The 1,080,945-nt window shown below is 46.7% G+C and overlaps 8 protein-coding genes and 1 long non-coding RNA gene across 12 annotated transcripts; 6 read left to right on the forward strand and 3 right to left on the reverse strand.

Moving 5' to 3' along the window:
* Positions 1 to 943: 943 nt before the first annotated feature.
* Positions 944 to 15,670, forward strand: LOC137143852 (uncharacterized). Of its 2 annotated transcripts, none has more exons than XR_010917280.1 (4): positions 944 to 1,367; positions 2,349 to 2,511; positions 6,630 to 6,691; positions 15,461 to 15,670. It is a non-coding gene; the product is annotated as an uncharacterized lncRNA (long non-coding RNA). The 2 variants fall into 2 exon arrangements; XR_010917279.1 differs by lacking the exon at positions 15,461 to 15,670 and adding an exon at positions 9,540 to 9,952.
* A 60,270-nt stretch (positions 15,671 to 75,940) lies between these two features.
* Positions 75,941 to 93,129, reverse strand: CUNH1orf94 (chromosome unknown C1orf94 homolog). The gene is made up of 6 exons (XM_067533770.1): positions 92,864 to 93,129; positions 83,058 to 83,725; positions 81,617 to 81,786; positions 79,756 to 79,830; positions 77,369 to 77,553; positions 75,941 to 76,016 (listed from the first exon to the last, which is right to left on the reverse strand). The coding sequence occupies exons 1-6, from the start codon at positions 93,127 to 93,129 to the stop codon at positions 75,941 to 75,943; spliced, it is 1,440 nt and encodes a 479-aa protein (XP_067389871.1).
* A 4,931-nt stretch (positions 93,130 to 98,060) lies between these two features.
* CSMD2 (CUB and Sushi multiple domains 2) lies at positions 98,061 to 593,108 on the forward strand. Its single transcript, XM_067533952.1, has 70 exons — positions 98,061 to 98,217; positions 138,686 to 138,902; positions 174,946 to 175,058; positions 235,494 to 235,688; positions 251,430 to 251,637; positions 336,200 to 336,312; positions 350,011 to 350,088; positions 359,690 to 359,777; positions 360,972 to 361,096; positions 368,581 to 368,702; positions 378,056 to 378,159; positions 382,311 to 382,423; positions 397,486 to 397,668; positions 408,723 to 409,049; positions 413,226 to 413,420; positions 416,163 to 416,301; positions 418,408 to 418,595; positions 419,668 to 419,856; positions 420,978 to 421,094; positions 428,868 to 429,083; positions 432,386 to 432,574; positions 436,177 to 436,346; positions 439,865 to 440,021; positions 440,746 to 440,937; positions 443,707 to 443,833; positions 454,444 to 454,646; positions 458,120 to 458,311; positions 463,314 to 463,452; positions 465,099 to 465,286; positions 479,831 to 480,025; positions 480,849 to 480,965; positions 483,748 to 483,861; positions 484,409 to 484,504; positions 487,070 to 487,273; positions 487,928 to 488,052; positions 493,080 to 493,176; positions 494,698 to 494,802; positions 502,385 to 502,503; positions 502,631 to 502,700; positions 507,569 to 507,685; positions 508,404 to 508,613; positions 511,155 to 511,343; positions 515,367 to 515,544; positions 516,808 to 516,953; positions 523,258 to 523,338; positions 524,473 to 524,586; positions 526,483 to 526,671; positions 527,663 to 527,809; positions 530,479 to 530,667; positions 539,568 to 539,753; positions 540,637 to 540,831; positions 542,394 to 542,567; positions 543,024 to 543,197; positions 548,133 to 548,306; positions 549,836 to 550,024; positions 553,853 to 554,026; positions 557,362 to 557,544; positions 567,934 to 568,110; positions 568,950 to 569,129; positions 571,852 to 572,025; positions 574,308 to 574,481; positions 579,002 to 579,075; positions 581,086 to 581,197; positions 584,471 to 584,650; positions 585,305 to 585,370; positions 587,375 to 587,536; positions 588,266 to 588,378; positions 590,090 to 590,177; positions 590,994 to 591,132; positions 592,949 to 593,108. The coding sequence occupies exons 1-70, from the start codon at positions 98,061 to 98,063 to the stop codon at positions 593,106 to 593,108; spliced, it is 10,794 nt and encodes a 3,597-aa protein (XP_067390053.1).
* Positions 593,109 to 725,625: 132,517 nt separating this feature from the next.
* Positions 725,626 to 767,490, reverse strand: COL9A2 (collagen type IX alpha 2 chain). The gene is made up of 32 exons (XM_067533726.1): positions 767,419 to 767,490; positions 764,675 to 764,749; positions 761,483 to 761,518; positions 761,329 to 761,391; positions 757,068 to 757,121; positions 756,172 to 756,207; positions 755,152 to 755,175; positions 754,297 to 754,350; positions 753,245 to 753,298; positions 752,254 to 752,301; positions 750,824 to 750,880; positions 750,050 to 750,103; positions 749,254 to 749,307; positions 746,594 to 746,647; positions 746,064 to 746,117; positions 745,213 to 745,266; positions 743,762 to 743,815; positions 742,989 to 743,042; positions 742,165 to 742,218; positions 740,682 to 740,726; positions 739,890 to 739,943; positions 739,117 to 739,170; positions 738,535 to 738,588; positions 735,791 to 735,862; positions 733,730 to 733,765; positions 732,687 to 732,731; positions 731,401 to 731,433; positions 730,230 to 730,376; positions 728,469 to 728,523; positions 728,166 to 728,354; positions 727,531 to 727,608; positions 725,626 to 726,522 (listed from the first exon to the last, which is right to left on the reverse strand). The coding sequence occupies exons 1-32, from the start codon at positions 767,488 to 767,490 to the stop codon at positions 726,317 to 726,319; spliced, it is 2,073 nt and encodes a 690-aa protein (XP_067389827.1). The 3' UTR covers positions 725,626 to 726,316.
* A 7,244-nt stretch (positions 767,491 to 774,734) lies between these two features.
* Positions 774,735 to 806,354, forward strand: SMAP2 (small ArfGAP2). Its single transcript, XM_067533686.1, has 10 exons — positions 774,735 to 775,243; positions 795,156 to 795,289; positions 796,550 to 796,635; positions 798,495 to 798,573; positions 799,149 to 799,235; positions 799,766 to 799,847; positions 802,098 to 802,207; positions 802,342 to 802,507; positions 803,845 to 804,164; positions 805,177 to 806,354. Exons 1-10 carry the CDS (start codon positions 775,141 to 775,143, stop codon positions 805,300 to 805,302), a joined length of 1,293 nt encoding a protein of 430 aa, XP_067389787.1. The 5' UTR covers positions 774,735 to 775,140; the 3' UTR covers positions 805,303 to 806,354.
* Positions 806,355 to 816,407: 10,053 nt separating this feature from the next.
* Positions 816,408 to 850,090, reverse strand: RIMS3 (regulating synaptic membrane exocytosis 3). The gene is made up of 7 exons (XM_067533762.1): positions 849,940 to 850,090; positions 834,913 to 835,179; positions 822,173 to 822,314; positions 821,072 to 821,184; positions 818,611 to 818,712; positions 817,708 to 817,847; positions 816,408 to 816,620 (listed from the first exon to the last, which is right to left on the reverse strand). The coding sequence occupies exons 2-7, from the start codon at positions 835,124 to 835,126 to the stop codon at positions 816,408 to 816,410; spliced, it is 924 nt and encodes a 307-aa protein (XP_067389863.1). The 5' UTR covers positions 835,127 to 835,179; positions 849,940 to 850,090.
* Positions 850,091 to 873,414: 23,324 nt separating this feature from the next.
* NFYC (nuclear transcription factor Y subunit gamma) lies at positions 873,415 to 927,397 on the forward strand. Of its 3 annotated transcripts, none has more exons than XM_067533994.1 (10): positions 873,415 to 873,592; positions 902,182 to 902,294; positions 906,014 to 906,085; positions 908,261 to 908,374; positions 911,726 to 911,821; positions 917,654 to 917,827; positions 920,087 to 920,245; positions 922,898 to 923,005; positions 925,284 to 925,343; positions 926,526 to 927,397. In XM_067533994.1, exons 2-10 carry the CDS (start codon positions 902,190 to 902,192, stop codon positions 926,643 to 926,645), a joined length of 1,008 nt encoding a protein of 335 aa, XP_067390095.1. In that variant the 5' UTR covers positions 873,415 to 873,592; positions 902,182 to 902,189; the 3' UTR covers positions 926,646 to 927,397. The 3 variants fall into 3 exon arrangements, with proteins under 3 accessions (XP_067390095.1, XP_067390094.1, XP_067390093.1); XM_067533993.1 differs by lacking the exon at positions 873,415 to 873,592 and adding an exon at positions 880,436 to 880,704; XM_067533992.1 differs by lacking the exon at positions 873,415 to 873,592 and adding an exon at positions 880,896 to 881,135.
* An 18,930-nt stretch (positions 927,398 to 946,327) lies between these two features.
* Positions 946,328 to 1,020,753, forward strand: KCNQ4 (potassium voltage-gated channel subfamily Q member 4). Its single transcript, XM_067533796.1, has 14 exons — positions 946,328 to 947,179; positions 985,420 to 985,510; positions 988,063 to 988,189; positions 989,421 to 989,596; positions 990,455 to 990,580; positions 990,688 to 990,798; positions 991,504 to 991,599; positions 993,741 to 993,829; positions 998,820 to 998,975; positions 1,011,087 to 1,011,304; positions 1,011,851 to 1,011,953; positions 1,014,805 to 1,014,936; positions 1,016,424 to 1,016,559; positions 1,017,276 to 1,020,753. Exons 1-14 carry the CDS (start codon positions 946,878 to 946,880, stop codon positions 1,017,492 to 1,017,494), a joined length of 2,082 nt encoding a protein of 693 aa, XP_067389897.1. The 5' UTR covers positions 946,328 to 946,877; the 3' UTR covers positions 1,017,495 to 1,020,753.
* Positions 1,020,754 to 1,034,428: 13,675 nt separating this feature from the next.
* TINAGL1 (tubulointerstitial nephritis antigen like 1) lies at positions 1,034,429 to 1,055,874 on the forward strand. Its single transcript, XM_067533755.1, has 12 exons — positions 1,034,429 to 1,034,560; positions 1,037,517 to 1,037,842; positions 1,040,492 to 1,040,555; positions 1,044,541 to 1,044,633; positions 1,045,863 to 1,045,977; positions 1,048,254 to 1,048,377; positions 1,048,790 to 1,048,940; positions 1,049,545 to 1,049,734; positions 1,049,879 to 1,049,924; positions 1,050,798 to 1,050,921; positions 1,053,019 to 1,053,058; positions 1,053,640 to 1,055,874. The coding sequence occupies exons 2-12, from the start codon at positions 1,037,539 to 1,037,541 to the stop codon at positions 1,053,781 to 1,053,783; spliced, it is 1,395 nt and encodes a 464-aa protein (XP_067389856.1). The 5' UTR covers positions 1,034,429 to 1,034,560; positions 1,037,517 to 1,037,538; the 3' UTR covers positions 1,053,784 to 1,055,874.
* Positions 1,055,875 to 1,080,945: the final 25,071 nt, after the last annotated feature.

The following is a 1,080,945-nucleotide window of genomic DNA, read 5'->3' on the forward strand; positions in this document are numbered from 1 at the left end:
TATAATGACAAATTAGTTTGCACAGCCCCGCACGCTGTACAACCCTACCATGAAACACCAACATGCACAGCTCAGCTCAGCACAAACAGGCAACGGGACAGCAACAAAAAGGTACTCAAGCCAATCAGAGTCAGTGCTACAATAAAGAACAAGTATTCCCAGCCAAGCCCCCAGGTGCAATCACATGCCAACAAAGCCATGCGTGCACTGTGGAAAAATGAATTTAATTGGAGAAGTCGATTTCAGTTTGAAGCTGACAATGGGTTATTACAAATAATAGTGAGAGGAAAAGAATATATTTGGAAAATTCCAGAGAAACAGCCAAATAGCCCTTATAGAGGCAAGTTGTGAAATAGCAGAGAGATAAGGTACAGAAAAATGAGGACTAGGATGAGTGGGGGCAGGGAGGTACAAAAGAGCTCAAAAGTACATTTTCAAGGACTCAGTATTCACAATTGGGTGCAGATTTTCAAAAGAACTTGTCTGCCATTTAGGGTTCAAAATAAGGACCACATTGTGGAACGCTCAGCACCCGGCCTTGTGATGCTTCCCAACAGATTTTCCAGAGGGCTCTGCACCCAAACCTACTTGGCTCTTTTTAAAATGAGGCCATTTGTTCCAGTGACCAAATGGGAGCTCTTCTGAAAATGTGGCCCCAATTGTCGGTTCTTTCAAATATCCAGGCTATTACAGGGCAGGCTGGCCCTTTAAAAGAGTTGGACTCAGCTTCACAGGTTCCTTGTCAGGATCCTCTGCAGGTGTTAGGCACTGATGCAGATAAATGGGAGTCTGCATTTACAGTGAGAGGGGTTTTTCATGTCAGTCAGATAGACAGGTCTGACAGGAGCCTGAGAAAATGTCACACAGAAGACCTGGATTATGTGAAAGCACTATTGACCCTAGCTCAGTGTTGAGGAACCTGTAGTGTAGGGGAAAGATTTGTTTTGATTTCAGTTAACAATTCATCCATGATGTTTTAATTAACGAGATTCCATGAAATGGGGAAGGGGGATTGACTCATAAGAATCTGAGTGAAGGTTTTGAGAATCAAGTGAAGGGGAAACAGTTGCAGCAGCACGGTCTGATGCTGGTTGCATGAACACCTATTACACCAGCTATTTGTTCATTGGCTTTCAAGGCTTTTCAGGCCTTTCCAGAGCCATAACATATTAGAGAGAAGAACTCCCTTAGCTAAACCTGCTGTTGCTTTTCTGATTGCTGCTAACACTCCTGCTGTTCCTGAGCGGCTTAGCTAGAAGCAAACCTGAGTGAAGGTTTCTAGTTTCAAAAACAAGTTGTGGGAGGAAATTGGAGTCCCACCATTTGTTCAGCATTGTAAATGAAGTCATCTGTGAAGCCCGACAAGTGTAAGTGGCTTCCATGAGAAGTTTGTCAGTACTGTACAGTACCATTGAGGTTTTGATCTTGTACAACTGGATGGGTAGCCTATTTGCAAAACTATTGATTCATGGGACCTCCTTCTAGTTCTAAATTGTATGGGCTAGCTGACTCTACAGGTCTTTTTAGGCTCCCACCGGTCGTTGCCTGTCCCAGCAGTACCTGTATGATGGTGTGGAGCTATTTCTGTTGTCTCATCCTGGTGGACAAAGCAGGTGGAGCCTACTAGTTCTTTTCAGGAAGAAAAAAGGCTTAAAGCTTTTCTGAAGCAAGAGAAAGCTTTAGAGAAAAACAGGAAGGAACCCTGATTCGCTCACTCCAAAGGGAGTTTGGGGAATATGTACACTCCTGTCCTAGGTCTATTATTTTAAAGACCACAGGAATGAGGGAGAGGGTGAGTTGGGGGCATTGTGTACCTGTGGTGTTATAAGCAGGGGTTGGAACCAAAGTGGTGGGGCTGACTCTCAAACCTTCTGCTCAATTCCAAAGGAGTTCGCACTTTGGGGGGTTGCTTTTGACCATCTTTGCTTTTTAGGTTTGCCCCTGAGTAGCCTGTTTAGTCTCTCCCGTGGCTACAGAGGGCCAGGCTATCACTCACCTGTGCCTACAGCTCTAGTAGCAAACACCTTCCTCCCTGTTGGATTACTTCTGGAAAACGCCAGCTCCTAAATCCCGTTTGTTAGCCTTTACTGCATGAGGGAATTGCCTTGGGATAATAAAGAAGACTTGTCGTAACAGTTTGTCAGCTTTTAACTTTACTACTTTCATATTCTCCTACTCCCAAACCTCTCATTTCCAATAATGGAGCTTTTTAATGAGATGTCAGAAGCAAACAGCCCACATTTCTGCCAAGGTTATCATCGGGGTGCCAGGAGTCCACTAACCTGCTCTTTCTAATTCACTTTACACATTTATCTTGTTTCCCCTCTAACACTACTTTCCCTTTGCAGGTATGTTTTTGCTTCTCATGCTTTAAAGGAGCAAGGAGGAGGATGTGTTATGATGCATAAACCTGTTTAAGAAACCCAAGAAACAGCACATGAAATTTACCAGGATTAGCATCCTGATCCAAGCCAGAAAGTTGGACTGCATTCATCAATAGTTTTAATCAAGGTATCTAGTTATTTTCTGTTGCTGAATGTGTTTTAAATGAAGATGAGCAAAGAGTGCAGGAAAACTGTAGAGATTTGCTTAAATCCAAAATGCATTTTTATTGTAATATGTTTGTGAACCATATTGTTCAATTTATAGTGGTATTTAGAGGTTGCAATGTGCTAGGCATTGTACATATACATAAGTGATAATCCCTGCCCCAAACAGCTTAGCAGGCAAAACACAAAGAGTGGGAGGAAAATCACTCATAAGAGCAGTGAAATGTGTTAAGCAAAGTCACAGAGGTCAGTGACAGAGATGGGAATGTAATTCCAGTTTCCTGCATCTTGGTCTGGTCTGTGGTCCAGTGGATCATGTCACCTCTCTTGGGTTTGTTTGCTGAGAGTGTTCAAACTCTTCAGCGTTACTAGCATGAATACCCACTAAATACAAATTCTAGATGTGAGGGCTCAGACATTCACCAAATGGGAAATTTGGAATAGTCTATTCAATTGAAACAGGAAATTAAGTCATCCAACCAGGGAACAGAAACATCACATGACTCAGAGTCCTAGAGCTTAAGGAGAGCTGGGACCCTTGCAGTCATCTACAGGCTGGGTAAGTGACCAACACAGCTCCAATTTTGAAAGACAAACCAGAATTGTCAACCCCAAATGTTCAAAAATCAAGTCAGGCTCACCAAAAATCATGAGATTGGCTTTAAAATCATGAGATTATGTTAAAATAATAGTTTTGGTGTTCTTTGTATTTGCCTTCTACTTTTTGAGCCAATAGGATGCACTGGGGTCATATTTTGAAGATTTCTCTACAGTCACGACGGCTAGAAACTTACTTTTTCTTTAAGAATGAAGGCTGAAATCATCACGTATCCACTTGACTCAAGGAGCTGATTGACTTGATTCAAATGTTGCCTGGTAGGATGGAGCTTCTAGCTTCTCTCCAGCCACCCCCAACCCCAATTCGAATGGATTAATTCTGTGTCCCCTACAGCCCCACATCATCCTCTCCGCCAACCCAGCTACTAATGATGCACCATCTCAGCTCCCACAACTGCCAGTCCCACAGCCCAGCAATTATGCACCCTCCTCCCCAATATTAATTCTGCCCTCCACTACCCCCACATCTTCCCAAATCCCATCCCCAACTTTAACTCTGCCCCTTAGTCCTCAGCACACCTCTGCTGCTCCTGCAGCTCCAGGGGCTGTTCACTGCCTCAACCAGGCTTACAGGGATGCTGCTGTAATGGAGTCCCCTTCTCCCCCTTCCCAAGTCCAGAGGTGGAGAGAGGACAACTGCATGGGTTCCTTCCCCTATTCTCCCCCTTCCTAGCCCTACAGCTGGGATGGAAAAGGGGAGTGGGGAGGACCAGAGAGTGGACTGTTCCCATTGGGGTTGAAGCAGAGACACTCTGAGCTGCTGGGCTCTTTCTGCCCCCTCCCTGAGAATGGTGTCAGTTGCTCCCTCTTCCCCTCCACCCCAGAAATTCCTCTCAGTACCTTAGCTGTTTCTGCAGCAGCTCATATTGGCTACCTTAGCCTAGAAAGGTAGGGAATCAGCCAATCACGGGAGGGGGGCTTCCCCCTGGGCAAAGCTAAAAATTGCATAAGGGATGGAGCTTCTCCTGCAATCTGTTTTTAATAAACTAACAGACATAACGATGGACTATGCAAAACATGTCAGGTCCTGGCAATGATAGATCATCTCCCATGGAACTGTAAAGACTGTGCCAGTGAAAGGAGATATTTATGTGGAAAACTCAGCTTCCTTAGAGCAGCCAACGTTTCTTTGCAACACCTGTCCAGAATACAAGGAAATGAGGCCCAATTATAAAAGCTCTTCTGCAGTTCTTTCGGAGTACTGGGAAACATGACAGACTTTCAGTTGTAACCTGTCTATGAAGTCCAGTGCCTGGCAGCCAAAGGTTCAGGAAGCAAGTCTGCTGTGCCGCAAAACCCAAGAAGAAGTTTCTCCTTTCATTGGAAACTAGTCGGTCCAGCAGGGGCCAAAATACTTGGTAGCGACCCTGGATACTGGGGAACTGCATGAGGGGAACTGGAGGATAAGGTGGGGGGCATGACCTGGACTGGCGAGAGACCAGAGGCTCAGGATTGCAAGCCCAGGGCAATGGCTGGGACACAAACAGCAAAGCCTCAGCATGTAAAATTGGCATCTTAGCATGACGTTCATTGAAGATATTAGTCTTATCACCCTGCCTGCCTGCTTCATATCTTATTTCTAATGAACCAAAGAGGCTTTCCTACTATTCCTATTATTCCATGGCCTTACCGAAAGCTCTAGAGTTGTATTCATTTTATAAACTGGAAATGCTAAAACAAAATAAAACTCTTCATAAAGTATAAAAATTAACACATTTAAAATGATTTAATAAAACACTATTTACTTAGGTACTTTACCTGGCCTTCATCACAGTAGCATGTGAACATTTCATGCTCATTAATTAATTTATTCTCTCCACACCTCTGAGAGGTAGGGAAGCATCATCATATCTTTTATAAATGGGGAAACAGAGGCGTAGAGTTTGTGCAATCGGGACTAACACCTCATAGGAAAGCTGTGACAGGGTCAGAAATTTACACTTGCGTCGCCTAAACCCTAGCTGAGTGCCTTAACTACAAGACCATCCTGCCTGTGTAGGCTGTCCCGTTGAGCTTTTTATTTTGTATTTTAATGCAATCATGTGTGAAATCCACCCTTCGCAAGTGAGAGGTTTTTCTTTCTTTTGCATGTTGTAATAATAACATTATACGTATACTACAGAGAAAGTGCTAGCTGTACAGTAATTGGATCTATTGTAACTCTGAGTCAAACAAGTGAACGTACCAATTACTGTCAAGCTTTATTCCACACTGGTGATCAAGTTAAACTCGCCAGCACAAACGCAGACAAAGGTGTGTTTAACACCAGCCATAAAGAGAAAACAGAAACAGTTCTCTGCATAAACCTTGCACAAAGTCTGAGCCTGCAGAAGTTGCAATAGAAGCAACTTACTGTGCAAAGCAGAAGGAAATTAAAAACAAATAGATGCCATCTGGTTACAGAAACCTAATTAAATCCCCATCGGTCTTAATATCAAGCCCCTCAAGACAGGACGTTTTGTTTGTTGCAGAGTTAGAGAATGTGTTTAGATGACAGAAATTTGTGGGTAATAACAGCTATGTAGCCAATTCTAGGTGAAGGTGGTGGTACAAGTTTAACTCTGGGCTGGTTCCATAAGGAGGAAAAGGTCCCAAAAATGTACACTATGGGTAGGGGCTGCCTTCTTTAATGCAGAAAGTACAAGCCATGGAAATTACAACTACTAGCATTCATGATGCTCCATTTTCCACTGCATTAACATGGTGCACTGAATGCAGGACCAGAGTCTCAGTGGATATCCATGTTGGAGATCTGGTCCACCGTTGCTAAGCCACACTGAAAATTAGGTCCATGTTTCTGGGGAGTTGCCATCTTCCTTGCCCTCAGCTGGGCAAAGTGTGGACAAGTGTGTAAAGCACTTAGCACCATGTGGCCACTATCCTTGACTGCAGCTTTTACAACCCAAAGGGAAAGATGGTCTTGCAGTTAAGGCACTGGGAAGGGACTTAGAAGTTTTGGGTTCAAATTCTAGCTCTTCCATGTACTTCTTCTGTGATTTTGGCCAGGTGTCTCACTCTCCCTGTAGCACCATTCCTTTCTCAGTAAAATGGGGCTAATAATGCTTCCTTTTCTCTACTTTTTGTCCATTTAGATCATAAGCTCTTTGGGGCAGGTACTGTACCTTCCTGTGTATTTGGACAGCACCTAGCACAATAGGGCTCTGAGCTCAGTTAGTGCTGCTAGACCCTGCACTAATGCAAATAATAGTAATATAAGATACAGGAAACCTACTCAGCTACCCACTGGATGTAAATATTGTTTTGAAGTCAGAGACTAAAGAAGAAGGAGAGAGAAATGTCCCTCCTGCCCCATTGCCAATAAAAGTTTTTGAGCAAAAGCATTTACTTAACATGTGTATTTTAAGTACACGGACAGGTGCAGCTGGTTAATATTTTTTTAACTATCTAGAGAGTGAAGCATTTCCAATGTACAATAATGATGGTAATAATTTGCACTTTCAGCTATGGCACTCAAAGCACTTTGGAAACAGTGAATTAATCCTCACAACCCCCCTGTGACATAGGTAAGTGTTATTATCCCCATTTTACATTATACACAGAAATTTCTGCTGTGGCTGAGCGCTAAGGGGAAATGAGTAGGCAAGATTTAAAAAAAAAAAAAAAAAAATTATTATCCTTTTAAGCCTCAACATTAAGTGATTGGAGCCTCCCTCAAAACCAATCTCAGAACAGGAGACCAAAAAAAAAACCAGGCCCCCATTCTGGCTTGTATTCTTGCTCCTTTGTGAAACTCCTGTAGCATAAAAGACACTGGAAAGCTGCTGCAGTATTGCCTATCCCAAATGGTAAAAAATCCTGAATTACACCCCCTCACCCAAGAAATCATGAGACTGGCTAAAAAATAATCACTAGATTTAAAAAAATAAATAAATGTTGGTTTCTTGTTATCTTGCCTTCTCATTTTTGCGCTTTTAGGGATCTGAGCTCTTCTCCGCAGCCATGTTGGCTAGAAACTCCCCTTTTTCAATGCAAGCTGAGATTCTGATGTAATTGCCTGATTACAGGACCTGGGGCTTTAAAAAAAACCCAGTATTTTGAGACATGCAATAAAAATGCCAGAGCTGACAACACTGCGACTGGATCTCTCCATTCAAGCCATTCCCTGGTTCAGGAAGTTTGTCCAGGTGGCATGGGGCCAGAAAAGCAGCTCTGCTCTGCCATCCATATGACTTTTCGCACAAGGAGGAATGGTGGGGCTGGGGAATGGGGGTGGCCGAGTGCACTGTGCTCTATCTATTCTAGGCCACCGAAACGTGCTCCATTTATGTTCCTAGGAAAATGGAGACATATAGAATTCAAAGTATAGCAGAATTCCAGGGCATTTTTTTGGCTGTGATCCTGCAGGTGCTTTGTGCCAGATTTCCTAAGAGCTCAGCTCCCTAAATGAAGCAGACATATTTCCACAGGTGCTCAGCACCCAACTGATCCCAGAAAGATCTTGTTGCAGTGTGGGGAAAATCCAGCCACTTAATGAGAGTCTGCCTAGGTACTACTCAGCCTAAGCATTTATGTGGCCACCATCATTATATCATCTGTGGGCCCTGATTCAGCAGCAAAGCATTACACACTTGCTCAAGTTCATTCCTTTTCAGCAGAGTGCACATCCTTAACTTGAAAACTCATCTCACTGAAGTCAATGGAACTTAAGCACATGCTTCAAGTTAAGCATCTGTTTCTGTGCATTGCCAAAAAGATGGTTTGCTGAATCAGGCTCATACTTAACTGTGCGCAGGATGGAGGTCAGTAGGCTTTATTTTTAGCAACTGGTGGCTACAGAAGGTATCCAATCGACATCCTTTGGAACTTTTCTTTCTACAGCTTAGTTTTCCCCCTCCTTTCCCCCCACTGCTCAGTCTGCCTTTCTTTTTCATATTGCACACCACTTCAGCTGTGCCTGTCCTAGAAACACTCAATATGTGATGCAGCAGTAAAGACTAGCAACGATTGCGTCACTTTCACTTGTCAGTGGGTTACAGTAACCTTCCTAATTTAAGTTCATCCAGCTGGAAATGTATGTAATGGATGTGAACTTGAAAAAATATATGTGCTCGGGGCTTTTCCCTCCCTCCCATCTCCCTCCAGCGCAGTTTGTGCCTCCGCCAATCATGCGGGCTTGGTTAAGCTACCGATCTATTATCACCTTCCATTTCCTGCATCTGCTCAAGCAAGACTTCCGCCAGGAGGGAAGTTAGATATGAAGAGAGTGTAAAATATATGTATCTATATATTCCTGGTTGGCATTGGTACCTAAAAATGAAATTGCAGTAAGAGAAACAAAACCAAAAAAAAAGTAATCCTATATTATTTTCAATTACAATTGAGATTCTGCTTGGTTCATCGCTCACCTTGCTGGCTTTCTGGGAGGGATGGAGGGACTAAAACACCTCCAGTTTTATGTGTATTCGTCTCATTTCATTCACAGCCTCTTCTTCCGACAAGCAGATCTGGGTTTTGAAGGGGCAGCACATCCAGCGGGTGTGTGTGCTTTGTTTAGGAGACTGCTGGTGTGCTAGGCCTACTCAGGTCAGCCTCAGGGCTTGAACCTAGGACCTCAGAGCATGACTCTCAGGATATGTCTACACTGCAATTAAAAACCTGCTGCTGGCCCATGCCTGCTGACTCAGACTTGCAGGGCTGTTTGATTGCCATGTAGACATTCAGACTCGGACTGTAGTCCAAGGTTTTGGGACCCCCTTGCAGGGCCCTAGAGCCCAGGCTCCTACCTGAGCCCAAATTTCTACACCACAATTAAACAGCTCCTTAGCCTGTGTCAATTGCAATAGAGACATATCCTCAGAGTTTCCAGCCATAGGATCAGTCCTTTTAGTTCAAAGGTGGTAGCAGACTCAAAGAAACGTATTCTTGACCCCCTCACCCTCCAAAGGAGTCACAAGTCACTGTTGTTATTATTTACACGTGTTATGGTACCAACTAAGCTCCTGCCCCTTTGTGCTAGGAGCTGTGCAGACAGGCACATAGGGAGACACAGCCCCCTGTTCCAAAGGGCTTACAATTTAATGAAAGCCCCAAATGCTGCTGCACTATGGAAATGCAAAGCAGATAATTAAAAAGCCAATATGAAACAATGATTGTTATTTATATTATGGTAGTAGCTGCAGCTGAGCTGAGGCTCTGTTGCATTAGGTGCTGTGCAAATTTAGATTTTGAAAAAATAATAAAAGTTACCTGTCCACGGTACCCTCACTTAATTAATCAGAACATACATGTAAACTCCAGCAGCAGTGAAATCAGTTTCATAGGAGCTTGGCCAGCTAGCCACCTAGCCCCATCATCTTCTGGGAGACACACCTTCAGCTTTCTCCAGAGACTCTCGATTGTTGTCTTTTGCAGCATGCCCTGAAAGACACCAAAGTCAGGCTATTTCGGGCCAAAGGAGGAGAGCAAGTTCAGAGTCCTGGAGCCCACGCAGAGGATGGCCACCCACTGCCCCCTCTCTTTTAAAATGAGGGGATCCAACTCAAATGCACCTGCTGAGGCAGGATGGGACAAGGAGGCTGGTCCCAGGCCATTAAGGGCTTTTTACATCTTAAGACTAAATGATGTGCCCAAGGTCACAAAGGGAATCTGTTAACTGAACCCAGTACAGACCACAAGACCATCCTTCCTCCCCAAAGAAGGCTTTAATTTACTCCCTGATACTAGCCTTTCCCCCTTTATTTTCATGTCACTTGCTCACGCACATGCCCTTCCAAATGCACATGTGGGTGCATGTGTGAAACCCACCTTTGTCATCAAAAGGCAACTGCAGGATGAGAAATGCGTGAACTCCTTCCCATCCCCTTCCCAGGCCTCCCACCATGACCCCACCAGAAGAACACCAGCTTGATGTGATCTGAACAAGTACCAGGCTGCCAGCAGCTGCCCTTTTCATTCAATCAGCAGCAAATGGTCCAATGTACATACATACCGGCAGCAGGGAGAGGGCCGGAGAGAACTCATGAAATCCAATCAAAAGCGGTGTCAGCCTCAAGCTGACACAGACATCCATTATTCACACAGGCTTTGATTCTCCGTTCAATCCCAAAATCCAGAGATGTCTCTGCCTCATAAGTAGGCCCTAATCTCCAAAGCTCCATGACTGAAGGTTTTTGTAATCCTAATATCTATAATGCTTTTGTACTTTCTAAACTGTGCTGAAAGCAGCCACTTGGTTATCAATCTCCTCTAGCCAGGTGCTTTCTCTCTCCCTCATCCATCCCTGTGTTTCTCTCCCTCACCCTGATTCAGGTTAGCATGCATGTAATTTAAAGTCATGGTTAGAGTTAAACATGGGTTCTCCTGATTCGGGGCTAAAGGTATGTCCATGTTGGAGCTGAAGCTGCCATTTCCATCTTGGCTAGATGGACACACAAGCTTTGAACGGGCTAGCACGCTAAAACGGGCAGCGGTGCAGGCAGCAGGATGGTTTAGCTACTCCAAGTCCGACGATGCCCAAGACCCCAGGTATGCACATAATGGCTAGACCATCCCACCGCCCAAACAGCCACGGCTACATTGTTGTTTTTAGCACGCTAATTCAATCAAAGCTAGAGTGACTCTGGCTACCCGAGCTGGAAATTACACCGCCAGCTCCAGCGTAGAAGTGCCCTGAGTCTCTGTCCATTAGCTTCACTTCCTGCTACCCAGTCCCTGGGTAGTCACTGACACTCATGCAAAGCGACTGTCAAACATTACCGCCTCCGATGGGTAATATATCACAGCCGCTTTGCACAAGGGTGTAATAACAGGATTGATTCTCCACTAAGTTTGCTTTCCGCTGCTTCTGCTTAGGCAATGCAGAGTGAACTTAAACCAGCCGGAGCATCACTCCTGCGCAGAGGAAACCTCCACTGGTGTCAAGTCGGAAGAGGCTGTTTAGCTATCTGGCATGTCAGCAGCCTAGGCCAGGGATATTTTCTTCCTGTTAACTAAGGGTTTTTTGCCTTTTCTATTGTACAGTAACTTGTATTGCAATTTATGGCGCCTGTACATTGCCAGGACGTACAGTGGGGTATAGCAGGGGGAGAATCTCGCCTAAGGGCCTGGGAACTGAAATTAGGGCAAAATCCAGTGTAGACAAGGCCTCCAATTCCCTCTTCCTGTCCTAGTTCTGCTTCACTTGAGGAAAAACTGCACTAACGGGCAGGATATGGCAATGTCTGTCCTTTGGGACTCCCACTTATGCTCCCTTGATCTGGCTGACGATACAATATTGACTGCAATAACAGAGGGAAAAATCTACAGCTGAGAATCAAGTCCCACGTGGGCCAAGCGGCATCAGTTAGATGTAAAATCAGCCCAAGGCTGGGGAAGTCAGGAGTGACGCAGACAGCCACATCAAATTCTATTCCGAGACCTATTGGGAGAGAGGCAGAAATCCCACCCACTGGAGCTGGACTGAGACAGCCTTTATATCCAGCCTTCCCCAAACTGGTGACAAAATGACTCATTGAAAAATTCCCGAGCTGTAATAATAATAATAATAGGAGACCAGACTCCTGTGTTCTGTTCCTGGTTCTGACACTGATTCCCTGTGACCTTGGTTGCGTTACCTGACCCCTTTCTATGCTTCAGATTCACCATGCTGTCTCGCAATAATACATTCAATAAAACGAAAGACCAGACAGTTTGGCTAAGGGTTTCACATTGCCTAGTGATTTCTTTGGGTGATTTGATTGCAAGGAGCCCAACTTGAGATGCCATAAAGGGGTCTGATTTTTCAGAGGCCAGGTGCTGAAAATCAGCCCCCTTTAAGGTGTCGCAAATCAGGCATTCCAAAATTAAGGCACCCCCAAATGCCCCAGTCAGATTTGAAAATCTCGGCCTATGATTCTTTGCTCCCATCTTTGCCCATGCCTTGGCAAAAAGTGTCTCAAAAGAGAGCAGGAAGAATCATGTGTGTTTCAAGGCTCTATTTTTAACTTTTTTTTTGCAAGAAAATAAAATAAAAAATAGAAGAATAAAGGGGGGGAGGGAGAGCATACACAGCAGCTGTGCGGTGTCAACTTTGCTCTGTATGCCAGAGCCCTAATGGAAGCTGACAAGAAAAGATGTAATGAGTTTGACAGCCAGTGTTTGAAAAATATAAGTTATGTCAAGTGGCCTCACAGTTTCAGGAAAGTGGAGAATGAAAGGAGCGGTGAGGCTAGGAAAAGCAGAATGTTAAAAAGTGCAGGGTGTCGTGTGTACAGCATTGGCAATAAGGAACTTTCAACTGCAATCAGTAATGACATGAAGAACCATCCAGCATGGCTGTTCGGCTGACCCAGCGAGGCTCAAAACAATCAATGGTGCTTTGGCTTGGTTAGGATCTGACCCGATGTGTTGCCTTCTGTGATTATCAGCGTGTGCATCAAAAGCCTCCACAGTTCTTCCTTACGATAAGCTGCAGCCCTGTGAATGGAGGGTGAGCAGAATATGTAAAAACCAGTTACAGAACATATTGGGGCTATGTACATACAGGCATCAGTAGGATCTGAACGTCCACTTTTTTTACCCAGTATGCAGGCTCTTCCTGCTTGAGGTAAGGGATACATTTCCTAGGACCAGGTAGTAGTAAATAGCAGGCTCTTGTAGTCACTAGGTTTGGCCACTAGAGCCACCCATGGTCTTTCTTTTTCTCACACACTTCTCTTTCTTTCTAAGATCCAGCTCCTTTGACATTAACATGAAGCTTAATGTTAATTTGGGAACTGGATTAGGTCTTAACGCAGTAAGTTGACACCTCCCCACGTAGAAGAGCTATAGCTGACAGGGGCGAGGCATCTTGCTGGGGCTGAGCTATGGACTAACCCTGACCATACAAATACAGACAGCAAAATTCAGACAGAAGTAACACGATGGAGAAAGAGACTAAACAGGATAAGTAAAAATAGAGAGACAAGGTGGGCGAGATTATGTCTTTTATTGGATCAATGTCCGCTAGTGAAAGAGAGAAGCTTTCGAGCTTACACAGCTTGTCTCTCTCACCCACAGAAGTTAGTCCAATAAAAGATATCACCTCACCCACCTTGACTCTCTAATATCCTGGGACCAACATGAATGCAACAACCCAGCACATAAAAAATAGACAACCAAGAGGCTGTAAAATTCAGTGGATTCTATTTATAATTCTTGTAAACTTCTGGACAAGGTCCATAATGTTGTATATCTATCCCAATGGAACCTCTGATCCTTTTGACATTTGTCCATCATGTCGCTGTTTTGACTTGATCAGTCTATAAATACCTACATATGGAGAAGATTTCTGAAGCTGGAAGGTTCTTTAATCTAGCAGAGAATGGCATGGTATGATCTACTGCTTGGAAGGCAAAGCTAGACAAATTCAAACTGGAAATAAGGTGGAAATTTGAAATAGTGAGGGTAATTCATCTCAGAAACAGCTTCTCAAGGGATGGGATGGATCCTTGAAGTCTTTACATCAAGATTGAATGTCTCTCTAAAATATCTGCTCTAGTTGAACCAGAAGTTTTGGCCTTGATGCAGCAGTTACTTGGTGAAATTCTCTGGCCTATGTTATGCAGGAGGTCAGATCAGATGATCACAGTGGTCTCTTCGATTAATCAAAACTAGAGACTTTGGTCTGTGACTTCACAAAAGCCCCACTGTTTGAAGCACCCAGCAAACAACTTGTTTCCAACATATGAAATGGGAATTATATGTGTAGAAATCTCTCTTCTAAGACCCATTTCACACTGGAATCAGACCATTTTATCCTGATAAAGGATCAGTCTTTGCTATCTTTTGTGAGAAGTTCTTTGAATCCACCCAAGGTGGCTCAGAACTGTTATAAAACCATAGAATCGTAGGACTGAAAGGGATCCAAAGAGGTCTTCTAGTCCAGTCCCCTGCACTCAAGGCAGGACCAAGCATTATCTAGACCATCCCTGAGAGGTGTCTGTTCAACCTGCTCTTAAAAACATCCAGTGACATAAATTCCAAAACCTCCCTATGCAATTTATTCCAGTGCTTAACTACTCTGACAGTTAGGAAGTTTTTCCTAATATCCACCCTAAACTGCCCTTGCCGCAATTTAAGCCTATTTAAGGTTAAGGAGAACAATGTTTTTCTTTATCCTCCTTGTAACAACCGTTTATGCTCTTGAAAACTGTTATCATGTCCCCCCTCAGCCTTCTCTTCTTCAGACTAAACAAACTCAATTTTTTCAATCTTCCCTTATAAGTCATGTTTTCTAGACCTTTAATCATCTTTGTTGTTCTTCTCAGGACTTTCTCCAATTTGTTCACATGCTCAAGTCAAGGTAATGAGAATCATCTACTGAACAGTATGGCTAAGCCAGCTTTCAGTTGTTCACATACTGGTCAGGAAAACATTGCTAGGACTCTGCTAGCAACAACCACATTTAAACACTGCTGTAGTTAGCATGGGTCTGTTCTGGACAGCAGTGTAAGTAAAAATGCTAAATTCCTATTCAGTGGATCAGTTCTTTGTTCTTTGAAGATTGTGGTAATAATAGTGATTCCCAAATGTTGGAAACAAGTTTCTTACATCCATTAATGTAAAAATCCCCAGAGTTGAGGTTAGCAAATAGTAGGTGATTTTTGTCCCCGTGATGATTAACTGACGGAATTAACACAACTTTGCTCAGAGCAATTTAGTCCTACAATAATGCGACATTAGACCAAACAAACCCAACAACTCCCTGCTTAAATAAAGCTATGCAAGTTGAACACAAGCAATTTACAGCCCCAGTTGTACTCAAGTTATATTTGATTATATCTCAGATAGCAACAAAATTACAAACCAATTTTGTAGTGTAGCAGCTGTACAACTTGTTTGCAGTGTTGAGATGGCAGGTCATACTAGGACATGAATGGAAGGTCTTCACTTGCAAAAGATATTTTCAGGCACACTTTAGAGTGATAATTTTGAAAGATGTTAGATTGAAAGCTTTCCTTTACATGTATAGCATGATGGGCTGAATGCTGCTTCTTAAAGCAGGGCAGCTTATTTGATAGTCCAAGAAACCAGCCTCTCAGAAATATACAGGCTTGTTGAAAAACCTAGGAGTAATTGCTTATCTTAAGCTAAGCACTATGTTACCATAAACCAGATCGGATAAATAAATAAAACACTGTTCAAATTCAGCTCCCACATTGTTGATTAAACCATATGACACTTTACCTCAGGATCAAGTCATTGCAGAAGGAAGGCAGCATTTACAAAAGCTCGGGTGAGTTTGATTTAGGGAAGGAATAAGTTGGAAGCAGTAAAACTCAGCACTAAAATATCTCCTTTTTTCTCTTAAAAAGAGGGTTTTTTTCAGGATTAAAATGGACGAGAGGAATCAACGCCAATTTCACACCAGCCCAGGGAATATTTCAAAGAAGAGTGTTTCCACAAGCTAATTGGTGGCCATTATCGTGAAATTAAAAGGCAGAAGAAGCAGGAGCAATTCAGCCTTATCTTCTTTTTTTAATATGATTATTTTCCAAGTGACGTCTTGATTTCTGAATAATTCCACTGGCCCAATTCTATGCGCTATCTGCTGGTTCCTCTGCTGCCACTGCACATCTCTGATCATGTAGGAGCTTAACATGGGAAGGTCCAAAGGTGCTAATAATGACAGTGGTGACATGGAACTGTGATGGAAGATTCCACAGGTAATCCAGCAATGCAATAGGGTGTCAGTCTCTTGGGAGATGCCAGGGACAATAAATACCTCACAGGGAGGTGAAACTATTTGGTGTTTCCATTGTACATTTACAGTGCAATTCACTTAGGTTAACAGCTCCCCCAAACAACCGCCCTGGTGCTCACCTGTCAGCATGCTGGGCATTGTCTGCTGGACTCCCTCACACAAGGAGTCTTCTTGACTTAGATGAAACGATTCGTGCAAGCAAGGCAAGCAGGATTTTGGCCCGTCTGTGGTTGGTTTATTGAAGATGATGCTCCAATGAGATGCCAAGAGGTGGCAGCACTTCAGGACAGAGTCTGGCTTCCTCTGTCTTTGTATAGGGTCTGTTCCAGTGGGGCCCTAAGGACTCCTACAACATCAGCATTAATGATAATTGTATACTGTGGCCTAGTGGCTAAAGCCCTGGTTAGGGACTCTGAAGATATAAATTCTCCTCCCAGCTGTGCTGCTGAGCGAGCTTGGGCAAGTGTCCGTGTCTCAGTCTCCCCATTTGTCCAATGAGGATTGTGATATTAACCTCCTGAGTAAAGCTCTTTAAGATCTGCTGATGAAAAGTGGTATATAAGGGCTAGGTAATTTACAGTTGTCCAATGGCCAAACAGTAGTAGACATTGGTGCAGGAGCCATTTTTTCTATGTTTGTACAGCCCCTAGCACAGGCGGGTCCTGGTCCATTGCCATAATGAAGACAATCAGCAATAAGTTGCAGCAGCTCAGATTCTATTGTTAGAGAAATCCATGACAGATGCAGAAGGTAGTGCGATTTATTCATTCAAACTATATACATGTCCTATGGACACTCTGTACATAAATCCTGCTCTGCTTTAACAGAGATGGCCAGAACAGCGCAAAAGAAATGCCAGATATCTCAGTGGAGTCACCACTGCCCCAGCTGTGTTGCTGCACCTCTCTGATTCCAGCCATGGTAGAACACTCTGTGCCCTTTGGAACATCTTGTTGCCCTCTCAGGCCAAGCCCCTTGGCTCTTCATCAAGGATTACTCTAGTCCAAAGTTTCCTCCATAGCACTACAGATAAGCCTCTCCAGCAGCTGTCCCTTCCCGTTGCTCACCTCTCCTGCATGCAGAAACTGGATGGAGCACATATATATTCCATGTGATGTTTTGGTGCCAGCACGTGCCCTTCAGAAGGTTCAGTCTTTAATTTTGGCTGCTTATTCAAAACCTCTTGAATGCAAAACCAGGATGGACATTTCATGGACACAGGCATTCTTTGTGAGATTCCTGTTCACCCTTTGTTATAGCACCAGAACATTCAATGACACCGAAATTTAAAACTGGCACAAGGAAATACCTTTTGACAGGAGGAGCAATTAGTCTGTGGAACTCATTGCCATACTATATCATTGAGGTCAAGAGCATTGCAAGAATCCAAAAAAGAACAGGAAGGGAAAATGAGTTTTCCTTTAGCACAGGTGGTAGAAGATACATAGACATTAAGGCCAGAATGATAATTAAGAGAATCTAGACCAACGCTTTGCATCATGCAGGCTATACAATTTCACCTTTGTCATTCCTGAGTTTGATCCTCTCTCATGACCACGTCTATACGTGTATGAAGTCACAGCTCATTACACATGTGCAATTGATCCGGGCACCTAACTCCCTTAAGTGCCTTTGCAAATTCCAGCTGTGGCCTCCAGAAAGTTAAGTGATAGATCTTTGGCTGTTTCTAAGTTTGGAATGTAAACAGTCTCTCTTACACTAGCAACACATCAGCAATAAACTCTACTGTGTCATTTTGTTACAGATCACACAAATTGCAGGGGTCCATCATGTTTTAAAGGCCAATTCTTGAAGTGGATTTATTCATTCCAAACCATTCAAAACCAAAGCCGCCCAGAAGCCCAAAACATCACAGCTGTTTGTTTACAGCGCAGCTCTGACATGGATTGACACTCTTACAAACACTGTCAAAGAGAACAATTTGTTACTCATCTGTAAGAATCCCAAGGAAGCTCTGTTTATTGAAACATAACTTCTTCCCTTTACATATTGTAGCTGAGAAAGTGAAATGAATCAGCTCCCATATGTAACTTCCTCTTATTGTTGCCAGTGCTAATGGTGTGTGCAGGGAACTGTACTGCACAATTAGGTGTATTATGGGAGAGTTTTATACCTCTCCAATGCAGCATCAGCATTGGCCACCGGATACTGGACTAAAGGGACCATTAGTCTATTCTGGTATGGCAGCGCCTCTGGGATGATTGTTCATTACTGAATTCTTATTAGCAGTGACAGGCAGATCTCTTAAAAGTGCTTGATTGGTGATTATGAAGGATGCCAGTCATTTTCTGCTCAGATGTAACTCCCTCCCACACAGATCTGGTGATAGCTTGCTGTTTACAGCTGCAAATTATTGACATCCTAAATGTTGAATCATGAGACTGAGATTAAAAGAAAAGATTCCTGCCTCATTTCTAGCTCCCTCCACTCCTGTTCTCTCCCCACCCCCTTTCTTTGTGCACCTTATTTTGGGTATGTGTCATGCACGGTAGACTCAGAGGGATGAAAGCTATGGCAACAGGAGTTGTGTATCTAATTCTTGATGCAGTGTGCTAAAAATGTACTGCACAACATCACATTTGCTATTCAGAGTGGTCGGGAGGATACAAGCAGGGCTGTTCATATTTTTTTAGTTGAAACTGAACTTGGAAAAAGTACTGACTGGCCCATACAAGGTGGGAGAAATGAATGGCTTAGGGACCTGGTTACAGAGCTTTTCGTGTCTAAGTCACTGCTTCCACCCCCTGTGTAGGTTGGTACGTCATTAGCTGCGTGAATATTGCAAACCATATTCACTCAGCTCTTTAAAATAAACTCAGTGTGGTTCTGTTCATCTGACAACCACCACCTTGATTATCACACAGGGGACTGAACGAGGGCCCTCCAGCGCCAAAAGGCGCAAGCTGCTACACTTGAGGTTAAGACCCAGCCCTTCAAAGTGAAAGCTGTAACAGACTCCTGTACTCTGTGGATTGGGCACAGCGGGAGGCCTGTGACACCCACCCACCCACCACCAGGTAACTCATACCCCCCCTTCGGGTTCATAATTCGATTGTAAGCAATGAAAGGGAAAGACCGTGTCATCCTATGTGTTTTTACCACACCCTGCACAATGAAACCCTGATCCTGAGTCAGGCCTCAAGGCACTGCCATGATATAAATAATAAGTTTCCTCAAATGTTAATCTACCAGACTGGCAGGAATATTGTGGGAATGGCAAACTTTAATTGAATATTATTCATATTGTTTATTATCTGTGTTATGGTAGGACCTAGAAACATAAATGGAGATTGGGGCCCCGCTGTGCTACGTGCTGTACAAACATGCAGTAAGAGACAGTCCTTGCCCTGAAGAGTTTGCAGTCTAAGGGTCTGATTTTCACAGGTGCTGAGGATGAGTGGAGCCCATAGATTTTTAATAGCTCCAGAATAGGGACTTATAATGGGATCTAAAGCCTTTTTTTTCTAGGTCAGTGGTTCAAACCTAGTTTAGACTGGTTACAAATGAATGGCATTGCAACCTGAAAGCTAGTAGATGTGCAATGAATTTGGTGGGTCTCAGTGCACTTATTAGTGGGCAGGTATGCATATCACCTCCATTTCTGTTTATTCCAGCCCCGTCAGTAAAGATGAACTAGCATGGAAAGCTACTGCCCTTAGAGATGCTCTTTCCACATCAAGGCTAAGGCACAGTGGTCCTGATCCAAAGCCTTTTGAAATTAATAGACGAACTCCCATTGACTTTGAAGGGCTGTGGATCAGGGTGGCATAGGGGAAGTTTGCCTCACTGCTGCCTTTTCTGGGCATCAAATACTTGACTTTGCTGAAATCCAGCACAGAATTCGTATATCTCTCCCTCCCTTCACAGCCATAAATAGAATGATCAGGCTTTAGCAAGAGCCAGATTGTAGCAGATTTGTGTGGGCTGGAGTTAAATTTGGGTCTAAACTAAAGAACATTCCTTTGTAATTAAGAATGGATTTGAGAGAGAGAGAGAGAGAGAGTCATTAGGCAGGAAATTAACTGGACTAATCAGATGATGAAAAGAGAGAATGTAAAAACATTAAAAAAAGGAGACACTGAGATTAGATGCCAGTAAACAGAGAAAAGGAGGAGGAAAAGACCCCCCAGAGAAAGGCAAAGGGGACCCAAGGAGATGGTGGCGTTCAACACAGGAGCTTAACAGTGAGAGCGGGATCCACAAAGCTACTTAGGCTCCAAAACCCCAGGCTGAGACACCTAAATCTAGGGTATTGGTGCCCAAGTCCTATTTTGGCTCCACCACGATCCATAAAATTCCCGCTGAACACTATAGGTGCCTAAACTCTCTCGGCACCTAAATCTTGCAGCGAAAGATTCCACAGGCGCCTATGCCCTTGCCTACCAGATCAGGTCCCATTTAAAACCCAAGGGGCTGGGGGGAGCATTGACACCCATCTTATAGCACTCTCTCTCTCTCTCTCCCAGACCCAATGTCTATGGATAAATACTCAAACAGTCATTGGGCCCCAGGAGGAGAGAGAATGCCAGAAAGCACACAAATGGTTCAGTAGTCCAGTGATTGGGCACCCACCTCAGAGCTGGGAGATTCTGGATCCAGTCCCGCTCCAACTGCTCTTTCATTGTGTCTCCACAGTGGAACAGCTCCAACCAAAGAGACTGAGGGAGCCCTGTGCCAGAATGTCCCATAGCTCAGTGGTTCGAGCACTCGCCTGAGACATGGGTGACTCCGATTTAAATCCTTTCCACTGCCTCTGGAGGAGAAGGGGGAATTGAAGCTGGGTCTCCCCCATCCCAGGCAAGCACTCGAACCACTGGTCTAAAAGTTCTAAGCTGTCACCCCTCTGCCTCCAGCCATCTTGCAAGGAACCTAACTCATTCTGTCCAGAAGCAGCCAAGGCACCTGACTCCAGGCAGCCAAGGCTGAGGTTCTGTCCCACGTTAACTGGTTTACTCTTGGCAAGCTGGAGCAGCAGAGGTTGGCACCGACCTAGCAAAATACCTAGGCCACGTCCTCAGCTGGTCTCAGAGTGTTCCACTCCCGCTTCACTGAAGACAGTGGATACATGCTGATTGACTCCAGCTCCATGGGCAGAAGTCAGTGGAGCTATAATGATTCACACCCGCTGAGGCTCTGCCCCAGTGTTTTAAATTCTCCCTGGAAGCAGGAGAATAACGAAGGGCAGCAGTCTTGGTGACAGCAGAACTTCTAAAGGGACTGTTTGGCCGATCCGTCTCTGAACCAGGTAACGTGAAGTGCACAAATCTACAGGAGATGTTCTGTGAGAGAGGGTGTCTCTCTCTGACAAGATCCTGGTGTTTCCTGCTGCCGGCCCCCTCAGGAAGCTGAACATGCAGAAGCAGCGTAAAATGAAAAAGCAGCGGGGAAGAGGTTAACTAAACATTTTCACATGCTTGGGAAAGTGTTGGGTTTAGCTTTCGTTGGCATGACAGTTCACACGGGGGTTATTTTAATCAAATCAGTTTGCCCGTCTCCTACAAGTGGCTCTGCATGTACCTATACTCCAGACAGGTCAGATCCAACACCTTGGCTCTCATTGCTCACAATCTTTGGCGTATTTGAAATCGGGATTGGACTTTATGGGCCAGATCCTCAGATGATGTAAACTGGCATAGTGGGACACTATCCTCATGGGTGTATCATCACCAGTGAAGAGTGAACCTAGAACCTCAGGTTCCAAAAGTCCCATCTCTGTTAGGCCTACGCCACACTTAAGATTTAGATCACCTATAGCTACATCACTCAGGGGTGTAAATTTTCATAGCCATACCTCTGCTGACCTCACCCCTAGAGTAGATGTGGCTAGACCTATGGAAGAATGTTTCCATTGACCAAGCTACCCTCCTCAGGGAGGTGGGTTACCTATAGCAATGGAAAAGCTCCTTCCATTGCTATACGAAGTGTCTACAGTATAGTGCAGAGGCAGAATAGCTACAATGCTGTAGACATGCTGTTGTAGCATCCAGATGTAGACAGGGCCTTGGCCAATACTGCAGCAAGTTCATTAATCTCTACCTATGGCCCAGCCAGCAGGACAGAGTGCCATGCTGAGTGGACATGGGTTATAATAGCTCCAGTGAAGCAAATTGAGTGTTGCCAATTTACCCCAGCTGAGGAGATATTCCCTTCTCTTTTTCCTGGAGCCCATCACTAATTTATATGGCTGTGTTAGTACTGAGCCATACAAATGGCATGTTTTCCCTCCTGCTAACGGTTGGAAGGAGTGGCTTGCTTATCAAAGATGTTTCATGACTGCATGCTAAGCACAACATATTTATGATCCAAGAACAGACATAGAATGAGTGACAAAACATCTAGCTACCAAAGGGTAAAATCACACCATTCATTGTACTCTGCATATTCGTGCTTATCAGGTACAGATTCCGTTGTCTGAGTCCTCCTGCTAGTCAGTAAGAGTTCACCAGCTCTGACTGGGAAGTATCCTTGTTTCTTTTCTCCATGGCTCTTGAACTGCATCCAGGGACAGCTCATGTGATTGGATTACAGAATCATTAGTACACGCACACCAGGGTGCCCTCTCCAAACAAGGACCTCGAGCGTTAATAAGTAAAGTAAACAGTAAAAGATTCAACTCAGAGCCATTGGATCTCCTAATAACTGAAACCTTTCAGAGTCAACATTTGCCATCCAAACAATCCACTAAATCCGGCACATACCATTTTTTAAAAATCTATTTGACTAACCGGAGACCATTGTTATTGATTTCATGCCCCAGCTCATCAAAAAATGGCACTGGAGAGTTAAACAAAACTCCATAGAAAGCACACCTGGTATTTTCCCAACCTACTTGGCAAGGGGAAATCCAGAGAAAGATTGCAGCTCACAGAGGGTTAATGTATTTTTATTTTTTAAACCACAAAATAAAAGGGGAAAGCATCAAATAATGATTAAAAAACAGACCAGACTTTTCTAAATCCATTGTGACTAAAATGGGGTCAATGTAATGCCCTGGGAACATGTTGACCAGGAGATTGAATCAATCATAGGGTAAATCAGCATTTAGGGCAGTGTACAGAGCATTGCACATCCAGCTAGCATGTGTATAAATAGCAGGGTAGCCAGTGAGGCACTGCTGAGGTGAGTAGAGTAGAAACATGACAGAACCCCATTACCCTACACAGCTGTCTGCACATCCAAGTAGTGCTGCCCACGATATGATGCTATTTTTAGCAGTGTAGTGTCCCTGCTGCCTCTCCATCGCCACAGTCTTTCCCAGCGGTCTTTTCTGCAGTGGGGAAAGGCTGTTGGAGTCTTTTCTCAGTGTCTTCCACCTGCCAGAGCCTTTCATTGCTGCTCTGCGTGTGGATGCAGCATGCCTGTCATTGCGGCATGTAGATACACGTACCCTACATATCACTGCAAGTATAGACAAGGCCAAAGACGAAACTCCCCTCCAGCTCCAGAAAATCCATCCCTTGTTTTGTGCTGAGCCCAGTGCATCTTGAGACAGGGCATTGGAAGGGAGGGCTCAGTCACGCACCATTAAAGCCAATGAGAGTTTCATGCCATAGACATAAGCTCTAAATCAATGGTGAGTGGATACCATTCACCCACACATGGCACATCTTGCTCATGGCTTTACAGGTACAAAGGGTTCCCTGGCAATTGAACTGACACAAAACAGAAGCCACTAAACATCATTTAGTGGAAAAGTCTTGGCCATTCCAAATATGGGCTGGATTTGAACCAGCCAACTTGAGGTGAAATTCTCTAACCCATCATCCCTCGATAGCATGACTGAACTCCAGTCTGTGATGGAGATTGGGAACAGAGAGAGAAAGTTAGTGCTTTTCACTTTAAATAAGATTTTTTTTTTCAAAATAAATATTGAAATTCACTGCATGGCTTATTCCACTTAGAGAACTTTGTAGGAAAAATATAAGCATAAGATGGAATGCCTGATGGGCGTTTTATTTTGCATATTGATATGAAAATAAGATGGTTCATAAGGCCGTAGGTAGAATCTCGCTTTATTAAGGTTTCAGCCAAACACTATCATATATAGCTCTGGCAACCTGTAATTCTGGCAATGAGATGTATCCAGCAGATGCTCTGTTTCTGCACAGTATAGTTTGTTATTCTTACTTTTCTCTATACAGATTACATCTATCATTATTATTTATCTGAATTCCAGTAATGCCTATAATATGCAAGGTGCTGCAAGCACACACACACATTGAAAGACTCAAGGTGAGTTTTTTCAAAAGTGCGTAATAGACATGGGAGCACATGTCCCATGGAATGTCAAAAGCTTGGATTTTCAAAGGGGCTTAAGGGATTTAGATGCCCAAATAACTTCACTTTTCAATGAAATCTTTGTGCTCCTGAATCACTGAGCCGCTTGAAAAATCTCACATTCTACAAATCAAATAATTCTCAATCTAAGGTTGGGATTTTCAAAGCATTATAGGGGATTTAGACACATATGTTCCATTAATTGAATGACAAATGTGTCTAAATCTACTAAACCACTTTGGAAAATCTCAGCCTAAAGGCCTGAGCCAAAGCCCATTGAAGATAAAGGAACCACTCCCATTGACTTCAATGGGCCTTGGATCAGATCCTCAGAAGCCATGTGACTTACAAAGGTTGAGGAAGAGGGAGGCAGTAAAGCATGTACATATTTTGTATATGTGAACATTTTTACATACATTGGGCCAAAATCTTAATTCAGTTACACAGGTGCAAATCCAGAATAACTCTTTGGACCTCAGCGGGAGTTGCTGGATCCTTATTGTTTTCAAAATCAGACTTAGGTGTCTAAATAAGGACAGAGGAGCCAACATTTGGACACCTGTCTATGAGAAGCTAGCTCTGCCTCAAACACTCCCACAGTCACCCTCCCCTAAAGGGCCCGGCTACCCAATCTTCCTAGCCTCACTGTATCCCCAAAACAGGCCCAGCTTTTCCCAGGCTTTGTTGGCTCAGCAGAGATGCATGAAGCAAGAGAGCTTTGCATCTCCTTTCAGCTGAGAAGTGCTGAGAAAGGAGGGATGAGCCTATGGAGAAATTAATAATAATTAAGAAAGGATCTGTCTTGTATTTCTGGGTTTGTCTGAATTACATGACGGCTGCCAGATGGTTTCCGAGTGAAGGTTACGATGACCTGTGATGCTCAGAACAGTTAAGTTCCTGGCTACTCTTCTGTCCCTGTTTCAGATGGTAGCAGTTTTCAACATCTAAGGTGCCCAGGCTGGCAGCCCCAGCATGGTGGTCTCTAGATAGCCCTGGTTTGCAGATGGGCCACACCACTGTAGTATCTGAGCACCTGACAACTTTAATGTATTTATCTTCACCATGCCCCTGTGAGGTAGGGCAGTGGTATTATTCCCCTTATTACAGATGAGAACAGAGATTGAGTGACTCACTCAAGGTCACACAAGAAGTCTGTGATAGGGTGTGAGGAGAGGGGGGGTTGGCTCTGAAATTGGGAAGTCTATGTTCTTCAGGAGGACCATCTTTCAAGATCCAATTTTGATGTGTTTCATTTAAAAGAATTATGTCTGAATTGATGTTAGCGTCTGGAGTCTGTGACAGTCACAGTGACAAACTGACATGTAATAAATAAAAAACTGCTCTGCTAGAAGCACCCAGATTTGGCAGCTTCTTTCTAATCTCCTATTTTAATCAAGGGGGCCAAGTTTAGATGAGAATCTGAACTTTCCCATGCTCCTGCATTTCCGCTTTGGGTTTGTGACTCTATAGTGACAATTAAAAAAACTTCACAGGAGCCTTTCCATTTTTTTTAATGGCAATTTGGAGTCAGATCATATAAAACATTAGGCACTCAAATGCACCTGCAATTGTTTTTAGCACAAATTTTGGAGGTTCATGCATTTAGCTCTGCAAGTCCCTGACTCAGTTCCCTGTGTCAGCCAAGATGGTGGCCATCACACTTACACCAGGGGCTTTTGCACCAGCATAGGTACACTGATGTTCTTGCATTGATACAAACTCCTAGTGTCGAAGCACTGCACCGGCGTAAAAAGGAGATTGCACTACAGTTTGATTATTTGCAAGAGACTCTTTGCACCTGTGCAGCTAAATCGGTATAGACAAGCCAATGTGTAGACAAGCCCTTAGATGCAGGTGTCTCAGGAGTGGTGTCACTTAATATATTTTTGGACTTGTTTATATGGTGCAATTGTCCAGTAATCCTGTAATAGCTTCCAGTGTAGACACTCTAGTTTAGAATAATGTGACTTAGCTTATTTGACAATAGCTGTTCCAGTCACTTCTCCATGTTCACAGGCCCTAAAATACATTAAGCCAGATCACCTTCATTTGATGGCTGAGAAATGCCACTTGTCATAGAGAACTCTGTACATTTCACAGCTTCTATGTGGTGTGAAATGCTTCTCTCTTTCTGTGAATTTCCAGGTAACCAGACTGAGCTGAGCAAAATGGGTTGACTTTCTCTGTAATGGATGTTCCTCTTGTTAGACAGAGGACGTCCCTGTGACTGAGATGTTTTGTATCTCAGTGGACCTGGCTGTGCATCAATAGAAAATAGAAGTGTTAAATATATAAACCAGCCTCTTTTTTTCTCTAATGTATGCTGGGCCCAGGAGATTCTATCCAAAGACCCATCACATTAATGTTAAAAATATATATAATATATTTGTATCTGAAGATTAGCTAGCAGAATAGTTAAATCTAATGTAACAAGACACATTCAATGCAGAAAACAAGAACAAATCCAGACATGGAAGTTCAGAACTGGGAATATATGAGGTATCCTAAGTTTTACCTCATTCGGCTTTTGAGCATGCACATTGGGGCACTCATTATGTTTCTCCATATACTAAAAGCAGCCATGTACTTGCAGTCTAAAGAACATTTACTTAGACTGAGTGAAATAAAACTACACATAGTAAGAGAAGTGAAATCTTACTGACAAAAAGTTCTAAAGAAGAACAGGGAAGTATTATTATTATTTATTCATTACTTAGATTGTAAGCTCTTTGAGGCAGAGTGTGTCTCTTTAAATGGATTAGCACAATGCCTAGCACAATGGGCCTTTGATCTGGACTGTGGCTCCCTGACAGTAATGCCAGTGAGGTTATAATATGGTGATAATATGTTTAGAATGAGCTGCCCTGAAACATAGAGTTGTGGGAAAGGATACCTAGGTTTAAAGACAGAGAGACGAACGAGATCTAATGGGGAAAGAAGTCATTTGATTTTCAGGTTTCTGAGTGAAGGTGACAGGAAGAGTGGAAAGTTCAGTGATAATATATTTTTAAAATTGCTCTTCCCTCCTCCTAGGCATAATTTTAATTTAAATGTAATAAAAACTGAAAAGGAAAAATTAAGACGCTGAAAGCAGAGAAGCAGCCTGTCTGGAGACATCTGCAAAATAGTTTTACTCCCAAGCAAACCTAAAGAAACTGTGGGTGGGTGGTTTTTTTTTTATTGTCAAAAATAATATTGCCTCCAATTTATACGGTGCCTTTTTCAGCCAAATCCTTTTCATAGATTACTTCCCAAACGGCACAGAGGTTGATTTATTTTTAAACTCTGTTCTCGTGACCCTTTTTCTCCCAGCAGCGCAGCATCCTTTCATCATGGCAGCAGGTTATTGAGAGCTGAGCATGAGGTTATATTTTAAATAGGTGCCTGTCTGGCTACACCAGGGTATAGTGAGAGCATGATTTTTTGCCAGCCTTGATCCTTCTGTGTGTCAGACTGCTTCCCCTCTGTGCTTCAATGTACATGGAGCCCTTTGGGAGACTTCCTACCTGCAGTTTTGTTCCCACTGGGCCAAACGCATTCCCTGGTGTAATGGCAAGATGGAGTTACACTCGATGAATTGGGCTGTTTTTGCTCTGGACACACTCTGCAGCAGCGGCCACTCTTTTTCACTGTCTGACCTTTCCCTTCTGATACCTTTGTGCAACCTTCCTCCACCCACAGCACAAACAGGTGTTGACAGATGTTTTCTGTACATTCCCCATTTACAGTCTGTCTTGTGCAGTCACTTCAGTAGAGGAGAAATCTTCCCAAGGGGCCCATGGATTCAACTTCCTCTGGCCTCCCCTAGAGGCAACAAAAATAAAATGATCTGGTTGTTTCCTTCAATGAAAGATTAAAATAAAGGAGCATTCATTTCCTATCTGTATTCTTTAATCTTTGCAGGAGGCAGCAGGAGTCTTGCAAAGTTTTTGGCTGCTATGACACCTGGTACATCAACAAGTCCTTTCATCTGAGGGTCTGAAAGTGCTTTGCAAAGGTTAATCAGCAGTGTTACCACCAATATGATGGGTGGAGCAGGAAATGAGGCACAAAGTCTGCAAGCTCACATGCAGATCCCATTGATTTCAGACGGAGCTGTATGCATGTCTGTATCTAATGGCAGCTTTAGGCCTGGAGAATTTAAATGACTAGGTCGAGGTTTTTGATGTGAAGGTGGCTGTTTTGCAGAAATCTCTTTAATGATTCAGATGGTTTTTAATGTGACAGGATGCCTGAGGGTTCTGGACTAGGGATGTAGAGCTATTTTGCTGACTTGCCAAATCTGCCAGATCGAGTGGGACTCTTTAGCTCCAGTGTAGGGATATCATTCCACACATACTAAAGGATCTCCTTTATGGAGAACTTGTGGATGCTACAAGCTCTGGGGCCGACTTAGGCTCAGGTTCAAGGATGTTTGCAAGATGGATTTGAAAGTTTTCAACATCGATACTGTAAGCTGGGAAGATGCAACTAAAGGCTATGCTGCCCCAGGGAGTTGAAGAGGCAGGAGGGAGATGGTTAAGAGACAAAAGTGAAGAAAGCAAAAAGGAAAGCCCAGTAATGTGCCAGCTTCATGTTCCAGCCCTGTGTTCCACACCTGCATTATCTGTCAGCGGTTACTCTGTGTCAGACTTGACTTAGTCACCCATGGTGCTGCAGCGCGACACACAGTAACTGAACTGCTCTGACACTTACTCCATCGACTTTTGAGACAGACAATTGCCATAAGGGATGTGAAAGGGTTGAGAGAACTCCAAAGGCAGAGGGAACAAGGGGAAAGAATAAGCCAAAGGCATGTTATTTATGTTAACTATTATTATGAATAGAGCAGTAGTGCCTTAGGAGGCCCCTCTATGCTAGGTGCTCCTTCAACGCACGGGGAGAGACAGTGTCATGCGCAAAGAGCTTACATTTTCACTAGAGCAGAGGCAGCAGGGGAACGATATGCCCAAGGTCAGACAGGTCTGTGGCAGAACCAGGAGTAGAATCCAAGCCTTCTGGCTCCCAGTCCAGTACCAGATGCACTGCACCACACTACCACAATAAATGGTGGCAATTACCATAAAGGCAGACCCTGAAAAGACTATCCAATGTGTTACTGCATTGGGGCAGAGGGGGAAAGCTCTGTATTACAGTGAAATAGCCCAGTCTAACCTTGCTTTTTGGTAGCGTTTACTTGATCCCACTTACAAAAACCAAAACAAGCTAGGAGCAGAAGCAACCTGCTCCTGATTTCTGGGGATTTATATCAGGCTGAGTCACGGATGTCTGCCAATTGCACTGACAATCTGTTGTCTCTTAGGTATCACTGTTGTATCTCCCAGCCCCCTGCTGAGACAGTAGTATGGCTGAACAATAACTAACTATACTACAAAGACAGAATGGGGAGAACTATGTGAAATTAACCTGAAGGGCCTGATTCTCCTCCCACTCACATCTGTTTTACACCAGCGGGGGGGAAAACACCACTTTATTCTGGATTTAAATGACTGCGAGGGAGAACAGAATAAGGCCTGACCTCCACTCACAGGAGCTGAGAAATCCACTCTCCAGGCTTTCATGCCTTCCAGGAACCCACCCCTTTATACTATGTCTCCTGGTAATTGTCTGATAAAGGAGGCTGGGCAGCAGGGTTGTGCTGAGGGACACCTTTTGTGCCATATGGGCTTGTGTCATGTCATGTGAGACGTGTTACCGGTGGGATTTTAGCCTTTGGCTTGTACTGTTGGTTGGGTGCGGGGTACACCTTCACTCTCCTGTCCTTAAATGTCCCTTGTGTGTGGGCTATTAAACAGCTGCCACATTCCACCGTAGAGGTGGCTGCATTTCTATGGTGAAAGGAAGTGATTTCTGTTGGGCACTTCCTCGGATGGGAAGCACAGCAGGGAAGATTGTCAGACCCCTTTTTGTTATTTTTACTTTACCAGTGTCTTAATTTGTTTAAACCTTAGGAAAGTAACCAATTCTTGGGGTGCATAATGAACCCCCCCACTTTATGTCCCCAGGCAAGAAAATAACAGACAAGGGACAGGAGAATGAGGAAGCTTTGAGGTTCACCTTGCTGGGTTTTCAGGTCCTCGTTGCAGAAGGACACAGAGTAAGGAATGACTATTGCCTCCAACCACATGGGTTCTGGGCCTGGGTAGGGCAGGGGACACCTAGATGCAGAGAGGCAGGGACTACCAGGTGGGCAGGCTGCCCCTCTGTGTTGCTTCACTCTCCATTCAGGAACAGGGCTGCCATTGACCAGTGACTCCAGATTTACACTGATAGTTTGCACTCTTGTGGCACCTGCAGGTCTGTAAGAGTTGCTGCCCTTATGGTGTAGACAGATTCCCAGCCCAGGTTGATAAAATTGTGGTAGTGGGGCTTGCGTTAGCGCACTGAAAATAGCTGCACATTTCCCCTGGTGTAGGAGGCTCTTCCCCCAGAGGGCCCTGATGAAGAGGGTGTTTCAGGGTGTAGCAGAGTGGGTTTTTTACACTTGCAATTCAGGTGGCCTGATGGCTGCCTTAACCGGCAGGAAGAACTCCAATGAGCCATCCATCTGCAGCCCCAGAATTAGGCTGGGGCAAGTCACCTCCCTGCTGTCCCTGCACTGAGCTCTGTACCAGCCAGAGATGAATCCAGGCCAAGGAGGACGGATTCTCCTTTTGCTTATTCCTGGCTTTCGCAGGTTTGACTCCACAGGCCTCGGTGGAGTTACTCCTGATTTACAAGGGTGTGTGCGAGATATGAATCGGGCCTCTGCTGTTTGCATGCACATCTGCAGGGATGGATTTAGGGGTAGGTGACCCAGGAGACCACATGGGGTACTGGGCTTGGGGACGTTGGGCTTGGGGGGCTGTTTTTGTTGTTAGAAAATAGAATGTTTGAAGTAAAATGTTTCAGGTATTCTGTATGTGGATTCATTTTTCACTAACCTCCTAGAATGTTCTAGATCTTTCTAGAATCTCATGGAATCTTCCAGACTTTCTGAGAACTATATTTTCTTCAAGCTTCCTAGATTTACAGATCCTAGCGTGCAATTTTATTGTCTTATATGACAGGGATAGATCATGCATGCAAATCATGCATCAAAGTCATGAAATGGGCTACAAATGCAATAAAAAATCAGGTATTCAAAAGTTTAACAAATCTCAGCTCTACGAGCAGCTTGCGTGTGCAGCTGTGGTGGAAATCTTGCAGGAGCAGGCTTTCCGGTGTGGTTTTTATGCCTCTGGTCACAACCTGTAAGTACTGATTCTGCACATCCATATCCCCTTGAAACTGGAAATGAGCGGTGAGGAATGCTACAGAACCTTACAATGGGTCTGAACCAAAATCCCAAATCCATTCCCCTTCCCCCACAAATGTTACAGGATGTTGTGGGACCAGCCTAGCTCTAAACATCAACCTACACAGTCTTAGATATAAACACTTGTTCTATTTTCCCCTCCACTTAAAAAACCACAGAAGCAAGTGGGTAGGTAATCAGAGGGGGGATGGTCTGTCATTAGATGCCTGGAAAGGGACTCAGGAAATGTGTTGCTCTCCCACAATTTTCCTTTATTACCTTGGGCAAGTCACTCAGTCTCTCTGTGCCTGAATTCCCCATCTGTAAAATGAGGATAGTACCGTAATCCTCTTTTTATGTGCCTCCCCCTTTAAATTACAAACTCTTTGGGGATAGGGACTGTCTGCCACTGTGTGTTTGTACAGCACCTAGCACAATGAGGCCCCAGTCTCAGAGCCTCTGGTTAATGCCATATTATAAGTCATCATAATAATTGGGTTCCTCTATTACAGCAGAGTTCACTAGGCAGAGGTAGCCTAGTATCAGAGCAAGGTGCTGCTGGAATGATAGAAGATGAGCTAACAGAGCACAGTGCCTCCACTAATGAACTGTTTTGCTTCCTGCACATTTTAGGTATCCCCCAAAATGAATCAAAAGGCACAGATAGGAGTGCCAGGTGCAGCGGATCCCCTGTCAACTCAGGCTGGCACAGCTGGCATTGCTCACCTCAGAACTGGTGTTGGAACATCTTTCAGTGCCCCAAACAGGTGGGTTTTTGAAGGGATTGTATTTGTGTGTGTCCACTGGCTGTTGCTAAGGTATTAAAAAGCTGGGTGACAGAGCCAGCTGTAAGATGAAAGGAAAAACAAGGCACAGTGCTGGGCAGGGAAAATCCACCTTGACCAGCAAAATCATTCTGTAAGCTGTAAGATTGCCTATGTTCATTTTAATGCTCAACAATGGTTTTTAAATATGTCACTTCCCTTGGCACCTATGTATATTTCAGATTGCACCCGATGGGCATGATTCAACATTGCCTTGTGGCCCTCTGTATGCCAGCTAAGTGGGTGCAAAGGGGATGTAGGGTAAGACCGCCAGGAATGCTCCTGAACAGCCCCAGATGGCAGGGGAATTCTGGGATGAGCCTGGAGTGGAGAAGAGGCAAGGTCGAGACAAAAGAGGAAGGGGCATGGCTGCAGAAAACTTGCATCCTTGCCATTCTGTGCCCTAGCAAAGCTCGATAGGAGACATCGCTGCAGGGTCACCCAAACGGGCCTTGGTGGTTATACCAGCTCCCATGGTCCCTCAAGAGGGGATGCACAAGCTACCTTACCTTTGTGGGATTGGATTCATTCCTACAATGAGGATTGTCTTCTGGTACCTCTCCCCTCTCTCTGACTTTAATGGATGCATTCAGGTTAATGCCCTTGATATATTACTACAGAGACAGATGCACCAGGCTGGAATGAGCATTGTTATTCTTCAAAGAGAATTGGTTTAATTGCAGAAATGGGTTGGTGTTGAGGGGTTTTATGGAAGGAAACGTGGGGGACTTTTTGTTTTGGTCTTTTTCCCCCCCGTTGCCTTTTCAGTTCATTTTCCTGTTTTGTCTCAAACAATAAACTGATCAATGAGCATCTGCCTTTGGCTCATCAAGCTAATTGCAGCAAGTGAAGTGAAGTTACTGAAAGTCTGAACTGTTATGGAAATTACATTGGAGAAGAAAAAAGGGCTGGATTGGGGAGGTGGGGAAGCAAAGATGGTTGCTTTCTGTGCAAGCTGCTGGGGTGATTAGGAGGAGCATGAAGATAACCTTTGAGCAAAGTAGTCTCGTGGGAGTACAGCAAACAGAGAGCAGGCAATAGAATAGCTAGAGATCTTTCACAGACTAAAGAAAAAGCTGGAGTTTTCAAGAACCATTTGAAATCAATTATACCAGGCAGGGTCACTCACATTTTCTCATTGCGTAGCTCCCCCCGGAAGTAGCAAAACACATTTATCCTCTGTTAGCCCTTAATATAAATCTTTCTTAAATAGGAAGTGTTGTGTAGTTAGTAGAAACCGGGTTATTTGGAACCCAACTGTGTCTGTGCTTCTTAAATCTCTGGGACCAGGGCATGGCCAAGTTACATAAACACACTGCTGCCCTGGTAGGGTCTGGTGACTTGTGCAGCAAAAGACAGGGAGGCCAACTAGGGAGCCAACTGTTTAAAGGCATATTATCCAATTTTGATATGCTACAGAAAATAAGTGAGGTCTCCCTCTAGAACCGTTTGTTGGGAAGAGGAGTAGGGCGACCAGATGTCCTGATATTGTCTTATATAGGCTACCTATTGCCCCTTCCCGTCCCAATTTTTCACAATTTCTATCTGGTCAACCTAAAGAGGAGATCATGAATAGGGAGTGCATTTTGACTAGAGATTGACAATGAATCAAGAGCTCCTGGGGCTTTGGGGGAAGTTTGGATTCAGACCTTATTGACTGTAAGCGCTTTGCAGCAGGGGCTGTCTTTCCCGGGGTGTTTGTACAATGCTTAGCCCAATGAAGCCCTGATCTTCTATAATATTACTATTAATGGTACTATAATATAAATAATAGATTATGAAGATCTGGATCCATATTTTGGGTCCTCAGTGTGCAATGGGCTGGATCAGAGCCCTGAATTTCAATGTAACAGCTATTGCCATAGGTCATCAGCTGGGACTGAATCCAGGACCTTGAGCACCAAAGCACAGACTCTGTTAAATGAAATAAAAGAGCAGCTCCATTCACTGGCAGTAGTTGTAGACTGTTACCCTCTGTTCAGACTAGCAGGTAGCAAGGGATGCAACACGCTTCTCAAACATATTACATGAGCACCCCTGAAACCCTGGGAAAGTTCCTGTCTAGATCCAAGTTTTGTTTTTTATCACTAAAAGAACATATTAAATATGCAGATAAGGCTCTGTCGGCATAAGTTACATGGCTCATCACTTCTGCTACATAAGACAGGGTAGGTCAATCTTGAGGTCACAGCATGGAGCTTGGACACCTGACTTCTATTCCCAGCTCTGCCACAACTTCACTGTGACCTGGAGCAAAGTGTTCATTCTTTCTGTGCCTCAGTTTCCCATCTGTAGACTAGGGATGATAATCCTTCCCTACTTCACAGGAGGGTTGTAAGGGTGTATCCATTGAAGACTGTGATGTGCTTAGAGGCTATTTTGTTGGGAGGGCCATATAAGAACCTAGATAGATGTGCAGTTGCAGGACTGTTAGATATGCACAGTGTTCAGCCCATCATTTCAAAACTATTCTGTCTGCTGTGTGTTGCGCTGAAAGACAGTAGTCGTATCAAACTGACCAGTTCAGTTAGACTAGACAAATGTATTTAAACCCTCAATTTTTATATTAGGATTAAATGGCAATAGGGAATAATACCAGAATTCTGCAGCTTAAAGGCATAAGCGATGTTCTCACGTTCAGGACAGATGTAGGGAGCCAGGGACTTCTGGAAAATCATTCATGGTTTAATTTTGAAAATAAGAAAGGCCCTTCTTTGTAATGGCCTGGGGACTATATTTGACAGACTGCATCAAGCTCTCACTGAAGGTTCATCTGTAGGTATATCTAGGTTCACCAGATCTTTAAATGAGCAAAGGATTAGAAAGTCTGATTTACTCTAATGCAGGAGAGGCCAAAAGATCTGGGATAGGTTATGAATTTTGATAGATTGGCCTATTCATTTGAGCTAAGTGTGGCATAAGAATAAAAAAAGAAGGAAACTGCACTCTTTGGAATCTAGAGTGGATTAAATGGTAGGGTTTTGAAATGAACAAATGTACTTATGTAACCTAATGTACATACACTGTTAAGTGCATAAATCTGCTCTGGATTTGTAATTGTGCAATGTCTTTGACGCTAATTTATATAGAGTCCCAGGGCAATCACCCTACTTATATTTATAATAAAGTTTTGTTTTTCCAATGGCTCTGAAGTGCATTTAGGTCAGCTAGTGAATCTTTCTTTTCCACTAAATTTGTAGGTCAGGGTATGAGACTCACAAGCCCCTAATCACAGAAGCTGAGGGCCCCAGTTACCTCATCTGGTGAATATGTGTTTCTATCTTGGTTTGTAGATGGGACCAAAGCATGATTTAAATGTGTCCCTGAATCAATCTAAAAATCCTGGGGGCAATTCATGTTCTCAGCCTGATTTGGGGGCATGGTTAAAATAAAGTTCAATTCTATTCATAAGACCAGTTCATGTTTTCATGGTGCTGAGCACATTCATTTTGTTCCTGATCTCTGCAAACACAGTAGCTTTCTGCAGTCTCACTGGAAAGTGACGTACTGTTGGAAGGAAGAAATGAATAATTGGTTACTCCTTCTCTGGGAGCGTGCCACATCCATTAGCAACATACATGCTAAAAGTGGTTGGAGAACATGGGGGAGGTTCCTAATAAAACATTGATCTTTTCAGCAAATATTTGAGTTCTAAAACATGCATAAGAACATAAGAATGGCCATCCTGGGTCAGACCAATTGTCCATCTAGCCCAGTATCCTGTCTTCCAACAGTTACTGGTGCCAGGTGCTTCCAAGGGAATGAACAGAACTGGCCACTTTATCAAGTGATCTACCCCATTCAGCCAAAAACTGAAATAATTCCATTCAGAAATGTGTCTGGTGTCTCATGGGATTTGTAGTTTAGGTGACTCATGCTCCCATTCTTCTCTATAAACTGGACTCCCTGGTCAGACTACATCTCTCATTATGCAACACGGTCTCCCTTCTTGGAGAGGGAAGACAGTGCATCAAGGGAGTTCTTGCTTTTGATTCATCATGGGAGATCTAGTCTGACCAGGGAAACAGGCCTATATAGGTGGATGGGAACATGATACAGCTGAAGTACAACTTCCATGAGGTATTGCAGCAGCCTAGCCAAATAATATTTTGGGAGAATGTTTTTTGATGAAAAATATAAATTTTCCATGGAAAACATACACTTTTCAGACAAACTTTTGTTTAATCTAGAACCCAATTTTCTGTTAAAAAACTGTTTCAACAAAAAATTTTCATCCAACCCTAATCTGGAGTTACCAGTGTCATTTCTTGGCTAAAGCCAATATTCCATGCTGCCTTTCAGATAATTTCTGGGAGTGAAGACTCTTTGCATTAGTATGTGGATGCCCTCAGAAGGCAAAAGTTTATGTGGGAGTTGCGGCCTTGGTCTGTGAATCCTCCTTTCTTCCCATCATTTGTTCTATCCTTAGATGGATGAGCTTTTTAAGTATATTTGAAGGTTATGACAGACACCTGTAAACAGACAGATATTGATAAAAATGTGTCTGGGAACCAGATAGCTGCCTTCTTGAAATCCAATTACTGCTGATGGCGACCAGCCCAGCACTACCAGCAAAATGAATTAAACCAAACAGGGATGGGGTGCCCTTAGAGAGAACATGATAACACCCTTATTTTCCTTTCTTTTGCACTGGTGCAACTCCACTGGAGTTAACGGAGTTCCTCCCGATTTACACCAGACAGCAAGAGAAGAAAATCAGGCCGTATGTCTGCTTATAGGTTTGCTGTGCGCCTATTGTACCAAGAGTAGCAGCTGAATAGCACTGAGGCCAGTAGCTGAACGTGCAAGTCTTGCCAGCTTCTCCACTCTCCTTCCAGGATGCTTGCTTCAAGAGAGACAGTTTAGCATGAAAGATTCCAATTTTTCGCTGCACTACAAACCATTTTGAAAAATGTACTGGGCAAAGCAGAGTAGACATTAATGAGGTTCATGAAGATCTTATTTTTAAATCAGATCCCGTGCATCTGGGATAGAAACACACAATCCAAGATTTTCAAAGGGGTAGTGATCCTTGTGTTTAGTATCCAACTCAAGACATCTTTAAAAGGGCCAGATGTGCACAGGGCAGGTGCTCAGCACTTTCTGGAAGTCAGGCCCCATGAAGGCTTCTTCGCTTGGACACCCAAAAATGAAATCCTCTTAAATCAGTTGTCTCTTTTGAAACTCTTGGCCAACATACCAAACTTTCCACTGGGCAAATGTTCCCAATGAGGCTCACTTTGCATAGATTTGGACCATGACAATGGAAATTTGGAATTTACCTGGTTTTATTTCGCCCAGTCCAGTCTATGAATTTCTTACCACTGCAATATCTATGTAGATGCCACATGCACAAGTTAATATTCCATTGGCTCCATCTGAGGAGACAATTCTCCATCACTTGCTTGTCCGTAAGCTCAAGAGGACTGATGTCACCTTGGCTATGTCTATGCTACGAGTTAGGGCTCTGATTCCCCAGCTTGCATATGCACACTTACGGTAGCTCAATGAGAGCAAGCACGAGTATAATATTCCCAGAGCAGCCCAGCTAGCAGTAGCAGCCATACCCACAGGGTCTGTATTCAGTGTGGCTGAGCCGTGCTAGTGCTGCCACCATGGCTGCTATACTCACACTTGTATTCACACTAGCACTCCTTGAGCTGGAGCAGGTATGTGTACACATGCTGGGAATCACACCGCTGGCCCATAGGGTAAGCGAAAGCCTGAGCATCCTTTGGAGACTCTGCAGCCATTGTCATAGTTAGGAAGGGTTTGTGCAGAGAGATGGTTCATAGGTGAGCTCATCCTGATCTTCATGTTTTAATGTAAGCTCGAAATATGGTAATAGTAGAAAACAACAGAATTCTGTAAAATGGTTGGAGTAGCAGAGCCAAATGAAATTAAGAGGCCTTAGGAAAAGAGAGTGAAGCTAGGTTGTCCAGTTGCTTGGAACAGGACAGGAAGGAGAGCTTTGTGGTTAAGGCATGTTACTGTAGGCTCAAGTGATCTGGCTTCTCAGATCTGCCACAAACACCTTGGCCACATCATTTAGTCTAATTCAATGCCTCAGGCCCCTGCCACCCCTGTAGAGTAATGCTTTTCTTATCTGTCTTGCCTGTTTAGATTGTAAATTCCCATAGACAGGGACTGTGATGAGCAGTGTCTAGCACAATGATGCCTTTAGGAACTTTTGTAATACAGATAATGATAACAAAGCCTACCTACACCTCAGATTTGTACGGTGTTTAGCTAGCATTATTGCCTGGGTGCATACTTCCATCACCACAGGATGTTAATGCATCTAACTTCCCATTGTTTCCTTGGCTGATGTGCAGAATGACTTTGCCATTTCACGTCAGCTGGGGAGATAACGTGTTTCATCTCTATGTTTGGAATAACTCATTAACGTAATATCCTTTTGGAAGATAGGAAAACATCTTAAAAGGATGCTATCCTGGCCTCATTCATCACTGAAAATAACTTGGTGACACTGCAGACAGAAGAAATGCTTACAGTTTGATGTCCATTATTGTACGCACCTAAAAATAATCATAAGAACATGCTCTTGAGAACAAAGCACTCCTAACTTCAGGGAATATGTAACCATTAACAACTGAATTCTCTTACCCATTGACCCCCTCTGTGTGCTCCTCAAAGCTTGTGAATGTAATAGCTGTGATTGGTGTTAGGGAAAATAAAACTAAATAACTTCGTTTGTTGGTAGTGCTTGGAAAAACCAAGAAAGGTAACAATCTTTTTTCAGGAAAACATGAAACAAAAGCACCTCAGAATTTTTTTTTTAACCTTCAGTATTTGTCAAGACTGAAGTGGAAGCTGTGGTTCTAATTCAACTTGCAAGTTGACTTTTCTAGTGAGGGGAAAGAATATTACACATGGAGAAATGGTGGTATGATAAAGCTCTGTAGCCAAGGTTGAAGTACAGAGCAGAGTAGGATGAGAGTAGTATTCAGATGCAAGCATGGCTTTCAGAGAAGAAGCCAAAATGAGGAGAGGCCATTCCCAATCAAACTTCACCTGAATCTCTCTTATTCCCTCTTATGAGCTTGTGTTCCATGCAGGTGCTTGGTTTTTATCTTCATTCTGTCAATAAAAACCCAGCTCGCTTGTGGCAAGCAGGGGATTAATGCAGATTTTAAGGACTATATTTAGAAGTAATTTAGCTATCAGTCAAAGGGGAGGGGAGATATAAAATGCTTATTTACATCAACTGCATGTTCTAGTGATAGAGATATTTATTTACCCTAACTAGGTCTCATCCCATCACGCCTTTAGACCTTAAACAAAAAATTGTCTCCTGAGCAGCAAAGATAAAAGGAAGTTGAATTGTGGGGAAGGGAAGAGCAGGGAGGCAGGTAGCTGGCTGGCTAACGAGACAAACCACTAAAGTTGGATTGATAGCGCAAGAGCAAGTGATACAGACCATGATAAGCAGAAATACAGAGGGAGAGGAGACAGCTGGGTGACAATATTTTTATCTCATGTTTTTGATGATGCAGGTGTTCAGTGTAGGGTTTTTTGTTTTTTTTTAAAGTTTGCTTCCAAAACAAATGATGAAAGCACCCACTAGAAGTTACATTTATCTTATCATTACTAATTAAAAGAACAAAGGGGGTTTATTAGTTGAATCGATGATCTTTATTTTGTAAGGGTGCAGTGTTGATGGTTACCCTTTTTGACCCAAATGACAAGCCAAAAGCAGGTCTCGCAGGTTGTTCCCACTGGGAGGAGAAATTGATCATGGTGTTCGCTACCTACAAGGCCATCTTCTTTATTTACAAAGAATGTACAAAGTCCCAGTTCCCTGAATGCAGGAGGAACCAAACATCAGGAGGCAGTTTCCTTGGTCACAGCACCAAACCCATTGTGCTGGGCACTGTACATACACATAGTAAGAGATGATCCTTGCCATGAAGCGCTTACAGTTTACATTGACAAGACAGGTGGGAGAATGGAACTATTATTACTCCCTTTTTCCAGATGAGTTGAGGCACAGAGAGAGATGAAGCGATTTCCCTATGGTCACAAAAGAAATATGTGGCACAGCGAGAAATCCAACCCAGATCTCTTGAGTCCCACTCCCATGCCAGAACCTCCTTTAATACAGAGGTGGGGCTGCCACACTGGAAAGCCATATCTGGGAATCAATTCTGAACTTTCCATATCTAGGAGAGATTCTTAGAGCACTTCTTAGAGCCATGTATTCTGAGAGCCATTTGCACTGCTGTGGCTTGTCAATTCCTGGGTACTTTGTCCTGCTGGCAAAGAACAAAGGACTAGAGATGAAGGATGATTTAGGGGTTAAGATACAGGACTGGGACTCAAGATTCTCTCTGCTACAGACTCTTTGTGGGACTTTGGGTAAATCCCCAAATCCCTGTTTTTCTCAAATCTCCATCTTTAAAATGGGGGGGAGGGGCAGTAATTGACAATATTTCCTTTCTCTCACGACTTGTCTGTCCTGTCTGTTTAGACTGTGAGTTCTTTGGAGCAGGGATTGTCTCTAACTGTTTCCCTAGAATAGAATACAATCCAGGGGGAAACGGAAGGCAGAACTCAGAATGGGAGTGAGTGAAATCCACTGGGATAATATCTCCAAGGGATTTGGGACATTTGGGGATCACAGCTCTATCTATTTGAGTGTGGTAATGTGGTAAGTGTCGGTGTGCAAAAGTGCATGGATTTTGTTACACACAAGTGGGCCTTAACCCTTTGGATATATGTCCAACTGCCATCTTGACCTCCACCTAAAAGTCTTAAATGATTGCTCCCTCCCCCACTTCTTGTATTTCCCGAGGAGAGATTTCATTTCAGATTGCACTGCCAGATCTTCACACATTTTAGGGGCATTTATAAAATGGAATTACCAGAAACAATCATTGTAATGACATAGAGGGCAAGGGGAAGGAAATTAATTGCAAAGCTGTAATTCAGCTGAGGGAGGATATAAACCATGAGAGGGAAGTTTGAACAGTTTAGCAGTAATGATGTGCACTTCTCATAGTACTTTTCATCCAAGGATCTAAATACACTTGTCAAATGTTAATTCCCTGGAGTTCACAATCCTTTTGTCAGGTAGGTTTTAGTAGATCTTTCTTACAGATGAGGAAACTGAGGCACAGAGAGGGAAAATGAGGTATCTAAGACCATACAGCATATTAGTGTCATAGCTGGGAACAGAACCCATGAGTCCTGACTCTAATCCTTGTGCTCAGTGGAGAATAATCCTTTTAATTTTATTGCAACTCTTCCATATTCAGAAAATAAAATGAAAAGACTTGCCTAAGGCCACTCAGAAAGTTTGTAGCACAGCCAGGAATTGAACCCAGATTGCCTAGCATTTAGGTTATTGCCTTCACTGACTTCTTTTGGTCTGCATCCATTTATACCTGCTGAGAAGGTGGCCCACTATCTGTAACACAGTCTATTGAACACCTCTAGATAATTTAATATGGAGCTGGTTGGGGTGGGGGAAGAATTGGGTGGTGCCACGAGACCAAAGAACATTACTCATTCCAAGACAGGGGTTCATGTCTCCCACAGTATTCTTATCAGCAAGTTAAAGAAGTATAGGTTGGATGAATGGTCTATAAAATGGATAGAGAACTGACTAGATCCTCGGGCTCAACGGGTAGTGATCAATGGCTTCATGTCTAGCTGGCAGCCGGTCACAAGTGGAGTGCCCCAGGGGTTGGTCCTGGGGCTGGTTTTGTTCAACATCTTCATTAATGATCTGGAGGATGGGGTAGTTTGCACCCTCAGCAGGTCTGCAGATGACACTAAGCTAGGGGGAGTGGTAGATACCCTGGAAGGTAGGGATAGGATTCAAAGAGACCTAGACAAATTGGAGGATTGGGCCAAAAGAAATCTGATGAGGTTCAACAAGGACAAGTGCAGAGTCCTCCACTTAGAACGGAAAAATCCCATGCACAGCTACAGACTGGGGACCGACAAGCTAGGCAGCAGATCTGCAGAAAAGGACCTGGGGGTTACAGTGGATAAGAAGTTGGATATGAGTCAGCAGTGTGCCCGGGTTGCCAAGAAGGTTAATAGCATATTGGGCTGCATTAATAGGAGCATTGCCAGCAGATCGCAGGAAGTGATTATTCCCCTCTATTCGGCATTGGTGAGGCCGCATTTGGAGTATTGTGTCCAGTTTTGGGCCCCCCCACGACAAAAAGGATGTGGACAAGTTGGAGAGAGTCCAGCGGAGGGCAACAAAAATTATTAGGGGGCGGGAGCACAAGACTTATGAGGAGAGGCTGAGGGAACTAGGTTTATTTAGTCTGCAAAAGAGAAGAATGAAGGGGGATTTGATAGCAGCCTTTAACTACCTGAAAGGGGGTTCCAGGGAGGATGGAGCTAGGCTGTTCTCAATGGTAGTAGATGACAGAACAAGGAGCAATGGTCTCAAGTTGCAGTGGGGGAGGTCTAGGTTGGATATTAAGAAAAAGTTTTTCACTAGGAGGGTGGTGAAGCACTGGAATGGGTTACCTAGGGAGATGGTGGAATCTCCATCTTTAGAGGTTTTTAAGCTGCAGCCTGACAAAGCCCTGACTGGGGTGATTTAGCTGAGGTTAGTCCTGCTTTGAGCAGGGGGTTGGACTAGATGACCTCCTGAGGTCTCTGCCAACTCTAATATTCAATGATTCTATGATTCTATGTTTATTACAGTGAGTGCTGGGGAGGGCTGATTCCTACAATTAATTGCAAAATTTTTCTGTAGATGTAAGCTGTTGATTAATGACAGTTAGTAATTAAGACCACAGAAAAAAGGTCGAACGCGAAGAACGATACCCAATAAAAGTCACTTTCCCAAAAGTCATGTCAAAATTATTGCCGGGGAGCAGCTTTTTTAAATAAATAAATAAAATAAAATAAAACAGAGGCAACTGATGATGAGCTGTCTGACTTATGTAAATGCTCAGGTATCTACGGGGTTTGACCTTTCTGCAGATGCAATTTAGCATTCAAGACACTGCTGTCCTGCTGCCAAAGTCAAATTAGATGCTTGCTAGTGCAATTGATAGTTGCTATCCGATCTGCTTTGAGAACAGTACAGCAGGTAGGCAGAGCTGTTTGCTACAAGAACGGGAAGCCACATCTGAAATACAAAGAACTTGAAGGGGTTTGAATCAATTTCTGATTAACAGCACACTTTATATATGTATTTATGGGCCTGATTCTCAGTGATACTCTCTATTCCCTTTATGCTACTCTAGTACTGCAAAATGGCTTAGGTGGAAATGGCTTTCTGGGGGCAATCCCCTCATCCCATCCTGGCTGGTTTCGTAATAGCATAAGGCTGTCTTCCAGCCCTACTCCCAGCCTCCAGGACAAAGGGCAGATTGAGGGGGTGGCCACATAGCACAGTAATACAGCTCTTCTCTGCTTCCCAGGGCCCATAGGGAGTCAGGAGAATCAGAACACAAGTTAGAGCAGCCTGGAAGCTGTTCTAACATATGCCAGAGGCTGGGGAGGCCTCAGAACAGGTGCAACAGGGTTTCCCTGCCTCCGCACAAGGAAGCAATAGCAGAGAATGAGCCCCCGGGTGTTGTGAAATGGTTGGCTGAATGTTCTGCACAGATGGGCTAATCCAACCCCTCTCCCCACCCCGGAGATTATTGGGAGTCTGTCCATTTACTTCTGTGGAGTGTGGATCAGGCCCCCAAAAGTCCCCTATTCCTTCCATTTACAAACTCCCTCAGATCCATGTAAGGAATAAAATAAAATTCTCTTGTCCACAGGAAGGTCTCAGTTGCAGCTGTTTGCTGCTCTAGTTCCCAAAGCACCATGTTGAGGGGCCAGGCAGCAAAGCTGATCATGTTCAGGCAAGTCTTGATCCAAACAGCTGCATCAGTTTCCCTTCATGGCAAAGCAATGCCTGTAATAGCAGGTGGGAGTGACTTTCTGGAGGAGAACCTGCTCTTTCTGGCCCTCCTTTGACCACAACATCTGAATGCCTCCACCAGGAAAGCTTGTCTTTGGAGCTAGCGGTTGCATAGCTGATTTGCCATCGCTTTCCTTAGTGGGCCTGATGAGCTGCTATGCTAAGGCTCTTTTCCTCTGCTCTGCCAGGGGTCTTAATGTGGTTGGAAACTCCTTAGACAATGGGTCTCCCTCGCTGGAGCAGCACTGGCTCAAGACTTCTGCACCATCTCTGTTCCCAACTTCCATGCAGAGGGACTGGCACAAGCTCCGTGCACCACTCCAGTCCCACTCTGCTTGGTTAAGTGAAACTTAAGTGCTACATAGCCTGTCTGCACTAGCCCTTCTGTGCATCGGTGAAATTCCTCCTGGATGCATAGGAAACGTCCACTGGAAATGTAGTACCAGATTCTCCATGGCCTGGCACACCTTGCTTAGCTACTGACGCCTGTGGAAAGTGGGCTGCAAAATTTTATCGCCACTAGTGTCAGTGAGTGGAGGTTTCTTGTTTGGTCTATTCTACAATCTCTTTCTCTTTGGCAGTGATTAACACCGATTTTTTTGTGTGCCAGATAAGATTAACGCATGGGGACTGATTCTCCAGCGCTCTGCAACTGACATTGACTGGCACTCCTGTGCAAAGAGATGTACAAGTGACTAAGAAGCAGTGGAAAAATCATGCTCTGTATTTTCCTTCTCCCTTACACTGCAAAAGGCTACATGTGACCAGATTCCACTCTCACTTACATCACTGTGAATCAACTTCATTGGAATCGCTTTGGATTTACACTGGTAACTGAGAGCAAAATCTGGCCCTATTTCTCTCCTTCTGCTGCCCCAAACCCCTTTGTTTATTGCCAGAAGCCAAATTCTCATCAGGTGTAAACTGATGTCACTCCTGTGCTCTACACCTTGTGAAGTCATTACCTTCAATGGAACTGTGCCAGTTTACACCAGCAGAGAATTTGGCAGCAGGTATTTTGTTATGTTCAATTCCTTCACTTCTCTGAACTTTTTTTTCCCTTCTGTCCCAGCTTCCAAATCAGGTGCTTTTATGCACTTTGAATCTGGCTAAGAGCACTCGAAATGGATCCAGCTGTGCCTCTTTTGCTCTTTAATGGTTCAATTCAAACACAGGTTTTGTAGTTTATGCTTCGTTATTTTTTTCCCCATTGTGTGACCATTTGTAAACTGAAGATGAATTGTACAATCTATTCTTCCTGAGCTTAAGGAGAGGACAAACCTTGGAGGATGATTTGGAAACTTCATTCTTTCAATTTGACAAAAACGTTTATTTTGTTCGAGTGGCTTTTACAAATTGACATCTGACCACTTATTGCTGCTGGCTTCATGTAACTGAGTCCCGAGCTTGTGCAGCATGGTACATTTCATTCACTGGCGAGCAGACCCTGCAGAAGAGGGCTCCCAGGCAGGCATACAGCTGGTACAGTGTCTCTTCACCGGTTCCCCAGGGTATGGTGAGCCAGGGGAGGGAGGAAGTCTGTCAAGAGAACACTGCACTTCATTTGTTCTCAGCCACCAGTCACCCCAAGAGGTCATGGGTAGTGTGAGCATAAATTAGGAACATCCCTTAAGTTGCTATAACATATACCATGTGACTGAACTCATTCCTGAGTGGCCCCAAAATACAGGACGGCTAAGGTGGCGTAAAGCCATCTCCATTTCTGTGCTCTGGGCAGAAATGCAGCAGCAGATCACAGTGTCTGTTGTTCCCCAATGAACTCTCACATTTTTTAACCCTGGTTTTGGTGATTTGCTTCAGTTCTGGACAAATTTTGGAGTAAAAAAACCCCAATTGTGTTGATTTTCATGAACCATAGCTGTTAAGGCACCACGTCTCTAGCTGACTTTAAATATTTAAATAGTTTAGTCATCATCAATATTTAACTGTTTAAAAATGGGACTTTCACATTAGGGAAGCATTTCTAATCTACCAGGCTTGAAAGTATAAATCGTTTTCACCTTTCACACATTCTTCACCGTGTTTCCCCCTTGCAATCTATTTAAAAAGCCTCTTGTTCAAACCTTTATTTTTCTCCCTGGAGATTTATGGAAGGCAAATAAATAGGAAATAAACATTGAGTTGAATTATAATACTTTTTTTTTTTAAAAAAAGGTAAGCTGAAATGGTTTACGTTAGAGCGCAACATTAAAAAGCAAAAAGTTCCTGTGCAAAGGAGCAGGTAGAGGCTTGTTTGTGCATTCATATTTCTGTATAGTTATATTCATATTGTTTATGTGTTTATGTTTAGTAAGCTGTTAATATTTTTGATGCATCACTGATGTGCACACAGCTGTACATGGCCTCTGCCCCCAATAAACTTATAATTTAGGGATAGTTGGTGGCTCTGGGTTAGTAAGAGAAAGAGTCAGCGTACTTTGCACTTCTACAAAGTAAACCCAGATCTCTGGGGGCTAAATTTCAGTTTGGAAGACTAGGGTTTGTATGTGCAGGTCTATTTACTTAGCTTCTTAAAAGGCCCCCATTACCATAGTATCTGAACAATCTTTAATTTATTTATTCTCACTATCCACCTGTGAGGTAGGGCAGTCCTTTATCCCTATTTTTCAGATGGGGAACTGAGGCATAGACAAACTAAATGACTTGTCACACAGGAAGTCTGTGACACAGCTTGGAATGGGGTCTCCCAACTCCCAAGATATTACACTAACCACTGGACCATCCTTCCTCTGCTGGTTTGCTGAGGCAGCATGTGCCTCAGTTTTGACATCTGCAAGAGGAGACATGACTTGCGTCAGGATATGACTTGCCCAGTGAAATGTTGCCAACTCCCACTATTTCTGTCATGAGTTATGATAACTGGTGCTCTTTTGAAAACTTCCAACTCCTGGAGTCATATGATTATACGAAACTGGGAAGGGGATCCAGAAGTCTGAGTTCCTGGTGCTCTGCTTTAGCCACACTCTTTCTCTAGCACATAGGGAAAGAGACTTCAATATCTCCCTTTCCTTCATGAATTCAGCAGTCTTAAAGGATACACACTCTTTGTAAATGCAGTATATGCGATAACACACTGTGTTCTTAGAAGAATGTGCTAATTTGTCTCTCCTGACAAAAAGCTATTAAACTATACAGGCAAGATTCTCTTCGTCTTACCCTGGAGGCTTTGTCCATAGAGCCGAGGAGCAGGTAAAATATTTTCACTTATTAAAAACAAATGTCTGAAAACAGCATTATCTCACCTTCTCTCTGGGGGGATCCATACAATGCAGAGGAAAATAAACAGCTAGCCCAACTGGAAAAAATAAATACACTTTTTTTTTTGCTTGTTTATTCTGTCGGCCAGCAGTTGCCTCTCTAGGAGTGTATTTAATTTGCAATATATACTCCAGCATAGCAACATCCACTCATGTTTCTGGATGACTGAACCCTTATTTACTGATAAAATATCTAAAAAGATATATATCTTCCTCCCATAGGCTGAGCAGCCTCTTTGGAACAAGGCCTGTAGACCTGAAAAGGTGATACACAGGCTTGGACACTGATCAGTCTGAAGTGTGTTAAGAGGAAAAATGTTATGACACTGGATCAGTACTTCAGGAGACCAGTGTTTGGTTCCAAGCTTTGCAACAAATTCCATGTGTGAGCAAATCACTTTATCTCTATGACCTTTGGTTTCTCACCTGTAAAATGGGGATGACAATGCATTGTATGTCCTGGCTCTTTAGATTGCAGGCTCCTGGGCCTGGACTGTCCCTCATTATGTGTATGTGTGGCACTTAGCACAATGGGATCCTGGTTTAGGATCTTTAGGTGCTACTATAACACAATAACACATAATAGTTGTCTTGAGTAAGACTAGTCTTGGTGCTGGGAAATGGTTATACATGGGTCTGGGTAGAGGAAGATGGCAGGAGAGTTTTGTGTCTAGCTTATTCTCTGATTAGAGTCAATTTTGGGGGCACAGTTGCTCCCTGGGAACCTAGCACTGGTATTGGTTTGAGGTTTCTGAAAGAGGGGATTGCCCCGCATCTGTGTTCCAGGGCTGGTGTATATGTGTAAATAAAGCAAGTTATGCTTAGAATACATCCAGACTCCGGGGCACTGATTTCTTCTCCACTGACAAGCTGAACAGCAAGGCCTTGAAATGCTGCCAGTGCTTAGCAGAGGGTGACACCTTTGGATTTCCCCCCTCTTTGAGGGTCTTAACTATATTCCCCACCTGAGGTTAAACGGAACTCAGAGGTTAAACAAGCACTAAACCTACAATTAAAAAAAAATTAAAACAAGTTTAAAACCATCCAAAAATTCTTTGTCCCAGGGACTTGCACGAATCCGACTCAGCACTAGCACTAGCTGAAACCACTGAAAAATTAGAATGCACCAGACGTTTTCTTTTTATTTGTAATAAATGAAAATCCGTGTATGAGCCTGGCCCTGAGTTGCTTAACAACAAGCTCTGAGTGGTATTCTCTGTCCCCCAGGCCTGCTGGAACTGGAGAGAAAGGAAGAGGGGACACCACAAAAATCAGAGAGGGCTTGAAGGGCCTGGTTATTGGAAACTGTTAAGGGAAAGCAGAATCATTAAAGGGAGCTTTAGACAACGTCTGAAGCTGTAATATAGAACTCATTGGAATGTTTGCTCTAGGGATCTGTCTTCTACTGCTCCCTATTTATCAACCACGGCTACTAGTAATGAGTGAAAGGATACATTCTGGCAAACTCTTGGAAAGATACGTAATAGACACAGGATCAGGCCCCATGTGTAAATAGCAAGAGCAGAGTTAGGCTCTGATCCTGCAATGAATACTGAATGGGCAGGCCCTGAATCCCCAAAGCATCCCATCCAAGTCAGTAGCACTCCATGAAGGTGCAGGGGTCTGTCCACATGGAGCTCAATGCAGGATGGGAGCTGTAATCAGGGAATATATAGCTGGAAGGGAACTCAGGAGGTCACTTAGTACACCTTCTGTCCTGCGCCAAGGCAGGATCAAGTAAACCTAAACCATCCCTGACAGGTGTTGTCTAACCTGTTCTTTAAAATCTCTAGTGACGGGGATTCCACAAGTTCCCTTGGAATCTTGTTCCAGTGCTCAACTAGTCTGAGAGTTAGAAAGTTTTTCTTAATATCTAACCTAAATCTCCCTTGCTTCAGATTAACCATTACTTCTTGTCCTACCTTCATCCACATCTTTCTTAAAGTGTGGCACCCAGAACTGGACAAAGTATTTCAGCTAAGGCCTCACCAATGCCGAATGGAATGGGACGATTACCTCCCATGTCTTACATATGACACTCCTGTTAATACACCCCAGAATGATGTTAGCCTTTTTTCGCAATCGAATCACATTGTTGACTTGTATTCAATTTGTGATTCACTATAACCTCCAGATCCTTTTCAGCAGTACCATCACCTAGCAAGTTATTCCCATTTTGTAGTTGTGCATTTGATTTTTTTCTTCCTGAGTGTAATACTTTGCCATAGTCTTTACTGAATTGAATCCTGCTGATTTCAGACCAATTCTCCAATCATCCTTTATGCGGTACAAACTGATTGTTTAATAATTTGTTCCAGTATCTTTCCATGTATCCAAGTTAGGCTGACTGGTTTATAATTCCCTAGGTCCTATTTGTGCTCCTTATTAAAGATAGATACTATGTTTGCCCAGTACTTTGGGAATTCAGCTGTCCTCCATGAGTCCTCAGAGATAATCACTAACAGTTTAAAGAGTGCTTCAATTGGGATGACAGGCAAGAGCACAACCTATGCGCCTGACTCCCTCACCCTCGATTCCAGAGCCCTGTAGTCGCTACTGATCTACTGAGGGTCATTCCTGGCAGCATCTTCAGTGCCCGCGTGGATGAGCAGAGTGGGATAGTGGTCAGAGGGGCGGAGGATTTGAGTGAGGGGTGGAGCACTGTCTACTGCCCTGCAGCCCGTCTCCTCCCTATTGAGCAGCTGATTCTCCTTCCTCCTCTAGCGCCATTGTAGTCATCTGTAGTTGTCTCCATGTGCTGATGAAGACCTCATGCTCCTGGATGCTATGCAGAAAAGCCACCTCCTCCTGCAGTTCTCTTACCTGCTTCTTTAGGGACTGCACAAACAGATACCTCTCACGCTGGATGGTTCCTGCCACCTGGCTTTCTGTGGCAGGGATGTCTAAAGGAATGTTCTCTTCTTGCTGCTAGGTGCCTGTGTGTGTGTGTGTGTGTGTGTGTGTGTGTGCTGGGGGGAGGGGTCAGGAATTACTTGTCACTGAGATTCAAAAGCAACAATGTCTCTGAATCTTTTGAGATAACGTCCCATGAAAATTCAAGCTGTGGAGAGCTCCCAGAGCAAATGCTGGTGAAAAGCAAACTTCACACTCGGATAGACACAGGGAACAAACTGCAAATTTGATTGTGACGATCGCAGCTTGTGTTGCGGTGGTTAGTTACATAAGTCATCCATTCAAGGGAGAGAACCAATACCATGTGACCTGGGCAGGTCCCCAGGGCAGTATGAATATTTAGCAATTGAAGCTGATCTGGACGCCATGAACTACTGGTGGAAGAGAATCACAATTCTGCAGAGCAACTAAGTTAAAAAAAATTTTGATCAATTTGCAAATGATTTGTAAGCAGAACATGAGAGGAAACCTGTTAAATGATTCCCTGTAAATTATTCACCTAGCTCTAATAACGAGAGGGTAAATCACCCCTATACAAAGGGGCTAGCGCAAATGATTATGCATCATTTAAGTCCCACTTAAGCCCTATTTTTAGGATTTAAGTGTTGTACGGTCCTTGTGGTATCTTTCGGAATCGGGTGAATTTTGCCCTGATGAGTAAGAATTATCTGCTAGGGGACTGTGCATAACAGCTATTGCTGACTCACGTAATATACATACCCAAATGTTTCTCATGCTCTGTAATGCACCTTCACAGCTCCTCTCATAGCTCCTCCATTCTCATGCTAGCTGCAAGCTTCTTATCATGCAATCAGAGAATCATAGGACTGAAAGGGACCTCGAGAGGTCATCTAGTCCAGTCCCCTGCTGCACTCAAGGCAGGACTAAGTATTATCTAGACCATTCCTGACAGGCGTTTGTCCAACACGCTCTTAAAGATCTCCAATGATGGAGATTCCACAACCTCCATAGGCAATTTATTTCAGTGTTTAACTACCCTGACAGTTAGAAAGCTTTTCCTAATGTCCAACTTAAACTGCCCTTGCTGCAATTTAAGCCCACTGCTTCTTGTCCTATCCTCTTCTCCCTCCTCCTTGTAACCACCTTTTATGTACTTTACATGACTTATCATGTCCCTTCCCAGTCGTCTCTTCTGCAGATTAAACAAACCCAATTTTTTCAATCCTCCCTCATAGCTCAGGTTTTCTAAACTTTTAATCATTTTTGTTGCTCTTCTTTGAACTTTCTCTAGTTTGTCCACGTCTTTCCTGAAATATGGTGCCCAGAACTGGACACAGTACTCCAGCTGAGGCCTAATCAGCACGGACTAGAGTGGAAGAATTACTTCTCATGTCTTGCTTACAACATTCCTGATAATACATCCCAGAATGATGTACACCTATGTGCAGTACCATCCAAAATTTGCCCCTTCTCTGTATAAAGCCAAAACGTAATCTGATGAACGTTTGACATTTTTCTCCCCATGTCAATTATGAGTGTATAAAGAATGACAGTTTGCTTCAAATTGTCTTTCTTACCGTCAAGCAATTATCTCTTTGATGTGAGCTGTCATTCACAGTGTGGCAATAACTGATTTTGTGTGTTTCTTACAGATTTTCAGCTGAATTATTTGCAAAACAGAATGACACACAAAAAATATCATTGTCTACCCTCAATGCTGTTCTTTTCTTACCTCATTTTCTTAGAGAAATGGCACTGGGTCTTGAAAACTGAGAAAGAGATTTATTTGAAAATAGCCTGTCAAAGGACAGTGCTAAAATTATGATGATATAAATCCCTCACTGGTGTTACTGATATTATTAATTGTTTGTACTGCAGTATTGCTAAAGGTCCCAGTGGGGATCAGGGCTCTGTCATGCTAGGTGCTGAACACACAGATAGGAGGGCGTAGCTCCTGTGACAAGAGAGCTAAGAGGATTTTTTTTTCAGTTATTCACAAAGTGGCCCTGACTTCTGCAAATGTTATTTGGAATTATTTGCCAAATAGTTTAAATGAATTATTTCCAGACCATGAGGTAGGATTTCCCAAAGTGCCTGAATGATTTAGGAGCACAAGACATAGTGAAAGTTAATAGGACTTGAGTTCCTAAAGTCACATAGGTGCTTCTGAAAATCTTGCCCTGTGTTTTATTCAACAAGGCCCTTATTCAGCAAAGTAACTGAGAATGTGCTTAACTCCTGTTGAATGAAGCACATGCTTAAGTACTTTGTTGAACAAGGGCCCAATTGCTTCGGCTGTTGGTGGGCTATAGTATAGTATCTAGTTCACATGGTATTACCTCTGACACCTGATGGGACTACGAAACACTTAACACAATAAAAATTGTCAAATTACACACTGGCTGGTACAAATGTATAATCCTAATCCACCAACTGGTGAAACAGGATTTGGGAACTCTTTTCATTAATTGCCCTGTAGTGTCTAATCACTCACAGACAATGAATTGTGAGTGGATCCATCAGAGTGATCAGGGCTTAGAGCTTTTATTCATGAAAATATTTGTCTTTTTGTTTTGGTTTACTATCCAACCAGCTTTGTCGGATAGTGCAGTCATAAAAACCACGCTCACTTTCTAGATCTCAGGCAACTGCAAGGATGCTGTGTTTGGATTCCCCTGTCTGCAGAGGTTTGGTTTAATATATATATATTTTTTTGTTTTAACAAAACTATATTATTTGACAATTGAGAAAAATTGGAAACTCTTTAGGTCAGCCCCTCAGCTGGTGTTAATCGTGGTAGCTATATTCACCCCAGTGGCATTGCACCGATTTACATCAGCTGAGGAGCTGGCCCTATGTTCATTGAATTTGGCTGGTCCTTGATGAAACTAAAGGTTGGGCCTAAACTCAGTTAACAAACATCCATTTAAATATTGAAAAGCCTGATTTTTTTTTTCAGGGAGGCTGAGCACCTACCTGCAACTTTAGTTGACCTCAGTGGGTGCTGCAGCTGCTCAGCACTTCTATATGTTTTATGAAGCACAGCTATTCAGTAATGCGACCCAATGGATATGACACTTCACCAGGACTCTGGTGACCTGAGGTAAAATCCTGGTCCCTTTGAAATGAATGTCAAAGCTCCCATTGACTTCAACGGAGCCAGGGTTTCACCCCTGGGTTCCATTCCAACATCTCTCTAGTCCCGTTACATGGCCTCGAACAAGTGATTTCACCTCTGTTTCGGTTTACCCTTTGTCTCGCTTGTCTATTTAGATTGTAAGCCCTTGTCTTTAGGACAGGCACTGCCTCGCTTTCTGTGGCTGTATGCACCTAGCTCAAGGGGTCCTCTGCTATGGGGCTGGTGGATGCTCTGAATAATAATAACCTGGGCACTATAGGCATCTGTCACTAATCAACATGCAGTTCAAAAGTCAGATTTTAATCCAAGCCCTTTCAGTGGAAGTGATAAATTGTGCAGTCTATGTTCCATTTGAACAAATTTGTCACCCATTGCTTAGGAGACAGAGTATAAATTGGGTAATGCCTACCTGATGGGGAAAGGGTAAGTACAGCTAGGCACGGGTGCCATGGCAATACACTGCAACTAGAAATCGCTATATATGTTTACCATAATTTCCCAGAAATTTAAGGGAGAATTATTGGTGTTCTCTTACTGGAAGTCATGCATTAAATTGGCATCTTAATGGCTACAACTGATAATTTTGCTTCTAAAACTGATTTAGCAGAAAACTGGCTTTTTTCAAGTTAAACTATCAAATTCGAATGTATGGAGCCCAGTAATACATCTCCCTTCCCAAATTAGGCAGTGGATTGGCTTGTCTTCAGTGCATCATCCAAAACAAATCAGGGAAAGAACTAAAGATTTTATGTTAATAATTTAGACTTTTGTTTAAACATTTATCAGTAGAAATGAACAGCCCTATATGAACAAAAGTGATTGCTTAAGTTAATATTGGAGTCTGTCTGAGGGCTGTAAAAAGAAGAGTGATAGAAAAGTAATAGGAAAATATACAGCTGGTTATTAAACTTGAGGCTATGGAGTAGAGAGAATGCATAATGAGACAAAGAAATCGTGGATCCTAGCCGCAACATTCAAATCCTATAATAGATAAGCTCAAATACTGAAGTCCTTTGTTCTGATACACCACTGGCCTTCACCTTTGCACTGGTGTACAGTGAGTGTAGAATGGAAAGTGGATGTCAAATGCTGCATAATCAGAGTGGTCGTGTTTTAAACACAATTTGCATTCACTCTGTGCTGGTTTAAAGGTGCACACCAGGGGCCTGTTTTTCTGCTGCCCCTTATACCTGGGGTCAGAACTACACCCTTGGAAAGTGAGTTTTTATTAGCTTTTGCTCCCACTTTGCATGTAAATGATAATACAAAGGACAGAGCAATGGGGAATCAGGCCCAAGATGGAGAACAATGGTGGATCAGGCCTCTGGATGTTTTGCTGGAGGTAAGAATTGCAAATCTTTACTCCTCCAAGTAGTCACATTGCCCTCAGTAGGACTGGGTGGCTGAGTAATGGCTGTTTGAATGTATAAGGGTTTGTAGGATCAGGAACTTGTCCATGAAGAGGTTAAGAGTAGGCAGAACAGAACCCATCAGTCCAAAGATTATTGGGTCTGCTTTACCACCACCAAGTAACTTGTATCACAATTTACATGGGTGTGAAATGCTGCCACTCTGATTTACATCCACAATGCTTGGTATAAATGAAAACAGAAGGTGCCAGGCAGTTGGGAAGCTGGCACTAGGAGGAAGATTTTGGGTGGGATCTCTTAGAAAAAGACATGTGTTTGTTCGTTTAGGAGACACTCCTGCTTCCATGACTGGACTAAATTCAACTCACAATATTAGGGGAGCAAAAATTGCTCAAGTCAAAAAATTCTTCAATCACCCACAGTTTATTTTGTAAATTGAGAACTGGAATGTTTGTGAAAGTGAAGCAAGGGGTAGCAATAGCAGAGAAGTCATTAAAAAAGAGCTTGCATAAAGTGACATGCTATTTACAGAACTTGGTTCCTATGGTTAATAGAGTAATTCATGAAATCATTCAATAAACCCAGCTGCATCTTCTGCTGTGTCAAAGTGACATTGAAGCACATAAATAAGGTGCAACAGAATATACCTTGGAAATTCAATAATATTTGATAGAGTTGCATTTATTTTAGTTTTTTTTAAATAAGATGCTAAATCCATGCTGGGGAGAAGGGAAAGAGTGGGGGCAATGTCATGAAAGTAAGACCTTCCAGCTATTAAAATTGTATTTAGGCAAGACCAAATGAACTGGGACTAAGTGTTTTTATTTAACATCTTCCTGTTTATCATATATAACGCATTAAAATTTAGAGCACCATTTACATTATCTGCTCCAAGATCATTCTTGATCAGTGATATTACCAACTGCCACGAATTCATTGCGAGTCTCCTAATAGCTTCCCCCCCCCCCCCTTAAAGTCCCAGCTGCTGGATTCATCAGGATCTCAACTCTCCTTTTAAAACCAGAAGCTTCTATCCCCATGATAGCGGAGAAAAGCTGGAAAATGTGAAGTGAGTGCAGAAACCAAAAGGCAAATAAATAACCCACCAAATTCATCTTTTTAAAAAAAACCCCAAAAAAACAACTCATTATTTTTAAGCCAATTCCATGGCTTTTGGAGAGTCTCGATCTTGATTTGTGAATGGCTGGGACTGGCAATACTGTATCAGTTATCCAAGATGTGTTTTGGAAAGCCTTATTCCTATTATAAAATTGTTAGCTCTTGCTGTTAAAATTCTGCTTCAGGCATCCATTGCTGACTATAGGGCCTGGTCTACAAAAGCCCTGGGTTATCTGCAAATCTTTTCAGTGCAGACAAAACCTAGGTGAAGACTGTAGGTGGTGCATGGTGATTTGCCTGGGCATTTCTTAAAGCCACTTTTTGAAAAGTGCTTCTCCGTGTTATGCTGTGGTCACTAGGCTATTCCATGAAGTCTTCTTGCAGCTGGTGCTTTGGAACCCCCCTACTGGAAAGTGTGCACTCCACGGTTCTGGAAAGAGCCCTGCATGGATGCTTCATGTCAAAGGGCTAGCTTGCCTAATTAAGGACTGCAGATGGCACACCCAACTGGGGAAGAAGGTGAATTAATTTTACTCTTGTTGTTTTCACATGTTTGAATGAGGCAAAGCTTCCATAAGCGGCCCTTACCTGCCCATGAGAGAGCCCATTAGTGAACAATGCAAGGTGAGTTTCAAAAGTGCCTAAGAACTCTTTAGCTTTGACTTTCAATGGGTCTTGTGCTCCTAACCCCCAGAGGCACTTCTGAAATCCCCTGTTCAGATAGCAGGTAGTCACTCTCCTCCCATCTATTGCTGACTCCCCCTCACATGCCTCAATCATATATCCATACCTCTTTGTGTAATGCCAGACTCCATGATGACTACATCCCAGCAGCTAATAGTGGCTCAGGGAATTATAATTAGCCTCTGCTTATGGAGAATGACCATCACCCATTGTAATGAGGTGAAATTCACTGCCTGGAAACCTAAGCACCTCTTGCATCCCACTTAAGACCACAAATTAGAGTTTAAGTGGTTGCAAAGGCTCTGGGATAGCAGGGGGTGAATGTTCCTCATAGCCCCAATGGGGCTGTCTGTAAATTACAGAACAGATTAGGGGGTGGGGAGTGTCCTTAATGTTGCGTATTTGTTTCAGTGTTACGAAGTGTTACAAGGGGCAGACAGGTCTTGAAAATCACCCCAAAATGTGTGATGTAATTTATGGACAGCCCCAATTCTACTAACATCTACCCAACGTTTAGCTTCACACCCGAGACCAGTCCCAGTAAAGGCAGCAGGACGAGGCATATTTATCAAGGTAAACATGTGCATAGGACTTTGAACAATCGGGCCTTGATGAGGAGAAAATATTTCTAATGCATTTCCTACATTCACATGTATTTGGCTCTGGCCAAATACCATTTCCAGTGTCCTGATATTTAGCCAAATACTAAAATTAGACACTCGGCAAATTGCCTGGTTTGGTTGTTTGTGTCTCAATCTGCTTGTCATTCACCAGTCATGCACTTTTGATGCTCTTTGAGCAACACGGTGGAACCTTTTTTTTTCTTTGATTTCCCAGTTTGCTTGGCCCACTCTCTAACAGTTCTATATTTGCACTTTTTAAAAAGGGAACTAGAGTTTGTTCTAGCCACAACGTCTTTATTTCCTCGTCCTTGTAACAGATGTTAAGCAATTAAAAAACATGGCAGAAGAACATATTTATAGAAATGAAAGGAATTAAGAAAAAAACCTTCTGAATATTATATTTCATAATAAAATGAAGTCAGCAGCATGCAAATGGTGGAATATAGCAGCAATGAGTAGGCATTTATGATTCCCATACTCCAATAAGCAAGATATCTTATTGAAGGAGAGAAACAACTGTGCACACACCAGAGTTCTCAGCTCTGTTCTTTTCAGCCAGTGTACATGAGAGCAGAGTGTCCCCACTTGGAAGAGAACTATTGAACTGAATAGGAAGTGGAGTCAGCGATGCTCCACAGAAATTAAATAAAGTGAGATGGTGTCATATCAAAATGTGTCCTACACCAAAATAAGCCTGTCCCAGCCTCTTAATTTCCAGCAGTGCAAGCTTTGCTTGCATATTTGGCAGGTATGGGGAACCCCCAAAGTGTTATACTTATGAAATAAACAGCAGGATCTTATTTAGGGGACAAGGCAATATGCCGTGTTTATTATGAATACAGAAAATATTTTTAGAAAGCAACTGCCTACATAAACACACACACACACATAGTTCTGCCGGAGGGATATAATAATCAGCCTCTGTGTTGCTCGAGCCGAGTCACTGGCCAGGTGAATCAGACACGAGGATGGAGCCAGGTTCTGTCAGTCGTGACACGATACTCCTTGGAGCTTGCAGAATGAAGCCAAAGTCCTTATTTCTTCACCCCATTTGTATAGTTATCCATCCCCATTTGGGTCTATGGATTTCGCCATGTCAGGTTGCTTTTCGTTTCATGCAGTCATCAATTACATTTGATGTTGCAAGTGTGACAGCTTTCTATTCCTGTCCCACACTTCATCTTGTTCCTGTCCTTGGATGTTAACTCCTCGGTGTTACGGGGTTATCTTGATCTTCGGCCATCTGGGTTGTAAAAGTTCTTTAAAATTAGCACCTTCTTTCCCTCCTGCTCTTGGAGACTGAAAACCACTGCCTCCTCATCTTCTTATCTTTTGCAGACTAAAATTGCATTCACTCCTCAATCACACAAACTAACTTCTTTTAAAACAATTACATTCTTGTTTCATCTAGCTAATACCTGGTAAAATTTGATGCATATATCACAGTGGAACCCTTATACCACTATAACAACATTAATACAGGTCTTAATTCCACTAACACTTTTACCGTGAGCCTTATTTACCATTATTGCCTTGTGATTTACATACCAACCGCATTCCTGGTACGCATTAGACACTTACAAATTACAACAACAAAGTTTCAGGATGTTCCCAAACATTCATCCATGGATCCTAACAAACAGGGCCCCAATGTGTCATAATGTGCTAAATCACAGAATGTTTAGGCAGGATGTTTGGCAGAATGTCCCCATACATTTTAGCAGTCAGTTACTGTTTGTGGCGCCTGGGGTGGCATAAATAACAATCAATGTGTCCTGAACACGCTTATCTACAGAACATACTACTTTTCTTTCGCAGGGTGAGTATTAACCCCGTTTATTCATATACACAGTCCAGGCCTACAAAAGTGCCCCTGTGTACAGAACCAGCTGAAAGAGGGCACCTTTTGACGACGAAGGGGAGCCCATCCAGATAGATATCTACTACTGCATTTTCAATCCTGGCACTGAGACAGGCACATTATGATGAGTCTACACGTCTCAAAATGTGCTCAGCTTTAGGCCTAGCCTCCTCTCTGTATCCCGCCTGCATAGACTGAGGGTCACTTGTGGCTGTTCTCTGTAAAGCACTCTGCAGACACTAGCTCTTCTTCACACCACCTTGTGAAGTCAGTATTGTCCCTGTTCTGCAGCTCAACAAAAGGAGACAGAGGAATTAAGTGGCTTGTCCAAGCCAACATAGGAAGACTATATCGGAAGTGGGCTCAGCACCTAGAATATCTCAGCTCCTGGTCCTAAATTTAAGCCGCAGGGTCTCTCTAATGCTCATCTATGGCACAATCCTCAGACCAGAGGCAACGCCTGGAGGGCGGCACATGGGGTCACGTGGCCCTCCTGAGTTGCTGTGTGACTTGTACTGAGCATGCTCACACAGACTGAGCATGCTCAGTAACATCTACTGAAGGCACTGCCCTCACTCGGCCGCCCTTCCCCACTATCGACAGGTACTGGTCATCTCTGCCTCAGACTGGAAAAGGGTAAAATACTCTCTGTCATTCGGCTGCTTTGAAACAAAAGTAGAAATCTTGCTTTATTCTCTCTTGCCTTTCCTGGCTAGCACTGACTTGCTGGCACCCCACGGGTATTGGTATCGTATGAATCCTACAGAGAAAGGTTCTTTATAGCCCAAATCACTGCTCATGTATCTAAACTGACTTCATAGGCAGCAGAAAGCATGGCATTTTAATTCCACACAGGTTAAAAATCAAATGCCCCATTTCCGAGGTGGGGGTGAACGGGACCCAAGACTGCTCTAAAACAAAACATCACTAATGAGAACAGGTCACGTGTATTATCCTCTCAACTTTGCTGTTCACCAACCTCCTGCTCCTCTGTCATCTTCCCCCACCCACACTCACTTCCCTATTACAAGATTTATTTAGGTCACAGATGGCACAAAATACATAAAAGCAATAAGTCACCAGAGCCCAGCTTCCATCACAGGATCTTTCTGTCTTATCGGTCATGCTCCTTCTCCTCAGTTGCACAGATGGAGAAGACCCTGACAGTAAATCATTGGAGTTCATCTCCACCATTCTGCGAGAGAGCTGATGGGTCAAAGTGATAGCATACAAGGCCCTATCACTGTGTGACAGTGATGGATTACTGGCAGGCGCTGATGAAGAGATGGTTACTAAGTTCCTATAATTTCTAATCAATGTAAGGAGTTGGCAAACATTTCCCCCGTCCCTCCCAGGCAATTTTACTTAAAATATAGAGAGGATTATTCCATGTGATAGAGTAGCTCCTAAAACCATAGTCAGGGTCCTGTCATGTGAGGTGTTACACAGACATAGAACCCAAGACAGTCCCTATGCCAAAGATCTTACCATTTTGGTTTCAGACAGGATGTTACAAGTATGTGATATAAACAAAAAGAGAAACCATGGGCTAGTGGATCAGCCACTAACCGTGAGACAGGAATCCGAGGTCCTATTCCCAGCTTGGCCTCTGGCTTATTGCATGATGTTGAGTAGGCATAGAGAGGCTATTTCCCTACATCTTTCATCTGTCTTGTGTGTTTAGATTGTAAGCTCTCTGGGGGCAGGCACTGTCTCCTATTACGTTTACATGGTACCTAGCTCAGTAGAGCTGCTAGGAGCTACTGCCATATAAACTGAACTGTTGTCATGCAGCCGCAGGCAAAACGACACAGAAAACCGAGTTGTTGCCTGCTTCTGGATGCTGAATGCCCCATAGTGTTTCTGGCATTCCAAGGGAAATCATGGCTTGTTGACACAAACATTTGGTTTGTGGTAAACAGTGGTGTGAATCTGCTGCGCACTAAGTGTCTGTGTGGCTCCTGCTGATGCACGTTAACAAATTGTTAGAGTATGTTGATCTTGTCCCGAGCTCACTAACAAACCATTAATGCGTGACAGTAGGGTCCACATGGACATTTAGTGTGGGATAGATTTACATACCCATTAGCTGAGAACTAAGTGTTTGTGTATACAAGCCTCATACTTTGTCTGCTCTGCAGTCAGAGGTGTGACTGAAGCACATGTAGACATACCTGAATCAGCTTTCATTTAGCTAACTTGAAGAACAATAGCTGCAAAGTTCCAGAGGGGTAGCCGTGTTAGTCTGTATACAGCACAAACAATTTGGTGCCCTGGCTTGACTGCTGCTATTATTATTCAAGCTAGCTAGATCAAAACTAGCTCAGCTATGGCCCATGTCTTGCAGGCACACCTCTGATTACAATAGAGACACAGTCTTAAACCCAGTGTCCTGGACAAATTCCAATATGGGTACTCCATGAACTCTGGAACTTGCCTTCTTCTTGCTTATTCTGCAGCAATGCTTCTGCTATACCAATGGAACATGTGGTGACCTAAAGTGAATGGCATGTAGATTCATAGATTACAGGTCTTGTGTCCTCTAGCATAACACAGACCATAGGACTTCCCCAAACTAATTCCTGATTGAACTAAAGCAGATCTTTTCGAACCACATCCAATCTTGATTTAATAATTTCCAGCAATGGAGAATTCAACACAGCCCTAGTAAGTTGTATGAGTGGGAGAATGCTGCTATTCTGCTCCTCTTCCTGCAATGGACAAACATCAGGGATCTAGGGGAGAAATTGCATGGATCAAGCATCTAGGGTGACCTTTACAAACATACATCACTAAACAAGTAAAAACTCTCCAAAGAGTGCATTGAAAATAAATTACTTTATTAAACCACCAGCAGGAGGGAAAGGGGTGAAAAACCAGATAAACAAAACTTTATATACTTACAAAACAATTTTATAGTCCCCTTAAATAACCTGTATGTCTCTGCAAAGCACTTACTACGGATAGAAACTAACATTTCTCTACTCTGCATGGCCAAAGGATGGACAGTAAATATTAAGCAGGATTAACTTTGCATAGTATCTAGCAGAACAGCCTTGCCAACTGCATCTGAGGAAGTGGGCTGAAGCCCACGAAAGCTTATGCCTGCTGAAATTAAATTGGTTAGTCTTTAAGGTGCTACAGAACTCTTGTTGTTTTTGCTGTATACAGACTAACACGGCTACCCCTCTGGAACTTGTTCGTATAGGTTCCTTGAGCCTCCCTAAATCAGAGGAAGCCAAACCAGTTTAGAGCTCACTTTCTGGTGTGCAACAAATACATCTCCCCCAGGAACTGAACTCCCCCTACAGGCCCAGTCTGGTAATGTTGGGCAGACAAGGATTTAAAAATAAGAAACACTTGATTTTTTTTTTCATAGCACTAAGATGAATTCCTGTCTCAAATAAAAGCGCAGTTAAATGGTGGAAAACCACACATCTGCTGAGGATGATATATTTGAGAATGATTATATCTTGGGTTATTGTAAGAACATTTATTTTTGCCCATTTGGCTTTTGAAGAAAATTAAACTGATCTACAACCAGTGAATAAATGCTTGTATTGCGGTTCCTGATATTTGTAACTAGAATTGAATGAATAATTTCTAATGATTCATTAGGAAAATCAATAAGGCAACAAGCACCAAGCTCTTCAACTCAACAGTACTGCCAACAATGTTGTACGGCAGTGAAACATGGGCGCTGACGAAGATAGAGGAGCAGCAACTGCCTGTCACGGGGCAGACGATGGAGAAGAAGAATTCTAGGGATTTCAATCCACGCCCAAATCCCCAATGAAGTGATCAGACTGCAGAGTGGACTGCAGGACGTTGTTGTTGAAAGCAGATACAATACAATGTGATGGGATGGGCATATAACTAGGCTCACTGACAATCAGTGGGCTGCAGCTGTCACTGAGTGGTACCCACAGGGATTGAAACGTCCACTCAGCAGACCTCCAAGGAGATGGAAAGACTTTTTCATGAAAAGGCAGGGCTGCACATGCAGAAGGAAGGCCAGGATAAGAGAATAATGGAAGACATGTTGTGATCGGCGCAGGCAACCCCAGAGTGCTGAAGGACCAATCAATCAAGGTGATCAAGGAGATTCATTTTTTCTGTTTGCAAATTGTCCACATGCAGTTTGCAAAATTCCTGTATTTCTTTATTTTTTGAAATTATGAGTGAGCTTTCTTCTACCAGTGATTCTTTGTCTCTGGAAATCATGCAGACTGTGAATATTCTATCAGCACTATCAACACTGTATTGCAGACTCTTATACATAGTGCAATAACACCAAGAAGAGCCAACCATGAGCAAGGCCCTGTTGTGCTGGACCTGGTATCAATGTAAAGTTAAAGTCAGTCTTTGCTCTAAACAACTTACAATGTATGCAGAGACAAGATGTGTCGGGTACATATAGAATATGAGAAAGTTTTGGGGAGGAAAAATTCAAGATTCATGGTTATGGAAACATCCATCTATTGGCTAAGTTCTGGTTTCTTTCTTTTTCTTATTTGTTAAGATGTTTGTAGCCTATAAACTTAAATAACTTGCCTTGGTGCAATTTTGGAATGGTATGTCTGACTGCAATTTTCACAGCACCCCATTGACTATGTACATAGGTGATCAGTCACAAAATAGAAACTGCACCACATGGCTTATTCAGCTGGCAAACACAGAGCAAACTGGAATTCGTGTAGGTGAATATTAAAGCATTTGAGTTTGAAACCCATTCTACGCCATTTTTCATGAGGGGAAGCGTAACTGCTTCATTGCTTGTGGAAAGGGAACATGGAAGAATTGCAAATACGATCAGTCAAGAATTGGTGTAGACTGTCTCCTGAAGTTTGCTCAGCTCTGGTAGATACCTCTCTCTTCCCAGTAGACGTGATCTGAACTCTAAGGTGAGAGTGGAGCACAAATTCAATGAGACACTTAATTACTGGTTAAGTCCTCTTTTTTGCATAAGCATCCAGCAAAAATTAACTGAGAGGCACATTGGTAAAAGGTGAATATGTAGATGGAATTAGATTTTCATATCAACACATCAAATACAATCCCGGACATCTGTCTCTCGCTTCTGAATCTGGGTAATGACTAGTGACAATATTCTCTATATCTCAATCACAGAAATAGATTTAGCTGCAGAATCTGGTAGACTGTTCTCTTTTCTCCTCCAGTGCAATTACACTTACTGATTGATAAATACCTACTTTGTGCATAGGCTAGTCCCAAGGGGCAGCTAACAGTACAATACACTTATTACCTGTGGCTATCACGGGAAGATAGAGTGTTAAGAGGTTAATGTATAAAGCACAGCTAAGAGACTGAAAGAATTAAAGGTGTGGAAGCACACTTCCGATGTATCAACATAAATAAATGAGCTGCTCCCAACTTATATGATTTATTGTTCATGACACTTTAAAGTGTGATAAAAATTCTTGTTTTAAAATAGCTGGGGCATGAAGTGCTGGAAACGACTGCACAATGGACCTTACTGTCTCATAGGTGTAAATCAGAAGTGACTCCATTGAAATCAATGGGGTTAACCTGGTGTAAACCAGTATGAGAAGAAAATGAGGCTTGATAGTGTCTAATGGGGATAGTGTCTTATGGGGATAATGTTTTATGGGGAGGCATAATTTATTGTGCATGCTATCTCCTCCCTAAATCATTCAATTTCCCTTCTCTTGGTATAGAGCTGGTGGGCTTTGGTGGTAGGTGGACGTGGACCCAATCTTCCTATTTTCTCCTTATTGCTGCCCCAAAAATAGCTGCAAAGGAAACTATTTTATTGCTTCATTATAGTGACTTTTACATTGCAATGATCCCAAAGCACTTTTCAAACTCCATAGAGAGGACTGGCAGCTGTGGGGTGGAGCATGTCAGTTGTTTAATAGCACATAGCAACACTGTATGAGAATTTAGGATAGGACCTAGTGGACAGTGGTGCTGGAGCAATTTTTATAATGGGGGTGCTGAAGGCAGAAACCATGGATTTGGGTTGTTATTACTACTTCAAGCCAGAGGGTGTGGCAGTCCTCCAGCATCCCTTGTTCCAGCCTCCCCATTAAAACTCCTAATGTCTTATTTTAGTGTTTTCTTTCTTGTAAAATGAATTTTGCAGAATATTAGTGGGTTCCTGTAAATTAGACACTCCCTTCCTTCAGGAAGAAGGGATTTTAAGTGAACAAGTCTGTATTTCAGCAGAAGATAAATGCTCTCAAGTTAGCAGCCCTAACTTTTGCAGAAAGTGCCTTGATTTCCTTGGTTCTGACTTCAGTTTTCCATGTTATCAAGAGGCTTCTTCTCTTTATTAGGGCTCTGTAGTAAAGCGAGCCTGACCTACAGCAGCCCCTTGTGGTGTTTTTAGACCAAAAGGTTCTGCCAGTTTATTGCACTACACACCTTCTCATTTGGGCTCCTCTGTTCTGACATGGGAGCTGAACTGTGGATCACAAGATCTTTGATTTGAGCACAGGTTTTAAAAAAAGTTACATTGGAAAATCAAACAGTGTTGTTGATGTAACAGAGCCCTCAGTTACTTAGCAACTTCTTTGAGGGGAGACCCCCCAGGATCGGGGAGAATTTAGACCTGCCTTGCTGCTCTTGTTATCACTTATTATGAATGTTGCTTTTGCAGTGTCTTCTAGCACTATCCTAGTGATGCCCATGCCCAGAGGGAAGAAAGTCAGCTATTGAATCATCAACACCACATGTGGATTTTCCTTGGCGGTCTCCCATCCCAAACACTAACGAGACTCAACTCCAATTGACTTGTGGGCTATGCTGAATTCATAGCTTGTGGTAGTCTGGCTTCAAGGCACATGCTGAATATTGTAATTCCTTGACACTGCATTCCGGGAGGGAGAATAATTACAATAGAAAAATGAGGGAACAGCAGGATCAGGGTAAATATTGGTTTAAAGTAAGGGGTGTTTCTTGAAATGACAGGCAGGTGAGAGGTGGATGGTAGCCAAAGACTACAAGAACATGGTTGGGGAAGAGAGGCGAGAGAGCTTCACAGGAACTCTCAATAACACGCAGGGAAGACAAAAGTTTCATACAAATAATTGTTACAAAAATCTGCTGATCGTCTTGACAAACACAATATCCCCATCCTGCTGGGCTTTCTTCCATAATAGGACTTGTAGTGGGGTAGGCGGCTTTGAGCCATTCCTGCATTCCCTCAGTCCCTGGGGACTGCGGAGGGCTGCTTCACCTCCTGGAACAAGTCAGAGTAGCTTCACTACATCAGCTGGATATTGGCAGAGAGGAGAAGTGTTCTGGCCATGTCCCCTCCTCATTTCACCATGGTGTCTAAACAAGTAGCTCTGCCAGTGTTACATTACACAGATTCCAGCCCACTCTCGGAATCCCCAGCTGGCCAGCTGTGACATTGTTCTGGGACCATGCACCAACAATGCAGCACATAGGTGACACAATGGGGTGAAGAATCTGGACCAATGAGTGTATCTAATATTACTGTAACATGCCAACTGTCTTTTTGTATTCCTCTAGTGTAGCGTATGACTATGTAATACATCTGAGACTCTGCTACTGTTTCCAAACTAATGGACTTGATCCTTTAGATCAAAGAGTAGAGGTTCATGTTTTTAGATATACAGAGAAAAACTTTTATCTTTGGTTTTTCTCCACCCAAATGAAGTAGCATCTAATGTCAGCAACAGTATAAACCTTTTGGCCTGGCATAACCTTATTCTGCATCAGTGACAATGAATCTGTTTTATTTTTTTAAAATAGCAATTTTATACAGTAGGGAACCTTTTAATTCTCCCCTCTCAGCTACATATACAAATATAACAGATAGGCAGAAATTCGTTATTAAAGCTATCTATTTTTCTTGGCATTCCAGTAATTTAATAAACTGCTCGAGCTCTGCTATTGCACTTTATGACATCATGAGAATAAAACCCATCCTTTGATTAATAGCCATTCAATCAATCCCTCCCTCCCTACATGTTCTCTTAAGTGTAATGGATTTGGGAGCTGTGCAAGCTAATTAAAAAAAAAGTTTGCTTTGGACAGTAGGGTTAACCATTGACTTTGCAAAATTGCAGTAGTGGCAACATGATGCATTGGGGGCAATTTCAGGCCGTTAAGAGGTGCAGGAAGGGGGTGGGGAATTGTTTCACACCAGTTGGTGAATATGGTTATCTCACCAAAGTAACATTGCAACAAATCTATGGAAACTTCAGACTTCTCAGTTGTCACTATGCTGCACAGCTTGCCCACTTTGACTCACACAGAAGTAACAAGAATAGAACTCAGACCTTCTGGATACTCCCAAAAGCATGGGGATTCCCATCACAAGAGGTAATAGAAACTCACCCTCAGGTAAAAGCAGTATAGGGCATATGAAACACAATGGAACAAGAACCACAGCACGGTGAGAGAGGTGGAGAAATTCTGCAGATATATATTTAGAAGTGAAACTGCATCAGTGGTAGCAATGATAGAAAATGTTAGGTGAGAAGGCTGCTGTGGGCAAAGCTATTAACACTGCAACTGGCTATGGCCTGTTAAGAGCTGGACTCGTGAAGGTATTTGCAGTGCATAACAACAATTTTATTAAACTTACAGGCTTCTGACCAACGATGCATACTCCTATGTGCCAGAAGATAGTGTTCATTGTATAAACGATGTATATACTCTTTATATAGAACTCCTGTAACACAATGCAGGTACCAGCCATACTGTTTACTCCTCAGTTGCGGTGGTGGTGATGGAGAAGGCTGGAACAAAGGTGAATTGTACTTTGGGGTGATTGTATGCTATAGTGATACCAGCAGGATGATACTGGCAGAATCTCTCTGCAAATCCAGCCACAGAGTCTCCATTTCAATTGTCTTCCGTCCGTGTTGAATTAGAAGTGATAAAAACCTCAGAGGAACATTAATCTTGCGAGGTTCTTGGATGAAGTCCTGTAACCTCAGAGAATTACCTGGGTATGTTTTTAAGGAGACAGAGAGGGTGGAGACAGACAGCAGGGTTAACATTCTCTGCCAGACCTGGTGTTTCTTTCTGGAATGAGGTTTACCAACCTTGAGATAATCAAAGGAAGGTTTGCAACTGTAACCCATGTGCTTGCATTGCAGCAATTAGTGGTGTAAATGGGGGGAAAACTGGAAAGGTTATAATGTTTCTTGGTTTTGAGGGACTCTGCTTGCAGACTTGGCAGAGTCAGGCAGGGTGAAACTCTGACAGGGCCAAAACCATCCAAAAATTGGATGTGGAGAGCACTAGGCATGTTCATTATCTGTTTGAAGTTACTTAGGTGATTTCCATTATGGGCAAGCAGCCTGGCAAGATTCGGAGTCACTCTCTGAGCATGGGACCAATGGGAACTCAAGGGGAGGGGGCAGAGTTTATAAATAGGAAGAGTGGGCACCACTGGAGAATTCAGTAGTGGAGCAGCACGAGGACCAGAAGCTTCTGTTGCACATATTGTGTTCCAGAGACTTTGGCAATTGGGTTGGTTTACATTGCAGGCTCCCTCACCCACTGGAGAAGAGGAGAACTAGAATTTGCTTCAGGCTGTGCAAGTGGCAGACTGAGGCTGCAAAGATGCAAGGGGAGTTTGAAGGAGTGTGTGAGGCGAGCAGTCATTCCGCAACTTTAAAGAGCTGGCATACCCTCTAGAGGGTTTGGGCACCACTCCACAGAGACTGAGAAGGGTAAACCCTCCCAGAGAAGAGACCAAAGGGAGTGTGTGTAAGTACATGCTGTGGTGGGGTAGAGTAATTCCCACACACACTCACCAGTCAAGAAGGGGTTAAAGAACCTCTGTGGTCACAATCAGCCCCAAGCCACCACACCTGTAGGCTTCTTAGGCCTGGGTTTTCAGAAGGGCACTCTGAAGCAAACAGAGCTCGAGCTCTCAGATCAGGGTCCTGGGTTATGTGCTGAGGAAAGGCTGAAACGTGTTGCCAGCTCGAGTTTTCGGAGAGAAAGTGATAGGCTGATTTGTTTCTTTTGTTCCAGTCCCCAGAACTTATTCTTGGCCATGAACCCCGCAGGATGGCAGGAGTTGAGACTTGCCGAAAGATTGCTTCACCTCCTTCGAGTGAGGGAGACTTCTGGCCCCCCGGTAGGCTGTGGAACTACTGCCATTTCATTTGGACTGTTTTATACCTATCAAGAAGGGAGGATGGCCTCGCGAAGAGGTACAGATGCACGGCTCTGCCCCAGGACCAGACCACAGGACTGAGAAGGATGTCTGGGGTAAGCCTGCTTTCATCCCAAAGGGGCCACCATGAGACATAACCTTCAACAGTGTGTACATTTTATGTTGCTTTTGGGCTTGTGGTAATGGGAAGTACAAAAAATTGGGGACAGCTCCCTGAAAGTGTTACCTTAAAACCGTTCTTGACAACAGTCACAATTGTTCCATGAGTTAAAAGTAAACAGTTATGCATTTGTATAGAGAGATTTAGTGTCACTTTTGTTCTCTGAGTTTTAATTCTGTATAAAACATGTATAGATATATAAAGTGAACAGACTAAACTGTGGTCTGTAACACAGCAGAGAGGGAAGCTAAGGTACAGGAAAGCGGAAAGATATAACTAACGTTAGCAAAGTGCTTTCCCCAAGTCTGTTCCATTGTGGTAGCTCATGTGCCCTTCTCTGTACACCAGTCTTCTGAAAAGCTGCATAAACCTTCCTGAAACTTCAGCATGTGTTGAGAATAGATAGTGGGGAGTAACAGACCAAGATGGCTGGTAAGGAAAGAAGCAATTAGCCCTTCCTTGGAGACTGACCTATCTTTAAGAGAGTGGCTCTCTTTGGTTAAAAAAGAACACAGCCAGGGGTTTAGAGAATAGACACTTGTGGTGGAATATCAGAGTTTAATTGCCCTTTTAGGCCTTGTCTATGCTACAGTTACAACTGTGAAAGGGAATCCACTTATGATGTGGTTGTGAAAGGATCAGTGTTATAGCATGATTGATTGATTGCCTTCATGTGGTTATAACTTGACTTGGGCTGCTTCTAAAAACCAAAATAGTGCCCTAACATAGTTAGGACATGTCGATACTGGAACTAGGTTCCCTAACTAGGCAATACTTGCAGTGCAAGGACCATGAAAGATGTGAAGGAAGAGGGCCCTATCCTTTCTGGTGATGTGTTTCTGTTTAAAAGAGGGACTTGTTTCACATGTTCCATGGAGCCAGATTGGAAGCTCATCACAGCAGGGATGTTGGGTGGAATCTTACCTCATTGAAGTCAATGCGAGTGAATGGCCTGACTCCCAATGACTTTAATGAGGCTAGGATTTTACCCCTGTTCTCTTTACATTCTGTAAACCACTGAGTTGAGTCCACAGTCCTACACAGACAGTAATAAACAATGCCTTGTGATGTTGGATTAAGGGAAAAAAGCATGGATAAAGAATTCCTCCTTAAGGAAGTGAAATACCTAAGCCGCAAACAGTAAACATAAATAGACTTCTGTTTAACAAGGGGGCTCTTTTCAGACTATACTATGTTTTTAGGCGCTGCACAGGGAAGAGAGAAACAAAGCAATACTGTGGCAGTTGTGCCCTTCGCCCCAGCAAGGAAAGTCAGTGAGGTGGCATATGTAATCGATCACATTTACTGTGGGGCTGGGTTCATGCCCTGACCAGAACCCTAAAGCCAAATACCCTGAGCTTTGGCTCCACACCAAATTCATGGCTTTTGGATAATCACTCTCTTCGTGATCTGAGTGTGTCAGATGTGTGGGATACACTGGACTTGCTACAAAGAAGGAGATGTGGCTTGTTAGAGCAGGGCACTGGAGGGTTGGGCCTCCTGGGTTCTTGTCCTGGATTTTCCACTCAATGTGCACCACCCACTTCATCTCTGTGATGCAGTTTCCCTGCTCAGAAAAGTGGGTGCAAGAATCCTTGCCTCCTCTGCAGGGGCGCTGTGGGACTTCTTGTCTGTGCATTGAGATTGTTGGATGAAAGGTGCCAATTGTTAATAATAATCCGGGCCTTTGGCTATCTGGAAGAGGAAAGGATGTTAACTCTATCAAAGGTTCTTATATGGCACCAACTACTGTAGTATCTGAGCCCCTCACAGCCTTTAATGTATTTATCCTCCCAACACCCTGATGTAGGTCAATGCTAATATCCCCATTTTACAGATGGGGAATTGAGGCTCCGAGATAAAGGCCCACATCCTCAAAGGTATTAGCACCTAACTCCCATTGAAATAATCCCATTAGTGGTAAGCACCTAAGTACCTTTGAGGATCTGGGCCTAACTGACTCACCAAAGGTCATACAGGAAGCCTGTGGCAGAACAGGGACTTGAAGCCGGATTTCCCAAGCTCTAACCGCTGGACCAGCCTTCATGTCTGGTTCCCTTTTGCTACCATGCCTCAGTTAAATGTTTATATGCCACAGAGTGCTGTAGAAAATAACCAGCAGTTTTGCTAAATACACAGTCTATTCTTAGTCTATCTTTCAAGTTGACAGATGAGGATTTTTATTGCCTACTATTACTTAATGAACTCTTCTGTGGCAAATGTAATTCAATATAGCTTCTGATTCCTAGTTTGTCATCAGTCCTTTACTAAGGAAGAAAAATGTAATAAGACTTGATGATGCTTTCATCTTGTTACATTAATTGGGTTAGGAATATTAGAGAAAAACCTCTCAGTGGGTTTAAAGACTGGAGAACCCTACAATGTATTGTAATTCGAGGGAAGTGCAAGTTGACTGACCTGAACCCTTTTTGAAAAAGATTTGGCTGATTTTTATTTTGTTCCATTCAAGCTTTTTGCTCACATTTTCAGTCCTTGGTTTTGGCTAGAGCTGAACGTGCAAATACTAGAAGGATAGTGAATGAGAGGGATATTCTGACTTGGCTGGGACTAAGTGATGATAAAAATCTCATAAGATTTTTTTTTTGTCTGCCAACTGTTGGATATGAGCACCTGATTATTATGGGAATCAGATCTCCTGAACTTTCCAAGTTATTCCCGTCCCATAATCAAAACTTAGTAGCTATAATTGTGATATATGGAATAATCCTTTCAAATTGCAACACAGAATGGGAGGAAATATGGGGCAACACCCTGGGACTTGAAAGTCTAGCTTCCATTTCTTGCTTTGTCACAGGCTTGCTTGTGATTTTTATCTTAATGTTACCCATTGGGAAAATGAGGCACATCACAATTAAGTTAATTACTGAGCCTCAGTTTCCCCATCTGTAAAATGGGGGTAATAACACTTAACAATTTCTCAGGCGTGTTGAGGTTTCATTATAGAGCTAGCTGGGAATTTTTTATTTTATTTTTTTTGACAAATGAAAATTTTTGCCTGAGCAACCTTAATTCAGCTCCCTTGTGCAGTTGATTATGAAACAGTCTTTAATTACATGATCACATACTATTTTTTTCCCATGAGAGCCCACCTCATTCATCGCACAGAGCAGACCTGTGCTGGGGACGAGTCAGGGCTGTGTAGGGAAGGAGGCTGTTGTCTGTAGGTCCCTTTCATTTGATGCAGAAGTTGGAAGGTGTGTAGTGAATGCAGCAGGGGGATTTCAGGGAAAAGAAAGGACAACCTTATGGTTTAGGCAGCGGAATACTGCCCTTGAGAACCAGATTCTATCCTGGCTTTTGCCACCCACAGAGTTCTTGTGTGGTGCTGGGCAGGTCACTTAAACCAGACTTTGTGTGTTCATCATTTTCTGGGTGCCTGACTAGAGAACCTGGGGTTTGCCTGGCAGATGAGCACTCACATTTTCAGCTGAAGTCAATAGATGTGCTTTGAACATATAAAGGGCTGTACAATGCTAAGTATACCAACAAATCAGGTCATGGGAGCTCAGATTGGGCATCCAAAATTAGTGGGGCCCCATCTTTACAACAGAGACGATATCACCCCCTCACCATAAAGAGATTTGATTAAGATAAATTCATTAATGTTTGCTAAGGAGGCAGGACCTACAGTGATAAGTGCTATCAAAAAGCTCATGAGGAAATGATTCATTCTGTCTTCAGAGCAGGGTTTGAATGCTGTGCAGTAAATACACTGAACACTCAGAATAAAACAAAATATCGAATCATTAATTGAGCATCATCTATCCTGTGCACTGAACGAGGCTGGGATGCTGCGGAAAGAGTATTTGATGGTGGAATTAAAGACTGTGTTATTGATGGATAATTATTATTGGTTGAGGAATAAATCAGAAGTTTGGACCACTTGTAGAGATTAATGATGCTAGACCACTTTTATCAAGAGTACCATAAGGGCAGTAACCTTGGTGTCCTGGCTAAATTCCAACTGGAATAACTGCATTCTTCTCACTTAAATTGCCTTTGAAGTATCAAATGGGTTCTTCCTTCATCTCCTAAACCATTGTGTAATGTTAATGTGGCTGGTTAAACAGCTGCTATGTTCCATTCCAAAAGTGGGTGAAATGATCCCTATATGTAGCCTATATATCGATGTGTAGAGTGCTCTAAGTCTTAAACGAAAGATGCTATAGAAATTGTCACTGACACCAATGAGAGGGCAACATATGGCCCTTAGCTTTGATTATTTTTTTCCCAGCTGCCTTGGCATTCCTTTAACAATATTTCAGCTTGCGTTGCATTATCAAGCTGTCACTTTACTCACAAGCCACACATAGTGAAGGACATTGATACTTCACAAAAACACTGGAGGTTCTTAATTGTTGGCCTAATTGTGTCTGGTAGAGGTTTTGCCTACGGTTTGGCTGGTGGGGAAAGAAGGGCTAATGGATCCCTCCTGCCATAGCATGGATTTCTTATAATAAATTGTCCTCAGTAGAATCCATCGTCTGTACAACCTGAAATAAAATGCTGACCGTGTGGAGAAAAAGAAAGGGTAGGTTAATAGTATGTTTGAAATGTCATCTGAAGGATTGCTGTGAGATTAGATGTCAAGTGTAGCCAATGTGGACGATACAACTTTGAAATCACTTATGCCTTCCTCATCTGAAGCCTGTAAAATAGGGCAGGGGGGAAATCACACGGAGCACATTGTGTGTTGTAAAGGGAAGGGAGGTTTGAATGTCTTTCCCAACACAGCTTTGTTGAGCCGTCTACCCAGGAGTTACTGTTGTCTGGCTTTGGAGCCAGATCCTGCAAGATTCTGAGCATCCTGTACCGGATCCAAAGCCTTTTAAACCAAGTGTATTCAGGGCTGAGCCAAGGCACTTTGGAAGATATTGGGCATCTTGGCATTGTCTTCCAAAGTGCTTTGGATTAGGCCCTGAGAGAGGGGCTGCAAATCCTTAACTCTCCTTGAATTTAATTTGGGTTGATAGTGCTCTGCACCTTGCAGGGAACAGGTCTTGAAAACGCATAGGCTATCTCTTTTGTCCCAGACGTATGAAGGAAGAAATCAGGTTTGTTTGGTTTGAAATGAACGTGTTACTCTCCCCATATGTGCACTTAATAATGCTCCAACATGAGACAAGACTTTGCCTGGGAATTATACAGCCATCATAGTCTGGGCTTAGTTTGACACCCCATTCCACTGTGATTATGTTCTTGATAATCCTTTCCCTCATTGATCAGCAGAATGTATGGCTTGCACAAAGCCCTGTTATTTTATCATTTGTATTGCAGTAGCACCTAGAAGATTTTCTCATAGATCAGGACCCCATTGTTCAGGTGCTATACAAACACAGAGCAGAAATGAGGTCCCTGCCCCATACAGTTTACAATCTCAGGTTTTATCTACCCAGGAAATTATACTGGTATAATTACTCTGCTATATTTAGACTCCTCATGTGGATGGTCTTATTCTAGACTAGAGTGGTTTTTTCTGGTTTAGCTAAAACTGCTTCAAAAGTAACATGAGCTAAATCAAAAAAAGGCACTTATACTGGAATAGGTGTCCACATAGGGAGTTATATCAGTCTAACCATAGTTAGTCTGAATTCACACTTCACCATATACTGGTATAACTCCCTATGTAGACAAGCCCTAAGTAAAAACCCACTGAAGGTAGTGCACAGGCAGACTGCTACATTATTGGTTGCAGGACCTTACAATTGCAGATTATAAACTGTTTTCAACAGAGACTTTCTTAACTGATTTTTTTTTTAAGGCCAGAGGTGACCGATGGTCACCTAGTCTGACCTCCTGCATAACAGGTCACAGAATTCCATCCAGTCCTTACTGCATCTAATCCAACAACTTGTTGTTGAACTAGAATAGAAAGATATCCATCATAGTTGTCTGTAGAGTGCTTACCACCCTGAGGCTGTTTTAACGATATAGTGTCAAGCAGAAGCTATGTTGCAAGGGCAAAAGCTCATTATTAAATGTTAGAGCCTGAAACTCAGAATTAAATAAAGGTAACATAGTAAAATAAGTTACTTCAGACGGGCATTCTGGTTTGCTTGTCTTTGATTCAAAAAGTTAGATAAGTATCACAGTTCCAGATATAAGACACAAGCATTTCACCCACACAGTCAAGCCACGTAGCTACTGCGTGCCTCTGTGTTAATCTCACTTTGAATACATGACTCAAGTTATCACCTCTGAAATTTGTGGCCATGATCCTTTTTCTATCAGCCATCTTTATTACAACAAAGTTCAATTTTAAGCAACTCAGACATTTGTCATAAATAAAACATTTTTTATTATTTCTCTCCATCTTACAAAAAAAAAATCTCATTTGCTTCCACTAAACAAAACTCTCTTCTTTCAGATGAATTGTTGTGTAGCTGTTTCTTAACACATAAGTCATGTAGGCTCATTCTAGACAGAAATCTTCGCTATGGGAAATACAGAATAAGTCCTTATTTGACTTCAGTGACTCCAAACGATGCATCAAAAAGTTAGATGATCTAAAAGTTTATACCACTCCCATTGGAAGAGAAATATGGGTTAGTCCTCACAGATCCACCAAGTGTAGAACTAAACCTGAAAAACATTCAAATTAAATCCAGTTTCATTATGATTTCCTCCACAGTATTTTTCACCTTTCTTTTTGAGCTTGTTGTTTGTAAAAGGTTTGATATCTTGATTGAGGGCCAGATTTTTAAAGGTATTTAGAAGTCTAAAGATGCAGCTAGGTGCTTTTGAAAATCCCATCTGCACACCTTTAAAATACCTAAATACCTTAAATAAATCTAGCCCTAAGTGCCATAGGCCTTGTATAGACACTAGTCTCTTCCCCCTAAACTTTCCCACTGTTGTTACAAACACTTGGTCCTCCAGCATTTTAATCATCATGTCTAGGGGTACGTCTATACTGCAAATTAATGTGAAATGTAGCTGGTAGACGTACCATTATTGCTGGGATCCATAAATTCTACAAAAAATGGAAATGGAAAACATTTAGATTGACCACCTATTGAAAAATGGGGAGAATTATTTCACAAAAGTTTTCTCTAATTTTGTCCTATTTCTTCCCTACTGCCCAAATTTAAAGATTGAAAATGTTGTCATGATTTTAAAAATATCCTAGAAATCAAAAAACTTCCACTTCCACTTTAATGTTTTGTCATTCTGTTGATGGATGTAGCTGTGTAACCATAAACATTTTGTTTCCTGAGTAGCAACCCTCTAAATTTCTAAGTCTGTCTGTTTGTAGGAACAGCTGTCATTTTTGCAAGGCAGGGCTGGATGCTGCATGTTGCAGAAGGGAGAGACACATTCTGTGCTCACTACTTTCCCTTCAGTTAAACTAAGCCATTCAGGCTCAAGGTGATTGGTTTTGTGTATGGAAGACAACTCATCTCAAAACAAGCAATGAAGGGATGGAACTGACTGGACGGGGGGAAGACTTTAGATAGAACAGTTTTCAATTGGATAATATAGTTTTGTTGAAATCAAAACACTTTGCCGGAACATGACAATTTTCACAATGCTTTTGATGGAAAAGTGTTGAAATCATTTTGATTTTTTGTTTTGTTTTGTTGTAGATTTGATTTTGACATTCATTTTATTTGTTTGGACTCGTATTTTCTATAATATTTTATAATGTTCCAACCTTACAGAAATTAATCAATTGAACATTATCACCACAAAATATTTCTATGTTTCTGAATCAAAGGGTTTGGTTTTTTTTTTGGAAATTCTGTTCTGTTGTAAATTTTGACTTTTTGTTCTGATTTGAAATTAGAAGCAATTTGGAATGTCAGAAATTCCCACTGGAGAGAAATTCCCTTTTCCAGCTAGCTCCCATCAGTAGCTCCATGTGGCTTTACTGTAACTCACCACACCCTCCCGTGCCGTGCTGAGAACTAGACCACACATCAGTGTGGACGTACCCATATGAATGAGAAAAATGATACTGCGGCCCATCGCCCGCCATTGCTGGTGGATCACGTACGCTGCTAGATGGTTTGGACGGGTTCCTCTGCTGGTATGAATAACCAGGCTGGACCACAGGAATATAGTTCAATAAAGGGGTGTAAGGTGACCGGAAAATCTGCTGTGGATTGTATGGAGTTACCTGCAGAGGGTAAAGAAACAAAGAGCATGAAGTTGGTGAAATAAAACCTTACAGACTAATCTGCCAATTGGAACTAGAAATGGATGAAGTATTTCAATTTTTGAAATTTTGATATTTCAAAATTCAAAAATTATACTTAAAAGGGAAAAATATTCCATGACATTTTTGCACAGAAATTCTCCCTTATTTTTTTTTAATGACTGGGTCTGATTGGAATTTTGTTTTTTGTTGTTTAGTCAGTGAAATTTCTAACTTGGATAAAAGAGAGAAAATTTTTGGAAAAATATTGTATTTCCTCCTCCAAATCACTATTTTTGACCATCTGAATTAAAACTTCTATTCCTACTGATGTCAAAGAGGTTGAAAGCATACTCAACACCTCCCAAAATCTAAGTCTCAAGAAGCTTAAGACCTTGTGACAATCAGTTGTAACTAGAACAACAGATTATCTTGTGTTGCTTCCTAAGGAAGCCTTGTAAATGACAGAAAACATGTCAAGAATATCAAACCTGAGAAGGGCTCCTCATCCTAATAGCTATTCATCATGCAAAGAAATCGTGGTATCATTCAGATCTGACTCAATGCACTCAGCATAATAAAAATGCTTCTTGGCCATGTCTCCATTTGGAAAGAGAGTTTCAGTGCTGTCTGCAATGTAGGGTATGCCCAGCTTTTCAATTTTGATCCTATGGATTTTCCCTTCACCCCACCTTCCTGTAGATCAAAAATGGAAGAGGAAAAAGCTGATGTGTCTGAGTGCTGTGTGGGTCGCATCTTGCCAGATAAACTTCCTTATCTTGGAGAGAATGCCCAGAAGGGATTGGCTAATTTACTGGCTACAAGGGACCCGTCTGTCTGTTCAGAGAAAGGCCCACAAGTCGGTAACTTGGTTCATTTTCAAACAAAGGTACCATCCACCTTTTTTTAAAGTCTTGTCAGATCTTTTGAAGGAAAAGATGGAAGAAGCAAGCAGAGTCAAAGCATTGTACAGGCTTTCCAGCAAAGAGATGTGTGTGTCCACTGAAGGGTAAATTACCTCTTGGGCAATCCCCTTAGTTCCGCTAGCTTTGCTCATGTGGTGTGGGGCACTGCATCCTGTTTTCCTCCCCTATAGCAGAGCTGGGGTGTAGAACAGTGAGATAGCCACTCCATAGTCTTTAGGCTGCAGTAATGACCATGACCCACCCTATGTATAGATGAGAATTTAGGTTATTGGAGCCACATAGTCCTGACTCAAGGCTATTCCCAAATGACCTTCTGTGCCATCTAGATTATTATTATTATTATTTATTATTATTAACAGTTTTACAGCAGAACCTAAGAGCCCCATCTGAAATCAGGGCCTGCTCATGCTAGATGCTGTGCAGTTACAGAGGAAAAGACAGTCCCGGGCCAAAGAACTTGCAATCTAAATAGACAAGACAGGCAAAGTATGGGAGGAGACACAGGAAAATGTATCCAGGCTTACAAAGCAGAGCTGGGCTGGGCTGAGCACTCAGCTCCTATCCACTAGACCATGCTGCTACACAGCTTTTGGTAACATTTCTGTAGAATATGGTCATACGTCCTTTCCAACTTCCCCTTTCGTTCCCTCCCACCAGGATAATACTGTGGGTGGACACTGCAAACCTGTCCAGGACTACTACTCTTTCAAAGTGATGTCAATTTAGTTCTTTCCCTAACTGATGTTTTAGCTCCCCTCACCCCCAGTTGAGAAACCATCTGACCAGAAGAGCTGCAGTGACATGCATGAGATCAGCTCAGTTGAGGCTCTCCTCGTGACATCTCAAGCCACTCCAGCTCTCTGAGGTGCCTCATACTGTCATAGCTTATCTCGCTGCAGCTCATCCATTGTTCTCCTCCTCATTCATAAATTACCTCGCAATAGAAATGCACATTTCATGATGCTGATTGTACCATTCTTTAAAAATAAAAAAAGCACTTTCCTAAGTTAACGCTAAATGGAGCGTATAAAATTGGATATTTTGGTTAGAGCTTGGGGCCAGGCCCTCCACTAACGTAAGCTGATGTAACTCCATAGAGTTATGCTGATTTACACCATCTGAGGATCTGGCCCTCAAATCATTTTTTGCAAAGCTACTAACGTCAATTATGCCACATGACAAACAGCTCCGTCTAATCTGCTGTGCTTAGCATCTGCGTACTGCAAATGAAAGCATATTTATAACCATTTAGACACACCTGTCTTGAATAGCATCCTAGGGGAGGATGTAAAGTCTGCTGGTATGGGATCCGTGCTCTCTGTTGATACAAGCCCTGTTAAAAATACATAAAACATGACTTTAAAACAGTCTGACTTGGTCTTATTATGACTGTGAAATACTGTGCTTGGCCTTTTCAAGGGCATGCTATTTGTTCAAGGGAGTAGAGTTCAGCTGAATTCAGTTACTGTCTTTGGCCAGGGTTCTCCTCTCTGACTCCCCAAATCTAGGTCTCTTCTCTACATTACAGATCTCTGCTTTAGGTTCTGCATTCTCCAGCCTGTTTTGCAATGAACTCAACTTCCTGTTGACCTTGATGAGAGAAGAATTAATTGTGGGTGCAGAAGGGCTGTAAGCTGTCGTTGTACCCTCCCACATCAAGCAGCTGGTGAATGCCCATGATTACAATGATTACAAAATGATAGGCTGGGTTGAGGCCAGTCAAAGCACCAAGTTGTAAGGATGAGATTTTCAAAGTGGTCAAGGGAGTTCGGTGTTCAAATCCCACTGAAATTGAATTGGGTACCTAATTGCCTCTTGAACATCCTAGCCCAATTCTTACTGACTTTCAGTGGGAGATGGGCACCTAACTCATCTAGACAGCTTTGAAAATATCACCTTAAATTTGTAGCTGCATGCCCAAGTCAGCAAGGTAACAGGCACATCTTTCTGCTCTGGGTGATGTAGCATCTATAGAATGGTTGACTGATGCCCATGTCTCATATGAAAGTGCTGCTATGCAGCAAAACTGTTTGGTGCAGAGAAAGAGAGCTGGGTGCAATCCAGGCTCTTTCCTTTTTTGCTCAGAAGGAAATAATTAGACATGGAGAGCTCTTGAGAGGAAAATGAGACTGGTCTGTGTGAAAAGACCAGAGGGATGATAAGACTCAGCCATGGGGCTAGGGTGGGATCTGGAGTTGTAACAGAGAGTGAGCTGGGGATGAGTAAAATGCAGAGATAAGATCGGTGGAAGGTGGGACGTGACTGAAGAAACTATTTCACAGGTTAAGTGAAAGAAGAAGAATAGTGGATACTTTTGACCTTTATCTCCAAGCCTCAGTTTCCCATCATAATTCCTTCCCCACCCCAACCCCAGATCTTCTAGGGATGTTGTGAAAATAAATCCATTCATGTTTGTGAAGCTCCTAGATACTATAATGATGAGCACAATCGAAAAGCCCATGAGGAAATTCATAATTCTGGCTTCAGACTTGGGCAGTGTGTGCAGTAAATAAGGCCTGGGGCCACCCAGAGAGTGAGGAGAAGAGCAGCTATTCAACATCTGGCTATTGAGTGAGCACTGTCCCTTCTGTTCATTCACTGAGGCAGGGATCCTCTGGAAACAATAGTCAGTGATCATGGAATTAAAGAGTGTATCATCATGTGTACACACAAAGGAGGCTAAATTAAGGCTGTGCAGGCAACCATCATTTTGGCATCCTTCTCTGTAAATGTGGTGATGGCAGGAAAAATCCATTTGGGGACTTTAGCAAATGAAAATGGGAAACTGGGGCAAACCTAAGAATGAAAACAGGTACAGAGCAGGGTAGGTCATGACTCACTAGGTCTCATAAATTCAAACCCCTCCCGGAGTCCCAGTGAAGCACGAACGTCCCTGATGCACTGGGCCACTTGTTCTTTTTATGTTTTGTTTGCCACTCAGAGTTATCACTTTTTTTTGACACACTCGGAATTGGTTAGCTGCCCGGTTCCTTTCAGATCCTTCAAATGGTAGAAAGCAAAAAGTAGGTTTTGAAGCAGTGGGGATGGCAACCACATGCTTGCCAGACTTAGATCTGACAATGCCGAACAAGAAAGGTGCATATTTATTTTTATATTACCTGAAACTGTGGAAAATTTGAATGGTTTGGAAAGACGGGGGGTGGAGGATAGTTAAGACTGAGCCACACTGGCTGGTTTAAGGATGTGGTTGTTGAAGTGGTAGCAAAACGCGGGGTGAAAACATTCCCATTATATTTCAGGTTGTTCTTATCTGATGTTGCAGTAGTTACTGTAAAACAAAAGATGGTTCAACACATTATTAAATAGACATGCTGGGCTTCTCTTTCCTCATGCGAATCAGTCTAACTGAAAAGGGTGTGCTTTGCTCACAAATAAAATTTACTTAAGATCTTAGCTATTTCCACTGGCTACAATCTTCCAGTATTGAGACCCAAATTCAACAATTAGCACTTTAAATTCTCTAATTAGTGGGACAATTCCCCCAGTTCCAACAGGACTTGGAATTAAATTCAACAGTCTGAGTCAAAGTATGAATGAAATAGTTCAGCTAGAGTAAGAATGGAACCAGACCCTTTGCACCACATTTAAAACCCTCTTTAAGGTTAGGAAAAAACTGACTAGCTTTTAGTTTGTGTAAATTTTCTATCATCTCTGCCACCGTTGAAACACACCTAGACCAAGATTTTTCAGAATGGACTAGTAATGTTGAGTGCCCATCCTGAGACATCTTATAGGGACTTTCAGAAGATGAGTGCTCAGTACTTTCTGAAAAATCTGGCCCCTTTAAGGTCTCGCAAGTTGGGCCCTCAACAAATTATGGCACCCAAAATACTTTTGCTAATTCTAGAAAATCTTGGGCCATAGGGGCCAATTCTACCTCCACAAAGTGTGAGATAATGCATTATGGGGCCGATCAATGCCCATTGCTCTCAGTGAAAAGACTTCTATTGTTTTCACTTGGCGGTGAACGAAGCTCTGTCAGTATTTATCCTATAACCTTGATCATCTCAATTTAGCCTATCATGAAAATTGTACCCTTGCTAATACAGAAATATTGCAAGTACCTCTTTCCTTATTTGTGACCAGGCTGGCATTGAGTAATGCAGATATAAAGGCAGTTCCATACAGACTTTCAAGCTAGCTTCTTTAAAAAGTTACCAGTCATATCCGCCAGTCCCTGGGTTCTCAATATTAGGGTCACAACCAGCCTGCGTGTCCCATATTGTTAAATGGGAGAAGGTGGTGCATAGATCCCAGGTGGACGAGAGGGGGACGCTGGGAGTTGGTCCTGGTATGAAACTGATGAAAAGGTTGAGAACCATTTGTCCCCTATAGCAGGCTTTGGAATGACATCATTATATATCCATCATAGCAATGAATGCCAGACCTGTTGTCTATGGCTGCCTGCAATAGCACGGGACTGGACTTGATCCAGGAGGTCCCTTCCCATTCTAGATCAGCTGCATTTTAACCATCTCCTGCTTCACTTTATTCCCCCCACCAATCAGTCTCAGATTATGTTTCCCAAACACCCCAGACCTGTGTTCTGAAGTCCCTCGGTGACCGAGTCGGGATGAGGTTTTGAGCAGATCTTGGCAAACACTGGGAGCTGCTTCTTCTGCCCTGTAGCTTGACTTTCTGTTGTCGTGGAAGTTGCAGGCACCACTGTGCTCTCCTTGTGGGTGGGGGAACTCAGCATGTTATTTTGTAGGTAGTCCTTGGTCAGCCTGGTTTCCTCCACCACCATCTGGCTATCTGGAGCTTTTGCAACCTCTGTGTGTTTCAGGGGACACTGTACCAGTAATTTACTGATCTCCATGTTAGAAGCCACTGTGTTACCGCTACCATTGTCCATCCCTCTAGCATTCTTGTAGGTGCATTTTGCAGGGCGCAAAATCCCAGTGATGGTGGATTTTGTAGAAAGCTGAGCATCACAGAGAGATCTTAGTTTCATCTCCCTCTCTTTGCTTCCCATCATTGCTCTGTACATGCTTTCCACTGCTTCTGTTTCATCTAGCAACTGGTCCCTATCGGAAAGCAAAATAAGGCTGTTGTTTGAAGAAGCCTGATTTAAAGTAGAGGCAGTTTTTTTGCTTCCTTCTAAACCTTGCATTTCTGTCTCACTAATGTTCTCCTGTGTAAGGCTCAAGTATTCCTGTTCCACCAGAAGGGAAATTTCATCTTTGACACAGTTCTGTTCCAACAATCTACATGAAAGAGAAAAATCTAACATGGTTAATGCACATTTAACAAGGAATAACTGCTGACAACTTGGATGAAACTTGGTTGTGAGAGTGCAAAGAATTATTATGAGAGATTCGCTTAAAAAGTAAGTTCTGGGTCTACAAATATGTTTCTGCTGCAAAATGAAATCCAAGCCTTGTCTACACTAGGAAAATGACTCCCTGTTGACATGGGGCATATGAACTAGTGCCAAGCCTGCCATGCTTGAGGCCAGTGTTGCGTTCAGCTGTAAAGTCAGCGTGAAGTGATGGAGACAGCTAGAAGCATGGCTGAGAGCTTTTTTTTAAAATATCACCCAGGGTAATCATCACTGGGAATGTCTGTTACCATCCAATTCAAGTCCTCAGCCATTTTTTACATATGTGACTGTATGGATTATGGCCACGTGGCATCAGAGTATCAGCTAGTAATACTAATGTCTCTAGAATTCCAGAGAGACCACATGGATGAGGTCATGTCTGCCAGTCGGTCCTATAGCCTATTATCCACCAGACCATCTTTCCTACCTTTGGCCATTTAGGGGACCAATACCTATTGATTAGCTCCTTTGCAGAGGGAGTCAAACTAGTGATCAAACAAATGTTTGGGGATAGGTTAGAGGTCAGTGAAGGCACAGTTGGATGTGGTCCTTTAGTGCAGCTTGCAATGAGATTGGCTACAATGTGTGAGACTAGTTGACGTTTTGAGCACAGAACCCTGAGTCTGAAGTCTAATGAGAATACACAAGCCCCTGCCGCACGCAATACAAATCACCAGCTAGGTGAAAAATGCTGACTGGGGGATATATGCTGAGTGGATGAGTAGGTGATGGTAGAAGCCTTCCGAGAGAGGTTTTGGGAAGGGCCAGGTGGAAGGATTGGGTTTATCTTTCTTGATTGATGTTGAACCATGTTTCTCTGTGAAGAATAAATGCACCTTTGGGGAAAAGAAAGGGAATACTGCTAGCGGTGGAAGCTTAGTTGCTGCAAACACCTGGGTGAGTTGGCCTGCCGCTGCCTTATATGAGTGGGGAAGCTGAAGCTGAAGCCAGTTGTGATGGTGGGGTTTGATTTTGTTGTAGGTCCTGATCCTGCAAAAACGCATGCTTCACTTTGCTTTGGCTGGACAGACCTATGGACATCAATGGGACTATTGATAAGTTTAATTGAAAGTTAAGCATGGGCCTGTTTGCTGGGTTGAATTTGGGGGTGACCTTAGAAACTGCAGTGATGGCACTCTATGGAAAAACCTCTAGGACAGAATAGAAGCTCCTTTTTTTATGTGACACCCTGATGGGTGTTTCACCTTGAGCTTTGACACACAAGATCATTTAGAAATCTAATGGGCCTGATTCCTCATTGCCTTGCATCTTGTGTAGCCACTCACACCAGTGCAAAGCGAATGTGAAATGCTCTTAAGTCACAATGGTAATATTTTACATCACTTCTTCCCCAGTGTGCTGTGTTATGTATTTGTTTTGTGGAAGCTCCTAGAAGCCCCAGTCGTTGGCCAGGACCCCAAAGTGCTAGGAGCTGTACAAAAACGGGACAAAAAGACAGTCCCTGCCCCACAGAGCTTGCAATCTATTGATGGCATATGGTGCAGGACTGTGGTGAAATGGACACGTCTATGATCAGAAATTTTCTTTCCAGGAACTTTGGGAAGATCCATAATTCAAATGCGGTTGCCTGCTCAAAATACTCCTGTCTTCTGCTGATTTACTTGTGATGAGGGACCCAGTTTGCTCACTTATTACCAAATGTGATTAGTAATTTAATGCAATAGCTGGTTATCCTTACTGGCTTGGGGGATAGGATGGCCAGTGTTATAAACCTGTCCATATAAATAGCTTGCCAAAATTCTTAATCGTCAATTATAAATTTATCTAATTATGTCTGATTATGGAATCACTCTGTAATTAATACAGTTTTTAAACTACCTGGCTCTTCCCTTCCTAAAATAAAGAAACCAAGAAACTTCAGTGAAATACTGTGGGAATGAGAGAAACAACTGGTTAGTTTTTTGGGTGTTTTTTTTTTTTTTTTTTTTTTGAGGGTGGGAGGGATATAACCCTCCTTCCCACCTCTGACTTCCACTGCAGTTCAACACTACCGTTGCAGTACAGATTAGGGCCCTATCCTGCAACCATGTACACATGTGGTTTTACTCATGTAAGTAGAGCCATTGATATCAGTGGGGCTACTCATGTGAGTAAAGATAAGCATCTGCATAAAAGTTTGGTGTATCAAGTACCCTGACCACATCCAGTCTTGTAGTCAACCCAGTTATCCCAGAATGCCTTGGGAGAATAGTGAAGGGTCAGTTGGCACAATCCCCATCACACCTGGTGCACAGATGGGCCCATCAGAGAATTCCATCCTGATGCTTTTTGAGAATCTAGGCGATACAATGTTCTGGGGAGCCTTTGATAAACACAGGAAACCAAACCTCAGGAAGGAAAGGAAATTTAGGAAAGAGGGGAATAAAGATCTGTTGGTGGTGAGGCTGTTGGAGGCACAAAAACCAATCATATCCATGTCTGGGAAAAGGGAAAGTAAAAAACACAACATGGAATCATTGCTGGTACAGCTTGCAGATGACACACAAATTGGTGAAGTGGTAAATAATGGGATCACTCACACATGTGCTTTATACAGCTTAAATGTAAGGTTGAACTTCTAAGAAGCCAAGAATATAGGCCACATTTATTAGGATGGGGGAAGGGGGGGCTGTATTTCGTAAAACGGTGACTCAGAAAAGCACTTAAGGGTCATGATGGCTAACCAACTGAACCTGAGCTCCCGCACATTGCACTGGGAGAACAAAGCAGATGTGTTCCTTGGATGTATTAGCAGGGGAATACTGAGTAGAAGCAGGCAAGTATTAAAACTACTCTATACGGTACATTAGTGAGACCATTACTGGAATACTGGTGCCAGTTCTGGGGACCTGGGGTCGACACTTCAAAAAAGATGTCAGCAAATTAGAAAGGATTAAAACCTACAAATATGATTCAAGGTCTGGAAATCCTGCCTTACAGTGAGCAACTAAAGAAGTTCACTGTATCTAGTTTATCCAAGAGAAGGTTAAGAGGTGACTCCATCATAGTCGGGGGGTGTGTGTGTGTGTGTGTGTGTGTGTGTGTGTGTGTGTGTGTGTGTGAGATTTCTGATAGTAGGGGCCTCTTTATTGTAGCAGACAAAGGCATAACAAGTTCCTGTGGGTGAAAACTGCTGAGAAACACATTCAGACTAGAAATAAGCTTCATATTTTTAACAGTGAGACTAAATGACCATGTGAACAATTTACATAAGGGTGTGGTTGATTCTTCGTCATGTGAAGTCTTTAAATCAAGATTGTGGTGTTCTAAAAGAGATGCTCCAGTTCTCCCAGAAGTTATGGGGCTTGATGCAGAGATGGTGAAAATCTCTGGCCTATGTTATATAGGAGGTCCGACTAGATGATCAGAATAGTCCCATCTGGCATTAAAATCTATGGATCTTTGTTGCTCTATATGATTTATCAGTATTGCTGCTTCCAAACAAAACTTTCCCTTCATTTTATCTATTTCAAACATTCTTCCTATAGCACAACAGTTCTCAGAGCCGAACTAACGCAAACAGAGAAGGAAAGTTTTACACCCAGATTTTAGAAGTAGGGAAGGACTCGAAATGTATTGCAGACCAGTGGATAGGGCACTGGACTAGGAGTCAGTCCAGTTCTGTTCCCAATTCTCCACTGACCCGCTCTGTGACTTTAGGACAGTCATTTTGCCACATTGCTTCAGTCTCTTCATCTATAAATTGAAGAGGGCGATGCTTCGATCTGTGGTTGAAGAGTTTGTGTAAGAGTTAGGTATTGTAAAGGGAGAGTACTGTATAGATGGGGCAGCATAAAGGACCAAGCAAACACCATGTACCAGCACTGAGAGCTGAAGTGGTGAAAAGCGACACAAACGGGAGGGGAAACAACACTCGTTGGAAAATTCAGAGTTATAAAATGCTACCAAGACTTTCCCTCTACTCCTGTATGACCCATTCATCAATCCATACCCAATCAGCTGTAAAGAAATGCAGAGACGCAGGCAAATCTGTGATATCAGATGAGCGCCTCTAAGTTATGACTGTAGTATGTAGTGTTTTCAATAATGCTTTGCATTTCTATGCCTTTCATCCAACAAGTTTGAGTTATAGCACAAACATTAAACCCCACAACACATGGCTAAGGAATTGTTTCAATCATATCTGAAATGCAGCCACTTCTGGGATAGGAAATGCAATTCCTGTTCAACAGCACACAGCAACATTACAGAAAAGCTTAGGGCTGGAAGTGAAGACTGCCATACTCACCTGCAGTTGCAGAAAAAATAGAGGAAGACAAATTGTGAGTATGTGGGTTTCAATTTTCATACTAGCCTTAAGAACCCTAGTCATTCAGAAAGGTCCACAGAGTCTTAAATGGTCATCAGTGGTCAGGGCCTCCAACATTACAGAAGTCCTTGACACCATGCTGGGATGTTGGGTTAGGTATTGAGTGAGGCCCTAAATCTGAAAACATATGTGCTTAACTTTGCACAAATGAGCAGTCGTTTACTCCAATAGGATTCCCCTTTGTACAATTAAGCATGTATGTTTGCAGGATAACACTCTTTGAGGGAAAACTGCCACCTAACCATCTGAGCTCTGAGCAGCAAACAGGATAGGATGCCTGTTTTTTGTGGAATGTAAGGCTCTGTGCATCTGAGCATGTGTATACACGCAGTGTGCATGGGCTACTTGCCTTCAGCCCCAGCTTAACAGCACTTGCACAGTATACCATTCACTCAGTTGTTCAGTGTACATAACCCAGAAAAAAAGGCAGAGTCGGTATGATCTGCCTGAATCTAACTACACTGAAAAATTGTTATTGCTAGATGATGAAACAAACATGAATCTCTACTGCAGTGTTTCAGGCCTCCTCTCAAAATGATGGTAAGGCCCATCCAAAAATGTGAGTTGTCACACACAAGAGCATATAGGAAGAAGGAAATGTCACATTAGTTTCACTGCTTAAACTGATTCAAATTTGGACATCCATGAAACAAAGAACAGAAGAGTGCATGTGTACTCCACTGTTGTCTACAGAATTAGAATCGCTCAACCATTTGTTATGGAGCCTATATGGCTAATAGATGCTGCTGCTTTTGCTCAAGTGGTGGGGAGCCTGTGCTTCAGGGGGTTGGAGAAGATATGAGTTCTATCTGTGCTGCTGCTGTTCTGTTCCAGGTGAATGTGGTACCACTGTGAAGTGAGATGGCCACAGGTTACTGTTAATGCTAAAATACAAAAAGTTAGAAAATGACCACCTGCGGATACCCCATTGAGAGACGTAAAATAACCTAGAGCCTGAGGCAAACACACAGCAGCGTCCCTTCAAGCCACCGAGGGTAGGAATGTTGATCTCAGCAGGGCCTCTGAGGGGTTGGGAATGGAGGTTGGACTGGACAGAGACCGTAGTGACCCAAAAGCAGAAAATGGAGAGAATCAAGGAACCGTCAGTGGGGAAAGCTCACATGACAAAAGGAATGTGTGCGTCAGGGAGGAGAAAGAAGAAATCCTTTGGGGGAGAGAAGGGTCCCCTGCTAGCATTGTGTACTACCTACTGGGGTGTATAGATATAACTGTCTGAGGCAGCGTTATCTAGTAGCTACAGCGAGGGACTGGATGTCAGGAGACCTGGGCTCTATTCCCAGCTTGGTCACTGGCCTGCTGTGAGAACTTGTCTGTGCAGTGCCCTGTAGAATAGGGCTCTGAGATCAGCTGGGCCCCCAGGGTGCTGAGGTAATACAAATAAGAATAAGGAGACTTGGACACAATGCAATTGTCCATGCTGCAATATAGTCCTAAGTTGTAGTGTAGCATCTGTAAAGTGGGATAAGCTTTTGTTTTTCCTTTTGTAGTACCCGAAGGGCACCTATAACCGTAATGTCCGAGCACCTCACTATCTTTTAATGTATGTATTATCACAACATCCCTATGAGGCAGCGCAGTGCTGTTACCCCTATTTTACAGAGGGGGAACTGAGGCACAAAGATATGCAGGCCCCTTTGAGGATCTGGAACTAAATGATTTGTCCAAGTTCTGTCGCTGAGAAGGGGCTTGAAAACGAGTCCCCCAAGTCCTAGACTAGGCCCCTAACCACTGAACCATCTTTTCTCTCTGCCTCATGGGTTTAGATTGTAAACACTTCAAGGTAGTGAACTGTCTGCTAGACGTGTGTTAAAACTAGCCAAATGGGGCCCTGATCTCAGTTAGGTCCACTAGGCGTGATCACAATATGAATAAAACGTAAGGGAGGCCCTGGATGTTCCCAGTGACTTGTCATCCTCCTAGGTCTAAATATTCCAGTAACAAAGCCAGGACGGTGAAACTGTTTGTTCAAAAGATTCCAGATGCATTTAAAATGAACTTAGCAGTGATTTGCATAAGTCAATATTTTAAAATAATTAAAGATTGCTAAACGAAGCAAGGTCACCAGGAGTAATCTTGGCTGCTGGTGTTGTTGCGGATGACGAATCAGGCAATACCTTTGTTGGCAGTCAGCATATACGGTGAAGTTTTTATAAAATGTCTCTGAGGAGAGCAGCGAGAGTCTTGTGGCACTTTAAAGACTAACACATTTATTTGGGCATAAGCTTTCGTGTCGGATGCACGAAATGGAAACTTCAGTTCGGTAGGTCTATAGACACATGCAAGGATGGGTGAATTACATCACAGTAAGGAAGGCAAGTGTTAACGAGGTAAACTCAATCAGGGTGGATGAGGCCATTCACAACAGTTGCTGAGAAGGTGTGAATGTCAAAAGAAGGAACATTATTTTTTGTAGTGGGCTAGCCACCCCCAGTCCCTATTCAGACCTCGTCTGATTGTGTCAAGTTTGCATACGAGTTTCAGCTCTTCAGTTTCACGCTGGAGTTTGTTTTTGAAGTTTTTTTTGTTGAAGTATGGCAACTTTCAAGTCTGTTACTGAGTGTCCAGGCAGATTGAAGTGCTCTCCAACTGGTTTTTGAATGTTTCCATTCCTGATGTCTGATTTGGGTCCATTTATTCTTTTGCTTAGAGACAGCCTGGTTTGGCCAATGTACATGGCAGAGGGGAATTGTTGGCACATGATGGCATATGTCCCATTAGTAGATGTGCAGGTGAACGAGCTCCTGATGGTGTAGCTGATGTGGTTAGGACCTGTGATGGTATCACTTGAGTAGATATACGGGCAGAGTTGGCAACGGGGTCTGTTGCAAGGATGAGGAGAATGGATCTCCTGGCAGTTGGATAAGGACACTTATACTTCCAGGATAAATGGTCAAAATATGGTCTGGGATAGAATCCTGCTTGCTGCCCTCATTCGAGCAGCAACACTGATTTTGAAGAGATTACTTACAACAGCTCTTGGCATTTGGTCAACAATAACCAAAACCTATCTGAAGGCAGTTCAGTTCTTACTTGTATAGATGCCCAGGTCAGGGCCCCATTGTGCTAGGTGCTGTACAGACAGAGTGAGAGACAGCCCCTGTCCTAAACAGACAAGACAAAGGCTGTAAGGGGAATGGGAGAGGTGACTTTCTCGAGGCCACCTTGCAGCTTAGTGATAGAGGTGTCACTCAAACCCAGCTCTCCTGAATCCTAGGCTTAGAGCGCCTTGTCGACTGGACCTCACTGCATGGAAAATGAATTTGATGGGTCTCGGTCCAGTTTTTGTTTGTTCGGGTGTCCCCATCAGAAGCTGCACCACATCACCAGTGCTCTTGTGCGCAGTCGCACAGCACAGATACAAAAGGAAGAGAGCATATGGAACTACCCTCTGGTCTCCCCCCTAGACACGATAGCTTTTGGGCAGCTATGGAGTGCATTGGCAAGGAATAATTTTAGGCTGGCTGCCCTTGCAGAACCTATTAAATTCACTGCTAATAAACAAAAATATGGTGCTTTAAGGGTCAATTTCACTTTGTTAGTAGCAGTTAGTTCAATTCTGTTCTGCGTAGACTCTTGTGCAGCCCTTCTCACCACAATATCTGAGCACTTTCCACTAGTGCATTAACTGATGTGATGAACATCTGGCTCATAAAGACGATTGGGTCTGCGTTCTCCTTCACTTACCCCTGTGCTCTGGAGACTGACTTAGATGGGGTTGCTCCTGATTCGCACAGTTGCAAGAGGAGAATTGAGCCTGATTGACTCTTTGTGTGTTTTGAAGTCCTCCTTTAAGATTTTAGGACAGTACACTTAGCATGGATGAGGCACTGGATTGGAACTCAGGACTCCTGGGTTCTATTCCTGGATGCATATCACTGATACAGTGTTTGGCCTTGGTTAAATCCCTTCCCTTCAGTCTCAGTTTCCCCATCTGTATAATAGGAGCAATGATACTAACTCTCCTTTTATAAAGCACTTTGAGCTCTACTGTTACTTATTTACTGCATCAAAGCAGGCTGGGCCAGGTCTGTGCAATTGTTACTGGTGTATCGCGTTTTTGCTTTAAGACTAGGACAGTTGCCAACCTCTGCTAATTAATTGCTGGTTTTGCAAATTTTACCATCCCCCCCCCCACACCCTGCTCTGCTTCAGGAGCATACTATAAATACTTCCCTTTTAAATTTGAAAATTGTACCTCCTTCCCTCCCTATAACTTACCCCATGGAGAGAGACTTGGCAGAAAAAAGTTCTCTGCCAAATTCAGCTTTCCTTTGTAAAGATCAGCTGTTTACAGTATAACATTTTAATTTTCTGCTTTGCTGTTTTGAATGCTGCTTTTGCTTCTTACTGTAAATATTTTGATGTGCTCTCTTTTTAAAAAGAAAAAGCTGCTGTGGGGGACTGAATGCGGCAGCTGCTTCGCATCACAAGACGTCTTGCATAGGAAAATGAATGTGTGGTGGGAAGAGATCATTTTGCCCTCTGGGTTGGTGCCGTGAAAATAAACAACCCCAGCATCTCACTTCAGCCAGTTTGAGAGATTGCCTAGTCTGTTTGTACATAGGTTCCCAAGGCTACGATAGGGCAGAAAGGACGTAAAAGAGGGAGGGGGGTGAGTTTCCACCTGAAATTGGTCGGTGATCTCCTCTCTGACATTTTGAGAACACTCACTCTTTCGGGAAGTGGCTGATCTCTCCTCTGAGGGGTTCTGATGACAGGACTGGGTGACAGGTAGGCTGCAAGAGTGGTGATGTTGACATAGGCTGGAGCTCTTCAGAGAGACCTTGAACCCGTTTCCAGATCTCATGACAGGCTTTGTCCAAGCTGTCTTGAGGAGTGTTGTGGTGGATCCAGATGTGCCTGGGGAAAGGTCCTAAAGGAAATGGGCCTTTGGGGCTTATCGTCGGACCCTGGAGCCCACTCCCCCCTGTGAGCATCTTTCAGTCTCTTCCCACCCAGGGATCAAAAGGCAAATTTTAAAAATAAAAAGTGTTTTTGTGGGTACAGAATGGAATGAAAAGCAACAAACCATGGTAACTTGGTAACCATAGAACTCCTGTGGCCTGGCAACTGGTATGAAGGATAACAACTGGAGATGGTCTGTAGGGATCCCAGCAGCACCCGAAGGAGGAAGTGGAAGAGGAAGACATGTCCTCCCAAGCAAGGCTGAGAGCAGCCTCTGAGATCAGTCTCCATGGAATCGTCACCTTTTCCAGACTCCATGTGTTCTCGGGTCCATGCATGAACCCTGCCTTCCTTCATCTGTTCCTTGTATTTGAAGTACCCATGTGAGGAGGGGAGGGGTTACTCCACTGACGGCGAGGGGGCTCCCCTCAGCCCTGTGTCCCTTTTCCTGCCCCATGTCAGGTCCCCTCCTTATCTTTCTCATGGAGATAAACTGAAGCAAAGAGACTGGAGGACTTATTTGGGAGAGGGTATGAGTGTGTGGGACTGAGAGCAGAGAGATATGGATCTTTTGTCTTGCTGTTTACCTTTTTCTCCGATTTAAGGAACAGGAGCACAGCTAGCCAAGTCTCTCATTCTGCAGATGAGCTCAAGACACAGTTTCAGAACTTGCCAGCCTTTTGGGTTTCTGGATTTGGGATTTTGCTTTGGAACTATTTTTTTTTTAATGTTCCCTCTGAAGCATTGGACACTGGCCACTAACTGATGCAAGATACTGGGCTATATAGCATGATCTGGTACAGCAATTCCTGCTGCAGTGTGCTGACTTGTGCATGTCACCATTGCCTTTTGCTGGTCCTACCTTGTGAATGCCACCCATCAGCTGGGTGCATGCTTCCCAGTGCAGGGAGTGGCGAGACCCTGGCAGAGCAGAATCCTTAATATTGCTACGGCTAATGAAGATTCTTATTGCTTCTGGCTTCCTGACTTTTGTAGCAGAAGCTCCCAAGTCCTATTCCTGCTGATACTTAAGGCCATGAGGTGAAAGAATCATTAACCTATGTCGAAGCTGTCTGTGGACGGGTTTGTCAGCTCTGGTTAAAACACATTTCTGTGTGGGGAGAGCCGTGGAATCTGAATGGGAAGACGGAAGCCAGCACAAGCCAAACTTCAGAAGCCCTGGTTAGAGCTGCAAAAATTCATTTGGCAGTTGAGGCCAAAGACCCTATGTTTGTGTGTGCAACGTGTGTCTGACTGTGCAAAAACAAAAAAAAAAAGGCAGACAAAAGTCAAATTTTCATATGTAAAAGTGCTTTTGTCCATCTCATCTGGAGGTGCAACACTTGTGCATGGATTTATTTTTTTTAACGACTGCAGCTGTGGCACCTTCCTTTGAAAACTTAGCTCCATGTGTAGTCTCCCTTGAACTAATATAAAAAGTTGACTTTTCTATAATGCATGTACAAAGCCACAGGGATGGTAGTTCCTGTATAAACAGAGAGATTATTCTATGTATGCGGTTGTTAGCTAATACTTTATGCCCAGATAAATACTGCTTTTTTCAGTCATAGCAACCATGTTTGGTTAACAAAGTAAATGTTGGGATTTATTTTATTTATCCTAACACCTTTCATATCTCTGTGGAGACTTGCTAATTGTGCGGCTTTTTATCTGGGAGAAACATTCTAAGACTCACCAGCCTGGATGAATTCTAGGGGACTCCTCATTCATAGCCCTCGTGACTGTATATGTGGGTTGGAGTGTTGTCGAGCCGTAGTAGGGGACTTGGTGTCAGAAGTCCTACATGTTCCCAGTTTTGTCACCAGTTCCCTTTGTGACCTTGGGCAAGTCCTTTCTCCTTCCTGCCTCTCTGTTTCCCGATCTGTAAAATTGAGCGAATACTTCCTAACTCCAGACAATCATTGTGTGGACTAAGTGAGGCCAGCTCTGCGCTGCAGACCTATACTGGTGTAACTATGTTGCTCAGGGGTGAGAAGAATCCACACCCCTGAGTGACATAGTTATACTGACCTAACCCCCAGTGTAGACAGCACCGTGTCGAAGGGAGAAGCTCTCCTTTCGGCATAGTAGAGTCTTCACTAAAGTGCCACAGTGGTGCAGCTGCACTGCTGTATGTGAAGACAAGCCTTAATATTTGTAAACCATGCCAAGATTCTTGGCTTAAAGACATCCAGACATGTTACATTTTATTATTTTGTTTTGGGGTGGAGGGAATTACAGGAGTAACATACATTGCTTTGGCTCTCTGTAGTGGTGGGGAAATGGTAGATGGCGATATCAGAGGTGTTTGCATGTCAGAATCAGGCAGATATTGAGCCTCAGGTCTGACTGTGGATGGCAGTGTGGAGCAAAAATTCCCTGCTCCTAGCCTAGTGGGTGGTTAGAAAGGCAAAAATCCTGTCTCTAGTCTACTATGGAGGTAATTTAGCAAGTCCATTAATAGTGTAGTGGGGAGATTAAGAGCAGAGTTAGTCAGAAAGCACAAACACTCTTTCAAATCAGGGACAAGCAAAAGTACCACTGAGAACCCTGGTAGTTTTATGCCACAAAACAACTTGTCATGCCCGTTACCAAATATATGCACATCTTTTAAAAGAGATGGAGATCCTGAGCCCAGCAACGCTAGAGGAAGAATTAAAAAAAAAAGAAGTTGACTGGAAAAAGATATGATTTTACCAATCAGAAATAAAGTGGGATTATATCTCCTCAATGACTTTATTATGCCTGCATATTGTTCTTGATCCCTTGCTAGTCTTTGTCTCATCCTATAGCCTTTATGCAGAAACCAAGTCACATATTCAGCTGAATGCAATGTCAGAGGGTGGGGGGGGGGGGGGGGAATTCTTTGCGAGGAGAAAGGGAGGTATGGAGCTGGCAGTGGAGTACCCTGCTCTCTGATCCTTTTCTATTTGGCTCTATGCCTTTTAACAATAAGGTCTATTGGAATAGGACAGTGCAGTTTAAACAGACATAAAGCAACTCTTTCATGTAACAGCCCTGGTTGCTTTGGCTCTTGGCATCGGTTCCCGATGTAGGCAGTGGAGGGATTGAAAAGCGGAGGGGACCGAGAGCAAGTGAGTGAGAGAAAGGATTGATTCGGGGTTGGAGGGAGAGATTTGCAAACCCTGTGTATGAATTGTTTTCTAGCTGTCAGATGAGCTCATTCACGGCAACCGTAACAAGTCTGAAGAAGGGGGTTTTGCAGCAAGAAACTGCAGCAAATGCAAAAACGTGGGGGGATGGGTGGCTCGTTCAAAAACACACCCTCTCCTGTCACTTTATAGGCAAGGCAAGAGAGGAAGGGTTCGCAGCTAATTCTGGAGCAGCCGCCCTGTCACTGGCACCTAGATTGGTCTGCAAAGTCCCGCGGTGCCTGCGGCCGCTCCCCCCATGTGTTGCAGCTCTGGGGGAGGTTGCATGGAGAAAATCAGCAGCAGCAGCCCTTCCTCTTTCGCAGTGGTGCATGTTCTGGATGCCAAGGGAATGTGAAAGCCTCAGACTTGCGGTGTGTGTGTGTGTGTGTGTGTGTGTCCTCCCTTCTCTCTGCCTTCCCCATGCACCCCCTTCTCCGCATCTAGGAGGAGCCCACATCGGAACCCCCAGAAAACCGGGGTGTCTTGTGGGTGCGGGCGTAGCATTAAAGCCCGAAGGGACTGAGCTTAAAATAGTATTAATGACAAAAACGGGGGGCGAGGGGGGAGATTTGTGGGGGTTTTAGTGTCTGGTGTGGCGCGTAGGAGCCCCGAGATGATTTTCCTGTTGGTGGATCTGGACGTCATCGCAAAGCTAATGAAGGGCCTGAACGTGGCTTGCTTCTTTCTGTTTTTGGCATTGCATCGCCTGCAACCCGGAGGGGCAGACGGGCTAGTCCGTGCACACAGCCCAGGCCGCCCTCCTGCCAGCTCCGCAGAGGGGCAGCGGCGGCAACCCTGGAAAGAAACGTGCGATGATTTGGGAAGGGGTGACGCAAAACTCCCCCCGCGCCCGGCCAATCTCCGAAACATCCCCCCCCACCCGACACACACACACACACAACCAGCCCCGCTTGACACAACCGAAGCCGGTCCCAGGAACGCGTGCTGCTGGGGAAAGTAACCATTGCAAATCTAGGCGCTTTGTCTGGGGGAACTCCCCCCCCCCCCCCCCGCCCGTGCAATCCCTGCTGTGTGTAACACAATTTCCTTGAGCATAAAAAGTGTCAGGATCGTCACGTTGTTTAGACCCCCCAAAAGACGGGGGCGGGGGGGGGGGGGGGATGGTGGCTGATGCGTGCAGCATTTTTTCTAGCAGACAGGCTCAGGCGAGGCGAGCTGGAGGGGCGATCCGGTATTCCGCGGGCTCTGTGGGAACTGTCCCTGTGCTATAAAGGAGGAGAAACCTGGGGTGGGTATTACAATGCACCTGACACAGCCTAGGTGGTGTCTTGTTTCTGGGAGGATGGGGAGGGGGGTTGGGGCTGGTGGAATACAAATCTGTAATCAGATTTACACCCAGATATGATATTAACCCCCCGCCCCGAATTACAAGTGTCCCCTTTCCCAGGATTGAAGAGAGAAGAGAACAAGGAAGTGGAAGTGATTAGTCACCTGGAGGATGATGATGATGATGATCAAAAAGTGTAATTCCCTAGGAACCTGCGGCTAATCCTGAAAAGCCGGATCCAAGATAGTCATTTTTTTAAGTGGGGGGAAAAAAGAAAAGGTGGGGGGGAGAAAAAGAGCCAGCCCTCCTCTCCCCAAGCCAGAGTGAGAGTTGGTTCATTCCAGCTGCAGAAGCTCAGAGCCTTCCATGCATTGGGATTTTTTCTGAGCTAAAATACTAATAATAATTAATAATCCTGACCTCTCCCCCCCCCCCTGTCGTCCTCCTCTCCCTCCAGACGATCCGAGGACTATCCCCATTGTAAAGGGGAGAGGAAAACAAAACCCCGCAGCCCCTGGACATGCAACCTTCTTTGGGATGGGACAGGACAGGATGCAGCTGCGGCTTTAGAAGGAATTGGGGGAAATTGGGGATCTTTGCGCTCATGACGGTGGAAGTGAGCTACTGGAGCCGGATTCTGCTGCTCTACCTGGGGCTGTTGGCTGCATCAGCAACCGGTGAGTGGAATGGAGGATGCTGCAACTTTGGGAGTATTTTCTCTCTTCCCCCCCCCCTTGCTGCTCGATTCAGGAACCTCATTTAATTCTCTCGCATCTGGGGGGTCGTGTTTGTGTGGGGGGGGAGGGGGAGTGGGGTATTGGGGGGGGGGGGGGGAGAAGATCCTCCTTTATAGACCATACAGAGATCATGTTTGTTGCTGTGTATCTCCATAGGAAAATAAAGTTTGCAGGTATATCCTATGGGAGCAACAGTTTTACAGACTGGGTTCATAGGACGTGTTTTGTTTCTTATTTTACTTCAGAGGATCAGATCAGTCTGTCCATTTGCTGACCCACATGCAAGAGGACCAAGACAAATGCCATCACTTTTTTATGTGTGCATCTTAGTTCATTATTCTCTACCCCAGTGTTTGCCTACAGCCTATAAAATAGATTCAGGGACTTCTTACTCATATGCAGATGGAAGCGCTTTAAAGGTCCCTTCTTCCTTTCTTCCTCAAACATTTCAGATTGATGTGCTTTAAAGCATTATCTATTTGGCCTTAGCATTATATAGATGTATTTTTTAAGCCAAATATGTAGTTATAAACTTAGGAAAGGTCAAAAGAGAGAAAATGAGGTTTAACCTCCCTCCCCCCCAGACTTCTGAAACTGCCTCTGCAGCATATTCAAACCAAAGGTTTCAAAAGGATTTGAAACTGAAGTTTATTTCTGCTGTGGTGTTTAGGGTCTGGCTTGGTGTAATAGAGAGAAGGAGGGTGAAGAAAAACATTTGCTCTTTTCTTCCTTTAACACTGAGAGGTTCCCAGTTTCCGAATGTTTCTAAATAAGGTTTGTCTGGATATGCCTCATGCAACATGGCCAAAAGACTCCGTGGGGGTGGGGGTATAAAGCTGCTGCTTTTGGTTTTTTTGCTAAACTTTATGTTGTATCTGAAATGCAACACAGATTTTATTATGTAAAACAGACTTCCTCCAAGGAGACTCAGAATGACCATCAGCACCTTATACTCCTGAGGTTTCTTGAAATGTATCTCACGGAGCTCTACCAGTTAGGGTAGGAGGAAATCAATTCACCGGGAGTAAATATTTATTACACATAATATATTTAGATAACTTCCTGATTTTTTTTTCTCCCCTCCGCAAAAGCATTAGTTCTGTCTAAGGACAGAGCAACTACCCCACTAGCTCCTTGCTGTTTGGCTGGGATGAGTGGAGTGCTGGATAGATACCTACATGAGTGATTTATTATTTCAGGGGTTTACAGTTCTCTTTTTCTCTCTCCCCTTCCATCCCCCCTATTCCCCCGCATTGCTGTCTTTGACTGGCTCATGCTAGGCCTTTTTAGTTTTCTTTCAGTGCCTGGCTGTTCTGCATGTAATGCTTCTTGGCAACACAGCTCCCTTCTTTTTTTCCCCCTTAATTTTTGCTTAATTTAAAATGATACCTATCCAGGGTCCTTTGCCGTTAGGCTGTTAATTGATTTGTAACCCCTTCTTATTGTACTCGCATGCCAGGGCTGCACGAGCTCTCCAGAGGTCTTTCATTGTTTTAGCTGCATTAGGACCATAAGACAATTATCTGGGTGTGGGTTTTTTTGGTTTTGTTTTTCCCTGCACATCACCTCTTCTTCATGAGATTCTGAACAGCCTTTCTGTCAAGAAAAGGGATCCTGGGATGAGAAACATAGAGCTAGTTAAGAGCGACGCTGTAACTGTGCCCATTGGATGAAGGTACTCATCCAATGCAGTCCTCCGATCTGATATTTTCAGGTTAGCTTAGGGTTGGACTTGCCGTTCCTAATAATAAACCTCTATAGGACCATGTCCTCAACATGCTATCTCTTCGGCTTAGCCTTTTTTCTTGGGGTTGTGTGTGGGTAGCAATAACCACGAGTTCCCATAGTGTGGCACTAGAGCTGTATATATAAAACTATCAGTTAGTAGTTCTAGCCTATCTCAAAAAAGAACATAAGCCAAAAAAGAAAAATTGAGAACTCCTACTAGTATTGCATTAACCTTATTGTAGCTAATTATTCAGAGCTGTCAATATTCCTATAGCCTGATACAGTTCTTGGGGGTGAGGGGAAATGGCAGTTTGCTGCAGATGATCTCTACAGATGCATCTGTTTCTCAGGAAATTACAAGCATGATCAGTTGTCCTAATCGTGTGCAAGGAACTGAACCAACTGTAGATAAAGCTGTCCTCTTTTTATAAGGTAGGGGACATGTATTTTTCTTCAAAGAATAATACATTTCTTACACAATTGTGGAATTTTAGGTGCAGAAATCACCTGGCAAAGTTTGTTGTCTGCTTCCAGAAGATACTGATTTTACTTGCCAGCTCGCCACCACTCGCAATACACAGCTAGTCAGAGACCGGGCATATGTAATAGTTTTGAAGTTTTTCTTACCCATCAAAGGCATGTACTTGTAATGATTTTTTCACCCTCTGTTATCTGTGCATCGTTAATGAAAGATGCCTCTGAGATGGATTTGGGGTGCAGAGGATGGATAATGTGTATAGACTGACACACAGAGCATATTAAAAAACAGCTGTTATAATGGAGGTCATTTGTACCATTCTAGTTAAGACTGTGTTTTGGTGATTAATTTCCTATTTATGATTGGATTATACAAAGATGCACTGGGTTGGAAGTTGGCCTAGACAACTTAAGCCCAGGGTAACCTTCTTTTTTCCTGATTGAAAATAGTTTTTGGCTGACTTCTTTCTTAAAAAGTGGGGCAGGGGAAGGGAAGTTGTGTTCTAATTTTGGGCTGCTCTATGGCGCACAAATAATTCATTTTATTAATCCCCCCCCCTTTAAAAAAAAAAAAAAAAGTCAGAATGTGGACTAGTCCCTGGTTCCTGTACTCTTGCTTAGCAGTCCTTTCCTTACGGGTGGAGTAGCCTCACAGATAGCCTTGAGACTCCGTGTAAGGATGGCCCGATGTTTCGACAAGGTAGGCGTGGGAATGAATAGCAACTGGCATGATGAGATCAGACAGAACATTTTAAAAGAAGTTTCTTTCATCGGATATGCCGGCGCCTCATTCAGCAATGGTCTGGGATGCTGTCTCTTGCAACAGGAGTCCTGCTAACAACCATGGTGCAACGGAGGTAGTTTAAGGCTAGACGTAGCCTTTAAACAATTTCCTATGTAACTGTAATGAATTCCCTGCTCTCCCCTTACTCATGGTGGAGGGGAAGGAGTAATTTATTGCAGCCTTTTACTGGATGCAGGTTATTTCCTCCTTCTTGTTGGGACAACTCTCGCTCGTGTGTAGACAGCAGGCAGAATACGGGTGTCAGCCAATCCCTGCGCCTCCTTACATTCTTCCAGCCCACCTGCTTGCAGGAGTGGGGGAAAACCAGGTGTGTGGCCTTTTCTCTTTCTTCCCACCCCCCTCCCCTCCAGCTGCCCCATGGGAGCAGGAGGGGCTGGAACAATTTGTATAGTGGAGGTGCTGAGAGCCATGGAACCAAACTGTAAACCCTGTATAGAATGGAAACCACTTCAAGCCAGCACCCCTAGTTCCAGCACCTAGGCATGGGAGTGCAGTCTGAGCCCTGACTCCTCCTTCCCATGCTAGACACTTGCACTGTCTGGTCCTTCCTGTCTGCATGGGCTGTAATAAACTTGCTTCATCCTTGTCTCCATCCATGCGCTGTTCATGCCCTTCAATTTCCTGTCAAATGATCGGGTTCGGACCCAATATCTCAAAGCAGAATTTTTGGTGGAAAATCCTCTTGGCTTGGCCTTGTTTTGTGCTGGGAAACTGAGAGGTAGGAATGAGCCTTGCAAGCAGAGAGAGTGGGAGCTGCAATAGGAGCTTGGGAATGTATTAGGCTGGGAGAAGTAATGATCCCCCTGGGGATATCTCTGTCTCATTGGCAGCAGAGGAGCAGCTCCCGCTGTCCAGGTAAGTAGCCTGAAGGGAACCTTTCTGAGCCAGCTCTGCACATGGCTCTTGGGAGAGAACTGATGGAGTGCAACGGCCTGGAATCTGGGGGATGTATCAGCCCGGCTCAGAGCAGACTCCATTAGCTGCTGTTACTGAAGCAACTGGACCAGGATGCTGGTGCAGAGTTGCACGCACTTTTCCATAGGGAGTTGCACAGATCCTTTTCAAGTATGCACCGTTAGTGGCTATGTCTGGGGAGAAATGTTCCTTGAATGGTCCCTATCCATCCTGAAGCTTTTGCTTTCTTTGCATTTTGGGGATTGGGATGGGAGTGGGAGATAACATAGTGCAGTCGCCTTGCCATTAGACTATGATTCGGGGGATCTGGGAGCTATTCCATTCTCTGCCACTGACTTGCTGGGTGACCTTGGTTAAGTCACTTCCCTTCTTCCTTGCCTACTTAGATTATGAACCCTCCAGGGGAGGGTCTGTCTCTTACTATATGTTTGTGCAACACCTTGTGCAATTGGCTCAGGCCACTCCGCATTACTCAAATACAAATAATGATGTAGCTGTTGAAATCTCAGACCTTAAATCCTTCCTTACCAAGTTATCTGTAGTTCCCCAAATATCTCCTGGTGAAATTGTTTTTTTTTTTTTTTTTGCTGGTTGAACCGTCTCCCAGCTGCAGTGCTACAGAGGTAGGTGTCAGAGCAACTAATCTGGAGTGGCCAGCTTCCAATTGTCTAGTAGCTTCTCTCCGAAGGAGACACATATTAAAATGGGTGCAGGGAACATGATCCAGGCAATCTGCCATGAATCCCAGTAGCTGTACTCACTGCCAAGTTGATTCAGTTATGAGACTATCACTGAGCAATTTGGCAGAATCCTTTGTACTATACCTGCTTTAGAAGGAAACCTTTTTTCCTTGCAATGCAAAAATGGCTAGTCCAGTTGCTGGAAGAGGGGCAAGTAGCTTTCTGTCTGTTCTCCACCTTCACCTGCGTTCATGGCAGCTGCAGACCCTGTGACGCACGCTTTTGCTTTCTGCCTGCTTCTGTTGCTTGAGAAGCCCATTGTCTATGAAATGTAGAATTTCTTGGATTTTGTCAGCGTCACCACAACTTTTGGTTACGTGCAGGATTGTCTGTTGAAAATGAGGCCACGAACCTTGGCAATTTGTTCATACCCGTTCTGCACGTCTATAAATGAACTAACGAGCGGCCAGTCTGCAGTATCCATCATCTGAACTTCTTCAGGCCAGTCTTGCGCCCCAACTCATTGTCCTGATTGCTCATGGGATGTATTGCAGTAATGCCTCGTAGCCCCAGTCACGGACCACGAGCCCATTGTGCTAGGTACTGTATGAACTCAGAACAAAATGACAGTCCCTGCTGCAAAGAGTTGACAGTGTAACTTATGCATTCTGTTGGGCACCAGAAGGACAAAGGGGTGTGTGGTTTGGTCCTCTGGATGGTTGCTACTGCAGCAGCAGCCATATGATAATAGATAGAGAGTAAGTGAAGGGTGACTAGGTTGGGCCGTAAATCTTGTTTGTTATTTTTTGAGGTAGTGCCTAGTGGTCCCAGTCAGTTATCGGGGCCCCACCATGATGGGCATCATCCGTGCACATGATGAAAAGACAGTTTTGGTTTTTAATCCTCAGGAGAGGGTGAGCATGTGGCGATGCGAGGGGGAAGGAGAGTTTCCATAAATATGTGACTCACTACTGGGGTTTCTTCCATGACCCAAAGATCTGATGCTACAGGTGCTCTGGTCTCCTCTCCACTCCCCTCACCAAGGAAAAATAAATTCTAAACTCTTTTCTCTGACCTAGAGTGAAAACTGGGCCTACTTGTCGTCTTGTTGAAGCAGGCTTGACACACAGATCAGCTTCAGCTTTGTTTCCCTAATGTCTGTTTCAGAGCCCCAGCCCTGTGCAAGGTGGTTGGCAACAAAAATGAGGGTATTGGCCTAACTGAAGCGTCGGATTTCTCTGAAGAAAGGTGCCGTGGAGGAGAATACAGGGGCTCTTGGACTTTCAGATGCCTCATTCATTTTCCTGAAAAGAGAGGCTGGTCTTGCACCACCGAAGTCAATGGGAATGTTGTCATTGACTTCAGCGGGAGCAGGGGCAGGTCCTGTAAGACGTGGAAGTACAAGGCCGGTTATCTATCAATGATTGTAACTGGGATAACACTACAGATGGCTTGCTCTGAGTTGCTACTTGTTTTTAAGCTGGTTGTCATCAAAAGCATAGGCAAAATCTTTCTGTTTTAAGATTTTATCATGCTGCTCATTACCATAGTATCCGTGCCTGTAAAAAAAAAAAAAATCAATCCCATTCTTGAATGCTTTAATTACCCACAAAGCCCTTCTGTCATTAAAGCGAGCGAGTGCAAGCTTAGAGGGATGTATGTCGAGCATTGGCAGGCCTTGATAGTTTAGAGTAGTGATTATTTGTAAAATAAACGTGAGTTTTTAGAAGGAATCTAAAACCTCCTGCTTCAAGTCCTAAACCATGGTGGTCGGGAGGAAATTGTCCCTGAAGGCAGGTTATCCCTTCACGGAAGGGGTTCTTGTACCTCCCTCTGAAGCAGTTAGTTGGAGACAGGATCCTGGCTTAGATGATCTGTTGCAGTGTGATAATTCTTATGTTGGTATGGAGAAAGTAGATAAAAAACTCAATGTGGCATCGCAGTTGTTAGTTGATAATGGTCAGAGGTATGCTGGGAAGAGTCAGGTGGTCTAACCTCATTTAGCTTTGGTCATATAAAATACGCCCTGTGGAGATTCCCAGCTGTCCCTATAAAGAACTTTGTGAGATCTGACTGAAGGATGGCATTTGAGAGTCTCATCTCTGAGTTTCTTTCAGTTGAAGGCAGGTCCTTAATAGCATTTTCCATGGTGGAGCCCTAGTGTGAAATAAGCAAGTGCTGTCTGCTGGTTAGACTGGGGACTCCTGATTCCAAGATTCTGTTCCATCTCTGCAGCTGATCTGGGGGAGAGAATTCTCCTGTCTGACTTCCATTTACGCACCGGTACAGTGGGTGGGATAATGCCTACGCTACAATTGAGCTGTGGGGTATAATTGTGTATGAAGTGCTTTAAGACCTTTCGAGGGAAGGTGCTATACAAGTGCAGAGTTTTATAGCAACAGCACATAAGACTTGAACAAAGTCTTGCTAACCTGCCTTTGTATGAAGAATATCCCGAGCCAGTGTGCCAAAGTCATCTTGCACTGGCTTCAGTGCAATTATACCAAGGTTGTATTTTATCCAGTAGGTTTAATAGGGTGGCTTTTTGTCTGTCCTTCACATTGGTAGCTACTTGGCCCAGCAATACCTTGAATGATCCAAGGTTTAAAATGCATCCCCATGTGCAATTACAAAGCACACAGCCCCCACAGGGTACGATCAGACTCAAAGCTATAACCTTTAATTTACCAGTTGCGCTCTTATTCTTAACTAACAATGATCCTATATTCATTGAATCTGTCAGTTCAGCACTCAGTTCGCTTGTCAGAGATAATATTATCACTCTTCAGGCAGAAGGGGGAGTCCATTTTTCCACGGGCAGTCTCTGACTGATGAAGATGTGTGACAGGAGGTTAGCAGGATCAACAGATAGCTAAGAATTAAAAGCAGGACAACTTTTTGGTCCACCCATTGGAATCCTGGCTACAAAAAAGCAGTGATGACCTTATCAAACCTGCACATTAATTGGGTTTTTATATTCTAGCTCTATAGCTTAATGAAGGCTGTGTATTGCTATTTGTAGATGCAGTGTAAATACAAAATGTATTTATTGGTCTTCCCTCTCTTTCAAGGAAGTGAGGAATACAGCAATATGTGCTCAAAGTGTTTGACTTCTTAAGATTACAGAGCAGAGCCTACATCATAAGGCTCTTCTAATACCATCAAACCTCTTGGTAGCCCCTTTGGGAGAAGATACATATCTGAAACCAAGTGACTCTCATGTTCCTTATTCTGTCCCTTCCACCCTCTGTTTCACCCTTTAATCTTAATTAGTGAGTATATTCAGGGTTTACGAAAATGATGAAAAGTGTTGGTGCCATCTCCTTCCCTGCCAGTGTTGACATCCCTCTTAAAGACCAATTTCTACTATGCTGCTTTGTTTGAAACAAGGTGATTCGTGTAAATGGCCAGTTGTTCCCTTTTCTCCTAACTTTTGTCCTTAGGCTGTGAGCTCCTTAGGCCAGGAACCGTCCCTTCTGGAGTGTTTTGAAAGCACTTCGTGGGTGCTGTAATAATCATAATAGCAATGGCTAGAGTCAGGCCTTCTTTAGTCAATGACATGCAAGTTTCCCTGTTCTCCGTTCTGATTTACAACCTTGGTATTCCACTCCTGTGCAGCCCTATTCATGCATCTTGATCCTGACTTGCAGCACACCACAGGAGATGAAGCTAAATAAGGGCTGCCTCCTGCAGAAGTGTATTTCTGGGGAGTAAAGGAGGTTTCCTTGTACTTTTTAATAAGCACCAACGTACAGAGACCATAATTTGACCCTTCAGTGTTTTATTATTATGGTGACACCTAGAGGCCCAACCGAAATCAGGGCCCTGTTGTGCAAGGTGCTGTACATACACCTAGTAAAAGACAGCCTCCACCCCAAAAAGCTTACAATCTAATAGACAAGATACAGAGGGTAGGAGAAAGAAAGATTATTCTCAGTATCTTACAGATGGGGAATGTAGACTCAGAAAGACTGACTTGCCCAAGGCTGAGCAGAGATGCTTTGTCAGATCTGGAAATTGAACCCAAGTCTTGAGAGTCCCTGTCTGTTGTCTTAACTGGAAGATCATCATCCTCTGATTTGTCAATGAAAGCATTTCTCTGTGTGGTGTATGCGTAACATGTACTGGCTGCCTTGGTGGTGGCTTTGTGTGCGCATAGTTGATGTCTTTGGGGCCCCTGTCAGTGTGGTATCTGAAGTCTTGCTCTGGCACCTGATGTGCCTGCATTGTTTATATGGAAACCAGGATACGGTGATTTAAAAAAAATAGTTAATAGTAGCCCCCCCTTGTTGTTGTATTTACACTGTGCTACTTGGAATGAAGTATGACCCAATTATGGAAATCAGTGTACTTTGCTTACAATAAACACAATGCAATGCAGTAATCTGCAAAAATATATACTCCAGCCATGCAATGCAGACTAATTTGATAGTGGTTAATGTGTAACTGGGAAAATCCCATTGATTAAAGAAATCAAATTAACTCTGTTTCAGTCTCTTTGCTTGCTGCCATGGACACAGCCAGCCAGAATGGGGATATTATATTGCAGTGAGCCCAAGTGTGCAACTTTATTTTTTACACCTCCCTTGAGTAGAAGTGGAACAGAGGGTTTTTAATACGTCACTTCACAGTAGACTAAGTACAATGTTCTTCAGATATGTTTAGATTCAGCTGCATGTCCCCATTTTCCTGATGATGGGAATAATCGACTGTCTTTATGAAACATAGGTTTTCTTGGTGTGATAATGAACTAACTAGGGTGTGTGCACAGTCAGCAGAGGGTGGTAGTGTAGACACAGACCTGCACCACTTTGTCATAAGCCCAACAGTGCTAACAACCAGAGGAGATGCTCCATTAGGCCACATGCTTCTGGAGCAGGAGGATATGATTTTTGTCTCTGTGGTTGGGAGGTTCTGAATGGCCATGGCTTTATAACATAGTGATGACTGTAAAGTACTAGGGAGCTGGGTGTCTGTTACGAAAAATGGTACAACAATGGCTGGTGTAGCACAGATTTCTGGGAAGCCAGTGTTGGAGGAAGAGGTGGAAAATTGCCTCTTTTCCACTCCTACAAACACATGCAAAGTACACTATGTTATTATTTATATCCTGGTATTATCCAGAAAACCCCAATTAGGATCAGGGGCTTCACTGTACTGGGTGCTTATAATGTAGTAAGAGACAGTACCTGTTCCGAAGGAACTTACAGTCTAAGACAATATGCAACAAATGGATGGAGTGTGGGAGGATGACTGAGATGGGATCATGTAATGACAGACAGGCTGCATGCACAATTTGCAGGATTCTGAGTCAATGTTTTTTCAAGGGTATAAACATTCAAGATGGATTAATGGTAGCAGTAACCCCAGCTGGCCACTCACACATGGTGGTCATGGCAGACAGTAGAGTGGTACCGGAGAGAAGTCACAAACTAGTTCCCGAAGTGCAGTATATGGACTGATCTATCAATGGTGGTCCAGGAAGACCTAGCTGGTCACATGGTCCTGGCTGCTGCTCCTTGTTTCCAGCTGCCAAATTGCATTAAAAGAAGTTAACAATGCCTTAAATTCTTAACACGGGGGGGGGGCAGATAAAACAACAATGAATATCAAGTATAGATGTCTTTATCCAGAACATTTTTAAAATAAAAGAAAGGGAGAAGGTTGGTGCATTGGCTGTTTCTTGTACTAGTTCTCTGAACTGTCTGTTTTATCCTAATGAAATTTCTTTATTTGGATTTCCCTAACCTATCTTTAAAGCCATGGATTTCTTCTAGTATAAATTGTACAGCTGTCTCTCACACTGACAAGATAGGGACTAAGAGACAAGGTAGGTGAGATAATATCTTTTATTGGACCAAATTCTGTTGGTGGAAGGTACAAGCTTTCAAGCTAAATTGATCTCTTCTTGCCAGACCGGGTCAGACCAGTGAACAATTTAGACTGCTAATCTGTCTCTGACAGTGGCATTGTTCCAGAGAAAGGTACAGGAAAACAGGAAGTTTTGAATAAATTGCACACGGAAGAAAGATAGTCCTCTTAGATGTTTTAGTCTGGTACTTGCTACAGACTTTCTGTATAACCTTGGGCCAGTCACTTAGTCTCACTTCCCCATCTGTAAAATGGGGATAACCGCATTAGTGAAATTCTCAAACGAATTAGGCTTTTGAAATGATTCTCAAATTTATTCTGCCAGCTGTTCTTCAGCTGGTTTGCAAAGCTTGATGCAGATACTCATAATTAAAAATTTGCAGTGTTGATCGGTCACACGAGTTGTACTCTTGTTTCTGTTCCCTGAATGGACAAAGCGAATTATGGCTCTTGCAATTTAATACACAATTTGAGCCTCACTTTTAGTGACTGTGTAAAGTGGAGGTTTTCTGTTTACTTGTAAAGCTCAAATGCTGCAATATTTGCAGAAAGCAAACCCGAAAGGGTTGTAAATGGAATCAAGTCAAAATTTGATTACTGTCCCAACACACATTTGCAGGTGAGATTTTACATGTTTTTGCCTGACTCTTTATACATTTGTACATTATACTCTAGTGCCTTTTGCTGGAATATCTCAAGGCACTTCATAATTATCCTATGCACTTTAAGATAGGGGAGAAAATAAGACAATTGTAACAGATTAACGGAGTGCTCTTAAAAGGTGGAATTGGAACTTGTCAAGGACAAGAATATTTATAGATCAGGGATCTGGATTATGGTCACTGCAGTGGCAGGATATTGATAGGGAAGATGGTCCCGTGGTTAGTACACTATCCTACTCTGTAGGATACCGGGATTCAATTCCCGTGTAGGCTTGGTCAAATCACTCTACCATCTCTGTGACTCAGTTCCCCATTTGTAAAATGGGGATTACATCACTTAAAGATTGTGAAGCACCATTACTACATAATGTCCATACTGAGTCAGACCAATGGTCCATCTAGCCTAATATCCTGTCTTCCGATTGTGGCCAATGCCAGGTGCTTCAGAGGAAATGAAGAGCACAGGGCAATTATTGAGTGATCCATTCCCTGTCATCCAGTCCCAGCATCTGGCAATCAGGCTTAGGGATACTCAGAACATGCATCCCTGACCATCTTAGGTCCACCAATGGCTGTTGGCCATCTTCCATGAACTTATCAAATTATTTTTTGCACCCAGTTATAATTGTAATGGGAGCTAGATAGGTACCATAGATATGTAGGGGAAGTTTTCCCTCATTTAGAAATAAATGAAGGTTTAGAAACTGTATTTTTATTAAGTTGGTGGTGGAAAATACAAGAATGTTTCAAAGTAAGATAGAATTAAGATTGATTTGGCATAAACCACTACTTCTGTGGATACAGAAACTAGAGGGTTTTGTGTTGGAGATTACTGCAGAAATCCACAGTTGTGTATTGAGGCTGCTTTTTTAAGAATTAATTTTATTTTGTTTTTTATATTTTTGCACAGGATCACCACAAAAGGTTGTATCTTTCTGGTGTGGAAAGACACTCAATGTAAAACCATTGCACAGTTTCTTAGGCTATGTCTACACTGACAGCGGCAAATTCGCCACCATCAGATCGACTTATCTGAATCGATTGAGCGGTCAGTGAAGACCCGCTCAGTCGATCCAGAAATTGATGTATTAAGACCACCTCCTCAAGTGGCGTAGTGCATTGAAGATGGCATGCAGAACAGGAGCACGGAAGTTGACGGGAGTTACGCAAGGTTTTTGCGTAGTTTGCGTAACTCCAGTCAAGTGCTGCCAAATCTCTGAGGTAAGTGTAGACCAAGCCCTTAGACTTGGTTACACTTCCCCAACCTCCTCTTTTGTTAGCCATGTGCAAAAGTGTTCCCAGACTTAAGAGATCTAATCACTTATAATGAGAACTCTTTGTTAATGCTCTCCTAGTTGAAATTAACACTTGATTTTGGTTTTAAGAGTCTCTGAGGAAAGCTCGTCCTAACATTTTGAAAATATAAGTGAGTAGGTGGGCCTCATTCTGTTCTCTCCCTGGCCTGTTTATGTCTCTGAAACTCCATTGCCTTCAGTGGAATTAAGCCTGGCTTACATTGCTGAATGACAGAGGAGAATCAGGCCCACTGTTAGAATGAAGCTTGATCTGACATTTGATAAGTTAAAGCCAAGTTGTAGATACAGAAAAGTGGAAAACTCATTTCTACACTAACAAAGGCACAATTCAGTGTTCCTTTCCCGTTTGATATACTGAATAATGCTATCAAGAAAAATATATTTCCTTCCTTTTTGAGAACCGACAGCATTTTTAAAGATGTTGCTCACGTCCTACAGCGTATTGATTGTCTCCCTATTGTTTTTCTTGTATCCATTATACAAAGGTTAGACTCTGATTGTGGACCCTGGACATTTGTCAGCAGCCATTTGGGAATATTTTCATGAAGGTTAAGCATCTTTCAGAGAAAGATGTAACGTTAATAATAAAATAGTGTCACCTCCTGAAATGCTCAGCTTTGGAGACATGGAGAAGCTGTGCCTGATGGTAATGTTTTATTTTTAATCAGATGTTTAAAATGTTACAACCAAGGGACAGCTTCTGAAGAGACTTAAGGACCAGAGCAGTCCCGTTACTTACATGTTTAAACCTCTGCAGAATTAGGCCCTAACTTTGCAGCCAAGATTAACGTTATATTTTCTGCTAATGGAGTACACCAAAGCTGTACCACCACAAAAGTAGATGAATAGTAAATAGAACTTGCTTTTAACAGTGGAATGTAAATGGCTGTCATCTGCAGAATGCTTCCAGCTGGTCTGTTAAAGAAAACGAGCGACATAGTTTTAAAAATGAAAGGAGACTAGGGTTGGGACATAGTGGTAGGGAGCTAGTTGAGAGAGTAGAATAGCTGGAGAGAATAAGTGATTGACAACTTTTCAAGTCGGTGGTAAACTGAGAGCGTTGTCATTGGTCTGTGGAGTCTGTTCCTTCTAGATCGTTTGGTTCTGTCGCAGGTCAATAGCGTCAGAAAACAATTCTTGTCCTGAAGGCTGCATGAAATGAGTAGGTGCTCTCAGATCAGTTTGTAAGAGACTGGGGTTCACATCACACTTGACACTAAAGCTTTGTCTGTACTTTGTCACCTTAACATTTCATAGTAGCAACCTTTTAACCCCTTGGTTACCTAGATCTGCTTTGAGCTGGGTTAGGCAACAAGGCAGTCCAAATGTCAGTCAACGCTATGGAAGGCGAAGAGCTATTTAAGCTAAAGGGCAAGGTTGGCAAAATAATAGATATAAACTGGCCTTAAATAAACTTAGGTTGGAAATTAGAAGAAGGTTTCTAATCATCAGAGGAGAGAGGTTCTGGAATGGCCTTCCACTAGGAGTAGTGGGAACCACCAACCCAACTGGTCTTAAGATAAGTTTGTAAATCGGATTATATGATGGGGTTGCCTGTCATCGCTGAAGACTGGATTTGATGACTCAGGAGGTCCTTTCCGGTCCTAAGTTCCTATGATACTAAGGTAATGGGGTCCTTAGCAGTACCTTAGATAGTCCATCTCTCAATGAGCACTTGGTGTCAGAGCCAAATGTCGTTGATGTCTCTCCGTTGACTTCAGTGGCTTTTGAATGAAGCCCTTGTGCTCTCATCATTTGGAAAAAGAGCAGCAGTGTATTTGACAAAGAAGCCAAGGAGACCCAGCTACCTTCCCTCAATCCTTACATTGTCCTGGTGTGGGACAGAATCTTGTGCAGTCCGTGTTGCTCTGGCTGTGTGGATGAATAGCGAAATCAGTTCCCATCCTGCGGTCTCCATGTGAAGAGTGAGTCTATTTCAGAGGATTTTAAGTGAGCAAGGAGTAATGTTTTACAGAAGGGTCTGGCATTTGTTCCTGCTAATCACTGTGACAGTGTTAAAGTAGAGAACAAATTATAGTCGTCCCCCCCCCCCCCCCCCCCCCCCCCCCCCCCTGGGAATATCAAACTCAGGGATATTTTTCTTTGCAGGAGCACAGGTAGAAAATGAGACTATAAAAATAATATAAAGTTCACCCTTTGTTAGCTTTCAATCGAATAGTTATGTAAATTCAAAAAGAGAATTATTGATCTGCTTTTTGGATTGAGAACTAGGATTAAATAGAATGTGTCTAAGGAGGAAAATGAGGCTTTAAATGATCTAAGGAGTAGGAAAAATAAAGCTATAAAGCTGGTAATAGTGGTGGAAATGGATTCCAAGACTTTTTATTTAGATCTAAATGTAAGTCACAAACCAGCAAGCACAACACATGTACTTACACTTCACACATGTGAATAGCCCATTGAAATCAATGGGAATACTTGGGTGTAACATTTTCAAGATGAGCAACTAAAGTGAGAATTTTCCAAAAAAGGATCTACTGACTCCAATGTGCTAAAAAGAAGTCCATTTTTCAGAGCCTCAGTAAGTTAAGAAAAAATAAATTTGAACAGAAGGGCATTTATGGTTAGAGCAGAGCTAATAGTTTTGCAATGAAGAATTCAAATTTTACTTTGTGTGACTCATTCATGAAGAGACTGTGGAAATTCTCAAATAATAATTTCAAACGCCAAATTAAATAAATGTATTTTGCAAACCGTTCTTAGCCCATTTGCAAAAAGTTTGTTGCAGACACTCTCAATTCAAAATATTGTACTGTGCTGATTAGCCGCACAAGTCATATGCTCTTGTTTCTGTTCCCTGACTGGACAGAGTGAATTGTAAATTTTGGAATTTAATATACAAGTTGAGAGTCACTTTCAGTGACTATTTGATGTGGACGTTTCCTATTTGCTCGTAAAACTCCAGTGCCGGAATATTCTCAGAAAGCAAACACAAAAGGGGTCTGAATAGAATTTGGACATCATTTGATTAATATCTCAAATATTTGCAGGCAATATTTTCCACTGTTTGCTTGTCTCTAGGTAATCCAGATGACTTTGTATTGTAATAATTAGCATTCATGTACTTATAGCCGTGCCTTTTGTGGGAAGATCTCAAAGCACTTCATAAATGTCCCATGTACTTTTGTATAGACGAGAAAACAAGAAAACTGCAACAGAGAATAACTGAGTGTTTTTAAGAGAGTGGTATTTGAGCTTGCCAAGGAAAATGATTTTGTACATCAAGGAACTGGGTACTGGTCACTGGCAAAAGCAGTCCAGTAATCGGGGCGCTAGCCTAGATGTCTAGGAGACCTGTGTTCAAGTTCCTGCTTTGCCACAGACTTCCTGTGTGATCTTGGGTGAGTCACTTACTCTCTTTGTGCCTCAGTTTCCCATCTGTTAAATGAGGATAACAGCACTATCTTCCCTCACAGGGGAGTTGTGAGGATAAATAACTGAAGATTGTGTGATGCTCAGGTACTACAGTAACTATCTGTAAATGTATCTAAGACAGATGGTGGACATGCAAGACTAATGCTTTGGAAATGGTAAATCCTATATAGACATGGAAACAATCAGATTAAACATCTGTGTAGCAGGGACATCTACCAGAGATTGAGACTTTGGATCAGAACAATGTCTGCAACTCCTTCTGAACTCAGGTCAGACACATTTCTAAATAAGAATGTATTCCCAAGATGATGATCTCTCTGTACACAGTTCCCCATCTATAAAATGGTGATAATAGTGCTTTCCTGCCTCTCAGAAGATAAAACATTTTTGAGAACATCAAAGTGATGGATTCTGTTCCCAGCTCTGCCACTGGTCTGCTGGATGACCTTGGACAAGTCACTTCACCTCTCTGTACCTCAATTTCCCCATCTATAAAATGGGTGTAGTGACACTGAACTCCTTTGTAAACTGCTTTGAGCTCTGCTATTGAAAAGTGTGACATAAGACATAGGTGGTATTTATTATTCTGGAGGCCAGATATGTAACTAGATGGGCAGGTGAAACTAAGTCAGAGTTCCATTGCCCCTGACCTCGAAAGTTCATTGAACTTTGTAGATGGACACTTTGCTTCATAGTTAATAGAGATGAATGAAATCACAACTAGCTTAAACTTAACTAGCTTAACTTAAATCTGTCCCCCCAGGGTGATGTTAGTTTGGTTTTAAAAAAATGTGTAAAGACTAAGCAAGAATTAGAATCTAATATGAGGCAATCTGTAAATTAGCATTTTTCTGTGATTTGTGAGATGGTTCAAAATTAAATCCTGTATTTCCCATTTTCTATATTTCTTTTCCGACAAATGAAGGACTCCCACCAGCCGAGATGAGAGTGACTTTATATGTTTGAATATGACGTATAAGCCATTTAAATGCAAATATCCTTCTACCGCAAAATAATTGAAATGCAAATAGAAAAGTTTGTTTTGGGGATAATAATTACTGCCTTATGAGGCTGAATAAAAATTCTGCCTCCATGAGTGGAGTCAGTTTGTGGGAGTTTGTGCAAACCTTTCCGTTTTTAATTTTTATGGAGCTCAGCTCTGAGTTTTGCTTTCTGTCTCAAATTGAAATGCGTCCCAAAATTCAAGGCAAAACATGTCTGGAATCAGATTATATTATTTTAATTAAAATATTTGTATTACAGAAGTGCTTCAAAGCCCCCACCTAGATCAGGACCCTAGTGTGCTACATGCTGCATAGTTCCTGCCCCAAAGAACTTTAATCTAAATAGACAAAATGGACAAAGGGTGGTGTCCTCGTCTGCATTTTACAGATGAAAGAAGAGTGAATTTTTCAAAAGCTCCTAAGACTAGCAGTGAGACTTTAGCCTTGTAGGTGCCAAATTGACAAGGGTGTTTAGAGGCCTAAAGATGCCTAGTGGGAAATACAAAACCACATAAACAGGCTTTGGTGAAAAATTCTGGCACTTCTGCAAATCCTACTTGGCACTTAAATGCCTTTGTAAATCTGTCCCTAAGTTCCAAAATCATTTTTAGAAATAGGATTTAGTGTCCTAATTCACTTAGGCACTTTTGAAAATCACTCTAAAGGTCTCACCAGGAGTGTAGCAGAGCAAGAATTGAACCCAAATCTTCTGAATTCTAGGCTAGTGCCTTAGCCACAAGACTGTCTGTCTTTCATCTCTTAGGCTAGCTTCTGATTTTTGCATAAAAAAGGTGTGAACCTATGGGTCTGGATTCATCACCATTGTACTATCACAAGGTGGGATGTAGGAACTTTCTGCCAATTTTGGCCCAGTTCTAAATGCAAGACATGGAGGAAATGCCAAAGGAAGCAGATGACTCTTGCATTCCATTGGAGGATAACCAGGAACCATTGAAAAAACATTCAGGAAATCACAGAGAAAATCCAATGAGGATCTGAGTAACACTGGAGACAGCATGGGAAGAATATGCATTAATTGGTTAATGCTTGTAAAGTGCTTTGAAGATGAAAATGGCTATATAAGTACTTGATATTATTATTATTATGCTGACAGTGGTTATGTAGGAAGGAGTCATGGAGTTAAGGGAGCAGTCGGAATTGATTAAGAGACAATTATGAAAGAGTTTTTGAAGGGAGAAAATTACATCCCTTGAGAAGAGGCCATTTGGGCAGAATATTGGGATAACTGCTTTGCTTGTCAGTAGTTAAGCTAATAACTTGGAGTGAGTGACCTTTTTCCCTGTATGTGAATTGTCCCTACAAAGTTCACAATTTCTTCAATAATTATTTGAAGAAATAATTTTGAACTGTAGCTAATTTGCGAATTGTTGGCTGAGTGTTCGATTTGTTGCAAATATTCAGAAGCCAACTCCTATTGGCTTGTTTTGTTTGGGTATGTGGGTCACATTGTGATTTTTTTTTCTTGATTGGATGAAGCGAACTCTTGAAAATGGAGTATTTACTAAGGGGGATAGAAAAACAGAACTTTTCATCAGAAGTGTTTTGAAAGCTTTAGACAAAATAGGTAGTTCTGACCCACTTTAGCTTTTTTTTTTTTTTTTTATAAGCTTTATAATTTGATTTTCAATAATAATTGCTTAAGATTGGCTGCCCATGAGCATTCCTGCAAGATGAATGTTGTAGTAAATGAGTTTATGCAAAGCAAACTCAGGAGGCACTAACAGACCAACTATATTTTATTTGCTGCAAGCTTTTTGGAGTCTTCACTCAGCTGTCACTGTGCGTGGTGAACCTCAGAAGGCTCAAAGGTTGGGCTCAGAGGAGCATTCTAGTGTTCAGATGCTTTTCTGCACTTTATCTGAGCAGTCTGAATTAGTTGCCTCTGCAACCTCATGAGGGCTTCCTACTGGGCTAGAAACAGTGAGAACATCCTTTTTCATGGAGATTTTAGCACCTGCTCATGTTACGTTCTGTAGTTAGGCCAGAACATCACCATCATCTTAGCTTAATTCTGCTGCATTCTAGGAAGTTCTGTCCAATAGTAAGGGTTTTAATTCCAAATAGGATAGTGTTTGTGTCTCATTTGCACTCCTATAAGTGATGACTGGCAATGGTGTGAAACTCTCACTTTGCACTGATGGAAAAAACTGCACAAGATATGCAGGGCAACAGAGAATCAGGTCCACTGTGGTGTTATCTCTACACTCACTGCTCTGTACTGGATGAAATGAGAAATGCCCAGGCAGGTGGCTTAGGCTTCCCACTTCTCATAGCTGAAAATGATCCTCCTTTTAATTCAGATGGAAATGGCTCATGATTCTGGAACAGGAGCATCTAGTTAAAGAGCTTTAAGGTTTTACCTGTCCAGCAGGAGGTGTCCTGCCGCATAGGGTCAGCATCATTGAATTTCTCTCTCTCTCTTTAAGGTGCTACAGGACTCTTGTTGTTTTTGCTGTATACAGACTAACACGGCTACCCCTCTGGAACTTCTCTCTCTTTGTGTATATTATGTGTGTGAAAAACAAAAATGCTTCTTTGCAACAGGACACGTGGGAGTTTGAGGACAGTAAGTGCTGTTGCTGTTGCTGCAGTGAAGTGGGGAAACTTACACAACCGCTAGATTTGTTACAATATTACAGATATGCCCAAACCAAAGCCCTGCATCAGCGTGCCTCAAGATCAAAATCTAGGTCCAATTTTTGTGGCTCAGGCCCATTGCTGGAAGAGTCATGCCTGCTCTGGGCTGTCACTGTCTCTTTTCTTTCTCGCTTGGCTTCCTGCAATGGCCGAGTGCCCTGCGGTGCAGCAAAAAGCAATCTGTGTTGCTGAATACCGATGGCATGAATTCTGCAAAGGAAGAGGGGGAACAGCATTATCTGTGACACTCAGTAAACCTGTCTAGTGTAAGGTCATTTTCATACTGAGTTTCCAAACTGGTGGCTAGTTGTTTGGTATTACACACATTTAAAAAAAAAATATTTTTTTATCTTTGATTACTTTTTAAACCGCCAAGTCATTTTTTTAAATAGCCAGCTCTGTGATGGAACCGCAGTTAAGCAATTGCATGTGTGCCTTTGCCTAGCAACCATGCCTAGCAACGTCACAGCATCTCAGAGAACCCAACATTAGGGACTGAGCTGCTGGCTCTCAAGGAGCTGGTTAGAATGGTAATTTGCGATGAAAGATACAAGGGCCTCTCCTTATGAGCAGGGAAAGCCTTGTTTCTAGTTCCTTGACCTTCAGGCTTCCTTGAATGCCTGCAGGCAGCTTTTTGACACTGTCCCTCAGCAGATGAGACAGGATGAGAACAACTCAGGGGTTAGACCGTCACAAAATGTTCCTTGGTGCTGTTTTAAAAACAGGACCAAAATTTAGCAGGAGTGCTGTGTGCAAACCCTGAGGGCTGGTCATCTCATCGTTTTTCTTCTGGTAGATTCCACAGAACTTCTTCTCCATCTGTAAAAACCCCTTGCCTCTGGATGAAAGAGCTTGTCTGTCTATTTAGATTTCTTTGGTTATCAGCTAACAGGAGACCTTTTTATTAAGAGCATAGCATGCCCTCATGTTAAGAGAACTTTTTGCAGCCTGGTGCGATTGTTCTGAAGAGAGACAAATGTTAACTTTTTGGAATGCTGGACACCAGCTCGGCTACGCTCAAAAATTGAATCACTATCACAGTATACTGGTATAGTTAAAGTGGTACAGTCCCCCAGTGCAAATGCAGTTATACCGTGTAGCTTATTCCCATATGGGATGAGGAATAAATTATACCAGAATAAGATCCCATTACTCATATAACTGCACCCAATTATAGGGGTGCTAGGGGTTGTACCTGTATAGCTATATTGGTAAAAAAAAAATCACACGCCTAACAATCACAGTTATGCCAGCACAAAAACAATATGTGGATCAGGCTATAGCCAGAGAGGGGCAGAGCTTTCGGGCTTGGTTCTGCCCTGCCTCACACTTTGTGTTGTCATTTAAATCAGTACCAAGTGCATGTAAAATGCTACCAGATCAGCTGTGGAGCGCGGGGGGGGGGGGAGGAGAAAGTCCATGTGTGACTGAGAAAATGTGTCTGCATAGATTAGGCAAATAGGTCACTTAGAACCTGTTAGAGAACATGTTTTAAATTAATCCATTTTTATTTCAGTAACAATCACATCCTGAACCAAAATAGATGTACCACTATAAAATCTGGGTGTAGAACAGTTCTGAGACTCATCTGACTGTCCGCTAAATGTGTTAACATCCAGTTACAAAAATGACTGGAATAGAGAGAGTCGGCTGTTTTCCAGAGTAACCTTGCTCTGGAGGGAGGATGGGGGAGAACAGCTGTTAGTAGACTCTGGGAAAGAAATGGAGCATTGGTTTGCTTTGCCAATGCTTAGGAAGTCACAGAGTTCAGGTTATCTGTGAAGAAGAGAATTTCTGGTTAGATTTTGAGCAGTTATCTTCTTTCTGCAGGCTTTGCTCGCTATTCAGGAGTCAAGGCCCCATTGTACCATGCACTGTACAAATGCATAACACAGAGACTGTCCCTGCTGTAGCGAGTTCACAATCTAGAATGTAGCCAATAAGTAACAGGTGACCAAAGAGACAAGTGTGGGGGAGATTAGCGAAAGGTGCATTTCGTTCTTCATTGCCCTGCACTTTGCACAGCCATTTACACCAGTGCAAAGTGAGGGTGCAGTAAATGATACTAAAGGAGAGAGGTACCATTTAAAACTTGCTTCAAGGGGTGTAAATGGCTTCACAGAGTGCAGGACAATGGAGAATTGGGCCCGGAGATGCGTCTGCATTAGTTAACAGGCCAGATCTACGCTACAGACTTCTGCCAGCATAGCTATGTCAGTCGGGGTGTGAAGAGGTGGGATCCTTGACTGGCATAGCTATGTTGGCAGAAGTCCCTAGCGTCGATGCAACTATGCCAGCAAAGCTGCAATTCCTCTCGTATAGCTTATTTCACTTGTGGATGGTATATTTACTGTATTGGTACAAAGCACAGCCTTGCTGGTATAGCTGCATCCGCACTAGGGATGCTCTTCCTTTACTAGTGTGGTCATTCACGGTGATAATTGCAGGCCTAATGCAGTTGTAATATAGGCTAAGTTCTTCGAAGTATGGAGTGCATTCTGAACTGCTGCTGCTTCTCCCTAGAGGTTGGGGCCAGTGTCTTAACTCTTGGGCCTTTTCTATACTTGGAAAGTAAGTGTATTTTTAACACCTGCTAAGATCCGAGGAGAGACAAGGCAAGTTGTGATGTCAGCTGGTCAAAGACAGGTTTACCTTTCCCAACTAACGTGTTAACACTGCCTTTTTTCCCTCTAATGGAGACAAGGCCTTGGAGGCTTGTCCACAGGGAACTGAAGCTCTGAAACCTTTCACACCTGCCAGTTAACAACCTGGATTCTGCACTAGTGGGGCTGATGGAACCCACAGCTCTGCAAACACAGCTTCTGTCTATACTAGGTGCTGAGTGGTATTTTAAAGCACGTTCAATAATGTGTTAACATCCTGTTACCACTCAACACCCAGCGTAGACAGGGTCTGACACCTTTTAATAATGTGTTAACTGGTCCTGGTCTACTCTAGATGGGAAACCCAAGGACTCAGTCAGAGCCGTGGGGAGTCTGCTCTACGTTAGTTGCTCTGGTTTTTAAAAACATGCTAATCAACACATCTTAGCTAAATGCATTTTAAAGGCGCACTTGTATTCCCAGCTGAGGCAAGACCACGGTAATTTGTGAAGATCAGAGCTAGAACTGATGGTGCCCTATGTAAGCTCAGATAGAGTTTGTACCAGACAGAGGTACTGAGCCTTCAGTACTGCGGCAGCAGGAGATATCACATGAACACTTGAGTAGTATGGGGGGGAGAAGCAAGGAGACTGAGGAAACTAAACTAAATGGGCTGGCTTAGCCTGTATAATGAAAGCCCTCTGCTGGCACCAAGCGCCGGGTGGCGGGGTATGCATCAGATGTGTGGATCTTAAAAATGGACATGGCTCCCTGGAGAGAGGAAAACTTGTCTCTCTTGCAAACTGTGACTACATCGGTAGCATAAGGCTACCTGCCTATCACTTCACAGGGCTTCTCCCTCTCTTGTCACCTGTAGGGCAAGTGATCTAGCAGGTTGAGCAGGGGACAAAGGAGCAAGGAGCGCCTGTGTTCTCATCCTCTTTCTGCTGTGAAGTTTGTAAAAGCAGTCTTGGGCCACTCGTGCAGCCTCTGTTGCCTATCTGTAAATTGGGGACAGCATTTAGCCACCTCAGAGGAGGGTGTTGGTGTTTAATTCCTTAATGGCTGTACAACACTTTGCAAGTGGAAAGTGCTAGAGAAGTTCTGAGTCTGATTAACCCTTTGGAAACTGACGGAAATTGCATCTATCCTCCAAGGCAGTCATTTCACCTGAAGTTTGGAGAACGTTCAAGGTACAAATGTATTTCGAACTCCTTCTAGTCTAGGAGGCATCAGCTGACCCTCATTGTCCTCTAGTTTTCAACTCCATGATGTTTCGGCTGTAACAGCTTATCATGAATTTTGGGCCAGCTTCTGCCTTTGGGTCCACACATACACCTGGTCTCATTGCTGCTCTCGCTGAATGCACTACCAAGGTGGAACTGAACTCGATATGATTTTCAAGACAGAACCACAACTCCATTTTTGTTTCCTTCGCCCCACTCCCTGAAATTCTCACCAAGGGTTGTGGAAGCAGAAACTACGTAGAAGTTTTCAAAGGTTTTTGAGTGTCCTGTTGACTGGCTGTCAGTCATCCCAGCAGTGCAGATGATCTTGTGGAGCAAGGATTGGGGCATGTCTGCCCTGTGGTGTGCGGGGGTTTCCCCTGGTTACACCCACTGGTGTTCAGGACCCAATCCCTTGCATAGACATAGCTCTGCTTTTGGATATGCATGGTAATTGTTGCATGGCATTTAGTGGGAAACCCGTGATTTGTACTAGTGCAGCTCACTCTGCTTTCAGACTGGTGCAGTGGTGCAAAGCACTGGATGACAGTGGCTTGCCTTGCTTACGCCTGGGCACTGCATAAGCTCAGCTCTGTTTTGAAGCTGGGGTGAACTGTGGTACATCCAGCCTTGCTGACAGTTGCCAAGCATCCATAAACTCTGAGTCTTTGTTCCATTTGATGTGAAGAATCAAGTTGCTTTTTTCCCCCTCTGCATAGAGCATCACCGTTCTGAGGCGTGGACATGGCTCTAGGGTCTTTTTTGTGGGCACCTTGCTGTCTAGCAGGTCTCTGCGAGCACAAACATTCAGGCAGTTGTGTACATGCAGCCTAGCGTGGTTGCTTGAGGGCAAGGTTCCCAGCGGAGGAAGATGTATCTGGCCCTCCTCCTTAGCCTACCTTTCAGGAGATATAAGTCAGCTTGCTGCATGCCGTGGTCCTGTGAACCAGCCAAGAAAAAGGATAGGGCAGAGAAGAAAGCAAATGAGAATGGGTTTGGGGAGATGGAGAGACATTGTCGCGTCCCCACCCATTCTGGCCCTTGCATTAGGTTCCCACCAAGCAAGCTTTTCTTGCCAGGCCAATTCAGTATGTGCAGATCAATAGAGCGGAGAGGCAATCTCTCCTTATGCAGGATGGGCAGAGTGGGCAGAGCTCATTTCTTTACCTTCAGGTGCAATTTTGTATGTGTGTTTGTTGGGAGCCTCCCAAATGATGTGATCAGTATGGCCTCTGTCCCCTGCCCCTGTGTTCTCAGGTGACGTGTAGAACGGAGATCTGGTCACCATCCCAGCGCATTCTCTGTAATGGAGGTTGGGGAGGGTGCACCCTGGGGTTCTGAGGTATGTCTACACTGCTGGCCCGGGGCAGTTGACTCAGGCTTGCGGGGCTTGGGCTGCGGGCCTATAAAATTGCAATGGAGATGTTTGGGCTCAGGCTGGAGCCCAGGTTCTAGGACCCTTCCCCCTCACTGGGCCCCAGAGCCTGCACCCCAGCTTGAGCCCAGATGTCTACACTGTAATTTTATTGCCCCGCGAGCCTGGGTCAGCTCACAAAGGCCAGCCCCGGGTTTTACGGCAGTGTCGACACACCACTCGTGCGCCGGCCAAATTCCAACGGTGGTGATTATAGCCTGCCTCCTCACACTCACCCTGCAACATCAGCTAAATAAAGTCATCTTCATTTCATGCCCTAAACTGGTTCCTAAGGTTGTTTAAGGGATACTCCCTCCTGCCCCAATGCAGGAAGCAGTGGAATGAGAGAGTGTGAGTGTGTGTGTGTGTTTGTACATATACATTTGAGATAGCAAAGCTAGAGTGCAATATCCTTTGAGTTGGAGATGCCCTGTATAAATATAGAGGGAAATAGGTATTTATTTGATACCGCAATAAACCTGGATTTCTTAGTGTTTTCTTCGGTATTACTTGGATTACCAAGCTTGTACCAGCAAAAATCTTCTTTTGATCCTTCTTAGAGCCAACTGCACTCCTGTTGTATTCATCTCCATATTATCATAATCCATAAACTTGTGTAGCTCTGGCCACCCAATCAGAGAGACTCATGGATTGTTGGTTTTGGGGGATCACTATGGTAGTCTAGACTCACCACCTGCATAGCAGAGGGCATAGAATTTCCCCCAGTCATTCTTAGCCGTAATGGAGTTAATGAATATACTGCACATGCCCTGTGTGTAGAGTCATTATTAGAACAGCAATGAAATCCTCCATAAAAGATCCGCCAGATGCTATTACAGTATCGCGCACTGGAAGCAAAACTAAGCCGGTTCCTTCCCTCTGTTTGTACTTTACAAACGCTAACGTATGTGTGGGAAGAAACTAACCTGGCTTTGACATCTGTCCCCATAACCTGAAGAAGTCCTCTGCATGCTGATGTGCTGTGGCACAGAACAACCCGTGTGTGACGCGCGTTCCCTCTTGGAGGAAGCTGGGTGCGAGAACAGGCACAAGCGGTGTTGTGCATCGTCATAGTAACGGTAGCTGAGGTTCTCTCACTTTGTGCTGTGCCCTCCTGCAAAGGCTGTTCTGTTCTGTCGGCTACTATCAAAAAACAAAAACAAAAAACTCTCTTTATTCGGATGACTGTCAATATGTCGTCCGTTCCCCCCCCTCCCCGAGCCACCCAATATCTTCTCATCAGTATGCAGAGGGGAACATTCAAGCCTGTCTGTGTGTGCCTTGTGCTCTGTGTGTACACACACGCACTCGTACAGACTGTGGAGAGAGGATTGTGGAACGATCGCTTTCTGAAAGTGGAATTGTCGCTTTTTTCCTGTCAGGGCCCAATCCTGCAGGGTGCCAGCTTCCTCCTGCTCTGACATGGGTGGGAGACCAGTGCACTCAGAGTGGCCCTTGATCCTGTGCACATGGAACGTTGCTCAGTCTTAAAGTTCACATTCTGTTACTGAGATACTCTTGTCTCCGCCTCAGAGTGCTCCTAAGACGCCTCTCGTGACGTGTCTTATGGCAGTGCCTAGACTGAGGCAGCAGCTGAGATCAGTGTCCCCGTTGTGCTAGGTGCTGTACAAACACCTGGTGAGAAACAGCCCCTGTTCCAAAGAGCCTACACTATACATAGAGAAGACAAGCAAACAGATGGGGAGCTGAGGTACAGAGAAGTTAAGTGACTCACCGGAGGTCACACATCTTTCCATTCCCAGCTCTGCTACAAAGTTTCCAGAGTGCCACTCCTCCTTCAACCACAAAGCCATCCATTCCTGCTTGTCTTGCTTACAATATTAATTAGCTTCGTTCTTTCCACGTAGTGTATTTTCCCTTAGTTTTTTATTTATTTTTCTTCCTCTAGACTTCGTATTCGCTGGGCAAATTCTCAACTTTTATAGATATGTCCTGTTTAATTTTCCTCTTGGATCCATCTATGCCACAAGCCTTCCTTCGGCAGCATTGATGCAGGTGGAAGCACTCCTGCCTTTGAAACCCTCAGATAACAGAGATTCCTCCCATGGGAATCTATCTAGTCTTTCCACAATGTCTTGATGTTTCTGTAAAGTCAAGCAGTGACTTGGACAGGGGTTGCTGGGGGGAGAAAAACTTGACAGAAGAATAAAAAGATTTTATCTGCTGGGCTTTGGGAGTCATGATATTTCAGAGAAATGTTAGTATTTGATGTAATTTTATTTTTAGTTACTTAATGTCTAGACATCGTCACTTCCTGGGTGCTTAAAACCGCCTTCTCCCTGCAGCTCAGGTTTCCCTTGCATCTAATTCCACCCCAGCATCAGAACAGCTGAGGGACTGCTCTGATTTACACCAATGGAAAGTCAGCATACGTGAGTCCCCACTCCTGCTGCCAGCTTTCTCCTGGGTGTGCTAGGAGGGGACAGTATCTTGGATGCCTCTTGAATTGTTACTTCTTATGTGGCAGTATTAATGATGAGGCCCTGGATTTGATCTGACAATCCAGAACTGACCTTTCCTCAGGCCTGTCTGAGCGTGGTGTTGATGCATGAGAAAGACCTGCCTGCTTGGCCTGAATGATGCATATAACCTGTGCCCAAGACAGAGAACGCCAAATCTCCAGCAAAGAGGCCTGGTGAGCCACTACCATTAGGGGTCTCAGTTTTATCAGGCACCATGCTTGCGGACATAATGCTTACAAGACAAGAGGGTGTCTGCAGTGTCCAGAGTTGCAGTAGAGAGCTGGTTGTTATGTACATGCAGATTCCATCAGTGCTGTCTTCCTTCCATCTATGAGAATGGGGAGGGAAGTGGATTTCTCACTTTTTCCAGCCTGCTGGGCGCGCGTTATCTTCCTTTCCTAGCAAACACTATCACCTCTTTGTGACTGAGCAAATAGCTGCCATTTGTTTAACTTACAAGTATTTGTTATCCTATTATGTTTCAGTGACTCCCTGCACTGGGTAACATAACCACAGTGGAAGGTACAAATAGAGGACCAAATGCTTGCTTACCCCAGTGTAAGTCCATTGACTGCAATGGAGTTACTTTAGATTTACACCAGTTTGACAGGGAGCAAAATTTAGCCATTGGCCTGCTAATGATCCATCACATTAACATCTTGGTGGCTCACTGAAATATTTTTCCTCCATTCAGTAAACTAAGTCCATGTCTACACTTACAAGCTAACAGCGGCCCGCGTGTAGCCATGTTATGCCAACGGGAGACTGTCTCCCACTGACCGTGCTGTGCACATGAGGAAAAGCAAAAGCTAGCAAAAGTTATGTCACGACAAAAGTTTTTCCGACATAAGTGCTAGTGTAGACATGGCCTCAGAGGAGCTTTCTTCTTCTTTAATTTCTTGCGATCTTTGGTTCCTTCTCATTGAATCAATGGACTGACCTTACTACAATTATAACATTTAGGTTTGACTCAGATTCCAGCTGTGCCAGGTACACAATTTTTTGTTGTTGTTTCAAGAGAAGGTTTTACAGAAATGTTCAGCATTGCATGCAGTGGACTATCCGAAAGCTTTGCCTTATTTGCAGTTTAGACGGAAAAGTCATTTGAGCACAGAAGATGGATGAAAGCCATTTTTCCTGTGCTTCAGTGCAGATCCCTCTTTATTTAGAAATAGGTTTAATTTTGCTTATTTTGTGCTTGGAAAAAGTGTGCACGTTAGCAAAATTAGCCACCCAGAAACCAGTCGCTTTTCGAGTTTGTGATGGAACGTGAAATCCTGAGTAGTTTTGCATTTCATTGGCAATATTTCAAACTCCAGTAGGACACAGCTACCGAGAGGGCTGTACGCGTCCCAGTGCAGCTGTCTTCAATGAGTACTGAGTGTGTGCAACCCTGGTGATCGTAGGCCCAGATCCTGCAATGAGCTCCCTGTGAGCATGCGTGAATCTCCACTGAAGCTCTGCATCTGCCCAGGTTGGGCACTTAGGGCCTAGTCCAAAGCCCGTTGGGCGTCTTTCATTGGGATTTGGATCAGGCCCAGAGTTTGGATAAGCATCCAAAAAACAAGAGAGCAGATCATCAAGGGTGTAAATTGTCATAGGACGTTTGGAACTAGGGACCATTTACACCAGCTGAGGATATGCCTCTATATCTAAACTAACTAAGCCTTGAGCCTGAAAGATCAAGATGGAAACCTGTCCGTAGGCTTTCTGGTGAGACTTCCAGTGCTTTTTTGCATCCATTCATGCCTGGGGAAAAAACATCCAGAGCAAACTGCCTTCTTGGTGCACCTTCTGGGGCTTCAGGTTCAAGGCAGAATGAGGACATGTAGGAAAGTTTTATCTGTTCCTCTCCTTCAATCAAACTTCTGGAGCTCCCAAAGTTCAGTTCAAGGTTTTGGGTAATGTTTAGGAGAGGGTTCATTTTTTAATCCAATTGCGTTTGCCTCGTTCCTGTGATAAACCTCCGTGACAAGTGGATTTCCAGTGGAAATACAACATTGGGTTAAATTTAGATCCATATGTGAACTGCTGCAGAGTTTTGGGACTGTTCTGGATCTGTTGTTTGTGACTTGGGCTCCTCTTTAGACTTGGCTGTTGGCTCTGGTGATGCGTGATTTTTGCAATAGGCACAGAAAACACAGTGGAGGCTCATCTGAATGACAAACAGTAATTAGTACATCTCTGGGCATATTGGGTAAGTATTTATTTTCCCTTTGCACCTGCTGCATGGTTTGGGGCGGAGGGTGGGGGGGACTCTGTCCTCGGGAGAGTTGCCAGTTAGCTCCTCCATTTACATTTTTTGGCATATACAAAATTAGTCATGTATGTTGACTATTAGCCCATTCCTCTATATATGAGGTAGCCCTTTCCACCAGTCACTAGCCAAGGTCTATATATAACGGTACGTGCCTTGGATTAGGCGACAGAAGTGATCTGCTGTAATACTGAGAGAATCTCTTCCCTCTCCTCTAATTACATCATGCATTTATTGAACATAAAATCATTTGAAGTAAATGTGCTGGTCATCAAAGGTATCAGGCAAGCAGCACCAGAGAGTAAAGTCTGCTGCCAATTTACAGAACAAATGCGGCCTGGGTAGCAAGAGTGAAAGCTAACTCCGCCCAACCCTGACCTGCTGCTGCTAGCATGCCTCACTCCTTGCTCCACTAGATGAATTCATTGCATGGAAGAGTTAATTCCACCACCGGTGCCTCTTGAATCCTTGGCTTCTATGCTGTGACTGTCAGGAAGGGAGGCCAGGTAGTCCCAACCGTGGTGGGTTTTTTGAGAAGCCGATATTTAAGAAATTGGTTGGAGACCCTCCATCCCTAAACTCACGTCGTAGAGATCACCAATGCAGCCTCCTATGATGATGGAGGAGGTGGGAGGAAAATTGTTATTTTGAACCTCTGAGGATAGGACAAGACAAAATGGTCTTAAATTGCAGCAAGGGCAGTTTAGGTTGGACATTAGAGAAAACTTCCTAACTATCGGGGTAGTTAAGCACTGGAATAAATTGCCTAGGGATGTTGTGGAATCTCCATCATTGGAGATTTTTAAGAGCAGGTTAGACAAACACCTCTCAGGGATGGTCTAGATAATGCTTGGTCCTGCCATAAGTGCAGGGGACTGGACTAGATGACCTTTAGAGGTTCCTTCCAGTCCTGTGATTCTATGATTTTCAGCTCATTCCCTGCAATGAATTCCACATGGGCTTCTCACAGGAAGTCTCCTTTGCCATAAATGGGGTTTGACTTGGGACTCATTGCAGGATTGGGGCCTCGCCTTATTGAATTTGAACTGATAGCTATTGCTGTTCAATTTTTTTTTTCCGAAAACTTTTTTTTCTTGTGGGGATGGATCTAAATTTTCCAATTATTTTCAGTTAAAAACAAAACACTTATCTCATTTATTTTTTTCCCCCCTCCCCTTTTCTTTCTCCTGTCCTAGTGGGAAAAAAGAAAGGAGAGAGGAGGGGGGGAAAGCCTGTGGAGGAATTTAGAAGGAAACAATTTTTTTTTCATTTCATTCCAAATATTTTCCAGAAAATATAACATTTTTTCAACCAGTTGTACTGTATACATATAATTATGTGCTGCGATTTAGAGGCATTGCAGAATACTGAGATATTTATTTCCTTTGTGTTTTCTTTCACTGGCCAGACCTTTCTGAGAATTGTTTTTCTAGGGCAAGAAATGTTTCTGTAATCTCGACAGAGTTCTGATCTTGAAACTGATGTTGATTAAAGCCACTCAGAAGACCTTTCTCTTTGTCTGCGTGCCTGAGAAGAGACCAGTTTAATGCAAGAAACTCGATAGGATAATGAAATTACTGATGAATAGCTTGCTCCTGCAGTTACTTTCATAGCAGGCAGCGCTGCAGGGAATTAGTACGCTGGCAGAGAAATGCTGTCCCTACCCATTGGAGTGATGAAAAGATGAGCACCTGAACTCTTCATAGAACAACTGTCCGTGAAACATTACAAACCTCATCAATTATTTGTTTGTAAAAATGGGGTTTATGCACTCAAGCGTTCCGATTGGCTAATTGTGGGCTGAGCAACTAAGGTGCAGCAGTCACCGCGGGTGACACCATCAAACCAAACTGACTTCTCTTGAGGCAGCGGTTTTGGAGTGACTTTGTTATTTAATCAACTTTATTTAAAAAAATAAATAAATAATCTGATGGTTTTTGTATAATTGCAGGAAGGCACATTTGAGTGTGCAAAGTTAACCCACAGCAGCATTGTAGTGGCTTTGGGGGATTGGGAATGGTTTGGCCTAGTCTATGAATTGTATATTAATTACATTGATTACTTAAGAATTCCCAGTTATCACTCTGAGGTTTGACAGGTTCTTGTCCCGAGAGCAGGCCCAGCGTTATTAAAATTACTATTCAGTTGGGAACTCTGATGTGCACAGCTGCAACACTCATACTTTAGGAACCCTTCTGTGTTTGTAATAGTTTATTAATACATTTAGCAATATCACAAACACTCCAACCCAACCAGGTAGATAGAGATAATAGAGAATGTACATCTGAACATCCATGTACTCACACCACCTCTTGCAGAATGACCTGAAATGTTAGCTACCATCTTCCTTATCACCATTACCTTCCTCATTGTCACCAGTGGCCATCATCCTGGCACCTGTCAAGGGCTACATCTTTCTCTCCTCCTGCCCACAGGCTAGGGTACAACTTTTATAATAAGTTATGCTGACGCCACTATGTCTAATGCATATTCACTGAGGGTTTCTCCCATCTTCTTTATTTGTATTTCCTCCCCTACTAATGTTGGGGTGCCCTTCTCGTATAGCAGTTAGCATACGACTTGAGGTCTATGAACTCTGGCACTGAAGCCAGTGTTACAGGGTACAGGCTGGTAGGTTTCTTGCATTACTGCTGAATAAAATCACTGCTAAAACTAGCTCTATGGGCTACAATGGGCAAAGGAGACTTTCGCTTCTGGGTTACTGACTTAGATATGGTCTGGATTGGTAGAGATGGAACATTCAAGTTCCTCGCCCTTATCTACCAGGCCCTCAGTCCTACCTATATCTCTGCTCCCCCCTCCTCTAACTCTTCATGCTTTCCCCATTCATCAGTAAGTTTTGTATTGTGGTAGCGCCCAGTAGCCCCAGTCATGGACCAGGACCTTATTGTGCGAGGAGCTGGACAAATACAGAACAAAAAGATGGTCTGTGTGCCCCCAGAGAGCTTATAATCTCAGTAGTTCATTACAAATTAAGTCCTGGTTCTAATGGTTATGATCAGTTATTCTGGCACTTGTGCATCTTGATTCATGAAAATCAAAGGCACGAGAGAGTGTATTTATGGTGGAAGAAAAATCCAAACTCTTATGAATCTCGGTGAAATAACTGCTTTCAGTGGAGGCTGAAGACTTCGTGCAAGGGAGAGATCTTATTTTATCTGCATAAAACCTCATTCTTCCATCTTTATCAACCAATGGCAAAGTATTGCCCTTTATCTTTTCATCTCCTGCCCCCTACTTTTCTGTTTGGGAAGTCTGTAGAACTGAATGCTTAATCTGGCTGCTGCATCAGTGCCCACGTGGGACAGATCTCTCAGGTAGTAGCAAGTCTCTAAACACCTGGGTTCCATCCTCAAGGTCCAGGCAGTGCTAAGTGAGACTGCAAGCAATGATTCTGAGCGTGAATGAAAGACTGGTGGGATAGATGGAAAGTAATGTCTTTCTCCAGGATACTCCCCGGGAGCTCAGTTAACATCTGCGAGAGCTGGTTTGATTTACAGTATTGCTGCATCCATGGTGGCCGTCTAGTCTGAAACCTCTCACCACTGCAGGTGCTACATTGTCATTTCCATTGGGCCAGGCATTGGAGTGCATCCCCCAGGATGCAGGCAAAGCAATGTGCTCCCTGTGTTTGTGTTCTTCTCCGTGTGCAGAGAGAGGTGTGTGCTGAGCATCTGAGATGGCAGTCTTCCGCTCAGTGTATGTTCTCCTCTATGCTGCTGGACTTTGATTAACAGTTTCATAGTAAAATGGAACCTCTCTGCATTATTTATTACCAGGCTTTGCTTATGAGGCTGTAAGTTAAGTTAAGGTGGATGCAGAAAGTTGAAAGTTTACTAAAAAGAGACTTAAATAAGAGCATTGTGCTTGTGCTCTGTGTGTGTATACATGTCGACAAAAGTCATGTATATACTGATTCCAGTGTTTTGTGTGCAAGTAACATTAATTACTGATAAACTGTTCAAACCAATAATATGTGAAAAGAGCCAGCTTGGAAAATATTTTACCTCTTTTTAGTATTTATTTGTTTAATTTGACCCTTTAAAGGAACCCAAGAGTTTTGGGTTACTTTAAAGACGTTGACTTGGCAAACCCTGTTTGTGTGAGTGACTTTGAGTAGTAACATGGGTGGTAGACCCAATAAGTAAAGTAACTCACCTATCGTTGCATGCGTGTATATACCTACCTCACTGAAGTTTCCACTTCATGCATCTGACGAAGTGGGTTTCTGCCCACGAAAGCTTATGCCCTAATAAATGTGTTAGTCTTTAAGGTGCCAGAGGACTCTTGTTGTTTTCCAGTGAGTAAAGTTACTCAGGATCAGCGTTGGCAGCATCTGGCCCATCTTTGTATGTCTGTGTGAAGGTGAAGTGTTCAGAATGGTGGCTCTTGTTTCACTTGAGTGTCTTTTTTTTTTTTTTGAAGTTCACCCATTTTATTGAACAGTAAAGAACAATATCAGAGAATAACATGAGTGTAAATAACAATAGCTAAGGAAAATCTAAAGATTAAATGCTTACTGCAATGAGGAGAAAAGCTGGCTATATATCCTCCATAGATCATATTGCTGAGTGAGAGTCAATGCATATGATTTGATTTTTGTCCTTTTTAAAATTGTGCTCTTGCCGTACTTCAATATTGCTAAATTAGCTTTTGGTTCTGCTGAGGCATTAAGTGCCTCAGCTTGTGTTATGAGAAACTGCAGAAATAAATTTTGCTTTCCTCCCTCTGCCATATACTTGGCCTGATCCTCAGCTACTGTAAATCAGCATAGTTAATAGTTGCATTGATTTACATTAGCTGAGGATCTGGCCCAGTAAATTTAAGCTCTACGAAGAGGCTGGAAGACAATAAAATATTGGAAATTGCATTTTCCGCTTCATAATGGCTCTCTCCACACTGGTAATGTCAGGTGTGGGCCGTGTCTCTGATTTTAGCTTGATCTGACAGCTAGGAGATGTGTAATGACAGTGTTGGGACATGTAGGTCGTCTGACTCGACTATGCTGCCTAAACACTGAGCTGAGGGGAAAAAACCCCATATGCTGAAGAGTCAAGTTTATTGAAAGGGTGCTTCCAGGTGGGTTTGCCCCTCAAGGTAGTCTTTGTTTATTTAAAAAAAAATTAAAGATTGCAATATCAATTAAAGATCTTAATTTCTCTCTCTTCATTTTTAAATGTAATAAATGGTTTGTTCATTTGTTTTCAGTTGAAACCTTCTTCTGCAATGACCATAATTCTACAACGCCTTACTTTGAGTGTTACTAACATGGTTCAGAATATGGGAACCTAATTGTGGTCCAGAATACTGTGGCCAACAATAATTGGTACCAGATACTTCAGGGGAAGGTGCAACTATGGAATTGCTTGCTTATGGGGAGGTTACCTCCTAAGTCCTGTTAGTTTGGTTTATGCCATGAAGCATGGGTTTTATAATTTAAAAAAAAAAAATTCTCTCTAATGTAACTCTGGAAGTTCTCTGTCTATTTAAATGGCCAGTCATATTTTGAAACCTGCTAAGCTCTTGGCTCCAGTGACAACCTGTGCAGTCAATTCTACAGACTGTGTGTATGTGTGATTTGTATGTAGTATTTCTCAGTATTGACTTTAAATGTGCTTCTTTTTCAGTCATGTTGGAATCAATGGAGTTGCTCATTAAAGTGCTAGTTAATATGATGAGACAGCACAGAATCAGGCCTGGTGTTTGTAACCCAATTGTTGCATGCTTTTGCAGGTGCAAAACAGCCAGACAGTGAAACCAAATGCTCTGTTCATGTTGTTCAAGCTCATTGTAGTGGACAACATAAGTCAGAATTAAATGGTGATGAGTAAAGTAGACTTTTCAGATTTTTTTCAATTTCAGCTGATGATATTAATACCAATCGTAGTTTCTCTGCATAGGTAAGAATCCTGCCATCTTCACGGATTTCTTTTTTTTTTTAACTTAGTCCTTGCTCCTAAGAGATGAGACTCTATCTTTTCATCATATGGTGCCTGGCAGAATGTGGCTTCTTGTCTGTTGATGCTACCACAATAAAATCAAATGAAGTCCTTTAATAAAATGCATGTAACAGAACACTTTCCAGAATTGAAAATGGCAGCTTCCATAGGAAGAACATGAGTGGAAGCGGCTCTTTTCTTGTTGACCTGCATCTCAAAACAGGTCACGAACACACAAACGTGTGTATGCTGATGTGATTCCTGGAGCTACAGCACTAACATGAAGCTCCATTGAGCGGTGGTATTAGAAGTTGGAAATAGAGTACATAAATATTTACACTGCCACAGAGGGCTGGCTGGCAGATGACATCCAATCTGTTAGCTTTATGTATTTACCCTTTTTCATTCACTGTTGTGGCTCTTGAATTAGGAGTGACAAAGTGTAATAGGAAATGTTTAAAAATACAAGCCAGTTCCTCACAAAAGACCACAGTTTTGGAACGGATCTAATCCTCCCTGCTTCAGAGCTTATACCAACCTCTGACTAATGGGGGTCAGGAGGGAAATTCCTGGGATAGGCTGCCCAATATCTTCAAGGTTTCTTGCACCTTTCTCTTAATCATCTCCCACTGGCCACTGTCAGAGACAAGATACACTCCTCTGATTCACTCTGGCACTTCCTACGTTCTAATGTATGTTCTGGGGGGAGGAGTGACAATCTCATTTAGAACCTCTGGGATGGGGAAAGCAAGTCAGAGCCATTACTGAAACATTGCTCTCCATTCAGAGTTGCTTTCGTAGTGCATGGCTGCATCTGACTCTTCCTAGCACAGACTGCAGTGATGTTTGTTACATCAAGTAAAATGCAAGCAACCAGGGTAACATATGACACTTGTGGTTTACGTGGCTGTGCACAGGCTTATAGAGTGGGTTTGATCATTACTTATGCCAGGCAGCAGTTGAGCACCAGGTAGCTGCTCAGGCCATGAGGCATTTGTCAAGTGGAGTCTAGATGTTACAAAGCCTGGACGGCACAGGTCTAGCTCAGATTCAGGATGCTGCAAATGCTAATGGCTGGTTCTGTGTACAGGGTAAAATGTAATTGATTACTATGCACATTGTAGTAGTTTGTTTTTTTTTAAATTGCTTCTGCCTAAGTGTTCGTGTTTATCCCTGAGTTGTACTTCCTACAGACAGGGGAGAGAAGTCAGACCCTCTTTCTCCAAAAGCACAGACTTGATCTGTGTTTAGCTAATGGCAGATCTGTTAAGTGTAGGGGACATGACACGAGTTGAGTGATCACAGTGCCATCCAGTAGAGGGCAATGGTGAACCCACACATGCCATCAAATTCATCTTGGTAGTTGGCACATTGTAGATGTACCATCATGGCTAAGCCTACGTCAATATGTGATCACCTGATTTTTAAGGGTTTATATCCTGAGAAATGGTGGGGGGGAACCTCTAACGTCTTACTTTTTATCATTTTTAATTTGGAGGGGGGGAGGGTTGGGTTGGGTTTTTGGGGTTGGATTGTGTCATTTAGACAGTTCCCTGAGTAGGGGATGGTGCAGACAAGAGGGTGGGAACAATTTTTATGGTGGAAGTGCTGAGAGCCATTAAACCACACTGTAAACCCTATATAAAATGGAAACCACTTCACCAGCACCCCTAGTTCAAGCACCGATAGGTGCAGAGCTTCAGAGGGAGTATCCCTCCCTCAAGCCCTCCCAAAGCATTGTGGGACTGTGCAGACTTGCACCACCCTTTCACCTGCTCCCCATGTCATGCCTTGCCAGCTCTGCACTGCTTCTGTGGTGATGTGCACTCAGGGGAGCACCAGGAGGGAGCTTTCCCTGGGTTCAGGTACATCCTTTTCCCTTGCACGGGACATGTGCTCCTGTTTCCCCCGAGGCCTCAAGTTTGCACAAGAATGTGTGGATTTCTGCTTGTGCACACGCGCCGGCAGACAGAGTCAAGAAGGCCCATTGACAGCACAGCCATTAGGGATCTCAGGGGATTAGTGTGGTTTTCACTAAAACATACATTCCTTTGTATTTACTGTTGCCCCTGGGCCATAAGAATAAAGAGAATTGTTACCATGGATCTTCAATGGAGAAAAGCAATGTTTGATAGTCTTGTAACATAGACTTTAGCTTAGGTCTTGGTGATCAAACTCGGAATGAACGAACTCAGACCTGAAACCAGATTATTGGGTATGAATAAAACCTCTTGTGGCTCCTTGATCTGTTTCCCATGGCTGCCAGCTGTTCGCATCAGCCTCCAATATAAACAAAGTTCCTGACTCTTTCTGATGAAGTATATATTGCCTTATAGATTGTCAACTTTTGAGAAATTAATTTTTGCTTCCAATAAGCAGTTTTCTGTGAGCTGTGTCCATAAGAACTGAAAGTTCATCTTGGTCCAGAATCATGAATGTGGAATTATTTCAGTAAATTATAGAACTGTATTAGGTTTTTGGTGGTGTTTGTGTTTCTTCAGCTAATATCTGTTTGAGAGGATGGATATAGGTTTTTTATAGCCACTGTTGTTTGTTCATTGCTTTAATCTTGTTTGCCCTTCAGATGACCTTTTGAAATGTTTGGAACAGTGGGTCTCTGACCTTGAATATGCTTAGTTAGCATGATATGTAGCAGCATCAACAGTTTCTATACCAGCAACAATTACATAGCTACAGCCTCTTTAATTTACGAATTTCCCCATATCGTTCAGATGACATTTACTCATGATTAAAATTAAAAGTGTTCTGTAGAGAAAATTATATATCCACACTTTTCCTGCTGTGTGAAGGAAAGGGAATATGACAAGTGGTTAAGGAGGGGAACTGAGAGACAGGGTGGCTTATGAATCTCCATGTGTGGACTTGTGCTCAGTTTATCCATTTGTAAAAAAAAAAGGTTAGTGTTGCCTGCTTCTCAGAGTCAGATATTCACCCCTGCTCAGAATAACATCACCAGGTTTATGCATCACGTAAGCCAAGTCCACAAACAAGTGCAATTTAAGTGTGCATGGGGCTGAATTTCATTGACAGGTGTGAACAGATGTCCTGATTTTATAGGGACAGTTCCAATATTCGGGGCTTTTTCTTATATGGGCGCCTATTGCCCCCCACCTCCTGTCCCGATTTTTCACAATTGCTATCTGGTCACCCTACTCACAGGAATTGTATGTGTGCACTAAGATTGATGTTTACAAAGCAAACCTAGCCACAAATGCTAGGTGCTGTGGAAAGGCAAAGTTCTATATTTATCTTTGTTAATAAGTTATATGCATGGGCAGATTTACTCCATTGCTCTGGATTATAAGGCCGCCCTAAATCTTATTCAGATAATAAACCACATACAAAAATATTCCCTTTCTGGTAAATCTGAATGACTGCTGCAGTTCCGTAAAGATAGGAGCTGCATCTTGCAGGAACAGAACAAGTTCTACTAAGTGTTTTGGCTCCAAGGTAGGCCCATCGAATTATAACTGGCTTTAATTAATGCTACAATCATTTTTTACCTGTGACTGGTTGGCACTCAGATGTGTAAATAACTTTACTGCTTTTGAAAACAGCAATGAGAAATCAAAGCTGTAACTTCCTGTATGAGCCATTTCAGTTTGATAGCCTCAGTAATCAGCATAAATAAGGGTAAACAAACCAGCTTCTGGGGGAGAAGCCAGACTTGCTTTGTAGAGCTCAGCAATCTCAATGAGCAGTGATCAGTCACTCAACTTGATCACAGATAACAAGGTCACACACTGCGTTCCCTGCAAAGGGTGTTGCTGGCATTCAGTTCTGGTGTAAACAGGACTCCACTTTAACAGTGACTCCAGTTTAAAACCAGCAGGAGTTGTATCTCTTTATACCAGGGGTGAATTTGCCTTACTGGGCTTGTCTTCGCTGCACCAGTTAGTCTTACTGAGAGTGACTACATTATGAAATAACACTGGAGCTACACAGAAGGATAAGACTAGTGGCTGATGAGTTGTCAATCAAGCTGCCGCATCCCACTGCATTTATAACAAGCATCAGCTACACTGGAGCTTCAGCCTGTACCACTGATGGGCCAGCTAGCTCCAGTTTAAAATGCTACTTAACTCAAGTGAGAGACTTGTGTGTGTGGACAGGAATGGGAGCAAAACTTGAGTTCTACCTCAAGCTAGCCCTGCCGTGAGGACAAGTTCTGTGTTTCAGGACGCTTTAGCTTTAAATAAAAGAGTTTGCAAGTTTTAAAGTCACACCAAAAGGGAAAGTGAATTAGACTAAGGAGAATTTCCATGTCGCACAACCTTCGTTTCCTCGTACATTGATCGAGGCTTCTAGGCATTAATGCAATAATACTAATAAAAGAAAATAGTCTGCTTTGCCAACCACCTTTACAGCCGACCTACTCCTAAGGGCATATCCACAGTGCAGTCACTGCAGCTGTGCCGCTGTAGTACTGTAGTGTAGACACTTCACTCAGCAACTGAAGGTTTTTTTCCCATTGATGTAGGTAATCCCCGCACGTACACAAACACTCTGCTGCACCTCCCTGGCAGTAGCTAGGTCGATAGAATAATTTTTCCGTTGACTAACCCCATCTATGTGGGGGGCTTAGGTTGGTTTAAGTATGGCACCCAGGTATGTGAATGTTTCTCACTCCGAACGATGTAGCTAGGTCGAGATAAATTTTAAGTATAGTCCAGGCCTCAATCAGGGCAAAACCAATCTGCCTCCTGATGACTCAGGCTTGTTTGATGACCTGTACGTGAGGAATGCCGCTCTAATGGTGTAACTGTATTTCTAACTTTAACAAAAATCATTCTCCAACAAGTTTTTGAAACTGAGCAGCCTACATATAGGAAATCAGCATTATATGTGGTGTTCAATACCTGTCTTAATAGTGGTGGACGTGTAGAATTGTAAAGTGTACTACAATAATATGTTTGTCTTTTCTCTTGCCAGCCCAGAACTGCAGCTACGTCTTTCAAGGCCCAAACGGGACTATACAGAGTCCAGGATTTCCATATGGATATCCAAATTATGCAAACTGCACATGGACAATCACTGCTGAGGAGCAGAACAGGATACAGCTCGTGTTCCAGTCCTTCGCCTTAGAGGAAGATTTTGATGTGTTATCCGTCTATGATGGACTGCCTCAGCAGGGGAATCTGAGAACAAGGTACAGTGTACACTATAATTGGTGGCATTTATAAACGTTTGGTTTCTGCCACTGGGATTAAAACACTTAGGTTGGAGGCTTGCGTTGCACTGAACGAGGAGCTCATTTTTGAGAGAGATTCTCTTAGCTGTTTTGATTTCTTATGTTTGATAAGGTCCTAAATATTGCTGAGTGTGCCCAAAAGTCGTGATTTGTCAATATATTTGTTCTAGGCCTCTGGAGAATTTAATGTAGAAAATGGAGCTAGATGAGAGAAGGTCTGATGTGAGGAAGATCTTCTCTCAAACTCAAAGCTTTACTGTTTTGGAGAGACAGAGGATGGCCTTGTGGCTAAGGCATTAGACTAGGACTCAGGAGAGCTGGGGTTAATTCCTGGCTGTGCCATAGACTGCCTGTGTGGCCTTGGGTAAATCACTTAATCTCTGTGCCTCAATTTACCCCGTTTGTACACCAGGGATAATAGTCTATCGATTCTGTAATATTTGTAAATTGTAAACTCTTAGGGGGCAAGGACCATCACATATAATGTGTATGTATGATGCCTAGTGCAATAGGGCACTTTTCTCAATTGAGAGCTCTAGGTGCTCTCATAACATTACGAATAACAAGTTAAATAGAGAGATGCTATTAGTTAAAAGTGTGTGTGAGACACACACACACACACACACGTTGGCTGGACTTCAGAGATGCGACTCTGAATAGGTTGTTGATAGGTTCAAAGGCTTATGATTTCAGTTTTTAACCAATAAAACTGCATTTTAGTGTTGGCATCGCATGATGAATTCTGTGACACGAAGTGGCTGCTTTGTGTAGAACTTGGACTAAAGACTGTGATCTTGACGGGGAGGATGTTAAAAGATTTTTTTTTTTTTTTTAATTTCATTTTGCGCCACTTGTTCACTGTGTGACTTAGGACACGTCCCTTGACCTCTTGGTGTCTCAGCTAACCCAACTGGAAAATCAGGGTAAAGAAGCAGAAATGTTAAAGAAAACACATTGTTGTATATAATGGAATTCAGTTGGGTGGATAAAATATGTCTTCACCTTGCAGCTGTCCTAGAGAACTGTCTTGATTATGGGATTTCATCATTTAATCAAGAGGCATGATATTACTTTTACTTGATATTACATTTGCTCTCTGGGAGTCGGTGGGAGGTTCTGCTGAAAGTGAAAATCCATAAATGGGCTTAGATTGGAGGTAGGAGTCATGATGGAATGAATCAGTAAGGTTACTGTAGATAGATCACAACCAGGTATTCCCAACTGCTAATTTCTACCAAGTGCAATATGACTCCAAACAGAATGATGAGGAAATCTAAGTGCAAGCCATCAATGCTAACAAACCTATGGGATTCACCGTGCTTCGATACTATGGTGATAAGGGTTGTACGGGTACCTGGACTGACAGATATCATTAGAAGGTGGGCAAAATTCCCTATTAAAAATGTGATGCATTCAAATTTTAAGCATTTTTTTGAATTTCAGTTTGAATTTACAGAAGTTTGTTTGTTTGTTTTTTGTTTGTTTTTTGTTTGTTTGTTTGTTTTGAATGAGCAGACTTTCTATGATTTTGCTGAGCACTAGGAATATTTTGTGTGATGCGTGGCACATTTTTACTTAAATGGTTCAGTTTTGAGTGGGAAATAATCTCTGTATTGTAAAGAAAAAGAAAATCACAATTTAATTCAAATGATGAAAAAATAATGTTCTTATTGGAAATCAGCCCTGCAAGCTCATTTTGGGATCTGAGACACTGATGGGGTCTTCCCTTCTCATGCATCATCACTGATCACTCAAGCCCCAGTTGAGATGTGTTCTAGTATAGGTAGGATGTATTGCCAACTGCAAAACAAAAAGTGAGTGTGAATGTCACCCTCCAGGTTTTAGTTGTCCTTTTTATTCACATGTACAATTGTGGAGCCATCCAAAATAAAACTTTGAAGTCAGCACAGTGGGCATTCAACGTGAAATTTTAGAAAGCATCAAAAGGGTTTAGGAGCACAAGTCCCACTGAAAGTCCTAAATAACTTAGGTCCATCTTGAAATTGCCCCCTGGTTAGTTTCAGAATAGCTCTTAAAATCAGAACTCGCTGTTTAGCATCTCAATCTCTGTTCAGCTAATATTTTGCACATCAACTTTTCCTTATTAAACTTTGCAGCTGTTGCTTGCGCTCGGTTTTCTTCTTTTTCTAGGCTATCAATTGTATGTTTTTCCTTGGTCTGCTTTCCAAAGGTACTCCTCCATTCATTATCTAAGTGCCATGCTAGGAGATGGATAACTGTACATCATTTATCAAAGTTCATGATACCATTAAGATGGCCAAAATAAGCAATAGGAGAGTGCAATAGGAGGAAAAAAAAGTGCTTCTATGAAGAGACTGTATCTGTTCCGTTCGACACGCTGGTGGCCATCAGTAAAATAGTGAACAGATGGGCAATAATCTTCTCTTTTGTTCCTCCTGGTCTTCATTTGATTTTGATATGCAAAGAATCCCTTTCAAATGGAAGGAGTTATATTCTTTCTCTCAGTAGGCCAAATTCTGTGCTTGGTTGGCTGTGCATAGCTGCTTTCAAAGTCAACACAAATCAGATAAGTGGGAATAGTGGTTAAATGGGGGGATTGGATGAATGTGTTTGTATTGTTGTACCCATGTAGTGACACTGGCTTGTTTAGTGTGTCATTCTTCGCTCAACTTCTTGGTGCGGAAGAATGAGCTCGATGGAAATTAATGTATTCCCTATTGGTGAAATTCACCCTTGTGCAGGAGGAACTTTACAAAGACCTACTATAGCATTTAATCTTTGTATTACCAAGAATTTCCCCCCTCCCTTTCTGCTGTGGGGCTTCGTGTGTCACAACTAGGTGAATTTCTGAGAGGGAATTAGTAATTCTATTCTTTGTGTTTGCAAATACCTGATTGTGTTGTGGTTTCATATGGTATGAAAGTTTCTTAATACAATAAGAGTAAACTTCATTCACTGAGACACATGCTAATAAACTGCTTTACTGGACACTGGGGAGTTTGTATCTTGTGTTTGTGACAAGGGCATGAGTATAAATGCATCTCAGTGCTTTCTTAATTTAGACATCCAGAGCTGCTGTTGTCCTTAGATATCACAATTTTTCCTTGATTGCTATCAGCAGAGCTGACTTTTTTTTTTTTTTGGGGGGGGGGGGGGCAGGCATGAGTTCTTATTTACTCGTGCAGCATCTTGTGAACATGACCTTCTCAGATTCCTCTATCTCCCAACACCATACGTATCTCCAATGCGCATCGTCCGAGGGAATATGGAAATAGAATCTCCTCCTTCCTTGGATCTAGGCGATGGTGATAACAAGAGATCACTTTCTTCCCTGACCAGAGCGAGAGGGTGCATGTTTTCAATAATTCAGATTAAAGCTCCAGATTTTCCCTCAGATGCTATGTGGGTAGCTCCCATTGGCTTCAGAGAGACTCTGTCTGTGCATCATCAGGCCAGACAAAACTCCTCCATTCTGAGTAATAACTTGGAGCTATTTATGGGGCTGAAGTAATCCAAGGGAACTGAGGGCATTTAGTGCTTCCTAGGAACTGTTCCTCTGTGTGTGGCATTCCCAGGCTGGGACTTTCTCTTTTGTTGCAGTGTTTTCAGTGCATCCATCTGCATAACATTTTCTAAAGAATTTTCACTAATGCTAATAATTTACAATGAATATCCAAATTGAAGAGTCTAAAACTGGGCATCAGAGTCCCTTATTTTAAGTCTCAGATGGCACTCTGCTACCTAGAGCATATAAGTGTCCCATTAGATGGCCATTGTACGAAGCTACACGTGGAAGTTGAGCCAACAGGGAGAAATCAGTGTAAGTAGCCTTGGCAAGCTGGTTAATGGACCGCCTATTATTTGACGACAGACAAAAATTGTCAAATCTACCAGCAAGAATGCCTGTTGTATTAATCTATATGGACAAGGTGGGCTAAAGGGCTTAACATAACTCAGTTACTATTTAACATTAAACAGTGTTAAACAAGGTACGAGGTTTGCTATATAGAGACTATAGCTGGTTTAATCTTTTGGTGAATGTACTCTTAATTATTTTAATGTGTTTATATTAAACAGTTAAAGTATTAAAGGAGGCTTTTTTTTAAAAAAGAGAGTTTTTAGAAAGAAGAATTCCCTTGTCTGACTTTTTTTGTTTTGTTTTGTTTTTTGTGGGAAAGAGAAGTTACTTACGTGAGCTGGGTTGGAGCTGTTGTTGCTGTTTGGTTTGGTTTTTATTTTAGATGACGTCTAGGATTTAGCAGGAGCCAATGAAGGTGGCAGTGTCAGTTGGGTCCCTTTTTTTGGCCTGGTATGGTTAGGACAACTTTTAGGATTAGGACAAAGAAGGCCCATGGTTTTCGGAGACACGGTGCATGGCAGCTATGATGGCAAAACTTGCTTTAGGAGTTGGGGTTTTTTAAAAAAAAATGTTAAAGGGCTTTAAATGGAGAGTGAGGGTCAGAACAGCTTATTTTTATTATTTTGTGTACTTACTAGGCATACTTTGTGCTATATTAGTTTTGGTTTGAGTTTTGGTTTAATATTTTCTTAAGCATGATTTTGATATAATTTTTGAATTATACTAGGAGGCTTTTTGGTTCGGATTAATTTAGTTTGTGCTTTTTGTATTTTATTATAGGTTAATGTGATATTTTATTAACTTAAATGTATTATTTATAACTTGGGTAAATTTGTAGCCTTAATTATAATAATTTTTAATGGATCAATTCCACCTAGGATTGGACATTTGTTCATAAAATTATAATTATAAAGAAAAACTGTATTTTAGTTTAAACATTTAAAGGAAAAGAGAAAAAAGTATTTGGTTATATTAAGACTTGTACATTTTTTATTTTAAAACTGGGATTTATAAATTTATTTGACTAGATGTTATAAAAATGACCTAGTCTTATTAAACTCTAAAATCTTAAGAATTTGCATCTGATTTATTTGTCGCTAAAACAAAATTTAAAACTGCTTTTGTTGTATGTTTGTAAGATGTTTAAACACAAATTGGCTTTTGTTATTCTTGGTTGTATGCTTACGATGGGTAAAGATGGATTTTTTTTTCTGCTTATGCAGTTGATGTTACAAGTACAGATTTATGAAAATTGTATAGTAGTAACAATAGTGGTTAGGATTACTTTCTTGGAGAAAAAACTTTAGCTTTGATGGTATTTTTACCTAAATGTGTTGCTTCCAAGCAACAAAATTGTCTTTTTGAAATTATTCTTGCATTAATGAGCTATTTGCAACACTTAAAGGTGATAAGAATTTGCAGGTATTTTTAGTTTGACAGACCTTGCTGTTGTATCACTAACATTTGTCAGGACAATGTGGTTGTGGTTGTGGGGATTTAACTTGCAACACTCGCCCTGTGCTGTCTTACATGCATAGAACAACGATAAAAAACATTGACATTGACAACAAAACAGGAAAAATACATTGTGAAAACAAGGAAAAAAGAATTAAAAAAACACAAACATTTTAAAGACCTTGATGCTGCCCCAGCCCTTGCTTTTGGTGATTTTGAGATTTAATTCACAGTTAACTGCAGTAACATCCCTGAATTAAACTGGTATTTTGTTAACAAGAGGGCTACCAAACATGACATTATTTTAGTAAAAGTCTGCTTCAACAACTTAATCTTAACAATTTGCAATATTTTATTTTACCACTTCGGCTTTTTTAAAAGTTTCACTTATATTTCAAATATTTTAACTATTGTTCATTCTTTTATCTTTCATAAAAGGTTAAAATAATTTTAATAGTATGTCTGCCATGGCACTAAGCAGGCTAATGTCTCTGTATACCAAACCACTAACCTTGTTTAGCACTTATGGCCCATATATTCCATCTAAATTTATACACCTTGGCAAACAAGCAGTTGTTTACAATGTTTTTTAAAACAAAAGTTTGTTTTAAAATTCGGAAATGTATTGAACTGGTATAAAAGAAGCATGCAAAGCAAACCATTAACAGTTTTCCTTACAAAAAGAGGGTCAGCAATTATTTTACTGTTAATTATTTTAAAAAGGGTTTCTTTCTTTTCACGTTAAGGATTGTAGCTCCTGTTTCTCTCTGAGGCGAAGCCTACTGGAGACCAGAAAGTCTTATTATTTTTTGTTACTGTTTTTACTGTTCAATAAATTAGTGCTTTAAAATATTTGACCATTTTTAACATGATTTGACAATATTTGGCTGGTCCAACTGACCAAGTAGTTTTGGTCCCGTCAAATGCCCAGTGGCCTTTGAGAGAGAACTGGGTAGCAGATAACATAGCTTGTACTAAGGTACAATTAAGAGCAGAGGATTTAGTGTATAAACTGGCGTGAATTAACCTAGCTTAGCTGATTGACTTCAGAAGAAATACATTGATTTATACTAGCTGCAGATCTGGTCCGATGGCTGTAGCATTAGTAGAGATGGGTTCAAACTGTACAGTTGATACCATACTCGATGTCTGAACTTCCCAAAGTCTAGGGGTGCTTGATTCTTGGGTTTGTTTCAGGTCCTTCCTTTTAGTGTTCCTGCTTCTAGGACCCCACTGTTACATGGATCAGAAGGTTCTTTGGTTCCATGTTACCATGATAGATTTTGCTTGGTTCATTAGTTGCAAGACTTGCCATTAAAATGAAAGCTGCTCCCATTTTCCTTAGGGCTGGAGAATGAAGGTCCACACTTGGTCATATATCGAGAGCTGCTTCTTAAGAGGACAGTTTTAATTTAAAGTTGCCACAGTATTTGTCCTACAGCAGCGTCGGCCCAGCTTAGATCAAGGCCTTTTTGTGAAGTGCCCAGCACAAACACGTAGTAAGGAGAAGGGGAAACCTGCAAGGAGAGAAGTGACTTGCCCAAGGTCCTATAGTAGTGACCGTGCCATCTACTGGCCACCTTGGTGTTGATGAAGTGGCACCATATCACTCTGGGGTGAGGAATGCATTGTCTTCTGTGGTTGGAAAGTGCCTAGTCTAATGTGGGTGCAACTGCAACCTAGACAATGATGATGATAGTAAGTGAAAAATCTGTTGTTAGAGAACACGGGCTACTTTCAATACTTCCTTTAATATCGGTTCAAGCAATCATAAAAACATTGTTTCTGTTTAAACATTAAACATTACCTTTAAATATTTAAACAGAAACATTTTCTTCTGATTGTTCAACCAGTAAAAGCAACTTGCCAAGAGGTCTTTTAAGGAAAGCTGCAACGCTCATGTTAGTGTACTTTATTTTTAATAGGCTACTGTGATAAGTGTACTTTGAATAAATTTATACATATTCCAGGATTGAATCCATATGTTGCTGTTGTCTTTATCTAGACTACGGTAGTGTATGGAGGCTGCAATTTAGATCAGGGGCCTGTAGTGCTTGGTGCTGTACTAATTCTTAGTAAGAGACAATGTCATTATTTTGTAGTACCAGATTTTACACTCTAAATAGACTAGAACAAAGAGTGTGAGAGGGAAGACAGGAACCGAGAAGGGAGAATTCTTCTGGAAGATTATCATGGTTCTTTGTCAGGAGATTCCAGCCAAGGTGTGGAGCCCCATTGTGCTAGGCGCTGTATAAATACATAGTATGAACCAGTGTTGGGTTGAATAATTTACAATCTAAGCCAAGGATGAGAGGGGAAATTGAGGTACAGAGAAGGAAAGTGATTTGCCCAAAGCCACACAACTCAGTGATTGAACCAGGAATAAAACCAATATCACCAGACTCCCAGTCCAGCACCCTAGTCAATAAACTGTGCTTCTTCCTAGAGCAAGTTAATTATGTTGAGCAGAGTTCCAAGACCCAATACCATGTGGATATATCGTTAGGCAGTAAAAGAATAGAACACTACTCTGTGCTTTTATATACCTACCTAGAAGATCATTAAGGGCTATGAAGATATTAATGATTTGAGACTTGAACATCCTCTGATGTGTCGTGATAAATTGTGGACCCACTGAGCATTTGTCTTCACTGCATTATCATCTTGAGTTAAATCCTCTCAAGTTACCTAGCTCAGAGAGAGCGTTCACACTGCAAAACACCGGAGCAGGATGGAGTTCTTGTATTAGCAGCACAGAGTAGTTGCTGGTAATGATCATTGTCTGCCTTAGCATTTCCTGTAGTCCCCACCACCATTGTATCTAAGCCTTCTGTATGCCAGCTAGCTCTGTGGTGAGGTCATTAGCAGCCTTCATGAGACTTGTGTTCTGCTCCTAGAGAATGCTCCCAGATGGGAATCGCTCACTGCTGCATCGTGAGTTGTGTTTTCCCAAGATGAAGATTATTCCCTTTGTTCGTTTTTTTTTTTTTTAATTTTAAAAATGTTTCTTTAAAAAAGCACCATCGCACATTTTTAACGGTTGAGTCACTATTTATTTTAGTCAGCGAGCTTCTTTTATTCCTTTAGCAGAAATGGCAATTTACAAAAGCCAGCTGGTGAGTGTTTGGGGTCATAGTTGGCGAGATTCAATTTCTAGCACAAGAGAGAGAGCGGGTAGGAATAATGCTTAGCACTTATGTGGAGCTTTTCATCAGGAGGTTTTGGAAGGTTTGTGGAAGAGTAGAAGCCTAGCATACTGCATAATCTCCATTGACAGAGAGGGAAATGTGGCACAGAGAGGCCGTGACTCACCAAAGGCAGCGTGGTGAGTCATTGGCAAGTGAGAATAAAACCCAAGTCTTCTGATTCACAGCCTTGTGTTCTAGCTGCCAGATAAAGAGGAGGTAGCCAGGAGTTAATCCTGCTCCTGTTGGAGTCCATGGCAAAAGTTCCTTTGACTTTAATAGTGTGAGATATGGACTTGAAGGAAAATCCTTGAATTCTTCCGCACAGTCGTTTGTAGGTATTGGCCACAGTTTGCACCAATATCAACACTTTTCTCACCAAAAATTAATGGCTCTTCTCCACAAAGAATAAATTTTGAGCAGTACAACAAGCCATGGAAAACCCATCTCCCATAACAGAAGTGCAGGCAGAATGTGTAGGTTAGACACTGCCGAGTAAGAATTAGAGCCTGAGACAGGAGTCCTGAGTTTTGTTCCTGCCTCAGGAACGGATTAGCTCTCTGACCTTGGGCAAGTCACTTAACCTCAGTTTTCCCATCTGTAAAATGCCTTTTGTAATACTTAGAGGGACTTAACTGTGGTTTACAAAGTGCCTGGAGAGAAGGTATAAAGGAGAATTATTTGCTGGGGTATGAAAATATGTAACCGGTGCAAAATGGAGAGAATTTGCAGCCATGAGTCTTAATTTCTTTTCTTGAAGTCAGGAAAAGTGTGGGGGAAGGAGGCAGGGAGAAGGGGAAAGAGGGAGAACCTTCTGAACTCAGTTAATTTGTAGGACAGTGCAGTTTTTGTATCTGATTCTAAGGCATGACCTTCAAAGTTTCTGAAACCGGGCACCTCTTCATTCGGTGTATTTCCCTTTTATCAGAATTAATGACTATCTACATGAAGTGATACAACCATACTAGATCACTGAAGGTACAATGACTTTGGGGAGTGATATTACTAGAGATATGAAATAGAAAATTGACAACTTTTCAGTGCCCATTGACTTAAATTCATTACTTCTGCTGTCTTGTGAAGAGTGGTGAGTCTTCTCAATAGACTGCTCAGAATTGGTATTCATTGCATGGGGAGAGCAACTGCAAACATTTGATCCTTTTTGTAAACAAAAAATGGAATTGTCTGGTTTAAATTTTATGAGTATTTGGAAAACAAAAAAGATTTTGCTAGTGAAAGGGAGAGCAGGGGGGAAGCTTCTCTTCAATCCTTACCCCTCTGTTGACTACTTCTCTGCTATGCCCGCATGTTGTTACATTGAAATCAAAGGACAGGACTGTCTATCATGTTGCATATGGCTGATCTGATTTTTTTTTTCTTTGATTGGCACCTTGTTGTAGTTAGTTGTACTGTGCAAGTGTAAAATGCTGCCATTCTATTTATTATTGTTGTTATCCCAGCACGTAGCAGCTCCAACTGAGAACAGGGCTCCATTGTGCTAGGCAATGTACAGATGCATAGTGAGACAGCACCAGTCCCCAGAAGCCCATAATCTGCATAGAGCAGACAAATAAAGGATTAAAGGGGTACAAGAGAGGAAATGACTTGCCTAAGGTCAAACAGCAGATCAGTGGCAGAACAGAAATAGAACCTAGCTCTTTACCTTCATAGTCTAGGGCCTGTCTCAGGGACCACACTGCCACAGGTCTGATTTGCCAGCATTTTCCATCCACTGTGCACAGGTATAAATGGCTACGCAATGTGAAAAGCAGTGGAGAATCAGCTTCAGCAATGCAGCGTTCCTGGATGTACCTGCGTAGGCAGGGACAAGATGGATTTTTGATTTTTCCAGTACATCTTTTCAGTTGCTGATTTCTCAATCTAATTTCTGTCTCTACTCAGGGGGAGAGAGACTACAGATAGCAGCTTCCAGTTCATCATACTTGCTGTCTGTGGCTGTGAAGAGTCTTAGCTGAGTTTAAAGACACACAAATATTTTTGTTTTGTTTTGTTTTTTGTTTTATTAACTGCATGTGGCCTGGGAAAGAAGCTTCAGCGATCCTCCTGGAAAGCTAACCAGGGGGAAAGGCATGTCCTCTCCCCTGCCAGGTTGCTAATGGCAGGCATAGAGTTGCTTTTGCTCATTTTGAATCCTTTTGTGGCAATAAAGCTGGCCTTGAGACAAGGGGCCTTGGGATGAACTGAGGCTAAGAACGTAAGAATTGCCAGACCGACTCAGGGTTCAGTCTAGCCCGGTGTCCGGTATCTCACAGTGACCAGCATCAGCTGTATAAGGGGGGGAGGGGAGGAGGGGTGTTAAAAATCCGATAGTAGGGAGATGTAGGATAATCTAACTCTCACTCTGATCTTCAATAGTTGGAGATTGGCTTAAACCTTGGAAGCATGACGTTTAATATCCCTTTCAAAAGGTTTTATTTTACCTCCCTGGCTGGTGTATTTGTCTGCACAAGTTGCTGCCTATGCCGTACCTCTTCTGTGGCTAGAAGGAAGAACTTCACTTTCCCACGCGGTCAGTCGTATCTTCTGCCAGTAGTAAATTCACAACAACATCAAAAGGAAAATGAGCCCAGCTCTTTGGACCTTCTCAAAGGTTTGCTTTGTATTTGGGGTGCAGGGTCAGTTCGGCTCTCATCATGCCAGGCTAGGTTTATTTTTTTGCTGGTTGTTAAGCCACAGAGCGTCAGGCACTTAGCTTTGTGGCAAGGATTTTATATTTTTGCTGCAGTTCCATCCTCTCCATGCCAGACTTTGGCTCGTGCCGACTGGCGAACTGTGACTGAGTGGAAAACTCATTGTTTCTGGATCACAGAGAAACAGCTTTTCAGAAGCAGGGTTTCTGTCAAGTCCTAGAGAACAATGACATTTACCTTCAAGCAATATTAATGTGTGATACCTATAGCAGTCTGTACATTCTCTTCCTCTGAAGGTCTGTTCTGCCAGCCCCTGAGCTGACATAACATGAAGGGTTACATGCAGTGATTGACAGCAGAGTATTGACTTCATCTTTAGGGTTTGTTTTAACCAAGGCTTCAGAAATTCAGCACAATCTCTCCAGAACTGATCCCTAAATCCAAGTGCAAGATCCCTACTTGTGTGAGTGATGTGGATAAATCTTGCCAGGTTCCTCACCAGACAAGATGTATAACATCTGTACTTGGGCTCACTGTCAAGTGTTTTTTTTTTTTCCTGTCGGCACTCACATGGAAAAGGGGCAGATGCATGCCAAAAAGAAGACCAATATGGATGCTGTCCTCTAAATTGGGCTTGGTAAATTGGGGATCTGAATTTTATCTTCTCAGCTAAAAGAAGTACTTGGTTAACAAGGTCCTATAAGCAAATATATTGGTCTAAGGTCCTTCTGTCTCATGGAGCATTGGAGAAGAGTCTTTGCTTGACTTCAGTTCTTTTATTTAAAAAGTGCAAAGAGATGTAGCGAGTCAGCGGACATGACCTGGATGAACTCTGCTCAGACACATGCTCTAAGAACCACCTTCATCATGGTCTCACATATATAATACCCTAGAAATTTAGCATTTTTTGCAATTGCATCACATAGTTGACTCATATTCAGTTTGTGATCCACTATAACCCCTAGATCCTTTTCAGCAGCACTATCACTTAGCCAGTTATTTCTCGTTTTGTAGTTATGCATTTAATTTTTTTTTGCTTCCTAAGTGTAGTATTTTGCACTAGTCTTTTATTGAATTTCATCTTGTTGATTTCAGAACAATTTGTCATTTTGAATTCCAATCCTGTCCTCCAAAGTGCTAGCGACCCCTGCTCTCTCAGTATCAGCCACAGATTTTATCAACATATTCTCTGTTCCATTATTCAAGCAATGAAAATATTGAATGAAACCAGACCCAGGACATACACGTGCAGGACCTCACATCTTCCCTCACCCCTGCCCCCAGCCGTTTGACAGTGAGCCATTGATAATTACTTTTTGAGTACAGTCTTTTTCAACCAGTTTTGCACCCACTTTACAATAATTTCATCTATTCCACATTTCTTTCATTTATTTATGAGAAAAACGTGGGACTGTGTCAAAAGCCTTACTAAAATCAAGATATATCATGTTTGCTGCTTCTCCTCTTACACTAGGCAGTAACCCTGTCAGAGAAGGAAATTAGATTGGTTTGATTTGATTTATTGACAAATCCATGTTGACTATTACTTTTAACTCTATTATCTTCCAGTTGCTTATGAATTGTTTGGTTTTCTTTCCATAGTTTGGTCCAATATCTTTCCAGGTATCAAAGAAATTGGATCGTCTCACCAGAATAGCCTTTGGATTTAAGATCCAATAAGCATGCAGGTTTGAACCCCACATGTCACAGATTCTCTTTTTCAAGCACAAGTTCTTGGGCACATTACTATTCATTATAGGGCAGGGAAGAATAATTTCCTCCACTGCAGGAATTCCTGGGTGAAATTCTAAGGTCTCTGGTATGCAGAGTTCAGATTAGGTTATGACAGTGGTCCCTTCTGGTTTTAAAATCCAGGGGTGAAATCCTGAAGTCAATGGGAAGAATTTTGGGAGCCAGTTTTTCCCTAGAGCATCAGACAAAGAGATGCCTTTTTATCAAGCAGACACACAACAACCTTATTTTGCTCCTATCTTTTTCTTGTGCACAAACATATTTACTGTGGCCGACACAACAGAGAGAGGGGAATTGTTTGAAAATGGAGATACTCCCACGCCAGTCAAATATTTATGGAGCAAGACTGTCCTAGCAAGCAAATCCGCATTTGTTGTGCAGATTTGTACTGTCTATACATATTTATATGTGTTATCAACCGCTGTTTATCGCTACTGGATAGCATTCTTTTGTCTTAATCCTACTTCTGCAGTTAATGGCCTGTGCGTTCGCTTTCTATCAAGCTCAGAAACCGAGTAAACACATATTTCTCAATTTTGCTTCTAATCGCCCAAATGCCAGCCTATCACGGAAACTTGCCATGTACATGAGGAACAGAATGTTATTTTGAAATGAAACCTGTCCTGTTGAGCCATTGTCTGCTGGCTGCTGATTACAATTGCCTGAGTGAGTCTCGTCTTTCTTCTTCCACCTTCCGTAACACATTTGTGGCACGCAGATGATGGGGTAAATTTTTCCGGCTGCACACCGCTGAAACACAAATGGAGGTAATGAAGGAGATTAGCCTTGACCATCTGCATCTCTGGTTGGTTTCACTCGTCTACAAGAACCCTTTCTCTAAGCAGCTCCTTGCCTATCAATGGGCCAAGTTATTCATCAAAATTAATCTACACCACCTCCTTATTCTGTATTAAATCCCTCTTTAAAATTTCCTTCTTCTGTGATGATGGCTAGAGATCGCTCCCATCTGACGCTGGCTAGGCTGGCTCCTTTAGGACTGCTAATGTATACAAACACACACATACATCTTCATTGACACTTGTCCTTCCCAACATAACCCATTTGTCTGTTTATCCACCTATTATGTCTCAGCATGGCCTTAGATCAGGAGCTATCTGGGGCACCATGTTTTTTTACATGTTTATACAGTGGGCATCATGGAAAAATGTCTGAGCAGGTGACAAGCCATCACTGAGGAACTTTGTGTGAGAGAATCCTGTTTTACAGTTACCTTGTCTTCCACTCCTTTTTGCCTTCCCCCCTGCCCATCCCAATTTGTTTAGTCTACCTATTGCATCTGAGACTGTAAAGGCTTTGCACCAGGCATGGTCTTTTTAATAAGTATTTGTACAGCACCTGCTCCTGGGAGCACCTTGATTCTCACTGCAGTCCTTCAGTGTTACTGCCATGCTAATTCCTAAGTGTCTTTTGGGAGAAGGTGGTGGCGTGGCGAGTTGTGATTGGGGTAGCACCCTGCACAAAGGTGGCAGTGTGGAGAAAGGCACCGAGGCAGAAGTGGGGGAAGGAAGCAAATGGGAGCATCAAGGTTGGCTTCCTTGGTTGGGCAGAAGGTCTGGAGGAGGGCGTGTTGTGGACACGATCCTGAGATTGGTGGTGTTGATAGCTAAGCTCCCTACTGGCTTCCCTGGTGCAGCGTCAAACCCTGTGAGCCAAGTTCTAAGGCACTATTCTTTTTGTTGACATTGGGCTGTCAGTTAAAAAACACTTGGGTCCTTCCCTGATTTTGCCTCTGGAGCAGATGATTGAAGGTTGTATTAAAATGTCATTTCCCAGCTGTCTCCCAAGGAAGGTCTTCCTGTGCTCTCTCAGCTGCGCTTTTGTCAGCAGAGGTGAGCAGATATGGATATCATGTGCTGCCAGTTAGCATCTCCCCTCTCCTCCCCCTGCTTTGTTTCTATGTCATCCCTGAAAAAAATAATCCTGTGTCTGTTCAGAGCTCTCACTTTGGGCTCCATGTGGCTTCTCCCAGTTCTGATCCTGAGATGCACTGGACCCTCTGGGGGGGAAAGAAATTTGAACGTCTTCTCTTAATTGCTCTTTGCCTACTCTTTCAGGGCTTTCTGTTGTGCTGTTTATATCACTCAGCATGTCCTTTGGGCTTCCTTCCAGCTACTAGGTTACCCAGAAAGCTAGCTATCTCCCTTCCTCTGTCCCCAAGCCAGCAAATTGCTTGAGTACATGCCGCACTTTAAATGCATGTGCAGTCCCATTGGCTTGAACCAAGTGGGGCTGCTCACGTGATTGAACTGAGACCTGTGCTTAAGTGTGTGGCTGATCGGGGGGGCCTTAATCTCTCATCTTTGCTGTCATTTTCATTCCTTCTTCCAGGCTACCTGCTACACCTGGAACTCCTTCCCTACCCTCTGTACAGTTCACCTGTTCTGTGCCATGCAAAAAAGCAAATAAAAATGCTGCCTTCCAACCTGTTGTGTGGTGGTTGGGATTTTTTTTGGGGGGAGGGAGAAGATTTAGGCTAGAACTTGCATCTTGGTCTCCATTGTTAGGTGTTCGTGAAGGGAACGTAGCTTCTTAGGATACCAACCCTGGTGTATTATTCGTCTTTTCAGTCTGCTCCCTTTGTAGTGCTAGGAAGTTAGCAGTGACTTGCTTATCTGTCATGACACAGAAGTCAGACATGAGCTCGTGCGTCAGTGATGGCTAGGTCTGGCAAATAATTAAGTGCTGCTTTGCCGAATATCCAGTCCCTGGCCATTCTGATGTTGGTGTGGCTTATGGCAAGTGTCATCCCTTAACAGTATGTATTGTCCTGCTGTTTTCAGAAGTGGACTGAGCACTGTGGATATAAACTAAATAAAATGCAGGAGGTGCTGATTCCTAAGCCAAAAACTTAAATGCACCAGCAGCGGAAAAGACGTTAGGCACCGGAATTACTGGGATAGGAGTAGGAAATTATTAGCGAAAAGTTGTATGATGAGCAGCTGGATTGACCTTTTGCATGGAAACAGAAGCAGAGTCCCTGAAATACCTGGAGACCAGATTTTCATAGTGTTTGCCCAGTGTCAAATTGCTCGTGCGTATGTGCACCAGTGGATGGAATCCGAGCTGTGTAGCGGTGTGTGTCATAGACTCATTATGACTGATGACGATTCTCCTTTAGCTTTGGTGGCAGGGGCTATGATTTTGGAGCAGGAGGATGCAAAGTTCTATTCCTGCTAACTCTGTGACTTTACAAGTGGCCCTCATTGTTACATCCATGATGTTCTATGGCATGCTCCAACCCTCCTTTCTGCACGCCGTTTTCTCTTACCAAATAACTGTCTCCCAACACTAGTTGTGGATGATTGGTGTAGGAGGGGGTAATTTGGGCAGGCTGGCATCCCTAGGGGAGCATGATTAAAGTCCTAGTCTGTGCGTGGTATAAGTTCGGTGTGGATGGAGGACTGGAGGGTATGTACTGCTATGTATTAGGCTTAACGTGCTTCTGTTGTGGTTGTGTGCTATATGCATGGCAACCACAACTGTTTTCCAGGAAAGGTCTTTGTCAATTCATTGATGCTTATTTTATTTGGGCAGCTGGGCAGCCCATCTTTATTAAACAGGCAACCTTCATTTCAGTGCCATTCCAGGTGTCACAGAGGGAAATGCAGGCTAATTTGGGCAAATCAAAAATAAAGGCGCTTTTAGGACAGAAAATGGTTGTAAATGAAACCATTATAAAACCATTAAGTAGAAATGGAAAGAAAAAAATAGACACAAAGAATGTTAAATTGACACTTACCCCAAACTGCTTTCAATTGTTGATCAGAATGATTTAAAAATATATATACTGTATGTAGCTGAACCAGTGTTTAAAAAAGAGAGAGAAAAAAACCCAACCCCAACATTTGCACCACTGCCCGGAAGGGAATAATATTCTCTTCTGACATTATTGATTGCACAGTGCATATTCTCCTGACAAGAAACATAATTAACCATTCTGTCATGCCCGCTAGATGGTACAGGCTGACAGAATCTTTTCAAATTGACATTTTGTTGCTGCAGAAAAGAAAATAGCCCCACACATAATAAAAAAGACCTTTTTGCTTTGTGCACTATACACACTTAATTGAATACATGCTAGTTACGACATGGAGTTGCCTGGTTCTTCTGATTAGTGTGTACAGTTATTGCAGTCTGACCCCAGATCTCCTCACTCAATCTTCCACCTCAGACCACTTAACCTTTCCTGACACAGATGAAGGCTGAGAAATCCTTCAGTGCTCTCTCTTCTCCAGATACCACATTATGGAAAGGCACCTATTTGACTTATGCTGCCTTTGCATCACTGGGCCGTTTACTTGATTTAGGGTCCCTGGGAATAGCTTGTATGTTTCTAGTAATGCCTCTTAATTCACTATTCTTTTCACAAAATGCCTAGCTATTGAAAGTGGAGTCGGGTAACTCGCTGGGTGTATCTCTGGGTAGGTACTCATCCTATGTCATATAGATCCGGTGATGGCCCGAAGGAGCCCTCTCTACAGGTCATCATAAAAGTAACGCTCCCATCCAGGGGTTGCAAAGTGCTTCCCAAACATTAATTAAGTCTCCTCAAAGTCCTGTGAGGTGTGTGTGGTTAGTATCGCCATCCCCATTTGACAGACAGAGGAAGCTGAGATAGGTTGACTAAAGTGTCTAAAGCCCCTGAGCAGATCGATGGCAAATCTGGGAAAGTAACTATGGAGTTATGACTCCCAAGTCTGTGCGACAAGCCGAACCCATGATACCTCCCAGATGGGCAAACTTAAATGGGGTTGAGGACATGAAGTTTCTGTTTGCGAGGTTTGGGATTTTGGTGTTCAAATTTTTGTCGTTTTGATGGAAACCCCCCAAAAATTCAATGCAATGGCAGTTTTTGTGTTAACTTTTTAATTAAATGGAAATCTTATTTTTGTTGGGGAGTGGGGGAAAAGGAAGAGTCAACAAAGAATTTTCAACCAGATCTCATGATTTTGGGAATCTCAACTTTTAGGAGCATAATTAGAGGCAACTGTAACGAGACTTGATTTTTAGATGTTTTCTGAAATTCCAAGCCCTCTTTAAGGAGCATCAAGTTGGGTAGCCAGACATGCTAAAGCACCTAAAGTCACTGGCCACCATTGAAAATATTGGCCTGCATTACTTACAAGTAATTCATATCAATCCAATCTTCCTGTAGGTCCTTGGTTTTGGCACAAAGTGGATTAAATGATGGATTTTTTTATTTCACTCAATTTTTCCTAATACTTTGGTTGCTCTACCGCTAACAATATAATTTATTTTCATTCCACTTCATTTTCTTTCATCCACTTGCAGATAGTAAGTGACTTGTATAACCAGAAGTAAATTTTACCCCCACAAATATTATTGACACAGAATTTGTTTCAATTTGTATATTTCACTGGACATTTTACTTTGTTCTTTTTCAAACCTCAGGTAGTCTTATATGCTAATTGAGTTCTTTCAAGTTCTCTGCCGTTAATTGTTCTGATTCATAGCTTTTGATTCACAATATTTGGTGACATAACTTATTTTATGGCTGTCACGCTGGCTGGATGGGGGGCATTTATTATATTATTTATGTCAAAATCATAATAATTCATATAAGATATGCCATGTCAGGTACTGTTAGAAAGGCTATAATGCACCAAGTAAGATGATAATGTTTATGTTCATGTGTTATGTGTGTAATGGAAGTTATGGATATGGTTGATATATCTGTATTTCAAATTGTGCTGTGTCTGGGTGACACCCCAGACAGGATGGCTGCAGCACTAGTCTGCTTAATGGCCCATTAAAGAAATTCACAGGTACAAAGGGCCCAGGGGGAGAAGCGTCTCCAGGACTTACTCATGTGACTCTGGACTCCATCTTATTCCTGTAAATTTCCACAAGCAGCATGGCAAGGCCAAAGAACATAAAAGGCAGCTGCATCACATCCATTTTGTCTTCAGTCACCAGTCTTCAGTCTTCACTTACCTCTGGACCAACTCATCTACAACTGAACTGAACTGAAGCTGTGAAACAAAGGACTGAGACCCATCCAGGTCCTGGATGTACACCAGAGGGATTATACAAACCTGCAAACTCCACAATTCTGCTAGAAACCTGATATATATGGACTTTCAAATCAATTATATGTGTCTGATTGCTTTAATTATTTAACATTTCCCTTATAGTTTGTTTCTTTTTTTTAATAATAAACCTTTAGTTTTAGTTACTAATGGATTGGCTGGCAGCATGGTATTTTGGGTAAGATCCAAACTTATATTGATCTGGTACTGTGGCTGACCCTTTGGAGTTTGGAGAACCGTTTTGGTAAAAAGCATAGAGTTTTAAATAATTGATCTCTTTACTGGACCTAGTGGCTGATTGGGAGCCAGAGACTGAGATGCAGTAAAGGGGGCTGTGTATGTTTTTATTTTGGCTTCTTGGTAACCAGTGTGGGGAATCAGAAGCACTGTTTGTGGCTGGTTGGGAAGTCTGACTTCAGTGTCACCCGCCAGTGTTGGGGGAATCTGCTCTCCTTTTGCAGCTTACTCTGACCTTGGCATTTTCAGGTGGCTACCCTAGGCACGGACGGGTCACAATGGCATTATCATACCTTAGGCAAGCTGATTACTGCATAGAGCAGTTAGTTAGAGGATTTCTGCAATAAGTGGGGAACTGTGTAGAAGTATAAAAAATTAAGAATCGGTCAGGGGATAATATTTTGGTTTTCACTTTCTGAGGTCTTAAGGATCTGACTTTGGCTTGAATTCTGTCTGAATGATACCATTACCTCCCCCGCCCTGCATTTGTCTTGTCTATTTCGTCTGTTATCGCTTTGGGCCAGCAAGAGTTCACCACTGTGTGTTTGTACAGTACCTAGCACCATGGGTCCTGGTTCTTGTTTGGCCCTTACACACTGCTGTAATAAATACAATTAATAATACTGAAAAAGTCAGGGATATCAGATAAATAGTTCCATTTCTAGTCCGTCTCCTTTTTCTGGGGTTATGTGATACTGGAGAATAACCGGAGCAATGCTATGCATTCATACTGTGCCGTTTGACAGGAAGGCTGGTTTTGTAGCTGAAGTACTAGACTAGGATTCTGGGTTCAATTCCTGGCACTGTCAGACTTGCTTTGCGATCCTGGGCTAGGGTGTGTCTGCACTGCAGCTGAGAGCATGCCTCCCAGCCCAGGTAGGCACTCATGCTAACTCACTAAAAAGAGCAGCGTGGATGTTGCGGCCGGGCCAGCGATGTGGCCTAGCTGTCAAGTCCAAGCCTGCCCAGTCCTCTGGGTCTAAGTTCAGGTGGCAAGCCTAAGCCACTACCCATGCTAACGTCCGCACCAGTTGCGAAGCCAGGTTTTGAGCAGTGGTGGAGCCAGTGGGGGCAATGGGTCATTGGGGGTGTCACCTTCAGTTCTGCCCATTGACTTGAAAGGGAGCTGTACATATAACCAAAAGCTGCTGGGTTGCGGAGGTGGGGAGGGAGTTGTCGTCCCCCTCCCCGCACCCCCTCCCCCCCCCCCCCCCCCCGCCCAGCCCTGTTAGCTCCACCACTGGTCCACAAGACTATTTTTTTAGCAAGCTAGCTCGAAGCAGAGCTAGTGTGAATCTATCAACCCAGGCCTTCAGTCACACTCACGGCTGCAGCGTAGCCACATATCCTTAATTGCTCAGTGCCTCAGTACTCCATTGGTAGAATGGATGCTTACTTTTTCCCACTCTTTGTCTGCATGGTCTATTTAAATTGTAGGCTTGCAAAGGTTATCTCTTTCTATGTGATTGTATAGCACCTAGCATAACGGAGCCCTGATCTCAGATGGAGTCTAGTTTAGGCATTATGGTAATACTACCCACCAATAAAATCATTTAATATATATTCAATGATATTTATTGTTCAGTGCTGTATGGTTTTGAGTTTGCATTGTTTTTGAGAACTTCTTTCTCATTCACTTGGGCTCACCTCTGAATTTCATTTTGAACTGAGCCAGAAAATGGGCTGAGACTACCACATTTCTGGGCTTTCCTTGATTTCCGTCCAAATTTGTGTAGGTATGCTCAAAAGTCAGCTCCAGTTCACTAAAAGTCTTGTGAAATGTGGTTTCCCTGTTGCATTTGTAACACACCTTGAAACAAAAGACATTGCTGCCAAAGTTTGACAGAGATCTACTTCCATCTACCCAACTCCACAAGAAAGCAGAGGCAAAATGAACATGGAAGAGAAATGAGATTAAAAATATGAGTCCATAGAATTTGTACTCAGACGGTTATATGGCGTAAAAATCAGATTTATTGAGATTTGATGCTCAGCGTCTGATGTTTATAGATTTGAGAGATGTGAAGCCCTAATATATCTGGTGTGGATGTGCTGACCTGACTAGCAGGGATTCACCCAAAACCCATTTTAAATGAGCACGTAAATCCATCCACCGTGCAATTTATGACCCCTGCGGCTGTTCCTAGAGATTTTGTTAGTTAATGAAGCCTTTGTCCGTGTTAGACAGGTGAGCAAAAGACTCATTTTTGGCTTCATGAGTTATGCTCAATAAAGAGAAGAGAAGAAAGTGAAGAAGATTTCTGCATCGTATCAGCATGGGCTCTGAATGCATAGTCCAGTTTAGATTGAGCAGTGTGTGTAAAGCCTTAAAATGGGATTTCCCAAAGAGCCCAAGGGATTTAGATGCTCCACTCATTAAAATTCAATTCCCTTATTTTTCTTTGAAAATTTCAGCCTTCGTGCAGATAGCAGCTTGCTCAGCCCCAATTTAAAAAAAAGCATGCTATCACACCACCCACTTATCCAAAACATGCACTGTGTTTCCATTCTGAAATTTGGTTCATAAAGATTACAAGGCATATAATCACATAAACCCTGCCAGACAATCATTTAAGCAACTGCACTTGTTACGTCAAAGAAATTGCATGGGTCAGCTCAGTCGTGGTAATTTTCTAGTATTAGGTACAGTATCCATCAGCAATACAAGAAGAAGGATATCATTCCAAGGCTTGAAGAACTCGTGCATTTAATGGCCTAGCATTTAGGGTGGGAGAGGACATTAAGGGCTAGGGAGCTCTGCTTGTTTGCAACAGCTGAGGATCTGTTCCTGTGATCCTCAGATGTATTTAACACCTGATCCTAAGGTCCACGGGATCCTTTTCATTTATTTCAGTGGGCTGTGGATCTGACCCATGGCGCATTTTAGTCTCTTGTGGAAGATCTTCCAAGTCATGTTGCTAAATGTGTCTGCACACACCTTACAAAACAAGCAGCATAAGCTACCTTATTTTTGATTTCAGATAGATTTAATGAATGCTGCAATTGCTGCTTGTAGTTAAGCAAGGTGGACTTAAGAGTGGTACTGTGTGAGGAGGAACTAATGTGAGATCTTCTTACTTAATAGAAAGTATCTTTTTTACTTAGCATCTGGCACTAGCACAAAGTTAGGTGATAGCCCCACAGGATTAAGTTTAATTGCTGAACAAGTATAGAATGGACATCAGTGGTGCAGGTCTCTGCTGTATTCTCCCTGAAGTTTGTCTCAATTCTTACTGGCCCATTCAGTTCTTGGCATTCCCTCTGATGCTGCTCACAGCGGTGCTAATTGTCATGGTGGGATTTTTAAAAATGTGACTATCCATCCTCTCAGAACTGTCCAGAAAACACAATGAATTTCCCAGAGGCTGCTGAGAAACCAACTGCAGGTGACAACCAGAACTGGATGAAATATTTTGAATGTTCAAAATGTTGATGAAATTGATTTGAAAATTGAAAATTTTGTTGGCAATTTTTTCCTGGTTTATTTTTTTTAAGACCATGTCTAATTCTTTCCCAGGTAGCTGGCTGGTGGGTCTTGCCCATAAGTGGTCACCATATTTGGGGTCGGGATGGAATTTCCCTCCTGGTCAGATTGGTAGAGACCCTGGGGGTTTTTTTTTTTTTGCCTTCCTCTGCAGAATGGGGCACGGCTCACCTGCAGGTTTAAACTAGTGTAAATGGTGGATTCTCTGTAACTCAAAGTCTTAAAATCATGAGTTGGGGACTTCAGTAACTCAGCCAGAGGTTGGGGGCGGGGGGTGTGATGTTCTGTGGCCTGCAATGTGCAGGAGGTCAGACTAGATGATCATGGTGATCCCTTCTGGTCTATGAGTCTATGATATCTTTAGTGACTAACAAACCCTGGTTGGATTTGAACTGATGAAGCATGAGCCAAGGGTTCCATTTATTATAGCTGCTCCCGTGAGCCATTGTGTCCCCCCCATATAGATTAATCATTGCCTTTTCTTTGAAGAGCTGATATTTTCTACAGTGAAAAAAATGCTATAGTGCTGCCTAAAGGAGGCAGGTATGTGGGGAAACTCTATTTCTTGTGCTGACCCGTGTGTCTGATCTGTCTTGAGGACTCATTGAAATGATGTTGCAATGTAATTTTGGCATTGGAAAAGACCTTCGCCATCTACAACACGACACAGTAGTTAAAGTGGAGAGGGGGTACGAAGTTGTTCATATTAAGGAGAAAGCTATATCTGCTATAGAACCTGATTTTTAGGAAAATATCCCTATTCATGAGTGATGCTTAAGTGCATGCTTTATTTTAAGCATATGCTTAAGATGCAGTGAAGTCCATTGAGACTGAAGCGTGTGCTTAGGGATTTCCTGATTCAAGGCTGTAATAGGTTGACCCATCTAGTGGAAACCTGATCTAAAAGGAGGTTCTCTTCCCCCCCTAGCCCCCCGAAGGAAAAAAACCCAACCCCACATGATTAACAAGAATAAGAGCTGTTTCCGGCAGTGGGAAACCTGGATGCTATGTCTCTGGTGGAGAAAGTAATTGGTTGCGGTGCTGAAAATATGCTACAGCTTTGTTACGTAACAGTTTAGTGCAGAGTGCAGAGCTCGCTGGAGAGGAGTGGTTAGCTTACAAGCCCATCCAGACTATAACAAGATCTCAAAAGGTAATGTAATTACAGCACTCAAAATAGACACAGTCATAGGCAGGGTACTTCTGATTTTTCAAGAGCACTTTAGGTATCATGTTTTAAAATTATGGCCAGGAACTCATTCATCATCATGATCTCTTCTCTTCACCTCTTGAGGTAGGTAAGTATTTAGATCCATTTACAGATAGGGAAACTGAGGCAGGGAGAGGTTTGCCTAAGGTCAATAAGCAAGAGAATTGGGAATGAAATCCAGAGTCCATATTACCCGTTACCTACTAGACCACATTGTTCTTCTATCTGTTGAACTGTTCTGGCATCAAATCCCCTTTGATCTGTTCAAACTGATCAAACGTTTGTGGTGAACTTTTGTAGACCAAGCAGCTTTCTCTTGTCTTGTTATATGTGGTATTGTAAAAACAGAGTGCAACTTTTCTACTGGCAAAGATTGATTATGGAGGGAGTGAGTCTAAGGGACAGAGAAAGATGGTGGGAGTTTTAATGCTCATTGCTGTCCTCTTAAGAAAAATATATAGCAATCAAATTCAGAGCGAGCAGTGACTGAATGGATGCTTTTATTTTAAAACAACTTAATTATCAACCAGCTAGGCAGACGGAAGGATTGTAAAGTGTCATGGAATAAAATAGGATACTTGGCGCTGGCTGGCCTCAGAGTAGACTTGAGTTGTGCTCTGAAGTATGAACAGTAAATGTACAAGGAACTGTTGGTGGTGTTTGCTTGCAACATGCACATGATTGAAGGTGTTTGTTCAGGGATCTATTTGTAGCTTGACTCGAAAATAAAAGCAGCTTGATTTTGATCATAAATCATTCCAATGAGCTAAGTTAATCAGCATTCATCGCCACCCTTCTTGTGATGCATTCTCTTTTGGGCCGAATGTGCATCTTGTGGGCAGAATTAAAAAATAAATCAAACTAGGGACTAAAGCTATATCTACACAGCCCGCAGCAGTGAGCCTCCTAGCCTGGGTTGACAGAGTCAGTCTATCTTAGGGTTTTATCAACCGCCCATCGCTGTAGTATCTGAGCACCTTCCAAGTCAGATCAATAGCAATAGCAAATTCCCTAGTGGCCCCCATGGAATCCCTGTGGAATCTAGGGCCAGTAAATTAATTTCTCTGCATGTCAGTTCCCCACTTATAAAACAGGGATGTTAATTTTTCCCTTTTCCTATTCTTTGTCTCTTTAGATAGTAACTTCTTTGGGACAAGGAATGTTTTTTAGTGTGTGTATTTACAGTGCCTAGCCCAATGGGCCTCTGACCTTGGTGGGAGCCTGCGGGTGGTACTCTAATATAGATAATGGGCATGGAGAGTGGGCTGATCTTATGTCTTAATAGTTGGTCCCTGTGTGCTTGAGGAGAGGCACAACGGCAGGGCAGACTTGCACTGATTCTATTAAGGTAGATTTCGGTTGTTTGGATGGAGAACTCCAGTCTTCAGAGTGGTTGTTCTTAAGTGTTTGTCAAAACTATGCTCTGTGCTGTGTTTAAGCCTCCTCTCATAACACCTCCTCCCCGCAAAAGTCCCAAAACAATTTGGTTGCCTTGAATACGCAACAGTCTCAAGCTTTGATCTGTCATGGTGCTGAGCACTTTGGCCCTGATCCTTCAAAGAACTTAAACATGTAAACACATGAGCAGCTTCACTGAAGTGGATTGGACAATTCATCTGCGTAAAGCCAAGCATGCGCGTAAGTGCTTTGCATGATTCAAGCTCTGCACCTTGCAAGATAGAGCCCTGAAAACACTTTCTCCTGCACCAAGTTCTCTTAAAAACCCAATGAAAACAATGTGCTAGCCATTTCACTTGTTAAACTTTGGGTTCTTTTCATGGATTTAATTTGTTTTAGCGATAAGAAGATGGGGGATTCATTTAATCATGAGAACGTGGAACAAAAGCCATTGCACGAAGACAAATAGCCTCCAAAACTTGAACTGAAACTGTGCCTTTGGATGTCATTACAATATCATTTTAAGTTGGTTGAGTTTTCTTAGCCCGGAGTACTGTTCCTGCCTCGCAGCTACTCAAAATTAAAGGACACTATCTAAATAAGTGCTGGTGAGTCTTGCCTTACAGTCAGTGCTGGTTTTTAAATGTTCTGAGATATGGCACATGGCAGCTTTGTCCTCAGTTTATACACAGCTCATTTTCTTTGCTGATTAATAAGGGCATTTAAAATATCAATTATGGTTCTGCCAATATAAGAAAAGTCAAACTAGCATTTCTCACTGTAATTTCTTGTTGTATTAAAAATTAAAGTAACAGGAGGAGGGGGAAATAAATTTGAGGGCAGAGCTGTTGAAAAAGCAGTAGGTGTATGTGTTAAATACATGCAATGGAGCTGCTGGCTCCTTAGGTAGATACCTTTCCTCAACCCTGGCTGAACAAAAGGTAAAGGATCAAGCCATTTGAAGGGGGCTGTTACCCAGTTATCATGCGCCCAGTAGAGGGCTTCTTAATTCCAAAACAGGTGGAAAAAGAAGCTGTATCCAGAGATCAGGATGGGACCAGAGGTGAGAGAGAATCAAAGCAAGCCCTCTGGGAGTGGACTGCAGTAGGAGGGACTGGAAAGCAGAGATGCACCATTTGCTGGCATTAACTGCTGTGGGAGGATAGAGGTCGAGGCCTGCCGGCAGATGGTGGTGTGTAGAGGATCCCAATGAGACACAGTGACCTCTATACCCCTGTAGTGGGCTGCCCTGAGGGACTGGGCTAGGAATTGTTGGCTTGAGCCTTATGATAACTATTGGAGTTCTTGTGCCTTGGGCACTTGTGCCCTTTATATTACCAGCCCCCCTAGTAAAGGAATATTTGAGATGTGGGAATGTCTGTGGGCTTAGCGTTGCACACAAAGCATGCTCCTAAACATCTAGAAGGAGGCATATGCCCCACACCACTGGCAGCTACATCCGGTACTCGATTTGGGTGCAGTGTGTGACGTATGCATTGATAAAATTCATCTCCCTAAGGTTAACCAATGCCCCCACCTGAGCGTGCAGGCCCTGTACTGCTGGAGGTGCTGTCTTTCATGGATGTAATGCAACCCAGGTCCCTGCCAATTGAGGTCATGACACGTTTATGTATGCAAGAGGAGGGGCTGTCAGCCTAGCCAAATTCCAGTTCGCGGGATTGTTTTCTACCTACTTCAAGTTCACTGTGGAGTTTAAGCGGATAGTATAGTCTTCACTTCTTCCTGTACAGCTCTGTGTGAAGCTAAAAAAGCTGCTGTGTTTCATTCAGGAGATGATTGTATTTCAGCAACGGGCGAAGGGTCTGCTTCATAATAAGGCTTGGTAGAATTCAATGTTGATTTTTTAATAATTTTGATGGGTAATATCAGTGTGTATTTTAAGCTTTTTTATTGTTATGTATTTAAATTTGCAGTTGCACAAAATTATGGGTTTTAAGCATTTTTTCAATGATTTAAATTTTCACAGGGGTGGGAAATTATGGGGGGATCAGACAATTATTTAATTACAGTAGATGTTGAGATTCAAAAAGTCACAAATTTTCAGTATCACATGTCAAAATATACAAAGTAAATATCCTTAGATGGATCTCTAATAGGTTCTCAAGTAGCATTTTTTTACTTTGTCTGTCTGTAAGTTTTGGTTAATATCAATGGAAATATTTTTGTTAGCTTCTGTGTGTACAGTGAAAATGATGGTTTTTTACTGATTAAAAAATCTAATCCTTCCGTTTTCAGTTATAATACAGGTCCAAATCCCAAGAGGATCTGGGATTTGGCCACTGTAAAAAGATAAGATATTACTTTGACTACCAAGATGTTTTCTCCATAAACTACCTCACCCTTCAGAACACACCATTGCCTGTGTGTGTAAGGAAAACCAACCCCTACTTATAAAATCGAAGGTGAGATGGATTGACAGATACATTTCCTTCTCCCTGTTGTATCTACTCCTCCTGTTTCTTCATGGCATACTCCCCAAAGCAGCCTTGAGGAGATCTGTGAGCAATCATTGCCTTTCATATCTGGGGTTGTTTCGCGGAATCCTGATGCTGCTTTTATTTTTCAAACATGCTGTGGGATATTTTTGAAGATGTCACGTGCACACCAGCCGAAGTACAAGGTTTGCTCATACATACTGAAAAGAGCGTAGATGGAGGAGGCGAGAGGTGTCCGTTAGCTAGGCAAGTTCCTTGGTATTCCTTTGACAGTCCATCAAATCAATGGTATTTCTATCATCTCTGCATGATCTTTGCACCAGGGCTGGTGTTAACAGCTGCTCTGGTGAGCAGCCCCAGCTGTTTTGTTGAGGAGCCAGGCTTTGATCTAATGACTCCTTTCTCTGCCAAGACAGTGCAACTTCTCCAAAGTCACTTGAGAAGATGCCTTTAGGCTTATCAGCTTTTGCAGAACTGGAGATGCTCCCTCACGTTTCTCTATCAGATGTGCCTTTTGGTAGCAGCACTAGATGAATGTGCTGCATCCTTGGGAGCCCCTCTTCTCGTTTTCTCTTGCAGTCCTACTGTGGAAAGATGGACTTGCAGCTCATAAGAGGTCAGGGGGCTCCTGTCCCATCTCTGCCACAGATTCCCTGTGTGATCTTCGCCATATCAGTTTGCATCTTTGTGCTTCACTTTTGTGAACTGGGGCTAATTGCACTTACCTACGTCAAAGATGGATTGTGAGGCTAAATTAACTAATGCTTGCAAAACTGTTTGATATCCTCGGTTGTAAGACATTCTATAACTGCCAAGTATTAAGGAATTATAAACACACTAATCTTTCCCCTGGCTTTTTCCAGTTTCAATCTGTGCTGCCATGTCAGTAGCATTTCATCCCTTCTCTGTATCTTCATCACATTCTGCATGTATCTAAAATGACCTTGTACTGGTGCGTTTGAAAGGGTTTTAACATATTCCTTAGTGCTCACCACACTCTTGTGAAGTAGATATTACCCTGGTTTCACAGATGTGGAAACTGAACCACGCGGAGATTGTGAGTTGCCCCCAGGTCACACAGTGAGTCAATGATAAAGGTGGCAAAGAATCCAGGAGTCCTGATTCTCAGTCCCTCTGCTCTAAAGGCGGAAAACATGGTGCTGGTGGAGGAGAAATAGTATGGGCTAAAATGTCCTCTCTTAGGCACCAGCTCTGAAAGGTACATAAGACTACATCAGAGTGTAAGCACGTGTGTAATCCCATTGAAATCAATGAGACTACTTGACGTTAGATGTGTGCTTATGTACCTTGTTGAGTCAGGCCTGTAGGAGCTACTCCAGAGCCTACGGACATCAACAGGGGTCTTTCTGCTGACGTCAGTTGGCTCTGGATCAGTCCTGTACTTTGTGTGTTTAAATTTCAAATATCTTTACTTTAGGTTGGCTTCTGTTCATATCAGTTGTGAGACAGCTTTGCACCAGAAGAAAGAACTCAGAGGTTAATTAATATTCAGACGTTATTTTACAAACATCCCAAACCACCTTTCTTGCTTCACGGTGCTGTTTTTAACATAGCTCCCTTCCAACTGACTCAGCTTGAGTTTTGTCATAGGATAATACATCAGACAAGAAAATCAGTTTGGCCCTCCTGGCATCACTCCTATTACCTGTATATGGTTAGAAGTAAGAGAGCGGTTAATTTGATGAGAAATTCTCTTTAATAGGTGCCTTTAAAGTGCGTGCAGGAAAAAAAAAATCACTGAAGTGTGATGTGGTGTAATTTAATGCTGGGTTAAATGATGCAGTCCAATAGTTTTTCATTAGAGGTGTGCATAGAGGTTCTGAGGCATTTCTGTAACATTTGTGCTGGAGAGGCTGTTGGATTGCCAGCTGCAATAACATTTTTGGTTGCAGCCCAAGCTGATGGTTGGGCATCTTACCAGAAAAAGGAATGTGTGCAGTTTTAATTATGGCACCCGTGTTCCAAAATGGAGTCCACGTCATGTTATATGACACAGTTAGATTTGATACACTGGAATAGAATCGCATGCAAAGTGGGGAGACAAACACATTTAAAGGGTTGAGATGAGGGCTGTGGTCGGGCCCAGAGGAGCAAGGGTAAAACTTTGACTTGTGCAGATGACAGAGATTCTTTGAGGGCCACTGTGAAACTGTAGAATAAACTCCCTCAGCAGCTCAGAGCCTGCCCCCACTTTTCCAGCCTCACCACTTTGCTCTCACTTTGACTTCGCTGTTGCTAATATGCTAATAGCACAGTGTATAGATAATATCCAAGTGCGTCCTAGTGGATAGCGTGCTGGACTTGGACCTCCAAAGATCAGGGTTCACACATACCCTTTCTATGTCCCTTTTGCCCTTACTAGGGAAATGATGCATCGGGGCCTGTGGTCAGGCTGTCGAGAGAACTGTAGTTCTGTGTGTTAAGAATCCAGTACACAATTAACTTGGGAACTAGGAGAGCAGTTGACCAAAGCCTAGGAAAGGGAGCTCATATAACATGAATAAGGTAGGGTGTGAGTTTAGACTCTAACCCAATGGTTCTCAGCCCCATGGGATGCTTGCAGCCCAATCAGCACACAACTGTGGTCCATGTGAAATCCTCAGGGCCATGCAGGTAGTATATATATTGTGTGGATGCAGCCCACACAACACACACTGGGTAAATAGGTTGAGAATCAGTGCTCTAATCTGTTATCTGGGTCTTGTTATGCAAAGAAGAGCACCCTCCAGGGACGTTATTCAGTGCACTGTGGCTGAGTGGGGAAAGACATGTATTGGTGAGTGCAGGTAGCTCTGAAACTGGGGCACCTTTTAGTTTTCTGTGCACTGCTCCTTTTACGTTTTCAGGCACATTCTCCCAGAGTTCAGGCCCCGTTTTGTTCTCAGTGTCATTGGAACATGTTCCAGAGGAGACACACGTGCTGTGGTCTTTGGCTTTGAGATTTTACTTCTATTCTTTCCTGGTGTTGTTTGCACTTCAATCTTCAAATAGAAGCCATTCAGATTGAAAGCACGTGGCTGCCCCTGGTATGTGGGGAAAAAATACAACCATTGGGCCAAGTCCTTATGACTCTTGCTCATTTTATATTGGTCCTTATTCAAGCAGAACTCCCAGTGAATCCACTGTGTGTGTTGCCTGAATGAAAACTGAAGGAGCACCCCAGTAATTGATCCATAGTGAATTCAGTGACCATGAATATCTCTTCAATATAAAGTGGAAAGAGAATCCCAAACTGCTTCATTACAGTTAAAGTAATTTTTCCCCTCTGCTTATAGTGAAGTTTTAATCTGATTAAAGTTCCTCTCCATTCCAAAACAGATCCTATTCTAATTATCCACTGCAGTGTTTATCACCTCCCAGAGAGAATACCATCTCTGCTCTGGCTAAGGAGAAGAGAAGTTCCAACTGAAGAAAACTCGGAACTTCTGGTTTGGCCACAGCTGATTCCAGGGGGGATGGAAAAATGCCAGTCTTATTTAATATAGCAATGTACACTGGAGTAACTGGATCTCCTTGCAGCTGTCATTTCAGGTAGTGGGGAGGCTCGTGGGGTGAAGAGTGGAAGGATCTCTTGCCAGCTGCATCCTATCCTTTTATAGTGAAAAGCTGCTGATAGTGGTTTTAAAAAAAAACCTAAACTTCCCTCTGAGCAGCTCTTGTTTTGTAAGGATGTGTGAATGGTAACCTTAATGAGGGTGTGTGGGTGTTGAAGAGTATTTCTCAGTAGTGGTTCCTAGTGCAATGCGTTCCAGTTGCTAGCAAATACGTTTTATTGACGTAATAGGTCTGACTGTAGTATCTATCAAGTGGTTGAATCTGATATGTACGTGCATGTGGAACAAAGAACGATGGGCTAAACTTTTAAGTTACCTAGGAAATATTTTCACAGACACAGAAAGGTGCATGAAGTAGGCATTGGTGATGCAAAATGGCAAATGCATTTGCAGATAGGTACAATATTTGTGTGCTCAAAGACATCTATTGCAGAAAGCAAACCTGTGCCATCCTGGTGGTGTATTAAGTGACCTAATAGATCCTTTCCTTCCGTCCTTTGATTCCAGGGATTATCACACAAATAATTGCATGTTTTTGCAGGGCGGCTGTGCTTTCTAGAGAGCAGAACTAGGAGCTGGGAAGCAGCAGTTGAGTGTTTTGTCCCTGCCTTGTCACTGAATTGCCTTGTGAACTTGGATATGTCATTTCACCTCTTTGTTTTCTCATTTGTAAAATAGAGATACCAGACAAATATGTGGCATGATTTGTTTAGTGGTACTGAGAACCCATAACTCCCAGTGAGGATTAAGTGATGTGCCTAGGGTCTCACACTGCATTGATAGCAGAGTTGGGAACAGAACCTAGGTTCTCCTGAGTCCTAGTCCAGTGCCTTAGGCCCTGGCGGTTTTTTCACCTTTCTCTGTAGCATGGGGCACAGGTCACTTGCTGGTAGAGTCTCTGTGCCTTGAAGTCTTTAAATCATTATTTGAGGACTTCAGTAACTCAGTCTTAGGTTAGGGATCTATTACAGGAGTGGGTGGGTGAAGTTCTGTGGCCTGCGTTGTGCAGGAAGTCAGAATAGATGATCATAATGGTCCCTTCTGACCTTATAGTCTATGTACAAGCCAGTCCTTCCCTTCTGAGCCCCTGCTTCAGGAAAGTCCTTCAGCACATGCTTAAGGCCATCCTTATTCTGGACAGCGCTTAAATCTCACGGTCTCCAGTGGGACTTAAATGCTTGCTTAAAGAAAAGCAGGTGTTGAAGTGCTGCCCTGAAATGGGGTGTAAAGCTGCAAGCTATGGTCATCCAAGCATGCTTGGATTATGTACTTGAGCCCATGCTCAAGGGTTTTAACAGCCTTTTCTCTTATCTCTGTCAGAGGGAAACCCCATCCAAGCAGCAGAGCCACGATATTCCTGTACCAGTGTGATTCTGGGAAACCAGAAAGGTTCTGTGCCTATAAGAATACAGAATGCCCCTTAGTGTCGTAGTACCCCTCGATGTGCTTTTATTTTCCGTCTTTGGCTTTGTGAAATGTTGGCCATTCATTCTCAGGCCAGCATTTATGCATCTGCAATCTGAAAACTCCATGTGCTGCAGGGGACTTGGCACTGTCTGGAAGCTGCTGTGTGCTCTGCACCATCATTATCAGAAGTAATAATAGCAGAAGCTTGTTGGGGGAAGTCCAGTGGTCATTTGGTGTATTTACAGGGGTTGATTAGAGATTTGCAATGCACAGTGGTGGGTTTATCTAATGCCTTTATATGTGTTAGTTCATTTTAGTGCTGAACAGATGTATAAATAGTTCTGCCTACGGTGGTATGAGATCCAAAATCACCCCTGTCTGTCCAGTCATCTGTGTGAAATGAGCTTCTAGGTGTCAGTCTCTTTCGTGATGTCCGTATTCCCTTGTTTGATACCATGGTAGTTGCAATCAGCTGAAGCACTTGTCTGAATGACTCATCCTTTGTGTGTGTAACAAGAGAGGATTGGTGAGCTGGCATTCTCAGCAAAGTGTGTTCAACTCTGCCACCCAGCTCTGATAGTAACCAGAGTTTTTGACCCTCAGGGGACAATGTTTTCCTAAGCTTTCCCTCAGAAAGTGGGACAAATGTGGTCAGAGAATGGGAGAAAAGGGAGTCTTTATTTGTTGTGTGTTGCGGGGCCTTTTGTGGACATTGTGTTGATCCCTAGTTGTGGACCCTCAAGATTAGAGACGTACTAGGGCAGTGAGGTAAGGGGTAATCTTCTTTAGTTCAGGTTGTACAGATCTGTTTTGGAGATAAAGATGCAGAGTTCTAGTCCCTGTTTTGAAGGTACTATAATGCCTATCTGTCTTTGTGGTGGGGGTTGTGCAATTATCTGTCATCTGCAACATGTGGTTTCATTAAAATTGTTCCACATTTCTGTATGCACCTTTATTTTTAAAAAAGTGCCTGGAGGTTTTAATAAGCATGTCTAATTAAATCTAAAAATAGCCACCACACTCTTCTACCCATCTGTATGCGGTCAAAGGATACAAACCCTTTAAAATAATCAGAACTTGATTTTTTAATTAAACAGAAATATTGTCATGTCACTTAAAATCCTGCAGACAATGGATTTTATTTTTCATCTGTGCCCTTCACTATTTCATAGGTTGGCTCTGAATATCCCTTCAAAGTTTCTTAAAATATCATCTCTACTGTAAATGTGGATGTTCTCATGATCTGTATCAATACTGAATTATTTTTTAAACCTGCTCAGTTCTTGGCCTTGATACCCTGTGGCAAGGAGTTTCATAGGTTAAATTGCTCCTTCTTACACACGTTTTACAGCAGTCAGATTTTTCTGAGTGTTATCAGGCAGAAGGGATTGTATTTGAATTTGTCTTTAGGAATGGCAGGCAAGAATTTAACATTAGAGTGGCTGAGAAACATTTCTTTCCTTCTGTAAATCTATTCTGTACATCATTTTAGCCAAGTGCAAGGGAATGGATAATAAATGATAAAACTGTCATTGTTTGTCAGAAATGTACATTAGCTGTTCTCAGGCTGTTTCAATATAATATCTGGGATCCTATAATGCCAGTTAAATTAACAATTTACCTTGTAACTCAGAGAGACTCAGTCTGTCCAAAACAAAGCAAAACAAAAGTAATTAAGCTGAGGACATAATGTTGTGCAATGTTATGTTGTTCTTGCACCCATCTTCTTTATACAATTATCACCTGTCTCTTGTGTGGAGTGTTTCTCATGGGGTGGCAGCATGGTCTAGTGAATAGATCACTGGACTAGGGCTCAGGAGACCTGGGTTCTGTCTCTGCTACTGATGACCTGCTGGGTGAGTCTGGGCAAGTCACTGCCATGCTGTGCCTCAGTTTCCCCATATGTAAAATCAGGATAAAGTGTTTTGAGATGTATTGACAAAAAGTGCTGTATGAAAGATAGGTATTATTATTGTTATTTGCAGAAGCACTCTGTCTCACTCCAATTTTCCCTTATAATCAGACTGTAACCTCCTCCACACCCTCATGTATCGCACATGGGAACTTTGCAAGGAATTAGTCATCTAAAGACTTTGAAAGTTCTGTTCTAAGGCATTTACCGCAACCCACTGGATCCACGAGATTTGGATTCAATCTCAACTCTTCCTCTGATATTATGCATTATGTTGGGCAAGCTGCTTCCCCCAAATGTAAAATGGGGATAATAATGCTGGACTCCTTTAGAAAGCACTTTGAGAGCTGCTGATGACCAGCAAGAGACAGCTGTTACGTCTTTATCGGCTCAGGCCAGAGAGCATTCCTTCTGGGAGCTCTGTTGCCTTAAGAACACCAGGCTCCTAGTTCAAGCTTTGTCTATGGTAAATATCCAGCATAAATGGTTGATTTAAATTCAGCCACTCTGATGGACTTAGTTAATTCGCAATGTCCATTTTATTGCCTCTCATCCTCTGCTATCGTAGATTGAGAGTCCAATTTAATATTTGCATTAAACAGTAGGCACTTACCTAGTGTCTTTTCTCCAAGGATCTTGAAGCACATTATAAATATTAATGAATGAAGCCTTGGGAATTGGAGAAGTTTGAGTGTCATTGCCAATCCATGGGTGGTGGAAACATTCATAGGAGGCTAAGTGACTTGCTTCATGTCACAGAGCTAGGCAGAAAAAGAACCAGGAATGAGAATTTGGGAATTCTGACTCTGGCCTCTAGACTACACTCCTTGGAGTACGTGGGGAAAGAGCATATGACCATTACAAATCTAAACAAGTGTGTTTCGGTACTGGGGTGACGGTTGATTTTGAAATATCTCAAGCAGATAAATAGATGACTTAGGTTCCTCGTACCCTCTAGAAGGTGTGATACTTTTTCTTTCATGTCATGAAGCTGTCACCAATGAACAAAATGGTAAATGTAAAATCTGACCAGAAGTACACAGAATGGCCATTCATATAGATAACGAAGGAATTGGTGACAGCCATTGTAACCAGCAGTATGTGTGTAAGAGCCCCCACTCGGTGCCCAATGCACAGAGCATGTCATTCTGTTGCAGCCCTAGTTAAATAGTCTTGGCTCTCAAACTGTAGAAGCTCCTGCTTTTAGGTCTAGAAGTCCCCGGTTCAATCCCTGGTGTGTTGACCAGGATGGCAGCCATCACACCATAACTGTGGGTACAAGCTTTTCTAGATCTGCTGACTTGTCCTGTATATGCCAGATGGGCAAGTGAAGGTTGCCGTATAACCTTTCTCTTGGTGTCTTTCAGGTTAACAGGTTTCCAGCTGCCTGGTCCTATCGTGAGTACTGGAGTTGTGTTATCTTTATGGCTTGTAAGCGATTATGCTGTCAGTGCCCAAGGCTTCCAGGCAAACTATGAAGGTAGGTCCACCCCGTTCAATTTGTCTTACTTCTCCAAACGCTGCATGAGGGACTAATGCATACTCTGCATTACTCTCCATACTCTGCATGAGTAGAGCTGGTTGCAAGTGTGGAAAAAACGTGAACATTCTTTTTGGGGAAAAAAAATCATCACAAATTTGCGTTTTTCCTACCAGCTGTACTCAAAATGTTTCTTTTCAAAAAAATACTGTGTAAAGAAGAGCAGATCACTGCTTTGGGATTGAACGACAATGTAGAATTTTAGCTCTGGGATCCTCAGGGCCATAGAGAATGTAACTTTCTTTCTGGCCAATGGGGCTCAGGAATATGAGGGAATGGGGAATGCAGTGCTGCATGTAGAAGGTGGTCCTTAAAAGTTCAGGGATTTGCTTATTGTTTAGTGTGCTTTTTCTTAAAAAAACAAACAAACCCTAATATGTTTTAAATCTTTTGCTGGACATTCCTTTTAGGTGGGGTAAAATGTTCTGTATTATCCAGGTTCAAAATTGTGGATGTAGCCTGTCCAGCTACAAAAATGCTTGGATCTCAATAACTGGTTCCCTGTAGATGGGATCAAACAATAATTAACTGTGTTAATGAAAAGTCTTTACAAAGACTAGAGCATAGTTATTATGTGCGTGGTCTAGGTGGGCCCAAGAAAACCTAACTCATTATAATATGCTCAGGACAGTATTGCATATAAGCACATTTAGCCCCAAGTGTTCTCTTGAGCCATATAAATGTTGAATTCTTCTTAAGATCCTGCTAAGCTCTTATATTTAATGATACCATGTGGCAATGAGTTAATCATGCCATACATGAAACCCAATAGATTGCTTAGTGTAGATGGGGCTCTAGTCTATGATCCCTTTTAAGCTAAAAACATTAGTCAAGTTACGGGATCTCAGTTAAAGACACTGATCTTTGGTTAAAATGTGGCTCAGTCTTGATATGTAGATTGCACTGAGTCATTTTTAGCAGCAATTCTGAGTGATGCTATAGCATCAGGGCATTGGTGGGACCACCGCACGGTTTGGGACAGAGTTAAAACAGTTCAGCTCAGTGCAAGACCGTACCATGTTGCATTCATGTAGCAAACAAGTAGTTCTGACACAGTTGATTAGGCAGTGTAGATGGGCCTTTTATCCATCTTTTATAGTGTGGCCCTAACATCCCTCTTGAGGAGGGGGAAATTCCACGTCCTTATGTAAAAACCTTGCTAGAACCCAGCTAATAACAACAGCATCCAATAAAGATGGTGGTAGGCAGCATGGTTTTACTCCATTTGAGGACAAAACCTAATTCTGCATGCTCCTGGTTTTGGAGTGCTGTTTTTAGTTTTCACTCATGTATGTGTTCAGATTGTAAGAGAACTAGCCAGTGACAGCTTCTTGCGTCTTGCTGCAGGAGCCTGGTTTCTGTGATCCTTCTCTCTTTGCTTAGGCAGCTCCAAAGAAGGTTATCTCAGCAATTGCCCCTCCTTCTTGCAAAAACACCCTTTGTTTCAGAAAAGGGGTTAACCCAAAATGCTGCCTAGCTCGGTCTCCTGCCTTTTTCCTTAGTGGCATTTTTAAACAATGTTGACCTTTCTCCCTCCAGCAGTGCAAGAATGACTCAAAGAACCAAAGCATAGAGAGTAGCACTCAACTGTAGGACTAATCAAAATGTACCATGGAAATAAACCATCCAACGTATTTACACAGGGAAGCTACAAGGGTTTGTGTCCTCCAAATGTCACATGGTTCTCCCATCGTGTGGGCAGAAAGGAAGTGTTTGAGCAGCCCACTTTGTGTGCCTGCTGTTAAAAAAAAAGTGTCCTAATGGAAATGAGCTGCAGCAGCTCCATTGGATGTCACTACAGTAGCATTTGGAGAGAACATGAATCATGAGAGGGAGTGCAAAAAAACAAAAAACCACAAAACCCCTCAAACCAAGCTGTTCGCTGCTGTTGTGAGGATCTGGAAAACAAGGGAGAATTCTCCTCCAAGACTCATAATTATGTGGGTTACAGTCATGCATAGAAACTCCAACTGAGATCAGAGGCTTGTGCTTGGCACTGTACAAATGCATAATATAGAATCATAGAAATGAAGGGCTGGAAGGGACCTTGAGTGATCATCTAGTCCATCCCCCCGTTGGTTTTGGGGGAACCCTGGGAAGAGCTGCTCAGAACTTTGAGAATTAGAGATTTTGATACTTTTTCAGAAAATATTCCCAAAAAAATTTGAGAAATTTTCACCCTTTTTCTACAGACCAAGACTTGAGAATGAGGTGGCTCACCTTTGGTTATGGTTTTTACTGCAAACATTTTTGCACAACCCTATCTCCAGAGCTTCTTGCTGAGTCTTTCTGTTAGAATCAACATGCTGGGAATGTCAAAAGAATGAAGATCACTTCTCTGCTCCCCTTATGTTTGAACATTACTGGGGATGGAGAGCTGCTAATAGGTTTTTATTTTAAGATTTAGCTGGCCACTTAAACAAGATAAAATATATATAATTTCCATTTTTATAAGGCTATTTCCTCCTTGTCTGTCTTCTCGTACCTTTCTTCCTGATCACTAGTTTTATATTTCTTTGTTACAGTTGGTAAGCTTGTATAGATGCTTGATCCAGGATTGTTTTGCACCTACATATATTTTAAATTATTTCAGAGATGTTTGACTGGAGACAAGACCATTTTATTTTTAATCCAGCTGGGTTTTCATAGTCTTTGAATTAATCAGACATATGAAATTTTGTGGGGATACCACGCAGGAGGGACACTGGGACTAACTGAAAATGTTTCAGGGCTTTTTGCCTCTGGAGGCCAAGATTCAGATCTTGGTTCAGGCGACAAAAAAAAAAAAAAAGAGTTGTAAGGTCTCTCTCTAAGTCGGTGTTGATGCACATTGCAAAACTGCGATGTATTTTGGTACCCCTGGCCATCTCTGCTCATGGGAGATCAAGGCTTATAGCCCTAGGGGGCTGAGTGGGATAAGGGACCGTGACTTGGAATAGTAGGCTGAGGATGAATAAAATCATGGAGAAAATGAATAAGAAGGTGTTATTTACTCCTTCACATAACATAAGAACGAAGGGTCACCCAATGAAATTAACAGGCAGCAGGTTTAAAATAAACATAAGGAAGTACTTCTTCACATAACACATTGTCAGCCTGTTGAACTTGTTGCCGGGGATATTTGAAGGCCAAAAGTATTACTGTGTTCAAAAAAGAATTGGATGAGTTCCTGGAGGACAGTTCCATCAATGGCTATTTGCCAAGATGGTCAGGGATGCAACCCCATGCTCTAGGTGACCTGAAATCTCTGACTGCTGGAAACTGGTTGACAGGCAATGGATCACTTGACTAATTGCCCTGTTCTGTTTGCTCCCTCTGAAGCATCTGACATTGGCTACTGTCGGAAGACAGGGCACTGGGCTAGATGGACCATCGATCTGACCCAGTATGATCATTCTTATGATTGAAGGGCATCAGTAGATGTCTGAGCAGCCCAGGGATTGGAATAGAGTGGGGAAGGGAGGCTGGTTGTAGGTAGGATTGAAGTGCATTAGTAGAACAGTGTGTGAGGAGCCTCGTGCTGGAATAGCCTGTGGTGCAGCAGATCAAGATTGAAGTGCGTTGATGTACGGGGACTGTGCACTAATGCCTGTCTCTAGCTACCATTATTTTTTCATGTCCTTTTATAGCCACAATATTTCCATTGCATATAGATTATTTTAACTGTACATGTCTAGGGGAGGGAACCCAATGAAGGGGTCCATTTCCTACCGCTGATAAATCCAGTGGGACCAGCATATAATATTCACGTTATGCAAATTTAGTTTTAACTTCGGTTTCTAACTAAAATTAGAAACATTTTCTTTGCAATATTGGCAACTGGAAACACAAATGTGCCCTCTCCAGTCTGCACTTTGAATTGCTTAGGAATACTTTTTTTTAAACTTAGGCACATTAAACTTAATGAGAATTGGGTGCCCAGTTCCCCAGGATGGCTTTGAAAACTGTTTGCCCAATGTCATAGAGAAATTCTGTGGCAAGGTTTGTAATTGACTCCATGTCTCCTGAGTCCTAGGCAAGTCCTTAACCACAAGATCATTCTCTCTTTTGGTGGCTGTGCCTCTGCCCACGAACAAATGGAGTTCAGGGAAAGCCAAATACCTGTCCTTGGAACTTCCATTTTGCCCTGAACAGCTGAGAATGTCTTCCAAAAATTGCAGCAACCTGATTTTCTAGGCTGCAATTAACCTGCTTTCAAACTCTTTTAGTGTTGTTTGTTGACTGAGCAGGCAAAATCATCAACATTCAAGAGGTTTTCTGGGACTGAGATGTGGACTTTAGTTTACAGCAGGTATTTCACTGTGGGCTCAACTCCGTAAGAAATGCACTGCTCACCCTCACTGCTGTTTGCCTTCTGCATGAATTCTCTATTTGCTGCCGTATGTAAAGACTCAGTTCATTACATACATGAGGCATGTTGTTTATTCCAGTGGTTTCACGTCTGCAATCTTCATTCTAGTTATTCTGGTTGCTGGTTACTAATTGTTTTATCATTAATAATAATAATGGTACTACAGAAAAAAATATGGCCAGCATTGTAAACCAGCATGTTTTGACTGCAGTGGTTTCATTAATAGAATGGGTCTGGAGTAATATTTAAATACAATGTGCAACCTTCAGTGAAACAAAACGTATCTTGTATTTGCTACAATTGAGTGTGTTCGCTCCAGTTGTTGTGTGACAATGGTGTGCTCTGCAGATGTATGAAACATTCCTCCCCCTCCCCCCCAACACATACACACACACACACACACACACACACACTTTTCCTTTCAAAGCTGCGTCATCCATTCCTGTGTCATCCACTCCTATGGATTATTTTAGTTATGAGGTTGCTTGATTTGATGGCTATATTTCAAGGAAGGAAATGTGAGGCATTCAACACAAGCAGGTGAAACATCTGTAACATACAAACAACAGCTTTTTCAGTAGTTTTTATTTTCGTGGAATCATAGAAAGTATAGAAGGAAAAAGGAAAAGCCCCCGTCAGGTCCATCTAGTCCATCTCCCTGTAAATAAAAGGCTATTACCATAACTGGCCCAATCCCAAAGCATTGCAGTCCCAGGATTGCTTTCCTAGGTTACTGCCTGGTCTATAACAACTCCCTGCAATGCAGTTTGGTCTCTTTTATAAGACCTTCCCAGCAAGTCTTTCTGGGACAGGCTTATTAATTTTAGCAGAGACATGCGAGTGCAGCTCTAAAGTGTCCATTTTGCAACTGGCAATTCCTGACTGCCTTCCTCTCCCTTGCAACCGATAAGTTCCTGTTAGGTTTCCCCTTTCCTATTGCTGAAGAAATGACACATCTTGCATTTCCCTGCAGTGCAAGATTGTATCTGGCCATCTTCCACCTGGGAGACTATTACACAGCCTTGTGTGATTTTTTAAAAATTTATTTATTTTTAAAATCATCATCTCATCAAATGTATAGACATAAAATATATCAGGGATAATAAGCACCTTTTGCTCTGTTCTAGGGACCTCGTGAGGATTACATGGTGTATTTATTTTTCTAACTGTGCAACAAGCCCAAATTTTAAACTTTCCCATGTTTTCAACAATGTTGAAATATTTAAGGGTATCTTATTTATATTACAATATCAATATTTTCCTTATTAAAAGGTGGATGGGTGGACTAGATGATCTCCAAAGCATTTTCTGTATGGCTTTTGACAAAGAAGAATGAGAAACTGCAATGTTTTTGGAAAGTTTGGTAAAGATCCTAATCAGCCATTGGAAAAAAAGAAAAGAAAAAAAGAAAAAAGGTTTAACTATACAGGCATGCACTGTCTCGTTGCATTTTTTGAAAGTTACAGCAGAATTTTGTCTTTTAAATAAAACAGCTGATTCCTGCTGGGGTTATAGCTACATAATAAGAGTAGGACAACATTTCTGCTCAGAAGCTACTTCAGACTCTAGGGCTGTGCCTTTACTGCTGAACGACACATGGGGTTTTTTGCATCGAGTTGGTTATCTGAATATAAAATTCCAGTGAAGAGAGGGTGCTGTAGATTTTATCTTGATGTGGCTAGTTGGAGGTAAACCCAAGGTGAGGGGGGATAATGCTGACCTTGTCTAGATAGATCAAGGCAAAAGCTGTCTGTTTTATCTCCATTTGAGTTTTACATTGAAATCGTTACCTCCCAATTAGCTATCTCAATATAAAAAAGTCAAGGTGTTCTGCTTTGTTTTGGTTTTTTTATCAGTGAAGAGAGTGGGACGAGGGGACAGTCTCTTTGGAAAGAAAACAACCCAAGAAACCTTGGGGCAACGAGTTGGTGTTGTTTTGCAGTGTCAAGGTCTTCGTCCATACGTGCTTATGCCACTGCTTGTCTGAGCTGCAGTGTTCACTGCCTGTCTCAGCCTGGCTGGGATTAAGGCTGCTCACATTTTTGGATTGGAATTGGAAATAAGGGCCTGGGGCTTGGAGGTGCTGGGATATGAGGGATGTGCGGGACTCACCTGGCCACAGGGTGGCAGTGTTCCTTCACAGACCTGTTGGTGAAGCACAGTCAACGTGAAGTGTGACAGCAGCAGATTCAGGTGCCTGGCTCTCCAGTCCCTGCGTCACTCGCTGCTCTCCAGTTCCTCAAGCAGCAGCAGGTAAATCATCTGGGCTGGATTTTGCACTGCTCCTCAGAGGGGTAGCAAGGAGCAGCTGGCACAGAGGTAGCATGCCACTTAGCTCCTGGTGTGCTGCGAGAGCGAATGCAGCCCCTGATGTAAGTTTAGAGCAGTCCTGCATTGGTCTCTCATAGCATCCTTAACAATGAGCTCTCTTGTCGTGATCACTGCTTTGGACTTACCCCCAGTCTGCCTTCTGCCACAGCTGTGGCCAGGCATGTCTCCTATGCTAATGGCTATTAGGCAGGGCAAGGCAGAGCCACTTGCTTTTGCCCTACTCTGCTTCTGCACGGGAGTAATTCTCCCCCCACGCATTGTAGCACAATACAATGTAGAGGTTTTGACTTGGCAAAATCCCATGAGTGGAGTTTTGTTTTGTAATAAATAAACCCCAAATCATGGGTGTTCAGGATCCAGGCACTATTTTTATCCATATATCCTCAAGTTCTTGAAGAGTGGGATAAATAGTACCTGATGAGGTCCGTCTCCCTATTCCCAATCTGCACGGCCAGCTCCAGATCATGGATATAAAGAGAGCAAAGTGAAGATGAGCCACTAGAAGAGATCACTGTTTGCTGTGTGAATGAGCTGTAAGACAGTGTCTGATGGTTGAGCATGGAGCCATAGATTTCCTGGGTCCCTCTGAGATTTTATATGTAGCCTAGATCTAAGGTTTACTGCCCAAGGATAGGTATTGCCTGAAGTTTATATAGATATGTATAGCTTGGCTAAATTGTGGCTGGAAGGGAAGGGAAGGGAAGGGCCAGATTTCCAAGCACTCAGCAGCCATGTTTGTAGCCAAATTTACAAGAGAGCTCAGCACCGATGTGATGAGTTCTTTGTCTGCAAGTTTTGGTGCCTTAGATGGGTGCAGAACTCAGGTAAAAATCTGGCCTCAGTTTTGGGCCCTGAGCACTTTTGAAAATTCTGGCCTTTGCTGATGTGTATTTCAAAGATATAAACACCAGGGTAGGAGAGTATTTATTTCAGGTGGCACTGATTAGGGGAGAATGTAATTAGTCAGTGCCTCTACTCACATGCTTTGCTGAATCAAGGGCTAGATAACATTGTATTTTTACCCCTTTTATAATGTTCTATAGTTCAGAGATTCTCTGTGATGCAGAACAATTTGAGATAAAGCTAATGTTTTAATAAATAGGAAAGCTTTTTTTTAAAAAAAATTAATTTTCTCAAAGCAAAACCTGAAATAATGGAGGGTGCTTTTAAAAAAATCAAATGCAGAAGCATCCGAGCAGCCACCACTGAGATACCAAAGATCCAGAATAAGTGACTGAGTTTATCTCCTGAGGAAAGAAAAATAAACCACTCAAAATCCAGCCCTCACCACCAAATGAGAGAGAGAATTCATGTTTCAATTAAAACTTAATCCTGAAAGGTAATATAGGAACGCCCACTAACACTTCGGCTGCACATCTTTCTCAGTGAAATACTATTTGGATTATTGTTAATTCAGAGCAAAGAAGGAGATAACTATGTTTTTGATGAAAGGGAACATGTTGCTGTAGTTCTGTTTCAGTTCATTGATAATCTACGACACAGTGAATAGCTTGTGGCGCAACAATTCATGTTTAAAGACAGAAGAGTGCATGAGAGTCCTTGCTGTAAATGGCTCTTTTATGATCTGCTATCAAAGCATGCTTATTATTCGCCCTCTTTTTTAAACAATCTCTGGGAAATGCAAAAAAACTAATTGGAATATTAAAATTGGAACAAAACACTTCTCAGCAATTTTATTTTTGAAAGGGGGAAATTAATTTTATAGGAAGAGCAAGTGCAAAGATGGATGCATCAAAAAGGATGTTAAAAATATATTCTGGTTACTTTATTGTCTCTTCTGGCTTGTTCCCTTGGAAAATGCATGAATTGACATCATTGTATCCAGCTCTTCATATTATTTAACACTGATATTGTTGTAACACCTAAAGGCCACACCAGATTGGGTCCCATTGTGTTAGGTGCTGTACAATGTTGTCTAACATAAGATATGTTTTATTGATCTACTTACCATGGTATTTATGCTAGAAAACAATAGACCTTGTATATTTGTTTAAAAAAAATACTTTTATTTCCCTCTGTTTCAAAATATTTCTATAGGGCCAAATTCTGCCACCCTGATTCTCACTGAGCCATAATTACATTGAATTCAAGGGCACTACAGTAAAGATGTCAGAATATAGCTGATAATGTCTTCCACTTTAAAAACACTTTACAGACATAAATTCGCTAATCTGTACAAGAGCCCATTTTGTAAATGATTTAATGATAGGAAAAGTGAAGTGCTGAGAGTTTGTCACTTGCCCAAAGCCAGAGGTGAGTTTGGTGTGAGAGGTGGGATAGGAATTCAGGAACCCCGGACTCCCATACTGCTAGATCATGGCATATTTTTCTCTCTCAGCTCATGCTTTTCTACCTTCTTTACTTTCACTTGCCTAATTGCTACATCTCTGTTTTTTCCTCTTTTCTCCCTTCCCATCTTCATTTGTTTTCTTTCCTTTTGGTTTGCATCTCAGGTCCTCCTTGTCTCACCTATTTTTCATCAGTTTCCATTCTTCCTGGCTTTTTTCTGTTTCCTAGTCTCCCCCTTCTTTTGCGGTGGTTGTATTTTTAATGCTGGATACATTATTTTAAGCATCGTTAAGTGCAAGGAGAAGCCCTTTCTAATTGCACTGTCTTTTTAATTGTTTAGCTGTGTGAATATAGAGCTGGATAAAAGTAGAAATGTTGTCCTCCCTGGAGACTAAGCTACCTTTCTGTGCAGCACAAGTACAGCACACGCAGATGCAGTGAGAGATTCCCCAGTGCATGTGTGTGCACACCTATAAAATATAGGCTAAATTCCATTCCAAACCGATTCGGACAAGATTTAGAATTGTGCAGATAGTGCATAGTTGGTTTTGTCTGGTGCTGCATATTACTGACTGCTACTACTTTTGGTCCACAGGGATTTTCAACATTTGGTTGTGAAGATGAGCTGAACTTGCATTAGCTTTCTTTTGTATGCAACCCAGTGCACCAGTTTTGGATGCTCTCTATTCCATATTTTTTATTATGTTCCCATTAATCTCAGCTGATGTTTCATATTGTTTTCCTTTTGCTAAATGTATTGTTTGCAGCAGTCTTTTCTGATACATGTTGGGTTTTTTTTCTTTCCTGGAATGAACATTAATAGTATCACATATGGAACTTTTCTGAGCCCATTTCCCCAGGAGTTATTCCGTCCTCTACATTGATCCTTTCTAACCTCTGTCAGCCTCTCCAAACTCCTTTTTGTGTCTCTTGTTAAGACTGGTGCTTTTGGAATGTTATGCAAACAAATGCCCTGAAACTGGAAGAAAGAAGGTTTATTCTGGAATTCAAAGTTTTCCAAACACACAATGCTCCATGCAAAGAAAAGATGGACATCTGCTGGTGCTTTCACTTTACCAATCAATACTTTGAGCAGAATCCCACACACAGTTATTACCAGGCATATTGCTTACTTAGTCCATTAACCTTAATGAGATTAGCCATAATAATAACTGCTGTAAGCCTGGTTTTTCAGAGATGCTGATCACCCATAACTTCCACTGCATACTATTGGCGTTATGCAAATATTGCTGCTAAAGATAATGCTGGCAAGGATGGATGCTTGTTTGGTTAAGGTGCTAGATTAGGGCTTGAGATCTGGCTCCAGTTCCTGCTGCTGACAAACATTTTCTGTGACCTTGAGTAAGTCATTCAGTCTCTGCTCCCAGTTCCCCATCTGTAAAATAGGGCCATCAATATTTCCCTGCCTTACAGGGGTGTTGTGAAGATAAATGCATTAGTGTTTGAGAAGCACTTGGATACTAGGGTATACAGGTATGAAGGAGATCAAATAGAATACTTGAAGTATTCCTGTTTGGCATGCACATCATGTGAAAATAAAAGAATACAAGTAATAATAGAAGTAATGTATGTTTACATAACACAATTAAGTCTGCAACATTTTTAGACACTAATTCAACTTTTCTTACACCGCCATCGCTAGGTATTATCCCCATTTTATAGAGAGGAAAATTAAGCACATAGCTGACTAACACAGTGTAAATCAATGGCAAATCCATGGAACAGAATTCTTGATTCTTTCTGCTCTTCAATGAGAGGTGTAACATGTTAGATATTTAACAGCAATGCAACAGATTAGGATTGGCCATGACAACCACTGTATCTTATTGCAACTGCAAGGAGAATTAAGTAGGCACATTTATAAATAACCCACTATTATGGGTATCTACAATATGAAATTAATTATAATCAGTGCTACAGCATGCCTGATGAATACATAGTAAGTTGGTATTTAAAATAAATTGGCCGAGTCTTTTACAGTAAGTGGAAAATGGGTATGAATTCCACATCCGATCCTCAATAATACCAGCAGTTCATCATGAGCTGAGGGTGTTTTGGTTTTAAGTGTATTAAAGTGGGTGTAAAATGAAACTGCATTATAATTTATAAACCGCTAACTTTTGTCTGCGTTGTCATTAGTGTTAGGTGCATGAAGAGCAATGGAGGGCCTTCACGGAATGCTATGAATGCTCACTCTTCGTCTGTGAATAAAGATAGAGCATTGCTAAAAAACCCTACTGAGCTGAGCTTAATAAAACTTTAATATTGCTTTGCAGTTCTGTATGGTGCCTTCTGTCTGAGGCTCTCAAAGTGCACAGCAAATTCTAACTAAGTTGTCAGGTGCTGAGCGTCCTTCATAAAACTTGCTTCTGTCCAGACATGTGGGTTGATAATTCTATAGGAAGGTAAAAATTCTTTGACAGCTAATAGTGATTGGACAACTTTGTAAAGGGTTCTAATACTGCAGGGTGCTGAGACTGAACCCAGTGGGAGTTCAGGGTACTGAGGAAAAGAGTGGGCTCAAGGTTTGACTTTGGGATTTTGGCTGAGGTATGTGAGTGAAAGTTCAGGCACTTAACTGGGCACTTACATTCTCCAGCTCCTCTGTTCTGCAGGAATGGGCTGGAAATCTCTCACCGTTGTAAGCTTTGTGGAGACGGCATGGTCAAAGAGTTAAAGCTCAGGAACAGGGGTCGGCAGACATGGGTTCTGCTCCTGGCTCTGGCACTAGCTGGCCCGATGACCTTGTGCAGGTCACTTTGCTTCTTGCATCCTCCATGCTCATATTTGTACCTCCACTTACCTAGAATTTACTTCACTCTCCTCCTTAGCGCCCTTATGCTTCTATTCTTGAGTAGCACTGTATTATTATTTAGAGGCTCCAAATGAGATCAGAGTCCCATTGTGCTGCACATACATATACCTCAGAGAGTTTGCAATCTAAAGACAGAATGGAAAAATTGTGTATTCCCATTTTATAGGTAGGGGATTGGTCAATTTCACTGCCCCCCAGCCTGGCGCACCCACCCCACACAGGGAAAATCTGGGTGGCCTAGGTGATGCCATTGCAAGGGTGACCCCCAACTTGTCTCCCCCCACCTACAGTTGGTAGCCATGCCTTCCCCTCTCCCAAGCTATGGTTTGTTGGCTGGGGGAAGGGCTCTCTCCCTCCTGCCCCACACAGGCCCAGAGCAGTGGGGCTGGGAGTGAAGGCAAAAGAAGAATTAAAAAAACAAAACAAAACAGGGGGTTGGACTAGATACCTCCTGAGGTCTCTTCCAACCCAAATCCTCTATGATTCTATAAATTGAGGGACAGAATCTCTAAAAGACTTTACCCAAGGAGTTTTTGCCAGATTTGGGAATTGAAATTGAGTTTTAAGTGCCATGCAAATGCCTTAGCTGCAAGACCAACTTTCCTCTCTCTGGTGACACATACTTTTACTTAGAAGGTTCAACGCTATAATCCTACACATTAGAATTTGTTGAGGATACTTCCTTCTAGACTTGTCCTGTCGGGGGTTGGGGAGGGGAACACATACAGCTCTTTCTACAAGAAAATGTCTAAATCTTTCTAGGAATGTTATATGCATCTTAAGCCATTTTAAGTGAAGGCAAGGTCCTCATGGAAGCAAAGTCCGGTCAGCCACGAAGCCTAGGGTATGTACAATGCCATTAACACGGGATCCTTGGCACAACTCGGTAAGCAATAGGATTTAACAGTAGGTGAAGATTTCCTTTTCCGAGACATCATGTTTGATTACAGCTGAGACAAATTTGATAGCTGCAAAACACTAAGTGCCTGATTGAAAAGAAACAATTATGCCTAGAAGAACACTGCTTATTTTAAGAAATTAGAAACGTTTAAATACAGAGAGAAATAGCCCCAAGTAAATGCTACTGTTTGCATCCTTAATAAATACCCTCCTCTTTCTCATGTACAAATATCTCATTCATCACAGTGCTTGTTTGTAGACCTAGACGTGCATATTTAGATAATAAAATAAAAGGTTCTAGTCCCTTCTTCCCATCTATTTAAACTAAACTGAACTGGGGCTCCTGGTTTCTATTTGCTGCTCTCCAGCTGATACATTATTACGATGAACAAGTCACTCCACTTGCATGCCTCAATTTCCCCATCTGTCAAATGAGTGGAACAACCATACTTACCTCCCTCAAGGGATTCAAATTGAATAAATTGTTTTGATTTTATCTTTGAAAATTCGCTAGTCAAGGTTTTTCTAAAAGCCAACACTGGCTGCCCCAACCCTTCTCTAATTATGATTAAAGTGCATGTCTTCTCTGAAAAATGACTTTGTACAAATGGCATAGTAAGGTACCTTGCTTGAACGTGTGAATCCACATCTGGGGCAAAATTTTCAAAAGCACCAAAATCCCATTTTTAAAAGTGACTTAGAACTTAGGTTCTTAAGTGCCTATTGACTTTTGAAAATGGGACCTAAACCCATAAGTAACTTAAGAATTTTTTAAAAATTGACTATAATCTACTCAGATCATAAGTAAACTGAGTTATTTCTGGTTCATGCCTTAGGCACAATAAATATTCTTCATTAATAATAACTTGGCTTGTATATAGTCTTTTCATCAGTAGATTTCAAAGTGCTTTACAAAGACGGTCAGTATAATTCTCCCCATATATTACATATGGGGAAACTAAGGCACAGACAGGGAAGTGACTTACTCAAGGTCATCAAGCTAGTCAGAGGCAGGAATAGAACCAGATCTGCTGCATCTAAGTCCAGTTCTCTAGTCACTCAGCCCTAATGTCTCACATGAGAACTTAGCACTTAAAATCCAGCTGTGATCTCATTGTATCTTACATGTTAAGTAGGGTCATACTAGGGTCAGTAGGTGGAAGGGGGACCTTCTTAGGGAAAGCCCTTGATGTTGATGGAAGTAGTTATAGTGATTCAGCAGATGGCACTGAGTCAGTGGCATTAACTCTGAAGTCTAGAGATGCTCATGGTAAATATTGCTTTAAACAAAATGATCAGCGGTGAATTTAAGCACACACATTCAGCTTGTGCGCTCTTCTCAGCATCCCTGACTGCCTCTCATCTGTCCCCAGATTCAAAAGACCCAAGTGTCTCCTACACTGCTGCCAAACCTCCATCTTCAGTCCTAGCCACTTGTATGGCCGTGAGAAATCTGCTGCCCTGCTGAAAACATGGGAATATCATTAAGTACATTTAATTAAATATAAAAATGTTAACGTGGGGTTTGCTGTGCTCCATTGCATTATTCTTTTTCCTGTTTAATGCATTAAAAGCTGTAATTAAATGAATCTGAAAAATTTCCCATCTGCCACACCAGAGTGTTGCAGAATCTAGGGACCTTGCTGCAGAACTTAGGTCCAGCTTGCTGAAAAAGACCTAGTCTTGTGTGTATATATATATAAAAAGGTGAGGGTGGGATGGGTCACAATTCTTGTGATCCCATGGCAACTGCCAGCCAACGGTGGTCCATCCTTGGTTAAGGCAGCTGTGATTGGTTGATTCCTGGCATTCCTTACAAGTGCTGGGTTATGCTGGGGGGGCCCCCAAGAAACAGCCCATAATAAGAGTAGGAACTGCACAAAGATGCTGCAACAGCACATGATTAAAGCTGCTCAGGAATTTTTCAACTATGTTGTTTTTTCATTTGGAAAATGCCAATTTGTCAAAACCAAAACTTACTATGGAAATGCGTTGGTTTCCACAAAACTTTCTTAGGGACAGGATTACATTTTTGGGGGGAAGAGGAGATGGGGGTTGAGAGAGAGAGAGTGACCCACCTGCCCCTGAATAGCCAGTGGGTTAGGGCACTCACCTGAGATGATCCCAAGCTCAGTTCCTTAGCATGCCTGATTTGCAGCAGTGACTTGAGCCTCTCTCCTACATCTCAGGCAAGTGACCTGACCCGGGACTGTTGGCTGTTCTAGGATCACACACCCACACCACCACAGACCGCGCGCACACTTTTTTCATGAAACAATTTGCAAGGTCTTGGTTTGATTCAGATACAGAAAGAAAAGTGTTTCCAAAACTGCGACATACTTCGAGAAATGGCATTTTTGTTTTTCAACCACCCCTCCATGTAGCATTCAGGCCAGCCTTCTTCCTGCTTTATATTCTGGTCCGCTGCCAGGTAAAGGAAATAAAGTATTTTGGGATGACAGGTGGAAATCATACATTAGAAAATAAATGCATGTTGTTTTTCTCTAGCTGCGGTGCAACATAAAATACAGTGAACCAGTACAGACTTCCCTATGGTTCATTTCCTCTTCAGCGTCTGTGTTTTCGTGTTGTGGTTGCTGACTCTTTTCTGTTCTTTAGCTTGGCTTCCAACCCATTCAATCCTATTCAGATGATCTCTTGCTTTGTCCATAACTTGGATGCCAGGGGCCTACTTTTCAATTGTCCAGCACCTCCTGCCGTCATTGGCCCCAGCGCAAAGTCAGTACCACGACCATTTGGATGCAGTCGTCTTTTACGTTGTAACGATTGTAAAAGGTGCAGCGTGATACAGTACCAGCCTCTTGAATTCTGATATGAATACATGCACAACAAGCTTTTAGAGGAGTCAATGATGATAACATCTGCTGCATTGATTCCGCCATTGTAACCTGTGTAGAGCATTCGAACCGCCTAAGGAGATGCACGTGACTGTCCTGCCCTAAATGTATTGTCCTGACACCTCTTACTTTCTGATAGTCTCTAAACCCCACTGTGCCTCAAACCCTTTCTAATATCACTACCGTAATGGGGTTTTATGGCCCTGGGTTACACTGGATTGCAGTGGACCACATTCCAGTTCACAAAAGATAAGAGAACTGATGGATTTTAAAAAAACCCAACCAAAATAACCCAATAAATAGTTATTTCTGAAGGTAAACATGCCTGTGCCCAAACGCTCCTTGAGCACCGCAATGCACATGGACTAAAAGGCATAATTAATCTTAAAGGGCATCGTGCCAAAAATGAAGAGCAGGAGTAAGAAAGCGTCATTGTCCCTCATTGACCAATGTCACTAGCATTCCTGCCCACCAGGAGGCAATAAACAAACTCTGTGAATTGAAGGGGAGACAGAAGATGCTTGAGACTTGCCTGAGAGGGTGGCCAATGCGTGCTGTATGCTGGTAGATAGTGGCGGGGGGGATAGTATTCCGCAGCAGCAGGCCTTTCCCTCCCCCCACTCTATACCACCATCTCTGAAACAATTTGGTGTGATTGAGGAACCTGTTTGCAAGAGGCACAGTAACAATTGGGGTATTGCAAGGCAGGAGCTAATTAGCAGAGCAGTGGGGAAAATCGTTTTCATTTATGTCTTCATGCACTGGCCTTGACACCAATCTCTCCCTTTCCTGAGAACTAAAATTTGCTCCAATAATCCAGTTTTATTACAGTTATTGTGAACATTCAGGGGATTCTCTTATTTGTAGTTAAGCTGTGATCTTCCAGGCTTGGTTTTAAGAAATCTATTTGGTTTATGGCTCTATATATCCCTCTCTGGCAGTTTTAAAATCAGGATAGGATGTTTTTCCCCCAAAAGACCTGCTCTAGTTCAAACAGGAATTAATTCAGGGAAGTCCCAGGACCTGTGTTAAACGGGAGGTCAGACTAGATGATCATAGTGGTCCCTTTTGGCTTTATAATCTATGAATATACAAGGGACAAAAGTTTTAACTTTGAAATATTTAAAAATTCCCTAGCTAAGGACAATTTTAGTCTCTATCTATGTTGGAGTAATTTAAATCCACACAATCACCATTCAAATCCTAAAAGATTTGCTTATCTGCTTTCCTGTTAATTTTCAGCTCCCAACCCTTTTCCAAGACCTTCCTGACCACATTTACCTCCATTCTGTTTTTCTCTAGAGATATTCAGTATATTCTGATTATATTTCTGTTGCTAAAATGCCACACTTTATTCAAAGAAATTAAGATTTTCTTTTGCATATTGTACACATACTACATGCATCAGTATCTGTTCCTCACTTAGGGGGCATTGAGATTTGCAGTTATACTGGGGATTTAATCCCCTCTGTTTTGGTAGGAGAATGAATGTGCATCAGTTTGAAAGGGAAAGACTGAATTTCCAAGACAAATTAGATGAGAACCTGTTGAGTAGTTAGAGGCAGTCAAAAATGACCCCTTTATTACATTTAAGACTCAGTCTCCCAGCTCTTTAGTAACTCCCTCCAGCTAACAAATGACTGTGTTCATGAGATCAGAGTACATGCGGGTTGACTATGCTTGAACTCTTTCTTAGACGCTCTGCCACTTAATGGCAATGCCCTAATTATTACATTTGGGGAAAAAAGTGTTTTACACATTTCTTCCTGTTTGGTTCTGTAATTTTAGGGCTCTCAGTATAATTATGCACATATAGTGCTACCGGTGCCATGCAAAGCTAGGTAACTATGCAACCAACGACCATATATTTTAATTTCTTTCTTGGTTATAAATTAATGGTATTTGGGTTACATGAAACACAGTGTTACAAAATAAGCAGCACAGCAATGCAATGTTGTCAATAACATTGAGTGACAGGCTTGCTTTACACAGTCTATCAGAAAGAGAAGTCATTGTAAAATGAGGTTGAAAACCTATCAATGGATTAAGTCTGCTGTCAGTTAATTAACTTAAGTGGTGTTTTCTACCTAACCTCTAAAAATGTAGTTTGGCAAAATGTTTGCATACCATATGGTCTTAGTTTCTCTCATCACTGCTTTTGAAATGTATCCAGATTATCTCAGCTGTATGGTTCTTTCCCTTTCTATCATCTGCTGTTTACAAGATGCAATTTTTATGCAATGTACCATGTGCACATTGGGAACTAACAATGATTTCTCACAGTCAAGCGTTCTGTGTAGCCACACGCATGTTTGGAAACTCGAAAAGAGAAATAGTAAGTCAATTGGTTGGTCAAAGTCAGCCAGCTGGGCTGTGTATTCCAAACTGGCCTTACTTCCTGCCAAATCTTGGTGTTAAACTCTACTGCTGCCCAACTGCAGACTGCTGTTGGCCAATTCTAACCCTGGAAGGCTAGGAGGACTCTTATGTACATTGTAGTCGTCAACAGGTACGTGAATAGATGAACATCTTGTGTATTAGTTGTCAAGTTAAAGATGCAAGAGCTACTGAAACTGATAGCAGGGTAAAATATGGTTCTCTGATGAGTCCCACAAAAACCTATTCACCTGAGAGAGAGAGAGAGAGAGATTTCCCTTGCATTTTCACTGTAGATAGGGCACTGGTCATGGAATAAAATTGTTTCGCTCTGTGTGTGCATGTACGTGTGGTTGAACAGCTTTTGCATTTAGTATTTTCCTGTTATGATGGGGCAGTCCAGAAAACATAGTCGGAGACCTGGGTGGAAGAAAACTGACTGGAGTAGAGGTCTGCAAGTAATTAAAACACGTAAAACTTTTTTAAAAAAGAAAACATGCAGTATCTAAGCTTGACTTGCAAATCTTAGTTTGCTATATTTCTTCATTATTGGTGAATTCCCCCATCTCCCTACACTTGTATCCTCTGTGAGCTGCACTGAGTGTAACAGGTGCGCATCAAGGGAAGGAAGCAAACCAGTTAGCAGAGGCACATCAGTCACCAGAAGGAAAGGAATGACAAATTGGTAAGACAGTGGTGAGTTCAATCATTTCTCTCAGCCCTGGCAAGAAAGCGTAGGTGCTTTGGCATCTGATACTTGCAGGAAATGTCCAATGCATTTGCTGAAGTAAAGTCATACACATAAGCCAGGCTTTAGCCCCTTGTGCCATTACAAGCGTGCCAGGACTTCAAGTAGTCAGGGACTAGTAAAGTAAAAATAGCTAGATGTGGACATTTCAAAGCATCTGCCACTCAAAGAAACAACAGTAAGTAGCTGCAGTGGCTTTGTGTTCCCATATGGGTTTGATTCGTGACTAGAAGTGCTCAACCTGTTATGAATATGTGGTTTCCCCGCTGTGGATATGGGCAACGTTTAGGTGTGAGTAACTACTGATGCATAGAACTGAAATTCTCTCTCTCAAGGGATAAGATGCAGTCTTGCTGTAGGTAATGAGAGCTTCTCTTCATTGTTACAAGGTCAAGTGGCTTACGTGGATGGTGCTGACTGTAGCATTGGCTTAAATGGGTGAGCTCTGGGACCTGGTGATTCATATAGGCTGGCTCTGAATAAGAGAATGTACCTTCAAACTTCTACTTCAATCAATCATCCTGTCATCATTTACGTCTCCCATCAGACCTATGTGAGCTCGGTGATCATGAAGGCAGCATGTAGAATAACAATACTGGGTCTGATCCTCAGCCAGTGTAAATCATAGACTATTAGGGTTGGAAGGGACCTCAGTGAAGCTCTGTAACTTCAGTGGAGCTCAGTTGTTCTACAGCATTGAGGATGTGACCTATTATATGTTTGATCTTTTTTATTTTAGTTATTATTATACACTCACCATTCCAAGGCATTTGAAGCACTCACCTACTAGGCTGAGCATGGTATAAGAACCTATGTAGAGGAGACTAGAATCTCTGCATAAAAGCAATTAAAATGCTAAGAATAAATACAAATCCATGTCTCATATAAAATATGAAACTTGCCATCCCTCTGAAATAGGCTTCTAGGACCTGACGCAAAGGTTATGGAGTTCCATGGCAGTATTTGAAAAAGGTTTTGGAGCTGATCCTTAAATTCTGTTGGAAAATTATCTTAAATCCAGGGACCGTCACAAATTTGGGAGGAAGGGCAGGGCATGGCAGACTGCAGATCTGAGGCTTCAGAGCCAAACAAGCTTACGGTAACCTTGCAGATGGGACACTTTACACTCTGTGCCTATCAGCTCTTGTAAGCCAAGTAGGGTCAGCATGGTCTGTATTTGGATGGGAGGCTCCAAAGAAGAGCTCACTAATGCAAGTTGGGAGGTTGGTATGATTAGAAAGGAGCTCAGGCCTAGTTTTGTATCATGTTGCTTGTCCGTTGTTAGGACTGTCGTGCAGTTTTAAACTACATCCCTTGTTCTTGAGAAGCCAGCGGTTATCACCACTGGGATGCTAAAACAGTACTGTAGAAGAATCTGTGTTGTGACAAGGTGAATGGCCTATGGACACTGCTCTGTAAGTGATCTGCGTTGTCTGGGATATCAGTGCAGACTAAGTGCACTTATGCTGAAAGACTGAAGCCATGAAAGAGAGGGATGGAGGCTTTGTGGCTGGTATATATTGCTCCAGGTGTGTTACTAGCCTCTTCAGCTGCTAACCAAATGGAGGGTGTGGAATGATCTCATTCATTGAATGTAGCAGTAGCTGAGCTTGGGGTACCAGAAGCATATACCCAGGAGTGGGTTTTTTCCAGTTGTCATTACCATCTCTCCCGCCGCCGCCCCCCCCCCCCCCCCCCCCAAATGCAGTTAGCCTTCCTTTCCAGCTTGGAACAATTTCCAGGTGACCCCGTCATGAAGCACCTCCTACTTCTTTTTCTCAAGCCATACAAAAGATTTTTATTACTTAAATGAACTCCCAGCAAGTCTGGCTTAATATACTACTAATTGATTGGAAGACTTGAAAGCAGTAAAGCTAATTAGCACGTGCTGTATCTGCTAGAAAAAGCAGGGTACAGATATCTACCTTTGTTAGTGCAACACCAAATGCTGAGGATTGAGGACTGGGGACTATTAAGTGGATTGTACTGGAATGTGATTTGCATATGCAAATGAAATTAATCAGATGCAGGACAGCAGGAATAATAATGAATTGTGACTAGGAACCAGTATTAAGCATTTGAGCAAACAGCAAATGATGCTTTCTCAGCAGCAATCCATGGACGGTCTGCAGTCCAAAAGGTCACCATGTTGCTTTCTCTACAGCCTGTCTGACGTGTTGTTGGTCAGCCCCACATAAAAGGCAAATGCCAGCAGGGAGAGCTGAAGATGGTGTGGGAATTTGCCTAGTTTTAACGAGTCACCCTGCAGGCTCTATTGCTATTTACATTACCGGAACACCTGGAGACCCCAACTGAGATCAGAGTCCCATTGTGCTAGTGACCTAGTAGTGACCCAAAGAGCTTGTGGCCTGTATAGACAGACAACTGGATATAATTTTTCCTGTTTTGCATATGGAGAACTAAGGTACATAGACATTAAATGTCTTGCCCAAGGTCACACAGGAAGCCTGCAGCTGAGCTGGGAATTGAAACTCTGCATGGGGAGCCCAGGACAGGAATAGCAGGGGGCAATGAAGCTCCGAATTGAGGAGGATGAGGAACCCAGGACTAAAGCAGCAGGGGGCTGCAGGTCAAGGCTGACATGCATTAGAAGAGGTGCATGGAGGCTCATGCATGAAATAAGAGGGGGCTGTTGACTTCCATTTCATATTTGGTTTTGTACTTGAGATGTGTTGGTTAGACTTGTGTGCAGAGTGCAGTTTTAGCTTTGTGGGGGGTGTTGCAGTTCAGGACCTTGAAGTCTTTACAGAGCTTTCAAAGGAAATCTTGCAAAGGACCGCCGATCTCAGCGCCTCCCTCTAGTCAGTGCTTTTGATACCTCCATGATTCTCTTTCTCTCTCTCTCCCTGTCTCTCTCTCTCTCTCTCTCTCTCTCTTTCTTTTCTTTCAGGTATGATAAAGAGCTGCATTCTTTTCAAGCAGGGAATCGATTTGCAGAACATGTAGTTGTTAGATGCGTTTGGTTTTTGTTCCAGCACTCATTTCCATAAAAAGTCACCACTAATGAGCTGCGAGAAAATTGCAGCTTTTCTGCCAAGCCAATATGGTTAAAAGGCTTGCCCGTCTTTCATTACCATTTGATCCTTCTCCATGCACAGTGCAGTCAAACAGGTACAACCGCGGCAATTAGAAAAGGAAGGTAAGATGCATATGTTGACATCTCAGATCTTTGAAAAATCTCCCTTGATTCCATGAAGCTGTACTCTTGTTTTTATTTTAATTTTTTTAATCTCCATATGCTGGGTCCCTGGTTATATCTCATCAGTGGAACCAGGCAACGAGAATTAGAAACTGCTTTTCAAAGCCTGTGGAGTTTCTTTTCATAGTTAGAATTGGCTGATTTTTCTTCTAATTATAGCCAGTGTTGAAAAATTTTAAAAGTCCTTTTATGTCACTTTATCTCTGAAATTGACACAGGTTGAGAAATAAACAAAGAATATTGTGGCTTATTCAAAAAATATCTTAGGAGATGAAAGTTCTTCAATAGTGATTTTTTTTCTTTCCTTCTCTGTATGAAGTTAGGAAATTTAATGTAGTGCAATGGTAGTGGGGCTGGATTTTGCGGAGAGAGGAATGCAGCCCCTTTAAAACAAGCTGTTTATAAGACATGGAATTTGCTTCCTAATATCTAAATGTATGTCTTTCCCAAGTTCTATTAAACATATTCTGAGCTACATTCTCTGTTTGTGCAAATCAACGTAGCTGTATTGAAGTCAATGGATCCCTGCTGACTTACAGCAGTTGAGGATCTGTCCCTCTATTTTTTTTCCAGGGGTAGTGGGTCCAGGAGGGGCAGAGGGGCTAGTGCTCCATCAGTGGAAATATTGGGGGGTTCCCCCCTTTTAAACTCTCTCACACCCAGAGGGGAAGGGGAGCAGAGGTGAGAGCAGAACCTATAGGGGCTGCAGTGGCCATCACAGGGCCCAGTAGCAGGCTGGGGAGCAGGGAGTGAGACCAAGAGGCACTGGGGTGCCTGCCGAAGCACCTGGGATCAGGCTGGGGAGTGGGTCCCCAAGCAGGTAAGAATCCCAGGACCCTGCTTTGCAGCCAGGAGCTAAATCCAAAGCAGACTGAAGAGTTAGAAAGTGGGTGATTGGGAAACAAAATGGCCGATGAAATTCAGTGTTGATAAATACGGAGTAATGCATGGAAAACATAATCCCAACTATACATACAAAATGATGGGATCTAAATTAACTGTTACCACTCAAGACCGAGATCTCGGAGTCATTGTGGAGAGTTCTCCGAAAACATCTGTTCAATGTGCAGTAGCTTGAATATGCATGGAGTTCTGGTCGCCCCATCTTGAAAAAAGATATATTGGAAAAGGTTTAGAGAAGGGCAACAAAAATGATTAGGGGTATGGAACAGATTCCATATGAAGAGAGATTAAAAAGACTGGGACAGTTCAGCTTGGAAAGAGATGATTAAGGGGAGATATGATAGAGGTCTATAAAACTGAGCCACAGTGAAATGAAGGATAAAATTTTCAGACATGCCCAAGTAACTTGGAAGCCTTGGTACCATTTTAAAAAGTAATTTAGGAACCTGTTCAGCCTCATTGAAATTTGGAATATTCAAGCCCAGATCGTTATCCATGCACTCTAGACCATCCTTCCATTCCTCTAAGGAATGTTTGTTATAAGAACGACCCCTCTTGGGCTTCCCATTTATTACTTTTCCCCAAATATCTCACTCTTGCTTCAATACTTATTTATGTGCCTAAATCTGGATCTAAAATCTAACTCTAGGCTCCGTCCTGCTCCTCTGGTGAGCAGATGGATACCTGAGTGATTAATCGTGCAATGCGCATCATGCAAAGAGGGACCGGTTGGGGCGTGAGGCGTGCTTCTTAAGTGGCCTGCCCTGAAGTGGGGCTCTCGTTGCTGACCAGAATACGTGGGCAGCACTTGCTAGTTTGCAGGGAGATTGTTCATATAGATGCCCGCAGCTGGGAGTAATGAAGGGGAGACCCTATCCCATGAAATCCGCTGACCTGAGCTGATTGGATCTAAGCCCCTGTGAGACATCTTGTCTCAATCTGCTCAAATCCGCCTGGCCTGTGGATGGTAATTCCTTTCTCTCTTCTTCTACCTGTGGCATTTCTTTTCTGTTTTAAGATTAAAATGTCATCTGCCCAAGTAGTACCTGACTATAAAGAAGTAAATAACTACAAACCAGTTTGCTGGAGTCTGTTTTACAAACAGAAGCCACCGCTCTATTTTGCTTTGTGTGCACGCTAGGGTGACACACCCTTTGCTTTATTTGAGTTTATGGTGATTACTTTGAATGAAGGGAAAGGGTAAAAATCCTCCAGTGATTGATTGAATCAGCCTGGGATCTAGAGAGCCAGAGGGAACCATGGGGGAAGCTGCTGGATGCAGACTTACCTAAAGAATCTCCTTTACAGCAGAGTCTGTGTTGGTCACTCCTCTGAGAGGCCTGGTCAGGAAGTGACCTTGATTGTTAGTTTGCTGAGTCTTAGATGGGGATGGAGAAATATTATTGATTTTAAGAGGCAAATGGAAGTTGCTTCATCTATCTCACTGGGACGTTCCTTAAAGAGAGAAAAATCACAACTGAAACGTGGTAGAAATCACTGCAGAGGAGGAACTGGGAATGGGAATGGAAAAATCTTTCCATGTTGAGAAATTAATTTTAAAACTTTAATATATGAAATAAGTGGTGGGTTTTTTTTTTTTAATAATTTTTAAAAATCTGTTGGTTTTAATGGTTAAAAAACATTGACCAAAATTTTCACAAATGTGGGCCCTTAAAGTTAGGTACCTAAATACATATCACTGCCATGCTCTCAGCCCTAGAGTCCCCAACAGAGACTGGGGCTAAGCAGACTACTAGATGCATCCCTTTCAGCTTGCAGGGGTGAAAATGCAGTATGCAGTTAATGATGACTCAAGGCTAGTCTTGGCTTAGACTTGCACAGTCTGGGTTCAGTTCCTGGCTCAGCCAGACTTCCTGTCTGACCGTGGTTAAGTCACTTAAAAACTAGGGGTTTAAAAGCATTATTGGAGTTAAGAATTGTAGGCCTCTTTGGAAATCCTAACTTTAATCTCATGGGGCCTATTCAAAGCCCATGGGAAGCTTTTTCGCTTTAGATCAGGAATTGTGACTTAGTTCCCCATCTGTGAAACAGGAATAAAATACTTCTCTATCTCACGAGGACATATTCTTAGTAACGGCTGTGAGGTGCTCTGATACTCTGGTGATGTAGGCTGGATAAATTCCTTGGTGTGAGACATAGATAGGGGTGGTAGAAAAGCATATAAGAAGTCTGGAAAGTTTCCAAGTGCTGCATAAACTCCCAGAAGTTTGGATCCTTCTTGAATTTTTTTAAAGTTCATGTGTAGGCCATGGTTCTGTTGATTTAAAAAGACTGTACACATTTTTCAGGCTCCCCTCTCCCCAAACGCGAACACATCGAGAAACAGTCCTTTCACATCTTAACTCGCCCAGTCCCCACAAGACCCACAGCTTCTGTCCCATGTCCAGGCAGCCTGGGACACCAGGCAGCCTGTCAATGCCTAGGGATGATGAGTCGTGAGCAAAGTTTTTTAGGTGAACGTGTGTGTGTGTGTGTGAGACACCCTTATTTGCTGTCAGAGCCTTGCGAATTGTGCTGAATGGGGAGTTCACGTTGAGACTGAAGTGCCTGGAACCTGTTCAGTGTTCCCTCGAGGGACCAGATGTAGCACACACGTGCTCAGGTGAAAACGCATTTGTAGCATAGGCTTTATGCACAGAGTATTTGATTTTTCTGGGGGCCTCATGTTTTGGGTTTTTTTCTTTTGATGCCCAACTTTGAGACACCTTGGGCCTAACTAATTCTGAAAATTAGGCCCAAAGTATTTTAACTTGAGCACGCAAAAGGCAGAGTCCTCCTTTGAAAAAATGAGTTTAAGTGAGAGGCAGCATGCCCCAGTGGGTAGGCCACTCGGTTGGGATCTAGGGGACCTGACTTCAAATCCCAGCTCAGCCACTCCCCTGTTGTGTGAACTCTGAAAAGTCTGTTTCCCCTCCCATCCTTTGTACAGACTGAGAGGTCTTTGCAGTGAGGACTAGTCTCTTGGCGTGTGTTTGTACACTGCCTGCCATGTAGGAGCCCTGATACTGTTTGGAGCCTCTGATGTTCTGTAATGTAACACTGCTTGGTTGGTCACTCAGCAAGTTGGCACCAGAGTGGGAAAAGCACCCAGTTCTCCTGATTCCCAGTCATGCACTTTCACCACTGGGATGTTCCTCCTTGTAGCAGAAGGGGAAGAGTCAGAAGCTACACCAGAAGATGGTGCAAAAAGATCTGAGTGTGTACGTGCGATTAGTGATTTATGTATAAAATGTAAATGACCGTCTGACCACTCCTATATACGGTATACCTTTCCTTTTAGGTTTTGATCACCTCAAGTGGAATGAAACCATCTTAATTTAAATTAAATGACTATTTAATTAGCTTTATCTCCACTTCCAGAAGTGAGTTCACATGCTGCATGTTTATCTGGGTGTCTGATTACTGTGCGTTCTTACCTTGAATACTATTTTGATTAAGAATGCAGTATGATTAGGTGTCAGCCATTTATGATAAAATATTGGGCCAAACCCCGCTTCCCCAACCACCATAAAACAACTCTCCATGCAGCCTGTGTTCAACTTACAATTACAAAATCGAAGCACATGAGACTCTGTTCCCAGTGACAGATGTCTGCAGCTGCAAAAGGATGTCTGCAGCTATCAGTTCACTTGCAGGTGTTGGCTACCTTGCAGTCTTGATGGAGGCCCGAAGCAGATCATCAAAGCATATTTAGCCTGTCAATTCACCCCCAGCAACCAGAATACAGGGAGGAAAAATGAAATGACAGTTGTACCCGCAGTACAGGTTAAAGGATCAGAGCTGCACAAAGTTGCTCCACAGGATGGTTGCTCTTATTCTTTCCGATTTAGCAGGATCGACTATTGTCAGTGGACTCTCATTCACATATACACACCGGAGAAGCTCATGGAAGGATGCAGGTCATGGGCGTTGGGTGCATGCACATGTATTGGGATGGTACTCTTTGGTAACTGCTAGATCTCTCAAAGTACTTACTGACATATGCATATTAGAGCGCTGATCCTCCTATGTAGGAGGGGTGCAATTCCCCTTCTGTGCACACCTCCATCACAAGCCTGTGCACCATTTGAGCCTTCAAAATAGCACATAGGAGGTGCATGGACTTTGTGCTTACACTCTGCCCAGGAGTGAATGTCCCTTGATATGGGTCCTCCTCTCCCACTCCACTGCACTGGGGAATTGGGTCCTCCACTCCCCCCCCCAGTGTGAGCTGCCCTGGTTGCCATGCTTGACAGCCTTTCCACACGGGATAGACATGGAGCGAGGTTCCAGTTTGGGCTTCTGCTGCCCTCCCTCCCCATGTTTTCAATGGTGAAGGGCTACTTTCTCTAGCTGCTAAGGCAGTAGAGTAGACCAGTGGTTCCCAACCCTTTCTCTGCCGTGGCACATCTCAAGTTCCAGGGACCTCTTCTCCCCACCTCCAGCCGGTGGCTGCAGGAGGGGAGCAGAAGGGCAGAGGAGCCAACCCATTGTTCACATGAGAGGAGAGAAGAGAGGGAGATTGAACTCTGATTGGTTCCTCTGCCTCTAGAGGAGGTGCAGCCGTGAGGCAGATGGCCAATCAGAAGGCGGCTCTCCCCACCTTGTTCTCACATGTACTTTTTCAAAAAATTCCATGGCACACCTGTTTGGGCCTGATGGCAGAGCGGTTGGGAAATGCTGGAGTAGGCACACAGCCCAGGGCATCTGGCACCGCTCACCCTGACATTCTGCCTGGTTGGCTGTCGTCATCTCCAATGAGATATTGTGGTTGGTGTTGCTAATTCCAACTTCTGTATTGCTGGCCCTGGGGTTTCCGTTGTGTTCCTACCATATGCCAAGCAGCTAATTAGTGCTTCCCTCCATATTCTAATGAGTTAAATCAATCTCTCCTCCCAGTCTTCCATTCAGTTTCACTTCTACAGTGAGAGCATGGCTTTTGTCTATATTTAGATGCTGCAGCTGGTGGGTAGCATAGATTGGAGGGTATCAGGTTGAACAAGGGAATAATAAGTAGCAATTTCCTGCCACGTGAGTCACAGAGAGCTTGCAACTGACCCAAAGCAAAGCAACAAGTTGGGAAGGGCTGGGATTGGAATCCATGTCTCTTGGCTCTCAGCTTCTTGCCTTATTCCTTAAGGAGACTCTCTGCCAAATGGAACAAACTAACATTGTTACTTGGTCAAATTAGCCTGTGGGAGGGGAGGGTATTATAACTCCACTGGCCACCGAAGCTAGGATATTCCTGCACTCTGTGTTGGCCTGTCTCTGCTCCTGTGGAAGTCAGTAGGACTTTTACTGTTGTCTTCCATGGGTTCAGAGTTAGCGCTGACAGCGGTTTTGAAAAACTCACCCTAAATAGAAACTGCAGAACTGGAACTCATATGCAAACTTGACACAATTAAACGGTCTAAATAGGGACTTGGAATGGTTATCTCATCACAAGAAGTAATTGTCACTGTTCACACATTCTCACCTCCTAATCAGTGGTTGTGAATAGGCCTCAACAACTGTATCTGAATGGACTTTGCTCATACCTAACTTCCCCATTGTTGTTCCTTACCCTTAGATGTGTATATATACTTCCTATCTGATTTCTGTTCCTTACATCTGACGAAGTGGGTTACAGCCCACGAAAGCTTATGCCTGCAGAAATTGAATTTGTTAGTCTTTAAAGTGCTACCGGACTCTGGTTGTTTTCACCCTAAATAATGTCTTTGGGCTGTATTTGGGGGCTAGCCCAATGGGTATAGAGAAAGAAATAGTGCTGGTGATGCACAGATACCTTCAATGATCATGATGGGACTGACGGCACAGGATAAATGTTTGCCGGCTTTTGGGGATTGGGTATAATGAAACCTATTTTTTAAGAATGATTTCTCTTAGGATGTAGCGATTTAACATACATCATTTTGAAAACCAGTGCAAACTTCTGTGTGGGTCCACATATATTGGTTTAAAATTAGCTATACTGATTTAGCTTGTGCCTAATGTTTACAAGCACAAGTTAAATGTATTAACATAGATTTAAACCTGGTTTATGAGTGTCCACACAAGGGGTTTGCACCCAGTTAACTAAATCAGTGTTACATCTGATCTTTAAATTAAACTAGTGTCACTTTGTAGACCAGGCCTTACAGTTTCTGTGTAGCAAGGTCCTCATCCTGTGGGAATCCTTTATTTCCACAGATATTGGAAGTTGAGTGATTTTGCAGGATCCAGCCCTAAACTGCCCCCAAAATTACTATTGTGAAGGTAACGCATATATTATCAGGATGAGATTTTTAACAATGCCTGACAAGTCGCATTCACTTTTAATGAACTTTAAATCACTTAGGTGCTTTTGAAAATTCCATCCTTGCTGGCTAACAGCATCTTCTTTAGAGAGACATTTTTGTTGTACACACTTAAGTCTTCGTTTGTGTGTCTGTCTGTGTGTGTGTATTGATTTTTTTTCTAGCAGTTTAAGACGACTCATTTCACTAAGTCGCAGCCATCAACCTTCCTCTTGGGTTCTTTGAGTTGATGATTTTTTCTGGAAAATGCAGAAGCATTTATTCATGTGACGATGCAGCTCTGTGTCTGAAACATAGCCCATCTAGACATTTTAGGCAATGCAAATGCAGTGGAGTTTCATTCAGTGTGTGAGCCACTGATATGTGAAGAGATTATTAATGTGCAACAGTTTTTTGTAGCTCTGTTAGCATCAAGCTGAAAATGCAGTTTTATATGAATATCTGCTCTGCCGTTTGGCATTGAGACAGGCACTGTTCAGGTGTGTGTGTGGCGGTCAGTTTTATGGGGAGTCTTGAAGTGCATAAACACTACGAAAAGTGCAAATTGGTTCTTTTTTGTAAGTATTAAAGATGTTGAGATGAAATGCAGTTAAAATGGGAAAATCATGACTCCTTTTTGTCATCAGTTTGTGTCTACCATTCTGATTACACACTGTTGTGTCTGGAGGTAAAATGGCAAGAGCATTATCTCGATTGCTCCATTTTTATAAACTGACACTTTTCAGCATCCTCTTTTGTAGTGTGAAAGGTCATCTATGGCTTTAAGATCTTCTGTCTTTTCTGTCTAAGCCTTATGCTGTTATCGGAGAGAAAATAATGTCTGACTAATCAAACTATAGGACAGCGAGGAGGTAGTAGTTGTAGCAGTGTTTATTCACAAAAACTGGAGCTCTTGGTCATTGATCTGTGAAACTTCATGCAGAATATCCTGTTACTCTTTCTTAATTTGCTTGCAGAGCTCCATATAGATCAGAAACTGGTTTCATTTTTTCTGTTCTTGTGACAAAACTGGTTTCTGGAAAATAAAGACCTTTTTTAGAATTGTTGGTTTGAAATAAAAACAACAAAAATAATTTTAGTGTTTCCATTTGCCAGAGGATTTTGGTATATGAGCAATATTGATAACTAGTTTTGATAACTATTTCTAACCATTTTGATAAGAAAGATGAAAAATTATTTGGAAAATGAGAAAAATTTGAAAGTCAATAGTTTTTAATTTGATTATTTTGTTTGTTTTGGGGGGAAAACCCATGTTTCTATGGGGAAAAAATTGTACAATAATATTTTGACTAGTTCTGATTGTTACTGAAAAGATATCTTACACATTCTCTTCATTAATGGGAATATTTTATGCCTCAGGTTTTCTATTAATGCTGTACTTTTTTGAGCAATTTTTAATTAATTACTTAATGTTACATAATTATTAGCCACTGTAGGTCTGATATGAGTGTGTGTTGAAATCATTGGTGATATTCCCATTGATTTGAATAGACATTATATCAAGCACAAAAAAAATCTGCACATATATACATTCACCAGCTTTTGGAATTAAAGCTTTAAATGAAATCATTTGCGTATCTAAATACAACAAGAAATCAGATATGTCCAAAGATGAATGGGGGAAATGGCCAAGTTAGACACACAAGCACATCTCCATGTATCCTGAACCTTTACTTGCCAAACAACTGGCAATCCAGTTAGTTGCATGTAAAGACAACCCATGCAGAAAGAACACATTTGTCTTTTGTGTACTGAACATAATGGTCTAGACACTCAACTGGTGTAAATCGGTAAAGCTCTGTTGATTTCAGTTGAGGTGTGGCAGTTCACACCAGCTCAGGATCTCGCTTAGTGTTTTAATATTTCCAAGTTATGAATACCAGAGTTACGAACTGACTGGTCAACCACACACCTCATTTGGAACCGGAAATATCCAGTCAGCCAGCAACAGAGACAAAAAATGAAAAAAAGAGAAGGAAATACAGTACAGTACTGTGTTAAACATCAACCACTACAAAAATAAAGGGAAAGCAGCATTTTTCTTCTGCATAGTAAAGTTTCAGAGCTGTATTAAGTCAATGTTCAGTTGTAAACTTTTGAAAGAACAACCACAACATTTTATTCAGAGATGCAAACGTTTCAGAGTTACGAACAGCCTTCATTCCCGAGATGTTCGTAATTCTGAGGTTCTAAAGTTACTTTAGTTTATGTGTAAGTATATGACATCTTATATATGCAATATGTAAAATGTAGGTTCCTTGTATGGCATTTATATATTCTAATATATTTTTTCAAATGTTAAATTTTCATTAGCTATTCAAGAGCATATCCCTGCTGGAATTCATCACATGCTGTCTGCTTTTTGTTTTAAATTGCATACTACATTTTCTATGGTGTGTGTGTGTAAAAGGAAGTAACCTGATTTTCAGTGGTGTTGCAGTTCCAGTTTTTGCCTCACTTTCACCATCTGTAAGAGAAGAGAACCTAACCTACTCCTCAGGGGGAACTTTGAGGGTTCACAAAACACTTTGACAGCCTCAGATGGACGGTGCTATAACAGTCAGATGTTTTAACATTAACATTTAACATTTCAGTGCCATGGTGGAGAGCTAAGTGGTATTGCTTGAACAGATACTGGGATCCATGTAAATGCACTGGCTAACTTGCCTGCCCCGAGTAGGGTCACAATGTGCAGAACTGGAGAAATGCTAGTTTTGTAGCTAGGCGATGGCCCTGAGTTTTGACTTTAAGGTTTAGACACCTGAGGGAAAAGTGGTTGTTACGTGTCCCATGTGAAAATCCTGTTTAGAAGCCCAGATGTGGTTTAGGTAAGGCTCAGAGAACATTTGGCATGGGAGCTGAAACTTGCACTTGGTTTCACAGAGTTTGGAAGAACCGGGTTTGCTTAGATCTTTGAGTTAGTCAATAGATAAGAAGCCCCAACAGTAGCCCTCAGTTCCTTCACCGTATCTATCATACACACGTGCAAGGATGAATCGAGAGTTTGTGCAGAGGGACGTTTGCCGGTTTTCCAGCTGGGCAAATGACTTTAGCCCTAACTTGCCAACTTTTGAGACTGTCAGTCAAGTGTCATTGAGCTCTTGAACCTAGGGCTTGGTTTGAATGACTTTGAGGTTGCAGGTGAATATTTCACACAGCTCTGATCTTGTTCATTTTCAGCACTAAAGTTCCATTTTGCTGTGTCTAATTCTGAGTGCAAGTCTTGAAAATTCTGAAATAAAGATATATGTTTGGAAATCAGTTGCAATTGCTTAAATGGTGCTGGATAATAATAACGTACCTTTAAGCTTTTTAAACAGTTGATTTTACATGTCTGTCCTGTCTTTCTCATGGCATGAACACTAGAAAAGCTGAACGTGAAAAATAGCCACTTAGCTTCCTTGTACCACTTGTACCACTGCAATTATTAAATTGTTGCATCTTTTATATCTTACATCATTAATTATCTGATGTCACATTTAGTGACACCTGAAGGTAGAAAAACCACATTTAAATGAACTATATTTATGCTTTTAATGTTTGAACATGGGTCTGATCTCCTGAAACAGCAAGAAGGGAAGGGCCTCTTCTTGCACAAGAACTCAAAGGGCATGATTACCTATTGTCCTGCACTTAGTGCAATAATTTACCCTGGTGCAGAATGTGGGTAAAATGCTACCTTTCTAAGAGGGTAATACTTTGCACGCCTACTGTGTTGGTGTAAATGACTACACAAGGTGCAACCTTACAGAAAATTGGGCCCAAACAGTCCTAGAGACAAAAAAAAAAAAAATTACTCTTCAGGTTACTTTTTTCCCCAAATTATTTTTTTCAACGAGAAAGGCACTCTGAAGATTTGTAAGTGGTTTACTGCAGATAAAGGCTAGCTTCTGATGTGCTTGAACTTCAGCTGTCCAGGTCAAGCTGAGTCAGAAGTTTGTCAGGTTTCAGAAAAAGGAGCTGAAGTATTTTGTGTGTGGTTTGCTGGGATGTAATGGAAGGTGTGGCAGAGATGAAAATATTTATTGGACTGTCTCCTCAGTAGAACTTCTAGTTATTACCAGGAGATATTGTCATTCATGTGTATTATAGTAGCACCTAAAAGGCCCAACTGAGCTCAGGGTCCTTTTGTGCTAGCACATAGTGAGAGGCAGTCCTTGCTCTGGAGAGCTGACAATCCAGAGAGACAAGACAAAGAGAGTATTTTCTCTATTTACAGATGGGAAACTGAGGCATGAAGATATTAAGGCCTGGATTTTTACAGTATGTAAGCATTGCCATGTTCAGTGTTGCCATGTCTTGTTGATTTAGGAGCCTAGGTGTGATTTTCAAAAGGGGTTTAAGCATGTCCTATTGACAGTTCATGGGATTTCGACTCATGAAAATGAGATGTGGGTTCCTCAATCAGTTAGGTTTTGTGATGCTGAGCACAGCTTCATCTAAATACCTTTGAAAATCTGGGCCTACTTGACTCTCTCAGTAATTCTGGTCATTGCTCAGGGCTGAAACGAGGTCATCTGAGCAGTAAGCTAGTGCTAAAGCACAAGACCCTCCTTCCTCTCTGCTGATTTTCTTCCCTCCTTTCCAAAATATATCAGTCAGGCCGAGATTTTAGCATGGGATTTTCAAATGTGCCTATGGGAGTTATGTGCATGAGTCTCATTGAATGTCAGTGGGGCTTCTACACCTACCTTCCTTACACACTTCTGAAAAATCCTATGCTTAGTTCCAGGAAATTAATTAACCCCCTCCCCCCCCTCAACCCGCCCCATACACTTTGTATTAAGAAGATCAGTGGCAATTTGATGTTCAGAAGCTGCAACGGATTGATCGGAGAGCCTGAGAGAACTTTTGGTGCTACAGCCTACACAGCGGAGATTGTGACCGGTGTAGAAAGGCCAAGTTTTACCAGCTGAAAGTCTAATAAAATGAACCCTCCAATGTCTGAAAGTTTAGTTTGGCATGATGTTATTCTGAGGCTTTGCAATCAAAGGAGATAAGAAAACAACCTGTGGTTTAAAAACAAAACAACCCTCACTGATTATTGGATTTTGTTGACATCATTTGTTTAACAGCCTCGTCCATTCCTTAACACACAGCCTCGTTCTCGGTTTCCCCTTGAAGGATGGCAAATGCATTTTGCATGTATTTTAGTGCCAGAAAAGACTGAGTTAAAAAAAAACCCAAAAAACCATATACACACACACATATGCAACCCCTATTATAGACCCATACGTTTAATGCGCACTCCTACAAAGTGGTTGACGCACACAGTAATCAGCAGAGATTTGCCCCCAAAGTTCCAAATGAAATTCAACTGTGTCTACCGTGAGAGGTAATTGTTTACTTTTACCTGCGGTTGTGGCAGAGGAATTGTATGCGAGTAGATAACACCACGTACAGGCTTTCCGCGAGGTCAGCCATTCACTTTGATCAGCTTGTGGATGCTGTTTTATTTGGGCTGAAACGGCAGGCAAACAGTCGGTTCATTATTCTAGTTATTTGCATGAAAATTAGAAATCGTTACTTGATAAAGTGAAAGCAACAGCCATCTGCCCGGGGGAAGAAATGTACACATCCTTATCTTGGAAACTTTGCTGTGAAAGATCGCATCTATAAGGATATAACTGAACAGTAGGTTTATTCCTTTTGCTTCTCTCCCTAGAGTTGTATGCCCTGCCCCCTACCCTGGCTAGAGCTGATCAACAATACGGGTGTCTTACAATTTCTCCCCTCACACAGGGAACTTAGTTTTATAGTTTGTTTTTGTGTTACAGACCCCAACTAAAATCACGGCCATTGTTTATGCTATACATACATAGATATTATCGGAGACAAATCCTGCAGATCATACAATCTAAATAGACAAGACAGAAGAAAGGAGGATTATCCCCTTGTTATAGATGGAGAATTAATGCCCTGAGGGATTCCATGATTTGACCAATGTCACATGGGGTGTTTGTGTGGTAGAATCAGGAATTGAACTCAGCTCTCTCACACAAGGAATAATAATATTGCTGCCACCTCTTCACCAAATGCAACCATTTACATTTGTTGTACGGTCCTGTCCACAGGTTGTATGAAGGCCTCTGAGTGTGAGATCACCTAGGCATTGCTTGACATGGAACTGTATCCTGCTGAGCACGCTCACATCAAAATATTCCAGAGGAAATAAGTGCCATTTTTGTTATTAGGCTTGCATCTAGATCAAATTATTATATGATCAAGAAGACATTAATGAAATCTCAGAGCGTTGCCTCAAAGGATTCTGAAATCTGCAGTGAGTTGACTTGAAACAGCCTGGAAATTGAACTCCAGAATTAAATTTCTACCATTTAATAGCAGTATTTAACTGTGACATTACCTGCAGATGTGAATGCTCTTCTGATATGGATGTAACTTTATTCCTGTCTTGGGGTTTAGAACCGTCATCCAGCATTGTAGGTTATAAAAGAGTAGCGTAAAGAGGTTCCTTTTGAACTTCATCATTTGGCATATGAATTCTCAGCCTGGGCGTTCAGGCTCAGTGGAAAACTGAACCTGCTTGTGCTGCACTTACATTTACCTCTCATCCAAAGATTTCACAGCACTCTGTGAAGTTCACAAACCATGACCCCCCATTTTTATAGGCAGGGAAACTAGGGAGGTGCAATTGCTTGTCCAAACCAGAGAGAGAGACTGGATTAGAACGCAGGTCTCTTGGAGTGAGGTTCCTATGCTCCAACTGCAAGACTACTCGACCTCCTTTTCTGCTTTAGCTTGCTGAATACCACTAGCAAGTTCTGCCAGACACGTGCTGGATGCCTGGGTGATTATTTTGCTTCATGTCATGAACCTGTGGACAGAAGTTTGGGTATGTTTTATTTTGCTAAATTTTGTGTCCAATAACCTGAAGCTCTTTGGGTTCTGCATATTTTTCTGCCTGTGATGCCCAAATATTTGCTTTACACTCATTCAGTTTCAAACTCCTCCTCCATTCTCCTGTCTGTTACATCTCTGTTGTAGCAGGAGGGGTGTGGAGAGATTTATTCTGTTCTCTCATCAGTTTAAATCAGGAGAAACTCCAGTTAAGTCAGTGCAGTCCTTTTAGTGTAAAACTGCTTCCAGAGAAGGTGTAATGTGTGCATTAGGGTAGACACTGATATTTCAAGAACATTTTAAAATACAGTATCTGTTGTATATGTATTATTTAGAGATCTTCTTGGACTTTTATGCACTGGTCTGAAGACTTTTTTTTTAATGGGGGGTGTGGGGGGAGAATTTACAAGCTGCCCTTATGGTAGATGGATGAATTATATACATCTGCTGTTTGAGTTGGATTGTACAAATGCCATCAGTATAGAAGTAAAACTCATGGGACAAATACTAGGGGCATTCAGTTGTGGGATGGAGCCACGTGACTTGTGTCATGTGGAGACATACTGCACAATGGTTCAGTCATGGATTGAAGTAAGATTTGTACCTGGGAATAAAGTTGGAGAGAGGAAGGACATAGGATTTTGTGATGATAGAATTAGCTCATTTTTCAAGTCTGCTGTCCTGCAGGAGGACGGTAACCATGTTCTGTTGTGTGTTGAGGAACCGCTCTGGGGAAGGCACAGTAAGAGAAGCACCAGGCGAATGGAGACATAAATCTCTTTTGCACAAGGAACAGAGCAGCTCATGTGTGGTTCATGTGGGACTCATTCATTAAAAACCTGGTGCTCTTTCATCAGATCTGTTGTTTATCTAACTTATTTCGTAGCTCAATTTTTTTTCAGTGCTTATCCTATGTTCTAAATGCTTTGTTAGATTCTATGAAACAAAACACACAAACTATATTGCAATAACATGCACTGGGTAGGTTTCTAAAAAGTCAAGTAAGAGAAATAAGATTTTCTAGAAACAAGCTTGCTGGTATGAAAGGTGCCTCCAAAATCTACTAATCCAAAAGAGATTTTCTTTTGTAATCCAGCTCTTCAGCCTATTAGCCTTCATTCAGCTGTTTTTAAAAAAATAAATAAATAAAGACAAATCCATGTCCTCGGTTCCTGTTCAGACCCATCTCTAAAAGTGGTGTGGAAGGAACAGGGGGGGAGAACAATGAGCCTCATTCATTCAAATTACATCTTTCTGCCAAAACCGTATAAATATGTATTATTTCTCCGATATTGTAGCCTCCATCCCTGCTAATAAGTAATTGAGTGTGCATGGGGTGGGAAATTTGGCAGCTCTACCATTACTTGAACAAGCAGCGGTAAGGACACGTGGATATTTTCAGTTTAGCACAAAAGCTCAAAGAAATAAAGCAGGGAAGAGTGAGAACACGGATTCCAGCTAATCCATTCACGTTCATTGCTATGAGTGGCATTCGTTTCTGAGCATTGCTCCTTGTTACTTTTGTTCCTGATCGTTTTTAAGAAGATTAATCCTCCAAGTGATAATTTGTGCACCATGTAGTTTCTGAGATATGACTAATGCATTCACTCTGCTTCCACATAGACCAGTGGCTTCGGGAAGTGACCTCAGTGGGATTCTGGTAAGAAGGAAGAGATCTTGTAAAGATGCATTTTTTTCTTCCTCCCTTCTCAATCAGTTTCAACACCTAGCTGTTTTGGATTGTTCTGACATGCTTCATGTTGGCATGTTTGCATTCAGATCTTTTATAAAGAGTTTCAGGATGCAAACTCTGATCCAGCTGTGGGTTTGGCTGTGGGGTTATGGTTCAGGCCTATTTGTATCTTTTCTATGATTCATTCACAATGATTTTATTTCCCCCATCAGCCCGGGTGCTCAGTGACCTTAAAAAAAGGGACTTTGCTGACTCTTCTGATGGATACAGAAGCACATGAGAGATTTATGAAAGTGTGATTGAGAGCCTAATAAAAATGGTGATTAAACTCTATCTTATGATGTAGGGCTCAATCACGCAAAACACAACAGAGCCAATGGGGTACCCAGGGCAATAAAGCGCTCCGCTTGGTAGCAATTACAGGCATTGGGCCCTAAATTGGAAGATAGAGTTTAATTTCCCTTCAATTGATCTATTTTTTTGCATCCCAATTTACATACCTCCTGCTGCTCGAAAGATTTGGAGTTAAAGATAGGGATCAACTTACTTCAAAGTTCTGGGACCAACATAACGTACTTGACTTCATGCTGATCTTACATATAATATGCATACGATTTATATGCACGTTTGTGACAAAATGCCCATGACATTCTTTGCATTGAAAATACAGGACATAGCCAGCCAAGCTGAAATGCTGAACCAAAGATTTGGAGAGAATAAAAACAATTTATACGCACTTAGACTGTACCACTAGCCCTGGCTGAGGGGGTGGGTCTTGACCGTCGTCATTTTAGGAATAGCCCAGGAGGCATTATGACACAAACGTCTTTGAGTCACAGTTCCTTCCTTTGTCCTCTCCTAGGCACTTATGCTGCACCATTAAAGTGCATGGGTGGTCATTGGCTTCCATGAGCATAGGATCAAGCTCTTCCTTTTGGGGGAAGAAAGTTACTGCAGCAAGAAGTGCTGGAGAACCTGGAGCAACTTTATTTAAAAAAAAAATAAAATGAGCCCAATGTGTTTTCCAATCTCATATTGATCTGTAACGGGTGACTTTGTTTTATGCAAATCATGCCTCCAGCTAATGGAACCAGCAATCTACACTGGTCTTAGAAATTCCATAGGCTCTTTCCTATGTTCCTAATCAAAATGATACAGGAATGGATCCCAGAGTTGTCCCACAGATCTCTAGAAGAAGGAAAGCAGTTGTCCCAGACACTGTGCCAATAAACCAATGTGGAAGGTTCCCTCTAAAACACAATAGACAGAAATAGATGGAGGTCCCAAACTCCAGGCTCCTTGAAGGTAGCCTTCCAGCCATTATGTTGCTTTTTTTCCCCCTGTTGCATAAACTGTCTCTGAGGAACCTTTATGCTAATTAAGATTTCCTGTAATCATTGATCACACTATTATCCAGTTCCTCCCACGTAACCTCTCATCCTGTAAAATTAGACCAGCTTTGGAGAAATATACAGTAGGAGGAAAATGAGTTTGAGCTAGCATGTTTCGAGCAGTAGCTTTATTGTGATTCTATAGCAAAGCTGTGTATAAACATGCCTGCCGTGTTTTATTCTAAAGCATATTCCTGCATCTCTGGCTGCTCTGCTGCTTTCTCAAGTGCATGTTTCCATGTTCTAATTAGCCATTAACCCAATAACGTGTTTGAGCAACACAATAGGAGTTAGAGAAATCAAAAGAGGTCAGGAGTTGAAGGGATGGATAGCTTTAGTAACATAGAGTTCACTGTGTCGGATCAGAGTGTTGGGTCTGCAAACTCAAGCCCGTCTAGGAAGGCTATGAGCAAGGCAAGAACAGGAGATAGATTTTCTTGGCCTGATTGTCCGTTGTGCTGCACCTTGTGCAGTCATTTATATCAGTATAAAGTGTGTCCTTCTCATTTGTTAGTATTGTGCATCCCCTTTGCACTGACTGTGCACTGGTATTAATAACCACTCAGGATGCAGGGTTGTGAAGAGACAGACTCCTGGACACTAGGAGTGGAAGGACGATTTTGTGGTTAGGCCACTGGACTAGGACTAGAGATCCATGTTCAGTTCCTGGCTCTGGTGCAAACATCCTTTGTGACCTTGGGTAAGTCATATGATCTCTCTGGGTTTTGGTTATTCCCATCTATAAACACTGAGATAACACTGGTCTATCTCAGAGTGGGGATGGAGGTATTGATGCTGATCTTGTTTGTGAAGTGCTTTGAGATCCTCAGATGGAAAGCACTGGCAAAGGACCAACGTACATTAAAATAGTTTCTTTATTTAATTCAGTCCCAGGCTCTGGATGCTTGACTGCAAATAATGGGACTTTTAATGAACTTATGTATAGAGCCCTGCGTGGATACAAATATGTGGATCTGCATCTGCAGGAATAAACTTTCACCGCATCCGCAATCCGCCCTCCCTTGTTTAGATCTACGGGCATCGGCTCAGCAGCTGTTTTGGAGCCAGCAGCTCTCCATGAGCTGTTGAGCCCCTGCCACTCCACACAGCTGATGAACCCTGCCTAACAGCTAATCAGCCCTAGCCTCCCATCTAACAGCTGATCGGCCCTTCCAGCTGCCTCTACCACCTAACAACTGATCAGCTGCTGAGTCCCGTGACCATCCGACCGCGGTCGGCAAGAAAGGGTCTGCGGATATAAAGTGGATATCTGCGGATTTGCAGGGCTCGGCTTGCTATGTAGCACACACAATGGACTGCTAATGCCAACAGCATAAGATGGAACTGGTTTTGGTCTGGAAATTGCAACCCTGCAAACGGACACCAGTTGGGGGCACATTTATGGTATAGCATATAGCCCATGTGTGTCCAAGTTGCTTATTTTCTGAAGGTTGAGTTTCCATTTACAGTGCAACGTCTGTTCCCAAACTCGTTAGCCATAGTTCAGCTCTGACTCCTGGGATTCTACACTCTCAGATCAGCATAACCGACCCTGCATATATCCTGGCTTTGTGAGGGCCATGCTCTAACTAACGCAGACCCTTTGAAGCCATCCATTCTGCAAAGCAGACTGACAGTTGTTAGCTGTGCTTACGGGAACATTAAAGTGCATTTGTAGTTGAGAGAATGGCTAAAAATTATCTATTCTCTCTCAGTGACTCCCAGATCAGTGGCGCAGTTTACACATCAAAAGACGAGTTCTCTAACTGCCAGTGCTCTGCTTGACCTGGGATCTGGAAACTAAGCTAAACTAAGCTCTTTCTCCTGCTTGTGACGTCAGCCGCACCAGTGATAAAGATTTATCAGTAGAAATGTTGTTGATAATTCTGATGAGTAAGGTAGAGTGGAATCTGGGTTACTCTCTTTGCTGGGCTAAGAGGGTTAAAAAAATTGTTTTTTGTGAGCAGAGAAGACACACAAGGAGCATATGTTGCCTTAGTGACATTTATAAGCATTTTACTGGGTACAATAGGACTTCAAAAGCAGAAAGTATTCATAGCTAATAAGGCCAGAAGAGACAACTGTGATAATCTAGTCTGACCTCCTGTATAACACAGGCCAAAGGACTGCCCTGAAATAATTCCCGTTTACTAAAGTGTGTGTATATAGAACTAAAGTGTGTGTATATATTTTTAGAAATGAATGTAAAAGGCTGCAAAGGGATCCTGACTGCCGCGAGAATTCAGCCAGCACATTATGGTTTAGTGACTATGGTTATGGAGACTAAAAAATTCTGTTTTCCTTACTCTGAGTCAATTATGACTTTGCTGTAGACCCTCCCCTATGGGGTAGCACATAGCTGCGTTGCCCCAGGAGTGCCATGGTGACTCCAGTTCACGCTCTCCCACTCCCATCTTGCACAGCCCCAGCTGGACTCACTGCAATAGTAGCACAGTAGAGCCCAAAGTTTAATGTATTCCCCCCCAACTTTTCTGCCCACTCCTTGCTCACATGTATGGGGGGAGATGAGACATAGCAGCCTTGTGGGGAGCAGGTAAGCAGTGCAGGGCTTTAAAAAGGAACCTTGTGGCCTCTTTGTGGTTGTTCAGGATGGGCCATGAACTAGCCTTTAAGTTGCATGGACCTGTGTTTACAATTGTACATAATGTTTTTAAAAATGAAACCAAAACAAAAAATACTACCCATGCTTGGTAACCAAATTCAGTCTTTCCAGTTCCTTAGATATTTTGTCACTAGCATAAGCCACTCTATGGACATTTAAATTCCTTACTCCAAAAGTTTAATTACACATAAGCAAATTCTCAGTAGGTACAACAGTTGTGCTTTTCTCTTTAGCTTGCATACAAATCTGTCTTGCTCAAAGTACATTAACTGAAATTACAACATAATCTGATTCAACTGTGTGTGCTGCAAACTTAGCCATTACGTCTCAGTCGGCATCTTTGATTCAGACTACGCTAGTAAAAGCAGGTGAATAAACTGAGGACTATTGTGAACTTTCCTATGGAACTCGATTTAAATGGGAAGCTTTTCAGAGATGGAAAAGAATCTGTCAACATTCTCTTGAGAATCTAGGTTGTGGATGAAAGCACACATGCTGAGATATCCCCAAGTAGGTCTCCTCTTATTTCTGACTCCAGTGGAAGCAGAGAGCTCTGGGAACCTCGTGAGAGTATTAATTCTCAAGAGAAATTCCAGCTGGATTTATCAGAACTTCAGTAAATGTCTGAACAACGTTTTGGACATTGAAAGCATTATGTAAATGCTAGGCTGGGTTTTTTTAAACTTCCAGTAAGCTTATTCAGTTTGACCTGAACCTCAGAATCTTTTCTAGTGCTAATAAGTTTGCCACAGCTCAAATTTTAATGGACCAAATCCTGCAGTCTTAATTCAGGCAAAACACCTGTTGACTTTATGAAGGATTTAGCCCATAACTTTTTTGGTCCCTTATTGACACTAAAGACTACTGAACTATGAGCTAACTGTGGCATTTGAAGCTCTCATTTTCATTTCATCCACGTAATCTCTTTTTCATTTGTACCAAGTAAATGCCAAGACAACTGCGAGAGGGGAAATTTAGTAGTCTAATAATAATAATAATAATAAAACATTGGGTGAGATTGGCAGCTGATGTAAATCAGTATATCTCTTGATTTCCATGGAGCTCTGCTGATTTACACCAGCTGTGGATATGATGCTTTGCCTTCCCTCTGAGCATCTCAAAGTGCTATTTGTCCTTACTCCTGGGAAGTATGTACGTACGAACCCACCTCGCAAAGTGAGACACAGAAGCAAAGTGACTTTCCCAAGATGATGCACCCAGTCTTTGACAGAGCTGAGAGCAGAACCCAGATTCCCAGGCCTATGTCTTTTGACCCCAAGACCCATTGCGAGTTGAGGTGGAATGGAAGCTATTACAATTATGCTTCAAATAAGTCCCCTTTTATTTCATAGTTTTGTCATTCATGCATTATGCTAAATACAGATGGGACCTGGAGATCTGTGTTGGAAGTTGTTATCGAGTGGGCCGGTCATTTGAGGGGAGTTGGGCTTAGGCTACCTGTGCCTAGCTATGTTATCCACCTCCCAGGCAGTGAGTCTAGGCTTGGGGTGGTGGTTGGGTCAGAGGACCAGGCATTACGTGATGGCATCCTGGGGTGGGGATTCTTATAAGAGGCCTGCTCTGTCAGAAAAGACCAGTGGGTAGGAAAGACTTTAGCAGAGGTCTCTCTGGAGAGGCCCAGAGTAGAGCTTCAGGGGATCTAGTAGGTACTCAGGATCATGGAGGAGCAGGGAAGAAGCTTGCCATACCACCCAGAGGGAAAGGTCTGGCTGAAACTACCTGCAGTGAGGAGCAAGAGCAAAATCCTTCACGGGGGCACAACAGATTGCTCAGCTGATGAGGGGTGAAATGAGCTGGTGAGACCAGAGAAAGAGGCTGGGTGTCTCTGATAGGTAAACAAACAAACCAGTCCCCAGAAGGGGCAGCAAATAAATGAAAAGCACCAATTGTGCTGGCTTATTTGGTTATGGGAGGAGGGGAAATTGAGGCTGATGGCGAGTCAGACACGGCACAAGGTGAGACCCTATTACAAAGGTCTATATGAAAATGTTTGTTTTATTCAAAAACAAAACAATAAACGTATTTGCTTGATTTTAACAACAAAAAAGCTGTTAATAGGATTTGTTGGCTCAAGGGGGTGAGTCTGTGGATGTGACATATAGTGCATTAATAACATTTAAATTCCCTGATCCTGCTCAAGACCCCCAATGCTAGGAGTGTACAGAGGGAAAGAGATGACCTTTCTCTGATTCCTGCATTCCCAGTTGGTAGGCTGGATGCAGAAATCACGGGGTGAAGTACCATTCCTGTGTTACGCTGTAGGCCAGACTTAATGATCATAATGGTACATAGGCTCATTCTTCACCGACTAACACCAGTTTTATGTTCTTTGACTTCAGCAGAATTTCTTTTGGTTTACACAGGTAAAAGTAAGTGAAAAATTGGATCCTATGAATCTGACTCATTAACAGAATTATTCCTGATTTACATCAGCATAAGTGAGCTGAGAACTGGGTCTTATGAATATGTCTTAAGTCATTGACCATTGTCAGAGGCAGGATACTGTGCTTGATAGAACACTATGGTGTAAGCCAATACAGCCAACCCTTTGTACCTTCAACCATAGGTTAGGGGGCCTGGGATGGATGAGTTGACACATTACCGGTTTAGGTACGGTTTATCAGATGCTGACACTTTGACTCGTCAAAATCCGAAGCTTGGAAATCAAATCAGCTCTTTATATATTTTATTCTTTGCTTTAACAATGCTGACAAAAGCATTCTGCAGCATAATGTTAATAATTGAAAAGACATTTATATGGCTTTCTTCATCCTTTATGAGGTGCATTTAACTTTCATGAAGCAAATTATGGTCCTGAATCCTTTTCAGGTTGTCAGTGGGGGAGGGCGGGAGGGGGAGGAGAAATAGCCTTAATCCTGTGTGTGCTGTGAGTGAGCCCAATGGTTGCTCTGTGCTTTAAGAATGGAGAGGTTTAACACACAAGGGGCTACTCCAGTTCTCTCTCCCACTGCTCTCATCTTTAGCTGACTTTATGCCACAGCCTGCTGTGCTGCCTCTGAATCTATTTAATAGCTCAGTTGTTTGGACATGATTAAAAATATCATGAATGGAGGGAAGCATGAAGAGCTTGTGAAAGATTCTTCTAAAAATATCTGCTTCCATGTAGTGAAGTCTCTGGTAACAGTTGCGGGAAGACCATTACAAGTGTCTTTTGCAAGCCCTAGGGTATTGTTGCTGGAGACAGAACTTAGTGTGTCATGTCCCTGGATTGTTCATTTTACCAGGACACGCTTTTTCAGTGCTAGGCAATTTTTTTGGCTTTCAGGTGTTACCCTACCTTTGCTCAGTCCTTGACTCCAAAGAACAAAAGATCACTTATTGAAATGCACATTGGATAATTTTAGAACAAGTTCTACATTCTTCAGTACAAGAATTGTAATGGATGTGAGGGGCCAGATTTATATTCTGAACCTGATGGTTTTTAAAGGTTTAGCTGTGCATGCTAAGAAAGGGTAATCTGATCTCATGCTTCAAGGTATAAATTGATCACCACAAGGGTCAGGAAGGATTCCCCTCTGCCTTTCCCTGCTGCATGTAGGTAACAAATTATATCCCTAAAGGACCAATTTTATCTTCTTCTGGCTGCTTCTCTGTCAGAAACTAGCGAAGTTTGGAGTAAAAGAATTTAAAGAGTGATTTTTTTCTTGTAACAGAGTTGTCACCTCTGCCCATCAGGGTTTATTCTGATTAGGGGTGGAGCTGGGGTCCATATAGGTTGACGTCGCATATACACAGCTGTGAACTTGAAGTCTAGCAGTTTCTGTTTCTTCAGAAAGAGACAGGAACAGGAGAGATTTGGCTGTTTTGTTTTGGTTGACTGAAACTGTTTTCTTTCTTGTAAATGGATTGCATGCTTATAATCTATTGGTATTTATGCTGATATTTAGCACTTCTATAGACTCTTCTATCCAAAGATCTCAGTCTACTTTGCAAGTGGTTCACTTTGTCCCCATTTCACATATGGGGAATCTGAGGCACAGAGAAGTGAATCTGCACTACAGGTCAGTGGCAGAGGAGGGAACAGAGCTCAGGCTTGCTGATTACAAGTTCTGAGCTCTTCTGAAAGACCATCCTTTCTCACAGTAGAAGGACTTAACATAGAAGTTGCATTACAAAGGTCCAAAATCCTCCACTAGGGTAAATTGGTGTAGACCTGGCTGTGCTGATTAACATTGGATGCAGGTCTGCCCCTTGTTTCCTAAGGAGCGACTGGCCAGTTCTAAGATCTCCAGTTCTCTTTTCCAGATTTAGCCTCAAGCCATTCTCTTTCCATGAATATACATTCCCTTCTTGTCGTCCTTTAGGCAAAACTTCATGCTTCGTTTCCATGACAACATTTATCAAATAGCTTGCTTGCTTTTTAGAATGTGCGTATGGATTTTTCTTCCATTCTCCCTCTTTGCAGCAATTCCAGGTGGCGTTAACTTTTGCATTACAGTGCGTGGGCCACCATGCCGTTCTAGAGTGACTTCAGTGTAACCAAGAGCAGAATCTGTCCCTCTCCTTTGAAGGGTTCTTAATGTTATAGTTTATTTATGTAGATTCTTCCTTTGGGGATCTCAAAGCACTTAAGTTTGAATTACTTAAGCTTCACAACCTCCCCCGCTCCTGTGGTAGATGAGTATTGTTAAGTGAGGTAGGTGGGTAAGTATCTTTATTTTACAGATAGGTTAACAGAAGAAGTGTCTTGCACAAGGTCACTCAAAACAGTGACTCAGAGCAGATATCCTCCATTTTAGCCAATAGGCAACACTTCATCCAGGATAGCTAAAATCCTGCGGGTGTGCTGCTAATTTATTATTATTTATTTTGTATTACAATAACACTTAGATCCTCAGTCATGAGCCAGCACCCCACTGTGTTAAGTAGTGTACAGACACACAACAAAGACAGACCCTGCCCCCAGATCTGACAGTCTACAATAGCACTTAGAGGCCCCACCCAAGATCAGGCTCCCATTGTGCCAGGAGCTGTACATGCATATTGTGAGTGATAGTCGCTGACCTGAAGAGCTTAAAAAACCAAACAGACAAGACAAAAGGGAGTGGGGGAGAAGTTCAAAGAAGGGAAGTGACTTGCTCAAGGTCCCCCTGTGGCAGAGTGGGGGAGAGAATGCAGTTTTCCTTACTCTCAGGCCTGTTGATGGGCCTACACTGCTTCTCACAATGGTGCTGTAATTAGTCAAAGGCAAGATTGCTCTAATACAGGAACATGTCCCTCTGGGGTGTATTGCTGAAGGCACCCCATAAAGCTGCTCTCCTCATAAGGTTTTAGCTGTTCCCAAAAAGCTTTCATAATGAGCAGTGTGTATCTGTTGGGTTGTGTGAGCATCTTTTGGTTTCTGAATGGTAATTGATTAAACACTGTCATTTTGTGTTGTAATTGAAAACATAAAGATAAAGAATGAGGAGTAATGCAGCAATCCCGAAGTCATGCCACTGAAAAACAAAACAAAAGCTTATCCCATACCACCAAGTATTACGTCTCCCATATATTTGCTTTCTGGCTATGTAACTCTAACTGTATTTTTCCGTGGTTGTGTACCCCATCCCCTGACAAAAAGTGGCACTGTGAGAAATTCATAATCAAAGCAGCTGGCAATTTTCAAACAGGCCTCTCAAATCCTAGAGGTGCAATTAGAGGCTCACTGAAAACATGCCTTAAAGGATGAGGAGGAGGATCGTGAAAGGAATTGTATTGCATGCTACGTTAAAATATATTTATCCTTGCAAGCTGTCTATATGGGAGTAACCCCTCTACATGCTTTTGCATCAAAAGGCACAAAGCATCTCCTTCGTTTTCCATCTAGACTTTCCATTTTTCTGTTTTCAGCCTTGCCTTTGGATCTGAGATGAGCAGCAAACATGGCATACTGCATCATGGATAATGTGGAACATGAATGTCTCTGAAGAAGCCAGATAGGGATTACCGCTGACTGTGTGTCTAGCTTACACTGGCCCAAACATATCTCCCAAAGTAGGGGTGTAGCCTTGTCTCAGAAAGGATGTTTTTATTTGTAGATTTAGGTTTTGAAATTTGTTGAGAAGAAGGGCTCATTAGGCAGAAACAATGCCCCACCTGTAAGGAGTAAACGATCATCAGCGGCCACTTTGGTTGGAGTCTGAGAAGTGTTAGGCAGCTGGAGGGATGTTCCCACATCAGTGGAAAGGTCATAAAACAACGGGTAGCAACCTAGATCAGCCGGCTGGCCACGGATGCCCCCGGAAGACATGTCTGATAATGCCCCACACAACTGGGTTGGCAGCTTATGAAAGACACGCAAAGCCTTCTGCCTGTTCCTTGTCCAAAAATCACAGAAATCACACCCATGTTGTTCAGGCCATGTGCTCAGAAATGACAGGGAACTCACCTTTCAACTTGAAAAAACTCAAATGCGAACTCAAGTGCTTTGCTTTCCACAAAGAAGAACTTAACTGAGGGAGACAGTGGCGTGTGTGGTTATTTGTCAGGCTTTGCTATTGTATTGATAGGATTGCCCGTATCCAAAAAACAGCTATTAGCAGCAGCTAAACCCAAGAGGATTCTCTTCAAACTTAGGCTTTGGTTTGCAAATGCCTGAAAACTGTTCCCTGCTGCATTTTGGGTAATAGATTCATTCACATGAAGCAGTATATTTTTCAGTAATGCTCCAAATTACCAGCACTTCCATCTACTTGGCTTTCCTGAAGTACAGTCCTATAAAACCTTCAGTATGATGTTTAAATAGTCTCAGCCCCACTGGAATATCTGTATTTAGTCTCCTTTTCAGTAAATAGATATCACGGGCCTAATTTTTCAGAGGTGCTGAGCATTTGTGTTCCCATTTGCTTCTAACTGGAGTTAGGATCTTAGCACCTCTGTGTAGTTATGCCCCTTATAGGTTTAGAGAGACAAGCTAGGGTGAGGTAATATCTTTTACTGGACCAGCTTCTGTTGGTGAGTGAGTCCAGCTTCTGAGCTGCACAGACTTTCTTCAGGCCCGGGAAAGGGATGAAGTGTCACAATGAAATCCAAGATCGAACCCATAGTTTAGCATAAGTTGTTAGTGCAAATTCTTCTCAGGGACCATTCAAGGTGAACTGTGGGTTTAGGCATGCGTGCACCCTTTGGGCCATAGAGCGTGTTTCTAACTTCCGCTGCTAACTTTATTTTGATCAGCGAGTTTTTAGCACGCTGTTGGATCTCAGCCTGATTGTCCCCAGCAAACACAGTCATCACAGAATGTAAAATGGCAGCCTCACCTGCTGCTCTGTCACAGTGGATTATTGTCTGTGTGTGTGTATATTTGGCACTGTTGGTTATTGCTCTGATTGGCCCTCCCCCACCCTTACATTCTGAGCTCCTTGGAGCAGGGCCAGTCTTCCTTGAGTTTTTGGGAACCCTCCTAGCCAGGAGTAGTTGCTACCGTTGATGAAGTAGTAGTAATAATGGAATACTGCAATCCCCTTTCAACTAGCATCCTATTTTGGACCAGCCCTGTCGTATCTATTGTGTAGCCTTCAAATCAAGCTCCATTGTCCTAGTAATCATGACTCTTTGTGGAATAGCACTTGGTAGCTCCAGAAACATAGTCGCATGTGGAGCACAATGTATTGTGCAGGTAGTGAATATTTCCTGGAGATTTCCAGCTTGGAGCACAAGAATCTGCGTGATGAAAGCCAGAGACCATTTACACCCAGGCCATGACTTTAATCTGTCATAAGATCCTTGGGCTAAAGATCTCTCTCTCTCTCACCTACTGCATAGACTTTTTCAGTGCTATCTGTAGTGGAACCGAGAGGTGTGTTTCCTTCTTGATCCCGCTAGTGAAAACCTAATGTTTGACGCATGAGATTTGATTACCTCCTCCTTCGCTCACATAAATATTGTTGATGGTCCTAAACTAGCTTGGTCTAGTTCAATATTGACCATGGGAAAGGAAAAGGCAGCCCTGAAAACACCTTGATTCAGCCCCACAATCGCCGTAATCTGAGTAGCTACCAGAAGAAGATTTGAAATTACACACAGCCTGCTTGTGTGTAAAGGTCTGCAGGGATGGTGGTGAACCTATATGAGGGTCAAACTTGTTCTCAGATGCATGTGCCCATGTTACTATGTATCTTGCAAAATCATGCTTGTGGTCAATTTTGCAACATAGGCCCCTGTGAATGACTGAATGAAACAGGACTAAGGTGTAAGGCGCCAGGCATTTTGATGACATAATTATATCATTTTAGCTTTGTTTGTAGTGGAGTGTAATAGAATTTGTTTCTGCATTTTTTATGATCATTTATGAGCACAAATTAATAATAAATCTCCCCAGTGCAGCAACAGAGGATGCCACAATCACTACAACAGCACAGTGGGATCCTGGCCCATTCGGTGAAATTTATTTGGCCTCCTGCATCTCAATGTAAGGTGTTTGTGCTATGAGCTCAGCATTTCTAAGGGCTGTTATTAATGACTTCCCTACCGCACAGTATAATATTCCACCCCTTCCAAACATACACGCTCCCAACTCAAATGTATTATGTCATTTATTGGATATTTAGCCGAGATAGCGATTTTATAATGGTGTGGTCAGGCTCTTGGTGAAAATAATGCCTCTAATTTTGGCCATTGCACTGCATAAACCAGCTGTTCAGCACTTGAAAGGATACACAGGAGGGCAAATAGTGGGGCTGGGGAGAACAAGTTCCGCTGGCAGGTTGAAACAGGAAATGGTTCAGGTTAAAGAAATGCGATTGTGGGGTGGTATTGGCACTCCCTGCTTTGCCTTTTTAATGAAGTAATTTGTAGGACTAGGTAGCTGAATGCAAGTTAAAGCACCAAATGTGTTGGATGTGTGGAGGTTTCAGGTCCTACTTCTAAGTGGATTGGTTTATCCACATCCCAAAAGCTGCACAGATTATGGGAAAACTCAGCTTGATTTTGTGTGTCGGTCCACAGGGTCGGCACCCAGAGAAGGAGTGTGGATAAGGACTGAGCGTGGTACTTTGGCAGAGGGAGAGGCTGCCCAAGACTGGAACAGCAGGGTGTTGTGAGTCAGGATTGAGGTGCACTGCTTGGCAGAGTTGTGTAGGAGGAAGGGGGTAGAAGCAGAGGCTGCTGCAGGCAAGGATTATGGAGCATTGTCTAGGCTGTCTAATGGTTGAAATGGCAAGTGGTATAGATGAGCACTGAGGGGTATTGACAGATCTGTGTAAGGGAGGCCCAGAATTGGAATAGCAGGACGTGCTATAGGTGACACCTGAGATTCATCGGCATGCAGGAGCTGATGACTGGAAATAGCGGCAGGTGCTGCAGGTCAAGACTGAAGTATGCTGGCAGAGTTGTGTGGGGAAGTTTATACAGCTGCTGGCTATGGTGTGCTGAGCTTTAAGCATTTTTATCACCCTTCACTTTCTGTAACATGCGCTGCTTTACCTCCCTGCTCAAAAAAAAAAAAAGGCCGGGCGGGAGGGTGGGGGAATTTAAAAAGAATGATAGTTAATCTTTCTCTCAAATTACTTCTTCATTCATTTTGTTATTTATCAATGTGCTTGGTGGTAGTTTTTATTCCTTTGCAATCGGGCATTAGCTAGAGAAGGTGGATAAAGAGACAAACTTTGTAGCCCTAAAGTTGGAAGTATTGAAGTGGTTTCTTTAAAAAATGAAAAGTGTCCCTTGTCAAAGGGAAACTCTGCAGCATAATACAAAGTGGATCAACACTGGCACCCAGTGTCTAGAAAGAATCACTTCAGATCTGGATTTCCAAGTCTCACACCCTTTTTCCACACTGGTGATATGCATAAAGGAGGGAAACATTTTAAATGGAGAGTTGGCACCTGCAATCTCTAGGGCTATGCTTTATACCTGAGTGGTGGTTTGGTTCCTATATTGGTAACCTTCCCTGTAACTGCTTTTTGTTACTGTCTTTTTATGCTGTGAAAAGAATACAGGATTTGTTTTTTATCTCAAAACTCTTGGCCCTGATCAAGGATTAAAAATAAAGAAATAATGAAAACGCAAACTCGCTTAGTTTTTATTAATCTTATCATAAAGCTGTTAAACTCCAGTTCAGCCAAGAATTTAAACCCCTGCTTAAATCCATTCCTACTCAGCAAAACATTTAAGCATGTGCTTAATTGTAAGCTTGTATTTAAGGTGCACTGAAGGCAGTTGGATTGAAGCACGTGCTTAAAATCAAGTGCTTTCCTGAATATGATCCCAGTTCAAGAACGTATCCTGATTCAGAAAGGGTAAGTAAGATCCATTGAAATCAATGGGAGTTAATCACCAGCTTAAAGCTCACACACTGCCAGCAAGCCCCGATTCATGTCGTAGAGATGGATTGCTGAATTAGAGTCTCAGTCAATGATTTTTTTCTCCTTAATTATTTGATTATAACAAGCCAGATCCTTGTTTTCCAGCAGCCCTGTTATTTTTAGTGGGACTACTTGGAGTAAAGGATTGCTGTGCATGAATCACAGCATGGTCACTGTGTCCCGGCATCGTTTTTCATAAGGTAAATGCCCTTGGAAGCTACTCGAATACAGGCTCCTGATGGATCTCTTCTTTAGTCGTTGTGCTTTGTATGTGCAACCTAAGGGCTTAGTACTGCAGTCATCCATAACGCTCATATAATCTCAGTCTCACATAAATCAGTAGAATTGTTCATGGCCCCAAATCAGTGAAGCATGTAAATGTATGTATAAATCTCATTGAAGTCAGTGGGTCTTAAGCACTTGCCTAACGTTAAGCGTGCGCTGAAATGCTTTATCGAATACAGGGGGCTGCTATATTGTGACCCAGGCTAGCAAAGTTATGCTCATATAGAAATAATTGGAAGATTACGCTCTGTTGTTTTTTCAAGCCTGGACTCAATGAAGCGCATAGGAATCTAATGCTTCTGGACAAAATTTTACTATGGAAATATGTAAGGTGTTGCATCTCATATGGCACATGTTGTTGCTTTCAGTGAAGCTTTCAGCATCTCAAAAGCTATCAAGGAAAAGCTTTGAAGAAAAGATGTTCAGAAATAAAGGTCCGGATGCAGCTGATTAGTTATGCGTTAAAGCTAAGTATGTGCTCCAGTCCCACAGAATGGGTCGTAGGCATGTGTGTGCTTAAAGTGTTTGGCTGAATTGAGGCTAAAGTGAGGTCTGTAGACGTAGGAGACATAGATAAGATAAACAAAGTTGCTGTTAAGTTCTTGATGCCTGACATACACAGTCTGTTTGTAATGTGGTCTGTACAGGCGTTTGTTCTCTATATATTAAAAAGTCAACAATTGGAATGGAAGGGCTTGTGATTAAGACACTAGACTGGAACTCAAGAGATTTGAGTTCTGTGCCCAGATCTGCACAGACTTGTGCAGCCTCAGGGGAGTTGTTTAATTTCCCCGGCTCTGTTCCCCATCTGTAAAATGGAATAATAGTCCTTTTCTATCTCAGAAGGAGGTTGCAAGGATAAATCCATACATACTACTATAACTGGGGTTCTGTCAGTGCCTAGATAGAATCAATTAACAGTGGATCTGGAATAGAACAATCATTCTTATTCAAAGTACAGGGAAAACATGCAGTATCTCCCTTGCCATTGGAAGTACAAGAGTTGCCTTTCTCATGGCATTTTGGTGCCTCAACTTCCTGCTCCAGCCGGATCCAGGAAGCACAAGGCAATGCACAGGCAACTGCAAGGCAACTTCCAAAAGTATTTTTACGATGAGCAAAGGTGTCCAGGTCACTTGTTCTGTCTTGACAGGTTTGTCCATAATCTTACTGTGAAAGCGCTGAGGGAAGGAGAACATGGAAATGATGAGGTGATATAGATGGGGCCCAGCTAAATGCTAATTCTATAAGGAATTCTTTTTTTGTTTGTTAGGCCAATTTAAATGCTCCTTTGTTTGCCTGCATGGTACTCTTGGAAAATAATGGCAAACCTGCACCAGCACATTCAGTTTTCATTTTCCCTTTCTGCAGAGTGGATCTGCAAAAAAAAAAAAAGCACCAAAACTCCTACCACAAAAAAGATGGATGATGAAGCATCCTAGTTCATTACTATCCAAAAGTATCTGAGTGTGTTTTTTAGCAAACAAAGAAATATTAGAGGGAGAAAATAGTTTCCATTTAGCTTTATCTCTTTTGGCTGTACTGGAAATGAATCATGACATAAAAAATAATAAAATGAAATGAAAAAGATACCATTTCTCCTTTTTTCTGGAGCACATGGCGGACATTTATTCTGAAAGTTAAAAATGTCCTTCTGAACTGAAACAGATCACACTAAAACACAGATGATATACATTAAAGGACCCTAGAATATCCCCCGGCAGATGAAGATTTATGGGCAGGGAAGGGAGAAATTGGTATTTCTCACCTAAGTTGAAATTCACCCCTGTTCCAGCAAAAGGCCTGTGCAATATTTAAGTGGTGCAGAGACTTTCTGCTGGCATTAAGCCCTCTTATCACAGTTCACCTCTGTGGAAATGGAAGAAGCAACATGTGAAATCATAAATTCAGTTTACTCCTTGGGTTGGCTTCTGGTGATGTTGGGTCCGTCAGGGACAAGGATGCAGGTGCAAGGTTCCATTCCTGGGATTCTGCCAGTTTGCCAAAGTAGAAATGGACCATTTAGGTAGCCAAATAAAAGCTTTCTTCCCCCCCAAACAAAACTCCTGTGTTTCTAATGATTTTTAACCCTCCCTGTACTGTAGTCCGTATTGGTGTGAGACGTGACACATTATGAGCTAACTAATAAAATGAATGACGTCTGTTTAAATTAGGTGTTGGCTCTTGGTTGAGTTCTGCAACCGCTGCCTGGGCACATCAGCTGTTGCAGGTGTTTGGAGCCAGGGTTTCACTTTGTCAGCAGCAAATTCTTGATGTGAATGTAAATTAGGAAGATCCATAGGTTCATAGGACCAGCATGCCCCTTGCCATGGAAAAATCTATAGGAATGGGAAGTGAGGGGGGGGCAGGGGGTGGAGGAACCTGGAACATCCTGTCCTGGGTTGGACTGGAATTAGAGTGGCCTTATACATGGCATTTTGGTGCTTCAATTTCCAACTCCAAATGGATCCAAGGGAATGAAAAAGCAAGTTGGAAAAAGCAGCTGAAAGGAAACTTCTGAAAGTGTTTCTAGGATGTGCAGAGGTGCCTGAGTTAGTTCTATCCTGACAGGTCTGCCCTTCTCACTTTATCTCTCAACTCCCTCTAGCATGGCTTGAAGACCTGTTTTGTTGCAGTCATTTTATTCTGGAACCCACAGACACATGCACTGGCTTGGTTTTGGTTTTGGTTTTTTGCTGGGTGTGTGAATTAATTGGGACAGAGCAGATTACATGAGGCCCCAAATCCTAAAAGTTGTGCTCCTTGATAAGACTTCAAGGTTAGAAAAACAATAGCATTAAAATATCGCTGTCATAAACAACTATAGATAATTCAGGCCATAAAAATGTTTTTTAGCCATGTAAATAGGGTAATAGACGAGGATATAGTAGCTAGATCTATTAAATGTTTGAGTTATTTTTCATTCAAGCAATATAAAGGGAGAAAATAGGTCTGTAGATTAATCTGAATAGGAGCCAGCAAAGACATTTAATCTGAATGGCTAATAAGTAGTGTTGTTGCCGTTAGTGTTTTGAAGCTACCTGAAAGAGTGCAATAACTCAAATGTTTCACGTGATAAACGGGATGAGAAGCATCTTTTTCTGAGCTGATGAAGGGAGCCGTGGAGTGTTAGAAAAGGCTGATATGATTAGGCTGAATGTACCTTGATGGTGGGATTCTGTCCAAGGATGCACTGAGTCCCATATAATGAATTCAAAACTACTAATTAATTTCGAATGAACTGGAACGAGCAGGAGAGGCAGCAAATTGTGGCTGCTGTGATGCCTGCTAGCTTTTTAAAGTATCCGGCGCGGTGATGCTTGACGTAGGGATGAGATGGGGTGAGAACCAAATGGTGCCTGTTGAAAACAAAGGAGCGTAAAAATGAATGGGGAGCTGCACCCAAGAAGAGTGAAGACAGTGAAGGGATTGGGGTCTCTGAAATGGAACGATTGGGTCACCAGGTCAAGAGTGAACCCTGGCAAATGCTGTGCTTAGCTGGCAGTGAGAATAGATGGAGGAAAGTGCTCAACTCTCCCCTGACTCCCTCCATATCTAGCTTCATTGCAGGCCACATGTGACAGGAACCACTAGAGACTTCCTGGATTGGGGCCTACCGACGTGGGGTGCGATAAAGTTAGTGGAGGTTGGCTTTGCCCAGGACATGGGCCTAAGGCAGGGTTTGAAGGTGGGAATGCAGGGTACTTGGTGCACTGCATGTGGGAGGATGTTCCAGTGCATGAACAGGCACAAAGCCAGTAGGAGGAAGAGGAGAGATGAAGGGAGAGAAGCGTGTAGGGGGAGTGCGAGTGAAATGAGGGCAGACGTGCAGGTGGGCTGGGGAGTGGGGAAGCCAGCGTGGGTGCCTGGAGATGAGGACAGCGAAGCTTGAATTGAAATGCAGGAGGAGAGGGGAAGCCGGTGGAGGGGTCAGAGCCGGGGAGCAGCCAGTTTGTGCAAATTAACTTGAAACTTGTTTCTGGAGGAGCAGGGGACTGCGGGATATGCTGCAGAGTCGTAGGAAGAGTGGAGGGAGTTCCAGTTGGCTGTTTAGGCCTGGCTAACCTTTTCCTTACCCTGAAGTTTAATATTTTGTCTTTGGAAGATTATTTTTTTCCTCTTATGAGATGAATCATAGAGTTTGAGACCAGACGAGACCACCATCCAGTTTGACCCCCCTGCACGTCACAGACCACTCATGCCACCCAGCTCTTGCAGACCAAAGTATTACAGCCCACAAGGAGGCTGTAATAGGAGAGACCGGTGTCCCAGGCCCGCACAGTAGCAGGGAAATGATTAAGTGAGAGAGACCGAGAAAATCGTGGCAGGTTACCAGCACCCAACATAGCCTTCATCTCCCACTGTGCCGCTGCACATAACCTTAGCAGTAATTGAACTGAGTTGGAGAGGCAGGGCCATCTAATGGATAGGGTACTGCCCTGGCATTCAGGTGAGCTGGCTTCTCCTCCTGGCTCTGACACTGCCCTTTTTATGCCACCTTGTTCAGACAAATCACACCCCCTTCCTGCCCCTTTTGTCTGTTTCGACTGTAAGCTCTTTAGCGTTGTCTTTTTACTGTGTGTTTGTACAGCTCCTAGCATTCAGAGCCTAGCACAAGTGTGGCCTTGATTTTGGTTGAGCCCATTAGGTGCTTTTGGAATAATAATAATAATAATAAAATCCTCACCACCCATCTCCCCTAGCAATAAAGGATACAACTTGACACTGGGTTAAAACCAAGCTAAATAATGCAGACTGCCATCCATTTTCTCATGCAAAGAAACAGACTTTTAGTTCAAATAAACAAACAAAAGCCAGGACTTTAATTCAGCTGTATCAGTCTTGTGTCTGACTGCATTCATTTCCATACAGTCACTGGAAAGTATTATGCTGAGTGGTAGGAACATGGCTTTTATGGGGAGAATAATCCATGCTGCCAGTCTACAGTGGAATCGGTAAATGGGTAGGACAAAGCTTCAATAATACTATTCCGTGTGACATCTGGGTAAATGTTACAGTTCTATTAACCTCACGGGCAATCAAAGAGGCTGGCTGTTAGATACAGCCAAGTGTGAGCAATAATATCTCCTCTAAGAAATTGTGGAATAGAAACACATTCAAAAGTGTTGTGGTTGTCCTGGGCCCTATCAGTCATGTGCAGAGCTCAAAGGCAGGCATTTGCTTGTGTTGCTGTTGGAATGAACCAAATGGGAGACCTAGAAGGACATTTTTTTATGCTGTGCCACTCAATGGCCTATTTCGTCACCTTAGAGTGCAGCCCCAGCTCAAGAGCAGGGCAGAAAGTCGTTTGCGACTCAGAGTCACATTCGGGTACTTGACTGTCCCCTTGGATGAAGTAGTCTGTACGAGTTCTTGTCTTGGGGCAGATTTGCTTCCTTCTCTGCACCAGCGTGACGTCATGGATGTGGCAGACAAAGGATCCATCCATTCGGTGCACCTGCCTGCCCGCCCCCAACCCACGTGGGTGGAAGGAGGAGAAGGAGCCCTGTGGAGATTGTTCTCCTTCCAGGACATGGTGACAGGGTGTGCCTGCCCAGCACAGGCACACGGCACGGACCCGAAGTGAGCAATGAGCTATCGCTGCCTTATCTCCTGTGCACAAAAGGCATGTGGACTTTGTCTGCCCAGTAACACGACGTTGGTTAATGTAGCCAAATGAAGTAACATTTTTAAATGAGATCCCATTTTTCAAAGATGATCTTAAGATATGATGCAGGTCGAGGTTGTCCGATTGTTAACAGTTCATTAAATAAAGAGCAGCGAGTGCTAGAGAGTGACTTTTAAAAATGATAGATTCTTATTTATAGTGAAGTTCCAGTCATTAATTTTAAAGGGAGAAAGCACAAAAGCAGGAGTGGGGTCATTACAAAAATTTGACATTGGTAATTTAATTAAATTGGGTCTTTGAGTATCGTTGCAGAAAATGAAACATTAGTTCTACACCGACTCTCAACTCATTCGGCATATTTAACAATATCCAACCCCCACCTCTGAATTTCTTTTTAATATAGTTAGTCAGTAACTCCACAGTTGTTTCATGTGGCTGTCAGAGTTGTTGGTGAATGCCTATTAGTGCACTCTACAGAGACACTTTTAAAATAAAGTGCTTCATTCTAAGTGCTTTCCAACGTCTAATAAGCATCATCTGCTCTGTTTTCTGCCCTATCTAGGTTTTGATATGGGTACCCACCACCATAGTATCTAAGAGGCTATATGGGGGGAAATGAAGCACAGTGAGGTGAAGTCATTATTATTGGAAATAGTATTTATATTGCGATAGCCCCAGTTGAGATCAGGGTTCCATTGTGCTAGGTGCTGTACAGACACCTAGTAAGAAAGTCCCTTTCCCAAAGAGCTTAGCATTTAAATAGACAAGATGGAAAAAGGGTGGGAGGGGAAACTGAGGCAGCACTGAGCTTTTTAAAGCAGCCCAGGAAGACTTAGACACGTCTTCCATTAGAATTAATGGAACCCTAGGTAGCTCAGGTTATGTTTAACCTGGGAGTTGGAGGCCTAGGGACCCACAGGGTCAGTTGGTGTGGCTGTCCAATAGCCTCAGTAAAAGAATCCCCTTTATATTCACTGCAGTCGAGCCTTGCCCCATCTTTACCACAGTGGACAGCGTCCATTTAGTGATGGGGGCATAGAACCTGTTCCTGCAATATCTTGACTGCGTATGAGGTCTGAAGTGATTTGATGCAGGTTCTGCTACCTGGGCCTGGCTTTCTGCTCATGGCACAGCAGAAAATTGAGTCACTTTTCTAAAACATTTCCTTGTGCAGGACAGCATTACAGTGGCTAAATATGTCGTTGTGAATATTCACTTTATTTCACTTGGCTGTGCACTGCTCTAGCTTTGTTTTCCTCTACTATATCCCGTGTATACTTGGCAATTCATTTTGCTGTTTCTCTTGCTCTTCTCCTTGGCACGATCTCAGACTAAACCTCCCTGTGCTCTCAGGAATTCGTTCTTTTTGTGCATGCCCTTGACCAAATTCCTGTATGTGTAGTAAACACGAAATCAGCTCTGAAACAGATACTCTTTTTCCTTAGATTTCCTTCAGTGTTCCATCGCCGAGGAAAGGGAATTGTCGTACAAGATGGTGTAGAAGGGCCTGATTCAAAGCTGAGAAAGCCAGTGGTGGGCTTTCCATTGTCATCATTGGCCTTTGGATCAGGCCCCAAACACCTGAATAGAATTGATCTTTGTGGAGTGCTTTATGGGAGTTTTATACAAAGTCTCTAGTGCTACTGGACAGAGGCACTGGTGAAAACGGGCAAGATTTATTACAGTTTCAGCTGCCCCTTTCACCTTAAAATTGGATAAGGTGGGCCAGATCCTTAGCGGATGTAAATTTGGTGTAACTCTCTTGCCTTCTTTGGAGATACAATAATTTGTACTAGTTGAGAATCTAGCCTTATATGTGAAACGTAAAGCAGTGATATTTGGACCTTTTTGTCTCTAAGAGTAATTGCTAATTAAAGGCTTTGCCATTTTATATACCATTCTTAAGCCTTACACAATTCCACTTGTATTGCAAAAGATTTTGTGCCCCGCCTGGTGAATTCCATTGAGTAACGCTGAGTTCCTGTATAAAACATAATCTGTGGAGATTTTCACGCTCTAAATACCTAAAATGGTTAGAGAAAATATCTTGATTCCTTGTAGGAGTTGGGAAGGAATATGCTTCTCCTATGCAGAGCTTGGCATAGTTGTTTAAGTGAGTTACTGGGAGAGGTTACCCTTTAGTGAAGCGTCATCACTAGGGAAGGTAACATACCAGACTTGGTGGGTCCTGGACTGATCAATATGGTAAATCCTGTGGCCAGCGTGCTTGCTTTTTGCATTTTAAATGGTACGTTTGCTTTGGCACTGGAATGGGGCCGAACTGACTTGGCATTTATTTAATTGTGTCATTGGGTTATGTGTCTGACAAGGTGAACCTTGCTATGAGACATGGGGCTAAATAAGGAGGATGTCTTAATTGAATTGAGGCAGTGGAATTTGCAGTCTCTGGCTAACGAGGAACAATTTTCTCTCTGGCAGTTTTACCGAGTCACACGTGTGGAAATCCGGGAAGACTCCAGAATGGGATCCAACAAGGGACGACGTTCAGCATTGGAGACAAAGTGAGGTATAGCTGCAACCCAGGCTTCTTTTTGGAGGGACATGCGTTGCTCACTTGCCATGCCAGTTCGGAAAACAGTGCCTCTTGGGATTTCCCACTACCCTCCTGCAGAGGTAAAGTGCTTCCTTATGTTGATCTGTAGATCAGTGACGCAAACTAATGATCATGAGAAAACTATAGCTAGAGACATCCTCTAGCTGTGGATGGAATCCGAGATGGTGCAGAATGAGAGGTTACATGGGACTGGCAACATTGCATTTGGTGGGATATTGGTTTACAAACCAAACCAAACCCAGTGAAACCCAAACAAGATACAGTTGAGAGTCAGAATTTATTTGATCAGAATCCCTAAAGCTCCGGAGATTTGGATGAACAATAATACTTACAATTTATATAGCACTTTACAATGCTTTAAATGTGTACAACCATTTAATTAACTGATTCTCACAATCCTTGGTCATTATCGTCATCCCCAGATGGGGAAACCGAGGCAGTGAAGTTAAATGACTTTCCCAAGGCCACCCACAGAGACTTTGTGTTAGAGCCACAATTGGAATCTGGGACCTCCTGTTCTTCCAATCTCACGCTCGTTCCTCCAGTGCAACTTCCCATATAGCCCCAGCTTTGCTCCATCTCTAGAAGGGGATCTTGTAAAATGCATGCATGTCACTGGGTTCACTCCAGGTGGTGAAATTCACTCCGATGCACAGGGCCTTGCATGAGGCTTTATGCCCTGGAACTATAAAGCAGACTTGCGAGGGATAGAGATCTGCAGTTGGGTTGGGTCTCATACAGGGGGTGCTAAGTAGTGTTAAGAGGTATGTTTCGGCAACGGAATGACTCTAAAATGTTGGAACAGTCTCTCAAGGGAAATGGTGGAGGATCTATAGCCTGCATCGTTTCAGACTGGACTGGAGAATAAAGCATGGGGAACAATCCTGCCCTGGAATGGGGCACAGGCAAAGTAGTATAATAGGTATTTTCCATCTCAGGGTCCTCTGTCTGATTGATAGTCTCCATCATGGAATCCTCTCTTCCTCCTGTTCCCCATATTGTGTTTTCCAATCATTTTATATTTCCTATTGGTCGTTCTGACCAAAACGAGAGCTTCAACAGGGTCATTTAAAAAGCCCAAATGCTCTCTGCTCTATGGACTAGGTCAATGGCTTTCCACCTTTCCAGACTACTGTATCCCTTTCAGGAGTCTGATTTGTTTTGCATACCCTAAATTACACCTCATTTAAAAACTACTTGCTTACAAAATCAGACATAAAAATACAAAAGTATTGCAGCACACTAGTACTGACAAATTGCTGACTTTCTCATTTTTACCATATAATTATAAAATAAATGGAGTGGAATATAAATATTGTATTTGCTTTTCAGTGTAGAGCACGTAGAGCAGTAGAGATAATTGTCTGTAGGAAATTTTAGTTTGTACTGACTTTGCTAGTGCTTTTTTGTAGCCTGGTTTAAAATAGTGAAGTATCTAAATGAGTTGATGTATCCCCTGGAAGACCTCTGCGTCCCCTCTGGGATATGCGTACACCTGGTTGAAAATCACTAGGTTAGGTGACCAGCTGGATCAGCAGGCTGAGAGCTTTGTTTGAAGCCCACAATAGAACAGCTAATTTGTTGTGTTAAAGGGGGCTTAAAGTCTAGGGACTTCAAATCCAGTGTGGTGACTTCTTGTTTTTTCCATGTATTTTAATAAGCAGAATGCATTGCAGCTGGTTTTATTAGGCCAGGCAAGGCCAGGGTGACCTGGGAAGCCTAGCACTGGGGTCTGATTCTCCAATGCTTTGCTCTTTGGGCCTGTTGCCTCGCATCTTTTGCAGTCATTTCGACCTGCAGAAAGTGGGTATAAAATGCAACCAGTCTGATTGGGCAGGGTTTGACGCCCACTTTGCACTGGCTACAGGCTGTCCAATATAGAGGGCAGCAGAGAAATAGGAACGCAGTCTCTGTGCTGGAGAAAGTTACGCAGGAGGTAAAACTTGATTTAAAGACCTGCTTATTAAAAGGGCTATTTATACTGCAGTCTCTGGGAGCGAGTGGAATTTCAGTTTTTGTGACTATGGGGAATAGCTTCTTGATAATCCTTTGTGGATCCAGGGGGCCTCAGGAAACTAGCTTGTCGGTAAATATACAAGTGTCTGTGTTGTTTTACCAAAATAGTTAGTTGGTGCTTCTCAACTTCATTTTGGTTCGATTCCTTCTGTCCTTCAGCAGACCATCTTGTACTGATCCTTTTATTGACTCTCTACTTCTGTAATCAATTGGAAGCTTGAGCCAGAACATACATCTTGAAATTTAAATACAAAAAGTTTGTTTGCCTGATGATATATGTTCCTATGTATCCTTTGATGAGTCATGCAGTCGTAGTTCATGCTGCTTATTGTGTTTATCTTACACCTATCTACTGCTCTTGTGTGTTGCCTATGGTCCCAATTCCGGAGTGGTTGATGCAGCTAGGCTGACACTGGTGAGGAATGTTTTACCTCTTCATTTTTCATCTCCAAATTAGCATCCTTAGTCTTGACTTTCTAGTTTCATGCTGAGTCAGTGCTTCCATCATAAACTCTTATTCTTCAATGTGTTTGCAACTGGCTGGAGAGAGGAAGGGGGGGAAAACCCCACCCTCTAGGCTGAAACATGGTATAAAATGTCAGATTGCTCTTAGACTAAAGGAAATGCCATGGAAGAATAGACCAGTGCTCGATCTAATCTGACATCTTGTCTCTGACAGTGGCTGGTGCTTCAGAAAGAGGCTAAACATTGCTCGACTATTATACAGGTTTTTGTGCAATGCCATTCCATAGGGGAGGGAATGCCTCCTGACCTCAGCAGGTGCTGATGCCTTGGAGGATAAAGATTAATAACCCTTGTAATTTTTATTTGATTTTGCTGCAGATGGTCTTCTTATCTGTGTGCAATCCTTTTGTTTAAGAACCGATTAAGGTTACTAATTTTAAAAACATTATAAATAAAATTACCACCGCCTTCTTGATATTTCAAATACTTACAGTTGAAAAATGTCAGAAAAAAATACTGTAATGGTCATGTTGCATTGTGGCAAGTATTTATTTGTTTTAAATCAGTTTATTTGCTCAAGCAGTATCATATGGTGATGTGTTCTAAGTGTTACCCTTCTGTGCAATATGTAGTCAGATATTTGTTGATCATTTTAGTAAATGGATTCTGCAATACTTTAAGTTAATGGTAAATGCCCACTGAGTTTAGGACAACAAAGATCAGCCCCCCTGATGTCCAGACCTGTAATATTTACATTTGATATGAAAATGTAGGAAGCAGAAAAAAACTAATAAGAAATTGACACAATAGAGAACCCAGAACCTGCCCAACCATATGAATTGTTTTTACCATAATTTTTTTCAGTAGTCAAATTTAAAATTGATGTCTGACTGTTAGACTGGCACTACAGACTGTAATGACTGGAAAGGTCAAAAGATTTGCATAGAGACAAAAGGGTTAACACTGTCCCATTCTGCTGGGAAAATAATTCGTCTTCAGAGCTACTGCCTGAATAGAAATGCGTATTTCCTTGATAGAAATGAGACCTTCTCAATGTCTGCACAGCGTGTGTTCAGCCTGTGGATTTCCTTGCCTAAGGAAATCAGTCAAATATCGTATCTGGATTCTTTTTTGAAATGACTGGATAACCTTCTGACCAATATTTTTAGCTGTGTGAGCTAAAATAAGTCAGTCACATGCTTCAGGGCATAAACTGACTGTTGCATGGGTCAGGAAGGAATTTGTTTTCCCCATGTAGAACATTACACAATTGGCTGGTTACATTTAGGTTTAAAAAGATAGCATATAATTTCTGAGACATCTGGCAGTGGCTACAGACAGGTATTTGAGACATCTATAATGTGACGTGACACTGCATATCTTACTGTACTATAGCACTGCGTATACGCCTGTGTATACACTGTGTATGACTATTAAGGAACTGATGTATTTCTAAGCAAATCCGTGTCACCTAGGTTGCATGAGTGGTTCCAGAGAATTTGTTACTATCTGTCAGATGAAGGACACACATTTGTTTAACAAGAGCAAATACAGTGATCACCCTAACAAGTCAAGATTTGCAAATGGAAACCATTTAGGTGGTGGTGGTTGTGATTGTTACAGATATTGTGTATTACAATTACAGGGAAAAGCTGTAGTTAATTGAAATACTGCTGTGTGGTATCTACTGACAAATCCTGATTATTTTTTTAATGGCAACCATTGTACCTATTTATTTGAGTCTAACGATGTATCAGTTATGCACAGAACAAATGAAGCCGTTTATCTCTGCTGAGAATCTCACCTGTTCTACAGTTCCAAGGGCATGCTTTGTTTTTTGAACTAGTATTTATGATGATGATTGTGGAAGAGTGTCGGAGATATAGTAACAGATCAACGCCCCCTAGTGCTAGGTGCTGGATACATCGGACTACCCTTTAAAAAGAAAATAAAAGCACTGCATATGTAACACACTTACAAAATATGTCATGGCTCTCGCAATTGGCTTCCAACACAGAAAATAACATACTGCTGCTCCTAGCTAATGGAATTACACCTTTTGCTTAAGTGATGGAGGCCTGTTCTTGAGTGTGGAAAGCCCCACGTTCAAATCCTGCAAATGCCCCTTGGAGAATGAGATGGTGATGTTAGAAATAGATTGACTTCCTTTGTCTTTCATCAATTTTTCCATACGCATTACTCTATACAAGCCTCAGAGGAGTTACTCCAGATAATTACTGATTGGGGGGGCAGAAGGGGAGGCAAAAATCAAGCACCCAAATCAGACTTGTTTCAGTCAGTACAACACTCTGCTACCTCTTTGTTTTATGCTTTTTTGTAACTAGGATGCTATAAAGCGAAAGGAGGTAACAGCAGCTCACTCTGAGAATTCTAATGCTTTGCTTAGCTGGTGCAACAACCCTTTCCACATTTTATATAAACATTAGCTTTTTATTCTGTGGTTAAATCAAATTGAGCATAAACTACGTAACAACACCTGCAGCTCCATTAGGAGGCGAAAAAGTCTTAAGTAACATTTTTCATTCCGGAAAATAAGGTCACATACCCTGCACAGCCAACACTGGAAGCATGTTCCCTTAAATCTGTGAGTTGTGTTCTGTTTTATTTACCCATTTCATTCTTTTGTTTCTTCATGCCACTTGCTGTCTTCCAATAGATTCGCGGTGCTCTGGACCTGCTTCCTCCAACATCCAAAGTTTACTGTAACATCTCCTTGCAATGGAAGATAAATAAGAATATGTTGGCAGCTGTATGTATTTATTGGGGAAGGCATCGCCAGGGCTGTTGGAGGAGTATTTTCCATCATATCTGACACTGTGTTAGTCTTACATAAATGTGTGGTGTGTGGGGTTTTTAAGCCTCCATCTAAGGTACACTTACTTTCTCTGCTGCCTTGCAGCAGGATGACACCAGCATTTTAACAAGAGGTTCCTACAAAAATTCCATTGCTTTCCCTACATCCTCGGGGTGATTGTGCTGTAGAGAATCTGTTTGTTTTTATTCCATTCAAACAGTGCTTCCTCAAACAAAAGGGAGGAAACAGTTCTCCTTGCGAAACAAACATTTATTGAGTGCATTGGCTGGAAATCTTTCTAGTCTGTTCCCTTCTATAACAGATGAATTAGATGTGGGCCAGGCTGCTGAATTCAGGTTTAAGTGTCAGGTTGAGGAACGAGAGCACAGTAATCATGGGAGCTGCTGTTTTGACAGCAAACTGGTCTAATGTCTCTATAATGTACAATGAGTGGGCATATGCTTAAGAGAAAATGTTGTCCTAAAAAGCCTGCATTCAAAAGGTTCAGAGGGGAGAGCAGAAGTTAGAAAGAAAAGATAAACCACCACCTATTAAGCTGACCAGTGTTGTCTTGTTTCATTGTTCCTCTCTCACTGATGTCTGTCTGTCTACCTGTTGTCTTTTGCCTTATATTTAGATTGTGTGCTTTTTGGGGCAGAGACTTCTTGTTCTGTGTCTGTACAGCATCTAGCACAGTGGGGACCTGGTCCTTTACTGGGGCTCTTAGGTGCTACTGAAATACAAATCATGAATGTACATTAGATTTTTTTTCCTCTGTGTGCTAGCATGACCCTCATCACCATCTGAGTGCCCCTCAAGCATATCTGAATTTTTCTTTCTAATGTCCCTGTGGGGGAGCAAAATGATGATGTTTTCAGTTTTAAAGACTGTGAACTGAGGGAAAGAGAGATTAAGTGACTTGCCCAGGCTCTCACAGGAAGTCCATACCACAACAGGGAATCAAACCCTTCTTGTCTGACTCAGTGCTCTAACTAGCAGATCATCCTTCTCCCATCACAAGTCCTTGTTGGTGCTGCTGTTCTGGTAGCAGAAATAAGCGGTTGTCTTTAGAAATGACTTATCCTGACTCTATCTTGTGAAGCAGCTATATAAAACAGACACTCTTTTAATAAATGTGTTGCATCCGACGAACTTGCATCCGAAGAAGTGGGTTTCTGCTCACGAAAGCTTATGCCCAAATCAATTTGTTAGTCTTTAAGATACCACAGGACTCTCACTGTTTTGCTAAAACAGACTAACACGGCTACCCCTCTGGAACTCAATAAACGTGTTGTTACCTTAGCTTATTGTAGCATCATAGTTTGAAGCAAAGAAGCCCCATAACTTGAGATGATCAAAAGTAGGCTGGAAAACCACTGGAAGGGTATACCATGTTGTAGGGAATCAATCCTGTATTAACCGGGAGCAGTTGGACTACAGAGAACAATTCTATCCTACCCAAGGTGATGGACTTAGCTGATCAAACATGGCTCTCTTCTGTCTATGCTTTCTGAGAAGAGTCTGTTAACTGAGTAGCCAAATTCTAAAACTCTTTATTTAAATAGATATATAGTTCAGAGCATCTCAGGAACAAGCTGGCGCCACTGTGCACCTGAGTTGTTAGTGAAACACATTTACTTAGACCATGAATAGAAAAAAGAATAGTGGCTGATGTGTGTGAGATACTCAGTCTGAATTCACACCAGGAGAGCAACATTTCTTAAAGCGGCCTGGATCCCTGCAGCCCATGGCCCACATGAGCATCCTGACTCGCATGAAAACCTCCGTGGAATTTAGTGGGGCTGCACCTCTGAGTAAGACTTTCAGGAGTGGACTCAAGAAGGGCTTGCTGAAGTATTTTTGTAGAGGTAACTGGAGTAGCTAGCACAGTAGGTGTTTTGAAAGCATGATTATATTGAGACTGATTCTTGGAACCCACTGGAACCCATGCGGGGTTTCATTAAACAATTACAACCCATACTCGATGGGGACCACATCCTGAAAGAAAGCTTTATTGAACTCCCTTTTCTGGCCTTAAACAACCCTCCCCCCACCTCATCAGCTCATCATCAGAAGCAAGCTTCCCACAGGCCAGGGCCCACCAACTCGAAGTGAGACCAGATCCAGCCATAGCAACATAAGCGAAACCTCCAGACATATCTTCACTGCTACACTGATCAATACCCTGTGCAAGACACCTTTCAAGATCCATGGGTCCTACTCAGTGCTATCACATGTGGTATACCTCATCCAGTGCACTAAATGCCCTGGTAACTATTTAGGTAAAACCAGACAGTCACTACACTCTTGAATGAACTCTCACAGAAAACGATAAAAGACAAAAATACCATATCGCCAATGGGCGAACGCTTCTCACAAAATGATCACTCCATATCTGACCTCTGTCTTCATCTTTCAAAGCATGAACATGGGGGGTGGGGTGAGTATTTAAAAATAAATAAAATAAAACTAAATTAGTCATAACAGACTTCTTACATTTAAACCTTTAAAACCGGTCAGATTGGGTTCAGATCTAATTCTGGGAGCAAACTTGGGTCAGTTAATTTCATACCAACGGGGATTCCCATTTATGTCTCCAGCAGAATATTCTGAAATCTGTTTCAGTAGATTGTTTGCTAAAATGCATGCATGCTTTTGGAGAGAAAAGTCTCGCCCAGTTTGTTTGCTGAGTGTAAGTAGAATTGATAGGTTTATGACTTTAGTAGGCGGTTGAGTAAAAATTCAGTAAGCCAGCTGAAGAGTTGAGAACATTTGCGATGCTGCATTTTAAGCGTATAAAATATGCATTAGCTCATTAAGTGTCCTGTCCTATTATAATTCAAACAGCTGCTTTGAGTGCATTGTGCACAAAACATTTTTAAGAGCTGTTCAAGAACATTTTAATATGTTTTAACAATAACATCAGGCTCGTCAAACTGAAGAGCATTGGGCAAACACTATAAATATATACTATTATTTATATAATGTAGACTAGTGTTTATATTCTATATACATAATTAGTGCTGGAAGACGTGAATGGCTTTTAAAAAGATATTGAATTAAAGTTTTTAAAAATAAGGGGCTAGCTTTTTGATGGAGCTGTACCAATTTCCACCAGCTGATCTTTTAAAGAATGTTTATAAGATGAATGCTGCATCAAGAGGCAGAATTTTATAGGATTTTCTCTTCTTTCTGGGAAAGATTAATTGTTGTTCCATTTTGCTTTATTCTGAATTGCAGAGACACTCAGGAATTGGCTGACTGGATGAGTCGAGTCCAGCTAGTCCGATACCCTCTCTCTGACAATGTACTGGATGCTTCCAATGAACCTTTAAGACCCCACAGCAGGCAGCTAGAAGATAACCTGACTATAGGAGAAGCTTCGTCCAAACTCCTGGCAGTTATAGGCTGGGTTAATCTGGGTGGTCTTTTTGCTCAATTACTAATATTAATTATTTGTATTACCATAGCTCCTAGGGAGCCCCAGTTATGTCCAACACCCCATTGTGCTAGGCACTGTACAATCACAGAATAAAAAGAGAGTCCCTGCTCCAAGAAGGCAATGCATCTCCTTTAGGTGCTTTAATGTCCCAGCATCCTGGAAACCTGGTTATTTTGGATGCTCCCATTTATGGGGGTCCAACTCAAGACACCTTTAAAGGGGCCTGATTTTCAGAGTGTGGGAGCTCAGCACTAACTGAAAATCAAAAGTCTCAAGCTGAGCAAAAAACGTGGCTTCCCAAATGACCAATCACTTTAGAAACTGTAGGCCCCAGCTTCCATTAACCTTTTCACTGCCAGTACTCCAGCTTGCCTACTTTTGCCTGGGTCATTCTGTTGAAATTGGAGAGGGTATAAATGAGGTGTCTGCAGTTGGTGCTTTCTGCCAGACTTACCTGGGTGCATTTGAAAAAGTGAATTGCTGCTGTGTGTGTAATTCCTCCCTGACGTTAATATTGAACTAGCCCCGTGAACGTTCCATGCTCCTGTCAGGCAATAATAATGTTTAAAAGGCAATCTGTTCCATGCTGGAGGTGGCCGTCCTTTTGCAGGAATGCCTCTCTACAATAAATTGTCTCTATTCAGACCTTTGCATGTATTATTGAAGCAGCTAATGACCTCATCCTGTCTCAGCCATGCCTTTCTGCTGGGCATGTGGCTTGCAGAGAGCTAGCTGACAGAATAGCAGCATCTGTTTTTTTCCTTTTCCTCCTTTGCCTTTCCAGCATCCTCAAGGGATTATTGAAGAGAACAGTTTGAAATAAGTCGGTGCATATCTGCACATGCCAGTAAATGAGTGAATTTTGCTTATCCTTTGTTATCAGAACCCATTCACATCCAAGAAGCAAAAAGAGCTCCTGTATTCTCAGTATACAGGGAGAAAAAAAACCCGTGTGCTTCTCCCCTTATTCTTGTGATCCCATTTTCGCACCGTGGCATAAGACAGACTCATGCATCTTGCATGGGCCAGGGGCTGTTGAAGCTACCCCTGCTGCCTCTATCTCTGATGAGTTAATATGTAGTAGAGAGAATCCTCTGGGTAAAAAAGCCAGAAGAACCAGAACCTAACATGCAAGGGGACTGGGGATATCAGATCTTGAAATCGGAGACTGACGGTGTGCAAACCCTGCACGAGTCAGGGAAGGGTCAATGGGTTGCTGGGGGTTCTATCAGCCCTGCTCCATGACACCTGAAGCTCAGATGTGAGGCTGTAAGGGAGGAGCTAAAAAAGTAGAGCCTTACTCAGTTGTTGCCTGGCTGAGAGGAAGAGCAGACTGTCACCCATCACTGTGGGAGATCAGGTTGGCTGGGGGGAGGAGCCGAGCAAGACTGGTGCCTGTCAGGGCCTACCTGGGGTAGGGTTGGCCTGTCACGAGACAGTTGCCTGGCCTCAGTTTGGCTGCCAAAGACTGCAGGTTTGCAGGAGCCCAGCTGGGGCAGAAGCATTTGTTTTCTTGTTACTCAGCAGAGCCCGGGAGGGGAAGAGAATCTGCTGAGGGTTGAGCCCAGAAGGGGTGGAATAGTTTTGTTTCTTCGTATTTATTTTGGCCTTTGGGTACCCTGGACAGGGTGGAACTTTTACATGACCTAGCCCGGGGGGGAGCTAAAATCCCTCAGCCCGAAAGGTATTGGAGGCTGGGTGAATCAGCTGAAAACCAGAAGGGAAGCAGATCCATGCCCTAAGGGGGCATGCAGGGGAGCTGTGCAACGAGAGAGCTTGATGTCTTCCAAGTCCATGAACCATTGTTACTTGTATTAGAGTAAACCCAAAGGCTCCAAACAGTATCTCCATTGTGCAGACACATAGTGAAAGATGGTGCCTGCCCCATGGAACTCTCTGCACACCTAAGTAACTCAGTAGGCAAGTGTCTCTCTGCCACCTTTACCTGACTGGAACATCAAAGAGGATAATCTGCCTGCTACCAGCGGGTTGACTTTGTCCTCTGGGTCCAGTGGTAGAGGCCCGTGTTTTGGAGCTGAGTACCTGGATTCAATCTCTGCAGCAACCCCACCAGTAAATAATTACCTCTTGATGGCTTTGAATTATTTACTTGGTAAAAAAAAAAAAAAATGCATATAAATAAGTGAATTAAATAATACTTGAGCATGGTACTAGGAGGAAGTTCACCAGCTGGGGAGGCAGCAGCGCACCAGACTTGTGAGACCTGGATTTTATTCCTGTCTCTACATGCTGCGTGATTTCAGGGGAGTTGCTTCCCCTTTCTGTATCTCCATTTCCCCATCTTTCCTTTGTCGGTATGAAATCTCTTGAAGATGGGAACTCTCTCTCTCTCATTACATGTTAGTACAGCACCTGGCATGATGGGGCCTTCCTATTGTTGGGGCCTCTAGATGGTAATGAAACAAATACAATAAAGACTAAATTAATAATCTTTAAAGATTACTAATAAATGAGGGAGTATCACTTGAGTCTGGGAGACTAGGTTCTTCTAACCCGAGAGTTTGCCATCACTCACCAGGAAGCATGTGTTTGTCGCTATGCATTCTGCATGTTTGGCTGACTGGCTGCAGTTGGGTAGCAAATGGCAATGAGAAATAAGCATTGGCGTGAACAAGAGGTTTATTTTGACTTGGCTTTTGCAGCTCTATCCATCAGAGGCTGCAAGTCCCAGCCCTGCTGATAATGGCTTGTACTGTCAGCCGGACTCAGACCTGAAAAGGTCCTGATACTTCCACGCTAAGAATTTCCTTGGAGCAGTATTCCATAATCCTCCTGTCCCATCTCCCCATACACCTCCCCATAAATGTGCATCAACTGCTGCATAAAACACATGAGAATCCCTGTGCTGACTTTGCATGGAAGGATATATTTTTTTTATAGTTTTATACTGGAGTTTTAAACACTCGAAATAGGTGTTTATAATATAAAGCCTGAGAGCCCCTTGACTAAAGCATCTGAAATGCCATTCTATAATGTGCATTGTAAAGTTAACAGGCTTTTCATCGTGCATTTCATATAAACAGCAAGGCATTTGACAACGCTGTACATACAAAAGTGACACACTGCCACAATGCAAGTCAAATTAATTCTTGGTTTCCTTTATCTTCCTGCCCATGTTTTCTCTTGATCCTCCTTCTTTATTTGCTCTAATAGCTTCTGCTAATAGAGTCTAGTTGTAGAAGAAGATAACCTGTAGCAAACAGCAGATCCTATTTCTAACCGGTAAATGCCTTCAGCTTTACTGGCATATCAACTTTTTCCATAGGTTTTACTTTCCTGTTTTTAAGTAGCATAAGCTCATAGCTCTTTATAGAAGGGTGGCAACGTGTGTTAATTACTGCATAATGTTTTGCTAAGCTCCGGAATGCATGCGTTCTTATCCAGTCTGCTTGGTTTTAATGCTGATTGGTAATGCCAAGGAGGAAAAGATTTAGGGCCAAATTTTCAAAGGGACTAAAATGCAGCCTCTGAAATTGCACCCACATTTTTCTGTATGTGTTTTTCTCTGCCCCAGAACTGTTGCTTGCATATACCAAATTGCAGTTGGCAGGGAAAATCGGGTAGTCATTAAAACTGGCTTTGTCTATGCCCTTTAGGTACTTGGGCATCTCCTTAGCCCATTGCCACATGCAAATATAGCCTGTGCTCTGAAATTTGGGCTTTTGGATGGAGAAAATGAGGACAATGAAAAATTGCAGGTTCAGGTTTTTTTCGAAAATTTGACCCTTAAAGGCAAAAGTCTTATATAGTATACAAGTAAGTATCAAAATGGGGAGCTTGTTTTGCGAGGGAATATAGGTTTAAAAGCTGTAAACAAGAGGGATAAATTAATACATTTTGCTTAATTCTCAACTCAGCCATGGGTTCAGAACTTTGACACAGATGTGAACTTCATCAGATTTGCATTCTGCTTAAGAGAAATTATGCTGGGGAAAAGACGTGCAGATGGGGGAAAACTGAAGCAGAGGACAGGCAGAGTGGAAAAACAGAATGAAAATGGGAGCAGAGAGAGGGAGAACAATTCTGGTGATCAAGAGTGCACATTTGTAGTGTATACAACACCACATGTTTGTACCAGCTTTTGGAGAACTCCTCTGTCCTATGTATGTGGCACAGACATTTCTTTGGGTTGGAAGCCTTTTGTTTTTAGTGCAGCTCTCCTTTAGAAGGAAACAGTGGCTCAAATGACAGGAGGGGAAGAAAAAAGGTTTCATGCATTTTTGTGAACCCACAAATTCCGTTTGAACTCCACAATGTTCATCCATCCCTAGTGGACAGCAAGGAGGGCAGGGAAGCTGTTGAGGGTGCCCCAAGGAGACTTAATTAGGAGTCAAAGATTAGAACTGAGAAAAAGAACTTGAAGAGAATGTCAGGAAAGAACTTCTTGACAGTAAGATGTATTAGGCAGTGTGGAACTGCTTCCCCCGGAAGGGATAGAAGCTCTGTCACTTGGGATGTTTAAAATTAGACTGAACAAATCACTAGTAAGTGTACAATAGGGAATAAGCTTGCACTCGCAGGCAGATGGACTGGATGACCTAATAGGTCATTGTATCCTGTAACATCTTTGTATCTTAACAGGTTTAGAAAAAACAAAACAAAAAACAAATCCACTGCCAGCAAGCGAAATGGAACCAATTAATATTGCATAGCAGTGACATCACCTGAAGGCTCTATTTTAACGGTTCTAACATCACACTCATGAAATATGACTCAGTGTGAGGGGGGAGGAAAAAAAAGCTGCATCATTCTTTGGGTGTTTTTAACCTCAGCTGTGCTCTGGATCATCTCTTTTTGTCTCAATCCCTCCACCAACAATCCTGCAATGAGCTCTATTTTGGCAGATCCCGGCATTCAAGCAGAGCTATGTTGGCCTCATTGAGGGACTCCCCATGGGTACAGGGGTTTGCCCATTCCAAGCTTCTGGCGGGATCAAGCCCAGTCGATGGTTCTGTAACTATTGAGTTCAGGGTGTGTCTGTATAGTTGGTGTGTGCAGTGTTTACAGATACCATGCTGGAGTGATATTGAGAGCACAGTTAAGGTTGCATAAAGTGTTTTAATTTAGGGAGAGTCATTTATTATATATGGCCAAGAATTAAAAAAAAGCAAACACAAACAAAAAACGCCCCTAAAGTTGGCTCCTAAATCCAAATGTGGGCATCTGTCCTAGATTTTGAGAAGTCCTGAGCACCCAACATTTTCCGTTGACTTCTTTGGGTGTTCAGGAGTTTTCAGATCAGGCAGCTGCCTTAGGTATGGCTTCAGGTGACTGAATTTAGGCACCTGTTTTCAAAAATCTTGACCTACATAAGCATTTCCTTTAGAAGCTTTCTTCATGGAAAGGGGCAGATATCTAACACCAGAATATTGCAAATTATAAATTAACATGCATTAAAGGCACATGGAATTTGTTTTAAAGGATTTAAAGAAAGCTGTGTACAAATATTTTAAGAAGACTTCAAAACCTCAGCAATATGTATATGGCTAACCAATGCAATCCCACGATTTCATATTGCTGTAACCCCTGTCCTTTCTTTCCCTCACGCCCTTCGTTGCTCTTGTTTATTATGTTAAGTTTTAGATTGGATGGATAAAAAGCTTTCAGTCTTCATCATCTTCTCCTGTATTCATGCCCATGGTGTCAAAACACCTGTAGGTCTCCGATGCAAGAACTTGGTCTCTTACTGTTCTCTAAACTGCTATGCACTCTTTTGTTGTTAAATACTTTATTAATCATAAAAAAATTCCTTTGAATTGATCCACCAAATATTTAAAATGCAACTCTCAGTTGCACAGATATCACCATAGGCATCACTGCATAATAGCAGTTTTCTAGATCACTGTTTTCCTAGGTGCTGCATAAATACCTGTAATAACTATGTCCCACGTTGTTTATTCTGCCTATCCATCTTAGGGTTCTGATGGCATGCAAAGGAATGTGAGCTTTACTCTTACAGTAATATCGTCATTATCTGAATCCCCTGAACTGTCCTTGGTATAACAGACAGGTTGTTTTGTAGAGCAGCGGTAGTCCAGATTCTCATCTCATGCAAATTGGCACAGTTCCACGGACATCAAGATATCTGTGCCGATTGACACCTCCCTGGGGATCTGGGTCGATGTTTGTAATAACACCGTTTCTCCTGTGGGTTGGGAGAGAGGTGAGAACCCTGTGAAGTTTAATGGGTGTTCCCTATTCTAACTTTCCTGTCTCTGGGAAGATCTTCTGGTTTGGGAGGAAGAGCAGGGTGTGCCGTTGAGGTGACACTTCCACTTTTTATGTCCTTGACCTATCAAAACTCATGCCAGACCATGCAGATTCCTTTCCACACCACGGTAAGGTTGTGGTAGTGTTGTAGAAGTTAGAAACATGAGAGGTCTGCTGGATCATGTTTATTCCACTCCTGCCCCCTTGCTACTGCAGCGTTGCCCACTGCTGCGGTGTGATGGCGGCTTGAATAACTGGTTTGGGGGATGTAAACATGTCACCTCTGTATTTTATGGTGAGATGCATCTTTCCACGCGCAGTGGGACTTGCTGAATTTCTTAGTCCCTTTATGTGTCTGATCAATGTGCCAGTAAAAAATTACAGCACTTGAAAAGGAGAAAAACAACAACAACAAAAAAAAAGACAAATACCAACAGTGGTTTCTTTTTTAAGAACCCTGCCTCGATCTTTGTAGCACACTCCCATCTCCCCTAATCTGGCATTATGTTTTTTGTATAGTACTTGTTTGATTTATGCTACTCTCTCCAGCCTGTGTTTAGTTATTGTTATGTACCAGTCAATGGCCTTTTAAAATCTCCTTCCTCCCCCTCCTGCCCCCGCCTCTTGGGTTTTGGAGAAATTATTGATCACGATTTTCCTCCGTTGTCTCAAATGTGGCATATGAGTCATTTTTTCCCCCTCTGAAAGCTTTAACACATGAAGGGGAAGAAAAAACCCTCAAGACTGTTTTGCTACAGTTCCTTGGTGGAATACTTGTTTTGTGCTCCCCTTCCAGCAGAACACCCCTAACGTGTATTTTCTGCCTTTCAGCGGATGATGCTTGTGGAGGGACATTACGGGGGCAGAGTGGAATTATCTCCAGTCCTCATTTTCCTTCAGAGTATGGCAATAATGCAGACTGTACGTGGACTATCCTAGCAGAACCTGGAGACACGATTGCGCTGGTTTTCATGGATTTTCAATTAGAAGATGGATATGACTTTTTAGAAGTCACCGGAACAGAAGGTTCCTCACTCTGGTAAGTGAGTGGCTGTATTTCTTTATATGGCTGTAAATATTTAATTATATCTGCACATATATAACTTTAGGTATGAAATTAACTGCCATGGATCCGGTGTGCACTTAACCTCGTACCTGAGCAGAAATGTCATGCTCAGCACTAGCAGTGGTTATAGCCACTGTTAGAGATTTTAAAGTACATTGTAATGAAAAACCTCTGCATATATTTTTATGGCTTTCATTGAGTTGGGCAGTGATTGATGTCTGCTTTGAAGCATGCACTTTCTTAAAAGTCCTGTGGTGTGTAGTTGGTTAACTAGATAAAAAGCTGCAGATGTAGAAGTCTTGAACTTGCTTTTTCCTAAATTGCTTTTTGATTATTGCTAAATCTGTTGCTGACAAGTTAACTTTACTGTTAATGATCCTGTGGCAAATGTGCTACTGTTTGTTTGCTCTATGTACAGCAGGCTGCAGACAGAATTTAAGATGCCCTATTCTCTCGTCCCATTAAGTTTAGTTTGATTACTTCACAAATGTGCATGCTTTCAGAAAATTAGGTTTATTTTGTTGGTGAGAAACTTATTGTGCTGCAGTCATTCCATTTCTTTTACTTTCTTCAAGAGAACAGTGATGTGTCCATGGTCAGGGCTTTGAATTACAAGTTGGGGTTTTGTAGAATAAACTTGACAGCTGGCGTGTGAACAAATAGGGTCTAACAAAAATAGTTACAGATACTCCATGTTGATGGTTTAGTTGTGTTAATGTTTGGGTTCAGCGATAGGTGGTGATATAAAGAAGATCACGTGTGATATTAATAGTGTTTTGCCAGTGGTTGAATCTCTTGAGATTCCAGCTGCATTTTAAACTCCCGTGCTGCTTAGTTGAATGGAACTTTAAAAAAAAAAAAAAAAGAGAGAGAGAGGAGGCCAGTGTGTTCACTGTATGAGGTCTTGTCTACACTTCAAAGACTTGGCGGGTATAGCTGTGCGGGCAAAGCCCCCTAGTGGAGATCCAGCTTGTACCGGCAAAAGTAATTATTTTCCCAGCATGGTTAAACCATCCCCCCAAACGACGTAAGCTGTACAGGAAAAAGAACCAGCTGGTGTAAGCTGCATCTGTGTGTGTGTGTGTGTGTGTGTGTGTGTGTGTGTGTGTGTGTGTGTGTGTGTGTGTGTGTGTGTGTGTGTGTGTGTGTGTGTGTGTGTGTGTAGGGGGGCCAGGAGGGAGGAGCATTCTAGCATAGCTATCTCAGTTAGATGTGTGGGTTTGTTTTTGTTTTTTAACACTCATAACCAACATAGCTATGCTAGGAAAACATTGTAGCATACAACAGGCCTCAGATGCAAGCATAGCAAATGGAGATGGACCCACGTGAAATCCCCAGATCCCATCAGCTGCTATATCTGATGGGATCTAGTTCTGTAACTGGTTTTTACTTTGGATTCAAGGTGCTGGGGCAGCCCATTACAGATCACTTCAGATTTTGCGGAAGTTTGGACTGAGATCTGAACTTTGTGGTTCAGGCCGCTCTTTAGTGCTAAGAGAATGATCTTGCATGTAGTCAGAAAATGAGACATAAAAGCTACTGTACATATAAACTATTTGATTTTTACTTTCCTCTCTGAGAATGGTTTAAAGAGAAATAAGCATCTTTATGGAAGAGAGTTCGTTGGAAGGAAAGAGATCTTCACTGTTTTCCTTCCCAGTTTTAGAGGGCATCAGAATAAAAGTGATGGTGAAGAAAGATGGTTTAAGTATCGGGAAAATTAAATTACGAGCTTTGTCGTAGTCCAGTGGGCCACTCATGAGAGAGAACTCCATCTATGACGTGGTTTGGTTCATTGTTAACTAGAAATTTTCCTCATTGGATTCCCTTGCTGATAAAGAAGTTAGCTCGATAGCTTCATGTTTGCTTAGGCCTTGTACTTCTCTACTTGTCAAGGCCCAAATGGGGGAAACAATGTGCAAGGGCCCCAAAATGAGGGGGGAACGAACATTACTCACACTAGAGCCTTAAAATGCTGTGGGCTTCATCTCTTCAATGCAGCCACAGATTCATGATTATTTAATTTTGGATGTAAATAATTTCTCAACAGTAAAAGTGTGTCTTGCGGGGACACCAAATATGTGAGGAATGAAGGTAACTTCGATACTAAAGTTATTGGAGTCCCTTGAAATGAAGGGCACCTTCCGTAGACTGTGTAGTCATCTTAGAAACTGAAAATGGCAACTGGGTAGAGAATTCTTAACCTGTTCCAGGTGGAAGGAGCAGATGAGAGAATTAATCTGTGTCAGTTTCTTAGTCGTAAAACGTTTTTGCAGAACTGTTATTGCGTGCCCCTGAATTTGGCACTTGTGAAAGGCTGGTGGATTGACAGACAGAGATAGAAATCACAAGGGATACCCAGTCTTGGAAACAGCTGGTAACATAAGCGCTGACACTGAGGAGGACTGTTTAAATTAGAGGTTACTGTGGAGATTCTTAATGGCAAAAACAACTAGATTCCTAAGAAAGGTGTGTGAAGCATCTCTGCAGCTGCTATAGGGGAAGCTGGAGAAGATGTCACGGAGAACAATGTAGGAAGTATCAGTTCAATAGACAAAAGGTCAGACTAGATGGCCCCAAACAGTCATTCCTAGTCTTCTCCTTCACATCACTGAGTCCCTTCAGCTCCCATAGGCAGTAGAAGAGTGCTCAGTGCCTGGTAGATTTATGTACTGCTTTCTGCTCACTCAACAAGTAGTTAAAACTACTGACTGATGGAGACAACTATTGTTTGGGACCCCAGCCTCTCTCAGGTCAGAGAAGAAATAAAGGTCTAAAATAATTAAAGAAATCACCTGGGATTACCAAGGCTAAAATTAAATTATGGTTATTTTCATGGATTTTGTCACTGCCAAAATACCTGAAGAAAAGAGCTCTGTGTAAACTCGAAAGCTTTTCTCTTTCACCAGCAGAGGTTGGTTCAGTAAAAGATCTTACCTTACCCACCTTATCTCACTAACATTAATTTATGTAATTTATACTTGCGTGGCAAATGTGGGGCAATAAGATTAATATTAGGTAGCTGCCATTTACTTTATACCCGTTGTTTACTGTTCTCCAGAACCCCTTTGAAAATTAGATGTAGCTGTTTTATGAGCAAACTGTTTTTATTAGCATACATGAATATTTTAGGGCACTGTTCCTTCTTAGCTATTCTACTCTGCAGTAAGGATCAGCAGGCTGTGCAATACAGTGGGGCTGGGAGTGATCGGATGGACTCTGAAGACATCCTTCAACCTGTGCATGTTGCCAAGGCTGTGTCGCTTCTTGAAAACAAAACAACACTTGTTTGAGGAAACCTCTGTTAAAACCCAATCATAACTAGGAATACATTCAGAATCCCTGGGTACAATTTTTCAAAGCACCTAAGTCACTTAGGCTCCCAGTTGCCAAATTCCCTTTTGAAAACGGGACTTGGGTGCGTTCAAAAATGTTACTCCAACATTTACTTCTTCAAGGGTGATATTCACCACTATGCAGAAGGCCGGCCAACATTTGACCTATGTTCTGCTGAGGTCCTCAGAATATGGCTTGACTGGATCTCGTCCCTCAGTGGATCTCCTCCCTCAGTGGATCACCATTGGGGTCTGCTCTAGCTTACAGACCAACACTATTAGTTGTGACCAATGGATTGGCCACTACAGCAGGACAGTCAAGACACGCTGAACTGGTGAGTTAAATCACATACCTTGTGCCGGTGTGAATGTTGCTTTTAAGAGTCCATAGCAAGGGCGGTTTTCCAAGGTGCACTCCTCCTACAGTTGTGAAATACACACAGGGCAAGATTTACAGGCTCCAGTCAATCTGAAGGACTCAATTTAGTATTCTCAAGAAGCAAGCTCATCAGTTCCATATGCAGAATTACAGAGTCCTTTTTAAATTTCACTTTTCAAAGCTGGCCGTCGCTACCCTGAGCCCGGTAATTAAATTCAGATGACTCATTTTTTTCTCATTTTTAAATAATTTTTGCCTGTGGGGAAACACTGAAGCTCATGTCTACTCTTTAAATATGTTGATATGATTCAGCTTGAAAATATTGCTTAAAACCTCTTCTTCTGTTTTCTTTTTTTAATTTGCTTTATGAAAACCTAGTTTTAATTATTGGTAATGTGGCAGAGAAACTCATGGCCAAATAAACCATTATATCTAAGTACCTCACAACTGCAACATTTCATTTAATAAGTATTATAAATTGTTTTAATCAAGTCCAGAAATGTGTACAAGTAAACAAAATCCAGTCTAGCCCACTTTCTCACAGAACCACTCATGTCTCGTTCAAGCTACAGAATATACAATAAAATATTTATACGAGCACCAAGCCATGCAAATTATGAGAGGGGCCAGTGCCACTGGAACTGCTATCTTCCTCCAAGAATGGATTCAGCTACATGTCTTGAGACAAATTCTGGAGCACACTGGCATTGATAGGCAGAGAGCAAAGGTACAGACCATTGTACTAGACAATAGATTTGTCTATCTGCAGGACAGACTGTCTTACCAGTCAAAGAACAGCTTTGACCCTAAGTGGTGGGAGACAGTGCATAAACTTTATTGATCATGCCCATTCTCCATGGGTGTCTGCCTAGTGTTGACTAAATCATTTGGCTGATGTTTTCAAGAGTGCCTATTGATTCTGACTCTGTCCATTTCTGAGTGCCCACCTTGAAACACCTTCAACCTGAATTCCAGAGGTGCTAAGCACCCCCACCACCACTGAAAGTCACCGAGACCTGAGGGTGTTCAGTCCCTATGAAAACTGGCCCTTAGGTGTCTCAATCTATCCAAATGCAGATTGGAAATAAGACACAAAATTTTAACAGTGAGAACAATTAACCATTGGCACAATTTGCTAAGGGTTGTGGTGTATTTTCCATCACTGACCATTTTAAATCAAGATTGGATGGATTTCTAAAAGATCTGCTCTGTGAAGTATTTGGGGAAGTTCTGTGGCCATCGTTACACAGGAGGTCAGACAAGATGATCACACTGGTCCCTTTTGGCCTTGGAATCTGAATGAATAAATCAGGCAGCTGAAAAACCAAGGCATCCAAAATACAAAGGCTACATCTGAAAACTCTGGAACTTGAAGTCTTGTCTCAGTGTGCACTGGGCTCACTCTAAAAGGTGGAGTCCATTGCTCCACCTATCATAGACACATTGTCCCTCCTCTCTTCTCCCCAGTTTCTCCTACTTTTGTTCCTGGTTGGGTAACTAGATAGTAATGTTCTCACAGGCTGTTCTCACGAGATTTCTTGCCCAGTGTTGGTGATTCAAGCAGATTGGATAGTTGGACAAGATTCAGTAGTTACCTCATTTATTTTTTACTCTTGAATTATGTTCCTCTTTCAGAATAGTCTCATGCTTCTTAACTCTCACACAAGCTGTCTTTGCTTTCTTCCCTGCCCCAAAAGGAGAATCCCAGGAGATTATAGCAGATCCAGTAACTGTTAAATAGGAACCAAGTTGCCTGGCCAGAGTGATACAACACTTTCTTAATTTATGCTTACAGTGAATGTCTGTGGGAGATGCTTTGAAAGTGAATATAGTTTACCTCAGTTTGCTAAATTGGCTCAGTTCTCCATTTTTATGGGCCTAGAAAGGATGGTCTCATGGCTAAGATGCTAGATTGGGACTTGAAAGATTTTTGGTTCTCAGCTTTGCTGCAGACTTTGTGTGTATCTTTGGGCACATTACTTAATCTTGCTGCCTCGGTTCGCCATATGAAAAATAGGGATAATCCTTCTTTCCCCCACCCTTTTCTCTGTAACATCTGCTTAGATTATGAGTTATGGGGTAGGCATTGTGTTTTACTGTATGTCTGTGCAGTGCCCAGCGCAACGAGTCCTCTGGGCAATGCTGCAGTACAGCTAATAAAGAATAACGATGAGGAAAACCATTCAGTAATACAAGTTAATAAAAGGGTGCGTCTAGTTTTACTATGTTTTAAACATCATGAAGGAGGGAATTGGAGCTGCTAATCTTCTGGGAGGGTTCTTGCAAATTAACAATGACTCTTGCTGAGTTCTAACACTAAACTAGCTCTGATTGATTTTTAATAGGCAGAGGGCTTGGACTGAGAGGGAAATGAGTACTTTAAAGAATCCCAGCTACCATGCTGCTCTCCCTCCCACCAAACAAACAAACAAACAAAAAAAACCTCCATAGAAGGAAAACCTGGAGAGAAACACATTATAATCAGGCTGTTTTTTGACTGGGAGAAGAATTAATTCCAAATTTAGGGAGAAGAATGTGCAGATGGGGAATATAAATTATTAGTATCTATCCGTAGTATCACAATGTGCTTAGCGGCTCAGGTGAGATCAGCGCTCCATTGAGCTACGTAGCGTACAAACACGTAGCAAGGAAAGGCATGGGCTGCTGAAACTAGGGGTGCAGCAGCACCTCCTCACTTGAAGTGGTTTCCATCATCTACAAGGTGTACCGTTTTGTTAAATGGCTTTCAGCCACCCCCCCCACTATAAAAATTGTTCCAACACCACTGAGAGAGGCCCTACATCAAAGAGCTTACAGACAAAATAGACAAAACATGGGATAAAGTAAGTATTTTCCCCATTTTACAGATGGGGACTGAAGCCCAGAGGCTTCTATTTAGATGGTAAGCTGTTTGGGGCAGGGACAGTCTTTTTGTTCTGTGCCTAGCACAAAGGAGTGCTGATTAGGGTTCCTAGGTGTTATAATTTATAAAACCAACAGAATGTGTATTGTTCATTGTGTGATAATACAAACATCATCCACATGGGCTCCTGCCACTTTGCAAGCAGCATCTCTAGTAGTGATGGAGGATGCTGCAGATTTTGTGCCTATCTGCTGAGTCTGCCATCAATGGGGTACCACTTAGTGCCAAATCGTATCCTGAATCTAAATTCTAATGCAGATTTCCCTAGGACCAAATGACTTGTCACTCCATGACAATTCATTTCAATGATACTTTATTCCCCATCCTCCTCCCCTGTAAATGAATTAGTTTTATTTAAAAAAAAAAGAAAAAAAAAGAGAGAGACTAATGTTGATGTGTGACTGCATCATGCTATCTGGACTGCTTGGATGTTGATTCATTGTTTTTTGAGTGATTGTCTTTCTCTTACTGGCCTAATCTTCAGATGATAATTAGCCCTGAGATGTAAGGAGTTTTGAAATGTTCATTATGAATAACTCCTTTTTAAAACTACATTAGGTAACTGGACTTCCTAGATCGTGGGAACTCAGGCAGGCAGGAAAGTGTAATAATCCAGATTAGAATTCAGCTAGAAGGATGTGTCCTTGCTGCCACCCTTCCCCACTGCTGCACAAAGTGCCATGTGTTCTTATAGAGTGAAATTCCTCCCTGTATAGAAGATAATCAAAAAGCCTGTGCACCACTTAAGTACCACACGAGCACTCAAAATAGGACACAAGTTGCATATAGCCCTTGTGTTAGTTTTCTGTATGGGGTAAATTTAACCCATAATGACTATAGGTCATCAGGACATCAGGTTTTCATCCCATCTGAAAATCATGTAATAATGTAGCTGCTCTTGGACATATGGAAGATGAATATAGTGTTTAAAACTGTGATATGTTTTAATTGATTGTTTTTTATAATATTAGCTGATCATCATTAAACATTTATATCAAGGAAAAGTTCCTTGAAAGAGCAATTGTAAAAATGTATCTATCTCTGGAATGTGAATCTGTCCCAATTATTGTAGTTAATTACTGCTTTACAGCCAAATGTAATCTCCTCTAATGGTTACAAGCTGCTTTTGATTTTAGTGCTTAAAGTTCATATGGTTAGGTGAGAGAATGAGAGATTTCCTCTTTCAGATGTAGGTGGAAAGAGAGTCTTATATTCTGTTGCAAAGTTAAAAATAAATCTGCCTTTTCTTTGAACTTTTGAGAACAGCTGGGTGTTTGGGAAAATAATGAGGTCAGTAAACTCAGCAGAGAAACCAAACCTGAAACTGCTTTGAGAAATCAAAAAATTTTTGGTAAATTTTATTTTGTTTCAAATTATATATTTTATTAATAAATGCACTAATAAATTAATATTTAATTTCAAACAAAATTAGAGTATATTCTATGTATTCATTATAAATTAATAAGTACATTAATATATAATTTGTTTAAAATTGTATATTAATTTTTGCCTGCTCTTGAACATAGCTTTGTTGGTTTGAGAGAATGGTCCAGTGACTAGGGCACTGGACTAGAACTCCGTAGACCTGGGTTCTCTTCCAAGCTTTGCCAGTGACCTGCTATGTCATTTTGGGCAAGTCACTTCACCCCTTTGTACCTTTCTTTCCCCTTCCACCTTTTGTCTATCTAGATTGTAAGCTATTCAGGGCAGTGATTCTCTCTTATCATATGTATGTACAGTTCCCAGAACAATGGGATCCTGATCTCACCTAGAAGGTAGGAGGTACTGTACGAACTACATGGTATGTGTTGGGCAAAACCTCACTGAAGGCCTTCATTTAGAGAGGTAGGTATATAGAGACTGTGTGTATAGTGCTTTTCATTTGTGGATCTCAGAGCATTGTACACAACTGTGGGTAAATATCATCTTTACATTTGCTATAGAATCATAGTTTATAAAGCCAGAAGCATTGTGATCATCTAGTCTTACCTCCTGTGTAACACAGGCCCTAGGACTTCTCTGAATTAGTTCCTGTTTGAACTAAAGCATATCTTTTTTAGAAAAAAAAATCCAATATTGATTTAAAAATTGCTGGTGATGGAGAATCCTCCGCAACTCTGGGTAAGTTCCAATGGTTAATCACCTTCACTGATAAAAAATTGTCCCTTATTTCTCGTCTGAATTTATAGTTGAAAGAGTCTTGTGGTGAAATCACTGGACTAGGTCTTGAGTTCTGGGTTCAATTCTCAGCTCTGCCAGGCTCGGTCAACCAGAATGTACTTCAGTTTTGTGTCTGCAAACTGCATGGTAATTCTTCGGTGTGAACAGGGAAGTTGTGAGATGTACTTCATTAATGCAGTAAACAAAAAGCATGTGAACTTCATTGATTCTTTATAAAATGTGCTCTAATTTGAACACTCAGCTCCAGCAGTGACACACGAGCTATTGGGAGAACTTGCAACTCAGACATGGTGGGGTCAGAGGGCATAAGACAAGCCTTGTTTATATTAACCTAGTGCAGAGACCGCCCTGGATATCTCCTTATTCCACAGGGCAGGATGCAGATTAAGGTCTGGTGCATGTCAATAATACACACCTCCAAATAACATCAGGGCCCTGCGGAGGTGCACTGACATGATATGGCATAATGGCTTCCCAAGGAGTTGTCATGATATGTCTGCTGAAAGAGTGAATGTATAGGTAATTGTATTATATGCCATGACATAACTTGTGTCAGATATATAATATGTAACCTGCACCATATTACTGCGAGATGCCAGCGTTGAAAGGATTGTGGTGACAGCTTTTAATTCTGACGTTTCTGTCTCATGTGAGTCAAGGTAGCTGAAATGGCTAAAAATAAACTCCGTAAGGCAACACATCTCATTTACTGTCAGTAGCTCCTCTCTCCTAAGGGAGTCTGTGGTGTTGAGACTCTTGGCACCCCACTAGGGTCACCAGGGGATAGACAAACTGAGGTGCAGAGAGGTTAAGTGATTTGCACAATTATACGCGAGCCTGTGGTGTACCTGGGAAGACAATCCAGGAGTTCCGAACCCTCGGCTTCTTCTCTAACATCACCATCCGCCCTCCTCAGAGCTGGCCACTGAGCCCACGAGGCCTGACTCTCTGTCCCCAGCTCAAATTTCAGACAATCTCTTTTAAAACAGAGTTTGAATGTGCTTTATTCAGTCCCCCACCTACCGTCAGAGAGTTGGGGGAACAGGAGTTTGTTTTGAACCTCATAATGCCTGCAGCAATGACCAAACCAGAATGGGATGTTGAATGCCTGCTGTGTTTCAGGGATGAGGATGTTGGGCATCTCAGGTACCTTGCAGCCCTGGGTGTATAAGAATCTTTAATTTAGTTTGATATGTTGGTTAAAATCTCTTAACAGGCTCCTCCTCTCCCTCCTCCCTGAATTGTGCGGTGGATGGTGGGTGAAATACATGTCTTTTCCCTGCCCGAGCCCCACGCCACATCTATTATGTTAACTGGCCTCTCATATTAGCTAACTGGGTCTCCAGTGTCACATCCACTTTCTGTTCACCTTTGATGTCAGACATTCAAAAGCACTGAATGGGCTAGTTCAATAATACATGTCCTGGTCTACCCCACAAACTCAGGAGAGCAGAGTACCTGTTCTTCAGTGGGTGGGTGGTTCTCATTCCATAGAGTGATGATAATGCTGTAGATTGTAAGCTCTTTGAGTCAGGCTCTGTCTTTTTTTGTTGCTGTTGCTCTGTGTTTGTACAGTGTCTAGCACAACGGGGACCTAGAGGTCAGAAGTATAATAAATGATGATGATTGAAGCCATTAGTAGTGCTGTTTTATGCAGCTACTTGTAACAAATTGTGTGGAATGGGCTTATTTTCTTAAATCTGTAAGTGCTTTCTGATCCCTGACTTCCAGCTTCAGGGCTTTCTAGGGAGCCTGGGTTTTGAGGTCTCTCTCAGGACCGGATCCAAACTCTGTTGAAGTCAATGGGACGATGTTTGGCTTCCGTGGTCTTTGGATCTGGTCCTTAGTTAAGCGGATAACTCACTGCCTATTGAAGTGTTTCTCTCTCTTCTACTATTGCTGCAGCTCAACGGGCCTAATCCTCCATTGCCCCTCACCTTGTGCAGTTGAGAGTGGGTGTAAGGATGCTTCCAATTGCTAGTGGTTTGCACCGACTGTGTGCTCACTCTGCATTAGTGTGAATGATTACACAAGGTGCAGGTCAGCAGAGGATTAGGCCTCCCTGTGTATTTTCATTTCAGATTCCTAGCTAGATGCCAGTTGCAGCAGAGAGGCTGTAAACCATACAGCTCTATCGCTGGTAAAAATGGCTTACATCTATCTACTGCGCTTTCTTTTGGATTTGTCCTACCAGTGATTCCTTTTATTTGAAAGTTGACAAGCGTTATATCGTCCTGCTGCAGGCAGGAGGCAGAAGACTTGAGAAGATTAGTTGTGCTCCCTGAAATAACCTATTTCATCATTGCTTGAGGTCCAGATAATGCAAGTGTGAAAGTTTCCCTTTTCTGTGCAGTGAATTAGGTTTCCTTGTAATAAAAGTCAGTTAAATAACATACTTCTATCTGTAATTTTCGGATGCTTTTCTTCCCTGGGCCTATTTTTCAGAGGACTGGCAATGAATAAAATGTGTATATGCAGTGGCTTTTTTTAATCCACTCTTTAAATGTCAGCTACATCTTCATCAGGAAAGAGATTTCTTTATGCAGGTTTTTTTTGGGACACTTTTTTTTTTTTTTTTAAAGAGCTCAGTAATGTTTAAAGCTGGAGACAAATACTGTACAGATGTCTTTTTTTTTCTTCTTTTTTTTTTTTTTTTTTAAAGAGCTGTGATATATAAGTTGTTTCTTGCATGGCAAATCAATGTCTCTTAGCAAGCGCCCCCCCCCCCCTTTTTTTTTTTTTTTTTTTTTTTAAATTTTAGAACCTATATTCTGCAGAGATACAGAATTTTTCATTTAAAGATTTCAGATAACTTTACAGATATTCAAAAAAGTGGTCAAAAACGAAATGTTTGAAATGTTGATGAAGAATGAGGAACATTTTTTATGGGTTTTTTTTAATTAAAGGGATTCTCCCCTCCCACACTCATCTTTTTACCAACCTACTTTATTTACAGTGCTTTTGTCAACTGGGTCAATATTAGTCTACCCAGCTCACAGATGGGTAAATGGAACAATGGAGAGAGCTGCGCTCACTTGGTAACACTTATCATCCTGCATTCAAGACAAGTGATTCCCTATTGCTTTGTACCTTATACACGCCAGTGCAAAGTAGGCATAAAATATGCTATCAGATCACAATGGTAAAATGTTTACATTCTCATTGCCCTGGCATAAATAACCACAAATGGGACAGGACAACGGAGAATTAGATCCAAGATTTATTTTGGGGCTTGTCTATCTACACAAGTTGTACCACCCTTAACTATACCATTATAGATGGAACAACCTCCTTAATGTGGACACATCAGGCATCTCCTGAGGGGACATCTGGGGTCAGTCGGGAGGTGCAGAGTTTTCTCCTTTTGATGTCAGGTATACAGATAACGTTTACCACGTCTGTCGACATTCTATTGATAGCACTAGGGTGACTTGAATGAATGTGCCTCACTGCAGCATTCACAGAAAAATCAGTGCTTTGCAATGGAGAATCTAGAATCTTTTACTGTCGTGCCCATGACAGGGCAGCTCTTTTCAGCCGCCTCAGTGCCATGGCATGTTATACAATCGCTTTCTTTCATATCTGTCTGAGGTATTTCCACGTGCATGCATTTTCCGCTCCCTAACTTACAGTGGTGTAAGCTCCAAAGCAACTAGCTGTGCCCCATATACCAGGCTGCATTGGTTAAGATTTGTTTAGCACCTAGGAAATCTGGAGTACTGTCTGATTGTATGTTCTTGCCGTCTTTGTGTAAAGCATCATGCACACCCATGCTGGCAGAGGAGGGCACTGGGGACAGTATTCCTCCCATGAAGAAGAGGAGGAAGATCCCTCAATTTGTACGTGCATGCTGTTGGCGAAATTCACTCTACGCAGAGATCCTGCGCACGGCCTGTGCGTCAGTTAAGTACTGCTTCGTTCCAAACCCATAGGCGTCGTGCTGGTTCTATCTGCGCAAGAGTGACTTTCACTAATCAGTGCACCTTTCAGGTTGAATTGCGTCAGGTGGGGACGCTTTCCGTTAAGAGCTCCAAAACTCAAGAGACAGCCTGGAAATAGAAATATCATTTTACTATAATGATTTTCTTCAATTCCATGATGTTTTTTTAAAAAATGGGGGGTGGGGTCTGTGCTGTGATGTTTGGACTCTGGATCGGTGAAACTGCAGCTACCTGGAAATCAAAGGGGAATGTTTAAAAAAAAAAAAAAATCACAGCAGAGAGATTGTCAGGAAGGTTGCCTGAAGTCAAGACCGTCTCTGGCCACACAGCCAACTTTGGAAATGCTAGTAACTTACCTCGCAGGTCTGTACTGTTGTGTGATGTTCCTTCTTTTGCTTCTGGCAGGCATATGTCAGCTCGTTGGGATGCTTTGACCTCTGCAACTTTCTGTGCTGTGCTTTGGCCCTTCTTCTTCAAATTGAAGATTCATGTTAAAATCAGAATTGCAGGTCAGAGAGCTGATCTCTCCCCAATGGGAGGTAGCTGGCGCAGCTCTTGGGCATGTTCGTTTTACTGGCTGCAGTTTGGAGTTGGAGTTTGTATAAAAAGCTCCTCCCGGGGATGTGATGATCTCATGCAACTGAGCCTTCTTGTCTCAATACAGACACAAAATTGGGGGGACGGAGAGCCTGATAACGTACGGTATTTTATGGGCTGGGTTTAATATTGTATTTCTTCATGTTGGCCTATTGTACTATATAAATGATGATAATAAAAAATCGAACTCTGCGGGAGTTTTGCCCAAGAAAGGATTGCAGGATCAAGCTTGAATAGAGAGTGGGTGGAGGCTTCACAACAATCCCTTTGAGGGCAGGTCCAAAGAGAGACACTGAGGCACAGGAGATATAAAGCCCAAATCCTAGACAAGTGCTTTATTTTAAGCATATGAGCAGTGTCCCATGGGACTGCTCCACATGCTTAAAATTAAGCATATGCCTTAATCTTTCCAGGATCAGGACCTAAGTGGTTTGCCCAGGATTACATGGTGAGACAGATACATGACTATTAATAGAACTTGGGAATACTGTCTCCTAGTCCGCTGCTCCCACTGCTAGAGCAATTACATTCTAATATTGCTACTGGGCTTCTTAAATTTGCAAACCACAAGATGGGCTGCAACTAAAGAGTGATGCGGTAAAATTAAATCAACATTCACTCAGTCAGATCCATAAATTTCACCAAACTTCACTTTGTCTCCTTGATAAAATGGGGTCACTTCCCTTTTGTGAACACTGTTTTTGGGAACCCATTCCTTCCCTCATTAGCTTCTAGACTCGGATTTGTTCTGTTTTACTCCCCAAAGTTGTTGAGCACTTGCAGCACCCAATGACTTCATCTGGACTGGAGGGTGCCCAGCGCTTCTGAAAGCCCAGCCCTGCACAGCTCCTTTGACAGCACCAAGGCAGGGAGAGACACTTTTGTAACAAATTACAAATGCAATAAAACATGATTAGATTTCATATACCGTTTCCTGACTAATCTTATTTTTCCATGCATTAATATGATTAATTCTATTTGCTGGATGATAGAGGGCATTTCTATGAATATTCAGGCAATTTTTTACAGTCTAAAAACATCTCTCATGGTTTACAAGCCACACTAATCATGCCTTAATTGTTTTTATCATCCTACTTTGTCCCTCTTTCATTTCACTGACACAATGCTCACCTCCTCTGAGCACCGAGAACCCTGAGTGACTAAGGCAGCTGTTCAGTGGACAGTGTCTGTGTGGGAAAGAGATTGCAGGACATGGAGAGGCACCTGCAGGGTTTCCGACAAGCAGAAATCAGCATTCAGAAATTCCTGTTAGGCAGCTGGAATGGTTCCCCACCCCTAGCCCTACCCCCAAAAGAAGACAATGATAACCAGCTTGTTTCCAAAAGTACTGTTTACCTGCAGGCCAAATGGAGATCTCAGCAAGATTGCTCTTGTGTACAAACTTGGGTAAGACAAAGCTTTGGATGGAAATGGGGTTACAAAGTGAGCAGTGGGTTAGTGATGAAGAGAAGACATTCTGGGTATGATTCTCCACTGCCTTTTACAGGAAATTACATTTGGGCAAAGTGGGTGTAATACACTGTGGCACCGATTTAGGGTGTGGCTGGTGTTTTAGACCCATTTTGCACAAATATAAATGACTACACGGGTTGCAAGCTAATGGAGACCCAGGACCTCTTTGTATAGATGGGGTCTGATCCTCTGCTGTTGTAGTTTGGTATTAATCCATCAAAGTCAATGGGGCTGCGCCAGTTGAGGATCTAGGGTTTGGATTTAGTGTTGATGGGGCAGGTATTACATACTCCCTGTGTCATTTAACGTGAGAGAGACTTCCAAGCACAGCCCCTGGATGACAGTGCAGGTCAGTTCTTAATGGACTGAGACTGGTTCATGTCATCTGTCCATGAGGCTCATAGAAAGGACAGTTGTGATCATTGCATCTAACATGCTGTGTAGCACAGGCTGTAGAATTTCCCCAAAGCAATTCCTGTTTAGACGAGAGCAGATTCCAGCCATTTTACAATATATATTTTTAATGAATTTTGCATGTTTTGTTTTCCCCTCTTGATTCATTGCAGCTTTGCCTCTTAGGAAAGCAGAGGAGGAGGAGGATGCTTTACATGTGTTCTGCCCCTGCAGCTTTTCATCCTGTGCCTCAGCTGGAAGTCACAACAAATTGATTCAGTTTGAGGCTAATTTTCATCGCTGTTGTTCTTTAAATTAATTTTGGATGTCAAATGTTAATGTATATCATGTACCATGATTAAGTCCAAACTCCTAACTCCCCTCTAATTTCCATAGCATGTTAATTCCTGCCGGGAAGAAGAATTGCATTTACCATGCCTTGCATAGGCTAAAATGATGGAGATGTGCCATTAATTTTCTGGCAGAATCTCTCACGTCTCATTTCTTATTCATATGCATCTGTCCCATCGAGCCTTACAAGTGCACGGAAGCCAAGGAGGACATAGCTGCAGAGTGTCTGCAGGAGAGCTTTATTTATTGTTGTTGCAGTTGTAATAGGGCCAGGCATGAGTGTCTTGTTTTGAGCACTTTGAACAGAACCCAGTGTTGATGTTCAGTGCAGTCATGTGGCCGTGGAAGATTGTGGGGTGCTCATCAAAAGACAATTAGGAAAACTAATAAAGAGGTCCTCTGAGGTTCCCAGACAACACTGACTTGGGGCCAGCCACCCACTGAAGTCTTTTCTATATTAATGGTAGTTAGATCAGGGTCTCCAAAAACAGCAAGTTGACAGCAGAACAGCCTCTAGATAGGGGAAGTCTTGTGCTTGATACTTTGGGCTGAGGCTCAGGACACGTGGTTTTGATTCCTGGCTCTGCTCAGATTTACCATGTGATTGTGGGCATGTCACTTAATCTTTGTTTCTCTTATGCTTGTTTGCATGTAAATCAGCACAGGGGACTGGACTTGATGACTTCTCAAGGTCCCTTCCAGCCCTACTCTTCTATGATTCTGTGTTCTAGCCCTTTAGCACCCCCTTTCTCTTTAGGTTGTAATCAACTGGGATTTGCTTGACTGGAGGGCATATCAGAAACCAGTAGTGCTGGAGAGGTCAGAGCAAAAGATGCCCTTTTGCCCCTACTTGCCTCTGATATAGCTACATGGCTATGCATATACCAGGGTTGGGCAAAGCAGTCTAAGAGGATGTTCTTTCTGTTCTCTTCCCCAAGCTCCTACAACAAACCTTCACCCACTGTAATATTCAGAGAAACATTTTGCCTGCTGGTTCTGCTGGGAGCTGGAAATGCCAAAGCATTAATGGGATTGTGATAGAAGGGTCTTGAGTTGGGAAATCTGTGAACCTCTTCTTGGCTCTACCTGTGTGAGCCTGGGGGCAAGTCATTTAATCTCTCTGTGCCTCCATTTCCCCTCCCACTTTTGTTTAGCTTGTAATCTCTTTGGGGCAAGGGCTGTCTTTTACTCTGTGTTTTGCACAGTACCTAGAACAATGGAGTTCTGACTTCAGCTGAGCTTTCTCAGGGACTATCATCATATAAATGGTAAGACCAAGGAGAGAGTCTACTCTCATTGTGATTTTGCTCAATATCAGAAGCACATTTGGTCACAATACCAACCCCTCCTCCCGCTGAACTACTCTTTTTGAAGGGTCTTCCAGTGCTAGTCTAGGCTGCATTGCTTTAATCCTATTGAGCTACTTTCCCAATTAAGAGTCTTTCTTTATATGGCCTCCACCTGAAATGGAAAGAGATTTTGTTTTTAAATTTTGTTTTAGGAATCAGCAGAAGACGGGGAGAGAAATTACTCCTAAATTAAGTATCCTCAAAGAAACAGTAAGCAGGAAGGGGAATAAGATAGGAAGACAAAAGAGGAACATTTTGGTGTTGAAAGAACTAGTAACATTAATTAAATGTATCAGATGCAAAGCCCTCTGCTATAGAAGCAGTGAAAGGAAGGCGCATGTTATCATAGTCATCTCTGCAACAGCACAGAGAGATCCACTTTTGAGATTAAGGATTAGAAAGTGTATTTGGAGCCCGTCCATTGTACTTATTTCAGGGTATTTTTAATAGGTTTGTGTTTTCTCTAGCCAGTCTTTTGAAGTTGAACTTGATAAATATGCTGTAAATTAGGCAGGACTTTTGTCCTTGAGTAACAACCTTTCAGCTGGAGTGAAAAATTATTCATCTGCTGTTGCTGTTGATTTATTTCAGGCCTGAGCTATTATTTCTTTTAAAAGAAATAAATTCTGCTAACAATCAACCTGTTTGGAGGGTTGAGAGGGCGGGGTTGTACTCCACTGTACATCTGAGTGATGGCTCTGGAAGTCAGCAATTCATAAGAGAAAAGTCCCGGTCATATAAACAGGAGAAATAAAGAACAGATATTGAGGGTGAGCGAACGGTTTGTTATATGTACAGCCCTTACGAATCATTGTTAGTTTATTATTATGGTAGCCCCTAGAGATGCCACTTGGAAATAGACCATGAAGAGCCTACGGTCTAAGATCACAAGACCGTCAAAGGGTGGGGGGAAGGAGAGTAAGGTCACACAGGAGCTCTTTGTTGCAGCCAAGAACTGAGGCCTGGTCTGGGAGTAATGGCGCCGTTCCTTCACCATAAAGCATCCTTCCTTTCTTAGCTGAAAGATTATGGAGCTGGAGTGGCTTGCAATTGGACTTCTCTGGCCGCACTTGCTTTTTCTTCTTCCTTTTTTGGCCCCGCTCAGTATGTGATCTGTTGTGCTTCTTTTTCCCATGTGACCTGTTGCTGATTCAAACAAATGTCTTCACCACTTCAATATCTAAAAACAGCTTTTCCCCCCTCATCTAGAAATGGGCTCTGAAGCAAATTGCCAGACTGGAAAACCCTACATGCTTTGTGGGACTCTGAATCCATTTGTAAGGGTTGAAACTAATCCCTTTCTCTACAGCGAGCCAAACCAAACATCTCCAAAATTAGACCACCAAGCACCAGGTAAGCGAGAGGTGGGTTGACTAGGGTGGAGGACCAGGTGTGTTTGATAAAATTCAATCTTATTTCAGCAGGTGGCAAATGGATGCCGATGTGCTCCGATGCATTTCCCACCTCTCCCTGCTGCACACATCCCTCTTGAGCAGCATAAACAGCTTTTACCAATGCTGCTATTGGTTTAGCTGCCCCTTAATGTAAACCGGTCAACTCCAAATCTCTCCTAAGTCCCTCCCACATGCTCGGGTCTAATGTGACCTCCCAGAACTGCAAGTAGTGAAAGGAGAAGCTGTTTTTCTGATTCACATGGGCCAGTCTGTTTGCTGCTTTTTTTCTGGTGGGTTCTTATGATGATATTTGATGTTCTGTCTAATGCCACGTAGTTTATGATCTTCCTTCTAATGGGCAATGCTGGTCTTTAAAGATCTACTTGAATGCCATTCTTTGCTGGGAAATGTGTGCCTTCTCATTTTGTGGCTTTCATCCTGAACTTTTCCTGTGTAGCACATGGATGGTCCTGCTAAGAGGTAAATAATTTCTTTTTCCCTAGTGAATTCTGGCAGCGAACGAAAAAGCACTAGCTAACAGCATGAGAGCTCAAAGGTTCTATCCGGAAATAACAACTGGTTAGTGTTAGACCAGGCATTTTGATTTCGCTTTCACAGGTGTCTCATCAGGTCAGGGGAAGGCAGGTTGTATTCTCAAATGAACATTCGTGGAATGGACACTGATCTCAAAGCTAGGCACAATGGCTGGGGCCGTCTTTCTGTGTCTAAGCTGCTTTGAGCTTATTGCTGTCATGATAATTCCTACTATGAGAAATGGTTCTGAATAAATATTAGAAGGTTGAGGCAAAGCTGGGGAAGCCATGGGAAGTGAAGCTTAAATTGACAGTCTGTCCTTAGCTCAGCATTTCCCCAAAAGCGGGGCCCCTTGAATGGTGGGGGGCTGAACGACTTGCTGGGTGGGATGCGGATAGGCCTTTCAATTGCTCTTCAGAATCTCAGCTTTCATTACAAAGAAAAAGTCAGCTGTGCTGGGCTTGTGATGGAAACCTTGAAAACATGAGCTAAGTGTACCCAGTGTAGCAATGACTGCCTCAATTTGCAGAGAACCTGAAACAGTGGGGCTGCCATATTAAATTCCCCATTCATCTCAGTGGGTGCTACTTTGGGTGCCAGTGATGATACATTCAGTGTCAACGTTGTTTGCTGTTTCATGGCTCAGAGCAAACAAGAAAGGAGAGGAAGTATCATGTTGTGAAGATGGGCACAGTTCAGTCTCAGTGACTGCTCATGTTGGACAGACCTTTACCAAGAGGCAGTGCAGTTGTGAGGGGCCATAAGGAGGAGGACTGGCTTCCATTTCCTTAGCTTTCATAAGTTCGGGAATCACTGTCTGATTTCTATTTAGTGTGTTTATTACTTCAGCATCTGCGTGACTGTGCCCCATGTGCCTGCACTTGTTTCAAAGACCACGTTACTGCTAGAACCCCATTGCTAAGAATATACCTTCAGCTCCAAGCTGCATGACTTAGCGTCATTACTGAAGGTGCCCTCCGCCTCCTTTGTCTCTCCAAAGCTGATACTCAGTTAACTTTTTTCCAATCATGATCTGTATTCTGAAGGCTATTGCTGCGCATGTAACCTGGCCTATCATATTACTGAGGATGCATTTCATTGCCGTCAGAAGTTTATACATTCACCCAGGTTTTAGACGGTTACTGGAATGGGTCTTTAAAGATAAATTCCCTCCCCAAAAATAACTCTGAATAGCCACAGACCAAAGAGAGATTGATTTGCCAGGTTGAAGAACTGTTGTCAGTTTAAATGCCGCAAAGAATAAAAGAACCCTCAGCTTGCTTGGCGATTCTGAACCTATCACCAGCTGCTTCTTCTTAATTATGTTTATTTCAGTAATGCCTAAGGACCCGCCAAGATCAGGCCCTCATTGTGCTGTGCTCTGTACGAACGCAGAGTAGCAGGTAGACCCCACCCTGAAGAGTTTACAATTGAAATGGTCTATAAAAGCGACACAAGTTAGGGGAAAGGGACCTAACATACAAGCAGAGTTAGCAATGCCGTGGTGGCAAACAGCATGTTAGTTCCATGATTTTTCAACTTAGTGCTGCAGTCTGTTGTTAAACACAACGCTGCATCCTTCGTAAAATAACAATGCTGTGTACTGTGGACCAAAACACCACTGGGCTCTTTGTGTGTGTTGAATATGTTTTTGCATGATATTATTTACCCCCATGACCCTTTGTTAATATGTGTCAGGCTGGCTTGTTAGAGATAAATGACTCAGCATACAAACATAGTAAAATGTTCAATGGCTTAAACAACCTAGATTCAATTAGAACATACACCTGGCTAGCAACACTATTTACAGTATAGAGAGATGACAATTGAAGATCATGTGATGACTTTCCTATTCCCCGCATCCCTTTCCTTACCCCCTCTTTCTTTATTCAATATGTATTTTCTAAATTAATTTTGATAATTGTTTTCTATGTGATGGAATGATTCAAATTAGCTCTTTTAGCCAGAATTACCTGCATTAAGGATTTCTCTCTTTTTTTTTTTAAAAAAAAAAGGCATAAAATGTAATTAATTGCATCAATTATAATAATGTGGCTTCGTTTGTGTTCGTTTTCTCATTTTAAAACCCAATTTTGATAAGTCAGCTCTTTTAAAAGGGAAAAATGTGCTCGAGGCTGGAAGTTTGTGTTGAAACTGTTTTGATCTAGGAATCTTGGAAGGAAAAAGATTTATATATAATATATAGATGAGTTGACTCAGGGTTTGGTGCTGAGATGTGGAGCCTTCCTATTGTCAGTGACAGAGGAAGGGTGGCCTTGTGGTCAAGGTGCTGGTTAGGTATGTGGAAGGTTTGGGTTTAATTCCTGGCTCTTCTGCAGTTCCTGACACAAAGCATTTATGACATGGAGGAGCATTTCAAAGGCACAGGTGGCGTTTGGGTGTAGAACACCCATTGACTTTATGGGCCTCCTTTAAAATAATAATGAATAAATCACTTAAATAGTAATTTAAAAAAAATACAGATGCAAAGTTCTAGCACCCTGATGGAACATGGAACATGGCCTATGGAGGGGATGTTTTGTGTTTGGAATCACTTTGGTATCCTTCTCCTTTGTGTGTAAGATCTCTATATAATGTCCATGAAAGTGAGCTGTCTCCCACAGTTTGCACTCCCCTGGGGGAGTTCTTAGAAGCAGGCTGCAGTCCAAGGGGAACTCCATAGGGCAGCACACAATCTGTCAGTTAGCCTTCTGGTTAGCCTCCTGTAACCCACTGAAGTCTGTGCTGCTCCCTGAGAAGCTAGGGTTGTGAGCAAGGAGAGTCTCCGGGCTCAGATGGAATCGGTGGGGCATTCTGCAGTGCCAGATGGGACGCTGGGAAGTGCTAAGCAAGGGGGACTCTCAATGTTCCTCCCCCAACACAAGTTGTATGGATGTTTCATTTTTGGTGTTACAGGATGTAGCAAAAACACTCTGTCCAGCTGACTTGGAGTAGCACAGGTCACCGGTTCTCTCAGTAAATCTGAGAGCCACGCAGACATGAATGAAGTTATCTTCCCCACCCCTGTAAGGTATGGCAGGTCTGTTCTCCCCGTTGTTATAGTTGGGGAACCGAGGCACAGAGACTAAGGGCCTGATCAGCTGTTCCCCTGCATCTTGTGAAATCACTGATGCCAGTGCCACGGGGGGGTGACCCATTGCCATTCTGTTACGGCAAAGGGTGCAGTGCAACAGAGAACCTACCCTCATGTAACTTGCCAGGGTCAAATAGGCACAGTCTGAATAAAAGCCAGGAAGTGAACCCAGATTCCAATCTAATGCCTTTATCACAAGACTAGGACAGAAACCTCTGTATGATTTTTAGCCAGCAGATCCGGTTCAGGCCATCTGGTGGTACGTTATATGATTATTTATGCAGTACAGCAATGAAAGTGTCCATGGTGTTCTATAATGGGTCAGACCTATCCTCCAAAATATCCAGTCTAAACTGAATCCCAACCTGGGTACCATGTGATGTAAAACAATAGGGACACACAACAGACATGGTCGGTGACAGAGTGACATGTGGGCATTGGAGCCGCCCTCAAGGAAGTTAAATAGAGGTAAATTAATACATGGGCACTTTTATATATTTTAAGTGCTGGTTTTGTATTGGATCTTATGTGGACTCTGGTATAAGCATCCTCTTTAATACACTCCTGTCCACACACGTTGATAACACATAGGCATATTTTATGGAGCGTGTGCTTGTCCTCTGCATTGGTGGAATTTTCTACCATTAGTTATCTTGGGTTGGTGAAATTCTCCCTGCCCCTGTCAAGCCAGGGAAGTAGAAGGTGGCTGTGTTCTTGCTTTCTGTGGTTCCATCTGAATCAGGCTGACTCCAAGGTTCCCTCAGTCCAGCGGTTGTTTGAATGGTGCTTATCTTGTGAGGATGCCCACCAAAGCCGCCCTGTAGCTATCTTGGTTCACTGCTGAGGCTTTTAAAATTTGGGATCAGCTCACCTTTTGTGCTCACTTACTTAGTGCAGGAGTCACCATGGCCCAGAGGATATGGGATTGGACTGAGAGTTGAGCGACCTGGATTCTGTTCTGGGCAAGTCCCTTAACCCTTTGGTGCCTCAGTTTCCCCAAGCTGCACAAAGAACAAAACACAACCTTTATAAAGTGCTTTGAAATCTGTGATTGTTGACTAGGATGTGTTGTGTTCGCTTTTTATCCTAAATCACCTGTTTTGTTGTTTGGCACATCGTCTCTAGTTCTCTGGATCATTTGGCCCAGTTATATTTAATTAATGTTGAGTATTTTTTTGTGCAGCATCCCAGATACTTGGTGGGTGCGGAAGATAACTGGGTTTTTTTTAAGTATTAATTACTTTCAGCAAAAAGCTCAACTTGATGTGATTTAAATCATTGGATGGGCTCCCCCTCCTCTGATCAAAACAATTAGGGAAGCAAGGCGTTAATGGAAACACAGCTGTGCTTGCCATTGTAACAGTTACAGCAAAACATGAGTTTATCTGAGCTGCATATCATTACCACGTGGGCTTTAATGATATTTAGCATTTACAAAGCACTTTGCGAACATTAACTAATTAATTCACACAAAACTCTATCGTCTCTGAAGGCTGCAGGGCTTAACTTGCCTTCTGCAGATAAGAAAGGGACTGGCCCAGGGCCACCGAGGGCCATCAGTATCAGAGCTGTGCTTAGAAATTGAGAGCTCCTGGCCCCAAGTCCAGTGCTTAGCCCATACAGCCTGTTGTCGGATGTGCATCATGTCATTGCCGTAACAGTGCTCGAGCAGTTTCTATAGCAGGGCCTTTGTCACGAGAGATGAAGCAGTGGCGTGGGCAGATTCAAAACATTTCTGCTTTATTTTTTTGGAGGGTGTGGGGAGACGAGAGAGGAAGCGGTTTTAATCACAATATTAGGTAAACCCAGACCACCAGGCAACTGACACTGATGTTGCAATATCATTATGTCAAGCCAGCCTGGCAGCAGGTGTATTTTCAGGATGGCACGCCCAGTACACCCTTAAATGGTGTCTCTGTGGCACTGTTGTACCATTACAAATGCGTGCCAGTGAGCGTGGCTGGCTGAGTTGGAGTCGGGTTGGAGCAGCTTTGTGTTGTTCTCCTGACTCCTGAGACTTAATGTGGAATACTGTGTTCCCTGTATTCTACTGACCATTGGCTGGGGTTAGGAGACACGCTAGAGATTACTTAGACTGCTAGCTTTTTGGGATAGGGACTGTGTTTTGTGTTCTTTGTACAGCTCCTAGCACAATGGGACACTGGCCCATGACGTGGGCTCCTAGGCACTACTTCAGTGTGAATAATTAATAATAATAATAATAACTAGAGGCAGAACAATGACTGGTGTAAGGAGTTGTCATTTGATTTGCCAGACTTTTGGCAAGAAAAATTATCAACATTAAAAAAAAACCAAACAACCTCTAAAGGGCAAATACAGAGCAGCAAAAGCAGATGAAGGAGAAAAGAAATGAAATGCACAAGGATACTTCTCAGAGCGAGAAACAAGGGAGAACTCCCCTCCCCTGTTGCCAAAATCTAAGGGGCTATGGCAGATGGAAAGACAAGTACTAGCACCTAATAAAAGGAAACTAAAAATGCATAGAACCAGGCAGCTTTCAAAAGCCTTACTAAAATTGCTGGATCCTGGAACAAAAATTCAAGGAAAGGGCAGAGGAGGGAGATATCCTGAGATGATTAAATTGCAAAGTCCAAGAGTGTATTCATCCTCCCCCACCCCTTCCAAAAAAGTATCTTTTAGAAGACTGACAATCTAACCCCGGTGATGCTAATAGGATTTAACATCCAGTATAACATGGAGCTTAAGGACTGAGAGTAAATGGTGAAAAGATGTAGAAACAGATAACAAGACTTTCTTTAAGTACATCAGAGGAAGGAAGCCTACAGAAGAATCACTGAGTCAGCTAGACCACCACAGGGATTGAAGAGGCTAGGAAGATTGCAAAAGAGTAAAGGCATTAATACCGGTACTTAGCACTATAGTGCTTTACCACTTCAAAGCACTGTAAAGACGGTCATTAATCATTAAGCAGTGCAAAGGGATTTTTGCATCACCCTGCACCAGCTCCATAGAGGATAATGGAGAAAGCCTTACCCTAGAGTTAGTGTGTATGGCCTGCGGCTAAACCACCTGGTGCTATGAAACTGGTAGCACTAGAAAGCAAAGCTGGGTCAAGCTGACTCGGTACTTAAAGGGGAAACCAATGCAGGAGCATGGTTTAATGGATAAGATGTTAGATTGGGAGTGAGAAGACCTGAGTTCTATTTCCAGCTCTACCACTGACCTCTTGTGAGATCTTGGGCAAGTCACTTCACCTCTTGGTTCCTCTGCCTCCCTCCTGCTCTTTGCCTTGTCTGTTTAGATTGCAAGCTTTTTACTGCGTGTGTTTGCACAATGGGACACTGATCTTGGCTGAAACTTTGAGTACTAATTCTATAAAAATAATAAAGGTAATGGGCTTGGCAACTCCTGAACTAGTGACCCGGTAGGAAACCAGGCGTTGTTGATGCTTTATTCTGTACAATGTGGCCTCCACATTTTTGGAGCACATTATTTAAGTGGTGCCATAGGTGTCCATGGCCTCTATCCCTACCAAATATAGGAATTTTAAGTCACTTGTGTGACAGATAAGGCAATTTCCTGCAATATTTTTGAGAGAGCTTATTGAATTAAAAATTTAAATATCTTTGCAGTCCGTCTGTTGTATTAAATGGACAGGTTCTGTATTATTGTGGTCCTAAATAATCAAAGGACTATATTAGACAATGTGGCAGACAAGAATGAACTTTTGGGACAATACATGTGAAGCACATTTCCTGGGAAATATCTAGGGGCAAGTGAATGCAAATTTGTTCCCTACCCCATGCCTCTGGTTATGCAAAACCCCAGCCCTTGGAAGCTATGGCCTATGCTCATCTGTCCCCAGGGTCCCAAGATCAAAGCCCCAAACTAGCTAAGAAGTGACTGACAGATTTATGGGGGTGCTAGTTCGGAGTTAACAGCTGTTTTGGACTAGTAACCACAGGAGAACCATTGGTGGGATTTGGAGGCCTGATCACCTGCCAGAGAACTTGTTAGAGGTTGGGGTGATCTCTGGGAAGCTTATTAGCAAGCTTGTAGGTTCTTTTATTGTTTTTAATATGATTTCTTAGGTTACTCAGCTTTATTTTATGTATATAATTGCTTTAAATTAAAATTGGATCAAAGTCAGGTGGCATTTAGTTCTGGGATTTCTGGTAGGGGACATTTCTAATTAAAATAGAACTTATGCATATAAATTATTTATTTGCATGAATAGGGGGAAAATGTGATATTGGCGGATATTTAAGCAGAGAATTTGGAACACTTCTGTTTAAAACTTGTCATAATATGTCACCAAAGGAAAGAGACCTCAAGAGGAGAAGCTCGTTCAAAAGGCCTTGTCTTTTTTTTTTTTTTTTTTCCTTTCCTTTAACCCTCTTAAATCACTGTGGGTTTTAACATGAAATTCACATATTTGACTTTTTGTGCAAGGAATAAAAAACCCATTAAATTATACAACCCCAGAATATATGTAAAATTGAAGCCTTGCAATTAAACTTTCTTTTGCAGCAATTAACAGAAGATTTGTTAATGTTTAGCATCTTTATTGGTGTCATCCTTTGTAAATTTGGACTAATTAAGTCCGAAGGGAGAAAACAATAGATTATATATGTGCTACGGTGCCAGAGTATATATGCCAGTGATCAGTTTGATTCTGGCGTTTTTCCTTTCATGAAAGTTAGGCTGATTTTCATAAATTACCCCTACCCCCCCCCCCAAGTACCTATTTAACCTTTTATACCAAGTTACTAGACGCCATCTCTTCCAGCTTCAAATGGACTAGGTCCTTCCCGTGCTAAAGTCCTGTTACAAAGTCCATTGAAGTCAATGGAAAGGCTGCTGCTAACTTCAAAGGGTTTTAGATTAAATAGTGTGAAGCAGAATAAAGGCATATTTTATCTCATGAAAACCTCAGGTTTCCAGTGAGATGCAAGATGGAGGAGGAGGCTGTGGCCACAGTTTGAACTTTTGGATTTCATTTGCTGCTACACAAACCTGTGAAATGTAACTACTGAAGAAGTGTTGCATAAATCCCTGAGTTTACCGGAGTCGTGCTCTTTACCCCATAAACCCAAGCTGCCTTGCTACTATATGAACCTCTGAAAATATGGAAAATATCTTGTATTAAAAAGGCTAATCCTTCAGGGACCATGAACATGCATAAGCGTATCTGCAGAGCATTCTCTTCAAGAAGTTGATGTTGTGGTAGAGATCCAGGAATTTTTAGTTCAATTGCCAGCTCTGCCACAGACTTCCTGAAGCCCTTGAGAAAGTCATTTGATCTCTCTGGGCCTCATTCCTCCATCTATAAAAGTGGGAGGGGAGGGCATTAAAACATTCCTCTTCTTGCCTTGTCTATGTGAGTCCCCCCAGTGGGTCTCCATTTTTCTTGCCCTCATGTTGAAAGGGCCTGTGTGGGCTGTAGAAATAATAAAAATAGAAATATCTTCAAATATGTAGCAGACTTAACCCTTCAGAAACCAGAGACTTACCTCAACAGACCTGCTGAAAATTCATTTGGCTAGCAGGCTGGAAAACACCAGGCCGTCAGGTACACTCGACACACAAACACTGTCAGACTGTCTGCAGCAGAAAGTGTGCTACGTTCCAGCTGAATACAACTTGAGTGGGAATATCTTTAATACACTGCAGGCAATAACATGGCTGTATCGAATCTCTAACAGTAAACGCAAAGCAGAACTTGGAGAGGATTTTTAATGGTTTTTTATTGATTGAAAGGGGGGAAAAGTTCATCTAAACTGTGGCTAATTTTGGTAATTTTCTTGCAAATTTGACTGCAGTGTAGCAGTAATCGCTGCTTCAAGCTTAGAAATGACTTATAAGTAGTGATGCTAATAAACTGATTAACATATGTTGTTTCTTTGTATTGTAAAGCTGGAATGCTCCTTTTTACAGCCACTTGACATGGTAGTCATTACCGCTAATTGGCTCAAGGATAACACTGGTTTCCTGAAAGAAAGATGCTCAAAATTCCACTTGTCCTTTGTGGAATTAACATACTCATTCTAAGCATTGGGGTTACCTTTGTATACTGCTCTATTAGTTCTCTCCATTTTTGTTCTTTTAACCCTTCCAAAATATGCCCAGAGGCTCTAAAAGGGTACATCCAGCTTCCACTGACTTTCAGTGGGAATTGGGCACTCTACTCTCTTTAAGATCCCTTTGAAAATTCCAGCCGAGGTAAATGGAGCCGGGAAAGTGCAAAGTCCCAGAACTGAAATTTTGAACACTCCAAATTTAAGATGTGTTTGCATCTGGGATTTTGGTTCTTTCTTCCCATTATACAGTGAGAAGTCAAATAGCAAAACTTGCTTCCAAATCTGAAACCAGAGATGTGGGTGGTTAGGTCTGGTGTGTTATGAACCCATCTCTTCAAACAAGGAAGCAAACAAGCAAGCAAAACTATTATTATTCAAAAGCAGAATTTTGAAACAGTAAATAGAACAAAAGTGGTCACCCCTCGTCTGCCAAATAATGTTGGTTTTAGTTTATTTCAGGTCACAGTAAGATTGTGATTAATTACTTCTTACCAGATCAACCTATTGGAACAATAAGCCCCTGAGCATTATTATCGTCCATTAACTCCTTTGATTAAATTCAGGTGGTTGAAATAAGGTCTGTTTTGCAAGCCTAGCAATGGACTGCACAACCACTTTCCAGGAATTCCAACAGACTGGATAGAAATTGATCCACCTGGAGAATTTAGGCCAAAGAGGGAAAGCTGCTGGGGAAGCAAGGAGCTGCTGCCATTTTCTCAGGGAAGGTGGCAGCAGACTTTGAGGGGTAGTAATGCCTGCAAGGAGACTGTGCAAGAGGCAACAATTATGTGTATAGAAGCCTTCATGGAGTTTGAAAATCATCCAAACAGATTCCCCAGTCCCTAGAAATAGGCAGCTGTAATGGTAGTTTTGGTCTTAAACAAGCTTTCATCCAAGGATCTCAGCAGGCCTGTTAATATATGACCATTCATATGTTAGTTAAACCTCAGAACCTTCCCAGGGTGGCAAACAGTAGTAGTATCCTCAGATGAGTAAAATGAGGCTCAGCGAGATTAAATGACTTGCCCAAGGTCATGCAGCAAATGAGTGGCTGCTTATCCAGGAGTTCTGGCTCTTAGTTCCCTGCCCTGACTGCTGGCAGAGCTCGCTTTAATCTGATAAAGCTCTTCTCCAGTGCAGCAAGAAGGATGAATATGTTTGCTCTGTTTTCGGGATGCTTGATGCAGGGCTGTGTTTCAGCTACTTGATGTTTCATCCAGGATTGGAATTAAGCCAGGCAGTGAACTCTATTGATTTTTCTGAAGAAACAAGGTCATCATAAACTCTCCTTCTGCCTTTTTAAAGATAAGCGTGGTTGAAACAAGGTTGGGTGCGCGTGTGTGTCTATCGATTGCATTGTTCTCTTGATGCACATATTTAATATTAATGATTGTCATGTACACGTATTAAGAGGCAGATTCATATCCCTCTCAACCCAGGATTTTGCCAATGAAGTAGATCATCCAAACCAGTTAGTCCGCAGTAGTGGACAATTGTTAGATTCCTGTGCTAGCATGTAAACTGCCTCAGCCTTAGCCAGCTGCTTACAAGCAACTAGTGGGATTCTGTAGCAAGCATTTCATTTCAGATTGTTGGCTGATTTTCTCCTATGTTCTGTCAATTTTGTGAATTAATATTAATTCAATTAATCTTCTGTGACTGCACTTTGTGCTGTTTGCTGTTCTTAGAAGAACAAAAAGGCTTTGTGTTAATAAATAATAGCAAGTGTTCCCAATCTAATAAAATAAGTTTTTCGCTTGAATTTTTTTTTTTTTTAAACATAATGTGTGATGTACCTATCCAAAATGAACTGTTAGCGGGGTCTATTTTAAATGCTAAATTTATTTTTCCTTTCTTATATGAGAAGAGAGCAAAGAGCAGCCATATACATTATTACAAAATATGTATGTAAATACTTGTATTTAACTTGATGTCTTGGTCATCATTCCATCCCACTATAGATCAGAAAACTAGCCTCATATACCCAAGATAATGTCTCTGATGATCTACCATACCAAGCATAGTTTTAATTTAGGCTGGAAGGAACACAAACAAATATTTATTTTATCAATCTAAATGGTAATGTCTTGAAACATCCGGGGGGGGGGGGGGGAGAATCAGATCAGTTTAAAAAAAGCAAAACCAAAAACCTCCCCTAATTGCACATTTAATAACGTAGCATCTGCCTTTTTGTTGCTGTCATTGTTGTCAAATAAATGAAACAGATGGTTACATGGTTTGGTGACAATAATGCACTCATGGATATCTTTGTTTCATTAACCACACTACAATTTACAGTGAAGATGCTTTTGCATTAAGGATTACAAGGTCGACAGAAGGAATAGATGGTAAACACCTCACTTTGCTAAACAGTGATGCTCAGGTTTAATAAATAACAAATATTATTTGTATCACAGTGTGGTACCCTGTAAATCAGGGCTCCATTGTGCTAAGTACTGTACAGATATCCAGAGGAGGCCCTCCATGTTCTAGTGACTTTCAGGCTAAGCTGGAGACTGGCACACCAGGAGAACGAGGATCCTGTTACATTTATTTATCTGTCATATACAGAGCTCAATAAACATACAGGAATAGTGACAATATTTGTTGGAAGATTCACAGTTGAATCGATTTGAAATAAGCCAATTACACCTTCTGCAAAGAGCTCTTGCAGCTTTGTTAGGTATTAAATAAATACAGAGACCTGGTGGTCAAATTACAATCATCTCATCAGTACACTGGAATACTGATCTTTCCAAATGGCTGGTGGTTTGCTAGGCAGCCTCAGTGCATAAGATACCTAAGCAACCTCTTGTATCTTTTTAAGTGGGGAAAAATGTTTGCCTGATTGCCACATATGTGAATTATCTAGTGAGCAGTTATTTCCTGAAAGGGCTGTGTGGGGTGAATATTAATTTGGGGGTTCTGGAGAACTTCATCTCTGTTGGTTGGTCTTTTTAAGCTCTGCTCCAACTGCCTATATCTTTTTAGTTTTTTTCTTTTAAAATAATCTCTCTAGTTTCTCAGATTCTGCGAACTGTATTATTGTCGTTTTTTCTAGATGCCGTCATCACCTTCAGTAGCGCACTATAGCATGTGGTTATGCGCTTTGCTGAGTTGGGGCCTAGGAGAGGTAAAGTAACTTCCCTAAGATCTTGCATTGAATTAGTAGAAGGACTGGAGTAGGGCAAGGAACTAAGTCTGCAGGTTCTTAATGGAGCTATTTTTCTGCAAGGTCTCAGCTGGGGTGGAACATTTGCATACCATGTTCTAAAAACCGCAGAGTGGTGGTGTGCTGGTGGGGATGAGGTGGAGAGAGGAGAGGCTTATAATGAAAACTGTTGAAACAGCTTTAGCTCCAATGCTGGCAATGGACACTGCTGGATATAACCTCCATTAGAAAGGACTTACTGGAAACAGAGCGTAAAGCTGGCAGAAATTCGCTCATTTCTCCTGCTGAAGTAATTCACCTTCTGCACAAGCAATGGGAACACAAATCCAGCCAACAGATTACTTCAATTGCAGTGTTGTTGTTTTTTTGTTGTAATCTTTTAAGTTTTTTTTCCCTCCCATTTGATACTTACTATAATTTGCTGAAATACCAATAAGGCTAATAATAGTGTTTATTTAATCAGTCTACTGGGGAATCCTAATCTATTTAATGTCATATCAGGATTGTTTTGACCTTCAAAAAATAAAAGAAGTGCTTTCAAAAACATGCTCCCTCATCAGTTTTGCAACATCCGCCAGGAATCAGAATTTCATCCTGGAAGACTTTTTTATTTTTTTTAATTTTAAATGCAACATGCAATGTTTCAAAAGACTTCTGTGGACTTGAGTTTTCTTCTTCCTGCTGTATTAACTCAGGAAAGATAAGGATGATGTCCGGAAGCATTAAAGTAGAAAATGCCACTAAACAAATCTGTTTTGGGAACATTGCAGCACTGAAAGGAATTTGTTTCCTTGGATTGTCGGTAGTATGATATCGTTAAGAGGCCCCAACCAAGATAGGGGGCTCTTTTGTGCCTGGCATCATACAATCACCTAGTAAGAGAGTTCGTACCCGGAAGAGCTTGAAACTGGACAAAGAGTGGGAGAAAAGTGTTCTTACTCCCCTGTTATAGATGGGGAAACTGACACAGAAAGGTTACGTGGTTTGCAAGAGGCCATATAGAAAGTCAATAGAGGGGCTGGTAATAGAATTCAGGCCTCTCCGCTGTCAGTTCATGCATCTTCATTTCTGTCTAGAGCATTCCAGAAAAGTACTTGAAACTTGTTTTGTTCTTTTATAGTTTGAAGTTTAGCCAAATTTGTAAGGCTCTGAAATTTTCAGATAAGAGAAGTAATGAATCTGACATCTGAAGTGCAGAAGTACCACCAGAGGAGTGGCAGTAGTTCTGTATTTCTGCCTTTAAATGAACTGGAAGTGTGGGAAACTGCCAAGGAAAGCAGATTTCTGCAGACTTGATGTTTGGATAAGCATCTAAAACTTCTGGTTGCTTCTCCAATCTGAACCCCAAACCTTTTAATATCCCAGCATCAAGATGACAGGAAAGCTAAACACGTCTCTGGTTTTGTATTGCTGCCAGCGATTTAGATTAATCCATTTAGTTGGCTCACTAAAGGAAAGTGGCATTCCAGCTAATTTTCTTCTGCAAAACTTAAAAGGTATTCTTTACCCATCTTTCCCTTAGCAACGGAAAGAAAGGCTGCATTAAGCTGTGTAAAAATGTTATTACGAGATCTATTATAATGTCATTATCATTAGTTTTGAGTATGTGAAAAGCATGTGGAATAGCTTTCATGCTAACGCTTGTAATGAGCCTCAGCTGAACTGGATTATTTCAATAGTGAAAGAATCCATGGACTTTGAATACAATTTCATCTCCTATTTTTACTGGTACATAGATGCTGGATGGAGGGAGGAATTTGTCCATGGCCTTCAAGATGACTTCATTCGAGAAAAACTAACAACGTAGAGAGAGCCCTTTTAACTTCCAATTTCATCAAGAGGTGCTAAGAAATAGCTGCTTCCTTTGATAATGCTACATGGCAACTGAGAAACGTTTAGGGAGAGTTTTTTGTTAATAACTCTTATGTAGTGCATTTAATCTGTAGCTCTCAAAGCAATTAAAAAAGGAAGGTAAGTATCATTCTCTCCATTTGTAAATGTGGGAATTGGGGCCTAAAGGTGTGAAATGTCTCGCTCGAGGTCACCCAGCAAATGCATGGTAGAGCCAGGCTTAGAATTAGAACTGGGCAGTTGCAGGTCGAATTTGACAAATAGTTTTGGCCAAAAACTGGAAGAAAATTCCAAGAAAGTCTTAATGTTTTGTTTCAACATTTTCTAAACAAAACCTTTCAACATTTCATTTTGAAACAACATTTCCTGTGAAATTTAGCAGGATTTAACAGTTTAAAAAAACACTAGGAAACTAAACAAATATTTTGGATCAAACAAAATGTTCCATTCAACCCAAAACATGTGTGTGTGTGTGGGGGGGGGGATTTCCCAGTTTGGCTACTGAGCTAAAAAATCAGTTATTCACCTTGCTCTAATTAAAACACCATTCCCTTAATCCAGAGACCTTCCCACCAGATCACATGGCTTCCTTTAATAATGACTACTGTGAACAGAAGCTATTTAAGAAAGAGATGAATGCTGGCTGTTAATGCAAGCCAGCTACTGTGATTACTGGTGCTACGTGGAACTCTGGGACATTCAGAATTCTGAAATTACTTCTGGTCACTTCTCCTTTTGCCAGGTCCCTCTAATTGCCTGTCCTGGCTCATGCTTTCAGTGCAACAATTTCATTGAGATGTATGGCCCAGTGCCCTGAGCAAAAGAACAGGAAGCCAGGAACTCAATGAGTTCTAAACCCAGGATTCTTGTATTAATCTCTTTGATTTTGGCCAAATCACTTAGGCATCTCATGTTTGGATCTAAATAAGTGCTCTGATTTACAGAGGTTTTGAGTGCTGATAGCTACCCGGGAAATCAGGGCAACTTTTATTTAACTATGGATTTAGTTGCTTACCTTTAGGAGCCCATGTTTGAAAATGTTGGCCTTCACCTCTGTTCTGCAGTTTCCCCATTTGCAAAATGGGGCTAATACCTACTTTTTATAAAGTGCTTTTTTCCCCAGGATGTCTTAATATAAAAATGTCTATATACAGTACACATTGAGTTCCTCTTATTCTTACCTTATTTGAGTGACACCTCAGAGAACCAGCTTGAATGGCTAAAAAATAAATAACCTTCTGTTGATCACAACCTTCCCAGGCTTGCAGTCAGTTGACAATCAAGGAGGTAGAGGATTGGTGGTAACAGCTGTATTGAGAGTTAATTGGGTAGGGGGTGAGGGGAGCAAAAGGGGGCGAGGGGAGAGAGAGGGCTGCAGGAATTTAGAGACATTACTCATGGCCAGACTCTGTTGCGTTAAATTGAGTGGAACCTATGTAGCAGCTTCACAGAGCGTGATTTTGCCTTCATACCAGTCATGCCTTGGCATTTTGTGAAGTATGTGACTCAAAGAACCAGGGACTCATGAATTTCTTTATTTTTAAAAGTTCAGTTGGATGGATGGTGCCTTGTGCATTTCTGAGTGTGCACATTAACCCCTTAGTATTTGCCGTATGTAATAAAAATAGCTAAACAGCCTGGGGTCACCCTCACCAATGCAGCTGGAAATAGATTTTAATTGATGGGTCCTGTCAAGCTGTTAGTGACCATGCAGTGATGAGAACCATTAATGTGATATTTTCTTGTCTCTGCTCAGTTAAACACTCTGCCACTGAGTCAGAGAAATTATAGCAGAGAATTATTTTTTACTTAAGATGTCAGCAGTATCTGTCCTGACTATTTAGTGGGCCATGCCTCTGAATTTTTCCTCTGCATGCAGTGAAAGCTGCTGGCCATGGCAATTTGTTTTCCTGGGATTACAGCAGATGCTGCTAAGATCCCAAAGAAGTCCCGTTGATGGAAGATGGGACAAAGATTTCATCCCCAGCATAGCCAGTTCAGTTTGGGAACACTGAAATGATTCTCTGGCTGAGTTTGGAGGGAAGGTGAGGATGGGATTTGTCTGAGTTTGTAACAAATACAGAACATTATGCTGCACATGCAGTTCTTCCCCAGGGATGAGGGAGAGGAGGAGACACATGACAGTGGCTAGTCTTGTCACATTGGGCATGTCTGCATTACTGCTGGGAGGTGTGATTCCCAGCAGTGTGGATGTTGCTGCATGGGTGTTAGCTTGGGCTAGTCAACGGAGCTCAGACCCAGGGAGGTCAAGCAGGCTTGGGCTTGTCTGGCTGCTCTGCTGCTGCCCACGCTGCTACTGTTTTGGCATGCTAGCGTGTGTTTGTTTACCCTTACTGGGAATCACACCTCCCAACTGCAGTGTAGACATACCATCAATGTACGAATGGAAGGCACTCGGATACTATGGCGATGAGGATGGTTTAAGAGCCAATATAGAATATAATAGGATGTTTGGGTACCAGGCAAAATTCCACCTTCCCACATCTCTGCCAGCTTAACCTCAATCCCTGACAGCAGCACCTCTTGCTCTTTGAGGCCTGATCCAAAGCCCACTGAAGTCAATGGAGCCACTCCCACTGTCTTTAAGTGGCGTTGCATTGGGCCACCCTCATTCCTGCTCCCTAATGTGTTCTGTACGTAGGCTCCCATGCTGTGTTCAGGACCATGGTATCTGAGTGCTCACCACGCAGCTCACACACAGCTCCGCCGGCCTTCCTCTAACACAGTCTCAACTTGCAAACACCAACTGTTAGTTCTTCCTCCCTCCACAGCCCTTCCAAATCGTGCAGTCATTTGAGGATGTTGAAAGATGGAGTCCTGAACAAAATCATCAAACTTGTTTTCTCCTGAGGAGCTGAGCTGGGATTAGATCCTTGGTTTAAGAGGTCTCCAGAGTTTTAAAAGATGGTTTATTATCCTAGCGCCTCACTGAACTTACACTCACAAATGAGTTTTCCACCTTAATCAAACCAGCAGGTTGGCTTTTTTAATCATAAGGGGAGGAACAGCTTCACTGCTTTGCCATAGTATTGTCATTTTCCTTAGCCCAGGGAAATGCTGAATAGATACAGTTTTGCAAAGCTACCCTTCCTCCACCAGACCAAGGAAATGCAAGTCCCATTCAGATCTGCTTCTGAAGCTGACCCAATACTTACATAAACATATCGCTAGGACAACAAACATTTAACCCGGGGAAAGGTGCGTTTTCTCTCCTAACAGGCAGTGACATTGGAATAGAGGGCTGAGAATCATGAAATCATAAAAATGATGGTGCCAGAGTGTTCAGACCGTGGTTCTCTACATATCCAAGACAATGTGCTAGCAGAGATTTTGAATGAAAATGCCACCCTGGTACCATTTTCTTCCTATCAGTGGGAACCAGTGAGTTGTGCAAAAGGATGTTTTGTTGTTGTGATTCAGTTTTTTGTTGTTTTTTTTTTTTTGTAATAACAGTGAATTATTTGATTCAGGAATTTGGAAGGAAACCATCCTGAGGTTTACAGAAATGTAGCCAAGTGAGCTTTGAATTTGAACTAGTTGCATCTCTTTTTGTTCTCCTGTGACAATGGCTGACCGAATAAGTACGGATCCTTTCTTTGCATGAGAGTCACCTATCAGATCATTGCAATGAGGTTGATTTGACTTGCATCCCATCTGGTTTTAGCACCTTTCATTTTAATTTTCCTCATAACCTTTTTACAGGACTTTCTCCCATACCATGCCCCTAGCTAGTAGGGATGGATGCCTGCTATATGCTTTCTAGTACTTTGTCTAGGGAAGATTTTATAGGTCAGATTTTCACAACAGTCTCTCAAAATGTGCATGTCTAATATTGTAGGCCTGTGCATTTATGCAGTGCTCAGTTTGTGAGTAGATGGACAAAAAAAATACATTCAAATGCAGTTTGTGCAACCACTGCTGAGATTTAGCACAGTCAAAAACCCAGGAGTCAAAAATGCAAGTGCACAACAATCTAGGTGCGGACACAGTTTTTGAGGCTGAGATTCTTTTGAAAATCCAGCCCTAAACATCCCATGTTGTTGTTAGGGCTATTAAAACTGGTGGCTTGGCCTTGCATGATGGTACAGCTGTGAAGTGCAGCCTATTGTCAGTGTCACAGCTATGCCTGTGGATGTGACTTTGTCACTGCTTGCTAGTGAATTAGAGTCCGAGAGCTGTGAAGATACTGAATGTAAATATGCTACTCTGTACCTTAGATAATACTTTGTTCCAGTGTTGGGCTCTCATTACTACTGAAGTGCAGTGGTTCAGCAGTCAGTCAGTCAGTCACACTGAAGCATAATATGCCATTACATCCTCCTCGTATCAGACTCTGTTTTTAACTCATACTGTGTATTAATATAACAATTGCCACATACCATGTATTAACATGAATAGCATTAAAGATCTAATGATAAAACCACCGCAGCAACTGAATCCTTGAGGTAATACTGTGACCCGGGACCCCGTTGGTGCCAACTGCCAGAAGGGGTGCATAGGGTTTTATGGGAATTCCCTGGATTGGATTTGTGCACAATAGTTCACAAAAGGGTGGCATGTGAAGTCTCTGTTGAGAGCCAGTAGCTCACTGGTCATCAGAATCATGGTGGAATGTATGTACAGATAATATTTGAGGAGTCATATACCTATACTGAAAATTATGTTCTTAAGGTCTTAGAGTTAAGACAGGTTACCAGGAGGTGACGGATCTCAGAGGTGTTCCCTCCAGGCAGGTAGTCACTAACACCTATCTCCCTGTCTGACCTGTTATGTGCCTTCCACTGTAGGCCTATTTGCAAATTGAGATGCCGTAATGTACAAGAAAGGAAATCTAGAGAAAGAAACAAAAATCAGGGTGTCTTCTGTTTATGAGTGAAAAGAAAGGATTGGTCTGGTGTATCGGGGAGTGCAGAGGGGCACACGGAATCCTTCACTAAGAAGACAAGCTGACAGCCTGCATGTCCCCTAAAAGAGGGGTCACAGCAGCCTGGCTGTAAAGTGCTGTAGGGGTCTGGGGTGAGCGATACTCTGCAAGCGATGAGTGTCTTGTGAACTAAGGCTAGGCTCTAGAATGCACGTTATGATTTTATTTTACATGTAACCATTTCTCGCCAACACTACGTCTGGCTGCTACTTGAATCTCTGTGCTTGTTAAGGAACTGATACTTGTTTTCACTGAAAACATATCTGAGTGGTGTGTGTTAAGCGGGGCAGTGATCTAGGAGCAGGCACGCTGTTTTTATGGGAGTAGTGAATCTGTGAATACTGTGAGTGTGCAGCAGGCCAAGGGCTTGACACGCCTGCTTGGACGTCCTGAGGATTGGGGTGTACCAATTGCTAACCCACAGAATAATAGAAGGGCCTGAGAGAGGATTGCTTGTGTTGCCTGTGGCCAGTGGAGTTGGGGAGTTTCACCCATGGCAGACATGCTATGGGCAGGCGGTAGCGAGGTGCCTCACAGCTCAGGTACCCCTGGGAAATGACACAAACACCGCTGACCTCAATTGAATTATTCCAAGGATAGACTTGCCCTGCCATTCGCCATACCCTGCCATGGTTATGCTAAAGAAGTTGTTACCAACTGATAGCCTTGGTGAATTGCGGGGTCTTTTCTAATGAGCAAGAGTTCACGTAATAAAAATCACCACCTCCGCGGGTATGAACTGGCACCCCTTTGAATCTCTGCAAAGAATTTCAGACTGAGCTGCAGGGGCTGGAGTCCTTTTCCTCTCATAAAAGGACCTCGTTCCACACAGGGATAAGGGGGAGCCCACCCTGCCATTCTCCAGGCTGTACCTATGCTGTGGGTAAATGGAGGATTTCTGTCTCCAAGCAGCGTGAACTCATTGCTTTTCACCAGCACAGGTTTCACTCTATTAGTTCTGAATTACTGCCCGGTAAAGAATCACACTTAACGTAAGTCTGCTCTCATTTTTACTCAAGCTTCGCAATCAGCAGCACCTACGTTAATGAGGGGCAGAACTTGATGAGTTCATTGGCTTAGCAACAAATAACACAATCAAAGTCATCAGCTGCTTCCCTCCTCTTGGATCCTCTGTGCTTTGAGCCTCCTTTCTTTCTCGATCGCCCCTGGCTCCTGACCCGACCTCCTGACTTGCCCTTTTGGTTTTTCTGCCTCAGCTGAGCTGCCTTCTGTTTGTACATCTCTTTGTCTTTGTCAGGCTGCTGGTGCCACATTGTTCCCAGCTTCTTGGCGAATTCCGCCACGGTCCAGTGCGGATTTGACTTCTTTAGTGCCGGGCGATGTGCAGCCACGAAGAGGAAGAAAGCAGGCAGTGGCCTCTTCCTCTTGGTCGGATCACCTCTCTTCCCATGGCTCTTTCTCCGCGATCTCCTCACGCCCCGCAGAGGATCTGATTTTTTCTTCTTCACACAGCGGGCATTGTGCACCCTTGCCAACTCTTTGTACTTCTTTTTCTCCTCCTCAGGGATGGTTTTCCACTTTTCTGAGCACTTCTTGGATAATTCTCTGCAGTTCAAGGCAGGGTCTGTTTGGTTTGCCTTGTATTGCTCTTTGAAAGATATAAAGAAGAGCAAATAGGAAGATAACTTCCCCTTTGGTTGTTTTGTAGCATCCCTGACCATTATGTCAAATGTTTGATCTTACATAATGATCCAGTTTGTCCAGTGATCTTCTCCTTTGATGGAAACAAATGAATGAACATTATTTTAAATACTAGACAGACAGTTCCCTGCTCCTTGTGGCATGATGATCACAGGGGAAGGTTCTGCTGGTCTGGTGTTACAGAAGACAAACTTGATGCTGTACATTCAGGTTTCTTGACATTGTTTGGTAGGTAGTCTGATTGTGACATCAAGTTAAACCTCACCAATCAACCTAGAGCTGATTTTGGTCATTTGCATACTATACTCTGATTGGCTAAAAGGTTGAGATGAAGTCATAGTTGTAGTTATGTAACGTAATCCTCTACAGACCTCATAGCTATGATAGGACTTTTTCCCAGCTTCCCCTGGGATTCCCTTCTGTTTAATATACTGTATATTATAAATGTGTATAATATCCAGAGAGATAACTGGATGACTCTAATTCTTTGTCATAAAAAATCTGAAGCCATTGTTAGCCTCTGAGAGGTGGCGGCTCATAATGTGAGAATGGTTTAGTAGCAGCCCTAAATACAATTGTATGTGACAGCTGTTTCTTGGTTCCTGTCAGGATAACTACCATAATTTAAATCTGCAGCACTTGGCCTACCAGTCTAATTTACTTGGGTGGACTTTTCATTAATTTGAAAGGTTGTGAGGGTTTAAAAGCTTTCATTAATTACGTTTTAGTAGATGAAAAAGTGATAAGGTTCTGCTGGTTTGTGTGGGATCGTTCCGAGTTTTTTTTAAGGTTAAAAACTGCCCACAGAAAACACAGACAGCGTTTCTGATCCTATCAGAACTTTCCTTTGTGAGTTTGACTGCTGCAGAGAGCAAATTTATGAACACTTGCAATGACGCCAACTGAAATTTTGTCCATGCAGTTCGTGTGCAGAGGCACTTCTTATTATCTGTATTCCTGTAGCGTCTAGAAGTGTTAGCAACCGTCATAGCCCCATTTTGCTATGCGCTATATAAATGTAGGAAGAGACTGTCCCTGCCCCCAAAGACCTTATAATCAAAGGGCGTGTCTGCATGGAAGAATAGCCCGGCAAGTGGATTAGGCTCAACTGCAAAAAGGCACCAAATGCGGAATAAGATTGTCCACATGGGGAGCTGTTCCAGGATGGCTATTTTTCAATACACACCCTACCTTATTTTGTAATAGACAAGTCCTCATTGTACAAGACAAAGGATGGGGAAAAGGACGTGGGATTGTCTCTCTTTTGCAAGTGGATAATTGAGGTACAAGGGCCTTGACTCATTTATGCACATGCTTAATGCCTATTAAAATGAATGGGATTTAAGCATGTGCTTAAAATAGTCCATGCTTAAGTGCTGTGCTGAATCAGGTTTAGAGCAATTGAGTTATTGGAGTATGTGGCAGAGCCTGGAACTGGGCCCAGCTCTCCATCTAGTGCCTGAAACACGAGATGAGCCTTCAGCTCACTCAAGTGTTCTGCCGTTTTGGGTGTGCAGCTCTGAGCAGTTTTCTTTCAGTCAGTTTTGTGGTTTATGAAGCAAAACAGAAACATATCCGGTGATCTATAGCATATTCCATTACGGTGCTTACCTTTTAGCAGTGACCTTGCAGTAGGAAATAAAAATTGAATAAACTCCCAGTCAGTTTGGTATTAGCATAAGGATCACTTCTTGTATGTCATTTTAGCTTACTGTATGCCCCGGGAGGGAGATTGGAATTCCATTTATCTATCCTGCTTCTCCTTCTGTTGATTCTTTCCTCTGAAAAGGGAACCTGCATTTGTGGTTATTCTGGGGCAATGAAATATTTTGATTACTGCACTTGGAGTCTCTTCAGCAGGTGCTTTATTATCTCAATAATTCAGCCTGGGGGACTTTCCAAATTCCCCAATTCCTAGAGTTCAAGAGCTGCAAATAAAGCTCTTCTGCTCATTTCCTGATTTCATTTATTGGGCCTCATTTATCTGAGTCTTTTCCAGATCTTCCCCAGGAATGTCATTTAAATGTGGAATTGATTATAGTCAATGTGATTATATCAAGGAGCGTGTGGTGTTAAAATGCCCTTGAGACGGACAAACTCACATTTGGCTTAGGTCATTTATACAAATCACTTTGAGTGGAGATTATTAATCTAATCCCAATAGAATGTTTGCTCAAATCCCCAAATTACTTACATCATTTAGCAAAATAGGCAGCCTCTACTCAAGAGAGATGCAGGGCTGGAATATCGGGGATAATGCAGGTCAGTATTGCGAGGTGTTGGCAGGGCTATGTGAGAGGCTCAGAACTAGAATGGCAGAGATGCAGACCTGGGTTGAAGGACAATCCAGTGGGTAGGGAGCTGTTTTGGGACTAGGAAGACTGGGGTTCAATTCCCTGTTTTGACACAGACTTCAAATGCGAGCAAGTCACTTAGCCTCTGTGTGTCTCTAGGGATAACAGCATTGCCCTACCCTGCTGGGGCATTGTGGGGATAAATACAATAAAGATTGTGAAGTGCTTTGAGATCTACTGATGAAAAACACTGTATACAGGATAAGTGTTAATGTATTATTCTTAACTGAGCTGATTGGCAGAACTGGGGGGAAAGGCTTTAGGACTGGAACAGCGGATGGCCAGAACTGTGATATATGGAGAGAAATGTGTTGGACCCAGAGCAGCAGCTCAGGGAGATGAAGGCTGATCTTGCTCAGACTTCAGTTACTTCTCTTTATCCTCACAAGCAGACTGCCCTAGAACCTGTTCTTGTGACGAACATGCCAGTTGCAGTTCCCAAATTTCACATGGCTATGTAGCTGTAAATATAAGAACACTTGGACGTCTTCATATTGTTCATACACTCTCTAGAAATTTAATTTCTGAAGAGCCATTTTTTGGTGGTGACACTGACCTGACCTGAAAGATGCCCTAAAACCTTCTGTAGGGATAGTCTAGACAGAAAAGCTGTACTGATATAATTCAGGTGCTGCAAGTTCCCCACCCGCTTGTGCAGGTGCAGTTATATTGGGCTAGATGTGCTTATCCCAGTGTAGCTTATTGCTGTATGGGAAGGAAAATAAGAAATCCTGGTATAAGGTGCCTTTATGTTGGTATAATTACCAGGGGTCCATCTGAGGGGTTGTATCCATATAACTATATTGATAAAAGAAAACAATGATACCTCTAACCACCAGAGTTATAGTGGCACAAGAACTATGCATTGACCAGGCCTAAGTAAAGATTAAAAGATCTTCAGTTGTTTTGATCTCTTCAGGATTGATTTTCAAAATCGAGGGCATTTTTTTATGGGGTGTCTGGGTGATGGTCAGGCCTGCTTGCTTCATTAACATTGCTCCCTCTATTTTTGTACACACACAGGACTGATTAACAGTCATCTGCAACTAATCTGACAGTTTTGAAGGAATTTCTTCTAGGTAACCAAAGAATATTCTCCTTTAGAATGTAGCTTGTTAATGTGCATTCCACCTTGTGTTAGTTGAATAATAATTAATAATAATAATAAAAACTTGTTGATGAATTTCCACTGAACTAGAAATTTGATTTTGATTTGGCATGTTTTATTCACTGCTCATGGACATTTGTACAAGCAAATTTCTTTTCATTCAGATATTCATCGGCAGCGAATTCTGGGCTTGGACTCTGTTTAGTCAAAAAATGAAACCATCAAGGGTGGTATTCACCCATATGTAACGGGGCAAGCACAGTCACTGGGAAGTACCTAAGTCCCACTTAATTTTCATTTTGAGGGTTTTGGTGCATAACTTGCATGCTAGCCCTCTGCAAAGGAGCGATTCTTACCTTTCTGATGAACTCAGTTCAGTTTGAATGGAAATGTGAGTAATTTATGAAGGTTGGGATTATTCATTTGGGAAAGAGAAGCAATGCCATGTGAGTTTTATTGTAGGCGATCTGTCACAAAGCTCCATTAGTGACTCCAAATAAGACTGAATGCTGGATGCAAGCAGCTCGTGGTCAGTCTATGTGCTCGAATATATTCACTGAAAACTATTTGCCAAAAGATTTCAAGCAACAAACTTGTAAAAATCGTCATCTGTTTGCTAGTAATTCAGTGCACAGGAAAAAATGGAAGAGAAATTGTTGCCTAAGTTATTGGCAATGAATAGTTAGAGCATCTTTAAATTCCCTGGGGTGGCTACTTTCTTTCACTGGAAAGCAGCTCGTCTGCTGAGTGGTGACAATGATCTTGACATTCCCATGGTGTGTCTGCTCTTGTACACACTGTATCTTTGTGTCTGGGACTCAGCTTCTCTTTCATCTCAGCAAAGTGCTTAATACTTGTCTTAGCACTTCTAGAGGTTGCTGTGGCTAGGAATGGTTTGTGTTGTTTTTTCCCATCTGTCATATATGATAAGTCAGTAACTGCACAGTAAAATAGAACAAGAGTTATCTGATAGCAGTTTATAGGGAGCTATCATTTGAAAACGACTGTCCCTACCTGGTAACAAGACAAGGTACATTGAATCTGCTTTGTGTTCTGTTATAGAAAAACCAAAGGTGTAGACAGAAGAGTTAGTGCTTTAATGTTCTTCCATTCACTTATTTATCTTACTTTGTTAAACTTAAAAGCTCAGCTCTATCTCTGCCAGCCCCTATTTATAGAACGACTGTCTTTCTGGGCGTTGGGACATGGTTCCTTCCCCTCTTCCTTTCCATTGCATTGCTGACGGGGGCCAAATCTTGCCTCAGTCCTCTGTATTAGTATCATATAAATGATGCTGTTGAAGTTTCTAAGCGGAGCCAGATTGGAAACAGAGGACAGAAAGGTTGTAGTAGGGGAATAACTATAAGCTGAAAAACAGAAGCCATGATTAGGGTATTTGAGGGGGTTTTACAGAGGGTAGTCACTTGAACAGAAAAAAACGCTGCTTTCTATCCCAGGTAATTTATCAGGGCTGCCTGTTTCTTCGCTACCATTTATGTCTAGCAGGAGAAACTTTCTGATTTCTATATTTTGCCTGTGCTTATGATGGGACTTCATTGGCGCGTAGTTCTGATCACTGTCTTACACCACATTCCTGAAGGGATATTCCATTTGGTAACATTAGGCACCTGTATGAAAATCACAGTTTTTCCTGCAGGACAGATGGGATTTTAAACCTGTGGGATTGTTCTATATTTGTTAGCTTCAGAAGTCAAGTGGCAAATCTGTGTTGAACTATGAATGTTTTGTTCTTTCAGGCCCCATAGTGCTGTTGAACCCAAGTCATCTGCCTTTCACAGTTACAGCTGGATGTTGTTTCTGCTAGCTGGTGAGAGAAGACTAGTTTAGTTTTCAGTGTCCCCAAACTTATTTTGTAGTGTGCGCAACCTGCACATACACACAGCTGGCATTCAACATGAGACACCAATACTTGAAAACACTATATGATATGCTGGAGAGGCCTCTCCCCTGGGCTCAATGTGCAGTGGCAGTGAAAAAAGGTAATAATGTTAGGAACCATTAGGAAAGAGAGAGATAATAAAACAGAAAATATCATCATGCCTCTATATAAATCCATGGTATGCCCACGTCTTGAATACTACATACAGCTCTGGTTGCCTCATCTCAAAAAAAGATATATTGGAATTAGAAAAGGTACAGAAAAGGGAAACCAAAATGATTAGGGGTATGAAACAGCTTCCATATGAGGAGAGATTAAAAAGACTGGGATTTTTCAGCTTGAAAAAAAGACGACTAAGGGGGGGATATGAGAGAGGTCTATAAAATCTTGACTGGTGTGGAGAAAGTGAATAAGGAAATGCTGTTTACTCCTTCACATAACACACAAACTAGGAGTCATCCAATGAAATTAATAGGCAGCAGACTTAAACAAAAGGAAGTACTTCTTCACACATTGCATAATCAACCTGTGGAACTCCTTGCCAGGAGATTTTATGAAGGCCAAAACTATTACAAGATTCAAAACAGAACTAGATAAGTTCCTGGAGGACAGGTCCCTCAATGGCTATTAGCCAAGATGGTCAGGGATGCAACCCCATGCTCTGGGATTCCCTAGCCTCTGTTTGCCAGAAGCTGGGAGTGGACAGCAGGGGATGGATCACTTGATGGCTGCCTGTTCTGTTCATTCCTGGCATTGGCCGCTATTGGAAGACAGGGTACTGGGATAGATGGACCATTGGTCTGACCCGTCTGGCCATTCTTATGAGTTATTAGGAACTATTGTAACAACTAGGGTCTAGTAGGCCTACACCAATTGTGAGTCTAAGTGTGGGGAAGTGGATTAAGGTTTATAAAGGGTTGCGCTCACCAGTTAACACAACAGAGCCATGCTCAGAGTGTGTCTGAGGAGAGGATCTCAAAACTGGGGAAGAATCATCATCCCCATTTTACAGATGGGGAAACTGCTGCACAAAAAGGGGAGGTGACCATTCCAGGGTCACCCAGTGAGGGACTAGTCTGGCCTTTGACACCCATTCCCCCTGCTCCAAGTACTTGACATGTTGCCTCCCTGGGAAACCATGGCTTTCAGAAGAGGGCACTGGCCAGTTGTTGCCTTTTGGTTTCAGTGGATGTGCACGAAGAAGGCACATTGAGGCAGTTCAGTTAAAAAAAAAAAAAAAAGCTTCAAAACCCCTGAATCTTTGTCCATTTCCAAAACTGAGCCTGCACAAAATCCCTTGGGAGGTTCTAAAATATCGCTTTAATGTCTGCATCTAGCCACTTGCGTACTTACAGGTTCCTTCCAGGACTGCAAATGCCAAAACACTATGACAACAGCTTTGCCAGCTGGCACCTGTAGCAGGAAAGTTTTGTTGTGGACACAGATTGTTCTTCTTAGATTCCCAGCCAAATGTTTTAGAACTAAGAGATTCATGTTATGTGTGTAATAAACATATAGCCTTGAGAGAAACTGATAATTATCCAGACTTTAGTCCGAGAGCTGGTTGACCCTGGAGTCCTAACTTCATGAGCTCCACCTATTACAAGTGAATGCTTGAGAAGTTGTGAAATTTGAGATGAGCTGCCATGGAAGAGAGAAGGGAAAAGTGTACAAGGCTGCGTGAGGGAAATGATAAAATAAAATAAAACAGAAGACCGTGCCTAGTTCTTTGCCTCTGATAAAGGTGAATCTTCAGCTGCATTCACTTGTGGCCTGAATGCTTTAAAGGTCAGTATAACCAGTGACGACAAATTAATTCTGAGCCATCTTTGCCACATACATTACCTGTTAATTTGAAAGAACAGTTCTGGACTGTTTCTTTTTTTAAAATGGATAAACAGCTCCCTGACGGAAGCCATCAAGAAACGAAAAAGCAGGAAGATGATGAGCAAAATGTGTCTGCTGATAATGATGTTAATTATAAGGAAAATGAATGTTGACATTTGAGAGTTCAGTTGAAAAGATCAGACACCCACTTGGGCATACAGGATCCATATAAAATATGATGTAGTAAGAAGCAGAGCTGTGTAATGTCTGAAACCGACTGTGCTTATATAAGAGTGGTTAAAAGTTCTGTGCTCTGTATTTTAGCGTTGCCAGTTCTCATTATTTAACCATGATTCAGGCAATACTTTGTATTTTTTCAAAACTCCAGCTCCTGGAGTCATGTGATTGCATGATGCTCTCAGCTTTCAATTAAAAAGAAAAGTGAGTTTCTAGCCCTTGCAGTTGCAGAGAGAAGATTGAAAACATGACCCGAGTCCACCCTAAAGTCTCAGAAACTAGAAGCAAAGTAAAAAGAACCCCAAATTTATTATTTGTATAATGTCTTGATATTTTGGTCTTGATATTTTGGTGCCTGTGTCATGATTTGAGAATGTTTTGGATTGGCAATACTTATATTTTCATCACATCCTAGAAATCAGAGGGCTGGATATTCAGCTGGTCTAAATCAAAAGAGTTCCCTTGGCTTCAGTGGAACTACGCCCATTTATACCTGAGGATCTGCCTGAGATTGAAAAGGTCAATAAACTAGGCTGCCTTTTGGCACACACCCCTGTTCAACTTCAGGTGAAATTCACCTGTGTGCTGAGGATGAGCCTGACATCTATGCACCACTTAATTCTCACTTAACCCTGGAGGTGCTGTGTCTCAGACGAGGACTTAAGTGTTGCATAGGCCTCTTGTGCACCCTATTCCCATGAGTGAATTCCATCCTTTTGGGCCCAATCTTGGGAGCTGTTCTTCACATGTGGAGCTCAGCCCCTCTGAAGATCAGGTTCTAATGATTCAGGAGCCAAGGGAGGAGGCTGTCTGGAGCATTTACCACAAAGCCTGAAACAAGGTGCGGTTCCTTTGATCATCATTCTCATTCCTGCTCTCTGTGGCATTCAATGATAGAAACTCCAGAGGCTCCTGTGGGCTGGGTATTGAGCCCTTTCACCTCAGAGTGGGTTTGTTGTTGTATTTCACTGAGACATGCAGAGCCAGGATCACTTAAGCGCTTGTGGGTCAGTTAGTGGAGGCATCTTCACTGCCTGCTGCAGTTCAACATCTCTGAATGGCTTTGGCATGATCTGCAGGTTGCACTGGGTTTCCCGGTTTGCACCTTGGTTCATTGGAAAGTACACAGCCAAACTTGGGGGTGAGAACAGCTGGGCACCAGGATCAAAGGGAAAGTCCTTGTCCAGCTCTGTGCAGTGAAACCACTGAGCTCAGCACAGCTCCATCTCCAGAAGGCTGGAAAGTTGGAGGATCTTAAATTTACCAAGGAGATCACATGCTTTCTGGGAAATGAAGATGATGACTAATGATCACTCGTTATCTCTCTTCAGAGGACTTGGGCTGTTCTGATGAGGCAGACTGAGGGGATTTTGGAACCCCTAGATTACTGACCTCTGGCGGTCATTCAGAAGTCCTTCCAAAATCCCTCCCTTCTCTTCTGTTTCTAGTTCCGATTGAGAAATAGGCAGGGAGATAGTTACAATTTTCTCCAAGCTACCACTCTCCTGTGTAGGTCTCCTTAGCTAAGGAAAAGGTGAGGAAGACCCTTCCACATTGAAAAATATTGCTGCTGTATCATCTGTGTAGCAGTTAGAGTAGGGGACATGACACATGATGCTGGATTCTGTTCGTGAGTCTTCCACTGGCTATCCGTGCAACCCTGGAGAAGTCACTTTGGGCCAGATTTTTTAAAAGAACATGGTGCATTATTTATCCTTACCTGACTTGTGAGTCTGCATGCTTTCATACAGCAGGCAGGCGTGCACTCAACTCATGCATTGCATACATGCAGCAAAGTTTGAGAACATAGGAGTTGAAGCATGCAGAAATACACAGTCACTTTAAAAAATATGGCCCTTCACCTCTGTGTCTTGATTTAGTCATCTATCAAATTGAGACCATAATATGGACTATTGTCCTGCACAGTGGGGATGCAAAGCTTAATGAATCTGCACGCAGAACCTAGAGACCCTTGGATGGCGGGCTATCTAAATGCTAAGTGTTGATGATGTTGTCATAATTAATAATAGAAGGTGTTGCGTATTTAAGTGGACACTTCTGCTGCAAAGCACCACCTCTGTGATTATTCCTCAGGAAAATTGTATCTCTTGGAACAACTTGTCCTTGATCTATTAACTGCGTATGAGAGACTAGATTATCAACTTTCATTGAATTCTCAGGATGAACGTACATTTAGTTTTTATTTGTTCCTTCCTTGGTTCCCTTTTATTTTCCATGATGTGATAAACCCATGCAGCTAAGAGAGGAACGGTCCCTGAAGTGCTGAATTCGTTTTTCAGAGGCTAGAACATGTCAGATGTTTCAGCTGTGTTTAATAAAGTATTTCTTTTCTCTCTCTGATGCACACTATGTTACTTTTTAAAATATTATTAGTTAGTGTTTTCTGCTTTAATACCATATTTAACTTTGCACCATTTCAGGCTGCTGGCTAGTTTGCTCAGCCATTACACAATATTAAATGAAGTAATTGCAATATGAAGTCCCATTAAAGGTGTGATACCCCCTAGACAACTGTGTGAAACTTGTACCTATAGGTCAGATGTTTGGGAGAGGTCATGTATTGCTACAGGCTACTCCAGGCTTTATGTGTGTGGGTGTGTATGTTTGTGGATGTGGGTGATGGGGAGCTGTGCTGATTTCACGATCTCCAAGAGTCTGACTTCTGATAAGGGAATCAACACAGATACCCTGCTATGATGTACTTGTTATTGAGACAGAGACTGATTTATCAGTGTGGCTGCACATCCTCCACCTAAAGTTAGCTTCAGTAGGAGCTAAAGATGCTCAGAACCTCTGGCAATGAGCCCTGCAGGTTTTAAACTGTAAACATACTTAACCAGGCGGCTGACTAATGTAGAGTCATGAAGGGGTTTTCTCCCTTGAGCCCAGGGCCAACTCAGTTGAGGATTTTACCCTACTCCACTGGACTGAGCAGGGTCATCTATTGTGGTCAGATGGGTATATCCCACATAACCAATTTCTTATGGTATCAAGGCTGTGGGCGTTGGTGGCTTTCTCATATTCTATTTCCAAGGTGCTAATATGTCCGTTTCAGATGGTGGCACATGGGGCTGTTGTTTTCTTGCCTGTGATCTGCACCTGGAGATGCCTAAGACTTGTTGTCTGTATCTGTAGGCTGCCTTTTTGAGAGGCAGAATTTCAGCGTAGAGCATTGCAGAGGAATCACACACACGCTGCTTGAAGGGAGACTCTCCTTGTTTCCTTGTTTGCTTAACCTCAAGTACAGGTGATTGTAATGTAAAGTATAACAGTTATTCTTTGTGGATGGCAGAACATAAGGAGCAGGCATTGTCACTTGTCCTTAAAGGGAAACAGACACTGTTGAAATGGGCAGCCATTTTAATTTAGAAGAGAAAATGAATAATATAATGACATGGAGCTGAAATGCTCTGTTAAACATCAGGTAAGTTGCTGAGTGGTCCCTTTCTGGGCAAGCAGTCTGGTCTCCTGGTTAACACACAGTCCTGGGAGCCAGAACTCCTGTTCTTGTGTCTCTGCAGTGCCTAAACCATTTTTCTGGAGTCAGCGGTACTGCCTGTTTGGTCTTATTACCAAGAACATTTCCCTGCTGTCCCACTAACAATTTATCCCCCTGTAGCTCTTTGTTTTTCATACTGTGCTAAATGATTGTGGTTGTTCTCTTTTGTATATAGTCTTGTTAGTGGTGTTCCATTAAAAGGGTTGGAGTTTTGTTTCTCTTCCCACCAGCAGTCTGCTCTGGGAAACTGGGATGTGACGAGTGGAATGAGTGGGATGGGGTGTAATTTAATGTTGTAGCTGTGAAAATTCATTCCCGACTGGATTTGTTAATGGTTTAACAGTGACACAGCAATTATTAAATGACCCGGCTCAGCTTTAATGAGGTTAGCATAATGAATTAAATGTACAACACTAGCTAGAGTAAATTATTTGTTATGAACAATTACAGCAATAGTTTGTTTCCAAATATTTGGCTGTATTGATTTTTCAGATATTAAGAAGATTTACCCAGCTTGTAATAACCCTCACTTCTCATACAGCACTTTGTACCCAGCCATCTCCAAGTGCTTTATAAAGGAGGTGAGGATCTTTCTCTTCATTGTACTGGAGAAACAACTTTCCTAAGGCTATTAGCAGAGCAGGGGCTAGAATCCTGGTCCCTGAGTACAAAGCCGGTGGCCAATCCACTGGGTGACATTACCTCCTGTAGTGTTTGCCCTTCCCCTTGATACTACAGGTGATTAGCTATTCGGATGATGCATTATAGAGAGCCAGTAAATAGATTAGGATGATAGTTAGGATTAGGTTAGATCTCCAGCTTTATGCCCCATGTGGATTGCTGGTGTCTCTACCCATTTGTGGTTAGGGGTGCAGTGAAATGCTCATGATGTGGTTCACAGTAATAATCCCACTATGGAGTTCGTTCAGAGAAGGTAATGGAATTAGTGCCGCAAGCAGGGAACTTGGGGGTCTTGGAGTAGGAGGGAGAGACAGCACAGAGAAATCAGTTCTAATAAAGGTTGGAGGCACAGGGAGGAGAGAAGAGGAGGAGAAACAAGGCATCTCCACTCCTAAAGGGTGCATTTCTCCAGGAAATCTCCCGGATGAATCTAGCCCTTCCATAAATTGTTTTGAAGTGCTTTCACATCCCAGTCATTGATCCGGCCACAGGCTGATTTGGAAAGTGCAATTAAAACCTTTAGCGTTTGGAGAGGGATCTGGTTTTTTGGTTATTTTTCTTTCTGTATTTGTTTTCATGAAAGCCATGTGAAGATGTCATTGAGAAGTTCTGTTTGGTTTCTGATACCACCATTGTCATAGTGATATCTGGTAACGTGGCACAGCTGCTGCTCTAGGAGCACACTTGTGAGTCACCGTGAAGGATGGCAGGATATTCTTTATGATGAGGTGATATAAAAGGGGGGGAAAAGAGAATTTAGCATGTGTGAATGTTGCCTGTTTAAAAGTCCTGGGGTCTCTCTGGATTACCTGTGAGCTATAACAATAATAATACCTAGCTGGTATATAGCGATTTTCATCCATAGAGCTCAAAGCCCTTTACAAAGGAGGGAAGTATCATTGTCCCCATTTAACAGATAGTGAAACCGAGGCACCGGGAGGGGAAGTGAATTGTCCAAGGTCACCTAGCAGGCCAGTGGCAAACAACCAGTTCGAAATGTAGGAATCATGGTGGCTTCATCTTTTCAGATAGTGACTAATTACAAGGGGCAAATCCTCATAGACTTTAAGGTTAGAAGAGACCATTATGATCATCTAGTCTGACCTCCTGCACAATGCAGGCCACAGATTCTCACCCCCCGTTCCCCTGTAATAGACCCCTAACCTATGACGGAGTTATTGAAGTCCTCAAATAATGATCCCAGTCAACTCAGTGTCTCATTGTCTTCAGTGGGACCTGTGGGTGGGTCACAGGACACTTGTGGAATGGTTCCTTTCTCTTTTTTTAAAAGCAACACAAATCTGGGGACGACTTGTCCTCTTCCCCTTCCTCCCCCCACTCATTCCCCTCAGCATCACGGTTACCAGAGGCGCTGTGCATACAGCATGGGGATTCTGTGGCTGTACTGCCTGGGACTTGCATGACATTGTCTATAAACCTACCACTGGAGAGCTTTGTAGACATCAGCAGGGATAGAACTCACTACATTCCAGCCCCAAATCTCAGGGCCCTGCTGTGTGAGCTGACAGAGAATTTCCATTAGCTGCCCTGTGGACATGTAGCCACTCGGGAATGCTGCCTCTGACACACACACACTGAGCAGGTATGACATTCGAACCAGTAGGGGGCACAGCACCGTTGCCCCATACACCTGGGGAAGGATTTTTCTAAGCATCCTGTGAGATGCCCTCTCCTCCCCGGTGTGTGTTAATTTAAGGGATATTATATATGCCATTCACCATAATATCTAAGCACCAGGACTGTGCAGTCTGCCTCATGATTGCACCCAGCTCTTTTCTGTATCAGAACTCTGCTTCCCACAAGGAATAACGCTGACAGCCGAGTCAGTCTAGAATTAATTATCTTTAATTATCGTTAGGGATAATGCAATTAATTTAAATGGAAAGCAACATTTAGTCAACCTTGACACGTCCCATGAATGTCTGAGTTGCAAGAGTTTGCCTGTTTTGCGTTATACAAAACTTTCATGCTTACCTGTCAGAGTCTGATTATGGTCAGAGAAGCGAGTGCAACATTGACACCTTGTTACTGGACAGTTTTCGTCCTGTCCTACCCTTGTGTCCCCTCTCAGATCTGTGTAGTTTGTTATTGTCAGTGCTGGTGGTTCTTTGTGCACAGTCAAATTTTCCAAGAGACTGTAACTGGTTCCAGCTACGTGTTTGCGCGTCTCCTGAGTCCCAGACTGGCACCCTAACCACTAGATGCTCCTTCTCCACCGTTCCCTGCCCAGGCCTCACCCCTTTATATCTTGTGCACTGAAGAGTAAAGGAGTGGGTGTGCAAGATGCTTGAGACATACAGCTAGCTGCTCAGTGTCAAGGACTCCTACTGCTTAGCCTTCTAGTGCCCATGTGTAGACTTTGTGTGTGCTCACACTGGAATGCAACAGCTTTTCACTCATCACTGTGATCCAGGCAGGAACATGCATTTTTAACCGCTCCCTTTTTCTGCGTTTATTAACCCAAAGCCATAGGCAGCCTGTTGGATAGCAATGCGCTGTGCCCAGCCATTGGTTTGTTCTTTGTACTGACATTACAGGACTTTTTTTAAAGATCTTGCCCAGACAAAAGGCAGCTGTTCCTGGCAAGTTCTACCTTGGGATTCAAACCAATTAAATCTGCGTTGCTCTCTCTACCCGGCTCTAACACAGAGACAACTTAAATCTATTGATATTGAGCAGACAGCATGAAAGAGCCGTGATGTAAATAATAGCCTGAATTAAAAATATAAAAGGGAGAGAATGCAAAGTGAATTGTTTTGTAGATACTAGACTGACTGCATGGGAGTGTTGTGTTTCTCTATTGCACGCTCCAAACATGGAATAACTCCTAAAACTTGCTGGGTTCATTCTGTCCCTGACTTTGCCACTGACCTGCTGTGTGATCTTGACCAAATAACTTCCCCTTTCTGTGCCTTGATTTCTCTTCCCATCTGTTGTCTGTCTGGTCTGTTCAGACTGAAAGTTCTTTGGAGCCGTGGCTAATTTCTCACTATGTGTACGTACAGCACCTAGCACGGTGGGGTCCTGATCTTGGATATGGCCTTTGGATGCAGCTGTAATATAAATAATACCAGGAGCACCAATTGTTGTGATTTTATCATGATTTGTGGGTTGTGGGATTTTTGTTTTTTATAGGTCTCTTAACGCCTCAGTAGGCGATGTCAACTATGGGAGAAACTAAATTTTTATTTTTTGGAGGGGAAGGGGGAGTTTATAACTCTCATGATTGCATGAAAATGAGACCCTAAAGACTTGTAAACTAGAATGCAAATAAGAAGAACTTCAAATCTGTCATTTATTTTTTTAATTGCATGATAAGTAAAATTGCATGATTAATTTGTTGTCTGATCCTCAGTTTTGAATGCTTGTGGTTGGCAATGCTGCAGTAACAATACCGGGCATTTCTGCTCTCCATGGAAAAAATGCAGTGATGCCTTTGGCAGACAGCAATGGGACAGAATGGAAAGTGTTATCTTTCTGAAGGCGAATGTATTGCTCATGAATGGTGCCATATTGAGTGCTCTGGAGTCTGAAGGCCCCTGCTTATCCACGGAACCAGTACTGCACAGACAGTGGTAGAGCAAAGCTCCCCAACGCCATCCCCAGCCAGTGGACATTGAGCGCAGGGACCCCCTTTTTAGGGACAAAGGAGAAATCTGTTTCCATGGCTCATTCAGTCCTGGATTTCTCAGATGAAAAGCTTCCTTTAAATATAAAATACAGGGCTAGTACACCCCTGGTCTGCGCTCCTTTCCTGGCTGGTGGTCCAGGGCCCCTGGTGGTGGAGAATCTGTGGGGTGAGAGGTTGCTGGGATACAGGGCAGCCCCACGCTCCCCTTTGGTGGGAGGTGCTGGCTGGAAAGAGGGCAGGACATGTCCAGAGACGTTTGTAGCCACCTGTGAATCACCAACTGCAGTTTACATTTGTTCCAACTGTCCAACTCCCCAGACATAGCCACTGGTGGAGGACAATTGGGGAAACTCAACCTGTCTTTCCCAAGGATTGATACATCGTCCATGGAGCAATATGGTTCAGTGACCCCACATGGTACAGTTCACATCTCCCTAGCCAGCCAAAGTGAATCTGGCTCACCATGTGCAAATGCATGTCCAGTAAAAGCCAGGCTGTGTGTGGGAGTGCAAAGGAAGATGGGCATATAGACATCCCCCCATTCCCCTTGCACCTCCTCCAGGTGGCCAAATGTAGTCACGATCCTTGAACTCTTCTGACTTCTCCAGAGGGGACAGGGAGGAGGAAACACCATGCTCCCACAGTGCCCCTCTGTCAGCCTATGAGATGTGACCGCTCGAGACCAGGAGAGCACACTACACACCCGCTCTGTGGGCTGAGAGTCCCACCTTGACTCAGTGGCACGATCTAACTCTAAATAAGTATCTGGATGACTTGGAGAAACAGGAGGAAATTGTCACGTCTCATTAAAATTTAGTTTTTCTTTCCTGTTGGAAAACTTTCAGCAAGAAATGCTCCAACTTAAAACAGCCACGGAGGTATTGAGTGCACTAACATATTAACGCACAGACCCCAGAGTCCCAATTTCACTGACTAGCACACGCTACCCATTCCTAGGACGCGATGATTTATTTACTCATATCGAGTACTTGGCATGCTCTGTCAACACCTAACCATTTTGTTGCACCATCCCTTTGAAAATGGACTCTCTAAATAATTCACCACAGAGGTTGGGGCCAGGCTTGTTTTATGCTCTTCTGCTCTAATTATTCAGCGCTTGCTAAGTAAATACGCATGCTTGTAAGCTCCTGTTTGAAATGTCTCTCTCACCAAGAGGAGCTGAATCCATTAACGGTGGGTCAGGCAGGGGGGCAATAAGACGACTGAGCGAAGAAAGTCATCTTGTCTTTTTCCATAATGTCTTTGCAATTTATGCTGTTGAAGAGCCTTCCCCTTTCCAACCTTGCCGCTTTTCCTGTTGACTTAATAGGACATAAGCTTGTGCCTAAAGTAAGCACGTACTTAATTGCTTTGCCGAAGAGGGATGGATTTAAGCACATCCTTAGCAGCTGTGATGAATTGGAGCGCTAGAGAACCTATCCAGGAAGATTCTATCATGCAGCTAGTCAAAGATGGCCACGCACTTTAGGGCTCTATGGATTTCTATGTCCACCTCAAGACACCTTAAGTCTAATTTTCAAAAGTGCTGAGCACCCAACTGAAGACAGTGGGAGCTGTCGGTGCTCAGCACCTCTGAAAATCAAGCTGTAGAACTGCCAGCTTGAACACCCAAAAATTGATGCATCAGTGACCACTTTTGGAAAATTTGTCCCATATCTCCTTACCCTGTCCCTTGGACTGCCCAGCCCTCTCATATTTTCCCTTTGCCTCTTTCCACACTCCAGGCCTCCTCACCTCAAAGGATACATCTCGCATTCTATTTTTAATGAGGCAGGGATATCGGAATTCTTTGCTAAGCCTTGCAGCATTCCTGTAGACAGGTAGATAATTATTATCATCGCCATTATACAGAGAGGTAAACTGAGGCAGCAAAGCAACTTTCCAAGGACTGCTCAGTAGCAGAGCGGAGCATGGAGTCCCAAGGTTCTTTGCTTTAATGGCAAGACAGCATTTCCTATAAGGATTTTAATATCCTGACAAAATAAAATTTTGGATGGGACTTGCATTAGGAATTAGTTTAAATGACCATGGCCAACTGAGTGGAGCACCTGCTTCATTCTCAGAGTTGCCTGCAGTGATCCTGTACGTTAAATCTCTAGTCACTATAGAAACTACCATGGGGACCACTCTACAAACTACAGATTCTTCAGCAACATCATGGCTGTGTTGTTACTGCCTTGTCAACATCCCTCTTGGGCATCCCACAGATAATCTTTTATTGCCCATCTTGTATTTGTTATCCTGCCGGAGTGATGTTAGTAATGGTGTTGAAGAGAAGGAAAAACTCTGGAAATAAGTAACCTTTGTAAGAATGGGATCAGTATATTTGTTTAAAGAGAGCTGAACAGGGCTAGAGGGTGAGAACCCCTGGAGTCTGATCTCTTTCTTTATTCTCGGGGTAGTCACAGTGCAGTAAGCAAGAGGCAGTGTGGCTCAGGGGATAAGGCCAATCCAGTTCAAGGGCTTTACAATTTAATGAGAAAATCCTTAAGTATTAGGGCCAAGCTGCTGGAGTGGCCGCTTCTCCCACTCCATCCCTCTGAGGCAGCTGAGAGCTCTGTGTGCTGTCCAGGCTCTCAGAACTGTAATTCCCATGTGAATTGTACCCATTTAGTACAGGCATTCCATATATATATATATACGGTACTCCCTTCTAGACCGTGTCACCCTAGATCTGTTTGGTCTAAGGCATCCTGATCCTACTGGAAATTGACAAATTGGGTAATTGGTCTGAATTGAACAGGATGAAATTCAATAAAGATAAGTGCAAAATACTTCACTTAGGAAGGAGAAATCAAATGCATAGCTACAAAATGGGGAATGACTGGGTAGGTGGTAGTACTACTGCAAAAGATCTGGGGGATATAGCGAATCACAAGTGGAATAAAAGTCAACAGTGTGTTGTAGTTGCAAAAAAAGGCTAATATGGTTCTGGGATGTATTAACAGAAGTGTTGTGTGTGTAAGACATGGGTGATAATTGTCCCACTCAGCTCAGGATGGGTAAGGACACAGCTGGAGTACTGTGTCCAGTTCTGGGTGCCATATTTTATGAAAGATGTGGACAAATTGGAGAGACTCCAGAGGAGAGCAACAAAAATGATAAAGGTACACATTCAGTCTTGAGAAAAGAAGACAATGGGGGAGGACGACCTGATAAGTCTTCAAATATGTTAAGGGATGTTATAAGGAGGTCAGTGATCATTTGTTATCCATGTCCACTGATGGTAGGTCAAAAAGTGATGGGCTTAATCTTCAGCAATGGGGATTTACATTAGATAGTAGGAACATTTTTCTAATGCTATGAATAGTTAAGCTTTGGAACAGGCTTTCAAGGAAGGTTGTGGAATCTGTTACTGGAGGTTCTTAAGAACAGGTTAAACAAACACCTGTTAGGGATGGTCAAGGTTTACGTGGTCCTGCCTTAGCACAAGGGGCTGGATTTGGTGACTTCTTGAGGTCCCGTCCAGCCCTATGTTTCCATGATTCTTTGATTCTATGATAGAGCACTGGAGTGGGATTCAAAAGACCTGAATTCTATTCTTACATCTGCCACTGGCCTGCTGGGTGATCTTGGGCAAGTCACTTTCCCTCTCTGTGCCTCAGTTCCCCCATCTGTAAAATGGTAATAAGGATACTTCCCTCCTTTGAAAAGTGCCTTGAGATCTACTGGTGGAAATTGCTGTGTAGGAGCTAGTTACTCTCGTTACTAAGGCCCTGTCTACACTTACCTGCGAGATTTGGCGGCAGTCGACCGGAGTTACGTAAAGTAGGCAAAAAACTTGCGTAACTCCTGTCGACTTCCCTGCTTCTCTTCTGCGCTCCGTTTTCACTGCACTGAGCCGACGGGAACTGCATTCCTGTCGACGCAGCGCTACGCTATTTGTAGAGGTGGTCTTAATATGTCAATTTCTGGATTGACTGAGCGGGTCTTCACTGACGGCTCAGTCGATCCAGAGAAATCGATCTGACGGCTGCTAATTTGCCGCCCTCAGTGTAGCCGCGGTCTAAGACTGCCTTTCTCAATCGGTGGGACATATACTGGTGATGGTTGCGGGGCCTCAATCAATATAGTTCAGTATAGTGTAGAATAAGAACTCATTATGACTGCAACAACTAAGATTAAAATTCTCAAAGGTGATTGATTGCCTGAATGTACAGGGGAAGCTAAGTATTATTTTGTATGGGATGGAGATTGTTACATTTTATTTTCTTTGTATGTCCATTTACAGATTCACCAAGTCCCTTTGCGATGTGGTACACTAGGTCTCAAATCTGAGAAACATGAGTCTGAGGCTTTTGTATTTGGATCAGCACATCACTGCCTATTCTCCTGCCTTCCTCCTTTTCCACCAGTTCTTCCTTCTCGGCCTCTCATTGGATTTTGCCCGTTTTTCTGGGAATCATGCCCAGCTGCTTAATTTAGTGCACAGTCCCAGATACCTCATCTGGAGAAAGCAAGCTTTATAAATTAATAAACTAAACAAATGTTTATAAATTGAAACACTCTTCATCTGTGTCTATCTCCCCCCAACTCTCTCTCTTATGAATCAGATCCAAAGATTTGGGCTGAACTCTGAATTTCCTGCCTTTTATGGCTTTCACTCGGAGGCTTAATAACATATGATTTTTATATATGTTTTAATGCACAGGGCATATATATTTCAGTTTTATGAATCCACAGAGAGGCCTCATTTCCTGAGAGCCTGTCAGAGTGACCTTGGAGGTTGACGTAATTCTTTTTTTTCCCATTACCTGCTTACAGGCATAAAAGATTAGGATGGCTCGTACTAGAGACTAGGAAGCTGTTTTGCCCTTCTCATTAAAAGTGAAGGGAGTGCCTATAGAACAGAGATATTTATTTGAGAGAGTTTTGATGCAACTGGGATTTTGCTGATGCTGTGTCTACAGTTACACAAAAGCTGCAGTGTGAGCTTCGATTTCCTTTTCGTCTGCCTCATCATCAGTCTGACCATGACACTTCAGCCTTACTTGGGTAAGTTTAGGTATGTTTACACTGCAAATAATGGTGTGATTCATCTTGGATAGGCTTGAATCTAGCTAATACAAGTAACAACAATAGAGTAGATGACATAGCATGGGCTAGCAAGCTAGGGGTTTAAACTCTGTGGTTGCTAGTTCATCTGAAAGTCTGTACAGCCACATGCACACTGCTGTTGCTACTCATGCTAGGTAGATCAAAGCTAGCATAAGTATTTCCATCTGTGCGAAAAACACAGATTCACTTGCAGTGTAGACATATCCTTTGAGGCAAGGAGGGCTGGAGTGTGGAAAGAGGGAAAGGGATAACATATGGTGATGGGGAACAACTTTAGGAAGAGGCGATACGAAGAGGGAGAAGGGTAGAGGAGGCAGAGGTAATAGGGGAGGAGAATGGGGATGTGGGTGATTAACATCTCTGAAAATCCAGTCTATTATTTTGGGGTCTAAATATGGGCATAGGTTAGGGTGAATTGATTTAAATAACTGATTTTAATTTTGTTTTGTATTTGTACTTTTAAATAATTTTCCTAAAGAAAGGTTGATTCTTATTGGTAACCATTAAACGTTTAAACAAAAACATCTGATTTAAATAAAATCGATTTTTTTTTGTTTTTTTAATCTGCACTGATTTTAGATGCCCAACTTTATGTACCTAAATTGAAAGATGTTGGCCCTGGTTCTGATTCTCCTCTCAGCTGAAGTGTACTGTTGGTATAACTCCATTGCTATTGGCGTGTGCTCTGATTTGCATGTCCGTTTTTGAGTGACCTTCGAGTGCTTCTGCTACTTTAGCATAGCAGGAGACTAGAGATTAGGAAACTGATGGTTTTGAATTTAAAAGGGTTTGTGAGTGCTCTGATCATAGCTTTGTATGGACAGTGCTTTCTGTCACTTTTTGGCATCTGGAGTGTCCCACGTAGTGTATGTCAGTGGAATTACTCCGGTGCCTCTTGTATGCATGACATTTCAAAATGGTGGTGTGAGTTGAGTGAGGCTGATGGGACGTTTAGGGTCAGATTTTCAGTTGGAAGAACACTGTTGCTCCTTTGACTTCACTGCACCAGCTGAGGGGCTGGCTTTTAGTTTTAACTTTTTTCTTAAGCCATTGGTTTGCGTGTTTCAATCTCTGAATGAAAATGAAACCTGTGAAATGCTCCAGCCCTGGTCTCACTTCAGTAACTCATATAAAGAGTATAGAAGACTTGGTGATTTGCTTTCAACTCACCTCCATTACACCGCCCAAACCAGGGCTCCCTTTTCCCACTACTCTGTCCCACTTTTCATTCCTTTGATTATCCCTTTCTCTTGTTACCTATCCCTCTGTCTACCTTGCTCTTTTAACGGCCCTCTCCCTAGGCCAGAATCTCCATTGCCCAGCACCTTCTGTAGTCATTTACACCAGGGCGAAGTGGTCATTAAATGCTACGCAAATCAGAATGGAATCAGTTTGTACTGACTTTGTGGTGATATAAATGACTGAACATGGTGTGAGGCAATGGAAAACCAGACCTCCAGTCTATATTTCTCTCCCTTTCTCTGTCCATCAGTTCTCTGCCTTCTTTGACCATTCCCGTTCCATTTCCCTTGTACAACGTTCCCCATTTATCTTGTTTGCTTCTCCTTTTGCTGTTCCCCTTTCTGCATCTATGTCTCTGTCTGCTCATCGCCTCTCTCGGATGGTTTTCTACACCATACACAACAGCAGACATTCCATCCCCTCAGCACAGCACCTATTGTCCAGAAGCCTGAGAACTAGCTGCCCACAGATATACCTGTCTCTAATTATAACTATGTGCTTTTTAAGGAGACTGATTTTGCTCATCCCTTCTCTTGGGTGCAAAAATTCATCCCTTATCTTGTCTTTATTCTGTTTGTTTCCACTGAAGAAAAGTTGAATCCCACCAGCTCCCAGTGCACATCTTGGCACACTGAAGTTGTTCCTGATGACACAGGTCATAATTCTCGTTTTCCCCTAGCAAGAGCCATCTGAGCAACTGCCTCTGTTGCTGCTCATGTCATCTCCGTACTAATGAAAGCGAGGACCAATGCATGAAAATGAGGCAGGATATGGGGAGGGGGAAGGGCACACTTTACCGGGACCCAGGTCAGGCTGCAACCCCCATAGGGATGTGTGTGGGAGGAGGCCCGTGTTACAAGTTTGTACTGGGCCTGAAAAAATTATGCTTGGGCCCTGTGCTTCTGAAAGGCCAGGGTTGCCAGGAAGAGGAGAGGTCCATCTGCATCCTTAGATGTTCCCCCTCACCACAGTCTCTGAACATCACCACAGCCATTATTGTGTTTATTCTCGCAGTACCCCTGTCGAAGCATCGTTATCCTATTTTACAGATGAACTTAGTTACTCAGCGTCAGACAGGGAGTCTGTGGCAGAGCAGAGAAATGATCCCAGACATCCTGAGTGACAGCACACTGTCTTAACCACAAGACCATCATAATTTAAACCGGTGGAACGTGCACTGTGTTGTGCGTAGGTTAGTGGTGGCCTTAGAGATAAGAATAGAGTTGTCATAATGGATCAGGCCCTCTAATCTGGGGTTTGCCTTTGACAGTGACCTTTGCCAGTTGATTCAGGGAAAGGTGCAAAAAGCTCAGCAATAGACCTTGATAGATATCCCCCCTTCCAAATCCAAAAGCTGGCTGTTGTGCTGAGGGTCTGTTTCCTTTCCAAACTTAAACAAACAAACAAACAAAACCTAAAGAATAAAACTCTGGATGTTCGTACTTAAATTGCTTTAAGTATGTTTTCACTGCTGCAAAAGCAGCACGTCTCATTTCCAGCGGCTGCGGCAACGTTGCTCCTTTATCTGCTGAGAGAGCGAGCAAAATAATGGGCCCACCTTGTCACGTGCCTGCCATCCATTTTCTAATGACCACAGCAGAGACTCGGCAGTGGAGATTTAATATATCTGACGCCATTAATGTGCAAAATGGCATTAACCTCGCAGCAGTGTCTAATCTTGGAGGAATTGTTGCCACAAAGAGTTTTTGTTAAAAACCAACATTTAGGAAAGCATCATTTTGCCTTGTTTCCTACCGTAGGTTACTGCAACCGACTGACACCAAGCTAATAATTCCAGAAGTGTTAGTTTGGCAGCTGCTAGCAGAGGCGCGAGTGTTGTGATTGAGTAAGCCATTACAGGAGGCTAATGTATATAGACAAGCTTTAAGTGCTGCTATTAGAAAAGACTAGACTGCAATTGGTTTGCATGCACGGTGATATTAGTTGAGAGATGGGTGGTGAGGGCCTGATTTTGAGAAATGCCTGTGAGAATCTTAAAGCCGCCCTTCTTACTTATGTAAAACTAAGATGGCATGTTTAAAACCAACCAACCAACCAAACTTCTGGATATAATGGGGGTGGGGGAGGGAATCCCTTATCCATGCCAAAAATAAAACTGAATCTTAGCTTCAAAGCTCAGATTTGAATTTAAACTTTTCCATATATTTTGGGGTGTTTAGGTCCATCTTTGCTGGAAATCAAGACTGGAATATTGGGGCAAATTCTCTGCTGATGTAAATTGGCTTCAGTGGAGCTGTGCCACTTTGTACCAGCAAAGGACTTGGCCAATGCCCTGCAGCTGTCCTGCTGTGTTCTGTAGTTTCAGTAAGCCTCACAAGCCAAGCAGGCTTGGGCCTCCATAATATCCAGGTGGTACACCCCTGTCCAATGAAAACCATGGCTATGCAGAAAGTAGGCATGGTTATTCAGTAAGAGTCGCTCTTTCCTCTCATTCAATAAAAAACCAACACCCCTGAGTGACAGTAGGGGACGTGCTACTGGAGGTGCAGAAATGAAAAATGGAGAGTCCTTTAAAAATAAAGATCTCATGTCTCCTACTGGGTAAGTAGACGTGTTCACCCTAGTAAACTGGGTAAATGCCAGTTTTAGTAAGTAGATTTTGCTGTTCCAGATTTTCCCCCTGTGATTTGAACTGGATACAGCATTCTTGACTTCTAGGGTGTATCATTGCTGTGCACTCCAAAACAGCTGTCGTGTCCCACCCCAGAAGTAGCTGAGTGACTCCAGTATAATATATACAGTAGACGCACTTTAAAAGTTTGTGCTGTTTTTAAAGATTTTTGTTTGGTTTTTCTCCCAGTTTGTTGTTAAGTGAAAAAACAGACAAACATTTTTTGAACTGCTACAAACTTTCTTGCTGGTAGAAACATTTAAAGTGTGACCATTGTCTACAGTCTGTGAAGTGTCTGAGGATGAAAGGCATGTAAAAATAAGGGATTATTCCAGCAAAGAAGGAAGCTGGGATATAATGTTCTTAGCTCTTGCTAGTTGCTGTGATGCACAGTGCAGTGGAAATGTGATAATTAATGAAGAATTATGATCAGACCTACTTCAGAAAACAACCTGTCTTTGTAAATTGGTAGATATCTGACTATCAAAAAGCATAAAAATGTTGGGGTGTTTTTCAGCTCCCTGTTTAATAGGATTTCTTATTGCAGTGTCTGTGATAAATTAAAAGGAATACACTCCATGTCTTTCACATTGTGTTAGCAAAACAACCTCTGCATGAAATAGTAGTTTCCGTCCAAGGGATGTTCTCTCTTTCTTTAGGGTTTGCAATTCTTTCCCAGTTCCCTGTCTCTTGTTCAGGGATATGTGTTTTACTGAAGTTTTATTACCTTCTCAAAATTGCAGGCATCTCAGGCAGACCACCCTTCATCACTGAATCACTGAGGGTTCATTCATAGAGAAATACAGATGGCAAAATAGCCTGTTTGGGTTTGCTTCTGCAGGTATCAATCGGAGATGTTGCAGATCCGAAGTAGGGGATTTCTCTTTTTATCCACACAAAGTCAGTGCTCAAAGCACAGTAACGGGTAATCCTTTTTCCAATAAGATTCTGAACATCAGAATCAGATTCCAGGTGATGTTCTAAGCTTGCAACAGTCCTAATGAGAGCTAGTGTTGTTCCCCCAACTTCCACCAATCCAAGGCATTCACATCTATATGTATCTGATTTATTGGATACTAATTCCCTCAGACTAACAATTAGGTAAAACATTAGCCCTGTTAATTTGCTTGCCCCATTGAGTTTGTGGTCAAGCATGTTTGCACACATTGATAGAGTATGTTCTATATGCTATTGCATTTTCAGTGCCCTGGTAGATCTTTCTATCACTGGCGAAGTTCCCTAACGGAAGTAAACACTGTTGGCATTAATACAGATAGACTGTTCACTGTGGTGAGTGGGAAAAGATGATGAAAGGGGAGTCACTCACTACGTGCCATGTTACCCTGCGTTGGGCCATTCCCTGTTCCCCCTGCTGGGAGGATTTAGCAATATCCAGGATGAGAGTGCTCCAAAGTGAAGGGATCAGAAAACTGAGTACAATATTGCACAGCTCTCCCTGCCCCACAGATCTCCTATTTTGCACCTGTCGTAGCTGTGAATCCTAGTGTGCAAGCAGATTCCCATCACTCGGGCCGTGCTCTGCATGTCAAAATTCACATGCTGACAGTGGGATTAGCATCTGGGACCTCAAAGCATCTTTGCTGCTGACCTCCTGGTTCTGTTTTCAGTTCCCCAGATCCAGTGTGAGCCTGGATAGACGAAGGCCTCATTAAGCTTGATGAGAGCGCACAGGTTTAAAAAAAAAAAAAAAGAAGAAGTTTGGAAAATCACATAAGTATTCCCCTCGAAGCTGGGCTCTGCACAGTGGCTGATTACAATTAGAGGCATTTTTGTACCTGGAGCTGTATCATTTAACCATTTCTTGGGCTTTTTAAACAGGGAGGCATTGTGCACAGAGGCACATCAGACAGATCTCTAAGCAGCATATGGCTCAGCAGCTCACCCCGCTGGGCTCTGGGTCAAGATTTTCAGGAGTGGCTAGTAATGTTTGGGTACCCCAATTTTTGGGTGCCTGACTTGAAGCACCTTAGAAAGGAGCTTGATTATCATCTGAAAAGTATGCACATTTGAGGTGTCTCAAGTTAGGGACCCAAACAGTTAGTGGGACACAAAGTTGCTAGTTGCTTTTGAAAATCTGGGCTTTGGTCTGCTGTGTGTGTGTGTGTGTGTGTGTGTGCGTGTGTGTGTGTGTGTGTGATTTTTTGGCCCTTTGGGAAGTTAAGGAGCAACAATAAACTTTCATGTAAGTGACAGCCTCTCCTCCTCCTCATCTCTAAACATTATTTCTCCCCCGGAGACTGGCAGCTCATCAGACAGGGCCAGAATGACCATCCATATTTTTTTTAGTAAATGGATAATGCATAACCAACAAAGGACTGCTGGTAGGATCATAGAAGATTAGAGTTGGAAGGGACCTCAGGAGGTCATCTAATCCAGCCCCCTGTTCAAAGCAGGACTAACCTCAGCTAAATCATCCCAGCCAGGGCTTTGTCAAGCTGCAGCTTAAAAACCCCTAAAGATGGAGATTCCACCACCTCCCTAGGTAACCCATTCCAGTGCTTCACCCCCTCCTAGTGAAAAACTTTTTCCTAATATCCAACCTAGACCTCCCCCACTGCAACTTGAGACCATTGCTCCTGGTTCTGTCATCTGCCACCACTGAGAACAGCCTAGCTCCATCCTCCCTGGAACCCCCTTTCAGGTAATTAAAGGCTGCTATGGTAAAGCCCATAGAAGTCAATAGAAAGATTCCCCTTGACTTCAGTGGGATTTGGATCAGGCCCTAAATCGGACCCCAATAATGTGTCTGGTGACTGGAGGTCTGGAAAGAGCTGATAAGTGCTACCGCTAATGCACACAGCTAATGGGCAATCTTGTTTAGTTATAAGTGATAGAGAGCTGTGCTGGTTTTAACCTGAAGGTCCTGAGTTCTCTTTGCCATGTTGTGTGTGTACTTTAGCAAATGACCACAATATCTGAATGTATTTATTTACTTGTTGTGTTTTTATTCAGCCCGAGTCATTACAGGTGATTGCTTCAGTCTGTCAGCCCTTTGCAATCGGTGCATTAAAAGGCAAACCAATTCCACCCTTTCCTTTCTTGTGTCAGCGAAACTGAAATGCCTTGTTCTGAGGTGATCGTTAAACCAAAATCCACCATTTGCTTTCCCCTTTTGCCTGTTGTAAAGACAATTTTCTGCAATGACATAGGCAATAAACACAAATGGCGCCTGTTGAGTTAGGAAGAGGACTGCATAACTTGCTTGTGTTGTCATTGTCACCGAGAGAATAAGGCAGCCTCATTTCGGTGCTAGTTCTGGTTTGTGCTGCAATGTCCTTTGGGGGCAAGGACTGCCATTTACTACATGCATATATTATGTACGATTGGGTTCCTGATCTAACTGGGCACTACTGTACGATAATAAAAATGTTTAAACTGTGGCAATGATAATTGCAAGAGGCTGACCCCTGGTGGTGGAAAATAACAGCAACAACACACTGTGTGTGTATCTAAGAGGGAAGATGGAGTGTGAAAGGGGTAGTGAATGAGGGATGGAGGAGTTGAATGGTGTACAGTATCTTCACTTACCCCCTAGAGATTCATACGCCATTTGCTGACGTAGCCCTCCAAGAATATAGTCTTCAGAAGAGCCTTTCCCCATCCTCAGTCTCTCTCTTTATTCAGGGCCCTGGAGAGTTGAATGCCCAACAAATGTGGAATCTCAATTTCCAGGAAACCTCTTCAAGCTTTTATATATACATTTTCGGGCTTGTTTTGTTGGTTGATAGAGGGATGCATTTAGTTCCCCAGGCAGCTGTCGCATGGGGTAATGCCTGTTCTGGATAAATAAGCAATAGTTTGGAAAGGAATTCCCAGAAAGGCAACCAAAAGCCGTTTGGAAAACGAGAGCGCCACAGAGATGTATGTAAAAGATGATGGAGGCAGACACAATAACTATAAAACCATGTGTGAATATACCAAAGAGGAAAGGGTAAGGCTTATTCTCAGTAGTAGCCGAAGGTAGAACAAGAAACAATTTTACAGCTGTCAGAAAAATTATTAGGCACTGGAACAAGCTGCCAGAGGGCCATGTTGAATCAGCATCAGCTGGAGACATTAAAGGCAAAAAGACTGCACAGTGGGAATGAAACAGGATGACCAGATGACCCGATTTTATAGGGACAGTCCTGATATTCAGGGATTTTTCTTATATGACCGCCTGTTCCCCGCCCTGTCCCGATTTTTTGCACTTGTTCTCTGGTCACCCTAGAATGAAGTGAAAGAACCTATGAAAACTTTCCAGTTCTAGTCTTCAGTGTAGTTGTCCAAGTGTAACTGAGGGCCAGGATTTGGCCCTGTAGTGAGTTAGGATTATGAACGTAGCTGCTGTACGGGGCCGACGAGAATCCAGTTAGCTCTCACACAGCTCTGTTGGCTCCACAGGGCTAGTGGGAGTGCAACAGAACAAACTCTTATGTTCTGCCAGTAAAGCAGGCATGGGAAACATGGAATCCCTATGGAGGGCAGATCTGAGGTGTGACCAAAAGTCCACTGAAGTCAATGCAAAGACTCCCACTGACTTATTCATATATGGTAACCCTTAGGAACCCCAGTCAGACTAGGACTCAACAAAGCCCCGTTGTTCTCAGCACTGTGAAGGCAAGTACCAAAGAACTCTGCCCTGCCCCAGTGAGTTTATAATCTAGCTGTTAGGACAAAACCAAGAAATGTGCATGGGGCAAGAACTTTGCGAGGGGCAGAGGGACACAATAAAATAATTTAGAAAAAAGAAGATGAGCTGTCCAGCCAATGCCAGGTGATGGTGGTGGTATTTTATTTAGTTGTATGGTGGTAGGTCCTAGAAGCTCCACTTAGAGACCAGACTAGGACCTGCCTTGCGCTAGGTGCTTTACAATCACAGAACAAAGAGACCGTTCCTGCCCCCAAAAAGGTTAGTGATCTGTGGGCATTACAGCAGAGGTAGGTTCCACAGCAGAGAGGACAAGGAAATTCGAGTGGGCTTTAGACCTTACTGAATCAGAAGATGCTGTTTTTGCCATTCTCCTTCAGTATTGGACTTCACTTGAAGAAAATATGGCATGTAAGGTGGCCAGCTGTAACCAGATAGACAATTCCGCATAGCCTTTGTTGGAAGAGCTAGACAAGATTTTGCCATCTGCTCAAATGACTGGAGGTTCAGTCATTTCATAGAAGTACCCAAAGATACAGACATTTGGTTGGGTATTCATGTGTGTCGTCCTTTTAGAGTGCAGAGTAGCACTTGATGGTCTGAGTAGCTATCATAATTCATTACACTTCAAGAACAGCATAAATACGGTGTAAGCAATCTGGACAGGCTATAGTTTTAGACTAGGAAGGATGTTGTAATAGGCCCAAGATTTGTCAGTCCATTTATTTAAAATATTAAAGAAGTTTTCCCAGCCTGTGTGTGCTGATGTGATGGGAAAGGTGAGCAGCTTGTAGTGTACCCCTAGCTTTATTGCACTGTTTCCATCAGTCAGCGTCTCACTCTAAAGGAACAGGTGAAAATAATCCAAAGGATGTGCTGCTCCATACTCCCAGCACCAGAGGGGCCATTTCTCACTTGATTAGTTAAGACTTCTGCTCTGAGCCAGAAACTATTAGGCCAGGCATGTGCCTTTCTTGGGAGGATTCAGCATCTCTCCTTCTTGCACAGTCCATCAGTCCCTTTCATCCTCAGGGTGTTGATGGAAGCGCTGTGTCTGCAGAGATACATTCCTGCTCCTGGTCCACTTGTGATCAGCTCTACCATGCAGTCTCTGAGACCAATTAGCATTAGTTGAGATTGCAATGTCTTTGGCGATTTCACTGTCTGTGTAGTATATTTGCATGGGACTTCCTATGTGCAGGGTTCAAAGGGCGAATGTTTTGGGGTTTAATTTACCTCTGTGACATAGTTGAGAAGTTGCAGAAGAATCTTAAGCTGCTTCAAAAACTGTGCCAGATGCAGCATGAAACCCACTTGCAGCCAGTCCTAAATAATGCATGAGTTGGTTTGGTGGCAGCCCCTGTTATCGTGGTCACTAGCCATGACTTACATCATTGAGCTAGCCAGGCAAGCCTTGGTGAGCATGCTTTGAAATGTAAGGCAGCTACAGGAAACCTTCATGTAAGTGAGAATCTCCTCTCCATCTTCTCATTGAAACCATTTCCTTCCAGGGTTTGGCAGCTCGTCAGATTGGGCCTGAATGTCCACCTTTTTGTATGTTTGTTTAGGTTCAGAGATAAAGCATAGTCAATGAATGACTGGTGGTAAAATGATCTCAAGTCAGTCATTAATGGCCTGACCCAAAGCCCATAGAAGTCAGTTGAAAGACTCCCAGGAACTTCAGTTGGATTTGGTCCAGGCCCTAAACAGTACCCTGATAATGTGTTGACGCCTGGCTTGGAATATTCCAGTTGTGGATATAAAACTTAGAAGTTGGGTGAAGGTTAATAGCCCTTTGGACCCTAGCATTTTCCAATTAAGTGCTGCCCCAGCAAATGTTCAGAAGGATCTGAGTAAGCTAATTTTCATGTATTTGAAAGCAGTATTGGCTTGAATTGAATGAACATGGTGCAGTTCCCAGAGAAACCACTGTCATAAAAACCCAGGTGGGCAGTCCCAGCAGAGGGGCCAACAAAGGACTGCGTGGATCAAGGAGACTGAATTATCTTCCTACTCCTTGGGGTTGGTCTTTGAAGTTCAGGGTTGGCCATTGTGTAAACACATGTCCTGCTCTCCTTCATGCTCTGCCTAATCTATGGACAAAGAGAGAGCTTCTGATTCCAGGGTTATCAGTCCAGCACCACTGCCTCCCACCCAGCAAAGCACTTAAACATGTGCTTAACTTTAAACATATGAAAAATGTAGTGATCTTTGCTATCATCATACTAATTCTGTGTGTCGTGAGAAAAGCATTCTCTGTAGCAATTTTAATAAGGTGGGGAGAGGTTACAGGAAAGTGTAATAAAACCACAGCAAATTTCTTTGGGGGATTTGCACATGGCATTAGCAACTTTCAAATGCATTAGCTATTTTATCTTGGGTTGAATTAGTGTTTGGTTTTCTCCTGAATAGAATAAACATAATCACATTAGTTACCTTTCTTTTTGTATGACTTGAACCAAATGTTATTGAAGCAGTAGAAATACCATGGCAAGCATCTTTATATATACTGTATAATGTGATGTATCCATCCTATTAGGGTAAAACTCATCCGGTAACCATTCTGATTGCAGTTCATTGGGTCTGTGCATTGTACAGGCTCCCCATTCCTTTCCGTTGAAAAGACCATGTTCCGTTTACACACGTTGTCTTGTATCGAGTCACTGTAAGAATATTTGCATTAAGATTAGCTCAGCTAATTGGTGAAGGGGATGTGAAACTTTCAGTTCTAGTTCTCAGGTCACAGTCCAGGCCAGATCAGTAGTGACTGAAAGGCATTGACATCTGGTGTCCGTCCAGTAGCCGTAGGTTACATGAGTATGGGTGACCCCACCACAAAACCACCACCCCTTAATGGACAGTATTTGGCCCCTGTGTTGGACGTCGGACCAGGAAGGCCATGGACGGCTCACTGAACGTTACTTGTCAGCTGGCCTGAAGGTTGGTCTACGATGCAGTCAGAGGTATGACTGCGGTACTTTCAGATATCCCCGCACTAGCTTTGATCCAGCTAGCTCAAATAATGATAGCTGGGAAGTCGCAAGGATACAGGCTGGACAAGCCTGCCCAGTGCCCTGTGTATGTTCTTGAGCAGCTAGCCCGTGCTGCTATTGTTATTCTGGCTAGCAGGATCAAAGTGGGTAAATCTACACATGCCACAGTCAAACCTCTGATTGTTGTGTAGACATCCTGAGGCACAGTGGCAAGGCAGTGATCACGTCATCTACGTTGGATCAACCCAGGCTATGAGGGCAGTCATGAACCTTTCCTCAGTGTTACCTACACTAAGAGGTGAGGAGGGAGGAGCTGTCCAGTGGCTAGGGATCTGAGAGCCAGGAGACCTGGAGTTCTAGTCCCAACTCTCTCACCAGGCCCCTGGGAACCCATGGGAATTCACTCCATGTCCCTTGTGTAAAAGGGTGTAATAATACTCTCCCTCCTTTGTAAAGGGCTTTCAGACCTAGGAATGAAAAGCACTATATAAGCATTAAGTTTTGCTACATATTAAAAGTCAAAATTGCCAAAGGCCAGGGCATGGAATATCTGCTAGTACTGGACACAACTCTTATTTTGAAATCATCAGTACAATCTTTGTGCAGGGTGGTGAGCGGGGTCATAGGAGGTTCTGTATCAGCTACAGCTGTCTGGCTAGTAGCTAGAATAGCCCTGACCACCTATTAAAACAAACCTTCTCCAGCAGTAAAAGTCTCTGTCTTTTCCTCCTGAATGGCTCTGGGTGGGTATCCTTCTCCGCTGGACCCATTTCAGAAGTATTATTGCAGCAGGGTTTTTCCTTCCTAGTGATAGATGCAAGTCCTCCACCTGTTGGTACCTGGGCTGGCAGAAGGAAGTATTAGCAGCAGATTGCCTGTTTTCACCTTTGTCACTGGTATCCTTTTGTCCTGCAGCAGAATGTGGTAATGCTCTTTTAAGAACCATGCCACTGCATATGTAGGGTGTTTGTGTATCAAAAGAGATTTGAGAGTTATCCAGATTTTTTGAACCTCGAAGTTTAGGCTCAGGATAAGTTTTGAGCAAAATTTCTTCGTTGATTACAATGGGGCTTTAGTATCACTATAGTTAAGGTTGAGGTGCACTTACTGTCTAACATCTGATTTCTGTAAGTGCTCTGAGTCTATATACAATTCCAAATCTTTCACTCATCATAGCAGAAAATCCTCGTGCAGAGGATAGTTGCATCTTTCGAGTTGTCGTCTGTGAATGGAATTGAGAGTTGCATTTATGGGAGCAAACTCCATCTTGAGAATTATTTAGAAGTAAACTGGACCATTTGCTTTAACTCAAGGAGGGAAGGAGTGTGTATACAAACTGTGTTAAATTAAGCAAGAAATCTTTAGCATCCAGACTCCTCTTGTTACAGTTAAGCTGTTTAATAATTTCAAAAATGCTAGTGGGCATGTAAATAAATTAATTAGATTCATTTAAATGAAACAGTTTGATTTGGGGGTCCAACAATGAGCAGGCTGAAGGGGAGTGAACTAATTTTGAAACATTTTGTAGGTCAGGAAAACAAATTTCAGAGAAAATAGGTAAGGCCAGATCCTTAGCTAGTGTAAACTGGTGTAGCTCCATTGAAGGCAATGGAGTTACACTGATATACACCATTTGAAAATCTGGTTTATAATCTTTTTTAAGTGAGCTGGGGAAATGAAATCCTGTATCACTTTAAAAAGAAAAACATTAAGAACAGTGTAAGTCTCTTGCAAAAAGTATTGATTGTTTTTAGCCAGCAAATATATCTGGGCGTGGACAGTAATTAAAGTCGACGTCCATGGCTGATTTTTTTGCCACTGTGTGGAAGTGCTTTCATCTTTCAAGGGAATACAACCAGAAAAAGAGTGCAGATCTTACGATAAAAGAACCTGGTGTCGCTTCCAGAGACAACTTCTGTAAAGCATACTGGCTGCTGTGCTCAAAGATGGAAACCTGTGTCTAGGAAGGACTCAGCGCTCAAGTATTTGAAAGTAGGTGCCGGATCCTCAGGTGGTGAAGCTCCATTTATGTAAACAGGAAGATGGTGAGAACTTGAAGTCAGTAGAGTTGAGACCAATTTACAGCAGTGGAGAATCTAGCCCTGGAGGTGGGTCTAGGATGTAAAATTCAGAGGTGAAATCCTGGCCCCGTTGAAATCAGTGGGAGCTTTGCCATTTACTTCAGTGGGCCCAGGATTTCACCCAAGATCTGTAAGGGTGGAATAGTGCTTCCTGCCTCTGACAATGCCTCACTGAATGACCTAGCGCAAGTCGCCTGCTTTTTTCCAAAGATGTTGAGCTCCTGTTAGCTTCCTTTGGATTTGTGAGTGCTCAGCACCTCTGCAAATCATGCCAGTAACTTTTTGGTGCTTCTGTTTCCCTGTCTGTAAAAGGAGTAGGTAATTTACTTCCTTTCTTTCTCAGGGCACTGGGATGAGGGAGCAGGAAGGCTCTGTTCCTGTTTGTAAAGCACTTTGTGGGCCTTGGATAAATGGTGCTATTGAAAGGCTTTGATGTTAGTCTTATCAGTGTATTTTTTTTCTTAGCGCTCCGGGGACGGCAGTCCCATGCCCAACGGCAGTTCAAATGTTAATATCCAGGGACTGTCATACCTAAACTCAGTCTGATAACCCAGCATTACGTCGGACTCGATAGGAGAACTCTAGGTTTATTCATTTCTCTTTAGGAATTATGTAGATGAAATTAGGGATGCTTGTTTTGTCTTCCTCCCCCTCAGCTTTTAGTCTTGAAGAACAACTTGACCTAATAATCTGTTATCTTTTTCGAAGTCCATCAGGAGGGGATTGCTTTGAGATCACAGGTGAATGAGGTGTAGGGGTTCTCACTGAATATGCTGAAATAGTGTTCAAAATTCATGACAATTCACCTCTCAAGATAATTTGAGTAGAAGTTTGGCGGAAAAGGTAAAAATACGGACAAAGCGAATAATAATAAATAATGCATTGAGATAGGAAGAGCTTCTGAAATATGTCCCTTTGCCTACAGAAAGGGTAGATTAATGTGCAGGTAGAGATAGTGTATCCACCCAAATGCTGCACTGCCTTGCCTTGCATTGTGACTGGCATGTTTCATAAGCTGAGCGTAGTCCATCTGGACCAAAATGGGTCTGGGCGGCTGTAAGTTTGTGGGCATCTGTTTTGCTTCCGTGACTCTGGGCATGAGTTATTGGTTAAACAGAAAACTTGTAATAGCAAAGCAAATCAATTCCCTTGTCCAATGCACACTGCGTTCCCCAGAGGCTTTTCTCTTGCCTCCCTATCTCCAGGGCATACTCTACCTTTAAACCCCTTGCTGGATCATGTGACAGACAGGTACCCTTAATCCTTTACTGGCTGTTTCACTGGGTCACAGAGACCTTTAGGGAAGACCCTCTGGTGCTTCAGAAAGTAGTATTGATTATTTCAATAGCTGGTGCTCTTCTTTCTGAGTCAGTGATTAACCCATTGTGGTGCGACAGAGTGCTGTGCTGCTGGAGCTGCCATCTTGCAGAAAAGACGCATCCTCCTGACTATTTATACTATTCGAGATCTGATGGTACTCTTCACAAGAGGACGGGGTGTTAGTTACATCCCAGCTGCGGTAATTAAGTCAGCCAGCCCATGGTCCCCTGTACTTTCAACTGGCTGTACAGCCCAGGGCATCTAAAAGCCTGACTATAACTCTGGGATGAAGCCATGGTTGACAGCTTTGCTCCCCTGGAACAATGGAATTCTGCAATAAGAGGAATGCTTACCTGTGCAGGAATGAACTGGCCCAGGAGCCATGGACCATGACAAATCTCACTACTTTCTGCTCTAATTGCATGGCACATTTCTTTGATCTTGTCAACAACAAACTGTGTACGTGTGCGTACATGCATGTGCCCCACTACACACGCTTTGCCCCTGGGGGAAGGATGAGAGAATAACAAACAGGTTTTAATCATGTTGCTCGATGCACTACTAGGAGGTGGCACAGATACTACATTGATGTCTGGTAGAAGAACCTCTGTGGAATGGAATAGACTTTTTCACTAGCTGTTGAGTTCAGTAGCTTTCTGTTGCACTAGTCAAACATCTGCCACAATCCACACCAGGTCCACAAAGGGCTAAATGGCACCCTTCCACTAGGCTGCGAGGTGAGGAATAGGAGGAGTGGAAATCCACCCCAAAGAATGCTGGACTGGAAGTTCAAATCCAGCCACCTCTGGTAAGTTGACTGCAGAGTGAACATACAGCAACATAGCCTGGCGAATTTGCAAAAAAGACCCTTTTGTCAATGTACTTTTTCCAAGGGTGCAGGAGAAATGTTGATTTTAATGTACAAGAGCAACACAGGGATTTCTTTAGGAGCTCGCATGCTCTGGACACGCCCATTTAAATGAAGGATTCAGAACCCTCTGATGGACCCTAACTGAGAGTAGTGGCTATACACAAAAGTCCATTAAAGGCCTCATCCTGAGCTCACAAGCCTCTTAGAAAATAAGGGGCTTTGTTAAGAGGTTCATTATGGCCCTTGTGCGAGGGAAAGCTTTGCACAATTCCCATCGAATTTGCAGTTAACCAAATGAAATGGGGGAGGGGGTTGTATTTAATTTATTCAACACAAAGGCTGGCAGCTCAGGCCAGCTCTTTGATTGCCAGCATTTAATTACATATGATGCAGCCCTGCTTGAAAGGGATGCTAAGCATTAGGAGACATTAGGTCTTGGTGCACCTGTGTGAAATGCAGGGGGCTGGGATTGCAGAGGCTCATGCATGTAGGAACACAGGGATTGCCGGATGGGATCAGACCCAGCCGTCTATCTCATCCAAATTTTTGCCTCTGACGGTGGCCAACACCAACTGCTTCAGAGGAAGGTGCAAGAAACCCCAAAGGATCCAGTTACATAATGACCTGCCTACAGGGATGGTGTCTTTAGCATCCCCATTAGTTCTTGGGAGATCTGGGTTCAATGCCCAGCTCTGTCATAGATTGATTTTGTGACCTTGTTCCAGTCTGTAAATCAGGGACAGTGATGTGCCTTTTTCCAGTCCTTATCTGTCTTTTCTATTTGGAGCCTGGTTCAGCAAAGCATTTAAACTTGTTTAATTCTTCCTATTCAGAACATCACTCAAGCATATGTTTGACGTTGAGCATGTGCTTAAATCCCATTAATTTACAATGAAGCACTTTAAGTGCTGTCCTAAATAGGGTTGCTTTCTTGAATTGGGGTATTAAAGTGTGATCTCTTTGGGGCAGGGTGTCTTTTGCCATCTGTTTGTACAGCGCCTACACAATGTGTTCACGATTTCATCCAAGGCCTTGGGGAGCTACCGTAATACAAATTAATAATAGTGTCAGTAATGTGGGGGGCGGGGGGATTATACTGGCATTTCTGTCTGGAAGTACTTTCCTTCTAGTATTCTAGCGCTTCTGATTCACATTGGACATTTTATTGACTTAGAGAAAAAAATGGAAATGAGGTAAAGTGGGAATCGGGGTTTGTAAATGGATAATGGTTCCTGAGTGCCGGAGATGAATCGATGTGGTATGCATACAGTAATACTGATCATGCTGAGGTAGGAATGGCTGAGTGAACGGTATAAATATTTAATGACTAAATCCAATGTAAAATACAAGAATGGAAGGGAAAAAAAGCAAATAAAATAGTTTAGCGCAGAGGACCACACTTCATTGAGTTTGCTCAAAAGGCAAATGTTTGGTGGCATTAACCTTTCTGTACTAGGTAATAAAGGATGCTGATGAGTTGTGTTTAACTTGGAGACTTCCATTCCAGTTTAGGGAAATTGCTTGAATGTTGTGGTTACAAACAATGTTGGAAGGCTTCAGAGATGAAACCTGTGAAAGTCTTTGCCCCTGTTCTGTCTTTCACAAATAGATTTTTCACAGGCTGGGTTTGCAAGCTGCTCAGTAATTCCTGGGAAACACTGAGGTCCTAATTCTCTTCTTGCTCACATCAGTGTAAATCTGGAGTAGACACATTCAAGTTAAGGGTCTTACGCTGATTTTGACTGCATTAACTTCAATGGAGTAGCTGCCTAATGTTTATTAATAGCGTTACAGTAACAGTTAGGTGCTCCAACTGAGATTAGGAGCTCATTCTGCTAGATGCTATGCATGCATGTAATATGAGGTAGACCTTGCCTCTCCAGGTAGACAAGGCATTAAACAAGTAAAGGAAGTGTGATTATCCTCACTTCATAGATGGGAAACAGACATAGAAATTAAGTGACTTGCTGAAGGTCACACAAGGAGTGGAACAGAGCCCAGTGTCGAAGGCCAGTGCCGTTAACCACAAAAAGCTGCCTTCTCCCCAAAGATGTGACACCTAATTCACCCCATTGTGAGTGAGAATGGAATTTGATCCCATGTCCTTTACTTTGGTTGACATTAGTGGGAGTTGAGGGTGCTCAGCATCTGCCAGGACGTGCTCAGTGCCGGGCTGGCTCTGGTACACCCGGACACATGCTAACAGGTCATTTTTCACAAGACGCACTTAGTGCTGCATTCCAAATGGTTTGCATTTTCAGGGTTACCTGTCTTAGGCACTGATGTTTAGGTGTGACACAAGTTGCAATGTCTGAAAATAAGGTCCTTGCAGCACTGGAGTGAAGCATCCTTTTAGGGAAGCAATGACGATCAAGCTGACTTGGGTTTTTATTTCCTCCCACCCAGAATCATTGAACATGAGGGCAATAAAATAACAGGTGTGAAAATCCACTTCTGCTCCTAGCCAAAACCATCACATGACTTTGCCGCTGCCCTCCCCTATTGCTGCTTCAAACTCCACATCCAGAAAAATTGCCCAGTTTTTTCTATGCCTCAGTAAATTGGAGGTTGAATGTCATTTTGGGGTTGAATGTCATTTTCTCATCCAAGCCCAGGTCTGAATATTCCCTGTATTGAAAAGAGGGCTTAATTTAGAATGAACCCTGAGCCTACCTGAGTGAGGAATGATTTTTTGTTTAATATGTAGCCAGCTAGCCATCCAAAACCTTAGAATTTCCAGTTAATGTCACTGTATTCAGGAAGCTGAATACTTAAACAGGTGATTCATGTCTCCTGATGATCTGGCAGAAAAACGTGGGAATGGTTAAAAAGGCTTGAAAGTTGCTAGTAGTCTTCTTTTTCAGATGAGATCCAGAAAGGTACAGTAGCAAGGATCCAAAACAGACTTTCATTTATTTCAGTGACTCACCGAGGTATTAGAAATGCAATCATTTATTGGGCTAATGGCAGGAATTGGAAATTCACTGTGCATCATATAATAGAAGTGTGTGTTTGGGAACTCAGGAAGGAGAAAAGGCATCATTTATTGTATGGATTGCTCTGTGTGTTTAAGCCTCTAGAATTTGCTTTCCCCTTTATTAATAGACAATAACCCCACATTATGTGTCAGAGAGGGTTGCTGTATAGATAATATATTGAACACAACCCTGAAATGCTAAGGAATGAAAATCTAAGGCTAATCACAGTACAATCCCTCAAATCCTCTTCTAGCACAACCATTGTACACCGTAGAAAGTATGTCACAGCTTTAACTCTGCCCCACGCCAGCCTAGGTGCATCCCTGCTTCTAAATTCCACCCACCACAAGCAGAACTGGCTTCTGTCTGCACAGTTCTGTGACATTCCACTCCGGTTTGGGGAAGGAATTGCTAGATTACCTAGCATCCTGACCAGGGCCTCCAGGTGCTTTCTCAATACAAACGCTAAACAATATTGTAGTAGAAAGAGAGCCTGAGACATGAGGCCTGGTATAAGGGGCCTAGTGTAAGGTCTTAGGCCTGAGCTGAAGTCAAGCCCTGCTGAGATAAAGCAAAGTTATCAAGAGTCAGGTTATGAGCAAAAGTCAGACCCTATTACAAAACACGCCTGCTTGCAGGTTCACGGTCCGGAACATGAACTTGGCAAGAACAGGGCGGGTATTGCAAAAACAGGCACTCTCAAGATGTACTAGGCACAGGGTATTCAAGTATGGACATTCAAGAAGATGCAGGTACCCCCTAAACATAAAACACAATACTGGGAGATGGAACAGGAACAAACAAACGGCAAGTGAAACAAGGACCGGAGGATAGGATATGGATGAAAACGTTTTGTTCAATCCAGCAGGTACAAGGTGTAGGGTTGATAACTAACCAAGTGAGAAAGGTAATACATCACTTGTTAGTATCCGTGTATAAAAGAGGAGTCATACACATTGGTGTATAAAAGATGGGGGGTGTCTGTGTCCAGCTGAGGGAGGAATAGAAAGTCCCACCATTCACTGAGCTAAGTCCATTGGAGTGGGTATACATGTGCTAATGTAACCGTAGACATTGATCCGGGGAGCTAGGACTGTGCTTCGTTAACAATAAACCTGGCTGAGTGTCTTCGCTACAGAACTGAGCCCGTGGTCTTTTTGAGTGGTTCTATTGAGGTTTGCTGGGCTCTGCGCAGAGCCGGCACAGCACACGCCGAGAACACAGGCGCGCAGCCATCGACAAATATAATTCTTGAAAGACGTTTGGTGTGCAGATCCTCCGCCTGGTGTAAGTGGGTGCAGCTCCAGTGAAATCTATGGAGTGACGTCAATTTGCACCAGCTGAGCACCTGGCCCTTTACTTCTGAGATTCTGCTACATCTGCAATCCATGGCATTTGCATTCAGGGCCTGTGCAGCCGCTTCTGTTCAATACGTGTTTAATTGTAATTAAATATTCCATTATCAATTAACTATTAATGCTTCTTAGTGATCATTTGAAACCTGTGGAATGCCATCCTTATGGTGAAAAATGATTTATTAACTTCTGGCAAGGAACATATTTTCCATTAAATACATGGCTACAGTCAGTCATTTGTTTTCAGAGGATTCTCTCCCCCCTCTTTTCTTGTTAATGCTATTTGTCCAGTCGAGTGCTGCAGTTCTAAGCATTTGCTTGTCCTTTGACACACACACATCCTCTGTGCCCAGTATTAACCCCCAGTGTCAGTGGTGGCTAGTGTATGGGGGGTGTTGTAGCCATGTCGGACCCAGGATATTAGAGAGCAAAGATATAAAAGGCTTGATCCAAAATTCAGAGAAGCCAGTGGAAAGATTCCCATCAATTTAGGCTTTCAATCAGTCCCACAGCCAGGCTTTAATACCCAGCAAGATTATAGTTAACAACAGCACCCATAGACAAAATGTTCCCTGTGTATCCTCTAGAGATTTCCCTTCTTTGGGTTGGAAGTGGAGCTCAGGGTACAATGCACATGTATAACCTCAAGTTATATTTCTTGAATGCAATTAGACTAATTAAAAGACAAGGCCTTCATTTTCCTGAGCCAGATTCCATTAACGAAGCCCCATGTCACTGGCGTCCATTCAAAAACATCACTTTAATTGCTTAAATACTCTTTATGGGATGTTGAAGAAGCAATCTTGTGGTGGGATTTGAAATGCTCCTCACCTGTTGGGAAGCTAATGTGGTCAGAAACCTAGCGAGGATGGGGATTTTTTTTTCTCTAAAGAAGACTCAGAATAGGAAGAGTTCTACTAATGTGCAGAATCCAGACATAACACTACCAGCTTTTCCTCTCCACAGCTTAATAAAGTAGAACTGCTGGCTCATTAGCAAAAACAAAAATGTTCTGGGCGTGGGGAGGATGGTACGAACCGATGGCTTTGTGACACTCTCACGCTTCATTAATTGCATGTCTTTGTACATACACACACACACATGCACGTGCACACACGCATGCCCGAACCCACACACAAGCAATACTCATAGCCCAGTTGCACCACTCATACTCACATTGAATGGTATCTTGGTACGCACACAGCCTTGGTGATCTTGATGGGACTACATGTGTAGCAAAGGACTGCTCATCTTCGGTGAGAGCAATCCAGTGATCGGGTCACTATCCTGGGCTAGGGGGACCTGGGTTCAGTTCTTGTTCTGTCACAAACATCTTACGTCACTCTGAGCAAGTCACTTTGCCTCTCTGTGTCTTGGTTCCCCATCTGTAAAATAGGGACAACAGCCCTGACCTACTGTGCAGGGCGTTGGGAGGATAAAAACACTAAAGATTGTGAGGTGCTCAGATGCTACAGTGATGGGGGCTGTCGATAGATTGACAGACACTTCTGGTTGTCCTTAAGTTCTAGGTTTAGATGTATAAACTTTCATAGAGAACAGGCTGTCTCTTCATTGTGCGTGTGTGTGGATCCCTAATCCCTGATTGGTGCTCCAGCAATACAAATACTAGCTCGATGCCGATGACTAACAGTAGCTGTGATCTCGGATGACCAGATAGCAAGTGTGAAAAATCAGGACAAGGGATGGGTAGGGTAATAGGTGCCTAGATAAGACAAAGCCCTGAATATCGGGACTGTCCCTATAAAATCTGGACATCTGGTCAACCTACCGTGATCTGACAGGAGGCTGCAGGAGGCTATCCCCCGGTGTTACAACATTTTAAATTCAGATTCTAATTGGGTCTAGAAAATAAAAATGAAGTTGGGGGGAGGTGAAGGGGGAAGGTTGAAAAGTGGCAGATTGTTGCACCAGAGCCTTTGAGAATACAAAGGATTTAAGCAGGTGCTTCACCTCAGGCACATGCATAGTGCAATTGAAGGCAGGGTTTGATGCTCAGATTCTGCAATGATTAATGCCTTCAAAACCCTGTAGCTGGATTAGGCAGATTGTCACTAGGTGTTGATGAGTTCCATACAGGAAGTATATACTGCTCGATTCTTTCAACCCACTTCTGTTGTAATCATTTACCCCATTGTGAGGAAGGTAAAAAACACTCGCATTCTGATTTACTAGCATTTTGCAGTCATGTAAATAACTACACAGGGTGCAAGGCAAAAGGGAATCTAACCTGTTTTTAAAGTAGATTTGCAGAATAATAATTTACTAGGATGCACTCAGTGGTAGATTTCTGCCATTTAACTTTTCATACGCAGGGTCAATTGGAAGTCAATGGGAAACTCTTTATATGCCCAAAGTAAAGCACATGTAAGTACTTGGTTGACTTGGGGGCTTCTGGATTCACTCATCCAGAAAATGGATATACAAAAACTAATGGGGTAAATTCTGTTCCTTACTACTCTTATTGAAGGCAGTGAGCTTACTTGGGATTTACAATGTTGTGAAAGCAAAATCTGGCTCTGCTCGTGTAAAGATGGTTCCTGAGAACTTTGACCATTGATTCAGAATATACAATAACATCATAGCCTTCAGATTAAGATGAGGATAATGTTTAATCATGCTGTCATTGTAACCATCCATAATCATTTTCTAAAAATTGGTAATAAACAGTCCATGTTTGATCTAAGCGCAAAGATGATTGTTTGTACGTATGTCTTTAGAAAAGTTTTAGATTCAGTTGGTTCAGCTGTCTTTGAGTTATCCAAGCTTGGGAAAATGCCATATATGATTCATTTATATAACATCCCATGTCTCAAAGGGCTTTGCAAAAATGAAATCTAAATAAGCAATAGCTAAATGACCAGGAACAATCTTGATTATTAGTATAAGAGAAACATTTTGAATTGTGTTTCACAATTGCCTGGATCTGTGTCCCCTGTGAAGGGCCCCTACATGGGAGGGGAAAAGGGTACACTTTACCAGGACCTGGAGACCCTGGGGGGCCTGGCCCAGGTTGCAACCCCCCTCGGTATGTGTGTGGGAGGGGGCCTGTGTTACAAGTTTGTACTGGGCCCGAAAAAATTATGCTTGGTCCCTGCTCCTATGTGGATCTAGGTTGAAGGTTAAACGTGGTTTAAAGGCTGTACAGTAGGTGGCAGAGAAGTGTTAGCTATGCAGTAGATTCATCTTAACTGCTTCATTAACACACAGAACAGGGATGTATTTATTGAAATTCACCCATCATTAGTAAATGCACTGCACAATGTCATCCCAACAGCCTACTGTTTGCCAGAAGGAAAGATAAGTTGCATCGTTGGGGTTTTCCGTTGGTGGAGGATTTCTTATGTTGCTTTGGCTATCTGTTTTGTTATTGGAGGGGTTGATTATAAGATTTGAAGCCTCTCTGAGAACGGAATTGATTTACTTGGATTCTTTTCCTCTAATACAGAGCGGAATTGGTGTTAGAATACTGATATTTTTTTAAATAAGCAACATAGTCCTATAACAAAATATTTTAAATAAGCTTTGGTTAAAAGTAATTGGTTTCTTTAACAGTTATCATGGCAATGTTGTTTGCATGGCTATAGTAAAGGCTGTTATTTCTACTATTATAAACCCCAGTTTTCAAGGTGCATATGACTCTTATGTAAACATTTTGTTCCAGGCTAAGACATGACATGTGACAACTTAGTCAAGAGATTTATTTTTCTTTTCCTGCAATGAATTAGAGCAATCAATTTATCATTAAACAAAGTGTGGGGGGAGTAGGTGGCTTGAGAGATTGTTAATGGGATATGAAGCTTTCTCCCTGTAGTGTGAGACCTCCACTCTTCTCCAGGTCACTGTGGATCACATATTCTCACTGCTTGACAGCTGTTTGGTGGCCTTTGTGAAGTCAGTTTGATGGACCTGGCTCATTTCTTTATAGGAAGCAGCCCTCCTTGCACCTGCCCTCCCCCACATTAAAATCAGCCATCTTGTTAGCAATCTTCCCCTTTTGTTTCACACTGTATCATCCTGAGTTCAGCAGAGGTTGAAAGGCCAAGAAAGGAGAGTGAGTGGTAGATTTCCAGCTCACTCTTCTGCTGTGACTGCCGGGCTGTTCCTGGAAATGGGGATGCTTTCCCTTTCACTCCCTCTTTTGGAATGCATGCTGAACACTTTGGGGTGCTGTCCCTGCATGAGTCCTTGAGGTGCAAGATGGTAACACGATGCAGGAAAATACAGTCTATGTATTTTCATTCCGTTTTCTTCAGAGTGGGGCAGGATGCCCTAAGCATGGAACAGTCCTTGGGAACCACCTGCTTAGATGACATCTGAAGGGCAGGTTTCTGGTTAAATTAACAGAAGGCTGTTTCCATTCACATGCATTTGACTCTCCCTGGTTGATTTCTTTACAGGTTTACTGGTATGAATCTGCCAGCCCCAGTGATCAGCAGCAAAAACTGGCTGCGACTTCACTTTACGTCAGACGGCAACCACAGGCAGAAGGGGTTCAGTGCCCAGTATCAAGGTAACTGCTTATTGATCATTTCAAATCATTAACCAATGGTTTTAAACATCCTTTCTTTCAGCTCTAAGGGGAGGGAGATGCTTTAGCTTCAAACTATACAGAACAGGCTATCTCTGGTACTTCCTTCCTCCACCAAGGTTTTCAACACAGAGCGCCAACCTGGCAGCTTGTTGGGAGCATGAGGGTTGCACCTCACTAGAAGATAAACCTGCATATGTTTAAAATATAAATACAATAAAAACGCATCTGTTTGCTCTTTTTTCATTTGCATCTGGCCTTGAAGTTGCTTTTTGTTTGAGTTGAACTCTAATAAAAACCAGCAAGTTAATCAGTTCTATTTACTCACCATGAAGATGTAGGGAGACTGTGTCTTCAGGGTGCGTTTTCTCCTCACGATGCACTTGGGTATCTAATTTGCCTTGATAAGTGTCCATCTGAGTGAGTCTTTCTGTAATGATCCTAGTATTGCTCTCTGCTTGACTCAGTCAAAATGTTGAAGCCAGATTTATTTGGATTGATCCTGATTTAGATCTCACACTGGTAAAATCAGAAGTCACTGTGTTGAAGGCAGTGGAGCTACACCAGTAGCAAAATGGTACAAATGAGATCAGAATCCAAACCGTTGTGTGGAAGGCCTGATTTACGTTTTGGTGGTGGTAAGTCTCTCTGCCTGTTACAGAGCTACTAAGCTCAAAAGTTTCATCAGGAGGATATGGTGATGACAACACTCCCACCCAGCCAAAGCCACATGAGTTCTTTGAACACGTTTGTGTCGTGATACCCAGCTCTCATTGGCTGGTACACTGAGCGTGTGGGATGATCTCTAGCAGCATGTGGAAGCTGGAGAGCTTTACAAATTGTAGGGGATGTCAAATGTGTGTCAAGTCCCTCTCTAGTGGCTTGTCCATAAAGAGGATACCAGCCTGCCGTTGCTGCCAATTCAGTTCATGTGGCAGAGGGCGATGCTGAAGGTCCTGGGTTCAAATCCTGCTATGAGCCTGGGTTGGGGGCTGTTACAAGAGACCAACGTGGACCACAGTTTAGCACAGGGATGTAAAGAAAACTGTCCACTTGTGCTGTGGAAGGAGATGATGCACAGACACCTGGTGATTTGTCTTGTTTACAAAGAGGTGCCCAATGAGCTGAGTTTTTTTGTGTTGTTTAAATCATAGCACAGAGCAGGGATCTGTTTGAAAAATAACCACTGGGGGTGCGGTGTTCAACCCTGTTCAGAAGAACAGCTCAAGGCCAGTGCCACTTATGTCCCACTTAAACTTTATTTTGATGGCTTAAGTGGGATTTAAGTGACATGTAGAGTTTCTGTAGAGGGCTGAATTTCACTGGGGGTTCCTTAAGGTGTTAGTGAGCGGGAATAGGTTGGGTCCAGTGGGTAGGTTTGTAGCCTGAGACTTCAGACCCAGCTCCAAGTCCTTTCTTTGTCCTGGACTTCCAGCATGACCTTTGGCAAGTCATTTAATTTATCTGTGCCTCAATTCCCTGATCAGTAAAATAGGGATAATAGCCCTGCGCTATGTCACAAAGGGGTTGCGAGGATAAATTAAAGGTTGGGATGCACTCAGATACTACGGAGATGAGAGCCAGATAAGAACCCAGCTAACCAGAATAAAATTGAGCACCACAGCAGCAAATAACAGGATCACCTCAGATGCTGCAGTGAAAGGGCAGAATGAATAGTTAAGAACATACTATTACAGCTTTGCGTTGCGGAGTGTTTTATGGTTATGAGCTATTGCAATGCAGGAATATGCACAATAAAAATCAGTGAGATAAATAAATGGGGAGAGAGGCGGTTCCCACTCAAACGTCTCCAAGGCATAGGCACACAGTAAGCAGGAAGCTTGCTGAGATATTTCCAAACTGTGCCCCCCAAATCTTTTGCAGTTTTCCTGTTGCTGCTAAGCAAGTGACATGTCACTCCCGCAGTAATGAAGGGGACATGTCAGGCACCTCTCTGGCTTGCTTAACATAAGGAGCAAAGATGTGGTGATACAACTCTACCCATTTGGCCTCTGATGCAGTGATCATTTCCAGCAGACAGCCTATGACCTGAGGACCATGCTTACAGCCAAGGGGAGTTGCTCACTTCCCCAGCCCCCATGGCTATTTAATCCTGTTAGGCCCCAATTCAGGAAAACGTCTGTGTTCAGGAAATCATTTGCTTAACTATAGGCATGTGCTTAATTCCTATTGAAGCGAACTAGGGTTGTATACATGTTTAAAGTGTTTAAGGATTTTCCTAAACAGGAATAGATTTAAACACGTGCCTCCCAGAATCAGGGCCTTTGTTATTGACAGCCACATCCTTCAGCCTGAGGATTTCAAAGCATTGTATGGACATGAATGAGTTAAACCCCACAACCCCTCTTCATTATTACCTCCTTTTGTACAGATGGGAAACTGAGGCACCTAGTGGTTAAGATCCTTATTTAAGGCCGCAGAGGCGCAACAGAACCCAGATGTCCTGATTCCCAGTCCTGTAATGCAGCTAGAAGAAAAATCTTTCCCTTCATATTTAGCTCCAGAAATCACACTAGTGGTCTTAATCTGGGCCTTGTCTTATGAATCGTTTTTCAGTTTCTCCTCCCCACTACACAGTCACGGTTTTCAATCAAAAAGCTCCACAGTAGCATTTGTTTCTGACATAGACTACTGCACACCATCGATGGTTCTTGATCTGACATTTTCCTTCTGCAGTCATGATTGCTGCTTTCTATGAAAACACCTGTCTGAATCATGCCTTTTTTCTTAAATAGAAAAGTAACGATTAATGTTATAATTTCCTCTGATTAGTTACATGTCAGAGGGCTCTAATGTAGCAAGCTCCTCAGAAACCATTTTGTTGGATATAATGAGCTCTGCTTTTGTGTGTCAAGCGCTTAAAAGATTAACTTAAAAAAAAAAAAACCCTCATAAAATGGCATGGAGGCAGAACCTCGATTGAGGTGGTGGAGCGTGTCCCATCTGCTGCACGTGTCATGCTGTAAAGGTGCAGTTGTGTTATGATTTTAGCACAGGAGCCATTAGTATTAATGGGGCTTGGTGAGTGAACATTTTTATACTCTGTGTGGAACCTGGAGATTTTGCGATGGGTGCTTCTGTGAATTGAAAAATCAATGCATGGAATATGTGACTAAAATTCTAGCCATATAAATGTGCTCTGGGAACCCAGAAAACATAACAAGATTGCTTGGGTTGGGTTTTTGCTACAAACTCTACACTTGCTTCGATGAGACATTCAGATTCCTTTGGAAGGTTTGTGTTGCAGGTGGGGCTGCTTTATAGAGCCCCTAGCAAGGCCAAGCGTGGTATTGCAGGCCCTCCCTGCTACCGTAGGAAAGTCCTGGCTAGCTACTCGCAGCAGGGTGGCCCATGTCATAAGCTCGGCATCAGTCACAGTTACATAAAACTAACAGACTCAGAATTTGTCCCTTTACGCTTTTAAAGAAACAAACAATCTCAAAGGCAAGTGCTTTGTTTGTAGCACTTGAAGCTCAGGCCTGAGCTGGTCCTAGAGTTTTGGGCAAGCCCTTTTGGGCTCGTTTAGCCAAAGCTCACCTAGTACTGTCCCTGAGAAGAAGGAGGCAAGCCTTTTTAACTGGCCTGCTGACTCCTGATTGGTCAGTGTATCTTCCGGGCCCTTCTAGGCCTCTGGAAGATTAAGTTGTTGGTAGCCCAGCCTGACCCAGGTGGGTGCCAGGGCCGCGATGCTTCCAACAGGGGGCAGAGAAGGTCTGATAGTCTCTGTCACAGTTTGTGATCTAATTCTCTCTCTGTGTAGTCAGATAATCTCTCTCGAGGTAATCTTGCACTGTGTTTATGGCTTGATTTACACATTTTTTGTACCAATGTAACGTGGGATGTGCAAGACATGGGCTAAGCAGATTCAAGTCTGTGATCTAGAGCAGGGACTTGGACCCAGCTCTCCCTTATCCTCTCAGAGTGCCCTAACTGCTCAGCTATTGGCTATTCTGGGATGGGTATCTCTCTCTCTCTCTTTCTCTCTCTCTCTTGCTGCTTTTGAGGAGAAATTCCACCCTCAATCTGAGAAACCTTTCAGGGAAAGTTTTGGCTTTGATGAATTGGCATTTTTCAATGAAAAATCATTTTCTCAAAAAAAAAAAAAAAATCCAACTCACTCTATTTGTAACTCTGTCTCTAGCTAAAATCCATCTCTACAGAGCTAGCTAATCCATCTAGGTTTTTGTTCCAGGCTTTTCATCTGAGCATTATACAAATAATAAAAGAAACACAGGATCTCAGATGCTGTCTCTGCTCTCCACACACTCTGTTCCTCTTCGTATTTGTGCATTAATACTGCATGGGATTCATAGGCCCAGCATCTGACTGCGTGACCCTCGGCAGTTTCACCTGAACATCACTTGGAGTACTGGGTTCATTGCAGCATCAACCCCACATAGGGTCAGAACTGAAGAAATCATTGATGTATGAACCCCTGCAAAGGGAATTTGAGGATTTTCATACCTCTCCAGTCCTCTGGAATTTCCCTGTTTTCATACTTTGGATCACAGAGAATTTTGTTTGATAATGTCCAATCCTATTATGTACCCCTCCTGCACAAATTCCTGCTACCTACTTCCATTCTTCCACAGTCTTGTCCAACCCAAGCATTCAGCCTCCTCCCTCCCCACCCCCCCAATCATGAGATTGGTTTAATAGTTATGAGAATTGAAGAGGAAAAAAGTAGTACATTTTGCAATCTCTTTACTGCAGACAGAAAGGAAATATTGTTATAATTGTGTTACTCCCAGGATAAGAGAGAGACAAGCAGAGTGAGGTCATGTATTTTATTGGACCAGCTTCTGTTGGTGAAAAAGACAAGCTTTAGAGCATACACAGAGTCTTCTTCAGGTCCTGAAAGCTCGAAAGCTTGGATTCTTCACCAACAGACGTTTTCCCAATAAAATATATTACCTCACCCATCTTGTCCTTCTTATTTACTTTCTGATTTTTGTGCCTTTAGGGGCCACATTTTCAATATTTTTTTCTGCAACTGTGTGGGTTAGAAACTTACTTTATTTGTCCAAACAAAAGTGGAGATTCTCACATATTCACATGACTCCAGGCGCTGAGGCTTTAGGAAAAAATGCAGAATATCGTAAGACCCCTGGTAAGGTCACGAGAATTGGCCACACTGCTTCCAGCCTGGTTTTCATATTGTAGAGTTAGTTCCACCCTATTAAAAAAGACCTGAAACTGTGGAAAGAACCTATCTTTGTTCTTTCTTTTAATGAGTTAGTGAAACCATCTTCCAGCCTCGTGATGCCAGGGTTCTCTTAAAAAGAGCATAAGTTGGTTTTAACACAAATATTTAAGATAAATAAATAAATATATGCAAAATAGGACATGTCATTAACCCACTTGAAGCACACAGCAAATGGTTTTTATCACCAGAGATGCAAATTGAGCTGGGGATTGCTATAGTGCCAAGTTTGGGTTTTGAAATGCATCCATTTTATTTGTTATCTGTTTTCCAAGGGTAGGGTTGTAATTTATTAGCATCTTAGATGCCCCCTCTCAGCAACTGTAGCCTGCATTTGCAGATTATCTATGAGAAATCTTTTCCCATTCCAACTTCTTAAACTTGATTCTTAAACTTCTTACCAGAATATTTTCCTTGTATGCTTCTGTTCAAATGTTCAGGATCCATGCCTTAGCTTTGAGATCTTGCTCTCTATGCATGTAAAAGTAAAGTTACATCTAATCAGCCCATACATTAGTACTCTTTCCATTGATGTAGTGCTTAATTTGTTTCAGTGCTTGCCAGGGTTGAGCCCCAGCACCACTAGGCTTGGCAGTTCATAGCCCCCGCACCTCCAGGCTATCTGTATCAATCGTGAATGTAAAAAAGTTGCTTGAGTCCCAGCACCTCTCTCATTACAAATTAAGCACTATACTGATGTAGACGTGTATAGGAAATTCATCCCTTTCAGTAGTAATAATCATGTTTTGCTCTTCTCCAGCACCTTTCAACATGAAATATCCCCAGATGCTTTGCAAAAATTAATGATACCTTCCAACACCCCTAGGAAGAAAGTAAAATGAGTCAAAGAGAAGTTAGTGGCTTGATTTTCAGAGGTGCTAAGCACCAGTAGCTCTGAAAATCAGCCCGTAAGTACTTGTCCAAGGTCAGTGGCAGCTCAATGGTTAGGACCCAGGAGTCTTGACTCTCAGTCCTTTGCTCAATGATGAAGTGTTGAAAACGAGCTAATGAAAAATCTGCTGAGTTTAAAACAACTCTAAACAGATCTAACTAATGGTCTGGCTCTGTAGCCCATCTCTCTAACACATATTTTATTATATAAATAGGATCCCAAATTGCTTTTTAACTGATTGTTACCAACACATAATTGCTTCCTGTATTGCTTTTAATTTCCCTCCCAGAAAGGAAATAAATTTGGGTCTAGTCTTGGTCCAGCCAAGCCATGGCAGTGTTATGAATGCCTGATGAACTGTGGTCTTCAATAACGGTTAGATAAACTGTTCAGAGAAGCCCTGAAAACATTACACCACCTTAAAAAAATTCCTCAGATGTTCTTATTCTTTCTTCATCGGATTGGTCAATCTGAATTCCAGATAACTGGTTTCGACTGCAAAGAGATACAGCATGCATTGGATCGATTTGTCAAATTCACTTTGAAGGGCCAGCCTGAAGAGTTTAAAATACAGGATCCTAATAACAATAATTCAAGCCATTAAATCTTAAAGGAGAATCATTTATTACACCAGCTCTTCCAGGCCCCAGTGGAGGACAGAGCTGTACAAACACATAACGAGAGCCACTCTCTGCTTCAAAGAGTTTCCAGGCTACACAGACAAAAAAAGAGAGGGTGGGAGAAAGGAAGGATTATTATTTCCATTGTAAGGAGGGAAACCAAGGCACAAAGAAATTAAGTCACTTGGCCAAGATTACAAATGGAGTTTGTGATAGAGCCGGAAATTGAACTCTGACCTTCTGGGTTCCACTCAGTGCCATAATCCTACAAAATCCTTCCTCTCACTGTGCGATGGGCACTGTGCAAGCACATTCAATGCTGAGATCCAGATTTTGCTGAGATGCCATTGATTATAATGGGGATTTTGGGTGCTCAGCAGCTCTGAAAAACAGAAATGCGCACACCCATCCTAACTATAAATGCTGGCTGCAGGCTTTGGATTCAGATTTTAAACCCTCAACCCTACAGAAAAGATATTTTAATTTGGCTGTTTATTGTGATAGTCATGAAATTTACATATGGATTTCAGTCTGGATTTCAGGGTGGTACTTATTCAGATACATCTCTCCTGGCGATTGGTTAATTGCAGGCAGAAATACATGCAGATGGAAGGCATGTTTGCATACTCTGCTTTGCATGCACCATTTCCAAGTTAGCAAATGAGCGCCCAAACCAGCAAATAATCTGCTCCAGCCATCCGAATGATGCGGATTGTAGCCTCAGTACGCCAATCCTGCTCCTTGGGACAGTAGAGGAGGGGTGGGGTGGCACCACGGATTCCTGCCATGACTCGTTAAGGTTTCTTGCCACACCTCTCAGGAAGCAGATCCCGGTCTGGCAGTACATACAGAGCATTGGTATGGGACTGTTGAGTTCTAAGGGAGGGCGTTGGGTAGTTCCATCCCTACGGCAAAGTAAAACTTCCCTGTCGCTGGAAAAGCTGTGGTGTATTTTGGAGGGAAATAATTTGCAGTGCAGACACGGAGCTCTTCAATAGCTACCACAGCAAGGGGAATAGGGGCTCGTTGGACACAAGGAACTTATTTCTGCTACAACACTCTTTCTTTTAATAAAAGTTTGCCCCATGAGAAATTGCTATTTAAAAGCAACATGAAACAGGTTTTAATACACCAGATTGTCTGCTCACTGCAAACACTTTGTAATGGCACTCTTCAGTTTGAGAAGAAATTGAATATTCTGTCAGATGTATCCGTTGTTTATGTACAGCAAAACCCTCCAGAAAACAGCACGAGTTTTGTTTGGCCAATTATCCTGACACGATCCTTTGTCCCACATCTGAACCCAGAAGAACATTGGGCCTTCCACAATCTGATTTTGTATTTTGAGGGAAGAGGGAGTTTGTTCTTGCTTGTAAACTATCCTAGTCATTAAAATAAAAAAGGAGGGAGAAAATGTATATCTTGAATTGTCTTCTTAAGTTGATACCTTTATTACTGGTAACCCCTTAAGATGTTGCTGAAGTCTCCTGTGAAGCTTGACTTTCATAATTCTGTCTCCAAGTAATGAACAAAATAAAGGCGTAACTGGAAAGCATACAGTCATCTCTCTCCAGTTATTATTCCTAGAGGCAGAATGCAGTTAGTGTAATATAGGGCACTGAAATCACGGGAGAGGGACTGTGGCTTACCAGTTAGAAATAATGAAGATGTGGTGCTGCCCACTTTGTGATGCACTTTGTGATCTTGGATGCGTCATTTAGGCCTAAATTTGGGGAGGCTCCGTTTTTAAGGCCTGATTCAGGATAGCAAAGCACAAAAGCATGCTCTTAAAGTTAAGCTTATAGCTGAAGTTCCATCAGCTTCGATAGGACTTCAGCATGTACTTAATTGCTTTCCTGAATCGGGATCTAACTAAATGCTCAACTTGGGATACCTACAGACCTGATTTGCAGAGGTCATGAGCACCTGCAGCTCTCCTGACTTCAGTCAGAGCTGTGGCTGTTCCGCACTTCAGCCACGTGCTGCAATGAGAAGCATTGACAATCCTTTGTATAACATTAGATGGGTTGGGTTGTCTAAACTATTGTGACCTCCATACCTCATTTACAAAAGCAATGAAAGACAACTAAATGGCCCCACCTCGGACAAAGGGGTATGCGAGCTTGCCCAGTCATTTGGACTTTCTGGACAGGAAGCTTCACAGGGCATTGCTTTTTGTGTGTCTTTCTGTGTGTGGTGGGATGGAAGCAGCACAAACAGAGAGAGATACAGGGACTGAAAGAGAGAGAAGCAAGATAGAAGCAGAGAGAGAAAGTGAGACACAGAGAAAGAGAGAGAAAGCAGACACAGTGTGGAAGCACAGCTTTATTTCAGGGCCACATTACTAAGAGAAAAGTCTATTTGGATATAAAGTGTTGGCTGGAAAGGCAGGAACAGCGAACAAAGAAACTGTCTCCTGCTATTCAATTCCTACTGTGTTCAGAGAAACAGGACTTTCTACATTTCTTGTAAATAAACAAGACGGCATCAAAAGACTCCATTATCAGTTCCTGTTCCCAGCTGGAACACCCGCAGGAAGCTGAACTTTGGCAAGCCGCTTGGGTCAAAAGGAGCAAATAACACAATATCCCAGCCACTCCCGCAGAGTCCGGAGTAAAGGCTGTTTGCCTCACAGATGTCAGTCAATGTGTGGATGAAACACATTAAATGCCCCTATAACATTACAAATGACAGAAAAAGATGTTTTCAGTCAGTTGATCATTTCCCTGTGAACATATGACAGGCAAAAGATTCATTTTTATCCGTGTGCATTTCAGAGCTACAAAAAATATCTTCAGGTGTCACTCACAATAAGATGCACTGTGAAGCCATGCAGAGAGCAGAGCAGAATTTGATTTTATATAGCTCCTTTCGTATTCCAGGTGCCCCAAAGCGTTTTACAAAGCAATGAGTTAGACACTGCAAACTCAGGAGCCATTATGCATCCTGTAGTACCTCAAGTGGTGCTTTAGACATTGGGATTTGACTATATTTTATTGACAGAGCGGGAATGTTGGCTGGGACTGTGGGGTTATCCCTTAGTTGCTTACAAGGTGCCAGAGGATCATTAACTTCTGGCTGCAGAGTCAGCAGGGGCAGGTGGAATGGGACCTCGATTCAACATTTCGGCCAAATTACAGCACAGCTAGCCATGCATCAACCCTTCAGGACTGCACTGCAGTGTCAGCATCGGAGCTGAAAAAAGTTCCCGTTCTGTTGTGGTGCTGCAGACTTGTGTAGGAATGGCTCCTGCAGTAGAGCTGTAGTATGTATGAAAGAGATTCTTCTCTGAGGCTGCAGGTCACAGCCAGACCCTGCCTTTTTCTCTGGTTTGCTAGCTCCCAGGCTCACTAAATACAGCATGGTGTCACCCTCAAAGGGTTTCCCTAAATCTTGGGCTGGTTTAAGGCATTATGAAAGGACAGCAGATTAGCGTACAGTGTGCATGTATACAGAGGGCACAAGTAATCTTTATGGTTCAATGTCTTTTATTATTTAGGGGTATTTTCCATCTCTGAGATGATTGTCAAGATTGGATTTAAGGTTTCTGCATTTCTGCATACTCTTTAACCAGTCAAGGTCCTGACATGGGATGCAATGTGGAGGAAAGGCCCATCATATAGGACACAAGAAAATAACTTGTTCAGGAGTTTTGAGATGATACGGGATTAATTCCTTCAATGTAAATAGCATCCAGTTAATGAATCTGCATTTCTGTTGTGAATGGTTTACGCTGATAGGAATTACCTCCAATTTTTGTGGAATGATGGATCTATAAAGAGAGACCTGGCTACGGTTGGTAACAATGCTTCAAATTGCTAAACTTGTTTATGAAGGTGTTGACTGGATGCTTTGTAGTCTTCACACATACTGTTTACTCCAGGTATAGTTTCCAAAGGGATCCTTTCCTCCCTCACAACTATCGTCCTCTGAGACTAGTGTTAGAATCCTTTTGACCTCCTTTTATATGAAAAGGTTTTATGGGAAAAATCCAGACCGAATGCAACAGGACTTGAATTGTTTTTTTAGGTCAGAACTAAATTTGCCCTGTGTCCTTAATGGTGTATTTGTGTGCCACTGCCCTCTAGTGCCTGGAACATGTCAGGTCACCTCGTGTTTTTTATGTTCTCGTTGCTAGCTGAACATTTGCATTTAGTTTGTTTTTGAAAACCAAAACAATTCAACACTTCCATTTTTCATTTGTTTTCACTCTTTTTTGACACTGATTGCAATCAAATAAGTAATGTCCATTTTCTCCCTGTTACTTTTTTCTCTCTCCTGCCACTCCCCTGCCCACTTTTTCCTCTGTTTCTTTTCCACGTTTCTCCAACATTATAAAATGTATCAAGTGGCCAAAGAACAAATGCAACATTAACTGTGGCGCTGTGATTTTTCCAAAGTTGAGGAAAGTTACCGATTTGGTTGAGGTAGAAATAGCTCCTTGGCTTCCCAAAAGAGTCTTGGCATTTGCAGCCAAAATGAGCATTTCAGCATGCTGCAGGTTTGCTGTTAACTAATGATTCAGGAGACACCAGATCACCTATATCCAGGAGTCATTGTGCTGTGACTCTAGATGAGGGTTGCTAGTTAAGGCATTTTGAGATTAGCATATTCCTTCGTATATCTGCTACTGATTTATGTTTAAACAAGACTTGTGTGTCTCAGGCTTCACTTTCAAATCAGCATAGTATTCATTATTTCCCCACCAAAAAAGATTAAAGTCATCCATGTATGTATGAAAGACAAGGGATGCCTGAATCCATATCTGTATCAATATAGATATGACCTGACGTCAGCTTGAAATGTTGACTGCTTTATTTAAAAGTCCCTCAAAATGCTATAGCCACATGATAAAGTGAAAAGTTGCCAACAAACATGTAACTCAGAGAACGTGTTACTTGGGGTAAGCTTCAAGGAAAGATATTTGACCTCTCCCTGTCGGAAGTTCTTGCACACAGGTACTATTAACAGATTTGTTTTCACACACGCACACACACACACAAGTTGATTCAAATCCCTGTTCGTTTTATTGATGATTTCTCTTGACGTTGTTTTAGAAATGTGCTAATTCAGAGATGAAAGCATGACACAATACAGTACTCAAAGGAAATCATTTGAAATGAAATATAGAATGGCTGAATAGATTAAAATAAAGCTGCAATGGAAAGAACCATGTAAAATAATAATGGGCAATTTGCTTTCACAGGCGAGAATGCTCTCTTCCCGAACTAAAAACAAAACCCCACTGAAGTCTATTTTCCTAGCCTCCTCCCCCCCGAATGGCAGTGTCCCTAGTATTAGCTGATAGACTAAATTCAATGGTGATGTGGAAGGTGCTGGTAAATTAGATTGCATTTCACTCACTTCCTAGGATCCACCCGCACCCATTTGTACTGGCACACTGAATACTCACTGTTGGTTGATCATGTTGTGTCTGTTGGTCATCTAAATCATAGTTTCTCAACCTCTGGTACGCATACCCCTGGGGGTACGCGACACACAGGCAGGGGGTATCCGGGGAAGAACAGAGTGAAGGGGAGGTAGGCAGCAGCTGCCGACTTCTGGGGAACCTGGGCGGCAGTAGTCCGCTCCCCACCCAATCACAGCTCCCAGCTGGGAGGCGGGTGGCAGCTGCTAGCTTCTGGGGGAGGTGGGCAGCAGCCCCATGCTTACCGCCGGGTCTCAATTCCCAAGTGGGAGCCCAGTGGCAGCCTCCTTTGTCTCATGAGCTGGGCGGCAGCCACCCGCACCCCGGCTCCAAGCCAAGGGACAGCCTCCAGCACCCCGGCTTGAAGACGGGCAGCAGCTGTCTGCCCACATCCCTGGGTCCCAGTGGGCACAAGAAGTCTCCTCCGCCCCAGCTCAGATTGGGTGGCAGTCGCCCACCTCCCGGGTTGGCAGCCAGGCAGCAGCCGCCTGCAACTTGCCCAGGTGGCAGCTCCCTTCCCTGGCTCAAAGCCCAGTGCCCAGAAAACTATGACAGCCCCAGATTTGACCAGTTACCCTCTTTTTCTGTCTCTCTCTCACCCCTTCATCATCTCAAATATATGGCAAAAAATTTGGTGCGGTGCTTTATATTCCCCAGCATTGGCATGCCACTCAAAACCTCCTAGCTTTGGCCAACATCACCTCTAGCCCAGGGACATACTTGAGTTGTGCACCCCTGGTGTGTAAAGGTGGTAACCCTACCACACTAGATCTGACATCTGTCATATCATGGCTTTATGTACTCAGCCCTTCGTCCAACATGTGGCTCACATTAGTCTGTATATATAAAATCCCGTGGAAAATTGAGTGTTGAACACTTCTTAAAATTTTCAGAAGTTAGAGGGTACTTGCTACTTAAAAGGTTGAGAAACACTGATATAAGTCACAATTAATTGATTTTACTTCCTGATTGGATGGCTGAAGCCAATTAAACAGAGGAATAATATATAGGTCAGAAAATTTTTTGCTGCGGAAGTTGATATAAATAATCATGCTAAGGTTATTGTGAATTCTGGGGTCTGTGAACATTTTGTGTTGTTTTACTCAGGGTCAGGGCCTCATTGTCCAAACATAGAAATGAGACAGTGACTGGTGTGAATCATGAATAATGGAGACCTCATGAATCGTAGCAAGCTGAACACGCAAGCAGCAACACTTAATATCTTTTTAAAAATCTGGGTCTTTGAAACATTTCTGCTTTGTTATAATGTAATAATGGCCCTGGGGCCTCTAGATCTGAATCTTTGCTCTTTCGGCTAAAGGACCGGCTCTGGTAGCTCTCAAGCAGTAGCAAACTCATGAACCTTTACACATGATCTGGCAATTCGAGGGAACCAAAGAGCCCCACTGCATTAGCATGGAATGCATAAAAATATTGGTTCTTTGAAATTTCTGAATCAAATCAATAACCCTTAAAGTCTAGCTAAACCTCTTCCTTTGTTAAAATCTCTCTCCAGTCAAGAAGCAAATTGAACTGAAGTCCAGAGGAGTGAAACTGATGCCCAGCAAGGACAATAACCAGAAGACATCAGTGTGTAAGTTTCACTGCTCCCAGCTACGCACTCTTTGCAAGATTATCTCCCTGAACATTTCATATGACAATCATCTCTACAATTTTGTCACTCTTAAAAGGTTTAATGCTTATTTCTCCTCTTTCCCCCTCGCATTATCACATCACCTCCTTCCAGTGCTCTATTCACAAACATGTACTAACTCCTTAAACGGGGACGGCAGAGGAGCAGGTGCATGTGTGTATATACTGTATACATATATCTATTGTTAAACACCAGGCTGCGCGTTCATTACTTTTGTGGCTTTTTTTTTTAAGTCTTAAGAGTATCAAAATCCAAACGAAATTTGACAAAAAAAGTATTTGTCTAGTGTAAAAGTAAGAGCAGCTGGAGCTGCAATGAGGAAATACAGACAGAAAGTTGAGTGAAGAAGTAACAATAACTGCAGCAATAATAGCACCTTTGCTCTCTTTACAAGTTGTTTGACTTAATTATACCTCCCCGCAGAAAAATTGTACCACTTTGCTATGAAAGGACTAGTCACTGAAAATGCAAATTTTAACAGCAGCTCATATCTCTGTCAGTTATTTACGTAAAATGCATATAGCAGATGAAATCTATTAGAGAGGGTCCTAGAATGTTAGTTTGCCACCAGTACCTTTTCTGCTGCAGTAGGTGAACCCACTTGGACCTCCCAACTTTGTAAATCAGAAGTAAAATGCATAGCTTCTTTAGGCATATGATTTTAGACAGATGAATGTGTTTCTAAAGGGCCCCTCTCTTAACCTTTTGTGCGATCAAGTAGGAAAGGTTTGTGTCAGAGTTGAGCTGAATTTTGGATACATTTGGATATTGATAAAATTTAATATTTTTGGCCTGAAATAATCATTTGTGAGAAAAAGAATTGCCCATGCATTTCGTAATACAAGATGCCCATGCACGATATACTGTTTGGATATATCGTATCTGAAATTCAGGCAGGTGAAATGGGCAAATGGGCAAAATGAAAAATTAGAAAATGTCACTGAGTGTCTATCTGAAATGAAGTTCTGCTCTTTGGGTCACTTCTAGCTTTAACACAGGTGTGTTAATGCCCTCTGGTTACTGTGGAAGGCTGAAAATGGGCCAGTTAGACATGGTTAGAGAAAACAAGTGGATTAAGGTCAGGGAAAATCCATGTGTCTGAGATACTTCTGGCCCTGTGAAAGATTCTAGCCAAGAGGAAATAGCCTGATCCAAGAAGCTATCATCAATATTCCAGTCTAGGTATTGATGGTTAATGTGTGTTGGAAGGTACCATTCACTTTGGTGTTGGTTTGGACACTACAGATCTTAGATTGGCCCTTCAGAGTGTGTGTGGGAATGGGGATAGACTTTGTTTTGGCAAATTGGTCTCCTTATCCAGAGAAAAGCCATGGCCTGGATTGGATGGAATGATGATTTGCTCACACGCAGGTGTTCCAGGCGAAGAATTTGAAATGAAAGGGTGCAGGGCTTCCATTTCACATGTCAAGAGTTTTGGGCTTCTTCCACTCCCGAACTCCATCGGTTGGCATTGATCGTTGTGGTGATTCACAAAACACAGAGTAGCAAAATAATGACACGGTCAGGCACAGGTTAAGAATTGAATCACGTTGTTGACCGCTCAGCAGCCAAGTGACTGTCAGTTCAGACTCTGGTTTCCATAATACAAAATCACCCCCACCATTGGCCCTCTACTTGGCCATCTCAGCACGTGTGCTGAGAAGTAAGTAGGAAATGGAGACTGAAACCCCACCCCACCCCTTCGACACACTCAAGCACGTTGGCGAATTGGTGTGGAGGAAAGTTACGCAGCCTCGGCTCAGACTGTCCCCATTCTGTGGATACGTGAGTTGTTATCAGGGCTGTCAGTCCAACGCCTTACATATCGCCGGTTTTGCCGAAGGCAGCTTAGCTTACAAGCAGTTGAACTAAAAATACATGTGTCGGGAACTATGACCCAAATTCCTTTCTGTTACCAGCATGGAGCCTACCACGAGCATTGGGTGTAGCAACCCTTTCTGGGTAAACCGCTCCCAATTGTGCCTCGTTCATAGCTTTCGATTTACTTCAGTCCTGTACAGCCTGCTGCTGTCATGCATTTGGTTAGAGCAAATCCTCAACTTCAAAAACGCTGACTCAAGAGGCTGTGACTACAGGAAATGTTACTTACCTTTACAAAGTGGATTCAAAACCTTTACAATCTCCTTATGTTGCAGTTTTCCTTGTGTACCTAACCATGTCTCCCCCACCTTCCCCTTCTATATATAATAAAAATATTAGGGACAACAGTATAGTTGAGAAAGATGATGAAAGAGCCATAAAGTTTGTGCTGGGTGCCACTGTCATTTCATATGGCTTGCATATCCGATATTTCTAATAGCGTGTCTCCGTAAAGGTTAGTGCTAAACCCTTTCCTACCGGTAATATTTTCTGCTGTATGTTGCATCTCTCCAGAAATTCCCCCCCGAAGTCCCCACCAAGGAATAATGCAGACTACAGTTATATTCTTAATATTATGCTGGTCTTTCAGAAAACTGTTGCTTTGCTGATCTGTAGCCATGGATGGCTGCCAGATTCCGACTGGCTAAATTAAAGCCTCCAAGTTTCACATGACCAACTGGAGGCAAAATGTATTTTACATCCTGAAACATGTCTCTTGTGTGCCTGAAATAAAAATGGAAAATAATTTTATCTATGCAATACAAAAAATGATGCAAATTGCATTGCATTGAATGATTGAACATTCTAATTTGAAATTTTAGATCTGCTACACTGTGCCCATCTCCCCTAAAACTAATTGGACATCTTGTTTTTAAACATGTTTTTTTTTTTTAATTCTTTGGAGAATAAGCAGAAGAAATGTAGCTTAGAGCTGAGATTTCGCTTAGGGGATTGTCTTATGTTTAGGGGTAGCTTTTCTGTCACTGATACTAACTGAGAGATGCATTTTTTTCCCAACAACTGCAGCACCACTGAAGCTCTGGAGTAGCTTGGATATTGTGTACAATATGTATTTTTTTCTTATTTATTGGGCATGGAAAGCATCTTTTCTATAGCATCTTTCTTTTCTCTCCTGTCTAAACACAAAAATAGTGGAAGGAAGTTTCTCTGATCTCTGAACAGGATATTCCTACACTTTTGCTGCTGAATCTTATTGGAAAGAGCAGCGTGCAGTAAGGGCATTTTCAAAGTTGCTGAGAACTGAAGTAAAAGAATTCCAGAGGTGCTGAGCGACACCTAGATTCCAGACACATCAAGGAGAGTTGCGGGGTGTTAATCACTTCTGAAAACCAGCTCACTAAATTAGGTGCTTAAATATCAGTGTTAGGATCTGGCTGTCCATTACCCTGTACCTTGTGCAGTCCTTTATACCAGTGTAAAGTGAGTGCAAAACACATGCAAATCATTGCCATTCTGGTTTGGGAGCATTTTTAATCACATTGCACTGGGATAAGAGGCTTCAGAAGCAAAAGAGCATCACACCCTGGATAGCTAGCATTAGGCATCCAATTTTGAAAATATAGGTTGAAACTCTCCTGTAAACTGTGAGTAAATTCAGTTTCACATCAAGTCTTAGATGGTTAGATGCTGGAAACATTTGTGATGCTGGATTTCTAGATCCCCGGTATTCGGAAGTGGTGTTTGGGTCCATGCATTTACTTTGATCTATTCTAGAAATAGCGTGGATAGCTGTGACGTGGGTTTGGAAGACCTTTGTGTTCTGGGGTAACCAGATACGTGGTGTAGCACTCAGGCGCCTTTTCACGTAAAGAGACTAAAAGTGGTCGACGCCCTCCCAATATCGGACCGCTGTACTCTGATCTTTCAAACCTACTAGCACCTGCATAGCTTGAAGCATGTAAATAGTTCCTTGACTGATCCTGAACCACTGATTTCAGTGGGATCCACTCACATGCTTAACGTTACCTTGGTGCCGAAGTGTTTTCCTGGATTGGGGCCACAGTAAGCGTTTGCTTTGTTTTGCTAGAGTACATGATCAGGGAATCGTCTCTTTATATTTTAGGAGTAAATTCTGCCCTCTCTTATGAGGTTTGCATGGGAGGAACTGGAAGCAGAGTTTGCCTCTTCGGGTATTTCTGCACTGCCACAATAACACACACAAAAAGGGTGTTCTTTACTTGGGGTAGCTAACTTGGGTTAAAATAGCAGTGAAGACATTGCAGTGCGGCTTTTAATCCAGGGTAGCAGTTCCAATCAACGCCTGTAAGGGTATGTCTGCACTGCCTCTGTGAGCGAGTCTCACAGCCTGGGCAGACGAACTTGTCTTGGCGGGCTCATGCTAGCGCACTGAAAATAGCTGCATAGGTACTGAAGCTGGGGCTCCAGCTCAGGCCCTCAAGCCCATCCAATCCCTTAGGCTTGAGAGTCCAAGCTCCAGCCTGAATTGCAGTGTCTACACGACTATTTTTAGCACGCTAGCAGGAGCCCTGCTAACACAGGTCCGTCTTCCTGCACGTGGTGACTCACTCCCAGCTACAGTGTAGACGTAGTTTAGAAGAGCCTGGGTTTGAACTCAGGCTGAGTTAAAAAAGCCGAGCTGCTTTGTCTTCACTGCTATTTTAACCCAAGTGAACTAACCCGAGTTAAGAATATAAGAAAATTAAGAATTTTTTGCAGTGTAGTCGTACCCCTCAAAATCATCCAGCCTGATTTTAACCTCTTCAGAACAAATGATGGCTGCTGAAGTCTATTTTTACATCGAGGAGACAGCATCTCTGCTTTCTTCACACTGAGAAACTTTTGAGGGGGGTTGAGGGGGGGGTTGTTTGTAGCTCTCTGTTAGATACTTCTCTTTTATCTTGTAGCTCATATTAAACAATCCTAAATTCAATAGAAAGCTGCCCCCAGGAGATCCATCAATGAAATTCCCTCATTAACGTGAGAAAAAAAATTGAGGATCATCCTCTTTAGCTCTTCTTTCAGCAGAAGGAGTAAATTACTTTGGCAAACAATGCAATCACAATTGGCTGCTCCTGAATAGGGGTGGAAAGAAACTGGAGTTGACAAAAGGAGAAGAAGAGAGAAAGGGGGGAGAAGAAAAAAACAAACCCTTTGGGGAAGAAAACTCTCGAATCTGTAATTTATAAAGTCAACAGTGCATTAAGATTGAGGCTTATTGTTTCCCCAGTAACCTTGAAGAATTCATTGACAGCGCTAGAGCCCGGAGCTCAGATCAGTCAAACCTCTTGTAAGATGAAAGCAGACCTGCCAACAAATTCTCAGCATAGCAAATATGGTTTATAGCCTCATGCAGAGTTAAATCAAGGCATTTCTCTCTATTTAAAAATAAATAAATAAGGTTTGTGCTTTATAGACAGGAGCAAGAGTTGTGGATGAGCCATCTAATGCAGCCTCGCCCCTCCTTTTCTCTCACTCTCCCGCTCACATTTATAATATCCCAACTTCCATGACATCTAGGTGACCTTTCTCTCTCCCCCTGCTCCCTATTTTATCTACCTACCTGCTGCCTTATCAGTCCTTTACAAAGTGGATGATAATAACATGCTAGCATACTGGGAATTAACCGTTTCCAGTCGTCACAAACGTGGTGGATATTTGACTGTTGCTTCTCTGGTACCTTCGGGTTATACCTGACTCCATTTGGTGCCCCGCTTCCTGATATCATTTCCAATGGGCCACCGAGCTCCATTTGTACCATCATCTGATATGAGGCTTAGTAAGTTCAATGGAATGGATTTGAAATCAGCCAGGGATAAGTAACGTTGGAGGATACATGGATAGTGGTGTTGTCTTTTCAGAGGTGGAAGGAAGATGATGGGGAAGGGCGATACATTGTGTTGGGTTGTTGCAATCTGCTCTGCAGGATGCTTTTGAGAACTCAAGTGCTTAAACGCCGGCCCATCCCTAGTAAGTGTTGGAAAGCACGTGCCATCTATGCTGTGTGCATATCTGCAAAACAGTGCATTTTTGGTCTGGAAAAAGGTGAAGGAATGAAAGAAGAATTCTCAGCACCTATTGCCTTGAACACTTGTGATTTGTACAGTGCAAAGATGGTTGACACCCACTGTCCCCCCATGCCTTAGACCGTTTCTTTTCCACTGTTGCGAGTTGTCTGTACATATATGAAAGTTAGACCCAGCAGATTTGGTTTGAGGTGGGTAATTCATATCACATGGATGCAGGGAGGAGGAGCATGGTTAAAAAACCCAAAGAAAAATCAAGTGACTTGACTGACCCAACCTGTTGACCTCTCTTTTCCTAGAAGTGATGCATTGTTTCCAGCACTTGCATCACCCCACTGGGTAACGCTGATGGATGGTGTCATTCCCGCTCCTCCATCTTTAAAGAGCTGATCTGCTCCAGAATCCTTCTGGGATACAGATATTTGTTGCTGTTTTTGTGAAATGTTTCCAGTGAAACTAACTCCTTTTGTAAAACATGACCCCCTTGTGCCTGGATTCTGGAGGACATTTTATCCTGACCTTTCTGTTTGTTTGCTTTGGCAGAGGCCAGCCAACCCCTTCATTGCTAGAGCCCCATGTCCACTTTCCTTGCTGCTGATTGCAGTTGATTTTCCAAGGACACACAAAGCACTTTTAAAGTGTGCTGCACCGTAGCAGATCAGCAGCCCAGGTATGCATCTCGTTTAGCGGCACACGGTACATTTAGCAGCCTGATTAACAATATAGCATAAGTAGCACTTGCATGGTGTTAAGAAAGAAAGAGCACATGTCTGGCTGGATTGCCTCTGGGCCACCATGCTAGGTTGCATTTTAGCGCATCCCTCAGCTGGCTTCAGGTCTTAAAGAACATGATCTGTGCCATTCAACTGGTTTTCCAGGTTATGTACATGTTCTCTTATAAAGCTTCTGCTCTCTGTTTCAGACTATCAGAGCTGTGCAAAATGTTTGCACCAAAATACAAAGTGCTCTCCTACTTCACGATTTGCTTAAAGCTGTGAAATTCAGACCTTGGATTTGCCAGTTGCCTTGAAATCTTTCTTGAGGCTGGCAAACCCATCCAGCAACTCTGGGCCCTCTTTGATTTCAAATCCAAGTTACACCAAACTGGTCTCCATTGAAACCCAGGTAAAACAGGGAGGTTTAATCTGTGTTTTGCTTTGAGGTTCTGTGTTTGTCTGAGCATGAAATTCAGAGGGGAGTGTGTGGGACTGATGGTACAAATTCTCACATCTCAAAACCAAAGGAAATATTTGCACAAATCTCTGTGAAGGAAAAACCACTGGGTGTCAGGCAGCTCTGTCAACTAGTGGAGATGTGCATTCAGGAAACTGTTTTTTTTTTTTTAATGGCTGCCTAAATTATCAGTTATTGCTGTCAAATCTGACACCGTTTTGTAAATATATATGGCATGAACTTCTTCTCTAAGGAGGGGTTCCTGTCCAACTTCTCCACGCAGAGTCTCCAGGATATATGAAAGGTGGCAGCAAATTTTATTATAAAATGCAGCCAATAGGAAATAAAGTGTACCACTTTATTGCTGCTGTTTCTTTTGCACATCTCTCTGGCTGCTCTGGCATCTCTGAGCCTGTACGTACAAATTAATCAGGGGGTTCTGAGGATGCTACAGTACCCACAAGGTTGGAAAGATGCTTCTAAGAGATTCCTCCCAAAGCCACATCTTCTCCATGAGATATGGCAGTGGGAGATGGCAGGACACCAAATCTCTGCTTGTGGATGCGTAGCATAGCATAGCTCCTGCAGTGTTTCAGAAGAGCTGCTATGGCAGCCCATCCTAGTGAGTATCTGGGTCCTGAAGACAGGCAGATAAATGCCGTGTTTAAGTGAAGGGAGCAGTTTAGTGAAAGGATGGTGGCTGAGGCAGAGGGTGAAGTATCTTTATTTTATATATATATATTTTAAGACCTTGTTGAGCAGCAGTGGCAAAGAGTGTAAAATGTCGGGATTAAGGAGAGGGAAGAGAAGGGCATTGTTCTTCATGCCTCTTAATGAAAGCATGGCAGGGGGTTGGACTAAATGACCTCCTGAGTCCCTTCCAACCCTCATCTTCTATGGTTCTATGGCATTTAGATGCTATGGGGATGTACTGTGTAGAAAGCCCTTCAGAAAGGGAGATGTCATGGCTGCCTCAGCATACAACTGAGGACCCCCTCTTCTCCAAAGTCACACTTCTGTAGTACTGGAACAAAAGGGGAACCTGTATTTGCTCTAACACTATTAAAGGCTTCTAGCATTTGTCGTCAGCAGCAGCTCCTTGGAGGCATTGGGATTGAAGCTTTGAACTCGGGGGAGTAGATGGATCCTTCCATCCGTCTGAGAGCAGCGGTGTCTCAAACACTTGGCAAGTGCAGTGCCTAACGACGAAGTGGGGTTTAGCGTACAGTGAAAAATTGCTAGATTGAGCTTTCTTGCCTTTAGTATACTCGATGGTGCATGAGCCATGTCTCTAAAGACAAAGCATGTGCACCTGTTTTTCTGTATAAATATTCACACCCCCACACACCTTTTGCTGCGTGCTTGGTGTCACACAACACTAATGCTGCTGGTACACACGTGGCGTGTGAAGGCCACACTTTCCCTCATTGTATTGCTATCCAATCTTGAGTATTCTTAGGGCCACTGCTACAATTTAATCAATTCTAGTGTGTAACTGAGAGGATTGTTTGGCTTACTTTAATTTAGTGAGCTAGGCTGAGGCGGGATGGAAGCATGCTCATTTATGTTTCATGCTTCATCGCTTCAGCATCATTGCCAAGAAATGCCACATTTTCCCTGCGTCTTTTCCTCTGCGACGTGAGAAAACTGAGTCATATAGATTTCAGCCTCTCCATGACAAAACTGTCCCTTTTCTGATATTAATATGCATGAAAAAAAATTTTGGTGGTTATCAGAATGCAAAATTGAAATCAACATACTGCCCGTGCTCATTTCATCCTTGTTGGGAGCCATCCGTGTTTTATCCATTCTCTGAGTCTACGCTTGTTTGCGCCATTTGACAGATTTGCAAGGGGAGGAGGTGGGGATGGGAAAGGGGTCAAATGTAGAGATGTGTTTAGTCAGTGCTGATTACCACTTTATAAATCTCTTGTTTATAAGCAGCTGTGTCAAGGTTGCTCTATAAAAGTTTTCATAGTCAAACTTAATTATCTGCTTTAAAACTTTAGACTGGCTTTATTTACTTGGAGGGGGGAGGGGGGTTGAATCACACATCCATGTTTTCTTGAACTGTTTTCTTTCACCAGCGCCAGTCAGAAGGGAGTTTGATGGGCAGTAGGCACACACCTTGTCATGCTGCAGGTGGCCTTTTTAATAGTGATCTTTGGAAATGTTCTCTTTAATTGGTGTAATTTTGCAAAATGCAAAAATTATTTTACAATGGTGCTTCTGTAGTGTAACAAAGGGAAAGCCACGTTGCTCACTGGCCAGGAGCAGAAAACACATTGGTGCATAAATTGAGCTGAAATGACTTCAGTTACACTTGTTTCCAAATTAAAAAATAAAAGCAAAACAAAAAGCGAATGCATTCCAACTAGCAGTTACCCATTTTCTCTTCACATCCACCAACACCAATACAGTTGATGTAAGATGATGTTTTCCTGTGCTATTCTATCTCTGTATGTGCTGTTTTTGCTTTGTAGTAACTCAGGTTGGTGTATCCCAGGGACATAATATGTGTCCAGACCCTGGGATTCCAGAGAGAGGCAAAAGAATAGGCAACGATTTTAGGTAAGAACCTTGTATGTGTTTGTTCTGCATGCAACAAAGCTACTGTTCATAACCACCATACGGGCTCCGTGTGTTACATAGTCTTTCTCTAGCGACCCACTGTACACCTGTAAATGGTTTGTGTCTGAAAATCTTGCAATGATTAGTAACATAGAAAGGTGGGTGTGTGTGAGAGAGAGAAAGAGAATGTGTATGTGTGATAATATGACAAGCAGGGATTATAATGAATCCCCCTCTTCAGGAATGTTTTCTCTTGTCAAAATGAGCCTTGTAACCAAGATTGTGCAATCAGGATTCTTTGCAATTCATTTTTCCCTTTTGGTTAAGTGCAGAAAGAAATGTTTTCAACAAACAAACAAACTGCCCTATTTTATGTTAGCATTAGTCATTGCAGGGCTCTGTCTGTAGAGGCTTCTGAGACTTCCCAGAACACTGTGTCAACCCTTTGTCAATAAGCATATGTGTTGCTGGATAATTGTTCTTGTCTAGAGTTTAAAACAATGGCATTGTCCAACTTTAGTAGCTGGCCTTGGTGTGAAGTGTGCAGGAATAAATTGGCCAGCTGTTAGCAAGGACAGATCAATAGTTAATCTTATTTCGCTGTCGATTGCTGTTCTGTTCACTAAAAATGTCTAACCTGAAACCATCAAATTTCCCTGAAATCCACAAAATGGATTTCTGAGTGGGGAGAGAAAAGGGGCTGCGAAAAGACTTCTTAAATACTATGGGCCAGATTCCCAGCCAGTGGAAATCCGCATCGCTCCATTTTCGTGAACGGGGCTGCGTTGGTTTGCACCAGCTGAGTCTCTGGCTCTAACACTGTGGAATTAACAAATGTGTCCAATACTAGGTGATTTCTTTTCTTATTTATATTGTCATTTATAAAAATGCTGAGCATATAATATCTTAGGGCGCAAATCTGTGCTCCTGCATTGATGCATTGTCTCCTGAAGTCATGTTGAAAGACTCTGACCTATTAGACTATAATCACCTTAGTCAAAGAGCTCCCAACACAAGCAAATGTATGAGAAAAGAGACTGACATTTGTTCACCCTATCCTATCCCATGGAAGCCAGTGGACTATTGTTGTTCACATTAAGGAGAATCAATGAATAGTCAAAAAAGGCAAAGGATGAAACTGTTGCTTTGGTTGTTTCTCCATGGCTAATTGCACCCTTTGGTTCTGTCTACCAGGTTGGGATCCAGCATCCAGTTCACCTGTAACGAAGGCTATGATTTACAGGGGTCCAAAAGCATCACCTGTAAGAAACTGAGCGACATGATCGCTGCCTGGAGTGACCAGAGGCCGGCGTGCAGAGGTGAGAGAGCATTTGGAGTTAACCTAGCTATGATGATTGATGAAAAATCTGGCTTCTTAACCCTCCATTCTATCCTTGTACGTAGCAGCTGTCACCTGATAAGGCCTTGGTCTTTTGCCTTTCTTCTTTTCTTATATCTGAATTCTTTCTCTACTCTCAGGAGTGCTTTTGGTAATGGCCTTTAAAGGGATGCATTCATGTCGCTAAGACCCAAACCATCCTACAAGAACTTATGTCCTTCATTTTGTATCTTCTGGCAAAGCTGATGCACTTTTTATCTAGGAGTTCTTGCAGCCTCTTCAGTCTCCTTGTCTGGCTCACTGCTCATTTGCTTTGCAAAAAGAAGCTGTTGTCCAACAAGCAGAGCACAGGAATTGGGTGCAAAAACTCCTGGTTCCATTCTCTAGTTCTAGGGCGAGTCGGCAACTTCTCCCCCTGCTAAGTGGTGCCAGCCTAGCTCATGGAGAGGTTCTTAGGTTTAATTATTTCAAATGTGTCAAGTGCGGTGAGGTCTTTGATTGAAGGGCATTAGGAGAGTGCAAAATCTTGGTGTTAAGGGGAGAAGCCAGCACCATCAGCTCAGCTCTCATGAGCAAGCATCTGCACGTGCTCAATGGGGGATGTCATGCGGTAAGCCCTTCCCATCACCTCCGGCGGGGAAGTTCAAGGGGATAACAAGGGGAATGGGGTCCCCCCGCGAGTGCAGTCTACCAGACTCTCTCTCCTTGGCCCTGAGTCCTGCAGGTCCGAGGCCTGTTGGCTGGCTCCCACAACGGTTAACACAGTCTAGTTGTCAGAATCAGTAGCCACCCTCAGGTCAGGGCAGTACGGCCTAGCGGCCAGAGTCAGTCGTTGCCCGTGGGTTAGAGCAGCGTGCTCTGGCAGTCCGTTGGGGTAGTGGGGTGCCTCCTTTGAACCCCAGCCCAGGGTCCTATTGGTGTCAGTGGAGCCCAACACCAGGTCAGTGGGGATCCTCCTGAAACACACTGACTGATGCCTCTCTCCAGCCTTGTCTACACCATGACAGCCCTCTGGGTTACTTCCTACCCAGTTGTCGATGGGGTCGTCCCTCGGGCCTCTGGGTCGTCCAGGTTTCCCTTTCTGCTCAGCCACCACCCGTGTCTCCCGTGGGTCGTGGAGCCCCCTGGCAAAAGCATCTCCTTGGGCGTCTGGTTCTGGACAGCTGACAAAAGGTGGCCGGTCTCCTGGATTCCTGGCCCCCGTCAGGGGCTGAAGTGGCTCCTCTCTCGGAGCCTCCTGCACACCTCCTCCCTCCTCGGTGGTTCCCCCAGAATGAGCTGGACTGCTCCTTTTTATGCTAGGACAGCAGTTGGAGCATGCCCAGCAGAGTCTTGGGGGGCGGGACTTCTGCCGCCCAGAGAATCAGCTTAACTCTTTCAGTGCGGGGTAAGCCCACCCTGTCTGTCACAGGGGAAAACACATTTTGGGTCACAGGAAGTGGTCCCTGTTCCTACTTTCCTGGGGATTCACTATAAGCAGAAATTAAAAAAAAAAAAAAAGATGAAAGCTGTGCACAGTCCCCTGATGGGTGTCGCTTTCAGGACAGCTCCCCTGACACTTCGGGAGCCTAGTGTTGCTGTGGCTGGCCATTAACTGAGCAGTGTGCGCTGCCTCCGTGGTAGCGGGGTCACTTTAATTGCTTCTCTCTGGTGCATGTGTTCTTTCAATGGGAGGTTTTCTCCCTAGAACCATTCCCCCCGAAGTTATCATGTTCACTGAGGATGATAAAGACCTCTTGTTAGCCCAGAAGTGTGCATGGCGCGGGAAGGTCACGGATCTTGCCTCTTCCCCCAGGCTATTCCCACAAGGTCTCAACTAAGACACAGAATCACCCCCATTTCCCATTTCAAGGGAGCAAAGAGATGACTAGGAAGTAGCATTGACTAAATATGTCCCCTTGCACAGTTCTTTCCTTAGTCTGTTATAGCCAGTAAAGAGCCCTTCTTATCGCTGGAAGAGATAAAAGCCCAGGGCTTGATTTGCCATTGCATTGAGCCTGGTGCCTTCATTTCTACTAGTGCAAAGTGGGGATATAATGCCACCAAATCACAGCCGTTGTGTTTTGCACTCCCTTCAACTAGTGTGAATGGCAACAGGAGATGCTGGGTGGTGGAGAATCAGGCCCCCCAAGTCTGTAGCGAATGCAGTTTGGGATAGGATCAGCCCACTCTCTGGGGAATGAGGGTTTTAATGTCAGCCCCTCGTAGTCTGTCGTGAAGGGTCTCCTAAGAAATGCTGAGTGAGTCCCACTGAAGATGGTAGAAGCTGAGCTTGCTCAGTGCCTAGTAGGATTGGGCCTTTGAGGTCAGCACTGTAAGCAGCGTTTGCCTCATCCTCTCACTGCTGCACATTGCAGAGCAGCGATGACTGCGCTCCCTGCCCCATTTCCCTGCTAAGTACTTATTTGTGACTGATTTAAGTTACCTTCTCCCCCTCCATAGATGCATTCTTTTTAATATATACAGTTGTTGGGAACAGGTGACAACTATGCAAAAATCACATATCAATATTGCACTCAGAGCTGGCTGGAAAATAGTAAGGATTTTCCATGGTGGGGGGAAAATATATTTTACTTTTTAAAAAAAATGTTCAATGAAAAATTGAAACCAGAAAATAATTTTGTCTTTTTTTTTGGATTTTGAAAATCGAGAAGATTATGTTAAGTTACCATAAAATTGTGAAAGAAGCAAAGCGCGTTCACTTTGAAAAATAGCTATTTTTTGTCAACAGTTTTTTGACCAACTGTAATTTCAATGAATTTACTAATGTGCATGCGTACAACTGCCATCTACTGGTGAGAAGGGAATTGGCTTACTTACATTTCATACATCATCTACTGCTGTATGTGCTGAGATATCACAGTGTGGGGTTTGGTATAAATAGCTACTCTGCTTTCAGCTCAAGAAGGCAGGCTTTCAACTTTTGAGCAGAAGTTCTATCCCCCCTTTCGCTGATTATGTTCTGAGTCTTCAGCCTGGTGACAGCTGTGAAGTTGTAGATGGGCACAGATGTGTTGCAATGCCATTAACATGGCTGCAGATGTTACATGTTTGTTAACTAACATGATTCTTAGTGAATGATCCCAATTAAAGTCAACCTGATAGTTTAGATCTTGAACACGATCGCTGTGCTTGGAAGGACATGAGAATGACTTGTCTATTTACTGTCCTTGGTAGTTTCAGAGCAGTTAATAAGTGGTGACTTTTGCTTATGTTATAGACTGAGTTTCATCCCAACAAGAATGTCCGGTATTTTGTCTTAACCATCAGCTTCTGTACATGAGGTTCTTTCCTTCCATAACTGATAGCTTTCTGCATATTGCCCTTTCCACTTGTCATTTCTAAAGTAATGGACTGTGCTGTAGTATCTTTGGAGGCGGTTTGATCCTGGTAGGCTAACGAATTGCCTCTCTTTCCCACTAGTAATGTCAGCTGACTCATTAAATGTGGCTGGCTGAGTTCATCCAATGTTAGCGCAGTGGGTAATATGTGCTTTTTTTACACTTGGGACAATTAACTTATGGAATTCACTGTTAGAGCATAACGTTAGAGCCAAGAGTTTAGCAACATTTTTAAAAGGATTAGGCATTTATATTAACAATAGAAACATCCATAGTTACATTAGATTCAATATTTATATAGGGGATATATACAAACCCTTTTGTTTCAGGACATAAACTAGCCACTAACTGCCTGATGTTGGGGAAAACAATCTTCCTTCTGGGCAGGTTATTCACAATTGTTCATTACTTGGGACTCTCCTACACATGTAAGTTATACCGCTTTAGTTATACCCAGGGGTATAAAGGGTAAGGGGTAAAGTAGAACAACCCCCCCACACGGCCAGTGTGAGCACGGTTATATCGGTTTACAAATACTTATACCAGTCTAGTTAATCCTGTATCCGGAGGGGGAAAGCAATATTAGTATGAGCACTTTTGAACTGATAGATCTGGGCTTTTATTGATATAAATGTATTTGAAAAAATCACAGCACCAACTGAAATAGGTATCTTGATAAAACTTCTAGGTACAGGCTGGGCCTAGGTCTCAGAGAAAGCGTCTGGTACTAGACACTGTTGGGAACAGAATTTTGAGCTCGCTAGACCATTGTTCAGATCCAACTTGGCCATTCTTATGTGATCATCTCCCAGGTATGTCTACACTGGCGCTAGAGGTGTCAATTCCAGCTCAAGGAGACATACCCCCACTAGGTCTGACTGAGCTAGTACATTAAAAGCAACAGTGCAGCTGCACTAGAATGAGGTGGTTAGCCCATTCCATCACCCATGCAGCCACAGCTGCGCTACTCTTTTTAGCATGCTTGCTTAATCGGAGCAAGCTCAGGTATGCCTACGCCTCCTGCTCCAATGTACACAGATGCTCACTGGCGAGACTGGAAGATAGCCACACGCTGGGGCCATTAGGATTTGGATCAGAGTCTCAACTTCCCATTCAGACTTATTTTCAACAATACAATAGTGATCCTGGGTAAAATGTACCCTGTAATAAAGACTGTCCTGAAATTAGTGATGCCATACATCCTGATAAACCAGCGCATTGTCCTTCTGTGATTAACTCCAGAAAGTATTCCTTCCAAACAGATGCAAAGGAACCTTTAGAACAAAATGGTCATATTGCATCAGACCAGTGGTCATTCTAGCCTAGTATTCGCTCTCTGATATTGGCCAGCACCAGAACTTCAGGGAGATCATACAGAACAGGAGAGTTGGAGTGATCCACTCTTGTCTTTTCCTCCTGGCTTCTGGGAGTCAAAGATGCATTAACCAAAGGCCCGTGATCCTATTCGTTATGACTTATGGCTTTCACTAGGAGATGAGGAAGTAGCCAGAAACTGGCAAAATATTAGTGGGCCCTGAGAGGCAGCCCTGGGGAATGCATGAATGGAGTTTCATATCATAGGCCAGCATATTCGGATACCCATCTAGCTCTTGGCTGTTTTGGTTACATTTTCTTTATATCCGGCATGTATGACCATGTTGTTTGTAATGTGAATAGTGAACAGCTTGTAATATTTTAATTAAATCCCTCTGAAGCCCTTAAAGTCATAAATTGTTGTTTCTTCGGTTCTTTTTCCCCACCTTTAATTTCCTCTGCAGAGTTTTGTGAGGCTTTAGAATACCGTCCAATTCTTTGAAACAAGTACAGAATAAATTGAATCAGCGTAACAGGATATTTGGCATAAATATTTGACACTATAAAGGAAACTTACAGTGTCCTCTCATTTGAGATAAGAATGGATTTCTGTGTGTTGTTATGACTCTGTGAATCAACTTTATTTTTTTCATCCTGCCTCCAAGCTTTTTTATGTGGTTTTGGTTTGGTTTGTTGCTTTTTATACTAGTTCTAAACCATTTTTAGCTTTGTTGCTGTTTTTACGTTTTTTGTTTTCAAATGACAAATTCCTTTGAAATGCAAAGGTCAAGTCATCATTATGAACCAGCCCTATCTCATTCTTGTGTTACGGGAGGCTGCTTTGTATCTAACTCCTGATGTCCAGTGGGTAAGTCACTAGTCTATAACTTGGAGACCCAGGTTTAAGTCACTGTTCTGCCATACGCTCCACGTGTAGCCTTTAGCAAGTCACCTAGCCTTTTTGACACTCATTTCCCCATCTGTTCAATCAGGATAACAGCTCTTCCTTACTTCAGAGGGGTGCTGTGAGGATAAATACATGAAAGATTGAGAGTGCTCAGATACGATAGTGATGGGGGGCCAGATAAGGATTGTAGGTAGATCTTCCCAGCTCCTCTGCAAACGACTATTCTGTTCTGCTGCAATTCATCCACTACAGCCTATGAAGTGCAAAGGCCCATGTGAAATTTCCTATCCTTTGCCCATGTGTAGAGCAAAGAGAACCTACCCTTGGCTAGTGACACCCTTGCAGTTACTCAGGGCCTGATCCGAACTCTGTTGAAGTCAATGGAAAGATGCCCGTTGACTTAAGCAGGCTTTTGGGTTAGACCCAGAGTGCTCCCACTTTGGACCTCACCAGCCCATATCCTTGCCATAACTATTTACTGGCTTCTGCTTTATCGACATGGTGCTCCCTATTGGTGATGCCTTCCTGCTGACAGCAGCCAGCACGATCCCTTCCAACTTCATTTGCCGCCAGCATTCAGCCTGTTGATTGGGGCCAATCTACCAATGCTCTCGCCCAAAGATGTTGGCCCTATCCATGGCCACTTAGCAATTACAAGGGAGCAGCCGCTGGTAAGGAGGGTACAAATGATGTCTATCGATCTCTTATTAAAAAGATGCAGCATTCATGTCAGGATACTGACCACGATGGGGCTTGTTTGGAATAAGAGAGGGTCCCAGTCGTGAATCCATCCCATTAACAGAAATTCCATTTGTCTCCATCAGTGGCAGTATGAAATCACTGACTAAGGAAGCCATAGGGAAGAAATGCAGGGGTGAGACTTGGATTGGGAAGCAGAATGCCCCCTAATATATGTTACTGTGAGATGAAACAGATCAGGTGAAGTAGGAGGGACCTACTTTATTTTACCTTGCCTGATGGGTTTTTTCCCATGATGTATCCCTCAGTTTTCCACCCCTCAGCTTGTAAGTTACACCCTCTATCACCACCGTTTACAGTAAATTAGGCCCAGAGTTCGTTGCTATGTGCTTAGACTCTGGGTAATTGTATTGAAAGGGCAACTTGTGTGTGTGTGTGTTTGTTGCATAGCATAGACCTTAATCAACAGCTCTGAGTAGCTGTATTTGTTCTGTCTAGTGATAGACCCAAAGCAAAATCTTGGGTCTGAACACAGGTGCAGGCACAGGCACACACATAAACACGCACACACACAGCCCCTTTGAACATCAGGAAGCTTCAGGTTTGTGCTTCAGGCCCACCTGACATTCATCTCAACAGTAAATGCCCATACAAAGCCATGACTCTGCACTTCACAGTTGCTGGTGGAGAAGGAACTGAGGGATACTTCTGACAAAAGGACTCCACAGGCCTTTTTCGTTCTTTTACCCTGATGCACTTTCCCATCTCTGCTTCACTTAAGATGTTGTTCCGATGTTAAGCAGAGCTGCCATTTCCTTTCTTCCCCAGCCCGGGGAGAAATAGGACTTAATTCACCCTCTCCTCGTTAACCCTTTGCTGTGCTGGTTTTTGAGTAGGCTGTCCAAAGGAGTGCAGAGAGAGGAAAACAGGGCCTGCCCTGCACATTGGAAAGAAACGATGCTTCCTAGTTAGATTCTGCAGCATGGTGTTCCGTGCTCTTCATGAACCAGGTCTTAGAGAAGCCCCCTTAGGTGGTGGCCTTAGGTGGAGCACAGGCTCCATTAAATGAGTCTGAGCCAAGGATCTGTCTGTTTTCCTCCTAATTTTCTGCAAGCACATTCTCTCCTCCCTAAATAAGGAGCCAAATGTACCTCTCAGGGCTGATGAACTCCCCCAGACACTCTCTCATTTTCTTCTTCACAGCCAGGATGTGCGATACATATCTCCGGGGCCCCAGCGGAGTGATAACCTCTCCCAACTACCCCGTACAGTATGATAACAATGCCTACTGCGTGTGGGTGATCACCGCCCTCAATCCAGCCAAGGTAGGTCTCCGAGAAATATCTCCATATTAGTAACTTTCTTAGCTCCCTTGGTGAAGTAACTGTTTATCTTTTTTTCTCTCTCTCTCTCTTTCAAAACTGTTCAGGTTTTTTTTTTGCTGTTTCCCTCCTACCATGTGTGTCTCAGCTACTTATGGAGGCTGTGACATGTCACGTACCTCCCGTTTAAAATATGTTTCTTTAAAGGACGTAATTAAAAGTCAATGTAATTATTTTTAATCAAAACCTTTTGATATCTCGGTGTGAACGGTGCCGAAATGCCAAACAGCTTAGCAAAGCATTTCATTAGAACAGGCTTTCAGTTAGGGCATGGAACAGCCGTGCCAGGAATGCTGATGTTCACTGTTCTTGACTGATACCTGGTCCTCAGCCAACAGATTTACATTCTAAAGGGTGGAGGGCGAGCCAGAGAGGAGGAGGAAATAGCTCTCTCCACTGCCGACACCAGCCAGTCCTTCCTGTGCTTAGTGGTAGTGGGGTTTGGAGCAGGGAAAGAAAACACTGTGAATTTTCTCTGCCCTCCTGCACTTGGCATGTCCTGGGGGAGACTTTTAGATTACTGCCTTTGAACCCCAAACCAGTGAGCTTTGATATCACAGAGAGTTCCATGCTTTGGGTTCACGAAGAACTGGACAGTTTTGGAGAGTTCCCAAAACTTCAAGAAGCTCTGTTAAACAGGATCGAACCCCTGGCTAAGCTGTTCAATTGGACCCTACAATGCAACCTACTACCTCCCACCTGCCCTACCATGTTGCCAGGGCTCCCAGCGAAGGAAAAGCAATAAAAGGAGCATGTCCAGGACTGCTTTGGATATTGAAGGCAGGGGGGCAAGGGGAATAATGGATGGAATAGGTGGAGGAGAGGAAGATGCAGAGGGCTCCAGGTGGGGCTGGGGTAAAGGGCGAGGAGTCCTGATTCCCCAAGAGGGCAGAGGTTATCATCAGCAAGGAGCTATCTGTCATCAGGAAAAAATGTTGCTTCATGGCCCTGGAGCCAGGGCAGGAAGGGCAGAAGCTCAGACAAGGGGTGATCTGCATCCTTGCTGAGTATAGCACTGGTTTGGTCTGTGACCTGGGAACCACACTAGCCACAGAACCTTCCCCGTGAACTTTTGTTGCTACTTGAGGAAGCTTTTGCAGCAGCTGAGTCTGCAGTAAGTGCAGCCTCTGCTTTGATGCCACCAGGTTATTTTTATTTCAGCTGAAGTGACACGGCACATGTCTGTAATCTTAAGAAATTTCCGCTGAACCAGTTTTGCTGTAAAGGGGCTGGGGAGGGGGGTGAGAGAGAGGGAGAATTAATGCACTAAAAAAGCAGGAAGTTGAGAAGCCTCAAGCAGCGGTAACTCCAGTTGGAGCCACAGGTGTTCAGCATCTCTGCAAATCAGGCCCTAAGCATGGGTTAAAGCTCTGCCTGCTCTTCTCCCACCCCTCCGAATCGTGGCAGGGCCGGCCATGCCAGCACCATGTTCCGAGTGTCGGCTTGTGGATCTCAGTCTTGGAGCTGGTGTAGATGAGAGCACAGAGGGGGTGACGTGAATGAGGGGAAAAGATTTAAAGAGAAGCCACAGTTGGCCCCTGAGCAGCTCTGCTGGCGATCAGCAGGTGCAAAGGATATGGTTGAAAAGCTGCCAGTAGAAGTGAACAGCTAGTACTAGTGTTTTTGTTTTTCCAGAGGCCCGAGGGTTGTGCTTTCTCAGTGACCATAGTGCAAGTCCTTTCGTGCAGCTGCTTCACTGCTGCATCCTATGCAGGGCATGTCAAGTGCAACACACATGAGGTGCCATCCAGGGAGTCTGGGTCTGAAGAGAGCATGTTCCAGTGGAACATTAATGCTACAGAAAACATAAGAGATTCCACTGCCACTTGGAAGCTACTGCCCAGGTGCCCTGGAGGGATTAGATATAACACACGTCCTATATTAGCTGTATAATGTGCACTCGGGGAGGTTCTGGCACAAGATCTTGTGGCTGATAACAGAAATTGGAGGGGAAATTATTTCCTTATTTTTTCTCTTTTTTTTTAAATTTCTGCATCTTTATTTCTTTCAAAAAAGAAAATGGACAGGAAATTGTGGTAAATAGATTTCAGGGCTTTGGATAGGAAGTTGCAGCGGGTCAAGCATGGTCTGCACTGGCTTTCAAATAGGCAAACGCTTTTGATCGTGGGTGCATGATGTTGGGCACTGAAATACATGTTTAGGGCCCGACATGACAGCACCATTCTTTCAGAGGTGCTGGGCACCCCAACAGCTTCCTTGGGGTTGGATTTTCCAGCACCATCTATAAAAGAGTGAAACGATAATTGTATGTCATGGGGCTCTCGCTGCTATGCAAGGTCGTATCAGTTGTTTCAGCGATCCTACACAAGAGAGCTGCCTTATGCCACTTCCCCTTAATGCTTGAACGTGCAGACTCCAGACATGCCCCTTTGCTTTTTCACCAGTCACGCCCTCAGCCCAGCCGATGGTAAATGAACTTCTCTGCTCCTCCTTCAGCAATCTGTTTAGTGGATTTTCATCTGCTATATGCGATTCCTAGGCAGAGTGGCCCATTGCATGTTTCTTAGACTCCTTCCCCACCCTGCTGCAGCTTCCCCCACCTCCACTGTTCTTTCTCCAGTTGGCATCTTCCTTAGCTTGTAAACATACTTTATTAATAATGATAATAATAATAATGTAATTTTTAAGAACCTTGATTAGATAACAGATCCATAGGATCAGATCCACAGCTGATGTTAGCTTAATTGATGTCAGTGCCTAATAACTTCCTGTAGAGAACACACTACAGAAGAAATTGTAGGATGTTCTCTATGGGCCACATCTTCAACTGGTGTAACTCCACTGAAGTCTGAGGCTATACTGATTTACACCAGCTGAGGATTTGGCCCATAATCTTTTTCCTTAAGTAACTAGTTAATTATCAGTGTATAAAGAGTTTCTGGGAGGATGTCAGACTGTTGAGTGCTTCATCCCAGAGCCATGATTTCCAGGTAGGGAAGCACAAGGAACTGGGTGAAATGTACTGATGTGTTTGGAAAAGCCGTTGCTGTGCCTGCTTGTCACATGCAAACTGTTTGGCTTGTTCACGTTAATTTGAGATGTCGTTCATGACCAAAGAGTGATGTTTTGTGCCCTGCTCACGTGGCAGAAAGTGTCCTGTGTGGTCCCAGGGGCTGATCCAAGGAGAGCGTTGCCTTTTGGCACTCCTCAGAAAGATGGCAAACAGCGAAAACAAATCAATTGCATTTAGCGTTCGTTGCTACACAAGGAATCCGTTGAGGATACAGAAACCCTAACCTGTGCAGATGGGACCTCATCCACATGGAGAAAACACATGTGTACAGCCCCAAATCCTTGCATTCAACACCAGGAAAGCATGATCACTAAATAAAATGCATGTACTGATGACAAAAGCCCCAATCCAGCAAGCTGATTGACTAGCATGGCTACTTCCCTGTGCCCATTCAGAGTCACATTTAAGCCAACTCTCTGGGTTAGTTCTTTTGCTTACAGCACATTCTTAAGTACCTTACTGAATTGGGACTTTAACTTCCCTGGTTCATGTCTCCCAGTTGTAAAATCGAGATCAGAACACTTTTGTGCATTCCCTCACAGGGTGGGGGAGGGAGTTGGAGATTGATTAGTTACATGTCTATAAAGTCTTTTGAAGATACAAGAATTGTGGGTCTAATCCAAAGCTCATCCTAGTCAGTGGGAGATTTCCTGTTGACTCGAATGAGCTTTGGATCAGCTCCTAAGATGAGCTCTTAATATCAGGGATGGAAAAACCCATTGAGCCAACCTTAGAACTCATTTGAAAATCATCTGGTCTGTATTTAGAAAAGAATGGCAGGGGGGCCACATCCTCAGCTGGTGTAAATCAACATGGATCCACTGAGTTCAACAGAGTTTACTCTAGATGAGGATATGACCCTATATTTTTAAGGGTCAAGTGTCCTTTGACTTGGGAAGAGGAGAGAACTGGGCTGCTCCTTTTTTTTAAAATTTATTTTTCTCCTCCTCAAGAAGCAGGGTGATAAATACATAACAGTCAAAATCATCAGAGTGGTTGAAATGCCAGTCCTCTGGGTAGTAATGTTGTACTCAGCCATCAAAAACTGTTCTTTTCTTGGCCAAATGGGGCAGTAGCATTTTGCAAGGCTGATGTTCCATATGTGATATAGGGTAGGTTTGAAAGGATAAGATTTGTATTGGTCAAATGTTGATAAATGTTAATTTCACTGTAGACGCTAAACCAATGGAAAAAATCTAAATTTAGGAATAGCCGAGGTAAGAAAAATGCTGCTTGAGAATTTAAGAATTTGATTTAAAATAATTACTTTGTATATTTTGACATGTGATGTTGATCATTCATGTTTCAATGGTTATAAACTTTTACCTTTTTAAATCTCAACATCTACTGTCATTAAATAATTGACATCCCAATTTCCCACAACTGAGAAAATTTAAATAGATAGAAACAAAAAACCCCATCAGTAGCGTTGCTGTACACTGGCACTTATCCTAGTGGTGCGAGCAGTGGTTAACTGGAACCAGAGTCAGAGGCGGGGGTGGGGTGTAGAAGCTGGAACCAGAATCAGGAAGGCATGAATCAGGGACAAGGCATGGCTCAGGAGTCTGGCGAGAAGGCGGGGTCCAAGATAGCAGCTGGCTAGGGATTCACCTCATTACTCAGACAACTTTCTGTGCCTCCTGGCTTAAATAGTGAGACTGACCAACTGGACAGGCTGGACATCCACATTCAGGAACCTTATGGCGGTACTGGTTAGCTAGGGGCCCCCAGCCCATGCTCCCTGCTGGTACCAGTGAGTGTCTGTGGTCTTGAGGACTACTCGTGGACCTGGGTTCTAGACCTGCCATCCCTCACAGTTAGCTGTCCACATTTTATAAAAATGTAATTCTGCCAAGCCTGGAGATAGGCTGCATGCCCAGGCTAGCATTAATCTAGCTACCTTGCTAAAAATGGAGCCACAGCGCCATCTGGCCAACCCACCTGACCCCCAGGTATATTCTTGCTTGTGCAGCTTAATCTGAAGCCTGTGTTGCTAAATCCCCAGTTCCATTTTTAGTGAGCTAGCCAGATGAAAGCTAGTGTGGGTTGTCCCTCTGAGCTGGAAAATCACATCCGTAACAGTGTAAACATACCTATAGTGAGTCCAATCCACTGGGTTCCATATTCCGCTCTGGGGGGTTTTCAGAAACCCTGGGCAGAGTGCCCATAGGCTGAAAACTTGAAATTCTTTTGTGTGCAGTGGGCCTCTGCACCACCAGACCCCCTCTGTAAACACTATTTTGAGGATTTAAGTCTTTGTGCTGGTCCCTGGGCTATGGGAGTCAGTTTCTTGAGTGGCGAGTAGCCTCTTTAACCCAAAGCAAACTGAGAAACATGTGGAAAAACAAGATTTGAATTAAAAAGGGCATTTCTGAGCCCGCTGTTGGTGATGCCTCCCCCCTTTCTTAAAATAAAAGTGCGATTATTTTCCAATGTTTCTTCTGAGAAGGACGCCTAGAGCTCAACCCTGCAAGGTGTTGAACAAGAACTACTCACATGCTTAAAATGAAAGCACGTTCTTAAGTGGCTTGCTCAAATTAGGCCAAATTGCTCAGCACTTTTCAGGTTTGGGGCACTAAGCTGGCTTCTGAATAATTGGGACATGAGACACAGTTTTGGGTAAACAAGCCAAAATATTTGTACTCCAAGAGAGCTGTGTATCTAGTGATCTGACCCAGAAATGCCTGAGATTCTGTGCTCAGCTCTGCCACCTACTCATTCTTTGGCCTTCAGCAAGTCCCTTGACTTCAGCGACTCTTTTTCTCCAGTTGTAAAAACATCCCCTGCTGTGTTGATGTATCTACTGGAGAGCAATGTTTACTTGTTGACCTCGAAGAGATGTCATAGGGCTTAATTAATATTTGTAAAGCACTTTGAAATGAGCACATTAGAAGTGCTATACTACATGGACAGGATTATTACTGTAATTTTGTTCTCCAAATGTAACCTTGCTTCATGACAGAAATTGCAGTGGATCAAGTATTAAAACCATGAGGCATATTTGAGCCCATTTCTTTGACTTTGCCAATTGTTTCCTGTCATGCCAATGAGTTAAAAATGAGGTTTTGTGACATCAATGTTCCTGCATGTGCTAGGAAGTATCTTGTTGGTTAATGTCTCATTAAATGATCTGCAAACTTCCTCCAAAAGCAAAACAATGGGGGAAAGATACATAAATAAATGTTACACTCAGTATCCTGTTCCCGTGCAACAAGGTTATGGTCTCCAGTATATTAGAATGTAATTAGCTATTTAATTAGGGTTGGACTCTTTAAAATGTGGTTTATTTGCATGACTGGTTTAACTAATGATGTGTGCCATTTTACAGCCCTGTGTTCTTTGTATTAATTACGTTATTTCATTGCTACATGTTCAATAATATTCTGCGTAGGTTAAGACTTCAGCGTTGCTGCTAATATTAGTAGACTTTTATTTAAAATAAAATAATAAAGGCGGGGGATTTTAAGAACATTTACCATAAGCCAAAATCAGCAACTGGAGTTGATCAGTACTAAAATGTACAAGTGTGTACAGGCCTGTCCAGCAGGGTCACCCCCATTTGCCCAAAGCAGGGTTGATACATCCTATCACGCACATCTGCTGAGTATCACGCAGACTCCTCGTGCAGGCTCTATCCAGAGTCTTTGGCTGCCACACCTAGTGGCCTAGGGAAACCCGGGCTGAGTCACCCAGGGTCCTAAGAAGCTGGTAAACTCCCTATTTAAGGATTCAAGCCTCGGCTCTTAACATGTTCCCTGGGTCACTTCCTACCATAAAGCCTATTTCGGACATTTCCTCAGCTGGCCGCAGGTCGGCATCCCCGTCAGTCTCCACAGTCAGCTGGGTCCAGGCCCTCAGCAGTCTGGCGAGTCGATGGTTCCTCTGCAGCACACATCCTTTCTTCTCCTCAGCCAGCCCCTACTGAGCTGCTGTCTGTTTTTATCTGTCCTCTCCAACTGGAGCATGTGTAGTAGGGATGACGGAGTGTGGACTCCTGGGCCCACAGTGACTGGTCAGCACCCGTTGCCCCAGTGAGGGGTTGATACACCCCATCATGCATGTACATACCATTGTTCTTAAAAGAGTGCTCTCCATTGGATACCTGGTCAATTAAAATAAATAGAAAGATAAATAAAATTAGAAGTGGCTTAAGATGCTACATCTTCCCTTGAGCCACTTTGCTATCACATTTTTTTCTGTATTTTTTAAATGTTTTCCACTCCCCGCTGCTGTGTGAAAGACCCACCAGAACATGAAGCAAAAGAGGAAATGCAGTGAAATGCGTTTTAACGGTGCTGTCAAATGGAAAAATAAAGAGAAACATACTTTTCTCTTGTCTCCTACAATTAGGCGCTGGTCTGGCAAACATTGGCATACTCATGTAGCTTTAAGCATGGGGGTAGTACCGCTGAAATCAACTGCCATTGAAATCTGTGTTCATTTTGAATTCAGTGGGCTTACTGATGTGCTTAAAGTTCTGCATGCACTTAAGGATTAGCATGGTCAGAGCCTTACATGCTGCTTTTAAATTTAGTGGATGAAAAATGTTTAGACAGACATTTGTTTGTTTTCTTTTTATGTTAGTGGTGTCCCTTTGGAGAGATGCTTCCAAATATAATTGATCTCCATGTACTTCTTAAATAAATTATTGTTGCCCTACAATGTAATATAAATAGACACATCTGATAGAATTTTATTTTAAATTTCAGTGATGATGGGGTTTAAACATTCCTTCCACATCTTTGGAAACCCAAACATAACAGGCTGGTGCATGACAGTGAAACAGACAGAGGAGTCAGAATGTGAAATTGACCCACATGGGGTCAGATCCTCAGTTAATGCAACTTGGTGGAACTACATTGACTTCAATTCCTAATAACTTCCTGTAGAGAGTAGACTATGAGCAACATTCCTCAACTGGTGTAAATTAGTGTAACTCCAGTGGTGTCAATGGATCTATGTCAGTTTACACCAGCTGGTCATCTCATACCATTGTCCCAAATTATTCATTTACTGGCATAGCACTTGTGCGGTGCTGTGCAAACTTTCAGGATAACAAAGTCCCTGTCCTTATTACTTTAGATTATTTCTAATCTGAAATGCAAAATTAAACAAATAGCATAAATAGTGAAAAAACAGAGTAGATTTAAAAATAAATAAATTCATATTTTATAATCCAAGATGTTATATCACAGTAAGGTATTTTCATATAGACACATGCGCAGGTGCCTCTCTGAATAAGGCTGTATTTAAATACATGCTTATTGAATCGGGAGCCTTTGAGCTGTGCTGAACAACAACAGCTCCTGTTGGCTCTGGTTGGAGTTCTGGCTGCTCAGCCCCTCTGCAAATCAGGCCCTTATTAGCAGTAGGTTACAGAGTTTGCCCAGCGCAGAATTAAAGTCTAGGCATGGTAGGCCAGTGCCTGTGGCCCCGGTCCCCAGTGTCATAATAATAATAGCAGAACGAAGCTTTCATTTAAAAAAAAAAATGGGTGGAAATTTCAAAAGCATCTAAGTGATTTTGGAGCACAAGTCTCTTTGACTTTCAGTAGGCCTTGTGCTCCTAAATCACATAGGTGCTTTGGAAACTCCCATCCAATGTTTATGTGAAGAAGTTCTGAAAACTTGAACCAACTGTGAACTGATGCAGTGATGTCTAAGTCTGCAAAGAGCCTGACACCATTGCTCTGTGAGGGGGGAGCTGACTACCAATGCAGTAATGTCTGTCTGTGTCTTCAAGCAATCTTAAGCAGAGAGAGAAACAGCAGCCACTAAAGCCAGAGAGGAAACCCTCTGAGTACACACCCAACACCACAGCTGTCTAGTCAATGCCCCAGAATGCTTTAAACCTGCCTGCACCATGTTTGATTGATAAATACCACTTATATGTGCATTAAAATCCATCATCCAAACCCCAAATTTGAAGAGAAAATAGCATGGTGACAGTGACCAATCAGCAGAGTGGATATAGCCCCTGGGCTGGAAGCTCAACAGGCATGTCTCTGTATCACTAAATGGATCTGGAAAATTGATAGAGACAGCAAAGGAATCTGAAAGATGATTTCAATAATAGCTCTGTGTGTCTGGGGAGAAATGCCACAATGCAATAAAAAGTGAGACTGGACACCATTTCCAACGTCCAGGAGATTTAATGCACCTATAAATTGCTCCCCGATAAACACACACAGAATAAACAAGACAAGAAGAGCTGTAGGTTGCCTCAGTGGTTGATTCATATTAACATGCTGTATCTTTGCTAGGTTATCAAACTCACCTTTGAAGAATTTGACTTGGAAAGAGGATACGACACGCTGACAGTGGGCGATGGAGGGCAGGTTGGAGACCAGAAAACTGTGCTCTATGTGTAAGTAGAGTTTCTTTTAGCATTGTGCAAATCAGTAAAGGGTTTTGCATCAGGATATTTACCATGGGTGTTTGGATTCTAGAGGGTCAAGAGCTCGTGAATGTTTTAGGTCATGGTCTGCAATAGAGAATGACTTCAGAATCTCTGTTCCCTTATCCCACTGTTTCCATTCTTCTGTTGCCCTTGACTTTGTGTCATCATTTACACCAGTGCAAAAGGTGCATAAAATGCTACCAACTCAAAATGGTAGTGATTTACATGCATTTTGCACAGGTAAGAACAATTGCACGAGATGCAGAGTCAAGTGTAATCCACTTTTAAGCAGAAAAGAAAGAGAGACTAGTAATAGGTAAGAAGTTGAATGCATGGGGTCAGAAATCAAATGCAAGAGCAAATGCTAAACGAATGGGAACTGAAAGTGGATTACACCTGATGCTGCGTTGCTCTGCATCTTGGGCCATTGTTTTTATCTGTGCAAAGTGCATGTAAACATGGAGCTTTGCAATATCAGAGAGCAAGAGACATGCCCTGCCCCAAAGACCTTACAACCTAAGCATCGCTTTGCGGGGTCCTTATTCAGGTAAAGCTCTCACTGAGGCCGCTGACCGTGTTTAGGTGGATTAAGTGAAAACTGAGAAGGGACCTCAGAATGTGGACCTAGGTGAATAAGTGTACAGTGTTGAGAAGTCTTAGGCCTGGTCTGCACTTACCTCAGAATTTGGCAGCAGTCGATGGGAGTTACACAAGCTACTCTGCGTAGCCTGCATAATTCCTGTCAACTGCTGTACTTCCATTCTGCGCAGAGTCTTTACTGCACTGCGCCTACGGGAACTGCATTCCCATCAATGCAGCACTACGCCACTTGAGGGGGTGGTTTTACTGCATCGACTTCCGGGATCGACTGAGCGGGTCTTCACTGACTGCTCACTGAGTGAGAGCTTTTGTGAACTTTTTCTTTTGGCAGGGGATTATAAAACTAGCTTACTTACAGTGGCAGGGAAAGATGACCATCTCCCATCATAAATCAGGAATTGAGGCTCTGAGATTAAGTAACTTGCCCAAGGTTGCTTGTGGCAGAGCTGAGAGTTGAACCAAGTTCTCTAGAGTCCTAGTTCAGTGCCTTAACCACTAGACTATCCTTCCACTTTAGCTAGATATCTTATAGTTAAAGAAAATATGTTCCATGCATTATGTGTAAAATAACTGTCCAAAAGCTAGGCTGATGTAAGTGGCATTGTCTGTCTGTCTCTCTTTCTGATTTCATTTTTGCTTAATTTTTCACTTTCTTCTGGAATTTCTCTCTGCCTTCACTCCTTTTACACTGTCTCTGTTCAACAGAGTGTGAACTCCAGTGACATTTGAGTCGTTTCTCACCTGCGGTGTATATAACTGAAGTCTGACTATTGTGAATGTACTTGTAATTAAAGTGCCTCAGAACATTTCACAGCTGATTGGTCTGACCATGAAAATTAGAGCAGAGGGAATAGTCTGTAATAAATAATTTAGTCAATAGATAATCCCTCATTTTCACTTTGCGGAACGTCCATGCGCATACGGAAGCTGTGTGAACTAGACTGAGACTCACAGGACCGGGTTCTGTTCCTGGCGCTGCTGCTGGGTGACTTGGGCAAGTCATATCCCCTCTCTGTGCTTCAGTTTCCCCATTTGTAAAACTGGGATGATGATAGTGACCCTCCTTCATGAAGTGCTGTCAGATCTGCTGATGAAAAGCATTGTGTAAGAGCCTGGGGGTGGTAATATCCAAATCATCCCAGGTTTAGCCTTACTGCCTAATCGGTCCACGTTTTTTTGTTACTATTAGCTACTCAGCAGCTTGCTACTGCAAATTTGGGATCTCTGTTGCTGAGCTGTATTGGTCACACAAGTCACATGGTATAGTTTCTGTTTCCTGCCTGGATGGGTATAACTCTTGCCATCAAGTTAATGGTGTAAAGACACCCAGTGCAAGTTGAAAACTCACCAGTCAGAGCGAGTGCAAGAGGGGCATGAAGGCAGCAGAAGTGAATTCATTTATAAACATGAGTGAATATTTGTGGGTGCAGCCGTCCTGCAGCATTCACTGAGCTCTTGTGCAGATCCAGCTGAACGTGTGTGGCATGCATACCCGCTGGCTGCAGCTACTGGCTGTGAGAGCTAGAGTCCGGAGTCTGATTCTGAAGCCAGCACCAGCCTTGCTTCTGTCCCTAGCCTTGACCAGTTCTTGGCTACTTATTAGGAGCTGAATCTTGCATCCACTGAATTCAAGGGCAAAATTCCAAACGACTTTAATGGTGCAGATCGGGGAACCATCGTAGTGTCCTGAGGATTCAAGTCCAAACTGAGCTGTGGGAGCTTGTTTGTCATTCTCCTGACATGCACCCCAGTACGACGTGCCTGTCCTTCCGATGAGATGGAGACTCTTAGGCTGTGATTCTTGGGGCTTTAGACACCTAATTTCCATTAATGTTCATGGGAACTGGGCGTTCAAATCCTTCCTTCAACTTTGAATATCTCAGCCTTACCATCCTGGGTTAAAGTGGAGTTTGAAACTCCAGGTGTAAAACTCGGAAGCCGTAACCTTTTCCTCTTGGTCAGTCCTCCATCTCTCTCCCTCTGTCTGCCTCTTTAAAAAACCCCAACGAGGAATTAAGTTCTGTCCAGGCATGTGATGCTGCCGATGCACAGCTGCTGTGTTTGCTCACATGCAGAACAGTAATTTTGCCTCAAGAGCTCTGGGATCAATTTCATCAAGATCACTTTCAGGCACCGTGATTGATGTATCTGTGGGTGATGCAGGACACACAACAACCGTGTGTGTCTGTGTCTGTGTGTATGTTTAGGCAATTGCTACAAAACGTTACCTGCCCACCCATTGTTAACACGATTTTAAAAATACATCACGAGTAGTACTGTTCCCCCTAAAGTGTTATTTAATACAGCCCACCACTAAAAACTCAAGTCCTGCCCCTAACCAAAATGAATTCCTCATCCTTAGAATTCCCCACACACACCTCCTACTCCATTTTCAAATGCCTGTGTGTGTTATTGAAACCAGCGAAGGCGAATAATCCCGGGGGCTGGATAGGAGGCCATATATCTAGCTCATGAACATGGATGTGTTGTGGCATTTCTCTAATGGGCTGCTGGTTCAGCTGACTTGAGAGTGTCTTTCCTGGCTTGAACTATGCCCCACTGCTTCCGTAGGATATAGCATCCTGGCGTTACCCAGGGTTCATGTAGGATCAGCAGACTCACCAGATAATGTGCCGGTCTACAGTTTGTTTGGGATCCCTGTGAAAACTTTCCTGTCAGCAGACAAGTGCTGCAGGGAATGCAATTAAATTAAATTTGTAATATTTGACTTTATTTTTTGCTTTATAAGTAACTGCGGGGAGGAGGCAATTAAGGTGACTCAGTCACCAGCTTCCCTCACCTGCAGGTTTTGTGTCCTGCTTCGGAAACAAAGGAAGTTACCGTTATTCGTGTTACAATAGTGCCTCAAGGGCTCATCTGAGATCAGGGCCTTCCTGGGCTAGGCGCTGTACAGACACTTAGTGCGAGACAGACTCTCAGTGATGGAAAAACCCCTTTGGCTGTAGGCTGCATTGACGTTGCGGGGTTATGCCGGCATAGATACAGTGCCATAGCTATGCCGCTTGAAGAGTAGACATAGCTTAAGTGTCATAGCTAAGGTCACAGACAGAGCAAAACCCAGGTCTCCGGATTAACAGATCAGCCCCCTATCCACTAGACCTCACAGTCTTCTGATAAATTTGTTTCTTGCAGCCCTTCAAAAGCGAAAAATAACATTGCACAACTTGGCTCCATTCTCATTTCTGTTGCTAGTCAATCTAGGACTGGCCCAGGGAAAGCGAGGAGGGCTGCAGGTTGGGTTTGAGAGAGAGAGATGTGGCTGAGGTGAGGTTATTCAGCCTATGCCTGCTCTAGGCCTGGATCCTAGAGGGTGTATCAACATTTTACTTTCAGGAGCACTAAAATTTGCTTAGTTCGTTTTTTAAAAGTGAGATTTGATAGCATTGATGGAAGTGATTGTTTGCCCCACAGAAAAGGTGCATGTGCTCTTTGAAATGGAAAGCGAGCCAAGTAGCCCTGTTGGAGAAATACACACCCACAATGTTTTTTTGGGACAGTTTGACAGGTACAACGGTTCCTGATCTGATTGTCAGCACAAATCACCAGATGTGGCTCCTCTTCCAGACAGACAGCGTCAGCAACTTACTGGGATTCAAAGCAACCTATGAAGGTAATCTAAATTCAGCTCTTGGAGTTTGCTTGCCTCAGAAGAAGCAGGAATGTGGTTTTGCATAGATCTTGTCAACTCAGGACACGTAATTCCACTGCAGTTTGGCAGCTCCATGGTGGGCACTGCACTTGGAGGATTCTGACTTAGAGCTTTGGAATATTTATTTTTGAAGGACCTTAGAGTGTGATACATTCTTGACACTAGGTGCTAGTGGGCTGTGATTTGGGCTTTGAATGACTGACTCTATTCAGGCAGCACTGTGTATCTGAATATGTTAATGTGCTTCATATTACAAAAGGAGACATACCAAGAAAAATGGAAAATTTATGGCAGACTAAATTCCAAATAAGCAGGAGATTATCCTGTGAGTCATCGCTGTCAGATGTCTTGTCTTGCAAGCTGTAAAAGTTTTGAGGGCTCTTCTCTTCAATGATTTTATGCAGCATAATTCAGCACTGGGAAAATATTGCTTTCCTTCTTGTAATTTTAGTTCTTGGGGTTTTTTGAAGATTCAATTTCTCTTGCCTTATTTTTTGTTTTATTTTTTTCACATCAGTAAAACATGGATATCAGACAGTAACATTTTTACAAGGGAATTGAAAAGTTTAGGGTTTTTTTGAGACAATGTCAGAGAATTCCAGCTATAAACAACAATAAAAAAAAGTAGAGGAAAGTTGTTGTGAAATTCTGAGATGCTAAGTACCTGCAGGCCTTTTTGAAATTAAGGATTTGCCCCAATATGAATAGAAAAGATTTCATAATATTTTGTTTCCATGAAAACAGTCAAATAATTTGCGTAGGTTTTCTTGAGCATTCCCTTGCTTTTATGGGAGCAAAAATGCAATAGTAACAATCTTGTATATTTCACAAAACAAGTGGGAAGTGAAACTATTCAGTCTGCTTTCTCTGTGTGAAGTGTAAATAATCAATCTAATCAATAATACATAGTAATTTAACAGAATAAACATCTTTAAATTGTAATGATCTATGCAAGATGTGAGGAAGAAAAATAAGAATTAAGCCTGGGATTTTCAAAGGAGACTATTGAAATGCATTGGGGTTTGGATGCTGAACTTCCTTAGAATTTCTTTAAAAACCCCAGCTTTAAATAAATACAAATCCAGGGTTTTGTATCTTTGCAGTGGTCACAAGTGTTTGCAAAATTGGGTCCAGAGTTCCCAGATCATTAGAAAAAGTGTTTTTTTTTTTTTAAAAGCATCCTACTCCCAACATGTTTGAAGTCAGTTCTTCCATCTCTTACCTTAAAACACCTGGAAGATTTTCAAAAGTGACTGTTTACTTTGGCTGCCTCCATTTCTAGATGATGGCTTTTCAAGGGGCCTGAACTTCAGAGAGAGGGTGCGAAGCACTTTTTGAAAATCCGTGTTTTAACATGTCTCAAGTTGGGCACCCAACATCACTAGTCAGTCTTGCAAACTCCTGCCCTGAGGTCTCTCTCTAGTGACGTGATATCTCCAAGCAGTGCAAGGAATGTCCCTCCCTTCTCCGGGCATGAGCAGCACAGAACTGCAGATGCTCCAAGTTTGAAATGTGGGTGTTGGTAGCTAAACAAATTTCATTTTAACTTTTTAAAAAGCTCTTTTCACTGCAGACTATTCATCGTGTTTAATCTCTTTCTAAATCCCATTGGTTAAAACCATTTCAGTTCCCTATTAAACTGGGGCCAACACTTCAACATGTGGTGCCTAAAACCAGACACCAAAATCCATATCTCTGACCCTAAATACATGATTTTAAGAGGTGCTGAGCATATGCTGCTGCCATTGACTTCAATGGCAATTTTTAAGTGCCTGGCACTTTTAAAAATCAGGCAACTTTTATAATGGATTCACCCACCATTGAAAATGTTTCCCTAGGAATATTCAGAGTGTGGGATAATTATTGTACTGCTTTCAGGCTGAGAGCTGCTTATGGTGGGACTGCTGATCCATTGCAGACCAGCAGTGATGTATAGGAGCCTGAAGGGGCGTGACGTACAAGAAAACCAAATAGAGCTAACTATCATTATGTCTGGGTTGGTTGAGCTACGCCTTGACAGGATGGGGCCCAATGGCTTACAAATATTTACAGGATGTCAACACCACGTTTGCAGAAGAATTATTTAGAGAAGAACCAAGGAATAATGTCAAAGCGAGCACAGGAAAATATAGGGTGAACATCAAAGTTATACTGGAGAGAGCTTAGCTTTTGGAATCGTTTCCCAAGAGAAGCGGTTTTAGCCCCATTACCTGGAACATAAAGATCTAAGTATGTGTTGTAGGATCATCCTGCACTGGTAGAGGTGACACTGTCTCATCTAATAGGTCCTTTCCCTCTATAATTTGTAGAATTTTATAAAGAATCTGTCTTTACTCCTAGGTTCAGTTATTTCCATTGACCTGCTTTAACGTTACAGATGGCTTGATCTGTACCAGCCCTGACCACCTACTGCTCGACCTGTAGCTGGGGTTAAGGTGACCATTGCCTCTCAGGACTGTGGCCACAGTACCTGTCACACCATTCTAATGTATTCTGTAACAAACACTCCTGTGTTTGTCCTCTTCTTCTCTCCCACCCCCCACCTTTAACTGGGTGGTTGTCAGGCTTTCCCATCGTTTTCCACACTTTACTACTTCATTTACCTCCCAGAACTTTGCAACAAATGGAAAAAGGGGAGCACTTTGGCTTTGCAGGAGGAGGTGCCAAACGTCCCATTGGCAGTGTGAACGCACCTTGCTCTTCAGCATGGAAGAGGCTGCTTGACCAAGAGACCTTGGGCAGTCGGAGTCAGGAAGTCTCAGGCTAATGCGCCCCTACAAAGTAGCCAGGTGTGAACATTGTGCCTCCTCCCCCCAAGTGAAAGATGCACGTTCTTTATAACTGCACCTCACTTAGAAGAGAATGCAGCCACCTCCCCCTAGTGGTTCACTGCAGCCAGGTTACCTGCTAGTAGGTCCTGCAGGCTAGTAGCCCAAATTAACCTATTCGGGGTCATTGGCATGGAGGTGTCAGCTCTGCCCAAGTGGAGTTCAAGTTAGACGAGTTCCTTCCCCCATAGCCAGACTCACCGTGTGTGCATCACAGCCTAAACTCACTAGATACCCACTCCTTCCCATGAGCCTAAAGGAGGAAAGGCTTCCTACGAGTGGCCTCTGTTTCTGAGCTGCAATCCAGCCTTGCCCGGTTGGCAGGTAGAGAACCACTCGCTGACTAGTGCGCCGTGTCCTTTTCTAAGCACTTTGCCTTGCCTTACGGCAGCAATTTGGTTTTGGTCTTGCTGAAAAGCGCCAGTGCATGAGCCCCAGACTACACCTCTGTCTGGCGTAGCTGAGGCCTGTGCTGGAACCATCCCAGAGCCTCGCTTTCCCTTAATCAGCCGGGTGCATAAAATTCATTTCATTTCGCAAATGCTGTGAGCCAGAGTACAAAGCAAAAAACATTGAAGTAAGAGGCAATTAGTGCTTGCCAAATACAAATGAAATTAGTCACAACTTACTAACGAGTTTCAGCATCAGTTTTACAGCCACCCTCTTTCCTAATTGCAAGAAAGAAATCACATGGGACTGTACAAAGTCAAGGCCAAGAATTTGCCTAATAGGTAGTCAAGAGTATTGCTCATGTAGTCTATTTAACTAGCTATATATCCTGGCATACTTCTTGGGGTTAGTGTACCTTTGAAGTGTAATGCAATCATAGAGCGCATTGCTAGTGTTCAAATACCTGGGCTAATTTTACACCTAAGGATTTATTGAACCATGCATTTCAGGACTCAGAGAAAGGAACATGTTGAGTGCAGCAGCTGCTGCTACTGTTTTCAGAAGGAGGTCCCTGAAAAATCAGTCCCCTTTTTTAGCCATGCCTTAGGGATACAGGTGCTCGCAGTAAAGAAGGATGGGGAATCCAGGCTGAGTCTTTCAAAGTTGTCAAAGGGATTGGGACATGTTGGGCCAGATCCTCAGCTGGTGTAAATTGGTGTAATGCCATTGATTACAATGGAGCTCTGCCGATTTATATCAGCGGAGGATCTAGCCTTTTAAAGGTAATGGAGATGGTGTGTCTGAATCCCCAAGATGGCTTTGCGCATCTGAACCGTGGGCTTTTATTTTCCCCTGGAAACAAAGATGCTATCTTGGAACCATAACCAAGGATGGTAGCCCTGCTGTTTGTCTGAGAAATTTCCATTAAGCTGCACTTTGTGGGAAAAGTCCTTTGTTTCTGAAAATAATACAGAGCTGATTGATGCTACAGTGCTGTGTTCTACTTGTGAGATGGGGTTAGGGCTTGTAGGGAGTCTTGGATCTTGTCTTCTCCCTCCCATCTCTCCATTCAGCCTGCCAGTCAGTGCATGCTGGTGCATCCCCAAGGCAGAGCAATTGCTGATCATCAGACTTGTTATGAGCTCCAGAGAGAAATCATCTTTGATGGGGATGATTTCATGGTATCCATAGAGGAAGGAAACTCCCTGAATAGCAGGAAATCATGTCCCCTTCTGACCCTTCCTTTCATTTGCAGGCAGAATTTTACCAAGTGCTCCTAGGAGCCCACTCCATTACATCCCTGTGAGATGAGAACTTGGTGTATGAAAGGGCTGCATGCCAGATCCAGTAGCCTTTGAAGTCAACAAAGGCCTAGACTTCAAACCCCGTCTGCGGTGTGTCCATTAATGCATCTCAGGATTGCATCGCAGCTGACCGTAACTGAATATTGGAAGCTGACGCAGACTGGCATGAACTGAAACTGCAGAACACAGACTGGAAGTATGATGCTTTCTTTAGAGAGGGAGGAGCCATGACTTGAGACATTTACCGCTACCGTTGAAGTTCAGTGCAAATTGTGTGTGTGTTACTGTGCCAGATCCTGCTCCTTGATGTCAATGGGAACTTGGCCATTGACTTCAGTGAGAACCGGAACAGGCCCTAACTGTCTAACAGGCCCACATACTGCCACTTGGAAATAGGAAAACAGTAAGCGTTTTGTGGTTCAAGCACTCAGCTGGGGGGCCACAGCTCAGGATCAACTCCCAACTCTGCCACTCATAACTGTTTCGGGTAAATTTGCTGAGGGCACCTAAAGAATTTAGGATCAGAAGCCCTGTGTCAATGGGACTCATGCTCCAAAATCCCACACAGAACCCTTTTGTGCCCCATTGTAAAATGGAGATAATCATTCCCTACCTGGCAGAGTAGATGAGGGGATAAAACCTTCACTGTTTGTGAAGCGGTAGTTGCTATGGTGATGAGGTGCATCAAAGGACCATCACAGACATCACCATCTTCCTCTCCAAGTCCAAGGCACATTTTGCTGACCGTACCCTTCTCTAACACAAAAACATATAAATATAAATATAAAAACAAAACAACCAACCAAACCCTACCAAAGCAAGACAATCCTCTGCAAGGGCTTCTCTGCCTAGAAGAAGATGGGAGAACAAACGTGACAGATGTTAGTCACATTTCTTAATGCATTATTGGAAGGCAATCAGATACTACAGTGGGGAGTGCAGGATAAGAACCTATATAGAATAGAATAGGTGCCTTGAAAGAGAGAGGAATGAGATTTTAGAAAATCATTCAGTTTTCATCATTTAAAATGGTGCTAGAAATAATGCTAAGAATATTGTTAATGAATTCCTTATCGATAGTTCCCCAGTAATCCTGAAACTGTAAATCAAAACTAATAATCTTTTTTTTCTTTCCAAAATACGCCATGTAGAGAGCCTTAGCCCTTTAATTATTTTTTGTTGTCTTTCAAATATATCAATGTCAGTTTGTAATATTTTCTTTTCCGGACTCATTTTCACAAGGGGCTTGGCTGTCTAATCTCATCCAACAGATTCCCACAAACCATCAGACATCCGGATTTGCACATTTTTGCAGGCTGGCATCCCTCGAAACTTTCTGTGAAGCACTGAGCGGACTCATTTTGTACAATCCCTTCACAATAGCTCAAGTCCCTGTGTGGATGTCATTTTCATTTATTGCTGTCTATCTGTTTAGAGCCCCTGGAGTAATGTTTGTCAGTTTCTTCCTCTGGTTTAAAACCTGAAGAAATCCAGCTGCATATGGAAAAGAGGGAAAATTCCTAGGGAAGAAGGGTCTCTCAGTCAAATATCCCCTTCTTAATGCTCTATGATCAGCCATCTTGGCTAGACGTCATTACGCTGGACGAGTCCCTTATTTAATCTCCCCTAATTAAAGTCTTCAGTGGGGAGAATTTCCATATCAGACTTCTTGTGTGATCTTGGGCAAGTCATGTAGTCTATGGGTGCCTCTGTTTCCCATCAGTAACATGGGATAATAGCAGTGCCCTGCCTCACAGGTGTATTATTACAATGAATACATTAAAGATTGTGAGCTGCTCAGATACGATCATTGTGGGGGCTAGATAAATAGCTGAGATAGATATCTATACGTACACAGCGCTAATGGCCACCTACCCCAATAGATGATAAACTTTTCCCTCCCCTCTGACGGTTCCCCCATACAAATCACACAAATGCATTATGCATTACTTCTGTAGTCAGGGGTCAGGATTATAACAATCGCTTTGGTGGCTGCTATTAACAGGTTTTCACATAACAGAGACAGACACCCATTGATCTGTTTTGCATCTCCGTGTCTTTGTTGTATAAGGAGCTGTTCTCACACACTGCAGCTGCCACAGAAACACAGGGGTCTAAGGGCATCTTCTTGACTACCTGTCTCTTTGAATTCCACACCAGGGCTGCTAGCACACGCCAGCTCTCGCAGGAGGCCATGCATCATTCTATTTGTTTCTTTTCCTGAACGCTGTCCATCGATTATATGTACATATTTGTTTTTTATTTGGTCCTGCATTATATAAAACCTCCGGTATCACTGGCATTGAAGTCTATCAAAACAGCTTCTGTTTACTTCTTTCCCCCTGCCCATTTCCATTAAACATATTGACTCTTATCATAAAACAGGAGCATTGGAGACTGCTGAACCGACACACATGCAGGCTTTTAGCTTACAGTGCACTGACCTGAGCTGCATTCAGAGTCACCTTTCTCCTATTTACCTTAAAAGATGAGCATAAAACTTAGCTGGAGTGATTTGACATTATGCCATGAGGGATTTGAATGAGTGATAGCCTGCTAGATACAGGTTCTATTTTTGCCCTGGAGTTCTGGCCTAGAGCATGAGGGGAAGTATAAGGCAAGAGGGCAGGGGAGTTTTTCTTTTCTTTTTTTTTTGGCTTTGTTTCCTCCTTGGACACTTTTTTCCCACTTCTGGAACCAACAAAAAAAAATAGGCTTCTAGCAGCTTGTGAATCCTGGATCATGCTGTGGTTATCTCCAGAGCGTAGCTTCTTCCAGTCTAAATAACTTCTACAATTGCACCACTGCATAAGAGGTTAGACAGCTGAAGCAATTCACTGTTTTGCACAATGCATAAGCACTCTTTGAAAGGTCTCATTCCCATTATCCATTGATAGTGAATGGAAAGGCTCCCAATGGGCCTGGGATTGGACCCTAAGAAAACAATGACCTAAATGTTGCGTGCCTCCATTTTTTAGAGCAAAACTGGAGCTACCTTAGAGGGTACATGCTGATCACCCGTGCTCTGAAAATGAGTTCCCTTTTCGATGTCTCAGGTTGGATTCCTGGAAACTGAAACACCCGCAGTAGTTAGCAGCTTTGAAAATCTAGGCTTACTTCTACCACACTATGTGCCAATCTGTAGATTCACCACCACCACCCATCACCAAGCTTACTTGTACCCTAAGCAGAGCTGGTTGGAAAATGTTCAGCAGGTTTATTTTTAGAAAATGCCATGTCATCAAAATGGAAATGTTTTGCAAGAATGTGTCGATTTCAGTGACATTTTCAGAAAAGTCTTGAAACGTTTCATTTGGACTTTTGGGTTTGTTTAGAGAACGTTTAAATGTCTCGTTTAGGTTTTCTCGTTTCATTTTGTTCAGACTTTCATATTATATTATACTGTTAATGTTGTGAGTTAATATTTTAATTTTTCAAAAGCATGAAAATGAAAAGTGTGAGGCGTGTTTTGTAGTAGTTACTAATTCTAAGCGTCTTAGTTACTGCACTACTACAAGTAGTAATTAGTTACTGCACTACTACAAGTTAGAATTACCCTCAGGACAGAAGTTCCATTTTCCAGCCAGCTCTCGACATAAAAAGAAGGGTGCTGGTTTTGTTTGCATGATGCTTACAATGAGGAACCCACCTTGTAGAATGGAAAGCACATGCGAGCAATAATCTTCCATTCCACTCCAGTTCTTAAATCGGCTCTCTCCCTGCCTTAAATCTCTCTCCCGCTCCCTCTGTATAGGCATACAGTAATGCAGAAGGAAAGTCTTTCTGCCCAAGCAAATCGAAATGAGGGAGAAGCTTTCAAAGACCTTTTAATCAGCTGCTTGGGAGGTGTCTGGGTGAACTTCATTCTTTCCCTTCACTGGGTCAGAAAGAAGATGTTCTTTTCTTTCTTTGCATGGCTGCACTTCTCTCTTTCCTCTCTCTCATTCTGAGTGTCCTGCGGTGTAACCATGGCCCTGTTTTACAGAAGTGATGGGTACCTGCACTCCCTTTGACTTCTGTGGGAAGTGGACTTGCTCAGCACTTCTTACAGCAGCTCCCTGGCTGTGTTAGAGTTCCCAGGGCCCTGTGCCTCCTGTGCCAGAGTTGAATATTTGGGAGATGGGGGGAAAAAACCAAAACCTGGGGTGAATTCCTGGCCTTATTGAAGTAATTGGCAAAACTCCCATTGAGCTCAGTGGGGTCAGAATTTCACCCCTGGGGCTTATACAATGTTACCACTCCTGCACCAACGGACTGTTTTAAAGGGACACGGTGTTATTCAGTGGCAGATACCCTGAGCCCTGTGGGTGTTCAGACCACGTCCTTCACAACAGCAAGGAACATGGCAAGTGGTTTCAGCACATTCACCCAGAGAAGAAAACTGAAAGAATTAGTGCAGCTGAGATTTTAAAACAGGCATTTTAGTATGATTTCAAAGGCCCATGTCTCCTACCACAGGATATGCTCGTGAGCGTTAATGGTGTCCTGCAGAGGGGGAGAATCAGGCTCGTGTGCTCTGCTGCCGCATCACATAGGTCCCAGTTCAGCGGGGCACTTGATTTCATGAATATGCTCGAGTGCTTTGCTGAATAAGCCTGTGCCTAAAGGGAAGCACGCTTTTACATGTTGTGCTGGATCTGGGCCTTAATCTTTGTAAATTGCTTTGAGAGATGTCTGGATGCAAGATTTTTATATCAGTGCTGCAGTTAGTAGGATTTAATAAATACTAATAATATCATGTTCCTATTATGTTAGGATGGTTGAGGCTTGCACGGGAAAGGCTTTCAAACAAGGGTCTGAGTTGGGAGGAGGGAACAGTAAATGACAGCATTTGTAGAGGGTGCCCATCTTTCAGGGTTTGGGGATATAACCTGGTACAACAAAAGGGCGGGAGAGGTGATCTTGTGGTTAAAAACCCAGTGCTGTTAGTGAAGAGGGCTGTGTTTCCACTGCTGAGGCATGAAGCCATCCCAACTCATGCCACTAAAACCCTTTGCTGCTTCATCATCTAATTTATGTCTCTCTTTTTCTGTGCATGTCTGTACACGCTTCTGAGAGCAGGTGTGTGTATTTTATATAGTGTGTGGAATATATATTCACAAGTGTACATTGTGCGGGTGTGTGTATTTATTTACTATCTGTATAGTGGGTGTGGTATTTGTGTATATTATTTATAAATAAATCCAGAGCCTCCAAAGAGCTGAACCATTCAATTCTGATGACTGATAAGAAGCAATAATAGATTTGTATTTGAAGTAGCAGTTCCAGAAGACTCAATAAAACCCTGCTCTCCCAGCATCATATAAATAGCACATCCACCTTTTGTAGCCATTAGTTTTGTTCCCGGCTGCTGTGTGGATTATTTATTTATTTTACATTATTTCCTGTTAAGCTATGAATAGGTTTATCCTCTGTAGCAGACACTTCACATTATCAGTTTTTAAAAAGAAGTAGGTCAGCCCAGATTACTTTCTGGGTGCTGTACATTTTCTATCAGCTATTCGTAGACAGTTTTATGAGCTCACTGACCTTCCTAATGGATGTTTGCAGAACATTTGAGGGGTGTTTGTTGCTAATGCAATCCCTCCAGCCCCCCGCCCTTTGTGTTCTATTATTTCTAACTGCCTGCTATTGACCTCTATTAACAACTTCAGCACTTAATGCAATGCAGTCTGCAAATGGAAATATAGTTCTGGTTGTCTGCGTGCATGAGGAAACATCAGCAAGAGGATTTTCCATGGGCAGCCTTGGATGGATTGTTGGTTTTCAGAGCCGTGTGTGGGCCCACATGGGAAAGTCCTGCAGAACGGAAGTAACAAGTGTGTTTTGTAGTACTTACTCTGAGGAGCTATAGGATTTGAGAGAATTGGCGCCTTTCTAAGGTTTTTGGTAATTCCTTAAAGCAGAGAGGGAAAGAATTCTGTATTTAGGATGCTTCAGAAAACCTATGTGAAAAGTAAACATTTTCATTTCATTCCATTGGACTTTTCCATAAGGTTCAGGCTTGGCGCTGATCCAGCTGGGGCCATTATGACAGAGATGTGTGGAGGAGACAGTTGTAAAACGATCGCTTTATGGTGCATTGTAGTGATAGACTCTAGCAGCTCCATCTATGTAGCTTAACAAAGAGAAGGTTCGGGGTGACTTGATTACAATCTAGAAGTACTTATATGGGGACTAGCTATTGAATAATGGGCTCTTCAGTCTAGCCGAGAAAGGTGTAGCATGATCCAGTGGCTGGAAGTTGAAGCTAGACAAGTTCAGACTGGAAACAAGATGGAAAAATTTAACAGTGAGGGTGATTAACCACTGATCACAATGGTCCCTTCTGGCCTTGGAATCAATCAATCAATCACATTGCCTGTATGCATACAGTGCAGGAATGTGTGCAGTCACCTGTCAGCTCCATCCATTTCTGAATTGCCAGGGATAGTGGGAGGAAGAGAGGGAATTCCCTTCTTCTGATGGAGTTCACCTCCCTTTCTAGATGCAGTTAAACTATCCCAGTTCAGGGATGATTTCTATATGTGGCTCATAGAGATGCTTTGGAAATGCAGACTGTTCCATTGCTGAAATGCGCCAGAGTCAGCCTAAGATCATAGAGCTTATAACAGCAAACAGTCCTCCTGGGGGGGAGTGATTCTCCACCGCCTTGCATGGTCGTCTTGCCTCTCTCATTCACCGGATCTCCAGGCAAATCACTCCAATCAAATAATCCCAGCCAGCCATCCTTAAAAGGACTCATCAGCCCTGCTCTTCTCCGTTCTTCATGAGCACTTGGCCACCAGCTCATCATGGCTGGCTAATTTGCTTCTGCACAGATACAAAACCTATTATGCAGGAGTTAATTTTAAAAACGTTTCTGTTTTACTAAGTAAAAGAATAAAGTAAGGTATAAAGTAAGGCAGGAATTTTGTAATCAGTACAGAAGTCAATTACTGGAGAACATTGAATGAAAGGCATCGTATAAATGACTGCTATAGTTGGTAATGTTTAATATTTATATCAAGTTTTTAAGAGAAGAGAGGAAAAGGCTAAACAAAAGTGCAATGTTTCTGTATTTCTTTTAAAGGGACATAGATGGCAAATTATAAATATAAGCAGAAAGTTAAAACAGTTTTTCACACTTCTGTCTGGTTACCATCATATATGCTTTAAATAAATGCCCTTCCTGTACATTATTATAACTGTAAGAGTCTTAAAAGTTGAATTTCCTTTTCATAATTTACACTGTTGGTCTCACACTTCGCTCTCTCTTTGGAGAATAGCAGTCAACTGTTCAATTTCACTATTGTATCTAGTCTGTTTCACTCTCTGTTTCTCAGCATTTGTAAAGCCTGTGGGGCAATATTTAAATTCAGACAAATTGTTTTCACTGAAATGCAGAAAAGAAATACATTTTGTGAAAACTTTTCTATTCATATTAAATTATGTTAAATCATGTTTTTGGACCCCATTCCCTGACTATGACTTTTTAGTGCAAGACATAAAATGCAATAACAGAAACCTGATGCCATGTCGTGGCTTCTGTTGAAAATATACCTGTATCTAAAGTTGCCTAGAGTCAATATAACAGTAAGAGAAGATTGTTGATATTCAAAACACGTTGGAATATTAGATGGATTAATACAAATCTTGGATTATGTGATTTCCTCTGTAAGGAAAATGTCATAAAAGAAATTTCCAATTTGGCGTCAGAAATTGAAAACTGAGAGAAAAGACAGTGAAGCTGATCACAGATGATGGGGATAAAAACCAGAGAAAGTGTAAGGTGAGATGAATGCAACACAGATTAATAGTGCTGAAGCACTGAAGAAGACTTTAAAGGAATTAAGTCTCATTGTTAATAGCGATAGAGAGGGAAGGGACTCTTTAGAAATGAAATTGTATGAAAGCAGATAACGGAAAATTGCATACATGATTTTCCCAAAGTCAAAATTCAATGAATCTCTTCCTACCTGTACATCTCCACACAAGAAGGTGTCATCTGTCTCCTTTAGAACTGCACAGAGGAATTGATGTTGAAATGGAATTCGGGAACGCAAAGTAATGTTGACACAAACTTAGCAGCCCAACTTGCATTTTGTAGGTCTCTCCCTCCACTATGAGGGAGACTTAGGCCCTATCTTGCAATGAGCTCCCTGGAGGGGGGACCCTTGCATGAGGCTTTTCTCATGCATAACAACTTCTAAGCCTTCTTACTATGACGAGTATTAAATGTTCCTATCTTGATAGTGCCTAGCTTGGACTGAGGTCCTGTTGTGCAGGGTGCTGTACAAACAAAGAAAAGAGACGATCCCTGCCCTAAAGGGCCTTCTCATAGAGTATTTGCAAAACAAAAGTTCTAAGACCATAGCGATTATACTCATCTGATACTGGCTATTGTCGGCTAGAGAGCTGCATGGACCAGTGAAATTGAAATCTTGACTCGGCAGGCTGGGAATTGGGATGTGGATAGGGAACCTGTTGGCGAGGAGCTTGCTCAAGTTTTCATGTTTAAAAACTGGGCGACGTGTTGGGAACTGTCTGTAGATCAAAGAATCCAAAATTGTATTGTGGAATGTAGAAGAGGATCTTTTCAGGATAACCCTATGTTTTCCTTTGGTCATCTTTAGTTGGGGAGTGGGGAAAGCAGAGAGAGGGATCCCATCTCATTGAACACTTTACTAAAGTAGACTTGCAGAGGTTCTCTTATACATTCATTACAGGATGCCTTTCCTGAGGAATTAAAGGTGTGCTATGCATTAGTATCTTCATGAATTTACTAATTGCTTCAGGAGACAGGATTTATTCTCAAATTTCCAGAACTACCATTTGGTTGAACCGTTCTATCTGTGACCTGAGACTTGCTCCTTTTATTAGCTCAAATCAGAAAAACTGCATGAAAACTGTATAGTTAGGAATGGTAGATGGGATACAGAACTTTACAACTCCCAGGTCACTGTTCTGAAACAAGCTAGGTCGATCACTCATTGCCTCCTGTTTGTTGGGCTCTGTGAAATGAGTCAGTGGCCTCGGTCCTATCCATTGATTGAACTGATATATATTATTATATATATATATATTATATAGTATATGATTCCATATAATAAAGCCACCCACACATGTGGCGCTCTTGTTAGTTTCCGCAGAGAGGCAGAGGATTGAATCTACTGTGTGTACGGAGTGTCACAGGGTGAGCTAGCCTCTTTAAAGGAGTTTTGGTTCAGCCTCACCTGTGACTGTTTTATCTTCCTGATCATAGGACTGAGAGCAAGGAACCCAGCGTCTGGGAGGTACACTGCTCACAGGAGAGGCTAAGTTCAGACTCCCTTAAAGGTGCCAGCTCACCCTCTGACATACTGCTGTAGGCGTTCCCTGCGGAATGTGGGTGAAGCACAAAGTCCAGATGGAAACTTGTCCTGTTTCAACCAGTGTCATATCTGATCTGTGGATCTAAGGTTTCAGTATCCAGGGTAGTCAACCCGAGGCAATAAAGACACTCAGCTTAGGGCCATGTTCGACCTTATTCATCATAGCACCTCACCTCATCCCCAGGGAGCTATTTGATAAGGTTAAGACCCTGAAAGGTATTTAGGCAACTAACTCCCATTGCCTGGGCCTTAGTTACTACTCAGTGTAAGTGTGGCAGAATCTAGCCTTTGAGAAATAAGTGGATGTCTTCAGGCTCAGTGTTGATTTTACTTTCCGATGAATAGCGTAGACGTGTTCTTGTTTAGTCCTGAGGTAGAACGTGAGTTGATGGAGACAGAGAGTTCCTTTGCTTGAGATCTATACAACTTCTTTTCCTTATTAAAATGGATTTTAAAATCGTTTGTTTTATTTCAACAGCCATGTTCACAAATCAGATCTTTTCCCCCCTACGTAGTTTTCACAGTAGCCGTGGGTCCACTTCTCATGCCATCCGGATTAAATATTCAGCTGCATGGGAAATCGGTATCATGGTCAATCTCTTTCCCTGTAGTGCTTTTGTATTTGGAAAGGCAATCCAAAATAGATCAATTACTAGGATGGATGGAATGGGATTAGCAATTCAGATCAATCTCATAATTAACCAGGAAAACCATCGCCATGCCTGTAAATACAGCCGTCTAAAATCATTACTTGCTTTAGTTGTTGTCCCAACACTGGTACGTGCACCACACCCAGTCAGTGTAGCACTCTGCCTCCTGTCTCCCAACCGTAGTGGTGGCTGGGACATAGCTAAAGGAGGATGAGGCTGCTGCTGCCTTGGCTAATAGAATGGGTCTTTTAGTTCAGTGATAGCGGCTCATGCATTGAGATACAGAGGCTGTGTAAATTCAATCCCCAGTTCCAGTGACCCACCCAGGGCTCTGGTGTTATGTTAGGATAATGCACACTTTATCTGCTGAAGGCCTCATGTGTTTATCAGTGAACACCAAAGATAGCATGAAAACAAGAGCATAATATAAACGTTACAGCAAAGAATCCAGTTGCCAGAACCCGTTTTTCCCCGCACTTTTCTTTCACTTTCTTTCAGAAATCGACCAAGGGAGTTGCGGCGATCCTGGGATACCGGCCTACGGCAAAAGAGAAGGCTCAACATTTCGCCACGGGGACACTTTGAAGTTTGAATGCCAGCCTGCCTTTGAGTTGAAGGGACAGAAAACAATTACCTGCCAAAAGAGTAGCCAATGGTCCGCTCAGAAACCAGTCTGTGTTTGTAAGTCAGTGAGGAGACTGCTTTAAAATGTTTGCAATGTCCAGTGAAGTAGCTACATACATGATACATTTGTGCACTGGATTTGGTACCTAGAATACGGAAAATACTGGAGACAGGAGAGATGGAAGCCAACCTGCAAAATTTTGGATCAAGTTTTCAGCTACCCCCAATGTTTGAGAGTGTTTGAATCTGACAATTTGGTTCCATCCATTAAAGGGGAAGGGGAGGGGGCAGCCTCAAAATTTGGATCCAGCTTCAAGTTCCAATCTCTCTATCCAAAAAAATTTTTTGCTGGTGTTTGGTTCCAGGATTCGGGCTCAGGCTCATCTCTGAGAGGAAGTGAAATCTTCCATGCTGGTGAAACCCATTACATTAGATTCAATTTTTGGCCATTTAATTCTCCTTTGTAATCTGACAGGTCTCAGGCCTGCTGCCCTAAAATCTCGACTTTTAATTTGTTGTCTTAAATCTCAGCGGACATAGGGTTTGATGTTCTCATTAGTGACGCAGGGGGAGATTTTCAGAGGCATAACCAGAGTTAGGCACACAGTTCTTACTGGCTTTCAATAGTCCTGACTGCCCTTAGAAAATCTCCCCTTTAATTTATAGTGTTGAGCAGTGAACAATTATAAATGATCTGAACCTTCACCCAAAAGGAAAACTCTACCTGACTCTTAACAAGGCTCACAAAAGTATCTATTTTTTCCCCAGCTTGAGAGTGAGTGAGCTCATTTTGCCTAATACTTTACCCACTTGAGCACTCTAGCATCTGAATGTTCAGCTTTGGGGAAAAGAGAAGGGAAACTCCGTGAAAGAACAGGATGATAGAATGGAGCTAAGAGTGAATAACAGATACAGCAGAAAGGAGGGTCTGAGGAAGAGTGCGCCAAGGAGAGGCAGCAGAAATGTTCCTAATTTAAAAACAAAATGCAGTGTGTGTATATTTATTATAATGCAATAAATGTACACATGCATCCTGTACAAGATGCTCGCTTGGAGTTCACATGGGTTTTTTCTGTACCAAAGACATTGCAAAGCCTAGAAAAAAAAAATATGATTTCAAAATTGAATTACCCTTGCAAAAAACCCTACAAGTGGCAATGCAGCGAGGCAACTGTGGAAGAACAACAGTTATGAATAAATAACCTTTCTTTTAAATGATAGGGGAAATGTTTCCCATGCTTTGAACGAGTTTTGCAGCACCTCTAAGCAGCTTGCAAAATTTCTGAAAGTCTTTGGAATCCACCAGGTTTGCCCATTTCTAAATGTCATGTGTTTTTGCACTGCTTGGCTTTGTCTAAAAGCAAACTCACCTGAGACGTTGGTGAGGAAAATAGTCCCCCTCGTATTTTCCTCATTATCAAAATGGGAAGTACTAGAATTCTCATGAGGAGCTCTTTTTTGTCTCCAACCCAATTTTTTTTCTACCCAAACTATACAATATTTGAGATTTTGGGGATAGTTAATGAAACCTTCAGCTGTTTCTGAGTTTCCCCTGACTGACGATTGACAGTGACAAACAAGATTCCTGTTATTCACGTCTTGGGTACCTGGAGTGACACAACGCCATCAAAATGTTATCACGGCTGAAATTTCCCCATCTTCAGTCCAATAAAGATGTGGCTTTTTCACCTACTCGATCCATCGATACAGAATGGACCGGAGTGGGGGGGAGTGAAGGGGAGCTGGCATCATATGAAATCCCATGCTGCCTGGGGCAGGGGAAGGGAAGCATGATAATTAAAGAACCATGAATCCATCAGTTAAAACCATGCACCACTTTCCACCCCCTGTGGTCCTGCTAAGCAAAAGGCAAAAAATATAGATAGTGCAAAGAAGTTCTGCATCTCTTCTGCCCCTCCGCCCCTTACCACTCTTGTGTTTGGGTCCTCTAGACACCATCACATTAGTGTGTGTCAGCAGAGGTGACACAACGGAACGGCATAAGGCATGTAACTTGGCATAAAATCTGTATCTGTACCTCTGGAAAAACAAGGTAACCTGATTTATATGCTGCTAGTTGGAATATGCAAACAATTCACTGTCTCCAATTCTATCTGCAAACGCATGACAAATGCAGATGGAGATTAAAGCAGCATCTGCTGTCCTGAGCAAATGATTTATGTGCATGTTGTATTTATCTCGGAGAACTCATGACCTGGGCCTCCAGTGATGAGGCCATGCAAAACCATCGTGTACCTGCCTTATTGCAAGGGGTTCCTGAATCCACAGCTGTCTACAGCCTTCACGATAAAAGACCTTCCATCTTTATCCTCCTTGTCATTGTCATCACACCCCTGAACCATTCATGCTGTGTACGTAGGGCTCTGGGGAACCTTCCACAGACTGTCCCACGCATGCACTGTAGTGTCTACTAAGGGACAGAGTATGTATAACTTTGTGTGCATATAGGTTCCCTCTGATTGGCTGAGCTAGTGGAAGCGGTTCCTTTAAAGTTCATTGAGTTTCCCTGTGTTTCTGTAGCTGAAATGGGTGAGTGCAGTTATCCATCCACGTTTGCCATTGAAGGCCTTTGTTGCACTGCAGCCATGACCATTACCAGATGTGGAAGACCTCTCTCCCCACTTCGCAGTGTGGCTTAGACCTCAAACCAGCTTCATTTTGAAAGCTGCAGGGTTATAAAATCATTCTAGCGTCGGTGTTGTTTTAATGACTGGGGTGATCCAGATTTCGTAGCACAATGTAACCACGATCATCATTTCTGTATAAAGTTGTGGTTGTCCTTCTGGAACTTAAAGATATTGAAAACAGGGTTTGGAGAAGTCTAAGACAGAAAATTAGTACCTCAGGCATGCAGTTGTGTTAATTAATCTTGGTAGGTACCGCATCCTGGTGCATTGGTGGGATCTGATACCTTTACAAGGCAATACTCAAGCTGTAGTTCATACTTACCTGTGAATGAGTAGATAAGCAGGTTTAAGAATGTGGAAATAACCCCAGGGTAACAGAACTTTCACAAGAAGCAGACTGGTTTTTCCATATATCACAGTATACACATGAGCCTGGTATAAATGCATGGCTAGATAAAGCAATGGAATGAGGCATTCCAGTCATAATGTAACTTTCAAACACATCTGCATTGCTATTTAAACTCACAAACATATATTATGAAAAATAAGGCATTTTGTAATTGTTACCTGAATTTTCGGTCGATTGTTGCAATCCTGGGCTCTGATTCAAAGCAGTTTTCATGCCCAGGTTTTAAAGTATAGATTTTACAACTTGTAAATTTCACCACTAAAGAAAAGGAAGGGCTAGCATCCCTGGAGACCCAGCTAGTGTCTAAGATGCACTGACAGCTTCCTCCACACAGTTCAGCTCTGTCCTCCAAAACTCTTTGCTCTTTCTAGTCTTGGGTCCCACACACTGCCCTGTTAAAGCACCCCAGTCCTGGCCTGATCTTCTGGTCTTGTGCTGTGAGTGAGTGAGTCAATTGCGCCAAATTGTGGATTACATTGTGGATGATTATGGAATAAGCTGCAACGGCCAGATGATACCTTTTGACACCAAATCCCAGTGAACATGGGTGATGGTTTCACCTTCCACTCCCCCTCCTGCATTACTTGCGCTGGAGAACTATTTCTGAAACGGAATCGTTTTCTGGCGCATGTTAGTTTAGTGTCCTTATGCTTGTGGCTGTAGTTTGCTGGACCCGTCCAACATTGTAAAGGTAAAGTGTGTATGTATGCGTGTGCGCACGCGTGTGCACATATATATGCACGTAGCTGTAGATGATTATGATCATGGCTATGTGAAGTAAACCTGGGGGCCAAGCTTATGGTTTTATATTGAAGTTCTCCTAAAGTTGCTATAGGTTGTGCGGAGCCCAATGAAAAGGGTGTTGTTGGAGGAGGATCCATATTTTCGGGGGGTTGCCTGTTAGACATGTAGGGGTGAGCCAGAAAGCTTGGGTCCGTGTCCTGATACAAACTTCTCCAAAGTTCCAGGTGGTTCTAATCGCGGGGTTTAGTTCAGCTCATCTCTAGTTTCCAATGATTTTGGCTTTATTACTAGGTATTTTATTTTTTAATTAATTTGTATTGTGGTAGCACTTTGGAGCTTCAGTCATCGACCAAAACCGCACTGTGCTAGATCTTGTACAAACCCAGAACACAGGGTTGCTCCAAAGAGTTTAACAAGTGACATAATATTCGCTTGCGTATTTTTTTCACCCTAGTTTCAGTCCCCATGGTGCACTCCCACGTCCTTTGAGTTTCAGGTTTTAAAGAATCCAAAACACTCCAGTAGAAACTTGTTTTCTTTTACTTCTGAAAGATTCAGCCATCTCTACTTGTGATGTGCGGGTTTACAGCACAACTTTACATGCTTGTGTTTCAGGTCTGGGTAGTTGTGACTTGGCATGGTGTTTTGCATTGTGACCTTGTGTGTTTCACCTGCATACTTGCAAGTTCCCATGCCCTGGAACTCACTGGAGAGGAAATTGGGTCATCGTACTGTATGCTTAGAAATGCTTTTTTTCCACCCAACCTTCGTTTTCTATTCACCACTTGAAACCTCCCTCCAATCTATATCTGATTGCTTTGACATATATATCCTGTAAAACAGGTACTTACCTGATACTGGAGCTTATTCAGTCGATGTTTCAGAATTGGTGATTTGTGCTCTGAACCGGTTATAAACTAGCACGGAGTGAATCAGCTGCACCTATTGCTAGTTGTGGCGATTTTGAATTTGTCCCACAGAGACACCAGCCATTGGGTGTGCAGTTCGCTGCTCGGCTCTCAGCTTCTAGCCTGAACTCCCATTCAGTTATACAGTAGTAAAGTTTTCTCCTTGTTCTTCGTGAATCCTTTCAGCTCATCTGTGCACCTGGTGTTTCATGCCTCACAAGTGATTTTTCTCCCCCTTAGTGGTAATTACTCTTCCTTGTTAATCCCATATTGGCCTCTAAAACGTGCTGAATAATCCTAACTCCCCATTGCAAATGGTGTGTTTTCTAATTTAAAGCTGAGTGGCTAACCTTTTGCATGCACCTCCTGATAGATCCATATAGGATTACGAGCCGGTAATACAAACTGTGATAAATGTTTTCCCAGCAGCATACTGAACAGCGCCATGTAATTTTGTATAACTTGACAAATGTTCAATTTTAGCTCTAAATTAACCCATTAATTGGTCATTCTTTCTCTCTCTCTTGCCTTCTCTCACTGCCCAGGATTCACAGCAGCAAATGGAGCCACCTCAAAAAAAAAACAACCAATGTGCGAGTTTGCAATAGGTGGCAATAAGCGGAAAAAAATCTTCTCTGTATTTATTTATATTAAATAATGGAAACGTATTTTGAGAACAGGGAACCTAGACAGCCAGATTCCAGAAGGCAATAATAATCTGTTGAATTTGGTTGTGCTAAGTTTTGTCAAAAGCAGAGCAGGGCTGGCAGGGGAAGAAAGGCAGTTCCATTTTAATTACAGCCAAGCAATTTTTTTCTGCAAATTTTCAAAATGTCAACAAAGCTTTTTTCACCCAAAATTTAAAATTTGTTTTACAGAAAACATTTGCTGTTTGTCCCCCCCAACTGATAGAGTTGCTCAGTACATCTATACATTTAAAATGTTACCGTTTTATTAAAAGTTACCCTTTTCTGACCTGCTCTAGTTCTAATAAAGGAAAGGTAAATAGCTGCCTGTATAATTATTTGAGAAGAAAGGCGGTTTCCTTAATTTGTGCACATGCACATTCAGCCAATACTTGACATGGAAAGAAATAGTTGGATAAAATAAATAACCTGAACTTTCTCCGGAATGAAAAATAAAAATATTGAGCTGAATCTTTGCAAAGCTAGGAAATGTTCAGATGGGGGTTGGGGCCAAAGCACAAAATTGGCTCTGGATTCAAACGTTCGAATGCATTTGGAGTGCATTTGGATCGGGGCTTTTGGCTTGGGTCCAGTTGTAGGACAGACGACTACAATGTTAGTAGATGATTTTTTGTGCGTCTGAGAATTTACAGTTTCCGACTTGGATTCTAAGGGTTGATCAACACACAGATTTTGTACCAGTCTGACTGTTTTGGGGAGGGAGGTGATGTTGAAATACTTATCTCAGTACAACCTCTAGTATGGATGTGGTTATACTAGTATAAAAGAGCTCCTGTTGGAATAGCTTGTTCCCCTTCCTGTGGAATAAACATTTTTATGCCCATATCCCTCCACTGTAGGGTAATTGTAGCGCTGTTACTGTTCCAGTACAGTTAAAGCAGTACGTTTGTGAGTAGGCTAAGGCCTAAGAGCAAAATTCAGAGGTAATGTGTAAGTTTAGACTCCCTACGCTACATGAAATTCCCTAGACCGATTTCCTCCCACCTACTGACATGTGAGAGTCTCCGAGAGTGGCCAGTGCCAGCTTCTTCAGAGGATGGTGCAGAGAACCCTGCAAAGGGCAGTTACAGAAAGGAGCTAGTTTCTTCCTGTCACTGCCACTTACTGGCGGCTGGCTTATGCTGTGAAGCAGAGGGAATCACATTCCTTCCAAAACCCTTTGCAAGTTTCAGATAATTATTCAAGGTGTATGTGGTTGTTCAAATCTCCGGAAGCTGGATCTTTATAGGCATTGAGTTTTTTCTCATTTTAAGGTTTGTTGTTTTTTCTCCTTTTGACAGCCATGGAATAGATTCTTTGTTTCCTTTCTCTAACGGGAATTATTCCAGTGCACTCTGCATATTGTTTCCTCTTTATCATCTTCTTTGTCCTTTGTGTGGTGCTGATTGAATATTGTGTGTACAGTGTACGTTACATCCGCAGGCTGCTCCACCCCTCTGCTACAAGGGGTGAGATTATTCCTCTAGGTTACATCTGGTGTGGAAGTTAGTTGCTCAGCTGCTTGTAGACTCGGTTTGTTTAGTGGCTTTGGGGAGAGTAAAAGGATATTTGTCATTTGTTGTTTTGGGGGTGATTTACCTGGTGGGTTTTTTTGCCTTGAAATGAGATCCTTAAATCTGCTTTTATCCACCAAACAAATCCAGAATGGGCACTGGCAACGCAAGTTCTCCTGCCAATGTACCTCATCTGACTGCAATGGACCATCAAGAAGACAACTTGTGGGGACACACACACACACCCAGTGCTATTTGGACCCATTGTTTCTTGGATTACTGTGATCTGTCTGTACATGTGGGGTTTGTAGCTCTTATTAACAACCTTGTTTCACGGTTGCAACCATGTAAGAGCATTCGGTTCTTAAAATTAGGTTGCCATTCTGCATCCAGAGATCCCTCTCCCTCAAAGTCTTTGTTCCACATTAGAGCCCCAATTCATTAAAGCACTTCAGCGCTAGGATTTAGGCACATGCTCAAATTAAGCATGTGCTTAATTGCTGTGGTGACTAGGGGTGGATGTAAGCACGTGCTTAGGTGCTGGGGCCTATTGTCCTATCGTTAAGTGCCTGTCCATTTCTTTACTGCAGTCCACGGGGATGTTTCCATTTCCCCATCTATGACTCGAGAGGGCTGTGTAGCTGACCCGTGGGCCAGACCCTTCTGCACCATCTAGATAGAGCTTTAACTGGAGCTTTAAATAGCTTCTTTTGTGTTTGAACGTGGGTGTCTGGTGTCCATCCAACAGGGAAGTCTCAGGGCATCCAGCATCACACCACTTCCTTCAGTTGCTGTGAGTCTCTTAGCATCAGTATGGAGTTGGCTTTGGGATGCATAGGTCAACCTGAAACCATGCTCCTCGTTTCTGTAGCGTATACCTTTCCTTTGGGATAGAACTTAACGTGGCCTTCAAAGACTGTCCAGCTCTATCTCTGCCCAGTGGTGGAATTTTGTAAACCCATAACAAAATTTCAGGGGCTTGGACAGTTTTTTCAAATACTTCTCTAATGTCTCCACACTGACGACAGACCATCCTTGGAAGCTCTTAAACCCAAGAGATCCTGTGCTGGGTTGCCCTTAGTCCTAATGAGAACCTGAGTTCCTGCATGCTTGACTCTCAGTTTAACTGAAGACCAGCAAGTATGGTGTTAGAGTAGTGCAGCCTGCCTGTTAGGGCGTCTTCAATCAGAGCCTCCATAACGAAGTAAAGTTATTTTTAGCCTTGCTGCTGCACATTCTGATTGTCGGAGGTGTTGGCCAACTACTGCCCTTTGAAAATCAGATCTCCACTCCCTTAGGATCCATTTCCTGAATTGTGCTCTTGTTTACACTGGTCTGGAGTAACTACTGTGGCCTCACTGGGTTTACACTGGTGTATTTGAACCTCTCTGGGCCTGAGGATTTTTTCTTATTTCTGATGCTGCTGCTATTTACTCTGTGTATGTGTGTGTGCGTGTGTGCACGTGCGTGCGGACCTGGTCAGGTGGAATCCTTACTTTTGGTTTATCTGATTTTTACCTTTGCACCCTTTTCTCCCCTTTCCCAGATAAAAGGAAATGTCCAGTGTGTCACACGCCTGTCTTTAATCTGGACCATGGAATTGTTTTCTCATGTCTCTTGCATTTGTTTGCCTGTCCTAATCTTATGGTGTATTTAACCTAATATTTTATCTTTGCTGTTGTAGCTTGAGGAGACATTTTTCTTTGCACTGGTTGCTCTGCTATGCAGAGTGCCAGAGGTGGGGGACTGCAATCTCTCCAGATTCTTCTTGTTCTCATTATTTAGCATTTATATTGTGGTACCTAAATGGTTTGTTCAGTGAAGGGACACTCTGTGCGTATGTCTATTAATATACATGGCCATATCCTCACTTGGAGTTAACCTATGTATGAGACAGCGCATAGTTGCATTGTCCCAGGAGCAGACCAGGAAGAAGATTGTAACTCTCTCACAGTCTGAATCCCTTTTTTCCTCACTGCTCAAGGGCAAATGTATCCTGTGTCAGCTCTATACCCAGCTCTATCCCCTCAACCACTATCTACAACGCAGGTAACCAGTGCAGCCGTGCAGGGGGGGAGAAATGGGCCATAATCTTGCCCTTGGTGTAACTCAGCATTGCTCCATTTGCATCGATTTACACCAACTGAAAATCTGGCCCACACGACTTTGTTTTTCCCCTCTGTTTTTTTTTCTTCCTTTTTCAACAAATCTGAAGTCAGCAAAGCTGCTCTCTTTTTTCTTTGTGTTGCCTCCTCATATGCATCACAAGCTTTATACACAAAATCTATGAAAAACAGTTTGCAAACACCTCTGCTCCTTCTGCTGCTGGCTGCATGGATCAACAGAGCACAATGTTAGAGGTCCTACATTATTATTATTCATTATTTGTACTATTGTAGCACCTAGGAGCCCTAGTTATGAACCAGGACCCCATTGTGCTAGATTCTGTACACACCCAGAACAAAAAGATGGTCTTATTTGGATTTATCAGACCATATGAGAGTCACCTGTCTCAGACTCCAACAGTAGCAATTTTCCATATTTCTCAGTGAGTGGGAGTGTTTATTTTTTAATAGATAGATGTTCCCAGACACATTATACCAAGGTTTAGTTGTCAAAATTATTTGACAGCATCCCTTTTAATAAAGATTCCTACCCACGCCAAATCCTTGGTATATTCTGCAGCTTGTTTCTTTTCTCTTTAATCTATCTGCCTGTTCTCTTTGTTATCAGCAGCAGGAAATGACTTGTAGCTCATAGACTCAGTAATGCCCGGTAATGTCCATTTTATTTGATTTAAGACCATTAGGGATTGAAGATCATAATAGGAGGAGGGCGAAGATCAGACCAAATAATTGTATAAATGCCAAATTAGAATCAAACTCATCATCCGTGTTATAGACACTTTCCAGGAATTAGCAAGAAAAGTGTATTAAATAATAGATGTTAATAAATGTATATCAGGTGAAGTGATGGGGGGAAAGGAGCAATCAATATGTTTATAAAGCATAAAAATCATCAGCTAGGTATCAATTAGATAGGAGCATTGCAGTTCAGAACAATGGATCCTGTCAGCTAAAATACAGCATACATTGAAAACAGTGACCCCTCAGGGTGACTCCCCCACCCCACTTAATTACGTTCATAGGGGCAGGAGTCCAATGCGATGCTTTGTGACGCCACATAAGTCCGGTGCAAGTCAGTGATTTATTCCTAATGGGAAGGGAGCTGTCCAGTGCTCTCAGTGCTGCAGAACTTGGCCAGTTGTATGTTGCCATGTCTGTTTGCATCAAACAGTGTGAGTGTCCATGGCATTTTGCCGAGAAAATCCAGACACTGGGCCTATTCCCTGTGCAGTGATCGACCCCGTTGCAAAGTGGCTATCCAATCACATTGGTACTGTTTTGTACCCACCTTGCTTTGCAGAAGTGGCAGGTCAATGGTGAATTGGGTCCACAGATCTTTCCTGCAAGGAACTTGCAATTAGTAGCCCTATCCTGCAAGAATTTAACACACGGGAGGTAGTGTTCTGCATATGAGGAATACTGTTGTGTTCAGTGAGGCTGCTCATGTGCATCGAGTTATGTGGATTTGTAGGATTGGGGCCTAGGTTAGAATTGCATTTAGCAAATGATCATGTAAACCAACACTGCAGCCTTAAAAAGCCCCTTTCCCTGCAGGAAAGAGGAGGATGGGGGGAGGCGGTAAACAGGTCAGTGTTATTCAGTGGAATTCACCCTGCCAGGAGAAAAAATGCCTGCAGGCTGAATTCCATGGAATTACTCTGAGTTCTTGTTTGTTTTTAAAAAAAGGAAGAAACCCACACTCCACTTCCTGCAAGACAGGGGACATGAAATCCCCTGCAGGAGTGGTGGCATTTTAAAACTTCAGAGTTACAGTCAGCAAAAAGAAGGGGACAATGCAATCCCTGGCTGGAAAATTGACCATTCAGAATCAAGGATCAGAGAATTTTTTTTTTTTTTGATTGAAGACATTTCTTCCTCCTCTTTCTTCCTCCCCTTTATAAATAAATCACTGATGTCCAGCAGTGAATGGAGCACTGATCCCTTCCCATCTTAAATTCTTTGAGAAGCAAAAAAGTTTTGAATTTGCATGAATTACACAGCTTGAGGTGGGAGGAGTAACAAATCAGGATTATAGGAACGCTCTGCTACATGATTGATGGCGATTTCTCATTACAGTTTCCTGCTTTTTCAACTTCACCACCCCGTCTGGGATTGTCCTGTCACCAAATTACCCTGAAGAATACGGGAGCAGCTTGCACTGTGTTTGGTTAATTATAGCTAAGTCTGAGAGCCGGATCCATTTGGCTTTCAATGATTTTGACGTGGAGCCGCAGTTTGATTTCCTAGCCGTGAAAGATGGTGGGACTGCCGAGTCCCCGGTGCTGGGGACCTTCTCAGGGAACCAGATCCCTTCTTCTCTGACCAGCAGCGGCCACATAGCCAGGCTTGAGTTCCAGACTGACCACTCCATGGAAAAAAGGGGCTTCAACATCACATTCACCAGTAAGTGCAGAATCCTTCGTTTCGGTTAGCGCCTGGAGGGCAGGCTTCTTGCCAAGTGGGAATATCATCTGGGCCAGATTCTGATCGAACTGAAACCAGAGTAAGTCCAGAGTCACGCTGATATCAAGGGGGTTACTCTGGACTTACAGTTGGTGTAACAGAAATCAGAATGTCAGCCCTTGGGTCTAAGGCACAAAACTCAGAGACGGGAGTCCCAGGTTCTGTTCCTGGCTCTGGAAATGCATGTGGTCTAGAGATGAGATCAGTGAACCAGGAATCTGTCTTTCTAAGGTTCTCACTTGGCCTGCATTACTGTAGCATATGAGTGCCTCACAGTCTTTCATACATTTATCCCTCTTGAGATAGGGCAGTGCTATTTATTCCCGTTTACAAATGGGAAACTGAGGCAAAGAGAGGTTAAGTGACTTGTGTACAATCAGATGGGATGTCTGTGGTACAGCCGGAAATTGAACGTGGGTCTCCCAAGCCCTAGGCTGATGTCATAACTACAGGACCAGTAATTTTCCCAGCTCTGAGAGGAAGCAGGGTCTGACAGCAGGGGATTGTGAGTCACGACCTCAGATACCTCGGTTTCTGCATCTGTAACATATGAATGCTTATCTGACAGAGGTTTGGTTGATTTAAAAAAAAACCCTGTGAAATGCTTTGAGATCTTTTGATGGAAGGTGCCATATAAATGTTCGGTAATATCATTATTCACTTGTACCTGGAGGCATGCAGAGACTCTGAGGACAGTGAGAGAGACACTACATAAAACGAAGGAATGAAACAGACAGGGTTATGTTTGACTTCACATAAATTCAGGCCTTCAGCGTTCCAGTGACTGCAAACTACCATAACAATTTACACTCATGTTATCCTGTAATGTTCCAAAGAACATTATTAAACCTATTCAGCAGAAATGATAAATGACTCAAGTTATAACAGCATTTAGTGGCACTGCTAAATTAATAGTCTTTCCTGCTGATGACTGCAAATCAGCCATTTAAAAAAAAATGTAGGTCCTGAGAAATCGTTTGCCACATCAGATCAGGCTCTTTGCTCGTCAGGTAGGGTTGCCTGCTTTGGGCAAAGACGGATACTTGATGCGTCAGAGGAAATGGCGTACCGGCACCACTGCCAGTGCTGGTTTGCACTGCGGTTAATGATGAACAGCAGGCAATAACTTCAGCATTGTGCACCTGCTCTCAAGCCTAAATCTCTTATGTCAGGAACTCCTGAGGTAAGGAATTTCAGAGGCTGGCTACGCCCTGTATGAAGAGGTATTTAGGCCAAATTCTCAGCTGCTGTAAATGAATCCTATCAACTCTAATTCTTCTTGCCCATTTATACCAGCAAAGAATTTGTCCCTTTCTTTTTATCTTTTCTAAATCTGTCAACCATTAGCTTTCTAGAACATGTGACATTGGTTGACAGGATAAAGAAGTAGGGATGGACCCAAGTTTCACAGTCCTGTAGGTGCCGTCGTTAGCAAGGTCTTCCTTGTTATTTATTTATGTTCCATTAGCACCTAAGAGCCCCCGTCACGAACCAGGGCCCCCAGTGCGGTAGGCACTGTGTAAACATATAACAAACAGCAGGTCCCCGCTCCAAAGAGCCTAAAATCGAAGTATAAGACAAGGGACAACAGATGCATGCGATAGAGAGATGGGGAGCCCAGGGAAATGAAGACTGATATTCAGCCTCAATTTTCCTCCTTTCTTAACTGAAAGGGAGCTTAACAGATTGTTATCAGTAGTGCTGTGCTGATAAGACTGCTCCAGACAAAGTCCAGAACTCATCTAAGTCGGACAAGTGCATTAAACTTGTCAGAGTACGGGTGTGTAATTAATCTGGGTGCTACTGCCTTTCACATGGTGCTAACCTCAGAAGAACACCACAAACTTTATTCAGCTATAGTACTTATATCTTTAGATACATGTCAACAATTATAATCTTAATGGAACATTGAGACTAAATTCTTGCTTTCTGATTGATTGGCTTCGTTTTTAACTGCTGGTAAAGACAGTGCTGTAAACTACCGGTGTCTATGGGTACATGCAATTCCATTTTCAATTTTGCAATACACAAAAAGGTAATTACTCTGTTTCCTTTGATGTACAATGGCAGCAATGATTGACATCAGATATTTCATGGCAGAGCAAGGTTAAAGTGCTCTTAGTTTTAGCCTCCGATCCTCAAACCTTTCATATTCTGTCATTAAGTGTCAGTTTATTGTCGGTCTGCGCACACATGCCCCCTTGTTGGCCGTTTATTGCATAACATTTCTGGAGCTTTGGGGAAATTTGCTCAAGCAAAGGTTTCGTGGATTTTCAGATCTTTAAAAAGTGAAGATTTGTCAAGGTTGTTATCGCAGGTGTTCCTGTCCCCGCATTATCTCGGCACCTCACAAACGTTAGTGGTTTTGTCCTCACAGCATAGCTGTGAGGAAAAGAAATTTTCATCCCCTCTTTGAAGGTGAGGAACTGACACAGAGAGATTAAGTGATTTGCCCAAGGTCTTTCAGATTTGATGAGAATTTTACCATTGAATTCAGTGAGGCCAGGATATCAACCCCCGAAGTCCCAGAACAGAGCCTCATCCACAAAGCCACCCTTTCTGCCTATTGTTATAAAGTGAAAAATACCATTAGTGTTGGTTATGCTGGAGTCATGAAAGCTGTGTGCTTGTGGGGAGAATGGGTGGTTCACTGCAATGGTGATGGGGCAGAGTTAAACCCTAGTTACCTGGTCTGAATGCAGTACAGGTTAGAGAATTCCACAAGTCATTGCTGTCTGATAGCTGTTCATTGCTTATGGGGAACGAATTTGCAGTCGGAGGCTATGTCTACAGTACAAACACTACAGCGGCATGGCTGCAGCACTGCGTCTGTAGTGTAGATGTTTACTGCAGCGATAGAAGGGCCCAGCGCTGTATACACTGGGGCTTTGGTCGGCTTAACTACATCTCTGAGGGATGAGAATTTTTCAGGGTTGACCTAACTTTTTAGTGTAGACCAGCCGTGGGTCTCCACCTCAGAGAACCATCAGGGCAGCTGGCACCAACTGGTGCCATTAGCACCCCTGTATGCAGAGGCTGGGAACCTAAGAGGACATGGCAACTGAACATCCTCACCCTAAATGCCAAGGCTGAGACACATTGGTGGGGAAGCTTGCAGTGCCACTGCCCACCCTGTACCTGTCCGGTGGACAAAAGACTTTAGGCTGGGATTTCCAAGAGCCCATGGAAATTCACTGACAATTGGGTTCCTAACTCCCTTGGCTACTTTGAAAACTCCAGCCTCTAGAACTCTCAGCCTGATTAATAGAGACTTACTGTAGTTGTTTGATTTACTCAGCTGGAGGAACTAAATGGGAGGGCTAGCCAGAGACCACAGCAGGGGAGGGTAAGGTGAGAGCACGGGACTGGGACTCAGGAGACCCTGGCTCTGTTTCTGGCCTTGCCACTGGCCTGATGGATGACCTTGGGCAAGTCATGGCCCTTCTCTGTGCCTCAGTTTCCCCCTCTGTAAAATGGGAGTAATGATACTGCCCTCCTTGGTAAAGCACTTTGAGATCAGTGGTTGAGAAGTGTGATGTAAAAGCTAGGTGATATTATTGTTTTCATTAGGGCTGCTTGAAATTTGTTTTGAATTTTGACCAAAAAAGTCAGGGGGGGGGGAGTTTTGCATAAGCTTATGTGCTGTTTTTAGCTCTACCCTTTGCCTCCACTTTGGAAGCCTGCTCTAGCTAGCCATGGTGACTATAGGACCATAGCAGCTGTGTGCTTTGTTATCTTTACCAGATATATTCTCATAGCACCTCTGTGAGGTAGTGCTATTAACGCTGTTGTACAGATGGGGAATTGAAGCACACAGAGGCTGAGTGACTTACCCAAGGTTGTAGAGGAGGTCTGTGGCAGAGCAGGGACTTGAACTGTGGACTCCTAAGTTCTAGGCTGGTACCTGACCCATTGGGCCATTCTGTCTCTTCTTGAGCTACCTCCTATTGAAGCCTATGGTCAGTCCCCTATTGCCCTTAATGGTGCAGGATCAAGCACCAGGTGGCTCTCAGGAAGTGAAGACAGTAGATTTGGATCCAACCTGCTTGTTTCTCCATTGGCAAGAGGTTGGGTGGGGAAGCGACTGACTCACCGCCATCTTGTCATCCCCTCCAGCCTTCAGGCACAATGAATGCCCTGACCCTGGGGTGCCTGTCAATGGGAAGCGGTTCGGCGACAGCCTTCAGTTGGGTAGCTCCGTATCCTTCCTGTGTGATGAGGGTTTCATAAGGACCCACGGCTCGGAGACCATCACCTGCATCTTGAAGGAAGGCAACGTGGTTTGGAACAATGCAGTGCTGAGATGTGAAGGTAAATTGCTCTATCCACCCAGCCTCCCCAACCACTGGGATGACTTAGTGCCGGGAGACTCTGTTTTGGAGAGGAGATGAAATATGGGAGAACTTGATTCTGCAAGGCACTCTGGCCCTGATCCTGCAAAGCACGTGCTTAACTTTAACCACATGGATCATTTCATTGAAGACCACGGGCTACTCATGTGCTTAAGATGATGTGCTTTGCTGGATCAGAGCCAGAGTGATTAGCAAGTTGCAGGATCAAACACTAAATACACCATATAATGGTGTGGGTGCATATAAAAGGGAGAGAGAGAAGTCTCCCGCTAGTGGCTGCAGCCTAGAGAGAAGGAAGCTGTTATTGCTGTCTATCCAGGCCCCAGTCCAGCAAATCTTTCTTACATGCCTTGTGCAGTGTGGAGAAACCCAATGACAACGTTAAATCCATGCATAATTCTTTGCAGTGCTGGGCCCTAAGGGAGACTTCTGTTGTGTCACAGCATAAAAGCTCATGTTATTTAGAGCTGAAAGACCTGGATTCTAATCCCCAGCTCCACCTGTGATTTCTCTAGCCTTGGACTCTTGTCTGCACCATATAACTTCCTTAGGAATTTAAAGCAACCAAATAATCACTAAGTGATTAATCCAATGAATTCTGTGGCTTTTTTTTTCCCCTCTCAAAATAAATTATGGGATTTTTTTATTAGCTCAGATCTGTCTACAACAGGTGTTTTTCTTCACATACGCACACACAAAAAGCTTTGATTTGCTAATAACAAAAATAAAATTCTTCACTACAAGTCTCATGGTGAGATGAAAAGAAAAAGCACAGTTAGAGATGCATTCAGTTTCATTAGTTTCTTTTTTCAGTCCTGATTTTTGAGACCCAAAATCTTATGTATCCTTTAAATAATATAAGAAGCAAATTGTCTTTGCAGGGAAATGAAAAATGAATGTCTTGCTAGAGAAATTCATACCTGTCTATGAATCTTCAGTTTATCAGTGACTGTGTGGTACATCAGACACCTATAATGGACTCTGTAATTAGATGTTTTGCAGTTACAGCTCCATGCCAATATGTCTCTGACTACATACACAAAAGGGGGGAGGTGGGGAACAGAATTAAACGTTCTGATATGGATTTCAAAGAAGCTTCTGGTGCTTTAAAGTTTCCAATGTGGAAATCAGAAATGAAATGAAAAGAGCTTGTTAGAAATTAAAAGGCCCCTTTCCCTCTCTGTTCTCGGAGAAGAGATGCCAGGGAGTGATATTTGCAAGCGTTTGAATTACAGATGTGCTGAAGTATTGAGAAATAATTTCAGTAATTGGCCATCCGTGTTTTAATGCCAGGCTTCAAATAGCTTGGAGGATACTTTATTGTCTTTCCCATTAAAGGGAGAAGAGGATGCTTGCTGTCCAGAATGATTTGTAATTCAGTAGGCGATTACTTTTTTTGTTTTATTTGATTTTTGCAGGGAGTTGGCGAATGAAATATTTGTGGGGCTGGCTCAGTATTTCAGTTCCCTTTGTAAGCCTGAGTGTTTAACTTTGCACATGTCTCTAGCTGGTCGGGGGCGGGGAAATATATAAATAAAATTATATTTTTATCGACTTTTATCTTTGAAAGCTTTGATAACCCAGCTCTATTAACTTGTACTTCTCTGTGTGTGATCTCTTTGGCTTGCCTTTTGACTTGCCCTCCAGTATGTGCTCAATTAAATGCAAATTCTAATTAGTTCTTAAAAAAGAAAAAGAGTATGTGTAAAAGTGCATAACAGCTTGTCTCTCTCACCGACAGAAGTTAGTCCAATAAAAGATATCACCTCACACACTTTGTCTTTATAAAATACAGTTTGAGGTTTGGAAAATGAATAGACTAGAAGTCCATACTGGAAAAAAGTGCATCTTTTCCCACAAAACCAATGAGGTGGACACCGGGTGGGAGGCTTGGGAGACATTGGATGGCTCATGTTCTGGGAAACTGTGATTGTTGCATCTGGATCACTAATTAGGATCCAGTTTGGGGAGGACTGATCAATGGGCCAGACTTGCAATTGTATGTAGAGGCTTGGGTGACCAGATGTTCCGATTTTATAGGGACAGTCCTGATATTCGGGGCTTTTTCTTATATAGGCACCTATTACCTGCCCACACCCGTCCCGATTTTTCACACTTACTGTCTGGTCACTAGCAGGCACCTAGTGGGATTTACTAATGCCTCTAAGCAAGTTAGGCAGCTAACACCCATCGAAAGTCAATGGGAGTTAGGCACCTAACACAAGTAGTCACTTCTTAAATTCCCACTGGGCCCCTATCTGCATCTGTAGTTGTCTAAACACCTTTGTAACTCTGGTCCTCAGTGACCAAGCATCATTCCGGCCTGGTAGCTGTTTATTGGCCTGTGGGAAGTGAGGTTGTTGGGTCTCCGCCTTGGGTCCCCTTTCATAAAGCCACTGCCACGGCTGGAACTGACGGAAGGCTTTGATGGCTATCTCGAGAGAGGTCAAGTCCCAACTGGGCCATGAAGACTAAGCTGTCCTGATGCCCCTGCAGGGCAGGTTTGAGGGCTGTAAATTGGAGTATCATGGGGAATCTGCCATAAGCAGAAGATTTCAGTCTCCCAGGCTGTTCACATCCATGAGCCCTAACTTCATAAATTACTGACCCTACTGCCCTACATCAGCATACTAACTGTCTGCATGGGACTCGAGGGAGTCAATTAAAACTTTCACCTGATTCCTGTGTCCTCTTTCCCCAGCTCCGTGTGGTGGCCATCTGACTTCTCCAAGCGGAATGATCCTGTCCCCGGGCTGGCCTGGCTTCTACAAGGACTCTCTGAACTGTGTGTGGGTGATAGAGGCTCAGCCAGGATATCCCATCAAAATTACATTTGACAGGTGGTCACTGCGGCTAAAAAATAGCGTGGCTTCTATTTAACTAATACTGCCTGGGGGTCGGATCCCGTGCTCACTGAAGTCAATGGAAAGATTCCCACTGACTTCAGGCAGGTCCTACATCAGGCCTTATATCCAGCACTAAAGAGTAGCACTTATGTGGAGCATTCTGTTACAGCCAGGTGATTTACTTGGCCAGTTCTGAAAAAATTGCATAACAATCCGAATTAAAAAGAAGAGATTTTTTTGTGATCTTTTCCCCCTCTTTCAATCAATTGTACAGCTGGCTAATTTTCCCCCGCTCGTCCCCCGGAAGTGTGAAAGTTTTTAAATTTGTTTTGAAATTAATAAATGAATAGCTCAGGACAGATTCTTTTAAAGGCAACATTTCCCCTTTTTTTTCAATCAGCTCTCCTTTCCATCTGTTAACTAATCCTCACAACAGGCCTACTCGCTGCATAAATAAGTATTCTTATCCCCATTTTGCAGATAGGAAAATGAGGCCAAGAGGTGATAGGGCTGCAAATGCATTCAGTGTCACAGTCATATATGACCCATCAGGCTCCTGTGTCCCAGTTCTGCACTCCAACAACCATTTGTTAAGATCTAGCCAATGCTGAGGATGATTAAGCCAACTGGTTCCGATGGTTACAATGAGAAATTACCTACATTTTTAGCCAGAACTAGGAACAAGTTGGGCTGTTTCTGATTTTCAATCAAGTTGGGTTAACTGGCAAGAGGAAGGATGGTGCAGTGGGTGAGACAGTTGCTTGAGACTTGGGTGGATCTGGGATCAATTCTGTGCTCCACCACAATGGCAAGTCACTTGTATCTCAGTTTCCTCTCTGTAAAACTTCCTGGGGTGTTGTGGGGATAAATACATTCTGTGAGGTGCATTATGATAACAGGGACTGATAAATAGCTGGGATAGACAATTTTAAAATACATTACACTCTGTGTGTGACTTTGCTTCAGAAATGGGGCAACAAGTTCCTCTTTTCCCTTAAGTATTACAGAGAGCTGCTTGAAAAACCGAGGAAACATTTTCATAATTTTTTTCCATATTTCAAAAGTGAGATGTTTGTCGCAACTCCACTCACATCCCGGCAAACTTTGGCACATGAATTACGTATCTCTCCCCTGTCATAGGATTGTGTGGAGAAATTCACACACAACAGATTTAAATCAAAACCTTCCAGTTAGGGCTAAATCTTCCAGAGTGGTCACTAATTTGGGGGGACCATTTTGAGATACTTGGGACCGGTTTTCAGAGAGGCTGGCAATCTGCAGTTCCAGTTGACCCCAAAGAAGAATGTTGCAGAGTGAGGGAAATCCCTGGTATTTGGCCCGCTGAGTGCATATATGTCTGGGATTGTAGAAGTGATGCTTACAAATGGCTGTTGCTTCTCGCAGTCATTCTGATACACCTGCCTGTGTATATTATAATTATTATTTATATTATAGTAGCGCTTAGAAGGCCTATTGGGCTGTGTGCTGCACATACAGCTAGCAGGAGACACTTCCTGTCCCAAAGAGCTTACAATCTAAATACACAAGACAGACAAAAGCCGGGAGAGGAAAGAAAGGCACGAAAAAACTGACTCGACCCAAATGGCACAATGGATCCATTGTCGACTCAGGAATTGAGTCATTTCTCCTGAGTCCCAGTTCAGTGCTCAGTCCACTGGCCATACCGCCTCTTTTAATCAACACAACATAATGTACGTACACACAGTAAGAGACAGTTCCTGCCACAACAAGCTTAGGGTCAGATTTTTAAATGCCTAATGAGATTTTTCAAAAGCATCTTGGGGCCTAAAAGTCACTGGTTTCAATAGGTGTTAGGTGCCTAGTTGCTTTTTAAAATTCCACTAGGTGCCTAAATACCTTTAAAAATCCGGCTGTTGGCATCTAAATAGACAAGACAGACAAAGGGTGAGCAAGGAAATGACTTGCTCTAGGTCATGCAGCCGACCAACTGTAGAACCAGGAATTGAGCTCAAGAATCCTAGTCCAGCCTCCTATGTGCTGGGCCGCATTGCCTCTCTGTAATTAGCCTGTTCAGAATTACAACATGGAAAAATGCCAATTTTCTCACGTCCCTGGCAGGTTTAAGACCGAGGTGAATTACGACACTCTGGAAGTGCGAGACGGCAGGTCCTATTCCTCCCCACTGATAGGTGTTTACGATGGGACTCAAGTGCCCCAGTTCCTCATTAGCACCAGCAACTACCTCTACCTCCTCTTCTCTACTGACAAAAGCCACTCCGACATCGGCTTTCAGATCCGATATGAAAGTAAGTGTGATATCCAGGTGCTTATGCCCTTTGCAGCAGCATGAAGGACTCAATCAAAGGTCCGTTGAAGCTACTTCTCCTTTCTATCATGCAGTTAGTGCTATTACTCCTACGCGTTTCGGGGACTTCGGGCTATTGTAAACTGATGACAGCCTCTGCATTATGATAATCTTTATTGGTATTTGTTTTATTTTATTTACAACATCTTGAAACAACATCTGCAGACTAGAATTATTTCGTAGGGAAGCAGATTTGACTTCCTCTTTCTGTGTCCCTCACCTGGAGAGTAATCAGTGGCACCTGAGATTTCATACAGGACAAGTTGGGATTCTAGCAAGCTGTTAACGACCCATTGCAATGGAATCTCCTCAGACATTCAAGTGGTTTTGTGGGCCTCAGCGGAAGGTTCTTGGTTAGAGAGAGGAACTCATGTTTGTTAAGCATTGCCATTATTATTCGGTGGTTATCATTACCTGCATTGATTAACATGCCCTTTTCTCTATGCATTGATTGAGTGAAACACATGTTTATTGGCAGCCTCTGTTCTCAGATACCGTCATGCATCTTCTATTGACTTCAGTGGCAGCCTTTTTTTCTTGTTTTCTTTCTTCAAAGAACACGATCAGTTGCTCTAAGTTCTATGCTGTGCAATATGTGTGTGTGTGTCTATCTATATACATATATATAATATAAAATATGTAGGTGTTTGCATATATAAATAAATATGTATCCCATACAGAGGTAAATTGTATCCAACAACAAACTACGAACAAACTCAGCTAAAGAAAGGAATATGTTTGCTACCCATCTAGGACAAACAGCCCAGAATAATCACCCCAAGGAGTGAACACAATGCTCTCCTAGTGCTTCCCAGCCTCGGGATGATCCAGGTCTGGGAGGGGTGGGGACGGAACTGGGGCCAGCCCAGCTCTTGTGCCTGTTTCTCAGACAATATGAGTTCTTTTAAAGGTCATGATAAAATTCCTCTTCCCTGGGCAGCCGCCATATGAGTTAGGGGTTGCAGAACGATCTGGTTGGTCCCATTAAATCTCTGATGGTTTCTTTGCCGCAGCTGTGAAGCTCCAGTCAGACCATTGTTTGGACCCCGGGATCCCTGTAAATGGACAGCGCCACGGAAACGATTTCTATGTGGGAGCTCTGGTGACGTTCAGCTGTGATTCGGGCTACACCCTGAGCGACGGCGAGGCCCTAGAGTGTGAGCCCAACTTCCAGTGGAGCAGGCCTCTGCCCAGCTGTGAGGGTAAGGGCTTTGGAAAAGAACATCTGGAGGAGGGGAACTCAAGAGTGGTGAATTCTCAGCATCATGTGCAGGGCTGATGTGAATCACATGGCTGAAGCCCCAGGCAATACAAGCTGATCTGTATGTACAATCAGTACCATTAAAACTCTGCAGTGACTGGAATATTGCAGTACCTTGGGTACCCAAGGCTGTGATGTCTCCAATTTTCACTGTAGCTATCGCAGGTACTGGAGGTGCCTGGAGCAGTGATGGTTGAGTTTTTAACAGCACCTACACTATGAATCTTATTTGTGGTTTCACAAGCCGAGTTTTCCATGGGTTGGAGATGCGTTGGAGTTCCCCAAGAATAAATATCCCTCTGAACACCTGTGGTTTATTGGAGGGGGTGGCGATGGTGGGTTTTAGGGTGAATTTAATGTACATCAGAGGTGCCCAGTTTACAGCCCTGGAGAACAAAGGTCTCTACAGATACACAGAAAAGTTAGAGCAGCAGAACATACTTCCCCATTCTGCCCCCTCAGCGTGCTCCCGCTCTGATCTGGGACAATTTCTTGGCGAGCAAATGGGTAGTTTAGTTTGAATAGTAGCCCATTCAATCCTTGGCCATTGGTCAGTTGGCTCTGGCGTTCTGTCTCTGGCTGTGCCCAAAGTGCAGGTGATACTTCACAAGAAAATGAAGGCACCTTCAATGCACTTGGCCACCATGCCAAGCTATACATAGGGAAGGGGGAGGGTTATTTTCCCTGACCTGTGCCATAATCAAGTGTATGCTCTCAAGCAGGAGTTTTATTTGCTATAACTATGGGCAGTATCACTGGTCAGAAAGCTAGTCATCCATTGTAGCTAGTACCGGTCCCCTTCTTCAGCGGGTGCCGTAGGCTGATTACTGCATGCTGAATGGAGAAGTATTTCCTTTGTACGTTCTAAATATACGTAGTGTGGATTTCATCACATTGTCCTCGTGTTCTCCTGTTAGGGGAGAGTATGGAAGGCCAGAAGAGCCAGCTTTCACTGTAACCCTTTTCTGTCTGAAATATCCTCGCCCAGTTCTCTCTAGCCCTTCTCCCTCTTCATAGTCACTCCATTGGCTTGTCTGATTTTAGCCTGTTTGATTTTTGCAGCTCTTTGTGGAGGTTACATCCGTGGCTCCAGTGGCACCATCTTATCCCCAGGCTTTCCTGATTTCTACCCCAATAACTTGAACTGCACCTGGGTGATAGAAACTTCTCATGGCAAAGGTGAGACACATTTAGATGAGGGTGGTTTTGAAAAGAGGCAGTGCTGTGGGGTAATGGGGGTTGGTGTCCCATGTAAAGATTATGGTTGGCCAGGGTGTATTGGTATCTCTCTCTTTTTTCCCCCCCCCATCAGTCCCACAAAAGTGATCTGGGATTGACTGTGTAGGTTGGGTGGTGTGACCAAGGCTTTTTCAGAAGCAGCTTGTGTTCCCTCAGGATGGGGAGAGATGGCATAATGACATAGCTAGATGGACCCAAACCCTCACATCCAAGCAGTGCGAGCTTTGGGGGAAGTCCCAATCCATAACTGAACCTTGCCCCCTGGTACTGGCCTCACATATGACCCAAAGCAGAGTGCCAGATCTGAACAGATCCTCATGGTAGAGAGGCCTGGATCCAGCTCGTCTTTGCTGAACTGTACTGCTCAGGTCCGTCTGTGTAAGGAAGTGAAATCATTCTCAGTGCCCTCACAGCACATCCTAACCAGCTCACGCACACTCAGAAGTTACACCACCATTTCAGAAGAGACAGTAATGACGTCTGGTGGTTACAAGAGGGGATGTTAATCAGAACTCCTGGGTTCTGTTGCTTGCTCTGCCACTGAATCATTGCATGGCCTTGGGCAAATCCATCCAATTCTCTGGCTTTTGCTTCCCAACCTGTAAATCTTGAGCAAAAAAACCAAAGTCAGCATGTCAGGATCCTTGGATGAAAACCACAGCATGCATACAAAGTATTACCATGGTCCGACTGCTTAATACACCGTCATTCCATCATAAATGTTTACTTTTCCACCTCTTCTTGTCATGGAAGCCAGGAGTCAGGCCCCCCACATGTCTGGCTCCACTGTTCAAGGAGCTTACCTCCAGGTTTAGGTTTAACTCTGTGGCAGCATCTTCTGGGAAATGAGGTTAGATTGGTTACCCATGGTCCCTCAGGCTCACTGGGAAGTTTCTTCCTAAAACCCTGGGTTAAGTGGGATGCGGGAGGGTTTATGCCCCTTATATAACTGTGTCCCTCTGTTTTTACCAGATAGCAACACAGTGGGAGCTAGCATCAGCCAATTTTGCAATACCGATTTTTATTAAAGCATATAATCTTGTCAGTGAAAAGCATGGGGCATTACAGGAGCCTTCATGGGCTGTGAAAAGTATCCTTTGGATAGTGGCAATCCACTTTTCATTAATCCACTCTGCCCTGGATTCAACTCTTCTGATGAGAGACATTGCATTATCCTGTTGCTAAGCTAATGCATAACACAGAGATCTGACATCCTCTCATAAGAGGTAATTCAGATGGTGGATGTGCTCCCCTCCCTCCTCCCAATCAGAAGAATATCTCTTGCCCAAGGCAAGTTGCATTTTCAAATGGCGGGCTGTGTCTACACTAGTCTGTCTTTGTTATTGCTCCTAATGTGTCCTGCCATTGCTACAACTGGTTCAGCAATGCAGTGGGAACCTCACTAGGGTTGCTAATGCAAGAAAGACGGCTGCTGGCAGTTGTCCACCGTGGGGTCTGCCTCACCCCACTGCTCAGAGCAGGTCTATATGACATGGAGTCCCACTGTCAAAAGAGCTAGGCACACTGGAATCTGAGCTCTCTTGAAAGTCGGTCCCTGTGTGTCACGATGGAAGCTCCTGCATGCTGAGCTCTTTGGAGAAATCTGGGCCCTCCCAGGGGTGCTCAGCACTGGAAACTCCAGCCCTGAGCCTTTGAGAAAATCTGGCTTCTTGGGGTTAAAATGTGTGTGCCCACCAGCACCGTGTCTACAATAGTTCCCATCGTTCCGACCACTGATGGGGAAATGTAAAGAGACCAGTCACGTGTAAAAACGCCCTGTGGGGCAGTGGGAGGAGAGACTATGTGTGTTTACTATGAATGTGTTGGGTTGTTTTTTTCCTCCCCTTTTCCCCTTCCTCCAATGCTAATTTCCATCAGACTGCTGGAAATAAACACCAGCAAGCACCTCTCTCCTTGCCCCAGCATCCCACCCACATGCAGAGGCTTTTTGCTTGTCAGACAGAGTCTGACTCAGCAGTTTGGTGCTCTGCTCCTGTGCCTTGCCATGTCACCCTGCCTGTATTCTGCAGCACACCGGATTAGGCAAGCAGAGGCCAAGCCGCTGGGTTAGCTGGAGAAATCAGGAGAATGTGAAACCGAATTACAGTTCAGTGGGAAAGAGAAGACACAAGAGAGGACATAAGAACGGCCATAGTGGGTCAGACCAATGGTCCATCTAGCCCAGTATCCAGTCTTCTGACAGTGGCCAATGCCAGGTGCTTCAGAAGGCATGATCAGAATGGGTAATCATCCAGTGATCCATCCTGTCGGCCATACAACAGAGGACATAATTCAGTTATAAGAAATTGGCACCAAGCCACCCTGTGTGTCAGAAAGTCCTCTCCCTCGCTGCTCCTGGAGTTCAGACAAGCCGTGTTTATTTACCAGCTCAAGGAAAGAGGAGAGCGCATGAGGTTTTCCATTTATCTAATGCTTTTGTGATAGGCAACGGGATGTAGACAGATGCCAGACTGTGATGTGCTGTATATACATTCTGTTTCTATTGAAGCTGCGTGCACTGCCTTTCTTAATGATTTGTTTTCGCTAGGCTTTACTGTGTTAAATTGCAGAATAATGCATCACACAGAGATCCTCCAGCCCTGTTCAGCAACCTCTCTCATACCTACAGCAAGATGCAATGGAACAGATTGATCCCAGGTGAAAGTAACAGAGATTGAGATGGGATGAATTTGACTTCGTGGGAAGTGAGGAAGCTTAAAAAAGTTGGGCCAAATTCTGCTCTAAGTTATTCTCTTGTAGCCTCACTGATTTCAGAAGCGCCTCCCCTTTATTACACAGTGTTGTCTATTGTTACATCCTCATCTCTGAATTCCCTGGTCTCTAACATTGCTGTTGAATTTGGTGCTCCTTAAAGTCAGTACGTTAACCACTCTGATGTGAGCAGCATTATCTACAGGCGTGGGATGAGTTCTCCTTCGCAACGCTCACTTATTTACCAATGCCAGCTCAAGCGTGACTTGCAGCACCCCATGCTATGCCAGTTTGGGGCCACTCATACACAGCTCCACCAAAGCATCTCCATTCAGAATTGCACCATGCCATACTGCTCCAGTCCTGGGCCTATGCACACGGTTCTTAAAGCGTACTCCAGTCCTGTCCTCACTCCAATACCGAGCTTCCTCGCAGCTCTGCCAATGCATCTCAGCCCAGACCTACAGCACCGCCTTGCTGTTCCAGGCTTGGACCCCCTCACACATAGCTCTGCCAAGGCAACTCAGTCTGGCATCCTCTTCTGTACCGGTCCTGGGGTACAGCTTTCATCGTCCCCTTGTTGCACTGGCAGCACTCGTGGCTGGGAACTGATGGAGTTTCCACCTGCCACGTTCTGAATCTGTTGGAGATTGTTGTGCCAGCTTGCGCGAGGCTTGCGCATCTTGGAGACAGAACGAACTATGCTTGCAGGAGCTTTGCAGTGGTTCTGCTTGGATATTTATTGGGTCCTTAGGGTGGTGGTTCAGCTTCTGATGAGCTGCTGGAGTTATGCGTCTTTCTTGACGTTCCATAGCGTGTTTGCCATCTCCTGGGGTGCCCTCTCCAGGGGCTGTCAGTCTGGCCTTTCTCACCAGTAACCAATGCTTAACTTTATTGCCAAAGTAGTGGCACTGGCCTCCGTCCTGCTTTGAGAGCACATTTGCCTCTTCCCCTCTCAATGACGCCCCCTAGGGTACAACCTTTCCCTTTCTCGCTTCTCATTCCCTTAGATTGCCTCTTTGATTTGCACTGACCGCAATGAAATAGTTATTATGGGTGATTTTTAGCTGACATATCAATCCCGCCTCCTCATACCAATCTCATGAGTCATCTGCTCCCAGATCTTTCTGATTTTTTGCTCTGCTTATTGCATGTGAGCAATACACTCGCTGTCTAAAGGAAACAGCTGGGTTGTTGTAATAGCTTTTTTTACATGCCCAAAGGCGTTAATTTACATTACGGACTAATGGGCTGTAAAATTTCAGTTTAAAAGGAGTTTAATTTTCAAGATACTTAAGTCTGAAAAAAGACTTTTTGTTTTTAATCTGATAACTTTGGACTGACCAGAATGATTTTCTTTTCTCCCTAATTTCGTAAAAGGAAATTTGCTTTTATGCTGGCACATTCTGTGCCGCAGTAAATTTCAGACCAGTGCAAAAGTTTAGTCAGAGTTGCAAATTCTTTTCAATAAGCTTGTAATCAGCCCTATGGCTGTAATTATAGCGCTGTTAATGGGCTTGCAACAGGGTTGGCACTGCCTCTCACGAGCACCCCTTCTGGTTGGATGTGAGCCTGCTGCTTCTTCTGTTTGGAATGGGGGTGGCACCCACCTCTCAACGGTGCCCCCCGGCTGATGGTTTCTGTGTGTGGCTGAACAAACAAAAACCCCTTCTAAGGTATACCGTCTTTACTGCCCGCCAAGGCTTCCTCCCAGGAGACACTGCCCTCCTGTAACAGTCCAACAGGGGCCTGTCGTGGTTCCCTCAGTTGGTCTGTCCTGGGCTCAGTCTCTAACCAGACCGACAGGGCTCAGCATGGTACCCTCGCTTGTTCTGACTAGGCTCCAGGCTCACTCCTTGTTCAGCCCCACAGTCAGCCACGAGCTCCTTCTTCACTCCCTCTGGCTTCAGCCGCCTTCCCTGGGTTCAGTCCTGCCTGCACTGAGCTGTCCCTGGTTCTGCTGCTCTTCTAGCTCCAAGCAGCAACTGACTGCCTTCTTCTGCTGCTCCCTTTTATATGGCCCTCCTGGCCCCTGATTGGCTACTCCAGCAGCCCTTCTGATTAGCCACTTCCTCTGCAGGGCCGTGAGGCCTCCAGTGTGGGACATCCGGATCTAGTCCACCCTGTCACATAGCTCCACTGTTAGAAGCTATGTCTACACTCTGAACTGGGGCTTGATTCCCCTGCTCGTGTACACATACTCGTGCTAGCTCTTACTGAACCAGTGCACACATATACATAGTTGTGTAGCCATGGTGACATGGGTAGCAGCAGCGGAGGTATGGCTGAGCAGTGCAGGGTACAACACCCCCCCACCCTCCAGGTTTCAGGTGGTATCACGGCTACATTGCTATTTATCTTTGAACTAGCTTAATAAAACGGAGGGTGAGTATGTGTACACGAGGAGAGGAATCACACCTCTAGTTTGTAGTGTAGACATAGTCCTAGATAGCAAAGGGCAGCGTGGCCATTATTAGACCAAAGTACCGGGAATCAGGACGCCCAGGTTCTTGCCCCAACTCAGGGAGGCGTGTGTGATCTAGGGGGTTCAGCAGATGACTGCTGGGAGTCTGGGTTCTGTTTCCAGCTTTGTTACTCACTAGTGGTGTGACCTTGGGCAAGTCACTTACCTTGTGTGTGCCTTAGTGCAGAGACTGTTTCTGCAACATGGAGAGGACAATTCTACCCTTGTCAGTTGAAAACATCTTACGGCTGTTTTCAACCAGCCCTAGGAAACTTTTCACAATTCTTTTCCCTCCTAGTGTTTCACTGAAAAAAAAATGTATACTTAACATTTTCTTCCCAGCCCCAGAATAATACTTTCCTATCCCACAAGGAGTTGCAAAGCTCAGTGGACAGATTGTGTTCCCATTTGCTCACACCACTGAGCAGTTACTCACACAGGTAGGGCCCTGTCACCTGGACCATGCTGTTCCCAAACTAGCAACTTACTGGTGAAAGGTTCTGCTATACAATTACTGATCCCACGTGTTGTCTGTTCCTGAATCTAGCCACCCATGTTCAAGAAAGATGAATGCAAACTTGAATAGGTGCAGAGGAGGCTGCTAGAATGAACCGGAAAAAGGAGAGCCTGTTTTATTAGAGGAGAGTAAAAGAGCATGGCTTGTTCAGCCAAGTAAAATGAAGCCTGATGGGCATGTGATTGCTCAGCATAAATACAGAGAGGGGGCAAACACCAGGGAGGGAGAAGAGTTATTGAAGCTAAACGACATTATTGACCCAAGAACAAATAGGTATAAACTGGCCATGAGTCATTTTAGGTTGGAAATGAGAAGAAGGTTTCTAACCATCAGAGGAGTGAGGTTCTGGAACAGCCTCCCAATAGGAGTAGTGGGGGCATGAGACCGAACCGGTTTTAAGATGGAGCTTGATACATTTATGAACGGGATTATATGATGGGGTTCCCTGCGATAGCAGGGGCTGGACTCGATCACCCAGGAGGTCCCATCCAGTCCTATGTTCCTATGAATCTTTAGGAATTTTTGTTCAATTTAATGTGAGCAATAACCCTCCAAAAGGGTTTGGGTATTTATAGGTTTTCAAGGATGTCCAGAGCAATAGTGCTGAAAGCCAACAGAAAATTTGGAAGGGATATTAAATCTCAGGCGTCAGGGTGTAACCCAATCTTGAATGATTAGAGATCAGGATGAGACCTAATGTGGGACTCCTCCTTCCTCTGATGTATCTGGTGCTGGCCGCTGTCAGACACAGAACTAGATGGACCTCAGGTCTGATCCAGTCTGGCAATTCATACGGTCTTAATTGTTTTTTTTTAAATGAAATAACTTTGTTGTGCCTCTGGGCAGTGCTGGTATCACTAATGGGTTTCCAATGCGACTGTAACTGATTAGAATCCAGATTGTGATAGTCTTATGCTGAGCAGTAACTTAATCCACCCATAGCCCCATTGATTTCAGTGTCTGCCTAGTTTAAAGTAGAATTCAGCATGAGGTCGGATATCACAGTCTGGTCCTTAATGTTTGTAAAGTGCATCAAGGTCTTTGGATGAAAAAAGCTGTGTAAATGCAAAAGGGTTTTATTTCTTGCTTGATGTTACTTTAGCCTGTTAACTTCATTTGATGGTTTATGTGACCAAGTCTGTGATACAGGATCCTGTCTCTGCAAAAGCTGCTGCCACTATTTTTGTAGCAGAGCTCTTTCCATAAATGAAGGGTTTGAATTGTGTTTGAATTCCAGCGTGGAAATCACCCAGCTGGAGGCCTCTGTGGGATTTTGAAATAGTAGGTTTTGCGAGTGTGTAGGTGTGAGGGAGATGTTAAATGATCCGTTGCTGCCTCCACACACTTAACAAATGTGGCAAGGTCGAAACTTTACAGTTTCATTGTTTAAACTATGACACCTAGTATTTTGGGGGCGGAGGAGGGGGAGAAGAGCTTTTCTTTCTTTGTCTGGCTTTAGTTGTTGTTGTTGGTTTGATTTTAATTTGTTTTGGCAATACGCTGTCAGGATAAGAGTGCAGAATCTTTCTTGATCACTGGAATCGCCGTACCAGAGGAGGCCAACATCCATCTAATTCAGTATCCTGTCACCCACAGGAACTAATACCAGCTACTTCAGAGGAAGATGCAAGAAACCCTGCAGATATGGCATGACCTGCCCCCAGGGAAAGCATCTTCCTGACCCCAATTAGTTTTTCATCTTCCTCTGCAGGATGGGGTCTGGGATCCCCTGATGTGATCATCTGGGTGTATCTCACCTCCTCAGTGTCCTGCCATTGCAGGAGCCTTGGGCGTTGGTGGCACCTATGTCTCTCCCGTTCTCTGCCTGTTTCTCTACTCTCTAGAGTAAATGCTCCCAATCTTTTCAGTCTCCTTTTTGGAGCGGGAGAGGGAAGTTGAATTGCTGTTTTTGACAGCAGGGATGTTAACAGGTTGCAGTGGGTTTTTGTACCCTGGGGTCATGGGCACTGTAGAAACACCGGTTGAGCTGAGTTGCTCCTTTGTCTTCTCTTCCCTGCAGGCGTGTTCTTCACCTTTCACACCTTTCATCTGGAGAGCGGCCACGACTACTTGCTGATCACTGAAAATGGCAGCTTCACCCAGCCGCTGAAGCAGCTTACCGGGTCCCGCCTTCCTCCCCCCATCAGTGCCGGGCTCTTTGGGAACTTCTCAGCTCAGATCCGCTTCATCTCGGACTTTTCTATGTCCTACGAGGGATTCAACATCACCTTCTCAGGTAAGGGCAAAGACTGAGTCTTTTCACAAACTGCGTACTGATGGGAGGTGCCAGGTTCAGCACCCTGGAGATCAATCCCTCTGCCTATCTACATTTGCACCACTGATGCACCTCAACCCTGAACTGAAGTGCTCCAAGGATTTCTAGGACTATAGGGTCCCTCTCTGCATGGTCCATTGAATCCTGGCTGCTGTACCTCTGCTGTGATGATTAATGAGAGAGTCCAGCTGTGCTTTTGTTTTTTATGCTGGGGGTATTTGTCCACCAGGAGCTGCACTGAGATCTCTGACTCATTTCACTCCTGGGCCACCAGACAGCTGTCACATCGTGACCACTTTCAGTCATGGTGACCTGAGCCGAGATCAAACTGATGACCAAGTAGAAAGGGCTCATTCCCCTGAGCCATCAAATTATTATTATTAATAATAATAATAATTTGTATTACCAGAGTTCTCAGGATCCCTAGACAGGGACCGGTATCCATCCATCCGTTCTTTATTTTGAATCAGGAATTTTAAAAAGGTATTTTTTAAAATGTATTCCATGTCTTCTGAGCCAGGCAAGTAGAACAGTAATACAAATGTACCTGTGTAATTATATTTCTTCACTCTTGCATGGTATCAGCCAGTGGAGTAAGTCTGCTGAAATTAAATCCTTCGGCATTGGTATTTATCAGCCCCTCCCACTGGCTTTTTGTTTTCTCTTCTGTTCCTGAGAACCCCGTGTCCTCTCATTTCCTGTGGGTTTGCCAGCCCTCCTTGCTCCAGATACCTCCAAGCCCTATATACAAAACCGAAATCACTACAAAGGCACAGCGGTTCCATTCTCAACCCAGGAAGCCGTGGCAGATGGGAACCCTTAGAACGCGACTCCAAGCAATCTGGACTCTTTGGAGAAAGGAGCAAAGCATAGCTGGTCACTCCTGTCACCCTGCTGGTCTCCTTGTGCCTTGGTCCTGTGCCCTGCTCTTATGCCAAGGGCACTTCATCAAGCAGCTCATCCAGCGACCCAGCCTCTGCAGCTGGCTGTATTTGAACGTGGAGAGAATACATGCCCTGCAAAGCCTCAGCCTTAGATTAGCCTGGTGGCATTGCTGGGAAGCTGGAATGGTACATGCTTGCTGGGCTTTCTCTGATCAAACTGCTGTAATAAAAGACTTGCTGATAGAAGCAGGCACCCTGGCGCATAGGAGGGCATTGAGGCTATAGAGCTGTGAAACTGATGCTAGGCACCTCAACTTGCATTCATCCCAGGGGATCTTGTGGATGCTCAGCTCCTTGCATTACTAATTATTTGTATCACTGTAGCGCCTCTGAACCCCAACTGAGCTTGGGGCCCCATTACGCTAGGCTGTGTATAAACACATGCTAAGAGACAGCTCCTGCCCCAGAGAGTTTGCAATCCATGTAAGAGGGACAAAGGTCAGGCAGTGAAACTCAGGCACAGAGAGGGGAAGTGACCCAGGTCACTCGTAGAGCCATGGCAGAGCTGAGAATAGAACAAGATCTCATGAGTTCGAGTTCAGACCATGCCACCTCCGTGGCAGGCTCATGCCCCCTTGTGTATGTTCCCCCAAAACCAAATTTCACATATACACAAATCTGCTCTACCTGCAAAATATGCATGGTGCAGTTAAATAAAGACCTTAGCAAATGCACATTTGCACCATATGCAGAACAGGTGAGACTGCACACACAAAAGGTCACTGGACTTGTGTAAGCTCCCTTTACAGTGTATAGGTGGGTGTTTTGCACTCACCAACCTGAACACGTGCCCATGATTGCTTGCACCTTTGCCCACGTACGTATTTTGGTGGCATTGCATTTTGAAAATAGTCCCTCTTGTCTGGGTCGTCAGGATGCTTATACATTATAGTAGACTTTATATAGAACAGAATCACTGTTCTTTATTTTATATGTACCTCCTAGGCTTCAGGAGAACAGATGCAAAACACGGCCTGGGGAGGGGAGGGGGCTGTGATTATAATGTGCTTGCAGCGAAGACAGGCCATGTGAGATACGCATAGCTATTTCTCTAGGTATAGATAGCTAGAGTACCCTCGTGAGCTGCTGGGGATAGTGTAGCAACCTAAGCATTGGTTTTAAATACCTATATTAGGGCTTCTGAAACCAGGAGTTCAAGTATGATCAGCTTCATCCCCTGCAGCAAACAGAGCTAATCAAAAAAGTTTTTATTCACATATTGATGAAAAATGGCTTTTGACCATATAGAAGTTTGCACAAGAAAATGTCCCTTTTCAGGTTTTAGTCAACTTTTTTTTTCTGTTTATGTCAACTCGAAGTGGGAATCAGCTATATTTTTATTTTTGGTTGTCATAAACCAAATAACTTGTAGTTTGGGTTTTTTTTGACAGAAACCTGAATGTATTTTCTAACCAGCTTTAACAGCAAATGTCCTTCCATTTAGCAACTTAACCATTCTCCCACAGTCCCTTAGTAAGATGTTGTGTCTCACTCACTCTAAGGATTAGCAATTCAGAAGCAGCAGAAGTCCCAAAAGCATGACTCCAGCCTCATTCCACTAAAGCAAATTAAGTGAATATCAAGCAATTAATTAAATCTGGGTCTTTCTGGATGACGCTTTTTTAAAGCTAGCTCTAAATGGAACAGACAGGAAGTCAAAAATCCCCATGGCATTCTTCAGAAGGGGCAGGTTTTGCCTCTGGTTTCCTTGGCTCAAATTCCTCACATCCTGTTTTGCAAGGTACAACATGCACTCTAGAGGTGGTGCATTTCAGTGGTTTCTGCAGTTTGTCGAGCACTTTGGCTCACCATTTCGGGATGAAAGGTGTGATAATAATGTAGGATGTATGCTGTCTCGAATGCTGACTGAATAGAGCAGAGATTGCAATGCAGACTTGAATACAACTCAGGGTGCTAAGTGGGGGAGGTTCTTGGGAAGAAGAGAAGAACTATTGGGTTTGAATTCCCATGTCATTTACACCAGTCCAAATGGAGAAGAAAAAATGTCTCCATTCCGACTTGGTAGCATTGGTATCGCTTTGCACTCACATTAATCGAGTGTCAGTGATGGAGAATGGGGCCCAGTGTTGGGGTAAATCCAGAGCCCTGTTGACTGCTCACCTAGAATGAAACCCCCTGTTTTGAGGGTTTAGGTGGAATGCGCAGGCCACGTGCCAGCCCCTTTACGCCAGGCTGCAATTCAAACACTGAATTGCGTCAGTATTGTCATCAGCCCGTCATTTCTGTAGCTCCCTGCGGGTGTGAGAGGGCAGTCTGAAGAGTGACCGTCTAATGCAACGTCCTTGTGCCCCTCTTTAGAGTATGACCTGGAGCCCTGCGACGAACCTGAGGTCCCAGCCTACAGCATCCGAAAGGGCCTGCAGTTCGGCGTGGGGGACGTGCTGACCTTCTCCTGCTTCCCCGGGTACCGGCTGGAGGGCGTCTCACGCATCACCTGCCTGGGGGGTAGACGGCGTGTGTGGAGTTCGCCTCTGCCAAGGTGTGTTGGTAGGTGGTCATGTGCTTTCATTTTGCTTGGTCGACGTTTTGTATCGGACTGGGAAACGGGAAGGGGCGTGCACTGGCAAGAGTGGCGTCCCACGGGGCCGCCTCTTTGTGCTCGCCTCATGGGCGGGGAGGGAAAGGGAACGAGCGGCAGCTCTGGTGACTGTCCACGGAGAGGCAAGCAAATCGTAGAGTGTGGGGAGGCCCCGCGTCCCTGGTGGGAAGGTCCTGCGAAGATGGATGGAAAACGGTACCTTTTCCGTAGAGCCCCAGAGAACATTGAATGTACGGCACGGGTGTGCGGGGCACTTCAGAGGTGTTCGCAAGCAGAGCGGACCAGGAGTTAATACAGAGACTGTCTCCTGGAAACCACTGCCCCTCCTGTTGCCCCCACCCAGCCCCCCGTTGCCCAGACCTCACCTCCTCCTCCTATTGCCCCCACCCAGCCCCCCGTTGCCCAGACCTCACCTCCTCCTCCTATTGCCCTGCCCAACCCCCCATTGCCCAATCCCCACCACCTTCTCCTCCTCCTATTGCCCCCCCCCTGCTTTCTCATTGGCCAGTCTCCACCTCCTCCTCCCATTGGCCTGGCCTCGCCACTGCCCAGCTCCCACCACTTCCTCCCATTGTCACTTGTCCTCTCTGCCCATTGACCAACCGCACCTCCTCTCTCCATTGGCCCGTCATCCCTCCTCGTCCTCCTCCCACTGACCCCTGCCTTCCCCTCCTTCTGCCCAGCCCCCTCAACACCTCTTCCCATTGGCCCCTCCTTCACTTCACATTGACCCGCTTCCAGCTCTTCTTCCTCCCATTGCTCCCTGCCCTCCCTTCCTGTTGGCCATTGCCTATCATCTCTGGGGAACCTACAGCAATTATTTGCCTAGAGTGACCCTAGGACCATATTTCATGTACTTTTTTGTGGTTTCTTGTAACACAATCTAGCAGCTAGCAATAAATGCCGGCCCCATGTAATCAACAAGCTCACCGCAGACCACGAGCAAGTGTTCTGCAGACCACCAGTGGACTACGGCATGCAGTTTGAGAGCCCTCTGCTCTAGAGAGAGCTCCTGATCCATTTATCCAGCCACTTCCAGTCTTGCAAATCCTGCCATTTAGAGTCTGTCTGTAAATGTGAATAACCTGTTGCGGCAGAGAGGGCATCCCAGTGAGAGCAAGGCTGTCTCCACAGTTTGCAGCACTTTACCTCTGAGTCCTGTCTTGCTGAATCCATTTCCTGGCCCTGCTTAATGTCTAGGTCACAAGGTCACATCATCCTGCCATGGCAAGCAGCCACTGTGGGGCATGAATAATAATCAGGTTGCAGGGAAAACTAATCAGGGAAATAGAAATCAAGAGGGGTCATAACACAGCTTTAAATTAGATCCACAGACATCGCACTAAGCAGACATCTTGGCTTCCACTCGCCCACTTCCCCCCAGTGCACTAGGTTTTAATTAACACGTTGGTTTTATAATAAGGGATCGAATTTACTGCCTCATGGTTTGCAGGGAACTCTGGGTGTTAGGGTGACAGCTAGTTCCAGGATGCTGGCGATTGGATTCTCAGCTCTGTGTGTTAGCTCTGTTGAAAAGGATACAGTCAGGGATTTTAGGTCTAATCTTCCATCAACTGCTACTACTTATACATGCTTGCAAAGTGCCTTTTCTTGTAAAGAAATACACGTTGAAATATTTTATTTCAGAGAGACTGGGTCCAGCAGTTGCAACTGAGCCAATAACACCAGGCATTCCCCATGGATATCTGCTTGAATGCTATAACGCGGTTCCTTCGGCTATGCTAGCACCACCTCTTTAAAAGAGGAGCTAGCGCCATGGAGAACCAGCCCTCTGGACAGTGATCGGGTGCTCCACAGGCTATGGTTAAGGGAAATAGGACAGACAGACAGGAACCCAACAGAACTGACCAACCCTCTCGCTGAAAACTGGGGCTGCCCAAGAGGAGTCACTGTCCTATACCAAACGCACAAGACCTAGTGGTTCTTTCGCTCTCTGAGCTCTTATCCCTAGTTAGTGTTACTAGCACCCTCTAATAGGAGGTAAGGGAAATAATAGGATGCTGCTGAAGTCACAGGTCCAAGTAGACTTCATCCTGAGTTGCTCAAGAAGCTCTATGGTTCCCATGGTTTTTTGTAAATGTCTCAGGATGCGCTCTGGGCCTTCACTGCTCAGGCAGGTGCACAGTAGCCTGGCCCAGCTTTCTCCCTAAAGGTGAAAAGTTTCGTACCAGCTTTCACACATCGCCTTGAACAAATGCTTCCTTATTCAGCCTGCAGTTGGTTCTCTCTTCTGCACGGACATCAGCTTTACATCGTTTTGTTCTCCATCTTGTCCACCTGCTCTGATGGTGCTTGCTTCATTGGAAGCCTGTCTTTGTTCTAGTAGCTTTGGAGAGACATGCTGCAAATGGATCACCATGAGTGAGGCGAAAGAGGCATGGCTGTTCTTAAACACAAGTAAAGCAAAGCAGGTGGCTATTTAGAACAGCTTTTTTTTGTAGACCCCATGTCCCTTGCAAGCTGTGAAATATCTCGTTCTCCAGTAGCAGGTTTGGAGAGGAGGAAAAATCAGGTCCCTGCCAGAACCTCAGCCCCTCACAGAAGTAGGGTCAAAGAGGGAAGGCAGCCCCTGGCTTGATTTACCACCATCACCGGGATTCTGGGACCTCACTAATCATAAGCCGGCCAAGTAATAGAGTAGCTTCAGTGATCAGAAGAGGTGGGGAGCACAGAAGTTGGTGTCCTTGAGAAGGTACACACTTAGCACGCAGGGTAAAGATAAGATATCTAGCAAGTGTGCAGGTGTCTGAATCAATAGTTGCCTGATCAATTCCATCTGAGAGTCTTGGGTGAATTCCTCGTGTCATACCTGAAGATGTGATGGTGGGGGAGGAGCTTTGTTCCAGGGTGAATGCCAGCCCTGATGATTAACGCTTTGAAATGTATTCAAAGGTGCAGGGGGAGGGAAAGAACATAGCTGCTTAATGGTGCCTGATTTACAGAGGAAGACTCTTGAAATAGTCACGTCTCGAGGCTCCTAAATTGCTTTGTACAATAGATTGCACTTTTAAATGAAAGATTCCTTTTAATTCTGGGGGGAGAAAAGTAATTTTGAAAGACACATGCACTAGATTACAACCACGGCCAATGTGATTTCACTGCACCTGTTAAGGCTAACTCTTTGCCCCACTGAGACTTCACAGCAGCCTACTGGATGCTATATTTAGACAGCCGCTGGTGTGGCAAGAAGTAGGTAAGGTCTAAGAACAGGTAATAATATTATAGATATTGTGTAGTGTTTGCCTCTCTAAGGAAAGGAATGTGGTCTATGGTGAGAGCAGAGGACTAGATCTGGGTGGGAAATGGTTTTCTTGTCTCGTGAGAAAGTTTGAGATTTTAAAAAAATTTCCTGTCCTGAGTTGCGCTGAAAAGTCAAAATCTGAAAAATTGTCATGAACCGACAGATCGATAGTCCTTTTTTTTTTTAAATGGGTCAGTCAAAATGTTTCATTTCAAGAGTTTCAGAGTGTTTGGGTTTGATTTTGACCTTTTAAAAGTTATTAAAATGTTTCTTTGTGTCTTCCCACAGCTGAATGTGGCTCATCTGTAACCGGAACTCAAGGTGTTCTACTATCCCCCAATTATCCAATCAACTACAATAACAACCATGAATGCATCTACTCCATCCAGACCCAACCAGGAAAGGGAATACAGCTGAAAGCCAGGACTTTTGAACTGGAGACAGGGGATGTTCTCAAGGTAATGCCTCTCTTTCCTTAAAAATCTCCTCTGGATTAGCCATTTACCATTTGACTAAGGAACACCCCCTTGAAAGGCAAATATACATCTTCATCCAGCTTTCCACCAGGCTACTCCCTCCATTTTCCTCTGCCCTCACCAGGAGGGTGGAAGGAGAAGCTTGGCTTTCATGTCCTTCCAGTCCTCTACCATTCACCTGAGATTGCCACAAGGGCTGCCAGTCATGGTGTGGTTGCAACGATATAGATACGTGTTGTCCCACCCCCGGAAACTGAACTGAACTCTCCAAATGGGTTATTATACAGCCAGCCAACCAGTAGTTACCACTTATCATTTAGGGCCTGATCCAAAGCCCCTTGAAGTCAGTGGAAAAACTTCCATTAACTTTAGATCAAGAAACACAACTGAGCCACAGCAATGTCTGTGGTTGGGGGACCTCGTCGGGGTTAAAGAGAGAGGTTCAAGTGATTCCGTTTTTGTGTGATGTCTGTGAAACAACATCCCACCAACCATGGGCACCGTGTAATTTGTGTTGCTTTAGGTTGCAGTGCTCAGGTACCAGAAGCCTCTATACAGCCAAACCTCCCCAATTCTCTCTATTAGCTGAGAGACCCACTGCTGATGGCTGACTTTTGCACACAAAATAAATAAACACAACATTAACACACCACAAAACGTTCTCAGCACCTTGCAGGCTTTCTTGATTGTTGCATGATGCTTCATGGTCTGCTAATAAGCATTTAAGTAAAGTATATATTCTATAAAAACAGTAATATCACTGCAACTTCTGCAAGTAAGTCTTTGCTGAGAGGTTGAGAGAGGTCTCAGTCTTTTATGTAAATGCTACAGTGCTGTTTAGACTCATAAAAGGTAATGGAAATATCCTGCACAGACAGCTAAGAGGCTATTATTTTTTTTAAAAAGGAAAATATTTTGTGTCTGATGGTAAGTAGATAGAGTTGGGACTCTAATCCGGCAGCTTCAGACACCACACAGAGCAGCAGACACTGCACAATGTGTGGAAATGTATAGAAATATTCATTAATAGAGGGGGAAAATGACTCCGTTTCAGAGATTTGCTGGAATGGCAGGGGGTCTCCCTCTGTAGCCAAACTTCCATTCTTATCCCCATCGTTATACAGCAGCAAGTACGAACCCTGAGGATGCACAAGGCTCTTAGTATTATTTTTTTGTGTCTAAGTGTCGGCTGATTTACTCAAAAAAAGATTATTTAAATGCAAAACGCCAGACCCCAGCTCTTCTGCCATGCAGTGCTTAGTGTTGTATTAATCGGCATTTACAGGTTTCAGGACTCGTATAGAGGAAGGCAAATCTAGACCATGCTATATTAGCCACAAAGAACTGCCCTTTCAGTAGGGAGCATTATTACAAGCTCCATGCTACGGTGCTAAGCCATCTCCCAGGAAAACATCAGTCCTTAAAGCATTGTGTTTATACGGTGTGGGCTGAATCTGCAGACACACTGTCCACAGATTCACTGGAGAGAATACTGAACAATGCAGTGCAGCTGAACGCTTCAATGCGGTGCATCACTGGAACCATCAGGTCAACCCCACGCCTGGGCTGCCAGTGCTGTCGCACAGCGCTCCCTTAGCCATTCACTGCGATGCCACAACCCTTTAGGAATTCCAGAGGATCATGGAAAACGAACATCTTCCCATCCACCAGGACCTTAACCCCTCTCCACAGCCTGAAGTCATGTGTAAGCCCTTTTGGACCCACGCATTTAACCTTCAACAATGCAACTTTAACCTTGATGAAGCTTGGAAAGCCCAATGGAGTTCACAAGAGGTTACAAATAAACACCTCATAAAAGACCTGATGCAGACGATCCCTGGCTTCGATCTCCCATGAAGCTCATAGGTGACTGTAAACCGCAGAGGCACAAACCTTGGCAGGATGCGGATATTTGCTGCACAAATGGAAAATTAAAGACTCTTCAGAGTGCGACTGTGGTCACCCAGGACAGACGGTGAAGCATATAATAACTCAATGCCCAATTCACAAATACAAAGGAGGCATCACAGCAATACACTCTGCTACTCCAGACACAATTATCTGGTTTAACAATCTGAATGTAAAATGATAGTTGTTGCTCTACATTTACATCAGTCATATGAAGAAGAAAGGAAAGAGAGAGATTACCAGCGCAGTGAATGCTTAGGTTGTTGAAATGTTGGCCTAACCTAATCTGTACTGTCATCAGATCCTATGTACTAGTGCTTGCATGCTGGAAAGAGAAAGATTTGGTCAGAAAGATAGGGATGCAATGTTAAACTCAACTGGAATACACTGGGCGGGGAGGAACTTTCAGGTCAGAGCAGGAAAAGTAAATGTTTCATTAATCTCTCTGTCATACTTATATGGCCCTGTTACCATAGGGTCTGAGTCCCTCATAACATTGAATGTATTTATCCTCACAACACCTCATGAGCGGGGAAGTATTTCTCTTCTCATTTACAGGTGTGAAACTGACGCACAGCATGACCAAGGCCTGGTTTAGGGTAGAAAATTAGGTCCGTTTAACGACGTCACTCAGGGGTGTGAAAAATCCACAGCCGTGAATGGTGTAGGTAAAGCATCCTATGTCCCCACGTAGACAGCACTAGGCTGACGGAAGAATTCTTCCATCGACGTAGCTGCCGCCTCTCAGAAAATATTGGCTGTTGGGTGATCTCAGTCCCACAAAACATCCTCAGAATTGGCCGCTGATGTCTCACTGTGACAGAGTGAGCTCTTACATGGTTAGGGGGCGGGGAAGTAGCTGGAGCAGGTGATCTACTCCTGAAAATGACAGGTTGGGTGTAGTCCAGCTGCTTTAATCAGCCCCTAGTCCTCTCAGAGGCTGCTGGAAGTGGGAGGGGTTTGGGACCTATATAAATCCGGACCCAGCTCCTTCCAAGGAATGGCAGGAGACAAAGCAGCACCAAAGAAGGAAGGGTGCGCTGACAAGGGAACCTCAGAGGAGTGAACGGCTCAGAGGGGGGCGCTAAAGTCAGCACCAGGTCAGTGTGCGAGGAGAAGCAACACCTTGGAAAAGAAGGTACTAAATCTGGGAGAGTTTGGGCACAGGCTGAGGCCTGCCTTCCTATAAAGACTTTGGACTAGCCAGTGAGGAAAAAGAGACTCTGAGCACCCTTGGAGCTCACAGAGCATGGAGGGAGAACTTCTGGGGAAATGGGTCTAACAGCGAATGGGTGAATGGGTGTAAATGATGGTCAAATAAATTCCGATGCGCCGCTTTTTAAGAACTGCTGCATTCCCCAGCTTCTTCATTTCTTCCCATTGCTGTGGTGGTCGGGTCATTCTGGCCCATCAATCAATAATCCAATGCCAGGCATCCTTGTGGATGTTCTCATATTAATGTGATCAAAGATTCAGCGGATGTTACCATGATCACACAGGTTGGCTCTCTGTCCCCTCTAGTGGCTAGACTCCTGAAGTATTAAATATGCAATGTTTTCATTTATGATGTGTTTTGTTTTTTTTCCTTCCAGGTCTATGATGGTAACAATAACTCTGCTCGCCTGCTGGGCTCCTTCAGCCGCACTGAGATGCTAGGCAGTAGTATCAACAGCACCTCCAGCATCATGTGGCTTGAATTTATCTCCAACAGTGAGAACACGAGTAAAGGCTTTGAGCTACAGTTTTCCAGTAAGTCACAAGCCTGCTTGTTCATGAGAGGACAAACCTGAACTGTCATTGTTATTTCTTATTGTGCTGAAAGTCTCAAACTGAGACCAAGATCCCATTGTGCTAGGTGCTGTACAAACCCATACTAAGAGACTGTTCCTGCCTTAAAGAGCTAGTAGCCTAAATAGACATCACAGAGAAAATGTGGCAGGAAAGAAGCATTCTTATCCTCATATTGCAGATAGAGAGTTGAGAGACCAGGAGATTAAGGCCTGATCTACATGTAAAAATTTTACTGGCCTCGCCATGTCAGTTGTGAAAAAATCATCCCTAGCGTAGATGTAATTATACTGGTAAAAAAGTCCTTTTGCCAGTATAGCTTATTTCATTCATGGGACTGGTATAAGCTGCCTCGCCACTAGGAAGGTGTGCCAGTATCGCTGTATGGGTATGGTTATACTGGCAGAGGCCAGGCTTGGGTGACACGCCAGAGGTTACACAGGAAGACTGACAAAGCTGGAAAGTGAAATCTCTGGATTTCCAGTCGGGTGCCTTAATCACCAGACTATCCTTCATTTACCATTCCTCCTCTCCCGCTAGCCATGAGATCCACATTAGGATATGAAAATTCTCCCACCTGATTACCTGGGAAGATGCAGTAACTCTGTAATTATGTTCTCACTTTTTAACATATCCTGGCTGTTAAATATCTGATGAAAACAACTTCCCTCGTCTCTGGTTCCAGGTTTCGAGCTCATTAAGTGCGAGGACCCTGGCATCCCATTGTTTGGCTACAAAGTCCACGACGAGGGGCACTTTGCGGGCAGCTCGGTGTCCTTTAACTGTGACCCTGGCTATACGTTGCGAGGCAGCAGGGCGCTGGTCTGTTTGACAGGAGAACGCAGAGTTTGGGACCAACCGCTGCCAGTGTGCGTAGGTACGACAGCTGCCGTTTCAGTTCTTCCGTAGCTAAGTGCTCCGTGTGCATCTGCCATTCCAAACACCCCTGCCGCCTGCATAGCCAGTCCCCTAACCTGAGAGGGACCCATCTTGATCACACCTATCTCCGCTAACAGAGGCAGCACTGGAGAGCCCTTCCCACACATCCTTTTGTCAGACGTCTTTATGTTCATGCTGGGAATATACACTGAGAGCACCGGGCTGTGCACGCTTTCCACAAACAGGCCCCTGTTTCAACGTACCTCAGTCCTGACCTGAAGCATCCTTTGCTGTCATCTTCAAGCTCTAGTCCCTTCAGAACAGCTCTGCTAACATCCTTCATTCCTCATCTGTGCCTCTCCTGTTGTTCTGGCCTTTGTCCTCTCTTAGCTGTGCTAAGCTGAGTGATGGTTTCTGATGATGGCAGACATCAACAGAGATCGACGTTTCGACAGTCCAAAATCACTTTAATTAGAGAGATTCTCAGTGGTTTTAATTCTGTTGCATAAACTCTCCTCTCCTCAACTCCCAAGTGGTCCATTCTCTCCCTTCTCCCCAAAGAGGGGTACATTCTTGCCTAGATGAGTCTGAAATTAAAACCTTAGTATCCAAAATGAGAAAATGACTCCCACAGGGCTAAATTTTCAAGGAGGATTCTTAAAATTCACTTGCAATGTTGACTTTATCGCTTCTAATGATTATTTTCAGTTGCATCCATTTGCTCATGAACCATGGAGAACTGTGTGCACAAACAGATAGTTGTAGTTTACGTTGAAGTACTCAAAATATATTACAAGCTGTACAGGCCACATAGGAAGACACTGTCCTTGTGCCAAAGAATTTATAATGTATATATAGGAGAAGGAGGACGATGTTGAAAAGGGATGCAATATACAAGTAGTGGTCAGTGGATAATTAGCACACGTTTAGTTCCATGCATGTACACGCTAACCTCAACAGCCCTTTACCTAACCATTGTTAGTTCTTTATTTAAAATAGACAATCACTTGTTTGCAGTAGCCAATGTCCATGTACACACAGAAATAATGGTCCTTGTGCTTGCAAATACAGTGCATGCAATTAAAGTCCATCGAAACGTTGACCCTAAGGATGCGTTTTTTCCAAACTCCTCAGCATTGGCTTCACTCCACGTTGATTCAAGCTAATTTCTCGTTGGTAGTAAAACTCCCTTTGGCTTCAGTAGACGCAGAGTTAGGCCAAAGCTGAGAGAATCCTCACCTGATGAAATGGAAAGTTAATACAGAAAGTCCATCGTGAGAAGAAAACTCCTCCGATCTGCTGAACATAAGGAGTCATTTTGACACCAAATAAAGAAAGGTGGCTGCTTGTCATCATCATCATCATCTTTGTTAACCAGGTGTTTTTGACTTTAATGTTCACATGGGGTGTAGACCAGATTGTGTGCAACAAAAATTGTGCATCTGCATGGTTTTTCTTTCTCCCCCATTGGAAACAATTAAAAAAAAAACAACAACAATTTGAGTCCCACGAACAGATGTGTGCACATGGACAATCATGGCAAACTAGTTAAACAAGAAAATGATAAAACAAGAGGCCCATTTCTTAATGGAAAGGTTTATATCCCCATCTGCCAATAAAAAAGATATACAGTAGTGTCACAATTGACTGCATGGTTACTCTGAAGGTTATTACACAGTGACTGCAAGACAACTCAATTGCAAATGATAGCAATTAAAACTACTGTAGACATTTAAAACTAGGTTGGATAAAGCATTAGGAAATATATTGTAAGGAGCAGTGTGGTACTGACTAGAAGATCCAATAGACTTTTTTCCACCTCTAACTACTATGATTCAGTGATGACCATCTCAGCACTACTATCCTGCTAACAGATAGCTGCATAATTAACCTGTATTTCCAGTGCATGATGACATCTCTTGTAGCACTGTTCCATATGAAGGTCTCAACAATTGATGGGCTATTTTCAAGTTCAGTAATGAGACCTTAGGACTTGGGTGGCATGGACATCCCATCGGTAAGAACCAAACTGACTTCAGTTTATGCAATGACCCTGTGCTGAACTTTAGCCCACTGCTAAAATTAAAAGGCCAAATTTTTATAATCTGCTGATTGTCTCATCTTTTCTGCAAGTGCTCTGTGTGTGTGAGAGAGAGAGAGAGAAAATTCACAGAATTTTAACAAATGTTTAACAAAATATGTTAAAGGCACTAAATTCTTTATAAGTCAAGTAAGCAGGTATATAGATAATTTGGCTTGGTTATGCTTGTGAATTGTTGCTAACGACTTTTGCATATACTTGCAAAGGTATTACGCTATCTCAAATCACCCAACAAAGTGTGAATTAAAGAAAGCAGAATGCTAACGAGCTCTAACTCGTGCACTGTGAAGCCAAAGGGGGACAAAAAAATCTTTTGTCCTCTGTGAGATCACATCAGGCTGAAGGAACCTGTCCTGCACAGAGCTATTCTGCTGACTCACCCTGCAAGCCAGACGAGACAAGTCTCATTAGCTTTAGTATAACAAGACTGAGAATCTCTCTAAGAGAAAAGACAGATTCCTTCCTCGGGTCTGCCAAACTCTGTAGTAATTGTAAGCTGAGATTTGCATCTGTGGTTAGTTACATTGGTGATAAAAGGTTACCCCAGGAAGGAGATGCATCTGTACAACGCTCTTTATGTGTACGCTGTGGTAGGGTATGTTGGATGTGTATAACCACAAAACATCAGGAATCTTTTTTTTTACCTGTGCATATGCTTTTTGTCAGCCGAGTGTGGGGGCACAATCAAAGGAGAGTCATCAGGACGGATATTGTCTCCAGGATACCCAACACCCTATGATCACAACCTCAACTGCATTTGGACCATTGAGGCAGAAGCTGGTTGCACAATAGGGTGAGTTGGGGGCCAAATATTGGGGCAGTTTTACTGCTGGTTTTCACTCATAACTCTTCTGTGGTGAGGCTTTGATTTACTGCATGCTTTTGCCAGCAGAGCTGAGCGAAACCTTTTGGATGAATAGTTTGTTTGCAAAAAAAAAAAAGTAGTGATTGAGCTCTGAATCTAATTAGCTTAACAAAGAGAAGGTTAAAGGGTGACTTGGTTACAGTCTGTAAGTATCTACATTGGGAGCAAATATGTAATAATGAGCCCTGCAATCTAGCAGAGAAAGACGTAACATGATCCAATGTCTGGAAGCTGGAGCTAGACAAATTCAGACTGGAAATAAGGCATACATTTTTAACATAGAGAGTAATTAACCACTGGAACAATTTACCAATGGTCATGGTGAATTCTCCATCACTGACCATTTTAAAATCAAGATTGGCTGTTTTTCTAAAAGATCTGCTCTGGGAATTATTTTGGGGGATGTTCTATGGCCTGAGTTATACAGAAGTTCAGACTAGATTATCATAATGGTCGTTTCTGGCCTTGAAATCTATGAAACTATGAAGAAGAAGAAAAAATTAAAACATTTCATATGAATGAGATTTTGTTTGGAAATTTAGCTAGATTTACTTCAAAAAAACAAAAAGAGATGGGGGGAAGAGTGTCAGGAATGAAACAAAAAAGCTTGAATAAATGTTGTTTCCTTCAACCCAAAAGTAAACCTTTTTGGTTTCTTGTTTCAGCAAGAAAAAAATGAAAAATAAAAACCAACTGTTTTGGCTTGGCCTGAAAAAAATTGGATGTGCAGAGGGGAGATTTTTCGGTTTGGCTACTTAACTGGAAAATCAGTTATTTGTGCCGTTATCAGCTCTGTTTGGTCTTTTGTCTATGATTATTATTATTATTATTATTATGTATTATCTATTTGCTCTATTATTTTTTCTATCAGCTCTGTTTGCTCTCTTATCTATCATCTATCTTATCTAGTATTATTATTTGCTATTTGCTCTGTTTACAAGTAGGCCGAGGTCAAAACTGGTCAGTGGATTTGAATGTCCAGTTCGCATTGGACATCCAAGTCCCTGAGGCAGTGCTGAAAATGTGACCTGTAGTTCTGCTGTAGGAAGGCTAGGTTGGAGATGACGTGATTGTTACTGTAGGTTTGTTTATTTCCCATTTGCTGCTTCTGTGGTGCTAGAAGCAGTCAGCAATTACTTAAAGAGGTTAGAAAGAATGTTATTTCACTTGGTGAGTCACAAATAATCACTAGCACTTGCTCATCTCCTTGCCGGGATGGTTAAAAGTGGCACCATCCCCACCCCTGCATTTTGGCTTTGGTTCATTTATATCCTCTCTATGGCCTGTCTCTGAAACACACATTATTGTCAGAAACATCTGTTGTGCTACACTGTGGAGAAGGTCAGGTAATTTGCTGCTGCTGCTGTTGCTTGGTATTACTGCTCTATTAAACTTTCATCTGTTAGCCTTCAGTCCTGTATCTGTGTACAGTGCAAGAGACTTTGAGTTTGTTTCCTGTGGGGATGTATTTCACATCTGAAAACAGGGTTCTCCATCAGACTACTACATTGAGATTTCCCAGGTCGGTCCAACTTGCCTCCAGTTGTGTTATCATACCAAAATGGGCTTGTATTTGACATCCAAGCGCCTGAAAGATTAAATCCTGGGCAATTAGGGGCATGAGCCATATTCCATTTACACCACCAGTGTAAATTAGGAATAGCTCATCTGAAGTTGGTGGAATTACACTGCTCTAGATGAAGGAAGAATCGGGGTGTGGGTCCCCAGATGTGAGCAGTGAGTGGAGGAGCTGGAAGGAAAAGATGGCAACACCTGGCATCCTTTTGTTGTAACTTCACTGTTTTATAGTTTTAATCATAAAAAAGAACATACAACATGGAATTATCCTCCCTAAAGGAAGGGTCAAGATAGTTTACAAACATCTGGCAAGTACAGAGACCAGAGACAGTTTCTTCCTCCTGCTTCTCCATCTTTTGTTATTGCTGTCCTACGCCTTTGCTTTTGGTCCACTGCAGTTTAAAATTTAACTTCTTATACTTTTCAAGTGATGTGAATTTGGCGCTGGTGCAAATGGGGGAACGGAGAACACTGGCTCATAGACTGAGTGCAGCCACACACAGGCTCTTTGGAAACTTCTGCTTTATGGGTGCTTCGCTATTCCAGGACTGAATTCCCCCACAGCCCTGCCACACCATCTCAGTACAGCCCTGCACTTACCTGGATATTCCAGTCCAGCTACAGCAGAGTTTTACTAGTAGATGGGGAAATCTGAAGAATTTTTTCAACAAAGTGTTATTTTGACCAGCTCTTCCATATCCACCTGTTCATCCTACAGTTGTTACTCCTTATAAAAAACTCTGCAGTAACACATCTGTACTGATCTGCAGAATCCCCTGCTATTCCATTCCTGTCCCCTTACATTGCTCTGTCCCTGCACCTCTATCCTGACCCTCAACATCCCTGCTACATCAGCATTGAGCTCATCTTTACCAGAGACTGTTAGTCATGCTGCTTTTAGTCAGTGGATTTACACCAGGGATGAATTTGGTCCAGTATTGTTAAATACAAAAATTCCCACATTACTTCAGCCTTCTCAAACGGATTCGATGATGGGTGGTTTGGGGAATCAGCATGGGAACTCTTAATGGATGCAAGGGGGGGACTTTCAAAGGAACCTTTCTCAAAAAGCCCTTCTCCTTTTTTATCCCCCTGCAAAGGGACTTTGTAATATCCCATGCAAACTTTTTGACGTGCCTTACCTCCCATCAGACAGTGATGCCTTTTGACTGAGCTTATCTCCACTGATGTCTTACTCACATCCGTGTTGCAACTGATATATTCCAATTAACATGTATATGCTCTGTCACTATTAATAGCACTAGTTTGCATCACCTCTTGCTGATTTAGATTATGATCTCAGCTGCAGTCCTTGTTTTAAATTGGCAATGGTAGAATCCGGCATTAAAATGCAGCAGTAGTAGTAGTGGTTCTTGCTGGATAAATGGGCACCAACTAGGTAATCAATCTAGGGGAAAATAAAATAAAATAAATGTGAAATTAGTACTCCTGGAAAGCAGTGGTTTGATAATCAAAAAGAATGGAGTTCTGTGTTTATTTATGGAATAAAGACTGCATGTGTAGCTAACATAAATTGGCATATACATTTCCCTAGATGAATATGGGCCCTACATGTAACATGCACAATTAAAATATGAGGTTCCAGTCTTGCAGCCTGATACACGCAGACAGATTCCTGACCCTATGCAGAGCGCCATTATCTTCAGCGGGAATCCACTCTGCCAGACCTGTACAGACCTGTCCCCTTGAAGCCCAGAGACCTGATTCTCATTTATCCCAAGGCCTCTGTACACAACTGTAACAGTGTAAAGGGGCCTTAGGGTGGGTGTGACTATAATTCACCTGCATGGATTGGACTGTCGGGCATTGTAGGCACAGAGCCCAAAAGACAGTAGCAATGGTGTTTGATCCTGCCATCACTGAAGCTTGCGAGTAAGTTTACTCTCACACCTGACCCCATCTTTCATCAGAGATTAAGCCCCCTGTTCTGTTCCTTCAAACATCTGTTTTTTTGCAGCTCACAGAGAACAGATGAATTTTGGTTTGTTGGGAGAGCGAATTTCCATCGACTTCATTTTTATGGTAATCCATCAGAAAAATAATCCTCTTCACGCATGATACAATTGTATAAAGCTCTCATTTATAACTTCCATTAAAATTAATCATCAGAGCTTCTTGAATAAAGCTGTATCTACTTGGCAAGGGGGAGAGGGGATAAAAAGAAAAGGAGGAAGATAGAAAATAGAATGCCCATTATTGCAACAAATGTAAAAGGGGGGGCACTTCAAAAGGGGATTAACCATCTCCCTCACCATAAAATTGCAACTAAAATGTCTTAGCTCTGGTAAAGAGGTTGAGGCCCGGGCGTATTTGAAAACAAATGAAACTTGCCTCTGACATCTGTCTGTATGCCCAAGAACAGTCTGTGGCTATGCTGATTCAGTGGTGCTTTATTGTTTAGCAGCAATCTTGGTGCTGTAAGAGAGTTTATTGTTATTGCTAACCCTGGCCTAATGAATGGCACTGTATTGACAGGTCCATTTTTCAAAGTCTCATCTAAAAATATGAGTAGGAATATCTGGATGCTTGGATGAGCTTCATTAGAGACTTCTGGGGGCACAGCATTTTACCAGTTCTTGTTTTATTGGCATGGTGCTTTCAGGGGGTTAAAAGGAGCCTCAACTACTGACTCTGAAGGTCCCAGCCTTAAACTGAGGCTTGAACCTTTTGCTGACGGGCTATGTATCATTAGCATTACAATCATTCTGCAGACTAACAGGCTCAGGCTGCGATTTTGTGTTGTGTAAACTAAGCAGAATTGGGCAGGGCCAGTACTTGAATGAGAGACCTTCATGGAAAACCCTGATGGCTGCAGTCAGTCAGGGTCTTGACTCAGTGTTATTCTTTGTATTCCACTAGTGCCTAAAGGCAGAAAGCAAGATCAGGGACATCACAGGGCTAGGTGCAGCACATGCACCTACTAAGAGGCAGTCTCTGCCTCTAAGACCTTATCGTCTAAATAGACATAAGCAGGGATATAGGCTGTATTAGTATCCCCATTCTATAGATGGGAGTCTGAAGCACAGAGAGATTAGGGGGCATGCAAAAAGTTCCATAAGGAGTCCATGGCTCCAACCTCTCTCTGTCCCTATAGTCTAGGACTCCCCCTCTTCCATTGCAGGCAGGACTCTCCATCTGCAGGACTGGATTTCCCTCTGGGATTTCTCCCTGTGGGTAGGGGTAGGGCTTAGTGTTAATGTTAGATCCACCTTGTCACATCATTACTTCTTCCCATCATGTTTGCTTGGGTTCCTGCCACTTTCATTTAAAAATGTTGCAGCAGCTACAGATGAGGTTTTTCTCTCTTTCTCGTTGAGTGGGTCCCCGAGACAATTTTCCGCCATTCTGCACCCTCTTAAAATCCCTTAATGCTTTCAGACATTTGGGTAATAGAGTACAGCATGTTTCACTTGTTATTTAGAAGACTTATGTCACTCTGTTGTGGAAAGCCTCTTTGACCTGCATCTCTAATCATGGCTGCCTTATATAGCTAGCAGCAAAAGCCAGTTCTGTGTGTATGGCGTGTGCTTTTGCCCCTTTTCCGAAGGGTTTGGAGAGGCTTGCGGCAGAAAGGGCTGCACCTGCAGTTGTTGCTCATTGAGGCAAACACCTGCCTGCTCCAGGGTCTCCATAGTTTTTACTGGCTTGTTGGCTTGTATTCTTTAACAACAGTGGTTGAGAGAAAGAAGGAGGGAACAGGTGTAATCATTCTGCGCTCTTCGGTGGGGTTCATCTGAGGATATTAAGGCGCCTTATAAATGGCATTTGCCTACCTCACTGGGGGCTAATTCATTATTAATGCCATTTGCCGTTTGAGAATATTGATGCACCGAGAAGATAAGGCCCAAATTTGCAATAGCACCTGGTAATTTGAGGTGCTTCAGTTCTGGGGTGTCCAACCTGAGGTGCCTATGGCCTGGATTTCAACGCTGCTGAGCACCCACCTCTCCACAGGAAGATAGTGGGAGCTGTGGGTGCTCAGCACCCTTGGAAAGTCAGGCCTGGCTGCCTCAAATTGGGCTTGCAAATCTAGTTGGGCCCTTTTTGAAAATCTGGGCCTGCCTGACTCATCCAAGATCACACAGCAAGTCAACGGCAGAGCAAGGAATAGTACCCAGAAGTTTTACCTTCCACCTTCCTCTAAGCAGGAGATATCTGTGCTGTATTTTATATAGAGAAACATTGCCTCAATTGCTGTTAGCTGCATTTTAGTACATCTAATAGTGATTGTCAGAGTGAAAAAACAATTGTCCTCCTCCGTATTGTTTGTTACACCTACTTGTTGTGTCCTGCCTTAAATTACACTGTAAGCTTTTTGGGGCACAGGGAAGAGGGGGTGATGGTAATGAAAGTAAGGTAATAAAGTTACATGAGCCCCTGTTGCATAGATCAACTGTTCCTGAAGGTACCAAATCTCCTAAAGTAATAAATAAAATCAGCTCTCCCTGAGTGATGCACAAATAAACCATCCATCTGTTGACTCTTGTCTCATACTTTGATTGTGAGCTCTACAGGGCAGAGACTGCCTCTTTGTTCTGTGTTTGCACTATGCCTAGTGCAATGGGGTCCTAGTCCATGGCTCGGATTCCTAGACCCTGCAATCACTGGTCAGCTGGTACCTTGTCCTTACATCAGCAGGATGTTGTGTTGATGGTTCCCTGCTTAATGGCTGATCATTTATGTGAGTCGCTTAAAGCTCCATTAGGAAGTAAGTCACTGTTCCCTGTAATTAGAGAGTTTGTTGAGGGTTTTCCTGTAACAGCTGGTAGGACACGATATTTATAGGAATTCCCAAGCCTTCCCTTGCTTTACTCCTCTTCCTCCTCCCCTCTGCCGCTTCCTTACAGTGTCTTTACATTCGCTCTGTGTTCCACTTGCTCCTGTGAGTTCAGTGATGAGTTTTCATTGCTAGTAACTTAGCCCTGAAACAAACGCTATTGCAGTGAGATATCTGAGAGTGTGCCAGTGTGATCCATTCTTACTTTGCTTGAGTCTGTCTTTTTTCTTTTTTTCCCTCCCACTTTGCTCAAGGTCCCTGCTTAGATAGATTTATGAATCAGCTCTTTTGACGGCTGTCTGAATCTGTGGACTTCATTTCCTTCCTGAGTACAGTGCAGGGTTTTTTGTTTTGAGTTGTTTTGATGATATTTTTCTGTCCCACCTTATTTATTTATTTATTGTTGCCCTGGATAAACGGGAAAACAGCTAAGTGAATGTTTCCTCATTTTCCTCAGTAGACTTGTCGCCAGGGTTTTAAGCCCACTCACTATCTGATCATTTTATTTTCCTCAGCACAGCGCACAGATCTCTGTCCCTGTTTCAGAATGGCATGTCTAGAGTTACTCCACTTTTATCCTAATTTCATTGCGTGATGCAGTGTTTTCCCCAGTGATGACGTAGCAATGAAAAACAGGCAATTAAATGGCTTTTCTTAGGTTGGCATTTTAAATGCAGAAATGAAAGGGGCTGAACCCTGATGTATTGCAGCCATTAGCTGACAGCTCCTCTGGGTTAACAATAATAATAATGGCAATATCTTGTGCTTAGATAGCCCTTCTTAGCCTGGAGGATCCAAAGTGCTTTGCAAACTGTGTGTGTGCAGCAGTCATTTCTAAAGCAGATGGCCATCGAAAAGCGTGCTGCTATAGTGTTTGGGACAGGAAGTGAAGAGATATTGCATATCTAATTTATACCAACAAGGGAAAACATTGGATAAGTAAAATGGAATTTGATCTGGGAATCAGGATCATGAGTTAACCCTTCTGTAAAGTTCCACAGGACCTTTAATGACCACAAGTGCAGCAGCACGCCTGCCACCACACTGGAGCATTAGTTCAGTCCTGACTTGGAGGTGGACAGCCATCTACTGAGTCACCAAACCAATTCTTCCAGGAGTCGCTGCTCCAAGTGCTGGACAGGCATGACCCTGCTTACCTACAAGAACAGGAAAGATAACAGCCCATGGTGACAGTGGTGCAGGCAGTAGCGTATTAGGAAACCTGTGATCCAAGGCAGGTGAAGCAATAAAATATATGGAGCAGAGAAATGTGATCTGCATGCAGAGTATTACAGTAAATACAAAATCAAGAACACAGTGTAATTTCACTGGCTGTTGCTTCTCCTCCTTCTTCTCCCTTCCCTTCTAACTGTATATTTTGGAGAGCAGATCATAATTTCTTACTATACAGGTACTTCTTTCAGAACTTACTCTGCCGGCTGGTTGCATTCAGCTTTGTAATAACTAAAGTTTTATAAAAGATGGTGTCAGAGCAGAACAGAAGCTCTCTAGGACAGAAATGCATCTTCCCTGTTATGGCACTTTTTGTCTGAGGGTTTCAGAACTCTGTCTAGAAATAGCATCATCACATCCCTGCGAGGTGGGTGTTCTTGTCTCCACTTTGCAGTTGGGAAAAACGGAGTCACAGAAATTATGGGCCTAATACAAAGCCCACAAAAGTCAGTGGAAAGACTCACTTGTGTTTCACTCCAGAAGCTAACGGACTTGCCTGAGGTCACACAGCAGAACCAGGAACACAACCCAGATTCCCTGATTCCCAGTGTCCATAACCATGAGACCATCCTTCCGCACCTGAATCCTAGTTGTCTGGGGGGAGAGGCATTCAGCAGAACTAGATTGCTCACTTTCCAAGGAACTCAAAAGGAGGGGGGGTGTTGCACACCTTCCAACACCCTATCCCTGGGGTGTTCCCTAGGATGCAAAGGGGCCACTCCTACTCATCCTCACCTGGGAGTTAGATCCTTCAAAGTTGGTTTAGTTGGGAGGGAAGTTGAAGGGGGAGAAATTGGGGGTAACCTCTCAGAGCACCATGTGGGGAGCAGAACCTATAGGCTGTGGAGTTATAAGAGGAAGCTGGTAAGATGGTTGACGTTTGCATTAATATAAGATAAGCTAGACTTGCTGCCTAATAAATAAGGAGGAGACCCCAGGAGCTGAATTCCTAGCATACTCCTTTCTGTTTTAATCAATATTTCATTGCCTTTCCCGTACAAAATTATGACACTAAAACAAACGTAACAAGCCTATTAAATAAAATCCTAGAATGCAGAACTCCCTGTGTAGTCCATTAATAATATCAAATCACTGACTAACATATGTAATGTATTAGTATTGTAACCATTTTCTTGCACAGGGGTTTAAAATATTAAAGCAGCAGACAGGTGCCACTGCCTTCGGAGAAGTAAATAAAACAAAACAAATAAAGGAAGTGAAGCCCTTGAAAATCAATTGATTGAAAATCTCTCAAAAACTTCAAGTGTTGCTGTCTTTCCTTCTTCAAGTGTGTGTATTTTGGGGATGCTGGATGAGTTAGTATTACCAGTTAACCTTAAGACGTGGATTGCTGTAGCTATTTTAGTGGGCAAAAGAGTTATTTTGAGAAAATGGAAATCTGCAATTCCTCCCTCACACACAGACTGGCTTAGAAAGCTCTCTACTACTGCATTAATGGAAAAAATCACTCTGTCTAATAGAAAAGCTTGGAAAAAATATGAGGATGTCTGGACACGCGTGAAACTATTGCATACATTTGCAGCTCAGTTTATATTAGTCTCTGATATTTATAGGGTGTGCTCACACTTATTTTTCTATTTAGTCACTTTATTAATTGATGCCCTGCATGATCTTTATGGGTTCACTTAGACCTGTGTTGCATTGTATCCGTGCTCTTCTCAGACCTACCCTGCAACATCACAGTTCCTTTCCCCCGGCATCCTGTGCTCTGCTACCCAGCTCCCCCTTGTCCTGCATCTTTACAAGAATTCCCTGATTTACTATTTTCCATGGTGCTCCCAGCTCAGCCCTGCCCTACAGTGTTACAGAAGATCCTTTCCCATGTCTCCTGTTTTTCCCTGTTCCCCATTTCAGAACTGAAATCCAGCATTCAGGATTCCACCCCCTTTTATCAGTAGACACAGGCGTGTGACAAAAAGCTCTTCCACGAGGAAGCAAAAGGACAGACAAGGTTGACTCATGCAACATAGGGATGATATGTGAATTAGATGCATGCACATCAGTTATCTTTAAGGGTCCCAGCACATTTCCTGTGGATTTAGAACAGCTTCCCCATTTTGCTGTGTTTGTCTTTATCTTTAATAATAAAAAGAGCTCAAGAAAACACTATTGGATGCACCTCATCCACCCCTTTCCCACTCCTGTACAACTTCCTCGTACTTTTCTGTGTGAACTTGACTTTAGTCTATCTTAGGGTCTTATCATCCCGCCCATCCCTGTCATATCTGAGCACCTGCCACGTATAATCAGTAGCAGTCGCTACATTCCCGCTGACTTCAGTGGTCTTTGGATGGGTCCCTTACCCTCCCTGGCCAAGAGTTTTAGGATTGGTTAGTGATTTTGGATGCCCAGATAGACACACCGTAAAGGGGCCTGATTTTCAGGAAGCGCTGAGCATTCTTTCATCTGTATGCCTCCAAGGGCTTCACAAAGGAGGTCAGCATCGTTAGCTTTGGTTTTTGATGGAGAAGCTCAGACATAGAAAGGGGAAGAGACTTGCCCTAGATCAACCAGCAGGCCAGTGGCAGAGCTTGGAACACAGCTGAGGTCTCTCGAGTTCCCATCCGCTTCCCTGTCCACTCGGACATGCTGCCTCTTATTGGCAGCAAGCCGACTTTTAAGTGCTGGAATCGGGCTGGAACACCCCGGAATGGGATATCAGCACCTTTGCCGAATGGAGGACGCCATTTTGTTCTCAAAATGGCATCCTCTGCACAGCATGGGGTGTGCGAGGACACCTTACATGCAGGACTCCATTGGGTACAGCAAAATGGCATCCTCTGCATAGCTCGCGTGTCAGGTCCCGTTGGTGGGGGCATTCTAGCAGTTGGGAGCCCCCTGGCTGCCTACCCCCATACTTAGCTGTGTCACGGATCCAATGAATGTTTGCTCCTTTTCCTCCACACAGGCTCCATTTCCTGGTTTTCCACACGGAGGAATTCCACGACGTTCTGAGGATATGGGACGGGCCGGTGGAGAAGGGGATCCTCTTAAAGGAGATAAGCGGCTCCAGCTTGCCCAGCGATGTCCATAGCACCTTTAACTCCGTCATCCTTCAGTTCAACACTGACTTCTTCACCAGCAAGCAGGGCTTCGCTATTCAGTTCTCAGGTAGGCGCCACAGAGATGCTGTTTCCCGAGGGTCGTACAGGGGCGGGTGTGCTGGCGATGAATGGTCACACGCCACTCAGCGTTCATTGGACAGGCCTGAGGGGATTTGCACTGTGATGTAGCTAAACCAGTGCAAATATCCAGCAACTAGACAAGCCCAAAGGGGATTTTGCTTTGCTCGGAAAATATTAACGGATTGATTTTCAGAGGCACCAAGTGCTCAGGCAACAAAAGCTCTGCATATTAACCACATCTCTGGAAATCAAGCCATAAACATGATGTCTCATGGGTGCACCTTATGTGCTGCAGCTAATTTACCGATGGGAAGTCAGGTCAAGGTTTTCAAGTGACTAATGATTTTGGCTGCTTCCATTTTTTGATATCCAGTTGGAGAGACCTTGACGGGTCCTGGTTTTCCGAGGGAGGGTGCTCAGCACTTTCTGACAATCAGGGCCCTTTATGGTGACCCTAATTGGCCCCCCCCAGAAACTGAAGCAGCCCAAATCACTAGTCACCCTTGAAAATCTTGGCCTTCATCTGCTTATATTCCAGAGTTGTTCTTTTGTACTGTATTACGGCAGATAACGTACATGGCCTGACCCTGTGTTCACTGCATAGGCCCTGAGCCTGCAAATATGCATGTTGATTTCCATAGGGCTACGCAGGGTAGTAACATTAAGCATTCATGGAAGTGTTTACAGAACGAGGGCCATCGTTTGCTTCTATAGTAACAAGGCAGAGATGCATCAGTGTGCGAGTCTGCAGTAGCCCGGCAGCAATGTTCCTGGATAGCGGAGTGGTGGCTTCCTTGGTATCTAAGCAGCAGCTCTTGTCACTGCTGTTTTGCTAGCCCTGTGTTAGCTGGAAGGGTGTGTGCATGGCAGGTGGAACCTGCCAGGTGAATCCCACCTGAGTCCCAACTCCTTCTGGGAAGCGCAGGCCAGAATAGCAGCTCAGGTGCCCTTGGAGACCATGCTGCATCCTCTGTGCCTGTCCAGCTGCATGGGCTGCTGCTTTGGGACCCTGGGAGAGAGCAGGGGCTATGCTCCCCTGTAGTATTTTGGCCAGCCCCTGCCCAGGGATCAAAGAGTGAGACAGAGACTCCCTCCAGCTCCTTTTGTCGGAGCTTGCCGTAACCTGACTCTGTGCAATTAGCTTATGTTTCCATAGCAGAAAATAAGCACCACGCAGCTGTCTGATGTAGACCTATGTCCTTATTTGCTACTACTTTTAACAGCCTTTGTTCATAGGATCTGATCATGTAGCCAAAGACCTGAGCTGAAATATACAGGCCAGGATCTGGTATTCTTTCACTAGATTTTATATAAAACTCCTTCATTCTGACACTAAAATGCACAAACAGTTTTATTGCCAGGAGGACCAGATCCTCAGCTGGTGTTAATCAGCAGGGATGTCGATGGAGCGGTGTTGATTTACGAGGTCTGAGGATCTATCCCGTTGTATTTTTTTCTGTTGGGGTGGGTGAAACATTCACAGAGGGGAGCTGATGCCTCGTAAGGACAGCTGCAAGGTTAGATGAGCACGTCCATTTCTAAAATTTCAGGCTTGATGTCTGGCAGGGCTAGCGGCTGAATTCCACTGCCACGCAGGGAAAGTGAAAGCTGCCAGCATATCCGTTTATTTTACAGCATATGTTTGACATAGGATTGTATAAAAATGCCATGCAAGATTAGTGGATGCCTGCTTTATTGAGTAAACATGTATGTGCACAATTATACATCAAACTTGCACTCTGTGTTGCAAACTTGAACTCGCTATTCCCCAGAGCCATTCCCAGATGGAGTAACAGATGCTCACTGCAAAGTAAAAGCGCGCGCGCGCGCGTGTGTGTGTGTGAGTAGCAAGTTTAAGGGGATACAGAGGGAAGAAAGAAGGAAGACAGTCATTGCTTGGCTAAGTGCGTTTAGGGAGGATAGTACAGTCAACACTAATCATCTGCATTATGCAACTTCTCATCTTCTCCCCTCCCATCACCTAGTTATTGCAGTTGAGTCAATAAGACAAGATGAAGGATGGTCTTGGGGTTAACACACCGGTCGGAGACTTGGGAGATGGAGGCTTAATTTAATTCTTTGCTTTGCCACTGATTTCCTCTGTGACCTTCAGAAAGTCATTTGGTTGTTCTGTGCCTCAGTTTCCCCATCTGTAAAACCAGGGCAGTGATACTTCCTTCCCACTTATGGATGGTGTTGGGATAAATTTATTCGTGTGCATGAGGTACTAGGATATTATGGCAGTGGGGACCATATTGAATCCCAGAAGGGTAGATAGATGTTCACCTCCCGCTCCATTTTGTGGAATCTGCACTTACGCTGGATGTATGTGACATTTGCAGCTAGCGGAGTTCCCCACTACAGGCGTGTCATTAGGTCCAATAACAAGGCTACGTTTTTATAACGATCTGGATAATTTTCTGTCCAATATTTGCAGCTATGTAGGTTAGCACTTCGCAGATGTCACTGCTTGAGAGAGCAAGCAGATTGCCACAAGGAAGACAAGGAGGGTTTAAAGTCACAGTTTGAACTGTGTACACTACAACTGGCCACAAAATCGTGGGAGGGGAATATGGGGGAAATAAATCCCCATCCCCCTCCCATTCAAAAATCCAAATTTTGAAATTTGAAAAATGTTCAGTAGCTCTATAATTGCCGGGAAGCCTGGGAAATCATTTCCTGACTAGTATTGCTGTTTGGGAAATTCTCTCTTTTTTTTTTTGGTGGTGGTGGGGGAATTCTTTTTTAAGTTTGTGTTTTCAAAATTCTCCACAAAAATTATTCCCACCTCCTCTCCCCCGACCTTAACCTTTTCCTAGGGACAAAATTGAAAAGGGAGGAAGAAGCGGGGGTGAAGGTGGAGATTGGAATTTTCTTTTTATTATGATTATTAAAAAGAAATCAAACAAAAGAAAAATTTCCAGTGAAGATTTTTTTTAACTTCAGAATAAAACATGATTTTTTGTTGAAAAATCTCAGTCGGCTCCACTGCCGTCTTGCCCTCACAAAGCAGGTCCTTCTAAAATCATGAGATTGGCTAAAATATCATGAAATATTTTTTTTAAAGATGCATTTCGAGGGCATCATTTTCTTCTGGTTTGTGAGCTTTTAGATCATACTCACATCGCATTTTCCAGCTTTTCTCTGCATCCGCGAGGTCTAGAAGCTTCCTATTTTTTTTAATCAATGAAAGCCAAGAGTGTCATGTGATCATATGACCCCAGTTGCTGGGGCTTTAAGAAGAATACCAGATAGTGTGAGAAAAGCATGAAAGTTGTCAACAAGACACCCCCCCCCAAAAAAAAAAAAGAATTTGTAATTGAAAAAATTCAACCAGCACTTCATTTTCTTAGGAAGTGTATAGAATGTGCAACATATAGAAAGATAAGCTAGGCACGGGGAAGTATGCAAACCTGTAATTATTTATATATTTGTTTGTTAATTTTTAAATACTCTCAGTTTCCACTGCCACCTCCTGCAACGACCCAGGGATTCCCCAGAATGGGAGCCGGAATGGAGACAGCAAAGAAGCAGGTGACTCTATCATCTTTCAGTGTGACCCGGGATACACTCTGCAAGGGGAAGCCAAAATCAGCTGCGTCCAGATTGAGAACAGGTTTTTCTGGCAACCCGACCCTCCCTCCTGCACAGGTACGATCCATGCAACTTTTCTTTAATTGTACAGCGAGGGGCCTAGGTTCCCTTCTCTAGGATGTGTTCTAACATTCTGCATATCAGAAGGGGTAAAAATTTCAACTGGTTTGATGGATATATATAACAGGGTGCATAGGATTCACACAGCCAGTGGCAAGGAAGGTGTTAAAATCCATATCTGAATATGAGGGCATCATCAGGGGTCTGCCCAGCCACATGGGTGAGAGGGTGGAATTTTACTGAGCCAAATGAGGGAAACCCATCACCTAGTTACACTGGGCAATCAGTTTTGCCAAAGGGCTCTGGTGTGGCAGTCTGGCATATAGGGCCCAGTGCGCTCATGATCCCTGAGCATAGAGAGGAAGGAGAATGAGATATTAGCTAGGAGGCTGGCAATTGTCTGTGCAAGCCAGTTATTGTTGGTTGGGAAGGACTTTGGTTGGGTGATTTTTGCACAAGGAAGTAACATATTCTGAATCATGAGAGAGAACTGTCTGATGTTCTCCTTGGCTTCATAAAATCATAAAAGAAGCTAATAAAATCTCTTATTTTTTTAATATGGCTGGAACATATAACAATCATCATGCTATGCACATAAAAGCAATAGATGTTAAATTAACTGGCTAATTAAATGTTAGCCAGATATTAGTCATCCTGTAACCTTTATTCATGTTTATGCAATGTTACCCCAAGCAACTTAAATTAATTAACTCCATTTCTTAAAACAGATTTAAAGCTAGCCAGGAACCTTCTATGACTTGCCCAGAATTTGTTTGCTGCCAGGACAGCTTGATTTTTGAAAGACTCTTAATAATCTCACATGGCATCATTTCTATCTGATGCTGACAGCCCTTTTACTTGTCCCGGAGCTGTAACTAAAATCACAGTGTTGTGTATCACACCCATCTAGCTAATCTGCCATTGAGTTCTCATTTCACATCGAAAGCTGAGATCTTAGTTCTTCTTTCCAGGGAGATGGAATTGAAGTGAGATGATCTGGGCGAGATGATTTCAGTGCAGTGTCATGTGACTTAGAAAGAGCCATTATGGTGGGTTGCTTTTGGACAGAACTTTGACAATCCTGTTTTAGAAAATGCAAGGTCTCCCAAATAACTGGAGGGGGAAATAGCAACAAGGTTCTCTTTCACTGTCAAAGAGCTTTTGGAATTTTTGGTGGTCAGATACTGTAAATGAGTCTACGATAGCCTCACTCTACGTTGCCTAATTCGAGCTGGTTGGAAAATGTTTTGGGTTTTTTTCCCCCGTGGAACATTTTGGTGAAAAATAAAATATTTCGATTCCAAAATACGTCTTTGGTGCTTCCTGGGAATCGTGGTTTGGGTGTCTCATGCTTCCATTCTTCTCGGTAATCTGGGCTCCCTGGTTGCCCTACATCTCCGTGGTGGTGCACCATGGTCTCCCCTCTTGGTCAGAGAAGATGGAGCATCTTGGGAGATTAAGTCTAGCCCACAGAGGAGAATGAAGTATGTTGCAACTGAATTACAACTCCCTTGAGCCACTGTAGCAGCATTTCATATCTATATAAATGGTTGTTTTGAGGCATTCATTTTTTTGACAAAAACAATTTCCTGGAAAGCGAATGCTTCTTGCAAAAAATGTTGTTTCAGTGAAAACCCAATTTTCTGTCATAAAACAGCTTAATTGGAAAATTTTCAACCTAATGCTTAACCTTCCTGGTGGGAGGCAGGGAGCATAGCTACCTTGACTTGGAAGGTGATCAAAGCCATATCATTTGAGAGAGAGGAACTGGAAAATGTAGAACCCTTTGCCTATCTTGGCAGCCATCTCTCACAGAGGGCAAACATAGAAGTCAAGATTCAGCACAGAATCCGCTGTGCCAGCCTTGCCTTCGGCAGACTGTCTCACCAATCATGACATCAGAATGCACACGGGACTTCTAGTTTATAACGTGGTGGTAATTCCAACTCTCCTCTACGGCTGCGAGACTTGGGTGACTTACAGAAAATACCTGCAATGCCAGCACTAGCACTTTCTCCAGAAGAGCCTCAACTAAAGTGGGAGGATCACTGCACTAATGTTAGCGTCCTCATGGAGACCAACATCTTTAATATTGAGGGCCTGATTATCCAGCACCAGCTGAAGTGGAGCGGGCACTGTGTGTGCATGTCTGATACACACTTACCAAAACAATTGCTGTATGCCCAACTCACTGAAGGAGAAAGGAAACAGGGAGGCCAAAAATAAACGCTTTAAAGACACCCCCAAGACAGACAACAAGAGATGTGGCATAGACGCCACGCACTGGGAGACAGTAGCCCCAAGACAAGGCTAACTGGCGAAGACTTGTTGGAGAAGGAACGACCAGTTTTGAGGAAAATTGCCTTGCCCTGGTCACAGAAAAATGCCAGAAAAGAAAGGACAGACAGCTGTCGTGCAGCAATCGTGGCCCAACCCTGCCTTCCAACGTCACCTGCAATGTCTGCCATTGAGTCTGTGGCTCCAGGACCAGACTCCTCAGTCGCCAAAGGACCCATATAAAATAAAACCTGTGAAAGAGATCATCCCTGGCCCTGAGGGATTGCCGTTGAGATGTGAAAACATGAGAAGATAGTTACAGGTCCCATGGCGGCTGGTGCTTACAAATGCTGAGTAGAGGAATGTATGAAGCTAAAGACTGAGTACATGCTCCGGTTTCACAAGGGTGAATTTTTCAAGAGGGTGCCCTCGAGGCAGAAACAAAAGTCCACTTTCCCTGCTCCTTGCTCTGAAAGATTTTGACTCACAAAGCAAAGTCTGTTATGCAGGGACATGCCCAACACCTATTTGGCTCCGGCTCCTCACTTTGGAGCAGAACTTGGGCCACATCCCCAGCCTACGTAAATCAGCCTAGTTTCATTGACATCAGAGGATTGATATCAATTTATACCAGCTGAACATCTTGCCCGCTAGTCTGTTGCAATAAGAAGCACCGGAAGGAAGGAAGAAACAAAAACCAAATGCAACAGAGGAAAAAGAAAACCATTCTCCCAGTTTTAGCTGAAGATGTAGTTGTGTAGCAACACACACACAGACTGTTTTAACCCGAATTCAGTGTAAACCTGGCTTGCAAGGTGCCTAGTGCAAATTACAAAACACATTCTCTTCCTCTCTATGCCTTGGGTTCTCTGAATCTCCTACATCCACCCAACCAAAAAGACCATCTTGTCCGGCAGTCATATATTGTTCAGAACTTCTGGGCCATCTGGAGACATTTCTTTTCACTCCTGGTTTCCATGCAGCAGGAAGTGGTGAATGGTTCTAAGAAAAGCTGTTTCTTATGGCATTTCCAGCTGGGACCGGGGAGATGAAGTACCGCAAATCTGAGGACAAACTATTTTGTTCTGATATTTCTGGTCCAAGATTTTCTGGACTCAGGAGGCCCAGAGGGTTGGGATAAGTGTCGGATCATTATGTGAAGGCCTGTAGGAAGCAAAGATCCATTCTGAATCTTTGGGTCACTCTCTTTATAATGGGCTGAACCAAAACCTCAGATACAACAAGCCCCTAGGCAATGCGGCGTTTGAAGTCTGGATTCCAGTCCAAGTCCAATCTCTAGTTTAAATCCTTTGGAGAATAAGGGTGGGTTTTTCAAAGCATTCTTGGGGTGTTAGGCACCCAACTTCCATTGAATGTGGGTACCTAACCCATTAGGCTTCTTTGAAAATTACAGCCTATGAACTCCTACTTTCTCCTAAATCTCCCTTTAATTTACAGCCTAGAAACTGAAAGAATCCTAAGAAGTTAATACAGAGGTGATGGGGAACAAGGCAGGTGTTCTGGGTTGGCAGGGCCAGGATTCAGAAGATCTAGGCTCGACTCCTGGCTTCTCCATGGTGTTTTTGAGTGACTTCAGGCTAGTCACTTCCCTGTTGCGTGCCTCATTTTTCCCATCAGTTGGGGATAGTAATGCTTCCTTAGCTCTCAGGGTGTTGGGAGTCTGATTTCCCAGCTGTTTGGATGATGCTCAAACACTATAGCAAGAAGCACCCTTGAAATGCCTGCAAGAGAAATTTTCCAAGTGTGTATCTGGTGCTCAGAAATGTAGTTTCTGGTTTGCACACGGGTCTTTAACCCCCTTCCGTGCTGAAGATGCTTGTAAGAATTTGTCTTCTAGCTGTCCCTTAACAGTCCATCTCCCAAATACTTGCTGCAGGGCTGATTCTGGTGTCAAACACGTGAGCTGTGCAAAGTCAAAGATTTTGCTACAGACCAGGTTATCCCCCATCCCTCAAAGCTGGAAAGAAGGATCAACCTGAGCAAAAGGGGGAAATCCTAGAGGGATCTCTGCCCAAGAAGAGAACATTGATAGGAATAAATCAGTCATGGGCATTTGCCAGCGTGGAAACATATGCAGGCACTTTCATCTCTCTTTTTTTTTTTTTTTTTTAAATGATTTTTTTTTCCGAGCAGCTTGGCAATTAGTGCACTAGCAACTGTAATAAAGGCAAACTAATCATGAGGCCCTGACAGCACGTGTTTTCCCTTCTTTAGCAGAAGCCTAGATTTTTACTGGGAGCTGCCTGGATACATGACACAGGAAGACTCAAGGCATCTTTTTTTCTCTCTCTCTCTCTCTGATGAGCCATTTCTATCTCTTATGAAGATTGTAATAGTATCTTGGACTATCTCCCGCTATGTGTACGTCCAATGCCCAATACAGTGGGGTCCCGGTCTCAGTTAGGGCCACTCAGTGCTACTGTATCACAAATACTATGTTACCTGTCTGGCAGTCCAGCTGTCTGTCTTTCTATCTTTCTCTCTCCAGATGGCTGTCTGTTGACATCTGCCCATCCATATTTCCTTTCATCTCTTCATCCCTCTCCCTAAATCTCCACCCATCCATTTCTAAATCTACCCTCTCCATAACTTTTAGGTGCACCTAGTCCACAGCTCAACCACAACCCACCAATGGCAGTTGTTTTCCCCGCGTGACAGAATGTGTCTCACAATTTCCCCACCCCTTGCTTTCTTCTTTCAGCTCCCTGCGGAGGGATCCTGACGGGGCCAGCAGGGGTCATCTTGTCGCCACGGTACCCTGAGCCCTATCCCCCGGGGAAGGAGTGCGACTGGAAGTTGACGGTCTCTTCCGATTATGTCATTGCCCTGGTATTTAATATGTATGTACCCGCGAGCAGCTCAGCTGTTCCATTTCAATTCTGCCAGGACATGTGGGGAGAAGGGAGGAGCTCAGAGGAGGGGTAAGGCCTGAGCAAATGGGCTTGCCATAAGCATCTCCTGCTCTCTAAAGGAGTTGTCTCAGGGCTCCATGGATCAGTTTCCTAGTGACCCCCTAACCAATGTAAAAAAAAAGGAAAAGGCACTTAAAAGCAAAGAAAACAATTGTGTCTACCAACTCCTTCTCCTGCCCATCTCACCAAGGATGGTGTCTGGCTCCTGCAGTGTTGGCCGATTTGCCCCCATGTTTAGCCTCAATCCATCTCTGTTGGGAAGAGGATACGTGTTTTCCGATTGCAGCCTTGCTTTATTTGTGCATGTGTTTAAAGAGCATAACCCTGGAGCTGTTGCAGAGCGAGTGCCTGCCACACCCCCTGTGAACCCCCTGGTCCTTCCAGCTCCTGTTAATTCATTAGGGGGTGTTTTCAAAGGACTGGATGCAAAGTGTGGCTGGATCAATAGATAAATCCTTTGAGCCACCCAGTGTGTGGCCCATATGTAAAATCTGCACGGAAGCTTATGGACTCGTGTGCCCTCCAGTACATGCCAGACTCAGTGAGAGCTCCATCTTCCCACTCACACACAAGCCTGTGTCGGTGGAGGGGTCTAGTACCAGGTCCTGGTCAGAGTCACAGGAGACGCTCAGGCTCCACTGGAAAATGTCTTGACCCTTTGTCCCAAGAGCCCAAACCAAGGGACAATCAACAAGGGTATCTCCACTCATCTCCACTGGGTAGATGTCACCTAAGGAGAGGGGCTCCGTGGTTCATACTGCCCCATATAGCCTGAGGAGATTGACCACAGTAAATCCTGGCCAGGATCTAGTGTGAGACAGAATCAGCTATAGGCTACACCTGGCACAAAACTTGGGCTGGATCTAGAGCAAGACTGGATTTAAGGGGTTGCAGATTTCAGACCTCTGCTGAGCCTACAGTGACCCAGAGGTGGCTTGAAAGGGACGTCTTCCCAGGCCCAGGTGGCAGAGTCAGGAGCAAGGCCTGGGCTTGTGAGCAACAGCTGCTTGTGATGCTGTTATCTTTGTCTATTGCTTTTATGCCCTCTCTCCCTTTTAACCTTCCCTGTTACAGGAAGGGAAAGAGCCGTCTCCTTGTGCTCCTTACCTTTAACTTGCACTTTTCCGTAACACAGGTATCTGGCATCTCGAGAGCCCCTTAGGGAAACAGACTCTCTGTGTGGGAGAGCAGAAATGGCAGCATTAGTAGATGATGATTTGTAGGACTTTTTTCCCATCCCCCACTAGGGTAACCTTGTGGTTAAGGCACTGAACAGGGCCTCGGGTGATCTAGCTTCAATTCTCAGCACTGCTATGGACTCTTTATGAGATTTCAGGCAAGTCACTTAGTCTCTTGAGGCCTCAAATCCTAATCTGTAAAGTGGGGATAACAATCCTTCCTTTCTTCCACCTGTCTATCTTTCCCACTTAAATTGGAAATATTTTGGTGGGGAGGCTGTTCTTTACTTTGTGTCTGTACAGCACCTAGCACACTGGGGCCCCATCTTCTGTTAGGCCTCCAGGTGCTGCTATGATACATGTAATAATTCAAGCACCGCTTTGTTTGTTTTCCAGCTTTAATTTAGAGCCCGGGTATGATTTCCTCCACATCTACGATGGACCCAACTCGCTTAGCCCCCTGATTGGGAGCTTCTACGGCTCTCAGCTACCCAGCAGGATAGAGAGCAGCAGCAACAATCTCTTCCTGGCTTTCCGAAGCGATGCCTCCGTGAGCAATGCAGGATTCGTTATCGATTATACAGGTAACCCCCCAGCTGTCACGTGGACTGTGCCGTGCTGGTCTTGAATTTGTTGAATGCTTGAATTTGTTCATGGCCAGTTTATCCTGTTTGTTCTTGTGCCAGCATTGTCCTTTAGCTTAAATAGCTCTTCTCCCTACATGAGGTTTACCCAGCCACATCATGTCTTTATAGAGAGCAATCATATCTCATCTCAGCCTTCTTTTTGCTAAGCTAAACAAACCAAGTTCTTCCCATCTCCTTTCATAAGACAGGCCCCCATTCCTCTGATCATCATAGTAGTTCTTCTCTGCACCTGAATTCCAGTCTGAATTCATCTTTCTTGAACATGGGTGACCAGAACTGTACACAGTATTCCAGGTGAGGTCTTACCTCTGCCTTGTACAATAGTATTGATACTTCTCTGCCTCTACTGGAAATGCCTTGCTTGATGCATCCTAGGATTGCATTTGCCTTTTTTGCATCCCCATCACACTAGTTTGAGGTCAGTCAAGTCCTCTAAACTACCTGATTTGTAGGAACAACGAGAATCCTGTAGCACTGTAAAGATTAACAAATTTCTGTCGGCATAAGTATCTGACGAAGTGGGTCGCAGCCCACGAAAGCTTATGCCCGCAGGAATTTGTTAGTCTTTAAGGTGCTACAGGACTCTCGTTGTTTTTGCTGTATATAGACTAACACAGCTACCCCCTAGAACTGATTTGTAGAGTTTCACTTACCATCAGGTGGGAGCAGCCTCAGTGGCCTGGCTTCCATGGAGGCTTTGGGAGGTGCCGGCTCTCGGGAGGTTCCCTAGCCAACGTGGACAAGCTCACCAGAAAGTACAGAGCTGTGATTCAGTTTCATTACCAGCTGCAGAATTGACTCTGGCATTCACATTAGCATCAGCACACAAGGAAGGGCGGTAGTGAAGGCTGCAAGGGGGAAATGGATTTCCATGGCTTTCTCTTATATAACACTGGAGGAGCCGCTGCTCTGCCACCGTATTCCTGACCCTTGCCCTCACCCTAACTCTTGTCCTCGCCCTCGCCCTAACCCTAAACCTCTCCCTAACCCTCACCCTAATCTTGGCCCTCGCCTTCGCCCTTACTCTAATTTTCACCCTCGCCTTCACCCTTACTTGAAATTTCGCCCTCGCCTTCGCCCTTACTTGAAATTTTGCCCTCGCCTTCGCCCTTACTTGAAATTTTGCCCTCGCCTTCGCCCTTACTCTAATTTTTGCCCTCGCCTTCGCCCTTACTTGAAATTTCGCCCTCACCTTCGCCCTCACTTGAAATTTCGCCCTCGCCTTCGCCCTCACTTGAAATTTCGCCCTCGCCTTCGCCCTTACTCTAATTTTCGCCCTCGCCTTCGCCCTTACTTGAAATTTCGCCCTCGCCTTCGCCCTCACTCGAAATTTCGCCCTCCCTTGAAATTTCGCCCTCGCCTTTGCCCTCACTTGAAATTTTGCCCTCGCCTTCGCCCTCACTTAATTTTCGCCCTCGCCTTCGCCCTTACTTGAAATTTCGCCCTCGCCTTCGCCCTTACTCTAATTTTCGCCCTCGACCATTCGCCCTCGCCTTCGCCCTTACTTGAAATTTCACCCTCGCCTTCGCCCCCTAGCCCTCGCCTTCGCCCTTGAAATTTCGCCCTCGCCTTCGCCCTTACTTGAAATTTCGCCCTTTCGCCCTTACTTGAAATTTCGCCCTCGCCTTCGCCCTTCAAATTTCGCCCCTCGCCTTCGCCCTTACTCTAATTTTCGCCCTCACCTTCGCCCTTACTTGAAATTTCGCCCTCACCTTCGCCCTCACTTGAAATTTCGCCCTCGCCTTCGCCCTCACTTGAAATTTCGCCCTCGCCTTCGCCCTTACTCTAATTTTCGCCCTCGCCTTCGCCCTTACTCGAAATTTCGCCCTCGCCTTCGCCCTTACTTGAAATTTCGCCCTCGCCTTCGCCCTTACTTGAAATTTCGCCCTCGCCTTCGCCCTTACTCTAATTTTTGCCCTCGCCTTCGCCCTTACATGAAATTTCACCCTCACCTTCGCCCTCACTTGAAATTTCGCCCTCGCCTTCGCCCTCACTTGAAATTTCGCCCTCGCCTTCGCCCTCACTTGAAATTTCGCCCTCGCCTTCGCCCTTACTCTAATTTTTCGCCCTCGCCTTCGCCCTTACTTGAAATTTCGCCCTCGCCTTCGCCCTTACTCGAAATTTCGCCCTCGCCCTTACTTGAAATTTCGCCCTCGCCTTCGCCCTTACTCTAATTTTCGCCCTCGATTTCGCCCTCACTTGAAATTTCGCCCTCGCCTTCGCCCTTACTTGAAATTTCGCCCTCGCCTTCGCCCTTACTCTAATTTTCGCCCTCGCCTTCGCCCTTACTTGAAATTTCGCCCTCGCCTTCGCCCTTACTCGAAATTTCGCCCTCGCCTTCGCCCTTACTCTAATTTTCGCCCTCGCCTTCGCCCTTACTCGAAATTTCGCCCTCGCCTTCGCCCTTACTTGAAATTTCGCCCTCACCTTCGCCCTTACTTGAAATTTCGCCCTCGCCTTCGCCCTTACTTGAAATTTCGCCCTCGCCTTCGCCCTTACTCTAATTTTCGCCCTCACCTTCGCCCTTACTTGAAATTTCGCCCTCGCCTTCGCCCTTACTTGAAATTTTGCCCTTGCCTTCGCCCTTACTCTAATTTTCGCCCTCACCTTCGCCCTTACTTGAAATTTCGCCCTCACCTTCGCCCTTACTTGAAATTTCGCCCTCGCCTTCGCCCTTACTCTAATTTTTGCCCTCTAATTTTCGCCCTCGCCTTCGCCCTTACTCTAATTTTTGCCCTCGCCTTCGCCCTTACATGAAATTTCGCCCACGCCTTTGCCCTCACCCTAATCTTCACCCTCGCCCTCGCCTTTACTCTAATTTACGCCCTCACCTTCGCCCTTACTTTAAATTTCTCCCACGCCTCGCCCTTACTAGTTACCGATGTGCTTAGGACATAGGAGATGGTACTTCTGAGTTCCAAGTAATCATCTATTCATTGTCCCTAAACCCTAATCCTAACCCTAACTCCTCGCCCTAATCCTCGCCCTCGCCTTCCCCCTCCCCTTAAACCTCGCCCTCGCCTTCGCCCTCACCCTAATCTTCGATCTTCACCCTCGCCTTTCATCTTCGCCCTTGCCTTCTCCCTCAACCGAATCCTCAACCTCACCTTCACCCGCAAACTAATTCTCGCCCTCGCCTTTGCCCTCAACTGAATCCTCTCCCCAACCTTCGCCCTCACCCCAATCCTTGCCCCTGCCCTAACCCTATCCTTTGCCCTCGCCCTCACCCTATCCCTAACCCTATCCCTCACCCTCTCCCTCACACTATCCCTTGTCCTCGCCCTCAACCTAACCCTAAACCTCGCCCTAACCCTAATCCTAGCCCTCGCCCTAAACCCTCACACTCACCCTAAACCCTAAATCCAACCCTAACCCTAAACCCTCACCTTATTCTATTGATTAAAAGTTCAAAAGGAGCATATGAACATTTTGATGGAACTTTGAATGTAAGAATACTTTTGTTTGTAGTGCTCTTTGAAGTTGAAGTAGTAAATACCTGTGAATGGTTGTAAATGGCCAATTATCTTCTGGTAATATAACTAATTACCAATGTACTTAGAACATAGGAGATGATACTTCAGAGTTCCAAGTAATCATCTATTCATTGTCCCTAAACCTAATCCTAGCCCTAACCCCTCACCCTGACCCTCGTCTTTGCCCTCACCCTGATCCTCGCCCTCACCCTATTCTTCGCCCTCGCCTTCGCCCTCACCTTAAACCTCGCCCTCGCCTTCGCCCTCACCCTAATCTTCGCCTTCGCCCTTACTCTAATCTTCGCCCTTACTCTAATCTTCGCCCTTACTCTGATCTTCGCCCTCGCCTTCTCCCTCACCCTAATCGTGGCCACCTTAATCGTGGTCTTTGCTCTTCAGTTTGCTTGGCATATCATTATCACAGAGAGTTTCCATCAACTCTTACAATTTGCAACAAATGCTCTCCATGCAACTCCTAACATCGGCATACACATTCCCATCACGGCTCAGCCCTGAGACTGAAGTATTTGAAATGTTGTACAGACATTGGCTCTATACCACCTTGTTTTACTTGTTTCTCCTTGTCCCTCTCAGCAAAGCATCGTATGTATTTTGTCTTTTGTCAGCTGGTTTGTAAACCATTTTCTTCTAATGCAGCCCTCCATCGGCTAGATCTCTTTCCAGTTGGTATTTGTCTTTGTGGTACAACTTAATGTCATCAGCGAGAAGCATGCTCCCTGGAGCGTCTCCTCTAATCCCCTGTGTCAAGGTGTCCATTAAATCACAAATAGGAATAGGCTTAAGGCTTTTCTACCATAGACCTGCCCTCACAGTGAATGGATCACTGTAGCTGCAATTGCTTCTCACTACTGTTAAGCTACTCCCATATGTGTCCGTGGTAGTCTGCACATATTTCTCTGGCAAATTGTGTAACCACAAGCACAGCCATATCAATTCTCTAGGAGCTCTGTCAAAATATAGGGCCCAATTTGCCACTGCCCTGCCACTTATTCATGTCAAAGCAGAGCAAGTGTGAAAGGATCCCATTCCGATGGTATAGCATTTTGCACTCATGTTGTACTCCCTTAGCAGTGGTGTTGATGACTGCACAAGGTGCAGGGTAGCAACGAATTGGGCCCATGGTACTTTGCATCTCTTTCCATCTGGAGATCGCAAAGCAAATAGTGATTTAGCTTCACCTCTCCCTCCTGCGATTGAATTGACCATTATCATCTCTGAAGCCCTCACAAGAGTACACAAGAGCCCTGTGCACTGACCTCCCTACCAACCTAGCCTTTTGAGGTTCACCCTATCTCTGATGGGAATAGACCTCATGACTGAAACTAGTGTAGACAATGCTACAAAGCGAGTGCATCCTTGCTACAACACTGCATTTGCATTTGTGCTCCTCTCCTTGGCTCCCACGATTCACAGGGACCTGAGTGTTTTTGGCCACCGCAGGCCCCTGCCCGTCATTGCAGAGCGTTCCATCAAAACCACTTCGCATTTTCACTGAGTTTTGGCAGGGGGAGAAAAAATAAAACTCAGCCTGCTATGCCAAAGGCAGAGAAATGATGCGTCAACAAGATGGAACGTCTCTATGTAGTGCAGCGCCCAGAAGAAGGAAAGCATCGCTACCCAATGACTGCAGAGCATGTGGCTGGTTTGAGGGATGGGGCAAGGAGTGCCAGGGATGCAGCAATTGGCAACGATAGAACACGTCCTGACTCATTTGTTCTTTTCTGTCTTCTCAAGCTGAGACCCTGCCTCTGCCCGTCACTGCTAGGATGTTCTTGTCCAAGCCAGGCCATTATTTTGTGAGTGATGAGTGCCAGCTGGGTTCCAGGGAGGATGTATTGATTCGAGCTTATATGGAAAGAAATGACTTGGACTGCCCCTGTGCTTTATATATGCCCGGTAGGCTACAGTGAGTCTGTTGTTCCAGAAGCAGCCCTGCTGCTCACCAGTAGCTGATGGGGACAGAGAGAGAATGCGTCTGAACTAACCGGGGAAGCCAGGCCTATGCAGAGAGGGAAATTAAGACTTGATAGAAGCCACGGCTAAAAAGAAATGATTCCTCAAACACACCTCTGCCGGATGCAGATTAGGTGCACTCTTGGGAGGGCTCTCCTGCTTACAGATGTATCAGCCATTAGCCACCATGACAGAATGCTAGACTTGCTGGCCCAAACTTGTACCTGGAGCGGTATGGTCTAGTGGGTAGGGTGCTAGATTGGGGTTCAGTTACGAACGCTGCCACTGACCTGCAGATCTCATCCCCTTTCTCTGTGCTCATCTGTAAAATGGGGGTGGCGATACTTCACTCTCCAATGGAAAATGTTTTGAGCTCCACAGACGAAAAGCTAAGTAGTATTGTAGTCAGATGTGGCAAATCCTGTCCTGTTCTCATCTCGAATGAATGGCTGCATCTCCGGTAACTAGTTATAAAATAATAAGACAAAAGCAATGAGCAGCTCTTAAAATTCAACAGATTAAAAAATTTCCAGCCTTTAATTACAATTCTTTTTAGTACAAATCAAGGTCTTTGGTTTTGTCTCTCTTTCCCCCTTTTTTGGCAGCGAATGTGTAGTGAACAAAAGGTGACCTCATTAAATTAGGGCTGTTGTACAGTGTTATTTTTTTCCCTAAACACACCTACAGAGTTAATCACGCCCACATACTTCCCACGAAGCCAAACTGCTGGGAGAAAAGAATGAGGCTTTAACTTTGCTCATTAACTTCCCCACGCATTAGAAGGAGACAGTAATTTGAGTTTGAGAAGCTGCAGAAAATGGAACTTCAGGGAATTGGAGGAAGAAGAAAAAGAAGGGAAAGAAGACAGAAAGAGAGTGTGTGAAAGAAAAATCAAGTATCTGGTTGGGCTTATTGCTAGAGCAGGATCCCAAGTACGGTTCAAAGACATTGGCTTGTTTGTAACATCTCAATGCTTATGGTCAGTCCCGCAGTCCGTGGACTTACTTGTCTCTAGGTCCCCAAGTGCCATCTCTCAGCTCCAGATGAAACACTGTTAATTACCGGGGACTTTGTAATCCTCCACCAGTAATATGCAGGGAAAAACACAGCAGCCATCCACCAGCCCTTTTTGGAAATCCTACATCTTCTTGGGGACTGGGATCAGATTGCTAGCCTGGAGCTACAACATGCCTGGTGAATTTCAAACAGCCCGGGCTCTTCATGTTAAACTGATTCGGGGGCTGATGGCTCTTAAGGGGCAACTTTCACGTTGGGTAGGGGGGAGGAAAAAAACTGGAGAAAGAGAAAGGTTTGGACTTTGGTTCTGCCAGTCCTTGTGCAGGGCACAGCTGGGAGAGAGCAAAATGTGGATGCATGTACGTATGAAGGCACCTTAGCCCAGATCTGCTCTAGGGGTGCTTTGCTGGTGTAGCTGTACGCTTATGCCAGCAAAACTGCACTTTTGCCGTTACTGTTATTTCAGCGCCCCCTCCTCCAAGTGAAAAATGCTAAAAGTGCAGTTTTGCTGGTATGTGATGTGTTTGCATCAGGAGCACTTCATTGCCCCAGCTATGCTGTCAGGGATCCAATCTCTTCACATTAGACTTGGCAAAAAATTTTGACTAATAGATTTTTCTTCAGAAAAATACTTTTTTGGGAGCACCGAAATTATTTTCAGAATCAGGTAGAATTCAAAAAATAGCTTTGGCTGAGAAAAACCTGATTTCTTTTTTTTTTTTTTTTAATAGAAATGTTTACTTGTGACCATTTTGAAATGTTTTGGCTTTTTTAGTTTGGTAACATTTCGCTTTGATTTTTCATTTCAAAATGGCATTTTAAATTCAAATTTGGCCAGTTTTTTAAAAGAAAACTCAAAAGAGGGGTGACAAGCACCCCAAAAACAGCTGAATTGAAACAAAAAGCTCAAAAAATATTTTGAAGTAAATAGAAAGGATTTGGTCTATTCAATCTTTTTTTCTGTAATTTTTTGATTTGATGACATTTTTTGTGAAAAATGGTTTTGGTTCAAATCAAAATACATTCCCCCCCCAGATTTTTCATTTCAGTCCCTGACCTGAAAAATCCATTATTTTACTTCACATCCCTAATCAAGATGCCTATGCCAGCAGAAGTCTGCAATGTACGTTCTAGTATAGTTTACTCACCTTCTCTTACACTGGAACAAGTTATACTGGTTTATAAGCACTTTATACTGGTATAACTGTTTCCCACACTGGGATTGGTACTGCTTTCACCATACCAATATAGTTAAAACTGCACAACTTTTGTGCACAGACAGGGCCTAAAGGACAGAATCAGCATGGCTAAGGAGACATGGCTTTAAGAGCAATCCTCATGGATTAATGTGTTAATGTGTGTCTACCTCTACACTGCCCCTTCTCCACGCTCACTCATTAACATCAGAGCCAGCGTCCCTGCATTCCCCATACTATAGACCACATTTTTAGCTTGTGCTCATGCACATGGGCCCGAATGGTCCAAAGAGCCGATAGCAGGATTTTCAAGTGCTCAGCACGCATAAGTGGGGCCAGATTTTCAGAAGAGCTCAGCATCCCACGTGCACCCAGCAATCTGCGCTCTTTTGAAATTCTAGTCCTAGTTTTGGATTGTGAGCTCTCAAAAACCGTGACCACCCTTCTGTGCAGGAGAAAGCCCTTACATTAAAAAGACGGCATAATTGCTTTTATTTAAAAAATGATTATTATTGGTATTGATTTGTTAGGTCTTTTTCCTTCAGTTGCTAAAATTTACCATGTCACTAAGATCACCCTTCCCCTGTTCTCTGCATGTTCTTCAAGACCCCTCTTGGAAGTCCTACGGAGACGGCATCACAAGCTGTTGACTTGCAAAGGGCTTTTGTCCCAAAATCAGCATTATGATGACGTCTCTGGAGGACTAAAGAAAAGATGCTTGTTAGGGAGGAAGCTCTATATAAATAAAAGTTTGGCGTCATTCATAGCGGTCGGTGAAGCTCAAAAGGATCTGAGGCTGCGTTGGGTTTTAGTACGCTGTCCTGTGGTTTGGATGCTCGATGCTTATCTGAATTTTCCAAAACATTTGAGCCTGTGGCGACCACAGGAGAGCGGCCCCTCCAAATAGCCTGCCTGCAGTCAAATCTTTCTTCTGTGCACCCCGGTGGCATTTTTTACTTTGCATCCCAGCTGGAGCCAGGACGTGCTGAACTGGGATTTGGGGAAAGTAACTGCATTATTTTTTAACGTCAGGAAAGATTTGGTTTGCAGTCTGGGCACAAGCCTAGATCTGTTCTTTCTTTATCTGTATGGGCTAGCTCATCTATAGCGATAGCTTAAATGCAGCATCAAGAAGGGATTTAAAGCTCTATCATTGACCATCAGCAAAAGAGAAAGTGAATCTATGGAAAAAAATGCCCCTGGTGAGTGGATTTAAGTTTCAAGTGGTAATTGAGATGGTTCCCTAAGCTAACCCTTTTGCAGCTATGCTATGAGGGGCTGTTGGAATCATTGAGCATAAACCAATAATCCCAGGGGCTACCAGCTTGTCACATCTTGCTTGTATCGGATGTATTATGGCTCATGGCATCCAAGGTGGAGCACTGCAGCGCCCTTGGTATTTGTAGGTCTCAGGTGAACACACAAACACTGGAGGACACCCAGTGCTCTTCATGGTAACGGGGGAGGGAAAGGGGTGTTCAGAAAGGGAAATTTAGAGAAGCCCGTCCCCGTTGAAATCAGTCCTAAAGCCGTTCTGAGGTTTAGCCCAGGAGTTCAGAGGAGGGATTCTGCTCTGGCAGCATTTAGGGGACATAAACATCCTGCAAGCGGCTGGAGGAGAAATCTCCCAGGGTGGGCACTTTGTTGGGTTATACAGGCAGTCTTACACTGGTTCCTCCTTCCCAACCCCAACCCCCATCCCTGCCTTAGGGGAAAGCATGAGGGTGGAGCTGGAGACAGGAGGGGCTGGGCTGTAGCACACGCTGCTACAACAATTCTGGCTTGTGCTGCAGGCTGTAGGCTGCCCTATGGAAGCTGCCATAACTTAGAGCAGCCCCCGGAGCTGGCTAAATTATGCCAGAGGCTTTTGAAGCTCCTGGAGTGGTCCAGAATCCAGAAGACACAAAGGTGGGTCAAAGCCACTTTTGCCTCTTCCTCCTCCTGGGCTTTCCTTCCTGGAAACTCAGCTCAGAATCGGACCCTAGGTGCTTATCCAGATTTATTCCAACCTCTTTGGTATGGGAGGTGTGATAGATTGTCAAGGTTAGGTGGTCTTTGGATGCTTCCCATTTTTGTTTCTGCCTGGAATCTGGAAGTGAAGAGGCCTGGAACTGAGAAGAAACGAAGCACAGCCAATTATTTTTCGCACTTCCAAAAAATGTCCCTTGTGAGTCTTTATTACTTTGTCAAAATGGCTTTGCCCATCCTGGGCTTATAAACACACCCAAGATGATTCTTTCCGCAATTCCTGTGTTCCTTTCTAAAGATGAAGCATCTTAGCAATATACTGCAGGACGTGTTCTATAACATCCAGTATTGTTTAGCATTCAGAAAGACCCAAAGAGGGGAAATGGTTCAGACTGCCCCTAAAAACGATTCACTGTATTGCACTTGAAAATGCAGCTATGTGCATTGAAAAGGGGCCCTGGTTTTTTGTCTTTTGCGATCTTGCCGTATCAAAGGAAGGGGGGCCATGCTTCTTTCAAGGCAGCATTGCCATCTGGGAAAGTGACACCATGCTAGTGGCCCTACTTGAGCAGCAAGTGCTGCGTGTGGACCCGAGGATCGCAGCATGGGAACATTCTGGCTCATTTTATTTTTTCTTGGTACGATACTTTACGCTGATTATTTTCTTTTATGCAGCTTCTGAAAGCATTGTCTGCGAAGCATTGTCTGCTCATGAAAGGCCCTTTATCAATAGTCTTAGAAGTTGATGCCCTCTGTCTGCTGAACACCTGCAACGTAGGCAGCTGCAGCACAAGTTTCCTCCACAATGTCCCACCAGCATGTCCAGTGTGTGGCCTGGAAGGATTGCCTCTAGGTGTCAGAGGACAGGTTTATCTCCGTGCCCCATTTGGCTCATTCATTCTTTGCTCTTTCTGCCAAGTTGGCCAGACAGAGGGCCAGTTTTGGCGGTGGGTAGTTATTTGTGGGGGTAGGGGGAGAAATGTGGACAGCTGTCCCTTTGGAACTGGGGGGAGACAGCCAAACTGACTTCATGCAAGATATCAAATGCTTTTCAATCACTGCCAGCTTGGACTGGTTTTGAACAAATCGCCCCTTACTTCACAGACCTGGAGCTTGTTGAGACGGGCCAATCAAAGGACAGAGACACTGAGACTTGCCCACAGTCACACGATGAGTGGTGCTGTGGATCTAACCCAGGAGACTTGACTCCCAGGCCTTTGCTACCACCACTGGACCAAACTCCATTTTGCTATCGGCACATGTTCACAGCTCAGTGCTGGCTGTTGTCTCAGAGACTCGCCAGTGAAGGAGTTGCTGGATTGGGACGGGGGTATGAATAACCTGGTAAGGAGCATCATATGCACACCTTGCTAAGATAAGCATTGTCCCTAGAGGCATGGACTGTCTAGGGAAAGGAAGAACAGGCAAGAAGGAAGAAAACAAAAGAGCAGCAGGGACACTCTTCAGCAATCAGCCGACAGCTCCCATCAGCAGAGTGACTCAAGCCCCGAACATCATGATTTTTCAAAGCGAGAGCAGAGACTAAGATCAAGCGTCTGGCTAAGACATCTGACAGCCGGGTGGGAGGCTGATTGGCAGGTTGAGGCTGCATCAACTTGTTAGATGAAACTCAGGGAAACTGTTCAAAATAACAAGAGAGGCATAACGTGGTCACGAGGAACCTGTTGGATGCAGCCTCTTTAGGGAAGCGGCTAATAATGAACGCTAGCATTTCAGAGACGTCAAGGTCTGCAAAACCGAGAACCAATTGGGACGAGAGAGTGCAGTGTTTATTCTTCAAAGGCTCACGGGCAGTCATATACTTGGGTCAGCTTTGCCATGCAGCAGACCACTGCCTTTTTTCCAGACACAAGAAGCAAATTCAGGAACTGCCTGTGGTCCCTCAATCCCAGGCTGATGGAGCCACAGGCACACGGCAGATGGGCAGGGGAGTACTCAGTTTCTGGTCTCAACCCCAGTGTCTAGTACTGGATTCTAGGCCTGAGGCCCAGGACCAGTTTTTTGCCTCACCTCCAGGTCTGGGTTGCAAGTGTTTCTTGAGGACCAGTCTCCAGAGGAGTGTGTAGAAGAATCTGGGTATTGGTGAGGGCCGCCTGTTCACTGTCATAGCCTTGGCTGAGCAGAGAGGAGAGAGGATTAAGAAGACAAATATGGCGGCTCCTGGTCTAACCCCATGGCCTTGTGGTCATGCTCTCCATTGCCATGGGTGAAATGAGACTTTCAGGCCTGGTCTCTCACTGTTCAGCATGGTCAATATCTCTTTATTGCATCCAGCCTCTGCTCAAGTTGGAATCACAGGAAATAATGGAATAAAAACAAAGTTCTTCTAAGAACCAAACTCCTCTGCCCCTTCTATCTGAGCCTCAAGGCCCTTTACAAACAGTTAATTATGCCTTGCAGCACGCTTCCAGCTCCCCAGGAGGCAGCTAAATTGCATTAAGGGAATGAGAGAGCAGAAAGGGAGGTGACCAAGGTCATGCAGCAAGCCAGGGGCGGAGCTAGGAAAAGAACCCAGGCGTTCTGTCTACTCCTCCTATGCTTTTACCACCAGACAGAGCTTTCCTCTACAGGAGAGGTTTTACCTCCTGTGGCCAAGTTCAACTGTCACTAAGAGAAGCACTTCAAACTCTTTTTGTCCTCTGCCTACCTGAGCCGCTGTCTAACAGCACAGCTGTCACATGAAGGAGACCACAGAGCTAATCCTATTTTTCACTACAAACAAAGAAGCCAGGGCAGGGCCTGGTGGGAGGGGGTTGAGTCTTTTTTCTTTCAAACAAAATTAAATCTGCACGCTATAATTCTTAGACTATTGTTCACAGACCCCACTGTTCACTGAAAAGCCCTGAGCTTTAATCAGCAATTTCTAAATGACAAAAGCACAGGAATAATCAAAGCCCCTAATTATATTTCATTTAAAAAAAAAATGTTCCTCCGAAGCAGAAGAAAAATATCTATGGCCTGACAGATCCACAATCTTTACTGGAATTTTCATATATAAATGGGGATTTTAACCGCGCAGGGCATGGGGAAGACAGTGAAAAATGTCTTCATTTTGGCTAATTGCATGTAGTCATACTGTAATCTCAGTCATGTCTGGATAAAAACACAGCTAGCACATAGCCCTGTGTATATCGCTGTGGTAAGAGCACTAAGCTGTTAGATGTTAGAGTGACAGGCGCCTCAGAGAAACCGTGGATAGAGGTAGTGCATTCAAACGATATTACAAAACCCAATCCCTTACATTGCAGGCTGCACAGGCAATTACATGCTCTGGCTTGCAAAGTTCATTGCGTTCTGTCTCCAGTTCAGCAAAGCATGTACACAGCTACTTAAATCAAAGCTCTGCCTATGTGCCTGATTTGGGACTAGTAAATACTGGCATCATTTACAGGGAATGACACCATCACTATCGTCCTTCCTCCACTGCTCTCTGCTTTCACCAGTAACTTAGAGATGGGCCTGGACCAAAATCAGGGATCTGAATATTCCCAGATTTCTCAGCCTGGGGGAATGTGTTTGAAATCCAGGCTTAGGTCTAGATCTGAATCTTGCACTGACCCCCATCTGTTATGGGCTGAAGCAGAATCCCAGATCCAAAAAGTGGGTTTTTGAAATTAGGATCTGCCTGTTTTGTAGAAGAGCATAGCTGCTTAGGAAGGGTTTCAGAGACATGTTTTTAATATCCTCCATAATTTTATGTGCATGCTTAATTATAGAGACAAACTATAGAACTTAATGGGAAATCTTCAAAGGTGCCCAAGTGATTTAGGAGCCTCACACCTATTGACTTTTATTGGGACTTAAGGGTGAAATGTCCCTAAGTGCCTAAGCCACTTTTAATGTTGGGATTTAGGCACTTAAGCCACTTAGACACTTTTGAAAATTTTGCCCTTAGTGCTTAATTCTGTGACTGCAGTCTGTGGTGCCCACCGTGGGATGTTGGTGCAAAATTAGAAGCCCCACTGAGGTCCTATAAAAAAGAATGACCTGTAACGTCAGCAATACCACGGCATTTCCAGAGATTGCATGTGATAAATGCTCCTCATCTGAAGATCTCAAAACACTTTACAAACAGTAAATAAGGTTCACAAAATCCTTGTGGTGTGTTATTACCTCCATTTTAAAGATAGGGAAACTGAGACACAGAGAAGTTGTGATGTGCCCAAAGGCACCCAGTGAGTGAAGGTATATCTTGGCTTCAAAGTTAGTCCAAGTGACTGGCTTTTGAGTTAGCCTAGTGCAGGAGTGAGCAGCCATGCTGCAAAGCATGTACCTAAGTTATTGGGTCTTCACTGGTACTGTACTTTCCCATGTGTGTTGCCAGGGCTCCTGGTGGCATAGCCCATGGTCCTTTGTGTGCTGCTGTAAGCTGAGCTGATCTCTCATTATTTCCGAGTGAATTGTCAGAGATCTTGTCCGTCCTTCTGGGTCCACAGGGGGAATTGTGGGAAAGCACTGGAGGATTATCAGCACTCGAGTGAGTTAACCTGCATCCCCCCTGCAAAATGGATAGGTTTCACCCAAGTGAAAGCAGAACCTGGGGCTCTATACCACGCCCCCAACTTAGCTAGGTTGAAAGTACCACTAAATTCAGTGAGAGGTGTGTGTGGACAGTGATGGGACAGGGGCAACGCCCAGGTAGGATCCCAGGTTGACTCTACAATGAAGACAGACCCTTAGTGGCACAGCTGTGAATAATAGAGCTCAGTAATTTTGACTCCAAGTTACCTGCTGTAACTGATAGACTGGCACCACATACCACTTACCGGCTGGATGAGCATCTTAAACAGTCAAATCAACGCAATAAACATCCTTGCAATGTTATTTTGCAGAAAATCCCAGGGAGTCTTGCTTTGATCCTGGGTCAATTAAGAATGGCACCCGAGTGGGCACAGACCTGAAACTGGGATCGACAATTACCTATTACTGCGATGGTGGATATGAGATCGAAGGAGTCTCCACCCTGACATGCATAATGGGAGGGGACGGGAAACCCGTGTGGAACAAACCGCGGCCAATGTGCACAGGTAAGGCTGGTGGGGTGAGCAAGGAGCATTTCATTTCATAGATGTTCATTATGAGGCTTCTTTCCCCCTTCTTCTGAAGCATCTGACAAAGACAGGGTAATGGAATAAACCAATTATCACATCCAGCATGACAAATTCTGCATTCTTAATACAGCATCTGATTCAGGAAGCCACTTAAGCATGTTCTTAAATCCATTCTCATTCAGGAAGGCACTTAAACACATGCTTAATTGATTTCCTGAACCAGAGTGGGAACTGGTAAGAAAATAGGAAAATGTTTTTTCACATAAGTTTTCCTGTTTTTCATCAGAAGAGAATTTATATTAAATGTTTCCGAACAGCTCTACTTGTTAACGGGAGCAGGACAAGAGACAAATATGAGGTTGGAATGTGGGTGTGGAAGGGATAAATCAATGGCTTGAAAATGTTTCGATAGGGAGTGCTGGTCCCTAAGACCCATCCGTCCGACTTCTGTGCTTTAGAATCAAATGGGTAGTGCTAGAAATCACGCACTAGGCTACATACTGTACATGACATCCCTCCCAGTGCCTGGTATGGTGTTAATAATTAAACATGAAGCAAGCATGAACTCTGCTTAGGATAAGATGTATTGTTCTTAATAAGAACTTGCAGCGAATGATGTTCCACCTGAAGTGTAAAATTGATCATAGATTTGGGCAGCTGGTCCTGCACAGAATTATAAGCACTTGGCTGGATGTATTTTGAAGCAGTGGAGAAAAAGGCTAATGCTTGAAGTCAGGGCTTGAGTGACAGCTGCTCCAGTGATTTCTTCCAATGATTTCTTCCTGACTTTCTCTTTCAGCACCATGTGGTGGCCAGTACACTGGATCAGATGGAGTAGTTCTGTCTCCAAATTATCCCCGGAATTATACGAGTGGACAAATCTGCCTGTATTTGGTCGTCGTGCCAAAGGACTATGGTATATGCCGTGCAGTCAGTGGGCTAGATTCTCAGCTAGCATAAATCAGCATTGCTCTGGTGAAGCCACTGGAGATAAGTCAATTTATACCAGCTGAAAATCTTCCCCACCGTCTCTTTTCTACGGTTGAGTGTGAGTGTATTATTACTGAGAAAGAGAAGACGGAATGGGAAATACTGCAGGCGTGGCACTATTGGCTGTACATTAAATGTCGTTTTAGACATTATTGGACATTTTATTAATTTCTATCTTACATGAAAAATGGCCCCCAAAACTCCCCGCCAAAAATGTTTGAGAGGGTTTATTTCGCAGTTTCTCAACCAAATCTGAGAGTCACTGATTTGGAAGGAAAAAAAAGAAATCAGTGAAAATTTTCTTTACAGTGGTTAGTTTTTGCAATGGGGAAGTGGCAGCAGTCTTCTCCTTCAAGAGACCTTTGAGAGTGCGTATGTATTCAGCCCAAATGTACGTTACCTTTTGTGCTAAAATAATCTCGTGTGTGTGTGTGTGTGAGAGAGAGGGAGAGAGAGAGAGAGAAAGGAGTAAAAATCAATACAGTGGCCCTTTAAAAATCTTTCAGAAAAGAAGTGTGTTTTGAATGGATATTTAGAAGGTAAATATTAATGTCATACAGCTGTTAGAACTGATTTTTGCAATTCAGCCGCTGTCGAGTGAAATACTATCACAGGCACTTGATAGAAATGTGCCCCAGCTAGAATGATAATGCTCCCTGCCATTCTAATGTGCACACTGATGAGGTGCAGTCACTTGTACCATATTTATAATGTCTTATGAGAAAAGCTTCCTTGTGCAAAACTCCTTTTGAGATATTATTTTTCCTCTCTGCTTGTCGTGACCTTCATTTTGCTAAACCTACCGCATGGAATATTGGAATCTGAACAGAGTACACTTCGAGACTGGAGCAAAGCTCTGTCTAGGGCCGGTGATTGTTCTGTGATATTGACAGCGCTGTGCCCTGATTCAGCAAAACCTGCTTGGCTGAATAGGTCTGGGATCATTCCCGTGCTTCAGTACTTTGCTGAATCAGGGCCTAATGGGCATCAGAGCCAGATTAAATCCAGACACTACTGTTTTTGTTATAAAGATTCTGATGCTGCTTTATTTTGTACCAAGTGCCTGGATACTAGCATGATATGTGCCTTGGAAACCCTCGAGCCAGCTAGATGGATGGCTACTTATGTTGTTTAACATATTTTCTCTTTTTCAACGTGAACTTAGGGCTCATCAAACTTGCTGCACTTGACAGTGCTGGAGAGTGAAGCCCTCTAAATTTTATTCCACAAGGCAAGCTTCTGTAGGCTACCATGTCATTTTGATGTACAATAGAGTCAGTCCCCATAGGCCTTGACCTCTCTGCTGAGACAGCAGCAAGGTGTGATAAAGACACCCAGTTCTATTTGGCACTGGATTAGGCTACTAACTTCTTCCATTCAGTAGCTATCACACAGCAATGACTTTCTGTCTTTACTAACCTGAGGTGTATTTGGACCCGTGACCAAGCTGTGAAATATGCCCTAGGCGGTTCCCTTACCACAATGCCATCCAGCCCTGTTGCTACTTAATCTGATCCTTATGCTTGAATCAATAAAGAAACAAAGTATCTAGTGGAGTAGGCAAAACTTCTTGGTGTGAGAGCCGCCTGGCTTCCTATCTACAGTACGATGACAGCTAAATTAGTTTCTCTCCCCCCCACCCACCATCTTTCAATAGCTTCATTGAAAGTGAGTGGGAAATGCTATTAGCAAATGTATGATTCCCGTTTCCTTTGCTTTCCTGATTCTCCACACAGCAGGTGTCGAGGGACTGGCCTAGTTCCCTTTCCGTGTTCTAGCATGGAAGCCAGGCTGTAAAACTAAATTTGCAAGTAACAAATATTGGTTGTTGATGAATTTCACAGTGAGGGACCTTACAACTTGCTCAGGAAAAAAATAGCACCTTGGGTTCTTGAGGAAAGCACTCGTCTTGTATTTTGAAGAATATACAAAAATAACCCAAACCCTCACACACCATCTTAAAAATGGCTTGATCTCATGATCATTTTCCCAGGTAGGAGATCTGGGGTCATCTGGGTGCATTTACAAAATAAGCAATAAAAAGGGGAGCACAGAGTGGTTTCCTCGTTGTAAATCTCAGCAGAGCTGCCTCGGACTGTCTGACTACATGGCAATTCAAGGATTCTTCCATCGCTAGGAGTCACCCTTCCAGAGCAGATGGGCTTGGAGCTGGAATTAAGGACATATTTTTTAAAGGTATTTAGGTGCTAATTCCCATTGATTTCAATGGGAGTTAGGTACCTAAATACCTTTAAATAAATCTTGCCCTAAACTCTTTGGGGCAAGTGCCTACTTTTTGTTCTGGGTTTGTACAGAATTAGCACTATGGGGGTCCATGACGGATGCTTCTAGGTGCTAGGGCAAGATGAATAGTAATTGATCATTATCCCTGGGTTAAATAATATAGCCTGTGTTATGTAGGTGGGCAGACCAGACTAGCCATAATATGATCCCTTCTGGCCTGTGAGTCATTGGTGAGCCAGCATTTCAGAAGCATTCTGCTGCCCATGTTGTACCTGTTTTACGGATAAATAAGAGACTTCATCTCCAGTGCTGCCAATCAGACACATTTCTCTGAGTTTCCAAGACAGACTGGAGCTGCCTGAGGCATCTCAGCATTGTGGGTTGGCTTTAGCTGAATTTCAGGGCGTCGGCGTTCCCTGCCTCTCACCCTTCCTGGTTATGTTCTCATGTCTGTCTGTTCACAGTGGTTTTCGGGCAGTTTGCCTTCTTCCAGACAGCGCTCAATGATGTCATAGAAGTTCACGACGGACCCAACCAGCACTCCCGGCTCCTCAGCTCACTCTCCGGCTCTCACACAGGTGAGGATGAGTCCCGGGTGCTGGCAGGGACAGGACGCCCCCTAATGATCTCTGGGGCCTTTCCTCTCCAAAAATTGGTATGTCTACGCTGCAGCTTGGAGAGAGCCTGGTACATAGACTTGTGTTCGCTCGACCGTGTACCTGTGTACTGGGGCTGGGAGTCTCACTTCCATCTGCAGTGTAGACGTACCGAATGTGGCATACTGGGTAACAGCTATTTAGAAGAAGAAAGAGAGGATTATCCCCTCTATTACAAACCTTGAATACCAGTGCAATGGCACACAGGGGATGTGAAAGCCCTTTGTCCAGCCAGGGAAGAATTCCTCCTATGTAGGCACTGCGTGAGTCAGCCATAGGCTGCCCTGCACACAACCCCTCACAAGCTCTTGCAAAAGTGACGTGACAAGGTCAGGGGAGGGAGGGACTATAATGCAGCAATTTTCCCATGTTGAGAAGGTCTTAGTTGAAGAGCCTCAGTAAACCAGTTCCCTGGGTGATGCTGTAATGCGTGTATGCCTGCCTTCTCTTTCCCTCTCTCCCGCTCTAGGTGAATCGTTACCCTTAGCCACAACCAATCAAATCCTTATCAAGTTCAGTGCCAAGGGTCAAGCAACTGCCAAAGGATTTCATTTTGTCTACCAAGGTAGGTACCGTTGTGGTCCAAAGACACCTCCATGATAAGTGAATATCTCATTGACATTGACAAGCACTCTTTTCCGGATAGGTGGTCCAGATTTGGGCCTGATCTTGCACAGTCCTGAGCATCTTTGATCGCTCTTGGTTTCCATGGATTTGAGGGTAATTAGCTCCTCTGTATCTAAACTAGGATTTTCACAGGGGCCTAAGGTGATTTTAAATGGGAGTGGGCTGCCTTTATCCCTGTGAACATTGCAGCCGCTATCTAATATTTCTAAGTTCCCGTTCCTCCCCCAACCACGTTGTCTGAGAAGTTCTCTTTGTTAGCAGCTGACTTCCCAAACACACCCCACCCGAGAGGCCTTTCCCGCTTACATTTCAGCACATTTCTCAGTGTAACTGGTTGGATTTTTGTCTGCTTAGTAGTTCTGTAAAACAACTTCTTCTCCCTATGTGGCAGCCCCCAGCTATCAGAATTCCTGCCTCTTACCCTATACCTGTATCAGCATACAATATGCTGGGTGTGTGGGGGACTCTTAATTGGAGACCCATTCAGCTGAGTTTCTGTCTAATTATTTTAAAGTGACTGTAGTTCTGATAGCCATTGTTAATGATTTAACCAAATCAAAAGCTTTGATGAAATCAATAAAGATTACCGCCTGCCCTCCTCCGTGTTAATTACAGTCCCAGGCTGCACACTCTTCAGTGATTTTTCACAAGGAAAGCAACAGTAAAAGGAAAAAGCCACCCCAAGTTCTGCCCTCCCTAGCCAGTATCTGATGGGTTTTGCTTCCATTATACACATACAGGGATCACTTCTCTCCCTGATGTTTCTGTATCCAGCTGTTGTAAACGTTAATACCTGTTGGCACCATGTACTACTTACCCTCTCAAAGTGCTTCGCAAAAGTGGATAAGAATAATCATTACCCCCATTTTACAGGTGGGAAAACTAAGGCACCTAGGTGCTGTTTGGATTTACTTCATTTAGATTTAAATACTACTAATGCCTGTTTAGAAATCTCTAGGTGCCCAAATAATTTATTAAACTTCTAATGATGGCCATGCAACAGAATTAAACACTCCTACAGGTAACAGATTAGCTCAGATAGCCAATAAATCATAGCAACAGAAAAGCCCCTTTCTCACTCCTGGAATGTATCCTCACTCCCCCTTCTACCTCCCCCTCCCCCCCCACAAAAAAAACCCAAAAACAACCAAAAAACTGTCCAATAAATGGCTTTTACAACAAAAATCATCAGATCCAGGCTATTTCAGACCCATACTGCCAGGAGAATATTTACATTAGATATGGTGGATATAGATTTTCAGTTAAATGTGAAGTTTAGCATCTAGATATTACAGTACTATATGACTATTTATATACATAGAGACATTTGCTTGTGTATATATATATGGTATAGAAAGACATTTAGTGCAAACTGAGTATTGGGCCTAAACCCCATGAGAGCTGCCCCCTTTACTCACTGCTTATTTTGTATGAGAACCCTAGGATGTCAGTCCTGAACCACAACCTTTGGGAAGCAGGAAAACACAATTGACACTAGTACGAACCCGCAACTCTGAGTGATATCACCATTGCGGTTCTGCTCACACACTTTCCATGGCAAGATCTCCAGATGCCAGGAGCGGGGAAGTCTCAAATGGTAGGTTGAAAGCAGCCTGAATTCAACAGGAGAGCAGTGGGGTCAGGCACGCAGGTGCAGTGGTTTGGGGAGCTCGAAGAGAGGTCAAGCACATGGTTGGTTGCTTGTCAGTCTCAGGCAAAAATGATTTGTCCCATTCACCCTATTGAGCTGCAGTTCAGAGTCAGAGGAAACTTGGTTATCTTCAGTTTGCACAGAGCAGAACGTTCTGGCAAGTGGACACTTTCCCTCCCCTCCAAAACACTGATGGGCATCGAAGTTTAACTTCCTGCTTCCCCATTTCCTGGCTGTTGTGTGTGCCCGGGTGGGGGTGCCTGTCTGAGATCTGTTAGCAGGAGGGATGTGCAAGGCATCATGGGTAAAACGAAGCACGCAGTGCACTGACGTTCATCTCTCTGGACTGAATTAAAATCAACCAAATCACGTTGCTAATGTGCTTGTAATCTTTGTTTTTTCCCCTCTTCCCAACAATTCGAGCCTGAAGTGGTAATAAATCTTAGAGCAACCAAGAGATGAAAATGCATTGATTTTCTACTCAAGAATAATCAGTGCTTTGACTTCTTTATTCCCACTGGGAGCAATTGCCCATACACACAAAGGTCTGAGAGTCAGTCTCTTACTCCCTCGCTCTCTCTGAAGCTCAGCTGTTTCCCAGACAAGAGCATCATCTGCTAAGTGGCAGGTGCTCAGGCAATTACAGAAGTAAGGGCAGTGCCTGGGCCCGACTGTCTTTTCTCTCCTCGCTCTTGTCTTCAGGTATTATTGTTTTAAAGAGTTATGATAACACACTCCATTGAAAGAAAGAACCAAGCCAGTTTCCTCTGGGTTCCAGTCTCAGCTCTCCTGGTCTGCTAGCATCACACAGAGCTAGCATCATACTAACATTTTCCCCATCTGTGTTCAAAGCGGTTCCTCGCACCAGTGCCACACAATGCAGCTCCGTGCCAGAACCTCGCTACGGGAGGAGGATCGGCAGTGATTTCTCTGTCGGGGCCATTGTCCAATTCGAGTGCAGTGCCGGATATGCTCTCCAGGGCTCCCGGAGCATTGAGTGCCTGACTATGCCTGGAGCGTTAGCTCAGTGGAATGTCTCCGTGCCTACCTGTCTTGGTATGTAAACGTGATTTGGTGGAGGGTAAAAGGGGAAGCAAGGTCCCCTGCAGGCCCAGCTTTTTCTATTCCTGATGGGAAAGCCCTATAGAAAGTAATGGAAAACCATCCCCGTTCTGTCGGGTTTATTTTAATTGAATATAGAATTCTATGGGATGATTACGATCACCCATAGAGAGGATATCGTTCTCTACTCACTACTCTGCTCCTTATTGCCATGTGTGCCAGGGTAATGCCCAGCACAGCTGGCCTAAGTGGGAGGGCATATGCGGCATTATACCACCTTTCCTACTACCCCCACAAGGCTGGAGGCTGAACCAGCCCCTGCTGTAAATTAGATCAGCCCCAAGGCTGCTCTGACTTGTGCCAGAAGACAATGGTTTCTACAGGGTCCGTCCACTGATCAGGATTGCTGAAATACAGTGCACTTCTTCCCCATCCCCATCAACCCTCCATTTGGGGCCAGGATCAGGTTCCCATTGTGCTGGGTGAGATACTCTCAGGAACAAAGTTGCAACCCAGGAGGGTTTATTCACAGATCATTTTCTTAAGTAATCAACCAGTCTCCATTACTCTTCTGCCCATACCATCTGAAGCGTTGGTATTAAAACCGAGCTCTCCCACATTCGAGATCTTGTCTGCTTTTTTTTTCAGTGCCTTGCGGCGGAAACCTGACCGAGCGTAAAGGCACCATCCTTTCACCAGGCTTCCCGGAGCCCTACCTGAATAGCCTCAATTGTGTGTGGAAGATAACTGTCCCTGAAGGAGCAGGAATACAGGTACCATATTAAATAGATGTCACTATAACATGGTATTGAGAGAAGGAACATACTGTATCTAGTGCACTTATAGAGGACAAGTACCATCAAGCTGCTGCTAGTCAGAGGAAGGAGATCAGCGGAATGCATAATTCTCCTCTGGAATCAGACATTCGCGGCTGCCAAAAGTGGGTGAGATTTCAGTGGGAGAATTACTGCGTGGGGAAGTTGACCAGAAGAACTACAGAGGAATAATTAAACCACTATAGCAGCGTTTCTCAATTAAATTTCCCCGCGGAACCCTTTAGGCTCCGCGGGGAAATTACACTCATACTCGATACCCTCCGCCGAAAAATCCGGGACATCTTCCCTTTTTCGGCGGCGCAGAGAACAGCTGCTCTCGGTGGCGTGATGTCACTTTCTCACGGAACCCTAACAGTGTTCCCATGGAACCCTGGGGTTCCACGGAACATCAATTGAGAAACACTGCACTATAGCAATGCTAGTATAACTTCCTGTGCGGATACTCTACTCTGGAATAAAAGTGAGTCTTTTTTGGCATAACTTACGTTGCTTAAAGCAGCTGTATGTCACTTAATTATGCAGGTTTAAAGTCATATCAACTATACCATAATAAATCATCTGTAGTCTGGATTAGATTATCCACACAGGGGCTATACTGGTATAGCTATAGCAGTATAATTATATTGCTGTAGTTTTACTGGTCAGTTTTTCCATATTAGAGGAGCCCTGTGTTTTGGTTTCTCTGGCACTTAACAGTTCTCCACAGAAACGCTGTCACAAGCCTCAGGAGACCTGAGAATTAAACTCATTCAAAACACATCACAGAGACCAGTCCCTTAGATAAAGTTCCCATTCTCACAGGAAGGTATCTAGCTGCATGTTACGCTGACATCAATTGACGCAGATAAGATAGATTTCATTTAATAGGGTTCATTCATTCCACAAGCCTGATAATCGCTGGGCTTCTTTCTTCTTTTTTACACCATTTTATCTGCAGGGGTTTTGTTCATTACATGCTTTTATTTCTCTATCAGGCATTTGGTTAATAGAGGCTTTCCCCCCCCTCTCTCTACAGCAGTCATAGCTATTGGCACACACAGTAAATGTGTGTCTTATGACATGTCTATTCTGACATCAGGTACACTTTATTACTCTGTCCCTGGTGCTGCAGATCTGCATTTGATGTGAAGCAACTAGGCTGCATTCTGATCTCTGTGACACCGGTGCAAATCTGAAATGATTCCACTGGTTTCAATGACATTACTCCAGATTTACAGTCATGTCGCTGAGATTAGTATCTGGTCTGGTCATGGCCTGTCACATCAGTGACAGCTTGTTAGCAGGCAGAAGGGATGGGGTAAGTGCTCTGTGGCATCTAATGGGGCTGTCACTACTTCCAGACTGGTAAATTCTTGCTTCTTGTTTTGTGGTTTAAGTTCAATTAACAGAATGTTTTGCAAAGCTGCAAAATGCGTCACCGATTCTTTCCCGCTCATCTGAAATTTTAGCCATTAAATACAACAGGATTGCAGGAGACTCCATTTAAACTGTCAATGCATTTTGCAAAGTGTTTGGTCACATTATCAAGAGGTGATAATTAATTCACTGATTTTTTTTTAAAGTGATATCAATAGATTTTCCTTCCTCCACTTTTAAGGCAAAGTTTCAGTGGGAATGTTCTCAGCATTAGTTGTTTTATATGCGTGCATTCGGTATGGAAGGAAATGAATAATAACATAGTCTGGTAAGAAAAAAATGTGTCTTTCATTCATAAGTGCTCTCCCCACAGCTTTCGTCTTCCCATCAGCAAGATACATCTAATAAACCCTCCTCCAAACCATAGTGGGTAAAACTAGGACATGTAATAAGAGCGAAATCAGGAAATGGCCCAAAGGCCCTTTTTCCACAAGGGTTTATCTATAGGGGGACACTCAAGAAAGTTGAAGTGGGTTAGTTAAACCTCTCTGAACCCCTGTGTGGACATTCATATTCAAAATTAAAGTGGCCTTAATTTGGTTTTTCTTGATTCATTCTGGAAGTAAAGTCATCTAAATTGAATTAAGGCCACTGAATAAGAGCATCCCCACTGGGGTTTAATGTGGTTTAATTAATCCACTTTAAATTCACCCCTTTAGTTAATTTGGATTAATTATCCTGCGTGTCCCTGTGAAGAGAAGCCCTAAAGGTGACCTGCAAAGAAGAAAAAGAATCAGTTTGGCTTTATGCACACTTGAAAAAAGAATCATCTTGCCTCTAAGTGAGCATCAGGTCAATCGTTTCCAAAAGCTTAATTCAGATCAATTCAGAATCCAATACTGGGTGATGAATCATCAGCAAGGGATTGGTCCTTCAGCACAGGTCTCCACCACTTGAGCTAAAGAAATAACTCTGTGAGCCTGTAGCGAGTCAGGTTCTTATTTTCTACCCACACCAGTCTTTGGAAGGGGCCACCGTGGTATGAGTGGGGATCTGGATGGATAGATCCACAGCGCCTTCAGCTTTGCCCATTAAGATGCACATAGAACAAGGGGCAGAGACGTGAATCCAGATTTCTGCTGTGGAGGCTGACGCTGGTTTGTCATTGTTTTTCTCCGCTGGAAGTGTTTCCGCTGAAGAAAAGATTGCAAGAGCCATTGGGCTTCAACAGGTGGAACATGTCACCGGTGAAGTCTGCCTCCAGGAGCAGTCAAGAAAAGGGATGCGCTAAAGGCAGAACAAAAGCAATCACTCTGGGATTGACCCACCCAGAAGCAGAGCCCTCATCTAGTTATGTTTATTGCACCGTGCCCCACAAGGCTATCTACACACTGAGGTGGACCACAGTGTAACCAGAACCACTTAGCCCCGGGCACCTTGTGTGTCCCATCCCCCCAAATTCTTCCTTTTGTGTGTGAAATGTTCAGCGTTATTAGACACTAATTTAAGCACCAGTTTACCCTCATTTTGTACAAAAATTAAAGGTTAAACAACTGTAAATCAGAGGAGGAGGTGAAATGAAATCTTTCTTAGCAGCAGCGAGACAACGGCGGGGGGGTTTTATGTAATCAATGCACCAGCTAGCACTTCTGCCATGAATTATTCATTTTTGGAGCAAACCTTCCTGTGAATTCATTTATATACATGGCAGTAAATAGATGCAGATCCCTCATGAATCCACATCAGCCTAGAATTAGAACCTTAAAATGTTTGTCTTTATAAACATAAATAAATGAATTTTAAGAAAGCAAATGAAACCCATTTTCCTTTGTAAAAATGTAAATCATAATTGGGGTGCAGTTATGCAGGCTGACAGGTATTGACTCTGTCAGCGTGAACGGTAATGGTCCACAGGGGTCATTAATATTCCAGCGAGATAGACTCCGTTGGTTTAAAAAAAATAAATAAATAAGGCTGCAAAGTTCTTGCAAAGTTATTTTATCATTCAGAGTAAATCAAGCATGAAAAGAGGTTAAAATTCCAGAAATAATGGTTTTGATTTTTTTCAGCTCTGCATTAGCAGGCGAAAGGAAGTCACTCGTTTGGACTGGATTTGTAAATGCAGAGTGTGAGCGTTTTAAAGGAAACGGGGATGGTTTTGTAGGATTTCGAGATGCCGGGGGAGGGAGGAGGGTTGGGGTTGGCTGAGTGTGTGTGCGTGATTATGTATAAATCAGGATTTGCCACGTCGAAAAGTACCTGAAAGTGCTGTGTCCCGTGAATTGCCTCCTATGGAGCTCCGTGCTTAAAGAAGTAATTTCATTTAATTTAACGGGACTTCTGCTGATTATGAGCATTGGGGTTGGTAAGAAGTATTGGCATCATCAAAGCGAGTGGCAGCAATAAGTATGTGCAAGGGCCCTGGAAATGAGAAAGTGCCTATCCAGCCAGCCAAAATTAAGCACCTAAATAAATGGCCTGATTTTTCTCAGGTCCTGAGTAACCACAGCCCCCAGAGGTTTGAATGGCAGTTGGGGGTGCACAACTCAGCACTTCTGAAAATCCAGGCCTCTTCTATAGGAGCCTAAATATGGGTTTGGGTGCCTAACTGTAGGCCCCCACTTTTGGAAATTGGAGCCATAGGGTAAGAGTTAAGCTGGGGACCGTCAAAGAATGCTAAAGTGTCCGCTGCCTTTGACTTTCAGTGGGAGTTGGCCCCTAACTCTCTGAGGCTGCTTTGAAAATGCCAACCTAGAAGTACAGAGCAGCTTGTTTCTCCTGGTGGGGCAATCGACACTTTGAATTCCTTGTCCCCCAAAATACTGTGAGGGTCCATCTTAAAAGGTGTCAAGAGGAAAAACAACCCACTGGTAATCACTGGAGGTGTTCTTGCTGAAGAATAGGAGCCATTTCGCCATGCAAAATCAGTATCGCCAGCCCTAGCAATTTTATTTATTTGGTGATTTTTTTGAAGCCCCTGCTCCTAGAGTCACGTGATTACATATAAGAATCTCAGTTTTCATTTTTAAAGTAAATTTCTAGCACTTCTGGTTGCAGGGAAAAGCTTGAAAATAAGACTTGAGTGCACACCAAAGGCTCAGAAACCGAAGGAAACCATAAAGAACTCCAATTAAAAATCATCATAATCATATCATGAGTTTCAAGCCATTCTTATGATTTCTGAACATGGGGGAAGGGTGGGGGTGGAGGAGGTTGGCATTACTCTACCTGGGAGCATTTCTTTCTGAAAACATCACAATTTAGGGTGAAAACCTACAGAACACTGCAGGAATTTTGCCAAATTGAAGCAAAAGGCCAGTTCCTCAGCTGTGCAAATCGGCTGTAAAGTCAAAGGAGCCATGCCAGTTTGCACCAACTAAGGCTTTCTGGTTTCACTGTAGTCATTTCACCGCGTCTACCAGTGACATTCCAAGGCTATAGTTCTGTTAACTTTGGTAATGCATCATCCCAGACAGAACGATAGTTCCTAGTGAGATCAAACCACGGGACACATGCTATCTTTATTAATGGCTCTGTGCTATTACTTTTACTTATTAACAGCATAGTTACAAAGTGAATGATAGTCTTTCCTTTGTTTAATGTTTCAGATTCAAGTGATGAGTTTTGTTACTGAGCAGAACTGGGACTCCCTGGAAGTGTTTGATGGAGGGGATAATACAGTCACCATGCTGGGAAGTTTCTCTGGTAGGTGGCTATTTACAGCCCTATTTACACTATTTGGCAAAGCACTTAAGCACATACTTAATTTCCATTGACTTCAACTGGACTTCAACACATGTTTAAAGTTAAGCACATGCTTAAGTGCTTTGCAGAATAGAGATGGACTTTAGCATGTGCCTAAATGGCACGGTGTGCTTTGCTGATGAGGCCCGGGGCTGTGGTTGGCTTCCGAAGATGCCAGCAGAGAACCTTTAACGTGGCACTGGCTGGTCACCTTTGTAGTGTCGTCAGGTTGGTAACAGAAGCACCATATCTTCTTAAGGGAAGTGGAAGAATGTAGTCTAGTAAGTGGGACCTGGGAGTCTTGACTCTTACGCTCCAGCAATGGGACTGATCTGTCACTTGGTAACCTTGCAAAGATCAGTTAGTCTTGCTGAGTGTGTCCGCACTAAAAAGTGTTGTACCCGTTTTCCGGCAATGGTGCTGCAGCGGCAATGATGTAAACACTAGTGTAGGGTGTGGGTGTTTGTACCACCCTGCTCGTGAAAGCCTGCTGTAAACCCTGTCTGCATTAGCACTCTCACCATTGCTAGTCTTGCTACTGCTGCACCCTTGTTGAAAAATGGCTGCAAAATGTTGTCCTGTAGATAAAGCCTCTGTGTCTCATTTTTACTGCAGCATGGGTGCAATGCTATGGCACTTTCCCTAAACTGCTCTACCACCCAGCATTCATGCAATGTAAAGTCCTAGGTTGGCCCTTCTTGGAGTCAGGCTTTGTTAACAATGAAAACAGGAGAAAGAGAACATCAAAACCAACTCAAGCTTTCTCTCTAGACTTGGTTGCTAATATGGTTTCTCCCTCAGTACCACTCAGCCCACACCCTAGATCCTCTCATCCCAGAGAACCCCTCCCACTTACTTTACCTCCAAGTGGGGTAACAAGCCACCTGCACCATTGAATCAGCAGAACTCTTCTGACCCTTTCCCTGCAGAATCAACACCTGGGTGGAGTATTTCTGGCAAAAACATGCCAACTAGTTCTAGATAGACTTACAAAGTTTAATTAATTAATATTTTAAATGGTTTGAAATCTTCACATGAAACGTTCTGGGTCAGATTCATAGAGAGTGGCAGCCTCTGCTTCCAGGGCTGGATTCAATCCCATGTTTCAGATAGAGCTGCTGCTTTACCAGCTAACAAACTCTGGTCAGCGCAGTGTACTCCTGGCTTCTCCGGTGAGTCAAGCCCCACTGCCACTCATTCTCCTCACCAAATCTCTCTCTCAATCCCTTAGTCCGGCTGCTCTCTAACTGATGAGACTTTACATGATGAAATGTGTCTCAGGCTTTGAAAATGTCTTTTCAGACATGCCTTGGATGTTCCTCTGGTGGATTCATTAGGGCCTGATCAAACTGAGCGGGGCTGTTAAATTAAAGGACTTTCTGTTCTCAGATTCTTCTCAGATTTATGCAGCAAATCTCAGAAGACAACAGGGAGGAGAAAAAACCTACCCTTCAGTACCATATACCCCTCCTCTTTCCCTAGGTACTACGGTGCCTGCATTGTTGAACAGCACTTCGAACCAGCTCTACCTGCATTTCTACTCGGATATCAGCGTGTCCGCCGCGGGATTTCACCTGGAGTACAAAAGTAAGAGCAGCTCCCACTCCTGTAATGGCACGTGCCATAGCTTCATCCTGCAGATCCTTGCGTGGGGTGTAAAGTGGTGACAATCCAGGGCAAGTGGAGTCTCCGTACAGTGAGTGGTGCAAATGAGGTTAAGTGCTAGATTTTGATTCGTCAGCCTCAAGCGCCATCCTTGCCTGCTCCCTTACTATCAAGTGCATGGGGTGTAAAAGAGGTGTTAGCGTGGGCGTAGAATGGATGGGGCCGAGGAGATACTTTCACACACGTGATCCTCATCCTGCTGCTGATGCTTTCAGCAGTGACATCTCCTGTTTAGCCTCACTCCTGTTAAAGGCAACAGTAATTTGGCGGCTGACAGCTTAATAGCAGATCGGGCTCCCCTGCACGTCCTGTCTTGCTTGGCACTTTATACCTTGCACTTACACACGTGCGGTTCCGCTGCCGTGCAATGTCAGTCCCCCCATGCATGAATGTGTGTGGTGGGTGTCCAGGCATGGCTGTCCTCCAAACTTGACTTCCTCCTTGTGCAAGGATGCAGGGGTTGTTGCTGAGTGTGCTGCTTTTTAATAACACCCGGCCCTACATGGAATGAAAGAACAGAAATGAAGGTGAGCTTGTGACAGTGTCTGTCTTAACCCACCTACCAGCTCAATGAACTTTTTGAAGCCACAGACGAGATGCTGGCAGTGCAGTGATGGTGCAGGAGAATGTGGCAGGTGCATGCTCATCAGTGGCTCTCATGGCCTCAGATATCAGACCTGGGGAGGCTTATTAACACGAACAGAATAGAAGGACTTTCCAGCCAAGGCAGGTGCTTCCCTAGGCATTCTGGGGAGTGAGTTTCCATTGCTGTGTCTCCATCTTTTACTGGAAAAATTCAGGTGTTGGTGCATCCACTATTATTGTTAGAGCGTAGGCCCACTAGGAATCTGGAGGTAACCCATCAACCAGACATGAGATAGGTTCGATTCCCATTCTAGGACCTCCACTCCAGGAGGATATGTGAACATCACATAGGTTTGGACAGGGAGCCTGGAGCTATCCATACTAAAGGGGGCCTGGATCATGTCCATCTCTGCAGGATGCTGAGTCTGATTGGAGTTGGGGGCGGGAGGGATTCTCACTAGAGAGGACTGGCAGGTTTTGATCATGAAGCCAAGGGTTCATTCTGCCCGCTGCCTATACTTTGATTCCTCATCTATGCCCAGTTCTGGTCAATTCAGAAAAGTTATCTCCTGGAAAAGCCACAGCAGACAACCATGTAGAGGTCGTTGCTTTTACCTCTCAAATAGTATGGCAGTGGGTGTATGAATGGTAGCTAGAACAAAGTCCAGCAACTGCCTAATAATGTCTGAGCTAAAGGTAGCAGAATGGTAGCTCTTATTAAATTAAAGGTATCTGTCAAAGCATTGGAAGCAAGACGGCTTGTGCATTTACAGTGTCCTCGATGTATGTCTGCAACAGCCAATCCAATGCGTTCTCCACTCCCGGCATGTGTGGAGGTTGATGCACACAGATAGTCTGGCTCTTGCCTTCATTGGTATCGGCAGCACGGAGCTGATGAGAGATATGCTGGGACTATTTTCTCCTTTACTGGAACCTTCCTGCAGGCAATGTGAACATAATTGTTTCTTGCTGGACACCTTGTCTTGACAGCTGCTCGCAGTCATGACTCTCGCCTTCAGATCTCAAGCCAGCAGATTGCGTTTCTCCTCCTCCCCCCAAAACCGCAAATACATTTCAACTGTATTTCATTTGCAAGATGTCTGCAAAATGGCATAGGGTCCTGCGCTGTACAGGTACCTGTCTGTGGACTCAGTGCCCTTTAGAAATGGATGCTTGCGCTGGACTTTCCCGGTTGCTCTCTCTGTTTATGCCTCAGAGACGTGTGCACTAATGGTTAAAGCAAAACTGCTGGAGAACAGGAGGGCTTTGGAGAGGTAGTGTTGTCCAGCGGCAAGGTCTTCTGGAGTGGGACTCAGGAGACATAGGTTCTATTCCTTGCCTACTGTGTGAACTTGGATAAGTCTCCTCCCTTTTCTGTTTCTCCTCCCCCCTTTTGTCTGTTTAGTTGGTAAGCTCTTCGGGACAGGAACCACCTCTTACTTTGTGTGTTTACAGCACACAACACCGTGGGGCCTTGATTTCAGTGGGAACTTGTAGGCCCTACTATAATATGCATAAACGATTATGGATTTTATTTGTATTGTGGAATGACCTAGAGGCTTGAGATCAGGGGACAGGGCCCCAGTGCGCTAGTTGCTGTACATACAGATAATAAAAAGACAATCCCTGCCCCAAGCCGCTTACTGGCTGAACTGTTTCTATGGGTAGCCAAGCCACTGGCTGGCTCTCTGGGTGGGGTCCTGAGGGACCAGTGGAGTGACCCAGAAGTCCTGTGTTCTAGCTGCAGCTTGTCAGTGACTTGTGATGTGGACTGATCACTTAATTTCTCCTTGTCTCAGCTCCCCATCTGTCCAGTGGGAGTGACAGTTCACTGCGAGGATCAGTTAATAGGTGCCCCAGGTTGCCTGGTGCTCATCATAGTGTAATGCTTCTCCTTTTCCACCTGCTTGTTACGCGTCGCTTGCTGGGCCATTCATTTCTCTCTCCATGTGGTGGTGATCGGTAGGGTATTCCTCGTCAGTGTCTTGGCCAACGCAGCACTCCCTAAAGCTTGGTGACTGTGTCAGGAACGGCTCAGCTGTTCAGAGCCCAGCCAGAGCAGCAGATGCTTCAGTGAACTGTTAATCACAGCGAGAACTGGTTGAGATGGGCTGGGCGTGTCTCTTCTCTGATTTATGATCGTGGAAACGAGAAGGGTGCAGGACAGCAGCTGTTGGGGGCGAGGCTCTCTCAGGAAGAAGCAATATCCTCTTTGATCTGAACCTGAAAGCAGTATTGCCAAGCCCAGGTGTTCAAAAACCATGAATCAGACCCCCCAAAATCATGAGATTGACTTGGGTCCAGGGATGGGGGAGTTGAGCTTTTACAGTCATAGGCTCCATTCCTATGTCATGTTTTGGTTCGGGGGGGATGAGCTATAGAAGGATAGCTTTGCATCGAAGCTTAGCATAGGAGGATGGGTTGGCTAGGGCCACAGTCCTTTGGCTGTTGTTTCCTAGTCATCCCTCTCTGCGGTCACTAAACCAGCTCAGGCAAAGGTCCTTCATGTTGATTGTGATAAGTCCCCGCATGCTGCTATCTCTGAGTTGCGGCAGGGGTGGGGGGTGAGCTTCCATCAGTTCATTAATGCGCGTTCTAGAGATGAGCCAAACCAGATGCATTTATCCAACTATCCCCTGGCCTCAAGGACCTGAAATTTAGGGGTTTCCCCCTAACCACATTCAGGTGCCTTCCCGTTCCCTAGAGTTCCCAACTCTAAAGTGAGAGTATGAGATGCCCCCCCCCCCCTCTCTCTCGTGGCATTGCTCTGAGTTTAGCTTGAGTGTGAGTTTTCCGGTGCTCCTAGATGGTAGTTATAAAAGTCAGTTACCTCAGTATTGCATTCCATTGCGAATTCCATGGCTGAGATTGGATGCTCATTGGAGCAGGGACCTGGTTTTTTTTTTGTTCTGTGTTTGTACAGTACCTAGCACACTGGGGGCCTGGTCCAGGACGGTGGCTCCTCTGCACTTCAGTAATACAAGTAACAATAGTAGTTATCCCGCTGCCGTTCCCTACACAGACACACTCTCTGTCCCTCCCCTGGAGGGTATTTGGCATTGGAGCTTTGCTCTGTCCACAGCCTGGCTCCCGTCATCTAACAGATGGCAGCTCCTACTCAGTCGGCCAAGCTGGAGAGTTCAGTGCCACCTGCTTCCTTCAAGAGAGCCCTGGCCTTAGCAGTTTTGGGGTGGGGCTGTGAAGGTCCCTGTGAGCAGCAACGCTGCCTTTGGTCTCTGGAAAAACCACCCAAAAACAGGGCCAGGCTACAGTTGCCCAGGGAGGGGTAAATGGGGCAGCCTCCAAGCTTTAGGCATAGCTCCCAGCACATGTCATCTCACCGTTATTCCGTCCCAGACAGACATGTTGCACTACAGAAGCTTCCATGGTAACCGCAGAAGGGTCCTGCCTTTTCTGCCGTCGCCTGCACCCCACCCTCCTTTCCTGCTGCTTCCCTTAGTCCCCAACGGCATGCATGGTTTTGCCCTCTCCTCCTTGGCCCCTGCCGGCTTCTCCCCTTGAAGCACAGTGTTGCTCCTGGTCACGGTTTGTCTGTCTGCAAAATTTGCTGTCCCTGGGTCTGTGAAAGTGAGAGCTGACACTCAGCCAGCTGGCTGGGATGTGACATCCCTTCTGTGCCGGTGTCTCTGCTACAGAGTGGAGAGGAAGAGCGATAAAACCTGAGCATGAGGCTGGGAAGGAGAATGAAGAGGATGCTACGGAGCAAAATGAGAAGGTGGCAGCGGTGCGAGGCATCTGCTGGGCCGCCAGCCCACCTGGCAGATCCGCTTCCCATCTGTTTCCTCTTCTCTCCATCCAGCCCACTGTTCCCGGCCGTGAGCACGTCTGTAGCCAGATGTCTCTCTCTCCATGCAGCCTGGCAGCACCCCCTGGTGAATGCGCCCCTACGGGCCCCGGGAAGAGCCTGGCATGGGTCTCCAGATGAGTGACTTGCTGTGGAATACATCAGTCTCTGGCATGTGTTGGAAGGTGTCTTGCCATCTCCTCCTCAGGGGCAGATCACCTTAATGCTTCCTCGCATTTGTCTGATTATTGAGGGAGACCATCAGACCTCTGTGGGGATCCCAGGCCCCCTCGTTGCGTTTCCAACCCCTCATCCTTGCATACCAACTTGCTTGCAGCACGCGCTAATCCAGCCAGTCACCACCAGGTTCAGCCGTGATTTTTCCTAGCCATTGGGCAGCACGTTGCCAGATGTGCCCGTATCCCATTACTTTCTCCCCACTGGGCTTTTATTTCTTTACTTGAGGAGACTTGTTTGCAGAGAAAACCTGCAGTCTTTGGGGCTGCTGTTCCCAGCGGGTCAGGAACAGTCAAACCTGCCCTCTCTGGTGCCTTCTCGGCAGGTGGTGGTGAGGTTGGAGTCAGGATTAGGGAGGTGAGTTTGACAGCTTTGGTAGCCCAAGGGAGGCTGGTCATTCAAGGCAGTGATTTGAGCATGGGACAGGGAGTCAGGAACTCCTGGGTTCTGACCCTGGCTCTTCTGCTGTGCGACCATGGGTGAGTCATTTCACCACCCCCTGCCTCAGTTTCCCCTTCTGTGAAGTGGGGATAATAGCCACCTCGTTCATCGTGGGTTCATTAGTAAAGCAGTATGTTAGTGCTAAGGAGAACAGCGAGAACACCAGCGCCTCCATGAAGTCCAACGGCAATGTTGTTATTGCCTTCGACACTGCATGGAAAGCACCCAGATATTACGGTGATGGTCGGCAGCAGGGAAACCGTGTAGTGGATAGACAATCCTGTTTGTCAGCTGAGTCACTGGTTGAAATACACCAGGGGCCCCATTTTGGGGGCAGGTTTCCAGACCGCGACAGGAAGTTTCCAATTTGTACACATAGGAACACTGGCAGGAAGCCGTGTGAGGTAGGCTGACATGTAGGGGTTTTTTCACCTCTCCCCTGGTCTGATCCCTGGAGAAACAGCCCTTATCTCCACATGCCCAAAAGCCAGGGTGAAATGAGTGGACGTTAGCACCAAGGATGACTCTGTGCCCACAGTTCTGTGTGAGAAGTTATTTAAAGCTGCTCTCTCAGCTTCCTGAAGGTCAGGAGATACAGCCATATGGCCATGCATGTCTTCTAGCCAGGAAGTGACTCTGATCTCAGAAGGGGAGTCGCCATCAAACCTGCATCAACATTATTTCTCTTTTTCCACTTTCAGTTCAGCCTCAACATTGTAGAGTTGAAGCAGAACTTCAGCCCTTGGAACGATGCTGAAGGTTATATTTTAGCGGCAGCTGTTAGCGTTGAGAGTAAAGGAGGTTCTGGCAGACATCTGCACTACGGTGGGCATGAGGTGACTGCAAACCACTGTCTTAGTTTTATTTCCATGTGGTGCCGTGTAAATGGGAGGTGGAGGAACACATAAAGAGAGGAGCACGTCACCGGACATGACCTTTGGGGTCACTAATCCTGTTTGCAGTGAGCCTCTTTCCCATTGTAATTGCAGCCTGGAAGGAAACGGGATTGAGTGAAATCTTCATGGGCTATTCTGTTTAGACACGATCAGAGATGCACATCTATTACTGGTGCTTATATGGAATGATAAATGAATTCTATATAATTGCAGAGAGAGAGGGAGAAGGCAGAGGGGGGTGGGAAATGGGATTGTGCCACATCTGTCCCCAAAAAGGATAAATTACATATGACAAAAATAATATACTCTTTGTACTACAAGCGTGAGTCAGATAAAATGGAGTTTGTCAAGCAAGGGGCAACTGGGATCGGCTTCGTCTTCTTACAAATCAGGCAACGTCCGATATAGAATGATGTACAGCAATGTGAATACAAACACAATTTAACATTCTCCAGGGGCAGTTAGTTGCCTCAGTGCTTTGCTTGTATACTCTGTTACTTTAAAGACTGATGTATTGTTGCTTATGTATAATACAGCAATTATTACATTGCTGACTAGCCCTGAGTCATTGAGGTCTGATCAGCAGCATTCATGCCTGTCAACCAGAAGGTTACATCTTACTTATTCATACCCTACGAATACTCTCCCCAAGGGAAGTGTTGGGAGCCCGCTCATGCAAGACAAATAAAATTGGACTGAACAAAGCACCGAGGAATATTGAGTTGGGAACTATTAAAATACCAGAGAGAGCTGCTGAGGCCAAGAGTGTAAATGAGATGCTGGAGCTTCTTCCTGGAAGATGGAGAAAGGCAGTTCTGGCTATGTTAGAAAGGCAGGTGCCCCACAGCATTAGCATTCAGATCAGATTTGGTGGCAAAAGAAAGTTGCACAGGATGCAACATAAATATCGTTCTAGGTGTCCAACTTTCTTGCTGCTGGCCCTTGGGAAGAGGTGTTGACAGGTAAAGGTGTTCACAGTCCTGAAGTAAAGGGCTTGCGTAGAGGAGGGATTAGAACTAGGACTAATGGGGTAAAAAGGAAAAAGGGTGGATTTAAGCTGAATATCAGGGGAAATACGGCAGCAGTGAGTTCTGCTAGACCTCACGATGGTCTCCTGGTGGGAGGAATGGAAGCCCCCATCCATCACTTGAGGTATTCAAGGCTGGAGTGGGCAAAGCATGTGAGGATACACTGTTCTTTGGGGGGACTTCATGGGGCAATGGAGATGGCTAAATGGCATTTCCCCATCTGATTTCCATAGGGGAGGTCATTAGCGACCATTGAAGGGACACAGTGAGTTAATTTGCAGATTCCCCTCTGTGGCTTACCCCAGTTCTGGCAGCACACACTCAGTTGCATTGGATCTTTCTCATTGTTTGTCCTTGTGGTCTCTCTCCCCCTTGTTTGTCATGTGCTCTCTCAGCGTGATGTCCTTGTCTCTAATTGTCCCATTGAGACCCAGGGCTCTTCCTTCTGTGCCTTTGTCGTAGCTCATGCTCCCTCTCTTCGAACTTTCAGTTTCACTCTTTCTTCTTCACAGCCGTCGGCCTCTCCAGCTGTCCGGAACCCGCAGTGCCTGGGAATGGCTTGAAGATCGGGGAGAGGTATTTGGTCAATGACGTTGTCTCCTTTCAGTGTGAGCCGGGCTACGCACTCCAGGTACTAGACACTTGCAAAACCAGCAGTTTTATTTTTCTGGACTGCAACATTGCTGTGAAACGAATGAACAAAAAAAACAAAAAACCCAAATATCCTAAACGTCCTCCTTTCTTTGTTCTTTTTTTAGGGACACTCACACATCTCCTGCATGCCGGGGACCGTCCGGCGCTGGAACTACCCACCTCCTCTTTGCATCGGTAAGATCCGTGCTACTGCTTAGCTACTTCTCCATAAAGTCCTTTTAAAATGTGGGGGTCTTAAGCGCTGTTGAAAAGGGAAGGAGTGAGAGCGCTGTGACCAGCTGAAGCCCAGGCTAGCTGGGCTGTGGAAGCTTTCCCTGCAGTTCAGCATCCCTGAACTACACATAGTTCTGCCAGTGCACCTCAGTCCTGATTGGCAGCCCTGGGCTCTCCCCCCCTTCCCCCCTACCCACAGCTTTGCCAATGCATCTTAATCCTTACCTGCAGCCCAGCCCTGCTGTACCAGCCCTGAGCTCCCTGCTCCAACAGCTTTGCCAATACACCTCAATCCTGACTTGCAATCTTGATTGCTTCTGCCTTCCCGCCCCCCACCCTGCTGTGTAATCTTGATCTGCAGCGTCCTTTGCTTTTCTAGCCCTGGGCCCCCACCACATAACTGCCAATGCATCGAACGCCTGCCCTCATTGCAGACCATTGTCCCATCAGGCCCATATCCGTCTTCTGGTAGCAGTTGATCCCAGATGCTACAGAAGGATGGAAAACGCCAAACGCACGGCACCCAACCAGTTGTTCAACATTGCTTCCCGGCCCTGGGACGATCAGTTTATTCCCTGGCACTCGTGACTTTGTTGCCTTCCCTTTAACATGCAACCCTGCCCAGGCCATGATAGAAACCCGCCCCCTTTTTTAAGCCTGCCCCCACGCCGTTTAGCTGTCTGACCTGCAGCAGTCGTGATTTCTACCCGCCCATTTCCACGTGCTGCTTTGAGAAGTATTTCCTCTCACTGGCTTGCAACGTACCTGCTATTAATTCTAGAAGGGCCTTTTCTCTTTTGTTTGTTTGTTTTTTAAACCAAGTAGCTGCGCAAATCTAGGTTTCTGATAACCTTGCTGCCTGCTCCATTTTAAGTCCCAAAAAAGCCTTACGCAGAAATGCTTGCCCTCTGCATTGCTGCTCACAATGATGAAGGCAGCAATGCTCACAAATTCCACACATCGGCTCCTTTGCCGGTGACAAAATTGGAGAGCATTCAGAGAAGAGCCAGGAGAAGGATTGGAAAACAGGCTTCAGGAGCTCCATCTGTTTAGCTGAACAGAGACAAGGTTAGGGGGTGACTCGATCACACTTCACAGGTACCTACGCTGGGAACAAAGATAAGGGGCTCTTCAGTCTCGCAGACAAAGGTGTAACAAGATCCAGTGGCTGGAAGCTGAAGCTGGACCAATTCAGACTGAAAATACAGTGCACATTTTTACCAGTGAGGGTAATTATCTACTGGAATAATTGAGCAAGGATGGTGATGGATTCTTCATCACGGGCTATTTTTAAGATTGGATGTTTTTTCTGAGAGAGATGCTTAGTTCAAGCAGGTGTGAACTGGTGGAAGTCCTGTGGCCTGTGTTCACAGGAGGCCAGGGTAGATGATCATGATGTCCCCTTCTAACCTTATAATCTATGAAATACCCAGTGCCACCCTCCGTCCATGACACCTACATTTAGAATGGACGGTTGGTCTTGTCGTTAACACGCTGGAGTGCGATCTAGGAGATGTGGTCAGTTCCAAGCTCTGCCACAGACTCAGTGTGACTCTGGACAAGTCACTTAAGCTGTCTGTGGTACTTCCTTTCTCCCCCTCTTTGCCCTGCTTATTGCAATTGTAAGCTCTTTGGGGCCAGTGTCTGTGTTCCTACATGTATGCATATATAGAGCATTCTGTGGCCTCTCAGTACTATTATAATGCACATAACAATGTAGCCTATAGCAAACGTCCCCCCATACCCTCTGACTGGTGCACCCTGCATGGACACTCGCCAGTCCTAGCCCCCCAGCAGATTGTCAAGGATATGATGCTGTTAATTCTTCTCCACCCGACCTTCACACCGTGATCCAACCTCTTGGGAAGTATTAACTCTGCCGATCTACCATCAGCCCCTATCTTTCAGATACTTTGACCTACCGGTATAGGAATGAGTTACTTAGATTGTAAGCACTGCCCTTTTGTTCTGTGTTTGCACGGTGCATCGCACAGGGGGGTCCTGCTCCGTGCCTGGGACTCAGGCGCTACAGTAGTACAAACAATAATAGTGCCTGTGGATTTCAGATCAGCTTCTTCCGCCTGGTCTCCCTGGAACTGAAAAATGCAGTGGAGTTTCTTTATCCTGTATTGCATCTTTCACATGAGCTGTGTGATTCCCAGGCCACTTTAAAGATGGTGACAGATTAATAATAGCAGGGAGGAAAGAGCTATTGGAAGGAATAGATGTTCACATAGTGTTCACTGTGCAGAAAAGGAAGAACGTTAGAGAGCCAGGACCTCACCGTGCCTCCCTTCACTCCACTTCCTCTAACTCAGCTAGTGCTGGCCGCCACTCTAGCTTTTCATCTCAGGCTAAGTTTGTTACCCAGAGAAAGGGCGAGGTTGGCAGGGCACCGTGTCCTATCTAGCCAAATAAACCATTGTCATCTGTCAAGACAGCTGCTCGCCTGCGGTGATGTCCTGATGAAAGGTGATAAGTTGCCAGCCCTGTGAAAGGTGGTGGGTACTTAAACCCACCCTACTGCTGCTGAGGAGAGCAAGTGTCGGGCTGTCGATTTACATAGGGGCAGGAGCAGACACTGTAGAAACAGAGGGGTGAAGGCAGCTTGCAGGACCCTTTGGGTTATTTGAAGGCAATATTTTGCTTTTAACAACTCTAGATGTTTAATATTCATATTCTGCACTTTATGACTTTGCGAGAGAGACATTTATGCATTTAATAGCGTTAGTTAGTTATCAGTTATTTCAGGCCCCTGCTGCTCCAGCTCACATCATTTAGCTTTAAAGTAATTATAATAGCTACTGGCTCTTTTATCTGATGATCTACAGGCCAGAAATAAATAGAGAGGTAGTTACAGCAGAAATAAGTGAGTGGATAGGATTCCTGCCCGTGAGAGCCGCTTAGAAAGGAGCCAGAACCCCTTTGGCTCAGCGACACAGTCAGGGAAGTCAGATGTTGGGAACAAGGTCTCAATACTGCAGCCACGGGGACCTCAGAACTTAGTGGATAGATAAGCAAGAACAAAAAACAATTATATTATCATTATGATTATTATGTATTTGTGTTCTCCTGGCACCTAGGAGCCCAGTCATGGACCAGGACCCTGTTGTAAACATTGGTCTGTACAGTGCCTAGCACAATGGGCCCTGGTCCATGACTGAGGCTTATGACAATGCAAATAACACCGGAGTTTGATTCAGATTGTCCCTTTGGAGCCTTCCTGTTCCTGACAAGTAGAGTGCTGGAAAGTTCTGTCTGCCTGTCCATCCCCATACGTGCCTGCCTATCTGTCTGCCTACTTCCTTCTCTTCCCCTCCAAATCCCACCGATGGCACTGGGGGGGCCACTTTGCAGGATCCAGCCAGTGCTGTCTGAATAAAGGAACACGTGGTGTGCATCTGGGTTTGGTTTCTTCAAGCCCAGGAGCATAAAGCCGGATCCATATTTAGGCATCTTAAATAAGGGCATGTCAACACACCCATTGGCAGTCGACAGCAACAAACTTCTCAGCCGGAGTCAGCAGACTCAGGCTCGCGCTACCGCACTCAACGCAGCTGTGACAGCCCTTTTAAGGTGTGGCTCAATCTCTGAAGCCCACCCCCTCCTTAGGCTTCAGAGCCCAAGCTCCAGTCCAAACCGCTCTGTCTACACCGCTGTTTTTGGTGCAGTGTTGTGAGCCCCATGAACCCGAGTCTGTCAGTCCGGGCTGGGAGGCTCACTGCTGCGGGCTGGGTAGACCTGGTTTTCAGCGTGATTGAGCATCTGCAGCTCCTTCAGTGAAAATCAAGCAACTTATTTCAGTGCCATATGTATAAAATTATGCGCCTGCAATTTATACGTATATGTGCCAAGCATGACAATTTTCACCTAAATGTGAAACCAGAGATGGGATTCATTGTAACTTTCTCATTTCCAAACCATCTACAAGAACCCCCAAAGCACTGGAGAAAATGTATTGAGTCGCTGGCAAGTTTTGCTGGCTTCTCTCAGTTTATTTAATCCAGATGTTTGCCTTTTACATAATTTAAGAGCAGTTATGTTAAGCAGCCATCAAGGAAAAATAAACCTTACAAGAGAAGCGTTGTCTTGCATAGTGAGATGCTGGACGAAGGAAAACTGTCCCTTCAGCATCCGAGTGGCTGAGGAGTATGAGTGCATGTGTTCTGTTGGAATGTATTGCAAAAGCAGTTCAGAGGTCAGTCAGATAAGATGGCATCTGAGTCTTTTGTTAACATCTTGTTTGTTTTGATGTTTGTGCAGTGGCCCTTTGTAAAGATTTCATTTGAGCCAGCTGCATATGTGCATTGTTCTCTAGTTATAATTGTCCAGCCCTTGCTAAATATAATACCAGCTGTTCCACCTTGACTTGGATAGAACGGAGGCGCTCAGGATCAGTTAAGAAAGGTAGATGGATAGATTTCTTAGCTGTGTTTTGTGCGTTATTTAAGAAAATGAAATAGTTACCACATTCAGATCCCATTGGGCTTGCCACTATACATACACACAGTAATAGATGGCCCCTGCTTCTAACACCTTACAAACTAAGGTCCCAATACTGCAGTTAGAGCTGCTCAGATCAAGTCATAGGATCAGAGCCTTAATAGATCAGACACAGGGTGCAGGAAAAAGATGCAGCGTACTAGGGGAGTGATCAGGGTGGTGCTTGGCAAATATCATGTTAGTTCCATGGTGAATTTTTCTTTTCTTTTCCATAAAATAAATGGCTTTTCCATAAAACGATGGGTGCTGCCATCTTCCTTTTTGAACTGTACGTAACCTTTGTGCAGATCCTTTCCTTTAACATCTGGCCTCTGTCAATCTTACAGCCCAGTGTGGTGGGACTGCAGAAGAGATGGAAGGAGTGATCTTGAGCCCTGGCTTCCCAGGAAACTACCCCAGTAACATGGACTGCAGCTGGAGGATCTCCCTGCCTGTGGGGTTCGGTAAGACTGCCAGTTTTTCATGCCAATGCCGTTGCTTCTGGGTGCCTACTGCTGCACATGGTCTACATGGTGGTGGACACTCAGGGGTTCATCTAGAACCTCTCACTGCACCTGGAAGTACAGCTGACTCTCTGGGTCACTTCCGAATTGAAGCTTTCCCCCTAATCAGACATGCCTCTGTATGCTGTGGGGCAGTCAGGAATGCAACAGCCCGTCCTCCCCCAGCACCTCAGCTTGCCCCCCTGATCATGGCTGGGCCACACACCAGAGCATGTAGAAGGGGGAGAGATTTGCCTTGTGTTCACCTTCTCCATTCCTCATTGCACACCTGCTCGGGATCCAGTCACAATCCAGCCCCACACAGTGCAGCATACGACCCCCAGCAACACTGGGGCATTGGTGTGAGACGGGTCCCTTCTAGAATGACTGGAAGCCAGCTGAGTTGTTTAAAGGGCATGTCAAGGCACGCTAAGGTGCTTTCTGTCTGGCTGTACCAGGGAGATTCAGTGGCACAGCAAATGTGTCCTACCTGCATGTAAACCGGTTCCGTCAGTCCCCTTGGGTGCACCTGGTAAATTCAGTAGTTGCACCACTCTTGGGGGCATCGAACAATTTACGAGCTAGTTCCAGGTCCTGCCAGGTGCACTGGTATCTGTGTTATTTCCGAACCAGTGGACTGACTTGACCATTGCGTTCCTTTCTTCCTCCTCCTCCTCAGGTGCCCACATCCAGTTTCTGAACTTCTCCACCGAGCCGAACCACGACTTCATTGAAATCCGGAACGGCCCCTACGACACCAGTAACGTGATTGGCAGATTCAGCGGCACCGAAATCCCGGGCTCCCTGCTCTCGACGTCGCACGAAACCACCATGTACTTCCACAGCGACCATTCGCAAAACAAGCCAGGCTTTAAGCTGGAATACCAAGGTAACAAGGCCATCGAACAAGCAGGGAGGGACAATCCTATCCCCAGGGCTGGCAGTGGAAGGGAGCAGGCAACACAAGAGTTGCTCTTGTGTTGGATTAGTAGCAAGAGGACTTAATCCAAATGTGTGGAAAGGTGTTACATCAGATCCACACTTAATCCTAGTAGCTGGGTTTCGTTCATCCTGCTATAGCCTAAGGCAAATAACAAATGTTCCAGTAGTGCTTCGCGACAGTGAAATGCATCAGAATTAATTCTGGCCAGATTTACTTCGACCTTGGCTCTCTTGGCCATGTGCCATAAGAAGCAGTCCCCAGTGGGCAAGACTTTGCTTTCGAATTTTGCAGGTGCTTGTTTTTCTAGATCAAAAGTCCAGTTTGGATCCTGCAAGCTCATCTCTGTTTCATAGGCCTGTGATATTGTGCTGAGATGGGTTGTTGAGAGGGGAATCGGGCATTTAAAAAAGAAAGGAGAAGAGATACAGTAGTTTAACTGAATATTCATATGCCATGGTGATGGGCATCGTTTGAGAATCTCAACAGAGAATGAGAATGGCAGCAGAGAAATAAATGAATACCAGTTCAAAAGGAAACCCTGGCCTAAAGTTTCAGAAGTGACCAGGGAATTTGAGGTGCCTCTGGTTTTGCATCCCCAGCTTGAGATCACCTTACAGGGAGTCCCAATTTTCAGAGGGATGGGGCTCACCGCTCTCAGAATCAAGCCTCTTCAAGGTGTTTTAAGTCAGGCACCTGAAAAATCAGACACCCCAGATCCCTAGTGGCTGATAAACATCTAGGCCACTGAGCGATGAAGGTCTGTGAGTCTGTGAAACCCTCTGGGCCAGAGCGCTTGGTGCGTTTCTTGTTAAAACTTCTCAGAGTGGATTTTCTGCTCTTGGAAGGTGGTGGATTGACAGCTCTGGTTGTGGAGCTGCTCCATTCGTCTGGCTGCAGCATGGGCAGCAGCAGGGTGAGCTTCTCCTCACAAGGTCCCTTGACGAATGTGCGTTTGGAGGGATCGTCGTGAAGGTGGTTGTGTCTCGTGACTCATTCACTCGTCGGCCTCTGTGCTGAGGGGCCAGTTGGTCATTGCAATACGCTGCCAGCCTCACTAAAAGAAGCCAAGGACTGAGCGGACCAAAGATGCTGAAATCCGTTTATATACCTAGAAACAGCCCCGTTTCTATATATAGTTGAAGGGGCATGGTAAGCGTATACTTGAGAGCTGTCAATCCAGAGCTTTCATGAGAACTACATTTCCAAAAACACATGGCCTTCTCCGCATCCCTGCCCTTGGTGGATCTGAGCATTAAGGGACCCGGTGTTCTGTAGGGGAGCTGTGCCTTTCGTAATAGAATTGGTCGGAAGGGACCTCAGGAGGTCATCTAGTCCAGCCACCTGCTCAAAACAGGACCAACTCCAACAAGATCGTCCCAGCCAGGGCTTTGTCAAGCTGTAATGAAGGAAATGAGGGTGGATTTTGTTGTGCCATAGCTGGGAGCCAAGTGATCCTGCCCTCACAAAAGGGGAAAACTAGGAGTGAAAATGGCAGAGTATATACCCTGTCTGTGTGATGCAGCCAAAGGCTGGCAAAGGACAGACTCCCCCGAAATAGCTCTCAAAGCAGCTACTCAGACCTAATTGAAAACATTAATTTTCCCTTGGCTTTCCGGTGTGTGCACCATATAACTAATGCATTGCTGTATGATTTAGGAAAAAAAGCACACTCCAAGGTACCCTGGGTAATCTCATGGAAATTGCTATGAAAATTAGATCTTGCTGTGCCGACCAAGAATAACTCATCATGTCAGGCAGAGCATGTTAGCCAACTGCTATCCATTTATCACCAAAATCATCTCCGTTTTGTTGAAAAACTAGGCAGATTTCCCCATTAGAAGCAAGCTATGGATTGACTCTGGGGACGTAGGCCTCAAAGAGACAGGATAAACCAAGAGCAGGCCCCCTGCTTCATAAACAGGGCAGCCACAAGCAGCAGGATTGTCCAACCACTATAGTTCAGAAGAAGGTTTGGCTCTTTAAACCGTTTGTAGAGTCAATACACTTAAAAAACAGAACAAAACGAAAACCACCAAGCATTGTGAAGAACTGAACAGTGGCATTCTGGCTCCACTGCAGTCAATGGCAAAATTCCCATTGTGAACTCAGTGGGGCCAGAATTTCACCCTAAATCCCTAATCATTCCAGGGAAGATTTTTACGTAGGAATTGTCGTACAGACCACTTTTACATAGCATCAAACCTTTCTGGTCCTAAATCTAGCTCTAAGAGAGGGAGGAAAGGAGTATTTACTGCCACGGGACATGTATTTGTCAAGGGATTTTTATCCATTCAGGAGATATTTTGGCCATCTCTCGCTGCCCTGTTTCCTCCTCCCCCCATTATACCTCCATCCTCTAGAGTGACAGCCAAGATATGGTGAGGTTGGTGACTCTAGTACTACAAAACCTTGGCAGTGGGAAAAAATAACTTCAGTCCATAGAGGAAAGCATGAAATATGGAAGCTGTCTCCTTATTTTATTCCCAGCTTATGAGCTCCAGGAGTGTCCTGACCCTGAGCCTTTCGCTAATGGCGTTGTGAGAGGAGCCGGTTACAACGTTGGCCAGTCCGTAACTTTTGAGTGCCTTCCTGGATACCAGCTGATTGGCCACCCAGTCCTGACGTGTCAGCACGGCACCAATAGGAACTGGGACCACCCACTGCCCAGGTGTGAAGGTACGACTTTATCGGGTCACCTTTGAACAACCTGGGGGTTTCTGGGTATCCAGAGGAGTCTGCTCATTACTGGCCTCTTATAAGTTGCTTGCCTTGGGGATGTTCACTGATCGGCTGGAAGGAAGAAGGAATTGACATTGCTCTGCTATTTTGAATCCACCTTCTTTCTAGGTCAAAGCCCAGATTGCTGACTCAGGCTGATTCAAACTTTTATGCATTCTGGCTTTGTGCCAGTGCTAGTTAGTGGGAAGGGAACTAGCTCAGAACAGCAGCTCAGTGATACTGCAGAAAGCAATAGAAGTGTTTAAAAAAAAAAAAAGGAGGGGGGCGGGGGTGTTGAATCCTGCAGTTCTTTTATATTATATTTATGTGATCCTCAGGTGTGTAGCTCTTCCTTTCCTAAGCCTTTGTGTACCATTGCCATGCACTGTTAAACAGCTGCTTTGTCTCACCCCAGAGCCAGCTACGTTGCATCAGTGAGAAAACGTTTATCATTTGTACAGTCTGTGTCCCAAAGTGCTTTGTGATCATATGGGATCATATGGCAAACATAGGCTGCTGCTAGAGACAAAGCTGAGCTGTGTAGGATGGATACAGGTCTTGACCCTGGTAGTATTTGGATCAGTGAGTTGGGGTCAGCCCTCTTTGAAAGGTGTGGGTGAGCGGTGAAATTCACACTCAGACCTGGCTTCTTCTTCCAAAGTTAGTGTGTATTTGCATCTGGGGCTATGGTTCAAGCCCATCTCTGGCTATCAGCATTATATTCTCTGCTTGTTCTTTTGCTGGATCCAGTTGTTAGAACCTCTGTGAAACAGGTCCATAGCACCTGTCTTCCAAGGATAGTGGTCCGCTTTATAGACATTAATTATCTAACCTTCTCTGCCACATGGGTCTGTGTTACTAATTCCATTGTACAGATGAGGGAAACTGAAGCACAGTGCGTTCAAGTGACTTGCCAGTGGTCACCCAGCGACTCAGTGGCAGAGATGAAAAAAATAGAACCCAGATCTCTCCAGGAACAGAGGATCCACATTGCAAATGCATTGATTTGTCTTCTCTGCAAGCTTCACACAGAGCACATTTTCCTGAGTGCTGTCACATGGCAACTTCACAGTCTGTGCTCCCTTCTTATGCTAAGAAACCATCATCATTTTGTTGATTTATTATCCTTTGAGAAATGACTGCCGGCTCTTGGACAGGTTTATGGCCGCACACGGCCAGCATTTTTTTTTTTACTTTTCCTCCTTTCCCCAGCCTGCTATTTCATGCTGACACTGAGCATGATTAGAACAGTGTTTTATTGTCCTAAGTAAGTTTTGCCTTTTTCCAATTCAAATGCCTATGAAAGTCAGAACTTTATGATGTGTCGGAGTAGTTAAATAAATAAGGTAAAGAATTGAGACTTTGATCGCTTCCGCGCTTTGTGTTTGCAACATCCAGTGCTGCTCTGAAGTAAATTTAATCACCACCACTGCGCTTGAGCCCCTGCTGAGAGAAGACCCTTGCAGATATCAGGCCTCAACTTGACGGTAGAATTGTGTTAATGTACGCTTTCGTCTCCCTAGCACAGTGACTGCTGCATCTCTAAAATACTGCTGAATCTTTTCCTGTTTTAGGTGCAGTTCTGTAATGACTTTATCAAGTCTCTTTTTGAAGGATTGTGTCTGATTTTCAAGAGTGTTTTCAGGGTATGAGCCAGAGGGAATGGCTCAGCGTTCTTGATATCAAGTCTGAAATGTGTAGTTCCTCTGTTCAAACCCCAGCAGGGCCAACTTGGCTTTTGTTGTTCCAAGACAGAGAGATTGAGTTCTATGCAGTTTATTATGGCAGGGGTGGTCTCTTATATGAAACCTTAAAAAGTCTAAGTCTGACTATTGAAGATTCCCTCTGTAAGTCGCGGGGGGGAGGGGTGTCCCAGTCTCTTTGGACCAGCTGCTCCCAAACTTGCCTTGTATTGGGGGGCTGCATTTGTTTTTCTCTTTTGAATCAAGAGTCTTTAGCTCTAGAGGGCCAGATCCTCAGTGGGGGTAAATAATTTCAGTGGCGCAATCGTGATTTACATCTGCTGAAGATGTGGCTGAATATAATTTGTTCCACCCATTAACACTCAATCCTGCAAAGTGCTGAGTTCTAGCAGCAAGTGCAGCATGTCCTCACTGCTCACTGACTCCACACACGTCGAAGGTGGCAGGAGTGAGCCCTCCAGGTATTTAAATAACCGTTCCACCCACATTTTCCATCCAGCCCTTTCTTTCGTCCCTGCTCGCTCTCTTTCCAGTGAGAACCCAGCTACACCACAAGGAAGGGCATACAAGGCAATTGGCATGTCCTGTGGTACTTCTAAATTTGATGCTTCAGGATCCGCACAGTGAGGCCCAGTAAGAGGTGGCTCTGGGTTGTTCGCACTATTAATATCATTGCAAACGTTCCCTTTCCAGATACGCTCTCTCTCTCTCAAATGCAATCAACGATCACTATCTATTTTTTGTATAGAAGCTGCCCGTGAGTAACGGTTGCCCTCGTCCAACACTCTCACCTTCCCCATGCAGGTCACAGTGTCAGAGAAGCTGTGATTTTGAAATAAATATGTGTAGGCTGAGATTTCCAAAGCCACTTAAGGGATTCCCTTGAGAATCACTGGAATGTGCAGCTCTTATTAAAATTGAGAGGAATTGAGCATCCCAATCTCCGAGGTGGTTTTGAAAATCTCATCCTTGCTCTATAGAGAGTGTGTGTGTGTGTGTGTGTGTGTGTGTGTACACTCTCGCTCTCAGTTGCACTGCTTGTGTAAGCAGGCAAAGCAGGATTAGACACTAAATACACAGGGCCTGCCTCTGATCTGATTTACACCACTGTTAATTGGGACTACCTTCCTTAAAGTCAATGGAGCTACTTCATTGTGCAAAGCTGTGTGTAAGCAAGAGGAGAATCAGACCCACAAGGTGAGAGAGACAAGGTCTAATCGCGCTCTGCAAATAGACCAGCCTGTCCCAAGCAGATGGGAAAAGGTTCTGCACCAGAAATCTTGGATACTAGAGAGGCAGCGTGGTGCATTGGGTAAAACCTAGATGTGGGACTCAGGAAGCCTGGGGTCTGTTCCCTGTCTGTCACTGAGCTGCTGTTTCTCTAGGCAGGTCACATCACTTCTCTGCTTCCCCTCCCATGCTTAGTTTGTCATATCTGTTTAGCTTACAAGTTCATATGTGTATACACGAAGCATCCAGCACAGTGGGACCCGGATCTCAGTTAGGGCCTGCCGGGTGTTGCAGTCATGCAAATAATAACTAATAATCATCCCCACCCCTGCCCTCAGATCCACTCTCTAACACACCAGCTGGCCTGCAGTTCTGGCCCAGGCTGTGACGTATTTTCGTTTGGATAGATTTGCTCACTGATAGGTTCAGGGGCATGTTGTTCCCCCAGGGGTCCGCACTGCATCGGTTTCTCAGCACACCTGGCTGTCTACAGTGTACCAAAAACCTCTGATTGTTTCTGCCCAACCCTAAAGCACTAAGCAGGGTTTATTGTAACAGGATGGAGCTGAAAAGTTTGGGACAGGACGCAAAGACTCCGAAAGTGCACGTTGGATCGGGTCCAGGGCTTTGGTTTGGCTCCATCTATAATCAGAACGACTGTCTTGTCTAGCAGATCTAGCTGTGTCGTCTCATGTGTTTGCTGAGACCAGTCACTGCAGCCCCCTCAGTGCTGGCTTGGTCTGTGTTGATCCTGCACAAGGCAAATGGAGTTCCAATCTTGCCTTTGTCGTGACTGGGCTGTCTCTGGGCTGAGGGAACTGGGAGCTACGGTTAGACGTCTGGATCAGCCTCTGACTCACAGAAGGCATCTTGGATCGCTCCTGAATCGTCTCCTGAGGCTAAGGAGCAGATCAGCATTGTTGGGCTCAGGAGTGAGCTGTGCAACTGGAGGGAGGCAGGCCATGGCAGGGGAGAAGGTGGGAGAGGGGATCCAGTAGGGGTTTGTTTATTGTAATTGTGTTTCTGTTTCTTATTGATTTACGTGCAGTCCCATGCGGAGGAAACATCACCACTCAGAATGGCACTGTCTACTCCCCCGGCTTCCCCAGCCAGTACCCCAATTCCCAGGACTGCACCTGGATCATCACGGTGCCGGCAGGGTACGGGATTCATCTCAACTTCACCCTGCTACAAACGGAGCCCTACAATGACTTCATCACTGTCTGGTGGGTGCAACGGGGACGTTCAGTGACTCAGTCAGTTGGGCTGTCTGCCTAATCTGTAGGGATTCAGCAGAGCACTCACGCACACGACTAGTTCCATCGACTTCCGTGATATTACTCGTGTGCTGGACCAGGCCATTATAAAGCGGTGGGGGGAGGAGAAGATTTCTGGAGGCGCCTGGAATATTGTGAGAAGTGATGGGAATTTGGCTGGTTTTCAGAGGAAAAATCCACAAAGGGAATGAGACTAAACATGGATAAATTTCTCTAAAGAAGTGGTGGAAACCCTGTCATTTGGGACTGGACAAAGATCTGTGGACGGATCCTTAGCAAATGTACATTGGCAATAGCTCCAGTGACTTCAACCTTTTCTCATCGACTTCAGTGGAGTTATGCCGGTTTACACCAAGTGAGGATTTGGCCCCTGAGGATAGCACTATATGGGGCAGTGGCTCAGATGACCTTACAGGTCTTTCCTGGTCCTAATTCTGTGTTCATCAGCTGTTAAAAGCCAAAGAAATTAAACCCATGCTGTGCACAGTTTAAACAAATGCTGCCCTAATGAAGCCAGGCTGGCCCAGTTACTCTGTCTAGAGGCTGCATCTCTAGTGAGGGGCCAAATGCAGGACATCATCCCAGCTGAGGTTGGACGTTGTTACGATACGTGTCCCTCCTCCTCCTGCTGCGTTCTCTCACGAGCCTGGCCCATCAGCACTGAAATGCTCTACTGTACAGAATAAGAGAACCTCGCTCTGGTAGCCTGAGGGGCATGACAGGGTACTTTTATAAATGGTCAAATGGGGTCTTTAGCTCAAGCTGAATTTAGTCGAAATGGACCTTGTTCAAATGAGGATAATAGGAATTGCCTTTCGCTTCAGATTTCTCCAGCAGACATTTCCCCCGGCTTCTTTATTCCTTTGCGGAACAACTTTATGGTACTAGATAGATATTGTACAAGATGAAGCCTCTCTTCAGAAGCAAAGTGTTGGTTCATCTGGTGTCCCCATTGCCTGCATTTCTGTGGATCAACCCCACCTGGGAAGATTCCACATGTGCCACTCTGGAAGTGAAGTTGGTGTCCCAGAGTGGATGCCTAAGGAGTCACAACAAAACTGATGTCAGATTGGGATGGTGAGAATAACATTAGGGGAGGAAAGAACCGGAGGCAGTTTGTAGATGTTCATTTGAGTGCCGATGGCTAGTCCCAACCTGGGATAACAGGGAGAGGTGTAATACGGTTGTGTTCTCTCTGACCTGTGCTTTCAGGGATGGACCTCAGCAGACAGCCCCACAACTGGGTGTGTTCACGGGGAACTCAGTGAAGAAATCTGCCCAAAGCTCCTCCAATCAGATCCTGATGAAATTCCACAGCGACGCAGCCAACGGCGGGATCTTTGCGATCTATTTCTATGGTCTGTATCGCTCAGTGAGCAGCCAGCATTTTAACTTTTTGCCCCATGATTTTATAGGATGCAAAGGGGTCGGGGCCAGTTGTGGGTCGTTAGGAGGAGGAATAATGCTCATGAAAGGGGTCTATTTAGCGTGCAAGATACAGAAAATACCCTGTGACCCTACTGCTTAAAGCACAATCTTTTAGATGAGACCTATCATAAAGGGTCTAGCTCTCAGAGAGCTGAGACCTGCACTCTATGCAATTTTGCATGCAAATGCCGGCCTTATGCACACACTTGTAATTGCACATACAAAGTAGACATGCATGTGCCACGCAGAAGTAGAAATATGTCAGCAACTTCCTGATAATCAGCACAGATAAAACTCCTGCAAACTAGCAGCTATGGAAGATCCTATGGCCTATCTCACAAGTTAACAGCTATTAATACTGCTCTCCTTGGCAGATTCTATATGGTGTAAATCCATTTTGTTACTTAATACTCCCACTCTTTGCAATTTCAGTTGGCTATGGTGGTGGTGTTCCAATTCCATACTAAACTGGTTGGGTTACCTTGCGGTGTTCTATTAAACAACGATCACGTTCCAGCCCAGAGCTGGCTTCAGTTCTTCAGTGAGAGAAATGATTCCTTAAATTATTTGGGGATTCTTTGGTCTGAGTGCAGCACATGCTAGAGAAATGTTAGGTATGATACTGACATAAAAGCGTTTTCACTCCATCACTAAGCGAGAGTACAGCTTTCAATTGGATTAACAAATAAGAGCCGATGACAGTGCTGGGATTTTGGAAAATATGAACAGGAACTTCCACTTGCCACAGTAATTTACTTGTAACAACTTCAACAAAGTCTATCATCAGTTACATGCCAGGTCTGCACAGAGCACCAGAGCTTATGTCCAGTAATGGAAAGGCCAATATTACGTGGCCTGGCTAAATTTAAAGGATGCTTGCTAGGATTCTGGTGAAATGTTTGATTACTGTAAAACACACTAAGGAGTATATTCATACACAAGGGATGTGTGTGTAACAGTTATGCCAAAACACACACACACACACTCATGCACACACACTCAGAAAACCTGACAATGAAAGGGAGCAGTACATAAATCCTACTGCAATTCAATTGATGCTTCTTTTCGTAGGTGTTAGAGACCAGAGTTACTATAGTGAAAGTCCATCAGAATATGTTCATATGCCCATCACTTGCTCATGCTTTCTATTGAAGTTCATTTTCTAAATGTTCTTTGAGATCTGAGGATAAGTTCTGTATGAGAGCTAGATATTGTTATTAACTGGTTTAGACACAAGTCCTGAATCTTGGCAGGGGGTTAGACTAGACGATTCTTGTGGTCCCTTCTACCAATGTATGCCCTCACCCTCATCCTGAGCAACCAACTTCCACAATGTATTTAAAGGCAGACTGCCAGCTGTTTAGCCCTCCCCAAATCATTCAGTTCCAATGGTATTCCTCATCCTGATGATCTTGGTTTTAGGCACAGGAGTCAAAAGATCCAGGTTTTGTTTAATGCTCTGCTACCATCTTTCTGTGGGACTAAATGCTGTTACTATTAATGAGTAGCCACACCTCTGCAGTATTTTGTCTCTATGTGTACACCATGATTAAAAAAAAAGACGTAGGGTTAGATTCTGCTCTGGTCTGCTCAAGATTTTTATACTTTAGTGGATAAATGGTACAACAGAAAATTTGGCCACAGGTGGCTCCCTCGTTGACCAATGCAGCTGGAGTGTCTATCGTACATCAGTGTAAAACTCCAGTAAATCCACTGAGTTCCATAGAGTTTTCCCGGATCTGCCACAATGTCACTGAAATCCAGAATTTTTTCTTTTGTGCATGCACAGATTTGCTCACATAGGGCACACAAGACATCCATCCCATCGACGACCTTCTTTAGTGTTAAATATCTTCCCCAAAGCAATGATCAACATCATCCACTTAAGGAAACCATCCCCTTTAAACACCTACAGGGAAGCATCTCCTGGGCAAAGAGTGATTCAGAGGGCCTGAAAGGTCGGAGGCATCCCTTGAAACATGATGATATTACATCTGTTATGAAATGGTTATTTCAGGTAGCAGCACAAGAACCTGATTTGCAAATGTGTTGGGAAAGAGTGTTTATGGCACAGTAACTCAAGGGTGAGTCTCAGTGGTGTTTCAAAGACAAAGGGTCCACTTGTGGTGCGCACACATCAGGGTGCTTTTGGAGGAAGCTTTATCAGTGCTGTGTTATCCAAATGCTGAAACCGTCTTAATCATGGCCCTGTATTGAATTGTGGCCATTAAGGAATAGAGATTGATACGCCAATTGCTAGGTTCTCTCTCCACTTAAATGCTATTTTAAAAGTGCTTGACAACATCTATTTAATTTAATTTTTGTTGGGATTTTTTTTATTCTCCACTGTCAGACATCCATTTTAAAGCTTGCAGCTAACATTTCTCTCTTCTCCTAGGTGTGTTGTTTGGATTTTCCCCCTGGGCTTTTTATATTCCACAGTCAAGGGGCTTACTTCACCCTTGGACTCTGAACTGTTTATGCCACTCTGACATAAAGGAGGGAAATTATTATTGGTTTTACGATAGCTCCTAGAGTTGAAATCAGGGTTTCATCTTGATAGGTGCTGTGCAAACCTAGTGCGAGGCAGCCCATGCCCCAAAGAGTTCACAGTCTGTATAGAGAAGATAAAAGTTGGGAGGGAAAACAGGAAAAGAATGTTCCCTTGGTCACACAGCAGATCAGTGGCAGGGCTGGGAATAGAATCTGGGTTTTTTGAGTCCCACACAGTGTCCAATCTAGGGAACCATGGTGCTACCTCCTTAAAGGGCCTGCTGCTACTCAGAGACTGCTGAGTACCCACACTCTGAAAATCAGGCCTCCTTAGGGTGACTTGAGTTTGAGCACCCAAAAATTGAATCATCAGTCACTGCTGAAAATCTTGGCCTAAGACCCAATCTGCCACTTAGGGTATGTTTACACTACAGTCCCGGAGTGTGATGGCAGCTGCTGTGGACAAGCTGAGCTGGCTTTAATGGAGCTGGCTCGAGCAGTGACATAGTGGCAGCACACACGTCAGCATGGGCTCGCCTCCAAGTAAACACCCAGTGTCCCAGGCTTCCACAGCTCCGGCGCCCAAGGTAGCAGGCTTAAATCAAGCTCAGGTATGTCCACAATCACACTCCCCAGCTGTAGTGTAGACCTATCACTAGTCTGGAGTTTTATCTAAAGGAGAATAAATCTTTGCAGAGATGCTTTTGCCATCAAAGCAGTTGCCCAACCTTTGCTCTTTCTTCTGAGGTTTTTTTTTTTTTTTGCTCTTCTTGTTTTGTGTTGGCCATAATAAAGCACCTGTTGCTCACCCAGAAGCAGAATGTTCAGGTGAGCAAAGGTTTGGAGTCTTCAGATAGCTGATTATTTCTGGGAGCTTGAGAAATGGCCAATGGGAAATTCACTCCCCTTTCCTCCCCCTCCCTCCCTTTTATTCTGGCATGACCAAAGAAGCTTTGCAGAAGAAGTGACAGGTTTGGCAGTTAAACTGCCCCGATCTCTGCAACATGCATTGTTCTCCTGCTCATTAGCTCATCATTTCACTGTAACTTTTTGGTAAGTTGCAAAGAACTTGTATAGAAGACAACTCGCAGAATTACACATCTGACAGTTCCCTTTGATCTTCTCTGTTCAAACTTAGCTCATTACGATGATGTCAGGATAGTTTTTCTTTTGCAAAGGTCGGGACATATGCTGCCCTGGGCCTGTGCATGGTTGTTTTTTTTTTTTAAAGAAAGCACCCTTTTCATCCAAGTCTTTCCAAACATTTTATAAACATTAACTGAGCCTCACAACCTCTCTGGTGATGTAGGGGAAGGCTTTTATATCCCCAGCACAGAGCGTGGTAAGTGTGTGCCTGAAGTTAAGCAGCTAAATCCTACTTTAGGCATCTAAATATTAAATAAAATCTTAAGAACACTGCCATTTCCATTAGCTTTAATATGTGAAAAGTGCAAGATTTTGTAGAGTTTGTGAGAATTAGCTCTTTTCTAGTGGTGGATCATCTACATGTGGTCTTAGCGTCTGACACGAATTACAGAGAAGATTATGGTGACCCAGGGTCAGGTGTGAGGGGTATGATGGAATAGGACTGACCCCAGCAAATGCTTTCCATGAAGAGTCTTTCAGATCTCAAAGCAGATTTCTAATCACGTTCACACCCCTTGTGTTTTCATTTTCATAAGGATTAGAGTGTGAAAGCACCATGAGCTCATCTACTGGTGAGCAGCAAATTATTTTGCTCAAGTGCAAAAATATTTGCTGATAGTTGATTTCTGGTTGTATGTTCAATTGTAAAATTTGCTCTTTGTTCTGTTTGGCCAGGATCATAATCAAACGATATTGTTTCCAATCCCTGATTGGATGGCTTCTTTATTTCACCAACACAGTGCTAGCTGAGAAATGCATAATTAAACACCCGGTTCAAATCGGCATTATTGTTTTTTACATCACATACTAGGGAAGTTACACTGTGAACTGCAACATGCATCTTTGATTTTTAATGTTCTCAATTTGAAATTCAAACCTGCTGCATCCCGGGAATTATTTGCAGAATAAAATAATGAATAATTCCAAGTAACAAATTGGTGAATTTTGCAATTTCAGTTCAAGGACAGGGAGCAAAGATGAAATTCTCAGAATAATTATTTATTGTGAATTATTCACTTGGCTGCTGAGTAGTATGAGATTTCTGTCCATCCTGATTATTCCAGGATTGACCTAATTCCATTGATGTTGTCCAGAGTCTTCCACTAAGTATCCCAGACTCTATGGATGATCCCATCACCTCAGCAAATGAGTCAGTCAGTACACAATAGTCACCATTCTCTGTCCATCAAAAGGTACTGGCATGAACTAAACCCCCTAGTCTTTGTGGATTAATTAAGTGTTTGCTTCCCAGTGGCTTTGTGCATGGAAGGTTTGTAGTATGTTATAGATGGTATCCTAGGCAGGTCAAGAGTGCTGAGGAAGAATTTCTCATGAACGAATTGCTGCAGCCGGATGGTTTCTTGCTGTCTTCCTTTCACTCTCCTCCCATTCACCTGTTTCGTGGGAGAAACACTGCGTCTCATGCTCTCCATGGTGCTGAAACTCGCTACAGATACCATCCCAAGTCCCTGAGAGAGACAAGGTGGGCGAGATAGCCTCTGCCGCGGTAGGACAGTGGTGGGTTAGTAGGCAGCATGAAGTGTTAGAAATTGTTGTAATAAGCATACAACCAGAGCTTCTGTTAAGTCCAGGTTTTTAGTGCCCTGCTGCCTATTAACTCTCCATTGTCCTATGACTGCAGAGGTGTTAACTGCCCACTGCATTTGAAGTGGTCTCCTACCACATGTGTGAACCCTTTATGCTTAACAATCTGTCCCATCTTATGTTTAGCTTGGACATTCTGGTTCTCTTCTCCAGCCCTGAAGAAGAGTTCTGTGAAGCTCATAAGCGTGTCCTTTTAACCAAGAGAGGTTGGTCCAATAAAAGATATTACCTCACCCACTTTGTCTCTCTCAGGATAGCTCGGCTCCAATAGTATTGTGTTCCCAAGGACCTGCACTTCAAAATAATACCTGGGGGGGGTCTCCATCTCCTGACCTGCCCTTTTTCCAGAAACCAGGCAGATTGGGCATATGTTGGAATCCGTTGGCTATTTCAGCCCTGGGGCTGGGTGTGACAGGCATTGGCAGGGATTGAACAAAGCTTGAGTAATGTAGAGAGCCTGAGACGGAATTTCGCAGACCTGATAATGGGGGTTCACATACTGGGGGAGGACGGAGTGGATGATATTTTCATAAGGTGTAAGTGTAAACTAAGGCTCAGCCATGGATTTACCAAGAAAGAGCAAGGATGGTCCCGGGATTAAGGGGCCAGCCTGGCGCTAGGGAGACCTGGGTCCTGCTCTGCTGCAATCTTCCTGTGGGACCTTCCACTAAATTTAGCATCTCTGTGCCTCAGTTCCCCATCTGTACAATGGGGACAGTAGCACTGCCCTGCCTCTCGGGGGTGCTGTGAGGATGGAAGATTGTGAGCTGCTCAGATATTAGAGTAATGGGGGCCAGATGATTAACTGAGACAGACAGATACCTCTGGGGTCTCCACACCTTTTTTCATTCCGCACGGTGGCAATTGATCTCAGAGAAGCAGATCCTTGTGCAGCATTGAGCTGCTGTTAGGCTTAGCCCTAAAAGTCTCACATCATGTTGGAAGAAATTTCCAGCTCTGACGTTTGCTGTTTTTTTCCCCTCTTTTCAGCCTATCAGCTCTTCAAATGCCAGCCTCCGACCATTGTGCCCAATGCTGAAATCATCACCGAGAACGAAGAATTTAACATAGGTATCGTCTCCCCGCACCCATTCCCATAGGATGGGCTGCAACAGATGAGTGCTCCCTGTTGCTGGTATCCTGGCTCCAGTGCTCTGTGCTTCAGAGAAACCCTTCATGCATCTAATTCTGCTCTGGTCAGCATAGAGGGTTGGAGGCCTTGACCCAGCTTGGTGACTGACTTATGCACTGAATCAGCTGGATTTTGATAGTCCTTAGGCTTTTTATCACTGGTGTAGTGACGAGGACTCATCTCCTATGAAAGCCCCATCCAAGTTCAGCAGCTTAGAGCTATTTGCCTCAAGAATATCCTGTGGCATTAAGATACTTAAAGGCATTTAAAATAATGCACTGTGTAGCCAGCTGAGAGGCTTAAAGCAGAAGCTTTCCTCCATATTGCCTGAGCTGTTTGAATTGTCCATATTGTGTCTGTGTTTAAAACATGTCTGCAGTCAGAAAAGTAGCCATGATCAAAAGCTACCTTGCTCACTGCTCCTTTTGGGCCAAATCCTCAACAGGTGTAAATCAGCATAATTCCACTAAAATCAGAGGCGTGACACTGGTTTACACCACCTGAGAATATGACCTGCATACGTCACATCTTACTCAGATTGTTCCCGTCTAATCGATCTATCTGTACGCCACGTATTATCACCAGGTAGCTAAGGGAGATCCAGCTGGATGTATGTCTGTCTTGCGCACTGTTGCCAGCTAAATTCTGGTTGCAGGATCCATGTTGGTGCAAGAGGCGGAAGGAGCTGGCTTCTCAGGTCCCAGGGGAAGTGTGTAGCTCTGGCTGTTAGAAAGATCATGGTGTGCGTCAGTGTGGGTCAAATTCACTTGTGTGCAGAGGGTCTGTGCACCATTTAATTCCCACCTCCAATGTCTTTTGAGGACTTTAGCGGTGTGGCACAGGGGTGAGTTTCACCCTTACTGATTGGTATTTCCTTAGCTGTAAAGTAGGTGAATTGTGCAATTCGTGCACTGGATCCCCTGAAGTCAGCCCTTTAGAGCAAGCTCCTGAAATAGCAGAGGGAAGTGCTAAAGCTCAGCTACAGTGGTACCGGCCTGTCTGCATGGGGGTGAATTTCATCCTTCATAAACCCAAACCTTCTCCCCAGCTGAGAGCTTTGTCTTTCTTCCCAGGTGACATTGTGAGGTACCAGTGTCTCCCAGGCTTCACCCTGACTGGATCTGAAATCCTGACGTGCAAGCTGGGCTCTCATCTCCAATTCGGGGGGCCTCCCCCGACGTGCGAAGGTAACTGGCCTGGGTCTCGGCACATTAGCAAAGACTTCCTGTCTGAAAGCCAATGGTGCAGGGAATGGCTCTTCTCCTGGCATGGGACTCAGGCTAGCCAGGCACTGGGCAGCTTGCTGTGCAGGCCCTGAGTGAAGCAGGGCGAATAATGGAATATTTATCCGTTAATTTATTACAGTATCTGTCTGAGAACTGATTTGAGATATTATATATAGCCAGCTGCAGCCCCTGCTGACTTCAGTGGGAGCTAAGTGCTCCCAACACCCCTTGGTAGAATTGGCCAACCATTGGGTAGCCTCTGTGTTATACCTTGAGGCCCCAGTTGAGGAGAGCATTTGAGCACATGTCAGTGTTTAAGCACATGCTTTACTTTAAGCGTGAGTTTAAATACTTCCCCGCATCACAGCCCAAGGGAAGCCTTTCCAGGCACTGTTCTGACACCGCCGACAATCTGACTACATCCGTGTGGTCATTAAAACCACAACCCAAACATCCTTCTCCGAGGAGAGAAAAAAAGTCCTCTCTGACCATTTGCCAGTGATACGTGAACATCCGTAGCACCGAGGAACTGACGGCAGCTAAGTGCAGTCCTCCTGAGGGCAGAGTCTGTGAGATGCAGCTTCTGGATTAGTACGACACAACGCATTAAAGGAGAGAAAATTGAATGCCATGAGTGTCATGCATCACACACCTTCTTGTTACCCAGGAGGAATCCCTAAGATGCTACCCTGTTATCTTATTTATCCTACCACTTCCTATTGATATTTTTTTCCCGCTCCAGCCATGATTATCTCTTCATCTTCTTTCCCCTGCTTGAACATTTTTGCTGTATAATGGGAGATTTTTCTACAGCTTTATTCTCTCTCTGGAATAGTGTGAGCTGAAGGGGAGGACAGGGGATCATTCAGCTATTTACCAAACCAGCTGCAAACCAAGAGCTTGCTTAAATTATATCTGATCACCAATTTATAGAGGTAAAAAATCATTAATGGGATTAAGGATTTGGAAAGAATCCACTGTCCATTCTGGTAGCTCTTCCTGTTTTCTGTAATCCAAGTATAGCTCTCACTACAGCGTTAGACACAATTGCTGCTAGATGGATGTACAGATAAATGAAGATCCTTTTGTGTGTTGCTTGCTTAGTTTGTATTTCAGTATCTCTCTTGGGTTAGTGTTTAGGGGTTTTTATTTGTTTTAACATCATATTTTTATTTAACTCTTGCATTTGGGATAAACACTTCTGAGATTGTGTGAGATCTAGTGATTAGAGTAAGCAACTAGGACTCAACTCCTGGATTCTAGTCCCACCAATTTGCCTGAGCAAGTCTCACAAGATCTGTGTCTCAGTTTATCAGGCGGTAAAACAAGAATAATAAAATTTGCTTGGTTTTCGAGGGAATGTTCTGTGGCTTGATAAGGGAATGGTTGCACAACACTTTAAGACCCTCAGTCAAAAGGTAAGGTGAGGTCCTGATCCATTTCTGAGTTATTCCAGTTTGACACTGATGCATCTCCCATGGATTTTGACAGTTACCCCACATAAAGCTGGAGTGACACAGAAGTGAATCGGACCCAGCACATTCCAAGTTTTTTTCATGACTTCAGCCAGAGTTGCTGAGTGCTCAACACTCTTGAAAAGCAACCCACTTACTGAGGAGCCTAAATCAGGATTAAGGTCTGGAATTTTCAAAGGATTCCAAGGGAATTAGGAGCTTAGCTCCTAATGAAGGTCAATTGGAGTTGGGAGCATTGCTCCCTTAAGCCACTTTGGACATCGCAGCCTAACTCTAGGCTCCTGCTTCTTAAAATCTTGGCCTCCGTTTCTTGCAATCATTTTCTTCTGGCACCAGAAAGGAGGCTTCATTTTCTGTGGATTCTTGTTTGTATTTTGTTTAGTCCGCTGCCCGATGAACGAGGTCCTGACGGACTCCACTGGCGTGATCCTCAGCCAGAGCCTCCTGGGAAGTTACCCCCATTTCCAGACCTGTTCCTGGCTGATCAAAGTGGAGCCTGGTTACAATATCACCCTCACTGTCGAGTACTTCCTGAGTGAGAAGCAGTACGACGAGTTCGAGATCTTTGATGGTAACTGTCACCTGAATCCCATGGACGATGTCTGCTGGGGGTGGGGGAAAGAACACCGCTCTGTAACAGGGAGCCTCTAGTCCTTAAACCCTGTCTTCCCTGAGCCCTAGGGGGTTCATTCCACCCACATGCCTAGAACCCCTGTTGTGCTTGGAGAAAGCCCCCCAAATGGGTATATCTACCCTGCAGTTAAACACCTGTGGGCTGGCCCATGTCCGCTGACTCTGGCTTGTCGGGCACGGGTGACGGAACTGCTTATAATTGTGGGGTAAACGATTATAAAATGCCCTCTCGCCTGAGCCACACAAGGCAGAGTCAGCGGACACGGGCCAGCCGCGGGTGTTTAACTGCAGAGTAGGCATATCCTGTGTGTTGGCTTCCACTTGGGAATGCAGCACATCAGGAAGCTCTGGGCTTTGGCTTCTTGTCTGAGGGCAGGACGGGCAGTGATTTCATTGCAGGGGGTGGCTCAGCAAAGTTGTCGAGATGGCTTTGCACAGAGAGAGGGAAGTAGTTGGGGATGCATGAGGCTGAAGAACAGTGAGGAAGGCCGTTGGGGGGGATGGGTTGAGGGGGGGGAGATGAAATGATCTCAAAGCGATCCAAAGACATACCCCTAAACCGCATACCAGTCAGGTGTGTTACCTTGCAGGAGAGCCTGTACTCGGTCAGGTTTTCATGAGCGTCACAGCTAAGCGGCTCTGTCCATGCTCACAGAAATGAACCCAGAACACAAACCCACTGCTCCTTGTCCCAGTGACTATACAGAAGATTCTGCCCCCAGAGGTGAAATCCTGGCCCCACAGAACTCAAAGGCAACGTTCAAGGGGAACTTAAAGCTCCCACAGTACAGTCCAAAGCAGGTCTGGCCCAAGAGTCCCTTCTGCAAAAATCAGGCCCCGCCATGAGAGGCTAGGAGTGGTTATCGCTGAGGGAAGAGCTGTTGCCATGTGCCAGCCCCAACCTGCACTTGTCCAATCTTTCTCTAAAGGTCCCGCTGGCCAGAGTCCACTGCTGTTGTCTCTAAGTGGGAATTACTCAGCTCCTCTGACTGTAACCAGCACTGGGAACAGGGTCTATCTCCGCTGGTCCTCGGACCACGCCTACAGCAGAAAGGGCTTTAAAATCCACTACTCAGGTGAGTTCTTAGCAGAGACTGGGAACCGGCCCCTGAGAATGTGTCTCTTCCTTTGGCCATCTCCTGTTGCTTCTCCTATTTCTGTTATTGTTACATGAGCCAAGCAGGGCCGTGTTATCCAGGTGTGTTGAGGGAATGGAGCTGCACAGAGTGTTCTGGGGCAGCCCAAAGCTTGCCTTGTTTTGAGTTCACTGCATCAGTTACTAACATTTGGGAAACTGGCTCAGTCTGGGGCTTCCAATAGGAACCATGTAGCTTTTGGCTGCGTTTCACCCTTGCATTTTGTATTTCTCCTACCTCCATCCCTGTGATATCTGGGAACCAAACCTTGAGGCTTTTGGGGGGTGGTTGAGAGCAAAAACTCCAGGGGAACCCTTCCTGGGGAACTGAAACCAGAAAAATTTTGCATGATTTCAGTGAACCGAAGCTAATTCTTCATAGCTCTCCATAGATGAAATTCAGCCGGGTGCAGAGTTGAGTCCCACTGAATCCCAACGTTGACTACAGCATAGACTTTTTGCAATCTCAGAAGTGACTTCTTGTATTACAGCACTCATAGGGAAATATTAAGGCTAAAATCCTGCTCCCATTCCAAGTCATTGGGTGTTTTGCCATTGCTGTCGAATGGAACAGGGTTAGTCTCTGACTTTAGGAAGCTTTAATTTCTCATCCAGCATAAAACCAATTACTGGATACTGACTGTTTACTAAGAATTCTTCAAAATTAATTAGTTTTTTTTTTTTTTTTTTGGAAGTTAGCAAATTTCAATTACTTAATGAAGGTCATAAAACTAGAGAGCAACCCCACGTGCGTGTCATAAATAAGTGACGACATTACTCAGTAAATGAATCAATTAATATTTAATTACTAGAAATTACTCTTAATTTCCAGAGCTGAGTAAATCTTGGTGTTTTTGCTCCTCTAGGGGTAGAGGCTGGGCTTCTGAACATTTCCCTTTTGATTTCTGTCCTCGTTCTCTGCTGAGAACATGAAAGCCCAAAGCAAAACTCATTGAGTTTCACCTGCTTTTGTCTCCAAAAGACTTGGAAAACTGAGATTTTTACCCAGCTTTCCATACAAGTAAAAGTACTAGAATGATAGCCCCAACCCTGACTTACAGACCTACCCTGGGAAGCAATGACTCTGAAAAAGATTTGGGGCCGTGGTGGAAAATCAGATAAACATGAGCTCCCACTGTGTCACTGTGGCCAAGAGGGTTAATGCAATCTTTGGATGCATCAACGGGGGAATTTCGAGTAAGAGTAGAGAGATTATTTTACCTCTGTATTTGAAACTGGTGCGACCGTTGCTGGAATACTGTGTCCGGTTCTGGTGTCCACAATTCAAGAAGGATGTTGATAAACTGGAGAGGGTTTGGAGAAGAGCCATGAGAAGGATTAAGGATTAGGAAACGCGCCTTCTGGTGATAGACTCAAGGAGCTCAATCTGTTTAGCTTAACGAAGGGACGGGTAAGGATTGACTTGATTATAGTCTATAAGTACTTATATTGGGTACAAATATTTAGCAGAGAAAGGTATTACATGATCCTATGGCTGGAAGTCAAAGCTAGACAAATTCAGACCGGAAATAAGGCACAAATGTTTAACAATCAGCATAATTAACCATTGAAACAATTTACCAAGGGTTGTGGTGGATTCTTCATCACTGACCATTGTTAAATCCAGATTGGCTGTTTTTCTAAAAGATCTGTGGTGGGAATGGATTTGGGGAAGTGCTATAGCCTTTGTTACACAGGAGGTCAGGCTAGATGGACCACCATGGTCCCTTCTGGTCTTGGAATCTGTGAGAAGCACTGCAGTGTTTTCACTGCTTACTCCAGGATATTGTAGAGGTTTTTAATAAAGGCTCTTCACGAAGCCATGGTCCGGCCTCAGTTTGCTCAAAGGGTGTGACTGTCAGACCAATCCTTCCTGCTTGTAACAGAACCTGAAATCGGCCACGTTTCAGACGCTTTCGTTGTTCGAGAAAACCCACGTCCCTTGCGCAGAGCTCTCTGGAGGCCCAGTCCTGGGCAGTGCTGAGCGCCCTCCATGCTCATTGGATCCAGTGGGAGTTGAGGGCACTCAGAACCTCTCAGGATCAGACCCTTCATTACTACCGACAGGACTGTGAGCTGTTCCGACAGCACCGTGAGACACAGCACTGGAGTAACGGCCGTCTCCGTGAGCTGCTGCTCCAGCTCCCACGCAGGTGGGCAGAGCCTTGACTCCGTTCTCCCGACATGCCAGCTAGCAGCGCTGAGCAGGTGCAAAGGAGGGAAGTCATCTGGCATCGACCACTAGCACCTTCCTTTCCCCCTTGAGCACATTTCCCTCTCTGGCTGCTGCTGGAGCAGTACAGCGACGCACTGCCCCTTATCCAGGCCCCAGCACTGTTACAGGGCAGCCCTAAATATGGCTGGAAATCACCAGCAGAGAGGACAGGTTCTTTGCACTGCTTGTAATAATGCCCCTTCCTGGCTCTGTGTCATTGTGATATTTCCCCCCTTTGGCTTTATGTTTTTTTGCAAACTCCCTCTCTCCTTGTAAGACCTTAGATCAAAGCAAAGGCCACCTAACACCTAAGCACAGAGAGGAGTTTGTCTCGACACGGCACGTCCTTTGTTCCAGGGGGTTTGTGACATTTCCTCCCCCCCCCTTTTCTCCAGCTCCTTACTGCAGCCTCCCGTCGCCCCCTTTGCACGGCTCGATTCTCGGCCACACCGGGCTGCAGCCAGGCAGTGACATCCGTTTTGGCTGCGATGCGGGCCACCGTCTCATTGGCCACAGCAGTACCACGTGCACGCGGCACCCTCAAGGCTACTACCGCTGGAGCGAAGCGATTCCTCTGTGCCAAGGTGAGGAGAAGGCAAATAAATGACTGTGGGGACACCCAATCCTCTGAGCTCTGCTGGTTTGCTTGGAGGCACGGGCTGGGCAGAACTGCGCTGTCACGGCCCTTGTTCTCCTGCGTGCTGGGTGGGAAATATTTACTCAGTATGGACCTTTGCGAGCAAGTGGGCAGGAGGTGGTGTAGACGTTGCAGGTTGGGCTGGAGCTGTGAGAAGGGGGCAGGCGTCAGAGCCTGCGCTCCAATGTCTACACAGCTATTTTTAGTGCTGTAGCGCGAGCCCCAGTCTGTAAACCCACCGCTGCTCACTGCGTAGATGCACCCACGCTGGCCAGAGTAGCCAGCAGAGCGCACAAGGAACCAGCTGGCAACCCGTCCGGCAAGCGATGACTCAGACCACCAGCCCCGTCCAAGCCAGTAGAACAACCACTCACCTCGCTGCTCCCCAGCTGGAGAATGGGGGTCCCAGACCGGCGCAGGATGAGGGGTTGAGCCGCTCCATGAAGAGGGCCGCAGTGACTCGCTCCTCCACCACACCCACTGTGGAGGGATTGGGTCCTGGTACAGCCCGGCCTTGAGTGAAGGTTTTAGTGGTTGGGATGGGATTTTCAGAAGCGCCTAAGGCAAAGAAGCTCATGGGTCTCCCTGACTTGCAGTGGGATTGGGGCTTCAATGGGAGGATTATGCTTCCTAACTCCTTTAGGCAAATCTGAAAATCCCACCCCAGGTGAGTTATTGTCTCTTAATGGGGGCGATTTTCCAAGCACAGATGACGGGTAGGTGCCCAGCTTCCACTGGCATTCAGTAGGAGCTGTCCACCCGACTGTCCTTTGTGACTTTCCCTGTAATTTATTATGCGTCTGTGGCACATGGCGCTTTGCACGCACATCAGATGGGAAACCTCCTGCCAGAGCCGTTTGCTGCATAACCATGGTCCATCCTTTTTTTTAACCCCAGCCCTCTCATCCCCACTCACTGCATTTGGTTTCTATTTGCACCTGTTTTCAGGCCAAAAATCATCCCTGGTTTTGTCTATTGATAAAATACTCACCTTTATCCCGATGGAGTTTTCCAACAGTTCTGAGTGTTTCTTCCTATAACGTTCCAAGTGAATTTAATGCTGGGGAATCAACACTGTACTGATGGCTCTGGAAACTGGGCAGATAATAGGTACCGTGTAGGCAAGGTATTCTCATACTAGCATTATCCCTAACCCCAAGGAGTAGCAGGACAGTTCAAGGTGGGATTTTCAAAAGATACTTAAGTGTTTTATGAGCGTAGGGTCTGCTTGTGTTCCTAAATTACTTAAGGCCAGATTTTAAAGGTATTTACGTGCCCAACTCCCATTAAAAACCTGGGTATTAGGTCCTTTTGTAAATCCTATCCATCCATACCTTAGCTTCTCTATGGGTTGGGAGAAAAAGCCAAATGGTGACATCTTTCAAAATGCAAAACTCTGACAAAAACTGTTGTAGGGGGAACTGGAAATTTTGCAACATCGTCACTATTTTATTAACCATTTTTAAATAAATGATAGAGCGTTTCAGGATGATGATTTTTGTTAAAATTTCAAATTATGATACAAAAACCTCAGGAGCAAAATTCACAAAAATGTTGCAAACTTCCTCGTTTTTTGATCAGCTGCAGAGGGCAGTAGGGAATGGGGAATCGCACAGGGACCCATCTGCTCCAATTGCAAGAGCAGCTCTAAGTTTGGTTGCTCTGTGTTACTTTTTAGAGTTTGTACTAACAGAAGAGGGTGTGGATTATGACAGTCCAAGCCACTAAAAGCTGTACTGTTAACAAGAGGTGGATAAGGGATGGGGGTGGGGCAAACAAGTGAATAACCCCATTCTAAAATACCAACTAGGGTAAAAGCCGGGTGTTTGAATAGAGCTGCTGAACCAGACAGCAAAACACTCTTATATTAGCAGCAGGCTGTCATGGCAACTGTAGCTCATGCATCCCAGTGGAATGACACATTAAACATAGCGTGAGGAATTTCTATCAGGTACCTATAATCAGGTTCAAAAAAGAACTAGTTAAGTTCATGGAGGAGAGGTCTATCAATGGCTATTAGCCAGGATGGGCAGGGACTGCTGTTTGCCAGAGACTGGGAATGGCCAATGGGATGGATCATTCGATGATTACCTGTTCTGTTCATTCCCTCTGAAGCACCTGGCATTGTCCACTGTTGGAAAACAGGATACTGGGCTAGATGGACCATTGGTCTGATCCAGTCTGGCCCGTTCTTATGTTCTTACCTGAGAAAGCAGGAATTACTTGTTGAGCTCTTTCTAAAGGAAAGTCCTACCATGCCCGCTGCTGGGCCAGAAGACTGTAATACCGCTGAGCGTTTACTGTCATGGCCTCTGGTGGTGCCACCTGCCCTAAAAGCTGCATTGTTTTGGGGATTGCAGTCCTATTAAAAAACAAAACAACCCAACGCCTTCCAGCCTAGATCCTGAAAGGTATTTAGGTGCCTAACTCCCATTGGTTTGAATGGGAAGTAGCTGCCTAAATACCTTTCAGAATATATATATATATATATATAGAATATGGAGAGAGAGACAGAGAAGGTTGGTTTTCTGGGCTGGGGGAGACACGTCCTGCAGCTGCACTGAGGGAGACTTCGACAAAACAGTAAAAGGGATGGGGATCCCCAGTCCCATTCAGCCTGAAGCTGACTCTGTGAAAGATCCCCTGAGTTGCGTGGCCCATTAGTTACAGCCAGAAGGTCTGGAAGCCAGAAAGCCCCTGTGGTGTTATTGTGAGGTTGCCAGCTCAGACCCTACATGAGGTTTACTTTTCTAGAGTCATTCCAGGCAAAAGGCTGTTTCTAAAGCAGCAGGGACCTCTCTCAAAAGTCAAGTGCTGTCTGTGAGCTGAGTTTCGCTCCAGATCTACTTCCACGATAACAACTGCACGTGCCTGTGGATCGATGTACTGGGTGTGACTCGGCAATGCACCCTGCCCTGTAGCCTCCTGGTATGTTTCAGTGTAACACCCATGTAAAGCAACAGGAGTGTGTGGGGGACCCAGCAATGATAGGGTTAATGGTCTGGCCTTTATTCAGGTTTCTTCTTTTATCAGAGCAGAGCAGGCCAAACTCCTCCACTGACTCCGTAGAGTCACATCAGGAATATAAAATATTACATAGGTGAAGTTGGGGAAAAGTTCATCCTTTGGGACTAGTGGGTGGAATACAGGACTAGGAGTCAGGACTCCTGGGTTCTCCCCTTGTCTCTCTGTATGACCGTGGGCAAGTCATTTCTCCTCTCTGTGCTGTAGTTTCTCCCCCAGTTTTAACATACAAATCATTATATTTCCCCACCATTATAAAGAGCTTTGAGCTCTATGGTGCTAGATAAGTAGCACTCGCTAAGTGCTACTTATTACTATAATTTGCAGTGGTAGCAACTCCCCCATCTGGTCTTGCTGAGATGAGATCAATTGCTGGCTTGTGTATGTTGCCCAGTACAACTACATAAACTCCAGCACATATTTTTTGTTGCTCTCTTTCAGCCAACTGGCAATCTTTTGTTTTTGGCTCTCCTCGGCTCCTCTCTTTTCCAGTAGCTAGCATCACACCGCAGGGATTTGGGAACTTATCCCACAACATGGAATAAATGGCTCATACAATCAGCCATATCAGGAGGATGGGAACTGGGATCCCAATAAACACAAGGTCTAGCTAACAATGACATTTCCTGGAGCCCCCTTCTGCCAGCTCATAATCTGCCAGTCCTTTCCCCATCCCCTCCAAATAATCTTTATTCCCTGTTCTGTCCTGGCTGACATTTATGGAACTAGTACAGAACATTCTGCAGGGAACAATCCTGCATTGGCACAGAGGGCTCAATACGAGATGATCTAATACATCTTTTCTATCTCTACTGTCTATTTTTAAGCCGCCTTGTTTTTGCAATCACAGCGACGCGTTTGTCATCAGAGCCTGTGTCCTCTTTCCTAGTGCACGTTCTTCCTGCAAACACAGCTCTAGTACCCTTTTCTCCCTCCCCCAGCAGCTTCCCCCCTCCCATCCTGAGAGTTAGGCTCTGAATGGGTCTCTCAAAGATAAATGTTGACTTTGCTTTCCCTGGGAAGAGTTCCAGTATTTCATCCTCTTCTCTGACTCTCCTGGATTGTGGTGTTTGCATTTCAACCTGGGTAATGCACTGCTGGAGCAGATGGCAAGTTTATTGCAATCCTGAAAACCAAGCCCTTCTGCTTCATGCTGGGCCCTGTAAATAAAGACTTAATAATCCCGCATTCTCTCCAAGGATGCCAAATTTGCAAATGGGGGCATCATTCCACTGCAAAGCACAGGATACAGGAGCCCATGTGGTGCAGCAAAGCGAATATCCGAAGGCCCAACTAACCGTCTGTGATGAACTGTTCACATTTCAACCTGGCCATCTGCAGGTGAAGAGGATTTTGTGAGGAGGGAAGGGAATTAGTATCTTAAAGAACTTTTTAGTTAACGACATCTGGCCTGGGTAGTATGGATTATTGCTGACTGCCCTCTGTGTCAACATAGGGTTTATGCAATGGCAAGTCTCCAAATAAAATCAAACGGGGGGCTACAGAGACACAAGGAAACCAGCATAACAAGAAGAAATACCTGGTTGTAGTGCAACAAGCCCGTGAATAGCATGGGTCTGATTCTCCTCTGTCACTGCAATTGGGTTACACCAGGGTAAAATTAGCATAACAGAGAGGTGCCCCCTTCGTTCTACATCTTCTTCTCTTGTCATTTCCCCCATATGTCACTTCTGTGTTGCCAGCTGCTTTGGTGTCACTTTGCTGCTATTATTTATTACGTGTTTTACAGTAGCGCTTAGAAGCCCCAGCTGACTCAGGGCCGCACTGTGCCAGGTGCTGCGTGCACACCGAGCAGGAGATGGTCCTCACCCCTCAAGCGTTTACAACATAAATAGACAAGAAAGGGTGGGGAGGAAAGAGGGATTCTTACCCCCATTTTGCAGATGGGGGAACTGGGATACACAGATTAAGATCGGGGTTTTCAAAGGAAATTTAAGGAATTATATGCCCAAATCTCATGGACTTTCAATGAAAATTGGGCATCCAGTTCTCTTCAGCCGCTTTGAAAAGACCAGCCTTAATCGCTCAGTGTCTCAGTTTCCCCAAGTGGGGATGATAATCCTGGTGTCATATTGGGGTCTTCTGGGAGAAGACGGCTCTGCTCAGGTCCAGCACATTGCCTCAGTCATGAGGTCCTCTCTTTTGCACATGGCTTTGATGTGAAAAGATCCCTGTACCAGTATAAAGTACGGAGCATTCTCTACTCTCTGGTTCCATACACACAAAGGCTCAGAGCCAAAGCCCAATGAAGTCAGTGGAAAGACCTTCAGGATAGATATGCATCACAAACAAACAAAAAAGAAAGAAAGAAAGAGAGAGAAAACCCTGTGGCAGCTAAAAATAGTAGTGTAGATGTTGGGACTCAGGCTGGATCCTAGGTTCTGAAACCCGGCTGGCGGGGGTTGAGTCTTGGAGCCTGGGCTCAGTCCAAGTGGGAAAGTCTACACTGCTATTTGTAGCGCTAGCCTGAGTCTGAGACTTGCTGCCGAGAGAGTTTTTTGACTGTGGAGATGTACCGTCACTGGCTTTAATGGGCTTCAGATCAGCTCCCCAACTGCTTGCACTTTTGAGAAGTCTCTTTTTGGGGAAGTCCCTAAATACCACCATCTTCTTGTCTCTTCTTTTCCTCTTTGACTCCAAGAGGCAGATGGGGTGAGGTAGACAACGGGGGGAAAGCTGTTGGCTTGGGGATTATGTCTTAACAATTGCTTTGATTGGATATAATGCACGCAAAAGAAAAAGTGATTACAAAATGATAGCTAACAAGGTAAGAATGATACGAATTTCCAGCACCATCTTCTTTCACCTCTGAATGAAATTGGTATTCAGCACGGCAGCGTGTCTAGACACCCAGTCTTCTAGCTGGATTCATCAAGCTCCTTAGCTTGCTGAAGTGACATACGTGCAATTATCATTTCAACCGGGGACGCGCTTGGTCCCACTAATAGCTGCTTGCTGAATTACCCATGTGTATTAGCAAGACCAGCTTACGCTAGGTGCTGCTTAACTGCTTCCCAGACTGGAGCATTGGGTGGCTCAAGCATTGGTAATCAGATAAAAGCACCTTGCATCTCCAGGTGTGGAAAGCCACACCACCAGTAGCAGGCCTGTGTGAAATGAAATGAGATGGGTTCCTCCATTCAACAACACGCCGTGGGGACCATATCATAAAAAAGCCACATTCCTGACTGGCTTTGATTTTTGCATCCCTTCATGGTCTGTAGTGTGAATAAGAGAGAGGCTGACCATGTGGGTTTAAGTACTGGATGGTGACTTGCTCTGCCAGACTCCCTGTGGGACTTTGCACAAGCCACATCACCTCTCTGTGTTTTACTTCCCCACCTGTAGGATCGTGATAAATACTCTCCGATTGCATGCCTGGTCTGTGTGGCTTTTAACCTCTTTAAGGCTGTCTCTCTGTGTGTGTATGTATGTACAGCGCCTAGCACAATGGGGCCCTCATCTCAGGTGAGGAGGAGGGAACAGATGCCCCTCTCACCTCTAGAGCGGGGGCCCATCCCCAACAGGCTTGAAGGAGGTAGCTGTAACCTAGTGGCTAGAGCACCATCATGGCACTCAGGGAACTGAGGTTCTGTTCCTGGCTGTGACCTTGGGGAAGTCTTTGTGCCTCAGTTTCCCCATTTTACAAATGGGGATGATGATGCAGCCCGCCTTTGTAAGGTGCATTGCGTATACCCACTCAGTGGCTGAGCAGAGGAAGCTCTTTCTCTAGGGATGGTCACTCCAGTAATAAATTTGCTTTTGATCGTTTTAAAAAGAGACACCCACGTGCGCAGTTGTTTGGCTCAGGGGTCCACCCCCAAAGCAGCAGTTCCTAAAAGTCTTGTTATCTCCTTCCACTTCTCTAGCCTGTGGTGGCTTTTTGCAGTGTGGCCCTGCTGGCTGCTTTGTCACGGCAACTTACTGTCTCACGAGCTCACCGTTCCATTTCGCCGCCCGACGCCAGTCCAGACGGGCGAACGGTGAGTCGCGTCCTGTGACTCACCGATCCAAATCGCCTGGCTGATGTCAGGACTCAGGAAGGGAGGACCGGGAGCCCACTTCTTGTTTTTGGAGGCAAGCCCAGGACTACTTTTCCAGCCACTGCGGATGCTGATGGAGGAAAAAGGGGTTGGAAAAAAGCCTCTGTTTGCCCAATTTTCCAGCTCTGTGGGCAGGGGGAAGAGGTCAGTGTGTTGTACAAAGCCCGAACCACTGACAAACGCCATTCCAATCTGCCTTTTGCTTGGGTGACCAGCTTCTGTGTCTACGATGCCCCGGCCCCTAGGATCACCCCCATTTCCAAACCCTCCGTGCTCTCTCTGTCCCTGCTTGCCCAGTTAAGCCAGTCACTTCCAGTCCCTTGAACTCCAGCCCATCACACCTCAGACTCCTGCTTCACAGGGTGGGTGCCCATTTGGGATAGAATTGTAGAGTCAGGAAGAGCTCTCAACACCGTGGTACCCAGTCGCCATGGACGTCTTTGGCTCTAATGACCCACTATGCTTAGTGTAGTAAAGTGGTCATCATGAGGCCAACTGGGTTCCCCGGCGTAGATGGGGATGGAGCTGTGTTCCACCCATCCCTACTTCCTGTTTGTCAGTGGGTGCTTTCCTCACACTTATTTCGTTGTGATACAGTTGAATAGAGCTGTAGGTCCCCCAGCCTGCAGTCCTGTGCGTAAAATGTTATTTTTGTGGCACTGAGCAGGTCCCTTCATGAAACTTAGCAGTAAAGATGGAGGCTGGTCAGAATGCATTTGTCTCTTGGAGATCTAGTCATCCTGGGAGCCAAGAGGGGTTCTGGAGCTACATTTGGATTGGCTTCCTCTTTGAACCTGATGCTTCAAGAATCTCACCCCTGGGGGAAGCTGGCCCCCACCAGGAAGAATGTGGATGGGTGCCTCTTTCTGCTAAGGGGGTAGAACGGGAAACTACTCATTGGCCTGGACTGTATAGGAGAAATCAAGAGGAACCCACATGCCCCATTGAAGCCAGGTGTTGTCTCAACTCGGGGTTGGGAATCCTGCCCCACAAGTCCTGGAATGGAAAGTGTTAATAGACTTTCCGGCACCTCTGTTTACTGGACACCGAGTTGGCCAGCTGACCATTCCCTCTGACCATTAGAGTGAGCTTCTTAGCAATGACCGTGTGAGATCCTTCTCCTTTGCAACTCCAGCCACCTGGAACAGCCTCCCTGCCTCCCTCCACTTTGTTGCCTCCGTCTAATTCCACCTGTCATATGAAAACCATTTTTTCCCTTGCCTGCAAATCTAAATGTAGTCCTGCCTCTGCCACAATTTAATTATACAATTCCCTGTTTTATATAATCCCAGGGTGTCACACAGCTTAATTAATGAATGCTCGGAAAGCATTCTGTGGTTCCTTGTGCTATAGGATATAAATACAAAGTAGCATTCTTATTTAGTACTGCAATTCTGTTGTTAAAACGGTAGAGCACTTTGTGATATATTTAGTATTACAGGCACTGTGTAAAATATGAGCTGGGACGTAACGCCATCTAATTCCATGGAGCTGCACCAATTAATACCAGCTGAGGATCTGGCCCTCTGTGTTTATTAGAGATGGGCCGCAGCTCTGGGTTTGAATCTGGATTCAGAAATCTCAGAATTAGGACAGGTTTGGATCTGGGAAGTGAGCTCAGTCCATCATGGCCCAGCTCGGAAACCGGGATCTGGTGTGGAATTCCCCTTGCGGGTGCACCTGGAGTGGGCCCGGTTCTGTTAATTAACCGTCTATCAATGTTTCAGCTCAGAGGGCAGTATTTTTCCCCCCTCCCCAGCTATCTCCTGCGGAATGCCCAGAGCCCCGAAGAACGGACTCGTCTTCGGCAAGGAGTACACAGTGGGTACCAAAGCTGTCTATCATTGTAACCAGGGCTTCCACCTGCAGGCTGGGGACGAGGCCACCATAGAGTGTCTGCAGACAGGAGAGTGGAGTAACAGCAATATCCCTCCGCAGTGCGTGGGTGAGTAGCCCAGCCGGGCCCGGAGCCCTTCTCCATCAGAGGGCTCAGAAGGCCGCCAACCAACAGAGCGTTCCGTTATGGTTTTGTTCCTGGCCTTCTAAAAAGTGCCTCCCTGCCCCTTCGGCTAGAGGAAAGGTGTGTGGGAGAGAGAGGCAGCGTCGCCCTCTAAGGGCCGTTCATGAATTCCGCAGCATATTTTTTTTTTTGATGGCTTTCAAGAGCCACCCGGCCCTCGTAGCGCCCTGTAACTGCAAAACAAACGAGGAAAATGAAGGACCCGCCCACCCCTAATTGATTTACTTGATTTAAGGCCAGCCCCCGAGGGGCAAAACTGCAACTCTAACCCACTGTGCTTCACAGATTATCCCGGCTGTTTTGTAACTAGCGGTGGGCAGAGGTTAAAATCCGATATTCACGCGAAGGAGAGAAGAAGCCCTGTAAAGAGGGTTTGCTGGCCCTTTAAAGGAGGCTGCAGGCCCAGCACTGTCTCTTTCCAGTTCCAGCCCAGAACAAGGGACTTCTGGAAGAAGTAATGCCCGGGACTGAAGGGAGTTGTAGGCTTGGCAGCAATGCATGCTGGAAGAGGGGGACAGAGATATGAAAGAGCTTTCTTTCCCCAACCTCTTTCTTAGTGGGCATCCTCTCTCTCCTTCCCAGCATCCATTGCTGCCAACCCACCAGCTCCCATCAAACCTGGAAATTACATCTCCCAGAATGTCCTTGTTCTGGGCTGTACACGGAAACAGGCTGTGCTGGTGCAGACGCCTTCCTTTACAAGCCCTCAGGTAGAAGGTCCCAAATTTAAATCACTCACTAATTCCCATTTCTGCTTTTTTTTTTCCCCTCCTCCTTGCTCCCCCCCCTCGACGTGGCTGCTGTACAGCCGTCACCTGCCCCGATATCAACAGCATTGCGGTGGAGCATGGCAGGTGGAGGCTGACCTACGAGATTCAGTACCAGTACAACGCCCAACTCATGCTGATCTGTGACCCTGGGTACTACTACACAGGCCAGCGGGTCATCAGGTGCCAAGCCAATGGGAAGTGGAGTATAGGCGACCCCATGCCGACGTGTAAAAGTAAGGGTGGCGAATCTCGGTGGCCTGTTCATAGGCAGACTGCAGTGTTAGACATCTCACAGAGGAATCTGTTTTCCCCTCACCAAGCACATACACCCCTTAGTTGCTGTGCTGAAGAATTTCTCGGGTAGAAGGAAGCTTGGAGCAAGTGATGGTCACACGTTGATCTGCCTCTTCATTTAATTGGAACAGCTCTACATGAACCCAAATGCACTTGTCCATCGTTTGCTGTCAGCTCCCAGCTGTCATTAGTGCCATAGTGCCAGCTATGCTGAAGTTTGCCTTTAAAACAAAAAAAACAAAAACAAAAAACCCTACTTTAAAATCAAACCTGAGCTTCCAGTCTGACACAAATGCCAGGTTTACAAGGGCAAACTGTGTAGATCTGTAAATCAAAATGCTCTTGGCAAATGAATTAAGTGACTCTTCCAGTCATCCTGTCTCTTCTGACACAACTGCTGTGGTTTAGATCTTTCCTTTGAGAAAGGTTTTTTTTTCTCTTCGTAAGGGTGGATAGAGACAGAAAAAGGACTCCTTCCGAATGCCACTTTTACCCAACCTTTGTGTCTAGAGACACAGCTGCTGACTTCACTGTCAGAAGCAAGTTTTTGCTCTTGTTAGCTTTTCAGGGCTCGGCCTGTTCTGGGAACGTGAGCTGGTTCCCATCAACGGCATTGTCAGTTAAATTCTCATTGCAGACTCTCGGTAGCCATGTAAGAGGCAGAAAGAACCCAGCTCAGTTCTCAAATCTCATGCTGAGTTCGAAGCGTTAGGGAATTTGACTGGCCAGACAGAAAGCTTGAAGAAGGTCAGATCTGAACTTTGTGGCTGGGACCTCAGTCTACAACAAGTGATAACTAAACTTTAGACCTAGACACCCCCCAGTGATTGGGGAAGGTTGGAGCTTCATCCAAACTTTGGGCACCTTCCCTGGAACACATCTTTTGACTTTTAAACAAATCTTGGAGTCACTGGAAGAGAATAAATATGGAAGACTCTGGAGTCACTTTTCTGATTAAAATGCACTCCTCAATGTCAAATTCATAGTTTCTTTGGAACTCAGGCTGCCCGAATGTTCATAGATTCATAGAGTTTAAGCCCATAAGGGACCATTAGGTCATCTAGCCTGACCTCCTATACATCACAGGCCATTAAATTTCACCCAGCTACCAAAAGGCATCTGAAAGACAAGAATATAGGGATTGCCAATCTGCATCAGACCATCTAGTCCAGTATACTGTCTCTGTATGATGCTGTAGAAATCCCATACTGGACAATTATGGAAATACCCATCCATAGGGGAAGTTTCTTCCTGATTCCCATCAGTTAGAGTCTGGCTTATTTCCTGAAGCATGAGGGTTTATATCCTGTATGTTTTCATCTTGTGTAATGTAACTGTGGATGTTCTCATTAGCCATGTAAATGTCTAGTCCTCTTTTTCAATCCTGCTACGTTCTTGGCCTCAGTAATAACTTGTGACAGTTAGTTCCACAGATTACATTGCATTCCGAAGGATTCTCCCAGCCACTCTTCCTTACTGGGTGCTTTGGGATCTCTTTCAGTTATCTCCTGTGGAGACCTGCCAACACCTCCCAATGGGAACAGGATTGGGACTTTAACCATCTACGGTGCTACGGCCATCTTCTCCTGCAACACTGGCTATACCCTGGTGGGGTCCCGTGTGCGGGAGTGCATGGCTAACGGGCTTTGGAGTGGAACTGAAGTGAAATGTTTGGGTAGGTGCTGGAGCAATATCCAGGAAAAGTGATGAATTATGTTTCATGAGGGAATGAAACATAGAAGCCCAATTCAAGAAAGCATGTATGCATGTGCTTAAGTCCCACTGATTTCAAAGGGGTTTAAGCACAGTTTAAATGGGATTTGAGGCTGGGTTAATCAATCAGTGTAACAATCTTTGGGATGTGAAGATGAAAGAGGCTTATAAAAGTGATACATTATTTATATGTGTTGCTATTTTATTTACTATTGCAGGGACTAGGCCCCTTCACCCTCTTAGGAAATGCCCCCAGCCTGATCCCAAAGCACTTTCCAGTCAGTGGAAAGATGCCCGTTGGCCCCTGTAGGCCTTCGGTCAGGCCCCCGCGTGTGGAAATTGCAAGTCCTTTGCTTTGCTGCCACTGGCGCCTGCATGCGCATGGCTCTGAATGGATTCCCTTGTCTGTCCCATCCAGCTGGGCACTGCGGCACACCCGACCCCATCGTCAATGGGCAGATCAACGGCGAGAACTACAACTACCGAGGCAGCGTGGTGTATCAGTGCAACCCTGGCTTTCGCCTCATTGGGATGTCCGTGAGGATCTGCCAGCAGGACCACCACTGGTCTGGAAAGACTCCTGTCTGTGTGCGTAAGTATGTGGACAGGTTTATTTAGCCCTGCTGTTTAAGGGACAGAGGTGGAAGTGTTAGACCATTCTTCTTCTAGGAGTTCAGAGACTGAGGGCACGTCTTCCCGACACACCTAATTACTGTCTACACTGCCCGTCTTCTGGTGGTGGTGCACGTCTCCATCCCCACCAACTGAAGAAGAGCAGTGTGGGGGGCTGAGAGCCAGGGCTCTCAGCTCTGCGCAGCTCCCAGCTGGAAGCCCAGCTGCCCTCCCCCAGGGTTCTCACCCCCGGCCCCCATCAATGGGGGAGCGGAAGCCCAGGCGGCAGCCTGAGCTTGGATCCTGGGTGACAGCCAACGACTGATGTAAGTAACAGCAGTGTCCCCATGGACACTGCATCACCCTAACTACACTGACGTATGCCCTACGCCTCTCGTGGTGGTGGAGTTGTTATGTTGGTGTATTAGGGCACTTATATCGGTGGGAGCAAGGCTGTAGAGAGTAGACTGACCTCGTTAGGTCAACGTAAGCTGCCTTATGTCAACATAACTCTACAGTGTAGACCAGGCCTGAGAGAGCAACTGGGGAAAAAGTCTCTTGACCAAGCAAGGAAGGACTGGTTGGATCAGGGTGGAGAGGGAGCATTTCACATCTAAGTGATCAGTCCAAGCGTCAGCCCTAGTGAGAAATGACTGCCAGCTAAGGGCTGTTCGGTGGCCTGGATTAATGATTGGTGGTCAGGAAGATAATCTCAGTCTTGTTCCCATCTCCTACTGGTGTCTTGGCAGCCGCAGTTGAACTGCCAAGGAGTTGAGTCAGCAAGGAGGCTACTGCCCTCTCACTGCTTCCCGCTCAAAGTTGAGACACTTTGATGAGAACCTTGGCAACTGCCCGTACTGTACTGGTTGTCCTCTCCTTAGCCAAGCACCAGCCTCCGGGGCTGTTCATCTGGCAACTTTCACAAACATTAAAACTCATTTCAAAAAGGGAGAAAACAAAATGTAATCAGGTTTCCAAAAGGTGCCCTGAATTGGAAGAAAACAAATTAATTCTCAGGGCGTTCCACAGAGATTCCAGCATGATTCCAGCCACCGTGCTGGGAACAAAATAGGACTGGCAAATTGTGTAGGCGAGCATCCTCATTTCGCTAACTTGTGATTTATGGGCTTTCTCATGAGCTTTCCCCCTGTTGATTTTGTGCCTCTAATCTACCATCTGTTCAAGAGACCCTACTGCACAAAGAATTTCCCCTTGCTAAAATATCTGTGGCCAGATTTTCACAAATTGCCATGTATGTTGCCTCCCCCAGGTGCATGCAACTGTTGTGAATGCAAAATGAGAGCTTGGATGCATGAATATCTCACGTGAATATTCAAGAGAATAATTTGTTTGTGTAGCATGAGTGGCAAGTTTTGAAATATTGACCATTGATTTTTCTGTACATATGTCTCTCTCAGATCCACAAGCCCTATAGCCTTTTTCTTGGTTTTATTTTAGTTTTCGTAATATATTTTTAACTGATGAGAGCTTATGAAGTTGCTGCACTTGTGTCTGTGCCAGAGGGCCATGTCCTGGGAGGTACACTGGAATTGAATAATACCATTCTTTAGTCGGATCTCAGTTCCACTGGTGTCAATCTGGAGAAACTGCATTGAAGTTACATGGAAAAACCTCCATGGCAAAGGTGGATATCCATCTAAAAGATAATTTATGATTGAAGCAGAGGGTATTGGTCTGGATGTTGGCATGACCAGGTAAAATTCTCTGGCCCTGGGTGTTGCAGAAGACAAAATCATAATAGCCCCCTTCTGGCCTTAAAATGGATGAAGTTAGTCTCCATTTAGACCTGAGGCCAGAATCTGACTCAAAATATTGATTCTCATCTCATTCACACCCGTGCAACTTTATAGACATCAGTGCAGTTACTCCCGATTTACACAGCCGTTAGTGAGAGGAGAATTAGTCCCCATCCCATGATACATTTTTAGGAGTCACCATGCCCAGGCTGCTAATTTATCTTATCAGTAAATAAGCTAATTAATAACGCACTGGATTTCTGACTATGGTGTTAATAAATATTAAACATCTTTTCAACAGATGACCCAGTCTATATATTTGATATCCTGATTTGCCAGTTGTTTGCTTCCAACCTCACCTCTCTATGCTGTAGCTTTACGTGCTCAGATGTGATAGCAACATCCATTTCAGAGCAAGACAAGAACAGTCAGTAGATGCCCTGAAAAGCAATAAATAATACAGACACAAGTCTAATTGTTAGAGACAGGCTCAAACTGCAAAACTTTATGGATGCTCCAAAATTCAGGGCTGTTTGCACTCGGGTTTTCTTTGTTCTGTTATGAGGATGATGGTCATATGAAAATTGGATTCAAGATCTGACACCAGATTTCGTACACACCCAAAGTGCAAGAATGTTCAGACGCTAGATTTTGGTTCATCTTTATTAGACATCTGTGAACCTCAGTGGGAAGCAGAAAACTTGTTTAGCCCACTCAGTGAGGAAGGAGCCAGGGCCAGTAAGTCAGATTGCTGGATAGCCAAGCATTATTGACTGGTAGGAATCTTCAAACCACACCTTCGGCCAGTCAGATGAATTAAACCACAGCATTTGTAAAGCAATGAATTGGCTGGGTTCTCGTGGAATGAATCCAAATGGTAGATCTGTACGCCCAGCTCATCAGAACAAAGTAGCTCCCACTGTTTGACTGTACCAAAGCCCTTAACACTGGTGAGCTACCTTTCAAACATAGGGGCCTTAATAGGACTTTCAGTTGCTTAGTTTAGCTTAATTTCCTGTTTTGGCAATTAAAAGCTGATTTGGCTACTCGTAGATTCTGAACATCCTGTGCAGGGGCAGTTATTCAAAAGTTGGCCTCCATGTAATTAAAACTACAGCAGCCCTTTGGTGCAACAGACTTTTAAAGTAATTAAAACAGAGCATTGTTGGGCTTTGAAAATAGATGCCTCGAGGCTGTATCATTATTTATATTGAAGCAGGGCATTGTGTTATCCCATTATAATTCCCTGTTTTGTTAATGTTGGAGGTTTTTTCCCTTAAACCTGCTCCACAGCAGTGGCTATGCTAGGTATGAGCTGGAGTTTGTGGTATATGCAGCCTAAAGAGACTCTCGTTTTTATGCTGACAAAGAATCCACCCCCTAGTTCAACACTGGACCCTAATGGTGACTCCTGGGTACGTTGGAGTGAGCCTGACATCTGCTTTGTGTAGCACCAAAAGGCTATCAATCTTCATGCTTCAAGACCTAAACACTCTCCCCATGGTATAGTCTTGCCCAATTGACCAGGTGTATTATTTCTTCTCACCTTCCTCTGTAGCATCTGACATTGGCTGCTATCAGAGACAAAATACTGGATTTCTAGTAATGGACCATCAGTCTGTTCCAGCATGGCGATTCCTGAGTCCTCCGCTCAGCGTTGCTTTGTTATTGGCTACCAAACGATGTCCTGTTCTTAATGTGGCCAGAAGGCTCGTAGCTGAAAATCCTTATGCTTCCTTTGCAAAGGGAAAGTGCAGCTATGCTGCAGGGAAAAGGTCCCCAACTTAACTCCTTGCAGCAGGGTTGCTAGGCCTTTAAATCATAGACTCATAGAAGATTAGAGTTGAAAGGGACCCCAGGAGGTCATCTAATCCAACCCCTGCTCAAAGCAGGACTAACCTCTGCTAAACCATCCCAGCCAGGGCTTTGTCAAGCTGCAGCTTAAAAACCTCTAAGGATGGAGATTCCACCACCTCCCTAGGTAACCCATTCCAGTGCTTCACCACCCTCCTAGAGGAAATCTTTTTCCTAATGTCCAACCTAGACCTCCCGCCCTGCAACTTGAGACCATTGCTCCTTGTTCTGTCATCTGCCACCACTGAGAACAGCCTAGCTCCATCCTCCCTGGAACCCCCTTTCAGGTAGTTAAAGGCTGCTATCCAATCCCCCCTCATTCTTCTCTTCTGCAGACTAAATAAGCCTAATTCCCTCAGCCTCTCCTCATAAGTCTTGTGCTCCAGCCCCCTCATCATTTTTGTTGCCCTCCCCTCTTTAAGTCCCTCTTTAAGACCTGCTTCTGTCGGGGGGGTGCCCACAAGCCATGAGCCAACCAAGTATGTATTAAATGCAAGCATTGTCTTTGCTGATTGTCAACATAATCCTGTTGTTGTGTCCATTGTCTATATGTCCCCACTCCTCATATTGTCTTCAGAACATAAGCAAGCATCACCAGACTGGGTCAGACCCCTGATCCATTTGGCCCCATACCCTGTCTCTGACTGTGGTCAGTACTAGCTTCTTCAGAAGAAGGTGTGAGAACACCCTGCAGTAGACAGTTCTGGGATAAGCCGCTGATGGGTTCCTTCCTAACCCCCATCAGTTAAAAGCTGATTTACCCCCTGAAGTAGGAGGGTTTATGTTCCTCCATCTCATCTTGTACCATTTAGATTGCACTCTCTTTGAGCCTGGTACCAGGAACCTGATTTTCCTCTTATACTTAAATCTGTTTCATCTCCCTACCACTCCCCTGACCCATGTGACTCATTGGACTTCAGTGGGGTTACTTCTGATTTACACCTGGGTGAGTGAGAGAAGAATCAGGCCTCATGGCTTTGAATGTCTGGGTTGTGCCTAGCACATCCGTGGGTGCTCGCTAAATGAATTAATAATGGCTGGGATTTTCGGAGGAGCTTAGGGGAGTTAGGTGCCCCAATCACAATGAAATGCAGTGAGAATTGGATGCTGAACTCCCTTAGGAAACGCTCCCAGCAAACAACGCTGAGAGAGATCCTCAGCAGGTGTAAAACAGGGCGGCTGTTGTGGAATATGGTGGTAATTTCTTGGCGACCTTTCTCCTTGAGAATGCCCCTTCCAGGCTGACTGCTGACTTCCTGCAGCCGCGAGGCCAAAGAGGTAACGTCTCCACTTTCTGATTGTAGCCATCACTTGCGGTCACCCCGGCAACCCAGCCAACGGCCTGACCCAGGGGAGCCAGTTCAACCTGAACGACGTGGCCAAGTTTGTGTGCAGCGTCGGGTACCACTTGGAAGGGGCATCCCAGTCGCAGTGTCTGGCGAACGGCCAGTGGAGCAACTCCCTGCCCACCTGCCGCAGTAAGTCATCTCTCCCCTGACCCCCACTCGACCACTGGTTGAGGCCTGGAGCCTATGAGTCCCTTCAAAGGTAGCTGCTACTGGAAGGGTAGATGGTGGCTAGAGGTACAGTCCCAGGCTCAGAAATGCTGTCAGCTGTGCAGCATAACAGGTTGTGGCAAGGGAGTGACACCAGCTCGGCTTTTTCCTCCTCCTGCAATGCGTGCAGAAGAACGGTTGCCTGGGAAATGGAGGTAGAAGGCGGCCTTGGAGAAGGGTATGTTACACCCACAGAGGCAGAGGCCCTGGGATGAGCCTCAAAACAGGGGGACTCCTCTGTTTAACTCTTCTATTTTCATTGTGAACTTTCTGATTTCTGGTTACAAGCCCTGGGCCAGATCTTCCGCTGGTGCAAATTGACGCAGCTTCATTGGCTTCAGTGTCACACCAGCAGACTGGCTTCAGTGGAACTCCACCAGTTTTCACCAGCTGCCGCTCTCGCCCAAGGAAGAGCCTTTGCAGACCGTGGCTGTGTTTTGTTTTTCCTGCTTGGTCATTCCTTCAGTTGATGTAGCACTATTGGGGTAGCCGGGGAATGCACCTGGGAAGCAGAGAGAGAGGGTGTGATGGGGGTTTTGCTGATGAAGGAGCAATGCTATTACCACGCCCTGTAATCAAGATGAATTGGACTTTGTTTCTCTCTGTGCCGCCTCCTGGGTAACTCCTGGTTCCTGAAATTCAGTTAGCTGCCGTAGTGAGTCAACGTAAAGCAGGGTTTGCAGTTGAATGGGAACATGAGTGATGTTTGAAGGCCAACTTCATATGTGACATAAGCCGCCACTACCTCCCAGACACTCCCTCGACTTCAGGGGCACTGCCTCTACTCAGCCCAGAGCTGACCCCGATTCTGAGGTTTCACCCTCTCCCCACCACCCTCCAATCTATCAAAGTGTGAATTGCATACAAGGAAAAAAAAAATCACTAGCCCAGATCTGCAGCTGGTGTCAATCAGGATAGCCCATTGAAGTCAGCAGGGGATACGCCAATCCATACCAGCCGAGGATCTGACCCAGCAAGACTCAGTCATGTTCCTTTGCTAACCCCTCTACCCTCTCATTTCCAGGGCTTCCTGCCTCCTTCAGTAGTTGCATTAAAGTCCACTTATCAAATTCCCTCCTTTCTCCTCCTCCCCATCCCTGCACTCCCTCCCGCTATATTCTGTCAATCCAGTATCTCTGTCCCTGCTGCTGACCTGTCTATGGCCAAGTCAGCTCTTCTCACCTGCTTGCCAACGGCCCGATCCTGCAGTAAGGCTCTGTCTCTGCACGTCACATGGCAGGATCAGGCCCAGAAGACGATCTCTTTTTTTTTAAAATCCAATTATTTTGTTTGATTTTTATTTTTTAAAGAAGGAAAATAAAATAAAATAAACCAAACTGCGGAATGTGCGACGTGAGATTTCTTCCCCTTTTCCTCCTCCTTGTAGAGAGTCCTCGGTTCTTTGTTACACCCTTTGTTTTGTATTTTTGTTTTCTGTTATTTGTTTGCAGTTGTAAACTGTACTGACCCCGGGCACGTGGAAAACAGCGTCCGTCAAGTGCAGCCAAGTGGTCTTCACAGATTCAGCTTTGGAACAACTGTCTCATATCAATGCAGCCATGGATATTACCTATTGGGCACACATGTACTTTCCTGTCAGGGGGATGGCACTTGGGACCGGTCCCTCCCACAGTGTCTTTGTAAGTTGTTCAGAGCATAACCCTTTTGTTTAGGGCATTGCTAAAGAAGTCGTACTCAAATAAGCCATGGTGGCCTTTCATCCCAAAGGATTTCCATCACTCGGTAGCTAAATGATACCGACAAGGTATGATCCAAAGCCCATGGGAGTCTTCCTATCCACTCCACCAAGCTTTGGATCGTGCCCAGGGAATATATGGTCTAGGGAGAGATTAGATTAGCTAGGGATCATTTGACCCACCAATGAAATGCAGCCTCCTCTGAGTTTGGATTTCTGACCCCATGCCACTCCACAATATCGTAGGTGGCAAAGAGAAGTGTCACTTCTCCAGTAGATACCACCCAGGGAATTTATAGGAAGGCAGCGTGTAATTAGCCAGGCTGAGAACAGAGCAAATTTAGCACAGCTCATGTACATCTGAACTTCCACACGCCCACTCACCCATGTGTCTTTGGAGAAAGGAAATATCAGAGCAGTATTGAAATAAACACCCTCATTGCTTTTACCCTTTTGAAAAATGCATGTTACAGAGGACTTGCTTCTTGATTCTTTCTGCAGATTTTTTTTCTTAGTTAGTTACAGATATTTATACCTAAAGGCAAGATGGGAGATTCTGTGCCAGGGCTTGGGTGAGGGGAACAATCTGATTTGGGAGATGGGAACTCTGAGCTGTGGGGTTTTGATCCAGAACTCATCGAAACAACCATCTTAGGGTCCTAAGTACTCTGCTCAGGAAGTGGAGAACTCTTTCAGTCTTGTGAGGCATACCTAGAGGCAGCCTAGCTAATGCACACTGTGATGTGTTATTATTTATGGGTGCTTTATCGCACACACGCTCCTGTCACTTTAAATGTATATTAGACCCAAGAACTCTGAGCTCCAACCAAGCCTGGCTCTATCTAACCCAAAGATTGGTGTTAGGAACCGTACAGGATGAGACACGATATAAGAAAAACATTTTAAAACAGCAATGACAAACTTCAGGTAGCACAGCATCATCCAATCCCATGGGGCTTAGATACAATGGGGGAGAGGCAGTATACAAAACCCATAGCTAGATAGATACAAGAACTGTAATACAGTACAAGAGCTTCATACTAATCAGGTATCTGGCCACACTGGCCTAATAATAGCAATACCTAGCTCTTCCATAATGCTTTTCATCAGTAGATCTCAAAGCACTTCACAATGGTGGTCAGTATCACTGTCTCCTTTTTGCAGATGGTGAAACTGAGGCACAGAAAGAGGAAGTGACTTGCCCGAGATCACCCAGCAGGCTAGCAGCAGAGCCAGGAATAGAACCCATGTTTTCTGAGTCCTAGTCCAGTGCTCTAGCTACTAAGTCACACTGCCTTTGGAGCCTGACTCCCATCAGCATCTTTCCACTGATTTCAACAGGCATTAGAGTAGGCTCTGAGAAAATGGCATAATTCATAAAATGGTCCCCAACAGAAAATCCAAAACAGCCAAATGTGTCGTCATAATCCCGAAAAGGTGATTGCAAATTATATAGCAGCTCAGGCAGATATCCATAGACAGGTCCCTCTTTCTCTGTGCTCACTTCCCGCATGACATTCCCCTCCAGTTAGTCTTCTCAGTGCATCCAGTCAATTTTGTATAAAACCCCTAACGCACCTAACAAGGAAGGCTTGCTGGGGACAGGGGACTGGTGAGGTGAAAGGGAAACACACCAGTCACAGATGAGCAGGGCTTATTGATTTTCATGTTTACATTCTTTCTGCAGGTGTAAATTAATCAGGATTCCTTTTTGTTGCAATTGGTGCATCTGCTCTTCAGAATTTGTACCTTGCACAACAAATAGGTCAAACAGTCAGACATGGAGGGGGACAATCAAATCTCCTACCTAGCCCCCTAAATTTAATTCAGCTGAGCTGTTCCAAAGCCTCAATCTTTTTTTTTTTAAAAAGTTATCTATTTATTTATCCTTTTTACACCAAGTCATAAAAACAAGGGTTTTTTGGCACATTTTCTTTTCCTTTGTCACCAGCATGCCATTTTACCATTTACAAGCACCCTGCATAAGCCCTGGGAAATTGACAAGTGATAACCACATGCCTTAGAATCTACAGGCACTCAAATCAAATTAGCCACCGCTCTCATACCTGGGTGCCTCAAGCTGGGCTTCTTAAATCCATAGCCAAGCAACTAAATAAATGTGGTCTCGTTGTTTAAAAATGTTGAGCACCTACAGATTCCATTGACTTCAGAGGATTTTATGGGTGTTTTCACCACCTTTGAAAATCAGGCCAGTTTTATTTAGCTGCCTAATTGGATTTATGAGCTTAATTTTTCAAAACAACTAGTGATTTACAGCGTCTTGATTTTTGGGGGCCCAACTTGAGATGTCTTAAAGAGGCTTGTTTTTCAGAGTATGGATGTTCAGCACTGTCTGAAAATCAGGCCCCTTTAAAGTGTCTCAGTTTTAGCATCTACAGTCACTAGTCACTTTTAAAAACGTAGACCCAGGAGCCTTTCCTTTAGGTATCCCAGATTTGAAAATGTTGACTAGTGTGTATTTTAGAGAAGGGAAAAGACATTGTTCTTTCAGGGGCAGAAGACTGACTCTGAGACAATAAGTGAAATTACAACAGCAAAATCTAGGACAATGGAATCAAACTGTTCAGACCGTCTGTACAAATCCTTTCAAACCCCCAACACAGTGACAAATTTTAGCTTAGGTGTGTGTGCTAGAGTATCATTGATTAAATTGTTAGTTACAGAGTGATTTTTTTAGCTATCAAACCCATTTCTTTTGAAAAAGTACTTGGTTTTAGTCACAGCTCAGTGCTAGTGTCTTTCAATGCCCATGTACATAAACAGACGCACCCTCTTCTTTTTCTTGAAGAGTACATCATGTATTCCACCTAATGTCATCATTTGTATTTTTAGAACCTAGCAGAAGGGTGGGGAGGGGGGAATGCATCCATTGCTGATATTTCCCTTCAGAAATCCTAATGGCATGTGGCCCTCATGTTAAGAATCTTTTAGATCAGGTCATATTTAATGGCCTTTATCGCTGTCAGCTTGTTTGTGAACAACGAAGCTTCATCTACCCTAATAGCTAAGCTAAAATAAACCAATTCATTATTGTTAACAGTGTTTTTACTAGCAATCAGAGGGTGAGCAGCTCTCACAAGCTGCCGGAGTAATTTCATCAGGTATGACATTGCATTTGATAAGGCTACGTGCTGACAGAATCCCACACTGCCAAGGGGTACGTGCATGTGTGTGTAAATAATCATTTTTAACAGAGGACGAATGTTCACAGGAACGTGCAAAGTGTGGGCCTGGAAAATCCTTGTTCGTGTGTGCATTTGCATGCACAGACCCGGGACAGACCCCGTGTAAATGTTTACACAACTTGCCCCAGTGTAATTAGTGGTACTGCTTGGGGTTGAAATTCACCCCGGGGACCAATGCAAGGTTTGTGCACCATTATCACCCTATTTTGGGCACCTCAGTGGTGCATGGCTCTTGTGCCGGCTTCTCTGAGTAGGGGTGAATTGCACCTGATTGTGAGTAAAGGTATGTAAGATTTCAGTGGGCAGTTCATGCTATGGTCACATAGGGCCAGATCCTCAACTGGTGTAAATTGGCAAGGCTCTGTTGAAGTCAATGGAGCTATGCTGATTTACACTGACCGAGGTGTCTGGCCCATAAATATTGTTTGCTCCGTGTGTGCAAGTTCCACTTTGTGGGTGCAAATAGGAAGTGTTTTGCAGCTTCACGCATTGCACCTTCCTTTTGAATGCTTGTCCCATGCAGTTAAATAATAAGGCAAGCCGTAATGTTGTTCTCTTTGTTTCAGTGGTTTCCTGTGGCCATCCAGGCTCGCCGCCCCACTCCCAGATCTCAGGCGATAAGTACACGGTAGGGTCTGTCATCCGCTATAGCTGTCTGGGGAAGCGGACTCTGGTTGGCAACTCCACTCGCATGTGCCAACTGGATGGGCACTGGAGTGGTTCCCTCCCTCATTGCTCAGGTGAGAAGGCCAGGAGACGTGGGTTGAGCCAATGACCCTTTGCTTCTTCACAGGTCCACACGGAGCCAATCAGCCAGACTTTCACCCGGCTTTTAGCTGGAGAAAAGAAGTCATGAGACTTCTCGGATCTATATTCTTCTGAACATAGGAGAGCTCTAGATCCTGCAGGACTTGGAAAGCCCAGCTGGAGCTCAGCTGTCCAGCCCCCAGCGCCTTGGATAGTTAAAAAGTAAACCTGGCTCTGCGGCCCAGGATGAATAAATCATTGCAGCAAAAGCTTTAAACATAACAAATAACAAGGCAAAGTCAATACTTCCGCGTGCTCTTTGCTATTTAATGACTCCCCTTGTGCTTCTGTGCAGAGCATTGATTTGGGGGGAGGTGCACATTGCTCCTCACATGATAACTTCAGATTCTCCCTTCCTCTCTCATCCATTCAGACAAGTCAGATGCACACGGCTCCAGTCTCAGGCTTCACACCTGATCTGTTGCCCCGTGCAGCAGTGCTTTCTGTCCCCGATGGATGTCCTGTATCCAGGATGGGCAGGGATAGATTCATGGTAATGGATTTCCAAGGGCTCATCGCCCGCAATCAGGGCCACATTTTCAAAAGAGCTCATCTCCTATTCAGGTGTCAACATAAGTGATAGATTCACAAGGACCCTCCGCTCCCATTGCAACGCTTGCAGGCATATGTTTCAAAGATCTGGCCACTTCTCTTGGTGCCTCAATGAAAGCTGAGCTGTTCTGAAACTCGGGACCAGAGTGGTTCCCTCACTCACCTCCCCACAGTTGAGAAAAGTCCTTATAAGCCAACATCACATGATGATGTGAATCTGAGGCAGGGCATCAGGGGAGGGGAATCCATTCTTGTTCCTCACCCCCGTCCAAGTCTCTTGAGTTACAAAATCAGCTGATCCCGCCCCAGTGGAACGGAAAAACCTCCAGAGAGCTGTGTAGAAATCCCACTCCAACTCCAAGCAGCCTTTCATCTCCGTGGGAGCAAGGCACCAGTGAGATGGGACTCTAGATGGAGCAGAAGCAGCTGGGGCGAGTGGTTAATTTTTAATTATGCCACTTTAGACCCAGCAGCTTCACTTGATCAAGTTTAACCTGCACTGAAAAGGGGAAAAATATTAAGATGTGTGTCTAATTTGAAGGGTGTATCTACAGAACAATTTGTGATTTGCTTAGTGTCCTGTGACCCTTGGAAAGTTGCTTCTCTAATTCATACATTTTTCCCCCTTACATTTTCGCTGTGCATGCACTTTCAAAAGCCTTCAGCATTAGCCTAACTCTGCTCCTATTGAAATCAGGGGGGTGGGAGGTCTGCCGGTGACTTCAGAGGAAACAGAGTTAGGCCTCTGCTTTTGAAAACCCTGCCCTCTTCAACAAACTCAGAACCACTTGGGACCTGATTTCCTTCTGCAGCCTTGTGCCTTATGTGAGCGGTTTCCAGCCCTGCAAAGCGGGTGTGAAATATGACCACTGGTATGTGTCGGCGGATAATTCTGACTTACACCAACTCAACTTGCACTGGCGCAAACGAGGGCCAAGCTGCAAAGTGATGGGGAATCGGACCTCTGGTCTTATGCCTGTGCTTTAATAATCAGCAATGCAAACACGGCAATTAAGGGCCTGATGCTATCTCCTGCCCCCAGCACGCCCTTACACTGGGGGCAGCATAGGGCTCCTGCATGGGGGGGAATTATCCTCCAGGGCCATCCTGCAAAGCCCAGAGCAAAGCACAGAGGCCAGAATGCTGTTTCCAAGCCAAAGGTTTTCCACCATGTGCAGGCAGCTCGTTAATTGTGACAGTGGCTTTAGCAAATCAGAACAAGCCACTTTGGAATAATTCGCCTCCAGAGGAGAACAGTGAGCCCAGAGAGAGGGATTCCCTCCACCCCTTTTCAAAACAAGTATTCTCCTACATGGCAAATGTCTTCATTATATTTTTTACATACGACCTGATGTTGCCAAGCTCATTACTGTAGCAAAACACAGAGGGCCTGGGAGCCAGGGGCTTCAGCTATAACAGCAGGAGTGAAATATTGCTCCCTGGATTGGGGCTGGTGTGTTTACAGAGATCACTAGCAGAGAAAGCCAAGACCAGACAGACTTGGCGTGAGTCTGGGATGCAGGGAACATGCTCTCCAAGAATCCCTGTGAGGCATCCTTTTCAGCTGCCTTTCTCCTCATGTCCCCCCAACTTTCTGCTAGCCGCGTGTAGCGTTAGCGATTTCTCTGAGCGGATGTGTCTCGGCTGGGTTCCTAGTGTGTCTATGCTGCAAAGCCAACCGCTCCTTGCTCTGCAAGGATAACGGGGCTGGCGGGGGAGGCTTTGAGCATCTCATCATTTCTGCTTGGAGGGGAACCATCTGCCTGACTGATGCTGGCAAACAAACCTCTGGCTACCTAAGCACCTGCCGCAGAAAGTCTCTGCATCTGTCTAGGTTTCTTTCTTTGAAATTCAGGAGTAATGAGACCTCTTTTGCATGCGCATAAAAAGCGATGAGCATCCAAAGTCAGTCGACACATGGGACGAAATAACCACCTGTGCAGATGGTCAGCACAAGGGCTCAATTCAGACTTTGCTGGCCTTCCGCACAGGGTGAATTTCACCCTCCCTTCCCCACTTACTGTGGTGATGTGTGCAGTGTCGGGGAGCATGCCGTGCCAGGGCTGTCACAGCCACCACGTTTCGAGGCGTGGCTGACTTCTGGGAGAGCAGTACTCAGTTATAAACCCTCTCCCATCACCAATGGGTGAAAGGGGAACTTGGAGCTCACTGCCCCCCTATGTGATTCTGCTGCATGGTCCTCAAGAGAATCACAAGGAGCCAGAGGGATGAAATGGGGAGAAAGTTTAGGTTGGCTAAGGCTATAAGAGAAAAAACCTAGTGGCCTTGAGGTCTCTCAGGCTGGGAATAGTCTTCCAAGGGAAGTGATGGAAGGCCCATCGTTTAAGGGTATTTAGAGCAAATCGATTGGGGAGAAGATTGGAAGACATCTGTCCCTGGGATGGCAGAGAGAGGCAGTGGATTGGGTTAGTTAGATGGCTGTCTCCCTACCAAGAGAAATTCTATGGCTTGTGCTATGGAGGAGAGGAGGGTTGAAGATCGCAACGGTCCTCATGAGGTTCTAATATCTACAGCTTCATGATCCCAGCTGATAACTGGAAGGCTAATGATGGGACGCAGTTTATAGACTGGCTACTCTATGACAGCTGCTTGTGTAGCATTGATCACTCCTCTCTGCCGTGGGAGGGGGGGCCAGCTCACATGCCTGCACTGCTGCCTGTGGCCATTGCTGACCGTGTCCTTCTCTGCTTGGCAGGAGGCAGTCAGGGGATGTGCGGCGACCCGGGGATCCCTTTGCACAGCATCAGGCTGGGCAACGAGTTTGGTGTGGACAGCATGGTTCGGTTCAGCTGCGAACCGGGCTACACGCTCCGGGGTACATCAGAGAGGACCTGCCACGCCAACGGCTCGTGGAGCGGCACTCAGCCGGAGTGCGAAGGTATTGTATGGGCTGTCTCTCCAGGGAAACGCTTGAGGCTGCTCAGTAGTGGAGTACACCAAGCCCCATGGGTGTCGGTAACGTGTTCCACTGCTCAGAGGCGAGCACCGTGGTTGCCTCATCAACTGGGCCTGGTGAGCGCTAGTCCTGGTGGGTCCCCGTAACCACTCGGAAACAAGGCGAAGGGAAAGGGTGTTTTACTAAGCTGGGCAGGAAAGGGAAAGGTCACAAATAGCCTAGGTCCGAGGGCTGAAACAGTTACCGTCCAAAGGGAAAGAGAGCAAGAAATGTTTGGATCCCTGGAGCAGCCCAGCGTAGAGTCAGGGCTCTTTCGGACCTAGTGCCTCAGGCGCTCTTTCCAAGCCAGTCTCCTGAGTTTCCAGGGCAGGCTCAGTTACTGTCTCCTTGGGGACTCTGCGCTGGCTCCCTGCCCAAGCGCTGCTGCTGCTCCCATAAGTCCCACACAGACCTGCATGCAGCTGTAATGTCCAGCATTTACCGCCTGCTCCTGACGTGGCTCTGGAGATTCCTCTCTGTATCCAGCTTCTCTGCAGCTCCCTGCTGCCAGGCGGCTGTCGCTTCCGGACAGAGCCCAGTCACTTTCTGGTGCAGGCTTTTCCCCTCACCTGGCCAGTAGGGAGCGGATACAGCAGGGAGGTAGCAGATGGGCATTGTAGCACCCTGCTTAGCGGTTCCATCGCAGCAAGATAACTAGGGCTGCGTCACACCCAGCCTTGCAGTGCAGGGGGGCAGAAAGCATCCCCAAACCCCCCTCCCTCCTGAAAGGGGAGAGGGTGGGAGCAGGGCTGACCTCCCACCTGCTCTAATAGGCAGGGGACCATAAGGGGCACCCATTTCATTAGCTTGCTCCAGGGTTTCCTGCCAGTCTTGGAGGGGATGATGATTCACACTTCCACTCCCTCAAAATCCTGCAGCTCACATCCCACGTGTTCCACTTCCTGGTGGAAAAAGGGGAGCGCATGTCTTGGAGGCAGCAGCCTCTGTTCTATACCCAACCCTGATCTGCCAGGCCTCATGCAGTGGTATCCCTGCGGGCCCACGATGGCTGGGTTCATTTCAGCACCTGAGGCCTGAACAAGGAAGAGCCCTTTGGCCTGTCTCTACCTTGCTTTGTGTCTGCTGGAGGCTGATCCTCAGCTCTGTTCAGACCATGTTCACATCTCCCCAATTGCTGGGTTGGATGCAGGAATGGCTGGGTGGAATTCTCCAGTCTGGGCTACAAAGGAGTCAGACTAGATGGTTGTAATTGTTCCTTCTGGCCTTCCAATCTCCAAATCCAGTGCCACCAATGAATTAAATGCTGTTTGGGGGAGAAAATTCAGCAGAAAGGGAAACTTTCCTTGCCTGGAACCTTTGTGAAAGCTAGAGCTGGTGCACGCATGAGTAATTTACGTGACGTGGCGGTGCGTGCTGCAAATTAAAATCCTGATAAACATTTTTTTATTTAACCCCCATTTTCTTTTGTTTGAAGAAAAAGAACAAAACCCCCAATCCAACCTAATAAACCCCAGGCCAGCTCCTGTTTCTATTCCAGAAGTATTTAAAAAATCAATCAGCGAAAGAACAAAAGCCCTAAACGAGGCAGGAAACGCACGCGCAAGGAGACCTGAGCAAGTCCTTCTCTTCAGCTGATTTGAAAGCCAACGGCTCGGAGAGAGATTGCAAATGAATTGGAAATTTATTCTAGGCTGATGTAGCCCTTGATTGAAAAGACACCACAACACATTTATTAATATGCTGAGGCCTTGGGATGCTAGGAGCATTCGTTTTTTCTTTCCCGTTTCTTTCGGTGGAGAGGATCGGCAGAGGCTCTATCTATTAATCGTGGGATAAATAACCTCTCAAATTCAAAAGGCTCCAGGATGCGGTGCGGTTATACTTTTTTTAATCACAGCTTTATGAATAATAGTAACATTATTTCTATGATGTGGCTGTTTAGTGATAGGCACTCGCCCACCGAACTAGGCAAGAAATGCACAATGATGAGTAGCGCACTGTGTCTCTGTCATCTGTATTCTTGGCAAGATGCAAACCCCATCAGCTATTCATGGGGCTGTACTCTCTGAGACTTAGATCCAACTTTCTGGGGCCGGGATTTATATCTTTTTTGCGTTGTGATTTTGCGAGTACGTTTGAGGCGGGCGAGAATGAGGATGAATTGTGTTGAGGCGGCGCAGGCAGGGTGCTGCAAGCTTTTCACCTGCTGATACTTCACATCTTCGTAATCCTGACCTGCAGCACAGCCAGCCATTCAAGACTCAGCCTCCCCCTGCACCCGAACAAGCACAGCTCTGCCCAAGCACCCACGTCCTAATCTGCAACACCCCTTGCTGTCCCAGTGCTGGGCTGCCCATTCCCAACGCTGCTAATACCCTGACTATGCCAGTCTCACACTCCCCACGCACAGCTCTGCCAGTGCCCCTCCCCTGGCTATCCCAGACCTGTCTTTACTGAGCAAGCTGTCAGCTGTGCCCAACGGTGTGTTTGGGAGGGGAGGGGTGATGCATGGGACATGGATGGTGGGACACTTAGGCCACTGGCTCTCCCGGGTGCTTGAGACCTCAGTCAGGCTTTGAACCCAAGATTGGGGAATTGAACAGACAAGGCTGACTCTGCCTGCTTGCCTGGCTTCCCCTTTGCATGTTAATTTTAGAAGCCACCGACACTGATAGCCATGTACGCAATCAGGTTTGTCCCATGCTGAATGGTGGTGGGGTTTTAACCAGTCGGGCTCCAATTATGGCTGGCCCCGAGCAAGTGTACTTTGGAAGAGGTGGAGAGCGGGTGACAAAGTCCTTTCTCCCGTCCCCATGCACCCACATGTTTGGGCTGAGCCCCGGCACCTCCTGCTATTCCCCAGACTGCACTTGGGGGAAGAACGCAGGCAAAGGAAACAAAACTTGTTCCTTGCTCTGTTTCCATCAGTGTCCCTGAAGCCAGGAGGCCGTATCCAGGCGTGCTGCCTGCCTCCATCGCTGCTGAGGGCGCATTCCCCAACTCAATGCCCCCAGATCTCTTGGGGGCCTCATCAGCTCTATGTATTTTTAGCTAAGGATATACATGGAGCAGGGAAGGCCAAAGCTTTCAGATGCCTAAAATAAGTGGCCTGATTTTTCAGAAGCACTAAACTGAATAGAAGCTCAACACCTCTGTGAATCAGGCCTCTTATTTAGGAGCTTGGCTTTAGCCACCAAGGACCCAGTTCGGCAACGCACTGATGCATATGCCTAACTTTGAGCATATGCTTAAGACCTATTGGCATCAATGGGACATAAGCACAGATTTCCCTGCTTTGCAGAACTGTGGATGAGCTTAAATGCATGCTTCAGTGCACGTGCTTAAGTGCTTTGCTGAATCAAGGTCTGAATATTAACATTTGTGGCCCCCACACTCTTCATCTCGCTAGCTGATAGGTCTGCTTTAGAAACCACACCCAGCACAGGGCTTTTTTGACTTCCGCAAAATGTAATAATGGTTTCTCAGTAAGTAACCAAGTTCCCGGACTAATGAAATCTTATTGAAAATCTTGTTCTGACCCTGCTGCTCATGTATCTGTAGGTAATTGCAACTTCATCAAAGGCATAACTCTTGGATTGGGTTCAGCAGACCCTCTGTAAATAAGCCCAAATCCAAGAAGAATTCTCAGAGCCAGGAGTTGTCTTTTATTAGCAAAAAGATTTTTTTTAGAGGGGAAGAGGGAGAATAGCCCCAGCACCCAAGTTCCATATTTCTTGGCTTGTTAAAACCTGGTGATTAAAGGTCTCCAAGGCGTGATATGAATCAGAGTGATTAATATGTTCCATATCTCTAAATCAGGACTAATCACATTTTGAAACCTGCTAAATTGCATCTCCCCATCCATAGTTCTGAATTAGCCAATCTGAATGTATGGGAGCCCCATTCAACATTGGAGTGGCAAAGCTCCAGCACGACAACATAGCCATTCAGTGCCTCTGTAGGGCATTGTGTGTCTCTGACTCATGCCTCTTCCTCGACAGCTAGGAACAGAAAGCGTGATCAAGTCAGGCGGGGCCAGTAGGTCCTCTGTGCCACCCTGCCCAGCCAGCGAAAACTGTCCCCTTCAATTAGCTGCTACGCGAAATGAGCGTAGAGGAACTTTGTCTGTTCCTTAGTAGACAAAGGTCTACAGCACAAAAGAACACCATTCATTAATTGCCATCCTTGCTAATGTAGCCAGAGAGGCTGAGAAATGAATGGGAACGGGGATCAAGCTGCCATCTTGCCCCCTGCAACGCAAGACTGAGCCAGCCCACTGCATGTGCCGCGCTGGGAAGAATCTTCTGTTGCCGCTGCCAGGTGGCACATAGACAAGTTGCTTATATTTCAGTAGCATCTAGAAGTCCCGGCTTAGATTAAGATCCCATCACACCAGGTGCTGTAATAAAAAACAGTCCTTACATCACGGGTCTTACCATCTAAATAGACAAGGTGGAGAAAATGAAAGTAGCGCTATCCCCACCCATGTTACAGCAGGGGGAGCTGCAGCAGAGAGAGGTGATATCCCGATCCAGCAAAGCAGCTGAGCACATGCTTCACTTTGAAGCCCACGGAACTTTAGCACGCACTTAACGTCAGGTGTTTTGTTGAATCTGAACTGAAGTAACTCACCTAAGGTCACGTAGAAGGGATGTGTGTGGCAGAGCCAGGCACCGAGTCCAGATTTTCGGAATGCCACGCTGGGTAAGGAAGGGGTTTTATTCCCTCAAACTAGCAGGTGCCTTTCCATTGCTCTAAAATTCAACCAAAAAAAGAGGCGGAATTATTCTTTTTAAAACCCACAATAATTTCTTTCATAAGGTACAAACAGATTGAAATCAAACAAGATAATTATCAGCGGCTGCTGGAACTTCTTAGCTGCTGACTGTGTTAGACAGTCCAGGCTGCATCATTTCCAGTAAAACCAGCTTTCTAAAATCTCAGATTTCAAGCTCCATTTAGCTTTAATTTCCGGCCAGTTTTAAAATGTGAATGAAAATGTAAAAGCTTCCGTCCCTGGCACTGCTTTTTTCCCCACCCATCTTTCTTCAAGCACAGCGCGAAGGAATGGGGCCGGGGGAGGAATACCAAACAAAAAAGACTTGCTCTCCTTCACAATAGAAGCTTCAATTGCATTGTTAGTTGCGGTTAAGCTTTATATTTTCTCCCCTTCCTTGAAAAGCTGAATGGAACGTTTGCTTTGAGCATGTTTATTATTGTGCCAGATGAATGAAACAAATTCCGCAGCCGGAATGAGACTGGGCCCTGGCTGCTGTTTATTTTAATTGATCCCAATTTGACCCCTGCGAATATGCTTAGTGACAGGATATTTTTTTTCCTCTGCATGTCAGGTGGAATGTAGGTTACTGTTTAATTTAAAGGGTATGTAAATTACCATCTGCAAAGTGAAGGCTTTTAGGACTCCGAAGGCTCTCAGCTATGTGTCATTCCAGCAGTGGATTTCACCTGATGTGTCAGACATTGTTAGGAGAGCAATTCAGCCCGTCTGCTGAATGGCAGGAAGACCCAAAAGAACAATTCTGTCCGCTGTAAGGATTAGACCATGGAGCATATGTGGGACATTTACATGCTATCTAGACTGGAGTCCTCGTTAGTAAACAGCTTTAATCTGTAGGAGAGGAGAAGAGAAGCTTCATCCCTCTTCCTTGAGGGAATTGATGAACTTCTAGCTTTACAATTATGGAGCCTTAAAATGCCACCAGCTGTGAAGGGAAGGATCTTTTAAAATAAATAAATAACATCGCTCAGAGTCATTCAATGGGATTCACCCTGAAGGGCAGGTGGACTTTCTATACCAGCGCTGTGTGTAACGGCACGCAGATACCATGAGAATGGGTGCCTGAGACGCCTCTATAACAAATAAATAGTAATGTTGCCCTTTCCGATACCTCTGATGTCCCTTATGCCAAATGGCAGCAGGTGTCTGGGGCCCCGTAGCCTGGCTTCTCAGTGGAGGATAAATCAGCTACATCGTCTGAGTATATTCTAAATGTAACTTGCTTTGTTTACACAAAAGCACCAGTCCTGAGCTGAGATGGTCAAACAGCACGTTACAATCCCTTCGTCTGGGAATCCCATCCCAACACCAATGCTTGGTTCCTTGGAAGCAACTCTGCCTCAAGAACTGCCTCTAATCAGAACCCGAGGCAGATACCAAACTCTCCTGCTCCCTCTCTCCCCAAGTGCCTCCACACACACTTGCCTACCCCAGCGCTAACCACCACTCTGCATGTCTTCCCAAGAGTCAAAACTTGCCCGCAGAAAGAGAACGTGGAAGACTGTGTAACAGCGCCACCTGGTGAAAACTCCTATATCAATAACTGTTACTCCTTGCCTTCATTCTGAAGTCACTCTCGATTAGTAGCCATCTTTACTTAATCACTGCAACTTGAATCGGCCGGAAGCCATGAAGAAAAGCAATCAAACCTGCCCTCGACTTAATAGCAAAGAGGGAAAACAATAACATGTTGAAAGGATCGACATCGTGCAGACGACATCAGTGGCCACATTTTCAGAAGAACTCAGGGCCAGATTTTCAAGTGCTCAGCTCCCAGCAGCTCCCATTGTGCCAGTTACAGCCAGATGTTGAAAAGGGCTCCGCACCCAAAGCATTGAGCTCTACTGAAAACCCAAGGCCTGGTGTTGAGCTTTTTTGACAATCCGGGTCCATAGGTGCGTTTCAGGGGTCTGACCACATTCTGTGTGTTTGTGTGTTGAGCTGGAGTCTCTATGCTGTCCCGGCTTCCTTCCCACTTTGCTGGCCAGTGCATTGGGAAGGGCTGGAGCTCAGGCCCCAGCCGCTCACAAGGGAGTGGGAGTAGCAAGCCCAAGGCAGTTTGGCGATGCCGATAATCCCTCAGGGCTAGGCTCCCACATCACAGTGAAGATTGCGGAGGAAGGCGCTGTCATTAGCTGTCGTCTCCCTGCCCAATGGGATTCGCCACCCCATTAGTAAATCTCATGCACCACCTCAAATGATGAAGTCCCATTACTTTTCACTTCCCAAGCAACACTCGCCTTCCTCATTGTAATTCTCAGCCTGATCTCCCCTGGCACCGGGCTCTATCCTTATCTTTAGCAGCGGTCGTGATTACTTTTAACAGCCACATCTATCGTATTGGCTTCAAAGGGACTCTAGCCGAATAATATAGGCACAAAATATAGATATGTTAAAGAAACAAACAAAAAAATGGGGCGAAGAGATTTTTCAACAGTTTGTTAATAGAAAGATTTGCAATTAGGGGTGTGTGTGTGTGTGTGTGTGTGTGTGTGTGTGGTTTTTAGTTGTAGACATTCCACTGCATTGTTCATAACTAGAGAGTGTTGCTGGAATATAGCAAGGATGCCTTAGCGGTTAGAGCAGCGTTTCAGGGCCCTAGGTTCTATTCTCAGCACTGGGAGGAGAAGGTGTCTAGCGGTTGGAGCGGAGAACTGGGAGTCAGCATTCCCGGATTCAGTTTCCAGCTATTCCACAGAATCATGATGTGATCTTGGCCAAATCATTTCACCACTCCCTGCCTGATTCTCCCATCTGTTAAAATCAGCATAATAATGTCTCCCTCAGGGGAAATCATTCATTAGACATTTGAAAGCCCCAGACCCTGGGAGGAAAGGTGCTACAGAACAGCATGGTATCGTTATTGCTGGAACCTGAAAGTGAATCTGACTAAACAGATCAATCTAATTTCACTTTCCACGGCTGAGGAAAGTTCAAGGAAATAATCAGCATAAAGTGTGAAAAGTGAATTAGATCGTTAAATTCCTCTCAGTTTTGACAGTCTGACAAGCTGTTAGTAATGCAGGGGAAGATTTATTAACCCAGATTCAGAGCCAGCGTGCAGCTGCTCTGCACCACACTCCTGGCAAAAATCCAGCCCCTGTAATGAGCTGCAGGAGGTTCACCCCAGTTTAGGGAGATGGTGGTATGGAGTCATCACGACAGCACCCCTTCCTGCCACCAGGCGTGTGCGGAGTGCGGTCAAAGGAAGGGGGTGGGCCCAGGGATTCCCTACACCTTTGTACTGCTTAGCTGCGGCTAAGGATCTGACCCTTTTGTCAAAATCTATCATTTAATGATGGCCTGATCACTTGAAGTAGTTTCCTGTTAAAGAAGGAACAAGACCAGCCGCCCCCAACCAACGTATTTTGTTTTGCAAATTATTTTCTTGTTTGGTGGGAAGGAGGGTTGATTTTGATGCGTGTTCCAAACGCCAATGCAGTTTAGTTTTCCTCTGGCACGTGATCCTGCAAGTTGCTTTCAGCTCCCATTAATGCCAGGAGACATTCTTTACCTGCTGGATTTGGCCCTGAGTTATTTTAAATATGACTTTCACGTTGGATCACTTGCCCATAAATTTGTGGTCCCTTTCATATCCGTGGCAGGTGTCCACTTGGACTTGCTACTCCACATTCACATGCTCAGCTGTGCCGTAACATTGCACCATTGCAACCTTTTCAGAAGTCACAATGAATTTTGTAGCAGCTGTGCAATGACTATTTTAGAATCGGGTGTGTGCGTATATGGGGCAGGTAGGGTAGGGAAGAGAGAGGATGATGTACGGACACGGCAGTGAAATATTAATCCAGTGCTTTTCCTGAGCAGATAGAATCTGACTTTTATCCCTGCATTTATTGGAAATGATGCTATGTATCACTGAGACATTGGCTGCGTGAGGAATCTGTAACTAGAGAGCACCCCGCGTGATTTTAGTGCCATGCAAAATGTCTGCACATACAAGCTGGAATGGTTATTAGTTTCTCCCTGTCAAACAGATACACATCTGACAAGCTCATATGTTAACATGCTGACAGCAAGCCAAGTAACAAGGGAGAACGGAGCCTTTCTCTTTCCATTGAGGAGCTGTGCACTGTGCATTCCTACCCTCAGCCAAATGAGATTTGTTTACCTCTGCCGAATGGCAGGCAATATTCCATCCCCCCAGGTGTCTGGTCTGGGGGCAGCGATAGCACGTGGAGACTGGGGCACCTCGTTATTTCCAAACGGATGCTCTTGCAGCGAGTGAGATGGTGCTGCATTGCCAGGGGAATTTCCTTGTCAAATAGTCAGAGGCAAACGGTTTAAGCCTTTATTGATTCATGTGATTTTCTTTCATGTGCAGTAATTCCACAGTAGATGAGGGCTGGCTGCAATTATTGCAGGTACTTATTTTGCCATGACAGGGCTGTGTGTACTGCCGTTCAGTCTGATGCGCTTTTATTGCAGCGGCACGGAGGCAGTTTAGACATAAAACCTGGGTGCTGACAAACCTATAATTGTATCCTCGCGATGCTCCCCCCACCATCTGAAAGCATAATTGGATATATGCAGGCAATAAGCAGGAGGGGCTGCCATTATGGAAGGGTAGCTGAGACCCCCGCTGCTTCGACTCCCTTGATGTCTGCAAAGAGTGGCTTCCAAAGCAGAGATGAGCCCAGTGAAGCACAGATCCAGATTACTTAACTCTCTAAAGATGCTGGGGGCCCGAGTGTTTGTCTCAGCCCTTTATAGAGACTGGGGGCCAGCTGTGAAATTCAGAGCCAGCTCAGGATGCAGATTCCCATGCCCCGATGAGCTGCAAGAGCCACCTTGAAGAGACAACACGGTATCTCGTGGCCCGTCTCAGGCCCTCTATTGAGACGAATGTGATGATCATTGCCAGTTTTCCGCTTCTAAAAACTGGGGTGAGCCCACCTTGTTTCACACAGTTCACCGGGCCGTCATTCGATGGCAATCAGTTTTGGTCGCTACCAATCTGGGCTTGGATTTAGACTGGCAATGAAAGACCCTGATAACCTGTTGGTTCGGAGCTGTGTAGGTTCCGCCATCTCCTCCCCTGACATGCTTTGTGACAACTGCCTCCGTCATTCCACCAAGAACCCAGCTTGTCTCTTTGAGGTGCCTGTCAGGTTCGGCTAATTTAACGGCTTGAGCCGGCAGAATGCGTGATCAGCGTCAAGGGACGTAAAACCTGCCCCTCTTTCAATTCAGTCTGGAGCAGTAAGCAAGAGGCTTGCAGCCGGGGTACATTCTTGAATCCCAGTGTGAAATCAAAGCGGTATGCACGGTAGTATCTTGTGCTGGAGAAATTGGCTTATGACGCAGGAGAACTTGTCAGCATTTGGTCTGCAGCCGCTCACCACGCAAGTCACACAGCCTCGAGATGTTTCCCATGGCAAGGTGCACCCCTTGCTCTTGGGATACTTTTCTTGCACTGCTAGGTACCATTGACTCATTCGAAAACGGCCTGTGCGCCATGGCTTAATCCAGAGGGTTTTGCAGCTAAACTGCTTTTGTTGAGATCAGGATCAGCTTTCATTTTATTTGTAATTTTGCTATTTTGGCTTTTTTAGTTATATCTTGTGGAAACCCGGGGACGCCCAGCAACGCAAGAGTTGTATTTAATGACGGCTTGGTTTTCTCCAGCTCCATTATATATCAGTGCCGGGAAGGCTATTACTCCACAGGGGTGCTGAGCAGGCACTGTACTGTCAATGGGACCTGGACGGGGAGCACTCCTGAGTGTACAGGTGAGCATCTGAGTGAATTCCTGGAAGACAAAGTGAATAGCGAACATTAAGGCACGAGGGCTAGGTTTTCAAGGAGTGCATGGGAAAGACTCCCAAGCGTCAGCATGCACATGTAATCCCATTGTGTTCAGAAATGCAATAAAACTAGGGTACTGCCAGTGGAAATAATTCTTCGTGCAAACTCTGTGAGGCCCCAAGTCCCTAATGGAACACGCCAGCTTTTGGGTGATCTTTCCAGCTGAGCTAAGTGTTCTCCAGGCAGAAATCTCATCCAGAGACATGAGCTCTACTTTCAACAGAAGAGTCCTACCCTGTGTCAGGTCAGCTCCCTGAGCATGCCCTGATTTGGCCACAGCTCAGACACTTTTGTTGAACATAGATTGTGATCGCGTAGGTCCTTAAAATAATGGATGCAAGGTGCTGTCTGGGGTCTTGCCTAGGTTAGGAAAATGTCTTCTGTCAGCAAACGACTCAGCATCTAGGCCAAACAGGGACAAGTCATCTTTAAAGGCATGTTAATGGGTTATGATTAAACCACAAGGCCCCCTTAATGTGCTAATTAACTTGTCATCTTGCACAATGCAAGGCCTTGTTGTTTATTATTCATTATTATTATTATTTTCCATGCCACTGAGGATGAGCAAAGTTTTCTGCAGAACCCCTTTTCAAAACTTTGCCCTGGGTCACCTGGTAGCCCATACACCTCTGCAGCTGACAGATCACCATCATCTGTTGAAAAATAGTAGGGACTGTGAGGTTTCTCGCCGTTGCACATCCATATACTCGAGAGATGCTGTGTGCACCAGAAAATGTAACTTTTGCATCTTCTCCTTTCCCAGGGATAAACTGTGGGGATCCTGGTGTGCCAGCCAATGGCTTTAGACTGGGAAATGACTTTAACTACAATAAAACAGTAGTGTTCCAGTGCACCCCTGGCTATATGATGGATTCGGACAGGGCGTCCTCTCTGCTTTGCACAAAAGACCGAACCTGGAACGGCACCAAACCTGTCTGCAAGGGTGAGACCCCATTTGCTGTAAACGTCTGCGGATGTTAGGTTACAGGCCACAAGCCTCCTGTGACTAATGGTATCTTAGTAATGGCTTTACTGAGAAAGCTCCACGTAATTACGTGGGGCCAGGCTGTGAACACTTTATTCCTATTGATGAAGCAATGATATGAGCAGTCACTGGAACTGCTGCTGAGTAACTGGCTGTCAGTGGCAGTTAAAGGGTTCGTGCTCTGATCCACAGCAATTCCTGACTCATTCAAGCAAATTATCCTGAGTAGGTCCAAAAATAATTATCATCCAACCTGCACTGTGGTTGAAAAGAGAGGAATACTCCTCTGTTTACCCTGCAGGGGTACCGTTTACTCTGAAATTACCCAGACACTGTGTGATGCATCACGTGATGCCAAATAGTCACAAATATATCATTGGGACGTTTGCTGCATTGTAGTTCAGCATGGCTTGTGAAGGTAAATCTGCTGCCTTCTAGGAGAACCTGGATCTGATTCTCCATTGCCTTGCACCTTGGGTAATCACCAGGGCAAAGTATTTCCATTCTGATGTAGAAGCATGTTGCTGCCCCTCCACACCCCATACCCTTTGCACTGGTGTAAATAACTGCACATGGCTACTGCATGCCAGATCACTCTCCTCAGTGGATGAAAACTTGGCACACTTCACACTCACATTTGCCCTATTAGCATCCTCTGACAGACAGCAGAAGGGCAAGATGCACAGAACACAGAAAGTCTGCAGGACAGCGCTCAATAAATGATTTAAAAAGATAGCATCCACTCCAGCTCCTCTGGGCAGCTCAGTTGTATTCATGATGTGCAGTAGGAGGAAAGATCTGCCCCAGCCTGGTTAAAAGTGAGCTGCGGATTCTATCATTGTAAGTATCCCAATGCACAGGAGGATCCAAAAGTAACCACTATTGTCTGGAACCTGCACTGTGGTTTGGAAGATATAAATAATCCAGGTCCTTACCTTGTAGCGATATACTTACTCTGAAATTACCCAGCCGCTGCAAAATGCTTAACCTGTACAGTTTATGGCTTCTTAAGTATGGCCTATGACTTACTAATCCAGTTGCATGAATATCTCAGGTTCCAATAACTGCTGAATTATGCTAGTAAGTACTTCTTGTAGAAATGATGAATGGCATTATGGCTCTGCCATGCTAAAGTGCTGTTGGGTTGCGTATATACTCCAGTCTGCAGAGGAACTTTCAGGCTGGGGTAATCGGTCCAGTTTATAGTAGCTCAGATGTAAGCTTCACGTAGTTTTCATGTGTTTGCCATAGTTCCTTCTTTGCATATTTACTAATTATCAGAGGTGTTGGATTTTTAATGGTTTTTCATTCTGTCTTGAGCCACTTTCACCATCTTGGTATTGCACTCAGCTGATCACTAACCACACCCAACCGCTTTGGGTTCCTTTGGCAATCGCAGCCTAAATCTGCGACGCAACACCTTTTGGTCAACACAACAGGGTGTGATGGTAAAGCTAATGCAAGCCATTCTTAAACCTCAGAACCAGGCCAGCTTCCTTTTGGACATGCCTTGGTTTAGAAGGGAGAGTTGAAGAGCCTATTAAAGATCAAATGTTTCCAATTTAAAAAAAAAAAAAGGTATATATGAAGCCACATTTGATTTGAAATTGGACATGGACAGCAAGTGCCCTCTAAAACAGCGCTTTCTCCAAATGGGGGTAGCCTCTAAGGGTCAGATTCTGATCCTATTTGCAGTAGTGTAAATCTGGAGTAAATCTAGTGACTTTAGTGGAATTATTGGGGATTTACACTCTTGTAAACGAGATTTGAATCTCATCCATTATGAATGGATGAAGCACTTTGTATAAATATGCAAATCTTCATCACAACTTCAAATTAAACCTGAATTAAACATTTTCTTCAGCCTCCCGAAAGGTCTGGAAAGCTTTTCTATCCACTACTTGTATTATTTTTCAGTGTCGTATTTGCCTCTACTTCTCTGATCACAAGACATCTTGCAAGAGGCTGATCTCTTTGCCAGTGTTTTGTTGACCCAGGGGTGCAGATAAGATGTGAAGTAGCATCTGGATGTCTGATCTCAGTCTGCCAAATTCTTGAAGTTTACCTGTCAGAAATGCAGGGCACCCAGGATCTTCAATAAATCCTTCACTCCCCAGCAAGGCTGTGAAGAGAAACGCTGCCTTCCTTTTTCTTCTTGCCACTTTGAGTTAATGCAGCGAGAGCAACACACAATGTGGCTTAGATACTTACTTGGTAGCTACGTTGATTTACACCAGCTGAGAATCTAGCCCTGTGCTCACATGCGCTTGAAAGCAGACTACTTTAAAACTTTCAAACCAGACCAAATTCAACCTAGTTATTGATTTAACAGCTAACTTGAAACTTGTCTAGGTTTTCCAAAATCTGTGAAACTTCTGAAGTATGTGGGATGATGTTCCAACTAAGCTGGGGTCAGATTCATAGTTTTAGGTGGAAACTAGCAAAAGCCTGATGAGCTGACTTTGAGGTTGGGGGCTTGATTGACCCTAAAATTCAAAGCAAAATCCCAAGATTCACAAGCACACATGCATACAACAGAGAAAGTTTTCACAGACCCCCTCTAGCTAAATTCCCTGCGATACATTCAGTTCACAGAAAGTAGCTTTGATCCTATGTGGATTTGTTTGTTAACGGAAATAACTATGCTGAGAACTGAATATGCTTTTTGTTTGCTGTTCAGCTATCACCTGTAAATCCCCGCAAGTCATCCCCAACGGTAAAGTCGTGGGTTCAGATTTCAACTGGGGCTCGAGTGTTAGCTATGCCTGCCTGGAAGGATACCAGCTCTCGCTACCTGCCATCCTGACTTGCGAAGGAAATGGGACATGGAGCGGAGAACTGCCACAGTGTTTTCGTAAGCAGACACCCATGTGTATTCATGTGTAAATGGGGTGGAGGAACTTCCTGTGTCTCACCATCTCCAAAGGATTAGTCTGTCTTGATCAGATGAATGGTCCATCCATTCCAAGTGTCTTCTCTCCAGCAATGGCTGGTACCAGATGTTTGAGAGAAAGGTGTGACATCTCCATAATGGGCAGTTATGGCATAACCTGCCCATAGGTGAAGTTTTTTCCCAACAATAGGCAATTAGTGACTGATTTACTCCCGCAACGCTCAGATAGCATCATGACTCACGCATGCACCCACAGTAGCAGGAAATATTTTGAATTAAAGGCAAAGCACTTTTCTGCAACGTGTAACCTTGGCTGGTGGTCTGGAAATTGCCTGGCTCATAGGGTTAATTGCAGCATGGAAAGAGATATTAGGGACAGTGATCCAGCTTTTAATACCTTCCATTTAACCTGTGCCTTACGGGAGATGACATTCATGGTGGGATTTTATATATTGTTTCTCAAATAATGGGAATTAGCTATTGTCATAGATCAGGATATCGGTGGTGAGACCTAGTGGTCAGATCAGAGGCAGGAACCAAGCCAACAGTCTGAGCTGGAGTCAGTAGTCAGGGGCATGGTGTAGAAGCAGGGATGTGGAACAAGGAGGAAAGGAAGGATCAGGACAAGAAGTCAGGAATCAGTAACAAGGCACGTCTCAGGAGTAAGGCGAGAAGGCAGGGTCCAGTATTGCAACCAGCCAGGGATTCACCTAGTTACTCAGACAACTTGCTGTGCCTCCATCTGCCTTAAATAGTGAGTCTGAGCCAATCAGAGAGGCCAGACATGTCCTCCAATTGGGAGCTTTGTGGTCGGAACCTAAAGTGACCTAGGTAGGGTCCACCAGCCCGCACTCCCTCTTGGTACCAGTGAACTGTTGGGAGGTGGCAATGGTCTGAGGACTGCCTGGGGACCCAGGTTTGAGACCCACAATCCTTCACAGCTATGTCTGTGCCTTGGGGGAAATCCTTGTCCCATCCTCACAAAACATCAGCTTCCCCATTAGGGCATTAAACATTCATATGAGTTTGGAGACCTGACCCAGTGATTCTTGCTCATGACTCAAGGTGAAATCCTGACCCCGCTGAGGTCAATGGCAGTTCTGCCATGGACTTCAGTGAGAGGAGAGTGTCACCCATAGGGACAGATTTGGATGGCAACATGCTGGTGAAAAGGAAGAAGTGTGGTGCTCTGAATGACAGGGCCAGAGCTTTTGGGTGCTCTCCCCATCCCCGCCACCCGCTTGTGCTGCAAGTTACCCAACTGCTGTGTGCCTCAGTTTCCCCATCTGTAACATGGAGACCATTATTGCCACCTTCGAGGAGTGGTGTGAAGATAATTAGAGCCCTGCAAATCCATGGATATTTGCTTTATAGCCACAGATATCCGCAAATCATTTCTGCAGACTGGCTGCGGATACAGACTTTGGATCTGCACAGGGCTCTAAAGATAACTGAGCAGGACCCAGCTTTCCAAGCGCTTGGCGTGCAAAACTGGGGCCAGATTTTCAAAAGACCCCAGCACTTGCCATGCATGCAACGTGCTAGCACTTCTGAAAGTCTAGCCTTTATTTAATGCCTCATTGGGAGCTGAGTTCTTCTGAACTTCTGGCCCCTGAGGCTTCTGAAGGCCTGAGATGAAAAGCACCAGCAAAGAGCCCCACAGTGCTACAACAAGCACTGGAATGCGTAGCAAAGGCAGGGCCTGTGGCTGGATGAAAACCTGAGTGCGTGATACAATACGGATTAGTGAAACGTCTCATAATGATCAAGTCGGATTTTGGCTCTGAGCATTTGGCAGCTGCACAATAGCCATTTTCATATTAAACAGCACAAAGACCCAACTGCGTTCCTTACACCTTTCCCCCGGCTATTATATAATTAACGGGCTTTACGTGTCACCCAGCGCCGCATGGCAATTTGACATTGTGCAATTAAAGATACACTTAAAGTTAAGCACACCATTGTGCGGGGAGGGGGAGGAGGATCCAAACCGTCTGTTCCTCCTCCCTGCCAGGAGATGTTGGAAAGTGAAAGTTAATTAAGCAGCAATTGACAAAAAGACAGAAGTGAGCAGAAAGCAGCCAGCACACCTTCTGTCACGAGCAATTTCCTGAGCCGTCGCAGCGCTTGGAAGCAGGGGTTGGGAGGTTTTAGCCATTAATAGAATTGTCTTTAACCCATTAACACTAGTTGCCCTTGCTGAGATTCGTTGCCATCCTCTGATCACCCTTTGGCTTTTCCAGCCGTGTTCTGTGGTGACCCCGGGACACCAGCTCAAGGCAGGAGAGAAGACAGAGGATTTACTTACCGCTCATCTGTTTCATTCTCCTGCCTGCTCCCGCTGGTGCTGGTGGGCTCAGCTCGGAGGTTCTGTCAGTCTGATGGGACGTGGAGTGGAACCCAGCCCAGCTGCATAGGTAAGGAGCCATCCTGTATTTTCAGGATGCAGAGACCTCTGACTTCTCATCCCGAAACCTCAATTGTCCTTTCCCCCAGAAATCTCTCAATCTCTCTTCCCTGCTTTCTCCTGTCCCCCTTTCACCTACTTAATTGGTCCTGTCCCCTGTGGTTAGAACTGGAGGAAGATAGTGGCTCTCCCTCTGCAGAGATGACCAGCGCGTGGCAAACTCACCTTCCTTCTGCTAACTTATCAGAACAATTCCCCCCATTAAATCTCAGAACCAGTGTTCCTCACCTCACCTGCAAGCTTCCCAGGCCGCAGCTGCTTGCTCTGCATATTTGCCATCCTCAACGGCCATCAGTATTTCGTGGCAAAGGCCCAGTTCCTGGAACATCGGGAGATTTCTACTTCTGTGATCCAGGGCCATGTTTCGAGAACTGCTCCGCACCCACAACTGGGACTAGGGCTCTAAAAGCCAGTGGGGTTTGCTGGGTGCAGAGCCCTTTTGTAAAACTGGGCACTTTGTTTCAGGGCCTAAATGGGAGCTGAACTCGCTTGAAAATCTGACCACATTAGGAGCTGGCCGCTGAGCTCTTTAGAAAATAAGGCCCACCGTTTTTTTTAGTAGCAAAAGTGCTTTTTCTTTCCCTGCCTACAAAAGTTGCCCCTTTTTAGTTTCCAGAGAAATAGGAACACAACTTTTTTGTTAAATTGAGGACATTTTTCTTTCGTTTGGACCGCTTCAGCTTACGGCTAAAAAAGCCTCCACAGGATTTGCCATAGTGGATCAGAGCATTGGTCCATCCATTCCTGCATCCTGTCTCCAGCAGTGTCCAATACATGATGCTACTGAAGATGGTAGTTCAGTCCCTCCTCATGCACCTAAGCCAGTGGGGCAGCATTGTATGCCTCTGGGAGAGAGGCATGCCTTTGTGACTCTTACGGTGGTCTGTTTGCAACCTGACGCATAAGATTAGATTGCTGCACTTTTAGCATGCGCATCGATCAACTTTGGTGTTAGAAATGTATCCAGTTTGTTTCCATCCACAGAGAGCTGCCATGTCGGTCCATTCGGCATGACTTTCATTTTAGGTTCAGGAAACCTGAGGGAACAAAGTACATTCTCCATGTAAAAGTGGTGTGTGTGTGTCCTTTGTAACATGCTGCATTTGAATGGGATCCAAAATGGTAGCTGCTCCTAGGAGACCTCTGGAAATGTAAAGGTTCTGTACATAAAATACAAAATCACATGAGTTACTGTTCATAGCTGAGGAGTTGAGATGCAGACTTGGCTACAGATCCCAGTATCCCTAACATATCTCTTGTCTGCCAGTTCCCAATGGTTTCCAGGGCCCCACGAAAGCTTAGGGGAGTACATAATCATTATTAGTGATACTATTCTCATCTGTTTTAAAATTTAGCTTCAGCATTTGACTCTGAGGCCCCTGTGGCAACGAATTCCAGAGGCTGAATGCATGATGTCCATCTAACTATCCATTTCTAATGCCACCATCACCTTATTATCCAGGCATCAGGAGCAAAGCAGCCGCATTGTTCTAAATTTACCTTCCATCCATCACATCCTTGTTCTCATACGTAGGATGGTGTGATACGGAAGGACTAATCAGATTTCATTCTACCCTTCACGATCTTTAATCTAGCAAGTTAGGCAAGAATCCCATGAGCTACGCATGTAGTGCCAGTCATCAGAGCAGCGAGACATTTAAATATCACACTTAGGTTTGCCGCCAATGTTTCATCACTTCTCCACGAGTCCTTAGTCAGGACTCTGTAATATATGCTCAGGGTGTGGCATTCACACCTGGGGAAGAGTATCAGAACGTAGCATTAAGGGCACATTAAACACAGTCGTTTACATTGTCAAAGAAATTTACTTTGCTCCTTCAAATTTGTCTCCCTAGCACAAATCGCAGAAAGGGAAAAGACTTGTCTGCCTGTGAAAACCCTGGGCCAACATGTCTCTTTCCAGTCCAGGCAGCTGGTAAAAAAGCATCATTTATTCAGATCCCATGTGTTCTTGAGGTGCGCTAGATGGCCGAGGCTCTCGGGTCTCCAAAATACAGCCCGGAGACCCGGATTTAATACACCTCACCTGGCATGATTCATCAGCCTCCACCTCATCTGGGAGATGGGACTTCATTTTAGTTAGTTAGTTAGTTTAGACACTGTGATTTATCTGGGGGGGCCTTCATCAGATGCCATGCAAACCGCACCGGTGATAAACGACAAAAGCTCAGCAGAGCTGAATAAAGTGAAATGAATTAGCTTGTGTGTTACAGCCCCAGATTGGCTGCACTTTGTATTGTTTACTTGATTCAGCGCAGTTCCCAAGGACCTGCAGTGAGCTCAGGGAAGCACGGAAAGATTCTGTATGAAGAGGCTGATTGGTCAGGTCATAAGGAATAAAAATCCAGGCCTGCGAGTTACAACATCTGAGTGCCCTTTTCCCCTTAGCTGCAATGAGGGGAGGGAGTGATTCCTGCTCCTGCCGTGTGCTTGATTGTGGGGGCTTTTCTCACTGGATATGTTTCCTAGGTCTGGATACATCAGATTCATTTGAGGCTCTTTTTAGCTTAAAGGAGTGAGTTACTAGGGAAGGTTTGATCCTGTGCTGAGGAACTTGTGACTTACTTCTGCTCAGGGCAGAGGGCTATGGCAAGAGTTTAAACTTCTGTGCATCTGCGCACTGCCTATTCCTGCTGAGCCTGACTCAGGGTCTTGGATCAAGGCCTGAACGCAGTGTTTAGGCGCCCTGGCCATGTACCTTGCCCACAGCAGATTTCACAATCAGGTCACCTACTGATCCATCCATGTCAGCTGTTCTCAGCCCATTTCTGGGCAGAGTCTTGTTCAGAGCTGCTCTTCCTGTTCCAAACATTTTACCCATTCTCAGCTCGCTGCAGAAGAGACGTCTTTTTAGCTTCACTCTTGCCTGGCAAGCTGATAGGTTCACAAAAGCTCATGGAGTTTGCAAGGAAATGACACTTTCTCAGCTAGTACTGCTCCCCCAGTGAATCTAGCAGGGGACTTCTGTCCGTTCTCAGTACCTTTGCTTGTGTGATTGGTTGGTTGGCTGGCTGGTTTTGGGCTGTCTTGTTTTTTTTCTTCTCCCAATCAGACTTGCTGCTGCTACCTACCAGGTAGGAATTACAGCTTCTTTTGATCAGTTTGGAACTTGAGTGCAAACTTGATACATTTCTGCTTTCATTCAACTGATTCACAGCTCTTGTCTACGCACTGGAAAAAGAAAGTGATATATGTTATAATGGCATCAGCAGGTATTTCTCCTGAATTGCATGTATCCATCTTCTGATGGATTGAGACCAAACTAGGCATAAAGAGAGATTATATATCTGAGATGCATTAACATCTCTAGTCACCATCTATCACCACAAAATAGCAGGGTTCTGAGATGAGCATTTGATGACAGGCAGCAGAGCAGAATCCAGATGGAAAAACCACACCAAACAGCTTTCGTAACGTTGCTTGTTCACTGCAGAGGTGCAGAGGAGATATAAAGGGAGCTAGCACCTCTCGTAGCCCAAAACCAAACAGTCGCGTCAAAGCACAACTGTGTCGCAGATGGGTGACCCAGTACCTTATTAACTGTAGCACAGATGGGACCTACATGTCAAGACTGGGACCTGTTTCGCTGCAGATTATTATAGCAGAATAATAGATAGCTGTGCATGGAACTTGGAATCTAATCACTTTATTTCCCTATGTGAGCCCTGCCTGGAGCATTAGAAAATGAGATAAACTTAACCCTGTTGATGGAGGGGAAATGATCAATAAACCGAGAGGCTGCACATCAGTGTGCAAAGTGACAACAGCTCAGCATCATCTGAACGGCAAGGGAAAGGGCTTTGTAATACCTGAAATGCCCAGACGGGGAGAAGTTACTAATATGCCTGTCTCCCATCCCACCCGGACAACATTCCGTGGTGCAAGGTGCAGCTGGGATAGCTGTCTGTGTCTCTAAATTAAGATTGTGGGCTGGGCCTTGCTTACCCACGGGCTTGCTGCTAACAGACACTGTCTAGAGGTGGTTGAAAAATGGGAGCATTTTGTGGATGACTTTTTACCCAAAGACAATTGTTCGTGGAATGCTCCCTGGGCAGCCTGGGGTACCACAGTACCCGCCCCTGCAGGGATCCAAGGTCTGATAATCGTATGTATTAAATTGACTGATTTGAATGGTATGTAGAGCTGGAAAAGGGAGGGAAATATACACCACTGGTGGTTTTTTGGTCTTATTTTTTTTCCCTGAGGGGTGCAGTGCTTCCTGTTACACTGTGTTGGAACCATTACTGGCTAAGAGACAGAAATAGCTTTGTTAATTCTCTCTGATAATGCCTGTTAGTTCTGTAGCAAAATACAGCCCCATGTGAAAAGGAAGGTGAAACAGCTGTAGAGCGAGCCGGGAGGATGCATGGCTCTGAAATGGATTTCACAAACGCCCTCAGTGTCTGCGTCCTTTTAATATTGCTGCATTCATTTTGTTTTCTATTTAAGATCCAACTCTCACTACATGTGCAGACCCTGGTGTGCCTCTCTTTGGAATGCAGAACAATTCCCAAGGTTATCAGGTAATTTAATTACCATCATAGCCTAATCTCTCTATATCCATTCACAAGCGCAATTGCATAGACTGTGCAACCTGTACTGATGTCAGTTAGCACTGTCTCATCCGAGACGTCCCTGGGATCTCAATTAGACTTCATATGTGTGGGCTCTCACCAGAGTGTGCAATGGTTCCACAGCTAGACTTCAGTGTGTTTAAATATTAGGTTTATACTGTTAATTACACTGCTAACTAAGAGTCATTATTAGTGTAATTAGTATTAGCATTGCATGCCCCGGTTCCATTACTTTTAAATCCAAATCACTTATGTGGCTTTGCTAATCTCAGCCTTGATGGGGGGAGAAATTAATGTGATGTCAGGGAAAGATCCCCGCCAGGTTCCACCTGTGGATTCTCATCCTGTGTTTTACACAAGACGTTTTACATGCTAGGGTGGGACATGAGGAGGGATTAATTTGATGTGGGTGTTCCTGCCAAAGTGGATTTTTTCCATAAAGCTGCTAATTTGTTACCTTGATCCAGTGTATTATTTCTAGGTCCTCATTCATACTGAGGCGCCACAAGTGTGATTTTTTTTTTATTGGTAAATGGTGCTGATGAGAGAGCTGCAAATGAAAGCTGAGCAGCACTGCTACCCATGCTGTGAATGAGACTGTGCTCTTCTGCGAGCCAGTCGTCATTAGCCAGGCAGAAACCTGCAAGAGCCTGCACGTGGTGATACATCACAAAATCAGAATGTTTGTTGATTGGCTGATGAGGAGGTGGCACTGTGTGGGAAAACCTGCAGGGGGAAAGCTTACGTTACTTCTGCCCTTGTGGGAGGTGGATAAGATGATCAAATGTGCCAAATTTCCTGCTGGCTTTGAATGCTGAGCCTGCAAAAAAGATTGGCAAGCACCACACACGTGTAAATGCCAGGAAGTTATGACAATTGTTGTGCACACACCTGTATGATTCCAATCAGTTGTTTCCGTCTAATTCCTGTGATTACGGGTGAAATCCTAACAAAATGGCCAATTGATGTAAGTGGGACTAGGTTTACACCCCACTGTGTACGTTGAACTTCCACGTAAAAAACAGAAGCTCAGCTGTAATAAAATAAACTGAAATAATGTTTCTGATCACTTGTTAGTTGTCGGTTTATCTTTAATGATCAAAATGTTTAAGCAACAAAAACCTAACAGCAAAAATCAAATGAAAAAAGAGCATTGTCTAAATAGCCTAAGAGAATTCAGAAGTGAAAAGTGCACTCACAATTGTTTTGTTTTGTTCTTATTCCATTCTGTCTTTAAATGGAAACATTTGCTTGCAATGATGGAAACCCATAAGAAATAGCATCATGCTAGCAGCCTATGAAAACATAACCTGAAATTGACCACTCTGCCTTTCTGGTCCCAACTGAACAAAACGCAAAAAATAAGGAAACTTAATAATGGTGAAAAGTAAATTAGATTTTTAAAATCCTTTTCAGTGTCCATAAGCCAAGGTGGCATTTATAATGTAAGTAGGGGATGTTTCCTATTATCATTATTTATTTTGAATCTCCCTTTAAACATTTATCATAAGGAATGTAAACATTGTTCTTTAAGGCAAGGACCATATATCTTCTTGTGCGTTTGCACTGCACCTAGCAGAATGAGGCCTCATCTTAACCAGGGCCTCTGCATGCTACTGTAATAAATAACACTAAAGTAGGTGAAACACTGACTGCAAATTGTAAAGACATTTTATTCCTGGATTTTTTAATGGACAAAATTCAAAATGTTGATGAATATTGCAATCAATGCTTTGAAAAATTTCAGTCTGCTCTAAATAATTTGTGCTGCTGCTAATTTGAGGGTAATTGTATGACAAAGAAGCCACGTTCGTGTCCCCGAATGGAGAAGCACTGTGCTGATTAAGCAAATGCAGAGTTTTTCCATGAGCTCTGAACGCTCTGTGCTGGGCATAGAACACAGGTGTCAACGAGTCAATTACGCTGGGCAATCCAACTCTTTATCTTTTGTTGTGGTAGGTGGGAAGCGTCCTGTTCTTCAGGTGTCAGAAAGGATATCTGCTCCAAGGTTCGACCACTAGAACGTGCCTCCCCAACCTGACGTGGAGCGGAGTCCAGCCCGACTGTGTTCGTGAGTGTCATGGGGAAGCTTTGGCTGTACAACAAACTCTTTGGCCATGTCAGCATGCTTTACACATGAATCTTTGGCCGTTCCGCTTTAGCGGGCAGCGGCATTGAAATAGCGTACGCTCTCACTCTGTTGCAAAACAGCAGACTGCTTCTCTAGTGACATGGATACAGCAGATTAGAGCAGCCAGCTTTGTTTTCTGGCAGTTACTTTTTCCTTTAGTGAAAGAGCTTGATTTTGTGTTGAGATGAGGCTTTGTGTGTATCATATTTTTGCAACTGTGTTTAGTGACCGACAGAAAGAATCTCAGGATGGAGGGAGAAATGCTATTCAGCCAGAAGATCTCTTCAGGGGGGCGACGTTTCTGAAGTCCTTGAATAAATTGTAGTTATCGCCTTCAATTTGCCACCACCTTCTCCCCATTATACAGGGAGGAATTTAATTCAACATATTGATCTCTAATTTGGTAACATAACATCTGAGAGCCTCATCAGAAAAATTAGAATTCGTCTCCCTTCCCCTTCCGGGGTGGTTTATTACCATGATCTTATCCAGTTCATATTATTCTGTAAGTGCTTGTGCTACATCCAGTGAAAGTACATTTAATTAATTAATGTATTGACCCAATGTTGACTGAAAAGCCTCTCAGCCTGCAAGAACAAACCCTGCTTAGGGTATGACAGAAAAAGATGTGTTCTTAATTCTGGTTAAAACAGCAGTGAAGACCCAGCAACTCATCCTTTAACTCAGGTTAGCAACTTCAGTTCAAGCCTACTGGGGAGCTAGGGGTTGAACTCAAGCTGCTCACCCCAGTTAAAAACCAAATTGCCATGTCTTCACTGCTGTTTTAACCCAATGCAGGTTAAGACCTCACCTTTTACTTGCAGTGAAGACGTGCCCTTAGTCTGAGGCTGGGGGCCAGTGGCGTGGATGGTGGTGTCTTGCGACACATGGTTGGGGAGACGTGGCCTCAAGCAGGTGTGTCTTTCTCTGCACTCTGAAGATGGTGAGATCCCCCCGCTGAAGGTTTTGCCATAACTATGGGCCCTTCACTGAGCATGGAAGAAATCAGGGTTAAGTAAAAGCAGGCCGTTCGATGGGGGTAGGGATTGAGGTGGCTCTTTCTTGTATGTAGAGCCTTATTACTTTTTGAGATGCGGATAGGGGTAGGGACTCTCACACCAAGTGCAGACTGGGATTTTGTGCCATTCTGTTCTATTCAGATCATTATCCTGCATTCGTTGCCATGGTGTCTGAGCACCTTCGAACACCGGGCCTCACACTGAATCTAACTTCAGACCAGGGTGATGTAATCAAAGCCATAAATTGCTTTGAGCCTGCCAAGGAAGTCAATGGAAAAATTCCCAACAGGAGCTGATTTAAGGAACAGGAAAATATCATTCATAGCCTACTTCCCCTTCATCCCAGTGTCTTGTTCTCTTGCTCCCTTCTCACTTCCCTAGAATTGTCTTGAATTTGTTCCTGGTCTTCTTCAGTAGGTTATTTCAGATGTTTATTGTCGTTAGAGCAAAGCGTGCCTACCACATCAGCCATCTGAATTCCTAACATGCAGAATCAGAGGAGAAAGATGCAACTGTGTGCTGTATTGGTTGCTTTGCACTGGCAGACAGCGGTGCTTCTCATTGGGTTCCCAGGCTCATGAATTCGTCTCCCTTGCTGCTGGACTGGAAGACACTAGGTCTGAAGAAGCAGCTATGGATGTGAATGGCAGTTAGTTAGTTGCTGCTCTTAAGGGAGTTGAAGCAAAAATGTTTCTGCTGCTTGCTTATAATAGGGAAAAACAGAGTCACCATCTATCAATTTTCCTTGAAGCCTCCTCTGTCAGTGCAATTCACAGGGGTAGAATTAGGTGCAGTCACTGCTATTTCCTGAAAGCTGAATTGTCATCTACTGATTAGCACAGGGCATGGCGCTCCAGGACTCCTAGATTGTTACCTAGATTTACCATTTGATTTTCTGCGGGACCTTGGGCTAATCATTTCTGTGGTCTTTGTCTCCCCATCTGCAAAATGTAAATTATAATAACAATAATACTCACCTCACAGGGGCTGTTGAAGCTTCATTCATATTTGTACAGTGCTTCGTGATCCACAGAAAGGGAGAATTCAGGGTGAGGCTCAGGGAAAGCTACCTAGCAATGAGATGATTAGATTTGTGTAGTGGTGGTACGTTTACCAACAGGACTGCATAAAGCAGTAAATACACAGACACACACACACGATGATCTCAGTTATTTCTAATATCTAAGGGCCAAATCCTGAAAGATGCTGAGGAACTATGGGAACATAGGTCCTCAGCACCTCTGAGGATTGTGATTCTGCAAACAGGTAGGTGCAAATTATTAGTTAGAGGGCCAGTCATCCTTGGAACAGAGGCTGAATAAAGAGAGAATCCATCACTCAGCCACTCTGTAGAACCACTGATATAACTGCAGCCTTAGCGGTTCAATGTTCTTCTGCAAAAGTAGCTGGAGATCAGAGCAAGATTTGCTTTCAGACCATTTTCTATCTGCTTGTTAACACAGTAACAAGATGCTGAGACTATGTGTAAACATGGCCCCTTCTTGCCCTGTGTATTTACTGGTCTGTGCCTGCTGACTTCCCGGACTAAAAGAGGTGCAAGCTCTTGCAGACCTGCAGGAAATGAGCTGAATTCTATTCTGCCTCATGCAACGGGCTCTGCGGCACAGTTCTGATTTGGGGATCTTTGTCACTGATAAGGATGTCAGAGGTGTGGGAAGAATTCTCAGATTCTTGGTAGAATGGGTGGCGCTGCTAACTGGGAAGCTGTTTGGTTGACATACAAACTGATCACATTGGATCAGAGAGTGAACTTGGAACCCCAGACGTGGCTTTTGCTGGCCATAGGTGTGCACGTCTAAGCCTTCCAAGAGGAGCCCTACTGTTCACGGACACAGTTTGCAGAAGCGTTTGGAAGCGCACAGGCTCTGATCGTGGCTGAGTCAGGGGACCCACTGGAAACGGTGCTCTGTGTCTAAGCGATGATTGCCCAGCTGTTGAGGCAGGCGTCTCTGGTCTGTTGGATTCACTGTATCTGTGAAATGCCCAGCCTTGTCATCCTCACTGAATGTCTTCAGAGAGTTTCAAGCAGGACAGAAGTCCCTTGGGTTAAATGGCAAAGCTCTTACTGACTTCAATGGAGGCAGGATTTCACCCCTTGTGTGTATATCCAGGCAGGTCTTTTTTTAATCACCCCCTTTCCTGTTTTTAATCACCCCCTTTCCTGTTTTTCCAGCTCACCACTGCAAACAGCCAGAGACCCCATCCCATGCTAACGTAGGTGCCCTGGATTTGCCATCCTTGGGCTACACCTTGATCTACTCCTGCCAGAGCGGGTACTATCTCACTGGAGGATCTGAACACAGAACCTGCAAAGCAGATGGCAGCTGGACAGGAAAACCGCCCATTTGTCTTGGTAAGAGCCCTGAGTCTGCAGGGCAGGGAGGGACTGATTGGTTTGGGTTGTGTCTTGAAGCCCATCCCATCTCTGCAGGGATGAGGAGTTGTGATACAAGGGGAATTTGCTACCTTGCAACATCCAGGGAACATCTGAGAGACGCTGCTACTAGTCTCGTTGTTTCCTGACTGCAGGTCTCATATGAACATATAGAGCCTGATCCAGCTTGTGATGATGTCAGGGACAAGACTGTCATAGACTTCAATGCCAGGTGAATCAGGCTCCTAGAAACCAGTGCTAGCAGCTAAAGGAGATTATCTGTTTTACCTGCAGTGGCATTTGGCTCTGAAGAACCCTAGTTAAAGTCCCAACAGATGGATAGGAGTAAAATCCAGATCCCAGGGCTATTCCAGCCACCATTGAGCTGTTGGGAGGCCATTTAAGGTGCTGGTTACTAGAGATGAACCCACACATCGTGGGCGTGAGAAATGTTAGCTCAAAGTTTATCTCCCCAGCTGCTCCTTTCTTAGCGGTAACAAATATCTGAGCATTGGGAAGCGAGTGCGAAGCGGCTCCCACCCATCCATCATGTGTTGCCACAAGGGAAGTGATTAAACCATACTTCAGTGTCCCGTAATATTAATTTGCTGCGCTTTTGCCCATTCTTTTTAGCTGATATACGACCTAGCGGAAGACCGGTGGGCACTGCCAGGGATCCACCCCTTGCTAAAGTGTCAGGTACTGTAGCATGGCTCTTTATTCTGAAGGAAGCATTGATATGTAGTCTCAGGACAGAAATGTGGAAATAGAGGATGGCAAGGAGCAATGCACAGATCTCCTCTCGTTCCCTACTGACAGATTAAATAGAAGCCCAACAAATAGCTCTTCAATTGTTCCCTGCAGCTCTTTAAACTAGAGGGCTGGTAGAGACAACCAGAATCCCCTACCACTGGGCTCTGTGGTAGCATCCCACCTAGGCACCTGTGAGAATCACAGCCCAAGGGAGCCAGGCACCTGACTCCTATTGAATTTCCTCTTGGCTCCTTTGAAAATATCAGGCCTGTGTGTCCCCTTGGACTAGAGCTGGCCAGAATTTTTCAGTCGGAATTTTTTTTTTAAATGGAAAAATTCTTCTTTTTGTCGTGTCTCCCCCCCCCCCCCCCCGAATGAAAACTCACATGACTGAAAACTGTGTTGTTTTGGGGTATTTGAAGTAGGGTTTGTTTGTTTTTTTTTATTTATTTTCCAGTGTTTTGTCAAAATTTCAAAATGTCAGATTTTTTTTTTTTTTAGCTCCCCCTTTTTTTCCCCTTAGTTCCTTTCTGCCACTGATTGCAATAGAATGAACCAGGGTTTGGGGCTTTTCTCTCTTTATTATTCTTTTCATTTTCCTTTTGCCACTTTTCAAAACTTCCTCCACACTGGACAGGTTGCAGACAGGGGCAAAAGGACAACTTCAACTCTGTAAGTTTTCGAAAAGTGGAGACGTTGCAGGGCCTCAGTCATTGGTGACGTCTTCATCTTTCCCGCTCGCTCTTTGTGGCACACAGAGCCTGCTCTGCTCCCAAGGAATGAAATATCTTTGTCTAACTAAAGGCTTTTGTCTTAGCACAGGGGTACCTGGGTGAAATTGACTGGCTCTGTGATGTACAGGAGGTCGGACTGGATGATCAAATATTATGATACATTTTTAAAAATGTGACAAATGGTTCCATTTTTGACTCCTGCAAATGGAAACAACTTCAAAAATTTTGAATTTTTTTCACAATATTTTTTTCAATTTTTTACCTGAGACCTTTGGGAGAGAACTTTAAAAATCAAAGTTATTTTTCAGAGGAAGGATGGAAGCACTCAGGAACCTTGCGTTCAATTCCCAGCTCTGCCACAGACTCCCTGTGTGATTTGGACAAAAGTCATTTAAACTGCTCTGTGCCTCTGTTCTCCATCTGTAAAATGGGCATAACATTTTCTTTCTCCTGTATTTTGTCTGTTTTTAAATTGTAATTTCTTTGGGTTATACACTGTGGCCCAGAGTTTTAAAGATACTTCAGTGTGGCTGTACTCAGCATTGCAACACCTAACTGATTTAGGAATCTCAATCTCATTTTCAAAAGGGAATTAAGCACTTAGGAGCCAAAATCCCATTGACAGTCAATTGGGAATTAGGAAAATGAGATTTAGGCTCATAAATCATTTAGGCTTTTCAATGTTGAGAACAGCAACACATAGACCCAGATTTTAAAGGTACTTATCTCTTACTATATGTATATACAGCCCCTAGCACAATGAGTCCTCAAACTCAGCTGGAGCCTCCATGCATCTGATATACAAATATAATTAATACTTTTGACGTTTTGACATTTTATGCTGTTTATTTTCTTTGTAACCTTTCCCCACTTCAACAAGGAAATTAGACAGATCAATTTCCCTTTAGTTTCTAGTCTGTTGGGCTTTGCGTTTCTCCTGTGTTTAGCGAGATCTTTGTGCATTCAAGTTTCCAAACGTGACAAACAATTTTCTATTCATATTAGATGTTTTTAAACTACATCTTTAACCCACCTGAAATTGCACTTTTAGATAAATTCATTCCTACAGATCTGCCTGTTGTTTGTCTTCTCTTCTTCCCAAGGGATGCTCACAACATTACCAATCATCCAACGGTATCACAGGACAAACCCTGCATTCATTCAGCTCTTCTCAAAAACCCCTTTCCTCCCCACCCCTCTTTCTTACTGTTTCCAGTTCCAGCTGATGTGTTTGCAAAGAATTCTCTGTGGAAAGGCTCTTATGAATACATGGGAAAGAAGCAGCCTGCGATGCTCTCTGTCACTAGCTTCGATCCCAGCACCAGTAAAGTCAATGCTACTTTGATAGACCACAGTGGCGTGAAACTGCTGGTATCAGGTAAGGAGACCTAGCGTGGCAGCTTCTATAGATCCACGCTCACCGTGGCAGGTACAGTCAGTCTCGCAACTGTCACAAACTGAAGGAACATTGTTGTGTTTGGTGAATAATATTGATTGCCCGCTGGATCTTCGGCAGAACCACTGAGCTTTGAAACCCCTGCTCTTTGATAGTGTTAGAGACTGAAACCAAGGAGTTACTGCACCTGGAGTTGCTAGTATATAAGATACAGACTCTTCTTTGCTCTGATTCCAGATGAAAGCCAGTCCTGTGCTCAGGCTTCATCTGATTCACAATTAGTTAATACAAATGAGGCTAAAACGCATAAACACCTCCTGCCTCATTATCCTCCGTTCCGTGCTTCTTATAATGAACTGGTTATAAAGCTTAAACACTGACAGGCCACGTTCTTCCTATCCTCCAGATGGTTTATTATCCTATGGAGGTCTGTGGGGCGGTTTTTTGTTTTGGTTTTATCGCTTCGCAGTGACACTTTTATATGGTGCAGGAGTTGTTTCTTGCTTTGGGAAGAAGCTATTATTGCTCCACTATCTCTGGCTCAGGCAGAAAATTCTCTAAAGCTACTTTTATAAATCCAAGGATTATTGTCGTCTCAGACTATTTGTTTCACTGGCTGAGCCCTCCCCTACCCCCATATCGAAATAGGGCACCCAACAGGTTTGCTAGACCGCAAAGGTCTGATTGCTACAACCCCATGTCATTTTCCAGGGATTTACAAGAGAGAAGACATGTACCTACTCCTGCAAGTTTATCAGATAACAGGACCGGTGGAAAACTTTGTTAACAAGTTCAAGAATGATAAATGGGCTTTAGACGGGCACGTAAGTACATTGGCACACGTGCAAATCTGAACTTTACTCTCTTACATAGCAGCGCATATTACTGTAACAGCCACTTCATGGGTTATCAGCAAAGGCTGACCTTGAGAACCAGAGAACAGAGCTCTGCCACCTGAACTGAAGGAGTAACCCAGTTAGCTGGTAGCAATAGTAGGTTGTTATCCTCTGTTGCTAGAGGGAGTTGCAACACTCTCTGCCAGTGCAGATTAACATTGCACAAGCAGCTCTTCTGCTATCACCTCTGCCCATAGGGATCTTCATTGCCCAGTGTTTTTAAATCTTCATGTTCTCCAGATAGCGCAAAAGGAGAAACTGAGAAGGTTAATTCCATCTCGGCATTATGTCTCAGTTTAACATCCAAAAGAGCTAATCTTTCCCTGAGGACTTGGCTTCCCATACCAGCCTTGGTCTCCGACATCTTCACATGCACCTCAGGGGCCTCCTGGAGCTTAGGAGGAGACTTCATGTGATTGACCCATAGCCAGATGCAACCTCGGCTCTTGCTATTTAACAGTTCAGTCAGCAGTATGTACACTGGTTATTACAAACAAGATTTTTCCCTCAGGAACAAGTTGTTTGTTTTTTGTTTTTTGTTTTTAAATGCTTTCAGCTTTCTGTGCAATTGAACGAAATTAATGCTATGCATAAACTTGGAAGAGATTGCAAAGACAAAGCAAGCTCTGCTCGTAAACAGGTGGCTAATGTAAGGTCTCTGGCAAAATCCAGCTGCTGCACTTCTCAAGCTGCTGTTGAGAGCCAAGTACTAAACTTCATGTGCTACAGCAAACGGTGCATTACAAGAGTTTGGATACTTTGTTGGCCTTGTTTTATGGCACAAATTTCTCCTTCGTCAGACTCGACACTGAGTCATTTAGTGTTGCTCTGTGCCTTCAGCTAGGATGTCCTAACAAACAAGCCCTTTGCAGGCCTTCAGGACACCCAGTGGGTGCCCATCGCTGTGTTAGCTCCATCATTGGTGCCAGTATTCTGTGCAATTAGAAAGTAAAGTTGGAAGTAAGACTACAGAGAGAATCAGTGGTGGGCTTCCAGTCTCTCAATAACTACCGGAGCAAATTCACTTATCGCACCAGTCACAGGGCTAGGTTTTTAGCTGCCATTGCTACAGACTCCATTTGGCATCTGAGAATCATGCTGGGTCCTTTCTGCAATTCCTCTCCTAACCTCTAATGAATGTTCTGCAGTCTGAAACGTTAGCTGGCAATTCTGCTGAGGATAGCCAAATCAGAATAGCTCTGGGCTGGCTCTGCAGGACCAAAAGGAATTGGTTTTGTCAATGAAGTCAGCCGCTGAAGATGCTAAGATTAGAATTCACCCCTGTGCAAAGGGCAACTTAAAATAAGGCTTAAATTGACATTACATCTATGGTATATGCTCCCCGTGCAGCATTGGGGTGAATTTCACCCTCAGAAAGAATACACATTCAGTAGGAGAGAGTGTGATTTGTATGTGACCATGCTTCTAATATTAACCTAGCATAACATTAATATAAATATCTGATATTTTAGCTACGTTGACCTTTGTGTGAATAAACGTATCTATGCTTCTGCCACAAACTGTGTTTTGAACAGAATTATGGCCTAACCACAAGGGCTGTGTTACATCTGCATTAGGAGACGATGAATTTTTGTGACTCCATTATAAATATAATTTATTTGGGCTCCCACAATTACAGGTCTCGTCTGAGTCGTCAAGCGGCACTTTTGTATACCAGGGCTTTGTACGCGGCAAAGGGTTTGGGCAGTTTGGTCTTCAGAGACTCGGTAAATTTTATTTGATGATTATTTCAGTGTCTAGGTGGGTTAAGCTGGATTTCAGCACTGGGGGAAGTTTGAAAACGTGAAGCGTTTTACCATTCCTGTGTTTTGGTTTTCAAATATACGCAGCGTAAATTGGCTTAACACTACTGATGCCAGGGGAGCTGTACTTATTTTATACCAGCTGAAGATCTGGCCTAATATTCCTTGCTACTCTGACTGTTTGATCTGTCCATCTTTTAAACGCCTGTGCCTCCTTCCTTACTCTCGACCTCCTCCTTCTGAAACAAGGACAGACATCTGCATTGGTGATTTCGTGCAAAGGATGTCTAATCTTTGCTAAAAAAACCGGTATGTTCTTGACTTAGGTTAGCTGACTCGGGTTCAAATAGCAGCGAAGACCTGGAAACTCAGCTTTTTAACTCTGATTAGCAGCTCCAGTTCAAACCCAGGCTCCCCTCTAGGCTTGAACTGGTGCTGCTAATCTGAGTTAAAAGTTGAGTTGCCATGTCTTCACCGCTATTTTAACCTGAGTTAAACCTAGGTTAAGAACACACCTTTTTTGCAGTGTAGACGTATCCTTACATCCAAGGCATAAGGCTGTAGCATTCTCTATGGCCAGGGGATTGGCAGAGTCAATGAGGGGAAAATGCTCTTATTCAAGAAGGGCAGAAAGAAAAATATCTGAATATGATATATGAATCCAAAACTTTACATTACCTTTACACCCAAGTATGGAATGAGCTTGTTCTAGCATAACTGGAGCAAAGCCCAGTTCCCAGCAACTGTGGTTTAAACATATTTACTTTCGTTGTGTTTCAGACATCAGCATGATTGAAAACGATGCAGAATCAACGGGGCATCATTTTGCATCAAACAGCAGTTCTGTGGCAGCTGCCATTCTTGTGCCTTTCATAGCCCTGATTATTGCAGGGTTTGTGCTTTATCTCTACAAACACAGGTAGGTTTCAGGAGCGAAGCGATTATTTAAAAAAAAAAAACACAACCTGTTTCATGGCTGGGCTGCGAGGGGCAACGTATGGAGAAAATGGGATCTAAAGGCACTAGGTGCAGATGGAAATATTAATATTTGCAAGCTTAGCTTAAGAGAGCTCCTGATAGTTCTGCTTTCTGATGTGGTTGGTAAGGTGAGGAAATACTGTAGCAGCATTTTTTCAAAGGGCTGGGTAATTTAACAACCACTAATAAGATTTGTAACCATGCCAGGTTAGATAAGGCAAGCAAATCTCATGCTTCGGAGTTTCAAGATTGATCATGCAGGTGTTGCAAATAATTTTTTCTCAGGATTGGTGCTTTCCAGTGAGAGCTGTTGATTTGTTTTGAAACGTCATTTATATTGGCCGCTGCAGGATACAGGACTTGGCTGCCTCTGAGTGGCAACTCTATGTTAATGAATACCATTGGAAATTTGAGCATTGCAATGATAGGAAAACTAAGGGTGAGATGCCAAAAGTACCTAAGGACTTTAGGGAGCACAAGTCTCAGAGAACACCACTGTAGTTCGGGCTGCTAAATGCCTTGGGTGCTTTTAAACATCTCCACCTCGGTCCATATGCTAGTGACCTGAGGATCATGGCTAACTGGTTTACACAAATGACAGAGGTTTACATCTTGGCAATGTGTGGGCTGCTCACACACCGATGAGTCCTGTTCCACGTGCACGTGCAGCTTACTCCTTCGACCCAAGAGTGGAAAATTGTGGGCCCTGAGTGCTTGAGAACCTGGCCCTGAGCTCTTTTCAAAATTTGGCCCAAAAGGCCTGGTTAAGACCAGTTGAATTACCCACAGCTCCAGTTGCAGATAGTGGTAATTCGAGCTGCCTGGCACCTTTCAGGATTAGACCCTAAGAAACAGGCGCTGCAGTCTGCAAACAGATTTCACCTTCCATCCTTTTTTGTCTTGGCTCCTGTACTATTTCCTCGTGGCCCTCTGCCTGGAAATGAACAAGATGAAAAATGGGGTGGGGGAGCTTAGTCTTGTTTTGCCTTCTGGCAGGCAGTTGGGTGTCTCTGAAAAACCACGGAGAGCAAGATCGCAAGCCCTCTTTTACAGACCTATACTGCTAGTGATTCTGGGCCCAATCCTCAGCTGGTGTAAATCCACATAGCTCTGTGCAAGTCAATGGAGCGACACTGATTTACACCAGCCAAGCATCTGGCCCTCCATTCCAAATCTCCACCTGCTTAATGCCAGCGGGCACCACCAAGGAGGAAACATTGATACGACTAAGGAAGCGCAGCCCATGGATGCCCTGCAGGCTGTTTGGGCACATCTGACTCTGCTCGAGCATAGAGAATTCATTAGGCCTTTGAGTGAGGCCAGGTGGGCGAGGTAATATCTTTTATTGGAAGGGATGAACTTTTGAGCTTTACAGAGCTCTTCTTCAGGTCTGGGGTAGGTAACCGCATGTCCAAGCTACATAGAAGGTGGGACAGATTAAGCATACGGGGTTCACATACGCCGTAGGAGACGACGTAAAATGAAGTGGGCAATTAACACCCCTGCAGTCGTAGATAGTGGAGGGTTCTCTGGCAGATGTGTTGCAAATTGTTGTACTGAGCTGTCAAACCAGGGTCTCTGTTAGGAACGTGGCTTTTAGTGTCCAGCTGAGTCACTCGTTTAATTTCCCAGGCTCATCTTTTAGACCTTTCAGTGTCGTTTTGGCTCAGCATCCAAGCTGGGTGAAATGGTCACAAACCAGATACCGTGAGGAACTAGCCATGATCTCTTTGGATTCTGTTTCTGGCACCCTGCAGGAGAAGACCAAAAGTACCGTTCAATGGTTATGCTGGCCATGAAAACACCAACGTCCGAGCAACGTTTGAAAACCCAATGTACGACCGAAACCTACAACCCACAGACATCATGGCCAATGAGGCGGAGTTCAGCGTCAGCACTGTGTGCACAGCAGTATAGCACTTGTCCTCCCGTGCGGTGAGTGGGGAAAAAAGAGAACTTGATACCGGGCTGTTGAAGTCACCCCCAGATCTATCTAACTCTATCTGATTTTCTGTCTGTCTCATTGACCTGTTTGTCTGTCTCATCGACCCATCTGTCTCGTATTCTGTTGGTCTCAATGAGCTGCATGACTCTAGCCAGGGAATCTCAGCTATTGGTTTCAGCAGAAGTCCTGAGCTCTAGTAGTCTCATGTGACATCAGAGACGATGAATATCCTTGTGGTTCAGGCACTGGATTGGAACTCAAGATCAGGACTGGATTCCTGGCTCTGTCACAGACTTCCTGTGTGACCTTGGGCAAGTCACTTAGCCTCTCCGTGCCTCAGTTCCCTTCCATGAAATAGACCCTGATCTACCTCATAGGGGTGTTGGGAGGATAAATACATTGCAAGATTGTGAAGTGCTCAGATACCATGGTGACGGGGCCCAGATAAGCACCTAACGTAGTTAGAAAGTTATCACAATTAGAGTCAGATCTGTGGCTCATCTCAACGTTTATTAAGGGGACGAAAAACAGGGTAAATCAGCCAGCTCCAGTGCTTGAAATGAAATGTTTGGGAGCCCATCACGGGCAGGCAGATACGTGAGACTGTTCCAGAGAGGAAGAGATTTGAGATGGTCCCCAACACTCTAGATCCAAACAGCCTCCGAACTTTGGATCTGATCATTGCAGTCTGGTCCCATCTTTAAGCAGAAGCCAGGATGCTGTTCCTGACTGCACGGCTACACTAGAGCATTTACACTGGCGCTTATGTCGGTGTAACTTATGTCGCTGAGGAGGGGGATTTATACATCCCCCCTGAACAACACAAGTTATGCTGACGTAACTGTAGTGTAGACATAGCCTGACACTGCCTTGTGTATGGTGGGAGGAGAAGAGGAAGGTGGCCCAGTGATTTGGGCAGTAATCTGAGACTTGGAAGAACTGGCTTCAAGTCCCTGCTTTGCCACAGACTCCTTTTGTGACCTTGGGTAAGTCACTTAGCTTCTCTGTGCCTCAGTTCCCCATCTGTACAAAGGGGATAAGAGCACTGCCCTGCCTCATGCGGGGGTGTGCCCAGATACTACAGTAATGGGAGTAAGATAAGAGATACCTTAGACCAGGTATACACTAGAAAATATCACAAAAAGTGCCTTTGCTGGTAAACTTTAGACCAGTCTGGCGATCAACGTGAGCTATTCCAGCAAAAGCACTATTTTTGCCCACACCAGCTGCATCCCCACTCCTAGCCAGCACTGCTACACCAGCAAACGTCTCTAGTGTAGTCCTGGCCTTAGACGGTGCTTCTGTTTTTCTGGCTACGATGTGTCTAATAATAACTTCCTCCTCTTTCCCTTGCTCGCTCTCTCTCTTTCCTTTCCTCCACTGCCCCAGAATTCTCCAGGGGCGGGTGTCCTGTTGATGATTGTGTTTCACCGCACTAGTCTTCGGTCATTATCTTCCCTACCCCCATCAGGCTGAGGCTGTGGAGAAGCTGCTGCTCCTTTGTTGGACTTCGAGTTACTCCAGAGAGAGACTGCTAGGCTGCCGTCCTCCTCATCTTCTTCACCCACCCACCACATCTTGCAGTGGATAATCAAGCCAACCAAAGTGTCTCCTCCAGCACAGCTCGGGAGAACGTCTCCTTTTCCCCTCCATCGAGCCACTTCCGGTTGCTCCTGGCCAACTTCAAGATCCTGGTGTTGCTGCTGAGACATCAGACAACACCTAGCTGCTGAATCTGAGAAGGCAGGTGATCTCGTAAATAGCCTTGCCAACATGCTGTTCATTATCTCAAGAGAAGCAGTTACTGCCTGATGAGTTCTTTTCTAGTGGTGGAAAGAGTTGGGTATGTGGGAGCGGGCTTCTGTGAAACCAACACCCCCTCGCTTTTGGGAAAGGCTTTCTTGGCAAATGGATGGACACAGGCAGCACTGCACAAAATGCCTACGAGATGTAACTGACACATCAGACTTCTGGAAGGGAGAGATGATTGGTTTCTTTGCTGTTGATTTTTATTTGGGTTTTTGGCGAGGGCTTTTAGTGATGCAAAAGTTCTGAGCAAGAATTTTTTGTTTTGCTGTTGGAGAGAAGGAAAAACTCCCCCCCCCCCCCCTTACTGATTTTCCCTTGTTTTGTTTTTCCCTTGTTTTTCTGCTGCTGCTGTTAATTTCAACATCCCTTTCTCTGAAATCTCAGAGTCACCTGGGGGCCAAGAGGAATCCCCTCTCTCTACTAATGGTTGTCTCTCCCCCCCCTCCCAGTGGCTAATGATTGCTAATCTTGTGTGACTCCTTTCACAAACATCCACACACACACACACAAAAAGTTTAGGGGGACAGAAAAAAGAAAAACTCTTTCAGAATAACCCCTTCAAATACAGTTCTTTTCCCCCCCCCATTGAATTTAGAAACCTTTGCCCTTTCCATATTGATCCTCCACACGGCAACACAACAAGGGCTTTAATTTCAGTGCAGAGCTGCGTGCTGTATTTCTCAGAGGCCAAAAGGTTGGTTTCAACGTCATGAAAGCAGATAAGAAGACCTGATATTATTATTTTTCCCTTCAAAGAACGACGCTTTGGTGATGACACTGCTGTAATAAAGGGATTTAGGTTTTGATTTAGGATTTAATTCTGTTTGGATTGAGTATCTCTTTCGTAGACAGGGCTGGAGTCAGAGAAAGCAACCGTGCCATTTTATCACACTGGGAGCCAACCACTTTTCCTAAACGCGGCAGATTTAGAACAGTGTGTGTTAAATGAACTTAAAGGAAGCAGCTTTTTATTACTGAAGGGGAAACAAAACTTCAAAAAAACCCATGGTTTTATTTACATTTCAGTTTGGTTTTAAACAGTAGCTTTCCCGTCTAATATTGTCTGAGCTCCTGTCTGATTAAAACCACGCAGTAGTTCTTTTCTTTGCTTTCCCTTTTACTGTAGATATATATATTTATTTCGATTTCCATCTATTATTTAGACAGCTGTCTTACAATAAGCAGTGATCTACTGCCTGTGTGCTGAAAACCAGCCTGCCAAAAAATGCCAGTTGCATTCCCAGAGCCGTGCAGCAGTGTTGTTCGGGTTGACTTGCTGGAGTGTGTGTTTGTGTATGTGGGTGTGTATTCAAAGCACGAGCCAAAGACTGGAAGTTGAAGCTAGACACATTCAGATTGGGAAAAAAGACATCATTTTTTTAACCGTGAGCGTGATTAGCTACTGGGACGACTTACCCAGGGTTGTGGTGAATTCTCCAACACCGACAATTTTTCAACTCAAGATTGGCTGTTTTTCTAAAAGTTCTGCTCTAGGAATTATTTTGGAGGAGTTCTGTGGCTTGTGCTATCCAGGAGGTCAGGCTCGATCAGTGGTTCCCAACCCACGGCCCGGGAGTCACTTCTGGCCCACAGGGTCTTTCAAAGAGGCCCACCACTCTCCTCCCGCTGGCTGCAGAAGGGAGCTGCTGCCTAAGGACCCAGGCGGAGCACGTTGCTGCGGGGCTACAAGACCGGTGCAGGCTTCTTGCTGCAGCCACGGGGATGGGAGATCAGCGCTGCCCTTCCCCTGGCTGTAGCAGGGAGCATGGCAAAGTGTTCTGCCTGGGTCCCTAGGCTCTGGGGATCTCTGCTGGACCCAGAGGGAGTGGGGCTGCTGGCGGAGACTGGGTTGTAAAAATGATATCGGTGGTCCCTGAGCCAAAAAGGTTGGGAACCGCTGGGCTAGATGATCACAGTCGTCCCTTCTGGCCTTTGAATCTATGAAAAACCGAGGCACCAATCCTGCAGTGAAATGCCATTCAGCTGCCAAAGGCTGCTCACATATTGCTCATGGCCAGAGCGAGTAGTAGGCCATGCTGACAAACAGCAGCTTCCCCAGCTGCTGTGACACTTGCGACAGCTCACAGCAAATGCCCTGATGAGGCTGGGACAGCATCCTGATTCTACTGGGGGGGCAGAGGGTTCCCTTTTTGGTGGGGATTAAAGTGGTGATGATGGGCTCCCTCTAAGCAAAGATTTTGTGGGTTATTGTCTCCATTCTGTCCCTATCTCCACATGTGTGGATTGATAGAGGGTCTGGATCCAACAGCAAATTCACAGAGACAGATGCATAAGAAAAGAATTCCACAGCATGTGACTAAGGGGGCTGCAGCGTTCAGTATCTGAGTCACAGGACCAGCTTCTCCTTGCATTTGAGCATGTGTCAATCTGGAGGAACTCCTGTGAGGTCAAAGGACTTATCTCTGATTTACACAGGTGTACCCAAGATAAGGATCAGCTCCGTGACTTTTATTTTGCCTGCAAATGCGTGACCACCTTCAGATTTGAAGATGTGAGACCGCTTTCTGGTCTCTACCCCTGCCACTAGTTCAACCAAATAAGATCCCTGGCTGATTGCACGCACAATTATTCCCATCTTGTTTAGCACCCCCATATGTAGCGTGAGGACCTAGCTCCCCTAGAAGGAGACCTGTGCATTTAGCAAGAGAGCATCTCCTTGCAATCATTCACGCTTTGTTGATGATTCTTGTATCAAATTGGCAGCCACCTCAACCTTCACACTTACCGTTCTGCTTCAGACCAGCAGCGGGGACAGAAATGATATCCTCCTGCTTCCAACATACAGCCCCCTGCCACTTGACCTAAATCAGAATCTTTGCCCGCTGTGTGCAGTACAGGATGTATGACACACACATGAGTAGTTCTGATTCTGTTCAGTATAGGGCAGTGGCACATGCGCATGCACACACGTACACAAGCTCCGTTAACTAAAGAATTAATGGCCCCACATTCCACTACTCGGCCTTTCTGCTTCATTCAGATAATGCAGTAGTACAGGATATCCATAGAGGTTTAGAATCCACCAGATGTCTTTTAATAGCAAGGCAGGGCGAACCGTGGCTCTATTTAAACACAGCACTAGCTGCTTTCAACCAATTATGTACCAGTTTCCATTGCTATTCATGCAATAGGTCAAAGATGGTACTGCCCCATTTTTTTGCAAGCTGGCTGGGTCATGAAATGTGACATTTTTCATTCTTGTGCCCATCGGACTTGCATTATGTTTAAAAAAGAAAAAGAAAAAAAACCCTTTTGTACAGAGATATATTTTTATGAAACAAAAGTTTGTACAGTTAAAAAAAGACACAATGTAAATTTTTTTTCATTATTGTAGTAAACAGTAGTGGAAGATTGGCTTTTTTTTTGTAAATGTAATAAAATGTATAAATATGGTTTACATTAAAAAATTGTAAATATGTAATCTATACATACACTTGGCTTGTCTGCAGTATATTCAATTTAATTTATCTGTCTCTGTATATGAGGCTTTTCATTGTGTCGAGGCATACTTTACTGAATCTGAAAGCTATTTTAAATTTTTGAATTAAAATAAAATATAAATTTTTGCATTGCTTTTCTTACATTTTCCTGGCATTTTTTTCATGTGCTTCCAAGGACCTCTGCATTCAACTCTGCAAGGCGGCTATAAACACCGACCATGCAAGCTGGGAAAGGCCTCTACATATCTACTGAGAAGAGGAGGTTTGAGACAGTCAGCAGATAAACCTAGATACTGATGGGCTGACACCACAAAGGATTATCGTTGCTATACTGCATCTTTGCTCTCTTTCCTCCGGGCAGTTCTAATCTAGAACAGCAGGGTGGGGGCTTCAGGTCAGAACTGAGATGCATTGGCAAAGCTGGGGGGTGGGGCAGGGATCCCCAAGACTGGCCCAGCCGGGAATGCTGCAGAGTGGAAGTCAGATGCAAAGGCAGCGGTGTGTGTGGGGCGTGCCCAGGACTGGAATAGCAAGGGGGTTAAAGAGCTGCGTTGGCAGAGCTGAGGGAGAAGCCCAGGGCTGGAATAGAAGGGTACTGTAGATCTGGCTGAGCTGCATTGGCAGAGGGAGAGAAAAGGAAAAAGGAAGCTTACCCCATCCACCTTCCTTGCTCTGTGCCTGGCTCTTCAGAAGGCCCTTACTCCCTTGCCTTCCTTAGCACCATGTTCACAGACCCAGAAAGTGACCAACAGGAGCAAAATGCTGGAGGAATCCGAGAAGACCCATTCCCCCTCCATGTCCCTCCCTCTCCACATACTCGCCTCCCCTACCATGACTGGCAGCCATCGGGACGCCTTGGAAGACATCCCCAATCTGGATTCAGTCTGTTCTTCCTGGCTTGAAGAAGATTCATGCTAGACTGAGCCGACACCTGTCCTCTGTCCCCCAAGGATGACTTCCTCTCTTTCTAATTGCTCTGCTAATGGGATGGGATATTATCCCACCTGTAATCGTTACCTGTTGTTGTTTTCATTAGCAAGTTATTGATGTTTCATCCAGTGAGGGGGGAGGCACATGGGGGGTTTGGCGAGTTTATAGGAAGAAAGAGAGCCAGATCCTTAGCTGTTGTAAATGAACGTAGCTCTACTGAATTACACCAGGTGTGGAGCTGGCCTAGAAATTAGGAGGAGCTGCACGAGCTACTGGATGAAAAGGCGTGCATTTAAATCTGACAGCTCCTTGATTCCTCCACCTTGCTCCCAGCCACAAGAGTAGGAACCTGTGTTCCCCCTGCCACGTGAAAAGTCCGTCGCCCTTCAGTGTGGTCAGTAAAACAACAGAGAAGAAAGTGGGAACAGGGGAGGCAAGCGAGTGAGAGGTGGTGAAATGAAATCAGCTCCTTAGCTCAGTTATCCCTCAGGATACGAAAGACTGCTGCAGGACTCCTCCCTTCACTGGGACAGCGGTGTTCTCATCTGGCTCACCAGTTACTGGTTACCTTTGAATGCCCCTTTGGTGCTGAAAGAGCTTTGCTGCCTTTAAAGTGATGAGGCCTTTGAAATCCATCTGGGTGGGAAAGCAGGCCCTGGGCTGACTCCATGGGTGGCGTTTTCCATTGGAGTCTGTGCCATAGCACAGTGCTAGGTGGACCTGTGTCAACTGGTTTATTCTTTTAGGTGATGCAAAAACATAAAGCAAAGCTGACAGCTGGTGCGCAGTCAAGCTCCCATAGGACATGTTGTAGACAAGAGATTCTAGCCCCCTCTGTCCTAATTTTGGTAGATTTTGGAATAATGTTCAGTCTACAACTGAACCCTGGTTTTTTTTGGAATGAATGGTGCTATGGAAGTTAAAGGTAGCCATGATGGTTAGAGCAGGGAGCATTCTTCAAACTCTGTCCCTAAAGCACAGAGTGTGCAGTTAAACTACGCAGAACTAAAATGTTGTCCTAGGAGGCACACTAAATGCGGCTGTGTTCCAGAAGTGTGTGCCTATAGGAAGAAGGGTGGGGTCTTAGCTGCTACTCAGCACCGCAGTAAAGAGTATTTCGCTTGATTTTTAGAAGTGCTGGGAAGAGTTGGTTGAAATATTCCGAATTTTTCCAAAATTTTTCATCGAAAATGCAACAGGAAAGAAAACCCAAAATGTGACAAACTTTAGTCGAAACATTTTTCAGTTTAGCTGGTTGAAATTTTGTATCTTTAACTTGGCTTGGGGAGGGGGGATCCAAAATCTTTACAAACTTATTTTACCCTTTTTTTGACTAAGGATTGTGTGGAACACACGCTGATGCGAATTGGAGCTATGGGAACTCATTTCTTCAGAAAATCAGGCTCATGAAAACTAAAATGCTCCTGAATGTGATTTTCAGAGCTGGATGGGAATGTAAATGGGGAATTACATGCCTAACTGGGTGCATATGGGAAAGTTATAAGTCCACAGACTTTTCATAAAGCAACCAAGCAGATTTTTAACCACAGTTTCCAAAAAGTGCCTTGATCATGGTTTGTTTCAATCTAACCCTGAGTTTAAACCATGTTCCACACAGTCTCAGATGACACCCAGGGAATTTTCCTAAGGTAGACAAGGCTCAAGGGTGGTATATGTGGTGCCCGTCTGTTATTAGCAGTGCTTAAAAAATGCCTCTTGTAGTTTGTAGGCAGGCAGCTCTGCCCATTATTATGGCCCCAAATGGAGAATAACTTGTATTGATGTAGTGCTTTTCATCTGGAAGGGATCCCAAAGCATCTGCACTCCACATATTCACAGATCACTTCTGCCAGCTATTGGAATGCAGTCCCCTCTGGGAAGGAGCACAGCAGCTGTTCAACAACACGTTGCAATGTTCCCCAGCAGTTTAAGTCAATAGTGCACGGAGAATAGTGCACGGAGGGCAAATGTGGGTAGGCAGCGAAAGCGTCTTCCTTTTCTCCCCCCACCCCAAGTCTTTCCTCCGCACCCCAAGGCAGAATGCTAAATAAACCATTTCCCAGTATAAAATCAAGACCATAAAGTGAGACATCTGTGACAGCATGCAATTTTAATCCCCAAACCCTCTGGAGACAGTCTCGGCAGAAAAACAAATTAGTAGTTTAATTGGTGTACTGAGCAGCCTGGAAGAAAAAGCGCCAGGTCCCTGCCAACATGGTTCAGTCCACCTGGCCCCAGAATTGCTTCAAAAAGTTGTTTGCTGAGGTATTACAGTTCTAACCAGGAGCCTCCAAAGTGAGCAACTGACAAAGGCTGGGCTGGGTCCTGGGCTGGAAATTGCTCCTGCGGTGCCTTTGTGAGCTTGTTGCATTGCAACAGTGCGAGTAAATGCGGGAGCAAAGTCCATTTAGAAAGGGACCAAAAATCTTGTGCCTGTGTTCCAGGGATAGCCAATATCTGGGCTGATGTCAGATAGGGATTGGACACCTCAGAAGGCTTGGAGGGGGGCTAACTGGTCTGTGTCAGGGTCCGACAGGGGAGGGAGGTGTTTGGAGAGCAAGCCCGCCCCGCTCTGGCCCCACAGAGATGACTTCCTGTTGTACAGGACTGGGCCTAACTCCCCGCTCCGGGCTTTGCCAGCTGGCACAAGGGCTCACCGTGTCACTCCGGTTTGGCCCGGCTGCCCTCACCTTTGTGGGCCCTTCCCTCTGCACCAGGCCTGCGACCCACCTAGCACGCGCCCACACCCCATTGGTGGGTTTGGGAAATGCTGACTGACAGAACTGAGCAGAGAATGAAAGCCTTTCTGCAGAACTTTAAAGCAGCCACCGATTTGTCTGTCTCCTGGCTGCACCCAGCCGTATCTGATGCAGGAATGAGAACAGAGAAGGGGCGGGTGGATTGGTGGGGTGGGAAAATTCACAGCTGTGAAAGAAAGGCATCTCTGTGAGCTAACTGCCCCTTGAATTCGGGCAGGAATTGGGCAGGCTGGCGTTATTTTTTTTAGGGTTGTCTATGTTTTCTCTTGAGTGAAAGCTCTCTAGTTCTCTGCACGTTGACTGGGGACAACGTTAAAAAAAACCCCAGCTGCAAGTTGCATCCTTCAGGAAGCACGCTTCTCTCTCGCTGGGTTAAGCTGTGCAAAGAAAGGCTCCTGAGATGGCAGAAACTTTGCCTGGCTCAGCCAGGTTGGGGGTGGAAATGACTTCAAAGGTTCATCAGAGTCCCAGTTAGTTTCAGCTGCTGTCCGGGCAGAACACACCCATCGCAAGGCCATGGAGATGGGGTGCGGTGTCTCTCTCTTCTAATATCTGCAGCAGGCTGGGCTACTTCCAGTGCACGAGACAGGACAGGCTTTAAGTCTGCAGCCAGCAGGTAAGAGCAAAAAGCCATGGGTTTCTATGCTTTGTAGTCAAGCCTGCCTCCTAGGATCCCACAGCTCAGCAAAGTAAGGGCCTGGTTAGCACTTGGAGGGGTGATCTTCACGGAGAAACGGGTGCAGGCAGTAGTGTGGGTGAGCCTATATGGGGCGCTCTTCCCTCTGAGTCAGCACTGCCCTCCATGCCGCGCTATGGGGTGCTGTGATTCAGGGAGCAATGTATCTGACTCGCTGGGTGTGCGCTTCCGTCTCAGTATTGACCACTCTGTGCTGGAGGATGGGGGGGGGGGTTGATAGGCTGTGCTGCCGAGGTTGCGTTCAGGTGAGATGTAAAACCAAAATCTAACCATTACATATTCCGTGCTGGTCTATCGAGATCCAGGTGCCTCACGCGGGTTTTAGGGGGGAAACGTCCAACCTGGGCAGCGACATTCCTCCTTAATTGCTGCCGCCGTTGCACATGGACGTGGCCGTCATCACTTCCTGTCCTAAACTGATGAGGGGCCCTCGTAGAGAAGTGGCTGCACTCAAGTGGTGAGCTGGGTGAAATGCTCTGTCCATCGCTGTGCAAAACACAGCGGGATCCCATCGCATGAAAGGGCCCACACAGAAATGGAAAATGCTTTCCTTTGGGTTTGGATTGTGTCAGGGCTGCAACGCTCTGTTGTGTGTGCTCAAGGAATCCAGCCTTCAGGACAAGGAAATGTCTCTCACTCGAGTTCCTTCTGAGCTGGTAAGTTTCTGCCTTACACTGAGCGGTGCCAATCAGAGGTGACCCAAGAAGGCGGGAATGGAGATGCCGGAGGGGTATTGGGCAGCTCTGCAGGCTGGAATAGCGGGGGGGGGCAGTAAGTCAGGAATGAAGACATCGGCAAAGCTGGGGAGGGCTGCAGATCAGGATTGAGGGGCATCAGCAGAGCCGGGGGGGCAGCCTGCATGGCTGGAGCACTGGGAAGGCTGCAGATCAGATGCCACAGCAGGGAAACTGTCCAGTCTTTGGGGAAGGGACTGGACCTTGCTGTGTGGTTGGAAAGTAGCTAGCACGTTTCAGGTCTAACTAATCAGCAGGGTAGTTTCTGGGGGAACCTTACACATCCCCCTGCCTACATGGAGCCTGCCTCTGACCAGGGCTGTCACAGGCACTGAGCCTTTTAACATTCCCTTTCTGATCACAGGCCCTGGGCACCCTCCTGCCAGCCTGGGCAAGGAAGATGAAACAAAGCCGTTAAAAAGAACACCTCCAAAGCCTTCCATTCAGCCACAGTAATTCAGTTCCACCCGTTAACTGGTCTGAGTCATTTGCTCCTGGCGAGTCTGCAGGATCTGTAATAGGGGAATCATTTGACTCCCACAGGGAAAACCAGACACAGAAAGTCGCCTGAGTGCCCAGGAAACGGCACACTCCTTTCAGCTGGATCCTCTCCAAGTGACCTTACGTCCCTCCTTCTACAGCCTGCAGTGCCGCAGGGTAAGGCAGCCAATCCAATGGGCACAACATGCAGCTGGGGGGCAGGACCCGGAGGCTGGGACCCAGGGGCTACATTCACACCCACTTTAAGGCCCCTTTACACTGTCAGAGCTACAGCGAGACAAATCGCATCCTGAAGCCCTGGGTGCAGTTCCTGGCTTTGACAAAGACTTCTTGTGTGACCTTTGGCAAGTCCCTTAGGCCTTGTCTTTTATTATTTTTTGTACTGTGATAGCGTCTAGGAGCCCCAGTCGTGAACCAGGGCTACAGACACAAAGAGATGACAAGCCAAGTACAGGACAAAAGACGCGACAAGAAGTGGGTACAGACTGACGGGGAAGCACAAGGAAACAATGGGTACCTCTGTTGGTCCACCTGGGAGCCGGATGGCGAAGTTCCCCTCCGGAGCAGACGTACCTGCACTAGCGCTGGTCAGGCTAGCATCCTGAAAGGTCCATCACTGAGATGCTTTACTTCAGTCAAACACGAGTGATTCGGTTCAGCACAGGGGCAGCTGTGGGAAGTGTTATACAGGGCGTCAGACGAGATGGTCATGGTCCCTTCTAGCCTTAAGATATAAGAACTCGCCATTGGTGGAGGAGCCCACGCACAAGACGTATTTCACTCAGGTGCTACTTCTGTCCAGGCAGGTTTAAGTGGCACCTGGGCCTCATACCGGCCCCTCTGCACAGAGGCGAATGTCATCTGTGTGGAAAGGAGAGAGGTTCAAAGTCTTTCTTAAAACAGCTCCTCGTAAACTCCTCCTCCACCTGCTGTGGCTGGTGCTTCCCCCTTTCATTTACCCATTGAGGGGTCAGATAAGAGCTAAAGGGAAAGTCCAGACAGTGAAAAGAGGAATAATTGCCCCTCACGCTGGCTCTGAGGTAATGCCTATGTGTGCTGAACTGGTTGCTTGGCCTTTCCAGGGGTTTTTATCAAACGCAGCCAGGAGTATCAAGAAAGGTACAAAACCCACATCCCTGGAACAAAATGAGGCATCAACAGACGTGTGCACCTGCGTTCATGACCTGTGCCTGGCTTTAACTCACTGCATAACCTCCTACTGGGTGGCAGAAGGGCCGTGATAATGTGCTAATGTTCTGGGGGTTGCAAGGTAAGAAAAGACACAATGGCAAGCCGTTTCTTCAGTGCCTTCTGGTTGTCTGACCCAGCTTCCCCACAACTGCCACAAATCCCCGTCGGTCCCCTCCCCAGCTTCCCTTCCGCTTCCTTCCACCAAACTCAGCGCCAAACATAGGACCCCGACGCTGTGAGGTGCAGGGCGTGGAGGTCACTGCACCTTGCAGAATTGGGCTCCTGCTTTCTGGAACTCATTGCTATCCCTCTTGTCTGGCCCTTTAAAGGCTGCTTTCTAGGTCTAGCATTTTGCTTTAATGTGCCTGGCATTCTCTCTATGACGCCTTTCCCCTTGCCATTGATTGACTGCAATTGGCTTGCATCTTGGCATCCATTGGTGAAATTTTGTTTTTCCAAAGGCGTTATGCTGCCTTTGATATCCCGCTGCCTTCTTCTGCTGCCCCCACACTGGCTTCTGTGGATACAAGCTTGACTCACACTGGTTTTTTCCTTTCACTTTTGATTTGTGTTTTTCCAAATCTGGGGGTTCTGTCTCTCTCCCTCTCACTTCGTTTACCCTCCTGTAGCTAGTTGGCTCACCTGGAATAAGGCCAGTCGTCAAAGGCAGTAACTCGCAGCTTACTTTGGCTGGAAGATTTCAGCAGACGGTTTATGCCAAGGATCTGACGGCACTGAAGGTTGGTACAGACCAACCATGGCATGCTGAGAGAGGTATGTGTTTTGCTTAACATTTTTAGGAAACTAACAATAGCCTATTTGATTTGGGAGGGCACCACTGGAGGGGAAATGCTGAGTCCTGATGCGATGGGGAGGGCTCTAAATTACTACAGAGAATTCTTTCCCAGCGGTCTGGCTGGTGGGTCTTGCCCACATGCTCAGTGTCTAACCGATTGCCATATCTGGGTTGGGAAGGAATTTTCCCCTGGGTCAGATTGGCAGAGCCCTTGCGGGGGGGGGGAGGGGGTGTTCTGCCTTCCTCTGCAGCATGGGGCACGGGTCGCTTGCAGGTTTAAACTCCTGTAAATGGTGGATTCTCTGTAGCTCGAAAGCAGTAGCTCAGGCAGAGGTTAGGGGTCTGTTATAAGAGGTGGGTGGGTGAGGTTCTGTGGCCTGCAAGGTGTAGGAGGGCAGACTGGATGATCACGATGGCCCCTTCTGACCTTCATGAGCATTGACATAAAGACTTTCAAAATGGACCATTGTGGCACACGGCTGCTGCTTAGATCCTCAGTGTCACTTTCTCGTTTGCTTCCCGGCTCAGTCAGTGAGGCTCATCGCCTGGGTTAGCTTTGGGAGCAGGCTCTGTTCTGGGCCTTTCGGGGTTAAAGCCTTTTGAATCAGAGCTAATGTGTTTCAGCCTCCATGTTTTTCCACCCCTTCCTTCCCCTCCTCCCTCTGTTGCACTGGGAGCTCCCAGTCCTCCTGTATGAATATGGGATTTGGAGAGGCAATAGTGAATCACTGGAGCGAGGAACCATCAGCCGGGATTACTGGGGTTACTCTTAGAGCTGCCAGTGCTCGTCACGTTCAGCATATTAGCTTTGCAAACAAACGTTATTTACACCACCATCCCCAGAACGCACCTGGGCCTGGCATTTAACAAATAAAACTTGAAAAGCATCAGGTAGCAACTGGAACGTCTGGGCTGGTGCCTAAAGGAGTTGGGCACCCAACTCACACTCCCAGCTTCAATGGGGTTTGAAAAATCTCCCTGCCTTAGTCAACTACCTTCCAAGTGCTAGCCAGATCAGATACCATCCTATGCCATTATGGGAGATGGAGATCTCCATGTAGGTCCCTGGGGGTGATAAGAGCTGCTCTTCATTCATTTGTAGAGGGGGCTTTCAGACTTCCAGAGCCCCCTTAGCAACAACCTGCTGTTAAGCTTCCTAACACTGAAATCTGACCCTGGAATAGTCTTTCCCAAGGGAAGTAGCAGATGCCCCATTGCTTGAGTCACTGAAACTGGCCAGAGCCCCGGAGAACAGATAAGCCTCCTCTGATGGAGGAGAACAGACCAGAACCAACACATCAAACTCTTCCATCTCTAATTTCTATAGCTCTATGGACGTCAGGTGTCACAGCCCCATGGCAATGAGCAATGGTGCTGTGAACAGACTGACCAGTATCAGTGCACGGTCTCTGAGTTAGGGCCCAGACTCACGCTCTTGCTGGGATTTGGTTTTATTGGTAGCCCACAAACATAAACGCCAGTCTAAGCTTCTTCTCGGAGCTCAGCTGTCCCTAGGGTTCCTCTTCTGACCCCCCGAGGCACTCACACTCCTTTACATCCTGTCTGGATTGAACTGGACCCAATTGCCAGCCTGATTCAGCAGCAGTCAACCTGAATTTTAGTGCAAGGTATTAACCGCTGTGCCGAGGGTGACTCAACAGAAGAGTCCTACATCACTATACAAGGTATTAAGACCTGATCCATTAAAGTAAATTGGAGCTGGATCAAACCATTAGCATCTGTTTGTTTAAGAAATTAGGTGGGGGAAAATGCATGACTCAGCCAGTCCCTGTCATACATGGGGCTTCAGCAAACTACACTGTAGTGCAACATCTTCTCTACTTTTCTCTTTCTTGGGGGGTTGAAATGCAGAGCTTTTTGTAAGAGGATTTGCGCTCCATTCATTAGGGGGCTTAGTCCCTCAGTGTAGTTGCTGAAATCATCTGTATTTGATATGAAATTCCTATTATCTGCATAAGAGTAGCACTTAGAGGTCTCAACTAAGGTTGCAGCCCCATTGTGCAAGGTGCTGTACATACATCTAGTGAGAGCCAGCCCTGCCATAGAGCTTACAATCTAAATAAACTAGACAGAGAAATGGGGGGCACAGAGGCATGGAGAGGGAGAATAACTAGTTCACGGTCAAACAGCAGGTGAGTGGCAGAGCTGGGAATAGACTCCAGGTCTTCTGAGTGCCACTCCAGTGCTTATCCTTGTGCCTTTTAACGTAATACTCAGCCAAACAACTCCACCAGCTCTAGGTTGCTACTACACCCGCCAAGGTTTTGAAATGCAGCCTGAGGAGCTGAGGGTAAAAGAGAAGGGCTGAATGTCACAATGCCAGTGGCCTTTGAGCGTTCCCCATTTCAGCCACCTCCCGACACCCTAATAAACAATTCCCTTAAAAAACAACAGCAACAACAAAAAAGCAATCAGCACGGGGCCACATCTAACCCCTTCCCGTCTTCTCATTTCAAAGGCACAATGAGCATTTACAGAGGTAATTAACAGCAGTTTATATCAGTGCTTTGTAAACGAGTGATTATCTCTAGGGGTGTCCCATATGTACAAGCCACCCACTGCTCCTCCTCCCTCTGCTTTTCCCGACAGAGTTCAGCATGGTGCGAGGAAATTTCATACTAATCGGTTCAATTCGGTAAAGCCGTCGCCCTGGTCTCTATTTAGTTTATCTTCCAGGACCATTCCACATGTTTATTTTTATTCATCTGTTATTTGTGACCCCTCTGGTTCTGGCAGTCTATGTACTTGCTGCTTTCCCCAATGCACCCCATCCATCATGATGCTGCCGTTCTGTGGGGTTTTTGTTGTGCTGATGCCATTTATCAAGGAACAGACCGGCTGTAGTCTGGTTTGACAGAATTTGCGAGGGGAAAGCGAGCCAGGTCTGGAGAGTCTCACAAGGTGACCGTCGCTTGTCCCTGAACCTTTCCCCCTGCAAGATGACACAGATGTTTTCAGGAAATCTAAATCTGATGGAGACAACTGTAAACCAACAGTCCAATCCCATCGTGTCAGGTAGGTCATTTTGTCAGCAGGGATGCAGCCACTGTACTTAAATAGTTCCTGGCTGACACCAGTATGCAGGGCTCTAGCCTACTGCAGAAATGTGCAAGTGTCAAAACAAGCTCCCTCTTCTTCAGCCGCGGGTGAGATTCACCCCTGGTCTGCTGCCCGACTGGCAGTCACATAGGTAGGAGCTCAGCCGGGCGACCGCCAGAGCTGCTGCGGCTTGAGCTAAACAGCCAGGTCTCCCCAGCTGGGGCCGTGAGACGTGTCTCCTCTGTAGATCAGGCAGAGAGATGGACGAGTAACACGTGCTGTAGGGGTGGGTTACACTTTCACTTTGCAAATCCAAGATGTTACTGTCCATTCGGAGCAAGACCTGTCAGCAGCCCAGCAGTTCAGGTGAGTTATAGAAGCACAGTGGTCGGCATTGATTTCACGCAGTAAAACTGGACAGCAAGCACCTGGAAATTCATTTATGACAGGACAGGGCAACCAACTGAGGTGAGTAATGAAGAGCTGTGATGATCATCTGCAGGGGAAAATTAGCCAGGCTCTGAGAAGCAGAAGATAGAGGCATGGAGAAGGGCTGCTCGGATCCCTAATTTCAGGGCAGGACTTGGGTTTGACTCAACTTAATTGGCATTAAAATGCGGCAAGATTGCACTTTAAAATGCTGAGAATAGCACGAGCTCAGCTAAGCGGGTGAGATTTTTTGTTACCTTGCATGGTGGGAGAAATTTCATCTGCATCCACCATAGACTTGCATTACAGGCCTCTTCCTACGCTATCCATCCAGGAACAGCTGGTTTTGCACCTGGAAATCTCCAACCCCTGACTCGGTTTGAAAGTTCTGGCTCTATCTCATCCATGGGCGGCTGACTGCCAATAAGCTGCATTTATGTCTCCATGAGCCAGGTCTTCTGCTAGATGGTTTTACACCAGCAGAGTATCTGGCCCTACTTCTCTACACCTGACATTGAAACTACAATCTCCTCTTCGTTCTCTGACTTAAGAAACCATTACATTCCTTGAAGAATGATTCAAGAGAGAGAATTTTTCAGTGCTACCCTGTATTGCTCTGTGCATGGGGAATCCCTGATGCAATATTTAAGTCAATGGAAGGCTTTCCATTGATTTTAATGGGAGTCCAATTAGACCTTAAGGCCTTTTGCAAAGAACTAGCTCCAAGCATATGCATCACTTACATCTCACTTAACCTCTATTTTGTATCTATGTGGATATAGATAATACAGAGAGAGAGGAAGGCGGCTCTATGGCTTACAGCCATCGAATGATAACATACATGAGATAAATTGCAGCCTCAATGCTGCCTAATTACTTGGGGAATGTTATTTTATCCCTCTCCAATTTCCTCATCAATTTTTAAATCTCATTCTAATGAGCCTGCTTTGTACATCACTCGTCCCAGACTTTTAGTATTTTTTTAAAAGGACAACTGTCGCCATTAATTTTTCTAATTAAAATTTGTTTAAAAACAAAATCAACCCCCAGATTTAATTGGTTATTTTCTTTCCTGCTAGGAGAGGAGAAAACCAGTGACCAGTTGTAGGGGCTAAATGAGTGTCCACCCCAGTTTGAAACTTGTGGTTGATTATTCTTATTATTTATTGATGTCAGTATCTAGAGGCTCCAGTTGAGATCAGGACCTCAGTGTGCCAGGTGCTGCGTATACACGCAGAGTATGTCTACACTGCAAGTGAAGGCGTGATTGTAGTACCTGAGTTAACTTTAATCTAGCTACAGTGGGTACCGAGATGTAGATGTCATGCCAGGGCCTTCAGCATTGGCTAGCAAACAGAACAGGCACCTAGTGTTTCTGGTGGGCTTGTACTCTGGTTTCTAGCCCACGCTGCCATGTCTATTGTTACCTTGCTAGTTAGATTAAACTTGCACAGGTTTTACAATCCCACCTCCACCTATGTGTAGACATAGCCATAGTGACAACCTTGGCCCCAAAGAGTTTTCTATCTAAATAGACTAGGCAAAGGAAATAATATTATCCTCATTTTACAGCTGGGGAAACTGAGGCACAGAGATTAAATGATTTGTACAAAGACTGGGGCAGAGCCAGGAACTGAATGCAGATATCCTGAGTCCCGGTCCTGTGCTTTAACCACAAGTCATGTCTTCCCCTCTCGAATGCTCCCATTGAGTATCCCTTTAACCTCCTATACCCTCCTTCCCCAAGACAGATCCTGCTGGGGAGTGGACAGCAGCATGCCTCTAAACACACTTTGCTTTTCCTAGAGCCTCCTTGGATAAGGCTTATCCCACACCAGAATCCTTGATCTGAGGACTAGGATAGCGTTAAAGAAGTTCCGTAATTCACATAGTTCCATGAAGGTGGCTTCGAGCACTTGAAAGTTCTGCAGCTACTGCTCATCGTCCCAGACCTGCAGAACGATGCGATCCCACCACTCGGTGCTTGTCTCACGCACCCAGAAGCGGCAGTTCACCGTGTGCACATGGTATTGGTTCTGTTCTCTGGTTGGATGATCAGGAAAGTACTTCCATTGCACACACGTCAGTGTGCAAATCTGTTGTGTGAAGTATGCAGATATTCACATAGGAAACTTTGAAATGTGTGTGGCCAGGAAAACTTCATTATTCCTGAAAACAAATCAGATTATGAGCAAAGGATACTGCCCCTCAATGGCCAGACCACAGAACAGAGATGATATGTTACTCGTACTCCTTAGAGGAGAGCTACTTCAGTTCAAGTGACAGATGCTGGAGGTTTTATAGATAAAGGGCCAGTGTTCCAATCCCAGACACCTGTGTATTTACATGGGATCTATCTATTAATGGGGTCTGGATTCTTGAATCTTTAGAATGACCAGAGTGAGTCATTTAAAAAAAAAATGACTTCATGCAATTATCTTTGCAGCATGCATCCCAGCGCTAGCTCATTAATTGCAACACGTAGAGAGAATTGCAGTGTCTGACGTTGGACCCCCATTGTGCATTTATTCTGGAATGTGGCATTTCTTCCTGCAAGTGTTGTTTTCCAGCTTTAACGGTGAATATTACATCCCCCGACATACAGAAAAGAAGCTAGTTGGTATGTGTGTATAAACATGATCTTTCTTGCTTTGTTTCACTTTGGCAATGGACACTGCAGTTGGCACAAGTGCTAATCTTCAGGCCTTGCTTGTTATTCCCATCTTGTCATGCACTGGGTGAAGCATTAGGTGCCTAACCGTTGCTGCAGGCCAAATCCCTTAGACACTTTATCTCCGCCTGCGCCCTGCCACTGCAAAATAAATAATTAACAGCATCAACCACATTACCTTTATCATGCAGATGCAGACGCTACCTGTTGCCACTGCCTTCCCCAAGCGATATTGTTCTGTCTGAATTTGTAGTTCCAGACAAGCGAACTCCAAGAGACAAGAGCATAGGGTTGAATTGCTGCTTCTCTTAACTCAACGTTACCCATTGCATTATCACAGCTGGGTGTCATAATAATAATAATTATAAATACTCAGGCAACCTCCTTGTCTTGTTTCCTAAGGTTGGAAACAATAAGCTTCTCTACCAGGGTGCTGATGATTAACAACAAAACCTACAAGCATGAGATGCACTAAAAGAATAGCCCAAGGAAATGAAATCATCCTAGGGCTGCTGGCGCTCTAAGAATACAGCTTGTGATCCCACATTAGCCGTGTAATGGCTGCCACAAATCAGCTCTTTGCATGACTTTACCTACTGGGATAATGACGCAGCCGCTGCTGACAAAGAGGCATGAGAAGAAGTCATAGTAACATTGCTTCACTGGAGACTTAGCGACGTAGGTGACCAATCACAGTCATGAGCTAATTCTGCAACCTGTACTCGTGCTGAGTAGGACTTACTTGCCACTGAGCTCCATGTGTGTCTCATTGCTCCCAACTTCTCTCTTTGCTCCTCACTTGAATAGACTTTAGGCCAGATGGGACTATTAGATCATCTAATCTGACCTCCTGGATCACACACAACTCCGTCCAGTTACCCCTGCGTTGAGCCTCATAGCGTACCTCCCAGCAAGGCAGCCAGTGTTGGTGGTTGCTCCCTGGGTGAGTTTTCCCAGTGGTATCACACTGAAGAACCGCACCGTGAGAGCCATGTAGCACATCACCGTGTCATGATGACATTGCCTCCACACCTCATCATGCTGAGATGTTGATCGTGACATTGACACTGTGACGTCCACCTTCCCAAGGAGGTAGAAATGATCTGGGACTCGGGAAATGCACTGTAGCAGTGCATGGGATTCTTCTGTTCTAAGTGCTGAAGAAAATTTCTCTCTGCCTAAGGGACACGGAGGGGCTGAATGTTCAATCAGCTTATAGCTATAGGCACCCAGTTCCTGCAGAACACTGGATTTGAACCAGTGACCTAAGCTACTGTTGTTTCAAACCATTCCATCCAGTCCCTTGGTGGAGGTTTGAATACAATCCCAGATAGTGCTTTATAAACCTGTCTCCAGCTGGAAGAAACAATTCTGTTCACTTATCACTTGCTCCATTTTGGAAAAGGGCTGGGGGGACAGGAATGGGTTGGGTGGAAGAGGGAAGGCAAGGTCAGGAGGAGGCGCCATTGGCTATATCCTAGAGGATGACAGGTCACTATGCGCACTTTGTTACAGGAGCCAACATTGCTCTTGACACATTTCACAGCCGCTGATGTGGTGTCCCTGCTCAGAGATGGGAAGTGGTAACAGGAGACAGCAGGACAGCCTGAGGAGCACAGAGCTTCTTCCCTGAAGCACTCTGCAATTAATGGTGTTGCACATGTTGACTCGAGATGACTCGCCTTAGAGCTCAGGGTGATGTCCTGCTGCCATTGCAGATGAGTGTTTAGTGCAGGTGTAGTGGCTCAGCTGCATGCAGAGAAGACAGTGCTAGAGCCAGCCCGTGTGGTGCTCAGCGTGGTTACATTTGCTAGAGATTTGAAGTCACGAAATTATCCTTAACCTGCAGAGAGAATTCCATTGATTAGCACTGAGTTCCTGCAAAGGAAAACCCCTCCTTTCCTGCTAGGCTGCTGGGGTTTGAATGTTGTCGGCTGGCAAATACCCAGTTATTCTGAACCATAGCATTGTCCATCTGCCCTCTGGACACAAATAGCTGTTAATTTTACGGACGATGGCCTAGCTGGCTGTGAGGACGTGTACTACCCCTTTAAGAGACAGGCTGGAGTTACCACCAAGAGGGCCTCAGTGTAATAAAGGCGTTGTCCTCATGGCAGGGCTATTTAAATAGGGAAAGTTAAATTTGTTAGTCTTTAAAGTGCCACAAAACTCTCATTGTTTTTTACATAGGGAAAGAAAGCTGAGCAGGGGACTAGAAGCCATGCAGGCAGCATTGGGTGATGGCCTTTCTCAGGCTCCAAGGGACTAGCCTGATTGGGCCCAGAAACTTTGCACACCTTCAGTTTGAAAGCTCTGACCCAGGGCCCTGAGGTGAGGGTCTTTTGAACTGTTGTTACAATTACTCCTTCACTAAGACCTTCGTGAAAGAGGACATATTACTTTGCTGGCTTGTTTTTGGCTTCTCCTTTCCCAGATCCTTTACAGTGAACTTATTGATGACTCCACTGGGGAAACTGACACAGCCTGCACCCACAGCATGTCTCTGGCCCAAAAGGCAATGCATACGGACAGCGCGCAGCTTTTACACTGATCAAAACAGAGTGCCCGTTATTACAGTTGCATTTAAAGGTGCCAACTGAGATCAAGGTCTGACCGTGTCAGGCAGTCTACATACACATAGTACAGAGTCTCTGTCCCAAAGAGCTTACAATCTAAAGAGACAAGACCGCTCAGGAAGGATGGTCCAGTGGTTAGAGCACTAGCTTGAGGACTTGGAAGAACTGGACTCAATTCCCTGCCGTGCCACAGACTCTGTGTGTGACCTTGGACCTCTCTGGGCCCAGGTGCCTCATCTGGGGGCAGACCAGCACATCTGTAGCTCTATTCCAGATTGTTGAGGGGCTCAGCTGCTATTGCAGTGGGGGCTAGATATGTACCTTGGCTGGGTAAACTAAGGGTGAGCCTCATTTTGCATATTGGGAAACTGAGAGAATAAATGATTTGCCCACGGTCACACAGGAATCTCATGGCATATCCAGGAACAAAACTCAGATCCCCTGAGTCCCGCTGCAACCCAATGCACTAAATCGTGCTTCCGCTCCTTGGGTAGCATCCGAGTCTCGAAGTAAGCACACCTTGTGTTATCTCCTTGAGAAGACTGCAAGGTTATACAAGCTCCACACATCCGCTGACAAGTGATGTAAAATCCATCACGGGGGGATGATGGATGAGAGGCATCCACAGTAAATCTGCACCTAAATGAAGAACACAGGTATGACTTATTTTCATGTTGCTTAACTGAGCTCTTACATCTTGGGGGGAGGAGGGCTGAGGGAGAGAAAGAATCAAAGAATAGAGGGAGTGGAGGAGGCAGGTTTCTTTTCCCTTCAGAAACACTCTAAGCATTAAAAGCAGAATTTATAGTTCAGCCCTGGGGGAGCAGAGGGACATGTAATTCATTTTCCAGACTTGGGAAGACAAAAAAATGTGCCATTTTCATTTGTGAATTATAGACAGTGCCCCTCCCACATCAACCTTCCCGTATACAACATAGGAGCCGGGAACTGCTAGTTACCTGAGAGTTATGCAAAGTTGTAGCTCGACAGCGCCATGTTGTGGATCGTCACAGCAGGGAAGGTGGCTGGGATTTATTTGGGACAGTGTGGCATGACCACGCTGCTATGGGGGTGAAGTTCTTTTCCTCTACAGGCATCCCAAAATAATTTTGAAAACATATAGGAGCCGTTTTGCCTATTAGTCATGTGCAGTGTTGCTGCATACTGTTTAACAACTGCCGTGTTTCACCCCAGAGGTGGCTGACCATCTGTGGTGCCCATCTTCTTCCCAACTGTGGTGAAACAGTACCCCAAGAAGAATCAACTTTTGGTTAAGGTACCAGATGGGCACTTGGGAGATCTCAGTTCAATTCCCCATCTTCTTGTGTAAGTCACTTCGATTCTCTGTACCTCTGTTCCCCATCTGCTAAACAGGTATAATAATATTTCCTTTCTCCTCCTGTTTGTCTATCTGGTCTGTTTAGACTGTAAGCTCTTTGGAACAAGGGACTGCCTCACACTATATGTTTGTACAGCACCTAGCACAATGGAGCCCAGTTATTGGATGGGACCTCTAGGTGCTATTGTAAAATATAATAATAATCAAACGGTGAAATGTTAGGAGTCTGAATTCTACTACTGGAGTCAACTTTTGGATCAAGTATAAAACCAAAGGGTCCTGACAACCTTTTCTGATAAAGGCCCACGTTACTTTTTGTAAGAGCTGCCTAATGTTCATGGGGCACTCTTCATTTTTCATATACTGCCCACACGTTAACTAAAATAATCTTATCACGGCCAAGAATGGCAGGTTGGTTAGTATTATTCCCAGAGCTGGTCACCAAAAAAGGGGGGGGCATCCAATGAAATGTAAACTCTTTGGTGAGATATCAAAAACTGAAATATTTGTTCACAATAGTGCCTCATGGAGTTGTCGTTTGGGTACCTTGTGTCCCCATTCTCTCCTACGGGTCAGGCTGTCTAGAAAGACCACATCGTCTCTGAAGTACCATTTTCATTTCTCTTGATGAGGGAAAGAGATACATCAAAGGAGCCGCTCATCAGGTTGTATCAGGGGAAATGTAGTCCAGCTAGAGAGCCTGCCTTGCACAGGAGAGTGAGAGCATAAGGCACCTAAACTGCAACTCCCATGAGGCACGATGGTGTCTTTTTGAATGTCTATGTTTTGGTTTGGGGGCATTTGTTTTTTCAGGGAAATGCCAAAAATGTCCACATAAAACTGACACTTTTCTCAAAAAACCAATTTCTGTTGATATAAAAGTTTTGCTGGAAAATTTTCAAGCAGCCCTACTTATTAGGCCAATTTTAAAGTTGGTCAGATTGAGGCACGGAGAGCTGAAGTGACTTGCCCAAAACAATATAGGGAGATAGTTGCAGAGCCAGGATTTGAACCCAAGAGTGCTTGGCCCTTACCCACAGGCTCAATCCACTTGACTCAAATGGTTCTTAACCTTTTCCATACTGTGACCCCCATCCTATGACAGGAAAAAGTGTTGGGATCCTCTTCACACATCTGGCCATAAAGAATAGGATGTTGGTCATGACCAGTCCCCCTCCCCACTCAGACTGCTTTACAGCATCCCTGGGAGGTGTGACCCTCTTCCCAAGTTGACATTGGACTAGACTAGTGTTGTGAGCAAACTCCAACTCAAGTGATGACATCCTGCCTCTCTAACTTCTTCTTGCAGTTCCAGTTGGATACAGTATTCTTCTTCTTAATTCCCTGGCCCAGGGTCTCATGAAGTTACTAGTTAACAGCTGCCATGTTCCACTCCAGAACTGGTTGCATTTCAGTAGTGGGCAAAGTGATCCCCTGAGCTAACCCCCCTAGGGATGCTGTGTCCCATTAGCCACCTGGTATAATGTGCTTGGATTTAAGGTGCTGTATGGCAGCAAACTGGTATTAGTGTGCAAGAGATATTTTAGCTCTTCCAGTTGAGAGGAAATTATCCCCTTTGTAGGCAAGTGGGATAATGAATCATTATCATCTCACCATTAGATTTAAAATTCCAGGATTCTGTGCATTCCCCCGCTAGGCACTGTAGCCTTTATCAGACAGACGTTGACAGCAGCAGACTGCACTCAGTGTTGATTAAACCTCTTCCTCTTTGTATCTGTTTATTCCCTTTTGAGGATGTCAGTTAATTGTGTGGCATCCATCTCCCTATAGCTACCAAAGGGATCACTCCTATGTGTGCACACAGCATCAGCCGGCACAAAGGAGGGTTAATAGAAGTGAATAGCGTTATGCCAAGTGAATACAGTGCCTGAGGACATAGACCACATTGCGGTGCAACCCCAAAGCAGCATCCAGGCCTCAGGGAGTTCCTCTGATCCACCCAGGTAGCTTTAACAGATCAAGGGAGAATAGTGCCAGAGACTGACCAAGTCAGACTTTTTTTTTTTTTTTTTATCATGGCCATTTTCTCATGATGTTAGAAACCTCTTTACACTTCAATGGAAAAACATTAGAAGTGATTCTGCTGTTAAACCACATTAAAAATAAAAACATTTTTCTCCCTTTGTTTCTTTGCATGGGGTAAGAAGACAAGATCTTTGTTGTATAGAAGTCCACCCGCTTCTGCTGCTTATTTCCCCACTTGACATCACAGGGTGTAACCCCACTGTGGGCGATGGACGTGGTTCTGATCTCCCATGGGCTGTACAGGGGCATATCTCCACTGAGTTCATTGGAACAATCTAGTATCTGCTCTCCACCAGGCGCTAATATCAGTGGGTTTCCAAGAAAGATGTTAAGTAACCCTGCAGTTGGCAATTATGCATCAATTTGCGCCAAGAGAAAAGTTCTTCCTCATCCCCTTGAGTTAGACGTTATTTTATGCCCCCAAGGCGGGAGATTTATATCCCTTTCAGCTCAAGAGCAACCTCCCTGAGTAATAATGAATGACACTCAGCTCTTCTCCATGGTATTGACCCAGGAAAAGTAGAGGGAGAAGTAATCTGTTATCCAATTTTCTCTGCACAGGACACACCAAATTCTTCCTCTAATGAAGTCCAATGAGTGACGCAAGAGTTAAATTTGATCCCTCGCTTCATCGTTTTCCTGTGCAATCTCTGTGAGTGTACTGAGTCATCATGTACTGAGTGAGAGTCTGTGTTTAAAAATGTCACCACGATTATTCTACTTATGACAGGTTTTTTTTTCATTCCGGCTCTAAGCTTTTGGCTTCCATGATTCCTTTTTTTAAATTTAAAATGTAATTAAAATAAAACAAAGAAAGTAAAAAAGCCTTAAAGCAAAGGAAATGGAGCGCAGACAAAAACAATTCTTCTGTAAATCTACTGCACAGAGAGTAGCCCTCATGTTTCTTCAGATAGCTAACCGGAGTGTCCATTAACTTGGAAGGCACACCAATAGGATGCACTTGTCTTGTCCTTTATCATTCTCCCATGCAGCAACTTGAAACTCCACTGCTTGGTCCTTTAAGATGTTTTATCTATAGAGACTCTGGGTCCAGTTCCCCCCCCCCCCAATACACTTATGCCCAGTGGTCACTTGCCTTTTTCTGTTCAGCGCCGACCTGGGATCAGAGCCAGATGGAAATGGTAGCTTTTGCAGAGGGCATCGAAATGTTTCTTGGATAATTGCCAGCAAATACATTGCCTGAACTGACCATTGATTTTTTTTAATTTCCTTTATTTCTAGAAGGTGAGAATATAGCTCGTTATAAGGGAAATCAGCTTCTATTGATTCTAAAGTCTACATTCTGCTTGCAAAGCTCAGCTTGACTACAAAGAGCTCTGCAAAACTTTCCATCAAAATAAAATTCTTCTCCTAGGCTGGGAGGATTGTCTAGTGATTAGAGAGGGGAACTAGGCGTGGGGGCTCACTGAGATCTGACAGCATGCTCAGTGTTGTACCAAACAGGGAAGAAACTATCCCAGCCCCAAGAGGTTACAGTCTCAGTTGGTCGTCAGGCACCTAATGCATTGATTGACCAGAACTGATCAGCTTTTCTTTGTCAATCTCTCTCTCATCCAAAGTATATTTTAGAAGGAGCTTGATTGTATTCCCTAATGTGTTGAGGATCCACACAGTCCACTGACATTTTGACAGCCTTGTTTAATGCTCTGCAAAGGTGGGTTGGGTTAGTTCAATACCATTCCCAGTCAAAAAGGCAACATATAACATCAAGTGTTCTGAGCGTGGGACCGGAAAGCTGGAATTCTAATGCCAGCTCTCCTGTTGACTTACTATATGGCCTTGGACAAGTCACTTTTTAACTTCTCTGGGCTTTCGTCTATTAAAGGGGGGGAATACCTGCCTCACAAGAAGCTGGTGAGATCTAGTTTATGAATATTTGTAGAGCACCTGGAGAGTATTATGACTAGTGCAGGGTCTGCTCTATAGCGGAACCAAGGAGATGACATTTGGGTCAGACGGAATTCCTGCAAGAAAGTGGGTTTGAGCCAGTGACAGGTGTCAATATGAGAACCCAGATCGTGGACAGGTAAGAGCTTGGGTTCCTGTTTGGATTCAATGACACCAAAAACTCATGAGAACATACAGCAGTTGTAGGGTTTCGGTCATTTAGAGTTGAAATCTAATGCACTTGTGTGATTTCTGCTTCACTTGAGCTGGGAGAAATGGCCAATTTTGCTTTTGGCTCCACCATGGCATCAAACCCATGGGGTGCTGGGGGAGGTGCTAGCCTGGGGATTGAAATCCTGGTACTGCTGAAATATGAAGGATGTCAGAGCTCCAGTTTTGTCACGTTGCTACTCACCCATGGGCGTTTTGCCTACGGAAGGTCTTCAGAATTGGGTCTATTGACTTTAATGGAAGTTTTGTCTCACTAAAAGCTTCAGGATTTGGCCCATTAAAAGAGACAACTTTGCTTATCCAAAGAAACACTTCATATTGCCCCTTTATCAAACTACTTTATATGCTTATAGCTGTGTTTACACACCCTGTTCCCCTACCCCAATCCAGCCTTAATTTCCAACAGTTAATCAGGCAAAGTGCTGTGGCATGCTATCTTGTAATTAAAGCATTAAAGGCATACCTGGAGCATGCAGATGTGATGGCAAAGTTACATTATTTAAATAAAGCCAGACCATTAATTATGCATGTCTGTCAATCTTTCATCTATTGATAAACCCCAACAGCTTTTGAACGGGGGTAGGGAGAAGTTAAAAAGTCTGTATGAATTAATGAGGCAGAAGAAACCCCTCCAGAGGCATTGGGAACCGCAGATGCTTAAATGCAATCTGCAGAGGGGGCAGATTTCCTGTCATTCCAGTCCAAATTAGGAGCTAGCTGGATTTAGATGAAAAGAACATGGGTTTGTTGATATTTATGGGCTTGGGGTTTTTTTTTTTTTTTTTTTTTTTTTTTTTTTTGGAAGGTCATATTCAGAGTCTCACTCTTCTGGCTATTCCCCTTTTTTCCCCCACAGGTGGAAGTGACACACTAGCCCTCAGCCAGAGAGGGTTCTTAGCTGCACCTTGATCAGTCTGCACAGAGCTTCCTGTTTTGTAGGTTCAAGTGAATCTCCCACAGGAGAAGGCTTCTGCAGAAGTGTGGTCTAGTTGATAGGCTAGGTTGGGACTCAGGTGAGCTGGGCTCTATTTGCAGTGTGATCTTGACTCTGTGCTTCCATTTCCTCCTCCCACTTTTTCCCTATTGGGTCTGTTAAGACGCTAAACCAGTGGTTTTCAACCTTTTCTCATTTGTGGACCCCTAAATAATTTTGAATGGAGGTGTGGACCCCTTTGGAAATCTTAGACATAGTCTGCAGACCCCCAGGAGTCCGTGGACCACAGATTGAAAACCACTGCTCTAAACTAAGGATTGGGGTTAGGGAACCGTCTCTTATTCTCTATTTGGACAGCACAACAAAGTCTGATCTTGCCTAGTGCCCCACTGCAATATAACTAATAAAAGACACACGTTCTCAATCCTGCTTGTAGAGGTGGGATGTTCTGCCTCCTAGAGAACACTGCACAATAGCCTAATGAATAGTCTATGAAAGGCACTGCAAAGGGAACCCCACCAGTATCCGATGGAGCAGCCATGATATGACATGCCCTACCAGAGCAGAGGAGGAAAGCTGGTGAATAATCCCCAGAACATGCTGAGAAGCAATTCTCAATTGCATCACCTTAAACCTCTAGTTGGGCTGCTGAAAAGTCGATGTGCCCATATAAAGAACAAGTTTAGCAGAACCATATGGCTAGGGAGGAGGCAAGCGTGTCTTTTATGCCCCACATTTTGGCATCAATAAACCAAGCGACAGTACCATGCTCCCAGAGGAAGGAGAGCAGCAGCAAATGGGTTGGTAGCTATGGTTTTGATCAAGGGCTGTCAGAAAATGAGTGGAGACAGGTGCTGGGTGAGTGGCCAAGAATCTTCTCGTGCAAGAAATGGTCTGTGTGTAGTAGTATAGGTCTGATCTCAGGATTGCCTCATGACCCTTGGCAGATGTTTATATGCCAGGAACTGGTTTTTCCAACTTGACAAGAGTCTATCATCTAGGGAATTGCCTTCCAGCAATGATGGGTGTCTTTGATCCATGGACTAGCCCTTGGGCAGTGATAGGAGCCTCTGATCTGTACTCCAATTCTCGGACCCAGCTAGTTGACTTTGATGTAGGGACAGAACTCTCAAGCCTTGGTAGATGGCAGAGATCCAAAGACCAGTTTTTACTTGTTGCCAACTTTAAACTGGGAACTAAGTCCATAAATGTTGATAGACGCCAGCTTTATTAATTCAGTGAGCTTCACAAAGCACAAAAAACTCATTTTAAGACCCTCCCTAAAATAAATGTCTCAGTATCCTGATTTCTTAGCTATGATCTAAGGCCCTTGTCTGTTAAACGCTTTACAGTTGAGTAGCGTTCTATAGATGAGTAGTCCCATTAAATTAATGTGCGTAAAGTTACTCTGGTGCCTCAGTGTTCATGGGATTGATGTTAAGTGGTGTCAGTGTTTGTTTGAAGACATCTACTTTACTCTGTGACCAGTTCCAAATGGCTGTGCATAACATGGACTTCTCTCTGGGAAGCTCAGCCCTTAAAGACATCATCACCAATACCACCATTACCAACAGGGAGTCGATGGAAGCACCTTTATACCTAGGAGAGTGTAGAGAAGATGTAAAAAGGGTTGTTTGGGGATATGGGCCTTTCCTACAAGAAACCTGAGAATCAATTAACCTTTCATTCCCGTTATAATCTATCTGGAAGGACTCTAAACCCTCATGGTCCAGGGGATCCAGAAGCAGGTTCTCCCATAACTTCCTACTTCAGGCTGTGTAAGGGCTAGGATGTAGGTGGCCGGGTCTACTGCTTAGCATAGGGTAGAGGGCCGAGTCCCCATGGAATCAGGGTTCGGAACCAGAAGGTCAGGAGCTGAGCTCAGGAACCGTTAGTGAGATGCCAGGAACCAGGCCAGGTCAGGGAACCAGAAGACGAGCATAAAATGCTAAGTGAGCAGCCCAAAGCCAGATGGAGCCCACTGTGCAGACGACTTCCTGTTCCTCCTCCTGGTGTAAGCAGGGGGAGCAGCCAGCCAGGTGCTCTGGTGTTCCACCAGTTGGGGCCCAGGACTGGAGCTTCCTAGCCAAGAAGCCAGCCAGTGGAGGGTTGGCGTGTGATGAACCCTTAGGAAGTCTGCGGCTCTGCATTCATGACAACCATTTGGCTAGTTCTGGCTAGTAGCAAAGGCAGGCCCCCGGATTAGATGGACCCTTGGTCTAATGCAGTACAACTATTCCTATGCTCCAGCAGAGAAGAGCTCTGTTTTAACTGGTTGTTCAATGGGAGACCAACAAATGCCCACCTGGGCAGTCACTAGTGAGTTGGCATGGTTGGTAAATTACTGGGCTCCCTGGAAACCATCCATTGGTTATATTAGCTCTATTAATTCATTAGAAAAATTAGTCATCCTGCCATGCTGGATTTGTGCTTGAGCTAACTGCCATAAATGCTATGGCAGAGGCAGCCCCATCTCTGGCACTGGTTGCTTGCAGAAAAGGTTGCCTCTTCTCTCCACCTGCAGAAATTTCATGAGGTGAGAGGAAGGAATGTCTAGTGGTTAGGGCACTAGTCAGAGACTCAGGGGACTTGGGTTTTATTCCTTGCTGTCACAGGCTGTCTGGGAGCCCTTGGGCAAGTGACTTAGCCTCTTGACCACTGACTTTGAGGTGAATTGTTGGCATTTTCTCATCTAAAAATGGCCAGATCGTTCTTTTCCCCCTTACACTATCAGCTGTCTCAGTGAGGTCACCCCTTCTGTTTTATTTTACTTACAATCGCTTCTTCAGCCCTCAGCCAGGGTCAGGACCTCATTGTTCTAGGCACCAGGCAACCAGAGAGTAAAAGACAATCCCTGCCCCAAAGAACTCCCAATCTAAAGAGACAAGCCAAAAGGTCAGAGGAGAAACAGAGGCACAGAGACTTGCTCAAGGTCACACGCGGTAGTCAGTAGCAGAGCAGAACTTGAACCCAGGTTTCTCAAGACACAGGTCAATGTCCTCTGCACTGGCACAGTCCGCCTCTCTAATTTGCTTCACTTATGAGGATGTGTGGACATGCCCCTGGAAGCAGGGGGCAGCATCCAGGCCCCTCCCTCTGGTCCTTCTCAGAGTGGGACCACCCCTCCCGGCTCTCTCCTGCCAGGAGCAGTCTCAAGCCCCTTTTCTGGACAAGCAATCTATCGCCAGGCCCTCTGGCAGGGTGGGCCAGTAAACAGGCCTGCTCCCTAGAACGTTATGGAGGATGAGGCTCTCAGGGGTTGCTAGGGAAGGGGGACGCAGGCCCACCCATCTCCACTGCATCCCAGCCCAGGGCCCTTGCAGTGGCAAAAGGCGCTTGCCACAGGGTCAGCGGGGGCTCCTGCCACAGCACGCCGCCCAGGTTGCCCTGAACTCAAACACAAGCTTGTGGCTACCCCTGGGCTTCTTCCTCCCCAAAACCCCCAGTACCTGCCTCCTTTGGGTAGCTGGGTCATGGTAGTCCAATGAAGCCCTCCTCATCCACAGGTGGCAGCTTTGGCAGCTCCATGGGTTCATCCTCAGAGGGCAGCTCTTCCAGGTCCTCCAGCCCCCAGGCAGGTTCCCCAGGTCCCAGGCCCTGTACTGCTCGGGTCAGCCCTCCTCCGGTTCCCATGCCGCAGGTATCTCAGGTGGGGCCTCCTTCAGCTCCCAGGCTACAGTGTAAGACCAGCCACTCCCTTTCAGCATGGGGGCCGGGCCAGGGCACCTAAGAGAAGAGGCACCCTTCTCTCTCAGCCATCCTCTCTTGACTGGGCTCGCAGGCCTGGGCTTTAAAGGCCTGGCTCCGCCCCCCCTGCTTCCAGTCAGGTGGTGTCCCTGAGGCTTTTAAAGGCTTGGACCCGCCCACCTGCTTCCAGTCAGGGTTTTTCCTTTGGGGCTCTATCAACCAGGGTGGGTCTGGCTCCTCTTCTGGGTCCTTCTCAGAGGGGGGACTACCCCTCCCAGCTACAGGATGTTTTACATTTCTATGGTAGCTTTCTTCCCTGGGGTCATTATAAGCAACAGCACCACAGAACTGCAGCCCCCTCTGGGTTGGGGCAGAAGCAGCTAGGCAAGCAACTAGCACACAGAAGATTTCACAGCAGTGAATAGGCAGGATACATATTTTGGACTAGGAGTAACGGCATGCAATCCAGTATTTCAGGGTGCTTCCACCTAGTAAACTGCATGAAATTCAAGGCATTTTCATGAAGACATGGAGTTTAACAAACTCAGCTGGGGACTGAACCTGTCATGCCAAGGCAACCTGGCAGCTGTGTTTCAAACTAGGCTTTTGATCCAGTCCCCTCCAGCTATTCCTGTCAGAGTTAAAAAGGGAAAAGATTAAATTCCCTAATTGGCTTTATTAAGAACAAAACCTACTGGAAATGTAACTTTTACATCTTACTGAGCAATTAATAGGATCCAGTCAGTACCTTAGGGGAGAGCCCATAAGTGTGTGTGGAGGAAAATGGAACTTCCAGGCCATATAACAGTGCCCGGTGTTATCCCCCAAACAAAGATTTACTCAAGTCAAAATGATACATCAGCAGTTTCTGACTAACTGGAAATTCCTGCCAGGATCGCTGCGGCACGGTCAGCTGCCTTTGCCAGCCGAGTTCTACAGGCACAGATTGGGAAAGCATCCCCAGTGTGCGGGCCATGCCTGTCTCCCCCCATTTCTTTCCACACACCAGCTTTATAGCTGTTTATGTTGCAACATTTCAGATGAAGCCCTGGGTGCCTGTTTGACTTTACAGCTGCCATAAGAAAGACTAGAGACCTGGGACACTGGCTGGTACTCCAGCCCTGAATCGCCATGTCAATTTCATGCAAGGATCTCAGAGATGGCATCTGGATTTAAAAAGTTAGACCCTCTATAATCTATACGTACTAGAATACATGTTACCACCACACTTGTGGTGCCTTGTGACCCAGATAACGTACAGGTGCTCAAATGATCACATCACCCAATTGTGATGGGAACATTATATATCCAATAAAACCTCCTCCCCATTGGTCTAGGGTGTGTTGTGGGTCAAAGCTGGGGTCGTCTTCTTCTTACTGAGGCAACTCCAACTAGATTGATGCAAGTAATGAGCTCCTGGGCCTGGCCATGTGGTAACTTTACAGCAGTTAACTTTTGGGGGAAACTACAGTGTGGTCACACGCCCTGTAAGTCACTGGGTAGTCCTGGCTCTTTGCTAAGTGCTGCAAACAGCTGCTGTCTTACATGAAATATTTAGGTCCTCCTGACTCTCACTTTCTAGCTAATCCAGAAGGAGGGAAGTAATTGGCTACTGTGTAATCGCAACCTTATTACCTAGTTATTAGTGCACGAGGGACAAAGCAGACTGAAAATGTGCAGTTAGAGCTTTTCAGATGAATGAGTTGAATTATTCAGTTTCCAGATGAGTTTAGCCCTTGATTTTCTGCTTGTGACTAGTCTGCAGACCGGCCCTGATGGATGTGACTGTATGCTTATTCATGGGAATTCACCGCAGAGCTTATGTGAACTTACCAATGATTGATACAATCAATACGCTTTTATTTTGAGTGCAGTGGCACTCAAAGGGCCCGATCTGGCGTGGTCCCCTCCATGTGTTAGGTGTTTTGCAACACAGAGGAAACCACAATACCTGCCTTCAGGCGTTTTCTAGGGGTTATTTACAAACTATTTGCTTTGACTGTGCTCTTTGGGTGTGAGATTGGTTACTTGAGTCACATGGCATAGCTCCATTCCCTGATTGACTGACATTTTATAGCCAAGAGAATGGTGACTAGCAAATGGCAAGTTGTTATGACTGTTATTTAATTATTTGTATTATGCTAGCATGATCAGGATCATTGTGCTAGGTGCTGTACATACACAGATTCTTAAAGCACTCTGGGGCAGGGACTGTCTGTGTGTGTCTGTGTCTCTGAGAAATATGCAGTTTCTGGTACAAGTTTTCAGACCAATCATTCTTGGTAAAATCTGTGCAACTTTCAGGATTCCCAAACACAGTCAGGAATAAACCAGGGCTCTAGATGTGACAATAGCAAACTCATCACATAAATCCATTAAAATACACATCGATGCACCTTTCTGTTCTCGTCAGCCTGCTCACGTGTTCAGCAGATGTGACTCTAATGGCAATGAGGTGGAAGCTTCTGAATATGGATGGGTAGCTTCAAACAGAGCCTAATTTCCTTTGGTTCACGATGGCTCTTTTTAAAATCCGATACATCTGATCCAGTAACGAAAAGGGACTGAAGTGGCGCAAAAGTGCTTACAAATAACTCTGGACCTCTGCCTTCATGAGGACATTTGCACGGTCCTGGTCTTTTTGGTCTGATAGATCAGTAACTCGTTAGAGCAGTCAGGATTTCCCAGCATTCTCAGACCCATGGGAGGGGCTGATTTGGTGCAGTGCTGAGAGCCTCCTGCCTTTCAGTGGGTGCAAAGAGTGTTTGGCAGCTGGCCAGAGGTGCTCAGCACCCAGCAGGATCTGCTGGCTATTTTGCAATGAATCTTCTATCACGCATTCTTCAGAGGGCTGGGGAATCCTGACCTGCTTGGTGAGAAGGTTGTGACCATGGGCAAGTTGCTTAGGCCTAGATTCTCCAAGTGCCTAATTCCCCTGGGAGTTAGGATCTGGGCTTTAATCTCTCTGTGCCATCTGTAACATAGGGGATAATAATCCTTCTTTTATCTAGTTACATTTCAGACTTCTTCAGGTAGGGACTGTCTCTTGCAATATGTTTGCACAGCACCTGACCTCGGCCGTGGTCTGTACATGCTATTGCAGTACAAAGAGTTGTAATAAATTCAGAAAATAGCAATTGCAAATTCATACCAGCAAAGCTAGTCAATAACACCTCGTCTCCTTCATTCAGAGATTAAGACGATTGCACTGTAAGAGGTATCCATGGTAACATGTTTCAAGTCATAAGATAGTTCTCCCCCACAAAAAGTTAAGGAAAGGTAATAATCAATTTCTCTTGTTGAATCAACAAGTTCGCCATGTATGAACTCATTTGTACATGGACTTTTCACTCCTCTCCAACTCCCTAAATTAAATCCATACAGAGGAAGTGCACACACTGCTGTACAGAACGGTGGGTAAGGACTAAATATCCCGGCTTGGTTTTCTGCGGCGCCTTTCATTCTGAATGACCCAGAGGCATTTTACAAACTTTTCTCAGTGAACGTATCACCACATCACATCTGATGCACTGCCCCCTCTGGGGTCGTGCAGCACAACAGCGTGTTTTAACAGCACACAGCACCACTACGCTTAATAGGAGAGGGGGAGCTGACGCGTGCTCTGGCTAGTGGAAATGCAGACTGCAGGCAGGAAAAATATAATTACCCAGTTTGGAACTTAACCCAGTGACCATTGCTAACGTACAGAAAGTGCCAAGGTGACCTCAAGTGACCATAATAGGCCCAGATTTCAGGGGCTACGTTTCACATGCACGATGGCATAGTCAGCAGCTCACCACCATGAAGGGCAATGTTGTAACACTAGCTCAACTCAGACACAGGGCATCACCTGCTGGAGCCCCAACAGCCCTTCCAGCCGCACGGCGGGTCTCCCATCCACACACTGTAGATACTTGCCCCTGCTTCACTTGTGAGAGCTGCTGAGTGCAGTGTCCAAGGCGACAGGGCAAAGCCGAGCCTGGTTTTCTATTCAGAATTAAAAACAGAGCAAGTCACAATAATTGGTCACTGAACAATGTGATGGAGCCATGTTGAACGTCCCCGGTACCCTGGTCTTGGTCCTGTGCAAAGCAGTTATAACACTGGGGAGAATCTAGACCCCTCTGTTAATAACCTTCTGTGTTGCTCCATCAGGCAGAAAGGGGAGGTATTTAAAGCTGCTTATATCCTTTCTGCCAGCGACATAGATAAATGATGAGGCCTATTCAGCAGGAATTATCCTGCACTCCAGAAGAAGAGCTTTCAACACGCATTACACTGGGATCTGTGATTGCCTGTGACCCAGTGAGCCAGGTACCTTTTAAGAGTTCTAGTCTTTGCGCAAGGACATGAAAGTGCATTTTGCCTTGCAAGTTTCACACGTCCATCCCGCAGAACCTCTCAGCAGCAGAGCCAGCCTTGCCCTTCAGAATGAATTTGATCAGACTCAGTGTCTAGATTGCTTTATTGACTTGTGCAGGTGGAATAGTTTGGAACAACCCAATCAGCGGGGGCCAGCCAGTTCATGCTCTGCGGCGACAGTTGCTGGAGGTAATTCACCAGCAGTGGTCACCAATGAATCTTAAAGGATGAGCTAAAGCAGCAGGAGGAAAGCACTTTGATTTTTTTTGCTTATTGCATTTTATATTAATTAGCACCAATTACACCCTGTTATTAAGAGTGAAAAATCAGGCGATGGGGCGATTGCAGTGGGAATTGCAGACATCAGTCTGGGAAGCCGCAGTCCTTGAGACACTCGACATGAGATGGTGCAAAGTATGGGCAACGTGGCCTCGTTTACAGAGGCCCTGAGCACCCACAGCTCTCATTGAGCCCAGCTGAGAGTGGGGGACAGATTGTGGAGCGGTCCCAAGTTGTGCCTCCCCACGAGGGTCAGAGGCAGTCTCAGTCTCTCTCTGTTCTCCTTTCTATGCAAAGGCTGCCCAGGGCGAGCGCCTCCCCTCCTTGGGCACTAATAGCCGGGGGGAGGAGGCAGGAAGGGATGGGGCTGTTGCCAGCATACTGCATCCTCCTAAGGGGTCGTACAGTGGCTTCCTATCTGCTCGGGGAGGCATTATGCCTTCTTGAGACCCAGTGGCTCCCTGTGGTTCTGCTCTGTTCTCCCATTTAAGGCTGTGCCTTAATAGCAGAGGCCAGCCCTCAGGGAGAAGGAGGTTGAGGCACTCCCTGGGGCTGTATCACACATGGGTTCAGTTCCCAGATCTGCCCCGGACTCTGTGTGTGTCTTTGGCGGAATCATGTAATTTCTCTGGGGCGCAATTCCCCTACCTGTCAATTGACCATAATCCTCCCAGAGTCCGTCTCGTCCATTTCGGTGGTAAGCATTTTGGGGCAGGAGTCATTATGTGTACGTGCAGCACTTAGCACGGTGGGACCCAGATCTCCGTTTCGGGCACCTCGTGAATGGCCTTAGACTAGAGGGTCTGGACTAAATCATATCTCATAAGGCGTGTCTCCCTCTGACGTGAGTGATTCCACATTGCCGGTGGCTTGCACTCCTGTTTGCTAGGAACATTTACTAATGTGACAACTGTCGATCTACCTGACGTTCCATCACCCGATCGGCCTCCGTCTCTCTTCTTAACAGGCCCAAACGTTACCTGTGTCTAAACAAGAATTCCAAATAGCCCCAGCAGCTTCGAGGCCAATGAAAAGAGGATGCTATTGAAATGGGCAATGATTTCTGTCCTATTAGCCACACTGGTATGGAAGGGTATCTCTGATCACTGCCACCACACAAACAGAGCACGTCACCTCTTCTTCTAGGCCTGTTCCTGGCTTTCTTCCCTCCGCTTACGCACTGCATATTTATTCATGCCCTGGCCCAGGTCCTGGAAAAATGATGGTGGCCAATGAATGTGTCAATAACAATTTGGAATCATGAGGTCATGATGCCCTTGGATTGGTTTTATTGAGAGGGATGCTCTGAAATATTTATATACAGCTGCTGGGCTAGTGAAAGAGTAATAGAATAGAAGGAGGCTATTAATGTCTGACAAACAGATTTACCTGAATGTAATCAAATTGTAGCATAGGCTTGGGGGGGGGGGGGGAGGAGGAAGTCAACAAGTTAACGAATTACAGTGTAGACACGGGCTGCAGTAGCCAGCCAGTGACTGTATGCTGTAGCAGTTCACACTGAAGTTGCCATTTATAGCTATCATATTATTACTTACAAAATTAAATGATGATTTATATATAACGGGTGTGATAATTGTATGCATGTCTTATATGCCAGGATGCTGTGTTTATATGAAAATTAAACGAGTGTATTACAGTGATTAGAACATAGGATTGGAAGTCAGGTGTAAGCATGAAAACGGGCCAATTTTTATGAATTTGCCAAGATACCAGACTCAGCAGTTTTGCCGAGGAACACTGTAGATCATCGAGGTTTCTTATTGCATTTACTTATGATCATCAGTTCTTTAGTACCTAACACATTTATCACACATCCAAGGATCCATTTGTCTTTAAGGCACTTTTAAGAGCATGGTCCCTGCTATTTGAATGGATTGGTCCAAAAGGGACAAGTTTAGAATATCAAAAGCAATTGCTTAAAGTTATTGTTTTAAATCTCTCCTAGTCCGATTTTTTTGGAGATATAAAGGAAATCGTGAATTTTTAGTTAAAGTCTAAAATATGGTTACTTCATGTCTCACTGCAGAATGTACTCTTACTCAAGATAGACTTCAGTTATTTATGTTAAAGAATAGAAGAGGAGATACAACCACGTCTTCTCATATTTTTAGCCCTGGGATATTGCAAAAGTCCTTTCCACCCAGCTGGTCCGGGCATTCATTGCACAGGGGATTCTGCACCTCCCTTGTGGGTTCAATCAACTCTGAAGTCCACATGGTAACCTCCAGTTTTATATACCGATTTCAGGGTTCCTTGGTGGGGGAGCACCCTCTGATTTCTACTGGACATTTGCCAGCTGAGTGCTCAGATTTCATCTCTCTCAGTTTTTCTGCTGCTTCCATTGGTCCCCAGGATATGGCAATGGTGTGAGACAAGTTTCTTCAGTCCCTTTTCTTATCAGAGGCTTTTTATGTTTGATTCATTTCAAGGTTTGTATTTCAATATTAGCCCATATTATTAATCTGAAGTTCTCCCTTTTTAAGCAATTTCTTTTAATAACCCAAAATTATACCCTGCTTTATACCTTTCAACATTCCTTCTGCCTTGTAATTCCAATTAATGCCAGAGTGCCACAATTATTTACAATGAAAACCAGCAAAAGCCCCTGCAATCTTAGAGATTTGATGGGCATGCTCCATACAGGCTTTGGTTGTGTATAAACATTTCACGTCATTCAGGGTTTTCAACAGCACAAGAAACATTGTCCATATATAAAGAGACGCAGCTCTAACTCACAAAGCAAGCACATGTGCCGCTTCTAATGCAGGACAAAACACATTGAAGGGGGGAAATAGATTATCCATAATATTCTTGGTTTACAAGTTAAATAAATGTCTAGTTTATAATTTGGGGTGAAAACATGTGGTTTGAATTTCTTGGGATAACAGGCAGTTGGCCTTATTTGACCTTCAATCTCACAGCAAGTTAATTGTAGTTTGGACCCCTCTCTGGAGCCACTCACAATGTGCAAGAGGCTGCTTTGAATAGAAAAGCAGGGTTTTACCCTTGCCTGGTAACCTTTTGGCATTCTATGTTGTGAAGGAAAAAGGTTTTAACCATATGACGATTATGAGTAATTCTTGCCTAGGTGATTAACAATAACCTCATTTAGACATTTTTGTTTTTATTCTTGAGGAGTGGACTCCCAATTATCTCTGATTCGTGGGTCATTGGACAAAGTGCCTTGTATGATATGAAACATTTTCTTACTGCCATTACTTCCTAGGTGGATAAACAGAAGTGGATAGCTTTTCTAATTTTTTTTGAAGGCCAGGACAATTAATAGTTATTAATCATTGAAGGCACATCTGTTCTCGGTACCCCCTTACACTCCTGGCTTCTATTCCCAGCTGTTCCACTGACATGCTGCTTGAGCTGCTCTGTGCCTCAGTTTCCCCATTTGTTCAAATAGGGGTATTACTATTGCCCTGATGGCAGGGTTATAAGGTATAATAATAATTGTAAAAAAGCCTTTTGGGAAGTGCTGGGTATTGCATAAGGCGGTGACACTGATTCTAATAGAATGTAGCACGTGACGCTTACCTGCAGAGATGCATTGCCTATCTATCTAGACGTTTCTGCTACACCCATCACAGCAGTATCTAGGTTACTTTGTTGCCACTTTGATGCACATACTTTGTGCTTAAACATGTGTATGACGTGTTCTTAGAATAGTGTGATGGATTCTGCGTGGCAGCATGGTTTGAAAGATGGGTATAACCAGTTCACTTTTGCAACAAAGGACATGGGAGGCTTTGAAAGGCCTCAGAAGTTAATCCTGGTGGTATGTTCCAGCACCTAGAGACACTCAGAACTATTGCTTTTCTTGCTGGTTCTTATTTGCCTGTTGATTTTCGTATTGGTCGATGAACAAATATGTTCTCAGGAGAATCCCACAAGTTTGGTCCACGCTGGAATTTTTGGCTCTTCTGCTGCAGAACACATTTTCCATGACAAAATACGATGAAATGTCACCACTTTAAAGCAGCCGCCAAGGGTGGATTAAGGAAGGTCTTGGGTAACTGAGGAAGGGGCTTTTTTCTGTGCCATCTTACAAGTCTGGTCATCACCGTTCTCTGTTTGCTGCACCATAGCCAGGCCCAATTTCATAGCAATGAAGGGAGAGCTCAGAATAGCTTTCTTCAAAAGCACATGGCCCTTCCATTTCAGCTAAAGGAGGATCGCTGCCAATGGTTAGTGGTACAACACCTATGACACACAGCTGAGCAGGTTTGAGTCCATCCAGCAGAGGGCAATGATACACACGCACAAAGTGCTCAATTCACTCCAATATTACATAGGATAACAGCGAGGGTCCTGTGGCACCTTAAAGACTAACAAATTTATTTGGGCATAAGCCTTCGTGGGCAGAAACCCACTTCATTTGTACGATGAGCCCTCCAGCTGGCTCCTCACATCCCTGCACAAGGTGGGCGAGGTATTGGAGGTATTCAGCGCCAGATATTCTCCTGCAGGGCATGGCTGACAAGAAATGAAGCAGGTGTCATAAATAAGAGAGACCCACAAGAAGCTGACTTTCCACCGGCATCAAAAGACGGGTCTTCTGCCTCCAAAACATGGCTGTGCTGACCTTAAGACTGGTACAGACAAGCCAGGCTAATTGCCAGTGAAACTCCAGGGCCAAGCGGGTTTGAGGTTGGAGATTACTGAAGTTCATCACCTCCATATGTATCGTCCCCAGGACTTTCTGCCGTGGCTTCACCTCTGCCTGCGTCCCTTTCTCAATAATGCATGACTGGTGGCAGTTCAGCTGAATTATTCAAACAGAGCTTTTCTCTCTCGTCCCCCATTCCCACCCTGTATTATTTATCTGATTTTCTGTTTCCATGTGTTATTTATAAAGCTTTCCATGTCAGCTCCTTTGTTGGCCGGCTGATGGGGAAGCCTGCAGAGGCGGCTGGCCATTTCTCCGTACTAGGCCATAAATAACCTGAAAACTGCCAAGCGGTAACATGTGCTGGGGACTTGGACTTTATACCTGGCAACTTCCACGGCATTATCTGATATTTCTATCTCGATCCAGCTAACTTTAGGGCCTGTCACTCAGCGCCAGCCAATTTCCCCCCATCAGTTCTCCCTGCAAATTACAGAACAGGACCTAAAGCATCTCTTCAATAATGCCATGAGTGAAACTGACCCCTGTGCAGAGGAGCCAGCACAGAGACTATTTATGGGGTGGACAGGGCTTGTGCTGACAGCGGTGAGTTTCACCCTGTGTGATCAGACTGTAAAGTTCATAATTTAAAAAAATTAAATAACGGTAATGCTGGCTCTTTGATCTGCTGATGAAGGAGAAAGAAAAGACCAGAGTGCTGCAATTTAAGCCTTGACGAGTCAATTTAATTCATTGTGTTTAGGAAAACAACATGTTTTAAGCCAGAAGTGAGTTAGAAAAATAGCAACAGCTGGATTTATTAAGAAGAATGCTCGGAGCTGTCGGGGGCAGACCCTGACTAGATCAGCAGGAGGTCAGGCCTGCGGTACTTTGGCAGAGCCAGGATGGAAGGTGAAAAGCACACCACTTACAAAGCAGTACTTGTTGCAGATCAGGATTTATGGCATCAGTCGCTCTGTGCAAGAGGGTTTGGGTCTGGATGCTGCAGGCTAGGACCATGACTTTTAGCAGATCCCTGTGTGGAGAGCCCAGAACTAGAATATGGGGGGAAACCTGGGGGACATTGCCGGGCATCCGCAGAACGGTGCATGAGAACCCCAAATGGAAAAGCAGGGAGCCTGCAGGTCAGGACTGAGATGCACTTGCTAAACAGGGACGCTAACCCAGCACTTCCCTGCACACTGCATGATTCTAACAACCGCTGGCCCTTAATCCTAGAATCGTAAGCCTGGAAGGGACCTCGAGCGGTCATCTAGTCCAGTCCCCTGCACGTACGGCAGGAACAAGCATCATCTAGACCATCCCTGACAGGTATTTGTCTCACCTGCTCTTAAAAATCTCCAGTGATGGAGATTCCACAACCTCCCTGGGCAATTTATTCCAGTGCTTAACTAGTCCCTGGCGTACTTCAGCACCCAGCAATCAGTACAGGAGCAACAATTGTTTCTTTGGCCACGCAAGTGTAATTACTTTAATTAATAATTGGTGCTATGCTGGACATAAATAATGTCAGCAGTGCGGAATATGGCTCCGAGGCACACAACAGCTCCATGCCACGGGGGCCAGCAGGACAGCATTTGACTGGTCCAGGGCCAAGTCTGGGGGAGGGAGCCTCTTTCCCGAAGGGCGTTTGGAGAATTATTTTAACCTACCTGATCGGTCCCTGGTGACGATGAACGATGGGAAGCCTGGAAAGCAGCACACTGTTGATAGCAGGTCCATTTAAGGACATGGTGACCCTTTAATGATGTTCTCCATCATACTTTCGCCTGTCACCTCTGCACAAAAGGCAGCATTTCCAGCCAAATGTTGTGGAGTGGACGGGGGAGCTGCTTGTTCCTCTGGACCTGCAGCGTTCTAAGTTGCAGGGCGAGGTGCTGAACGCAGAGCCGCACCGTGCAAGGTGCCCCCCCAGACACACAGCAAGGCAGTCGCTGCCCCCCATAGAGCTTATGATCAAAAGACCAGACGGCACGAGGGTGGGAGGGGAAACTGAGGCACGGAGCGGGGCAACAGATGATGCGAGGTCACCCAGCAGGTCAGTGGCAGAGCTGGAACGAGAGAGAGCTCAGCGCCCCAGCGCAGTGCGACATCTACCAGCCCACGTTGTTGCTCCTTGTGCTTGAGCTGCTTCTTCCAGGGGAGAGCGGGTTTTTCTTTCATTTGGGCTCTGTCATTTTCAGGCTCTGCTTCCAAGGCTTCACTGCCCAAAGCTTTCCCTTCGGGCCAGATCCTCAGCTGGTGCCGATAGACGCAGCTCCCTTGAAGTCAATGGAGCTACACCGCTTTACACGGGGAAGAATCGGTCCAAGCCCCTTTTCCAGAGTGGGACGAAATCCGTGGGCATGATCGCAGGTTGGAGCCCGGCCATCACTGACTCAGCTCCTGGTCCTTCCAAGGCAGGTTCAGTCAACAGCAAGTGGTTTGCAGTGCTGAGCTTCTTGCGAGTGGGACCTTTAAGAATCCAAGGTCCTGGCTGTTCTGCAGTGACATTTCACACGTTAGCTCAACGTACCTGAGCAAACGCCTGCCCCAGATTCCAGTGCATTTCTCTGCACCGCCCTCTCTCGCCCCACAGCCTCTCGCTTAACTGTGTCTCAGAAATCACCAGCAACTAGTAACTCAGTCAGGAGCAGAGGCTGGCCAGAATTTGGGAATGAACAACAGTGCCGTCACCTCTTCCCCACACCGCCACATGTAGCCCCGGCTGGTGGTGGAGTCGTCCTTTGCCCTGCTGGCCTGCCCGTCATTACAAGCTGACAAACGCTGAGGTCCCTTGCTATTGCCTCTGCTGGGTGGGATGTCAATAGCAGAAGGGCAGACGGCTGAGCTGCTGCTGTTAGCGTGAATCTCCAATTTTCTAGCCCTTCCCCGCCCAAATCTTGACCAACGTGTTCATCAGACGGCCGAGGGAGATGTGGGGGAGAGGTGCAAATCTACATTAGGCGTGCCTTGAGTTTTGTCTCCCTCTAGTGGCTGCTCCACGTAAGAGGTTAAGAATCTGCTACCGCTGCCAGCTAAGGGAGTGACTCCTTTAGCTAAAGCAGGAGACGCTTGTGCTTTCAGCACTGATGTTTCCTGAGTTTGCACCCTACCGGGCCATTGAGGGCAGTCGGCACCTTGAAGATTGGGCAGTTGATGGGTGGCAAATCTGCCTGCAGGGGAGTAAGATGCCTTCCTTTCTACGGATGCAGAATCAGGTGGGTGTGAGTTATCGTCCACCCTGCGTGTCCCCACTTGCAGGAGGCTTGGCATTTGGCCCCTTCCTTTGAGGAGATTTCAAGGATAAGAGCATCGTTTCTCCTCCCCGCCCCCCATGTCCTATCAGACCATTTTCTCAGATATTAGTTCTGGTCAACAGGCAGCAGCTGGGGCTGGAGGTCGGGGGTGGCAGCTGTTGGAGGGATGCTTGCCTTGCCGGTCATTTGTCATAGTTAGCTCCCTGGTAAAGGCTATTGGAATCAAATGAGAATATATGAACCGCTGCAGGGAAATCACTGGGGGAGAGTTCATCGGCCAGAACCACTCAAACGAGCTAATTCCAACAGAAGCCGCTCTGCAAAGGATTCCTGTCTCGGAGAGAGACCAGACAGGGCAGAAGCCTGTGTCACTCTCCTTGGGCTGGAACCCAAATTTTCTGCCTTTGGTTTCTAAGTCTGCCTGGCTCTCTAAAGCCAGTGACGTTACTCACGTGCTTCAAGTCATCACTGCCCAAAGGGGACCCGTCGCGCTTGACATCCATAGCTAGCAAAACCCGGCAATACTCCTGGAGTTTTGGCTGCCTCTATTTTGGAGGTGTCCAACTTGAGACATCCTGGGCCTGATTTTGTGAGGTGCCACATAAGAAAGCGAAGCCAGCAGGAGCTGCAGGAGCCCAGCACCCTCTGAAAATCAGAGTCTATCTGGGCAACTTAAATCAGGCCCTTAAACAGCAAAGCTCTGAAGCACGTGCTTATTTTTGAAGATGTTCTTAAGGGCCAGAGACCTCAGCATCAAGCCCATGGTAAGCTAAGCACTTGTTGGTTTAGTGACATGCCCGAGGCCGTGTGAGCCAGTGGCAAAGCTGGGATTAATACTCCAGTTTAGTGCCTCCTACCCCTAGTCTCACACGTCATTTTTCCAACCCTCTTGAATAGTTCAGACTTGGAATCTTGTGTGCCAAAGGTCCTTAGTCGCTTGTTGGAAGAGTTGGCGATAGAGAGTCCTGACCAATGGGCCCTGCCTTCTCTCCATAAAGCAGTTTCCTAGACCGTGTAGGCTTTCCCTTTATAGCCAAACCTGCCGCTAGAGACTAGAACACCTTCACGTTTGTTCACCTGGGTACAAAGGCCACCAGCTCTTCTAGAATGGCCATAAAGAGATGAAACAATGTAAGAGCTCGTCAACCCCTTATCCTGCCCCAGGGCACTTCCTGCAAATAAAATCTTTCATCCCAGTGTATCTTAAAATAAATAAGCGAGGCTGGAATCTCTTAGTTCGCTTCCCTTATTGAAGTTTTGTATGTAGCACACATTTTTTCCCCTTTTCCACTTCATTGCTTTTTGCTGACGTGCTAATTTGTACTTGGTGTTTAAGGATAAAAGCCCCCTCCCAACATTTCACAGAAAAGGGGAATCTCTGGCAAAACAGATCTAACCCTTCTGAGCTCTCTGAATGTATACCTAGAAAATACTCCCCGCTCCGCCCCTGCTTTTCTTTTTTATCAGCAAAATGTCTTTCTAAACAAGAGACCAAATCTCCGTCCCAGCCCCCGTCTTTGCGTTGGAAGGAACAAAGTAGTAGATTCCAGCCCTGCACCCCGACTACGTGCTGCTGCCCACAATGCTGCTGACATTTTAATTCCTCAGGAGGGGCCTGGTGAGAGGCTGATACTACTTCGCTGACCTATTGCATGCCCCGTATGAGATGCGCAAAATGCTTTTAGTGTAGATTTGGCTTCATAGTATCCATACGTTATGGATAAGGAAACTGAGGCACAGAAATATTAAGGGTCTTGCTATAGGGTGTAGCAGAGCCAGGACTAGAACTCAGGGGTCCTGCTGCCCAGTCCTGTGTGCAGCTAAGCCTTCCTTTTCAAAGAGGAGGAATGGGAGCCTATTAGAAGAGGGCCGTAAACAAGCTGGAAGCTCATATCTGCTGCTGTGAAAACTCACTTAGTTGCTTTAAATCATCCCCCGGGTGACCAGACAACCCAGTCAAGAGCTCATGTAGGTTTCAGCAGGGGGTCGGGGGGGGGATGGTTTGCTTGCTCTGGGCATTGCCCCTGAGTTTCTGCTGCAGAGTCATAAACCTGAGGTGGAGGAGCAAGGGGAGCGAATTCCCTTATTCTGTGTTTTCCTGTTGCCGGAAAGCACCAGCGCTTGGTTTTCTGGCAACTACCCTGAGCCGAGAGCAATAAACAACCCTTGAACTGATGCCGAGGAAGTGGAAAGGAGCAACAATGACACCCTGCGCGCACGCCGCCCCTCGAAATGGTGAAGGATAACTCACGATGTTGAAAACCTGCAACTGCCACCTGATGTATTGCTCTCGCCCCGCCATACAATGGCTCCTGTGCTGGTAAGGCTAGCACGGGCCCAATACATTAAGGAACAGCAACGCCCACCTCCTGACATACTCCGCTCTTTAGTGACCAGTTGAGGACAGGGGGGTCGTGGCGTGAACCAAGGCACGTTCATTGAACACCACGTTTGAAAGCTGCTGCACAAGTGCCGAGCTGCATTAATGAGCATCTTGCTGTGGCAACATTTTCAGTTTGGCTGACCTCATTCCAGCCGTGTGAATTTGGACAGGCCGTGGGGTTAAAGAAGGGGGCCGGAAAGCGTCTCCTTTGGGTCTTACTTCCTTGCATTGATGGGCTTGGCATCTCCTGCATGGTCCATTGGCCTTTGGGTGCTTTGCTCCGTGGGGTGATGGACCCTCAGTGCTGCTGGAAATTGAACCCTCAGTTCCTGGTTGCTGGGATTACCCATTATTCAGTCATTAGCCTTTAGGGCAGCCGCAAATCAATTGTCTCTGTTGGTCGTTCATTAGCCGTCATAGCAACCTCCATCTCCTGGCGTGCTGTGCTGCTTGGCAGTGGGAATTTACCCTCCAGCCCCAGCTGAAAACGATCGCTCCTCAGCTGCTCCCAATCTGTCATTAGAGGAGCGTGACCTGCTCAGGTAACTCCACGGGGACGGCAGGGTGAGGTTGCTGGGCGATATGGACTATGGGGAAATCAAACGTAGACTTGCTGTCGGAAGTCAGTGCTGTACCACATACGTCGGTGTGTTGCGATATCAGGGACTGGTCTCCATTGGTTATTAGAGGGATTGGAACTGTAGCGTGTTGGGTTTTCCCCTCTCCGTTCCAAGACAAAAGAGATTAATAAAAATATAGATCATGGGCCAGATTCTCCTCTCAGCTACCCCAGCTTAAATCTGGAGTAACTGTTGAAATCAATGGCGTTAGTCTGGATTTAAACGGTGCAAATGAGAGCGGAGTTTGGGCTGCTAGAGTATTGGTTTGGATGAAGTGACTTGGGAGGCCAGGGTCGCACAGGGAGTCCGTGGCAGAGCCGGGCGTGGAAGGCTGGTGTTCTGGGTTCCAGTCGCCAGCCTTAAGCACAAGGCCCTCCTGCAATGTGAGGTAGCCACGCTGTTTCAGCATCGTTCCTGTGCGGCTTCCCTGCTTGTGCTGTGGAGGTTTTGCAGAATGAGAGCAAATGTCGCCAGCACAACGGCGCGGGGAGAGTCTCACTCAAGGGCCTCTCCTGCACACCGGTAGCTCTGTGCCGACTTTTCCCCACCCTGCTCCATTTCCCACTCAGGCCTTGTTAAATCCTTCATGGAGATCAGCTTGCAAGGTAGGAGCTAAAACTCCCCGTTTCCATGGCAGTTGTGCTGTCAGCACGCTGCCCGACCTGCCGATCAGAGGGTTGGGAGCGTAGGACAGGTTAGGAGCGGGAGCATTGACAGAACCGTGCATGATCCCCGTCTGTTTCCAGTTCTGTCGCTCCTCTCACTTCCATCAACGCCCCTGTCACTCAAATCAAAATTAAAGTTGGGGGTGTGAAAAAACCCGGGGGGACCAAGTTCTCCTGCCAGCTTTTCAACATCCACTCTCCCTTCGTGTGCTGTTGAAAACAGCAATCACAATGCAGCTTGGACTTCAGACGCTCGCTTGCTCCATGCCGCTGTGGGATTAATTGCCGAGCTGATTAACTACCTTTTATTCTTCTTTGCAGCCTTTCTGTGTGAAGCGGCCCCACTGCACTGAAAACAGGACACTGACTGGGACAGATGGCTTGTTAATTAGAAGCCATGGACTGGCCTTTCCTAAGGGCCTGGGGAAAGAGCACACAGTGTCCTCAGCTTCTCCTCAGCTCCTTAAAGGGGGCACTGGGCTGGTGAAAAAGCAAACGTTTCTATGAAAGCAGCCACTTTTCATTTAGCAAAAACCCCATTTTTCTGCCGGGGGGGGGGAAATGTGTTGATGGAAAAAATGCTGAGCAGCGCTATTCAGCGCATGTGCGTGTAAGGCAGCTCTTGGTCCTGGTTTCCAGAGGCATTGATGCATTGCCATGCCTGCTAGTAACTCCAGGAGGCTGAGGGACTCTCTGGATTACTGTGGAGGGAAACTTCACAGGGCCACGCATCTTCCTCTCAGTGGGAGAAATTCAGCCCTGAGCAGAGGGTTTAAACAGAGACCAGTGGGCCACCGAATCTCACTAGCAGCCCATCGTGTGTGTGTGTCTGTGTGATGTACGTGTACCTCACCTCCAGTAGTTTTGTCACAAGCCAGAACTGAGTCTAAGCACTTTGGCACGTTCCTCTCTCTTCTGCTGTAGCACACACATATAGCAGGAAAACAAAAGCCTAGACCCGGCGCATGAGGACCTCACACAGCAACGGCTTCCCTTCATGTGATGCTCTTGCCAAGGTCACAGCGGAGATCATGCACCACCAGCTGTGCTGCTCATTGTCCAGAATGGCATTCCATGGGCTCATCGGGGGATCGTTGCTAGATTTATCATGGAGGGAGAGCAGGCAGGCATAATGGCATCTTTTTTCCATGTAAGATGTTTTGCTCCTGTTAAAAAAGAGGCAATTTTTTTTCTGAGAAGGAGAAGAGAGGATGAACAAAGAGGCGGCCACAGGGCCGGGGGAGGGAGGCTGGGTAAAAGGCTGTGACTCAAACTCATGCTTCAATCTGTGCATCTTAATAGGCCTAGAAGGAATTCCTCCTGCGTTTGCAACATTGCACCACTATGGGGAATTGGAATAGATGGAGCCAGTGGCTCTGAGCTAGCTTCTGATGCTGCTTTTACTTGATGTTGTTTCCTTTGCTGTATCAAAAAAACTAAATAGCAAAAATATCTATCTGTCTGTCTGTCTGTCTGTCTATCCCACTCACCACTGCAGGAGCTGAACTGCCCCAGCTCCCTGCCTCCAAAAATAAAACCAAGCAGCCATAGGTGCTGGCTGGAAGTGGTTTCCATCATATTCAGCATTTACAGTTTGATTCAGTGGCTTTCAGCCACCCCCACTATACAAATTGTTCCAGCCCCCCTGCGACCAGCACACGTGACTTTGCACCACACATTTCATTGCTCCTACTTAAGGGAAAAAAATCCATTGTCCTAGATGAGGGGGTGCAAATGGGCAATCTCCCTCTTGAGCCAAAGCTGCATTGGTTGGACACCTAAGGTCCCACACTGCCTCCTCTGCCACTTTTCCTTCACAGCCCCTCCAGCACATAGGACTCCACCAGCCCTTTGGAGGGTCACTTTTCAGTGCAGTGCTGATGCTGGTTCAACTAGCGTCTTCCTGCGGTCCGGCACAGATATAACTCTGCTCACGTTAGCAGCGATTTGTCCTGCAGAGCCGACTGATGGGCCAGTCTGTAAGCAAACCTTACTGTTCACACAGCAAAGTCCTTCTGATCGCACAGCCAGAATCCCCACGTCTCTGTGGTGGGGTAGCTGATGTCTGGAGGGGAGAGGGGATGAAGGATGCTGGGTGTGCATGTCAGGAGCCACTTCCAATTAGAAAACAGGGCATCAAGGAATTTGACAAGCCATTGAGCGAGACTTATAGGAAGAAGTTCCTTGCACTACCACAGGAATCATTTTGCTGCTAGGTACATAGATGTGTCATCTCCCCCAGCTCACCTGTGAGACTAAAGATTCCTCTGACCCAAATAGAGTCTGATCTTTCTAATCTCGTAGGTAAAAGAATCTATCCTTTCCCATTGATTTCAATAGACATGTTGTCTGCCTCTAAGATGTTTTCTCTTAGACCCCTCGTGAGCTGAAGCAGGAAAGGATGAGACGGCTTCAGAATGTCATATGCTGCTCTGTCTTTTGCTCTGGAGAAGGCTGGGTGCTGTCAGAATAAATTCCCTGGCTCTTGTGTGCGAGCTTGGTTAAAGAGGCAGCTGAATGTGTTAGTGCTTTACCTATCTCCATCTCTCACTAATTTGCCTTCTCATCTCCTGGCACTTTATGCATTAATGCGTGTTATGCATCCTGAGCTGCAGCCCAGAAATGCCTTAACCAATCTCTTTCCCGGAAATGTAATTAGGACAAATGCTCTCAGCTTTTACAGCTTCTGAAGGACCTGGAAATTATCATCATCACTTGTTGTGTGTGTTCGGGTAGTGCCAATTGAGACTGAGGCCCTATTGTGCTGAGCATTGTATAGAGTACATCTTCACGGCACAGTTAATGTGGGTCTGAGCACCTGGGTTTGCCTAGCCCGGGTGTGAACATCCCTGCTGTGCATCCCACCCACATTCCTGAGTCTGTTTCTGCCCTCGTCCGTGGTGTCTGGAGGCATAACCCACCGTTCTTTGAGCTGAGACGCTCTAGGATTCTTTCCCAGTCATTTGGGTCAATTGCAGGAGATCTGGTCCCTCCTTGGGGGAGAATTGTGGGAAGATGTTGGAAGAGTAGCAGCAGTCGAGTGATTTACCCTGAATCCTCTTTGCAAAGCGGGCGAGTCCAGTTTGGGTTGACTGTACCGTGAAGACACAGTTCCTGACCTGAAAGCTCAGTCTAACTAGACAAGACAAATAAAAGGGGGGAGGGGAAACAGGAATGAAGAGACTCAGCCCAGGTCTCACAGCGGGTCAGGACCATGCCCGGAAATAGACCATGCTCTCCTGAACCCCCGGCCAGAGCTCAATCCATTAAAGCATGCCTACCGACATAGCTTCTGCCTCTCAAAGAGGTCTGAGTAATTATGCTGACAGGAAAGCACTCTCCCATCAGCATACAGCGTCTTTATCAGATGCGCTACAGCGGCCCAGCACTGCGTCAATTCAGCATTTCTAGTGTAGACCTGCCCTTACAGTGATAATGCAGATGCTCCGGATATCTCCACAACTACAAAACCCTCAGCTGTAGCTCCAGTTAACACAATTTGGTGCATCGTGGCTTATGTTTCTTTCTGCTATGGTTACCTTATATCTGTCTGTGCAGCTTAGGAAGTAGAAAAGAGCATGCCTGAAAGAATCCATAGGGACAGCAGGAAAGAGACCAGTTTTTTCCTTGTCTCTCATGATGCTGGTAAAGACACACACACAAAATCCTGTTCCAATTTCTGCCTGAAAGTTAAGTTCCAAAATAAAGCCAATTCTCATATTCAACGAGTTAATCATCCTCCTATCTTTGGTCCATGGGGGGAGGGCGGGACATGTCTGCAAGCATGCAGCCATACATGCTTTCAGAGGAGAAATAATTATCTATGAGATAAAGCTTTCATTTTTTTAATAGCATCAGGTCCACATGGTAAGTTATTACAGTAATAAAAACTAATTAGATCCCTGGTGATACGTTCCTACCCGCACCCTGCCTGTCTGCCTTATCGATCATTATTACAAAAACACATTACTGTCATTGGTAATAATGGCCGGGGGGAGGGTGGAAGGGTGGTTTCACGGTTGTATAAAACAATATACATATTTCATGTGAATAACTGTTTACTCTTATTTAAAAATCTGAAAGGAAGAGCCCTGATTTATTTCGCAACAATAGCTATTTGTCTGGGGTGCAGCGGCACCACAGAACCCGGGGCTCTGTTTCCAGCGATGGCTTGTAAATGCTCTCTCGCCTCTTCTCCTTTCAGCCAAGCTGCTATCCTCAGATTGAGGCTTGATCCAAGACTGTCATTAACTTCATTAGGTGTCGGGTCAGAACTATAGACACATAGATTCCCAGGACAGAAGGGACCACTGAGATCAACTTCCTTGACTTCCTGTATAACATGGGCCATTGAACTCCCCCCATCTGTCTTAGGTACTTATCTGTCCCCCCATCACTGTAATATCTGAGCAACTCACAGTCGTTAATGTATTTATCCTCACAGCAACCCTGGGAGGCAGGGCAGAGTTATTGATTCCATTGCATCAATGGGGAACTGAGCCACAGAGAGGTTGAGCGCCTGGCCCAAGCTCACCCAGGACGTCTGGGGCAGCGCAGGGAATTGAACCCAGGCCTTGGGCTAGTGCCCTAACCACTGGGCCATCTTTCCCCTCTCTGGAACCTGATGAGATTGCACGTACTGAGCAGCTTTGCAATCTTCAAATGGTTCAACAGCTCGGTGGACTGCCATCTGGGGCCCAGATCGCGCTGCTTCGAGGATGGCAGCCATGCACCAAAGGGTAGTCTCACAGCCGACTGCCGCTGCTGGCTTCAGACCACAGTCACTACCGTGTTAGCGTTTACATTTGGCGTTTTTACATGAACGTTCTTTTTTTTTTTTTCTGTTTCCTCCACATGGGGGTCTAGCATCTGCGTGTCATTGATTGATGGCACCAAACCAACTGCCATGACATGAGCACTACTTCAGAGGAGGAACAATGCTGATCGTCCCCTTTTGCTGTGAGCCAGTTCAGACTTCGGTCTTCTCTGAGGATCTTGGATTGTTGGAGGCCTGCACAGATATGCCTTTCTCCTGGTACCTCTTGTTTGTGGCCAGTGACTTAAATTTTACATACAAACAGACTGAGCTTGTTAATAAGGTGAGATGGTTTTAACCCCAACTGCCTTTGGCCGCAACCATGCTCCGACATATCATAAGAAAGAGCATGACTTGTTTCAACTTTCCATTTATTTTATTTTAATTCTTATTTTGTTAAAGAAGGTCAATTCTAACCACGCTGAAACTTTTGATAGGTTATGTTATAAACAATTATAAAATACATGACCAATAAAGGGCGTGATTTTTTTCCTTTGATGCTAATTTTGATGAAAATCCCCAGTGAGAAAACAACCATTTTACCAGGGCTTTAGAAGTTATATTACCCTGAAGGGGAAAGCTTTTACTCATTTTGAAAAAGTGAGTCATCATCACCTACCTCTTGGGTAAGAGCTAGTGGTCCTACAAAATCAATTCGAGAAGTTTAATAGGATTCCCTGGTATTTTCCAAAAGAAACTTCCTTCATTGAGAGTTTTAACTGCCCAATTGGTTTTACAATATTTTTATTTTCACTGTCTAGGACTTTAAATTAAGGCTTAAGTCCTTTTGCTTTCCCTTAATCAATGAAATTGAAGAGCGTGACAAGCTGACTCATAAAATGTATGAGAGCCTGTTTCCATCATGCCCTTTAAACCTCTTTTTGGCAAATAATTTACCCTAAAAGGGGGCAGGTGAAATACCAAAATGACAACATCTTATAAGGGCATTACACCCCCAAAACAGGGTCCCAAAAATACTGTTAAATATTAATTGAAAAGACACCAGACGTTCCATTCCATGACAGCAAACAAAATATATTGTGCGAAATGTGGGCTTTCTACATCAACTTTAAATATCATTAGCTGAATCAATATATAGTCAACAAAATCAGGTTAATCCAAAGTAAATCTCTCAACAGCAGGGCTAGGATGGTTCCTCCCTTGTTGGGTTGCATTACCATGTGACTCCATACACCTAAAGGCTGCCCAGGGGGGTAGACCCCTCTTAGTTTCGCCACTGCTCAGCACAGAGGAGATTAAAAATTCACTCCCCTGTCACTACACAGGCACCAACCCTTGCCTAAACATTTTTACTGGAGAAACACCAACAGCCAGTGCTGCAATGGTAAGCGCCAGGAGGACTGTGTCATCTGATTGCAACAGTGCAGAGCCGGGAAGCTCCACTGTCCAATTTCTGGCATTATCAGATGAAAGCAGCATCTGGCTGGCACATCTGATTACAAAACCCTGAACACAAACACCAAAGCGAATTTGTGATTCTGATGCAACACAGACATGTTCCAGTGCTGGGGAAAAAAAACATTTGCACTGGGATTAGTTGCTTAGATGGATACGTAATCAGAAGGTTTAAAGATTTATATGGCAGTGCTACTAATAAAATAATATATATTTTTTAAAATTTTATCTGGGATAAAATGTATATATAATATATAAACAATTGCATCAGCCACTGAAACGGAATTGTGGGCAAGGAGTATAACTTGTATGTAATGGCTCCCAGAAATCTGACACAACAGTTTAGGACAGAAAACGAAGAAAAATAACATAGCCCCTTTGAAAGCGTCGGAGGCACTTGGTGTTGGCAGCACACTGAAATGACCTAAATTCGAATGGGGCCAGGACACACGTGACCATCCCGACTCCCGTAAAAAGTGCTGCGAGATTTAGGCTGGCGGTAAGCAGTAAGGTCTGAAGTTTTATGTTTTATTTGAAAGAAGGCACCTGTAGCACCAAAGCACCCCAAACACTGCAAAGATACTGCTTCGGTAATAACACAGAATGCCTGCTGCCAGTAACCGTTCCTGGTTTTCTAGTAGGGTTGCCTATCTAGGTACCGACCTGTCCTGGCTGTAATACGTTTGCTAGGTTGCAACAGAAGGAGGAGTGTCTGTGCACCATTTACATGTGAGTATTTATGCAGCATGACTGTCTTCAAAATTCCATATGCGTCAGATAAAGTCAGGTTGGGATCACTTAAATCCTTAGTGCTATTATAAGGCGCGACTGTGAAACCCTTACGTACAATGCCTGGTAGCTTACTCTGCAAGTAGCACTGCAGACTTCAGTGTGAGTTAGGGAATAAAATACCTGGCCTTTCGGCTTTTATTCTGGGCTGGGCACTGCGAAAATGCCAGTGTCACGTAACCGAGTCAAACTAGAGCCCCCCCTAACTAGACGGAATAATCTTGCACGCCTCAGAAATTTCCTGAGCATGATTAAGTCATTAAAGGTCACATGACTGCATCTAAATCCAGGTTCTGATTGGCTGGAACGCTCTCCTGGCATAGGAGTGTAGCTCTGTAACCTTGGGTCATGTTCTGACATATTTCTGAGTAGCTGAAACCAAACATTTTCTATAATGTATGAGTTACTGTTATTGATTTGTGTGTGTTTGTCTTACAGGGGGTAGCACCCAACGGCTTTAGTCAGGAGCAAGTCCTTGTGGTACTTTAGCATGTACGTACACACAGAAAAGACAGTCAGCTAAGCATCTGTTAGAACACAGTGCCTGAAGCTATGGACAACCGGATGGAACATATCTAAGTAAGTTCAGAGCCCAGCTTCCTGCAATGAGTCAATATTCAGGATGTTTCTTAATCAGACGAGTGCTGGTAGGGAATTTTTCAACACCACTTTGCTCAGAAAATGTTGATTTGTCAAACCCAGAGCTTTTAATGGGAAAGTACCAGTTCTGACACAATTTTTGTGGGGAAAATTTCTGCTCACAGAAGGAGACTGACCCCCCCTCCCCCCCAATGGTCTGGGGCTTCGGTCACTCACCTGGGATGTGACAAACTCCGATTCAAGTCTGTGATCTGAGTATTGGCTGCTCTGGGAAAGGGTTATTGCAGATAGATTTTTGGTAGAAAAACATCCAAATATCTTGCTTTTGTCCGTGTGTAAGGGGAACGTTTTTGAAAGCTCAACGTTTCGCAGGACAGGAAAACCGTTTCCTGCATGGCTTTAATATGGATATTCTTTGCTGAATTTGTTCTTTAATAGGAGTATTTATTTGTGCCCATGCATGTGGTGGTGGTATTTATTTTGTGTATTATGGCACATGCCAGGGTCGGGGCCCCATTGTGTGAGGTGTTGTATAAACAAGAAAAAAAAACTCTACCCCTGTAATCCAATAGGCATTTGACAAAGAAATAGCAAGACATCTTCCCTGCTACCAAGAACTTTTTTCCAGTGACCCAACACCTAAATGTACCCCATGTATTTTATATTTCCCCTAAAAAGATTTTAGGAGATTCCCTTCATTTGTCTCGGTGTGGTCTAATGGGTAGGGCACCAGACGCGGACGTGGGAGAGTTGACTTCCAATCTTGGCTCTGCCACTAAGCTGATACGTGACCTTGGGCATATCCCTTTGCCTCCGTTTTCGTCTAGGCTTTGTCTATTTGGACTGTCAGCTCTTTGTGGTGGGCACCAGCACAAAAGGGAATTCATTTTGGTTAGGGTATCCCGGTGTAACAATCTTCCCCATTCTGGATCTTCCTTTTCTACACTTAAGGTAACGGAGATATCAACAAGGTGTGACTATATTGCGTGGTTTTTCTCGCCTGAACCCTAGAGTGTCTGGAGGAGGAGGAAAAAAAAATCTGAAAATCCCATTTTAATGAGGAACCGCTGTTTCTGCTGCGGAAACCTGGAACTTTAATAATTCAGTAACATTACGATGAGAAGCCACCCACCTTCAGCAGATCTAGGTGATAATTAGACCTATGGCTCTCTGGTGGAGAGGAACAGTCGTTTTCAGTGCAGCTCTTCTCTGCTGCCTCAAAGGAAAGCAAACTCATTCCGAAATGGAAAGTTTGCTAGGATGCCTCTTTCAATACACCCATTGAAATGTTTTCTTGTCGGCAGTGCTCCCGTCACATGTCCATCGTGAGAATTTTCCTCCAAAAAGTTTCTGGCAAACAAGAAACAACTAGGTATTGATCTCCCTCGCTCTGCATTTTGGGTTGGTTGTTTGAGTTTTTTTAAAACAAACTTGGAGCCAAATAACAGGGCTGACCGTTCCTAGTCAGATAAATATTCCCCATCGTGGCTGAGGCTCTTTGGCGTTGTCGTTGAGAAAAGGCTACGGACCAAATAGGCCACAGAGATGAGACCAGGTTCCCCATCCTGGATGCACGTAAAAATGTTCCTAAACCTCAATAGTGGAGCAGGGCAGGGCTGGCTATGGGCATTAGGTCCGGTGACTAGGTGTGGCCGTGTCACTAATGGAGGCTGACTTTTCGTCTCATGTCTAGAGACCTTTGGTCCTTTTGGGTCAGGCTCAGGCGCCCAGGCACAGCAGTTTGGTTACAGCTTCGCTATGCTGTCCCAGATCCATATATCAAATGCTCCTGTGAGCACCATTTTGGATGCATTGGGTGCCCTCAGCTCCAACTGACGTCAAGGGGAGGTGGAGGCACTGATGGCGGGAGGACGTCCCTTTCCCGAGCTGAAAATCCAGCATCTTTCAACAGCAAATGAGTCCCCTTAAAAACATTCCCCGGGGTTACAAGTGGTCCCGAGGTCATTTGTGTTCACATGGCAGCCACGCTAACTTCATTGTTTCAGAGTTTAAGGCCAGAAGGGGGCACCAGGTCATATAATCTTACCTCCTGTGTATCGCAGGCCATTCATTTCCACCCAGAAACCCCTGTATTAGACTTTAGTTAAACCAAAACATTTCAGTCTTCAGGCAATTAACCTGTTGTATGCCACAGGCGGAGAACAGGGGAGACCAACGTTCTACGAATGCCCGAGGCCCCTGCAATGGCCGGGAATTGATTAGGTGAGACATGCCCAGATGATCCCAGCAGGCGATGCCTCATGTTGCAGAGGAAGGTGAAACCCCCCCCAAGGCCTCTGCCAATCAGACTGGGGGGAAAATTCTTGCCTGAAATCTGGTGATCAATCTGGCCCTGAGCATGTGAGCAAGACACCAGTCAGGCATCTATAGCAACGCAGAGCACTGGTCCACCCTGTCTGTTCATCTCCAGCTGGGGCCAATCTCTGGTGCTTCAAAGGAAGGCGAAAACTTAACAAAACAGAAACAAAACCAAAAAAAATCCAGTGTGCATTGGGGAGAAAAAGTCCACTTGCCAGCCTTACAGCAAAGGCTGTTTCTAGTGGAGGGCATTTAATTTCCGTTTATTGTAATGCTGGGATCCAAGGAGACCAAGGATAAGTCAGGGACCTGGCTGAACAGATGTCAGGCAGACTCTCTGATCCAGACATGGAACAACTGTGTTATTCCAGTTCAGGGCCTTTGCTGAGCAAAGAGGACCCATCAGGCTGTATTGTTAGCGAGTGCTTTCTGTGGTGCACACAAATGTCCAGTAGGGATGAGCCGTGATCTTACTGACTTAGATCTGACCACAACTCAGCTATCCAGAGGTGTGAATTGCAGACACAAAATGCGGAGTGTGGGGGAGCTGCACTGAAAAATCAGGCTCTAAAGTTCATCTTTACAGACCTGTAGGTGCTCTGTGTTGCACTGAGCTGGAACCTCAGCACTCGTGCATTGCCAAGGACGGATGATCTTGTGTTTCACTGACATTTACAAACGCCAAGCTAAACCTTGTGGACCACCTTCCCCTCTCCTGCCTGAGTTCTGCGTGTGTGGCATGGAAGGGGTTAATGGAATATGCTCTGAGTGCCTCTGAAAGGCTGAGCTGCTTTGGAAGCTATCGTTTGTGCCATTGTTTGTTTTTGGTTAAAAGCTCTGAAGGTCCTGGGAAGCCACCCTGCTACTGCTGAGGTGGTAGGAGAAAATATCAGTCCTGTAGCACTGGAGACTTTTGTCCTTTGTAATATTCCTGTGTTGCAACTATGGCTTCTAAAGGAATGGCTGGAAATAAAAAGGGAGAAATTGAAGGCATTGAACACTTGTGGCTACCCTCCTTTCCTAGCTCAGAGTCACAGAACATGCATGACAGCTGGCTGGGTTCCTACCTGCTCTCCACTGCACCCTACGCTTTCATTTCTAAATATCCCTGTATTGCCTCTCTTTCCCCCACATTTTTTCTCTTTGGTTTCCATTGCACGGAGGAGCCTGGTTACAAGGGGAAAGAAGAAAAGGGAGAATTAAAAGATTATTTGCTTTAGAAATAAATGTTGTCGCTGGCTGAGTGGGATGGCCAGGGGACAGCAGTCACTAAGAGAATATTATAGATCCAGCCATCCCCTGAAGGACCGAGGAGGAGGAGGATATAGAGGCTGGGTTTTGGAGAGATGGATGGGGGTTGGAAATCTTATTCTTCAAAACCAGAACCAATGGTGCCACTTAAAGCAGAAAGGAAATCCGTTGCGTTCAGCATCTGTTCGCTTGCTGTCGTTGCTGTAAGAGACGTCTAGTATTATTTATTATTATGGCTGAAATCTTCTAAGCTACATCAGGCCTTGATTCAGCAAAGCACTTCAGAACATTTTTAACTTGGAGCACTAGATTACGTCTAATTGGCTGCAATGGGATCTCAGCACATGTTTAACTGCTTTGCTGTATGAGAGAAGTCACTGATTTGGAAGCTCAATTTCCACTCATTTTAATGAGAACGGGGGCCCAATTCCCTTGTACATCTAGGCTACAGTACACTGCTCTGGTAGCATAATAAAAATTACATTTACACTCAACTTACATGGAAGTGTAAAGCAATGAGAATCAGATCACAGGTGTCCAAGTCCCCTAGATAGCATGGACAATCTCAGCCCGTACATGTTATGCTGAGCGCTATATAAAGCATACAGGAGTCAAGTGAGTTCCTGTCCTGAAGAGTTGCATCTAAAAAAGCAATCTATGGGTTCCTGGTGGCTGTGCCTGCCCTTCTGAGGAGCAGATGTACTAAAAGCAGCATGCTGAGGAGGTGATCCCAGGTGCTGAGGAGATGAGATACCAGCAGCCAATGTATGGGAAACCAAGGAGAGTAGTTCCCTTTCATAAGATGAGAAGATGCTTGATAAAGTGAACAGGACACATTTTTAAACTTCCTGGCAGTATAATGTGAAAACCAGATTCATTCTAGACCCCCAGCTCCAAACACTTTGGGGCAAATTCTCAAAAGTACTTAAGTGATTTAGGCGCCCATGTCCCATTTTCAAAAATGATTCAGTCAATTCCAAGCACCATTGAATTTCAGCTAAATGCAGATGAGGGCCTCGGTGCCCAACTCCTATTGGTTTTGATGAGAGTTGGGCACTTGAGAAAAATCCCACTGGGTTCCCATGTGCATCTTCAGGCATCCAAATACCTTTAAAAATGTGGCTTTAGGAGCATAAATCATGGTGAAAGTCAAGTCAAAGCTCCCAATTGCCCTAAGTCACTTTAGAAAATGGGACTCTGGCATCTTAGGGTACATCTATACGTCCAGGAGCATGTAGAGTACAGAACTGCACACCCAGCTAGCACGGATACAAAGATGAGCACAGACGGCGAGGCATGGATTATTGTAGGGTAAGAGCCCTGCACACCTGAACCCCCCGAGGTGGGTATCCGACATGGCTCTTTGCAGACCCAAGCAGTGTCTCCCAGGTCTGCCACTCCTATTTTTAGCAGACTAGTGTACCACTGCCTACTTGCTGCTGGAGCCTTTCTCAGTAGCGCGTAGCTACATGTGTAGTGCTTGTACTGTCCATGCTACCAGACGTGCAGACATAACAGAGGGTTATGTCTACCTGCAAAAAAAGACCTGTGTCAGCGAGTCCCAGAGCCGGGGTTAACTGGCTCTGGCTTGTGCTATAGGGCTAAAATTAGCAGGGTAGACTTTCCCCTAAGAAAGTCTTGGAGCCTGGGCTCTGAAAGCCAGTGAGGGGGATGGGTCGCAGAGCCCAGTCTCTAGCCTGAGCTTGAATGTCTACACTGCTATTTTTCACCTCATGGCATGAGCCTTGTGAGTCTGAGTCAGTTGACCAGGCCCCGAGACTCTCTGAGGCGGGTCTAGACCTACCCTAAGACACTTAGGTGCTTTTGAAAATTTGATCCTTTGACATTCAGGGATGCTTGAATGTGGGTCTGGAAAATGCCCCTGGCCCCTGTATCTATAATGAGCAGAACTGAGTCCTCTCTTCTGAACAAAACAATCCTAAATTTTAGCAGTGTTCAGGTGTCTGCAAGGCGGGTGTTGGGAGTTTATCAGCTGTACTACGGCACATTCCACCCCGTGGAAAATGTCTTTAGACCCGAGCAAACAATCTGCTTTAAGTTTTAACCTTCGTTCGGAGTATTTACCCAATGTCTCTGCTCTCCATACAGATCACTACTTCTTTGAATGTCTTTTTGAATTTGTATTTTCTTCTGGATTGAATGTGAGGAGGGCAAGGTTGACCAGGGTTGCTTGCTTGTGATTGGTTGGATGAGCCATATGTTGCAGTTTCTGCTCCTTAATTGGGTACCCTGAGCACTTGCACAGATGATATTCAAATTTCTCTAAAGCATCGACTGTTGGTGACCGATGCTGGAAACAGGATACTGAGCTGGGTAGACTAATAGTGGCCTCCATGCTGGATCAGACTATGTTCCTGTTCTCCTACCCAGCTCCCATTAGACCCACCCTCTTGTCCTATTAGACATGTAACTTTCTGACTCTGTGCTACGGAGGCTCGCCCTGAAACACGGCTTTGAATAACATTTCAGGAGGGGACAGTGGAATCAATTTCACACTGACTGGTTTGATTTTCTCTGGAGAGTTATTCTAATAGCATCTACCATCCCTGGCTTGGATTCAATTTCTGTCGCCACTCCTACATTTTTAATGGTTTGAAGAGAAGAATAGTGCAGCCTGACCTTGATTCATGTGCGTTATCCTTCTTCGTTTTGCAGGAGAAGTAAATTAATGTTAGTGCTTGAATTCTAAAGTGCATCGTTGTGTTACCGTAACCTGCCCTACTATTGTGCGAGTATATATATATATATTCTATCTCCTGTTGAACACAAGGAAACTAAAGTCATAGGCATTATGTATGTATGTATATACACGCACACAGGAATTACTAGATAGCTGTAAATATAAAGACAGGTTCCTGCTCTCTTTACACTGCTTTCACAGTGCAATGGGGCCACAAAGCTGCCTTAACCAACCAGTTGAAGAGTCCCCTGGCATTGGAGGATCCCAGCTGTTGCTGCAGAGGGAATTCTCAGTAGGGCTGGTCAGAACTGTTAGCCTGAAATCATTTCTCTAGGGCATTAAAACCTGCTGCTACTCCAATTAGTACAGAGTAAACCATCTTATTTTCTTGTTGAAATATTGCTGGTTTATTGTAATGAAACAGTCTGACACTTTGAAGAAGGAAATAAGAGACGCACACGGCAAGAATTAGAGAAGCTGTTTTTAATAGCGTTAGCACATAATTTATAATACATTTGGCATGTTGTATTATGCACTACCACTGCTGACATGTCATGAAATAATATAAACATAATGTAAATCAAAATACATTTCAAAAGGAGATTTTCATTTCAAAACAAAATTTTGAATTTTTTTTTTTTTAACTTTTTAAGATGAAAATTTTCAGAATTTCTGCTGAGCAGGACATTTCATCGTTGTTTGGTTTGGGGTCCAGATCAGAATGCGACCAAACTTTGAAACGTCCAAAATTGAAAAGTCGAATTTCGACCTGCTCTAGTTTTGAGGGAGTGGCCAGGGCACAGCTAGGTGGCGTGGCCAGGGGAAGAATGTATGTTGGGGGTGTGGCCAGGGAGAAAGAAAATGCATTATGGGAGTGGCCACGGGAAAGGAGGCTCCACTGTCCCTTCCAGAGCTCAGCTGCTATAGCTGCTGGTGCGTCCAGCACTCGCTCAGTAACCCGTGTGTCTAATTTTTTTTAATCAGCTGCTGTGTTCTGCTTGATTCTCTGGGTAGATCATTGTCTTTGCCAGTGTGGCCTCTGCTCAGGAATTAAAGCAAGGTTGTGTTCGCTCGATTGCTTTTTAACACGTTTCCTCCTGGGGGAGACACAGAGACACCAATACGCTCTATGGTTTAAAAAGGAAGAGTACAGTTGCTCCTGGGGCAAATAGCTAATCCAAATAGATAAGAGAGAGAGCCTGACTAACCTTCTCATTTCTAGTATAACAGCTGTATAGACCAGTGCAAAAGCACTCCCCAGTCATCATATGATAACATACCAGCAGTCCTCAGCAACCCTATAATAACGTACCGGTGTCCATAGCTTTTCTCATCAAAGGATGGTACAGTGGTCAAGGGGGTAGCTTGGATTTATGTTCAGCTCCCTGTTCGGCTACATACTCATTGTGTGACCTTGGGCAAGTCCCTTAGTTGCTGTCTGCCACGGTTCCCCATCTACACAGTGAGGATAAGAACACTGGCCTGCCTCATAGGACACAGGAACGCAGTGAGACAAACATATTGAAAATTGTGAGGTGCTCACATACTGTGGAAATGGGGGCCATATAAGGACCTAAGATGGATAGACAGCAACCCTACAATAACATCCCAGTGTCCACAGACCAGAACTCTTTAAGGCAACCTTACACTCACACAATCCCAAGGAAATATCCGCTGACTCTGCTCCCTTTTTCAGCGAGAAAACTGTCCACAATAGGGATTTTTTCCTCTCCAAATCAATATATTCATCCCAAGGAAGCTTTGAAAGGTTCAAAACCAAGTCTGGTCTTGGCCCTGAATGCCAACTAGTTCCCAGCCAAGATCCCAAGCCCCAGCTGTATGTCATTAGTATTGAGTCTCCACCGTCCCCATATAGCCAGGGTCATGGCACCAGCCAGGGCTGGAGTCAGAGCTACAACCTTGACAGAAATCCAAATCCTTGATGCTCCAGACCCTTTCCACTGGCTTTCCAGCAGCTCTAATCTCCATGGCAACCAGAGGTCAACACCGTGTTTGCTACCTGCTTTTCTGTATTGCCTAATGAAAAAAAAAAAAACAGCTGTCAGAAATAATCCTTAACCTGGCATGAGAAAACTGATGCCATATCTTGTTATGGCATCAATGAGCAGCTTCCCCGCCCTTAAATTATCAAGGGTCTTAACCTCTGAGTTGCCAGCTCTGGGTAACCCAGGAAGCTGTCACTCTAGCCTGTCTCCTAGAACCAAGCATAATACAGCATTGTTTTGCGTAGTGCCTTTCACACAAGCTCTAGCCCCAAATCAGAGAGGGGCATGCGTGGCAAAATTCAGAGCTGGATCTTCAGACCTACACTTTTACTGTCAGTAGCAGGCTGCCTGTAACTCCAGTCCTGCAGGCTTCTGAGGAGAGCTGGTTGGGAAATGGAATTTCTGTTTAATAGGAAATTACTGACATTTCAAAATCGCTTTTTATTCCAAAACCGGAACAAAAAGTTGAAATTTCAAAATGTATCAGGGAACAGAAATGCTGAAAAATGTCAATTAGGAAACAGCAAACTGCTTTGTTTTGGTAGTACTGAATGTTTTCATTTCAATAAGATTAAAATATTTCATTTAGATAATGATGAAACATAATAAGAACATAAGAATGGCCATACTGAGTCAGACCAAGAAAACCTGAACTGTGAGGAAAGGTTAAAAAAACTTGGGCTTGATTTTCTTGAGAAAAGAAGACGAAGACGAAGTGGGGATCTGATAGCAGCCTTCAAATACGTTAAGAGCTGCTATAACAGTTGCTATAAAGGGGATAGTTCTCCATCTCCACTGAAGGTAGGACAAGAATCAATGGGCTTAATCTGTAGCAAGAGAGATTTAAGTTAGATATTAGGAAAAATTTTCTAACTATCAGGGTCGTTTAGCTCTGGAATAGGCTTCCAAGGGAGGTTATTGAATCCTCATCACTGGAAATTTTTAAGAACAGGGTGGACAAACACCTGTCTGGGATGGCTTAGGTTTATTTGGTCCTGTCTCAGAAAAGGACTAGATGACATCTCGAGATTCCTTCCAGCCCTACATTTCTATGATGTATTATTAAATATAATATATTAATTATATGTAATATTAAAATTAAAAGTTTAATATAATATAAAAGTCAAAATGAAATTAAATGAGAGTCAAAATGCTTCATTTTGACATTTTGTCATTGAAAATTTCATCAAAATCAACACGTTCCCATGAATCATTTTGAGATTAACAGAACTATTTTCTAATTCAAAATTGTTCTCTCTCAAATTTTTCAACCTGTTCTACTCCTGAGAGGTGAATAGAGCTGGTCAGAGAAGCTTTGATGGAACCATTTTCTGTCAGAATTTCCCTAGAATATTGTTTGAAATAAAAAGACGGGAAAATTCCAACGTCGAGATGTCCCCGTTCAAGATTTTTCAGAACTAAACGTTTTTTATGTTTCATTTTGAATTTTTTTATTTTGCATTATATTGCATATTGTAATATAATACAAAATATTTTTAAAGTCAAAGTTGAAACCGAACATTAAAAACCAAACCTTCTGACTGACGCAAAATTACATATTTCTGTAAAATGTTTCCTTTGCAGAGAACATTGACATTTTCAACTTTCTCTCTGGTTCGGAATGAAGCCAAATGTCAAAATCTCAAAAATCCTCAGGAAACAGCGCTTCTGTTCTGTACCTGGTTCTAGGTGTCAGCTGTTCAAAATACTTAGCTGTTGTGCATCATCTGATTAATTTCAAGTTTTCAATGCTGCTTTCCCGTTGACTTCAATGGAGCTTTGCTGATTTATACCAGAAGAGACTATGACCCCATGTACCTCTGTCTAGGGAGTGGGTCCATGGAGCCAGATAAAACCTCTAGGGCTGGCCACCCCTGATTTTTGGAAGGCACAAAAATAAGGGGCTGCTATAAAGAGGATGGTGATCAGTCAGGAGAACCTGACTCCTGGCCCAGTGCTCAATTTTCCAGTCCTCTCGGAGACCCATAAGCACACACTGCTGTCAGTCCCAACCCATCTAGCTCTTCTTCTTTCCAGTCTAAACAACCCTAATGTTTTTGCCTGTTAAGGCCACATTTACAGGAGGGGGAAAAAAAACCTGTCAGTCTCCATGTGCCTGAGTTGGAGCATTTCATTCGCTGCTGGCTCTCCCGCCCCTGCAGCGCACGATGGTGGACAAGCTCAGGTCTTTGATAGAATCTTTCTGCCGTGTTATGCTGCAGAAAAACCAAATAAAAACAAAAGTGGCAAGCTAGGCTAATGAAACCATTAGAAGTTAGGTCGTAGCCTCGCTGGATAAATAAACATGACACCAGCAGCAGCTAAAGCAATTTCCATTCTTTCTGCAAAGAGCTGAGGCTTCTTGATTGAAACCTCCTTATCTTTTAGCCTCGCCGGGGGCTTTTCCTGCACAAGCTGGCGCCAGAGATAAATGCAACTCAGCCATGGACAATTTTTCCCCGTGGTCTCGCTGGCCCTTAAAGAAGAACGGGCTTTCCCTGGCTTGTTAAAACTCAAACAAGTTTTTCCTCCAGCTGGTTTAATTATACATCATGCTCAGACAGCAGAAGGCAGGATGGAGAGGTAAAGCTGGAAAGGTGCTGAGAATTGTAATTCCCAGAGACTCCAGTGGGAGTCACAGAGGTACCAAACCTCCTAGGGTTTCACCTATGGATGTAGGGGCTCCGTTGTCAGCTGACGTAATTCGCCAAAGCTTTATCAATTAAGTGCTTTCAGCACCCCCCTTCCCTCGATTTCAGAAAAGCAATGTCACATCACACCGGCTGAGGATCATACCCTGAGCAGCTAGATATTAAAACCCAGGGGGCTGGCCGCCCAAGGAGTTTGATGGGGTATTTTTGTGTGATTCCAAAGGCTTCTGGTGCTGGGCTGCAATTCAGGAGATTTGAGTTCAATTCCCAGCTCTGCCATGGATGCCCAGCGTGATTCTGGATGAGTCGTTTCCCCATTCCAAGCCTCAGTTTCCCAACTCTAAAATAGAGATAATTGCACTTCCCTGTATCACAAGGATGAGGCCAAATCTGTTCATGTTTGAGAAATGTGCAGATACTGTGATGATAAATGCCCAGACATAGCCAATATGAAGAGCTGGTTTTTGCCTTTAGCCTCCATCTCTATCCAACCCCCAAACCCCTCTTTGCGGAGAATCAAAATCTCGGATTCTGGATCCAAATTTTGTGTCCCATTCCAGTCCCTTTCCTTCAGCCAGGGCAGGACAGTTCCCTATAGTAAGTTCCCAGCACTTCACTGAGCTGTATCCAATGTGAAATGTGAAGCAAGTTTTGGTGAGACCGTGCCTAGTGCCAGTGCAGAGGGTGGGTGTCAGTAATCCCTCGCTATGCCTAGCTCCGGGACAGGGTCAGTCTCTGGTGGTTAGAGCAGGAGGTGAGGAAATGTCTCCTGGCTTCTATTTCCAGCTCTGAGAGGGCAGGGCGTTCTAGTGGTTACAAGTCAGAACTCCTGGGGTCTGTTCCAAGTTCTGCCACTCATTTGCTGTGTCATCTTAGGCAAGTCCCATGACCACTTAGTGACTCAGTTTACCCAGTTGAAACGGATGTAATACCAGTTGCTCAGCACACAGGGATATCATGAGAATTCATTTCTGTTTATACAAAACACTTTGAAATGCTCAGGTGAGGAGGAGCGTGTAAGTGCAAAACACTGTTTTGAAGTCAAAATCCAGACGGGAGTCCCTAGATTTCTAAAAGCAACATTTACTTGTAAATGCGCCTGTTCTTTAACAACATCACAGCAGGCAATGTTTTAAATTAACTCCACATGTTCACTGTGCAAATAGCTTTACACACACAGAGACAGCAAAACCTGACCAGTGCTATAAGACAAGTAGCACCCATGGAACAAGTGCTTCCTTTGGTGAGTGTGGAAGAATACTGGAGACAGATAAGCTGTAGCTAGGGTCGCCAAGTCAGGTGTTCTCTCTTGCAGTACAATGTAATGCTAAAACACTGTCGGATGCCAACAAATATTCAATGCATTTCTTTCGGAAATGAAACAATTGCTACAAAACATGCATAATGCAAACATATGAGCTACCAAAACAAAGACATGCATAATTAGAAAAGAGAACAGGGAAAACTCATTTGAAGAGAAAGAAGCGATTTAACAAGCTACATGTATTCCCTTGTATAATTTAGGATCAAAAAGAACTAGACTTGGAGGAGCTGGATGGCTCAGGGGACTGGAAAAGGGCTGGGTGGGCTTTCACCTCTAGGTTTCTGATTCAAATACAAGGCCATTTGTTTGACTGTCTGGTTCAGCTGTGCTTAGATGTCCTGGTTGTTTGCTGTTTGTGTGAGCGGGTGTATATCTGAGAAGTGGCGGCAGATGACTATCCGTCTTTGCATACAACCAGCCAGATTTGCTAGTCATTATTTGTTAATCCTCCTGTTTAAAAAAGTTTGTCATCCAATCAGGACTCAGAAAAATCATGTGATTCGTGTGGCCCGTCACACAGTACGTAGCCAAACTAGCAGTGCGCAGTTGGTCTATCTATCCTCATACACACCCCTCTATCTATCTGTGGTTTCCTATAGCATTTACCACCTCGGTACCCAAAGCCATCATCGTCTGTCACAAGTCGATAGCTAGATTCTTCAGCCTTCTAACTGAGGCATCATCAAGGGTAGCACGGTGATGCAGCCCATCCTCCAGTCTTCTGATTGCGCTCTCCTCTACCACCCGTTGGACCGTCTGTGTTGCTGCCCTGCAGGCACACAGTGAAGACGGGACACAGCCAAATTTCTGCATTGTGGCAGCCACTCGCATGCCTCCTGCCTTCTCGGGGTGAGTACTTGCAAATAGCAGACATTTGCAGAAAGCCAGAATCACAAATCATTCAGAAAAGTTGGGTTTTTTTTTTTAAAGGGGCTAGATTTGTAATGAATAACTCAGGGCTGATGGACACTGGAAAATGACATCAGCATAGCTAGGTCCATCTGGGGTGTGAAATAGCTGCAGCTATCCTGACCTCTTGCGGGATGCCAGGTAGCCCAGCACAGGGATTAATAATAATAAATAACTTACCTTCTACGCAGCAAAATGCTTCATGAGAAAAGTTAGCTAGACTAGCAAATTAAAGACAGGGCAAAGAGCCGAGGAGGCTCGAAGTCTTTCGAACCTGCACTAGCCAGGAAGCGCAATAGGTGGTTTCTTCCACCTCAATGATTCTATAAGTTACATATACAGGCTGCACCTCTGGCACCAAACTGCGCCTGCCTCTGGGGTGTGACGCAGCAGCTCCCAGCTAATGTCTCAGTGAGCAGATTAGGACAGGAAGTGAAGAAGAATCCCACCGCCAGGTGAAAAATACAGGGAGGGATTTTAGAAAAGTAGAATGTATCCACATTGGAATATGGTCTGAGCAAAGGGGCTAACACCTGACTCTTGCAAAAAACAAAACAAAAAGCCCCAGAGGATCTTTTGTGAGCGAGGGGTCAGGTTCTTGCTTTTGAGGCTCATGAGAAATCATCCCGTTTATTACTCCAGGGTGGATGTCTCTGTGCGATCACAGGGTGTGATGGCAGCTTGAGAAGACACACCCAAGCCAGATTTACTCTCACTAGATCGGGTATCGGATCAGTGACGTCGCCGCAGCACACGTGTCTGCACGGGCTCGCCCCGGCTAGAATTACCCAGGGCTCCCCGTGGGCTGGCACAGACCATGCTGAAGTCCACGCTCCCACGGCTCCACCGTGCTGGAACCTGAACTAGCTAGACTGCAATGAGCCCAGCTATGTCTACACGGCTGCAATCACACCCCACAATTGTATCGACAGCCCCTTCATTGGGGCCTGATCCTGAGGTGCTGATCAGCTACAACTCCCAATGATGTTAATGGGCCTACTCCTGGTTTACACCCTTGAGCCAGGAGAATCAGGCCCATTAACTTCAGTGGGGTTCCAGCCCTTATTTCCTCCCCGCTTTTTAATTGTGCTGGATGCTAGTTACGGCTACCTGCCCATGGTGTGTCTTCCTTCCAGCACAAGGCAACAGGTATTCTTCAGGCTGCTGTTTCCAGACCAGACTTTATTTATCATGCTAGTGCTTTTATAACGCCAAACATCAGGGCTGCTCATTTTATCTCTGCGGTAGAGCTTTGGCGTCAGCTGCCTTGTTACTGTCAAGGAACAGTATTTTTACACCTTTAACCAGTAAGGAAGGAGGTGAGTTAATTGAATCAGGCTTTAAATAACTCACTTGTCTCAATAATACTTCTTAGTTTGGTTCTCCTGGCTGAAGGACCTGTGTGTAATATCTATTTCAGGGTGCAAGATAAAGGTAATAGACTTGGTTAAATCATTTTCCAGGAGAGAGAGAGAGAGAGCGAGTGAGCAGAACTGTAAACTTCAGCCCTTGTCCATTTTCTGAGTCTGCCAAATGAAAAACGGCGGGACATAAATTTACACTTGCAAGTAGCTTGCAGCTGTGTGAAGTCCAGGACTGGAATAGCCGGAATGGGGCTGGCCAAGAGAAAAATGCATCAATACATCAATGGGTGTAGCGAGCCCAATACTGGAATAGCAGCAGGGTTGGAGGTACAGACTGACAAGTCACATGGGGGGGTAAGGCCAGGACTGGAGTAGTGGGGGGCTGCAGGTGCAGACTGAGGGGCACCAGTAGAGTTTTGGACAGGGGGGAGAGCACCAGGACTGGCCTAGCAAGGAGGCTGCAGCTCAGGATTGAAGGACATCAGTCTGTTTTGGTGGGAGAGAGCGAATCAGCCTGCAGAGCTGGGAACGGGCTCCACGGCAACCTGCCACTGGCTCAGCGACAAGTGGACACAGATCGAATCCCAAATACCATGCGAAGCTCCATCCTGGGCAGAGCTCGTGCGCGCTACTGTCATACCAGAGCGGTTTGCCTCTTTTACACCTTGGCAACAGTTGTCATGCCAACAAAGTAGTATTTAATGGCATTGGATGTGGATGCAGGCCTGGGTGTGGGTGGGTGTGACAGTGTATCTGCTGATGTGTGTGTCAGAGAGAGAGGCTCCAGGAGTGTGTTTGCGTGTGGGGATGTTTTTGAGTCTGTAGACATAGTTGTGTGAATGTATATGTGCATTGGGGTGTGTGCAATGAGGGGAGATGATGTCTATGGCAGTGTGTGTGTGTGTGTGTGTGAGTCTACGTTGGCACGCCTGTCAGTGTGTGTTGTGAGAGAGTCTGTAGGTGTTGGTATATATGTGGGTGCGTCTGAGTCTCTGTTGGCCGTGTGTGTGTGTGTGTTGGGGGGCTGGTATGTGTAGGCCTGAGTGTGATGCTGTGTGTGTGTCATAAAGATGCCATGGAGTCCACTGGAGACGTGGCAGCACCGTTTCAAGGGGCAGTTTCTCACAGTGGATTTGTCCCTGGTTGGTATAATTAGCTCAGGCCCGGCTGAGGAGAACGACTGGGCTCTTTAAAGAAAGGAGCCGGGGGAAGCCCGGGGCTGTCATGACAGGAGCAGGGCTAGTTCAGCTCAGAGATGGCGTTCAGTGGGGGGCGGGGGTGAGGGGAAATGCAAACCCGTGGAGCTGCTGCCATCTGCAGGGACCTGACAGGCTGTCTCTCCTGCGGCTGTGTTTCTGCCTGCGTAGCTGGACCGCGTTGGCCTCCTCGGGGCAGGTGGAGCTGGGGAACAGTCCTTCCCTACTTCTCCCCCCCGCTTTGGCCGGCTTCCCGAGGCGGCTGCAGGCGCGAGGCCTGGCCCATCCATCCGCCCGGATGGATAATCACGATGGATGGTGTTTTCTTTCTTCGCCCCCGTCCTGACAGGACCGTCGCATCAAAACGGAGGGGAACCCACTAAATCTCGGTGACTCTTCCCACCAGCCCGTGCGGCGAGGGGACCTTGTGTCATGGCCCGGAGCACGGAGAAAGAGTCAAAGGGCCTCTTGGTGCCAGCCAATGCCAGATAGGGCTAGAGCAGAGGCAAAGCCTCCTCTCCCACTCTGCTGGGCTCTGCTGCAGGCGTCTCCTCAGACTAGCGCCTGGGAAAGGGATGGAGAAGAGCAACTGAGAACCAGCATGCAGGGAAGCATCACAACAGACACATGCAAGCACAGACAGAAACCCCCCAGGGAAACGGGCACACGCCCAGCCCGAGAGAGAGACACCTCTAGGCAGTCACACGGAGGGACACATGCTCCCAGAGACGCTCCCTGCCACAGCTGCAGACGGATAGGCACCCACACGCACCGGCGCACCGACTCTTGCATAGACACTGCTGGGACCCCTTCCCAGCCTCCGTCACTGCTCTAAGGGAGTTGTTTCGCTACTAATCTCAGGTCCCCTGCAGTCAGAGCCTCCAGCCTCTAACAGCCGCTTCACCACTGCAGGGAGAGTCACACAAGAATGGCTCCAGGAATCTGTCCGTTTTACACCTGTGCAACGGCATTGAGCTACACCAGCGTGAGAGCAGCAGCTGGGCCAGTGACGATGAACGTAGGAAAGAACTAGCCATCCAAGAGCAGCTCTCTGTCTATGCCATTTACCTGGCCCCCTTCGCTATAGTGTATGAGCAGCTCCTTAATGCATTTACCCTCACCACATCCCAGGAGGCAGGACAGTGCCATTATCCCTGTTGTACAGCGACCCAGAGACACCAGGTGACTCACCCAAGGATGACTATGGCTGAGCAAGGAATTAAACCCAGATCTTTCATGGCCCAGGTTTGTGCCCTAACCATTGGGCCATCCAGCTCCCTAGACAGGGAGGGATAAACAGAAACTGAGTCAACCCACTAAGGGGCCCAATTTCCTCTTTCCCAGCCATGAGCTTTTGGAGTCACTGGCTTCCGCTCACCCCAGTTCTCCCCGAGACCGTTTGGAAGCTGCTCCAGCAGCTCTCCCTCATTACCGCACCTTCTGACCAGCCATTCCTGCAATGCAGCACCAACAGCCTTTCTGAGGTGCAGGGGAATTATGGCTGCTACCGGTCCTGCTGGAAAGGTACCAGTTTGGATTACTGTGGGGTTGGAAACTGATCTCACGTCCCAGAAGCCGTGCCAGCTCTCCTGCTGCTGGCCATGGAGAGACTGTCTCAGTGTCTGCGCCAGCTTGGAGGCTGAATTCACAGGTCTGTGCAGTCCCCGGATACAGTGGCTTCCTTTTATCTTTTCTCTGGGTGAATTTCAAGCTCAGGAAACTGAGGGACTAATGCAGAAACAGCGGGATTGTGGATAGACACTGTGCCAGCTTCTCTTGCATTATCTTGCCAATGCACCAGTCACTCCACCCTGCTGTTATTCCAGGCCAGATTAATGCATAGGTCCTGTGATGAGGAGTCCTTCATCATTGCCAGAGATAGACAGCACTGGATTCCTGCAAAGCACCTGAGTCCTGACCTGCTGTTCCAGCCCTGGGCTCCCCTCAGACCTCATTGTCCAACCCACTTTAACTGCCACGCTGCAGCTCAACAAGGGATCCGATTCGGAGCCAGATCCAAACTGAAACAAAGTCGACTTCTCTTTGAAATGCTCCTAATCCAGAACCACGGACTCCAAATGCCATCGAATTAGGGCCAGATCTGAATCGGGATCCAAACGTCACAGCACTAGCCCACCCCAAATAAATTCACCTGTCCATTAATTATTAGCAGATCAGGCAGAAGATGTTCCCTGGGCTGGGCTCCAGGCTGAGATGGGCATGACTTTACTGAGCTATTTGGCAGCACGCGCTTATGGCCTGAGCACAGTCTGAGGAACTGAGGCTGAAACCCCGGCCCTGATGGAGTCAGTGGGCGTTTTGCCCTCGACGTCACTGGGGACAGGCATTCACCCTCCGTCTCCTGGGTTCTATTCCCAGCTCTGCCACCGACTGATTGTGCAACAAGGAAGAGTCACTCACTTCTCTTCCTCATTTGCACTTTATGCAAAAAGGGGATCATAACATTAGCCTGCCCAACAGGGGAAGAGAAAGCGGGTTTGAGGACAGAACAAGAAGTAATGGGCTTCAATTGCAGTCAGGGAGATTTAGGTCAGATGTTAGGGAAACCTTTAAGGCAGTGCTTAATTTGTAATGAAAGAGGTGCCAGGGCTCAAACAATTTCTTTACATTCCTAAGTGATGTAGGAAGCCAGAGGTGCCGGGGCTCTAAGCATGCTGGAGAAGTATCATTACATCCTCTACCTCTTTATTTTCATTTACATTGCCTGATTAAAGCGGGGCTGGAAGGAGGAGACAGCAGCTGAGAGAACCTCCAGGCAGGTCCACACAAACCAGGAGCAGGAGTGGATAAGTCCCATATGGCAGGCCGAAGCTCTGGCCTTCAATTACCTGCAGCTGTGCAGCTAACACCACTGGCCTCACCGGCTTGAATATTTATGAGGGAGGATTTCAGTGTGTGTTTTATTAGGGCTACTAAAAGTAAATGTGCCATTTTCCTCTCTGGGAAACGGAACGTAAAAACAAACTGAACAGTAGCACTTTCCATTTCATTTTCTATCAGGGATGGGGGGAATAAATTATTCACACGGTGTGGGGAGAGGTGGGGCGAGGGCGGGGGCGGTGTGAGACAGGAACAGGACCCTGTTCCATCTTCCACCTGCAGCGGCCGCCCTTCCATTAGCATGAAATGAGGCCTGTGCTGCTGGGACTGCATGGCCCTTTAAGAGCAGAGTTGGGAGGGAAACCTCCCTTCAGGTTGGAAGCTAGAGGTTTTGTATCCGCAAGTGAGGTCTCTGGGCTGTGTGTCATGCTGGGCCCAGCTAGAAGACCAGCCTCACAGTCATTCATTCTCAGAGCTCCCACCTCAGCTGGGGTGGAGGTATCCACTGGGGACATGATCTCCGGGTGAGCATCAGAGCCAGGATGCACCAGGGGTCTGTGTGCAAAATTCCTTCTCTTCTTCAGAGACTCACATGGCACCTGTTACCAGGGTATCTGAGCACTACACAGTCTTGACCCTATTGCTCTTCCCCAGACCCACGTGCAGTGCTATTATCCCCATTTCACAGCTGGGAAACTGAGTCACAGAGAGGCTAAGTGACTCAGCCGAGGAAATTGAACCCAGGTCTTTGAAAGCCTAAGCTTAGAGCCCCTAATAACAGCTATCCTTCCTTTATCCTCAATCGCATGTAGGTCCCTCTGTGCTGCTCTGACGCCTGAGACTACTTGGCTGGCTGGTATAAATTACAATGTGAAAAATCCAAGCAGAAAGAAATTAACCAAACATTTCAAAATGCCTTTATCCCACATAAGGAACCAAAAAATGGCACAAATCCAATTATTTGTTTTCCTTTGTAGGTCACCTCCAAGACTAAAGGTACCCCAGTTTACACCCAAAGCTCAAAAGAAAAGACAACAACAAAACACCCAAGTCTGCATTTGAAGTGACGGTTGGCAATGCACGGTGCAAAAGCCTGAATTATCCATGGCACTCTTTCTTCAATTTGGTGCCTTTAAGAAAACAGAAAAGCAGCAAGAAAAGAAGCAAGGTAGCTTTGAAACAAAGCTGTTTGACAGGCAGGGAAGCAGAGGTCTCAAGAAAATTTTGCATAGCTAATTGGTCTCAGTTCAGAGTCCAGCCATCCAGCTATCAAAAGCCTCCTCAGTTTTGCTTTTTAATGAGAGATTTTCATACATTAACACTTCATTAAGTCCATAGCCAAGTAATTTTTAGGCCAATCTAAAATGCATATGCCAAGCGGCCTTGACTCTTGCCTGACTTCTTAAGATAATAGTTGACACGGTCCCACGTAGCCTGCTGTCGTTGTCTGCTTCACCTCAGTTATTGACCTCGAGGAGCAGAGAAGGGGGTTGGGGAAAAAGCTATAGCAATTGGAAGATTAAACAACTTTCCAGAGTAAAACAGAATGAGCCAAGACCAACACTTCTGTGCAGAAGAAGACTACAAAGCCAGCCGAGAGGAGGAGCAACCGTCCCCATGCCATTTGCATCCACAAAAAATCACTACCCTTCTTGGTCCTGGAACGAGTATTGGAAGGATGGAAGCAGAAGGAGAAGAGTGAAATGAACATTGCAGTCACCACTACTCACCCCTGTGCTGGGGGAAGAAGGGTGTAGAACCAGGTCGCTGGACAAAGATCACTCACTTAATGTTGTGAGCTGCTCAGTCAGATTTTATAGTGCACTAGTGCCTAGAGGTTCCAGCTGATCTCAGAGCCCATTGTGCCAGGAGCTGTACAGACACTCGCACCTTGTCTACATGAGAAAGTTGCACTGGTTTCATTTCAATCAGGTTTGAAACCGGTATCGTTAAACTTGCACTAAGCCCAGTGTGAACACCCGTACTTCAATTTCACTTAAACCTATTTCCAGGCTACTTAAGACAGGGGTTTGCACCAATGTAAGTATAAAGGTTTAAATTCAGACATAAAGGTTGGCAAGGTCATGGTAAGTGACTTGACCAAGATCATACAGCAGGTCAGTGGCAGAACCAGTCTCCTAGGCTAGTGGCTCACGCCGCCTCTCAAGTGAAGGCTCTAAGATATATGTAATAAGGTGCTACTCAGCAGAAGTAAAGGGACCAGGACCTGGTCCTATCCGATGAGAAATTTCTTGTGAAATGGGAAATTTATATATCAAACTTCTTTTTGTTTTGGTTTTTTTCAACACAAAATCCCAGTGTTGGACTAATTGATGACCCGGTTCCCATTTTTCCACCAACTTTACAAATATTTAAATAATAAATATTATATCTCTGAGTGCATTTTTAAGGGAGGAAAAACATGATTCTCAACCAAGAACTTCTTTAAAAACAAAAACAAAACAAAAACTAAATAACCAAGGCTTTTTAGTTTGAATTTCTTTCCCCTTCTCTCCAACTCAGCCGTTTGCCCTGATAAAACAGTAATTTCAGCTTGTTATCTAAGCTACTGCTCTGGCTTCTTAATAATTCTTTGCACTGACATAGAACCGTCCATTAAAGGATCTGAATACTCATCCTCAGCATTATTTAATTAAGCCTCACAAAACAGGAAGGGGACACTCGCCACCTTTTACACAAGAAGGTGAAGAGATCAGCCCAAGGTCACGTGAAAGAGTTAGTGGCGGGGGAGGACAGGGGACACCCCCCTCCCCCCCAGACTTAAAAAGACCAATGGTGAAATCTCGGGCCCCGTTGATGGTTTATGGTAAAACTCCCACTGATTTCTTTGCCCAGCTTTGCCCAAGTACCAAGAAGGCCAACAGAACTCATTAGATGGTATGCAAATGAATCTCTCCACAGTCTGATGTGTAATGAGGGTGGGAGATGCTCTATCTACTGAGGCATATCTGCCACTCGCGTTACCACTGAGCCAGCCGAGAGCTTTGAATGGGCAGCATTACATTAGACCCAGCTGGCCCACAGTCGGCTCCCTCACCAGAGGCAGAAATAGATCTAGTGTCGTGGAGCATGGAGAAGCTGCGTGTGCATCAACCACAGTCCCAAGATGAGGCACTTGAGTGTCATTGGTGTGCTGCACTCCGTCACTTTGTCATTGTAAATTGCTTTCTGCGAGCTCTCAGAGGAGGCCAGCGACACGTGGTGTGGAACGATACGCAAGCCAGAGCTTTGCTTTCCAGTCTCTTCAGGCCTGCTGTAGCCAGAACTTAAAAAACCCAGGTAGGAATTGCCATAGTGCAGCAGACCAATGGTCCATCCAGTCCACTCTCCTATGTCTATAATGGCCCAGTACCAGAAACCCACGTAGATAATTATTGAATAACTTGACGTGGAAGCGATTTCTTCCTGTCAGTTACGGGTTAGTTTATGCCCTGAAGTAGGCAGACGTCATTAACAAATGGCAAACCATTATCAAGGACTCTGCGGCAGGGACTGAGTCTCCCTATGTGTAAGTGCTGCACCTAGTGCAATGGGGCCCCGATCTCAGTGTCTGGCCTCTAGGTGCTACCATAATACACATAATAAGGTGCTGCGTGGAGGGCAAACACTTCAACTGCAGCAAAACGTGCTAGGGGATCTTTAATACCCAGGGGTTGGTCTGGGCCCGTTTTGTCCACTCCAAAATGGGGGGGTGAATGGAGAACCCCCGTAATGGAGAAAACTTGATTCTACGACTGAGTGAGCAAAGATTGATAGTATCTCACAGCTCTTACTCTATAAAATGAAACAGCTACAAAAATGTATGGAGAATTTTGGCTTCTCCCCCCTCCCCGCCACCTGTCTAACATCCTCCTGGTTAGAAATGTAATTTAAGTGATGGATGGTTCCCACTCAATCCCTGTTACACCCTCATGAAAATTTTAAATGGTGCAGATTAGTTTATTATAAATTTCTGGTTGGGCGCCTTAGTCCCTGCAGGGAGACAAAGAACAGAGGGCGCTTTTCTGTTTGGAAACACAACTTGGCACCTTGGGTTTTTTTTCTTTAAAACCCCAGCGTGGTGTTGAGCTCCTTGCTCTAACACTGTTCACAAAGTGAGTGCGTGTCTTTTCTTCCTCTAGGTACTGGCTTGGCGCCCATCACCGTGGTATCTGAGCACCTGACACTCTTGTGTATTTACCCTCACACGCCCCTGGGAGAGGGAAGTGTTGTTACCCCCATTTTGCCAGGGAATCCAGGCACTGAGCGGCTTGGGGTATAGTCTTGCTGCAATCACTAGGTGTGCCTGCTTCTCGTGCAGACACCCCCTCGTTCAGGGAGCAGAGCAGTAAAGCTGCAGCAGTCATTCGCATGTCTCTGATTGCTTTGACCATTTGACATCTCTCTTCTTGTTTGTTTCCTCCCTTTTATAATAAACCATTTGTTTCGTTACTAAAGGTCACTGTTCAAGTAGCAATGCTGCCTGGTGCTGCTCTGCTTGTGGTTCATGGGGACAAGCCGGCTGGCTGGCTCACCGACGCTCCCATCCGGCCCGCTGACGGAACGCTGTTGTAGACGGAATACGTGATCGATACCCCTCCTGCAGCCACAGCTGTTGCTTGGGTCAGGGCATGCCACGCACCATGCAGGAGTGGCTGTGCAGCCCTCTCTCCTCATGACCTAGGCGCTGTGCTGGCTAAGGCTCCCCACGGCTGGAAGCCCCCTTCATCTCTCCCCCAGTGCAGCTTTGGGCTTTCAGAAACACTCTTACCACCTTCCTGGTGCAGGGTTTCCAAACTTCTGCCGTTTGCTGCCTTGGCTCCCCGCCCAGCCGCCGCGTGCCTTTGGAGACTCAACTTTTTCCGCCAGTGTCTATTTTAGGAGAGACTGGGACAGGCGGTGCAGTGCGTGCTGCTCCCTCCCATCTGCTCCTCTCCAGCCGGCTGCCAGCACTGATAACCGTCACGTTGCTAAGTGTCCCTCGGCCGCTGTTCTCACCCCAGCGACGGACGTCTCCCAGCCCAGCAATCAGGCTCCGTGGGCACGTGCCAGCTGTGCGTGTGTGGTGCTGGGCACCGGTGGGGGATGAGCAGCATCTCTCTCGCCTCTGCTATTTCCCCTTCCTGCCCTACAGCCTCCCCAGCATGCCCCAAAGGCAGCCGCCAATGTCTTTGCACGGACAAAGACGTCAAAATCTCTCCATGGATTTGCACCAACCTACCTAGCACCTTCTTCTCCTACTTCACTTCTCTGGCCTCCACTTCCTCTCTGTCCCCTCGTACTCTGCAGGCTCAAGAGCCTGCTCCTGCACTTCAGACTGGCCTCCGCTGTACTGCTCTGCTCTGTCAGCTCCCTCAGAAGCATCCCTCTTCTCTTCGTCCGTGCCTCTCCCTTCCTTTATAGAGCGTTTGGGGATATGGTTTTCCGAGAAGGCTGGTCTTGTTGCTGAGGCACTGGACTGGGTGTGACATTGACTGGATTGGGGTGACCATTTATAATCTTACTTAATAGCAATATAAGAGCATTGCAATAAACATCAGGTAGGGTCTGCCATGTACGGTACTGATGGAAAAGTCAGGCTTCGCTAAGATTGATAAGCACATTTATATGTAGAGATCAGTTTTGAATGATGAGTTCTAAATATGCAGAAAGCCTCCAAGGAGTGGAAGATGGGAGGGATCAGCAAGGAAAGCGACCTTTTGGAGGGCAGAACATGTAGAGATAAAGTGAGAAAGGCCAAAAGGCAAGTAGAGTTGGACCTTGCAAAGGGAATTAAAACCAAGAGTAAAAGGTTCCATAGCCATACAGATAGGAAGAAAACCAAGAAAGAAGGCGTGAGACCGCTAAACACTGAGGACAGGGTGGAGGTTGAAGATAATCTAGGCATGGCCAAATATCTAAACAAATACTTTGCCTCCGTTTTTAATGAGGCTAATGATGATCTTGGGGATAGTGGTTGGGTGGCTAATGGGAATGAGCATATCGAGATGGAAATTATCACACCTGAGGTAGACGCCAAACTCAAACACTTTAATGGGACTAAATCGGAGGGGCCGGATAATGTCCATTCAAGAATATTAAAGGAACTAGCATATGGAATTGCAAACCCATTATCAAGGATTTTTAATGAATCTGTAAATTCAGGGGCTATACCATATGACTGGAGAATTGCTAACATAGTTCCTATTTTTAAGAAAGGGAAAAAAAGTGATCTGGGTAACTACAGACCTGTTAGTTTAACCTCAGTAGTATGCAAGGTCTTGGAAAACATTTTGAAAGAGAAAGTAATTAAGGACATTGAAGTTGGGATAAAATACAACATGGCTTTTCAAAAGGTAGATCATGCCAGACCAACCTGATCTCCTTTTTTGAGAAGATAACAGATTTTTAGACAAAGGGAATGTGGTAGATCTAATTTACCTGGATTTCAGTAAGGCATTTGATACGGTTCCACATGGGGAATTATTAGTTAAATTGGAAAAGATGGGGATTAATATGAAAATTGAAAGGTGGCTAAGGAACTGGTTAAAGGGGAGACTACAACAGGACATACTGAAAAGTGAACTGCCAGGCTGGAGAGAGGTTACTAGTGGAGTTCCTCAGGGATCAGTCTTGGGACCAATCTTATTTAACCTTTTTATTACTGACCTTGGCATAAAAAGTGGGAATGTGCTAATGAAGTTAGCAGATGACACAATGTTGGGAAGCATTGCCAATACAGAGAAGGATCAGGATATCATACAGGAAGATCTGGATGACCTTGTAAACTGGAGTAATAGAAATAGGATGAAATTTAATAGTGGAAAGTGCAAGGTCATGCATTTAGGGACTAATAAGAATTTCTGCTACAAGCTGGAAGTGGAAGTGACAGAGGAGGAGAAGGACCTGGGTGTACTGGTTGATCACAGGATGACTATGAGCTGCCAATGTGATGTGACCATGAAAAAAACTAATGCAGTCCTTGGATGCATCAGACGAGGTATTTCCAGTAGAGATAGGGAGCTGTGAGTACCGTTATACAAGGTGCTAGTGATTCATCAGAAAAGGAAATGCTGGCAACAAAGAGTGCATTCTGACAAACTTCCTGATTCGAGTTGAAAAAAGGTGAGCTGTTTTCAAGTTGTCAACACATCTTATTTCACTATTTTTTAAACAAAAGTTTCATTCCTTTCGTTTGAAACAGTATTTTTGTTTCAGATTATTTCAAAATTATTGAAACGAAACATCTTGACTGACCGGATCCAAATTCCACCCTCATCCCTACATTGTTGGGTTGTGGAAAATTGTTGAGATTTCAAATTTTTGTCCAAATTCAGAATGGAATTTCTTTTTTAAAAATCTTAAACTTTCATAGGATGGAAAAACCAATCCAGGCCAACAGCTCTAGTGCTAATGTAGAATGTGGTGTGAGTCCATCTCTAGTAACACTATATTATCGTATCTTCCATTTCCATGGGATTATAATAATCAAATCATACGTCATTTAACATAAAACATTGAATCTGAAACTTCCTTGTACATTCTTTGCTCAGTTTAGCATTTCCTTTTTGCCCTGACTCCTCCCACATTCTCAGACCACACCCACCTCTTCATTAGAGTTTGCAGAGGACACTCAGGGAGACATTTTTGTATGTCCGCTTGATAAATTATAGCCTACCACCTGAGGTAGGTTTAGGCTACTGCAGAGCATTTAGGAGCAATAATAAATTGATACGGTTTTTGGCTTGAAGGTTACAGCAATATCTTTCCACCCAATATATGTGAACTTCAGGAATGCTTCAGTGGAAACAAAGCGAATTTGATAACTTTATCGGTTAGTCACTGTGGATCGAACCATTGGTGTATCAAGACTAGTATCCCACGCTCCAGAAGTGGAATACCTGATGAAGGTTTGTCAGGATGATAACTGCCTATAACAGACTTATCTGCTGCTGCACACAGAGTAGAAAAATTCCTTCCTGCCCCTTTAGTGGCCGGCAAAGCCAGTGACGTATGAGAATGGATGAGGCTTATATTAGCTTGCATAGCACTAGTCAACCCCTTTTTAAAAACAATGGCAATTTTAGTATGCATCAGGAAAGCATTAAAGCTGGGGATTGATGGGAGCTGATGTTGTTTTCCTGGCTGCTGTTCCTCTGCTGCAAACTGCATAGGGCAAAGGAGACAAATGTGCATTTATAGGACCACATACTGGGACTGTGCACAAACGAGCTGTACCATTGTCCCCTGTGTCCTCTGAGCGGCATTTTCTACCCTCTGCTGGGATTCTGATGGCGTTGAGTGGTTTAAATAGACCTGTCCCCGGGATACCTGCTGAGTTAGTCAAGGTCTCATTCTGAAATGTGAGCTGGGCTTCCCAGGTCACTATCAGCAATTTTTTCCCCCCCTTCCAGCTGCAGAAGAGAAGCAGACAGGAAATTATTTAGCAGTGCATGGGGAACAGATAGGGCTGGGGTGGAAGGTGAAAGGGACGAAGATACAATCCATCCTACAGGCCTCTGAGACAAGCAGCAGGAACGTTGCGCTGTGCTCAGCAGGACCTCTGTGCAATGGGAGACTTTCCCGGAATGGGGGAGAGTGTGCGTTTGCCCGGTAGCCATGAGCAACAGAGTACAGAAGAGAGTCTAATTCCCTCATTTCTCAGGGAGCTGAGCCTTGACCTCCTAATGCGGGGCTCCTGGAGTTTGTGGCCCCTGCCTGGCTCTCCATTGCCGACAAGGAGCTGCCTGCATTGGGTGACAAGTTGGGTGACGAATTACAAGTTGGGGGAAATATGGAATTTTCATCAGATTCCCCCAACTCCCTCAATAATTACCCACTTCCATTCTATGAAGGCAGGGAAGGTGGTCTGAGTACTGAGACTTCTGCGTTCTAATCCAAGCTCTGCCATTAACTTTCTACATGACCCCAGGCAAATCAATTCCCCATTCTGTGCCTCAGTTTCCCCATCTGTATCATTGTAAAATGATCCTGATGCATCATAATCATTTCCATGCCAGTGTGGGGGCCTTCAGCACTAATGCACCTTGGTCCCTCTGATTCTCTGCCTGTGGCACATACCTGCTATCCTTAGGCCTGCAATACTTTACTCTGATTTTGGTTGTTGGGCTTAATGTGCGGGTGCTGGGTGGTGCTGGTGGCCTGTGATATACAGGAGGTCAGGCTAGATGATCTGTTGGTCCCTTCTGGCCTTAAACTCTGTGACTGTGTCTTTGCAAAGAGCCTTGAGATGTACAGATGTAAAAGCCCTAAAACCTGCCAGTGCAAAGAGCTGTCAGCCAGTCCTGTCACCTCGCCACAGCTAGATTGTTTCCTTTGAAAAGACATGGAGTTGCAGAGGCTAGAGTGGAACAGTCAAATTCCTCTCCCAGCTGCAGCTGAGTGTACGGTTCATTTTATTCAAAGCAACCAGCTTCTGAGCACAGCTACTCCTCCCCGTCACTAGCCCTGACACTCCTGGAACTAGAAGGGGGAACAGAGTGCGACAATAAAGGAAGAAGGGCCAGAATGTGAGTTGCTATTGCCCAGAAGATCATCGGTGGAGCAGGATCCAGACCTCCCTGCTCAGCTCTCACCCAGGCAGATACCAGTAGATTGACACAGAGCTTGAACTGAATGTGGGTAACCCCTGTTTTCAGACTTGGCCACCTAAATGGTAAGCCGCTTGCCCAGCTCAGACAGTGGGCAGGTAGGCAACTCAGGTGGCTGTCCTACCACTTCTGAGTGCCCAAAAGTTGGCAAGAAAAGCAACGCAAAGACAGAGGGAGACAGTCAGCAAGGGAAGCAGCCACGGGTCACGTAGAACGCGGAAAGTTTGCTCGCAGCCTATAACTTTATAGCCAGCCCAGACTCCCCGCCAAAGCACTGGTTTCTCTGGATAAATAGGTTCCACTGACAGATGAATGACTGGAGTCTCCGAGCAAGTTGAAGGTTATATTACCAGTGCATTATTGATGATCCTGCTCTGAAGATCTTGGACTGCTTCCCCAGCGCTGTGTCTGTGCACGCCAGCCAAGAAATGATTGAGCAGCCCAAAGTCCAACCTACAAGGGAATAACTCTCTTAAGTCTCGGCCCTAAGGAGATTCAATGATTAACTGCACTGTGAAAGAAGAATCCTCATTTCCCAGGCTCGGCTATGCCATGGATGATCCCGCCGCATCGTTAAACTAACTGCCAGAGTTTCTGTCCCACATCAGGGCCAAAGGCAAGCCTGTAGCTTCTGACCTTGTTGCTTTGTAATTATTATTTATCATTTGTATTATGCTAGCACCTAAGGGAACCGGCTGAGAATGGAGCCCAAGGGAGAACGGTGTGGCTCATACACAGAGTAAGAAATGGTCCCATCTCCTCAAAAAGCTTAAAAATCTAAAGAGCCGAGACAAAGGGCAAGAGAGGAAACTGAGGCACAGAGTGGGGCCGTGATCAGCCCCAGGTCACAGAGTAGGTCAGTGGCAGAGTCAGTTCTGACTAAAAGGCCGGTGTCCTGTCCACTTGACCACACCGCCCCTAGGAAACCAAGTGCCATCACTTCTTGTTCTCTGCCAGCTCCAGTTCGTCCATGGCGGCCGTGAAATGATTCACAGAGAAGAACAAGCTGACAAACAGCAGAAATCTTCCCTGGTTCTTGAAACCAAGCATCAAACTCTCCCACAGCATCTCCACCGAAGGCCTAAAACCCCAAGTGCTCGCCAGTGTTTGGAAAGTATATATTCTTGCTGACCCTGATCTTCCACCGATTCTACAGGCTCTGGAAATCTGATGGATTTTTTAACCTGGGCTTTTTTTGTTTGTTCATTTTCATTTGTTTATTTTATTTTATTGAGCTGTATGAGAAAAAAAGCTTTGCTGGCCAGCCATTGGCTGCGTCATAGAATATCCTGCTATGTGGAAACGTTTTGTCACCCAAAGACTGGCTCTATGGCACGACTGAGGCAACGGGAATGCACCTAGTTGCTGGGTTTTTTTCCCTCCAGCTTCCACCATTAGACAACTACCTTGAAAGCACTTCTGTAGCAGTTCCCGGCCATTCCAGGGCAACCCTGTGATGGTTGACGACCCACAAAGAGTTCAGGTCAATGCAATCAAGCTGTGCACAGCACATTTGTCAAATGTTGACAGAAGCACACATGTTCTGTATAGGAACACAATAGCCCTGCTTAGGTACTCTTATCACGGGCCACACTGTAAGACACTAGCTAGCTAGATCCTTACCAAGGGTAAAAAATGGCCCCTGCCCCAAAAAGCTTATGATCTAAACATGAGACAAAAGGTTGACACAGGCTGACAGACAAACGGGATCACAAGAACTCGCAATATTTATTTTTTTAAAAAACCTCTGTACCTCAGTTTCCCCATCTGTAAAACTGGGCTGACAATACTACCTGAGCTCACAGGAGGGTTGTGAAGACGATCCTTCATTAATGTTTGTGAGGCACTCAGGTTCGATCGGCATGGGACGGGTGTTGCAGAAATATCTAGAGAGAGAAGATGAGTGAGAGAATATCTTTTATTGGACCGACTTCTGTGGGGGGGAGAGGGGGGAGACAAGTGTTTGAGCTTACACAGAGCTCTTCTTCGGTATCTAGGTAGAACTCGTCTACAACGCTGTGTAGAAAAACAACACTGGCTGGTGCTGCTGATCTTTCAGAAGGTACTGACTTACAAATCTGCTTTCTGCTCTTCATTATTTTTATGCTCTCCTCCAGTTCCACATCAATGTCAATTGCAAAAACAACCTTAGGCGTTGTATTAGCTGCCTTGCCAACGCTGGTGCTCCCTCTGCTGACGGCTGACAGCAAAACCAAAACCAGCGAAGACAGATGGATAACTGAGGCTCCTGCAAAGAGTCAAAGGAACAGCTGGATATCGATGCATTGATTAGCTCCTGCAGTTCCCTCAACTACAAGGTCTATAATATATGACAAGACGAGACAAAACAAGGCATTTTTCAAGCTGTTCTTGGTACGTAGGTGCGCATCACCTGTAGGTGTCGGCCTAAATGTGGCAAAAGTGACTAGTGATTTTGCATGTCTCCATTTTCAAGGGGCCTGTTTGTCAGACAGCAAGTGCTCAGTATTTCTCAAACTCAGCCTTCGTGCTATTTCAAGCTGGATTTCTCAAAACTGAAGCATTTAAGATACACTAGTCACTTTTGAAAATGTAATGGTAAAGGGGTATGTGAATGAACTAACGTTTAGTAATGTTACACTCAAAGGGATGGAAGATGCAACATGGGTGCCAGCTCTCAAGATTTTACTGTGAGTCTCACCATATTCTGTGATTTTTCTTTTTTCTTAAATCCTCCGTTCCTAGAGTTGGGAGAATCTCAGCTTCCATTTTTTTAAAAAGGAATTTTTTTGCTCTCATAGTTGTGGAGTAAAGCTTAAAAATTTGACGCAAGGACACCCAAAAAAGCTCAGAAAACAAGAGACAAAGAACAATGACCCCAAAATTATTTTTAAAAATCCCATGATTTTTAAGCCAAACTCATGATTGGGGGTGGGAGGGCCTGACGCCTGATTTTTGAATACTTAGGATATGGAGATCCCAAAAGCCCTTTAGGAACTACTATGTCTCTGCCTGTGAGAGAGGGCGGAATCATTGCACCCATTGTACAGAATGAGCAGCTGAGGCCCAGAGAGATGCAACTGACTTGCTCACACCCTGGGTGAGTGGCATAGACAGGAAGAGGCGCCAGGAACCCTGACAACCTGTGTCACTTCTTTAAGCCTACACAAAACCCTCTCAACGGCAGTGGCACAGAAAGACAGGCAGCTTCAATCTTCCAGCAGTTCCTTCTGCAAACCATTGCAACTGGCAGAGAGTAAGAGCCCAGAGAAGGCGTGATTCTGATCTCACTCAGACTGGCGTAAAACAAGGGTAACTCCTTTGAAACCAGTGGAGTTAGATCAGTTGAAGTGGGAACAGAATCAGGTCCAAAAATAACTCCTTAATTTGGAGCAGTGCCTAGGAAACGGGCGTCAGTGGAAACCAACGAGAGGGCTGGGCCTTCTTGAAATGTCCCTGACTTCTCCTCTGCCCCCTTTCATCAGCAAGGGGCTTTCCTGTGTGACAGCCTTTCTCCTTGATTAGAACCCGTTGCTGGCATCTGCTGAGGTTCAGCTTGCGGTATCTAATTAGTTCTGCAGGAAACAGGCGTTAGGAGGCCCAATCAACATTATTTCATTTATAAGCAGGAAACAGCTGCCCCCTTTTTTTGCATATGGAACTAATTTAAAAATGCATTAACCCCTCCCGGTAAGGCTACCTGGGGGGAGAAGTGCTCTGCTGATGTGTAACCTTAGGTGTCATTGTGCTGTCTGAGTGTATTATGCAAATACCTGTCAAGCAACTCGGAGAGCATTCGGCTTTGAAAGCAACACGTCCCTGCGTCACACAGTGCAGACTGCAATGAGCAGAGCACCTGCCCGGCAAAGATAGGTGGTGGCACATCTCTAGGGGACCCCAAAATAAAGGGATGGAAAAGTCTATCTGATCCCTTAGCTCCACTTCCCCTTCCACTGGAATGAGCAAGTGGGGAAGGACTGTAAATTGGCTGCTGGATTAAAAATTGGGGCTAGAAGGTGTGAGAATGCCTTTGGGGAAGTTGGGCCCTGTCATGATATATGGAATTGCAGATCTTCTTTAACAGGTGGTGTTTATCAAAGAATCAGCTACAGGCAGAGACAGGCTTCCACACAGCCTGAATTCCAGCTTTGTCTGTCTTGTTTACCAGGGAGCACACTATAGGGACTCTCTGCAACACACAGAGATAGCTAGTGGTTGAATAATATGCTGCAAGTAAACACAGCATCACAGGCTCCATAGCCAAGGTCACAGGGCTCAGTTGAACCCCAAGATGCAAAATGTTCTGTTTATTGTTTCTGCATACATCCCTCTACTTTGCTGCTATACACATTGTTCCCTGGAGGAAAAGACCTTGCTGACCAGAACGATATGTTTTCTGCTGAACTACTCCACCTGTTTACAGTCAACTGCTGAATCCTTGGTCAACACAGGATTATTCCCTGCAGTATATGCTCCAGGCTTGGCCTGGTTTCAAGTGATTCTAGAGCTGAAGATTTCTCCACTCCTCAGGCTGACAGTGTTAGCCTGAAATGCCCTCACCCTATTAGCATATTGATCCTCCTGGGGGAGAGGTGAAGTGAGTTCTGCTAATTCACTGAATCAGCTGGCAGCTTTCCTCACCTGGCCATAAGGGAGTGGGAAAAGTTCTCTGGGGAAAGAGGATCTAGGGTGTGGGCTGAGTATCACTGAGGGAGGAGCCCTAGAAGCAGCCATACCTGGGGAGAAGGCTTGAGCTGATAACTGTTAGATGCTCATCGTAGCCACTCCGTAGTTCATTGTTTGACAAGGCTAAATATTTAGCTCCAGAGTCCCAGATGGTATAAAACTGGTGGAGCTCCATGGATGGAACTATTTTTAAACCAGCTGAAAATCAGGTGTTTAATCTCTCCTCATAAGCCTGTCGCTCCAGTCTCTTCATTGTGTTTGTTGACCCTTTTCTGAATTCTCGCCAATTAGTTAAAAAAAACCTTTTTTTAAACCTGGCATCTGGCTGCGACTGCATCCATTTGGCGTCATTGGCCTTACTGAGCCCAGAAGAGACACTCGACAATGTGATACAAGGGTTTATTAAATGGGGCAGGTATGAAATGAGACGCCACGTGGCTCAGAGAGAACATCTGGCACCTTGCGCTCTGCATGCCCAGTCAGTCTCCCTGCAATGTGGGCCTTATTCCCTCCTGCAGGCCCCTGCCTTATTAATCGGAGTAATGAATAATAAAATCATTTTGCACTTACAGCAATAAGTGAATAATAAAAGCTTTGCCGTCACAGCACTTTCTCACCAGGGCTCTCTCAATGTTTTACAAAGATTAACTGACCCTGTCACCTACCGGTGAGCAGTCAGAGGCACATAGAGATCTGCACAGTTAGCAAGCAATCATGAATATAACCCAGGTGTCCTGGCTTCCAGTCCCTGCTAGCTAGGTGTTATCTATCAGATAGCTATTAACAACTATTTGATTGGCAAGTGCTAGTGGAGCCATCTGGAAACCATCTTCAACCAGCTGTGAAGTGCTAGTGACAGCTTTGTTTGAAAGGCATGGGAAATGACAATCAGTGTAGAACATGTACAGCCAATGGAGACCCCAGCCCATTGACAATATTTGTGAGGAGCTGATTTTTTCTCTGCAGGGGGTAAGATATGGTCCCAGGCCCTGGGCTTTGCATGGAGGACTCAGCTCCAGGACTATCCCCCAGGGTTTGTCAAAAGGGTGTATAAATTATTATGATGTATTTGCAAAAGTAGCCAGTGGCCTTGTTCAGGATCAGAGTAACCCGCTGTATTGGGTGCTCTGTAGATGACTAGTGAGCGACAGCCCTCATCCCAAAGTGTTTACCATCTACTATAAGACACAGTGCAATGAGTGGGGAAAACACGTGGGGAAGGATAATACTACTAGGAACACATGGTTATGGAGATTTATGAGCTATGCTTCACTATTAAGCCAACTGCTAACTGATGTGGGTTAGCAAGAAATTTTCACTGGTGGCAGGTTATCCCACAACTGCAGGGTTTCTTCCTCTGAAAGCTGATATTGGGTCCTGTCAGATACAGGATACCAGACTAGATGAACTGCTGGTCTGATCTGGTTTGGCGATTCCTATGTTCCTGAACACCCAAGAGTTCAGAAACAATAATAAAACATGGCCTTTTCTCTAGCACTTGTCCCACGAGCCTCTCATAGTGCTTTAAAAACATTAATTCATTCTCCTCATCACCCTCTGTGAGCTAGGTTATATTATTATCCCCATTTACAGAGGGGGAAACTGAGCCACAGAGTGGGAAAGGCCCAGAGCCACAAAGTTATTTAGACCTCCACCAGCCCTTGAAATCAGTGGCGCCTAAATACCTTTGAGGACCTGGGCTGAAGTGACTTACCCAAGATCTCACAGGGTGTGTCTAAACTGCAGTTAAACACCCGCACCCGGCCTGAATCAGCTGACTTGGGCTGACAGAGCTCAGGGCTGTAAAACTGCAGGGTGGACGTTTGGGTTTGGTCTGAAGCCAGGCCCTGGGACCGTTCCCCCCTCGCGGGTGTTTTATCGCAGTGTAGACATATCCACAGTGAGTCAGAGACGGGGCTGACAACCCTAGAGTCCTAATGTCCCTTGCTCTAGACAACAGCGCTTCCCGGGAGTAGACTGGGCAGAGCCGCCATGCGCTGTCCCCTGGCGCAACAGGAAGTGCCAGCTGAAATATGTTTCCACGCTTCCGGCTATGCTCAGGGTCTAACTGAGCGCCATGTTTGGGGTCAGGAAGGAATTTTCCCTTGGGTCAGATTGGCAGAGACCTTGGGGGGTTTTCTCCTTCCTCTGCAGCATGGGGCGCATGGATCACGTGCAGGTTTAAACTAGAGTCAGTGGTGGATTCTCTGTATCTTGATGTCTTTAAATCATGATTTGAGGACTTCAGTAACTCAGCCAGAGGTTCTGGGTCTGTTACAGGCATGGCTGGGTGAGGTTCTGTGGCCTGCAATGTGCAGGGGTTCGGACTAGATGATCACGAGGGTCCCTTCTGACCTTAAAGTCTATGAGCCTGCTCCGCCTTGCAGGGGAGCAGTGGTGACGGTTAACGGTAGTTTAATCAACATGGATGTGTTTTCAGGAGGCAAGGGACATCTCAGTGCAATGGGACCAAAGGGGCTCAGCCAGTCAGCGAGACCCAAGACATAGAAATTAGCAGAAGCTCTTCAGTTCCAATTCGGATCCAACAGCTACTCACGCAAGCATTCACTCACACACAAAGCACCCCCGACAGTGAGGGTCTGTCTTTAAGTTTGGCCCAAGCACTCACAAAATGTGTCTCGGTCCGGACGGAACTGGGAAAACTGATATCAAACGCATAAAGCAGGCAACTCTCCAGTCCCAGTGCTTGGGCCCCGCTCGGCTAAGTCGGCAGATTGCGGGTGACACAATTAGAATTCGGGAACGCAGGCAGCAGAAACTGGGGTTGGGTTGCTCCTGACAGATAAACACCATCTGTGCCGTTACAGGAGGGCTCCAAATGCCTTCCTTTCTCGCTTTCTCTCCTTTCAACACGTGCCAGGTTGCAACACCTGCTTCAAGGAGCTTCGATGCAGACAAACGCAGCTTGGTGAGATGCCCTTGAAACGCTGCCCTCCCCTCCCTGTGTAAGCCATCAGCAAGGGTGGGGAGTAGAGTTTGCGTTGGCAAGGAATCAGCTGGCTGCAGAAGGGAAGCAGTGCTAGCGGAGGGAAGGAAGGAGAGCAGATCTGATTGCTAAGACACTGACCCTCGCTGGATTATTTTATTCTTCCCTGGAAGTGTAAATATTAACAAGATGTGATGGGGCCCATCATGCACTGCTGGACTGAATTAGGCACTCTTTCTACCTACAGCTTTCGACACTTTGAAGTCACACGGGCTGCTCAGCCCATTAGAAGACGTCATACTTCCCCCTTGAAATTGTCTTGGGTGCAGGGAGAAGCTTTCATATCCACAACTGTCTGAAGAGAGCCTGGTTTTTTCCATCCCACTCAAGAAGGAGCACAAGTTTCATAAAAGTTCTTTTCTAAAAACTCCTGCAAGAGATGGGGGATGTGAAAATGTCATGGGCTCTGACCCATCTATCACACTCAAGACAATTAAAGCCTGAAGATCCCTTATCCCACATTCACACACAAGGTTTTCTTCCTTTCCTTTCCTTCCTTCTCCTACATATGGTCCCATCAATGTCGTCTGGCCTCAAGACACTAGACGTGCAGCAAGCAGCAAATTGACCTTTGAAATCTCAGCTCTGCTGCTGAGGCTCTGGAGGTTGGAGGGAACTCAACCAAGGAAGAGAAAAGAATGAGAGCTGTGATCTAAAAGAAGAAAGTGTCATTAGTGGAAGAGAGAGGCCAGTGGGGTTGCTGAAGAGGAGATGGCAGAAGTGAGTTTCCTGTTAAAGGTAAAATTGGGCTGAAGCTCCAAACTGTGGCCCTACATCCAGATGTGGACCTCTCCTAACCTCCCCTCTCCACCCCCACCCCCAAGGTTCAATGAGGCTTAGAAGAAATTTCCCATGTGGACAGGCTATTCTGTAATTTCCTACTGCCTAGTTTCCTGCACCTTCTTCTGAAGCAGCTGGTGCTGGCCAAGGTCAGAAACAGGATATTGAACTAGATGGATCTGCAGTCTGACCTGGCCAGGCAAGCCTTCCTATACCTCTGGGGTGTCCACTCAGCACATTATAAACTCCTTGATTTGTCTTGAAACTCATTAGGTTCCACTGGAATTTAGCTTTAGGGTATTTTGGGGCTTGATTAGAAGTTGAGACTCAAAAGGAAACGTGCAGGTTGTGCGCCCCTATGAAAGGAAGCCAAGGATCCACTAGGAAAAAAAACCTGCTAGGCTCAGAACGGCTCTGTTCTGCACCTTAATTACATTAGGGTCTTTATAATGTAATAACCAACTTTTCTGCCCACTTCACTCATAGTTTATTCATGTGTTGCTCATTATTTCCAAAAATCTCTCTATTTTTTTCCCCCTGCGAAGGTGTTTCTCTTTAAATCTTAATTATCACCTATACTCCAGATCCTGTCTAGTATTTTATTACTTATAAGGATCCCATTTGAACTCTGCCGTTGATGCCTTCAGAGGCTTTAATAGTCTATTGAACTTATTCCGTCACCATTAGCACATGCAGTAATGTATACAGTGATTTTAATTGAATACTTAGACCTCAGGGTCACATAAGGTAATTTAACAATACCAGGAGCAGCTCCAGCTACTTAAATGATTAGAAGCCCACACACACACACACAAGAGGCAGTTGAGTTTCAACGGAAGGCGAAGCTAGATTTCAGCAGAATTTCTATTGCATCAGCAGACAGTTCACGGAGGTAGCATAACACACGTGATATGAGTCCTTCGTTAGAGCTGATGGACTGGCTGCTAGCCAAGGTATGGTAGGTTTGTGAATGGGACAGCTGTTGTCCAGAGGACGTGGTGTCAGTACACGGGGTCTTGTCTCGCCCTTCATGCTGATGTAAAGCAGGAGAGACTCCACTAAATCGATGGAGTTGTACCACCATAAATCTGGCGTGAGCAGAGAATCGGGTCCATTGACGCCTGAGTCTGCCACTCCCTCACTGTGTGACCATGGGCAAATCATCTCTCATTGCCTTTGGCTGCCCAGCTATCAAATGGAAGGCGATGATTCTTAGCCACCTTTGAGAACAGCTTTAGGTCCTGGGTTACTCCATAGCAGCTTCCAGCAGGGGTTCTCACACCTTTCTCTGAATCATCTGATCATTCATGGAGGCAGGATGCTGGAGGACAGAGCCCACCAGTCGGAGCCTGCCTGGCAAGTCCCGTTGCTTCTGCTTGTTACAGAAAAGGACAGAAGGAGAAAAAACCTATTGAAAAAATCAGTGCTTGACCCAGCTCCCTTTAACGGGTGAGTCAGGAGTGATAAGGGCAGAAAAGAGGAGCCAAAAGGACTGGGAGCGTGTAAACATTTTGGATAACAATTCCAGAGACATTGTGGGGTTTGATTTATTATTCCTTTGTCGCATTAGATAAGTGCAGCCAGAGCTGTGGAAGGCAAGGAGGGAGATGAGAGGCCATGCTCTTAAAAAGAAAAACCAGAAACTCGGGCTGGGAGAAGGGACCCAGCTCAATCTGAATCATTTCAGCTTGTGCAACCTGCTCGCTATGTCGGTTACAATGAAATCCCGGGGGGGCCAAATCCCCATCTCAGTATCGGTATCAAGCAATAAACAAGCACATCCCACTTGGCCGGTAACCATCATCAGCTGATGTCTCTCTGTGCTCAGCTCCCACGAAGGTGAAGGGAAAAGAGGCCAGCGTGTGCCATGTTCCCTGCTCTCTCTCTCTCTTTCTCTCTGTGTCTAGAAATGGAGCCAAGAGCATTGCTGATGGAAGGGAAAGAGAGGCAGCTTTGGCTATTCTGGGCCCTGAAATACTCAAAGATGAGTCTTGCCTTCCTGGAGCAGGTGCCGGCCAGATACTTCACACAGCTCTGCTGAGACATCTTTTTAGCTTTATTAATATGTATGTGTATTACAGCAATTCCTAGAGACCCCGGCAGAGGTTGGGGCCCCATTGTGCTATGTGCTGTGCAAATAGGTAGCCAGGAACTGCTTTGAAGAACTTATCATTGAAATAGATGAGACAGACAAAAGGTGGGAGAAAAGGAACCATCGTTACTTACCCTCATTTTACAAATGGGAAACTGAGACACAGGGGGAGACTAAGCAACTTAATCTTTGTCATGTGACCGGAAGAGCTCATTACATTTAAATATCATGGATTCCGATTCAGCTAATCACTTGAGCATGTGTTTAATTTTAAGCACATAAGAACTTTGTTGAACTGGGACCATACTGAGTAACAGCATCATCTTATTGCTTTAACTCTTGGTTTTTCCTTTCTATGTGTCCTTTTCGAGTCCATGTTTGACTGATCTCATTGGGTCCTCTTGTTGGAATGAAGTTGTAAGCTCTCTGGGCCGTCTGTTTATTTGGTTCTGCAAAGTATCTATTAATTAATAATAGTATGAAATGATCCGGTGACTCAAGGGTTAATTTCCACTCCACCAGCAGACAATTATTCCTGAAATGTAAAACATTTCAACAATATTGAGGATGGAAGAGAAGTAGGGGCTGCTTAAAAAAAAAGAAGAGGTTCCATTAATTCTTTGTTCGATTGATGCATATTCAAATTGTATAAATGGAGCCCCTCACTGCTTCCAATTAGCATTAATGCACTGTTATTTTTCTCCATATTTATACTGCTTTTGCAGGGCACTTGGTTTTTTACATTTGTATGTTAATGCAGGGTTTAAAATAGCCTTCTCCCCAAACTGATTTGCTGATGATAAAATAAAATGAGGGGAGGGGGGCAGAGGAGAGTAGTCCATTGCTAACACACCAGGGAGAGAAAAGACTGCCTCCCAAAAGGAGGCTAAAACCCTGGCTTTTACCAGCTTGGAAGACATAATCCCAGGTAGCATGGAGATTTTGTCATGGAATCCGTCCGCTCCTGGATGATATTAACAATCAGAACCTTTACGCTTTTCAAATTCCCCACCCGAGCAATGGCTTGATCCTGCGATGCAGCAGAGGGAGTTAACTTCGAAGGGGCACAGGGCTGGTTTGGCTTGGCACAGCGCCACTCATTGTCCAGGGAGTTTGTTGACGTAGGGCTGTGGCGGCACTGGTCTTCCTGCTCCTAGCAGGGGTACCGTTTCTCCAAAGCAGTGGGTCATTTCTGCTGCCTTGAAAGGTGCTTCCCTGTTGTGATGGGGGGCCCCCACACACATCCCTTAGGCTGCAAGCACTCATCTGGAAAGGGTTCCAGCTGCCACGCTAAGCACTGAGCACATCTAGCTGCACTGAGTGATTGCTTCTACCTGCCAAAGATGCATGTGCATCTCAGTGGCTGCACAGCCACCTGTCGCCTCTTTCCCTTAAACCTTAGCAGAGCGTATACGGTTGGGATGTTCAATGTTGTCTAAGGTAGTGGTTCCCAACCTGTGACCGGGGGCCAAAAGTGGCCTGCAGGGGCTTTCAAAGTGGCCCCCGGCTCCCCTCCTGCTGGCTGCAGAAAGGAGCCGCTGCCTAAGGACCCAGGAGGAGCGTGTTTCCGTGGGGCTACAAGACCGATGCAGGCTTTTTGCTGCAGCCAAGGGGATGGGAGATCAGCGCTGCCCTTCCCCGGCTCCAGCAGAGAGCAAAGCGCTCTGCCTAGGTCCCTAGGTGCTGGGGTCCCTACTGGAGCCAGAGGGAGGGGAACACTGATCTCCTGTCCCCCTGGCTGCAGAAGGGAGCCGCTGCCGAGGAACGCAGCGGGGATGGCCACGCTGGGAATAGAACTAGGTGTCTCTCTCCCAGCCCAAAGACCTGCCCACGAAATCATGCTGCTTATTACAGGAAGGTCTGCAGTTTGCAAAGGGTTAATGGCACATATATGCAATGGGCAATGGGCCTGTTTCTGCCTGAAACCAACAGGAAGCCCAGCTGTTACATAACCTCAGCTCAAAGCCCCGCTTCATCCAAAGATTTTCCAGTCTTTGCAACCCAAACTAGACCTCTGCATCGAGTAAATCTGGGGCCAGTTAGCCATTGCCAACTGTCCTTGCTGCCGCTGTGTCTGTGAGTCCACTTGTGTAAGTGTGGGAGTGAAAGCGGAGGGTGCCAAGACACTTTTTCTTCACTAGGTGGAAAGAATCAAGTTTTGCAGCAAAGAGACATCCCTCCAGAGAGCCCCTGGTGGACGGGAGATTGCAGGGCCATAATACAAAGGGTCTGCGCTTCTTTGTCTAACCACAGTGATAACTGAAGCCACTGATGAACGACTCCTTGGATGCTTGTTATATTTTCATGGAGGGGTTCCTGGGATGGGAAGAATTCTGCAGAGACCTGTGGGAACCTGCAACCATCACCAGAGTCTCCGTATGCAGCATTTTAATCTGATTTGGAAAAAAGATTCCCTGTGGAGGATGTCAGCTGTTATACTGAATATAATTTAGGAAGTGTTATCTACTGGTTAAAGCTGCTTGATTTAGAGTCAGGATTCCTGAGTTCTGTTCCCAGCTCTGCCCATGATTTGTTGCATTCTCTTGGACAAGTCGCTTAGTCCAGTAAGGACTACAGTAATGCGAACTAGGTACCTTTTAGTTTGCTGCAGCGGCATCCACACAGGACAGTTAGTGTGCAACACTGTAGTACACTTTGCAATTGACACTCCCATAGTCCAGATTGCAGCACAGTGTAGCCTTAGCCTTAAAAACGTTGGCTCTCAGTTTTCCCCATGTATGCAAACATTGTGATACCAAATGCTGTTTTTTTACAGGATCTCTCCCTCATTCGGTGTATAATTTGGATGGACCAGGCGGCAGAAATAAGGCTGTAAATCTGGGATTTCCTCACTTGCAAAAGCTTGCAAAAACATTTAAATAACGTTTTTTAAACTTGGTTTTTTTGTATGCAATATGTATGATACGTATCTTACAATGAATTGATAGACAGATATCTATTCTTGTCAAACACCAGAGCTGTGTGAAAGGGACAAACTGCTCTTTAATTGCAAAATATGCCATCATTGTGCAAACTGGAGAGGTGCTATTTGCACACAGCAATGAAAATGGTGTCTTCAATGCAGATAGATCTTTGCTTGAAGGAAAGGATGAATTTTGAAATTTCAAAAGCACTTCCTTGCCACTGAAGGGAATGCTTTATTTAAAAAACTAAATAAAGGTGGGTGGGCCGACAGAATGTACCCAAACCCCACAATCCTTGGCTGGTGCACAAATCTTGCTTTTTGGACACCTTTACATTTGTGGATCTTTCCCAATTTTCTAATATCTAAAATGCTTCTAATATCCCAACATGCTTGAAGAAAAATGTGGACAGAAAAATGAAAACATTTTCATTTTCCTCAAACATTTTCATGGGAACAAAAACCGTATCCTAACTGGCTCTAGCTCACACAAGGCCCTGAATTCCCCTGCAGCCTCTCAAAGCGGCCCTACTACAGCTCAAAGAAGAACATGATGTCATTTTCACCACAGCCCCTTTTCAGTTCAACCCCCCCTCAGCATAGCTGGGTGAGGAGTGAAAACACTGATGAATGAATAGGATTGCTAGCGCCCTGTGTAAATTGAAATGCAGATGCAGACCCCTTTTGTGCTGCTGAAAGCTCTCTACAGAGCCCCGGAATTGGGACAGTACAGGCCAGCTCTCAAAAGGCTCTCGGTATGTTTTGTCTGTTAAATTCTTTCCCGTTATCTCCCTATCAGCTCCACTTGGCAGCTGCTCGAGAAGCCATTCCAAGGGAGAGCTTTTTCCATTAAAACTTCCCCAGGTCTCCCCTGAGGTAAACCCTGTTTATCAATCTTCTGACAGCCACTTCTGCTGCATTGGTGACTAAGAGGAGGCAGAACGGATTGTACCCAAACAATGCAATGGATTAAAAGAAAAATAGTCCCTAGCTTCCATTTTACTAGGGAGGTGTAACTGCTGTGTAAGCCTCTAGAGGGGAGAAAAGGGCCCTGCTGAGTTGGGCAAAAGACAAGTTGCTGCCCGACATCTGATGATCATGCATGTTTCACCTTTTTGTAGGCAAAGCTGGTACGCTGCATATAGCTAGTGGATAACATTGACATCAACCGCACTTTGAGGAAGGAAGGGGGTGTTGGCTCCAGGACCCCTGGTGCACCCCAGGACAAGCTTTTCACCTCTCTCTTTACCACAGTCGCCCTTTTGTAAAAATAGGCTGGCGTTAGCCTTCAGTCAGTTACCCTCTGCAAAATGCCTGGAACTAGGCAGACATACAGGGCTATATAAACACAGACGTGGTGTTGAAATGGCCGACTCTGCTCCAGTCAGGTTTCTATACTTTGTCCAGTGTGCGCTGTGAGTGTCTTCAGTGTATGTGCCCCCATCCTGTGTGTGTGTCTGTGCGGGTTTCTAATGTACATGAGCACTAATCTAGATTAGAGTGTTGGCAAATGGGGTGTGGGGGTGTGTGTAAAACGGTAAAAGAGGGTAATTCTAATGCAAATGCTGGGCCAGCTACAATGCAATTTGTGTCTCTCCATCTCTCTCCACATGCTGAAAGCTCGTTAACCTGCTTGTTCCAGTCTCTTTGATCAGAGCTCATTAAAAAAAAATAAAAAGATACATTCAAAATGAAGCCATTTAGAGCTTCAAAAGGATCCCCTCCAATGTGCACCAAATACAGCAGCCAGTCCCCCAAGACAGTGCCACTGACAGGAGGAAATGCTCCAAAGCACCTTCCAGCTAACAGCTGGGGAGCTATCAGCCTATGCTGCTAGAGGAGGCCAAGACCAGAGGCGAGCTGGGCTAAACTCACCCCCAGAGAGGGCAGGAGAGTCCAGGAGAAGTTCCCTCTTGCGAGAGAGCAGGTTATGGGCTCCCTGCACTGTTGCAGGATGGACTTTTCACCGATGGTAGAACCTGATGCAGACCCTGGATAAATCTGTCTCGCTAGCTGCTAGGATAGCATGGAGGCTTTTACAATACACTTCCCTTCTGCCAGCCCACCTTCCTTGGTGTCCCAGCCGGACTGAACTCCTCCAGGCTGCAAATTTGGGGTTTAACAGACGAGGAGAGAATCCACGGAGAACAGAAGTGCAGGTGGCCCCATTGTTCTGAAGGCGTCTCCTCTAATTCCTCTGTCACTTTCCCTCTATTGCCCTCGTGAGGACCAGGATCCTGCAGCCAGGGTTCAGGTTTGTTATTGTCACTGCAGCAAAGTCGGACTCCAGGCTCTAGAAGTCATCATCCCTCCAGCCGAGCCGGCATTCCCGAGAGCTGCACAGCAGGATCCGAGCCACAGGGGCTCCCCGTGGCTGCGGGAGATTGGAGGTTTGTTTTAGGACAGGCCTGATAGTGATCAGTGCTTCCGAAGGAGGTGAGGCAGGCATATCTCATTTCATGGATGGGGCATAGGAAGGGGGAGCGGCTCTCATATTTGACACACGTGATGAGAAGGAAGTCAGTCCCTGCTAAAACTCAGTGTGTTCGCCAGCGTTTCTTGCTCAGGTTTTGACTCCAGGTAGAGGGTGAGAGGGGAACCATTTCTTGTGGCACAGTCACTTGGAAGATGTTCTGCAGTTTGTGGCTACATCCCTCCTAGCTCTGCTTGTATCATTAGTGCAGTGGCTACAGATGCATGGATCTTGGACAATTTAACCTGGCAACGGAGAGGTTCAGAATTCCTGGAATATAACATCCCCCTTTCTATCCTCCCCCCTCACTCTCCATTTCTCACATGGACACAGTGCCAAGAGTATAGCACAGCGACTAATCCTGAAAGTAGCATAACAAAGAGGAAATCAGAACTGAGAGGAGCGAGATGGAGGAGAAAAGGGGAAGGATGAAGGGTAAAGAGAGGAGGATAGAATAATAAGAAGGAGCGGGAGTAGGTGAGAGAGAAAGCTACCTCCTAAGTGACATTGAAAAGTGAAATCCTGCTGAAGGAAGAAATTAAAGCGCCATTACCAGTACAGCTCTTGCAGTTGCTCTTTTATTATGATATAATACCGGTCTTCAAGGCAGCCAGTTTAAGACAGCCGCTCCTGTCCGTGTGTGACGGTGGGCCCCATGGGAAGAGGATTCTGCATGAAGTCGAGTAGATTCTAGCGTGTCCCACTAGGAGACAGCAAAGGAATGGGACCTAGTCCTCAACCCAGGGGCGGCCGCACATGAATGGAGGCAGAGAAGCCTGAATGAAAAAAGGGGCCTGGGGGAATAGACCCTCAGGACAGAGAGTGAGGCTAGTTGTAGTAATTCTGGTCTTGTGGTTAAGACGCTGGATTAGCCTTCGGGAAATCTCCGTTCGGGGCCTGGCTTGGTCCCAGAGTGACCATGAGCAAAGTCCCTTCCCATCTCTTGCCTCAATTCTCCATCTCTGCAGTGGGGGAACAATAATTCCTGGGTCTGACGTCTCTGTTTGGACTGTTTGCTCTTCAGGGGAGGCACTAGACTGGCTCTTAGAATCCGTCTACACTGCAGCTGGGAGCACGTGCCCCCCTGCATATGTTCTAGGGTGTCTAGTCTGAGGCATCGCCCGTGCTACCCCCGGGCTACATTGCTATTTTTAGCACACTCTCTCAGACAGAGCTAGTGCAGGTCTGGGTAGCACGCTCGTAGAGCACAAAAGGTCCTTGAGTTCAGCTGGGGTCTCCAGGTGCTACTGGAATACAATTAATAACTCTGCACCTCGGGTCAATCGATTTTAGCTCATGAATGGATTAAGTCGTAAATACTCCAGAAACCAATTTCTATACGCAGAGGGCAAGTGCTGTAAGTTTGGGGAGGAAGCACTGTGTCATTCCTGGATAATATAGCGTGTGAATCCCTGCTTCAAGTGCAAATCTTAACTCAGCCCTAAGGCCAGAGCTGCGATTAGTGCCTTCGTCACGTTTATTCCAGATTCCAGCTCCATTTACTTGCTTTGTGGGTCTCTAAAAACTAAACTAACTAAACGAAGCCAACCAGGCAGCTGCCTCTCCTCGTGTCAGAACCAGAGAAAGGGAGGAAGGAAACATAACACAGTGGAAGCGTTGGCTTGTGACTCAGTAACCTGTCTCCCAACAAGCCGGAGCCTCACTGCTCTGCCTAATGAAATGGAAATAACAGGCTAATGGCACCCCGCATACAGCTGAGGGGTGTATAATTTGCTGTGTAAATGTGCAAAAATTCAGAGGCCAGTCAATATCCTCTTTAGCATCTCCTCCCAAAGCACAAAATTACATGGTGCTAGGATGATATATTTAGACAAATGTGCAGGTGAACAATCGGGGGAAATGGAGCTGGTAATGTACCCATTATCCGCGCCCTGGGGCCGAGGAAACTTGTGCTCGCCAGGTGTTGTTTTTCTGAGGCTGTCGCCACCAGCACATGTTTGCCGGAGATTTTAAGGGCTTGGAAAAGGCAGAGCGAGGATTGCCAAAACTTGGTGCTGAAGAGTTTGCGCTTTCTGCTGGGTTCCAGTCCCAAATTAGCCCTGGATTCTCTGCGGAAGTTCCTTGGACAAGTCATTTAGGCCCAAACTTGAATGAATAAAGGTTGACTCTTAGGATAAGTCACCTGAAGTTCAGGCATGCTCAGTGCTTGAAGCCATCACAGACTTCAACGGGAGATGCAGTTGCTCTGCTCTTCTGAAAAACAGGCTACTTATTGGTTTCTTAGCCATTAAATAGCTTTCCCTTTAAAAGGAATGATTGATTCATACCATTGGGACTGACCTGATGGCATTTTAATAAAGCTGGCGATGCTGGGCTTTCCGTCTCCATTGACTGGAGATAAATTTCATCTATCATCAGCTAAAGACAAGGTTCTTACACTTGACCAATGGATGCAGGATTCAAGACCTAATTTTCCATTATCTGCGTATCCACTGAAAGGGGCCAACGGGTGTTCTAATGGCACAAAAAAAAAAATCTGCAGCAGCCAGTCGAGCGGCGTAAGGATGGAGATATTTATGGATCCTTGCAGCCCGGCATAATCTCTGAGAATAGCAGCAGACAAAGGAAGAAACCGAGGGGTAAATGACGACATGCTCGATTGCAATGAAGCTTGCAGTGCACTAGAAGCTACTCCAAGGCCAACAGGGACTAGGAACTGCTGGGAGCGGCTCGCCCAAGGACACACCGTGTTTTGCCTAAGCAATTGAAACCCACGGGGCAGAGGATACTGGGGGTGAGGCCAAAGACAGAGCGGAGCCATCAGAAAGGTCCTTCGCGATGCAGGGCATGGTGTGCCTGGGCTCACGACATGAGGGTCGGCTTTTTTTTTCTTTGTAGAAATTATGGTGACGCACAACACGTTGCCGACTTGCTGTCTGCCCTGGAGAGCTCACCAAGCAGATAATCAGAGGTCATGACACAACATGAGGGCAGGAAAGTGAAGGGCCCATATAAATGTGGAGAACAGTGTAGGAAAAAGGCTTCAGGGAAGAAGTGGGTTTGAAGGGGAGGGTCCTGGGGGCATGGCGGGGAGAAAAGAGCTTTCAGAGTTTAGAAGGGGAGTAAAATCTGTTTTCCCCATAGGCTCTGTCCTGGGAGACCTACTGAAGTTTTAGCTGTTGACTGTGTAACATGACACTCTGCCCTTCTGCAACCTCTGTCATCCAAAGAGCTCAAAGTGCCTTCCCATCATGAATGAAAAGTGTCTCACACTCTCCCCCTGAAGCTGGTGAGTGTTATTAGAACCATTCTTCAAGTGAGTGACCTCTGACCAAAAGAAACTAAGAGACGGAATCAAGAACAGGACCAGGACTCCTACGCTAACCACTGGACTATCGCAGAATCACAGGGCTGGAACAGACCTCACGAGGTCATCTAGTCCATCCTCCCGCGCTGAGGCAAGGACCACGTATACCTAATATGCTATGTGCTCTTGCAAGTCACACTAGGAGAGTGTGTGTCTTTGTCCTCCTCTGATAGCTGGTTTACATACGTGGATAAAAGCCTACTTACACTTGCTGGCTAATGGAATTACGCCTGTAGCACAAACACTAGGAGATCATGATATTAGCAGGGAAGTTCCTGAGGGTCTGTTGGCCAGCACTTCCCTGCGTCGCTCAGCGGTCACTTCTGGACAGCATAGGGCCAAGCTACACACAGCTCCAGGTGGTGGGAAATGAAGCACAGGGAGGTGAGGTGACTAAGCTAGGGTGCTAGCCAGAGCTGAGAATGAAACCCAGGAGTCCTGACTCCCGGTCCCCTGGTCCAGTCATTAGATTCCCTGCCTCCTGCCATAGGCAATAAAGGTGAGTATTTATATATATATATGTACATGGATGCAGATATACATTCCTCTCTTACAGTACATCAGTACATCGCTGTATCTGTCCTGTTTTCTACCGTAGTGAGAAAGCCACCCCTTCTAGCAGAGCAGGGCAGAGCTTTCCCCACCTCTGCCGTGTAAGCCATGGAAGCCAGAATAATCGAATGATCTCCATCTTCAGCATCACGCTGACCTTCTGAGCAGCTAATCAATGAGCCCTTTGTTCTAGCAGAAGAGAGACAGAACCATCAACCTGGGGCTTGTCAGCCAGTGGCTGGGGCTTCTGAGTTATTTATGCAATGGGACCAAAAGAAGCAAAGGCAGCAGACGCGGTCAAGGCAAAATCTGTCTTAGGAGCGGGACCAACCCCAATATTTGCATCAGTAGGACATTAATGTTGGCAGGAGAGAAATTAGCTCCCACACAACAGCTGTCTGCCAGGCTAAAAGAGCCATTCAGCTGAGCAAAGAGGCAGAATAATCCAGTTGTTCGGGCTGTCACTTCTCCCACACCACACACACACACACACAGTGCCTCAGTTTCTCCATTTGCAAAACTGGAGCTAGGTATGCTCATCCAGATTTGCACTGCACTTTGAGGGCCTCAGATGAAACATACTGATCAGCTATGACCCATAAAGTAAGGCTTCATTTACCATGCCTCATACCTGGGAACCTAAATGCTACTGGGATGGATGGATTTGAAATCCACCATTACGTCAGCGAGAGGAAATCCACTAAGACATCACATTGAGAACTGGGAGCTGGGTGAGTACGTGTCATTTAAAAATGGATGGTGAGTGAATCACGACACAACTCTTTGTTCTTGCACACGGATTTTTGCCAGGTCACATCACACATTAAAAGCGTGGTTGGTGATCTCAGCTCAGCTCCTTGGACCATGAGAACGGCCACATTAGCAAACCAACACCACATACGGCTCTGTGCTGGCAATTGCCGCTAAGGGGAAGAGGAAAATTCAAAAAGCAAAGCGTGCTGAGGCTCAAGACTGAGGTGTACTGGCAGAACAGTGGTGAAAGCCCAGGGATGGCCTAGAAGGACGTCCTGCAGGGCAGGACTGAGGGGCCGTGGCACAGCTGTGTTGGAGGACCCCAGAACAGGGAGGCTGCAGGCCACGATTGGAATATTGGGAATGCAGCGAACTTGACAAAGAGGGAAACACCAGACTGGCAGGGGAGGGAAACATGGTCAAGTTTCTGATGTTCAGAACATGGGAAAGTAAACGTTAAGGGGAGGGGAGAGACAGCGGCCAACAATCTCTGGCTCTAATAAGCTAAGGAATTTAGCTGGGAATTTTTTAGGTCTCCTAACTGTGGTAAACATCTTCTATTGCTCAGGAGAGATTCTGATGGCAAGAGTTCAACTTGCCTGCCATTCAGTCTGCTAATTTCATAGCTCAGTGTGTTAGAAAATAGCGAAGGATTCATAAAGAGGATGAAATACTTAACAACCACCTCACAGCTCTTTACCGCTGGCCAGCCCTAGCTCCTGAATTCCAGAGGCTGTGGGAATGTCAAGCACGTGTGTTCGTGTGTGCACGGATGTTTGGCTTGTAGGATCACAGAAGTGCAGGGGGTGGAAGAGACCTTGAGAGGACATCAAGTCCAGCCCCCTGCGCTGAGGCGGGATCAAGTAAACCTAGACCAGCCCTGACTTGTGCTTGTCCAACCTGTTTTTAAAGACCTCCAATGGAGGGGATTCCACCACCTCCCCCAGAGCTTAACTACCCTGAGAGGGAAAAAGACTTTCCTAGTATCTAACCTAAATCTCCCTTGCTGCAGATTAAGCCCATTATTTCTTGTCCTGCCTCCAGTGGACATGGAGAACAAGTTATTGTAATCCTCTTTACAACAGCCCTTAAGACTGTTATCAGGTCCGCCCTCCGACTCCTTTTCTCACGACTAAACTTGGCCAAGGTTTGTTTGTTTGGGTTTTTGGGGGTGGGGAGGGGATGGTGCATGAATGCATCTAAATATGAATGTGTATTTATGTGGATGTGGAACACGTGGAGGCATCTGTGTGTGTGTGTGTGTTTGTGTGTGTGTGTGTGTGTATGTCCATGGGCACACACGCACGTCTCACCTCGCGTTCACAATCAAGATGTCAGCCACCACCTGCTCTCAGCCCGTAATGCCAGCTTCCATCAGCCACTGGTTACATTTTCAAACAAGCACCTTCGTGCTTTCTCCCCTGCTGCCGCTCTCACCTGGGAGGAGCTCCCCATAAACATCTGCAGCGCTACTGCCTTTCCTCCAAACCCCTCCTTAAAACTCATCTTTGCCAAGACACCTACAAAAAAGTAACAAGTACTCGGTGGTAAGAACCACCGCCCGTCAGTATTATCTCATTCTTTCCTGGTGCTCCCTTGGCAGCCTGTCGGTATCCACCTGTTGTCTCCTCTTATACTTAGATTGTAAGGTCTGTGGGGCAAGGACTATCTTTTTGTTCTGTGTCTGTACAGCATCTAGCACAGTGGGTGGAGGGGTCCTGGTCCATAACTTGGACTCCTTGGTGCTATGGTCATACAAATAGTGAATAAAATAATAATAATGGTCTGTGGGGACCATGCGGCTGTATCTGTCTACATCTGTATGTGTATTTGTGTACAGGTGTGTGTTAAATTGTGGGTATATTTTGTGCATATATGCAAATATGTGGATCACGTGTCTGAGTGGGTCAACACACAGACATGTATTTCAGCATGAACTATTTGTATAGCTGTGTGCGTGCTCACACATTTGTGTGTGTGTGGCTGGACATGCATACGTGTGTGTGTGTGTGTGTGTATTTAAAAAAATCATGACCCACATTCCTACAGCTTACTGAGCAGAGTCTGAGAGCTTCTGTGCTGCTTTTGTAATTCGAAGGGGCTGAAAAATAACGCTCTATTTAAAATCCTGCGGCTTTAGGGCTCAAAATGCATTCTCTGTCTCCATCTGTAGTTGTATTTCACCATTGCCTAAAGAGCTGGTTTAAGCAGGTAGGGAAACATGAACTGGTGCCGAGCCACTATGGCATAGAGTGAGTCATTCACATTTATGAGAATGGACTTAGCAACTCTCTTCTTTTATTCCTTCTTTTTTCTAACAAACCATACAAATAAAAAGGAGCTACATATTTCATGTCGGAGAAACAAGTTCTGAAGGCATGAAAGAAAGTCAGGCTGGTGCCATTCAGAATGCAATTCCTAATTATGTGTTAGGATCTAGGATCTAAAGAGGGAAGGGGGGAGTCTGTGCGTTTCAATGGGAATCCGAGACCCCTGAGGGTGCAGTGTTATGTGAAAATAAAATCTATATACCAGGACACATACATAAACTCTCTTTAGTCTGCTCTATGGTGAGTGAGAGTGACACAGTGGCTAGTAATGTACTCAGCTTACGTAGTAGGGAAAGAAGCGGTATATCAATAATCACTATTTATTATTATTGATGATCAATTATTAATTATCATTATTCTGATAACACCTAGGGGGCCCCCAACTGAGGGCTAGACCCCATTGTGCTAGGTGCTGTACTTATTATTTTAGGAGAACTTAAGTGGTGCCTAGCTCTGGGCTGCTTCCTTGCCCAGGGCTGAATTTCATCCTCTAGTGACCGCTGATTGGATAAATAAAAGGTGAAAATGCTGGGAGGAAAAACAACCAATTTTTTGTTTTAAGTTAAAGAAATGTTTCTCATGCCACCACAAAGATTTGCTTTGGTTTCTGGTGCAGGCTGGTTGCTGTTATTATTTGGGTTACTCAGAAGCTTCATACATGACCCACGCTGATTCAGCCATCTTTGCTTTTACAGTAAATTGGGTGGCGTTGAATCCAAGAAAAAGCAACTAAAATTGGTGATTTTATTTTTCTGATCTGCTTTTTTACTCCTCATATGTGCCGACTTCACCTTGTCCTTATTTCCCTCTCCCAGCCATGCCAAGTTTCACCCTGGAGGGGTGAAGAGATGGGCTTATAGCTGCCATGCTGACAAATCCATAACTGTGAAAGCACGGAGGGTGTCAATGTAATCAAATTGTCTCAATGCTGCGGCAGATGGCCCTGTCTTCTGAGCAGGCAAAGGGGGATTAAAAAGCAGAGACTGCTAAACCCACCACTAATTGGCATCCTGGACACACGCTGGAGTCTTGCATTTGAATTAAGCTTCCTTTTAAATGTCCATCGACATTTCTGCTAATCTGGGGCTTGTATGTTTCTCCTAGTGATGAACCGAAGTGGGGAGGAGAGGTACAGAGCCGGCTCTTCCCTGTAGCGGTGCAAATTAGTCCTCCAACAAACCAGTGCAGCCTCTCAGATGGCGTCAGGGTGAAAGGTACAGGTCACAATCACCTGTGTGGGAAGTGGCTCAGCTTCCTCTGAGATCAGGGCGTGCTCTCTCCAGCTGGCCCTGGAATTCAGCTGTTTCAGCTGCTCCCTGGCTGGGAGAGTTCCCCTCTCTCTGGGCAGTTGCTAAATGATGATTAGCTACCGGGTTTCTCACAAATGGCCCCTTAGAGACTGTTTATTCCAAGTGAGCACTTCCTGCAGGTATCTCCTACATGCACCTGTCCGCTTCCCACCTCGGAAGCACCTCCTGGGGTTAGTATACAGGCATACCTCTTCCCCGTTCATCCAGGTACTTCTCCTTAAAGGAAACCTGGTCTCACCCCACGGGACGCATGCTTTATTGGGGACTGTCTCAGAGTGTCAGGTTTTTCCTGAGTTCTCAGCCTTCCTTAGCTGTGCTGAGATGCGTGAGCAGTGACGGTAACGCTAATTCTACTCCTTCCGGGCTCCGGGCTGGTTTGGAGACCCACACAGCCTCACCAATATAATCTCAGCAGCTCCCACTGAAGAAACACCCACCTTCCTGCTCCTCTGCTCCCAAATTCTTAATTAGAATTCAAGGAGGGTGTGAATTTAAAGTGGAATAGCTATTCCCGAATAATTCCATGTGCTTGCGTTCCTTGTCTCACCACGGGAAGCAACCAGAGGCCAGGCGCAAGTCTGTGCTGTGAAAGAGCTTATTGTCTGGAGCGGCAGGGCCAGCCTGCTACATCCACAGTTCTCTTTCCCCACCTAGTGTCCAAGGAGACGGAGGAGAGAGAATCCAGGTTTTCTTTTGTTACATGCAACCTCAGAAGCGGGGTGTCGCCAGGAGGCAGCTCAGACTTGAAATAGGGTGGGGGAAATGCCCTGTCCTGTTCATGGCACCACTATGAAACAAATGTGCATTGAAAGATAAACTGGCAGAGTGTAAACTGAGTGGTCGATTCCATCTGCACCTCCCACACGTGCCCCCTCCCTCCATGCTCGCAGTCCCCCAAATCAGCATCCTGTACAAACATCCCCAAATTGTAAGGCCTAGCCTTTACCTAGCACTTTCCCTCCCCCTCACCCCCGACCTCACAGTGTTTTACAAAGGGGAACTGGGTGGCATATTCCCCTTTCACAAATGGGGAAATTGAGGCACCGAGCAGGGAAGTGACTCGCTAAAGCTGACACAGCGGGACAGACCTGAGAGTAGAACCTAGGACTCATGCTCTAGCCTCAGGATCCCTTTGGTGCCCCTGAAAACTCACACGTAGGCACCCACCATGAGCTGAACCTCCTTCCTTCCATAGGCACATTTCCCATACCTGGCTTTTTTCGCACTCACCCATATACAAATTGCCAACTCCTGCCATTTAATTGCAACTCTCGAGATATTTGGTGCTTTTCTTCAAGTCCCAGCTCCAGTCCCAGAATCTCAGCTTGCTTGCTTTTTTCTTTTCTTTTTTTTTTTTTAAGTAAGTTTCTAGCCCTCCTGGGTGCAGAGAAAAGTTTGAAAATGTGACCTGACTCCACGGTAAAGGCTAAGAGAATCCAGATGGTAAATAACAATAATCCCTAACGGATAGTTGTTTTAAAACCTCATGAACTGTAAAGTAATCTCACAATTTGGAAGCCTGATTTATTATCTTTGACCGCTTGGGTCTCGCAATACTGCATATACAATCTGCCATGCATGTGTGCATATATCCTTTTGCATTTCTTCAGCCACAATCCCTTCAGTCCAAATGGCTTTTAGTTTAGATGAAGGGAAAACAAGAGAAGAAAGCACAGAAGTGAAGTCACTGAAGCTATGATGATGCATGCCAGCTGACTATCTGACACTGTGGGAGAGTCCCCCTCGTCTATAACGTGCTGTATTTGAAGGGAACACCCCTAGATATTTACAGGTGCAGCATACAAAAAAACAAAATCACACACTCTAACATCCACCACTAATCAGCCAGCTCAGTTTATCCTGCGCAGCGAGAGAAGAATTCAGTACAGGTGCTTAACTCAGCGACCCCCAGCAAATGCCAGGTTCCTTTTGGAGATGCAGCATTTGTACTTCATCTCTTCCCTTAATTTAAACTAAATTTCAGGTTGAGAGGCTCATTTGCTTGGAGTTCATTTGCAGTTTTCTGTTTAAATGGCGTGTTTAATCTCTGGTGCCTGGATCTGTGCCAGTGATAATCATCCAGACCAGAAAAGAGGTGAGCAAAAAGGGGTTTTTTTTGTTTTGTTTTGATGCTTCTTCCTCCTCCCTCTTCCCACCTAAGCAATCTCCACACTTCTATTTTGCTACAAATATTTATCGCCTTTTCGTAATCTGCAGCAGCAGCTAATTATCCTGCTTGTCAGGCCAGCCGAAGAAGTATGGAGATAAATTGATGAGAATCAAAAACTCTGCTAGGTTGGCCTTTCTGTTTTCCACTGGAGCTGGGCAAAAATTTTCTCACACAACCTTTTTTCCAAGCGAAAAATGCACATTTGGCAACACCAAAACATTTGTGAATTTGTGTTGATTTTGCCACCTGGTTTGGACTGGGAAAAACAAACAAACTTAAAATAAAAATATTCTGAAAAAAATAAAAACATTTTGTTTCGACATTGAAAACAGTTTTGATTTTTCAGTTCGAAATGACTTTTCATTTCAAAATTTCCTTTAATTTTATTTTAAAAAATCAAAAATATTTTAAAATAATCTAAATTGAAACAAAACCTTTCATTTGACTGAAAACAGTGGTTTTTGGGTTATTTTTTCCCCCTTTCTGATTGAAAACTGACTCCAACTAAGACATGGGCCTCGTTGTACCAGGTAAGGGAACAAACACAAAGTAAGGGACAGGCCCGTCCTGAAGAGTTTACAATCTACAGGGTTGATCCTGTGTTCACTGAAGTCAATGACAATACTTCCATTGACTTTACCAGTGCAGGGGCAGGGTCCAAGCAGATAGTACAGACACAAGTTGGGTGAAAGGAAGTATTGTTTATCCCCATTTTACAGATGGGGAACTGAGGCCCAGAGGCTAAGATTTTTCCAGAAATGACTTGTGAGTTGGAGTGTCTCAATTTGGAAATGGGGGGACTCAACTTGAGACCTTTAAATGGGCTTGATTTTCAGAAACTGCTGTGCTCCCACTTTCTGATAAATAGGCCCCTTTAAGATATCTCAAGATGAGCACCCAAAAAATGGAGGCAACCCTAATCACTGACGTTGGAAAATCTTGCTCAGTGAGAAAAAGTGATTTGCCCAGGACCATGTAGGACATTTGTGGTGGAGTTAGGAGCTCTCCCAACACCCAAACTAGTCCACCCAAACATATGACCATCCTCCTTCCCCTTGTTTCTTCCAGTAGGCAGGCATTTAGAAATTCTCTGAGCCAGAGTGCTCTGTACTGTCTCAGCCAGATGCCCTTTTGCACCTTCACATCCACTAGGAATTTCTAGAGGGGAACATTCCCCACGACTGGAATCAGTCCCCAGGCAGAATAATGCTCTGGGATCTTTTATCCTTTTCACAGTCCTAGAGGAAAAACAAATTGTGACCTTCCCCCCCAATCTTTCCCAGAGTCAGCTATCTTCAAATTTTAGAGTGTCACTATTTGTGGGCTTTGCAAATTGCATTTTTTGGTGAGATCTTAGCCTAAGGAGGCTTTTTGTCACTGACTGCGCTCTGCGACGTCCCTCCAGCCACAGCTTGTTTAGAAACAGATTTCACTGATGTTTTTGCAAGTTCATTTTCCTTTTTATAAAAGAGCTGCACTGGGTAAGTCAAACCCACCACATGTCACCGTCTATTTGATTGCATTTGTATGCCGTGTGCGGCTGCTTATTATTTGCATGTAATGGAATCATGGAAATGTAGGGCGGGACCTCAAGAGGTCACCTAGTCCGCCCCCCACACCGCAGCAAGATTAACTATATCTAGACCATCACTGACAACTGTTTGTCTAACCTGTTCTGAAACCCTCCAAGGACAAGGATTCCACAAACTCCCGAGGCTCCACTGTTCCACACCTGAGCTATCCTTAGGAATTTTTTCCTAATAACCGACCTCAATCTCCCATGCTGCAAACTAAGCTGCTCACTTCTTGTCCTACCTTCATGGAGGACAAATGACCACCCTCCTCTGTATAACAGCCCTTAGTGTAGACAAGGGTTATTTTTAAAAGAACCTGAGTCCAAAACGCTAATTAACATGTGCTGATTTGCATGATTTCAAGCCTTCCTGTAGATGGAGACCTGCACCTGCGTGAAGCCCTCAATCAGGGTTACAGACAGGTGAAGGAGTTCACCAGCACACGATACAGCTTCACTGGGACAGTGGCACACAGGCTTTGCACTGCCTTCTGCACAGGGGTTGCATCTCATCTGTTGTCAGTGAGGCAAGACGAGCCGTCTGCCTCCACAGCCTTGCTCAGAGTCACAGATTTAGGCCATGTTTGTGCCCTCAGCCACGCCCACATCAGAGAAGCTGGGTGCTGATGTGCGCTGAACGCGTGTCCAGGTAGAGGCCAGGAGCATGATTTGGAGTGAGAGTGGGTAACGGTTTAAATTCACAACCAGTGAGGTTGCAGACGTGTGCCACATCCACAATGCAGAGCAGGGTTTGACCCCTCTAGACAACCCACGCCCGGTGACCGCCAGCCAGCCCCTGCCCCTAACCATTCTAACTTTAACCTTCGTCTGAAACAACAAAACAGCTCCAGCCCCCGGGGCTGGCGACCTTAAATCACCATCCCTAACTCCAGCCAAGCACTCTCGGCCAGCCCAGCCTAACCTTGGCCTGTACCCCAGCCAACCCTAACCCTGATCTAAGGTCACTATCCTGCCCCTTTCCTAACCCAACTGGGGGTATGAGCCATCCCTAACCTTAGTCCAAGTCTTATTAACTAGCGCCAACCTTCACCCTAGTTCAGGACCCTTTGCCATAATCCAGCCTGGTACCACCCAACAACGCTAACCCTACACCTAACCTGGGGCATCCAATTGTCTTCAACCCTTGCCTTAATCCGGGGCCACCAATCATCCCCGCCCAAACCCTACCTAGCAGCCCAAATCTAACCTTAGCTCATAGTCTCCTGAACCCTCTCGTAAGGTCACAATGACACTCCCTTCCTAACCCAATTTGGGGGTACACTCTAGCGCTAAGCCTAGTCCAGGGACAATAACCAGCCCCATACCAACCTGGTGCCATCCACCAACCCCAAACATTTTGGAAAGGTTGGGTTTTTTTGGTCCAAAAATATCTTTGTATTGAATTTTTTAAAAGTCCTCTTTGCTTCTTTTCATTTTTCTTTTCTCTTCTCTCTTTCAAAGATGCTATTTTCTTTCCTGGCCATTTTCAAATAAAACAAACCATTTGACAAATATGGGGCAGAAATAATACTTCACAAAAAAAGAAGAAAAATTTGCCCCCTTTCCGACCCTGTGAAACTAAAACTTTTTCTAATTTTGTTCTGCAATTTCCCTCTCGCCTCCGTTCTCCTACCAGCTCTACCCTTAGCCAGTCAGGGCCGATATCACAACCCCAGGATTATGAATGCGCAATGTGACACATATGTCACTTGTTGCTCTGATACAATTAGCTGATATACTCTTGCCTGATTCGTCACAATTCATTATTGCAGTCCTGGGCATCACGATGCCTTCTGCAACTGACACACAGCCCAGCTCCTCTCCCTAGAAGCTCAGCTACTACGGTGATTGCCTGGAACATAGAAACACCTAGATGGACAGTTAGAAACTCCCACCAAAAATTCCTTAGGCTCCACTGGGCAAGAAGCAATTACTGAAAGAGACTGTGTTACGTTTAATGCCAACACTTTCTTAATGTGCCAGAATTGCCGTTAAAATGATAAGTGGTAGGAAATGAAGATTGAACGGTCTCATAAAATTCTCTTTTCTCGCTTCCTGGAAGAGTAAAATGCAAAATATAAACGACACTTAGAGAACGAAAACAGAAGGGTTGGGGTCCTTGGGCTGTGTCTTGTGTGATAATCCCTTTGAAACACTTGCAAAAAGCAAACTCGGACTGGTGTCTGAGCGGAGGCCATAAGACTGAATGGGGCAGGACGTCTGAATTCTCCCTCACTCTTTGAGATGGCTAGAATGGGAAGCCACATTGGAACGGGACGTGGTTTTCCCATCCTGCAAAAAAAAAATTGAGATTTCGAGGGGGGGAAGCCCATCCTGAATTGAAAACGAAAAGTCAAAATCTCAAACATTTTCACCACCAGAAAATCTAAAAATGTATTTTGGACCAGCTCCATTGAAACGTTTCATTTTAATCATTTTGAAACATTTTGCTTCAATTTGGACCATGATTTATTTATTTATGTAGTAACAGTAGCAAGTTTACATTTTGAATCAAAAAGTCATTCCCAAGCGGAAATCTGAATTTTTCATTAAAAAAAAAAATACAGAAATGAAAAACATTTTGAAATTCCCCAGAAAATGTTGGAGCTGAAATATTCGTCGGAACTGACCCTTTTCCACATGGGATTTATTGCAAAGGGCTGCCATTTTTCAAGCTGCGAAGGGGAAAATACTGCCTTGAAATTAAAGAGAGAGAGAGATACAGGGATGGAATTGAAACAAAATCTTGCTGAGAAGTGGACGGAGATGATTTTTGGTCTTGGAGGATACTCTCTTAGCAATAAAAGTAAATCACCCTGCAGGAAAGAATGACTCGGGCTTGATGAGGATGGGGAAATGATCCAACGGAGTGATGGAGCAGCAGTTGAAATAGCTCATGGAAGGAGAGGATAGATGTAAGGAGATGTCCATTAGTCAGGGCTCTCCCTGCATTTCGGCTTCGCAATCTTGATTGTTAAACTCGAGCATGTAGTGACGTTGGCTAGAAATTGTTACTACTTCTGCCAGCTCTGGGAAAGTAACTTACCCTTCTTAGCACTTCTCTCTGGAAGAACCCCATAGCACTTTGCAAATGTACCAGAATCAATTGGCCCATCACTGAAACACAACCATCTCTGTAGACACATGAAGGCAGGAAAGGAGAACGTCACATCCGATTGCGATTGCTGGAGGTGTTCAGGGCAGCAGTTTGTCTCTACTCACATGACATGAGTCAGGACAACAGGGCTAAAATCCCTTTGTCTTGCAGAAGAAGCCCATGGGATCTTTAAGAGAGCTCAGTTGCACATCTCATCCAAAAATGGCAGCTGTAGTGACACGGCTCCCTTGCTTGGTTCAGTATTGACTCACAGGGCGTGTTGACACAGCTAGTGCGCTAAAGGGAGCAGTGTGGCCAGGACAGCACGGGCGGCAGCTTGGGCATGTATTTGGGTGGCTAACCCGAGCCCCCATTCCTACCACTGCAGCCAAACTGCTCTTTTTAGCACGCTTGCTTGCGCAGAGCGCGCACGTCTGACTACCTGCACTGGGAAGCAGACTCCCAGTTGCTGCATAGACCCAAAGAGAGGAGCATCCCCTGCTGAATCAGCAACACCACTCGATCCTGCCACAGCCGGCTGTTGAAACTGAAGTGGTCACCTAAGCGGTATGGGTGCACTCACTTCTCGTGAGGCCCAGGAGATGGTGGCGCTCCCAGGTAGAGAAGCCCTGGTTTAGTGATCCAATCACTGCCAAGGACATTTAGAGGGAAGACACACCCTCCCTCTCCCCCCCGGGTTCCAGAAAGATGGAGACTGGTGAGGGAAATGGATCCACTCCCTCTTCCTGTGTGCACTGGCTCAGGGATCGGACATGCACAGCTGGAAGGGGAAGTTCCACTGGAAACGAGCTATTGCGTTAAAAAAAACGTGGAGGGAGGTGTTATTTCTGCAGGGCAGAAAGCAGCTGCACTAATTTTAGACTGAGACTGCGACAAGACGCCAGCTCCCCCCCAAGGTAGAGTTCCAGCACCTTAGTCTTGGCTAAAACAAGAAACCCCATATATCCTGGTGTCCAGGGCTAATTTTGCAGAGAGAGCAAGAGAGCAAATTGCTGGCACCGTGAGTAGCTTTTCTCTTGCAAATCTTAATTGCCCTCATTAAATCCATCTCGGCAGCAATGGAAGCACTGGATTAATAATATGCACAGAGAGTTTCAAGTGTGGATTCAGGGCTCTGTAAACCCCAGACAATGCCAGGGGCCTGCCGCGAGAGGGGATTAGAATCCTGAACAGTCTTTAGCAGAACTCCAACTGCCCCGCATCCTCCTGTCAGACAGGGAGAGACGCCTCCCCTTATTAATCAAGCCACTCACTCGGCTTCCTGACCCCGCTGTTGTTCCCGCACCGCAAGGAGCTTGCTTCTCTCAGTGCCAACGTCTGTTTAGGCTAAACACAAACACGACAGGGCTGATTCAGCAGCAGCAGCACTTTGCTGTCTATCCATTGCTATACGTATCGATCTATCCACCACCATATCGGCAGTTGTCACCATACATGTTTATCTATGGACCCCGGTACCTCTCTACCATTATTTATATGGACCATACATACCTAAATATTGCTCCATGCGCTTGGCTGTCACCAGCCATACTCCTCTGTCGTTGCACACATCTGTGGCCTTAAGTACCTACCTAACTGGCCAGACTTACAGCAATGGAGTTACTCCTGATTTGCCCTGGAAGGAGAGTCAGGACTAGAGTTTGCAAACTGCTTTGCTAGCAAAGAAACACTGAGCTGCACACTATGCTCAGCGTCCCATAGCACGGCTGACGCCACACTCCATTTCGCAAGGCAGCAGGTAAGAAATGCCCATTTGAATCAGAAACCTTCCTTTCAATCTGGCGAGGAGGCCTTCTCACCAAGCAAGCATTCAGCACTGCCTGCTGCGCAAAAGGGATCCCCGCTGCCTGTGAGCAATCAGCAGAATGGGAGATTTCAGCTCTGGAAGATTTGACTGGTTTGGCTCCGCTTCCATGGGGCCAAAGGAGAATTTAATGGAACGAAGCTTGTTAAACCGCCATAAATAGGAATCTAATAAGGAACTAGCATGCTCTTAGCAGACGATAGGGCCCATTATTAAACCGCAATCCAAGCCTTGCCTTTACACACAGCAGTGAAAAGCGTGACTGGTAAATACAGGGCTACTTGGAGGAATTAGCCTCCTTGAGCTTGAATAGTTTACGGCTGCTGTTTGGAGCTTTGAAATATACTAACCATATCATCTGACACCCCAATGTTCTTGTAATAACCCTCTCTGCCTAGAGCCAGCCTCAGTTTGGGGGCATTTGGTTGCATAAAACGGGAAAGGGGGTAACACCCAGGCACTGGCCTCTACCTGTGCTGCAGCTCTACTGAGAATTTCAAGCAAGACTTGTGATTTTTGTTACTTTCATGCCTGAAACACCAATGGCTCAGATCCTCAGCAGATGTAAATCCGTGGCACTCCATTGCAATCTTTTACACCCACTGAGGATATGCCCCAGTGTGGGGAAGGAAAGCCGAGTACATGGCAACACGTCATGCTCAGCTATTGAGGGCCTGGATGCCTCGTGAGGTTAGGGAAGGGGCGATGGAGCGTTTCCCTTTGCAGACAACGCAACAGCTGAACTTCTGCGCAGGATAATGGGAACCAAAATGCCTTTTTGTGAAATAAGTGGTTTGTGTCTTTCCATCTCCTAATGGGAGCGTGTCCATCACCTCAAAACTGTCATGGCAGCTGGCACTAGCGTTCCCTTTTATTGACAGTAGCAGCAGAGGAGCAAGGACTAAATAAGGCCAGAAAGAGGATGTCATCTTCTCAGCCACAAAGCTGGTGTCTGGAGGTCATGGTTGAGGCACGTCAGTGGTAGGCCTCCCCGGCGGTGGGCTGTGATTTTGCAGATGGCTAGAGAGCTTCAGGATCCAGGGCTGCGATCTGGCACCTTTCACCTGACCTAACTTCATGTTGAATAAACAAACAAGGGTAAGCTGGAAATTAGAAGGTTTCCATCCATCCAAGGAGGGAGGTTCTGAAATGGCCTCCCAATCAGAGTAGTGGGGGGGCAAACAACCTAACTGGTCTCAAGGCAGTGTTTGATAGGTTTATTAACAGGATTATACGACAGGGTGCCTGTCCCTTCCAGTCCTACGTCCTTCTGTTAGCAGAACAGCATCCTTTTCGTACGCAGAAGAGAAAAGTCTGTCAAGATCAAAAGCAGCTTTCAACCAGGTTGGAAGCCAGGGTTTGCGTCAGAGGGAGGTACCCCAGGGTCTAAACTGGAGGGCACCCCAGCAATGAGAGACATTAAGAGGTGCTTTATTAACCATCCAGTCATTAACCATCTGTCTGTCTGTCCATCACAGGTATTTCTAAGGCACCCACCACAATAGTATCGAAGTGCTAAGTCAGCTCACAGGCACATGGCCTATCCGCACCGGCTATTAGCAAACATCTCCCTGGACTGGTCTGGGACACAAGATGGGGAGGGTGCTGAGTTACTGCAGCGAATTCTCTCTCGCCCACATGCTCAGGGCCTATCTGATCGCCATATTTGGGGTCGGGAAGGAATTTTACTTCAGGTCAGATTGGCAAAGACGCTGGGGGGCTTTCACCTTCCTCTGCAGAGTGGACATGGGTCACTTACCTGTTTGAACGAGAGTCAATGGTGGCTTCTCTATAACTTGAAGTCTTTCAACCAAGATTTGAGGCTGTCGGTAACTCAGCCAGAGGTTCGGGGTCTATTACAGGAGTGGGCAGGAGAGGTTGTGTAGCCTGTGATGTGCTGGAGGTCAGACTAGCTGATCATGATGGTCCCTTCTGGCCTTCAAGTCTTGAGTCTATGGGTAGCAAATTCCTACCACTGATGCTTCAGAATCTTAACCAGGTTCCTACCCTTGAAAAGTTTCCTGATGAGAGCGGGGTGTCTTGATTTATTGCAGACCCTAGAGTGCCCATTCAGATTCCCATCACCCAATATTGCCGAAAGCCTCTTCTCACAACCCGAACCATGTCAGATGCTGGCTGGCAGGCCCATGGTTTTCTATTTTATTTCAGAAACTGAGTTTCCTTTAGAGACAGCACCTTGGGAAATAAAAACTGCCATGACCCTGATAGAATTATTAAGGCTATTGATCAGCCTGAGAGCTTGGCCTTGCTAATTCCATCAATGAGAAATATGATATTGCAACAGTTGGGGGTCAGTGATTGACAGCTTGTCTGTGGATTTAATAATACTTTGCAGTTACACAGCGCCTTTCTTCTGAGGATCTCAAAGTGCTTTGCAAACATTAATGAACTAACCTTCGCAGCACCTCCGCCATGCACAGAGAGGTTACGCGGCTAAGTCCGGGTCATTGAGCAAATTGGTAACAGAAGCCAGGGCAGAACCCAGAGGACCTGTTCTTCCCCAGCTGGGTACAAGTAACTCTTCTAGAACTCTTCGAGAGAGAGAAGCAGCTAAATGCTTTTCTTTTTTGTCTGCTTCATGCTGACGCGGACGATGTGTTTCTGTTTAATGAAAATACCCCTTGTTGGTATAATTCACAGTTCTGTTTGCTCACTTATCTGCTCAGTTGTATAATATGCGTTGCTTGAGCAAAACCAGCACTTCGTCTGTGGCATTATAAAATATAGCCTCACTGATGCTCTCCGTGCATGAGTTTGAATTGTGACCTCTTCCGTTGTCTTACTGCAAACCAGTGATGGACCAGTCAAACTACAACTAGAAACTTATTGGAACCAAAACCCCAGCTCCAAACACCTTGAAACTTCAAGGTGGGTTGCAATCCAGACCCAAATGTTGCAGCTCTGCCTGTCTTTGATAACACTTAGCTCTTGCCAGTCACAGGTCTCCAAGTGTCTTACAAAGGTGGGCAGGGATCATTATCCCCATTTTACAGATGAAGAAACTGAGGCATAGAGAAAGGAAGTCGCTTGCCAGAGTTCAAGCGGCAAGTCAGTGGGAGAGCTGGGCACAGGAGCCAGGTTTCCTGGTTGCCACCCCAGAGCTCCGTCATCCAGGAAGCACAGAACGGTTCCAAACAGAACCATTGCTTGTTGTAGGCAGCACGCTGAAGCTGCGCCCGTTGCCGGATTGAAGCTGCAGGCCACCTTGCATGATGTCATCACTAAGCCTGGTGTTCCCCGGGAAGGATAATTCTCCCCTCTCCACCAATCTTGCCCCCACCTCCCTTTACACAGAGTTTGGTGTCTAAGAATAAAAATCTAGACACCTCCTTCATGATCCAGCCAAAATTACATGGGGCCTGAGGGGACACAATGCAGCACAGGAGAGGGAGGGGGAGGGGGATGAGATGTGTAGAGATGTAATGAACTCCTGTAAAGAGAACTTTTGGTTTCATTTCCAACGCTGATCCCCCCCCCAGGTGCCTGAACATGACAGGCACCTGGCTAAATTGTCTGGGACCTTGTTTATTCAGACCCTAGAATTACATTGTACACTTTGTTGTATTGATTTGCTCATGTTGAACATGACTCTATAAACAGCAAATCATCTGGGGATTTTCTCTCCTTTTCCTGCAAGACAAGAAAGAAAGAAAGAAAGATGAGCAGGTACCTCCCATGAAGAATAGAAAAGACGCTTTCAGAGGGACGTAAAAATGGATTTGCCGTCCCAAAGCTTTCTGATGGGAGCAAAGTTATTACAATAGAAATAATCTCTTAAAAAGAGATGCTAGCACCGCTGGAGAAACTGAGGCCCAGGTCCTGGTCTGGTGTCAGTCAGCAGAACACCACCAGAGACAGTAGGGCCACGTTCATTTACATGAGCTGAGGTCCTTAGATTTAGGCTGAGGCCATTCTGCTTCCTCCTTGTAGATTTTCTGCATTTCACATTCCCTTCTTCTTTTAAAGCCAGGAGGCTGGATTCAGTTCACAGTTACACTAAACCCAAAGTAACTCCGTTGAAGTCAATGCAGCAACTCCAGATTTGCACAGAGTAAATGAGAGCAGAATCTGGTGCAAAGAAATGTACGTGGCATGGAAACCGGAGAGCCAAATTCAGCAGTGTAAATGGTGTAAGGCACAAGCAAGGCTAGGTTCATTCCTGCTGTAACTCCATTGAAGCCACTGGGGTTACACACTAGGGTCAATTTATCCTGGTGGTTACTGAGTACCCACCGCTCACAGTCAAGTCACTGGGTGCTTGTGAGACAGGGCAGCCTCTATCTATTTCGGTCAGCATCAGCTCACGGGGTAGCCTGGTGTCCTCTTCAGCTGTGTTTGCTCTGATAAATCTGCCCTTCAGTTTCTCATTGGTATATTGGGCTCCCACATTACACTGCATGACTTTCCATGAGGACAGGTTTCCACAGTCCTCCCAAGATCTGCCTCCCCCCTCCCCACAAGAGTCGCTCAGACCTGCTGAACAGCCAGACACACTGCCTTGGTGTGGTACTCCAGCTATGACAGAACAAGCCCACCCTACACATCGGGGCTCAATTCTCTACCGATGTTTACACTGTTGTAGAATCTGGAGTAACTCATGGATCTGTATTAGTGAGGAACTGGAGCAAGTAGAGGAGAATCAGTCCGTTGTCCACATGAAGAAGGGGTGTGATACAAGGCAAATCCTCATATGGTGTAAACCGCCATGGCTCCATTAAAGTCAAAGGAGCTATGCCAATATACACCAGCTAAGGATCTGGCCTCAAAATATAAACTGTGGCCTGATCCGGCTCTCCAATTTTATATCAGTGTGATTCCAACGCCTGTGACGGTAACTCCAGACTTACACCAGGGAAAGGGAGAAGAGGGTCAGTTGCTGTATACCTATCTCTGCTGAAACCGCATATTCTGTGGTTTGGTTCCCTAGGTGGAGTTCCCATAAACACCTTTCTCTCTCTGGCAGAGAGGATCCTCCCTCTCTGTATGGAGACGTGGGTTCATAGCCCACTGCTGACACGTCTTCTGACCCGTGCTACAGAAGAGGTCAGACTTGTTGAGCACACTGGTCCATTCAGCCTTTAAAATCTATGCGCTGACACTGATGATTGAGTGACTGGCTTTGAGTGATCATTTCTAGGCGTGGCGTGATTATAAAATGGGGCTTCTTAAGGGATTGTTTTGAACCTGTCCTTTCACCCGTCGGCAGGAGGATCACCCGCGGTGCTTTAAATGGAGCGCGGGGAAAGCCGATGGCTTTTCAGCCCCGGTGGCTTTTTTGTGCAGGTATCCCTGGCTTCAGCCCTATTATTGCTGCTCACATCCCAGCATGTGCCAGCTGCCAAAACCCAAGCTGAGGAAACAAAACTACAATGGCACAGCTTGCATGGATGCAAAGAGACATTATTCGCCCTGAAGGGCCCTGGAGCTGTGTCAGTGAGAGAGGTCCAATGTCCCGGCCAGTGCCAGAGAGGTGACAGCTAGCAACATGAACATGTCTTCTAGGATTAGCCAGGGTGGCTAATGACGCCTTGGCCCGAAGGAGGGCACGGAAGCAGCATCCGACTGCGGGGTGGGAGACCGGCTCTGAGTGGCAGGCGTGTCTGTCTCAGTGCACTTTCCACTGAGCTGCCCTCGCTCACCAAATGAGAGGGCTGGAGAGATGGGGAGGTTACGGCCCGTGGGTGTGAGACGCACAGCCTGCAGCCAGAGAGACGCCGGAGGCAGGCAGGTGAACGGACGGCTAGGTGGATGGCTGACGAGTCGGTGGGAATTTTGCCGGTTTCAGAACTGCAGGGCCAAGCGCTGAGTGATGCGGCCGCTCGCTCCCAACCTTGAAATGCAGCAGCACGAAGGATTTCCCAGGGATCAGGACGACAGTTCACTAGCTACTGGTCCAGCTCATCAGAGGGAATGATGAGACGTCGACGGCAACTGTGCCGGTGCGAGGACTGCAGGACTAAGCAGTCACTTTAGAATAGCTCCTTGCTGCAGACTGGGAAATTCTCACCCCCTCTCTCTGCTCGAAAGACCCCGGGAGAGGGCTGCATAGCCCCACGCTGGACAGGGAGACCCCCGCCTCCTACAGCAAGGTCACTGGCTAAACACGGAAAGAGAAGCAGGGTTCTCCGGGGCCATGTTGCAAATTGGCGTAACTCCACTGATGGCAGAGGAAGCTCCACTGCCTTACCCCAGCTGAGGATTTGGCTCCAAGTGCTTTGGTGAACGCAGCAGGAGAACCGAGATAGATCTGAGGTCTGCAGATGAAAGGAGCTATTATTAATCAGCCAGCAGACTCCTTTGGGAACCCAGCTCAGGCACTGTCCTCCGTGCTGGGGCAAACCTACTCCTCCCCGTCTCCCAGGAAGAGATCCCTGGGCCTTGTAGTGCGGTTGCCTCTCTCCATCTTCCCAGTTGCTTCCCTATCAGCACGAACTAATTAAGTTCATAAGGCATCAGACAATCAGCCAGCAGCCCATAAGACTTGTGTTTAATCATGTACTAATGGCATGTTCTTAGCAATAATTACAAGATAACAGTGTTTGCAGGCTGTAATCAGAACCATTCCCATAATTAAATCAGGCTTTTGTCAGCACTGCTCTTCCCCCTGTATCCTGTGACAGAGGAGCACGTTAGGACCCCTTCAGAAGGAGGAGGGTGCACATTCGAAAAAGCACTCACCAGGCCCGTGGCCCGGCGCCACCTTGCTGCAGTTGGCGCTGCTAATTGAAATCGGAGCGAGATGCTGCTCGCAAAGAGCCGTTTCCTAGCCGCGCGGCGCGTTTCCCGGCTGCACCTGGCTTAGAGCTATCTCGCGCAATTATAAAGCCCCCAAGTCAAAGGACAGGGCTCGACTTTGCTGGCACTGCAGGCACGCTCCATGGCTGCCTGAATGCAAAGTTGGATGGATGGACGCCTGCCCCCCAGGTGCAAAGGGGCCGCATGCAGAGTGCCAGGGTGGGCATGCACAGCCGATGCAGCATGCAGAGGGGACCGATGCATGCATTCTACCCAGTCTCATTTTCTTTTACAGTCACAAGCATCTTGAGAGTGCATAGCACCGACCTCTGTGTTTGGTTTCATGCAGCTTTTGCATGCATGCTGGTGCTCCTCAGTGCCTGCCTTTTATTCCTGCAAAAAGCCAACGCTAAAAGTCTAATGGCTCCTAAACTGGCCGCTTCATCCACCCAGGCAGAAGGAACATGCTGCAGCAGCACTGCCATGCCTCTTGTCATAGCGTGGGATCGTGGCTCCCCCTCGTGGCTGATGCCACACTAACCACCGACTTGGGAGTCCTGCGTTCAGTCTCTTCAGGGGTCTGTCCATCTGCAGGCGGCCATTGTTTGTGACACAGCCATGCTCTGCCGGGGAAATTATATTTATATTCCAGTCCTGCCCGCAAACCTCAACGGCCATCAGGGTCCCTTGTGTTGGTGCTGTAGGTAGAGTAACAAAGAGTCCCTGCCCCAAAGGGCAACACAGACGACATACAAGCAGAAGGTTGGGAAAAGAGGGGCGGAGAGATGAAGTGACTTGCCCAAGGTCACACGGCAAATCATTGGCAAAGCCAGGAATTGAATCCACTTTCCCCCACCCCCTCCGACGCCTCGCCCAGTGCCTTAACTATACAATCACCCTTCCGGTAGCTAGAGCCAGGTTTTATAACAAGCTAGAAAACATGCACGTCTCTTTTCTTTTTGCAGCGGAAGACCGAAGCTCACATTCATTCCCCAGCCCACGCACAAACCTGTAATTCTGCCGCCAGTAAGATTTCCCAGCATTATTATATCAGCCACGCTCACCGTTTCATTTTAAATGAATACGCTATTAGCAAGGTTAGTTCTCTGCGGCATGGGCCTTCTTCAGATCATATCACCGGCTTGCTTCCATTTGGGAGGGTCTTGTCATATTTTTGTCCCTTGACCTGGACCCTGGACTAAAGCCAAAACTCATTCTTTTAAATCTGGAAGCACATTCAAACTCTGATGCCAGTGCAAAGGGCGCTGTCTGTCCACCTGCCCACCAACCAAACGTGCAACGGCCCAGCCAGATGAGCACGGCTGATTGCAGTTTTTATTTTAAAAAAATGGGCAGGAGCACAGAATCAATGACGGCACGGAGCGGGAACAGTCTGGCTGGGATCAGTCAGCGTTTTCGGGGCTTTGCAAGAGAACAGAGGAGCAGCCACAATTAACCGACGATACCAGTTCTCAGGGCTCCAAACTAAAGCCCAGAAGGAGCAGACCAACGGCATACTTGGGGTGATGCTATTTAGCTCCCAGTGCAGATAGGAGTCACAATACGGTAATGTCCCTGGCAGAAGGAGAAAGCCAGGATGTGATGGCCATTAATATTAAGAGGGCACTTTATTGACACTACTGATCTTTCTAGCCCAGTAGCCTCCAACCCCTCAGGCTACAGCAGAAGACAAGCTTTCTTCACAATCCCCACCAACTCCTGACTATCACTTAGGGCCTGATTTTCAGAAATGCTCAGCACCTTTCTCTCCAGTGACAGTCAAACGAGCTCCCCCTCGCCTATTGTGCAGAGCTGGACATATGAAGGAAATTTTCCTTCCTGATCCTTATCAGCACCAGGTCCTGAAGCATGAGATTTAATTGCCTCCATCACAGCTGGCACAGCTCTGAATATTGCTCACGGCCACGAACTGCAGAAAAAAAGCTATTTCTAAAATGAACTCTTTTAAAACATTTGTGAACAATAATCCAAGGATAAAAATAAGCCAGTTTTATGGCTTCTCGGGTAATTAATTTAGTTCTTAGCCATTAATTTACGTACCCATAGTCCTCTGTTTAATATTCTAATTTGTGGTTAATCATCTATCAAGAGAGAACAAATGGTGATTAGCTCATTTTTACCTCCTTCAGGGTTAGGGAGGCAATTTGGTCTAATCAATGCATTAGCTTGCACAAGGAAACTTTATCTGATCTCCTTGAATTATTCATGTCATGATGGTGCCCATCTCACCACGCGTACACATCCTCTGTCCTTCTGCACCCTCATTTCAGGCTGCGTTTCCCAACTCAGAGCCAGAAACAATGCTTAACTTTCTGTTCACTGCAACGCGATCTGAGTCAGTCCCTCCATGGGGACTGGGGAGATTTAATTAACATTTGCACACCAGGCAGGGTTTGTCATACCAGGTCCAACAATTGCAATGTCCTATCTCTGTAAGTGGCCAATAGTTGATGTTTCAAGGAAGGAAAAGACCCATAATGCACCTGGCTATTTGTTTAGTTCTTGCATGCTCAGATACCATTGGGATGGGTCCCACCAAAAGACCAGACTGAAGTTATGTTGGGGGGGGGTCCCCGTCCGACCGCTACAGTGATCATTTTATACCGACAGTGGATTTCTCTTCTCGCCCGGGGTGAGAAGAGGCTTGAGTCTACAAAGAGTTCCACGTGGGGGAAGCAAAGCAACAGGCTCCCTTCATATCCCTCCTGCTAGGGACATGCCTAGGTAGCGCGGACAGCGCATTCAGATGGAAGAAGAGCGCACATGGTGCTTGAATGGACCAAGTGGTGCTTGTCCAAATGCAAACCTCAGTCAGTCACAACAATCCTCAGCGGCCGTAAATGCCAGGAATCAGGGGCCCCCTAATTACTCAGGTCTTCAGAAACTGGACCTCCTCCCTCCCTCCACCCCGAGCTTTCGAAAGCAAGACAGAGCAAGAGAAGTGAAAGAATGAAAATGCAACTTTTGCAAGAAGGCTGAAGAGAGCTTGAGTGCAGCCATCCTGACATTACCCACTAGAGGGGGACACGGCACACGTAGCCAGCATGTGAGACAGGCCCCAACACGCTCACTTCTCATCCCAGAGGGCAAGGAGCAAGAGGGGACAAAAAAAAGAGAAGTTAATGGGACTTTTTACACAGGGACAGAGCTGAGATTGGTTCCTCCCGGCTGGTTCATTCAGCCTTAGCTGCTGTCCCCATATTCGAAAGCAGCATTTGCATGGTTGCCACTTTTCAGAAAGTTCTGAACAGGTGCAAATGGAAACTGACAGGCTGATGCCCATTTTGGTCTCAGCTGAAGCTGACAGAGTTACGTGCAAAGGGACTCAGGGTCCTGATTCGGTGTTGAGGAAACCAGGTCAGACAGTCCACGGACTCATCACTAACTGAGGCAAGGGAACCTCATTTTAAAACCGATGCGGCTGATTCTCCTCTTGCTTGGGCAAATGAGGCAGATCGAGCTGTGCCGTTTAGGGGTTTTGACTGTGCCCAGCTATAATTTGGCAATAAGTTTCTCCTGAGGTTATCTTGCAGGCAATGAAGTTGCTACGAAACTGTTCTCCCCACAGAGAGTCCGGTTAAAGCCGTCATTAACTACAATCAAATGTGGGAAATGTCTGAGATCTTTCCCTTTTCACCACAGGTCAATGCCCCCCCCAGGCTCCCTCCACTGCAAAAAAAAATTGTGTTCTCATTTTCTGTCTCTTCCTTTCAAGAGGGTGCATGATGTTTTCATCTACTTACTAGATGGCAGCACAGAGCATCAGAGGAAACAGGGTGCAGCTGATTAGAGAGACAAGCATTTGATTTGATCAGCTGGGTTGTCACTTCCCACGCATCCAAAAATCAGGAATTGGGTCACAAAATAACCAGGAGATTAAAAGTATATACAAATAAACGCGGGGACTTTTTATTCCCCTTACTTTCCGGTTTGGGAGCCTTCGGGAGTTGCATTTTCAAGCTTTTCTCTGTGACTACGTGAGCTGGAAACATGCCTTTTCAAAAAGAGGGGCTAGGGAGGTTCTGACCTAACTCCAGAAGCTGGGGCTTTAAGAGAAACACCAAAAAAGCTCATGACTGCCAATAAAATGGCACTCGTTGGCAACACCGTGCGCTGTTACCGGTGCAGCTTGTTTTACTTGTGGGGGTAGTTTTACTAAACTGGCACAAAGCACAGCTTTGCCAGCACAAGCTGTGTCCTCACGAGAAGTGCTTGCCAGGACGGGGTATATCGGGGTTCCTACACCGATAAACCACTCCTCGTGTGGACATAGCCACTGAGGGGCCAACTCAGTTTCATCGACTGGCTCGCTATTCCCAGATCTGCCACTGGGTGACCTTGGGCAAGTCACGTCCCCTCCCTGTGCCTCAGTTTCCCCAAGTGTAAAACTGGGGTAAGGATACTGACCTGCTTTGAAATGTGCTATGGAATAGCTAGATATTATTACTGCAATAACAATCTGAAATAATAGGGCCAAAACAACATAAGCTTTTGGTCTTGACCCAAGTCTTCTTACTGAAGACCCAGAGGTTTTTCCCAGTGAAATAATCCTGTCTCCTCTTCCCTTTAAGTTTGTTTGTTCTTATTGTGCAGCTCTGGGTAGGAGGTATTAATAGGGATCCTGCCACCTCTCCTAAGCAAGACGCACCTTGCTGACAGCTAACCATGTTACAATGAAGGCTGATGCCTCACAGAGACAAGCCTCCAGCGCAGGAACCAGCCCTCACATCGTTATTTAGCTGACAGTTTAAGTCACAGCTAACTTAGCTCAGAATCAGAGCGGTTTTGATAGTGTTTGAAGAATCACAGGGTTTAAGTTTTTAAAAGTAAAGGCAGAAAACAGTTCCCCCGAGTGAGTTAAAAAAAAAACAACAAGAGGAAAGAACGTTTCCCGGGTTAACTTTGGGGATTTCACTCCCAAGGCTCTGCAGCAGCCAGATAATTGTTCGGGAAAAGCTGCCACCCTGACCTGGATCGTAACAAATCTGTGGACAGGGCCTAGAGCTACTGTGTCTCTAAGTAGCCCCTCGGACCTTTGCAAGAACAGACCTCTGAGCTCCCTACTCCAAAGCCAGAGGCCCTCGCCAGGTGAGCTAACAGAGAAATTCCATCCCCTGCCAAGAGTCCATGGATCCCATGCAAATCATGGCACAGGCAAGTCGTTTTGATTGTATCCAGTACACGGCAGTGACGTACACACTCTAAAAGAGCACTTACACACCCTCCTAACCCCCCCAAAATCAACAAACCAGCCAAGACCCTCGGCCTGAGTCTGTTGCCTTGTACCTTGTGGAGTCATTTACATTAGAGCCGGGAATGTAAGCGGGAACATTCTGATTTGGTAGCATTTTGATGTACACAAGGGTGAGGGATGAATCCAGTCAAGTGGGTCTAGACACGCCCAGATTTCAAAATCCGGGTCCCAACGTCGAGATGAAACTCTCCACACCTGGGCAACCAGTCCATTGTCTCTCCCCCACCGTTCCCGCCTGGACACAAAGATTAATATTCCTACCAGTTTATTCAAACTGTCCTTTTTTATTAAGGAGCGGGCTGAAAAAATTAGGATAGATCTCTTCTGATGTGTCCAAAGCCCAACACAAAAAGCATTTGACAGGCCCATTTCTTAACCTCCTCATAACAATGATTTATTATTATTTGGGGCAAAGTTTGGACGCTATCCAAACCTTTCAGCGCCACAGAAATATTCAGATTTCAATCTCTCTCCTTTCTTTAATGGCATCCAATCTTCTATTTGTATGATGAATATTTATGAGGTCTCTGATGAAGAAGACAGAGATTTGATCTTATTTGCGATTCGTGGGATGCTCACCGAGTCCAGGCCCTAATTAGTATTCAGGCTGCTTAATTTCTTGATTAAATTTTGTCTTACAAATAAAATATTTAAAATTAACTTCCACCTTTTATATAAAAAAAGGAGAGGCCTATTAAAGTCGGATGATTGGAAATAAGAAGGGATGGGGAGGCAATTTGTAAAAGGCTCTTGGAACCTGGTCAGTGATTTGAAATTGAAACTTAATTCTTTTCGTTTCATAGATGCCTTTGCACAGCCTGGGGAAGATGGATCCAGGCTAAACTGAGATGAAGGAATTTGTGTGGGAGACTCACCGCGCTGATGCATGCATTGGGAGGGGGAACCCCACACTGTACTGCTCTGGGCATGTTACGCAAAGCCTGCAGGAGTGAGAGCTTTTTGAATAGCATGTGCTGACGTGAGATGTATTTTGATCATTCACACCCACACCCTTTTCCTTCCTGTTCCTAGCCATCAGCTGAGTTTATTAGTGGCATTCTCTCCAGGGACTCTCATCTGAGGATCTCATAGCACTTGGGAAGCATTCATTCATCCCCACAATACTTCTGAAGGGGAGGTGGCATGAGGGTAAACATTTAGTCACCACAGAGAAGTATCTAGACACACCGCCCTCTATACTCATCTCCACACACCTTGATGTCTTTGCAAACCTCCTATGCGCATTCTGCCATGGGTCGTAGGAAGTCGTATTGCATTTATACCCCAGCCCAGAATTAAACATGCAGTTTGTCCTTCTCCAAAATAGTCGGACAACACTGCTGTGTGATGCACACGTTATATAATGACTTCAGGGGTAGGAGAATTTCCCCACCCCTGGTCTAGAGGCACTCAGTGACCGTCCAGGTTTGCCTTGGGTACCTGGATGTCTCCCTGTGGTATCCCCTCTCTTCATGCTAGGAAAGAGCTCTGCCTGTTTGTGAAGCTAATAGCCTAGCAGGAGACAGCGACTATAGATCTACGTGCACTAAAATTGCAGCCTTTGCCATCTCCTGCCACTCGCACGTGCCTCCCACTCACAGCCCGGGCGGCAAATTCTTCATGCTCCTATTTTTTTTCACCAAAAACTGGTGCTGGGTGAGCTCCTGAAGAGTGAATTCTCCAGCCGCGCTATGATACGCCGTCCCATCAGCCTACTTCCTCCCTGCCCACCTCCTGCCTGAGGCGAGAGGGGAGTTCAGGGTCAGGCTCGCTGGATCCCGAATCTCTCTGCTCAGACCGCCACATCCTGGGTGGGGGGAAGGGGACACGAAAGCAGGCCCGGCGGGTGTTTTGTGTGACGCTGATACCCCTTCATGGGAGGCTGGGATGAGACCTAACAACCTCATCTCACTGAGCAGCTGTCACCCAGCAAGAGATTTTCCGTCACCGTCCTCCCGGGCTGGATTTGCCCCAGGCACCTGCAAAGGAAGCGCTAGATGTCACCGCCGCAGTCTGCTGATCTCCCCTCTCTGAACCCTGCTCTCACTGCTTCACGCTTCCCCGCCAGGCTGAGCAATGAAACAGTTAATCCCCCCCTCTCTCCCCCGCATTGGGCCAAGACAGAGACAGCTACGAAAGGCCACCACTGCCCCCTGGCGGCTGCGAACTCGGAAAGCCAGGCCAAAGAAGAGCCCACAGCCCTCACGGAGGTATTTTTAACACCAGGTGTGAGAAGGCAGATGGCCGGCTGTGATGAGCTAAGGCGCTTTGTGTCTCACTGACAGCAGAGGGTGAACGAGCAGGCACTGCTCTCCCTGTGCACCCCGTCGCCTACTATATTCAACAACAGTCTCACTCGATCGCGGCTGCTTGTCAGGAATTTGCAGACCGATCCTTTGGAGGGGCCCGGTAGATGTTTCTACCACATACAAAGCAGCTGCAGGGAAACAAGGCCGCATACCACTACCCCCAAACTCTGGAGGAAGTCTGGATTTGCACTCTGCGCTGTGGGTTCACGGCTAACGGAGGCAGACAGCCAGACGGATGCTGCACCCAACTTGAGCGTATAAAGCACTGCCGGAGTTTGCTGAGGGTGCGACTTTCATACAAACCGCATCCCACAGGGATCTAAAGGGTTAAACCACGGAAGACAGGCAGACATGAGAGGGAGAATGCACGCCTGCTCTGGCCAGCGTTGATCAGGCTGCTACAGGTGCTGGCCATGATTTTCAAGCGCTGCACGGAGGGGCGGGCCTGATGCCTGCAGCACTGGAGTGAGATGTGGGAGACGGGGGCAGGGGTTTGAGCTTTCTCTCTGCTACAGGCTCTGTGTGTGACCTTGGGCAAATCACTTAATCTCTCAGAGCCCTGGCCCCTGACCTGCCAATTTAAGCTAATAATGCTTCCTGACCTCCCAGCGGGGTAGAGAGATTAAATCCACTGATGCTTAAGAGATGCTCAGATACTACTGTGAATGGGGACCAGATAAACTTCTAGATGGGGAAGAAAGAAGTGACCAGAGGCCTAGAGTCTCAAAGCTATCTAGGCACCTAACTCCCATTGATTTCAATGGGACTTTGGTGCCTAAACACCTTGACCAATCTGGGCCGTATACCTTCCTTCATTTTTTTAAGGGAGCAAGGCCAGTGAATGGGTCAAGGCCAGTGAATGGGTCAAGGCCAGTGAATGGGTCATCTCCTAAAGATGATCCTGGCCGCTGAGACACCGCGGCGGGGCTGTGTGCCCAGACTAGACATCTGCTGTGGGTGAAGAGAGGAATGTAGGCGCTCCAGGCGTCTGTCACCCTCGTAGGAATCAACTTAATAAAGGGGGGGAAATAGGACTAGAAAACAAAACCAAAAATAAACTTCTGCCCATCTAAATCCGACAAAAAATAATTCCACCAATTATCTTTATTTTGTGGACAGCTGTGCAAATTTATTACAGTCTAACACACAGGGTATCAAATGCAAACAATATGTCCAGTTGGAATGCGAGACTCTTGATCAGCACCTTGGACAGCTCCTGGAAGTCACTCTCCTGCTCTCTCTCTCTGTCACACACACACACACTTTCCTTTGGTGAGCTCCAACCCCAAGAATAGCCACATCTTCTCCTCAACACACACGCACACAAAATAAATAACTCTTGTTAATGAAGTTAATCAAGAGGCTGGACTTTTCACCAGGGAGGGTCTTTAACCCTTTAGGCACCCACCAAAAATAATAATAACAATAATAATAATAAAACAATAGTAATGACGAAACAATTGTGTTTTGATTAAAAACCAAACTGACAAACCTCTATTTTGTTCAAAGAAATCAATGCATTGATTAAGTTCATTAACGTTCCATCTTGATTTTTATTGGCCTTTTTTTTTTTCAAGCTGGTCTTTTTTATTCAGTCTTATTTATAAAACAATCCTATTTTACACAGATTTACAGCTCTGGACGTGCCTGACATTGAATAAGGCTGGGTTGGGTGATTCTATTACATATTAAACCACAATTATTTTCATCTCTTAAAAATAGGACCAAAAAAAGGGTATACACAACAATAAACCCTCCTCCCCTCCAAACATAACTTCAAATAATAAGAGAATGTTAATAAAAGGCTATTTATTTACTTTAGAAGGGTGGGGAAATAAGAATGAGTAATTAAGGACCCTAACACTAAGTACAAAATATTGGAGTAAACCACCCTCCCCCCACTTCTTTGTTCTTCTGGATCTTTCCCCTACCACAACCAAGGTCTCTGAGCATTTATATATATAAAATTAAATCCCCATTGGTGCCTCTTATTCCCCTCATTTGGGTTTTCTCTGGGTGGCCAAGTGCTGTCTTCATACCAGAAGAGCGTGGATGGTTTTGAGGCCCAAGCAGACAGCAAATCAGCTATCTTGTTTTCATGTGTTTGGAGTTCCCCATTGCTTTGGTTCCCAGCCCCGGCCCGGCCACGTCTTGATGGTGCTTTGCCCGCCTGGTCTACAAAAGTCCCCGTTTTCATTTTCCCCAAGGATGCCGGCACACGTTGCTCAGTACGAAGGTCCCTTGACGGCGCCTGGTTCAGTCAGGCGCGCTGAGGCGAAGGCAGAGGCTCCTAGGCAGGCAGTCGGCTCGCAGAATCCAGGAAGACCAGCAGGCCCAGGTAAACCGGGCCGGCCTGCTTCTCCGGGGACTCCAGGGGACCCTCGCTCTCCATCTTTGCCACTGATGGCATGGCCAGGAATTCCGGGGAGACCTAGAACAAGAGAGACGCTCCGTGTTCAGTGGTGTATATTCTAGGACAGGTCCTGCTCACCTGATCCCAAATCCTGACTGAAGTCATTGGAAAGATTCCCACTGGTCTTTGGATTGGATTCTACCTGGGGAAGGCGCCCAGTTCTTCCCAGCTGGGTATAAGCAACTCCCACTGAAATCAATGAACTTCCTGCAGGGGGAAAAGTCAGGCCCTGGGACTCATTCATTGACATGGGGATCTCTAGCCATAAACATCAAGTGATGCTTTCAGCAACCAAGTATCTTGGCATTTTCACATTGGAGGCCTCCCGCGTTCCTCTGGTTACCATGGAAGAGCCCTGCCCCGGGCAAGGAGACAATGTCAGCTGAGCTGGGAGGGCAGGCAAAGTTACTGGCTGGTGTCATTGGTCCGGTCAGGACTGTGGTGCATAGAGAGCTCAGGATGGGAATAGCAGAGGGGTTGCTGGCCGGGACTGTGGTACTTTGGCAGAGCTATTGGGGGGTCAGGAGTGTGAATAAGGATGGAGGGGCATTGGCAGAGAGGTCAGGGGGGAGTCCAGGATGGGAAAAGCCAGGGATGCCACAGATCAGGACTGAGAATTCCCCTCTGCTGCATGGAATCAGATTCAGACTTGCTCACGGGTCTACAGTTTCGGTGTGTTCAAACGGTGGGCCTATCAGGAAGATGAGAAGCTCTCAGACTGCCCCTAGCTCATCCTCCCCTCTCTACAGCACTGCCAGGATGTGAATCCTGTGAACTGAGACCAATCATTTCCTAAGGGAGACAGTGGAAGCCGCATCACTTAGGTGACTTAAAGCTGGAGCAGGCAGAGCACTGGAGAACGTACAACAAGGGGACAATCATTCATTAGCCAGAGGAGCCAGGTTAGGTGGCCTATCAGCGCTTCCCCATCTGCAGTGTCTATGCCACACGGAGTAGCCTCTGTATCCTCAACCCTCCGCTCCCAACCATCGGAATACGCCTGTCGGATTTCAGCAGCGAGCCTACCTGGGACACCTGGTGGCCCCGGCATGCCCTGATGTCCACGGCCGACCTCTCCACGCTCTCCTTTCTCCCCTCGTTTCCCTGTGTGAGAAAAGGGGGAGATCAGTTGTGACGGCAGCGTTAAAGCGAGGGCTCAATGCATCAGAGGAGAGGGGCTAGGAGGGGCGCTGCCACGCAGCTGTTGGGCAGGCTGCGGAGGACAGACGAGAACCCAGGGAAGATGGGATGCTGAAAAGGCATTGGATAAGGGGGAGAAAATCAGCCCACCAGTGCGTGTGTTCGTCCCAAGGGAGCCTGACTCTACACGGAGACAGCAAAATTAGATCCAGGGATCCAGCTAGTAGAATACACAGGGGCTGTTAGGGGGGGAAATGGTTTTGAAAATCCCATCATGTGACTAAGATGACCAATCAAAAATGCCCATTGGAGGTTATATAAACAAAATATAACCTGGGTGGGGGGCAAAGTGCTTTAGCAACAACAAAAAATCCATTTTGGGGGGGAAATGGCCAAATTTTGCCACCGTTTTATTTTCAGAAGCCGTTTCTAATCAAGTGAGGAGGGGAGGCGATGAGGCCAGCCCTTTCCCCCTGATCTCCAATGATCCCCCCCTTCCCAAGCCACCGCGCCGCGCTCACCTTTGGGTCCGGTATTGCCGATCTGCCCCATGGCTCCGATGATACCTGGGATGCCGCGGGGTCCAGCGTGCCCGTGAGGGCCTTGTTCGCCAGGTGATCCAGGAGGGCCCGGGGGACCGGGGGGCCCCATCACGCCTGCTCCGCCCAGCGCTTCTCTCTTGGCGCTCACCGCCAACTCCGCCAGCTGCTCTGTAAGGCAGGCGCAGGGAGCATTGCCGGGGGCAGCCGAGACATGGCGGCCCGTTCCTGGCTGGGGTTCCCCGTGTCAGGGTGAGAGGGGGCGGGGCTTGTGCCTTGACTCACCTTGCAGCATCTTCAAGACCACATCAACGATATGCTGGTCCCCAGCATCCCGGCCCTGAGAGCAGGAGAGAGGCTCAGAGATTTAGCTGTCTGCTAAACAGAAACTAACGCTCTTTCCCAGCTGCTCTCTGCAGAGTCAACCCCACCCTGGCTTTGCTTCCCCCGATAACACGATCACCCCACCCTGGAGCCCAGGAATCCAGCAGGAATCACGACGAATCCTCTCACCATGCAAGACTCCAGCAATCTATTGCAGGGATTCTCCAACTGGGGTCCACAAGGAATTCCCAGGGCATCCCCCAGCCCCACTCTTTGTTACCCACAGGTTCAGCTGTAGGGAACTCGTGTGTGTGTGTTCAGAGTCTGGGTGTGGTGCTGTGATTGCAAGCCCAGAGATGCAGTGGGCTGGCAAACCAGCCATGTGCCCTGCATACTAACATGCCCTGTGGTGGCTAGAGACAGAACTGAGCACACCTATTTCTGGGGAGCATTGCCCAGTGGAAACCTGAACCCCCCCCCGCCACCATCATTGCCCCTTGAATGACTTGCTGCTGGCTAGGGAGGGGGAGGTCTCTACCTGGGGGTCACAAGCAGGTGTCAGGGGTCAAGACCACCCTGTCCTTCTCATGCTGCTGAATGGGAGGGGGATCCAGTGAAGGAAATCGGGGATGTGGTATGGACAAAGCTGAAAAGCCCTAAGCTAAGGGGCAACCCCTGGATCCTCCAGCGCTGTCAGACCCGCAGGCTGAGGATTTGTGGTTGCTGATTATTTTTTTTAATCTGAAAATTTAGGGCAAAATTGACCCCTGTGCAGAGAAGCCAGCAAGAAGCCTCGGCACCAGTTCAGCCCTGCACTGAGGACTTAAGTGGTGCCCAGATCTCATGTCAGGTCCTCTGCACAGGGGTGAAATACCTGTAACAATAAACAGCCATTTCTAAGGTGCTCTGAACACATGCACATGGTGGGGGGGGGGGCGGGAAACGCATCCCTCGTTTAACCCCATTGACCAGGCCGATGATCCATAAAGCACCTCGGTATAGGATCCTTCTTTCCTCTCTCCAAAGGGGCCTATCCTATTCATGCTAATAGCTGCTGCTATTATTATCAGCAGCAGGTTTTAACCCGCTGCTGCAGATGGAAAGGGAGAGACTCGCATCCAACAGCCGCTAAACTTTGGCACAAGCTCAAATTTTCAGATGGAAACACAACTCCACGCCTCCCCCCATCCCCTGCTCCCCAGCATCTCTCATTAGACATAAAACCAGCATTTGAAGCATTTGCTCGAGAGACATGGGGGGCGGGGGGCAGAAAGACCAGCCGTTGTGATCTCTCTGCAGTAAGGCGATTCAGCCAGCTGTACCTGTCTGCAGTGCTCATTCTTGCACATAAGAGGGTGCTGTTGCCTAAAGCCTTTTAAAGATACTTACCTGCCAGTTGTCCAGCCTGTACCTATCTTTAAACAGCGGCTGCTCCTGCCCCTCTGATGTCCGCGAGGCTCTGGCTATTAATGTCAGTGGGAGCGGGTTAGGCCCACATGCCCCCCATTTGCAGAACTAAATGATGTGTCAAAGCACCGGCTGGTTTCCTTTAATCTCCCCATCCACCCACCCCCCAGGTCCTCTTCAACCCCATCCCCAACAGGGGACCAGGCGGCTAATCTGAGCGATGCCCATGTGGATTTAAGGCACGTTTTCTGCCGGGACGTGCAGAGGGCACAGCCAGGATATGGGATAGCGGGGTGGGGAGAGGAGGTTACTCACCAGCACGCCCTGTTGCCCAGGCATTCCTGGCACTCCACGTACTCCATTGAGCCCTCGAGGGCCTGGGGGTCCTGGGAAACCTCTCTCACCAGGTGACCCCGCATCTCCAGTGGGGCCTGTAAAGCCAGGCTCACCATGGACACCTTGCTGGGATGCACAGAAAGGGGGGGGGGGGAAGGGAGTCAACAACAGGACAATCTCAGGCCAATCGGTCTGGATGCTATAGATGGATCCAATCCTAAACATCAGCGCTTTGGGGGAATCCAGATTTTACAGCTGGCTGTACAATGGGCTGGCCCGAAAGCCTGGATCTGACCCTTGAGGGCATCTGGATCCTGTTCTGAATGCAATGGCTGAGGTCTCCCTCCAGCAGAAACACCTTCACGCTCCCACCAGAGAGCAAAACACACAAGACCTGGGGCCAATCCTCTGCTGGTGTAAATCCGCGAAGCTTCATGGAGTTCAACAGAGTTATGCCCATATACATCAGCTGAGGATCTGGCTTTACATTCTCTCAAACAGCTGGTTTCATGAAATCAGGTGTCTCAGCATACTTTCCCTGTGAATTGGGAGCTCCCAAGAAGTGCTGGGGTCCCTGGAGTATGACATCGTCTGTGTGAGCACATGACAGACACGGCAATAGACAAGCTTTCCCCAAGCCAACCTCTGCGAACACACTTCTCAACCCCGACCCAAAGGGTTCAACATGGAGCACAGACTCCGTCACTCCATCCGGCCCTCGGCCTCTCTGCTGAAGCTTCTAACAAGGTCGTCTAATGGTGGCGATGGTGCTTTGGGAAATGCGGGCATCTCTCTAGTGGGAACTGGACATCAGCATCCTATGCTCTTTCAGCAGCTCTACATCTATAGGCTGGTGATTTGGGGCAGCCCTGGACCAGGATCATCCACTGACCAATATGGAAGTTTGAACCTTGGAACCGAAACAGGATCGTCCCATGTTAAGTCCATCCTGGCTCCTCATAATTGCCCAGTTTTCTGAATCTCTAAAAATAACTATGGAGAGAGAATAGCTCCCTCCTGACCACCCCCCCCCCCCCCAGCCCACACAAACTCCATCCAGTGATCCACTGAGTCACGAAGAGCTATCCTGAGGGAAAGCCGAGAGCAGACGTGCGGCTAGTGGTCAACTCCTAAATTCACAGTCACTCACCTGACCCTTTGGTCCTGGCTCGCCTGATTCCCCCTAGGAATAGAGGAGAAAGGGAATGTGATTGGTAAATACAACCGCAAGCACTTCTGTTACCGCGCAGCACCCACCCCTGGCAGATCACAGAACCATGGGCGTGTCGGGCTGAAAGGAACCTCGAGAAGTCATCAGGTCCAGCCCCTACATGAAGCAGCACCAAGTAAACCTAGACCTTCCCTGGCAGGTGTTTGCCCACCTATTCTTCCAAACCTCCAATGAGAGGATTCCACCACCTCCCATGAAGCCTGTCCCAGAGCTTAGCTGCCCTTCGAGTTAGAAAGTTTTTTTCCTAATAGCTAACAAATGTCCCTTGCTGCAGATTCAGCCCATTACTTCTTGTCCTACCTCCAGTGGAGATGGAGAACAATTGATCATCCTCCTCTTTATGACCACCCTTAACATATTTGAAGACTGTGATCAGGTCCCCCCCTCGGTCTCTCTCGCAAGACTAAACATGCCCAGTTTTTTAAACCTTTCCTCATAGGTCAGGTTTCCTAAACCTTTTAGCATTTATCTTGCCCTCCTCCGGACTCGCTCCGATTTGTCCACATCTTTCCTAAAGTCTGGCACCCACAACCGGACACAGTCCTCCAGCTGCGGCTTCACAGCACTGAGCAGAGACAGACAATTACCTCCTGTGTCTTCCATATAATGCTCCTGTTAATACACCCCAACATATTAGCCTTTTTCACAACTGCACCCCACTGTTGGCTCATATTCAATTTGTGATTGTCTATCACCCCCAGATCCTTCTCAGCAGTGCTACTATCAAGCCAGCTAATCCCCATTTTGTAGTGGTGCATTTGATTTTTCCTTCCGAAGTGAAGTACTTTGCACGTCTTTATTGAATTTCATCTTGTTGATTTCAGCCCAATTATCCAATTTGTCAAGGTCCTTTCCAATTCTAACCCTGTCCTCTGAAGTATTAGCAATCATCCCCAGCTCGCTGTCATCTGCAAATTTCCGCTCCATTTTCCAGGTCATTGATGAGAATATTGAATAGTACCAGGGCAGCAACAGGGTCGGCACCTGCCTTGATTGCTGATGGATCCTCTGGATTTTATTTGGGAGCCTCTGGAAATGTTGTCATGCTCTAACGGAGCCAATGTAACAGCATGACGCTACACTGTGGTTTAGCGACGTGTGCTGTGTCATGGCTCAGTAATGTTGGGGTAGCAGGGTGGCCTGACACACATACATCCACAGGTTGGGAGGAACCATTTCCAAGCCTTGTCCAGAGGGTACCTTACCTTCTCGCCCTTCTCCCCGGGAAGGCCTTCCACGCCAGGGTCTCCCTACAGGGAAGGAAAACAGAGTCAATCGATGTGATACTCTCCCGCTCTACCTCCCACTGCCCGCCATGGGGAGAATAATTTCAGACATGCATCCAGGGCCATCTTTTCACCTTACCAGAGTCTCTGGTTTGAGGTCTGCAATTTTGCATTTCAAATCATTTGCAGACAGTCCCGGTCACAGAGTTGTGCAAGTGCCTGATTTGTGGATGCAATCAAGTCGCTGGAGATCTAAAGTATCTACATTTCATTGGATAATTTGCTGCCCCCATAAAATGGGCAACAAATCAGAGGCCAGCATTTAAAAGCCTGGCCCTTCATGAAGATTATAAAGGAACAGGAACTATTTCACAGGTCTGTCTCAAGGATTAGCCATGCCATGATATGTAACGCCTGAGACAGTAGGGAAAGAGTCAATCATCACAGTGGTCAGGAAGGAAAATATTCATCTCCGCGTACAGCACTGAATAATTGACCAGATGCATCTTCTGAAGCATCTGGTACCAGCCACTGATGGGAGGAGAACGCCAGACATCGATGACCCAAAGCCAGTAGGGTCAGTCCTAAACTCCTGTGTCCTTCCTTCTCCTGACCAAGACTTCAGAATAACTGACAGAGGATGTGACATGCGACTCAGTGCATGCTGTGATACTACAGCGGGGAATGTAGTTCATGGTCAGCACTGCCAAGTGCATCCTACAAACTGGCTAGCTCTTTGCTTCGCTGCTGAGTTTGCATGTATTAAAAGCTCCAAGTAACCCAGCATGATACACAGCTAAGAGCTACACTTCTAGGATTTTAATAAGTAATTAAGATTTAACACTCAATGATGGTGACATGGGATCCAAGCCACCGAACCATGGATCACTCAGGTTGTTACAGAAGGTCATTAAAAGTGCGCGCCCCATCTGGGAAATACACAGGCCAGTATCTCTCCACCTCCTGGTCTCTGACCCCAACCAATTCAGCTTCACAGAGCAGTAAAAAGGTCAATTACTTACAATGTCACCTTTGGCTCCAATTTTTCCTGGGGAGCCCTAGACAAGAGAGCAGAGAACAATCAGGACCTGGGACGCCAAGTCGGTGTCTTGGCACAAGAAGAAAGTGTGTGTTGCACCATTGGTATTTTACACCAGAGGCAGAATGGGGGGAGGGGTGGTCACACACTAAGCCGGGGGCAGAAAGCTCCCTCGCTATCTTTTTAACCAGGACTTTGGACAACCAAAGTAACAGCCCCAGGTTTCACACCGGATCACGTACGGGCTGGTTCCTTCGAGCTATCCAGCCTGGCTGGGTGTCGTGAATAAAGCCACTAACTCCTTCCATTAAAATGGGGAATTGGGGCCGGCTTTTCAGCCAGACCTTTGCTGGGTCTCCACCCTTGTGGGTGCAAAAACTGCAGGCTCAGCCCTACCTCTGCGTTCATTTGCACTCCCCTTTTAAGCCATGGCGGCGTCTATGGGCCTGAACCATCCAGTGCCCAAGGGGAATTTTCCTGTGACTCTAACTGGGTTAGGATCAAGCCCGTGTTCCTGATTGGGCTCGGAAACCAGGGACGAACTGAGCTAAATGGGACCATACATAACTGCCTGCACAAGCGCATTGCCCTTCCGCTGCACGGGGCAGGCCGGCCGGCCCAGCCTATCACCCAGCAGGAGACAAAGCAAGAGAGATGAGCTGGAATCTGGGCCCAGCTGCACCTTTGGACCACGCAGACATTGCACCCCAGGATGCATCTGGGCAATAAAGCGGAAGAGCTGCGAGCTATTTAACTGGGGCCAGGGGCAGGGCATGATGCCTGTTTGCTCTTGGTGCTTAATTAGTGACCTAAATGCAAAGCAAAATCCCACCTACACGGGCAGCTCCTGCTTTGTTCTGCTTGGCTGCCTTGGCCTGAGCAGCTGGCGCCCACTGTGGGAAGGCGCCTACCCCCTCCTCCGCTCCGGTGAGACTTTTTCAGACTCTCCTGACGTCTCGCAGCTAATCCCCATGGGGCTCGGCGGAACCCCTTCTCCCATCACACCTCAGCATGCAGCACCTGGCTTCACTTAACAGGGGGAGAGCCGGAGAGGTCTTCAGAAGGGCTTGGCAGAGGGCAGGGAGAAAGGGAACAGGCCCTTGAGTTGGCCAATCTCCCTCCTGGGATGCTGGGCACAGACACCAGAGCAGCGAGATCGACAGGCCCTCTCAAACCACCGGGGTCCTGATTCCCTTCTGCCTCACATCCAGAGCTGCCATTTACACCTGCACACAGCAGGAGGAGGGAGGGTAAGATGCTCCCGAATCACAATGGGCGCCTTTGGCACCTGCTTCGCATTGGTGCCACTGACGACACAAGAGGCAGGGCAGCCCCGGGCTCCCACAACCCTGAGCTGTTGAAAAGTAGCACGCGGCCCACGGCTTGTCACAAGGGCCCCAGGAAAGCTCTCTCCCACTCTTCAAGAGGAGGCTGCTGCTGGTGGAGCTGGCCCGAAGTGAGCAGCAGGTCCGAAAACCGAGCCATGTGTGTAATAAAAACCTCACACCTTGTAAAAAATTAGTCACTTCTCAGTCCCATGTGCTGTTATCTAATCTACTGTATCCACGGCCATCTTCCCGTCCATCCACTGTATCCACGGCCATCTACCCGTCCATCCACCATATCCACAGCCATCTACCCGTCCATCCACCGTATCCACTGCCATCTACCCGTCCATCCACCGTATCCACTGCCATCTTCCCGTCCATCCACCGTATCCACTGCCATCTAACCGTCCATCCATCCTATCCTGTTATCTACCCACCAAACGTATCCACTCTATTCATTTCTCATGTTCACAGCATCCACACATCCATCCATATATCCATCAACTGCATGCACCCATTCACCATGTCCACTGGATCGATGTATCTACAGGGTTTCTACAGTCCCCATCACTGTAATCTAAGCTCTCGTAGACAGATTAAACTCTCATGGGGAGGTCTCCAGTGGACTTCATGGATCTCATCTACCTTCTAATCTTCGTGTTTAGCCTCACCCCGCATCACCCTCTTGCCCCCGGTCAGGAAGTTCACAACGCTACCTTGTCTCCTTTGACACCGGGCAGGCCTTGTGGTCCCGGGATCCCCGGAGGACCCTGCTCACCTTTAGATCCCTGGAAAACAAGGAAAGAAAATGAGAAAGAAAGCAAAGATACGCAGGCGAAACCAGCCGCACGAAAGACACAGCCCTTCAGCCGGGGAGCAGCTCTGGCGGTGAGAGCTGGGCAAAGAGTCGTTTGCGGCTTTTCATTTGAATTGGATGCAGCTGTGTTCCGGGCCACAGCGAAGGAGACAGCAAATGAAGGCGTGCGTTCTAGGCTGCTGAGCCAGTAAATCCGTCCCCCTTCGCGCTGGTGAGAACAACAAAGCAACACTGCCTCGTGTGCTGCGGTATCCAGGGGAGTCTAATCCACCCCTCCAGGTGAGGGTCGGCCCCCCGAGTGCCCATCGGAAGGAGGAGAGACCTCTGTGAAGGGCATGCGCTGTGTTTCCTTTGCACGCCCAGATGGAGAACATCCGTCTGCCTCCACCTTAGGTTACATCTACACTAGCACTTTTGTTGGTCAGAATTGGGGGGCGGGGAACCACACCCCTGACCGAGACACGTTTGAGTGATCGACACCGCCAGCGGGAGAGCTACGGCCGCTCGTTGGGGGTGGTTTAATTATGCTGATGTGAGAGCTCTCTCTCGGCGGCATAGAGCGGCTGCACGGGAGACCTTACAGTGGTACGGCTGCAGCGGCACAGCTGTGAGGTCTCTAGTGCAGACACAGCAGCCTTAAAGCCACCCAAGCTCTGGCCGGGTCTTCCTGGTTCAAGCAAGGTGGGGGGGCCCAGATTCTCAAAGGCATTGAGCACCTAACTTCCATTTCCAGGCTGTAGATCTGAGCAGCCGGAGGACAGTGCGGTTTCCTGGCTGGTGCCAATCTTTTAACAGCCTTGGCCCCATTTAGACAGAGTCTCCTATTCAACTTGTTAAAGGAAGCAAGGGGCTTTTCTCTCAACCTCTTGAGATGACCCCAGGAAATCGGAAAGCCTCTTCCACTCTCCCAAAAATAGCCTTTCCTTGCAGACTCTGTTAAACCCTGCAGGGAGAAGAGCAGGGATGGAGTTTGTCTACCAGGAGGGGAGGCTCTTGCTTCCAGATGACTCATCTCAGAAAAAGGGGGTTTGCTTTAGAGTCAGTGGGAAACTGTCCAAGAGCAGAAAAAACACCCACCCTCCTGCTTGTCCTCCTCTCTCTGGGCTGGGGAGGAGACCCATTCCCCGCTCTGGTGGAAAAGACCCAGCCAGTCTTTGGGTCATTAATCCCGAGCAATTCCTTCCTGCTGCCTAATCCCCTCGCCCTGTCTGGCTGCTCGCAGCAGGAGCTGGGCTGGCTCAGTCACCCCTTCATATTAAACTGCTTGGGGGCGGGGTTGGGGGGGCAGCATCCTGGGATCTGAGCCAAATGAATGCCTCCATCCCAAGTAGTGCCCATGCTGGGTCTTTCAGAATGCATCCTGTTTTGCAAAAGCCAAATCTCCCCGTGCACAGGGCCTCTGTGGCACATGAAAAATGTGTGTGATGCAGAGAGCACAATCTGCGTGGTGCCCTCCAGCACAACTATGTGTGCTGCACATCACACTAGGAGCCTACGTGTAAGCGCTAGGGTGGATAACGGCAAGGCGCTGCTCTCCGAGGCAGAGGGTATAAAATAACATTCACGACATCCAGCTCTTCGACAGCACTTTTCACCAGCTCTCAAAACACGTTATGTCGATCAGCAGCAGCATCCCCCTTTTCCAGATGGGGAGACTGAGGCACAGAGCGGGGAAGTGACCTGCTGAGAGTCCCCCAGCAGGCCATTAATGGAACTCAGAGCTCCTGAGTTCCAGCCCAGCGTGCTATCCACTAGGCTACACTGCCTAGGGGTGTGCGTGCCTAGGGGCAGGGTGTGGGCAGATTATGGAAGGAGACAGGATTAAATACTTCCTGCTAATGCATTCCCCCCGCAGGCCTTGCCTTCCACAGGTAGCTTAATTGCCATGTTGCAGCCTCTCATTAATACAGCCTCTTGGTTCCCATCCACCCCATGCTCCTACCTGCGGCACAGAGCACCTGGGCAGGTCGAGCAGGATGTGTGCGGCGCTGAGGGCGCGACCCCTGTAGTGCACTAGAAATGTGACCAGCTCCTACCTGGGCAAAGAGCCTAGGAAGGTAACTGCCGGGCACAGCCACCGTCAGAGATGGGCCAGGGTCACACGGGGGACTTCTTCTCCCTCGGAGCAATGCAGCTTCCAGGACTTTGGGAGATACCAGAGTGCGCGGCCCAGCCTGGGAGCTGCAAACGGAGCTGGACTCTGCTTGCTCCGTGGATCACCCCTGCACAGGCTGGTTTTGGACCCAGACTCCAGACCGTGGTTTTGCTGGCCACTCACTTCACTTCACTTCACATTGGCCTCGCAGCACCAAACCGCACATGCCCGGGTGATCTCAGTCGGCCTGGCTGGGGAGGGCCGAGATGCCCGCCGTGTCCTCAGCGCACTGCCCTACAGGGACCCTTCTCTGGCTATAAACCCGACCCAAGCAGCGCAATTCTCTGAGCTGAGCCAGCCGGGTGGTCAGAAAAGCAGCTCCCTCAGCCTGCGCCCTGCACACTGGGTGTTTGCTGGGGTGCAGATGCCCGGTCAGGGAGGAGGAAAGGGGAAAAGTCCATTTCCTTTCCCAGGTTCTGGCTGTGGAAGTCGGCGCGTACACACACACACACACACAAACATACAGGTGCAATCAAAGCCACACTCACTGCTTTTCCCTGGAGGCCTTGGAGACCCACCGGACCCCGCTCACCCCGATCGCCCTGCAGAGAGGAAAGAAAACAGGATGGAGTGGAATACCCAGGGCTGTCTGTGCCCCCTGCACAACCTGGCTAATCCTGCCACACCATTTCATCCCCCACCTTCCACACTATACACCTACACCCCCCTTTAGCTGTGCCCCTGCATCCCTCCCACACCACCCTCCTTCATGAACAAGCTTGCCTTTCCCTTCCTCCATGCCTGGGCGCTCAGGGGAAGGGCTGCAGGAGGGGCCGCCTGGGAGCTGCAGATGGGGCAGGCTTGCACGGGCAGGGGGGGATCCCCACCCTCTGTCCTTGCAATGACCTAACCTATCACTTGCCCAGGGTCTCACGGTGAGCCGAGGATCAAACCCCAGAGCCCTAACTCCCAAGACATTTGTCTAAACATTAAAACACGTTCCCATCCAGACCGAGGAATCCTCATCGCTGGTTTAACTACTCCTCCCTCCCTCAGCAGGACAGAACCCAGGAATCCTGGCGCCCAGGCCTTCACTCCAGCCACGTTCCCGTGCAGCTTGCTGGACTTACCTTCACCCCGGGGACACCTTGTGGCCCTGGCTCACCTGGAGGGCCAAGTTCACCCTAAGAAAAGAATCCAGAGCAAGACCTGAGTATTGGGATGTCACAGAAGAGCGCTGCCTCCTGCCACTCAGCTAGAGATCTGCTGCCATCACGCAGGGGCAGCAGCTGCCTACCTCCTCGCTTGATACTTGCATGCAATAATTTGCCCTTGGGTGCTTTCCATAGGCAAATCACACGGGGGGAGGAGGGGCGGGACATTCTGTGACTCCCCCATGCTCCTCCTTGCCAGCCGGATCTGAAGGAGGGGATGCAATTTGCAGCAAAGCCAGACTTTTAATTCATGCTCTTTAATTCAGGGCATCAGGGAATGCTAAACTGGACCTATGTCCAGGCTTCTGGGTCACAGAATATGGTACTGGGCTGGGCAGAGGCCCTGGAGGCTTCTGAGTAACAGAGAACATGGCACTGGACCTGACATTCTTTTTAAAAGTTAGTGTAGGATTAAAAAAGGCACGGTACACGCTGCCTCCCCCCGGGGGCTCACTTTACCCCTAGGACCTACACCAGAGCATGGAGAGGCTGCCAAAGCCACCCCCACAGCTCCAGGTCTTTTGCAAACAGTGAAAGAGGGAACGGGGAGAGGGGGTGAGCATCTGATTTATTCTCTATCTGATAGAGAAGAGAGAAACAGAAAAGCAAACAGGCAAAGCTTCCTCCTGCGCTGATGGGACGGGAGTCAGAGAGTCACAGGAACAAATACACAGAGCCTCTTTACTTACAATTTTTCCGGGGGCTCCAGTGGTTCCTGGCAGGCCGCGGGCACCTGGTTCTCCCTGTCAATGATCCAGAGAGGAGATTTATTGTATTGATTATTATTTGTTTTGTGTTACTGGCCGGGAGCTCCGGTCATGGACCAGGGTCCCATCGTGCTAGGCGCTGCACAGACACAGAATGGAAGAGTTTACAATCTAAGCATAAGACAAGGGACGGGCAGACCAATGGGGGGCCCCAAGGAAACAAGGACAGCATGAAAGGCCGCGGTCTCAACACACCGGTGGCTGACTCATTGCCAAGATTTTGCAGGCATTAGGGCGAAAGGAGAGTTTTACGGAGGGATTTGGAGGAGGCTAATGAGGTGGTTTTGCAGACGTTGACAGGGAGCTCTTCCCCAGCGGGGAGCACGGGAGAAAAGGCCAAAGGGACTTGGTTAAAAATGTAACAAGGGGCAGATGGAGGCTGGCTTCAGGGGCCAGATTGGAGGTAGAAGCTGGCAGCTCAGTAGCATATGAGATAGTGGGTGGGTGGGTGGGGATAGGCCAGGAGGGCAAATACAAGGAGCATATGTCGAGGTGATGGCGACGGGGGAACCAACGGAGGGGTGACATGGTCAAAGCGATGAGCTAGGAGAGGGATCTCTGCAGCAGCGTTGTATTCATGTTTATTGATGGATTCGTTTCCTCTGTGCACAAAGCATGCCCAGCGCAGCCTCTAGATGCCCCGTACCGATGGTCCTGTCATTCGAAGGGAGGCTATCAGTACCAATATGCAGCTCAGAGGCTCTTCACACCCACCTTAACTCCTGGGCCACCTTTGGCCCCAGGTTGGCCTGGCAAGCCCTGTGGAAACAAAGCCAGGTTAGCGACTGCCTGTATGTGAGCAGATGTAACTGCCCTTGTGCATTTTGGATTGGCAGTTCCCGAGACACCGTCCTGGCAGCTTTGCGATCCCCCTTGAAGGAAGGGAAGCGTGACGTACAGGACCTCAGTGCTGGTCAATGGGATTCACCCTGCAGGGCAGCAGGCATACTAAAGCCTCCAGGATTCACAGACTCCTAGAAATGCAGGTCTCGAGAGGTCACCTGGTCCATCCCCCTGCTCTGAAGCAGAATTAAGGATTGGATTCATGGATAGCGTACACAGGGGGCAGAAGCCAAAAGCTAGCAAAAGATGTGGAAAGCCAAACACAGAGATGGGCAAATCTCAGACCGCTTGGGGTGAATAAGACCAGAGTCTTCTCTAAACCCCTTGAGCTGAAATTTCCTGAGCCCAGCCGTCCTTGGAAGACTGGCTGTACAATGAATCCTGTCTGGGATAACTACCCCAGGGACCAACATAATCCAGGTGGCCTTCTGATAAGGGTGGAGCAGAATGAGCCAGGGATGCCATGAGAAAGGTTCCCTCCCACAGCATCTTCCCACTTCTGCTTCCAGTCTCCAGTGCCACCTAGAAGTACCAACGCACTTGCAAAAACGGAGGATGAAAAGGTCAGTTGAACTTTTCCGGTCCTCAAGAAACGTTTGGTTCGAGTTCTGGGCAGAGACTCCAGGATGAGACTCCAACCAGTTTATCCCAGCCCAGAATTCAAAGCCAAATTTTGAGCTAGTCTCAACCTAGGGCTTGATTCTCCTTTCACAGACAAGTAACTCACAAGTAGCTCCACCAAGACCTGGTTCTGCTCTCTCTGCCCCGGTGCGGAAATGAGGAGTGACTCCACTGAGGCCGGTGCATTCTGATTTGAGGTGCACTAGTTTTGCACTGACTTTAGTGGAGGCACTCTTAGTTTACACTGGGTATCGGGGAGAGCAGAATCAGGATCCAAGTGCACAGAGCTCTGAGGGAGGTGAAGCAGGGAGAGTGCTGGGACGGAAACCTCGGAGCAAAGAAACGAGTGGAAATCGAACTATTCACAATGCCGGCATCGGAACCGGAAGAGACGGAGCAACCGTTTGGGTGGGCGTTCAGACTAGCAGTGAGCCAGACCTGAGCACCTCTGGACCATGGGAAAGTTCAGACCTGGGTCCAAAATGGGCCTCTTGGGTTGATTTGTAGTTAAAAGAGATTCCAGATTAACCATTTCACTGCTGATCCGCCAGCGCTGCCGCACCCTATGTGACACCACAGCACAACGCAGCAATGCACAGGGCAACCTGGGGATGTGCTTTACCCGGTGCACCAAGCGTATTCAGCAGCAGGGGAGCAGTTAAGGGACATCCGCACCTGGTGAAATGAGATGACCCAGGCTGGTCAGGGATGGCTCTTGTGCTCCAATACTTACGGCTAATCCTCGGTGGCCCGGTGACCCGGGGCGGCCGGGCTGCCCTGCGCTCCCCTGCAAGGGACAAGACAAGTGGTTACTGGGTGGCAGCGAAGAACAAAGCAACTGGGGACTCCCTGGAGACGATCGTGAGCACCGCACACATGGGCTGATTTGGGGAGAGCCCCTGAGAGCTTCTGCTGCTCTGAGCAGGATGAGGAGGCAGCTCTCCCCAGAGGGGAAAGTTTGCAACGTAAAGGGACAGGAGCATGCTGCAGCAGTTATAGGGGAATGCCCCAGGCAGCCCTGACACCAAATGACCCCACAAAGGAAGTGACACAGGCACTCCCAGCACCCCAAAGTACTCTGGGTACCTCTAAACACCCAACCCCACCCGCAGTCACCCCAGTCTGAGGTCACCCATGGGTGGGCATATGGGGGGTTTGCAGCATCAACAGCCATCCAATGATGGCAAACTCCATGGCACCAGCCTCGGCCAAAGATGCTGAGATCCCTGCCCAGGCTGCTAGTCCAGCGTCTGCACCCGGGAGTAGCAGCGCCCCGTTGTGCTGGCCAACCTCCCCCCGTTTCCAGCAAGCACACGACTGACACACGGTGCGTGTTCGTTCCCCATTGCCAGGGCAGACTGAAGACAGGAGTCTCGGGGGCCTGGGGCCACCTGATCCCAGCCTCGGGGAATCTGACGAACAAGGAGCAGAGAAATTAACCTTCTGATCTGTGCAGGGCAAACAGAGACACTGGGAAGCATGGAGGAGCGACTGGAGACATCCTGGCCTCACCCAACCTCTCTCCCGCTCACCCCCCACTTCCTCCTGGCCTCTCACCTTCACACCAGGGATGCCAGGGGTGCCGTCTTTACCGTCGATGCCAGGGAGACCCTGCGGAGGAGGAGGAGGAACGGTTGCTGTCAGAAAGTTGCCAGGAAGGTAGGGGCAGGTCAGGACCAATCTGCTTGGAAGCCAAGATGCGCTGAGCCAGGCGGAGAAGCCAGGCAGCACACCAGGACGGGATCCTGCTCCCAGCTTGTGCTGCAGGCTGACTTGGAGCCACTTCACCTTATAGCAACGCCCTCTCCGACCCCCTCATTGGCCAACCCCCCAGAGCTGTCTCTGGGAGTGGGAGGGGAACAGAGGGCAGCCCCAAACAGAGATGCAAGTGTCTGCAGGTCACGATGCAAGGGGAGCGGAGGGGCAGGTGGGCAGAGGGGGAACCCCAGACCGCTCAAGAAAGGGGCAAATCAGGCCCGACTGAGGAGCTTCACCTCTGAATGCAGCGCGGCTGCTGTAGTCACAGGGGCAGGCGCTTCTCTGCAAGGCCCCTGCCCGGCACGGAGCAAAGGACAAATACTAAAGAGCAGCCCTGCAGGAGTGATCCCTGAAAGCGGGTGGGAGCCATGCAGCCTGACGTTCGGAGCAGCCTCGCAGCCAGAGCAGGGGGCTCTGATGGCTGGATGCAGAGGCGAGGAGAATAAAATGTTCCTTCCTTTGGATTCGTTCCCATCCCAGAGCCACCAGCCAGGCTCTCTCCCTCCCGACTGCTCCAGCGAGATGCCGTGGCTAAGGGGCTCAGCCCAAACCCAGAGCGATGCTGTACTTACATTCTCCCCTTTGGGGCCCATTGCTCCCTGGGGACCCCTGAAGCCGCGGGCACCCTAAAAAACAAAGCGAACGAGAACACGCATTATTTTACCGGCCCTCTCGGCTCTGGAGTCCTGGGGGCATCAGCACCACCCCAGTGGATCAGCTGTGGGTTCTGCGCCCCTTCTTTGGGGTGGGGGGGTGTTAACGCGTGTGGAATCAAGGGGAGGCTTCAGGGCACAGCTGGGTCAAGATAAGAGAGGAGGGAGACTGGCCCTGATCTGGGGATAGATGGGTCAAGATTCTCCCAACCCCCACCCACTCACTTTGGAGGCCTGGAGCTCCCATGACTGCAAGAACAGGAAAGTGAACTCCTAGGAGCTGCAGTTCCTGGCATTCCCAAGCGACCCACGCAGGCAGGGCTTCGGGGGGTGCTGCAGGGGGTCAGGCGAGGGAGAGACAGACCAACTTGGAGCAATTTCAGAGGCACAAATCTTTATTTTGATTCTTCCATTGTCCAGACTTTTCCCCAGGGAAGGGCCTCTAATCCCCTAATCCTGTCTGCACGGGATTCGAGTTGATGGCATTTCTGATCGCACCGCGGTGGTGGCAAAAGACCGTGGATCAGATTGAGGGAAGGGGCGGGCGGGGGCAGGGCAGGGGTGCTGCAGTTTGCAGACATCTCAGGTCCATTTTTGCCCCATGGGGCTGTGGGGGTGTTAGAAAGAGCCAGGGGGGGTTCAGAGCGGCTAGAGCCTCTCCATTCGGGGGAAGCACGCAGCAGCTTTGGGAAAGCAATCTGAAGCCACCAGCTTCCTGACAGAGAGACCATTACCTTTCTTGTCTGGCCACAGAGTTACCTGCCGCTTGTGCCCACGAGATCAGGGCTGGGTTGGGCACATTAACGGACCCTCCACCCAGCAGGTCCAGAATCAGGACTTTATGACCTGGCTTGTGCAATGAACTGGGCTCAGGAATGACAGAGGAGTCCTTGCTGCATGTTTGTCCACATCATAAAGTGATCGCTCCTCTGCTCGGGAAAAGCGCTTCATGGGAATAGCAGAGGAGGCTGCAGCTCAGGGTCGGGATACATTGGCAGAGCTGCCTGGGGGAGCCCAGGACTGCACTACCAAGGGGGACTGGGGGTTAGGACACAGAGGCACTGACAGAGTCATGTGCGAGGACCAGATCTGGAACACCAGGGTTTGAGGCACATCTGTCCACAGGTGAAGCATGTAACAGAAGCATGAAGCGCTCTGGGTTTAAAACACTTCTTCACGTACATGAAATATGACCTGGACATAATGCATGGCTACCGTACGGTGCGTACCTGCCTGAAACCCAGTGCAGACACCTGCACAGTGGCAAAATTTAAGGGAGGCTGAGTGCATGCCAGGGAAACAGCGCAGACATTACACTGGTTCCCTCTGGGACCGTACCTTTCCACATGTCAGTGAAAGAATTAACTTACGATGTCTCCCTTCTCGCCAGCTCCACCAGGTGGCCCCTTAGGGCCTTCCTCGCCCTACAGGAGAAGGGAAATATGCAAAGGTTTAACAGAACTGTTCCATGCCACAGGCCTTCCCTGCCTCACAATCCATCACTGAGTGTAGACGATGCTGGGCGAGCAGGAGAGATCTGAAGGGGAGCAAAGCGCCTCATCCACAAAACTGAAATCAGCTAGAACAAGGGCTGATATTTAATAATAATAATAATAATAATAATACCTAGGCACTTTTCATCAGCAGATCTCCGAAGGAAATCAATAGCATTTCCCTCATTTCACAGATGGGGAAACTGAGGCACGGAGCAGTGACACAGCTTGTCCAAGATCACCCAGCAGGCCGGAGGAAGAGCCAGGAAGAGAACCCAGGTGTCCGGTGCTCTGTCTACTAGGCCACCCTGCCTCCCATTTAGTTAAAGTCATCCCCCTTGTAATAACGTACAAAGACAGGGATGAATGTCAGCCGCCCTGAGACCAGTGAATTCAAAGGGTTTGCAGAGGTGCAGCTGAGGGAAGGATGTGACTCGCAGACACTCACTGGGACAGGAGCTGTCACTGCACTGGATAATTTGGGAGAAATCGGCACTTCAGGGGGAGTCAGTGGTGTCAGGAAACACACTTGCTCTTGCTTTTCCAGGTGGGGGGGATCTTGGTTTTATTCTGCATGGGTATCCCTGAGCTTTCACGCACCATGGTAGGACCTTCCCCTTGGGAGATAACAAGGGGGCTCTGTGCTAGTCAGACCGGGCTGCACAGAAGCTGGGCAGGACATGCACTCAATCATCACAACAACCCAGGGAGAGAGGGAAAGGGCTTACCGGCCTTCCAGCGGCTCCAATAGCCCCGACCATGCCTTTATAACCACCGGGACCCTGCAAAGTGGAGCACAAGGGGGAAGGGTAGATTGCTGACAAGTTATGAACTGTCCCTCCCTAGCACATAGGAGCCAGGTCGGCATGTGAATTCCCTTCCCCCGATGCACTCAAACATGGATGTCAGAGATGCTCACAAGGGTAGTAAAGGCTCGGAGTTCAGCAGCAAGCAGTGATGGTGATGATGATAATTCTCTGTGCTACGCACCCTGCTCTTACCCCCATTTTACAGATGGGGAAACTGAGGGACAGAGCAGGGCTGGGACTCGACCAAGGCCACACAGCGGATCAGTGGCAGAGCTGGGAACAGTCCTGACTCCAAGTCCTCTCTTCTAATCAATAGATCGCACTCCCCCCCCAGAGCTAGCCTGACTCCCAGACCCCATCACTCTGCTCCAACCACCAGACCCCCTTCGATTGCTACGGATCCATTCCTGGAGCACGAAAGGTGTTTAACGCCTCCCTGACGTGCTTACCGTCTCACCCTTTGGTCCCGCCATGCCAGGATAACCCCTCAGGCCCTGAGGACCCTGTCAAAGCACGAAAAGAAGCAGGATTAGCTTGAAGCCTCCCATGGCCAGATCTTGCATACAAAACAGGTCTCTCTGCAGAACACCCCCACCCACAAATAAAGTGATTATGTTTAGAAGTGTTACTGGAAAATACTATTTTTGTGCTAAATCTGAAATACTGTCTGAGCTCTCCACTCCCCACCAGTGCTGCCAGCTTCCACTCATGTCCCTTCCTGGCTGTCAGTTTTAATATCATTAGCGGCTCAGAGCTTGCAGTCCTTACTCAGGCAAAACTCCCACTTGGCCTCAGAGAGATTTTGCCTGCTTCCGAACTGAAGGATTTGGCCTGCTAATTACTTTTCCTCTTCGAAATGCTAGTGAATCATGAATTAGTTAATCCTCCCAATCCCGCTGAGAAGAGGTGTGATTATCCCCATTTTTAGAGAGGGGAAACTGAGGCACGGAGAGGCTTTGCAACGTCCCCAAGCTCACAGAAGGAATCAGTGCCGAGGTCAGAGGCAGAACCCAGGAGTTCCTGACTCCTAGGTCTCACCGATCTATGGTGAATCGTTGTTTCCAATCAATTCCATGGCCGACTAAAAGGACCCCCTACAATACAGCTGGAAAATTGAGCCTATTGATTTTCCAACTTACCTATCATATAAAATACAAGCTGTTCGCGCCCTCCCAAGCACGTTTCATCCCTGGTTATAAACAACACAACCGGAACGATACAATCCTGACCTCTCTGCACAGGTAATGCGGGGAACTTGCTTGTTAAAACAAACAAGATTTAAGAAAGGATTTGCAAATTCTATTTTGTAAACTGAGTTGCTACATTGCATTCTTTATTGAGCAAAGCCTCCGAGGTAGCTAGATACATGGATACATATCTCAGTGCACTGCTTGCTGGTGAGATGCACCATTGCCTTCTACTGGATGCAATCAGAACATCTCAGCTGTGTGTCAGAGGGGCAGGACCCTGTACATTTGGAGCAGGAGACTACGCCCCCATGTGTCAGTGGTGTGTAGTGCAGCCCTGAATTTGTTACACTGGGAGCAATACGTTATCAGCTGGCGCTGAGACACATTTTACTTCTGCTGGCCTCTCTGGCTAGCGGGGGGAAGGCAGAGTCCTCTCAAGTTCTGACAAATCACCATGTTGTATTCATGCCTCCTGAGGGAACGTATTTGCCCTCTCAAGTCTTCCCATCTCTCTGGCTCATTTGAGGAAGTATCTGAACAGGACGCCCGAAGCAAAACAACATAACAGCATTGGGTATTCACGGCTCGCAGCATTAGTGCTGACACAGAGCCAGATTCTGATCTCTGTTCCACTGGCATAAATCCAGAGCACCTCCACTGACTTCAATGGATTTACACCAGCAAATCTGAGATCAGATCTGGGCCCACGGTATTCCAGGAGAGTACAGATCGCTCTATTTATAATAAAGGAAAAGCAAACTAGACGGCCCAGGGGGTCTACACTGCCAAGCCCCTGGCTTAGATCTGCCTGGGGCTGGCAGCCAACAGACAGCATTACTATTTAGTGGCTCGGATGAGAGATGAAATAATAAGAAAGGAAACTGACTGCTTGCTGGACCGCGAAACACTAATGAGAACACGTGGCCCCTATATAGCCCCATTCATCCATAGACTTCAATGCGCTTTACACAGCAGGGTTGGTATCATTTATCCCCATGTTAGAGAGGGTGGGAAATAAGACCCAAAGGGGGGAAGAGACTTGCCCAGGTTAACCACTGCCTGTGATCAGCAGAGCCAGGAATAGAAGGCAGGTATCCGGACACCCAGCCCAGTGCCTAGCCCTTGGCCTCTCTCATCCACCCTCTTGGTGGTAGGCTCAGCAGGGAGACCAAGGACTGCATGGGTCTTGGAGCCCAAAGACCCTTCTCTCCCCAGGGTGGGGTGGCAGGCGTTTCGGTGACACTGTGTCAGGGAACCTCTCCTGCTCTCATTGTGCCGGGACTCCAGGGCTGCTTGAGACCCCCTCGCCCCCTCCCAGCATGGCCGAACGTCAGTCCAAGAAGAGGAAGCTGGCGGGGACGCTCCCTGTGGTGGTGGGCTTTTTTCCACCCCCTGGTTTGTTCACGCATCCGAGCAGAGTTCCTCTGGGCCCGCTCCTGACTCCTTCAATTCCTTCTTAGGGCAGCGGGCGCTGTCCTGGGTTCTCTGCTGGTTGGTGTCCCATTGGGATCCCTTGCTTTGACCCCGTGACCCACGCCCTCGTTTTCTCATCCTTTGTCTCCTGTAATGAGTGACATTCCGGGTTCTGTGGCCCCGCCCTCTCAAGAGGCGGGCCTTTTGTTGGCTCCGCCCTGTGCCCCAGAACAAGGAATCCCTGAGTACAGCCCCAGGGGAAAAGGGATGCGATTGGGCCATGGCATCTGAGGCTGACTCCTCCCCCTAACAGTGAGATGGGTCAGACTGTGGGGAGCAGCTGCACCGTGGGGAGCTATGCAGTGCTGGACTGAGGGGAGGGGTTGGAGGGTCCTACTCCCCAAACACTAGTGTGAAAAATAAATGCCACCTCCGCCCCCTCCGGCTGTGAGTCTAGGTCAAAGGCACCAAGCGATAAGAACGGTAAATAGAAGTAAATACGTTACTGGAGGGCCGGGGATGCCTTGTTCTCCGGAAATGCCCATGTCGCCCCGGGGACCCTGGGGGGAGCAGGAGAGAGGAGAGATGTCAGCGCAGGAAAGGCTCCGCCAGCTGGATGTAGACCCTGGCTCCTGAGGTACAAACCGCCCGGTGCCCCTCTGTCCCCCCCGCACGGGACCCTGGGAGGGGTGGGGATGGGGTTCAAATAGCCAGGGGAGGATGGGGAGCCCGTTCCCAAGCCGCTACTCAGTGCTGGGAAGAGCAGGCAGCCTGGGACATGCTATGGGAAGGATCAGCTCCATTCACTCGTCCTCCGGACACAAGCCTGTGGGAGGGACCCCGCTCTACCCCATCCCTCCCTCTTATTCCTCCTACCCCCAGTGCCTCCTTCCCTCTCTCTCTCTCTCTCTCTCTTGGTATTTTTCTCCTCCCTTACCCCCTTCCCTCCTTACTGACTCCTCTCTTCCCTTCCCACCCATCTTCTTCTTCTCCATCCTTTGGACTCTCTTCCCTGCCAAACCCCCATCTCATCCCCGCATAGGGGAAAGCAGAGATTCCGGCCCCCCTCCCCAGCCCTTTTCCATCGGACGGTGATGCCTGGTTGACCGGCAGTGCTAGTTCCTTACTTGGGAAGGCCCCGGGTAGGGTGACCAGATAGCGAGTATGAAAAACCGGGACAGGGGGTGGAAGGTAATAGGCACCTATATAAGACAAAGCCCCAAATATCGGGACTGTCCCTATAAAATAGGGGACATCTGGTCACGCTAGTCCTGGAGAGCCGGTAAGGGGAGTTGTACTCACCGGCCCGCCCTGTCTGCCAGATTCCCCGAGGGCACCGGGGCGGCCTTTGTGTCCCTAAAGGAGAAAAGAGACCGTGATTGAGGCTCCCCGCGTCCCACACTCGAAGCAGTTTCCCTGATGGCACCGCAGCTCAGGGTGCGCTCAGCACCTGCCCTGTAAATCCCCCCGCTGCAGGGCATCATGCAGGCATGGGCACACATGCATTTGCACACATGCAGAAGCGTGGGGGAGCATTTTCCTGCAGTTCCCATTGTCGAACCCCGGGCACCTGTGCAGCTGAGAGCGTGCTGCAGCCCACCGTGTCCTTCCACCCACGCCCTGCTGAGGACGACAGAGGGCAGCAGAATACCGCGGATCCCAAGCCCCTGGGTTGGCTGCAGACTCTTTCGCTTAGCCCAGAAGGGGGCTGTGCAAAGGCAGCCGGGCTTGGAGAGCCGGGCGGAAGCGCCTGGCCCTTCGGAAGCTGCAGCTGTCCTCAGATTTGGAGGTGGGGGCTGGCAGGAGTGTGAAGGGGAGGTCCATTAGCCTGTGTCCTCAGTGTAACGTGCTAGCTGGGCTCCTCAATGTCCCCCACTAGGGGCTGGATCCTATATAGCAGTTTACGAAGCCACTACAGTCTCCAGACTAAGAGCGAGGCAGGCCAATTAGACACTGGGTGTCTGTACCACGAAGGCTTCTAGGTGCTAGAGCAAGACAAATAATAGCTCAAGCACTATAGGCCGATGCTTTGAGGTCCCCGGTTCAATGCCTGGGGCAGGGGTGTAGTGACCTTACCTTCAGTCCCTGAAGTCCCTGGGTGCCTTTGGGCCCAGGAGGGCAGTTGGTTGGACACTAGTGGGGGGGAGAAAGAAAAGTCGCTTGTTTAAATCAGAAAACCATTTCCAGCAGTGGAGAAGCGGCCGTTTGGGCGTGCCCAGCGTTGGGGCTTCGTGTGAGCTGAGCCGGGCTGCAGAGCCGGCGCTGAGCACCCAAGCTGGGCTGGCATGATGAAGCTCTTCAGGGAAATTGCAGAGTCGCTTGCAGTCATTTAATTCCAGGCCTTCCTAGCCACGTGTTGTTAGCACAGCGGAAAGGATGCGGTGCACATCCTTCCACCCCTGAGACTGAGCCCGCCTGCTGCTCTGGAGAGAAGCTCCCTGCCTGTCTCCCTCCAACGCTGCTTTCCAGGGGCTCTGTCCTGCTCCGTGAAATCACAAGCTGAATGCGGCTTAGGATGGGAGCAGAGGAGCAGGGGCGATGCCCTGCAGGGGTGGGGAAAGCTGGGCCGCAGATCCACAGCCCTCACCCTCAAAGTGGCAGACCAGCCATCACAGACTCTCTGATGGTTGATCTGCCTCCCACTGAAATCAACAAGAATCCTGCTATTGCCTTCACTGGCCGTTGGATCGGGACCCTTGGCATGATCTAGCCATGAGTCAGTAACAGGGCGGGGGAAGAGCAAAGAGAGCCAGACGGTCACCACAAGAAATACCCTCCAGGAGGTAAATCTTCTCCCCCGGCATGGGTCTGTCTGCGTGTTGGCAAAGGCCCGCCCCAGTGACGACTTCCCTTGAAGAGGGAAAGGAAGGCAGAGAGCCTGGTTACAGTGGGTACAGCCGAGCTGTATAACTGCAGAAGACTAAAAGGCCGGGGGCAACCCATGCAGCTTGGGCAACTCAGAGCTGGCCCGGCAGGGACAGGCATGGCTTCCTGAGCCTCTGCAGGGGTTCAGCGGTAAACCCACCCGAGGGGATCAGAGACTGTCAGCCCCCACAGGAGAGCCTGCCCTGGCTCTGTGAGCAGCCCAAAGGGGACCTGGCATCTCCAGGACACTGCCCTAAGGGGACACACTTCACTCTACGGGCCACGCCCGGCTCTGTACATCAGCCCAAAGTGGTCCTGAGCTAACGCCACATGGGAGGCAACCCTGAGAGGCAGGAGCTGGCAGATAAAACTTGTGCCCAGAGGTAAGAGCAGGATGAGGCCCAAAGTCTGCCAGCTGGGATGGCCAAGTAAGCGTCTCCTTGGCTGCCAGCTGCACAGGCGTGTCAGGGAGTGGGGGCACGGGAGGATTGTGTCTCTCAAGGGAGCTGAGCAGTAGAGGTTGCAGCAAAACGCCTCTTCGCTGTTCCCAAACGACACTTGCTAAGAACGAACAAACAACCTCCCAGCTGCTGTTAAACTGGGAGGGTCTGTTGAAAGCCTAACGTAACTGCAGTTCTTACCAAGAAATCAGCACTGCCTTCCAGCCCTTGGATGTGTCCTGGGGGGCCCTGGAATGAAATAAAACCATCAGGTATGCTAACCTAACAGTAATACCACCCAGCATTTTAATCTCAAAACAGCTTACAGAGGTGGGTAAACATTGCACCCTCGTACATAGATGGGGAAACCGAGGCACGGAGCAGGGACGCAACATGCCCAGGGTCACACAGCAAGTCATTGGCAGAGCCGGGAATAGAAGCTGCCAGTTCTCTCCTGCTTTAATCACAAGAAACTCTCTCTTTTCAGCGCTGCAAACAGAGCCCAGGAGTCCGGGCTGCCAGTTCCCCACCACTGACCCATGCCACACTCCTGGAGCCTTTCAATATGCCAACAGTGCCTTGGAAAACCATGGCGCTTACATCGAGCCCAACTCTTCACCTTGATAGCTGGGTGGTAAAACGCAGACCTTGCTACGACTTGTCCACCGTTTAGATGAAGAGGGTCTAATCAGACCAGACCCAACCACTGGCCCATCTAACCCTCTAACCCACCTCCTTTTGTCCCAGCAAAAAGTCTAGCCAGGTTTCCCTCTCTTTGTTCCTCCACAAAGACTCTGGCGGCCTGTCTAAGGCAGTGCCCAATTCTTGCGGTTCCGGAGGGGCTGCCCACAGGGTGGTTTTCCTTCCTGACTCCTGCAGAGTCCTCAGCTTTACACCCTGAAGCATGAGCCTTGATTAACTCCTGGACACCAACTCCACCTCAGGCAGGTGGCTTCTGGGCAGGGTTCAGCAGTGCCTGATCTGATGAAGCACTGAGCATCTTCCATTGAAGTCGGAGTGCTGAGCGTCTCCCTGGATCAGGCCATTAACCCCACTTGCAGCTCTGATTCTGACTTTCTGCTGCATAGAGACTCTGTCCAGTCCCAGGCCTGGATCAAGGACCCTCCCTTAGTCCACCTTTCAGGCCAGGACCCCAGTTGAGAAATCCCAGGGGAGATGGGTCAATACTCACAGGTTTCCCAGGAGGACCTGGAGGGCCTCGTGGTCCATCGGGTCCAGGTTCACCCTGAAACGAAGCAACCACCAAAAAAAAGTTAACACACAAAAGGCTGCAGTTACTTAGAGAGTCGGGGGAGCAACGCAATATCCCTGGTGCATAAGATGGAGACTACACTAATTCAATCACCCGTGGGGCGTGAACCCAGGACTTTCAGCATCAAATGTATCTACCCCGCCTGCTTGAACTGAAGCAGTAACGCACTGAGCTGCGAGCAAGTAGCAGCCTGAGACCAGCTATGTGAGAAGGACAGCAGCAATGGGAATCTTGCCACTGACTTCACCGGGCTTTGCATTAGGCCCTTACCCAGTGCATTTTACTAGCCCAAAGGAAACAGGATGGGCTGTGCAGTGAAAGCTTCCTCCCGCGTGTCTACGCCAGCGACTCGAAGCGTGGGCACACGCTGGCCAGCCCATTGCACCGGCCATTGCACGCAGGCCCGTCACTAGCAGAGCGCGTACAGAGAGTTGCCGTGGTTTGGAGGGTTCTCCTAACAAAGCGGGGCAAGAGGCACCTGGTGCTGTCGGGGGGCAGCTATCAATGGGGGGCTCGCGCTCAGCATTGCCCCGGTCGGTGCTTTACCAAACCAGAGGAGAGCGATTCCCAGGCCTGTGCCGCTTGGAGCCGAGCGCCCTTATCAGCGGGGCCGCGCTGAGAGGCCGGTTTGGCTCGGGACCTCGGTAGCACTGGGCATAGGACACTTAACGCGGACGAGGACTCTGCTGAAATGAGGTGATCAGAGACTGCCTGGGCCCTGTGCCTCTCACAGCGACTCTCACAGCGACCTCCGGTAGAAGCCAAGCCCATTCGCAGCGACACGAGAACAAATCTGGAGTCACTCCACTGGCGCTGATCAAGAGAATGTGTGTTTACACCAGGAGAAATGGGGGCAGCTGAGCTCCTGCAGCCAGAACTGACCTTCGACCCTCCCCACTGAAAATCAGGCTCATTCCTGTGTAGGATGAGAGGAAACAAGCCAGTGCACGTGCAGACAGGTGATTCCTCACCTTAGGTCCCAAGGCTCCGATTTCCCCAGGAAGCCCAACTTGACCCACAGGCCCCTTGGAAAAAGGAGAGAGTCACTCATTAGACATGGCAGGGGATTCTCACGTGGAGGGGTGGGAAATGCCCTGGAACCAGTTACAATGTTTGAGTCTCTTCCCAAGACCTGGGTTTTCTGACGGGACTTCCAAATGTGCTGGGGATAGGAAACGACCCCCACCGCCAAGGAATGTTTCAATGGGAAAAGTGCTTTTGCACAAGAAGATTTTAGCCTTTTGCCTAGGACTGAATGTATCAGGTTCACTCAGGTGCTTGCAGGTAGGTTGTGCCTTGTGTGTGCGCCAGGGGCAGGCGGGTAGATAGCACCTGCGCTGCTGCTGAGGGCAGCGGGTGACCTCCAGGCGGATGCTATGATGCTAAAAGTACCTGTTACATCCAGGTAGAATGGACATAACTGGGCCACGGGCTTCTGAATGCCACAGGCATCTCCTGGCCCTGCTTTGATTTTACTGGAATATTAATGGCTAATGGGCCCGCAGTGAGAGGGTTAACACGACTGCCTAATTCATTTACATTGTTCCTTGGACTCATCTCTGATCCTTTAGATCCACTCCAGTTATCGTCTTTCAGCCCCAGACTAGGACGTCAGGGGTTAAATCTTTCCCACGGTGCCCAGGTGAAGGGGGAGGGACGAGCACCACAGGTCTGGCATCGATGCTAATGCAAGTCAAGCAGTTAAATCCTCACTCACAAGCTGCTGAGGTTTTTTTGGTTTGTTTTTTTTTTACTTAAAATTCATCCGGACCCACCCCCTCCCAGTCAAAGACACCCACACCAAGCCCCCGCAGCACGGCACTTACTGGAGGTCCCGGCAACCTGGGGCCCTGAAACAAAAAGAAAGTTACAAGGGGTTGAATTTCTCGGACTCTGAGCCAACCACTGAGAAAACACAACAGAGGGTAAACTGAGGCACAGCAGGACTAAGGGGCTCGCCCGAAGTCACACAGCCTGTGGTAGAGCAGAGAATTGAAGCCAGGTCTCCTGTGCCGTAAGCTAACACCCTAGCCGCTGGGCCCTCTTTCCTCTCAGACCTAACACGACCCAGGCCTGCGGGGAACTCTACAGGGCGAGAGGGAGAACAGTACACACGTCTTCTGGCTTGCCTGCTCCTTGGCCATCCCTACAGCCCCTATCCCATGCCGGAGGGGAAGATCTGCATGCACAGATCTCAGAGGTACCCAGGGGTCCAAAGCTCTTGCCAAACTGGGGGCACTGCAGGGGACAGCAGCCGTGGGCCCCTCAAAAGATGCCTGAGGTTGAGACAACGGACAGCCCGTAAGGCTCACGGGACGGTGGCAAGGGCAGCATCGAAACCCAGTGGGCTGTCCCGCAGGGAAGGCCACGTTAGCAATGGAGGAAGAGTGTTTCGTGGACAAATACCCAGCGGTCTGGACAGCTCGTGTGACCTCTGCTGCACCAGTCTGCTGGGGGTCTCAGCCCAGTTTCCAGGAGACAAGGGCTCCTAGTGCAAAAACCACTCCAGTGACTGGCCCCAGCGCTGGCCTGGCCCCTTGCTGACCCTCTCAGCAGAGAGCCCAGGGACTGGCAGGGCCCCGGAGGCCATAGGCCCCTCTCACTCTTAGCTGAGGGGCGAGGCACAGGGACAGGGGAGTGCCAGGAAGCCTGTGGCAATCCTTCCTCTGGTGACGTGGGTCCGTGTTACCCGACACATGGGGGGAGAGGGAGGTGCAGGGGGGTTCGTTGACTAGCTCACGCCTACAGAGTGACATCCCCCAGCTCCCTGCTGTAGGCCTCGGCCATTAGGCCAGGATAACTACAGACTTCTCTGACCAGCCGCCGTGACAGAAGCGGATACTCACCGGCAGCCCCGGTGGCCCTGGCAGTCCAGGCTGGCCCTGGCAGAGCAGAAGGAGAGACTGGGTGTTAGTTCAGGCTGGGAGATGGGAAGCGGGGAGATTTCCTGATTGTCCAAAACTATCCACTGAAAAATTTGCACCCAGGTCCACCCCAGGGGCGTACGTCAGCCCCGCGCCGTCGGCTCCTGCAGAGCTGGGCAGGCGGACAGCTCTCTGGGGCAGGGATTGTCCCGCGTCTGCAGAGGGCCCAGCGCCAGGGGCTCTCGCACCAGGGAACCCAGGCGCGGCTGCCATGAGAATAGTGGACCGTTCCCATGAGCCGAGGGCCAGCCTCACTTGGGATCCGCTCCAACTCGCACTGAAATCAGTGAGAGGCGCCATTCATTTCGGGAAGCTGGCCCACACCGCACGGGCCCCATCATGGGCCACCAGAGCCCACTATGATCATTCCTCCCCCCACCCGTCCAAGGGCTCCCCGCTCACCCCAAAGGGACACCTCCTGCTAGGTGCGGGTATAGTGCCGGGCAATGGGGCCCCATCCTGACTGGGGCCTCTCGGGGCAGTAGGTCGAGTGGCTTCTTATCTCACCTTGGCGCTGGTCTCTGCCCAGGATCCTGGCCTGAGGCGAAGGTGGAATCTGTGAGGCCCCATCCTCGGCGGGTGTGAAGTGGTGTCACTCCGGCACTGCACCGATTCACTCCCGCCGAGGAGCTGAGGGCCTTGATGCATCTGACTAGACCCTAAATATTCCAGGACCCCCATACATGGCTAAAGTGGGCACCCAACCAACAGAACTCACCACCCCAACCAACCCACCATCCTCTCACTCCCCCTTCCAGGCCCAGGGATGGACAAGGCGGCACTAGACTTGTAGCCCGAGAGACGAATGCGTCACTTACTTTAGACCCTGGCCCCCCGCGCGGCCCTGGTTCTCCCTTCGCGCCGGTCAGGCCCTGCAGGAGGAGAGACGGCAGGCAGTCATTCTCAGTGCTAGACTCTCTCCCCTGTCACTTTCAAGCCAGTCACACTCTCCATGCAATGGAGTTATGCTGGGGTTGTTTTAGCCACCTGGGGTTGTGGGTTGTTAACGAGCTGCTAAGGGCTCATCAGCCTACGAAGATAAGAGCCAGCAGACCTTCAAACGTTGCCTGTGCCCCAGAGCTCAGTCATGGTGCCTTGAAACACAGGGAATAAATCACCGTCCTGCCTCGTAACTTGTTATCCATCAAGACTTCCTCCTTTTCAAGCCAGAATTAGATGGACTTAGTGGTGTCACGTGTGCTGTGACAGCCGCAGTGAGGTTGAGCGGACCCCCGGTGTAGACACAGCTGGGCCGACAGAAGGATTCTTCCATGGACCCAGCTTGGAGAGGTGGATTAACGACAGCGACAGAAAAACCCCTTCCATCGATGCAGGAAGTGTCTACACTACAGCGGCCCAGCGGCAGCGTCATGCCCGTCCCATAGTGTAGACATGGCCCCAGTCTGCAGCTGTTCTAGCGTTTACTCATGGCACAAGCTCAGCGTGCCAGCTCTCCGTGCCGGGCCCTTGCCCTCTGGAGTGCTGTATTCACATCCCGCGAAGGAGTTACTCTGCTGCGTCCTGCACCGAGCCCTTAGTGGGTATTTGTCCGCATCAAAGAAGCAACCAAACAGGAGCAGTCGTGGCCATCTCTGCACCGCAGAGGCCGGTGGTTGGGACGGCTGGGATGCTGTGAGCAAGGCTGGAGGTGCACTAGACTCAAAGCAAGCAGCACGGGGTGTGGGCCGATGTGGAATGGACCGTCCTGGGGCGCTACAGGTCCGAAGGGCAATAGGAAAATCAGCAGCCTGGCAAAAGGCCCTGAATCAGGTCAGGACTGGGGGCACTGGCAGAGCTGTACTGGAAGGCTAGGGTTGGAACAGTAAGGGGCTGCTGGTCAGGATGGAGGTACATTGCCAGAGCTGTGAGGCGAGGGGTATCTCAGAGCTAGAAGTGCAAGGAGGCTGCAGGGTGGAGGTAATTTGCAATGTTGCATTGGGCCCTGGGCCAAGAATAACGGGGGGACTACCGGCCAGGATTGAGGTGCACGGCAGCAGCTATCCTTGTTCTAGCCCTGTTAACACTTTAGATCCCCGTGTCCCGTCACACATGAAAAGTAAATGTTGGCAATTTACCAACAGCTTGATCGTGCCATGGTCAGTCATGTGAAGGGGCCCAGTGAAATCACTGGGCCAGATTCTAACTGCATTTAGGTTGGTATAAATCAATGGAGTTACACTGGATTTACACCACTGGATGGATGAGACTGGAGTCTTGCTGGCAGGAATTTGCTCCCCTCAGTGAGGGCAGCAGGATCAGGCAGAACACCCACCACATGACTTGTCCTCGCATAATTCGTTTATTAAAAATGAGGCTGCTCCTCTCCTGCTGATACAGAACTCCTGCTAACTGCATGTGTGTGAGAGAGTGTGTACACAGACTGGGAGGGGTGGGGAGCACCTATTTATAAAGGGAGATGGAATATAACAGTCACTGAGACCAGAGAATTACATTTCAATGCCACCTCCAGGAGAGGTGACAGGAAGCTACAAACCCGAGGTCCAATCCTACAACCCTTCCAGGAGTAAATCCTTCCTCGGGTGAGAAAGGATTACTTGTGGGATTGAGGGTTTCAGGATCAGGCCCTCAGGGAGACAAAACCAGCCCAGCTCCAAAGTTCCCTGTTCCTCCACAGCACAGAGAACTAAAATAATATGAAATAAAAGTTAGGAAAATAAACAAATCAAGAGTCCATTGTTATTGAGAAAAACACTTCCTTGGTGTTCTCAGATACTATAATGAGACGGGACAGATAGATATGTATTATATGGATGGATAACTAAACAAATAGACATAATAAAATGCATAAGGCAGTCTGATCTCAGTTACACCAGTGTAAATCTGGAGTTATTCCAGAATTACTCTGGATTTACATCGGCGTAGACCATTGAGATCTGAACTGGGCTCACTGTAAGGACGTTTTCATATCCACTTCTGAATGCCTGAGCTACACTCTTTGCAAGGTCTATTCCTAGCTCTTTGTAAAGCACCAAGACACAGCAAATATGAAAGAGTCTGTATTCAGCCCAATTCGTTTCTGCTTTATTTTAATAAATTGAGCTCCGTACCGGGAGGATTAGTCTGGATGAATAAAACATGGTTGTAGTAAGGTTTATTATTCTATTCATTTATTATTGAAGGGATGAATAGAAACCAACAGGTTTAAGAAATTGCTTCTCATTGCAAAAAAAATAGGACTGTAGAGATTAATTGTGTTTGTTTCTGCCAGTCAGTAATTGTCAGGGTAGCTCTGACTCTCTGACACAAACACACCCTCCAGAGATATACACCCTCCATTCAAACTCAAACACCCCTAGCCCCCACTGCTCAGACAACAAGCCCCACGTTCATCCACACCCTATCTAGCTACTTATCCTGCTCCCCACCATCAACCTACTCCCCTCGATCCCCCCACTGCTGAATCAAACACCTCAGCGCACATATTCAGGCACCAGCCATCCCACCACACACCCAGGCAGATATCTCCTGCTCCAAACACACTCATTCCGACACACACCGTAACACACCACCGCACGCCCTCAGACACAGACACATCCACGTCCCCAGCACATCCATCCCTATTCACATGCCCCTTCAGAGAGCAGGCGGGTTGTAGCAGCATGCGGGGCTGTGAGAAGCTCCTCTGCACAAGACGCAGCCTCTCAGCTCTCTAAAGGGCTGCGTTTATTTCCGGCTCAAGGCACAGTTAATAACTAACAGCACCAACTGTACTCACATCCAGTACAATAAATCCCAGCCAAATTCTCCTCCCCTCACCAGCACGGAGAGATCACAGAGCTAGTTAAGATCCCATTCAGATTAAGCCCTTCAACCAGAGAATTCCCAGCCCTCTGATCTCCCACTAAAGGTTTGGGGCCTCTCCTGGCTCCCATGGGGTGGCCCCACACAGCAGCTGGCCCAGTGAGTGAATGCGCCATCCCTTCCTCTCCACTGTCACTGCGCTGCGCTCCTGCTCCGATTCCCACAGCCCAATAAGTGCCGTGGTGACAGCTGTTGTCTCCCAGGCCTGACACCGTAAACGTCCTGCACAGTACGCCAGGCTCCTGTCCGCACTCAGCGCTGCAACGGCAGGGGGTGCTTGCAAGGCAGGACTGAGGGGCAGGGTGGAAATAAATGCGCAGGCCAGGAAGGGGACAGTAGACGGCACGGCAGGGCAGAATGCAGGTGCACTGGCAGAGCTGGGGGGGGGGGAGCCCAGGGCTGTGACAGGAGGGTGCCTTCAAGAGAGGACCGAGGTGCCCGGACAGAACTGAACGGGGGAGAGGCAGGCGTGGACTAGCAAAGGGTTGATGAGGCCACAGCTCGGAACTGAGCCTTGGCAGAGCTGGTGCGACTGGTGCTGCTGGGAGGTTTCAAGGGGGTGCCGAAGCACATGAGCGGAGCGTCGGGGACACACAGTTGCCTTTGCACAGCCTAAGCCAGGTGGAAAGATAAAGCCCCCTCTGCATTATTTGTTCGTGTAACTGGCCCTCACGCCTTCGGGGCAAGCTCTGTTTCGGAGAGCACTGACTCAGCCCCTTTGATGGCCCCGCAGGCTCAGCCATGCCCACCGTTATCCGTTGCCCTGTCTGTGGATCTCCCCGCCACCACTCAGACACGTGGGAGCCATGGCAAGCCTCTGTCCCCAGAACAATTTCATCACTGGCCCCTAGGAGCTGCTCCAGGCACCAACAACTCCTCTCTGACCATGACCCACCCCCACCACTTTTTATACCCGCCACCTGCCCAGACACATGATGGAACCCTCATTTCCTCCTCTGCAATCAGCTGTTCCTTCCCACCTTTAACGTCGACATTTCCTATCAGGCCCCTGATCCCTTTAGCCTGCGGGTTGGAATCCAGTTCTTGAATATTCCCACGTAAGCCAGGCGTCTCTGTGACTCCAGCCCCCGCCTCTCATACACACGACAGGATCCTTGGGGTTGGGGTGGAATCGGAGAGCTCAGGGCTCAGTTCACCAAGCTCCGCCAGGAATGGGGGAGTCTAGGATCGAGCCGAAGAGGAGGCAAATCCATCATCTAATAAGCAGCAATGAGAAGGGAATGGGATTGTACTCACATCAATGCCTGGCTTCCCCAGGGGCCCATCCGGACCTGGAACGCCTGGTTCCCCCTTGGAGCCCTTTAAAATAGACATTGGGAAAAATTAAAAGGCGACATCCTGAACAAGGTGGGGAAATCAAAGCATGCTGGAGAGCTGGTGGCACACTCACCGGGGTCCCAGCGGCGCCTGGCGGGCCTTTGTCACCCTAGGGAAACAAGAGGAAATATCATAGGCTTCTGCAGAGCTTCTCAGACCTGAGCATCAGATGGCTGGTGCCCAGGGCCCAGCCAGGGAGTGGAGATCACGCTCAGGGTCTGCAAAGCACACCCAGGTGCCATCTCCATCACAGCAGAGAAGCTTCAGCCCCCAAGACTGGAGGCGGATCTGCCCTGCTGGACAATTTCCAGCTAGGCATGTGTCAGCCTCTGAACAGCTTCCTCTCCCCCTCTGGGGTGCTGCAACAGTGACTCATGTTCGCTGCTGAGCCGCTTCTCTGGTGGAAAATTCAACCGGGATCCACCTGCACAGTGCAGGAAAGCAGGTTTGTCCCCAGGGTTCCTCTGTCACACAGCTCTCATGGTCCTCTGCTACACAACCAGGCTATCTGGGTGCCCCAGGGACTGGAACCAGGATTCAGTTTTTGGAAGCGGGTGTGCTCAAGAACATCTTGAATTTAAGAGGGAGCTACACTGTGGACTAATTTGGGAACTGCTGGCTTAAAGGGATCACTCCCTCCATCCCCAAAGGGCAGCCACCTCTGGGGTGGGACGTGGCAGCTGCTACACACCAACCCAATGCAACAGCTTCAGCCGGGGTGAGAAGAATGCTCTAGCCCGTTGAAACTGGAGTGGGAAACTGAGGGGATGCAGAGTGACCCGAGTTGGAATGTGGCCAGTCTGATGGGGTAACGAGGCGTCTCTCACAACCCAAACTCCACCAGCACACCTCATCCAAGGGACGGCGTGTTTAACGCTAGGACACCGGTGCAAACATGGATTTGATCTGGGCGGGCTAGTTTAAGGTGGCTGCCTGCACGGGCATGAAGTGCGGTTTAGGATCTATTTCCACTCCTGCCTTAAGGAATAGGCCTCTAAGTGTCAGAACCCCCCCCTCCCACCCACACACACACCACCCCAACCCCACCCCAACCCACACACACACACACCCACGCACACCACCCCAACCCACTCCTTCAGAGACCATGGAAAGAGAAGCAGCCTTTTAATTCTGCAGAGGCCTCAGGAGGCCCGAAGGACAGCGTTCACACAATGGAGCCACAGCCAATAAAGATGTATCGTTAGCCCTCAGACGCCACAGCCCTGAGCAGCGCTACCTGGTTACGTAGCTGCATGCAGACGAGAGGAATCCGGTGTGGTTGCATGCAGCCCATTAAGGTCTGTAGCGGACGCTCACCACTCAGATCAGGCTGCGCTTAGCCTGCACACCTGTCTAGACTAGAGCAAGTTTGGTCCAGATGCTGCGTAGGACATTGGCAGAGAGACAGCTCATCAAAAACCACTGCTCTCCTCCCTGCTTCCCCCCAACCTTGCTTCCAGTTGCAGGGGGGTATGGCATTCAGTGTATAAATAGCACCAAAAAAATCACACCCCAGGGATGGTGCGGCTCTCCGGGGGGCTGGGCCCAGAGAACAGGTCAGTTCTTGAGAACTTACAGGCCTCACCCATCATCCTGAGCCTCATGCTGAAAGGGGTCCGTGTTCTGTCACCGCATAGCCGTCAGAAATCTCACCACCGCATCCCCAGTTAGCAGGCAATCATCCCATTGCTCTGAATGCCCTCCTCCCTCCCCCTGCCCTGTCAGACCCCAGCTTACCCCTTTGTTTCTCCCCCAACGGCCTTTTCTATCATGATCCCTGCAGGAGCCGCATTTAGAACGTTTCCCTCCCCCTTTTCTTCCTCTTTTAGGGTCGCATCTCCACGTCTCGTCTTTGGGCTCCGATTCCACAAAACCCTCCCTTTGAAATCAGCAGGAGCCGCCTGAGTGGGGGAGCCTCAGGATCAGGTCCTTTGCTCGGCGCTTGACACAGATGACTTGATTCTTGGCTTGTTGCTTTTCAGTGCATTTTGGGGACTTTTCTCTTTTCTGACAGTGCCCTGAGCGATTTGGCCGGGGCCCCAGGATGCAGGGGAAAAGGGGCTTTGCAAATACAGTTATTATTTTAATTATTAAACATGCTGAGCCAGATTTTCAAAGGTATTACAGAGCCTAACGATGCAGAAAGGCACTTAATGGGACTGGGAAAAACACAACTCCTATTGATTTTAAGGTGCTTTGGAAGAAAAATCTCACCAGGTGACTATCTGCACCTGTAGGTGTCTAAAAACCCTTGAAAATCTGTCCCTTTGAGGCAAATCTGCACCATCTGACTATAAGATTTGCATCCCAGAAAAAAATAGGCTTTGCAGATCCATCCTCTAGTGACTTCAGAAGGAATTCCCCCCACCAGGCTTCTCTGAAACAGACAAAGAGGCCCATGCAACAATACTGAGCCTGCCTATCTCTTTTAGGGTGGATGGATGTCCTTGTTTTTATTTGTATTGCAGTAGAACTCCGAGGCCCCAGTCAGGACCAGGGTCCCATTGCACTGCTCACTGCACGAACACATAGATCGAGGCAGTCGGGGCCCTGGGGAAGCTAGGAAAGCTGGCAGGGAACAGGTTAAAAATATAAATGCACCAGTTTCTCCTCACCACCTGCCCCACACTCGTGGAAGGAAGAGGTTTGGGTCCGCAGAGTTTAAGGGGGTCTAAGGTTTTTATTGCCACCACCATCAGGCAAAACAGCAGCTCCCTGCGAGTTGCAGAGATCCATAGGCCAGATGGAACCATTTAGTTTCAGGACGAAGCGTGGCAATTTCATGGCTAGGATTAGATGGCCGAGCCGGGATGCCTGCAACAGCAGGGGGCTGGGTGAGCCAGGGGGTCCCATCCATCCACTCCTCTGTTCCCGAGGATCATCTAGCCTGACCTCCTGCCAAGCCAGAGAACTTCACCCCGGGACGCCTGCAGCCAAGCCGGTCCAGGGGCTGGACATAGGCTGGCTCAACAGTGGTTTGCGTGTCAAGCCCGGTCCTGCTCATAGGGGGAGTTTGATCAGGGACTTCAAATGGGGCCCTCAGTTAGGACAGGGGGAGGGAGGGACGTCTTTGCGGACGCAGCCCTGTCCTACCACACACAGAGAACAGACAGGCTCAGGACAGACGAGGCATACGTCCCCCCCCTCTGCTGGCCACCGCTGGGAACTGCAACGAGGTACCCTGACACAATGCCCCTCTTTGTACCCAGTGCTCCCCCCTCCCCGTCCCTTGCTCCAGCCCCTGCGCTGAGCAGTGTGTACTCACATCCATGCCGTCGGCTCCTGGCACTCCTGGCGGACCCGGGGGCCCCCGAGGCCCAGGCTCTCCTGGAGGACCTTGCTGAGGAAAAGGAAAGAGAAGCACACGTTCCCGGTCAGGAGAATGCACCCAGCGGCAAGCTCGGCGCCCCGCTCACCCTGAGAGACACCTGGGCCGGGGCAGGACTCCGGATCACAGTGCAGACCAGCGGGGCTCTCCGAGCAGCGGGGAGCCCTGGTGCAACGCTCCCGCCGTCTGCCGTGCGATCAGCTCCGTGCCAGCGGCCGTGGGGGTCCCTTCCCTGAGAAGCTGGGAGGAGGTGACCCAGCAGGAAAAGCAGACAGCCCGGGGTTTAGGAAGCAGCAGCTGCTTGCCCCCTCTCTCCTCTCCCCCATCCTGAGCTGCCCTGGCAAAACAGCCCATCCACGAGCAATTTTATTCTGACAAGCGAGGGAAGCAGGCATGAGGCTGGGGTTTATATAGGGATAAAAGCCTCCCACCGCTAAGCAAGTTGTTCCCGGATACCGCTCCTTGCTCTCTAACGCCCCAGCCAGGGTTGGCGTTTTCTCCTTCTCTACTCAGGGCCTGACTGGTCTCAGACACACGGGGGTAAGTCAGAGGCAGCTCCATGGAAGCTAGTGGAATTGCAGCCCTGGTGTGTGAGATCACGATCATGCTCCCAGCCACCCACCCCATCTTCAAAAGGCAACCTCGGTCTTAAGGACGTGCTTTACAATAGCCGCCGTTTCTGCAGCTCAGCTTAGTTGATCCGGAATGAAAGGCCCAGGCTGAAAAATCTGAAGTTGCTGAAGAGATTTAGGTGCCCAAGTCCAGGGCGCCCACATGAGGGGGGGAAAGGGTACACTTTACCAGGGCCCGGCCCAGGCTGTAATCCCTGTTACCATGAGGAAAAAATTTTCATGGCTCATGAGACTGTTTGTATGGGATGAGGGGTTGTGGTATGTGTGTGGGAGGGGACCCGTGTTACAAGTTTGCACTGGGCCCAAAAAATGCTTGGGCCCTGCCCAAGTCCCAATAATTTAAAAAGGGAATCGAGCGTGCAAACCCCTTAGGCAATTTTGCAAACCTCAGCCTAAAACTCTGCTGGGGGATTTAACTGTGCCAGCCCCTAGGCGAAGGGCTTAAGGCAGGTTCCACTGTATCTTTGCAGTGTCACCGCATGCTAGTTAGCCCCATCAAGAATAGGGATCTTTGCAGAAGCAGCCTAGTCTGCAGCTTTGAGGCTTTTGTGGGGTTCCCCGGTAGGAATTTCACAAATAAATCCCTGCTCCCCTCGTGGGGCACGGTAAGGAAAGAGATTCTGAAAGCAGCGATGGAATTCAGGGATCGCTGGAAATAAAAACCGACAGGCCAGTTGCATCTAACGTGGCCAGCAACAGCTTGGGACTTTGTTTTTCTCTAGTCGGCACTCATTTATTCTAAAGGGAAGAGGCCATTTGCTTCTGTACATTTGTTAGAAAGAAAAATAGAGGGGAAAAAGCTCAGCATTACACCTTATAAATAAACAGCAGCCACCCCGCAGGGAGAGAGCCAGGTTTCCTGGAAGCACCCCATGAATAGGCACTTTGTCCTGCCCAGACATTGCCAAATGCTTCTTTGTTTTAAGGGCTCCCGAGTCCCAGGCTCTGTTGCCGACTCAAGCCAGCCCCTCGCTGTGGATTCAGGTTGGTTCCATGTGGTGGATCCACTGCAAGGCTCTTCTGTGAAGCTCCTGTGAGCTCCAGCCCTCTGCGAGGGGAGGGCTTCCCTCAGAGCAGCCCAGCTCCGCTCTCTCCCCTTCGCTGCTTGGAAAGTTGCTTTTGAAAATGACACTTCCATTTGAAAAGATATTGATGTTCAGTTTTGCAGCTATTCTTGGGGGTAAGAGCTCAGCGGGCGCGTCCCTCTGTCGTGCTCAAAGCAGGGGAGTATTTCCTTCTATTACTAAATCATCCCCTATCAGGGCTAGCTGATTGCTGGCTTGTAAAGACCCTTCCAAGGAGCACCTTTTCTTCTCTTTGGAATGCCCCAGCTTGCATGATGCTTCCAAAAATTGTCCACGGGATGAGGGAGGGGGAGAGAATACACCCAGCCTGGATCCATCCCTGCTAGGGCTTCATCCCCCATTATCCCTCTTTGCAAATATCCAGGGACCTACAAAGGCCTGGTGTCTCACTGCAAATCCTTCCATGCAAACCCCCTCCCTAGCAATCGCCACAGAACGCAGCCCTCCTCCCGGAGTCCAGTTCACACTGAGCATTCTTGGCTCTGCAGCAGCTCGACCAGAAACACACGGGCATGTCCCCGAGGTGACAGGAGGCAAAAGACACCAACAGTGAATGAAAGGGAAGCTTGTGAGTCTGAAAATTTCCAGAAGGACCGTGCCACTCAGGCACCAGCACAGACATTCCTTTTCTCCAGGGCCCCCTCAGTCTCCCAGCAGAGATGGTTTTAAGTATTTAGGAATTATTTTGGGGCAAGGAGGGGGGCACTGGATTCCCCCTTGGAGTCTGCTGGATTTTCCCTGGGTTAGGCACTGCTGGAATGGGAAACGCTCTAAAAGCTCATATCCAAATAAGAAGAGGCAAAGAATCAGAAAGCTGATCAGCATCGCAAGCGATTTGACAAAAGAGCTCCACATTTTAAAACGGGGGGGACGGAGAACTTAGACGCCGAACAGGGACTTCCCCCGGCCCCCCAGCCCAGCCCTGGCACATTCCAAGCATAAGGATAGAAAGGAGAACACTTACAATCTGAGCCAGACAGAGGCAGACGGCTTGGAGGAGAAGGCAGAGTCTTAGGCTACCAAAGGAGCGAGCCATGGTGAGGGCTTTGGGCTAGCTGAGAAGCTGGGACGTTTCCCCTTCGCTAGCTGAAATGCCAGGTAAAGCCAGCCAGCCCTCAAATGCCCAAGCCTCCAGCCCCAACTGCTGGACAGACTTTTGCAAGAGCCTGGAGGAGGAGAGAAGGTGGGGCAGACTCATTAATATGGAGCAGTTTGGTAGGCGAGGGCAGAGGGGATTGGCTGGGAGGGCCCTTCACTGCCTCCCATGTCACATGAGACCTGGGGAATTAGCTACAGTTCATGGCTCAGGTGAGGGGGGCGTTCTAGGAAGGGGAGTCTAGAGAGGGATCCCGGGCTTGCTAGCTGAATGAGAGTCCCGGCTCTCAAAGAGAATTAGAATAGCGCGAGGGCTGTGACAGGAGCCTGCAGCTCAGACAGAAAATGCAGAGCGAAGGCTGCTGGTTAGGACAGTGTCTGTGTAGACACGGTGTCTGTGTAGTGTCACTGACCGATGCGTCGTGCTAAGCTGCTTGGGCCCTTCTTCATCCTTGTACGGGAGGAGTGCAGTGACAGTGACAGTGACAATCCCACCAGGTCAGTGTATCTAGCAGGTTTCTGTCCCTCTGAGCGTCAGTGCCATGTCTAATCCGAACCCCAGCCCAACTGCTGATCTCACTTCTAATCTAACAATCACCCTCCCCAACATAATTCAGACCTGACTGCCACCTCCTGGACCCATCTGCCACCGATACCAAACCACGACTCTCCAGACAGAATCAGTACGATGACAGACTTCCTGGGGACTAAAATAGCAGAGGCCTCTCCCTTGGGAAGGCTGCCAGAAAGTCACTGAGCCTATGTCTACATTGGTGCTGCCAGATCGATTCTTCGGGATCGACTGAGCGGCAGTGGAGACCCGCCCAATCGATCCATAAATCAACACCACTAATCCACCCCCACCAAAAAGAGTAATGCTGCATCCACGGGAGGGCATTTCTGGTCAGCACAGCAAAGTGAGGATGCCGCGGTAAGTAGACATTAGAAAGCTGACAGGAAATACAGTTACTCTGCATTGCTTGCATCTCTCCCGTTGACGGCCGCCAAATTTCACCAGCAGGGTAGCCATAGGCTGAGAAATTCCTCATTGGATTGTGAGGGATGGAGGGAAAGGAAGGAGAGAAGCTATGCTAGGAATTCACCCAGGGACCTCATGTGCCGAGTGTGATTGGAAGGAGAGGCTGGGCCAATTCCTCCAGGAAGAACGTACTCCGCACAGATCCCACATGCTGCCAGTGCAATCTTACAGGTCCTGCTCTGTGCTGAGCCAGAGAGGATAGGAGTTCTTACAGCCGCCCTCTAGGGAGGTTTGGCTCTTCAGCTCACCATGTAATTGCATATGCTTTTAGTTTGGGAGGTCTGTAACCTGCCACCACTAACCCATCACTAGTGCTCACTGCTGGTCATCTTGGGGATTAGCTCTGCAGGTCAGCATGCCCTCTCCCAGTGGTACTTCGCCCACCATCACCTCTGTTCCCAGACCTATGTCACGCCAAAGACTGCAGCAAACTCTTCATGACTCTGCCCTCTGGCCATGTTACAATCCGTGCCCCCCCACCTACCTTCCAGGGGCAAGCGTTGCAGTCCAGCTGTCCCAGCTACTTCCCCAGTGGCGATGGGGGGAAGGGGAGGAAAGACCCAGGCCCACCCACTACTCCAGGTCCTGGCCCAGGGACCCTGTATGATGCAGCCACATGCTGTATCTTCTCCAGGTCCTCCGTACATTTCCCTGGGCCACTTCCCCACAATCCCAGCAGTGCACCTTCTTCGCCCTCTCCTCAGCCAGCCAGGTGCTCCCTCTAGCTCCCCCAGTCCCTGCTAGCTGCTTCCCCCTGCCTGCCAAGCACGCAGAATAAAAAAACCCAGTGATTATTATTTTGTATTACGGCGGCACCAAAAGATCGGGACCCCATTGTGCCAGGCGCTGCACAGATGCTGAGTAAAAAGACAGTCCCTGTCCCCAAAAGCTAGATCTGGTTTATGACAAAGATGCACGGGGTGGGGAGACAAGGAAAGTGGGGGAAGGGAGGAGACATGATCACCGCCAAGCAAGCAAGTTGTTGTACAGCCTTCGCAGAGTTCACTGGCAGCTGCGAGCGAGCAGCGCCTTCCAAAATTCCAGCCTGCCCTGAAAAAACTGCAGCCTGACCTTACATTACAAGGGATTCAAATGCTTTTCTTTGCCCTTCACCTTCTTTAGCTGTTGCGGAGATGGACTGAGCAGTAGTCCTAGCCCCCCGCTCCCTTTTGGCATTCTTCATGGTCCTGTCCATGCTGCGTGACAGAAGAGACCATGCGGCCCTTAGGAGATGAAGGGCCAGATGCGCAGGTGGTGGAAATCAAAGCTAATGGCCAGATGTGGCTTGACACCAACTGTGAACCTGGCCCTTAAGAGCAGCATGCTGAGACAAGCAGAGAACCATGTGGCGGGGAAAGGGAATGGTAGAGGGCAGCAGAGAGCAGAGCAACTGCCTCTATAAATTAGTTGGGAAGGTCACGCCTGCTTTGCTGTTTACCAGTCTGGGAAAAACTCCCTGCTAGGCTCTGGGAGATCTTATGGGCTGTTAAATCTCCTGTCATTTGGTCCCAGCTGAAAAACTTGCACTGTGAGTAGCAAAAGAGTCTCCCAGCTAGGATTTCCCATTTCAAAGTCCCTGCTGCCATCCAATCCTCACTGGTTATTAGCATGCCAGAGTTGAGCCATTTAAACAAGCACTGCATGGTTGTAGAGACCCCGCTGATATCTCTAGCAGTACAAGGTGTGCAGCTAAAGGTTCTGTGCATGCTGAAATCAACTGACAATTAGCCTGGAGCCTGAGCTGCGCTTCCAATGAATTATTTACTTTGAGCAGCATGGACAGCAGGCATCATCTTTGAACTGCTGTTTCCTACCCCATATCTGAGGTCAGCTGACGAGGGCTGGGTACAGGAACTGGGAGGAACTCAGGAGATCAATGTATGGCTCTGCCGCAGACTACTGGATGACCTTAGGCAAGTCACTTAATGTCTCTTAGTGCCTCAGTTCTCCATTTGTAGAGGGGATAGTAATACTGTCCCACCTCACAGTGGTGCTGTGAGGATAAATGTTTGAGAGCTGCTTGCTTATTATGGAAGTGGGGGTCAACCAGGTAGAATAAGAGTCTGAGAGCTGTGATATTAAACCGCCATGGAGTACACCAGATATTCCCATGGTGAGGTCCCTCCTTTTGCAGTCATCAGTGATCACCTTCGGAGGTTGGAAAGAAATTTGCCTTCATGGTAGACTGTTGCACAATTCTCTGTATGCATTTTGGAGGGAGAGGTCAGTCACCTTCTTTGGCATCATCATTTATTGTTGGCTGATATTGGGGAGAAGATACTGAACCACACAGACCTGTTGGTCTGTCAATAAGCAATATTCCTGTCGCACTCTAGAGGGTGGTGCTCTTACCCTTGGCTTTATGGTCAGTGCAGCATTGGTGGAACAGAAAAGAACAGGGCACCTGAGGGCCTTTAAGGAACCTTTGAGGATCTGGGCCATAAAACATGGGAACACAGGTGTGGAAGGGACTGCCTGGGTCATCAAATCCAGTCACCTGCTTTTGCTGGCAACCTTTTAAATTACTAAACCTCCCTTCTCCATTGCATTTTAATAGCATCTAAGACAGGGGCTCTTTAAATGTCAATGTTGCGCAGCCAACAGCATCCTTATCTGTGATCCACACAGCCTGGGCCTTAACACACTCATGCGAGATACCAGCAATTCCCACTGGCTTCAGTGCAAGAATTTCTCATTTGCAAAGGCAGCACAATCGAGCCTCCTGTGTTCAAATCTCACACCCAGTCTCATAGAAGCACTAAGTCAGTCAGAACTGGGGGTCTGTCAACCTCTTCCTTGTCTCGCTAGGCCATACCCCACAAGGAGGAAGCCAAAGCAAGAGGAAAGTACTGAGGATAACGAGGTTTCACAAATCTAAACTAGTTAAAACCAGCTGTGACTATCTAAGGCAAAACAAGAAAACCCAAAGAGCCACAGGCTAAATCTTCAATGTCACTAAGTACAACACTGTTCATTCACTTCACAGGGAGTTCATTTCATTTAATAAAGAAATACCTATAACAAAATGGAGCCCATTTTCCTCTGTTGTGCACTTCCGTGTTCATTCAGCACCACAGTCCACATTTAAGACCAGATTCTCCTCTCATGTACACCACTAAGCCTCAGTAGACTTTGTTGAAGTGTAAATGAGAGGAGAATCAGGCCCTTTGTTGCTTAAGGATGCTGAGAAAGTTCCTTGGGTGAAAGGAATGGTCAATGATTAACAGCCCCTTTCCATCTTTGTTCCTTGCCCATTTGATGGCCAGCCTACCTAGAGTCTACGCCCCTGCTCTTGTTCTTGCTTTTTTTTTTTTTTTTTTTTTTAAAACACAAAAACAGCCAGACCCCCTTTTAAATTCACTGCCTAGCACACACCCACCTCCTGTATCAGCTGCAGAGTGCGTTTTGGAAATTCATTGATGATTCATCCCAGTGATTCCTTCCCAACTCCCTCCTCAACGAGGTTTTGTATGTTGGGGATAAGATCAACACAGCAGCACTGCAAGCCTGGACCAAATGAACACTCATTAATGCTCTGAAGCACATCCACTAGTCTCCCAGAAATCATTGGGCCTGTGCAGCACGTTGCATGGCCGGGCCTTCCCGGTCCTCAGCGTTCTCCTCTTGTACAAAGGGCTCACAACCATCTGCATTGCAGTCACCCATGCTCATTTATTTACAGTGCACACAATCAGTTCCTACCCCAGGAACTGTAGGAGCTTGGAGGCTCAGGGTTGCTCATCCCTGCAGGCAGGTTGCCTGCTCCCTTTTTAGTTCTTGGCCCTGCTGATCTGCACTGCCTCAGCCCAGCCCACTGGGTTAGGGATGACAGAGGCAGCTAAGGGGGTTACCACCCTCCGCTCTGTCACAGCCTGATTCTCCTCTTGCTGATACTGGTATAAATCAGGAGTAGCTCCATGGCAGTCAGTAGAGTTACACAGGTATAAGAGAGAGAATTAGTCCTGGGGGGGCAGATCTTCAGCTGGTGTAAATCCATGTAGCTGCACTGAAGTCATTGGAGCTATGCTGATTTACACCATCTGAAAATCTGGGCATAGTTCTTAATGGCTCTCCTGTATTACTCAATAGCTTTATTTATGCTATGGTTCAAGTGTCAGAAAGCCTATGATCTTTGCAGGGTTACACCTAGATACTTGGCATACCCGGGACCCTTCTGAGCAAATAACTCTTAAAGATAATTAGCCTCTGAAGGGAAGATTTTCAAAGGCACAAAGGGCGGTCATGAACCCAGCTCCCACTGAAAGTCACTGGGAGTCGGGTGCCTCATACTCATTGTGCCTTTTAAAATCTATCCCAATGACTAACTACAGAAACTATGGACTCTTGCATGCCTCTGTATGAAATGGTTTCCCTAACTAGCTAGATTAATAATAACTAAGTGAAATGAAACTGGGGAGCAAATTTAAAATTTAACTTACCTTTCATTTTTGTTGTTTACACTTTGCATTTCAGCAATGGAAATGGACAAGTTAATTTCACTGTATTAGTTTCTAGTCAGTTTCACTCATGCACTAGTATAGCTACAGTGTTTGGGTTGCAAACATTATAGGGAAAAATTTTCATTCATTCATGCAAAGAAAGAAAGAAACAAAAACCTGCTGGTCTTTGGATTTTCAAGGGGAATTTCTGGATTTCAGTCTTAAGGACCCCTTGTTTTCACAATACAGAAAACTGAGGGCTAAGACTCATCCTGCAGTTGTGAATGTTATTTATTTATTTTGCACCAATGCAAACAGAAATCCATAGATATTACTATGTACATGTAAATGTTTGGGATTGGAGTGTCACTTTAGGAAGTGTCACGTAATTTGAAATGTCTCATGGAGTGTTGTATGCTGCTTAATTTTTTTCCCAACACCACTGCTCAGCTGCTCACAACTTTTTACATAGTGTGGTTGCTTAATTACTCCACTTAGCATCTCAAGATGAGATCCCTGGGATTTGGGAAGCTTGTGTTTATAATACAAACATCCTTGTTAAAAAGCCTCATCTAGGTCTTTTTCTCTCGAGTTATTTTTGCCTTGTGTTTAAACTAGGGCATTTTTTTTCATTAGATATCTCCTGAGCGCTGTCAGCCACTTAAGTGAATGGCACAGATGCAGAGAACCTGAATCTGACATTCTGTTTATTTTGCCGCACTGCATTTCCAGCTTGAGTGCCATTTATCTTCTTTCCCTATGGTACATGCACAACCCCCCAGTACCATTAATGGGATTTACACGTGCAAACGTATGTTGCTAAAAACATGTATATACAACAGTGGCTCATCTATTGCCCTTAATGTAGCCATAATGTCCCAGGTACTTCTGAATTTATGGTGCAGTTAGATAGAGAGATACAGCTGTGTGCCCATAAACTGCTGTGCCTCCAGGAAATTAAAACGATTTGTCTCTGCCCTTCCCCATACGTCCAGTCTCCAAGATGGAGCAGAGCCCTTAGGAACGGCAGATGGGCATGGACAGTCAGTGCTGGAGAGCTGCACACAGGTGGGTAGCATCACAGGGTGGGGGTTACATTTAGGTGAGACACTGACAAGGGGTTCAGGGCAAAGTCCTGGCCAGGCTGAAAGTGATTTGGGTTTGGGTGACATCGCCTCCGAGAATCTGCATCAAGTCCTGTCCGTGCTTCTACCTTCCTTCCATCCACCCCCCCCCCACTCCATCCACCCATCATGCGCCCTCCATCCACCCCTCCTTCCTCCTCCTGTCCGTCCTTCCTTCCTTCCTTCCATCCACCCCCCCACCACTCCATCCACCCCCCACGTTCCCTCCATCCACCCCTCCTTCCTCCTCCTGTCCTCCCTCCATCCATCTCTCCAGTCTCCTTCCATCCCCTCCCCTCCTCTTTCTTCTCCCTCCCCCGGCCTTGCGCTTCTTTCCCATCCACGCCCCCTCACCCACCGCTTTAGTCACATGACCTGCCCAGCAGTCACGTCTCTCTTCCGCCCCTTCCCCCCCCGATGCACGCCCCGCCCCCTCTCCCCCTGATTGATTCCCGATTGTTCCGCCGCGGCGTGACGCATAGCGGCGGATCAATGGGGACGGGGGCGGTCAGGCACCTAGCCCCGCCCCTTCTCCCCATTGGCTCCTCCCCAGCCGCTCGCTCCCCCCAGCCGGAAGTAGGAAGCAAGCGGCTGAGGTGAGGCGAGGAGAGGCAGCAGCGGCCGCTGCTGGGAGCCGGAGCCGGGAGTCCCCCCCCCACCCGCCGGGTTTCCTGCCGCCGGCCCAGCCCGGGAACCGCTGCCGCCGCCCGGGGACCTGAGGGCCCGGCTCCCGCGAGAGGCTGTCTGGGGCCCGGCCCCCCGCAGCGCCGGAGAAGGGCCGCTCTCGTTCCTGCCGGGCCGGGCGGGGGGGACCCGAGTGACCTCCGCGCCGCGGGCGGCCGGGCCCCGTCGTGGGGCACGGGAGCCGGGGGAGGGGGTGCCGGGCTGCGGCGCGGCCCCGCCCTGACAGGGCGCCGGTTGGGGGGGGCGCCGGTGGGGAGGGCGGTTTTTAGTTCTCCGCGGGAGCAGCCGGCGGGTCCCTCTCCGCCATGACGGGCAAGTCGGTGCGGGACGTGGACCGGTACCAGGCGGTGCTGGCCAGCCTGCTGCTGGAGGAGGAGAACAAGTTCTGCGCTGACTGCCAGGCCAAAGGTAACGCTCGCGCCTCCTGCGCCGCCCCTCGCGGGGGTGGGGGCACGGGCAGGGGCACGCTGCCGGGGGGGGCACGGGCACGCTGCCGGGGGGCTCCATCCTGCTTGAAGCGGTGGCTGGGCTGGAGGGTGAGGAGGGTAAGGCCATCTGACTGATAGCGATCCCCGGGAAAGAGGCGGAGGAGGATGCTTTAGGCCTTGTACTTGCAAATATTGGGGGGAGGGGGGGGCGCGGGGGTAGGTCTGCAATACAAAATAAAATGGCCGTGGGGGTGTGGTCCACAGCAGCAAGGGTTGTGGGTCTCTGAGGGGGCTTCCTGACCTCTTTGGGGGGTGTTTGTAACATGGTGTGTGTGCAGTGACCTTTGGCAGCTGTGCACATGTGGCCCCTTCCATATGAAGGGGAGCAAGCAGCGGGTTGTGAAAATGATCCCTGACTCGGTAGGTGAGGGGGACGGGGTGGAAAAGTCACATTGTTGGCCTCTGTAGAAAGAAGGTATATCTGGGGACAGCTAAATGCAGTGATTATATAATGGCGTCAACCAGGCGATGTTGGAACATATAGTATTCAGCGGCATGTGTATTTATAAATGGTGTAGGTTGGTCGATGAAGAGGAACGAATTCATTTGCATGCTGACGTACAAGTCATTGTCAAGACAAGGTTGTTGAACAAAACATTATGCATCAGAACTTGATCAAGGAGGATTCTGGGGGAGGGAGGGAAGGCGTTCGCTTCTGGAATGTGTGGGTTTAGTTTTCACTAGGCCAAAAAAGCCTTCTCTTGTTGGAGTCTTCTGACAATCCAGCCTTCATCAGGGGAAAATGAGGCTTTCATGGTAGAGCCACAGTCTTCCTGGGCAGTAGAGGTGTGGGTCCCTTTGTGATGGATATTGCACATCAGCTGATGCTCATTATCACCTGACATACTTTCTGGTAACACAGGTGTTCAACATAAGGAGTCTAATCTAAAGTGCTAACTTTATTTGCACTCCATGCTATTTTGGAATACACACACTCACTTAGTGAGGCTTCCATCTGTTACTTACTCTTTTATTAATAAAAGCTCTTTTGTGAGGGAAGCAGACAGACAGACTGCAGTTTCATTGGACTCTTTCTGCCCTCTGCTCTTGAAGATGAGGGCAGAAGACCAAATGCTATTGAAAACTTCATAATATCTCAGTGTGTGACAGTTTGAGGCCTAAAATCTTGTAGTCCAGGGCTGTTACTGTGTATTTAAAAAACTTGTTCAGTCCTCTTGAGCAGATAATAAATACCAGTTTAGTGCAAACAAAGGAGCAATACCCGTCCAATTTGTGTAAAAGTGTGAGATGGAAACTTCTCCCCAGTTCCCTCTCAGTAAGTTTCTCCTTCATATCGCAATGGATGTTTCTAGTTCAGTTGTGAAGAGTGCTGGCACTAAAAGCTGCTTTGTTTTATCCAAACCATATTGTTGTTAGCTAATAAATCCTGAATTACAGCAGTCTACACTAGCATCAATACAGTCAAGAGTCAGATGCCATTTCTGTGATTGTTTCCTGAGAAACAGGGTTTTGTAGCTCTGCTGTTCATGTCATTTGGCAAACAAAGTTGAATAGAAAATATGGCTAAAATCTGTCTCTAAAGACTTCTTCAAACATCCTGAATAAATGGTGGCTGAATTTCAAATACTGACGTTTTGCAAACAGTTAACCCTGTGTGTGAACTTGTCTTTAGCTAGATAATTTTATCTTTTTAATGGTAACTTTGAGAACTGGATTACATAACTTTGCAAAACATTCCCAACCAAAATGTAATATCTATTCTGTCTGTCTTCAGACTCTAACTTTAAATTAGAGCTATAGCATGGGCATGGGATAATGTCTGAAGAAGCACATAATAACAGGGTCCTCTAGGTGTCTGAATGGAAATGGAGCCTGTATGAAGTAGCTCTAGAGCTGGTTAAGTGTCACTGGAAGAAAGTCTTTTTCAGTAGAAGCATCTCCTCTGTTTGCTTTGACACTGAAGTGGCTCCAGATACTACGTTCATTGTAAGAATTTTTACTGTCTTCTCTCTTTTAACTATTCTTGGAGGAAGGGAATAAATTGTTAAAGGTCTGGCTTCTAAAAGTGCAAAAGCAAAGCAATTAAATGTAAACGCAACAACTTTTCACCTAACTCATCCTCTTGTACATACATGTGTTTTGACATGGCCTACTGTTCTGACCCCGTCTGTGGTATTTTTGCTACAACAGTAACTCACGGACAATTTCTTAGTGGCTCAGAATGTTGTTTGTCTAATGAATTTCCATAGGGGATTGGAATCTGGAATCCTGGGTTTTGTTTCCAGCGATCCCAATTATTGCTCTTGGGTTAGTCGCTATACTTTCTGCCTCTCTATTCCCATTCTACAGAGGGATTATATTTATTTATATCACATCAATATGAGGCTTAATTAACAATTGTAAAAAGCACTCAGATCAGTGCAGGAAATGAGTGTCAGAAATGCAAAATTATTGTTAAAGTACTGCTTTATTTTCTGGTGGGAGTTATTTGGGTTGAAGTTGGATCTGTATCTTTAGTTTGTGCATATTGGAGCTGTAGCAAACTGCACAAATGGATGCTGCAGCATGCATTGGAGAGAAGATGGCACAGCTTAGAGAAGTGTGTTTTATATTCCAATTATTTATTTTAGTTTACATGTAAGCTGAATATGGCTATTGTTTTTACAGGGGAGGGGATAGAGGTTATCGTCCCATTTGCTAGGTCTTGGATGTGTGTATCAGCTGTTAAATAAAACTTGACATATAAAAGCCATTCTTGGATCTCATAATTGCTTTTTGAGCAATGAATATTGGTACTCTTTTCTGTTGATGTATAAACAAACAAGATGTTCTAGCGGAGAAGATTCCTAGATGAGTGTGGGTTTTGGGGGCGAAGGGGGGTTGGATTTTTTTTATTGGATTTTTTTAAAGTGGCTGCCTAGCCTGTCTTATAGATTTCTGGAATTGTAACATTCCAGCTTGCACTGATGTACAGGAAGTGAGATTTTAGAGCCCAGCATTATTACCAAAGATGGTGAGTTACTTGTTAATGTGAATAATCAGTCATGTGACAGGAAGAAGCTTTTTGTAAATGAACAAACTTAAATTGATCAACAAGAGAACCAGTTTTCTGTTGTTGAATGGTAGCTGCTGTTTCTGCAAGAGAATTGTTGTCATTTGTACTAACAGTGAGAGGATGGAGAGATCCTCAGTTCTTATACCATAAGTGAAGAAGTCCTTAGTTCTTTAGCCAAACGCACTTTTTGTGGCAATTGGGTATTTCTGTGAACGCTGCCAACCAGGTGTAGCCTGTTAACTTCCTCAGGAGATATGTCACATTACGTTTTTGTGACTGTAAATGTATCTTTCCATTGCCACTGTTAAGGCCTGCTCATGAAATGCGAGGCTTCTACAACTTGTTAAAATTGCAGTTGCTGGTCATCTTTTCTACAATTAGGCCCTTGCTGCAGAAACTAACCTATGGCCTGATGATATTGACGTCAACTGCAAAATTCCCCTTCAGTGGGAGTAGGCCTTTAAAGTTTGTACAGCATAAAGAATGCTTTGTTTGACACACACCTATTCCTGCTAGGTAAACTTACAGCTTTTAAGTAAAAATTATTTCTAATGAGAAAAGACCAGCTGGCACATGCGAACTCCTCTGTGGAGTTTACTTCTCTCCTTGTAACATACTGATTGTTTTGGTAGAAAGACTTACCTGGTCTTAAGTACAGTAGGCCATTTTTGTTTGCTTTTAGTCAGTTGCGAGTTTGACTTCTGTTCCATAAAAGCACCCAGAGTGCAAGTGTATGGAGAAGCTTGCACCCTGACATTCTGATGCGATTATAGAAGAATCTTCACTTGAACTTGTATGATGTATGAATAAATATTCACCAGTTGTAAAGATGGTAAAAACCTTGTTTTAGTTTCTAGCTGACAAATTCTGGATCCCCTTCAAGATTAAATAAATTCTTGCGTCAGTAGCCATTGCTGCTGTCCTCTGGCAATTGGAGCTGAAAATGGCACAGTTTTGCAGAAAGTAATTTATCAAGATTCCCATTAGACTATGCTTTCACATTAAATCTGTTCCTTGGAGGTGTTTTTGTGCTCATTTTCCTTGTCAGCCAGTTCAGTGCAACATATGTTATGTAGGAGATGAAGATGGAGTCCAAGAAGAATGACCAAGGAATGAGGGAGGATTGCTCACTGATTGGGGGGGAGGGAGAAAATCTCCTTTCTAGTCAGATAAACTACTAAAAAAGGCCTTATAGATATATAACACTGCAGTTTAGTTACCCATCTCTTTGCTCTTATGCTCAGTTTATTGGCTTCTTGCAATTCAGTGCTCCTTCAGCTATATCTAGCTCCTTTGAAAGGTAGTGTTCAAATGCCGTCCACACTTCTAGTTCTGAGATGTTTCAGATTACCTCTCTGCAAGCAGGATGGTGAGTTGTCATGCCCTCTTTCCACAGAAGCAGGAAAGAAATAAAGAACCGAATGACGTCCCAATACTGCAAAATGTCTGTTTGGACTGGAGTTCTGTTGTCCACCTACCCCTTCCTTCATTTCAGTTGCCAAAATTAAAACTTCTCGAGGGATGTGAATAATAACTTAATTCTCAGTAACATCAGTGCTTTGATCCTATCCATACTAGAAGCACAACTGTGCTAAGAACAACTTCCATTTTTATAACCCCATATCCAAAAGGATAATTACAACAGTTTAAACTCGATGGTTTGTCTTGGGGATTCTAGCCCTGTTTTTCTGTCCTTTGTGGACAGGAAATGCCTCCTTTTCAGAATAGTAAGCATTCGTTTTTGCCTGACTCAAAGCTTTTAGATCTGCAGAGAGTGATAGTACTTGTTTTCATGGCGGAAGAGGTAACTTTTAATCTCTTGCCTGAAACTCAACTTTGCCTGATTCATGACCTCTTATTCATGTTGTGCCACATTAGACACAGGTAAAATACTACATCCCATGCCAGCAAGGGATGTAATATCTATCACCATTTGTTTGTGTAGTGTCCATCAGTATAGATATATCTGAGAGATGGGGTGCACGACACTTTGTTCTAATGAGGAGAATGTGACTGGCATACTTCCATGGGCAAAGACTTTAGAGAAATATTTAGCTTCCCCAGTGACCCCCTGCATAGGCCACCATCATAGTGTGTCTGCATCCTAGTCAGACTCCTTTTACAGTTCCAGAGATTGAAGCTTTCCTTGATACTCTGTCATGTATCTGGCCCTCCTTCAAAGAGAGATCAAGAAGTTCCAGCAAACCCTTGCCTTAGTCTGAAAACCACTGAGAGCATGAGTGAGGAACCCTAAGTCTGTCTGTAGGAGATCTCTCATTCTTGTGCAGCTCCATTGGTGGGACCAAGAGTGGGAGTGTTAGTGTAAACAAGGCATTGTCTAGCCTGCTTGGAGGAGGTCTGAGAGACGTGCTCATAACACCAGGGCCCTAATCACGATAGTGCCTTACAAAAAGTTTAAGTCTCTGGACTGGGGCATCATTGCACTAGGTACTGCACACATGGCTCTGCCCCCAAATTCCCCACTTCTCAGGATTCCCTCTAGTTTTTCTGCATGAGTGAGAGTTGGGCATATTTGACAATCTTAAATTTAAAAAAAAAAAAAAAAAGATGCTGCCAAACAGGCTATGATCTACTTCCCAACCAAGTGTGTGGGATTTTACATGAAAGCTACATCTCTTTACTGGGCTGCCAGATTGGTATCATTGGAAGAAAAGGTTTCCACTCAAGTTGAATTGCAAGTGTGAAGTTTTCATTCTTTTAAACAAGTTGTTTGATAAAGGAGTCATTAAAACTCAGTGGTCATGGAATGTGAGGTTTTTCCGTCTCTTGTGCACAGCTGCTGTAGCTGTGAGTCTTCTAGGAGCTAGCAACACAACTATAATGATTAGAGCAGTGTTGTGTGGCATGACTGAATAAGCAGACAGAGCATGATGACCAATGGAGATATTGAATGTTTTGGGATATGTGTGGCTATGAATGCTATTTAACCCCACAATGTGGGTGAACTGTTACATTGAGGGTAAAATTGTGAGGTGCAAATATGGGAGGAATGTCTAAATCTGGGCAACAATACAGACTTCATGATTTGAATGGAATGGAAAGATTTTAAAACCAGTCCTAGTGTTAAATGTCTTCCAACTATTATATTTGGTAAATTCAGGCACTGAGAATTGCTGTTAGATTAACCTAGCAGCTTCTGTGCATTTCTAACTCTCTGAAGCGTAACACTTAATTTTTACAACATGCGCATATTGTATTTGACTCTCTTCCCTCTCCCAAACTCTTCCCCTCTATTCTTCCACTCCCCATCTTTCCCACAGGCTCCTTGGATCCAGTATCGTTGATGGCAGAACTGCAGGTTCCTCCACAATGGAGTACCCCAGCGATGACCATTATGCAAATTCTGCTGCATCCACTCATCATTTTAAGGTTGCCCCACACTCCTCCTTTGGTTTGTCTGAATACCCCTCCCCTGTGTGTTGTGGGAGCTCTACCCTGGGTTCCGTTTTGAAGTCTAACCCTCTTGTATAACTCATTGCCAATTAGATGGAAAATTTTGTTATCTGTGCAGTGTTGCTTGACTTTAACATAAACTAGATCTACATACAGAGCTAGGTCAGGGTTTCTCTGTTCTCAATATTTTCTCTATATTATAATTCTGGATTTTTTTCTGGTTTTTTAGAGTACACACAGTACTGATTAAATGTGCTATACAAATACAGAGTGTTAAAGTTGTTGGTTAAAAGCTGCACTTGACTTGCAAAGCCTGTCTTGAAAGATCTTGCTTCTTTCTGCCCTAAGTATTTGTTGTTAACTCCTGGAATTCAATGGACATACTTAGCTTATGTTGGTCTCCATATTGATTATAGAGTGACTGTCAAGTTGTTGGGCTCAAATTAATGGGATTCTTACTTTTTTTCCCCAAAGCCTCACTAATGGACAAATTTTCATGGCTTTCTAATATTTCAAATAGCTTCACTTTTGGATGTAAAGGTTGCCCTGCTAATGCACAAGAACCAGGAAACGAAACTGATAACCCTGTACTCACAAGCTGAGAAGTGTAGAAAAAGTAAGACTTTAAAATATCTAAATTCTAAATATATCAAGTAGTGTTTGTAATAAAGTGACTGACTAACTTGACAATAACTTCTGCCATTGGCAGTACAGGAACCCAGTGTTGGATTTTAGATACCTAAAAAGCGGAATTGAGAGCAGGTGCAAGACAGGACAACAATATGGAGCTAAACACAAGTGCATCGTTGAACTACTTATTCCATCAGTCATTTTAGTTATGGACAAGTAGCTTTTGAAGGAGATGGACAGCATCTGGTGACAGCTAGTTGGGAGGCTGTTCAAGGCATCAGGGGAGGTGAGAAGTCATTGAGCTAGGAAGACAGATGGCAAGACTGGTCCGAAGTTTGGCTGAAGCGAGAGTGGTGAAGGTGTGGTGAGCGAGATGAAGGTGAGGGTTTAATGTAGAACAAGAAGGGGAAGAAGGTTTTCAATTTTAAGTTCTCACTCTGCCAAACCACTGTTAATGTTAAACATATTGGGGGTTTTATTGAATAAGGGGATTTCCTTACTTAAACCACTGTCTAATCTTTCTTGATTCCCTTGTGCTTGAATCACAGTTGAGCTTCCTCTTTCAGTAAGGGCAATGTGCACAGAGTTTTCTCTTTAAATTACCCTGTGTAATAGCTGCTTGTGTGAAGAGAGAGCTAACCTATGGTTCCCCAAGAACAGCCTTTAGATGTTGCATGCTTGCATGATGAGTAAACCATAAGCCCTCCAGAGTTCTCTTGTGTGTTGACTTGCATCCGAAGACCTTTACATAGAATTGAATAGCAGATACAGTTACAGCTGCCTACAGTGAGTTAACATTTTCTTTTGAATTCATATTACATGTTATGCTTGAAACTGGTTCAGAATTCTTGCATTACATTAAAGCTATAACATCTACTAAGTGGAAAGAGGACTTGATATATGTAGGGTATGTACTGGTATATTCAGTAAGTCTCCCCTGCATAATACTTTTGTAATGTACTTAAGCTGAAAAATCTAGAATGTTTTCCTCTTTTTTTTTGTGCTTCTGCTTCTTCTACAATCACTGGAAGCTACAGGGTTAGAAACAGGAAGAAAATGAGCAAATCTTTAAAATTACATAGAACTGCAGAGTTTATGGTGGCCAGCTGAGTATCATTTTTTGCAATAGAATGACATAGGTATAGTGGTTTAGGTATGGCAGCACTACCCATGTAAACACCCTTCCTTCCTTCAGATAAAGCTAAATCTGATAAAGATCACTCTGTAGGACATGTTCTTAGAATCATTTTTCAACAGCAGTTACTATTCTAGCAGTTGCCACTATACACTTGACTAAAGAGACTTTTTATCAGTATTGATGGGAATGCAGAATTATAACAAGCGGTCTGCCCTGCACTTGTGTTTTGAGTAGGCAGCAGCAAATACTCCAACAGAATGTTGGAATGGCTCATTGCAGTTGCAAGGGTATGGAAAGATCAGCATGAGAAGGGGAACTATTTTGGAAGTAGCTGTGCATGGTGAAGGACTATTAGAGATAGCAGCAGCAACATTCAGGAATGAGGCCTAGAGAGCTGGGAGCCTGGAACATATCTTCGTTGCATATAGATGCATTGATTATGCAAACCCGGGGAAAGAAATAGAGGCAGGTGTGGTGTAGTGCACTCAGCAGAGGATATCTAGAAAGAAATGTCCTGTCTTCTAATCCTGTCTCTGGCTCTAACTTTGATCTTGGCAAGGCACGGTGGCTGTCTTTCCAAATGGGGGGATATTGATGTTGCTGGATATTGATGGCTCTGTCATCTTCATACAATGTTTAAGTACAATGTAAAGGCTATGATGCTCAGTTTTCAAATGACTGTGTCCAGTTTTTGTGTTTAAAAAAAAAAAAAAAATCGTTCTGCTTGGTTTCATGAAACCTGCACTGCAGTTTAAATAAAACTAGTGGTTGGTTACTGTAGTAACTGACAGATAAAATATTTGTGAGATGTCAGACTGGTATGCAGCTTTGTGAGGGTATATCTCACCAACGTCTTTGCTCTTTAAAGATAATCTATTTGTTTTAAGGTGAATTATCAATACTAAATAGAGAACAAAAATTAATTAACTCAACTTGAGTATGGAAGGAAAGACTGATCATGAGATAACTGGTATTTCTGTACATCCCATGAAATTTAGGACAGAACAGAACAAAATTGGGCCTGGAACAAAACTGTTCCTTGGAACATGCTGTAGTATCTTTCTCCCCTCTGGTTAATGGCAGTGTCCTATATTTATAGGTGTAGCTGGTAGCAACCCCTGTTAAGGTTGCCTAATATTCTCCATTCTAAGACCATGTTTTTCAGTTAGTTGTTTATAACTTTGCCAAACTTAAACACTTTAGGCTGAAGTTTTCTATACCAGATGTCTGCTGAAGGCTGACTTTTCTTGGGGGAAATTCTAGCTAAAACATTTCAGCTGTTTCCAAGAACAAGATTAGGGAAATATATTTTGCCTGTGTTGGGTGGGGGAGGAGATCAACTTTTGTTGAGAAGCTGTAGCAATTCCATGCTTTGGCGCAAGGATATGAAACTTGGCAAGTCCCTGATGTCTACGCTTTTTGCTGTCACCATGAAAATTTCATGTAGGCTCAGTAGAAGCTTTCTAGAGTTTTGGCAAGTGAACTCTGATTCTCTTTGTACTGAGCAGCTCCTATGCGTAGACTGAACTCTTCATGCCTGTCTCCACAGAATAACTGAGCATGCTCCAACCTTGCGTTGCAGAGGCAACTGTGGTGCTGGGCACCAGAACTGAGCGGGAGCATCTCATTTGTTCTCAATGCTATTCCTGCTGATGCCCAGGAGAGGGGGGTGAAAAAGGGGGGTGGGTATCGGAGAGGAAGCCGAGCAAGGGGATGGGACAGGAGCTCCGGTGAGAGGAAGCTCAGAGCAGGAGCAAGAGGAAGGAACAGGAAGAAGTGGAACTGCATCAGTGTCCTAAAGATCATAGTTCAAACACACACCAACAAGTGTGTTGTCTTCAGAGCTGGTGTGACCTTATGAAGTCCATATAGGAAAGCTGTATAGAAGTAGGCTTTAGCAGGGGATTTGAGTTCAAATAAAAGGAAGAAACTGCATTCTTAATACAGTAGAGATCTTCACCCAGAGGTGTCTGAATTGGATCAGCCCTTTCTTGCTTCCATCCTATGGCAATAGTGAGGAAAATAACCAGTCTTGCTCAATTCTGCCAATCGCCTCCAAGCTCTTATGTGACTACTACAGGTGCGGGGAGCACTAGACACATGTTTCTGAGCTGCTAAAAATCTTTCTAGAGAGGGGTACTTCTGAGAGCTTGCATCCCTATATGGTGATTCTAGAGGACTAGCATATAGCTTCATGAGATAGCAGTATACAATGCCAAATGCACAAATCTTGAAGAGAAACGATTGTCACTTGACAAGTAAATGAAGCATAAGTGTCTGAAGTATGAGTGCAGCTTAATCCAACTTCTCCACTAATTTAGTCACTTCTTTTGGTCTACAATTTTTGAAGTCTCTTGAGGTGGAAAAAATGTGTAATCCCTATCAGCTAAATTCCCTAGTGTGTCTAACCTCTAGTTATCAGCTTCTGACCTGTCTTTTTCAGTCTTGGTAACTGGTGGAATTTGTTCTTGTTTCAAGATTTTCTTTAACAACCATATCATTGGCTCTATATGCTTGAAATCTTCAGTTATACAAAATCTGATGCATTATTGGACATGGCCATGTGCATGCATCCTGAGGGGAGAGATTCCTGGCTGTACCAGCAATTGTTTTTACTCCTTGGCAGCTCAACTGTCCAGATGAGAAGGGAGCTGAGCTATAAATAAATAAATAAATAAAAACCCAATATGTATGTGACAAAGAAAAAAAAGCCAGTGGAGTAGTTGTAATATTTCTGATTGATACTGCAGAAATTGTAGTCAAGTGGACTGAGCTCTCCGTGATAGAACATGTTACCAGTGTTTCTTGTGTTACCAGGGAAACATTTCAACTGTTGGGTTAATGCCAACAAATCTGAACACCCCAGAACTTCTAGTGAAGGATTTTCTTTGATAGAGGGGTAGGAGTACTTAGAATGGATGTTATAAATAGCAGAGAAAATTACTGATTTACCTTTAAATTAGCAGCTTCGCAAATCTTGTCCCTTTTGTCCACAGTGTGTGAAATGTGATAGGTGTTTGCAAACAAGGATCTCTTGTAGAAATGGGACCTGCTTAGTGTTTACTCAGCCTGGGGAAACAAGTCCATGGAAAGCCATGTCTCTGTAATCTTACAGCTCATCTACACAGTGTGGTGGGGATTAGAGCTCCACACAGTGGTGCACATTCTGACTGGCCTGGGTAGATTCTGCTGGCACACACGAACAGTTCCATAGGCAAGCCCTGAATCTCCTCTTACGTTGCCCAACTCTCCCCATTAGCACTTCTTGCTGCTCGATCCAACCAGGGTGAATTGATTTAAATCATTGGGTTTCTTAAATCTCATTTTGCATTTGTACTACTTAGTTTTACTAAAAAAATTCATTTTCCTGGGTATAACTATCAAAATACATTGATTTGCAGCGAATTTGGTGCTTTTTTTATTAACCAGGACAATGCATTGTGTGTACACTGAAGGAATTTTGTAGTTTAACATACATTTATTTTGATTCTTAACTTCTATGTTTGTAAAGTATGGTGAATGATATACTTGTTCATCTAGCCTGTAGGAAACAAAGGAATTTGGGCATGGCAATGCTGAGACTTGCCATACCTAACTTCTAGGCACATAGAAAGTCATCTGGGATTCACAAAGCCTGAATAAGGCACGTAGGCTCCCTACACGATATTTGGAGTAGAACGAATAGTTTGTGCTGCTAATAAAGCAGTCATTCCTCGATTGGTTGGCTTAAGGCAGTGCTCTAAAGTGTTACACACCTGGAACAACTTTTGATGGTGGAGTACAAGCCTGAATGAGATTTTATCCTGCTAATGGTGGGCAGATTCTCTATATGGCTGTAGATACATTTTGTGACAATTTTTCAATTAAAAATCCCTTAAAGGTGATCTGTGAAAGAACACAGTTCCTCAAAGTGGCTTCATCAAGCCAGGCTTCTAGATGTTTTAACCAACTTCCTTGAATGGCCTATTGTTCAGTCTCCAAAATATCCCTGGCTCACCCCATTGCTGACAGGGTGCTTCTGCTTTAGCTTCCCCATATAACAGTAAGCTCAGTCTTTATGGAAGAGAAGACAGGAACTGAGATTCTGCTTTGTGCTATACACAGTGGCAGGTAAGTCTTAACTGATTCTTAGAAGACTCAGTTAAGAGTCTTCTATCATGAAGAGTCACTCAATTTGCCATGGGTCACAAACACCTTCAAACTAACAACTGTCCATAAATGGGGGAGGGACCGTCCTTGTAGAACAGTGACAGAGTTCTCGAGCTCCTTAGGCAAACGCAGAAAGACTCTACTGCATATCAGACTGGTGCAACCTGAGTGATTGCATGTGTGGGGTAGGGAACCCAAGAGGAAGCTGCAGTTTGTAACATCACATCTTACGGAACACAGCTTTCCCACGAAGGGAGTGAATTCCAGTAAATTATCTTAAGCAATATCCCTTCCCATCAGAGAAATAAGAAGTCAATGGAAAGTACTGGGGCCTCTTTAATAATAAAAAAAAAAAAAAAAAAAAAAAAAGCTTACTGTTGGCTGGCTGGAAAATGGGGAGGGGAATTATTCTTCATTCCAGCTCAACGGAAACTTTCCAGCTGGCTACCAGTGATGGCTTGTACTAGCTGCGTGTCATCTTGCTGAGATCTATCCAACTGCCTGCACAATTACCCACATCATCTCCCCCACACACGTGTAGGGAGATGCTTGCAGGATGTCTCAGTCCAACACATGCAGTAGCGTTGGCATTGATCATTCAGTCCTCACAGCACATTTCCCTGTTACAGCTGTGCTTTTGCTGGAGTAATTGCAGGCAGGGAGCCTGCAAGTCGAACAATTGTTTGCACAGAGATTATTTCATTAGAAGTTGAATAGCTAAGATCTCTCCTTCCTGTCCCATGAAAGCAGCTATTTTATCTCCTCCTCCCCCCCTCCCTTCTGCCAATTTCTGCTTATTCATAAATGCCTTCAGAGTTATTACAGAGGAAGTCTGCATAAGTAGCTTGAGCCAAAATGCAGTGTGCTGAATAGAGGAGGGAGAAGAGTGAATCCCTCTGGGATTTTAAAAATGAAAATTCCCTCTGCATGACATTCTCCATGTAGAGCAAGTGATAAAAAAAACAGTAAAATATGTGTGAAACTTAACTAGCTAGGTAGAGTGTATATAGGTTTTAAAGTGATGGGAGGAAGGGGGTTAGGAGCCTTCTGGATAAGTGCTATGTACAAGCAGTTAGTTCTTTCACTTGGATGGTGCCTTCAGTGTTTTCTTATGTATGAAGGAGAGTGCTGAAGTTAGATATTTGGAAAAAAAAAAAAAAAAAAAAACTGGCAAAACTCATAATTTGTAGTGCAATATGTATTTGTTGAAGGTTGGGTACTGAATGGCTGATCATACTGGTAAAAGAACATGGAGCCTTTAACCTCTTCTGGGACTGCCAAGGACTGAATTAACTATAGAGATACCTACAAGCTACCTGTTCACTACTAGAGGTGGCTTTCCCTGCAATCTGTCCCTGGGTCAAGAATCAGGCACTCTGATGCTCCCAGTTGCCAAGGGAGGTGATGTAGCCAGGGATAAGAAGGTATAGCCAGGCTTCCTTTACCAATCTCGCACTCAGTTTTGTTCCAGTTTCCTTTCCCTAATCAGCATAATGCCAGTTTCCCCTTAATTCCTTGTCCACCTCCAACCATTAGCTGTACTGTCTCTAGGAGGTTCCAGGGACTCAAGCATGAGTGAGAGAGTGCAGTTTGGTGTATGGGGAAAACTAGTCAGCATCTGCATGCAGTGTGCCTGGCTCTAACAGGTGCCAAGACCCTCACATCTATGAACACTAAATTTACTCAAAACACTAAATAAAAATTCATCATGGCATCAGGCTTCCTTGTATTATATTAGGTCTTAGTGCAGCCAGTTTGTAACTTTGTGTTCTGGGGAGCAGGTGCTCATTGAGCTCTTGGAAGTTTTACAGCCAACTGGGGGCTGTAATTCTGCCAATCTGCAGGGAACTATGTTTACAATATAGTGTTCTCTCTATTTTCTGTCTGTCTGGATTATTCATGTGAAACATTTTTCTCCATGTTCTTCAGTCATTTGGTAAGTCAAATGATTTTCTTATTAATTTGGTTTTTAAAGGGTTTTTGCAGAAAATACACTAGGCTAAATTTTAGTGTCTTCTGTAATTGTGGTGAAACCACTGGGATTGCACAGGTGTAGATGGGGTAAAATGTGGCCTCTGACCTAATCCTACAATTTCTAACTGCACATGTAGAAATTAGGAAGCATTTGGATGAATAAAGGCTGCTGGAGGAGCATACCAGTATTCTTTAGCAATTCTTGTGGCTATGCTGACACATGCTTAGCATTCTTCTTCTTCCCCCCCCCCCCCCCAAAAAAAAAAAATTTTTTTTTTGAGTGAGGTAGAAGAAGCAAAGCATTATCCCAAAGTGTTGTAGGTCTTAATTTTGTTCATAATCCCAAAGTGTTGTAGGTCTTAATTTTGTTCATAATCTATTAAATCCTATGCCTCTTGCATTAGTTCCCAACTGAAATTGCAGGTCACTAGTCTAATTTTACTATGTAGTATAGTTTTAACTTTCTTCATACTTTAGTTTCCTAGAAACTAAATTCTTCTAGGACCTGTAATATTCTCTGAACCATTTTATAAAGGTGTTTTTGCAGGTCTAAGCAAGTTGCATAAACAGAAGCCACAACAAAAATAACATTTTCTTGCATCATGTTCTCAGTTCTGGATATTTCATATGAGCAACTTCCTCTTTTTTTGATCCCATGATTACAAAAATTTTCATTAGAAACTGCATGAGGAAGTACAAGACTTGTTAGCCCACTAATGTAAATACAAACCTTAGCCCCAAATGTTTGCAAAACTAGGCATGTCATAGAAATTAGAAACAGTAAAACAAAAAAAACCCCTTTATTAGTCTTTAAGGATCTAGGGGCATCCTCCTGACATACAGTATGTAGTGACAGTTGAATGATCAGGGAGAATGTGGAAGACAATACACTTAGTCTTGCAGATTCATGCTCACTTTTTTGTTTGGACAGTTGGACAGCATTTTGTAAAGCGTAGACTGTTCTGAACAAGATTAACTTTGCCTTGTTGCTAACACAAGATCTCTCCCAAGCAAGAAGTCAGGTACTTCCTACCATGTTCATTGTTAGCTGAGAAGAAAGGATACTGACTGACATTAATTTTAATGTCCTTTGGCACTTTACAGTTTGCTGTATGGCTGCTGCTTCAATTGTGCAAGTCTAAGCTGCCCTTGCATTGCTATTGACAGGCTGATACTTGTGTTCTGCCAATCACTAATGCTTTATTTATATACATCTTTTTTTTTTTTTTCCATTGTACTGAGCCTTGCCTGTATCAACCCATCACAGCTCTCAGCTTCTTCTCTTTCCACCCAGTGGTAGCGATATCTTCCTTCTTTTTGAAGAGTTCATGCATTACATCAAGACTGGGTTAGCTTTTAACATGACTAATCAACTACTGCTGTATGCAATAAAGAGCAAAGGCTGAGCTGTAGACCCTGCCTTCCCATGCTTTGCAGTCTTTAAGGTTGGAGGAAAAATGCAATGGAAGTTTGGTAAAATATTTGGAAATATTTGAAATTTAGATGACTCCATCACTATAGTATTGGAGCATCAACTTGCCTAACAATGCATCTGAATCAAAATGTTAGTCTTTTTTTCTAAAGACTAGAAAAACATCGTTGGTTTTGTTTTTTAGTTGCCTTTCTGCTCTTTTGATCTTTTTTTTTCTTTTCTTTCTCTTGGGACATCTGACATTTTATTTGCTTCTTTCTCATCTCATTTCATTGTCAATTCCTCTGCTCAGAACAACACAAGAAGGAAAACAATTCTGTTCTCAGCATCTGCTGCTACCAAGAAAAAATGTTGGCAACTAGCAGGATTTTTATAGCTTATGTATTAATTTAGAAAATGTCCGCTAGCAGAAAATGTTCTTTGCTAATGAAAAAATAAAATCCAAGCTTTCAACTTTGTTGCTTCTGGATTTTTTCCTCAACTTGGAACTCCAAAATATGGTGGCAGACAGCTATCGTTTTAATATCCAGTCCTAGCTGTTTCTCATCCTACCTCCTAAATGAAACACAAAAATGATGAGTTCGGGACCTAGAACACTGTAGATGGTACTGCTGATGAGAGCACTCTGTTCTCATCTGGTACAGTGGTGTAGAAGATGAAATGGCCTTAACTAGCACCATGTGATACAGTAACTAGAGATTACTATGATTACTATGACCCCGATGTAGTATTTAGTTTACTATTAATCCTTTTAGTACTATAAACACTAAATATAGGGTAAGGCTTAAGTCTAACCTTAAATATAACCCTTAATGATTCTTGGTAGTTAGGATGATTAAACATGGTTAGTTCCTAAGTTAGTTAGAACTGTCCAAAATAGGTTTAAAAATGAAATCTATAAATGGAATAGTTTTTATTAAAGAAGAGCAGTTGTAAAATCTGGCAGCTGGGACTGGGATTGTTGGTGTCTCTTCCTGGTTTTACTGCTGACTACTGCAACACCTTTGTCAAGTCACTTACCTCGGTGCCTCAGTATCTCTGATACTAGAATGCTTAGCTGTTGCAAAGGGGTTATGGGCTTTCCTTCCTGAATAATATACCCATAGACTTCAGGGTGTGCTGTAGGTGCTTTTATACCATTATTGTGTGATGGCCATTGGGTGTCAAAAGCACTCTTCACTTCCCATTATTGTGTTCCTCAGGAACTACTTGTTGGGTTGGGATGTGAAGTCATGAGGTTAGACCAAGATGGGGCCCTTTATTACCAGAAGTGGTCTTTTTAAAGAGGCAGTTAAGAACGCAATGGTAGTGTAGACTAGAGACTTCCTGTTCAGTGTCCTTGGAGCTTTGATTAAACCATACAATGTCAGCTGAAAACATTAGCTTTCCTTTCTGTACATATGGTTCTCAAACTGTGTTCTCATTGTGGGGTAAATTCCTACATATTGCTTGTTTGCTATCCCGCTTGGCAGAAAGCAATGCATGTGTGGGCGTGGGGGAGGCGGGCAGAGACCATGGAAATGCTGCTAACCCTGAACACTCATTCTACCTAATAGTGGTGAGAATTTCCATCTTCTGAAGGATTTTTTTACATGAGTTTCCCTTCCTCTGACAAGTTTCCTCCTGAATCTCAGCTGAGCTTTCAAGTCCTGATTTCTAACCAGATGCAAGGGAGTTAATTACCCTGTCCCTGAACAGATGTCTTAATGGAGTAGAGTCCCTCATCTGAAAGTGTACTGCCTTTTTCTAAGTGAATAAATTGTCTGCTCTTCAAGGCAGGAACTCTGTCTGGAAAATGACTACCATGTTTTGTGCACAACTGTGTCATAATCTTGCACTTTCTCTAAAGTATTGAAAGCGGGCTAGTAATTACTGGGGAGTGGGTTGTATATGGCATTGTCTAAACTTAAGTTGTTTTGCTGCTTAACTATGTTGTCTCAGTTAAAGCAGCAAACTCCTCTTGTGTCGGTTCAGTTATGTCCTGTATAAAAGGACTTGTATTGGCATTGTTTGTTCCAGTTTGGCACAGTAAAATAAGCAATTTATATTAGCATAAATGTTGGTTTAAAAAAAATCACTCCTCTTTCAGTCGGGCCAATTAAACACTTAGTGTACACCAGGCCTGGTTTTTTAGGTTTTTCTGCATGGGTGAGTAATGGGAAATGCTTTATAGCTGTCCAGTGAATGGCTCACTGACCTACTTCTATATGCTCCATTTAATTCTGAGTGGAAACTACTCCAGAGAGCAAAAAACTCACACCTCTGGTTTGGAATTCAGAGTAACACAGGAGGGGAGGGTGTTAATTCTCAACAGCTGTCATCTGTTAGGTGTTAATCTGGTCACTTGTTAGTGGAAGATACCTTCTGTGGTATGTAGCATAGCTCTGCTTGGCCAGAGAGAGTAGAATTTTGCAAACTTTTCTTTAAAGAGCAAGTAAAATACCTGATTTTGTGTTGCATCCGTCATTTTGATATAGGCCAGGCAAATGAACTTTTTATGATTGGTAGCCCTAAATTTGTTTGTCACGTTGTAGCTTTCTTGGTCTCAAGATATTAGAGAGATAAGGTGGGTGAAGAAATATCTTTCATTGGACAAACTTCTGTTGGTCAGAAAGTTTCTAAAAGTGTACAATTCCCCTTATTGCCTTTTACCTATTACTGTTTTTCTTGAGCATGTGTTATTACCAAGTACATGGGTATCTATTCTAATTGCTCAAATGCACACCTGCATCAGCTGATGGATCACCTTTTTTTGGCCTACCACCCCTTGATATTGTGCATGAATTTACATTGCATGAGGTACAGGTTGCAAAGCAAACTAGCTGTAGCCTAGCTGGGTTATTGTGAATATTCAGCAGGCCTTTGGAACTCTGCCCAACTCAGTCTGTGGATTTTGGAGAACGAGCTACGCTCAGCAGTGGAAGGTTATTTCCAGAGTTGTTCATATCTTGAAACTGGCCTGATCGCTTCGTGTTGGTGGTGATAGTCAGAAGCTTCAAAAGCTAATCTTTCTTGAGGGGAGTTGGGATGGGAATGGTAGTGTGAATGCCACCTGCTGGTGATGAGTAGAAGTCCATGAAGCTCTGTATTTCACTTGGCAATGCATCTCCATGCTTATTTCACATACAGATTAATGTTCTAGTTTACAATGAGTGAAATTAAATTTGTAAAACTTTCCCTTGTTTTTTCCCAGCATGACCTCCCTTCTTTCAAACCTTGGAGCTCTCCTATCTGTTAAAAGCTGTATGTTAACCTTGCATCTAAAATCAAAACTGTCTAAAGACTGAAGAGTAAACTGTGTATCGACTTCTCTCAGGATCACAACCCTAACTTCCACTCACTCTGCCTAAAGTGGAGAGTCAGTCAGGTTTTTGGAATCAGGAAAAGGAATAAACTGCTGTGCTGTTCTCTTCTACTGTAACCTAAGCAACATGGCTATATCTCATACAATAAATGTGGCTTTTGTTTTTTTTTCCCTCCAGGATTAGAGCGAGACTTATAGTCATGTTCCTTGTCTTAATGTCAAATAACTCAAACGCTAAGTGCTGCTCATCTTTGAGCAGTGGTGTGTGTCTGGCACAGCCTGACACAGAAATCTGACTCTTAGATAACATTGCCAGTAACGTTGACTGTCTCCCTCCATGCTAAATTGAGATTCTGAAACCATTCTCCTTTACTGATTCAATCCAATAAGCGTCTAGTGGCAGACATTAGCTGCTAGATATCTAAAAGGTCACTTAAAAAGAATGGGGGTTAGGCAAAAAGAAGGTCTTGCAGTGCATCCTCTCTGCACCCCTAGGATTACTCTTGTTTCACCTCTAGAGGGTTCTGTTGTGTTACACAAATAACCCAAATTGGAAGGGGAAGGCGGGAACATAAAATATTTGTTCCCAAACACTTATACTTGGACCTGTTTTTAAAGAAAACACTGCTAGTATCTAATCCCAGTTTCCATTTTAGATGAAAATGCAAAATCTTCAATCCACAGTTCACTTGGTGCAGTTTCTCATAAGAGATTGTTCCAGGCAGTGGGGGTTACAAACATGTGCCTGACAGACTCTTTTGATGTCCCTTTGCAGGGCCACGATGGGCCTCCTGGAATATTGGAGTATTCGTTTGTATTCACTGCGCTGGGATCCACCGGAATCTAGGAGTTCATATATCCAGGGTGAAATCTGTCAATCTTGACCAGTGGACACAAGAACAGATACAAGTAAAAACTAAGCTGGACCATATAATCTGAACAGAACTGTTGCTGTAGCAGAATGGGCTTCAGTAAATCTTAAAATACACTTCAAACTGTCTAGGAGAGTCTAGTGGAGAGAGAGTAAAGCCGTAGGAAGACTCAGAAAAATTGACCATTTTTAAAAACTCTGTAGGGAGGAATACACTAATTTTATTTTATGTCTAACTGATTTTAAAATCAGTAGCTTGTAGGGAGTGTGACGAACTTCCCTGAGTAAAGATTAGACCCCAGTTATATTAATGAAACAAGTAACTGCTGAGATAAGCATGCACTTGTCTGGCTTTAGATGAGGCAGACCCAGCCACTACTTTAGGTTGTACAAAAGGGAGATCACAAATTAGCCAAGTCTGGAAGTGCATCTCCTTGCCCTAGCACAAACACAACTGCACGCAGCAGCATGTAGTGTTTGGGGTTGGTCAGTCCTACAGGATGGTAACAGCTGCTGCCATAGAAATCCTCTGCTCAGCCAGCTCTTGTTCTCACTCATAATTGATCATTCTCAAGTCTTATAGCTATTTGCCCTTTATCTGAAAGCTTATTTGTAAGACCTTATCATGCTTTAGCTAGCAAGACTCCCACCCTAGAAAGACTGACTCACATGTAGAACTTAGTCTTGCCTTATCACATGGCATATAGACAACTAAAGAGCAGGAGGCAAGCCAGGCACCACCGTAATATATGGAAGGGTGTAAATGGTGATGAGGGAGAGCTGCATGGGGTGGAACTAGAGCAATGGCATGGGATTAAGGAAGGAGAAGTGTAGGGTTACTATCGGGGGAAACTTTAACAATTAAACTTTGAGTTACAGAATAGTCGCCCAAGGAAAATGGGGACTCTTGGGAATGAAGAATAGTGTACCATAGGGGCCAGTCCTGCAGTGGTCAGGGGACACACTGAATGACTTGGGATTTTCCCTTCTGTACATTCGGAGTATGACATTCCCACAAGGATGAAAACCTCCTTTCTGCACCTCCTGTGTAATGAAGCATCAAACCCATAGGGTCCTCTTGTTGATCAGAAACTTAAGAAGCTCAGTTTATTTAAGTGATGTTGAGATCTCTACCTGTTTGGGTTTTCAGTGTGCCACAAAGAACATGCTTCAAAGATCTGTCTAAAAATATTTGTTTGTTGAACAGAGGAATTTGGAGGGGGGCCTTGCACCATATGTATGTAAGACAGAACTTTCATATGCTGAAACAAATGGCTTAATCTTTTTTTGAATTGCAGTGTATGCAAGAGATGGGAAACAGAAAGGCAAATCGTCTCTATGAAGCCTATCTGCCAGAGACCTTCAGGCGGCCTCAGACAGACCAGCATCCTTTCTTTCACTGCTACTTGGGGATATAGGAGACGTAGCAACAAGATGAAAAGCCTCCATACAAGGAGGGCAACTGCTAACCTTTGTGCTTGAATGTCAGCCATGAAAACAGATTCCTAGCTAGGCACCCCCTGTGCAGTGCTTCAGATTTGTTGTTACTGTCTTCAGTGGAAGAGCTTTCAGTGGGCCTTCCTAAGCTCTGTGGAGTATAAGAATTAAGCGAAGCCAGTCTGTTACAACTTGAAGCCCTTGCATGGGATATGCACTGTCAGTTCGCTAACAAATTGAAGGGCTGTCTTTCAAAAGCACTGAGCACTCTCAGATCCTATGGAAGTTGGTGGGAGCTGCAAGCGTTTAGCACCTTTTGAAAATAAGGCTGTAAACATTTTAAATGTATAGAAGGTCTCCTAGACGGCAGGTGCATAGTGCTGTAAACTTAGTGAGAAACAGGTCATTGCTCGATGGCCCGTTCGTTCATAATATAAAAAGATACCCTAAGAGCCCTTTCTGCAGTTATGTCTATAGTGCAGCTAGATACCTGCAGCTGACCTGTACCAGCCGACTAAGGCTCAGACTACAGGGCTGTTTCACGGCTGTGTAGATGTCTGGGCTTGGGATCCTGGGCTCTAGGACCCTGCCATGAAACAGCCCCGCCGCCTGAGCCCTGCGAGCCTGAGGCAGCTGGCGCTGGCCAGCTGCGGGTTTTTCTTTGCTGTGTAGACAGACCTTCAGATACATGGGATCCCATATCTCAGAATGACGTGTGTCAATGCAGGACTGTAAAGAATGTATGCACAAGTTACAATGCTGCTAAGTGGCAGTGCTGATAAATATTGATGATCAACTTCCCGAATAGTTACTGTGCTGTTCTCTTAAGGTGCAGTGTGGCCTGTGCTAGTAACTCTGTCCATAACTCCTTTCTGTTTTGCTCATGGTCTTTAGCGAAGCTTCCTGAGCTGTGGCATCTTGCCACAATGGACAAAAAAATGAATGTTTAACTTGCTCTAATGAAAATCTCACCTGAGGAGACCAGGAAAGCCAGTGCCTTGGACTCTGTGGATCCTGGCTAAGAGCTAGTCAGCCATTGCTGTGAAGGAAGATTTGGTATGGAAAAAGATTTGGTGTGAACAAAAACTGTAGCTTGTTAAGTTAGGTCTTAACAATTAGCATATTTTTACTTTTTGTTTGCTTGTAACCATTTCTATCTTTACTCATTATACTGGGTATCACGTAAGCCTCTGACTTTTGTTTAATAAACTTGTTTTACTTTTACTATAAACCAGTCCAGTGCTGTGACTGAAATATGTGTGTGTTAAACACCAGTTAAATTAACGAGCTGCAGTGTATTGACTCTTTAAAGGAGCAGTGAACTTAATATCTTTTGTGACTGTACAGTGAAAGGGGCAGTGCACTGCAGAGAGATGCATCTGAGGAGCTTGGGGGCTAGAGTTCACTGTTAACTTCAAAGCAAGGTTAAGACTGGTAGAGGCTCAGGGAGTTTGCTGGTGAGCAAGGCAGACTGGTGTGGCAGGAAGCCAACACAGTCTAATCTCCGGCAAAGCTGACTCTTGTTGAGGCAGAGAGATAAGTGGCTCACAGCTCTGGGTATCCCTGGCAGTGTTTTATATAATTTCAGTAAACTAGTAAGAATTTCATCCACTCACTTCAGGAGTATATTTAGTGTTGACAAGCTTGACACTAACTTTAAAGGAACAAAAATAAAATTACTGTTGTTAGAGAACGTCCTTAAACTATCATTATTTTGTTGTCACAAAGTGATTTGGTAGGCTTATTTAATGTGTTTATGTGCAGCTTCCACTTTTGAGTTGTTCGTCCTTAACCAGCCTCTTGCAGAGCCGTGGAGGGCTTTATCAGAGACAAATATGAAAAGAAGAAATACATGGACCGAAGTCTTGACATCAGTGCATTTAGGGTTAGTCTCTAGTTCCTAAGAACTTGTGTGGAAGACAAATCATAAGCTTGTAAACGCTGCCCTGATATCTTTGTCTTATCCTATATTAACTTGTCATCATAAAATTGTCTCTATCATCAACTGACCAATGTTACAGGACTTGTTCTTGCCTTATTCCTCAACCTTCCACTGAGCAAACTGTATTTTCAATATGGTCAGACTTTTTGGAAGTATTTCTCTTTTGTGTTGAGAATTGCTTTAATTATTTGGATAGAGGTCCATTCTCCAAGAGCAGGGACTATCTCATAGCCATTCTACAGTTGTATTCTGTTACAGATCTAAATTACCATGTGTACACATGGCAAAACTAGTTTTAAACTATTAACCAAGGCACTGGGGAAAAATTGGTTGCTGGGTAAGGGGATGTGTTTATACCCCAAACTAGTTATCCAGTGAGCTGCTACTTTTCATGTTGGTAAAAGGGCAGTTCAGTACAACTTGTTTGGGAAAACTAGAGGTCTGTTTTTTATTTTAAATTTCCTCCAGTGCCTGTGGCATGAGCTTTGACCCTCATGTCTGTTTGGTTCTTTGTACAGAAAGAAAAAGATGATAAATGGAAAAGGAATAGTGAGTCAGCATCAGAAAAGAAACTGGAACCCATTATCTTTGAGAAAGTGAAAATGGTAAGGCAAAAAGTACTGTCATGGATCAATTGTAAAGTTCTTATCTGGAAAGATACAGGTGTTGTCGAGTGTAGTACAAGTACAGCTTACTGTGGAAACATGAGTTTTTTCTGGTCTCTTTTCCTATTAAGAAGTTAACGTACTGAATCATGCTGGGGTTCTGTATATTCCAGTAACTTGTCTACAGTAGTGATCAATACCAGGTGCTTAAAGTGGTGTTCATCCTTCCCCACAATTTATGGACATCTCTGAATCCCAGTTGCCGTTCCTATGTGTTCTCCAAACCTGGGATGTTCTTTTATCTCCTCTTCCCCATTCCCGTCTTGTCATGCTTTATTTAGTGACTATAGCCCAGCATTGATACCTTAGAACCCTAATTTCACAGGAAGAAACGAGTCCTTTTGTGACACTTCATTTCCAAATAAAGGCTGCTCATCTCTCCTGGATCAGCTTACTTAGCTCAAAACATTGAAATCCTTGTTTGTATCATTCCTCTCCACACTTCACTTGTTTCTCTCTCTACATTTTAGCCTCAAAAGAAAGATGAAATGCAGCCACCAAGAAAAAGTCCCCCTAAATCTACTGAACCTGTAATGGACCTGCTAGGACTTGGTAAGAGCATGTTTAAAGCATGTTACTACTATCTGAAAAGTATTGTAGTTTAGAATGGTCTTAAAAGTGGTGGATTGTAGGTAGATGGCGGCTGCTAAAGCTCAGAACCCTCTGGATATTTATTAACGTAAGCAGGCAATCTAAATTACTCTTTTCTCTCTCAAAAAACAAAAGAAAAACCAACAGAACCTTTTTGGAAGTAAATAGCTGAATGGCCTCTGGGATTGAGGATGCCTGCTTGCTTCTTTGAATATATTCTGTCTCTCTGGATTAGGGCATCCTTAAAGTTCAACTTCTCTCACCCTTCCCTAGGGTGAAGGGAACTTTCTAACTGGAAAGTCAGACATAACTATGATGCAGGAAGGGTCGCTTGGATTTTTAAGCTCTTCTTAAAGGTACTTGCAAGTATGCATTCTAATATCTCAAAATGCTTCAAATTATAGTTATGGAACTGCTGAAACGCAGTCTTCTCTGAGCATGCGGCAACTATCCCAGGGTGGATTGATTCAAATCATGATTACAATCTGATTTAAATCACTTAACTGGAAACTGATTAAAATCATCAGTTGTAATCTTGTTTTGCATTTGCACTTCAGTTGTTTTCTTAAAAAGAGACTGATTCCCCTTGGATGATAACCATTCAAACTTGTTGAATTCACTGAATTCATTGTTTTATCAGTGAATTAGTCAGTGAACTAAATGAACTAAAATGAAGAAAATACTCTGTACCTGCAGAAGAGGCTACTTCTGTCAAAAGCTGGCTTAGCAAACTCTGGTTTCAGTTGCTTAGCCAGTGACTTCTACCAGTTCAGTGGTTTGACTTCCTTCAAAACTTCAGCAGCAAACATGCTTAAATATTTTTATGTAAATGATTTTAATAACTAATGTAAGTTTAGACCTTAATATAGGTTGTCGTAATTTTCCATTTAAATTTAAATATTTTATTTTAAAAGGAAACTCTATTTAGCTTAAATTAAAAAATGCTATTTAAATCCTTTTAATTCAGCATGATCATTTAGCATGCTGTATTACAATGGGGAAGGATTTCAGCTTTGGACAATGGGGCAAACTTCCTATTCTTATTCTAATATACCTTTATGGATATATAAGTTCATACAGAATAAAGAGGATCTGGCTTTTTAATGATATCTGACCCAACCACATGCTGGTGTTCAGTTTATTAGCAAGGGAAGGATGAAGACCTGAGGTCAACCCTGTGAATACTTTCTTAAAGCAGGTAGTTGCAGGGTTGTGCTGAATGCATATTTCCTGTGGTGTTGAGGGCAGTCAGTGCACAAACATTTTAAACATCAATCCTATTCTAGATGTCCTCTCTTGTGCCTATTGTTTGGCGCATGGATGTAGCCTTTAGCTTTCCAAACAGTTTGATTCTTTAGGGTTCTAAATACAAATGAAACTAAACAAGTCAACTTTATATCCCACGGGTATAACCCTCCCTGCAAAACTTTATTCCAGTAACAATATACCACCTAAAACTGAGCTCGTATGGCCCTAGACACTAGCAGAGTACTCCTGCTCTTGCTGTTTGATGCACTACTCTACTGTAGTTGAGGTTCTACAAAAAGTTTGCAGGTCACCTTTGAACTGTTTTGGCACTCCTGCCAGCATAAGAGTCTCACACAGTGGCAAACTGTAGTGCTACAGATCCATGCTTCAGTGATTCCTAATGAAGGTTAGGGACAGAATGTTCTGCTGAATGCTGCAGATGTTGCTTTGTGAAGTGCTTTGAATAGAAACATGAATTCTAGTAAGATTTTTAGTGTTTGTTTATCACTGCACGTGAATGATGGAAATGTAATTCCCAAGAGTAGCTCAAGCAAAGCCCTCCAGTGCACCTAATGCAGCTCCAGCATAGCACTTGATATTTTAGGAGAAATATGCATGTGCTGTCCTCTGCACAACATCTGTGCTATGGTCTAGCAGCATAAAGTGTAGCAGTCATCTGCTTCCACCTGCTCGGATTGCTTTGAGTTTCATGCCTCAGCATACAGCTGTGTTCTTTTTATACTGAAAGGAAATTTACTATAAGCCGCACTGGGTGGGGAACCAAAGCAAAGAACCAAGCAGTGTACTTCAGCCAAAGCAGCTTGGGTCACTTCAGGCTCAACCTTAATCTGCAGTCAGTCACTGCACATGGCAGCTCATTTGGTGGTCCACACGCCACCTTGGCAGGCAGGCAGGCTGGCTGGCTGGCTAGCCATATTAGCCATTTAATCTTTTCTCTTTCAGATGCTCCTGTGACAAGCACTGTATCAAATGGCAGACCCAGCAGCAGTTTGGAGAAGGATCTGGATCTCTTTGGTTCTGTGGAATCTAACTTGCTGTCTGATTCCAGGAAGGTGAGTAGTGTGTATAGTAATAGACTTCTCCAAACGTAGCTAGGTACTGAAATTAAGAAGGGAGAAGGCCTGCATGTTTTCATCCTCCCTGTACACAAAGATGAGTCTGTCACTGTTGTCTCTTTTCCTCCCAGATCACTGGCTCTATGCCAACAGCTGGAAGTGCTGGGTCTGTTCCTGAAAACCTGAACCTGTTTCCTGAGCCAGGAAGCAAAGTGGAGGAGGTGGGAAAGAAACAGCTCTCTAAAGACTCCATCCTTTCCCTGTATGGTTCTCAGACACCTCAGATGCCTGCGCAAGGTACTGTACATCACGGGGGAGGGAGGAAGCGAGTTAAAAGCTTTATGCCACTGATCAGGATGTCCTGAGAGCATTAAACTGATAGATCTGAATTGCTTCTAGTGCAACCTTCTTGGATTAATGTGAGGCCTGTCACAATAGGGTAGGTCTTCCTTGAGGAATTGCTTTTTGATCTGGAGTATCAAATGTACAATCTTTGGACTGGCTGTCCAGATTCTAAGCTGTCATTTTTAAAATACAAATCTTCTAGCCGCCATGGTTGTGAAGAAAACGTTCCAAGTGTGAGCCAATGCAGTGATATCGTCAGTCAGCTTCGAGTGTGGGCTCCTCAGAGGGTCAATTCTACGTCAGCGCCAGCATTAACTATTTACTCGCTGCTCCTTTTAGTGAATGGAATTGTAAAGGGCATGAGGGATGCCCACCAGGAGGTGGGAATTGGGAGGGAAGAGTCACAAAGGAAGGAGGGAAAGAAACCGAGGCAGATAGGACAGGAGCTTTAAAGAGGAGCATATTTCTCACTGATCCCTGAATGGGATAATAAGGTCCTGAATAATCCAATAACCCAAAGTTTAGTTCCTGCATACAGGCCAGATTCTATCCTTGATCTCTGTGCAAACTTCCCATTGACATTGTTCAGTTCTGCTGTGGATCAAGAGTAATATGTAGACCTACTTATACCCAGTCCATGGGCAATAATTACAGTGGAATTCTGCCCTCTTCTCTGAGTGGGTCTGATGCCCCTATTTTTGATATGGGTATTTAAAAATCTCTTGTGATGTTTCCTTGCTCTAGCAAGTGACATCGCTGTGGAGCAACAATAGTGACTTGCCACTGCAATTCTAGGACCTTAAGAGTAAGCAAGAAGAGCCTCTATGTCCACAAATGCCTCTTCCTCTCCTGAGCATTTCTTGCATCTGCTAGTCCAAGTTGTCCATCCAATTTTGCATGCTTCAGTACCCCCTCATCAGAACTGCCAGTCTCCTGGCGGAGGACAGGATACATTTGGATCCAGTTGATGCTGTGCCCTCCTGCTCAGGAATCAGTGATCTGAGGTACTTGACCCAGGGATTGAATGTACTATGTCTACATTGCTTGTGTTCAGCTTGGGGAGTAATGGAGCAGAACTAAACTCCGGTTTGCAGAGCACTAGCACTAGGCCAGCATGGTTTCTTTTAAAAGGACTTATTTCAGTTATTGCAATTCCAAATAAGCATGTGGCAATTCTGCTCAACTACCATTTAGACAAGGCATGTGTCGGCCAAATCCAGGTTTCCTAAAAATGAGTGTTATGGGTGTATCTTTTTCCCTTTGCCACTTACCACCTTGTCCTTTTCCAGGAGCAGTGTTCATGGCTCCAGCTCAGATGCCATATCCTGCAGCATACCCGGGCTTTCCGGGGGTAGCCCCACCCAGCAGCATGATTGGAGGCTTGATGGCCCCACCGGTAGGAATGATGGCCCAACCAGGAGCTGCGGGGATGGTGACCCCCATGGCGATCCCGGCTGGATACGTGGGAGGCATGCAGACAGCTGTGCTTGGTGTCCCCAATGGGATGATGGCAGCGCAGCAGGCGGGGTATGTTGCCGGCGTGGCAGCGGTACCACAGCCAGTGTACGGTGTGCAGCCTGCTCAGCAGCTTCAGTGGAACATTGCTCAGGTGAGAGGGATTTGTTCCTCCTCGTGACCCAAAGGGGCTTCAGTACATGTGTAATACTTGCCTTTCATCCAGGACTCTTAGAATTAGCTTCATATCTGTAAAGCATTTTATTAGCCCCTGGAAGGTGGGTGCCCTCTTGAAGGTGAGCAGACTGAGGGCTGGGAAGGCTAAGACTTGCAGAGCCAGGAGTTTTGCTGCCCGAGCCCCATTCTGTTCACTTGACACTTCCTCCGTAGCCGCCTCCTAGCTTTCTCTGTGCTGGTTCAAACCCTAAAACCATGGTGCAGGTGGGTAGAACACCACACACCAGAGCCGGCCTAGAAGCAAACCTCAGAACGGAAAGAAATGTGCTCCAGGCCAGAGCTCTGCAGTTCAGCTCAGGGCTGGAATGGGGGAAGTTGCCTGAGCAGACGGAGTTGCTGCCATTGGAAAGCTTGCACCACACTCACCTGTGCTATACTGGCAGCTCGGCAGCCCTGAGATTTATTCCATGATTACCAGTTCACCCAGGACTCCAAATGAATCTCCCTGCATGCTTGCACTCTAAGCTCCAAGGCCTATGTTACTTCTGACTTCATTATAAGTTGGCAGGACATGCTGGGAAAACGTGTGTTTTTCAGTCTGATTCTAATTAATTTGTATGCAACACTCAGGCCTCAGGATACCCTAGGAAATGAGACTGCTGCCTAGTCTTTGGCCTTGCCTTCTAGCAAAATATATTCGATTGAGCTGTCACGTCTTAGTGCAGTCTCTCACCGTAGACAGCTGTCAAGCAGCAAGCAAGCAGCAGACTGGTTACACTGCTTCCCCCTGTGGGGCTTGGATCCAGCAAAGCACTCCAGCATGTGCTTAACGTGAAGTCTGTGCTGTAGTCCCATAGCAGTCAATAGGACTATACCATGTGCTGAACTTCAAGCACGTACCAAGTGCTTTCCTGAGCTGGGGCCTAGATTTTTTTCTGTGGTGTCTTAGAACAGTTCCTCTGACCCGGCTTGTCTCCTTTCCTCCTCAGATGACCCAGCAGATGGCTGGGATGAATTTTTTTGGAACTAATGGCATGACGGGATATGGACAGTCAATGGGTGGAGGAAGTGCCCAAGGAACCGATCAAGCCCTCAGCACTCAGATGTGGAAATAACCCGCTTCCCTCCCCCGCAGCCCTCTTCCCCCCACCAATTTTATGACCACTTTTTTGCCTTCTCTTCTGTTTTAAAACTGCTCCATGAGACATTCAGGGTTTATTACTGGCTCTGTTCAGCCTGAACCTTTGTTTTCCCCGTAACTGGGACCCACCTCTTCCTTGTCACTGTCAAAACCACAGGGAAACCTCAGTGACCAGAACACCACTTCCAGCTCTTTTGTATTCAGCATAGTGAACTGCAAATGCTCTTGGAGACATGGTCTCCCCTTGGCACGCTCAGCTCCCACTTATGCTTCTGGGGTAATACATGCATTCATAGATAACCTTCTCCTGGGCATCTCAGGGGAGGGATGATTGAGAGAGTTGTGAATTACGTTGTTGTTACTTGGATTTAAAACAAATGGCGGGTTTTTGTTGCTGAGGGAAAGCCCATCTGGTGCTGAGGAACTGGATTTTAACCCAACCCATATCCTACGTCTTGCCACCTCTGTTCTTCTCCTTTGCTGTGGAGTTCTTTGCAGCTGAGGCCTCACTGTGCTTGGCTAATCAGTCTTCATTGGAACCAAAGTCATGTTGAAGGCCCCTCCTGTGAACAAGCAGGATTCACGCACTATGTTTGGAGTGTACCGTTTGCACTTCTTCAGAGTGGATTTTTCTGTCTAATCTGTGGTGTTGATGTAATTTAAAACAAACCAAAAACATTGTTTTTAAATAACTAACCAATATAATTAATTTATAGAAGGCCAAGCGCCTATCACAAGTCTTTCTTACACTTTTAAAATGGCCATGGCATCCTAATTCATACTTTTCATATCTTTGTTTTGTTCTTGTGTACTCCCCATCCCCAGCTCTCTCTTGACATTCTGATACCTGCGCATAGAAGGGGAGCTGGGGGGGGGGGCAGGTTTCTCTTATCCTTCTCAGCCCCCTCACTAGCCAACATACTGTTGAAAGATTTCATTGGCGTGAGCAAAAAAGCGAGACATACCTGGTTTACTTTATCCTGTGTATATGTAAATTCCTTAATAAAATATTGCAGTGAAATGTCAGTCGACTTCATGTTCTTGTTTGCGCTTAAATATTTCATTTGGAATCTGTCAAATCACGAGTGCTCCAATGAGTTAATCACTTCTGGGGATGGGTTCAGATCCTTAATCAAATGAGTTTGTTATCCTTTTAGTCCACAGTGGGAACACGTCCACCTTATTAGACTAGAACACTAATGTACTGCTTATCTGGCCCAGGATTCTAAGGGCTTGTCTGTATAAAAAGTTGCACTAGTTTAAAGAAAAGTGACTTACAAATCATCTCTAGTTCATACAGGGTTTGCACCAGATTAACTAAAATTCATCTAATCTCAGCTGTGTATAGAAAGACAAGTAAAACTTGAACACTACACACAGTACAGTTCTGCTCTCACTGCCATACAGCGGTATTAACTGTCAGGGTTATAATGCTGTAACCAGATCCTCTACATTTTAAAAAAAATATTTTAATGAATCCCAAAGAATCTGGTTTCCCACAATTCAAGAATGGACAAATTTAGGAGATCTTTGTTGCATCTCTGCTCAGTTTGTCAACTGTGCTACTACATGTCTTTTTGCAGATGGACTTGACAAACTGAATTTGCAGAATTTGTCTTATATTTTTGCTGGTATGTCATTTTTAGAGTCCTGGATAATGCATGCACTCCTACTGAGATAGAATGTCCCAGAGCAAGGACCCTTGTAGGAAAACATCTTGAACTAATATTTTTTTATGAAACTGGGAGAAGGCAAGAAGTTAAACTCCCTGCACCTAGGAAGTGGCAGGTGGAGAATGTGATGTGAAATCCTCCACTTTGGTCAGCAGTTGCTGCTTCTGTATTTAATCAGCTGCACATAAATACAGCATATACACTAGAGATAGGCTGTTTCTACAGAATCAGGGCTGGCACAGAGCCTGTTGTGCTGATAGTATAAGGTGCATGGAAAAGAGAATTAAAGAGGAGGTAAGTATGTAAAATGTAGTGAAGGAAAACTTCCTTTATCCTGTAGTACAAGAACTAAAGGGTCACCTCAACTAAAAAGCATAATGGATATGAAAGGAAATACTTCTCTGGGACTGAATGATATGGGCAAATACCTTGGTAGGAATATGTCGCTATCCTAGATAAGATAACTTTGAGTGGCTTCAGTTCTCAATCAGCAGGGCGCTCCCTGAACATTGGCTGGGTGAGGAAGAAATCTACCTCATCTATGATTCTATGATTCTATACTGTCAGCCAGTTGCATATGGTCTCTTTCCCACTCCTCTAAAGTGCTCTCTGCCATTGCTCTTGGGAGGTGAATGGCATACCAGGGCTGGCAGTGCATTTCCTTTTCCTCTGAACCATGGCCATTAAGTCTGTACATCAAACAATAGCGACCCGTTCAAAAACGGCAATAACAAATCCATACTTGAGTATCAAAACTGAGCATTTTTTCCCAGTCTTGCAGAATTCATCTCACTTGTGAACCTAGCAAATAGCCTCAAATGTGTGGTTTGAGGTCCAAGGGTAAGAGCGTTTCCTAAAAGAACTGTTCCGCAGCCCAGAGGTAGGTGAATCAAGCAGTTTTCAAACTGGCTTTAATCATCTTTACTTGCTGCCCAAATACTGTACATGCAGGTACAAGCCAATGAATATGAACATTTCATTTTTTGTTTCTTCTTGGAAAATTGGCTAAGAATATTTTACAAAAGAACGTGCACCCTCCCATCCATCAGTCCTGCTGCATATAAACCACAAAAATACAAGAGTTTTACATTAGGAAAGACCACACACATAGAAAACATTACATAGCACAGGTATAAAATTCCCATTTGCTTTTTTTAATCTATTCCCTTTCTTGAGTACCCATCACATGCCCATCCCCTTGTCTTGAACAATGGAACTGGGGTTAAAATAATCAGTAATTCATCCCCTTCTGTGACTATTTATTTTAATACAAAGTTGCTGTGTTAGTTTGTGAATCTGTCATTAAGACCAAGCTTATTTCAAAACTATAAAACCAACAAGGGACTGAGTAATTTAGTGAAGACCCTGCAAATATGTTTTCTAATCTTCTGATTTTAGAAAATGAGTTCTTCCCTATTAAAATAAAGCCATCCTAGTGCCCAAGAGGTGCAGTAGGTTCTGTTACAGCCGGCAGACCTGCTCTGACTTTCAGCAGAAAAATGGGGGTTGCTAAATACAGTGGATGCCCTTTGCACCATCAAGATGCCTGTTGCTTTTAAAAAGCTTCGGGAATGTTCTTAAATCATGGCTAATAGGAATTTGGCAGGTCTAGCATCTCTTAAACCGCTCCCCTTTGTTACTGTACTGAGTTCGGTGTTTGGGCTTTCCTTATGGAATGCTCATATTGGTGTCCAGGATCCAAGCCATCTGTTAGAACAGGTGCAGGCTAGGTTTAGATAACCTGAATGTAAGGGGGCACTGATTCACCCTATACCTCTATAAACCAACTGACAGCGCTTCACCTACTTAAACAACAAAAGCTTGTTTTTGTTTTCAACTTCCTTAGGCAATAACTGGCTGGAAAAGCCGGGCGCTTGGTGTCAGAGTGCTTCCTATCGGTCAAAAATCTTCAGGAACTGCCCAAGAGATCGCTTCATTTTTGGACCCCACAATGAAAACACTCCTTGGGGCCAGCGTGCGCTATTGGCTCTTTGAATCGCCGTCCCTTGCTTTTTAAATTAAGAGCCCAGCCCAAATAATATGGATGGTCTATATGGCTGCAAACTGAGTGGGGGGGGAAACTAACTAGGAGCTGAAAGTGAAGGTGGGATTTTTCCAAAAGCATCTCACAGCTTAGCAATGTGGGTCCCATTGGTGCTCCTGTGCGATGTAGGCCCTGATCCTGAAAGGTGCCTAATGCCCATAAATCTCAATGGAGTTGGGTGCCTAAATACCTTTGGTGGATCTGGGCCTTAGATGCTTCTGAACCCCACCCTCTTACTTAAAATAGCCAAACTTCAAAGCCTGACTTTAATTCTGCACCAGGGCGAAGAGGTCACTCTATCGACCATTCTCCCTGGAGACAGGTTTTTATAGTAGAGCTATAAACTCCTGCCATTAATGACAGACTCTTGGGTGGTGGGCACTGCTGCAGTGCCCTGGGTGCTTTGTTATAGTCCATGTCTGTTTGAAGCGGGGAGTAGGACAACACAATGGGGGAAATTTATTTAGCTTTAACTGCATGAAAAGGTCAAGCCCTTTAAGAAAACAAGGCCACCAACATCAAAGTGCTAACGTTCGCAAGGCGTTCGATGCCAGAATACCTGGCCTGCTCAATTACAGGGGGGGGTAGTGCAGTTACAACCAGAGAAAATAAGATGCCATCTCCAGCATCAGAAAACATTGCTTCAAGATCCTTGCTATAAACATTAGGACAAAATCCTTCTTTCTAGCAAGTGCTAGGAAGACTTGTCAATATCCAGTATATTAACGATCATCCCTTTAGAAAGGACGGGTCATTTACTAACACACATCTCAGTAAAACCCCTTTTACGTGCTTCTGGGGCTTTCTCTTTTCATCTGCACTTAATGCAAATGCTGCAGTGAAGGAGGAGATCCCAACAGAGCCCTCGCTTCTCAATGGCTGCTTAAGTGCCTTCAACTTACACATTGGAGACGTACTGACTTCACTGCTGGCTCTTTTTAAAATAAAAGCTAAGGAACTCGTTAGGCAGGGAAGCGGTATTTCTCTAATGTCCTTGTGTGCCAAGTTAAGCAGCAGTCATCTGGGTAAGATACAGGGTTAGCCACACCTTTTAGAGATGCCAGGACAGGTGAAAGAGAGAACTTAAAGCCAACTTTGCAGTGATGGAGTACTATCTAGCTGAATTCTAACAAGCCAGAAAACCTTACTGCTTCTTGCATCACTTACCATTTAGCTCAGAAATCGCCAGCCAGTTTGATAATCAAAGCAGGGACCAGATCTACTACGAGCAAGGACTGGAGCCGATGTGTTAATGACGTCCCCGCATGACCACCCTTCGACATAAACATTTAAAATAAAAAGCCCATCCATGCTACAATACAGTGCACTAAACTCTGGTTATAAAAACATGAGGTATACCAATGATCTGAGCTCTGGAAGGGTAGACAGCCTGCACTAGTCATTGGGTTTTGTGGGTGTAGCCAAAATGGGAGTTGTTTGTTTGGGGTGGTCTACACTGGAAATTTACATCGGCATAGCTATATCTCTCGTGTGAAAAATTCACACCCCTGAGATATGTAGCTAGGTTGGCCTAACCCCTGCTGTAGACAGAGCTAGAAGAATGGAAGAATTCTTCTGCTACCACCTCTTGGTGAGGTGGATTAACTGCAGCGACAGGAGACCCTTTCCCATCGGCATAGGTCACGTCTCCACTGAAGCACTACAGCTGTGTGATGCTACTGTTACCTTCCTGGCTCCAGGGACGTACACTAGACAAGATGACCGAGGGTTTTTGTTTTTGAAAAGACATGACAGTTTTATCCAAACTAACAGTGAGACTAACATTTAATTTAAGTGACGAAACTTTCCCTCCGGTCTCAGATCTCGCCTTAAGAACCTGCCTTTCCAAATCTTGGGGCCAGGCTGATGATTAGTGTAACTGATTTCATGGAGAACTGTTATGTAAAACAGAATCTTAAACATCCACACCTAACACAACTTCTGTTTTACCCTGTGTGGAGAGGGTTCTAATTTCAGGTCTCTGCCATACCGGTTTTCATTTCCTAGCCGCCACAAACGCTTCCAAATTAAGTTTAGAGCAGATTCCCCTCTCCCCAGCTTTCCTACAATCTGTCAAACTTTTCTAGCACATCAACAGTTCTCGAACAACTGCTTTGGTCCCCCTAGTGCTACTCCCTGTGCTTGAAACGGGATGCGCTCCAGCTGAACCCGCTGTTAAGGAAGGAGGTTCACCATTGCCGGTGCATGTCTTTCTGCAGAAGGCGTCATTTATGTTTGGAATTCAGCCATGAAGCATGGTGGCTGAATGTTGTTTAACCCTTCAAATGCTGGTATCTTCCAGCACAGTTAAATGCCTTCCTTAGAGGAAGTGTATGGGTGTTTATGCTCCACCAATCTGCAAAAGGTTGACGCGAGGTCTGTGAGAGTCAACTGGAGGTGGATTATTTAAGATGGAGCAATAAAGCCAGTGCTGTTTCACTAGATGGCCGTATGCCATTCAAGGCACTTGTCTGTGTCAGCGTAGGCCAACATCCATTTCATGAATACAAAGGTATTTATAAGTGCATTAGAAAAAACACACACATGCTGTGGCTTTCAGTCAAGTCAACTCGATGCTAAAACCAATCAATTTTCCAAGACGCTGAGCAGAATGGGAGGCCTCTTATCAGCAAAGGTCACCCAGACCCGATTCCTTTGGCCAATGACTTCTTTCTGGTCTTTGAAAACCAATCCGCTTCAAACACGGAAGTGTGCCTGAGGTGCCATGTTTCGTTACCCATGTCAGAGTGGGGGCTGAGAGCTGGAGTAGATGGTTGTATAGGAAGCACTTTTTCTAATCTCAGCTGTCCATGGCTTTTTCCTGGTACAACTTCATGGATTTAGAAACCCAGCTGCCGAACAGCTGGATGCCCTCCCCAAATTCTCCATTACCTTTCAGCAACCCATGAAGTTGACAGGACCGTGATTGCTGTCAGGCCATCCCTCCCTGTTTGCTACTGCCTTATGTACCGGGTATGCTGGACAAAAATCACTTGCTACTGTCCCATGCACTGAGTATATGTTTTCGGACGTACTGCTGTTTTAAAGAACCTTCACAGCATGTCCCAGCAGCAGTGGGTGAGCCAGTGCCCATCCTTACCTCTAGTTGTGTTTTCCTTCTACTAGTTCAGTTGCCTTCAGATCCCTAGCACAGAATCTTGCCTTTTCAGTGTAATAATGAGTGAGGCTGCGTGAAATGTGTGCAGCAAAAGCTGAAGCTGCATGAAAAGTTACATGTTTGGTTGCAAGCTCAGAGCAGGGCCCAACATTTGTGGGAATGCTTCTGGCTAACCTGGGGCTAATTTCCAGTCAGACTCCGGGAAAGTTTCAGTCCATATCCAAATTTGGCAGAGTAGGCCTATCACTAGCTTCCAAAAATTTAGAGTTATGCACCAAGACCGTGCAGTGTTCCCCCCATGTTACATGGCTATACCAGGTTGTGCTTGGACTGCATAGCAAGTGTTTCGATCTGGACCTCAAGGGGAAACACTTTGGGCCAAGCTCATCCTTGAAACTCCACCAGGAGGTCTGGGGCTGGATTCTCCTCTCACTTGCACTAATGTAGCCCCACTGACTTACTCCTGGTGTATGTGAGCTCAGAATTAAGTCCTAAATATCTACTGTACAATCCTCACGGCTGGCTTCCCCTTTTTTTTTTTTTTTTTTTTTGCATCGGCACCGGGTAGGAACAGATTAAAACTGTCTGCAAACACCTTCATCTTGTCAGCAGTCCCCCCTGGGGCAGTGGAGTCGTGCGGGTGGAATGGGTCTGAGGTTCCTTTCCTGATAGAAGAAATGATGGGGAGAGAGTGTGATGCGTAACTGACGAGTGATGTCCACAGCCAGCCATCGCAAACCACGTAACAGACAAGAAATGCCCTTCTGCAGAAGAACATTTCCTCCCCCCCACCCCCTTCTGCTGTTCTCCATTCGGTCTTTTGTGGCGGGTAGAAAAGCAGCTCGGCCTGAGGGTTTTCCTGTCTGAGTGAGGGGAAACGCCAGATGCTGGATCTCGTGCATAAGAAAATAAAAAGGAGCTGACATCACAGTGTAAACATGGTAACTTGAGTATTGTCTTTTGTTTTGCAGCCCAAAGTAAAACTCGCCCCCTCTCCCCACAAGCCCCCCAGCGTCAATATGGAGCCAGTGGGCTGGGCATGCAATGCGGAGAGCAAAGCAATGAAAGCTCTGATGGGACTTCAGTTTGCCTAGAGGCTGATGGCAGCCATCTGAAGACCTTGGCACGGTGGCTTTGCCATGCCAACCCATCGCGGGAAGCGGAAGGAATCATTCCCTCGAACCCCTGTGCTTTGCTTTTCAGATTTACTGCCTAGTCGCCAGACTTCAGTTTATACTGAAAAGGAATCCGGGCGGAATTTGTTCTGATTTTAGCTGCGCTGTTATCCTCCACAGCATAATAATAAATAGTAAACCCCAAACACACTAGAGTTGCAAGCATGTCCTTCAGTTCTTTTGTCGTGGTGCTGGATTTTCCACAGATCAACATGAGTTGGTTTGTCCAACGACTGCTTACGTGAGGGTGCTGGGCCGTGTAGGAGACCACAGGCTTTTGTATGCTCTTGCGGATATACAACCCCAATTGTCTCTTTGTTCTAGGTGGCCCTGGCGTACTAGCCTGGAAAAAGTCTCTGCAGGCTTCCCCACCTTATCTTGAGCAAAGTATTGTGCTAAGAGAGTTGCTGCTTGGGGTGAAGTCGACACACCCCTTACATTGGTTCTTAAAAAGAAAGGGCTGGGTTTTGTTTGTTTGTAAAGCTATGGTACTAACTCAGAAATTTACAGACAGCATGATGTGTGCTAGGGGGAAGGGAAAGAACCTGCTTACTTTAGTCCAAATTAATGAGTAAGCATCTACCAAACTTTCATGCTTTGTTCAAGATTGGTCTCCCAATGCTCAACCCAACTCACACTCAGCTCAACTTCCAACTCAAATCAGACCTGCTAATTTGACCAGTAAAGAAAGGCTGGGGTGTCCTTTTTTTCTTCTGAAACGGAGTCGCCAAAGCAAAAGCAGAGATGACGTTAGTCTGAAGGAGAAGATCACTCCCTTGAAAGCTTGTCGTCTTCAGACACCTGCCCTCCAACGTATTCAACAATCGAGCACTCGGGAGCAAGGAAACGGAGTCCAGCCAGTCAACATGGACATCAAGTAACAGCATCATGCTCTGGAAGGAACCTAAAGGGATGTCATCACCTTCTTTCAGTTCCAGTAAACCGGGCACAAAATGGGCTTCCTCAAATAATCCACTCCAGCTCTAAGGTAAAACCGTACAGTAAACCAGCCTTTAAGTGTGAACTTGGAAATCAGTGTGTATTGCTTGTACTGAACAGTCACTCCATCCACCACAGCAGACCAGGCTCTGGTTCCTTGGGAGAAAAACCATGAGATACTGGGGAGCAAACAGACCTATCTCCATCTGCAGTCAGCAGACCCCAGTCTGATCCACGCTCTGAGGTCCTTATATATTTTGGTTTGGTGAAGTTGCAAATTCAATGTACATTTATAGCAGCTGAAATTCCTGGACACAAAGTTGCTGAAATCTTGATGGTGGTTTTGTCACATAAGACTGCCACCGAAGAGTAGTACATTGCTGACTGGCAGTTTCCATTTTGTGGAGGGGACGGTTTCATAGCAAAGTTCTTACCCTTCAGATTTTTTTTTTTTTTTTTTTGTTTCTTTGTGGCAAGAAGTTCTAGTTGGCTCATCCTAGCTAGCAATGCAGGAGGAACCGTAGGATGTTTCTTTTGCTCTGTGCATTGTGAAATTCTCTTTTTATCAATCAATAATAATAAAAACAAAATGCTCAACCTTGACTTTGGTTGATTGGTATTAAAGACGGAAGGTCAGAGCTATCGGCTAAGTAGAAATCCCCCATTAATCTCATGTCCTTTTCCAGTCTGACCACTCGTCCATCTCTTGGTTTTGGAAACTGATCCTTCAGGACAGTCATTGTGTAATTTTTATTTATTTTTTAATGAAGAAACTGCAGTTTCTAGTCGTGTCTCCCCTGAGTATTTTCAGCAAATTTCATTAGGCACCTTCATAAAAAGCTTCCATAGTTCTCGGTTATGCTACAAGAACTGGTCCTCTTTGGGAACCAGAATGCTCCTTTAAAAAAACAAAACAAACACTCGTCATTGTAATAAATTCAAAACATCTAGATTGTTTTGAAACCTATCAGTCACCCTTACACCAGATCCACAGTGAGTGCAACGGAGATGTTTCCCTGCAGCATACCAATGAATCAAAGGTTGGAAAAAGGTGCATTCAGCCTTCTTTCTGGTTATGGACTGTTATATGTTCTGATTACCCTCCGTTTGCTACCTGAAATTCAGTAACTGAGCATGGAAACCTTTCAGCTACAAGTTGGGCCTCACCTAGGGGTGAATGAGCAAGGATGACACTGACTAGGAGTTCAATTCAAACATCATTGCAGTCCTTCCTTTGCATCACCTTCTCCTAGCTGGAACGTTGCATGACGTATATCTCGTCCATTTCGGGGGTGGTCCTTCAACTTCATTTGAAAGGGTGAGACATCAAGACAGATACATAATACACTTAAATAACAGTCAGGTCAAATGCACCTTTTTCTTCCCCTGGTCCTTTGGCAGAGTCACTTGTCATAGGTTACATGCTACCAAAAAAAAAAAAAAAAAAAGTGATCAACAGACTGCTTGCTCAACCTTGCAAGATTGTACCAGTAAACTAACAAAACAGCAAGTGACTGGCGGATGGTTCTTGTTGGTAGAGAGAGTGTCCCTCCTAGATATTGCAGAGAGCGAGTGTGTGTTTAAATTAGCACGTGGCAGGCTACATAATATCATAAGATGCTACATTCCGTTAAAAAAGTAGTGCTGAATATATTCGGTTTTTCTTTTTTAAAAAAAATAAAAAGCTATTTTCCCCTCTGCGGTCAGGAAAACAAAACTGAGGCAAAACAGAGAGAGTTAACATGCTACTTGCAGTGGGATTGAATGAATCGGATCCACGATGTTCCCGCCGGCTGCTCAGATGAGAAATATGGTCCATAGTTTGACTCCTTTCCGCGTTTGACTGGATGAGGTGTAACAGTCTTGGGCTTGGTTGCTGGTCAGTCACTTCCCTGTTTCTCCTTCCCACGCCCCCGCGTTTGCAAGGCCCCTTCCTGCGCGGGTGGAACGTCCCGGTTGGTCAGGAACGTGTCGAGAGCGGTTTCAGGAAGAGGGGGGAAAAAAAAAAAAAAAAACCCAAAAAAACCAAAACCAGACACAGGATATTTACAGCCGTTCCACCAAACGTTTTGGTAGGCCCGGTTGTTTCCTTCCCTCCCTCCCTCACACCCCCATCCTGAGCCCGGCCCCTTAGGGACAAGAAGGACTCGTGGAGCTCTCTAGAGAGGACTGGGAGAGGCGACGCGTCAGCGGGCCGATGGTGGAGTCTGCCAGTGAGGAAGTGGGGAAGAGTTTGTACCAGCCTGTGACCAGGTTGGACAGCTCCAGTTCTTCCAAGACGATCTGCGCCATTCCCATGAAGCACTTGTGGTCCATGCGGCCATAATCTCCCCAGACAATCACCTACAGGGAAGAACCATCATTAGCGGAACTGAGCCTGCCCCGTGCTGGGCGCATGGAGACTGGTGCCCAGCACATCATATAAACCTTAGGACTCTTCTCCTGTCCCCGCCCCACAGTAGTTACCTGGGGGAAACCAGGTGGGTCACACCAGAAAGGGGTCTGGTGTTGTTCTGAGGGGGGACCTGAGCTAGGGGCATGAGCAATGCATTTCAAAATCAAGAAATATTCCTGTCTCTGACACTGAGTCCTCATCTTGTGCGGCCATGACCAAGCCTGTCATCCTTTCTCTGCCTCAGTTTGCCTACCTACAAAACTGGGCATTACAGTATTAATGTCCCAGGGACGTTGTGAAGCTGAGGGACCTCAGGGATAAGCGATTGCAGAATGATGTGAGAGGTTAGCCGGCAGGTGCTGCCCACCGTTTCTGGGCGAGGAACGTCTCTTACTCCCGGTCTGCACGGCACCCGCTCTGTGTAGGCGCTACCACAACATGAACATACACGGTGAAAGGCCTGCCTCTCTGAAGTGCTGGGTACCTGGGAGCCACAGGATCTCTGCATCTCGGACACTTGAGATCTCCCTCATTCGATCTCATGCTCAGCAAACCAATCACCCTCTGTTAACCCAGGTGCCATCCTTGCCCCGGATAAGGTCTGGGTGCTATGGTAAACGATGCCATGCATGTACCCATGACCGACTGGAAGGAGGGAAAGGTCAAAAAGTCCCTTCCATCCAAGGATCCCCAAGCACTTTGCAAACCGCCCTTACGTAGGTCTCGGAATACCGCGGCATGATACGGCAGTTATCATTGCCCCCTTGTGCCAATGGGGAACACAGAGAGGGAAAGGTTCTTCCCAAGGTCAGGGAGGAAGTGAGTTACCCAGACTCCTCGTCCCCGCCCCCCTTCCCCAAATGAAGCATTCACGGCTCTGCTCCCCCGTCAAAGACCAGACATTTGACTGGGTCTCTTTACAGCCGGTGAATAGCGGATGTGACACCCACTGCTGGGGGCATGCCTCGAAGATGCCCCACTTTCTCCTTAAGAAGTGGTCTTTGCCCACCTCCCCGTGCGAAGGGATTACTTCACCTGCAGAACTCTGCCCTGCGGCCCCTCATCAAAGAGCAGCGCCTGCTGATAGACCGGGTCACAGGTCTTCTTGGCCATCTTGGTCTTTTTCTTGGCCAGGCAGGTCCCGTTCTCCAGCAGGTAAACTTTAACATAGGTGGCTGCATTGGAAGAGAGACGGAAGCCCAGGCACAAACCAGCTGTGATGATTGTCAGCGGAACCGGCTGGGCACGGGTGCCTCATCTACAGCGAGGGAAACTGAGGCACGCGTTGCCAAGAACACACCTCCACCAGAGCTCTGCCAGCACCTCCTCCCCCAAACCCGTGTGTGCATCGTTTCCCAGGGCCGTGCGGAAGGGAAGGCTGGTCTGTGGTCTGGTGGGGAGGGACAACTGGAATTTGCTAAGAGGCTGGCAGGTGGGGGGTGCTGTGCCTGCCCGGGAAGGGAGGAGACGGTGGGTGCTGTTGGTCGCCTCGGCTTTTCGTTTCCTCGCTGCATACGTTTTTGGGTTAGGTTTGTCGGTTCTAGAACAACCTTAACCGCCATACGGCCCAGGGTGATCGTGTGTGTTAATGGCTGGGTCTGCGGTGCTGAAATGCCCCAGGGACTAACCCCAGCGTGACTGGAAGGGGAAGCCACAAGGGACTGGGGCATCTGCCTGTTATTGGGGTGTGTCATAAAGCCAAACGGAGGAGTTAACTGCTCCCCAGATCGCACCCGCCACCTCCACCGCCCCCAAAGCTCTTTGACTCCGTCGGGTTTACACTGGGCATGAATTTGAGCCCAAGCAGCATAGGAAGGACCCCGACTCCCGATCAAACTCAAACAGCGCATCCGAGCAGCCCCACGCCGCCTCCGCTCTTAGCCCCCCCTTCCAGTCCCCTCCCCCTCTGCCTTACAGCGGCTCGGCACCGATACCTACCAGGGATGGACTTGGAACCCAGCTTTGGGGTGAGGCCCCTGGCCTTTATCACCTGCACCTCCAGCTGCCCGTTCCTGTCGATCATCCCGATGTGGATGTCGCCTAGGACAGAAGGGGAGAGAGGAGAATCAGGGGTCCTGGCGAGCAGCGTCCTGCGTCACGGACAAACGGCCGCCCCAGTGAGCACCCGCTGAAAGTCCACAGCGTGAACCCAAGTGCACGGTGCTGGCCGGGAGTGGGCGCCAGCCCATCCCCAAGGGGCTCCTGTTCCTCTTGCTCTTGGGTTTTTCATCCGTGTCGTTCCCTTCCTCGCCCGCGTACTGGCCCGGAGCTTCCTCCGTCCTCTGTGCCCTCGCTCTGCGAGCCCTGTTCGAAAGCACCACGTACGCCGCAGAGCAAGGCCCAGCACACCTGGCGTCTTCAAACAGCTACAGCAGGAGGCGGCGGGGCCCAGCAACATGAAAGGAACCGCACCGTGGAGCTGATGAGAAGACAGGACATCACAGGAGCACCATCTAACCCCTTCCTCGAGCGATCTTTGACGGGAACACGGCTAGGACCCGGAGCTCAATTCTGGGCAGCTTGTTACCAGAACAACCCAGAAATATGGGAGAGAATTCAGAGACGAGCGCCAGGCAATGGGCCTCGTGCAGCGAAGTGTCGCTCTGAGCGTGCTGTCATGAGACTACATCAATGGCTGGCTCTTCGGAACCTCCAGGCACCCGAAACTTCAGTTGAGCTGCGTTCACGGGAAATGAGGCGGCAGCATTTTAAAAATTAGGCTCCCCCCATTTGAGAGGGAACTTTTTCCTCCTGCTTCTCCAGCAACCAGCTTCTCTGTCCATGTATTTTCCTAGCTGGCAGACCGCTGCGAGACACCCCCCCCCCCCCTCTGAATCCTAAAGCAGCCCTTTGGGCGATTTCTCTTGCCACGGGATGAAAGTTTAATCCTAGCACAACCAGTGCAGCGTGTCCCCTGGAGGGCCGGTTGCTGGATGAGTATCCAGCAACTAATTCACTTCCAATGTGGAGTGGACAATTTCCCTATAGTGCCGTTCCTCCAGCCCTTTTTGAGCGCCAAGAAAGCATCCCTCCAGATAGTCCGTGTCCTGTTGTCCCGGGCTCAAAAGTATTTCTGATGGGCCCTGGGCATGATCCAGATTCCATATCATACACTTCAAAATAGCATCTCCAGGGACAGCTCCAGCCCTCCATTTACAAATGCTGAATCCTCCCTCTGTCAGTAAATAAGTTAATAAGTTCTCCCCCCAGATTCCTCTTCCCCCACCCTCTTCTAAAATGCTCAGGCTGAGTTATGTCTTCACGTTACCTCGGCGTCTCCCCTGGAAGAATGAGCGTGCTGGTCATGCCTAACTTTGGCCAGCAGAGGACAGCTGAGGAAAGCATGTTCTCAAGCATCAGGTGCCAAGGAGAAAAACGAAAGAACAGGACAGTGGTTGAACGGGGAGAGGGTGTTGGTTTGTTAAAGCAAAAGACAATGTGATTTCTCAGCTTTGTGGTGTGGGGGGATGTGGCAACCTGGTCCCTGGCACGACTAACAGAAATCACCATGGATGGAGAGAGAGAAAGGAAGAAACTGGCAGGTAAACAAAAGAAAAGGAACACATTTTTTCGAAGCTCGCGACATAGATTCGGTCTCCGTCGTCCGCCCCAGCCCCAGTAGGTACAGCCCTTGGGATGTGCGTGGAGGTAGGTCCCCGTCGCTCCACTGGCGCATGACTGGCCTTACGGCCTGCACCCCTCGCACCGGTGTGGCCCGGGGGAAGGGAGAGGGGGCAGCACAGAGGTCTGGGGGTGGGTGTTGGCCTCACGCCAGAGTTTAAGAGAAACAAGATGAACTTGGAAATTCTCAAACATACTTTGCATTTCAGAAGCGCGTCAGGCTCGGGGCAGGGGACGCGTAAGAAATGGGGTGATGGAGAGAGAGAGAAGGAGCTGAGAGCAAGGCAGGGCTCACTTCTTGAAAAATCCAGGGGGGGGGTTATGGTTTGGGGGTGTCACCTATCCCGTATCAATGGCCTTAAGGAAAAAGAAAGATGCCTCCTTTCTCCCTCAGGCCCTAAATGTGCTATGGAAAAGCCAGGAAACTGCTTTAAACACAGCAGGTCTGATTCTGACCTCCCTCACACCGGTGAAACTCCACTGACTTTAAAGGGGCTACTTCTGATTTACACCAGGGTCAGCGAGAGCAGAATCAGGGTCAGTTTGTTCACAGGGTTCACAGGGTTGGCTCAGGGCATGATCCTGGCCTCGGTGTCAATCCAGAATAACCCTCGGAGGCCCTGCAGTGAGATCAGGCTGTCTGACTCCATCCACTGGGAGACACGGGCCAGGCACAGGGCGTGGAGCCCAATCCAGAGTAACAACTTCCCCTCTTCCCTTTGGCTGGGCCACCACTCCCCCTGTCCTCCCCGCTCCCCCTCCAGCTGTGGGCACTCACCCATCGGAGGCGTCGCCAGGGTCTGCCGGCCAACTATCTGCGCTGGCCCAAGCCCGTCTAAAAAGTCACTGAACTGGCTCTCGGCTCCCAGCCGGGTCATGGGGAAAATGAATCTGAGACAAAGGTGGGGGGAGAGAAGAGAAGGGACAGCCCAGGTGAGACAAACCCCCTGGAAGCACTGGATTTCCCAGCCAGTCGTTCTTTGCACAGAGAGAATGTGTCCTGCACAAGGATCTCAAAGCACTGGGCTCACCTGAATTAACCAAACTTCCCTGTTGGAGGGGCTGCCTCAGCCCAGTTCACTGAGGCCCAAGATGGGAAGCAATTCTCCCACACCAGGTCAGTGGCAGCGCTGGGGTGGAACCCAGGAGGCCTGGTTCTTGTTCCCCACCAAGATCCAAAACGAAAACTAATGACTGGGCCTCGCCCTGAGGGGCCTGCGTTAAATCTTCGGTACCCTCTGGTCCTGAGACACTCTCCTTAAAAGGCCACTGACTCGGTCTTACAATTTCCTGACCGTGGTGTCAGCTGGGGAATGGACCCTCCCAGGGAAATGGTGGGATACTCGTCGCTTACAGATTCTGAATGAGGCTGGACGAAATACAGGGGACTCTGCTACAGGGAACCAGCCCGCCCTGGAGGAGATGGCTCCTTGAGGACTATTGATACTTTCGATTTCTATGGGAGCCCATGAACTCAGCAGGAGGAAACCCCAGACTGATCCGATACTCTGTGCCCAGGGACCTGCGGTGCGTGAAAGCCGGGCAGCCATCACCCCAAGGTGTTGTGAGGCTCCATCAGACAGGATTGGCTTGGTACCGGTTGGCACCAGAGACACTAACAGCGGACAGCTCTCCCGCCTTGGGGCACGGTGGCTTGCTCTGATCTGTCCCCCCCGGAAGAACAGCAGCCTGGGGGCATTACATGCTTGTTCCAGCCAGCAGGGACAGACTGAGCGCATCCTCTGGAAGGAGAACCGCAGCTGGGCTTCTGTGCCCCACTGGGTCTGGACCGACACCAGGTGCTAGGACTGTGCCCTGCTCCCCTCCCCTCTGGTCTCATACAGTGAAGGGCCAGGCACCCCATTCCCCCAGGCCTTACGTGCCATCGGAGCTGTTGCTGTTGGTGCTGCCGTCGGTTGACTCCCGGCTGCCCTGCCGGGTGATCCTGTGCCTCATCTCCACGGCGATGCCAGTTTCCGTGCTCCGCCGGATGTTACTGCGCAGCTTCTTTGGGCCGCCATCTGGAAGCAAGCACATAGATCAGCCGGGCTGGGGAATCGCGGGCTGGGAACTGAAGGAACGCCCCCCCGTCCTCGGACAGCAAGACGGCAGCGAGCAATCAACACAGCGCTCCCCGCACCGCCCCTTGTCCTTCAGGGATGATGGCATGTGGTCGTGCAAGCTGGCATCATCCCACTGAGACAGGCCACTCAGGTGGTGTCATGAGGGATGTGGGGTCCAGTGGTTAGAGCAGGAACACAGTAAGACAGAACTCCTGGGTTCTATTTGCAGCTCTGTCACCAACCTCAGGGAAGTGATTACCCCCCTCTGTGCCTCAGTTTCCCCATCACCCCCCTCTGAGGTGGGGTTTAGGGTTAATTGATTGCCTGTCAGGTGCTTTGAGCTCTGATGCGACGTGGCAGATGGCTCATTGCGGCAGGGACGGTGTTTGTGCAGCGCATAGGCCCCCACCCCTGGCTGGGGCCTGGAGGTGTGACTGTAATGTGGCTCTGCTCCTCTGGCCCAGGGGACGACAAAACGGTAATGCTCATTTGTGCAGGAGACCAAGCTTCTTTGGGGGCTGTTCCCAGACTAGAACGCACTCACCCAGCAACCAGGACCCACCTCAGCTATCGCCACCTTCTGCGCCCAGGGCAACCTGCCTTTTCTCCTCCCACCAAACAATCCTCGTCTTTTTTTTTTAAACCACATGCCGTTTCCCTTTAGGAAGGAAGCAGCGACCATAGCAGCTGCTAGCCCTCTCTCTCGCCGCCCTGCTGGAGGGCACTCAGATACCACGGAGATGAGTGCAGTATAAGAACCTGCAGAGAGTCAAAAAACTCAGGCTCAAGGGCTCAGCAGAATTAAACAAAAAGTCTGGGGGTTTCTATGGATAACCAGAGTATCCCCGGGTACATCCGAGGGGTGAAAGCAAGTTGTTTGGAAAGGATGCGCTAACCTCTGCCTGATGGGCCTCAGAACGGAGCGTCTCCTGAGGGCAGATTAGCACAGAATTATCCACTACAGGCCTCTTGCCCCTTCTATTAGGAGGGGTGTGGCAGGCAAGACGCGAGGAGTATTTCTTCCGCTCTGCTCAGCCCTGATAAGGCCTCAGCTAGAGTGCTGTGTCCCTTCTGGGCCTCACACTTTGGGCATGATGTGGACAAATTGGGGGAAGTCCAGAGGAGAGCACCGAAAATGATACCAGGTCTAGAAAACATGGCCTGTGCGGACAGAGAGAAAAAAACTGGGTCTGTTTAGTCCAGAGAGGAGAAGGCTGAGTGGGAAACATGATACCAGTCTTCAGGTACGTAAAAGGTTGTTCTAAAGAGGAGAGTGATCAATTGTTCTTGTCCTGTCCTCAGTGGATAAAGAGAAGTAAAGGGCAAGGGAGATTTAGATTGGACATTAGGACAAATCTCCTAACTGTCTGGGTCGCTGAGCAATGGAACAAATTGCCTAGGGAGGTCGTGGAATCTCCATCGCTGGAGGTTTTTAAGAACAGGTTAGACAAACACCGGTCAGGGATGATCTAGATAACACGTAGTGTCCCCTCTGTGCAGGGGGCTGGACTGGATGGCTTCTCAAGGTCCCTTCCAGCCCTACATTTTCTATGATTCCTCTAAAGCAGCTGGTCCTGGGCAATCAAAGACTTGGGACCCTGCTCCGCCCGGGTGATGGACTTCACGCCTGGTAGCTGTCAGGAGCCCCCGGTCACTTGGCCGGCTGGTGGTACACAGCAGGTAATGTTGCCAAGGAGGGAGACCAGCAAAGACAGGCTCCCACCTGCCTGTCCGTTTCCCAGCAGGGGAGTTGTAGCTCTCTGCCAGTTACATGGTGGATGAGGCTCCGCTGAAATACCACCAGTGCCACGCTCAAGCTGAGATGCTTCAGATCTGCTGTTTACCTGCCCTTTACAACTGACCTTCTCCTTCTCCGGAGGGGAGAGGGAGTGGAGGCGGCTGCTCTGCCCAATGGGAAGTGCTCTCTGCCCTACAGAGCCCCAGAGAGGGGGGCATTTTACAGCAGATGAAAGAATCAAAGGACTCCACGCCGCGGTGCGAGAACTCCACAACGAGGTTCTGATCCCCATCTCCTGCTGCCCCGCTCTTGGGCCTTTGATAAATTATTTACAGAAAAGGCCATTCCAGCCCACTTTCATGTGCTCCCTCACCGCTTAGCTGAGAAAGGTGTCGCTGTGGGAGCAAGCGTGAGCCCAGCGCAGACCCCGGCACGCACCCCTAATCCCCAGGGAGTCCCTGCCCCGTCTGACCCCAGCACCGACCCTCCCGTCCCAGGAACCCCCTCCCTGTCTGCCAATCAGTGAAACCTTCATTAACAAACTCCTCTCACCCGGGGCAATAAGCAGGCAGCCCCGCACCAGGTGTCTGTACTCCTGGCCGCTCTCACCATTATACTTGCATGGAATGATACACCGCCCTCCTCCAATCTGCCTCCGTCACAGAGCCTTGCTCGTAAGTATGTGTATGCACCAGGTAGGCCCCGCTGGCCCCACACGGATTCTACCCACGTGCTGCTCTCTTCCTCTTCCTGGTAGGCTTCACCTCTTCATCCCTAAAGCGCCCATCAGTCACTGTCTTGGTTTATTGACTAGAGTCTGAGCTAAGACCGCCAAACTCAGCTCACGTGTGACAATTCCACACCAGCCGATTCCACACCAATTCCACACTTCCTGTGCATTGAGCCCTGGAATGTCTCATGCAAACGGGGCCCCTGCTGAGCTGATTGAGATTCCAAAATAAGCATGGTTTTTATTTCAATGCTCCATCACCCGAACCTTTGCAGAAGAGCAGAGACGCAGGGGAACGTTTCCGTCTCAGCAAAGGTTCAGCTCCAGCTCTTAAAAACAAACAAAGACGCAGGTTCAGGTCTCTTGCAACATTCTACTTGCTGGGTGCTAGTAATTCCTTTTGATGGGCAAGTAAAACACCATTCAGTTTTCCACGGTCACCAAAGCAAAGGCCGGTGAAGAGATTTTTCCCTCTGGGCTGGCCAGTTGTCAGGGCAATTTTGCAAGGCTGAAGAAGGGGACCGTTCTCAGACCTGGGTCCCCACCCCCTCCCGGCACTGAATAGGGGAGAATCTTGCTCCCTCAATGACAGTTTTAATTTATTTTGAGATGAAGCAAATTTAGAGCCGATTCTCCCCAGTAAACTCCTAAAGAGTGAGGGGAGTGGAAGCCACTGCCTGCAGCTGGGCCAGAGAGGGAGATGGGAGAGGACACCCCAGAGAAACCCAGAATTGAGTTCGTATCCCCCCCACCGCACCCCACCCCTTCGCTTTCAGTTTGACACTGCCTCTGCGCAGCATCTTCCCAGCGAGCGTTGCCATGGTAATTTTGTCTGCAATGCAGTGGGACCCCCCTAGAGCCAGCCCGACTCTCCTCCCTGCTGGTGGGCTATCAGCGCGGACGCAGAGTCCTCCCCTCTGCTGGGATGGACGCGGGTTCGAGAGCAAGGGACGTGGATCGATGGGAGACGCAGCAGAAAGGAGGAGCAACTGGGAAGGCTCGTGGATGCAGCAGGGCCGGGAGCGCTGCTCTTGCAGGCCGTGGCACCCCTCATTTGGAATTGGATATGGCGGGATCCTGCTCCGGCTCCAAGAGGCCCTCAGGGGCTGCTTGCTCTGCTCTGCGTTGGCAGGGCTGGGGCTCGGATCCTTTCATTTGGGGTGAAATTCGCCCCAGTGCAGTGGGCTGGTGCCAAGCCTTTACCACAGGCTTATGCAGCCAGAGCATCCTTGCTTCGGTCCTCTGAGCTCCGGCCAGGCTCTTGACCCCTCTGATTTGCCAGGGACGGAGGGTGCTAGGGAGAAGACGCAGGTGCACGCAAAGGCGGACGGCTGCCTATGTCATTCCTCCCGGCTCCCACACCCTGGCCCTCTGCATGGGCAAGAAGGCATCAAGCACACCCGGTGAGGCAGTGATTCCTCTGCTGTAGTGGCGGCAGGGCTGGGGCTAAGCCTATGGCTGACACGCTCTGTACATGCTGGGATTCCTCCATTATACCATCCTCTTCGCTGCCGCCGTCGCAAGGATTCTCGCTCCTCCCCGCCCTTGGGAACGTAGGGAGCCCTAGTGAGTCGCCTCACTTTCCTCCCCGTGCCTAGGTGAGCTGCCTGGCCTCCTGCAGCCGTGAGCAGTCAGCACCTCGGGCAGTGGCAGGAGCGGGCCACGTGCTCTGCCTGGGAGATGGGAGGAAGCAGGGGTTAGTGGAGAGAGCAGGTGACCAGGAATCCTGGGTCCTTCCACTGACTGGTTGGGGGGCCTGGGGTAAGTCACTGCACCGCCCTGTGACTCAGTTTCCCCCTCTCCATCACGGGGGTTGTTGTACTTTCCTACCACACAGGGACGTAGCCGGTCAGGGTCTCGAAAGAGCGCTGAACTCCTTGGATGGAGAATGCTCCGGGGGGGGGCAGGGTCTGATTCAGCCACCCTCACTCCCAGGGATTCGCCCCATTACAACCGATGGATTATTCACGTGCTTCCGTCTGTTTTACAGTGGCAGGATCCACACAAAGCAAAACGGCCTTCAAGGAACGGCTGGAACCTCAGGGAGAAGCCAGGGGAGCCAAACGACCCGGGGCCTCTTCATCTCACTGTGGTATGCACGTCCACTGGCCTTCCGCCACAAACCCAGCCCTGTCCTGTGACCTACCGGGGCAGCCCGGCCTCCGGGCCAGTAGCAGAGCTGGAGAGGCTGGGGTGCCCCTGCTCCGTTGGGGGAGAGGGGGCGCCAGGCGACTGGTAGCAGGAAGCGTATTGAACTGGAGATGCTGGTTTTACTGCAGTGGATTTACGGGGTCCTCACGGCGAGCACCAGGGGAACCCGAAGGCGGGTGGGAGGCTCCGTGGCCGGAAGGAGTCAGCGGGCTGCAGAACCACGGAGCACGTCCCAATCCCTCGGCAGCTAGAGAGAGAACGTCCACACTGCCATTTTTCAGGCTCGCCAGCTTGATCCGAGTCGGTGCGAGTCTGATACCCGGGCTGGGAGGCTCGTGGCCAGCTGCCGTGTAGACACAGCCTCAGACTCCGGCTCCATCTCCTGCTGGTGGCGATGGGGTAACGTCAGCAGGGAGATCCTGCTGGCCTGCCCTGGCCTCACATCCCTGGCCTGCCCAGCCTGAACTGAGGGGACCCCTCGCCACCCCAACCTCAGGAGAAGGGGCAGGAAAAGCGGGACTGGGACTCAACGTCCCCTTAGCCGTGGGGGCCTGGGGCAGCGGGGAGGGGAGAGGGACAGAGGAAGGCAGGGAGATGGGGGGGGAGGGAGACCAAGCAAACGATGGGGCTAATCAGGCGCAAACCAGGTGGAGCGGCGGAGGCAGAAGGCCAAGCCGAGGGGCTGGCGCACCGTTCCCCGCTGACGCTCCCGCGGCCCCTCGTGCGCCCGGATTATTTCTGATCAGCATTTTACATGCGCTCTCCCCCCTCCCCCCACCATGCCTTCATGTTTAATTCAAAGGTTGCCATGGCAACTCTTCCCCTCTCCCACCAACCCCCCCCCCCCCCCCCCGCCCTCCCCACATCCCCCTGAGCGGGTTCATGCTCTGCCTTCCCTGTGCTGATGCTAATTTGCTTTGGCATCTTTCGGCCGCCTGCAGGGCTGGCCAGTGATTCAGCAGGCGCCTGGGCCCGTACCCCAGCCAGGGGAGGAAAGTGCACGGGGGGGGGCTGCAAAGCCTCCTCTTAGAGTAGCTAAGGAGGCCCAAAGACACGTGGACAGTTCTTGGTCAGGGCCCCCACATGGGGTGGGGGGGAAGGGCACACTTTACCGGGGCCGGGGGGCCCGGCCCAGGCTGCAACCCCCATGGAGATCTGTGTGGGAGGGGGCCTGCGTTACAAGTTTGTACTGGGCCCGAAAAAATTATGCTTGGGCCCTGTTCCCTCCTCCATCTCCCTTCCCTCCTCCATCTCCCTACCCAACGGCTGAGCCCCTCGTTTGTCTGTCCATCCCCACAAGACACACAGTGCACCCCCTTCCCACACACACACACACATGCGCTGCTATATTAATGCTATGCACCTGTCATCTGAGTCTCAATGCTCTTTTAAACAGGTGTGAACCGAGCCCCACAATCTCTCTGAGAACTAGATCAATATCACTATCCCCCTAGCCAATCCTTCCCTTGTAATAAACACACCCCAAGCATGGGACTTTCTTAGGAACCAGATCCCAGGTGTCTGGTCTTTGCTAGAAGAGCAGCTTGGTGACATTTGTCAATGCAAACATTTTTCTGACCATTTAAAAAAGGGCTTTTTTTTTATGAGGGGGAGGAGATGATTTTTTTTTTTTGTGATACATTTTATTTTCTTTTGAAATATTCTGATTTTTGACCTCCCCTGCCCCGATCAGTTTTTCCATTAAAAAGATGGGAAATTTCTATGAACAAAACTGGAAAAAAAGGGGGAAATCTTTCATTTCCAAAGTTTTCCTTGAAAATATTTACTCTTTACTGACTAGCTTTAATATGGAGTGAGGCCACATTCCTTTTTCAAGTTGGGTACCCAACGTTAGACTCCTAATTCCATATTTAGGCACTTAAATAAAAGTGAGCTGACTTTCAGAGGTGCGAATCACCTGCAAATCCCAAGGACATCAATAGGAGGCAGAGGTTCCTACCTAAAAGGAATAGTGTGTTGAATAATGGGATATGCTTGCCCTTTAAGGCAACTTGGGGAAGTCTCAGGGTCAGGCTACCATGTTTCAGGAATTCTGGGGCAAGCAGAGGCCGAGGGAGCAACAGAGGCAGATGCTGGGAGAGAGGAAATGATCCAGAGAAAGCAATTGGCACCTGGAGAAAAAAAATAAGGTGACTGTTCCTTCAAGGGCCCAGGACTAGGCGCCTTTTAGTGTGAGGCGGGGCAAGGCTCCTCTCAATCTCTCTCTCTAGTCCTCTCTCAGCCAATCAGGGAAAGGGCTGGGAGGCAGAGCAGTATATAAACTTCCTCTCTGCACTATGGTGGGGAAAGAGCTGCTGAGTGGGGAGCTGGAGTCAGAGCACCCTGGGTCTCAAGCCATGGAGGAGCCCTGGAAAGCTGCAGCCTGGTGAAGGTGCCCAAGGAAGAAAAGGACCCTTTGTGATGAAGGTTTTTGTTTCATGTTTTCTTTGTTGGAAAGACTTTGCTCCTAGATCTGGCAGCCAGCTTAAAGAGCTGGCTGGCTCAGAGCTGCAGCCTGCTATGCCTAGCTGGAAGCAGGTGTGTTCAAAACCATTGGCTTTGGTTTTATTGTTGTGTAACCCCTGACTCCCCCACCTGTGAAATTGACCCCCCCATTAGTGGAGGGGGGGCAGTGGGATGAGTAAAGATGTGGAATGGGACTTGGAGGTTAAGGGGTTTCTATTTAGCTAGTTACAACGCCTACGAGCAAACAAATGCAGGAGGACAATTTCTTTCCCAGTCCACCTGTTGCTGTTCTGGCATTTGAAACATTTCCAGCCCAGGTTGGTAAATTTCATTACCCATAATTATCTCCCTGGAAGCGTGGAGGAGGGCTGGCGCCTGTGATACAGTAACGAAACTGTATATACTCAGGGATGTGACCCTACAACTTCCTTTCTCCATCCAGTTACATCCTTTCTAGTGCCAAGTGTCTAATGGGTCAGAACGTGATGGCAGGTGGAAACAGGCAGTGGGATGGTGGGCAAGGAATAGATGGGATGAGAGGCAGCCAGGAGCTGACATTCCTGACAACTTGATTTCTGTCCCCTGTGTGTTTGGAAATGCACCGAGGTTGCTGCCTGGAATGGATCATATTTGTCTTGCTAACTTAGGGCTGGGTTTTGCAACCCTTATTCAGAGGGGTTAGTACTTACACACAGCACCATTGATTGCCAGGGAAATGCACCCCAGGAGTCAGTGCTAGCCCAGATGACCAATGGGATGCAGGAGCTCATCTTTATTCTTTTAGGGGCTTTCTTTTTTAAATCTAAGCAGTGTTTAAGTGGAATTGGGCTAAGAGAAAGGAAGTGACCAAAAGGCCTCTGTGGGGGTGATATACTGACGTTTCGTGGCTTTTTATGGCTCTGAGGGATCACTGATTATCTTGTTTGCACGTCTGTATCCCTCAGCCCAGAGAGGTTCACCCAGTGACTATGGGAAGAAAAATCCCTCATCAAGGGGTGATAATTACGGCTCAGCGATTCATCAGGAGGGTCTTGGGGCTACTCAGATTGTTAATACGAAGGACTGGCATTGAGACATGGGTGTGAGATTCCAGTGTTCAGAGTTGTTTTTGGGGCCGGGATGAGGTGGGGATTACTGACGGGATAAAAATCTCTCATCAAGGTGGCAAGATCAAACCCCGCCCAGGCCCACAGAGTAAAAGTTATTGCTGTCAGGTGGCAATCCAAAGAGACTCTCTCTCTCATCTGACATGAGTTGGTCAGGTCTGTGTCCAGTTCCAAGTATCCCTGTTGCAAAACCCCAATGGGTCCAATTCCTGGCAATCTCCACAGAGGAGGAAAAGATTCAATAGCTTTGTTTCCTCTCTCAACCATAAACAGTCCCGTCCCCCACCCGCCTCCTCCTAAGCAAATCTTGCCCATTCCTGATGCCCATCCTGACTCATCCCGTTTCCACCATAGCATTTCTGAGTGCAATCAGTGCAGAACACGGTTCTCCAGGTTGGTGCACCCCACCAATCCTCTTCTCCCCTTGCCTCGTTGCTAGATTAGGCCAGATTTGAGATTTGCCCCATGACACAGGTCAAACAAGCAGAGAGCAGATGGCTCAGTGGTTAGGGAACAAACCCAGGACTTGGGAGACCTAGGATCGAGTCCATGCTCTGACACAGATTCCCCGTTTGTAATCTTGGCCAAGTCCCCTAGTCTCTCAGATAACAGCCCTGCCCTACTGCACCAGGGTGCTGTGAGGATAAAAGCATTGAGTTGTGAGGGGCTCAGCTAGATAAAGCTATCAATGGAGCTGGTTATGTTAGTGGGATGCTAGTAAAGGCATCCACCCCTGCAATTTCTCGCACCTGCTGAGGCTTGAAGGAAAAACCCTAGCAGCAGGGTGTGACGGGGAGAACTTCTAGTGTGGTTGAAAGGTGTTGAATCCACATCCCTGCATGGTGATGTCTGCTCTCCAGCCCAGAGTAGGTAAATCAGTGAAATGAGCCCTCCTAGTGTGCCCGGCTCACGAGTCACCGCCTCTGGGATTGAGGGAATCTCGGCCTTCAGCCTTGGACACCTCTGCAGCTGCCATCCAGGGCGCCAAGATCGTGCCGGGTGTGGGGGGTGGTTTTATGATGTGGGCCCTGGAGTGAGCCCAAACAGTGGTGGTTTCTAATAGACCGCTCTCTGGATGTCAGGGAAACAACAGGGCAACCGAGTGCCTGTTAACCCCAGTTGATTCTGTGGTTTTTAGGCTTTACTGTAAACTACTCTCGGGGCAGGATCTCAGTGAAGTGATGTCTCTGCTGTAGTGGAAAGAAGCAAAAGGGATTCTGTGCGTGGGCCTGCACACACAAGACCAGCACATCCCCTTGGACAAATGCCAGGTGCCAACCCACATCAACTCCACCATATGAACCTGCTGCCTTCGCTGCCCGTATTAGCCCCGTATTAGCCTCCAACGGGCGACCCTCTCTGCACATGCAGCCCACCCACCCAAACATACATGCCCTCTTCCCGGGGAGCAGAGCCCAGCTCCTCAAAGGTTGTCTGGCTTATGCAGCCCAATACCTTTGAGGGTCTGGACCCCTCCCAGCAGCTCTCTACAGTACGCCTCTGCCTGTGTAACTTGCTGCGTCCTGTCTCGCTGAGTCTTGTCCGCGGTGCTGAACCCGGCAGAGTGCCCGTGGAGCGGCTCTTGGGCTCTTCTCTGAGCTCTCACCTTGCTGCTGCAGGGACGCGGGTCTGTCCTGCACTAGTAAAAACTGCTCCATTTGAAGGAGCAGGTCTGTCAGAGCCAGCCCAATGCTGTTTCCATCACCGCACACCTGCTCCAGTACACTTACTGGCTTGACTTTCCTGGCCAACTGCTGGGTTTTTTGTTTTCCACGGCCCAAGGAATAATTCACCACTGAAAAATACCTTGCAGAGTCCAGCTGTGAATGCTCTGAAAGGGGCAGGCCTGCTTTTCAGGAAAGGGGGTGTGTGCATTGTTCACTGACTTAGACCCGCTAATTGGAAGGATCTTAGGGCTGCGTTGTTCAATGGGCCGTGTGACTTGTCCGCCAAAGTTGCAAGTGCACCCGTTGGTCAATCAAGAGATCCATATTTAGGCATGCAAAGCCAGTGACTGTGGGAGAAATTCACTCCTGAATGAGGAACCAGCACAAGGTCTGTGCCATTTCAGTCCCCTTCCCCCCCCCCTCTCAAAATAGGGCGTGTGTATTTGTTTTTCAGTGGTGCTGATGCTGTGTGCTGGCCCTTCGCTCTCTGGGTGGCACAGAGATGCACTGACCAATTTTGCAGTTTAGGATAGCAGTGGAAAATTGGTCTCAATCCTATTTGTTTTGGGAATGGGGGCTGCACCGAGTCAGTTTCTTCCAGACCACTTGTTTTGCTGCATGGATTAGATTGTTTCCCTTCTGCTTTTAGGGGACTCGCAGGTTTGGTTTCTGTTGTCTCTTTGTGGTGTTTTGCCCGGGTTTTTTTTTTTTTTTTTTTTTTTTTTTTTTTTTTTTGATGCTCTTTCCTTAGCTTTCTGGGATAATTATAGCCTTTCAGAAACATTTCAGATGTGCAAGGCTTGCAGACTCCAAATTAACTCCTCTCTTTATAGAACACACTTCACTGAACCACGAAATGCCAACAAGAACCAAAATTAAAAAGCAATAACTCAGAGAAAATGCCTGGGCTAAAATGGGATCTCCAACTTTTTTTTTAAAAGACCTATTTCAAGCACTTGAAAATTTCCCATAGCCGGAATATTTGACTAGTTCTTCCTCTGAATTAGCATCTTCCTCCCCCAGCATTTCTTATATTAGGGTTTCATGGAGAAACAGCTGCAAACTAGCTGCAGAGGGCCGGCTCCTAAGCAATTTACTCCGGCTTTATGCTGGCAAAGCTCCCACTGAATTCTGCGGGGTTTTGCCCTCTGAGGGTGGGAGAACCTCAGGATTTGGCCCCAAATTTATCTGAGTCATTTGGGCAAGGGATTCCACTCTGCAGCATAAACTCTGCCTTCACTCCTGATGAGCCATAGCAATTTTCCAAGGCAATTTGCCTTTGCATGGGAGTTTTAGAGCACGTTGAAAGAAGTCAGCTTTCAACAGAAATGCAGCTTTAATTATGGGGCCCAAAACTCTTCAGCATTAACAGGAACAGTGCTTTTAGGGGGAGAAATTGTCTTGTGCTCTCTCTGTACAGAGCCTAAAACACTGGTGCCCTGATCCCATTTAGATTAAATAACTTTGTCTACACCTTCCCCGACCTTTTACCAGAGTAGTTGGATCAATGCAACCCCTCATGTGGGTGCAACTGTACAGTTAAAGATGCCTTATCCTAGTACAACTAACTCCGATACATTTAGGGGTGTAGCTGATCATAGTATAAGGCATCTCTGTGTCAGCACAACTGGGTTCACGCTGCAGGGAGCTACTGCTCTAGTGATACCACGATAGTTAAAGCCGTGCCATTTGTGTGTAACCTAAGCCTCCAACAATCCCCAGCTTGATTTAATAGCAGAAAGGTAAGTGTTTGAGCTTCTCCCCACACTGGATCTGTTTACAGTGATGGTGGTGAGGGACAAGAGGGCGTGTCAAGTTTTCAAAAGAGCTGAACAGTCTGATTTTTTTCCCCAAAGGTAGTTAGACCCCTAAATCGATTTACATGGGAGTTAGGTGCCTATATACCTTGGAGGAACTGAACCCTCGGTCCCATTTGTCAACAGTGAGGTAGGCATTCAGGAAGCTGTTTCACTAGAAGTCAGTGTAATGTAGGCTTAGGGGGAAGGTTTTCCAAAAGCACAAAGTGCAGTTGGACACCTCAATGCTGCTGAAAATCAATGGGAGGTAAATGCCTCACCTCCTCCTGTGTCCAGGGAAATCTTCACTTTACATACTTCTGGGGAAAATGTTACCCCCGTCTCCCATGCAAGTGGAGGGGCAGGGACGAGGGGCCTGATCTGAAGCCCACTGCAGTAAATGGAAAGATTCTCCTTTGTTTCAATGGGGTTTAGATCAGGCTCTAGGACTCTGGCCCTAGTATGTCCCCAGAACCTTCAGGTCCTAGCAGGCATCTCTCAACACTCTGCAAAAGCCTCAGCTGTTTGGGCCAGAAGTGAGGAAATAACACCCTCAAAATTGTGAGTCGGGTCCATTCCCCAGCATCCCTCCATCAGCCCTCCTCCCCCAGTACGGTGACTGAGGACAGAATGGGAAGGAACAGGCTTTTCCCTCGAAAGCTTCGCATTTGCGCACTATTCTGGCAGAGGGCAGGAAGGGCAGAGGGCTCAGGCACCTGTTAGCACTTCCCCAGTGCCAAAGCCATCATGACCACTTAGTTTGCGTGCCCTGCACCAGCAGCTGATCCTAACCCGGCATGACTGACAGACTGTGCCCAGCGCAGCGCTGCCGCGCGGGATGGGCAGGAAGCGAGGAATCTCCCGACCGTCCCCTCCGGGGAGCGCAACTACCCTGCTCTTACCAGGCTGGTTGAGCTGCAGGGTGCTCTTGCTCCACTGCGACAGCCCCACGATCGCCACCATCTTGGCCCCGAGGCTCGAGCGCCTCTTGTTGGAGGTGATGCTGGCCGAGTCCGGGTTGCCCCCGTTGCTTTTCTCCATGTCGTACATCTCGCTGCTGATGCTGGAGCTGCGGACCACATTCTTAGCCGAGGAGGAACTCTCCCCGTTAAACATGGTCAGCTAGTGGCTCTCCGTCTTGGGGCGGGGGGACTCCTGGGCAGGGTCAGCTGCAGGGGAAGAAAGGGAGAGACAGGGGAGAGTCGGTTATGCTCTCTCCACTCCTGCAGCAGCCGTGTCATTCCCGTGCACTGGAGATGGAAGGCCACTGCCCGGAGGGCTTCCCCCTTGTGCGTTTGCAGGAAATACACCTGCCCCTGCACAGAGAAATCGGCTACGCTGACCGAGCGGTGTCAGCTCAGGTTAGGTGAGTGACAGCAGCATGACACCGCTCAGGAGGGAGGGGGAGCTTCATCTCTGGGACGTCCAAAAACCACCTACACCAGGCAGCCCCGCTTCACAGGAAACTCTTCGAGGGCTTCGTTGCACGGAATTTGGAACAGGCGTCATGGCAGCATCTCGAGGGCCCAGCCGAGACCAGGCCCCGGCGTGCTGCATGCCGTAGCACCTCTGCGAGACGGTCCCTGCCCCAGAGAGTTCACAGTCTGCACAGGGCGGAGACCAACCGGAGGATTGCGCTCCCTGGTTTACTGCTGCAGGACTTGGGCACGGAGATGGAATGACTGGCCCGTGCTCACGCAGGGTCCCTGTGGCAGAGCAGGGAGCTGAACCCGGGTCTGAGTCCCAGTCCAGAGCCTTCACCACAAGACCAGCTCTCCTCTCTGGGACAGACCGAGGTTCCCAAATTCCTGGTGTCCCAGGCCAATTCTCAAGTGCCTTTGGGCCTAGGGTGGAGTATCCCATCTAGACCCCGTCCAGGCTGGCAGAGCAGCCATGCAGGGGAGGCGAGGGTCCCCTGGGTAGCGTAGAAGGGAAGCTTTATGCCCTCCCAGTACAGCCTGGCCCTGGGAGCAGGTACCACCGCATACAAAATAGGGAGCCCCTGGGACATCTGCCCCCTGCTCTGGTTGCTGCAGCTGCTCTTCCAGCCCATAGACTGAGCGAGGGCTCTGCTTTGGCCTGGCATATTGATGGTGGGGGAAGTGGGGTGGGAATTTTGCCAACTCCCTCTGACTTGGGCTTATGGGCACAGTGTGACTCTGCCCCCCCCCCCTCCCCTCCCCAGCTGAGGGTGTTCTGATCTCCCCCCCCCCTCCCCCACACACACACACTCCCCCAGCCTTCAGCGTGGCTGTGCAGAGTGGGGCGGGAAGCCTGGAATGGCTTGTTTACACACACCAGCTGAGCAGCTTTGCAAGAGACATCCTCAGGGGAGAATGAAAACCTGCAATATGGCAAAGCGGCTTTCGCAGGCGCTTACTGCAACTTCCGTGAGTTGTCAGCCCCAGGCCAAGTTCGCTTAGGCTTGTTAGCAGGCTGGGCCCATCCCCATCCCCACACCCCCCAGGGAGGGAGCTGGAGCACAGACCAAGGTGCAGGGAGGCTGTAAACAAGAAATCCCGAGGCTCAGAGTTGATCTCCGCCTCTATCCTTAGCGTCTTTGAGCAAGAAGCAAAACCAAGGCCCTGACACCTAATCACCACTGCTGGTCTCCAGTAATCCTCCTGCACCAGTCCTCCCTTCACCCCTTCAAGGGTCTGCGGTTAGCCCAGCTGCCGTGGCCAAATTGCATCCTGCTTCCCTATATTCCATCCTGCCTGATCTCGCCAACACTTTTTTCCCGCAAAAAAAAAAAAAAAAAAGTGGTGGTTCCTGTGGGCTACTAAAACAGTAGCCTTGTTCCACTCCAGAAGTGGCTACATTTCAGTAGAACAGGAAGCCACAGGTGCGCAGTTGTGGCAATCACGTTGGTTTTACTAGTGGGTTTTTGGAGGGGATGGGGAGTTTCAGTCTGAAAACCCTATTTGTAGGCAGCCATGCGTGAGATAAGCATTTTGTGAAGGCTGGTGCACAAGTCCCCTAGCTCTTAGCTGGTCTTTGCTCCTGGATTAATGTAAGTGGATGCTTCAAAGGCAGGGGTGACCTGCTGCTGTGCAGTTAATAGAGAGCTGACAGGAAAATGCCCCTTCCTTTTCCCATAACCTCTGCTGCCCATGTCACACCTGTCTGTGCTGGACCAGCTTCTGTTGTGCACCTTTATAGCAGGCTGCATCTCGCAGCCCGGAGCCCTCTTCACCACCGCTGTGCAGCATCGCGGCCAGAATTCACTAATGAGGGAGGATCATGTGTGTCGGGTTTAGAAACGTGAGCCTGTTGTCTCTGGAGACATGGGCGCGGCTCTGCTGCCTTGCATCACAGGGGGAAAACAAGCTCCAGGGTCTTGGCCTAGCCCCGGGAGAGCATCCCACAGCCAGCGCCATCAGAGGAATTAATGATCTGGGAGTGGAACAGCAAAGAAGGCCAGACGGCTGAGCGAGAGGCATTGGCAGAGCTGGCACAGCAGGCGGCGACAGGCCACGACTTAAGGATGGATGTCTGTGGAGCTTGCGGGGGCCGAGGAGAGCAAAGTGCCCCAGGCCTGGCTTGCATAGCTGCCGGTTCTAACCCAGTCCTCACTTTCAGAAGTACCGACAGTCCCCAAATTCACCCCCCCCCACCGAGGCAGGAAAAGCAGGACGTAGGAAATGGCAGAGACGTGCTTTAATTATCAAGACCAGACAAACACACACATGCACACAATAAATGCCCCCAAACCCTCTAATATATAAAAAAGCACCAACGGCTGCTTGAAAATGCAACCTTCTCTCTGTACTAAAAAAATCCCCTCTGTGTCCTGCTCTGCACTTTAATATTGCTGTGACTAATGCCATCCACCAGCCACTGCGAAATCTAATCCATGCGGCGCTGATGAGCGAAACCAGCCCAAATGTTCCGAGCCACTGACCGCTCGCGGTGGCTCTGAGCTAGGCAAAGTCACGGGGGAGAGGGCAGGAATAACACAAGTCTGGGCACAAAACCACTTTAACGGAGGCTCTGACCCTGCACTTGAATCCCCTCCAGCAGAGTCCCAATGACATCAACAGGAATCGCATGAGGGCAGGAATCTGTTGGTGCAAATCCAATTGCAGGATGGGGACCAAGGTGGCCGGGCAGCTTCCCCTAGGACACTCTGGTTTCAGCCACTGGTAACGGGGAGAATTAAAAATCGCTCTCCAGGCTGTAATTTTCCATGTTGGAACTTGGCCCGAAAGTGAATCTTGTCAAAGTTTGAGGAAAATCCTTCTGGCCATTTTGGAGCGGTCACTGGGGTGGGGGAGGGGAGATCTGGAGGGGGAGGTTGGAATACGCCTCTCTAAAGGCAATTTGTGCTTCAGGAAGGATGGTTTTGTGGTTAAGGCACTGGACTGGGACTCTGGAGATCTGCCTTAAACTGCTGGCTCTGCCATAGACTGCCTGGGTGAGTCATTTAATCTCTCTGGGCCTTGGTTCCCCGTCTGCAAAAACAGATGATCGGTGCTTTTGAAAAATTTTAACCCAAGTCCATTTTCATGAGTGACTTAGGAACCTAAATCCCATAGACTTTCTCTAGAATTCAGGCTCCTAAGTCACTTTTGAAAGTAGCATTTAAGGATTATTGGGTAAAGCTTTCCAAAGCCCCTTTCTCCCCTCTGGCGCTGTCTGCTGCTCCTAGCACAGGGGGGCTTCAGTCTCACCCGGGGCTTCTCCATACTACTGTGAACTCTTGCTGATTTGTGAATCGCTCAAATTCTAAAAACCTGAAGCGGATATAGTCAGACTTCAAAGGAGAGAACTAATTACAGAGTGTTAATTGATTAACTGGGTCTTTGCACAGGTGCGGTGAACATCTTTACTGTTTTAATTAACTTTTGGAGCGGCAGTCACAAAGATGAGCATGCACAAGGAGCTGCATAGTTTGGGCCAGATTCTGCTGGTTGTTATGCTGGAAGGCATCATTATTCCGGAGTGACCCTCCCCTCTCCCCGCCATTGTAAATAGAATCAGGGCCACAGTGTTGCTACAACATCACTGACTTAATGCTGAGATGAGAACCCTTAGGGGATAAGGTGTTGATATTGTGACAAACTAAGACAGAATTAGTCTCTTGGAGCTTTGCATTGCATTGAGGGACAGATCTTGTCACCCCCTTCAGTGGTCTCCAATGTCTGGGGTCTTGCAGCCCCATTTCCCATTGGAGGAGAAATGAATGTCTGGGTGTATTTTAGTTTATTCACTCTGTTCACCAGTCCTTGGACTGAGGTGGTTACAAACAGCATGGGGGCAACCCCCTCGGCTGCCAGTCTCAGCCCACTACCAATGCCTGGTTCCCAGGGAACGATTCTGCCCCCAAGAACTGACTCCAGCTGGACCAATGAAGGCAGAGAGCAAACTCCCTTACTGCTTGCAACTGCTCCCTCAAAGAAAATCCCCATTTAAAAAAAAACCTGGATGCATTGTTCAGTCTTGGCAGACCTGCTGTGCTCACACCTTGAACACAAAGACATTATAAGCCTGTGTAACGAAGTGCCATCTGGTGAGCCCCACCACACAGGGTAAAAGGGAGTGAGGGAGAGCTCAGAAATCCACAACCTGGTGCTACTTAGTCCAAGCAATGTGACATTTTGGTTACAAGTGCAGGCCCAAACCTGTCCCGTTTACACCTGAGGACCGGCCCCAGGAGTTGGCACAGACCGATCAGGGTTCTCTGGTTATTATTTGAGTTCATTTGGCCGATAGGACACCCTTGATTTCTCTCCTGAGGGTGACATTCACCCCTCTGCAGGGGAGCCAGCACTAAGCCCTTGCACTACTTCAATCCCACTCTGTGCCCTCAGAATAGACTAACCGGTGCCTAGGCCTTGTTCCGGCCCCTCTGCACACAGGTGATTTTTCACCCCAGGCTCACTTTCTCCTTCGCGTTATTGCCACACAAATAGCCCAGGAGATTAATGGCCTCTTTCTCTCTGGAACTGGCACAACGTGGGCGGCTACCTTCCCTTCCTCGCCCCCACGCTGCACTGACTGTCACTGGTTTGGAAGGTTTGCCTCTAAGGGGCAAAGAGGAATCCCTTTCTTTTTTTCTTCTAAAGCTTGCTCCTTCCTGGGCCTCTCTGCTACTCCTGCCCAGAGATGTGACTTGGTGCTGCAGATCTCCTTTTCCATAGATTTGTCCACATTAGGAAGTTGTGGAATTTAGTCCCCCCTCCCCCCCACACACAGTAGGACACCCCCCACCCCCCTAATAGGATGGGGGACTCTGGCTTGGGAAGCAGTGACTCTGGAAAGAGACGTGGAGGTCACAGCGGCTAGTGAGCTGAACACCCAGGACAGCATTGTACCCAAAAGAGCTAATCCAAGCCATGCAGGATTAATTCCCAGCATAAATGGGAATACCAAATCGAAGTAGGTAGGTTCTGTTACCTCTCTATTTGGCGCCGATGCGAGTGCGACGGGAATGCTGTGTTCAAAGCCGGTGTCCGTCCATGGAGGACGTTGACAAAGTGGAGAATGTTCAGAGAAGGGCCATGAGAATAATTGAAGGGTGGGAAGACAGGACTTAGTGACCGACTCGGGTAGTTCCGTCTATTTAGCTCCTCAAAGAGAAGATTAAGGGGTGATCTAGGTACCTCCATGGGGAGCCACAATTTGTTAATAGAGGGGGCTTCAATCCAGCAGCCAAAGGTATAACAAGATCCAGTGGCTACAAGTTGAAGTCCATCAAATTAGAAATTAGGTGCACATTTTTCACACGGCTAGTTAACTACTGGAACAATTTACCATGGGCTGTGCTGGGTTTTTGATTGCCTGGCAATTTTTACATCATGAGCGGATGATTTTCCAAAACGTTTTACAAAGGTGGGGTCAGTATCTGACAAATGAGGGAACTGAGGCACAGAGCAGGGCTGGGATATGCCCACAATGATGCAGCAGAGTCAGTGGCAGATCTGCGAAGAAAACCCTGACTCCTAATCCAACACCCTATCCCATGCTGCCTTCAGACCGTCAGCCGCCGTTCCCAGCCTAGCTTTCCGTTCACAAAGCAGTGGGGCTTCTGAGTCCAGAAAGGTATGAAATGGCTGCCAGATACCCTAATGGATATTTCTTTTCCTATCCATGAATATTTAAACTCTGATGGGACAGAAGCATCCATCTTCCAGGGAAAGGTAAATTATTAACTCCCTGCCAAGTGAAGCCACTTTATAATAATAGAGAGAGGCAGAGTCTGGAAAAATGTTTTGCTTTCAAGAGAAGCAGCCGCAGGGAACGGATGAAAGCAACGCGCAGTGGTGCAGGTGCTTCCAGAGCTCAGATGCGGGCTCTATCCCAGTTCCATAGACCTAGCTGGAGCAGCTGCGGCTTTCTTTAAAGATGCAGTTTCATCCGTGGTGAGCCAATTTAATCAAGTGCTGACAGGCAGCACTTTCTCAGCAACTTTCTTTCTTTTCTTTTGAGGAGCTGACGGTGTCTTTTGCCGAAGAGCAGAGCGATAACTTGGCTGGGCTGTGGCAGCGAGAACCACTCGGGAATGATGGGAAGTGGGTGTGAAGGACTCTGCTTTAGCGAGATACTTAGGCAACCCTCAGTCTGACAGGTGGGGCCCACTGGGATGCACAAAGTCCCCATTCAACTGGTGCCTAAACTCACTCAGCGTTTACATTTCCACTGGAAAAGCTCCCCGAGATGCCTAAGATTCTGCCTCAGGCAGCCGGCCCCCCACTCTCTGGCCTCAGCACCAGCATGATCCTTAAAGCAGGGGGAAGCAGCCATTCCCCTGCTCCCTCGCTGCCGGGGACCCGATCCGCAAGGCATGCTTTGAGCAGTGCAGCACCACAGCCCTTCACGGCTGTGGGCCTTTTTGCCTCCCCGTGGGGCTGCCTGGCTCTCCCTGGGGCAGCGTCTGAGGCGCCTAGCTGGTAGTTGAGAGAGGCAACCCTGCTGGCCCTACCTGCATCTCCCTGCCAGGCTAAGGAGACCTTAGCGGGAGCTGGTGGGGGGAACCGCCCTGCCTGAACTCCCACATTTATCAATTATAAAGGGATGTAAATAGGTTCTCCAACAAGCTGGGGGATTAGTCATAATATCGTTAATTAGCGCCCGCTCCCAGCGAACGGGAACGTTTCAATATTTACCTTCTGGCTGCTATTTTCCACCCCCACCCTGCTGCCCTTTCAGGAGGCGTGGGAAGGAGATTTAAAAGGGTTTTCTTGTGACGCGGTGCCAGCCGTGTGCCTGAAACACCAGCTGGAGCGATACAGAGGCAGGTTTACATCATCATGGTCTCCCTCCCCCCAGCCACTGACTCAGTGTCACAGGCTTCTCCAGGCTCTGTGCTGAAGAGATTTCACAGGGTCTGGGTGTTGGGAGGAGGGAAGCTTCCCTGCTAATGTTTCCTCTGCTCGGCCCGCACGGCACCTGCCTGCCGCCACCCTTCCATAATTATTTGGATTGCACCAGCCCCAAGGAGCCTCAGCCATGCCCAGGACCCCTTGGGCCAGGCATGGGTCAGACACGGAACAGAGAGACTCCCGTCCCTGCCCCACAGAGCTTACAGTCTGAGTAATGAAGGGCTCATCCCATCACCTGCTGAGAGCGGTGACTTTACGGGATGGCTTGATGATTACACTGTGGCAGGGAGCAGATCGACAGCCGGCCCCGAGAGGTAACCGCATTTTTCTGATGGCAGCCCATGAACCTCCAGGGTTTGTTGGGGGACTTTAGCTCTCCAAGCCCAAATGTAGTTGTTCCCTCCAAAGGCCCAGTTCTGCCCTCCCTTTGCCCCATGCGACCACACTAAGTCAGTGGAGCTGCCAGGGGACACGTGTTCATGGAATAGGCTACTCTTGTGGTTACGGCTCTGGATTGGCACTGGGGAGGGCTGGGTGCTACTCCCAGCTTGGAGCCAGACTCCTTGCACAATCTTGGGCCAGTCACTTCATCCCCCTCCTGCGTGTAGGTGCCCAACTTTAGACGCCCAGCCCCTGATTTTTCGGAAGAGTTGAGCACCACCAGCTCCCATTAACTCCAGCTGCCTAGCTTCTTGGCACCGGCTCATCACCCCGGTATCTTAGTACCTCTCTGTCCTTACTACACGCTAAGGACCTCCCTTGTGTCAACGGGAGGTGAGAGTCACAAAGAAACGGAGGGTTTGTCACGCTTCTCTGGACATCTTTGAATTGAGAGCCCATATCTGCCACTATTGACTAGCTACGGACCTGCTCCAAAGCCTGTTAGTCAACGCACAGGCATCCGCCCATTGCAGTGGGCCTGCCCTTCAGCCGTGAGGTCAGAGGATTGTCAAAGCAATATTAGAGGGCACTTGTAAAACAGACGTTTTTAGTTGAAAGACCTCATTATGAGCACTGTCATCCTTCAATTGTAGCACGGTGCTAAGTATTGCTTTGGCAATTATTGCAGTCTGCTTAACAAACAGCACCCCTGCCATGTGCAGCTGTAGAGAGAGGAAGGAAAAGCGACTTGCTAACCTGGTTTTTGTTTTGTTTGGGAGTAGAGGTGGGTTAACGGTTTGACTCACTGCCAAATCTGCTGGTTGGCAGCTCGCTCCTTTGAAAAAGGGAAGTCAGGAAAGGTATATTTATCCAGATTTCCGTGGGGTTGGCGGATTGAGTCTCAGAGCTGAGTATCAAGCCACCATACGTTTTGTTTGTTTGCTTGTTTTTTTGTTAGTGGTGTTTGCCTTTGTTTAATTCGATGTGCAACTTCTGTACAAAGCCTGCGTTTAGGAAAACGTGGGCTCTCAATGCAAAGATGTCCAGAGAAGCATGAAAAACCCTCCGTTTCTTTGACTAGATGGAAGAGGGGTCCTGAAACGCTAGCTGGTTGTACAAAGAAATAAATAAAGGGAGCATGGGATGAGAGAAAGTGAGAACTGCTGCTCTAGGGAATTCTGAAGGGGGCAGTTTCTGGGAGCTACCACTGGTCACCACAAACGAGATTCCCTTTCAAGGGACGGGACCCCAGCTGTCACAAAATGAGCAGTGCTTTCAGGCTCATCTCCTGGCCTTCCCACCCTTCCATCCTGTCCAAAAACACCTCTACCAAGATCCCTTTCCAACCCTGTCCTCTGCCCCAGCTGAATCCCTTCACGGGATCTCCCTTTTCTTCCATAGATGGATGGAGTTTCTCAGCCTCTTTGTCAAGACCCTCCATAAGGTTCCCCCCCCCCTTTACGTACAACTCTGCTGCTAGTTCTGCCTATTGCGCCTCCTGCCCCTCTCCTTCTCCCAGGCTCCGCTTCATGCCCTCCCTTTTATTTAGAACCAGCTCCCAAGTTACTAGACCCTCTGTACCTCAAAGCACTGAGACGCTATAATGAGCTACCAAGCCATGAGGTTTATTGCTCATGGGCCAGATTCCCCCGTCCCTTTATGCCAAGGTGCTCCCATTTCTTCAAGAGCTGGTAGACCAACAGCCAGATGAACTCCAGGGAAAGCCATGGACAGCACTACATGCAGGCCCAGGTCCTGGGCATCATCTTTGGCTCAACCTGCTCTCTGGACCCCCACATCTAAGTTGAGTCTAAATGCTGCATGCTGTCTCCAAGATCCAGTCCTTTCTCACCATCCACGCTCTCCTCAACCCTTCATCCTCTCAGGACTTGGCCACTGCCGCCTCTTCCTCTATCTTACCCCGCTCGCATCCATTCAAACTGCTGCTGCTAAGATCAGTCTTTATTTATTTTATTATGTGTATTATCGTAGCTCCTAGGAGCCCCAGGCATGGACGAGTACCCCATTGTGCTAGGTGCTGTGCAAATAAAACCAAAAGACAGTCCCTATCCCAAAGAGCTGTCATGGCTTGTCACTATCCGCCATCCTTCTCTGTGCCCCTCCATTGGCTTCCCCTGCTCCATCGCAACGAACACAAACCATTACCATCCATCACATCTTAGATGGGAGAAGACATCAACCCATGCCTCCCTCTCTGCCAGTCTTCAGTACTTCCTGCCATGCTTCTCCAGCCAGCACCTCTCCCATGCCAACCAACCCTCATGCATGGAAATAGCTCCCCTGAAAAACTGCAAAGCTACCACCCTGTCCTCGAACACCTACCTCTGCGGTGATGCCTACAAAACAATTCAATGGTTAGGCAGCTGGAGAGCTGCTTCCCATATCGATCACAGCCATCTCATTGTCGCCTTGTGGCTCCCCCCTCCATTTGTCGTATCCACCTATTGCCTAGTCTTAAACTGTAAGCACTTTGTGGCAGAGACCAGCTTTTTGTTACGTGTTTGTACAGCGCCTAGCACAGTGAGGCTGGAGCCATTAGCTGCTCCCATAACATAAAGCAATCATAAAAGTAATAATTAAGAACCTAACACTCAGAGTAGCCAGGACCACAAAGCTCACACAAGAAACTCAGTTACAGTCAAAGTACGCACCATACTGCACAATCAACTGTCGATTAGAATCGACAGACGCCACTGTGTGTATGTCTGTGTCCATCCTCTCCCCAGTTACAACTAGGCAACACATTCTGGCAAAATAGTAAACTCGCCAAAACCTGCATTTTTTCAGGGCACCCTCTCTGCACAGGGTGAGTAGTTTCAGTCAAAATGTCAACATTTCATTTGGCCATCTTGAAATTATTTTTCATGTCGAAACAGCACTTCATTTAGAAATTTAGCTAGCTAAAAAAGGGATCAGTCACCTGAAAACGATTCAAAATGGGGGGGAGATCATTTTGTGTCAAATAAAATGTTTCAGTTGACCCAAAATGTTTTTTTTCAATGTGAAGAGGAAAAAAAAAAAACCCAGAAAAAAAATCCATTTCAGTTCAAACCAAACCAGTTGTTTTTCCAGATTTTTATGGTTCAACCCCTGAATCAATTATTCGCTCAGCTCTAGTAAGAACTCTATATGCAAACGGGATGGGAAATGTCTGTGGAAGGTTTACAAAGTGCTTTGAGATCCTCCGAAGACAATTGCGATATCGCTGCCAGATGTTGCTCTCAATAAGCCTTCAGATGTGACCAAAGAGAATTAGGCACTGACATGCTCATGTCCAAGACCCTTGATAAACAAGCTGCTGCTTATAAATCTCTCACCTGCAATTTCTCTGCCAAAAATCCCTTTAAATTTAGACAATACCCAATATGGAAACAGAGAAGGCAGCATAACCACTGGAGAGAGCAAGGGGCTGGGATCTATCGCCAGCTCTGCCATTGATTCACTGTGTGATCTGGAGTGAGCCATTTTGCCTCTCTGTGCCTCAGTTTCCCCATCTGTAAAATAGTAGCACTCCTTTGCAAGTCTTTGGACAAGGTGCTAATTATGTGCAAACAAGAGGTCCAAATTCTTCCCTATTATACATGTGGGTGTAACTCTACCGGTATAAACTAGAGCAGAATTCAACCCAGTGGCTCTACATGTTTGAGAACGGACTTGATTTGGAGGCTGCCCAGCCCACAGAAATCCAGTTTGGGTTTGTCTCCTCTTCTCTGCAAGTTAATTCAGCAGAGGGGGGAGCCCTTTACCTGTCTGGCACCAGCGCAGACATCATCGTCTATGCTTTCTCCTTTGCAGAGCAACAGGTATGTCTTGGATGGCAATTTTGGCCGCCGGTCAGGCTGCGATAGCCACAGCTTTTAGAGTCTCTGAGGGCTCCTCCTTACAGCCCCCCTTGCCTATGAAACCTACGCACCAAGGAGCTGCTCTGATGCCTGGGTACAGCTTTTTAAAAGGGGTCTTGCTGCCCTGTGCCTGTATTCTGACACCTCCCTAGCTGGTTTTCTGTGGGGGAGGGTGCAACAGTTTCTGGCAGGGAAGGAAGGAAATCTACAATTCAGGACTTCAGGAAGCTTCAAGGCTGTCCGGTGCTGCTGCTGACTCACCAGTTTCCTCTCGGGGGAGCAGTAACTGCTCTGCAGATGGCCTCCTTTCCTGGCAAAGCTGAGAGGCCTGTGGCTGAAATCGGGTGGTACATCATCCAAATTAAGGTGGCTTGATCCTGTTCAGAGGCCCCTTGTCCTCTCTGTGGGCATGCAAACCTTTCATTTTGCCGGGTCATAGAACTCCGAGATGGAAGAGATCTAGGTGGCCAAGCTAGCCCATTCCGCAGGGGACCAGTGCAGGATGGTTGCCTGTCAGCTCATTTCCGAGGGATTTAAATGCGTTGAGCAGAGCTGGTTGAATTCTTTAAGGCCCTGATCCAGCACAGCACTTAAACATGTGCTTCATTTTAAACACGGGGAGCAGCTCCCTGCAGTCACTGGGGATGCACCCTGTGCTTAGAGTTACACACACGCTTCAGTGTTTTGCTGGGTCAGGCGCGAAGAATATTTGTTATTAATTTTGTCCCCTCCACACCTTTTAGTCAGTGAATTTAGTCAGTGAATTCTTCAGACTGTTTGTTATTCACCGCGTCATTAGATTGCTCATGAACAGTTCTCTTCAGTCCTCTGTTTACTGGATAAGTCTGGTGTGCGGGTGTCTGCTGCAGTCACATGGCATTATTATGAATGATTTATTCATTATTTGTACTGCTGGAGTAGCCCTACTCACAGACCAGGACCCCACTGTGCTAGGTGCTGTACAAACACAGAACGGCATGGGTTTCGCTGTCCTAACTGGATGGCAGACATTTTTACATGGGAGAGAACACCATTCTTGATAGGACATTTCAGGTGAGTGATCATTCATGCTAAACCGTGTGAAATTTGGGGATGGGCAGATATTTTCCACTCGTAGGCACTGGCTGTCCAAATACCTGCCGATATGTAATAACATAGATCCACCAATCACAGAGACTGAGGTCAGCCGTTATTTACCAGTGACAGGGCTTCTGCCATTGCTTGTGGAGCGTCACCCTAAGCCTCCGGGCGCAGGGACAGTCCTTTTGTTTTGTGTTTGTACAGCACAGAGCACCATGTGGTCTTGGGCCACGCCTGGGGCTCCTAGGTGCTACAGTGATACAAATCATTATCAATATTATGAGAACAGGGAGACTCTGGCATTGTGTAGCTAAAACACCACGAGACCAGTGCTCAGATCCCAGTTCCAACAGTGGCTCCCTCTGTTGGCTTTGGCATGTTGCTTCGTCTTTCTGTGCCTCAATTCCCCCATCTGTAAAGCTGGAACAATAGAAGTGGTGCATAGCTCTAGTTGGATGGAGCTGTGTCAGTGTAGTGGGTTGGAAGAGTGTCTGAATTTTTCTGAAACTGAGAATGTTCTCTCTAGTCATTGAGCAGAAACAAACTCCACCTCCTGAATTATAGTTCTTGAGATTAAAAACACTATATAAATCTCATGATCGCAAATTCCTATAAAATATGGATCACTTTACCTAGCACTGAAATGCAGCTGCCTCTGGTGTGGAGCACAATAACTGCTTAACCACACCCGGGAGCAACATGACAAAAATCAGGCCCTGATCCTGCAAAGACTTCAATGAGAACTACTTACATACTTCAAGTTAAGCACATGCGTGAGCCTTTGCTGGATTGGGACCACAGTTTGGATAGAAAGTAAACTATACGGTATTCAACTGATACTGCAGCGGAGAATTTGAGAAGGCAGAATGTAATCACCTCGTTGGAATTTAACCAGACAACAGCCTATCTTTTGCTCGCGCGCGCGCACACACACACACACACGTGTCACAATTTTTAATGTTATTTGAAAGGGGGTAGAAGTGCCCCATAGCATCATGCTCAGTCTCTGGTCAGAACAGAGTCCACAGGATAAATGAGAGGGTTCTAAGGTTCCCTTTTACCTCAATTTCCTCATTGGTAAGAGCTACCACTGAAAAGCAAAGTATCCTTCGTAGTTATAAAGCCAGAAAAATGCAGAGGATCCTGCTGCTGTTTTCCCTGCACTGCTCTTTCTCCACCACTGAGAATTGCTAAGCTCCAGTGGTAACAAATTAGATCATTATAGCACAATGCTAATAGGATCATTTTCAATACAACCCACAAAGAATAATCCATGGCAAAGGACAAGGAAAGCACACTCTTGTATTGCTGAGGCTTGAGGGAAGAATATTTTTTACCCTGTCCTTAATTTTACCTCTATCTGTTCTCCCCATCTGCTTATGGCTCCTTCGGAGAACGGGTAGTCGGGGAGGGATCTGGATGGATGTGCTGCCTGCTGTAGCATGACGAGCTTGGTTATAGAACATATCCAAGTATCTAAGGAGCATAAACAGAAGCCATAGGCTCTGGCTGGTACCAGCTTGTCAAATTTAACATATTACCACGGAGAATGTCCTGGGTCCAAAATCTGCAGCATGAGGCACTTTTGCTGTCTCTCACTCACTTTAACCAAGCGGGGAGTTGCAAGTCACTTTCCAATTCCCTTTCTCCCTCCTATTTCAATTTATTGCAAAACACTAACCATTCTTAGGGTAAATTACTGCAGTGCTCCATCAGTGAGCTCCTTCCTTCTCTGCTGTGAATAGCAGCTTAAGACAGTGGAGGGTGGGAAGAAAAGAAAGGAGATAGATACCAAGCTTGTAGAACCTAATCTGGTTGTTTATCAGTGACCTTCACCATTCTTACAGGAACAAAAATAAAGCATTTGGAGAAGTTCCCCCGTAAACAAGCTTCATTTTCCTGCCCAGCTTGGAATCCGTGCTAGGGCTTTAGTTGGCAAAATTGCTTCAGGACATATGGAATAGCAAGAAACAATCAAATGAAAGAAACATGCCATGTTAGTAACATTTCTCCTGCTGATCTGTTGCTTTAATATAAACCCACACAGACACATGCATACACAGAAGGAAATATCCCTGTCTGTGCTTTAGCAGATGCATGACATGCAAGGGCACAATTGTCTGGAAAAATGAATTCCCTGTTGCATTTTTTGATTCGTGCCACTCAACATTCGCCTCTGCAAATGCTCCTGAAAAGAGAAACGGAGCTATTAGTCCCCAGTCACTTTCCCTCCCATGCACACACCTTTAAGGAAGAGGGGGAATAAGATAATTAGTCTTACCAAATAGAAGCGTCCTAGGCTGTCCAGATATAACAGGAATAAAAGACACCTCTGCTGCTTCTCCAGAACACCCCCCCAACACACACTTCTTCTTCCCTGCTCTTAAAAAAATATCTGCCCCAAATGATTCAAACCCAAAATCCCATGCCTGCGCGAGAAGACGACAATCTAGTTAATCTTTAAAGGTTTCTGGAGAGAGACAGGAGCAGAGCTGTAGACGCTTTGCTTAAGCATCTCCATGGTTACCTCTCTGACCCAATTCTCCTCACAGCCAAAAGCAGGGGTAGAGAAGAAATTCAGAAGTGAGATGGAAGGCATGTGTGGAGCCGTCATCACAGTTATTTCACCAGCAGTAATTGGGGGGAGGGAGAGAAGAACGTAGTTCTTTCACATGGTGTCTATTCCCTCTCCCCACCCCCATTATTCCTCATATTCCATGTTTCGAGGTCCCACCTTCTGCCCCCTCTCTCCCAACAAAAGGTGGTGGACGGTGATCCTAGGAGAAGCAGGGTCATAGAAATGTCGGGCTGGAAGGGACCTCCAAGGGTCAGAGTCCAGCCCCCTGTGCTGAGGCAGGACCAAGTAAACCTAGACCATCCCTGGCAGGCGTTTGTCCAACCTGTTCTTAAAAATTTCCGGCGAGGGGTATTCCACAACCTCCCTTGGAAGCCCGGCCCAGAGTTTTTTCTCATATCTAACCAAAATCTTCCTTGCCGCACATTAAGCCCATCACTTCTTGGGATGGGTGGGGAAAAAAGAAAACACTGATCATTTTCTTTAGAGCTTCTCCTGTCTTATTAATAGTAATGATCTGTATTCCAGCAGCGCCTACAAGCACCAGCTGAGATCAGGGCCCACTGTGCTAGGTACTGAATGTACACAACGTATTCTTGGCTCGAAAGAATTCATAATCGAAATAGACAAGACAGACCCAGGAAGCATTATTACCCCCATTTGGTAGATGGAGGGTTGAGGGACAGCGAGACAAAGGCCAGATCCACAAAGACACTTAGGTGCCTACGTCCCTGACTTAGACGCCCACATCCCAGTTTTGGCTCCACTGCAATGCACAGAACTCCCGTTGGCACCCAGCTCCTTCAGCGGCTAAGTATTTCAGAGTAACAGTCCCCTAGGCATCTATGTTCCTACCTCTGGGCATGTGCCCTGCAGCTTCCCTCTACGTGTCAGGGCATCTATCTCCCCCATAAGCCCCAGAGTGATTCGCTAACTGGGGGACGATAGGTAGACAAGCACCTAAATTGCGTCCAAGGTTCAAACCTACTGGATTTGGATCCTCTTTGAAATCCGGCTGCAGGAAATGTCCACTTCAGAACCTTTTAGCCCAGTGGTTAGAGCGCTCACCTGGGATGAAAACTCACGAGCCCACAGGAGTTTTAGGTTTCCAGATCACTGTCTGACAAACCACATTTGGACACCTTCAGACCTGATTTTTTTTTTTTTTTTTAAGATGAGCAATTGCTCGCCAAATCTCAGCAAGCAATTAACTGTGCCACATGGTGAATGAGTGAATGCGGATGAATAAAGAGCTCACAAGTGCCATTACCAGACCTGTGTGCTTAATTGCTCACAAATTGGACGCATGAAACTTGTTTCAATCAGGTCTTTAATCGAAATTTTATGGAAAATAATCTTCTCTCATGCATACTGCAGTGGCTTCTTCTAGCTAAATGGACCTGAAATTGAAGACATGGGGGTAGACTCCAACTCCACTGTCCTTTCTTGAGCAAAATTGCAATAGGGGCTTAAGCCATGACTACAGATTTTTGGCCCCAGTTTTCAATAAGAGCCTTTCCCCAAAAGCAGCATTTAAAATCCAGCTGAAATGATTTAAACGAAATGTTCCTGCTCTGCTGGAGGATCAAACTTTGGACATAGTAACAAGAGTCGATTCTGCACTTTGCATGCAGCCATCTAATTGGATGGCCTCTAAATCATGCAAAGGGTGCCACCCAATTGAATGGGAGGATGCAAATAAAGGTGCCAGTTGCTAATTCCAAACGTTGCAGTGCCGGGGACCAGGCAGAGGATGCGTGATTGGGGGTTTTAGATCAGAATTTACTTCTGAAAAGGTAGGGGAGAGGGTGCTGGAAACCTGACTAGACTGTCAGAAAATCTGAGTCCAGGCGTAGCATGCCTGATTTCAGATCTCGCTCAAGTCAGGGCTGCACAGACGTTGACTCTAAAATCCACAGAACCAAAAGGACGGTGGTTGCTTATGAATGTTCCCTCAAGCTGTTCCTAAGTTAAATGCAAGTCTCCCTTCTTGAAGCCGAAAGTCACAGCCTGATGGAATGATTCCCCTACATAGATGTTAAGCAATATCTATGGCTGCTGTTATTCAGCCCCTTCCAGGTACACGACCAGAAATCGCCCTGGTTGTAGCTAGATCACATTGGACCCACCCTACCACCCAGGCTAAAGCATGGCTCACTAATATTTTAGCCACAGATACGAGAATAAACCATGCTAACGTGACTTGGCCGCAATCCTCTCTTCACAGCCACGTTTAAGGACAGGTAATGCTGGAGTATACCAAGGCTTTGTATTTCAGTCTCAGTCTCTTGCATTTCTATTTATGCTAGGCTGCGTGGGGTTTCTCCCCATGGCTGACCCAAGAAAGAGCTGCTCACACAAGCCAGAAGCCGTTTCTCCAAACTATGCCCAAGCAGTTCATGTAACAAGGAGCAGGCCTAGACTAAAATCATCTGCAGGATAATTTCTGCAGAATATTATGGAATGCTCCCTCGCGATTGAGATCTGTTAGCATCTGGAATAGTCTTCTCCAAGGGAACTAGTAGCAACCCAATGGATTTTCTTGGGTCACTTAAAACTAGGACTGCACTGGGGAAACACACTGCACTGGCTGAAGTGTGGATTAAATGAAGTATCAGAATAATAAAAAATTAGAGGCCAGTGTCTTATGATAGAGTAGCTAAACTCGCCTGGTAATATTGCCAGTTCCTGTGATTTTATTCCAAGTCTTGTGATATTTGGGGTGTTTCCTAAAGTGCCAGCTCCTGGAGTCACGTTATGTGAGAATCTACCCGAGCGGTTCTCAACCTATTTATCATTGTGTGCCACGTATGTGTGTTATGTGAACCACGTCCAATACCACCTGTATGGCCCTGAGGATGTCACATGGGCCACAGCTGTGTGCTGATTAGGTCATAAGGGGCCCACAGGCCACAGACTGAGAACCACTGAGCCGCCCTCTTCTTGCAGTGACAAGCTTGAAAACATGACACCCCCAAAAGCTGAAAAAACCAGACAGCAGATATAAGGAACCTAAAATGAATTAAATCTCATGCTTGTTAAGCCCACCGTGATTGGCAGGCTGGGGACAACTGATCGCTTGTGAACTCTTGGATCTGCCCGCACTGTTACTATCCGGCAGATGGTGTTGCTTCCCTCTCTCCCAGCATCCTGCCTTTGCTACAACTCTTCTGACCTATGCCCGTATTCCATGATCCATTACTCTTGCAAGAGGCTATGGTCTTAAGAAGCACGATGGAGCGTGCACTTGCTTTATGTGACTTGCTCAGCTCAATATCCATCTAGGGCAATCTTTAACCCCTGCCTAGATGTGAATCTTGCCCGATGGCAATGGTGCCTTTAGTCTCTTCTGTATCGTTCCTATAGTCCTCTTGTTCTGTCCTGAATAGCATCATGGGCCCCAGTTGGACTTTGCATGGGCAGTTATGTTTATCTGGAAATATACAGGGTTGGGAAGCCAACAGATGCAGGGACAGAAGCATGAGCGCAGAGTCAGTCTGCTTTGCTACTGTGCCACTCTTGCTGTATCCAATCAGTTACACTCGCTGTCTACCACGGGCCTGATTCTATCTGAAGCCACTGCTAAGTGGGTGAGCAGAGCACATCCTGGGTGACTGCGAACCCTCTGTTCCTATAGCAACTCTCATTCTCCTGACCGCTGGAATCAGAATGGACTCCAGCTCATGGACCGAGGGGATGCTTCTATTACAGCTATTTTGAGATGTTCAGCTCCTTCTGGCTTCTGCCATGCTGGTAAAGGAAAGGTGGACTGCAGCTCAGGATTGCAGGGAACGGCTCATGTTTCCATACATCTTTGTCCCATTGGCATCTTCGGGTACTAGAGAAATGGTTAAGTGCACATGGATTTACCAACACGGCAGCCACAAAGCCCAGGGTCTGTCTGCGGCACAGATTCCTGCAGTCTGTTACAGGGTGCAAAGCACTGGATATTTCAGTCCGTGGCTAAACAGAGTAAACTAAGGAAGCCCTTTGCCCATCTAACACTTGCATTAATCCTACTATTCCCTGGACTAACAGAGTCTGCGCACGCTGGGAATACAGCTAGTGATGCCTTAGAACATAGACCTATCACACGTTATTGCAAACGTAAGCCAGTGCTTTGTTGGCACAGGTTTCTTTAAGATTCACTTCCTTTGATATTCCAGGCCCTGGCTGAGTCTAAATCTAGAGGTGTAGCATTGTGAAGCTGTCTCTTTCCAAGCCACATGCTGGATTTAGGGTCTTGCCTGGACCAGGCAGTCTGGGAAGCCTGTGCTTTTTGCCCAGATGCGTTTGCGCTCTATCCCTGGGCAAAGAGAAGGCAAAGAGCACAGGGCCTAATGGAAACTGCAACCCGGATCAATAAATACTCAGATCTGAAGGGCTGCAAGGAGGGTCTCGGTGCACTCTGAGTGGAGATGACTGAGAATGTGATTATTGATTGCGTCACGGTAGAGCTTGTAATCTCCTGGTCCGAGACACTCTGAGGGGCAGTGAGCTGTTTCCATGTGCTGTCTCCGTCACATGCATGGTTATTTATTCAGGACCTGCTTTCACAAAATACGTGCCCGTTGCACAAGCCTCCCTGGACTCAGTCACAGCGTCAAACGCTCCCTCCGTCTCCAAAAATTTGTTACAAACTGGTCGCCAGTAGAGAATCCTCAGCATGTGAACTGAGGGGTGGAGCAGCTAATCAAATGGAGAAGGGAAGGCTCTGGAACAGCATCCCTTTAGCAGACAGAGCGAGGGCAGGTACTGCACTGCCGGTGCAACCTGCCTTTTACAATGGCTCCCGTCTGCAGAAGCAGCACAGTGTACAGGACAGCAGGCTGGGAGTCAGACCTGGGTTCTCATCATGGCTCTGCTAGGGGACCGTGGGCTGGTGCCATTGCTTCGGTTTTCCCTCCTGCCCTTGGTCTGTATCATTCACCGTCCTCACTCCCTTCCCATTCGCACGCTTGCCCGTCAGGAATTTGGGACGGTCCTGCAAACGGGGGGCACCCTCTCCTGAACGGGTGTGTGTGTGGGGGGGGTAGTTGGTTCTTTGACTTCGGTGTCTGAGCTTATAACGCAAATGCTCTCCCCCTGCGTGGAGGGGAGGAGATACCCCATTACTTTGAGCCCAGGTGCTTGCTCTTGCTGTAGCTTATTAAAGAAAACGCTGGCAGCTAACGGGCCCTGGGAGCTCTTCATCACCACCAACTTCAGATTTCGGGAAGGTGGAAGGCCATGGATCCCACTGCCACCCCCAAACGACCTGGTCCCTAGATTCGTCAACGGCACCCCCCAGTCCCTCATCCGCTGTGCGGAAGGGAGTTCGCAGCCACTTTGCTATTTGAACTGTCTCAGTGCAGTGAGTCGCAGAGCTAGGAACAAGGGTGCCGGCGGGGGAGGCCGCTTTCCTCCATCAAGGGCAGAGGCCGGCATGGAATCCCCTTGGCACGGATGAATTCTGCAGGGTTCTGAGCTCTGCAATGCAGCTCACACCATTCCAGAGGCTGCTGTGTGCGAAGCCTATCAATATTTCATGGAACCACTTCCTCTAGGGAAGCGATGCTAGCTAGCTTACGGTCTCTCTGATGCTCCTACCAGCATCTGATTTCTTGCAGAAAACAACATCTGATTTCCCTTCTCTTCCTGCAACTGCCCCCAGCCCCCCAAAGTTTCTGTCCTATTACGTACCAGCATCGCTCCACTGTTCAAATGCATCACTCATGCAAGGGGCAAGAGCCGGAAAGCACTTGGCAGACTCCAGTCTGGGAACTGGAGCTTCCAGAGGATACAGCAACCCTCTTTACGTCCCTCCTAAACTCACGCCGTGTTGCTGTGCGGCTGTACAGACCTGCTGTGCGCCTCTCCAGAGGTGGCTGTGGTCCAAACAGCAGGCGTAGGGCTGGATAGTCCACCTCTAGGCATGACCTGGGCTGGCTTTAAACAAACAGAAAGCAGATGGACGCTGGGAGGCAGCACTTCAGAGATTTGCCTTAGCTCCAGTCCAGCAGCAGGCATGAAGGTGAAGGAAACAGTTTGGCACCAGACATCACCTGCACCCCAAGGGCCCAGCCTCTCCATGCCACATAGAAGCCTCAGTTTCCCCCCCAGCGTTGAGCACCTAAATCCCCCTCTGAAATCAGCAGGACACAGCGGCCGTTGGGCTGTTTAAGTACTTGGGAAACAAACTGCTCTATAAACGCAAATATTGCTATAACACAGCACAGCTGAGGAAGGGGGCAGCAGGAAACTCACCTGCCTAGGGGAGACATTTGTATGACAATAGCACCTGGAGCCCCCAATCCAGAGCGGGGCCCCGCTGTGCTGAATGTTGTACGTACACCTTGGTAAAACAGCAATCCCTTCCCTAAAGGTCTTGCGATCTAAACTGACAAGGCACAGCCAGGGGAAGGGACTTGCCCAAGGTCACATGGCAGATTGGTGGCGGAGCTGCTGGGTTCCAATCCAGTGCCTTATCCCCTGGAACGACTTGCCTCCTCCCTATAAAGGTTCTGGGGAGGGGATCATTCTGGAGGTGAATGCGGATATTTTAAGGTGGCTGCTTAAGAGAGGAAGTTGCCTGCTGGAGTTGGGACAGAGTGCAGGCGTAGATGTCCACGTGTCTGAAATGTGGAGACCCTCTACCCCTGTCGGTTTATTGCTGATGCTGGTAATACCAGGCTGACACCACAACTTGTGATCCAGTGAAGGGAGCATTTGGACTCTTATTTTCAAGCATTCGTTCCACACGTTGCTGCTTCCAAATGCAAAACACCCGAACTGACCCTGGCTTCCTCTCCTGAGCTGGGCTCTGGAAGGATCAGAGACGGGCTAAGCTAGGGTGGTTTGGATTTTGCCCAGACCAGCTTGTCCGGTTTAGGTTTGCAAATCAGAGTGAAATTTACCTTTGGGATTGTGGGCCTGGAGGCCTCCATATTGCTGCCATCTCTGCTTCTATCATGGGAGCAGCAATGGGCCGCTCGCCAAGGCCCAGCGTTGCAGCCTCGTATCTCAGTGGTTGGCGTCTCACCAGCGTGGATAGAAGTTCCTTGATTTTTGTATCTAGTTTTCTTAGGGACCCAAGCTGGGACTCTCAGGGTCTGTCTACACAGCAAAGAAAAACCCTGTGGCCGGCCCGTCCCAGCTGACGGGCTTGTGGGGCGCAGGCTGTGGGGCTGGTTCACTGCTGTATAGACTTCTGGAACCCTCCCACACCACAGGGTCCTTGAGCCTGGTCTCCAGCCTACGACCTGCACTGCAATTAAACAGCTCTGCAGCCTGAGCCCCGTGAGCCCAAGTTGGTTGGCACAGGCCAGCCCCGGGTTTTTCTTTGCTGTGTAGGCATAGCCTCGGGCTCCTGGGGCCTGCTGTACGTGTAGACTTTTGTACCACTTATTGCAAGGGCCATGGATTCAAAAAGATGTCCAGTGAGTCCTTGGTGTTTTTGTTCCCTGCAGCGTCCACAGGGCCTGTATATCCCTGCTTACCCAGCTTTAGACAGAGCCCAACGGTACTCTGAAGAGCCTAACGGGTCTGTGGGATGGCCCTGAGGACTCGGGGATAACAAACAACTTGCTGAAGCAGCAGCAGTTGATTTGTTTGTTCTCTAAATGGGAGACTGGGAGCCATATGCCTTGCGTGGTGGAGATGGCAAATGCACAAAGTTTTGAATATTCTTTTATATTAAGGGACACAAGGTTTCTACCATCTTTTGCTTGAGAAAGGAAGTTTCCAAGAGTGGCTTATTCTAAGAGGTTTGGAGAAGGCCTTGGGCATCTGGATGAGATGGGTCTCTGGAGACTGGAAAAAGGTAGAGATTAGAAGTACAGAGACCAGTTGATCATCCAGTCTATCCATGTAGGATTGTTCCCTGATCTATACCTTTCACTGTACTTCCATCCCATTCCTGGGCAAGCTATTCCACAGCCCAGGACACAGCGGGGGGTGTCAGGTATTTCCAGGCAGATGAATCATTTTATATTCTCTGCCTCCCCCCCAAAAAAAACCTTAGATCTCTAAGGGGAGTCTTGCAAGCTCTCTGGGTCAGGCACTGTCCCTTGGTGTTTGTACAACACTTAGCGCAACAAGGCTCACCTCAGTTGAGGGTCTAGATGCTACCACAAGATTACTGTTTCAGTTCACAGCTCCCTACCTCTTAGAAAGCAGCCCCTTTTCGCTTTACAGCATTGAACAAACCCACCTCCCCCCCCCTCCCCAGGTTCAGAAAGGGAAACTTGCAAACATAACTAGCCCGGAGAGCAGAGAAATCCAGGAAAGCAAGATTGTCTTTCAGCTAGAACTTGGAGTTTTGTGCGGCACTGGCTGACCTAAGACTAGCTGCCTGGGCTTCATTAGCGTATTGCAGCTTCAGCAACAAGACTTGTGTCCCTTCGGGAAAGGAGTCCTGCCGGGGTTGTGTTACCCGTCCGTGCCTACCGCAAACAAAGAGCTAAGTGTCTCCCAGGACCTCGTTCCTATTGGGAAGGAGAGTCTAGATCTCGTTTTTGGGGGGAAGCAGACGTTGGGGAGGAGATCTGCCTTTGCTACATGTAAGCAAGGGGATACTTAGGGTCCAGGACTTGTGAGCACTCCGCAAGTGTCTCAGAACTGTTCCTGCAAGTTAGATGGGAGACTGGTAATGGGCTATAAAGCAATTTGCTTGGTCCAATTCAGTTTAGGTCACTCGTGACCAAGAGGTGTCATTATCAGCTGATGCCCGGGGCAGATCCTCGGGCAGCTTCCTGCTAGGGAGGCGTCCATATGTCACAAGAAGCCGTCGCGGCGGGAACTTGGCAGAGGCCAAGGACAGAATGCTCTCACGGGTGGTAGAGGGAGGTGTGGGTCCAGGTGGTCCTACTCTCGTTGGAGTCAATAGGGAGTTCTGCCACGGGTTCCAGTGGGGGCTGGCTGGGGTCAGGGGTCTCTTCCATTTGCAGCTTGCCCAGCAAGAGGCCAAAGTATCCCCTCGCCTGTCCAGATCAGCGTGTGGGGAACTCTGTGCTGCACTCACAGCATGGATACAAAAAACGGCTTCCATCACCACGGCTGTCAAAGCAGTGCTAAATCACTTTCAGATAATTAAGCTAGCTGGTTTCCCTGCTAGTTAAGATAGATGAGGTGACACAATATTTTAAGTGCATTGAAACGGCTTTAAGTACATGGTACCACACTACCTGGATTTTAATCAGCTGGAAAATTAGACATGTTCATAACACTCTCACCGCATCTTGTACAATATGACAGTTTCCATATGGCTGCGCCACAGCAAATCAAGTGAACAAACAGGAAGGCCTGATTCTCACTTACCCTGTTCTCCTACTTACAGGAGTGGTGGGGGTTACAGGAGATTCAGGCCACCCTCATGTTTCCTGCCCACCCCCCGGCCTCTAGCGTAAGCTGGAACAGCCCTGAGCCTACTCCCTCTAAGACGCTGCTTTCCATGAACCCACGTGGACCCTGGGAAGCAAAGAGCCATAATACAGGATATTCTAGCCAGGTACCGGAGACTCCACCAAATTTCTGTGCTGGGAGCTGAGCCAGCGTCGAGTTTGCACCAGCTCTACGCTGTCTGGAGAGCTCCAGCCTAGCGCCCATTCCTAAGGGACCGATTTCACTTACTAGAAGATCCCTCTGCTTTGCCAAAGATGCATAAACCTCAGCGCCCCTGATCATCAGGCCTGGAGCATCTGGGCTCACTGGGCAGAATCGCTTCCTTCTCCAGAGACAGAGATTCTTTGAATCATTTGTTTTCTCAGCGCAAAACAAAGCAGCTGTCTGAGGGGTGAGGCTGATGCTCCGTCTCTGAAGCTGAAGAGAGACAGCGAGTCCCTCTGGCGAGAGGGGATCTGCAGACCATGCTAGCGCATGCCCTTGCACAGTGCTAGTGAAATAAACCACGCCAGGCCCATGCATTAGTCCCCGTGCACCAAATGATGCAATTCAGCGCAACGCTAATTGTTCGGTTCAGCCTTGAAGGACCCACTTTAAATGCCTCCTTGTCAGATATTGGGAGCAGAGGGCACTTAGTGCGTTACGCCCAGCAATCCCGTTAATATCCTAGGCTAATACAGCAAGACCCTTCCAACATTCAAGCAAGAGCCAAGGGTTTCTGCTGCTCCTCTGTTTGCGTCTCACCACCATTTGCACAGACATACTTTCATTCAGGAATCGGTGTCTTTGCAGCACCCTTTGCATGGCATAAAGCATTCTTGTACACATTTGCACTCGTGCAACGAGCCCTGCAGCCATCTTGAAAGCTCCTGTCTAGGAGGAGTCCACCACTCAGGGTGGGGAAAACAATGCATGTGACTAAAGCGACCAATTACTGCACAGCACCAGCCACCCTGTGTTTGCATCAGCCGTTTGTCAAAGAGCATTGGACAAACCAGTTCACAGAACGTGAAGTATTTACAAGTCATCCGTGCACATAAGAAGGAATTCAGTTTGCCGGATAAGCTACTGCTACTCAACTAGTTTGCCCAGCTCTAACTGCAACAAATCTGTCACTTTGCCCAGTGAGGAACGAATACCTGAAAGGATCCTGCATGGCCAGGCTTCCCCTGCTATTCAAGGCGAGTTTATCAGGGACCTACTCTAGGCCCACTGAATTCTACCTGGGTTCTTCCCACCACCCTACTGGGGAAAAAGTGGGAGACGTGCTGATACTTACAGTCAATGGAAAGGCTGTACATATAAACAGCCCCTAGTTCCGGTTACTGTATGTAGGTGTGAGACAAGCCAGCTGGTGTGGCTGTTAGTCACAGCAAAAAAAATAATAATAATAATACTGCACCAGGGAGTCCCAGATACCATCACCGGGGGCACCACTTTCCATTTGAATATAGCAATATTCAATAGCAATGTGTCCAGCCCATCCAAAGGGGAAGCTTCCTATGGAAGCATCTTACGTGATCTCAGGACAAAGGAGAGCGTGAGTTTCCCACAGCCTTGGAGGTAGAGGAGGGCGTGTCCCCCTCTGAATCCTTTCAACGGGCTGCTGGGTGGGCCCACTCCCCCGGCTGCTGGTTTATATTCCCAGCAATCCAGGCAATTGCGGGTCTGCCGCCAATTTGTCTTGCCCACATTTCCCTGAAGGGATTGCTGCTGGTTTATTAAGCCTAATTGGAAGATGGCTAGAAGCAGCAGCTGCAGGCTTCTGGCTGCCTTTGGGTGGGGATTGTAACCCTTTGCTTGCCAAGTCACTTAGGAAGGGTTCGTTTACCGAGAGAGAGAGACAAACAGGACAGATCCAGGAGTCTTTTGGAGAGCCAGGTTTCTTCAAGAGAGGAGAAAGATTACTCCACAGCTTCAGAACTTCCTTACAAACAGCAGCCTCTAAAATCTAGCAACATACGGTCCAGTCCTGTGCATCTCCCACCTCAACTCCCAGGGGCTTCAGTAGAAGGTGCTCAGCACTTTGCTCAGTCCTTGGCGGGATCAGGCCATAATAGGAGACTGTGCCTTCCACTGAGAGTCCGGCTCTAACCTTCGCCTGCTTGGCAGGTGCTTCCCGCACCTCCAGCCAGCATCGCTCCTGCCCCGGGGGCCAGCTGAAGCCACTGACTTTCAGCCGGTTGACTGGAGAATAGAAACAGAGACATTTTTGATAAACCTCCCCTAGCCTGGGGAACGTAAACCCAACCGCAGGAAGCTAGTGCATGAAAGCCAAAAAGGGGCATAGATGTGTCCAGTCTCTGTGCACGTTGAGCAACCATAAAATGACCAAGTAAATTAGGGTGCTTAAAATGATCCCATGTCACACCTTGGGGCTCTGAGCCTACACGTCTGCCATAGCCACACCCAACCCCTGTGCAGTCAGGCACAGATCAGGGCCTGGGAGGTTAAGGCTACTTTTTGAACGGGGTGCTGTATGCGCGGTCCCTTTAAGGGGTGGGAATTAGTGGAGTTGGATGCAGCAGCACAGTGGGGCAGAATCCCAGTGGGAAGAACTCCCTACACAGCTGGGAATAGAAGGACGTGTTGTGGGTTGGTTTTGTGTGTGTGTTTGTTGTTGTTATTGAAGCTTCTTGCATGGCATGGAGGCTAGAGGATATATAGTGGACCTGTACTTCTGCAGTAGAAAGAGCTCTGCTTGGATTTTCTTTTCCTTTTTGTAATGGCTACAGATTGGTCGGGGATCACGGGGCTGGGACCAGGGACAATGGGCAGGACACACCCTCTCTGTCCATTGCTGACAACGCCAACCCTGTCAAGGGACCCTAGGAATCGCCAGGTGCAGCCCAAAACCCTCACACCCAACAGCCTCAACTCGGCAGCCACCAGACTCCTCGGCCCTTGCTTCTTTGTTCCTTTCTCCACCAAGGCATTTCAGGGCGGCCAGACAGAGCCTCGCTCACGTTTTGGAGAGACACCACCCAAGGACCAGTCGCCCACTTCTGCCTCACCCAGAACCCCGAGAAGTCAGCAAAGGCCCTTACAGCGTGGTAAGGCGTGCCAGGCAATGGACTAGCACATCCCACGCTGCCCGTAGGCCATACACAAAGCCACCCCTCTAAACAGAGACCGCCCTCCTGGCCATCCCCTGCCCCGCTCACCGCAGCGGACGGCGGTGCCCCGAAGCAGCCGGAGGTGCAGCTCCAGCTCTAGCCAGGCTCTTGCTTTCGCAGGGGCCACTCGCTTCCATCGCCTTCCCCGGAGGATGGAAGCTCGGCCCCTCACGCTGCCAGCCCCATGGTCAGCGCCAGCTTTAGGTATTCTGCCACCCTCGGCAGAATAAAAACGGGTGTCCCCCCCCAAAGCAGAAAATTTGGAGTATTTGCAGTGGTGCAGGGGCTCCAGTGACATGGACAAGAAAGCCAGGGGCAGCTTGCAGCCTGGCTCTGGGAGGGGACAGGGGCGGCTGCCCCGCACTTCCCGGGACACTGGTGGCTGCCGCCGGGCTCCTGGCTGCCCCCCAGGACCTGGAGGGGCCAGGACTGGGCGTGAGGCGGGCGGCTGCTGCCAGGGTCCCAGCTGGGCACCAGGACCGGGTGGGAGGCGGGCGGCAGGAGGCAGCGGCCGCCTTTTACTTCGCCTCTGGCGAAGGCCAGGCCTGCCCCAGGTGGCATGTGGCTACTAACCCCCTGCGGGCCGGGAGGGTCCCCGCGATACTCCAAGTCGCTGGGACGTGGGACTTCCAGGGGCCTGGCCCTGGCCACTCAGGAATCCAGGTCGCTTGCCAACAGGGGCCTCGCCCTCATTTGGCAGAGAGGGGAAATCGAGGCACAGCAGCGAAGGGGCTGACCCAGCCTCCCCCAAGAAGGGGGGGGGCAGAGCAAGGAACAGAGCCCAGGGACCCTGCCCCCCCCCCCTGCCCCCGCCCGACTCCCACCTCTGGGCACCCCCAGCCGAGCGGTCCCTGCCTCGCAGGGCTGGGCCGGGCTGCGCCCGCTACTCACCCCGCTGCCGGAGGCTGCTCGGAGCCGCTCCGAAGGCGGCCGGCGCGGCTGGACCCCGGAGGAGGCGGCGGCGGCTCTGGGGAGGGTGGGAAGCCGCTAGCGAGGCGCCTGGCCCGGCACCTGCTGATGGAGCCGGCCGGGGCGGAGGGAGCCCATCTGCGCGAAGCCCGGGTCTGCCGGAGCCGAGCGGGGCTGTCCCTGGACGAGGAGGAGGAGGAGGAGGAGGGCGAGGTCCCGGCTGCTCTTTGCTCTGCCCGGCCGGGCTCAGGCTGAAGCTCCCCTTCCTCCGCACCAGGCGCCGCTTGGCCAGGGGCCGGCGTGTAAAGCCCTTTATAGGACGGAGGGAACGTCCCGTCCCTCGTGGGACGGACACACCCCGGCTGGCCGCAGCCCCAGCCTAACACGTGGTGGATTCCCCCAGGGGTGGGGGAAAACTCGCAGCGGCAGAGAGCAGCGCTCAGGCACCGATCCCCCCCTTTTCTCCCCAGCACCAGCCTTCCCACAAGGCGACGAGGGCTTCAGTCATTCCCTGTAGAGCTCTGGCAGTCCCGGCAGGCGACTGCCCTCTCCTTCTCCCAGCCCAGGAGCAGGGGGCGACGCCTTTCTCCGCCTGCCCGGGGTGGGGCTCTCTGCCCCCCAGCACCTGGAGGTAGAGACGAAAGCAGGTCTGCCTGTGCCTTGTTTTGATTTGGGAGAAACCCAGCCCAGCTGCAGTTCAGAGCCGGGTCCCATTTTAGCGGAACCCCCAAAGTTTGGGGTGGTGGGGGTTGGGTAGATAATTCCGGAGGGGGCATCCGTGTTGTTCCTTCTGCCCCCCCCCCCCCTTTACAGTTCTCCCCTCCTCCTTCTACCCTTATCACTGTAGGAGCTCAGCACCAGACTCTTCTAAGACAGGGTGTCAGCACCCATCCCTCTGCCCAAAGCAGCCCACCAGCCCATGTTAAATTCCAGGGCGCTTGGCACCTTGGGGACTGATCCCAGTGCGTACCGGCTCCTCTTCAATCCTGCGGGTCTCAAGTGCTGGGTCTGCCATCACACTAAGGGCTGGTCCCTGCTACAGAGTTAGGTGGACGTAAGTCGCCCCTGCTCTTCGGAAGCTTGACGTGCTTTTCAATGTCCTTGCAGCACCTGCAGTCCTATCACCCAAAGATGCTGCTTCATCAGGACAAAGGGATGAGATGCATTGCAACTTGAAACTGTAGGCCAAGAAACCATCACCTCTGTCAGTGCAGAGAGTTCTCCTCTCCAGAAGGCTACACCCGCCTTCCTCTCCCTCATCCCTGCCTGGTTTGTTCCACTTCACTGGGGGCACACGTTGTCCTTTGTCCCTTTTCTCTCCTCTATCACCAGAGCGGGCTGTGAACACAAGGTGAAACTCCAGTTTGTGAGGTCACATGTCCAGGCAAACAAGTGCCCTGGCAGTGGGCAATCCTTACCAGTCCTTCCTGGCAGTTACTTAGCTTGTATGTGAGCAGAGAGAGATGGGAACTGGACCAACGTGAAGAGGGCTGGCAATAGTGAAGGGCCCAGCGGGTCATCTCAGAACCATATTTGAAATGTAAATCCATCCAGTACTGGAAGGCACTCCCCCAAATAACATGGAGAACATGGCATCTGTCTCCAAGGCCACATGGAAGGTTCCTAAAACAGCTCTAGGGAAGCATACATTAAGGTCTCAGGAGCACTTTGCCAGGAGGAGGCCCATCAAACCTGCACAAATGAGCAGGTGCTGGAGAGAACCTGCCAAACACCCACCCAGGAGGTGAACTTGGGGGACCTGTCAAACTTGCATTCAGGATGGGAGATATAACATAGTCACTTGCACTATATTATCAACCTCTACATGTCTCTGTGTCCTATACAGAGCTCCAGATAAAGCGTGGTTGCTTGGTAAACAAGTGAGGCAAAACTAGAACTCAAGCTATGTGGAAACCTGTTTATTTGTATCTATAGTTGTAGTTGTTTGATTTAATGAAAGCCTACTGTTTAAGAAGTACTGGGATTTTATGTATCATGAGGACTATTTGGGGAACTCCGCTGGTAGAGGGCTGGTAGAATTTCACCCATCCATGATTAGACCAGCATAAAAATCATATCCTTGCTGTAAATGGTGTATCTTCAATGACTTCATGCCAGGGCTTCATTTGTCTTCTTACGTACAATTACAGATGAGCAGCAATACGATTCTTGAAGGCAATCAGACGGCTCCCCATAGTAAGGTGTACAATCGGTAGTAAGTGTGTAAAGATTGGTTCTATGTGGCCGCACAGCTAGAGGTTGGTGCAAAGGCAGTGCTAGACCATTTGGGGCTTAAACAAGAATATTTTGGGGGACTCCTCCCCACACAACACTTAAAAAGCAAATAGGCCTTGAACTGCTGGGGGGGCCCCTAAGCAATTGCTTAGTCGATTTATGCCTAGTGCTGGCTCTGGGTTGGTATAACTGCCATGTAAAAGCACTTGTGAATTCACATTGTTTTCCCTTTATCTTTGGTGCACAGAAGGGGCAAAGGTTTATAGAAGACCCATGAGAAGTTAGAAATATTAGCAAGAAATGAAATGTGATGCAGCCTGAAAAAAAGACCAACTAATATAATCAGGGAAAAAATAATCCAAATCACAGCTTCTCGATGGGAGAGCGAAAGTAGGAAAATAGTGAGGCTACGAAAAACCTAAGGGTAACCATAGATGTCAAATTACGTAGCTGATTGCAATGGATAAGGAGAGGGAAGGACTGAGATATGAGGAAAGATTGAAAAAACTAAATACAATGAGCTTGGCTGAACTATAGCTGAAGTGGGATATGAATGTCTAGCAGCGATTAAAGGATACAAATAAACACTAAGGAGAGAGAAGAATTGTTTGAGGGTGGCCCCTTTGACTAGTCAGATTAGCATACAAATATTTAGTAGATCTGTCTGAAAATTTTCAGATGGAACATTTCTCTGTTGGACAATACTGTTTTGTTGAAATCAAAAGTTCCTTCAGGAATGTGTGGATAGGAAAAAAATGTGGGGGGGGAGACAAGGCATTTTGTTAAGGTTGAAATATTCTTTTTTTGTTTGGTTTTTTTTGTTTGTTTTATAACAAGTTTTCATTTTGATTTTTGATTTTAAGCTATAAAAAATTACATGTCAAAACTGAAGTCAAACATCAAAACATTTTATTTTGATAACACTGAAATCTACCTAAAATGAGGGGTTTTTTTCAGAAATTTCATTTCACAGGAAATTTCAAAATTTGTTCCGATTCAGAACAAAACAAGTTTTGAAATCCTGGAATTTCCCACAAAATGGAAATTCCACTTCCCAGGCAGTTGTAATTTAGGCTGAATAGCAGGTAACCATTTCAAACACTGGGCCTGACCGTTCCTTACTCGCTGAATAGTGAATGCCATGAGCATCTCTCTTGAGGTCACTCGGCATTCTTGCAGAATGCGATACAACTCCATGTGGGGTTGTCACAATCTGGTGCAGTGAGAACCACGCGACCATGGAACAGTCTGACTAAAGGAAATGGTGGAAGCCTCCATTGCTCGAGTCATTTGCAGCTAGGCTATACATAGCCCTGGGAAATAATCCTGTGCTGGCCGGAAGGATGGGGACTATTAAGAGTCTATCCTATCTCTAATTTCTATTAGCTCTTTAAGAAGCTCAGCCTCTTAGAGGTGTCGGATCCTTGCCACTCTCTCCTCAGGGTTTTGGTTTGATGCGGAGAAAAGGCATTTGTTTAATGGGATTATTCTTTTAAGGCATGTGTAAGAGGATTCCAGTGCTTTATGGCACTCCAAGGCCTATTAGCAACCTGTGTTCTATGCCAACGAGCGCAAACGTGCAGGTAAAGCGGGTGAAAGGAACTCTGCAGTGCTGCTCTATGGGCATACGGCCCCCAGGTGGGTGTAGTATCCATGAGTTGTGAGATGAATAGTTTGCAGCCCGCTAGTGCAGAGTTTCTCAATGACTGGTCCGTGGACTGGCGCCGGTCCCTGAGTTTTCCCTGACACAGTTTAGGAAGGCAGCAAGCCGGTCCTTGGTTTCAAAAAGGTTGCAAAACTCTGCTGTAGTGGCACTCTCTACCTTCTAGAAGACACCACTGCTGCTCTTGGCAGGGTTCATATGCAGGTAGACCTTGCATGTCGTGCATATTCAGTAAATGCGGCTATTTGTGTCTCACTGTGCCTGTGTGATTCCTTCCTAATGTGTCTGTTGTGTTAAGAGCAAAAGACACAATAGATGCAAGGGCCTGAAGATGTGTGTTGCAACGAGAGACACACCAGGCATGTGGGAACACGCTGGGAGCCAGAAGAGGGACAAAGACTGAAGCTGCTTTAAGGGGGAAGGAGGTGTGTAGCGTGGGTGGAGGGCCGTACTTACACGTGGAGGGATCCACGGGAAGATGGATGTCTGGTCTCGGCGGAGCTTGGTAGGAGAAGGGAGGGACTCAAAGAAGGGAGTGAAGGAGGGATGGACAAAACTGCAAATGGGGGCTTTTCTGAACATCCACTCACTCACCCCACCCACCAGGTAGGCTTCCCCGTTGCTGCCGTGTGAGAACAGACACATGGAGTGCAGCTGGCCATTTACATCTCCCTTGCTCTCCTGGCTACCTCTCCCATTGGGCTCAAGACACTCTGCTCGGGACCGTCAACAGTGCTGTTCTTGCAGCATCAGCTGTTTCAAGCTTCCCCATCCCTTGATATTTATATACCCCTTCTTACAAGAGACCACCGTGGCCCCATTGAGATGTCCATAAAACCCCCTTTCACCATCCTAAAGGGAGTGAACGGGTCACTTGGGCTCACATATCACACTTGGGAGATCTGCTAAGTCTGTCCACCTATTTACCAGACACAGCAGTAGACTGGGGAACCACCACCGACTGAGCATTCATGTACCAGGGTTGTTAGCTATCCTGATTCGGATGTGCAGGGCATTTGAAACAATCCCTTCCTGTATGCATGCTACTGGATCCTTGGAGCATTCAGAGACGGCAGCTGTACCAAGTGAGCTGAATGGGATCTGATCTCTGATCCAGCTTTTAGCTGGGAGTTGTCCCTTGTCCTTCTGTTGGCGAGACAATAAGAAATGTCCTTAGCTGGAAGCTCTGTCCCTCCAGACAGTAGAAACTGTGACAAGCTGGTCTCAGCTTGTTACGGCCTTTATATTAAACCAGGGGCAGTTTTAATTACTTCACTAGGAACCTGAAAATCATCAAATCATAATGCACAGAAATAGCTGTGTTGCTTTACTAGGCATTAGGCTTTCCATTGTTATATGAAAGGTGTTTTGCTTTGGAACAGAGAGAATGCATTAACTGAATAGAACTTATTCCATTAACCATTCCATTCCTTATTGTAAAGCATCTGTCTGGGCACTGGAAAAGAATGATTTAAGCAGCCCTGTTTCTGTAGCAGGTTTTGAGTTTGGTTGTTTTTTTTTTTTTGAGTGGGCTGTACTTTGCAACACACCACAGTCTTATTTCACAAAGTGACAGGTCTAAAAATGCAGATAATCAGCTACAGTATACCTCCCCCTGGAGGTGAGAAGCAAAACTGCAAACTTCCAACGCAGCTGAGTCCTAAATACTTCCAAATTACTCTAAAGGTGACCATTAGGTCTGGGGGTTTTGTTTGTTTGTTTTGCTTTTTCTCTCTGAGCTGCATGAAGAAGATCTGGGAGGTGGGCTGTCAGAGAGGAGAGAAAGTTTGGGCTTGGTTGGATATTGTTTTTAACATTAGATATATCGGGTCTTATCTAATCTGCTCTGGATGATGGACACAGGATTAGAGAACTAGAGAGATTCTGACAAGTGATAAAAGATTGAAAACTGAGCAATTGAGAGGGGAAGGGATTTTTGGTCAGACTGTTTAAAATGCCTTGTTTTTTCTTCACACCATCTAGCTCAAATGTCTAAAAGACCCTTGGGAGAAAAGCTCTCTTGTGATTCAAACACACACACACCCCTTTCTCCTTCAACTGAGGATGGAGATTCTGTTCAGTTCTCTATTCCTCTTTGAAGACTCTTTCAGAAAAATTATAAGGAAGAGACGGTGGGATCTTGTTTTATTCTAAAACAAAAAACATGCAAGGGGGAAACATACATCCTGGGGTCACTTGGGATCCTTTTCACATCCTGAAAAGGAAAGAAGAGTGTGTGTTTCTTTTCACGTCACCTTTAGGGACAAAATTTCCAAGAGGCCTTTAAAAATGGACCCAATATGTGACAATACGCTCCGGTGGCATGCACAAATAGGCACTTTAATGGTATTATTCATGGACTAAGGGGTATCAGAAATTGGCCCAAACTATCTTTTTTATGTGCATGAGCAGACGACAGTGTGGGATACATGCAGTCGGGTATTATGGTATGAATCCGAATTAATGCCTTGGTGCAGATGTGTTTTGTTTTTTGTTTTTTTCTTTTTGGTATTGTGGAAACTCATACGAACTCCCCCTTGTGGGGCACTTAGGAGAGTGGTGTGGAACAGGAGAGAGCTGGCTGTGAAGGAAGATCAAAAAAACAAAGGAAAAAACAACTTCAGCTGCATGGCCCGACTTTCAGATGTGTGTCGAGCACTCTCAGCTCAGTTCTTCTGAAAGTCAGGCTCTCGGGGTCTTTTTGCAGTAAAGTTACCCTGTATTTGGCTGCTGATATAGCAAAGATGTGGCTGAACAGGTAACCAATGTTGGTCAATGTGAAATCGATGAACCAGGAAGAAATATTGATGCAAATATCAGTGAGATGGCAGAGAGCAGAAAAAGCCTCATTTTTGCTTTTCCTTGCCCCTTCCAGGTTGCAGTCAGCTTAGAACAGAGATCTGCTTGCAGAAGGCCATGATCCTTTCCAAGGAGCCAGTCAGGTCACTTCAGTGATGATGTGTTCATTGCTGTTGTGAAAGCAGCTGGGAAGGAAAGAGAACATTGCTGGCTTAGCACAGCAGAACACAATTAAAATAAATTGGAGGGAGAGTGTGGGGGAAGGGGCAAGATGTCCTTATATCGCATAGTCCTCCAGCTCCCAGGAAAAACAGCTGTTTTGATCTAAAACTGCACCTTGTTGCAAAATCAGCAGCAGCACTCGCTGATGGGTTTATAAACAAGTTAATATGAAGATGGGCTCTGCAACATTGCACAGCAGTAAAACACCTCCAGCAGTGCCAACCGAAGCATTCAAAGATCACGAGTCAGCTCTCAAAAAAAGGAGACTGGCTTGAAAAGCATGAGATCTTTAAACTGACAAATCTGGAGTTCATTTGTATTTGTCCTCTGCACATGGGCCACATATCCAAGCTTTTCCCTGCAACCACAAGGGCTAGAAACTTCCTTTTAATAAACCACAGTTGAGATTCTCATGCATCCACATGAATCCAAAAGCTGATGCTTTAAGAAAAACTCCAAACATCACAAGAGTCTATAAAAATTGCAAGCATTGGTAACAATGCACCTCCCCATATCAGTGCAACCACTTAGCTCCTCAGGGAAGCTTGGATCAAAAATGAAATGAGACCGAGGTAGGGACGGATGTACTGGTTTTAGTATGTTTCCTAGAGAAACTGGTGTTACACATCACATGCCACCCCCACCTCAAAGAGCACCCTTGTAGGTAATCTTAAAAGAGATGGCACAAAGACTGAAGTCCCCTCTCACATGGGAGTGCAAAATATTCATAACAATGCCTTACAAATAATATAAATCATCATCGTATTTGTCAGCTCAGCTCTGGTTATATTGTAATGGTAGTGGTACCACTCCACCAAATATCAGGAGAGCGGTCACAAGCAAAATGGAATGATTATGACAGGCCGACAGTACCAGACTTCTGCTACATGGCCACACTGCAGCAGTTAGTTGCCTGAAATTATGGAAGAGCTTCCTAGTTGCAACGGAACTGCTTAAAAAAATCACCAACAGCTACACAACTGAAAATGCAGCACACACAGCTTGTGATACTTGATGAGGACATCAAAATGCACATCAAATTTGCCAAACACCTTCCTGCAAGCTCAGAGGGTTGGCCGACTTGGAGATGTTTAAATCACTTCCAAACAAGAGTTGGCATGTCAAAAGTCAATATGCGGAAGTGGAGCTATTCCAACAACCCAGACATACGTGACTGTGGTGAACACACAAACCACAGAACATCTGTATTCTGTTGGTCTGCTAGCTCTTGGAGGAACTGTGCACCAAGGAAGATCTCACCAGGGCTACAGTCCAGGCATATCATGTGCCCAATGCTAGAAAAACCTACAATTATGGTGGAAGGAAACAAGAAGCAGCAGTTCAGCTCTGACCACAGAAACATTATTACTAGATACAGGATAGGAGCCGGGAAAAACCCAGCTTCACTTTCACATCCAGGTGACGTTTACACAGCCAGGTAGTGAGGAAAATCATCTTTTGACCAGTAAACTGAGTGAGTTATCTGGGAATCAATGAGAGATAATAAACACATGGAGCTGCATTGTTTTGATAATCATTTTTCAGGCTGTACTTTTCAATGGAGAAAGCACAAGAGCAGCAGGAGTCACATTCAGCCATAACATATTGCCTTGAGCCAGTCTCTGTTGAAGTGAGAGGGGGATCTTTGGGAAATGGGACGGTTCAGTGAACTGGGATACAAAGGCATTTGTTTCTGGATCAGTGCTTCAGATCCAGGCCAGGTGTGATAGTTGCTGAAAGTTACCATGTGATGGTGAATTGGAGATCCTTGTGAAATGAGTTAGTTAGAGAGTCAGACTGTCCCATTTGGACAGTTATCAAGATCACAGATGGCACTGCTTGGATTTGTCACTAACTGAACAAGCCACGAAGAATGGATTCTCATATTTAGATGTGGTTCTCCCAGGGCAGAATTGAAGCACATTGGTTGGATAGTCCTGATTTCCAATCTCTTGCACTACCTACTGGACATAGTACCTACCCATAATATCTTTGTATTAATTTTAGTTCCTAACTCAGGGAGCTTATGACCCATAAACACGGGCTATAGGCTAACGGTCCCAGTGCAGTGTGGCCATAGTAAAGGTCTCATATTGCATTCTTGACAACCAGATGGATTAGGCTAGTGTGTCTCTCTTCAGAGTGCTTTAGAGGATGAGAGACTACTTAGTGGTGCAGAACGAGGTTCCTTGTTCATTGGTGAACCTGCTACATGCAAAGTAGCACGTGAGTTTCTCAAACTGTCAAATGGGCCACTCTACGCTGAATGCTCCGTTTCAATAAATGTAACTGCTCACGCTAAACACTCCGTTCCACCTTGCATTTTGCTGTGACGCTGGGAGCACCTTTCCCAAGCCTGAAGAAGAGCTCTCAAAAGCTGGTCTCCCTCGCCAACAGAAGTTGGTCCAATCAAAGATATCACCTCATCCGCCTTGCCTCTCTATGCACCTGGAAGAGAGAATTGTTGTGGCTAAGGCCGCTGCCTTCACACTCAGTCATTTGCACGAACTGCAGGAGGGATGTAAGTGAGTTGACAGAGGACACCAGTGGCAGAGCCAGGTTTTGCAAACGGGGGGGGGGGGATGGGACATGGGTGGTAGACAGCAGACAGCCTGTCCTGCGCTCACCCGACAGCCGCCCCTCCCGTCCCATGAGGCTAGGCTAGGCTAGGCTGCCCACCCCTGGAACGCTGGGGCCTCGCTGCCCCGCCCCCTTCCGCCGGGAGGAGTGAGCGCCCCTCCCTCCCTGCCCCGCGCTGGAGATCTCGCGAGCGGCAAGTCACGGGCATGCGCAGTGTTTCGCCCGGCCCGAGAGAGAGAGAGAGAGGGGGGGGGAAGGGGCGGAGCCTCCCCTCCGCCGCCCGCCTCACGGAGGAGCCGCCATCTTGTTTCTCGGCCGCTGCGCGCTCGCTCCGTTCCTAGTCACACCCCCCCCTCCCCGCCCCTTTCCCTACAGCCGGGCGGGAGGCAGCGTGGTAGCGGGTCCCCTCCCCTCGGTGTCCCGCGCGGTGGAGGTCGCGGCGCTGCCTTGGCTGGTGAGTGAAGGAGGGGACGGGGGAGGGAATCCCGTGAGGAGGGGGGGGGCAGCCGGCCCGGCCCCGGAGGCCTGGGCAGGCCCTGGAATGGGGGCTCGAGGGCGGTGCGGTCTCTTCCCTCAGCCCGCTCCCATTGGCCGAGCTGCCCCATCGCCGCCGAATGGTTGGTGGCGGGGAGGCGGGCAGAGCGCGCTTCGCGGTGATTGGCTGCGGGAGAGCGGACCGCGGAGAGAACAGGAAACTCGAGTAACCCCTTCTCTGGCTCGCGCGCCTACGGGGTGGGGGAGGGGCGGGCGGTGGTGGTATGTATTACGGTAGCCTAGCAGCCCTGGCGGCGGCGGGGGAGGGGGAATAGGAGAAGGGCCGGATGCCCTGGGTGGGAAGCGGGCAAAGGGAGACCAATGCATTACGGGCTGTTCAGGGAGTGTGTGGCTGGCAGGGGGAGAGGCCTGCCGTGCTAAGCGGTTTAGCGAAAGGGGTGAAATGAGCCCCTTGAAGCAGCATAACCAGGCCCTGCACCGTACAGACCATGACATTCCGTTGTTCATAAAGCGCTTCCTCCTCCACGGCGTGTGAATGGATCCCTGCACAGTTAGGCATTCTGCTTCTTGCACAGGAAAGGTGTGAGAGACAAAGATCGGGCACTTTCTTGTCACCACTTAACTGCGATTTACTAGCTGAATCCAGCTGTTAGGTTGATGGGAGGGCTTCTGAGTGACACTTGCTTTACCCTTCTTTGACAGTGATTGATGGGTATTCAATGTCTTCCAGGATTGTCGTGCAAAACCTTGAGTTATTAAATTTTGCATCTAAAATACTTTCCCACAATACCCCAATTTCTCTAAAGTTGAGCAAGAATAGATTCCCAGTAGGAGATGATATCCTGCCATAAAGTATTAATCACATTATTTTGCCCATCTATAGCATCTTTCACCTGAGGATTTCAAGAGCATATCTGCTTTTCAGAGTTTGGCCCAACATTTAACCTGGGGGGGAACCCATAAAAAAACCCCAAAAAACTAAAATCACTAGAGATATCTTTACAATAAAAAATCATCAAATTAAAGCAGTGGATTTTTAAACACATTTCCATATGGTGTTAAAACCCAAATATGGCAGCAGTAAGAGCCTTGAAAATGAAAATAACTGTTAACAAAAATTAAACTGACCATTTTGACTTTAATTTCTCAAACTGAGATTAATGAAAACATTAAACAGCATTGTGAATAGTAAACAGGCTTTAACTCCATTCTTTTAAAATGATCTATATTGTTAAATGTAATATAAATATATTTGTTTAGAACATGCGATTTTAAATTGTCCCTTAAACTTTCTAAACCCCCCTGTTAAGTAGGGAGGTGTCAGTCATTCCCTTTTTGTGGTCACTTGCCTAATTCTGTTCTGTCTAGAAAGTTATGTGGTCCTTGGTCACGGTAGCATCTGAGCATCCCACAGTCATTAATGCGTTTTATCCTTGCATCACCCTTTTCAGGAAGGAAAGTATCCTTGTGTTATAGATGGGAAACTGAGGCACGGGGTAGCTCTAATGATTTGCCCAAAGTCACATGGGATGTATGTGGCTGATCTAGGAATTGAACTTAGGCCTCCAGACAGATTTAAGAGACCCATCTGCTAGACCACTGGGATTTTCCTCTGAAATTTTACAGCATGTTACTCAAAACTGAGATTAGAACCCAGAACTCCTGACTTACAATCTAGTGCCTTAATGGTGTATTGTTCAAAAGCAAATGATCACCATCCTCTTTATTTCTGACTGAGCCCAGTGTCCCATATGAAATTTCAAGATGAAATTCATGGTATTGAGAGCTCCAGTCTATTCCAACATCTCCATGAATTAAACCCTTCTTGTAAGTGCTGTCATTAGTTGCCAGAGTCTGTGCAGTTGGATTGAAAAGACCATTTCATGTCAGTGTGATAACTGTTAGGAATTGTGGTGCAGAGCAAAGGACCTGATAGCATGCAAAGCATAGTTAACTTTTTTTATATTAGCCACAAACAAAATAACCGAGTATATAGCTCTTTACTTCTTCCTGATCTAATATATTCTAACAAACTGTTTTGGTTCGTCGTTCACTGTGAACCACAACTTTTTCACTCAAATGTTAATTAATTTGCTTTTAGCTAGAACTCTTTATCCCTGCAGAACATAATGGAGTGAATGAGTTTAAATGCCATTCAGGGTGGATACAAAATTCTTGGTCAAATAAACTGGAAAGTATTATATTTTGGAACTGACCCTAGAAATCCCTATGCAGCAGGGTAGGATTGTTATTTAGTAATTATGTTAGGGGACTGAGAATCAGGACTGCCACTAGAGTCTATTCCTACTGGCTGGCTGGGTGACTCTGAGCAAGTTGTTTAACCTGTACTGCTCTTTCCTTCTCTGTAAAATTTATTTTATTTGTGTCTACTTCAGAGTGTTGTGCATATTTAATCTTTGTAAAGTGTTTTGAGATACTAGCAAGGAGAGTACTTTATGAATGCAAAATCATCATTATTAATGCAAGTTAACTATTTATGCAGGTAATATTTAAAGCAGTGGTTCCCAACCTGTGGCCTGTGCGGTCTTTCAGAGTGGCCCACCGCTCCCCTCCCACTGGCTGCAGAAGGGAGCTGATGCCTAAGGACTCAGGCGGAGTACATTGCCGTGGGGCTATAAGATTGGTACAAGCTCCTTGCTGCAGCCAGAGGGGATGGGGGATTTAGTATTCTTGGCACATCCTCTTTAAAAAGGCTTCCCTTAAAGCATATATTTAGGTTTTTGAAGTAGAAGCTGATTCTTTCTAATTCATATGCCTTTAAGGTGCAAAGTCTGGACAAAAGACCACAGAGCAAAGTCAAATCTGCACATATATATATATATATATATATATATATATTTTTTGTAAGGAAAGGGATGGTCAAAACTTTACAGCAGTTGGGTCCATTTGACCAGTTAGACAGAATCACTTGAGCAGCCCTTGCCTTACTATAAATTGTGACTGTAAATGGAGAAACATCATAGAATGGTATGTTTCAAATGAGATCCTGCAGGGATTGGTTCTTGGCCCTAAGCTGTTTAACATTTTTATTAATGACCTGGAGGAAATAGTAAAATCATCAATGATAAAGTTTGCAGATGATGCAAATTGGGGGAGTGTCTATGAAAGTCGTGGAAGCTCCTTCACTGGAGGTTTTCAAAAGGAGGATGGATAGCCATCTTTAGACACCACAAATCCTGCATGTTGGCAGGGGGTTAGACTACATGACCCTAGCAGTCTCTTCTAACTCTATGGTTCTATGATTCTATAATGAAGATGACAAGTCACTGACACAGAGTAATCTAGATTGCATGGTAAGATGGACACAAGAAAATAATATGCATTTTCATATGGCTAAATGTAAATATATATATATCTAAGAACAAAGCATGTAGGCTATAGTTAAACAGCGGGGAACTCTATCCTGGGAAACAGTGACTCTGAAAAAGATTTGGGGGGTCATGGATAATCAGCTGAACATGAACTCCCAGTGTGAGGCTGTGGCTAAAAGGACTAAATCAAGCCTTGGCTGCATAGACAAGGGAATCTCAAATAGGTGTGGAGAGTTTTTTTGCCTCTGTTTTTGGCAGTGGTGCTACTGCTGCTGAAATATTATGTCCAGTTCTTAGTAATAGTCTCTGCCAATATTAGTCCCATGCTGTGTAACATCCTGGTATGACTCAATGCTTTATTTTGCACTAGGCTTGTTTGTGCCAAATTTCTTACAGTTGCTATCACCAACAGTGTAGACAAGGCACTGGCAGTTTTAAACACTATGCCATGTGGATTTGTAGGAGAGGGTTAGATGACACTGTTTGATGCTTGAAACCTTCTCTGTGCTTACTCTTTAATGTGTTGTGCTGAATGATTGGGATCAACGGTGGGAAATTTGGGGCAAAAAAGTTCAGATGAACACCCTCTAATTCTAAACAATTCCTTTCCCTTCTTAGTAACCCTTCAGATACTTGTTAACAGTTATACTGTCTCATTCTTTGTCAAATGTGTATATGAATTAGTTCTATTCTTGTACAGTTTTTATGCCTGTGAGCTACCTGTTGTACATTAGGCAGTTGGGAGGGACTCTGATAGTTGGATATGAAGCCTATCATCTGTAGGTTGCTGATTCAAATCCATCTCAAACACTTAAATGACTGAAAGGGAGCATCAGCACCATCTGATGGCCATCTGCATGCAATGGCCTGGAACCACCAATTCAACTCCGTGAGGACAGATGCCTCATCACAAAAACCACCTCCACACTGGCATCCGTGTTGATAGTCTCAGTCATAAAGCCAAACACTGACAGAACCAAAAAGCAAGTTAAAGGTGGTCCTTCCAGTTAAACATTGGTAGGGCAATGGTGGGAATTTGTTCTGTGTCTTTGGCACAGAAGAAATAAAGGATTTAAATTCCTAATACCTGTTCATTTGGAACTCTATATTACTATTAAATTAGAAAGAAAAACATTGCATATGCCGTAAATTGAAGTTCTTTACAGTGATCAAGCTTCCCAGTTCTAGAGGCTGTCAGAATGTCATTTAACTTCTGATTCTATGCACCTGAGATCAGAAATGTTTATCTATTAATCTCTTTTGTGCCACTAGCTGTTTTTTAATGGTATATCTGAACAACTTGCAGTAGATTGTCACTTCTGAAAAAACTCTTATCTGTAAGCATACAATGATAGCTTTCAGTAGCCAAGATAACTAATAAGCCATATCATCAGTCAGAGATGCAAATGTGCAGCTTGCTTGCTATCTTCCAATCTTCATCGGTTACTGGCTTTTACAGATTTTTAAGAACAATATTATAAAGATTGAACTTTTTTTTACTAATAATATTTCATATGCCACTAGGGTAGGTATTTTCTGAAATGCATTTATTTCTATCAGAAGTCTGGGTCTAACTTAATCTTTTAGTACTGTCTCTGTGTTTGTTACACTTCTTAACATACAATAATGGAGGGAGAGAGAAATTAACACTATTTTATCTGTGTAAAACATTTTGGGATACAATTTGTTAATTTAAATCTGCTATACAAAATACAAGTACATTGATTCTGTAGATGTTGCTAATCACCTATCCAAAATACATTCCTACTTCACTATATGTATGAGAACATTCTATGTTTAGTCCATTATTAAAAACCTTGGGCCTGATCCAGAGCCCACTGCAGTCAATGGGAGTCTTTCTGTAGACTTCAGGGTGTTTTGGATTGGACCTGTTGTATGAATATTGCACTTGAAATGTAGCAGCCTCTGTGGCTTGATTGGTGTAAAGGTTTCCATTCTAGGTGCATGTTTTCAGTTACTTTTAAACTCTGTTGCTTTAAACTTTCTAACGTTTTCCAGGATTTTTCTCTGCCTGAAAGAGGTGGTGATTTTATTTTAGTGGGTGTTTTGTGAGGGGAAATTTTAAAGCAAAAACAATTTTAGATGTTTGAAATAAAAAGAGGGGAACTTCTTGTAGAAACAGTACTTGGAATCCTTTTCTGAACATAAAGTGACTGAAATTAGACACTTGAAATATGGCTTGGAAGTAGCCCTCACTGATATTTACCTTTTAAACATTCCATTGAAAAATGATCTTGATTTGGTTTCCTTAATAGATTTTGAACATTGAGCACTGAGCCATCACAGAACATTTTTTAAATAGTGCTAAGCTCATAAACTGCAAATCTAAAGACGGTCATGCTGCACGTGTGTGCAGAGCTAACTGCTGCAGAGTGAAATAATTAGAGTAGGTGGGTAGAGAATGAGGAAAGGGCTTTATTGGTGTGCTTGCTTCATTCATGAATCGTGTTGTAAGGTCAACAGTGAATTAGACACCATGGAACCCTTGCCTCATACTTCATTGCTTCACTTAGGGAAATTTAAGGTACTCATGCCTTGAAGGTAAAATCCAAGAGGTGCACAGGGGCTCTTTCCTACAGACATCTAGTAGGTATGTGAAGAAGGGCTTCCTACTATGATCCTCATGAGGTTCATGGGTTATGACATTCTATGATACCTAGCCAAATATTTCTACTTTATAAATTTTTTTTCAAATACAACATAATTTTCTACAGTTATGATAGATGTGTAGCATTCTGCTATCAGCCTGCTACTACCATAAGCGCCACACAATCCATGAAAATCACTAATGAAAGATGCACATTGAACCGTTCACAAGACACTACATGTTAAGTAAAACATATTTTAACTATTGATAGATATTTCTCAGTGAACATTAATGGGATATGTCACCTATGAATTCATCTAATTTAACTTCAGTTATCTGCCTCATTTCTTGAATTGCATTTGTGCTGCTGATTGAAAAAATAATGTACATGCAAGTGCAACTAAGTTTGTAGAAAAAACTGTGTACATTTTCTTAAACAGTACAATATATAGTAATGTAGTTATTCCATGCACAAAAGGGAGCAGAGCTAAGATTCACATGCAGCCTGTAACAGTGGCACTTCATGATTTGAGTGCTTAATTGTTCAATCTAAAAGTTGTCTTAAATAGTTTTGTTTTTTTACATAGAATTACTTAAAATGACCTGTCTGTTTTAGAAAAACATAGTAAGTCTTTGTGCAAATAATTGAGACTAGGGCTTGAATAGATTACTTCTGTTCTGCTACATTAAATTTAAAGTTATTAGTTTAATTTTCTCTGGCTAAGTTTTCCTGTGTTCTGATTTAAAAAAAGAAAAAAAAAGAAAAGGAAAAAAAAAAGCCTAGGGGCTTTTCACACAGTAACTTTCCAGTGTGTGCTTACTGTCTTCTCAGAATAACTGCTATAAGGTACTGTACTGATGTTACACAGACAGCCTATCTGGCCAATCAAAAGCAGCTAAATTTATCTTAATTTTTTTAAATGGAACTCAGCTAGCCAATAAGAAATCCTTGGGGTGGGAAATAGTATCACTCTATGTTAGTGTCCGGAAAACTGTCAGACATGCAAGCGTGACTCTTTTGGATACAAATATCTTGTCAGTTTTTGTTTTATGTATATTTACTAAATATATTTATATATAAGTTTCCTTCTAGTTTGAAGTCTGTGTCTGACCCCTGTTCTGCATCTCAAGGTAACTTTAAAACAGGAAGTGTACAATGGAGGTTAGTGATGACATGAGCAGCCAATCCAGACTTTGTGATCCTAACAGATAAAGCAGCTTAACCAATGAGACAGCCGCGGAGGCAAGATTTGGTGTCAAATAGCATGCTAGATTGAATGCCTTTGACTGTTAAAGTGGAAGGAGGCTGCATAGTGTTTCATTGGCGACTCGGGAGTTTTTCAGTGAGGCAGGGGTCAGCTGAAAGACAAAGAAAAATGGCGAATAGTTTGCTGGGAGGGCAGCTGTTCAGTTATGCACTGCATTGGACATTCCAGAACCATTTTTCTGCATCTCTTGCTGCCTTTATTTCCTCCTTTTTTCTGGGGGAGGGATAGGAGTGACTTGCTTCTCCCTGTCTGAAGAGGGATAATTAACTGCATGTAAAATTAATGCAGTTCCTGGTAAGTTTAATTTTTGTTTTATGTGGAAATCACAGAAATTGTCTAGCTTTAAGGAGAGGAGATAAGTTGAACTGTCTCAGAAAATGGCCACTTTACATTCCTTGCATACCTTACAGTGCACCTACTGTACCTTGTCCTGTTGGATTTTGCATGCCCTTCAACTGTGTTTTGCTAGTTCAGTAGAGATAAGAGAAGATGAATGAGGAAAGCTATTAATTTGCAAAGAAGTGCAGTGATAAAATACTTATTCTGGTCAATGAATATGGAGGTTCAAAGCTTGAACTATTTTTCAAAATAATTTTTTCTTTGTTCAAGTGCAGTGAAGCTTTCATAGAGGAAGAAAATGTAATATTTTGAGTGATTTTTTTCTCCACATTTCCTTTTAGTTTAAAGGTACAAAGAGCACCAGTGGCACTGTTACGCATTTGTATAAAAATCTGCCTTGCTCTCCAGGAGAATTTAATATTCATAGCCCTGAATCATAAAGTTAAATTCTTTCATAACTTTCCCCCTTTATATCACAAATAATACTGCTTCTTTAAAATGGCTGTATAATGATGGGTAAAATTTTGCTGTCTTCATTCTCAACCACAGGATATTAATAATGTCTCTAGAGCCTGACTGAAAAGGAGATACATTAATCCTTTAAATCACATCCTTTATGAAGACAGATAACTTAACTCTTTAGATAGCATGTACTACAAAATGTCTGTCACTTCATATGCAGCCCTTTTAAGATTGTAGTACTCCTACATTTTATCAGAATGCGAAAGTTATGGTAGGTGCAGCACATTCTGTTACCTTTTCAAATAATGCCTGATTTTTAGGTTGCGGATTGAAGCCTAAAACTAACACATAGGTTGCTAATCAGGAACTATTCAGTTCTTGTAAGTAATGAAGCCTTGTATCTCTTGTACAAACATCAACAAAACACTTGACAAGTATAAGCCGCCCTTTGTTTTCCTTTTTATTTGCAAATAAGGACTGAAGGTCACTGGAATGTTCTTGCAGTAGAGCAGTCTTCCAGGATCTGTAGTCCTGCAAAGAACAGCCATGGAAACAGAGAATGAGAGAGTACTTAGCTTAGAAGTTTTTCAGTGTAAAAGGTTTGCATGGTAAACTGAATAAAAAACTTGTATTCCATATGTATTTATTGCTCTTGCAGTTGAGATGGTGCTGCAGTGAACTTGCTGGAGCAAGGCCTTTCTTCGCTAGGAAGAGTGACCTTGAAATACTGCTGCTCAGAGTTTAGAGAATGAAGGACAAAGTTTGTTTATACCGCCTTTAACTGGAAAAAAGCATTCAAGTTGAAAAAATGAAGTTACTTCTGATGTCTGGGAACCTTGAGGTTGGCATGAATAGGCTATAGATCTAAAGTAGAAATCATTTTCAACAATGAGTCAAATTACATCGCAGTCCTTCTCTCTTCCCCACCCATACCAAAAGATTCTAAATCTCCGTGGCATTACAGTCGTTGCATTGCCATCATGAGTAAACTGCATGACATAGATTCAGTATTCCCATGCTGATGCTCTTATCTTCTTTCTAATCTTCAGTTATTGGCCATGTGAGTGGTTTTCTGAAACTCAAAGTAGTTATGTTTGTAACTTATTTTTGTATGGGAGATGGAAAAGCAGGCCAGAGCATTACTTCTGGATCTTAAAAAAGAATGACTGTTCTGGGGTGTTAATAACTGTGGTAACAAAAGCCTGCATGCTGGGATAAATTTTACCAAGAGGCAAGAATAAAAGGTCCATTATTACAATTGTCTTCCGGTGCTAACTACTCAAAATATATATTTTTCATTTAAACTAATCACTCCTATCAAAAATGTCTTCTGTCTGCAGACAAAGCTTGTTCAACTTCGACTTCTGGGTTGTATCAGTGCTAGTTCCAAATCAGAGAGGGCGACAAGGTGAGGGGCACTACTCTAAGAGCTTGTCTTCACTTAAAAGGTTGCAGCAGCACAGCTGCATCGCTTCAGTGTAGATGCTACTACCAATGCCGACGGTAGAGATTCTCCCATCAGTGTAGATAATCCACCTCTCCGAGAGGCAATAGCTGTGTTGGCCTAGCGATGTCTACACAGGAACTTAGGTTGGCTTAACAGTGCCACTCAAAGGTGTGGATTTTTCACACCCCTGACCAATGTAGTTAAACTGACTTAATTATTTTGTGTAGACCAGGCCTAACATTAGTCAAAACTATCTGTACAGTGGACTTTTACTGTGATTATAAAGGTCATTGAAAACATATTCAAGCAAAAGGATGAACGTCACTTTGAAGTTTTTCCTGTTCATTTTAAGATTTTTTTTTTCTCAGAGAAATTAAGGTAAAGTGCATTGAACCATTATAATCTTGGAGGGGAGGCCAGAGGAAGGAAGGGGTATGTGTTATTTATATGTGTGTGTGCATGTGTAATATATATATAAAAGAGAAGATAGGAAATCCTTACCAAAGGCTTTTTTTAATGTCCAGTTCTTACTACTACACACATCATTGCTTAACATTGCCAGAGGTTAAGAATTTAATTAAGATAGATGCCTCTTGATTTAACTATGTCAAGAAGGCCTAAAGAACTATAGAAGTTTTTCAGTAGAGCTAATAAGACATTTGTTTACAAATGGGACTGGCTTCTATCTGCTTTCTTCCCCACCACTGTGCAGGGGAGGAAGAGAAGGAGATGTACTTTTACCCCAATTTACTCAGTGCAGTAAATTTAGTAGAAGTCTAATCCTGTGTTCTGGGCTCACACACAACTCCCATTTGTTTGTTTGAGAGTTTAGGGCGCCCAAGGAATACAGGTTTGGGGATCTCAGTTAGAGAGAAATAGATTTCATTTTTTTGTGTTTCAGGCCCCTGTGGTGCTGAAGCCAATTTTTAGTTTAAATGAGGTACCTACACATGTTTGTTTCCCGTTGTTATTCCAGTTGACTTTTTATGTAGTGAAATTATGGAGTGGAAGTTTAGAGTGGGGAAAACTATTGTCCACAGGTTGAAAAAGCAGCAGTAAGATATTGAGTGTTGTTACGCTCTGGAAGTAACTTTACAACAAAAGGATTATAAACTGAGTGTTTTATGCCCTTTTTAAGCATCTATATTTAAACTTCTGTGTGAAGCATCTTCTGGCAATTTCTGGTCTCAGCAGTCTACAATTTGTAATAAAGTGAAATTTGTATGGTTTCTGTCTCTTGTGCCCTCTTTAATTCACTAATGTTTTGAGAAACAAAATTTTAAACTCCTGGTGCCTCAAGGTATCTGAAAGCATAGTCAGCACTTGTTATAAGAACACTGATTACAGGAACAAATTTCCAAAAGATTAAAACAAACTGGGAGTTATCTTTGGGGTATTTTTCTTGATAAGAAAGAATCCTCTTACAATCATGAGGTGTCTCTTGTTCAGGAGTCTTTTTGATTTCTGGGGGCTTTCTGTAATTTGTGTATAACTTCCTGCTTACTTGGTCACTTCCTATAAAATTGGGTCAGTCTGAGCAGTCTTCTTTTTCGTTTGCTCACTGAAGGGGACACAGACTATTTGTGTAGGGTGAAGATTGGTGATACTTGTATGGTGTGCTGTCTATAGGACAGAACTGTAGACACTAGAAATGCACAAGATGTAGTGGATTATCCAGTCTACCTCCCTAGCAACATCTGCTGGCCTCAAAACTGAGGCAATACACTCCTTAAGTGTTTCCTAATCTAAAAATAGGATAAATATGCTGTTTTTAATTTCAGTTTTTAACAGTTTCTTTATTATTTACAAAGCACATTGATTAAAAGAATGAATAAAGAAATATGCAGGAAAATTATTTGTTTTTACAATCTTCATACACAAAATAAACATAACCTTCCTGTCCAAAAATATCATACCTGCTATATAACATAAACCAGGCAAATACTGTTTTGTCTTTTCTATCTGGAAAAGAATAAAATTTGCACATCCATAATTGTGTATATATTAAATAATTACAAGGATACATTTTGCTTTCTATCGTTTATTTTTATAAGTGGTGTCTGCTGGTAGTTTGATGCTATTTTGAATTGTTCTTTCTGCCTTTTTTCCCTATTTACAGTTTGATGGTTGATCCTAAAAATGCAACTGAAGAGCAAAGAAATGTGTAGCACTTAGAGCTGCATTAAGATTAAATCACAACTTTGTCCCTAAACGTGCTACAGCATCTGTGTTTGAGCTCAGTAGTCAGTATCCTATATTAACCCTGTCTGATCCAACTCGTAAATAGGAAGTTAAGAGCACTCAAGTGGCTTGGGTCCTTCAGCCAGTTATATTGTTTGGCTGTCTAATGGTACTAAAGTGTATGTGGTATATGTGATTTGTTTATTCAAAAACCTGTCTATATTCATGAATGTTAGGTCTGTGTAAATAATTCTACGTGAGGGCTAACATTAAAAAATACACACACACAACCCCCCTTCCTAGGCCCATCCTCTCCAAAATGAAAGCATATGGTCTAAGCCTATGTTGTTTAAAGAGATGTTTTCCCTGAGTAAGGACTACATGATGAGAAATCTGTGTATAGTGCATAGTCATCTCTGCTGTTTAAAATACAAAATGCAGCAAAAAATATAATAAAAACTTAACCAAATGCTAAATAAAAACTTTTTATGTTGTGCCCCAGATATCATCAAATCCAGGCTCTGCTGGACTGTCAAGGGATAGCAAGTTCCAAAGGTGATGCCACACAAATGATAGCTCTCTTGCTGGCTCACATTGAAATGTTTGCTGTTGAGAGCATAATAAGATTTTCCCAAGGAAGTTAAGGCAGGGTGCGAAGGGCCACTATTATTTTTTGAATGAAGGCAGGAGGGTATCTTCTTTGTTCTTAGGTGTATTATAGAGAGAGAAACTAAACAGTGTTCAGGACATTATTGCTGCTGCATATTGGATCCGGAGAATATATTTGTATGACAGAATTCACTTCTTCGGTCCTTGAAATTAGATAAACTACTTAATATATTTTTAGGCGTGTGACAAATCCACTTAATTTGTATCTCACTGATGCCCAATAACAGCCCTGAAATTTCATCAGCATATTCTGTACAAATCTGAATAAGACACACATCTTTGAGGAAAGAGAAGTTGTCACGTTTATTTCAGCAGTGCTCCTTTTAAAGTTAAATTTAAAACTATGCTACATCAACCTTCCAAAATTTTACTTCTTGGGACAAGTAACTTTTTTTTGAGAAGGGTGAGTTAAATATCATTCACTTATTATCAACATCATGATCATGAATAAAGGCAGGTGAGTACATTTTTGTTGTGCCTGGGCTGGTAAACTCATGATTTGCAAAGCAGTGTTGCTACATACAACTGTTTAAATTTATGAAACTACAATATATAGCACATATGTCATACTAGTTTCCCTGAATAAATGAGATTGAAGTTAGGAGACAAGTTGTACCATATGGGGTATTGCTGTAATGTATGCAAAGTAGTATTTTACCATGTGAAATAGACATATTCAAAAATTGTTCGGATTATTAAAGAGGCCTTTTACATCTTTACTCAGCATTTGATATTGAAAATGAAGTATACAAGATACATTTTGAGAGGACTTGCTTTTTTATCTCTCTCAGGGTCCTCTGCATCAGTTTTTATTTTCTGTGGGGGGAAACAATCTTGCCAACACTGAAATCAAACCTGCAGGGGAGGATTTAGTGTAAAGGAAGAACATAAAAAGATCTTAGCAAATGTTTAACTTTTAAAGTACCAAATCTTAGCTGTGACCTTGTGCTCTTTGGTTCAAAGGGAAAAAAGGAAGCTAAAATAACTGGCACAAACAGCAATTCAGATTAGTTTTGCTTACTTTTAAAATAGATTACCTTTTAAAAACATTAAAGTTGAGCATTTTACAGTCACAGTATGGCACTTGTGTAAGGTCATGTGTTGCACGAAGAAAAAGTCAGTTCTTTAATCTCTTGCATTGTTTCATGCCATGCAGTACGCTTAAGGCATCTGGTAGTTCTGTTGTGGAATAAACTCTATGGTGTGTGTGTTTGTCTAATTTATAAATAAGATTGAGGACATTCCTAGGATTGAAATTAGAGAAATTTGCTTAACAAATAATACATGCAGTCATTTTGTGTACAAAGTCACATGTTAAACATAGTAGAGTTCTTCAGTAAGAGATGCGTGATATTATGTAAGAGAAGTACTTTGCCCTTAGTGCATTTCAAATGGGAGGCTCAAAATAACTTATCTTTATAAAGCATTATCCCAGTTTTTCAGATGTGGAAATTGACGCATAGCAATTGTGACTTGCTCAAGGTCAGACAGTAAGTCATTTCCTGAATTGGCCCCTACTCTTAACAACTAGATGATGCGCCTTAACTGTACTAATTCACATGCAACATTCAACACGTTGGGTATCTATCTGGGTGTTTATGCACACATCTCTCAGAGTAAGGTAACTTTGATTATGTTTATTCTATATGACAAATATGTACATGCTTGCCAGAATGTTTAAAGAATGGTTGCTTCCTTCTGGAAGTTACTACAGCAAATGTGGAAACTTGGTCGCTGATCCTGTGAGGACTTAAACACATGCCTAACTTTAAGCATGTCAGTAGTCCCATTAAATTCAGTGGGATTACTGACAAGTTAAAGTTAATCATATGCATAAATCTTTGCAGGATCAGGGCCTTCATCACACAGTTTATGTTTCAGGAGTCACCTGGCCAAATTAAGTTCTGCTTCACAAGTGCACTTTCTCTCACTCTGCTGTTTCCCATGTGCACTCTCTCACTTACTCCACTGTAGTGTAATGGATTACACATGGCACTGGGAGCTAGTAATTCCTCACTGTTCCTAGCTCTGCAACTCGCTATGACCTTGGGCAAGTCTTGTGCCTGTGTTCACTAAAATGGAAATAGGTATTAATACATCACAGGGGGGCTGTGGGAACTAATGGTTGTATTGTGCTGTGAAGCTAAAAATAAATATATAGTGCTAGGTATTTATTATCCAAGCAATTTAAGCATGTAAAACTTAGTCATAAAGGGGAAAAGTTTAAAAACGAAAAACTGAGGAATTGTAGAAGTTTCTTGATGTAAGGGTATTGGAAGGAAACATGTATTTTGAAATATTTTGGTTTGTGTGAAGCAATTAAATATTTGCAGATGCTCTTTTTTTATTTTAAAAATCGTAAGAACCATACTATCTCCTTGAATATGTACATTAAGCTGTCACTGAAGTTATTGGGAAATGTTCGTGTGCATATGCAGGAACATCTGTACCTTTCCAGCACTGTTTTATTGAGATAGAGCCTATCACTTCAAAATGTATCCTGTAATTTACATTATAGCCATTTATAGAAAGATGTGCCTAAATCTCTTGCCTCTAGTTTATATTCTAACCCTAATTTATGCATAACTTTATTTCCTGTGCCTCAATGTAAGAATTTACTATCTTTTACCAAGGACTACCAGATTGCTGCCGCTACTATGTATGCCAGAATAATTGTTTTTGTCTTTAAAGTACTTTACAGCACTTCTGGTATCTCCATTTTTACAAAGGAATGGAGGCAAATCGATTGTAACTTCTCTGTGGACTCAGAACGAGGTCGTATCAACAGTGACTAGAACTTGAGGATCCCTGACTCCCAGTCCAGTGCTAAGAGCACAAACCCATGCTTTTATGGCAGACAATTTGCTGGCATACTGCTTGCTGTATGATGCAAATAATGCAGGATTGCTGCAACTATGTCCAAGATTTAGTGTGTCAATTTTCAGTCTAATGCGCATTTTTGGATGCAATTCTCATTAATATTAATAGAAGTAATTTGCCTAAATCCTGGGCAATGTAGATTGGTTTATTTCAGACGGTCTTCAGCATTGTGAAAAGCTTGAAAAATGGCTACTCTTCACAATTTGAAATGACAGTTTGTGCAATGCCCAACACAGTAGGGCCTAATTGGATCTTTAGGTGCTACCATAATATAAATATTTAATCATTATAAGCATTAGTATAAAACATTCTGGTGTATTTTCCTGTGAAGATGTAGGGGAACAGGAATCACTTTTTGGGGTCACATCACTGAATCCTGGACAAACATCAGTTGGGGTCTCTAGGAACTATTACAGTTCAAATAACCTTTAAGAAGTAAAGTGTAGTTAGAAAGGATGCTTACAAATCCATAGGGGTCTGACGACTCACCTTCCTAATGAGGCCTTTGTAAACACTGTGTTGCTTAATTGCATCTTTTCAAGGACATATCAGATTTCTGGTGGGTATTTAAAAGCTGCTAGGTTAATTAACATCCTGCAGTCTGATATGAACTGTAAGGTTAATGACGATATTTTGTTTGATTGTATAGGATCCCACTTTTCCAGAAGATTTCTTTACTTTTGGATGAATTAGTCATATTCTAAAAAGCTAGTTGTAACAGGATTCTGTATAGGAATTTGGGGCACATCTGAGTTACCCTAAGCTCATGTGCCGGAAGCCAGTGTGAAAAGCAGTAACGGAGTCACTCTCTGAAGTTGGATCAGAAGTGTCTGGTTTGCTCTAGTCAAGGAGTATAAACACGGAGTGCATCTCAGAGCCACTTGGAAAGAACTATAGGTCCTGCAGGGAAACCCTGGGAACAGCGGTGCTTGAAGAGCAATCGCTCACGTTTAATTCTGTTGTTGTTTGAGTCGTCAATAAAGTCAGACTCCTGGAAAGTAGTAAGCATGGGCTTTTGTGGGGTGAGGAGGTGTGTGTGTATGTTGCTCAAAGTAGATTTGAGGATTTTACCTGCTTACACTAGTATTTTTATATTGCTGTATGTTTAAATCACAGAAACTTTGGTCCTTTTTTTTCTTGACTTCCTGTGCATCAAGATATAAGACACATTTAAAACATAGATGGAGTATGCTCTTAAGTAGACTAAGGATCGTTTCCTGCACTGGCTCAGGCAGATGGACCAGATGTGACCTAATAGAGTCTGAAGAGACCCAACTCTGCTGATTCAGGGGAATTTTATTTTGATATAGGAAATCTAGATAAAATAAGAAGCATGTTTTTCTCATGTGATCACTTATTTTATTAGCTATGCAAATATTCACACTCATTATTTATTGGCTTCTGTTAAAGTGCCTGCTTGCTGGAAAACGAGGTATTGAGGTATAGTGTTTTATTATAAAACATCCAAAGAAACTAGATATCCACTAATGCTGACAACAATGGGTGGTCTAGACTTATGTTTCTTCATTGTCGTTTCCTGTTTATAAGTTTTCATTTGCCATGCGGTAGCTGTTTGTTTAGTTGAAATTAGATTCTTCTTGGTTCCAAAATGAATAAACATTTGTGCGATGCCACTAAAATATTTTAAAATAATATTATACAGTATAAACAAATGAAATACATGGTTCTTCCCACTTGTTTATAAAAACACTTTCCTGCATCAGACCATTTTTGTTTTATCTTGTGGCTATATCAAAAGTGGAAACAAATCTCAACTGACTGTACCAATTCAAATGACTTTCTGTTGGAAAGCATTTGTCATGCATAACTATGATGGTGTTTGTATGAATGTATATATGTATGAGCCTAGTTCATTACAAATCAGATACCCAATCTGCACATTCACTATTCTTTTTACCGAATCCTCTGAAACACTGAGCCCCTGAGACTCTTTCAAGTAATATCCCCCTATCTTCACGTGCTGTCTTTTGCCTGACTGTCTTTCCATTTCAGGAGAGCTGGATGCATGTCTCTGGTTCTTGTCGGTGCTGCTTCTTAGTCTGTCATTCTGGTTGCTTCACCATGATATGAGACTATTGTATAGCAGCTGAGCATACTACTATTATAGCACTTAAGTTAGAAAGCACAGTATTAAAAATGCTAATGGCCTCCTGCAACCCTTGTCTACACTGGTGGTCCCAAATTGTTGCTGCTTGTGGATCTGTGTCAACAATAGTGAGAACTTTTTCTGAAAATATCTATTGTTAGGCAAGGCCAGGCAGTTTACTAACATGTTCAGAATCCAAGCTAGAACCCAACTGAGTGGGTAGTGGAGAAAGGGATAGAACAAATAGCCTTTAGCATCGTTTGTTTGTCTGTACACGTTGCAGCACTAACTTTGCTAACTACGCTGTTGTTTAATAACTCTTGTCAGCATAGTTCTGTAACACTATCCAGAACCTGCTTTACAACCATTTTACAACATGGTGCTCCAACATGGACAGGGCCTGAGTGTGTTCAGGTGGTGAAGAGAACAGTCTCTCACTATGAAAGCCAGTTAAAAATCTGAGCATATTTTTTTCAAGTACATAGGATTCATTTTCTTTCTGTTGCTGTAGTTGTGGTACTTTTATGCTACCAGCTGTGCTGCAGCTATACAACTTGGCCTCTGTCCTAAAGATTATGTTGTTTGGAATGGTAAACGGAATACATTTGATGCTTTGACATTATTTCTTGAAAGGTGGGTCAGCTGCCAGGCTGAAAGTTTTATACATCCTCTTGAGCAGGCCTTTAAGCAGAGAAATGTACAGCAGGTTCAGGCACTGTGTCTTTTGAGAAGCAGTTATCAGCCTATTGGTATTATTTCCCAGAGGATGGTTTCAAAGCAAGATCATAGTCAGCTCTTGGGACTGGAGCAGGGCAAACACACATGTAGAAGAACAAGTGCTATTGATCAGTGGCCCAGAAACTAGCTTTCAGTACAGCTAAAACGTTCTTATTATTGCCGAGACTGTAAAAGATCTCATGCAGTTCATTTTCAAAATCACAATTTATATTCTGCAGTCAGTGGATTGAACGTGCCTTGTTAAAGATAGGGCATTTGGCCTTTGCAATTAAAATATAATTGCTGCGGTATCTGTCTGCTGGTAATGTTCTGCTTTCCTTGTTCATGTGCAGAAAGCACCTGCCATGCTCAGACAAACTTTAAAGAAATATGCTTTACTAAAACCTTGTTAAAATATACGTACCCTTTTGTGAGAACATTTCTTGCTTTCTAAATTGTTCTTCCTCCTGATGCTATCATGATCAAGTGCCTGTGACATCATAATTTATTACTATGGAGAGCAGATTCTTTGATACAAGTGTTGGGTTCTGCATATCTGATATCAGAATTTGTCCCTTGAATTTTGGAGACTGCAGCAATCTATTTTGGCGTTTGTAGTTTGAAGAATTTTCGTCTGATACATTTTAAAAATATATTTATCATAAAGATAATTATGAATTTTGACAAAACAAATATGCTCATTTTCTGACACAACAAATATATTTTTGATTCTGTTGGCTTCTAGTTTTTCGTTTTGTATGGTAGTTGTGGTGCTCTTTATTTCATGCTATTAAAAATAGCATGTAAAAAGGAAGAATACGGGCTCAACATGGTTTTTCCTTTTCTGCACCTGAGTTTGCTGATAGAAAGACCTTTTGTGAGTTTTGTGGAGTAGTGGATTTTGTAACACCAACAACATCCTGCAGCAAATGATCTTTCTTGTTGGAGCACTAACTATTTTCAGTTCAGGCAGGGTTTTCCTTTTCCTTTTTTGTACTTGGGAATGATACTAGAATGTGACAGAACAAAAAAATGATCTTGTATTCCTGAAATAAAGAGCACCACGCCTACCATACAACACAAAAAATGAAGCCACCAGAATCAAAAATATATGTGTAGTGTCAGAAAATGAGCATATTTGTTTTGTCAAAATTCATAATTATCTTTGATAAATATATTTTTAAAATGTATCCGACTAAAATTCTTGTATTCATTGAAATCCTGCAATATACATGTGTATTAGAATATTTATTTGTAGAATTTCTTTAATGCTTCCCAACAAAAAGGCAAAAATACAGTAGCACAATTCAAAATGCAAAAACAGTACATTCAGAAAGTAAAACACATCAGATATATTACATGACAAAGGAAGTCTTATATGGAGATAGTAAACATTAATGTAAATAGGAAAAAAAAGTGAGAAAATAAGAATGGAAAAATTCAAAGTCTGGTCTAGTAGCATATTAAACACGAGACTACAAACCAAGAACTCCTGATGGCCAATCCTGGCTCTGCCATTAACTCACTTTATAGCTTTGGGCAAGGTGCTTACCCCCTCCTTCAGATTTTCCTGTCTGTGAAATGGAAAAATCTTATTGTACCAGGACATAGTGAGGATTAAGTGGTAAGTTTTGTATGGTGACTTGAAGATTTATAGTGCTGTATAAATGCTAAGTGCTTATACTGCCTAATAGGAGGCTAGATAAAGTGTGAGATATTCCAGGACCCATAAGCAGGCACCCAGATCCTCAGGGTAGCGGGGCACAGGACTCTAAGGCTTATTTAACTTTCTCTGCAGAAATGAGTCCAAGGGTTCCCTGATTGGGTTTGAAACAGTGAGATAGTCTCTGTGTATGATTTAAAGGCTCATAAGAGCATAAAACGGCCATATTGGGTCAGACCAATGGTCCATCTAGCCTAGTATCCTGTCTTCCAACAGTGGCCAGTGCCAGGTGCTTCAGAGGGAATGAACAGAACAGGCAGCTATTGAGTGATCCATCCCCTGTTGTCCACTCCCAGCTCCTGGCAAACAGAGGCTAGGGACACTCAGAGCATGGTGTTGCATCCCTGACTATCCTGGTTAATAGCCATTAATGGACCTATCTTCTATCAACGTCTCTAATTCTTTTTTTGAACCTTGTTATAATTGTGACCTTCCCATCATCCCCTGGCAACGAGTTCCACAGGTTGTCTGTGCATTGGGTGAAGAAGTACTTTCTTCTGTTTGTTTTTAAACCTGATGCTTATATATTTCATTGGGTGACCCCTACTTCTTGAGTTGTGTGAAGGAGTAAATAACATTTCCTTATTCACTTTCTCCAGTCCCGTCAAGATTTTATAGAGCTCTATCATATCCCCACTTAGTTGTCTCTTTTCCGAGATGAAAAGTCTCAGTCTTTTTAATCTCTCCTCTTACAGAAGCTGTTCCATACCCTTAATCATTTTTGTTGCCCTTCTCTGTACCTTTTCCAATTCCAATATATCTTTTTTGAGATGGAGCGACCAGGTCTGCATGCAGTATTCAAGATGTGGGCGTACCATGGATTGATATAGAAGCATTATGATATTTTCTGTCTCATACTCTATCCCTTTCCTAATGGTTCCTAACATTCTGTTAGCTTTTTTGAATGCCACTGCTATTAAGCGGTTGTTTTCAGAGAACTGTCCACAGTGACTCCAAGATCTCTTTCTTGAGTGGTAACAGCCGTTTTAGATCCCATCATTTTGTATGTTTTTAGGGGGGATTACGTTTTCCATGCAGTACTTTGCATTTATCACCATTAAATTTCATTTGCCATTTTGTTGCACAGTCACCCAGTTTTGTGAGATCTCTTTGTAACTCTTAGTTAAGTCCAAAGCAGACTGCAATCTTGAGTAATCTTGTATTGTCTGCAGTTTTTTCCACTTCACTGTTTACTCCTTTTTCTAGACCATTTATGAATATGCTGAACAGCACTGGCCCCAGTACAGACCCCTAGGGGATACCACTATTTACCTCTCTCCATTTCAAAACCTCACCATTTATTCCTATCCTTTGTTTCTTGTCTTTTAATCAGTTACTGATCCAGGAGAAGACTTTGCCCCTTATCCCATGACTGCTTAGTTTGCTTAAGAACCTTGTCAAAGAGTTTCTGAAAATCTAAGTACACTATATCCAGTGGATCACTCTTGTCCACCTATCTGTTGACCCCCACAAATAATTCTAATAGATTTGTGAGGCATGATTTGCCTTTACGAAAGCCAAGTTACCTCTTCCCCAACAAATTGTGTTCATCTATGTGTTTGATAATTCTGTTCTTTACTATAGTTTCAACCAGTTTGCCTGGTACTGAAGTTAGGGTTACTGGCTGTAATTGCCGGGTTCACCTCAGCAGCCTTTTTTAAAAATTGGCATCACATTAGTTATCTATCCAGTCATCTAATACAGAAGCTGATTTAAATGATACATTACATACCACAGTTATGTACAACCATGAAGCTTCCATAAAGAGCAAAAGCAGAACCATAAACAGCTACTCAGGCATACTAAGGCCTGGTCTACACTGGCTGCGGATTTCAGCAGCAGTCAACAGGAGATACGCAAGCTATGTACAGCGAGAGTCCTGTGGCACCTTAAAGACTAACAAATTTATTTGGGCATAAGCTTTCGTGGGCAGGAAGCCACTTCTGACGAATCAGACAAAGTAGGTTTCTGGATTTCTGCTCATGAAACCTTATGCCCAGATAAATTTGTTAAGTCTTTAAGGTGCCACAGAGCTCTCGCTGTTTTGCTAAAAACAGACTAACACAGCTATCCCTCTGGAACTCAAGCTACGTACAGTAACTTGCGTATCATCCGTCTACTTCCTAATGTTTACTTACTGTGGCTGCAGACAATAAATGCCCTCCCATCGACACAGCGCTTCGCTTCTTGCCATGGTGGATTTACAGAGTCGACTTCTGGGTTTGATTGAGTGAATCTTCACTGCTACTCAATCGAATCTGCAAAATCGATCCTGCACTGCCGGCAGTGCTGGCAGCAGGTAGACATAGCCTAAAACTCCAGTAACTACTCAGAAGACTCTGGCCAAGTCTACACTAGCTAACTTACTTCGGCACAGCTGTACCAATACGGCTATGCCACTGTAAGAGTGCTCACATAGCCACATTATGCCAACTGGAGAGAGCTTTCCCGTCAACATGATAAAACCAGCTCAATGAGCAGCAGTAGCTATGTCAGTGGGAAAGCATCCCCTGCTGATATAGTGCTGTGCAACAAAGCTTATGCCGGCAAAACTTATGTTACTCAGGGGTGTATGTGTTTTTTCACACCCCTTAGCAATAAAAGTTTTGCCGATGTAAGTGCTAGTGTAGACATGGCCTGAGTTTCACTATAGCACTGTTTTGTCTTCCTCATGAATAGAAGAGCTACTGTATAGCAGATGTTTTTCGTTATCTGGTAACATACAGCTCTAAAATGAAAAATAAAAAACAAACATTTCACCACAGGAATGTGATGCAATCTAGAAGTCTGTAGACAAAGCTACTAGCCTGTGGGTAAGCAATTAGGTTTAATTTCCTCTAGTCTTCTGAAATTTGGGCATCCCAATCAGAATTTATCCTTTTTTAAAAAATATGGGATGGAATAATAAGTTTCTAGTGTCATGTAGAATCGGATCATCCCCAATAAACTTGAGTGATTTATTTTAATTAGAACACAGTGTATGAAGTATTTCTTTCTCTTGATGCTGTTTGTGCTAGTCAGCCGAGATGTGTGATTCTTGTTGACACTGCTGAGTTCAAGGTTCTCTTTCACACTGAAAGCTTCTAATTAAATTACAAACCTCTTCTGCCACAAGATTCTAACTTTTTCCCTGTCAAAGTCTGTCCTCTTTTTTAAAAATTTTGGTTATTTTGTGTTGGTTTTAATTGAAACATTTTGTCTACAAGTTAGATCATGGGTCAGCTTCCAGAAAAATTAGGTTCTATTCTAGGCTCTGATATTGGCTTGCTGCGCATCTTCGGTTGAAGTACTCAGGTCAAAAATCTTTCAAAGTAGTCTGTGATTTGAATGCCTAACTCTTGTGTGCTCAACTGAAGGCAGCTTTGACCGGATTTTTATTTTTATTTTTTCACCCTCTTCCAGTAGTGCTAAGTTGGGTATCCAAAATTGGAGAACATTTTGGAAAACGTCCTTAAACTACTCAATGCTTCCTTTTTTTGCCTTTTTAAATAGAACTTCTGTGCCTCCTAGGGTTGGTCGTAACATTTAATTAATGTTTGTGAAGGTGTTCAAGTCTTTGAGTTCATTGGGTGAAAAGCGCTGTATAAATGCAAAATGTTGTTTGTTGTGGTAGCCCAAAGATAGAGGTTGTTCTTGGCCTGTATTTCTCAGCAGTAATCCTGCTGGCCACATTAAAGAGCAGCATTGTCGGATTTTTTGTGCACTCATGTCCCCTGCTAAAAGGATGGTGGCAGTGAGAATGCAGAGGAGCTTAAAATAGGAATATGAGGATCCCAAGGGTTTACAGTACAAAATTTTCAGGGGAAGAGAAGCAAAATGTAATGAAGTCTTAGGCCTTGTCAGTACAATAAATTTGTATCAGTTAAAACTAAATTGGTCTAGAAACTTATGTAGTTAAATCAGTTCAACTGTCGTCTTGTGTGGGCATTTTAATTTTGGTTTGTTTGTTTTATATTGATTTAGTTTAAATAAAATCTGACATAAGGAATTTGTAAATTGAAATAAAAGGGTACAGTCCCCTTCTTGTGTGGACAAAATTAACTAAATCAGTTTCTATATACCAGTCTAGCTAATGTATTTTTCTTGATCCTTTTTCTGAAATAGGCTGATGTTACATCCTTGGAAGTAGAACAATCTCTCTCTCTTCAGCACTTAGAAGCCTGATTTATAAATTGTTCCTTTAAATCTATCCATGTCTTCTGCAGATTGTACAAAACTAATCTATTTGATAAAATGTTAGCTGGACTTTGAGAAATGGCAGGTTTCTTTTCCCAATGACTTTTTTTTTTTTTTTTTTTGGTCTCCTTAAGCTGAAGGAAAATGGCTACATTGGTATAACCCCTCTCGCTTCCTTCTTTTTAATCTTTTGCAGACTACCTTTCTAAGTCAAACATTTCATTTTAAATTTTTTTTCTTGTGTCAAGGACTGCTTGTATTAATGTTTCAAGCTGTTTTAACCTGTCTAGGAGACACAGACCCCAACTTTGTTTTAAATACTTTCTATCAGCATAGCACTCCTTCCCAGATACTCAGCCTTTGGTGCATCGTGTTTCTGGCTGCATGATTTTTAGTGGAGATAATTATCAATAGATCTTTACTAACCTCAAATTGCCTTCTCTATGCAGTTTCCTAATAATTATCTTAAGTAGTTATTTAAAGTAGCAATTATCTTTGAATCAACCACCAGGCTATTGATTCTGCATTCTGAAATATTAGTGTTGTATTTATTTACTTTGAAGATAATGATTTTAACTCATTAAGGCTTTTTTAAATTCTAGAAGACTAGATTAAACTGGTTTTGAGCTCTTTCAATAGCCTGTGCTAATTCATACAATAAGTATATATGGAATACCAGGGAAAACTTGCGTTAGCAGATACAGACAATAGAGGATGAAACTTTACATTAGTGTAATTTTAACACTTCCTTGTCCTTCTTGTCTAACACTTAATAATTTATTCACCAATTGGTTGATTTTGAGTCTAGTTGGAGTGGGCTTTAAATAATTAAGTTGTGCAACTTTGTAAATTAAAAATAAACTGCACTACTCTTCATTATCAATATCAGCAATGATACACTTTTTGATAGTCATGTTCAATAAGCATTTCCATCTGCATTTTGCTTGCTGCATCAAACGCTATCATTTCTATTTTGAGAGGAAAAGATTCAGGAATCTGGACTTGTCTGCAGATGGTGTAGATTTCACTTTTGGAAATAGATGAATCATAAAAGCAAGTACATGGTTCATATGGCAGTAGCAGTTTTAAAAGGATTCTTCCAAGATATTATTCTATTTTTTTACCTTTTTTTTTTTGCAAATGCCACCTTGAATAAAATTGGGAGGAGGGAGGATGTTAAAAATTTGATGTATATTGCCCTTTGCTTACTTTCAGAATTTTGCTGAGATTGGACAGTCTAATTAGATTGTCAGTTTCACCTTCTGTTAGAGTCATTTTAACTTATTCTCCTGCACAAAAACAATGCTGCAATGTTTAACTAAACTATTTTCATTAATGGCAAAAATCATGAAAACATTTCTGTTTTGATTTTAGTGTTTGTGAGAACTTTTTACTGTTTTTCTTTAAACTGTATTTTGATCCTAGGCTACTTCATAGGATTTCTGTAAGGCTAGTCAGCTTTCAATGAAACAATTTAGTAATATCCATGTAGGTTTTAGAAGTAAAATTTTCCTAGTGGCTGGTATTTTTTGTTGTTGCTTGGTTTGTTTTATTTTGCTTTTCTGTTTCTTGCTGTTTGTAATTCACTGTGCTATTAAATGGATTTGAATGCAAATCGTCTTTGAAGTATAATCTTGAAAAACTGTTGCTTTTGCCTTTTGAGTGAATAGCATCATGAGTTGGGGAAAAATCCTCATCTGGTTTTAGTGTTGTTGATATGTGAGTTCAGTTACATAAGTGCATATTGCCATCACAGAGCAGATTTGAAGGATTAGCTTGTGCATTCCTAAATCTATATTTCTGTTCTTCATGTGACAGAGCAGAGGTGCACAAATTCAGAATTCAGTTACAAGACTTAGTTAAAATATTTTATCTATTTTTATTTTCCTTTTAAACATTGGAAGATTCTTCGTTCATAAGTGGTTTAATTATTAAAATTACTGTATAATACGCTAGTCACTTCTGTTTCCAGAGAGATTTTGTAGCTGCTTTTGCCTTGATTATCATCATGCAACAGTTTGTGGATACTTGCCAAATATTTGTAGGTTAATCTCCTAAAATCATTTTTGTCAATCTACCCCAACAAATTTAAAAAAAATTAAATGTAACCATTCACAGCATATCTTTCAATATGTCCTGATTTGAAGAGTGTACAGTTTAGTTAATTTGTATTAAACTAGCCATGAATGGTCTACTGTAGGTTTATCCAACAATATTCTTTTATGAAGAATAATTATTGTATTTGGCACAACGGATCTAAAGCCCACCAGTAATCTCCCCCAGACAACATTTTAAACCACGTCACATCAAACTTTGACATTACTTTGCACCTCTGCTTGAGAAAAGACATAAATAAACCACTATGTGCATTGGATCAGAAGCTGAACGGGAATTGTGCCTAATATGCCAGATCTAAATTTTGCCCCATGCCTTTTCCCATTACATCACCAGACAGAAATAACATGATGTATGTTGGGAATTGTCCTTTTAAAAAGTAGCCCATGGTTTCTCTCTCCACAACCCACTGAACTTTTAGGAGTGGCTTTTTTTAAATGGAAACATCAAAGCAGCTTTGTATGACCCAGGAGAACATTTAGAATAACTTTTAATTTCTTTGTTCATTTAGGAAGTGAGCAGTGACTGTCCTGGCATTCCCTGAAACACTTCTTATGCCTGGGGAATAACAAGTTCTGTTCTGCAATGTTCTACGTTTCTGTAATTCATACATGCCATCAGAATTGGAATGATCCTAGTGTGTAAACACAGCACTTCTTAAGCATTCTTTTGCTAGAGTGTTGAAGATTGTAGATTGTTGTCAGGAATTCTAGAGAAACCACACTTTGCCTTGTGTGCCTTTTTTCTCCTGCTATAAAGCTGTTTCTTTGCAGTTAAAGTGCTTTTAAAGAGCATATTTGGGCTTGTCTGGCATTAGCCACTTTTGGCTTAAATGTTATAAATCTTTTTAGTCACACTTAGAGGACTTGATCCTGTGATCTGTGCAAGAAAAAGCCTTCATTGGCTTATATTGGAGTTACTTGCATATGAAGGGAACAGGATTGGCCCATGGTGTTTCAGTGGCATGTAAACCCAAGTTTGAGGTTTTTTTAAACTATATAGCTATCTGGCTGCCAGTCCTATTCTTTACCACTGTGATTATATAAAAGGGACAGAATTCAGTTGCGGTATATGTTATATATTCATTGATCACAATTGTGAGTGCTAGTACAGACCTTAAGTTTGGTCTCTTATCAAGGGACAGGTTATAAGGTATCCATAAAATGGATTCTGTATAGTTCTAAAGTCTAACAGTTTGCTTCACAAACTTCAGTTCTGGAATGCTAAATGACAAGCATAGTTTTGATCAAATACAAAAACAAAATAAGTGGATACCTTCACTGTAAAAATCTCTCTTCTGGCTGAAAATGCTTTATCTGATTTTGAAATTAACTCATAAGAATGGCCATACTGGGTCAGACCAGTGGTCCATCTAGCCCAGTATCCTGTCTTCTGACAGTGGCCAATGGCAGGTACTTCAGAGGGAATAAAAGAACAGTCAGTCATCGACTGATCCAATCCCTGTCATCCACTCCCAGTTTCTGGCAATCAGAGCACCCACAGCATGGGGTTTCATTCCTGACATCTTGGCTAATAGTCATTGATGGCCTATCTTCTTCAATTTATCTAATTCTTCTTTGAACCCCTTACAGTTTTGACCTTCACAGCATCCCCTGCCAATGAGTTCCACAGGTTGACTGTGCATCGTGTGAAGAAAATTACTTTAAATTGAAAGAGATTAGAGACAATTTTGTGAATTTAACAGCACTTTGTGTATAACCAGTTAGTTTCTCCTAGTGTTTGTGTCTTTCACACAGCATCTGAGGGAAGATGTGTTTTTAAAAATAAGAAAATGGAATTGTAAAACCACAGAAGGCGTGAGATCTCGAATAGGTGTAGAACCATAAAGTCATTTTTAAAAAAAACAACAAACATTTAACTTAAATTGACTGTTCCATTTAAAATAGTGTTAAATTAGATGGAAATTCTGTGTGAAGTTGACATTCCAGCCTTAAGCCTTCTCTTGCACCTAGATACTTCAGAGACTGTGCAATCACAAAATTTGTGATTGCAATAGTGTGGGCTAATGCAGAGTAGTAGCTGCATAACAATTTCTTTGATTTTGTTGAATTAAATTGATTCTAATTTTTAAAAAATAGAGCTAGTGTAGATAACTCATTGTGGATGAAAACCAAGATAGAGATGACCCCATTCTTCATTGGTGCTTACTTTGCAAGCCTTTCAGATCTGATAAGATATTCATGGTCTTGTACTTCTTTCATGGACATCATAAGAGTCCTTTTGGACTGGACATCCAATAGAACTATAATGTGTGCCTTCCACTAATAAAAGGGAATAGGTAAAGTATCTTAATTTCTTTGCCAGTCTTCAGATCTTGGAAATGATGTTGGAAGTCTCTTTTTGAGAGAACAGGTAATTTCACACACTTGTGTGTGAACTAGATAGACTTGTCTTGGTTGGAGAGTTTTGAAAAGTGACTTAAGAAAAACTTTGACTTTTTAAATCCAGTTTCTCCTCCATCTTTACTAATGTTTCTTTTTTTTTATCCCCCCCATTCCCCCAGTTATCACCATGTCCACGGATGGTAGCTTTGGCGCGGCTGGCAGTAGTGATGCTCAGCAAAGCCTTCAGTCTTTCTGGCCTCGGGTCATGGAGGAGATTCGAAATTTAACAGTGGTAAGAGAATGTCCTTTGATAATGTGTAAAACCTTAAGAGAATGTCCAGTACAGGAGTTACGTGCTACTTTAGTGTCTTGTAGCAAAATATTTGCAAAAACCATCTATATTTGGCCAAATTCTTCTTTCAGATATGTACTGATAACTCCCTTTGGAGTCAACAATGGAACTTGTGCATAAATATCTCAAGGCAGATCAACTGCAAGAAACTGCCTAGCCCAGCTTTGGGGTTAGAAAATGAATATGCTGCTGAACTGTATTTTGATGTGTATAAATGTACACATTTAGCAACATTTGGGCTGTAGCTCAGCAATAACTAAATCAAATTTACATCTTTTGTATACACATGGAAACATAATAGTCATCCATTATAAATATTTTTTCCAGATTAAACCAAAACCTTTTGGGGGAGAGAGAATGGAATCAAAGACTGTTTAATATAGAGAGTTGCAACTTTGTTTCCGAGAAGGTTTCAGAGGTATTCAAAACCTTTGGAAAAAAATAGTTTTGGAATAAATATAGATAAGTGGTTGTGGGATTGCTATCAAGATACTGGCTGCCTTTGAGTAACTGAAGGTCAAGTGACTGGGAATATGTGTTAGAAACTATACTTATTACTGTTTGAATTCCATAATGTAAAGTGGTGTGGTTGCCACATTCCAACAAACAATACCTAACATTGTTAAGATGTTTCCCAGACTGAAGGAAAATCTGTGGATGGAAGTTTGATTTTTATTTTCTGTTTCCAGAATAGGGCTTACTTTTTGTCATATTTTATTTGAAACTTGCTTGCTGACTTGTTACATTCAAAAATTCAGATTTTTAGATCATTTAGGGTTTCGCTGGTGGCAACACTTAAAGTAAGTTTTAGTGCCAGGGCTAAAAAAAAAAAATGGTGTTGCAAAGTACATTGGGGGGAGAGGGGGGAGTTTGGAGAGGGGGACACAAAGGCTAGGTGTTGCCCCAATACTTATCCAGTGGAAATCCATTAACTTCTTCCTTCACCTGATTACACCACTTTGAAACAGACTGGTGGTAGAGTCTCTGTCCTTTCCCTACCAGTTTTCCTGTAGTTTGTGAAATTCACTGAGGAAAAAGTACATTTGTCCAACATTATTGGTTAGAATTTAAATGCACAAATTTCAGGATATTTAGCTATGACTTTTATAGTAATCACTTGTTTCAGAATAGTCAAAGTTAGGTTATCTAAACCAATTAATCTGATATTTCTAAGCACTTATCACTTTGATATCTAAGCACCAATATCAAGGTGATAGGTAGTTTAGGGCTCAGTATACCCACATTCTTGTTTGTGCATCTTGGTGTGTTATCTTCTATTTTTCATATAAAATGCGTGCAAGATTTTCTAGCCTACATTATTATATAAACCTATTACTAGTGAAGTTAGCAGGTATTATGGATGTGATTCTGAGGGTGGAATTTTGATAAACTTTTGTTTCAAAGGTACTATGCCCACTTTAAAAACTAATTGCTTTGGCGAGTGTGAAGTTTTAAAAATAACCTGAAGACAAAGTGCACAGTATTTAAAAAACAAACAGGAAAAAAAATCCTTACACTTTTTCACATGCTTAAATAACTCAGAGCAGAACATAATTTTGTCAGGTGAATTTTTAAAAATAAATCTATCGGCTGCGAATAAACCATAAAGATTTCAGCCCCAAATGTTTTCTGCTTAAAAGAAGCACCTGAGAACAAGGGCATATAACAAAAATGCCTTTTCAAGAGTGACTGACATCTCTACTACGACATCACAATTACATAGTCTGTCCTAAAATGCAGACTTTTCTGGTTTAAATTTGCATTAGCTGAAAACAAAAGGGCTCAATTTGAAGATGGTCCATTTGAAATGAAGTACCCTATTCTGATAGAAGTCTAAAGATAAGTTTCTCCTTCCAGCATGTTACACAGTCTTGGCTCAAGAAATAGATGTAGCAATCTGTATGCAGAGACCAGAATTAATTACTTGATCCCTTACTGCACTAAGCTCTTATGTGCAAGAGCTGTAGTTTGTCTTCATCTGCATGTGGCAAAGTTTTATTCTACAGCTAGTCTAGAATGAGCAGTTTAATTTCTAACACTGCTGTCGTGAATCTCTTGCATTGCAAGTTAGAAAAATGTTGAATGCTGAGTTGTAAGCTTCTGCCTGAATGAAAATTTTAATAAGGACCGTAGGGGAAAAGCAATTATAAAACAGTCCTAAGCAGCCACCCTTCACGTAATCAGGCACTGAAATTACTGTATGTCTTGTAAAGCCAACACACTGAGTTGCTGTGTATGTGGACCTGGGCAAATTGCAAATTCATTTATACGTATTGTGTAATGGGGGTCAAAGCAGTCGTCTGAGGTACAAACTGTTCTGGTTGACTGCTGTTTGAGACCATCTTTATTTCTGTTCTTGTGTTTTCGTGGTGTGCACACTTGAGTAGAAATCGGGGGGGAAAGGGAACTGTTTAAGAATGTTTTTCCCATAAAAAAGAGGGGAGGAATGCAGCCTCATCTTGGAGAAATTTAGAAAATAGGACTAATGATACATTACAGCTCCAGAATTAGTTGATGCCTAATTTGGAAAAAGAAAAGATGAGGAATTGATCTTCTAAAGTTTGCTTAGCTTGGTAGTAGCTAGTCAATAAGCCATGCTTCTCTTAGACCCAAATAAATACACAAGATATGCAAATGTCTAATGGCCATAATACTTATTTACAGGAATAAAATATGTTTTCACCCTAAAAATAACCAAATGTGTAAGGTATTAATCACTTGTTACAGAAACTAGGGGAGAATTGTATCACTGTGAGATCTCCTGGAAAGGATTCACAGATATGCACAGAAGTCAGTGTACAATAACTCAAAGATTCTAGATTATAAAGCCGGAAAGGAAGGACCACTATGACTTTCCAGTTTGAACTCTTGCATGACACAGGCTATAAGACTTCCCTAAATTAATTCCTGTTTGAATTGGCTTATTTTTTAGAAAAACATCCAATCTTGATTTTAAATTGTAAGTGACGGAGAATCTACCACAACCCTTAAGTTGTTCCAGTAGTTAATTACCCTTGTTTAAAAAAAAATTTTTTTTTTGAATTGTACCTTATTTCCACTCTGAATTTGTTTAACTTCAACTTTCAGTCATTGGATCTTGTTAGTAAGGCCTTGTCTACACTAGAAAGTTTTGTCGACACAAGTTACAGCGATGGTCAAAAAGCGCTGTAATTACAACACTTGTGCCTGTCCACACAGTGCACTCGTGTTGCTGAAGCACGTTCGCAGTTGGTACTCTAACACTGACCGAGAGAGCAGGGCACTGTGGGCAGCTAACCCACTGTGCAGGAGGATCAGGGGAGGAAATGATCAAGGTCCATGCTGTTGAGTTCAGAGCACGCTGCGCCTGCTCTAGGGCCCAACCTCTGTACTGCAGGCAGCAGCTATGCTATCTATTGCCCAGCATCCTTTAGCAGATGAAGCGGAAACAATATAACAATTAGAATGGCTAAGAAAGTGGATAAGAAGGTAAACATCAAGTGTTTGTAGTTACTGTACCTTAGAGAAAAATAAAAATTGTTGCCTCTTACAGGAGATACACTGTTTAAAGCAGAGAAGATCAATTTAGAATTCTTCTGAACATCACTTATCTCTTACTTTTGTTTTCAATTATTATGCATAGTTGAACAGTTTATGAAGTCTCCTTTTGCTCTTTGCAGAAAGACTTCAGAGTGCAGGAACTCCCACTGGCTCGTATTAAGAAGATTATGAAACTGGATGAAGATGTGAAGGTAAATTCATACTTGGTCTTTTACGCTGTAAAACAAAACATACAGTTATTAGCCATGTTGATGAGCACCATAGACATCATTTCTCTGGAGTGCAGTGTTTGTAAGGAAAAACAACCTTATTGAAACCTGTACAAGAATTAAAATACCCCAACAGCTGTCAGAACAATTTCACTGTTGATATGAAAAGCCCCCTTGAAAATGGAGTGATTGTTTCTTTTTTGAGGAATACTCGAAAATGATTCAAATATTTGTATGTCAAATTAAGTAGGCCAAGTCAGGTGCCTCATACAGCCTTCTCTATCTAGGTATTTGTGGGCCCTGTCGGTAGTATCTGAGTGCTTCCCAAAAATTAATGAGTTAATCCTCAAAACACCCTGTGAGGAGTGGAGGTAATATCTCCGTTTTACATATGGGGAACTGAGGCATGGAGAGCTGATATGCCAAAGGTCGGTCAGGCAGGCTATCAGAAAGCCAGGAGTTGAATAGTGTTCTTGAGTCCCAAATCAGTTCCTTAGCCACAATGTCATCTTTCCTTCCAATACATTAAAGTCTGGAGATTATTTATTGATAAATAAAAAAGAGGTGCTCAGGATGCCTTGTGGAGATTAATTGCCTGCAGCATTGTGGTGGCTTCAGTTGTTAGCAGTTTGATAAATTTCACAGTATTTTTCAGATACATTCTTTGACAACTTTTTTCATTCTTTAACTAGCTTGTGTAGTGGGTCATATAATTGGTACATTTTGCATTTTAAAAACAAATTTCCTCATGTTTTGAATAAAGCATTTGCAAATAATTTTCAGCATTTTCCCAGTTCTAGTAGTGACTAGCTGCTGTCTATCAGTTCTCCTGTCTCCTTCTGATTTCTGTGACTTTTGCTTTCACAAAACTACAAAAGCATTTAATATAAACCTAATAAACTTTTTTTAAAAAATCCCTACAATCAGTTGAGACAAATATTAGTACAAAACAGTCGTATTTTACACTTTATCAAGGAAATGTGGCCTTTGATATTTCATAAATTTTAGATCTGAACCCGTGAAACAAGCAAACTAAGAAATCAGTATTTATTTGTCATGTTATGGTCTTCCTTATGGGAAAAAGGTGTGCATGGGCCCAAGAGGAAATTTTAAACGTCCACTCACATAACAGGAAAAACAAAAATACTACTGTAAATATCAGGAATTTTTTTTATTGCTTATCCAACTATCTTTTTGCCTTAAATTAGAAGTTTTGGATGTGAATTTCCAAGAGAGTTCATGGAGCTTATGACTTCCATCCTTTTTCTTGTGAATGTCACCCTTACATTGGGAGACTCTTTAACATTTAAATAAGCTCAGTGAAAAAGGGGTGTTCTTTGCCTACCTTAACAAAGCAAGCCATTCTTTTTAACCAGATGGAATTCGAGGCCCAGTTCAATGCCTTAACCAAATTAATGCAAAATTCCCTGTAATGAAGGGAAAAGAGAGATGGAAAGTAAAATATTGTTTCCTACAGGTCATTGTTTAACAGGAAAGAGATTATCCTGGGAAATAAGTCTAATACAAAGGTAGCTAAAGTGAAACAGTTCTAATAGAAAGGTAATTGGAGCCAGATTCTGCTAAGAAAATGAAATTTGGTGAGACTGGCGATATTTTTTTTAAATCTTTATTATCAGTTAATCATAACCTAATTTCCCCAATCCATATTATATCATCTCCGATATATTAGCCTGCAAAATAGTGAGAGCTGCTGGTATAGATTATCCCGCAGAGTGAAAGAAGAAACCTATTAACCTATGAAAGGAAGCCTGTCTGTCATGTGAATTGGTAGTGGCATTTCACTTCTATTGTTAAAGGTAAGGTTGACCAAAACTTTGTGTTAGCATAGGGTAAACCGGTGAGCTGTGTGAAATTAAAATCTGATAACATTCATGTTTCATTAAATAAACTTTCAAGGAAACATGTAACTGACCAGTATTCTTATTACAGTGCTTGCTTCCAATCTGGTAGCCCTTTGGACCTCCAGATCTTGCAGTGAAATGGCCCTCAGATGTAATGTGGAAATCCCCTAAACTTCCAGATTACCATTTTATTGCATCTGAACTATTTATCTGTTAACACTATAACAAGCTTCTGTGACTAGACTCCAGGGTAGCACGTTGATTGAGTGAATGAAATGCACGTTTTTCATTGCAGATGATTAGTGCTGAAGCTCCTGTGTTGTTTGCCAAGGCTGCTCAAATATTCATAACAGAACTGACGCTACGGGCGTGGATACACACTGAAGATAATAAGCGCAGGACTCTGCAGGTAATGGAGAACTATTTCCATGAAACCTTGAACTGACATGTCCATGTTTTCTGACCCCTTTTACTTTCTATATAAGCGCCTTTTGCAGCCTTAAAACCCCTGGTCAGAAGGGAGTGACAAAAGTCCCTGCCCAGAGACAGGTGGTGGCTGGAGACCAGACACCTGACTGGGATCTCCTGGAGTGTACCACAGAGGAGCTGCAATTACCCTGCATCTGTGACAGTGCACCTTTTAAAATATGCTCCACCTATGGAACAGAGATAAAAATGCCTCTTCCGCCTCCCCTCTCCCCCCCCTTACTTTCTTCATGGCCATTGCTGGCACTTTAGATGCTAAGGTGAGATATGCCTTAGAATCCCTCAGATAAACTGAAGTGTGAGGATTAATAGTCCTTCTAATTTTTATCCTAGATAATATCCGAAAGGGCAAGTAACTTTGTCTCAATCATGTTGTGCTCGTGTATATGCTTTTATAAGTCTCTAGCATCAGTGATTTTTTTCCTAGTACCAAATAAGACCCCTCCTTTTTCTATAATTCCTGAAATCAGATGCAGGATTTTTAAAGATGTCTTACAGCTTTGGTCATCATCCGGTCATCCATTATAGAAGCAGTTTTTAATGACAAATTTTCATTTTTGTTAGAAATTCAGCTGCCTTGTCCTTGAGTGACTTCAGAACTTGGATAAATGCTGTTCAGTAATGGTGACTTAAACTAAAAAAAAAAGTCAAATTGTATGGTTTGTTTGTTTGTTTTTAATACTTCAATCAGACACTATACCCAAAGAGAGTAGCTCCATGGTATGTATATTCCCATCACCCTCCGAGTCAATAAGTAGTTTGGGGTGGGATTTTAGTACCCCTTTTCTCCATTCCACCCTCTCACCTTGGTAGGCTCACTGACTCTCCTGTGGGCTTTCCTTCTTCTAATGTACTTTGTGGTCTACCAGCTGTATATCTTTTAACACTTTGCTCTTCACGCTTCCCTTTAGCCCTCTTAATTGCCACCTTCCATGTTACCGTTGATCTCTTAACATCACTTGGGATACCATTTTTCTCAAATAAACTCATGTTAACTTCTACTTAGCTCCTTTTTCCACCCCAACTCCTTGGTTATGCTCACTTTGCGACCCTAAAATGTTCTTAAGCAGTCTTCCTGGTGGTACAGAATAATGTCACTTTTCTATCAGATTGCTTCTGACTATTTTAAAGAGAAACCCTCTTTGTTTAAAGTTCAGTGTCATAGCATTACCTTTTGTAATTATCCTTTTGAGAGGATATTGATCTTACTATGTTAAGTCTATTGTGAATTAGTGGCTCCCCTTCACTCACTTCCTGAGCCAATTCCTGTGCAACTGTGACTAAATCAAGAGCAACCTCTTTTCTTATGTGCTTTAGAACCAACTGTCCCCAGACACTATAAATAATTGTATCATAGATTGTAAAGTCAGATGGGATCATCTCATCTGACCTTCTGTATAACAGGGACATAGAACTTCCCCCAAAATAATTCCTAGACCGTATCTTTTTAAAAAACATTCAATCTTGATTTACTCTTGATTTTAAAGTGTTAAAAAATGTTTATCAATGTTTTTCTCCTAAAAACTTAATCCAGTGAAATGCTGAGGCCTGGTGTACACTGAAAAGTTAGGTTGACCCATCTATGTTGCTCAGGGTGTGAAAAATCCACACCCAGAGCAATGTGGTAAAGCTGACTTAGCTCTCCGTATACACAGCATTAGGTTGACGGAAGAATTTTTCCACTGACCATACTGCCCTTCAGGGAGCTGGATTACCTATGTAGATGGGAGAACTCCTTTTGGCATAGGTAGTGTCTACACTGAGACAAGTGTAGAGACGTCCTTAGAAACTGAATTATGTGTAGTTTGGTTTCATCATGACTATTATACAGTATCCCATTGAACTTGTATGGGAATTTACATAGTACAGAACTGCACTGCAGCAAGTTTACAGGAGTCTTTATGTAAAATCCTAGCAAAAGGAGGAGATACTGCATCAAGAATACTTCATAACCATATTAGTAAGAGAGGCTGCAGATCAGCAGTTTGGGTTTTTCCTGAGGTTTTTGGAATAAAAATGAGTACCATTCACTTTGCATTTAATAAAGAACACTGTACAAAAATGAATGCAGAGACTTTTAAAAAAAAATTAATAAAACTTTTTTCTGCCTTACTGGAAAAAAGAAATTAAATCCTTAGCAGAAATAAAGGTGTACTAAGGGCTTGGTTTGAATACAGAAAAGTTATTGCTCTGCCCTCGTTTGCCTTTTGATTAGATATTGCAAGATCTCAACATCTTGATCAAACCTAGTTGGTTGAGTTTGCGAGGCCCTAAAGTCAAATTGATGGCATATATGTGTTTGTGATAACTTTTGAAAGTTGCATCCAATCACCTGATCTCATCTCTGCCCATCCTTCAATAGACACCCTGTATGACTTAGAGAAGAAAAATAATAATTGGGAGGTTAGGTAGCACATGCGTTGGGCGACCCTGGTGTGGCGGGAATGGAGTGCACACAGACCTCTAATATGGGAGGAGTAAGGGGGTGGCGGGATGAGATTGGGAGCCCTTGTATATGAGAGAGGGCAAAATGGGGGGGAACATGCAGGACTCTGGTATGGAGGGTGTTGGAGGGGCACATAGACTCTGGCAAGTAGCAGAGGGAAGAATGGTGTGGGACATGGAGAGCCCTGGTATGAGGAAGGTGGAGGGAGGAGTTGCAGAGAGTCCCTGAAATACAGGGGGATAGGAGGGTGGTGAAAAGGGAATTTGTCCTGGGGAATGGAGGGATGCAAGGAACCAGTCGTCGTGTGCAGTGAGCTCAGCCAACGGAAGGTGAGTGTATGATCCACTAGTATGTGTGTACCAGAACCTTGTTGGAAAAGAAGTTAATGACCTTGCGGCAGCCACAATTCAGGATATATTTTTTGTTTTAAGGTTATGAATGAAAGAAACTGTGACTTTATTGTATAATATAAGCAATGAAAATATATTTGCCGATGCTGGCGGGGGGGAGGGGTTTGGCTGAAATTGTCGGAATGTTATTCAAGTGACTAAGATTGCAAAACACAAGATTTGCATGTTTCATTCTGTTGAGGGATAATAAACTGATGGTATAAGGGTACACGGGGAGAGGGTAACTACCATTGCAGATCTTCTTATTGCTTGTGGTGCCCTCTGCTGTTTCTGAATTAATAGTACTAGCTATATGAGTGGGAGCATTTTGAGCTTCAAAGAAGATAATTCAGTTCCATATGATGGGCATTCTTAACTTTTATTCACTCAACAACCAAACAGATAATGCAAATAATCCTTCACTTTTGAATTGTTTCAGAGGAATGATATTGCCATGGCAATTACAAAGTTTGATCAATTTGACTTTCTCATCGATATTGTTCCAAGAGATGAACTTAAACCTCCAAAACGGCAGGTGAGTTGGGAAAACAGTTACTACTATTCTTTACTTATAAGGTTGATTATCCACGTCAGTATTTACATACTTCTGATATTAAATAGTTATACAAAGTGAGGTTCAAATATACGGCAAGTATAGTGTATTGTATGCTTGTGTTCAATATTTAATGTTTCAGTTTTGTAGACACTTAGTTTTTTCTGTATTATTGCTGTTGCCAGTGCCTTAGAGATGTAACTGGGTGCATTTTAGAAATCTTAACATATAGCATGTTAATAAATTAACAGAGCACTCTAGTGAGGATTGTATAAAATGGAACATTTGATTATCATCACAGCAGGCATAGTTGTGCCTGTGCGTGGTTACACCAGATATTTGCTTCCATAGAATGAAAGCTGAGTGCAAGGTCCACATTCCTTCAACCACTGAAGTCCAGAAATATGTTGCATTTGTAAACATTTCTCCTTAAAAGTTTGTAATTGGCTTTATTTTAAAGGGACCAAATGACTGCCTGTATAGGAATTATTACAATAAAGTGTCCATGGGGAGGCAGCACGGCCTAGTAGATAGAGCACTTGCTTTGCTACTAGCTTGCAGGATGATCTTAACAAATCATTTACTCTCTGTGCTTCAGTTTCCCAACTGTAAAATGGAGTAATGCCACTTCCTGGTAAGTTTTCTGTGAATCTTTGAGATTTACTGATGAAAAGTGCTGTCTAAGAGCTGGGTAGTATTAAAAAGTTTTTTGTTTTCCCTTTGGCATTTCCGCATTATGGCACTTTCAAGTGCCCAGTTGTGGCTTGAGTTAGGTTATGTAATTAAAACAAACTTGTGTGCCAACTGGTAACTAATTTAAAAGTGAAAACTTATATGAGACTGATTTATGTAATTGCTGGCTCACAAGTCTGCTAATAGAGGTTACAGATAACGAAAGTTGCTAACATTAAGGATGCTTAGACGTCTAGAAACCTGTTGAGCTAACACATTTATGCTGTTGGAGAAGAAGGAAACACTTTGCTTCCCATAGAAGTACCATGTTCTACTCTTTTTCTGGGCAGTTGTTGCTACTGTAAACATCCTTGACTGGAAGCTGTAAGGTGTTAGAAGGGAGCTTTCAGTCGGATGTTTACAGCGGCAGGCTGCCACAATCCTCCTGAGCATGAGGCCTGCTTTGAAACCTAACAGGTTTGTGTTTAAGACGCACTGGTTTCTCTGCTCATTTGGGGCCATGCCAGAAACGGAGCAGGTTCAGAACACAGTCCACTTTTGCTAACTCAGAATGAACAGAGTCACAAATCCAACTTTCTGCTAGACCAATTTACAACTTTCATCTAAAAAGTTTATTTTCCTCCACTGTTGTACCAAGCTGTGGAAATATGTAGTTGTTCATCTAGTTCTAGAAGTCAGACTACTGTACCTCCCTTCTCTACAAACTATCTGGTAGGCTTAAATGACTAGGTTAACATCCAGTGCCATAAAGCTTTCCAGGGAATTGTTAGACTTACAGACAATGCTTCAGTCAGTACCTTGTTCAGTAACTCCTGGAATCGTTGCCTGACTTCCTTTTAAATTGTGTGGAGCTGAAGTAACTGCTTCCTTTCTGGATAATTAGGTCCAGTGTTTTGTAGGTGCTGGAGCAGATGATTTACTTGTAGTCTGGGACTGCCGCTGTGATATCTTTTGAAGGTTTTAGATTGCCTAAAGCTTTGGGCAAATCCATGATAACCCTTAGAATTATCTGATCCAACTACCCTAGCACCTCCCAGATGTGCTATAAAACAGTCTGCTTTCTTTGAAGTAGATCCCAGCAGGTGTATCACAAGATTTTCTGTCATCTATCGACTCCAACGAAGCTTACCTTCATATTCCAATCTGAGTAATATACAGAAAATTCCTTCACTTTGCATACAAAGAGCAGCACTTTCAATGTATAGCCTTAATCTTTGGGCTTGCTTACCACTTCTGTCCTCATGGTGCTGGTGATGGCCCTCCAAGGGAAGGGAATACACATTTACCCTCTTCTTGATGACCTCCTGTCATCTGGGCCCAGTCACATACTCTGTCATATCATGGAAAAGCATGGCTTCTTGGTGAACAGGAAAAGATCTGCTAACCCCATATAGTGTAACATTATATATACTAGTATTTGGGAGTGGTGGTAGAGCATCATTTATTAGAAAGTATTCACCACTCATGAAAGAGCTAGACGATGGTCTGCTATAGAGAAAATTCAGAGAATTTTGTGAGAAAATAGAGAGAAAATTCAGCAACCTCCCCCAATTTCTGTACATATATAATGGGACCGTGTTCTGTATATACTTCTCACATGATGAATGTCACATATGAGAATGTTGCACATGTTCCTTCAGTCCCTTCCCACAGAGCTGCTTGCTCAACCCTATTCAACACAGCAAAGAAATGATTCATCTGAAGCAAATTAATTTACTTCTGTGATTTGTAAAGAACAGGTTTTCAAAGGAGCACCCTATCAAGAGCCATCTAGCAAAGAAAAATCTATGCATGCCAGCTTAGAGGATGGGGGGCCCGGCATCTCTAGTAATCTGGTAAAATCAGGAAAAGTGGTTCAGCATAAGCATGTTGAAACTAAAAGCAATCAGTAACAGCCTGAGGTAACAAAAGTCAATTGAACATAAACTCTTAGGAATCTCAATTCCCATAGTCCGTGATTCTACACAGTGAAGCCTTTATGGCCCAGTCCGAGTAGCATAAAACACCCAAAATATGTACACAGCATTATTCACTTATTTGACCTTTCGCTCCACTGTGAAAAAGATGCATCAGTAGAAGTCATATTATTTGTAATCGACCTAGTCCAAAACATGAAGTCACTTTGATAGTACATTATCTCACCAGATGCAATAAGGTAGTTACTGTTTAATCCATGGTAAATCTTCTCAGCGATCAGTATCACCAAAGCTTTCTTGTCCTGGTTGCACAGCATAAATAATTGTGAAACTACATGAACATTTGTTTTGAAATGGGCAGCAATTTCTCAAACCTGTGCATTCCCTGCCTCTATGAACACTGCTGAATCATTAGCGATACGTTTTCAGGGGCAGGAGAGCTTTGATGGATATCATTTACAAAATGGGGTAGGAATTTTCAGTGGAAAAACACACATTTAATTCAGCAACTGTAGGCTGAAGGGCTTGCATTCGTTTATTTTTGCTAAGGTTAGTCTTTAGTCTCTCTGCCACAACTAAGACTATCTGACAAATTAGTGTTCATTCTGTGAAGGAGTTGGAGGAGAAACTGCCATTGTTGTGTTGCTCTGGTAACTGAAGTTATGCATTAAAAGAAAAAGTATGACTATATTTGCAGTGCTGTGTAGAGTACAGACGCTGCACGCCCAGCTGGCTTGCGTAGATGTAGACGTGTAAACAGTGAGGCACAGTTTAGGCAAGTAGGGTACCCTATACAACCTGAATCGCCAGTGTATGTAACCCTAGGATATATATTTTTAGCAGTGTAGCAGTCCTGCTGCCAGAGACTTTCTCTGCCACAGTGACAGGCTTCAGCAGCTCCCCACTATTGGAACTTATCCTTACTGCTCTGCGCCACCCCACTGCCAGAGCCTTTCCCCACTGCTGGAACCTTTCACTGTGGTGCCTGTACTCACATGCTGCCTTAAGTGTAGACATAGCCTGAGAGAGCAAACCATAGGACATAACCTGGTTTAAACAAGTTCAGATTTAAAGCAGTTTCTGCCTGGAGCACTATGAAACATTAACCTAGTATGCATGCTTTATTGAGAAACAAAAATTAAATCAACTCAGCACAAGAGCTGAGTTAGGAATCTGAGTGTTGTAATCTTTGGAACAGGATAGCTAAGCAGCTTGCTGTGCAGAAACTGCTACATCTGTCGTCCCCATGCATGGATTTTTCATGACTGGATCAGGACAGACTTAATTTCAACTGCTGTGTTCTGTTAATAACAAGAACAAAATGGAATATGTTCTAAGTTTACCACTAAAACCCTCACACTGCTCATAAAGAGTTTAAGGAAGCCAAATCAAAATACTCCCATGAATTCACTCATGAAAGAGGAACTGTAAAACTAAATTGGTGCGGTATTTTGGTCTTCATTACTATTGGGTGATGCTTGGTTCACACCAAGATTTGATCTCAGAAGCTCTTTCTTTCCTGGCTACAACAGGCTACGTGTAATTTTTTAGTTTTGGTTGGGAAAAGAGTGTGTATGTGTTTTTGAGGAGAAAAGGGCTTGATACTACATTACATTTGCACTTTATAAAGTTCAGTCAAATACATATATTATTTAGTGCTGGATTGACAATTCTGTCTTTGTCTTATCTCTCTCACCAACAGAAGTTGGTTCAATAAAAGATATAATCTCATCCTCCTTGTCTCTCTAATCTGTCTTTATCCACAGTAAGTGTACTAGTCAGTAACATTGTATGCTTCCTCCACATCATTCCTTGCCAATGTGTCTCAGCTTTGACCTAGGGGAAATCACATCCAGTGATAGAAGAAGAGAGTTCATTTTCCATGATCTGTTCAACCTTTCCTCCTGCTTGAAACTGATAAAAAGGTGCTACTTAGTGTCAGTTGTAGCAGTGTGATGTGGACACCCATTTACTAGGAACCGGGCTCATAGATCTCTGAGAATCCATCCAGTAGTAGCAACTTGTCACTGTCATTTTGGGCAAGAATTGAACAGGAAATTTAAAAGTGAGAAACTCTATATCCCATTAATAACCTCTCAGCCATTCAGACTTGTGATCTTGTTTTACTTGAATTTTTGTTTTGTTTTAATTGACATCTCAATGTCAAGGTGTAATGATACTGAACTATGGGCAGCCCTTATTTAATAACAGGGAATCAGACAGGCTTTAATAATGTGGAATCTGCCATGCTGTAGCATGTGTAAACATCCTACACTCTCAGCTGTGAACTTAAGGTGGCTGGGAGAGGGTTGTTTACTCCTTCTGCCATGGACTGAACATCTGGAGAACCACATTTAATACTACATGTAGGAACAATCTTTATTTCTGAGGAGCTAAAATGTGGGGCGGTTTTAAAGTGTGAGCTCATTTCTGGCTAGTGTAATATCCAAAAATCCTACTTCCTTTCCTGAAATTTCATTAATCAGCATTGTTTCTATACAAGGCCATGTTTAGATAAATCAGAACAGGAAAAAGCTGCAGCATTTCTTTTGCTTGAAACAAAAGGTCCAGAGCAGGATCTTCAGTCCTTTGACAAAAGAAAAGCTGAGATATTTCAATTGCCAGCAGAAGTAGACAGCATAAAACTGCATCACTTGACTGGAACATTCTAATTCTGGAAGGGTTTGGTTAGAAAATCAGAGTATTGATCAAGTGATGGGTTTCTGGTTTTTAACTCGGTGTCACAAGGTAGACGGAGGTTTGTGTTTAGCGTGTAGGTGAAGGAGCAGGCGTCCATGGCACATGATGCTTTTGTGTGTCTCTTCCTGGTGCACTTGCCATTAGCAGTGTGCTGAGATCACAGGCCTTGATGGAATTTACTGCAAGCGCTGTAGTTGCATGGTTTTTAACTGGGGTAGTTGTTTGCTTATTTGCTTCTCATAATGAAATGGATGATTACGTTGTACCTTAGAAATCTGAAATGCTTTAATTTGTGTTGCTCAGTAAAAGTCTGTGGAAACCCATTATTTTCATTCTGATTTATCATTACAGGGCTATTGGAATTCACTTTCCTTCGGCTTAAACTGTCGAGAACCTAGCATTAAAGAACGTATTGTACTGAGCATGTTTATGGAAGTGGATGTCATCCAGAATGCACAGTCTGGTTTCCCCCTCCTGACCTTATTTCCCCCCTCCTGTATCATAGGAAGAGGTACGCCAGGCTGTGACCCCTGCTGAGCCTGTCCAGTACTATTTCACACTTGCTCAACAGCCTGCTGCAGTACAGGTACAAGGGCAACAGCAAGGACAACAGACCACGACGTCCACTACCACCATTCAGCCAGGACAGATCATCATTGCTCAGCCGCAGCAGGGACAGGTCAGTGAACAAGCACATCATGAGGCCTGACAATTCTTATAGCCAGCTGAGTCCTAGATGTATGTACACTGGATATGAAAAGCCACAAATAATAATTAGTGTTAACTTAGCATGGAGGAGCCCTTGTCAAAGCTCAGGACCCCATTGTGCTAGGTGCTGTACAAACACAGAACAGAAAAGTGGTCCCTGCCCCAAGGAGCCTACAATCTAAGTATAAGGCGAGAGACAACAGGTGAATATAGACAGGGGAAGACAAGTAAAAAAATGAGACTGTATGGTCAGCATGGTGGGCTGTGGTCTCAGTACACCAGCTGCGAAACTGTTGTTGAGATTTTTGTATGCTTAGCAGAAAAGGAGAGTTCTGAAATACGATAATGAGGTAACTTTGCACAGGAAACTCCTCTCAAGCATGAGGGGTAGAATAGGAGAAAGCACACAGGTGCTTGTTTGAAAATTTAACAAGTGGGCAATTGCTGTAGTTACCTTACCATGAACACTTTGAAGGAGGAAAAAACTTAACTTCTTTCTGGTGATTTGCTAGAAAGTTTTTGCCATTGGTTTTTTGCCATTGGTAAATTGGTTTTACAACCTATAAAACAGTGTCTCAGTTAATTTAAGTGTCATTATGTAACTGTTCTGAAAGATTCCAAGAGGACTATTGACAGAGGGTTTCCATCTCATTCAAAATAGGAGTGGCCTTTTTTCATAAAATATGGAGATGGAGAAGGACTTATTTGGTCATTTAATCTTCCACTTGTCAATGTAGGCTTTTATCCTAATGGTTAATGACTGTACATTGCCCAGTGTATCTTTTGTGTGAACTTACAAGCACTTGACATTAGATCTTTATACATGGGTTTTATTTGTATGAGGCTATGCCTCTTAGGTCTTAAAATGATCAAGACACTTAATTTATTTGATTAGCTGAACATTCTTAATGTTGTATAATTTGGGGTGGAGGATAGTGTTCACTTTGTCTCTCCAGTCTCCAATTAACCAAAGTTCCCAGTAAATTCAGTAGCATCCTCCTTTTCCTTATCCAGAATGGTAGGGGAAATTAAATTTTTTGATTGTGTCTGAAAGCCTTTGGGGAAAACAGCACTGGTGCTGTACACTGGGATGTTGGTAACCTTTTCTGATGTCCTAACTCCATATTGTGTAGCACCTCGACATCTCCTCTGCTGTCTGCAAAATGCTCAGAGGAACAAGGAACTATATATATGTCTTTTGAGTACTGCAACTAATATACTTTGAGTTGAAATATGGAATTGCACAGGCCTACTTACTAGGGAAATGATGTCCCTGAACTTTCAAAAGCAAGTGTATGACTTGTTGCTTCATAGGAGTAAATTGATCCATTACTCTGAAGTGAGTGATGGCAGTTGCATGACAGATCTTGTCACTTGCATTCAGAAGTGATGCTTGAATGCATTTTTGTTCTTATATGGATGCTGTCAACCACATAAATCTCTTGCAGTTTTTACTGGCTTTTTTTCTTATCCTTGTTAGTCTCAACATTATTTTCCATCCTCAATACATTTTAAAAGTGCTGTAGGTATAGTGTACAGGAATTTTAAGAGAGAACATGGGGCCTGCCTCAGGAACCTTACTTTTATAGACAGTTTTGTTCTCTTACGTTTGCAAACGTTTAGTGTTGCTGTGTTTTTAGTGATGTAGGTGCCATTGTGGCTCCTTTTATTCACTTCTTTGCAAAAGCCCCTTTCTTAGAGGAAGGATTGTCCACTGGCTAGGGCATTAACTTAGGACCATTAAGACCTCTTTTCAAGTCCCTGTTCTGCCACAGACTTCCTGCATGACCGTAAGCAAGTGCCTCTCTATGCTTCAGTTTCCAATCTGTAAATAGTATTTCCTTTCCTCATGGGTTGTGTTAGGATAATAAATTAGATTGTGAAGTGCTCAGATGCTATGGTAGTAGGGCCATCTAAGTGCCTAAAAGAGATCTCTGATGGCAAAACTGCACATGCACTTCTGCAAATAAGATTGTTTTGTTTAAAACTGAAATATAAAGATTTTGTTGAAAACTAAAATTAACTCTTCCTATTTCTTGGTGGCAGTAGACTTAGAAGCATGAGAATATACTTTGCCAGGTTGTCACAATGCTGAAGTAGGTCAGGTTTGAAGTATCAACAAGCTGAAAGAGGGGCTGTAAAAGAGCCTCTTGTTACTAGTTGTAAATTTCTGAGATTCCGCTCACTTTCAGACAAGTCAATCAGTGCTGCTTTTTGTGTTTCAATTCAGACCACCCCAGTGACGATGCAGGTTGGAGAAGGTCAGCAGGTACAGATTGTGCAGGCGCAGCCACAAGGACAAACACAGCAGGCTCAGAGTGGAACTGGGCAGACCATGCAAGTCATGCAACAGATAATCACCAACACAGGAGAAATCCAGCAAATTCCGGTAAGACTCTGCCAGGGAGAAGGTATCCATGGTCTTATATCGAATTCTTACACCAGCCCTTTCTCATGAGAACGTACATATATTTAGATCCACTGCCTGTGTTACAAGACTTCTAGTATGTGGCACCCAGAGAACTTATAACTCAGTTAAGAATTTTGCCTTGTGGGGAAAATAATTAGGTATGCTTAAAAAGCTGTTAATAAAACACTTATTGCTTACACCGTAGGTCTTTTACTACCAGTACTTCAGCAAAGTGTATTATTTCACTTCTATTTGTATCTGACTCTGCAACCTTAAGCAAATCACTTAGCATCTCTGTGTCAGTTTGCCATCTGTGAAATAGGTGTAATAATATTTCCTTATTTTATAAAGCACTTTATTAAACACTTTGAGATTGCTGGAGGAAAGGCTGTAACAGAAGCAGAAAACATTTATTTTAATTATTATTAGGTCTCCACATTACCATACATAATTCCATACAGCTATCCATCAAGTACCTAAGACTCACGGAGGGGCCCAACCTTTACCAGTACAGGGTTTTGCCCTTCAGATTCTCCGTTGCATTGAGAGGAATTCTTATCAAGTAGGGGTAGTGCATTTTAGTCACCTATAGTGGGATCCACATTGAGACATACTCAAAGCAGGGAGAACGATTACCGTACGGTCACTGTGGTTGTGGATGCCATGACCTACCCTCCATCCCTGCATTTGAGTCCACAGAAATGTACACTGTGAACGGTGAAGAAAATGAGGGAGCTCCACTCCCCTCCCATTTCTGCCCTCACATAGGAGCATGAGGAGACACAGGGTGCATGCAAGACCCTGACAAACCTTGCTCTTCCAGAAACCTCTGTCTGGTGCTCATGAGGCTCCTGTGCACCTTCTGGGGGATCCACGCTGACTATAGCGCCTTGAGGAATCAGTTGCGGTAGAGAGAGACCCATTCCATGTTTCAGTTAAATAATGTGCATCTATCAGGCCACAGTGTTGGAATCCAAAGTGCAACAACAATGTACTCATTTCTGATGGTTTTTAATAGAACATTAGCCTGTGCTGCCGTCAGCATTGTTCTCATTCTGTCCTCTTCCACTTTTGCTATGCTGCTTTCCTGGATCTCTCTCCTACCTTAATTATCAGCATTTCCCTTTAATGGCTCCTCTTCTCCAATCTAATGAAGTCCAGGGCTCCACTGAAAGTCTCGCATGCATAAAGCTAACTGAAAGCTGTACATGCATAAAAACTTAAATTTCTAATACAAGACGTCTAATATAAGATTTTCTAATATAAAACTGGTGATGCCCACAGTAGTTAAAAGTTTAATATCGGAATGTTCTTTATAAACCCTATGGCTTGCACCTGCATATAATTTCTGAAAATGTCTTTCTGTAATTTTCCATCATTGATCTCAGGCCATAAGTTGTCTTGTGCTTTTATTTATTTTTTCTTAAACTTTGAGCAAAGGAGGGGGTCGGGGAAATGTATGTTTTAGGTAAATGTTAATGTTGTTTCTCAAAAATAGCTTAATTTTACAATTTGAAATTTGCACATTAGCTAGATGTCAATGAGCACTAATCCTTTTTGTTCTCTGCAGAACCAAAATAAAAGTGTTATAAGCATTTCAAAACTGTTTCACCCATTAAATTAGTATTGCAGTTAAAAATCTAAGTGGGAAGCCTTCAATAGAGAGAAACTTCTCCAGGCAGACTTTAAACCTTTTCTGCTGGCAAATTTTAATGCCAAAACAAATTCTGTATTGAAATGTTTATGCTTATGTGGAGTTTATAACTACCGTAGAGGCTGCTGCTTCAAGAACAAACATTGGAGCTTCTGGACACAACTGGTGAAGTCAGCAGAGTTTGTGTAAACTGCAAGCTCAATAATATCTGTTCCAAGAGCTTCCAAGCTTCACTGGTGAAGCAGAGTGTTTTTATACTCTTTACATGTAAAGGCTCTTGATTTTTCCCCCCTTTGTTTAAAAGCAAATTAAAATGCAAGCTGCATATAATAATTTAACCTTAAGATTCTGAATGTAAATGTTCAAAAGTAAGTTAATGAAGTTACAGTTCTGATAGTAACATTGATTCAGCCATGTTTTGCTTTGTTTTTGTGTTGGTTTTCAAATGTATGTTAATATAGTTAAAAATACAGAATATGCAAGAGAGCAGAACGTTACTGTGATCACCTTTTCCTGATTTTTTTTCAACCTTTAAACTTCACATATAAAGGAAATGAGAGGAAGAATACAATAGGAGTATCACTATTTGCAGCTTGCTCACTGGTAAAGCAGTTTCTTATTTGTACGAACAACTTATATAACAGATGAACGAACCTGATTACTTTTTATATTTTCAGAGAAAAAATAAGGCCTTTCTAACACTTGTTTTAGTCTCTAAGTACTTTCCCCTTTTAGAAAGAGAGATGCTGATGTGACTCTTCCAAACTTTAGTTTTAAGAATTTGCAATGGTAAAGTGTTTCCCTTATTTTCTTCTTTGACAAAATCCATGTAACTATTAATTTCAACTCTGAATCTGTTCAGTCCTCCAAGTATCATCTGTTACTCTGGTTTCTGTTGTGGAAACCAGAAGGCAGGTGTGTGTTTCATACTACACAGTCCTCTTGTTTTGTTTTTTATTTCCCTACCTTGTTTCTAGGTTCAACTGAATGCTGGCCAGCTGCAGTACATCCGCTTAGCTCAGCCTGTGTCAGGCACCCAGGTAGTCCAAGGGCAGATCCAGACCCTTGCAGCCAATGCACAGCAGGTATGTACGGTAATACCAAGGGCTCGTTCGTTAGCTATTAAACTATTATTCCCCAGTGTTGAGATGCCAATTTCTAGCATTCCTGATTTTTCTGCCTTGTTACATTCATAAAAAAATAAATAAAAATAAAACAAAGCAGTCAGTACAATAGAAGTCTGAAGTAACAACCTCATTTGTGTAAATGTGTGTAAATGCTCAAAGCAGTGGTACAAGGCCTCTGGTGAGGTCCAGCCACTTCCCATCTAATGCCACAAGACGCAAAGAGTTCAGTTGTGCAAGGCGTTGTGGAAAGATCACCAGTATAAGGAGGATTCATGAAAGAAGTGGGCTTGAGGGGTGAAGGCATGTGGCTGGCAAGCTGTGTGGGCATAGGGCAAATGAGAGAAGATACAAAGCAGCGAGTGGAAAGACACAAGTGTGATGCCTTTGTGTCCTTTGGAGCAGCCTTACTGTTAGAAGCATCTCTTGCATTGAAGGTCCATTGACATCAGTGCTGCAGGATCAAGCACTTAGCAGAGATCCTCTTCACTCTGAGGGTGAGTGAGAATGCTCTCCTCAGTAGATAGTGCTCCTTTGTGCAGATATGGTAGAAGCAGCATATCATTCAGAAGTGGTTCTTCTTAAATGTTTCCAAATATAATCTCTGGTATTTTTCCCCCCAGTGCACCCCAAATGAACAAGTGCCTCTTGCTAGGACTGCAGCTGGCTGTGATAAGACCTGAAATTTTATCTTTTCACAGCCCAGTCACCTGTAGTCACAAGAAATAAAATTGATCATGTTAGTAATCTGCAAAATTAAGATAGCTACACTGCTTCATTACGCTCTAGAGACAATTAACTTCCTAATGATCCCACGTCCTTCCTTTCTTCTACCCTTCCCTGTGTTGTTTTCTTCTTACAAACTCTCTGGAGCATGACATATTGCCTTTATCTGCATTATAAAATGTCACACACTTCTCAGGTGCTACATAAACCAATAAGATTTAATGCTGTCTAGAGCAGAAATCCGTTGATGTTTATTGCCACAAGGAGTGTGATCTGAAGGAGCAGAAGGGCACCAAAAGGCTCCCGTCAGTTTTAGTCAGCTCTTCGTTTTTGCTTTAAGTGCAGAACCTACCTGACATAAATGTGTATGTGCTGTCTTATAGTGTGTTAGAATTAGGATTCAAGTTTCAATCTTAAAAGATTTCGTTTGGAGATATGCTCAAAGAAAGCTCCTTAAATATCGAAAACTCATGTAAAGGGAAGCAGCATGAAGTTGACCAACTTAACGTGAGTACATGACATGGTTCTCAACTGGCTAGCCAGATCAGGGTTTGGTAGATGTGTTTTTCATTCTGTTACCTCCAAAACTTACAAGTATGTCCATTTTGTGTATGTAAAATGGATAGTTGGCCTGGTGCTTTGGACATAAAAAGTCTCCAGTGTCATATCAGAAAAGTGCTGTCTGTTTTTGTTATGTAAGATACCTCTTGGATCTCCTGAAAACTTTCACCTCTTTAAATGAGGAGCTTTTGCAGCTCAGTCATTGACTTGGTTATCAGCCTGCACTGGCTTTGGGGGTAGAGCTTAGTACTTCACATTCTTCATCTGCTACTGTCTTCTATTCCTTCCATTCCGTTTGACTAGGGGGATAGGCAGTAGCTCTCCTCGGAGCTAGCTCTGCTCCAGAGATGGAGCAATGAGGTTTTCAATGAGAGCAGCACAGCTCAGATCAACACCACTGCTCAGATGCTTCATATTCTTGTCAGACAACTGTAGCTAAACATAACTATATCCACCTTCAAAGAATGGAAGGACTGCTTATTTTCCTGTCTGTAATCTGAGTATCCATATACTGCTCATGAAAGCAAGAGGGGTTGCTTTGCAGTGCCTTTTAATGATTGAATCCCATAATGTCCTTTGTTCTCAACTAGCATTCAGTGCCAGGCTGCTTTGGGGGGGGGGGTCATATTTTTTGTTTAAAATGAGCATTGCTGTGCGCTTATACAGGAGACTAATTTAGCGCAGAGGTAAGTTCTGAGAGATGGGACCCCTGGGTTTTGTTCCCAGCTCTGCCACTGACTCTCTGATATGACTCCGGAGAAGGACCTTAATCTCTGTCTCGCTTTACCATGCAGGGATGTTGAGCCTGAATTAAAATAAATAAATAAAATCTGTAAGGTGCTTGACAATCCACCGGTGAAAGGTGTGGTGGGATGGCAAAATATTGTGACTGTATTATTGTCTCACCAGGTAAAGACCTTCCCTGATCACCCATGTCATTTCTTTGTTATAGATTACACAAACAGAAGTCCAGCAAGGACAGCAGCAGTTCAGCCAGTTCACAGATGGGCAGGTACCTATCTCAGAACTCCTGACGATTGACTCACCAGTAAGGAGCCACTCTCCATAAAGTCAGAGCTAAGAAAGCTCTTGGTCTTTTGTACTAGGTGTCTAAGCAAGAAGTGGGATAGTGAGATTAGAAAGTCACTACCCCTCCCAAAATGGACCTGGGAACCAGGATTCACGAGGTCTTGTAGTTCATGTGAAGTCCTTTTATTACCTTGCTATATTTGCTCCAAATTAACCCAGCTCCCTGAGAATATGGCAGATCAGCTGTTTAACTTTTCCCCTATCAATCTCATAATACGTGCCGCTAGAAATAAAATGTTGTGTCTTATTAAGATAGCACCCTAGAAGTTTTTAAGCCAATAAACAAGGACAGACACTTGGTGTGTAACCTTTCAGTGTGCCACTGGAAAGCTTTTTGAAGTAAAACAGCTTGGGGGAGATACGTTCTCATTTTGTCTGTGTAGAGGGAGCGTTTAATGATAGAACAAATACAATTTGTTGAAGATAGGGCTCAGTAATACAGAGTGTAGACTAATAGAAAATAGAAATCACTACTAAATTGATATTGAGCACACTGGGAGTAAATATAGAAATAAGAAATTCAAGATATAAACCAGATTGCAGGAAAGGCTCAATAAATCAAACTGAGACATAAACTGGGGAAATGTGTTGGAGGACACTGTCTCTCTCTGTTATTCAAACAAGTTGTGAAAATAGTATCCAGCATTAGAACAAAAGTTCTCTTTGCTTGGAACATGTATTGGGATTTCAGATGTAAGTGGCAGAGCAATAATTTGAATTTATCATATAGAGTGCCAAATGAAGGTGATTACAAGTAATCTGACACACCTACTCTGGTATTTATAAAAGGTTAAATCATCAGTAGGAGCTTTTTCAGTCTTAATCAGTTCAGGAACAAGCTCTCATAACATTATACATATAAAATAACTGAGTATCAGAAATTCATGAAAGTACTTCATTATACAGTCACATTTCGGTGTTTAAGGCCTCGAGTAATTCATGCTCCAATTTTTTTAGGCATATTTTACTTTGTGAGTTGATTTATACCACTAGTCAAATCTGTGGGTTACACAGGCTGCATGCTACTTTGAGTAACTAATAGTTGAACATCTTGCTGATGCTTGACTACCTTTTCTTTTCCCTCCCCCCTTTTAATCTCTTCCAGCAACTCTATCAGATTCAGCAAGTGAGCATGCCTGCAGGTCAGGACCTCACCCAGCCTATGTTTATTCAGTCCACCAATCAGGCTTCCGATGGACAAGCTGCTCAGGTGGCCGGGGACTGAATTAGCTGCTGTAGCGAGTATTCTGCCAGCACAGAAATCAACACACACCAGCTTGACTCTTGCCATTCCAACCGGCTCTGACGAACGCATCTCCCTCTGTGTATCTGTACTTGGTGGTATTAAGCCTATAGTAGGCTATGATCTCTGGTGCACTATACACCCTCCTCTGGTGGGTATGAGAGAATATCCAACGGAAACTGACAAGGATGCAATTTTTTTTTTCCAGAAATCAATATGTCAGCATATTCAGCTGCTTATTTAACTCTTTAAAATGGAAAATAAACAAAATGAAATCTATAGCAGCTTATTCAACGATGTAATAGAACATCTTTCTTCAGTCACATTTGTAAAAGGATACTGCATCTTGTTTCCCGTAATGGCTTTATTCCCAGTATTCTGTTTGCAGTCTGCTCTGAACAGAGCTAGATTAAGGTATCTCAGCCTGGTTGTTCAGCGGGGGTATGCATGTTTGTGAGTGCGCGCCTGCGTGAATTGGGAGATTTTCCTCCCCGCCCCCCTCTGTTTTCAGTAATCCTGAGCATTGGATATTTGCAACTTCTGGAGGGAAAAAACATTCCTTGTATTACAATGAACATATTTTCCAAGGACAGTAGAGGCTTTAATTTGTCCCAGTCTATTCCAGAAACACTAAAGGAAATCTGGAAAAAAAAATGTTGTTAACCATTGTGCTAGTCTCAGTCAATGCATGTATTATAAGCTGCATGAAATGCAATAAATTTCTTTTTAGGTAACCTAGGTGTCTTTTCTTTACTGGGTGTCTTAGCATATCTATGAGTATCAAAAGTAACCAGCACAAACCCAACAAGGTGACAGCCTTCTGCTGAAAGGGGCAGATCCTGTAAGAATGTTACAAAATGCTGTGATTAATGAAACTATAGCAAAAAGAGGTTCAGTGGAGTGGGGAAGGGCTGGATGGGGTCTTGTTTCCTGGAGGCGTGTCTCAAATGTGAGACATAACTGATACGATTCTACTTCTCTATCATGCCATTCACACCAAAAGAGCGCCACACACTCCACAAACTGTACACAGCGATCATATCATCCACCACTGAAATGCAGCAGTTCCTGCATGGAACACAGCTATTTAACTGCGCAAAGCAATGCTGCATAACAGTTCAGTACACGAGGCTAGTACAGTAAAAGCTAGAGTGGGGGTGGGACTGGGGAGAGCGATGTAATTGTCCGAGTTTGAATTCGGTTAGAGTGCCATAGTTGAAGCTCCATTTTTATTAAATACACCGTGTGACCAAGTGTGGTCAGGACTTCTCTTTTACATCTCGTCCAAAAGAGGGATGCAATGTTAATTATCCTAACCAGGTCCCTTGTTAGATGTCAAGATATTTAGCAGCATGATACAACTGGCAGACTCAGATTGGGGTGAGGTGCCTCAGCAGAGCTGTGTGAAGGACTCTGTCCCGTGCACTGTCTGGCTGTAACTAATTGTTAGGTTTCTCATTTATAAAAGCACCAAATTCACCCCGTTTACAATGAAGAACTGTAGCAAAGACTCTGCTCAGCAGGTAATCTGAGCAGTTTAGGTGACAGAATGCTTGGGCTGTAATGGACTGTGGCCAATTATAATTCAATAGCATGTCAGTAAGACCATCTGTTTCGTCCTCACAATCTCTAACTCAGCTGGGCAGCAAGCAGAGTTGGCATGTAGAACTTGAAGAGTAGGCGTCTGCCTTCTGGACATACGGGAATTTCCGAGAGAACTGCCTCCAAGGAAAGAAAATTCCAGTTGCTTCAATGCTTAACTGCTGCAAATTAATAGATCTGAAGACTGATCAGATCTGACCTAGAGTCATAATAGGTTTGTTGCCTTGTCCAAACCTTCTAGGCCATATGAACCAGGACTTTCCTCTGCCTAAATCTAAATGTGTAGGAAATAAACATTTTGGGGCTGAGGCCTTCCTTAAAATTGGTTCTTTTATGTCACCTGTCACAGCTTTACCAGTTGAATGGTGACTCGGACCAGTGTTCTTGATTGATGAATCCATAATCAATTTTAACTGTCTTAAAATCTTGCCTTTGTTAGAAGAACCACATGAAAATAGGTGGGAGAAAATAATTCCCACAGGTACATTTGTTTGAGCACAAATGCGTCATGTCTAAAGACTGGCCACTAGAGGGCACCAGACAACCGTGCACATTTTGCACAGGTCTGTGCCCTGCTTAAGATACATAAGTGGTGGAAGTTAACCTTGTACGTGTGTCTGTCTGTACAGTGCTCTATATAATTATATAGATGGACTTCATTCAACAAGTATGTGGATGGCGGTTCTGTCCGAACCCAACAGATGACACATCAGAGGATTCCTCTTCCATTCTCACTCCCTCGCTGCCCATGTGTCAGGTGTGTTCTTTGTGCACTGACCTTTGCACCAAGAAAGGTGCTGGATGTGGATTGCACCCGGCTAACTTGGTGACCATGAGCAACTGCCCCAGGCAGCAGAGCTGTTTCGGACCTGGCCCTTGTAAGCCCTGTTGAGAGTGAAAGTGAAGTGCTTGGGATAAGGGTACAAAGAAGTTACTTCATAAGCAGATCATGTGGCAGAACAAAGGCGCAGCAGTTAGTGTTTGCCTTGGGGGATGCCAAACAGCACAGCTGGAGAATTAGCGGGTAATTAAGGATACGGTGAACGGCACTTCAGGTCAAACAAGCCCAGTCTGTAATTGTGCCTCTCTGAAGTGTCCCAGCACCTTGCAAAAGTTAAGAGCTGACTCACTGAGTATAGTTCATTGGGTTTTTTTTCAAAAGGCTTTTGAGGCCGGCCTCTTAAAACCAGGGTCAATAGCCGGATTAACTACACTTAACAACTACTTCACTAACTAAAACTAACTTAGAATATCAAACAAGTCCAAACAAGGGGAATAGAACTTGCTGAGAGCAAGGCTAGTTCCAGCAACCGTCACGGGCGGAAAGAAGGAACTGAGGGGGTGTAGGGCCGGCAGCGCCTCATATATTGTGGCATGTGTATGGGGCTCCAGGGGGTGCTGAAGCCGGTCCTACGGGGTCTGCTAAGGGGAAAATACTTCCGGGAACCGCGCACAGAGGCGTGCACACACCTATAGTGGAATGGACGTGAGCAACACATCTTGGAGAACAGCAGTTGCTGGTAAGTTACCTTGTTTTACCAGAGGGCACTTAGCATTTAGACTTCCAGGTCTGCCATAGGGTATGATTTAATCACTGGGGGAGAACGGGCTTCGTGATGTATGCTTTTACCTCTGATCTCGGCGGTCATGCTTGCACACGGATGAAAGCTGACCATGAGCCGGCTTCTTTCTGTCCAAGGAGTCTGTCCTCCTCGGGAGTGATTAGCTAAGCAGAAACGGCACAGAGAGAATGTGCGGCTGTCGCTTTCGCTGGGGAATCAGCATTCTCATCCCACTGGTCTGTTTGTTACTCAACAACTGCCCTTCTTCTGAGGTTTGCAAGTCATCCGCACAGGTTATGTGACCCCCACCTTCCAAGCAAAAGTGGTGCTAAGATCTATGGTAAGGACTGCCCCTGTATGGGAACTGCTGCAAGAACCTCCCAAGGAGTTAGAGATTACAAAGCGCATGACCTGCTGATGCATAAGAAATAAACCAGAATGAATCCCGTGATGTTTCTGAAGATGTATGAAGCACATGAGCAAAGCTGAGTAGTTATTAAGGGATGGTTGATCTGTATAAAAATACATCATGGGGTTTGTATTTAAAAAAAACCCAGGCCCTGGTTCTGTTCCCCTGCAGCTGTGCAAAGGGGTGTGTAAAACACTAGAGAGTCGGACTGGGTGCAAAATGAATGACAGCATTCAGGGCACTGGACACAGGTGTATTGTAGGATGTGTAACTTGGATGTAGAGTGTGTGTGAGTGTGTGTGTGTGTGTGTGTGTGTGTGTGTGTGTGTGTGTGTGTAAAGTATATTGATAGATACAGTGAAACAGGCAGGCTCTGCTCTTGCACACCCACATCGCTCTGTTGAAAGTCAGTCGGCGTTTCCTACGTTCCCGGAGTTGTAAGTACCGAAGGGGGACAATTAGATCATCTGGTCTGACTCTGCGTAAGGCAGGCTGTTAAATTCACCCAGTCACCCCTGCGCTGAGCCCTGTAACTTGTCCTTGGCTAAAGCTGCTCCCAGGAAGGCAGCCAAGTCTTGATCTGAGGACCTCAAGAGGGGGCGAGTCCCTCGCTGCCCTCGGTCGTTTGTTCCAATGGTTTCTCACTCTCGTGGTTTAAAAAATCGTGCCTAATTTCTCACGTGAATGGGCCTAGCGTCAGCCGTGGAACTGGACCTGAGAGCGGAACTTGCCCCTGGCAGTTGCAGTTGCGGTTTGATGCCACCCCAGGGTCCCCATGGGAATTCTGACCGCGCGTTCCAGAAAACGTCGGGGGATCGTCTCCATCGTCTTCCCCCCACCTTCTGGCTCGAAAGGTCCAGAGACTCCGCTGCTGTCTGCCAGCGTAGCTCCACCCAAGTCAACAGCTCTGTGCTGATTTACACCAGCTGGCCCAGAGGATGCTGCTGGGACATGTGCTTTCCCGAGGCACCCACACAGGTCAGACAGCAGAGGGGCTTTTTTTTCCTTCATAAAAGATGGCCCTCTTGAACGTTTACATTCTGTGTTTAAGTTTTTAAAACATTTGTAGAGGGGATTATGATGAATCAGAATAATATTTCCACTGGGCTAGCCATTAGTTTTGCAGGCTTTAGCTCCGTCAGCCAGCTGAGTGTGCCATAGATGAAGGGAAATTTGGCTGTTTGGCTGAGGTTGTCTCAGTGATGTTGTTTTGTATCCTGAAGAAGCACTGATAGCCTCCCCCTTGTACTGGGAGAAAAAACCGAGATCCATTCTACAATGGAAAACTCTGGAGCAGTGCATCCCGGGCTCTTAGCTGGTGGGATATGATGGGTGAATAATTAGTCTGAGGCTTTCTACAGAGCCTTTCCTGCCAACGGGCTTTGCAAACTCTGGCCACAATCCTGCAGTCAGCTCTGCCGGGGGTGGGCCCTCGCTGAGTCTGACAGGGCGCCACGTGGTGATGGGGATTGCAAGGAAGCCTTTTGCAGGATCAGCACCACTGAAATGCAGCTGTCTCTGTGGTGGAGGACAGCAGGCACCACACACAACAGAAGAGTCATTAGTTTTTATAAAATTGCTGTGGGATCTTAGCGCCAGCACAGTATGTATTTAAGCCCTGGTCTGAAAGGTGCCACGTGCTAAACTGCCCAGGACTTGGTGTATCTAGCTGGGAGGGATGAAACACGTGAACTGAGATTGCGTGGAGGCCCCTGGCATGTTACAATATAAACACAGGCTGTTCTTGGGCAGCAAAAGCCTGTGTGGGCATCTCGAGAGGATGCCTGCTTTTACAGCGCTCGGCGTGGTGACTGGGAGCAGGACGTCAGCCAGCGCAGCAACAGCTGAGTGTAACGGATGTCTCACAGCTGTCCCTCCGCTTAACTCGTCGTAAGGCACCGTTGAGCTGCACCAAAACCGCCGTGAGGAAGGCGCTTTGCTAATGTGTCTAGAATGCAAAGAGGTGGTTGGTTAATTGGTTTTGCACATTGCTTATTGGAGAGTCTGCGGAGGAACATCTGTAAATCCGTCTGATGAGCAACACTTCTTCCACCTTCCTTCAGTCAAGGGAGGAATGAACCCCCAATATCTCAGCCAAAGCCCGAGAGATGCAAGCACACCTAGCCTCTTGTTAACCCCTTTGTTGTCCTGGTCGGAGTGGGTCCCTATCATCCCCACAGTGTGGGACAAATCTGCCCTAGATGTGGACTCCTTGGAGCTGGGGAGAGGGAGAAAAATCACCCTTTCATAGATTCCAAGGCCAGAAGGGATCATCTGGTCTGACCCCCTGCAGAACACAGGCTGGAGAACCTACCCACAGTGACTCCTAGAGCAGATCTGTTAGAAAAACATCCAATCTTGATTTAAAAATTGTCAGCGATGGAGAATCCACCCCCAGCCTTGGTAACTTCACTAGAGCTGGAGGAAAAATGGTAGAGACCTCATGGGAAACTTTGAAATGGTCTTTGTGGGGCAGGTTTCAAAAAGAAATTATTTTCTTGTTTAGAAATTGTTACCAAAAAAATAATGAAAATGATCAGCTTTTGGAGCGGGGAAGGTTCCCCATTTCACGCCCTTTTTCCTAGCGTTGCTCAAAAATGGGAAAACGTTTGAAAAAAGAAAAATCAGGAAAACTTTTTCCATCAAAATATTTCAAAAATTAAAATTTTTCAATCGGTTCAACTTCCTTTCCTCCCCCTCCCCTTTTTCCATTTTGTCCCTAGAAAATGGGAGGAAGGGAAAAATACAGTACCATAGCATTGACATGTTCCAATTTCAGGTTTCACGGGGAAAAAAGAGAGGAAAAAATTAGCTTTTTTTTTTTTTTTTTTTTTTTTTTTTTTAAATTAAGACCATTTTGGGACTTTTCTTGTTCAAAATATTTGGACCAATCACTCATGTGCTCTCTTTCAAATGCAGCTGCTGCTGATTGCAGAGAACCTCTCATTGCTTGTTCCCCTTTCTTGCAGTATTGTCCAAATAGCCTTTGATAGCGAGGACTTGTTTGTGCAGCGGCTAGAGCAGGTGCCTGGGAGCCAGGACTCCTGAGTCACTGTAAAGGTTTCCTGTGAGGCTGAGTGCCCCGGTTAAAACACTCCGCTTTAGAAGCTAAGCATTTCCTCTGGATTTAAAAAACAAAACAAAACAAGCAACAAATTTTCCCTCTGTTCCACCCAGATTGGATTTCAATCTCAAAGATTTTTACATAGAAAATAATCTCAGGTTCAGTTTGCTCCTGAATGGAGCACAAAGGAAAATGAATGTTCTTCAAGTAGCTTTCTAATGCAGTTGCACTATTATGCTCATTCAGAAATACGTCTTGCTTTATTCTTCTGGTTGCAGAGTTGCAGCTACGTTGGCCCCAGGATGAGAGAGAGAAGGTGGACGAGGTAATATCTTTTATTGGACCACCTCCTTCTCGCGGTGAAAGGGACAAGCTTCTGAGCACTCTAGTCTGAATTGTCTTTCTGTGATGCGGGATGGACCCAGTAATGTGGAGTTTATTACAATCAAAGGGTGTAACCCGTCTCTTCCACTCTGGATCCCTCTCTGAGAGCGCTTAGCATGGATGCCAGGTCCTGCAGAGCTGGCTTGTAAAACACAGGTGTGTCGTGGAGGGAGCATTGTTCGAACAGGAGAGAAGAGAGCAGACATCCCAGCTTCCCAACTAGCCGTCTGCCATGCAGCCGGGGCCAGCAGTTTCCCAAGTGGCCTCTGAATTTGGTTGCTTTGGTTGCTCTCTTTCATTTTGGCTGCCCTGCCGTCGGCCCCGGTTCTCACAGGGTGCTGACCTTCCTGCCGTTCCCTGTGCCTTCAGCTGGGGCCGTGGGTGGCATGTTAAAAAATCAGGCCCGACGTGTGTCAAGGTGGGAACCCAAACAGCAAGTCCACTTGGGAAGACATTGGCTTTGTCATCGACCCGGCAGTTCCCCCGGCTCTAACAGGGCTACTGACCAGCCTCTGCTCTGAGCACGTCCCGTCTGGTCTGGCAGGGGTTAGTATTTCACTGGCTGCCCCCAACCCAGGTGATATCGAATTAACGCCGCAAGGGGGAGCCACTCCCGAAGATCCAGAGCAATTGGCCCCACTGCAGCACCCCAACAAGTGTCAGCGGCTGCAGGAACCTTCTGCTGGTGTCTTTCTGTTTTCTGATGCCAGTCGTCTCTAGGGGCATTCGCAGCTGAGTCTTTGCGTTGCAGTTGTAAACCACCAGGGGAAAAACACCTACTGTGCAGTGGCGGAAATCGAGTCAAAGCAGCGAGGGAAGCCGATGATTAAACTAAGCAGAGGAGGGGGACGTCGTCGGGCTGTTACCATAGCAGGGGCGCCGCGCTCGGAGCTGCAGCTGGCAGTGCACTGAAAAGAAGATGTGCAGCCAAGAGCTGCCCCAGCCGTCCAGCCCCCGCGCAGGGAGGAACCCCCAGCCGCAGTTACCCTTGGAGCTGCCAGGCCTGGCCGCAGCCTGGCTCTCTGCTGGGCCTTGCCAGGTAGGTTCTGAAAAGCAGCCTTACGGAGGAGCGTGGACCCGCCGGCGTGGGGGCCTGGCCCCTCTCCTCACGGCAGGGAGAGAGGCGATCAGGCGAATGGCTGCTCCCCGGATCAGCTCTGCCGGAGGCAAGGCTCTTTGTGAGCTGGTTGGACGGTCCCTTAGTCCGTCTGCAGCTGACGCTTGCCCTACCAGTTGCGTCTACCCGTGGGGAATTGGGCCACAGATCTCCACTGCACTGCATCTCTAGCTTGAGCCAATATCCCCTCCCCCCCCGGTCAGCCAGCTGGAGAGAACATTCTACCCCGCATCTCTCATGCCCTTCTTTGCCATCCTCCGTCCCTGCTCACACTCCACCTCCGCCCCCCAGCCTGCTCGTGGCTCCGAAGGACACCGGGGCAGCCGGAGCCGTGCGCCCGGCCCTCAAGCGACTGTCCCTGCGTGGGGCAGTGATTCGCGGGTCCTACGCAGACGGCCGGCGAAGAAGTTCAGAGGAGGCTTTTCCCTCCCCTGGGCCCTTCTGCTCCCAGCCAGATGCCGCAGCGCTGCCACCGCATCCAGGCCACCGCGTGCTTCGTCTTTCCCCCCTGCCTGTGAGGTGACATTTCAGCAACATAATCAAAGTTTCTGGTCTGCTGCAAATCGTCGCACCTGAAATGGCATCCTGCAGGTGGATACGGCCTGCTGGGAGCTTTAATTGGCCTCTCCCGCCTGGGGCTGGGCTGGTATTGATTAGAAAAGAGGAGGGGAGAAAAGCCACCCGGCTCTGGCAAAGAATGAGCCCCTGTCCTCTGAGCAGACTGCGACCCTGCAATAAAATCACGTGCAGACACCTGAACCTCACCCAGGCTAGGAGAAAGGACAGCGCTGTGCACAGCGAGTTCACCTGGGGGGGGCGGGGGAAACGACACAAGCATCAAGACAGGCAGGCCCCATTGCCAGCTCTGCCACTGACTCACTGTGGGACCTTGGGCAAGTCACTGCACCTCTCGGTGTGCCTCCATCTCCTCACCTGTCTGGTGGAAATTACTCCAAGGGGCGTGGCTGATGCGAGCTATTGCTGCCAAGGACCATCCGTGAGCTGCATGCTGGGAGTTTGTGACAACTCTGGAACTTTCCAGAAGCCTACGCTTTCTGCAAAGACCCAGGCAGCTTCTGCTTGCTAAACGGTGGGAAAGGTCCACTGGCCCCATGGGAACTTGGAGAGATTGTGCCTGCCGTTGCAACCATGTGCTCTCCAAACAGGGATGTTTGAACATCCGTGCTAACCAGATCCATGCGACAGATTAGAGCTGGTAGGAAAAGGAGGGGGAGGGAGGGCTGTGGAAAACATCAACATTTCATCAGAAGCCAAACGTTTTTGGCCATAAACGGCTAGGAAAACAAAAACTGACTTTTGAGGAAAGTAGCAGCTTTCCGCAAAAATTCTTGGTTAGTCCAGCACACAATTTTCCATGGAAAACAGTTTTGATCGGCCGTTTTCCAAACTGTGCCCGATTTTGGGGTGTAGGGTGGCTTCCCCGCTCTGCGAACAAACCGTGAATGATTTTTTTGGGGGTGGGAGGAGGGGTGTGGGCAGGCTGGAAAACAAGAATTCTGCTTTGTGAAAAATGTCGAGATTTTGCCTTTGTTTTCAGTCTGCCTCAGAACAAAACCTCCTGCACACTAACCCACTCTCGAGTCTGCAGCTTGCTTTGTGGATGAGCTTTGTAACTGGGCCATTGTGGACGCAAATGGTATTCCCGAGCCTGACCCAGATCTGGCTGAGACTTACGCACATGCTTCTCTTTAAGCACTATTCAGTCCTAGTGAATCCCACGAGACGGAGCACTGAACACTCTTGTTTCTGCTCGCACGCTTAAAGTTAAAACACGGGCGTAAGCCTTTGCAGAACGGGAGCCTCGGGCCGTCACCCTTTCAAAACTAGGACCCGTTTCTACTGGGCAAAGGGCCTGAAAAATAAGATGCCAGGATGAATGCAGCGACAAGCAGCCTGTCGCTGAGAATATCGGTCCTGGCTGCAACTCGTTACTGAGTGCTAGCAGGCGTTAGGTCACACGGGTCCAGGCCGCCCTGTTCAAGCTCTCCAAGGAGGGAAGAGGGTGGAGTTCGGGGCCTGGTCCTCAGGGATGCTTAGCTAACAGGGAGTGGGTTCAAGAGCAAACCCTGCTGACTGGCTGCCTGGGCTGAGCTACGCTAGGTTTGCTGCCCTTCAGAGTGGGGTCTGTCGGCCTTCTCTGTGGAGTGGGAGAGACGGGGAATGCTGTGGTAGTGGCTGGAGGCTCAGAGGTGCCCAGAGCATGGAGAGGAGCCACGCCTGAGTGATCCGCAGGCTAGAGGCTCGAGGCCAGAATCTGAGCTTGGTTACGCTGGTGTAAACCTATTGCCTTCAGCTAATCCAGATTCACACCGGTGTGCCCGAGATCCCTCTGTCCTTAGCCGCACTGGTCCTAGTGCCTGTGCCCTGCGTGTGTGCGTATAGATCAGTGGTTCCCAACCTGTGGCCCGGGGGCCAAAAGTGGCCCGTGAGGTCTTTCAAAGTGGCCCCTGGCTCCCTTCCCGCTGGCTACAGAAGGGAGCCGCTGCCTAAAGACCTGGGTGGAGCGCGTTGCCGCGGGGCTAAAAGACCCGTGCAGGCTGCTTGCTGCCCCCAAGGGGATGGGGGATCAGCGCTGCCCTCCCCCTGGCTGTAGCAGGGAGCTCGGCAAAGCGCTCCGCCTGGGTCCCTAGGCGCTGGGGTCCCTGCTGGAGCCAGAGGGAGGGGAGCATTGATCCCCCTGGCTGCAGGAGGGCACCACTGCCGAGGGACGCGGGTGGGGCGCACCCACCATGCATGAGGAGGGGCAGGACTCTCAAAACCAGGGCCTTCTGGTTTGTCAACCCCCACGACGGAGCCGCCTGGCCGTGTGCTCCAGCGTGTGGGGACAGTCACTCGTCTACACCGGTGCTGTGTCTGGGAGCGTGTGACGTGCTGTGAGTAATGTGCAGGTCTAAAATCGTGAATGTAAACATGAGCACGGCAGCATTAAAATGTTTACTTTAAATATGTAGAGATTTGCAGTCCTTAATGGTGTACACGGCAATACATTTTTTATGAGTTGATAAACTGGTGGCCTTTCAGGGTTGTAAAAATGATATTTTTGGCCCTCGAGCCAAAACGGTTGGGAACCCCTGGCATAGATGCTCTTCTGTGGTCATGAGCCCTGCCAACCCCCCATCGATGCCCTTTGTGCTTGGCAACATTTTACTGCATGGAGCTGACAATGTGCAGCTAAATTCAGCTCTCCCCATATCCCTTCCTAAAGAGAAGCCAAGAGCGTCCCCTGACTTCCCGCAAACCTCAGGCATCAGTTCTGCTGACCTTCATGTGTGTGGGGATGAGTGAAGCTCTCTGGGTGGGGCAGCGACTCAGGGAATAACGCACAACTCCCACAGAGGCTGGGCCCCCTGCGGGGGTCAATGGGCAGGAGGGGGTTGCCTGAGGAAGGACTGTGCCGTTAAGTCCGCTATGTTTTAAACAGGTCAAAATATTACCATGAATGGCTATAGAGTAGGAGAAGGGTTGAGGAAAACGGACCCGATTCTCAATTGCACCAGCGTCCCCTGTATGCTGCTCTGGTAGCCTATGGTGAGTGGAAATGACCCCTCCATGGGGTCCCCCTGGCTGATGGAGACCTGGTATAAGGCTTCTGCACCCACAACCCCTGGGATGGGGGTGTGACCAGAGCATCCTGCACGGTAGCTATTTTCTGCTTCCCAGTGGGAGCGGAGTGTAAGATAGAGCAGCCGCAGGGCTGCTCTAACTCACTCCAGGGCCAGGCAGGGCCCCAGGATATGGGAGGTGTCAGTGTGGTTTAAAACCACTGCAATGCCTGCCCACCACCCCCATTTGTTTCTCCCTGCCCCAGGCACAGGAAGGGTGCGATGGAGAATCAAGGCTACTGCTTCACCCTGGGACTGAATTCTGTGACTCTCAATAACTCAGGGCACTGGCGTTTGTATTGTCCCAGGAGCATCTCCTCCATTTCCCTGGCAAGGACTCTGGAACGACCCAAAGGAAGGCTGCTCCCAGAGCATCTGCCCCAGGATTTAAACGGTGCTCAGGCCCCATCTTCGGGCATCTTGTCAGTGCTGTGGGCCCGCAGCGCGGCTGTGGGCCCGCCCTGCAGCGCGGCTGTGGGCCATCAACCTCGTGGTTGTTACACACCTCACTGTTGTGCTTCAGGCAGCGTGGCCCAGACAATAGACAACAGGGAGCTGGATTCTTGTCCCAGCTCTGCCTGCTGGTGGGCTTGGGCAAGTCACTCGGCTGCTCTGTGCCTCTGGAGAAGCCTGTGGCTAAATGGGCACCTTGCTGGGCTTGTTTTAAATGCTGAAGCTTCTGCGCCCTGGAGAGAAATCGCGCGGCGCTTGTGGGCAGCAGGGTTAGAGCTGGTCCGTGGCCGAGTTCTGCCCCTAAATGTTTTGCCCAACTGAGAGCATCTTCCCACTGCGGATCTCAAAGCACTTTACAGACACTCATTAGCTAAGCCGCGTGGGCAGGTGGGTACCACAATCCCCATTTACCAGATGGCACAAAGCGGTTAAGTGACTTGCCCAAGGTCACTCCCTGTCAGCTCCAGGGAGAGAACCCGGGAGTCCTGACTTGGCGTCCCCGTAACCCGGCAGCCCGGCTCAGCGGCCTGGGTTTCACTATGATGCCACACTCCGGTAAAGAGAGGAAGGAGGAGATGAAGAAACAGCAGAACTTCGCTCTTTATTAACACATCTCCTGACCTGGAATTCATCCCGAATCAGGAAAAATCCTGGGTTTGTTTCTAGTTTTCAGAGCCAGAAGCCAGGCCAGGGGCCAATCCTGCAACGACTGGAGAGCTCCCGTCCGCCCCATCCTCCTGTGCAAGTCAGCCCCTGGCTCTGGGTCCTCTGGCAGCGCAGCCCTATGCTCTGAGTGCCGGGCAGGGCCGTGCTGGGGCAAAGAGTGCCACTGACGCCGTGTGCTGCAGGAGCGCCCTCTTCCCTCTGAGCTCCCCTGCACCCCGGCGGCTGGGGCGGTGCAGATGGGATGGGGTTAAAGGCTGGAGCGGTTGGAATCCATCCCCCTTACGAGTTGTCAGGAGCTCCTGTCACTAGGGGACGGCCTCCTCCTAAGACTTTTGTTTGTTCCGTGAGTGAGGAGAGCCAGGCACTAATTGCCCTGGGCTGGGGCCAAGTATGCGCAAGGCAGGTGCTCTGCAGGCGTCCCACTCCTGCCCTTCTGTTCTGGGACAGCCTGTCCAGCTCGGCCCGGGCACCCCCCTCTCCCCGCAGCCCATCGCGCTATTCCGAAGCTGAGCCCCTCGCGCAGCTCTGCCGACGCCCCTCACTCCTGACACGCAGCCATCCTCCCCCGCCCCCCCCCCATCCTCCCGTTGCAAATCCGGACCGCCTGCTCACCCAGCTCTGCCCGTGCATCTCCGGCCTGACCTGTCATCCCCGTCCCTTATCCACAGCCTGACCCTTTCCAAAGCTCTGTCGGTGCATCTCGCGCCTGAGTTGCAGCTGGCTCTGCTCCCCCCCCGGCCCCGGGGCCCCTCGCAGACAGATGGACGTCCATCCGCAGGCCGCACTCCGTGACTTTTCTGGTGGGGCACAACACCAGGATCTAGATGGAGCCCTTGGGACTCACTTTCCCTTGTGATTCGAGCAGGATGGTCCCGGAGCTATGGAGGTGGCAGGCTGCTCTGTCAGCTCCCCACCCCAGCTAGACTCGCTGCCCAGGGCTTCCTGAAATACCAGGTCTGTCTGGATTTTCCCTTTGATCTAACTAAACTCTCAGCTTGTTGCCAGGATCCCGAGCACGGCGCACCCTCTGCACAAGGCCAGAACTCCTGTCAGCGTTTACCCCCCTCTGAGCACAGAGCTGGGGCAGAGCTCCTGTCCCCTCTCAGGTCTTGCAAGGAGTCACCCTATATTCATGCACCCTGCTAGTCCTTCCAGGGTAACTGCCCTCCCGCTTTCTACCCCCACCCTGCCCCAGCAGCTTTGCTACCACACACTGAGTCGGAACAACTTACTGGAAATCCTGCGCATGCAAATTCTGTCCTCTTTGCTGTGCCAGGAATTTACGCTGCCGTCCCAAGAGGGCAACAGGCTCCAAGCACGCAGGCCTCCCCCCACTGAATATACCAGGCCTCACGATCCTCTTTCAAGTTTCATCGTGGGGTGAGGGAGTCGGAGGGGGGGTGGGAAGGAGGGAAGAGAGAGAAGGTTTTGAAACCTGGTGCAGCCAGGGCTGTGGTGAGACGGTGGTGAACCAGCGGGCGGGGTGGGCTAGCTTCCCGAAACCTTTGACAGTTCTGATGGATGGGTTTGACAGTTCTGATGGATGGGGCGGTGCGTATTGATTTCGACTCCCTGGCTCTTTTCCCAAAGACAAAACCAACAAACCCTTCACTCTAAAATCCAGGAGGCGTTTCCAGGTTCCGAAGAGGGGAACACGCCACGCTCTGAAAGCAGCTGTTTGGACAAAGCCACTCCTTCCTCAACTAGCTACGGCCCTACCAGGCCAGGCACGCAGAGAGGTGACTCTCCACAGTGACTTCACACACGGCTAAAGACAGCACAGTGACCAGGAAAGCCCCTGCAATGGTAACACATCTCCTTTAGCATCTTCATTACATCTCCAGGAGCCGGTGCAAACAAACACCTGATTTCCAGAGAAAAGCCCCCTGAGGAGAGAGCTAAGATTGAAAATGTACCTTAAAGAGACCCTGTCAGGGCAGTCTGATAAATGTATGGTTGATAAAATAAGACTTTAAATGGCCTAGGATCAATAGAAATCAAACCAAAGCAGAAAGGGGCATGGTCTGGGCTCACACACCCCCTGTGGGATGTTTGCAACCTGACCATTAGTGCATAGAACTGGCCAGATAGAACTTGAGCTGAAACTGAAGTGAAATTGACCAGTTGATTTTTTTTCAGCTGCTCCTTAGAGCAACCCCTAAACAAAGAGGGAGAAGTAAATTAATTTTTAAAAAATGATTTCCCCTCTAATAATTTCAGTTTTAATTCACACTAGGAAGGAGATTTGAGGGCCTGATTTTTAGAGGAACAATTGCATGAGGCGAGAGTCTGAAAGCTGAGCGATTGAGCTGGGAAGGGAATTTTATAAATCCTCCCTTTTAAAATAAAAAGGTATTCACAGCGATTTTATTCCAGTGAACAGCTGGGAGAAATGACGTCCTTTGTTTAAATTCCAACAACTGCCCCTTTCCATGCACATCCTCTTAGACCTGCCAGAGTTTCTCCAGCAAATCCAGGGAAAACCATTCTGGACAGTCACATATCGATCTCAGGGGTAAAAACAAGAAAAATAAACAACAAAACCCAACCATCCAAGCCTCATTTTTTATTATAAAGGTAACACTCACCTTTATTAAAAGTCCTTTGCAGATCACCTTAGCTCTACTCCCATAACCCCTCACGCCTCCTGCAATCTGCTCTTCTCAGCTGCCACTTTCAACATAAATCTGCCTCTGTTGAATGCACTGTATGAATGCAGCGGCTTTGAGGTTAGGATGCTGTAATATGCACCCGCCATATATCGGGGCACAGTCAGTTGCTGCTACATCGGAAGAGAGTTTCACTGGCAGATCTTTGCATTCCTAGGACACAGGCCTCCACCGTGCCAGCTAGCTATACCCCTCGGATTGCTGAAGCAGATCCTTCCCGTTTTAAGATGACAGGAGAGATCACTTGATGATTCCCTGTTCTGTTCATTCCCTCTGAAGCACCTGGCACTGGTCACTGTTGGAAGACAGGATACTGGGCTGGATGGACCATTGGTCTGACCCAATATGGCCATTCTTATAAACTGGAGAGAATCCAAAGGATAAAACTTTAGAAAACCTGACCGACAAGGAAAGGTTAAAAAAAACTGGACACTTTAATCTTGAGAAGAAAACGGAGGGGGGTCCTGCTAAGTCTTTCCAGTATGTGAAGGGCTGGATAGAGAGGGCTGTGATCAGTTGTTCTCTGTGTCCCCTGAAGGTAGGACAAGAAGTGATGGGCTTTATCTTCAGCAAGGCAGATTTACAACTCAAAGGTTGGTGAAGCTCAGGCCCAGACTTCCAAGGGAGGGTGTGGAATTACCCTCACTGGAAGCTGGCGTTTGTCCAACCTGTTCTTACAAACCTCCCAGGAGGGTGATTTCCTTGGTCTTGTCTCAGCATAGCAGGGCTGGACTCAATGACCTCTTGAGATCCCTTCCAGCCCTATATTTCTATGACTTGACAAATACACTCGGCGAGTGGCTGGTTTCCTCTGAGTTTGAATTCTCCAGCAGACAGTAACTGCACTAGGATTCACCTGCCCAGCTGTTCAATGAAACCTGCCCCATTGGTTCCTCCCCAAGACTTGCATTCACTTAGGCGACAAGGCCCAGATCCATCAAGCCATCTAAGCTCCTACCTTCCATTAATATCAATGGATGTTAGGGGCCTAAATACCTTGTTGAATCTGGGTCTCAACCGCTCTCTTGCCTTTCCCGGCTGGGAAGAAATGCATTTTGCTCCACTCTCCATGTTGCAGCATTCCGGAGAGTGCCAACCGCTCAGGAGAGCAGACGCATCCTTCCCAGGGAGATGTATTAGGTGGCAAATGTATTATCTATTCATTTGTTTATTGCACGCGTTCCCAAAGCACGCACTGCATGCAGCGACGCTCGTTAGGGCCGGGCGCTTGGGCCAGGATCCTCCACCACCCTGATAAATAATTCACTAAGAGAAGTCTTTAATTTTCACTCTTGCTACTTCTCTTTCAGCAGCGTGGGCCCTAGGGCACAGTTGGTGGAAACTGGCTTTGAAAATAAAATCAACTTCTTTGCGTTCTGTGGCTAGGGCAGGGAAGGAGGCGCTAGGCCTGTGACCCCTCCCCCCCCCCCGGTCATGGAGGGTAAATTATTTAATCTCGCTGTGCCTTGGTTTCCCCATCTAGATCCGTGATTGCACCTGCCTCACAGCGGCAGGGGGCAGTGAGGTTTAATTCAGGCAGGAGCGACAAAGTGCTTGGAGATCTGCAGGTGAATGTTATGGTAGGAGGCTGCCTAGGAAATAAACCAGTCAGAACTAAGACGGACGTGGCCAAGCACGGGTCCAGGGGCACATACCCCAGGCCCTGGCCCCACGGCTCAGCCCTTTAACTCTGCAGGGCTCTGAGTTCAAGGAGCACATGGCAGGAGCCACAGGGCTGTGGGCTGTGAGTGGTGGCTGCTAGAAGGGGAGAGCAAGCCTAGTCTTAGTAATGGGAGCCCTAAAGGGGCAGGGGCTGGGAGCGTGTCTCAACGGTATCCTGGTCGGCTGTGTCGTCTCTCCTTCCCAGCTGACAGGAAGTGGGGAAGTCTCTGGCCCTCGCGGTATGTCTACACTGCAATAAAAGACCCGCTGCACCAGGCCCAGGTCAGCTGATCTGGGCTTATGGGGTTTGGGCTGCCTGTGGGGCCATAATATTGCAGGGTAGGCATTGGGGTTGTGGCTGGAGACTGGGCTCTCAAATCTGTGAAGGGGGGGTCCCAGCCTGAACCCCACTTTCTACCCTGCAATGTTTAGGCCCATGAGCCCAAGTCCATTGACCCCGACTCGGCGGCAGGGGGGTTTTATTGCCGTGTAGCTTGTACCCTTAGTGTCTTGCATTAGTTTGAGTCTTTGTATCTGCCGTTGATCAACGAACACACCCTGAGGAACCCGGGGATTGCCAGAATGGTCCAGACCCGGGCTCTGTCTAGGCCAGTCTCCTGTCTCAGACAATGGCCCCCCCACCAGCTGCGGCAGCGGGTGTAAGGAGAATCCTGCATTTACGGATGTGGGAGATAACCTACCGCCCTCGTCGGGACACAGACACTTGAGCGCTTGGTCTGCCCTGGCTGGTGAATTTGCCCCCAGCATACTCCGGGATTGATTTACAGCAGAGTCCAGATTACCCAAGATCCCTTTCTAACAGGCTCCTGCCACATCTCCCTGCTCTGCCGATGCCCCGTTGTTTGGTTGCCAGTTCTTCTAACGTAGCTGGGGTTCCCTGAGCAGGATGGAGCATTGGAACCCCACACTCCTGGCCTGGCTTTCCCCAGCAGGCCTTCAGAGAGGATGAAGTTAAACCATCACAGATGCCGGATGTCTGGGATCAGGGGCAGATGATGAGCTGGGTGAAGCTGCAGGGAGTCCGTTTCTTTCGGCTCCTGGCCACGTGTGGCTTCTCTCTGGGATTCAGATTAGAACAGGCTGTCCAAAAGGCAAAGTGAAACTTGGCAGAAAGCACCAAGTGCGATGTAACCCATGGTCCCGTGTGTGCATCTCTTCCACAGGGCCTCATGCAGAGGCTGGAGTCTGTTACACTTCCCGGCTGGAGGAACTGATCCTTTAGCTCTACTGGTACAGGCTGATGCTTTTTAGCTGGGGCGGTCCCCAGTGTTGGCCAGGCTGGCGGATGACACACACGGGCCATGTTTACCTGCGTTTCTAAGCCTTGCACGGCTCTGACCCGGGTGCTCAGCTGGTTTCAGGTCTCGCTGAGCCCAGATTTATTGCACTAGCCTGACCCTTCTCAGAAAAGCTGGGTTTGGGTGTGAGCAACCTGCCTGGTTAGGCCTGAGTTTTGCTTTTGGAGCCAGGGGGTGAAATGTAGGTCTGGATTGAATGTCACTTCTTTTTTTTTTTTTTTTTTTTTTTTTTTTTTTTGAGGGTTAGTTTGAATCTGAACCTGGAAGTGAAACTCGGCTTTGTGGTCGACGCTTAAGGACTGCAAATCCCCTGCAAGCGGGAGCCAAAGACAGCCGTGTGCAAACGGGAAGCCACGAGCACCCAGAACTCTGCTTGACGTGTCGCAGCTGAAGGATGGCAACTTAAATGTTCAGATTTGCAGGCTGCCTCTCCCTTACTGCAGGGACCGCAGAGTGGTCGGGTTTGTAACAAGCTTTACCCCCCATCCCTCCCTCCCGTATTTGGAAACGGATTTTGGTTCACTGCAGGTGAAGGCTGCCTGCTGGCATTAGAGGAATAAGCAAAACAGCGCCCAAGATATAAAACAGAATCCCAAGCCGGGGCATCCAGCCTGTTTTCTGATAGTAGCCAGCACCAGCTGCTTCAGGGGAAGATGCCAGAGACTTTAAAATGCGGGTTTATAGACCTAGCTCTCCAGAGGAAGGGTCCTTCCTGACCACATGGGGTTTGGTTTGGGCCCTGAAGCATGAGGTTTTGTAACCCTGCTCCTTTTTTTTACCTCCTCTCCGGGGATCTGGCAACCTGACCGCCCCCCAGAACCGCCTGACTCTTTTCTGAGCCACAGGCTCCCGGCGGGGGGGGGGGGCAGGGGAGGAGAAGCAGAGCGCTGGGCTGAGATGAGATGCAGGTGGAGGAGAAGACGTAGTGCAGGTGACGGCCAGGGATCGTGCAACCCCCAGACAGGTGTATGTGTGGGAGGGGAAGCAGGGAAGTGACTGAAAGTCCAGCCCCCTCCCATCCCATCCCCTCCGGCCCAGTAAGTCCCCGAGAAAAGATTCCTTCGAAGCAGCTGCGTCCTGGGCAGGGAGGGGCCGGGGGAGGAGAGAAAGGGGCAGGGGCGGAGGAGAGTTGACATGTGAGTCCGCGAGCCAAAAGGCAGGTGGAAAAGCGAGCAGCATGGAGAGAGGCCGGGGGACGCTGGGCGCTGGGAGGGCGGCGGCGGCTCTGAGCTCCGTGCGATTCGCTGCGCTTTGACACTAAGCAGCTCCCCGGCGCGCCATGTAAACTGCAAGTCTTGTCAACTTCGGCGCAGGAGCCTCGGGACGCGGCCGCTTCCCCGCCCCGCCGCCGAATCTCCCCAGGCCGCTTCCACGCCATCGCCGCCGCTTTCGGATGGGCTGAGGCCGCGGTTTCGGGGCGTCCCGGCCTCCTGGAGCGAAGCGGAGCGGAGCGCACGGGGCGGACCCGGGGATCTGGGGCGGCTGGACCGAGCCCGGCGGAGGAGCGCTGCAGGAAAGGGGGGGCCCCCCCCTTTGGGGAGCCAGGGGGCGCCCGGAGAGCTCCCCGCTCAGTCCCAGCCCGCGGCCCGGACTCGCCTGAAGCTCGGGCCATGAGGGGCTGGCCCGCCCCGGGGACCCTCTCCGCGTCCTGAGCGCCCCCCAGCTGCGCCCTCCTCGGCGCGCCATGGCCGGGGTGCAGGCGGCGGCGCACGGCGGGGACCTCTCCATGCTCTCGCCGCCCCCGGTGCCCGGCGGCGACCCCCGGCGGGTGGAGTTCGTCGCCCTGACCGCCGTGCAGACGGAGAAGAGCGAGCCGCCCGCGGGCAGCCCCCGCCGCCTGGGACTGCTCGGGACACCGCTGCCGGTGCCGCCCGGCGGGGCGGCCGCCCGCTCCGCCGCGCACAAGCGCTACCGGCGCCTGCAGAACTGTTTGTACAACGTGCTGGAGCGGCCCCGCGGCTGGGCGTTCATCTACCACGCCTTCATGTGAGTGCCGCCGGGCCCCCGCCCGCCCCAGCCCGGGGGGCGCCCATCCCCTGCCTCCCAGCCTGGCCCCTCACCCCCAGCCCTGGTGCCTCCAGCCTGGCCCTCAGCCCTTGGGGGGGGGAGCCCCAGGCCGACACCCATCCAGCCGCCTTCCTCTGACCCCCTCTGACCTCCTAGGTCCCCAGCCTGACCCTTCGGGTGAACCCCAGCCGCACACCTGAGCCGGGGGCCACTCGGGCTCATCAGCCAGCCCCCCATCTCCATCCTGACCCCGCCCCCAGGACCAGCCCGCCCATCCCAGCCCCGGAAGGCCCCTCATCCTCGTTCCCCGGGCGCCCAGCGTCTGGGTGGGTCCAGCTGCCGGCCCCACACCTGCCAGGCCCTTGGGCTGAGTTCCGGCTCGGGGCGCGTTCCCAGCCCCCACACACACACTTCTCCTGCACCTCTGCCGTCTCCACACACCGGGGCCCTTCTCCCACTCCTCATCCCCCGCCCCTGGTGTCCTCTCCAGGCCCTGCCGCTTCCCCGGGTTCCCACTGCCTTTCTCTCGGGGCTGAGTCCTACCCTGGCTTCTTTCCAGCCCTTCTCCCCCAATACCAGCCTAACCCGGAAGTCCTTTCTCGCTCCAGCATCCACCCTCTTCCACCCGTTCAGGCCACCTCTCACAGCCCTTCTCTCCCTTCCAGATCCCCTCCCGACCCTCTTTCCATCTTCATCCCAACCCGCTCCGACCTGGCTGCGAAACCGGCGGGGGCGGGCGGTTCCCCATGTCCCGCTGGGCCCATGTCCCTCTGTCTTGCTGCCATGTCTTGATCCCCGGGCTCCTGACCCTTCCCACGCCCCCATCTTGGTCCCTCGAGCAAGGCTGGGGGCCGGACAAGGTTGCAGTGGAAACCCCTGTGGAGTGTAACGAATCCACACCTGCTCGCACAAACTCTTCCAAAGTTTGCCCTCGTTTCCTTCGAGTTCCAGCGACACCTTTCCAATCCCAGGACACGTTGCTCCACCCCCCTGTGGAGTTTCCCACTAAGATCTGATTTGGGGGGGAGCTGGGGTTACAGACAACTTCTGTGGCTTTAAAAAAACACCCCAACATAGAAGCGCTGGGTTGGTTGGTTGAACTGTACAAGTCACGTCTCCAGGAGGTGAGAATATCTCCCAGAGCAGCTCGTCTGTCTCGGGCTGTTTCTGTTTGAAGTTTGGGGCGCGATCTGCCGCTTTGCAAGGCTTCACATTACACAAAAGGGGGGTGTTTATCGGTAAAGACTAGTTTTGACAGTGTATTAATGCCAAGCCTTGGAATGGACCCAGAACAGAAACACGGCTGGTTTTGGGGGTCTGCCTCCCCGAGATATCAGTGGGTCCCGAGGTGCTGTTGCCGTTGCAGCTGTGAGCATCCAGCAAAGGGAACCCCTGGCACCCCTTTCCCAGCGTGGGGAGCGGTGTGTGTGTGAGCGTAGCGCAAGGGCTGCAGGGCAGCTGTTGCCTAGTTCAGTTTGTGTCCGAGGAAACACAAGGTTGGAGTGTTAATCTCCCTTCTGCTGCAGACACAGATTTTGTCCCTGAAGTTTTTATTTGACTGCTTGGCATTTAAAAAGCGAAGCGGCTCAAAGATAAGACCGACCTATACATGGGATGAGCGTCCTCCCTGCTCACTGGGAGAGAAAGCAGAACCCCTGCCTTTGACCAACCACTTCTGGTTTGTTTCGTTGTCTTAAGGCCGGGTTCTGCCCTGGCCAGAACTCCTTTACGTCCAGACAGGCAGGAGCTGGGCTGCTCCGATGTGACAGCCGAGAGCGCCAGAAAACCACACTCGCCACTTCCCAGCTCTCTGGTGGGTGGGCCCCACGGTATAGACACGGGGCTGTTCATGTCCTGAGCAAGCTCCCGTTCCCGGGCATGGCAACGGGCAGACAGCGCAATTTATCACAGCGCGACGTGGAAGGGAGCGGCGCCGGGGGGCCGCAGGATGCAGAGCGCTGCGTTTAGAGGACACCAGCTCGGCGCTGCCTGGGACATAATTGGGTTTGTAAAGGATGCGAGGCATTAACGAGCTGGGAGTTCAGAGCGCTGGGCTGGCACTTTCTGGGTGCGCCGGGAAGGGTAATTACGCCAAACAAAAGGGGGGCCAGGGGGTGTTAATTTGGGGGGGAATGGGGCTTTGCCACGGGAAATTAGCCAGCTGTCTTCCCCCTTAATTAGGCAGCTTGCCATTTTGTTTCGGTGCTTAAAACAGTCGCAGCGGTGCGCTGCGTGAACGGGCGGCCCATAAATCAAAGCGCAGGTGTTCTCGGTCCCCCCGGCGCGGCTTTTCCCTCCTTTCGCTGGGTAAGTGTAGCCGGCGCGCTCCGGCTGTGCTCCGGGTGCGAAGGAGGAACAGGCAGCAGGCAAACTCTGCCCCCGAGCCTCGGCGGAGGTGTCGGGAACCTGGCTGCGCTGGTACGATGAACGGGCGGCGAAGGCCTGGCTCCACACGGCGACTCAAACGCCGGCCCTGGGAACGCCGGGTTCACTTGCCTTGCGGCCTGGTGGAAGTCCCCCGTCTCCTACTCAGTGCGGGGGGCGGGGGGTGTTAGGTGCCTGCAAAGGATGCCCCAAAAAAGCCCATCGACCTAAGCTAGCCGAGAGGCAATGCCGCGGAGAGGGGTCTAGCCAAAGGGAGTTAGGCGCCTACGTCTGGGCTGGCCATTCACGGTCCAGCAGCCTCTCCTGGAGTTAGGCGCCTGTTCCCCAGGGGATTGGGGAACCTGTAGCCGAGGGGTTACACACTCCCCCGCAGAGTGGCGGGAGCCGGATCAAATCCCCGTCCCCCGCCCGCTGTGGCGCAGCAGTGGGCCGGTGCCGAGTTCGAGGACGCCGCTGGAGGCGGAGCGAGCTGCCCCCGGGGTGTAGGATGCGGGCGGCAGCGACGGAGATGCAGGCATCCCGGGGACTGCGGGGCGATGCCCAGGGGCTGTGGGCCAGGCAGCAGCCGGGGGCGGGCTTTGCGGCTTGACACTTTGGACTGGGGGGGTGCGTCTGACTCCCTCCGCGGATCCAGCCCTGGATCCGCAACACGTGTCTACACGGGGACGTGCGGCCGAGCGGTCAGAGCCGGTGCCCGGGCGGGAGCGCGGCGGGGTTCTCCGCTAGGCTGCGCCGCTGAATGGGGCGAGACAGGGGCGTATTATTATTATTAGCACCCTGGAAACCTGAGCGGATGAGGTCTGTGTGCCCGGCCGGGCTCAGAAACGTGTGTGCGGGGTGCCCCAGAGCAGCAGGTCTGCACGTGTAAACGCGTCTCTGGCGCCAGGTCCCGTCCTGGTTTGGTTCAGTTCGGTTTTTGTTGTGCAAAGCGGGCGGGGGTTCCCGAGTTCCCATTTAAAGCGCACGGGGTCTGACGGTTTTAGGGGGAGCAGAACCGTCTCCCCGCTGCCGCACGAAGGGACTTTCAAAGCAGCCGGCCTCTCCCCTGCCAAGGGTCGCCGAGGCAGTGTGGTCTAGTGGGTAGGGCGGTGGGATTCTAGACCCGGCTCTAAGAGTGACCTGATGTGTGACGTGGGGCGAATCACTTCCCCTCTGTGCCCCCCCCCCCCACTTCCCCTTCGTCTAGTCTATTCAGATTGCAAGCACTGGGGGCAGGGGCTGTCCCATGCTCTGGGTGTCCGAGCCAGACGGGGTGGGGCTAATCCGCTCTGAGGGGGCGGGGTGCTGCAGCTTTACTCTGCCCTGCCAGATTTGCATGGGGAGAGGGTAGCCGCCTGCGACAGGCTGGGTCCAGGTGCAGCGGTGGGGTCAGCTACAGGCGGGCCAAGTGGACGTGCTGGGATTGTCTCCTCTTACCTGCTGAGGGTGTTTTTGTGGGGCTGGGAGAGCGGCAGGGGACGCCCCCCAAGGCTCTCTCTGTTCTGTGCCCCCTGCCCGGTTAATCTGGGGGGGGAGGGAAGGGGGGTTCTGTAGTTTGGCCTGCAGTGCCATTAACCCGCGGCTCCCCTGTTGCCTGATCCAGGAGGGGAGGTGGATGGCACGAAGCTGCACCGGGCCCACCAGTGGTTTCACCCCACACCTCTGCTGGATCTGCGGAGGCAGGAGTTTTTCTAGACCAGGTTTATTGGGTGCTCGAGCAGCGATTTGCACTCCCTGGGGCATCCTTCGCCCGCTGGGGGGGTGGGTAGCCACTGGACACTGGTCCCGAATGGCTTGTCGTCTCCTTTGGAGACCTGCCGTGATCTAACAGGATGGGAGAGAGCGCCCCGGAACCGGAGACTGATAAGGGGAAGGAAGCCGCTGGCGGCTGTAAGACTATCTCCGGGAAGCTAGGAACTAGGCCAGACTGGGAATCGGGACAGCCGCGTTCTGCTCCTGGCTCCCCCCGTGACTCGCTTTGTGACGTTGGCCAAAGTCAGTTCCCGCCCACCCCCTCATGCCTCAGTTTCCCCATCTGACGGATGGAAAGCATGGGTTTTCCCTCCTTTTTTTTTTTTAAAGAGCGCGTGGAGATCTCCGGCTGGAGGAGGGCTGTGGAGGCCGTGCGAAATGTTAGGCGCCCCCGAGGGGCCTGTGCTAACCCCCGGTCCCGGTCCCGCTGCGCCATGCAGGCCCAGAGCCCGTTCTCCTCTGTCCCCTGTGCTAACCCCCGGCGAGCAGAGGAGGGAGCCCGGCAGGCGGTCACCCCTGCACCCGCGCTCGCCCTGCTCGGGCCCATCTCACCAGACGATGTTATCCCCGCGCGGGAGGGTGCACCGCAGCCGGTGTAGGTCCCAGCTGGCCGCGGGGGTGGGGCTGGGGCTGGGGAATGGACGAGATGAGGGGGAGAGGGGAGGTGAGCGGGTGGAGCCGCATGATTGGGAGAGGACAGGAGGCATTTGGGGTCACAGAGGGCAGGGACCGCCTCCCCCCCCCCCTTCTAAAAACAGGGAAGACCAGCACCCAGCGGACAGTGCCAGGCCGCTGCACACCGGCCTGGGTGCGTGTCTGAGCTCCGCATGTTGCATTGGGGGGGGTGCATCCACGCCTGGGGGTTGCTTTTAGCCCCTGCTGCGAGAGTCTGTCTGTGCGGCCTGGGGGCCAGGCCATCAGCCGGGAGCTCACCCCCATCCTGCCTCGCCTCCGCTCCGGGCAGCTGTCCCTCGGCGCTGAGCTGGTCCCCACGCCCCGCCAGTCAGAGCTCGTTACGGGCGGGGGCCCGCTGTGAGCCGGCAGGGGAGGCGGCAGGCGGGGTCTGTCCCGTGGAGAAGGGGGCACCTGCGTTCCCGGAGGAGCGCAGAGGGGCCAGGCTGACCGCTGGAACTGCCGGGCGCACAACGCTGAGGCCTGCGGGGTTTTTTCTTGGTTGGTTGGTTGGGTTTTGTGCCTGTGCAAATACGCTAGAAAAAAAAGAGATTCTTCCCCCCCCCCCCCCAGCAATTCCCGGGGGCAGCTGCAGCCTCCTGGGGCGGGCGGGGGGCGGGGTGCGGTACCGGTAGGGGCTGTGCGCGGACACAAGACAGGGAGGGAGACTCGTGCTTTCAACGAGCAATGAGCCTGCTGCGCGCACACCAGCCAGCCCCCCCCCCCATGCATGCACTAAAAATAACGCCCGGGGAGCAGGCGCTGGCACCCCTAGGACCGCACCTTGCTGGGCAGCACGAGGCGTCCTGCGCACAGCCCCCGCCCCCCCCGCGATTCCCCTGCGAGCCTTGACGTCTAAACGCGGCCCCACCTGGTCCCGGCAGCTGCAGACCCAGCTTCCCGCTCGCTGCCTCCCAGCCCTGCCACGGCCCGGGCGTTGCTCCGGGAGCCGGCAGCCGAGCCTCGGCTCTGTCGGGGGCCGGCCGGCCTGTCTCTGCCTCCGGTCAGCTGCAGCCCCCCGCCCCCAGCTTCTGGTCCCCCCACCGGGCCTCGCCGGGCAGGGGGCGCGCAAGGGGGCGCCTGTGGCCTGAGCTCGGCCGGGGGTCGGGGGTCCATTCGAAGGCAGGCCCCTGGCACACCGCGCCTGCCCCAGCGCTGGCCGGGATGTGGGGCTGGGTCAAGTGCAGCTAGAGCCCCGCGTGTGGCCACGGGGGAGCCTGGTTAGTGTGGCAGAAACGTGGCCTAAAGACCCTGGGATGGGCGGGCGCAGGTTACACCCCCCCCCCCCGTCCAGGGCGCTGGTGCTTGCTGTCTGGTCTGCTGGAGTGCAAGTTCTGCGGGGCAAGGCCTGACTCCCCGCGGCGTGGACAGCGCCTAGCACCGACCCGGCCTGTGACCTGCGTTCGCCACCAGACTACACAGAATGAATAGCTACCAACCCTGGCACGATCCCACCTTCCTTCTCAAAGCGGGGGGGGGGGGGGGGCTGACGCTGAAGGCTGGGGGAGGCTGTTGTGGCCCGGGGCAGGTCACTTCTCCAAAGCCCCCAATTGTTGTGAATCCTGTGGCTTAAGGTAGTGCCCCCGGGCCAGCCAGGAGCGGGGCCCCACGGTGCTCGGCGCTGCATAAACCCACAGTAGCAGACGGTCCCTGCCTGGAACAGTGTGAATCTGTGCAATCACCTCCCTCTGCGTGCATTGGTGGAGCTAGATGGAAAGCTGCGGGGGGGGGGGGGCGCGTTTCTCTTTCTGCCGGCCTTCGCCTGCCCTCCCTGCCGAGTTCCCGGGGTGACTGTGAGAAGGGGCACGCGGGAGCGCTTGAGTTCCCTTTAACGAGTGGAACCAGGCTGCACCGGCCCCCTCCCGTCCCCCGCCCCCAGGAGCCTTGGTCTCGGGTCTCTCGGTCAGTGAAAGCCTTTCTATAAATACCGTCGCCACTGGGCGGTCGATGCAGGAGGTTGAGAGGGCTGCACGCTCCGCTTTGGAGAGCTGCCTCCCTCCGCGGTCCTAGGCCCAGGGACCACCTAGAGGGACCCTGAAAGTTGTTCTGTCCCCCCCCCGAGAGTTAAAATCCTGCAGGCGGCGGCTCACTAGGATCTCGGCTCTCCGCTGAGGGGCTGTGCCCGAAATAGGCACGGAGATCCCCCGCGGATAGGCGCTGGGGGGTCTGGTTGCTCTCCCCAGGGACCACGGGGACCACTCTAGAGGGACCCCGCCGCCTGGGCGGGTCCCCAGCAGCACAGCCTGCGTTTGGGGGCGGCTTTGGAAGGGTTTTCTGGGTTCAAGGGGTTGCCGCCGGTCACTTTCAGGGCGGAGCAAACTCAAGGCCTGTCTGCCGAGGCAGCGGCGCTGGGCCATCTCCATGGGGCGAGCAGCTAATGCAGACAGGCTCCGTGTGAGCAGGATTTCCTGCTCTGCCCAGGCGGTAAATGCCGCGGCAGAGCTGAGCACAGGCGCTCGGCTTGTGACTGGGACCCGGCCGCTGCCTCCTTCCCTCGCTCTGCCCCAGAAGTGGGGTTTGAAATGGCTTCAGTGGAAATCCGCACGGACTGTGGAGTGAAACCCTTTCCTGGAACCGGTTTAAGATCCCACCTCGCTGTACATGAGAGCTGAGCGCGGGTTAGACTCTGCACTGGTGAACTGAGGGTCTGGGCCTTCGGGGGCAATATTCCTCCGTGTCCTCCTAGGTCCGAGTCTCTCTTTGGAGCAAGGACTGTATCCTCCTAGAGATAAGTAGAGAGCCGAGCACGACTGGCTCCCATCTTGTCTGAATGTGTTGACATGTACTAGGACTCCCTTGTGCTAGGCGCTGCAGAAACTCAGTTCAAAAAGAGCACCCCAGGAGCGTCTGTTTTTCCTGCAAGCTTTCTAGTTCCGTTTGTGCCAACTCCAGTAATTCAGATACGTTGCAGGTGGTAGCAGCTCCTCCCCCGACACACACTCACTCACTCACTCACCCACCCCCCTCCTCCTCTGGGTGCTCCCCAGAGCTGAACCTCAAATCCTCTTTTGCAGCGGACCAGTCACTTTCGATACGGCTGCTCTGACAGAAGCCGGGTCCTACCAGCTTGTGTTCATGGTTATGAAACTGCCAGGCCCTGAAAACTTGGCTCAGCAGAATTTGCTTTCCTAGAGGAACCTTTCATTAAAAGAGCAATTTGACCAGGAGCAAATTACAAAAGACTGAACCAATAACAGCAAGAACAAAAACCAACCCCTTATATTTATAATTCCCCCCCCCCCAGCTGCAGTCTGCAGACCTGTTTGCTTTGCTTCCCTCCTTAGGTTTGATTTGATGCATTTTGCCTACAACTCTTCTTGTTACAATCGCACCTGTGTAGCCAGGGTTCAGGATAATCAAAGGGAAAAGGCAAATTGGAACCTGCTGGGGCTTGCTCTGCTTGTTTGTGCATCTCTTACACTGCTTAAAGAAAGCCTGACACCCGCAGAGCGGTTGCTTTGAGGGGGTCTCATCGTGTCTCCTTGCATGTGTACCAAGGAAGGGTTTTGGAACTAATTCAGCTTCAACAAAGCAGACAGTGAATAGGCAAGATATCATTTCTCTCTCTCCCTTAACTGGAGACACTGGGCAATGTCCAAGCTGGTGGCATCCTCTGAGCAGGGGGCTGGGAGCCACGAGTCCAGAGTTCTAATCCCGATTCTGACACTGACTCCCTGTGTGGCCTTGGGCATCTCACATAGTAGCTCTGTTCCTTAGTTTCCCCATCTGTAATATGGGAGTAATACTGACCTGAGGAGTCTGGAGAGGGAATTAGCTGGACTGACCCTTGCTGATGCAGGGCAGTTTTCCTGCATGCCCCCAACCCAGTGAGGGATTCACCCCTGGGCATGGGGGAAGGCAGGCGTGGCTTGCTCTGGAGCTTTACTCTGCAGCCAAGGCCTCACAAAATGAGGCTACTTGGGAGATGCCCTAAATCGGAGGCTTTGGCCACACCCCCTCGTTGATCCGCCCCTCCACTGTGCACGGCTAAGGTTGCAAGCAAGCAGCTTGTACTAAATCCCCAGGGGGACTTTCCCTCCCTGGGGGGCTCTGCTTCTGGGTCCCCGGTGGCAGAAGCTGTCAGGATGGGGGGGGGGGATACATCAAGGCCTATGTCTGCACAGCACTCTGAAGATGAAGCGAGTTAGCAACGAGGGAAAGTTTCTTCTGCGCTTTGTTGGTGTGAACTTTTGCCTCTGCGACTCCTGGCACTGAAAGGAATAAAGATTTGCCCTGGAGGTGCCCGTTTCAGCCTAGCTGGTCGCTGCGCTCAGTGCCCTCCTGGGTAGGTGGGAGAGTTGTCTGTGCACGGACCGTGCAGCTGGGTCAAAGAACGGCTGGATAGCTTGGTCCACCCGGGATGTTGCTGTGTGGCAGGCCAGGGTGCGAGTCTATAGCACAGGCAGGCTGCACAGTAACAATCTTGTGTCTCTTGCAGGTCCATTATGTCCCTTTGAACCCTGGAACTGCTCAGAAAGCCTAGGGGAACACAGCGGAGATGAAACTAATGTTAAATGTTTCTGACCCCTCCTAGCCAACGCTGTAACCCGCTGGCAGGAACCAATCTGCTGACAGCTGATATTTTCTGGTTGTTCTTTTTATTATTATTCCCTTGCATCCTATTACTAGAGAGACTGGCACAGTGCAGGAGCTTTGTCTGCTGATTTCCTCTTCCCCCGCGACTCGCCTTCACCCTGGCCGTGATGCGGCGGGGGCTGAATTTGACTCTTAGCTGGGTGGGTGGTTGATGGGGGAGCCGGGCCTGTTGCCCCTGGGCTGGTTGTGGTCCACGAGGCATGGTTTGTAATGTGTAGAGGTGTAAGCGCCCTCTTCTCCAAAGAGAGCCTGAACCTGAGAATTTGCAAAATCAAACCAGGAACTGGTCAAAGAAAATAGGAGAGAGATGGGGCAGGATGAGTCTCAGGCAGCCAGCGGCTTTTGTGTTGCAATGTTTTGTCAGGCTGCTTTCCTAGGCTGTGGTCTGCCTTGATGTCCCCCTTCTCCTGCCATACGCACATGAATGAGTCAGTGCCAAGGGACAGTCCACTGAAATCTCAGAACCTCACCTGACTCTGAGTTGGATCCGTGAACCTTTCAGCGGCTCAAGTTTCACCCCAGAGGCTTAGGTTTGTCTCCGTCAGCTAGAGAGGGGACGAAATCAGAGCTAACCTCTCTACGCAGTGCAAATTTTGGCTGTGGCTTCAGAATCAGGCCTTGTGGGTGACCTGTGAGGGGTCTGAGCTGGGTCCAAATTCTGTAGCTGAGGCTGGTGTCCTCTGGTGAGCTTCCTGGCACCCTGGGCTTGACTCTAGAAATTGAAACAAACTCCCAAAAGCAGGCCAGTTCCACGGGGCTCCTGCAGTGGCCTGGCTCTGCTGGGGACACAAACAGCCAGGGATGCACCAGCCCACGAAGGGAGATTCTGTCCAGAGAACCAGAACCGGACACACAGGGGCTCTGCGCATCCTTGGAGGGGAGAGCGCCCCAGCCTCGGCTTCCAGAACTGAGCTGATCTTTCCATCAGCCCCAGCCAGAACCCCCTCCTCCCCCCCCGAAGCTGGGAGGAAAGAGAACTGAGCTGGGGAGGAGCCTGGTTTACTGGAAGCTGGAGACTGGAAGTTGCCAACGGTTCTGTTGGGTTCTGTGCTGGGTGCGAGTCAAGTCAATTCCCTTCTCTGTGCCTCAGTTTACTCATGGATAAAACGGGTGAGTGCCTGCCTATCTGGGGGTGGCTGGGCTGGGCTGGCTTCATTTCATAGCAGTAGTTCACTTTGAGACCCTGGAGGCAAGGGGCTGCTGGGACATGAGGTGTTGCTAGCCCGCTGCCTTGGCCGGATGGGGGTAGGGCAGGAAATCACAGCTGTAACAAGGAAAGGCTCCGATGTCAGGTGGAGGGGGCATGGCAGGAGCAGATGAAGCTTTGAGCATCCGTGTGCCTTGGTTCCCCGAGGAACCCGAAGGCTGGAAGCTGCCGGTGCTGGCAGCTGGAAGGCCCCGGCTTGGACCATCTCCCCCACGTTGATCCAGAGGCACCTTCGGTGAGACGCCCGCTGGTGAGGGGAGCTGGGCCGGGCAAAGCGGCACTGCTTGTTGCTGCTGCTGAAACGGGCACAACGTGGCAAACAGCCGGTCACGTCCCTTCGGGAACAGAGCGTTCTTAAAGGGACCCGGCCAGAGCGGCCTCGCTGTAACATCTGGCAGGGAGTCTCCGCGGCACCCTGTGTAAATCCCCACCAGGTAGCCCACAGTCTTTGGTCACGGGCCTGCGACTCAGGAGATCGGGGCTCAGTATGGAGCTCGGCTACCAGTCCCGGTGTGTCACTGGATCTCTCGGTCTCTCTCTTCCCCCAGCTGTAAAATGGGGACAAAAGCACTTGTCTGTTTCGATTGCAAGCTGTCCACGGCAGGGCCTGTCTGCGGGTATGCGCAGTGTGACCCCTCTCGCAGCTGGGCCAGTGAGGGTAGATCTGCACATCGCTCTGAGCCCAGCTCGACGGGACCTGGACTTGGTGGTTCCAAGCCTGTGCTTGGATGTCCACACGGCCTAGTGAATCTGGGCTTACCCGTGCCAGAGTCTGGTCTCGCAGGCATGCTAATGCGTCTGCATTGCACTGCGCAGACCTTCTGACTTGGGTCTGCGGCTTGACCTGGGTCCACTCTGCAAAATGACTGGGCAGTGGGATCCAGGCTCTGGCCCCCACCTTCCTCCTCAGCAGGCTCCTAGGACCTGGGTCCTGAGTGCTTGCTGACCCGACTCGCGCTGCTTTGTGTGTGGATGGAAGGGGGCTGGGCTCAAACCTGAGCCAGAGCCTGCCTGGACTTAGCCTGCAATGTAGACGTACTCCTAGGTGCTACTGTAATAACAGCAGCTCAGGCACTGCTATTTTTAGTGGTGCTTCAGTACTTCACTTCATAGATGTGGAGCCATTGCACATCCGCATGGTCCTCCCCCACCATGCACCGTCTGTATGATCATCCCCTTATGGCTCCGCTTAATTGGTGCCGGAAGCTGGCAGAGAGACCAAATAGCCCTTCGCTTGCTGCTGCTGCTCCATGCTGGAGAAGCTCTCTTAGACAAGAGAGCAAGGGATTAAACACACATAAACTCCAGCCTCCCTCCAGCAACCGCTTAATACGGCTCCACTTAAACCAGGCAAATGCTTTCCCCTGGGTAGCAAGAGCACAGGTTGTTTAATGGCACTGGCGCGCTCCCCTTCAGGGTCTTTATTCCCCAGTTTTAAAATCTGATTTGGGGGGAGGAGGGGCGGAAGGCGGAAAAAAGCTGCTGTCTGCCAGCCACTCCAGACACCTCCCACCTCATTTAGCTGGCTAACCCTAATGGACAAACTCAGTCTTGTGGCCCTTTCTTTGATACTGTGCGTGGCCAAAAGCTCCTTCAACCTGATGCTCTCAAAGCACAGCACACATGCCAAAAAATTCAGTCCATCTCTGTAGTATCAGAGCACCCTTCCCCTCCCCGCCCCCGGCCTCACCAGTCTCCTGTGCACCAGTGTTGTTATCCGTATGGCTCAGAGAAGGGAAATTGAGGCACAGAGTGATTATGGGACTTGCCCAAGAGCATGCAGGAAGTCTGTGGCAGAGGAAGGAATTGAATGCAGGGCTCCCAAGTCCTAGAGGAGAGTTGGGCCGTCTTCCTCTTCATTAAGGCTCACTACTGCCAGTCAGCATTGTCCCTAAGGAACTGGGGAGCAGAGAGATTAAAGCCCATTGTCTTGGGCTTTACTCAATGATTGGGTGCCCTACCCCACACCCTAGGGCCTGATTCCAGGGTCATCAGGGGTTGCCCAGCACCTGTGAAAGTGAGCTGCAGACCTAGTTGCTGAGACTCCCCAAACCAGTGGCCACTCTTGCAAATCTTGGTGTAAACGATTTGGCTGACTGGCCCTGGAAGTCCGTGGCCTCCCTCGGGCTGGGGTCCAGGCCTCCTGACTCCTCTGTGAGAGGCGACCTCGTGGTTTTAAACATCTCAGAGATGCACTCCTCTTATCCCCCAGGAAGCGAATTCTCCCAGTCCCCAGGGCCTTTGCTCTGTGATGGATGGATCGAAGGGGAGCGAACGCTTGCCATGAAATATTCACAGGGTGTCCTTGTATCATTGGGTTCTTATTGAGTTTCAGCAGCCCCTCTCTGCGCGTTGCTGTCAAGGCGCGTGGAGTGATGGATGGACTCTGCGGGTTAGTGCTCTGCCACTGAAGGGTAAGGAAGGGAAAGATAGACAGGGAGAAGGCTGAGGCATGGAGTGGATGGCCTAGGGGAAGCATTGAGTCTCCACAGGAGACGGCCAGGCAGGGAAAATCGGGCCTCTAGCTTCTTGTTCTGCAAAGAGAGGGGATTTTGTTCCTGCTCGCCAACTACTGGGATTTAGGATTCCTGGGCTCTGCCCCTGATTTGCTCCGAGACCTTGATCAAATCACTTAATCTTCCCGTGTTGTGGCATCCTGGTCTGTCAGGTGGGGCTGATGATAGAGACCTGCTCACAAGGCAGCTGGGGGGTTTGCCTGATGTTTGCAAAGTTCGCTGGTATCGTCGGGTGAAAGCTGCTTCGTGCAGCCACGTCCTTTAGCTCTGGGAATCTGTCGATGGGGCTGTCGGGGTAGCTCTTTGGGGAGAGATTTAGCTGCAGGTCGCGGTAAGCAAACCGGCTGCTGGTTTGGCGTTCCACAGGCCAAAGGGAAAGTGTCTCTGGTTATTTACAGTAGCGCCTGCTGTGCTGGCAGTCCCTGGCCCTGACTCCTTCCCTCCTCTAATTGACTCACCCTTGCTCCTGCGTTTTTGTAAGAAGGACCTGGGAAGTTTCAGCTTGAGGCATCTCTTGCATCATCTGGCAGAGACCACTTGGAACAATTTCCATCCTCTAGAGCTCGAGCATGTCTCTCTGTACCAGAGCCCCGGAGTGTGGGCTTTGGGGTCCTGTCCAGAGCCACTCAGGGGGCTGACAGCATCCTGGGTAGGGAATCATTCGCGGGGGCAATCCCACAAGAGCAGGAGGGAGATGGGATTTTTAAAAAGCACTCTCAAATGGCCTGCCCACACACAATTCCCATTGACTTAACTGGCTCATTCGTTGGCTGAGCAATTTTCCCAGTGCAAGGATCGTTCCAGGGGGCTGCTGGGAGAGCTGTCTGGGGAGGAGGAGGGAGGTGATTCAGCACCTGATTGTTGTCATCGGGAGTGTCTCTGAAAGCCTCTCGTGCCACATGCCCTTCTTTCTCGCTCACAGCAACTCTGCCATGAAAGGCTCCTGTCCATCCAGCTGGCGGCCCATCAAATGGCTGTGATGCTTCGGGTGCAATATTCCCCTCTGACGTCTGGTCTCACGGGAGCCGTTCACCTTTTGCTTTACTTCCTATCCCCTGGCCCCATATCTTGGCTGCTCTCCAAGGGTCTCTGGCCAGGAACACCAGCCCCTCTGCCTGGACAGAAATATCATTTAAGTGCCTTGGTTTTATATTTCCATGGACCCTTGTGCCCAGGCAGCTCCAGTCTGCCCTGTGAGATGCTCTGGGGCTCTGTTACTGATTCTCAGAGCACGTCCACACAGCAAGAAACCCTCTGCGGCGGTGAGTCTCAGAGCCTGGACCAGCTGACTCGGCCTCGCGCTACAGGCCAGAAACAGCCGTGTCGATGTTCCGGATCAGCTTGGAGCTCTGAGACCCTCCCTTCTGCTCTGGGGTTCAGAGCCTGGGCTCCAGCATGATCCAGATCCTCTATGTGGCTGTTTCCTGCCCTGGAGGGTGTTGACCTGAGTCAGTTGACCTGGGCTCTGAGACTTGCTGCCATGGGTATTCGGTAACCTTGTCCAATTTACTACCTTCTCTGCCTCACTGATCCCCATCTGTGAAATGGAGAGAATTATCCTGACCCGCATTAGCGAGACAGCGATGCAGCCACCTCTGGGGTGGAAGTTGACAGCTGTTTAACAGCCCCAAAAGATCACCCAACAATTCCAGCCTGGAAGAGAAGAACAATTTATCCTTTTGATGGTCCAAGGGGATTGTAGGGAGGCAGAATACAATTATCTGCTTGAAGCTTGACCGGAATCACTCCTTTTAGGATCATGGAGTGAAAAATAGTTTGGGGAAGGAACAACAATAACAACCACAAAAAAAACCAATGCTGCAGTTTCCCAGGCCTGACGCATCGCCACCAGTGTGTAAAATTAAGTGACTAAGCCACAGAGTGAAACTGTGGATTGATTTTTTTTTTTCTTTCTGTCGCTAGATTCCACCCTCCAAGCCCAACCTTTGCTAACTCCAGTGCAGCTAGCTACCTCTCTCCTAAAACCCTCACATGCTCAGCCTCCGCACCCGATCTTGCAGAACGCTGCAATTCACACGGAGGGGAAAAGATCTCCCATTCGATTCCTCGGTAACGTTCCCAGCAGAGGCATGGGGCTTAGACACACTGAAAGAGTTATATTTTAGTGCGAAAACAGATCCCCTGGGACTGTGAGGAAAACAGCTGAATCAGCACAAGGAATCCGCTTTCTCCTGCTTTTCCGACTGGAATTCCTTTTCTTCTGTAATTGGGTCCGTATGTGTTGAGGATTGGATTTCAAGGGCGGCCTTTTGCCTTTAAGTCGTCAGTTCAAATCCAACCCAGGTTGGTAGTGAGACTGGTCCGTATCTCAGATGTCGTCTTCGATGCCAGAAGCATTCCAAGGGCCACCCTTTTCCTGCACCCTCAGAGGCTTCTGTTAACCATTCTGGTTTGTAATTAAACCTGCTGCCCTTCTGAAAGGCTCCAGACATCTCCCTGAGCCTTGTTCTCCGTTCTCATGTTCTCTAACCTTTCAGAAACTGGAAAGTGATTCTGCGGCTTCTCAGCTTTGAACGCAGCTGCTGCGCAGATAGTTTTACTCGTGAATCATCCCTCCCGATTGTGCCAGGCCCGAGAGAATGTTAGATCTTTCTGCTCCCTCCTTTCCCCATGCACAGGCTTGGGGTGGGAGAGATTTAACTGGGGGCTGGGAGGGGGCGTGTTGCAGGTTAGGGTTGGAGATTCAGCAGCGGAGCTGCAGCTTTGTATGAAGGTGCATCAGCAGGACTGGAACAGCAGAAGGCCAAGATTGACGTGTGTGGGGGTAGAATTATGGGTATGTAGTTTGCCAAGCATATTCCTGCTCTATGGAACAGGCCCTGAATATCACCCCCAAATTAACCCTGCGTCTAAGTGGCTGTCGTCCTCTCGTACCGGTTTGTCATTGGTGCTAACGGGACCATCCTCACCAGGGTCACTTGCTTTGCAAGAACCCCGTGCGATGTTCCTTTCCCCCACGTGGTCCATAGGCACAGGCCAGGAAGGGCAATATATCGCTTTATCCTGGAGCAAGCCAGAACCCCAGAGGTGCAGAGCTAACATAAAGCTGCATATTGCTCTCCCTGGCCTGTGCCTTTTCTGCTCTCCTGCCTGAGAGGAGCAGCAGGGCCTGGTCCTCTGTCTACAGGCCTCATCCGCAGGGAGGACTCCCCATTGAAGCCCCCAGGGAATTTGGCCAAGTCTCGCTGGGATTGGCACCTCAGCTCTACGCAGTTGAACGGCGCCTGCCTGAGCGGCGCAGCCGTGACTCCCAGGCCCGGCTTGGGATGGAGGTGAGCGTCTCTGTATCCCGTTCCAGCTCTTGTGGAAAGCAACCCGGTGACCGGTCACCGTCCCAGTTTGGCTGAGACAGGATCGAAGCAGGAGGACTGGCTCGGCGGGTGGCACTCTCGGATGGGAGCAGTAACCCCTGCGCTTTCCCTCTCCGGATGCCTTGCCGTTCGTTGGTTTCCCTGTGGAGGCACGTGCTTCCAAGCGGCCTCCACCGGGCCTGCTTACGCTGACCCTATTTTTATATCTGTTGCTTGGCAGGCATGGGCTGGCCAGGAAGGAGAGCAGGGTTCCGGCTGCCCTGAGCAACGCAGCTGTCCCTACGCGTCGGGCTTGGGTCCTTCCCCTTCCTGGAACTGGCTTAGTCTTATGGCGCCCGGGGCTTTTCCCTAGGGAGCTTCTAGCAGCCCCATTTCTTCTGCCATCGCTTTCCCACTGCTGTGTCCTGCCCTGCCTGGGAAGCACCTGCCTCTATGCAAAGCTATTCAAATAAAGGCTGGTGATGCCAGGACCGGGAAAAGAGACGTGTGTGGGGGGCGGGGGGACCCAGTCGCCTGAGCTCCTCCGCAGCTCCTCGGGCGGCCTCCCCCCCACTCTCCCGCATGTGGCTGTGTTTCCGATGCCAGTGCAGGAGGCAGAGAACAGCCCCAGGACACTGCTCCTCCTTGTGGGGCGGGAAGCAGAAGCGTGGGACGAACTTTTCCTCGCTTGGCATTTGCTACTCCAGTGACGTGCCCGGCTCCTCGCAGATCCGGCCACCCGTCCGCAGAGCGTCCGCGGAGCTTTGCCGGGGGACGTCTCTTGCTCTCGCCAGAGAAGCCCCTCCACCCTCCCGCTGATCATTGACCTCTTCCCCCCGGGTCCAGCTTTCAGTGATCCTTCTCCAGCTAGTGGAGATGTGAGTCAGGAATGAAGTGGGAGTTGGCTGAGTGCAAGTCATGGACAACACCTGGCAGCATCCATCCAGGCACCTCTCCCGCACTGTAGGATCAGTGCTATGGTCCCATCCTGCCCAAGCGATGGGGCTTTCCCTGCTTCCTTGGGGGCGGCATCAAGGGGCTTGAGTTCCTCAGCTGAGCCTGGGGCTAGACGGTTTAGCCCTCAGCTGGGCTGCTGGAGCATCTCCTGACCGGCTCAGCCGCCTGCTTGCAGACCTGTTGGCTCCCTGCAGCCATACAAGCTCAGCAATAGCAGGTCACTGGCTGCTCAATGCTTATGCAGCTGGGCTGTCTCCTGGCCGTGCCTGGTTCCTCTCCTGCTCCAGCCCCTTGTCCCTTGCCCGGCTTCTAACTCTGTCTCTGACCCTTGTCTTCTCTCCCGATTCCTGCCTCTGATTCCCTGGCTCTGATCACTACACCGGGGTCTCGCGCTAACCAGTAGGTCAGACAGCCCACCTCCCAGTCTCTGACAACTGTTCTATAGCTTAGTATGTCTCCCAGTTGAGAAGGTTTCCCTGATGTTCCTCCTAAATGCTCACTGGTTTGGTTTCATCTCGGATGCCTGCACTCTTGGGTGTTGTGTGCGTTAGAAATACTTTGGACCCTGGCATTGCCTGTATGTGCTACTCCTTTATCGCAGTCATGGCGCGAGGCCTCAACCTAAATCCAGGCCTTCTTATGTGAGGGGGTGTCTAAATGAGAGACAGTCCCTGCCCTGAGCAGATGCTGTCTCAGGAGAAGCCCACGTCGGTGATGGCACGGCAGTAATGCTCTTTTAAGTCAGTTTATTGGAAAGTTACTGTAGGTTTAACAAAATTCCTACCTGGGGATTGCTAAACTGTCCTGATAAACGTCCATCTCAAAGGCCAGGGTCTGATCTCTGGACCACTCAATGATTGCCTCTTCTGTTCGTTCCCTCTAAAGCACCTGGCACTGGCCCTGTTGGAAGACAGGACACTGGGTTAGATGGGCCATTGGTCTGACCCAGCATGGCCGTTCTTATGTTATTCAGTGGTAAACCCATTGACGTTGGTGGAGTTAGTGCAGGTTTACGCTCCTGGAGATGAAAGCAAAATGTGGCCTCAGAAGTTCTCGGCTGATGCTGAGTTTTTATGTATTAACTTTCTTTGGTCTCTCTCTTTGTTTGATCCCATCCCACCTGTATCTGTTTGGATGTCAGGATAGGCCCTAACCAGCTTACTTGACATTAAACATGACTGCCCCTGCCCGAATTGAATGTTAAGTCATTTTTAACATCATGTTCGTAACCGTGACTCCCTCGGGGCATGTTCCAACATGATGTAATTCTGCAGCCTGGAGAAGCCCTGCAAGCTAGCAAGGATTCTGAGATACTCGCGTGTGTCTTTTGCAATAGCTTCTGTTCAACTCCTACAGAGAGGTGTGCAATCCTCGAACTCAAGGCTCTAAGCCCTTCCGGGGCTGGAGAGAGGTCTAGGGAGGGTGGGAATGGAGAAGACCACCTAAAAGCCCCCCCTTCCGTCCTTTTCTAGGTCAGTACTAATGCGATGACTATGTACCTTAGCTGATGTGCTGGAGCTTTTAGTGTGTGAGTGAGTGAGAGAGAGAGAAAAGAACTGGCTATAGGCCAGGGTGCCTGGACTCTTGGGTTCTTTGGTTGGCCTGTACCACTGACTTGCTGTTTGACCTTGGGTAGATGGTTTTGTGCTTCCACTTCCCTCTCAGGGGATAATGATCCTCCGGAGATTGCTTTGAGATCTGCAGCTGGGAAGATTTACGTCTCTCTCCAGCACTGCTGGGCGCAGGGGGCCGGATTCCTCGTGTCCGGAATAACGCTCCTGACACCACTGGCGTCACGCCAGGCTCGCCCAGGGAAGCAAGGAGTGGAATTTCTCTCCGGCGACTCCATTCCTCATCAGGCCGTGCCGTGAGCCTGCAGACGCAGCGTCCGCCAAAGCCCCGAAGCTTTGCATATCTCGCTGCGTGCAAAGAAAGGCTGTGTTTGTTGGGTGATAGCAGCAGATGGGACGACAAAATAAACAAGAGCGGGCTGGGTGCCATGGTAGGTGGAAGAAAGCAACAGCTGCCTTGGGGCTGGAGGAGGGAGAGCAGAGGGCTGGCCTCCTTGGGGAAATATTCTTCAGCTGTCAGATGAAACTGGGACTCATTCTCCCTGCAGCCAGGGGCCATGATCCTGAGTCTCAAGCTGTACATTCAGGGCTTGATCCTGGGAAGCGCTGAGCCCTCTGGCCCCGATCCTGCAAAGGATTTGAGCAGGTGCTTAGCCTTAAGCATGCAGGTCGTCTCAGTGCCGGTCCAGCACTGTGCAGCATTGAGCTTCGAATGAGCCTCTCTTCTCTGCCGTGAGCTGCACGGATCTTGGCAGCGCTGCTGTCTGGGGAGGCAGGGGGCAGGTTTGATCTGGGTGAGGGTCCCCCCCCCCCACCTGCTCACTGGCGTGGTACCTCCTGTCGCCTGAATTTGAAGGAACTCAAAGCAAAACTCGCTCCATCCGCGTGACTCTTGCCTCCAAACCGCAATGAAACCCAAACGTCACAAGCCCCATAAACTGGTCCTGGCCGGTGCCAGCCCCGTTTAGCAACTCCCTGACTCTCCTGATGCAATGGGACGTGAGGTTTCCAGCTTGGAGCAAACCCCAGAATCTGGAGGTTCCGGGATCTGGAGAAAGTCCTTCAGCAAAGCTGTCTGGAGAGAGACGTGACTGCTGTCTGCTTTGATTCAGAACTGGGCATGGAGGGGGAAGGAGGCTGGGGTCTCGCCCAGCTCCCTGGGCACTTGCACGCTGGGAGTTTGAAAGAGGGTTTCCGCGGGGGTCACGTTGTTATTTTTCAGCAGTGCTTGTGGCTTAGGCGGGGCAGCATCTCACCGCGTGACGGGGGAAGTAACCAGGGGGCCTTCTCATTATTCCTTGGCGGTGCATTTTCCAGCTGGGACCTGGCCAGCAATCCCGTCTATGCACCCCCAGCCCTTCTGGTGGGAAACTAGGCACCGTGGCTCACTTGGGAAGAAGTTTCTCTCTCTGCTCAGCAGCCTATGAGCAACTTCTCCCCGGTCCCTGGCAGCTAGGCACAGGGACGCAATGCAGCGTGCACAGGGCTGTCTCTGCCCCCACCGCCAGGGCCCAGGGCGGCAGTCCTACGCCCTAGTGGGCGGGGGCCTGGTGACTCCTTAGTCACGGATATGCAGGCCCTGCCACCCCAGCAGCCCTCTGCACCTGTGGAGCCCATGGGGCACTGCAATTCCCTCCCCTCGTGAGCCCCTCCCCAGCTGCTGTCCCGAGCCGGTGCAGGAAGGTGCATAATTTCCTTCTGAATAGAGGTGACTCTGTTGGTCTTCTAACATGACCAGGCTTTGAACCCAAATCGCTGGAGACAGAAATCCAGTCTGTCCCCTGAGCGCATCCTCCCCCTCTGGTGGCTGGGCCACATAGGATAACAGCCTACTACTGCTGCCAGCTACTGGCGATGCTCGTTTAGCTCAAATGGGCGAGGTTTGGGCCCTGGTGCTGAAGGTACAGGGTTAGAGCCCAGCACAGGGAGGTGTGTTAATGGGGACCCTCCCTAAGTGGCAGGGTTGCCCCTGGGCTCCAGGCGCTTGGACCCCCCAACCGCCAGTGGGTGCCGGTATCGGGGAGCTTGGCGGCTCCTGTGTGCCGCCTGGGAGAGCTTGCTGCCCTGCCAGGGCAGGGAGGAGGGCTGGAGTCTCTAACACAGAGCAGGATAAACAAGGCAGCAGCCCTCGCCATGGTTACCGGGTGAAAACAATCTTGCGCTGCAGCAGATTATTTATATCCCGCCGAGCCGATCGCCGTCTCCGGCTCTCCTAAAAGGGCGGCGGAGCGAGGGACAGTAGATTTATAAGATGTGCTGTTTATGTAAGAGCCAGACAGGGCACAGTGCTCATGGGAGCTGAATCCCAGGGTGGAGGCACTGGCGGCCCAAGGGCCGGGCCGGGGAATCGAGGGGGCAGGAGGTTGGGATCAGGTGCCCTAGGTCCCTGGGCCAAGTCTCAGGCCGCGCAGGTGTTCAGGATTGCAGTGGAAGGGCCGTTTCCCTCGGCGCCGCAGTAGGGCAGCGAGATCAGCTTGGCGGGGAGAGCCCCGGCGCTGAGTGACCTACCCTGGCAGCCCAGCGCTCTCACGCATGGGGCGGGGGCGTCGGGGTCAGCCCTGACTTGGCAGGGGGAAACGCCCCCCAGCTGCGTCCCCTCGGGCCTTCCATAGCAAGGGCTTCCCTCCGCCTGGAGAGCTGCGTGGGCAGGGTCGGACCCTTGGCCAGCTGGGAGGTGCCGGGATGGACGGAGCAATGAGCGAAGAGTAGCATGGTTACCACTGGTACGGCTGCCTCATCCCTGCAGGAGAGATCAAGGACAGAAGTAAAAAGAGGCAGAGTCTGCAAGGTAGGCAGGGCTGCCCCTTGGTGCTCTCCCAGGGCCAGGTGCACCCAATAACCCTGCGTCGCGAATCAAGCCGGGTTCTCCTGCGGGGATGGTGCGGAATCACACCCACTAGATCCTGGCTAGTGTCTCCAGCGGGGCCAGGCCCCCCCAGGCCGTCTGCGCTGGCTGAGGCAGGGCAGGTTGAGGCACGTGAGTTAGAAAGTGAATTTTGGTTTCTTGGTTGCCCCCCTCCCTCTCCCCCCGAGGGCTGGGGTTTACTCTAGCAGCACGGAGGAGCTTGGGTAACGCAGCCCCACTTGTCTGGATGGGGGGGCTCCCAAAGCCCGGGCAGGGGACCGCCCCACTCCTGTGCGCTGCCGTGGCAGGGAATGCTCATTGCGCTCTGGTGCTACGGGCCACGGCCTCTGCTCTCGGGGCTTTGCCGCAGCTGCTGCGTGGTGGGACGGGACGGGACGGGACGGGACGGGACGCTCCCGGCTTGCAGCTGCCTGTCGAAGAGCTTCTCGCTCGTCACCAGAAAAGCGTTTGGCCCCTTCCCCGTCCCGCTCTACGGATTGGTGCACCTTGGTCCAGAATTCCAGCCCCCCGCCCCAGGATTCCCTCCAGTCTTCTGCTTTGCTGCCCCACCCCGCCCCACCGCTTTGCTGACGCACTTTGCTCCTGACCGACTGCTATTCCCCACCTGGGCCCCATCCAGCTCTGCCCATCTCGCGTCCCTCGCTGTGGCAGAATGGTGAATGGGGCCCTGGGATGATAGTCAGCTGGGGAGGCCCCTGGGGGGTCACCCTGCTCTGTAACTGCTGTGGAGAGGGGCAGTTCAGAGGCCCGGGAACACGGGGACCTAACTCAAACCCACCTGCCCAGTGCTGGGCTCACCGGTGACCAGACAGGAGGTAGGAACCCAGAAAAACCAAGAGCCTCTGTTGGATGGGGAAACTCGGTCTCCTGCCACCACTGGCCAATCCCATCTGCCCTGGTGTGACCAGATGTCCCAATTTCATAGTGACTGTCCCAATATTCAGGGCTTCGTCTTATATAGGCATCTATTACCCCCCATTCCCTGTCCCAGTTTTTCACACTTGCTATCTGGTCACCCAGAGCAGGGGAAGAACAGCTCTTCCTCTTCCTCCCAGCTTTGCTCAGTGCTTCATCTCAGCTGGCCAGCTTGTGCCATTTCCCTCGCCGCCGCCCATCCGGCTCCTTTTCCCCTGACTTGGCAGATTTCAGCTCCCTGGCTCACCTCTTCCCACGCTGGCGTTTGTGCTTTGATTCCGCCCTTCGGCTGCCAACGCTGCCCATGCAGACAGGGAGCAGCTGGCGAAAGCTGCTCTGACGAAGAGGAACGCCGGGAGAGTCGCATCTTTCCAGCTTGGGCCCCACCCCAGCACTCTGTTCGCTTCTTAATTGTTCATTTTGGGGGGAAAAATACCCCCAAGCACACACCCCCCTTTTGGGGAGGGGGAGAGCCAATGGCACCTAAATTCCAAAGGGATCCCGCCACCGTTGTATGCTCATACTCTTTACTGCATTTATCCTCTCCTTGCCCCTGTGAGGCAGGGCAGAACTATCATCTCTGCTGCACAGCTGGGGAAACTGAGGCACAGAGGCTCAGTGTGATATGGGGAGTCTGGTGGAGCAGGAAACTCAACCCAGGTCTCCTGACACCCAGGCGAGTGCCCTGGTTACTGTCTCTACCACGTCAGAGCTGGTTAGGGTTCCCAGCCCGTATGGTCTGTCTGCAGCTCATCACAGAGCTGACAAAACAGCGGAAAGTCGAGCGCCATCCTATGGCTACCGTTCATCAGCGAGTCCCCCTCCAACTAGAGACCAGAGTCTGTGTTGAATGAGAAGCCGGGTATATCGTCCGAGCAATGTTCTGTTGCTAATGAAGGCCCGGATCCTCAATGGTAGGCGCGCCTCGCTTGTCTGAAAGGGGGCTGCCCTGATTTCAGACCGATCAAAGCAGCTGGTCCTGTGCAAAGCGGGGGTGAGTGGCTGATTCCTGGCTGCGAGGCAATGCTGAGGCGTGTGGCTGGATTGCACACGCACACCGGCGTCTTGCACGCGCTCTGTCTTGTGTGTTCAGGGCCTTGGGCACAGAAAGCGGCAAGTGCAATCGGCCCTGTTGGGTTTATTGGTTCATTTCTCCTCTGGCCCCTAATCTGTGTCTCTCTGCGTCGGGATACCTCTGCACAGGGTCCACTCCCTGCTTCTTTGCCCACCCCGAGGAGCCGGAGCACCCTGTAAAAAGCAGAGTTAACCCAAAGGCCCTTGAGGTGCCTTGTCTTTGAGCGGCTGCGCCTTTGACCTGAAACAGAGTGCCGGGCTCGCGCTGGCAGAGCGAGGCAGGCGAAACGCCTGCTCTGCAGGAAGGAGGGGGCAGGACGGTGCATTAGAAAGCGCTGGTCTCCGATTTAATGAGCGAACAAACAGCTGGTGCTTGTACAGTTGCAGCCATCAGCGTGTGATGGATATGCCAGCTGAGCCCACCAGCAACTTCTGGTCCGGGCAACGGTGCTGACGCAGGCAGCTCTCTGGGAAAGTTAGCGCAACCATCTGCAGGGAAGACGAGGAGGGAGAAATGATCAGCCCCGTGCGGTCAGCATGCCCTGCCCGGAGCTCGGGGAACAAATGAACTGAGCCCCCGCTCTCAGCTGCTCAGGCAGCTCTTCAGTCCTAGGGGGCTCCATCCACATAGCCGCCAGTCGGCAATTTCATCGAGGAGGATGCAAGAGAGTTTGCATAGACGTAGATTTGTGGTGCTAACTGCAGGTCCCCAGGCTCATCATTGGCCCGGCCTGTGGTGCTGTCGGGGTACTCCAGGGTTTGGTCTAGAGCTGGATGCTGCTTGGAGGAGCCATATCCTAATAATATGTCTAGTTCTTCAATAGCCGGTCGCAGAGCACTTTCCGTAAGAGGTGATTATCCATGTTAGAGCTGGGGAAACTGAGGCACAGTGCAGCAACGTGATGTGCCCAAAGTTGCCCAGCTGGTCAGGGGTGGAGCTGGGACTAGAAGCCTGGTGTCCTGAGTCCCTGTCCAGTCTGTTTTCTTGGCACTGGACTGTCTCCTCATAGTCATGTTTCTGCTGGGTTTGCTTTGGGGGTAGAAAATGCATCCCTTGAGTTCTGGGCTGAAATCACCTCCATTTCAGCCCCGTCTGGTCTCTGATCTGTGGTGAGCAACAGTCCCCCCCCCTTGTCTTTTTACATGGTTTCTACCTGAAACTATTAATGAATTCCAGACTCTCTCCAGGTTCCCGGGAAGGTCCATGCATATCATTGCAAACCTGCCTGAGTTTGGGTTTTGTTCCTAAAGTTTGGCCTGGTCTGACCCGTCCTTGAAACGCAACGAAAGTTAAACGCTTAAATACCCTTTGACTCAGGCTTTCGGCCTTAGCCTCAGTTTCCCCAGCTGTGCAACAGCTTCACGCCCCAAAGGGCTCATTGGGCGGATCCTCCTGTGTTTGCACAGAGCTTCCACCAGGCCCAGGGCCACGGAGCTGTGCTGGGTCTCCAGTCACGCACTAGAACGGCCACGGATGGACAGCAGGCTCACGCCGGGGGGAGGGGAGGAAATAAAGTGGGACAATATCCGACTTGGGTCTCTGGATTTGTACGTGCGCTTCTGCAGGGCAGGCGAGCCAGAGGGGGCAGCAGCAGCGAGAGGGGAATCTCTGGCTCTGAGCTGAGGGGAAAATCGGGTGACGTTTCTGCCGGCCAGGGCTGTGCTCCCCTCCTGTGAGCCCTCGGGAAGGCTGTTCTCGGTGTGGTCTGGACTGGCGTCTCGTCCCATTTCCCCCAATCTCCTCTCCCGTATATCCAGGTAGTGTGGACTTTCTTCTGCGCCCCTGCACCCCCATCAGGCCTGACATCCTCCCCTCGCCCCTGCTGTGTCTGGGCCGCTCGGAGCCTTTCCCCCGTTGCAAAGGCAGCTCAGCCATCGTGCGGCTGCAGCGTGACTCCTATTAAATCGCTGGCCCTGCTCCGGTGATGCAGCTTCCTCCGAGCCTCCCACCAGGCAGTTCAGTCGGGGGAGCGACGGGCTGGCTAGTGACTGCACCTTCCCTGCTTTCCCCATGCAGCCCTCCTGGTGCCCCTCCCTCCTGATCCTCGGCTCCCCCTCACCCCTGTTCCAGCCCCGGCCTCCCCACACCCACACTTGGCTCCTGCCCTGCAGCTCTCAGAAGGCTCCGTCTCTAGGGGGGCAGGTGTCCTGCTGGGTCTGCCGGGCAGAGGGCGAGAACAGGAAAATTCCCCACCCCCAAAAACCTCCCTGAGCTTTTCCGTTTGCATTTGCCTCACCGCGGCGGGCCCCTTCCCAAAGCCGTTCCTCGACCTGCCTGACGCTCCCTAAGCCGCTTAGATGCTCCCAGAAACCCTGGCTTGGGATTTGGCCAGGCTTTAGATGTTAATTCCCCGCGGGTGACCCGCTTGGTGGAGAGCTTCTTTCCCAATGCTGCTGCTGCCCTTTCCCTCTTCCGTCGGCCCCTTTTGGGCCTCTCCTGGCCAGCTCCCTGACGCTCATCCCACGTTTGGATTACGGGGCTGGCGCAGAGGTCAGCTGAGGGAGTTCAGGGTGTGGGGTGAGATGGGGACAACGAGCTAGGACAGGACTGGGGAACCCCTGCTGGCGGTGGGAGTCAGTTGACTGGCTGAGGTGCTATCTCCGCACCTGTTCTCCGCATTGATGCTGGGATCTTTTGCCCCCCTTTTCCTCCCCACCCACCCCACTTACAGATCCTGCAGCTAACCCCTGCAGAGAGGGCTTGTTTCCTAACTGAAGAGGCTGATCTAGTTCTGCCAGTCCGGGACGCCAGCGAGGCCTGCTTTCCTCTTGGAAGGTGGCACCGTGAGCTTTGCCCCCGCGTGCGCAGTATATTCCCCATGGATCTCCACGGCCCAGTGTCCCAGAATCCCTCTCGCTAAAGGCAATTATGTGTGTTAGTCTGGACTGAAATCCTCACTCCTGGGGGATTCGTTTTGCTGACCAAGTGCCCGGCCCGTGTTCAAACTGCTTCTCCTCTTTCCGCTGCAGCTGATCGGAAGGTGCCAAACTGCACGTAATTGACTAGTGGGCGCAAGTGGGTGGCATTTTAGATGTCCCGTGGGCTGCTGAGTCAAGGGGTGAGATGACTACATCCTGGGATCTGCTTCACTGGAGGGGTGAGGAAGGAGCCAAAGATCCAAGTTTGATGCTAGGGTGGGGGAGCCCTTCTGAGCCACGCACACTAGGCCAGTTTTTTTTCTCTTGCCTTTTTAAATGTCTTCCAACTTTCGCCACAACTCACCACCTCCTCCGTCCAGCTCTCCTCCTCTTCCTGCCGCCCCCTGCCATCCTTGGCTTGTCCTCCCCTTGCTACACCCCCCTTCCTCTCCTTTCCTATTGATCACCTTTTCCTTCCTCTCCTAGCCTTCCTGGCGGCCGTGAACCTACATGGGTGGCCTCCCCTGAACCAGACGGACAGTTCTTGGGGAACATAGATATGGGGGGGAAGGAGGCAGTGATTGTCCATCCCAGCATCCTTGTGTCCCATTGTTTCTCTGTTTGCAGTACGCTGGAGTTGTTGCTCGTATAAGCAATTTATGCAGACTTAGTGCATGTATTAAACAATAACACTCCTATGATCAGTCTTCAGGTGCTCCTTATCCATCTTCAATGGTCCCTTTGTTTGCTTCCTGGGCACATGGCCAACAGACTCATTTTGCAGGAGGCTAAGTGGCGACACGGTAGAACTTTTCCATTCCAAGCAAGGGCTTCAGGGCCCAACCTCAGCCTCCACCAGCCAGTGCCGTAAGCATCCCGGCTGTCATGGAAAAAGGGCCTGCGATTGGTGAGCGTGCAGGTGGCTGGGAATCGATTGGGATTCCCTGTGCGGGTGGAGGGGAAGACGACGCGGGAACATTTCACACCCGCATGAGGCTGGCCTCTGGTGCTGCTGCCATGCAGCCCGGGGTGGCTCAAAGCACATCCGCACGGGCTGTTTGAGGGCTCCTGGTCCTTACCCAGGGCAGCTAACCCTCCCCGTGCCCGGCGTGGGGATGGGTGAACCCGAAGGAGGCAGGTGTGTCCACTTCCTACCCCGAAGTATCCAACTAGCTGCAGCTGTGCCCGAGTTGACCCCAGAGAAACTTCATACTGTAGTCGCTGAATGGGGGGGGATAAACATTTCCCGCCTTCACGATAAGCCCGGCACGGTTTCCTGTGGGTCCTGGGAGGTTGGTCCTAGCTGGCACTGCAACGGCCGTGGGGACTAGGTGCTGCCGATAGTTTAGTCTCCTGCAGGCTGTAATACTTTGGGATATAAAGCTGGTTTTTGGGTGGCGGCAACGCGACGGGCACAGCATGAGGGTGAGAGTTCTCGCCGTGTCTGCTCACCCCCCGGCAAATCCCACCTCTCTGCAGCCTGCCGCTGGGATCCTTGCCAGCTGTCTGCAGGGAGGGGGACTGTCCCGAACTTTTTGCTTGTGATCAGAAAGTGACCTGTAAAATGGAGCCCAGTGTGTCGCTCACTCCTATCTCCTGAGGTTAATGAGAAGCTCAAGCTTTTGCATGGAGCTGACATAGCTGAGAGATTTCTGCATTCTCGTCTGCTTTCTGCCTCATTACCTATGTAATTGCTTGCAAAATTGTGATTGTGTAATCTTGATTGCTGATGCATCGAGCAGAAAGGATCCAGCATCGGCCACTTAGACAAATCTTCTTTTGCCTTTTAAACTGATCCAATATGGTAGGGATGCCTAGTGCCCTGTCCCCCCTTCCCCCTTCCCCCATCTCTCCAGGCAATTTGGTGTCCTCCAAGTCCTGATTTTGGGATCATGAGATAACGTGGTAGTATGATGTGCTGGTGCAATGTCTTAAAGGCGTGGTGTGAACCTCTCATTGTCGTGACTCGCGTGTTTCTTCCGATGGAGGAATAGTTAGCTTGGCAGCCTTCTGTGGACACTAACCAGAGAGGATAATCAAGGAACCAGAAGGGGCTTTTATGAGGTGTCTGAAAAAGGGCATTCACTCTCACGCTGCATTCCTAACTTGGCCTTTGCTACTAGGCTGCACAGACCACTGGGTTGGTGCTGGAGGGACTGTCCTGGAAGCCACAGGAAATTAGGTGCTTCCAGAGGCAAAGACGCTGCTTCCTGATTCCTCCAGCCCGTCTCGCCTCCTGCGTCTGGACTTGCCTTCTGCATGCTGAAAGAGTGAATTGCAGAAATGCTGCATGGGAGGGAAGGGGCTTTGTTAATAATTCATGAGAGAGAGATTGTCTATGACCCTTGGCCTGGCATTTCTGGGAGGGTCTTGGAACCTAGATTGGCCTTGGTTGATGCTCAGGGGTTGTGTGAGTGAGAGAGAGAGAGAATCCTCAGTGTGGGAGGGGAATGTGTGTGAATCCCTGGTGCGCTGGGCGTCACACTTAGCATCTTTGAAAATCAAGCCCAGATCCTTGGTTAGTTCAGCCTGTAGTGATCATTTAATGCAGGAGGCCAGGCAAAGGGGAGATTCCTGATAGCTTGGTGTGTATAGATGTACGTGCTGCTAGATCATGCATTAATATTGCAGGCTGGGAAGAGACCCCAGGAGATAAAGGGAAATTGTCGTTTACAATCCCAGCCGCAGCCCTGATGACCTTGCTTGGTGTATGCTGATCTCACAAGGCTTCGCCTTCGTGCCAGCCCTTCGTGGGGAATGAAGTGCTTCCCTGTGGTTAGAGCAGGGGGACTCGTGCACTCAGAACACCTGGACTCCGTTCCCCATCCTGCCACTGACTCGTGTGTGTGACCTTTGGAGGGGGGGGGAAGGGTGGCTGTCCAGCTCCGTGCCTCAGTTTCCCTACCGGTGAAAATGGGAGTGGTGGCACTGATGCTGCGGGGCTTAACATTCCAGAGCTTGGGCTGTGAAATGCCCAAGCGTGAGCAGCGTGATGACCTCGGAGCCCAGCCTACTCCAACACCTGCAGGGGGAAGGCTGATTCCACTCGTACTCCACCAGCTCCCCAAGCCCTTTCCCTAGTCCCCTTCTGGATTTTGGCCACTGCCCCGTTTGCTGTGCTTTCTTTGCCCTCCGTAGGCAGGTGTCTCTGCTTTCCACGTGCAGGAGTTTCAAGGAGGGAAATCGTCTGGGTGTCGTCCCCCTCCCCCCCGCTCCCGCTAACCCCCATGTTTATGGTTTAAACTTGCCCAGCTGTTTTCTTCTCTTTTTAGAGCTTCTTTGGCTGGTTTCAGCCACCGTGGGGCCAGGCTGGTCTCATGTTCTGCTGACAGGCTGGGAAAGTGGGGATTCAAGGCGCTGCCGTTTTTCCTTTGACCTTTGCATGCACTAGGCAGTTCTGCAGAAAAATCCAACCTCCAGCAAGGCGGGGGAGAGGGCGGGGGACGGGAATCGTAATCCTGAACTGGGGCCTTGGGAAATGGGGGGCTTATCTGCATTTAGGCTCCCGTGAAAACCCCTAGTGCAGGCTCGATTTACACCCGTGAAGCTTTATGCTGGTTTTGAACCCAGGTAAGTTGCACCTGTGCAAATCACGCTGCACTGTACAAACCACATCTGTGCAAGGGGTTTGCCCCGGACGGTAGCTACCCCGGTGGCTATCCTCCCAATATGGATGTGGCCTTAACAGAGCAGAAAGCGGGACCCTAAACCTGGTGCACCGCTCCTTTAGAGTTCAAGTCGATGCAGCTCCGCTCAGGAGGAGTTTGTCTCTTTGGCTTTCTGGCGATGATGATTTTGCTGCAGATCTGAAAGAGCCGGAGGAAAGGTTGATGTTCTAACCCGGCGGCTGGGCAGGCTTTTCCCACGGATTTCAGGAGAAGGGCTTGGCGAGGAAGGAGCTGGGATTGGACCGACCAACCCTTGAAATGGCACCTGAAGCTCCGGCATCTCCTTGCTTCCCTCTTCTCATGGGCAAAGCTCAGCCCCGCCTGACCGACATTCAAGGCACCTCCGGGGGCGTCTAGTTAAATTCCAGCTGGAGGAGACACACCCGAAAACAGAGCGTGGCTGCAGCCGTGCAAGTAGCTGGCGGGGCTCGTACCTGGCATCTCGGCCGGGATCGTACCCTGGGCAGCTAGCCCCTGGTGCCACTGTGGCCGCACGGCTGTCTTTAGCCTCCTCGGTCAATGAAGGCCAGGACAGGAATGTCGCCTTGAGCTGGAATTGACCTCTCCAGCCTGCGCTTCTGGCTCATCCTTATGACCCACCGGGTACAGAACAGAAACGGTCGCTGGTTCTGGCTTTGACAGCAGAATACACCGTGCACTTGATTGGCACACTCCTCCCCCAATGGCTGGCTTTCCTAGCCACCCACCCCAATTCCTGGGGTCTGCTCGTCTCTGCCCTCACCCCAGGCAGGTACAAAGCCACCCCCTACCACCTTCTGGCCACACAGAAGTGAGGTGTCTGGGCAAAACTCCCAGGGTGTTGTCACCTGCCGGAGGAGCTGGCTAGCACGCCCACCACTGGCATCCATGCTGCTGAGGCAGCGAAGAAGGGCGCGCTAAAGGAAAAGAACCCCCTTGTTTTTCCTGGAGCTGAGCTTGCTGAAGAAGACGCCTGGGTTTGGTTTCAGGCCCCAGAGACTCTCGTTACAGCTGATTCGGCTTTAATGCTCCAAGTCAGCAGCAAAAGGAGAAGAGAAACGCTACAGAGACTCAATGTTTGTCAGGGAGCAGCGTGCTTCCCCTCTCTCTCTCCCCCCCCCACCCCCCCCCACGGCAGAGGGGCTGAGACCGAATCCCCCCCAGGCGCTATCTTTAGCCGACTGATTGATTTGCCCTGCTGGGTTTTTATTTTGTCGGGAAAGCTGTTTTTGGAGCCATTTCTGCTGGAGTTGGGGAAAGCGCCTGTGTAGGAGGGTGGGCCTTTAAATGACCCATCGGGCGAGGGCCGAGTCCAGCCCACATCTAGATTTGTGCTGTGCCAAGAGATTACTGGTTATTTTGTTTTGCAGTAGCGTCCAGAGATCCCAAGGCCCTACCGTGCTAGGAGCTGCACGTCCCACAGGGAGGGGTGGTCCCTGTCCCCAAAACCTTGCAGTTTGCAGTGTTACAAAGTTTCCATTCCCATACAGCCCCCGCCCCCGGAGCCTCCGCTGGATTTGGTGTCACAGGAGCGGCTCAAAGATGGGGAGGAGGCGACGTGGGGATAGTGGTGCCAGCGGGGCTCCGGGGAAGAACCAGTGTGGTCCTGTTTTGGAGACTGTGGGACTCAAATCTTCGTGGGGATGCCTGGGGCAGAGTGTGAAAACGAGACCCGTTGTGCTGATGTAGGGGTGGGGGACATTAACCTTCCATGACCCTTCCCCGGGGCTTTGTGCCACGCACGGTCAGCTGCACCCTGGGTCCGGGTCTCCTACAGATGTGCTGAGACATGGAGCGAGTTCACAGGAGGGCTTTAATTTTTCCTTCCTCTAGAGCCAGAAATGAAGAATCAGGCATAATGAGGCCACCAGGGAAAGACAGACACCCTGCCCGGAATGACACGGGCACCAGATCCTCTGCGGGTGTGAATCCAGTGCAGCATTCTTGACATCAGGGGAATTCAGCTGGTTTACGCCAGCTCAGGAATCTGGCCCTGAGAACTTTGGCAGGAGAGTGAGGGGGGGAGGAAGAAAAAATTCCAACCCCACAAAACCGCTCCTGTCGCTTCTGTGCTTTGCAAACTCGAATCTCCAGGGCAGCACGGTGCCTGCTCCAATACAAGTGACGCGGATGGAGGCGGGGGAGAGGCTCGCTCAGCCTCCCTGTGCTGTTACGCAAGGCCGGCTCCGGCAGATTGATGGCCCGTTGTATGTGGTCACGTGAGCCAGCGGCACGAGCCTTCCACTTTCCATATTTAGAATCGCTGGATCAGGGGGAAAAAAATATATTTTTGGAGAGTCCCATTTCCTTTGTCTCCCGTTTTGGTTTTGTTTTTTTTTCCTCCTCCTCCTCCTTTTAACTATGCCAAAGCCCCTTTCGTTTGAACGGCGCGTGGGACTCAGCCGGGCGAACGGATTCGAAGCGGCCGGGAGCGCTTCTCTCCCAGCGAGCCAGTCTCTGGTGTTCGGAAGGACGGCGGGTTCCCCCTAGCCCACCCCCTTCAGTTGCAAAGGAAGGCCCTGGCCTCGGAAGCCGCGTGCGTGTCTTTAGAGTTGTGCCCAACATTCTGTCCGGCAGAGATTCTGCATTGCTTCCCATCGCTTTCCCTGCGAGCGTTTGAATGGGGGCCTGGTGCAGCAGATTCATAACGAGCGGTAGGCAATAATCTTGCACCAGCATGGGATAGCTTCGATCCGCTTGAGGCGTCTCTTCCTGACTGTTCTTGCTGTCGAGGCTTTCTCTAGAGCGCCACCCGCAGGCAGAGAGGAGAGCTGGGCTCCGCCACCCGTGAGCGTCCAGTCCTCGGTCTCTATAGCCTGCTGCGCAGGGAGAAGGGGAACGGACTAGTAGGTTGGTCGGGTTGTGGGTTGATGCCTCTTCCAAGAGAGACAAAGAAGTCGGAGGTGGGTGCTGCCGTGGGCTCCGCTGTCGGTCACGCCGTGCGATGCGGTCTGAGCATTTAGGGTGTTGCCTCGCTCTCCTGCTTGCGCTCTCTGCATCACAGGTGACAAAAATAACAATGCCACCGAGCTCTTCCATAGCGCAGTGCCGCGGTGGATCTCCACACGCCGTCTAAGGAGCTCTGTATCGTTCTCCCCAGGTGGGGAAACGGAGGTTCAGGGCGGTGAGTCTCCTGACAGAGCTGGGACTAGAACCCGTGTCTCCACCAGTGCTCTAGCCTCTAGGCCACACTGCCATTAGGGGGAAGAAGGGCTATTGCTGGCCTGCTGCATGACCTCCCACGAGGCTGGGCAGGCCGGGAGGGAGTGGTGGTGGTGGAGCCTTGTCCTCTCCCCTCCAGCGTGTGAGTCAGGGTGCAGCGTGGGCATAGCCAGTGTCCCCTACAGAGCAAGCAGACTCGGAGCAGATGCTGCTTGTTAGCTGAAGATTGCAAGGGTCAGACGAGCCCAGCGAAGGCAGGATCCACCAGCTTTGGGCGAGCATCTCCTCCTCCAGCTCGCTCGCTCTCTCTTTGCCCAGGTATTTAGTTGAGACGTGACCCGAGTGTGCGGAATTCAGAGCCCCGTTTCGGGGACCCCGTCTGCGAGGTTTGGATCTTGGCGGCGCTTAAAGCGAAATGGAAAAAAGTGTATTGGGAGGTGTTGGGGTGGGAGCCAGCCGTCTAATCTAAGCCCCCAGCGCAGAGCCAGCTCAGTGCAATCTCGCTCCAAACCAAGATCAGGAACTCAGGGTCATGAACCCTCGTCCTTTAATGCGCCTTTCCCTGGGGAGGACGTGTCCCCTGGGCTCCTGGCAGCCTGGCAATGACTAGCGTAGCCCCTTGGGATTTATTGCTAGAGGTGCAGTCACCTTCCTGCCTCTATGCAAAAGTCCTCTGCAGCCCAATCGAAAACGTTCCCCTTTCTGTTGGCGGGGTGACCACGGTGGGGACCGTCCCAGCGAATTCTGCCCCTGCTGCAAGATTCCATAGGATGGTGCTAACAAAACCCGACAGCCAGACTCTCGCTCTCTATTGGTGTCTGCAGGTTGTCAGGGACTTTCCGTAATCTCACACCTAGCAAATCTCACCAGACTTTTCCGTAACTGGGACAGAGATGTAAGCAAACCCGAACGCTTTAGGGTGGGATTTCCACTGAAGTCAAGAGGAGTTAAATGTCCTGGGAAGGACCAGGCCGGTGAATGCAGAAGTGTTCTGGTTCTCCGCCACTCCTGAGTGCCCATCACAGGCATCTTGAGTCCCAGCTTCTCTTTGCAGAAGGGTGGGTCGTCTGGTCACCCCTTCCTGTTTCTCCTAGCCCAGGCCTGATTCGTGTAGGACATAAGTCCTCGAAATCACACCTTTTCTCTGACACCCGGTGGGTCTGTTTGTTTATTTGCGAGCACGAATGGCGTTTATCCAGAACAAGCAAACAGCTGGAGGCTCCAGGGTGCACGAGCGCTGTCTGCATGCGTCAGAGCTGCAGGCACAAAGTCAGCGACTGGCTCCGGGGTTGCTTGGCTAGTTGAACGGAGCCCGAACTTTCTGTGCAAGGCCAACGTGGGGGCAGAGTCTCAAGATGTGGAGGTGGAAAGAATAACGCAGCCGGCCTGCACTGACTCTCCCGGGGGAGTTCTGTCCTCCCCTTAAATGCCCCCATTCTTCTGCGCTGGAGGAGACTCTTCTCCCCAAGGAAGCGGTTCCAAAATTCAGGCCTGCTTGTCCGGACTCCTGCCTTCTATTGCCAGCTCCGCGGCTGACCTGCCCTTGTGACCCTGGGCAAGTGGCTCGATCTCCCTGTGCCTAGGTCTGTGAAATGGGCTGAATTCACCAAGGGTCGGACAGCACTTTGGAATTCTCCAGTGACAGAGGCTACAGAAAGGCAGTGTGGTATTGCCCCTCCAAACGTGATCATGGATTCTGTCATAAAACCACACACTCCTGCAAACCTGGGTATGCCCCGGGCTGTCCTCTCAGCGTCCCCCTGCCCTCCCCCCCGGGAAATGATGGGGTGGAGGGGGCGCGGTACAGCCCAGTAATGATATGCCGTGCACTGTAGTACACACGTACACAGGCCGGCCTGTCTTTGTCCCAGATTGTAGGATGAAGAAAAATCCCAGGATTGTGGTAAGATTAACTCCCCTCTGCCCACATGGTCCCCCCCGCACCCTGCCGCACCCCGCAGACCCTCTCTTCCTCTGTGGCGGGCTCTGCTCACCCGCCTCCCCTGGCCCGCTCTCCATTTGCCCAGTAATGGAGTCAGAAGCAGGTTGTCACAGGGCAGGCCGGTTCTTAGGGCGCTCCCCTGGGGGACGCTGCAAAGTCTTTCTTGTGATTAAATATTTAACGTACTATTTAACTGACGGTTTCCCAAAGCCGGAATGTTATTGGCTGGTGTCATTTTTTGTTTGCACTCAGCACTTTCCTCGGCCACCGTTTGGGGTAATGCCGTAGGAATTACCTGGCTGTTTCGTGTTAGTCGGCTCAGAGAAGGTGGGACTGCAAAGTCCGGTTTCCTGAGACCCTGAGACGGGATGGAGACCCGGGGGGAGAGAATGCAGAGCAAATATTGCTGCAGGGAGCTCAAAACACTGTGGGATTTGTCTTTGTTTTAAACATAAGCTACTTTGGATTGCAGCCAGTGGTGTCTGGTGCGTGCAGGAAGGGACTCAGGCTTCCTGGGTTCTTTCCCCAGGTTTGGGAAGGGAAGGGGTAAGAGAAGGGGATTGGGAGATGGGACTCCTGTGTTCTGTCCCTGGCTCTTGGGAGGGAGTGTTGTCTAGGGGTTAGAGCAGTGCGTCAGGACTCCCTGAGTTCAGTTGTGTGCTCCGCTGAGGATCCATTGTGTGATCCTGGGGGAGTCCCTTCCCCGGCCCATGCCTCGGACCGTCTGTAAAACCAGGCACATGTCTATCTGCAGTGCCAGGGAGTTTGTGAAGCTTAATTAATGTTCATAAAACACCTCTCCTCCCCCGCCCCCCGATGGTGCTCTAGACATGCAACGTGGTGGTGTTCCAGTGGAAAGATGCTTCGCATTAGAACAATGAAAGGCAGGGCACCCCAATTCTGCTCCCCACCCCCGCCTAAAGTTCTCTCCCTCTCTCCTGGGACAGTGTGTCACAGTGTCAGCGGAGGGAGTCCTAGAAAGGCAAATATAGATCTAGAACAAGGGGCAGCTGATAGGACTCCACATTGAGGATGAAAACCCAGCTGTGCGGGCTGAGATTCTCTGTGCACAAAGCTCAGGCAGTGTGGAGCGCTGTTCCCCACAGTAGGTAAATGGAAAGCAGAAACGCTGGGGCGTTTATTGAGCTGTGCAGCTGCAAACTCGGTCCGTTCAACAGGTTTATCAGGCCCTGTTGTGCGTACAGGCCACACGTAGAGCTGATGGAAACAGGTGCTGCTCACTTGGGTGGAGCTGCGCCTGTTTACACCAGCTCTGAACTTGGTCCTGTATCATTGTTTTGAAACCAGATTTTTTTTTCCCCCCAAACACCACTCCCTGGGCGCCGTCGTAACAGGCGTGCTGTAACAAACGCAGCAAACTGTCTGCTAGAATTTGAAGGGGGCGGAAGAGTTGAGCAGGGAGGTTCAAGAAGGCATCGGTGGCGTAGCTAGCTTGACGTAGTACAAAGGGGGAAATCCAGGCTGAATCCAGTTTACCAACTTCCTGGCGGGGAGATCTGCAGGGCACTGTATCCCACAGGCAGTGATGGCCATCTCCCCAGACCCTCTCGCCTGAAGAACGTGCTGCGTGCTGGGCTAGCCCTGAGGATGGACTCAGTGAGCGAATGGCTTGTTCCCACTTCTGTCTTCTCTAAGGTCCTGGCCCTCACTGCCTAGGCCCAGGGCATCAGATCCGAAAAGGAAGCCACAGCTGAGTTACCTAAGAACAGAACATCTGGCAAATCTCTCAGTGCCACGCCCAGGTTCCTTGGAAGAGGCTAAACTGAATCTCTGGAAGCATCCCAAGTTAACCCTCCTCCCCGCTTTGTGTGCTGAGATCCCCGTGTGCTGAGCGCTACCCGGGCAGCTAGGCGCGGTACTGTGCGCCGTTTCCAGGGAGGTCTAACCAGCGTCTGACGGGGCGGTGAGATTGGGGGGTGGTAATTAGAGCTACGGAGCCTTTCACCAGCTCTTCTCCAGCCCCGAGGCTGCCATCGGACGGGTCTCGGGGTCTGACTGCAGGTCCCTGGATTTGCGCTCTGGCCCCACCGCTCAGTTCTGCGCCCCTCATCCGAGAACAGCTAAGCACAGAGGGCAGGGGGTCGGGTGGCGTGAACCTGCAGAGCGTGGCCAAGTCTGGGAGCGTCCCGTGCCTGATGGTGAGAAATGTTGCCTGAGCACAGCCGCTGGCCCGTCTGCTGGGTGACGCGATCCTCCTTGGCCATTCCCAGGCGATGGGACGTGTCTTCCCACCACCCTCGCAAAGTAAAGGGACCCCAGCCGCCCCCGGCCTGGTCCCTTCCACCCTCCACTGCCGCTTTCAGAACCAGCTTCTGGGTCCTCCTGTGGCTCTGCTGCTCTCTGCTGCCATCTCGGGGCCAAGCGTGGCCCCTGCAGGTCAATCCGGCTTTTGAAAGTTTTGCTGGGGAAAAGGTATGTTCTAGACCAGGGGTAGCCAAATTTCTTGGTCAAGGTATAGTCAGGGTCCAGACTCCAGAGAAAATCATAAAAAAAATAACAACAATAATGATAATAACGAAATATTGGAGAGAATCACCCGTGGTACCGGTTGGGCATTCAGGATAGCCGGTGCCCAGGTGGGACTGGTGAGGAGGTTAGGTGGCTGGGCTGTTTGCATCTGCCTGAAATGCCAGACCCTCCTCACCCCCCCTTGGCCGTTGCTGCATTCCAGCTGATCCTGGGAAACTGGCAGCTCTGGTGGGCACTGGGGCTGGAATGGACAGAGTCTCACCCATCCCGATGGGCCCATCGCACCTGCTAATCTGTTCTAATCATTTGTTATTTCAGATTCCTCCTGGTCTTTGGTTGCTTGGTGCTGTCCGTGTTCTCCACCATCCCAGAGCATCAGAAACTAGCCAACCAATGTCTGTTCATCCTGGTAAGGCGGGAACTTTAGAAACCTCTCTATTTTTATCTCCCAGCTAGCAGTCTGCTCCCAGCTTTCCCCTCTTTTCACTCCGGGGCTTTAGCAACGATGGCCTAGGAAATCCTTTAATGTCCCTTTTGTACTTTTTCTCAGCGAGGCCAGCAGGCGTGGATGTGGACTCAGGCCATCTGTGAGGTGGCGTCCGCAAACAGAAGGAGAACTTAGGTCTCTCTCGCATGCATTGATTTGCACCAATTTAGCTCGAGGGGTGATTTTAAATCTCTGCAACTTTGCATGTGGATGCTCTAACCTGATGAGTTTTAACCCGGGCTCGTATTACTGGTTTGCCTTGCACGTGGTAATTACCGGTGAAGTGGTTTTCCCAAGATCTGTGGCCCAAGAGCACCCACTCTGCAGCCTTTGTCATTATAACCATTAGGCCCCGCTGCCATTGCTGTGAGTTGTTTGCAGGAGTGATTCATGGCTGCAGCGCATGCAGAAGCAGCATGGCGTAGTTACACAATCTCCTGTTGGCTTTTTAAACGGACTCTCTCCAGTGGGCTGTGTATGGAACGCCGATAGTCAAATGATCCTTATTCTGTATGGAAATGCAAAAAAAAAAAAAAAACAACTGGGAAGGGCGGGGCGAAAGAAACCTATAAAAAGCAACTTTCCCCCAAACTGTCAGAAATAGCTGATGCTGGATTTCTGCCGACTGTGATGGAGACTAAATTAGGAAAGGTCCTTGTGACTTTCTCGCTAGTAAGCAAAATAGGGGCTCGTGTGTACAAAAGGTAGGAGGCAAAGCAGTACAATGCTGACAGTGGAGGAAAACTACCCATATATATTTAAGCTGGGCACATGCAGGAGGAGCGGCGCTGCTCCAGAAGGCTCCACAGTTCAGAGCTCCTGGCTCGTCTCCTTGACTTTCCCGTTGAACACGGAGGTGTGGGGAGATTGGCTTGGCTGTTCAGTGTAGGAGCGCCTGTTTCCTAAGGACCCAGTGAAGTCCATGGGAATCTTTGCATTGGTTACGGCGGGGCGTGGGGTCGGGCCCTAAACGTAGGAGATGCGGCTGCCTGGTTGGAAAAGAGCGTGTGACACATACACGCAGTCACGTGCCGTGTCTACGTTGGCCTGTGTCTGACCGTCTCTCAGCGCTTCTGTCGTGCAGCTCCGCGGATGGGGCCGATGATGAGACTGGTGGTTCTAGACAAGACACCAGTGTTTTTGCCTAGACTGTCCTGAACCCAGTCAGATGGCTCAGTGGTTAACAACAGCCCATCAGCGCCTCTCCCAGTTGATGCTGCTGGTGGGGAGTTAGAACTAGAGATTTGCAAACCTCACAAGATCTGGACAATAGAGATGTAGATACAGGGAAATAAGTTCCTATAAATATCCTCAGGCATGATCTACAATTTAGTCTAAATTTTCTCCTCATGGTAAGGGGGGTTGCAGACTGTGCCGGGCCCCCCAGGTTCTCTGGGCCCTGGTAAAGTGTAACCTCCCCCCCCCCCATGTGGGGGCCCTGCTCACAGGGCTTGGGTCAAAGGGCTAAAAATCTCAGTGTAGATATTTGGGCTCCGGATGGAGCCTAGGATCTAAGACCCACACCCCTCCCGGAGGTTCAGGGCCGGGGCTCGCACCCGAGCCTGAATGTCTACACTGCGATTTGTAGCCCTGCAGCCTGAGCCCAAATCAGCTGACTCAGGCCAGCTGTGCGGTGGCTCTTTTATTGCAGTGTAGACATACCTTCAGGGTGTGAATGACCACATGGTGCAGGCAACAACGACCTGGGCCCACGACGTCAAACAAGGAACATCCCGGCGTCTAGAGACTCCAGTGCCGGGCTCAGTTTCTTCGATCCAATCACCCAGGGCTGTCTAGTGTAGCCCCCAACACAGGGGAGAGAAGGAAACCTGCCCCGTCGTCTCAACGTTTATTACTCAAGCGCAAGCCCCGTGCCACGTTTCTCTGAGGCAGTTGTGGAATCGGATCTGGGGTTTTGCTGTGGTCGCATTTCTAGCTCCCTGGCCAGTGGTGCTCTAAAGAGAGGATCTCGCTGCTGCTTGATCGCTCCATTAGCCAGCATTAACCCAGCAGAGTCCCCGGGAGAGCTGTACTCTGGCTGATTTCAGTCAACACTCACGCCGGGGGTGCCTGAGAACCACCCGGCTGGGGGTGACTTGAATACAGCACCGAGGCTTGCAGCAAATGCCCACATCTTCCTCCTCCTCCTCCTCATCCCAAGGGTTGCAGGACTGGCCCTAGCGCAGAGAGAGATCAATTATTTACAGGAAGGGATGTTATATTTAGAAAGCCGGTCCCGAGGTCTCTCTGCCCTCTGCGGGCTCCTGTTTTGGGCTGCAGGGTCTGTGGAGGTTTGTCTAGCTCGTGTGCAGCTGGAGGATGCGAGGAACCAGCTGATGGCTCAGGCATGACACAAACGAACGTTCACACTCCGTCCCAGAGTCTTTTCTAGCCAGCCCCACCCCGGGCCCTCCCAGCTGAATTAACCCAGCCTCTCTCTCTCTCTCTCTCTCTCTCCTGTTCCTCCCCTCCAGGAATTTGTCATGATCGTGGTGTTTGGCATGGAGTATGTCATCCGCGTCTGGGCGGCTGGCTGCTGCTGCCGCTACCGGGGCTGGCAGGGGCGGTTCCGCTTTGCCCGGAAACCCTTCTGCGTTATAGGTACGTGCGGGCAAGGAAAGCCGCCTGGCGCACCGCGTGATCCTCCCTGCGGGGCATCGGGGGTGAACCGCAGGAAATCACTCTCTGTGTCCATCTCTAGGGCTCCCTGGTTATCACAGGAACTAGAGGGAGGGAGGGCATGCTAGGTCTTTTCAGGGGCACCTATATGCCATGGTGATGGGCACGTCAGGCGTGCCAAGACAGACAAGGGAGCCCTCTAGTCCAACTCCTCGCAAGCTCTCGGGGTTACCAGGCCAGTCAGCCCCATGGCATCTTCCCAAGCAAAGCTGAAAGGAGACGGAATCAGAACCGGTCACGCTCGGGGTTCTCGGAGGACCCCAAGGGAGGAAGGCGCCCAGGTTTCCGCTGAATCTGGGAGCCTGAGGCTCCTTGGAAAACCCTGCCCTGAAAGTAGAGCTACCCACAATTCAACCCCTCACCCCCTCAAATTGTGGTGGGGAGGGGAGGGCAGGCAGCAGCCGAATCCAAATGTTGGCCCCATCGGGGCACCTGGAGGAAGTTTGGTTCAAGTCCCCATTTCTCCCGAGCCTCCTTAAAAGCTGCTGTTGAGTGTCCTGCTCAGTGCTGGGCTGAGGGCGCAGGGGGGACGCCGAGAGCAGCTGGAACCCAGGCTGAGTTTGGAGAAGGACCTCTGGTGAATACCTCTCTGGACAGGGCCAGCTTAGGCCGGGGGCTGAGCCTTTTCCCTGGGGGCTCCTGCCTTTCCGCTTCTGGGGGCTTATCTCAGCCTCTCGGAAGCTGGCAGCGGGTCCGACTCGGACAAAGGGCCATGCGGGGGTGGTGTGGGGAGAATGGAAACCATCCATTCAGGGGATGTGATGGGGGAGGGCCCAGTGACCGACTTTCAGCCCCAGCTTGATAGGCCCGGTCCCACGCTAGCGTGTTCCACGAGTGCTCACCAGCTGAGCCAGGGAGACGTCTGCTCGGCAGACACGATGCTCCGGGGATGAGACGCGGGTGGGGTGGGACCGTGGGACCCAGCAGGGAGGGATTGGGGCTGGGAAAGGCTTATTGGTGGCGGGAGGCGCAGGCTGGTTTTGCTGGTGAGTGGGAATCTTGAGGCTGGTTTTTCCCGCAGCTCCACCCTCCTGCTTTGGAAGGGGAAAAGGCTGCACCCCCTAGCACCACAATCCCTGCCAGCCGGCTACCCCCTGCCCTCCCCTGCCAGCCGGCTACCCCTTCTCCCATCTCCCTGTGCTCTGGGTCGCAGATTTCATCGTCTTCATCGCCTCGTTGGCCATCATCGCCGCCGGCACGCAGGGGAACATCTTTGCCACCTCGGCACTGCGCAGCATGCGCTTCCTGCAGATCCTGCGGATGGTGCGCATGGACCGCAGGGGGGGCACCTGGAAGCTGCTGGGCTCAGTGGTCTATGCCCACAGCAAGGTAAGCTGGGGGAGGGTGCCGGCCGGGGGAGGGGGATTGGATTTCAGTGCCCGCGAGGTGGTAAAGGAGACAGGGCAGAGCCGGGCACAGTGTGGGTTGGTTCTGCTTCTGTCCAGCTTTGCCCCTGCCTCTCAATCCTGGCTGACAGCTGCCTGGGCTCCCCATGACCCTGACCTACACCACCCCAGCTAGTCCAACCCTCCTCCTTCCTCCCCCCCGCGCTCTGTCGTGGCCATGGCCCCTTCCCCTGTACTGTACACAGAGGTCTGGACCAGCTCCTTCTAGGCCCCCACCACTGTCGTATCTGAGCACCTCACCGTCTTGAATGTGTTTAATGCAGGGCTATGATCCCCTTAGTCCCGATGGGGAAACTGAGGCACAGAGTGACTTGCCCAAGGCCACGCAAGACACCTACAGTAGAGCAGGGACTTGAACCCAGCGGTCTCCCGGCTCCCCGGAGAGCACCCTAGCCGCAGAGCCACCCTTCCCCGATTAGCCTCCGAAGTCTCCCTGTTGGTTTCAAAGCTGACCCTCCGCTGTCCGTAAAGCCCCTCCACGGACTCGCCCCCGTCAGCCACGTGGCACGTTCCCCTCCAGGCACCGGCGTCCTCTCTGTGCCGCCCCAACCTGCGCACAGGAGCCTTCTCCTCTGGAGCTGCTGCTGGGGCAGGGGGAGAGTTAGCTCCACGCACCTGCTCCCTGCCTTCGGAGCCTCCCCGCCCCTTTGGCGGTAGTGAGTGCTCTGCTCCGGCTGGGGTGGCCTCCGGGGCGCTCTGCACTGTGTTGTGTCACGTACTGGGTCTTCACCGCCCCCCCACTTGGCTTTCGCCCCCTCCCTTCCCCATCTGCCCTTGGCAGGAGCTGATCACAGCCTGGTACATCGGGTTCCTGGTCCTCATCTTTGCCTCCTTCCTCGTCTACCTGGCAGAGAAAGACACCAACTTGCAGTTCGCCACCTACGCCGACTCGCTCTGGTGGGGCACAGTAAGTTCGGCGTCAGAGCCCTGCTCCCCCGGGGTGGCATGGGCCAGGGGCTGGGGGGGGGCGAGGAGAGCTCCGTCAAGGCCTCTCTGTCTTCTCTCCCGTCACAGATCACCCTCACCACCATCGGCTACGGGGACAAGACCCCCAATACGTGGCTGGGCAGGGTGCTGGCAGCCGGCTTCGCCCTCCTCGGCATCTCCTTCTTTGCTCTGCCCGCTGTGAGTAGCGTTCGGGGGGCTGATTCTGCCCTTGCGGCCGTCCTGGTAATGCCCATCGCCGCCAGGAGGGAGGGAGAGCCAGGCCTCTGGGTCCCAAGGAGCTCCGGCTGGCAGCGGGGGCTGCCCCGCGGAGGGAAGACAGCTGGAAGTGCCCCCTCTCGCTCGTGCTCTTACGTGCTCAGTGCTTGAGACTGCAGGAGAGATCCTGCCCGAGAGATGTCATGGCTCGTTCTCCACCTCCTTTCCTCTCCTCCCTCCCTTCCCTCCAGAGAAGAGCAATGGCCCCTGGGATGTGCCCTACCACGGGAATGGGGGCACCCAATACCTCCCCCCCCCACCGTGTCTCCAGCTAGGGACTGCTGACTCCCAGCTGATCTCTGGAGCTGCCAGACCCCCGGGGGAGGAGGGATGACCTGGTGGAGCTGAGAGAGTCCTAGTTCAGGGGGAGGCAGGGTCCCCTCTTTGCTCCCTTCCAAAACGTGGATCGTCCTGCTAGCCTGACGGGGGGCATTGGTGGGTTTGGGGTCCTTTTCCTTCCACGCGTCCTGAGCCGTCTGCCTTCACCCTGGGGTAACGGGGATGCATCCTTAGGACCCTCAGGCCCGTGAGGATAATGCTGCGTTGGGACGCTTTGCCTGGCTGCCGCTACGTGGCCAGACAGGTTCTGGACCCCATGTCACTCAGCCTGACCCTTTTTTCCTGCAGGGGATTCTGGGCTCCGGCTTTGCCCTGAAAGTCCAGGAGCAGCATCGACAGAAACACTTTGAGAAGAGGCGGACGCCGGCAGCCAACCTGATCCAGGTACCGCAGGGAGCCGGGCCAATCCCTGGGGGAACCCCACCCTCCACCTCGGGGCCGTAGTCACTGCACATATTGAGTGCAGCCTGTGGGCTGCCCCCCAGCTCCTCCACTCCTGGTCCCCCCCCCCCCCCGTATGACTCTGCCAACGCCCCTCAATCTGCACATGCAGCACAGCGCTGCTGGCTATTCTAGTCCGGCTATTGGCACCCGCCCTGAGCTCCCCCTCGGTCCGGGTTTGCACACTTCAGCACATCTGACTTGTACCTTGGCGAGGGTCCGACACGCCAAGCCCCGGAGCCTGCGGAGGGGCCCTGGCAAATCAGCCCCTTTGTCTAGCTCGCTTTCATCCTCTTGTTGTCAGGAAGGTGCAACTTTAGAAACCCTCCTTATCTCCCCAGCTCAGAGAACACGCGCACAAAAGGGAGCTCCCGCCCCCCTCCGTCTATCTCCAGCTGCCAGCCAGTCGGCTGTCCCCAGATTTCGCAGCGCCCCGGCCCTCTGAATGCAGCCCTGCTGCTCCTTACAGCTCAGCGGCGGCCAAGGAAAAAGCCTGGCGTTAATTAATGGAGCTGGGCACGGGGCAAGACAAAGGTCCCCGCCTGCACATCATCCTGCAATACAAAGCAATCACCGGGATGCATTTCAGCCCCCCCCCCCAACAATGTGCCCCCCCGCTTCCCCTAACAACTCTGGCCATCACTGTCCAGCGTCCCTCGGGCACTGATGTGCGGTGGGTGCAGATGGGAGGCCGCGAGGGCTCTGATAAGACTCCCTATTGTGATCGCTCCTTAATTAATGGCCCCGGCCTCCTGGGAGGGTTACCTGTCGCCTCTGCAAGAGCATAGACACAGGAGAAAAGCTTGGACCAGGCAGGTGTGGGGGGCCAGGTGTGCGTAAGAACAGCAGGCCTGATTCTCCCCTCCAGCTGCCCCCCTTTCACATCTGCTGGGGAGCCAGACCCCGTGTGTCCCCACATCATGCCCAGCTAAGCACCAGGAGAGCTGTCCGCGTGCACAGCTCTACCCAGGCACCTCTGGCCTGACCTGCAGGACCTGCAGCATCCACGGCTATTCCAGTGCTGGGCTCCCCGGTCACTCACGCACCTGCCCTTGTTTAGCACCCCTTGCAAAGCCAGTTCTGGCCTTGGCCCCGTCCTGCCAGGGCCCCTCCGTCTTCAGCTACAACAGCACCTCTCCCTGTGCTGCCAGTTCCTGGCATCTCCTCCCTGGGCACTACCAGGCCTGCCACGCCTGGGGACATGGCTACAGCCGACACCCTCCAACTCCTTTCACCGGCGACCCTGACGTTAGCTGTGGTTGCAGGTGTCCAGGTGCCCATTAGGCCACTTAATTAGCAAACTGGTCAGTCAGTGTTAATGCGCCCCGGTAGGGAGATGGAGACGCCCGGGGTTATGGCACAGAAATGATCTGCTACCAGCATTTCCCGGTAGGGACAGCAAATTATCCTTCCTCCTCTAAAATCACTTAAGCTTGGAGACCTTTCCAGGGTGAATCTCGCCTCCAAGGAGGACTCCGGGTCACCTTCCCCAGTGTGGTAGAGACAGGTCGCATGCCAAGCATATCTGGCTGCACATGGGGCTCCGGCTGCGCTGCCTGGGGGTCCCGAGGTGATGCCACCCCAATGGCTCGGGAGCCTGGGGCAGATTTTTGCTGCCTCTCTCAGGCCAAGCAAGACATGGCATGAGGGTGTAGCTCCCGCAGGATTCCCTTGGTCATTCAAACCTGGAGCGATGGCGACAGGTCTGTACAGGAGGTCTCTAAACTAGGGCCGTCTGCTTCTGGCCCTCGGAGGCTGTAGCCCCACAAGAGATGGCAGCTCTGTCTGTCTGAGGTACCTCATGGCAATATCCGAGCCCGTCACAGTCTTTAATGTATTTATCCTCACAGCTCCTCTATGAGGCAGGGCAGTCTTCTTAGCTCCATCCTACGGATGGGGAAACTGAGGCACAGAGAGGCTAAGTGACTTGCCCAAGGTCACACAAGGAGTCTGTGGGAGAGCAGGGAATTGAATCCAGGTCTCCAGGGTCCCAGCTGAGCACCCGAACCCCTGGGCCGCCCTTTCCCTTACTACCTTGCTAGTTTCACTCCTTCCTCCCTTCCCTCTTCCTCTCTCTGGTGCAGGCTGCCTGGCGCCTGTATTCGACGGACGTGAGCCGCGCCTACCTGACCGCCACGTGGTGTTACTACGACAGCATTCTCCCATCCTTCAGGTAGGCGGGGTGCCACGCGGGGTGACCCCAGGCTGAGCTGTGTGCGCGAGGGCCGGCTGGTCCCCAGCAGGGGTTTTCCCCTCTGTCAGCAGTGGCTGATCCGAGAGCAGTGGCCTGTGCAGGCCTTTGAAGGCCGCTGGCCTCTGTGTCCCTTGAGGGCAGGGGAGGGCAGGATGTGGCCCTGCCCCGGGCGACCCAGCGGGGCTCTGGAGCCGTGTGGATGTGAGCAGCTTTGCCCAAGGCTCATCCCCGCCGTCCCACCCTGCCCTCTTGGCGGCTGCCGGCAGCGGAGGCTGAGGTGGATGAGAAGAGAAGGAAAGCGCCCTTCTTCCCCTTGCAGGACAGCCCTGAGGGGCAGTGCTGGGGGAAGCCCTGGGGCGGTCCCTGCTCTTCCTCTTCTGGCCATACATGGAGGCCTCCGGCCTTTAAGGCTGTTGAGCTCGACTTCCCGGCCACGTCCCTCTCTGGCCTCGTGCTGCTGCAGGGGCTGGATTCCCACTGCTCTCCCCAGCAAAGTGGGGGACGCTGAGACACTAGGTGCAGAATGATCCCCCCTGACGCCCGGGGGCGTTGACCCAGTGAGCAGGGAGCGGGAATTACGGAGTTAACACTTTCAGCGTCACGGCGGATCAAATCTCCAGCGCTGGGGTCTCCTACCTCTCTGCCCTGAAGCCAGACAGGGAGCGCGGTGTCAGACGCTGTGTCCATGGCAGAGTTTAGTAATCCCGGTGGGGGGTGACTGGGCCGGCTGATGTACCAGGTGTACACCACTCATCTCCACAGGCCGGTGGGTCCCTGCCGGCTGTGCCTGGTGCTGTGTCGGCGTGCACGCCACCCACCTCTTGTGCAAGATGCGCTCCGATGACCCCAGTGGCAATGCCTGTTCCTGGACTGGAATGTACCCTGCTAATCCCCAGATGCTGGTGGGGCGTTGCTGGATGCTCTGCAGCACTGGGGTGCGCGCCAGTAATCCTGGGGTCACAGTGCCGATATTACCAGGCACTGTGCCAGCACCTGTCCTGGCGTTGACCCCCATCTCCTGCCTGCCTGCCTCTCGGGATATTTTCAGGCACAGATTCGGGGCTGTGTGCCCGTGGGGTTTTACGCCCCACAGTGCCCCACAGGTACTCTCTGGTGATGCATTCTCTCCAGGGTGGGCCCCAGCACAAGGGCTGTGTGGGAGAATGCTGGGACCCTGCAACTGGTCGCGTGACCATGATGATCCCATGAGAGCAGTCGATCAGAGCTGGGACCATCAGGCATGGCTAGCCAAAGCCCAGTAGGTTCACCAAAGCAAGAATCCATGTGCCCACCTGAGACATGGGCTGCGGGCATCCAGCGATAGGATTCCTCGCTTCCTTTTTGGGGAGGAGGGAGGGAAAGCAGGGCCCAGGGCGGATCCAGACGTTGAGGCACCCTGGGAACTGAGATGTCAAACACTGCCAGCCAGTGTCTGCTCCTGGTTACACCGGAGGAGTCAGCCAGGAGCCGTCCCACTGCAGCCAGTGGCTTTGCCCTGGGTAAACCTGGCGTGGGTGTGATCGGAATTGGGCTGAAGCCCCTGGTTCGATGGTCTGAGATCTGAAACTGTCAGGCTGAGATTTCTGTTAACCCTTCCTATGCTGGCATTTCCCAGCCCATCAAATCTACATACACCGCCATGGGGACCAGGATTCCTTTGGGCAGTGAAAATAATTTAAGTGGGGGGAGGGGAGAGGAGGAGGGTGCTTGAGTTGCCAAATAAAGGGTTTGCCGTTAATAGCTTCTCATCCAGGTGGGTTGGGAGAGGGAGGTGGGGCTGGACTTCCCATCCATCCCATCCACACAGGACTACTGCAGCGTTGCTGTCCCTTCTGCAGCGTTCGCGTCTCTGGGACGCAGGGGCGGAACGGAGGCGCTGCTAAAATTCCTGACTTCCTCCTCCCTCATCCTTCATCCCCCTCGGTGACCGCTCCCTGCGGAGCCCCTCGGCATCCATTCCAGCCCTGCCTGCTCTCTCCCACGCCCCCCAACCACACCTTACCACCCCTAACGTTCCCCGGATAAGCTGGAGCCCAGCTGGTGATGGAACTGAAGAGGACGGATTCTGCTGGTGGCTGCTGTTCAGATTAGCTGGAACGGGGAAGGTTGCTCGGCGCTCTGAGACCTAGGCCTGACTGGCTGCAGGCCAGCCCCATGGGCAGCGTGTGGGGACGAGGAAGGGCAGAATAGAAAAGACGATGTCTGTGTAAGGGAGGGAGGCGGTGATGGCCTTTTGGGTATCCACGTGGGCTGCCTCCCCTGTTAAATCCACTCAAACCGCCCTTGCTCTTGTCCCTGCATCCCCTAGGAACCCGCTGTCGGAAAGGGAATTCCCAAAGCCTCCGACGCGCAGACATAACGCTGTGTAGGGAGACAACTCCCTGAATGATCATTGCTTCTGGATTGTCCAGTTGTGTCAGTCCACCGCGTACCTGTGTTGCTGGTTGGTAAAGGTCTTTGGGGCAGGGTCTGGCTCTGTGCTAGTGTCAGTTGTACAGTGCCAGACACGCTGATGTTAGGCCAATGATAAAATTGCCCTGCTGTACAGCAGCATCCTTGAGTCAGGGTCCACCAGTGCTTACCCTCCCTTCGCTGCTGCCCGTGGATTTAGGAGGTCATGCTGTTCTGGTTTTGTGTCTGCTTTGTCCTACATTGGGTGGTTTTGTTTCTTTGCCATGGCACGTGGTTTTATTTTACAAAGACAGAATTCTTAGCAGCCTGAAACACAAATCCCCCAATTCCCAGCAGCTCCCAAGGGAAGAGCTGTTCTTCTGTGTAACACCACGGTGCAGAAATTGACCCGAGGCATCAAACTGCTAAGAGCTGCCATAAATTAGAATCCCCATTAGCTTCTCAGTCACTTTTGAGCCTGTCCCGTTCAGAAGAACGACTAGTGTAGGCTTTTTTTTTTAAAAGTAGACAACAGAGATTGGTTTAGATTTGGATCCAAACTTCCCCAGAGTTCGGCATAAAGGTCTAGAAAACATGACCTATGATGCAAGACCTGGGTTTGTTTAGTCTGGAGAAGAGAAGACGGAGAGGGGACATGATAACAGCTTTCACGTATATAAAAGGTTGTTACAAGGAGGCGGGAGAAAAATTGTTCTTCTTAACCTCTGGGGACTGGACAAGAAGCAATGGGCTTAAACTGCAGTAAGGGAGGTTTAGGTTGGACATTAGGAAAAACTTCCTAACTGCCAGGGTGGTTAATCACCGGCATAAATTGCCGAAGGAGGTTGTGGAATCTCCATCACCGGAGATTTTTAAGAGCAGGTTAGACAAACCCCTGTCAGGGATGGTCTAGATATTACTTAGTCCTGCCATGAGCGCAGGGGACTGGACTAGATGACCTCTCGAGGTCCCTTCCGGCCCTATGATTCTATGATCTCTTGTACTATTTCAGCTCTGCGTTTCACAGTCTGTTGAGAGAGACAGTGTGACACGGTGGTCAGGGCACTAGCTTGTGACTTGATAGTTCAAGTCCCTGCTCTGCTACAGTTGTCTCGTGTGAGCTTCGGCATGTACCTTAGCCGCCCTGTGCCTCAGTTTCCCATCTCTACCCTGGGGATAGTAGCACGTCTCTACTTCCCTGGGGTGTGGTGAGGATAAATACATGGAAGATTGGGAGGCCTATGGTAATGGGGGCCAGAGACGTGCCTAGGATAACACAGCACACAGATGTAAAATATCCAGAAGAAAGGTGCAAAATCCGACCAGGTTCGCCACTCGTTCGGTGACTGGTATTAAGACACAACAGGGTCTGACCCAAAACCCTTTTGAAATCAACCGACGCTTCCATGGGCTTCGGCTCAGGGCTAGAGATGGTAACCTCAGCCATATCATGCGAAAAGGGGATCTTGCACCGGAAACTCAGCTCTGGGCTTTAAGGTATGTGATGTGACCCTCCCACCCTGCCCCTCCAGAATTCTGCATCTTGTCAGTTGCAGGAGAGTGTTAAAAACAGGGGGTTGTCCCCTCCGCTCGCTGACACAGGCTTTACAGCAGTGCAGTGGCTTCTATTTATAGCCGGGGTGAACAAGAGGCGCATCCGGCCCTTTTGTTTCATCGCACAGTTTACACTGTGTGCAAAGGGTCTTTTCAGCCAGGCAACCTGAGCAACATGCACCGGTCTCTCTTGTATTGATATTGAGAGATTTTCTTCTCCTCATCGTCTCTGTGGTGGAGGCCAGTGGCATTTGAAAGTGGGGAGGTGAAAGCAGGGACCAAATTCAGCCTTGGTGTCCATGGATACAACCCTCCCACTGAAATCCACAAGAGCTGCATCTGTTGACACCATGGCTGGGTTTGGCCCAGTACTACTGCTTTCTCTAGATCAGAGTTTGTGCAGAGCACTGAGAAATCAGGACAGACCCAGCTGGCCCTGCCTGCAACCAGACTCCTTCTCAGCAATTCCCGGGATCAAACTGCCTGAAAACACGGTGGTACTTTCCCAAGTTCAGCTCACTCCTGACACCCACCTGAGACACCACTCACAGTAGATTGTGAAAATCGTCATGACTGGATCATTCCTCTTCTTTCTTGTGCGATACTTAACAAAAGTGACATTTAAACTGTCATCAGTAGGCTTCAGGATGAACACTCCATTGAGTTAAATGGGGAAAGCTCTCAGAACTATTGTTTCAGGCTGTCTGCAGACTCAGGCAGACAGTGTTCCTTCAGGTCACATTTTGAAGGATATCGTCACAACCATAGGGCTAGACGCTTAATTATTTTAAAAAATTAAAGTTGAGATTCTGGAGCCCAAGAATTTACACCCCCCGCCCCCCCAAGTGATCATCAGCTGCCCAAGTTCAACCCCTGATGGAAGCTGCTAAGAAAAACTGCCTTTTTTTTTTTTTTTTTGCTTTCCGCCTGCCTGGATTCCTGCTTTGTTCATTTGTGCTGTTTTGATTTCTTTTTGCCTTGGAAGGTTTAATTTCTCCATGTTTTTATTTGAACCCACCCCCAGAGAGCTGGTCCTTATGTTTGAGCATTTGCACCGAGTCCGCAACGGAGGAGTTAGGAATTCAGAGGTGAAAAGATTGCCTGACGGAGCCCCACCGCCATATCACTCCTTCACCTCTGGCCCGAAAACCATCGCCCCCACTTTTTGCTCGGGGGAAAGGTAGGGTGCCCCCCACCCCAGCTACCGCTCCTTGGTGTGTTCTTTGTCTCTCCCCCTCGTGATGTTGGACCTGTGCATGTGTCTCGCCGCCGCTGCTCTCCTCCTGTCTCCTGAGTGTGTTTTGGCTTTTGTCTGTGTTGGTGTACTGCTGGTTGGCTCCTGGGCTCTGCCTAGTGGCTGGACCATGTATAGAGGTTTATGTGGCTGCTTTTGAATCCTAGCTGATGGATCTAGTCCTTCAGTGCAGGTAATAGAGGCTTGTGCTTTTCAGATCCAAAGGTCGCAGGTTCATTCCCCACAGACAACTCACCCAGGGCTCTTATACACACCCGTGCACAGATCTCCCCGCTCCACCTGGCTGTGCTTTACCTTTCCAGGGGCTTTCTGGCCCCCTGGGGGAATCCAGGGTCCCACTCTAATGCCCCAGGTGCCAGGATTTGCAGTTACCCACAATAACTAACATGCGCTGCACTCCATCGCTCTCAGGGTACGTCTATACTACTGTGATTGCAGCTGGGTAGACGCACCCAGGCTAGCATGGCTAAAAATAGCAATGTTGCTGCACACGCTCACCCGGCAGTCTGGGTACTCGCCCGTGCCCCTGCACCTACACTGCTATTTCTAACCTTGCAAGTGCAGGTAAAGCGAGCGTGGGGGTGTCTGCTCACGCGGCAGCCACGCCTCCTGCTGCAGTCCAGACGGACTCTGAGAGTGCGTGACGTGTAATCTCGCTCAGACCATTCAAACCTGCCTGGTTTGTCGTAACATCACGCAGGCCATTTTCAACCGGTGACTTGAGCACACGCGTAGATGCACACCCTCGATAAATGTGTAATACGCGTGATGTAATTCCTGGAGTTAGCGAGGAACGTGTGTGTCAGCACAGCACAACAGACAGATGGCCCTTCTCATCCCTTATCCTGCCTTCTACAATGGCCAACGCCCGATGCTGCAGGTGAAAAAGCAAATGCCCCAAGGTACCTAATTTGGCAGCGTGCCCCTAACTGTGTAAAATTATCTCACTGGTCAATTTCTCCCTGAGCTACCACCCGAGATGGCAAAGCCCTGAAGTAGGAGAAATGGATGGGTCTCTCTCCCTTTAATCCTAGCGAGTGGTCTGAGTCATAAAAATTCCCAATTCTGTTTTGAATTTACTGAGGAATTTGCCTCAAGAAATGTCTTGTGGCAGTGAGTTCCCCAGGTTAACCAGACGATGGTTTTAAAAAAAAATTCCATTCATCAGTATTTGTTTGTTTTTTTAAACACGTTGCCTTTTAATGTCCCGGAGTGCCTCTTTGCCCTCGCACTATGGGAAAGGGTAAATTACGCTGCCCTCTGCACTGTGCCATCCTCTACTTTCTTTACCTCTCGCATATCTCCTCTTGCTCATCTCCTTTCCGAACATAAATAATCCCCCTCTCTTTAGCCTGTCCTCAAAGAGGCTACTAGTGACAGATACAAGGCAGGACCGCTCCAGTGTGCTGCAGAATGGAGCGTTCATTTGAAATTCAGAGTAGAGAGGAAGGACGGTGCAGAGATTAGGCACTAGAGTAGGGCTTCGGAGACCTGGTTCAAGTCCCTGCTATGGCGCAGGCTTCACGTGTGATCTTGGGCAAGTCACTTAGTCTCTCTGTGCCTTGGTTTCCCGTCTGTAAAATGGAGCTAAGTGGGGAGGACTCTCACAGGGGTTCTGAGAGGAGAAATACGTTAGAAGACTTTGAAGTGCTGTGAGAGCTCCTGATGGAAAGCGCTAGGTATTATTACAAGGCAACGGCCAAGAGTGGGAGATCAGGCACATCTCCATTGTGGCCTAGGCTCCAGCTGCTCTGTTCATGGTTTGTGATGTCTCCATGACCCCTCGGTGGAATTACAGCCCTGAATCAATTGGTTGCTTATGTATAATTCTTAATATACCATAGAGGTAATGGCGTGTACATAGGGACGCTCTGTGGAGGGTAATTAGTAAGCAGGAGAGGTCTCTTCAGGGATGCTAGGAAGGAAGGAGGATCTCCCCCTCTGGCGAGGTTGCTTCCCGTTAGGTTAGGAGTCCCGCAGAGATGGAGGTAGGGCCAGAAGCGCTATGGTAATTGCAGCAGGAAGGAGCTAAAGCCGGCCCTGGGAGTGAGAGGCAGCTTGCGACGATGACCAGCGGCTCTGCGGGCCGAGGAGGAGAGAACCTCCTAGGCTCAGAGCACCGAGTTGTTAGACAGTGGACACAAGCTGGAGGACAGGCTGAGAGGGATTTTCAGAAGCCCTCAGCATTGGCCAAACTCTGCTGCCCTTGAGATCGGGGGCTGAGTGTTCCAGGGAGCCCTTCCCTGCGTGAGTGGGGGGTGCTGCTCCCCAAGAACAAGGAACCAGCGTCAAGGATCCTCTTCTTGGGACAAGTTTCCTGAGTTAGCTTTGGCCTGGGGGGGGACAGGTCACCTGTGAGGGCGAGTTTCATCCCCCCACACCGGGTACGAGGCTTAGGGGTGCACATATACCGAGCATGTGATCCCCTGCAGTTCTCCAGCGGCCCCACAGGCCTTTCCATGCCTTTCCCTGGGCTTTCCTCCTAACTGGTCCTAATTCCTCTCCTAGTTTTCTTTCCCCGCTCCAGCTGACTTGTGGGGGGATGGACTTTCCCAGGCCGCCTTCCTTTGCTCATCCGAGGCAGCCTTTGGTTGAAGGAGGGCAGGCGCCCTTCTCTAGAAAGATAATGGTTAGGTGAAGGGCATTTGATGAGCGTCAATCCAGAGTGCCAGAGTCCGCAGAAGGGCTGTCCCCACTGCGAGAGGGAGGGGGAGCTCCAGAGAGCTTCTGGATCTGGGTCTATTGACTCCGTCCGTTTCGTGAAGTAGAACGACGCTAACCGTGGAGACGTGTGCGTTTGCTTTGGGGCCAGGCTCGGTGGCATCCAAGCATCTAGAAGAGCCACTGACGTGGTCGTCTTTAGTAAATACCAGCCCTAAAGAGCCCCGCCCAGGGATGAAAACGAATGAAAGAGCTGGTGGGTGGAAGACTTCCTGGCCGAATTTCCTTCCACTCCGTGGTTTAAGACTCATGGAAAAAATGCACCCCCCAGAGCAGCAATATTGGAACCTTCTCCTGGATGACGTGAGATTCAGGGAGATGCAACGTGGAAGACGCTGGCTCAGCTGGGTGGAAGACCCATGGAGAAGGAGGCCCTGGGCTCTGAGAACACCCAGCTACGTGCCTGTGAAATCCCAGCCACTTCTAGGGTTTGGCCCCTTGGTGTACACGTCGGCTGGACGAGGCGAAGGATTCCTGGAACTCTGAGGAGCGGAGGCGAACCAGTTAAACTACGAGAAGCTGGCTCGGCTCTCGAGACCCCACGCTGCTCTAGTTTTCACTAGAACTGGTGAGCGACGCCAGGACTAGAGGGGGAAAGAGACTATCCCAAACGTTCCGCGCCCACAGGCCTTTCCGGTCATCAGCCCCCTGTGCGTGTCTGTGTGCCAAGGGATCCGGTAACTCGGTTCTGGTTTCTCCAGCGAGCCACAAATTACAAGGCTCCGCTTCGCCTTCAGCTGCTCCCCAGTCACGTAACGCTTCTGTCAGCTGTGCCTAGCAGGGATCTGAGCTAATCCGCCCGGTTACTTGCCCTCCAGCTCCAAACCGGCCTTGTCGTGACACCGAATGGGCCCAATCCTCATGTCTGACCTTGGCGTGAGTGCTGGGCGTGCGGTAAACACAGAATCAGGCCCTAAGAGTGAAGAGCTTTGAAGCTTTGTGATCAGGAGCTGCTGTAGAGGAGATGGGGTGGCGGGGCCTCAGGATGACATCTGCCTGCCAGGGCTTGGCCTTGCTTTCTGTCCCCTATGCTCACCTGCAGCAGATGCAGTGTCTGAAACTAGCATCCAGGAACCCTGCAGTCCCAGGGTAACGCTGTGTGTGGAGGAAAACAGAAAGGACTAAAGCGCCCCAGGCAAAGCTCGAAGCAGTGGTTCAAACTGGATCAGCAGCCTGTAATTCAGAGGGGTCTGCAAAGTGAGACGGAAACCTAACAAGAAGAGGCTTTTCCTTCGGGGAAGGCTTCTGGCGGGCAGCATTGTCTCGTTCGAGCCCGTGGCTGGTGATTGGACAATAGAAATTCTGCTCCTGAGTCGCCTCTGGCCTCAGTTTTCCCCATCTGGAAAATGGGAGCGATGAGAAGAGCATCGAGATCTCGGGATGCAAAGGGCTGAGTGTTAGGATGATCATTACACTCTGCTTCTGTTCAGGCTGAAAAGGCCGTGGCTAAAACCTCTCCAGCACACGGTGACGCTTCATCCCCCTTCACCGGGCTGGGAATGCGTGACGAACATGAACAATAACTCAAAACGGATCAACGGCACTTTGGTCAAACCTCCCCGGAAGGTTCACTTGTGAGTTTCTGGAGACGGAGCCAGCTCCCTGTGCCCTAGGGCTAAATGCAGGAGGATAAATCTCTCTCCTTGTCCATGCTGTCATCCAGAGAAGATGCCATCTGGCCCCATCCTTGGTCTGCTTCCCTGGAGGCAATGCACGAGAACTGCGCACAGCAGCATGGCATTGCGGTCCCACAAGGCTGGGTGCACCAGACTGTAGCATCAAAGGGGGCAAGAAGGGCACTGAGTCAACAATTGGAGCTACCACTTCCCGCACGTGAGGGTCAATTGCTGCCCACCCATTCTGAGATGAGAAATGTGTGTGGTTCCTCCCCCTCTCTAATTCCCAATGCCTGGCCCAGTTGTGGAGCCTCGGGCATGGACCACGCTAGAGGGTATCTGGAAACGTGCCCAGGTATGACAATCTCGATGGGCCAGACCAACAGAGCGTACAGCCCCTGATCACACTGGGCCTAAAGTGAGATGCTGTTGGAAGGGTCCGTTTATCCCTCCTCTCCCCACCTGGTCCTGTAGTCTCCTGTGCTAACACCACCTCTCATGACATTATCATCTTCTTTTTCTCTCCTCCCCTTCTCCATCTCCCCCCACCTCTCTGCCATTTCTCCTGCATCCCCATTCATTCACGGAAGCTGGAAAGAGGAAGACGCACCGCCCCACAAGTGTTTACGTCTCAGGTAACCTTCCTCTTAAAGCCGCGGTGCCGGTCTATTTTTTTTTTTTTTTTGCCACCCAAAGAGTCACCGCACGGTAGGTTCCCGCAGGAGGTTTTGACGTTCTTCAGCCGCTGCCCCAGGAAATGCACTCGGGGCCAGGGAATGCATTTCAGGGGACGGGTGGAAAATAACATGATGTTGAAAGAGATGCTGCCAAGTAGCTTGTGATCAGACTTTTGGTCTGCCCTGAAATTGCTACAGTAGCTTGGTGGAGGACGTGGGGGGGGGGCGGGGTTGCTCAGATTCAAAATGTTTTTGTTTTTATTTACTATCCATCTAACTACCTGTTTTTACAGAGCGCTCCGTTGCTAAGAAATTTGAAATCCCCCCTCGCCCCCTTTCCTGAGGGGGAAATGTGGTGTTGTTTATGTAGGACCTACACAAAATACAGTACTTTGTGCTCCTTGTTTCTGACGCACAACAGGTGGAGTTTAGCTGGTTCCAAGCTGTACCAAAGAGCCTTCCCAGGTCATCCTAGGGGGCCCTTGTTGTTGAACCCCATCAGTAAGATCTTGGCTTGAAATAAAATCTAGGGACTGGCCTAGAAGGCCAGAGGTCTCTGCGCGGCCTCTCATGGGGTGAGGGGAGCTGGCTGATGCGCGCTCCCCCCCGCTGGCGCCTGCTGTTTAGCCCTCTCTCCTCGGACAGGGTTGGACTCCGGCCCAGGGCTCTGCTCGCCCGTCAAATTGACCAGAGGCGTTTTGTTTCGTTACACATGGTTCTTCAAGGGAGGCGACTCAAGCCATGACAGGGGCGTGAGCAGGGCCCTGGTGGGCTGGCGCCACGTGGAAATGCTCCGTGGAGAGGGAGCTGCACGGGAGAATCCGTTGGGTCCTTCGAAGGCCAGGCAAACTAAGCTGCGTACTCCTGAGTGCCGCCTGCTGGCATCTTCTCTGGTGACTGTCTCCTTCCACGTACACAGGCCCGTCATTCACAGAGTGCCCTCACGCCGCTTTTCAGGACTCGCAGGGTCTAGCCTTACCTTCGTGCTCCATGCCCACGCCCGGTGCCCTTGCTCCGGGCCTCAGCACAGCTCGTTCCTGAGGCCACCCCGCCCCCCACGCCCTTTGTGTTTCACTAACTTTCTCTTTTCTTTTCTTCTGTATCTTTTCTTCTCAACCCTCTAGCCAGATCTTTAGTAGTAAGCGGAATTTCTTTCGGATTCCCGCCAGCTGGAAACAGAGGTATCGAGTGCTTGGATGTGCGTCCCGTGCCTTGTTTGGGTGCTAGGAGTTGGGGGGGATTTTTGCTTCGAGAGCAGAGCCTGCATGGAATGCAGCAGATCGTCGGGGATGTGCATGATGGCCCCTCCCAAACCAGTAATGCCTTGCAACGAGCGCTGCGCTCACGGAGATATGCCTGCTCTCCTGTACGCAGACTAAGGCATCTCCAGTGCCGCTGTATGGGCGAGTTAGGTGTATGGGCAGAGATGGACCAAACCTTGCAGCGTTTGTAGTGAAAGAGGCTCGCGGCGACTGGAGTACAAGGTAGGCTCTGTTGCTGACCCCTTCTGGGGCCTTGGACTAGTCACGTCACCTCCCTGAGCCTCAGTTTCTCCATCTGTGAAATGGGAAGATGCTTACCAGCGTCAATGTGAAAGAGCAGCTGAATGTGTTGCAAGCGCTGTGCCAGTGTTTATCCAACCCCAATAAGACACCTTGGGAGTTGGGATAAAACTTGGATCTGCATCCCAACCACCTGGGCGTTTTGTTCTGCAAAAGCTCAAAACCTGATGGAGGAAGTCCTGCAAATTCTAACCCTGTCTGTGTTTGTTCTCCATCTCTGCCTATAATCCCATGAAATGCTGCACTGAAAATCTACCTCCCTGGGGATTCTGGGGATGCTTGAATACAAACTATTTCTGGAATGACTCTTAGCTATTCTAGATTGCTTAGTTCAACTGCTTGGGGAGGAAATGAGAACCTGGAGCCACTGTTCTCTGCAATCTGCCTCTCTACTACAGCCCTTTGAATCTCACTGCTACCTCCCACCTCACATAACACACCTCGTGGATTAGCAAATGGATGCTAAGGCGCAGAGCCAGTCAGAAATTTTCCAGTGGAACCGGTTTCCATTGGAAATTGCCGGTTCAATGGAATTGAAACGTTTTGTGGGAACGTTATTGATTTTGTCGACATTTTAGCCGGAAATTAGTCATCCCTTTCCCGTTAGACTTGTATAGCTTTTCTGTGAATCGTTTAGGATATGATAGAAAAATCAAAACAATGAAGTGGTCACGAAAAGTTTTTACGAGGTGTAAACAAAACATTTTGGAACATTTTTTCCTTGGGCGAAAAATCCCGAGATTTCAGCGTCTCGTCCCGCTTTGAGATGAAGCCAGATTTCCAAATCTCGGAATTTCCCATGGAAGGAATTTCTGGTTTGGAGCCAGCTGTGTTCGTGAGATTTTAGGCTCCCCAGAGAGGCCGTATGAACCCCGGTTTCTTTCCTTCCCCACCCTGCTGGGAATCGGTTCCCAGGCAACAGCCAGAGGAACGTGCACCGTCCTGTCCTGTTACTGAATCCTCCAGCTGATGGCGGGCTGAAAATCAGCCCCCTTCCTTCATTTGTTGGAAGAATGGGGGTTCCAGCAGTGGGAGCTTCGCGCAGCTTGTAGCAGAGGGGAAGGCGGAGCGGCCAGGACTGCTTAGTGCAGTGGGAACTTTCCTCTCCAAGGCAGCAAACCAACCTGCCCAGAAAGAGGGGTGGCTTCCCCAGCCAGGTCAGAGAATCCAAGTGGACAGAGTAGCCCCCGAGCTGGCTTCTCCTGAGAGGTTCAGCCAGCTGTGCGTGACGTAGGGCGAGTCACTTCCCCTCCGAGGATAATGGCGACGTGAACGGGTGTTGGTCAATCACGCTGAGCTTCTTCAGAGGGCTATGCCGTACAGGGGCCGGGCAGCTGGTGGCTGTGAGCTGCTGCCTGTTGTCAGGACGGTGGAGACTCTGGGGGAGAGATTTCCAAGCTCTGGGCCAGCAGCGTCTCTGTTGACGGGCTTATTCTTTGTGAGCTGTGTGGCTACTGAACTGGGTACATGCAGCTACTTCACCTGTCTGGCCACATGCCCACTCCTGGCTACTGAGAGGGGCAGCCAGCTCATGGAGAGGCTGGCCTCGTACAGAGGTCATGCTGTCGCTAGAACCCCACTCCCCGCGGCCTGGGCTGCGGATGCTGGCATCTGGAAGGTTAGTGAATCGCCCATCACACACTGATGAGAGAGGGGGACCCTGGCCGAAGCCATGATGAATCTGAACAGAGTTGGTTAATCTCTGCTGGGCCAGGCCGGGCCAAGGGGGCTGTGTTCCGTGTTTGATTTTTACTCCTGTCTGGGGATCAAGCCAGTCTTGGGGAGTGGGGGAGAACTGAATGGCAAGTGGAGATGGTACAGGAGCCTGCTCCAAAGTCCTGGGGCCTTTGCTCAGAGGGCTGGAGCCCCAACTTTGACATTATGTCTTGACTCCTGTTTGCTGAGCACGTGATGGAGCAGGCGCCCCAGCCTCCAAGACTGAATCGTCCCTCCTTGCAGGAGAAGGTTAGCGGGCGTAAATAGCTGGCCAGGACTCCTGGGCTCTCTTCCCAGCCCTGGTTTCGTCGAGAACCTCGCCCAGGCTGTTTAATGGCTCTGTGCCTCAGTTTCTCGATCTGTAACAAATCATCCCTACCTCAGGGGGAGAGATGAGGATCAATTAACTGTGAAGTGCTTTGAGGTCCCCAGATGAAAAGTGCGAGGGGAGGGCACAGTGGCTGTGAATGCTGCAAACTTTTTTGGGCGCAAAGAGACCTATTTTCCCCCATGAATGACAAGAACCCCTCCCTCCCCTCCCCTCCCCTCCCCCCCAGTCTGGATGAAAACTTTTTTTTTCACGAGCTGTAGCGTCCTGTGATAGGCCAAGTCCTAAAGTGTTCTGGGGGAGGAGTGGGGGGTGGGGGGGAGTCTCCCCTCTGCGGCTCAAACCTGGTGTCCCTCCCCCTGCCTTTCCATTTGAAAGAGCCCAAAGCGGAAATGGTCGTGTTGTTCTCTCCACAGCGAAAGGGCCGATCGAGAGACCGAACCGATCGCTGATGACAAAGCACCAGGCCCCGCCCCTCCTGTTCAGTATTGATTATGGGCTGTAGGGCTCGGCCGCCGGTTTTGCATGGTATGTGGCAGTCGTGCCTGCTGCGTGCATGGAATCTGCCCGTGGCGCGATGGCGGAACTCGGACAGGTTTGGGTGGGCGGGGGGAAAAGGGCTCAAAGGGATGCTCTGGAACCGGGCCGGGTTTTTTTTTTGTTTTTTTTTTGGGGTGGTTTATGACCCTGTGAGACCTTCCAGAACTTCGTGTCTCCCTCTCTCTCTCCACCCCCCGATCCCTGAGCAGAATCGGAGCCTCTCGAAGTTCTAAAAGGTTCTAGGTTCTAAACCTAAAACAATGGCAAACCTTCCAGAGCCTGCCGGGCTTTCGGAAACCCCAGAGGACCCCTGCGGGGTATCTGGCTGCTGGCTAGTGGGACAGGGATGCAAGCTTCAGTTACAGCTCTGCATTGCGAACCAGTTCCCAAGCCCATTGATGTCCACATGGGTTGGGATCCGGGCCGGCCGTTGCAAACTGCTCCCTGAGACAGATGCTCTGTGCGCCAGGGAGCCAGGACATTGTGCTTCTGAGGGGATGATACGTTTCATTTGAGCCTCTGTGGCCACTCCGGGCCCGCTTCCCCCAAACCTACCCATCCAAACATCTCCTCTCCATGTTTCCGATGGCTGTGTGTGACTGTCCCATTCCACATCACGCGCGTCTGTCGCCACTTTAATCCTTCGCTTAGTACTTCCTGCACAGGCTGCAAAGAAAGTTTATGGCCAGGGCTTAGCGTCCAGCTGCGTGGCAGACTCACGTTGGCCCTTAGCACATCCAAGTTCTTCCCCCTCCCCGATTATCATTATGTTTTTGTCTTGCACGTAAACCCTTGACACGAGCCTTTCTGAGATTCTGCTCACTTGGCCTCGATGGGCGCTCCAACTTTTGCCCCCTCTCCTTTCCTCTCGCTCCGTCCTAGGGCTCCGATTCAGCAGAGCACTAAAGCACGTGCTTCTGTGCCTTGCTGAATTGAGGCCTGATTGACTTCTCCTCTGTACTGGCCTCCACGGGGGTCTTGACTACCCTCCACACCCTTCTGGGACCACTGGATCTTATGCTGATGGCGCTGCAGTCTGGAAACCCACCGGAGCAATGACAATTCCAGACATTGTCGGGATAAGAAATGATAAAGGGACTCCTGCAAAAAGGCCACCATTAGGCGTATGCAGCGCCTGGCGCAGTCGGGCCCCAGGGCTCTCAGGGGGCTACCGCAGCACAAATGATGATGAATAGTAAAACTAGAAAGAGTGAGGACCCGATTCTCCTCGTGCACGCGCCGATGGAACTCGGCTGACTTCAACAGCTGATCTACCCCCAGGTCAGAGACAAGACTCAGACGCCTCGTCTTCACCCTCTGTTGTCTGCCCACACCCTCTCTGCAATGTGTTTCCCTATTGATTTGTGTGTCTTTTTTCCCTTCATTTTGGCCCTTATTAATTTCCCATCTCCTTGGCAACAGACATAGATCTCATCTGTTGTGTTTCCTCATTTGTCCGTGACTGCGGCTTTCCAACCAGCAAAGGGGGGAGCACAGAACATTGTTTTGGTGTAGGTCCTACATAAATGAGGTCTGTTGTTAATACATACCTTCTGCAGAGGGGCAGATTTAAAAAAAACAAACAAACAACAAAAGGGTTGAGAATTGGGGAGATCGCTCCCATGGAGTGAAATTAGGGCCTGAACCACCTACGTAACCAATTACCAAAGGGTTTCTTCCCCCTCCACAGGCTGGGCAGAGTTTAGCCATCAGCACATGGCGTTGTTTTATCTAGTCCTCTGCGGAGAGTCTGACTCAGCCTCTTAGTCCAGGGTGAGATGTGGGAAGGTGGAGACAAGGGAATCAGCTGGATATTGTAGGTGGCAAGAGACAGGTTGAGTGAGGCAGTGGGGAAGGTGACTTACTCCACGGAACGTGCTTCAGTGCCTTGCTGAATCAGGGCCCAGGCGGAGTGGGCGTCCCTGCTGCTAGCTAGGAGTTAGCCCAACACCACTGCTTTCCCAGGCTGCTTTGCAGTCCCAGGCAGCATCTCTTTCCACCCTTCCCTGCCCCTTAGGGGTGGTGCCCTCGGGGCTCACTGTATCGGCCAAGCCCTGTGCTGGAAGCCCAGCCAGAAGCAGATGTTTGTCTCCTTCCCTCCCTGCTGTCTCTGCACCTATCTTCATTTCATGCCAGGTGGCGTCTCTCCCAGCCGCCATGTGCTCTTGTCTCTCTCCCAGCTGCCCACTGCCACACCCGTCCCCTCCCCAGCGGCTCTCTCTTTGCAGTCAGAAAAGTGTTTCAAATCAAATACCCAGGCTCCCTGCCCCTGCTAGATAATCAGGGCCAATCATTCCTTCACATCAATGGAGGCAGGCTGCCGCTCCGCCTCCCAAGGCGCAGGGCGTTTCGCGCCACAAACCATCTGCATTCACAAAGGCCCCTTCTTCCAGACAGCGCTGTCCCACGAAAGTCAACGGGACTTAAGCGCTTGCTCGAGTGCTGTCCTGCATCACAGCCCCCATACACAGCACTGAAACCTTACACACGCGCTTTGCAGTGGATCGAATCCGCTCGCCGAGCCTGCACTATAGCTGCAAAGTTTGCAACGAGGATCGGCCTTTCCCACCCAGCTCCTGGGTTTTTGGATGCAGGGATTCTCGCAGCGCCAGGCGCTCATGGTGCTGGTGTGGACAGGGCAGGCTCCAGGGGAGCCCCATTCACAAGGCCCCCCCCAACACTATGTCAAAGCCTGAGCTGTTCCCTTGGGTGAACTCCACGTGGCTTCACTGGAGAAGGCCGGAGCAAAGAGCTCAGGGAAGAAGCCACTCGTGTCCCTCCATTTTCCCGGCCTCTGCGTTGCCTGCCTCCGTGCTGAGCGGCAGCTCCCCCGCCCGGGCTAATGCCGGCTGTCCTTCCTCCCCTCCGCCCCGCAGCAACAAAATGGGCATCAAGGACCGCATCCGCCTCAACAACCCGCAGAGGCAGAGCAGCCGGGTAAAGCAGCACCTGACCCTGCCCGTGCGCTGCTCCCCCAGCACCGAAAACGTGCAAGACGCCTCCAGCCCCACCAAGGTGCAGAAGAGCTGGAGCTTCAATGACCGTACCAGGTTCCGGGCGTCGCTGAGGTTCAAGCCTCGGCCGCCGGTGGAGGGTAAGTCCCATCCCCCCCTTTTCTGTTTTGCACCCAAGTCTTTCAAATCGGAGTTGCCCGGCAGAATGGACCCCCCGCCCCACCTCATGTGCGATGAGCACCTTGAAGGGCTGTTGTGTAGCTAAAGTGCATGAGTGGGAGCCAGGACGCCCGGCTTCTCGGCCACTGACCTGCGGTGCGATGTCAGGAAAGTCACCTGCCACTCCGTGCCTCAGTTTCCCCTTCTGTGACTTGAGGGTGGGCCTGCCAAGAGGGGAATTGGGAGCCTATGAAGAAGCTCTCATGCTGTGAGGTCATCAGGTGGGAGGAGCTAGAGGGGAGCCCGGTGGTTCATACCAGGGGACCCTCAGCTGAACCACGCAGAGCCCATGTTATTCACAATGAACCGAAGGCAACCTAGAATCCAGGTGCAGAGAGAACACTGGGGTGAGGATCACTCTAGCGGGGACCTCCGGGGCGATTGGCCTCCCGTGTAACAGACCTGAATTGGGAAGGGGGACGCACGACCCCAGCCCGTCATGGGAAGTCCCTGTTTTCTGTCCTCAGTGGACTGCCCGCCGGAGGAGAGCGCCGAGGAGAAGGGCTCCCAGTGCGAGCTGACCTTCGAGGACATCATGCCAGCGGTGAAAACGCTCATTCGGGCCGTCAGGTGAGTCCAGCTGACCGGCCGTCCCTGCATCCTCGGGCACGGCCACCCACCCGCCGGGACCAGTTCTTCTCAGCCCGTGGCAGGGAGCATGCCTGGTAACAGTGGCGTACCGACGGGGGGAGGCAGGCCCCCGGGTGCCAGTCTGCGGGGAGGCTGCCAGGCCGGCCCTTCACAACACGCCGGGGGCGGGGGGCACCCTGTCCGAGCCGGTGCTGGGCTGTGGGGCTGCAGTGAGAGCGGCGGGGGGCAGAGCCAAGCCTACATTTGCACCCCCCCCAAGCCTCATGCAGGTTCAGACCCCCCCTCTCCGGGGCAGCTGGGGGGCAACGCTGGGACCCTTCCTGCCCTGTGTGTGGGGGGGGGGGGCACAAAAATAGGCTTGACCCCTGGGTGCTGGAGCCCCTCAGCACACCACTGCCTGACCATCGTGGGTCAGACCCATCCCGCTGGAGGTCCGGGTGGCAGCTGCACTGGGGTGGGCCCTCGGGGGTTCTTCCTTAGGACTCTGGCTGCTGCGTGGGGACATCATGTCTCTCCGACCTTTAACTTCCCTGGGTCTCGGGCTGTCCAGGCAGCCAGTGAGAGGGCAGGCGAGCAGGAGGGCTCTGTGCACAGCCGCGGAGACGGGCTAAACGTTTGCCCTGAAAACACCCAAACGAGAGCACGGCCCATCCCCGCTCACCCAGCAGCAGCCCTCTGACGCGCCCAGCTCAAAGCCAGGCCCCCTTTGCTCCAGCCCAGCCAAACGCTGGGCACTTTGTTGTCAGGAGGGGGGGATGGGGAGTCTTTTTCACGCAGCCGACATGGGCCGGCCGCAAACGGCCTTTTCCCTCCTCTCCGTCTCTACCCAAACCCAGCGGTGGTCCCTTCTGGGGCTCAGAGGAGATCAAGGTCCCGGTGGGGACGGGAGGGGAGAGGTTCTTGTCCAGATGGGCTCTGCCACCCTGGGAACGCCCGGCCCCGGCGTGCCAGAGCCGTGCATGCTGAGGGCTGACCCATCCCGCTCCCTCTTTCTGTCTAATTGATTTGCCAACAGTTTTGTTCCCTGGTAAAGCTCCTTGACACAAACAAATGGCTCTGCTAGGCAGGCGCAGTCCGGCTTCATTGTCTCCAGCACCCACGATCGAAAGGAGCAGGCAGACAGGGAGCGGGGCGGGCGGAGATGCTAACTGGGTCACAGGAGCTTTCCTGCTTTTTATTTTTCCGAGTTAATTCTTTTTCTGGTCTTTAAACCCACCTGCACGTGCCATACCCCAGACACCAAGCCAGGCCTCGCGGGCCCCTGAGACCTCACCATCTCTAGCCACCTCTTGTGTCCTGGTTGGGGCACGAAGGACGTGGCGATGCTGACGTAGCAATGCCTGGCAGCAGAGAGGCGGTGGGTGGGACTGGGAAAAGGGGTTGGGGAAGATGTGTGGAAATTCACCCACCCCCCTCCAAATCAACGTTTGCTCTTTAACGAGGAGGTGAATTGGGGCACTAACAGGAGTGAAGTAGGTGCTGTGACACCAGAATATATCCTTAATGATTGGAGCGGAGGGCAGGCCGTCAGGATGTCTGTTCTATTCCCAGCTCTGGAGGGAGAGAGATGTCTAGTGGTTAGAGGGGGGAGAAGGAGTCAGGACACCTGGGTTCTGTTCCCAGGTCTGGGAGGGACGGTCTAATGGTTAGAATGTGGGAGGCTGGGAGTCCGGACTCCTGGGTTCTATCATGGATGCAAACAGTTGCAGGTGCGGTCCTGTCCCTGCATTTTCCAAGACCAGCTGCTGTGACCCGGCCATCCCAATACCTCTTTGCACCCACAGCCCGGGCACTTACCTGCCGGCTGACCGGTCTTGTGCCTGCAGTTTGCTGGCCCTGAACAGGGGGAGCAGCTTTGGAAAAATCTAGCCCTGCCCTTTTCCTACATGCTGAGTTAGCAGCCGGCTCACCTCCCTCCCCTGACACGTCCTAGGCCTGGGCCCATCCGCGCCAGCACCCCTTCCCGTGGCACCAGCCTCTGGTCCTGCAGCGTGGGCCTATCTAACATCGCCAGCTAATTGAAGCCACTTAACACGAGCTGGAAGAGCACAAGCCGGAGATTTCCCCAATGGCTGGTGCTAGTGTGCACCACAGCGGCTGCCCCCAGTCTGCGGAGTTATGAAGTCTTCCATCACGGCCCTGCTAATGAGCCTTCTGCACCAGCATCAACCCCCTGGCCGCGTTAGCAGCAGTGCTGCTAATGGGTTGACAAAGAGCAGGTGACTGAAGACCCAGGGTGCGGGGAGAGAGTTAGAGGCTGGGCTATTCTCTGCCTCTCTTCTTCCTTCCAAGGGCAGGTCTGACTGTAATGGAAAACAGGCGGGTTATTTCCCACAGCAAGTGAGGCCTCAAAGGCCAGAGAGATCGTGTCTCTCTCCCTCCCCCCACCCCAGTGTTCCCAGCACTCAGACTCCAGGGGTTGAAATTGGTGCCACCCCCAGGGGAGGCTCTGGAGCAGACACGGTGGCCGGAACAGCTGCATGCTGCACTCCTGGGTGTGAGAGATGCAGTCGTGTAACTTGCACTGAGGGGGGACACAAAAGGAGTGTAACTCGCACCCTGAGGGAGCTGGGACAGATGACAGACCATTCTGCAGCCCCAGTCTCCAAGCCGAGAGGTCGCCCTGATGGTGGCAAGGCCTGGGCTCATCCAGACTTCCAGTGGTGGGGAGTTCCAGAGGTGAGAGTCTGTCCCGCCCCACTCCCTGGGGACTCTAGCTTGCAGCAAGTGCTGGGGACTTGTCGGGGCCCCTGAAATAACTTGGCCGTGACCTGTGTCAAGTCTGTTGTTCTGACCCATCCCCGCACCACCCCGCTCTGTGTCCCGGCAGGATCCTGAAGTTCCTGGTGGCGAAGAGGAAGTTCAAGGAGACCCTGCGGCCCTACGACGTCAAGGATGTCATCGAGCAGTACTCAGCCGGCCACCTCGACATGCTGGGCAGAATCAAGAGCCTCCAGTCACGGTGAGCCGCGTATGGCCGTCGCCCGGCTGCTCCCCGTGCCCGGGGCCACTGCTGGGAGGAGCGACTCCCAGCCAGAGGGACCCTTCCCAAAGCGGCTTCTGAAGCCCCTCAGCGCCGCAGAAATCAGGAGCTGGGGGAGTGACCCTGTGACCCCCCCCATGCCCTGTGCCAGGCAGGTCCAGAGAAGCAGTTTGACTCTGGTCCCAGCTACGGGCAGATGGCCCGGCTCAAAGCCCTTTGAAATCAATGGGAAAAGGTTGTCGGTAGTTAGGAGCCAAAATCCCATTGATGGCCAATGGGATTGAGGCTCCTTGTTCCCTAAATCACATCTTGGGAGGGGGGGAAAATGAGATGTGGGTGCCTAAATCACTTAGGCGTTAGAGTGCTGGGCACGGCCGTGCCCAAACCAATAAAAATCTGGGCCTTCGTCCGTTAGTCTAGCCAGCAGCGGCTGGCGCTGTGAGAGACGCCAATCCTCAGCAGGGAAAGTCAGGACGCCGGTGTCGTCCCATCTGGTGGAGCCAGTCGTGGCTGTACAGGCCAGAGCTACGCGAGGTGCGGTGCGGGGGGGCCGCCAGGGGCGCCTGCGTTCAGGAGAACACTTCATGTTTGATTGCAAACGCTGCTCCCCGGGCCGGTTCACTGGGAGGCGGCCGTGTTTGGGTGTCATCGCTAGCGGGAGGTGGGGGGTCGCCGTATTGCAGGCACGAACCCAGCCGGCTGGGTGCAGCTGGCCACGCTTTGGGTCCAAGCGGAGATGGCCAGCGGGTGGGGGATAGGCCCAGAAAGTCACAAGGGGAGGATGGGAGGGCGAAGGGGAACCGTTCACGTTAGGCTTAAAAGCGGGCAAGAAAAAGGTCGGGCTGTACGATAAGAATCATGCTCCCGACACTGACCCCCCCTTCTATCTTAAACCCTGACACAGATGCCCCAAACCCTGACCCCGCTTCTATCTAAACACAGATACCCCTAAACTCCAACACTGACCCTCCACAACTCAATACTGGCCTCCCTTCTACGCTGACCTTGACACCCCCAAACCCTGACCCCGACCCCTGCTAGCCCGAAAACCCCAACCACCACCACACCCCAAAAAAGGATAAAATCAGAACCAAACCCTCTGCCCCGAGCAGAATTTTGACCCCAAACAGGGAGACCTGCCGGAGCCTCCATGCTGTTGCTACTGATTTTGCAAGGAAGGTGCCCAGATACAGTGGTGATGGGCAGCAGCAGAAAACCCCGAAACAGAGAGAAGGTGACTCGTAAACAGCTCGAAATGATACGTTTGCTCCTTGGGCTGAAGTGGGCAGCGACTGGGCCTGGGAGGCCACGCGGCCCGGGTGCCTAACTCCCATTGACTTCTGGGCCTTAATCCTCTGGACCTGATTCTCCTTGGCCCCGTTCTGAGCTCTGAGTTTGACATAAGGCTCCCGCTTCTCCTCCCCCATCCCACCCCCCGCCCCTCTGTCCTTTCTTCTCGCCCCTAGCGTGGATCAGATCGTGGGCCGGGGAGCCATCGCCGTGGATAAGAAGATCCGGGAGAAAGGAGAAAAGCCTTCCCTGGAGCCCGAGCTGCTGGACGAGCTCAGCATGATGGGCCGAGTGGTCAAAGTGGAGAGACAAGTAAGGCTGGGCTCAGGGAGGCGTGTGCAGCTCCGTGCACGCTCCCAAACGCCCGGCCCAACCCCGCCCCACCCCGCCCCGCCCCTATGCTTGCAGTGCCCCTGTGTGTGTGTCAGCAGGAGAGACACTGTCTGTCTGCCTGTCCGTCCAGCCACGTCCTGAGGTTGTCACAATTGATTTGTTTAAAAAAAAAAAAAAAAGATAGAGCCTAGGTCATGTTACTTTTTTTCTTCTTTTTCTTTAGCAGCCCAGTGGTAAGAGCGGGAGGGGGAGCGGGAGCCAGGACTCCTGGGTTCTATCTCCAGCTCCGGGAGGGGTGTGGCAGGCTCCAGTGGACGGAAGAAAGGACTGGGAGTTGGAACTCCTGGGGCAGACAAGCAGCTTCTTCATGGAAGTTGCTCACCCGCAGGGGTCCTGTTCCTCTGTCACAGACTCACCAGGTGACCATGGAAGAGTCACTTAATGTCCCTGTTTACCCAGCCATGAAATGGGCCTGAAATGCTTTCACGTGTCACTCGGCCGGGATTTGAACCCAACTGGCTAGAGGTGGAAAAACTACTGCACCATCCAGCCCCTTCTTCTGCTGCACCACCCAACCCGGAGCCCTTCCCCCTTAATCTGGGGGCTCCCTGCCCCCACCACACCCTGTCCCCCCATTCTGATTACACCCGGCATGGCTCAATCCCCTCCTCTCTCTTCCCCGTGCCCCCCCGCAGGTGCAGTCCATAGAGCACAAGCTGGACTTGTTGTTGGGCTTCTATTCACAATGCCTGCAGAAGGGCTCCATAAACTCCTTCAGCCTGGCCCCCATGCAGCTCCCCGGCTTCGACCCTGACCTCACCTCCGACTACCACAGCCCCGTGGAGCACGAGGACATGTCGGTGTCCGCGCAGACCTTAAACATCTCCAGGTCAGCCAGCGCCAACATGGACTGAGAGGGGGGGCCGCAGCACAGGGGGGGCCGGTCCCAGTGAACGTGCTTGCAGACAGATCTGCTGCTAGCAAGCAGGTAAGAAAGACCGACCCTCGAACCCAGCCAGGCACTGGGCTGGGGACTCGGCAGCCTCGTCTAACGATGCACTATGAGCCTCACTTTGATTTTACTTGAACAAGTCTTCCTCCTGCCCGCACACAAGCAGGAATTATTCAGCAACTAGTATTCAGCCGCCGGGAGCCAGCCGGCCACGGAGGGGCCAGGACCCCGGGGGATGCAGCAGAGATCGTTTCTTAAAGTGTTAACCTACAACGATGCTGAGAGACGCGCCGGTGACTTGCTTTGGTAGCTCAGATGCTCTTTATTTATCGGATGGGCCTCCCTAGACTTTGTCCTTTCGCAGGCAATCTTCTCTGCAAAGGAGATCCCCCCTCTCCCCACACACCGCTCACTGCAGCAGTGCTGTCCCAGCACAGACTGGAGTTTGCACTGGCCAGGAATGGAAAAATCCACCCTCCGTCCCCAAGCCGGGCAGCGCAGCTTCCAGGTCCCCGGCTGCGGGACCCACCGCATCCCCGGGCGGCTCGTGGGGTTTGGCGAACGGCAAGGGGCCAGAGAGCCTTGCCACTTGGACCTTATTTCTTCTGGGCGCCTCGGCGGGAACCGTCCTCGGAATAAGCTTTGACACCAGATAGTGAAGGACTGAGAGCTTCTCAACCGCCAAGCTGGCGTACTCGGCTTCCCTGCAATGCAAGCCATTGTCCCCCGGAGCAGGGTTCATACTAACAGCTATGCAAGGGTGGATCTCCCTTTCTTTTCCAGCACTAAACAAGGGGCATTGTGACTCGACTGAACGTGGGGTTTTTTCATACCTAGGGACGTGCTGAGGAATGGCTGGGTTTCGCCTCCCGGAGGCGTTCCCACGTTTCTTGTCTCCCAGCGAGCAGGGGCTCCGGTTCCTGCAGCCGGGACGGTAACTCAATAAGCACAGCGGAGCCTTCTGCACAGCAATGCATGCTCGGAGGGAAACATATATGCAGCCATGTTTTAATATGCAACCTTAACTCCCGACGGAAGGGGTGGACGAGCGGCCGCGTCGGCCGAGGCGGAAGTGTTCGGCCCCCCAGCCACAGGGCTGGGTCCCAAGCTCGCTCGAGTCCGTGGGCTTTCACGGGGCCAACGCGGCTCCATTGGCGCCTGCTGGAACGGCTCGGACTGACTTCGGATCAGGCCTGTGACTTAAAGGGCCCATTGGACCAAATACAGCCCTTGTTTCACAAGGACGAGACTCCACTAACGTCTGTGGAGATAACAGCAGGTCTGGATCTGGTCCATCACACCTGGCAGTAGGGAGGTGTGTGTGTGTGCGTGCATATACCTGTGCACACACACACCTGGCTGTAGGGAGGTGTGTGTGTTTGTGTGTGTGTGTGTGTGTGTGCACAGTCAGGGGGAGGGTAAGAATGCTGTAGCTAGCGTTAGCTCCTCTCCCCCCATGTCTAGTCTGCCCTGCTCAGGAATCCCGGCTGGCTGACTGTTGCTCTCATGTCTCCTAGTGACATGGAAGGTGCTGGTAGCTCAGGGTCCCCCATATCTCCAGCCCACGTTTTCTGAGAGGTTGCTCCCCAGCTGGATGGCTTCTCTTGCCCCGCCCCCTTCTATAGCCTGACCCAGCCCAGCTGGGCACCTGGCTTCACTTGGATTCCTGCTGGCCTTAGCGCGAGTATATCTCAGCACGGTGCTGCCTTGCCCCACCGCTGCCCCGTTCATTTCACACCTGGGCCCTGATCCCGCCGTGGGCCCTGTAAGGAAAGTCACTGCAGAAGTGGGGCCTGAGCCCAAAAGCCCCTGGATTTCCCTTGCACCTTCTCTTCCACCAGGAATATTCAGTATAAATTGGAGCTGGCTGGGTCAGGCCTGGCCTTGGAACCCCTTCCCCCTGCTCCAGCCAGGCCTGTTTCCCAGTGTGGATGCGAGCGAAATCCAGCAAGAAGGGGCACTGGCAGAAGAGGGTTTTCTTGGCCCCAGGTGGCCCCAACCTGAGATTTCAGTGTCATCAAATCCACAGTGGAACAGATTTGCCTTTGAACCCAGAGCCTGACTCGCAGTCTGAACACCACCGTTTTCACACACCGGCTAGTGGTCCCGGTGTGTGTGTACGGGGAGGGGCGGGGCAGTAGATCTCAGTAAGACTAAGGATCTCTGCCTGGAAGGAGGGAGGGGTTTGCATCCTGCCTTCTCCCTGAGCAGCTTGCCTGGCCCACCCTGGCTGGGGTGGGCAGAGATCACGCATTTGTCTTGGGGGGATCAGCGGCTGGAATATTTATTTTTACGATCCCTCCTGCCCCCTCCCCCCGTGCTAAGGCACTGAGGGATCTGAACCCTGACTGGGGGTCCAGCCTGACCCGAACACCGGCCTGCAGCTTACACCCCTGGGCCCTGTCACTCAGGCCAGCTGAGTCCTGTGGGTTCCTCCCCCCCCCCCCGACGACGATCCTGCCGCTGAGTGCTGGAGCCTCTGTTTGCACCCCAGACCACTGGGTCTTGGTGGCCCCCCCGCCTCGGCCCCCGCTGGAGAGCGATACCAGGAGGGGGCTGGGCTGCCACGGGCAGCTCTGTCCTGCAAGGAGGCTGGCACCAGGGGTGACTCTTGAGAATGGCTGGGTGATCGTCCAACCCGCCAGTGCTCAGCTGCGAGCCGGGCCCTCGAACATGCCCTCTCCTTCGTGCACGCTGCCCTGCCCTTCCCTGGCAGAGCGGGGGTCGCACGCGGGGGTCTCACCAGGCTTCTTTTCACCACGCCTGGGGGCTCCTGCCCTTCGGAGCCCTTCTCGCAACGCTGGGGCCATGCAAAAGGGCCTCGCCGCCCGTTCACCCGCACCCGCAGGGATCTAAAGGGCGGCGGGGGCGAGATGAGCATATAAACAGTCACCCCCCCCCCCTTCCAGCGCCCAGCCAGCTCACCGGCATGGGAGAGGCAGCAGGCAGAGGCCCCCATGCCCTGGAATTAGGGCATGGGGGCGCACACACACACACACACACCCTGTTCAGCTGGGTCCCGCTTGCATTCCGTGCCCAGATCGTGCATGCTGCCCGCTCTCTCTGGGCGCCCTGCCGGAGCCGGTCTCATCCCAACCTCCTTGCATGCTCCTGCATGTGTCTTGACTTGTGCAGAGACCCTCCGTCCCGAGCATGGGGCGCAGCGCTCTGCGGCGGGGCCGGGCGCACCCGAGGTCCTCCCCCGACCAAGGTACATGTGGCTCGTGTCTGAACGGGATGGGGGTGGGGGGGCCAAAGGCTTTGGCCCAGGGGAGAAGAAGTCGGAAACAAACCCCTCCAGTTGATTCCTAGCAAGCCCTGTTTGCGAGCCGATGATAGTTACCTCACTTTACTAACTTATTAACTTATTGGTTTCATTAAAGTTTTACGTAGAGGGCTGCCTGCGTGCCTCCTTCTTCCTCCGCTCCGGCCACAACCCGCCCCAGCACCCCTCCACAGGCGCTCGCCTTGCCGTATGGGGCCTGGCGTGGGTGCCCCTGTGTCGCTTCTTCCTTGCCCCCAGGAGGTGGCGCCGCAGCCCCATCTCCCAGTCACCGCGGCCCGGCTGCAGCGGTCACTCAGCCCTGGGGAGGCTATGGTTATCCTGAGCCGGGGGAGAACAGCGGGACCGGATGACCTGATTTTATAGGGATAGTCCCGATATATGGGGCTTTTTCTTATATAGGCGCCTATTACTCTCCACTCCCACTCCTGATTTGTCATACTTGCTCTCTGGTCGCCCTAGGGGAGGGAAAGACCCCAGGTCTTGAGTTACTCACAGCCCCCGTCCCCACGGTAGGCGTTGTATTTATTACATCATAACCTCCTCCTCCAATGTTAATCTAGCCACCCAAACCCCTCCTCTGTGGGGCATCAGTATCCTGATCGGCAGATGGGGAAACTGAGGCACAGAGCGTGACTCATCCCAAATCACACGAGCCAGCAGTAGAATAGAACTCCTCACCCCCTGCTCTAACCCTTAACTGTTAACCTTCTCTGCCCTAGAGCGGGGCATGGAACCCAGGAGTCCTGACCCATAGTTCCCTGCTCTGGTAGGCCACGTGGTCTCCCTGGGAGTGACACACCCAGTGGCACAATTGAGGGGGTCGGCCGGGCGCTCTGTCAGGGGATTTCTAGCACTGGGAGTAAAGTAAATAACACAAGAACCAGGGGTCACCCGATGAAATTAAGAGTCAGCAGGTTTAAAACGAACCAAAGGAAGTATTTCTACACACAACGCAGTCAACCTGTGGAACTCCTTGCCAGAGGAGATTGTGAAGGCCAAGACTATAACAGGGTTCAAAAAAGAACTAGGTAAGGTCATGGAGGATAGGTCCATCAATGGCTATTAGCCAGGATGGGCAGGGATGCAAAACCATGCTCTGAGTGGCCCTAGCCTCTATCTGCTGGAAGCTGGGCGTGGACCACAGGCTGGATCACTTGATGATTGCCCTGTTCTGTTCACTCCCTCTGAAGCACCTGGCCTTGGCCCCGTCGGAAGCCAGGACCCTGGACTGAATGGACCATTGCCCTGACCCAGCACGGCCGTTCTGGGGGAGGAAAGATGAGATGTGCCATGGCACGAAGCTCGGGGGGGGGGGGGGGGGGGGGAAGAGGGCAGTCCCCAGTGCCGGGATTGGGACAGCGCCATTGTCTCTGTAGTGGGGGGGCAGGTGCCCGACTGAGTGGTGGTGTCATTCAAAAGATGCTCCCTCTTGCTTAACACCCCCCACCACCCCCGCCCCACCTGAAGCCCAGGCACTGCTGCTGTTGCACAGAAGCAGGGAGGGGCGTGGCACAGAGACCTGGGGCCACCCAGCGAAGGCTCCAAACGCATCCCCCGGGGCTCGCAGGCAGTTGAGTGACTAGCCACAAAGGACCTGCCTGGGGCAGAGGAATCTCAAGAATGTGAAACATGCCCCCCCCCCCCCCCCCCCCCGCCAAGAGGCCAGAACCTGTGCAAAGGCACCTGGACCAACCGCCCCCCCCATCCCTGTCCCCGCCACCTCCTGGTAGCAGCAGCTTCCCGGCATCCCCTACAGCAAGCCCGGGGTGCTCAGCCCTCCCCGCCCGCCCGAGGGCGCCGTCTGGGCCCAGCAGGACCGGGCCGTGACTCATCCGAGCGCCACCATGCTCGGCCCAGCCCCGGCATGTCACGAGAGCCCCCGGGAGCTGCGCCCAGCCTGCCTGGTGCTCTCAGAAGGCGGCTGGGACACATGTCCCACAGGAGAAGATGTTGCCTGTGCCACACAGGGCGCGTTTCGGCCCCCGGCGGCCGCCTTTCCTCGGGCCGCTGGCAGGTTCGATCCAGCCCCCTGACCTTTGGGGAACAGTCAGCCAAGACTTCCTGTCGGGCTGTGCCCGCTGGGAGAGTGAGCGCCCGGGCAAGGGAGGCTGCCGAAGCCAGCTGGGCCCGAATCGCTGGCTAGCGCGCAGGGAGGGCGCGCAGGGTGCTTGTGAGCTGGGCTCAGGGAAGAAGGAGCAGGCGGCTGCATGCCCTGCTCCCCCCCGGAGCACCACGCAGCACGAGGGGCCCAGCACCGGCAGCCCCGCACAGCTCCGCCGTGCAACGCTCCGCCGTGCAACGGGGCGGCCTGCAGCACGGCGAGGTGGAATGCAAGTCCCGCGGCTCCCCGGTGGGCAACGCCACACCCAGCGCGACACAAAGCCACACCCCCCAGCACGCCGCAATGCTACACAATGCCACACCCAGCAACACCGCCCGGGAGGACCGACGCTACACGGCATAACTGCGCAACGCAGCATGCACGGTGCCAGACACAGCACATGGGCACAGCGCTGCTTTATAAACGGAACATGTGAGTTTCTCCGTCCCTCGTGCATTGGGCCTGGGGGGGTGGGCAGGATCCGTCCTGATCTTCCTACTATGGAGCAAAGCCCAGGGGAGGTTTCCCTGGCATTCACAGCACACCGGTCTCTGGCCAGATGCTGGTGGGGAGGGAGCGCCAGGCAAAGGGCAGGGCAGACAGGGCGGGCGGCTCAGCTGCATGTCCAGACTGGTGCCAGTATGCAGAATATGTGTGACAGCAGCGTGGCCCCATCTCGGTTTCTGGACCAGCCAGGAGCAACCGGCCTGGCCAGGGGTGTTTGTGCTTGGAAACTCCAGGCCAGGTGTGCTCAGCCTTCCCACTCATCCCCCCTCCCCCGCCCCCCCGGCCCCTCCAAGGGGCTCCAGGTACTCGGCTCATTCAGGCAGGGCAGAGGTGGAATCTGCCCCCCGACAACGGAGAGCAGCAGTGCTCAATGCCACCTCCAGCCGTACTTTCCTGCGGCTGCTGCGCAGGCCCAGAGACGGACGCATGCAGCCCTGACTGATCTTTGTCTGTGTGTGTTGTGGGGCGTGGCTCTGCCAGAGGTTTGGGAACCCAGCCCAGAGACTGGAGCAGGGAAGACGGCTCCGTACAGCTGATCAGGGCCCACGTGAGTTGTTTGGCCCATCTGCGGTATCGGTGTCTTGGGAGAGACACCACTTCTCCCGCTGCATATGCCCCCCTCCATGTCCCCCCATCCCACATGCACAGCCCCCCACCCCAGAATTGCAGTAAAGGGCCGAGCCCCCAGCGCCTGCTGACCAGGCGCTCTGCTTGAACAGCTGCACACAGGCCCCGAGCCTCCCAGGGGAGTTAGGCACCAAAATAGCATCTGGGCCAGAGCTACTGCAAACTCTTCCCCCCACCCTCGTCCTGGCCTGCACCAACGCCTGTCAAACCCAAGGGCAGGCGGATGCTCCAGGGGCAGGACAGACGACATCCCTTTCCTTTGGTTGGTCCAAAGTCCCCGCTTGGCTCGTGGGTGGGTGGGGAGGGGGGGCCCATTCCAGGTCATTGCCCAGCCTGCCCTGTCCTTGGCCGTGTGTCCAGTCTGCTAATATGTTCCCCGCTTGGTTAGGAATAAATCTGCACCGTGCCAAGTCCTTCACGTTCCAATGTGCTTTCCTGCCCGCACTCAAATATTCAGCCCCCCTCCCCCTGCAGCACATGCATCTGCCATTGACAATGGCCGCCTTTGACGCGTCTGCTGGGGACGTCAGCTTTCGCTGGGGCTCTGGGACGCAGCTGGGGTTATTTCCTGGCAGCACATCTGCGGGAGGCCCCTCCCGTGCTGCTGGGTCCGCTGGGCATGAACGCACGGTGCCTACGCCCTTGGGGGACCCTCCTGCCGCACCCCGGCCCTCCCGGCCGGAGCCAAGCCCGCTGCCCAGGCAGGTCTTTGGCAGTGGAGCCAGCGGCAATAAGGTACCAAACCCTGCAGCTGGGTCTCCGTTCTGCTCATTGCAAGCGCCCCGGCTTGTGTTAAAAGGCTGAATTCAACTACAAGAGCAGGACAGTTCAGGCTCTTTCCCGCCCAGCGGGACGTGGCGTGCTGCGGCACCCAACCTGCACGATGTGAGAACAAGCCAGATCAGCGGTGGCGGATGTCACCGTGTGGCGGGGCTCACCGACCCCTTTTCAAACGCTGCCCCCCCAGTCAGTGGTTCCTAGGGGCAGGGCCTGTAACATTCCCTCGCCATCCCGGACCAGGACTTGGGAGCAGCCAGCCGGGAGAAGATCCAGCCCAGGTTTTATAGGCAGCGCAGGGCGTGCTGGGATGGGTGGGAGTTGGAAGTTACTCCTGGGGTTTTCACAACCATGCAGGGCAGGTGTGACCAATTAAGCTCCTCCCCCCATTACGCTGTGGCCTGCAGGTGCCTTGATTGCACGGGAGCTTATCTGCAGTGCCCTGATAAGGGACCAAACAACAGCCCCTGATCCCCCCCTGGCTGTTTTGCAGACCCCCAAGGAAGGTGGTGAGTTGCTTCCCCGCCAGTGTGGGTGGCCATGCTGCCCTCATGCAGGGGATAGCCTGGGCCAGGCCGGTGCATGTCCCATGGGCATCATCTTCCCAGACTCCCACAAGGGGCCTGGCCCTTTTCTCTCCCCTGTATATTTGGCTATCACCAGGCCTCCTTCCCACCTGCTAGCCCCTTTTCTGCCAGCGCTGCCCTTCGAACACACTGCGGGATTCGGAGCATCGCGCTGCACCTTGAAGTGGTGGGGTCTGTAGCCTGCGGGAGCCCTGGGATGTTCTGGCCCAGATCCTCTCCTGGGGCATCTGGACCAGGCCGGGAGGAACCATGCCTGGAAGGAATCTGCGACAGGACGAGGTGGAAACAAAGCACGGTTGGTCGGTCTTATGGCAAGCAGAGCACAGGGGACTGCCCAATGGAGATGCACGTTCAGGATGAATTTGGACTAGGACAAAACTGGAAGGGGCTCAAGGGGAAAGCCTCCCCCCGCCCCCCTCTGCATCAGAGCTTTTGCAGGCTGCTGTCTCAAGCCATTTCAGAGAGGCCCCGCCCAACCTCCCCCCGCCCCAAACCAGCATTGTTTGGCTGTAGCAGGTGCAAGGCCTGGCTGCCCAGGGACTCTGGGTGTGCAGAGATCACGATCCCGATCTCGCCCGGTGGGTGGGGAGAAAAGGGTGTGTGTCTGTGCCACACGCAGCAGCAGGCGTGTGGTGGGGCGTGACCGGTGCTTGCCCTCCGCGGGATGAGTCTGTTTGCGGTGGGGAGAGAGATGGGACCACAGCGTTTAGCGGGGAGATGGATGGGGTGCCTCTCGGGACGGGGCGTGTGGGAGGCGAGAGGCATAGAGGAGATCTCCACCTACCGGCCTGCATGGCTCCTCCCATTGACTCTCTCTCCCCATACACATCGATCTGGCTGTCTGTCCGTCCGCAGCTGTACTCCTCCACCCACCCATCATCTGTGGGCTTGGTGCAGGAAACGTAGCCGGATGTTCTCTGGCCCGCCTCATGCAGGAGGCCAGACTGGAAGATCATAGCGGTCCCTTCTGGCCTTAACTTCCCCTCGTCTATTGCACCCCTGCGTCCCTCGCTCACGTATCCACCATGTCCCCATCACTGGTACCCGGCACTCTCGGGGCCTCCCCAGAAAAGCTGGCAGGGTGGTAGCTGCTGATAAAGGCCCCTGCTCAGCCAGGTGCCACCCTGGATCAGCCAGCTTCCCTTCAGGGTGTGCGTCGGTCCCCTGGGTCCCTTCCCTCTTGGCTGGGGATCCTCACTGAGGATCCCCCTGCCTCAGTTTCCCTCTGATTGTAACCCCCTTTGCCAACTCTTGGGACAGGGAGGCTGAGGGAGAGCAGTGGGGGGTTGCTGTGCTGGCCGGGGGAGTGAGAGGCTGGGACCAGTCATCGCACCTGCTCTCGGCTGACAGGTGCTGTCCCAATGGCAGAGACAGGCTGTGCGGGGGTCTAGATCTGAGGCAGAGACCCCAGAGCATCCAAGGATGCACAGCAGCATGACTCTGGCTGACAGCCCGGAAAACGCCAGTGTGGGAAGTGTTACTCACCTGTGCGACTGTCCCTGCCCGGCTGTCACCGCACCCCGCCGGGGCTCGCGATGTCTGGGCTGATCTCTGCACAAACACAGGAAGAGGCTGCAAAAGAGCCAGAATACTTCGGAGATGCGTCAGCTTTCTCCAGCAGAAACGCCAGTGCCCGGCCGGTTCTGGGTGAGTCATTAACCCTTCCAGCCCCAGCGCACGCAGGGGGGTGAACCGTGACCTCCAGGCTCCCCTTAGCCTGCTCCCTCCCAGCGGGAGTTTGCTCTAAACTCCAGGTTATGCTTTCTGCAGCTGGATGGCAAACCTGCCCGATGGAGGCAATGGTGTTGGTGATACAGCCGGGGGTGCTTTGCCCTCGGAGTCGGCAATGCAGTGTGGGGACGAGGGGGCGCTGTGTTACCAGGGCTGTTGCCTTGCCAATGAGAAGGAAAACAAAAACCCTAAGCACACAGGGTCGTTCAAATCCCTTGTCACAAGGAAGTGGTGTCCATGTCCCATTGTCCTGGCCAAGCTCAACCCGCGATCGTCCCATTTGGCCCATCTAACCTTCCCCCTGCCCTTTCAGTGGGCCAGGGGATTCTTCCTTCCCTTTCCTAACCTCTAGCAGAGCCTCGCTGTGGGCTGCTGAACAGCTGCCACCTTCCGCCCCAGAGGTGGCTGCATGTCAGTGGTGGGTGAAATGAGCCGGTCCCAGGAGTCCATGGACGAAAGGGGCTTTTTGAAGGCCGGGCCGTTGTTGCATGGGCAGGAGTTCACGCTAAGCAGGATGTCGATCAAATGGCTCCTGCTGAGAACCGGATGGGGACCTCCCGACGGAGGCGATCACGGGATAAGGGGGAATTCTGGAAGGGGCACCTCGGCCACTGGGGGAAGGAGGTGAGCCTCGGTTCTGCTGGGAAGAGACTTTGGGAGTGTAGTGGGTCTGGGGACTATAAATCCAACTTGGCCGACGCAGGGAAATTCCTTGTTTAAAAAGGTTTAACACCCTGTGTGCTGAACGATCTCCCACATGCAACTCCCTCCCAACCGATGCCTGATAGCAAACAGCCCTGGGCTGCGGCCCGGCGGCAGTGGAAGGGTTAAAATAAAAAGCCAAGGATGTCCTTCGAGTCAAGGGCTGCTCCTGCTCTGCCTCCCCAGGGGTTCCTGGGAAATATGTGACTCCTCAGGGAGTCCCAACCCTTCCTTGTCATTGAGAAAGTATGCGCCACGGAGCCTGCAGGTCTTGGCTGAGCCTGCCATGCCTTCCTGCCGCCCATCCCCTCGCCATCGCCACAGCCCTTCCCTGAGCTGCGTCCTCTGCCGCTGCCTGCGAGGCGCTCGGCACAGGAAATCGCTCCAAGGAGCTTCTGCTGCGCAGGGTGGGACGGTGGGCCAAGGGCAGCTCTGCTCAGTTGTGCTGCACCCCATGGGGCGTATGGTTGCACAGGCCCCCCTCTCAAACGCAGGGACCTGACCAGGATCAGATCCCGCCTGGGGAATTCTGCCCGGGGGGCTGTCTCATACAGGCATCTCTGGGCCTAAGTCCATGAGTGTGTTGAATGCACGGCTGCGAGTCAGGACTTATTTGGGGCCAAGGGTTCAGCAGATTCTCAAATGGGACTGGCCAGTTATGTGGCCAGTGAGAGGATCCAGAGTAACCAAAAAAAAAAAAAAAAAAAAAAAAAGGCTGAGTTTGGGAAAGGATCTAAACCTTCATGCTTCAGGGCATGAGCTAATCTCTAATTCGGGAGGTCAGGAGGAAACGTCCCTGGAGGGCACGTTATCCCATAACTGCAGGGGATTCTTGTCACAGGCGGAACACCAGGCTTGAGGGACCCACTGGGCTGATCCAGCTGACAATTCCCAGGGTCCGCTCCTGGCTGTGCGACTGACGCCATGGGGCCTCAGACAAGTCGTATAGCCTCTGTGCCTCAGTTTCCCTCCTCTGTACTATGATGGTAATGTCACTGACCCATCCTTTGTACAGCATTTTGAGAGCTGTGGCTGAGATGTACCTGTGTAAGAGCGAAGGGCCGGATCCTCAAATCAACCAGAGTTGGTGTCTAAATACCTTTGCGCACCAGGGCCTGTGCGCTGTCGCACACAAGCAGTGTCAAAGACCGGGCAAGCGAACAGCATGGGGCTGTTGGTGGTGTGCTCCTAGCACTCAGCTTGCAACTTCCTCCCGGGATGAAGGCGCCTTTATACCCTCGTCCCAAAACTTAGCACGCAGGCGCCAGCTCAGTAAGGCGTGAGCAGACCGCAGGCTCTTTCACCTGCTTGATGATGCAGCCCTAGCCGGCTGCGGCAGAGCAGGGGCTGAGATTTGCTATGAGGCACCTCATTGTGCAATGCTGACCCAGCAGCGGGACATTTCCTTCTGCCCTGAAGCATGCACGTGGCGTCCTCTTTCATGTGCGTTTTCCCAGAGCTGGCGTCACTGCAGGTGCCTCCATTAGTCAGATAAAGCCCCGGTCCTTTTTGAAGCCTTTGCCTTTACAGTCTCTCATAGCAGCACATTTTGCAGGTTAATTACACGTTATCTACCAGCAATTCCTCCGAGGAGCCAGCTGTCTTTAGCTCAGTGCACAAGATGGGCCTTTCTGCTCAGAACGGGTCTATGCATGCCCCCACAAACCCAGCTGTCTGGCTCTCTAGATGCCTAGACCCCAGAGGGCCTCTGTCATTGTTGTACATGATCACCGAGCATTCACCCTCACAACCCTCTGTCCCCTTCCCCTGGATCCCCGTGAGGCAGGGAAGGGTTATTATCCCCATTTTACGGAGGGGAACACTGAGGCCCAGAGAAATATAAAGGCCAGACTGTCTTAAAAAGCTCAGTACCCAGCATATCCCATATAGGCATCTGAATGAGGGTGCTGCGGAACCGTGGGAGCCGCTTTTGAAAATCTGTCTCAAAGTGACTTGGCCATGGTCACGCAGGAAGTCAGTGGTAGAGACAAGGTTGAACCCAGGAGTCTGAGTCCAGGGCTTTAGCCTTGGGCTGGGACCCCCAGTAAGGCTCTGGATTTGTTCCTCCCCTCCGCTGGGCTGCTCTTTCATCTGGGTGCATGGCTCACCTGGGTTTCACTCGTGCCTGCCCCCCACCCCCTGCAGCTTACCCTGTTTCTTCTTCCTCTGTGTATGCAAAGCAGAATGGACAGAAAATGGAGAATGGTATTGGGTTGGGTTTCTTTTTTTGTCCTCACCACCTTTTCGATCCTCTAGGCTTGTCCACCATTCATTCATTCTCCCTCTCTAGCTCTTACCCCATGCCCATCCCAGTAGCATCTGAAAGCAGTTCCTGGAAATGGCTCACTCTGCTGTGTAATCTCCCCCAGACCCATGACCCCCAGCCGTTCCGTCACCCGCTCCAAATACAGACCCCGGCCACCCACATCACTGGAGCTGTCTGACCCCGGGGCGTCCAGTCTCTCTGCGCTGGAGGGCTAGAGAAGGCTGGCTCAATGTCTCCTGGAAGTGACACATCGGGATACCAAGTGCAGCTTGTTCTCACCCGGCCAATGGGCTGTGACTACCCACATGCCGACAGGCGGGACATTGTTTCCCCCAGGTGTGACTCAGCATGACCCGTTCTGCGTTTCACAAACCCCCTTGGTGGAGGAGATGTTGGCATGGGATGATTCAGCCCCGTCTTTTTGGTTCCCTTGCAGGCTCAGGACCCCTCCGATCACCCCCGCGCTTTACAGAGCCCTCTGTGCGCTCAGTTTCACGTCACCTTTTTAATCCCACGGCAACGCCCCCACAAAGACCCATTGTGCAACGGTGCAGGTTGGGGCAGCTCCCGGGGCTTGGCCATTGTGTAAGGGCTCCTCGGGGGTCAGCCTGAGTGCAGGGCAGGCTGAGTCAACCAGGGGTCCTGAGCTGGGGCAGGGCTGCGGGGGATCTGGTCTCTATACCAGCAAACTTACAGGATTGCCAGTTTCGGCTGGACGTATTCCTGCAGGTTTCACCACATGACAATCTCTGGGCGACTCCAGGACAATCCTGGAGGGCTGGCAACCCTAAGCACAGCTGATTATCGCCCAGGCCAGAGTGGGATCCTTGCACCCCTCCACCTGCACCGTCTCCTTTCGGAGCTCACCGGAGACCGTCCCACTGCAGGAGGCCTCCCGGGAGTCCTTGCACATGCTCGCCATGCTGGGCTCAGTCCTGCCCAGGGCGTGTGCAGAGCGTTGCCTGTATAAATGCTGAGCAGCGTGGGGGCCCTGATCCAGCCACGAGGCGATCGCTGCTGTAGGATCACCACCTGTCTCCTGCAGGGAAGGGACGGGGCTGAATCCCACAGCCCTGCCCCTGTTAAACTCTGCATTTGGGAATGAGGGAGTCTCCCTCGAAGGGACATAAGGCCTGCTCCTCAGGGGTGCGTGTGGGGGGGAGTCCAGGACTGGAACAGCATGAGGGGGGTGCGGGGCTGGCTTGGCATCCGGGCAGCATGGCTCCTGCCTGCACCGTGCCTGACTCAAATGCCTTCTTTCAGCCTCACCTTTCAGAGGCAGCCGCGTCCCAGCTCTGACGCGGAGATGGTTTATTTCGAAGGCCACGTTCCCTCTTGCCGCGGTTAACTTTATTACTACGGAATCTGATTCAGATGAGCCTTCAGGCTGCGCACGCACACACCTGACCCTTGCACCCGAGACTGGCACTGAAACCAGCCGGGCAGGGGGATGGTGGCAAAGTGGCTGCAGCAAGCGCGGACGTGAGCAGGTGGAAGAGCTGGGGCCAAGACCCTGTCTCAAAATCACCGCTTCCTGGCTCCTTTGGGGGATGTTCTGTTATTGGATCTAGCATTGCCCCCCCCCCACTTCCTTACCCCTCAGGGGGTCCATGGACGCAGTGGTTGGGGGGGAGTAACTTTAATGTGTGCTGATAACAACGCCTAGTTCTCACGTCATGCTTTTCATCCGTAGATCTCAAAGCACTTTATAAAGGAGGTCGGGATCATTATCCACATTTTACAGATGGGGAAACTGAGGCACGGAGGGGGGAAAAATGACTTGCCCAAGATCACCCAGCAGGCTGGTGGCAGAGGTGGGAGTGGAACCCCCAGTATCCCGAGTCTCAAGAGCCTAGGTTATCGTTTTAAGACATTAGCTGGTCAAGGAAAACCCTTGGCTGCTCCTAAGGTATAACTTGCCCATGCTGAAGCCTGGTCTGCATTGGACTGTTCTAGCATGTTAGCTAACACCTGCTGCCGCCATCACACCTTTTATCTCTGGACACAGCCTAAGAGGCTGGGGATAAGTGTTACCCACCACACTCCCTTTCACAGCTGCCTTGGGGATCTCCCCCTGCTTAGCAGGGGCCATGGCTTAACAGTCCCGTAAGGGTGATCGAGCAAGATGTGGCGAGGGCACCCGTAAGGACGGGACCTTAGACGTGGGTCTAAGGGATTCTGCGAGCCAGATTTTCAAGGGCTCTCAGCACCAATGTACTGAGCACTCTTGAAAATCTGCCCCCTTATGCGGCACCGCAGTCGGATCTGAGCTGTTCTGAAAATCATGCTCCGTGTCATTCACACGGGGAGCAGCTGGAAGACGTTTAAACACGAGCCCCACCTTCCACCTCCTCTCTGAACTTAGCGCCTATGCTCAGCTCACGCCCCTCAGCCTGACCAGAGCTACAGTGGCTCTAAAAGTGAGCGGTGTCTCATTGAGGGCAGGTCACTTTGTTGATCGCATGCCCTGATAACTCCCCTGGGTCAGCTAGCCTTTTTGCCTAGATGTTTCATCTTAGGGTCTCAGAGGGTTTTCCATAGGTGGATAAAGAAATATGACATCCCTGTTTTGCAAATGGGGGAAACTGAGCCACAGCAAGAGGAAGTGACTTGCCCAAGGCCACGCAGTCAGTCGGTGGCTGAGAGATAGAACCCAGGCATCTGGATTTCCACTCCACTGCCCTAGCAACCAAACCTGGCTGTGTCCCCAGTTGGTGGCTGGACTACGCCCAACTTTGCAGGTGCCCTGTACAAGTGGGGACACCCTGTTCTGCCGTTACTATGTATGGACTGGGATGTAGGTGGACAGACGGAGGCTGCTCCCTCTGCTCTGTTGATCGATGCCCCAAGCAATTTGGACAGCCCTCCTGAGCCTGCTCACATACACTAGTGTAAATCAGGAGTAACGCCACTGGCGCCAGTGGAAATGAGATCAGAATTAGGCCCGTTATCTCTGTCTCTAAGTTCTAAGGCACCTGTCACTTTGGTATCTTGGCTCTGATAGTCCAGGGTTCACATTCCCACCCATTCCAAGAAAACATTTTCCCTTCCTCTCTGAAGGAGGCACTTTCTCCTTTTCCCAAGGGGCTTCCTTATTAACTAGGCCCCAATCTACACTTTAAAATGTTCATTGATCTACCTACAATCACTTGGGGTGTAAAAAATTCACACTCCTGGGCAACTGTAGTAAAGCTGACCTAACGCCTGGCGTAGTCACTTGCTACTGCCACTCAGGAGGGGTGCGGATTATTTACATTGACTGGAAAAAACCCGTCAAGAGAGGAGGCGTCCACACTACAGGGGCTGCAGCTGTATACCTGCAGCCGGGCCGTGGGAGTGCCCGGACATGAGATGCGCCCTGGGACTCTGTTGGCGAGGCAGGATTCGATTTTTGCTGGTAAATGTTGGTAAACATCAATTTCACCGCACACACACAAAGGATCTTGCCGTCAATAACTCGCGTGATCTGGAGCCAGGCAAAGTAGGAAAAATGCTGCTTGAGGATTTCAACCTCTGAACTAGGCTTGTTACAAATGGCGTGGGGAAATGACTAGCAATGCCAGGTAGGACTGGGCGATTTAGGGTGATTTCCTCGGTATATTTTGACGTGCGATGTTGACGGTTTGTGTCTGAACGGTTTATAAAGCTTTCACATTTTGAGTCTTCATGTGATTTGCTAATTATCTGACCCCCTCCGTAATTTCCTACAACTACAAACATTTAAATCAATAAAAATCGGGGGGGGGGGAGGGGAAGAAATGCTTAAAAATAAATGTCTATGTGAGCCATCGAAATTATATATTAAAAAAAAAAAGTCCAATTCTGCCAACCCTAAGTAGGCCTGAGGAGCAAACTGCAGCACGGCCGCTCCCCAGGGCATTATTTCAGGCTACTGCAGCCAGCCGGGAGCGTATCTTTCGGTGAACGTGCAGGGTAAGTAAGGTGTTGATTCTCACGCCGGCAGGTTTCTTGCGCCTTCCTCCGTAGCAGTGCCGCTGTCAGAGACGGGTCTGGACTGGAGGAATCGTGGTCCTCATCCATTCCGGTGATTGTGTTGCCAAGGGTTAATTGGGATGCAGCGAGGTGAAGAAACTGCTGGACTTGGAACACAAATCAGTCAATGAGCTCCCTGGAGCCTCAGCTGTTGTCCGGGAAGGTGGAGTCCCGTTCTGGCCCGCTCTGTGGCCAGTGCAGCCTTTCCCCCCTGTAGCCAGGGGAGGCCGGCTGAGAGCTAATGAGTGGAGGTGGAAAGGCGTGTGCTACATAAGGAGTGTCTGCCTGGGCCCCTTTGCACCAGTGTGTGTGAGCGAGCCAGGCACGGAGGAGTGGCTCAGCTGCTCTGTGTTAAGAGTTTCTGTCCTGCAGGGGGAGGACAGGAGGAGGACGAAGAGGGCTTTGGCTGGCAACCCCAGACCGCTGCTGGGCTGGGGCAGGCACGTTTCAGGTAAAATCATCTTCTTTCCTCCCAGGGAGCTGGGCTGTAGTGGGATTTCCCTCCTTCGTGTGGGTTTTGCTGTAGCTATGGGCAGCTGACTTCTGTAAGAAGTGGGGTGAGGGGGGGAAGGAATCGGTTTCATGGATTTGTGACTGATTTAGAGGAGGGGACGAGACATGATTTTGTTTCTTTCAGACCTGGCTTCGGTTTTGATTTAGGTTCCCAGCTCGTTGCACTGCAGGTGGCTTCGCTGGGGTGAACTTTGGAAGGCTTTGCAAATATTTTCCTGGGAAGACGCGCTGTCGGTGGGGGTTGTGCGTAGTGGGAGGGTTGGGGGGGGGGGGCAGGTTACTGGGAGGGACTGGGAGAGCCAGACGGCTGTGGTTGCTCCTACACTCCTTACCACTGGTGTGTTTAATAAAGGTGTCGCAGGGAGACCAGAGCACATCTGCAATCAGCCAGCTGCTAAATCCGGAAGGCAGGGTGTGTCTGGGCTGGTGATGGAAAGCAGAATTCCACTAGTTTTTCTTTGCTGAGCTCTTGGGGGGAGCTGATTTTTCCCTTTTTGCAAGCATCCTTTCCCACCAAGCACGCACCCCATACTTGACAGATCAGGGCAAAGTCTGTTCTCATGCAGCACCCCCCACACTGACTTCAGGGGGGTTGTAAGAATGTAAATGAGATCAGCATTTGGCCCTGCATTTGCAGGGCGGACTTCACCCAGCACTGAAATGCAGCCTCGTCTGGGGTGGGACATAACTGTTGTGTTAGAGTCACCCGGCCATGCTGCCCTGGGAGTGCTCGCCCAGCAGTGAAATGCAGCCACCTCTGGGTGACCTGCCGGCGGTGTTTTACTGTCGCACAGCAATGCGACTGCAGATGGGAGTTTAATTACCACCGGCCACCAGATTCCAAGCATTTTCATGAGCCTGCTTTAGCGTCGCTGCTCCGGGATTTATGCTCTGTGCTGCTTGTTTCCATGATGCCCCAGACCTGGGTCAGAGGGTTAAGCTAACAAAATGAAGGCAGCTTGCTTACCTTGGAGCGGGGGAGCAAAGGTGCTGGCAAAGATTGAAATTCCTTCCTTGCCTTTTGACCTTCAACCCCTGCTGCCTAAATTAGCTGCTGAGACCTGGCAACTCATCACATTAAGTCCTAGATCACAGCACTGCATCCACGCAGATGCACATTCAACCCCCTTGAGTGGGGGAGCGACAGGCCAGGGAAGGCTGTTGTTACCCAAGTGGAGGGCGGGATTGAGCGCAGGCTGCAGCTAGGAGCAGCGTGGACTAACTGCCCCTCCATAACTCTGCTCCTGTCCCCTCATTCCTGCCCTGCAGTCCTCCCCATTCGCTCTGTCCTGCGGTCTGGAACGCCACCCTGATCAGAGACGGTGAGAGAAAAGCCAGATTCTGACCCATCCACGAGCAGTGCTGAGAGGGAAGGCGAATAAAACTTCTGGGCAGGAAACGGAGCGAGGGGAAGAGCTGCAGGAACATCCCTGGGGCTGGGCATTTGGGGGCGATAAGCTCCCAGCCACTCACATGTCCAATTATTTGCCCTTCTGGTGAGTGGGTGGGCCACCCAAAGAACAAAACCCGTTTAATTCACCCCTTTGGCTATGCTGGTGCAAACGAGGGAGGGGGAGATGCTCTGGTTTCAGATCAAGAGCATCATATTTTGAGTGAGTCGAAGGGTACAATTTGCAACGTGGCTTCGGAGCCTAAATTCGACTGATTCTGAGTCGTTTCGTTTTTAATGGTTGAAGCTTTTAAAAAAAAAAAAAAAAAAAAAGACTCCAGCTAGGTGGAAATGAGACCCTCTTAATCCGAAACCGTGAGTCGAGCTCCACCGTCACAGAAATAACGGACTCCGTGTTCGGCGTAGCCTAGCCCACAGTTGCAGGGCCCTCGGTGGGCTATGGGCTTGTCTTCACTTGATGAATCAACACCTTTCCTGCTGGGAAAGCACTGTCTTCCTGGGTGGTTTCCATGGCAAAAAAAAAAAAGGAGGGGTGAGAATCTGTTCTCTGCCCCACAGTACTTAGGATGAAGCTATGTGTTAAATACCTTCCCCCCACCCCATGAGTTTCCACAGCAGAGTCTCTTCTGCCAACTGGGCGAGCAGCTGGGCAGTGTTTCCCGCTCTCCTGCACTGGGGCGCAGGGGTGCACCTGTCTCGTGGAGAGCCATTCACGCTAGCCCCGGGAGGGTTTGTGGGGGTTCGTTCCTGGAGCCCTGACGGCTCCCCGTGAGGATGGTTCTCTGCCTTCGCTCACCCCCGCCCCCCACTCACTGGTGCTAGCCCTGCCCCACATCCTACGAGGCTGCAGGTGTGCTCGCTGGGATAGCCAGTGGCTGCCCCAAGGAGCAGAATGGGTCGTGGTGTCGCCCGGCAGCGCTGGGGTGGACCTGTGCCGCGCTGATGACTCGAAGCAAGCGCAGGGGGCAGGTGGCGGTGTGGGCCGGCTGTCCTCCCAGGAGATCTCGGACTCGGGGCTGGGACTTCGGAGGAAGCCAGTCGGGAAGTGGAAGGTTGTGTGATGGGTGGGTGGGTCGTGGGGGGATCAGGAGGTGGATTATTCCTCCCCGGAATGGGAATGAGGGGGCAGATCCCAGCTACATCTCGTCCTCGGGCTGGGCAAAGCTCCGTTCCAGCATCTCCTGGCAGCCACCAAGTCACCAGCCCCCACAGCAAGTCTCGGAAGCTCTGGGGCCCGGGACGAGATCACGGTGACCCTAAAGTCCCTGGGGGACTTGCTGTCATTAACCCTTTCTCTGCTGAACCCCGCTGGCAATGTCGGGGCAGATTTGAGCATGGCAGGGTGGAGCTGGGGGTTCATCTCCCCCCTCTGAGCTCTCACTCCAGCCCTAGGAATGAGGGTGCGGGCCCGGAGGTGCCCGTGTCCACTCTGGACCTTGCGTTACACCTGTCCCGTCCTCCTCTCTCTCCCTGGTCGCTGCAGAGCCGGGGACATCAGCCAAAGGATGAGGTTGTTGTGGATTCTCCCGACCCTCTGGCTGTTGGCGGCAGAGGATCTCTCTGCCCGGAGGACACGGACCCGGAGGGAGCTGGCGCCAGCCTTGCACGAACGGGGGATCCGCGACGCCGGCGGCTCCTACTGCGAGAGGAATGATGCCTGCTGCCCCGGCCGGGACGACGCCTGCACCGTGCCTTACCTGGATACCATCTGCTACTGCGACCTTTTCTGCAACCGCACCGTCTCCGACTGTTGCCCTGACTTCTGGGAGTACTGCCTGGGCATCCCGCCCCCCTTGGCCGTGCACAGAGGTAAGTGGGGAAGCCCCCCCGCCCGCCCGCCCAGGGCCTCTGGGTATCGCACGGGGTCAGTGGCACTGCAAGTACCATCCCTCATACGCGCAGCTCCGTCCCCCTGCCCTAGAGCGACCCCCAGAGCTCAGTTCCGCTCACCGGGGCCTCTGTTCCCTCTCCAGCCCACTGTGCTGCTGTCCAGGCAGCCAGCCCCTATCCCCATCCATAAGGGGAACACCCCAGGGTCAAATCCCCTGAGACGGGGAGGCAACTCCCCGTCCCCCTGCTGGTCTGCTTGGCAGCGGGTTGCCTTTGGATCCTTGCTGCCGGACGCTGCCACTGGCCCGTCTCGCCCGCCATCACCCTTCCCGCAGATCCTACTTAAGATACGCTCATTTCCTTGGCAGCTGCAAGGCCTCCGCCCGACAGCGGCTGGGAACGTGCGCGCTTCACACACGCACACACGAGCTGCCTTTCTCCGGCTCCGGGCTGCAGGGGGAGAGTTGCCAGCCGCTTTTCCTGGAGCTCTGGAACCCCAGAGATGCTGGGGGCTGGGAGACTCCTGGGACTGGACGGGAGATCCCGGATCCTGCTTCTGGGAAAACCCTGTCCCGGGACAAATGCCAGTGCAGAGGGAGACCATGGAGGTTAGGCTTCCTTATGCCCAGGCTGACTTTGGCCGGGGGCTAACTGAGAGCAGGATTTGGCCCAGTACATTCCAGTTCCCTCTCTAGGAACACAGGGTCAGAACCTCAGCTGGGGTAAATCAGCGTCTTCACTGGAGCCCAGGTGACTTACACCAACACAGAATCTGGCCCACATTAGCTACTGACCATTCCGTGGGGCCCGTCAGCTAAAGTGCAGCCTGTGGGTCGTATTCCACGCTACATTACGCCAGCGTAAAGCCAGGTAACACCTCCGCCTTCGTTAGACTCCCTCCAAAACGTCACCTGGGGCAACTGGAAACAGAATTCGACCCTGCCTAGATAAACGGGTCCCTTTTGCCCGGGGCTGAAATGCAGCCAGTTCTGGGCTGGAGCCTGGCAGCTCCCCCACAGCAACGCTGCCCGGCCAGTTGGGATGGAGGGGGGAAGGAGAACATCATGCAGGCTACGGCATTGCACGGGCAATTCCAGGATAACGAGCCGGGCTGGAGTTTGGCCAGGGACGTGAGTTATAGCCCTACCCTTGGAAACGGGAGCTTTAATTGTCAGGTGAGCAGGTCCTTCCGCTGAGAGCAGAACCCGCTGCCGCTCGCGCTCATGCTGTTCAGAGCCCTGCACGCGTCACTGTACAGTTAACCCTGACGTACAGACTGTGCCGCCGCCTTGCTGGCATCTGATGGGCTGCCTTTCCCGCCCTCTAATGCACGTAATAAAACCGCTTTCTAAGAAGCCATTGAGGAACCAGGCAGCTTATCAATATGAATAAAGCGTTTGTAACTGGCTTCTTTGTCAGAAATGTTTCCAGGCCATGTGGCGTGCGTGGGCGTCTTTTCTGAGCTGGTCTCTCACATGAGCTCAGCCTGTTAACGCCACGCTCTGGGAATGCGGCAGGGTCGCACGGTAATGACACAAACCACTGTGCTCTACTTACTACGTCCCAAGGGGTGGGGGGGCCTGAGGCTTGGCCCGAGAGGGGGCTCTGTGGTGGCCATGCTGGGGTCTGAGGATCCCAAAGCAAAGTGGCATGCGGGGAGCTGGCTTCTAAGCCAGGGGGCAGATTCTGATCGGTTACGCTGGGGAGAATCCAGAGTGTCTCCAGTGGCGCAATTCTGGATTTGGACCCTGTGCAGCTGAGAGCAGAGCCTGGCCCCCTGGTGACTGAGCTGTGGGGAGCAATCAGAAAAGCCCGGGGCGTGTTTACGTCAGAGGCGTGCCAGGCATGTGTCACGCCTTGGACACGCTTCTGAACTTTATCTGGCAGGGAATCCAATACCGCACAAACAGCCGCCACTGCACCATGGCACATGCCCTGAGTCAATGAGTCAGAGGGTGATAAGTTGCCCCCCCACCCTCCGCTTTGTCTTTAATTGCACTTTGTACAGCTGCCCTGGTCACACCTAGCGGCTGGGAGACAGCAAGGGAAGTGGTGAGTTAAGGGCCTGCATGGTTGAGATGCTGCAGGGCAATTCAGCTGGGTCCTAGCAACACCTGTGTCGCTGCACCCCTTGCTGGCCCCGGAGGGGAGTCGGAAGGACCTGGCTTCTGCTCCCCGAGACAGAACTGAACCCTTTCATGCCCTGCGAAGAGCTGTGCCCCCCCCCCCCCCAATACAGCTCAGGGAGGCGGGGAAAACCTGTCTGAGATTGGCTGTGATTCAAATATTTCCAAGGCAAACACAGAAAGAACCGTTCTCACCGGGGATTAGTTTGGAAGGGTGATCCAGCGGTTAGGGCACGCGCCTGGGACTCTGGAAACGTGGGCTCCACTCCCTGCTCTGCCACAGACTCCCCGTGTGACCCTGGGCGACTCCCTTAGCCTTTCTGCATTGGCCAGTGATGCTTATGGTCCCCGTCCTGCTCCTTGGAAGCCAATGGAACGCTTTCCCCCCCTGTCCGCACGGGGAGTTGAACCAGGCTCTGGTCGCAGTGATCGAACTAGCCTCGTGTGTGTCCTTGCACGCCAGTGTCTCACCAGGTCTGTTTTCCACCTCTCTCCTCTTCAGATTGTGTCCGTGGGGGACAGAAGTACCCAATCGGAGCCACCTCCAGAGAAAACTGCAACCTCTGGTGAGTCACCAGCTTCCCCGGCTCCTGCGTGCCAATGGCCGGGTTTCGTGCTGGGGTCAGGCTTTGCTAATTGTTTCCTGAGCTGCTCGTGAGCCGTTTGCCAGCAGCTGGGTCAGATGACTCGGGTTCCTTTTGAAAGGGCAGAACTGGGCCTGCTAATGACAACGCCCCGAGCAGCAGCACCGTGCGTCAGCCGGTAGGAAGCTCATCGGCGGGCCCAGCCCATGTCTGGGACCAGGCAGCCTAGAACTGAAATGGGAGGGTGCCGCGTGTACGGGGATCACAGCTCTATGAGGACATGGGCTGACCATCTCTGGAAATGCCTCCCCCGCCCATTCCTCCAGCCTTTGATACTCCGCTCCCCTCCCCCCGTTGCAATTGTCCCTCTCCACAGCCGATTCTGGCTGGCATTTTATCAGCAGGAATGCGGGGGTGGGATGCAATCAGTGTGGAAGCAAACTCTCTTCCCCAGCCGGTTCCCAAGCTCCTGGGGCTGGGCGGGGGTCAGCCCCTGCTCAGGGCAGGGGCTTTAATACGGGCCAAAGGTTCCCAAATCCTGCATTTCCTGCAAAAGGGGACGTGTTTCCCAGCAGGGCTGGGTCTTCGGGGGCTGAGTGAACACTGCTCCTGCCAAAATACGTCCAGTCCTGACCCCACAGAGGACTTCATAAGCCGTGCCCCATCCAGCTCTGACTCCAGCTGTGCCTGCATCGTGTGTGATCCCAGCTATCTAGCCATCCATCCCCAAGTGCTGACACACCCCTCAGGCAGATCCAGCCCTGCTTTGGCACAGAGTTTTTCCATCCATAAGGAGCCCCAGGCTGCTCCCCGGCCCAGCCTCCCCCTCACAGCAGCATCGCAGGGCCCGTAGGAAGAGCCGGTAGGCGGCCTATGGTTGCCGTAAGCAAGAGCAGCTGCTGGGGCTGCTCTAACTTATGCCCGGGGTCGCTCCAGCCCCCAGAGCAGCCTGGCGGCTGGGAAGTGGCATGAACATCTGTGGAGCTGCTGCTGGGCCCCCGTGTGCGGCGCGCCCCAGGAGCCGGTCGGCGGGCTGTCCATCCAGCACCTTCTGTCAAGACTTCCACACCAGCACCGCCGCCCTCCCCCCACGCCAGGGCCCGCTCTGCTCCGCTTGTCGATTCGGTTCCTGAGAGTAAAGCCGTGTCTACACGCCGGGGCAGTTCCCCGGGCTGGGGGCGACGCTGTGGATTGCAGCAGGGCCGGATCCTCTCGCCAGGGGCTAATCACAAGATGCTCCAGTAGCCTGGGCAGCGCTGTGCAGCGCACGGAGCCCAAACAGCAAGGCGGGGGGAGCAAAGGACTTGGCCAGCAGCCGGGAGGCAGCGGAATTTGAACTCTGCATTTTTGCGTTGCCTCCTGGACGCAGGGCAGGCGGAGCGATCGCAGGCAGGGGCGGGGGGGAGGGGGGGCGGAGAAGAAGATCCCCCTGGGATTATAACACACAGAAGGAATGCTGGGCCTGAGAAGGGAGATTGCGACCCTCCGGCCCCCCGGGGAGGGTCATCATGGTTGTTCCTGTGCCCCCTTCTCACGGCACAGATGCTGGGCATGGAGAGGGGGAATCTCCTGTCATCGCTGGGGCCAGGACGGCTGGTTACCCTTCAACCTGCTGATGGTTTCTAGCAGCTTATAAACCCTCTCCTCCCCGCCTGGTTGCTGAGAGCTCCCTGGAGGCCCCACTGATCCTGGGCAGCTGGGGGCAGGGGAGGGAGCAAGTGCTCCCACCCCACCAGACCTCCATGGGGCTGTTGAAAGCCTCCTCCTGCCTGTCTGGCACCCACCTGGCTCCGGGGCCTGTCCAGGCAGCTGGCGCAGGGAGCCAGGTGTGGGACGGAGGGAGAGATCCTTGCTTGGCCAGGAGAGGGGCGAGGTGGGAGGGACCAGTCCCCACCCCCAAGCTCCTTTCTTCTCCCCCTCACTTCTTTGCCCGGGGGGCTGGGGGGCACTCCCCTACCCGGGCTGCGCTCCCACTCCCTCTCCTGTGGGCTGCAGGAGGTGGGGTGGACGGCGTCGCTATCCCCGCCCCAGGGGAACGTCTGCCCAGCGCTGCCCGCCGAGACCGGCCAGGCTGCCTGGCGCACCCCGAGGCGTGACCCTGGCAGCGGGGGAGCGGGGGCGCAGTGGGCGTCCAGTGCCCCCCAAAGGGGCAGTCGTCCCCTGCTGGGAGGAAGGCAGGGCGAGATCTCCCCATCTACCTGCCCCGTTTCTGCCCCGCGTCCCGGGGGGGGGGAAGGATTAAAGAGGGAGCCCCATGCTGGCAGGGGCTGGGCCCAGTGTCTGCGGAGCTGCTGCCCCGGCTCAGTTCTGTCTATACTTGGATTGCTGTGTCTGGCAGCTCCTTAAAAGGAAGGGCTGGAAAAGGAGCAAAAACCAGCGGGGCTCTCGGTGAAAATACCAAGCATTGCTTGGAGCGGGGTTAATGCTGGAGCAGGCTTGTGAGAGCTCCCTGCGGGTGCCAGGGGATCGGAGGCACTGGAATGGTGGTTCTGTTGGAGGAGGGAGGGACATTCGGTGCCTGTGGGAGTGAGGGGGGCTCAGGGGTCTGCTTCGTGCCCCCCCCCACCCCTCCAAAGCTCTTGCGCTGCACCCTGATCCTGAGCTGCAGCCTCCCCATGGTGGGCTCCCCACACAGCCCTGCAGCGTGGGGCACAGGACACTTGCCGGTGCGAACTAGACGCCGTGGGGGCTGCTCTGTCACTTGACATCTTGCAGGCAAATGTGAGGGCTTCCGTAACTCAGCCATGGGTCCTGGTCCCCCCACAGCCAACTGCAGGAGTGGGTGGGCCAGGTTCTGGGGCCCACAACGTGCAGGTCAGAGAAGAGGATCGGGATGGTTCCTTCTAGCCTTAAATTCTCTGAGCAGTTCCTGCTATTCCTTTCCGCCCCAGCTCTTCTAACGCAGCTCAGGCCTGGCATGCACAGGAAAGTCATATCGGCGTAACGCCATCGGGTAGGGGTGTGAAAAATTCACACACCCCGGGGGCCGGAGCTGGGCAGACCTCTCCCCCGGGCAATGGAAGAATGGTTCCTTTGACGTGGCTGCTAAATCTTCAGAAGGCGGGAGACCCTGCAGGGACGGAGAAACCCCTCCTGTCACTGCCGTCTGCGTCTCCACGGCGGGCTGACCTAGCCCCGGCACCGTGGTTTTGCCGCTGCAGTGCCCGTAGTGTAGACGTGGGCTGACGAGGTTTCTGTAGAGGTTTAGTGCAGACTCTAGGGCTCTGTGGGTTTAACACGGGCTGATAAACTAATTGCAAGGCAGCAGTAGCTGCTCTGAACCTTCCCTTCCCCAAACTGGGACCCAGCCCAGGAGTTTATTGATGGTTGTAAAAGCCTAACTAACTTCCAGACTCATTAGTTTTCCTCCCATGCGCCTGTGCCGTTCCAAACGCCAACAGGGGAGCAGGTCACAGTCTCATGCAAAGGGCTGATTTCAAGGCCTTTCTGGCCCCGTTTTGCAGACCCCCGTGGTTCCAAAAGCGCAGGGAAGCGTCCAAACTCGTTATTGCTTCTCCGAAGGCAGCCTCCAACCCATTAAGTGCCGGCTTGTGCACGGAGAGTATGTAGATGAGCTGCGGGGGGAGGGTTTCTTGGGGGGCCAGGGGGTTGCAGGAAGGTTTTGGAGTTGACCTCCCCAGCTGAATCACAGCGGTGAGTTGCAGCCGCTCTGGAGCTGTTATCTGAGCAACAACGGATGCAGCTTCTGTGGAGATCCAGTGTAGGCTGCCTCCCCAGGGCAGCTCCCCCAGCTTGTGCCGTGGGCAACACGTGGCTGAGGCGGCTCTGTGTCCAGCCAGGGAGCGAGCCAGAGGGAACAACTGAGCCCGGCCACACACGACAAATCTCTAGCGCAGGCAGACGCGTAGCGGCTCCGTCCCGCGCCGATGGCAGGACCCTGTCCCTCAGTTCCCCAGCTGCACCCGCTTCCCTGACTGACCCTTCTCCTACCTCCTTCCTTTCCCAGCACCTGCAGTGGGAACGGCCAGTGGGACTGCGAGCAACACGCCTGCCTCATCGATGGGGAGATGATTGATGCCATCAACAGAGGGAACTATAGGTAAGAGCCATTTACCAGGAGGGTGGGGAGGAACATTTGCCGTGGCCTTCAAAAGCCTGAAGGTTGGAGGTGTCGGTGGTTCACTCTGGGTCCAGGGGACAGCCCAATGTGCTGAGAAACCTGCAAAATGCTGGGCCAGGTTCACTGTCGGTGTTTGGGTCATAGCAGCACTTAGAGCCCCCAGCTGTGATCCTGGCCCTGTTGTGCTAGGTGCTGTACATGCACACAGCAAGAGATAGCGTCCGTCCCGCAGAGCTCACAGTCCACATAGCAGAGCCAGACACGAAGGCAGGAGGAAGGAAGAGGTAATTACAGAGGGGGAAATGAGGCGCAGAGACTTTGCCTACGCTGGGCACGTGAGGCTTAAAATTCTGCCCTACGCCTCCCGTCCTGGTGGCCGGTAAATGAAATATCCCGATAATTGTTTCGATGATGTTTTCAACACGAACTGGCCCCAAAAGGCAGCCCGGTTTTTTGGGGGTTTGTTTGTTTTTTGCAAAAAATGATAAATTCCAACCATTGACCAAATTTTCATGAAAAAAAAATCTCAAGTTTTTTTTGGGGGGGAAGGAGGGGCCGTTTCTTGTTTGAAAAATTTAGCTCTGCTATGGGGGACAGCCCCTGTGCCCCAGTGCGTTGGCGCAGCATCACGGCCGGGGTGGGGGGATGGAATCTCTCCTTCGAGTGTCTGTCAACCGACACGCAGCTAAACGCCCCTGAGCACCCACAGCACAGATGGACTCGGGGTTCAAGCACCAGCCAGACACCTGGGTTCAGTGCTGACCATTGCTGTAGACAACTAGTGTGACCCTGGACAACCCCTTAGCCTCTCTGTGGCTCTGTTCCCAGCTGTGCAGTCGCCCTGCCTCCCAGGAGCGAGGAGAGGGTAAATGTATTCAAACTGGGGATGCTGTAGTACCTAGAACAGTGTGGAGACGGTTTCATCTCTGTGTAATGGACCAAACCAAAGCCCTGGGCTTGATCTGAACTGCAGCTCTGCAGTGAACTTGGCGGAGAGGAATCCGCAGCTGAGATGCCCAATTGTTGGGCCCAGCACCCCAGGGTTTTGGTGCAGGCCCATCTCTGTATTGAACACCCTTGTGCCCCGAAGTAACCCTCCTGGGGGTGTGGGGCTTCAGACTGAGCCAAGCAGTGCCTTCCGCGCCGGGGATCGTGAGCGCGCCGGGGGGCTTTGCTCTCTAACCGGACTCACGCCCATCCCTTGCTAGCTGGAGAGCCGCCAACTACAGCCACTTCTGGGGGATGACGCTAGACGAAGGGATCCGCTACCGGCTGGGAACCATCAAACCGCCCAGCACCGTCATGAGCATGAACGAGCTGCACGTGAGTCTGTCTCGCCTGGCCCCGGCCTTTCTGGACTGGGATGAGGGCGAGGGCGGAGGGTTGGGCTACGTCCCTCTATTCTGCCTCTGGACTGTTTAGCTCCTTTCCCTGGTTGCGGCACTTGGGACTCACACTGGCATCTTGTGCTTCTGTCTGTAAAACCCAGGAGGCGGGGGGGCTACATGTCGGTCACTGCCCAGTAACGGTGGCCGGCTTTGAAGGCTGGCTCAGGGTGCAGGCAGGCATGGGCGCGTGTTCTCAGGCTGCAGTCTCCCCAGAGGAGCCCTTGGTGCAGGGATCCAAAGCCACGCGTCCCCAGCTCAGCAGATCCAGCCTTTTCCTTTCCTTCCCTTGTTTGTTTCCCGTCGGAAGCGAGGTCCGTGCAGGCCCCCAGGCCCCTGCCATGCCGCTGAGTCTGCAAAGCCAGCCTGCTGCACGGTGCATTACCCTGGACACATTCTGTCCCCAGAGGCTCCTGCTAGAACAAACACGCGGGCAGGGGCTGCCGGTGGACAATGCTGACATCGCTGGGGCCGAGGCGAAACGTCACCCGGGGGCTCTGCTCCCATCCGGCGCAGCCCAGTTGACCGTGCAGGGCGCCCCGCCGGTGCATGTGGCAGGGCGACGGGCGCTGCGCCCGCTCGTCCTTTTCCAAGCACGTTCTTGGAGAGCAGGATAGTGTTTTTCCAGTGGGGAAGGGGGGTGGGCAGGAAACCCAGGCTTCAGCGGACGGGACGGGACAGGACGTTATTGCAGCTCGCGCTATTGTTCGCATGCTGCCCTTTCTGTTTGTCTCTTGGAACTTCTCTTTGACCTGAGACGTGGGGCTTGGCTAAGCCAGGACAGGAAGCGGTGGGAACAGGGCGAAAGGCCGCCGGCTGTGGGGCGGGTTGACTTCATTCTGCTTTCCCATGCCTGGGGATTCCCTGTACTCGTCGGAGCCAGTTGCGGGGGCTGTGTCCACTCGAAGGCGGGGGCTGCCCCCGCCCGACACGTGATGCTGCAGCTGGGAGGGGAGCAGCTCTTGCCTTCGTGCCCCTGCCGGGGTGGCAGAGGTCGGGGCAGGGGGAGGCAGCGTGCTCACGTTCCATTAAGGACCGTGGGGGCAGCGTTCCCAACAGCGCCTCCTGTGCGTAACCCTGGCCAAGCGTGTGGGGTGGTTGATCCACATCCTGCCCTGCTCCCGCTGAAGGGAACTAGTGGAGGTTGGTGTCAGAGCCCAGGGGTGCAGGCTGGCTGGGTACCCTCTTGCCGCACTGCAGGGATGGGGCGAGCCTGTACGGTCTCCATCGCCGTGGTGTCTCCCCACCTTGCCGGCTGTGGGGGGCCTCTTCCCACCAGGGAAGGAAGGAAAATCCAAGCCCAGTTGGTGTCGGATGTGCCCAGACCGGAGCCCTGAAATCGTCCTGTTTCCCACAGCCCCTTCTCAGGAGCCTGGACTGCGGCTGCTCTTAGCCAACCCCAGTCTCAGCGGATCACTTTAGTCCGGGCTCCCGCTGGGAACCTTGAGATCAACGAGGCGCAAGGGCTGGGGAGAAGGGGAACTTCACTGTTGTTATGGGCTGGCTTTGTTTTTCTTGGAGTGCACCTATCACTGGCCTCTGGCGCGAGATCACTCGGGAGAGAATATAGCACAAACATCAGCGTGGCTTCCCCTCTGTGCCCCGGGCCTGCGTACCCAGGGCAGCACCACAGTCCAAGGCTGCAGCGTCCTCCACTCCCCTGACTGTGTATTTTTAGAGACGCTTCCTGATGGCGCGGTAACGCATCCGCCCCGGTGAACGGCTGGCGGGCGGGTGGGAGGGGGTCTGGCCACCGTTGCACAGGAGGGACACCTGAATTCATCCCAAAACGAAAGGCAGCCATTTGTCCTGTGACTGGAGGGTGACCCAGAGACGTTTGCAATTCAGCTGGGTTTAAAGGAAACCTGTTGTTGTTACAGGAGCCCTAGAAGCCAGAACCCAAGCTCAGGGCCCCCGGGTGCTAGGTGCTGTACACACCCAGTGAGAGACAGCCCAGTGCCTTCACCCCCAGCCCATCTGCAGTTTGTCTGCCAGGCGGGTGGGGGTTGATTGCCTGCTTGGGAGAGGTTTGGATCCTGCAGGATGCTTTTGGAGGGGAGGGGGCGAAGGCTCCTGGGGAGCGGGGAGGAGGCCATGGGGTATCCTTTCTAGAAGGGCTCCTCTCTTGAATGCAGCCTGGAAATCCAGCCGCCCTGGGCCGTGGTGTCCCTAGTCACTTTGCCCTGCTGAGGCTTCCTGTCTCTGCTTCTGCAGATGAGCATGGACACCAACGAGCTCCTCCCCAGCCATTTCAATGCAGCTGACAAGTGGCCCGGGATGATCCTCCAGCCCCTCGACCAGGGCAATTGTGCCGGCTCCTGGGCTTTTTCCACGGCAGGTGAGATGCCCGTCATGTGGGGACGCCCGCAGCATGCCCTGGCAGGAGGCTGACGGGTGGCAGGTGCAGAGAGGGGGGCTTCTGCTGCTAGACCTGGTGCCAGGGCTCGGGTAGGGGGGCGGCTGTGACACTCGTGCCATCCTCACCTGCTTATGGGAGGATCCCTATCGCCCCCCCTCCGGTTGCTGCCCTGGATTGGCCTGGTGGGTGGAACGGGCCCTGGCTCCCAGTGGCCCCTGGCTTGATTTTGCAAAGCTGGAACCTCCAGCAGCTTTGGCCCGTCCTGAGCGCCAAGGGCCAGCTGCTCCCTGCCCCGTATCAGGCCCATGGGGGTGAGGCTGGGGACCGGGGAGGGGAGACCGGTTGTTGCTGCTGCCTTAAAAGCCTTCTAACCGTGTGAGTTTCCTCCAAGCGGTGGCTTCGGACCGGATCTCCATCCATTCCATGGGGCACATGACGCCCGCCCTGTCCCCCCAGAACCTGATCTCCTGCGACACCCGCAACCAGCAGGGCTGCAGTGGGGGTCGGATCGACAGGGCCTGGTGGTATCTGCGCAGGCGAGGGTGAGTGGGGCCGCCTGTGGGGCATGGCTGCATCATTATCCCCGGGGCTAGGCCGGGTTGAAGGGCATTGGCAAAGCTTTGGGCAGGGGGGAGAAGCCCCGGAGCGGGACAGCGGGGGAGGGGGCGGGGGGTTTGGGGCTCGGATAGCGGGGGGCTGCGGCTGGGAGCTGGGTGTGGGGAGGGCAGGAATAGCAGGGGGGCTGAGGCTGGGATTGAAGGGCCCTGACCAGGCTGTGGGAGCAGGACAGGGAAGCCCAGGGTTGGGATCGAGGGGCGCTGGCGAAACCGGGGGGGGGGGGGGGGTGAGAGTGCGGGACGTGCTGCACCGTGCCCAAGAACAGGCTGAGGTTTCCCAGAGAATTATCCATGCCCCCACCCCCCCACCCCACCCAAGCACCGGCACGGCCGCCTTTAATCTGAGATGCCAGCGCCCTGGTCCATCCATGCTGGAGCTGCACCGGGCATCCCGGCCCTCCCTATCCCATCATCAGCCCGTGCCAGGGGCCGGGGGCCAACCTGTGGGCGGGGCTTGCTGGGGCTGGCGCTCTGTCCCCACGCGCTGCTGTACGTCCCTCTGTAACCGGCCCCCCATCCCGCCTGCCAGGGTGGTGACGGACAGCTGCTACCCCTTCACCAGCCGGGAGAAGGACAGCGCCCCGGCAGCCCGGCCCTGCATGATGCACAGTCGCTCCACGGGGAGAGGGAAGCGACAGGCCACCCAGCGCTGCCCAAACCCCCAGACCCACTCCAACGACATCTACCAGTCCACCCCCGCCTACCGACTCTCCTCCAACGTAAGTGCCGCTGCCCCCGCCCCTGCCCCGGGCCAGGCTGGGGGGGTTGGGCCGAGCCCTCCGCGGAGCCCAGCCCCCGAGGGGTTAATGCCGGCTGGACCCGGGCTGCCGGCCTCGTGACCCAGCCCTGCTCTGTGTTTGCAGGAGAAGGAGATCATGAAGGAGCTGATGGAGAACGGGCCCGTGCAAGGTAAGGGATGCGCTGGCTGGGCTGGACCCATCCAGCCCCTGCCTCAGGGAACCCCCTCCCCATCCGACTCCCATTCCCCTCGTGCATTTTTCAGTAACGACTGAAAACCAAGGGCCATCTCAGTACCCCCCCAAATGGGCTCATAAACACCCTGCACAACCCCTCCACGCACATGTGCGCCCTTCACAGGGAGGGCGATGCTGTTTAATATTTAACAAGCTGTTTGATTGGCTAAGTTCCTCTGCTCGGTCAATGCGTAGTAAAGTCGCAATGAAGCTGATTAATGATCCCTGGCACTGAGGACGGCTTGTTACTAGGACCGTTTTTCAATGATTAACTGCAGGGAACTGAGCTCAAATTGCCGTTGGTTGGATTTTTAATTTGCGTGACCCTAAATTTTGTAAAAATCTCCCTGGGCAGTCCAAGCGGGAGGGAGAAATCCCGCTCGAAAACCCTGCTGTGTTCTCCCCATCTGCACTAGGCACCCGTATATTTTCAGCCTGGCTGACTTTCTAGATAAGCAACTAAACAACACAGAACAACTGCCAGACCTGCTTGGGGGGGAGAGCACAGTGTGTGCCTCTCTGCCCGAGCATGCTGCGTTAACTCCGCCTCTCAAAATGGCCCAGGAAATTTAAAGGTGCAGTGTACACAATCTCTCTCCGCCAAGGCCACCTAGCCACCGGCACCAGAGAAGCTCATGCTGGACAGATGATAGAGAGGGCATTGCTGGGGAAAGAAATCTGGCCTGAAGGGGATAGCATGGGCCAAATCCACCCATTGGCGTTAATGCCTGCTGAGACCAAGGCTATGCCACCTAGATGACGTCCCCTCGCCCCGGTGGTAACAATTCTCTCTCCTCCCCGTCTGCAGCCATCATGGAGGTTCACGAGGATTTCTTCGTGTACAAGAGCGGTGTCTATCGGCACACGCCGGTGATGGCTGGGAAGCCGGCGCACCACCGGCGACACGGCACCCACTCGGTGAAAATCACAGGGTAAGGAGGGCCGGCCGCTGCCTCTCGTGCGCACGCACCTACGCCAGCGGTGTCGGGCAGGGTCCCGTGGGCGCCGGAGAAGGTGTCGGAGGGAGAACAGGGCGTGGGCGACGGTTGGGGTTGGAGGGGCGTCGAGGTGCGTCGGGGGGGCGGGTAAGGTGTTTGCGAGGCGAGCGGGCGTGCGCGCTGCGGCCCGAGTGAGGGGGCGTTGGTGAGAGGCTGCTGGCTGGTTGGGTGTGTTTGCGGGGAGGTGTCACGCTGAGGCACTGGGCGGTGTGCAGAAGGGGCAGGGCACTGTGTATTCTGGAGGGCTCCGGGGGGATGTCTGCGGGGCTCTTCACTGGCTGCCCTGGCCTGGCCTGCGAGTGGCATTGAACGCGTGCCAGGCGCGGTCTCTGGAATGAGGAACCAAAGTGCGCTGTGGGGCCCTGCAGGGAAAGCAGAGGCCCGAGGAACGATTGTTGCCAGACAGGATCACTCCCCTCTGGGGCGGGGGGGAGGGGGGAAGCGGGGGGAGCTTTTCCTCTGACGGCAGAGAGGCAGCTGGGCAGTGGGGCCCATTCTCCCCAGGACCAGGCAGCTCATGTCTGGGAGCCCGGGAATCTGGGAGTGGGGGACTGCAAAGCGGCTCCCCACCTGCCCAGCCCTCGCAAATAGGTTTCCTTTGCTTTAAGAAAAACACGCTGGGGGGGGGTGAGGGGGGTGTAGTTCTCATGAGAGCAGGAGGCTGCCGAGGCCGGGCCCAGGCTGGCATAGCTGTGCCAACCTGCCCTGTGCCGTCCTCTGCTATTCCGCCCCCCCCCCGAGCAGGGTCTTATCCGGCTCGGCAGGTCGAGCCGAGCGCAGCATGGCAGCATTGGCCAGGCGCTGGGGCGTCGGCCCCCCTGGCGGCAGGACTGGCCTTGCAGGAGAGCTGTGGGTTGGGATTACGGGGCACTGACTAAGCTACAGGATGCAGGGGCACCCAGGACTGGAATAGCAGGGGCTGGGCGTCCAGAGAGAAGGGCCCTGGCGTGGGCAGGGAGCTATGCCTAGGAGAGCAATGGCAGAGCTGCTCAAGGGCCCAGGGCTGGAGCAGCAGGGGGCAGTGGGGGGGGGAGTGAGGGGCACCAGGTTGCCCCGCCCTTGCCTGCACTATTCCTAGCTCACGCATCCCTCAGCACTTGGCTCACCCCTTCCCACTGCTGCTCCACCTGGCTGGGTTCCTGCAGCTTGTCCCTCCCGCTGCATGGTCCTTGGGCGGGAGGCCTGGCCTCGGGGGCTCCGTGCCATCTCCACGAGCCAAGAAACCAGCAAAGCTAAACAAACCCCTGGCCCCGGGACCTCTCCAGCCTGTTACCTAAATCTGCGCGCTGCCAGTAAACAGAGCGTCGCTGTGGTTACCTGTTCCAACACCAGCAGCAAAACACTCGGGACAAGCGACGGCCCCGCTCGGCGTGATGGAAAAACCCGAAGCTGAGCGCAAGCCCCGGGCAGACAAACAAGGGGCGCGAGGCTCTTCCCCCCGCGTGTGCTCTCCAGCTGCTCACGGGAGAGTGGCGGGCGGCGGCTTGCACGAACGGCCCCGAATCACGGCCAACCCGTCTCCACGTGTGCGCTGGGGCTGGCGCGCAGGGTCGCCTCTGGTTTGCCCCCGGGCACAAGGCAAGGGCTCCCGGGGATTGTTAACAGGACATCAAGTCTTCACCCCCTGCCCTGGGGTTTGCTGGGTCAAGTCGAACCACGCTTGGGAGCCAATGAAAATTAAGGGCTCAGATGCGCTGGGTGCCTCTCATCCAAGTGTCAGGGCCCGCTGTGCCCCGGGAGCAGAGGGGTCGTGGACAGGCCATGGAGACTGAGTTATGCAGGAAAGGTCCTTCCAGATCAGGGGCTGGGGAAGCTGACCCTGAAGATGAAACGCAGGGCTTCACCCCCAGGGCATTCCAGCCACTGGCTCATCAAATGCATCCCCTTGCCAGGGAGAAAAGTGCCCGAACTTGGCACCGCTAGCTTCTGCTGCGCGGAGGGGCAAGGGGCTGGATCCACTGGGTCTGCGCTTCTCCCCTCCCGCCCCAGAACCACGCTGCTAATGATCTGTTCCTTTCCTTCCTGCCGCAGGTGGGGAGAAGAGAGGACGCCCCACGGGCAGAAGTACTGGGTGAGTGCCGCTTGCGTCCTTTCCTTAACCCGACCGTCTGCAATGGAGAGCCCTTGAAAACGCCGCCCCTCTGTGCTAGGGGCTGTGCATCTAGGTTGGGGAGCGGTGGGAGGCGTTGGAATGCCACGGGGCAGTCGAAAAGGCAGAGGCAGCTTGACAGTCCTGAACTGCAGTGGATGGGGGGCCAGTGCCACAAGGGTTGGCTGTTCTTACCGTCGGGGGATATTTTCACCGTATTGCACAGCTTCGTGAGTCCCGGTGACACTGCGGAGGTGCCATCCACCCACACGCCACAGGCCCTCCACACGGGGTCACTTCTCTAGCCGTCGTCTTGAGGACGGCTGAAGATCTCCCACGTGGGGAGGGCCGTTTGCTGTGTCCCGGGGCCACTAGACGCTCGCTAAGGCTCAGGAGCCAGCGGCTTTGTTCAGCACGTGTGACTGGGCTGCAGGTCTCCCCAGGACAGCCCAGCGGTTCCCGGCTGGCCGGCCTGCGGCTGGCACAGGAGCAGAACGGGAGCCGTCGAGGGGCAGGGAGACTTCAGACTTAGCTGCTGAGGTCTTTTGCTTGCCTCCCCGCAGGTGGCTGCGAACTCCTGGGGCAAGCAGTGGGGAGAGGACGGCTACTTCCGCATCGCCCGGGGCGCCAACGAGTGCGAGATAGAGACCTTCGTGGTGGGCGTCTGGGGCCGCGTCAGCGTGGAGGACATGCGCCGCCGGAAGTGAGCCCGCCGGGACGGCCTGGGGAGGCTCTTCCTCCCGCCAGCCCGCCGCCCGCCACGACCCCAGACTGTGATCTGGACCCAGCCACAGACACCTGCGGGAGGCTCTGCCTCTGTCGCTGCCCCCCCAGGGACCCGGCAGGATCCCCAGCCAGCCGCCAGCCTCTCCCAGGACTACACAGAGCTCAGCGAGGCCTGGCACCCCTGGGAGGATCCCCGAGGACCACCAAGGAATGTCTTAAGAGCGGAGGCCTTGCCCTCTCCTGGGGACGGACCCTTAGCCCCTCTGCCTCGGCCCTGACCCGTCCCTAGCGAGAGACGTGCTGTCAGCCCTGCTCCGCGGCGAGGCGCGGGTCTGCAGTCCGGCCTGGGGCCTGTCTAGACTCCTCGGGCAGGGCTTTGTGCTGCAGCGTCCCAGCGCCCAGGGACGCCAGCTCCTCGGCCCGCGGAGGCTCGCCCGTCACCCTGCTGCGGGGCTGGGGCGAAAGCCGGGAGTGAAAGCAGGACTCCACACGGTCCCTTGGGCCCCCCGTGGGGGAAGGGAGACAGGGCCACTCGGGCGGTCAGCCAACCCTCATGGGAACAACGCCGCTACCTTCGGGGTCCCCCGTGTCCCAGCCCCGTCACCCATCGCCCGGCTTTTCCCCAGGGGTGCCATGGATACGGAGGGGACCCTAGGCCTTCCTGGACCCACCCCCCTCAAGAGACCAACCTGCATTTAACCCTTCCATCTTCCCGGGACAAGCTGCCTGACCCTCGTGCAGCAGAGCACGAGGGGTGCCCCCGAGCCATGCCCAGGGTGTTTGCCCCTTTGCCTCCTTCCAGGAGATGGCACAGCCAGCACGAGGAACTCCAGCCTTCCCTGGGGTTAGCACGGAGCCGGGGAGAGGGGGGGTACTCCCAGCCAGACTGCCTGGATGGAGCTGGGCAGGGCGGTGGGGGGGATAATTGACACCATCCCAGTCATTGTTCACCTCTAGCTTCCCCTCAAGCCTCGCTGTTAAACACCCCGGCCAGCAGGTGCTGTCCAACAGGTCCCCCGGGAGCCCACCCTGCTCTCCTGCAAACAGTCCACTCCAGTCCCCTGGGGATCTCCGGCCAACCCCCCCATTTCCCACAAACCCTCTTCCCCCCCCCACCCTTCCCCAGCCCCCTGGCCCTTCAGCCTCCTCCTCCTCCAGGCCGGAGCGGCTCTGATGCTCAGCGCGGCGCCCTGTCACCACCAGGGCAAGGCTGGGTTTCTGCTGACACCAAGGACGCGGTGCACTGGCCCGTGTATTATACAGGCTGAGCGCTTGAAAGTGCAGCCCCAGCCCCCCCTCCCCCCTGGCTTTTAACCCCCACCCCACGCTTTGTGCTGGACAGCAGGGTCTTAGCGCCTAATCCCAGCCCGGCTCAGCTGGCTTTGTTGGGAGCCCCAGCGTTGCTCAGATGTTTTCGCTTGCTGCCGTCGCTGGCTCTGTCCTGCGCCGCGCCCGTAAGCTGCAGCCTTTTATGTCAAAGAAGCCGAGGCTTGTTAAAACAGCCCCTGTGCTTCCGCCTGACCGGACCGGCAGCTCGGGGAGGGAGGGCTTAGAACTGCCTGGTCCAGCAGCCGGGCTTCAGAGCGTGGGGACCCCAGGGGGGGCAAGGCAGCAGGCAGACTGCAGGGGCAGAGATCAGAGCGAAGGCTGGGGCTAGCGTGGGACATGTGGATGGCTGTGCTGGGGGACACGGGGGGCAGGACGGAGAGGAAATGCAGCATCCTTCTGCACTGGTCTCTGGGGCAGGCCTGGGAGGAGGGGAGTCTGGGTTGAATTAGTTCCTTCCCTGGGGTGGACTCTAACAGCAAAACAACCAGCCAGGAAACCTCCCCCCTCACCCCATGCCTTAAACCCTCCAGCCTTCTGCTGCCATCGGTCCCCCCCGGCCACTCCAGTTCCCCACCGGCCGATCTCTGCCCCGGCTGGCCAGGCCTGGGAACTAGCGGTTTGGCTCCGAAGGGCATTCAGAGGCAAAACCCAGGGACCAGGCGGCTCTCTGCGCTGACGCTGGGACGCAGAAGGCTGTCAGTGTCAGGGTTTGTGGGTCCAGGTCGGGGCAGAGCTGGAGCAAAGCCAACTGGGACCCCTGGCTTCACGGCAGAAGCCTGGTGTCTGACGTTTCTGTGGCAAACTCTCACACCGGCCCTGGTGTAGGTTCCCTGCTCCCCTTCCTGATGCTCCCCAGGCTGAATTGCTTGTCCTGCCTCCACCTCCACCTCCTTGCCCATTTGGGTTTATTTTGCCCTCTCTGCCCAGCTGCTGCCCCCTTTTAGCAAATCCCCATTGTCCGGCTCAGCTCTTAGCTGCAAAAACCATCAAAAACTGTGAAATCCAATTGGCTGCTCCTCCCTCCCCCAGGCTCCGTGCCCATCACTCCGGCTTCCTGGCTGCACTGGGAAATCTGTTTCCCCTTGTTCAAGAGGGGGTGTTGGAGTTAAGGGCAGAGCCAGCGCTTCTGTCAAAGGCCTTGAGGGCACTTTTAAAGAGGGCGCCTGCGAAATGCAGGAGAGCACACGCAGCACCCCTCTCTCCGTATGCAAACCTGCATTTGCATGGCCAAACAGGCCTTTGCCTTGTGCACAAGTGGGCGTTGTGCAGTAGGGGATGAAATTTGCCCCTGTGCGGACGAGGTAGCACACAGCCTATGGACCGCTTGTTGAACCTACCCTGCGCCTTGTGCTGGCCGTCTGCCCTGGGGTGAATTTCACACCAAGTGCATTGGTGGAGGCCTTTAACGCCTGTGTTTTAGTTGTGGAGCCACATAAAACCGGGCCCCAGAGGCATGGCAACCTTCTTCCACTTGCCAGTGCAGCCAGCTTCAAACAAGGCCTCTCGGCTACGGGCAGCTTTGTGCGTCCAGCTGCTGCTGCATCCAGCTGGGAGACGTCCTTCCAGTAAAGTCACGCAGCTCCGGTGATGGTCTTAACCGCGCCTAGGGTAAACTCCTCCGCAGCCTCTCGTTTTTCCGAGACAATCAAGGAATCTGCCTTGTCCATATGGTGCTAAAGGGTCCAGTGCAGGAAAATGTCCATTACCCAGGGCCTTGATTTGGGGAATTTATCCTTCTGTCGGTATCAGTGGCAGAGCCGCCACCATTGACTTCAGTGGGAACTGGCTCAGGGCCGTGGGTCGCTAATATGTTACACTTCACCGTGTTTGCTGATGTACTCACGGCTTCCCCAGGGTGCCGTGCGGCTGGGAGCCATGCGCTCTCTGTCTCTCTCGCCCGATCCAAAGGGTCGTTGCTCTCAGGCCAGCGTCCCCGTCCACGCGGCAGAGAAGGGATCTGGTGTCCGAGATGCGGCCGACGTTCTGTCAGGACAGTCTGGGTTCTGAGAAGCTGCCCTCGCCCGGCTTGGCAGCGAGTCTGTATCCAAAGACAAACCACGAACGCAATCCGCCGGCCTAGCGAGCGATCGGGCTGTACAGAGGGGTTGTATTTTAAGAGTCTTTCGTATTTATTGTGCTTTTTAATGTTTGTCCATAAATTTATTGACGCCTCTTACGAGCACATGTTCCTTTCTTGCCCACAAAGCGGGCCTGGTGTCCACTGGTCACGCGTGAACATCCGTGGGGGTCCTTAGCCCGCTCCGTCCTGCTGCCTGGAAATTCACGCTTGGGTGATTCAGCGATGTTAAAGCCAGAAGGGACCGCTATGATCAGCGAGGCTGACCTCCCGTCTAGCCCAGCCCATAGACCCTCACCTGATGACTCCTGAATCCAGCCCAAATATCACCGCTGAGCTGGAGCACCTTCTTTTGGAAGGTCTCCCCCTCTCCCCCTGTGCTCTTGATGTAAAGCCTGCAAGCAATGGAGACTCCACTGCCCTGCCTAGGTCAATTCCATTGGTTAATCACCATCCGTGTTAAAAAGTGGTGCCTTCCATCAGTTGAGCTGCAGCTTCCAGCCATGGGATCTTGTTCTACCATGGGCTGCTGTGCTATAGCTGCCCTCTGCTCTCAGAAACCACGTCCCTAGCTAGCCAGCACTGGATTGCATTCCTTTTATTAGACATTCAGCCCTGAGGCTGAGCCGGGGATGCCCCCTCATCCCGGGTGCTGCATTGCTTGACACGCTCTGCCAGGTGAGGGACAGGTGATTGAGGAACCATCAGAAGAGAGTAAAAGAAAGCAAAGGCTAAAAGCAAATCCAGTGAAAGGTCAGTTTCAGGCCACAGCAGCAGAGCACTAACGAGCTTTGCCATTGGCCAGAGCATAAGTCTGTATCAAAACCCTCATGCTTCAGGGCATAAGCAGGTAGGGGTTAGGAAGGAACTTCCTCTAAAGGCAGATTATTCTACCATTGTCCATGGGGGGGGGGGGGGGTGAGAGGGTTGCCTTGCCCCTTCCTCTGACCCAGCTGCTTCTGGCTACTATTAGTGACAAGATACCAGCTAGGCTGCCCCCCCAAGCCAGTCTGATTACGTTGGAGTCCCTGGGCTGGCAGGGACATAGAGGTCCTTGGGTAAAAGAACAGGCCCGGGGTTTTGCTGGGCGCTGTTCTTGGGGCTGGACTCTTGCTGGTGCGCTGAACAGCTGCAGGGCTGTAGGTGGGGAGCTGCTGCTGATCACAGAGCACAGCGTGGCACCCCCTGCTGAGGTGTGCTGCAAGCTGGGCGTGGCGGAGCAGGGAGGAGAATGATTTAACCATCCGTGGCCATGGCGCGTGGGAGGCCTGGTGTGAGTCCAGCCTCATGGGGAGCTCACAGGTGCCAGAGGGAGACAGGAGCCTTTTCTTTTCTCCCCTGCTCACCGTACGACTGGGGTGCCGGCAGGCCGGGCCGAGGGAGCTCCCAGCTGCTCCTGCCCCATGACGTGACCCCACGTGTTTCCCATCTCCAGCAGCTCTTGCCCAGGAGTGGGCAGGCACAGGGTGTGCACGCCACGGTCTTTGCTCAGCCATGCGGGAAACTGCTCCCCAGTGCAAACACCCCCCCCCCTCACTGGGGCCTCACGCCGGCCTGCTGCAGCAATGAGCAGCGTTTCTGTTTGCAGCTCCTGCGCTGTCAGTTGATTTTTCCACTCCCCTCTCCCACGGTTCCTGGCCGCTATTGTTTTCCGAGGCCTGGAAATCTCCCTGGGCCTGACACAGGGAATTCTTTGCATGGCTGCAGGGCTCCGGCTGCCCTGACCGGGCTGACAAAGGCAAAGTTGCCGGCTTTCTGCCTCATTAGCTGCTACTCGCTGGAGCTGTGGCGTAAGACCCCCCCCTCGCCAGGCAGGTGCTGACAGATCAGCCCGAAACCTTTGGGGACCAGGGACGGCCAGGCACATGGTGCGGCAGGGGAACTGGCTGTGCGGGGCTTGGAGGAGCCGTCTCCTCTAGGGCCCCAGTACTGAAGCATGGGTGGGGTGCGGTGGGGATGGCTCAGTCCCTACGTGCCTGTCCCTAAGCACCTGGGGCTCCCCCTCCCCACCACACAGCACAGGCTGTCCCATGGGGCTGCCAGGAGCTGGCGAGGGGTCTTCTGTGGCATTAGGTGGCAGGCCAAGGTCACCAGTGCTTTAGAGCCGGCGTGACACTGGCAGACCGGGTGCCAGCGCATGCCGAGGCCGCACCGCACACTGACAAACGCACAGCTGGAAACCACCTGGCTCGCCTCGGCATTCGCGTTGTCAAAATAGCTCTTGGCCTTGTGAGATTCACAGTGTGAGGCTGGACGTCATGGCCGCCTGTAGGATGCTGATGTATAATTTCCCGTCTTATGAGGCCATGTTTAAGTGTTTGCGCCATAACGATATCAGTGTTTGCCAGGACTGGAAACCCCCCAGTCAGGGGAGCAGCATTGCCAGGTTTAAAATACCAGCTGTCATCTCCGCCCCCACACAAGAAGGCCCATGGACACCAGTGGAAGAGCAGTGGCTAAAAGCTGTTTGGTTGCTTTTCCCGCACCGCTGAAGCCAATATGTGCACAAGCCCTGGTCTCGTTTGAACACTATGGGGCAGGACTAAAAATCCCTGTTAAGGAGAAATTGTTCTCCCTATGCTGGTTGAACTCGGTTGGGGGGGGGGGGGGGTGAAGATTTATAAGCATAAGCAAGGGGTCCCCAGCTGTTTAGTCCTAAACAGCGTATAAAACTTTCACAGTACAGCGGCGATTTGCATATTTTGGCACCTCAGCCTGTGTCTCCTTTGTGTGTGCATGTTACCTGCTTTACCCGTCTCGGTTCTTTTTCCTAGGCATAAATCTTCAGTTGATTTGTTACAGGAGTGGCTACAAGTCTTGGCGCTGGCGTGAGCACTGAGGGACGAATGACCTGGAGTAAGTGGCTGGTCTTTGGCATAACCTGGCATAACCTGTGGTTTTTGGGGCCAGGGACAAACGCAGATCTGCCCGGCAAACCTGCCCAGCGGGCCCAGGCTGTGTGACGCCGCGTTCCGGCTGTTACCACACTTACGGCGTTCCCACTGCCTGCTTGGTTGGTGACCTCTAATGACAGCCCACCGCCAACGTGGGGTTTGTGGCAGTCTGTCCTGAGGTTGCCCTCCCCACCCCCTGCCAACTCAACATCACTCTACACAGCTTGACAGTCACATGTGGTGCCAATCATGGTGCTGACTGTCACAGCCGGGCCGCTGCTCTTGCGCAGGCGTTGGGGGGTGGCAGCACAACAACTGCAGCCGTGACGAATCCAGGCTATCCAGAAGCCACAATGAGCCGAACTTGGGTGAGCAGGGCCCAGGGCAGGACAATCGCTGGGGCAGCCTTCCCAGGGGCTCCCGCACTGGGGTTGGAGATGCACTCCTCCCTAGCCTGCCTGCATTGTCCCAGCCATGCTCTGGAAGCCTGCACAGCCCTGGGCTGTTCCTGCATCCTCCTCCCAGGTGTGCATGGGAAAACCCGGCTGTGACAGGACAAAGGCGACAGTCCTGCATTGGCCGACCCAACGCCCAGCGCCGGGGAGCCGTGCAGTGGGACAGGCAGCGGCTGCACTGGTTGAGGGGCGGGCGTGCGTGTGAATGGCTGGGAACACCCTACGCCCTGCAGTCACCTGAACTGTCTCCTCAGTCGCGTCTCACGCAGTGCAGAACAGTACAGTGCACCAGAGCCAGGCCCGTCCCAGACCCAGCTAGCTGTCAGCCAGCAGCGCCACGCATCCGCCAGCCACAGCCAGCCACTGTCCATCTGCGGCTCGAGCTCCATCCACAGCCCGCCAGCCCCACACAGCCCTCTAGCTAGCTGGCCAGCCCCATACCCGGCCCTCCAGCCAGACAGCCGTCCGTCCCCACACATTATCTGTCTACCATCTCCATACACACCCCTCTAGCCACCCAGCCTGCTCACACCCCTCTGTCTAGCTACCCATTCAGTCCCCCACGCACCCGTCCCGTTAACTTTGCAGCCCCATACACACCCCGCGAGCCCCATTCACAACTAGCGAGCCGCCTACACACCCAGCTGGCTACCTGCTCATCTCCACATGCAGCCCTGCCGCCCTCCCGCCCATGGTATTGCTGAGGTCCTCTCTCCCCCCCCCCCCCGACACTGGCTGGCCCTGGTATTTCTAGCCCCACTCCCCGCCCAGCGGGATCTAAAGCCAGGGCCATGGGGCTCGCATGCCCGCCTGCTGGGTCTGTTACTCTTGCATGGCACTGTGTGGGAAGCAAGTCACTTTGCCCCTTCCCTGAGTGGGGCAGCGTGCACAGGCCCTATGCAGACAGTGTGGGGCAGGGAGCAGCTTTGGCCTGTTCTGGGGGCTCTTGGATCCCAGCCCCACCGTGGCTTCTCCCCCGGGAGGTGCTGAGGGCAGCACTGCTGCTCCCTCCCCCCCCCCAAAAACGGTCATCCCTGACCCCGTCACGCACCTGGCCGCGTGTCAATCTTCCCAGGGGCAGGGGGGCTCCCGGGCTGGCTGTTTGCCGGGCCCCGCAAGCGTTGTGCACAGGGCTGGCACGCACACGCCTGCGGGGGGGGGGGCTCTGTTCCTGCAGTGCATGAGACACGCTGCACTACACGTGTGTGCAAAGGCCAGTGCTCCCGCCAGCCCCTGGAACGACTGTGCTGGTGAGATAAAGAGCCGCGGCATTGTCTTGCTTCCTGTTTTGCCAGAACACCGTGACCGCTGAAGAACCCCGGCCGGGCGCACACCGGGAACATGCAGTGGGTGGAACGTGGGGGGGGGCATCCAGCAGTTGGACTGTGGCAGCAGACCCCCCCTCCCCTCCCCCCCATGCTAACCTCAGTGTGCGACACCCCCCACAGCCCACAGCCCCAGCACGCGCAGGAGCCATGCCCATGCAGCGAGACGCACCACGTGGCAGTAACGCATGGGCACACGCCCCCCTCCCCCTCCCCCCCCCACACACACACGCTGGAGCCTGCCACACGGGTGTGCCTCACCTCACACCAGCTTGCACCATGGGCCGGCGGCAGTGCCCCAGCTGTACCTGGGGGGGGGGGGGGGCACGGAGCCCCGTTTATGGACAGCCCCTCCTTGTTACCAGGGCTGTAGGAATGGTGCCTCCACACATGCACCCCAGCTGCTCCCCCCGTCCCTGGGTCAGGCTTTGGCCCTTCCTCTGCAGGCTTTAGCACGCTCTCGATTAAAGGTGGTGCCCACGTCTGAGTACACGCCTCGGCTGGGCCGGGCAGGCTGTGGTTGTCACAGCAGGTGCTGACTGTGCAGTTGTGCTCTGCTTGTGTGTGTGTGTGTGTGTGTGTGTGTGTGTGCATATTGCGTGTGTGTGTGTGTGTGTGAGGGTAGTGCATTTGCTTGCCTGAGCTGTGGTGCAGGTGCAGGGCTCTGTGCGCCGGCCGCACCCCGGGGGTTGCAGGCGTACGGCTGCAGCGTAGCCATGCCCTCGTGCTGGGTGCGGCGGTTGTGCTGTTGGGGGGGGGGGGCTGCATGCACTGGTGCTGTGTCGGGGCAGGGACCAGGGACCGATGCGCTGGTGACGGGACCCCCCCGCGTTATTCTTCCAAGCAGGCCCCTAGTTAGCTTGGCTCAACGACAAACCCGACCTGGCCCAGAGTCCGGCTGAGCAATGCCATTGTGGGGGGGGGGGGGGGGGGGGGGGGGGGGGCTGCAGAGGAGTGGGGCACCAGCCCCCCCGCGTCCCATGGAGCAGCCAGCTGTTCACCTGCCCGCGGCCGCAGACGGGACGCAGGAGGCGAGCGCCACCTGGTGGCTGCACCTGCAGGGACACGGGCTCACCCAGCATCTCCTGCCCCCAGTAGACACAAGTGTGCACGGGGGTGGCGTGGGCTGGGCTCACGCTCCTGGACTGGCCGCCCCACGGGCCACGCGTGTGCCGCAGCGCCGCCTACAGATGTGGCCGTGAAGCAAAGGGTGGCTGGGCCCCGGTGCAGCGGGGAGGGCAGGGAAGGAGGCGTCAATGGCTTGCCCGGCTGCTGGGCTGCCCTCCTGCCATAAAACAGGAGTAAGTGTGTGCCCCAGCCGTGCTGCCCCAGTGCACGGGGCCGCCAGTGGGCAGGCCACACACACACACACACACACACACACATGGGGTGCTGTGCTGTGTAGCGCATGGGGACTGTGCCCTGCCATCTTAGCTGGAGTCCGGGGCTGGGGGGGGTCAGTGCTGGCCTTTCCCCTAGCTGAGGGCACAGCCGTGTGGGGGGTTCTTGGCTGCACCGGGGGGGGGGGGGGGAATCGCTGGCTTGTGTCACAACAGCTGCTGCCCAGTGTGACAGGCCTGACCCCCCCCCCCCCCGCCGCCCCCCGCTGATGAGAATTTAAAGCGGGAGGGTGATCTGCAGCTGGCTGGAGGGTTGCGAGGGGACTAGGCCTTACATGCTGCTGGGTAGCCGTTGGGGGGGAGTTTCGGGGGGGCACCGGCAGCCTTTGAGAGGAGCGAGGGAGCGGGCCGGCTGGGTGGTGCGGGTGCACCGCGGTGTCCTGGGTTCAAGACCTTGCCGCACTACAGATGCTGTGTGTCACGGTGGGCAAAGCACTGAGCTGGCAAGCGCCTCCCCCCCCCTCCCCCGGCATTGAAATCTGGGCCGCATGTTGCCGTCTGTGCAATGCAGCTCGGGGCGTGGCCGTGCCTGCGGGGGGGGGGGTGAGGAGCCATGCAGCAGCTGGCGAGGGGCGCGGCTCCTGCAGCAACCACGGGCCGACGAGGCGCTTAGCTGGCAGGACAAGGCATGCCGGGGGGGGCCTGATGTGCCGGTGACCGGCAACCTTTGGTGGGCTCACGGCGTGTGCAGCTACTCAGCCTTGGGGTGCAGTGAGGGGGTTGCTCAGTGCCTGGCTCTAATCAGGTCCCCCCCGCCCCCGGCCATGGCCTTCACCCCTCTGGCTCGAAAGCCGGGCATGCCGGATGGCGGGCACGGCCTGGTGCTGCAGCCACCAGATGGTGCTACAGGCATAAAAACGGCTGAGGGCCCGATGCTGTGTCCTTGGCCGTCAGCGAGCGGCTTTGGAGTCAGCCCTGGGGGGTGTGGGCACTGGACAGCCGCTGGCGGGCGAGGCAGGGCCTTGATAATTGCACAGACGGGAGCCCCGCACCCAGGTTCCACCGCCCCTGTGCGTGCGCTGGCGCGGGGCTGGCTGGGTTTTAGGGTGTCTGCTTTTATAGGGCCAGTCCCGCTGTTTGGGGCTTTGCCTTACGACCCCCCCTCCACTCCTCCCCCCCCCCCGGTCCTGATGTTTAACACCTGCTAGCTGGGCACCCTAGTGGCGGGGGGGTCGCAATAAATAAACCAGAGCAGCAGCTTTGCCGTAATTCCCAGGCATGGCCAGCGCGGTGCTGAGGGGTGGGGCTGAGCCATGGCATTTGGGGCAGGCTCCATGCTCCATCCACGTCTGGGGCGGGGAAGAACATCAGACCAGGGGGTCGGGATTGGAGGGGGGCAGTTGGGTCTGACTTGCCTCTAGCACCATGTCTGCAGGCTGCCCCTGCCCTGGTTCCAGCTCTTTGCTGATCAGTGGCAAAAGCACCCTGCCTCTCCGGGTCCCGAAGGGCTTTGCAAACACACACACACACACACACCCCCAGTTTGGCTGGCATGTGCTCCTGTCCGCGCCTGCCTGACACCTGAATTGTGAGCATGCAGGGCAAGGCCAGGCTCCTGGCACTGGGCTGTACAGCACCTAGCACAGCACCTGTGCCCGGACTAGGCCCCTTGGCACGGCTGTAGCTAAATAAGGCACTAAACCTGCCAGCTAAGGTCATTTCACAGACGGCAAAACTGAGGCACCCAGAGATGATGTGACTTGCCCTGAGTCACGCAAGAACCCCGTGGCAGAGCCAGGAATTGAAGGCAGAGTTCCAGCCCCCCCATCCAGGCCTTTGCCACCCCCCCCTTTCCTCATTGCACCAGGTGCACTACCTCCTGAGCCGCATGACACACGTTCGGCCAGGAAAACCGCCCGCTGCTCCTGCGAACCCCCACAGGGGGGCTCAGCGCTGCCAAGCGGGCTGTGCCAAAGTCATGGCCAAGGCAAGGCAAGGCAAGGCAAGGCAAGGCGCCCCCCCCTCCCCCCCTCACCCCCCCCCCGACTCCCTGCCGTCACATGTGCTGTTAGCTGGAGAAACCTGACATCAGCAAGTCCCCGCGCCTGGCTCAGAAAAATCAATAACCTAGACAACGTCGCGCCGGCTGTTTTGTGGCCGGTAAATCTGACCCTGGGGGAGGCGGGCGCGGCGCTCGCCAAGTCGATGGAGAACCCGGGCCGGGGCCAGTTCATGAGCACTGGCAGTAAAAGCCCTGCCACGGGCCGCGCTGGAGAGTGAAGCCGGCGCTGGGGCAGCAAGGGGCAGGCGCGTTCGTCTTTCAACCCCGCTCCCCCCTCAACGCCTCGCGTGGCTGAACAGCTGCCGCTGCCTTGTTGCAGTCAGCGTTGTGCCCAGCTTCACAGCCCCCGCTGACAGAGCCGGGAGGAGCGGCTCTAATAGGACAGGGTGGGGCTGTGGCCCTGGCATGGGTTGCCGGACGCCTGGATTCAAAGCCGACCTCTTCCACGGCTCTCGGCCCCTTATCTGGAAAGTGCTATTGTAGAACCCAGAGCGTTTGGGGTTAACCCCCCGCCCCCTTTTGTACGCTGGGGAAACTGAGGCACAGGGTGGCTACGTGGCTCAGCCAAGGGTGCTGCAGTCAGTCTGTGGGGAAAGCTTTTGCCCCTAGGAAATCCGCACGCCCGAGGCCGCAACGAGCTGCCGTTAGGCTTTGACTCGGTCGCTGACCAGCTGGGCACCTCGTGGGCTCGAACCCAAGCGCCAGCCCCGCTGAGGATCGTTCCCACCTCACAGGGCTCGACGTATGAGACGAAAGGGGGGGCTGGCTTCTTGGTCCTGCCCCTGCAGGGCCCGCTTCCCCCCCCCCTCCACCCATGAACCAGGGCCACCCCCTGCGTTAGCAGCAGAGGACAGCGCCGGCAGGGAGCGGCCCTGGGCCCGGCTCAGCAGACAGATGCGCTGGGGCAGGGAGAACGCCCGGTTGTTTTCCGTCCTCCTCTGCAGCCCTGAGAGAAGCTGGATTTACTCTGCACCTGGAAGCGAGTTGTGGAAGGGGAAGAGGGGGCTGCAGGCAAAGGAGCAGCTGGACAAACAAGCCCCTGCTCCAGCCCACCCAAACTGAGGGGCTTCCGGGCCGTGTGCTGTCTGGGGGCCTGGGGCTGCCCTTCCACGCCGGTAACATGCAGCTGTGCAAAGCCAGAGGCCTTGGGTGACTCAAGGCAGGGCTGAACCTATTGGCACATGTGGGATGAGCTGCTGGGTTCTCAGCCCAGTTCCCAGGGGAGGGGGGGAAAGGGGGGGCCATGGCCCCACAGACCCCTTGCTGGCAGGCTCAGTGGAGAAGCCCTGGGCTGTGTGGACTCGCCCCCAGAGGTTGTGGGTGGGGGGCTGCCTTCCCGTCTGCAATCTCCCCTCGCTCTCAAGCCCAGTTTGTCCGGGCCTGGCTGTGCGGCTGGGAGGTGGGAAGCGCTGCGTGAGTAACTAATCTGGGTCGCTGCTGAGTGCAGCACGTCAATGTGATGCACGAGTCAAGCCCAGCCCCACGCTCGCTGGAGCAATCCCAGGTGGCAGATGTGGACACCAGGGGCGCCTGCTAACAGCCTGTGTGGGGCCCGGGGATGGAAGGGCCCTGCAGGTCCAACAAGGAGCACGCACCTCCTGAACCAAGGCAGGCATCTGTTGAGGTAAGAGCCAGCATCCAGATGCTGTTGCCTAGTGGTCACAGAAGGGCCTGGCTACCCAGATTCCTGGGTCCTATGCCTGACATGAGGAATTACGTGAAGCCATGTGCCTGCGGCATCTTGTGCCTCAGTTTCTACCTCTGTAAAATACGGATAATGGCACTGATCAACCACAGATCGGGACAGCCCTTGACAATAAATTGCTTGCAAGCCAATTTGGTGCGTGCATGTGTACACCGCCCGCCCCCGCCCCCGCCACAGTATTTTAGAGACGCACCAGACCTGGGTGAAATTTTTCAACCAACCCCCTTTTTGGAGGGGGAGAGGTGTGAAAAATTTAGATTCGGGTCGACGGAAATGTCAATTTTTTGTGGATTTCAGCAAATGTTTTCAATTGAAACCCTCCCCCCCCCACACACACCTCCCCCCATGGCCCAACACACTAGAAAAAAAAAGTTCTGACAAAGTCACAACCCTTTTGTTTAAACAGTTTTGAAGTGAAACAGGCACCGATTCAAAATTAACTTTTTTTTTCTTTTTTAAACAGGAAAAAAATCCCCCCTCCCCTCCCCCCACACAAACCAAAAATGTTTTGTTTTCAGGGCTATGCCAAACCAATGAGTTTTCAGAACTGCCTGTGAACCAAAAAAATCCATTATTCTCACAGCTCTAACACTCCCCCGCCCCCATCAAGACAGTTCAACACCTCTTCCCAAAGCTGGGCTGGGACCAGAGGCAGCAGAGAAATGAATCATTCAAGGGAGATGCTTTCACAGACAGCTGGGAAACACCCCGCTATATAGCAATCAGCCACTTCAACTACTAGAACTGGGATGAAATGTCTGGAAGTGCTTCAAGTGAATACAGACATCCGAGGATCACAATGGAAATCAGCCTACCACTCCTGGGTCTTTCATTTCCTCCCCTCCAGATCGAATGCTTCCCTGAGCATTGGCCATGGCGTGACTTTTGCAGAGATAAACTGCCTTTTCTTTGCGAGTTGATTTTTTAAAAAATATCTGAGCTAATCCGAGACTGTTCAAGAAATAACCAGGAAGGAGACAAGAGATGCAGATGTCTGTGCTTTCAACAGGGCAGCTGGCAAAGGCACTAGAGGGAAGATGGTAGCCTATAGAACAGGAATAGTAATCCATCCTTTGGCAGCTCAGACCGTAAGCCCTCTGGGAGCAGGACCTGTCTCTTGCAATGTGTACACGTGGGGACAGATTTTCAGAATTGCTCCAGGCTAATTAAAGCGCCCAGTTAAGAGGTAGATTTTCAACAGGGCTCAGCTCCCAGTATTAGCGTTACGGCACTTGCAGTGAAAATCTGGTCCACAGCACCCTGAACAAAGGGGTCCTGACCTCACTCAGAACTTCCAACTGCTACTGCAATCCACATAACAGAGTTTCCATTTTAGTGCTTTGGTTTCTCAAGCTCAGAACGGTACAAAATGGTCCTTTGGGGGCTGAAATCTTCCACACTTGGTCTCTGCCCCAAGATGAATTGTGGTGGAAAGACTGAGCTAAGTGCCCCGAGCTGGTTTTCAATTATGTGAGTATGTGTGAGGGTGCAGATAGACATACACTTTTCCTACTGTAAAAATATATTCTAAGCACACACTTTTAAACAAAACGTTACAGCAAACCCCAAAGTTAGACATTGGCAACTCAGCATGGGTCCTGTCCAGGTTGACGTCTAGCACTGGCTTGATGTATGGAATCAATGAGCTGCCAGAAAGGAAGTAGTATTTAAAGATGACAACTAGAGACTCAGATACAAGGTCCAACATAGCTTAAGCTCCAACTCTGTCTCCAGTGTTTACCACATCTGGAATGCTATTCAGTACACAGTGACATCTACTGGCTGACTGATATACTGCAAGTAAATCTAGCAACACATTCCCCTGTCATTAGCTGGGAGCGGAGAGTAAAATATTAAATGAAAAAAGCAACTGGAAAATCCCCCTGGAGGAGCTTTAATGCCCAGAGAGAGGTTCCACTGTGATCAGCAGATGGGTGGTTTCAGAAAAGAAATTCTTACCAGCTGGTCAAGAAAATGTATGGCCAAATAGCCACTGTACCCGTTAAAAAAAAGCAAATAGCAGGTAAAAGCCACTCACTACTTATAGGGGATCGCCAGAAGAATGGCTATTACTTGCTTCTGATTACGATTGCCCTGTACTAAATTTGGGAAAATATGAATTACTTTCTGCCAGGGATGATGGACTGGGAGGGGTGCGTCTGTCCATCAGAAGGTATAGGTATGCTCAGGGCTACTCAGCTGTGTATCATAGGCTCTATACATCCCACACCTAGTGGAGAGTCTCCTGCAGCCCAAGTAGCAGAGTCCAATGCTTTCTGGAGCTGGAGGATCTGATTTCTCTCCCCTCCTGTCACTGTGAAGTGCCAGCGCGCCACCGCGCACACTCGCAGCCACAGCATCCTAATGACCCCAGATGTGTGACAATGTCAACTTCACATCTGCAGCACAATCCCTGCTGCATCGAACACCTCCGAGCCCAGCCACGCCCCCACTGCCTCACTGCTCCACACAGACGTAAACGGTGAAAAACACGTCATTCGTGGAAGCGGACGACCAGCTCAATTGCTGGGTGTGTGTGTGGGGTGGGGGAGGGGAGTCACAGGGTCCTTCCCCCCACGCCATCAGCAGCTCCCAGCACTGAGTGCGAGGGTGTGTGCAGCACGCAGCCGCTCGGCGGGAGGGGACCCCAGCGCTGGCGTTGCTAAAAAGCTTTCCCAGCGGGGTTTGACACGCTGCCTGCCCAGCCACGCGTTAGCCGCTGGTGGGCCAGCCGGCCGCCATGCTTTCACGGCAGGCCCGCGCGGTGCCTTGTCAGAAGGCACCAGGAGGCATCCCCGCACTTGTCCCTTTCCTGCAGGTTGCAGAAGGCAGCACAGGCTAGTGGGGAGAGCATGGGGGCTGGGCGTCAGGACTCTGGCTGCACCAGTGGCCTGCGGGGTGACCTCTCCCTCTTGGTCTGTCTCGTCGATGTAGACTGTCGCCCCTTCAGGGCAGAGGCTGGCGGGTGCGCGCTGCGTGAGTACCGCGCCCAGCACAAGGGGGCTCCGGTTGTAGCTGGTACCTCAGTGATACTAAGCAGAGAGCAGGAACCATCCCCACCAGAACCTCACCGCCTCCGGCTGGGACGCACTTTGTTCTGGGGCGGCAGGGCCCTGGCCTCCCTGCCCACCTCGCTGGCCGCTCAGACAAAAGGGCTCCAAGCGAGACGCTGGCTTGACGCAAAACCCTGCGTCTGTGCTTTGGGCCCACAGCTGGTCTGGTGGTGCAGCACCCCCGCACCGGTTCCCCTGGCTGCTTTGGCCCGGGACATAAGGACCTTTGCCAGGCGCTAAAGGTTAAGCAGCAGAAGGGAGCTGGACGCGCTGATCAAGGCGGCCCCCTCCCCTGTCGTGGGCAGCAGGAAGACCCTGGTGGACGGAGCCTCTGCCAGCCGCAAGGGAGCCCGACAGCAGCTCTAACGTCAAGGGCAGCCGGCGTCCCGCGGCCTGACATTTCCCCAGCTCCCCGGTGGGCCTGACATTTCCAGCGACAGGCGCTCACCCCCTCGTCGCGCGGTGTCATTGCCGGCCAGGGCTCTCGCAGACAGACTGAGTCTGTGCCGTGGGGGCGTAATTTCCCCTTTCCACTGTTCCCCGTCCCGTGCGGCCCTCAGCAGAGCGAGAAAGGGTCCCACCCGTGCACGTTAGGCCTGGAGCGAGCAGCTCTTGCTACACTCCGTTTACACACACTGGCCGAGGCTCTGCTCTGCTGTGCGCTGGTGTCAATCCGGGTGCCTCCACTGCCCTGCAGGGACAGGCACCGAGAGGTACCCAGAGCGGCCAGCTCAGATATGCCTCGGCCTCATTCCCAGAGGGCATGCACCCGCGTCCCAGAGCCAGCTTGGCAGTCCTGGCTCGAGAGGGGGCTGAGACATTGGCCCCCCTGCCATATTAGAGACAGGGACAGACCAAGCCACATACATTGGGGGGCGCCCCATGAGCTCTGCCAGCGCGTTCCCGCTGGGGCTCTGGGACTATCCCTCCAGCACCCATCCGTACCCATCGTGGGCTTTATACTGTGCCCATCACCCTGAGATCTGAGGGCCAGCCCCCCAGGTTCCCTTTACAATACCCAGACTCGGGGATATGGTTCAACATCTCTGGGGCCCAATCCGACCTCAGAAACAACCCAGGGAGGAGAAGCATCCTGGCCTCGCTCTTAGCGTGCGGGGACTCGGGGATCCAGACGCATGGTTTCCAGTCCCAGGCCTGCCACTGACTCACCATGTGACCTTAGCCAAGTCATTTGGTGTCTCACTTTGTTCCTCTAAACTGCGGCTGGTGTTATTTAACCACCTGCCAGAGAAAGCACGAGGCTTAAAAGCACGTTGGGTTACTCCGGTGCAAGGCCACGTTGTTATTGTCATCCTTTATTAACAACGAACTCCACAGCTGAAGTGGAGATGCAGCTTATTTCCAGGCACAATAGCGCCAGCTAATCGCGCGTCGCTGGAAGCATTCTTAACAAGAACAGCCCCACCCTCCGCATTCTTCTCCATACAGACACTGCCGCGGGGGACCATTGTATTGCACCCATTTCAGCTGTGGGCGTTCTCTGCGGGAGCTGCGTGTGCATGACCTCTCTTCTGTTTGGATGGCATCCGTCACACATCCCTCCAGGCACAATCGCAGGGAGCTTAGCCGATAAGAAGAATACAAAATTGCCGGTCTGTTTCCATCTCCAACTCCGATTTGGAGCAACAGAGGAATAAAGCGTCAGTCTATTTTTTCAGCAAGCTGAACATTGCTATATAAAGTGCTGAGAGCTCAAAATATCTAAATGATGTGGAAGAAGGATGTGCTGGTATGTGAATAGAGGGGGGGCAAATGTCATGAGAGTTTCTGACCAAAAATAAGAGCCAATTACCACTGTGAAATGCAATGGCACTTCAGCCTGAGCAGCAGTCTCTTCTCCAGACTGCAGCTTACCGTCCCGGCATCGTGCTAATGAAGCAAAAATAAACCAGCCAACCTCAAGAAAAGAGCAACAACAACGGGCCAGTTACAATCCGAAACGAATTAGAAACAGTGGCCAAAATCGATTTGTAAAACTCCACCGCAGGCCTTCAGAGCTCTTCCGTAAGGTCTAATCAGTGATGGGCAGGAAAGGGACAGTGTATAAAGCGGCACCGTCTTAGGCCTGGTCTGAGTGGGAGAAGTTTGCCCCAGCATAATGACATCAATGGAGCTGTGCTAGTGCAACTCTGATTCCGATGCACTGGGGCCAAATGGGGCTAGAATGTGACTTACCTAGATGTGCACCAGTGCACGGCCAGCTTACCCCAGCCCTGCATGCCTACGCGTCAGTGCAACTACAATCGGTGCTAAAACACTCCCAGATGGACAGGGCCTGACTTCATGAAGCCACTCAACAGACCTCGATCGCTGTTGTTCCATGGCCGTTTGATATCAAAGGGCAGCGATTCCCCGCCAGCACCCCTTTCAATGTACCGGCCTAGAAGCACCTGGTGGTGTCCCTCTGGAGATGACGCAGGCCAGACATGGCAGAGACTGAATTCTTTCCATTCCACGTCACTGTCCCACTGTTTCCTTAGACATTTTAGAAATCGGTGTAAGATCGTCCTCCAAAAGGTGAAATTCACCCACGCTGAGGGCAAGCCGCACAAAACCAAACCCACAGCATATGTCCTAGCCCAGAACACCAGGCTTAGATCATGCATCGGACTCAGCCGCCTTCTTGGCCAGCCCCTCGGGACCTCCAAAGCGAAAAGCACGAGCTAAATTTGAGCTAAGGAGTCAAATGCAGGGCACAGTAATTGGGTAGTATCCCTTTAAATAGTTTGCGAGCCATCCATCTAGTGGGCCACCGGGACCTAACAGAGCAGCTGCAGAGATGTCTACACCGCCGAGATTCAGAGCCCAGGTCCACTGACTCATCTCCCAGGCCCGGGGCTGCAGGGTGCTAAAATTATTCAGGCTCAGGGAGCCTGGACTCCGAGACCCTGCGTGGAGGATCCCACAGCCCAATTCTATCACCCCACCACCCAAGCCCATCAGCTGACCCCGGCCACCAGCTGCAGCCATGCTGCAGCTCTTTCACCGCAGTGTAGAAGTACCCTGTGCGTCCATGTAGCCAGGCCATGCGTGCTTGTATGTAGCCACCAGACGGGGTTCTTTGGAACTCAGCTGCGCCCGGGTGGCGTCCTCCTTTTCTTAATGTTGCAGCAAACAGAGATGCAAGAGCAAGGCTCCGTGGCTAGGGGCTGTCACAGCCTCTGTGGATCGGCCACGGAGCAGGACCGGTAACAGACGCTCGTCACCCTCTGCGCAGGAGTGAATCACACGCAGGCTGAGCTGGGATGCCAGGACCACTTCGTGGAGGGGGCAGCGTGTTAGCTGAGCCAGAGCCCCTTGGGGATTACTCGGCGTGACCTACATTCAGCTGGCAGAGATCCTTAAAGGCAATAAAATGGAAGAAGCAGAAAATGACTTCTGAAGATTTTTCTGCCAGCTGGACAGTTTTGAATGACTGCCCCAGGCTTCGCCTTCAGAATTTGACTTTGCTCCAGGCTCCCTGGTCAGGAGGGGGCGGGGGGCATAGGGTGGTTGAGGGGAATGAATTGGCTTGTGCTAAATTCAGATGAATAATAATAGACTCGGCAGAGGGGCCCAGGACTGCAAAGATATTTTGAAGATACTGAATTTGTCAGCTTCTCCAGCACGCTGGTTTATTCTCATCCCTCTGCGAGAGGCAGATCTAGCAGGAGCAAAGCCACTGGTGACAGGCAGACCCAGTGAAACGGCAGTTGGGTCACTCCCAGGAGCAGAGGGACGATGTTCTCTGGCCCGTGCTATGCAGGCGGTCAAATGGGCCAGTCTGGCCTTATGAGGGGCCAGCTGATGCAAAATTGATTTGGAGCTCTCTTGATCTGGAGTGACACCATTCACACCAGTGGAAGATCTGGCCCCATAAACCTGTGAAGTGGCCTGGCTCATGCATTGCCGGGAAGATATTGGGTGCGCTCGTGTCATGTTGACACAGGGGAGGACAAACACTGGGGAAACCTTTTGCACAGACAGGACCGTGGCGTATCTGAGCTGGGAAGGGTGGGCTGTGCCACGGCCGTCACTGGTGCACTAGGGTGCTGTTACCATGTAAAACTGAGTCTGGTTTGGGCCGCACCCTTTAAACAGTTGCAATAACGGGACACTGGCTCATAGAATCAATTATCCTGCCAAGGCCCCATAACTCCCCTAAAACACCTGACTGTACAATGATCAGCTGAGCGGCAGAATCTTTTCTACCCGCAGCTAATGAACAGCTTGGGCCTGATGCACTGGGCTGATACAACGCTCACTGATATCCCGGCAAGGGAGCGGCAGAGGCTGATTTCATTCCTGGAAGTATCTGATCCTGACTCAGCTTTGAGCCTTGCAAAAAGAGAGAAGCACTCACGTGAAAGCAGCACGTCAGGGACAGCCTGCCATGGACCTCTCAAAGGGGGTGCTGTACACACACGGGCTAGATCCTCTGCTGCGGTAAGGGCTGGAGCTCCATTGCCTTAGGTGAAGCTTTGCGCCAGATCTCCAGCTGGTACCAGCGGGCAAAGTGTCATTTGCTAGAAGAAGAGTTTCAGACACGCTGCACAGGCCCAGCTATCGGAAACATGGCCCTCCATTTGCAGGACTTGTGGGTGATTTGTGGGGCGCCAGTTCCCGGCTTCCCCATTTGAGATATTGAAAGTGACTCAATTTTGAGAGGTGGTTCGGAGAATCAGGGTTCTCAGGTTTTACAGAGGGATAGAGGTTAAGAGGGGACCATTCGATTGTCTAGTCTGACTTCCTGCACACCACAGGCCGTTCCATTTCACCCAAAAACCCCGATGTTCAGCCCAGTTAAACTAAAGTTTTTCAGGAGACTAGAGCGCTGTGTGCCATGGACAGGATCAAGCTGTTGATACCGGACACTTTGTGAATACCAGTGAGACACGGTACGCCCGGTTTGCAGATCAATGAGGTTTAATGTGCAAGGTTTTTTATAAATACACTCGTTAAATACAGAGCCTAAAACGAACTACAATACATCATACTCACTAAGCTGGAGAGCTAAGCAGTTGCTCAGAAGGCTGTATATAGGAACGGCTTTTTTCAGGGACCCCGCCAGGGAGTCAGTGGATCCTCTGGTCCCACCAGCAGCACCTCCCGCGGAGTCAGGTGTTGATGGAGCGCCCCCCTTTGTCTAAGTGGTGACTTTTTAATAAACTGCCTTTACTTAATTTTTTTTATTATTATTATTATTATATATGCTAATGATTTACATTGGGTTTTTATTTTTAACGACATTCCATTCTCACCATGATAATTGGGGTTGTTAAAACAACATCTGGTGATAGGAGGGGGCGGAGTAAAAGTGTGCCCCTTGGCAATGAAACAGTACACCCCCAGATGTTCAAGGATAACTGCTTGTTCCCATCACTGCTATGTATGTGCAGCTGCAAGCAATACTGGGTCTGTATTTTGTCTTGTTATGTGCTGTGGTATGCAAAAACGGAGACATCTGTACGGTTACTCAGGAGTCCGATTTATTTTTGCCAACTGGAAAATGTCATGCTACAGGGGGCAGAGTAGCCGAGCAACTGAAGCCGTGCTAGGCTTCGACGACAGTGGTCAAGCAACTCAAACTGTACTGAGCATCCAACACAAGCCAGGCACCACCGGTGCCAGAGGCCCCTGCAGTGAAAGGACGTGGTCAGGTGGGCCATGCAATAGGCGATCCTCACCCCATGCAGCAGAGGAAGGTGAAAAACTCCCCACGTGCCAACCAATCTGACCAGGGGGAAAAATTCCTTCCTGACCCCAAATCTGGAAACCAATCTGACCCAGAGCATGGGAGCAAGACACACAGCCAGGCGTCTAAGAATGAGGATTCTCTGTACCAGCTCAGAGCACCCCTTGGACACCCAAGATCACAACTCACATTTCCTAATTTATGCCTTGCCTTCTAGCGAGTTCTCGGCTTTGGCCCCACACCCCAGCTCCAGAAGATAAAGGGCAGAGCCTTTCAACAGCTGGAAACATCAGGGGCAGATTAGGGAGATCGGGCCTGTGTAGTTTATACCCCATACAGGGAGCAGGGAGGGGACAGGAAGGTTTGTTTCTTTGCTTATGTTTTAAGTAGATTTCCCTTCGCTGATTATTTGAATCACATCTGCTCATTAGCCATGTGGGTCCCCCCGACTCCAGGCAGTAAACTGAGAGCAAAATGAAAATGGAACCAGCCTCAGCTCCCGTAATTGCAAAGGCACTTTCGGGGAACTGTCGCAGTCAGCCACACCCTGGTTTCTTGCCTGGTTGATGCTCACTTTGGTTTGTAGCATACAGCCTAGGCTCAGAAATCCCAGCCCAACAAAGGAACATAACAGTCTCTTTGTAAAACGAGGAGGAACTTGGTAGTAAACTGTTCTGAGAAACTATTCACACTCCAGAGAGTTGTACCTGCAGTCGGCTTTTGTTATTTTATCAGCCTTATACATCAATGACAACCATTAGCTCAGCCCCAGCCAGGCACAGAGCGATGAAGCGGAGGCTTTAATGACACCTGAAACCCTTCTGGCTGTGAGTAACCAGAACAGACTGAATTAGGGCTCCCTTCTCTGCTACTTAAACAGAAGGTAAGTGAGCACAGGACAGGAGTGATTAATGATGCAAACCAGAGAAGAGTTAGCAGGTCCTGGCGCGCCGGGGATGCTGCAAATATTTGCTGGAATCTGTAAAACAGATGATTTGTTTCCACTGTGCTTTCAGGTGGGCTCTCCCCAGATATTCTAGCAAATGGATTAGCCAGCAGGAATGGTCACTAAGCGTCCGTTTCAGCAAAGCATTTGCCCACATGTCCATCCCCAAGATTAATCCTGTGTGTACTCCAAGAGCCAGAAATCACAAGGCGACCTTGTTTTGACGTGAATAGCAGCATGATCAACAAAATTAGGCACAGTGACTTTTGTCTTAAGGAGCACAGGCTGGAAATGGCCACTGCTGAAAACCAGTGCAAATCCAGGCTCCTTTAGAATGACCTCCCTGTGTGTTTTTAATCTAGGTACCTACCTGCACAGCCACAAGGAACCACTGTGATCGGCTAGGCTGATCTCCTGCATGACGCAGGCCGTAGCACTGCCCCAAATAATTCCTGGAGCGGAACTTTTAGAAAAACAGCCAATCTTGATTTAAAAATGGTCACTGCTGGAGAATCCACCACAATCCTTGGTATATTGTTCCATCGGTTAATGACATCTTATTGCCAGTCTGAATTTGTCTAGCTTCAACTTCCAGCCACTGGACTGTGGGATCCTTTTCTCTGCTAGAGTGAAAAGCCCGTTATTAAATATTTGTTCTCCCCGTAGGTACTTATCAGCTGGGACCAAGTCACTTCTCAACCTGCTCTTTGAGTCTATCACTATTAGGCAGGTTTTCTAATCCTTTAATCATCATTCTTGTGGCTCTTCTCTGAACCTTCTCCAATGCACCAACATCCTTCTTGAATTGTAGGCATCACAAGTGGACACAGTATTCCAGCAGCAGTAATACACCGCCAAATATAGAGGTAAAATAACCTCTCTAACTCCTACTCGAGATTCCCTGGCTTGTGTATCCCAGGACTGCATCAGCTCTTTTGGCCCCAGCATCACACTGTTCAGCTGATTATCCATCAGTGGTGTATAAATAAGCTTCATTCTCAATGCCCCAGGGAGGGAAACAAAATATGACTGAAGAAGTCTCCGCCCTCAGCTGTGTAGCTGTGGAAGGTCTTTTCCTTGCTTCATTCAACATCCATCTGCAGGAACCGCTCACTCACACTCTCCCCTGTTTATCATGTAATGTGGCGAAACGTGAAATCCAGCTGCGATCAGCACAGCACGGGAGCCGGGAAGAGCCTCGGCTCGACACAGCAGGTAGTGCACAGCAACCTGAATCCTGCCAGCGCTAGACCGTAACCGCCAGTTTAACAAGATACCTCAGAAAGGTTTGCAGAAGCTATTCTTAGCTCAAGGGCACCGGGGACAACATTAAAGTTCCCCCAGGATCTGAACATCTGGGGGGAAGGGAAGGGAAGGGAAGGATGCTATTGCCCAGCCACCAGACACTGGGATTTGGCCACAGTGCGGAACCTTTGCGGGGCTGCAGGAAGGATGAATTTCTGCTCACTAACGTAATGACGCTTTTTGATGCGTGTGCAGACTTGGGGAGGCTGGCAGACTGAGTAACAGCTGCTGAGCTGGGGCGGCGCCCAAGGCCGGAGCAAACCTTCTTCAGTACTTCAGACAGAGGTATTTTGTTAACGTGAGGACTGGGTGCTCTTTGGCTGAAATACACAGGGAATCCAGCCAGAACGGCTGCCGCGACCATTGGGGGATGCCAAAATAACGTACCCAGCAGGCGCCTCAGGGACGCAACCCCGTGAACCGTATTTGCCGTGGAATGAGTACGGAACACCAGCAGCTTGGGACTCATTCAGCCCGTCTCCGAGTTCAGCTAGAGAGGAGAAGCCAATTCAGGACATGCCCAGGGTGGGAGGCAGGAAGATGAGGGCTCACTGAGAAAAGCGTGGGCATCTGTAGGAGTCTCGGACTCATGGTTTGCATTTCCAAAGTCGATTTAACATTTTCCCTAGGTTCACCTACAAAAGATGGTAAATGCAGCAACCGGAGAGATGCCACCAGCGTTACAAAGGGAACAAACGGGCACGAGCACGCTGTGGTATATTCTGATTGGTTACACCGATGTAAATCCAGAGTGATGCCCAGGACATCAAAAGCTGTAAGTCAGATCAGAACCAGACACAGAGATCCTCTTGTATCCTGCATTAGTGGGGAAATTGATTTGAATCTAAGAGCTCGTCTTCACGTTCAGCGCTGCACCGGTGCAGCTGCGCTGTTGTAGTGCTTTAGGCCTTTGTCTACACAAGCATTTATGCCGGCAAAACTTTTGTCGTTCAGGGGGGTGGGAAAAAACACGCACCCCCCGCCCCAAGCAACAAAAGTTTTGCCGGCACAAGTGCTAGTGTAGATAAGGCCTTAGTAAAAAAACGCTCTTACACTGCTGGGAGAACTTCTCCCATTAGAGTAGTTAAGCCACCTCACTGAGATGCTCTCCCATCAACCTGGCGCTGTCTACACAGGGGTTAGGTTGGTATCGCAGAGGGGTGTGGATTTTTCACACCCAAGTGACTAGTTACACCAACCGAGTTTGGTAGTGTAGACCTGGCCTTAGTGTGATACAAATCATTAAGAGCATCAATGTGCTCTGTTCTGATTATACAACAGTGTAAATCGGGCAAAACTGAAATCACACCAGTTTGAAAGTGGAGCCAGGCCCAATACCCTTTCAGGTTGCTTACTTGGCTCAGAGAGAGTTTATTATTCCGTCTGTTAAATATAAAAGGTGTTAAGTGATTGGATTTTAACTTAAACCAGTAAGACAAGTAGCCTGAGGTAAGGTTCTGTTTCCGTGACTTTGGCTCACCTCTTGTTACTAGATGCTTTCTAGGGTTTAGAGCAATGAACTGATCTTGCAAAATGTTTCTGATGAAAATAAAGGGGGTTTTTTTGACTTTGCATGACCTCCACTAGGTCTCTGGTGACTATAAAACAGTAACATCATAGTTACACTTTATAGTGAAGGTAACTTTTATAAGGAGTTTATAAAATGTTAATAGATTCTATAAAAATATTGCATGCGTGAGTTCTATGTGGTACAGATGGCCATGAGAACCTCAGCAGATGTTGCACTAAATAGTTATGAGCAGCCAGTTGAACTCTAACAGTGGACCAGCGATGTATTAAGACAGCTGTCTGTCATTTGTTAGCCATTTAGCAAGGCAATTTTAATATCGAAGGTGACCGGTTTTGTTTTGCACGCCTTCATCCAAGGTCAAAAAGCAACAAATAGCACCCAGGAATCCTGACTCGAACCACACCACCACGGTAGTGTCATCAGCATCGTACAGTTTATTGTTAGCAATCTCCTGGCAGCGACAACACCTTTGATGAATGAACTCTTCCCCCAGTCTTTTTTTTTTTTTGATTAAGCTGACACAGGTCTACATGCCGGACAAAACTATCCATAAAATGTTAGCACTTAAAATTAAGCCATTTTTAAAAAGCCACCCTATTATTTCCCCCCAGTCTAATGGCTAGGTCCCCACCTGGTGTGACTCTGTATAGCTCTATTGTTTTCAGCGGAGCAACACCAGTTTACACTAGCTGGGGCTCGAGCCCTTTCTCTGAAAAGCCATCAACCAATTTTAGTCCACGTGCTTTTGTTCTGCACAGGAAGGGAAAAAAGACAATCTGGGCTGACAGCTTTTATGGGGCAGCTTCAGCCTGAAGTGAAATAAACCAGGCTGATTAATAAGCTGAGAGGACAAGATTGGCTTGTTAGGAATGGACACGGTCCTTTCACTTTATGGCAATGTTGAGCAGGGGTGAAAAGCTGCTCCTCCAGAAGGGATGTTGGGATGGACGGGCAGCCCTGCAGCAACCGTGCTAGCTGGGACATGAAACCGGTTACAAACGTGGGGTTTTGGGGAGACTTAAGAAACCTCTATGGTAGTGGTTGATAGCGTGACGGCCGCAGACCTGCTGCCTGTGTAGTCAATGGCAGAAATCCCACTGCTTCATTTTACAGGGAGCTAGAGCCACGTGTGCCACCCAGAAAAACTTCTATGACCTCACCCACCTCGGCTCGCTAATATCCTGGGACCAAGCTGCAACAGTACTGCATGCGACCGAGAACAGACAGTCAAGTCCGAGGGCTTTACCAACTTCAAATGCTAACAATTTAAATGGACACACAAGGTGCTTCCAATGCAAATTACCTCTGCTCCGGTATTAATAGGACTGGGGTCTTGTCTGTTTTGATTGTAAGCTCTTAGCAAGATTTGGAAAAGGAGCGGACATTTCTATGGCTAACAAGAATATCCAGAGTTGGAATAATTGAT

Source organism: Emydura macquarii, unplaced genomic scaffold, assembly GCF_026122565.2.
Source record: "Emydura macquarii macquarii isolate MOO-44397 ecotype Brisbane River unplaced genomic scaffold, CSIRO-AGI_Emac_v2 contig_3348, whole genome shotgun sequence".
Classification (NCBI taxonomy): Eukaryota; Metazoa; Chordata; order Testudines; family Chelidae; genus Emydura; species Emydura macquarii.

Coding starts and splice junctions, on each gene's coding strand:
- NFYC (XM_067533994.1), top strand. CDS start 902,190: ATGTCCACGGATGGTAGCTTTGGCGCGGCTGGCAGTAGTGATGCTCAG. Junction 911,822..917,653: donor TTAAACCTCCAAAACGGCAG/GTGAGTTGGGAA, acceptor CCTGTATCATAG/GAAGAGGTACGCCAGGCTGT. Junction 917,828..920,086: donor CTCAGCCGCAGCAGGGACAG/GTCAGTGAACAA, acceptor GTTTCAATTCAG/ACCACCCCAGTGACGATGCA.
- COL9A2 (XM_067533726.1), bottom strand. CDS start 767,490: ATGGCTCGCTCCTTTGGTAGCCTAAGACTCTGCCTTCTCCTCCAAGCC. Junction 761,392..761,482: donor CAGGCGCCGCTGGGACCCCG/GTGAGTGTGCCA, acceptor TCTATTTTAAAG/GGCTCCAAGGGGGAACCAGG. Junction 750,881..752,253: donor AAGGCAGTGCTGATTTCTTG/GTAAGAACTGCA, acceptor CCCCCCCACTAG/TGTCCAACCAACTGCCCTCC.
- KCNQ4 (XM_067533796.1), top strand. CDS start 946,878: ATGGCCGGGGTGCAGGCGGCGGCGCACGGCGGGGACCTCTCCATGCTC. Junction 990,581..990,687: donor ACTCGCTCTGGTGGGGCACA/GTAAGTTCGGCG, acceptor CTCCCGTCACAG/ATCACCCTCACCACCATCGG. Junction 990,799..991,503: donor CCTTCTTTGCTCTGCCCGCT/GTGAGTAGCGTT, acceptor TTTTTCCTGCAG/GGGATTCTGGGCTCCGGCTT.
- TINAGL1 (XM_067533755.1), top strand. CDS start 1,037,539: ATGAGGTTGTTGTGGATTCTCCCGACCCTCTGGCTGTTGGCGGCAGAG. Junction 1,048,378..1,048,789: donor CTGGGCTTTTTCCACGGCAG/GTGAGATGCCCG, acceptor GTTTCCTCCAAG/CGGTGGCTTCGGACCGGATC. Junction 1,050,922..1,053,018: donor CACTCGGTGAAAATCACAGG/GTAAGGAGGGCC, acceptor TTCCTGCCGCAG/GTGGGGAGAAGAGAGGACGC.
- CSMD2 (XM_067533952.1), top strand. CDS start 98,061: ATGCAACCTTCTTTGGGATGGGACAGGACAGGATGCAGCTGCGGCTTT. Junction 416,302..418,407: donor ATCAAAATTACATTTGACAG/GTGGTCACTGCG, acceptor CGTCCCTGGCAG/GTTTAAGACCGAGGTGAATT. Junction 591,133..592,948: donor CTTTATCTCTACAAACACAG/GTAGGTTTCAGG, acceptor GGCACCCTGCAG/GAGAAGACCAAAAGTACCGT.
- RIMS3 (XM_067533762.1), bottom strand. CDS start 835,126: ATGTTTAACGGGGAGAGTTCCTCCTCGGCTAAGAATGTGGTCCGCAGC. Junction 821,185..822,172: donor AGCAACAGCTCCGATGGCAC/GTAAGGCCTGGG, acceptor CCTTTGTCTCAG/ATTCATTTTCCCCATGACCC. Junction 818,713..821,071: donor CCTGGCGACGCCTCCGATGG/GTGAGTGCCCAC, acceptor CTTCTGTCCTAG/GCGACATCCACATCGGGATG.
- CUNH1orf94 (XM_067533770.1), bottom strand. CDS start 93,129: ATGCTCACAGGGGGGAGTGGGCTCCAGGGTCCGACGATAAGCCCCAAA. Junction 83,726..92,863: donor ATCAGCCACTTCCCGAAAGA/GTGAGTGTTCTC, acceptor TCTTTCATGTAG/ATTGTTGGAACAGAACTGTG. Junction 77,554..79,755: donor TAGGATGCTATTCAAGACAG/GTGTGTCTAAAT, acceptor TACCCTCTGCAG/GTAACTCCATACAATCCACA.
- SMAP2 (XM_067533686.1), top strand. CDS start 775,141: ATGACGGGCAAGTCGGTGCGGGACGTGGACCGGTACCAGGCGGTGCTG. Junction 795,290..796,549: donor GGACACAAGAACAGATACAA/GTAAAAACTAAG, acceptor TTTGAATTGCAG/TGTATGCAAGAGATGGGAAA. Junction 802,508..803,844: donor ACCTCAGATGCCTGCGCAAG/GTACTGTACATC, acceptor GTCCTTTTCCAG/GAGCAGTGTTCATGGCTCCA.